The 1,153,433-nt window shown below is 40.7% G+C and overlaps 5 protein-coding genes and 1 long non-coding RNA gene across 12 annotated transcripts; 4 read left to right on the top strand and 2 right to left on the bottom strand.

Annotated features, from left to right (window-relative positions):
• The first annotated feature begins 173,982 nt into the window (after positions 1-173,982).
• LOC149313250 (uncharacterized) lies at positions 173,983-176,000 on the top strand. Its single transcript, XM_089527265.1, has 4 exons — positions 173,983-173,992; positions 174,643-175,115; positions 175,229-175,339; positions 175,430-176,000. The coding sequence occupies exons 1-4, from the start codon at positions 173,983-173,985 to the stop codon at positions 175,970-175,972; spliced, it is 1,137 nt and encodes a 378-aa protein (XP_089383391.1). The 3' UTR covers positions 175,973-176,000.
• A 10,433-nt stretch (positions 176,001-186,433) lies between these two features.
• LOC149313249 (uncharacterized protein F54H12.2-like) lies at positions 186,434-190,665 on the bottom strand. Its single transcript, XM_089527264.1, has 2 exons — positions 190,375-190,665; positions 186,434-187,669 (listed from the first exon to the last, which is right to left on the bottom strand). The coding sequence occupies exons 1-2, from the start codon at positions 190,663-190,665 to the stop codon at positions 186,434-186,436; spliced, it is 1,527 nt and encodes a 508-aa protein (XP_089383390.1).
• Positions 190,666-232,722: 42,057 nt separating this feature from the next.
• Positions 232,723-233,709, top strand: LOC149313248 (taste receptor type 2 member 116-like). The gene has a single exon (XM_089527262.1). It carries the CDS (start codon positions 232,723-232,725, stop codon positions 233,707-233,709), a length of 987 nt encoding a protein of 328 aa, XP_089383388.1.
• Positions 233,710-370,841: 137,132 nt separating this feature from the next.
• LOC149313245 (catenin alpha-2) lies at positions 370,842-980,540 on the top strand. 7 transcript variants are annotated; one of them, XM_089526338.1, is made up of 19 exons: positions 370,842-371,129; positions 456,995-457,101; positions 500,159-500,354; positions 526,883-527,049; positions 552,817-552,936; positions 554,998-555,264; positions 577,708-577,911; positions 811,960-812,040; positions 830,116-830,268; positions 887,841-887,933; positions 888,258-888,414; positions 893,681-893,881; positions 921,582-921,733; positions 930,011-930,124; positions 940,672-940,853; positions 943,259-943,364; positions 948,695-948,829; positions 961,629-961,772; positions 978,917-980,540. In XM_089526338.1, the coding sequence occupies exons 2-19, from the start codon at positions 457,000-457,002 to the stop codon at positions 979,202-979,204; spliced, it is 2,862 nt and encodes a 953-aa protein (XP_089382464.1). In that variant the 5' UTR covers positions 370,842-371,129; positions 456,995-456,999; the 3' UTR covers positions 979,205-980,540. The 7 variants fall into 7 exon arrangements, with proteins under 7 accessions (XP_089382464.1, XP_089382466.1, XP_089382465.1 ...); XM_089526339.1 differs by lacking the exon at positions 370,842-371,129 and adding an exon at positions 401,796-401,832; XM_089526340.1 differs by lacking the exon at positions 961,629-961,772 and having other exon boundaries at positions 370,843-371,129.
• LOC149313247 (uncharacterized) lies at positions 585,148-588,825 on the top strand. Its single transcript, XR_016281363.1, has 3 exons — positions 585,148-585,326; positions 586,940-587,108; positions 588,712-588,825. It is a non-coding gene; the product is annotated as an uncharacterized LOC149313247 (long non-coding RNA).
• Positions 751,537-754,538, bottom strand: LRRTM1 (leucine rich repeat transmembrane neuronal 1). The gene has a single exon (XM_089526346.1). It carries the CDS (start codon positions 753,488-753,490, stop codon positions 751,922-751,924), a length of 1,569 nt encoding a protein of 522 aa, XP_089382472.1. The 5' UTR covers positions 753,491-754,538; the 3' UTR covers positions 751,537-751,921.
• Positions 980,541-1,153,433: the final 172,893 nt, after the last annotated feature.

Below are 1,153,433 nucleotides of genomic sequence, written 5' to 3'. Positions count from 1 at the left end.
CCTATCTGTCTTATTTTGGAAGCTAAAAGGAGGACAAAAAAAGGAAGGGGGCAAGAAAAGGACAGCAGTTCACACAGGGGTGGACTAAGGGAACAAGCATGTGTTAGAGGCTCTTTTAAATGTGGACATGGGACTTTGGGATGGGAAAATCTGGGAATAGGGTCCATCTTGGGGACAGATGCTATAGTCACTAAACAGATGTTGACACCAGCTGTTTTCTAAAGCAAAGGCCATCTTCCTGGAGTCTGTGTGAGATGATTAAAGCAATTGATTTGTATGTATACATGGTGTGCTGGGGTGGGTGGGGGGGAAGCTGCTTTGAGAATACAGTTGTTATGCATCTTAGAAGGATGAAACATATTTTAGCAAGTGAAGAAGAGAGAGTGGAGTACACAAACCAACCTCACAAGCATGTTTGGTGAAGACACAGGAGAGGGACTGCTCCCATGGTCTGAATTCGTTTTGATGAGAGGCTGGCCTAGCCATTGATTTGCTCTCCTTTCATTTGGAGACAAATACTTTTTAAAATTATTTATTTAGATAGGCCTTTGGCCATTCACTGGCCATTCAGGGGAAGATTTGTAATGATAGCTGCTATATTTCCCCCCTCTTTTAAAAAAAAGAAATATGTTTAAATACTTTTGAATTGTTCTAATTCAGTGTTTATTTTTTATACTTAGAATCACAGAATCAAAGAATTGGAAGAGCAGTCAAGGACCATCCAATCCAACCCCATGATAGAGTTGTCTTAGGATCTCTGTTAGTCTGAAATGACGTTAAGGCACACAGCAACAACAGACACACAAGATTAGATGTCTCTGCCATATTGGTGTTCTGGTTCCATTTGGATTTACTCCTGTGTCCTCACAAACCCATGTGATATGATGCGTCAGTGATGGAACAGGGACAGAAAGATTGGGGTGAAAGGGAATCTAAAAGTCATTGCTTGCAAAACCCTAACAGCTCAGGTATTGTTGAGATTGCCAACTAACCTCTGTTTAAAAATTTCTAAGGTAGGAGAGTCTGCCACCTTCCACAGTGCTATTCCTTAAATGGAAATCCAAAGTCTGCCCTTGGCACAATTTCTCTGCTGATCTATATAGTCTAGAAATGTAGGTCAAAAAATAGACCCCAAAAACCTGAGTTGATTTATCCATTTATCGATGTAAGTACTGTATCTTAACTCTTATTTAAAAGAAAGAACTATCCCCTGGTGAAAGACAAGAGTATAATGTATCCTGGAAGCACCAATCTCCTCTACTCTCTCATCCATCCAACCTTAAGAGTGAGCACAAAGAGTTATATCTGATGGAATTTTGTAAGTTCTTTGATGTTGTTTTGGTTTGCTTCACCCTTTAGATCCTTTGCTATATGCCCCTAAGTTTTACCCTCGATTTATCCATGGGTCATAGCAAAATCCATAATTTGGGCCCCAAAACTTGCCCTCGACTTATACATGAGATTGACTTATAGTTGAGTATATACGGTAGGTACATTTTGAAGTTAAACCACACTTCACTCTTTCTTCTCTTTTATGTTAAAAGAAAAGAAGTATCAATAGGGATTATTGGTTGAAAGACACCCATAAAGACAATTGATTAAAAAAAATAATTGCCTGGTTAAACAAAGGAAATTGCATAATTAAGATTTGATTGGAGAGCGGACTTTGCAGAAAGCCAAATGGAAATAAAGCTGTTGTTTTGCAACCTATTATGCCCTAATAAATACAGAAGCATAAAAGGATTATTGTGACGAGATGAAGTTAGGTTGTAGATATTAGGTACAAACTGATTTTTTATGAGTTCCCCCAAAGGCTTTTATATTGTGAGATGTAGACTCTCATACACCAAATCCCCACTCAGGTGTCTCTCAGATCTGATCTGCACCGCAGAATCAATGCAATTTGACACTGCTTTAACTGTCATGGCTCCATCCTGTGGAATCCTGGAATCCATGGCATCCATGGTTCCATCATGTGGGATTTTTGGTTTTACAAGGTTTTTAGCCTTTTCCTTTCTGCCAAAGAGTGCTTGTGCCTCACCAAACTACAAATCCCAGGATTCTGTAGGATGGAGCTGTGCCCATTAAAGTGTTGTCAAACTGCATTTTTTTCTGTAGAGTAGATGCACCCTGAGTGTTGCAATCTGTTGTGGAAATACAAATCTTCACACATCTTAAAGGCTTATGATTCACAGCTGACAGAAGTCAATGCTTACTGCTGCTCGTTTCCTTCCATCCTTCCTTCCTTCCTTCCTTCCTTCCTTTGATTGACTGGCCATGGGGAGACCATTCCAAGAAATGCAAAGATCCACTCGCTTTGACCCTTCTTCCCAAGAGGATGAATCAAAGCTAGGCAACATATCCCAAAGAAACCTATTATAGAGTAATTAAGAGTTGAACGCTCTTCTGATGCCTTGCTTATGTAACCCTGAATTTGATGACCCATCAAAGCACCATTCTCCCATGACTTCATGCTCATCGGAGAAATTACCCTGCTCCCACAGTCATCCACATTTTCTTCTAAAGTCCCTTAAGTGTTCTTTTGATTAAACAAAGCCTTTGAGAATGATCCTCATGCAAGTGGAAGTCTGGCAAAAAGGGTGTTCCCCTGTCACTCTTTTGCACTTCTGTCTTCCTTCTTGTCCTTTAACTGATTATTGGTCTTCAAACAAGAAACCTCTTGATCTCTGTGCTTATAGCCCTTCTGGCAGACTATCTGAAGTGGCAACTACAGGCTGCTCCAGTGAGCAGGAGAGATGTCAAGAATACTCTGAACTTTTCTTATTTCATCAATAAGAACAATTTGTTTGGCTACATTAAGAAACATTGGCGGGTTATAAACCGCCATAAAGTACGTGCTCCACGCGTACTAGGGTTAGGAAGGGCTGTATTAGGGTTAGGAAGGTTCTTACCTTCCTCACGGCCCTTCTTTCCAGTCCGCGCGGAGCGCGGACTTTATGGCGGCGCCCATCCACATGGGCGCCGCCATTTTGACATCTTGGACGCTGTGCGTCCAGACGTGTCGCGGTGGAAGTGACGCCGCGAGGGCACACTCCGCCCCTCACAGCGCCACTTCCGCATTTCGAAAAGGAGTGCCATTTCGGCATTCCTTTTTCGCTGCGCAGGGAAGCCTCGCGGTCTGGACGCTGGGGCTTCCCTACACAGCGAATGGCGGTGGCGGGAAAACGGCTCCTTGAGGGCCATTTGTAACCTGCCTCTGACACCCTACTGGGGGGAAATAGTTAAGTATGAGGGCCCATAGTCAACATTGTCTCCTGGTGATGCATCTACACTGTAGAAATAATGCAGAATCTTTTGAAGCACTATCGCTCATTTCTACAGTGCAGATACAGACTTAGCTATATTTGCATAATTAGGTAATCTCCTTGGGCTCAACCTGCTTCAAAATCTATTTTACCAGTCCCACTGAGAGAAAGAGGTCCATTTAGCTGGTGACAAAAAGAATTTCAACAGGGAGAAATGTAATGTATTGCACTCAGGGATTATTCAGATATTGTTGTTTTTAGTGCGACTATGAGAATAATCTCACTCATGCATTCCGGTTTTCTTGTCCACACTATTTTTTTAAATTGGAACTGCATCTATGTGTTTCTCTACAAGTTATGTTGCTCACATATGACAGCACATTTACTCCATGTTTATTCACTGTGCTGTCATGTGTGAGCAACATAACTCATAGAGAAACACATAGATGCAGTTCTAATAAAAAATAGAGTGTGAACAATGTCTACATGGAGGGAAGTAATAGCACCACTCTATTCTGCTTTGGTCAGGCCTCACCTGGCATATGGCATCCAGTTCTGGGCCCCATAATTAAAATAGGATGTTAACCAGCTAGAGTGTGTCCAGAACATGGTGACCAAAATGGCAAAGGGCCTGGGAACTGTTAAGCTAGTTTTCGGAGCAGAGCGCAGAGCACTCTTGGAAGCAAAGATGGACCCGGGCTGTATTCAGGCGGCAAATTTGGTAGCAAAAACCTTCTGATAAGATCAGGATGCTGCCTAAATTAAGCTTTAAACTGGATAGAGCTAAGCCGGTTTTAATAGCCAAGCGATAAGCTCCTACAAACTGCTTAGAGAGTGCTGAGTTCACTATGAAGAGGTACAGAGAAGTAAATGCTATTGCTATTGTTATACTGCCATTGCTGTTGTCTCTATGAGATCCTCTGGCAGTGCCACCCTCCTCTACTGTGGTTGCCCAGTAGCTGTTTGGCACATTTAGTCTGGCTCCTTAGCAAAAGTCTGTCTGACATAATAAACCCCATCAGTAGTGCTGCTGCCATCAGAATAGCCTCTTGCCTCACAGAAGCACACGATCCCACCATCACAGAAAGGTAGGACCATGGTGAAATGAGCATTCATACACAGACATAAACAAATACAAGAAAATAAGAAACTACATTATGCTGTCTTGTCATTGGTCCAGGTAATTCAGGGGGCCTTCTTTCACATGTGATGGGACTGTCCTAAAGTAAAGAAAATTGGGCTATTAATAAGATCAAGAATGCAGAAAATTTTGAAACTAAAACTTAACCTTCTACCTGAAGCATTCTTGCTGGAATATTTGGCTTTGACAGACAGGTAGGAAAAAGAGATGGGTAGACTGGCTTGGCATATGGTGGCAGCAGCAAGAATGACCTATACTAAATATTGGAAGATCACCAAGATCCCAAATGAGGATGAATGGATATGTAAATTAATAGAGCTTGCACAGATGGATAAATTAACACAACTAATGAAAGCTAAACCCAGAGAACAGCCCATGTGCAGCTTATTTGCAAACAGTTTTCATTGGTTTTTCTTCATTGAGGGGGTTTGTGGTTGTGGAGGGGGGCAAATCAAGACAAACAAACAAACAAACCCCAAAGCCACACTTTGATAGATTTTAATGGTGATTTGGTAGCATTTGGTGAAGATTGAACCTCAAACTTTCTGTCTGCAAAACAGCTTCAGTTCCTCCCACACATACAACAGTGCAGAAGGTCCTCCTCAACATGCTCATCCACAAAACAGATGGTAGATGCTTGGTGGGTGGCAAGGCAGAAAGGAGAATAAGTTTAGAAGGGAACAAGTCCAAAAGGTTGGAGCAATGTTAGCACATGCACAGTGTTAGCACAACCAGGATTCTGTTTTGATTCAGCATTTCACAGTGACAGCTTGTGAAAACCCAATCCTGACACAAGAAAGGATATAGGGCACCAAATAGGTTTCTTTCAGTAGGGCCAATTTTTTGGATCCTGGAACCCTCCCTAGGAATCAGAGAGACCACTAAAATACCAAACAAACAAAAGAAGTGGATGGCAGTCCACTTCTGATTTTGACGAATAGAGGGCAGAATTCAAGATCAGATGTCCATATTCACAGTCCCTCTGTAGTCACATTTATGGTATTGTTGCCATTATTGTAATTTCGCCCTCCCACCAACTTTCCTGGGCAGCAGCTGGGCAGAGAGAAAAGAGTCCATTCTGTTGGCAATTGAGGGGTGGAAGATGATGTGTCCACCTCCCTCTTTCCAGCAAGGCTGTTACAAGCAAGTATCATGGGTTTTCCTGCTTTGCATGCTTACAGCCTTAATGAGTGGTATAATTGGGGTGGAAATGTCACCTGCATCTGCCCCAGTCACCAGAAGAATTGGACCCCTTCTCTCCATGTGGCTGCTGACTGGTGAGCTTGGTTTGGGGAGTTGGACCAGGAGACACTATGGTTGGTATAGTTAATTGAGGCTGCATCTACACTGTGGAGTTAATACAGTTTGACATCTCTTTAATTGCCATGGCCCAATGCAATAGGATTCCTGGATTTGTAGTTTTGTGAGATATTTAGCCTTCTCTATCAGAGAGCTCTGGTGCCACAACAAACTACAAATCCCAGGATTTCAAGGGATGGAGCCGTGACAGTTAATGTGGTGTCCAACTGCCTTAATTCTGCAGAGTAGCAACAGCCTAAGTGTCCAATGTAGAATGCTTCTTAATATTATATAGTACAGGAGTTCTAAATCCATTTCTAGAGACCCCAGGAAAAGCCAATTATAATTTTTGAGAATAGATAGATAGAATAGATAGAAAAGGGGGACTTTGGAGAGTGCTTACAAAAAACAGCCATCAGGGCTCCATTCAGCTCTACATACAACCCTCAACACACACACACACACACACACAAGAAATTAGAGGCTGGCCATAGCTCACAACTGGCCTAGCCCAGGTTTTTCCTTCCCTCTCCATTACCCAGTAGACAAGATCCTGTATCATGCTTGCATAGTTTAAATCTATGCTCATGTAGTGAAGGGATGGTTGCACTATGTCACTCTTCTGCTGACTATCAGCATTTTGCAACCGAGTGCATATAGGGGAATGTGTTTGCTGTTTCTGCAATCCCAGTGCAACAAATGGTTTGTTGAAGGCACTGATGAGTAGTAACGCATCATAAAAATCAAAATAAAAGTAAAAAATGCACCTGTAAGGACTGTAGTTCCATTTGTTGAACGTTGTTTATGCAACTGTAAAATAAGTATGGACATTAAAATGTGTTGTTGCTGTTGTGTGCCTTCAAGTCATTTCTGACTTATGGTGGCTCTAAGGTGACCCTATCATGGGGTTTCCTGCGGCTGAAAGTGTGTGACTTGCTCTAGGTTTCTTGGGGTTCTTGGCCAATTGAGGAACTAAACCCTGGTTTCCAGAGTCGTAGTCCAATGCTCAAACCACTACACTATGCTGGCTCTCATAAGGGAATGTACATGTCTGACAAGCATCAGGAGAATGCCAGCCTATGTTAACTTTATGAGAACCTCAAATTTTCTAACTCTCATTAATATAGGAATATTTGGTAGATGTATTAAGCAGAGTGCAGCAAAGGTAGCACAATATGAGCTTTTGTTAGAGACAGGAATAATTAGCCTGGATGCTCTTGCAATGTCAACAAAACATTTATTGTCTCAGGAAATCCATCTTAGGATAGGAAAGGCAATAGACAAAAGGAATCAGCCTATGCTTGGTTAGAAGAGCCCCTAAAGACTGGATCTCATGTGTGGCTGTAAGGTAGCAACCATCATTGGAGTTGGAACCTCCATAGATGCTGCCTTCCCAGATAAAAGAAGCAAAAATGCTAAATACTTGAAGAAATGAACTCCAGAGGTATGAAAGAACCAAAAAGGTCCAGTACCAAAGAAAGATGAAAAGAGGTGAAACAAAGGGCAGGCATTATCTACACTCTTTTTTTCTCACTAATCACTTTCTACAAGTGTTGATGCTTCCTTGCTTTCAGAAATTAAAATGAAGAAGGCAAGTATGGGTGGCTGAATGAGTTTGGAGTCTATTTGCATATTATATTTTTCTGCAGGAAATTGTACAGATATACAAGCTATATGGGGATTATTCTTGCATCCTAGCAAAATGATTTTATGCCTCCAGACTTTTCAGATGTGCACCAGGGCTCTCCACGATGCATGAAGAGCCACTTTGAAAACTGTTAACATCTGCTACTGCAGACTAGAAAACAGTATCACAGATGAGTAGAGTATGATGGAAGAAAATGAATGCTAACTTCTGCAAAAACTGCTTTTCTCAAAGTGGTCACTGCCCTCAATTTCAATTCTCTGTTGATGTTCTTCAGACCTCCTTCCACCAAGACTCTACTTGTAAAACACTTTCATTCCTATTAACATCACAAGAGGAAATGGTGACAAGGCAGGAGGGCAGAGAGCACAAATCAGATCTTTCCACTGCTGGGATGGGAAACCATTGCTGCCACAGCATACATTAAAAATCCCTGGACCATCAGAAACCATCCCCATTGCTTCTGCTACCACTGCCAAATCCAGAACTAGTTACAGCAAATACTGTACATCAAAAAGTATAAGAACTACTTTGGGCAGTAGTAACTGCTGCAGATCTGTTAGTATTAATGAGGTGTTGATGGTGTGCAACCAGTTAGCAGTGCCAGCATTCTGCACCAATGGAAGCCATTGAACACTTTTCAAGGGATCCCTATGCAGAGCACACTGCAACAGTTTTACTGTGATGTGACCAAGGCATGGATAACAGTTGTCAGAAGTGATCTACTCAAGTGGGGTAACAGTAGCACATTAAACCTTATTGTGCAGACTCCTAGCAGTTGCTGCCATCTTCAGTTTCTGAGATGCTGCAGGATCAAAGAGCACTCCCAGGCAACTCCATTACACAACCAGCTTTGCTTCATCTTAGCAGTACTTTGGAAGAACTGTTTATCTAATGTTGACTTTAAAATGCCTTTGAATTTAGTCTCCAACTACACTTTGGCACTCTTGCATTGTCTCCACCTAAGGCTATATCTGTCAGCTTTTTTGGAAATGCAAACCAAACACCTACGGCGGCTTTGTCACTTAGCTCATAATTGAAACGTGGGTTGGTAAAATGTCACTCCACTGTTGTTTGGAAAAGGCTCAGAGATACTACCTGGGGAAGAAACAATATAGACCCAGAAAGTAGCCTGTTTATCTGTGAAATAAACCAAGCCATGCCCGCTCCAGTGTGTGGAAGGTGATAATCAATTAAAATCACAGATAATCACTGATAGCCCCTACAGCTACTCAGGGAGGAAGATAAACCTATATGTATGCTTTTATGTCATGCCTTTTCCCCAATATGAAACCTAAGGCTTGTCTACACCATTGACAAATGCTTCACTGACCCCAAAGCTGGTGCTGGCAGTCCTCATGATGTATTGCTACTTCTAGGGAGGATCTGTGAATTTTTGCATTTATCCTGACTTTGCTCTGAACTAAGCAAAGTCAGGAAAAAACTCCAGTGTTTTCTGGAAACCCTAGAGTGATCTTAGGTTCACTGAGCATGTGGGCAGCAAAATCAGATCTGATTTGGCCCGACTCAGTTGTCCACATGCCAAGAAATATGCCAGCCTCCTTCCATGGACTGAGCAGCCCAGGGCAAGGGGAAGGCCTGTTTTCAGAGATGCCACCATCGCTTCCTCATAGGCAGGAAATCCATATAAAGCCCACTCAGTGCACTGTTGCTTCTGCTGAACTTAAAATGGAGTATCTGTGGGATCAATGAGAAAAGGGTAGAGTGATCCTTTCCTTGTTGATCACATGGCAGGGGACCTGTTCTGACCTCAGCAGAAGCAACAGTCAGGTACTTCCAAAGAGTAAGTCTGCAACAGTAGCAGTGGCAGTGGCAGCACCAAGATGGATGGGCCAGCAGAGCTGATACAGTGTGCTAGCCTGTGTACATAATGACATGGCATCACATTGGATTTGGCCTGGTGAATGTAGCCACCATCATGGTTGGTCTGAGGCCAGCACATGGCATGATAGTCTGAACTGGCCTTGGATTAAGGAGCTGGTGTAAATAACTGTTTGTACTTACACTCAACACTGTCTGGATGAGAGCGTAGAGGGACATCAGTGATTCCAGGACAGATTACACTCTTGCCTTTCACCAGGGTATGGCTCCTTTTTAAGTAAGAGTTGAAGTATAGTACTTATATGGATCCATGGATAAATCGACGCAGGCATTTTAGGTCAATGTGAAAAGGTCTATAGCAGACTGTGTCACCACCTTTCTTCTGAATAATAATATTGTGTTACACACCACATACATGCAAATGTGCTTGTTCTCTCTACAGTCCCAATGAGTCAAGTGGTGCATTGATGAATAGTTACACACCATCCAGGAATGCATGTGCAAGGAGCACACTTGTGGATCTCTGTTGACATAACTGTGAACTGAAAATAGATGTGGTGCAATGACCAAAAAAGTTCAGCTGCATGGATAAGGGAACTAATGTGTGCATAAAACACCAGCAAGATGCCTTAATGAGTATGTTATTGTGTGTTGGGAAGAGGCTTCTACTATATTTTCTTGTAATTTGGGACTGCAGTGTCTTGTAAATCACTTTGGGAACACCTTTTGATTGTGTGAAATGATACGTTTAATAAATGAATTAAGAATTTAAGCAGAGAAGGTGGCAAAGGAGAGAAGGGAGAGAAGCAATTTACATTCACAATCCTATACTGGTGTTGTATAGTGTAAATCTTTGCATGTGGGATATGCATGGATTGTGCCACTCAATCTTGCATTGAATGGTAACGTTGAGCAAATAACCAAGACACCACATAGTCAATCAAAGGCACAAGCTTATTCATGCAAGATGTGTAATATGCATCAATACGCAATGGCACCATATGCTCAGTCAGCTTCACTCACACAACCTTGGACAAAACATAGACCTCTACAATGGACAAAAATGGCTAACTGCTTCCACGGGGGAACTAACATGTGTGTATGACATCAGTAGGTTTCTGGCTTATGTGTGAGAACTTTTTTATCAGTCAGTATCCTAACTCTGTAGATGATATGCTACAAGCCTTACAGATAAATCAAACTACATTGTGATTGGGAATGTGGGCTCATAGTGAGTCCAGTTGCACACACACATTTGCACACAAGGCATTAGAGAGAAGAAAAATAACATTCTGTAACCAATTAACCGGAAGAGGTTCTGGCTGCTATTTCAGTAACTTAGAGAGGAATAGAACAAATTGGGGCAGGGTGACCTTCTGAAAGATCTGAGCAAAACTTGCTGTGTGAAAAATTTAAGACGACTACTACCAAACAGTACTTTAAACAAATTTTCTCTTGAAGAACAATTTTGTTGTTTAAAAAGGCTTTCCCCCTCTTCAAAAGGAATCTATGCCCCACCTCCAGCTTAAAACAATCCACAAGAGTTTTCTAGTCCTGTGAAACTGTTTATTTTTTCACTTGTATGGTTCATTGCACTTATTTTTCATGGAAAGATTTATAAACTTGTATTTTTCTACTTTTATTTTAGACTGATACACTCCATCTACCTGAACTGCTTCCCCCAGCAACTAAACAGTATCCTTAGCTGTACTGAAAAACAGATGAGAGGTAATTCAAAAATAAGGAGTTTATCATATGGGGAATATTGGAAGTTTAAAAGGGCCAGAACTTGCAGTTCTCCAGTGTATTAGGCACAATTGGGCAAATAGTTTTCACATGATGTTGCGTGCAAATTGTTTAGAATCCGACAAGAAAGTGACATGAACCAGGAAATAAGCATTTTCAGGAAAATATTGGAAATTCATTTCCATTTCATTCAGGAATTCGCTTTGTTTGTGCAATTGCTGTAGTGTGAAAGCTACTTGTGGTTTCTTCATAGGATTCTCCCTGTTTTTGTGTTTGTTGCCAGATTTCCCATGGTTCTTTGGGGCGAGTTTACTTCCAGTGCCAGGGAAGGTGATGTACTCTTTTTCTTTGCAGGTCTTCAGTTGGCCAGCTTTCAGGAGTGTTTTAGTTGTGTATTCCTGCCTGGCATGGGATTGAACTTGATATCCCTTCCAGCTCTATGATTCTATAATTCTATCACTGAATCAATAACTAATGGTAAACATGGCAGACCAAGCAGAGGAGTGTTGTGGCTGGATAATTAAGAAATTCCATGCAGCTATTGGTAACGTTGGTCAAATCATCAACTTGACAAGCATGAGTCTTTGATATTTGTCAGGTAATCTAATAATAATAATAAATTTTTTATTTGTATACCGCTATTCCAATACAGATCACAGCGGTTTCCAACATTCAAAGTTCACAAAACAATAGTAACAACAATATCCCAACAAAGTGCAAACCCACCCTCCATACAAAAGAAACCCGGCATAAACAACCAAAGACTATACAAAACTACAACAAAATAAAACCATAAAAAACCATACTATAGCTGGGTTAACAATATACATCATTGAGGGGGATTAGGATAACATTGGTGCTCATGGGGGGGGGGGGACACAGTCCATGAGCATACAATCCCCACACACCGACAATGTAACAGAGCTGCAACAGAGTAAGACTACTATCCAAGTCGTTCCTCTGCTGCAGACGCAGCTAATAGGATCCTGTCCCGTACGGCTATGCGCAATTGCGCAGGTATGCCTCTGTGAGTCCGTTGGCAGCAGGTCCTGGGTGAGTGTGCAGCTGCACTGATGGAAACCACCCCCAGGGAGCCGCTCCGGCAACAGCGGCAAACAAACACAGTCCCTCAGGGCCTTAGAGGGGGAAGGACGAGGAGGTTCCCCAGCTAGCTGGTTTTATGGCATGCCGCTGCCACCGACACGCCTCTCCCCGGCTTCCCCCAGGTGTTCCTGGTCTCCCTCAGTCCTGGCAGCACCGCTGTGAGTCCGTTGGCAGCAGGTCCTGGGTGAGTGCGCAGCTGCACTGATGGAAACCACCCCCAGGGAGCCACTCCGGCAACAGCGGCAAACAAACACAGTCCCTCGGGGCCTTAGTATCTGGGGACCCTTTCATCACCTTGGCAGAATTTATTTGGGGGGGGGGGGTTGACCTGGGGTTCAGATCCTGGTCACCCAGTGTCCGAGTCCAGCAATCAAACCACCATACTATGATGGCTCTCTTATATCCCTTATAAAAACCCTATTTACATTTTCAGACCACAAGGTTTGGCACCAAAACAGCCTGTAGCAGTTTCAGTCTTGCGTAGTTGAGCTCACAGGGTTCAGGTTGAGGAAGTATGCACTAGAAATAAAGATTGTTATCCTGACAATATCACCTTTAGTTTCTTTTCTGCTATTCATGTCCCTACCTTCCCTCTTTTCTCTCATCAGTTCAGATTCTACATTTGCTGCTGATCCCTGTCTTGTTTGACATCCTTGCTTGCTTTAAAATAAAGAGATCTGGGGATGCATACACATGCATGTGCACACCCAGAATTTGTTAACAGCATGAAGTTGGCAGGGAGGCTACTTTGCAGTATTATATAAGCAAAAAAAGATACAGTTCTGGCATCAGTGGAGCTTGTAGTCTGAGGCTGAAATCCATTTATTAGTCCCTAGTAGGAAAGCCATCACAATGTAATGGTTTGAGTGCTGGACTAGGACTCTGGGAGGCCAGAGTTCAAATCCCTGGAAAATCAATGGGTGACACTGAGAAAGTCACCCTCTCTCTCAGCCTAAGAAGACAATGGCAAATCTCTTGACAAGAATATCCTTTGGAGGGTCACCATAAATTGAAAACAACTTGAAGGCACACAACAAGTCCCAACTAGAGGATACCTAAGAGGATACCTATTGAATTCTAAGAATTTATGTCAATATTGCCTTACCCTTCAAGAATTGATTTAATTTGGTAAACTGCTCTAGTTGGAACTAGCAATCGGATTTCAAACTACATTTTAAGATCGAGAGGAGACAGGCAATGGGAAAGGATAGAAGGAAAGAGGTTTTGGGGCTAGACAGTTAAGACTATTTTCAAACTAAATTTTCCACAAGAGTTTCCCCTAAATTTTCTGTCCTCTTTCCTACATTTTTTAAAAAAATCTCCATGAAAACTTGTACTTAAAAAAAAAAGGATTTATTTACTGCCTTTCAGCTTTCAAGATCCCCTGAGATAAGGTGCACCAGATAAAACTACTTAAAACATTAAATATAAGAAGATAGAAATATTTAAGTACAGACTGAGAAACCATTCTAAAAAAGAAGTTTAAAACACCTCCGGATTTTCCTGGCAAATCCAGAGATGTCCATTACTGCACTGGGATGTTTAAAACAGACCCTTCTGTGCCACCAGGGATGGCTGCTCTGGGGCTGAGTTCATAGTATCATAGCGTTGGAAGAGACTCCAAGGGCCAACCAGTCCAACCCCATTCGGCCATTCAGGAACTCACAATCAAAGCACCTCCGACAGATGGACATCCAGCCTGTGGTTAAAAACCTCCAAAGAAGGAGACTCCAAGGGAGTGTGTTCCACTCTCAAACAGCTATTACTGTCAGGATGTTCTTCTGAATGTTGAGCTAGAAACTCTTTTCCTTTAATTTTAAGGGTCCTATTCTCTGGAGCAGCAAAAAACAACAATGTAGGTTAATGAAAAACAAACCATAACTACAGCACACACCCATATTAAAGCCACCCAGGATTACGTATTAAAAGAGTATGTATCTGCAACTGCACTAGTGAATTCTAGTACTTATTTTATCCTTTGGGGGGGGGGGGGGAATCACTTTTACTCTCTTCTTGGTGTTGAATTTCTGAGCTCACCACCGAATTTAGAGAAGTGCAAAAACTGCACAGTAACTCTTTGGAAGCTCATGTTAAGCCAGTGTGTGTATGTTTGTGTGTATGGTTTGCGTCATAAAGTGGACACAGCTGAATCTTGGCACATCCTTAGAAGAGGCTGAAGGTAATAAGAACTGAATGCAGCAGATTCCATTAAATGTGTTTTCCCCTTGTTCCTTCACATCCAAAAAAACACGCCTGCTAACTTTTAACAGTGTTTCAGTTTCCTATCTTCTCCTTCCAGTACCTGATGGAACTCATTTATGCATTTCTTCATCAGGGTATAAATAACATTTTGAATTTTACCTCCTGTCAAATTTAATTACAAGCTTCACTTTCCCTCCTCCAGATGTGCCCTGCTTCTCTTTACAATGAATTTATCACTGAGTAGGAACCAAGGGCTGAACAGCAATGTTAACATTTTTTCTTGGGGCAAACCTATTTTCCTTGCTGTGCGGTTTTTATTGTCAGGAATTCCACAGAGTCTCTCTTTTTGACTTTTCACTGCTTTCCAAAATCATAAAACAGGCATATTTTAGTAACTCAGTTCGAGGTCATCAGAAATTCCTTAACAGCCACCAAAAACACACTGGATGTGGGTCTCCAGTAACATACATCTCAAAAGTCTTAGGATCAAACTACATAGGATACATATCATTCAACATTACTACTAGCTTTTTTAAAACAACAAATGGAAAAAGTAAGGGAGGAGATGCTAACTTTGCTATGGTTGTAATGGGAACTAGCAGTTACTGGAGGTACAGCTACACTCTAGAAAGAGTGCAGTTTGACACCACTTTAAGTGCTATAGCTCCATCCTATGGAATCTTGGGATTTGTAGTTTTACAAGGTCTTTAGCCTTCTCTGCTAAGGAATGCTGCTGCCTCAAAAAACTACCCATCCCAGGACTCTGTAAGATGCAGTCATGGCAGTTTTTAAAAAGAAGATTGGGAGTCGTTTTTTAATTCTATTTTCACTTATATTGATCTTGTAGCACTTTTGAGACCAATTGAAAAACAAAATGGTAGCATGAGCTTTTGTAGACTAGAATCTATGTCTGGATCCTTTGGAGGATCTTGCTATAAAAGGTTGCGGCCGATTTGACATAAGAGAGTTGCTAGAGTGAGTGAAATCATGGTATTCTTTAAACATAAATGTCTTAGGCAGCATGTACCACTACTACAGCCATGGATCCATCTAATGGGATCCTGGGACATGTAGTTCAATGAGGTCTTTAGACTTCTCTCTCACAGACACCTAATGCTTTAGTTCAGGAAAGTGGGCTACAGAAATTTAAGGACCATGCAAACTGCAAATCCCAGGATTCAACAGTATGATGCCATTAAAGCAGTATCAATGGTTAACATGATGACACATTTGCAAAGACAGTAAAGAGCTGCATATTTCACTGTGTTACTTGAGAGATTAAAGATTGTTAGTTTCAAGTCAGCAGGCATCTGTTCCTCATTTTAAAAAAAGAAATCAGTAACAGCTTGGTATTAATAGAGTATAGTGCTAATTTAAAAATGCTGGAACATCATGCATCAGAAGCCTATGAAAGCACTTCAGGATAAACATTAATATAATGATTGTAAACAAAACAAAACTCAGGGAAAATGAACAAACAAACAAACAGACTGAATTGTTCTGATATTGAAAAAATGTTGAAGAACCAAAAGTATAAAGGCATGTAATTTCCATCTTTTGAACTTCTGTAGCATCCGTTGGTTCCTGACCATTGAGACTGTCCATCTGCTTGTCCAGGCTTTGGTCATATTGGAGTATTGCAACAGCCTACTGACAGTTTTACTTCTCTGCCTCCTCTGGCTTTTATCCAGAACAGTGTCATCTGGGTTGTCTTAAATCTCCATAAACATTCACATGATTCTTTCCCCTGTATATCCCTTCATTGGCTACCAGTTTGGGCCAGGGTCCATTTTAAATTTCATGTTGTATTTAGGGCTCTGAGTTCTGATCTTCCATCTGTGGAAGGGACTTCCTTAGGACTGCTGCCTGGAGGAAGATCTCACCATTTTTTTTTTTTTTTGAGCTTGAAGGTTTTCCTCTTTGATTCTTTGGATTAAGCTGCTGAGTTGTGCTTGAGTTTGCTGAGATGGGTAGTGGTTTGTGGGATGTTGGGGATTTCATGCATATTTATAGTGTTACATTATGTTGACTCTGTCTTTGACTGCATATATTTGATGTTCTGCCCTTTGGTGAAAAGGGCATTATAAATAAGCAATATTGCATGGATGTTCCCAATATAGAATCAAATAAGGAACTGTTTTCTCATACATTGCAGAGGTGTCACCATGCCAATATGGTGCAATGAAAATAATATGACTTCTGTGGCATCGTAAATTCCAGCAGAAGACCACAAGAGTCGTGTTGATGTAATCCTGCCTCAATCTGCAGGGAGAGACGGAAAGATACAAATAAATAAATACAAATAAATACAAACAAACAAATAATAATAATAATAATAATAATTCCATAACAAGTTTGTTAGTCTACAAGACTAGCACAGGATTCTGATCTGGATCCTGTTGGTAGGCCTAACTGGAGTAAACCCATCGAATCAATCGAATGGTGAGTCAACACTCACATCATTTTCTCTGATCAAATGGACTTATTCTAGTTGGGATTTCAAGTAGGATTCAGAACTTTCTGTTGTTTTATTTAATCTCCAGTGCCTAATCCTTGCACTCAGAGGTCATTTACAAAGTCTGGATGTAGCAGAACTCAATTTTCAAGTGTCAGTTGATCCTGAGGTTCAGTCAGTGATCTAGTGCTAGGCACCATCTCTCAGCATCATCCATCTTCCTTGAGGATCGAGATGGGAAGGAAGGGAATGGGGAAAATTCACTTTATTCACCCTTAGCTTCCCAGAAGATGAACCAGATAAAAATCAATAAATATTTTTCATGTGTGCCATTTTGATTTCCTAGGTACGGTTTCCTCCAGCTTGGTGTTTTGAAAATCAAGTGCAAAATCTCAAGACTATGGAGGATTCTTCTCCATCCCTGTTTGCTGGCTCTTATAGGGGCTAGGAAAGAAGACCCTATGGGCTCCACCAAGAACTTGCATGAGTTTAGTCAAGTTGCAAAATCACATCTGAATCAGATAACTTTTCTATATGGTTGAGGAATCTTTCAACTGATCAAAAATCACAGGACTGATTTTGCCTCTTTTAATCTAAAGGCAAAACCAACACTTCAAGACTTTGAAAAAATATTCAAAAACAGTCAAAAATGATGGGAGGGAAAAGACATATGCCTTAAGCATTGCGGAACCATTTTGAAGAGAATTGGACTGAGGAGAATCTTCACAGGTTGGGACTTTTGCCAGACAAAAGTCACATGTGGCATTTGTGCAGAGAATACAGCATTTCATGTGCAGGACACAGCAATATCTACAATGCTGTTTTCTGTGCAAAAAATGTTACGTGCAATTTTTTCATAGAATAAATCCCAACCAGCAAATAGTCTCCAGAATTACATTTTTTTCAGAGAGTTTCTCACAGCAGGAAAAGAAAATGCTGAAATTATTTGTTGCTTCCTTTGAGAACAAATTAGTGAGAAATTACAGCCCTGTTCACCACATGGAAGCAATTTTTTGTGATTTGCTCCAGTTGTAGTATTGTCATATTTATGGTTGTCAAGAAAAAAAATATTGTTTACATTTGGACGATCAAAAGAAACATACAGCCATTGGGTTTCTTCTTATGAAATCATCCCCTGACATAGAACTCTACACTCAAAACAAATGACAGAGTCCCTTAAATTTGTGGACCAAGAAGCACTTCCCACCAGAGGAAACAAACAAACAAACAAACCAGGAATCTCTTCTAGATATTTGATTGAATGGAAGAAGAATGAGAAGGGACTGGAAAGGAAATCTACCCCAACCCCTTCCAGTGTGGGAATCCATAGCTAAGGTATCCCTGAGAGATGTCCACACAAGCTCTATCCAGTCTAGACCTCTGCTATGCAGGAAAACACAATCAAAGTACTCCCAAGAGATGGTCATCCAGACTCTGTATAAAAACCTCCAAAGAAAGGGAATCCACCACACTCTGAGGCAGCATCTTCCACTGCCAAACAACCCTCACCATTAGGAAGTTCTTCCAAATGTTCAGGTGGATTCTCCTTTCCTGTAGCTTGAATCTGTTGCTCTGTGTCCTAGTTTCTGGAACAGCAGGAAATACAGTGCACCTGCTCATACATGGCACACTATATGTGGCTTTCAGGGTATGCTGAAGTTGCATGGGAAAAGAATGAATGGCGTGCACGCTTTGGCAAGCCGCGAGCACGAGCCCCATTATATTCAATGGGGCTCGAGCATATGTGTTTTTCCCCTTACATAGGGGGACTGGAACAGATCCACCACATAAGGTAAGGGTCCAGTGTACGTTTGTACCATCTATGATATCCCTTTGAATATTTAAACATGGTTGTCATGTCACCTTCTAATAGCCATGTTTAAATATTTGGAGGGTGAATCTCAATGACATGCTTAGGTAACTCAGGATTCTGGCAATATAAGTACTTTCTTGGATGTTGCATGAGGAGTACCAGGTATCTCCTGCTCAACACAATTTCTCTTGCTATGGAATAGCAGATGGCTACTGCCTTGATATGGTTCCATCACCCTCAACCTAGCAAGAACTGATTGGCCTTGTCCAGGCCTTGTCCATGTGCCATAGTACAGCCAGGGTGAAAGACACAACTTAGACCCTCCTGGGTTTTCCATCATAAGTACACTGGTGGTGTTTTACGCTCCATGAGCATCAAATAGAATGTTGGTTGACACTGTAAAGCAGAATGGCAAATTCCAGAAATGACGATGGGTCTCAGCTAAGATGGTCCAGACTTAATTGACACAGAGCACTTTCCCATTAAGGTGAGGATGACAGAAAGCTAGTGAAAGATACAGGGCAACACTATCTCCCTTAAGAAAACTGCAATAATGGCCTTTGGATCCACAATACTTGTTTGTTCAAAAAGGCGAAAAATGCAAGATGAATAAGGTGATAAGCTGATGGCACTGAAGGAAAGACAGGCCATGCTTAAGTGCACTGGAGAAATTGCTTCTGGGGAATGCTCCTTTGTGAGAATAATATCACATTTTAATGCAGTCAATTGTCTGTGTGTTTGCACTGAAATGGCTAAAGACAGGTCTGGTGAAAGGTTCTCTCTTTGTCTATGTCTGTCTATCTCAAAGGGTTTGTATTTCTCAAGATCTAAAACTTTGAAATCAGTTTAATGCTAAGCAAAGTTTAACATCATTTGAAATGCATTCTGAAAATGTTGACATTTGCCAAAGGGAAAGGATATAATTTAACTTTTTTTTTTTTTACTATTTAACAGGATATACATTTTACTGTTCAGCTAAATCTGAACAGACTAAAATCAGCTCACATGTCATCAGCTGCCATTGGCCCAATAGAGACTCCTTCCCTTAAAAAAAAAAAAAATTGACCGGCTATTCCCTGGCTTAATGTCACAAGAAACCATTTGGTTGCCAAATAGTGTGGAGAAACGAACTATTTCAAAGACCAACAGACTGGGAGGCCATGATGGAATGTTATACAGGGATGAGATCTTTTGGTGTTTCTCTTACATATAGGTTTTTATTGTGCTATGGCTTTGCTCCAACCCTATCCAAAAGCTTGGCATCTTTGAAATCCATTGTTGTCCACCTGAGATACTTTTTTTGTGGACTATGGGGGGGGGGGATACAGACGGGCTCCATGCCACCCGTCTTTACCTCTAGTTGGTGCCACGACAAGTGCAAGTGCCTAGTGTGGCTTCTTTTTAGGAGCGCCATAAAGATGCTTATGCACCCTGATGCCACCACTTCCAGTGAATGCCGTTTTGGTGCGCAGATGCCTGCGCATCATTGTTGCACACCCTGTGTGGGCAAGCCCATGGCAAGATGGCGCATGAGCACTGCTATTAGGGCTGGGTACATATGGATGCCCAGCCCTACGGACCCCTTAAATCAGCCTCAGCATGGGGCTTTTGCCCGTCTGTATCAGGCCCATGTTTCTTCAGCCATGATGGAAGAATCATCCACTCCCCAAGAAAGGCAGCTGGCAGAGCTGCTGAAGGTGCTGAGCTCTACTGACATGGAAGCCCTCACTTCTTCCACCCTCAGTTCCCAGAGGCATTTATTAATCAATCTTTTGTTAATTGATTCCAATCAGATGAGTCATCCAGATGAATTAGTGAGAGGTCTGTTAGGCAGCCTTTGCACAAAGTCCTGAAACGTCACTACAAATGAATGCAATTAAGCAAGAGTAAACATAGACAAGATGTATAGCCTAGGAGACAGAGCTAAGCTCTAGAGACTACTGTGTGGCAGGGTAAGCCTGTGTGTCCTGCAAGGCAAAGGAAGCTATTTATTTCAGTTTGCCTCCTTGCTGGTTATCAGAGAAAAACAGAGAAACATTGCCCCAGAGCAGATACCATACAAGTGCAATTTCGTACCCCCTCCAGTCTCAGACAATATTCTTCTTTAGAAACAGCACTTTGGTGCATCCAAATTTTACTTAGTTTAAGCATAAAGTTGCCTCGTGTCCTTCCTAATGCCGTCATTCAATTTTTTAAAGAAAAAAAATCAGCCCGTGGTAAAGCATCTGTTATTTTGGATGATTGCTTTCTTTCCTTTTTTCTTAAAAGCAATTATTTATTCATTAAACAATGCCAATGTACTTTTCAGTGAAAACCAAAGTAATATACATTCTAAGAATATATTCAGAAAAAAAGATAAAATTAAAAAAGAGAAGGGAAAATGATAACAAAGAATTTCCCCAGTTCTAACTGTAATGAAAAGATAAATTAAAAAGAAATATATTATTCTACCAAAACAGATCCAACTAAAGAATCCTACTAGAATTATTAATAACCATAACCACAGATTATTACATCATTAGTTTTCTTATTGCTCAAAAAGTCCATAAACAGTTTCCAGTCTTTCAAAAGAGATGTTCATTTGGCTTCTTCTTCAGAATCCATGTGAGTTTGCCCATTTTGAGCCAGCTCCGTGACCTTAACAATCCATTCTTCCATTGTTGGTTCTTCATTCCATTTCCAAGTTTGGGCAAACAATATTCTTTCTGCTGTTGTCATGTAACAAAGATGCAATCCATGTTTACTCTCCAGTTTTTTATCCTTTAATACCTAGCAGAATCTTTTCTGACAACTTTACAAAATTTACCTTTCCAATTTTATTTTGAATTAGCAAAGAAATGTCTCAATTTCTCAAGGACAGACTCAGTTAATCCTCTGTCGTCCCACTTTTTCTGGTGCTTTAAAACTGGCCCAGTTTCTCTCTTCTCTGCCTACATTTCCCCTTGGTCTTCAGCTTACTTCAGTTGCTGCAAACTGTGTTCAGAGCACAACGGTAGTTAGTACTCAGTTAACTCAGGAACTCCCCTTCCCAGTAGGCTCATGCAAAAAGAAACTGCTGCAGACTCCCATTGCTTGTCTGTTCTTCCTCATTTATACCATTTGCTATCTTGATCACTTCCTAATGTGGCCTGGCCCAAATGTCAATTTTCATTTGTTAAAAGTTGGAGGGCATGTTGTTTCTTTTAAAAGCTATCGTAAGGCCTTTTCGCACTGCACAGTTATAACACTGTGATTCCATTTTATCTGCCATGGCTCCATCCTGCTGAATCCTGGGATATGGAAATCCATGGGGTGACCTTGGGCACGTCATACACTCTCAACCTCAGAAAAACCTGGGATGGCTTCACCTCAGGATCACCATAAGCCAGAAATGATTTGAAGGCACATAACAACCACAAATTTAGAATTCACAGCCAGAGAGTCCCTGTGCTTCATCATACTACTACTACAAAAAACAAACAAACAAACAAACACCAGGATTCTGCAAGATGTAACCATGAAATTGGAATATCAATGATTCCCTCGGGAAAAGGCAGAATATAAATTTCATTGTACAAAAGGTGGAAGAGACAACAAAAGGATCAGCTATTTTAGATCTGATTCTAACTAACTGTGATGACCTGATTAATGGAGTGCAAGTGGTGGGATGCTTAGGTGGAAGTGATCATGTTCTCCTGGAGTTTGCTATACAGTGGAAAGGAGAAGCCAGGCATAGTCAGACATGCATTCTAGATTTTAAGAGAGCGCATTTTAGTAAACTTGGAGAAATACTGGGGGTGATCCCATGGTCAGAAATACTAAAAGAGAAGGGAGTTCAAGATGGAGGGGAGCAGCTCAAAAGGGACAATTTAAAACCGGTCCAGTGAGGAAGAAAAATGGGAGATGTCTCAAGAAACCAGGATGGATGACTAAGGAACTTTCAACTGAGCTAAGTTTGAAACGGAACATGTATAAGAAATGGAAAAAGGGGGAAATTACAAAAAAGGAATTCAAAGAAATAGCAGGCATTTGTAGGGGTAAAGTCAGAAGAGCTAAAGCACAGAATGAACTCAGGCTTGCTAGAGAGGTTAAGAACAATAAAAAGGGCTTTTTTGGATATGTCCGCAGCAAGAGGAAGAAGAAGGAAACGGTAGGGCCACTGCGTGGAGAAGATGGCAAAATGCTAACAGAAGACAGAGAAAAGGCAGAATTACTCAGCACCTTCTTTGCCTCAGTCTTCTCAGAAAAGGCAAAGGCTGCTCAACCTGAGGATAATGGAGCAGAGGACAGAATAGGGAAATTTCAGCACAGAATAAGTAAAGAGACAGTAGAGGAACAGCTTGTTAATCTAAATGGATTTAAGTCTCTGGGACCAGATAAACTCCATCCAAGGATATTAAAAGAACTGGCAAATGTAATATCAGAGCCATTGGCAATAATCTTTGAAAACTCCTGGAAAACAGGAGAAATCCCAGCCGACTGGAGGAGGGCAAACGTTGTCCCCATCTTCAAAAAGGGGAAAAAAGAGGATCCCAACAATTATCGTCCAGTTAGTCTGACATCAGTTCTAGGAAAGATTCTGGAGCAGATCATTAAACAGAGAGTCTGTGAACATCTAGAAGGCAATGCCATAATCACAAAAAGTCAACATGGGTTTCAGAGAAACAAGTCATGCCAGACAAATCTGATCTCTTTCTTCGATAAAATTACCAGCTTGATAGATGAAGGGAATGCCATAGATACAGTATATCTTGATGTCAGTAAGGCCTTTGCCAAGGTTTCCCATGACATTCTTGCAATGAAGCCTTTAAATGTGGGCTAGACAAGGCAACTGTTACATGGATTTGTAATTGTTTGACCGGCCGAACCCAAAGGGTGCTTAACAATGGCTCCTTTTTATCCTGGAGAGAAGTGACCAGTGGGGTTCCACAGGGCTCTGTCCTGGGCCCAGTGCTATTCAACATCTTTATCAATGATTTGGATGACAGAATTGGTGGCATACTTATCAAATTTGCAGATGACACCAAATTAGGAGTAGCTAATACCCCAGAGGACAGTATCAAAATTCAAAACGACCTGAATAGACTAGAAAGCTGGGCCAAAGCTAAGAAAATGAAATTCAACACAGAGAAATGTGAGGTATTGCCTTAGGGCAGAAAAATGAAATGCATAGATATAGGATGGGGGACACCTGGTTGAATGAAACTACATGTGAAAGGGATCTGGGAGTCCAAGTAGACCACAAGTTGAATATGAGTCAACAGTGAAATGTGGCAGCTAAAAAATCCAATGCAATTTTAGGCTGCATCAATAGAAGTATAGTGTCTGGATCAAGGGAAGTAATAGTGCCACTCTATTCTGCTTTGGCCAGGCCCCACCTGGAATATTGTGTCCAGTTCTGGGCACCACAATTCAGAAAGGACATTGAGAAACTGGAGCCATGTGTCCAAAGAAGGGCGACTAAAATGGTGAAGGGTCTGGAAACCATGTCCTATGAGGAACGGCTTAGGGAGCTGGGGATGTTTAGCCCTGAGAAGAGAAGGTTATGAGGTGACGTGATAGTCCTGTTTAAATATTTGAAGGGATGTCATATTGAGGAGGGAGCAAACTTGTTTTCTGCTGCTCCAGAGACTAGGACCCGGAACAATGGATGCAAGCTCCAGGAAAACCAATTCCACCTCAATATTAGGAGGAACTTCCTGAAAGTAAGGGCTGTTAGACAGTGGAACACACTCCTTCCTCAGAGTGTAGTGGAGTCTCTTTCCTTGGAGGTCTCTAAACAGAGGCTGGATGGGTATGCTTTGATTGAGAGTTCCTGCATGGAAGATGTTGGATTGGATGGCCCTTGTGGTCTCTTCCAATTCTTTGATTCTATGATACCCTTTCGTTGCCCTCCTCTGGTCATGCTCCAGCTTCTCAATATCCTCCTTGAATTGTAGTGCCAAGAACTGGACACAATATTCCAGGTTACTTATGGTGACCTCATGAATTTCATAGTGTTTTCTTAGGCAAGGAAAACTCAGAGGTGGTTTTTCCAGTTACTTCCTCTGAAATATAGCCTACAGTACCTGGTATTCATTGGTGGTCTCATATCCAAGTACTGGCAAGGTTGACCCTTCCTAGCTTCCAAGATCAGATGGGATCTGGTGACTTTAGGGTATTTAGGCAGGTTGGGTGTGGGATGCAATTTGAGTCCAAAGGAGGGCTACTAAAATGCCATATTGACGAGGGAGCAAGCTTGTTTTCTGCTGCTTCAGAGACTAGGACCCAGAAGAATGGATTCAAGCTACAGGAAAAGAGATTCCGCCTCAACATTAAGAGGAACTTCCTGACAGTAAGGGCTGTTCAACAGTGGAACACACTCCTTCCTCGGAGTGTAGTGGAGTCTCCTTCCTTGGAGGTCTTTAAACAGAGGCTGGATGGCCGTCTGTTGGGAAGGCTTTGATGGAGAGTTCCTGCATGGCAGAATGGGGTTGGACTGGATGGCCATTGGGATCTCTTCCAACTCTGTGATTCTATGATTATAACAACCATAAATTTAGAATTCACAGCCAGAGAGACCCTGTGCTTCATCACACTACCAAACAAACAAATAAACAAACAAAAATAGAATTTTGAATCATCATGTTATTTCCCATGTCAGGACAAACAAGGTTAAGATTGACACCTCTATTTAGAAGCATCTAGGGGTGATGTGGTTAATTCTGGTGGGCAAAACAAGGTGAACAAAGTGGATAGGATGACTAAATGGACACATTTGCGACAACAAATCTATAATTTCCATCATTTGAATAGGCTATAGCTTCCTAAGGTTAGAATCCTGCTGAACCTCAATCGAACTGCAATTGGACAATTAGACGAAATTCTTTGTGAAAGTGTGGGTATATAATGGGGGTATAATATGAAATACCAAGAACACAATGGGAATAATGTGACCTTTGCTCCACATGAGGTATACATGCTAGGGATGTTTTGAAAAGGGAGACAGGACTAGTGAGAAAGGAAAAAAGGATATAGCCCCCGTGGGTTGCTAAGGCAACCCCTGCATCCTTAGTTTGAGAACTAGCAGCCTGGGGACTTAAAAGGAAGGCTCCGGAGGACTGTCTGCTAGGGAAAAATGGGTAACATCTGGCAGAGACAGTGGAGCGAATTGTAAAAGGATTTCCAAGTGATACAGATTCATTTCTCAACTTTAAAACAAAACATCTCCAGGGATGAGCTTCATTGTTGACCGATGACATCCAAGAAACTCAGATATAGACTTTCAAAGCCTTATTAACAAACAAACAAACCAAATACTAATAATAAACATACACTAATATGCTATGCATCCATCAGCCAGGACCCATACTTTTGATGAAATGCTTCCATGCACCTGTGGAACCATTTGAATTTAATCTATACAAAGTGAGTATAAGGATGCATCTACACTGTAGAAATAATTGAGTTTTACAATCCTTTAACTGCCATAGCTCCATTTTACAGAATCCTGGGATTTGTAGTTCTGTGAGGCACCAGGGCTCTTGGGCAGAAAGATGTTGAACAACTACAGATCCAAGGATTCCATAGGATGGAGCTACAGCAGTTAAAGTGGTGTCAAAGTGCATTATTTCTACCGGGTAGATGCACCCTTAGTTGAAACTTTAATGGAGTTATCCAATGATTCAAAATTCTATCCCCAAAATAAGTTCAGCCCCTTGGACTGGTCCTTTAAAGTTCAAACTAAACAGATCCACTAACCAAAATGATTTGGAAGCCCCAGATACCTCTGTGGTGTCTATGGCTGAATTATGAATCCAAAGGGTTTTAAAAAGACAATGAATGAGAGAAAGTATATTTAGCTGTTAATTTCAAGCTCTCCTAGCACAGACAGAAGAAAGAGACGTGCCAATCGCTCCGACAAGCAGAGCTAGCTGATACAGTAGCTAAAACTGGGATCTTTGCTTTGAAGCGTCTCAGCCATGAATCAGCTAGATGACCTCAGGAAAGCTATAGTGAGGAGCTGTTACTTCTTGGTAGACCACAGACCTTGGAAAAGTTATTTCTTTGGGATTGAAATGTCCAGAATTCCTCAGCCAGCATCATCCATTGAGAACTGCACTCCAAAGAAGTAAGTGCATAAATATTGCAGCACATAGGAAAGTTCAGTCTTACTTTAACCAGAATACATCAAAAAGAGTATTTGAGACTACCTTCTGATCATATAGACATGTAACACACTACTACATGTTCCATCATTTACCAGCAGTGCTAGCTAATACAATATATCCCAGCAAATAATAAGCAGATGAAATAACCCATTTGACCCATCATTCCAAGCCTTGGCAGGTAGCTGGATGACTCTGCTCTTGACATTGCTACAGGAAGAAAATCAGAGCCTATCAGTTTGTGACATGGTGAGGTTATCTTCATTTTTTTCCTTTTCTGCTGCAAAACCTTTGACATAGGAAAGACAGATGTAGTTTGGATGAAGAGGGATTGGAAAGCATCAAACGCTTCAATGTCTTCACCATCCCACTTATTAACACACACACACACACACACACACACGGATATAGATACAGATATCCTTATGGACCCTATTAACATTTCTCATCTACACAGAAGTCTCTAAATACTGGCAGTATGCAAGGCAGTCAGCTTACAATTAGCTTCATAATGAGTTTCTTGCTGTACAAGATTCATTGAGGCTCTTGGTCTTCCCCAAAGTGCAAACAAAGTACACTACTCCCTCTGCAGGAAAGCGAAGGTGCTGAATGCTGAGATAAGCACAAACTCCACAGTTTCTGTATACTATATTGTTGTTTTTTTCTGCTGCTCAGATGAGGCCAGAAACAAAAATGCACACTGCCAGGTATCCTTCTTTGATTGGTTGGCATCTGGTTTATTTATTAGTGATGGGAAGTCAACACGTAAGATCATAAGAAGAGCAGTGCTGGATCAGATTAAAGACCCATCTCATCCATTATTCTGTTTGTACAATAGCCAAGCAGTTGACTGGTGGAATCTCACCAGCAATGTATGAAGGCCACTGCATCCTACATCTTGCATTCTTTAATATAGACATAGGCACATTAAAAGTAATATTGGCGGTGTACAGACCGCCCTTTGGCAGCCCAGTGGTCCCGATCCGCCACTTTTCCAGGTTGCGGGGAAGCGGCTAAAGGCCACTTCCCCATGGCCTGGAAAGGGGTGTCCTTTGGGCTTCATGCCCCAAGGACACCCGAAAGCAGCAGGGAAAAAGAGAAAGGGGCCACTCGGCCCCTTTCTCCTTTGTGTCGCTGGCACAGCCATGTAAAGGCTGCGCCAGCGACAGAAACCCAAGAAGGAGCTCCAAAATGGAGTTCCTTCCGGTGCCATGGAAAGGGCACCACAGGCGCCCTTCAGCGGCACCAGAATGTCATGTCCACACCGCTATGTTTGGAGGCGGTGTGGCCGTGACATCGTAATTGCACCACCCATGTGGACAGGGGGCCGCGATTTTGTTTGTACTCCATACATACTAGGGTTGCGGACGTCTAAAAGAGACGCCCCAGGCAACCCTAGTACGTACGGAGTACATACAAAATGGCCCATTTGTACAGGGCCATATAGCCATTTCATGTAGTCGTCACTAATAGCCCTTACTTTAATAAATGCATTCAAGGGCCCTTCTGAACAACTACAACAGTGTCACCTAAGTGTTGGGCAAGACCTCCTTCTAAGAAAATTTTCAAGTGGTACAAAAAGGAGTGTGTTCAATGTAGCCTACATCTTATATCAGGTGTTTATATCCATTTATCGCTACACAGTTATGGTGTTGACTGGTAATATGGTGCAGCTGAACCAAGACATCAAACAGGTAACTAAAGGCATGCATACCTCCATGCACAATGTGTAATGCAGACCCATATGCAATTTTCCCAATGGAATAAGCTGGAAAACTTTGTTTGATGTGGAACATCTGCGTTCATCTGAAGGTTGCAAAAGTGGAGAACTATGTGTGAAATTCTACTTTTGCAACCTTCAGGTGAACACAGATATTCCATGTCAGACAAAGTGTTCCATCTGCTTCTGTTGGGGAAATTACACATGGATAAGAAACCCACAGGATTCTGGCCAATGAAAATCTAGATTTATGAAACTGGATATTCAGTTTCCTAGTTTGGGACTCATAACCACATGCATTGGTTTCCTTTTTTCCCCCTGGCCAGTATATATGCTCCCTTTTGGTCTAGCTTTGTTTTGTAGAGACAGTAGTTTCTCTTCACCATCACTAGCAAACCCACAGATGAATGGTTGGAAACTGTGCATGAGAAAAATTGTATCTTTTATGGAAACTCCTTCTCACAGAGTTGCTCTGAGATTGGGGTGGAGAGTGTGGCCTCAATCCCCTCAGTGCAATAACCCCATGTGGACCTAAGCTAAGCTGAGCCATATGTCCTCCCCCTGACTTACTATAAGGGCCCTAAAGCTACTCCACATGGCCGTTACGTTCTTCATAGCAAGCAGGCAAGCTCAGAGGCATGTCTCGCTATGTCTCAAGGTGAGACCTTTGGATGGCGCTGATGGACCTCAGCACTGATGTTGTCATTTTGTCACTGGGCAGTGAATCCAACCCAGAGTTTAGAGCAGTGTTTCCCAGCCTTTGGTCTTCCATTTGTTCTGAGCTTCAAATCCTCAAAGCTCCAGCTAACAGTAAGGAATTAAGGGATCTGAAGTCCAAAACATCTGGAGAACCAAAGGTTGGGAATCACTGGTTTAGATGGAACTTTAAAGGTACTGAGCATATTTTGAGGTTGTTTCGCTACCTCAGACAGTTTCAGAGGAAAATCTGGAGAGAATTCACTATCTCACTCACAAGGAAGCCACCAGTTGCCAATGTACATCACATTACATTATGTCATATATTTACACTTTTCTATGGACACCATTCTGTTCTTCAAACTAATAGTGTCCCCTCTAACAGGATTTTTTCCCCTATAGTGAGAAGGCATGGCATTCCATCCTGTAGACTGAGTTTAGAACAGGAACATAGTACTGGTTCCCTATGCAGCAATCTTCTTCAGCAATTAGGAAAATAGTGGATCATATTTCATTTGAAACAAGTCTATTTTGCATGTCAAAGTAAATTCTGCGTGACAGTTTAAACTCACTTAGCAGAGCTTAGGGATCTCCTCTGACTAAATGGGGCCTTTGGCTGAAATCCAGGTCAAGACGATAATGCATGGGAACAAAGCCAATGTCCAACCACACCTGTGGGGAAAAACTGTCCTAGTGACATAGTTTTTATGAGAGTATTTCCTTTCTTCATAAGAAATGTTGTTCAATTCAGTCCTGAGTTGTGTGGAAACCCTGTCATAGGCATAGATCTATGACAATGGTATCATAGGGTATTCTTTGCAAGATATGCTCAGAGGAGGTTCACCAGTGCTTCCACTGAAGCTGAAAGAGGTGGATTGCTCAGAGGGAATAAGTACATTCCCTTTATCATCTCACTTGATAATTATCTTGTTTTATTGCTCATGCTATCTAATAATTTGGGGACAGGAGGAATCTTAAGAAAGATTAAACAAGGGGATCATCTGACCATTTGCCACCATTTCTTAAAATGTACTTTATAGAATTAATGTCACTGAATTTCCTGTCTTTAGAAGCTGCAAGTACTAAGGAGCAAGTACTACAGTGAGGCAATCACAGGTGAATCAGACCAGTCCAGGACATAACGTACAGTGAGGGGAAGCATAGCGGTGATGTCTCAGCTGTTCCTAAGTCAAGCACAAGAAGCAACCTGTTACAGCTAAACACTAAGGAAGAAAAACACAAGACATGCAACTTAGAGCCAGTGAGTGCAGGGGTCATTTATTTTATATTTATTTTATTTATTAGAGTACTTATACCCTGATCTTCAGCCCTAAAGGCTATCAGAGCAGCTTACAATTACTATTTTTAATAAGACGGTTCCCTACCCCGGCTTACAATTTAAAAAGACACGACACAAAAGAAGGGAATGGTGGTGGGGAAGGGGATGAGGTCCAGCAGTTTTTCTCTCCCTCTGAGGCCTGGACCAAGGCAGATGGACTGGAGGGAGGACTCTTCTTCTTAGTTCAGGACAGGCCTGATGGAGGGGCAGGAGGAGAGGAGGAATTTGTCATCTTTGCTGAAAAACTATCTGTTTGTGAAAAGGGAAGAGCCTTTGTGGGAGAAATCAGAATGTCATGGGGTGTTCTTTGGTAATAATATCAGGTGGTTACTGGAATACTGAAAGCCACCTTGGTGCAATGGTTTGAGCATTGGATTACAACTCTGGAGATCAGGGTTCAGTTCCCTATACAGCAATAGGAACCCACTGGATGACCTTGAGTGAGTCACACACTCTCAGCACCAGAAAATCCCATGATAGGTTTGCCTTAGGGTCACCATACGTCCAGGTGCACAACACAAGGTACACCATACGTTGAAGGTACACAATAACAGCAACAAACTAGATTACTCCTACTTGACTGGCATTCTGCTGAGAACAACGAGAGCCAAATGCAATTGTCATTGGTAGATGTGTTGGTATTTCTAGACTATAGATTTAAACTGGAAATTAGCTCTGTGAGTAGACTTGCATCCTCACCAAACTACATTGTCCATTAATCTTTGTATAAAGTGTTATAATTAAATTTTCAGATCAATATAAGCATATGCAGCGCAGAAGGCATCCCTTGTCTTCATCCCTTGTTTCCCCTACCTGTCTCCAGCTACAGAAACAGGGACCCTCCATTTGGAGAATGCTAGTGCTTCTGCTTCTTTTCTCTCTCTTTCTTCACCTCAGATGAAACATAACAACTAAAAACAGAACTTGTCATGGGGCATTAACTCTGGAGCACTCCAAAACTTATGTTACATGGAGAACAAAATCAATTAGCATTAAGCCCTAATGTAATTGAAGCAGTCTTTTATTTTTCATAACAGGGATGACAATGATTTCCCATCTCTGATTTATTTATACTCAATGAGAGAGGGAAGGAGGGAGGGAAGGAGAGCAGTCATCTTTCAGGATATTACAGCCTTACTTCTGATTTGTGCAAAACCTGAGCTGAGGGCCACAGAACCCAGGAATAGTAGCAATGTGAAGAGATCTTGCCTATGTGTCTTAATAATAATAATAATAATAATAATAATAATAATAATAATATGTTTTATTTATAAACCGCTATTCCACATAGATCATAGCGGTGTACAAGAAAATTATAAAACAGTAGAAGAAAAATCTACAATTAAGATACACTGTATCTTCAGGCTAGCCCCTGATGACATTGGGCCAGCCTGTTCTCTCTCTCAGCGGAAGATGACAGTTATGGAGGGAGGGCACTCAGTCTTCAGGCTAGCCCCTGATGACGCTGGGCCAGCCTGTTCTCTCCCTCAACGGCCGAAAGATGACAGTTGTGGAGGGAGGGCACTCAGTCTTCAGGCTAGCCCCTGATGACGCTGGGCCAGCCTGTTCTCTCCCTCAACGGCCGAAAGATGACAGTTGTGGAGGGAGGGCACTCAGTCTTCAGGCTAGCCCCTGATGACGCTGGGCCAGCCTGTTCTCTCCCTCAACGGCCGAAAGATGACAGTTGTGGAGGGAGGGCACTCAGTCTTCAGGCTAGCCCCTGATGACGCTGGGCCAGCCTGTTCTCTCCCTCAACGGCCGAAAGATGACAGTTGTGGAGGGAGGGCACTCAGTCTTCAGGCTAGCCCCTGATGACGCTGGGCCAGCCTGTTCTCTCCCTCAACGGCCGAAAGATGACAGTTGTGGAGGGAGGGCACTCAGTCTTCAGGCTAGCCCCTGATGACGCTGGGCCAGCCTGTTCTCTCCCTCAACGGCCGAAAGATGACAGTTGTGGAGGGAGGGCACTCAGTCTTCAGGCTAGCCCCTGATGACGCTGGGCCAGCCTGTTCTCTCCCTCAACGGCCGAAAGATGACAGTTGTGGAGGGAGGGCACTCAGTCTTCAGGCTAGCCCCTGATGACGCTGGGCCAGCCTGTTCTCTCCCTCAACGGCCGAAAGATGACAGTTGTGGAGGGAGGGCACTCAGTCTTCAGGCTAGCCCCTGATGACGCTGGGCCAGCCTGTTCTCTCCCTCAACGGCCGAAAGATGACAGTTGTGGAGGGAGGGCACTCAGTCTTCAGGCTAGCCCCTGATGACGCTGGGCCAGCCTGTTCTCTTCCTCAACGGCCGAAAGATGACCAAGTCAGAGATATGGTGAGATGGTCTGGAGAGAATTTTCACAAAAGTCCAGAATGAGAATTGCTTTGTTGTTTGTGCCATTGCTAGTGTATTTTTCCTAAGTACACAGATTGAGAGAGGAGAGAGAGAGGAAGAGGAGAAGGAAGAACAGAATAAAAGAATAAACTGATTGCTCTCAAAGACACAACCAACCAACCCATCTGATGCTTCTTCTTTGGGGCAGAGCATCCTAAAAAAAGGGGTGTGTGATGAAGTCGTGGAAAGAGGGAGACAAGTTATTCCACCCAAGTGACACAGCCAAAATGCTAGCACAAATTTAGGCCTGGATGAAATTTGTGCTAAATTCCTTGCCCATTCTGACTGGTTAAGGTGGTCCTCCAATAGTCCATGCACCAAAGCAGCCAGTAAATATTGTGCATTTACAGAAATGCAAAAATGCAAATTCATTCTTTCCACATAAACAAGCACTGGAAAATATCACCATTTTGCAATAGAACACAAATAAACAAGGAGCAAAAATCTCATTAATATGATTGCTTGTATAGTTCTAGAAAAACATGTATGGATGCATTGTTTTACTGGATTTTATTGCGAAGGGGTTGGATTTGTAATGGCATTTAGTCAAATACAATAAATGATGGACAGATGGTACCTATCCCCAACCTCCTTTATAACTCTTTTAGGGAAGTAGGCTGACTTTTCATTCACACCATACAACAGAGATAAGAATCACATCAAACAGATGAAAAGCAAACATTGTGTTTCTAGCCATTCTTGGAAGTCATGCTATAGCACTGGAACAATGGGGGAAAGGGGCTGGTGAACTATGGTCACTGTGCTATCTTACAATCTTCATGTCCTCTAAATGCCTTCTTTGATTTGCCTCAGGTCTCCCAGGAATTTCCCCCTCCTTTCTTACATAAGCGTGGGCCTGCAAATCTTTAGGCACGCTGGTTTTAGCATTGTTGACATTGGGATTTGTCAGGGTTGGGATGAAAAGTTAGTTTCAGTTGGAAAACAGATAGATGTTTTCTCAGTCATTTGCTTGATGTCGCTTTGTGTGGTATGAGAGAGTGCTCTGAACTGCGCATAGGCCAGGGCATGGAGCTAACCCAAGATATTCTCTTGTCTGAGGTGCAGCAGAAAATGGTACCACCCCACCTTCTCATCTCAAAGCTCATGTAAAATAGGAAATTCGCACAAGCATGTCTCTCCCCTTTGTTGGAAGAAACCTATGCATTCTTTCCCCCTTCATTATATAGATAGGGTTTCCTATTTAGGTCCCTCTCTCTTTAAGACTAACTGTCTCTATCTCAAAATTATTGCCTTGTATGTGCTTGTCAAAATAACCACATAACACCGATATGGGAGAAAGGCCACAACTTTATTAAACCATTGGTAGGGTTGGCACAAAGCATAAGGTCAGGATCTGTGCAATCAAACAACCACCCTGTTGTTTGATTATCCAAAGCCGGGTCCCTACCCGGTGCTTGGGATGACCTAGGGGCTAAGGAACACCGCTTGAGCGCAAACCATGCCTTGCGTTCCCCAATTCACAAAGCCCCTAGTCACCGGGAGGCGCACCTGCGTTCTGGCCCCCGCAATGGCCAGACGCCTTCGCTCATCGCCCCCGGGTACCTTGTGACTCCCAAACCAGAACTCCATAGCCCTGGTACCACCAACGTTCAGATCCTGGCCTATGCTGCCGCCACAAAAGGCCTACACGGAGGCCTGCCGCCAACCCTGCCAAGAGCGATTTAATGTCCGCCACATTGGTCCAAATGTGGGCGAACATAGCCAGCAAAGGCCTTGGATCTCCAGCGTCCCACCTGCTTGATATCTCTGGCAAGCATGCCAGCCCCAGAGGCCGCAGTGGCCGCACCAATACGAAAAGAATGTCCACCGAACTCCCTGGCAGGGAGTCCCAAACTTGAAATGACCATTCTGAGCACAGAAACAAACTGGTATCTTGTAAGGGGAGAACCATCCACATGTATGAAAAGAAAATCGGCCAACGAAGGCCTAACATCCCAGAAGAGTCGAAGAGCTTTAACTGGGCAAACAGGGGAGCCACGAAAGCGATGAAGCACCACATTCTGACCAACCCCTAACTGGTCGCACTTGGAGCGACGCAAAGTTAAAGAGACACCGTGCTGAATAAAAGTTAAGTCAGAAGCACGCAGTGCCCTGTCAGACAAATCGCTCTTGGACCCAGCAACTAATTCGCCTAAACGAAAGGCGCCAAAAAATGCCACTGCGAAAGCAGCACAAAACAGCTGAACTTCGTATATTGAAGAACAAATGACAGGAAGAGTAGCACAAATTTTACAGAGCAATTGTAAACATATTGGACGTCTTGTGTCCTTATTACAAGCATAAGCACGTTTCCAACCTTCAACCGCCCTTTTTACCAGAAAGGAGGCACATGGATCAGCAAATCCCCCAGCCTTAGAGAAAAAAGAAATACCAGCCAAATGGATGGACATTGTCTTGGGGGCCACATTATTGTGGCGTAGCCAAACTAAAAAACGCAAAACCACCTCCGTGGGCAAAGGCCAAACATGCCGAGTTCTAGAGTCATTAAAATAATCTGCCAGCTTTCTTATGGCATTTTTGTAAGTCTTTAAAGTGGAAGGAGCAATGGATCCCAAAATCCCGTCCATTATTTCAGACAGCCAACCTCCCACATTGAAGCAGGACATTGGGTAGGTTGAAGGTCTGCCTCCGGGGCTAATTGTCGAAATCGCTGAAACTGAAAACGAGAAATTGCATCAGCAATGCCGTTATCTAAACCAGGAACATGTTTAGCTAGGAAGGAAATATTGTTAATCAAACAACACAATACAAACTTCCTTAACAAACTCACTACCCTCGGGGATTTTGCTGACTGCTTGTTGATAATTGACACCACAGCTTGATTGTCGCACCAGAAAAGGACTCTCTTATTAGAAAATTGAGAGCACCAAATGTGAATGGCCACAACAATGGGAAAAAATTCCAAGAATGTCAGATCCCTAAGAATGTCTGACCCTTGCCAGGCCACAGGCCAGCGCTCGGCACACCAGTGGCCATTGAAAAATAAACCAAAACCGATGCTCCCAGCTGCATCTGAATGAACCTGCAAAGAATCATTAATGTGCCAGGTTCTCTGCCAAATGGCAATACCGTTGAAACCCTTGAGAAATTGGAGCCAAATGCGAAGGTCATCCTTAACACCTTTTGTGATCCTAATGTGATGGTGCGGCAGCCGAGGACCTGCTAAAGATCTGGCTAATCTAGCGCAAAAAGCTCTGCCAGGAGTCACCACCTTGCATGCAAAATTAAGATGTCCCAGCAGGGACTGAACCTGCTTAAGCGTAAGCTTGGGAGCCTGGAGAGCATGCTCCAAAAGTTCGCATAGCACAACAATTTTTGAATGAGGTAAGGAAGAAAAACCATTGACCGAATCTAACTGAATCCCTAGAAAGGACATGGCCTTAGCTGGACCCTCTGTCTTGTCAGCCGCAAGCGGAACCCCAATTTCCGCAGCTAGGGAAGAAAAGGCAGTTAATAAATCCAGACACATGTTAGAATTAGCAGGGCCAACAAACATAAAATCATCCAGATAATGAGTAACCAAAGATGAAGAAGCCCTACGCTTTAACTCCCACTCCAAAAAGGTGCTAAAGGTCTCAAAGGCTGAGCAGCTGATGGAGCAGCCCATAGGCATAGCCTTGTCAAAGTAAAATTGACCTTCAAATTGGAAACCAAGGAAATGAAAATCGTCCGGATGAACCGGAAGGAGTCTAAAAGCTGACTGAATGTCACACTTGGCCATAAGAGCACCTGTGCCGCAGGACCTGACCAAGCGAACTGCGTGATCAAATGAAGCGTATTTTACTGAGCAAAGCTCATCGGGGATGGCATCATTGACAGAAGACCCTGGAGGGTGAGAAAGGTGATGAATTATCCTGAATTCCCCCGGAGCTTTTTTGGGTACAACACCCAAAGGGGAGATATGAAAATTAACAAAAGGAGGTGAAGGGAATGGGCCAGCAACCCGCCCAGCCTGGATCTCCTTCTTAATCTTACAACGGAGTACATCAGGCATGGATCTGGCAGATAACAAGTTCTTGGGAAACTGATGTGACAAATGACCAGAAACGGGAATCCTGAACCCAAATACAAAACCATTGGCCAAATAGGAGGCAGCTTGTTTATCAGGATAAGCTTCCAACAGTGGAATAAGAGCCTTGGGATTTACCGGAGAAAAGGCTAACGAAAATTCGGGAGAGGTGACAACCGAATTATTTTTGGCTCCCTGCTTGACCGGCACTTGGCCCCCCGGCCCCATCGCCTTTTCCGGTGGTTGAAGAAGCAGAGCGCCCCCCCCGAAAGGGCTGGGATACTAGAGCAGGACGGGAACAGGAAATTTTTGGATGGGACCCTCTACAATTAGAACAACAATGCTCATATTTACATTGAACACGGGTACAACGACTAGAATTATAATCCCAACAAGACAGAAACTTAGAGTCCTTCTTAGCGGGCCCTTTTTGAGAGCCCTTGAACCTCGCAGACGTGCCCACTTCCAAGAGCCAAATCTCGTGATGAAGAAGGTCCCAACGTTCACGAGAGTTCTGTGAGGCATGTTGTCGAAAAGCGGCATCATAGGCAATAGCGGCTGCATCTCCAGCGTAAACCCTGGCACGCTGGACGTTCAAAAGATGGCTAAGCAAATGCCAAGCACGCTCAGGGAACGCCATGGAGACTACAGCCGCAAAGATGGTGAAGCCCTCCAACCAATTAGAAAAAGTAGGCTCAGCTGCAGCCACCCTGGGCTCATGTCTGCTCTTTTTGGTTGAAGTGACAGCAACCGCCTCCTTTCCTTTAGGTTGCAGTAAGGTAAAAACATCTACGTAGCAACCTCTAAGAATGTTGTTACGTATCTTCTTAGACAGATGAGCTCCAGGAGGGCGCTCTCCAGGAGAGCAAACTGGGAATTGAGCTGCAAGAGGATCAACCCAAACTCCTTGCACCCCGGGTCGCCAAGCTCGCTTCTTAATGGCCCACCGCGGCAAACCCGGGACCATGGCATGGTCGACCCAAAAGCCATCCCTCCCCACTGGCACATCAGGTTGAAAACCACCTGTAGAAGCTGATTGAACAGAACCAGCCTTCCGCACTCTCCGTCGTTTCCTCTTAGCCTTGTGCTTTCTCTTCCTCTCCCGGCGCCGTTGTGTCGCTGAAACTCCGGAAAGGTCGTCCTCATCCGATGACGACGAAGAAGAGCTGGAACTAGAAGAGCTGGATGAGCTGGAAAGCTGAACTTCCTGACGACGTGAAGCAGCGCCGTACGACTGAGAGCCTTGAATAGCTGAAGAAGTGGATGGCTGTACCGACACGCTGGCATCCTGATGTCTTGGCTGACTCACCGGAACTGCAGGCGTAGAAGTGTAGGGCATCTGACCAGCCTCCACAGCATGCTGAATGAATTCAGTGATGGATCTAGATAGGTTGGCAATAGCGGCCGAGTTCATCCCAGCAGGAACAGCTGGCTGTGCAAAGTCTGCCACAGGAGGAACGCTCCCCCTCTGCAAGCCAGCATGAGCAGATGGAATAATAGGAGACCCCTGTCTGGAGGCCTGAGACCGACTCGGCACAACATGAGGATTTATTACCAACCGAGCCCTGCGTGACTCAATCCTCTTAGACCTTTTGGGAGACATCTCAAAACAGATGTAAAACAAGCAATCGCTGATAAGGCAGTAAACAGACAAAGGCACTAGCAATCAGAAATTGATCAAAGTGTGGAAAACCCCCACACAGCAATTGACCAAACAAACTAGCACTAAATAACAGTGTCAAAGCACTGCAACATTAACCCAAAGGGTTAAAAAGGGGAGAAAATACAAAATGAAGCCCCTGAATAAACAAAAATGGCGATTCCCGCCAAAATCCACATTCAAAAATGGCGCTCCCGCCAAAAAGGGAAAACAAAATGGCGCTCCCGCCAAAAACAGAGGCTAAAATGGCGGCTCCCGCCAAAACTGAGGCCCAAGCTACAGGCCTGGTGCCTGTAGCCGCCCCTTAATGGAGCCTCCAACCCCCGAACTGCACCCCAGGGGGTGGGGAGGACTTACCCAATGGCCGCCGGGCCGCGGAAAAGCCGGCAAAATGGAGGCCGCGGACCAAGGCAGAATGCGCCCGGTGGAATGGGGATCCGGGGAGGGAGCCTCCCCGAACCACACCACCCCACCAACCTTGGCCCAGTCGGCCCCCGATGGAAGGGAGAAGCTCGAGGCTAGCTCCCTTCCAAGCTTGGCTCCGCTCTCCTCGGAGCCAAGCGCCGACTGAGGAGGAGAGGCCTCTGAGCAGCAATATATACTGCTCGGCCCCTCCCCTCTGCGTCCTTTGCGGGGCCCCGCCCCCAAGGCCGAGCCCACCAATGGGCAGCCTTGGAGGACCGGAAGCCCCGCACCAACAAGCCCGGCTCCCAGAGCGTCCCAGGGCCGGAAGGGCCGCCCCTTCCGGCCCCAACAGCCAATCAGGAGCCGAGGCAAGCCCCAGAGCACTCTGGGGCTTGTAGTTTTTGCCGCGCTGCAGCGGCAAAGCAGTCTGCCCCGCGATTGGGGCGACTGCATTTTATAGTTAGTATGTGCCTCTAGCATCACTGCTAGTCTTGTATATTTCTCTCAGTCCTCCTGATTGATTGATATATATATATATATATATATATATATATATATATATATATCACTGTAAATTTACACAGCGCTGTACATACCAACACACACACACACACACACACACACACACACACATAGAGAGAGAGAGAGATTAGGATTTTGTTTTTCTTATGTATTTGGAGTAAGTCTTTATTCTTTAAGAAGACACATTTAAAATAATAGTCTGACCCACAGTTTTGTTGTTCTGCTGATGAAAGCTGAACTCTAATTTTTTTTTTTTACTTTCATACCTGCATATTTTAGTTTCCCTTTAAGAGGGTTAACACCCTGGGAAACTCAAATTGCACCCCACGCCCAGCCTGCCTAAATACCCTAAAGGCACCAGATCCCATCTGATCTTGGAAGCTAGGAAGGGTCAACCTTGTCAGTACTTGGATGTGAGACCACCAATAAATTTCAGATGCTGTGGAATATTGTGTCCAGTTCTAGGCACCACAATTTAAAAAGGATGTTGAGAGACTGGAGCATATCCAAAGGAGGGTGACTAAAATGGTGAAGGGTCTGGAAACCATGTCCTATGAGGAACGACTTAGGAAGCTGGGGGTGTTTAGCCTGGAGAAGAGAAGGTTAAGAGGTGATATGATAGCCCTATTTAAATATTTGAAGGGATGTCATATTGAGGAGGGAGCAAGCTTGTTTTCTGCTGCTCCAGAGACTAGGACCTGGAGCAATGGATACAAGCTCCAGGAAAAGAGATTCCACCTCAACATTAGAACAAACTCCCTCGGAGTGTAGTGGAACCTCCTTCCTTGGAGGTGTTTAAGCAGAGGCTGGATGGCCATCTGTCAGGGATGTTTTGATTTAGATTTCCTGCATGGCAGAATGGGGTTGGACTGGATGGCCCTTGCGGTCTCTACCAACTCTGTGATTCTATGATTTGGTAGGCTATATTTCAGAGGAAGGAACTGGCAAAACCACCTCTGAGGATTCCTTGCCTAAGAAAACCCTAAGAAATTAATGAGGTTGCCATAAGCAACCTGGAATACTGTGTCCAGTTCTTGGCACTACAATTCAAGGAGGATATTGAGAAGCTGGAGCATGACCAGAAGAGGTCAACCAAATGGTATAATAGAATCACAGAGTTGGAAGAGATAACTTATAAAGTGGCACAATTTTCTGCACTAGCAATCACATGTAAGAAAAGAACAACTGATCAAAGCTAAGCACATAATAATGTGTCATGTCTGATACTGTATGTCTGGTTAAAACTTGATATTGCTAATCTACCTTTACTATTTCTATCTTAACGGCAGAAACCCGTAAAGGTTTATTTCTATTTTATTTATTTTATTTTATTTTAAATGAAGCTATCTTAAATGTAATGGAAATGAATTATAGTCGGCCCTTCTTATACACGGATTTTTTATACACGGATTCAAGCATACACGGTCTGAAAATGTTCCAAAAAAGTATAAATTTACCTTGATTTTCCATTTTTTATTAGGGACACCATTTTGCTATGTCATTATATTTAATGGGACTTGAGCATACACGGATTTTGTTATACACAGGGGATCTTGGAACCAAACCCCAGCGTATAACAAGGGTCCACTGTATTTACATTTCTAGTTGGCAGATTTTTATCCCAAGCAATCTTTTTATGTGTATTATTTTATTTTTATGTTATATTTTATATTGATGCTGGTCTTTGACCGTAATAAAGAATGTATGTATGTAGAGTTGGAAGAGACCCTAAGGGCCATTCTGTCCAACCCCATTCTGCCATGCAGGAACTCTCCATCAAAGCCTTCCCAACAGATGGCCATCCAGCCTCTGCTTAAAGACCTCCAAAGAAGGAGACTCCATTACACTCTGAGGAAGGAGTGCGTTCCACTGTCAAACAGCCCTTACTGTCAGGAAGTTCTTCCTAATGTTGAGGTGGAATCTTTTCCTGCAGTTTCATCCATTGTTCCGGGTCCTAGTCTCTGGAGCAGCAGAAAACTAGCTTGCTGTCTCCTCAATATGACATCCTTTCAAATATTTAAACAGGTCTATCATATCACAAGAAAGGGTTTGTTTTCTTGGGGGGAGTGGGTGCCAGTTGACAATTTTCCTCAGGGGTTGCAGAAATATCCTTGATGATTAAGGCTGAGAGAACAAAATGTGTGTATTCTTATCATATTAAAGTGTAGAAAGTGTTTTTCAGCCAAAGAAGAGTATTGTTTAAATATGAATAGTATGTCCAAAATCTAAAAATAAAAACCATTGTAAAATCTGACATAGAAAAAGTCTCTGAGCATGCGATGGTGAATGCTGTACAACAGGAATGCTCCCAATTAGGGAAACAGAACTGGAATTAATCTAGATGAGACAAATAATTTGTTCGTTTCAACATTTAACCTTATCATCTCTTCTCATTAAGATGTGGTACATGATAGCACTTTCAAATGATCAGGTGCATTTGAAATGTCACTTGGAGAGAATGAAAAGTCATTTCTGCCAATCTTGTAAATATGGTTAATTACAAATTAATGAACGTCTTTTCCAGAAGAGATTAAAAATAACTCTGTGATCTCAGTTAAAGGTGTTGATGGATTAATTGGATTTCTCAATATCGCAATATCTTTTCATTGCAGACAAAACAAAAAGGACAGGTTTTTGTCTAGGTCATGGGAAATATCATCTTTGGGCAAATGAGGACCCAGCCTCTTTCATTGTAAGACAGGTAAATCTGTGTATCATCTGAATGAATTCAGGCTATAGACAATAGTTATCAAATCATACTAGTGATAAGTGAGCCGGGATTATTTGGTTGGTTCAGAAATAAGCCAAAATACTGAAGAGCTCCTCCAGATTCAGCAAAAATGTTGCAAGGCTTTAGCATTTATTGCTGTAATCCTCCGTTGTTCTTGTTTAAAAAAATTCAAACAGTGGCTAGCATCCATCACCTGGGACAACTGACTGGCTTTTAAGATGGATTTCAGGGGCTGGTTCAGGAAAAGGAGTATAACTACAATATTGTAGCTACACCTCTGATGCAGGATTTGGGGATGCATCTACATTGTAGAAATAATGTATTTGGGCACCCTCTTAATTATTATGGTTCCATCCTACAGAATCCTGGGATTTGTAGTTTCATGAGGTATTTCAGGAGTTGATCAGGACAAGGAGCAAAACTACAATATTGCAGCTACACCTTCATCAGGATCTGGGTGTGCATCTACATTATAGAAATAATGCATTTTGACACCACCTTAACTGTTGTGGATTCATTTTACAGAAACCTCAGATTTGTAGTTTTGTGAAGCACTGGTACTCTTTGTCTGAAAAGGCTAAAGACCTTGTAAAACTACAAATCCTAGGATTCCATAGGATGGAGCCACAGTACTTCAAGTGTTATCAAACTGTGTTATTTCTACAGTGGAGACGCACCCTGGGCCAACATTTCTGTTGTCCAGGATTATTTTATGGTATCTCCTGATATCAACTGGAATATTTTCTTCCCACTTTTGAGTGGGTTTCTTTTTAATTCTAAGACATATTGGAATAAAATGTTCCTTTTCTGTCCTCCTCCTTTATTTTTTTTTTAAAATCATTGTAAAGTGATTGTGCTATAGTGCAACGAATTGGCACTTTTGCACAACAACCCTACAAGTCACACACACACACACACACACACACAGTCAAAGAAGGTAAAAATTGCCAAGCCATAGGAGCCCCTCAGTCCTCTCACAGTACCAAAAAAACAGACAGAGGGAGGTTGGTACAGTAGCATCTTACTGGATACTGGTTGGTGGCAAGGACACCCTGGGGCTCATTCTGCTTGCTGCTGAACATAGAGAAAACAAGGATTAGCCTTCACTCCCAGTGTAAACTTGCTCCTTACTCCTTGCTCAAGAAAGCCCAGAATGAGTCAGGATAAACCAGTATTTGGGGAGATGGAGCTGCACTAAGCAGTCTCTTGGTTATTTTTATTCACCGGGATGGAGGTCTTCTGGAAGGAGGAACTGATACCTCCTTTTGCAAGGTCTGAAAAAGCACATTTGTAGGTATAAATCCAGGTATATGTGGGTTTGTAAACAGCAGGATGCCAGTCAGTGTGTGTCTCTCCGATGCTATGTTTTGTGGCCGGCAGTCCTTCCAGATTCCCCAAACTTCCACTTGTATGCCCCTCAAAAGGGGGGCTGTTTCGTTTCTCCTGGCATCTTCCAGGAGAGACAATGCACCTTTCAGATAACTTGCAAGTCCTCCCTGCTCTGTTTAATATCAGAAAAAGGGAAGGACCTTTTGAAAGCAAGAAGTGGGCATTCTGTCACTTCCACTTACTGATGTTATTTCCCATTTTTGCAGTTCTTGATTCATAAGGTCATTATAAGTTTAAGTTGACCTGATGACCATTAACATCCCAAACAATGTCTTGCTAAGATCTGCTGGGGAGCACTGCACTTTGTGAAGATGTGGGAGAGGGCTTTCTTTGTTGTGGTTCTTTAGAAATAGCAACAGCATTTACATTTCTATAGCACTTATCAGTGAACTCAGCAGTCTGTAAGCACTTTAAAGTCTATAAGCCAATTGCCCTCAACAAGCTGGGTACTCATGTTACCAGCCTATGAAAGGATGGAAGGCTGAGTCAACCTTGGATAGGCAATGTCTGGTTAGAATCACAGAGTCGGAAGAGACCGCAAGGACCATCCAGTCCAACCTCCTTCTGCCATGCAGGAACTCTCAGTTAAAGCATCCCTGACAGATGGCCATCCAGCCTCTGTTTAAAGACCTGCCCAGTCAACACTGGCATTAGCTTCCTTTCTGCATCATATTGCCCCCCTTGGCTCTCCATTGGAAGGAGGGCTAGTGACATTATGGCTTGGCTTTGTGTCTAGTGGATTGTGGGGTTTGCACTGATTGTTGAATTTAAAAAACAACATGTTAAATCCTTTCAGACTGTTTTAGAGTGTTTGCATTGAGGTACTTCACTGTGAAATCTTTTTGTCTTTTGGCCAAATATTTTAATAAATACATTAAAAGAATAACTTTGATGACATTCTCTTATCAGTCTCGGGGATTTTTTTTTCTCTTCTTGCAACTACGACAACAACCAGCAACAGAAAATAATTGAAAAGTAGTGAGTAGCAGAAGCAGCAGTATAACTAATTACTTTCCAGCACTACGGCTTGTAAGAGCAATTCAACACACGGTAAGGAGTAATAGGAACAAATTTCTTTCAAAGTAGCTTTTGACGCTTGGCTTTTCGCTCTTCCAAGCACATTTTCATGAGCTATATACTCACCTCCAGTGATTTCTCATTAATTCCCATGCCCTAGCTATTGACTTCTTTATTTGTCTCTTGATTCAGTAGCCCATCCAATAGGGTTTTTATTGTTCTCGGACTCATTAGGTGTCAGCAGCTTTTATGCATATAGTGGTTATGGCCAGGATACAATTGTGTTTCCATATATAAATATTAATACAGGATAATGAGGCTTACCACAAATTGCAATGTTCTGAAGGCTCTTAAATCTCTGGAAATAATCCACTGGCATGAAAGAGAAGGAGGAGGAGGAGGAAGAGGAGGATAAAACACAAAACAAGCAGAGATTGATTTAAGCCAAGATGCATTTAAAACTAAGGCAGGGCAGGTTTTCAATTAAAGTTCAGGGAGAACCTCAGTCCAGTTCATTTTATTGCAAGAATTTAACAACAACAACAAAAAAATCACTGCTTTCTTTAACTTCACTTTCACACGTAAAATAATACCACAGATCTCCCCATCAAAACCACCAAGGCTGCATCTACACTATACAAATAATGCCATTTGACACCGCATTAACTGCCGTAGCTCCATCCTACAAAATCCTGGGATTTGTAGTTTTGTGAGGCACTAGCACTCTTTGGCAGAGAAGGCTTTGTTGTTGGAAACTGCCCTTGAGTCAGCCCCAATTCAAGCTACTCTGTGGATGAGACATCCCCAATACTCCCAGCTTCAAACTATGAAATTCTGGAAATTGTAGTTTTATAACGTCTTTAGCCTTCCCTGCCAAAGAGTGCTGGTGGGCCACAAAACTACAAATCCTTGGATTCTGTAGGATGGAGCCATGACCTTTAAAGTGGTGTCAAACTGCATATTTATACAATGTAGATGCACTCCAAGTGATTCCAGCCCCCCCCCCCCCCAAGCTATGATGTTGTCAATTGACCAAGCAATGCACACAAGTTGCGACACTATAAATTATCCCTGCAAATCCTGAGCACAATTGATCAAAGTATGCATGGCTGTGCCTACCAAAAAGAATGGCCAACAATATACTTTCACGGTAATCTGAATCAACTGATTTAGCTGTTCAGCAATGTTCACAGTTAAGCTACTGTTCCTCCCAGCCAGATGGTAACATCTACAAATGCGTTTGACACACTTATGTTCAATACTAACCAGTGTTTTCTATCAGTACTGGATGAGGATGAACAAATTGAAGTATAATCCAGACAGAGGTGCTCCTGATGAGTCAAAAGGCAGATTAGGAAATAAAGATTCAGATTAATCACAAGTGATCTGGATGGGGTTACACATCCTGTGAAATCTCAGGCTCGCACCTTTGGTGTACTCCTGGATTCAACCCTGCCCCTTTGATGCTCAGGTTTCAGCAGTGCATTTGCACAGTCCAGACTAATGCATCAGCTGTGCACATTCCTAGAGAAATCAGATCTGGTTATAGTGCCATGAATAGATCCCTGTTGGACTACTGCTAACCTCTATATGGGGCTGCCCTTGGAAGCTATTCAGACACTTCAACAGGTACAAAAATACTGTGGCCAGAATGCTGACCAGGCTAAGTTACAGGGAACATATGACTTTCTTGTTGAAACATCTTCACTAACCATTGGTTGATTTTTTTTTTAATGGACAAAAGTCAAAGTGCTTGCTATGGCCTGGTTTAGATCCAGGCTATCTAAAAGATTGCATATATCAATCTATATGAATCTCCCTAAATGAATCTTCCAGTGTTTTAAGATGCTGAGAGAAGAGATTTCTCTTGGTCCCAACATCATCACAAGTAATCTGGTCAAGACAATGGAGAGAGCCTTCTTGGTAGCAGCTCCAAGGCTGTTGAATTCTCTTCCATGGGAGTCTGGCTCTGCTCTCCTTTCGCTAGTAGGTAAATATCTTTCTATTCAAGTAGGAACTTAGGGATGAGTTGCTTGCAGAAAATCATTTCATTGTGTGCTGGATTTTTATCCTTATGGTTATGTTTTAGAATGATTTTACAGTTGTAAAAATGTAATGGGAGTTTGATATGACAATCTATTCAATTGTGTTTAACTTTACACCATCTTGACAATAAGAGGACAACAACCACAACATCTTGACCAAATGCAAGGCTATGGCTAACATCATCATTTCCCTCTCCTCCCGTATGATTTTTAACACCTTTGATGGAGCTTTGAGAGCTTGCAATATGTACACTGAGCATTTTGGTTGGTCCAATAAAGGTATCACTGTTTTGTAGATTTTGGATGATAGTACTTTTTAATATTAGATTTTAAAAAATCTATTTCTTGTTCTGTTAAACCATCTTGAGTCCCATGCTGGAAGAAAGGTGGGATTAAAATAAAACAAAATAAAATATGCCAAATTTGTTTGGGGGATGAATACATCTAGGATCTCAGCAAGATGAGGTAGATGAGAATGGACTGTTCCATTCTATGGGGAAATTATCAGAATCAATTGCATTTATCACAGCTTGAAGGACAATCCAGCCCACTTGTGTTTTTAGGAGTGATTTCAATGTGATTGCTGTTTTCAACCCTTTTTGAACTGCTTCATCTCCCCCTGATGTTTCCCGTATGAAGAAGAAAAATGTCATTTTAATACTTCCCTGAAGCAATGGAGTGATTTGCCTCAGCCAAAAAAGCTTTCTGTCCTGTTGGATACAAATGGGTTACCAGAACTCCCCATGACTTCTTCAGATTCGTTGGAGAGAAAACAGTTGTCTAGTTCAAAGAGGAAAGCCAATTCAAGGTACTGCTGTTATGCAACTGATGTGCCCAGCGTTGTCCTGGAGGAAGCCAAATGAAGCTGCACTTTTTGAATGTTCATTTAAGAAAGTTTATTTTGGTTAACCGTCTGCAAGCAATTCTAATAATAGAAGAAAATGTATGAGGCATTCCCAATGCTTCACTGAAGTTATACAAGAAAGGAAATCTAATCAGTACAGAATGTTTTTCATTTATTTCAAATAATAAAAAATGGGTTGGATTTAAGCATGTAAAAAAATACAGTAAGCCTTTAGGATCCTCTGGGTTCCAGAACAAGCTATTCAAAATTAAATAATCATTTACAACAGGAATGCTCATTTATGGAACACCTAAGGAAATGACAAAGGTAAGAAAGAGGAATGGCATGAAAGCTCAGATATGTTTGATTCTATGTTCTTGTATTGTTTACTTTGCAACATCTTTGTATGGTGATATAAGTATGGTTTGGGAGTATCCTTTTTATATTATCTGTTTTGGTTTATTTATGTATGGAGATGATATATGGAACTACATATGTATTTTTAAATATTTAAAATACAAAAAAATAAGTTGACTTAAAGGTCGTCTGACCTTTCCAATTTCATGATTATGGCCTCTCCATAATTGCTTTTGTAATAATAAAAAAATAGCAAAATATTTGCACCCCAAAATAACACAGGGTTTGCAGGGTTATGCAAATGCAATGATGCTCTGTAAGCCTTGTGCAGAATTTTGGCAGGGATAGCATTTCCTGTCATACATATTTAGTATCATCAAGAAAACACATCTCATAGAACCCCCTCCATTTGTTCTTGCTGCCTTTTATGCCTCAGGGCCCCCCAGAACACCTGCAGCTGATGAGATTCTTACATGGTAAGATGTCTCCAAGGTGTGCTAGGAAGTTGTAACTGTCACCAGGTGGTTAAATGGTGTCTGTAACCATGCATAATTCATATATAGCCCACAATGAAATTTAAACCATCAACCCTTCCTTCTTATCTAGAGTGGAAAAGAAAAGCCAAACCACTTTAAAACAGGTTATATAAATCTAACCTACAGCACTGGACAAAAAAAAATCACTTTGACTACTTTGAAAAGGCTGAAGAGAACGTTCCTTTTAATGACCTTTTATGAAATGTGAAAGCCAATGTAAAATGCATATTTTCCTGAGATGGTCTACTATTAAATAAAAATAAAAATGCCTAGTCCTCAATATCCTTCTCTTCCACAAGGCAGCTTGACATGGCATGAATAGAATTTGGCAGGTTGGAAAGCCCTAGTGAAACTCAAGAGCACAAGGAGGAACTCTGAAAATTGGAAGACACTTCAGCTATTTTTGAAAATATCTCTTTTTGTTGGAGCCAGAAAAAGTGATGAGGAAGAAGCTTTGGTGGAAGTGCTAAGCTGATTGTCCAAAAATTAAAAAATATTTCCATTTCGAATTCAAGCATCAGGCATGGCTCAGATAGTTATATGGGCTGGCATTCTGTATTGCAATTATAGATTCATAACCTAGTGTTATGCATCCAGAGCTGCTTTGTGTTCATTAAGACGTGCTAGTGATTATCATGGGTCCAAAACACACTGCCAAAATAATCCAGTTTGTGACTGCTTTAACTTCCCTGGCTCAATGCTAGGGAATTCTGGGAAATGCAGTTATGTGAGACAGTTAGCCTTCTCTGTCACAGAGCCCTGGTGCCACAATAAAGTACAATCCTCAGGATTCCTTAGCACTGAGCCAGGGCAGTTAAAATAGTCTCAAAGGCCTGTTACAGACTGCAAAATAAAGCTGCTTCGGGTCTCTTTGGAGATATGCTGTTTAAATGATGCATGCATCCTAAGAATCCGGAAGCTGCACCAAAGCTGCACTTCAGTGCTTAGGAATGGAGTGTGGCTTTGGCGTGACCTCCGGGCTCTTAGGACCCATGCATCATTTAAATAGCATACCTCCAAAGAGACCCGAAGCAGCTTTATTTTGGCAGTCTGTAACAGGCCAAACTGAATTATTTCTGAGGTGTGTTTTGGACCTTGGAGAGCCAACATGCTGAGTGTTGAACTAGTGCCCTGGGAAACCAGGATTCAGATCCCTGCTTGGAGTAATGTGTCCCTTCCATACATGTCAAAAAAATAAAATAAATGAAGGAGAGGGAATGACAATGAAGCACATTGTCATAAAATAACATAAAATAAAGCTCTACCTTTAAAAGGAAGAGTTACATGCTCTAAACAGCAGCAGATGGCAAGATGAATGACAAAGCCCATCCGCTGCTGCTTTTACTAGTTGGTGTGGGCCTCGATCAGAGAAGACATCAGAGCCACCTAACCTGTGATAAAGAAAATGAGAACCATCTGTTTTGCAGGTGATATCATCTTATGGGCCCTGTGAGCCTTTCCTGCCTTGATGGGAATGAAAAGAAGCCAGCTGGTTAAAGTGAAAGCCAGCATGGTGCAGGGATCTGATGTTGGACTAGGATTCTGGAAGACCAGTCATGGGAACCCACTGTCACTAACAGGATCCTGTCACTAACAGGATGCTGCCCATGATGATCAGTATATTTTCCAAATGGATACACATTGTCAAACCTTTTTTTTTTCCTTCTTCCACAAAATGTATTCCAGGATTGGAAAAGTACAGATTTCTTAATGCATACACCATCTAGTCCAAGAGGTGCAGAATCAGGGAAATCTATCTATCAGTCTATCTATGAAGACTGAGTGAGCTTGTTTTCTGCTCCTCCAGGGACCAGAAGAAGAACTAACAGAGTCAAACTGCAATTCCATCTAAACATTAGGAATAACTTCTTTACTGTAAGAGCTGTTTGACTCTGAAATAGACTTCTTTCAGAAGGTGGAGGGTGGGTTTTCTTCTTGGAAGGTTTTTAAGCAAAGGTCAGATGGATATCTTTCAGGAGTTCTGTAGTTATGTGTTTCTGCATGTCAGAGGGCTGGAGTAAAGGAAGAGAAAGGGAGGATTGAGACTAATTGTAATTGTCACCTAACACTCATAGCTCTTAAAAATTAAGAGCCTCTCGGGGGGGGGGGGGGAAGGTAGAGGTAACTGTAATTCAGTGCATGAAACAGGGGTGAATGTAAAAAAAAACAAGCCCCCAAACTCATATTCACAGTCTTGGAGGGTGGTGGACTCTCCATCTTTCAAGGTCTAACAGTGGAATAAATTGTCTTGGAGGATGGGGGTCTTTAAACAGAGTTTAGATTGGCCATGTTTCAGAAGTGCTTTAGTTGTGATTTACTCTATGGCAGGGGCTTGGACAAGATGGCCCTTGGGGTCTCCTCCAGCTCCAAGATTATCTATCTGTCTGTCCATCTATCTATTGCTCAGTGGAATAAATTTCTGACACAACCCTAACCAGGGTCTTGCTCAGAAGACAGAGCTGATTCTCTTTCCAAATGGAAGGAAAACACAAAATGAATTTCTGATAAAAACAGTGAGACAGCTCTGGGCTATTTGAGCTTAACAGAGCGAGCTTCGCCAGAAGAGGCATTTGACAAGCCCAGGGAAATATTACTCTCAAGTAAATTCACATGAGCTGTGTTTCCTTGGCAATTACTAGACTGTGCACACACAATTAAATTTCCAGCTTGAAATAATAAGCCATATTTAATATTTAATGCACATTTCTCCTTCCTGCCAACAACAAGGTTTAATAGATTTTGAATGAAGTTGTCAGTAAATGCAAGAGAATTGGAGGGGCTGAAATCTGCTGAATGTTGCCCATGAATTCAGCTAAAACAGACGTTCTCTGCATGCCAAAAGTATGTGAAAAAAGAATACAAATGCAGTTTGTTTGTTCTGTATTATAAACTGCTGTAATTACGTTGAAAAAGGGATGCTAATATTTGACTATTTCATCACTGCAAATGAAGATGAATAGTTTCCACCATTTTCTCCACGCTGCGGAGAAAACAAGTATTTTTTGCACAGTTCTTGCCCCACATTCACACATCCAATGTGTTGAGAAAATTATTCTGCACAGAAGTACTTATTTTCTTTTTCTCTGAGAATTGTGAGGGTGTGTGCTAAAACTCACTGCTTTTCAGGCAGCTATGTGTGTTTTTCATGGAAGATGGCTGTTTTTTATGCAAAACCCAGCAATCTTGCACAACAAATCTCTTGCACAATAAAAAGGAAGAGCAGCCTTACACCTCAAAACCATATGAATAATATTTTTTGTGTGTGCAAGATTGCTGGGGTTTGTATAGAAAACAGCAATCCTGCACACACAAAAACCAAACATGGCTGTCTGAAAATAATATTTTGTTTCTTTCTTTCACTCCTCCGCATACACAATTCTCATTCAAAGCATTAAAAAACCAAACCTATTTCGATACCCTGGAAGTGAATTTGGCCCACAGACTACATGTTTCCCAGCCCAAATCTAGGCAATACTGAAGCTAATGGGTCAATGGTTTTTCTCATTATAATCATAGAATCATAAGAGTTGGAAGAGACTGCAAGGGCCATCCAGTCCAACCCCATTCTGCCATGCAGGAAACCTAAATCAAAGCATCCCCAACAGATGGCCATCCAGCCTCTCTTTAAAGACCTCTAAGGAAGGAGACTCCACTACAGCTTCATATGTTTACACAGATCAGTTTCTGTGCTTCATGTTGTTGCTGTATACCTTAAAATTGTTTCCAGTTTATGCTGACTCTAAGGCAAACCTTAGAGTCAAAACCCAGGGGCACAAAACTATGCCCTAGAGCTGCTGCAGTTGGCCATTCCTGTTTGAGGAAAAGCCTGAGGCTACATATGTCAAGAAGGCTCCAAGTGACTGCAGAAACTAGCAACCACTACATAACTTGATAAGAGCCATTACCCATCCCTTCTGAATGCCATGTGCTGACTAAACTGGTCACCAGTTGGCTCAGTGGTGTCCGGCACTGTCCCTCATTGGTCTTTCAAATCTGCAAAGAAACTGGATGCTGCAGAAGAGCGGATGAAGAAGTGGGCAAGTAGAACATTGCTCTTCACACATAGCAGATAGATGTTACCGTAGGAGCTAACAGAACTAGTGGGTGGGAAAAATATGGCCCATTTTAGACCCAAGAAAGAACTTTTCCCAAGAGAAAGTGACATGGAATTTGAAGCTTCCTGATAGAACCAAGGCATCCTAGGAGTAAAATGCTGGGGTCAACAGAGTGATGTGACTGCTAAAAAAAATTAATATGATACTAGGCTGCATCAACAGAAGTGTAGTGTCTAGACTGAGAGGAGTAACTTTGGTCAAACCTCACCTAGAATACTGAGTCCAGTTCTGGGCACCACAATTCAAGACGATATTGACAACTGGAGTATATCTAAAGTAGGGTGACCAAAATGGTGAAAGGCCTGGAAGTGACTTAGGGAGCTGGATATGTTTAGCCTGGAGAAGGTTAAGAGGTGACATGACAAGCCATCCTTAAATATTTGAAAGGATGCCATATTGAGGAAGGAGAAAGCTTATTTTCTGCTGCTTCAGAGACTAGGGCACAGAGCAATGAATTCAAACTACAGGAAAAGAGATTCCACTTAAACATTAGAAAGAACTTATTGATGGTAAGAGCTGTTGGATAATAGAATATGCTGCCTTGGAGTGTGGAATAGTGTGGTCGAGTCTCCTTCTTTGGAGGTTTTTAAACTGATGGATGGCCATCTGTTGTGAGTGCTTTGATTGTATTTCTGCATGGCAGGGAATTGGACTGGATGGTCTTTGTAGTCCCTTCCAACTCTGAGATTGTTTGAATCTATGATACAAAGAGAACATCTTAAATGTGGCAAAAATCCTTCCATCCTTGGCATTTCTAAGCTAAAAATATAATTTTTAGGAGGTATGGTGGGGATGCAGCTTTCCAGAGTCCTTTGGGTGGCATTATGGTCCTGTAATCCCTGCCAACTGCTATGCCTGAACCAGCTTATGCATCATTTCTCAGAGCCCAAAATAAGCTTGTAATATGGTCTGTCTCTTTCTTCCATCTTTGAATCATTTGAAAAACAAGGAGATTGATTGGTGCCCTGTTACATATTTATTACTTGAAAGTCTGAGATTGCATTGTGAGGGCCTTTCAAGTGATGAGCAACGTCATGACCTGGTAGGCTTATCCCAAATCGAGGTAGCAGCTCAAAGGATCAGGCAGAAAAGTCACAGCTATTACATTTTAATGTTTGAGGCATCAAATACAAATGGCAGGCACATGAATGTGCAAAGCTGCCTTGTACTGAGTCAATCCACTGAGCCCATTTTTGTCTACTTTGAAAGACATCAGCTTCTCAAAGTCTCAGGCAGAGAAGATATTATCTAAGACAGGGGTGGAGAACCCATAGTCCTCCAGGTTCTGATGAACTACCACTCCCATCATGCCTCACCATCAGCCAAGCTGAAGGAGGTTTTGGTCAGGCTCATGAGGGCTTGGTTGTAGCTCCTCCCTTTATGGTGATGCTATTTATAGTACTTATGCACTTTATGGTGATGCTACACCATTATCCACTATTAGCCATGGTGGTTGGTCCTGATGGCAGATGCATTCCAAAATATTTGGATGCTTGTTCCTACATAGATGTTGAATCTGGGGCAATCTAAATACCAAGTCGATGCTGTAGAAATGAGTTGCCACCCATCCCTACTGAGATGCAGAGCTCACTGTAACAACTCTTGGTCCAGGCCTCAGAGGGAAAGAAGAACTGCTGGACCTCATCCCCTTCCCCACCACCATTCCCTTCTCCTTTTGTGTCGTGTCTTTTAGATTGTAAGCTTGAGGGCAGGGAACCGTCTAATTAAAAATAATAATTGTAAGCTGCTCTGATAGCCTTTAGGGCTGAAGGATGGGGTATAAATACCATAAATAAACAAATAAATAAATAAAGTGAGCATATGTATGTGTATACATTCCTACATGGCAGGGAGTTGGACTGGATGGTCCTTGTGGCCTCTTCCAACTCTATGATTCTATGGTTTCTAGTCTACTTATTGTTTAGATTTTTTTATTGTTGCTAGAGTGACTCTTCTTATTTTAGCACCCTTTTCTGGCCAGGGACAGGCCGAATCCCTGTCTAATGTTCTTCAGATTTCAAGTTCAAGACTTGTTGCTAGCCAGAGCCATAACCTGTGACCATCCAAGTCAAGACTTGACTTATAATGCTGATGGCTATGAACAGATGGCAGTCGCTTTCTACTCATTCCCATCACATTTCCTCAGTTCTAGTTTCATTTACTTCTTCTTCCTTGGCAATTGCTCAGCACCTCCTGGCAGCCAGACAATGTTGACATGGAGGTTTTCCAACTGTCTGAGCTCCAAAGCCCTGCTGACTGTTATGATGCAATTCAGGTTGCACCTGTAAGGAAGCTAGATGCTGGGGCAAGGTGACCCTAGGCAGCAAGTCTAGTCAACTCCAAGGTTTACCTATAATTTCCTTTCTTGTCATTTGTATCCTTCAGTTTGAGTCCTACCTTCTGGAAGAGGAGAAAACAATCTTGTTCCACCATGCTACTTCTCTCATTGGGACAGGTCAGGATTATCCCAGGCCTTGTAATTTCAAGGTGATAAACTTGTGACTTGGTGAAAAATTTGAGATGTAGGAACTTGTGATATCACACTGGCTGGCCCTGGTGATGTTACAAGGTTGACATTACATGGAGCAGTTCCCGATGATGTTATTCAGCACAATACATTAAGGATCAGCCACTGTTGCTCAAAGCATGTTGTTCAAATAAAAAACACCATGCACAGCAAATGAGGAAAATATATTCATCTAATTTTTTTCAAGAAAGTTCTCTCGCCCTGAGATTCCTTTCCTGGCCTGGGGACTGCAAAAGAAGGGCTAGTCCCTGAGATCTGGGAATGCTATATGGACAGAAGGGCCTTGGAGATCTCTGACCTTGCTGAGCTTATTTACTTCATTGGATGTTTGTGACAGAGAGCAATCCTTTCTTAAAAGTCATATTCTTAAAGCCTAGAAAGTACCCCATTGCTGTTTCTCAACCGGAAAGTCTTCCTGGCAGTTTGATGGCTCATCATACTCCTCTGTTGAACCAACAAAGCATCATTCCTCTGCAAACTTCTTCAGACAAACATACATTATATATATACCAAAGGCAATGGATGCTTAAGTGTGTGCTCAATAGAACATCTATTCCTTTTGGGATACTTTGGATATGAAGTTTCCTGGCTCTTCAGATTATTGGGTTTGGTGTAGGATGAATTTAGAGCTACATATCCCAGACTCATTTACTATTCTGAGTCAGAGAAGAACTTCAGAGGGAAAATATGTTAGGCCTTTCTAAACAACTGGGTATTATGAGTGGCAAAATGTACTAAATAATTAGTAGGAACAATGGAGAAATTCAATATTTGTTAATACTAGTATGAGCTAACCTGCTCTCAACTTCCAGGACTAATCTGCAAATCGGAATTTAGTTATCTGCTCAGTTTGTGCTTCGTCAATCTTCTATTGCCATTTTTTATTCATTTCAGGATGTGAATGGGAGAATGCCCCTTTACTGGTCAGATTAGGGCTGCAGCAAACTCATGCCATGGCCTCGATCTGGCCTCCGGAGAGCACAAAAAGGATCCACTCTAAGTGATGGACATCTGTCCTGCCAGCAATTGGGGTGCAGCAGGATGCTTCCCATCAAGGAGTGCGGCTAGACACTGTACCGCACTATACTCTTATAGCACTGCTATTCCACTTTTACTGCTCCGGCTGCCTACTGTTGCATTTTGGGGTTTGTAGTTCAGTGAGGCCTAAGAGCACTCTGGTTGAGAATTCTAAATGCCCCTCCTGAAACTGCAAACCCCAGAATGCATCAGGAGGCAGCCAGAGCAGTTAAAGTGGAATAGCAGAGCTATAAGAATGTAGTGCAGTAATCTAGAAAGTCAATCAGAAGGAGGACCTTGAACACAATTCCATCTCGCACTGCAGATCACTGGTAGGAGAAGGCTAGAAAGGCTATTCTGCTGTGCCCCAATTCCCAGATGAACAGGCCTCTACCCTTGGCATAAAAGTTGGCTGCTCATGCCATGAGACAGTACTTAATTACACATTTGTAACTAAGTTATACATTCATAACTATATTGGTGATGTAGGATCTCAGGCATGAAGTCTAACAAATGAGGAAAAAGAAAAAGATACAAACAGACTTTCCAAAGCCTCACTCTCTTCCCTTGAGATTCCTCTTCTTCACTCTAAAATCTGGAGGGTCCAGGCACTGAGATCTGGGAACCCTAGAGAAGTAGAAAAATATCTCTGCATCCACTTTCTCAAAACTATGAATAATTTTATGCACTTTGTTCTCTTTTACTTACCTTTTCTCTAAACTAAAAAAAGAAATGACACATTAAGGTAGAACAAGGCAAAATGGTCTTTTGAATGAACACTCCTGTGGAAATGACAAAGATTGGCTATAGACTGATTCATCTTTCCCTAGTAATCATAACCTTTGGCAACACAGATAGTGGATGATATTGTCAGTTTCTTGTACTTATGCCACATGACATCACCGATATTGGTGGCAGCACCATATGAGGTACTTCAGCATTACCCCACATTTATTCATGCACTGGCCTAGCTGATTTTTCATTTGTTAACGCTGGGCTTTGCAGGGTGCTCCAAAAATAGCTGGCATTTTTAGCAATGCTACAGGAACGTTCAAGTGTGTGGGTACATCAGGATTCCATGCAAACACATCAACAGCGTGAAATAACAAGGGACTGTGTCATACAGAAACAAAACAAGAAGTGGGATGCCACCTTGATGAGAAAGCTGACATGACAGAAGAGATGTTGTCAGGGTTACAAGAAATGACATACACGCATGGAAATGTAGGTTTTATGGATTATGCAAATTGCAAAGATTCTACAAATAGATAGACCAGATCATGACTGGCAATCAGTAGTAGCATTATTCTGGTTTGGATACTTACCAGAATTGGACAATGCAGTCCTATGCATAGCTACTCAGAAGTCATTGAATTCAGCAGGATTTACTCCCACATAAAGTACATATAGAACCAAAACCTTAGCAATGCATTAATCCATAGGAAGGTGCTTGTGTACTTCCCACACATAGGGCAGGAAATCTTGACCTGCAAATAGGAGAAACAGTTGTAAGATAAGAACCACATTTCAGTGGCACATAAAGATGGTACAAATATAGAGGCCTGATTAAAATCACACAGAAAGGAACAAAATATATAAAACTTGCAATTCTCTTGAGAAATAAGGATGTGCTCAAACCTTTGTCTCTTCTATTTTCACAGTGCTTTCTCAGTTTTGTTCATAAGAGTCAAGAGAGGATTCTGATTAAGCATGGTGAGAAGATTGTTTCTATTAAAGCCTTTTAAGAAAGTCGCTCAGTATCAGATCCAGCAAGTGGAAAGTCTGAAGTTTCTAGTTTTTGTGGGAATGACAGGTTGAAGATGTAGACACAGAGTTTGTCAAAATCTCTGCTGAAGACATTAAGCATCACATTGGGTGCTCAAACGATTCTATGTCTACAGTAGAGACTATGATACATGCAGATTTGCTTTCACTTCATAATGTAGTGTGTTTACTCTTTCAAGCACTAAACTTAAATTAGGATAATGATTGTTGTTCAGTATTGCACATATGCATCCTAGAGTTACAGATTTGTAACTAATTAGATTGGGATACTGGAGCCCAGGGTTTGAATCCTTGCTCATTCAAAGTCACACTCTTGGCCTCAGAGGATGGCAACGGCAATTGCAAAGACCCTCTGAACAAAGTTGCCAAGAAAACCCTGTGATAGGGTTCCCTTTTGGGTCACCAGAAATGACCTGAAGACAAGCAACAACAACGATCTATATTCAGTAAAGCTTTGTAACTTAGGCCTCATTTGCACTGCAAAAATAATACAGTTTGACGCTGCTTTAATTTTCTTGGATCTATCCTATGGAATCCAGGGATTTGTAGTTTATTTTGTCACCAGAGCTCTCTGACAGAGAAGGCTAAATAGCTCACAAAACTACAAATCCCAGAAGTCCATCACATTGAGCCATGGCCGTTAAAGTGGTGTCAAACTGCATTATCATTGCAGTACAGCTGAGATCTCAATGTTGATCTACAAAAATGCCTTCCCAGCCCATCTTAATAGCCAGCAGCTGCATTGAGAGACAGTCATCTGTTCAGCTGGTGTTCAGAGCACAGGAGGAGGCTGTTTCTATCCACTCTCACTAACAACCAAGACTGCAACACTCAGAAGCAGAATCCCTGTTGCAAGATGGAAACATCATTCTTATTGACCCCCAATCACAGATTGAAAGACTTTTTGCACCCAAACTGGCAGCTGGGTCTTAAGGTGAGCTGGGGAGGGGAGGATCAAGCCAGGAGACATTCATCACCGCTTGCGGATATAACTAGGCCAATTTCCCTTGGGACTGCAGAACAATGTGGCTACAACCTTATGTACGTATTTGCCTTGGCATAAGCCCTTTTGAAAATAGTAGTTACTTCTGAGTAGACTGCATTCTGCTTGTCCTTCTTCCACAAGGCATTGCTTTATCTTGAGACAAAGTAATGGAATTTCATGAGAAATATTGCACAGTGCAGACCTTTTACAACATCACTGGGATATCTTGAATTGTAGAGAGCTATATGCAATATGAAATTGAGTGATAGTTTTTATTTTAGATTATTTATAAGCTACTCAGTAATGGATTTTCCCTAGGCGGTTTATAATGTAGCCACAAATAATTAAAAACCAGTTATAATCCTGTTTCGGGAGACTACTTGTCATTTCCTCTTTTCATCTCCAAATATTCTACAAAATTAATGAATGAATAGCTTTGCATCTCATACACAGGCTTTGTGAACAGGATAGCAAAGACTGGATTTCTGAGGGCCAGAAATGAATAGTTTTCATGAAGCACAGTCATCCCAAACACATCACATGTGCTCAGGAACATTAAGAATCTTGTGCACACCTTCTTTTTCTTCCCAGGTTAACTAGGACCTCTCTATTCTCCAATCTAACCAGCCTGAGCTGAGGAGTGATTATTCATATAATGCTTCCATGGGGTTCAAAAATTACTGTAGAAATAATGCACTTTGACATCACTTAAAGTGCTGTAGTCCATTCTGTGGAATCCTGGGATTTATAGTTTTATAGGGTCATTAGCTTTCTCTGTCAAAGAGTGCTGGTACCTCATGAAATTACAAATCAACAAACTACAGGATTTTGTAGGATGGAGCCATGACTGTTAAAGTGGTGTCAATCTGCATTATTTCTAGATGCACCCACAGAGTTCCTAGGAGGGTAGGGCTGCCATATTCCTGTCCCTCATATCCGGGCATCTAGTTTGCATATTATGCAAATTATTATAATTATGCATATTATTAATTTGCATTCTGATTACGCAAATTCAGAACATTAATCATTGCACCGGAATTTTTCCACACAGATTCAGGGTCTGACCTGGGTTTTCCGGGAGAAATGGCACAAAGTGCTTATAGTTACAGAACGGGAGAGAATTTAGCTACTTCTGAGAAGGAAACAGAAGTAGAGTTGCTAGTTCATAATCATCCCAGGCCCTGATGTTTCCAGATCAAAAACTAGAGATAGCGTCTGGTAAGGCTATTAAGCATTGTGCATTAAGTAACATTCATAGGTCCTACCTGCACAGGGCAGAATACTCTTTGGGAAGTCCAGAGTGTCCTTGGCCCTGGACTGCCCCAACCTCCCCCATCACCTGGGACCTTCCATTCTGATGCCTGGTGGCTATTTGCACATGCTTCCCACCAATGCAGCACATCACTCATCCTGAGGTCAGAACCAGGTGGCCAGCATCAGGCACATGGCTGGGCACCTTGTTCTGACCTCAGAGTGAATGCTGCACCATGGTGATGGCCATGCTGAATGGCACAACAGGAAACAGCCACCTGGAGGGCTCTGGATCTTCTGGGAGGATCCAAAGCAAATAAAAATTTATTTAACACCATTTAAGAGGGATATACCCTGGTTTTGGTGCTGACCAACCTGGACATCATCTGGACTGCTTGCACTAGACTGAAGTATTGAACCCTGCAATGTTTGGACACCTTGCTGAGAGGACGGGGGCAGGGGGGGGCACCTTATTTGGCCTGTGAAGCCAAGGCCACAGTTGCTCACAGCTTCTCTTTCAAGCCCCCCCCCCCCCCACACACACACACACCAAGACATCGTATTTTGGATGTCTTTTTCTTTTCACCTATATTATGTTCAGTCTTGGCCACTGTTGCCTACATTGTGGCTTCTAATCACCAGTTTGAAGAGACCTACTTTTAGAATTGATTCAACTTATCTGATAGTTCACTATAATTCCAACCCTGTTATAAGTTTCAACATGCTCTTGGGTGTACCAGTTAATTTGAAAAGGCCTGCATCTTGGTACTTTAATAAGCTGCACCATAAGCATCAGATATCATAAACTCAATTTTATTTTTAAAAATCCCGGGATCAGTAATGTACTGTTCATTTTCATTTCCCTTCTTTTTTTATGACAACCCACCATCCCTGTAATGTATAGTACATTTATAAGCACCTAAAATTATTTTAAAAGGGCTCAGTATTTTCTACAGCATGAACCAGCTTTCTACAACTATCTTGCTATACAAATGAGGGATCTGAAGAGGGTATACTACCTAGAATTTTTAAAGGAAACACTTACCTTTTATTATATTCTTTCATTTAAACAAGGATCTAAAAGCATCCTTCCCCTCTTCACACAGAGAGAAAGATCCTTGGAGTTGTGGCTGAAAATACTTTGATGGTGTTATATCCTACATCAAGACATATCACGATATTGGTCTCTTGTGGGAGAATAATAGGGACCAGAGCCACCCTCCCCAATGAACTCTCCCTTTCTCTTTTCCAGTATGGAGAGAAAATGAAGCAAACCTCTTCAGGATCAGACCCTGCAAAAATCTGAGCTGACCTTTGTAGGCCGGGAAATTCTTGCATGGGTCTGAGTTTTGCATGGATCTGATGTTTGCAGCAATAAAACTGCTTGGCTGGGTGCAGCTGAGCTGAGCTAAGCTTTACAGGCAAGAAAGCTGAACTGAGCTTTGAAGGCAGGACAGATTTGGCATGGGACTGAACTATATGCTTTGGAGGCAGACAAGTTGTTGTTTAGGTCTGAGTTCGGTTTTGAAGGCAGGGAAGCTGTTGTTTGGATATGACCTGAACTTTGAAGGCAGGACAGCTGTTGCATGGATCAGAGCAGAGCTTTGTAGGCAAGACAGATTTTGTATGGAATTGACCTGTGTGCTTTGGAGACAAAAAAAGCTGTCATGTGAGTCTCAGCTGAGCTTTGCAAGCAGCAAAGCTGTTCTGATCAGATTTACTTACTGGAATTCAGCTGAGCTTTAGGTCCTTGGCAGATCCCCCCCCCCCCCCCCATAGTAAGAATTGCATCTTGTCCTACCCATTTTGATTTTGAGACACCTCACATCCTTAGCTCCAGCCACTGTTTAAATATAACCAGGGAGACATTTTTCAAATTAGTCCAATCCCTGGACCTAAAAGGATTCCCCGTCCCTGATCCAGAGTGTCTTTGGTGAAAGCACCCACTCTTGCTGTGATGATCCCTGGGGTCCAAGCAGCTAAACAGCCATCCTGTTCTTGGCCCTTAGCCCCAGTGGATCCCTTAACTTTCTCCTAGAGTCTCCTGGGTCTCTGCTTCTGCTCTCTGCTGAGCTGACTGATCCCCCTTGAGATCCTCTAGTCAAGCTGCCACCACCCAATGAATCTCCAATGAACTCCCTTTAGCACACACTGGGACTTGCTAAGGACTTAAATTCCCTTCCTTGCTAACCTACACAAGCACAACCAAGCTAAGGCACATGTGTAGGAGTGCAGAGACAGCAGATACTTTTGAAGAAAGGTATTTATTCTAAGTAGACAAAATAGAGCAATAAAGTATCATTCATGCAAGGCCTCCTTGCCTTGCAGGTACAGAATGCATAGTTACAAGATGTTCATTTCAGGCAAGCCAAAAGATAAACATAACAAAAGCCTAGATGCACTAGCTACCACATTTCCTAAGCTACTCACACAGAGATGGGATTTGCAGTCCTTGTTGGGTTTTTGGATGCAAGGAGCTGACTCTCATTGCCTAACTCAACTTGTATCCCTTAAATCTGCCTTTTGGAACAGGCCCAACAGCTGGGCTCCCAAAACAAGAAAAAAGAAAGACGAAGACAAAAGACCACATGGTCTCAAAGGCCTTTTACAGATCACGGTGGAAGGTTCTTGAAAAACCCAGTCCAGCTCTACTGATTGGCCATTTGGGACTTAGGTCAGCTGTGATGTAACTTCTCATTAGCATGTGATGTAAGTTCTCCTTAGCATGTACCTTCCTCCAGCTTAACCCTTTGTGGTTTGAGAGGAGTCCTCAAATGACTGGAGGACCAGTCATTACACTTGCAAATAGATTTGTCAGTTCTTAACTGTATACTGTTTTATGGAGTATATAAAATCGTGACTCACATTCTATAGTCAGTCTCAACTAGAATAGTGCCATTCAATTAATTTCATTTATCTCTGTGTTGACTCACCATTCAACATTTTATTCAATGTGTCTACTCTAATGAGGACCAACCAACAAGATTCTAGGCCATGGCTTTTTAAGAGGACATTTGCTCAGTGTGTTTTAATCTTAATAGTTCAACTACCCTTTTTATACATTTTCAGTTTGTTTAAGTTGTAAAAATGTTTAAAATATTGCACTTTACCTCTTTACCAAGGTCACTTCAGGGAAACAGGCAGACTATATCCTTTTTAAAATAAAAGAAAGCTATTAAAATCATCCCAGTTGATACTACTCTGTTCTGTACATGAAACTATACACAAGATATCCAAGCTCATTAGACCCCCAACTCCTTCCTCCACTTTCTCCATTGAGAAATATTTTAATTACTGAACTTTCAACCATCAGGTGGGCATGGGCTCAAAAACAGGAAAGCAATTCCTCTTTTGCCTGACACTGAAACGTTGCTCCTTGTTAAATCTTTCCCTGGGTTCTTGAATTATGGATGATGCTAAATTAAGAATATTTGCTATTAAAACTACATGTGAAATGAAACATCACTTTTTCATACTGATATACTTAATGGAAGGTGGAAGAACAAGTAGGCCATGCCACCTGATTTAAAGGAACTTCAATTAATTACCCACATACATACGTTCGCATATACAGATGATCTAATATTAATTTGGAAGTGATTTCAATTATGCTAAAGCTGTTATGTGAAGAAATGCAGACACAATTAAAAAAACCTCCACTTCCCCCAAGCTATTTCTCCACTGATTGTTTCTGGAAAGTGTTTTTAAAAATGGATTCATCTAATTTCATTTTAAGCATCAAACGCTAAGAGCAAATGTGGACCATGATGAAAATCTTAAATATAATAATAATATAACCATAGCAGAATGCCATGGTGGGGTAGACTACTTCTGGTTGCCAGTTGGCCATATTTATTAGGGGTAGCATTCCAGCAGTTATGTCATAAGGTGGACTTACAATATCATAACAGCTGAGAATCAGTGTGGTGTAGTGGTTTGAACATTGGACTATGACTCTGGAGACCAGGGTATTCATTCACTGAATGTAAACGCAGGTCTTTGCTAGTAATGTGAAAAGGAAATGCTGGCAGATTTGCAGAGTAGAATTGGATAGCCCTGGTAGCCTCAAGTATGGCCTGAGGAAAGTGACCAAAATGGTGAAAGGTCTTGAAACCATCAAGTCTTATGAAGAGTGACTTAAAGAGCTGGCTATGCATAAAGTATGCTTTAAAACCTCCACACCATGTGCAAATTTTACATAGAATAGGTCCCATTGACAGCATTGTGTGTACAGAAAATCATCTGCTGTGCAGAACATATCTTCACAAAAATATTTCCCACCTGAAAATTTTGTGCAGAATTAATCTCAAACTGTGAATACACTTCAAAAGTTATGCAGTTTGAAAGCTTTCTTGCAGTGGGAAGACAATTGCTCATATTACTGGATCCTTTCACTGAGAATGAAATTAGTGAAGAATTACATCTCTGTCTTTGTAATTCCCCATGTGCAAAAAAACCAGGGTGCGATTGTACACAGTGTACATTCACTGGCACATAATGTGCTGCTCTTCTTATGTACCCTTGTAATGAATGTGAATATTGTAGATTGGGCAAAAATGTCCAACTGTTTCCATAGGGAAACATACTCATGCGGCTGACACATTGGCTTCACCACTAAGACACACACTCTCACACATCCACAACTAGTGGTGAATTTTTAAATAAATTCATGGCATTTATGTTTACATGGCAAATTCGTGTGGTATGTCTGCTAATTGTTGCTGTTCCCCCACCTTGATCCATGAGGAGAGGTGGGAAAGAAATAATAATAATAATAATAATAATAATAGTTGTTGTTTGGAGGTCTTTAAACAGAGGATCCCTAGGGAAAGGATGTTAAATCATGTTAAGTCTCAGAGTAAATATGATCTCACTCATTAATATGATATATTAATATTAATCATAATTAATGTTATTATTTAAGTTTACAGTTTGTGTTGAACTTACTCAAGCAGCTGACAGCACCAAGGTTCTGACTGTTGTTCGGCATTGACTTTACCACCAAGACACACACTCACATACATCCAAATCTAGAAGTGAATTTTTAAATATTCATGACATTTAAGTTTACAGTTTGGGTTGAAGGTATCAATAACTAAACATACAGCAAGGTGTACATACCCTCCCTCCTGCCCTCAGCCCAGCAGGATTTTATGGATATCATAAAGGTGCATGTGATGGTAACTTGAACATTGTGGATCCAGCTGGTATTCATTCACTGAATGTAAACTCGGGCCTTTGCTAGTAATGTGAAGAGGGAATTTTGGCAGATTTGCAGAGCAGAAATGGTATCAGGAGTGCGATCATATTTACTCCACAGACATAAATTGATTTAACAGCCTTTCCCTAGGGAGCCCTGAGAACTGTAGTTCTTCAAGCACAGGGGAAAGTTAGCAACATCAGAGAATTCTTACCAAATTACACTTGGGGATGATCTTAACAGCAGTAATGCAGAGGCAAATTTTGATATGCAAACCCTTGGAAGGACAGTCCAAAAATGTGGTGGCCTTTTGATATCTGCCTATAATAATTTCTGAAATAGGATCATAGAATCATAGAGAAGAATGGTATCACAAGGACCAGGTAGAGGTGTGTCCACACTGCAGAATTAAAGAAGTTTAACACTACTTGAACTGTCATGACTCTATCCTATAGAATCCTGGTATTTATAATTTGGCATTTGTAGTTTGGCACCAGGTCTCTCTGACAGACCAGGCTGAATACCTCGCCAAATTACAAGTCCCAGGAATCTGTAGGATAGAGTCATGGCAGCTAAAGTGGTGTTAAACTGCTTTAACCCTGCAGTATGGATACATCCTAGTGCTATATGGAGAGTTACCTATGTTAATTCTGCAGTGAGATTGCACCCATAGTCTAACCCCCTACCATGCAGGAATACATAACTAAATATGGCCAAATGGCCTCTGCTTAAAGACCTCAAAAGAAGAAGAGTCTACCACTTTGAAGGGTAATTTACTCCACTCTCAAACAGTTCTTACAGTCAAGAAAGTCTTTTTAACACTTAGATGGAGTTGGTGTAATTTGAATCCACTGGTTAATTCTCTAATCTTTGGAGCAGCAGCAAAAAAGTTCACTCCATCTTCTACATGACATCCCTTCAGGTATTTAAAATGGTTGTGATATCTCCTCTCTCATCTTTTTTCTCCAAACTCCCTAGGCCATGCATCACAGCAATTGATTTCAGGACCTTAAAGTATCTTTGTCACTCTCCTCTGAACACATTCCAGTTTGTCAATATCTTCTTTGAAGCGTGATGTCTAAAAATGAACATAGTATTCCGGGTGAGATATAACTAAAATAGTTTTCATTTCCATTAGGAATTGGTGTTTTGTAAACCCAGTGAGTCTGGCCAACTCCAGACCAAGTCCTGGCTGAAACACTTTGGGTTACAATGGCACATTATGTGAGACCTGGCATCATTACGCTATTCTTTAAAAGTTAATCAGAGTATCTGTTGGTACCTTTTAGTTTTCTTTTCCCCACAATTCTTCATTCCAACATTCATATAAAATCAGAGTCAACTGATGGCACACTGCATGGATCTGATTATATGAGGTACAGTACACAAAACATATACCAACAAAATTATAAAAAAATAAAATTTGTTTGGGGATAATTTGTTGTTGTCATTTTCTTTAAAAAAAACACATAACTCTCTAAGTTCTGGCCCTTTCTTTCTGAACTGTTTCCAGGAAAAATGGTTGTGACCCTGGGACTACTAAAATATGTGCTGTATATCATGTGATTGTCTAAAGCTCAAGGATTTTGGCATAACAGTCTAGAAGACACAGGGATGCAGATAACAAAACCTGGGAAATGGTATTGATTGTACGTTGGAAGATGTTGTTAGAACTCCAACTGTGCAAACTTGCAGTTGTCTAGGACTCATTTGGCAATTAAAGCAGGAGACACATTTTCATATGTTTGTCTTCCCATCAGAAAGATGATACCAAATATTGGCTGCAATTCAACATATCCTCAGTGTAGTACAAAATACAGAGATAAGCTAGAAAAGTGCATGCAGGACCCTCATGCAAAATAGCAACATTGCACAACACGTGTCAGAGACTGGGTGGTAGGTAATGTGCAATGCACAATTACAATGCACAATCACAATATGCAACCTTTCTGTATTTGTAACTTTGCTTCTGCCACCACCAGAACACGTCTTTGGTGCAATGACAACGAATTTGCCCACATTCATATCATGACTTATGCATGTGTATGTCAATCCTAAATCATAATGCAACAGGCTAAAAATCTGATGATATGGTGTAAAGCGTCCTCCACCATCCCACAGGTCATACTGGTGCTCTTAATGTAACTGGAAGTGACATCACATTTCTTCCAATACAGTAATTTTGGCTAAGAATGACCAATGTTTTTTTCCTGTGCATTTGGCGATGTGAGGGGTGTTTGAATCATTTGAAAGTTTTTTTAGCTGACTAGTGGTCTACTTCGGGGCCACATAAAGTGGGCACACTTTCCCCATCCCTGAAGAAAAGAAAGGCTATCACCTTTTTAAAATTGAATACAGTCAATGAGCAAGAGAACAAGGGAAAATGAAAGTGTACCCAATGCTAGGAGGGCCATCTGTAGTTATCTCAGGTCAGGGGCATCACTAGGGGTGGGTGGGATATGGTCGCACTGGGTGACACCCTGAGTGGGGTGACACCACTGCTCCCTAAAGTTCATAGGATGGAGAGAGGTGTGTCTCAGTGGGCAGAGAAAGGAGATGCTCATTCACAGTCAGCTTGGTGGCAATGGATTTCTCCCCTTCCCCTTTTTGCCTGGCCAGCAGCCCTTCCAAAGGCTGCCAGGAGGGCAGGAAAGGGAGGAGGAGGAGGAGGAGGAGGAGGAGGAGGAAGCAGTGGCAAAAACATAGAGTTGATACTGCCACTGGCACTGCAACAGCTATTGCTGCTTGTCTCTTTGGGGGTTTCCTCATGCTCCAAAGGCAGTAGCAAGAGCGGCAGCAGAAACATCATATTTCATTTCATGATAATTACTGAAAATAATTTTGTTATGGGGGGTGTTAAAAATGATCCCCACCAGGTGTCAAATATGCCAGGTACACCACTTCCTCAGGTGGCTATAATCTAGAATAGATCCAGAATTTCTAAGTATTCATCCCTTGATTTCTTGTGATGAGTACAGAGGACATCTGGGCAGGTCCACCCCTTGGTGCTGGTTACTGCGTATCCTTAAAAGAAGAGCCCACTGGGGATCAGCATCCACTCCAGGCACTCCTAGGTGAAAAGTATGTAGCTTGGCCCCCCTCACCAATTGTTTTGTTGTTTTTTGTGTGCCTTCAAGTAGTTTCTGATTTATAGAGACCTTAAGGCGAACCTATCATGGGGTTTTGCTTGAAAGATTTGTTCAGAGGTGGTTTACCATTGCTTTCCCTGAGGCATGTGATTTGGCCAAGGTCACGCCATGGGTTTTCATGGCTGAGCTAGGAATCGAACCCCGGTTTCCAGAGTCGTAGTCCCACACTCAAACCACAATGCACACTGGCTCTCTCCTCCTCCCCATACAGTGCCTCAGAAAGTTTTCATGACAGCATGTAACCCTGCTAGTTGTGAGGACTTTACACCAAACCACTGAAGAAAGCCACAACAAACTCCTTCAAACTGGTGAAAGAAGTAGGTGAAAGAAGAGATGTCCAAAGCTAATAAGGGCAATTATTATAAATCCCAGAATGGGAGTCCTGCTTTATATACGTGTGTGGCATCCTGGCATAGCTGAGGATAACAATTGGCATCCTGGCAAGACCACTCCTGATTAAATACTGGGTACATTACCACTGCTGGTCAACTATTAATGGAATAGAATTCATGGCCCAGTTCTAAGTGGCGAGGTCTAGTTCCGTTGTCCTATGGTTCCTAGGCTCATTTGGACCCTCAGGAGTTAATAATAGCAAGACGAGCTCTATGTCACCTGATGAAAAATAGCTTCTTAGATTTTGGCACTAGAAAGCTAAGAGTATGTGTGTGTGTATCTGTTCAGCTGCAAAGAAGAAGTTCAGCTGTCCTTTGACTGCAGAAATACTTCAGATACCAAGGGGGATAGCAGTGGAAGGAAAGTGGGACATGTCAGTTCTGAGAGAAATTCTTTGGGGCGAAGAGAATTATTTCACACCAGGAGGAACAGGTCACTCTGGTCTTCACAAATCGCAAAGAGTTTGAGGTTAAGGAAACAACTCAGCTCACAGAATGTGAGATGTCTCTTATTTTGAAGGATGTCTCTTTTTCCTTCTCCTTTTCCTCCTCCTTTTCCTTCCTATTGTTATTTTGCAATCAATTTATTTTATTTTCTTAAAGAATTCATGAACAAGAGAAATAGAAGAGGAAGCATGGCAGTTTCTGGTGAAAAAAACTCATTATGGGCCCATACAGACAGGGCAAAATAAAGCTGCTTCGGGTCACTTTGGAGGTATGCTGTTTAAATGATGCATGCATCCTAAGAGGCTGGCAGCCATGCCAAAGCCACACTCCAGTCTTAAGGAATGGAGTGTGGCTTTGGTGCAACTTCTGGTATTTTAAGATGCATGTATCATTTAAACAGCGTACCTCCAAAGTGACCCGAAGCAGCTTTATTTTGCCCTGTCTGTATGGGCCCAAAAGGACAATCTTACTTAGAAGCAAGTCCCATTGATTTAAAAGGAATTTATTTTCAGGACAGTAGCTAAAGAATTGCAGTCTCTAAAAAGAGCCACAGAGAGACATCCATTGTAGCATGCTTAGATTAGTGATGATCAGTTCTTCAATACCAGGAGGCTCTTTTATGCCAAAGATACAGATTGGAGGCCTCCAGATATATTTGGCTTCAAGTTTCTTGAGAATGAGCATGGTGTAGTGCTTTGAATGTTGGATTACAACTCTGGAGACCAGGATTCGATTTCCAGACACAAAAGAATCCAAAAGCACCTTTGAGACTAACTGGATGAAGAAATTTCTCGTACATACTTCGAAGACTCCACTTTATCTGATACCTGGAGTGAAGCTTCTGTGGACAGATGTCCGTCCGTCCGTCTGTCCGTCCGTCCATCTATCCATCCATCCATGCAGGAGGGGTAGCAGAAATAATGGATTTATGCAAAATATGTTGGAGTGATGATAATTATCCATGTAATAATGGCGGTAAAGATGTATTTGCCTTTTGATTACTCTTCTTGCATGGCAGGGGGCTGGATAGAAGAGACCAGATGGCACAGTGGTTATATGCTAGTGCCACAAGGTTGTGAGTTCAGTATCAGCCAAGGGCTCAGGGTCAATTCAGACTTGCATCCTTCTGAGGTTGCTAAATGAATACCCAGCTTGTTGAGGGCAATTAAGCTTACACATTGTAAAATGCTTAGGGAGTGCTTAAGTGCACTGATAAGAGGTACTAAAATGTACTTGCTCTTACTCTTGCTATATGGACTGGATGGCCCTATGGTCTCTTCCAACTCTGAGTCTGCATTGACATTGCAGAAACAATCCAATTTGACACTACTTTAACTGTTATGGCTCAATGCTATGGAACTCTGGGAACTGTAGTTTGGTGAGACATTTAGCCTGCTCTGTCAGAGAACTCTGGTGCTGCACCAAACTACAAATCCCCAAATTCCATGGCATTAAGCCATAGTAGTTAAAGTGCTGTCAAACCGGATTATTTCTGCAGTGCAGATGCAGCCTATGACAAAAGGTTAAAAAACAAAGGTCTGTATGCACACAGTAGAGGTTGCTCTGCAAAACATAAGCCTCACATAGGATTGTGGGGATAGGCCCTAAGGAATGGGACGAAGGCGAAGACTCAGATGGCATTTTCCCATTCTCTTTCTTCCCCCAAAGGGTTGGAATTTCAATCAGGGGAACAAATGTATATGACTAATGACATTTTCTGCCATTTTGTGCTTAGCTAGATTGCTGATTAGGACCAGTATTGCCTCTCAGCAGTAATAAAAGCTGATGATAATCGTTCATCAGCTTTCCCAGGCCAAGAAGTGCAGTAGCTGTGAATAATAATGCTCTGGAAAAAATCAGGCTATCCTGTGAAAAGAGACAGGTCCATGGATCTCCATTGATGAATTCCTGGGCTGTGATCAGGATTATGTAGTACAAATATCTGCAGATGCTTTCATTATCATGCACAACCCTTGTGTTGAATGGCATTGTCATTCAGTTCAACCCAACATGCAGTCTAATGCACAGTCACGTACCACTCCATGTACTGTATAATGCCAAATTGGAAGTGGAAAAAAACCACACAAATTATTACATAACCTTAAACTGCAGTTGTGGACAAAAGTATCCAGCTGCTTCTATTGTGTAACTTGTGCATGCATAAGACACCCACAGGATTCTGGTCCTGACCCTTCAGAATTCAGTGGGATGAGCTGTGAATGGAAGAGTAGCAGATCTAACACCAGTATGCACATGGCAGCGGTTCTGCATTGTTGTTACTTAAAGCCAAGTCAATTTTGACTTATCATGAGCCAATGAATGAGAGACCTCCACAATCCCTGGTCTTGTGTATTTAACCATTGGATATGAGGAAGGCATAGTGTAGTCTTTGGTTTATATTTTAGAAGGATCAACTCTATTTTAGTTTTCAATCAATTAAAGGAGGAAAGTCAACAAATACACATCTCCTCTTTCCCCCTTTACGTCAACATTTTCTATTGCAAGATTTGAAACAACCAGAAGGAGTAAACAAATGTGCAAAAAAAATTATATCACCTCACATTGTAATATGAAAGCAAAAGCTGCCCTGATACAAACATGTGGACAGCCCTCATAAAGAAATCCATGGCAATCCTTTTGTGGGACAATTTTAATGGAGCCTCTTCTATTTATTTACTTATTCTCTTATAACCTTTATCAGTATGAAATATCTACCATACGTCAGAAAGTACAGATAGGCAGCTATTGGGGTTTGCTTGTCCTACAAGATGGTTTAAATTATTTCTGTTTTTGCTAAATTTACTGCATGACCTCCGTCTAAATTAGCTTATTTTAAATTGCCAAATCATGTAGCTTATTTTGCCATTCCTTAGTGTTTGTACTTTGATTTGATTTCCATTGTTTTGCATGTATAGTTCTACTGCTGGTCTCATATGAAAGGGAGGGGAGTTTCTTGGTTTTGCTTATCTTGTCTTGAAAACATTTTAAAAGAGAAATCTTAGATCAGGATGAATCTTGCCAATTCAATTTTTTTTTGTGCTTCCAAAATATCTTAGCTACTTTACAACGTATGAGAAACTCTAGAAACACTGTGACTACAGCTTCCCAGTAAAGCAAAAGTGCGAAACCTGGTCCTTCCAGATCCTGTTGGGCTGTAATTCCCATTGACTCTAACACTGAACCATATTGGCTAGGGCTAATGGGAGTTGCCATCCAACAATACCTGGAGGGCTACACTTGCCTTACTCTTCCTCAAAGCATGAGGAATTATTGATCACTCACTAGTGTCTGCAGCTTCCAAGTATACTGGGCCCTCTACATTTGTTAAGGTTAGGGGTAAAGGGTTCCCATGGAAGTGGGGAAACAAACACAAATGAAAAAACAAACAAATATTTTTTTACCTGTGACAACAGCTCTCTAGGAATCTTTAGGTCCTCCAGCACAACTCTATGGCCAACATCTGGCAGAAGTTGAACATAAAATTGTACTGGAAGACCTACAAATGCCTAAGTGTTTTCTCTAAGAATCTCCAAATCTTTATGGTCAACCTCGGCAGAGTCTCGATCGAGGACCTAGAGATTCTTAAAGAGAACATATTAATCAAATCCTCAAATAATCAAATCTGCAAAAGTCAAATCTGCAAATGTGGAGGTCCAACTCTAAAGAACTAAGAAACCATTTCTGCTAAGAGAAGAAACATAACCAATGGATATTATTGGCTTTGTATTAGCACTTCCTGTAACAACAAAAAAGGAGTATTATTTTGCACATTACTCCCCAGCCAAAATCTGATAGCATAGAATGGGTTGGAAATAGGAAGCGCATTCTTCAGATGACAAAGCAGACAAGAGCCCCTGACCTACTGAAACACATGTGAGGCAGATTATATTTGATTTGTGCCTTGCTAATACAGATAACCCAATGCATTCCTTACAAGTATCTGTTTCATCCCTGGATGCTCCTGAAAAGCATGTCATACAGTGCTGACAACGGTGTGAGTCTGTTCCTGACCCCTTGCTGTGAATCAAATCAGCCTGCCTCTGAGGATAATGTGCTCCGAATTAGTTGCCTGCTTATTGTACTGACATTAATTAGGATTGTCTGGTAAAATGCACACATTTGCACCCACACAGCCCTGAGCCTCTCTCATGGAAAAAGACAGGCATTGAGCATAGAAATTCAACATAAGGATGTCTTAAGCTAATGTGGCTAAGCGATGGAGTTAGCTTCAAATAAAATTGCTAACAAACCTTCTGGCATGTTAATGAGCTAAGAGGGAAAATAGCTGTTTTGTAACTTTTCAGGGTGACAATTTCCATTGTATTCACAAGCCTTTGTGTTTTTGCTTATGGCAGTCAAACTAGCATCAACCTTCAGTGGGACTGGGTGCATTTGGTGAGCCATGTTTGTCCCTGCAAAATGTCCCCTTCCTCTTTTAACAAAATCATAGAAAACTGTTTGCAAGATGGGGAAGGCCCAGTGATGAATGGAATATATTTCTGTTGCTCAGACAACCAAAATGAATTATTTGAAATGGAGGTGTGAATCCAAGTTACATTCCCAGGAAGATCAGAACTTGCAGTGGAGAGAAACACCACTGATTTTAAGATGTACTTTCAAAGCCATAGTTGGATGTGGCTGAGCAACACCTATTTCCTAGCAGCAGTGGTTGCCAGTTCCCATGGCATCGGGGCAGTGAATCTGCTCTGGGTTTCAGTCTGAGATTTTTTTTTAAAACTTAATCCAAAGTTCTGGACCTGTTTTGGAGAAAAGAAATTCAACAGCATAACTAATAGATTTCTACTCACGTACAACTGCTTGACTATTTAATAGCACAGTCTGTCCCTAGACTTTGATAAGGAGTTCACAGTTGCAGCAGGTGGCTTCCAGCTCACTTGGAAAGCTCTAGGTTTTATTCCAGAATTTAAAGCAGCCGTCCAAGGGCCTGAGCCCTATTTGTAAAATGTATTCAGGATCTTGGATAGCTCTGCTAAAGTTCAGCCTAAAACTAGGCATAAATCACCATTCCGTTCATATGGAAGCCACCCGTTGCCAATGAGCATTCACATCCAACATTAATTTAATCTTGTCCCAATAAGAGAGTTCCTTTAGAAAAGAGAAAGATGGCTTGTTAACTGTCTTTCATTTCATCCCCTCTTATTTTATTTATTTTAAAATTAATCACAAGAGTTTAAAATAACATCTTACTAAAGTGATTTGCCTTGAACCCTTTGACATCAGTCATTGAAAATTCCAGTCCTGGGGGCATGTAGACCATATCTCAGCATTTCATCTTCAACTGAAGGATGCTGAATAGTTCCTTGGAAATGTCTCCCTTCACCAGTTCTGTATCCCTCCTTTGGACCCAAAAGCCTGAGATTTTCGTTCAATCAGGGTTCAAAGCAAAAGGCCAAAATGCACAGCACTCAAAGCTTTTCTAAAACCAAAGGTCAGCCCCAAGAGCTCAATGTTTATTCCATTTCAGATAGTTTGGTTTAGGGTCCCTGCCAATATTTTTTTAAGATTATTTTATTATTATTATTTTAAACACAAACAATCTAATTTACAATCAAAATAACAGACAATCAATGGCACAGAAACCAAAGAGGTGGGGGGGAGAGAAGAAGGGGAAAAGAAGAAAAAGAAAAAGAGGGAGAAGATGAGGAGGGAGGGAGGAAAAGAAAATATAGTGTGAAAAAAGAAAAGAAACAAAACTAATCCTAACTATAAGGAAAAATAAGCAAAACAGAAGGAGGGGGCTATTCTACCAATACAGATCCAACTAAATAATCCTTCTAAAATTACTTATAATTATAGCCACAGTTTATTACTATGGCGGGATACAGACCGCCGCTTTGCGGTGGTCTCCCGCCGGCGCCATTTGCTCCGCGTGGGAGTTGCAGCAGCCAAACCGCGCGGCTACCGCGTGGAGCAAAAAAGAAGCTCCATTTCTGAGCTTCTTTTTGCGGTGCCTTTATGACGTCGCGAGGCGCCGCTGGCGCATTCGCGACGTCATAGGTGCCGCGACACGTCTGGACGCTATGCGTCCAGTACGTAAACATGGCGGCCCCCATGTGGAAGGGGCGCCGCCAGGTTGTACGTATTCTATACGTACTAGGGTTAGGGGGGTGCGGAAGCACCGCCCCTTCCTAACCCTAGTACGTATAGAATATGTACTATATGGCGGTTTGTATCCCGCCATTGTTAGATCTTTTTATTGTTCAAAAAGTCCCCAAATGGTTTCCAGTCTTTCAAAAAGTTTTCAATCCATGTTAATTTGGCTATTATGATGGTGGAAGAATGGATTGTTAAGATTGCAAAATAATAATAATTATTATTATTTTGCAGTCTTATCAATCCATTCTTCCATCATCAGTGCTTCACTCAATTTGCAGGTTTGCTGCTATTATCATATATCTAAAGCTTTAGGTATCATATTCCACTTCTGCAAATTCAGGTAGCTTAACTGTGCATATTGTGCCAATTTGTACATGCACATTATACATATTTTTATATTATATACTTTAAGTACATTAATAGTTCCACTGTTGCTCATAAAGTTGCCAGAATGAAAACTGGAGAAGGCACCTGTATCTTTAATAGTTGCATAAAGAGGGGAGTTCAACAGGTTTTGCTTGTCATGCAAATAATACCAGCTGAAATTCCCACTTCTACCCAACCATTAAAGGTATAGGAGCCATCTCCAATTTTCAGTTTGGCAACCATGTTATACCATTCTGTTTTAGACTCAGCCCATTCAGGTAGTAAATACTGATCTGAGGAAGCCACGGCAATGCAATGGTATTAGTTTTGGGACTTCTTGTTGTGTGCCTTCAAGTTGTTTCTGATTCATGGTGAACCTAAGGGATTTTCATGGGGTTTTCTTGGTCAGATTTGCTAAGAGGTGGTTTGCCATTGCCTCCCTCTGAGGTTGAGAGTATGTGACTTGCCCAAAGTCACACAGTGGGTTTTAAGACTGTGCAGAGGGTCAAACCTTGGTCTCCAGATTCTCAGTCCAAGACTAACACCACTACGCCATGCTGGATTTGGAACAGGGAGGCCCAAATTCAAATCCTTGCTTAATCACAACATTTACAGAGTGGCTTGGGACCAGGCAGTATCTCTGAACCAAACCTACCATATAGGGTTTTTTGGGAGACAAACAAAGAACTGTGTAAAGCTATTTGGTTGTGAAAGTTGAATAGCAAAGAAGGCTAACAGGAAGGGATTCAACTCATTTGAAACATCATGCTGGAATATAGTTTTATGACCACTAAAAAGGCAAACAAATGAGCCTAAAACAAAGCCTAAACACTCCCTAGAAGCCAAGATAAGTAAACTGAGGTTGTCATATGCAGGACATAACATGAAGCAACATTGCTCATTCGAATACACCGTCATGTCCTGTAACAGTGAGAGCAGCAGGAAGGGTGTATCCACACTGCAGGGGAAAAAAAGCAGTTTGACACCAGTTTAATTGCTATGACTCTATCCTACAGAATCCTTGGATTTGTAGTTTGACATGGCACCAGAGCTCTCTGACAGACCTCACCAAAGCTACAAATCACAGGTTTCCACAGGATGGAGCTATGGCAGTTCAAGTGGTGTCATACTGCCGTATTTCTGCAGTGTGGATTAGCTCCAAAAGAGGAAACAGAATTATTCAGAAGACTCAACCAATGAAGCCACAGCTAATAACAGAGGCCTGTTACAGACTGCCAAAATAAAGCTGCTTCGGGTCTCTTTGGAGGTATGCTATTTAAATGATGCATGCATCCTAAGAGTCCGGAAGCTGCACCAAAAGCTGCACTCTGGTGCTTAGGAATGGAGTATGGCTTTGGTGCGACCTCCGGACTCTTAGGACCCATGCATCATTTAAATAGCATACCTCCAAAGAGACCCGAAGCAGCTTTATTTTGGCAGTCTGTAACAGGCCAAAGTGTCTTGTAGGCCTCTCATTTATGCAATTGCCATAAGTTAAAGCCAGCTTGATGTGTGTTAGCAACATGTAAAGCTGCCATATAGTTTTGCTGGAACAGTGCAGTTTAGAGACTTTGTAAAATTAAAAAAACCCAGGATTCCTATAGAATGGAACTACAGCACTTAAACTGGTGTCAAATTCTATTATTTCTACCATCTAGGTGCACCCTTAGTTAAGGCAAAGAATGCTGTGTTTCAAAATTCAACCAGCAATTCACTTGGCTGCCAGGACACAAACTCAATGCAGGGGCACCACGTTGTCCTTTGATAAAAGTAGCAAAATACCTTGGGTTCAGTCATGTCTCATTCACCCTCCCCTTTTTGCAAGTAATTTTTAATTTTAAAAAATCAAACACAATTTTATGTATATAAAAAATTATCATCAGCATCGGCAAGTTTCAGATGAAGTAAATCTCTGCTTATTTCTGCATCAGACTTCCTATGTCTGGCAGCTATGCGAGTCAATTGATAGACAGTTCATTTTGTAAAAAAATCAATCTGTCACTTATTTTGCCATTTTAATTTGAAGAAAAATCTCAAAACCAAATCTGTTCTTCCCCCACCCTATCAATAATTAATTAATTGTTCATGTAGTTCTTGTTCAGACCATGCATTCCAGCTGTGCTTATTCCTTTCCTATTTGATAGAATACTTGATGGGCATTAATAACATGTAAATCTACCATGTAGTTTTGCTGTTTAACAAGTTTTGACACACACAGGTGATTTACAATGGTATCATTTTAGCATTTTTTAATCATTTTTTTGAAATGGGAAAAACTTACTTATCTATGAGAATACTGTAGGAAGCCCTGTAATGTTATATAGCATTTGATCCATGGGAAGGAAATGAATGGTAAAAGGAAGACAAACAGCAGGAATTGCAGGATCAAAACAAACCCTGATTTGCTTTGATACAGATGAGATATTTTACATTGACTAGAAAATATTCTACTCCACTCTTCTTTGTCCTGTTCAATTTCTTTTAAACACATATGACAGGAGCAAGGATTGTGCTACCCAAAAGTACTGTTTGCCACAGTTGAGGTAACCATCAAGATATATTTGTATTTCTGGGATGGATACGCCAAGCTGCAAATGATATTCATGCATGCATTCACTCTGAATTCTATTGTCATGGGCTGAGCAGGGGATTTACTAACTTGACGTTTGGATGTATTTTATTATTTGTAAAATATATTTTTCTTGCGTAGCTTGCAGCAGCTTTTTGGCAAATACAATAAAAGGTCAACTGCCCGGCATTTGTGCCTGCTCCTGCAAGCAAAGGTTGCTGATGGAGTTCGAAACAATGGACACAGGGACATGTTAAACCGCTGTAGGGTCTCACCCTCGCTGAGACCTATCCTGTGGAGCCTATTTGTGTCAATACTCCAAGTATAAAAGGACTTTTGCCTGGGCAAAAGCAAGCTCCAGAAGATATCAGAACTGTTAATAAGCAACAAGCAGGAGATCCAGGTAAAATACATATTGTGCATTGAGCCATACGTCTGTGGTAATTTTAAAATAGGAGTTGGGAAAATGAAGGTCACAAACTGCATATGACCCTTGGATCTCAGTTTTGCAAGCCCAGAAGTTCCTCTCCAGTTGTCCCAAATTCCTAATTCTACTTTTTACAAACGATTGACCGTGCAGGACGTCCCCAAACACATACTCAGAAGCAAAGGGCCACCAATGCCTCCGTTTATGTCAGTTTCCCTCTCAAAATAGTAACAGGAATGCATGCAATATTGCTTCTGCCTGCCATTTTGAGAAGATCTCTGATGAAAAATTGAGGTGTTTTGGTGTATTGGATGACACAGACTACAATGAGATCAAGGAAGATTTAATCCTTGCCCCCCACATCATTACCCACATCTACTTTAAAGAGAAATAGATAAGTAGAATTTATGCAACAAAGTAAAAGTAAGCGCTGTCCTAGGTATTCTTTCTTCCCATCTATCAAGAAGCTATGTCCAGTGAGGGCAAGTCCAAAGGCAGTGTGGTCTTCGCTCTTAACAACAACAACAACAACAAAGTGAGGATCAGGGCTACAGATCTTTATTTGCTATATTCTTTTATCCAAAAACAAACAAACAAAAAAAAACCCTCTTCTCACCTACAACATGGCAAAAAATGTGTCCATATAGAATGTATTTTCATATCTGTGAGTATGATTTTTCTCCAAATTGTGTAGCTCAACCACAGTAGTTGGTAGCATATTTCACGGACTTTCAAGAATGTGAAGCATTTGATGGATTGTTTATGTCTTTGTGACCAGTGAGCCAGTCCTTCTGCGCTTGCTGTGTGTGTCTGCGTGTGTGCATGCTTTGCTTCACAAAGGCAAAACACTTGGGTTTCCTGCAGAGACATCTTGGACAAATTTCAAAATCTTTCCCTGCCAGAAGAACTTCTTGTCTTATTCTCACCCTGGAGGTGAGATATTTCACAGGGGTTAATGAACTCTCGCAAGCTGCTTGGAGATGGCTTCTCTCCTTGAGAACAAATAACATAGCAAGAGATACATCTCCAGTCAAGACCTATAACCTTCACCATCTGTAGGGTAGGACTTCTGGTAAAAAGTTTCCAAACAAGCAAAGGCCATCTGATTTGCAAGAGTTCATTCATTCTAAGAGCAGCATTGGAGCTCAGTGGCAGCTGGTGGCTTCCACTGAGAGGGGCAGTGAATCTTCTGTGGGTTTTAGAGTGTACTTTGTGGGATAGGATTCAGACCTTGGGTAGCTGCCTCTGGATTGAGACTGAAAGACAAAGTGGATTCAGCCCCATGCCAAAATGGAAGCCATCAGCCCCTACTCTTTGCACTGTCTTTATCCTACAATACTTGATGGCAGTGCTAGGGTTGTGAAGAATTTCTGTTGCTGTTCATTTTTCTACAGAACAATGGGTTTCCTGATAGTCAAGAAACCCCTGCAAGAAGAAGATGGCAGTGCTGGAAATTCTTTGCCATTTGGGAAGTCTTTGGGGAAATTATTCTAATCAAAAGGTAGTGCTGGGCAAGGGAAGGTATGGCGGTGGGAGAAGGGACTCGCGTTACAGAGGAAGGCGGGATCGATGCAGCATATCTATCTCTCCTTCCTGTCCCCCTCCCAACCAAAGGGACCTGAGGGACACTCCAACCATGCCACAAACCCTGTCGCTGCTCCTGTGCAATGCCAGGTCGATCAACAACAAGACCCACATCCTCCACGATCTGTTGGAGGACTCTAATTGCGACCTGACTTGCATTACCGAGACCTGGCTTGGGCCTGAGGGGGATGCTGTGTGGGCACAGGCCCTCCCTGCTGGGTTCTCGGTAAAGGACCAGCCCAGGTTAGGTGGGCGGGGGGGTGTGTGGCTCTGATACATAGGAACACCTTGCCTCTTACCAGGAACCACATCCGACAGACGTCCTTTATCGAGTGCATTTACCTGACCCTAAAAGCTAGGGATAGTCTAGGGATTCTGTTAGTGTATCGGCCACCCCGTGCGCTAGCGGACTCCCTTAACGAGCTGACACAGCTGGTCGCTGAGCTGATGCTGGAGACGCCCAGGCTACTTGTCCTGGGTGACTTCAACATCGCTCTTACGGCCAGCTATGTTCCATCCGGTGCGGCTCGGGAATTCATGGACACCATGGCAGCCATGGGCCTGTCCCAGCTGATTGAGGGTCCAATGCATTTTGCGGGTAATACACTTGATATGGTCTTCTGTTCGGATGTGGAAAATCCGTGGGCGGAAATAACTAATATTTCCCCCCTGTCATGGACGGATCATTTCCTCGTGGAGGCAAAAATCAGGGCCACTACCCAGACCCCCCCCCCGGGGGTGGTGGACCTATTAGGATGGTCCACCTTCGAAGGCTGATGGAACCCAAAAGGTTCCAGGAAGCCTTAGAGGGATACATGGTTGGAAGTGACGGCGACTCTGTTGATGCCCTGACCGGTATTTGGAATACCGGTCTCTCTAGGGCTATACACAGCATCGCTCCCAAGCGCCCTCTCAAGCCTGCTTCCAAACGTAAGCCCTGGTATACGGAAGATCTCCGGGCAAGGAAGCGGGTCTTGCGACGGCTAGAGCACCGCTGGCGGAAACACCTACGCTTAGCCGACAAGGCTCTCCTAGACCGCCTTTTGGAGGACTATGGAGAGGCGATACGAGCAGCTAAGAATTCGTTCTATGCTGCTCGTGTCGCGTCCGCGGAGTCGCGTCCAGCAGAGTTGTTCAGGGTGGTCAGGGAGCTAACTCAGCTCCCTCCCACCCAGAACCAGATCCTTGAACCTTCTAAGGCCTGCTGCGACCAATTTAACAACTTCTTCGCGGATAAAACCTCTCGGATAAGTGAAGGTCTTAACGCTGGCATTGGAGCAGAACCTAGGGTAGAGGCGTCCAGAGCCTCCGTGGACTCCATTATACTGGATCAGTTTGAGTTGGTGAGTACCGATGATGTGGACAAGATCCTCGGAAGTGTTCGGAAGACAACCTGCTCTCTCGATCCCTGTCCCTCATGGTTAGCAGCGCAGGGGGGACCGGCAGCAACTTCGTTGCTGCGACGGATTATTAATACATCTTTGAGGGAAGGGCAATTTCCATCTGAATTAAAATTGGCCATTGTAAAACCTTCGTTAAAAAAGCCCTCCCTCGACCCCCTGGTACACAATAATTATCGGCCAGTTTCGCTGCTGCCATTTTTGGGGAAGGTGATCGAGAGGGCGGTTGCAATCCAGCTTCAGTCGGTCTTGGATGAAACGGATTATCTGGACCCATTTCAAACTGGCTTTCGGGCGGGTTACGGGGTTGAGACGGCCATGGTTGCCTTGGTCGATGATCTCCGTCTGGGCATCGACAGGGGAAGCGTGTCCCTGTTGGTGCTCTTGGACATCTCAGCGGCTTTCGATACCATAGACCATGGTATCCTTCTGGAGCGCCTGGCTGAGGTGGGTATCGGGGGCACTGCGCTCCAGTGGTTCCGGTCCTACCTCTCCGGGAGGTTCCAGATGGTGCAGCTGGGAGACGTGTGCTCCGATAAGAGGGCCCTCACAACTGGGGTCCCTCAAGGAGCCATTCTGTCTCCCATGCTATTTAACATTTACATGAAACCGCTGGGAGAGATCATCCAGAGACATGGGGCGCGGGGTTATCAGTACACTGATGACACCCAAATAGTTTTCTCTATGTCTCCGACTGATGCAGTGACCGAGGATGGCGTCTCTCCTCTCGTGGCATGCCTGGAGTCAGTAATGGGCTGGATGAGGAAAAACCGACTCAGCCTGAATCCAGAGAAAACGGAGGTACTCGTGATAGGTTCCCCTGGCCCAGGAATGGCGGTAGTTCCACCTGTCCTGAACGGGATCACGCTTCCCGTGAAGGACTCCGTGCGCAGTCTGGGGGTGCTTCTTGATTCGTTGCTTCACCTTACATCTCAGGTGAATGCGACGGTCAGGAACAGCTGTTACCAGCTTCGGCTTATTCGCCAGCTGCGCCCATACCTGGCCCAGAGGGACTTAGAAACGGTGGTACATGCTCTGGTAACCCCTAGATTGGATTTCTGCAACACGCTCTACATGGGGCAACCCTTGTATCATACCCGGAAGCTACAGCTGGTACAGAACATGGCGGCCAGGCTGGTCACTGGTACTTCCAGGACCAGCCACATAACACTGGTGCTCAAAGACCTGCACTGGCTGCCTATTCGCTTCCGGGCACAGTACAAGGTGTTGGTGATTACCTGTAAAGCCCTACATGGCTTGGGCCCAGGATACCTGAAGGACCGCCTCTCCCCATACATTCCGCCCCGCACCCTCAGAACTTCTGGGCAGCAATTACTTAGGGTACCTGGGGCTAAACTCTCCTCGACATCGAGGAGGACGTATTCCATCGTTGCCCCGACCCTTTGGAACACACTGCCCACAGAGCTCCGCTCGGCCACCTCCCTGGCTCAGTTTAGGAGGGAGTTAAAGACCCTCCTATTTCGAACTGCATTCCCCGAATGAAGTCCTAGATGGCCTCTCTCTCTTGCTGACGGCAATTTGGAGAGCTGACCGGGGGTTTTATGATTGTTTTAAAATGTTTTACTGTATGTATTATTTGTATTATGTTGTTCACCGCCCTGATCAATGGAAGGGCGGTATATAAATAAAAGTTTTATTATTTTATTATTATTATTTATTAAAACCACATTTCATTTGTAGAATTCAGAGACATAGTGGTGTTAGTCTGGAATATTAGCAGTCTTTGGGGAAACTATGCTTTACAAAACCACCTTTCATTTGTAGAATTGAGAGACACAGCCATGTAAATCTGGAATATCAGCATGCATAGGGATCTTGTAGCACCTTTGAGCCTAAGAACGTGAATAGTTACTTCCAAATGTGCAAGATGATATCTTTGCATACACTTCAAATCTTCCATTTTTTGTGTTTGAAAAATCCCCCACTTTTTTTCTTGAAAAAGAAAAGTGAAGAGGAGACAGTGACTGGCATCCTATAATTTTATATGTACAAAACTTCTCTAATGTATGTAGTAACACTGTTTTGAGCATAATGTAACATCCATATTAAGTTCACAGAAACAGCAAGCCCATTGCCAATTGCACACTGTTGGTATATATAGGTGGCGTAGCACAACTATCACTTAGTTATATGAGTGTAGCTCTTGTGCAAAAAATGCTCTTTCCTGCACATACACATGAGTTTCTGTACAGAAAAAAAAGCCAAATAAGTTGTTGAAAAACTTCCCAAAGTGCTAAAATCAGGAGAATACAGCAGAGAATTCTTTGCATTCTCTTGCGGAAGGGAGAATACCGTGGAAACTTTTTATCCATGCATGAGATGTTTAACAATGCAAAATGTCTGTCCCCATTTCAGTGCAATGACACCAGAATAATAGCAAATAGTAATGGGTAACTGCAGTCCTCCAGTTGTTTGATTGCAACTCCCATCAGCCCTTACTTGCATAAATAATGGGGTCAAAGGAGTTCTACTCCAAAGCTCACTGCAGGGCCACAATTGCCTGCCCCTCAAGCAGTGAACAGTGGTTCATTGGGCCATCTATAACTGAGTTGCATGAGTCTTAAGATCTATTATGGAACTTCTTTAAAGTGGGTTATGGAGACTTCTAAATAGTTAAAGATTTTGAATACTTGTGTCATTAATCAAATTGGAGATTGTAGTCAAGACACCAAAACATTAAGACTTGGAAGGTCACCTATACACAAAGTAGATAAGATCCTGAAGTTTAAAGCATTATCAGGAGATATCAAAGTCAGAACTATCCATGCCATAGTACTTCTGATGTCTATGTATGGTTGTGAAAACTGGACAGTGAAGAAAGCCAACAGGAAGAAAATCAACTCATTTGAAATGTGATGCTGGGGGTTTGGTCTGCTAGATGTTGTGGGTGGCTAAAAAGACAAATGAATGGGCTCTAGAGTAAATCAGCTCCAAACTTTTACAAGAAGTCAAGATGACATAACTGAGGCTATCATACTTTGGACATATCATGAGATGACATGACTCACTGGAGAAGATGGTAATGTTTGGTAAAGGCAGTAGGAAAAGATGGAAACTACACTATGGATGGATTGATTTGATCAAGGAATAGACAACTGTCCTGACTTTGCAAGACCTGTAGGGCAGATGATGACTGGGGCTCTTGTAGGTCTCTCATTCATAGGTTTGCCATATGTTGAAATCACCTTGATGGGAAAAAATAAACAACAACAACAACAGAGGTTCCAGGGAATTCAATTGTGAATGCTACTCTGTCAACAAGAAAGAGAAGGGCTTTTCTGTAAAATTCTCTCCCCTTGGAGCTTCTGCAGCCACTGTTTATCCTCTTTTTATGCAGCACGGTGAGAACTCCTCTGGTTCACTGTGCTTTCAGAGATTAGATTTAAGCAAGTCATTCTTGATGTTGGTTTGTTTATTGCTTGTTCTCACGCTCTGCTTTGGTTGCCCTGCTGTTGCTCCTGTTTGGTTAGGTTCCTTGGATTTTCTCTTTCTTTCTTACTGATTAATTTTGTCAGATTTGATTTGCCTCTCCTCGTGAGTTGCTTTTAAAAGGAATTATTAATTTTTTTGGCTTTTATTTTAAACCATCCTGGGAGACAGGGCTGTTGAATGCCAGTCTATAAATACAGTACACAAATGGATAACTGAATGAATAAGATGTTCTGAGTCTTGTGGGGGAAGAGGGGGATAAACAATCTCTTTCTAATTCTCATTCAGTTAAATCCCCCACAGATGCCCATTCTTTTCCTTTGGGCTCAGCCAGACTTAAAGATGCACAATGTGCCAGCATTTGCTGGTTGGGTAGACATCAGGAAAGCATCATTATTCTAAAAAGGAGATCACAGCAAGAAAATCCCACTCACCCCCCCCCCCCCCACACACACAGCTTATTGAAGCACTCACTGGATCCCATTTTTGCAATTATAGTAAGGCTGCTAATTAGAAGATTTGCACAGAATCTGCAAAGCTTCTGATCAGATGGTTAGCATGATCAGATTTTGCAACTGGTTAGTAATGAAGGCAGACAGTCTGATGAGACTTTGAAGATGAACACTACAAGAGGAAGGGATTTCAGTGGAGTGGATTTATCTCAGCAGTGACTACGTAAGCAATGGCATGTGTTGTTGACTCCTGTCCCTCTCACCGCAGCCATGCCCATGTATTTTCTATGTAGACATATACACAACTAGAAACCCATCACCTTTCCACCCCACTAAATGCCTCTACTCTTATTTGTGCTGTCTTCATCCTCCTTACATGGCAGAAACATGGAAAAGCACTATCAAATTTTATTTCATATAAAACTCAGGGGGGAGGGGAAGAATGGTAAAAGGGCATGGGGAGAAGAGGAGTCTACCAGCCACACATTTTTAACCATAAGGTATTGCCATACCGCAGGATTAAAGCAGTTTGACAGCACTTTAATTGCCATGACTCTATCCTTCAGAATCCTGGGATTTGTAGCTTGGTGAGGTATTCAGCCAGGTCTCACAGAGAGCTCTGGTGCCTCACCGAACTACAAATTCCAGGACTCTGTAGACTGACTATCACATGACACTGTTATAGTGATATTACTCTATTTTAACTGCAATGTCTGCCTCCTGCGAAATCCTGGGATTTGAGGTTTAGGGTGTGTATGTGTGGTGTAGTGGTTTGAGTGCTGGAGTATGACTCTGGAGACCAGGGTTCAATTACCAGCTTGGCCATGGAATCTCCTGGGTGACCTTTGGCAAGTGACATGCTCTCAGCCTCAGGGAAAGACAATGGCAAACCTCCTTTGAACAAATCCTGTCAAGGAAAACCCATGATAGGTTCATTTTAGGGTTGTCATAAGTCAGAAATGACTTAAAGGCACACAAAAACAACAACAACAGAATCCTCAGCCTGAGAGTTCTTAAGCCTCACTAAACGACAAACCCTAGAATTCCACAGGAGGCAGCCATAGCAGCTGAAGTGGAATAATAGTGCTATAACAATGTGACATTGCCCTTGGCAAGGTAAAATCATGCCAGTGCATATAATGTAATTAGATACGGAATGATGCTTGTCCAATGTAGAGTGCAGAGAGGCATTGCTGACATAGGATAAGGTACATTGTGTTGGAAGAATGAGTAAGTAAATCCATTTCTGACATTGTGGGTACCACAATTGACACCTGCAATGTTGCTGCCAAAGTAGATGTGGGGACAGAGTTGGCAAGATGGAATGTGTCCAGATAAGAGTTACCAAGATGACCAAAGGTCTGGAAACCAAGCATTATGAGGAACAATTTAGGGAGCTGAGTACATTTAGCTTGGAGAAGAAAAGACTAAGAGGTGAAATAATAACCATCTTTAAATATCTGAAGGGATGTAAAGTAGAAGATGGAGTGAGCTTGTTCCCTGCTGCTGCTTGAGATGCTAGAAGAATGAGAATCAATACATTCAAATTACAAGAAAAAAGTCTACCTAAATTTTGGGAAGAACTTCTTTACTATTAGAACTGGTCAGCTGTGGAATGGACCATCTCAGGGCTCTCTTTCTTTGGAGGTCTTTGAAGAGAGATTGGATGGGCATATTTCAGTAGTGCTTTAATTGTGGATACCTATATGGCAGGGGGTTGAACTAGATCAGGGGTAGGCAACCTGCGGCCCGCGGGCCAGATGCGGCCCGGCAAGGCCTTGGGACCGGCCCCAGCCTGGTCCTGCCGCCAATTGCCGCTGGAGCCTTTGGCCTCTTGCGTGAGGGCGTGGGGCCTTTGGCCTATCAGGAGGAGGTGGGCAAGGGGGGGCAAGCGGCAGGCAAGGGGGGCAAGCGGCGGGCAAGAGGGGCAATTGTCTATAGAAGCCTCCGAAACATGCATTTATATTAACATTTTTTAAATAATCAGCAATTTTTTTTGCATGTCCTCCATTTTTTTTTAAAAAAGTGTCCTCCATTTGAAAATTTTGTCCCACATTTGTCCCGGTTTATTTATTTATGTAATTTTTTTAAAAAAATTATTTAATTATTTATTTTTTGGCTTTGGCCCCCCAGTTGTCTGAGGGATAGCAACCCAGCCCCCGGCTCAAAAAGGTTGCCTACCCCTGAACTAGATGGTCCTCACAGCCCCTTCCATCTCAGAGCTTCTATGATTCTACCTGGATTTGTGGCAGGGTCTTATTCCTATATTACCATCCATATTATGTACCCTGTTTTAGATGCATAGTTGAAGAAGCTGTCTGTAAGCCAGTAAAGGCCAGCTCCCTAGAATCTGTGGGAGGACTATACAGTATTATTCTCCAGACGTGGTTATAGGTCATTGAGGATGTGTCTGAGTGGTCTCAGCAGGGGCTCTAAACGATAACTAATAGTGTTTTGATATTTTCTGTTCTTGGCTTGCCCTTTAGTAGGTTGTTCCTGGATACCAATCTTGCCTTCTTTGATTTGCTTTTCCCTGCTCCTTGGAGAAAGTCAATGACAAGTTTACAGTCAGACAGAGAAGTATTTTGGAAGATTGTGATTTTCCTTCTCGGCGTGTGTTCTCCTTCCTCTCTGAACTCAGGGTTGAATGAAAAGCAGACTTCCAGATGCTGTAGGACTTCCAACTCCTATCTGCCCTAGCCAACCTGACCATTAGGCTGGGGAATTCTTGGAGTGGTAGTTCACCAACATCTGGAAGACTGCACTTTGCCCACTCTTGTGCTAAAGGACTCTTCATTTCAAGTTCTTGATTCCAACTTACAGTTGTTTGCTGGAGTGGAAAAGCCTACAGAGAAAGCTGGGGAGGAAGTTATTTTCCAGAGCATCTCCTGGATGTGTGGATCCTTGGGCTCACATTGAATGGCATGCAGAAATTTCATTTTCTTGAAAACATTGCTACCTATCTCTTGATTGGAACCAAGCCAAGAAGGACAGGCTATTCCTGTTCTCTCAAAATTCAATGGGTTTTCATTTAGGGCATCAACATTAAGGTTTTGGAGCTTATCAATAAAATGTACAAATGGTCTTGTGAACTTCCCTTCGCCCATCCATTAGAGAAATTAATTTCAAAATTCTGACTCAAAATTCCATCTAGGAATTATTTTTTCTTATTTTTTCCTTGTAAGGAAGAACAGAAAATATGAAAAGTTTTCTCTTTACTACCTGAGACTGTGAGAGTTTTTGTACATTTTAAAATAATTCTTTGCAGGTTGGGACATTGGAATGAACATTTTGTGGGAAAATTACCGCATTGTATTTTGTGCAAAATACAATCAAGATGCATGTACTGCACAATTTTTTAAAAAATGTATTAAATATTTAAAAATTAATGATTAATTATTGGATATTAACATATTTAATAATATTAAATATTTAAATAACTCTTAGCTGTTGACATTTTCTCCTCTATTATCTATGGCCTTCTTGGCATTCTGTGTATGGTGAGAATTTCATCCTTGAAATAGTGAGGTCTTGCCAGTATTCCCAATGCACAAACTTTCCAAGTTTTGGTATTACCATTGATTTCTTTGTCCTTACAAAAACTTGGAGTGAGTTGCTTCTACAGAACATGGCTTTTCTATTTACCTAACTGATGGACTGCTGGCTCCTACTTTCATTCTTCCATTTCCCCCAAATCTGAAGCACTGTCTTCTGCTCCACTTCAGTCCTGCTTCCATTCAGCTCTGTTTTCCCCGTTGCTACACAACAATTGATGCAACACATTGTTTGCCCTGACTTGCCCCACACAACAGCAGCTGCAAGTTCCAACATTGCACCATTATTGTTATTCTTTTTGCTTGCTCTGGCTTTTCATACTTATTTGTGAAATGGGGTGATGCATCTCGAGATCTGGCCTCATTTATGTTCTCATATAATTGATTCAGATAAGATCCAAAGATCATATTTTTATTATTTTAATGAGAAGGTCCCATGTTATTATTTAAAAACCAACAACTTATGTACTACAATAGATGCCCCTAAATCACTGTCTGTTGGTGAGGAGGCCAAACTGTTGCATAACTTGCTGCCATGGTTGTTCTCATGTGATTTTAAACATCATGCGCAAAAGGAAGGGGGAGTACTAATGATAGAGAGAAAGCCAAAAGAAACAAACATATTATCACAGAGGAATGTAGCAATTGACGTTCATCCCCAAACATATGCTACTAGGGTCCTTGCTATCTTCTTGCCCTCCAGTTATGGATGTCAATGGTTTATCTACCATAGATACAGTATGAGCTAATATGTTAAAATATGGGGTTCTCTCCTTGCATGATGGAAAGAGCCTCTGATCATTTAGGTCTTAGATAACAGGAATATCCAAATGTAGCACTGAGGCTGCCTTTGTGACTCTCAATCCATCCAGAGTCCTCAGACTGCTCTGTTGTTGACTTAAAAAAACCAGGTGATTTGCCTCTCCCAGAAGACCTCAGAGGTTGCAATTCACTTTTTAAGGAGGTTGCACTTGCAGGGCATCCCTGTACTGTTTAACATGACCAAAAAAAAAAAAAAAAAAAAAACCACCCCAAAACCAAACCAAAACAAACCAGTTTTTCAAAATTAACTATTGACTTCCAAACACTTCAAGCCCTCCCCCCATTTTGGCAGGGCCCAAGGGGCAGAAAATTGCAACAAGCAGATTTGTTGCATGTTGTTGTGTGCCTTCAAGTTGTTTCCAATTTATGAGGACCCTATCATGGGATTTTCTTGGCAAGATTTGCTCAGAGGAGGTTTGCCATTGCCTTCTCCTGAGGCTGAGAGCATGTGATTTGCCTCAGGTCACCCAGTTGGTTTCATAGCCAAATGGGGAATCAAACCCTGGTTTCTTGAGTATCCTGAGATACACAAACCGCCATGGCACACTGGCTCTCTTTGACACAGATGTATAATCCTAATATAGGATATTTTAGCGCCATGTCAGGATGGAAGCTGAAGACTGGTTACCCAGACAAGGAGCCAAATTCATCCTGACTGAAAAGGTAAAACTAAAATCCAGGGCCCATTCACACTACACAGTTATAGCACTATGATTTCATTGTGTCACGGCTCTATCCTAGGGAATCCTGGGAGGTCTAGTGTGTTGAGGCACTAGAGCCCTTTGGCTGACAATTCCAAATACCCCTCCTTTAAATGAAAATCACAGGATTGCACCAGGTGAGATAGAGGCTGTTAATGTGGAATATAGTACAATAGTTTTGTCATGTAAAAGCCCAATGCTTTACAAAAACAATATCATAGAACTGTGAACAGCACAGAAAAAGGGTACCCAAATGGTCAAGGGGACTAGAGCAATGTCCACATGAGAAACAGTTGCAACTTGTGATGAACTGGCTTCAGAGATCTGTCTCTCTTTTACAGTCTAAAAGCCACTAATGCATCGGTGGACAGAAGTTCAGGAAAGATGAAAGGAAGTATTTCTTCCTATTAAAAACAGTTGCTAACTAGATATGTTCATAGAGACTGGGGCCATCAATGGCTGCTTGTTCCATATTGCCTCCAATATCAGAGGCAGCATACTCACCAATGAGAGCCAGGGTGGTGTAGTGGTTCTAGCATTGTAGTATGACTCTGGAGATCAGGATTCAATGTGGTACTCAGCCAAAGAAATCCACTGGGTGATCTTGGACAAGTCACACGCTCTCAGCCCCAGAAAACCCAGTGATAGGATCTCCATAAGTGGAAAATGACTTGAAGGGACACAACAACCTACCAGTGCCAGTTGCTAAGGTAAGCAGGTGAGAAGGTGTTAATGTACTCATTGGGATTCCCCAAACCATCTAGTTGGGTTCTTTGGGACCTGAATGTTGGATGGATAAGCCTTGGTCTTGCTGTGTTCTTCTGAGCCTCATCTTGATATTTAATGTCTATTCTCCTCAGATTTCCAAAGGACAATAATAAGCCATTAGATGTCTTGGATTTGATCTACTTTAGAAAAACAAAAACCAATAAATCATATGGAGACTTGTGGTTCTCTGCCAAAAAGCTTGAAGCTTTCGGGTCAGTTACTCTGACCTCTCTCCTTTTAGACCCAGCTGTGAGAGAAAAGTTAAAACCTCATTACAGAAATGTTGTTGTGCAATGTAACAATCAGTTCAATTTTTGTTTAAAAATGAATAAAAAATCCTCTCCTAATTAGATGGTTTCCTGTGGTTTAGATAGAATTATCAACAGGGCTGGCCTAAGACATTTTGTTTCCTATGGCAGAACAGAAGTGATGTTTCCCGCCTACTCAAAACAAGGTGCATGGTGTACCTCAAACCAAACAACTTATTTTAGCCCACGAAAGCAGCTCTTCCTGTCCTTGCCATTTAAAATCCAATGCTAAGCAATTAAGTAGCTAACAGTTTTCTGCCCTTTCAGGACACCTAAAATCTTCTGTCTCATCCTGCCTAATGTTAGAGCTGGCCCTGGTTGTTACTAGTTTCTGTCCTAAATGTGAACGTTCCCCCCAGCTTGATCACACCAAGATCTATGATCATATAGATCAGTCCTTCTCAGGCTATTTGATATAGGGAACCAGCAATTTTTATTTTTCCCAGTGTGCCAAAACATTCCTAATCCCAGGACTGCCCTTATTTTCTTTTCTATACCAAGCATTTCCCACCGAACTGACCTTGGCAGTTCAAAGCACATTTTTCCTTTCCCTCACATCTGATCATTACCCAGCTTCATGAAAGATAAGCAGTCTTTCCAGCCTGCATCACTACTAGTGTAGCATAACCCATCCTCCAATATTACAAAGAGCGTACAAGATATATGGCCTTCAATAATGGCAGGTCCTATGATCCTGACATGTTCTGACCTCAGAGGAAGTGACTTTGCTGGCATAGCTCTGACAGGAAGGCAGTGGTGGTGGTTTGGAGGAGAAATAAACTTTTTCTGAAGTCGAAGGCTTTTACAGCCAGCATACATAGTTTTTGGTAGATTTTTTTGGGCTATGAGGCCGTGTTCGATAAGAGTTTATTCCTGACGTTTAGCCAACAGCTGTGGCTGGCATCTTCAGAGAATGCTGGTATGGAAGAGAGTGGGGTATATATTGCTTCCTCTCAGCTAACAGTATATATACCCCACTCTCTTCTATGCCAGCATTCTCTTTTTTTTTTTCCGTTTATAAATCTTTATTTGGTTTTTTCTTGAAAAAAATTACAATATTCAAAAAGAAGGAAGCATACATACAGGCTATAATAGAACCTTATAGAAGAAGAGAAAAAAGAAACAAAAAAAGACAAAGAGGCAACATAGTCTCCTATTTCTTATTCTGTAATTATGGTTGTCTGTACATTTTTCTATCGAGGTTTACTAGCGCCTGTTTTTTTTTTCTTTTTTTTTTCTTTTTTTTTTCTTTTGTTTTGTTTTTTTTTTTCTCCCTTACCCTTCCTTGCTGTATACTACATTAGTTTCTACTGACACCAGTTTTCTTGCAGTTTTCCCCATTTCTTTTCAAACGTTTGCTTTGTTTTCCCTACAATATACATGGACATTTTATCCATCTCCTTCAATTCCAACACTTTTAATTTCCAGTCTGTTAAATTTGGCATCTTTTTTTGTTTCCAATATCTTGCAAATACCATGCGTGCTGCCGTTATTAAATATAAAATCAAACTAGTCTGTATTTTGTCTAATTTTTTTTGTGGTATTTCTATCATGTTGAGCAAAAATATTTCTGGCGTTAGTGGTATTTTAATTTCTGTTATGTTTTGTATTTCTTTATGTATTTGTTTCCAGTATTTTTGGATTTCTTTACACTGCCACCATATATGGTACATTGTTCCCATCTTCTCGCCACATTTCCAGCATTGCCCATTTACATTTTTTTCCATTTTTTTCAACCTAGAAGGTGTCAGGTACCATCTGTATAGTATTTTATAATAATTTTCTTTCAAAGTGTTCCCTTTTGTAAATTTTTGAGTATCCCTCCAAGATTTTTCCCATGTTTCTAGTGGTATTGCTTTCCCTAAATTTTCCATCCACCTTATCATTGAAACTTTAATCGTTTCCTCTTCTTGATCGAGGTCCAGTAACAATTTGTAAATTTTCCTGATTGTAGCTTTTTCCTTACCCATTATAATTTTGTCAAATTCCGTTTTTTCCATTTCTATGCCCCTGTCTTTTAAATCATTCTTTATTTCTATTTTTAATTGTTCATATTGTAACCAATTAATTTTTTTCCCTTCTCGTTCTAGATCTTCTTTTTTTTTAATTTCCAACTTTCCTTTTGTTTTTTCCACACAGTCCTCATGTTTTAACCATATGTGGTTCCCCCCATATTCTACTTTATGGAAAGCCTCTTGTGGAGAGGACCATTTTGGAATCTTATTATAAAAGAATTTCTTATAATTTTTCCAAGTTTTTAATACTACCTTCCTTATTCTATGTGTGTTAAATTTTTTATCGTTATAGTCATATACTAGATACGCATGCCATCCTGCCTTCATATCCACCACTTCTATTTCTAATAGTTTCTTGTTTTCTAAAAGTATCCAGTCTTTGGCCCATAAAAATACACATGCCTTATAATATAGTTCAAGATTAGGTAAACCTAGACCACCTTTTTCTTTCCTTCCTTGTAATACTTTTAATTTTATTCTAGGCTTCCTCCCTCTCCATATGAACCTTCTTATCTCCTTGTTCCATTGTGTGAATGGTGATTTATTTTCTATGATTGGGAGTGTTTGAAATAAGAATAGCAGTTTGGGTAGAACCTGCATTTGTATTGTCGCTATCCTTCCCATAAGAGAGAGATACTTATTACTCCAATTATTTAATTCTTCTTTAATTTTTTTCCATGTCTCTTCATAATTATTTTTGTATAGGTCTTTGTTGTTATTAGTTATAATTATCCCTAAGTATTTACTTCTATCAATCAGTTTAAATTCGGTTTCTCTTTTTAGCATATCTGATTCTTTAAAGTTTAGGTTTTTGGTTATTAAACCACTTTTACTTTTGTTTATTTTAACTCCTGCTACTTTTCCAAATTCTTCCATGATTTCCTCTACCCTTCTTATACTCCTTATTGGATCATCAAGAAAGATTACTATGTCATCTGCATACGCGCGCAGATGATATTGAAAATTTTCAGTTTTTGGTACCTTGATCTTTTTTTCCATTTTTATCTTCCTACATAATGTCTCTATTATCATGATAAATAAGAGTGGGGAGAGTGGACATCCCTGTCTGGTCCCTTTAGTTATTTCACATCTGTTTGTTTTATCCCCATTAACTATTATTTGAGTTTCTTGATTTTTATATATTTTCTGTATTCCTTGTAGTATTTTACCTTGAATTCCACATTCTTCCAACAATATCATTAGATAGTCCCAATTTACATTGTCGAACGCCTTTTCTAGATCCAAAAAGAGTAGTCCCAGTTTTCAGTCTTCTATGCCAGCATTCTCTGAAGATGCCAGCCACAGCTATTGGTGAAATGCCAGGAATAAACTCTTCTAGAACACAGTCTCATGGCCCAAAAAATCCACCAAAATTAATTAACTTTTTATTTTTATTTTTCAACATGGCTGGGCTCAACAGGGGAGCAGGTGGCCATTCTGGTGCTCAGCAAGTATCACTGAACATTTTACTGAACAATGGTAATGCTTGCCACACACCAGTCTGTCCTGCTGCCACCTTGACGCAGATGAATGCATGTAAAAAAGACCAGATTTTCCTGGAAATTGCAGAGCAAGAAGTGAGTTGTTCAGGCATTAAATCCTAAAAGAAATGCTTTAGCTCCAAAAACAGTTGTGCATCATGTGTTGCTATAGAACCAGAATCAAAGTGTCTATGGATTTTCCCCCCTGATGTAGACAAGGTCTAGGTGTATGCTCATGCAAGGATGTGTTGTAGCTCTGCAGAGTCCTTAAAGTGTAAACATCCTTTATGTACACAAAAGGGCTGAGCAGATAGGACAGGGTAGGACAGGCTGAGCACATCCATATCCTTGCCTGGATGTCCACTTGGGTTGGATACACCAAATCCATGTCCGATCTACCAGAATCTGGCCTAGTCCTGACACTGGGGTTTGGGCCTGCATAATCTAAACAGGGTGACACGAGGCTGAAGGAAACATTGGCCTTTTGGCCCATGCAGACAGCCCCAAATACACACAGGCTAATACTCTGTTAGTGACACAGGCATTCATAAGTTGTACTAGGCACACAGAGGAAATTATTTGCCATAGTGCAAGAGATGCATTCTTGTGACAGGGACAAAAGTGGAGCTACACATACAGCAACATTGTACATTGTGTTTACGCACAGCATGTTGCAGTTGCACATTGTGCATTGTGGTTACAGACTGTGCATTTCACTTTCACACTGTGTGTATTGTGAAATGTGCATTATGCACAGAATAACAGCTCCCAATCATTGACACTGTTGTGCAGTTTCTATTCTGCATAGGGACTGCATAGGGCTGGTATAGCTTATCTCTGCATGCAGATATTTATGCTATGCTGAGAGGATGCTGGATTGCAGCCACATACATACACCTCACACATCTTAACAACAGTCATTTTATTTATGAACAGTGCTTTTCAGCCAAATGTGAGATGCAAGGTTTCCTCCTGCCTGGGTACAGTGGCCTTGTAAATAGAAGCTACTAGGTTTTTACTTCTCGCTCAGCATACGTTAGGCCAGCTGCAGAGTGGTCCACAGGCCATTTGTGGTTCTTTTTCTGGTCCCCTCACCCACTTGCTTGGGTTAGATGGGGCCCTTCCAAGCTGCTGGGGAGGGGGGGACATCCTGCAGGAGCCTTGTTTTTGTCCTAAAGGGTGGCCTGGCACATACCTATATGGGCCAATGAACCATTTGCCCCAGCCTGGCCCCACATGGCCCTATCCAGACAATGCAGGGCCAAAGACCTGATTCATCTGTGGAACATTCCTCTCCTAATGATAGGCTCTCTTTGGAAGAGTGCTTTAATTAGTTGGTGGCTCTAACTGTTAAAAAATATTTACTAGGTACTTAGAGATATTTCACACAGAGTAGACAGTTGTACAACTGTCATAAAAGAAAAAAACAAACCGTGTTTGTTCACTCAAGTCTCCTATTAATGAGTGAAATACTGTAGTATCAAGATACCAAATATGAGAACAACTGGTCATTTCCTCCAGTCATCCGTGCTCGAGTTCCTAGACAATCTCAAACCTTTCTCAAAAGGAGAAGGTTCTTCTAACCATATACCCTCATAAAAATGCATCATTCAGTGGAATACTTCAACTTCCATTCCAATGCATTTCAGCTTTTTATTGCATTCACCACTGAAGGAAATGGATTCAGCTGAATTAATATGTTGTATGCTCCTTCTCCAGTGGACTGTCTACACATGTCAAGGGCAGCCCCGCTGTGAATCTCGGCCACCTTTCCCTTAATCCTCTTTTCAAAAACTCAGCATTTGCTCCAGATTTACCCAGAAGATCCAAAGCACTCTGGAACAACCTGCCCTGCCACCTGCCAGCACTGGCACTTCTCTGAGGTCACAACGAGGTGCCCATCCTTGTGCTCAGTCCTGGGCACCTTGTTTTTGGCCTCAAAGGGAGCAACAGTGGGTGCCACAGTGAGACACTGTGTAGACAGTTGCCCGGGGTTGCTATGAAATGCCCAAGTAACAGGGGAATTCAAGGCAGCTTCAGAGCCAGAATACTGTGGGAGAAGACTAGCCCAGTGTAAATCTGCACTAAAAGTAGGAAAATATGATCTGGTCTGCCGAAATGGTACTACTCATGAGATGGTACAGTCCTCTGGAACTCCTGGGAAGCCAAAAATAGTGGCATGCAACCCTCTTGGCTCTGGGTCTATATTTAGAGCATATACACACTTGCATCTATTCATAATAATGTTTAGATTTTTTTAAAAAAATCTACTGTTTTTCTAATGATTTCTGCAGATTAAGTTGCTGTTAACAGCAGAAGAGCAAACCATGTTGTTTTGGTCAATTGGCAAATATACAACCACTTGAAAGTATAGTCAAAAACACTACTTTGGGAGACTGAAAAATGGATTGTACTCCCTGCCAAATGCAGAAACATAATTGTCTGCCCTTTTCTGTAGACAAAAATGTCCATCGCTTATGACTCATAAGGCAGAGAGGGTTTGCCCCCCCCCCCAGCTTTCTGGTCAGTCTTAATATTAAATCTGCATTTAAATATCACGGATTTGCTATTTACAGAGATACTTTATCTGAATTCTAAACAGGTACATGAAGTTTCAGTAAAAGCTGAAGCTAAACCATTAAGTCTCTCTGGCTTTCCATTGTCTATAAAACTGCTATTTCTGTTTATCCTCCAGGCTTCATCCTATTTAAGAAAATTAATGTCTTTCTTTGAAAAAAAGATTTAAGAGCAATCTTACTTTTGCCATTAAGGAAGATGTGAAGGACTTCAGAGAGGTTTCAGAATAACTTGTTTCCCGACTTGTCCAGTATGCAGACGTTCTGTAAGTATATATGATAAAGATATAGTAGTGGCTTCCATTCCTTCTGGTCATGTCAAAGAATCATAGCTTTGCCTACCTGTCAATCTGATGGATATCATGTTCAGTAGCAGAAGAACTCTACAAGGGGAATGTTGTGTAGGTGATTTTACTTGTGAAGATGGGATGGGGAGTAGAAGTTGGCAAAATTACATTTTTGTGTTATTTCTCATCAAATTAGCTTTGACTTATGAATGAGAGGCATCCATGGGAACCATCCATCCATCAACTGCCCTGCTCAGGTCTTGCAAACTAAGAGCCATGGCTTTTCTTACTGGATAAAACCATCTGTGTTGCTTTATTCTTTTTTCTCCCCCCTACTGACTTCCACTTTTCCAAGCATTATCATCTTTTCCAGTGAGTCATGTTGTCTGATAATATGTCCAAAGTAAGATAGATCCAGTTTAGCCATTTGGCTTCCAGTGAGAGTTGATTTGTCTTTCTGGCACCTCGTTGTATCTGTAGAGTTCTTCTCCAGCACTACATTTCAAGAGACTTGATCTTTGTACCAGCTTTCTTCACAGCTTAGCTTTCACAGTCATACATAGCAATCAGGAATGTTGTGCTGTGGTGATTCTTACTTGGATGCATAAGGATGTACAGTCAGCCCTCCATATCCATGGACTTTTTATCCACAGATTCAACCATCCACACCTTGGAAATATTCAAAAAATAATATATAAATTCCAAAAAGCAAACATTGATTTTGCTATTTTATATAAGGGCCATTGCATTTCATGGGGCTTGAGCATCCAGAGATTTTGGTATCTACAGGGGGTCCTGAAACCCAATTTCAGTGGATACTAAGGGCCCTCTGTATATTCACACTTTAGGTTCTCCTTTGTTCCTTCATAGGTGCATTTCTAAGTCTTAGCCATCCTTGGAGTTCTTGACTATGCTCTGTGCTTCGATGAAGAACAGAACCAAAGTATACAAATGCTTTAAATATATTGCTGTCTTCCCAGATCATTATGATGTTGGAAGATGTAATCTAAAAAGCAAAAACAAAACTATTTTCTAAGCTCTGGAAGAAATGAAGCATGCCTTGGGGGTTCAGAGATCCTAGGCCTCTTTGTTTTCTAATCGCAGTGGGTGGAAAATATGAAAGAGTTTCTCCCTCTTTCCAAAGTGAAATGACAGAGCATGAGATAGTAGATTGTTTCCCCATAAATCACATTTAAGGAAGGATAGTTCTGCCTTTCTGCCATCGATATCTACTTACCTGGGGAAAAGCCCCCTTGAGCTCAGTAGGGTTTACTTCTGAGCAGAAATTCATGAATTCCCTTTATATCTATTCTTCCTGCCTCCCCCAGAGCCTGGATTTCAAGATGACTTATAATTTAAAATGAAAATTATATACATAAAGCATTCAAATGAATATCATTAAAATGTAATTAAATGATCAGCAACATTAAAAACAATTTAAAACACACACTTAAAAAGCATTCTTCTTTAGATTGGATTGGATCGCATTACATTGTTAATTTTCTAATTATTTTTCAAAGACTCAGAGATTCTTCCTCCAGCAATGGTAGCTTGTATTCCAGAATCTTACAGGAGATGATTGTTGGCCAACCATGAAATAATGAGACCAGACACAGTATTTGGTGTTATAAAGGGGCCGACTTCATTGACCTAAAACCTATTTAAATGTTTGAGACCAAGGGCTGAGCAAATGGGGAAGGAAGGAATCTGGTGCGGGTTTAGTTGAAGGACAGATGTCAACTCGTGCCATCTTTGGGTGATGTCCCCAGCCATCCTTGAGTGAAGCATTGGGTTTCAAGGACAATCTGAAGAGACTGGTTGCTATCACAGATGTTCATTTTGGAAGACCAACCTGGAAGGCTCCCTCCCGATACCTTTATAAGAGAGATCAGCCCCCAGATCATTCCCAAGAGCAGGCTCTTTCACAAGCCCCCTGGTCTCATTCCTTGTGGAGACAGTCCCATGAAGACAGAGCCCAACCCTCTACCACAAAGGGGGTGCCAAGGTGTACACTGCTCTCACATCTTCTCTCCCAACTACCTGCCACAGACAAGGGACAAGCATCTGCTTAGTCCCTTCCCACTACTAGGCCTGCCAAAGCAGCACTTACTCCCTTTTGCAAATCCCCCAAGAAGATCTAATTACCATCCGGCCTGTAGAGCTCCATCCATTGGAAAAGTATGTCTGGATGTTGGAGAAAATGTCCCAAACCCTTCCCCATAGCATTCCAGATTTCCCTATTTACCCGTCTGCGGGCCAGGTCCAGCCATCTAGGGTCCCCTTCATCTCACCAAAGTTGGCATGGTAAAATGCCTGACTAAACAATGGAGACCCCAGGGGAAAAGAGAGGGCAACAGGCCCTTAAATAGCCTCCCTCTTGCCCCCTGCAGGTGATCTCCCTTAGCCCTATGGGCCAAGTGCAAAGCCCTCAGTCTCCTCTCATGGAGGACAACAAAGCACCCCTTCCCTCACAGCAAGACTGACTTGAAAACTTTTCTTGTTTTGATATCATGAGTGTTGTTGCATGCCTTCAAGTAGTGTTTGAGTTGTTCTGAGCCTAAGGCAAACCTATCATGGGACTTTCTTGGCAAGATTTGTTCAGAGGGAATTTGCCATGGCCCTCCTCTAAGGCTGAGAGAATGTTAATTACTCAAAGTTGTCCAGTGGGTTTCCATGGATGAACAGGATTTGAACTCTGGACTCCAGGGTCATAGTTTAATGCTGAAATCACTACACTACACTGATACAATTTTGTCATTTATTGAAACTATACAATCCATCTAGGGCTCCTCAGACCACACAACCTAGAGTATGAAACTTCTTAACATACTGGTTGGGGGATTCTGGGAGTCATAATCCAAATGGTAACTTGTCCAAGCTCTACCCAAACCTGAGGTCCATGTACCTCAGACTACAAGAGACCATGAAGAATGCTGGAGATTGCTATAAATTTTTCCAGGTTTTTTTTTAAAACCTGGCATCTTTGCAAGAATTTGAGAAGAACCTCTCTGGACTACTCCAACTGATACATCTGTATTATTTAGAGGTTGGCCTATAACCACACATTCTCTCATTTGTTCACAGAATCATAATGCGGTATCATAAAACAATGAAATAAATCAAAATATTTAAATTAAGATTATGGAAAATGGAGAACAAGTTTTTAAAGGAGAGCTAAAACAATGGCTTGGAGAGCAATGGAAAACCTTTGCCTGGCATCAAAAAGGCAATAGCATAGGTTGCAAGTAGACCTCATTTTTTAGGCATTCTGCAACAGAGTGCCACCACTGAAAAGATCCTTTAAATCATGATCATTTCTTTATGAAGGACTACTAACATATAGATAAAGTAGTCAGAGATGGAGTAAGGACATAGGATAATAGGTGATTCTTTGAGAAGTGAAGTTCTTGAGCAATCCAAGGCCATCTGATTAGCTTCTGATCAGAATCCAACATGGATTTCATTCTATCTCCCTCCAGTCTGAGTACAGCCTACTCTCTAGAATATCACTCAGTGTCTGCTGGGGGGACAATGAGCAACCTGGAAAAGCAGCTTTATTATTTCTAGAACTATCCTGAGTCCTTGAGATGAGAGTAGTAAGGGAAGCCAATACCAAAGTATGTGTTTGAACAACACTTCATTTCTATTCTGGAGACGCTCCAATTTTCAATTGCCTTTATGTTTATTGCATACTGGACACACATTTCATTGGGAAGAAACATTGCCAGCAATTCATTTTCAGAGTTTATTTATTCATAAGGAAAAATAAATAAAAAGATCTTTGCACACAAGCATAAAGGAGGGAAAGACCAGCACTGAGTGAAAATGGCCTCCTTATCATTGTTTTTGTGATAAACATAATGCTGTGGCCCTCTACCAAATATCTCAAAATCAAAGTCAGAGGACCACTGACCTAACCTATCATTGAGCATAAAAATCTCTCCCTTTTAAATTCAATAATAGTTTCTTTCAGTGATCTTTTTGTCCATGTTTCCCATCTGGTTGCCAGGCTTCAAGGGAATTACATGGAAATCAGTATTTTTAAAATTAGATAGTGTGTACACTTGGTCAGAAATTTAATCTAAGGTGCACCACACACACTTTAACCATAGTATGGTTATGAGCATTTTTCACTTCCATGTATTTTTTTTTTTGCCATATTAAGCACTGGATAAAGTGCACATTGTTTTGAATTTCTCTGACACTTTATTTCTCTGAAATAAATCTCAAAAATATGCACATTTTCTAGGAAAGGTGCACATCTTCCCATGGTGAGTCTTAGGAAATGCAAAAAGAAGTTAGAGTGCTTTTCTTAAAACTGTTATTTTTTTTAAAATATCCAAATATCCTTCTATATTCTCCAAAACTACAGGATTAATCTCCCTTATCTGAAATGCTTGGGACCGGATGTGTTTTGGATTCTGAATTTTGAAATATTTACATATACATAACGAAATATCTTAGAGATGGGTCCTAACTCTAAACATAAGACTCATTTATGTTTTATATGCTCCTTATAAACATAGCCTGAAGGTCATGTTGTACATAATGTTTTTAATAATATTATGCATGAGACAAAGTTTGTGTAGTTTGAACTATCAGAAATCAAAGGTATCACTAACACAGCCACCCATGTAAAAAGTTTTGAATTTTTGATTATTTTGGATTTTAGAGTTCTGGAGAAGAGCTACTCAACCTGTAAAGCTAAAATCCTGTTGGGGTCATATGTATATATAAGTTCCCTTATACATGTGGTTGCAACTTTCTGGCTGTTCTGCAATAGACATTTGGTTCATCGTTTTGCAAATCCAATTCATAGAATCGTAGAATCACAGTTGGAAGATACTTCAATGGCCATCAATTCCAGCCCCCAGCATGAAGGAATACACAATCAAAGCAACCCAAGAGATGGCCATCCAGCCTCCATCTAAAAACCTCTGAAGTAGGAGATTCCATCCTCTAAAACAGCGTGTTCCATTATTGAACAGCTTTTACCATCTGGAAGTTTTTTCTCATGTTTTGGTGGAATCTCTTTTCCAGTAGTTTGCATCTATTGTTCCATGTCCTATTATCTGGAGCAGCAGAAAACAAGCTTGTTCCATCCTCAATATGACATCCCTTCAAATACTGAAACACGGATTTCATATCAGCTTTTAACCTTCTCTTGTCCAGTCTTAGCCCCAGGTAGAGTAGAGCCATACTGAAGCAACTGGATTTACCTATACAGCTGGCCTTCCTTATCCATGGATTCAAGCATCCACGGCTTGAAAATGTTCAAAAAAAAAGTATACATTCCAAGTAGGAAACCTTGATTTTCAATTTTATGTAAGGGACACCATTGTGCTATGCCACTATATTTAATGAGACTTGAGCATCCACAGATTTTGTTATCCATGGGAGGATAACAAGGACCCACTGTACATTCACTCACCATTTAAGAGTCAATATAATGGGTCTATTTTACTTCAGATGTAGGATTTGAGCTGTCAATTTGCACATTCTGGAATGGTTAATGATTGTTCTTCAGTTCCTTTAGAGTGCCACTGTATTTGCTAGGATGGCAAAAATAGCCTCTGTGCATGTCCCACAACACTGTGAGGCAATAAGCAGGCACATTGGCAGACACATAATTGTTTGGAAAATATCAGTATTGATCAGAAAGGTAGTGGTTGTGTAATTCCTAAATTAGTTCTTGAAGGAAGCAAGTTTAGTAATTTTCTTCCTACTGCGAGAAAGTCTTTGAAGACTGGAAAGAATGTGCACTTTTCAGAGAGTGTAGTTCAGGATATATTCAACATCAAATGTGTACATTTCCCCCTAGAAAACAGCATTTTCTATGTAAGAAACATAAGTTCTTGTCCTTTTTTCACCTAGATGCACACAAAAAGCATGTGTTCCTTTTCACAAATTAAGTCCTAAACAGCAGATACTCTTGTCAGCTCAGGAGTCTTCTCATGAGCATTTCCAAACACTTGAGAAACACACTTTTCTCCTGTTGTTTTGGAATATTTTTAAATATTCTTTCCACTCCTAATGGTGTGACATAGCACTTTGTCACATGGGAGAAATCGGGGGGAAAGCAGGGGTTTAAACAGTGATTATCCCATGAAAATTGTGCGATTGCGATTAAGATTTTCACACACATCACAATTAAAGCGTCATTATCCCAGGAATAATCAGGGAATAACCAGGCAATAAACAGCAACAAATAATTCACACAGTTTTACAAATCATTCACATGAATGTGTTGTTGCTGTTTATTGTCTAGTTTTTCCTGGTATATTGGCTCTTTAATCACAACATTGTGTAAAAATCTTAATCATGATCACTTGATTTTCATGTGATAATCATTGTTTGAACCCCCAATTTTCCCCATGTGATAAAGTCCAAGTAGCTGTAACTATGCAGATTTATGCTCTGTAAGCAGAATAAAGGATCATTGCCTAGATGAATTGCAAAGTGCAATGTTGCAAAGATTAATATCATGCCAGCATTATTTCTTCTATTTAAAAAAGAAAAGAAAGAAAGGATATGGGGATATGGTGTCCCTCTTGTGAATGATCCCCTGAGTCTGACCCAGAGGAGACCTAATGTTACTTTTGAGCCTAAGCCGGGAGATTAATGGGTCACTTATTGTCTATGACACCATCTTTACAGCTCTGGCTGTCTTCTTAAGCAAATGCATGATGCCTTCAAGACTAAATATAACCTGGACAAAATTCTCCTAGTGTCATGACAGGAAAGAAAAATTAGTCTCTTCATTATTCCCATCACTATCCACCAGTCTAGTAGTTCTCAGCATGGGAAATATGAGTCATATTGCAATGAGACAAACAGTAGTTTCTAACTTCTTATTCTGTGTCTTATATTCAAAAGAAGTGTTGTCCCTTTGTATTCTCCTCTTTCCACTGAGAACACAAGGATATATTAATGTCTTGCAAGCTGCTGGAAGGATCATCTGTAAGCCGTATCTTTACATTGGGTGCATCTGCACTGTAGAAATGATGTAGCTTGACACCACTTAGAGTGCTGTGGCGCCATCCTATGCAACCCTGGGATTTGTAGTTTAACAAGGTCTTTAACCTTCTCTGCCAAAGAGTGCTGGTGTCTCACTAGAATGCTCCCAATCTTCCATCAAATAGCCTACTTCTTCTCATAACTCCTAACCTTGATCTGGGAGCAGCCCAGATTTCAAATGAGAGTACACAGTGTTTGTGTGTGTGGTGTGTGTGTGTGTGTGCATGAATGCATGGATGACAAGCTGAAAACAATCCTGGTTTGTACTTAATGGATAAGACACAATGACATCACCAGGGGCTGTCCCTTGGTCTCAGGTTTTGGCTCACAGGAAGTGTGTGCATGAACTGGGAAGCCTAAGTGGCAGGCTTCCCATAGTCAAGTGGTTGAACAAAATGCTGGACTGCTTGGACCTGAAATCTAATCCATCTTGTGAGCAGAATGTATCAATGCTGGGAGAAAAAGTCATATCAATTCACCCATGTTCTCCATTGGTTGAACTAGATTAAAGTGAGCTTTTCAGAGGCCATTTCTGTATGGATTAAATAACACATCTTTCTCCTTTTCCCACAATGATCAGTCCACATGATGCACGTCCCATTCCCCAGAAATGTATGGCCAGTCCAAGAGATGTATGGCCAGTTCAGCACCAAACCTGTTCTATGCCACCCTTACATGTTTTTAAAATCACATTTTGTTCCAGGTCTTCTATGAAAATCTGCAGCCTCCATAGTGATATTAGGTGGCTGTTTACTACATGCCCTGCTGTGTTCTGATTCTGAGTTCAGAATGAGGTGTGACTTCTTACTTGCTTTATCTTGCCTCATTCTGACCTCAGAGTGAGTGTCTTGTGCCATTGACTGTGGTAACAGGTGGCACAGCACAATGCATGTGTGAGCAGCCACCTGGCATTATAAAGGAGTGCCCAGGAGGTTTATCACACTGAGATTTTTAGAGCTTTCGCAGGTCAATTCCAACATGACTGCACTTCCAATGATGCGCATTCACGTTATAACGTGAATGTGTTATCAGACGCCATTCCTTTCCATGGGAGCTCCTTCCGTGAGGCTTCCGCAGTGAATCCAAAGTGACTCCTCATTTTGATGAATTCAGAAAAAAAGTGGCTACACAGAATTCACATTCAAGCTCACTTTGATTTCACTTCGAATTGGTCTGGTGTGGAAAACCACTCTGATGTCACCCCCCTTGGCCCCCTGCATCCTGCTCCGTCATTCCCCTCCTCTACCCCATCTCGCCCCCTCTGCCACTCTGGTAGCCAACCCATCATCCCCATCATCATCATCCTTTGCCTTCTCCTGCACCCCAATCTTTGCCCCAGCGACCCCCAGTGACCTATCCCATCATCCCTTGACTGCTCCTGCATCCCCATCTCACCCTCTCTGTCAACCTGCCACCTATCCCATCATCCCTTGACTGTTCCTGCATCCCCATCTCACCCTCTCTATCAACCTGCCACCTATCCCATCATCTCTTGACTGCTTCTTCACCCCAATGAAGGATGACAGCTAAGGAGGGGGCAGGGAAGGAGGACAGCATCCAGAGCTCCACTGAGCATGCCCAAGGGTGCTGAGTCGAATTATTGAACCTTTCGGTGTGGTAATACAATGTACACTCACTCTGCTTTACTTAAATCCACATCACGTGACTTGCTTGGAATAGAACTGACTTCGCTTCCCCCTCAATTCAGAAGGGCAACAGAAAGGCAACCAAATGTGGTAAAACATCACGTTTTAACATGAATTCGCATTGCTAGACAGGAGTGACTCTGGATCGGGTGTGAAAAAACATCATGCTTTGCATTGCTAGAACAGGAGTGACTGCGGATCTGAGCTGCAAACCGCCCCACGTGTGATAAGGTCCCGAGGTAATGGGGGACACCAGGGCAGTGTCAGGGCTAGAAGCTCTAGGCTGCTTCTGTTGTATTCTGGCCTGTGCAGACACCACCAAAGGAGACATTTTTCTTTGCTCCCTAGGAAAAGGCCACTTTGTAGATTCTTCCCTGTGCCTCTGTGTGCTTGTTGGTTGTCTTCTTCTCCTTCCTCTCACTCCAAATTCATAACAGTAGGTTTAGGGGCATTGGGAAAGTTGGTCAATCTGTTGACAAGACAATGGAGATGATGAGGGAGAAAGGTGGCTGGCATTGCATTGGTGATAATGTCAGACCACATTTATAAATGTCTCTTCCCACCAGAACCGGGATGGGCAACTCTATAAGATTCAAGGGGCAATTCCCCCACAATCTCTCTGGTAGGCTTCACTCTGCTTGGTTCACTAAAATATCTCCTTTTCCTTCAGATTTCCTCTCAAAATGGCAACCAGAAACAGTGTCGTATCACTTTCTGTTACCATTTTGAGAGGTAATACAATGAAAACAGATTATCTGGGGACAATCAGGGATTCTCAAGGGAGGGGATGGTGTTTTCACTTGTTTGAGGGCTTTTTGGGCAGTTTTTGGTTTTACAAATCTCCCCCAAATCATACCATTTTTTTAAAACAATGAATGGTTGTGGGGCTTTGGAGGACTGGCAGGGAGCTTCAGGGGCCACAAATCTAGGATTCAGAAGCAACCTGCAAAACCATACTTTTTTTACCCTTGCCCTATAGAATAGAACTGAAATGGGCTTTGCAGTCAAGAGCTTCACGCAGGAATACATTGGATAATGTCAAGAGGTTGTTTTTGCATAGCTCTGCTTTAAATAGAAAAGAAGTCAAGGTGATATCGTTTTATGATGAAAACCGTTCTTACTTGCTTGACTGGGCACCACTGTTTGGAAAGAAGGAGATGGAATAAATTAGTTCTCCCTAAACCCTTCCTTCTGTTTTTCTTTTTTCTCAGTTAAAAATTGTTCACTAACAGTTATTAGGAAAAGGATGTTTTCAGGCAATCAAGGTTTATCCTCTTTCTATACACCAGTGCAAAATGTAATCAAAGACGGCGATTCAGTTTCAAACATGTAATTGAAAGGTCCTGGCCCCCAGTCGTATTTATTTAATGTGTTTATAAGTGGAAATCATTGAGCTTTGACTGCAGGAGAGACTACTACCTATGTATGGTGACCAAAGGTGTGGACTTAAATCAGTTACAAATAAGGAATTACTTATAATAAATTGTTTAGGGGGTTATTGCTGTTTTCTTCTGAAATATCAAGGACATACAGAGGCTGATGGCCATCTGTCGGGGATGCTTTGATTGAGAGTTCCTGCATGGCAGAATGGGGTTGGACTGGATTCTAGGATTCTAGAATTCTAGAATTCTATGATACCTTAATTGCCTTATGATGGTAAAGTGCTGAGGGATAACTTTGTTTCTTTTACAATATAACTGTATTTGTTCTCTATACTTTTACAGTTCCAATTCCTTTTTATATAAATGGCTATAGTGAGAGGCTGAAACTAAACTGAATAGTGATAAATTAATGCTCAGGGTCCCAGTACATCATCCTATCACTGCTCAGTTATGGATGACTTTAGCGCAAGGATGGGGTACTCTGGTAGCAGGATCAGTGGCCAATTCCCCCCAAAGACCACCACATGGACCCAAATATCTCCATTTTCCTCTGCAGAAGTGACTGCAGAAGAAATATGGAGGTATTTGGGGGTTAGTACAATTCTTGGCTGATTGAACAGGTGAGATGAGGATATATTTTTAAAATATTAGAGGGTAAGGGGCATTCAGAGGCCACAAAAGTGCATCCAGGGGTCTCATGTGGCCTGTGGCCACACCCCTGCTTTAGCATGTCATTACAGTTGACCCTCCACATTTATGGCTTTGACTTTTGCGGATTTTATTATTTGTAGTTTTGATTAATATGTTGTCTCTAGGAATCTCTAGGTCCTCCAATGCAACTATGCAAGAGGTTGACCATAGAGTTGTGTTGGAGAACTTAGAAATTTCTAGAGAAAACATTTCTCTGGGCATTTGTATGTCCTCCAGCATGATTCTATGATGAATTTCTTCAGATGCTGACCACAGAGTTGCATTGGAGGATCTGGAGATTCCTAGAGATGTGTTCTCTAAGGTTAAAAGAATAGTGGGTTTGTTTGTTTTTAATTTGTGGTTTTTCCACATTCACGAGGGTCCTTCACCCCTAACCCAGGCAAACGTGGGAAGACTACTGTATATTTATTCTTCTAAAAACACTGACAGCTGGTGACATCCATGACAGTCTGTTGGTGAACCTTCACTGGTTTGTAGGCCTGATCTTAAAGGAAATATTCACCCAGCAGCAACAGTTTATTTGTATGAGGCACAACGACAATTACAAAATATTACAAACTACAACCATGCATTTTACTGAACGACAACTTATTAACTTACATACAGGGACAGGGAAAACCTTAGCAGGTCAGGCAGCAGGAGGTCAGCAGTAAAACTAATTGATTTACCATTCCCTCTCCAACAACTTGTCCCCCTTATAATTTACCATTATTATTTTTATGAAATTACTATGGCTTTTTTGGGCAGCTACTGCAAAAAGGAGCAACCTTAAGAGTAGAATTGTCTGCCAGCAGATCAGAAATAATGTCATGCTGCAACCAACCTGTTCTTGCTTTCAAAAGCTCATCCAGGAAATGTCCCCTAGGATATAAACGGCACTATAAAAGATAATGTGCTAGATCTTCCACCTCTTCCAAAGTACAGATCCAAAGCCGCTGTGTATGAAGAGTCCCTTTATACCTTCCTTGGCATTGTCTGGAAGTGAAGGGCAGTGAAGGTTTTTCTAAGCATCACAAAGGTTAAGTTACAGAAAGATTCTATGATTCTATGAATCTGTTGTTCGATATATTGTTCCCTTTTGAGCTGGCTATACAAGGGAGAAAACGCTTGCTGTTTACTACTGAACACATTATTGTAGGAGTAAAGGAAATATTCAAGTTACTGGATCATATCTGCTGAATAGTTTCAGCATCTTGGATAGGATCTTTAAAATCTGGATTAACATACCGTGCAAATGTACTGACCCTGTGACATGGAGGGCACCGGCTGCCTGATTATTTATGTATGTTCTAACAATAGACCACCATCTTGTAGTATTCCAATGTGTTAAAGTAACTACAGTCAGCCTTCCCTGTCCACGGATTCTTCATCTATGTATTCAAGCTTGAAAATATTCAACAAATATATAAATTCCATAAAGCAAAGCATGGTAATGCCATTTTATGTAAGGGGCATCATTTTACTATGGCATTGTATTTAATGGGATTTGAGCATCCATGCATTTTGGTATCCACAGGAACCAAACCCCAGTGGACACCAAGATCCCACTGTATTTTACTTACAGTGGGAAAGGAAATAGTTTGGGGGACCAGGAAGTGCAAACGTGAACAAGTACTTGAAAAGTAAGTTCCCCAGCTCTGGGCTCAGTGCATTCAGATCCATTACAAGTCACTGCAGCAGCCTTGGTGGCAACAACAGAGCTCTCAGATGGTTGCATGCCAGTCTGTCTATTATACCTATATGACAAGCTGCCTACAGGGGATTTGGATTTCAAAAGCTTTAGCTCTGAACACTGTGACTCTTACAATATGTTCAATTGTACTAGAGTGCCCCCAAGAGGACATACAAAGCAACTTAATTCTGTTATCTAAACCACCCACCAGCCACAGTAACTTCACGCAAGAGACTTTTTTATATTATTTAATATATGTAACACACACCTTATCTGCCCACCTATCCATCCAATAGAGACATTCCTTTCGGCACTATTCTTTAAAAATTAACACATCTTTCTTTTTTCCATCTTTTCATCTCACCCCACCATTTCAGATTGTGCAGCGAGAATTGTATCATTTTGCGTTGGCATAGAACAAATTCTCTCTCCTCCCCACATTCTTGAAAACTATCTCATTAATGGAGGTTACTTTGCACCTGCCTGTGTAGTTTATATTGTCCCAAAGACTGGCTAGGGGAGATAAGCCCCCTTTGGTGGTTATGATAATTCAGGTATGAATTGAGAGTTGTGAAGAATTTACAAAAAGCTGGATGAGACCACTGCCCATCTTGTCCAGCTTTCTCTTCTCATGTTGCCCAAACAGTGGCCTATGGGATAGCCACAGATTATGTTTTCACTAAAGCAAAGATATGCCACTGTGCTGAGAACAGGTCTCATTCCTAGCAACTCAGAAATGCCATCAAATCACAACCTTTCCCATTTCACTTTGGGAGAAAATTAGCTGATTTGTGGATAGGTGTTTTTAGAAGGAGCTCAGTGAAGTCACCACATTTTTAAATGAGTTGATGATGATCTGGACTATCCTCAGGATTTTTTAAAACATGTTTTTTGCCTGTAAAAATAATTTGAGAGTGATCCATGGGAGGTTACAATTGTCCAAAGGAAGAACAAAAAAGGTTGCAGGGAAGCTGAGGGTCAAACCAAACATAAAGGAAAATGTGTATTCCGTTTTATTAAGCTTGGTTTCCCTCCCACAACGGGATTTCCTCAGCAGTACACACCTCAGTATATTTTGCAAATTAAGTCCATGTTTACTTTCCCATTGCCAAGCACATAACAAAGCACATAAAATGCAAGTTATGTGGTTGAGTAACATCACATACTATGAGAAAGAGACATTTTTCACCAATGTAGGAAGCACCTCTTCTAAGAACATGATAAATGTTTGACATAGTTGACCCAAAGAAGAACGCTGACTATTTCTGTGGCCATACGCTGTATTACAAATGCAATCATAGATGGTGCAACTGATTGCAATCCAAACAAAGTTCCAGAAAGTGGTAGGATTTGTACCAGATGCCCCTTGTGGTCACTTTCAACACTGTGATTCTATGATTCTAGGTAACTAGCTTCTGAAACATGCCAGCACAAGATATGTTTCTTTCTGTAGAAGGAGGACCTTCAAGACATTCTAGGAAAGTTGGCAGGGATAGGTGGGGAGTCCTTGCTTACCACTGATCAGTGAAGCCATGTTTTATGGTGGATTTTCTCTACCTCTACCTGCCCACTCCAGCCAGGAAGAGAATGCAACATGAAACTTGAAGCCTGTAAGGAACTCCTTGTACTGTGAGCACACTGCTTTTGTTTCTGGTTGATATTATAGAGGCCATTGTGAGAAACGGTTGGTAGTAGAGGTCCTATACTGTGCTTGTGTAATCTAAATCTGTACTCATGTTGTTATCTGACTGATGCATTACACCTCCCCTGTGCTGAAGACCAACATTAGGCAGCCAACTATCTATTGGCCAATGTGCCTGCAGTTTCCCCAATCCCAGTGAATCAAGTGTACACTGAAGGCACTCACAAGAATGAGGAACCATCGAAGATTATCCACCTGCATGTGCAATGGTTATTCTTGCAGACCTCTGCTCACAATGTAGACTTGCATAACTGCGCACTGCACTCAGGCGTTGTGCCACGGCTGAAAAAGTATAACTAACCATGTGTGCAAGGGATCTTAATATTTACATAAAAGTCCAACAAGATTCCAGCTTGTGTTTTCCTTTACTGCAAAATAAATAAATCAATAAATCAATGAACATATCTGATTCTTAGAATAAAATTTAAGAGGATGGCTGTGGCAGCCTATTTGTCGTCTATTCATTTGTGTAAATATTTATATCCTATCTTTTTCTTCTGGGATCTTAAAGTAGTATCTTTTGTCTTGAGACAAGGGATGAGATTCATGTGGTCCACCAGATGTTTCTGGACTGCAACTCCCAACATTCTTCTTCACTGGCTATATTGACTAGGGTGGCTGGAAGTTGCTGTCCAAGAACTTCTAGAGGGTCAGATGATACCCAGTTTAGACCAGGTAGATCAGGAACATAGGATGAAAGTATACAATTTTCACAAGCTGTCTTAAAGAAAACTTGCCAGTCTGTTCCTTAATGTGTGAGTTTTGTACAATGAGTATCTGAAAATCTGGAGCATTTGGGAACATCACCTTTATGCGATTAACTCAGAGGACATAAAAATGAGCTGAGAGCTACAGAAATATCTGTCAGCTAGACAATAGGCCCTGATGAACCAAAATGGGAAAGAAGGATCCAGAGGTTCTTGAGTGCAATTGCCAGAAAATTTAGGCCAACTGGGGATGTATTTCTTACAAAAGATGTTCCTTGATTGGCAAGGGAGCAAAATGGCTGTGATGAGGCTACCATAAAAGCAGGGTTCTTAGGGCAATTGAGATGATTTCTGGGAGCTCAGAAACACATTTGAATCAGAGATGAATGGGAATAAGACCAGGAGAATCTCAATGGGTTGTCCTTGGCTAAAAGTGCCAATCATGGTTAATACTTGCCTGGGTAAAAAAGCTACCAAGAGTGCTTTCAAATCCAGTTCTTTGAAGAGCCCTTATGACCCAGAATTGGGGCTGATGTGAGAGCAAGGAAGGTAGATAACCATGCCACAATGGTTATAATGACATTATTTGTTAAGATGCTTTCTTGGACCATCTATTTTCTGCTGTTCAGCAGTGCAACTAGTCAATTGGATGGTCATCTTATCTCATTGTCACTGTAGTCTCAAGTAGCTTCAGTCATATGGAATGTTGTGAGGGTGCTACTTTTTTATTTCAGGTATCAAAATCTCTTTGGCCAGGATGTAGCCACCACTGGAATGGGTAGAGTATTGCTTTGGGCCTTCAGCCAATTGGACCTTCTTGCCACAAATGGTCTTGTCTCCAGTCCCTGAAGTGAAAGACAAAAGATAATGGAAACTACATTCGGGGCCCCTATTTATACTTATCTCCATGGTTCGCTAAATTGTACCCTTTCCTTCCGCTCCATTATGTACTGATGTATGCCAATTTCCTCCCTTAAATGTTTCTCAGAATTTTCTCCTACCTACTCCCCAACCCTACAGCATATGATTTTCAGGGATGTTTGCCTTCTCCACCACCCCAGTCCAGCCTCACAAATGACCAAAGGAAGGTAAGGTGACAAATATCACGATGCTCTGGTTTGAAGCCAAGCCAGAAGCTCACATTAGCTCAGAACACAGTTGCTAGATTAGCAGTGCTAACCAAAGTGGTCATCCCTGGATTGATGCCCACCTGTGAGCTTTTGACTGTTGAGCTGTTATTAGTTTTCAACAAACAAACAAAGCAAGTTTCATTTATATACCGTTTCATACCACCTAAGCAGTGTCTAAGCGGTTTACAACTGTAAGCTAACAAACAGTTGTAATCAATAGGCAGAAATATATTGCCTGTCCCTGGCACATTGGGAATGATACTGTACTGGTCCCCCATGCTGGATAGGATAAAAAAGCACTGTTGTTGATGTCATGTGCCTCAAGTTGACTCCTGTTTATGGTGGCCCTAGCCTAGTATTTTCCTGACCATATTTATTCAGAGGAGGCTTACCGCTGTCTTCCTCTAAGGCTAGGAATTGTGACTTACCCAAGGTTGCCCTGTGGGCTTCCATGACTTACAGGAAATTTGAACTCCTAGAGTGTTGATCCGAGACTCAAACCACTGCACTGGGTCATGAGAAGCACTAAAGGGTTAAAAATGATCAGAAGGATCACATTGCACTACATCTCTTTGCAATTTAACTTACTCTCTGTTCATCTTCAAGTTTATTTCATGGTGCTTCTGCTTACCTTTCAAGTTCTGTATGGCTTAGAAATAAAATAAATAAATTAGTACCCAAGCATCTTTCAAAACATTTTTTTCCAGAATCAAACCAGCTGGGCAGCAAAGTCTACATCAGTACCTCATCCCCAAGTGCTAGGGATGCAAAGACTACTCATGAAATTTTATATCTCCAAAACTGTTGAAATTATTCATGTGTGCATGTGCGGAAATGTGACAAGAATGCATGAGAAACCATTTCTTTGTTATTTAGGATGGTGCAATTCTTTTTCTCCCCCTAATATAGGAAAGTGTCAGCACTTTCTTGAAGAGGAGAGGAAAGATTCAAAGACCTAGATGTGTTAGTCTGGAAAATCAGTATGCAAAAGGATCTTGTAGCACCTGAGGCTAACTGAAAGAATGAAGTTGGTAGCATGAGCTTTCGTAGACCTGAGCCTACTTCCTCGGGAGAGGAAGGGTATTTAAACATTAGAGAATTTAGCACACAGCTAAATAATCCATTTTACCTTGCCCAGTTTGAATCCTCTTCCGGGATGCAGCCAGAGATTATCATATGCATTTTGCCAGCAATGCTGCTTCCTGCCTAAAATCCACCTAAATCCCAATTAGAATCCAAGCTCAGTTGGCCGATTTGCAAAGTTGGGAAGCTGGGAGCCAGGTTTTAGGCAGGTTTTAGGCAGGAGGCAGCATCGGTGGCAAAATGCATATGAGAAGAGGTCAGATAATGGATGTTAGATGTTGGGGTGCATGTTTAATTCAGCCATACCCCGGCCCAGGAAATCAGTCCATTGGGGCAACATTTTGTTCATCATGACTGTGGCCAGTGAACAAGGACTATGAGGAAGGACTGCATCGTTCAGCTGAGGGATGAGAGACAGCTTTACCATTGCCTTGGGTTTTATTGCTGAATCCAACTTGATATCCGCATGGCATCAATAAATCATTGCTTCTTTGCACCTGTGACTACATTTTATTTTGACAGATCCTTGAGCCTGAGTTTGCCTGTGAACTGAATGAATCAGGACCCTGGAATAGTTGATATGCATCCCTTTGTCACACCGTCCATCTTGAGAGGTCATTTCTTCCTCCATGTGCCATTGTCTGTGTAATTTGGAAGCTTGTGATTTTTAAAAACGACAAGTTCCATTAGAAGTAAACACCTCACCAGTTCCATAGGTACTCTGGAGGCAGTTTCCATGGCCTGTTTTGTTGCAATCCTTTTAATACCACACTTAGGGAAAGCATTTAAAAGCTCTTGACACTTGGAGTCATTTCCGTTTAATAATGTTTCTTTCCCACCCACTGCTATGCGATATTCATGTAGGAAATTGGAAGAAGGTGACATTTCAATAGGCAGTAGAACATACTGCAGCAAATCTGTAAGCAAGAAAAATATATATATACCTTTGCTCCCACAAGCAAATGTTCTTTGGATTGTGTATTCTGCCACGTATGTTGAATATTTATATAAATATCAAGGTTATTCAGATGGGATGAATAAGGAAGCGGTAGCAGGGAAAATCTGAATGGTATTGTAACCAAGGCCATTCATATTTTCCAAGCCAGAGATTGGCCCCTTAAGCATAAATGAAGAATCCTGCTAATTGGTACAAAGATATTTCCTGAGCAATAAATGCATCCCATACTCTATAAGCATGAGAACATGAGTGGTACTTTGAAACTCCACATGGTTGATTCAAGGGTATGAAGGGATTTCCAATATTCCAACCCAATATTCCAGCTCATTATTCCATCCCATGTGAGTCAGTGAATGTTACTAATGTACAGTTGTTCCAGTTTGATATCACTTTAACTGTCATGGCTCTAATCTCTGTCAGAGAGCTCTACTGCACACACTGAACTATAAGATATTGGGGCTAACTAATGTGGCTCAATGTTATGGAATTTGGGTTATGGCATAGAGCTCAGGCACCACAGCAAACTACACATCCCAAAATTCCATAGAATGGAGCCATGACCGCTAAAGCAGTTTCAAATGCCATTCATTCTGCAGTGTGGCAGCAGCCTAGAGCATGGTATCAAATAATTAAGGATGATGTGAAACTACAAATCCCAGGATTTCATAGGATAGACTGGGCTATGACAGTTAAAGTGATGCCAAACTGTATTCATTCTGCAATGTGGCAGGAGCCCACAGCTCTCTATCACTGAAAAAAGGACTTCATGAAACCACAAATCCCAAGATTCTCTAGAATGGAGGCAGGACAGTTAAAGCAGGATTGAAGTGCAATAAGAATGCAGTGGAAACACACTCCTGACATGAAATGATTTAACTTCGGTGTGGGCAATAGCACTTCCAACTCTACAAAGGAGCTCATATTCCCCGGTGTAGAAACCAAAAATCAGCTTTTCATAGAGAAGAGTTCTAGTCAAACCTTCTTGTGAAAATGCAGGGTGTGGAAAAATTGAACAGGGAAAGATATTTCTCCCCGTAAATATTTCCAGTGTGAAGTCGAAGGCTTTCATGGCTGGCATCCATAGTTTTTTGTGGGCTTTTCGGGCTATGTGGCCATGTTCTAGAGAAGTTTATTCCTCACATTTCACCAGCATTTTCTCTGAAGATGCTAGCCACAAATGCTGGCGAAACTCCTCTAGAATAATGCCCACATAGCCCAAAAAACCCACAAAAATCTAGGGAAAGATATTTCTTAATCCACTAGAACCTGAGGTCAGCCAGTAAAGCTGAGTGATGGGAGATTTGGGACACACTAATTCCCACACTACATATGGTGCCCAGTGGCTCCCATGGCAGTGGGGCAGTGCCTCCACTCCTGTTTTGACCTGAACCTTAAAGGAGATAACTCAGTATTGTATTTATGTATTTTATTGTTATCTGCCTAGATCCTTTTTGGAGGGGCAGGATATAAATAAAACCTATTATTATTATTATTATTATTATTATTATTATTATTATTTAGAGAGAAAGAGGAATTTAGTATACATTTGTCTTGACAAAAATATGTAAACATATACATAGTGTCTATAGTTATTTTTTTGAAGATAAAGCTAATGAAAACTTTATTGAGATGGCCCAGACGTGGTGCTACGTACCATAAAAATGACCACTGAACAAATCAAGTTGTTGGAAATATCAAGAACAAATTGCAGGTCTTAGACACATCTCTTGGACTTGCCAATTTTAATCATTGTAGTAAAAAAGAAGCCCTGCGAACCTGAAAAGACTGTGGTACATTTGATGATGTAGTCATAGACATCTGGGGATCTTTTCAATTATGCTGGAACAGCATTAAAATATATATATATATATATATATATATATATATATATATATATAAAGAAATGTGTCAGGAAGTCCTGAGTAATGTGTAATTATAGTGCCCCTAATCTGCTGAAATTATAGGCTTTGCCTCTTGTGTTTTCCATTTCCTTTTTATTTCATGAAATGTACTTTTATGTTAAATTCAATAAAAAGTGGCACAGTGAAGCCGCAAAATTATCAAATGAAAACAGGGTATCACAACAAGAGATGTCAGTGAACATTGTGGAATAGTTTTATGTTTTATTTCCTAAAAGTCACAGGGAAGGCAGAAGAAAGGGGGGAATATTGGATGCATAGGTTACAAGTGGTCCAGATAGAATGGAAAAACCAAAGGCAAAAGCATCCACATCCGAGAGGAATGGAAATCGGAGAAAAGGAACTAGTGATTGACCCTTGGTATTCGCTAGGGTTTGATTCCAGGAACCCCCCCCCCCCCCCATGGATTTACTGACTCTGCTCTAGTTGGGGCTTGATGTTTGCAAAAAAAAAAAAAAAAAAAAGGTTTTCATGTTCTTATTAGAGAAATGAAGAAAAACGTGGTTATGTATGCCATGTACAGTATAGGTTATAGGTATACATATCTGTTTGGCCAAGGGAAGAACATGGAAAGTTGGGAGTGACTGCTGATTTTTAAAAGACTAGGTGGAGACTGGTTAGTCAGAGGAGGAGAGTAACCCTGCATCTACATGGCGGAATTAATGCAGTTTGACACCGCTTTCATGACCATGGCTCAATGCTATGGATTCCTGGGATTTGTAGTTTCGTGGGATGTCAGACTGCTCTGGTTCCACAACAAACTATGAATCCCAGGATGAATGGCACCATGACAGTAAAAGTGGTGTCAAACTGCATTAATTTTGCAGTGTAGCAGCAGTCTCAGTCTGATCTACCTCCTGGAGTTGTGAGGCTGAAGTGGAGCCATGCAATCTGCCTTGAACTCATTGAATAAAAGGCAGGATATAAATGGGATGAATGAATGAATGAATGAATGAATGAATGAAATGAGGATGTTTACCTGTTAATATCAATAACGAAAGAAGCCATTACCTGTTGCTGTTATTGTTAACTGCCTTCAAGTCAACCTTGACTTATGGCAACCCTATGAATGAGACATCTCCAAGACTCCCTATCTTCCACTGTGCTTAGGTCCTGTAAATTCAGAGCAGTGACTTCTGTAATAGAGTCTATACATCTGAGGTCTTCCTCTCTTTCAACTTTCCTCCACCTTTCCTGGCATTATTGTCTGTTCTAATGCAACATGCCTTCTCATGATGTGTTGAAAGTACGCCAGCCTTTGTTTGATCATCTTGGCTTCCGTGGAGCGTTCAGGCTTGATCTATTCATGAACTCATTTAGAATCAGCCACGAACGGTATCCTCAGCACTCTTCTCCAGCATCACATCTCAATTGAACTGATTTTATTCTTATCTACTTTCTTCACTGTCCAATTCTTGCACCACTTCATGTTTGTTGGCAAAGGACAAAAAATTCAAAATCTCCTTTTAGCATAATAATAATAATAATAATAATAATAAGCATCAGAGGAACTCAAAAAACTAAAGGAGATAAATGTACAGAGCGTACAATGAATTGGGTGTTTCTGGAAATCTGCTGCAATCTTGCAATATATAATTATTATTATTTTTATCTCTGTTTCTCTTCCAGTGTTCCATCTATCCATTTCCTTCCAAAAAGTGTTTGCCTAACTAGAAATGCCTGTGTTCTTCTACTTCCCTGGGCATGGGAGATTACTTGAAACAATGTTTGCTGAATAATTTAAAAGTGGTTCTATTGTGTAAAGCTCTTGTAGAACTAAATTACTTTTCAACCACCTTTTTGTCTCTCCAGAAAATAGGTTCATTCTTGATATTCCTCTGTGGGTTCTACATGTGCTCATTTCTAATGTGTTGCGGATCATAATTTGGGCAGCAGTCAAAGAATGTGCAGGTAATAGTCCTACTTGAATTTGCCATCTGATTTTGCTATTAAGTGGAAAGATGGATGAAAAGAAAGGGCAGGAGGAGGAGCAGGCAAAATAAAAAGAGGCCCTTGCTGTGCATCTGCACTGTCAAAATAATGCAACTTTAAGTGCTGTATCACTTAAATCCCAGGATATGTATGGAACCCTGGGATCTATAGTTTTGTGAGGCACCAGCACTCTTTGTCAGAGAGCACTAAAGGCTGGAGGAAAAATCACTGTGGGCTCCTGGAAGATAAGAGGTATAATCTGGTGTTCTTGTGAGAAAGAAAATAAATGTGTATAAATCTGTGTTGTTATAAGAAAGGCATTTTCATTGGTTCAGCTGATGGGTTTCAAGTGTAAAGCCTTCTTCATGAGCTGTAAAATGATAAAGGAATATAAAGTTGGTCCTCCATAATTACAGCTTTGACTTTTGTGGATTTGATTATTTGCAGATTTGATTCGACTGTGGAACACACTTCCTCGGAGTGTAGTGGAGTCTCCTTCCTTGGAGGTCTTTAAGCAGAGGCTGGACAGCCATCTGAGATTTCCTGCATGGCAGAATGGGGTTGGACTGGATGGCCCTTGTGGTCTCTTCCAACTCTATGATTCTATGACATCTCCAATTGCTTTTTTCCTCCTGTTTTCACAATTCAAAAGAGATGTTGGAGCTCATCCAAAGGAGGGCAACTAAAATGGTGAAGGGTCTGGAAACCATGCCCTATGAGGAAAGACTCAGGGAGCTGGGGATGTTTAGCTTGGAGAAGAGAAGGTTAAGAGGTGATATGATAGCCCAGTTTAAATACTTAAAGGGATGCTGAGAGAGCAAGCTTGTTTTCTGCTGCTCCAGAGAATAGGACCTGGAGCAATAGATGTAATGGATTTTTAATCTGAAAACACACACACACACACACATCTACCTACCCCACCCCCCTTCTCATGCTCCACTTCACTTTCTGGCTGCTTCCCTTTCTGATATGAGATGTACTTTTCAGATTACAATTCCAAGACACTCATCCCCCCCAATAAGGACGACCAGCACAATGTTTCATCAGTGCTATATAAATAAAGCATAATAATAACAATAATAATAACCAGGAGTCTGCAACCCTGCTGGTTATTATTGTTGTCTCTCTTCAGATACCTTTATTTTTGAAACAAGATCCCCCACCTAAAGATAATTAGCTGTTGCATTGAAGGACTGAAAGAAGCTGCTTTATAGGAGTGTTTTTAAAGATCCGCCAAGCATCTGAACTTTTCCCAATAGCTGAACTGAGCTTTTTGTGGGACAACCTGAAAACTTGGCCAAAAGACAAGATAGACAGCAGAAGTCATAGAGATCCTTCCTTTATTTATTTATTTATTTATTTATTTATTTATATCCTGCTCTTTCCCCAGGACTGAGACTCACAGTGGCCTCACAGTATTCAAAACAGTACAATTAAAAACTTTTTTTTTTTTAAAAAAGGAATTAAATTATCCTTGTCATGTAATTGTCAGGCATGACCTTCTCAACATGCATTGCAACTTCTCTGGTACATACACTAGCGTTTGAAGAGGTACTTTCTGAAACAGGGAACTCATGACAGAAGAGCGGGGTATAAAAACAATAATAATAATAATAATAATAATAATAATTATTATTATTATTATTATTATTCCCTTCCACCCTTAGCTCAGGAACCAGAAGACTAAATCATCCCCAAAACACAGCTCCCAGATTTCTACAGTACTGAGCCAATGCAACCACCTTAAACAGTTGGCTGCATCCATGTTGCAGAAAATAACCTGGTTTGGCACTCCTTTAACTCTTTTTCTGGCCCAGGGCTATGGAATTAAGGAATCCACAACAAATTCCAACTCCCAGAATTCCATAGCCTTGAGCCAGAAAAAGTTAAACCGGTACCAAACTGGATTAATTCTCCAGTGTGGCTCCTTCCCTCACCACCAGCTGCCTGTCTGCCTTTCCTTTTCCCTGGCTGGGCAGAGCAGCTTGGAACCTGGGCCTCTTGGAAGCAGGAGAGGGGGTGAGGCCGCAAAGCCTCCCCGCTCAGGGTTCCAGGCATCTGGCAGGACTCCCAGCCTTGGCCTGGTCAGCAGGGGCGCCTCTGTCAGGCAGCCCTTCTGGGCAAGACTCGCCCGGGGAGCGCCATGCGGTGGAATGGCAATGCGGAGATGCTCCGGGGCTGAGCAGGGCTCCTTTGGCTCCGTCCAGCACCGCAGCTTCTCAGCTGGTGGTGTTCCCTGTTCTCCTCCTTCTCCTCCCAGGAAAGAAGGGGTGACGGGACTGTTGGTCCAGCATTCTTCTCTCCCTCTGAGGCCTGGACCAAGGCAGAGGGACTGGAGGGAGGGCTCTGCTTCCTTCAGAATGAAGGAGGAGTAGGAGGCCCCTCTGAGGCCTGAGGTCCTTTGCTGCTTGGCCTGTCCTCCAAGGGCACTGGGGGGGAGGGGAAGCGGGGCCTGGGCGACGTACTGCTGCTCAGCTCCAGTCCCTGCCTGTCCCCCTCCTCTGGGCCCCACCCTTCCCCCTTTGCTTGGAGAAAAGAAGGTTAAGAGGTGATATGATAGCTGTCCAGGATTGCTGCCAGCAATCTCTGACTTATGCTGATAACCAAGCCTGCAGCCAACACGTGCAGGCAAAACAAACCTTGTGGAGAAGCAGTCAAAGAGCAAGCCGAGGAAACAAACCAATGTCGGGCTTGCAGAAAGTCAAGCGTGCCGAAAGACGAGCCGAAGTCAGGAAGCCAGAAGGCAGCGTGGTCAAAACAGTCCGAGGTCACAATAGCCAAGAGATAACAAAGGTCTGGTCCAAGGTCAAGATAACAAAGTAGCAAGGTAACAAGATGTCAGGAGCTAGAGCGACAGCAATCACACCAAGGGCTCATGCAATAAACTCTAGCAACAAACTCAAGCCTCTCTCCCACTTAAATCAGGGAAGCTCTCCCTCGAGCCACCTGAGGCTGGTTTGCTAATTGTCTTTCTGCAATCCTCCTGGATCTGCGCCTGCAAGCACTCTCGGCCCTTCTCTCTTGATAAGAAGGCACTTGCAGGCATGCCTCATCTCCCGAGTCACCACTAGGCTGTGGCACCATAGAAGGCCTTTCCTCAGCACTAGGACCTGGTTGGACCTCCTGCTCTGGGGCTGGGGAAGCATAGCTGGTACCCGGCAGAGCAGAACTAACACCTGGCGTAGCCTCAATCAGCCCTTGCTCTGGAGGAGGCTCATCCTCCTCCTCATCCTCTGAGAGCTCATCTTGGCTGGCCATGACAATAGCCCTGTTTAAATATTTGAAAGGATGTCATATTGAGGAGGGAGCAAGCTTGTTTTCTGCTGCTCCAGAGAACAGGATCCAGAACAGTGGATGCAAGCTAAAGGAAAAGAGATTCCACCTCAACATTAGGAGGAACCTCCTGACAGTAAGGGCTGTTCGACAGTGGAACAAACTCCCGTGGAGTGTAGTGGAGTCTCCTTCCTTGGAGGTCTTTAAGCAGAGGCTGGATGGTCATCTGTCGGGGATGCTTTGATTTGGATTTCCTGCATGGCAGGGGGTTGGACTGGATGGCCCTTGTGGTCTCTTCCAACTCTATGATTCTGTGATTCTATGATCATTTAAAAAAAATTAAATGGCTTGACAAACCATCAATATGGAATATGCTTATTTAACCTTTGGATGCAAGAGTTCTGGTGAGGCACCAGCCCACTTTGGCAGAGAAGGCTAAAGATCTTGTAAAACTACAAATTTGAGGGTTCCATAGGATGGAGCTGTATCACTTAAAGTGGTATCAAACTGCATTATTTCTACAGCATGGATGCATCCTTAGTTGATGGACTGTACAATCTAAAATTCAACATAATGGAGGAACAGGTTGGAAGCAAATATTACTTCATGGCATGTCAATGGGGAACAAGGTGGTTAAATCCAAGGAGCTGAAAGCAACTCACCTCCAGTCTCCTGACAAAGTATTCCTATGTCTAAGAGGGGGAAAAAATCACAATGGGGTCCATCAGCGAAAGCTGTTCTTTGCTGATATGTTGCCAATGTAATAGCGTGACCTTCAGAGCTGTCAGAAGAAAATGTCACATTGCACATAAGGTAACAAGATGACACTTGAGAGCACAGCAAACTGTACTAGGGATGAGTGAACTGGTACAAAGAACTGATGCCCATCCATATTATATACCAAAGACGTGTAATGGAACACGGTGCCTTGGGGAGTGGTGGAGTCTCCTTCTTTAGAGGTTTTTAAACAGAGGCTGGATGGCCATCTATTGGGAGTGCTTTGATTGTGTATTCTTGCATGGCAGGGGCTTAGAATGGATGGCCTTTGTGGTCTTTTCCAGCTCTATTGTTCTATGTTTCTAAGATGAAGAGAATGGGTGCACAGTAGGAAGAACCTATTAAAACCTTGCCATGTTTCTAACAGCTGGCAGCTTCTATGAGATGAGGCACTCCTTTTGCTCAGACCTTTGGCCAGCAGTAGTCATAAATTCACTTGATGGCCATTAGTATAGTACTCACTCATTCCAGTCCCCCTCTCCATTAGCAAGATGGTGGTGGAGGTGGTCCTAGCAGCCAATCTGTCATTCTTCTTGCATAGCAGTATTCCAACATGGATAGGAGTTTGAACGTTGGACTAGGATACTGATGACTAGGGTTGTTATTCCAGCTCTGGAAACCCACTGGCTGACCTTGGGCAAGTCACACTCTCTCAGCCTCAAAGGAAGGCAAAGGCAAACCTCTTCTGGACAAATCTTGCCAAGATAACCCCATGATAGGTTTCCCTTAGGGTTGCCATAAATTGGAAACAACTTGAAGCACATAACAGTAATAGAGCATCTCATTAGGGATTATGTTTAGGGAGGGACAAATTGACTGATTTGCAACCTGGATCACTATTGCATGAGTACATTCATAAGTCTGTTCTGTCTTGTTTTCCTTGTAGTTGCAATGTAAATGTGCGATTCTTTTTGGACAATATACACATTTTGAGATGCATTTCTAAAAAAAATTTTTGGAACCTTTAAAAAATCAAATACACTTTCAAAATAACGTAGTGCTGAAATATGTATTTTATATGCTTTTTGGCAATCTTTGCAAGATCTGCAATTGTAAAATTCAGAGAAGAGAGAAATCCAAATTCTAACTGGGCTTTTGATCCACACATTAGGCTGGGAGATTCAGGTCAAATTACTTTGCTTCAGAATGCAAACCAAATAAGAACCTTAAACATCCACATTTTTTCTTGTGCTGTTGTTGTGAGATGTTTCTACCCAGGTGCTGTTCTTTGTGGTTGATTCTATAAAGTGTTGTACTTACATAGCTGCTAATAAGATTAGGACACCCTCTCTCTTAATGCAAGAAAACCATTTATAAACTGGCTTAAAGAAGAAGTGTGTCATACCTTAGCATTTGCCAAAGGCACTATTCAATCTTCATTCTCTGCACATGTGTTATATTGTTTCAGTAATATTGCTTCGGTTTCTTACTACGTGTGTGAGAGGCAAAGAAACAAAACAAAAGCCAATGTTTTATCCAACCCATTAATATCATTTCCCCCCTCCAGCAAAATATGCTGTTTGTCACATATGGCTCCTTCATTAAGGACTCAAAGGCATATGCTTCCCATCTTTCATCATCAAAGCAAAGCCAGGCTTCCAACATCTCCAATCAATTATATTTCGTCTCATTGGCAACACTGTACATTGGCTAGGGGGGTTGTCTTCTTTAGTTTTCCTATTTATCTTTGACATTGCCTGCAAATATTTCTCTTCCATACTTCTAATATGTTTGTTTCCATGACCAATGACATCACTCCAGCCCAGATTTTGAAGGAGCTATACAACATTTTGAACCTTTTTTAGGGGTAGGACTTTTCCAGCCATCCTGTCTTGGACAGTTCCTTTTAAGCTCAGAATCAAACCTGATGTGGAGGCACTGCCCCACAGTGATCTTGGAGCCACCAGTCAGCACTAGTACTATTTTGGACTGTGGCTCCCAGATCTTCTAACCATCACAGTCACTTGCTATGTTATTTACACAAACTCTTAAAGCTAAGAGAATGAAATCTCTACTGTTATTTCAGCTTCTTCCCCATCCCAGTGGTAGGCTGGTGCATACACTGGTACTGCTCCTCTAGTTCCACTTTACAAATGACCCGTATACACCTTCAAAATTCATTCAAAGCTCATTAAAGTTCCTTGCACCTGCTGGTTCGTTTCTGTGAATATTTTAGTAATTTTACATTTGTTATGCCTTGTATGTGGCAGAAACTTAGGGCTTCAGTCCTGCGTCATCATGTATGAATTCCATTTGAAATCAATTCCATATCTCCTCAAAGCTTTTGCTGTTGTTGTTGTTGTTGTTGTTGTTGTTGTGTGCCTTCCAGTTTTCTGACTTACGGCAACCCTATCACAGCATTTCCTGGGGCTGAATGTGTGTGACTCAGATCAGCCTGTAGATTTCCATGGCCAAATGGGGAATCAAACCCCAATCTTCAGAGTCCTAGCCCTCTACTCAAACCACTACACTATGCTGGCTCTCCCTCAAAGGACATAGCCATATCCATCAGGAATTTACTTTTAGATGTTCAAGTCAATGGGGACCACTACAACAACATCAGATCATAAGCCTGTACTGTGTTTCATTGCACTGAAAGAGGATGTAGAATACATTTGCTAAAAAGAAGAGTTTTCAGCAAGGATGATTCCAGTCTTACCTGATTGATGAAGCAGTCTTTTTGTAAACCACTATTCTCTTTGTCCTGCCGTCTGCTATATGATGATAATTACACCAGCCTACCTTACAGGGCAGGAATGGAGAACCTTTGACTCCCCAGATTTGTTTTACCTACCGCTCTTATTATCCCCATGCTTTAGGGTCAATGACAAGGAATTGTGAGAGTAGACCAAAACCTATGGAAGCCAATTACCCTCCACACATTACAGTGCTATTGTGATAATTTGGGGGACAATGAAGCTATAACACTATACATATGAAATGTGCTATGAACTGAATGATGTGATACATGAACCAGAACCTTTTGATGACTTACACATGTATAAGTTCTCTTACAGAAACAGTTGAACATTTTTGTCTTATGCGATACGTCTTCATTCAACTCGAGGTTGTGTTTCATGGCAAGCAACACCTGCTGAAATTTCTTCTTCTAAGAAAGTATTAAAGGTAAAGGAGTCTTCTGTTTTCAATCTGGCAACCATATTTGCCGCCTCCTATGCTCTGCCCCTTGAGGCAATTGCTTCATCTGGATTAGTGTATTTTATTCCTCTTTTGCAGCTCTTTGCTGTCTTTTTCCTAGTAGCTCTAGCTGTATACAATGTCTTAATTTGGTGTCAATAAAACATGATTTAGAAATTTTCTCAAGAGCTAAATTATGCCCACGATGTGCACAATTAAGAGAGAAAGTCATAAAATTTGCCTAATGCAGTCTTAATTTGCATGCCTGGTATATTTAGGACCATGTTTCTTGGCATGGCTTCCTTCTAGCATTAGAAATATATCTAGATTCCTTTTGAGTCACAGAAGCGAGTAGAAGATGGTTCACATTACTAATTTCAGCTCACATTGCTCAATTCTCCTGTGCATTTATATCTATATTGGCACATTACTAGACTTGGGCTAACAGCCACTGTGTTCATTCTTCCACACATTTGTGTGTGGGAGAATGATTCGGTGAACAATATATAAATCATGTGGAGGGGGGAACACAATAATGATGATTTCTGCAACATTTGGTGACATTTTCCAATCGCTTTTGCCATGCTATCCCAATATACAGTTTCATGAAATACAATCACATGGGTCTACACATCTATCAGGTAGGCAGATAACTAGACATCTGAGATGGCCATCTTTATGGTACAGGTTCTCATTGCTCATTCAAGACAATTAAAGGATTGGTACATTTCCTCTCAGATACCTTTTTGACAGAGCCGCATGATATTTCAGTCTAAATTTGCAGTGTAGAATTAATGCAGTTCGATAACACATTAACTGCCATGACTCAGTGCTATGAAATCCTGGGATTTGTAGCTTATTATGGCATCAGAGCTCTCAGACTATCTAACAAAACTGCAGATCCCACAGTTTCATAACACTGAGTCATGGCAATTAAAGAGTTTTCAAATTGCATTCATAGAATCATAGAGTTGGAAAAGACCCCAAGGGCCATCCAGGCTAACCCCCCTGACATGCAGGAATTCACAGTCAAAACACCCTCAACAGATGGGCCTTCCTGACCATTTAAAAACCTCCAAAGAAGGAGACCCCACTATTCTCGGAGTGCATTCCACTGTCGAATAGCCCTTACTGTCAGGAAGGTCTTCCTAATGTTGAGGTGTAATCTCTTTTCCTGCAGCTTGCATCCATTGTTCCAGGTCCTAGTCTTTGGAGCAGCAGAAAACAAGCTTGCTCCCTCCTCAATATGACATCCCTTCAAATATTTAAACAGGGCTATCATATCCCCTCTTAACCTTCTCATCTCCAGGCTAAACATGCTCAGGTCCCTAAATCGCTCCTCATAGGGCATGGTTTTCAGACCCTAAAACAGTTGTATATAATCATTATTTCTTCCCTGCAGATGAAGCCTCAGAAAGTTTATCTGGGAAGGGTCATAACTGGGATTGTTGTTACAGTTACTAACAGAGAGAAAATTGAAGAGCCAATTATTTATCAAATGTAGCCAAGATAAGTTTTAAATCTGTATCTCAAATGCATTGATAGGAATGAAAAAGTAATTTAAATGAGTCTCCTTTGAAACCAGCTATGGTCTCAGCATGGGTGGATTTGATCTAAGCACATAACAGTAAGCGAAGGAGTAGGACTTCTTCATAGGCCAATTTCAGTGGAATTCGCATTCATAATGTACGTCTTGTATACTACAGGACTAAGGCCAGATCTTTGGGCATCAAGAACTTGCAGGGAGGGCCCTATTACATTAGGCAGCGTGAAACAGTTGCCTTAGGTGGAAGATGTTTGGCAGCAGGAATCTGTGTAAAGCTGATGGAGGTTTGTGGTCCTGCCAGACTTCTCAAAAGAAGATAACACTCTTACCCCAACCTCTAATTGAACAGTGAATTGGTATAGACAGAATAATAAAACTGAACCCCACTGGGACCCATTTATTTATCTTTGATCAGAATCATGTTGGGGTCTTGAGTTTTCCTATGGAACAGTTGGACACTTTTGTCCAATGCAGAATGGCTACAATCAGTTCAAGTTTGCAGACGTGAGCTGTGCCTGAATCACTCCACTGCACATATATGTACATTGTATTATGCACAGCTACCCCATTGACTAGGTATGTGGATGGAAACACATTAGGTGCCTTCATTCAATTGTGCAACATTGCCATTCAGGACAAAGGTTGCTAAGAAACATTAATGCATAACTCTGCATGCACAGGTTTGTGCATTTTGTTCTGTAACAAAGAAAAATATTTTTTTCTCGTATGGTATGAATTTAATGCATGGCTCATTATGCATAGATAGCAGCTCCAGTTCATTACTCGGCTCACAGACATTTCAGGTACCACATTTTGCTAATATTTCCTTTTTAAAAATCACTTTCATTGTGTCTTGGATGAATAACATTTTGTCCATCGGAAATAATATTCTCTTAGTGATATCTCAATCCTAGTTATGTGTTTTCTCCCTGCAAAAATGCTCAATGTCAAGCTTAGGGCACCCTCTTGTGTCTCTATGCCATAACTGCATGGCTAACTTCGTTTTACAACTGCTCTCCATTTTTAACAGCTAGTAATGTTTGATTTATCTGAAAGATAGATTCTCACTATACCAACCTTCAAATAGGAACTGGTTCTTAACAGGAGAGAAGAAAAACTTAATCTCAGCCAGGGATATGAACATTTACAAAGTTTGCATCTTCAGACATCCTTCACTTCTTTGCTTCCAAGCTGCACCTGGTTTCATTATTATTGTTGTTGGCTTGCATTCAGTATTGCAGTTACAGAACATTTGGTGACATTTTCCAATTGCTTTTGCCATGCTTTCCCAACATACAGTATCATGAAATACAATCACATGGGTCTACACTACACAATGAACTGGACATGGGAAACATGTCTCTGTTGGTTCTACTGGACTCTCAGTGGCTTTTGATACCATCAACCACAGCATCCTTCTGGGCCAACTGTCTGGGATGAGACCTGGGGGCACTGTTATGCAGTGGTTCTGATCTTACTTGGAGGGGCATTCTCAGAAGGTGGTGTTGGCGGAGTCTTGTTGGGCACCCTGACTGTTGCCCTGTGAGCTCCTTCAGGGTTCTGTTTTGCCCCCATGTTATTTAACATCTACATGAAGCAGCTTGGAGAGGCCATCTGGAATTCTGGGGTGTGCTGTCACCAATATAATAATAATAATAAACTGTTTATTTATAGCCCACTTTTCCTGGGAGATCAAAGCGGGTTACAACAGAGTACTACACAATGTACAATTTACAAACAGTATTCATATAAAAACCACAACAATACATCAGATTAATTAAAAGCAGAGTAAAAATTTACAAGATAAAATATGCTAATGACACCCAATTCCATCTCTTCTTCCCACTCGATTCCAAGAAAGTTATCTCAGTGCTGAACCAATGTTTTCTCAATAATGGACTGGATGAGGGCAAACAAATTGAAACTCAATCCAGACAGGATAGAGGTGTTCATGGCCAGTTGAGAGGAAGACCAAGGAATAGAGATTCCACCTGTGCTGGATGGAATTCCACATCCCTTGAAATCTCAGGATTTCAGCTTGGTTGTTCTCCTGGACTCAACTCTGAGCCTGAATGTCCAGGTTTCAACAGTGACCAGGAATGCATTTGCAAAGCTGAAACTAGTGCGCCAGCTGCACCCATTCCTTGAAATGTCAGATCTACCTTGATTACATCCTGCTTGGACTACTGTAACCCACTCTACATGGGGCTGCCTTTGGAAACTGTTTGTATACTTCAGTAACAATAACAATCCTGGTATAGCAACTGTCTATAGAAATAATAATCGTATAGCAACAAGCTATATACAGTACAACTCTGTAATCATGCAACTAGTATAATGGTCAGTGTAAACTACAAATGGATATAATGAAACATACTTATAATTAAGGTGTGCTTAAACATGTGGAAAACGTTTGTTTTTTTTAAACCAATATAAAAGGCAATATACAAAACATGGTAGTATACATTTTTTGGGTGTATCCACACTGCAGGAATAAAGCAGTTAGGAACCATTTTAACTGCCATGACACTAGTCTACAGAATTCTGGGCCTTGTACTTTGGTAAGATACCAGAGCTCTCTGACAGACCTGGTTGAACACCTCACCAAACTACTAATCCCAGGATGTCACAAGATGTAGCCATTGCCATTAAAATGGTGTCAAACTGCTTTAAGTCTAGTGTGGATATATCCTTTCATGACCTAAATTGAACTCAAGAAAGGTATGTACTTCCTAAATTCACAATGAGTTCCCATTCAGTTCTATGAGGAAAACAAAGTAATCAGCAGTTGGCAAGATGGTATGGAGAAGGGTCAAGGTGTTTCTTCTCGCACCATAGCTGAGGTCACCAGGGAGATGCGGTTGCACTTTATGCTGTAGAAGTGAATAGCCTTCAATTTGTTCCTTGGGAAACCACGAAAAAGAAAAGAAGAATGTATCCACTTAAAGTAACACCACATTGTTGTAATCTTGGGTGGGGAATACCTTCACCGCTTCCCTTTCCTAAGCTTCTAAAAGCACTTTTCAGATCGTTGATGGATGCCCCGTAGAATCTAAAGAGATTTTCCTAATCTTCTTGGTTGACACACATGGATACCTCTTCTCCCCCATCTGCCATCATACAGCCTGATCTGGGCATTTTGCCTAATTCTTCTTTCTGCACCATTCAGTATCCTTCCCAAGGGAGGAAGAGATCCATCAGCCCCTTATCGATCCCAATGCTGTCAGCATAATTTCCTCCCATCGATTTTCTTTTTGCACTCCTGCCCTATATTGCTGGACTGAAAACTCTGCAAGTCTCTTCAAGATAATGACAAAGCTTGAAAAGGCCAAGAGGTCCACATGCAATTCACCCTATACAGAGAAAAGGAGGAGAAGGAGGCCAATACTATTATGGGGCGGGGGAACCTTTGTTTTGCAAAGACAATCTAGACTTCCAGGTAATTAATGATAAGCTTTTATTATGAAAGTATTGCATCCTTCAGTTGGAATGACCATGTAAGGATTGCCATTGTAGTCAGAGAAAATATGCAGCTGGCAACACTGAGCAGATGGGAGCTGTGGAAAAATGGGGCTGAAGCATGGTACATTAGCTGCTTTCTCCCTTCTTGTTAACCCCTTAGCCTCTATGAATGGGAATTTCATCTCCATTCCTTCTTGATAAGAATCTACCAAAATTTGAAAATGTCTTTAGGGACGCAGCTATGGGGAAGGGGAGCAAAATAAGGTGGTTGTGGTGGTGGTTGTGTGCCTCCGAGTTACTTCTGACTTATGGTAACCCTAAGGCCAACTTATCATGGGGCATTCTTGGCAAGATTTGTTCAGAGGGGGTTTGTCTTTGCCTTCCTCTGAGGCTCAGAGAGTGTGCCATGCCCAAGATCATCCAATGGGTTTCCATGGCCAAGTGAAGATTCAGACCCTGGTCTCATGGAGTCCTAGTCCAACACTAAACCATTGCACCACATTGGTTCTGTAAATGGCTCTGCACCTCAAATAAGAATTATATCTCTCACTGATGCCATGAAGTTTTCCTTCAGTCCCCGAATTTCTAGCGTGCCAAAGAGTGAGACATTGAAAATCATTGACATCAAGGCCTCATCTATTTGCTGTGCCCATATTCCCTTGGTGATATTACCTGCCTCTTTTCTTTGGATGCCTAAGCTGTATTTCTAAATGCTCAAGTGAAGTTTTAAGTTATGGAAATGCCAGAAATTTGAGGACTAAAGGAACATTTCATTGAGTGGTAAAATACTTATTGGTGTGGCAGTGCCCTCATTTTGCCCCCCTCCATACCCCTGAATGTCTTCATATTTAATAGGAAAAGAACATGCATTCTGAGTGCTTAGATCTTAAAAGTCTGGGTTTGCATCCCAGTCATATTATTTGTATATTAGTAAGTCAATGTTATTGCCTTTTCTTCAACTAATCTCCCCATCTTTAATACATATGTGTCAGACAGGTGCAACTAGGTTGTCTATGATGTAAATGGCTGTACCTGTTGAATTTGGCTATTATTCATGAGAAAGATTTTTGTCCCAGCCCCTTTTTGAAAAATTTACCAGCGTTCAGTCATTTCCTTTCAAATCTGTAAGGGGAAGAAAAAATTGAATGTAGGATATAGAATCAAAGAATTGTTGAGTTGGAAGAGACCCTGAGGGCCATCCAGCCCAATCTGATTCTGCCATCCAGGAAGACACAATCAAAGCACTCCCAACAGTTGGCCATCCAGCCTCTCTTTAAAAATCCTCCAAAGAAAGAAGGTCCACCACACCCCAAGGCAGCATATTCCACTGTCCAAATGTCTCTTACCGTTGGCAAATTTTTCATAATGTTTAGGTGGAATCTCTTTTCCTGTAATTTGAATCCACTGCTCTGTGCCATAGACTCTGGAGCAGCAGAAAATAAGCTTGCTCCTTCTTCCATATGACATCCTTTCAAATATTTAAACATGGAAGTCGCAGATTTTCCCAGATCTACTAGTGTCTGATGTTGCCATAAGAATATTGTCTCTAGTTAATACTTATTACACACAGTTTGGAATCTTGTTCACATATGCAGATGTACTGCACGGGTGACACATGCAGGCATAATTGTTCATTCATGTGTATGTACTGTTATATACAGATAGCAGAATTTAGCATGAACATCCTCCACAACCCTCTCTCTGTGCCACCTACCTTTTCTTAGGCTGGGTGCCCCCTGCAATCAATGAGTGCCAGGAAACCATGGGGGGTGCAAGGGCAGCAGGCAGCTAAACGAAAGAACAGACATCCTACTAGATCTCCTGGGATAAGTACCAAGGTCCAGGAGGAGGATATTATTGTCTCTTCTTGCCCACCCCCACCCTCCCCGGCCACTGAATATCTGCAGTGGGCAGGCAGCCATTTGATGGGTAAACCAAGCACCCGAGGAGGAGCATGATCTTATTTTTTCAGTAAACTGTGATGCCGCCAAAACAGAAATGGTATATTTTAGATGTTGATATATTGGCCTATTGAAGAGGAGGGCATGACTGGAAATCTAGGAGGCTTCAAGATCTATCAACTATCTTGATTCAAGAAGTCCGCATTACACCCAACCCCTAACCCCATCCCTTACCACAGAATGCCAATTCTCAACAAGCTGGAATTCTCCTTGAGGTTGTTGGGGGGGGGGGATCAGTCAGTGTATTGTTAAAAAACCAGATACAGGAGAGGTAAAAAGGAACTGGCCACCCAACTGCTGAGGGTGCTGTAGTTGCAAGGAATCCTGTACTCTGTGTATATCCAATAAACCCTTCAGTTCTAATTTTGTTGTGGTTGACGTTGTTCTATGAAGCCCAACTATAGGAGGAATGTATCTGGGGAAATAAAGAGAACAGAACTGATGGTCATGAGAAGAATTAAGTGAGCTGCCCCCCCCCTCCCATTTTCCATTGTACCTGAACAATCATGGCCTCAGTATAAAGAAGCAAATTCTCAACTTGTTTTCGTTGTTTCCAAAAAGCCCAACTGCATTATTGTCCCATCCTTCTCTCATATCAGATTGTCAGGCTTGTTTTTCCCCCATAACATGTCAGGAAAATTAAACTTTTAAAAGGAGAAAAAGCAGGCACACTTTGCCAAATGCCTGGACAGATCCTGGGTCCTATGATTTTCCCAAGATTGACAGAACTATAATGAGACACAAGACACAGTGAAGGACTGGGCAAAACCAAATTTTATTATGTGTACACAGTGTCTTTCCCACCCCTGTATAGAATGAAGTATATGCCAAGAGAGAGGCAAACTGAACAAAGAAATAAGTTTTATACCTTTTTCTTACATGCCCACCCCTTGAAGAGATCATCCCATCAACATTTCTCAAGAATCTGCCAGAAATTCCCTGTAAGTCTCACATTACACTCTGCAAAATCACATACAACCAAATATGCCAGTCTGATTCTTCTGTTCCCAAGCCTAGCGCTCTCCTGTATCTGTTGGTCTTTCTTTGTGCATCAAAACTACAAAGGCAGATTCATCCTCTGTGTTCCGTTCTTGCCCACCAGTGAAACTGCAACTTCTTGGATACATTAATCCATGCTCAGCAGCAACCTTTATGTTTCCATTTAAGCAAAAGGTCTGCATCCATCAATAAAACTTCATTTTAGTTTCCTATTCCAAGCCAGCTAAACCATTAGTAAGCATGTATACTAATCTACTTAAGCTACTCCAGGGACCTTATCATACACATTATTTTCCCCATTATGGGAACGGGAAGAAGACTCTCGGGGCCACACATGACTGGGAAAAAACAGATTTTACCACACAGCAAATCATCCACAAAATGGCCCCGTTCCATTCCCCAGCACCAAGCCATCCCCCATTTAGTGCTGAGGGGCACCATTTTGCTCAGTCAAAAAACTCCCGACTTGAACATTTAATGCTCCTTAGCACTGAATGGGGACGACTTGGCACTGGGGAATGGAACGGGGCCATTTTGTGGACAATTAGCTGTGTGGTAAAATCTGTTTTTTCCTGTTCGCGCTCGGCCCCAAGAGTCCCCTTCTGGTTCCCACAACGGGGGAAATAATGTGTGTGATAAGGTTCCTGGTCTTCTCAAGCCAACACATGCAAATGTGTTCATGTTATTTTGTGGATTTTATAATGTCCCTTGTTTACACATTTGATCTAGAATATGAATTTTGTATGCATTTTTCTCATTGCCTAACGTGTGTGAGTGTGTCTGTTCCAATTGCATACACTTTTAGCCATTCATATTTTTATTGCAGACCCTTTAGTAGCTAGTGGAGAACAGGAGGCATTGAAGAAACATCTGGCTATGTCCCTGTAGCCAGAAGCAAAACAACAAAGTCATTCTGCAGGACATTCTGCAGGGATTCTTCAGAGACCCCAGATGATGCCATTGTTTTTGTATGTTTGATTATAGGCACATAGCTTGTGCTTCTCCAATGCACTCTTCTCACCAGCAGCTGCTTAATGGCCATGGAGAGGTGGCCTTCACAGGAGAAAGCTAAGTCCTCCAGGAGGGGAGAAGGAGATAGACCATAGGTCTGCCTGGATGCAATATTGCAATGTACTGTATCTCACAGTGCAGGATTTTGGCCAGTAAAAACTCGAAATATTACATCAAGGCAAAGGAAGGGAGAACTAAAAATAAAATATGAGTCAATGGAATTATCCCAGTTTTTGCTTTCCCTGCACTGATGTGATGCAGTAATTTGCATTTCCGGTGTGTCAAAATATGTAATTAAATACATATTTTAGGAGAAAATGCAGCTTTGAACATACAATTTAATGTGTGTGGTTTTTTTTTTTTAAAGATAGCTTTTAATATGGAAATAGAATTTGAGTAGACATAATGGAAGTGACACAAGCCAGAAATAGATGGGTTTACCTGTTCCAACCAAGGGCAACTGTGACTTCCCTATTAGTGGGGCAATAAATCCTCCAGGCTTTGGTCTGAATTTAAAGAAGCCATCCTAGGCTGTTTATGCACTGTAGAAATAATATTGTTTGACATCTCTTTAACTGCCATGGCTCATTGCTATGAAATTTTGGGAACTGCAGTTTTGTGAGCTATTTAGCCTTCTCTGCCCCAATAAACTACAAATTCCAGAATTCCATTGTATTGAGCCATGGCAGTGAAAGTGGTGTCAAACTATGTTATATCTGCAGTGCAGATGAAGCCCAAGGTGCTGAGCCTATTCAGCATCTTGAAAAGCTACTTTAAAGTCTGTGACTAAAAGATGGAATGGATTCTTTCACCCGTGGACCACAGATCTTGCAATGTAGCTCCCATGAACCAAGCCAGCATAGTTGATGTTGAGGGCTTGCAGCCCAACAACATCTGGAGGGTCACAACTTGATCATCCTTGGTATGAACCATTGACCATTCCTGGTCTGTCTTGCGACATGATTGCCCTGGTGAACTGATGTAGCAGAGAATGCAACAAAAACTTCACTTTCATTGCATGTTGCAAGGGACAATCAAGAGCGAGCAGTAGCCTATTTTTCAGATAAGATTGTCCACCATACTATATCTCCCCAAGTGTGGAATCCTGGCTAAATCCTGGAGGAATTCCAGGGTTCCCCAGAACACAGTTTGCAAATATCTGCCCCAAAACACTAGAGCTTCTGAAATCATTGCTCAGCCAAACAGTTGGTGCCTGAAACACTGCTTCTTTGATAAGCTTCATCTCTGTTTGCATGCAGTCTGTTTGTATTCTGCATGAAATCCAATATGGTATTAACATTAAGACTGATAAGAAGTTCCCATGGGCACTGATAAATATCTCCACTTTTCCACACCTTTTCATTGACTTGCCACCTAATCAGGATTTGGCAGCTGGGCAAAAGAAGAAAAAATATTTATGTACAGTCAAACATAAATATGTAAAACAGGGGAGAAATCTCTTTGGTTAATTTTCAAGGAGGCATGGGACTTAGTGGGTACCACTGTTACTGTGGCAACCAACCATGACAATGTTTCAGACAAGTTAATTTTAGGAAATCCACTGTTTTTGAAAGGTGTTAAATAAACAGATGGCTTATGTCTCAAAATCACTCTGGACCATTTGCTCTTTCCAATTTAAAAAAGATTTGTACATTTTGCACCACACTTGCTCAGATAAGGACTTTGCTGGGAGGATATGGGGTACATTTTCAGGTTGGGACCAATGGCAGCCAGTGGGGCAGGAATCTGCTCTAGTTTTTAATGCTGAACAACAGGACTATCGAGGATGCTGAATCCCATCCACCAAATAGCTACAGCATCTTGGAGAGATCCTTTAGGTTTCAGACTGAAAGCCAGATCAAATTCACTCATCATAGAATCATAGAGTTGGAAGAGATCACAAGGGCCATCCAAGCCAAATAGGAATCATTAGATGCTATGGATGAGCCTCAGGTCTTTTCCTCACACTGACAGTACATCATTTCATGAACTGTATAGGAGGAAGGAACATCAACAACCTAAGATATGTGGATGACACAATAATACTGGTAGAAGACATCAAAGATGAAAGTGCAAAGTCAGGGTTAATGCTGAATATAAAGAAAACAAAAAATAATGACCAGAGAAGAAACACATAAATTCAATGTGCACAATGAGGAAAATGGAATTGTCAAAGAATTCCCATACCTAAGATCAAACATTGACCAGAGTGGAGACTGCAGGGGCTGTTTCAGCCAGATTTGGACCATGGCGACTATACACCACAGCCCTGATCTGGCCTTTCCAGGGTGGAAAAGGGAGCTGCAAAAATTGGCTCCTTTTTCCACCCTAGAAAGAGTGCCATAGTCATGTTGGCATGGCTTGGCAGTGTTCCTTTGGTGCTGTGTTGTATGGGCGCAGCTCCGAAGGAGCGCCATGATGCTGCACACTGTGTGGAGCAGCATGCGGCAGCATGGCACCCTGGGGGGCAGAGTTGGGGCATGCATCATGTGGACATGACACCCCAACTCTGCCTCCAGGCCAGCCTTAATGGCCCAGTCTGAACCGGGCCTGCAGTCAAGAAATAAAAAGACTAGGAATGGGTGGGAAAGGATCCTGAAGAGCAAAGATATACACAGAGCACCAAAGTCAGAATCATCCAGGCAATATATTCCCCATTGCCATGCACAGATGCAAGAGCTGGACAGTGAAGGAAACAGACAGAAAGAAAATCAACACATTCAAGATGAGTGCTTAGGATAGTATGGTCAGCCAAAAAGTCAAACAAATGGTTCCTTAAACAGATCAAGAGAGAACTCTCCTTGGAAGTCAAGATGATCCAATTGACACTGTTGTACTTTGGCCACATCATGAGAAGACATGGATTACAAGAAAAAACAATAATGCTAGGAAAGTTAGAGGGAGAAGAAAGAGGGGAAGACCACAAGCAAGAGGGATGGATTCAATCAGGGGAGTCACAGGCATGGGTTTGCAAGGACTGAGCAGAGAGTGAGGATAGGGAGTCTTGGAAGTGCCTCATCCACAGGATCACCATGAGTCGGGGCTGACTTAAGGGCTATTAACAAAAAAAACAACAGCACCCAAAAATCTCACAGCTCATCTGAGACATGGCAAGAAAACTCTAGTGGTTTCTCTGTTGGGAGCATGCTATGTGGAAATCACATAAATTTTACTGCTGAAAAGCTGGGGTATCAGACTCCAATGACTTTTCAAAAATCAGCAAGAGATAACAATCCAGCCCACTTTCCCTCTTTCCAAATATCCCAAGATAGCCATAAAATGGTGCATTGCACATCTATGAAATTCACTCATAACTACATTTCACTTCTTCTGTAGTAAAGATAATACAGGTTGAGTACCCCTTATCCAAAATGCTTGGGGCCAGAAGTGTTTTGGATTTTGTTTTTGTTCTCCCCCCCCCTCCGATTTCACAATGTTTATATTTACATAAAGAGATATCTTGGAGATGGGACTCAAGTCTAACCACAAAATTCATTGATACTACTACTACCACTACTACTACTACTAATAATAATACATTTTATTTATATACCGTCTTTCCAAGGATCAAGGCGGTTTACAACATTAATGTTTCATAGACATCTTATACACATAGCCTGAAGGTAATTTTATATATAATACTTTTAATAAGTTTGCACATGAAACATTGTGTACATTGAACCATCAGAAAGCACAGGTGTCATTCTTTCAGCCACCCATGCAGACAATTCTGGATTTTGGAATATTTTGGATTTTCAATTTCTGGATTAGGGGAACTCAGTCTATTGTAGCATCTACTACAGTTGGCCCTTCATATTCTGGACTGTTATCTACCAGTACAACGTACTTCAGGTTATAGAAGTATGTCAAAATTGCACATTGTTGATTTGTTGTACTTGTTTCTCACACAGCTCCAACACATCTTAATAGTTGCAAGTGATCCATTTGAGATTCAGTGACAGAAGACTTGTTCTCTGTTGTCTTCCCATGAAACTTTTGTGCTCAAAATCCATAGCTTTTGCAAATCTCCTTAAAACACATTTTTAAAAACTGGCAAACATGAGTCCTTTTCTTGCATAAAGAAACACCAACACAGGAAGAAAAAATGTTTATAGGTGTTCACTTTTTCAAAAAGAAAGAGAGTCTGGGGATTAAACCTTGGATTTCAAACTAGTCTCCAATATTTATTGAAACTGCTTGAGGCAATATCTTGAAAGAAGAATATATTATATGTGCTTCTTCTAGCTCTTGGTAAATTTACCAGTGCTAAGAAGCCGGATATATTCCCCAAACTATTACTTAGCCTGTGACATGACGCTGAAAAAAAATCCAGAACAGAAGCTATGTTTGTCTCTTATAGTCCTGTATCACTTCAAAAACCAATGGTTGAAATTCTGTATCATCAATTTAACTACAGCAACCACCATGTTACTTACATCTGACTATATCAACCCTTCCCCAAAACCCTGCCTTTGCAGGCTGGCAGTGCCCTGACTGAAGTATTTCCAAGGCATTGGAGAGTGGGATGCTGGGATATGACATTTGCAGCACTTTCCTGGTCACAGGATGCATTGAGAGCAGGCACCTGGAAAGAACCCTTGGGATCCTGCCACAATGCTGTGTCTCAAGGCACATTATAACCAGGCAAGTGTTGTAGGTATCATTTCCCTGTGCCTCAGTCTCTAGCACCTTGGAAATGCTTAGATCAGGGTGCTGTCAGGCTATTATGGCAGGGTGGGTGGTGGGTCACAACTGATTATTCATGACCATAAACATGGATTCTCAGCAGCTATGTGACTGTAAGTCCATCTTATGAGCTTGTAACCACTGAATAGGATGTCAGCATAATATATTTGTGATAGGTTGAGCAAGATGTAGAGGAATGATGGGAGTCATATGCCATCTGAGCCACATGCAGCTCTCCTAGGATGTTTTTGTAGTTAGAAGAAACTCCATAGCCCTGCCACAACAAGGGAATCCAAAGAGCTGCATGAATGAGTGAAACAACTGGGTACCTTGGGAGAACATTGCAGTTTAGAGGAACACTCAGTCCATAGCCCCAAGGTCTCACTAGTGCTTTGGGTGCATTTTCAAATAAAATGCATAGTTCTGGAAAATACCTGTTGCCATATTTCATGAACTGGCAAAAGCACTGAATAATATCTTTGGCCTAAATCAGGGGTGGGAATAATACAAATTTTCTTGAGTTGCAACTCCAAATCTACCTGCAACTACCAGCATTCCTCACTTACTGGCTGTGTTGGCTAGGACTACTGGGTATTGCAGTCCACAAACATCTGGAGTACTGCACCATTCCCAATTGATGTCAACACTACCAACTTACATTTATTAAATGGACCTACTCTAGTTCTTACTAACTATTGGACTTAGGCCTTTCTGTCTTTATGCCTGATCAGCCTATCATGTGATGGCTGAGGTTCACAAAAATGGAAAAGACACTATTGTGCACCATTGTATTTTGCGCAAGTTGGAATAAATATAGCAAAACCACACATTATTTGGTATTTTGGTGACTATTGAAGAATTCTCAGAGATGTCTGGCCATTCTAATATGACCCAGCTCATCTAGAACCTCAGCAATAGCAAGATGTCTTCCCTAACCTAGATATTTCAAGTTTTGGGACTGCATCGTAATTCAAATAAGAGAGCTTTCCACTTAGCTCAGCCAAGGATTGGCTTGCCTGGAGGGTAAAACATGAAGTTACAATCTCTAAAGTGAGATAGCTAGTCATGCACTGTTAACTGCACTGCTCAATTTTTAACATCCCTGTGTTAGATGCTACCAGAGAAACCAATCTTTAATGTAATGATCCAGAAAGGAAGAATTGGAAGCAAGTGAAAGGTGTGCTGGTTATTGAATACTTCTGTAGGGAGAGTGACCTGCTTAAAAACAACAGTAAAATACAGTACTAAGAGCAGGAAACGTACTTAGAAAATTCCAGAAGGCATAATCAAGGGAAGTAATATTGCTACTCATAAAATCATAGAATCACAGAGTTGGAAGAGACCACAAAGGCCATCCAGTCCAACTCCCTGCCATGCAGGAACTCACATTCTGTCAGGATAGCCCCCGACAAATGGCCATCCAGCCTTTGTTAAAGACCTCCAAAGAAGGAGACTCCACCATACTCTGAGGGAGCTATCAAGGTGCTTAACTCTCTCTTTATGTTGGATAGCTCCTATCAAGTTTGGAATAAAATCTGAACTCTGGAAGAAGGGCACTAAATTGAAATCCATTGTCCATACCTCAGAATGATATTCAGTAACAGAGGCAAAAGCTTTTATTTCAGTATCATTATAAATCTACTCCATGTCTTAGTTCAAAGTTCATGGTAGAAGAAAAATAGTACAATGGTTTGAATGTTGAACCTCCTGGACTGTAGGAGATCAGTGTTTGGTTCCTTGTTTGGCCATACGACTTAATGAAAGACAGTCTTTCAGCCTCAGAGGAAGCAATCAAAAGCCTTCTCTGAACCAAGTTTGTCAAGAAAACCCTGAGATAAGTTCACCTTAGTGTCTCCGTAGGTCAGAAATGAGTTGAAAGCATGCAACAATCCAAGGTGATGAATTTTATCCTCAAATAAGCTCAATATCTTGTAAAGCTCCATTAATGATTCTATTCTCCCCTTGATTGTTTGGCTTCAGAAGATGAAACAGACATACCACAGCCATGCCCTCCTCCAGCTCAGTCTGATGGCTACCCAAGTTCTCCAGAGGAGGAGGAGATAAGAGGGAAAGCCCCAAGTCCTTGGGAAAGATGAAAGCTTTGGCATTTGGCACAAACCCAGTCCCTCTCCTGCAGGCAAAGTGAGAGGCTGAAAAGCACTCTCTTGAAATACGGTCTGCAAGTTGGGTGGGACTGAGTCGGCAGACTTTTATAGGTCAGGGGTCTATCATCATTTGATTTGCTGGAAACAAACTTGGTTTCTCCCTTAGCCTACATCTCCTACGAGATATGACCCTTAACTGTTTCTTGGTTGTGAAATCTTGCTTCTCCTACTCGGAATCTGCTTTGATTTATGGCTCCTGACCCCAGACAGTTTGTTACTGGACAACGCTTGCTCCTTTGGCTACTGCACTTTCGGCATCTTGCATTCTGTTGCAGTCTGAGAGCAGGAGAAATATTCAGACTAAGTCCTAGAACGGATTCATCTTCCCACCCAGATGGGAGGCCCAGCCATCTTGAAAACTAGCCTAAACCTTTTTAATAGTGAGCCATGATGGTATAAGGAAGAAAGACACATACTGTATAGAGTCATGCAGGGAAGAAAGCACCGGAGAAAGCAATATAACTTTTGCTAGCAGCTCATTGTTTTTCTTTTGCCTTTCGGTACTCTGCTTCCCCACCACTTAAGCACAGCTTGTAGCAGTAGATAGGACATTCTTTCCCAAACTAGTTATCCCCTCTGAAATGTGTATACACTGCACTTCCTATCATAACTAGTCTACATTATGGAGTGGTAGTCCAGATTCTTCTGAAGAGTACTTCTGGAGAGAGGAGGGCTAGTGTAAAATGAGGAATTTACAAATTCACACAACAATTGCAGAATAAGAAGAACGGTGACTTTTAAGTCTTTTTAGTGACTTATGCACATATACATTCCCCTAACACAGTGGTTCCCAACCTTCTTAATGCCGTGACCCCTTAATACAGTTCCTCATGTTGTGGTGACCCAAGCCCATGAAATTATTTTCGTTGCTACTTCATAACTGTAATTAAATAGGTGTTTTCCAATGGTCTTAGGCGACCCCCACGAAAAGGCCATTTGATCCCCAAAGGGGTCCTGACCCACAGGTTGAGAACCACTGTCCTAACAGAATAGCTGGATATTTTTGCCCAATACAGAAGTCCTCTATTCAGTGCAACCAGAGTTGTGCATTTGTTGTCATTGTTCCTGTGGTGTCATGGCACATGCAAATCATGCATTGAATTCATGGATTTCACATTTGTTTGCACATATAAAGGCCTCAGTCAGCAGCCATGGAGAATATGATATAGTCCATAAGCAATGCAACTTTTTTGCACTTTCATGAGCTGTACATAAACTAGTTGGGTTTTTGTTTGTTTGTTTCACTGTTACACATATGTCTGGATATTAGGCATGAATTTTTTAAAAATATATATTTTAAAATCTGTCAAAGAACAAATTCATGAGGAGAAATCTGGTCTGGGGTTTCTGCAAAATTTTCACAAGTGTTTCTTGTGCAGAAAACAGGACATTTGTGCATACAAAACAATGTTATCGGTGCAGAAAATGCTGTTTTCAGCACATAGAAAAACCCCACTTGTGAATTTTGTGGAGAATAAGTCCCGACGACAGCATTTTTTATACAAGAAGTAATTTTTTTTGTTCTGCACAGAAAAAATGCAAATTTTGTACAGAATAAGTCCCAAAATGTGAACGTGTTGTGCAGTTTTCAAAGACTTCCAAATAGTCCAAAGAAAATTGCTAAAATTACTTGCTGCTTTCTTCAGGAACAAAATTACCAAATGATTGCATCCTTACTGAATATCAGTCTGCCTTTCCCTGATCACTCCATGCAGGATTCTATTTTTAACCAAAAAACATTCCCACCTCATAGGGACAATGACAAAGGTAATAAAATGCTGTATTAGAAGAAGGGTATGACTTAAAAGGCAATGTTAGAAGAAAGGTGAAAACAAGAACAGTCAAGGACTCTGCTTTGTCCTTTCTTTTTCCTCACCACTTTCTGTGAAGAGTTGTTTCCATGTGAACCAAAAACAATCAGACAGAAATCTATGACCAAAAGGAACTGAGTACATTCTCTCACTTCATTCCTCATTTCACTGGAATTTTAAACAAATCTTACATCACTCTGGTAGACTGTTAAGCACCAACATCCTATTGATAGTCTCAGCTAAAGTACTCCCACTGAATCAATTGTTGAGTGATGAATGGAAATCCCATTGATTCAATGGGTCTATGCTGTTTGGTACATCCTACCCTAAGTCTCTTCCAAAGAATCATAGAATCATAGAGTTGGAAGAGACCGCAAGGGCCATCCAGTCCAACCCCATTCTGCCGTGCAGGAAATCTCAATCAAAGCATCCCTGATAGATGGCCATCCAGTCTCTGCTTAAAGACATCCAAGGAGGGAGACTCCACTACACTCCGAGGAAGGAGTGTGTTCCACTGTCGAACAGCCCTTACTGTCAGAAAGTTCCTCCTCATGTTGAGGTGGAATCTCTGTTCTTGTAGCTTGCATCCATTGCTCCGGGTCCTAGTCTCTGGAGAAACAGAAAACAAGCTTGCTCCCTCCTCAATATGACATCCCTTCAAATATTTAAACAGGGCTATCATATCCCCTCTTAACCTTCTCATCTCCAGGCTAAACATGCTCAGGTCCCTAAATCGCTCCTCATAGGACATGGTTTTCAGACCCTAAAACAGTTGTATATAATCATTATTTCTTCCCTGCAGATGAAGCCTCAGAAAGTTTATCTGGGAAGGGTCATAACTGGGATTGTTGTTACAGTTACTAACAGAGAGAAAATGGAAGAGCCAATTATTTATCAAATGTAGCCAAGATAAGTTTTAAATCCATATCTAAAATGCATCGATAGGAATGAAAAAGTAATTTAAATGAGTCTTATAAATAAAAAGTTTTATTTATTATTGTGTTTTTAATAGTTATTTTAATTGTAACATGTTTAATCCTGTTTTAAGGGGGGAATTTGGAACATAATTTTGTAAATTTGGATTTTAATATGTTGTGAGCCGCTTTGATTGTCTAGTTGCAGAAAAGCGGGATAAAAATAAAAGTTTTTTTAATTATTTATTCTTAACCTTCTTTTCTCCAGGCTAAAGATCCCCAGCTCCCTAAGTCGTTCCTCATAAGGCATGGTTTCCAGACCGTTTACCATTTTAGTCGCCCTCCTTTGGACAGGCTCCAGTTTCTCAACATCCTTTTAAAATTGTGGGGTCCAGAACTGGGGCCTGACCAGAGCAGAATAGAGTGGCACAATTACTTCACTTGATTTAGACACTATGCTTATATTGATGCAACCTAAAATTGCATTGATCTTGTTAGTTGCTGCATCGCACTGTTGACTCATGTTCAATTTGTGGTCTACTTGGACTCCTAGATCCCTTTCACACGTATAAGTCTCTCGTTCAGGCAGGTGTCGCTCATCCTACAGTATATCTGTGCATTTCATTTTTCTGCCCTAAGTGCAGTACCTTACATTTCTCCGTGTTGAGATTCATTTTGTTAGCTTTGGCCCAGCTTTTTATCTATTCAGGTCATTTTGAATTTTGATCCTGTCCTCTGGGGTATTAGCTACTCCTCCTAGTTTGGTGTCATCTGCAAATTTGATAAGTATGCCCCCATTTCTGTCATCCAGGTCATTGATAAAGATGTTGAATAACACTGGGCCCAGGACAGAGCCCTGTGGGACCCCACTGGTCACTTCTCTCCAGGATGAAAAGGAGCCATTGCTGAGCACCCTTTGGGTTCGGACGGTCAACCAATTACAAATCCATGTAACAGTTGCCTTGTCTAGCCACCTTTTACAAGCTTGTTTGCAAGAATATCATGGGGAACCTTGTCAAAGGCCTTACTGAAATCAAGATATACTATATTTACGGCATTCCCTTCATTTATCAAGCTGGTAATTTTATCAAAGAAAGAGATCAGATTTGTCTAGCATGACTTCTTTCTCTGAAACCCATGTTGACTTTGTGTGATTATGGCATTGCCTTCTAGATGTTCACAGACTCTCTGTTTAATCATCTGCTCTAAAATCTTTCCTAGTATTGATGTCAGACTAACTGGATGATAATTGTTGGGATCATCCTTTCCCCCCTTTTTGAAGTCTGTGAAGGCCATGGAGGATGCTTCCAAGGCTGCTCCTGCCTTCCTTGGTGGACAAGCCTGAACAAGTCCAAGAGTATCCCTGGAGGAGATCATGTTCAAGGAGATGAAGCTGTGTTTCAAAATTGCCCAGCTGTTGTTGCGCATTTGTGTGGGGACCTTTAAGAACAAATGTTACACACTGGTGAAATCCAAACTCTTAATATGATAACAGAGGTTGCTAGTATCCAGAAACTGACTGGAATACAACAGCAGATGTCTTTTAGATGTCAAATAACTTTTAAAAGCTAGCTTTCCATACTATGAATCAGACATCCTTTAGACTGCTGCTTTCCATACTGTAAACTTCATATCTGGAATCCTATCCAGCATATAAAGGGTGGAAATGGGGATGTGTTTGCAATACCTCTCTTTGCATACCAAAATAATATTGTTACAACCTCCACTTCTCCAAATACTGAGAAGTTCCAGAGATGTGGCATTTACCTATATCTCATGTTCTTTGGGAGAAGGTCACTGGATGCTTCTGGCATTTCTTTGCATTTGTGTTTATTTACAAATATGCAGGTGAGCATAAGAGAAATGCTTAAAAGTCCAGAAGCAAAATTCCATGGCCCCAGATGTGTGTGTGTGTGTGTGTGTGTGTGCGCGCGCGCGCGCGTGCGTTAGAGAGGGGGGCATTTTCCACAGTTTGCTTTAACTTCCAGTGGTCCTACTTCCTTGCATTTATTTTTGTTAATCTGCCCCAGCCCCACACAATTTTAATTTCTGTTCACTGAGGCCCTGCGTCAGACACAATAATGCATAGTTCTATGATAACGGAACTATGTCATTAGAATCATGGAGTTGGAAGAGACCTCAAGGGCCATCCAGTCCACTCCCATTCTGCCATGCAGGAGGACACAATCAAAGCACTCCTGACTGATGGCCACTGAGCCTCTGCTTAAAAACCTCCAAGGAAGGAAACTCCACACCCTCTGAGGCAGCATGTTCCACTATCAAACCACTCTTATAGTCAGCAAATTCTTCCTAATGTTCAAGTGTGTGATAATGAGGAGCTTTGATGGTGCAGTGGTTAAATGCCTGTACTGCAGCCACTCACTCAAAACTATAAGGTTGCAAATTCAATACTAGACAGGGCTCAAGGTCACTAAAATGATACCCACATTGTTGGGGGCAATTACCTTACAGTTGTAAACCGCTTAGACACTGCTTAGGTCATATGAAGCGGTATATAAATAAAGTTGTTTGTTCTCTGCAGACTACAAAAGCATAGAGGATGAGATAGCTATTGCCAACTAGATGGGCAGTTGGTCAGAAATGATTGTAAACAGAGATTATACATGCTGGAATAGGGTGAGGAGAAGAAATCTGAAATAAAGGAACATCTGCAGTGAGGGCTCCATTTGGGAAGGCTAGTTAAGGCCAAACAATGAAGTCCAAGCTCCCAGCTATTCCATGAACAGCAAGGACTACAACTCCCATCTGACCTGAGAGTAAGATTAGGAAACTGTACTACTTAGTCATGTTAGGATTTGTTGATTCTTTTTCTGATTTGTCTGAAATGACCTACTGTACAATTTGTATTTTCTAATCTGTGCCTGAAGAATGAGATGCTTCTTCATGGTAACCAATATCCTTTTGCTATAGAATGCCCCTACTTAAAATAAAGCTTTCCTTTAAAAGTACTCTGTCTCTATCATACTCCTTTTCATGTGCTGTGGCTTGGCCTGACCCTTCCCCAGCATTTGGGAAACGGAGGGAAGTGTATCTGCAGCATCATAGTGAGAAAGTGCAAGTGGAATCCTCAACAATATCCTGTTGCATTATTAAAGAGGGAAGACTCAGATCAATAGGTGGCGGTGAGAGTTAAGTAGATAAGAAAGGTGGTCTCCAGGGGTCCCATCCAGCTCAGGCAAAAGCAGCGGGGACCCAGAGCACTCTAACTAGAAGGAATCTCTTTTCCTGTAGTTTCAATCCATTGCTCTGTGTCCTAGTTTCTGGAGGAGCAGAAAACAAGTTGGTTCTGTCCCCAAAATGACACCTTTTCAAATATTTGAATATGGATATAAACTCACCTCTTAACCATTCTTCTCCAGGCTAAATATATCCAGCTCCCCAAGCTGCTTCTCATAGGGCATGCTTTTCAGACCTTTCACTATTTTGGTTACTTTCCTCTGGACACACTCCAGGTTGTCAACATCATTCTTGTGGTGCCCAAAGCTGGACCCAGTATTCCAGGTGAGGTTTGACATGATAAGCAACCATGCTAAGTGAACTGTGATGTCCCATTGTGTAATAGAGGCAATCATTGCACAGCATGACCCAATGTGCAGTGTGTCCTTATGTACATCTCCCATTTTGCTTAGGAAAACACTGAGACACATTGCATTTGGAGAGTGTTGTGCCACACCCATGCTCCTGGCTCTGTTTGTGCAATGGTACTAGAGATGTAGCTTTGTCTCCACTCCCTTGATAAGAATATAGACATTTCACAATATCACAAGTCACCTTTACATGATTGTATGTTGGTTTACAATAATGTAAATACCTCACAGGATGCCAGTCAATATGCATTATCTTTAGGTGGGATCTGTTGTTGTTGTTGTTGTTGTTGTTTGCCTTCAAGTCATTTCTGACTCATGGAAACCCTAAAGTGAACCTGCCATGGGATTTTCTTGGCCAAATTTGTTCAGAGGGGGTTTGCCTTTGCTTTCATGTGAAGCTGAGAGAGTGTGACTCTCCCAGGGTCACCCACTGGGTTTCCATGGCAGAGCAAGGTTTTGAACCCTGCTCTCCAGAATCTTAGTCTTACTGCTCAAACCACTACACTTCTTAGTATTATTATCCACATTTGCTTGGATCTTTTTCTGGTTTAGAACATCTCAGAGTATTCTGCCATCAAACACTTAACTTCTGGCTAGTAGTAATCATTGGAACACATCACCTGAACATCCTGGGCTATGAGCTACTGATCTCAGGTGGCTCTTTCTTTAAAGGAAGACACACCAGGTTTTAGCCTATTCAAGATGCTGAAACATTATTCCAAAACAGATCCAGCCCTCCCGCCATAGATCATTTAAAGTTCAGATTGAAAACAGAGTTGATTTATTGTTCCGCTGACATGACAGCTACCAGCTGCCATTGCCATAAGCACTGTTATGTCAAATCCAAAATGCCAGGTATTGCCTGTAGCAAAGCTGTGGTGATAACCCTGTTCAGTACACTCAGTAGAATCTGATAGCAAAAGCTGTAATATATTGTTCCATATTATTTTATATGACAGGCATGGCCACTGCAGCTGGTCTAGAGGCTAATTTCTGCCCCTGGGATCCTCAGGGATCTGCACAGACTTCCAAAAATGCACAAATACACCCCACAAAAAAAGAAACCTTGGTGTACCCACATTGCATTTTTGCTTGTATTTTGCTATTGTAATAGCATCTTAACTGGCCATCCTTCCATACTATGGAAACGAGGGGTATATCATCTGAGATATTACAGGAAAGAGGTGTACTGTAATTTTATGCCTCAGAGGTAAAGCTCAGTTGTACTATAACATCTTGATATGAAATTATCATGCTGCGTACCCAAAAGTAGATTGTCTATTGGAATGCAATGCACAACCATGCAATCAATCCACAATTCGCACAGATGCACAATGTACAAGATGCAATGCACAATCTTGTTCAACATGCATAACTTGCATAACCTTCAATGGAATACAATAACATCCAAAATTCACAAACAGCTATCCCTGCATATGCCCTCAACTGAATGTGAATGTTATGCATCAGCCAAAGTGGCATTCATAAGGGAATATTGTGTAGGCATAAGAAATCATTAGAATGCCAATAGTAGTTTATGGAGCTATTTTCAGTTCAGTCTCCTGTACTAGAACGCTAGAACTTTCTAGGAAATAATACTAAGTATCTCACAGATTACAACTCCCAGGATTCCATAGGATGGAGCCATAACAGTCAAAAGCTGGTATGAAACTTCATGTTTAATACACTTCATGGAATGTAGACTTCATGTCAGCAGAGTGTTGCAGTTTGAGTGAAGAGCCTTAGACTGTCTTAGCAGAAAATTTATGGAGATACCTTTCGTACACTTCCATGAACTAGAATACTAGAACTCTTTAGCAACAAATTCAAAATATTTTGTTGTTCTTGTTAACTGCCCTCAAGATGACTTCAATGCATGGCCATCCTGTGAATGAAAAGCACACTGAAAGCAGAAGACAGTAAGGAGACAAGCTCCATGTGTTCTCAGATAGTCAATTGTTTATTCGGTTTTTTAAAAAGCCCAACACGTTTTTGGCCTTAATAAGAAAAAGCCTTCTTCAGGGGATAGAACAAATGCAAATACATGTATATTTTATCTATACCTGTAATGTGTGTGCATGTGCATATGTGTTTCTGAAGAAAGCCTTTCCTTATTAAGGCCAAAATGTGTTGGACGAAACTACCTGTGCATATTCCTTGCCTAAGAAAACCCTAGGAAATTCATAGAGTAACCACAAGTCGACACATAACTTGAAGGCATATAAACACAGAGACAGCAGGGGAACGCCTGTGATGTATTTAAAAGGCAAATTGCTGTCCCAGGAGACTTCCAGGAGATAAAATTATAGGGGTTTTTGCCCAGGAAATACCAGGTCTAAAAGATAAGAATGCTGCAAAAATAACCTAGGGGTGGGTAGCTCTTTGCCCACCCCAGCTATGCAGTATATTCCATTTTTTTGCCATAACAAAGGCAAGGTTGTGTGTTTCATTTTCTCCCACCTTCACTTATTTAAAATAAATCTCAAGCTGTACATTGAATTTATGAAAAAATCTGCAATGGTTCTTGTGAAAAAATTCAAATCAAACAAAATTCTCACCAAAGCCTAGCAAATACTGACTTAGGCTATTTTAAAGATGAAATGCATCCATTCATTCTGCTGCCCTAAAATATAATATCCATAGCTCCAGATAAACCCTGATAGCATCTGAAGTAGAAAATGATCTGTTTGGATCTGCCCATTTAGGCAAGGGCTGGAAAAGAGTTCCATTGAAAATGTCAGTCTCAATGAAAGTAGCCCTTTCTCAATCTCCGAGACTTGTGATGAGAAAATGCACACTTTGCCTCAAGCATTTGCACAACTGTAAGCCTTAGAAGACATTTCTGAGAAATAAAGTGAGCACAAAGAGACAGTTGATATCCTGTTGGTTACTCTCTGCTAGGTTCAATACCTTCAATCTATTACTGAATGGCTAATCTATTTGTAGTTGTTAATTGCCGTCAATTTTACTTCATAGCAATACCATGAATGAGAAACTTCCAAGTCACTCTATCTTCAAGGGCCCTGCTCAGATCTTGCAAACTCAGAGTAAGCATGGCTTCCTTGATTGAGTCTATTCATCTGGTATGTGATCTTCCAATTTTTCTACTGCCTTCCACCTTACCAAACATTATTTCCTTTTGTGGTGAGTCATGCCTTCTCATGATATGGCCAAAGTACGACTGTGTCAGTTTAGTCACCTTGGCTTCTAGGGAGAATTCAGGCTTGATTTTCTCCATGACCCATTTATTGGTCTTTTTAGCAAGCCACAGTATCCTCAGTACCCTTCTCCAGCACCACATTTCAAATGAATCCATTTTCTTCCTATCGCGGGGAACAACACCAATTAACAGACATACCACATCAGTTAAAAGACATCAATTAAAATACATATCAGTTTAAAATGTCTTGCATACAATTTAAAAGGACAAGGTATACACATATTAAAACAATCAACATTTAAAATGCATAATTTACAATTCACAATTTAAAAATCATCTGGGTAAGCCTGCCAGAAGAGACTGGTCTTCAGTGCAGTTTTGAATTCAGACAGCATATTCAGCTGTTTAATCTCTTCTGGAGGGTCATCCCACAATCAAGGGCAGTGGTTGTCAACCTTTGGTCCTCTAGATTTTTGAGACTTCAACTCTCAGAATTCCTGAACAACAGAAGGATTTTGTCCTGACCAACAAAAGGATTTCTCAAGCAGAAGGTGAATTGCTGTTCAGTGGTGGCTGTTTTAGAGGGGTGAGGGACTCTCCATCTCTGGAGGTCTTTAAATCTCTGAAGGGGCATCTTTCAAGAGTACTTTAGATATGCAGTCTTGCATGGCAGGAGGTTGAATTAGATGGCCCTTACATCTCCTTCCAGGTCTACAGTTCTGTAATATGTATGGTGTAATGGACTGAGTGCTGGACTAGGGTTCTGGAATTCAGGGTTCAAATCTCTGCTCAGCCATGGAAATCCATTGGATGACTTTGGGCAAGTCACACTTTCTCAGCCCCCTCTTGACAAATCTTATTGAGGAAAAAACCCATGATAGTGTCATCATAGGGTTGTCATAAGCTGGAAATGACTTGAAGACTTGTAACAACAACAAATGATTCTAGGGGTGCCTCCACACCACATAGCTATAGTACTTTGGTCTCACTTTAGCTGCCATGGTGCCATCCTATGGAATCCTGTGATATGTCAATTCATGAGACATTTCTCTAGTGCATTCCTTTGAAATGCAGCATTAGAGCTCTCCAGCAGAGAACTGGAAATACCTCACAAAAACTATGAATTCAAAATTCCATATGATGGTGCTATGGCAGTCAGAGTGATATCAAACTGCTCTAATTATGTGATGCGGATACACCCTAAGGGGTTATTCACACATTTTGTTTTGCAGTGTGACTATACAAATAATCTCACTCATGCATTCCCAATTTGTTGCTCACACTGTTTTTTTTTAAATCGAACTGCATCTCCGCACATCTCTGTGAATTCTATTACTCACATGTGTCAGCATTGTGAACAAAGGTAAAGTCAATGGAGATGATTTTCAGCTGTGAGAATAACTGACATTGGCCCAGAACAGATGGGCCTTTGAGGCATCCTCGTCACATGCAAGGGCTGCCTGGTGGGCGGAGCGCCCACACACCCAGTAGCCCTCGCACGTGACGAGGGCACGCAGCTGCAGCGGTGCCACCTCCAAATGGGGTGGTGCAGTTGCGACATCACCACTGTGTCGCTGGCACTTTAGGGTGTGGAAGTGCACCGCAAAAAAGGAGCCACTTCCCGGTGCTCCTTTTTTGCTCCTCAAGAGCACCATGCAATTTGGTTGCTGCAGCGCTCCTGCGGAGCAAAGAGAGGCGCTGGGGACGAGCCTCTTTCTGGCGGTTTGTACTCTGCCATTGACAGACTCGGGATAAACCTGGATAAAACTCAGCATGCCTTGAATGGGTTTCAAATAGCTCTGCATCAACCACACTAAACTCGTATAGTGCTGCTATTCCACTTTACTGCTCTGGTTGCCTCCTGTTGCATTCTGGGATTTGCAGTTCAGTGATGCTTAAGTGCTCTCTGGTTGAGAATTATAAATGTCCCTCCCTAAACTGTAAATCCCAGAATGCAACAAGAGGCAGCCAAACCAGTAAAAGTGAAACAACAACACCTCAGGAGTGTAGTGCAGCAGATGCAGATCTATTTGAAACTCATTCAAGACATGCAGAGTTTTATCTAGGTTTTTCCTGGTTTATCCACATTGGTTATTCACACAGCTGACAATGCAAATCTTTTGGGAAAACTCAGGATAAAAAATCCTGAGATCGATTATCCTGGGGTTTATCAAATTTTTGGAAGCCTTTCCACAAACTTAATCGGATACATTCAAAATCCATGTGAACCACACAGATTCAAACCATGTTCTACCGGGTTTATTTTCACCATCTGAATAACCCCTAAAATAGCTTATTATTTACAAGAATGATTTGATAGGTTGACAGATTTTGGATGCATTTACACTGTAGAAATAATGCACTTTGACACCATTTTAATGGTCATGGCTCCATCCTACAGCATAATGGGATTTGTAGTTTTGTGAAGCTCCAGCACTCTCTGGCAGAGAAGGCTAAAGATCTTCTAAAACTACAGATACCAGGATTCCATAGGATGGAGTTACAGCACTTAAAGTGGGGTCAAATAGCCTTATTTCTACAGTGTAGATGCACCCTTAACCAGCACATGTGCAGAAACCATTTAAAATTCTTTGTGTACCCTGAGACTGACTGTAAAACTGGAATAGGGACTGGGAATATGGGTAGATTGTTTTATTTTATTTTATTTTTGCCTTATTTTTCTCTCAGGCAGATAAACACGTAGCACCAGTGGCAGAAGGGGACAGCGAGGACGGAGAAATGTTCTTGGAGCTAAATAATTGGTTGATGGCTAATCCCTTCTTCAAAATGAGAAAAGCAATCACTATTGCCTAGTGGTGTTTTGCTCTGCGGGTTTCCTCTACAGGTGGTATTAAACTTGGAGCCAGTCTGGCTAAATGATAATATCCGCAAAATGAATTTCTCCAGACTTGCACTTAAATTAAATTTAACCGGAGGCCTGACATGATTAAGGAAATCTTCAGGGGAGGGAATATCTAATTCTGTGTCACAGGAAGAAAAAAAACCCTCACCCAACCAACTCAGGCACAGAGAGGAAAAGCAGGGCAGCTAATGTTCAGTTGGGTGGCTTTGTTGGAAATTTAATGGGTGTTTTTGAACAAAGTTAATATAAACATAGCTCAAACAGCTGAATTCTAGACACAGTTGCCCCACTGGGAGGTAAGGTGAGTGGCTGAGATCTTACTGTGGGGGTGAATGGCTGCAATCTCTCCATACAGAGCTACTCATTAATTGTACTATAAAGTGTGAAGGCAGGCTGGATGTTGAACATTAAGAAAACAAAAATAATGACCATGTAGAACTTACATTAAGGTAGTCTAGAAGATGATGAAGTTGAAAGAGTCAAAGATTTTCCATCCCATTGGATCAATCATCAATCAAAACAGAGATTGCAGTCAAGATATCAGAAGAAGACTGGATCTGGGAAGGTCATCTATGAAAGGCTAGACAAGATCATAAAAAGCAAAGATATAACACTGAACATTAATGATCATCCAGACCATCAAATATCCCATCAGCATGTACAGGTGTGACAGCTGGACAGTGAAGAAAGTGGACAAAAAGAATACAAACGCTTTTGAGATGTGGTGCTGAGAGGAGTGCTGTGGAGAGCCAAGAAGACAAACAAATGGACACTGAAACAGATCAGGCCTGAGCTTTCCCTAGAAGCCAAGACTGCTAAATCAAGGCTGTTGTATTTCGTCCATGTCAAGAAAAGGCATAACTCACTAGAAAAGACAATAAAGCTTGGAAAAGTAGAAGCTAGGAGATAGAGGTAGGTCGCATACCAGATGGATCAGCTCAGTCAAGAAGGCTTCAGCTGTGAGCCTGAAGGAGCTTTGTAACATGGTTGAGGACCGGGGGTCTTGGAGTTGTCTTGTCCATTGGGTTGTCATGAGTTGAAATCAACTTGAAGGCAGTTAACAACAACATAGGCCTACATAGACATATATGCTAGGATGTTCACTTTCAGCCACAGGCCCTAAAGTACTCCAGTCTGGCTATAAGGTGTAATATATTCTTCTCATCTTTCAGGGAGATAAGCTGAGGTTGAGAGAAGGCAAGTTATTTAAGGGTGTATCCACATTGTAGAATTAAAGCAATTTGGTACCACTGTAACTTGCATGACTTTGTCCTGCAGAATCCTGGGATTTGTAGATTGCTGATAGACCAGGCTGAAAACCTCACCAACTACAACTCTCAGGATTTTGTAGGATAGACTCTTGGCAGTCAAAGTGGTGTCAAACTGCATTAATTCTGCAGTGTAGATACATCCTAAGACTACCTGGAGAGTTACCTTGTGCTACCTGAAACAACGAATTTTAAGCTTTCCTCAGTTTTGAGGGGATGTTCATAAAGCCAGTCCTAGCCAGATACATTTCTCCACGATGATCTACTTTGCTAACTTTATCTGCTGGCAAGGACTGATCTCAGCAAGGAGAAACATGAAAACTAAATTTAATGAGCACTACGGAGCCTGTTTCTGGATTCTCCAAATTTAAAAAAGAAAGAAAGAAAGAAAAAGAAATGCTGGACTTATCAAAAAGAGATAAGAAGGGGAGTTTGCCTACAGAAAGATAAGAAAGATGAAACGATAAAGTTGAAGGCAAGCTGTTAAACTAATTTAGCAATAGAATGAATGAAAGGATCCAGACTCTTCCTTTTATCAGGGTGGATTTTTCTGCTTATAACATTTGCCTGGAGCTTTGCTGACCTTTAAAATTACATTCTGCACCCAAATATTGTTCCGCATTGCTGTTTTGCAGCCTCTGTTTATCAAAGCGGCTTTCTTTCTGTTTACTCTGGGTCTTTCAGAAGCAATTATACAAGAGATGAACAGCAGCAGCAGATGAAATTGGCAAGGAGTCATAAAAATAAGGAGGGAGAGAATGAGAGAGAGGCAGACAACGAGGGAACAACTCTTTGACTGAACAAAGAGGCACTGAACAAGAGAGAAACTAGTCTTCTGTTTACATACATCCAGATTTGGTTGTGCCTATATCTGATTTTAAGACACTTCTATACCGGAGATTGGTGTCACTGGGGGGGGGGGGGGGGGGAGGCAGAAAGGGTGCAGACTGCCTCAGCCCTCAGGGGTCCATTTGGGCTCCAGCATGGCTGCAACCATGCCAGAGCCCAAATAGAAGGGATTGCCCACTTCCAGCAGCCACCACTGCTGAAGAGGGCAGTACCAATCTCCTAGAGGTCCGTTTGGGCTCTGGCATGGCTGCAGCTGCACTGAAACCCAAATGGAAGGGACTGCCATGGCTGCTGAGCAAGCGAGAAAGGGACGTGACACCCTCCCTCACTTGTCCAGCAGCCACATCATGTGCACCATCCAACTCAGTTACATACTCCCTGGTTGACACTTGGTGCTCTCCACACTCTTCACATGCCACTGCTTCTACATATGCCACACAGCAGTACTGCAACCTCAGATGCCTTGATAGATGCCCCAGAATAACAAACAAGGAAGCTCTGCTCTCACTCTCTACCATCACTCTTTGGGGTAGAACAAGGAAAAGTAGTGACATGCAAAAATGTCCAACTCAGCTTGGGATGATGAACAGGGGATAAATTTTCAATGCAAGTGCCACAGTATTAGATACTGAGCTAAGTGTCCATCTCATCTGGTGTGTGTGTGTGTGTGTGTGTGTGTGTGTGTGTGTGTGTGTGTGTAAGTGGGGATATAGAATTATAGAATCATATGGTGGAAAGGGACCCAAGGGCCATTTCTTCCAGCCCCTGCCAAGTAGGAATACTTAGTGAGACGTGACTACCCTGTTTTTCAAAAGATGTGGGGATGGGTCACTGGAAGAATTCTTGCTTTTGAATCTAATCCTGAAGGATGAAAGGGCATTGCATGCTAGATTCTCTCACATAAGTAGAAAGGCATGGGATGAGAGAAGAGCAACCTCTTAGGTTTAGAGCCCACTGTGCAGGAACATAAAACCACAGTCCAACATGACTGCAAGTGGAGCCTACATTTGTACCAGAGAAGCTATTGTGATATCTGGGGGTTATAGCAGCTTGTTTTCCTTCCCCAGGTGCACAAGGGTGGGCATATGCTCCCATGTGCGGCTTCATCCCCATCCACTGAGTGGCTGCAGGGATCTACCCAGGCATCATCCAGCTGTGTTGGTCACACAGAAGCAGCAGCAGTTCCCACCCCTAGGACAAGAGCAGAAGCTGCTTTTTCGTTCCCAAGTGTGCAAGAAGAGCTGAACATCAGGTACAGAATGCCTCCTTCTGCAATATCTTCTAAAGTCCTTATACCCATATAACAGGAGTTACATTTGCATAAGCTACCTTTCAGATTCTGGCCATTGTGTCAGGCAGACATGTAGGAAGTTGCTGTTGCCATCCCAGATCCAGATGCAGAAACAGAACCTCTGCCCCTGTTCACAGCAAGCACATCTTCTATTTTTAAAAAAATTGTTTGTCATTAACCAAATAACTAGCATCTAATGTCAGCACCATGGTTTCCTTCTCACCCGCTTCTCTGTCCTGAACATCAGGAATTCACAGGTAGGCATATGGCATACAGTTAATGCTATTCACACTAATTAATAAGACAGTCTTTTTTTAAAAAAAATTAAAAATGAAAGAACTGGAAAGCAGCCACATATGATGAAAATACGTGCTTGTCAAAAACAGATGGCTCTTTTTTCTTCTAATGAAAACTAACTCCATATGATGTTGCAGGTGTGCATGTGTATGCATGCCCATGTACACACACATTGCCTAGTGATGCAATAAACAGATGCAATTGCCATTGGGGTCAATCTTTGAAAGGCTTGTAAAAGCAACTCCTGTTGATATTTCAGGATGACTGTGCTTTTGAATCAGCGGTAGCCAATCTGTTCGTGAAAGACCTCAACTATTGGTATAGAATAGTACAGATAAGGTTTTTCCCATTTATTTCCCCCTTCCGCAATATGTTTCCACTTACTTAATAAATCATAAGATTTGCAATGGCACATCCTTAGAAGACTTGTAGAGTATTGATCCTACCCACCCATCCTATGGTGTGGTGTTTTAATGCTCATCTTTTTGTTAACTCTTGCATTCCTTACTTCATTAAGAGTTTTGCAACCAACTCATTAAAAGCTGGAATCCTACATAAGGGAAGCAGAGTGTAACTTTACACTCACAGAGTGGTGCAACAAGTGCACATTAGTGGATTGTAACATTGTGTGACTGAATTTCAAATAAGTGTGAGATGCACAATTGCAATGCTCAGTGCACACCTGCATATGAAATGCACAATGGCACCACAAGTTCAGCTCTGTTTCCACCAGCTTCAACTGGATACAGATATTACATTATGGCCCAAAAAGCATAAACATATGTGTAAAACAACACATGCATGGATAAGACAGAATACCAACCAATATTTGAGAGCTGAGACAAGGGAATTTTAGAAACTGATCCCGTGTCAGACTTTCTCCCAGTAAGAAGGAAATTGCTACAATTTCTCATGGTTTCCTTCAAGAAAATTTAATGAAAAATTCCATCCCTATTGCAATCCCTGTCTTGCCCCAAAAGACATGATAGGCTTAGGTCTCTCTCTAGTCCCCTCTCCTCACTGTTTGCTTTTCGCTGTAGTATGCACAGATACCTGGGTCCACATATGTGTTGTGCATCCTTCTGTAGATAAGTAACATTTTGAGCTTGGGAGGTTGTCTGTAGGTAAGTAAAGGCCTGTCACCAAGAGCGCTTGAGATGACTATATATAAACACAGCCTGCTTATAGAAGTCTGTCCTTGGACCATCCACTTCACACATCTGAGGAAGTAGACTCATGAAAGCTCATGTTACCAGCTTCTTCCTTCCAGTTAGTCTCAAGGGTGCTACAAGATCCCTTTACATATTGATTTTTCAGACTAAGACGTCTTTGAATTACAGCATCATGACTCACTAACAAAACAATACATATTTAATAACCATCCCACCAAAGCCTGCTATCCATGTGGCTTTTCCCCCAGTCAGGAAGCTTTCCAACCCACAGACTCATTTGTTCTTTTTAAATTAATTACACTAATGCCCTGCAACATCCTGTGTCAGTTAACAATATCTCAGTGCAACAACTGGAGAGTAGTGAGATGTACCAAGGATCAAGAGAGTTAAGTGCTGAATCTTATCCCATGTGAGAGTTTTACATGGGGTAATCATTTCCTCCTCCTTACATGAGCTTTGGCTGTGACATACTGTGTTAATGAGATATGCACAACCATTTTGTGTGTGTGTGTGTGTGTGTGTGTGTGTGTGTGTGTGTATAGGTGCCTTATTAATATGGCTCCGATATTGCACCCTGTGGGAAAATTCAAACTAATGATAAGGGCTACTGACTCAAGACTGTAACAGAAAGAAAATTAAATGGTTTATTGATACACAACACTCAATACGGAAACATAAATAATAATAACAGTATGAAGCTAAATGACTAAACGAAGACATAAAGAAAAATCTATGAAAGCTGTATAATATATTTATGCGGTCAACTTAAGCTGCAATAGAGTCAGCTCTCTGTATCAAAAATATTTGGATGGGGGGGTGTCACAATGAATATGTATCTCTGCACATAGAGATTTATGGTGTGCAATTGAATTCCTGCTCAGCCATAGAATCCCACTGGGTGGCCTTGGGCAAGTCACACTCTCTCAGATACTTGGGAAGACAAACCCCTTCTATCTAAACAAGTTCTGCCAACAAAACCTTGTGATAAGTTCACATTAGAGTTGCCCTAAATCAGAAATGATGTGAAGGCACACAACAGCAACCCCAGAGTGTTGGGACAGTGCTGGTGTGCTAATTTTCTATCTTGTGGTTTCTCCCCTTTATTCAGCTCTTCCACTACACTCCGAGGAAGGAGTGTGTTCCACTGTCGAACAGCCCTTACTGTCAGGAAGTTCCTCCTAATGTTGAGGTGGAATCTCTTTTCCTGGAGCTTGCATCCATTGCTCTGGGTCCTAGTCTCTGGAGCAGCAGAAAACAAGCTTGCTCCCTCAGCAATATGACATCCCTTCAAATATTTAAACAGGGCTATCATATCACCTCTTAACCTTCTCTTCTCCAGGCTAAACATCCCCAGCTCCCCAAGGCGTTCCTCATAGGGCTTGGTTTCCAGACCCTTCACCACTTTAGTTGCCCTCCTTTGGACACGCTCCAGTTTCTCAATGTCCTTTTTTTAATTGTGGTGCCCTGAATGCTTCCTCTGTGCACCACTGGAAGCAGGACACTTGGATATCCTTCCTGAAAGTCAAAATCTAGCTGCTACACTTACCTGCTGGGATGGACATAATTAAGGAAAGGTGCCAGCCACAGATGCTGGCGAAAGGTCAGGAATAAACTCTTCTAGAACATGGCCACATAGCCCGAAAAACCCACAACAAACTATGGATGCCGACCATGAAAGCCTTCAACTTTACAAAGAAAAAGAGGGTGATGAAGATGGCTTTTCAGAAGAACTGAAGGAGCTCTCCTGTTTCTCCTCTTGTTCTGTTGCAGAAAGGGGAATGTTTGAGTATTCAGATTTTTGGACTGCAACTTCCACAAACCCTAATCACAGGCATGAGCTTGTTTGACAGTTTTCCTACCTCAGCCACTGGTCAGTCACTGGTTCTTTGATTCATGGACCGGAAACTGTCTGCTGGTGCCACCCAGAAACCATTACACAACCATTGCACAAGGAGGGAATGACTAGAATCCTGTTGGTGTCCTACATCTGGGTAAACTTCCTTAGAGAAGCAGCTTAATGTTTTTGTCATACCAAATTCTAGGTCACTTCAAAACCTCTCCTGGGCCTAATACTGACCAGACAAGAGGCAAAATATGGCAAAATTGGCCCCCACTTTCCTAGAGGCATTTGGGGACAAAAAAAGGATATGGATTTCCCCCCAAAAAACTCTTTCGCTGTCTGGAGGCCACACAAATTACCTTTCCCCATCTCTACTCAATCCTCACTTTGGCTGGCATCCTATTTGTTAGTTCCAAGTACAGAAGACACATTTAATCAATTGCTGCATCATGATTCAGTGTGTAAGTAAATCTCATGAATTCAATGGGTCTACTCTAATCTAATCTAAAAGAGAATGTAGACCTCTGTGTTGTCTTTCTGACCAATCAGCCTAGAAACTGAACATGAGACAACGAAACATGAACATGAGACATGAGTTAAGCATGACCCGAAGCTATGGACCTTTCTCATTATATTAAAATGCAAGGTTTTTTTTTCAATTAAGAAAAACACACAATTAATCTTAAACAGCCCACCAATTGAAGATGCAAAGGCTGATGTCTCTCAGGCACCACAGGGGGCAGAAAGCTATGTAAGCCGATCCCATTAAGTTGCAAAAGACTAATTACCCTAACTGTTTTCCTGCAAATAGGTTTTCACATCAAATGAGTTTTACACTGCGGAAGTTGCATATGGAAGTAGAACCAGCTATTCACCTGCCAAAAATCCCATTACCAGAAAAGAAAAGCCGAACAAGGTGTACCGAACTGAATGAATCTACGCATTTTCTCAAAACATATTTAGAACTTTCTGCTTACAGTAGTAAATAATTAATAGACACAGCTTCCTCGCTTCACTCCAGAATTATAGAATTCTCAAAGCAGAGCTCAATATATATTTTAGATACCAATGGTACCTAGCATATCTAACTTCCAGGTGCTAGCAAAACTGAAAATACAGAACAGGTATTTTTAAAAAAGACAAAAAAGGAGGAGCATCAAGAGTTTGTTCCTCCTTGAACAGGGATGTACCCAATCAAGAGGAATGGTTACTTAAGCTATATGATATAGGTGATTAGCACTTTGGCTTTAAAGCACTTTATCCCTCACGGGAGAAAGGCACATTTAATTTTCAAAGCAGGTATTATTGCATTCAGCCATGCCAGCATGAATGCAACTGATATACAGCCTAGATGTCAGCCAGGCTTATCCTGCACCTTTTCAAAAATGGGGAAAAGGTAGGAAGTTAGAACCAATGGTAGATATGTTTGGTTAAGGGTGAGGGTAAAGTATGTTGTGGAGGGTTAGAGTATGTAGAGAAGGAGTATGAGAATGTGGGGGAAGAGTTTGAAAAGAAGGAGAAGGTGAAGAAGTAGAAAGGAGGGTAAGGAGGGAAGAAAACGTAGAAAGGTAAAAGAATTAATTTGGATATCAAAGAGTGAAGGAAATAAGAAGAAGGTGGTATAAGAGGAATAGAAGGAAGGGGATATGAAGCTTGAAAATGAATGATGGAACACCAGTTGAGTTCACTGGAAGATTAATTAGTAAATAATGTTAGAACATAAAAGAGTAGTAGGGAATAATTAGTGCATGTTTATTGAATACTTATGAAGTGTTTAAAGAAGCGCTGATTATATTTGTGATGATGTGTGATCGATAATATTTTAAATGTTCAATATATATATATATATCCTCCTTCCAAACTTACCTTTTACCTAGATCTGGATTTCTGGATTCATTATTATCTTAACCCAGTCATGTACCTCATTGTTGCAACAAAACTGGGAAGATGAATTTTAAAGTAATTAGTTACATTTAAAGTTGCAAAGCCCCCCAAACTAATTAATTACCATGGTGGCTCATCACTTAAGACCTGACTCTATCGATTGCAATATTGGCAGGTTGGCAGTTCGAGACCCAAGTGCCATGTGATGGGGTGAGCTCCCATCACCAGGCTCCGTTTCTGCCAACCTAGCAATTCGAAACCATGTAAAAGTGCAAGTAGATAAATAGGTACCACTTCAGTGGGAAGGTAACAGCATTCTGTGCACTTATGCTGGCCATATGATCTCGGAATTGTCTTTGACAACGCTGGCTCTTTGGCTTAGTAACAGAGATGAGCACTGCCCCCTACAGGTGGACATGACTTGACAAACTTGTCAAAGGGGAAACCTTTACCTTTTTTTCCTTTAACGGTGCTATTTGAAAAGTTAAGTCTTTATTTTCCCATTTCTCATAAGTAACTGAAATAGATATGACTTTAGTTACTTCTTGCAAAACACCATTGGAATGCTACAAACTACTTGCCTATTTTACAAATCACATTCCTCACATCCACCTCGCTATATACAACACAATAACTGAAACATCTCTATAACTGTAAAGGTAATGAAGAACTTGCAGTTACAACACAAAAGGAATAAATATTTTCTTTTTAAAGTTCTCATTCTCAAGTAACTTGTTTATACTTCATTTTCTTCAAATGTGAACCAATTGCATGCATCTAATTACTTGGAACTAGTTACATTGAATATTGCTAACTGTTCATCTCTGTGCACAGATCAAGCTCCCAAAACAACAACTATTACTTTTTAATGACACTACAGAAACAGAAGTGTTGTATTGTTCTGCGGTGTGGAATCTACAATATTTCAAGGCCATATGACAGTGGAGAAAGGATATGCCTCCTATAACTGATGGCTTGTTTAGAAGATGATGCTTAATGGCTCAGATCCAATTACAGCACTGGCAGAGCATGAAACTATGCCAGTGTACTTATACTGGACGGCATATGTTGATCCTTTCCCCAGCTGCTCAGTGCAAGGGGGCAAGACTGAGATTTGAATCCTGGTCTCCTGGAGTATTGATCTAACACTCAAGCAATGGCACCATGCTGCCTCTCTACCTTTCTGGACTACAGTTACCAAAATCTCCCAGCCAGCATGGATTGTGAAAAAGTTAGTCATAGAATCATAGTACAGAAATGGTAGCCATGAGTCATGTTATCCAACTCCTTGCCAGTGCAGGTATCCACCTTTAAGTGGGCATCCAACCCTTTAAAAAGCTTCCAACAAAATCCAAAAATTAAGATTTCCAGGCTCTGCTCTTGGGACTCAGCTCCAGATTTCCTCCTTGACCGTCTTTCTTGGTTTGTTCCCAGCTGTTCTGTCATGTTCTGTTGTCCCTGGGTCCTGGGTCCTCCTGTTTCATTTCAAGTTTTCCCCCACACTGCAGCCCACACAGAACATGTATTTAACATGTTAACACAGAACATGTACTGGAAGCAAATCTCTCATGCCTCACCTTCATGCACCTCCAAATCTTTCCCTCAGAGAGCCTTCAGGAAACTTAAGCATAGTTCTTAAAGCCCTTGGATCTCTTTTACACGAAGGTGCTACAAAAGGGCAAACCGAATGACTGTTATTGCCATGTCTCTGAAATATTCATGCTTTAATGGTACTCCAGGCATTCATTGGGGAACTCCTGTAACAGCAATTGCTTCGCATGAATACCCTGATGAATTAGCATGTTGAACAAGGTGCACAGCATTATTTCATTCCCTCCTGTAAGGGCCAGAACTGCTAAACACCCTCAGTTCACATACTGGGTTTAGAGGTGAAGGAGAGAATGCGTTTTGAGCCAGGGTTGACTAATTCTTGAGCTGACCTCCTTCTCTGCTGCTTTAAAAATGTAGGCTTTGCCCTAAGAACTGTGTAAAACTGTTTCAACGAAGAGGGCTGAGAAGGAGGGCAAATGAGGAAAATCCCTACGGGCTCTACTTCTGGAGGCTCAGACAGTGAAAATAACAAACGGAGGTTAAAATGTGAAGTCGAAGGCTTTCATAGCCAGCATCCATCATTTTTTGTGGGTTTTTCGGGCTATGTGGTCATGTTCTAGAAGAGTTTCTTCCTGACGTTTTGCCAGCATCTCTCTGAAGATGCCAGCCATAGATGCTGGTGAAACGTCAGGAAAAAACTCTTCTAGAACATGGCCACATAGCCCAAAAAACCCACAAAAAATTATGGAGGTTAAAATGTTATATTGACGTTTCATAGCATAAATCTTCACATGTGGGATTATGTATTACTTCTGATATGCAACCCTTCTGTCAAATGACCACAGTGCACAAATGAACCAAGGCACCAAATGGACAACTGAATACATAACTGATATGCACAAATATCCACATGGATTGGCACTGTGTGCGGAACTCTACATCTGCAAACTATCATTGAAATGTGGAACTTCCATGTTGGGCAAATTGTCCAGCTGCTTCTGTAGAAGAATACATCTGTGCATAAGACACCAACCAGATTCTGGAAAGCAATTAACAAATTAAAGCCCTAAGGCTGGCATCCTGTTAGTAAATGGTAATGTTGTAAGTAATCACAACTTACTTTTTAATGCATTCCAAACGTCAGAATTCTGCGTCAACCAAGCCACAACTGAAAGATGCCCCCCCAAACCCACCCTATAAGCCATGCAGCATCCTTCCCCAATATTAACATTTCTAGATTTGTTTTCTGCAGTTCCAGAGACTAGGACATGGAGTAATGGATTCAAACTGCAAGAAAAGCTATCTCGCCTGAACATTAGGAAGAACTTCCTGACAGTGGTCCTATCCAGACTGATGCTTTGCACTGGCCTGGATGTGTGCTGGGGTTGCCTCAGGGTGTCCTTTACAGATACCCTGCAACCATAACATGTAGCTGCGGCGGCATAATGGCAGCGCCCTGTATACACGGGCACTGCCGTTATGACATCATGGCCATGCTGCATCCAAATGGCGCATGATGTGTTCACGCCACATCAGGCTGCTTGTGGCAGCCTAACAGTGGCTCTGGAAGGAGCTCCAAAATGGAGCTCCTTCCCAGAGGGCACCTCGTTCCTGCGGCAACTAGATTGCCGTGGGAACAGCGCTAGGGAGAAAGAGGCCAAATGGCCCCTTTCTCCTCTGGCTGCTGCTCCCAGGGTGTCCTGGGGCATGAAGCCCCAAGGACACCCCTTTTCGCCGCTTCTCCCTCTTCCTGAAAAGTATCAAATTGGGGCCTCTGGGCTGCTGCTGTGGCTGTCCTGGTCCCAGTACGTGGCACAAATGGACGATCTGTATCCCGCCAGTAAGATCTATTTGGAATACACTTCCTTAAAGTGTGGTGGAGTCTATTTATTTAGCGATTTTTAAACAGAGGCTGGATGGCCATGTGTTGGGAGTGTTTTGATTGTGTATTCCTGCATGACAGAGGGGTGGACTTGTGGTCTCTTCGATCTTTCTGTGATTCTATGAATTCAGAGATATAGCCATGCTAGTCTGAAATGTCAGTATGCAAAGGGTTCTTGCAGTATTTTTGAGATTAACTGTGCCAAAGAAGTTGTAGCTTAAGCATTCCTACCCGAAGAAGTAGACTATGAAAGCTTATGCTATAACTTCTTTTGAACAGTTAATATCAAAGATGCTACAAGATTCCTTTGCACTCTGGACATGGAATTAAGGATGAATTGTGCTATAAAACCCTTTTATGCTGATGTGCATCTGATACAAGATTCCCCAGTTGTACAAATCTGCATTCAAATGGTATAAGCAATGTACATCCATGCACATCCAGATGCAGTGCACAGTGTGTGGAATGTACATCTGTGTGCAGTGGTACCATATGCAACTCCACTTCCATAAGCTATTCTGTTTCAAACAAAAATGTCCAACTGCTTCTTTAGGGGGGACATATTGTGCCTAGAACACCAAGTAGGCTGCATCCACTATCATTTGGAAAAGTCCAGAACTGCAAATAATTGAAGGGATTTCATATGAATGCTACAATGCGAATGTTACAATGTTTCTCTTTCCAATTTGGGAAATTGATACACACAAAATAATAATAATAATGCTTTTGCTACTGTCTCTAAGGAATTCAGGGGTAGCCTAGGAAAAGCAAAGAATGCATGGCATCACATCTTTTTCTGGCATTCTGAGGTGAGGAATTTATTATTATTATTATTATTATTATTATTATTATTATTATCATTATCATTATTATTATCATTATTACATGTGTATGAGGCACTTGCTTCCGGAGGGATTCAGGGAGGGAGAAACCAAAACTTCCCAGTTCCTTCCAGTGCAAAAGTGCCAGTGAGAATGGGGCCCCAGTCCCCTTCTCTTGGGCAGCAGAGAACAAACCTGTACCCTCCTTTCTGTGGCAGCCCTTTATCTATTTAAAGAGTACAAACATATCACCCCTCAGTCTTCTGTTCACCAGGTTGAAAATGTTCAATTCCTTCAGTCTTTCCTCATAAGTTTTGTTCTTCATACTGCTTAATTTGTTGCCCTTCTCTGAACTCACTCCAACTTGTCCATTTCCATCTTCAAACAAGGACCACAGAACTGAATGCAGTACTCCAGATGAGGCCTAACTAATGCAGAATACAGTGAGACTATTCCTTGTAAGAGCCTTAACTGCAAATGTTTCCCTTTCTCTAGAGCAGGAGTTCTCAGATTACTCCTCTAGATACTTTGTGTTTCAGCTTCCAGAAGCTCCAACCAGAAGGCTGGTGGTCAGGGATTGTGAGAGCTGAAAATCTTCTTGGGACCCAGACGTCCACACGGGGGCTGCCATGATGACATATGCATGGCGCAACATCCAAATGGTGCCGTGCCACGCGTAGATCATCGGTGCACACGAGGGCACCAATGGCACCCCAGGCACATCCCAGAAAGAACCCACTGGAAGTGGGTTCTTTTTATGCCTTATGAAGGTTGTGCCATTTGGTTGGTGTGGCCTCCATCCATGGCAAAAATGGGTGGCTGCAGGCCGCCCTTTTAGGGCGGTCTGTCCAGCCCCTCACTTGTACAATTAATTACTTTTAAAACCAAGCAAATCAATTTCTGATTCTCTAACTGTCCTGCTTTTAATGATTATTAGTTGATCTAAGAGGTAGATTTCATTGGAATAGCTTGTGCATAAAAAGAAGCTGACTCTCACAGTCTTGAGAGAAAAAGTATATCCTCCACCCTGGATGGCTGAAAAAACTCATAGGAAGAGTACATCCAATAGTATGTTCATCTAGAGTAGGGTGGCCCACTGCAGCCATTTTTGTGGCCCCAGAGAATTTCAGCAGTGGCTCCTTGTCACCTGGAGACATGATAATCAGTACCTAAGGAAAAGTCCTCTTCTACACAGCCATCAAAGATACAGGAGCTCTTTCCAGTTTTCCATCTGCCAACCATAGCAGGTCCATATTATATAAGCAGCTGGCATGACATCCAGAATGAAGCATTGCCAGATCTTGGAAAAGTTACTCAGTGCTCAGACTTCCAGATTTTGGAAGATTAGTTCGAGATTTTCGATGTCTTGACTCAGTCATTAATCAGAATGGAAACTGCAGTCAAGAAATCATAAGATGACTTGGACTTGGAAGGGCATCTATGAAGATAATAGACAAGATCCTGAAGTGTAAAGATTCATAATTGAATCCTAAAGTTAGGATCGTCTGTGTCATTGTATTTCCCATTTCCATGCACAGTGGGCACTGAGGTTTGGTTCCAGGATAACAAAATCTGTGGATGCTCAAGTTCCTTTATATACAGTGGTGTAGTAAAATGGCAAAATCAAGGTTGGCTTTTTGGATTTTAAAAAAAAATTGCAAGCTGTGGATGGTGGAATGCACAGATGCAGAATCCATGGATATAGAGGGCTGACTGTATGGCTGTGAAAGCTAGACAGTGAAAAAAATGGATAGGAAGAGAATCAACTCATTTGAAATGTGATGCTGGAGAAGAGTTCTACAGAAACCATAGACTGCTCAAAAGGCCAGTAAACAGGTCCAAGAGAAAGTCAAGCCCAAACTCTCTCTAGAAGTCAGGATGACTAAACTGAGGCTGTCCTGCTTTGGCTACATTATGAGAAGACTTGTCTGTCGAATAAAGACAATAAGGTAGAAGGCAGCAAGAAAAGAGGAAGACTATTCCAAATAGACAGACTAATTCAAGGAACCCAAAGCTCTAAAATGCAAGACCTAAGCAGGGCTGTTGATCATAGGGGATTTGGACGTCTCTCATTCATAAATCAAAGTTGACTTGATGTCATTTAACAAAAGCACCCCCCCCCCCCATCCCCAGAAAACCCCCTCAATTCTCTGGGCACCTATAATATGCTACCTTTCAGTTGCTTATTGCCTTTTCTAGCCATGGCTCTTTAAGCTCATTCTTAGCAGAAAGCGTTTTTTGCTTGTGAAATATTTCTCAGGGATAATTGCATAAGGATCTTGGCATTATTAATTAACCCTTGGAGGTTGCTAGGAGTGCACTTTAACAAGCCTTAACAGTAACTTGCAATACGGATATGGATGTTTAACTAAGAGTTACTCTTCTCAGGGGAACTTTTTATTCCACATTTTGAACCTTAAGAAGTTGAGATTTCATTTCACTTCCCTTCTCCTAGCTTCTTTACAACCCTGAAAGATATTTATATCTCCCCAAAGAGAAGGAGACAGGCAGCCTACTCTTTCAATGAAACGTCATGGCTCCCGGTCATCATTGCCACTAAGTAGAACTAATATCTAAAGCTGGAGGCAGATAGGAAAGCTGGCAATAATTTGTCAGAGAAAAGCTATGAAAAGTCAGTTAATTCTAGACATTAAAAATAGCTCAGTTCTCTCTATAAAGTGAGAGACAGTCAGCAGTATAGGAGTCAATTCTTTACAGATGAAAGGTTGTGATGATGCAGACAGAACATGCATGAATGTCCAGCCATGGAGGCAGAGTCAAATGTAAGGATGGGCAAAGCTCCCAAGGCTATTTTTTTAGCCTTTGATCCCTTCAGACTTCCTGGAGTGCTTTTTTTTCTGGCCAAAAATATTTTTTTCTCTCTAAAAAGCCCAAAGAGACAGCAATTTTTGTTTTGTTTTGTTTTTGGCCATATGTGAAGCCCCAGAGGGTTCTGTTGGGGAATATGAGAGATTCTTCTTCTTGTATATCACAGTAGAATAACACATATTCACAATTAGAAGATGAGCAACAGCCAGTCCTACCCACCCCCTACAGGGTATAGTAGAAACATAGAGCAAGCTTACCTGCCTTTGTAAAAACAAACACAGTAGGTATTATTTAGAAATACTAAAGCTTTCATAACATCCCATGGTGAGAAGCTCTGCAAGATGTACTCTTCATGGAAGAGAGAGAAAGAACTGCAGATCCTGCAATGAAAGATGAACAACTTTGGACTAACTATAGATAAACTGATGCAGGAAGAGAGAGGATGTAGCTAAGACCCACAAATAGCAAATGACATGAATACATGCTATCCTAAAACACCTCTATATGGACTTACAAATTAGCAACTACTGAGTGAAGGTATGCTATGCTTCCTACCTCATTAGAGTCATGGGGGAGAAAAGTGGTCTTGGCTCTGCCATAACTGTCCACCCTGATACTGGCCTTCTCACTCATCTACTGGAAAAAGTTGAAATATGTTATGGAAACCTTATCCAGATTCGAACCCTGGGCTCCTATCATATCCCTTTTATCCACAAGATCCCTCCCTAGATCTGGTACCTGGCCCTCAAGGAGGCCACTATTCTAGACAAAAGACTGAATTGGCCAGGGAGTTCTGTGTGGTCAAGTGTATCCTGTTCTCCCTTTCACTTCTTAAGCAAAAACAGTCAGACATAACTGTAGGAAAATAAAACAGTAAAGATTTAGTATATACCAAATAAAATAGAGATCTAACTTTATGGCGATTCCACACACACAGTACATAGTCATCCTGGTGACTGAAAACAAGTTAACACTTCTCCCTGAGCTTTCTGTACATTCTCATTTCCCTCAAACCCAATCTGGATTGCACAGCCATAAACTCATGTACAGGATTCTGGCTTGTTGAAGGTGAACTGGATATGCTATGTGTGCTTTTGAAGGTACATATAACACACACATTTCATAATTTGGATGAGACTGAGTATAGTTGTTGGGGTATTTCATGACAGGAGATCTGGGGTGGAGAGCACTTTTGTGAGCATTAGAAAGGAAGTCACCAGATTGAGCCCTCTAGCTTCTAGTTGCCTAGCCCCAGTTGAAATGTGCAATGAGCCATCATTAGCTGTAGATGCCAGCAGCTCTGCTATGAACCAGCAGGACCCTGGACTGTTCTCTGCACACTGTAATTGGCTGATACACAGCTAACGCCGACCGTGCTTCAGAGCCCAAGCAGATGGTATCACAAGTTTCTGAGAGAGAGCAATGGCAAGGACAGGAGTCATTTAAGTTTGTAGCATATTCAATTAGTGTTCAAGCTGTGGTGGAATTAAAATTCTTTTATTGCTGTCAATCACAGTTTAATGAGCTGTTGCCATGATTGTAGCGATAAGTTTGAGCTTCTTGTAAGGAAATTTGGAACAATGTCCTTGATAGCTTTTGGCATTGTAAAGGGATGAAGGAAATTTAGGCAGGGCAAGTCTATTAATTCTTTACAGGTCTAGCTGAGAAGAACCTCCATGGGCAGGAGAAATGCACCTCTCTGAGCATCCAATTTGGGGATCATAGAATCATAGAATCATAGAGTTGGAAGAAACCACAAGGGCCATCCAGTCCAACCCCCTGCCATGCAGGAACTCTCAATCAAAGCATCCCCAACAGATAGCCATCCAACTTCCGTTTAAAGACCCCCAAGGACCCACCACTCTCCGAGGAAGGAGTGTGTTCCACTTTCAAACAGCACTTACTGTCAAGAAGTTCCTCCTAATGTTGAGGTGGAATCTCTTTTCCTGGAGCTTGCGTCCATTGCTCCATATCCTATTCTCTGGAGCAGCAGAAAACAAGCTTGCTCCCTCCTCAATATGACATCCCTTCAAATATTTAAACAGGGCTATCATATCACCTCTTAAAGTTCTCTTCTCCAGGCTAAATATCCCCAGCTCCCTAAGTCGTTTCTCATAGGGTATGGTTTTTGTCACCCTCCTTTGGACACGCTCCAGTTTCTCAACAAGCTTTTTGAATTGTGGTGCCCAGAATTGGACGCAATGTTCCAGGTGGGGCCTGACCAAAGTAGACTAGAGTGTGTTATTAGACAAACCTGGCTGGGAAACGAAAAGACACATGCATTTTTTCTTCTTCCTCTACATGACATAGTTCTGTTTGTTTTTTTCCTCTTCCAGTTGGGAGAGGGTTGTAAAAGTGTCATAAAAGTGTCTCATTTGCCAAGCTGAAATAATCTGTTGGGCAAAAGCGACACTTTTACAATGCTCTCCCACGCTTTTACAACCTGAAGAGAACAAGAGTCACGTGAAGGGAGAAAAAGAAAACATGTGTGTTTTCGTTTACTGGCCAGGTCTGTTTAATAATATACTAAGACTCCTAGAGAGGTGGTGGTGGGGATCTTTTTCTCTGATATCTCCAAAAAGAGGCTGGACAGCTAACTGCTAGGGATGCTTTTTGTGGTCTGAAGCAGTTTGTACCCCAGGAACAGGCTAGAAAATGAGGCATCTGATAAAGTGTCCAGCAGAAGTTTGCCTCCAGCAAAATGTAGTAGCAAATCACTGTCAAAAACACAAAATAGGTTCACTAATTTATTTTAAGCTCAGGAAGAAACAGGTCTGCCTGGTTATTTTAAGTATATTAGAAAGAAATCTAACTGGGTTGTTCTCATTTGTCTAGTTTGCCCCCCCCCCATGCAAAAAAAATCTATGATGTGTTACACTTTTCAAATTAAAATGACTTAGTGAATTGATGTTCTGCCCCATTACTCTGTTGCTACCGTAACATATTCATTTTTAAAACACCAAATTGCTGCAAAAGGGAGGGGGAGTAGTATTGTGAAAGCAAAGGAGGTCAGTACCATGGCTAAAAGTAGAGAGATAGGCAGGCAGGCAGGATATTTAACTGGGGAAACAGAAAGGGAAAGATGGAAGGGTGCATTTTATGCTATTGAGAAGAGTTAGTAAGAATCTCATGTCATGTCAGTGAAATCCTGAGTCCACTTTGAGTTTCCAAGCTCAGTTTTTTTAATTAAAAAATTCAAATGCTTTGCTTTTCTAGTACTGCGCACTCTAAGACTTCTCTGCCTATCTGGAGATCCAAAGAAAAACATTTAATGTCCTGAGATTCCAATTGGTGCCCTGAGAAACAGCAACCCTAGTTTTCACATAGGCAGAGGCCACATGTGGCCACATCCTTTTTATATCTGCCATGATGCCCTGGAGTGATACCATAGTAGGGATATGGCAACATGGGAGCTACAGGAAAGTCAAGCTACAGGAAAAGCGACTCTGCCTAAATATTAGGAAGAACTTTCCTGACAGTATGAGCTGTTCAGTAGTGGGATACATTACTACAGAGAATGGTGAAGTCTCTTTCTTTGGAGGTTTTGAAATAGAGGCTGGATGGCCATCTGTCAGGAGTGCGTTGATGGTGTCAGTAGTAAAGGGTGGCACCTCTCGTCAAACTCATAAGCCCCGCCCACTGACAGGTGCCCCGCCCCGGAAGTCCCGCCTTAACAGGAAGTCCCGCCTTAACCGGATATCCGGCCTCCTGCCGGAAGTCCCGCCCTCCCCGGATATCCGGCCTTCTGCCGGAAGTCCTGCCCTCCCCGGATATCCGGCCACGCCCCCCGCTTGTGGCCCCACCCCAGCATGAAACCCCGCCTGTAGGTGGAGCGTCTGAAGGGACTCATGTGACCATGATGATTCAAAAGGGCCAATCAGAAGACGGTTTTAGCAACGCTACAGGAAGCCTTTGGGCAAGCCCAGACATGTTCAGAGAAGACAACATGGAGGCCCCCACTACTTCTGCAAACTCTACAGAGCAAGAAACAGGGGATGTGAAGCCAAAAAGCAGAAAGCGTTATCCTAGCAATAGTTCAGATGATGGGCTTTCTACCTATGCTGACCTGGCTAGCGAAGAAGCTGATGAGATTTGCAAAGCATGGAACCGCCTGGTGGATGCCGTTTCAGCAGAACCAGCTGTAATGCAGGTAAAAAAGTGGGTTTTTTTTATTTTTAAAGGGTTTTGACTAGCCTTACAAAGTCGGCTCCCCACCTCTCCTCTAAAAAAAACAAAAAAAAGACTATTTTCTTTATATTTTAGCAACCTCAGGCCAGTAGCAGTTCTGCAGAGAAGTGTGCTGAAGCATGTGGAGGCAACACATTACCTATAGCTCTGTGGAGGTTTGCAAGCATTGGCTGGAATGATATTCCAGTAAGTCATCTTTTAGAAGGGGATTTTGGTATTAAGTGTGTGTGTTTTAAAAATGCATTTTAAAGGTAATCTATCTTTTTTCTTTTTTAGGATTTCGTCGAGATGTCTACAGCTCAACCTAGCCCTGTGGTCATGGCTAAAATTCTTGGACTAGATGTTCCAAAAGAACCATTAAATTTTTCTCCCAGAGAATTGAAAGTTCTCATGCGGTCAACAATCAGAGCTGTGTGTTATGGAATCATCACCCATTGTTTGCAGCAATATCGCTATGAATCCTGTGTTGGCTGTGTAATCTCTGCCCCTGCTCAAAATTCCCATGACTGTCTGTTGTGGTCAAAACGTTATCTGTGTAGAAAACTGAGCTGGTTATGTGGGCAAATAGATTTTAAAAACGTGTTACACGTATATATTCTTGTAGCTTACAGTTTCAATGGCCTATTGATAACAAATGAGACTGTAGACCAAATCTTGCAACTTGTAACTAAAGTAGAGAGATCTGAAAATTCACTGAAGGAATTAAATAACATTTTGAAACCCAGGGATAAGCCTATTTTGGAGCATGTGTTAAAAGTGATTAAAAATAGATCTTATAAAACATTTCTAACAACTATTAACAGACCATCTGATCCATAAAGACTGACTAGAAGTTTGTTTGAAAACTGTTGGCTGCTTTGATATTTTTTTTAAAATGTTTGTTAAAAGGTTATAAAATAAAAAAGAGTTTATTTTAAAAAGGTGTTTGTGATTTTCTTTTCAAAAAAGTGACTACTCTAGAGCTGGCTCATAATGAGTATTTACAATGGGGGGGGGGGGGGTATCAGTATTCATGCACCACTCAATCTCCCTAGAAAACATGAGGCTTTGGTGGTGTGGGGGATACAAAATGGAGGGGTGGAGGGTGGAGATGGCTCTTTAAATTAAACAATGAAGAGGGGGTGGGGGGAAGCCTTCTTACAGAAACCCTCCAAACTTCCTGACCCTCCTTAGCCTAAAAACAGAAATAAAGCAAAGGAGAGATTCTTACAATTAAGCTGTACAGCTACCTCTCCAACCCCCCCCCCCCACTTCAAACAAAAAGCAGAAATCAGGGTGGCTCTTAAATAATGTAGAGGGTTGAAAATCATTTTTTGCAACCCCCCAAGGCCCCCTCCCAATGTCTCCTAAACACAGAAACAAAAAGCATGGTTGAAGTTTTAAACAGACACTATATTTCCCTGGTGGGGCCCTCTGCAAAAAGTTTTTTAAAAAGAGAAAAGGGGAGGGGGGTGGCTTACCACATGGCTATGTGCCCTGCAACATGTACACCTTAGGGGTGGGGGGCCACCTTAGGGGGATGGAGGGACATAGATCCACCCCCAAGGACCACCTTTGGGTCATAGATCCACCCCCAAGGACCACCTTAGGGGGGGTGGAGGGACATAGATCCACCCCCAAGGACCACCTTTGGGTCATAGATCCACCTCCAAGGACCACCTTTTGGGGGAGGGGGGATAGATCCAACCTACCCTTTTTCTTAGGGGTGGGTGGGGGCAGGTCTCAAGAGCCAATCACAGACTGGTTACCTGACGTATAAAAGTTCTGCAGAGAAGGGGGTCTGTCCTTTTCTGGCTGCCATACCTGTGAGACTCTGTGGTTCTTGGTAAGTTTTTTCCTGTATATTCCATAGCATTGTTTTTTAAAAGAAGGCCTTTATAACTATTGCCTTTTCCCCATTTTTAAACTTTATTCAAAATGGGCTGTTGTGGGCCTTTTCCCTCACTAAAGAATAAATATTTGATGAATGTCCATTAATTTGGGGGGGAAAACTGAGCAGCTTTAAAATTACAAGCATAACATGCGGCTTTCTCTTTTTCCATGGACTTCATCTAAAATCTGGGGCTTTGGGCCATAAAAACATTGGTATTTATGCATTTTCCTGTTAAATGTTTTTAATTGTTAGCATGTAGTTCTGTTAGAAAGAAATTTTACATGTGCTACAAATGTTTTAGAAGCCTTTTTAAAAAATACTTTTCAAAGCTTACTGAGAGTAGAAATGTGTGGATTAGGATATACGGGTTTTTAAAATGTCTGGCAAATGGTTTCACTTGGAAACATGTGCTCAGCACTGTTTTAAATTTTTTTTTTTTTGTTAAATATATATTTTTAACAAAGCTCTTTTTGGTATTTATGAAACAAGGTTTAAAATGCTTTAGAAGCCTTTTTAAAAAAACTTTGCTTTGCTTACTGCTGGGTATGTTTGATGGGATTAAGAAAGATGTGTATTAAAAAGTCTGGCCCCTGTTTCCACATGCAAAACATGTGCTTGGTACATTTTTAAAATTTTTTGTCAAATATTATTTTAAAAAGCTCTCTTTTTGTGAAACAAGGTTTAAAATGCTTTATAAGCTTTTTTTTAAGAGTATTCTGGAGACTTTGTGGGAAGATTTGATGGGGGTAGAAAACAAAGCTCCAGAGGTGTTAATGGGTTTATGGTCAAGAGCTGATTACTCATACGCAGCAGAGTTACAGCCTTTTGTATTGTTAACTTTTGGCTTGTTGGTGCTAAAAGTTCATTTAATTGTTAAATAAGCCTATTTGGAAAACTTCTTTTTGCCATTTTCCCCCAAAAAGTTCTTTTTTAGGTTTTAAATTGTCTAATGTGCCTGTTTTAAAAGCTCTTTTTTTTGGTTTTTCTCAAATAAGTGCCCATTTGGAAAATCTTTTTATTCTGTTTAAAACTTTTTTTTTTTTGCCAGTTTTTCTTAAATAAGCCTGTTAACTACCATTGCTTTGAGCATTGCTTTGTGTGTGTGTAGGGGTTAGGAATTGATGGTGACTAGGTAATTTCAAAAGATTTTATTGGGTGGATAGCTTTGTTATAGGACATTAGCATACAAGAGCTTATGCCGGAAATAACAACCACTTTAGATATAAAATATTGTACAGACGGTTAAAAACAGCTGTTCTCATATTTCTGGGTGTAACTTCATGCGTCATTATTAAGCCGTTTTCCTGAAATAATGAAAAGAAAAAAACTGTTAGGGCAACACATTTTTCTCAATTGATCACTGGTTCCATAGGGTTTCCTAAAGAATATGTGTTAAACTTACCCAGCTGCCATTTTCCTTCATCCAGATGTGTTTCTCAATTATCAAATAGCCGGCAATGCAATTGGTAATTTGCTGTACATTTCCTGTTGTGAGAGGCACACCTCTGGTCTTCAGCTTTTTGGCAATAAAACCTCCAAATAAGAGAGTCATCACAATTCTTCCCCAGTTGATTTTTCCATCAGAAAATTGAGACCTCATAACTAAATGGATTATTTCACAAGCACGAGAAATATTTGGAATTTCCAACTGTGTTATTAAGGGTTCCATTTTTTCTTCCACGTGCTTCTGAGTTGAATTGGCCAATTTTTGTAAAGTGTGGTATATTTTTTCATCTATTTGTTCATCTGGAACTTGGTCACATACTAGATTTAAGTAAACATGAACAATGCTGAATGTCTGCCTCTCCATTTCTTGTCAGAAGCAGAAATGTGGCAGCTCAGTCTCAACAGTATAATTCTGTGGGGTTTTCTGATATGCGAGGGGTGGGTTTAGTGGGCATGTCTCAACATGTTTGTGTTCATCAGGCACAGCTGGTACTTCATAGCCCCTGCAAGCCATGGAAAAACAGGTCCAAAACGTTCCTTCAGAGGAGACTGCACAGGGCACAGGAGGGCTGGCTAAAACACAGGCCCCAAACCTGACACACCCAACAGATGAAGAATTAGGTAAAATTTGTGCTTAACAATATTAGCACTGCTTTGTGGGTCAAAAAAAAATAATAATTTAGAGGTGGGGACTAACAACATTAAATGTGTTATTTTGTGGGTTTGTTCTTTCTGAAATTAGTGTCTTTTCTTTACAGAATTGATGTTTGCTGAAGGCAGCCACGAAGGCAATGCGGCACCTGAAACTCCAGTGACAACAAATAAAAGTGGAGGTACAGTGTGTGTGTGTGTGTGTGTGTGTGTGTGTTGTGGTATTTAAGGGCTGGGGGGGTAATGAGTGAGTGAGTGAGCTATAATACTTCTTATTTTGTTTGCTTTTAGACAAATCTCTGAAACGTAACAGAGAAGAACCCCACGATGCTACACCCCAGGCTTCTAAGAAGCAAAAAAATAATGAGCAGGTGATGGTGATTGACGGAAATCTCTTACAACGCTTTGAAGCCCGCAGAAAGAAAGCTGCAACGTTATCGGCCTGCTTTGTGGAGATGCAGAAAATGGTAGCGAAAGGTTGCGCGATCCTTAGACGGGCCAAGGGCTATGAAGCCCATTTGAATTATATGTGGGACAATCCAGTAACACAAGCTCATATGGATGCTTTTTACGAGAGTATTAAAAAATATAACGAGTACATGGTGGACAGGTCCCTTGAACATCGGCAGATAGGCAGAGGTAAACTACAACCAAGGATCAAGAAAGGCCGGAATGGTAAATGGTGCAGGGTGGCGGGGTACTGGAAGAAACCTGCCAATGGTAAACTGTACTGGAGAAGAAGAGTAACCACCCTGATTAACAGATCAAAAAAAGTACTCCACACTCGGAAAAATAATAGGAAATGTAAAGGGGGCCTGAACTCGAGGAGCCTGGTAAAAAACACTAAACATAGTGTTGATAATAACCAGCCTTCTTGTTCCAGCACCCCTTCTTCCGTGGCCTCTGACCCATCCAGGGCTGAGAACCAAAACCCCTGTGACTCTGTTTCTGATAATAACCAGCCTTCTTATTCCAGTGCAGAACCTCAGAATGATTTGGAGTCTTCTGAATCATCCAGGGATGAGAGCCAGCCCCTACCTGCAAACATCCCAGGCTCCCCAGATGATGAGGGCCCCCCTGCCGTGTATGCAGAGCGTGTACGCTCATGGCAGTGGACCCACAGGTTGTATCGTACAGTGCGTATCGGTGAGGAGTTCCGATTCAGAAACTTAGAGCATGTAACATCGTACACGCAAGCTATACACGCATTACACAACTCAATACAAAATATTCTAGACGATCTTAACCAGCGAATTAGTCTGGGAGATTGTGTTCAAATTAGACTGGAGGCTGATGGCCTAAGAAATCCTCTGTATTCTGTTAAAAAAAGTAAGGACCTTTTAAATGCTGAGGATTTTCTATCACAGTTGAGTAACCTGTTGCAAAGCAACATGGAAATCTGTGCCCATTCCAGTTTTCGTCTCATAATTACGATTGTGAAACCCCCAGGGGGCGGAGGGCATAGATCAATAGGCTCCATCCCCTCTAGTGAAATAGTTGCCAGAAAAAGAAAACATTTGGTTGATTTAAATTATACAGGCACTAACCTCTGTTTTGGCGGTGGCCTGATTGCTGTCATGAGTGAAAAGATTCCCACAGATGCAAAACTGCTGACAGCAGCCAGGCAACTGTATAAGGAGCTTGGCTGGTCCGATCAGAAAAAAGTGACCTTAAGTGATATTTCACATGCTGAAAACCACTTAAAAATTAATATTCATGTGGCACATTATTCTAAGAAGGGGTGGAGTCTGTTTAAAACCCAAGGCCCTCAATATCAAAAAACATACACGCTGCTTCTGCATGACGAACACTTCTATGGGGTAATCAATGTAAAAGCCTTATTCGGGGTACGAAATTTTTGCATATTTTGCCAGAGCCTATATAACCATAACAATCACACCTGCTTATATTTCTGTCGCCTCTGCTTGAGAAAAGATTGTGCGGTTGTGGTAGATCAACAGGCTAGGTGTTTTGACTGTAAGCTGAATTGTAGGTCTAAAGAGTGCTTAAAAATACACAGGCAGCTGGTCTCAGAGGGAAAGGTACGCTGTGAAAGCAGGAGCTATTGTCCTAAATGCTCGCATTACCAGAAAAGTTACCATGATGAGGAAGAGTGTAAAGGCCGGCAGTGCACAGTCTGTTGGGGGTTCATCACAAAAGATGATGAACATAAATGCTTCATGCAGCCCCTAAAAACCCCTGAGGTTTCTGTACAGTATCTATTTTACGATTTCGAGTGTCACCAAGCAACTGGTGTACATGTCCCTAACTACTGCTTTGTAAAAGCATTTCCAGGGGAAACTGTAGAGTGCTTTAAAAATGGTAACAAAAGAAAGCGGAGGTATAAGAGAGGGGCTAAAAAGCAGTATGACAGCGATGATGAGGATGAAGATTATGAGTGGCCCCTTGCTGGCAAAAGTTGGGAATTTAAAGGGGAGACATGTTTATCTGACTTTATTACAACATTTATAGACCGCCAGTTTTCTGACTGCACATTCTTAGCACATAACTCTAAGGGTTATGATGGTTACCTGGTGCTGAATCAGCTGGTGAAAGAAAAACTTGATGTAAAAATTATCGCTCAGGGTGGGAAACTGATTTCTGTTACAGTGGAAAAATTGAATATAAAATTTATTGACTCCCTGAGTCACCTCCCTATGGCCCTCTCTAAACTACCCAAAGCTCTAGGCTTTGAGAGCTATAAGGGATATTTTCCCCATTACTTTAACACACCTGAGCATTGGGATTATGTAGGCCCAATGCCCTCAGCTGAAGATTTTGGTGTAAAATATATGATGCCTGGTGAAAAGGAAGCCTTTTTAGCATGGTATTCAGAGAATCAGGATAAAATCTTTGACATGCAGAAAGAGCTTGTGTTTTACTGCAAAAAGGATGTTGAAATTTTAGTAGAGGCCTGTACCAAGTACAGGCATGAAATTGTAGAACTGACAAAAGAAAAGAAGTTAGTGGAGAAAGGGAAGAAAGGGAAGAAAGGGAAAAAAGAATATGAGGAGTGGTTTGCTATAGACCCCCTCCAATTCCCCACCCTTGCAAGTGTCTCTCTTGCGATGTATAGATTTAAGTTTCTGCAAGAAAACACCATTGCAATTCCAAGTTTTGTAAATTACCACAATCAGTTTAAGCGATACTCCACACCGTCTATTCAATGGCTTTTGTATATTGAACATGAGGAAAAGCTTGAGATTCAGCATGCCTTAAATGGTGGAGAGGTTAAAGTTGGAGATTATTTTCTTGACGGGTATGCCGCTGTAGGTAATAGGAAAATAGCCTTTGAATTTAATGGTTGCTTTTATCGTGGATGTGTCCTGTGTTATCCTCCCCAGGAGAAAAACCCTGTGGTGGGGAAATCTTATGAATTTCTCTACAATTCCACACAGAAAAAAGCAGCTGAACTCAAAAGCCGGGGTTTTGATTTGAGAACGATTTGGCAACACGAATGGGATAATATGGTAAAAACAGATGTGAAACTCCAAACGTTTCTTGCTTCATCCCGCCTTCCAGAACCCCTACACCCCAGAGATGCTCTCTTTGGGGGTCGTACAAATGCCATCTGTCTCTACTATAAACCTAAAAGTGGGGAGACAGTGAAATACTACGATTTCACCAGCCTGTACCCTTATGTTAACAAAACCAAACAATACCCTCTGGGGCATCCCAAAGTCATTTATAAGGACTTTGAACCGGTCACAAACTATTTTGGCATAGTGAAGGCAAAAGTTATTCCTCCCAGAAAACTCTATTTTCCAGTTTTGCCTTCCAGGATCTCTGGAAAACTTATGTTTGTGCTGTGTTCAACCTGTGCAGAACAGCGGCAGTTGGACCCGTGCAAACATACAGATGAACAAAGAGCCTTAAAGGGGACGTGGTGCTCCGTTGAGTTAAATGTGGCTCTAGAGAAGGGGTACAGGGTTGTGGAAATCTATGAGGTATGGCACTTTGCACGCAGGTCTTCTGTGTTGTTTTCAAAATACATCGAGATGCACCTACGACAGAAGCAGGAAGCTTCAGGCTATCCTCACTGGTGTGTTACCGATGAGGACAAAAACAAGTATATAAAGGAATATCATATGAGGGAGGGGGTGCTTTTGCGCAAAGATCAGATCGCTGTGAACCCTGCAAAGCGCCAGATTGCAAAGCTGTTTTTAAATTCTTTGTGGGGGAAGTTTGGGCAGAGAACAAACCTCCCTCACACTCAGGTGTTGAGAGACCCCGATGAATTCTTTCAGCTGCTTTTTTCTGATGCTTACAAGGTTTCAATGTTTGAATTTGTTGACGATGAGGCTGTTTGTGTCTCCTGGAAATATTCCGACGACCGGGTGACAACCTCGGGTAGAAAAAACGAATTCCTTGCCTGTTTTACAACGGCCTATGCACGTTTGGAACTTTATGCACTCTTAGACAAGCTTGGGAGACGTGTTTTGTACCATGACACAGACAGTGTCATATTTGTGAGTCGGGAAGGAGAGTGGGACCCTCCTCTCGGAGATTTTCTCGGGGATCTCACAAGTGAGGTTCCTGCAGATCAGACCATTACAGAGTTTGTGTCAGCAGGGCCTAAGACCTACGGTTATAAGTTGTCTAACGGCACAGCCTGCATGAAGGTCAAGGGGATTACATTGAACAGCGCTAACTGTGAAAAAATTAATTTTGACAGTCTCAAAGACCTGGTATTCTCCTACGTCTCAGACAAGAAAGGTTCCACACCTCATGAAATTGTGGTACAGCAGCCAGGTATTGTAAGAAATAAGCAGCATTGGACACTTCACACTAGAAATCCCAAAAAAACACAAAAAGTTGTTTTTGATAAAAGGGTCATTACTGAAGGATTTAGGACACTTCCTTATGGCTACTAAAATGGAAACACGCTGGCAACACCCATTCTCAGCTATTCTCGCTGGACCTAGTGGCTGTGGGAAGACGTTTTTTATAAAAAATATGCTGGATCATGCTGGTAGTGTGTTCTCAGAAATGCCTGAAAATATTGTCTGGTGTTACAGTTGTTGGCAACATTTGTACAAAGAACTCCAATGTAAATACCCTATTATTCAGTTTGTACAGGGGATGCCTGATAAATTTGATGATGATGAACTGTTACCCCCCAATAAAGTAAATCTTTTGGTTATAGATGATTTGATGATTCATGGTTCTGAAAATAGAGATCTTGAGCGGGTTTTCACCCAATTTGTACATCATAGGAATCTGAGTGTATTTTTCATTACCCAAAATATTTTTTGCAAAGGAAAAAGTAGCCGGACCATCAGCCTTAACGCTAAATATATGGTGCTCTTTAAAAATCCTCGGGACAAATTACAAATTGCTACTTTGGCTCGACAGATGTATCCGGGAAATGTCAATTTCTTCATGGAGGTGTTTGCTGATGCTACAAACAAACCTCATGGGTATTTAGTGCTGGATCTGAATGCTAACACCCCTGATTCTTACAGGCTAAGAACTTGCCTTTTCCCTCCAGATTTGCCTGTGGTATATATAATGAAGAAAAACCATTCCCACCACAAAAGGGCCCGGTTTTAACAATCCAGGGCTCTGTTGTTGTCTGCTCCTCCATGGGGAAACATGTCCAGTCGCGTAAAGAGAAACTTGGCACTTTTAAAACTGCTTATTACAGTGCCTCCTCGTCAAAGAAAGGCCATTTTGTGTTCAGCTTCGGATGACCTTGTTGCAGCCATTTCAGAAATAGCCCTCAATACTTTAAAAGGCAACATTCCTTTATCCCCACAGCAGGTGCGTGTATTAAAAAAAAGACGCACCCTTATTAAAACTCTGGGTAACAGTAAATTGTCCCTGAGAAAAAAGAAGTACCTTGTGAAGCAGTCTGGGGGTTTTTTGGGGCCACTGCTAAGTTTCGCAGTTCCTCTAATAACAGGCCTTTTAACTAAACAGTGATGGAATATGCTGAAAAAATGTATTTGGTCCCCAGCCATCAGCTAGAACAATTAAAGGGCCCAGCTTCTAAAGATGAAAACATCAGAACTACAGCAATCTCTTCCTTAGATACTGAAATGCAGGCAATTCTACGTAGGACCGACTTAACTGAATATGAGAAAGCCAGACGTTATGATGCTTTACTCCAAAAATATCTAACTCATGTAAAACAGAAGGAGGCAGAGAAACAAAGTTTAAATCTGTTTCTACCCGAATCCCCTTCTGAAGAAGTTGTGATGAACTCCCCTGATGGCATGATTCAAGAAGTGTTGGACAATCTGCCTGTCAGGTACAAAAATAATGCAAGATTGTTACTAAACAAAATGAGTCAAAACAAAAATGTTTCTTCGTGGGATGACAAGGGCGTCTTTGTGTATAAAGGAGAATCTGTAACTGGATCTAATATATTGGACTTAGTCAAAAGTATAATACAGCCTCATGCTTTACCAACCAAACGCCTCCCCAAAGGCTGGGATGTTTTTTTGAGGGCCATGGCTGAAATAAACGCTCCAACTTCTGTGGTGGGTAACACTGCCAATAGAGAACTTTTGAACCGTTTAAAGAACCCTGAAGATTCTTTGTCACTTACACCTGTACTGTCACACAGATCTTTTAAAAAACAACGGCATGCTGCTTGTACCTGGCTCACTTTATAACGCCGCTATTTTTTAGAAAAAGAAATAGAAATAAAAGTCTTCTTTTTAAACTATTTGATAGTCTGTGAGTGTTTTTTTAAAATGAAAATAAAAGCCAGGACACAGATTATGTTTTAATAAAACCCTCTGAGGGGGTGTGTTTATTAGGAAATGCGGTGGTGAAATTCATTACAGGATACACATCCCTGAGTAGTCTGGAACATGTCTGAGACAAGCCCGGGCAAGTTCTTCTTCTTTTTCACAAACTGTACAACCATCTCATCGTTTTTTTCCAAATTGTGAGAATATAGGTCTTGAATATTTTTAAATGTCAGGCCCTTGCCGCGCTGTTGCAGAAAAAACACACAATGATATCCACAAACCACAGAGTCTGGGGCTTGTACTGGATGACCCTGAAACACAGTTTTGTAGCCATTTTTTCTTAAAAAATTCATGATTGTTTTAGGAAACAGAGGGTGGTCTGGAGGGTGTCCGTAGGAGTCAAAAAATTCGCCATTTTTTTCTTCTGTCAAGTATATAGCAAGCCAATGTTCTCCTGGAAGGTTGTGAGGATGGGTGTTTATGACCAAGCTCAGGGGCCTTTGCAGCAGCTTCTTTCTGGGGAGCATGTCACAGGGGAAGACTCCATAGAAGCTCTTCCGAGTATAGGGGTCAGAAGTCAGTATGCGGGTTAACTGCAGGCTATCCATGTTACATATAATCAAACAAGACATTTCTTCGTTGATTTATTTCTATCACATTGTCAAAAACTCCATAAACAACCATATTGACAGTGGTTGGCAGGGGCCTGGCAAAACGCAGCTCTGCCCTCAGGTTTCCAGTTTTAATCAAAGAGTAGTGGTCACCTCCTTCTTGATCTGGAGTCAGGTCAAATGCAAAAAGTGTGTAACCTCTTGCATATTCTTCACGGTTAATTAAAAGAGACCTGTCTTTCATATGCTTGCCCGCCGTTTGTACCAAACTCATATACTCTCGCACACAGTTTCCCTCTTGAAAATCGGGCTGAAACGGTTTCATTGGATTCTGTTCTCCATCCAGGTAAAGGGCCGCAAAATTAATATCATAATGTTTAAAGTTAAACGGATTTTTGTTGTAAATACCGCTAAAGGCATCATTGTCCACCAGGCCTATAACCACCTGTTTAGGTAATTGTCCCAGAAACAGGTTCTCCTGATTAGAGACGCGGCTGCCTCTCGGGATGCTGAACACTTTCATACTCACACGATCCACAGGATATTTGGCATTGGAAGTCAACAGTCCTTCGGCGTGTCCCAGGCGGACACCAGGGGACACCCTCACCTTTTTGACAAAAAGGGAGGCTGATAGAATTTGCAGTTTGTACTGCCTGTCTGCAGCATCGCTCATTAAGCAGAAAGCATCTTTGTTGCGGGTGAGTTTAATTTTCACATCAACGCCATTTAGCAAAAGCTTTTCTTGAAAAAACAGGTCAGCATGGAGATGGCCCAGCAAGTCTATCTTTCTACTTGCAGCCGTCAGGGCTGCTCTTTTAACAAAACCTTCATTATCCCCATCCAGCTCAGCTGATTCATGCTCTCCAGCTGTATCTTTATAAAACAGGCCTGCAGAAAATTGAGTTGCTAGAGTGTCATCGCTGTAGTTTAACACAGATTCAATGAATGATCGGTAAGGATAACAGTTATTACTCTGGCTGACGAGACGATCTGCTATAGTAATATCAACCTGACTGAAAATGGAGGCTATTGGATAATTCACCAGCCCTACCTTGGCATCTTCTGCAAGGTTTGACCCATCTTCATTCACTATTTTACAGGTCAAATAGAGGAGCGTGTTGTTCAGATCCATATAGTCCTCACCATTCCCGGCAATGAAAAAGTCAAGTGGGGCAGATTCTGTAAGAGCAGTCAGTGGGGGAACCTCAATAAACACACTTCTCTCAATACTGGTCTGAGTAGGCCCAATGTGGAATAAATCTAATTCAGATTTAGTGCACTCTTCAGAGCCACAATGGATAAAGGCCATGATGCTGGTTTAAAAGATGTCCCTCTTAGCCAGAGCCCTCTGTCGCTTTCGCACAGCTCTCCGCTTCTGAGTTTTCTTTTCTTGTGGGACTTTTCTTTTAAGGGGGTGGGGAGGGCCTGTCAGCCTCGCCTGTGATGCTTTTCTTTTTAACCCCTTCCTTCTTTTAATGTACATCAGGCCCGATCCTTCTTGCAGATTTGGAGGTGTCACTCTATTTAGAACTGCCTCAGTCACCTTGCCAGCAACATCTTTGGCAATATTACGAAAAGCTGTTTTTGCGTGAGGTTTAATAATGTCCAGGCCTCTTCTTAAAAGCGGTACAGCTTTTCGAAAAAGGCCTCTGAAAATCCCACCAAGCCCTGCCCCATACATTTGGGGGACACCCTGATATCCAGGAAGGCCATTTCCAGCCTGGGCTCTGTAATAATTTCTGTAAAGGGCTGGGTCCCCATATGATTTTACGATCACCATTTTTTTTTTTTTAAAGATGCAGAGTTCTCCTGGGCCGGAAGTGAAGCTTCACAATCACCTTTCCAAAGCGAAATGGGACTTTTTTGTTCTGATCTGTCTTTATCTCAACAGTGATGGTGTCAACATGGTGCTTGCTTACAGGAATGTAGTGAGGCTTGTCATAACAAATATTGACACGCTCATTATTCTGTCCTTGCACAGGTACGCAGCGTAGCAAAGGCACATAGACGTCCCCAACTATCTGGTGCTCCACAATATCTGTGTAAACATATAAACTGGTGAAACCCCCAGTGATGTCTGCTGCGAAAGGCAGGATTTTGACATGATGGTTGGGAAACAGCCCTAATATGTAGGATAATTCTGCACCAACCATCAGTGTGTATGTGCCATCTGTTTCAAGCCAAACCTTTCTGGACACTTGGTCATACCGCAGAACCACTTCTGGGGGATCATTGTGTGTTTTTATAAGGCTGTTCATGTGTGCAAGTAGTTCAGGGATACTTGAATAATAGCCCCGTTGTAGAAGGTAACGCCACCGCCTTTTCCCGTTTGCAATTTCAAACCACACATCAGAAGTTACAGTGTTCCAACTATGAGGGTACTGTATCTCAGCCAGGCCTACCTCCCACTCCCCAGGAAGCTCCAGAGGTCTTGCGACAGAGATAGTAAAACTTGAGATCGTGTTCTCTGGAAAAACATCTGCACAGGCATTACTTGGAAGTACAACATAAAAGCTACCATCCCCCATTGTTCCACCTCTTCACCAGCAGCTATTACACAGGTTTGCCAACTTCAGAAGCAAGAACCCAACTGTTGAATTTGCTTGGCCATCCTAGCCATTTCACTAGGTAATGCTTCTTTCTACCCTTCCCTTTTGTAGCTAGAATTTTCTCAATCCTGTATACCTGGTCCTCTGCAGTGTTAATCTTTTGTAATTCTTCAGGATAAAAGCTGCCAACCACAGTTTCACCATCATAATCTTTCAGAAGAAACACAGGCCTTTCTGCTTTTCTGATGACATGGTCCACAATGAATACCTCTGTAGTAAAATTCTGTTCATAGCCCTTAGCAAATATTCCCTTGCTTTTAGAAATCCTAACGTGGTCTCCTTTTTCTGAGCACTGGCACTTCCTGTTTTCTTTTGACAGGGGTCCCATAAACTGTTTTCCACACTGCTAGGTCATTGGAATCATTGACATCAACAGGCCTTGCTTTGATAGTACGGTGAAAACTATGATTATAACTTTTTATAAACAATGGGAGGGCATCAATATAGGTGAAGGTGTTATTGGCTGTGAAGTACCTCCACATTTTTGTTTTTAAAGTTCTGTTAAACCGCTCCACAACTGCAGCTTTAACTTCATTATTGGTGACAAAGTGATATACCCCATGTTGTTTTAAAAGGCTACTTACAGGCTTGTTTAAGAACTCGGAGCCACGATCTGTCTGTAACTTAACAGGTTTTCTGTTATTTTCTGAGAAAATAGTATTAAAGGCTCCTGACACTTCTCTACCTGACTTATCCTTCAGAGCCACAGCCCAGGCATATTTTGAAAGGATATCTATCACGGTTAAAATGTACTTGTAACCCCGATTATACTTAGAAAATTGTTGCATGTCAACTAAATCAGCCTGCCATTGAGAATCCACTTTAGATACAACAGTCTTGTTTCTTTTAAAACGGACCCTGGCTGGCCTATGTAGTGTATAACTGTCCTGTTTGGAAAGCCATCCAACAACCTCCCCCTTCCGGATGGTTTTGTTCTGCTTTTTGGCCTCTAGAAAGAGGGGATGAACACCGCCAAAGCTTCCAACTTCTTCAGGGTCGTAGTATATTTTCTTTAGGATTTTTTCATGTTCTGACATTTTGTCAGCTGCTGTAAATATGAACACGCAGGTATAGATCAAACCATTTTTATTGCAAATTACACAGAGCATATCTAATCTTCAGGCTTGAAGGAAACACATGAAACACAGGATATGTTTACATTCTGAGAGTTTCCGAACTGAAGATTCTTCACGTCACTTTCATGCACACCAGCCTCCTGTTGGCAAAAACATTTAAAACATCTTTTAGTAAAAAACCTCTGCATGCAATGCACCCCCCACCTCTCTCTTTCTTTAAAAAAAAACAGCCACTCAATACAAAAAACTCTTACCGGTAAGCTGTCATAAACTGCATCTGTCTTTTCAGAGTTGTCCCCCAAGGCAGCCTCCATCAGGTCATCAAGGAGTGATTGGTTAGCCGATCCAGCTGTGTCAGGCTCTCCCACAGAGCTCTCAATCTTCTGTGGGGCTGCTTTACTAAACACACTGCCATCTAGCTCTTCTGGATCAGAAATCAGAGGTCTTTCCCTCTTCGGGAAAAGTGCTTTCAGATCACAACCGCAATCACACTCTAGGTCAGATCCATTATCAAGGCCATCTATACCCCCGTCCGGCGAGCTCATGGTTTTAGCCCCAGCCTCTTGGCCTGCTGAAAAAACAAACACGGGGGAATCCTTCACGGTGGTCTTTTTCTTACCAGCACGGGTTTTCAGGTCTGCAGGAGTTAGCGAGAGAGGCTTCGTAAATTCTGCCCAGCCTTCCTTAAGCAAGGGTACCGGGGGTTTGGAAAAACCCATAGGTCCTGGCAGTAGCGGGGGGAAAGAGGTGAATCTAGGGGCGGCCTTCCTTGCAGGTTGCTTTTTTCTTGCTGCAGATGGCCTGGAAAAACCGCCAGAGCTTGGAATAGCGGTGGTTGACTCCATGCTGTCTTCCCTGAACATGTCTGGGCTTGCCCAAAGGCTTCCTGTAGCGTTGCTAAAACCGTCTTCTGATTGGCCCTTTTGAATCATCATGGTCACATGAGTCCCTTCAGACGCTCCACCTACAGGCGGGGTTTCATGCTGGGGTGGGGCCACAAGCGGGGGGCGTGGCCGGATATCCGGGGAGGGCAGGACTTCCGGCAGAAGGCCGGATATCCGGGGAGGGCGGGACTTCCGGCAGGAGGCCGGATATCCGGTTAAGGCGGGACTTCCTGTTAAGGCGGGACTTCCGGGGCGGGGCACCTGTCAGTGGGCGGGGCTTATGAGTTTGACGAGAGGTGCCACCCTTTACTACTGGTGTCTTCCTGCATGGCAGAAGAGGGTTGAACCTCAACTACTGAGGATTCTCTTTATGAAAGTTTCCCAACACTACTTGGGGTCTCTTCCAGTTCTATGTTTCTATGATTCCATGATTTTGAATAGATGCATAATGCTACTATGGGAAATCAGGAGACACTTGAAATGGATACATGAATCAAATCTGCAAGCTGCAGGCTGCTGTTGCAAATGCACACATGAAGGAAGGCATTGCTGATCTTGTGGACTGCTGGCAGTGCAGTGGACCACCAGCTGATATTTGCTGAGGAAGTCTCCAACCCACTCTAAATTTGCAGTCCTGCAACAAAAAAAGAAAGAAAGGAAGGAAGGAAGAAAGAAAGAAAGAAAGAAAGGAAGGAAGGAAGGAAGGAAGGAAGGGATATTCACAAAGAACAGCAACTAGTTATAAGTGTTGTAGCTGAACGAGGCAACAGATGGAAAGAATATTTTAATCTTTTAAAAATAGATGAAAAACATGCTTCGGTAGTGTTGGGAAAGCTTCATAAAGAGAATCCTCATTACTTGGGGGAGTGTGTCTCCTTATAAGAGCTGGCCTAAGGATTTAAGATATAGCAAGAATCACCCCCTTTTGTCCTACTCACTGCTTGAGGTGTGGGAGAGGGCTTTCTTAACCATAGCACCCCAATTATGGAATGCCCTTTCCATGAAGGTCCCATTGGCACCAACACCAATCTCAAAATGTGGTGCATTTTTAAAGCCTTGGGGGCCTAATTGAATTTATCCAGTTTGCACATGTTCTACGGTCAGCATTATCTGAAGTCATTTTAATCAGTTTTTAGCGTTCTGGTTTTAAATGATAAATAATTTAATATATTCTTAGTCTATTGGGTTATAATTATTGTTAAACTTGTTTTTAAATCAATTTTATTGTATACCACTCTGAGACCTCTGGAAATAGTATGGGATATAAATATTGAAATAAATAAATACATCCTGAGATACTTTGGAGTTTGGAACCTGTTCTGCACAAAATGCACACCTGGATTTTTTTGGAGAGAAATATTATTTTCTGCATAGAAAATGCTGTTTTGTGTGCAAAAATAATTGTGTGCAAACTTTGTGCAGGATAAGTCTTGAAATGCAAAATAGCCTTTGAAAATTCCAGTATTTGAAAACTTTCTCTCAGTGGAAAGAAAATGGCTAAAATTACTTGTTGCTTCATTCAAAAAGGGAAATTAGCAAAGAATTACATCCCTAGTAACCGTAACAACTGATAAGCCATACAGTAAACATAACAGATCAAAACGACCATAAACATAACAGATGGCCATCTGCTCCCCTCCCCTTTTTTCTCTCCTTCCAGTATGAAAAATAGAATAACCGTTCCGGAATAGCAACCAGGCATTTCAAGCCAGCACAGCTTTCATGGTGCTGTAATGTAAGCAAACACTGATCATTGGCTAAGGCTGCTTTTGCACTGGGGAATTTATGCAGTCTGACACTGCTTTAATGGTCATGGCTCCATTCTAGGGACAGGGATGTAGCAAAGGGTGAGGGGTGCTCCATAGGGTCCAGACCCCCCTTCCATTAGATACAATGAATGGTGTGCACCGCTGCACCGCCACTCCCAAGCCCCATTATAATGGTGGCACTTAGTCTGGACCCCCCTTCCCAAAATCCTGGCTACATCCCCGCTGGGATTTTTAGTTTGTTGTGGCCCCGGAGCTCTCTGATAGAAGAGGCTAAATATCTCACAAAACTACAAAACTCAGAATTGCTTAGCATTGAGCCATGGCAATTAATGCAATCTCAAATTGCATTAATTCTGCAGTGTGGTTACAGCCCCAATGGAATAGCTTGAATCCAAAGAGGTGGCACTACTTGCCTCCACCTTTCTTTCTTTCTTTCTTTCTTTCTTTCTTTCCGTCTCCCCCCTCCCCCTTTCTTAAAAGCTCCATTAAATTGCTCACTTATAATTAAGGCACATGGTGAATTCTGCACCCAATAGTACTCAAAAGAACTAGCGAGTAGTAAAGTTTGGTCTCCCCACCCCTCGGGAACCAAATGATGGACCAGATGCTTATATATTTTAAAGTGCTAATTAATCACAACTCATCTGCACACTTTTACTTACTAATTTATTTCAAAAGCTAAAAGACAGCAAACCATTAGCAAAAGTCAAGGCAAATACTAGAATTTTGTTGTGTGTTTTGTTACAAAAAAAGATAGGTGACTCCATCTGCATTTCAAATGTCTGTCACCTAGAATAAAATCTCTGGCTCCAACAGCCTCACTTAACCCTTCCCTGCAGAAAGTGACACGTTGGAGGCCTTGCCTGTGCTGCTATAATGTTCTACGGTTATTAAAGTCACTGGGGTACAACTGCCAAAGTAGTTGCTGCTGCCAGATTACTCTAATCGAAAACTGAATGATTCAAAACCAAACTGCTCTTTAAGAGCCTGGGAAAGGGAGTAATTGGAAATAAGTCAACATCCTCCCTTACGTGCACATATACAGACAAGTTTGCAACCTCCACATTATATTTAGGAATGGTGGCTTATCTTTCATGCAACAGAAAAATCCACAGGTTTGGGAATCTCTGAAGAGGTATATATTGGACTGAATTTTGCACATGAGATTAAAATGCTGGCTGAATGAAGCTGTAGAATGGGGGTGGGCAATTGTGTGGGGTGGTTGTTGTTGTTGTTGTTGTTGTTGTTGTTGTGTGCCTTCAAGTCATTTCCAACTTGTCACAACTCTACCAAGGGGTTTTCCTGGCAACATTTGTTCAGAGAAGGTTTGCCATTGCCTTCCCCTGAAGCTGAGAGTGTGTTTGATGTCATGCCACTTCCTATTGCCATTTTGAGATGGACTGCAGAGCTAAAATGTAGCTATATTTGGTAGTACAAGGTTCTGGGTGCTTGTATAGGTGTTCTGGGTGTATTTCTATATGTTTTCATGCATTTGGGGAGCTTTCTATATTATTTGGGGGGCAACAGTTTCCAAAAAATTACGCTAAATTGTTTGAAAAACAAAATTGGAGGATGAGGGTTTGGGGGGAACAGGGGATTTCAGGGATCACAAAAGGTGGCGCAGTGCTGCATGTGGCCCACAGGTCTTACTATGCTCACCCCTTCTTTAGAACTGTACAAGGAAAGGGAAAGATTTAAAACACCATATGTAAGAAGACAGCCATAGAATGAGTCCAGAGTGCAAGTGTGGGCTGCAGCATCAAGAGGACTAAGTAATGCTGAGGACCATGTGAAATTATGCTGAAGAGTACAGGATACCTACCGCGGATATAAGGAATAGACTTGTGTAGGTGACTAAAGTATGGGTGCAACAAATTAATGGAGGGAATGATCAAGAGGAGTACTGTAGCGGACTGCAGTCCAGCCTCCACTGATTCTACCTTGCTCATTGTGGCTACAAATAACAGTTAGTCCCAACTACTGTCAGTACATCAAAATGTATTTGCATTTGCATTCAGGACATGATTCAATGGGCATACTCTAGCCGGGACTAGCAATTGCATTTAGTTCAGAGACTTTGTCCATATATCTATATTCTGCAAAAAATGCAAAGTGCAGATAGCACAGATAGGAGTACACAAATTCTCAAATAGATCCCTCATTGGATCAGCCCAAAGATTTGTCTAGTTTAGTTTTCTGTTGATTCCATTGTCTATCACATGCCAATGGGAAATTCTAAGCAAGACCTGAATGCAATAACCTCTCCATCTTCTCATTTACAGTGAATCGTATTCAGAAGCATTCTGCCTCTGATACAAGCGTTGATATATAGCCATTGTGGCTGGTTGCAATTGATCACCCTCATGTCCATTAATTTATCTTATTTCCTTTCAAAACCACCCAATTTGGCATCCACAACTACATCACATGGTAGCTAATACCATAGCTGAACTATGCACTGTTGTGCCACAGTTCAATTCCAGCAAGTGTCACAGGCTTATAGCATTTCTGAGCCATTTTTTCCATACCATGAATAATTGCATAGGCTGAAATCCTACATCATGCCTGTACAGTTTAAATCTACACTCATATATTGACACAGTAGCTGTGCTATACCACTCTTCTGGTGAATCTGATTTCATGCAATTGATGGTGCATCTGCCAACAGGACTGCCAATTATCCCCTGCAATGGGGAATGCACAGGGGCTGCTTCTGCAATCCCAGGGAATCAAGTGCTACCTAGTAGGTAGCCACAACTAGTTCTGTAGCATTCAGAAAAGCATGACTGAATGGAAAGAATCCTGTTGATTAACCCCAAATAGACTAGAGCAATGTCTCCCAAATGTTGGCTGTTTTGGACTTCAACTCGTTCTCAGGGAATTTGTGATTGTTATCTGGCTGTCTGACAATATTTGATGTGATGTGATTTGTTTGATATTTGATGTTTCTAATCTGTTTTTTTTCCTTTCTATATGGTAATTTTATCTATTCCTCTTTTAATTGTTATTATCTTAGAATGTACGCCTTGGGCAGGCTTTTATTTACCGACTTTGTACAGCGCTGTGTATAATTACAGCGCTATAGAAATAAAGTTTAATAATAATAATAATAATAATAACTCCAAGAAACCCTACCCATGGCCTGGAAAGTGGTGTCCTTGGGCCTTCATGCTCCAAGGACACCCTGACAGCGGCGGGGAAAGAGAGAAAGGGGCCACTCGGCCCCTTTCTCTTTTGCATCGCTGGCACAGCCATGTAAAGGTTGCGCCAGTGACACAAACAGAAGAAGGAGCTCCATTTTGTAGCTCCTTCTGGCGCCGCTGAAAGGGTGCCACAAGCGCCCTGCAGTGGCACCAGGACGTAATGGCTGCACTGCACCGTTTGGAGGCAATGCGGCTGTTACGTCCAAATGATGGTGCCCATGTAAACAGGGCACCACCATTTTGACATCCTGGCGATGTACTAGGGTTAGGGAGCGTCTAAAAGACACTCCCAGGCAACCCTAGTATGTCACCAGGACGTACTAAAAGGCCCATCTGTACAGGGCCATAGACACCATTTTAAGTGCTGTAGCTCCATCCTATGAAATCCTGGGTTTTGTAGCTTTACAAAGGTCTTTAGCCTTCTCTGCCAGAGAGTGCTGGTGCCTCACAGGATTCTTTAGAATGGAGCCATGGCAGCTAAAGTGGTTTCAGTCTGCATTATTTCTACAGTGTAGAAGCACCCCATAGTTTGTATAAAACTAGGCTATGGATACTAGCTCACAACTAAGTTGTACCCTAGAGATATCTAGTACGCCATCTCTTGTCAAATAAACAAAGAGACCTACTTTTTCCGCAATCGCTCCCACTTTATGGAATGGCCTTCTGGATGAGATCCATCAAATTGCCAACCTTGAGAGCTTCAAGAAAGCTATCAAGACGAATCTCTTCCGGCAGGCCTTCCCGAAATAGATCCCGGCCATGTAACGCTCCCTCGACAGACAAATACAAATTAAGACTCTGCCCACCATTATTTTATTATTGTAGTATTGTTTTTAGATTTTTATCTGTAATTTTAATGGATGGAATTGTTTAATCTTTTTTAAGGGTGGGGGAATTGTATATATTGTATTTTTTAAAGGTTGTATGCCACTTTGATTGTGGAAACAAAAAGCAGGATATAAATTAAAGTTTTATTATTTATTATAGCACATTTGAGACTAACTGAAAGAAAAAAGCTGGTAGCATGAGCTTTCATAAACTTGAGCCAACTTGAGATGCATCTGGGAAAGTAGGCTCAGGTCTATGCAAGCTGATGCTACCAGCTTCTGTCTTTCAGTTAGTCTCAAAGGTGCTGCAAGATCCCTTTGCATACTGATTTTCCAGACTACTATGGCTATGTCTTTAAATCTTATCCAATAAACATACACATCTTTCCATAATCCCACTTTTGATACAGTAGGAGTCATTTTCATCTAATACGCCTGTCTCATCTAATGTACTGACTTGCAGTGTTTATTAATTCTCCAGAATTTACTAATGCTATCACCTCTAGAGTACAAGTGCATTTTCTTATATTTTTTGTTTATATGCCAGATCATCTGGCAAGACTGACCCATACTGTAGCCAATTTGTCATTTTGTCCCCGCCCCACAAGTTACCCATACACACTTTTATTTGGTTAAACTCTGCCCTTTAATCTTATATGAACAGACTAAGAAGTTGGCAACAGAATATTCACTGGCCTATAGTGCTCTCCTACAGAACTCTGCATCTGCACAGCAGAAATAATCTAGTTTGACACCACTTTAACTGCCCTTGTTCAATGCTATGGAATTCCAGGATTGTGGTTTGTTGCGGCACCAGAGCTCTCTCACAGAGAAGGCTAAATGTCTCACAAAACTATAATTCGCAGAATTCCATAGCATTGAGCCATGACAGTTAAAGTGGTGTCAAACTGGATTGTTTCTGCAGTGCAGATGCAGCTCTAGTTTAAAGCTTTCCTGATCAGGTTTGTGAGACCCGATCCGTCGGAGAAAGGGGAGGGTGCAGAGTGTCCCAGTCTGTATTCCGCCAAACTGCATTATTTCTACAGTGTAGATGCACCTTATATCCCAGCATAAGGCCAATTTAATCAAGTCTATCCCTCCTTATCAAAGCTAGGCTGAAAATGGCCACTGATGACATTCTTGGACCTCATGCTTTTCTGTCTCTTTCCCTTAGTTTCAACATCACTGGCTAAATTCTGCTTCCTTCTCTCTCTCTCTCTCTCTTTTGGTCAATTTTTTTAAAGATGCAACTAGAACACTGCAATACAAAAAAGAGGCTGGAGGAAAAACATCCCTGATGTGACCTTAAGGCAAAAAACTTTTGGCTGAACTGGTCTTCATAGCTTAGACTGATGTTGGCATCACAACATTTTTCATAGTTTTCCCTGGATTTTTCAGGCTATGTGTCCATGTTCTAGAAGAGTTTATTCCTAACATTTCGCCAGCATCTGTGGCTGGCATCTTCAGAGAACATTACTCATTTGGGTACTACATTCTGTGCCTTCCCTTTCTTTCCCTACATTTCCATTGGAGCCACAAGAGTGCAGTACTTTAACAGTTTGGGGAAGGGCTTCTCCCATCCAGATCTCTCTTCCCGGAGTCCTCAAGCGCAGTCCTTAATCCAATTTTAAGAATTAGCTTGTAAATATGCTATGATTCATTCTTCTGATGTATACAAGGCTACAAGCACTTATAGACAAAACTGACTTCTTCATAAGCTTTGCCAATACACATCCTCAGTTAGATACTTGTGGCCAGTATGATAGATTGTCCCATAATTATTTTTTTATGCTGTGTTCTGACAACGATTCTGAATGTCACACAATTTAATTAACTTAATGGTCCCATGAAGTAGGAAAAAATGGTTCCCTGCTTTGCTTTTAACCAAATGCAGAAGAGCAAAAATTAAGACCAACATTTCCTATGCCTAAATGATGTATTCTCTTTTGTGGAGTAGAGCGGGTGAGAAGAGCTTTTAAAAATAGCACATCTTCCAATCAAGAGCCAGCACAGTGTAATGGTTTGAGTGCTGGATTAGGACACTAGGTTCGACTACAGCTCTGGAGACCAGGGTTTGAATTCCCACTTGGCCATAAAACCCACTCGGTGACCCTGGACAAGTCACATTCTCAGCTTCAGAGGGAGCAATGGCAAAACCCCTCTCAACAAATTCTGCCAAGAAAACTTTGTGACAGGTTCACCTTAGCATCACCGTAACTCAGAAATGACTTGAATGAACACAACAAGAACAGTACATTCCAGCATTTCATGGATGAAAACTGGGATGTGTGGTTACGTTGGCAAAAGTTATTGATGAAGAAGAACACACAAGCTAGGATAGAGTACATCATTTTGCTTTTGCCTGTGCCTACTGCAAAGAACAAGATTCTACCCTTGCCTTTTCCTCATCCAGCTGCATTAATTGAATGCAAAATACTTTTCACTTTAAACTCAGTTTGCAGCAATTTAAGTAAGCTGGGGAAAATGGAGTAAAGTGGGGGAAGGAGAGAGAAACTGGGACATTTTAAAAGCAGAAAGAAAAGTGGGATGACAGAGGATTAACTGGGAAAGTCCTAGCCAAATCAGACCAAGGAGCCATACAGATGGGTCTACACAGTGCATGCCATCATGGCGCCCTTCCGGTGCTGCATCCAAATGGTGCAGCACCGAAGTGGCATCATAAAGCACCGAAGAGGCATCATTTTTGTGCTCTCGAGTGGCTGGATTGGGGCCATGACATGGGGTTGCTGCAGCCCCGATCTGGCTAGTAAAGGGGCGGCTGCATGCCGCCCATCTATACAACTCCTATATCAATGGGTATGAAGTAGAGGGAACTTTTTATGGGTGACCTTTAAAATAAAACAGTTTGCTTTGGACTACTATGCTTGAACAAGCAAGCTTAAACAAAGAAAATGGCTGCAGTCCTAAGCACACTTCCAAATAAATAAGTCCCTTGAGCTCAGTTGGGACACCTTTTGAATATACACAGGCATGACTGATGGTGATGCCACAAATAAGTCACCTACGTTTATTTTTTTTAAAATATTTTCATACAGCCCTTCCTTAAACTCAGCAATGTTTTATAAAAACAGTAACATCAGTTTCTTATTTCCATTATTAAAGGAAGCAAATAAAACTACAGACACAATGCAGAAGCTTTATATGCATTTAAAATGCCTGGGTAAATAAAAAAAGTCTTAGTGTGCTGGCTATAAGCTTGTCAGCCAGACGCCAGACATGTCTCTTTAAAGATGACATTCCAAAGCTGGGACGCTGTTGCTGATAAACAACAACAAAGCTAGATTTTAGAAAAGTTGCTCTGGGGGAACTAAATCCAACTACTAGTCTCAGCCAGCAGTTCTGGATTGCTAATGGTACAATTTGTCCTATTGTTCTAGGCCCATCTCCAGTTAGAGTGCCAGTTTGTTGTTGTTGTGTGCCTTCAAGTCATTTTTCATTTATGGTGACCCTAAGGTGAACCTATCAGAAGGTCATCATCATCATCATCATCATCATCATCACCCTCCTCCTCCTCCTCCTCCTCCTCCTTTCTATCCTGCCTTTTCCCCAGATTGGAACCCAAAGTGGTTTATAACAATTAAAAAACAGTGGCCTGGTACATACGGGCGTTTTAGGCATCCTCATCACGTGCCAGGGGTTGGCTGAGGGCGGAGAGCCCAAATGTCCCACAACCCTCGCACATGACAAGGGCGTAACAATGGCGGTGCCGTATATACATGGGTGCCGCCATTGTTACGTAAGTGCCACACAGCATTTATGTAACAAGTGCTGCAGTGATGCATTTGTTACGCCACTGCCGCAGCTTCAAAAGAACCCGCTTTTTACGGGTACTTTTTCCGCCAGAGGAAAGCCTCGTGGTTTGGTGGCTGAGGCTTCTCACCAGCAGAAAAACAGGTGCCAGCAGGCCACCCTTTTTGGATGGTCTGTACTGCACCATTGTTAAAATCTGCAAAACACAAAAGTTAAAATACCATTAAATGGTCAGAAAGTATTAAAACCAGGTTAAAACATATATCAAGATACACACAAACCAGCACAGCAATTAACGATATCCAGCGCATTGTGTAAAATGGGCCTTATATCATCACTCATCACATGTCTGTTGGAACAGAAAAGCCTATGTTTGTCTACAAAAAGAAAATAGGGAGGGTGTCAGTCTAACTTCTTTGGGAAGGGAGATCCAAAGCCTGGGGGCAGCCATTAAAAAGGCTATCTCCCATGTTCCTACCAGTTATACCTGTGAAGGTGGTGGGACAGCGAGAAAAGCCTACTCAGCACATCTCAGTGCTTGGGTATAGTTGCTTGGAATATGTAATGTAAATAATATGCACCAAATCTTCCAAATAAGAAAATTGTTCTGTGGTTGGAAATAAAGTTTCCAAATGTTTCATTGGACTGATGCCACTGTACCTGTCATGGCCTCATCGTATGGAATCCTGGAACTTATAGTTTAGCAAGGGGTTTAGGATTCTCTAGTGCACTTCCATGACCTGTAGCATGAGTGCTGTCAGTAAGTCATGAAACTACAAATCCCAGGATTCCATAAGATGGCACTATAATTGCATAGCATGGATCCATCCCAAGGGACATGCTACCAATATGGTGCTAGGAATAATGTACATTGTTTGTATAGGTTTCCAGATGCTATTAAACTAAAGTTTTGTCATGATCTCCAAGAACCCTAATATGAATACCCATTAAATGGACTGGAAGATACACAGTTTAGAAAAATTGGACTATAACTTTCCATCTTTTCTAGCCAGCAAGGGCAGCAACCAGGAGGTGTATCTAGGTAAAACCTTTCTATGTGAGCTGGCTTTGCAGAACTGTGGTTAAATTAAAATGGTTCAAGTACATAATTTAATCTCCCTGTGGACATTATGTAAGCTGCTCCAAACTACTTGGGTATACAGCGGGTTAAGCACAATTAGTCAGTCAATCCATCATGATTTAAAACTATTTATGTTGATGTGAAGAGAATTGAATGAATTCTTTCATATGCACACATAGATACAATAATCTCCCTTCTCCTGAAGTCTTAGAAAAGAGCTATGAATGCATACAAATAAATAAAAGCCATCAAATGTATGATGAAAGATTGCAAAAGATGGCGATCAGTCTTCATTTGTTGTTGATTTTTTTGTATCTTCTTCCTTCCTTTCCCCTTTCCCCCGTTTCACCTTCTTTTGCAGTAAAATGTGCAGTGGAGGAATCCTTCCATGCAAGCCTTGCTTGATATAAATGATTCATAAAGCATTTTTGTCCATCTTGTTAGTGGTGCAGGAATCAAGGTAAATGTCAAATCATCTCCACTAATTCCTCCCTAGCCAGGCAACTGAGAGTGATACTTCACCAAGCAATCATGTGTTTGATCTGCAGGAATATCTGTGTTTCTTTTGCTTTTCATGCTTTTGTTTTGATGAGTTATTAGCAAGAAACCTTGCTTTCAAATGCATGGCATTCCCTCATTCAACCTGTGAGGTCCCAAGTGTGTATGTATGAAGGCATGGCTGAATAATTTTTCACACACTAAAGACTGTGAAGTGTGATGACGGATTAGTGCAAAAAAGAAAAAGTATAACTCACCCTGTGGAATCCGAGGAATCTGATGAAGAGGAATCAGAGCTTGAAACCCCTCTGGCTTCAGATGGTGACTCCTTTGCTGAATATGAGCTGCAAGTGGAAGATGCAGCTGATAAGAAACTTAAGGAAGAGATGCCTCAACCATAGTCACAGTTATGGGACATTGAGAAGACACCCCCCCATCAACACTGGTCCAGGAACAGAAGCAGCATCCAAGGGAACAAAACCTTTGGCAGAAGCCTAAAAGAGAAATCTTGAGCAATTCACCACCTGGGATCTCAAGATCAGTCAGCTATAAATATCCCAGCTTCTGCTGGGAGTGCTTGTAGTTTGTACACATTCATTCTATCAGTACTTTTCTTGCTTTTGGATTTACAACCTTGGTTTGGTTCCAGGACACACACACACACACCCATGGATGCCAAGATCCAGGGATGCTTAAGTCCCATTAATGCACTGGCATACTAAGAGGGTGTCACTTATATAAAATGTCAAAATCCAGATTTGCTTCTTGGCATTTATATATTTCAAAAATATTTTCAAGCTGTGGATGCTTGATTAAAAAAAATCCATGGATACAGATGGCTGACTGTATTTTGGCTTAGTGACCTCTGGACTGGTTTATATTTTATCTCTCTTTTGCTTTAGGGTTGTGTTACTGAGAATGTGAAACATTGTGGAATAGCTAAAACCTTGCTAATACATCTCCCTTTCAAGTTCTATGAATTCTCTTGATTCCTTGTGATGCCCTGGGCTGGCTTGAATCACCAGTAATGGCATCCCCTATTATAGCCTGCCTAGCCTGACAGTTGCTGTCTTTAAGTGTGGAGTAGTGGTTTGAGCACTGGACTAACTCTGGAGACCAGGGTTTGATTCACTGCTTGGTCATGGAAACCCACTGAGTGACCTTGGGTAAGTAACATACTCTCAGCCCCAGAAAACCCCATAATAGGTTTGTCTTAGGGTCACCATAAGTCAGAAATGACTTATTACCCTCACTCTCATATATGGAGAGATGTACCTGTCAGTTTCCAAGCTCTCATTTCTGCCAGTTCAGAGTAAGTGGTTGCATGAAAGTGTCATGAACGGTACATCACGGAGGAAAGGAGAGCACTGCTAGGATGCTAAATAGACTACTATCAGTCCCTTCCCCGGGGAACTCATACTTCAGGTAATCCTAGCTCTTAATCCATTTCTTCTGATAAGAAGGATTGTTGGAGATGTGCCAGTAGATCAACAAGGGTCTACCAATACTGGCCCTATCTACTCTTTAAGGCATTTGCTCTGCTCTGTCCACTGGTAGGGCTGACCTTGCGTTTTGACACTCTGCTGCTGAAAAGAAGTGGAAAGCAATCCCTGCTTAAGACCTTGGTAGGCAGAGTAGATGTCCTCAGCTAAATGGACAAATGATGTGACTTCAGTAGGAGGCAGCCTCATATGTTAAGGCCAAAGCCCCAAAGGCTTGTTTGTTTAGAAAGTATTGCTCACCCGCAGATGCCAGGAACAGTTTACAACCATCTGTCTGACCTCTGCTATACGCTATGATGCAGGAATAGTTTAAGTAGCAAAATCACCTGGGATTCAGCATCAGGTTGATACTGATGGCTTAACCATTAGAGACAGTTTAGTCCTTTGACCTTCTTAAACAGAGTGAGAAAATGCATCATACTTGTGTAATGTTAATCTATGCTAACAAACTGACACAGTGATTGTACTGCTCCACCTTTCTGCATAAGACCAACATTGCATAAGTAATTGCATAGCAGTCAATGTGTCCTGGATTGCTTCTTTAATGTTCACATGAAAATTCACTGTAGATTCACTGCCCAGTGACATGAGAAACACTAGCCACCACTAATTTCTCCAATTACCTGCCAAATGGTGTAGTTTATGTTTTTTGCATTTGTGAAAACCATTTTTGAATAAGCTGTGTAAACTGCATGGCTAAACTCTTAGACCTGCTGCCTTATGGCATGGCCTTTTAAAAATTAAAAGGATTGGAAGAATTGCTACCATCATTTTTATCAATCCACCCATCCTTTTACATTTGAAAAACATGAGTCTTTGTTTTCCTCCACAAGAATGAAATATGATAGTTTTGCACAGAGACATTGTTCTATGTGAATTGCAGAAACCTCAACAGCATAGAGAAAAAATCCCTCACCTTGTTCTCACAAATCTCATTAGAGTTAAGAAACCATCAACCTGTCTCATCATGAATGAGTAAATTAGTTAGATTTTTTTCATAGAAAGCTGTGTTGCTCAAGACATGGAGTCTCCTTCCACAAATAAGGCTGGGGCTCCAAAAATTTAGTGAATCTGAATAAAGTTGGGACAGAAGCATGACACCAGGGAGGGAGATATGGGACTTTAGAATACTTCTGTGCAATTGTGTTGTCAACATAGAACTTTGGGGCTGAAATCCGGTGCCCCTCTCAATATACCCAAGAAGTGGTTTTGCCAGCTCTTTCCTTTGGAATATATCCTCCAGCACCTGGTATTCATTGGTGGTCTCATATCCAAGAATTAACCAGGACTGATCCTGCTTAGCTTCTAAGATCAGATAGGATCTGGTGCCTAGTGAGTATTTAGGCCTTGATCATCTATGTGCCCCACCCCACACAATGTTCAGAGTCTAAAGCCAAGATTCTGGACTAGGAGACATATCATTTACTGGCCAGTAAAGCATGGGTTGGGGGGCAATGGAGAAGTAACCAACTACATGTTTATAGCTATATGGGCAGCACTGATGCCATCCTCTGGAACCACTGAAGGATCCTTGGAAGGTCACAGAGGATGCCCTGTCACTGTGTACATACAACCCTAGAGATGCGCGGGGGGGGGGGGGGGGAGAGATCCTTCTGTGCACATTTTCTTGCGTTGTAGTTCTCTCTTCTCACTGCAAATGCATTCATCCCATTTAATCCAATCAGAATGAATGATGTGATGTCATGATGCTAATGTCTCTGACTCGAGGCACTGCTGATGCTCACAAACCAAGTCACGTTGGTAACAGATCTTTTGTAGTTGAAAGAGTGGTGTGAGCAAAAGGGGTCAAGGGCAGGAATACAAACTAAAAGCCGCGTTCAGTGCCAAAGGGACATAAAGGTGCCCAAATGTCATCAAAGCAGGGCACATTTTCTGTCAATCATTTCAGATGCATTAAATGGGCTACTTCAAAAGTAAAACATGAAATGCTAGACTACTTGGTGCAGCCCTGCTGAGTCTGTTGCATTGGTACAGGAAGTATATTAAATGTCACTCTGATAACACCACTTGAATAAACCATCAGGGGAGCAAGCTATTTGTTTCAAGCTGAAATCTGCTCCCACAAAGATAACAGGGACTTCCAATCAGTGGAGTTGCAATCTGGTCTCTCAAAGGATGGTGAGGGAGGAAACCTCCACAACATTTAAGCCGGTGAGCCACTGTGGCACAGATGTTGTTTTATGCAGTGGCCTCCTTCTATATATGCACAAAAGCAATAGGGGTGGGGAGGGGGTGGAAGTCACAAGAGAGTTGGTCAGTGAACAAGTACATGGCCACTTAAAACAACACACTGCTGAATGTCTGGGCTTCTTATGGATTAGGCAAGCTTCCCATTTCTCAGTGAAATTCAGGGGCCTGTTTATAAAGCTTGAGTCTGATCCAGGACTCTTTGATGCATCCTCTCCTCCCTTTTCTCTCTTATGCTCTCTTGAGGCACTCTGGCTCTCATCTTCAGCTCTGAAGCAACATGAGGATTCTGCCGGGAATTGGCTGGCACTAGCAAGCAGGCAAATTGGGTTTGGCAACTCTGAGGAGTGTATTTTTTTTAAAAGGGTGAAAATAAGAGTGTAGCTACCAGGAGGCAAAATAAGGGCATTATCCCTCTTCATAAGACTTCTGTCTCCCCCTTATGACATTTTCCTTCAGTCCCCACATTTCTAGATTGCAGAAAATGAGATACCTTAATTCTTTCACACCTCAAATGCTGCTAACTAACCTTGGCTTTAGGCAACATCCTTGCCTCCCCCCCCCCCCCATGACCACCATTAAAATCTCATAGAATCATATAGCTGGAAGAGACCCCAAGGCAAATCCAGTCCAACTCCCTTCCATGCAGGAAAATCAAAACAACCCCCCCCCCCCAATAGATGGCCATCCAGCCTCTGTTTAAAGACCTCCAGGGAAGGAGACTCCAGCACTCTCCGAGGAAGTTTGTTTCACTGTTGAACAGCTCTTACTGTCAGAAAGTTCCTCCTAATTTTGAGGTAGAATCTCTTGCATCAATTGCTCTCTGTCCTAGGACCTTATCACATGAGGAAAATCAGGGGGAAATAGAGGGTTTAAACAATGGTTATCCTGTGCAAAACACGATATTGCAATTAAGATTTCCACATACATCTCTATTAAACAGGCAATAAACAGCAACATTGGGATTTCCCAATGAATGATTTGCTGCTGTTTATCACGTTTTGCATGGGATAATCGCTGTTTCGACCCACGATTTTCCTTGTGTGATAAGGTCCCTAGTCTCTGGAGCAGCCTGCTCCATCCTCACTCTGACACCCTTCAAATATGGAAAAAAGACTACTATATCACCTCTTAAACATCTCTTCTCCAGGGTAAATATACTCAGGTCCCTAAGTTTCTCCTCATAAGGCATGGCTTTCAGACCCTTATCACGTCATTTCCACACCCACAAGGTTTTGCATTCCTACGGACATTTTTGCACACAGACTGCTATATAGGTCTGTCTACTCTATCCAATGCATCTGAGAAAGTAGGTTCAAATCTACAAAAGCCACCAACTTTTATCTTTCAATTAGTCTCAAGGTGCTTCAAGATCCCTTTGCATAGGAATATCAAGAGTATGACTAGTTAAAGAGGTTGGCGGTTCTGAACAAGGATACCCTGCAACCGCTAGGAGATGTGTAGGTGGCAGCCTCTAGATACCAGGTATATATCATTTCCTACAAAGTTTCTCCTTGTCTCTTCATCAGACTTCAAAGTAGGCTGACCCTATGTACCATTTTCTTCATAGCCCATCATTTTAATATAACTGTCAATTTTGTCCCATTTTCAAGAAAAATGCCCTGGTTTGAAGATCCCTGGTTGAAAACGAGGTTGTCAAAAAAACAAAAACTACCCACCCCCCCCAAAAAAAAATGTAACAAAAATGTGTCATGGAATGTGAGAAGTTTTATTTTAAGGTATAGAAAGACTGAATTTTGCTGCATAAGATTACTTCATCAGATAAATACTCATGGTGCTATCATGGTGAAATAGCTACCTATGTTTTTGTATAAATTCTGTCACTGATGAATAATTGTTAGTTCAATATGTTCATGTAATACGACTTTTGTTGTCACCATACTTTTTCACAAGTATGGAATATTACATAACCCTGTCCCATTTTTGTCCCAAGGAAATATGGTCAGCCTATTTCAACAGGTATGTGTCTGTTTTCAGTATCTGTCAAGTCCTGTTGAGGAGGCAGCGTGTCCATAGTTTCAACCACCAGCTTCTCAGATGTTGGGAGAGAATCATCTGGAGCAAGAAACTCCTTCCAGTCCAACTCTCTGCATCAGATCCCTTGAATCCCCCATCCCTACTCCTAACCGTATTCCATATGTGGCCCATATTAGAGAAGCTGTGCCATTATCTGATTCCTGTGGTTGGCCTTGGAAGCAGCACGGCTTGCCTTGGGGAAACCAGTGGCACAAGGAAGGGTTAGATTGCCCCTGTTTCATACTTTAATGGTCAAATCATTGCCTTGTTTTGCTGCTTCTGGCTCAGCTGAAACAAGGTGTGGGAATTCCAGAGGCATATGTCAATGGAAAGACATGACCTGCAGCTGAGCAGATTGATTTTGTAGAGACAAGGGACTTTCCCAAGGAGTGAGAGCTGTACCGGTATTAATTCCATTGTAGCTCCCCTGCAGTCTGGGCATGCATGCTATGGCCTCACTAATTTACCATCACTGCCAGCACTTATTGATCTTGCTTTTATCTCTACAAGGCCTTCAGGCTACATTTACACCACCTCAAAATGGAAGTCATATATCTGAGGAAGTCTAGTAAACACCTGTCTGAGTTTTGCAAGAGCTGGGGGTATCATATAAGCAAGGGATGCTGCCTATTGCAGAAATCACAAAAAGCAATATTGCCGGAGAATATGGATATAAGATTTTTTACCACACAAGGACTCACACACAGGAAAAATAAAATCAAATGTTGCCCATCGCACTACAGGCAAACAATGTCAAAAAAGGATAAATGCCAAGAATATTGTTATGTCGCTATCTGTAAAGGTAATATCCCTGTCTGGAAAATTAAATCAATATTAGTTTTCACCAACTGGATGTAACAGAAGTAAAATGGCATGGAATATATTGCAGAAGGATGGTACCTCTTTTGTTGGCTGTAGTGCACTTTTTCCCCTTCTTTTTTTTCTTTTGTGAAAAATGAAGTTCCTTTGTCTTGCAACAACAACACAAAAGGAAGAAATTGAACTATTTCATTGTCACATCCTCCGATAATGCCACTGATGCATTATCTCTCTTGATCTTATGCCACCCTCTTTTAACTGCATAGCTAATTGGCATTATTTATCTATTTTTATTTATCACACTCTTTATATCCCACTCTTTATCAGAAGATCTCAGGGCAGCATACAATAAAAACAAAACAATAAATAATTACAAAAGTTATAGAATATACTGAATAGTTTCTCAACAAACAATTTGAAACCAGTGAAAACAATTTTGACTAATATCACCATAAAACATGTGCAGCCTGGATAAAATTTGTTTGGTCTGAAGGTTTTAAAGCCCAGTTTTAACTTGGTGCCAATTAGTGCCAAATTGGGCCCTTAGGGAGAGGCAGCCAGAGTGCCAACACAGAAAAGGCCTGCTTCCATGTCCACTCACAATGTATTTTCTCTATTGATAGGCCATGGAGGAAGGTCCCTCCAATAGATCTCAGTTCTTGGGCAGGCATATGTATGGAGAGAGGTTCTCTCTCAAGTATTGAGGTCCTCAGCCATTTACTACTAATAATAACAATAAATAATACAATTTATTTATATCCCGCTTCTACAAACAATCAAAGTGGCTTACACTAAAAATATGCATCAAATGCAATTTAGGGTATCACAGTAGGTCCTTGCTATCCGCTGGGGTTTGGTTCCAGGACACCCTCCCATCCCCATGGATATCAAAATCTGTAGATGCTCAAATCCCATTAAATAAAATAGAATAATGAAATGGTGTCCCATATATAAAATGGCAAAATCAAGGTTTGCTTTTTGGAATTTATACACATTTTCAATATTTTCAAACTGCGGATGGTTGAATCTGTGGAAAAATAATCCTTGGCTATGTAGGGCGGACTGTATATGTTATTGGCAGCACCTTGAATTCAGAATGGAAACACACTGGCATAGTTTCTCAGCCTCAGAAGGTGGGGAAAGCAAACTGCCTCTGAACGAATCCTAACAAGAAAACCCCATAGCAGGTTCACCTTGGGGTCACAGTAACTACGAAATAACTTGAAGGCACACAGTAATAACAGTTAAATGCTGTCCGTTATATAAAATGACAACATCAAGGTTTAGTTTTGGGAATTTAAATATATATATAATTCATGGATAGTGGAATCCATGGATGCAGAATACAGATATGGATATGGATGGCCAACTGTATTTAAATAATAACAAATATAACTGATTATTTAGTGACATTTGATATTTTAAAAATCACCCAAGAGAAATTTTAGGTCTGAAAAAGAGGACATGTCTGGGAAAAGAAGAACATATTATCATACTCATACTCCATACTCACTCTGGAATTACTCCAGGTTGCATCATCCCCTAAAATGTAAGGAAGAAGAAAACATTAAAAACTGGAAGTGAAAATAACTTCTGGTTCATTTTGGCTTTAGCAGGGGTAAAGATTGATCTTTTTGGCAACATTCTTTTAGCTGAAGGAGCATTGAGGATTCTGTGAGAGTCTCAGGGACAAAATAACAGCCTTGAGGGCTGCACATGGCCCATGAGCCATACTTTTGGTCATCCCAAGTTAGAACATTGAACCAGGTCTAGCAAGACCCAAGTTCAAATCTCCACTCAAACAGAAACATTTCAGGCTAGTCACCAAGCTATCTTACGGAGTCGTTTTCATGATAACAAAGGGTGGGGGGCAACTTGGCCATGCATGCAGTCTTGAATTCCTTGAAGGAGAGGTTCCTTCTTCATGTAAATGTTATTTAACTTTGTTCCGAGGAATAGCTAAGATAGTGGAAACTTCCTTCAAGTCATCTCATGATTTTAAAAAGGAGGTGTGGTTTGAACTAGATAATATATCCATATATATGCAGAGAACTTCTTGGCTACACCTGCACTAGTGATCCATCTTTATACTCCATCCTATGGAATCCTGGAATTTGTAGTTTTATAAGTTCCTTAGATTTCTTTGCCAAAGAGTGCTGGCACCCCACAAATCTACAAACCCCAGGATTCCTTAAAACTGAGCCATGGCAGTTAAAGTGGTATCAAACTGAGACTGCATCTACACTGTAGAGTTAATAGAGTTTGATACCACTTTAACTGCCATGGCTTAATGCTGTGACATTTTAGGAATTGTAGTTATGTGAGATATTATTTAACCCTCTCGTTCAGCGAGCTCTGGTGCCACAGCCAGGATTCCATAGCACTGAGCCATAGCACTTAAAGTGGTGTCAGGCGGCTTTATTTCTGCAGTGTGGATGCAGCCCTAGTCTTCCTAAAGAGGGAGTCTAGAAACAACTACCAAGAAGCCCTCACCCTTTTGCCCACAAAGATCCCTAGGAAGGCAGTAGGATTGAGAGAAGGATCCCTTAAAGATCTAAAAGATTGGCTAGTCTCATATAGGGAGATACGGTCAGTCAGATATCATGAATCCAAGCAATATAGGACTTCATAGGTCATAACCAGCACATTGGATTTTAGTTCCCATCTTTCTGCCAATATTCTTATTTTCCGTCTTCCATTTCACAATTTAACACACACACACACACTTCATTTTGCCCACCAATGAGTCACTGCAGACTTGATGGATTTTGTTATTGTGCCACTGAATAAATTAGCATTCCTAGAAATCTGCTAGAAAAGCCAAAAGGCTCCAGCAAAATGGATATCATTCTTGAAGGCAATTATTTGGTTTTTACAAGATAAGAGATTCTGTAAGGAATTGATAGTGACTTAGGATCTCCAGACCAATACATCAGAAGAGACAGGAGTGGGCTTTGGGTTTCTCAATTCGCTGCTATGTGTGTGCCTTAACAACACATCTACTTCATAGCAAGCAAAGGATTTTCATTTTAGTATTACAGTATTTTAGGGCTTCACTTCCAATGCACTAAAATGTTGCTAAGTGCATACAAAACACTCATACCCTCTAACTGTCCCAATTTGACAGGAACAGTCCTGATTAATCTGCTGCTATACCACTTTTTCAGTTGTTTGTAACAATATCCCAGTTTCTCTCTCCTCCTCCCACTTTCCCCTTTTGTCTTTGCTTACTTCAGTTGGGGCAAACTAAGTTCAAAGTGCAAAAGTAGTTTGAACACAATTACAAAGCATGGGAGAGAGGAGAGAAAGAAGCAGAATCTTGACTTTCCCAGGAGGTTCAGGCAAAAGAAAACTGCTGCAGCCTTTCCTAACATTTCTGTACCTCATTAACTTTTGCCATCTTGATCTTGCTCCAATGGTGTTTCATAGCCACCTATGTCTCGATTTTCATCTATCCAGTGTTGGGGGCTATGAAGGCTCCTTAGTTAAAGCTCCACAGTGAAATGTTTACATCCAAGCTGGAATTAAATCTACAAAAGTATGGCCTGCATCAAGCTCAATGCCATGCATTCAGTTTAAAACTTTGGAAGGGAGCAAGCTCAACAATTGACATATAGATGGAAGTGACTTGAAAGCATGCAACAAGAGGGGCAGATTAGCGAAACATCCCCTGGAACCTGTATTTGTAATGTGATATAAAAGAAAGTGTTGCATTACAGCACTGCATTAGTTGTCTTTTGTGGTTGGTAAAACAACCAAGGTGGTGTAGTGGCTTGAATGTTGGATTATGGTTATGGCTCTGGAGACCAGAGTTAAAATCCTCACTCAGTCATGGAAATCCACTGGCTGGCTTTGGGTAAGTCACACATCTTCAGCCTCTGAACAAATCTTTCCAAGAAAACCCCATGCTGTTTCACCTTAGGGTGGCCATTACGTCAGAAATGAATATAAGGCACACATGAGACAAAACTCTGTACATCCCTACATTATGCCCCTTACTTTTGCAGATTCCCCAGCTGTATATCCCACAATCGGTTTCCCCAAATCCCATCATGGTATATGAGTTCATCCTGTCTCCTGAATGTAATACAATTTGCAGTAAAATCTACAGCGAACACTGTTATTGAGGAAAATATTTCGCACACACCCAAAAGGTCAATAGAGCTGACTATTGCTATTGAGAGTGCTACTGACCATGTCGCTGAGTCTGAGGCCTATTTGTATCCCCTCATCTTTTCCAAGCACTGATGGGGTTTATTTCCAAATAGGAAGGGCACGTTCCCACTCGCTTATACACCGGTTTACAAAGTGAATCCAGGGTGTATCATTCTCACTCAATCCCGAATTAACTCTAGAACAGTTCTAGATTTCCCCTCTATCGTTCCCACAGCGATTCGAATTTGATTCGAATCCAAACATTTAAACTGGATCAGAAGCCTATAAACCGGCGCAAAAAAATAGTAGGTATTACCCCGGGTTATCCCTTGTGCCGATATAAGAATCGCTGTATTTAAATGGGAACGTTTCGGCATCTGATTCGGGTTCCACAGGATGGGAGGAGCGGAGCACGATGGGCTGGCTCAGGGGAGTCGCCCTTTCTTTGTCCCCATCCATTGTCGCTGCCGCCATCTTTCCCTCCCTTGCCCCTTTGTCTGAGGAGGTCTTTGTGATAAGAGGTAAGTGTGTTAAATGCATAGGCGCTTAGGCGCTTAGGTGCTTAGAACTCTTAAGAGCTTAAGCGCCTCCTCATTGGCTCTTTTTTAAAAAAAAAACACGAAATTTAATACGAATTAAAAACGTCCCCGTAGTGGGAACACAGGTACAAGCTACATCGATGCAAGTTACTCCAAAGTATTGTGACGTCATGATGACGTTGCTTTGATTGACATGACATTCATAGCCGAAACAAGTGAATGTGAACGAAAAAGTAACAAAACCGGTTTAAATATACATCGATTCATTCATGAATGGGAACGATACTGTGTCAATTACAGCGAAACACAATAAAATGTTACGTAAATGGAAACGATACAAATAAAGCGTTTTGAAAAGCGGGATAACACTCGCTGTATTTTGAGTCGTTTTAAAACAAATCACTGTATTTAAAATTGTTTTAAATCGCAGTTTTGGGGAGGGGGGGGAAGCCCCAGATAACCATTCCAAAAGTGATGTTTATTCTGAATTGCCTCCCCAATGGAGAAATGACCAATAGCACTGCTTTAGAGCCTTTGGTGTGTCACTGGCCATTTTGGAGATAAAAATATTTTATGCACAAACGTTTGGAGAGGTTGGGTGACTGAACTATGGTAAAAACATTCCTGGAGATCACAGACTCATAGAGCTGGAAGAGACCTCAAGGGTCATCCACTCCAACCCCTTTCTGCCATGCAATAATAATTATTATTATTATTATTATTATTATTATTATTATTATTTGTATACTGCCCTGTGGCGAACCAATCCAGGCGGTTGACAACAGTAAATATAACAAGAGTAAAATATAAAATTAAAAACATTATAATCCCTCCCCTCCTTAAGAAAGTATTAAAAAATATGACAGAATAAAAACACAATATCAAAACATAAAACATAATTAAAAGAACTAAAAACCCTGGTGTCCCTCTGGAGATCCTCAACCATCACTAAAGATGGGGCCACGAGAGGAAAGAGGGGATCAGGGAACCCGGGCCGGAATGGTTAATCTGGAAAGGCCTGCCGGAAGACACAATCCAAGCACTCCTGACAGATAGATACCCAGTTTCTGTTTTAAAACCTCAAAAGAGGGAGACTCCACCACTCTCTGAGGCAGTGTATTCCACTGTCAAACAGCTCTCACCATCAAGAAGTTCTTCCTAATGCCCAGGTGGAATCTTTTTCTCTGTAGTTCTTGCCCTAACAGGTCTCAATGTGATGCAAGAGAATGACAAGAGATATAATTTTAGCAACACACACACACACACACACGACAGTTATGTGAGGTCAAAGCAATCAGCAAATTCACATCATTTGAACATCAAAGTGAATGTTTGATTGCAGATATTTGCCACATCAGAAACAGACAGAACAGGTTGAGAATGACTGTGTGTTGCTGGATGCCAGAGCCATATTTTCAGATATCCTTGAACAAGTGTTCCTCTGACCCATCTTTCTGGCTTCAGATTCAACTAGTGATTAAAAGGAATTGAAAGTTACATGATTCCCATCGAGAATGTATGAGAGTTATTCAGTTCTGTCAAAAGACTTTGTTAACAAGTCCCGCTGTGAACTGACAGGGACTTTATTAATGTCTGCCAAAAAAAAAAAAAAAATCTACTTTATACCTAATTAGAAGAATTAGGTGACACCTCGATTCCTTTAGTTAAAATATAAATTTCATATGCAAGAGACATGGCAGGCATGGAAATTTTAACTATAAGATACCACTAATAATCTGAAAAATATCGCTCTCTTTCTATTATGATTCTTCCTTAAAAGCAACAAATGCATACATGCCCTATTAATCCTTTATTTTAGTTATGTCTTAAAATTACAGAGTTGGAGAAGGCATTGCAGACTTTCAAATCCAGGGTGGAATCAAATGTTCCTGCAGTCTTTGGAACCCTTAAGTGTGCCTTTTAATGTTCTTCAGGGCCCTCCCAAAGCTCCAAGCCCCCAAAATTTGGAGGGAATTTTTCACCACAAAATTGAAAATGGGCCAGTTGCCTCCAAACTGTTCCCATATGCAGCAGTTTGCTTCTCCTAATTGCCACAGCGCTCCACCCCTCCCTGGAAAAGAAAAAAAAAACACAAGGAAAAAATAATTCAAAATGGAAACTGGAAGTAAGAGTACATCACTTCTCGTACACCAAAAGATGACAATGGCTCTGTACATAACGTTGTATATGGCGCCCCTGTTACGTGCTAGGGGTTGGCTGAGGACGCAACGTCCATAATGGCCTCACCCCTAGCATGTGACGGGGTGTCAAAATGGCGGCGTCCTGTACACACGGGTGTCGCCATTTTGACATAATGTCCGTGTCGCATCCAAATTGCGCGATGCAGCCATTATGTACTGGCACCACTGAAGGGTGCTTGTGGCGCCCTTTCAGCGGCGCCAAAAGGAGCTCCAAAATGGAGCTCCTTTCGTTGCGCATATCACTGACATGGCCTTTGCATAGCTGCGCCAGTGATATGGAAGAGAAAGGGGCCAAGCTGCCCCTTTCTCTTTCTCCCCACTACTGTCGGGGTGTCCTTGGAGCATGAAGCCCCAAGGACACCCCTTTCCAGGCAGTGGGGAAGTGGCATTTTGCCGCTTTCCCGAGGTCTGGAAAAGTGGTGGATTGGGGCCTCCAGGGCTGCCGCTGTGGCAGCTCAGGCCCCGATCCATTGGGTAAAGGGGCGGATGCAGGATGCCCCAAAGGGACGGTCTGTATCCCGCCAGTGTGGCCTGCTGGAGGAAAGTAGGGAAGAAATACCCTGGCCCACTCCTTCCAGAGTTGCCTATCCCTTGATCTAATCCAATGCTCTAATCAGTGCAAGAAATCTAGAACTTGGGTAACCTCAACCTCAACAGTCCAGAATTGGGACAGCCTTGAAGGCCAGCAACAAGGGAGCTCTAGTGGAGGGAACTGGTTCTGTTCTTGAATCATTGTCAAGCATATTGGCTCTATTGTTAAATCATCATCAAATTTCTTCCAGTCTTCAGCCCAAGTATACTGTCATGTACAGGAACACTTATGTTCAGAAAACCAGGAGACTGGGGGAGATTTTATTCCCCAATCCCTCATAGGAGTAGGTAGGTTCCTTCATTTCAACAGTATGTCCCAGGCAAGTTTGCTTAGTTAAGTCTGCCTGATCAACAAGTTTCCTCAAAAGGTTTCTGCTTACATGGAATCTGCTGTGGAAGTAGGCTGAAGTCTATGAAAGCTCATGCTGCCAATTTGTTTCTTTCAGTTAGTTTCAAAGGTGCTACAAGATTTCTCTAAGTACTGATTCTACAGACTAACATGGCTATATCTTTGAATCCACTGGTGAGAATTAGACAAAAGACACAGGAAATAGCTTACTTTGTATACCTGTTTGTTATACAACAACAACAACAACAACAACAACAACAACAACAACAAAATTGGTCCTTGAACAGAGTCTAATAATCAGAGTGACAAAATAATTAAACCTTCTGAAATCTGCCTTTAAATGGAACTGAGCTGGGCGTATGAATTTTTAATGGAAGTATATTGGTATGTGTGTGTGTGTGTGTGTATCCATCTCAGATCACTGCAGTTGAAGTGAGAGGGCAATGTTTTTGTATTCATAGCCACAAATCTCTCCTTTTGATGTAAAATCCTGGACCATTTGGTTTCAGCTGGAGATCTGACAACTCTGGCATGCGCTGAGTGCAGTGCTGAATTTGTTGTGCTGCTCCAGCCCTGAAAGAATCCGTACCTTTTGAAAAATTTATCTCTTTCTCTTTGTTTGCACTGTTTCAAGTTTAGTGCCATCAGCACATTGCAGGCTATGTTGTCTATTCAGCAGAGTCACTCCTGGATAGAGGAAAAGGTCAACGCTCAGGAAACTGAAATGTGGGAACTCTTCAGATCCCTCAGGAGGAAGAGAGATTTCTCATCACAGGTGCAAATAAATGTATCTCAACTGGAGCTTGAGCTGCTGGTTCTGTGAACCATTTTTCCCAATCAACATGTTTTGCAATTTTTTTAAAAAATAAATACAATCCTAAGGCAGCATTCTCAAGATCACTTGGAACTGTACCACTTTTGTCTAATGAGGGTAGTCACTTGGAATACTGCACATGGGATGCGGCCAAACAATTAAAGGGAAATTAAATCCTCATCTTAGTGAAAATGTGAATAGTTAGCCATGCTAAGCCAGGCTTTAATAAGTTCAGGGCTGGTATTCAGTATTGAAATTATATATTTGGAACTTAGAATGATGGATCTGAGCCAGTGCGGCATAGTGGTTTGAATGTTGGAGTACGATTCTGGAGACCAATTTCCCCATAATCAATTTTCCAGCTTGCTCAAAAAAAACCCACTGGGTGTCCTGGGGCAAGTCACATACTCTCAGCTTCAGCAGAAGGCAATTGCAAACCTCTGAAATCTTGCCAAGAAAACCCCATGGTAGAGTCACCATAAGTCAGAAATGACTTAAAGGCACACAAGAAGATGAAGAAGAAGACGTGATCTTGAAAGCTAAGCAGGATCAGCCCTGGTTAGTACTTGAAAGGGAGGCCATCAAAGAGTACCGGGTGCTGTGGGCTGTATTTCAGAGGAAGGAACCCGCAAAATTATTTTTGTTGCCTAAGAAAATGTTATGATACTCATGGAGTCATCATAAGTCCACAGGCAACTTGAAGGGCACAAGCATGCATGTACACACACACACAAAACTGATCTGTATTCAGTAAGATATAAACCTATGTAAATCTATGCAAAGGCCATCCTAGCCAATCTTAAGAGCCAGCAGTCAGATCAGGCCAAGGAAATTTGTTCAGTTTCTGATCAAGGTACAAAGAAGATAACATTTCCATACCTTTCCATCAGTAAGCAAGGTTGCAACAATCAGAACGTAGACAAGTTGGAGCAATTTCAGAGAAGGACAACAAGGGTTATATGAAGTATGGAGAACAAAACATATGAGGAATGGTTGGAGGAACTGGGACATACTGTATTCAGCCTGAATACAGATTCAGGGTAACATAATCACCTTATCTCTTGAATTTAATCTATTTTGTAAGACTTCTTAGATCCTATGACAGGAAGGGGGGGGGGGGACACACAGACATACAGACTTTTCCCTCTGATTGACAGCTGTCTGTTGGCAAGCCCCACTCTTCCACAAGCCTCTCCGCATCTCCTAACTCCCACCGCTGAATCCTACCCCAAAGGGGGACCCTCATATTTTTGATCACTGATTGAAGAAAGACAGTTCTCTTCCTCTCTTTTTTCCCATTTAGAAAGAAGGATGGAAGCTGCAAGACTCCCACACTGTCAGTTAATATTCAAAAGTGTGAGATGACCCCATTTCACTCCCTTTTCTCTAGAATCTAGGTGTACACAGGAATGCATCAATGCTTGCCAAATTAAAATGGTCTTGACTTATGTAGCTAAAGATAGAAAAAAATACCTAAATTTTTGGCCACTGAATTGTGACAATGAGGGGGGAACATCCCTCCTGGAATAATCAGCTATTTCCTATGGTTTGAAAGTACTAAGGCACATACTCAGGCTTTTACAGTGTCACTTTAGTTATGATTAGGAAATTAAGGGCAGGTTGACAGCATGCATTAATAAGCCAGCAATCCGTCTCCTTTGCACGCCTATTTTAAAATAACTTCACATCAGTTCCAAGAAAGGGTGACATTGATTGAAAACTGCCAAAGGGGCTGTATAAACATAGGATATGAATGAAGAATAGTGTGTTGAACAATGTTTTCAGGAGCCAAGCTAGTCATTAGAGCTGATTGAAAAATGTCAAAGCTACTTTCATGAACAAATGTAGGAAGCAGCCTTTGGGTTGGGGGTCATACCACTGACCCATATAAAACAGTACTGTCATCTTTGGCAGGCTCTCTGGGGTTTCAGACAAGAGTTCTTGATGGCCCTTGGAGAAGATGATGAGGATGAGGATCACCACCAAAAACAACATCACCATGATTAATTTATATCCCACTTTCTGTCAACATAGGACCAAGGCAACAATGATGGCAGTTGAACCAAAGCACTACTGCATGCAAAGCACATCTTGGAGTTGATGCCCTTCCCCCAAAAAGTGACAAGATGGTGTCATGTACTGGCTGACCTTAGTTTAGAAATCCAAACCTCAGTGGTAAAATGGAAAGCATTGTTCAGAAAACTACAGTTGTCCACAGCATGACATCATTGTTAGGACTAAAGCAATTTTTGTTACGCAGTATATTAAAAGCACCAAGAAATTCAAAATCCTTTATGTGCTCAAACTTCTATTTGTTCCCAAATCAAAATATTATTTCCCAAAAGACTGCCCCATTGTTCTCACTGTACCAGGCATTGAACTGACCTTGACAACCCTCAGTGCATAATTCCCTCCCTTTGCTTTTGCTCATTACCATCTTTCCACCCACAAACAACACAGGGTATGACATATCCCATCATCCAGTAATACAAAGCTATGCGGTACAGCATAAATCAATAACAAGCATGGAGGAAACTCTGAGAGACTAAGATCCTACCAGATGATTTGAAAATTGATTCTCAATTAATATTATTTGTTTTATTTATTTTATCTGATGATGTATACCAACTCAGACTCTATTCATTCATTACTGCAATGGTGCGACAGTCATTAGCCATAGCTGGTGCCTTCAATGTAAGTGAGATGATGAATCTGCTCCACGTCTCAACCAGGTCTTTCAAGGTATACCAAAGACTTGTCAGGTCCTTTCAATTTTAAATGAAAACCTAGAGCAGATTCATCACCTCAACTGAGATCTTTCCCTACTATAAGACACAGGACAACTCATACTATGTGCTGAGGGGCGTTGGAACTCCACATTACAACGAGAATGGATTCAGATGGCAACCCAGTGGGGTCTCCTCCAAATACTATTTTGTTCCCAATCCCATTTCTAGGAAAGGTTGTAGCTCAGTGGTAGAGTATAACCCTTTGCATGCATAAGGTCCAAAGTTCACTCCCTCACATATCTGCTAAACTTACTCATTGCTTTCTCTGAGAATCAACTTCATGAAGAATTACATCCTTAGAAGCAGGACGTACATAAATCTAATGGTTCAACAACTCTACTCAAGTTGAGAGTAACAATAGGATTTAGGTCCACATGTAAAGATATATACTTGCTTATATGCCTGTTGTACAATAATCAAAAGAGGAAAGATATACATGTGTACAACACTAACAGGATTCTGGCCAACTTTTCCCTCAGCCATTAGAAGATGCAAGGAGTGGAAGCCCAGAAGATCTCCAGTATGAAGGAATCAGAATTGACACACCACTCAGAAGCTCATAGTGTGATGGTGGGACAATTGTATGGGCCTTTCCATACTCCATCCTGTTTTTGAATTGCAAATACTGAACACAAGAAGTGTGGATGAAATGTGTAACTCAATGGTTCACCACAACACATTGGCTAGTGCTAGCTAATACCATTCCCTAACCATCTTTAAGAAGCAATGGCCCTTCTAAGTGTTTCAAGTGAGTCATGATACAGTAGTGACTATGAACCATGGCAAAGATAGACTTACCACACATGGCACACAAGTTTGCCTTCAGATAATGAGAATCTTATATGCAGACAGAACCAAGAGAAAAGGTGTTGCAGCCAAACAACAACAGGTTTATTTGTAATAGAGTTGACAATATATTCTTAGGGGTTTATCGCATGGCTTTTAAAATCAATGTAGCGTTCCTGGATTTTGCTGCCGACACCGCCAGGTGGGTGCAACCCATGTAACTTCCACATAGAATCCAAGTTCAACTTGTTTTGCAAATTGGCTAGCTGAACTCAAATTCTATCTGGCAGTTACATGGGCTATATTGATGCGGCAGCAGCAGCAAAAATCCATGCAATATGATCTAGATGCAGCCCAAATTAGAATTCAATTCAGGAGCGGTAAGTCGATTTTAAAAGCTGTGCAATAAGCTGCTACTAGTCTGTGTGCTTACTTAAAACCTTGTAGGCCATAAACTTGAAAAAAAAAAGTCAAAACCCACATTTCCCCTAAATCCCGTGCTTCTTTGCGGACTCTTTGAAATTCAGTGTGCATCTAGACGAGTGGACTAAAAAAGAAAGAGAGAGAGAAGGTTATAAATATTGGTTCCCTTTGAATTCCAAGAGTACACCTGATAATAAATATTCAGATCTAGGGGAGAGACATCAAGATCTGCTGAAGAGTGCGATGGAGTTTGAAGATGTATCAAGTGCAAGGGAGCATAAGCAGGCTCAAATTGCTTTTCTTGTGAAAGCGCTATTCACTGTTCCATTTCCTGCCCTGCGCTTGTAAGGTATTTTCTTTCAGATCAGAGCATCTGTGATAGGAAAAAGATGGACAAATCTTATCCAGGTGCTCAAGCCTGTGCTTGAAAAGGTGGCTAAGGCAGGAGAGCGACAAATAATTTCATTTCCACCACAGTGACATTCGCCATATCAAGGGTTTGCCTGTGGAGAAGCCCATGTTTTTCATCTTCACAAGCAGCATCAAAAAGGAAGGAAGAGACAGACATCTCAGGGAAGAGGCAAACACAGAACAAACAGAAGGCTGAGTTGTGACCTACTGCTGAGACAAATAAGGCAGACTTTTTCTCCCTATACGTACCATTTGTTTCCCCTTTTTATCTTTCCATCACTTGCAAACACTTTCCCAAAAAGATAAGCTTATTCCTCAAGCAATTCTGATTTCACATGGAAAATATTATTAGGGATGACTCGCTTCCCTGAGCTGAGACTTTGACAATATGATCTGAATAGTTTAGCCTGGACTATTGTTTTTCAGCTGCTGAGAAAGTCCTAACTGGAATCTGACAACAGGCATCCTGTTGGTGTTTTTTGTCCACGTAAGATCCCTTATGTATGCAGTTATATTTTTTGACTGCAGTGTAATGTCCATCTTCTGTTCATAGTTCCATAAGTAGAATTCCACAAATCATAAATTTAAGTATTGCGCCACAGTTGTAAAGCCTTGGATGGTGTGTAATTATTCAATGTCCCCCTTGATTCACTCAGTGTTCCCCTTGATTCACTAGGACTATAGAAACAGCCAAAGCATTCCCGAATATCCAACTGGTTGTAAAATGTCAGTCTTCAGCAAAGAGGCAATGCAATACAATCACCACTTAATTATGACTCTGTATACATTGGCAGATCCTGGGCTTCTCCTAGTGTAATCTGGTACTTGAGCTACCACAGATTTCCTCCATACCACAACACTCCACAGGAACACCAGGCAGTTGTCTACATAGGCATCCCATTGTACCAGCCATCACCACCACTGCTGACAAAAGTCACTCTGCCTGAGGTCAAAAATGAGACACCCATCATCCACAACATGGCTCGGTGCCTCACTATGACCTCACACGGTGCAATTCATTCTAGCAGACAGCACACATATGTAGAAAGCCACCTGCCATGAGTGTGAAGCAAAAGCTGAAGTTTTTTAAAATCCAAATTAGTAGCAAGTAGTAGCAAGTAGTAAGTACATTTCTGTACTGCTTATCAGTGCACTTAAGCACTCCCTAAGCAGTTTACAACGTGTAAGCTAATTGCCCCCCAACAAGCTGGGTACTCATTTTAGTGAGCTAGGGAAGGATGCAAGGCTGAGTTGATCCTGAGCCCCTGGCTGGTATTGAACTCACAACCTCATGGTTTATGAGTGAGTGGCTGCAGTGTAGTCATTCATCCACTGCACCACCAGGGCTCTTCTAACCAGGGATATAGTGGAATCAGTACAGAACTTACCTCACATTGTGAAGACAGTCTGCTCTCAAATCAAGGCTTTGGCCCTGCATTGTGTAGACAGGTGAGGGAAAACTAGTGTAATTAACCTATTTAGACATGCCTCAAGTGAGTGATTTACAATACATGAACATGATGTGGGATCTCACTGATATATTTTAATACTGTTGGGATTCTGACATTTATTGATGCTCTGGGAGGGCTCATTGTTAATCTCTTCAAAGTTTCTTCATCATTGATTCGGATATTTTGAAAGCTTTTAAGATAGCTTTAGACACACCTGAATCAATCTGCTATCCTTTTATGCTTGTTATGTGTGCAAGTGCTTCTCTTCACAGCAGAACCATTTGCATACTACTCTGCTGCATGAATTATCTGCTAAGAATGTCTTCATCCTCTCTGTTCTGGGCACAAGACTTTATGGGGGACATTGACAGGCTGGAATATATCCAGTGGATGGTGGCCAAAATAGTCAAAAATGTGGAAACTAAGGCATGTGAAGAATAGCCTGGTGAACTGGGTAGGATTGGCACAGATAAAAGAATATTGAGAGGTAACATGATAGCCATCTTTAAAAATCTGAAGGGATGTCAGGTAGTAGAGAGAGAAAGCTTGTTTACTGCTACTCTAGAGATTAGAATTTGAACCAATGTATTAATACTGCAAGAAAAGAGATGCTACCTAAACATTAGAAAGAACTTCTAGATGAAGAGAGCCATATGACAAGGAAGTAGACAGCCTCTGAGTGAGATTGTCCCCTCTCCATTAAACAGAGAATAGATGGCCACCCCTCAAGAGTACTTCAGCAGCGTATGGCAGAAGGTTGAGCTAGATTGCCCTTGAGATCCTTCTAATTCTATTGTTATTAGGAAAGGTCACCCAGTGGGTTTCGTGGCCAAACAAAGAATTGAACCCTGGTCTCTAGAGTCACAGTCCAACACACAGACCACTGCACCATGAAGGTCCCTTGCTCAATCCTTAGAGATAATCTCTCCCTGAACTTTCTTATAGCTCATGGGGGTAATGATCATGACGCCTGAAGACTATATCCTGTCCTTGCAAGGTCTGCATCACCCATGACACCTCAGACTCCTGCATAACCCCTAAGTCCAAATCCAAGTCCAAGTCCAGGTCCAAGATATGAATTCAGTGCTACTGCCTGCTGAACAATGTCACTAGGTGATGAGTTTTCCTTCTAAATAAGAGGTGAATATAGAGTCAATCTTGGGACCACATGTGGACCACTGAGTTTGGTTTTACAGCTTTCAAAGCCTCCAGACTCCTAAAATCTCCTTTTTTCTGAAGCAGGGTGGGGCAAGAGGAGAAGATGAATTGCCTCTCATGGAAGGTTCCAGAAACAGTAATTTCAAATAGGTTGCTAGAGAACCTTGTACTGTTTAACTTTTTTAAAAAAAATCAAATCTAAACTTTCAACCATTTTTGGTAGTCCATATGGCCCTTATGATGCCCAAGAGACAGTAAATGGCCCCCAAATCTGCCACAGTTGCCCAGACCTACACTAAGGGCTGTTTTCTTCCACCAGCTCACAAAAAACCCAACCCAATCTAATTAACAAAATTATTAGGGATTCATGTTAATTTTTTTTAAAAAGATGTCAGCCATATTACTCATACATCATTGAGAGGAACCAGAAATAACCCTCTGACCATCTGTGCACGCCCATCCCCAGGGTAGGTGATAGTCTAGGAAAACCAGAGGAGAAGACTTCTGACTGGACTGATCCTTCCTCTCATCTGTTAGGGTTCTTGTCATCTCCCTCTTGTTAGCAGCACACCCAGTACAAGTGGACATGACACTACATCATTTCTAGGTTGATTTCAGTGGTTTGCAGGGTGTGGATGTTGTTATTGTTCTGTTCTGCTTTGGGCAGGCATTGCTGGTGGAGAAATGTTGTGGGTGGAGCAAACATCACCCAGGAAAAAATTAATTATATGGGTCCAGGGTATTTGGGGTTACAGGGTTTTCATGTAATTCAATGGACTGCACTTTGCACAACCTTGCCATAAGGGACATGAAAGGAACGTAGGCACACCAGCTTGTATCTGCTGCATTCTGAGCATGGCAGGGGTTTCCCTTCTCAGAGCTGCCCTTTCCTGCCCTAGATGCCAGGAACACAATTGTACAATTTCTCACTCAATTATTGCAGTGCAAATCAGTGCTTGCAGACGCTACAGCTAAAACCAGTCCATAGGATGAGGCTGTTCACTAATAACACACCAAGGTACCATCTCTGTTGGACAGGTGGAGTAGTAGGGAGGAGGAGTGAGAACCGGTAGCAGTGATGCGGCACTCTTGTAAAATTATGTGTCAGTGTCTTATTATGATCTGGCAGAGTCACTCACAGTGTCCCAGCTGCTAGCAAAATTACATTTCCTGACCTTCCAATTGATAGTTGGAGAACCTTCTGTAGCGATTCTGCTTATTAGCACTCTGGGCATAAAAGAGACCTCCTTTGTAATTATCGTCCTGACAATGTAGTTTGCACAGGTGTATTCTCCCTGCAGGCAACCCAACAAGCCTCAGGGCACAATCTGCACTTAGAAGGACTGCACTACAGCACTGCCTTTAATTTTTAAGACAAACAAAAGACAGTGGCCTGTATCAGGGACATTTAGAGAGGAGAAGCAAAAGAGAGAGGATATTTCACCTTCTGGCTGGCATAAAGGTAAAGGTAATGGTAGTCCCTTGACATGAATGTCTAGTCGTAACCAAGTATAAGGGATGGTGCTAATCTCTGTTACTAAGCCAAAGAGCCAGTGTTTTCCAAAGATGACTCTGGTGGTCATGTGCCCAGGATGACTGCACCGAATGCTATTATTGGCATACCAGATGTATATTAGCACTGTTTCTAGAATACCACATGTATATTAACACTATATCTGTCTATGTCTACTTTGGGCTGCTGCGGAGATTTGTATTCTTTTCTTGTCTTCCTAGCAAACAAAGTCAACTACCTACCCAGAATTATCATAGAGCCACTGAAGTCCTCCCACCATGCCTGGCAAAGAGCAGATCATAGAAGCATCTGGCTATGTCCCTATAATCAGATGTGAAATGATTTCATCTGGTGAGATCTCTGGAAGATCCCTGCAGACCCCAGTGGCCAATGTGATCACTTTGCATCTGTCCAGAAGAACAAGGTCACCCAGTGGGTTTCAATGGCTGAGCTGTAATTCAAACTCTGGTCTCCAGAGTCCCAGTCCAACACTCAAACCACTACACTATGTTGGCTTTCTTTACATAAACTTGCATGCATGTAAAATATCAAAAAAGATGTGAGCCCATACTCTTAACAGTAAATATATTCCAAAGACCATCCTCAAAAAAGCCTACAACAACAATTGGAGGGCTCTTATTTAATCTTCACAACAGCCCTTTGTGGTTGAGCAGGCCTAGAGACATAGATTAACAAAATGAAACCCAGTGAGATCTATGGCTGCCTGGGCATTTGAGTTCAGGTCTCCTTAGCCATAGTCCAACTTTCAATCTAGATGTCAATCAATCAACTTTATTATAATCACAGATCAATCACAAAAAGGAGAAGGTAGAAAAAATCAAGGTAAAAAACAGCACCCAGGTACAAGAATCCCCATATATATAAGTGACAGTTGGATGACCAACATCTAAATCAATAACAAATAGCATTCAGTAGGATTAGAGTAAGCCGTGATGGGATTTGACAAATTTGCTCCTAGTGGAATATGTTAATATATAACATTTTGCAACCTTCAAAACAGATTGTTTAGTGTACTCTGAAATAAAAAAGAGAGGTATAAAAGCTATCAGATCTCCCTGGAAACTTTTCAGAAATCAGATCTATAAACTGGGAATGAAATGTCCTTATAATACAGGAGGCAATGTTATATAGAACATGATAAAGAACTATAGCTAGCTGTGACATCGCCACCAAGTCTAAAGCTAAGCATTTAAAATGCTGAGGCTATTTCTGTCATATGCCACCTGAGAACAAAACAAAATCCTCACATAGTTTCTGTCTGCACTTCACACTGACTGCTGTGAAGAAGCCTTTGATGAAGTTTGGGATTTCATTGGGAAGCCTCAGCTCCTTTCTGTAAGTAGTGTCTGGTGTTCTCTATGGCAGTGGTGTCTCTGCTCTGAGTCTAAACTTTAAATGAGCTATGTTGTTGTTAACTGCTATCAAATTGACTTCAACTTATGGTAAATGAATTGAAATTCATGAATGAGAAGCCTCCAAAGTCAGCTTATCATGAACAGCCCTCTCACATCTTGCAGACTCAGGCTTCCTTGATTGAATCTATCCATCTGGAATGAAGTCTTCCTCTTTTCCTACTGCTTTTTATCTCACCAAGTCTTCTGTACTGAGTCATGTCTTCTCATGATATGTCAAAAATACAACATTTCTCAGGCATCTTGACTTCTAGGAAGACCTCAGGCTTGATTTGACCTAGGTCCCATTTATTTCTCTTTTTAGGAATCCATGGTATCCATAGAACGCTCACCCAATACCACATTTCAAATAAGTTGATTTTCTTCCTATCAGTTTTCTTCATGTCTAGCTTTCACAACCATATATAGAAATGGAAAACACGATTACATGGACAATCCATAATTTAACATTCAATGCTATATCTTTGCATTTTAGGATTTTGTCTAGTCCTTGTCTTCTTTTAATTCTTGACTATAGTCTCCATTATGATTAATGGCTAAGCCAAGTTATGGAAAATCTAAATAATTTCACTGTCTTCATTGTCTATTTTAAAATTATGCCAATCTTCTGTGGTCTTCCTTTTTTCTTAGTAACAGCTATATATTTGCCTTTGTACATTCTTCCTTGACTTTCTTCAGTAATTGTTCCAAGTCTTTGCTATTTTCTGCTAATAGTATGGTGTTATCTGCACAGCTGAAATTGTTGAAGTTCCTTTTCCTCATTTCAATGCCTTCTTCCTCAGAGTCTAATTCTGCTTTATGTATGATATTTTTGGCATTGACTCACAAAATAACAACTAAACACTGCTGTATAGAGAAATACAGTATCCAGAAATATATTGGTGGCATTCACATGGATAACTATGAGAGAGAGAGAGAGAGAGAGAGAGAGAGAGAGAGAGAGATCTGCTATCTTCTCCCATATGTGAAACTGTACCTGAATGCTATCATGGTACTACATGCCCTCCCTAGTCATTAGATCCTTCAGCACTGAAAAGCTGCCATCCCTGGACAGTGGGGCATTGCATGAAGAGGTAATGACTTTCTCCTTTTGCAAACCATCCAAATTAGATGTACCTATGTAATGCCAGGATTGCAGCTGATATTCCCGAACCATGATTAAGTAGGGGAGAGGAACCTAAAATTACTATTTACTCTCTCTAGGGATATTTACTTACATACAACATGACAAGGTAGCAAACAGCCTGCACAATTACTATGATTTTCAGTTCTTTTGTTGCTTCAGAGATGTTTACTTTGGGAAGAGTTGCAATGAGTTTGTGTATTGTGCCTTATATGAATGCAGTTCAGAAGCATGCTGTTAAAGCCTCATTTTAGACTCAAAACAGAGATGGGGCGTGTTCTGAAATGTCATTCTCTTTTTGAATGTCTTTGAAAAGTATGAAATATAGAATACCTGGATGCATTCTCTCTCTCTCTCTCTCTCTCTCTCTCTCTCTCTCTCACACACACACACACACACACCCCTCAGTTGTCAGGAAGCTGTATTAAAAATACAATGCAGCCTCATCTCATTTTTGCAGATTGGCTGCTTCTGTTATGAGGATAGCAAAGAAAATGCAGGCTGCTGCGCAGAATAGATTTTCTGCCATGGCCATTGTCCCTGCTTCCCTTGGTAGGAAAACTGGGCATCGGCAGTCTCCTCTCATTATCTCAGTAATGAATTTAGCATAAGTGAATTCTGTGCAGCATGGTAGGATGGGACAAAAAGCTCTTGCCACACTTCTCTGCAGCTCGGCACATATGATTCTTGACAGCATAATGGATTCCAGAGGTGAAATTACTGGCCCTTTAGGGCAAGGGATACGTTTAGAGATGTGTCAAGAAGAACCTCTTGCCAACTTTCATCATCAGCTCTAAGCTCTACTGACGACGGGTGCAGAAGAGAGTGCCTGCGATGAAAGCCTAAGATACGAAATGCATTGACAGGTTCTCTCCTTTCTAAAATAGCCGTGCTCAACATAATCACCATTTCCTTGCTACAAGAATGATGCTGGTGTCTTTCATTTCACTTATATCCAACTTTTTCAGGCAAGTTTAGCTCTCAAAGTAGTTTGCCACTGCAGTCTCTACAGAAGGATCCCTATACAAGGGCAGAGGGTAGAAAAAGAAACTGAAGCCTGCCCAAAGGAGGGTGACTAAAATGGTGAAGGGTCTAGAAACCATGCCCTATGAGGAACGACTCAGGGAGCTGGGTATGTTTAGCCTAGAGAAGATAAGGTTAAGAGGTGATATGATAGCCTTGTTTAAATACTTGAAGGGATGTCATATTGAGGAGGGAGCAAGCTTGTTTTCTGCTGCTCCAGAGACTAGGACCCGGAGCAATGGATGCAAGCTCCAGGAAAAGAGATTCCACCTCAACATTAGGAGGAGCTTCCTGACAGTGAAGGCTGTTTGACTGTGGAACACACTCCCTTGGAGTGTGGTGGAGTCTCCTTTTTTGGAGGTCTTTAAGCAGAGGCTGGATGGCTATCTGTCGGGGATGCTTTGATTGAGATTTCCTGCATGGCAGAATGGGGTTGGACTGGAAGGCCCTTGCAGTCTCTTCCAACTCTATGATTCTATGCTTTTTAAAAAAAATGATATTTCACAGAAGAACAAATTAACAAAATAGGGAAATTGAGGATTAAGGTAGGCCATTCAGAAGACAAAAGGCTGGGAAGGGAAAAAGAGAAAGACTCAAAGAGGTCAAGTTCAAATTACAATGAGCAACTGCCTTGGCCCTCATTACTGTTCTCCCAAACCTCTATTACTAGTAGCTAAATCTAGCAAATGAACAAAGAAATAAAGGAGATAATTGCCTATATAACTGAGGACATGACCATTCATTCCCATAAAGACTCTATTTAGAGAGTGGTGATGAGACTCTTCCCTGGTTTCCATGTTTGAATTGTCAGTCATCAAAGTCAAGCTCTTCTGCTCTCACAGAAGTCTCTAAAACTGGATTCCATGTTTTTCTGCCTGTCCTTCTTTTGCTTGGAGAACAGAAAGCAGGAGGCAATCTCGAAGGAAGGAAGGAAGGAAGGAAGGAAGGAAGGAAGGAAGGAAGGAAGGAAGGAAGGTCTAAGTATTGTGGTCTACACATAAATCAAGAAACAAGAGAAAAGCAAAAGGCACCCTTTGACTATAGACACTGCTGTTCTGACACTTTGCTACAGCATTGGTCCTTTAATTTCTGATCCTCTTATGCTCTGTGAGGAGCTGTGAACAGTGAAGCTGTACCAACAGAAACAGACTATACTTGTAGGATTATGTTATTTTTAAAATATTTCCACATCCATCCATCACCCTGGTAATCTCATTTTCACTTCCAAGTATATCATCTTTCACACCAAGGCCCAGTAAGCTTTCTAAATATACCATAATGCTATATATTTCCATGCAACAACAATCAAATATGCATGTTCAGTGATTCAACATTTTCTGCTTTCTCAAACACAATCCTGGAGGGTAGATAGGGGTAGAAAAATGCTTTGTTTCAATTTTTGTTGACTTTCTCCCAATCCAACCTGCACTTTCTTTCCATAATTCTTCTTTCATATCAGGTTGCAGAGCTTTTTGCTTTCTTCCTGTGCTGAAACCTGGGTTGCCCAATGTGCATTTTATTTCTAAGAAAACAATGTGTAAGCCCTGCAGATCCTCAAGGCAATGTGTGTATTTCCTCACAAATAATCTTGGAGGTGAGAAAATGATCCTTACGACATGTCTATACATCTCTAGTATTAGACCAGTGATGCTGGAGAAGATGGCTGAAAATTACTGTGGATGGCCAAAACAAATTGGTCTTAGAACAGATCAATCCTGGACTTTCTGTGAAAATAAAGAACATAGTATCATAGAATGATATTGCTGCAAGAGACCTCAAGAGCTATCCAGTCAAACCCCCTGCCATGCAGGAACACAGAATCAAAGCATCCTTGACAGATGGCCATCCAGCCTCTGTTTAAAAACAAGAGACTCCACCACACTCTTGAGGGAGCGTCTTCCACTGTCAAACAGCTATTGTGGTGAGGACATTCTTTCTAATGTAGGGATTGAATCTCTTTTCCTGTAGTTTGCATCCATTGGTCCATGTCCTGTTCTCTGGAGCAGCAGAAAACAAGCTTAATCCATCCTCAATATGACATCCCTTTAAATATTTAAGCAGGGCTATTGTATCAATTCTTAACCTTCTCTTCTCCAGGCTAAACATACCCAACTCCCTAAGTCGCTCCTCATAAGACATGGTTTCCAGACAATAGATGACTAAGGGCCTGAACAAACAGGCCAAAATAAAGCTGCTTCGGGCCACTTTGGAGGTATGTTGTTTAAACGACACATGCATTTTAAGAGGCCCGAAGCTGCACCAAAGCTGTGCTCCAGTCCTTAGGACTGGAGCATGACTTTGGTGCGACTTCCATATGGATGCATATTTCATTTAGACAGCACACTTCCAAAGTGGCCTGAAGCAGCTTCATTTTGGCCCATCTGTTTGGGCCCTAAATTGAGGCTGTTGCACTTCAGTCACATCATGAGAAGGCAGAATTCCCTAGAAGAGCAAGAATGCTAGGAAAGGTGGAGGTCAGTATAAAGAGAGAAAGAAAGGCAGGTGGACAGCCTTGATCAAAGAGGCCACAGCTCTGAGCCTGTAGAGCTTGGACAGAGCAGTTGAGGACAAGGGATTTTGGGGATGTCTGATTCACAGGGTTGCCAACAGTTGAAGCTGACTCTAGAGTAGTTAACAGCAACAACAATTGTCTCCCTATCATCCGGAGAAACATTACCATTTTCTACGCAGCCTAATAAAGATAGAGGGGCAAAAAACAAAACAAAACCAAAATAATAACTTGCATTCAGCTTTAAAGAGCTTGTCATTCTGAAAGGATGCTTGAAGTCGCCTGCCTAGCTTCCCATCTTCCTTCTTTCCCCCATTCCATTCCTCCCTTCCAGGCATTTTGTTCCTGCTCCATTCACTTGCTTCTAATATCCAGAGAGTTACTCCATTACTTTTTCCAGAAAGGGGGAGGGATGTGACTTCAAAGAGAAAAAGCAATAAAATGGAACAAGTCGTGATTTGAGGCAGATCATAACAAATCTGATCAACTCCCAGCACTGTGAAGCTCACAAACAAAGTGTTAGAAATTACAAAATTGTAAAATAGTTAGTCTCAAAATATCCCAAGTGACATGATACCTGGCTGGGTCATGAGTAACAGAATCCTCCTGCAATTTGCATTCCTTTGTCACCTGATCTGATCATTTAAAAAGCCTCAGGCAGTGAGGTTTTTCCTGTTAGACATCAGAAAGGAGCAAATACATATTTTCAGAAATATCTTCCAGAAGATTGAATTCATGGCTAGTAAGGAAATATCTCCCTTCTTTATCTTATCATGGATCATTATAGGCATTTTGTGCATTGTTTCCTTCTTAGCAAATGGATTTATTACCATTGTGAATGTGCTGCATGGGCTCCAGAACAGGAAGATGTTACTTTGTGATTTCCTCTTGACTTGTTTGAGCACCTGCAGATTTGTAACACAGTTGATGATTCTGATGCACTATTTTTTATATTTCTATATTCCTGACCGTAGGTCAAACGTGCTCATTTTTTCTTGGATCTTTGTCAACATGGCCAGCCTCTGCTTTGTCTCATGTCTCAGTGTCTTCTACTGTGTGAAGGTCACCAACTTTGCCAATCCCTTCTTCCTTCAGCTAAAGGCAAGGATCAATCAGCTTTTACCCAGACTGCTTGGCATATCAATGGTCATTTTCGTGCTCTCCTCTCTTCCTTCAGCCTTCAGTTATTTCAGATACAAAAAGTCATGTAATCTGACTGGAACACTACCAGGCAACACTTCCCAAGATGAGGTTAACAACATATGGGTTATTTTTCGTCCTCTGCAGTTAACTTTTACTTTCATAAATTTCAGCATAAATATAGCTGCATCCCTTATTTTGCTCACCTCTCTGTGGAGGCATGTGAGAAACCTCAGAAAGAATGGAATTATTATTCAGGACTTCAACACTCAAGTCCACCTCAAAGTCATGCAGCCATTATTGATCTCTCTTTTCTTGTATATCATATTTATAACTAATTTGATGATGGTGGTAAGTGGCTTTTTCCTGTTTCATACATTAATGTCATTGATTTTAGAGATAATGACAAGTGTATGTCCTTTAGCACATTCCATAATATTAATATGGTCCAATCCGAAACTGAAAAAAGTGGCTGGTCGTATTATAAACATCAGACAAAGAATTTCATTAACAGGAGAAGATGGCAACAGATATCCATCCCTGTGTCTAAACAGAGACTGCTTCTGTCTGAATGTGCAATAAACATCAGCATGGGATCAGAGTCTAAATATGGAGACTGCTCAGTATAAAGGGGAATGTTGATTTTAAAAAAACACAGTTTTTTCCTTGATTGGATACAAGATGCACCCTGGAATACAACAGGCCCTATGTTGCTCCTTCAATATCCCTGCAATTTTCTGACTGCTCCAATTTTGTCCTGAGATATATTCAGATTTCTGCAATGAATTATTCAGACTCTTCCTTACATAGATCACAGCAACAACCAGTAAATCAGTAAAACATTTGCTACAGCCAAGCTTATTGGCTTATTCAAAGAATTCAACTTTGTATATGATGATCTACAGTATAGTTTTGTTCTTTCTATCTTTGAGAGTAAAGTCTTAAAACATATTGCTGTATGATGTTTGATGTCAGGTATAAATGGCTTTTATTGAGTTCTACATGTTGCATCGAGACCAATTGTGATCGTATTGGTCTTTTAAGTATTTGGTAATTTTAATTGTTGGAACTGTTTAATCCTTTTTAAGGGGGGCGAGATTGTATATATTGCTGTATCATTTTAATGTTGTATGCCACTTTGATTGTTTTAACAAAAAGCTGGATATAAATAAAAGTTTTATTATTTATTTTGTTAAGTTCCCTTATGCATGTGGTTGTACTTTTCTGGCCATTGCTTAAGATGAATGAAATTTATTACAGTCAATGATCAGCACAAACCAATACAATGCAATACAATACTGTACAATAACCAATACAAAATCAGTGCAAGCGATACAAATACAAAAGGAAAGCAGCATGGGGATGCCTCAGACAAGGGTTATCAGATACCTGGATAAATACTATTGTACATTAAGTTTTATCAACTTTCTCAATGATTCAGAACCTAAATAAATTCTAATAACTATATAATAAGAAACTATTCAAATAGTAAATGAGATTGTTAAAATTAAAATTAAAACACCATTCTGCATTGGCAAGCTATTGCAACAATGCACAAACTTGCCGCCTTGTCTATAATCCCTGGCTGATGGTCGTCCAGGAGGTAGTCAATATCTAGTATGTCACGTTTACCTGGTATTTTCGTAAAATTGATACTATAAAACAATGATGAAAAACAGCAAGGAAGTCCCTCAAACAAGGTTTATCACAGGTTAGGATGAGTAATAATATCAAATTTAATCAATTTTATCAATAATTCAAAACCTAGATAAATTCAGAGAACAATATGGAAAAAAACATTCAAATAATAAATAAAATCATTGAAATTAAAAATTAAGACACTAAGATACCTGCTTAAGATCTACATTTAGATTACAATTGTGGGAGTGGAGTATCTCCAGTGTCACTGTTGCACAAGCAGCTGTACATCCTTGGATAACTACTCATCAGTGACCTCAGTGTCACCATTTGGCTCTTATTTGTACAAACACAATTCATTTTGCAATGTTTGGTATTTAACAGAAGGATGGTGTAGTGTAACACCCCCTCAACTATGTGAGTGAAGATTTACACTACACAAGTACGGTGGACGGAGTTGGCTATATTATGCTGCCTGAGGCAGAACATCAAATATCAAGCATGTAACTGAAGGACACAATCACACAAACGTTCTCCCAACCCTGTTAGTAAAATCATAATTTGCCTTGGATCCCATCCCAGGAGAAAAGCAGGCAATAAATCCAATCAATCAATCAATCAATCAATCAATCAATCAATCAATCCTGCTTGTTGTACCTTCATGAGACCCCCAATCAGAAGTCCAGTTTTGCCAGTTGGCAGAGCTGACCCCATATAATATGTTTTCTTAGAAACCAATTTATAGTTGACAGTATCTGCAAGGACTACAAAAAGAATGAGGACAGTTCCAGAAATCTGTCCCTTGAGGAGAGATTCAGAACGAGACAAAGTGCTTGCCTTTACTGATAGCCTGCATTAGAGGCAGCGGAGAATAATACTCTCCAGGAATGTTGCCACAATTGTTTGTTGCACACAAGAAGGAGATAGCGAAGGGAGGGGAACATACAGTGCCTAGTTGTCATTCTGTAGCTGAGGAATGAGTTTGCTTTCTTGACTCTTCAGTGGCTCACCTCCCCACCACCATCCCAAATCCATAATCTTGGCAGTACTGCAGCATGTGACAAATGCTGGGGAATGGTGTGGGACTAGAAACAATATTCAAAAAAATCCACCCCCACCCCCACCCAAAAATGTCAGAAAACATGAAGTCAAAGGCTTTCATGGCCGGCATCCATAGTTTTTGTGGGTTTTTCGGGCTATGTGGCCATGTTCTAGAAGAGTTTCTTCCTGACGTTTCGCCAGTATCTGTGGCTGGCATCTGAAGATTCAAGAAAGCAAACTCATGCTGTCGAAACGTCAGGAGGAAACTCTTCTAGAACATGGCCACATAGCCTGAAAAACCCACAAAAAATGTGTCAGAAAACATGTTTTTATATGTTGTAATAAACGTGATGAAAAGAATCCTGGACTGATAAGATTTATCACTATTTGGGACTTACTCTCTGCAAACATTACATGAACAGTTGCCCCTCCTAACTTGCGGATCTCAGTTCCATGATCTTGGAAATCCACAGAGGTTTGTCATTACCTTCCCACGAGGCTGAGAACATGAGACTTACCCAAGGACACCAGTGGGTTTCATGGCTGAGTGGAAATCGAACCCTCATCTCCAGAGTTGAAGTCCAACACTCAAACCACTACACCATGCTTACATATGTATAAAAGACCAAGAGGACATTGGGCCTTGTCTTGTTTTTGTTGACTGAGGTATGCCACTCTGGTATTCCTTTTGGTTAAGGTATAGGATTTTAAAATCATTATCAGACCTCAGTTAGGGTTACCACATCTGGGAATGTGACTTAAAATTCTGGGTATTTGTTTCCAGGAGAAGGATTAAAATCTCTGGGTAGGGGTGAGCAGGGAATGATGTTTTCTACTTGGTTTGAATAGTTTTCCTATTACTTAGTTTCTTATTTCATGACATATTTCATCAGGATTTCCCCATTGTTGGTCTACATGCCATCTTCTGCATATTAGCCACCATTAGCCTCAACCCCCAAAACAGTAGCATTCACCTTTCTTGGTCTGTTTGGCAAAATAATTTGGCTACTGGTCTCCACTCTTGTATTGGAACCATTTTTGTATTTGAACTAGGAAACCTTATTTAGTGCCTCTTGAACTGCAACAGTGTGAGCAAGGGTTGGATGCAGTGTATGCAAATACAGTAGCAGGTCTACATTCATCGTAGGTATCCAAAATTAACCAAATGCAAAACAAAAACTGCAAATGTTGTACAGTAACAGGAGCTCTCCAGACTTTGCATTTCCATTGCTTTCAGCCTTTGGGAAAACAGATATCCCCCCTCCATATATATAGGATTTTGGACATGTTTAATTTTGCTCCCTAGTGCAAAACAGTATGTGAGACCAAACTCTCTTGTCTCCCATGATGCCAGGAAAGCAACAGTAAAGGAATAACATCACATCAGCATTAGGTTATTGTGGTTTTAAATTAGATATGTTGTTTAATAACTTTTTAAGGGGGGAGGGAAATATATTGTTTTTATGCTGTATGTTATTTTAATGTTGTAAACCGCCCGGATTGGTTCGCCACAGGGTGGTATATAAATAAAAATTTATTATTATTATTATTATTATTATTATTGGTGAACAATCATATTTGATTGTATATCTGATCTCCACTGGAGTTAATGCAGGTTTCACAGGTATTTGCTATAGCACTAAGGTTGCCAGATATCAGACTCTGGTCCCAAATCTCTCATTTTTGTGGGTCATCTCCAGCCAGAAAGCAAGGATTCAAATTTCTAGTTATGGTGTGCTCAGCTCCAGGGAAGAAGAAAGGGTTGTGTACAAATCTCCAGTTTATCTAGGAGTATGGCAGCTTGCAACAATTGGCAAGGCTTAATCTATTGCTGAAATTTGCAAAGACTCTCCAGAGGGTCTATGTACTTACTTAGTTACCATCATCTTTCTTTCCCAGTCATTTGTGGAGCCAGGGCTCATGCTCCACTCTGCTCTGCATCAACCTTCTGGCTAAATATTAAGAGGCTAGATTAAATGTTCTTTAAGTAAGTGAGAAGGAATGATCCCCTCATTTCACTTTCATCCCAGACCAACCCCTTTAGTTAATATTTTTGTTCAAACTGGAGAATATATTCTCTCACACTTACTCTTTTTGTGGCTAAATTTCTTGGTACAATCCTGAACTGGCAACCCTATAGCAAATGAATTACGTTTAGATGTGTAGCAGCTCAGAGGAGCCAGAGAGTTGTTGCCAGTTGCAATTTTCTGTCTACCATCCACTGTGTGTCTGTGAGCATTTCCAAATGTGTTTCTTCCCTTTATTCTCGATATGTTCACTACACCAAATATCAGCATAGAGCATGGTAAATGCCAGCATTATTAGGCATGAGGAGTGGCTCTCAAAATCATGGAGTTTTGAAAACAATTGCTTATTGTATTGAATCATGAAGGCGAAATGATCAATCACTGGGCATCAAGCCCATCAAGATGGTATTCATTTGTGGCAAAAGGATAGAAATGGAGACTGCAGCCAGTGGAAGCTGGAATGCTAGGTTTGAAAAATTGTTAACCAAAATTGATGTGCTAATTTGTTACCTTTAACACTAAGAACTGAAAATTGTGGCTTAAAAACTGCTTTTAAAGTGTCGTGGTTTATTTCTGCCAGCTTTAACCCCTTGTTGCATCTTGCTTCAATTGCTGCCAGCTGGGTTCAAAGTGTAACGGGTTGTTCCCACTTAAGATTTGAAACGATTTAAAATACAACGTTTTTAATAAAATCGATTCAAAATAACACTGTTCTTATCCCGCCATCCGAATCGCTTTGTTCATCGTTCCCATCTGTTTGTTTAAATCGAAGTTTTTACCTGCAAGCGTTCCTACTTGGCATGAAATCGGTGTTTAAATAAAGCGATTCTTCTCCTCCATACCTTATTTGGAGCTGTCAATCAATAGTACGTCAGAATGACGTAACGTTAATCCGGAATATTTGGAAGCGATTTATCTTTTGGCATCGTTTCCATTTCATTGACAGCCAGGGAGAATCCCTTCAGAGAGCACAGAGATCAATGAAGGAGGCTGCTGGCAAAAAGCGAAGCTCTTTCCAGAGGAACTATGGGATAGGTTTTAGAGGGCAGCATCCCCTCTTCATGTCTCCCAAGACAGCCAGGGAGAATCCCTTCAGAGAGCACAGAGATCAATGAAGGAGGCTGCTGGAAAAGCAGGGAGGGAGCACTCTTCCCAAAGATTCTCTTTCCAGGGTTGGAGGAGAAGGCAGATTCCATTTGAGAAATGGAGGGAGAAAGGCTCTATTCCCCCCCCCCCCCCATTGATCAGAGCCCTTCCTTGCCTGGGCGAGATCAGAGCCCAAGCGGGCAGGGAATGCCTCTTTGAGAGGAGCCTTCCCTTCCTGCCTCTCCTCCGTTAGAAATGGGCTCTCCCCACACAGAGGGGAGGTTGCAATCCACCGGCAGATGCAGGCGCTTGAGCAGCCGGGACTTCAGGCCGTTTCTCCTTCCCTCCCCGCCTTCCCAAACCGAAGGCATCGCTGCCTTGGGTCTGAGATGGCAAGGAGGGAAGGAGAAGTTGGCTCGGGCCATTTCTCTTTCCCTCCTTGCCTTCCCAAACCGAAGGCATCGCTGCCTTGGGTCTGAGATGGCAAGGAGGGAAGGAGAAGTTGGCTCGGGCCATTTCTCTTTCCCTCCTTGCCTTCCCAAACCGAAGGCATCGCTGCCTTGGGTCTGAGATGGCAAGGAGGGAAGGAGAAGTTGGCTCGGGCCATTTCTCTTTCCCTCCTTGCCTTCCCAAACCGAAGGCATCGCTGCCTTGGGTCTGAGATGGCAAGGAGGGAAGGAGAAGTTGGCTCGGGCCATTTCTCTTTCCCTCCTTGCCTTCCCAAACCGAAGGCATCGCTGCCTTGGGTCTGAGATGGCAAGGAGGGAAGGAGAAGAGTCATAATCCAGCACTCAAACCCCTTTCAACACGCTGGCGATTACTATGCTATGAGAAAGAGAGAGAGAGAGAGAGAGAGACATGCAGACAGACTAATTAGATAGGTACATTGGCTAGACAGAGAGATAGACTGGATAATTACATAGATAGATAGATAGATAGATAGATAGATAGATAGATAGATAGATAGATAGATAGATAGATGTATATGGGTAGATAAATACATACATGGTTGGACAAACAGAGAGACAGACAGGATACATAGAGATGGATGGATAAATAGAGAGATTTAAACACTGGCTAAATAGACTGAAATAGAATAGAATGGACTGTCTTGGGAGCCATGAAGCAGGGATTTCCTGCGAAACCCATCCCATAGTTCCTCTGGAAAGAGCTTTGGTTCCCTAAATTCGCTTTGTACTCCCCATGGGGAGAGACAGCCCGCTTGGGCTCTGATCTCACCCAGGCAGGGAAGGGAAGGCTCCTCGCTTAAAGCGCTGAAGAGATTAAGCGCCTGTAAACCATTAAAATAAAAAATAAAAATAATCCTTATCTCTTATTGAAAGACCACAGCGGACAAAGGGGTGAGGGAAGCAAAAATGGCGACAGCCAGACGGATGGGGACAGAAAGGGCAACTCCCCCAAGGACAGCCCCATCGCACTCCGCTCCTCCCATTCATCTAACGCAATTTCAAAGGCTGTCGTTCCTATTTAAATGCTCCGGTTCCTAAATCGAATCAATGGAAAAACGTAGGTCAGACCCTAGTGTTTTTTTAACACGTGTTAAATGAGGAAAACTCGAATCAAAATTTTATTCCGCTCTACAATTCGATTTGTAGTGGAGACGATTGCGGGTTGCTCTAGAACCGTTCTAGGTTTAAATCGGATCCTAATAGGAACGCCACTCCTTGGATTCGATTCAGAACGCGGGGTTTCACCTAGTGAGAACAACCCCTAAAAGTAGTTTTCTTGCAATTAACTCAGTAGGAGGGAGAGGAGAGGAGGGGGCAGAATTTTGCCTTTCCTTGCAGGGTCATGCAAAAGCAAACTGCTACAGCCTTTTTAAGCTTGTGTCTTCTTCCTCGTTATTCATTTTGGCCATCTCGACTACAATATCATTACTATTATTGTTAACTGTCTTTGTGTCAATCTTGACCCATAGCAATCCTGCTGATGAGACATCTCCAAGACCCTCTGTCCTCCACTGCTCTGCTCATCTCCTGCAAACTCATATTCAAAGTGATCTCTTTAATAGAGTCCATCTGTCTTGCATGCAGCCTTCCTCTCTTTGTACTTCCTTCTACCTTTCCTAGCAGTACTGTTTTTCCAATGATTCATTCGTTCTCATGATGTGTCCAAAGTACAACAGCCTCAGTTATATCATCTTGGCTCCTAGGGAGATTACTGTCTTGATCTGCTCCAAGACCCATTTGTTTGTCTTTTTGGCTGTTCATGGAATCCTTAGCACTCTTCCCCAGCACCACCTTTCACTTGAGTTTATTTTCCTCCTATCCTCCTTCTTAATTGTCCAGCTCTCACATCCCTACATGGCATTAGGGAATACAATGGCTTGTACAATTCTAACTTTTGTGCTCAGTTGTATATCCTTGCATTTTAGGATCTTCTCTAGTTCTTTCATAGCTGTCCTCCCATTCTTAATCTTCTTCTGATTTCCTGGCTGCAGTCTCCTTTTCTATCAATGTTTGAACCCAGATATGATAATTCTTTTACTACTTCTATTTCTTCGTCTAATTCAAATTTGTGTAGGTTCTCTGTGGTCATTATTTTTGTTTTCTTTATGTTCACAATATATTCATGCTGACATGAAAATGACCATACTTGACTGGTTACAGTGTTCTGCTTTTATCTGTGACACGCTGAAAGGTGTGACATGTATAAGACCATTTTTTTCATATTTTATGAATTATTCCACATAAAAAATAGACAAACAAGACAAACTAGCATATTAAAAATAATTTCTTTCACAAATTGTAATTTCTATGAATAGTTTAATTAGCTGACTTCCCTTTGCGAAATCCCTTTGTGATGTCACATCTTTTCTTATCTCTTATTGACTTCAACTTGTGTGTTTTCAGGGTTTTTTATTTATATATAAAAAAGAAGTGATTGAAAGATTGACCACATTCTGATGTTTGGCAATACCTGTCCTGATTATCATCTGTGAAATGTTGGGGAGTATGATGCCACCTTGGACACATTTTGAAACAAAATGTTAACAACATCTCCAAAATTTGAAAGACCCTGGGATGCTCAAAACTAACCCCAAGAGAGATACAAGGACTGCATCTGCACTGCAGAATCAATGCAGTTTGACACCACTTTAGTTGTCATGGCTCTGTGCTATGGGATTCTGGAATTTGTGCTAGTTTTTTGAGAAATTTAGCCTTCTCTATCTGAGAGCTTTGATGCCGCAAGAAATAACAGGATTCCATGGAGTGGAGGAGAGAGTAAAGACAGAAACAGAAAGTGTAGGGCAAATAATAGGGAATCAAACTCCAATGGGGTGGAGTTCCCCAGGGCTCTGTACTGGGTCCCCTTCTGTTTTCTCTCTACACACTGTCCTTAGGAAAACTCATCAGCTCTTTTGGTTTTTCCTACCATCTGTATGCTGATGACACCCAGCTGTATCTTTCTGCCCCTGACCTTTCTCCAAGGCTTGAACAGCAAGTTTCATCTTGTCTCACAGCTGTCTCGCAGTGGATGCACCATCGACGTTTGAAGCTCAACATGTCCAAGACAGAGCTTCTTGTCTTTCCTCCTAAGCCCACCCTTCAACTCTCCTTTTCTGTCTCTGTGGACAACATTTCTATTCAACCAGTCCAGCAAGCCCACAGTCTTGGTTTTATCTTTGACTCTTCTCTGTCGTGTATCCCTCAGATCCAGACCACAGCCAAGGCTTGTAGATTCTTTTTGTACAATATTGCCAAAATCCGACCATTTCTCTCCGCCTCGACTGCCAAGATCCTGGTCCATGCCCTAGTGATCTCATGACTTGATTACTGTAATGTCCTCCTGGCTGGGCTTCCTCTTTCTCACCTCCGTCCTTTAATCTCTGTCCAGCATTCAGCTGCACGCATTATCACTTCCACCCACCGCTCTGACCACATCTCTCCTGTGTTGGCATCCCTTCACTGGCTCCCTCTCCCTTTCCGTATTCAGTATAAGCACCTGCTGTCGACATTCAAAGCCCTCCATGGACTGGCCCCTTCTTACTTATCAGACCTTCTTTCTCCTCACCTTCCCACCAGGGCCCTCCGTTCTGGTAGTCAAGGGTTCCTGTCTCAGCCCAGGATTTCCTCTGCCCCATCCCGGATTCGCCCCTTTTCACTTGCTGCCCCTCACTCCTGGAACCTTCTTCCCCCACAAGCAAGAGCCATCACTTCTTTAACTAGCTTCAAAACGGAGTTGAAAACCATCCTGTTCAGAGAAGCCTTCCCAGGCATTGCGTAATTGTCGCTTACTATCTGATGTTCTTTTATTGCCTGTTTATTGAACCATTTCCTGTATTGCTACGTATTGTATATGTATTATCATACTTGAGAGTATGTATTTTCCCTAGATGAAGATTAACCTTCCATTTTGAAGCCAAGCCCTTCCTCCAGTCCATCTGCCTTGGTCCAGGCCTCGGAGGTAGAGAGGAACTGCTGGACCTCTTACCCTCTCCCTCCACCACTCCCTTCTCCTTCTGTGTCATGTCTTTTTAGATTGTAAGCCCAAGGGCAGGGAACCGTCTAACTAAAAAGATTGCATGTACAGTGCTGTGTAAATTTACAGCACTTCATAAATAAAGGTTAATAATAATAATAATAATAATAATAATAATAATAATAATAATAATGGAAGACTACATTGAGAGCTACCACTGGAGAGAAAAAGACTAATGCAAACCCAGGTATCAAAGTATCAAGGTAAAGTACAACTCTGGAGGAAATTCGGTGCAGGATTACGCAAGTAGTATGAGAACCATCTTAGCTGCGTAGCAAAGGAAATTCTTAGCCAGTTACTGGGTTGTTGTCTTCAAAAATCACAACTGCTGCCCCCATGACAAAAAGTCTGATTGCTTTCCTTATGATTCCACCAAAGATAGGAAAGTTGGTGAAAAGGGGCGTTTACATACTGTTACACTAAAAAGCTTCAGTTGGTTATATTTGCTGTATATACTCATGCATAAGTCTACGAATTTTTGGCAAAAAATTGGCCCCAAAATAATAATAATAATAATAATAATAATAATAATAATAATAATATAAAAAGCTGGGTCAACTTATCCACGGGTCAATGTTAGTAGCGTATTCTAATTCTTCTCTTTCTCTGAGTACAATGGCAGAAAGTAAGAGCTTTATTCATTCTGGGAGCACCCAAAAGAAGCACCAACCCCCTAAACTCTTTCCATTCTGCTGCTGCTTTGGGCCTTTTTTAATACTTGGGAGGGAAAATGGCAGTGGTGGCACTTCTTTGGTGCTTCCCCTCCAAAGAGTGCCAAGAGGAATTGGGTTTAGAAGAATCTGAATAAGACAATAAACTTCATTTTTTACATCCTTTGTTGCATGCCCTAGGTTTTATCCTCGACTTATCTATGAGTCATATCAAAATCCATAATTTTGGCCCCAAAACTTGCCCTTGACGTATACATGAGGTTAACTTATAGTCGAATATATACGGGTATGTAAAATCATCACTGATCACCAATTCTTCTACTGTGTATAGAAGGGAGTCCTGGTTGCACAGTAGTTAAATGCCATTACTGCAGCCACAATGCTGTGAGTTGGATCCTAAGGGCTCCAAGGTTGACTCAGCCTTCCATCCTTTCGAAGGTCGGTAAAATGAGTAGCCAGCTTGTTGGGGGCAATTGGCTTACAAGTTGTAAACCACTTAGAGAGTGTTGAGTTCACTATGAAGTGGTACAGAAATGTAAAGTGTTACATGCTTGCTGCTATTGTGTATGTGTTGCTGTCTTTTTCCAGTGTCCTATGGTCTTTTATTCTTGTCTCTTCCTCTCCTTCCTCCTTAGATTGTTACTCACTTCTCTGTGTCTTTTTTTCACTTGTTCACATTTGCCTTTCCCCTCATCTCTGCCACTCCTCTGTCACATGTGATCCCCTCTGCTCTTTCTTTGTGTGTCTCTTCTTCTCAACTCTTCTTTATCTCATCCTGTCTCATCCATTACATTTCCATTTTTATTCCCCTGATTTTTCATTGTCTACCCAGGCTGACTTTTCCTATCCAAATGTTCCTCGGCACTAGAAAGCAGATCACTGCTGGCTTCCCCTTCCTACTCCTTTCTCCTGCTCTTTGCTGTCTATTGTGTTTGCTCTACACTCTTGCCTTATCTCCCATCCACTATGGAGCGAAAAATTCCAGCAAGTATGGACAAGGAGGTAGTGAAGAGGAAGAACAGAGCAAATGGCAATGCAACCCCTCCATATCATTTCCTGAAAAAATGTCTTCAAAATTACATCCACTTGTATTGGAATAAAAAGTGCTTATGTTTTGGCTATTTTTCTACTGGAAAAAAAGTGATTTAACATACAATCATAGAATCACAGAATTGGAAGAGATCCCAAGAGCAACCCAATCCAGTCCTATTTTGCCATGCAGGAATACACAATCAGTGCACTCCCAACAGATGGGCATCCAGCTTCTGTTTAAAAACCTCCAAAGAAGGAGACACCACCACTCTCCAAGGCAGTTTCAAACAGCTCTTACCATCAGGATGTTCTTCCTAAGATTAGGAAGGTGGAATTTCTTTTCCTGTAGTTTGAATCTAAGTCTCTGGAGCAGCAGAAAACAAACTTGCTCTTTTTTCCACATGTCATCCTTTCAAATATTTAAATATACCTATTATGTCACCCCTTAACCTTCTCTTCTCCAGATTAAACATACTTCTCTAAGCAGCTCCTCATAGGGCTTGGTAGTTTCCAGACTTTTCACCATTTTGGTCACTTTCCTCCAGCTTGCAACATCTTTCTTGAATTGTGGTGCCCAGAATTCAGAGACACAGTCTGGAATATCAATATGCAAAGGGATATTATAGCACCTTTGCGACTAACTGTGTGAAAGAAGCTGTAACTTCTTTCTTAGGAAGTAAACCAAGTCTGCAAAAGCTTATGCTACAGCTCCTTTCACAAAGTTAGTCTCAAAGGTGCTACAAGATCCCTTTGCATGCTAATATTACCAGAGTTTCTGATCACTGGAAAATGGAGTTTTCCAAGGTACAGCTTGCTCCAGGCAGCCAAAGCTCTGTGACACCCACATTTCCTTCCTTCCTTCCTTCCTTCCTTCTCTTTCTTTCTTTTTCTTTTGCTCAGATGTTTGCAGTTTCACTCCACTTTGAAAAAGCTCTGGACTACTCCCTTGTCACACACCTGAAAGCAAAAATCACAAAGATTTCCCTAATCACAAAGCTTACCTCCCTCCCAACCCTCATTTCTCTATGAGTGGAGTACACTAATCCTTCTTCTCTTCATGGCCTCATTCATCCCTGGAATAATTTCCATTTGCTCAGATTTTCATTCTCCCATGCGCTGTCATTTTTCTGTGGCAAAGTTTCCAGCGCTTCATAACCCTTCATTTCTTTTAACCAACAAAAACAACAAGGGTAAAACAAAGGTGCAGAGAAAAGAAAGCCACAGCTTTCAGAGGAAAGTACCTTTTTGAAAGGGTTTCTGCAGATGTATTCTTCTTCCCTGACTCCAAAACATACCACAAAGGGTAGGAAAAGAATGCATTGAACAGAATAACTGCTTTGAATGTAGCTGAGAAGCATATTGCACACATTATTTTCCCCATTATGGGAACGAGAAGCAGACACTTGGGGATGTGCGCGACCGAGAAAAAACGGATTTTATCACACAGAAAAAGATCCTCAAAATGGCCCTGTTCCATCCTCTGGAACCAAGCCGTCCCCATTCAGTGCTGAGGAATGTCATTTTGGTCAGCCAGAAGACTTCCGACCAGAAAATTTGAAACGCTTCAGCACTGAATGGAGACGGCTTGGCGCCGGGGGACGGAACAGGGCCATTTTGAGGATGATTTGCTGTGCAATAAAATCTGTTCTTTCTCAGTCACACGCAACCCCGAGCGTCCCCTTCCCATTCCCATAATGCATAAAATAATGTGTGCAATAAGCTTCATAGTCTGATAGAGTTAGTTACATTCTAATTGCAGCAATCAGGTATTTTCAGAATCTCTCTCTCTCTTAAGCTCATATCAGTTAATATTAATTATGATAAATGACATATTTTCAGGGAGAAAAGCCAGAATATAAGTACTTTTCATCCCAACATAAGTTAGTGTAATTCTGAGGAGGGAGAGAGACAGGAACCACACTAGCTAATTTAAGCCCCACTGATAATCAGTGCTTCTGTTTTAAGGCTGGTGAAGTGCTTTGAGCATTGGACTCCAACTCTGGAGATCAGGGTTCAAATCCCTGCTTGGCCATGAAACCCTTCAGGTGACCTTGGGCAAATCACACTCTCTCAGCCTCAGAGGGAGGCAAAGGCAACCTCCCCCCAAACAAATCTTGTCAATAAAGGCTTTGCTTTTGTATCATCAAAAGTCAGGAATGACTTGAAGGCAAACAACAACAAATCCTGTTAGTAACATATGCAGGTATACATTCTACTATGCATGAGAGGTTTTGTTTTTGTTTTTGTACATTGTGTAATTATTGTATGCAGTTCGTGGGGTGTAAGTGGAGTTCAACATGTGGGACCCTTGCACATGCACCAGCACATTGTATGGTGTTGAAGTACATTCCTTCTATGCAGTGCCTTCACACATTGTGCATTGCAGTAAAACAATGGGCTGTGAACTATACACATCAATCATTGATCCTAATATGTTGCACCACCTTGAAATTTGGTCTAGGGGCTAAGTAACATAACTCTGCAGCAGATTTTAATGCTACACTAAAGCAATGCAGGATCTCAGCCAGTGTGTGACTAAATTTGGATCTAATTCCTTGTAAATAAATAATCTGTGGAGTAGAAATAAAATGAATGCAGAAGGAACAGCTGGTCTTCTTCAAGCGAATCTAGAGAAACAGATATCCCTAAAAACACAATCTTGGTATGATGTAAAACAGTGGTTCCCAACCTTTGCTCCTCCATTTGTTTGGGACTTCAGATCCCAGAAACTCCAGCCAACTTGGCCAACAGTCAGGAACTGTGGGATCTGAAGCCCAAACATCTGTAGGACCAAAGGATGGGAACCACTGATGTAAAACAATTGGTCCAGTGACTGTGAATATGCCAACATTACAATCAATAGACCTCCATCCCCCAATTCAAAGATAGACTCTGAATCCTAGATGAATACAAGTAAATGGAAAGAAGTTTAATGAAATGGCTTGCAACAATTTTGTATCTGTGTAGTTCCAACATATTTCCTATGGAGAACCCCTGTGATCCAGCCATGCTTGAAAAAAACTTTTGGATCTACAGTCTCAGTACCTTGAAACCCTGTGGGCTTAATTTAGATTTACAACACCACTCTTGCCTCCAACACCATCCTTTGAAATCCATGCTTAGATCCTTGGAATTCTGCAACCACCAATGGATGCTGTTTATCTCATCCATTCCTGCTGGTATCATCAAGAAAGGTAGAGCCAAAACTTCCTGCTGTCAATAATTTTATAGGATTCATTACCAGGAGATAATGTTGTTCCATTACTTTATTGAACTATTTCACAAACACGTGCAAACAAGATTTGAGGATCTTCTGATGAAAATGATCAAAAATGCATTTGGGTGTGATCCATTAGTTGCCGCACATTGCAGTGAATTGCATCCTCCTTTTACTAGATTTTGATGCAGCCCCCACATTTTCAGGGGAGGGGGACAACGGCCTTTGCTTTTACGTACCAGCTGAGATCTGACATCATGCTAGCAAAGTGTAAATCTACTCTCAGTTAATTACATCATGTCTGTGCTACACCATCCTTCTACTGAATACCAACATTGGTCAACCAATGATATATATAAATCCAGGTACCTGTTTATTGGGTTCTTGTGCAGTGGGAATGCTCAGTGGCTGTTTCTGCAACCCTATTAAATCAGCTTGTGGTATGTTAAGTCACTCATAAGTAGTTATGCACCGTCTAAGAATGTCCAACTTGCATCTGCAATGATTACAATTGCAGGACTCCACTCATGCAACTGTGAATTGAACACGAATGTTATGGCATGCCCCCAAAAATGTAACGGGATGGATAAGGGAACTAGAGTGTGTGTAAATCATGAACATGATGCCAGCCACCATCTCCATCTTCAAAGACTCCTGTTGTCTAGATGAAAATTTTGACATGATTCTAGAAGACATTCTAATGAACTTTGATCTTCAAAATGCATTGGATAAAGTAAAAGTGTGTGCTTAGAAGGGATGTAAATTGTTGCCTATTTCATCCTTGCATGTGATGGCAATGACGGTAGTTTATTTCCCCTCCACTGTGGAAGTAAACAAATATTCTTCTGCATTATTCTCCCTATATTTGAATGTTCTGAAATGTTGCAGAAAATTTATTCTGTGGATAAAAGAAAGAAAGAATGAAAAGAAAAGAATGTCAGGGATGATGGGAGTTGTAGCTCTTCACCTCTGGCTCAAACTCACCACCTTGTTACGCACCGGCGCTGACCAGTTTTGGCCAGTGGTTAAGGCTTTGCTCTAAAGCAGCAGAGTTACAGAGAATAGGCTGAAGACCCTGACAAACTCTCCAAGCCTTCTCATTCTTGCTTCCACAGAAGTCTTCACACTTCTTCAGGATCCAGCTGGCTCTTGTATCTTCACTCAAGACACCAGACAACTCAGTAGTCTTATATACAAGATCTACTTTATTCTACTATATACAGCTCCAATACTATCCAACACAACTCCAATACTCCACACTACTACCCACTACTACTACCCACAAAATACATTGGGATTCATAGCAACTATTATAGTCATTGGAAAACACCACCCACTCTTGTCAGTTTCCACCCAGTGGGCGTGTACATCCATTTTCATTGGTTCTCTTGGTTCAACCCATAATTAATGATTTCATCATCTCACCTTGTCCACTTAACAATTCTCAGGTGTGTTCAATTATCCACTTTGCATTTCTGTCCTTGGCATTTAGGACTTGTTAATTCCATTACCTTTTACACCTGTGTGGCTTCTAATTGCTTTTGCTGAGTCATCCTGACTCTCACATACATGTTTTATTTCTTTGACTGTATATCCCATGTTGCATTTTCCTTAACAAAGAAATCCCCTGGTTTCTATGTATAAGTTATCTTTGTGTGTAAAACTGCAGTTTTCTGCACAGAAAATAAATTTCCTATGGAGGTTTTATGTTAGTGGTGTAGGTTTTCTGCACCAAATAACTCCTCTGCAACATACTGGGATGTTGAAATACCAGGGAGAATGTGCAGAATCCTTACTGATCTATTAGTCTTCCCAACAGGGTTTTCCTGCTTGCTGAGAACCTAAAGTTTTAGTTTTTTTAAATTTTTAGAACAAATAATTATTAATATCCTTTCCATCTCTAGTGCTGTAGTGTCTGGTAACAATGTTTAAGGGAAGATGCACAAGTTCTGCTAGTGAATTTCAGTGCTTGCAGTTCAGTTGGCTAAAGCTCTCTAGCAGAGAAGTGTAAGTACCTCACCAAATGACAAATCCCCTGAATCCACATGAAGAAGACCATAACACTTAAAGTAGTATCAAACTGCTAGGACTATATTGTGGCACTTCACTCTCTGTCATACTTAGAAGGAGCCCTTCTATTTGTCAGGTGATAAGTCCGGATCCAGCCCAATTTTTAAAGAGTTTAAAAATATGCTGCAAATGGTTCTAATAAATTTTATCTCTGGTAACATTTTTTTAAAAAACTGTGGTTATGTTTGAAATGCGTGCTTTATGTATGTTAGTTTATGAAAGCTTGGTTGATGTAATGCTGTTTTCTAAATGGAGAAAAAAAACTTAAAAAATAGAGTGGGATTTTTAAAAAAGGAAATTAATGGAGCATTCATCTAAATTTAAGTAAGGCGGTTCTTATCTTCTTAAATCTTTAGATGTTTTCCTGCACTGAATGTAATGAAAGCATCACAGATTCCTCACAGATCAGTTGCAATGCGATCAAATAGGTCTTTTTCTCCCTGGAGAAATTGTTTCCTGTTTGAAATAAGGATGAAACTTCAATTGGAGGAGGGAAATAAAGTGGGGGGGAGAGATGGGGTTTGCAGCTCACATTTGAAAATGTCGCTGTGTTTCACTTGGGTAAACACAGCGCTGAGCAAAATCCATACCAGACCATCAAGCGGCTGAAGCCAAACAATTGATATCTCCTTTAATTTGGAGCACGCAAGATCAGACACTCACAAGAAGCACCTGGAAAGTGCAGGCACAATTTCCTTGCATAAAATGGGCATTTCTCCTTCTGCATGGCGACGTGATGGTGAAGCAATCTAATTTCTTTACAAGTTACCCTTGAAGACTTTTCAGAGGAGAGATGCCAGCCAGCTCTTTCTGATGATGGAACATTGCTAGGCATACTGTATACAGCATTACCACCCATTCATAATTGTTATGGATTGTTCATATCTGGGGAGCTTTCTCCTTATTAAGCCCATATTTTCTTGTCATGAGTTATTTACCAGAGGCAAGAAATTCCCAGAGGATAATGGTAAATGTTGCATGAATGTTGAATCACAGATAAATTATTTGGCATTTGGGCAGACTGAACGAGCTGATGTTTCCTCTGGCTGAACAGTGCAACCTCCATTGCTGATAACCTCAATTACTCAGTAACACAGAGTTGCCAAATAGCCAGGAGGGAGAAAAATATCCTCTGCAATAGTTAGGCAGCGTGACTAGATACCCATGATTATAAAGTGGCCGATTGTAATCAATCCTGGATGGTCCATGTGCCACACTGAAATGATATGACTATTTAATCTGCTCAGTTAAAAGCTTGTGGTGTTACTGTTGCATTGTTTCATGGAGCATCCTGTTGCCAGATATAAGTAACCATTTGTTGACTCCAGGGTGAAAAACTATTGAACGGAGTCACCAGCAGTCTGCCCTTAGAAAGCCTTCCTAGTTTCTAGCATCACTACATCAATTGGAAGACAAACTTCTAATTGAATTGATGAGTCTCAGTCATCAATTTCCCTACTCGCATTTTGCAAACTCACAGCAGTGGCTTCCTTGATGGAATCAAGAGTATTGTGTTTTCCAATGAGTCGTGTCCAATGAGACTGGATACAGTATGTCCAAAGTATGACAGCCTCAGTTTAGTCATCTTACCTTTAGTGAGAATTTAGCCCTAGTTTGCTCCCAGACCTATTTATTTCTCTTTTTGGTGATCTGTGATATGGATAGGATTCTCCTCCAGCACTGTATTTCAAATGAGTTGATTTTCTTTTTGTCAACTTTCTTTTCCATCTAGATTTCTAGCCATACTTTGGCCTGTTCCAGACTGCCAAAATAAAGCTGCTTCGGGTCTCTTTGGAGGTATGCTGTTTAAATGATGCATGGGTCCAACGAATCCGGAAGCTGCACCAAAGCTGCACTCCGGTGCTTAGGAATGGAGTGTGGCTTTGGCACAACCTCCGGACTCTTAGGACCCATGCATCATTTAAATAGCATACCTCCAAAGAGACCCTAAGCAGCTTTATTTTGGCAGTCTGGAACAGGCCATAGAAACCAGAAATATTGTGACATGGATAATTCTGACTTTCGTATTTAATATTGTTACATTTGAAAATCTTACCTAGTTCCTTCACATCTGTCCTTCAAGGTCTTAGTCTTCTTCTGATTTCTTAAACTATAATCTCCATTTTGATTCACGACTGAGCCAAGGTTTCAAAAATCTCTTTCAGTGTCTCTATCGTCCACCTTTAAACATAAGTGGATCATCTGTGGTCATTATTTCTTAATATTTAACTATAATCCTGCTTTTGCACTTTATTCCTTAACTTTTGCCACTAGTCATTGCAAGTCTTTGCTTTTTTCTCCACATAAAATGGTAACAACTGCATATCTTAAAATGTTGATATTCCTTCCCCCAATTTTCAAACCACCTCCCTCTGAGTGTAATTCTGCTTTCCATATATGTTCTGTATGAAGGATAAATGGACATTGTAGAATAGAAATGGGAATTGCGTGAACCTCCAGATATTTAATGAACTACAACTCTCTACATTTCTCACCACTGGCTATGCTGTTTATGTCTGCTGGGAGTTGCAGTTCAACATCTGGAAAGCTGCAAAAAAAAAAAAAATTACCACTCTTGTTCTGGATACTTATTCACTGCATCCTGTCCCTAGCCAGTGTTTTCTTCCTAGGGCTGAACTCAAGGGAAGAGGGAATGGAAGGTTTCTGATTCAAAGTCATATGTCCTTGTTATATGTTAAATTATGTAAAAAACAAAATCTATGATCAGAGTCTTAGGGCTTGGTACCAACTAGAGTAAACTCACTGATGAATTGATAGATGACTCTATAGTTTTATAATCCCCTTAAAATTCTCCATCTTCTGCATAACATCCCTTCAGATATTTAAAGATGGGTATCATGTCACCTCTCAGTCTTTTCTTCTCCAAGATAAACATTCCCAGCTCCTTTTGTTGTTCTTCGTAAGGCTTGGTTTCCAGAGCTTCAATCATCTTGATCACCTTCTCTGGACACATTCCAGCTTGTCAACATCCTTTTTGAACTTTGGTGCCCAAGAACTGAACACAGTAGATTGTACAATTTTGTAGATTGTATGTCATTGGCAGGTTTCATTTTTATTGATTTGATCATTTGTATGCACAGCGCTGTGAATATTTACAGCACTATAAAATAAATAAACAAATAAATAATAAGCCAAATGACATTTGATCAAAATAGAATAGAGTGGCACTACTACTTCCCTTGATCTGGACACTATCCTCCTGTTGATGTAGACTAGAATTGCATTGAATATTTTGACCGTTGGCTCAATAGATGGAAGGCATATTTTTGTGCCTTTAAGAGCTCCATGAAGAAATTTGAGGACAGGGAGGAGTTGTCACCAAGTGGAACATCTCCATGGATTTCTGCCACCTGTTAAAAACCTGCCAAGAGAACAAACAGAAAGTTGTGACTGTAGTTTAAAGTGATGCCACTTGATGTCACAGCTTTACCATTGGGGTCTGCTCTGTGATGGCTGGTGCAGGCCAGAAACATCTCTTTTTCATCATGATAGATAGTCAAGGTAAAATAATCACCCTGTCACTTTTATTATGCAATGCCAGTATTATTATTTTTTACTTGCTCCACTCCCATCCTTTGGCTGAGAATGTTATTATTTGATTGCTTGATACACTGCAGTTTCAGTCTACTTTCACCTCCCCCTTCTAACCTCCCCCAATGTTCAGATGAATGGCACTATGATTGCATTTGCCTAATCTTCCTTTTTTCACTACCTTTGAAATCCAGCACTGTGTTTGCAGGCCCCATATTGCCAACAGCTTTGAAAGAGAGAGATGATTGCAAGGACAAATTCCTATTCTCTTCCAAATAAGCAGCAGAGTTGGGTAGCTTGGTGTGCCTGCAATGGACATCAAATCCTCTAGAGTACATAGAACAACTCTGTTAATCTTCATGGGCTGAACCTGATGGAAAAGATGTACACGTTTCTGTTGAGTCTGCTACACTGCAAGCTTTTAACCTGCACTTAGAATTCACACTTCATACCACCAAAAATTGGAACCCGTTACTCCTCCATTAATTGTCTTGTTATTTTAAGGTATGTTTTAGACTGTGAATTGTTTAATTGTTATCTTAAGGGAAGTGGGATGTTGGAAAATGGGACTGTATTGTTTTAATGTGTAAGCCACCCCGGTTGTCTTGGACAGACAGGTGGGATAGAAATAAAAAAATATTATTGTTGTTATTGCTATCATCATCATCATCATCATCATCATCATCATCAATGTACATCCCACTAGAGAAAGCAAAGAATAAAAGAGCAAGAGAGGCATATGATAATGGACTCTCTCATTATCTGGGTAACACAACTGAGGGGTATAAACTCCCCTCCAGATAAACCAAGAGTTGATGTTGTGAAAGCTAAAGTGACATTTATTAGAGTCAGTATCATGGAGGAGCAACAGAGGTCATGACAGAGATTTGCTCAAAGGGGACAACCAGTTTATGAGAAATGTGAACTCTTCAAGATGTTTCCGAGATGAGGTCATAAAACATGGTGCCTTGAGGCCTTCAGCTACTGAGATGTGGAAGGATATAATAGACTTTGGGATGGATGAAAGGTCCTTCCTATTCCTAGGGAATCTTGGCCATAAGCTGTACAAGGGGTCCAGACTTCCCATGAACATCCCAAGACCCAGAACACCATCTGTATCATGAGTAGAATAGGAATTTTTAGTTAGCCACATTAGAGCTTATGTTTTCTTTCTAACCTTGGCTAAATATGACTTCGACTATTTTTTTTGTAACTGCTCCTAAGTAATGCCTGAAGGAAGGTGCCCTTATGTACAAGATACTTGAAACATCAGAAAGAAGAGGAAAAGTGGATATGAAGCCATGGGAAAAGTAATTTTGAGACAGACAGCTTTTCAGCTGTCAACATTTGATTGACACTATTGCAAAATGCAGAAGAGTGATTTAGTCTAAGTAATTCAGTGAGGTTATCCTTCTTTATTCACTACTGTTATTTGTTATGAGAGTTTGCATGGCTAAAAAAAATCAGAAGTGGTTTGTCTGTGCTTTCTCCTATACATTACCAACAAATATTAACTATGGTGCTACTGCCTTTATCTCCAAGAGATCTTTTACCAGTGCCATGCTTTTCAACTGGTGCTGCCCAATATAGATTATAGTAAAGACTTTGATTCTGTAAATTAAATGCCACAACATTTAATTTCCCTGATGCTATACTCAAGAAAAGATGTGGAGAAACAGAACGGTTTCCAGTTGGAAAGAGGGATCAAGCAATTTAACATATACAGATGACACCATACTAGTAGCAGAGAAGACTTGGAACAATTATTGAAGAAAGTCAAGGAAGAAAGTGCAAAGTGTACAGCTGAACATTTAGAAAACAAAAATAATGATCGTAGATTACTTATATAATTTTAAAGCATATGATGAAGGCTGCATCTTTGCCACAGAAATAATGCAACACTTCAACTGCCATGACTCAATGCATGAAACTATGGGATTTGTAGTTTTGTCAGATATTTAGCCTTCTCTGTCAGAGAGCTCTGGTGTCACAACAAACTGCAGTTTCCAGGATTCCATAGCACTGAGGCATGACCATTAAAGTGTTGTCAAACTGCATTATTTCTGCAATGCAGATGCAGTCAAAGACATTGAAATAATTAAACATTTTCCATACTTTGTCTCAGTCATTAATCAGAATGGAGACTGTAATCAAGAAGCCCAAAGAGGTCTAGGACTTGAAACTAGACAAGATTCTGAGATACTGCTGAATACCAAAGTCAGGATTATCCATGCCATTGTATTTCCACTTTCTATGTATGGTTCTGAAAGTTGGACAATGAAGAAAGCTGATAGAAATGAAATCAAGTCATTTGAAATGTGTTGCTGGTGAAGAGTTCTAAGGATATCATGGACTTCTAAAAAGATAAATATCTCCTAGAGCAAAGAAGCATAGAGTAGGAAGATACCTCAAGGGCCATCCGGTCTAACCCCATTCTGCCATGCAGGAAGACACAATCAAAGCACTCCTGACAGATGGCCATCCAGCCTCTATTTAGAAACCTACAAAGAAGGAGACTCTACTACTCTCTGAGGCAGTGTATTCCACTGTTGAACATCAGGATGTTCTGCCTAATGTTTAGGTGGAATCTCTTTTCCTGTTGCTGGAACCCATTGCTCCATCTCCTGTTCTTGCTCCTTCTTCAATATGCCCTCCTTTCAAATTCAATATGGCTATCAGGTCACCTCTTAACCTTCTGTTCCTCAGGATAAACCACTCCCTAAGCAACTCCTTATAGAGCATGGTTTCCCAATTTTCACCATTTTAGTTGCCTTCCTATGGACGTGCTCCAGCTTGTCAATATCTCTCTTGAATTGTGGTGCCAAGAACTGGACGCAGTATTACAGGTGAGGTTTGAATCAAGCCTAAACTCTCCCTAGAAGTCAAGATAATGAAAGTGAGACTGCCATTCTTCAGACATATCATGGGAAGACATTACAGCGCGCCTGCACTATACATGGGTGCGCTATACGCAGGCGCGCTATACATGGCTTTGAGCACACGTGCTCAAGCCGCGGGTCACAAGGGGCGGCGCGTCCATTCAGATGCGTGCATCCATGGAAGTGTTAGGAAGACGACATGCTCTCTCAATCCCTGTCCTTCTTGGCTGACCGTTCAGGGTGGTGATGCTATAACATTACTGTTACAACGTATAATCAATGCATCATTCAGGGAGGAAAAATTTCCATCAAGTCTAAAACTAGCAACAGTTAAACCATTGCTTAAAAAACCCTCCTTGGACCCCCTGGTAAGGAATAACTACAGACTGGTCTCATTGTTGCCATTTCTAGGTAAGGTGAGAGAGTGGTCGCCGTCCAACTCCAAGCAGTCTTGGATGAAACCGATTATCTGGACCCATTTCAAACTGGCTTTAGAGAGGGTTATGGAGTTGAGACTGCCATGGTCGCCTTAGTCGATGATCTCCGTCTGGGCATCAACAGGGGAAGTGTGACCCTGTTGGTGCTTTTGGACATCTCAGCGGCATTCAATACCATTGACCATGGTATCCTTCTGTAACACCTGAGAGAGCTAAGCATCGGGGGCACTGCGCTCCAGTGGTTCCGTTCCTACCTCTCGGGCAGATTCCAGATGGTGCAGTTGGGGGACACTTTCTCCTCTAAGAGGGAACTGACATCTGGTGTCCCTCAGGGAGCTATTTTGTCCCCCACTTTGTTTAACATTTACATGAAACCGCTGGGAGAGATCATCCGGAGACACGGTGCACGGTGTTATCAGTACGCTGATGACACCCAAATATGCTTCTCTGTGTCCCCAACTGATGCAGTGACTAAGGATGGTGTCTCTCCTCTGAATGCCTGCCTGGAGTCGGTAATGGGCTGGATGAGGGAAAACAAACTCAGCCTGAATCCAGAGAAAACGGAAGTACTGGTGATAGGTCCCCCAGGCCTTAGAAAAGAAATTTATCCACCTGTCCTGAACGGGGTCACACTTCCCCTGAAGGATGAAGTTCACAGTTTAGGAGTACTTCTGGACTCGTCTCTGAGGTTGACATCTCAAGTAGATGCGATGGTCAAAAGTGCTTGCTATCAACTTAGGTTGATACGCCAACTGTGGCCCTTTCTGGGCCAAAGGGACCTTGAAACTGTGGTACATGCTCTGGTATCCTCTCGATTAGATTTCTGTAATGCGCTCTACATGGGGCTACCCTTGTATCAAGTCCGGAAGCTTCAATTAGTACAAAATATGGCAGCCAGATTGGTCACTGGTGCATCCAGGTTTGACCATATAACACCTACCTTGAAATATCTTCACTGGCTGCCCATTTGCTTCCGAGCACAATACAAAGTGTTGGTCACTACCTATAAAGCCCTACATGGCTTGGGCCCGAGTTACTTGAGGGACCGCATCTCCCCATATGATCCGCCCCACACACTCAGAACATCTGGGAAGAACTTACTGGTAATTCCACCTTCCAAATATGTTGCCACATCCCAGATGGCCTTTTCAGTGGTGGCCCCATGGATGTGGAATGATCTACCTGAGGAGCTCCATCTGACAACCCCCCTAGAAACATTCAAAAAAAGGCTTAAAACTCTTCTTTTTCTGTCAAGCCTTCCCCCCTGAAGAATGAAGTAATCTACCCTGTTGCCATCAATTCCCTGCTTACCCTTGAAGGCGAATGATTGTGCTTAGAGTTCTGTAATTGTATGGTTTTAATTGTCTGTACACTGCTTTGATCTGTGGAAGAGCGGTATATAAATAACATTTATTACTATTACTATTATTATTATTATTATTATGGTGTGCACGCGCTGCCACACCACACCTCCGCCATGCCATCATGTGCACAAGCCCCATTCAAGAATTTAAGCATAGGCAGAATTCGCCTTATGCAAGGGGTCCAGAACGGATCCCCCGCATAAGGCAAGGGTCCACTGTACTCATTTTAAAAGATTTTAATACTTGGTAGACTAGAGGACAGTAGGCAAAGAGGAAGACCACTTTACTGGTGGATAGACTCAACAAAAAAAATACAACCCTGAATCGGCAAGATCTGAGCAGAGCAGTTCATTAAGGAGGAACCGCTGGCAAAGACCTGCTGATAAAAGAGCACAAACAAGGGCAAGGTGAAGGAGTTGTGCTGCACCAGATCCAAATATTCTCTACCCTAAAGAGACAACCATAATACTGGCACAAAGTTAGGTCACATTGAGGGCAGTGCTAAATATTTTCTTGCATCCCTAGGTTGGGCAAGGTTTGGGTTCAGCACCATTTCAGCCAGCCTAGTATTTATTCAGCTGGCCCTTGGCCATCTGGGCCAGTTAATATTGTGCTCTAAGAGGATGAAAAATTATAGTTCATATTAATAGTTTCATGAGGCCCATCTGCTTCTCCTTGCATTAATAAAGCAGCAAGATATAAGTCAAAGACTCACAAGCAAATCAGATCTGGCTGCGTTTGTCTGCTACTGGTGACACATGAGACTGAGGAAAAGAAAGAGAAATATAAATGAATCAGGGGGGGAAATCATGCAAAGCATCTGAAAAGAGGGAATGTCATTCTACACTGCTGACAATGGCCAGTATTCTGTGTCAGCTACTTCATTAAGGCTAGATGTAAGTGGTCTGCATTTATGATCCCTACTTAGGACTTTATCACACCAAGTTCATAAGGCACCAAGATCACATTAGTCTAGGAAATGCAAAGATACTGGGATTGGGGGCCAGTCATTATCACACAGCTCTTCCAAATTCCCATGGTGCTGCTTCAGTCCCAGCCTTTGCCTTCCACACACCAGCCTCCATAGCCCCAGTACCCTGCCCTAACACCTTCCCATCATGCCTTTTAGTCTGTATTTATTTCTGTTTTTAGCACAAATGTGTGATCATGGCAATCCATTAAGTTTAGAAAAGAAAAGAAACTTTTTTAAAAAGAAAGAAAAACAGCTTGCTTGGAAATAAGGAGAGAGACGAGGGAAGAAGGGGAGAGGAGCAAAATCTTGCCCACTTGCACAACAGTACTGGTGGTAAATGCCAGTCCTGAAGCCACAATGTTGTGAGTTTGATCCCAGGGCTCCAAGGTCCACTCAGCCTTCCATCCTTTCATAGACTGGTAAAATGAGTACCCACCTTGTTAGGGGCAATTAGCTTACAGGTTATAAACCACTTAGAGAGTGCTGAGGTCACTATTAAGTGGTTTAGAAATGTAAGTGCTATTGCTATTGCTGTACATTTGATCTATTTTGGGAGGAATTTATCACATGTACATCAAGAGTGGAAAGGCTGTGCAACTGGGAGGTATTGATGGGTTTTGTCCATCAATGAGAAAGAGCTCTCCAGCAACAGATGGACTACAGACTAGCTATTGGATAGACACAGTATTGTGTGATAAAGTATACCAGAGATGCTGCTATCCTGCTCTAATTCCACATTTGAAGCTTGGTGTGATGAAGTCCTTCATCATGATTGTGACACTATTGCCATGATTGTAATTCCTTTTCCCTACATCTGTAATTCCTTTTCCCTACATCTGATTGTAATTCCTGTTCCCTACATCAGCCGCATGGAGAGAAGGAGGCCCATTCGGCCAACCACTGACACATGGGTTCGGGGAAGTCAGGCTAGGAGAGGTTACTTTTAATTGAGTAGCTGATAAAGAATACTGGCCACCATTCATGGGAAATGTTGAGCAAGCTCAGCCCAGCCCTAGAAAACATGCAAATATGTGCAAACTTCCTGGCCTAGATCCAATTGCTAGTCCTGATGAGAACAGTCACTTTGAATCAATTGTTGAATGATAAGTCAACATGCATGCAAATCCCACCAATTTAATGGGTCGACTCTAATTGGGAATACCAGTTAAATTTCTCTTCCTGTACTGTTTCATTTTTATGCAAGCAATCTTTGCATAACAAAGCCTGATACTCAGGCTAAAAATATATATTTTCAAATTGTGTGTGTGTGTGTGTGTGTTTCCTTCTTTTTATCCTTTCAAGATTTTCATGTAACCGGAGTAAAAGTCACATATGTACGTGTGTTGCGAGTGCACACGTTTCAAATAAAATGCACATTTCAGCCAACTGGCTACTTTTATACAGTCAGAGACTTCTGAAACAGCTGGAATTAAGTCTAAGAAAATGTCTCATTCAGGATGACTGAGAAATATTGTGTTACTGACAAGTGCACAAAGAAGCTATAACTATGGAGACCAAAGATGTGAGTCAAACATGACATTCCTCCTCCCCCCCCCACCCCACTGAGATAAAAGACCATCACATCTGAGTGAAATCTGTAGGAGACGACACTGGTGGAAATTATTTCCTCCTAGTGGCAGTCTTCAGAAATTGTCACTAGGAGATAAAATGTGAAGCTTCCAGAAGAAAGGTAGACTTTGCAGCAAAACAGATTTTTTTTTTTTTTTGAAAAACAGATAACTTTTGCCACTTCACAGTAATGCTTACCATCACCCTTGGTATCACTGGTCAATTGGCATCTGGCATTTATCTGCAGGTTCACAGCAAAGCCTTTATACTCCTTGTTTTGTTCAGAGGACTATCATATGACAATTGCATATGTGCCTGGAGCTTATTTCATGGTGGTATGACTCTCCCCATGTTGTTCCATGCTGCACTGCTGTTGGGTTGTTTGGAAATCAATTCTTTTCATGCTTGAAATAATCTGTTAATGGCACCCATCATATTATGGGTTAGCAACCATTTTAAGTGCTAATATCTCGTTCCATTTTGTTGCAATATTGGGAGCATAGTGGGGGCTATCTGCAGATGGTTTCATAGTTCCTCATTTGGTAATTCTCCAAAGTCCAAAACACTAGTCTCTGGGCTACTCCTGACTCCCTGGCAATCCCCCCTCTTGGAGGATGAACAAAATGGCCAAAAATATGGAAAACATGGAACAGCTTAGGGAGTTGGATATGTTTACTGGAGAAGAGAATACTGAGAGGTGACATGATAGCTATGGTGACCCAAAATGCTGGAGTCCTGGGAGGTTACCCACAGATTAATATGTTTTAGGGAAATATAAATAACTAAGTTAACCAGGGTTTCTGAAATTACAAGTATGTGTTGAAAAACTACTTGTGCACTGTGAGGATTTTCATGCAAATTACCCATTATTTCCTAAACAAGTGTGTCTTTAACATAAGACTTGTGTAATGCATAAAACATGTCTATATTTCTTTGCATTCTCCTTTTTTTTCCCCTTACTGTTCTGTGTCACACACAAATTGTGTACTAATGCCATTTCCCCACAGGGAGATACACAAGTTCCCAATGAAATACTTCTCATATCTCACCAGGCAGATGATGCACGAATTGCCACTTTGCACATTAAACAGAAACATGAAAAGGAAAGAGATGAGTAACTCCTGCTTCCACAAGTCACTCACTCAGCTGCTTTTGTAGAGCTGCCTTCATTTTTCCCCAGAGAGAAGTCTTGACATCAGTTCTGAGGATCCTCCCCATACAAAACATGCCATGAAATTCAAGGGGGAAAAATAGCACATTTCTCAAGGGTGATATCCATACATCCTTACACTGAGGGTAGCCCCCCCCCCCCCAAAGTATCGCAATGAATGTATTCTGTCATGTCTTCTTTTCTTTCAGGTGAGTGCTTTCAGGAGACAAGAAGCCTGTTTTGTGATGGGCATCATTATGCTGTAAAAGTCTGAAATGGGCTGGCAATCATGTAATTATTGCTCTCATCATATCAATAAAGTGATCAGATCCACTTCGATAGGTTCAATCCCATCTGTGTCTTAGAATTTAGAGACAGGCTTAGGATGCAATACTTTTCTGAAATTCTCTCTGTGTTGGTACATGTGCAGAGAGAGAGGTGGGGAGAGACACAGAGGGAGAAAGACTGATGCCTATTCTCTGCCTGAAGCCCATTTGTACACTATACTTTGTTCGAAAGATCAAGTGAAAAAATGTTGTTGAAATTCTGCTGAAGCCACTTGAACCACTGAGAGGAGTAATAACTCACAGCATGACATGGAAAGGCATATGATAAACCATGGGGCCCAGAAGCAGCAATGGTCAGCAGGAGGAAGACCAAAGGCTAAACTCCAACCTGGAACACCATCCAAAATGTCCCCTAGTGGCTTCTGTGATGTGGACTTAGCTTTCTGATCTGCTTCAAAAGACTTGCTGCTGCTGACTTTCTGACCTTCGCATGTCATTAAAAAAAACCCTTCATCTCTCACAGATGCTATCTTTCTTTTCTCATGTCCGGACAGAATCCCAAGTTAAATAAGTGTGATAGATAAGGAAAACCTGTCTCTCAAATTGCGCACTTGGTTTCCTTCAGATAGACTGACCACAGTTCCTCACATCCCAGCCTGTGTTGTTCTTGGCAGAGTTTATGTCTCGGACTGTTTCAGTGACCAAGGAGGGCATCTCTCCTCTGAATGACTGCTTGAGGTCAATAATGGATTGGATGAGGGAAAATAGACTTAAGTTGAATCCAAACAAAACGGAGGTACTCATGATAGGTAACCCCAACCCGGGTATGGAGATATGTTTGCCAGTCCTAGATGGGGTCACACTTCCTCTGAAGAACTGCGCCTGCAGCTTGGGGGTGCTCCTGGATTTCTCGCTTCATCTGTCCTATCAGATTGACATGACAGCCAGGAGCGCCTGTTATCAGCTTCGGCTGATACGCCAGTTGTGCCCCTATCTGGTGCAGCAGGACCTAGAAATGGTTGTACATGCTCTAGTAACCTCTTGTCTTGATTTCTGTAATGCGCTCTACATGGGGCAACCCTTGTGCCATGTCTGGAAGCTTCAACTGATACAAAACATGGTAGCCAAACTGGTCACTGGAAAATCTAGGTTTGACCAAATTACATCTATTCTAATGTCATTACACTGGCTGCCTATTCGCTTCTGGGCTCAGTACAAGGTGTTGGTTATTACCTACAAAGCCCTACATGGCCTGGGTCCAGTCTATTTGAAGGAACGCCTCTTCCCATATAATCCTTTCTGTACACTCCATTCCTCCGGGAAAAATCTTTTACATCCAAAAAAGACCAGATTGGCAGTGACCTCCCGGAGGTCTTTTTCTGCTACAGCTCCTAAAGCTTGGAATGACCTGCCGGAAGAGATTCGCCAATTATCGTCATTGGAGGCTTTTAAAAAAGCAACAAAACCTTTCTCTTCCGGCAGGCCTTCCCTGAGTGATGACCGCCCAGAACCAATTCTATCCATCCTTCCTACTATATCTCCTCGTCATTCACGGATTGTAGAATAATCTTGTAGTGTTGTATTGTTATATATTTTAATCATGTTTTATGTTAATTTTATAGCTTGGGAGGGAGGGTTAGGTCAGGGTTTTGTGGGTTTTACTGTTTTTATATTGTGTATTATAAGCTCTGTTGTTACCTGCCTCGATCCGCAAATAGAAGAGGCAGAATATAAATAAATATATTATGATTGGAGTTGTAGTCCAACATTCAGAGAAGGGTGACTTTGAGAATGGTATCACCTTTCCAGAGGTTTTGAACATCCATGGCAAGTAAGCAAGCAACAAACTGAGCAGAAACAGGGTCCATCACAAATTTGACAGAGGTAAGGGAGCTCTTATCTTGGGCAAATCTCACTCTCTTATCTTCAGAGGAAGGAAAATGCAAACATCTTCTGAACAAATCTTGCCAAGAAACCCCTGTGATAAGTTTGCCTTGGGGTCACACTGTAAGTTGGAAATAATTTGAGGACACAGAACAACAACACATAAAAGCTGTTGTCTCTTCAAGCTACCCAGGCATCTGGCTATTGAGCAACTAGCAGTGTCTAATGTGAACACTGACTATGATATCAATGACCTGTATTGTATGGTACTAACCACTTATCACCAAAGGACTTGCTTGCACTTTGGTGATGTAGCAGCCCCATTTTTCTATCACTAGGTCACAGCACCATCTAACAAGCATGCTGTTCCTTTCCTTCTCTTGATCCCAGTTCTTTGGCTGAGCTCTTATATCATGCTAGCACAGAAGACATTTCCCCCAGTGTAGTTTCAGGAATTCAATCAATCAGTGACAGAGGCTGTTTTGTCTTATCTGAAAAAGAGCCAAGGAGTGCTGGGTAAAGATCCATCTTCCAGGCTATTGACTGGCACTTGGAATTCAGTTGAGTTCCTTCCAGCTATGCTAGACCAGCAAGAGAAGAAAGCACAGTCTCTGCTCCAAGAATAACACTGTCCCTTCATTCCTTGGTGCTCACGGTCAGCTAGAATGAGCCTGAGTGCACCTTCTCAACTAATCATACATCTCCGCCCAGTAGCCTCCTGGTTGTTATGTGCTGGGATACAGACCTTGTGGAAGGAGGTTCCATGAGCACTAAAAAAATACCTCTGCTGAAAGAAATCAGCTAAATAATTTTGCAAACCTTATCTTCTCAGAGCTTTCCTCATAGGTCCCTATCTGCTAGTCACTTCTTCCTGGATATTACCTTAAAGCCATCGGTCATCATGGGGGAAAACATTTGTAACTGCTGATCCCTTCTGAACCATAGAAACTCAACTTCACTGACATCCCAAGTACAGAGCCTTTCAGGGCCTTTGTGGGTTTTTCAGGCCATGTACCCATGTTCTACGTAGCTGGCATCTTTAGAGACATCAGGAATAATTTTTTTCATAGCCCAAAAAACCTACAAAAATATTTTGTGAAATTCACTCTGTGATATGAATTTGCTGTTATGTCTTGACATGTAACACTGGTTTCTTTGCATAAGAGACAGTTTGATGCTTCAAGCCAAGCAGCCATGAAAATAGGAATAAAATCACACTCATTGAATGGGAAGAAAGCCATTTACTCATAACACAAGGTATATTCACTTCCCATTATATATTATGCTGCCCCAGTTTCTGGGAAGTTAAAAAGATGGACTTTTTTTGGTATTGTAGGTCTCCTTTGCTTGGAAGATATGAGTCAAGATTATGCTTTTTCTATCAGGTCCCTATGCTCAGATGATTAAAACACATCTAAGAGGGAGGCATAATTAGTTTATGAAATTCAGGACTAAACTGTCAGTGGCATGTTCTGATGGCCAGTAGCTTAATTTTCTAGAAAAGGCGATCAGATGAATAAAAGGCAAAAGAAGATCACTCTTAAAAGTGATATGAAAATTCCAGTTGCATAATCCCCTTACCTTACTGAACAAAATTTGCTGGGAGGTAAGGATCCAGAGGACTATTGCCTTCTGTCTCATGTTGTTGGCTTGGTTACTGTAGTAGATGGAGACTTCTACACTGACGGAGTGGTAACTCCTCTCTAGCTTGTAGTCCAAAATTTCAAGGAGATATCAAAGGTGTTGGACCTATTTGGGAGATAAAATTCATTGCTTTGGGTATCTGGGCTAAAATATGGAGCAGATTCACCAGACTACTCATAGAATCTGAGTTGGAAGAGACCACAAGGGCCACTCAGTCCAACTCCCTGCCATGCAGGAATACACACTCCTGACAGATGGCCACTCAGCCCCGGTTTAAAAACCTCCAAAGAAGGAGACTCCACCACACTTTGAGGCATTATATTCCTCTGTCAAACAGCTCTTATTGTCTGGATGTTCTTCCTAATATTTAGGTAGAATCTCATATGGATGCAACTTATTGCCAATGTTGGGTTGGTTACTGGCATGCCACTCCAGGATCTGACAAAGCTATGCTTTTTTAACTTTCCCTAAAGTGGATGGAACAGCAGCCTCCATTTGGTATGAACTGTCCTGCCATATCCTTCCTGAGCCTGAAAATATGGACCAGGATCGTTTGAAAAGGCAAAGGCCACAACATGAGTACTAGACCCTTGCCCTTCCTGGCTAATTCAGCAGGACAGAAGAGAACTGGCCTGAGTGGGTAAGGTAAGTGATTCATAACAAAGCAGAGTCCCAACAAGCCAGAAGGAGGCTGTGATAAGACCTCTTCTGAAACAAAAATAATGTTCCCTGGATCCTACTATACTCAGTTATATAAGCCAGGTTCCAACCTTATTATTATTATTATTAACCTTTATTTATAAAGCACTGTAAATTTTTCAGCAAAGTACCAGAGCATGTAATGGCTTCTCAACTCCAGGAATTCCTGGATGAGACAGATTATCTAGATGAAATGCCTTGCCCCTATATTGAGAGGAAGGGAGGATATAAATAAATTAAATAATAACAATAAAATAATACTCCTGCAGCTTGCAGACTCACAAAGTAGTCTTAGGACGAAGATCAACTTATTGCTTGCTCACTTTTCAACTTCCCAGTAAACCCCAAACAGATTGACCTCTTACTTGGGCATCTCCTGAACCTCCATTCAGTAGCTGAGGAAGTGTTTGTCGTCAAATATGCCCTAAAACAGATGGCAAAAGTTCTCCCTGACTAGAGGCGGCGGGCAGATCCCATGTCAGTGGGGCAGTGAATTTATTCCAGGTTTTCATCTAATTTTTAGAAAGCTATCTAAGATCCTGAGCCTATTTGAGGGACAGAGTTCAGCATCCCAGAAAGGTCCATTAACATTCCCCCTAGACACCGCTGCCTTTAATTCACCATATTTTAGACTTTAAGGTGATATATGAATCCTTGTTATTTTCATTTCAGCCAATGAACACTGCTTCCTCTATGTAAATTTGGATAACTTGTGTTTGCCGGAGGAAGGAAAGAATAAACTTGTGTGATACATTAATTTTCAAACATGTAGGGCAGTGGTGTGAGATTTTGATGGCTCTAACTGTCTGCCATAGTAATAAATCTGCCTTATCAGGTCTATTACAGGCCTCTTTGCATTATCTGTGTCTCAGCTTATGGACCAAAATGACAAAATAATGCGTGCTACAAAATCCCCAGCTTTATGGCCCCATTTCCCAGATATGTTGGTTTCCTTACAGAAAGCCATTGCTTTAGACAACGTTCCATTAAACATTACAGTCATATGCCATTTCTTTTCATCAGATGTCAGGCATGATGGCAATGCAAACAGGGCTGTACAGAAAAGGTCCTCATTTGAAATCATGAGGTGCAATATTTCACCTTGACTTGAAACCTTTTCATTTCTCCTTAGCTTTCACATGGTATTTCCCCCCTAGATCCCAAAATACATCATAGCCTACTAATAGCCACAACGACCTTCAATCTCAGCATCTGTTTTTTCCAAAGCTGCTTTATCAAAAGGCCTGCTAAATAATCCTGCTAAGAGTTTTGGTTATTTGCTTGCTCTTTACATTCTGATTCCTTCTGACCTTTCTATGCTGCTAATTATCAAAATGCATTTTCATTCTGAGCTGCTGGGAGGCTGTTCCACGCTCTTTTCAGCTTCACTTGACAATGGCAACGTATAGCTCAAAACAGTATTAAGACATTCCCCTTGAATTTATGACCTCAAGTTGAATGATTTCATATTAGTCCCATTTCTTCTTTTCTAGACTTCTATTAAATCAGGAGAGAAGAACCCAGTGATGGCTGGTGGCTTCCATGTCAGTGGGACACTGAATTCATTGCATGTTTAAGTCCAAGTTTTCAAGGATGCTGAATCTAGCTTGGGATATGATCCAGTATCTTGAGGATCTTCTCTGAAATCTGGATAAAGCATGGAGGAGATTCACCACATTACTGACACAGAATACATCAACAGCCTGTGTCTAACTGGTTACTGTAATAAAGTACTGTTCAGCACCTGAAACAGTTCTAAATTCTGGACAAAATCCAGTGATCAGTGACTGAAGATAACAGTGGATGTTTCCCCATGAGCCAGTTGCAAAATAAACAGTGGGGAGGAAAATAATATGGTCAAAAATTGTGTTTCTCAACTGCCAGGAAGCTCCAGTGAGAAGAATCCTGGAGTGATAAGAATCTTTGCTGCTCAGGATTTATTCTGTGCAAAAATCTTGATGTGTTGTTTATGAAGAAAACAGCATTTACTCCACAAGAAACAACATTTTCTGTGCAGATAACAATGTCATATTGATATTATTTCCTTTAGAGAAAACGCTGGTTCCTGTGTAGAAAATGCTGTTTTCCACGGAAACACTCTACAGGTGAATTTTGTGCAAAACAAGTCCTGAAGTGTAAATAGTCTTTAAAAACTGTGTAGCTTTTGAAGATGTAAGTAAAGAATGACATTCTTAACTAACAATAAGCAGTGGACGGGAAAATCTTGTGACCATCAGCCAGTGATGCAGCTTACAAAAGTTACTTTTTTGGATTACAACTCCCCCAACCCAGATGATGACTGGGGCACTGCATGAGATATCATCTATAAAAGTAACTTTTCCAGGATCTGATGAGGATTAGCTCCTTGCACCACTAGTTATCTCAACTGGAATAACAAGGCATGCAATCTGTTCTTGGGAGCTGCCTAAGTCCTGAATTTCAGATTCACGCACTTTCTGCAAGTATCAGCTAAGAGTGTTTTACTCCTTCCTTCACACCTAACTGGCACTTGTTGGAACCTGTTGAGTCCCAAAGTCAAGGTCCAGTCCCAACCAGTTCCTACAAGTTTTATGTGAGAACACCTTGCTCTCCCCACACCTTCGAAGGAAGAAGGAGAATTGGGTGATTTCCCATCTATAATGCTAGCTGGAGAAACTCTACCTGGTCTTCCAGCTGGGAATCCAAAGGCTTTGGGAGGTGCAGACATCCCTTAATATCAGCCAGCCTGCAATGGGCTGCGAGGTGAAGGGCAGTTTTACCAGAGTCCCTGGTTGTATGTAATATTCTGCTTCCATTCCGTTGAATAAAAATAGACTATCTGTATCAGCCTTAGATGGTGATTCTCATGTCCTTGGATGGGACAGTGAGCCTGCTTTGAGTTTTTGTCTGAACTATAAAGGAGCTAGCCAAGTTACTGAAACAATTCTCCAATATAGGTTTCAGCACTTTGGATAGCTCCTTTAAATTTCAGGCTGAAACCCAGAGAAACTTCACTGCCTTCACTAGTCTGGAAGATAGCAGCCACCACTATGTCAAGGTAATATGCGAGTACCCCCTCAGGACAGAGGAATGTCCTGTTTCATATCCCACTAGGTGCATCTACACTGTAGAAATAATGCCATTTAACATCGCTTTAAGTGCTGTAGCTCTATCCTATGGAATCCTGAGGTTTGTAGTTTTAAAAGGTCTTTAGCCTTATCTTCCAGAGAGTGCTGGTGTCTCACAAAACTACAAATTCCAGGATTGTGTAGGATTGAGCCATGGCAGTTAAAGCGATGTTTAACTGCATTGTTTCTGTGGCATAAACCCACCCATTCCTTTTCTCTTTTTATCACTCTTCCTTTCTTTGAGCACTTACTAGAGTTCTTTTACTTCATTCGTAACTATACTTGTCACTTTTTCTGTTGAAATGTCTAAGGATTACCCTTCCCCTCTCAGTCATCTCCCCCACTCATTTTGACCCATTATTGGAATAATGGTTCATCTTAGCATTGGTACATTTTGATTCTATTGAATCCTTATACTATATTACCATCTTTAACCATGAAAAACTGTTAGTGAAGGAATTCCAGAAGACAATCACTGCCTGCATAGCAACACAACAAGATATACCAATTAATTATATGCTGGAGGTCCACACAAAACACTGATTGGTCAAGCACCCTGTAATTATTCCTTAATACTAGTAAGGGGTCATAGGAGAGTTTGAGCCTATTCATTCAACTAATGAATCCACATACATTACAACAAAAGTGTCAAGGATCTGGTGATTTTGCTAGTGTCCATGATAAGATGAAGCTTTCTAGGGGGGAAAGCCTATTTCTCTCATCACTGAAGCGTTTGACTTGAAAAAGGCCCAGATTTCAACTGCTATGAACTTTTTAGGGGGTCATGTGAAAATCAGGCACCTTCATCTTTGGTTCTTCATTTGTCAAAAAGTAGCTGCAATGACCTATATTTTATAGGTTTGTTGTAAAACTTAACTAGGGAGCTTCTCCTAAGACAAATTCCATCCCAGCCAGCAAATCAGAAGCAATATGAAAATGTTAAGGATAAAGGGAACCAAACCAGCCAAACAAAAACAACAACACATTCTTACCAGAATAGTTCTTACTATTCACTCACCCAACATCACCGCTGCTTTGTCTCAATAGTGGCTTCTGATCCAGCAAACAGCCTCTTTGCAAAGCAGTTGAAGACACTGAAAACACATTTTAAAAAACTGTTGGAGTCAAAATCCTAAATCAAGGAGAGAGATCATAACTTTGTTCTCACAGCAATTGTGAAACACTATTGATTTGTGACATTGCAAAACCAAATTCACGTGTGTACCTACATGCAGATTTCAAAGGCTTCCCTGTGCATTCTGACCTAATAGTTGTTGGCATGGGCCATTGAAATCCACAAACACCTGGACAACCTCAACAGAAAAGAAGAAACCGATGAAGTAAACAAAGTTTGGCTACAAGTCCTGAAAAATACCAAAATCAAGACCCAGCTGATGCAAATGAAAACCACCCAGGGTCAGGGGATTTCCCAGCAGACAATGGATCACTCATTAAATAGACACCCTGAGACTTTGCCATTCAACAACAGACCAACACAGAGATTAACATGCAAACCTCTTCTTCTCAACCAAGGGTCACACAGTATATACATCCAACTCTCTTCCATGCTAGCATTCTCTGGAGATGCCAGCCACAGATGGTGGCAAAACATCATGAATAAACTCTTCCAGAACACAGCCACATACCTTGAAAAACCCACAAAAAACTATGGATTCTGGCCATAAAAACCTTCAACATTACATTGAGCATCATTGCTTGGTCTGGCTGCTGCCTCTTAAGGTAGATTTGTGGGGACATTTACAATAGAGCCACAATTGTGAATATGTAGTATTACAGAATATAGAACAGTTATGGATGTGTAACTATAATAAAGGATGCCAACCAGAATCGTAAAAGCCTTACACAGTCAAGGTTCTGAACACTCTACAAAGCCTGATTTTCTCACATAGGTACCCCACACAATTTCAAGACAACTGATGGCATTCTGCTTCAAGTGCCATGTTTTGGAGAATTGGGATTGTTACTTTGGATCTGTGGCTTGTGATTCCAGATCTGTGCAATCACGTCCTGCAAGAGGAATATTTCAGTTTATTCCCTTCTAGAAGGTGTGTAAAGTATTTATTATTATTATTATTATTATTATTATTATTTATATCCCGCCTCTCCAAGCAGATTGAAGCAGCAAACAATAATAAAACAACATTAAAATACAGTAAAGCATCATAACCCATAAACCGTCACATCCACAATTAAAATACATTTCCATTATAAACTAAGCAGGGACAACTGAGAGGCTAGTCTGGGAAAACTAATAATAATAACATTTTCCACTATCATTATTCCACTATCCACTCTCCTTATACAAATTCAATGGGAGTCTGTTGCTTTCATTTTAAACATTGCTTCAAACTGTAAACCATTCCAGCTATTTTACTATCTCTAAATCACCTTGGTAACCTTTTTTTTTTTTTTTTTTTTTTGCTAGCAGCTTGAGAATAGGCAGGCTGAATAAAGACTGGAAATAACCAAACAAATAAAAACAACATGGAATTATCCATATATGAATGTCCTTTACAAAATGTTGGACATACGCTGTCATTGTGCGTGTTTAGCATTAGTGTGTGATGAACAGTCAGACACAAACACACGCTCACACATTACACAAATGTGTCTAGGAAGAGCCAATTCCACTAACTGCCCCAGAGCTTAAAATTATCTTTATCTCTAAAGGCTTTTGCAAATATTCTGGGAATAAGCATATTATATATGTATTTGCTTAGGGCTTATAAGTGAAAGCAGATACAAATGCACACTGCATGGTAGGAACTGGCAGACATTTCTATGAATCTGACAGGGACATCAGAATGAAGTGACACCAATGGCATACAGAAAGGGAGAGAGAAGCGTTTTGTTGAATATATATATATATATATATATATATATATATATATATATGCAAAAATGAATATTTCCATGGACTGTATTTCTATACCTCCCACTTCAAAAGCTGGTTGCTTAATCTCCTCTGAAACAGGTGCAAAGATCTTAGGGCTTCTCACATAATCTATCAGTTTTTTCCCTCTTGTGATTTATACATGCCATTCTTAGCACACACAAAAAAAACCACTAACCTGATAAAAAATATGGATAACACAGTTCTGAATCTGTCAAAGCCTGCTTATTACAATGATACCAAATGTAAGCTTTTTACAAAATGAAGCGATGAGTCTTTTTGCAATAGTCACAGTTTAAAAGCAGGAGGAAAATGCTATCTTCAATCTTAACTTTCCCACAGATATTTGCAGCTAGCAACTGCAAACTGAATAAAACTGATTGAACAAGCAGACTCAGCCTCATGCTGCATTTTAAAATGTATAATGTGTGATTTTAATCATGTTTTCAAATTGTTGTTTGTTGTTGTGTTCCTTCACGTCGTTTCTGACTTATGGCAACACTAAGGCAAAGCTATCATGGCATTTTCTTGGCAAGATTTATTTGGAGGAGGTTTACCATTGCCCTCCTCTTAGGCTGAGAGCTTGTGACTTGCCCAAGGTCTGCCAGTGGGTTTCCATGGCTGAGAGGAGGTGATACTGACACCACATGACTGCCAATATGACAACTACTGCAGCAGCAACATCTCACACATGAGGAGGACTAATACCACAGCAGCAGAGTTGGGAGCTTATTGATGTCTTTTTCCCATCAATGAAAAAGAACACCCTAGCTATGCTTGGGAGACACAGCAGCTACGGGTTGGAGGCGATGTTGTGTGATCACCAAAAGCACTATTTTACTACTATAACGCTTTTAAAAGCCATGTATGATAATCTCCCCAATGTTCTGCACAACTGGCTCTGCTGGCCATTTTGGCTGAATTATGTTGTTATGGTTGAACAACATATGAGGGGCTATATGAATCCTAGTTTTATTTTAGTTAAGGGGATTGGACTGGATGGCCCTTGTGGCCTCTTCCAGTTCTATGATTCTATGATCAATTCACAGCATTCTGTCCTGCAAGGAAGATGCTACAGCATCCCTGTACAAAACAGACTTTGTATATATGGTATATATTTTGCAACCTCTGAAGGCCCCCATCAATTCCCTAAAGCCACGCAGAAAGCCCACAAATGCATGAAAGCTTACTGAAATGTCCTAGCTGCATCCTATAAGCACTCTGGAAGCCTGTATTACTCTCAAAATACCTCTATTTTACTGCAAAATCTACCATACATACTCAAGTATAAGTCAACTTCACAGACGAGTCAAGGGCAGGTTTGGGGGCCAAAATTATGGATTTACCCATGGATAAGTCAAGGTCAAAACTTAGGGGCACGTAATAAAGAATGTAAAGGACAAGGCAAGGGAAAATGATGGCAAAGAACTCACAAAATTTCAACAGGCATAACTGTTAGTGCTCACCCTAAAGGCTGAATGGATGAGGAGGGAACAACGATAAATTGTGGCTGTGTGATGTGTGGAAGAGACCACCAGGCACAGGCAGAGCTAAAAAAATCGTGCACATGTCAAAAAGGATGAAAAGGCAAAGCAAAGGAAATGGTGACCGTCAGCAGTGTTTATAGCCTTGCAACTTTAATGTAATAACTTGGCCTGATTTTAACCCAGAAAAACTGACAAACACACACAAACGTCTTATTTAGATCCTTCAAGCCTTGATTTCTCTCCACACTCCTTTGAGGCGAATCACCAAAGCGGTGCCGCCACTGTCATTTTCCCACCCAGGCATTCAAAAAGGTCAGAAGAGAGAGAAGAGAGGATCGGTGTTCTCTTGGGATGGTCTAAGCTCTCGCCATTTGCCACTTTACTCAAAGAAGGGGATGGTTTGGGTTTTTTTGGATAAGAGTTAAAATGAAGCACTTACATTGACCTATGGCTAAGTCAACCCATGCTTTTGAAGTCAATTTTTAAACTAAAATTTCCAGACTTATACATGAGTATAAACAGTATCTCAAAATGGTGGCAAGAAGTGATGGGACAACATTTCCTTTCACCATTTTGAGAGTATCTGTAAAGGAAAACAGAGATACCTGGGAGGGAAGTGGCACCCCCAGTTATGTAATACTTTTAACACCACATTTCCAAAGGAACTGATTTTCTTTGTGTCAGTCCAGCTTTCACAAGAGTTATAATGCACAAACCCAGTTTAGCATCTTGGCCAACATTTTTATCCTGATTTTATTATTTTAGCACTTGATTTTATTGTAATGTAAATGGCTTGAAAGTGATTTTTTAAATTAAATTTTAAATGAAGGGTATACAAAATATTTTGAAAGAAGATAAATCATTGTTCCTCTCCCATAGGATTTCTTTCTCTTGCCCCATCTCCAAGTTAGGATAATCCAAAAAGAAGGGTATGTCTCTCAGATCAATGCACCCTTGAGCCACTGTACTAACACAGAACTTGTGTTGATTCAGACACACAATGGGAAGATGAGTCTTCCAGAGATGGATTCATTTCTCAGTTACCCAGAGGCATTCCTCTTTTGCTGCACCCAAATGAGAGACCTTTGCCAACAGCTGCTCAGCTTTTTAGTAGCTGAGAAACAAAGGCCCAGGGCAATGTCAAGAAGTGAGACGTCTCAAAGATTTACTTTTCACACATTGTTAATAAATGATTTCTTTTCTGCCTCTTTTTAAGGCTGCTACCAATACTAAGTAAGACAAAATCCCCCATGAGATCTTGGAATGTCTAGATACACAAAACAATGTTAAATTTAGCTACCACTGTGTTTGAGTCGTGTAAAAGGGAAGGGGGTATATTTGCTTAAGTTAATGAGGATTATGATCAGCTCTAATGGGAAGACTCCAGTCTTACCATAGATATATGCAAATGAAAGTAATTAGCATGTGTAAATGAGGAAAAGCTTCCAGGGAAAAATTGCTGTTTGCATTTCTGGCACATGCATGCATGTCAAAGAAGAATGGCAAATTGTTCTTTATTTTGCTTCTGTTATAAATAACAAGGTTGATGCTGATATGGCTTTGTTCACTTCAGAAAAGCGAGAGTCAGCATCTTCCCTGAGATGATTTAGAAAAGCCTTCCCTGACCTGGTGCCTTCCAGATGCTGTGGACTACAGCCTGGCTGAGGAATTCTTGGAGTCAGTCCTCACAGCTGGAGACCACCAGCTCAGAGATGTCTGTTCCAATTTAAAGATCAGGGCTTGGATAAATTATCTTTTGGGACTCTTTAATTTCTTGCATCCATTGGCTATGATGACTGGGTTAGAAGGTGATAGGCTAGGCTGGATGATAATTGCATGTCTGATTGTTATTGTTGTTGTGCTCCTTCAAGTCATTCTTGACTTATGGTGACCCTAAAGTGAACCTATCACGTAGTTTTCTGGGCAATATTTGTTCAGAAGAAGATTGCCTTTGCTTTCCTCTGAGGCTGAGAGCGTGTGACATGTCCAAGATCATCTTCTGTGGTCAAGCAGAGATACAACTATGGTCTTCAGATTCATAAGCTGCACTTACACTGGAGAATTAAGACAGTCTGATGCCATTTTAACTGTCGTGGCTCAATGATGGAGAATTTTGGGATTTGTCATTTTGTGAAATGTTTAGCTTTCTCTGTCAGAAAGCTCTGGTGCCACAACAAACTACAACTCCCAGAATTCCACAGGATGAAGCCATGACAGGAGGTACAGAATATCAATCTAGATGATGAAGAAATTGAAATAGTTAAGGATTTCCCATACCTTGGCTCAATAATTGATCTGAGCAGAGACTGCAGTCAGGAAATAAGAAGAATAAGATTAGGAAGAGCTGTGATGAAAGAACTTGAAAAGATCTTAAAGTGCAAAAATAACCAACTCAAATGCAGCTAACAATGTCAGATATCCTCCGCTAAACAGGTGTTCTTATTGTTTGTTAAGAAATGCTGTCACCAAGCAACAGTGACAATATGTCCCAGTTTCTTTCTGCTACTGCTACTTTCCTCCTTTGTTCTCAGCTTACTTCAATTGCTGCAGACTTACTTCAAAGTACAAAAGTAGTTTGCACTCAGTTAACTCAGCAAAGCAAGAAGAAAGGGTGGAATCCAACCTTTGCAGTAGACTCAGGCAAAAGCAAACTGTGTGTTCTTCCTCACTGATAACTTTGCCATTTAAAAAAAATATCATGAGCAAAATGGTCAGCATTATGATAAAAACACACAGAAAAAAAGAATTGTATATTGTAGCCACCTCTGAGATCTGAAAGGGGAAGGTCAGAATGTGACCATAAGACCTAAATGAGGTAGAACCATTTGGAAGAAAACAGTTTGCTTATACCCAGAAAATGTTTAAGTTCTTAGTGATATTAAGTTAAACATGTAGAAAATATTTTGAACCATGATCCATAACATATTGACACATTCTCCTGAAATGATAATATCTAGAACAGTGAAATAAGATAAAAAGAATAAGCATTTATTCACATACCACCACCACCAACAACAAAAAGCCTTGGCCCTCTTGACCATACTATTGCTTGGCGATGCACATGCTGGTTTTCATCTGTGAAATGTTGAACACGAAACATTTACTCACCAAGTTTCTGTTGTTTTAGTGGGTCTGCTCTAGCAGTGACTAACAACTACATTTCAGCATAGATCTCTTTGCTCAGTCCAATCCCCACTCCACCATAGAAACCCACTGGATGACCCTGTCAAGTCATACTCCCCGTTTAAGAAGAAGGCAATAGCAAGCCTCCTAGAGCAAGCCACCAAAAGTCAGACTCAATCTGAGGGTCACAGCAACAAACTCCCTTCCTCAAATCTAAAAATGCTAACACTGTGCCGGCTCTTAGATGGGTCTGTATGGACTTAATGAGAGGGACGATTTCAGTTTATTATTCAAAGTCCTTTGGAGAGATGCACATGAGATGCAGTGACAGCTGGACCCACTCTGACCTGGGATGATCTCTTCCTAAAGCAGCTGTGCTGCTTAAATATCTTGTGTTTCTCTCTTCCTGGACCGGTACAGGAGCGGGTGGGGTGAAGGAGAGGAAGACACACTTCAAAGAATGAGCCCCTTTGCCCAAAGCATTAAGATCTGAGAGCCTACTGCTGAACATGGTTACAATTCCCAAGTTAGAGCAAGATCAAAAACCAGAGCTTCCTAGTTCTCCCTGACAATAAAGCTAATCACATTAGCCACTTCACAAGTAATAAATCTTTCATTTCCATTCCACTTTGATTCTTACCGTTCCAGTTTCAGCTCCATTGGGAAGTGGTTTGCACACAATTCGTTTCAGGCAAACTGCTATAGAATAGGATACACATTTGGGAGCACTTCACTCCGAATCTAATAGCAACATTACCTAACATCACCATTAGAAACGGCCACAAAGCCGCCATGGGATAATGAAGGACTTTTTGGTCCTCCTGCACACTACTTAGAGATGAACTTTGTGGTACTTTTACACAGATGCCGCATCTTCCTTTCACCCACAGCTTTCCTCACTCTGCACTCTGAAGAATGACTTTATATTTACATCAGGTATTACTATTGCTTTCTGCAGCTATTTCTGATCAGCCCTAATTAAATTTCCCAGATCGGAGTCCTTTCCTATGAAATTCCATACCCTCCAACATTTCATAGAATCACAGAATCATAAAATCACAGAGCTGAAAGAGACTTCAAAGGCTACCCAGTCCAACAATTGCCATGCAGGAATACACAATCAAAGCACCCCTGACATATGACCATCCAGCCTCTGTTTAAAAACTTCCAAAGAAGAAGACTCCACCACACTCTGAGGCAGCAACGTATTCCACTGTAAAACAGCTCTCACTGTCAGGAAGTTCTTCCTAATGTTGAGGTGGAATCTCTTTTCCTGTAGTTTGCATCCATTGATCCGTGTCCTAGTCTCTGGAGCAACAAAAAACAAACTTGCTCCATCCTCAACATGACATCCGTTGAAATGTTTAAACAGGGCTATCATATCACCTCTTAACCTTGTCTTCCCCAGGCTAAACATTGCCAGCTCCCTAAGCCATTCCTCATAAGGCATGGTTTCCAGACCTTTCAATCATTTTGGTCACTCTCCTCTGGACACACTCCAGTTTGTCAACATCCTTTTTGAATTGTAGTACCCTCCATTTTCCTTCCATCTGGAAAACACTAGACATCTGCTGATGCAGCCTAGAGTCACATTGACTTTTTTAGCTGCCACATCACACTGTTAACTCATGATCAACTTGTGGTCTACTAGGGCTCCTAGCTCCCTTTGTCTTGTTAAGCCAGGTGTCCGCCATCCTATATTTCATTTTTCTGCCTAAATGCAGTACCTTACATTTTTCCCTGTTAAAATTCATTTCTGAGATGAAATGAAAACTAGAGCTCATGTGGCCAGGCAACATCAATGTTGGTCAAGATGGGAAAAGCTATTGATGAGGAAGAACAGATCATCTAGGAGAAGCAGCAGTTTGCTTTTGCCCAAGACTACTGGGAAGGATGAGAATTAGCACTCTCCTCTCCTCCCTGTTGAGTTTATGGAATCCAAACTACCTCTGCACCTTGAACTCAGTTTACAGAAACTGAGGCCCTCATTTGTTGCTGTTTCTGCACAATCAGCATCACAAAGTCATATCAGAGAAATGGCATAGGGGAAAGGCTTTGTAAAAACAAGCTTGTTGGACTATTTCCCTATTCTAAATTACACCCTAAATGAGAGCTGGTTTTAAGATTTTCCTTGAAAAAAAATAAAAATGGGAGTTCCCAAAACAAGGAAATAGGGTGAAGACATTGAAAGATGATAGATCTGATCAGAAACACTGAGACATGTAGCAACTGGAGGGGACCACAATAAAGATATTTCTCTCCCCCTCAAAAAAAAAAAAAAAGAAAAAAAAAGTTGTCCCTATGAAATACTACTTCAGTCCAAATTTTTGGCAATGTAAAAAGTGAGACTCTTACAAATCGTTCACACCTAGAGCTCTTTCTGCATTCTCTTAATAATTTTGTTGTTGTTCTTGTGTGCCTGGAAGTCATTTCCAAGGTTCCTAAGGCAAACTTATCATGGGGATTTCTTGACAAGTTTCTTAGAGGCTGAGAGAATGTAACTCGCCCAAGGTCACCCAGTGGGTTTACCTGGCTGAGCTGGCATTTGAACCCTAGTCTCCTGTCTCAAACGTTCAAACTACAGCACCATGCTGACTCTTGGTACCTTTGCCTGCCCCTTTTCTTCCAGTGCTTAAACCGTGTTTCTAAATGCTCAGCTGAAGTTTTAAGCTACTGCAAAACTAGAAATTTGAGGACTGATGGAAAATTTCATGGGAGGCAGAGTTTTCATTTGAGGAAGGGAACATTCTCAATCTTGGCCACCCCCATAAACTATAACCTTGGTCACACACCAATTGAAGGTGTCAAGGTGACCAAAATCTGCCTCTCAGTCCATTGCACAGTAACCTTTTGGTGACGGTTTGTGGTTTTTCTGTTCCCAAGGGAACTGACTCTTCCCAGCAACACTGGGCACTCTGCTCTGTTTTTCAGTGTCTCCCTCCTCCTCCTTTTTTAAAAGAACAATCTCACACTGAAATAAGAAACCTCAAAATCTCCTGGCTAAATAGTGCCATATATGTGAAATCCAGTGAAAAAAATTCATACGTCTACACCGAGAGACGCCACGGTATTTGCATTTAATGTCTTGCTTTTTAACATAAATAGAGGAGTGAACCCCTGCCTTGTGCATTAATTATGGCTAGCATTTATGTTTTCATTGGTTGCTCTTTTGGCAGATCTCTAAGGGAATGCACTGAAATGACCGAGATGCTTTTCTTTAAGCTATAATTGCTGAGCCTTCACAGCAAGGGAAATGAAGATGAGGGACACCATTGGAATGAAAATAAGGGATTTCCTTGACATTTCAGCAATGCTGGGCGAATTTCAAAATGGTGCTCCAGAGGTTCAGTCATGCACAATGAAATCAGTTGCAAAGGTCCCCATGGATCCCACTAATAGGGCATAGATTAAAATTTGAATTCAGGCTACTATATTCCAGATACTATCTGGTTCTTTGCTGACTGCTCAAGATGGGCCACATTAGTTGTTCTTATCACCTCATGAACACTGCTGTATTTTAACTACTGCAAACAGTGCAGATGACATCCGGGATGTTCAGCACCAGATCCAGGATATAACTGGATGAGGTAAAACAAATTAAAATTTAATCCAGACAAAACGGAAATATTTAGGGTAGCAGCCCCGAACCCAGGCATTGGGATACAACCTACAGTCCTGGATGGGGTCATATTCTCCTCTAAGAACTGTGTTTGCAGTCTCGGGGTGCTCCTAGATCCATCGCTTCAGATAATAAATCAGGTGAATGCGATGGTCAGGAGTGCCTGTTATCAGCTAAGGCTGATACGCCAGCTGCATCCTTTCCTGTAGGTCAGGGATCTTGAAACCATAATACATGCACTGGTAACCTCACGTCTGGGTTTCTGTAATGCACTCTACATGGGGCTACCGTTATGCTTGGTCCGGAAACTTCAACTAGTACAGAAGTATTTAATTCTATTTTAAGGGAGGGAGGGTTGGGGAATGTGATTTTTATAATTTTTAATGTTGTAAACCGCCCAAGTGCAAGTGGGGTGGGATATAAATAAATTTTTATTGTTGTTGTTATTATTATTATTATTATTATTATTATTATTATTATTTCCCTTAACATGAATCAAAATTTCCCATATCTTCTGGGATGATCCAGAGTCCTTCATTCCCATGCCACAGAGGAACCCAACCATGTGATCATTCCTGGGTGTCTTGTTCTGACCTCAGAAATGAATTGTCCATGGCAATGGCAGATGTGCTGGTTGGCTTAGTGGGACACCCTTGCAGATAGCCACCCTGGCTTGGGAATGGAGGATCTTCTTGGATAATCTACAGTAAGAGATAACGTTTTTACCATTTGCTGTAAGGGCGTTATATTCCGGTTCTGCTGCTGAACATGCCAGACATCGTCTGGTCTGTTTGCACCATAACCAGGGTTTCTGCCATGCACCATCTGAATGAGATACCACCAAAATCAGGTTGGGGGGAGGCCTTTTGGTTTGTGCAAACAAGGCCTAGGTCAATGAATGAGCAATGATAAATGAATATACTTATACTTAACTAAGTAAGCTCTCCTAGCCTGACCCCCCCCCCCCCACACACACACCAGCAAAAAAAAAAAAAAAAAAAAACCTGACAGAACTGGATGGTAAAATAGGTTGGGGGAGAAGTTACAATCATGACTTGTGAATATGGAACTGTTTACTAGCATTACTAATTTGTAACTGTTCTATGTTCATGATCAGTAATAAGTTATGACTGTGGCAATATTGCCACCGTTGCAACTCCCTGCCCCTACTTTAGCAAGCCTCATCCGCATGGAGAAAAGGAGGTCCATTTTTCCAGTGATCGGAGGGGTGACCAGACACTCTCCTTTTCCAGGACATGTCCTACATTGCAACCTTCTGTCAAGCAGGAATTCCAAAATGTCCTCCACTTTGAGCATGAGTACGAAGCATGCATTTACATTTATACTGGTGTTTTAGCTTTTATTTTGGAGCGTACTACACTGTTCTTGAATGTCCTACCTTTTGCAGTGTCTTGTCCTCCTTTGCGATTATGACATCAGGTCACCCTGGGGAATGGCATTTCCACTGTGTTCAAGAGAGACAGGCCAAGAGAGGTTATTCATGTCAGAAAAGCTGGGAGAGAATATTGGCCTGCATTCAGCATTTAGACGCATCCCCTTTATTTCCCCAGAGTCTCTCTATTCCTACATAGTTTAGGGCCTCATCTTGCCTTAATCCAGCCCTCCTTAGAGGCACTGACACAATGATCCTTTTAGACCTTCACTGATTGATTTAAAATATTTATATACTGTCCTCCACCAAAAAAAAAAAAAAAAAAAAAAAAAAAAATGACTCCAGGAAAGTTCACAATAATACATCAATGTTAAAAAAAAAATCACCCCAACAAACCATAAAAGGGCTTACAAATAGGAGCTTTTAGATGTATTGGACATAAAAGGCCTGAGTGAATAAAACATGTTTTCACCTAGCATCTAAAAGATGATAACTTTGGTGTACTGGGCAAACCTTTCTGGGAAGGACAATTCATCACTGAGGTACCGCAACAAAAAATTAATAGGCCTTCTCCAATCGATGCCCAATTTAACCTCCAAAGAACGAGTCATTTGAAGCAAGGCATCCGCAGCCGCTCCTAACATGCTGGGCAGTTGGTATGGGACTTAGGATCGAGCCGTTTATGCACCACGAAGAAAGAGCAAATGAAATAGCAAAGACGAGGCAAAGTTTCCATAACATTTGCATATACTTGCATATGCCAGTTTAGAAATAGTTTGTTAGAATCATAGATCTGGAAGAGACCGCAAGGGCCATCCAGTCCAGGAACTCTCACTCAAAGCATCCCTGACAGATGGCCATCCAGCCTCTGTTTAAAGACCTCATCAGATATATTTATTACATGAAATTTATCAAAGAATCAAAGATTTGGAAGAGACCTCAAGGGCCACGAAGTCCAACTCCATTGTGCCATGCAGGAAGACACAATAGCTGGCCATCCAGCTTCTGCTTAAAAGCATCCAAAGAAGGAGACTCTGCCACCTTCCAAGGGAATGTCTTCCACTGTCAAACAGTTCTTACTGTCAGGAAGTTCTTCCTAACATAGGGATGGAATCTCTTTTCCTGTAGCTTGCATCCATTGCTCTGAGTCCTATTCTCTGGAGCAGCAGGAAACAAGCTTGTGCCATCCTCAATAGATCATCCTTTCAAATACTTATAACAGGTCTATCATGTCACCTCTTAACCTTCTTTTCTTCAGTCTAAACATACCCAGATCACTTTAAGTGCCCTTGTCATCAATAGAAACCTTCAAGAGTTCTGGCCATGAACAGCCCTCTTCAAGTCATGCAAACAGAACACTTCCTTGATGTCACTGCACCTGCACTAAGGACTAATTGCTTCCTTTCTTACTGTCTGCCTTATTGTTATTGTTTGGTTGTTGTTGTTGTTGTTGTTGTTGTTGTTGTTGTTGTTGTGTGCCTTCAACTCATTTCTGACTTATGGTGACCCTATCATAGGGTTTTCTTGGCAAGTTTCTTCAGAGGAGAATTTTCACTGCCATCCTCTGAGAGAATGTGACTTGCCCAAGGTTACCCAGGGGGGACATATGGTGGAACTGGGATTTGAACCCTGGTCTCCAGAGTCATAATCCAACGTTCAAACCACTGCACCACACTGGCCTTGCCAACATGACTTAAGGCAATCTAATGAACAGAAGACCTCCAAGAGCACCAATCGTCAACAACCTATTCTATTTGGGACTACCAACTGCATTTCTGTTTTTATGATGGGGATTAGCTGGTTTTATAGATTTTAGGCTTTTACAGATGGGGGGAGGAGCCCAGAAGTAGGGAAAGGAAAATAACTATGAACTTTCTCCCACTTACATCCTTTAAACCTCATGTTCCTTCCTTCCCAAATATATAGGCTGGTATACTGTTGGTGTTTTTGGCATACATAAGTTCCTTTACACATGTGGTAGCATTTTTTTGGCCATGACATAATGTTCATATTCAGTTCACAGTTGTGTACACATAGTTCCAAAAGTGTAAGTGTTGTGGAGACAGTTGCACTTTCATCAGATGGTGCATAACTATTTATACATGCTTTCAATGGATTATTTGATTGATAAGGACTGTAGAAACCATCCTTGTACATCCTCCATTGTATAATGGGTCAATAAGTGATAGAAAAACAATTGCTTGCACACCATCTGTATCCAGCAGCTGGGTGGCAAAGCACAGGTACCACTTAATAACATGGGTGTAAATTTACACTACACAAGTACAATGTAGGCTGGGGCTTGTAAACTTTGCTAAATTCTCTTATTTGCATTGACTGATTTTAATGGGTACAGCTAACCATAGCATGTCTTATACATCTTAAATATGTTAAAGATGCTAGATGACAGGTCTTATAGGAAAAGAAGTGGTAACCCTCATTTAGCATGAATGTGGTTGAATATACAGGGATTTAAAGGCAAAGTTTTAAGAAATTAGCCTTCAAAGTCCTGGGCCTGGACAGATATATCTGTCGCTTTTTCTTACTCCTATATTGGATTTTTTTAAACTTTCAAATTAGTATTATCCTAAATGTGAAGAAATCAAGAAAGATGGGTAAATTCTTATTTTAAAAAAATGAACTAGAAATTTTTTTGTCCATCCTTACCATGGAACCATTTAGTATCAGACCAAAGGCTACTGTTGCAGTTTCAATTGTTGCTTTGTTCCCTACTGAGTTCCTGTTTGGGACCTAAATATCTAAAAGGCACTATTTCTCATCTGATCTTGGAAGCTTAGCAGAGTCAGCCCTGGTAAATACTTGGATGGGAGACCATGAACAAATACCAGGTGCTGGAGACTATTTTTCAGAGGAAAGAACTGGCAAAAACACCTCTGAATATTCCTTGCTTAAGAAAACCCTATGAAATTCATTGGGTTAGAGGTGATTTGAAGGCACTTACACACAAATTCCTGTTTTCCCTGTTGCACTCAACTCACTTCTCTTCTTTATTGAGCTGCTGATTATCTATTGAGCTGATTTTCTTTCACTCTCAAGCTTGGTGACTTCCAGCTGGGCAGCTGTTCCAGCAGCAATTTGCAGAACATTAATGCAAACACAATGGAGGAGGAAGGACAGTGTGGATATAAATCAGCCTTACTTTCTTAATAGCAACAGGAAGAAACAAATCGGGATCCCCAAGGATGCGCTGACCTGCTGGGAGCTGCATGTAGGCCAAGACCAATGCACTGACACCTATCACCAATGCGGAACACCAGGGTATTATGTGGACTGTCCAAAAGGATTAAAGGTTGCTAAAGTCATGTACAAGCAGATGTGCACCTCTGGTGCAAGATGACACCTATTTTCTCATATATATCTCCCCTACCTCCAGGTTTATGCCACCGAGTCATCATAAGGGCCATCTAACCTAACTCTCTATCATTGCAGGAATCTAAATCAAACTATCCCCCTGTTGTTGCTATCCAATCTCTATTTTAAAACTTCCAATTAAGGAGAGGTCACTACCTTCAAAACATCTGAGATCAACAATTGCACTGTCAAAACAGCTCCTATTTTCTAAAACATTTAAAGCAAACCTTTCTTGTAATTTGAATCTTTCAGACCCTATAGTCTGGAGCAGCAGGTAACAAAATCATTCCATATTCTAGTTGATAGTCTTTCACATACGTAAAGATGACTACCATGCACAGATGTGAGAGCTGGACAGCAACAAAAGCTGATAGAGAAACAATCACCTGAGATGGGGTGCTAGAGGAGTGTGCTACAGATACCATGGATGGCCAAAAAGACAAAAATAATGGGGGTGTTTCATTCATCAGGTACCATGAATCGAAGTTGACTTGGAGGTAGTTAACCACAACATGTCTCTTCTCAGTCTTCTCTTGTCCAGTCTAACATACCCAGCTGCCTCAAACGTTCTTCACAGACTTTGGTTTCTGGATCTTTTATCATCTTGGTTACTCTTCTCTGGACACCTTCCAGCTTTTAAATATCCCTGCTAAACTGTGGTGCCCAGAACTGTAAACAGTATTCCAGGTGCGATCTAAACCGAGCGGAATTGAGAGAGACTATTACTTCCCTTGATGTGGCTATCATATTCCTTTTTATGCAGCCTAAAATAGCCTAGGGATGTGGTGGCTTAGTGGTTAAGATGCCAATTCTGATGAAACTGGTAGTTTGAGGCACAAGAGCTGTGTGACGGAGTGAGCTCCTGTCACTAGTGCCAGCTTCTGCCAACCTAGCAGTTCTAAAGCATGCAAATGCGAGTAGATAGATTGGTACCACTTTGGTGGGAAGGTAACAGTGTTTGGTGCAGTCATGCTGGCCACATGACCACCAGAGCAGTCCCCAGACAATGCTGGCTCTTCGGCTTAGTAATGGAGATGAGCACCAGTTCTGAAAGACACCAAAATCGAGACTCAGCACATGCAAATGAACATCACCCTGGGTCAGGGGTTTCCCCGCAGACAATGGATTGCTAATAAAATAGACACAAATCCTCCTTGCATATCCTCCCACCCTGAGGCCTTGCCATTCACCAACAGACCAACATACAGATTAACACATAAATCACTTCCTCTCAACCAAGGGTCACACAATATATATATTCAACTCACTTTCATGCCGACATTCTTTGAAGATGTCAGCCAAAGAGCCCAAAAAAACCACAGAGAACTATCCTGGTCTTCTTTTTTCCCCTTTGGAATTAGGAACATTTGCACAGCCCTAGTGAGCAAGAGACTTCACCTGTTGTTTATGAATTCTTAAAATTATAAACAGAGGCTCTGACATTAATCTGGAAGTTCCCTTAATATCTTTGGATGCAGCATATCTGGCCCAAATTCATTTAATGTCTTTAAGTGTTAAAGATCTGCTTCTTTACCTATTTAGGCAGCAGCATCTCTTATCCTTTTTTCGCTACATTGTGTGTTGTTTTTCTTTGAGGAAAAAAGAAAGAAAAAGTAGGTGTTGAGCTGTTCTACTTTCTTTCACTGATCCATTAATATTTCGCCAACTCCTCCACACAACTGAAACCTACTGATTCCTTATTTTTCCTCTTGTTCCAAACATATGCCCCCAAAGCCCCATTTTATTATTATTTTCAGTCTTTCTTGCAAGCCTGAACTCATGCTGAGTTTTAACCCTTCTGACCTTCTCCCCACAAATATTGGCTATTCACTTGTACTTTCCCTTGCTGATTTGCCCCTTCTTCCATTTCTTACACATGCCCCCTTTAAATTATAGCTTATTTGAAAGGTCTTTTAGCACCAGCACCCCCTGGGGTTTTTTAAAGACACTTCTAACTTTTCTTTCTCATTGGAATCATTTGCAGTTGTGCCATCAATAACTCACCTTTTAAGAAACTCCTACTCACTCTGAACCCTTCCAGCATTTGTCAAGATCATGATCCAGACATAGTCCTACCATGCTTACTTGCTGTGCTTGAGCATAGGTGTGTTAATGCGGGATGATGGGTTATGATATCCTATTAGTGATGCTGAGAAAAAGAAAGATTGCGTATCTGTAGTCCCCTGGGATAATGAGGAGATGTGTGGGGAAGAATTATGAGCTGTATGGCACCAAGTTTGCTCTTTTGAGAACCTGTGCATTGGTATGGAAGAGGGGGGAAGAAGAAGGGGTGAGACCTGGAAAAGATGGCATGTTTTGAGTTGCTAACAACTGGCAGGAAGATTTTTGTAACAATGAATTGTTTGAAGACCAGGACACGGAATAACAGATGCAAGGTACAGGAAAGCAGATTCCGCCTAACATTAGGAGGGACTTTCTGACAGTAAGAGCTGTTCAACAGTGGAACATACTGACTCATAGTGCAGTGGATTCTCCTTCTTTGGAGGGTTTCAAACAGATGGCCATCTGTTGGGAGTGCTTTGATTGTGTATTCCTGCATGTCAGGGGACTGGACTGGATGGCCTTTGAGGTCTCTTCCAGCTCTATGATTCTATGAACTGTAGCACCATGTCCACACAGAGGAAAAGAAACATACACACACACATCACATTCCCACTCAGACCTGTTTAGATGAAACACAGACCTAAAGGGGGAAAACACAGGTCCAATCTGCACTCCAGGGCTCTTCTCCAGAGTAGAAAGAGTCCCCGTTTGCTTCAAATCAGGCAGAAACTCAGGATAATTTCCTGAGCATCTGTACTGAATGCCAATGCAGGGAGAAATGTTGGTGGGAGAGCAAGCTGCTGACCTCTTCCTACCCAGGACTTCAAGCTCCCTGCCACAGCCCTGTCAATTTGCACAGATCTTCTGGCACCATTCGTTTTGCAAGCATGCAGATTGATTGCACAAGTACACCTTAGCACAATAAAACCATCAGTTGTCCCCCAGAAACCTTGGGGAAAGACGAAGAAGAGTTTCATGGGGATTATGTGGACAGTGATGCCAGTATCAACCAGTTGTAGGTGTTGTTTGTGAGGACAGCTAGTCCTCTCCATGAATCCAGAAGCTCCAATGGTAAGCCAATTTTTTCCTGCCAGTACATACACCACCTAAGTATACCGTGTAACTAAAAGATTCTTCAACCCTGACAACAACTACGAAATGTGATCTATTCTGCTTGCTGAATAAAGCTTTTCTGAATCTACTGAATCCTTGTGTTCCTGGAGTAGCTTGTACCTTGCAATTTTTGACCATGGGAGCTCATGCAATGCTTCCGCTACAAGACTAAAAGAAATGGAAGGTTCTTTTATACAAATCAAACTTTACAACCTAAATTGATTTTTGAAGAAGGACATGGCAAATGTGTAACTGTGGAAGTCAACTGGGATGGCAAAATAATGCATCTAATGGGTATTTATTGCTCCAATAATGAGAAATCAGCGGTCTATGAAAATTTGTTAAGAAAGGCATCTGAGCTAGACCTACAAAATTTGATTTGCATGGGTGGCTGGAATGGGGTTGTTGATCCTAATAGAGATAAATATTGCAGTAAAGATATTAAGGAAGATCAAGAGAGACTGCCTAGAACTTTTTAAAAAATATTCAGAGTATTTTGTACTAATAGAGAATTGGAGATATTTACAGTAAGCAGTACTTCTAATGATGTAATAATCTGTGGTTATGGTTATTAAAGATTTTAGTAGGATTATTTAGTTGAATCTGCATGCAAAGGGATATTGTAGCACCTTTGAGACTATTTAGGTGAAAGTTGTTGTAGCATGAAATGTTAGAGACTTCATCTACTTCCTCAGATGCATGGAGTAAATTGTCCCAGAAAGGACCTTTATAACCAGACTTTAGGAACAGCCATAGAAATGGAAAACATGTCGGTATGGTGATGAAGTGAAAAGTTCATTTTTAATTATGGTCAGTGAGGGACAAAGGAAAAATACACTTTACAAAATGCTTTATTCCAAAACTGTGTGCATTTGCAAATGTGTGCCCATTTTAAAAAGGTGTACAAAGACTGGCTTTTTTAAAAAGAGTTTTAAAATCTGTACATTTACTCGCAAAATCAAGAAAAAAAGTTGAAAATTCCATGTGGTTAAATGTTGCCACGATTTTTTAAGGTGAAACAAAAAGGTGAAATGCTGCGTTTGAGCATGAGACACTGGCTGCATTTTCACTGCAGAATTCATGCAGTTTGACACCATTTTAACTGCCATGACTCAATGCTATGAAAATGGGGGATTTGTAGTTTTGGGAGATATTTAGCTTTCTCTGTCAGAGATCTCTGGTGCCACAACAAACTTCAGACCACAATATTCCACAGGACAGAGCCATGAGAGTTAAAGTGGGGTCAAACTGCATTAATTCTGCAGTGTAGCAGCAGCCCAAGAGGTTGACTCACTGCTAGGTACCAGCGCTCTTTAGCTTCTTGCATGCTGAACCTCTAGCATGGAAATGTCTCGACAGAACAGGCTGCACAGTGCAAAAAGGAACAGAAATTAGCAAACAATTAAGACTTGTCCCCCACCCCCATCAATCCAGCTAAATTATCTGCCAGAAGAAAACCTTATCTTAATGGAAATTTAAGTTCTCTTTTGTGTTTGTTTCCTTGCTTTTTCTAATATGAAATGTCTGGTGAATAGGAAGGTTTTAATCCAATAGAAGGGGAAAAATGACTAGGAAATAAATAACTCTGTAACAACAGGATACAATTATAAGGGCAGCCTTGATTGCTGCCAGTAATCCATATGAGGCACTCAAAGAGGCCCACAAACATCTTAGAAACAATTAAATCAAGAATATAATCTAGGAAATGGGGCCTACCACACAGAGCTGCAAGGAGGGGAGCTGCTAGATGGATCTGCAGCCATTACATGACATCCCACCCACAAAGACAAATTTGCCATTTGTTTCCCCAAGAATCAGTTAATATGTTGTAGCTACAAAGTGAATTCAGTCTTCCCTGAGCTATTTTAGGTGTATTTCTCTCCTTTGGGTCCCTATACCCACAGTTTCTATTCTGTAGAGTACAGCACACAGTTGGATTTTCCCTAGCCTTCTATATACACTCAACATGTTTCCATTTGGCAAAGACAGTCCCAGTTAATCCACAGCAACCCTGCTTTTTCAGTTGATTTTAAAATATCCCAATTTCTCTTTAATCCTTTCACTTCCCCCCTTTGTCCTCAGCTTAGTTCACTTGCTGCAAACTGAGTTCAGAGTGCACAAGTATTTTGCATTCAATTAAATCGGGGGGGGGGGGGGCAGAAAAGAAGGAACAGAATATTGCCCTTCCTCAGGCAAATGTAAACTGCTGCAGCATCTCCTAACATGTTTGCTCTTCCTTGGTAATAACTTTTGCCACCTTAACCACACTCTGCTGTTGCTTGGCCACATGTGTCCCAGTTTTCATCTGTGAAATGTTGGAAGATATGGTTCTGCTGGCAAGGGAAAAATTCTGCACCTTCTTTCCTGTCCCCCCCTCCCCCCGAGTTAACTGCACTTCTGGCTCTGGAAGGCACAAAAGGAAAGCAGAGAAAGGGAAGAAGTCCATGCTGATCGAAACTCAGTGGACAGGGTAGAAGATGCTTGCCTCACTCACCAATGGTGTATATGAGGATGTCTCCCCTTTCTCTACCCACTGAGCCTCACATCTCCCCATGCATTTAATGTCTGGGGAGCAGTGGCATTTACCCAACTAGAGTACCACCTGGTGCAGCCCACACTCCCAACACAACATCCACACAAGTCAGAGTGAGCAGTAACTGGTTCAAAACTGGCAGTAAAAAGGAAAATGGCAGGAGCCTGATTTTGATGCGATAGCCCTGTTTAAATATTTGAAGGGATGTCATGTTGAGGATGGAGCAAGCTTGTTTTCTGCTGCTCCAGAGAATAGGACCCAGATCAATGGATGCAAGCAACAGGAAAAGAGATTCCACCTCAACATTGGGAGGAACTTCATGAGAGTAAGATCTGTTTGACAGTGGAACACATTGCCTCTAGGGACCTTGTCCCATGAGATAAATCCTGCTCAGAAATTGGATTTTAGAAGTAGAAAAATCCCACAAATCTGGGAGGTTTTTCACACACGTTTCTGCAAAACAGAAATAAAGCGAATGTAATGTGGACAAAAATGACACCTTTTTACTTTTGGAACTTCCTGAAAGTGAAAAGGTGTCATTTTGTCCCTTCTACGTTTGCTTTATTTTCGCGTTATTTCTTTTTTGCAGAAACATGTGTGAAAAATCTCCTGCATTTATGGGTTTTTCTACTTTCAATCTACTTTAAATACTGAGTGGGATTTACTTTCTGAGTGGGATTCCTCTAGTGTGATAAGCTTCAGAGTATGGTGGAGTCTCCTTCTTTGGAGGTTTTTAAAGAGAGGCTGGGTGGCCATCTGTCAGAGGAGCTTTGATTGTGAGTTCCTGCATGGCAGAATGGGGTTGGATTGGATGGCTCTTGTGGTCTCTTCCAACTCCATGAGTCTCTGATTTTATTTCAGAAGGCCTACCATGCCATGGTTTGATTATTATTGAGTTAATTTGGGACATTAACAAATAAACCCCTCTTAACATTTTTATTATGTTCTGTTGAACTTTCCTGAACATTGTCCTAAAAATCCTGAATTATTTTAAACAGGAAATGAAATGTAACATATAGGCAGCCTGAGCTTTCATTAAATATATTTTTTCCTGGATCTAGTGTGCTAATGCAAAATAAACCATACATAATAGAGGTGTATTCATGAACTTATACTGAAGGGAAAAGAAAAGAACCCAGGAGCTTTACTACTCAGAGTGAGTCAGCTGCCTCAGGAAGTAGAATTTGGGGGGTCATTGAAAAGTAGGACTATTAGTTGTTTCATTTGGGGTTTTTGTATTTTAGCGACAGGTTATGAAGAGAGGCATTTTCTGTTTCATTTGCCCAAAACAACTTTACTGGTTTTGATTCTTATGGACCTTGACATGGGTTGTTAAGTGGGTAGTATCATTTGCTGCATTGCCTCAGGCAGCAAAATAGGGTTGGAAGAGACCCCAAAGGCCATCCAGTCCAATCCCTGTCATGCAGGGAGACACAGTCAAAACACTCCTGACAGAGGTCCATCCAGCCTCTGTTTAAAGACTGCCATAGAAGGAAACTCCACCAATCTCTGAGGCAGCATTTTCCATTGCTGAACAGCTTTTACCATCACATCAGGAAGCTTTTCCTAATGTTTAGGTGGAATATCTTTTCCTGTTGCTTGATTCCATTATTCCATGTCCTAGTCTTTGGAGGAGCAGAACACAAGTTTGTTCCATCCTCAATATGACATGCTTTCAAATATTTAAACATGGCTATTTTGTCACCTCTTAACCAGGCTAAACATACCCAGCTCACTAGGGTGCGTTACAAACGTGCCGCTAGTACGCACTCTGTGCGTACTAGGGTTAGAAAGGGGCATCTATTCTAGATGCCCCTCAACCCTAGTACACGTGGAGCGTGTACAAAATGGCGGCACCCTTCCACATGGGAGCCACCATCTTGACGTAGCGGATGCATAACGTCCGCACATTGCATGCCGCAAATGATGTTGCGAGTGCACCATTGGCGCCTCACAACGTCATAAGCATGCTGCAATTAGAAGCACCATTTTGGGGCTTCTTTTTTGCGGCACGGAGGAGCTGCACGGTTTGGACGCTGGGGCTCCTCCGCGCCGCAAATGACAGCACTGGCAGACCGCTGATTTCAGGCGGTCTGCAATGTGCCTAAGTCACTCATCATAGGGCTTTATGGTTTCCAGGTCTTTCACCGTCTTTTTGGTTGGCCTCCTCTGGACATGCTCCAGCTTGTCAATATCACCCTTGAACTGTGGTGCACAGAACTGGACACTGTATTCCAGATGAGGTTTGACTAAAGCAGAATATAGTCCAAATCTGGCTGGTAGAAAGCAAAGAATGAAAATGTCAAGGAAAGAAATAGAAGTGAAGTATTAGTGTCCCCAGAAGAAAGACATGGCTTGGCTCCTAATGAAACTTTGAGGATTTCTTTCTGATCACTGTGAGATGCTACATGGAGTGAAATGCAAAGCTATCAGAAAGCAGAATATGTACAGTGGGCCCTTGTTATCCACTGGGGTTTGGTTCCAGGACCCTCTGTGGATACCAAAATCTGTGGATGCTCAAGTCCTGTTAAAATTATAATGCATTGTAAAATGGTGTCCCTTATGTAAAATAGCAAAATCAAGGTTTGCTTATTGGAATTTATGCTCTTAAAAATGTTTTCGAGCCATGAATGGTTGACTCTGTGGATAAAAAAAAAATGTGGATATGAAAGACCAACTGTACTTGGTGCTGCCCAAGAAAAATGGGAGATGCAGAAAAGAAATGGTAAGATTTAATTTCTTGTGCTTGTTGTAGAGTATTGCTGCTTTTGAAACCTTTGCAAGCCACAGAAAGAGGGACAGCAAAAGTGGGTGAACTGATAATAGGCTGAGGAGTGAAAGGTGGTTAATTAAGTTTGCTTCAGAGCTAATTAAGTTTGCTTCTGGTTAAGATCAGTAGAATACAGGATTTAATCTAGGGTCTCCAGCTCACCACAAAAGGATAACCTACTCTTTTGTGAGCTTTCAGTGGGACCTTGGCTAGCTTTAAAAAGTAGCAACAGATGAAGACTGACATCTTTCTTCATTCATACAATTATAAACCACCATTATGCAACCAATGGTGTGTCTGTCAAAATTGTTCTTTATCATCCAGTTGTGCAAAGGGGGATACACAGTGGCTGTTTCTGCAACCCCGCTGAATGAAATGGTATATTAAAGGCACTAACAGATATCTATGCACCATCCGAGAAGATGCAACTGCATGACTGGAATCTGTTGGTTAGTGCCAGCAAGAGGAGACCCACTGAATTTATGGCTGAGTGGAGCATCAACAAGTTGGTAAATCCAGTTGAGTCAATGGCTCTATACTAGTTGGCATTAATGACAGGATTCAGTCCCATGTGAAAGGTTTATACTTGTAGAACTCTATTTACACGGCCATGAACTGACTATATCCCTTCATAAAGCCAAAATAAATGCAAGTCTGTTTGTAAGAGATCCTACACACATGTATATGACCAACAGGATTCCAGCCCTTGTGTATTCTTCAACAAGAAAAAGTTCTTAGAAACAGCCATGTTCCTATTGGATTGAAGTGCACAGAGACTTCTGAAAGCACCTCTTGGTGTGTTGAATTCAGAGGAAATGCTTGAGAGGTAATATGTTAGCCATCTTGAAGATGGAGTGTACTTTACAAGAAAAGAGATTTCACCTCAACATTAGGAAGAAATTCCCTGCCTTCAACAGGGGTGAACTCTCCTTCTTTGGAGGTCTTTAAACAGAAATTAGATGGTCACCTTTCAGATGGGCTGTAGTTGTATATTCCAGCATGGCAGAGAGCTGGACTAAATTACCATTATGGGTCACTTCAGACTCTATGATTTTATTATTCATACTGGTGTGTGGGCCAAGCAGCCTCCTATGAAGTAACCTGAAGGACATGCTTAGCAAAGAAAGAAGTATTTGCTGTGACTGAGGCATCACTTTGGCAATAGAAGGAGTCTCTACAGGCAGACATCTTACAGGGACCCATCCATGGACCCTGAAATAGAAGGGCTATGGGCTCAAGCCTCCCCTAAATGTAGGCTGGGCAGTGACTGAGCTCGCCTATTGGACTGCCAGGATTCCTACATTGTTGAGCCCCATTAAGAATGATCAATGTGAAGTGTAAATAAGTGATCATTATTTTGCTTTTGCTTTCATGGATCTGATTGTTACCAGCATCAAGATGATGATGATGATTGCTTTAATACAACATATTTTGTTTCATTGTTTTGCAAAAACATACCTGCAAGTGGTAAAAATTAATAACAACCAGTCTTTCAGTGTTAGCCCCACCACCACATACAGACAGGACAACATTGTGGTTTTTTTTTCTTTCCCAGACCACATAGATATGAAAGTTTCAAGGAACTTCCATAACGGCATCTCCAGTGTATTTGATTCATCATTTGGCTAATTTGGTATACAAACATATGCATGCAAAGAGCACCCTGTTCTCTTCCGCAAGGTTTCCAGCCATGCCAGGCATTTTGTAAGTTAAGAAAACTGTGATTAAATCCTGTTAAGATTCAATAAGCACTGTAGAGGTTAATTAAATCTTTATAGATTTATTCCTCATTCAATGCTTCTTCTGTAACAGTGATCACTGCCAACTTGGTGATGGGGAAAATTGAGAACTCTGAGCTACAATAAATCTTTTCCCTAAATTACCATGGTAGTATAGAACAGAGTTAAAATGAGAAGGGGGAAGAGTGAGAGAGACACACACAGATGGGATACTTTTTCTCTCTCTTAAAAAGGAAGCCCAAGATATGCGGTGAAAGGGGGAAATCAAGGGCATACCTGCCAACCCTTTTCTCCATCTGTTCAACTGCAGATATAAAGATATACTTGGAATCTCTCCACACAATCTGTAATCCTATAAAAGTCCATTTCCAGAATGGTAGCCTTGCTCGTCTCTTGCCCCAAAACCAAGATGTCTTGTCACATCTTAGAGAATAATTCAATGTTTTTATCATGACATAAGCTCACAATTCATCAAAAGGTTCAGGTTTATCTCCAAGGTGGGCAATCATAGTCATCCCAATATTTTGTACCATGGGCCTCATAATTCCCCACTACTGGCTATGTTGTCTAAGGCTGATGGGTGTTGTATGCCCCCAAACAATTGGGAGGGAGGGGAAGTCTTGCAAAATGCGGGGGGGGGGGGCAATTTTTATTTTTGAAACTATGTGCAAATTCTCTCTCCATCTCATCTAGCAGGGGAAAATGTTCTGAGATTTTTGTTTGTATTTTTGTTGTTGTTCTCACCTGCAACAGCAAGATAAAGTGAGGGTTTACATCCTTGCCATATGTGTGTGTTAATGTTCAATGTATCTGCATTTCCTCTTGGAAATATACATGGCTCACTGAACAATGTTGACTCTTGCTAGAACTCATCAGAGCTTCTTCTGTCAATGCTGGAAGGAAGCTGGCTTTAGAACGGCTTTCCCTAGATGCTGAGCTTCCAACTTCAGACACCCGTTGATCATGGATTCAGTATGGGAAATGTTTGTGTTCCTCTAGCTCCTTTTGTTTCACTCACTTTCGTATTCATGACAATTCAAATGATTTGACATTGTGCACTTCCACATTAAATTGCTTTATTTCCTTGGAGACATTCGAGGCATGCTGTTTTCTTCACAATCATTTGTAAAGTGCTGGAGATAGTTTTCCCTGCATGAGCACATTGTGTTTATAAATTTCCCACACCTAAAAATGTATATCAAAAGTAACTACCTAAAATTAATGCAAAGTTGCTTGACACCTTTCCCTATGGAGCTCTCAGCAACAAAAGCATCCTCTCAAAATCCAAACAGCACAAACAAAGGAAAGCAAGCCAGGCTTGTGAAAACAGAATTAGAGAGATGTTTCTTGGAATGGTGCACTGTGGGACATCTATACATGGACCAGAATAAACAAAAACATTTTAGCCAATGAAAAGGAAAAGCAGGTTGCATGTAGTCATGGGAATCACAGCAAAGCAAAGCCATAGAAGATCTTACATAAAAAAAGGGGGGAGACAGTATTGTTCTGGAGGAATGGAGCATTTCTGGATTACTTTCAAGAAGTACTCACATTGTTGCCTTTCATGTATAAAAAGAACTGCCAAGCTCCTGAACTCAGGTGGTTGGTGCTGTTTTTGTTGGTCAGGCAATTAAACCAGCATGATTAAAGGGAGCATGGCACATGTTGCATAGCGATTCACATCTGAAAGTCCACTCAGTGACTTTATCTGGTTTCTTCATTATACTGCATTGCTTGAATTGAGATCCTCTCCCCAAACATAGTTGCCTGCTTTAAGTACCACCACTTGGTTGGAGGCGTAAATGTTAAGCAATTAAAAAGAGGACTCCATGACCACACCCAGAAGCCTTTTGCTAATATCATAGAATCAAAGAACCCAAGGACCATCCAGTCCAAGAATATACCATCAAAGCACTCCCAACAAATTGGGCCATCCAGCCTCTGTTTAAAAATCTCCAAAGAAGTAGACTCCACCACTCCTCAATGCAGTTTATTCCACTGTCAAACAGCTCTGACCATCAGGAAGTTCTTCCTAATATTTAGGTGGAATCTCTTTTCCTATCGCTTGAATCCACTACTCTGTGTCCTAATTTCTTCAGGAGCAGGAAAAAAGTTTACTCCATCCTGAATATGACTTCCTTTCAAATATTTAAGCACAGCTATCATGTCACCTCTATCAGTTTTCGGGCAAGGTACAAGGTGTTGGTTTAAAGCCCTACATGGCTTGGGTCCTGACTACTTGTGGGAGCGCCTCCGTCCATACAATCCTCCCCACACACTTCGGTCCTCTGGGAAGAATCTGCTACAACCAAAGAAGACCAGACTTTCAGTGGTGACCCAGAGGACCTTCTTGTCAGCTGCTTCCAGACTCTAGAACGACCTGCCGGAAGAGATCTGTCCTATTCCCACCTTGGAAACCTTTAAAAAGGTTTTTAAGACAGATCTCTTCTAGCAGGCCTTCCCAGACTAGTTAGATCCATTAGATCCATTAGACTTGCCTCCACCCCTCTATTGCCACCTCTATTGATACCGATACCAAAATTGATTGATACCATCACCCCTGTCCTTCCCTCCTCTAGAGGAAGATTCGTTTCTTCTGCTAATCTGCCTAAAATTTTAATGTATTCCTATTGGATAGTTTTAAATTTATTAATGTTTAATCTCTTTTTATGGGTTGATCACTGTTTTTATGATTGGGGGAGGGTTGGGGTTTGGGGGTTTTTAAATTGTAATTTTTAATTATTTCATATTTTATTCATACTGTTGGAATCTGCTTTGATTCCTTTGTGAAAAAAGCGGAATACAAATTATTATTATTATTATTATTATTATTATTATTATTATCATCTTTCTCTTCCTCAGGTTAAACATACCCAGTGCCCTAAGCCACTCCTCTTAGGGCTTGATAGTTTCTAGACCTTTCACCACTTTGGTCACCTTCCTCTGGACACGCTCCAGCTTTTCAACATCCTTCTTAAATTGTGGTGCCCAGAACAGGACACAGTATTCCAACTGATGCCTGACCAAAGCAGAATAGAATGGTATAACTTCTTCCCTCCATCTAGACACTGCACTCCTATTGATGCAACTGAAAATCATATCGGCTTTTATAGTTTCTTCAGTACACTCCTGACTCATGTTCAGCTTGCAGTCTGCTAAGACACTTAGATCCTTTTTGCATGTACTGTTGAGAAGCCACGTGACACACATCCTATACTTATGTATTTTGTTTGTTCTGCCTAAGTGTAGTACCTTACATTTTTTTTCCTGTTGAAGTTCATTTTCATAGAATGATAGAATTGTAGAGTTGGAAGAGACCACAAGAACTATCCAGTCCAACCCTCTGCCATGCAGGAAATCTAAATCAAAGCATACCCGACAGATGGCCATCCAGCCTCTGTTTAAAGATCTCAAGGGAAGGAGACTCCACTACACTCTGAGGGAATGGGTTCCACTGTCGATCAGCCCTTACCGTCAGGAAGTTCCTCCTAATGTTGAGCTGGAATCTCTTTTCCTGTAGCTTGCATTCACTGCTCCGGGTCCTAGTGTCTGGAGCAGCAGAAAACAAGCTTGCTCCCTCCTCAATATGTCATCCCTTCAAATATTTCAACAGGGCTATCATATCACCTCTTAACCTTCTCTTCTCCAGGCTAAACATCCCCAGCTCCCTAAGTCGTTCCTCATAGGACATGGTTTCTAGACCCTTCACCATTTTACTTGCCCTCCTTTGGAACGCTCTAAAGGAATGCTAGTTTTAGCCCAGTTCTCTAATCTATTAAGATCATTTTGAATTTTGATCCTCTCCCTTGGGATATTAGCTATGCTCTTAATTTGGTGTCATCTTCAAATTTGATAAGCATACCATCTATTCCATCATCCAAGTCATTGACTCATATGATCCCATGAGCCAATTGTGTCACATCCTGCTCTCAGGTTCTACTCTTTTAATGGGCCAAATATTGCTCAGGACCTACTGGTGGAATTATTTGTATCTACCATCTAATGGCTGACTTGATATATTTGTCTTCCATCAGGCTTGAACTGTTTGCAGCGTAATAGCAAATAACAGTAAGGCAAAGATGGGCAGGAACACAAGAGATTATAGCACACAGAAAAACCAGCAGGAGAGATGTGGGATCTGAAAGACAAAATGGGTCTTATTGCATTTACCCATACTCAGGCTGTAGGCAGCCCATATCCACCCAGGGAGCCCATCTACAACCCAGACTTCTCCCGCTGCTTTTTCCAGAATGGGAAAACCTACATTTCCGAGCAGGTGTAAAAAACAGGTTATATTTTGCATGTTCCCCACATTCACAGGGGTCCTTCACCCCAACTCCAGAGAATGTGGCGGGACTACTGTACAGTATTGGGATAGAGGTTGTTAACAAAATTTACACTTCCATCCACCCATGGTGCTATCTCACTATTTTCATTACTTTTCTGCTTCTTTTCCCCCTAACCAAGCCGAGAGGTTCTTCTGAAGCAACATCCTTTCCAAGAACACTAGAAATTGGCAGGAGCACTGCATAATCAAAAGGGCATGCCTTTTACATTGCTACAGTCCTTGCCTTGTTTTGAAAGCCATTCTCTCTCTCTCTCTCTCTCTCTCTCTCTCTCTCTCTCTCTCTTCCCTCTCAGCCTTTTGGATCCAACTAGTGAACAATTTTGAAATTCTGGAGAAAGAGCCGAATTGACCCTCCTGTAGCATCCAACAATTCATGTATTCATGTCAGATGGACGTCAACCAGCAAAACCTGGAAGCTTGCCCATACACTCAACTCAACCCAGACCCATAAAAAAGATAATAGATAAAAATTGGACCTACATAAATAATCAATAAAACTCCATAGGCTTCACTGAGCTTTGGCAGAGCGTAGTGTGGGGGCCTCGGTGTGACTGTTTTTTATTTCCTTGTCCTACAAGGCCTCCTAGCTCACTCAGAAAATTCAGGTTGTTTACAAAATTGTCCACTTAAGTTTTGAAAATGCATTGTCTACTTAAGTTTTGAAACACAGTTTTGTATGCCAAGAATGCCATGGTGTCATGCTTAGAATGAGAGTTTGGAGGGATTACTTTTTAACCACCAATCCCTAGATCTTCAGCCAGCATGACCCTCGCCTTGCTTGGAAATGTAATCCCCAAAAGTAACTTTTGCTAGCCATGCTTTTATTAGATGTTTGTACTAGTCTCTTATGCAGCCATGACTCTAACCTGGTGAGATAGACACCAGTTATTTTTCCTCAGCCTAACACACCTATCAGGGTTGCCCTTGTTGTTGTGAGCCCTCAAGTTATTTCCAATTTATGGTGACCCTAAGAGGTTTCCTTGGCAAAAAAATTTTCAGAGGGGTTGCTTTTGTCTTCCTGAGGCTGAGAGTGTGACTTGCCCCAGATCACTCAATGGTGTTCCATGGCTGAGAAGGGATTCAAACTTTGGTGTCCAGAGCTATAGTCCAATGGTCAAGCCACTAACCAAGTTGGTTCTCTGTTGTCAAAAAGATTTAGAAATGTGGGGCAGCCACATTGCTGAACTCCCTTTCTGAGCTCTTTATAGAACAGATAGAATTAAAATATATAAATAAGGAACTATTTAGTATAATCTGATTCTTGCGGATTTACTCCCACGGTGAGCCAAGTAGCAGAAGACCTTACTCAGGAAAATTATTTTTAAACCATACACAATCTTGTGCTGTGTTGGCTTGGCTCATTGACTTTGGATGATCCCAATGGATCCTATGTTTGTTCAGCAGGAAATTACAAGATTTCATATTCCAGTTTTTGTTTTCTTTCTTTTCTTTTTCTGACCTTATGTAAGAGACACCTTCAGACCATTCTATGAATCTACTGCATTACCATTTGACAATGAGTTAGCTTTTAAGATTAATTATATTTTTATTGATGTATTTTATATGTATTTTATTACTGATGTATGTGTTTTAGCGGACTGTAATCCCATCTCTATCTGTCTGGGAGAGGCAGGAAAATATAAATAAATTATGCTTTTCTTTTCTTTCTTTCTTTCTTTCTTTCTTTCTTTCTTTCTTTTGGAAAGTGGCATATTTAGCCACCAGGGCTATTAGCATGCATTAACATGTTTGGGGCCACTAAAAGCAGGGAAGAATTTTTGAGCCTCTAAGCCTCATGTAACCTAGCCCAAAATTGACCTAGGCATTATTATCATGTTGGTCTAAGAAACCCCCAGTTGGTTGGGGTCCTTTATAACACTAGTTTTCTCTCCACTGTGGCAAATAATAAATGGAGTTTAGCCAATAACTTGATGGAAAAACCAGAGATGGAACTGTTTCAGCCATTTGAGCTTCAGCAGCAAATGGGCAAAATAAGTGCAATTAAATAAACTCCATTAAACAAACTGAATGGACAAATAATGAGGATGACATAAAAGAAAAATTAGATGCAGATGCCCCCTAAGGCTTATTGGTAGTTACTCAGAAAGCATGAAAATATTTTCCCCAATGCCTTAGGAGAAAATATGCATTCAGCAAATTGGGTATTAATGGATCATGAATATGTGCCAATGACAGATGAGTGCCCAGTTCTCTAAAGGTATATTTTTACAGCAGCCAATTTTGTGTTACTTGTGGCAGAAAATAGCATAAATGGCATATACTGCCTATTTAACTTCCATATCTAATTCTAATTGAAATTCTTCTGGATTTTTCAGGCTTTTTCACATTTGATGGAAAAGAAATGTGGCAGTGGGTGGGAACCCAGCACATTAGTGTTGCCTTTTCCTCTGCGCCATCTCACTCACAGAAAATCTAGTTCAGTTTTCCTAGTGGTAAGACACTCAGACTATTCTCATTTTTGCTAGAACTTTTAGCTATTTCCACCAAAGGAAAAACACAAGGTGGACTTCATATGACATGGAACAATGTGGAAAGCAGGAAGTGGAAGACAACTCTGTGGCCTGTTTACATTAAAATGTGTTTTTTGTCATCATCTGTCATCACAGTGACAACCCTATGAATGAGAGACCTCCAAGAGACCCATTAATCAAAGCCCTGCTCAGATTTTCTACTGTGAGACATTGCTTCCTTTATTGAGTCAATCCACCTGTGTGGTTTTCTTCCTCTTTCCCCACTTTCTTCCATTTTACAGAGCATGATCATCTTTTTCCAGTGAATAAAGTCATCTCAGGATAGTCTTATTTTAGTCATTTTGGTTTCTGTTGTTTCATTTTCCCCTCTGACCCATTGATTTTCCTTTAGACATGAAGATGTTAACTACTTCATTCCTACCTGTCCTTCCTAATCTTTTGGTTCTTCTGATTTCTTTACTACACTCATCATTTTGATTTACATCTGAGTTAAGATATAGAAAAATCTTTAAGAATTTCAATATCTACAGACAGCAAAGGACAGAGAAAACAGTTAAAAGTGAGTCACATCAGTTCAGGTTATATAGAGGTAGTCAAGGGAGTTTACCAAGGTTGAACAGAGGTGCAGTAGCAAGGTGTCAGCCATTCCAAAATTCAACTGCCACAATAACCAGTGTCAAACTGGAAATACAAAAAGACATATACCATAAACTAGCAGAGGCAAATGATCCAAATAAATCAATGAGTAAGAAGTACATAAATTCCAAAGAGAATGACCATCTGTGAACAACAAAAACTTCTAGTAACAGTTATGGTATATAAAGTTACCTTGACCTTGAGATACCAGATATTTGATTGCTGTGCCATTCTTATTTAAGAGATATTGGCTCATCCACCATAGTTCCTTATCATGACAATGTTCTACAAATGATGGGGGCATCTCTTCAGTGTTCCTCAGTTCCAGCTGAGGTGAGGTCCCACCCTACCGAGGTTCTTCATCAAATGCTTCAGCCATTAGTTGCTCAGATTCAGCGAGGAGAGGGCCCATTCTCTGGACTCAGAGGCCTTTCTGTATCAGACTCCAGTACATTGAATTCCTTGAATGCCACAGGATGAGTAATGATGTCATTAAGCACTGCCTACCAACACAGGGCATGAATACACATACTGCTTAATTTGGAGCCAGTATGGAGTATTATTCTAGTGGATAATGGAGCAAAGTGTAAAGATGTACAACTGAGCACTAAAATTAGAATTGTCCAGGCCATTGTATTCCCCATCGCCAAGTACTGGTGTGAGAGCTGGACAATAAAAAAAAATAGTGGACAGCAAGGACATCAACCCATTTGAGATATGGTATTGGAGAAGAGTGCTGAGGATACTGTTCAGGGCCAAAAAGACAACAAAAAAAGCGTCCTAGAGCCAGAACTCTCCCTGAAAGCCAAGATAATGAAACAGGCTGTCCTACTTTGGCCACATCATGAAAAGGCTTGACTCATTACAAAAGAATATAATGTTAGGAAAGATAGATGGTAGTAGAAAGAAAGGCAGACAGCATGCCAGGTGGATAGACTCAGTCAAGGAGGTCATGGGTCTGAATCTGCAGGACCTAAGCAGAACAATGGAGGGTTGGGGCTCTTGGAGATGTCTCATTCATAGGGTCACCATGGGTTAGGGTCAACTTTATGGCAGTTAGCAACAAACAACAACTGGAGCATTATGCACCAGACTGACCCCAGACTAACCACAATGGCAATGTGATGTACTGAGCTGAATCTGTATGATGCTGTGTGGTTGTGCATACAGGCCATCCAGGCTGGAATAACATCAGCCCCACTGGCTCATCCCCTCAAGTGCCACCACCACCGCCGCCTCTGCAGACTTGATGGCCAAGTACCTCCCTACGAGAGCCTAGCCATCACTGTCACTTCTGCTAATGTTAGAATGGGTTCCCCACCACGTGATCAACAAGGAGTGGGTGTTATACCCCCTTCATCATTGATCACACAGGCACTCTCTTCTGACCTCAGCAGAAGTGATGCGTCTGCCAGGCTCTCACAAGGAGCTGCTAGGCTGGTGAGGCTGCATCAAAGGTGGCATCAGCAATAATAATAATAATAATAATAATAATAATAATAATTTGTATTCTGCCTTTTCACAAAGGAATCAAAGCGGATTCCAACAGTATAAATAAAACATCAAACAATTAAAAATTACAATTTTAAACCCCCAAAATCCCATCCCTCCCCCCAATCATAAGCACTGAGAGAGATGGGACAGTACAGGCCCAGTCCAGCTGTCCACATGTACAACAAACTGGAGATCACTCCTGGGTTTCTGGAAAACACCAGAGTTTTCACCAACTTTACTTATTTTGGGGCAAAGTCAAGATAAGGGCCAAAACCAAAACTATCTCCCTGGAAGCATATGTACATCATCAGGACTACCAACATCGGCTTTGATGGTGAATATAGCATTTTTCATTGATGTAGACAAGCCCACAGACACTTTTTCTTATTGCAAGGGAAACACATTACACAGTCTTGATTATAGAGGTTCTACTTTTTTTTCATTGTTTACGGAGCATGAAATATTTTTTTAAAAAAATCATTTTGTAACTTCTTACAACTTCCCATTAACTCATAACCATTTACACAAGTATTTGTTATACAGAAGCTTGTTACATTGCTCCTTCAAAAATTAGGGAAACATATTTAACAAAATCTACTCAACAAACAGCAAGAATATTGCCAAAATTGGGAAGAGGGGCACTCCAAAGCATTTTTGCATTACAAAAGAAATGAGAAAAATTGGATGCTACTTATTGCATAAAAATGTAACTGTTATCAGCTTTCTTGAAGAACATCCCTATTCTTTTATTAATCCAAAGAGTTTTTTGTTGTGGGCAACAACATTAATCATAACATGCACCTTCCGCACTCTGGTTTTGCATGTGTGTGTTTTCAATGCCCAGCAGCCCACGGGCTGTAAACAGCTATGGACAGATCGAAAAGCTCCAGCAATGGAGATGATCAGCAAAGAGGTGCTGGATCAACCATTTCCTTACGGTCTGCTTCTGTGCTGCTGACACCTACTGCAGTATTAGCAGCCTGTGAAAGAAATTCTGGCGGAGACATCCATCTTCTTTATAGAGGAGAGAACAATTTTGTGAAAGTGAGAAGTGTGGGTTCGGAAGAGAGAATCAATTATTAAGGTGGGAAGGGAATTAGAGCTACAGCCTAAATCCCATTGTTAGTCCAGATTAAGGCAAAGCAATTGATCCTATTGGAGATGGAAGCCATGCCCTTAGAGAAGCAGCATAGGGAGTTGGCTATGTTTAGGATGGGGAAGAGAAGGTTAAGAGGTGACATGATAACCATATTGAAATATTTGAAAGGAGGTCATACTGAGGATGGATCAATCTTATTGTCTGCTGCTCTAGAGACTGTGGGGCTGAAACAGGCAGCCCTGAAGAGGCAGCTTCATGCGACACCTTTGAGGGCTGGATCATGGCTGCAGCAACTGCACACCATGGCCCTGATCCGGTTATTTGCTGGCTCAAAAAGAGCACAAAAAGGCAAAAGGGCACCCTTTCTGCTGACACCGCAGCTTTGTGGCACTCGGGCAGCATCTAAACGCCATGCTGCAGGAGATCTATGAAGCCAGCCCATGTATGGTGGCATCAGGAAAGTGCTGGGGTGCTGTGCCCCCAGGCTGCCCAGAAGGCAGCTTTTAGTGCCAGTCTCTACTGGCCCTAAGAGATGGAACAATGGGTTCAGACTATAAGAAAAGAGATTCCACCTAAACATTAGGAACTGTTTGACAGAGAAAGACACTGCCTCGGAGTGTGCTGGTGCCTTCTCCTTTGGAGGTTTTTAAAGAGATGCTGGATGGCTATCTGTTAGAAATGCTTTAGTTGTGTATTCCTACATGGCAGGGGGTTAACCTGGATGACCCTGGTGGTCTCTTCCAATTTTATGATTCTATGAGTCTATATGTTGGATCCCCACTCAACACTTGATTCAGTGGACCTAGGTTGTCTTTGTTTGTTTGTTTTTATACCCTCACCTTACTCCTGACATTGGACCCAAAGTGGCTTACAATAATATAAAATCAAACTTCAGCAAAAATCTTATTTTAACATTTTTAAAAAAACAATCTAACAATACTATTTATAATAATAATAATAAATTTTTTATTTATATTTTCCCGACTCTCCCTATGGATCGAGGCGGGATTACAGCCAGTATCAATTCACAATACATCACAATTACAATTAGATAAAATCAGCTCATATAATAACACATCTCTTAAAAACACGCAAATCACAATACAATTTAAAAAAGAGAACGTCCTGAGGTAGATATATATTTGGGGTGATTTCCTCTACAGAGGGGCAGGAGGGTATGCTTGTTGGAAGAGATAGGTTTTCAGCGCCTTCTTAAAGGCATCCAGGGTGGGAATGAGGCGAATCTCTTACGGGAGGTTATTCCAATACGTAGGAGCCATAGCTGTGAATGCTCTTTGCTGAGTGGCTGTTAATCTCACTCTGGGGTGTTCAAGTAGGAGCTTTCCAGTTGTTCTGAGGGTGCGGGGCGGATTGTGTAGGGAGAGGTGTTCCCTTAAGTAACTTGGACCCAAGCCATGTAGGGCTTTAAACGTGATGACCAACACTTTGTATTGGGCTCGGAAGCTAATTGGCAGCTATTTAAGAAGCACATTGTTAAAAACATCTGATAAAGTAGACAAACAGGTTATACAGACCAGCAAGAAATGCTGGTATTGGGGTGTTATGGGGATGTGGTGACCAACTGCTGACTGCCCCAACTCCACCCCAATGACAGCTTCACACCGCCCGCCCAACCAGATGACGGGGGGTGTCATGACATTTCTGTGGCGCAGTGTTTAGATATGCTGCACTGAAGAAACGGGGTAAAGCTGCTGCTGCCATGGCAAAGGCAGCTTTCTGTTGCTTCTTTTGGAGCCAGCAAAACACCAGATCGGGGCCGTGGGGTGCAGTTTCTGCAGCCCCAATCCGGTGCTCAAAGGAGTAGCAGCAAGCTGCTCCTTTGGGGCTGTCTGTTTAGCTCCAAAGTCTACAAAATATCATTCTACAAAAAGTCTACAAAATATCATGCTACAAATGTCTTTCTCTCAGTTAATCTGAAAGATGCTACATGATCCCTTTGCATACTGATTCAGACTAACATAGCTGTTTCTTTAAATATGGATAAAAAATTGAAAACCCAATTAAAACCCCAACTGAAAAGATAAAAACACAGCACACCACTTTCAAATCCTCTTCTCCCACATGACAAAAGAATAAAAAGCTAGCTTAAATAAAAAGGTCTTTGGTCCTGTCTGTACAGACCATATAAAATGTCCTTTCCATTCCCATGGTGACTAGCCGAGATGATGGAGGGCCCAAACCCCAGTTCTGGTGCAAACTGCCCAGATGATGTCTGGTTAGTTCAGCACCAAACCTGAGGTATAGCACTCTTAAAACAGTTTAAATCACATTTCACTCTGGATCTCGCTGGACGATCTGGAGTACTCCATTGAGATGGTAGGTGGCTGTTTACAAAACATACCACTGTGCCAGCTGGCACCATTATTGCTTGTGAAAGTCACCCACTTTGAGGTCAGAACAAGGCACCCAGCCTTTGATTTAGGCTGGATGTTTCATTCTGACCTCACAGTGAATGATTGGCACCAGCAGTGGTGGCACTGGTGGGATGCACTTGCGAACATCCACCCAGCATTGCAAAGGAGTTACCAAAGTAATGGGGAGATGTCAGGACAACTTTGATGTCAGAATACTCCACCTTTCCACATTTACAGAAAGAGATTAGAGAAGGAGTCAACAGCACCTCCCATGGAAGGGAGTTCAACAGCCTGGGAGCAATCACTGTAAAATTCCTCTAGTTAAAATCAAAGAAGCATGGAGCTGGAAGAGACCCCAAGGGCCATCCAGTCCAGTCCCATTCTGCCATGCAGGAAGACACAGTCAAAGCACTCCCAACAAATGGCCATCTAGCCTCTGTTTAAAAACCTCCAAAAGAGACTCCACCACTCTCTGAGGCAGCATCTTCCACTGTCAAACAGCTCTTACCATCAGGAAATTCTTCCTAATGTTAAGGTGGAATCTCTTTTGTTCTAGCTTAAATGCATTGGTCCATGTCCTAGTTTCTGGAGCAACAGAAAACAAGCTTGCTCCATCCTCAATATGACATCCTATCAAATATTTTAAACATGGCTAGCATGTCACCTCTTAACCTTCTCTTCCCCAGGCTAAACATACCCAGCTCCCTATGCCACTTCTCACTGACACTGATCCCCAGGATTCTAGCTTAGGATTTCAAGCAATGAGCCCTTTGGCACTTAGTCATTGGCTGGATATGTGAAAATATCTGTTTCAATACAGAGGACTCCACTTGTGATGAAATCTCAGCCTATTCTTTTCCTCTCACTTTCATTTGTGAACTGCTTCTTTGCCTTCTTCTACCCTCCATCCCAGTATCCATGAGAAAGAGACATGATAAGTGAAAGAAAGAAGGAGCAGCTGCCACCTCCACTTGCTTGACTATATTGCCTCCAGCTCTTTCCATGATTTCAAACATTATTGAAGTGGAGCAGCAAAAGGAACATCTGCACCTGGCTGCATAAACAACAAGGTTGTCTCTCCCACGCCACCCAAAATCTAAGCCTTGCGCTGGAACCGTTTCTTGCCTTTGTTTTCCCAAACTATTTCCTTCTTGAGAAAATGTGTTTCTAGTCATCATTAGGGACCTTGGGAAGGAATTATGGGTTTCCCTTGGAGAAGTACTAGTGTCTGCTGCCATAATGTCACAAATTAAAACAGAATTCATCCAAGAAAAAACATCTGCAAACATTTTTTTATTTTATTTTAATTTTTTGCACTTAAGGAAACAGGCATTCACGTGCCAAATAGAGCAGACAGTTCAAATTATGTTTTTTGTATGAAAATGTTGCTTTCTCCTGGATCTAATTAAAGATAGTTGTTACTGCTGTTGAAGGCAAATAAAGCAGCAAAACAGAAATTGGGAGTCACATAGTGCATGAGATGTGGTTGTTATATGCCAACAAGATGACTTCAGATTGTGATGACCCTACAAAAGAGAGACCAGCAAGAGCCATTTGTCAGCAACAGCTCTGCTCAGATCTAGCAAATTTCAAATCCGTAACTTAGGCCCAGTACAGACTGGTGTAAAGCACCGGCCTGGGGCCAATTTTAGGGCTCAGGAGAGTGGAGCGTCTGCACGCTTGCTCACTTCTGTCCATACAGGGTGCGCAACAATGATGTACATGCATCACAGTGTCCAAACAGCACCGTGCCGTGTGGATGTGATTGTTGTGCGTGAGCCACACCAATGGCACCCAGTGCAAAAAGAACTTGCCGGGAGCAGGTTCTTTTTAGGTCTTGAGGAGACTGCAGCATTTGTCTGCTGCCCCTCCATCTGGGGCAGAAAGGGGTGGCATCTCGACACCCCTTTCTGCCCATCTGTATCCCCCCCCCCTTTGTTTAGTGAATCAGTCCATCTGTAATACAGTCTTTCCTATTGCCTTCGGCTTTTTCTCAGAATTGTTGTCTTTTTCAGTGTTGGAAATGGTAATTATGAAATGATAATACTTAATATCAATAGCATGTGAAACACAAAGAGGCTTTCTTTAATCTGGAGGCTGTAAAATGGAAACATTGTGCAAATTTACCCTGTTGTACATTACTGAAAAGAATTGCCTATTGTGGCTGGAAAAAACAAATTGCTTTCCTTTTGAACTGAACAGAAAACTAACAATATGCTTGTGTCAGGACAGGAGATGGTAAAGGATCATTACTGAATGTTGTCATCTCATAGACTTGAAACTTTATTAAAGGTGGGATTTCCCAGAAAATTTGCTATTCTTAGATGGTTGGTTCATCACTCACAATAGAGCTTTGTGGACATTATTTTTGAAGGTTGAGAATCTCAGTTTTCCCTAGATAAGAGTTTAGGAGTCAGAAGTATTAAATATCTATGCAAATTATTTGAAAAATTGATTGAGTATGGTCCCTATTAAAGGACTAATAATAATAATAATAAAATTTATTTATATACCGCTCTTCTTAGAATCAGGGCGGTGTACAACAAAAGGCATACAACAATATAATAATACAAACATAATTTAAAAACAGTACAGTACAATAAAAACAATAAAATTCGTGCCAGCTTGACAATGCTGACGGACGGGGGGGGGGGGGAGGGGAGAGCATTCTGGGGCGAAATAGTCAGGGGTAGGCCTGCTCGAAGAAGTAGGTTTTCAGCCCCTTCTTAAATTGGGCTAGGGAGGTGGCTAAGCGGAGCTCAAGGGGCAGCGAGTTCCAGAGGTTGGGGGCCAAGATGGTCAAGGCCCTCCTAGAGGTGGAAGCTAATCTAGCCTTTGGAAGTCTTAGAAGTTGCTGCCCAGATGATCTGAGTGTGCGGGGCGGATTATATGGAGAGAGGCGGTCCTCCAGATACCCTGGGCCCAAGCCATTTAGGGCTTTATAGGTAATAACCAACACCTTGTACTGCGCCCATACTATCCAGAATTCTGAACCTACTTGACAATGTTCAGCATTTGAATAGCAACTGCTTTATAATTTATTCCAGTAATGTCATTCAAAATAATTTAAAAAAAAAAAACAGTTCCCATCCCTGTCTCTTCATTGTGATCCAGTCCTTCCTTCCCTCCCACTCACCTCTCCATCCTCCTTGTCTGATCCAATCTCGACTTTCTCCTCCCTTTTGCTGCTCCTAGCTCCCCTTTTGACCTCCCCAGCCTCTGTGTCTTTTAACAATTTTAATAACCAGCTTTAGCAAAAGGTGCAAAACATCTGCATGACGCCACTAGTTCAATCCTATGCATGCCTACTGAGAGGCTTAACTCGGTAATAAACATGTTCTTGATAGCACCTTCAGTTGGTAGAACTCCAGTACAGGCTCATTTTATCACGACAAGAAAGCATGGTTTAGTGCTCTATGAGGAAATAAACCTAAGATTCACATACTATTATCTTCTCCATCCTCTTCTGACTGGAGACTGTAATTCCCTCCCTTGCTTCCTCAAAGCAAGTCATTGTTTGGTGTTACATCTGAAACAGCAAAATATGGTTTGCCTTGAAAACCAAGACTGATAACTGAAGTCAACCACTGATTTGGAGTTCAGATTGGCAAAGAAGTCCAAAGTAGCTTGCCAGGTAAAAATGTATGCCAGTTTGGAGGGTTTGTGTGTTGTAGTGGTTAGAGAAGTGGTGGCAAATTGGACTGGCTTCAAGCCCTGGATTGGCATTTAATATACTGCCCATGGGCCACATGACATCAAGGAGAGGTTCATCCCCTCCCAAAATCTTCTTCTTCCCAAGAACTATGCCTTCGTGTATTATCTGGTCTTCCTTTCTTTCCTTTGTGCAGAAAGGGGTAAGGAAAGAACCAGCTGTAATGGGAACAATTCTATTTAAAGCGCTAAAGTTGAATGAACAAGTACATTTAGCAACAAGCCAGAAAGCACTGTTGTAAAATTCACAGCGAAATTCTTTTGGGCTTTGGAGTAAACAAGAGAAACATCTGCCAACTCAAGGGAGGGCAGCAATCATCTAATCAGAAGGGACACATTCCAAAAGGGGAGCTGAGTTGATCCACAGCAACAGAAAGGCAAAAGAAACTGCTACCTTAGAGACCAGCTGCGTGCGCATGGTCATCTGGCAGAATCTCCTCCTTCATTGCCTCTCAGATAAATGTGTGACTTCTCTGCCTGGTAATATATTACAGGCTTAAAATGATATGACATGATATGAAAGCTCCTCAGCCATGGCTCATACATCCCTGACTCCAACCAGCTGGACTCCCCCGTACCAGAAGGGGACTTATAATCAGACGACAATAGTCTGAGGTGTTTGGTTCCAAAAATGTGAATGGTTGCAGTAAGTTTGGTAGGGAGTGCAGCCCTCCAGAATCTCCCTGGGGATTGTTAATACACCCCTTTGCCCTCTGACTGTTGTCCACCCATGTCTGAATAGTAGTCTCATATTACTTTTTGGTTCTTTTGTTTCCTCTGCCTTTTTATTTATGCAGAGAAATAAAGTATCATTTGGCTACTTGCCATCCTTGGCAATAAAGGCTCCAGTTGCTTCCTTGTAGTTTCTAGGGGATACAGGTAATGTTTGCTCAGATCTCTGTGAAGAAAGGGTAAGGGAAGCAAAGCTGAACAGGGATTGCAAGGGAAATTGTAAGCAGAAACTTTACTGCAGCCTGACTCATAGTATGTCCAACATAAAGTCTTCCCCAACCCATGCATTTCCCCCCTTTAATTCTTTGATCTAATACCTCCTTGAATCTTTTAACTTTGGCCTCTCACCTCACACTACAGTTTTTAATAAACCGAGCAGTATCCCCCGCAGCAGTCCTCTGCAAAATAACTGAAGAGACTGAAAGGGTGCACAAGCCAACTGTCCACCACTACTCCAGTTTCCCAGTCTTCCTAGTTCAAGCTGTATTTGTCCACATTGAGAGAATAAGTGCCACACAGGAACTGTTTGGAAAACAAAGAGCCTCAGATAGCTCAAACAAGGCAGTCATGCTGCATGCTTAAACTTTTTTCTAGTTTAGTTCCTTTTGGGAGTGATATTCTTACCATAGCCAACATACGGGGATATTTCATACCCTGAGTGTGAGTTTTGTACCTCAAAATTTATGAGCAGTGTTGGGGTGCATCAACACTGTAGAAATAATGCAGTTTGACACCACTAACTGCCATGTCTCCATGCTACAGAAACCTGGGATTTGTAGTTGTATTAGGCACCAACATTCTTTGGCAAAGAAAGTTAAAGACCTAGTAAAACTACAAATTCCAGGATTTCATAGGATGGAACTACAGCATTTAATATGGTGTCAAGCATAGTGAGTAGTCATGTCAGCTGTGAGATTCGGGGAATTAGCTTCCAAAAAGGAATTTGTCCAAGCTCTGATTTACACTGCAATTGTATACACATTTTCTCAGAAGTCTGTCCCATTCAGTTCAGTGGGATTAAGTGAGTTTAGAATTTCAGCCTGAAGTTGCAACCCTATATCCATTTATGTCGGAGGAGACATCAGCAAACTCAATGGTGGTTATGTCTAGGTAGTCATGCAAAATACATGGTTTAGGCAAGTGTTTCTGACGTCTGTGAGCAGTGAATCTGCTTTGGGTTTTAGTTTGAATTTTAAAGGACCTAGCCAAATTGCTGAACACTTTTTCTGATATAATTTTGATCACTTTGGATAGGTCATTTAAAATCTTAATGAAAATGCAGAAAGGATTCACCATCCACACTGAGTTTGGCACTGCCAGCCTCTTTATTGCTCCAGTAGACTCCAGACAAAACATAAAGATTTGTTTTAGGGTAGCGTTTGATATAAATCAGGCCAAGACAGTTGTAGCATCTATTTAGGAGAGGTTGTAGAAAAAGCAGAGTCAAAAGTTGGCTATCCTTTAAAGTCTTTCCTTTCAAGCAGATGGAAGAAAAGTACATTGTGTGTGCCAAGGATGTTACAAAGAGACAAGGAGCTCTGCCAGGTAATGAAATTCCTGTGTCTGTTCCACCTCTGATTATTGACCTGTAGCAAATCCAGCAACAGCTTACTTGCATCCCCAGACTTTTACAGATCCTCAACCAGAGAATTGAAGTCCAGGAGAACAGAGCATGGAATTTTCCTTCTTTCCTTCTGCAAAAAGGAAGCTGAAAAATCCTATCCTCTAAGGAACAGAAAACTGACAGTAGCCCAAGGCAGGTTACTAGTTTCATCTTTGGAGCCTTGGCAAATAAATGGATAATTGTGCCTGGCTATGAACAAACACTTTTGGGCAATTCATCATTCCTGGTTATAGGCAGGTTCTCTGGAGTTTGCTTTGCATTCACTCAGAGGTGATGCAATTCCTTCTCCCACCAATTGGAAGAAATTGCACTACATTTCTGAGCTACACTGATAGTTCAGGAAAATGTACATATCCCTGCCACCTAATCTTCCCTTCTCCCAAAAGCTGTATTTCTTTACTGATCTTTTTTCCCCCTTTTATTTTGAGATCAGGAAGAATTCAACTTAAAATCTTAAGTGTTTTACAACCGCCTCATGCTTTCAAGAGCCAAAGCTTGGACAAGTTTGCTGCCATCTGTAATGACCTCTCAAACCATTCTATCATGAAGTTACCATGAAATGAACCTCCCTTAACTCTTCCCAGGTCTATTTAAAACTGGCATAGGTTTCCTTTAACAAAGGTACTTCATTTTACTTTGTGTTTCCACAGTGACTGGGGGGCTCCAATGTCATTGGGGTGGTGAATCTACTGTGGCATTTAGTCCATATTTTAAAGGGCTAATGCAAGATTTGTTTGTTGTTGCGTGCCTTCAATTCATTTCTGACTTATGGAAACCCTTTCACAGGGTTTTCTTGGCAAGTTTCATCAGAGGGAGTTTGCCATTACCATCTTTTGAAGCTGAGAGTGTTTGACTCACCCAATGTCACCCAGTGGGTTTCATGACAAAGCAGGGAATCAAACCCTGGTCTCCAGAGTCAAAGTCCAACACTCAAACCACTATTCCACACAGGCTGTTTGCTACTCCAAAGGGTGATGGACTAGGTGGACAAATTGCAACTGGTAGACTGCATGCAGACCTTGGACCCTGTATTGTGGTCCCTGAATGCAAGTTCTTCACATATCAGCTATGCCTCTCGTTGCCAGAAACTGTTTGTCTGTTTGTTACATTTCTATACTGCCCAAAGCCCTCAAACTGTCCCAAAACTATATTTTTGAAAACAGTTCCAGTAACATCTATGTGAAATTCCAACCAACATGAGCTTCAGCCACATTAATTTAATCACTGCTCAACAGGAGCAGTGTTTTGTTTTGTTTTTGAGACAAAGTTCTGAATAAATTCATAACTGTCAATTAACTGTCACAACTGTTGCACTCATGAAAAGAATGGAGACAGTTGATAGCTGGGCCCATTATTAAATATTAAACATAGGCCAAAGGCATCAATTCTACCTTTCCCTTAATGTGGGTAAAATACTGCTGGAGTCGTGTGTTCACTCCTAGTCCAGACTCTAAAGGTGCCATACGAGGTGCTGAAGATTGGTCATTTTTGAGATAAGGTTGAACACTTTGGATAGCTTTGTTAAAATCTCTACCAAAACGTGGAATATATTTATTACCCAATTACCTAGAAGCCACCAGCATCAACTGCACAGAATGTACAACATTTCCTATAAGAACTGTGGAGTAATTCAAACTTCCTAAGGCTTCAGCCTTAGCTAAGGAAACAAAAATATTTAAATATCAAAAATATCAAAGCCAAGCCTGTTAGGGTCTAGCTTTAAATCAGCAGAGTGGCAGAAATGGATCTTTATCTAACTATGGGCCTGAACAGACAAGCTAAAATAAAGCTGCTTAGGGTCACTTTGGAGGTATGCTGTTTAAATGACACATGCATCTTAAGAGGCCAGAAGCTGCAGGAAAGCTGCGCTCCAATCCTTAGGACTGGAAGATGACTTTGGCGTGGCTTCCAGCCTCTTAGGACGCATGCAGTGTTTAAATAGCATACCTCCAAAGTGACCCAAAGCAGCTTTATTTTGGCCTGTCTGTTCAGGCCCTATGATTCTCTAAGAACTGAGGCTGGCTCAAAAACAATGCAAGTAGTTTGCAGTTTAAACAAAAGTTTACTAATGGCTTTAATCTATATATACTTAGAGGCTATATCCTAATCTAGCTAGTGAATAGTTCGGGTAAAGAGGAAATTTTTATCTTTACCATATTTCTAAAGAAAGTTGAGAGAAGAGAAAGATGGAGAACCCAACAGTTCAGGAGAAAATCTTTGTGTGGTGAACCTGAATCACATGGTTTGTTTACCAATTTGCAAAGTTATTTCCCTGTGATTCAGTAGGACCAAATGGGATGTTTGCAAGAGGGGAGACAGCAGGATTTGCATGCAAAAAAGTCTATCTACTTTTTGAGAAGAATCCTGGTTTCATAAGAACCTTTACAGTTGGGATTTACTCAAAACAAAATTCGCACCTTGATTCACAATACAGGAAACAGCATTTTCTGGGCAGAAAAGGCTGTTTCTGTGCAGAAAACTTACTTTCTGTGAAAAAAAAATTACAGTTTTGTAAAAGAGTGGGGACAAGCAATTGTGGTTGCCAATTGCCTTCTGAAGTTGGCTGCTCTGTAAATGTGCACACAGCAGCCAACTTCAGGAAGCTATAGGCAGCCATGATCACTGTGAGGGGAAGGGGGGATTGGTGGAGAGAGGCAGAACCACAGCCAATCACACCACATGGGAGTGGAGAAGCAGAAAGGACCTATCACACAAAGGAAGAAACAAGATTGAGAGCCTGTAGATGGGTTTTGTCCATTAGTGAAAAGGTACGTTATAGTAATACAGTCTGTCCTAGCCATACACAGCTTCATACTTACATGGACGGCGAGCAGTGAGGGAGTGCACTGCCATTCAAATGAATGGGACTTCAGCATACACGAAATTTGCCATAGGTGGGGGGGGGGGGGCAGAATGGATCCCCCGGGTATGGCAAGACTGTAAGTGGAATGCAAGGCACCAGGAGGACTGACACAACACTGTATGCTTGAATCCGCGTATGGCTAGGATGGACTATATTACAGTTGGCCCTTCCCTTACGCGGGGATCCATTCCGGACCCCGGCCCGTAAGGCTCAGCTTCCAGCATATGCTGGAAGCTACGTATAGTGCACCCGCATATGACACGGGCGCACTGTATTATAATGCACCTTTTCACTGATGGACAAAGTACTGGCCAAAAATACTTTCATTCTGTTAAAATTCCACTTTTTAGCCAGTGTGATAAAGCCCTAAGTTCCAAAATGTAAATAGTGTCCAAGCAATTTTTTCAAGACTTCCTTGCAGTAGGAAGAAAATTACTAAAATCACATGTTGCTTCCTTCAAGAAGCAAATTATTGAAGAATCACATCCCTGTTTCCCACCATAACAATGCCAAACAAACAGGAGTGCTTTTGTTCAAAAACCTGGCAAGATGTTTTCACAGTTTTCAATGACTTTTCTTTTTGAAGATCCTTCAGTTGTTTGTTTCCCATTCTTGCCTTTTATCCCTCTTCTTGTTTTGTTGCCATACACTGTGGGAGCTGCCATACACTGTGGGAGCTTTTCTGTGTTCCAAAAGTGTGGAAATTTATTCTTTCATTTCTCATGCCATGATTTTTCCTTCCAACACATGTCCTAGATGAATCTTCTCTCACCTTCCAAGCTTCCCTTCCTTAGCTCCATGCCTTCTGCTTTCATAGACTCTGCTGTTTCCCAACTCTAGAGTAGAATCATGTGCATTTTTATAAAAGTGTCATGAAAAAGAAGAAGAGTCAACTAAAAAGAGGACAAGAAAAGATTCAGGTTTTCATAAAACAAGGGTGCACTAATTGGTATCTACATAAATTTAGAAACAGTTTTTGTTTGTTGTTGCATGTCTTCAAGTCATTTCCAACTTATGGTGACCCTAAGGCCATGGGTCATGAGGTGTTTCTGGGGCTGAGAGGGTGTGACTTGACTATGGTCACTGAGAGGGTTGCCATGGCCAAGTGGGGAATCAAACCCTGATCTCCAGGGTCCTAGTCCTATACTAAAACTTACGCCATGCTGGCTGTTTTAGAAACAATTTTTATCATTTAAATAGAAAGTGGCTTTTTAAAAAAATCTCCCATGACTTTTGGTAAGAAAATATACACCTCACTTTGTACATTTACAAGACTGACAAGGCATTTCTAAGAAAGTTCACACAAAACAATGTGCATGTTGCAAAATGTGAATTGTGAAAAAGCACACAATTGCAAAAAGTTGCAATTGAAAATGCAAAGTCACAGTTTAGTCACTGTGAGAAAATTATATAAATTACATGATGTTTGCAAATAACTGTAGAAATTTGGGAGGAAATCATTATACATACCACTATATATACTTGCATACACATGCATGTGCATGCACACACACACACACAGACAGACAGAAGTTAATATTAATTTATTAAACTTCTGATAACATATCACTGATGTTTCAGTTAATGTGTTGTGGGAATTCCTGGAAGAAATCACAAAATCTCAGAATCTGATTTTAAACAACAACAAGAAGAAAATGATGGTTGATTCAGTGAAACTGAGACCAAGAGATTTACATCCACACTTAAAAGCAGGCTTGGACCAGATAGCTTTTCAAACAACAGACACCTACAAACAGAGGACTGCCCAAAGAAGACACATGATCACATTTCCTAAGTATGAAACAATTATATGTGAGCCATCCTTCAGTCTTCTTGTATTGTACCTCTATGCTCACAAGCAGAACTTTCTCTGATCCTCTGCTTATGCTTTCCTCCTGCCTTACACTGAATCTGAACAATCCATCCATCCAGTTGACCAGTGGCTACTCTGGATTGATAGAAATTTGCAGGTAGAGGATTTTTCTCAATCTACTCACCTGGGCTTGAATCCTGGTGCTATGTCCAACTAGACTAGACTTTGAATCAATTTTTTATATTCAATTTTTTGATTTTACATACGTGTTGATTTACTAAATTCTCACTGTTTCATTGAATCTACTTTCATTGGAACAAACAATTGTGTGTAGGCCAAGGATGTGAATGATGAATCCATTTGGATATTGTTGGGTTGTAACTCCCACCAGCCCTAGGCAGCATAGGCAATGATAAACAATGCTGGGAGTTGCAGTCTAGAATCAAGAGGGCATTATCATTCCCACTCCTGATTTAGGCCCAAGACTGAATGCAGGGTCATCTTACAAAATGGCAGATGTAGTAGCAGAAATAAACTGTCAGGAGGAAAAGGAAATATATCAACCCAAACAAAGACATGCCGAGAATCGCAATGCTCAGAACTGTGCCTATTTCATACACTGGTTTATATGTATATATCAAAGTTTAGACGTAACCATAACTTGAAACAGTAACACATTGGCTGGCATTGTGTTGGTGTCTCACACATGCTAGGTTTGCTTGTGCAAGTGGATGGACATTTTTGGCCAACATCTAATGGTCGCATTCAGTGGGAGATTATGAAAGTGGAGCTATACTTGTGATGTCATTCTACATTGCATATTGACTGCATGGTCATACAATACTCCTGGTGCATAATGAACAACTGATCACAGTCAGCATTTGATGGTGCAACATCACAGTTCCATAACAAAGAGGCATACCACAACTGAGACATAAACTGAGACCATGATTGTAAAGTCATGCTATGCCTTTTCAATGCAGAATCTCAACCATTCTGTCTCACCAAAATGGGTATGACTGTAACCAAAAGAGGGGAAAACAGGTGACCTATGTATCCATTCATTCTGCTGCCCAAGTTCTAGCTTTTGATGGGAAACTTCAATCCCAGTCCCTGTTCTCCCTTCTTATGGCCTCCGAGCCATGGAATCATAGAGTCAGAAGAGACCACATGGGCCCCCTGCCATGCAAGGAGACACAATGAAAACTCTCATGACAGATGGCTGAGATCTAGTATTGGTCCTTGATCTATGAAGCAGATTTGCATGATCAGAAATAAAAAGAGGGTATAGTCCTTGGCCCTTACACCAAACTATGATGGGACAACCCTTCAAATACAGAATGCCTTCAAATGCAGCATTTTTCTCTGGTAGCCTTTTGACAGAGGATTGTCTTGAACAGATTAGGATGCATGGTTGCTGTAAGCACAACACATTGCCAAAATGGCAAGAATCACAATGCTCAGAACTATGCTTGTATCCATAATGCTCACTGTGGAACTTATTTCCCCCTGCAGACTTGCACACATGTGATCCAGCAATTTTCTTTGTGACATTCCTGGGGGAAGGAGGCTCTGTTCTTCCAGAACAGCAGCTGTTAGTGGCAGCATTGAAGGCCAGTGCTTGAATTCAATACAAGAGCTAGTGTGAGACAGTTAACTATAAAGAACCAACAAGGTAACCGTTGGAATTGCCTTGGCCTTTGGAATAAAAGTCCAGGAAAAGGGGAAGAATAGTTTCATCGTCAATACCCTTCACATTTCTACAAAACTAATATTATTAGCAGTTATACTAATTCTTCACAGGTTTTATCATGTACTGGAAATTACAATTCTTTTGGTATTTGATCCACAGTTGAGTATATCCAACTATATCATTTTCCTCATTTATATCACATTCATAAATACTTCTAACTGCCATTAAAATAATAAAAATCCTGCATTTATAAATTTATTTTTAACATTTTAAACAGTTAACATTTCTAAATTAATATCCTCTCAAAAATACACGCATCTAAACATAGACAGTGTTAGGGTCTTTCTGAGCTCATAATTGCATTACTTTCCCTTGATAACTTTCCCTTCCGCTTTGCTTTGAGTGCCTAAGCTCTATTGCTAAATGTTCAACTGACATTTTAAGTTATTGCAATGCAATGCAATACAGTCGGCCCTTCTTATACACAGATTTCTTACACACGGATTGAAGCATACATGGTTTGAAAATGTTCAAAAAAAGTATAAATTTCAAATATCAAACCTTGATTTTCCATATTGCTATGTCATTATATTTAATGGGACTTGAGCATCCATGGATTTTGTTATCCACGGGGGATCTTGGAACCAAACCCCAGCATATAACAAACATCCACTGTACTAGAAATTTAGGGACAGAAGGAAAAATTTGGAGGTTAGAATTCTTGTTTGGTGAGGCCATACTTTCATTTTGCCTCTCCACAGCTACACCTCTGTTTCAGACTATCACAAGTATTTCTCTTCTTTTTACAGATTTAACTGCTTCCTAGATATCTTCTTTGTTGGTTCCAACTCAGGTTTCTCCCTTTTTTCCTCACCTTTCCCTCAGCCTCAACGTCTGGATCCTGGCCATGATTAACAGCCTTCATGTTTTCCCCAGAATGTTCTGACCTACATACAGAGCAGATGCTTCAAAGCCCTGCATGGAGGCCTCTTGCATGAACATTGTGTTCTTCAGGAAGCTAGCTCCTTCCTTCATGTTGGAGGAATGATGGCTTCACCATTACCCAATCTATTTTCTAAGGTCTGATAACCCATGCCTACAATACTGGCTGCTCCCAGTTTACAGCTGCTAAGCCCTTTTAGTTTACTTTACTCCATTCTACTTCCCCCTTCCCAATCTGTACTCCTTCTCCTCATCTCTAACATCCAGTGTCCTTTCCCTCCTTCAGTTTGCTTTGACTGTCCTCTTGTATCTCTGGTTTCTCTCTCCCACCAGTTCCATTTCTCATAAAAATTTCTTTCTCCTTCACTCGGTTCCTCTTTCCAAGATAGAGCTGCATACCTACCATACTTCAGACAGCACTGGAGATGCATGGCATTTGTCAGTGATGTCACTCCTGGGCACTGTCATCTCCCAAGATCCATGACTGACTTCTCCTTCAAGGAAAGGTCATGATAAGTCAGAAACAACTTGAAAGCACACAACAACAACAACAACAACAACAACAACATTAACAACAACAACAACGGCTTGAAAATCTATTGTCTTCTTTTACTCCTTGGAAAACCAAGTTTGGAGAAATTACTTTTCTGGACTATAACTCCTGGGATTTAGCATTTATACACTAACCAGGGCACTGTGATAGTTGTGCAAAAACATAGCTTCCCTGTGGCCTGGGAAACTCAGAGAGCTCTGTCTGGATCACTGTATTCACAAACACACCCCTGTTCAGTTGGGCAAGGGAAGATATATCTTGCAAGCTTGATTTAGCAAGACTTTCTCTCACCACCAGTTTCACACTGCCCTATGTGATTTTTGAATGTCCCATACCCGCACAGAGTTCCCTATCTTCATTTGGCCTCTTTCAACAAAAGCAATCTCTTCCAGCTTTTCTTACACCATGCAAGAATCTCTCAACAATTCATTATAGAAAATCAATTCTTCTTTGCTTCGTGGGTGTATTTAATTGCCTTTGTAAACTAATTACATGTTATTTAAACAAAGATGGGCTGCAAAGCAAGCTTAGAGCATGACTGCCAAACACTGCAGGAATTTTGCCATGTTGAGCAGAGCATCCAAAGAGCATCGAAGAGTTGGCTAATCCAAATCAGGATATGGATATGTAGTGTTACATGTGACATTGGTGAACTGATGTTAAATGAGCATGGCCTGTAAACCAAGAAATCATGGAATCATAGAAATTTAAAAAAGGGGGGACTCATAGCCTCTGGACTGACAAGAGCAAGTGAAGGCAACAATGCCTCATAGAAAATAGGGGGAAATGTTATTCTAATGCTCTTGATTCTGGCTGGCTGGAAGGAAAGTGCTACCCTCCCACTGTTATTCTTTAGAATTTTTTATTGCAGCCAGACCAAAATGCTTGCCATGGCCAATAAGGTAAATCTGGGTAAATCAGAAGAAGGATGGTTTACATTTGGTTTAATGTGATCATACGGTTAGCTGCCTCCCTTCCTCTTCTAGCAAAAGTGCCCAACAAAAGGCTTCTTGTCCTTTTCCCCATGTGTTTGGCTGTTTTGGAGAGAAAGGGAGCAAGGGACAAAGTTAAACTGTGATCTAATTAAACCAATTGAAACAACCCTTCTAATGAATCATACGTATAATAGCCTAAATGAAACATCACTGTTAGGAGTTCTCCTTGTGTTTCTCTTCCATGGACACTACAACTCAGAAACCATCTTCAGTGTTCTTTATCTCTATGGAAGGTTCAAAAGGATCCAGCATTGTATCATTTATTTTAATTTTTGAAGCTTCCCAGCATACAGGCCTCAAGAGATTGTGGAGGGCTGAACATAAGTTCAGTCAGTGTCCTGCCCTTTGCAGCTTGGTCATCTTATTTGGGACCTGGGATGCCCAAGGCATGCATACAGATCTTCCCAAACAACTTCAAACCCCATCCCACTCCTCACCTCTGTGTGAGCTTCACCAGCCAATTTTCAGCCATTTACCAGCCAAAATGGTACGTGATGGTGACACAGTGTTACTTCCTGGTGCAAAATTGACTGGCATGCAGCCAAACACAGGGTTTTTTTCCAGGTGAGGATCCAGAGGGTGGCCAGAGGATGGGAGATTGTTTCCACATTTGATGCATTCATGCAAAAAAAAAAAAAATAAATGTTATACCATTTAAAAAAAATGTATAGTTGTGAAAGCTGGACAGTGAAGCAAACAGGAAGATAATCAACTCATAGAAGTGTTCTGTGCATTCTCTGGACTACTAAAAAGACCAAAAATGAGTATAGCGCAAATCAAGCGTAAACTCTCCCTAGCAGCCAAGATGACTAAACTGAGGCTGTCATACTTTGGCCATGTCATGGGAAGACATGAACCTCTAGAAAAGACAATAATACTTGGTAAGGCAGAAGGCAGCAGGAAAAAAGGAATACCACACTCCAGATGGCTAGAATCAACCAAAGAAGCCATGGTCCTGATTCTGCAGCAGGGCTGTTGATGATACTTAGAGGTCTATCATTCATAGAGTCACCACACAGCATAGTCAACTTGACAGCAATTAACAACAAGAAGCACATTTACAAATCTTCCATCGTCATCCTTAATTCCGGCTATATAGTAAATACATACCTGTTGGCCCTGTCTGGGTTCTTGTTTTTCTTATTCTGCAGAAAACATTATTCATATTCAGTGAACCTTAACAGAATCTATTCTTCAGTCATTATTCTGCAATGAAGCCTCTTTTTGATTTAGGCCTGTGTCTGATTTCCTATTTGTTTTTATCTGGAGGCTACCACTGTCTGCCACCATCCCTCCTCATGAATTTTGCTCAAAGAACTTTGATGTGTTATAGCACAGATTCATGAGCATTTGTAGACATTGGATGACAGCAACTCAAGAAGGTGGCACTTTTCTCATTAACTGCTAGGTGATTTGCTTCATTGGGGCTGCCAAGGATTGCACCCCTAGGAATTTCAGCATGCAAAAGCCATGGACATTCTCCTGTTAAACTAGTTTAAATGTGGGTGGGGAGGGGGCCTAATGATTAACCTACTAGCTTTGTGCAATAAGCAGAAGTGAATGTTTAGAAAGGGAAGAATGTAGGGATGGTAATTAATTGAGCAAATGAGACATTTGGAGCAAATTTGGTGGTTGCAGCTGAGCCTTCTGAAATGTTTGTTACAAGAGTGTAATCGCATCACAAAAATCATCTGCTTTGCATTCTGATCATCAGGCACTGATGATATAATTGTGTTATAATGAAAAGTGTTCTGTTGATTATTCCACAGAGAGCTTCTTTACAGATAATATTCAAATTTACTTTAATTTGGCATCGTTTCAAAGGAAATGCAAATACAATGAGAGCAGCTGGGCTCTGATAGTCGAAATATCTAAAGTAAGTTCCTTTTTTTCATCCATTATCTCTGCAAAGTCCTCTCCTTGTTAAGTTTATACCCAGAACACAAACCTCAGTTTATTTGTGTGCACATCTTAAATGACAGCCTATTATGCAATTTGAAATTTATGGCCAAGATAGAAAGAAGAAGCTTCATTTTTTCAGTTTCCTTAGCAGCTCCTTTTGATGCAACTAAACTCTGGCAATGACAGGAAATACCAACCTGGTAAATTATTGACCAAATGCCATATTCTGCCGGCATTGGTCAAGAATATATTCACCAGTTCTGCAACAGAAATACTTTTGTGTTAACAATACACTTAATACTATTGGATGAATAACAGAACTGTAGGAGTATATCCACATGGTACAGTAGTAGCAGTGTTATACCACTTCAGCTGTCATGCTGCCATCTTACAGAATCCTGGGATGTGTGGTAGCTGTTGTTCTTAACTGCCTTCAAGTTGAATTCAACTTATGGTCACCCAATGAATGAGAGACTTCCAAGTCACCCTATCCTCAACTGACTACAGAGGATGTGCAACTAGATAGAGGACCACTGCTTTTCTACGAATGCCTTGATGAGCTTGGACTCTCTCCCCTTCTCTCTGCTTAAGATGCTGAGGCTTTGAGCTTGGAGTTTCTAACTTCCCAAGGGCAAAGCAGGAGAGCTCTACCCTACTGAATCATGGGATTTATAATTTGTTGAGGAAGTTATTTGGTTGTTTAATTTATATTCCTTCTTTCTTTTGCCACAGGACCTGTGGTTAGCCTTTCAAGAAAATTCTAGTGCTGGACTTCCGGAATAAAGCACTAAAATTCTCCAGCAAAGAATTTGAAGTGCCTCCCTCCAAGTGCCAGGGTTCTATAGGAGGAGCCATGACATTTAAAGTGGCATGAAACAAACAACTTCTCCCACTAGGCAGGCTAGTCACATTCTAGAGCAGAGGTAGACACCTTGTCACAGTACAGATGTTATTGAACTGCAGCCTAGAATTGCATCAGATTTTTATTTTATTTTATTTTATCGCTGCTACATTGCACTTTTCATCTCTGCTGCTGTCAAGCCAGGTGTTGGGACATACAAGCCAACCATAAGCCTGCACCTGACACATAACTCTACCAATGAACTAATTGATAAAGGGAAGAATTTGGCACTTGCATGTCTCTTACATGACTAAGAAACACTTGGTATATCTGACATTACTTCAAACTAACAACATTCCTATCAGTGCCTATGTGTTCTATACTTTGAAGCTGTTATTCATACCTTATTTAATGTACAGTTCTCCACATACATCACCAGTATGTTACATAAATATGCACTCATAGTTAAACAGTGTGGGAAGAAGCTCTATTTGTATCTGGAGGGTGTGGATACATTCATCATATGGATGGGAACCATACTGTTTTAGGTGGCCTTCATTCTATAAATAGTTTATTAATTTTTATTAGAAGAGTGAAACAGATGTGGTTCCTTACTCCTGTCTCTTAGGCTGAGGGTCTGAGGGTCTGTGCCACCTGTCAGCTAATTCTGGAGATCAGGGTTTAATTGACGCTCAGCCATGAGACCCACTGAGTAGCCTTGGGCAAGTCACATGTTTGCAGCCCCAGGCAAAGGCAATGGTAAACCTCCTCTGAACAATTCGGGACTTTCATCTTAATATTCAAACAATCCTGCAGGCCTGCAAAATTGGGGGTCATTTTAAAATAAACTATCATGGGGTTTTCTTGGTAAGAATTGTTCAGAGGAGGTTTACCATTGCCTTCCGCTGAGGCTGAGAACATGTGACCTGTCCAAGTTTACCCATTGGGTTTCACGGCTGAGCGGGGAATTGAACCCTGATCTCCAGAGTCATAGTCCAACACTCAGACTACTATGCTACATTGGCTCTCAGTGTGGTAAGACCATAGGTGGTAGAATCTAGAGCCAAAGATATTATATATAGCCAAAGATTCATGCAAATGTCTGCCCATTTTCCATCTTGTAATAAAAGAAAGGAAAAGGCTTGTTTAAGTTTCAGGTTTGAGAAGACTGTCAGACATTCCCTTAGACAAAAACCACAAAGAATGACCTCAAGTCAGCCTGTGAGTTAGTTGCATTAGAAGACACCTGACAACAGATAGAAAGGTATATTTTAAAAGTGGGGTGTGCACTAGGCTCGAGTGTATTGAACAAAACTATGAAATGTGAACCTCTGGATAACTGATACGCTGAGTGGGTGTCAGAAGGAAATAAAAACACTAAGTCGGAGCCATGTAATAAGGCTGCTGTTTAGCATGCCTCCACCGCAGGAAGAGAAAACTACATCTAGTCTTCCCGAGAAAAGCTCCTGATAGCCCTGACATGTGGCCTGAAAATGCTGATGCTGATAAGGCCAGGAGATATGTGCTTATGCATGATTAATGCAGTTAAGACTTTCTTAAGAAGTGCTTAAGGTTTAACCATTATCAAGAATTGCTTAAGATGGTTAATCCTTTCTGTGACACATGTGTTTGTACTGTATTCTGTCATGGGTAACACAGGCCTGCAATAGAAAAAATTAAGATTGTACCCATTTTTAATGTATTTTGGACTGCTGAATTAGAAAAATGCAGTAAAAATGTTGCATCATGCACAATATTTTTATCAGTTCAGTTGTTACTCAGCTTTGATTAAGTGTAGATACTGATGGTCCAATGCAGTTTCTTTTAGTGCATTTGAACAGATGTTTGTGTTTCATATCAGAAAATTAGAGTGTTTTGAAAGTCCATTAGAAGACTTTAACTCCTTTCTTACTTTTTGCATAGTACTTCTTTACAAAATTAGTTCGTTCAGTCCCATATTACAACTTTAAAACCAGGGCCGTAGCTAGGATTTTGGGAAGGGGGGGGGGGGGTCCAGACTAAGTGCCACCATTATAATGGGGCTTGAGTACGGCGGCGCAGCAGCACACACCATTCATTTTTCTCATGGAGGGGGGGGGGCGGACCCCAAGAAACCCCCCTTGGCTAGGTCCCTGTTAAAACTTCAAAGCAAGTTCGGGGGGGGGGGGACTGTACATGATGGAACAGGTCTGAGGCCATTTTTGGATTTAGAATGCCAAATTCCTATAAAACCAGCATACATTTTTAAAAATGAACAATTTCTTGCCAAGAACAAACAACAACAACATTGTCCTTATTTAAAGATATGTAAAACTTTTAATGGCATATGCCCAAGAGAAAGAGTTGCCAACTATAATTTGTTTGTCCTATAACAACAGGGAGAATGAAAACCTATATTTTAATTCTATCAGTAGAAGGGAGTAGTGAGAGCCTGGAGGTCCTGTAGTAGTAGAGAAGTCAATCTGTTTCAGGTTTTTTAAATGAGATTCCCTATGTCTCTGGTGTTGGTCCTAAAATCTCCATTTGTGGAACATGTTAATGGCAAGATTATGGCAGAAAGGCAGCAAGGTGTACAGTTCATCTACAATCAGTAACATACCACAAACAGCTGGAGTGGATGAACACGGTGTAAGGGAGTAGTGTAGGAAGGCCCTAAACCCAAAGTGAATTTATCATTTTGCTCTTGTGGAAGCTGCCAATGACCCCACTCCTCTTCCAGTTCTGTCACTCTCTTCGTATGAATAGTGATAGGTTTGTACCTTCTACTGCACATAGAGGTCCTCTGCATGATCGGAGAGCCTATCAGGGCTGGGGCAAGAGCATTCTCCATGTGTTGGTTCAACATACTTTCTAACTGAGTAAACAGAACTCAGCCATATCATTGTACAGATCAGCAATATACATACAGTATATTAAATACAAGATCCAAGGTTGGGAGACCAAGTCTTATAAAGAATGGTTTAGGGCGTTGCTATGTTTACCTTGGAAAAGAGAAGACTAGAGAAGTTACATGAGAGCCAACTTTAGATATCTGAAGGGATTCCATGCAGAAGATGGAGCAAGCTTGTTTTCTGATACTCCAGTAATTACCACACAGACCTAAATTCCACAAAAATATTAGGAAGGAACTCTTTACTGTACAGGCTGTTTAACAGTGGGATAGGTTGCCTTAGAGATGAAATCTCATTTGAAAGTCTTTAAGCAAACATTGGACAGGCATTTTTCAGGAGTGTATTAGTTATATATTCCTAAGTCGCAGGAAGCTGGACAAGACAGCCATTCTGGCCCCTTCCAGCTCTAAGATTTTATGAAGCTATGAATATGGCATGCAAATACCTAGACCAGTTTGTTGTTGATGATGATGTTATGTGCCTGCAAGTTGTTTTTGACTTATAGTGACTCTAAGGTGAACCTATCACAGGGTTTTCTTGGCTAGATTTGTTCTGAGGGGTTTGTTTTGCCTTCCTCTGAGTCTGAGAGAGTGTGACATGCCAAGGTCTACCAATGGGTTTCTATGGCCAAGGGGGAATTCAAACTCTGGTCTCCAATACTCAGACCACTACACTATAGTCGCTGTCAGCTATACCAGTATATAGATTAACAATTATAGAGCCTGTTCCTATGTTCAACATTCTCATGTTCAAAATAACATTATCCTTCATATCTGTTCTATCTTGACTTGCTTTTGTGTGGTTTAAATTTAGATATACATAGTGCTATGGGTCTATAGATAGGTATGGTTCACTATCTTTATTTTCAGTTGGTGGTAGATACCGTTTATCATCAGCAAACCTATGTGCTTTAAAAAACAAACAAACCTAAATTTACAAACCGTAATTGGGGCATTGCCTGGAACTGTTTGCCTTTCATGGTTTTCCTCTTCTTTCCATTTCCTAGCAGCTTGCTGCTACCTAATTTATTCATATATGGCTTTTGCCAAGATCCACAAAGTTTAAAATAAATAAATGAGAAATGCTACAATAAAACCTAAATATGATTAAAATACTTCACCCATCCCCTGTGTAATGGGCCTTGTGTTGCATGTTAGATTTATTGTTTTGCCATCGTTTGTGCTTTAGCACCCACTGACAGCTTTTATTGTTTTTAATTGTAAATTTCAATTTTACATTTTAATGCATATTCTTAAATAGTCATTCTGTTTTTGACACTATTCATCAGTCTTTGGGTCAGTAAGGCACATAATCAAAGCAAAAATCATACTGTGAGCTAAACTGTAGAAAACAGCCAATCGGATTTTTTGTTTTTTGAGATTTTGTCTAGTGTTTGATGTTTTCTGCTATTGCAAGGCCAATTGTTCCCTCCTCCCTCCTCATTAAATGAACACATCTGAATGCTCCATATCTTCCAATCTGCCTGCCCATTTGTCATAAACATAGCCTTTCAGCATAAGGAATCCAGCCTCTCTTTCTTCCAAAACAATTGCAGTTACAAAGATAGTTGAGAGAGGACTTTGTGGCCAGAAGTGTTGAGCAAACATTATTCTAATCTAAGACAGTGTTTTGTATGTGTTAGAATTCAGCAGAGCTTGGAAAACTGTAACATTGCCATTGTCATGTTACGTATTTATAGCCATTCATAAACATTTGATTCATTGCTGTTCTAATGCCATTGTAGTGCAATCAATCACACTTCCTAAATCATTTGTCTGAATATCCATCTTGGTGCTGTTTTCAGGAATGGGGTGGGATGGAGTAACTCAATCCAGACTTCTTGTTTTTTTTAAAAACAGAAACAATACCCCAACACTCTTTGAGATGCCCATATGAGACCTATTGATCCTTTATTGTGATGTACTGGTTTAAGTAAATAAAAGTAAAAAAAAAAAGTATAGTATCCAGATCAAGGGAAGTAATAGTGCCACTGTATTCTGCTTCGGCCAGGCCCCACATGGAATATTGTGTCCAGTTCTGGGCACCACAATTCAAAAAGGACATTGAGAAACCGGAGCGTGTCCAAAGGAGGGCAAGTAAAATGGTGAAAGGTCTAGAAATCATGTCCTATGAGGAATGACTTAGGGAGCTGGGGATGTTTAGCCTGGAGAAGAGAAGGTTAAGAGGTGACATGATAGCCCTGTTTAAGTATTTGAAGGGATGTCATATTGATGAGGGAGTAAGCTTGTTTTCTGCTGCTCCAGAGAACAGGGCACAGAACAATGGATGCTCCAGGAAAAGAGATTCCACCTCAACATTAGAAAGAACCTCCTGACAGTAAGGGCTGTTCGACAGTGGAACACACTTCTCCCTCGGAGTGTAGTGGAGTCTCCTTCCTTGGAGGTCTTTAAGCAGGGGCTGGATGGCCATCTGCTGGGGATGCTTTGATTGAGATTTCCTGCATGGCAGAATGGGGTTGAACTGGATGGCCCTTGTGGTCTCTTCCAACTCTATGATTCTATGATTCTAACTGGTGGTTGCCTTACATCACCTTTTTGTTGAATACCACATTACACCACTATTAACATATCTGTGAATGTCCTTGATGTTTTCACAGTAAATCAACCAGGTACATTGAAGACACTGTGAACAATCACACACCATCCAAGAATACACAACATCTTGTGCAAGACTTGTGGAATTCCACTTACAAAATTGTCAACTGAATATAGATTTTATGCCATGGCTAAAAAAAAGCATGCCAGCCATAGATGCTGGGAAAACATCAGGAATAAATTCTTCTAGAACATGGCCACAAAGCCCGAAAAACCCTCAAAAATCATCTACTCTTTCTATTTTGTCAGTTACAGATTGAGCCATTCCCTAGCATTCCCTCTCTGCCCTCTCTCTTTGTGTGGGTTGGTTTCCCCCAATATACTTTGGGCTATTCTTAGATGTTTTTTTCCTTCTTTTCAATAAGCTGCAAAACTCTCCTGATAGGTTTGTTTGCTTTAATGCTTGGATTCTCTACAGTTTCAGTCTATCGGTTAAAACGTGATTAGTGCTCAGTGAGCCTAGAAGGGGAGCTCCTTCCCTCCCCCAGTTTCTTTTGGTGTAGAAGAAAGGCAAATGGTTTGAGGTCCTATCTTTAGCAATAAGAACGGCCTTGACACTACCTGGCCTTTGACCCCTCCCGACTCCCTAGTAAAACAAAAGGATGAATTCCTTCTTCTGGAGGCTTCCAACAGCAGCTATTCTTTGAAATAGATTGTAAGGGGACCCTGTACTGTTTAACATCACAAAAGCCCTATTATTTTTTCAGAACTAGAATTGGCCTTCCAGCTGCTATTTTATTCAGCAATTTTGAAGTCTGGGTACAGAGTGGGTCCAGATGTTTCTAGGGGAGGGCAGAACTGCATCCTGGACCTGCCACAGTTTGTGTTCTTGTTGCCATCAACATCCAAGCCACCCTGTCATCATCAGCCCTGCTCAGGTCTTGCAGATTCAGGGCCATGGCTTCCTTAATTGAGTCTATCCATCCAGAATGTGGTCTTCCTCTTTTCCTACTGCCTTCTACCTTACCAAGCATTGTCTTTTCTAGTGAGTTATGTCTACTCATCATATGACAGAAGTACAACAATTTCAGTTTAGTCATCTTGGCTCCTATGGAGACTTCAGGTATGTTTCGATCTAGGGCCCTTTTATTTATCTTTTAACAGTCCATGGGATACATAGACCTCTTCTCCAGAACCACATCTCAGGTGAGTTGATTTTCTTCTTATCGGCTTTCTTCACTGTCCAGATCTCAGAGCCCTACATAGAAATTGGAAAGACTACAGCATGGATAAGCTTAATGTTAGTATTCAATGATATCCAGGGTCTTGGTTTTTTTACTTCCTAACTGTCCTTCCAAGTCTCATTCTTTTAATTTCTTATCTGCAGTTTCCATTCTGATTAATGAGTGAGCCAAGATATGGAAAATCTTTCACTAACGTCTTCATTATCTACTTTCCATGAAGGTACTGAAAAGTTCTCAACCCAACCAAGAAGGAAAAGCATCATTAAACCTACATGCTATTCCACGTATTTCTGAAGTTTCTTTAATTCTTCCCCCAAAACATCTGGGTCATTGAAATACTTCTCTGCTGCTGTCATCTCTGAATCATTCAAGAAGTTTGTTCTTTCAAACTTATTTTAAGATTTGGAAAAAGGAACTAAGCTGGAGCTAGATGTTTCTTCAAAACATCATCTTGCCAGCCTTGTGAACATGTGCATTATCCTGCAAAAAGAGAACACCTTTCTGCAGTTTCCCTTGCTGTTTTTTCCTTCAACCCCTCCTTTAATTGGCAAGCAAGATAGAGTAGTATTCTGCATTAACTCCTTGGCCCTTCTGAAGTCAATACCTTTCTTATCCCAAAAACCTGTGGCCATGACCTTTTTCTGCTGATCTTTGAATTTTGAATTTCTCCAGCCATTGAAAACTCAATTGCTACTAGTGCAAGGACTGTTGTTTAGTCACTGGGTGATACTGATGTAACCATGTTTCATTGACAGTGGTGAGTCATTCCCAAAAAATTATGACTAGATCATTCAAAATGCTGCCTCTGAGCACAGGAATTCCTTTTAGCCAAAGGTAAGGCATTTGTGGCTGGGGATGGAACAAAATTTTGGTGGTTTTGAGTGACTTGTTGAAATTATCCATGTTGCCTAGACTTAAGAGTCTCACCCAGAGCACATCTTGTCTTAGATATTCTGTTGTGTGGAAGGCATTATATTTGGGGAAAACAAAATGTAAAACTATGTGCACTTAAAAGATTTTTTTTAAAAAGATTCATCACTGGGGGAAGGACATACCTAAAAGCATGAGTCTAGAAAAAAGCATGAATAAATGTATACAGGAATGTGCACCTTACAGAATAAATGTGTACATTGCAAAAATGCACATTTGCAGAAAATATATCTGGAAAATGTTCACATGTGTCCATGCAGAAAACAAAGCCTCACTGACGGACAACAGAAGTTCAGAACGACAGTGGAAGAATAAAAAATTGTCACAATCCTTCTGATAGTCTTCCAGAAGTTTTTGTTTTGAAACTGCCATCACTCCCAGTCATCACAAACAATGGGGGGGGGGGGTGTTGTTGGAAATTGCAGTTCAACATAAACTCAAGGGCCAACTGTTGCCACTACTGTTTTTAGCAGTCATCATTAATAAAAATGGTCACCATTTTTCCAATGCAATAGATGGATTATTCCCCTCTTGAGCACTACATTAACACTGATGAAAGAATCACTCAGTCTGAACCATGATGGAGCCAAACCTGCCTTGGAATTTGCATCACTGAAAGCTTTATTCCATTAGGCTGAATGTTAGGACCACACAAGACTGTGGCTCATACTTTGCTGCATTAGCTCCCAATATGACACAGACATGCTTGCCAAGATGTCTTAGTGCATTCTACAGTCCATTGAAGCTAATTGGAAAAGATGGAGCACCTCATTTATATTCAAAAGTACACCAGGTACTTGACACTCAGCTAGCCCTTGGAAGATAAAGTCATTTTGTTTGCCTTAATTGAAATCCAAAGGTTGACACATGTTTCTGCTTTTGAAAACACTGGGCACGATCCAGCTGAAATCGGACACACCATAAGTCTCACTGGTCTGGCTTATAGCAGAAGGGCCTTGAGGAACAGGGTTGCCTTTTGACAGGTTGGTAGCAGGCAGGAAATGTCACATCAAGCTTGGCCATCCATGGCTGGCCTTTTCTTTCTCAGATCCTGCCTGGGGTCCGTGAAGGGAGCTATAATGGTAGGGCAGCCTAATGACAGGGTGAGGTTAGTGAGAGCTCCCTTTGACAGCTCTGACTTGCTGGCTATTATGATTGTGCAGAACATTGTGTTTTTTCATACCACTGTAATGTACATGGGTCACACTTTGATGGCAACACTGATACAATTCCTTTCTTTTCTTTTTAAAGAATCAAACAAATCACAATCTCTGTGCTTTTATTCTGTACTTGTTAAAAAGCTGTCAAGTTTGATAGACAGGAAAAAAGGCTGGGTGGATAGATGGATAGACAGACAGACAGTTCTGTTCCTTGTTGGGCTCCAATCATTTTGGTATTCCTACCCCATTACCCTGCCTTTATCACAGTGGCTCTGCCTAAGGAAGGCCAGGAGCAGGGACACCAAAGTGCCCCTATATGGCTTGGGATCAGCCTGTGAGAAAGATTGTGTATATGAGCCTGCCCAAGCTTTAGGATCTGTGTGGGAAGGCTTTCTCTTGGTCCCACCACCATCACTGGAACAGCCGCCCTGATTGCATTTTCTAGAGAGGTGGGATATAAATAAATTTTATTATTATTATTATTATTTGATGAGGACACAGAAGGAAGCCTTCTGGTGGCTGCTCCCAAGTTGTGGAACTCCCTTCCCAGGAGGTCTGGTGAAACCCTCCCTGCTTTCTTTCTGCCAGGAGGCAAAGTCCTTTTTAAAATTTATTTATGCAGGCATCTGTTTTTAAATTTGTTACCGAAGATTCAGCTTTCAATGGTGGGCAGATGTAGTGCTTCTATTTTATTATATTTTAAATATGTTTTAACTGTATTTGACTGTAGTGTTTTAAATAGAACTGTGGTTTAATCCTCTTTTAGCTTTTGTATTAATGTTTTTTTTAAATTATACAGTGGACCCTTGGTATCCACTGGGGTTTGGTTCCAGGACTCCCATGCTAGTTTTGCTCTATTCACCTAATTTTAGGTGGGATCTCATTTCCTGTAATTTGATTCCATTGGGGTGTGTGTTCTAGTTTCTAATCTCTGGAGTGTTAGAAACCAAGTTCATCTTCGACATGGCATCCCTTCATATATTTATAGCTGGCCCATAGCTAGGCCATTAGGGGCCCTGGGGCAGAAAGTTCATTTTTAAAATTTTTAATTCTCTTATATTCTCTTCGGGGCCCCTTTGGCTGAGGGTCCCGGGGCGGTGTTCTGGTTGCCCCAGCCTAGTTATGGGCCTAAATTATAGACACCTATCATATCATCTTTTCTATCTTTTCTTCTCCAAGCTAAACATACCCATCTCTCTAAATAGTTTCTCTTACATCTTGGTATCCAAACCATTGATCATCTTGTTAATGTCCTTCTTGGGCTGTGGTGCTCAGAACTGGGTATAGTATTCCAGGTTAGATCTGAGCAAAGCAGAACAGAGTGGCACTTTTACTTCTATCGATCTGGACACTACTCCTGTTGATACACTCCAGAATTGTATTGGTCTTTTTTGGCTGCTGCATTACACTGTTGAAAGCCCCTGCCATTACTGAATGGCTGTTACTTTAGATCTTGCAGGGACCAAATTATTAAGTTGTACAGAGATGTAGACTGAACACATAGAAAGTGGACTTCAAATTCCCCAAAGGAAACCAAGAAGTTACTACATACACAGAAGACAAGGACAATCTCGTTCTGAGAACAATTAGTGTGAAATTACAAAGGCTTTGTTCATCTTGTTATAATTAAAGACCTTTCAGCGCTTCCAATTTAAGCACCTCTCCTGAATTAGCTGCAAAAGTTCACTCTGGGCTAAAATGTATAATATAAGGTTTCAGTCCAGAATCCATTACAACTACCGGTAAGTATTTCCCTCCTTTTCCCAATTTAACTTATGAGTGTGATTTGCTAATTAAAATTTACTGCATGTTTAAATGCAAGTGAGGTGGAAAGTTATTCCATTATATGAAATAATTGCTTGGTTATTTCTCTCCTTGTTTAAAGTGCCAAATTGTACAGCCTGTTCTCAATAGCAATTGCTCATAAGGAGTTATAATTACATGGACATTATGACAATCCTGCGAACTGCTTAGAATTTATGTGAGCCAGTGTGGTATAGTGGTTTTAGCATTGGATTATGTATTTGGATACCAGGGTTCGAATTCCAGCTCACCCATGTAAACCCACTGGGAGACCTTGGGCAAGTCATATTCTCTCAGTATCAGAGGATGGCAATGGTAAACCCCAGATGAAGAAACTTGTCAAGAAAACCCTGTGGTAGGTTCACTTTAGTGTCTCCATAAGTTGGGAATGACTTGAAGGTCCACAACAACAACAAACCTAGAATTTACACTTATAAAGCATTGTCAGAAATATGTAGCCCTCTAAAGAGTTGGACTGCAACTCTCATAAATCTTGCCCAGCATAGCCATTGGTTAAGAATGTTTGTGGGTTGCAGCCAACAACATCTGAAAGGTCACAGTTTTGCTCACCCTTGTTTTAAAGCATTGGGAGGGGTGAGCTTTTAACAAAGTAAGCCGGAATAAATGGCACAATAAATATTTCTGGATTCATAGGGTACAGAGTACAATTATATAGCACTTTGATAACACATTAACTTGCCATGGCTTCATTCTATGTAATCATGGGATTTGTAGTACATGAAGATGCTAATCTCTGGTAGATTATTCTAAGTATGTCATGATACTATAAATCCCAGGGTTCTATAGAGTGGTGCTTTGGCAGCTAAGGTGACATTAAAAGTTATAATTCTAGAGGTCAGAAACACCCCATACTCTGGTTGTTGTTTTTTTGGCTGCTGCATTGTGTTCATTTCCTTTTAGGTGATATCACAAAAGTATCTCACTGGCAGCTATTAGAAGCAGGATGTTGTTCCTTTATCTGATCTAACTGACTTGTGTTTATGCCACTGAGCTAAATCCAACATTAGTCCCAATTGGAAATCATTGGAATCAATGGCACTTAACCTAAGTGATGAATAACAAGTCCCATTCATTTGTATGGGTCTATTCTGTGTCAGACTAATCTTGGGTTTAGAGCACAACCCTAACTGGCAAAGATGATGAAAGGTCAGGTGAGCCAAAACAAAGCCAGTTCATGCTGTGCTGAATCTAAACCACCCCTAATCCATGGGTGTTAGAAACCACTATCCTCATTGTGGCCTAATTTGTGCTAATCCTGTGGCTGTGCCTTTGGGCACCAAGAGGTTTGGGTTTTGTTGTTCCCTGACCATACCTCTTCTCTTCACCTATGGGGTCAAATCTCAGCTGGCAGAGACTTCTGCTGGCCAACTACTCCACACAGAGCAATGTGGGTCAACCAGCAAACTGAGATCACCCAACAGAACAGCATCTCCGCTGACAGAAGAGTGTTCTGTCTAAGCCTAACTCCCTGAAGCTTTGTTGTTGTTGTTGTTGTTGTTGTTGTTGTGTAAAGGATGTCAATGTAATATGTTTTATTTACCAAATACAATTTGCAAGTCTGTGTTGAAAATGTACTCAATCTCTCCAAACAAGCATTTAACAATGGGGTCTCTGTCTCTGTCTCTGTCTCTGTCTCTGTCTCTCTCTCTCTCTCTCTATGTGTGTGTGTTGTTTCTGCTGTGTGCCTTCAAGTCATTTCTGAGTTGTGTCTATCCTAAGGCAAACTTATCTCTGGGTTTTCTGCTGCTGACAGCTTGTTACTCATTCATTGTCACCAAGTGGGTTTCCATGATCAAGTGTGGAATTGAACCCTGAGTTCCAGAGCTGTAGTCCAATGCTCAAACCATTATATTGCACACACTCTAATACTTAAGAGAGATCCTACAATGTGCTTCAAACAATGCTACCCTCACATAGTTAAGTGATGGTTGCCTTACATCACCTTTTTGCTGAATACCACATTACGCCACTATTAACATCTCTGTGAATTTCCTTGATGTTTTCACAGTAAATCAACCAGGTACATTGAAGACACTGTGAACAACCACACGCCATCCAAGAATACACAACGTCTTTTGCAAGACTTGTGGAACTCCACTTACAAAATTATCAACTGAATATAGATGTTATGGCATGGCCAAAAAAAAGAACCATATGCACAAGGGAACTGATGTTGGTGTAAAGCATGGACAGGATCCAAACCATCATTTCATTGTACCCTTCTGGTTGGGGATTAGATAGAGAAAGAGAGAGGCCATACACAAGCCGTATGTTTATTGGGACAGGGAAGGTGTGGAGGAGCTGGAAAGCATGATCTACCCACAAAAGCCAACCCAAGTTTGGAAGATTACTTTTCGGTGTGATCTTCAGTGGCTGTGAGAATCTGTGGAGTCCAAATATTAACTTTTCCCAGCTCTTCTCTAAAGTTATCTCCTCCATAAATGAAGACCTTTTGCAACAGTTGGTTTTTGTTTTGTTTTTTTATCCAGCATCACCTAATAATCGCTTTGGGATGAAGGAGATACAAAAGCTACCCTTTGTAGCAAATTCACAACACCATGAAAAACTCATCAGCAAGCCTTCTTTCATTTCTCCCAAATCTGACACAAATTACTTGTGAGAGACAAGCTAAAAGCACTTATCATCAATCCTGGATCATATCATGGTATCACTTGTACTTATCTTAAGGAAAGTGTCACCTTCAAGAGCAGAAAGATTGGAAAGACCTATTGCATTAAACATTAGATCACCTGAAGTCCAGCAATGTAATTTATATCGAGATTGTAGATGCCTTGGATATCACATGACGAAAGTTAGGGGAAAAGACAGAATTTCCCCTCATTTTTGAAAGCACACATCTGCAAGCATAACAGCAATGAACAATCAATGGTGAGACTTCTAATTTAGGTGACCACTGTCTTTCTAACCTGCAAATAGGTCTTAAAGGAAAACCATTAAACTTTTGGTGACCACACACAAGGAAACACCTTTAGATACACAGACTGGAATTGTGTCCCAACCAGAGTATATCCACTGAATTAATTGTTGAAGGGTCAGTCCACACATAGGTACTCCAATGAAATCAGTTGATTCAATGGCTTTACTCTAGTTCGGACTAACAATAGGACTTAGGCCACAGATTGTATATATACTAATGCTCTATGGCCTCGGTTTGGAAAGAAATGGATGAAGCTTTTGTGTTGTTGTTGTGTGCCTTCATGTTGTTTCTGATTTATGGTAATCCCAGGCAAAACTATCATAGGGTTTTCTTGCCAAGATTTGTTCAGAGGAGATTTGCCATTGCATTCCTCTGAGGCTGAGAGAATGTGCCTTGTCCCAGGTCACCCATGGGTTTCATGGCTGAGCCAAGAATCAAATCCTGGTCTCCAAAGTCATAATCCAACACTCAAACCAGTGCTCAAACCAGTATGTCATACTGGCTCTCTGGATATGCCTTTATCTCTAGTTTTAATACTTTGCTGGAGGGGGGAATGGAGCATCTTCAACAAATCTGACCACAACCTGGACTTTAGCAGCTCTGTTTTTGACAGCACTATAGGCAGCTTGCCTATGTATCTGGGTGTCTCTTCTTTCAGGGTGAAAAAAGGCTGCAGGAGTCATTCAGCAATCTGAATACCAAACAAGCAGGGAGAACATCTCAATAGCAAAGATTTTATCTGAAGCCAATGAAGCCAAAGTGCCATATTGGAAACATTTGCTGATTGCTTAACTCTAACACTCTTGAGCTTTCCTACCAGAATGGGAGAGAGCACTGGGTGTAAACATTGGCCAAGGATAGCAGAGTGTTAGAGATTAATGCCTCTTTAAAGGATTCATCTGTCTCTATTAGCCAGTTCCAACCACAGTTTAAGCCATTAGCAAGAATGCACCAAACAAAATTTGCTCATGGTTTCATTCCAGAACTCAGAGCAGTCTGCACAAGCTGCGGAAAGAAATTATCTTCATTTCTAGGGTTGTGAAAGCAGTGTTAAGATATCCTTCAGTTAATTGTATGCAAGCATGCCGAAGGCGTAATCAAAAGAAACCTAAAAAGTGGAATTAGATCAGTATATTAACATTTGTGGCTGTATCTTATCACACGATGCTGTGTCTGTCCAGCAACTGGTATGTAGTCCATCTGTTGCTGGAGTGCTCCATCTCATTGATGGGCAAAATCCATCAATTCCTCCCAATCAAGTTGCTTTTCCACTGTTCATGCACATGTGATATGTTCCTGCCAAAGCAGTTTTGATATGCAGGCAGTCACATAATGTGAATAGGCAAAATTCTGTTCCTCTCCTGCCCTCCTCCTCACTATTCACAAGCAGTCTATTTTTTCTCACTTTGTTTTCTTTTTTATTTCTTTTCACTTAATAGATTGCCATGATTGTGCAATTCAGCTAAAAATAAAAATAATTAAAAATAAATACAGACCAAAAGGCATACTGGGAAGGACTTAGGGCAGGGAGGCAGGGCTATGGAGGCGGGTAAGCAGAAGGCAGAGGCTGGACAGAAACAGCACCACGGGAATTTGGAAGATCTGTTCAATAATGACTGTCCCCAACAGCTTTTCCTAGACTAATGCAATTTGCCTTACAAATCTGGTGTGATAATGCTGATAACAAGGAAAGTTTCCTTTTCACGTGTGTATCTCCCACTATTCACTTATTTAATTATTTCTGCTTCTTTAGCATAGTAGCCCTGCACCTGGGGGTTTGCTTTTTAGTATTACAATGAGATCTAAGTTACAAAAGTTCAGGGATCTTCTGTGTTCTATTTGCTTTGCTTTTCTAGTTGCTCAAAGTGCTATCTCTCATCTTTACCTGTTCTGCACATTCCATCTCAAGAGAAACAGACACAGTCCAGGATTACAGAGAAATACTATTTTCTTTAGGGAACAACTGAGGGTAGTTTCTAACCCATCATGTACTATCTAGCCTGTGTAAACTAATAATGAGTGAAGAGAGGAGTTTCCTCCTCATCTTTGGTCCTGTCAAGAATCTCACTTTGAATCTGCTCTTTGTATTGGGAGGAAATCTCCCACTGGTGAAAAGTGCAAAGAAACATTAGCATTCCCCAGAGGTGTTGATATTTATAGTTCAGTCTATTTTGGATACTCAGAATCAATTCCTTCTGCACATAATAGAGTTTGTCCCATAGCTTCTCCTCTGGTTGGTTATTGCTTGGATGGAAGGCCACCTAAGGATACCAAGAATGGTCAGGTAGGGCTTGGACAAAATCCTGCCTGAAACCCTGGAGAGTTTCCACCAGTCAAAGTTAAGACTTCTATGCTAGACAGACCAATGGTGGAATTTGGCACAAGGTACCTTCCTATGGCCTCCTATGCTTCTAAGTGTGTTTAGGACTGTAGCCCTATTCCAGCTATATCTTGCCTTAGGTTTTCAATCCAACTATTACAGCAGAGGGAACCTCAACAGTAAAAACTAAGAAGCAAAACTATTACAACAGCATAAAAGAGATGTTAAGAAAATTTGTTGTTGTTATTGTTGTTGCGAATATTAAAAAGGGGGAAATTGGGGCTGGGGGAGAAGGGAGCATTAATAGCTTGGTTCAACAAGAAGCATGGCCCTCCTTTGTGGAAGTCAAAATGTATAGACTAGGCAGGCTTGCAAGAAAAGGAGCTATTAACTACCTCCATTAAGATGCTTGTACCTCTGTGAAAAAGAAACATTGTGGTGCAGTTGTTTGAGCATTGGCTGGAGACCAGGGTTTGAATACCCACTAGACCATGAAAACTGACTGGGAGACCTTGGACAAGTCATACTCTCAGCCTCAGAACAAATACTGCCAAGAAAACTTCTTGCTAGAGTCCCCTCAGGATTACCATGAGTCAGAAACAACTTGAAGGCACACAACAACCACCTCTATTAACATGTGTGCTACAGTTATGGGTGACATGCCAGGGCTGTTGGATAAAAGTTACTAACAGAGGTGTACCAAATATAGGTCAGCCTGGATATATTGTACAGTTTATAGGGTTGGGTCCCACTCCGTTGGGGTGGCAGAAACCTTATTCTGAGCTTTTTATTTTAAAAAAAATATTCCATCATGTCATGAGAGACTTTGCGCCATTTTTAATGATTTCTCCCATTTGGGGCAAAAATGTGTTTGCAAAAATCCATGTTGTTTTCTTCAAAGTGGAACATCTTTGCTCAACAGTGTATTCTGTTTGTACACAATGCATTTTTTCCATAATATTTTGTATTTTGGTTTTTTGGCAAAAAAATTACCAAATGATGTGCAAATGAATTTTTTCAGAAAAAGTCCCAAAATGCAAAAATAATTGAAGGGTGTGAGTAAAACTTGTTCATTGTATATGTGCGTGTGTGTGTGTGTGGGGGGGGATATTTTGAATTTTTAATGCTCATTTCAGAAAGCAAAATGAGCGGATATTGACGTCTCTCAATGGCAGTTTTGGCACCAGCCAGAGCTCTCTGTGAATCAGCTTTAGAGCTATAGCTGTCAGGTGAACACACACATTTTTCTGTCACAAGCACATTTGTCATTGACAGAGCAAACATGGGAGAATGATGACAGCTGATCCATTTGTCGCTGTAAGTCATGTCTGTGGATGTAGGTTGAGCAGAATCCTGATGTCAAGAGGAATGGAGAGGGGAGAGAAGAAAGGGCTGAATGGTGAATCTTCTCCTCCTTTCTCTCATTCTTCCAAGAATCTTCTCCATAATGTGTACCGCATTACCGTGGCCCTGCTATGTTTGATGGAAACCAAGTCAAGTCTAGCCATGCTGTGTTTATTAGGTGTCAACATCCATACCAGTTTTGAAAGATCTTTCACTCTCCAATACAGGATCTAAGAGCCAATTCAGGATCAAAGAGCCTTATCACATTACAAAAGAAAGACAAGAGGGAAGACAGAAGGGGCTTTTTGCTTACCTTCCCGCATGATGTTGTAGTACTTCCGTTCTCCTTTCAGAGGGAGACAGTCATAAACACATGGCTTTTGTCTTGCTGGAAAAATCAATTTGGCAAAAGCAATGTATTTATGACTGGTTCCCTCCAGAGGAAGAATGGGAGTACTACGACATGGTGCGGAAAAATAAGCAAAAAGCCACTTCTGTCTCGCTGCCTCTCGTCTTCCTTTTATAATCTGATAAGACTCTAAGAGTGTATCTATATTGCACAATTATAGCAGTTTGATCCCACATTAAGTATCCTGGATCCATCCTGTTGAGTCCTGGGCTTTGTAGTTTGGTGAAGTACTTGGAATTCTCTTAGAGTTGAATGGCTTTCAACCTGTGGTCCTCCAGATGTCGCCTTCCAGGAGCATAGACACGGAGAGGCATTCTGGGAGATTATGTCAGAAACAACGGAAGGACCAGAGGCTGGGAACTACTCTTTTTAACTACAGCACTAGAATTGTCTAGCAGAAAATTCCAAGTTTCTCACTCAGACTCCAAATCCCAGGTTTCCGTAGGATTGAGGCATGACTGTTAAAAATAGGTACTAGGGCAATAGAGAGACACACTCAGTCTCAACTAAATGTAAACAGAGGTGAAATTTGATATGGCAAGCTTTGGTTTGGATCTGGAAAATGTGTGTCTCTCTTTTATGTATGTATTTTCCATTTTTTCACTTGCCCTGAAAAATGGATATGCAGATGTAGGAATGTATCATAAATGCAGCCAAAGATTTTCTCTCTCTCTCTATTTAGTTGCTGTAGAGAGAAGCCGAAACTGAATTACATCCACCCGTCCCCATGCCTATATTCTATCACTTCCTTGGATGCCAGCCCATAACATCATTCTTATTTAGTTTTCCGTAGGTGTCAGCTGCTAAATTATGCTTATTTTAAAGTTGTTTATGGGGAGGAATGGCTCAGCAAGAACACTTTATATAAAAACTGGTGAGGCGGAAGACTGCATTTTTACCTTAGGGCTCTTTTCAGATCCTTGTTTGATTAGTACATAATTTTATAGATACCATCTTTAAAGTGGTTAACATTCTTTTTTTAAAAAAAGCATTCTTTCCCATTGTGCCATATAATGCCTCTCTTCATGCATTTTTATTTCTTACTGATTATTTTACAGTCTCTCTTCTTATTATGCAGTAGCCTGTAGTATGCAGTAGGTTTTGGTGCTTTCCATGTGAATGGGGCAGGGGCTCCACTGGGGGCCTTTGTCCAGGTTCTACATAAATTATCTAAGGTGCCGAAGGGGATAGGAAGAAGTACCTTGTTCAGCTCCTTTAGTTCACACTGAAATCCAAAACAAAGTGAACACCACAATGGCAGGGAAACTACCAGCTGCCAGATCCCTTCCTTTTTTGAGAAGGGAGCATCTCTCTCATACACACACACACACACACACACACACACACACACACACACACACTTTAAATGCCAGATGCAGGTAATCCCAACAGGTAATCTCAATACATTCTCTACTTGGTAAAAATATGGTATATATATGATGCTCCCCTCTCAAAAAATAAATGTTTTACCAAGTTGAGAATGTGTTGGGATTACCTGCCTGCATCTGGTATCAACATATATATTTATGATGCTCCCTTCTCAAAAAATAAATGTGTGTGTGTGTGGGGGGGGGGGGGGTCTCCTCTCAAAAAATAAATGTTTTAACCCAATTGTGAATGTTTTGGGATTACCTGCATCTGTCATCAATATAGCTTGAGCCAGCCTTCTTTGGGCTAATGTAGAATATATGTCTTAAAAATGCATCTTGACTGGGTATCTGTCTTCAGTTTTGACTCTATCTTGACTGAGCTAGAGTCAAATCTGGAGTTTCCAGCTTCAGTATGGGATGGAGTTCCTGTTACTTTAATCAAGGACAGATTATGGAGCAGGACCAGGTATTGCAAAGCTCTGTCAAGATAAGGTACCTGCTTCCATTTTTCCAACCCCAAATTTCAAACACAGCTTTTCCCTCCCAACACAGCTATTGACTCCACAATGGAGAGTGGATGGAGGAGGCACAGAGGTGTTGGTGACAAAACCAAGCCTGGGCCCTCCTCTACACCCTTCTCCCCCTCCACTGATAAGGTGATAGCCATATTGGGAGGGGACAGCTGTGGTTTAAGTTTCAAGTTTGGAAAGTGAGGGAAGACAAGCATCTTCATCTGCCTTGACAGAGCTTTATGGTAGCTCATTCTGCTCCATGATCTGTTCAGCATTGAAATGAAAGGAGTCCGTCTCATATCCAGCCTGGCAACTCTACTAGAATCCAGTTTGTTACTCCCAATGAATCAATCAATGAATGGTGAGTCAACACACAGGTAAATCCAGATGTTTCTATGATTCTGTCTTTTGTTGCTACTGTTGCTGCTGCTGCTGTTGTGTTCCTTCAAGTTGTTTCTGACTTAAGGAGACCCTAAGGCGAACCTATCACGAGGTTTTCTAGAACTAAAAGGGCATGATGCACCTAAGGTCACCAGTAAGTTTCCATGGCCAAGTGGGGAATCAAACCCTGATCTCCAGAGCCTAGTCTAGCATTCACACCACTACACCACGCTGGCTTAGTTGAGACTAACATTACCATTTCAGCCCTTTTATTCAACCATTATTATTTTATACTTTAAGAAGAGAGAAGTTTGATGTGATGCTTACTTTCAGTCGAGTGTGAGGCATGTATTTTCAATGACGCCTCCTGTCTTATTTGTGAGCTATTTCTCTTATTTTCTACCATTATCGTCATTTACTCTAGTGATCGTTTTTGTCTCATTAAACTGATGTGCTTTCTTTTGCAGAGATAAGTTACTCTAAATGGCCATGTTACATAATGCTCAGACAAAAAGGAATAGCTTAGTTTCTTGTCCTCTTCAAAGACAATCCAGTAACATTTACTTTGATTTTATTTAGCATTCTCTAGTACAGTTACTCAGAAATAAATCCCAAAGTCTTAAATGGGACTTCCTCCTTACCTAGTTAAGTATGTTTAGGCCTCCTATCTAAAAGGGTAATCCTGTGCACTTTTACTCATGAAAATAATGGAACTGAGAACAACATGCACATGATGTTAGGCCTTGTCTGCACAAGCCAAAGGGTTCATTTCCCCCTTATTCTGGCATTGTCCTGTTCTGATGATGTGCAGCCTAAATCCCAGTTCTGGTGCAAACAGTCTGGACAACATGTAGCATGTTCAGCAGAACCAGGATACAACAACCTTAAAACATTAAAAAAAAAAAACCCTTCTTACTTTAGATCTTCCAGGAAGATTTGGAGTCCTCTGTTTCCATGCCAAAGTGGCTTTCTGCACAGGCACCCTGCTGAGCCATCCAACGCACCTGCCCACTGTCACCAGTTCCTTGCTCTGAGGCCAGAAAAAGGTGCATGGCCATGTGATCGTTGATGGGTGCCTTCTTCTGACCTCAAAAATGAGTGATCCATGACAAAAGCACTGGGCAACTCAGTGAGACACCCATGCAGACAGGTGTGGAAATGGAGGACCAGGTAATGGAAGGGGGAGATTGGGGCAGCTCCAAGGCCAGGAGACTTTGGGCTTCCCTCATGTATCCTGGCCAATGCAGACAATGCCTTGGAAGACCTGATGCAAGCTATGTAAGTTTTTTTTTTTAAAAAAAAAATCACTCCTCCCCACAACTAAGAGGCAGTACAGACCAGCACTTTGTTGGCCTAACTGCGTGCTAGGGCTGAACTAGGGCAGAGCATGCACACACTCCAAGCCCTAGTTCTGCTGCCTGGGCACCATCTTGGTGCATGTCCTTAGACACAGGGCCTGCTATGATGATGTCCCTTGGGTACAGTGCCCAAATGGCGCTACACACAAGAGGTGTCATCATGGCGCACGAGTGCACCAATGGTGCCCCCTCAGAGACGATAAAAGAAACCACCAGGAAGCAGGTTCTTTTTCGTCCTTCTGGAGGCTGTGGCATCTGGTTGCTGTGGCCTCCTTCCAGGGCAAAAACTGGTGGCATGGAGCCACTCGTCTGCACAGTTGCTACGTTTATAAAGCACCTTAACTGATGAAAAGTTCTGAAGAATTCAAAAGCCTGTCTTTTATGCCAACTCAGTTGTGATAATAAAAAGATATTGCCCAATTCTGATTTTTTCATGTTTGGTTTTACTGAACAAACTATGAATGAAATGAAATGCACATATAGGATGGTGTCAAAGTGGATTATTTCTGCAGTGTGGATACAGCCAATGTGACATATAACCCAGAGTTACTCTGACACTTCCCCAAGCAAAATCCTTTCTCCCAAGAGCTGCTGGGAGGCCCAGTGGGGGACATGGTATTCGGGATATCTATCTCCCCACTCCAACAGGATAACAGCAGCTTTGGGTGAAAGATTCATTCTGTGAAGGGAAACTTTATTGCTAAAAGCTATAAGCCATCACAATTCCATACTTCAAATAAAACACCAGATAGCACATTAACATCTAAAATTTAGCACCAAGACAGATAACAAAACAAGAAAAAAATTGAATTTCCAGGGGTATAGAAGTATAATAGGTTTAAAACATTATTCTGGTAAGCCAATGCAATACAATCCTTTATTAATGGTTTTGATATCTAGCTCTTAACTTACTTGTAGGCAAAGCAACTTTTGTCACCATCTCTGTAATGTGAATATTCTTACCCACAAATAAAACACAAATTTGCTCAAGAGGTGGGCGATTAGGAAGGGAATGGAGGATATAACCTAAGAACCCTTGACATGGGAGTATATATACAGAGGGCGTTTCAAAAGATAGTGTTGTAGGTTTACATACTTCATTGTGTACGCACACACCTTCCAGTCTCATTTGTTATTTGTCAGATGATGATGATGATGATGATGATTTACAGATTACTTTTTAAGGACCTCTGATCAAGGCCCTCTTTCCATCAGGTGCTTTCCCTTGACTTTTGAATAATCATATTCAGTATCAGGCTGTACATCCCATTTATAAGATGCCAGCTCTCCATTCAATTATCATTCTGGTCACTCCTGAAATCTCATTATAATTTATAATGATACAGATTTCAGAGGGAGGTTGGAGATAAAAGAGTGCAGAAATTAGACTTTCTTTTCTTTTTCTTTTTTGTTTTTCAAAGGCTCTCTGGTGCTGGTGATTTTATTTTTTATTTTTTAAAAGAAAAATGCTGAAGTAATTTTCTAGCATCCTGGGAAATGCTGAGGGTCATCTGCTCTCAATCCTGATTCCCGGTGAAATGCTACTTGCAAACAACTGAATTAAAATACACTAATGTATGAATTTATTAGCAATTAGCATACAAAATACTTTCAGTCCTCCTTTCATTAATCTTAACAAGGAAACCTGCGAGGTTAAACTTTACAGAGAATTTATGCATGGAAGAGAGACTTAAAAGGAGTTTACTCAAGGTCATCAATGAAAATGAGGGTTATGGGGAAATCAGAATCAAACCTATGTGTCATGCTTGGGACCCAGCTATGTTTTGAGGCATGCTAGGCTCCTCAATCTTGCTTAACATGGAGATTTCTACAGTGGTATAGTGGAGACAGGGCTCTCTGTCACAGCTGAAACAGCAGCACTATTTGATTGTTGATGCTGTTGTTGTTGTTAACTGCTCTCAAATCTACCTTGACTCTTGGCAACCCTGTGAATGAGACACTTCCAAGCCCTCATGTCCTCACCTGCTCTGCTTAAATCTTGTAGATTCTGCCTTATGGCCTCTTTGATTGAGTTCAGCCATCTAGCCTGCAGTCTTCCTCTCCTTCTACTGCCATCTATCCTTCTCAGCCTCAATTTAGTCATCTTGGGCACGTTACAGACCGCCCGTTTGGGGCGGCCTGTAAGCGGCCCTTTCCCTGCTGTTTCGGGGCCTCAGCTGCCACAACGGCAGCCTCCGAGGCCCAGATCCACCACTTTCCAGGCCGCGGGGAAGTGGCAAAAGGTGATGGCGGGGAGGAAGAGAAAGGGCTGCGCCAGCGACGCAAATGCTAAAGGCTGCGCCAGCAGCGCAAACCTCAGAAGGAGCTCCGTTTGGAGGCGGCGCATTCATGACGTCATAATGGCAGCCCCCATGTGGAACGGAAGTGGATCAGGAAGTGATGCCCCTTTCTAACCCTAGTACATCCCCAGGACGTACTTTTATGCCTGTTTATAACGGGCCTACGCTTCCAGGGAGAGGTCAGGCTTGATCTGTTCAAGGACCCATTTATTCGACTCCTTGGCCATCCACAGTAACCTCAGTACTCTTCTCCACCCCCACATCTGAGCTGAGTTTCATTCTGTCAGCTTTCTTCACTGTCCAGCTCTCATATCCATACACGATGGTGAGGAAAACAATGGCTTGGACTGTCCACACATTAATGTTCAGAGTTATATCTTTGCACTTTAGGATCTTGTCCAGTTCTTTCATAGCTGCCCTTCCCATTCCTAGTCATCTTCTGACTTCATGGCATCCCGATGAATGAGAGACCTCCACATCACCCCATTATCTTCGGTCCTGCTCAGTTGTTGCAGACTCAGAGCCGCTGCTTCCTTATTGACTCTATTCACCTATTATATGGTCTTTCTTTATTCCTATTGCTTTCTGCCTTAAGAAAGATTGTTGCCTTTTCTAGTCAGTCATGTTATCTCATATGTCCAGATTATGACAGTCTCAATTTAGTCATCTTGGCTTTTATGAAAGGCTGTTTCTTATTAATGTACCTGTTTCTTACAGGACTTAACACTCATTCACATAGTGACAGAACTGGAAGGGACCTAAAAGTTATGTAGTCCAACCCCACATCAGTGTAGGAATCCACAGCTAAAGGAATTCTGAGAGCTGGCTATGAAGGCTTCCACTTAATCCTGCTACTGCCACCAAATGTGAGAAATGTCTCCTGTCCCACTACTATGGCATCACTCGGGACCTTCTAGACACTCTTGTGTTTCCTCTGAAATAGTTTATTCGTCTAATCTTCCCACCAGATACCTTCACCTTGTAAACTAGCTTCTGCCACCACAGATACTGTGTGTCTGAACTCAAGCTTTCCAATATTCCTCATGTAGCATTTTTAAAGGCTCAAGTGTATAATACAGAAATGATTTATTAAACAGAAATTGAATGAAGCATCATATATTAATTATTTAAATACATCTAAATTCTGATTGACACTTACTCTCACATCTCTCTATCATATCATAACTAACTTTAACCAATCTTTAACTCTGTCATTGACAAACTCTCCCAAAATCTCAAATGACTTGATTTTGTTTCTATCTATTTTCTTCACTGTCCAGCTCTCACATCCATCCATTGTGATGGGGAATACAGTCTCAGAGTGTTCTAATGTGCCCTTGGCCATGTCTCTTTTTGTACTTGCCTTCTATTCTCCTCTTTTAGCTCTCTGTTTGCATCCAAACCCTGCCTTTTGTTTCACTTTGGATTGTCTCATTCTAGGGTTTTCTGGTTGAAGGGTTCTTCCATTTCACAGGGGCAGTGAATCCACCTGGGTTTTGGTCCAAACTCTAAAGGAGCTATCCAAGGTTATAGACCCTGTTCCCAAAACTGAGCAATTTGGTTAGCTCCTTTAAAGTCTGACCTTAACCTAGAGTGCATTTACTCACAACACTGTTGTGGGATCCACCAGCCACCACTGGTTCTGTGTCTGGCTACCCATGTGATGAATTGGACAATTGCAGCTTGGAACATCTTAGCAGTGAAATATAGGACTCTGGACTTGGCCCCACCTACACAAGGATGGCCATTGGTCCTACCTGGATGGGGAAGTCTATCAAAGACTTCTTTTTTGAGTCACATCTTGCATAATGCTCACCTTGCTCCTATTCGGTATTAAAGCAGAGATAGCTAAAGTGTGGCCTGAAACTACATGTGGCCCCAGAAGGCTGCTTTTAAGTCCCTCTTTCTGACAAAAATGAGTGTGAATTGTCTTTTCTGAAAAATTCTGGCAGTGATGGATTGCTTTTTAAACAATTCCCTTCCACATCACACAGTTATAACACTACAATTCCACTTGAACAGCCATATTTCTATTCTACAGGATCCCAGGAGTGCAGTTTAGGGAGGGGTATTTCAGATTCTCAGGTGAAGAAATCTAGTGCCTCGCCAAACTACAAACTCCAGGATTTCATTGCGTGCAGCTATGGGAGATAAAATGGAACCATAACTTTATAATTGTATAGTGTGACAGGATCACTGGTTGCAGAGCTCCTCTGCATTGTTTAAGGAAATCACATTTTTTTCCAGTTGACAATATAGGCACAGAAATGGTCATCTACCTTACAGGATTGTTGCAAGAATGATTGTGATGTATAAGATAGGCTCTGAACACTCAAAAGTGGCAAGTACTGTTAGGTTCATTTTTAATATAGTAGGAGACAGGAGTACCGCATTTGATTTATACTGATGTGATTTCATTTTCCAGACACAGGCGTATAAATAAGGGAAAGCCATTGGGTTATACAAGTCAAAAGGACAAAGAGAAGCCAGATGAAAGAGGACAAGATTAATCTGCTACTTAAGGCTTGATTATTCAAGGACAGTAAATGGCCCGACCAAGGTACCGATTAGAAATATTGGTTACATAAAAGCTATGGGAGACACAAGTAAAATCTCCTGTTATCTCTGCATTCTTCTTTGCATATTCTCAACAAAATGCTGCCTTGCTGGTCAGATACATTGTTTGTTTGAGCCGTGTGAATACGCTGTTGAAAAATCACACTGACGATGAATGAGGCACAGAGGAGGAAACGTTGGACTGCTAATAGCTTATAAGGTAGTTTTGATGGAACACTGTGGGAGGCAACTGCATCATGTAACTCTATCATATTTTAACGTCATCCTGTGCTTGGTTTTTTAAAAAAGTATGGTGAGGCTCAATCTTACCTGGAAATAGTGGTTTCTGATCTGGAAATACTTTCTTCTAATGTTTAAGAGTTGATACTGAATAGCAAAGAGAAAACAGGCTGTATACGGCCAAAAATGCTTCATCGTAAGCTTAAATTATTCCTAAAACATCCTAGGCAGTGTGAACGAAAGGAAAGTCATCACCCCATGAGTTCAGATGAAAGAAAAGGAGAAAGACTTGGGAAGAGACAGAATTCTTCTTTATTATTTTTAGTAATCAGCATTATTGTTATCTTCCACCACAGTTCTTCCTACCATGGAGTTTATAAAGGTTGGTTAGGCTGACCACTGGGTGAGCTTGGGCAAGTCACAGTCTCTCAGCCTCAGAAGACAGAAATGGCAAACCCCCTCTGAAGACAGCTTTGCCAAGCAAACCCCATAATAAATCACCTTAGGGTCACCATAAATTGGAAATGACTCGAAGGCACACAACAACAACAAAATGTTGACTTACATCTCACATTGACTGGCATACCTGGACTTTAGGGTTCTAGTTTTTCACTCCAAAGGCTTTCTGACTAATTGTGATAATAGGCAGCACAACTGAGAGGTATCATCTGCCCTCCATGTAAACAAAGAGTTAATGAGGTATTGGGTTAAGTTAAATTTAACAGGGGTCAATGTCATGGAGGAGTCATAGAGATCATAAGAGACAACTAACCAATGAGGATGACTAGTGCCAAGCTTCAATACCCTTCTCAGAAGAGTTTAAAAAAAAAACATTAGAGGACCACAAGTCAGAGTTGACCAAAGAGACACTTGGGACTGAGGTTGCTGCTGCACCTGGGAGGTAGGAGTCCTGATCATAGGCTGGACCATGCAGTTCAGCCTCCTAGCTTCCCCCATGGACATACAAGGCCAAGACATCTGTATCATGAGTAGGATAGTAATGTCTTAGCTAGATTTGTTAGGGAAATTATGGTTCTTTTTAAACCTCAGCTGGATAGGCTACTTGGTAATGTTGTAACTGCTTGTAAGCAGCTGCCCGAAGGATAGTGTGTTAATGTAAGAAGACACCTTTTGCCAATGTATATTGATTGTTTAGAATAAAAAGCTTCCTTTAAAGAACTTCTTTCCTCCCACACTCTTTCATGTGCTTTTCCTCAATATGTGTGCACAGAACTTCCCCAGTAGCTTCCCACTGAATTACTAGCAAAGGGGGTAAAAATCAGTGAGTGGTGGCAGCTCAGCAAGATGATCTTCAGGATCCCATCTCCTACTGAGAAGCAGGAGCAGAAGGAATCCTAGGTACAAATATTTTAAATTGCATTGAAAAGGATGAGAGGAACTTTATGTCATGCGGGAATCTTAAAGAGTGGGAAAGGAAAGCAAGATAGGAACCACTTTTTGGTGTTTTTCTTAGAAGGAACAATGGATTGCTTTCCCACACCAGCATTACTCTTCCTGATGGTTGGGTGATGTGCTCCTCCATCTACAGTAGGGCTGGGAATGTCTGGGCCTTCCAAAGCATAACTGCTGGCTATGCTTGTTGGGGGCAGATAGTTATTACTTTCCAGCAACATCTGACAGGGCATAGATTCCCCATCTGAATCTAGTCATTAGGATGCTCACTGGTATTTAATTGGAATATGAAGAAGTAGTGTCCATGTATTTTCATACGGAAGAAAATCAATTCATTTGAAATATGGTGCTGGAGGAGAATTCTGTGGATACCATGGAGGTCTTAGAAAAAATGAAGCCTGAATTCACACTAGAAGAAAATGACTAAACTGAGGCTGTTTAGACATTTGTGCCATATGCTCTCTGGGCAACATGGGAAGGGGAAAAGATTTATAGTTGGGTTGCTTGTATTTGAGGAGCTGCAGTGAAATGACCATTCCTCTGGTGAGGGCATGATGGTGGTGGTATCTGCTGAATCTTACTGTTATGTGCTATTTGGCCTACAGAAGGAAGACAAATACATGCGTCACAAGCAGAAGCAGAAGCACCGCGACAGGTCCAAGCATGCAGAACGGGTGGATGCTAAAGACCCTTCCTCATTACACCAGTGCCTTGGCCCTGGCTGCATCCAGGCTGCACGGGCCAACTCCAAGTACTGCTCTGATGAATGTGGCATGAAACTGGCAGCCAAGTAAGAGACTGCATTGTAAACTGCATTGATCAGATGAAAGAAAAGGAGAAAGACTTGGGAAGAGACAGAATTCTTCTTTATTATTTTTAGTAATCAGCATTATTGTTGATGCTTGGCAAAATGGAAGGAAGTAGGAAAAGAGATATGTTGGACTACAGGTGGATTGATTCAGTCAAGGAAGTCATGGTCCTGAGTTTGCAGACCTCATCTTTGATGACCGGGGCTCTTGGATGTCTCTCATACATAGGGTCATCATAAATTGAAGTTGATTGATGACAAATAAGGACAAGAAATGAATTGGGAAGGAATCAGAGCTCAATGGGCACAAGCTTTGCATACAGAAGGTCAATGTTCAGTCCCTGAGATCACTAGTTAAAAAGCTCTGGTGGCAAATGGTGACAAATATTTCTTCTAGATGGTATGAAATGTTACACAATGGGCAAGGGCAAGATCAGCTGGGGCCGGTTACTAGGGTGATGAATCTGTTCCAAGTTTTATGCCAGATTTTAACACACCTATCCATGGTGCTAAACCCATTTTGTCAATAAGCCTCAACACTCTTCTTGGCTCCTCTAAACTTTAGAGTTGATTCACTGTCTACTGATAAAAAGCCAACAGCCACAACTGGAAGAGATGGTCTGACTCAATAGAAGTCTGCTCCCTCTGTTCTTATGAATGGTGCTTGTGTTAAAAATGTTCTGTTATATGAGGGCCAAGTGTATTCCAGAAGAGAAAATGTTATTTTTGGACTATAACTCCCAGAATCTCTGAGTTGCCATGACCAGTTGCCATGCTGGTTGGGGTATTCTGGCTCCCAAAAGTAACATTTCTAAATTCTGGCATGTCCCCCACATCTTGTTTTCAAGGCTGGTGGCCTATAACTGTTTTACAGTTTTATATAATGGTACTTTCATGGCCTTGTACCACTTCCGAAACTTGCTGATGCATTTCTGTTTTCACTTGTTGGGGAATTTTGACATGTGGGAGGCTTTAAACAAGAGATCTCTTGCAAGTCCTGAAGTGGAACAGTCCCATGAGAAGACATTGCCACAAAACCACCTGGAGAGGGGAGGCGATCTCAGAACTAATTGGCTTGATCTGAATTCCTGAGGACTAGACAGAACTGATAATACCATGAAAGCATCAGAGATACTTCTCAAGGCCATGGGAAAGACAGAGATCTAAGAACAGACTAGACATGTTAGTGTCCACTGGTATGAGAGAAAGCAAACAAAACTAATCTCAGTTTCACAGAACACCAGATGTTACTAACTGAGCTTTGGACAATCAGTGATGCAGATTCTAACCAAGAATCTGGCAAATCTACATGTTCCAAGCAATGTAACTTTGTGTAATTGTGCTGTCAGGATCCTACCTATGGTGGGAGATCATTTAGATGTTTCATCGTGGTTCTTTGTCATTGTTATAGTTGCCGCTGCTGTTTTATTCATTTATATCCTGCTCTCCTTTCTCTACTGGGACTTAAGGTGTCTTAATAAAATATTAAAATCAATGCTGATTAAAAAACATTCAAAACTTCGGTAAAAGTATATAAAAAGTTATCTTAAAATTCAATTAAATATTCTATAGAATTAAAACCATTTCAAATAAATTAAAATCAGAAGATTAAAAATCAAGAAGACAGCACAGAATTAAAAGCCGTCTAGGAACAGCTATTGAAAAGCCCCTCTCCCTTGTTCCCACTAAGTGTGCCTGTGAAGGTAGTGGGGCTGACAGAAGGGTCTCCTCAAACCTCTTAGAGATCGAACAGGTTACCATTAAAAAGCTGTGCACATGGGGATTATGCTGTGTGGCTATGCACAGATGTGGCAAAGGAGCTGCCTGCTTAATTCTTCATGGGAAGGATTTTAAAGCCAGGTAAGCATATTAACTATGCCCATGAATGTCATTCTTTGCATACACATAGGCTTGTGAATATATCTTATGCTAAGACAGCCCAAGGACCATTTTGTTCTGTACTGTCCAGTCTTATAACAGATGTTCTTCAGGTCATGGGAAGGTATCCTTTTCAGTCCTGCTTTCTCTGCTCCTTTGATATGAAGATTCCAGGGCCTGTACTTGGGATCTATTCCATGCCAACTGAGGTTCTGCTTTTGATTTTAATATTTTATAAGACACCTTTCACCATTTCTCACTTGATCAGGAGAACCTACAGTATGCTTAAATGGACTTGATCCCAAATCAATAAGCATCAGATGAAGTTGGGATGCTGTGAGCCTAACCAAGCTGCTTGAAAGTAATCACTGATGTTCTCATTTCCAACTTATGGTGACCCTAACACAACCCTCTTGTGGGCTTTTTGTTTGTTTTGTCAATATTTGTGAAGGAGGTTTGTCTTTGCCTTCCTCTGAGGCTGAGAGTTTGATTTGCTCAAAGTCATCCAGTGGGTTTCCATGGCTGAGCAAACGATTCAAACCCTGGTCTCCAAAGTCATAGTCCAGTGCTCAAACTACTATGCCATGCTGGCTCATATGTAAAATACCAGGTTATTTATTAATCCACTTCCCCAACTGGGCCCAAAAGTATTCCCAATTGCCACCAAATATTTTTTTTTCTTCCCTAAAAGCAGGATGTGCTGTAAACAGAGCTTGTCCTTTGAATATATTCCAGATTTTCCAAACCACTCTCTTAATAACAAACAAAGGGTGGATCTTTTTATGTGCTGTACATGTCTGACAACTGCACGAAGGACCACACACTAAAGGGAGGAAACAAAGCAAACCTCAGTGAAAGAAGGACAGCATGATTTCTCTGGGTTGGGAGAAAAAGCATCCATAAAAATTCTTTTCCCAAAAAGTCTGTACATGAGGGTCAAATATATACTAAAACAGAACTCTGCCTTTGCAGAAAGCTTCGTAAAAGAGAACAGATGCTATCCACATGTGCACTCAGCCTCCCCATGTTCACTTCACAGAATGTCCCCTGTGTTCAACTGGGCTTACTCTCTGGTAAACTTAGTATATAGGACTGAAACCTCATTAATTCAGAACTCAGGATTCAGCTTTCTAGAAAGGGGGTGCAGAAGCATTTTGAAACCTAAATGAGGCTGGAGGGCTCCCCTGAATTTCATCTACCACTTGCCTCCTAGCTACTGCATATACAAGCTAAGACAAGGCCATGACTGCTTAGAGTGACATGTTGTTCTGAGCCAGATGATGAGGAACAGAATGACAGCATGCATGCTGAAGGAGCAAGAATGCTAGACCTCAGCTTGTTGGTGATTTCACATAGGCTGCTTGTTTTAAATGGCTTGTGAGATTTGATAGGTTTACTGTCACATGCTAGACTCCTAATGCTATTATTTGTCAGGCTGAAGCCTTTTGACAGCAGTGCAGTTGCAAATGAAACAAGAAAGGACTTGATTAGGTATCTAGCTCCAAAGACCTCACTCTCATTGAGATGGCAAACCTGTGCCCAGGCTGTGTTCTTTCAGATTGCTCATGGAAACAGACAGTCTTCCATGCAAAGATACATTATCACTTCTGTTTTGATATTTATTTTTAAAGTATCAAGGAGAAGCTCATTTTGTGTATGGCATGGTTTTAATTTTTCTCTTGTTTTCTATTTCCTTCCTTCCTTCTTTTTTTGGATAGAAGAACATTGCTTCAGTTTCTCACTGCCAGAAGGGCTGTCACCAGATTGGTGTAGTGGTTTGAGTGTTGGACTATGACTCTAGGAACCAGGATTCAATTCCTGCTTGGCCATGAAACCCACTGGGTGATCCTAGGTAAGTCATACACTCTCAGCCTCAGGGGAAGACAAAGGCAAACCTCCTCTGAACAAATCTTGCCAAGAAAATCCTATGATAGGGTCACCTTACGGTCACCATAGGTCAGAAATGACTTGCAGGCATGCAACACACACATCACAGTAACATTATGTTGTACAGGAGAGTGTTCTAGCCAGATTTGCACATTTAATGTGCTCTAAGTCAGTGTTTACCAGGCTATTTGATGTAGAGAACCAGCAATTATTTTCTTCCAGTGTAGCAGGGACCAGTACCCTATCCGTGGCCATTGGTTACAATTATTTCTTTCTTTCATGGAAACTCTCTATGGAACAGTGGGAGATGGTTTGTGGACTGGCACAAGTCTCTTACTGCCATTTGGAGTAGGTAATGTCTTTTCTCATGGATTGGCAAGAGGGAGTGTACTTCCTTGAAATATGGATGAATATCTCAGCTCCATGCTGTGATTTGTATGTACACATCTGAGAGGGCTGATGTGCTCCATTCTGTTGTTTTGTCTCCTATTCTGTATTCAATGGTACAAATAGAATGACAAAGAATAAAGTAAAAGCAAAAGAGGTGGCTTCTATGGAAGAAATTATATGCAAAAGTGGTATTAACAAGACTTCAACCTCCAGAAGCTAGTGGGAGAACATTTTTGTAGCTAAGAATACTCTGCTGCTGACCTCAAAGTCACACAAGCATTACTAAACAAACTTAAAGTAGGGCTCTGGCATGAAGCTACTGAATTAGAATTTATTAGTGAATATGGTTCAACAGAATTCACTCAGTTAAGGTTGCAATTATTGACCCCACCAGGAAAAACATTTGTCCCTCTTAAAGTGTTCATTTGGCATAGCAAAAAGAGAGTACTGTGACCAGCGACTGCTACTTTGAATGGAATTGTTCTTATTTTGTATGTATTTGGATCTTGTGAAAGACCTAATGCTACCTTTTCAGTAACCTTTTAGCTCTATTGTTTGCAAACTTTTTCCTTCCCCCTCCTCCACCCCACTAAATGCTACAACAAATCTACTATCTTTAAAAGTGCACTCCTATATATTTCCCTGGGAGCAGGTTCCATTGAAATCAATAGGAGATAATTATGAATAGAAATGCATAAGATTGAATTGGAAAGATGACAGCAAAGGCCCAAAGATACTAAAGATATGGGAGGTCAGCAGTGTGAAAGAGCAAATTGTATAACCATAGATGGGCATAAATGCTTTAAAAAACATATCAAGCAAGTATAGAGTTTGGGATCAGATACAGAATTAAGCATACTAAGAATACCAGCTTTTTCTTGATCTGTTAGATTACAGAGTTTGGAAGCACTTAGAACCATGCCCCATTCCCACTGGCGGGCTTGATCCTGAAGGAACTGGGAAGATTGGGGGGGGGGGGGGGGCCTCCCGAATCTCTCCGTTAGTAAGTGCCCACTACAAGAAGATGGGCATTTTAACCCGAATGTTTTCTTCAGAAATCGGGGTTTACCATGAAGGTGCCTGTTGTCAATCAAGTGATCGTCATAGGTGATGTTTGCAGCACTCATTGGGGCATCGGAAGTGTGCTTTCCCCTCTCCTTTTTTTAAAGAGCCAGGCACAAAATGCACCAAAATGCGCACTTTTTGTCAAATTTAAAAACCTCTTTGTGTGTGTGTGTGTGTGTGTGTGTGTGTTGTGGGCATTTTCAACCCCAAAATGCAAGCTAATGAATCCTGTATCCCCCCTCCTTGCCACCTCAGAATGCCTCTTACACATGTAATAATAATAATAATAATAATAATAATAATAATAATAAATTCCTCACCTTGGAAATGCCAGAAAAGGATGCGATTGCCATGCATTTATTTTTTGCTCTTAAAAGCAATTCAGGGCTACCCCTGAATTCCTTAGAGACAGTAGCAAAAGCATGTATCATTTTGCCAATTGGCCAAATTGACAGGAGCAACAATGTAACATTTGAATTGTAATATTCCATTGGCAAGTCTTGCCCATTGTAACATTTCCCCTTTGCTGGGAGCGAGCAAATGAAAGAGAAATTGAACCAGCAGCAGCTACCCATCTTCTATCCATCTATATATCTGCCTGAAGCAAAAAAAACATGCGCATATTTTGTCAAAATTAATTTTAAAAAATAAAAAAGGGGGGGAAGGTGCCTGATGGGGGCTCCGTTCGTGCCCTGCCTTTGACTTGACCTGACCCTTTTCCTCCTGCTAGAGGAGCTTTGCCATTGCCTTCCACTGAGGCTGAGAGAGAGTGACCTGTCAGTTCCAACTGGCCCATGGAATCAATTGGGAATAAAAGGGAAATGCAGCGCAGGCATTCTGACTGTAGCATCCTCATATAACACTAATAATAATAATAATAATAATAATAATAATAATCCAGGAGCAAGAGGAAATAAAGCACAAGCAAGCACACAGACATGTCACCCAAAAAATCATGCACATAAATTCTCAAAAATAAAAGCCTGATTTTACAGCCTGATTTCCCTACATCCCTCCTCTGGCTTGGCCCCGCAGCCCAATTTCCCTTGGCAATCCTCCTCCTCCTCTTTCCTTCTGACTCTCCCCTCCCTCTGGGAGCTGCCCTGGCTCCTTCATCCTCCTCCTCCTGCTCCATTTTAGAATGCCCTCCATGGCTCCCTTCTCCCCGCGGCTCCCTCCTCCTCCTCCTCCTCCTCCTCCTCCTCCTCCTCCTCCATCACTTTCTCCACTATCCCCTCCCTCTGATAGCCCTTTGCAGCCCTGTCAGTCACCCTGATTTCCCCTTTTTGCCTCCTTTCACCCTTTCCTCTAGATTCCCCTTTTTCCTTCAGCTCTTTTCTCATCCTCCTCCTCCCCCTCCCCTCCAATGAGGGGAGAGAATGCTCTGACTTCTGCCTGTCCTCTGACATTAATCCCTCCCTGAATTTGCCCTGATCATGATCAATGTCAAGTTCATATTTCGTGGAACCCGGGTCTTTTCAGAAAAGACAGATTTTAGCCCGAATCTGGATAGCCCGCACTAAGGGGCATTTCCTTGTGCAAGCCTCAACATGGATTGTGACAGAATCAGGCCCAATATGAACTTCACATGGAAGAATCGATTTCAAAACCGGGTTAAAAGGTAGTATGAATGGCCCCCAAGATCACTAAAACATATTTTCAACTAAATGTGCTTCAGATTGTGATGAAAGATGAATTATCATTTTAGATATGTGAACAACACCATCTTACCAGCAGAAAACTTCACAGACTGGGAACAATTACTGAGAAAGGTCAAGGAAGAAAGTACAAAGGCAGGCTTGTTGCTGAATATAAAGAAAACAAAAATAATGACCATGGAAGAAATATATAAGTTCAACCTAGACAATGAGGAAATCAAAATAGTTAAAGAGTGCCCTTACCTAGGATCAAACATTGATCAGAATGGTGACTGCAGCCAAGAAATAAGAAGATGAGTAGGAATGGGAAGGGCAGAATGAAAGAGCTAGAAAATATGCTAAAGAGTACAACTGAGCACTAAAGTTAAAATAGTCAAAGCCATTGTATTCCACATTGCCATGTATGGACCCGAGAGCTGGACAGTGAAAAAAGTGGATAAGAAAATCACCTCATTCTAAATGTGTTGCTGGAGGAGAGTGCTGAGAATACCGCAGATGCCCCCAAAAGACAAACAAATGGGTCCTGGAACAGATCAAGCCTGAAATGTCCCTGGAAGCCAAGATGATGAAACTGAGGTTGTCATATCACGAGAAGACACAAGTCATTAGGAAACACAATACAGTGTGCCTGCATCATATGCAGGTGCATCATAAGCCGTGCCAGAAAAACTTCTCCCACGCGCCGGAAGAAGCAATGGTAGAATTCAAAGATATAGCCATGTTAGTCTGTAGAATCAGTACACAGAGAGATCTTGTAGCACCTTTGAGACTAACTGAAAGAAAGAAATTGGCAGCATGAGCTTTTCTAGACTTCAGTCTACTTCCTCAGGTGCTTCCACTCCACCAAATGCTTCTGAGAAAGTAGACTGAAGTTTACTGAAGCTCATGCTGCCAATTTCCTTCTTTTGGTTAGTCTCAAAGGTGCTACAAGAAGCAAAACTGTTTATGCAAATAAATAAATATGTGCACTTTCAATTTGTTTGCATAATGAAATATCATGAATGGGTATTCCACTGTTTTGTTACGAGCAGCCTCCCGAGCGAAAAACAACTGCCCAGTAGCAGCAACGGAAAATAATACAAGTGCGTCATCATGATCTGTGGGAGCTGGAAAAGACTACCCTCTGGCTTCGCAAACTTAATAAATGTTGCTTTTTCAACCATTCCAAAGCAGAGATGCTGTGAGCTAAGGGATGCAGCTACCGTTTCCTGTAACAAACACAAGGAAGAAATTTGTTTCAATTTCTGTGCAGTGGTAATCAAAGGACAGCAAGGTTTGTTACCATCTAAGTATGTCGACATGCCAGAGAGAATCATCATTCTTTCAACTGCTTCCCACACCCTCTCAAGCCCATAACTGTCTGGGGAATGTGGGGACAGACAAGAAAATTGTATTTCAGCTTTAAAACTGCATATGGGATTCAGTGGTACAGATTAGGATGGGATTCCTGAAATCCTCCTTATGTCGTGCCTTCAGAATGGGGGAAAATAATCTGCCATAAATGTTGAAGAAGAATGATAAGAGGCATTATAAATGTACATACGCATAATCCATAAAACTTACCTGTAGCTGAAAATGTAATACGTTTTTAGGTAAAGAGTGAAAGATAAAGTAATCTTCCTTTTGATAATTTAATTTGCTGATTGTATTTCTGTTATTTTTTTTTAGGTCACAACTCATTTAGTGCTTGAATTTTTAATGAAATGTTTATTATGACAATTCCTGCCAAATCCTCTGTTTTAGTGGAACAAATGTGTATGCCACATGTGCGTCACTCCCTTTGCAATCCTGTGTGATGAAGAAAGTTAGATTCCCTCATAGATGGAAGAATTTAAGCAGAACTGTGCTGGAACAGATCAAACTCCTTTTTATTCCAACATACTGTTCCCACAGTGGCCAACCTGGGATTTGTGGGAAGCCCACAAGTGAGACTTCAATGGAAATTCATATTTCTCCTGATGCTGGAGGTAATATATAGCCATCATGGCTAGTAGCTATGGATAGCTTTCTTTTTTAAGAAACCCACCAACCCAGCCATATTATACCTGATCTCAAATACTCTTTCCCAGGAATTTTGCCTTGTTCATATCATCACCACACGACCCACACACTTTCTGCATGAATGTCACAGAAATATCTATCATGGGTTCACCATTCCTTGCCATGGCTTGATGCACATTTTAAAATTTTAGAGGCAGTATAGTGTAGTGGTTTGAGTGCTGGACTTAGACTCCAGGGCTGCATCCACTCTGCAGAAATGTTACAGTTTAGCAACATCACATCCTGTGGTTATTGATTTTTCTGTTCTTGTATCTTCCCTTTTCCTTTTATCATTTCCTTAATTGTACTGTAATACTTGACTGTTTTATAAAGATCTGAAAATTAATAAAAATAATTTTTAAAAAAGAAAAAAAATATTACAGTTTGACACCACTTTAACTGCCCTGGCTCAGTGCTGCCGGATTCTGAGAATTGTAGTTTTGTGAGGCATCTAGCCTTCTGTGTCATAGAGCTCTGGTGCCACAACAAACTACAGTTCCTAGAATTCCATAGCACTGAGCCATGACAGTTAAAATGGTGTGAAACCAAATTATTTCTGCCATGTGTATGCAGCCTAGGGGAGTCTGAATCCTTGCTCGGCCACAGAAACCAACTGGGTTCCCTTGGGTAAGCTGTACTCTCTCAGCTTTGGAGAAATGCAGTGGCAAACCTCCTTTAATAAATCTTCCCCCCCCCCAAAAAAAAACCTATGAGAGTTGAGTTGAAAGCACATAACAACAGTAACAACATTATACCTTACCTTTCCTCTGAGGATTTAAGGAGGGCATGGCATTATCTTTAAAGTGAGCGACAGAGACTGACCAGTCCAGGGGCTCCTAGGAAACTTCATGAGTAAATGTGAATGCCCTGCTTAGCCAAGTGCAAGACATCAGTACACCACATGCAGCACATATTTATGAAATAAGTACTACAGACAAAGGAACCTTTCTCTTCTCACATCCACTTATCATATACATTGCAGCTAGCCCTGGAAGGAACATTTCCAATTTGAAACTTTCAACTGAATTTGGGAGAAAGTCAAATGGGGGAGAAAAACTCTTGCTTTTGTTTCACTTTTCAGTAGAAAAAGCAAAATTCACTATCCCATAGAAAGTCTCTTTTTTGTTTCTCAATGTGTAACTCCAAGAAACAAACAAACAAACAAAAAACAAGCACAACGTTGCTGTCTTGAAACAAATGATTAAGAATGGAACAAATGTGTGTTTAAACCGTTCTTGGTGTAACTGAGAATGCCTGTGTCTGTCTTTAACCAAATTGCTATGAACTAGATTGACTTGTCAGGCTCGAGACAAGTTGAAATTATAAAATGAAAAGTGTATGAGAAAGTGTATTTTATTTATTTATTATTTTTATTTATATCCCCCTTTTCTCCCGATGTAGGGACTCAAGGCGGCTAATGATACATTTAAAACAGTGGAAGGTAAAAGCATTACAAAAGCATTAAAATGTAGATACAAAGTTTGAAAAATGGTTAAAGAATTTTAAAAAGGTAAAAACATTACAAATTAAAATGTATGAAAAATTCTATACAAGCCTTAAAATCTGACTATTTTCAAGCACCTCTGGCCCTCACAATCCTTGGCAGAAATATGAATCCCACCTAAACATTACAAAGAATTTCCTGATGGTAAAAGTTGTTGCTATTGAACAGTGAATACACTGCCTCAGAGTGTTGTGGTGAAAACCTCCTTTGTTCCCTGTCCAGCTTTCATAGCCATACATAGAAATGGGAAATAAGATGGCATGGGAAACCCTAGCTTCAGAATTCAGTTATATGCTATGACTTAAAGAGTGGTAGAGTCTCCTTCTTTGGAGGTTTTTAAACAGAATCATCTGTTGGGGGTGCTTTGGTTGTGTATTCCTGCCCTTGGGGCCTCTTCCAACTCTAGGATGCTACGACCTAAAACCCAGCTCTTATTTATTCTATTTATTGCAGCTTGGATGTGCTCCCAGACTCTACTCTGAGCATGGATGCCCAGGTCTCAGCAATGGCCAGGAGTGCATTTATTTATTTATTTATTTATTATGGTGTTTATACCCTGCCCTTCAGCCCTAATGGCTATCAGAGCAGCTTAAAATTATCATTTTTAATAAGACGGTTCCCTGCCCTCAGGCTTACAATCTAAAAGACACGACACAAAAGGATAAGGGAATGGAGGTTGGAAAGGGGATGAGGTCCAGTGGTTCTTCTCTCCCTCTGAGGCCTGGACCAAGGCAGATGGACTGGAGGGAGGGCTCTTCTTCAGGCTAGCATTTGCACAGCTAAAACATGTATGCCAGTTGTGCCTGTTCCTTGAGATATCAGATCTGGCAATTGTGACACACACCTTGATTACATCCCCTTTGGACTACTGTAACATGCTTTACATGGAGCAGCCTTTGGAAACTGTTCAGAAACTTCAGCGGGTTCAAAACTCTGCAGCCAGAGCACTAACTGGGGCCAGTTATAGGGAGTATATACTGTAAAACACATAAAAAACTTATTACAGGCATTACATAGTCATAGTGCCACTCTATACTGCTTTGGTCAGGCCCCACCTGGAATACTGTATCCAGTTCTGGGCACCACAATTCAAAAAGGACATTGAGAAACTGGAGCGTGTCCAAAGGAGGGCGACTAAAATGGTGAAGGGTCTGGAAACCATGTCCTATGAGGAACGACTCAGGGAGCTAGGGATGTTTAGCCTGGAGAAAAGATGATTAAGAGGTGATATGATAGCCCTGTTTAAATATTTGAGGGGGTGTCATATTGAGGAGGGAGCAAGTTTGTTTTCTGCTGCTCCAGAGAACAGGACCCAGAACAATGGATACAAGCTACAGGAAAAGAGATTCCACCTCAACATTAGGAGGAACTTCCTGACAGTAAAGGCTGTTCCACAATGGCACACACTCCTTCCTCGGAGTGTAATGGAGTCTCCCTCCTTGGAGGTCTTGAAGCAGAGGCTGGATGGCCATCTGTCGGATATGCTTTGATTGTGATTTCCTGCATAGCAGAATGGGGTTGGACTGGATGGCCCTTGTAGTCTCTTCCAACTCTGAGAGTCTATGATTTTTAAAACCACAAAAGAGCATGATGCCCACGCCATATAATAAACCCCTCATATAAAAAGCCTTCCCATGGTCACACATTAAAAGGCAGCTTGAATAAAACTGAAGAAGCCAGGCTTGCTTCTCACAGAAGACCATTCCAGGGCACCTTTTGAAACAGCTACACTGGCTATCCATTCATTTCCAGGCACAATACAAAGTTCTGGTCATGACTTATAAAGTGCTACACAGCTTAAGGTCCAGACTATCTGAGAAACCCTATGTCTCCATATGAACCTCCCAGAGCCATAAGATCTTCAGGACAAGGCTTGCATCCGAGAAAGAGAGCCTTCTTGGTGGCTGCTCCTGACCTCTGGAATGCTCTTACATGAAAAGCAAGGCTTGCCCCTCCCTGTTTACCTTCCATCAGCAAGCAAAAACAGTTTTATTCAGGCAAGCTTTGAATGTGTGACTATTGGACAGCTTTTTATATGGGGTGTTTATTATTGTTTGTTGTTGTTATACACCCTCAAGTTGATATTGACCCATGGTGACCCTGTACATGAGACATCCCAAGACTCCCTATGCTCCACTGCTCTGCTCAGGTCTTGCAAATTCATACCCATGACCTCCTTAATAGAGTCCATCCATCTTGCATGTGGCCTTCCTCTCTTTCTGCTTCCCTTTACCTTTCCTAGCATTATTATTTTTCCCAGTGAGTTGAGCCTCCTCATGATGTGGCCAAAGTACAATAGCCTCAGTCTAGTCATCTTGGCTTCCAGAGAGATTTCTGCCTTGATCTGCTCTAGGACCCATTTGTTTGACTTCTTGACTGAATTAATTCTCTTCCTATCCGCTTTCTTAACTGTCTAGATCTCACATCCATCCATGATAATAGGTGATATAATGGCTTGTATGATTCTAACTTTGGTACTCAGTTGTATGTCTTAACATTTTAGGATTATTTTCTAGTTCTCTCATAGCTGCCCTCCCCATTCTTAGTCTTCTTATGATTTCTTGACTGCAGTCCCCTGATCCCAGGATGAAAATGACTGTTTCTATTTCCTCACTGTACAGTTGGCCCTTCTTATACACATATTTTTTTTATACACGGATTCAAGCATCCATGGTTTGAAAAGGTTCAAAAAAAGTATAAATTTCAAATATGAAACCTTGATTTCCCATTTTTTATAAGGGAGACCATTTTGCTTTGTCATTATATTTAATGGGACTTGAGCATACACGGATTTTGTTATCCACGGGGGATCTTGGAACCAAACCCCAGCGTATAACAAGGGTCCACTGTATATGGGATGGATATCATGTTTTTTTGTGGTTTTAAATTCTGTAATAAGTTTTTAATGTGTTTTTATTTGTGAGCTGCCTTGGGTCCCTTTCTGGGAGAAAGGCGGCATAAAAATGAATAAATGAATAAATAAGGAACAGTGGTGGCAGATGGCATCTCAGTGTGCTGCTGAATCCACTTTAAAAAATGCACACACCATTTTAAAGAGCTATCCAAGGTGCTGAACCTGTTCTGAGGATTACCTTCAATCACAAAGTTGTTCCTTTTGTAGCAGCAGCAGCAGCCTCTTATACTGGCAAGCAGCGGATCTGTTCTGGGTTTGAGCTGCAAAGGAGCTAATCTGGAGTACTGTGTTCATTTCTGGGCATCTCATTTTAGGGATATAGGGAAGCTGGAGCCACTTCAGAGAAGGGCAACAAGGATGGAAACAAGGAGGAATCATAAGAGTTGGAAGAGACCTAAAGCCTTATCCAGTCCAACTCTCTGCCATGCAGGAACTCATAATCAAAGCATAGGCATCACATTGGTTCGGGGAGGGTTTGTTCTTGCCTTCCCCTGAAGCTGAGAGAAGGTGATCTGCGCAAAGCTGCTCAATGGGTTTCTGTGGCAGATCGGGGATTCAAAGCCTGAAATCCAGCACTGAAACCAATACACAACATTGGCTCTCTAAGTTAACTGGATTCACTCCTGGGCACCTCAGACACTCTTGTATTACTACCTCAGTCGAGAAGGATGACCACATGGGCCAGACAGAGAGAGAGAGAGAGACATTTCATTGTTGCTGCGTGCCTTCAAATAGTTTCTGAGTTATAGCAATACTAAAGGTCTGGGAACCATGCTGCCTATTCGCTTCCAGGCACAGTACAAGGTGTTGGTGATTACCTATAAAGCCCTACATGGCTTGGGCCCAGGATACCTGAAGGACCGCCTCTCCCCATACATTCCGCCCCGCACCCTCAGAACTTCTGGGCAGCAATTACTTAGGGTACCTGGGGCTAAACTCTCCTCGACATCGAGGAGGACGTATTCCATCGTTGCCCCGACCCTTTGGAACACGCTGCCCACAGAGCTCCGCTCGGCCACCTCCCTGGCTCAGTTTAGGAGGGAGTTAAAGACCCTCCTATTTCGAACTGCATTCCCCGAATGAAGTCCTAGATGGCCTCTCTCTTGCTGATGGCAATTTGGAGAGCTGACCAGGGGTTTTATGATTGTTTTTAAAATGTTTTACTGTATGTATTATTTGTATTATGTTGTTCACCGCCCTGATCAATGGAAGGGCGGTATATAAATAAAAGTTTTATTTATTTATTATTTATGATGCCTTATGAGGAAAGACTCAGGGAGCTGGGGATGTTTAGCCTGGAGAAGAGAAGGTTAAAAGGTGATATGATAGCCCTGTTTAAATATTTGAAGGGATGTCATATTGAGGAGGGAGCAAGCTTGTTTTCTGCTGCTCCAGAGAATAAAACAAGGAACTATGGAAGCAAACTGCAGGAAAAGAGATTCCAGCTCAACATTAGGAGGAACTTCCTGGGAGTAAAAACTGCTCGACAGTGGAACATACTCCCTCAGAGTGTGTTGGACTCTCCTTCCTTGGTGGTCTTCAAACAGAGGCTGGATGGCCATCTGTCAATGGGGATGCTTTGACTGTGTATTCCTGCATGGCAGAATAGAGATGTGTTGGATGAGTCTTGGGTTCACTTTCAACTCTAGGCTTTATTTTATTTATTTATTTGGAGTATTTATACCCCGCTCTTCAGTCACAATGTCTCTCAGAACACCTTACAAATGGTTAATTAGACAGTTCCTTTCCCTCAGGCTTACAATCTAAAAAGACAGGACACAAAAGGAGGAGAGAATGGTGGAGGGGAAAGGGATTAGGTCCAGCAGATCGTGTCTCCCTCTGAGGCCTGGGTCATGGTGGATGAAGTATAAGGATGGTTCTTCTTATCCTGGGATAGGCCTGATGGAGCTGGCCTGCTCCTGTCTCTTCCTCTCAACCTGGATGACGGCAGGTGGATGATGGGTTTTTCTATCACGGTGTTTTTCTTGTCAGGTTTCTCTCCAGAGAAGGGTGTGCCATTGCTGTCCTCTGAGGCTGAGAGAGTGTGACTTACATCAGGCCAAAGCAACGTTTCAGCGGCTGAGGTGGGATTCGAACCCAGGTCTCTAGTAGTCCCAACACTCAAACCACTCTGCCTATTATTTATTTATTTATTTATGGTATTTATACCCCGCCCTTCAGCCCTAAATGCTATCAGAGTGGCTATAAATACCCACCTCAGCCTTTGTGTATTCTTATGTGAGATATATGTGTGTGTGTGTGTATATATATATATATATATATATATATAGAGAGAGAGAGAGAGACATTTTAACTGTGGAATTTTATAATAATAGCCAATGCTTTTATCTGTGAGGCGCCTTGGGTCCCTCAGGGGAGAAAGGCGGGCTACAAAGGAAATAAATAAAACCTCCCAGAGGGGGGGACCATTTTGTCTCCCAAACCCCCAACGAAGCCAACCGATCCTCCTCCATCTCCTTTTCTAACGGACGCCCGCCGTCGCCTAGTAACGCGGTTGCCATGCCCCCATCGCACCTGCGCACTCCGCACCAGGCACCCCAATATATATAGAGGGAAAGGAGTCGAAGGCACGCATGCGCGCGCTTTTGCCCCCCTCCCTCCCTCTCTCTCTGTCGCGCGCTCACTCCCTCTCCCCCTCCCTCCCCTTTGCCTCAGGTGGCGCTCCCCAGTGCGCACGCGCGGTGTCCAACCCTCCTCCTCCTCCTCCTCCTCCTCCTTCTTCTTCGGCTCCCCAACGGTCACCTGCGTCGCCTCCCTCCGTTCTCTCTCTCTCTCTCTCTCTCCCCCTCCCAACATTCGGTTGCCAGTGCGCAGGCGCAGTCCCTCTCGTGGCGCCGGCAGAAGAAGAAGAAGAAGAGGAGGAGGCTCCTTCTTGGCTGAGAGGAAGCAGGACCGCGCTGCTGCTGCTGCTCCTCTTGTTCTTCTTCTTGAGGAGGAGGAGGAGGAGGGAGAGGCGGCGGTGGCGGTGGCGTCCTCCTCCTCGGCGTCGCCTGCTCTCCATCCCCAGCCAGACCCAGCTGAGGTGAGGCCGGGCTCCGCAGCCTTCTGCCCCTTCCTCCTCCATCCATCCCTCCTTCCCTCCACCTGCTTCCCTTCCTCCTCCATCTCTCCTCTTTCTCCTTCAGCCACTCCTTGATTCCCTTCCTCCCCGGCCCTCGCCTCCATCACTTTCCACGCCTCTCTCTTCCTCCTCCTCCTCACCTCCATCCATCCATTCATCCTCTCTGTGCTCTTCTCTCTCCCTCCCTCCATCATCCTTCCCTGCTTTCTTTTTTCTTTCCTTGCTCATCTATGCTCACATCTATTCTCTCTGATCTCCCCTCCCTCCCTCTGTTCTTTTCTTCCTTTCTTCTTTCCTCTCTCTCTCTCTCTCGTCCCCATCCATCTCTCATCCATCCTCTCTGTTCTGTTCTTCCTTCTCTTCTTGTTTCTTCCCAGTCCATCCGTTCTCTCCTCCCTCCGTCCCTCCCTCTGTTCTCTCCTTCCTTCCTTCCTTCCTTCCTTCCTTCCTTCCTTCCTTCCTCCCTCCCACCCTTCCTCTGTTCTCTTCTTCCTTCACTTTCTTTTTTCTTCCCCATCCATCCCCTTCCTTCCTTCCTTCCTTCCTTCCTCCCTCCCTCCATCCATCCCCTCTGCTTTCATCTTTCTTTTTTTCTTTTCTTTCTTCCCCCAATCCATCCTCTCTGTTCTCTCCTTCCTTCCTTTCTCTGACCCAACCCCCATCCATCCATCCATCCATCCATCCATCCCTTTTCTTCTTTCTTTCTTTCTTCCTCCCATCCACCCTTTCTATTCCCTCCTTCCTTTCTTCCTCAGTCCATCCCCTCTGTTCCTTCCTTCCTTTCCCTGATCCATTCCCCACCCATCCTCTGTTCTCTTTCCTTCCTTCCTCCAATCTATCCTCTCTGTTCTCTCCTTCCTTCCTTCCTTCCTTCCTTCCTTCCTTCCTTCCTTCCTTCTTTCCTCTGATCCATCCCCCATCCACCCTCTGTCTTCTCTCCTTCCTTCCTTCCTTCCTTCCTTCCTTCCTTTGTCTTTCTTCCCCCCATCCATCCATCCTCTCTTTTCTCTTCTTGCCTTTGTGCTGAGGGGCTTCCTTGCCTCTCCCAACCCACAAATGCTGTAGCACTGCTTCCTCTGCCACCATCAGCCCCATGTATTGCCTGTCTCTCTTGTGCGTTCATGCAAAATCTGGGTATCTTTTCTCTCCTTCCCCACATTCATGCTTTCTCTTCCTTGTCTTCCCCTCTCTGTCTCTGGCAAACTGGGAAAAAAACCTGAGGGAGAATAGGGTCCTTTGGCCTCCTGCTTCCCCTGCAAAGGCTAGAATAAATGGTCATTTTCCTGCAGTGTTTCTATGTGTGCGTTTATCTATATGTTGTTGTGTAAACAGAAAAAGGGGGAAATGCAAAGGGCTTTGGGGTGTGTCCAAAGAATTTGTTTCCTCAGATTTGTATGGAAGAGATGCTGGCTCCTTTAAAATAAACAGGTCCATTCTTGAGGGAGAGATTGTGTCAGGCGTCGGTTTGTGTGTGCATTTGAAACTCCTTTGGCTGCCTTTAAATTACAGTCTGTTCTGGTCATGTCAGTGAGAAGTCACCAGGAAAAGGGATTGGCCAGAATGTGGTTGAAGGGAAGCCTGACAGAACCAGCTTTTTAATGTCTGTTCCGGTTTAGGTTTCATCCGATTTCTAAGCAACCTCAGCCCACCGGCTTCACATTTGGCTCGGGATCCAGCTTCAGACACCTCCGGACCCATTATTATTATTAGAGGGAGAAACTTAGTTAGTAATTAATAATACGCAGCCTTCTTTATCCCAAGTGCTTTAGACATGTCTCTACTCACCAAACAGTCTAACAACTGGAAAGGCTTTGTAATGGGATGCGATTGGTAGTGTGCTATGCTAAATAGTGTGCTTGAACAAAGTTGGAGTTTGGTTAAGTGTTCTCTATAAACACGCGTAGATTTCAAATGTCAAGATGTGTGTTGATTCTCCATAAAGTGAGTGCAGAACATTGTATGGAAAAGAGTCTTTACAAAACTCAACTTGCTCCTCTGGTGTATAATGTTGAATTTTCACAGCTGGAGAAGGGTGTTGAAGGAGGACATTGGATTCACACATCATTATTTTTTGGTGACAGTTGCCTATTTCCTGATATATTTTATGGCGCCTGGCGCTTTTTCCTTTCCTAGGGTGGTTGTGTTGTTGGTAGCACTGTGACATTTTCAGCTGCGTCGATAGAAATATATCTTCCAAGTAATTTTCCTTTCTTTTTGTGTGTGTGCATTTGCCCATCGAACTGAGAAGTTTATTTTGTACTTTGTCAACCTGGGCTTGTGCTCTGGGACTTTAGACATTGACAAAATACCGTAATCGGGAATGGAAGGGTTTTGTGTCTCGCTGCTGGTTCATATTTCCATAGAGATATTAGATTCTGTTAACTTCTCAAAATTATTGACAGCGGTGTCACTTGTGTATTCTGAGGCGGTTGTGTACAATAGCAATGAGGTCATTATATACCTGTCCTTTAGAAACAGGGAATTCATACGCTTAACTGGAAGGGCATAGGAGTGACATGTTATCATTGGAAAAAATCAATAACCCATAAACATATAGATTAATTTAAACAAATAAAATAACATAATTAATGCTTCTCGGGCAATTTTGAATGGTTTCTCTAACGCTGTACAATCCGTAAAAATATATAGAACATCAAGAACTGCACATTTGCTTCCAAACAGATTAAAATGTTAAAACATGATTGGAAACTGTATTAGTTAAAAAATATCCTAATATGTAACAATTGAACTGTAACTCTGATGTTAAACTTACCTTCACTTCAGTATAACCTGAATTGTATTTTGCACTACATTGTATTTCTCACCAGGTTGTAACAGGTTCTGTTGATGAGCCAAGTAGCCAAATTTCACTGACTTTTCAGGGCCAGAACTTTACAGCAGAATTGCGGCCCTTATTTTGGATGTCTTTACACTTTACATTGTGGTAATTGTTAAATGTCATGTTAAATGCCCTTTGTCAAAGGACCACTGAGCAGTTGAGTTGCTTAAGACAATTGTTATATTCTGACATGTATATGTCGGTTTGGAGAATGGAAAAGTAGCTCTGGTGAATTGGACCAAAGACCTCTCTGGCCCAGAGACTAGATGAATCATAGAATCATAGAGTTGGAAGAGACCACAAGGGCCATCCAGTCCAACCCCATTCTGCCATGCAGGAACTCTCAAAGCATTCCCGACAGATGGCCATCCAGCCTCTGCTTAAACACCTCCAAGGAAGGAGACTCCACTACACTTCGAGGAAGGAGTGTGTTCCACTGTCGAACAGCCCTTACTGTCAGGAAGTTCTTCCTAATGTTGAGGTGGAATCTCTTTTCCTGGAGCTTGCAGCCATTGTCCCGGGTCCTAGTCTCTGGAGCAGCAGAAAACAAGTCAGCTCCCTCCTCAAGATGATACTTATGGGAAGCCAGCAAACAAACCATGAATGGAATAACATCCTTCTGTTTGTATTCCCTAGTGACTGGTACTCAGAGGCATACTGCCATTGCTACTGAAGGCTGCATATATATCCATAATGACTAATAGGCATGGATAGCCTTATCCTCCGTCAGTTTGTCCTTTGAAAACAGGAATGTTATTGTGTCTTATGGTAGTGAATGCCATAGTTTAACACACTGGTTCCCAAACTTTGGTCCCCCAGATGTTTTGGACTTCAGCTCTCAGAATTTGAGAGAATAGGTGGCCAAGCTGGCTGAGGATTCTGGGATGTGAAGTCCAAACACCTGGAGGACCAAAGTTTGGAAAGCACATGTACCATGTGGGAAAAAAAATAACTTCATTTATTTGCCCTCAGTCACTTACCATTGGATGACCCTTGGTTCTAGTATTATGAAAGAGGAGGAAAAAGACTTCCTGTTCATTTTCTCCACACCTGGCATGATTTTACACACACTTAGTTTGCCCCCCCCCCCTTTTTTTTTTTTTTTGTCTTAATAATGATAAAAGTGAAATGTTTTTTCACAGGGAAGTTGTTCCAGTCCCTTCATGATTTTAACTAAGCTTTTCTGATCTTTAGCACCTTTTCCCCCCGGTGTATGTTGATATGTTCAAGTTACAGAATCGTATGGATGAATTATGATATTGGCTAATTTATTATAGATCCTATTTCTAACCATTCGTTATATCGAATTCCTGTTTTTTAGAGCTGCCGTACACTGGTTTGATACTTTCATTGAGTTACTATTAATCATTAGTCTAAGTTTTTTCCCCTTTAGGTCTAAAACACACTGCAGAAATAATCCAGTTTGAGACCACTTTAACTGTCCTGGCTCAGTGCTAAGGAATTTTGGGAACTGTGTTTTTTTGAGATATTTAACTTTCTATGGCCTGAAACAGATGGCTCAGATTGACTGGTGCGCTGCCACTCTGGCACCGTTTGCACCAAGATCACAACAACCTCACTGTCCTGGGCCCGATCCTGAAGCAGGCTACCTAAAGGATCTCATCTGCTCCTTCTTAGCCCGGTTCTTCTGAGATGGTGTGGCGTGATGTGGCTCCTGGCCTCATTTGGGATGTGTGTCATCTGAACGCTATGCGAGGCGGGAAGCAGCATCATTTGGCCTGCATGTTTTAGGCCTTAGTCAGAGAGCTCCGGTTCCCACGAATCCCTAGCACTGAGCCAGGGCAGTTATTAAAGTGGTCTCAAACTGGATTATTTCTGTAGTGTGTTTTCAACAAAAGTCACATTTGAATTTTTTAAGAGGTCTTGGGTAGGTACATATGGACTGGTGATTTGTTAATTTTTAATTGATCAATAAGATCTAGAATTTCACGTCTCGTTACTATTTGCCTTTCAGTTGTAGAGATGAACACAAGTTAATAATGCACAGTTCTTGCAAGCTTGCAATCTTTTATTACATCTTTAATTTCATCATCATTCCTTTGTCCATCTGCCTCCCAAATCACCTTCTGGCTTTTCTTGCACTTGTCATTTTATTGTTGGTTTTAATGTTGCTGTTTTTCTTTGTTCATTTAAGTTTAAACCAGTCTGCTTCGATGTGTACATGGTCATCCCCTTTATGAGTTAGATTAAGGTGATAGAATGCCTGTCTTAAGGTGACCTAGTGAATTTTATGGGACTATAACTTGGCTCTCCCAAACCCCAGCCCATCATTCTAACCATATCACCACACTAACTCTCATCACACAAACAGTTATTGTCTGTTTGTATGTCTTTTCTCCAAATCTGTGTGTGTTTTGTTCTTCTCTGTTGGTCAAAATGTACTTTTTCTCAAGGAAGCCTTCTGCATCTCAGTAGATTCCTTGAATCTCTTCATTAACTATGATTAACTCTTGGACTTGGAAGTACCTTTCCTGATTTGCATGTTTAAATAAACATTTCCTGGTTGTCTTAAAGATGTTTGATCTTCTTGACTTTCATTTTCAACCATTTCTTTTAGTCTCGAGAAGTTCCTGTTCGGAAGCCCAAAGTGCCTGCGTTGGACTTCCTTGGCAATTATGTACTGAAACAGGGGATTATTTTCTGTTTTAAATCTCTATGAAATGATTCCTCCCAGGAGACACAGACATCTCCTTAAAGTAGTATAAAAATATTACTTGGAAAAATATGTGTTTGAAGTAGAAACATCATTTGGAAGAGTTTGAAATATACAAAGCATGGAACTTCATTAATGTGAATTTCCTCATTTAAAAAACAAACAGAAAGGAATGCAAATTGCCTGATAGAGAAGCAATGGCTGTGACTACCAAAATTTTAAAAATAAATGAATGACAAAGAAAGCATTGAAGTCTGCTTACACTGAAATCAAGAATCAGTCATGTTTAATTTATTTTACTGTTCACAATGCACTGTGGACACTGGACATAGTGATGCTGTGACTCTGTGGCAGAGAACGAAGGTGTCTTCCTAGGTTTTTGTACCTACTGTCTGTATGTAGTCGTATTGTTCTACTTGACCTCAATAAACCTCTGTCCAGAATACTTTGTTTAGTTCTGAGCACCACATAAAAGGATGAAAGAATTCAGAGGAAAAGCAAACCAGATTGTAAATCCAAAACAAAAATGGTAAAGGAACTGGATTATATTTGGTCTAGAAGATGATGTTGTATAAAAATGTCAGCTTTCAGGGATATCAGAAAGAAAAGAGGCAAAAACTGTTCTTACATTAAAGAATCATCAGAAAATTTCAGCAGCAGCTGTAGAGAAATACTGTGGAATTTGATTCTTGGAACCTTCCCTTTTCCTAAAGGGCATGATATCAGAGTGTATGTTTTAAGCAAAAGTGCCTTTTTCCAGGGTATTCTACATGACTCTTTATTTTTTTTTTAAAAAAAAAATACTGTGAAGCTTTGACGTGTTTTTATCTTGTAAGCTGTCTTGGGTCCTTTCCTGGGAGAAAGCCAGGTGGGTGGCACAGAATTAAGATAAAATAAAATAAAAGATCTAGTGGTACAAAACTATTTCTGTAGCAAGCACCTTGAGAAGTCTTATGCACACATTCAGTGTTTCTCCTTTCCAGATGAGTGAGTATGTGGACACATTACCCATAGTGTTGATGTCCTGGACTGCAGCCAGCACACACAGACACACACCGATAAGAATGGCTTAGCCCTGCAAGTGGAAGCAGGACACAGACCTTGCAGGGAGTAAGTGTGAGAGCAGTCTGAGAAGCCAAGCCGAACTCAGGATACCGGGAGTCAGAGTAGTCAAAGCAGTCCAAGGTCAGAGCAGCCAGAAGATAACAAGGGTCCAGTCTGAGGCCAAAGCAACAAGAAGTCAAGATAGAAGGAGGCAGTGCCAGCAGCAGTCACACCAAGGGATCATGCAATAAACTCAGGCACTGAGTGGAGGCCTCTCTACATAGGGATGCCATTTCCCGCCTGTAGGCAGGACAATCCCGGTTTGGGCGGTGCCGTCCCGGTCCCGGTCCGGTTTGGCGCCCAGACCGGGACGGCACCACCCGCGGCCACCTCCATGCGCCGCAGGTCCTCCAAGGCCTCGCTGAGGCCTGGGAGCGCTCTCCGCGGTCAGAGCTTCGGCCGTGGAGACGCTCCCTCCCAGGCCACAGCGAGGCCTTGGAGGCGGCTCCGCAATCGTGGGGTCCTCCAAGGCCTCCGCGAGGCCGGGGAGTAGGAAGAGGCCGCTGGAACTGCTGCGATCGCCGCGATTCCAAGCGGCCCCCGTTCCTCCTCCCGGCTTGGGAGCCGGCCTAGGCGTCCTCCGAAGCCGGGAGGAGGAGGACAGGGTTTGAAAATGTAGGACTTTTTTAAAAAAATTTCCTAGCCAGGAAATAAAAAAAAGTCCTACATTTTCAAACCTGGTCCTACATTTGTCCTGGTTTGGAGGTCCTCCATTGTGGCAACCCTATCTCTACAGCTTAAGTAAGGGAAACTCTCCCCCATGCCACCTGAGGCTGGTTGGCTAATTGCCTCTCTGCAATCCTCTTGGATCTGTGACTGCAAGCACTCTCAGCCCTTCTCTCTTTGAACGTAGGCACCTCCAGGCAAGCTTCCTCCCCAGAGTCACCACTAGGCTGTTGCACCACTGGAGGCATCTCACTAGCACTAGGACCTGGTTGGGCCTCCTCCTCTGGGGCTGGGGGATCACAGCTGGGACCTGGCAGAGCAGGATTACCACCTGGTGTAGCCTCAACTAGCTCTTGCTCTGGAGGAGGCTCATCCTCCTCCTCCTCGAGCTGCTCTTGGCTGACCATGACAGTTGAGAAGAAACACTCTGCAGAATGTAAAACATTTTGATGATGACTACTGCTGCCTTTCTTGGACCTTGAGAATATTTTCGTGTGTGTTACAGGGTCAAAAACACAGCTTATGTTGCTGAGGGACTTCAACATCCATACTGAGACCACCATACCAGGAGTGGCTGAGGACATCATGACTGCCATAACAAGCATGGCTGTGATCCAAATGATTTCTGTCCCTACTCAAGTTGCTGGGCTCTCTCGTTAGACCTTTTTTAATGTATGGGGGTTCAAGGGAGATGACCGGGGAATGGAGGAACTGTATATCATTCTGTTGTCATGGACAGATCACTTCCTGGTCAGGTTTAGACTTGCCGGGACTCAGAGCTTCCACCAGGGAGTGGGATTCATTAAGATGATCCCCTGCAGGATCTGATCAAGCTTATGGATTTCGAGCAATTCTTGATAGCTATTAAGGAGTTTCCTACTGTCTTGGCAAGTAGTTGATCTCTGGAATGGGGAAAGGACCAGGGTGGTTGACACAATCACTCCTAAGTCATAGTTCTGAGCACTAGGACTTCAAGCTCATCTTGTTTGTTTCCTATACTCTGTGCATTGGTGTATAGAATTTAAACCATTGTTTGCACTCATATTTTATTCTGCTGTGAGTTTTACTGTGGCTGCCATTCTCTCTCTCAGCTTCTGCTTTAGAATTAACACCTTTGTGTTTAGAACTTGCTTTTGGGTGGATATTTAAGCTATCATCTTCACCCCCCTCCCTGTTAAAGCCCTGTTGATCAGATTCACCATATTGTTGCCAAAGACATTCTTCCTGGTTTTCATGAAGTGTAGCCCATCTGTAGCCAGTAGTCCTTTGGGAAGACCATGGTTCCAGAAACCAAACCTCTTTTTTCAACATTATCTGCATAGCTAGTCATTCACCTGCGGTATCTTTCTGTCCATTATCAGTGAAATCACCAGAAAGATAGTACACTTCCTGATTTATCTTGCCCAGCTGACAAACAGTTCCCTTTATACCCCTGAGCAATGAATGCCCTAACACCAGCACCTTTCTTTTCTTCTTGCTGCACTTGGTGGTTAGGTTGACTCCTTTGGCCTTCACTGTCGCTTGCTGCTAGTCTCCTGCTTGAACCTTTTCACCACTGTTACAGCCCTCTTCATTCTCATTGCCAGTTTCTTCCTGTTGGTTCGAGAGGGTCAATTCTCCCTCTGTTTTATCCATGTTCTCTGGTGTGTTAAAGAGTCTCAACTTGTAGCTGCCAATAAGGAACCATTTAGGATCAAGTGGAGAGTGCTGCTTGCATTGTCAGTGCATGGTGTTTAAGATCTGTTGCCTCTACCATTGTTTGTGTCACATCTGTCATCAGCTCCTTGTCCTGTTGCGGTTTTTGTGATACTGGTGCCAGGATGATGGTGGTGGTGGTGATATAGATTTTAAACATTTTCCATTCATTTTAACTGTCATGAGTTGCATGTGCACCTTGCCTGCCATATAAGTTAGACCTTGGTGTAATGGATTATACAGTAGAAAACAGCATTGCTGAGACATGATCTCAGCTACAAGTGCTGAGATAATATCGAAAGGGAGGTGAGCTTGAGTCAAGATGGTCAAGGTTGTCTCTGTGAGAGAATCTGCCTGCAACAGTTAAGGAGTGGTGTGGGAATAAGAGGGACTAAATGTGTTTTTAAAATGTAACCAACAAGAATTGAGCCTGCCATGAATTTGACATTGTTCACAGATTGTTTAGGTAATGTTAACACTTGCTCTCCACTTCTGAAAATGAAAATGCCTGGACTGGATCTGTGTTTTCTTAATAAAGGCTTTCTTAGTTTTAACTACAGAAGCCTGGATTTCTGAACTTGGTGTCCTTCCAGTACTGACACTAACCACCTTATCCCTTTTACCGATTTAATTGTCCTTTAGAAATTTTGCTGGTTTTTTGCTTGTAGTCACTTCTATGCTACAAGACATAGGCCTGTTACAGACTGCCAAAATAAAGCTGCTTCGGGTCTCTTTGGAGGTATGCTATTTAAATGATGCATGGGTCCTAAGAGTCCGGAGGTCGCGCCAAAGCCACACTCCATTTCTAAGCACCGGAGTGCAGCTTTTGGTGCAGCTTCCGGACTCTTAGGATGCATGCATCATTTAAATAGCATACCTCCAAAGAGACCTGAAGCAGCTTTATTTTGGCAGTCTGTAACAGGCCACAGACATACATATTGTTCTTCCCTCCTGAAAAAAACATGAAGAATGGTAAGAGAAGCAGCCTGACTCACCAATATAACACTCCTGTTCACCTCCCCACCAAAAGGCACTGATCTTTCTGACCTATGTCTTAAACTCAGCCATCTCTAGGATGTTTGTCATTTTCATAACAATTAACCACAAATAATAATAATAATAATAATAATAATAATAAGATAGGGTAATTGGTCCTTTCTTGTTGTTGACAATACCACCCTCCAAAAACCTTATCAGGACTGCTTTTGCTTGTCTTGTATATCTTCATTAAAAGGAACTATTCCCCTCAGATAGGAATTGTTCTCCTTAGAAAGGGAAACTTTCCCTGTAAATTCAATCTAATTTCAGCAAGGAACTTAAAAAAGTTGCTGCCCAAGTTCTTTTTCTTTTTTCTTTTTAAAAAATTCATCAAAATATAAAGATGTATAGTGGAAAACCCACTGTATCTCTCCAGTTCTGACAAAAGGAGAAAATATGTCCACTTGTTGATTTCCAGTGATAGTTGGCAAAAAATTAAATTAAAGCAGATCAAATTGATATTTGTATTTGGGCCTGAGTTGCACTGGGCAGCCTCCCTATCAGTTCAAGCTTCATCAGACTGTTTTCTGAATCACTGGATTGGGATCCTAAATGACTGATGTGCCCAGATAAATATCCTTTATCTGTAGCATATTTTTTTAAACTGATTTGTGACATAGAGAAGTAGATTGTGCACATCCAGAGCACTGCTGTGATATGTCGAATGTTGGACATGGTAGTTCTTCTCCTTAAATAGCTATATATTCTTTAGAAGGAGGGAAAGCATAATTAGTGGTAAGAACTGGATAGAGTTCTGGCCTGTACTATGTTCATTTGTGCATGATATTTGGAAGCTAAGCAGGGTCAGCCCTGTATTTGGTACCTGGTTGGGAAACTGCCAATGAATACCAGGTGCTATAGGTTATATTTCTGAGGAAGGAATTAGCAAAACTACCTCTGAATATTCCTAGCCTAAGAAATACATGGGGGTCACCATATTCCCACAGGCACTTTGAAAGCACATGCACACACACACATGTGCCTTCACGTTGCCTGTTGCCTGAAATTCATAGGGTTTTGCTGGTCCCTTACAAGTCTTCTATGTTTCTGTGAATACTCAGGTGGCTTTCTAAGTTCCTTTCTCAGAAATAAAGCCTACAGCTCCTGGTATTTGTTGGCTGTCTTCCATCCAAGTACTAACTGCAGCTGACCTTGCTTAGCTTCAAAGATCAGATGGGATCTGGTGCCTTTAGGTTATTTAGGCCTCACTGTACCTGAACAAGATCGGCTTGCTTGCCTTAGCTGTCCTACAGTATTCACTGTTTGTGGCAATCTAGTGCTTCATATAAACTGGAAGAGATAATTTAGCACATTAACGTTCCCTATTAAGCCCTGATAGTCTTATAATGGAAATAGTTATCAGTTTGCTTAGATTCATCAAGTGGAAGAAAGCCTGTCTGATCTTGTATTTGCTTTTTTATGCCTGTAGGTTTTCTCAGTCTTGCTTGAAACAAAAATCTGGATTTAATGAGACAGTGTTAGCCTCATCCTACTGGATTGACAAGGAGTATAGACTAGACAAGCCTATATTGGAACTGAATGGAATAAAATAGTGGGCATGTACATATATGTGTGGGTAGGTGGAGGTGGTGTTCCCATGTTTTTAGGTTTTAGAAACAATACAGCCTCATTGTCATACTATAACTAACAGGCTATTTCTACTATGTTATTAGGCCAGTTCTAGCTTGAATGCTTCCAGACCTCAAATCTTCATGCATGGATACAGCCTACCTTTGTCCTAATTACTCTCTTGAGCCCCCCAAATCATAATATGACATTGAAACGTAGTGGCAGTGGAAGCATGCCCAGGTATTCTCTTGACAGCTTAAATGCACAAAGCTTGTTCTTTGGTTGGCTGACAATCAATCAGCTAGGCAAGAAATTGTTAAAGGATTACATATCCCAGAAGGAGTGCGGTGGGGGAAGGACCCACACGGAGATCATCTAAAGTATTCAGTCGGCAGCCACAAACCAATTGAGCTGGATTTTAATTCTTCCCATTTTTCTGACCAAAAATTGCACATAATTAAGGATACTGGCTAGAAATCTTGATCACAGTGATGAATGTATAACCTAGTTGCACATTTGTAACTGTTTAGCACCTTTGAGATGAACTGTACAAAAGAAGTTGTAGCATAAGCTTTTGTAGACTTCTTCAGTTGCAAAAGCTTATGCTACAACTTCTTTTGCAGAGTTCATTTCAAAGGTGCTGCAAGATCCCTTTGCATACTGATATTCCAGGTTAACATGGCTATGTCTCCAAATACTACATTCATAATTTATTCCTATTCATACTCCCTGCATATTCAGTAGTGTAGGAAATATGCAGCGATCATAAAAGTCCCCATATTGTGACATACTGGGCATCAGCAGCTGCGAGTGACAGGAGTCTGTTGTCCTGCTGATTGTGATGCAGCATACAGACGTTTCCACCTATTCTCAAGCTGATGATGAATTGCAACAGGAATCCTGCTTCCGATTCTTGACCCAGAGATTGCTTGCAGTGTGTATGTGTGTGTGTGTATATGCCATCCTGATCAACAAGAGAACAGACCCATGTTGCAGTGACTGCTGCCCGATAAGGAAGGAATGGCAGGGACGGGGCCTTGAGAGACAAGTTAAGCATACTGTTTTAAGTATGGGGAAATGCTCTTTATTCAGGTTTTAATTGTTTTTATCCATGATTTGGAGGATATGCATGTGGCATGAGTTCTGTTTTCTCAGTCCTTTCTTACTAAACAAAATTACCACATAGGAGAAAAAAAACTGACATAGGCGCTTTACAGACTGCCCAAAAGGGCGGTATGAAAAGCGCCTTCATTTGCTGCATGGAGGAGCCTCAGCGGCCAAACCGCGCAGCTCCTACGTGTAGCTTCTTGCGGCGCGCTAATGCAGCTTCTTGCAGCGCGCTAATGACACTGCAAGGCACCAATGGCGCACTTGCAGCATCATTATAGCCGTGCGATGTGCAGACACTAGGCATCCGCGACATCAAGATGGCGGTGCCCATGTAGAACGGGCGCCACCATTTTGTACATGCCAAGCACATACTAGGGTTAGGGGCATCCGGAAAGGACGCCCCTTTCTGACCCTAGTACATGCTCGGCACGTATGTAATGTGCCATAGATTGCTTTGATATAAATTCAAATAATCTAGGACCGTTAATCATTGAACAAACAATTCTTTAATGGTGGCTGCAGCATATGGCTGTCCTGATTCAACACTGAAGTCATAAACCTATTATCCCTAAGGTATCTTAGTTTATGGATCAGTCATAGAATTTTAGAGTTGGAAAGGGACTCGTGGGCCATAGAGTCCAACCTCCTGCTGAATGCAAGATCTCTAGCTACTAAAGCATCCCCAGCAGATAGTTGCCCAATCTCATTTTGACGATGCCTAGAGCAGGAAATGCCACCACAGACCACCTCCAGGCAGTTGGTTCCACTATTGAACTGCTCTTACTGTCAAGAAGTTTGTTCTATTCAGTAAAAATCTGAATACCCCTGTAACGTAAAACCATTAGACCCTCCTCTTCTTGGTGTGGTGGCCACAGTGTTGCAGTTATTTCTCCATTTATTTTTACCTAAATGCATGCAGATGGATGCTTCCAGCTCTCCAAATCAATAACATTTCCACAGTCAGTAGCCCATTTAATCATGGCATCTGTCACTATCTCTTGTTCTTGGTCTAATTTCAACAAAAATTTATATAATTTCAATGTTTTCTTTTTTTCCCCACTAAGTAATAATTTGTCAAACTCTTCCATTTTATCGTTGATTCCAAATAATTTTATGTCCATCTTGAAACGTTGACATGCTCCAGTTTCTCAATGTCCTATTTGAATTGTGCCCAGAACTGGACACAATATTCCAGGTGGGGCCTGACCAGAGCAGAATACAGTGGCACTATTACTTCTCTTGATCTAGACACTATACTTTTATTGATGCAGCCTAAAATTGCATTGGCCTTTTTAGCTGCTGCATCACACTGTTCACTCGTGTTCAACTTGTGGTCTACTTGGACTCCCAGATCCCTTTCACACATAGAAGTCTCTCATTCAGCCAGGTGTCCCCCATCCTATATCTGTGAATTTCATTTTTCTGCCCTAAGTGCAGTACCTTACATTTCTCCGTATTGAAGTTCATTTTGTTAGCTTTGGCCCAGCTTTCTAGTTTATTCAGGTCATTTTGAATGTTGATCCTGTCCTCTGGAATATTAGCTATTCCTCCTAATTTGGTGTCATCTGCAAATTTGATAAGTATGCTCCCAATTTTGTCTTTGGAAGTTTAGTTTTGTTCCAAAGTTGCTGCAATTTAAAATTGCTAGTCATTGGTTGTGTGAGTTTGTTGTTGCTTAAAATTTTAAAGCTCCACAGGATCTTATGTCACTATGCCAACTTTTGTACTGGCAGATTACTTTCACTGATGGGCCATAGGAGACAGGTTAGTCTTCATTTAGCCATTCATACTGGCCCTTATTTAGGGGAGAAGTGATTACTGTATCTTGTAAATCTAGAATACTGCAACAATTGAATGTGTCCCTGGGAAGGTGTTTCCTTTAATATTTGGAGGGCTAAAGGTTTTGTTTTTGATAAACAATTGGGACTATTGGTTGTTGCGTTCCTTCTTTGATTTTTAATATTTACTTTGGACCTGCTTGTTGTGGGTCAACAGTTTATTATATATTATAGGAAGCTTGTTATACAGAATTTTTTGGTCTCTTAATTTCCAGTAGTTTCTCTATTGGTGATGTACAGTTGTCCATACAAATGGCTCTTGTTACAGCTTCTAGCAGTGGGTTCTTCTATAGTAGTAGAGAATAGCCTGGTAGGTGAGTAGGAGGTTGTTTTTGTTTGTTAGATTTTTAATTTTGATTCTGTGATGTTATTATTATTATTATTAACCTTTATTTATGAAGCGCTGTAAATTTACACAGCGCTGTACATACAATCTTTTTAGTTAGACGGTTCCCTGCCCTTGGGTATTTATTAATGGCTATTATAAGGAATGCTTAAAATATACTTAACCACGTAGCTGATCTAGCCAGTGTTTCCAGATTTTAAAAAGACTTTATGGTGCATTATAGACCGCCGAAAAGTGGCGGCCTGTACCTGCCCCTTTCCCCGGTGTATCGGGGCGTTAGCGGCCAGAACGGCAGCCGCTGAGGTCCCGATCCGCCGCTTTCCAGGCCTCAGGGAAGCGGCAAAAGGCTTGAAGCCCCAAGGACACCCTGCGGCGGCGGGGGGGAGGAGAAAGCCTTTCTCCCTTGCATTGCTGGGCGCAGCCGTCTGAAGGCTGCGCCCAGCAACGCAAAGCAGCGACGCAAACCAGGAAGGAGCTCCGAAACTGAGCTCCTTCCTGCTCCGCGCAAAGGGCGCACTAAGCGCCCTCGCACGGAGCGACGACGTCACGTCGGCACCACCCCATATAGAGGCGGCGCGGTTGTGATGTCGTCATGGCGGCCCCCATGTAGATGGGGCGCCACCATTTTATATGGACTCAGTCTGTACCAGGGTTAGGGGGGTGCGGAAGCACTGCACCTTCCTAACCCTAGTACGGACTGACTACGTACTAAAAAGCCCATCTGTAATGGGCCTATGTTCTTCAGATGATTTATTGGAAGAGAATCCATGTGAGTCTCTATGCTGCCCCCTGAAAAAAAAGAAAAGGAGATTCCCCATCAAACACCTTCCTTCTGCTCAAAGATTATTAATCATTTCCCCATTAAACATGCCAGTTCTTGAAGAGGCTTGAAATGCTCTGTGTTAGTGGCAAAATTACTTTAGATTTTGAGCAATCTGCTTTTCAGTATTTGGAGTCTCCCCTTCTCTGGGTCCAAATCCTCTTTTTGACTATTAGACACATTTAAATGTCTGATACACTTGGGACGCTCTGGTCAAAGCTGTCTGGAAAATGCTGAGCATCCTTACCCACATGAATATGTAGGTCTCTGACATGAGAACATAGGCTTTTCCAAAATAATGACCAGCTAAACAAAATATTACTGGTTATTCTGCAGTAGCCCATGGATAGAGAGCGCTTGTGGTATAATGGTTTGAACGTTGGTCTACAACTCTGGAGCCCAGGGTTCAGTTCCCTGCTTGCCTATGGAAACCCAATGGTAATCTTAGGTGAGTCACATACTGTCAGCCTCAGTGGAAAACAAAAGTAAGCCCGCTCCGAACAAATCTTGCTGAGAAAACCCCATGGTTGGTTCTTACGTTTGCCATACGTCAGAAACAATTTGAAGGTACACAGCAAAAAAACAACAACAGACCATGGATAAATATGGTTTGAGTAAAACAATGAAAACACATATATACTTACTAGTGTGTACCCAGGAAAGAAATGTGTCTAGTTTAAACTCTGGATGCACTGACTCTATCCACTACTATGTTTCTCTGCCTCCTCATGGAAAAAGCAGCAAAAGTTTTGAGATTAGAGTGACTTTTAGAAAGTTTTTCTTTCTTTTTGGAAACTATTTGTGGTAAACATGAAATTTTGAATCCTGCTCATACATGGTAGTGATTTTACTACATTGGCCTCAGTCATGGCAGCAGGAAGAACATTGCTATGGGTTTAGAAACTATGACAGTTGTGTAAAATAGGCTGCTCAGAGCCGACAGATTCTGTTTACCTTCCTTTGTCAACAATGCATGACTGGAAAAAGCAGAACTACTACCATGTGGCACCAAGAAGATTCTGTCTAAAATGTCCAAACTTTCAAATAAAGTGAATAAAAGTATAATTCTTGACTGGTAGTGTAATACTTTGCTTAGTTTCATAGAGGAGAACAGCTACTTAGAATATTTACGAAATCTCGGGAACATTGCTCTCTTATTTCTTCACAGATGGGAAGGAAAATTATCTCTAATTCACACTCATTCAAGTTGAATGTTTTAGATTTTAACCTCGTTGACTTAAGTGGAAAATTTTTAAAAGTCTAGTAGATTATACATACTGAATTGTAGCGCTTGTATGATTGCTGGTTGATGATTTTCAATTGCATTTTCCTCTGTGTAAAAACTGTACGTGTGACTGCTACTTTTGCAAATAAGTTCTGGCTTCTGACAACACTGCCCAGTACGTTTATGTCCTTCCTTATTAGTTGCGGCAGGTCTGTATATTTCTAACTCTGACCCACTAGTTGTCTAGGCCATTGTGCTTTGATGTGAGAGACTCACCTAAATGTCCTGCTCCACTCTTCCCCTTGAGCCTGCCTATTGCTACTCACATATTCTAGAAATATTCATTTTAAATGGAGAGATTAAGAAAGGGGACAATCGTGGTTGTATTGGTAATTTACAATAAATTATTTTAGTGTGCTTTGAATATTGTGTGAGAGAGCCTCCTAATTATAGTTGGAGTCATCACAGAGGGATGAAAAGGGGCAGTGGGGGGATGACTTTGAAATGTGGTTTTTGTATTCATTGTGACTATTTTCTTTGAAGGAAGTGTAGGCTTCGTTCCCACTTACAAATAAATCATCTTGTGATCTAAATCAATTGATCGATTCGACAGTGGAGCGTGGTTCACACTACATTTGCCCCAATTGCATTTCCTCCTGTAAAATAACCTACTTGTGGTTCATATTCATTAATGAATTGATTCAAAATGGACCTGCTCCAGCTGTTCCAAAGGACAAGTTTAAATCGATTCCGATCTGCATCTGGTTCACACTTCCGCAGAACTGATTTATCCAAAAAGACACAGAAAAAATCAGTGTCTAAAAGACGCAGGTTAAATGGGTCTAGCGCATGGCTTCCCTCTTGGAATTGCTTCAGTGATTTGGTTCAAGTGTGAACCATGGTCATTTAAACCAGTTCAAACCGATTTGCGATCTGGTTTAAAAGGAAGTGGAAATGAGGCCATAATTGGCTAGCACATTTGGTGCTGAAGAGGAATTTCTCTGAAGTAAAGGTGCTACAGAACCTATGATTTTTCGTAGCATACACCAAGGTTCACTTGTTTGAGCTATCTAGATCACATTATGATTGCATTCTTGCTATTGTACTTTTGCATGGTTGTTTGCCTTGCCATGAATAGCAGGTATGTATGCTAACACACAGTGAGGGACAGCAGTTCCGTCTTGCATTCAGTTCATGAGGTTGTGAAAGCAGGCTGCCTAGATTAACAATAATGTCTGTGATCTGTTATGTCACTTTGCATGAATATCAAAATCTTTCAAGCCTTGTGTATTGCTGCTGCCATTGCTGCAACAATTATTATTATTATTATTATTATTATTATTATTATTATTATTATTAAGCTTTATTTATATAGCGCTGTAAATTTACACAGCACTGTACATACAATCTTTTAATTAGATGGTTCCCTGCCCTCAGGCTTACAATCTAAGAAGACATGACACAAAAGGGGAAGGGACTGGAGGATGGAGCCAGATGCTTTCTGGGAAGGGCTCAGTTCCTTTGGGGAGGCCAACTGTGTTTCATGGTGTTTTTGCCACTAGGATTCAAAATGTAGTTTGATCGGATTCAAAGCAAAATGGATGAAGACTAGACAGGTATAAGGAAAGTGCCTTCTGCTGTGATGCTAAGTTGGTCCACCTTCTGTAAGAGTATGAGAAGAGTTATATTGGATCAGATGAAATGCCTATATGGTCCAACCTCTTTTCACACAGTGGAAAGGAGAAGCCAGGCATAGTCAGACACGCATTCTAGACTTCAGGAGAGCGGATTTCAGTAAACTTAGAGAAATACTGGGGGCAATCCCATGGTCAGGAATACTAAAAGAGAAGGGAGTTCAAGATGGATGGGAGTTTCTCAAAAGGGAGATACTGAAGGCACAAATTAAAACAGTTCCAGTGAGAAAGAAAATGGGGTGTGTCGCAAGAACCCAGGATGGATGACAAAGGAACTTTCAGCTCAGCTAAATTTTAAAAGGAACATGTATAAGAAATGGAAAAATGGGGAAATCACCAAAGAGGAATTCAAAGAAATAGCTAGCATGTGTAGAGATAAGGTCAGAAAAGCTAAAGCGCAGAATGAACTCAGGCTTGCTAGAGAGGTTAAGAACAACAAAAAGGGCTTTTTTGGATATGTCCGCAGCAAAAGGAAGAAGAAGGAAACGGTAGGGCCACTGCGTGGAGAAGATGGCAAAATGCTAACAGAAGACAGAGAAAAGGCAGAATTACTCAACACTTTCTTTGCCTCAGTCTTCTCAGAAAAGGCAAAGGGTGCTCAACCTGAGGATAATGGAGCAGAGGACAGAATAGGGGAATTTCAGCACAAAATAAGTAAAGAAATGGTACAGGAATACCTGTTTAACCTAAATGAATTTAAGTCACCAGGACCAGATGAACTCCATCCAAGGGTATTAAAAGAACTGGCAAATGTAATATCGGAGCCATTGGCAATAATCTTTGAAAACTCCTGGAGAACAGGAGAGATCCCAGCAGACTGGAGGAGGGCAAACGTTGTCCCCATCTTCAAAAAGGGGAAGAAAGAGGATCCCAACAATTATCGACGAGTTAGTCTGACATCAACACCAGGAAAGATTCTGGAGCAGATCATTAAACAGAGAATCTGTGAACATCTAGAAGGCAATGCCATAATCACAAAAAGTCAACATGGGTTTCAGAGAAACAAATCATGCCAGACAAATCTAATCTCTTTCTTTGATAAAATTACCAGCTTGGTAGATGAAGGGAATGCTGTGGATATAGTATATCTTGATTTCAGTAAGGCCTTTGACAGGGTTCCCCATGACATTCTTGCAAACAAGCTTGTAAAATGTGGGCTAGACAAGGCAACTGTTAAGTGGATTTGTAATTGGTTGACCGGACGAACCCAAAGGGGGCTCAACAATGGCTCCTTTTCATCCTGGAGAGAAGTGACCAGTGGGGTCCCACAGGGCTCTGTCCTGGTCCCAGTGTTATTCAACATCTTTATGACCTGGATGACAGAATTGGGAGCATACTTATCAAATTTTCAGATGACTCCAAATTAGGAGGAATAGCTAATACTCCAGAGGACAGGATCAACATTCAAAATGATCTGAATAGACTAGAAAGCTGGGCCAAAGCTAACAAAATGAAATTCAACACAGAGAAATATAAGGTACTGCACTTAGGGCGGAAAAATGAAATGCACAGATATAGGATGGGAGACACATTGCTGAATGAAAGTACATGTGGAAGGGATCTAGGAGTCCAAGTAGACGATGAGTTGAACATGAGTCAACAGTCCGATGCGGCAGCTAACAAGGCCAATGTGATTTTTGGCTGCATCAATAGAAGTATAGTGTCTAGATCAAGGGAAGTAATAGTGCCATTATATTCTGCTTTGGTCAGGCCCCACCTGGAATATTGTGTCCAGTTCTGGGCACCACAATTCAAAAAGGACATTGAGAAACTGGAGCGTGTCCAAAGGAGGGCGACTAAAATGGTGAAAGGTCTGGAAACCATGCCCTATGAGGAATGCCTTAGGGAGCTGGGGATGTTTAGCCTGGAGAAAAGAAGGTTAAGAGGTGATATGATAGCCCTATTTAAATATTTGAAGGGATGTCATATTGAGGAGGGAGCAAGCTTGTTTTCTGCTGCTCCAGAGAACAGAACCCAGAACAATGGCTGCAAGCTCCAGGAAAAGAGATTCCGCCTCAACATTAGGAAGAACTTCCTGACAGTAAGGGCTGTTCGACAGTGGAACACACTTCCTTGGAGTGTAGTGGAGTCTCCCTCCTTGGAGGTCTTCAAACGGAGGCTGGATGGCCATCTGTCGGGGATGCTTTGATTTGGATTTCCTGCATGGCAGGGGGTTGGACTGGATGGCCCTTGTGGTCTCTTCCAACTCTATGATTCTATGATGCTATGATTCACACCATTGCTATAGCTCATTGCCTGTTTGAAGCCTACCAGCAGGCTGTGACTGTAACTGCACAATGTGCACAATGAGTGGACAGTGCTGTCCTCTCCAGTAAAATTTGAGAGCAAGGTCTTTCTGCAAGGTCTGCATTTCTTCCATAAAGTGGTCTATTTTAAAGGGCTTCACAACTTGCAGGAAAATATGGGAGAGTCAGGGAGCTTATGAGGGAATTAGCAGGCTAGAAAGCTCTGTTCCATTGTACCATTTACAGAAATAAAGTTCAGATTCAGACTTGTATTACTTACTAACTACTTAATGATCTCCCTCCCTCTCTCTCTCTCTCTCCTGTTTGTGGATCTTAAACACATGTTTCAAAATACAAATGTTTCAAAATATCGGGATATTCCCACAAGCACTACTTCCTCAATATTTGCTCAAGAATGTTAGTGTGTGTGTGTGTGTGTGTGTGTGTGTGTGTGTGTGTGTATATATATATATATATATATATATAGTGATTTACCTTGATTTCATCTGTCTGTGTAATCAAATGCATATGCTATTATATCCCACAGACTCAGCATAACCCTGATGATTGAACTATTCTACACTAATGTGGTATAAGAGGCAATTAATTATTAATTAATTCAACAAATTAATCCTCTACTTCATTGAAAGATACTGTGTGGAAAGAATTGCTTTTAGGACTGCAGAGTAATTGGAAGCCTTACACATTACATGCTGAATAATTAAAGCAAGTGTAATTATAAAAGTACAGTGGTGCTTTAAAAACAGCATCAAATACAAATATAACAGATATTATTTGATATGCTGTAATACTGTATTTAATCCTGAAAAAGAGAAGACCTGCTGGTTTGGGGAATAAGAAGTCAGAACTGTAGGCAACATATTCTAATATGATATTGTTTGATGAGCACAATGCAGTCAGGATATATTAATTAAAACCATTCTTAAATGTGAACTTTCAGGATACAGGGAATTCCCCCCTTCCCCCATAAGCTCCTCAGTATTTGCTCAAGAATGTTAGTAAATGTAGTGTTTTAAGTTCCACAAACAGTAGAAAATTGAAGAGTAGCACAAAAGATAAGTTTTTTTTTATCAAGAACCTTCAAGAGCCTCTTGTATAACAAGGCATGGGCCTCTAGGTACCAACCCAACCAAATAGCTTTAGGGCGAGTCCTCAAATCACCAACTTCTCCGTGCAAATACAGTAGCTACAAATTGCTGACACAATTGTTACACTGAATGTTTGTGATAATATTTCTTCAAGAGGCTCCAAGTACCAAATACCTGGATTTTAAAACTTTATAGCCTGGAAGTAAGAGATGTGTTTGCCCTTCTTTGCAAGTGCACTATAGGCATGGATGGAAATAGTAATAATTTCCATATCAGAGTGCTGATATTTAGATAAAGCCTAGGAAAAGAAGCCGAATTAACTCTACTGGAATAAATAGTTTAAATGCACTATAAAATGATAGTTTCTGTCAATACTAGCAATTGGCAGCTGGATGGAGTGGAGGCCTGTTGCTTTCGCTCTTGGGTGCAGCAACAGTGACTGAGGAGGCTGTTTTGTTTCTCTTTTGCAGGATTTTCAGCTATGGCATGTCTTTGGATTTTGTTTGTTTGTTTTCTGTTTCTGTTTTTTATCAACTATATTGCAGCCCTTGGAATGAGATTTTCTTGAGTATGAAGAGTTCCTTACCTTCACCTCAGTTCTGTTCTGCAAAGTATTATGTGTTCCCTTGTTTATTCATTAAGGCATATATTTATGTCCTACCTGTCCCCAGAGGAATTCAGGACAACATACAGGATCCTTTCCCCACTTCATCCTAAAAGCCCTCTGAGATAGGGGTGAAAGATGCTGGCAGATTCAAAGTTATCCAATGAATTTATGTGTTTATGACTTTTTGTTTTCCACAAGAAAGCTGCTCCTTGCATTAGAATCTGCCAGCACCTCTCACCCCTATCTCAGTTGGTTGCTTGTGAGAAATAAAATAATATCTTTGTAAGTGAAGAAGAGAACTGTGTCTAAGAACAGTAATAAATGTTGGACTCTTTTCTGTGCAGAAACGTCTGGTCTTGGACTGCACAGGGTTGGAACACCTAAGATTGCTTTCATTTATGAAAGCCACACATCTCTTTGACCAAGGCTTTGACAGAAGCATAGCAGGAGGAGTGAAAATGGAGGAGGAGCATGGTCACTGGGAAACAATATTTAGGAGAAGTGAGAAGAAAGTGTGGAGGACACTGAATGAGGTGGATGTGTCGTAGGCTGGGGTGGGAAGGGGGTTGCAGGAGAGATGATGGAAAGGGAGGTAGAGGAACAACAGATAGAACAAGAGAATACATGAGGAAGGTAGTCAGAGAGCGTGCAGGGAACATCAACCCTGTATTGAATTGTACTCCAAATACCAAGACCTGGATGGGCCAGTCCCCACGTAGGTGCCAGTTAGTGTGAACGGCAAGCACTGCAAAGGCGCTTGACTACCCTGTCATTCGTGCAATCACTTTCACTGGTGTTTCCCTGCTGGGTCAATGCCGGGTCATGTGTGAAAGTCTTTCCCATGGTCGGCCGGGAAGGATGGGACAGGACAATGACATCCCGTTCCTCCTGTGATAACCACCATAGGTGCTCTCACTGCCCTGACTGCCTCTACAAATCAACTTTCTCTTCAGTAACAAATGCAAACCAAGGTTTGTGGCTATAGATGCAAATTCTCTTCCATATATCCCTGATGCTATGTGAGAGACTTGCTGCAGGTACTCATGTCACCCTGATAGTATAGCACTGCGCTCCAGATTTCTAGGACGATATGAAAATCCAAAGGCAGTGTCATAGAATAATCCGCATTACAGCTTCTTTCCTCTCCTCTCAAGACGGTGATAACCCAGAGTGGCCCTACTGTGTGGTTCCAGGCTTCTGGAGTTACCCAGAAGTATGAAAAAGTGAAGCACTGTTGTGCTTCCCAAGCAGCTGGCATAATATAACAGCCCAGCCATAAAGATGCTTTTTTATGCTTTAGGAAGAAATGGCCCAGGAGCTATTGTGTAGTATTGCAGAAGGATTCCAAGAACTGATGTGGAGTATTTAAACCTCCCTAAGAGTTGTGTGGGTGATGGAGGATGTGTGAACCTATTATATTCTCCCTTTATTTGAGAAAAACCTGGTATAGTACCATTTAAAGCTTGACTAAGTAGGACTCTCACCTACAAGGCTAGACTCACTCTTCAGTTGCCTGTATGGTTTTTCCAAGTCTCCCATGAGGGGTAGAAACTTAAAAGCTTCAAGCTTGCTATTTAATCCACTCATGTCCCTAGAGTATCTTCAAGCTGGAAAAAAACACCAGCCATGATATCATATCACTTCTAATGTTAGAACAGGTTTTCCCTGGATGTCATTTAGAATGGTATATTTTTAAAAAGTGACCCTGCTCATATCATTGACATATAATGAAACCGGTTTCTGACAATGGTGTTTTAATGTGATTTCCCAATTTTCCTTCTCCCTGCAAGAGTGTTAACTTCTGCTTCATTAGCTGCATTGTGAGTTCATGTAGCCCCTATGGAGCAATATTTTGCAAATGTCAAAAGAATGTAAGTTTTAAAAATCCCTCAAATAAAACCAGCCAGCAACTCTTTTCGCCAGTTCACATAACTGCAAACTTGTCTGAATTACTCTGTATTTCACCTCTCTGTCCCTGAAAGGAAGGCCTGGAACAAAGTGGTAAAATAAAACATAATCCTGTCTATGTCTTCAAATATACTCCTCACTGAATGTCAAAAAGGGCTTCCTTAGAATTCTAGTCCTTACAAATCATTCCTCACGAGGTGGTTTTTCTTCAAAAACATCTCATGTAAACTATAAATTGGGGCTTGACCTCATGGCTGCAGTCCAAACTGCCCTCACCGCCCAGAAATGACCATCCAGAAAGCAACAGGCACCTAATGGAGAAACAAAGAGGACCAGCATCTGCATCTGGGCTGGCAGATGCAACCAAAACGGAGCTGAAGACCATCCTGTTCAGAGAGGCGTTCCCAGGCATTGCATAATTGTCACTTGCTATTTGATGTTTTTTTGTGTCTGTTTTATTGAATCATTTCCTGTATTGCTATGTAGTTTATATGTATTATCTTACTAGATAGGCCCCTTCCCCTTCCCCATCACCACTCCCTTCTCCTTCTGTGTCGTGTCTTTTTAGATTGTAAGCCTGAGGGCAGGGAACCATCCAATTAAAAAGATTGTATGTACAGCGCTGTGTAAATTTACAGCGCTTTATAAATAAAGGTTAATAATAATAATAATAATAATAATAGTAGTATTCCAGGGCCCAGGGCCCATTGGGGCTGATGGTGTTCACCACATTATCCTTGTCCTTCTCCCTATTGAGATGGAAGAATGTGGCAGGAATGGCATGTACATGGTTATAGATACTCATGTTATTATTTTCATTTAAAATATATTTGATCTCTTTCACATTACAATGATGCTTCTGTCCAGATAAATGAGTTTAGCCTGAGGGCAATAGAAGCAGACTCCATTTCACTACTGAAGTGAACACAGTGCTGTGATGTAAGTGACTTTGAAATGCAGAACAGCATATACATGGAATATTTCTTTCTTGAATTTCTTAAATCAGGATTAGTAAACACTTGTTTGTGTATGTGCTTTCATGTCACCTGTTGATTTATGGTGATCCCATGAATTTTGTAGGATTTATTAGGCAAAGAATACTCTGAGGTGGTTTGCCATTGCTTTCTTCTGGACTGTAGCCCAAAGGATTTGTTATTCCTTGGTGGTCTCCCAACTAAGTACTAACCAGGTCTGGCCCTGCGTAGCTTCCAAGATCAGATGGGATCTGGTGGTTATTAGGTATTTAGGTCTCTAGCAAACAGCTGAAGGATTTTTGTTATTTCAGTTTTCATGTCACATGTCAGGACTTTTGAAGCTTAGAATGATGATGAAAGGTTGTGGTGCAAAACGAAATATTTTTGAAATCGTTTTGCGGTACATGTTTGAATACATGTATCTATCTAAAAGTCCAGGCTCTAGAATTGCCTAGCTGCTCCAGGGCTCTGGGACAGAATCTTTGTGAATGAGAGAGTGTATAGCTGTTGCCTTCGAGGAAGACATCTCATTGGTATGCATTGGACACTATATCTGAAGTAAAGAGTTGTTCTTTAGACACTCTGTTGAGGGCTACCCTTATTTCTTTTTTCTGGCCTTGAAAAATAAACATATAAAAACTATCATAAAGAGGCATTGGGATAGACATTTTCTCTCTGTGTGTTTGTGTGTGTGTGTTTATTGTGCTGTTTGCTACTTTTAAATCTTCTGGGGTCAAATATTTATAGACATTTTGATGTCTTACTTTATAGTGTATGAGGGCCTTTCCCTTCAGTAGTCTCATGCTCGCTCAGTAGTCTCATACTTATTTGGCTGCACTACCACTGTCTGAGGCAGATGTGCTCTTGCTGATCAGTGTATACATAATGTGTTCTTTCAGGTGTGAACTCTTTTGCAACTACCAATTCTTCTTTGCAGTCTCCGTGACTCACACAAATGAAATCACACTGTGCCTGAGTAGCATATCCTCAAAACTTTCTAGAGCTAAACAGCATTTTAGTGGAAGTTGTGTCTTCTTTATTATGTGTTGATATGCTTACTGTTCTCATTCACTCTCTTTTCTGTTTTCTGCAGCAGCAAGAAATTGCTCCTCAGAGTGTTTAGCACTTGCATTTTTGGATTTTGTTTTATTTTTCCTTCTTCTCTTTACCTTTAGACATGTATTCTTGAATTCTTTTGGTTGTTCTCCTAGGTGTGATCATTGATACTCTTCCACCAGATCTCTGTGGCATCCCCATGACAGAACTTTGTGGCTCCTCCAAGAAGTGCTTGTGTTGAGGGGAAAAGATCGCCTTATCTTCAGCATCTTGGGTACAAACGTCATGCCTTCTGTGACAAATGCCACATTGAATCTTGACTGGATTGCCACATACCTTAGAGCAGTGATGGTGAACCTTTTACAGACCGAGTGCCCAAACTGCAACCCAGACCCCACTTATTTATTGTGAAGTGCCACGTCTCTCTGGCTGTCTAGTAAGAAACTCTGGCAAACTCTGTGCTAGGGCGACAGCATGTGTACCCACAGAGAGGGCTCTGAGTGCCACCTCTGGCACGCGTGCCATAGGTTCGCCATCACTGCCTTAGAGTCAAAGGAACTGAGTCTGGCATTGAAAGGGACAAAAACAAAAGAGAGAGAAAGAGAAAGTGGGTTCCTTCCCTCTGCTGCACCTGGTGCCTCCATGTACATCTTGTTTATGGGAGAAAGGCAGGGAGGGCTGTTGGGTTGAAGAAGAGGCAAAAAAGAAGGAGCATACCCAACCACCTGCCTTCCCTGTTTCTTTCTTTCATGGCCAAGGCACATGGTCCTTGAAGGACAACTGCAGTGAGGCCATAAAGGGTGCAATTGGAGAAGAGCCCCTTCCTTCCCTTCTCTGTCAGGCTCTGCTGCTATGGCCCCTGAGGGGCTGGACTTGCTCACCCTCCCTGCCTCTTTCTTGACCCATTTGCTCACCTCTTTGCCTCATTCCCACCCTTCCTGCCTTCCATGTCCCCATCCGTTTTCTCTGCCTGCCCACTTGTCCCCTGCCTCTTTTTTGGCCCACCTGTCCACCTCCCTGCTTTATTTCCTGCCCTCCCTGCTTCTTTCTCCCTTAGCCAGGGTGGACATGGAGCCACCAAGCACAGTGGAGGCAAGGGGCATGGGAGAGCAGCTGGCAGGGTGGCCATGAGGGTTACGTGAGGAGCGGAGGCACCAGGCGCATCTTCTACCAGGCACTGCCACTATCATGGTTCCTGGGGAGCTCACTTGCACCCTATCTCTTTCCCTACTTGCCCGCATCCCCCCATCCTCTTTCCCCACCTAGCCATTTGTCCACCTGCCTTTTCCCCCACCTGCCTGCTTGCCTCTGCCTCTTTCAATGCCTCTTTTCCTGCCAGCCTGTCCCCTCTCCACTCTCTTGCTTGCCTCTTTCCGCACCCACCTTCCCACTCCCTCGCTACCTCTCTCACACAGCCAGGCCCTCATGTGTGTGGGAGAAGGAGGCAGAGAGGGTGAGTGGTGGCAGTGGCAGTGATGCCCCGTCTCTCCTCACTAGCCCCTTGCTGCCTCCAAGAAGGTCCTGCTTAGGAAAGGAGAGTGCTGCAGATATTTGTCATTTTTCCTCTTTCAGAAGGGTCTTGTGTCCCAACCCCCATGAATGTGCAGGATTGGCTGTACAATTGGCCCTCCTTATCCACGGATTTTTTATCCACAGATTTAAGCACCCACGGCTTGAAAATATTTTTAAAAGTATAAATTCCAAATGGCAAACCTTGATTTTCAATTTTATACCAGAGACTTCATTTTGCTCTGCCATTATATTTAATGGGACTTGAATATCCACAAATTTTGTTATCTGTGGGGGATCCTGGAATCAAACCCCAGCGGATAACAAGGTCCCATTGTACTTTGATTCTGTGAGCAACAGCGGAGAGTATCTCTCTACAGTCTATACCAGTGGTCCCCAAACTACCCTTTTAGAGATTTTGGACTTCAGCTCCCAGAATCCCAGACTGTTTGCCAACATGGCAGAGACTTCTGGGAGCTGAAGTCCAAAATCTCTTAAAGGGCAAAGCTTGGGGACCACTGGTCTATACCATAGACAACCAGCATCCTTTTGGGACAGGCAATCACCACATTGAAGGGACACACATCACAATGACTAAGACAGGATACTTAGCCTTGTCATTATTGGGTTTGAGAAAGGAGTTTTTCCCCATGTTGATACTGTGAAGAGTCTCCATCATGGTCTATGTTTTATAAGCAATCAATCTGATTATGCATGGTACATTCAGGACTATCACATCTCAGTTGCCCATTCCAATAAAATATTTGATATCACGTTGGATGTACTGCAACATACCCAACAATCAGTAAATTCTTTCCCCCTCATGATACTGCTATAATGTTGTTGATTTCAGCACCCAAGATGATTTTGCAAATATCTGACAAAGCATCAGTGGTTTAGTCCATTAGCCAACTAACTAATACAGTAACATTTTATTGTTCAGGTTCTCTTCCTTGCATCACATTTGGGGTCTGCTGTTATGGCTGAACCTATATGTGAACCATCTACAAGCTGAGACTGTTGACAAATGGCCTTTGGAATCTGGGAATACAATACTTGTCTTTTTTTTTAATCTTCTCCACCAAGAAGCCCCTTTAGCCTGTCCTCAGAATGAAGAAGTAGGGAAAATAATTGATTATTCTATATGGGTGATGGATGGTATGCGGATCAAGTGTTGAGGATTTACCAGGCGCTTGATTTGGAAATGAAACATTTAGAGCCACTAGCTAAGGCCCAGTTTTCAAGCCCACCTTGTGATCCTGTCTCTTCTTTCTATTGCAAGATAGACATGGAACGTGCCATCATCAATTCCAGCTGTGTCACAAAAAATGAGAACCTGTACAGGGCCCAAGAAGAGAACTCTGATATTTTAAAGCACCCATAAGCCAATTCTGTCATTGCTGAAACATTAGAAGGGAGAACTTCGCAAAAGCCACATTACAGTTATATATGACAAGGGAGGAACAAAATTAGATACAGTGGCAAGGAAAACATACTTCACTGTGGCCCTCTCACTTTGAATGGTTAATTATTAATGGATATCAATGCATATGCATATCAACAATTTCTATGGGCAAAAGTGGCAGTATTCTTAAACCATCTTCAAGAGGATGAGAAGAAAATAGCATAAGTTTCCCAGATGGAAAACACATAGGTTAGCAACCCAGTATGTAAACACAGCAAGACACACGACCAGTTGTAGTACAAAGGATATCCCAGAAGCTTTTGTTTTACACAGACATTTATGTTTACATTGAATTGGCCTCACTCCTGATGCCAGTTTCACAACTGATGGCCTTTTGATTACAAGAATATCTTCAGCACTGTCAAAGACAAGAATCTCGCCAGTAATAAAAGAAAGAAAGAAAAACTGCAGTTCTCCCCAACCAAGAAATAGTATCCATGAGCATTATTTGCAACATCTGAGCTAGTATTGTATCTTCCTTTTACAAAAAAAATCCATGTTCCTCAGATCTTCAAAGCATCTGAGGAAGTAGACTGGAGTCTTCAAAAGCTCATGCTGCCAACTTCTTTCTTTCAATTATTCTCAAAGGTGCTACAAGATCTCTCTACATACTGATTCTACAGACTAACACAGCTATATCTTTGAATTAAAAAATCCATCCAGTAAACAATTCTCTGGCTGTCCGAACCATCGCTAGTATAAGTAAGATGTCCTTGTGAAGCTCATCTTCAGAGAAGTCCTATTCTATTGAAAAATACAAGTCTTATTTGAGCAAGTGTTACACTGACTCTTTAACAAGGTTTTATCTGCAAAGTGTCAGAATTTTGTGAAAGCTTGAGGTGAAGTATGTATTTTCTTGTAACAAGTTTCATGGGGTGCAAAAATTCCTACTCATCTCTGTACTAATGAAATTTCTTTCTACCTCTAGTTGTCAGTATAATTTTCATAACTTCTATGAAACAGTTGTGTCAAGCACAACTAATTGGATTGGAATATGCCTTTTATAAGTGCTGAATTATAGTTGGACACAGACAAACTCTATACACCAATATTAGTATGAAACAGGTACTTTCCAGTGTGAAAAATATAATTCAAGTCTTGTTCTTTCTATATAGATGCAGACAATGTGAGACGTCATAAACAGTAAAGTTGGGTATACCTCCTTGTTTCTGGTCAGTAAGATTTTATTGCTTTCAGACTTTCTGGTGTGTATGAGTAAGGGTACAGTGGTTCAAAGTTAGATGTTTTGTTTCTGGTTGGTGTTCTATATTTACTTTCCAGACACTTAGAGTTCTGATAAAACTCCTTATTTTTTTGTCTCCTGACTAGACAAATGCTGAACTTGAGTGTGACATATGCCATGTATGCAAAGCTGCCATCAAGCGTCTCCACACATAGTTCTCTTCATATATCTTTGTCTGGGAAGACTGTAAGTGTGTTCAGCTGTGATATGTAGAACCCCTCTTAATTAAATTAATAAAAACATCAATTAAAATACAGTACAAAAATACACAGTAAAACCAGAATGTCTTAATGAGATAGACATTATAGACATTATAATCAGGAAACCAATAATGCATGTTGCACAGCTGTGCAAGAAAAGCAAAGATTGGAATTATTTTCAAATTCAGTGATACAATAAAGAGATTAAATATGTTATATTGTTATTTTCTCTGTTGGTTTTTCTCTTCCAGTGGTTAACAGAAGCACTCAATAATTCTGTATTTTTTTAAGTCTCTCTTTTGGGTTGCAGGCCAGGTTCTTGCCTGAAGGAATTTTTTAACAGCTCTGCTTCAGACTTGAGTTCAGTAGCAGAATTGCTGACAGTGTTATCAATGCAGCAACACTAGTGTTTCCCCATAGTGTCTGGAGGGTGAGAATTATGAGTGGCCTGGAACGTAGATCAGATGAAATGAACCCTTTGGTTTCCCAACAATGTGATTCAGGTAGTGCAGGATATACTTACGTTTCTGACAGGGAGATCTTGCTATACAGTGCTTTGTAGGAGGATATTGGTTTTCCTTCTGGGATCTGTTAGCTTGGGCATAATGAGTTGATGTTTATGACTGCAACAGTTATACTTGGAACGATTACTAAAGAAAGTCAAGGAAGAAGTGCAAAGGCAGGTTAAAGTTGAACATAAAGAAAACAAAAATAATTACCATAGATGATTTACATAACTGTAAAGTTGAAAATGAAGACATTGAAATAGTGTAAGACTTTCCATACCTTGGTTCACTCCTTAATCAGAAAGGTGACAAGATCCCAAATTGTAAAGATATACCATTCAGTACTAAAGTTAGGATGGTCTGTATCATTGTATTTCCAGTTGTAAAAGCTGGAGAGTGAAGAAAGATGATAGGAAGAAAGTCAACTCACTGGAAATGTGCTGGAGAAGAGTTCTGTGGATACCGTGTTTGCCAAAAAGACCTATACATGGGTCCTACAGCAATCAAACTTGAAGCCTCCCTAGAACCAAGATGACTAAACTGAGACTATTGTATTTGGACATATTGTGAGAAGGCATTACTCACTAGAAAAGATGATAATGCTTGGAAAGATGGAAGGCAGGAGGGAAAGAGGAAGACTACATTCCAGATGGATAGACTCAGTCAAGGAAGCTCCAGCCCTGAGTCTGCAAGCCCTGAGCAGAGCTGTTGATGATAGGGTGACTTGAAGGTCTGACATTCATAGGATCGCCATAAGTTGAAGTTGACTTGAAGGCAGCAGCAACAAGAAGAAGTTATAAGACTCCATGGCCATTGGTCTGAGGGATCCCTATCCTATTTAACATCTACCTGAAACTGTTGGGAGAGGTTGTCTGGAGTTTTGGAGCAAGGTATCACCATTATGCTGATGATACCCAGCTCTGTCACTTATTTCCACCTAATTCCAAGGAAACTGTTCCTGTCCTGAACTGTGCCTGGCAGCTGTGATAGATTGGCTGAGGGCAAACAATTTTGAAGCTTCGTCCAGACAAGCATACTCCTGAACAGTTGAAAGAAAGATCTGGAAATAGGGATTCAACCTGTGTTAGATGGGGTTACATTCCCCCTGAAAGCTCAGATTCACAGTTTGGGGGCACTTTTGGATTCAGCTGTGACCTGGAGGCCCAGATCTTGGCAGTGACAAGAAGTGCTTTTGCACAGTTAGAACTAGTGTGCCAGCTGTTCCCATTCCTAGAGAAGTCACATCTGTCCATGGTGGTACATGCCTTGGTTACATCCTATTTGGATGACTGTAATGCACTCTGTATGGGGCTGCCTTTGAATGGTGCTCAAAAACTTCAGATGGCCCAAAGAGCTGCAGCCAGGTTCTTAACTGGAGCTCACTACAGGGAGCATACAATTCCCTTGTTGCAACAGCTGCACTGGCTGTCCATCCATTTCTGGGCACAATTCAAAGTCCTGGTTTTGACCTATAAGCCCTGTATAGCTTGGTTCCAGGTTATTTGAAGGAATGTATCTCCATGTGTGAGCCCATTAGGTTTTTAAGGTCATCGGGAGACACCTTCCTTGCTTGACATGATAAGAGCAGCCAGGGTGATACATGTTAAGCAGTGGAAAAAGGAGGGGATACCCAACATAAATGAATGGAAATGGAAAATGTTCGTATATATCAAAAATGATAAGTTAATATGACTACTTAGAAACGCCGCTATGCAAAAATTTGAAAAAGAGTGGGAGGGATTAAAGAATATTTGAACATGTTATGAATGGATATTCTGGTCATCTTTAGAGGATAAATAGATATATACAGATGCAAAATCATAACTTAATTATTAAGAAAAATATAACGACGGAAAATTAATTGGGGGTAACATAATAGTCTGAGAATCAGGATAAATCAACAAATAGGATAGAGGAACAAGATTAAAGTGAAACACACACACACAAATATGTATATATAGGAGAAAAATTAAAGGGGAACAAAGCAAGTAAAATCACGCAGGATGGAGGAGAGGAAGGTATATGTGTGTTATGTGTTTTATGTTTTTAGATTTTCAAAACGAAGAATATTTTGTTATTGTCAGGGACATATGGTAAGGTATGTTAGTAAATTTATACATGTCTGCTTTTGTATTTTTTCATGGTGAGCAATTCTGTTTGTTATGTTTTATGTTTCATATGTGTTATATGTGGGTACATGTGGAATAAAAATACTTATAAAAATAAATACTTGATCTAAACAAATGTATAGTTGCAAGATCTAAAACTAGAAGGATTAGTTCTCTGCATGTACTTCCTTTACTACTTTACAGCTCCTAAACTTTATCTTCTCAATCTCCGTTTCCATTAGTGAGTCCTCCTCACTCTTTGTACTTGTAAGCCCTTATCTTATTTCCTTTATATATTCTTCTCTCCAGTGTTCTGTTCTGTTGTATTGTTTTCCCCAAGGAACAGTCTCCTCATCAAGCCAACTTCTTCTGCTTCCTCTTAAGTTTAGGACCTGAAACTGTCCTTGTCACTATCATTTAATTCTTCTCCACTGCCTACAAATCTTTCCCATCTGCTACCAATCTGAGTATGCTTTTTCTCTCTCCAGTTTTGTCTGGCCTGTATCTATAGACTTAAAGATATTTGAGGAAGGAGTGTAGCAGTTTCTCAGCAACCTCTAGCACATTTAAATAAATTATTATGTGGAAACAGTTAATCAAAAATATTTGTCTATACAACAGGAAACGAATCAGGTGCATATAGCAATGAAGAACCAAATTACTAGTGAAAAATTCCAGTTTAGCACACTTGTTCAGTAGTAGAGGGGCTGGTTTTATAATGGATTTGCTGATGTCTATTAAACTTTGATTTCCCACTACTTTCCCACTAGCTGGGAGAGGAAGAAAGTGATGGGCCACATATTTACTCTTTTACTTCTTTTGCTGTCTTCGACATACAGTTCTTTGCTCAAGGATAAGGATAAGGACTGGTAACAGGAGAGGATTAGTTTGGTCATGTATCTCATTTGAGAAGTCTTGCAAATGGGGTTCAAGATGAGATCTCTACCTACTGCCAGCTCAGTGCCATTAAATGAATCATTGCTTCTGTTCCAGCAAGTTGCAGCTGGTGGACTGGGCAGATTTTCTGACGTCACAATCGTGCTCCTGTCTAAATAAAATGGAAATTACTTCATGGAAGGCTGTTTGACAGGAAGGTACTCACAAGGTTTTTAAAGGTCTGTAACTATATGAGATGCTTGTGAATTGACATCAAAATATTCTAACAGGCCTGCGAGTTTCCTAGGCTGCTGGTCCTGACCTACACAAGTACAGTCAGTCCATCGTATCATGTCCATGGATTCTTTATCTACCGATTCGACCATCCTTAGCTTGAAAATGCTGAAAACAGATTAAAGTAACATAGAATAAAATTAAAAAGCAAACTTTGACTTTGCAATTTCATATAAGGGGCACCATTTTACTATGCCATTGCATTTAATGGGACTTGAGCATCCACAAATTTGGTATCCACAGGGAGATTCTAGAACCAAACCAAGGTCCCACTGTATGTACTTATTAATTGTTGAAAATTATATCTATTCCAAATGGTCATTTATATGGATGCAGTAATTTGTTTTGATTTCTATAGCTTTCAAACTTTCTGGAATACAAGATTATTCTGTTCCATTTATGCACCAGTTTGCTTTTTTGGGAAAATTTTCAACATGAAAATTCAAGTGCAGTCATGTATGCATTCTGCTCAAAGTCATGTTGGTGTATTCATTTCATTTTAAGTAGGGAACTGCATTTCAAAAATCTGAGAAGTACAAAAATTGAAGGATCATTGCATTCTGGTTTGCATTCCATTCATTTTAAAATGGAAAGCACTAATTGATTTCATGTTCTTATTTCTGCCCTCAAAGGGCACTTTACAATATAATAAAATGCACAGACTATCATAAAACAACTCATATATTAAGTTAAAGGTGGAGGAGATACGAGAAGCAGGGCCTCAGAGTATGACATAGTCATGTAGGCAGATTTGTTTGGGAAGAGAAAGTCCTTCAGCTACCTGAAGTTGGTAGTCAATGCAAATGTTTCATTGTTCTTACATATGCAGATTATTGTGCATATCAAATCCTTCATCAGCAACAGTTTCCAAATGGTCTTCAGAATGGTCTAACACAGGAGCTTAGCACACAGCAAAATATAGCGACTTACAGCTCCCGAATTCAAGCCAAATTCTGGCTGCCCCCTGGTGTCATCGCATGGGTTTTGCCCCCCAAATCACCATCTGGGTACATCCTGGCTCCAATACTGGTTCCTGATCTCGCTTTGGCAGCCACTTCTCAACGTTGGAAAGCTCACAACTTTGAAAAATGGCCACCGAAGTGAGTTCAGGGACCAATTTTGGATCCGGGCTTTACCCGGATGGAAGTTTGGGGACAAAAGCCAAGCGATAACACCAGGGAGTAGTCTAAATTTGGCTTGAATTCGGGAGTGGTAAGTCGCTTTATTTTGCTTTGTGCTAAGCTCTATAAAGTATAATGGTCCCAAAAGGGGGATACTAAGGCATATATAAGATAAACAATAACTATCTCCTATTAGTAAATATGTGTAGAATACAAAATTTAGGCTGGTGAGAAGCTTGGCCAAGGCCACCATCATATATACTCTTAATCCAAGATCCTCTCTCCTCTTTGTCTCTTTCCCTCCCACCCCAGATTAAGTATTAACGTGTTTTGTCCCCATCTAGATTATTTCTCCTCCAAGGTACTGATGCAAAATTGAAAATGCATCATCCTAGTAAGATGGAAAAGAGAAGCAGATCTGGAATGTCAAAGTAACACTGTGAGAAAATGAGATTTTCATGCTCTGATCTCCAGATCTTTAAAAGACTGTGACAGATTAACCAAATGTTTTGTAGATGTGTAGTCAGCATGATGAACCAGTGAATTCCTGTTGCACAAATACAGACACTGCTCAGACTGAAGTAGGAGCCTAAGAAAAACATGTATATTTACAAGCTAATTTACAGATGATCACATGAATTGCTTTACTTAAAAATGACTTTATTTTGTCAAATGGAATTTATGTTGAAATAATTGTCCATAGGACTGCAACCTTAGGCCTGGTTCAGATAGCTTTACCTTATCACACTCCATTCTTCCAAGAACAACTGCCTTCCTATGCCTAGAGCATTTGTGGAATGATAGTTAATCATGGAACAATTAAATTGTTCATTAGTATTCTAGGACATTACAAGAGTTCAGCCAATGATTTTTTTCTGGTCGTGGGCATCATTTCAATAAACTGAAGACAGTGCACTGGTAAAATCTAATGACTTTTCTGGTGCCACAGCAGACTCAAAGAATTTGAGTCACCTAAGTCTTATTCTTGTTTTCATTTTCTCTTGTTAAAAGCTAGAAAACCTGGTGGAACAACTATTTTGCAGCTGTTTGCTTTGAGTAGTCATTGGTGCCTTTCTGATCAGGGCTAATTAATTGAATAATAATAATAATAATAATAATAATAATAATAATTTGTATGCCTTTTTTTAGTTAAACAAAAACGAAGCAGTTCATATAGGACAGGGTAAAATCAATAGAAAACACAGCACGTCTTGACAGTAGAGATAAGAAATAACTTCCTAAAAAGGGTAGTTCTTCATAATCTGCAAAGTATGTTAGGTGCTGGGATTTCCAGAATATATTTGCTGTAGTAGAAAGCTCTGGGATATACTCCTTGTAGATGCCACTAAGTGCTAAGGCAAGCTTAATGTTGAACATCAATCAATCAATCAATCAATCAATATTTTGGTCACTGACCAATATAAAATAAAATAAATAGAGTAAAATAATGAAATTAGAGTAAGTATACTAAATATGTAAAATAAGTAAATTAGTAGAATAATAAAGTAAAATACAGTTGTTGATGCAAAATCAGAGATGATCTCTTCCATCTGACATCAGATATTACCAACCATTGAACATTAAGAAAATAAAAATCATTATCATGTAAAATTTGCATAAATCCAATCTAGATGATGAAGAAATCAAAATAGTTTAAGAGTTCCCATACCATGGATCAATCATTGATCTGAATGGAGTTTGCCATCAAGAAATCAGAAGAAGACTAGAACTGGAAAGGGCAGCTATGAAAGAACTAGACAAGATCCTAAAATGCTAAAATATAAAACTGAACATTAACGTTAGGAATGTCCAAGCAATTGTATTTCCCATCACCAAGTGCAGATGTAAGAGCTGGACAGTGAAGAAGGTTGATAGAAGGAAAATCAACTCATTTGAGATGCGATGCTGGAGAAGAGTGCTTGAACATACTGTGGATGGCTAAGAAGACAAATAAATTTGTCCTAGAACAGATCAGACCTGACCACTCCTGGAAGCCAAGATGACTAAATTGAGACTATCATACTGTAGACACATAATGAGAAGACATGATTCACTAGAAAAGGCAATAATGCTTTGAAAGTTGGAGGGTAGTAGAAAGAGACTATGTTGTTGAAACGCTGGTTGGAATTATGAAGCCCTCTAGATGTTATTGAACTGCAATTTCCAGCAGTCCTATCCACTAACTGTGCTGATTATGGCTGCTGCTAGTTGTAGCCCAGTAACTTCTGGAGGGCAACACAATTCTTAAAGAGTGTGCAGACTCATATGGAATGGGCTGTTTGTAAAGGCACATTGTTGTGTGCCTGCTGACTTACAGTGATCCTAAGGTGAACCTTTCATGAGGTTTTCTTGGCAAGATTTGTTCAGAGTAGATTTGCCATTGTCTTCCCCTGAGGATGGAAGAGTGTGAAAGGCAGTACTGTACTGTAAAGTAGCATACATTGAGGCCAGAATCCTTTTGGGTCTCTGTGCTAGTATAAAAATAGCTGCACAAGCACTTGCTCTTTTTCAGCGGATGAATAAGTGCAGTCCCTGGTACAGCGAACTATTTCAAAAGTATACACACAGCCCCTCTCAGTTTTGGATGGTGAGCTAATATCCCATTGCATGTAAGCTTAATGCCATGCTGCATGTTATTGGATCAGTGGTAAAACTGTAGAATTCAGCATAATTATGTATATATTTATGCTGTGCTAAAACTGGTATGGGATCTGGGCCAGAAACTATTATTTGAGATACGTTGGACCTGGATGGTGTGGAATTATTGGTGAGTGTTCTTTGTTTGTTATCCTTGAAGACTTGTTTTATGAGTAGTGAATATTGTCCACACTAGACAAGGATAATCTTTAGTTTTCCTTTCAACCAAGATGTCATATTAGTAAGAGGCAAGTAATGCTTAATGAAGTGTCTCAAATTTTACAGCGTAAGCCATGAGATGATTGTTACAACGTTTCAATCAAATCATTGTCTATCCAGGAGCTATGATTTTACAATTGAATGCTGAAGGAGCCACATTTTGCTTCGTACTTGCTTTCTGTGGAGCCCCAGAGGCCCTGAAGACAAGGTTATCTTGCAGATTTAAAATGTGTCATTTGGTGCAGGCTTTCTGTGTTTTTGCAAGGAACATAGTCAGTGAATGGAAACTCTGAATATGCTTAATGGGAGAGATAACCTGTTATTTTACTGTAGCATTGAAAGACTGGTGCTGCATTAAGGTTGTCTGCATTTAATAGTTGCCCTCAGGGCAGGGAAACCATCAAAATCCTTACTACCATGTTTTTTTATCAAATATATTTACTTCTGACATTTTCTTCCTATTTTGGTAGGTGGTCCTCCCCCCTTAAATATTATCATTTATCGTATGGAAATTATTTTAAAGCAGAATGGAGCAGTTCATTTTAGTCTTCACAGTAAAGGTGAAGGTAGTCCCTTGACACGAATGTCTAGTTGTAACCAACTGTAGGGGATGGTGCTCATCTCCGTTTCTAAACCAAAGGTCCAGCATTGTCCGAGGACTGCTCTGGTGGTCATGTGGAGAGCATGACTGCACTGAACGCTGTTACCTTCCCACTGAGAACTGGTGCCTATCTACTTGCATTTGCATGCTTTTGAACTGCTAGGTCGGCAGAAGCTGGGACTAGTGACAGGAGCTGACCCCTTCATGTGCCATTCAGGCCTCGAACTGCCAACCTTCCGAACTGGTGTCTTAAACACTAAACCACTGCACAGTGCTTTCTGTTTATACCATAATTGTTTCTTGTAGATCAGTGCCCAAATATTATTTCTCTATATCAGTGTAAATTGGTAACATGGCCCCCTCCGTATTTGGTCATGTACGTTATGAGCCTCTAAATCCTATCAGTTGCATGTGTTCTCATTGCAGCAGAAAAACTGTTTCCCAGAATTTACTAGGTCAATTTTACATTTCAGTTCTATGAGCTAATTTGGACTAGAAGTGTGAACATAATTTGAAATGTTGCATTCATTGGAAGCTTAAAGGAGTTGTGGCTAAAATGATTGTGTTCAGGAAGAGCTGGCAGTGAATTTTTAATTTAGTCACTTCTGTATTTTATGTTAAGATGGCTTTCGTTCAAGGTAGTTTAATTTTTACCTGTTGGAATAGAACAGTTGCCTATTACTCTTGCTCCTGAGCGGAGCAACATAATGTAGTGGAAAACAAAAGCAAAATGCAATTATACTGATAAAGAAATTATATATTAGGTGAGAGAATGACACTTATTTCTTCAGCCTGAATAAATATACATATTAAGTATCCAGTTTTGCTAAGTTTTCTGCACTGCGGAGCATTTCAGGCAACAAGAAAATCTTGTCTGCGTAATAGTTTTTCTTGTCCTTGATCTTGTGCAAATGGTATGGCATTGAATATCAGGGATGCTGGAGGAGGATTTTTGTCAACTATGATTACTGGATACTAAAAATTCATTTCTATGCACGTAGTGGTTCAGAAATTGATGTGTTGTGACACATGTCACTGTTTTATCACCAGCTAAACTCTTTATTTTTGTTTTAAAATACTTTGAACAAAGTTTTCCTATCCAGGAAGAAAGTTAGAGTTAAATGTACCGAATAATAGAATTACCTGCCTGTCTGTTGAAGCACACTATCACAGTTTGTTTCATTGCTGAAGAGAAATACTACAGCAGTACTGTTGGCTTCATTTAACATGAAGGACAAGTATCTTTAGGGAATGGTGACTCCTGAACAATTGCTGCAGTCAAACACGGTTGTCTATTACCTTATAACAACTAATATTTCTCAAGTTCTTTGTTCAAACATGAAAAAGAATAAATGCATAAATGCATTTGTACTTTTACTTTTTGTGCATGCATTTTAAAAGTCTTCCTTATGCAGTGGACTTGTCCTAATTGTGTGCCAGGATCAGTCAACTCTACATTTGTATTCATGTGATTTTCTATCATGTACAAGGTGCTGAGATTGCTGCACTTTGAAGTTATTATGAGAAGACATGACTCATTAGAAAAGACAATATGCTTGATGAGGTTAGAAGGCAATAGGAAAAGAGGAGGACTGCTTTACAAATGGATAGACTCCATCAAGGAAGTCATGGCCTTGAGCTTGCAAGACCTAAACAGGGCAGTTGATAACAAGGTGATGTGTAAATTATTCATAGAGTTACAATTAAGATGCTAAAGGACTAATGAAATCTGAATTGAAAAAACACTGTAAAATTTAGAAATAAGGCCTACATGATGTGGCTATATCTACCTTCCTGGCCAGGCTGTTCCCAAACATATGTGGATTCTAAGGGCAAACACTCATTGGGTTAGATTACTTCTGCAAACGTATAAAGCATTCTGTTCATCGGTTTTTGTAAGCTTTAAGAATATCAATTGAATTGACAGTTGTAGATCTTGGATCACTGGAGGCTATACAGATGGTTGCAATCTGTGGGTTAGGTTGCAAACAGACCGATACTTCCACAGGATTTAAACACTGCAAGATATTGTTATCTTTCCTCTGGATCTCTTAATGTGACTAAAATGGTGAAGGGTTTGGAAACTATGCCTATGAGGAACTACTTAGAGAACTGGATATGTTTCGCCTGAACAAGAGACGGTTAAGAGGTGATATGATAGCCCTGTTCAAATATTTGAAGGGATGTCATATTGAGGAGGGAGCAAGCTGGTTTTCTGTTGTTCCAGAGAACAGGACCTGGAAAAATGGATGCAAGATACAGGAAAAGAGGTTCCAGCTCAAACATTAGGAGAAATTTCCTGACAGTAAGAACTGTTTGACACCCTCCTTCTTCAGAGATTGTGGTGGAGTCTCCTTCCTTGGAGGTTTTTAAATAGAGGCTGAGTGGCCATCTGTCAGGGATGCTTTGATTGAGAGATCCTGCATGGCAGAATGGGGATGGACTTGATGGCCCTTGTGGTCTCTTCCAACTCTATGATTCTGTGATTGATCCTTACCATGTTTTTGTATATCTCTTTTACTTGGTAATTGTGTTGCTCCCCTATTTGCTCTTATTGGGCTAAAACATTTCTCTTCCTCATAATATGGATCATTAGCTGATAGTTCATCCATTTTTTCACTACTTGGGACAGGCCAGTACAGTAGGGGAAAGGAAAATTTTGGGTGGACTTCATCAGAACTTCATTCCAGATACTTACTCAGTAAAACGTAAAAAGTGGGGAGGAGCAAAGACATTGTAGGGACTTCCAGCACTGCCAGTTATCCGAGAGGGAATAGGAGTGGGCTATTTTGATTATTTAGAACTTATTAAAAACCTGTTTTGGTTTAAAGGTTTTTAGGAAAGAAAGAATCACTGTCCATTCCTGCTCACACATCAAAGCATGAGAAGGGAAGGACAAGATCACCACTTCTTTCTTTTCCTCTCCATGCTAAATCAACACACCGTTCTCAATTGTTCCTCCTACAGCTTGGTTTGCAGACCCCTTTACCATCTTTGTTCTCATTCTTGGACACATTCCAGTTTGTGGATATCTTTCTTAAACTGCTGTGCCCAGAACAGTTTGAACAATCATGATGTTTTGTGAAAGCCTGAGATGCTTTTGAAATCAACCCCATGTGTTTACCATTTTGGTTGCTTTCATTATTTGTTGTTGACTGCTTTGAATGTCAGAGGAAAAACTGACATTAAAAATGGCAGAAAAATAAATTTACATTCGTGTCTCTTATGATAGGATTCAACTCTACTGTCTCAACCTCCTGTTTTGGAGTCCTTATTAACTGGCATTTGTGATACCAAGGATATGCCAATGTGTCTTTATAGCATAATTTTAAAAAAAATCTCTGTTTCAGGCCATTTCTTGGTATTCTTGTTAAAGAGTGGTCACAATTAAGAGTATGGTCACAACTCATATTCCTGTCAAACTCATGGCTAAACCCTTGGACCAGATAACATCAGGTTTGTCCGCAAAATTAATTTGGGATGCGTGTGAATGAAATGAAAGATGGCCGTGCTTGTCTGCTGTCCCAAAAGGAGGGAATGGAGAGAGGAAATATGTCTGTTCAAAGGTCTAATGCAAGAGTTAGCAATCTGGTGACCTCCATATACCAATCTGGCTCTGGTTTTTCAATTTCGTTTGCCAAGCCATTTGCCATTTTAACATTATTTTCTGTAGTCCTGACACTTCCTTGGTTTTTACTACATATTTTGGTGGCATTTTTCTCCCTCTTTCTCATCTACCTCCTCACCTCAATACTAGGGTTCAAGACTTTTACTGCGGATGATAAAGGAGAATTGGTGAGAATCAAGGATCTGGTTTTATTGAGAAAAAGGCACTTCTGTGCCACACAGCAGATCAGAAACTGAAAAGAATGGGAGCCCTTAGTTCGCGGCTCATATGCTCTAATATTGTTTTGCAAAAGTTGGTAAGTTACTCACACACGCTGTTACTTTAGTTCTATTTCAGTATCAACTTTTGTATATTTTTAACCCTATGTACTTTTATTATCATTTTCTGTCTTTTGTAAGCCGCCTTGAGTCCCGGTCTGGGAGAGAGGCGGCATATAAACGAAGTGATAAAAGTGATGTATGGTTGGATGCAATGTTCATTTGCCAAGGTAACATTCTATCAAAGTAACATTCTTAGCAGATGTTTTGGTTATCTTTCCAGGCCAGGCTTCAAATTTTCATCAAACTAACCTTCCTAGCAGATATTTTGGAGGGCACTGGAGTCTCCTTCTTTGGAGGGTGGTAAACAGAGGCTGGATGGCCATCTGTCAGGGGTGCTTTGATTGTGTGTTCCTGCATGGCAGAATGGGGTTGGACTGAATGGCCCTTGGGGTCTCTTCCAACTTTATCATTCTATGATCTAAAGGCCCCTTTCATTTAAGCTTCCTAACCCCCATTCCTTGCTACAAGATTCCTGACACTTGTGTGTCAGGGAGGAACAATATATTCTGGGTGTAACCTTTGCTGTGTCAGCTTGTTTTTCTGGAGGAAAGTCTGTGAAACTAAGGCACACGGTTCTAAAGGGATGTATGTTAGCCTAAGTGAAACCATATTAATTTCCTTCTCCTTCAGTTGGGGAGGGGAGAGACCTAAAGTTGTTCTTGTTTTTAAGTGCCTTCAAGTCATTTCCAACTTATGGTGACCCTAAGGTGCTGAAGTACAGATGTGCCGACTCTGAGGCTGGGAAGTTGATTTCCAAGGAAACCAGTCTAAATAAATCACCAGGAGAAATTCAGTCACATTTTGCAATGGGAGTGATCATCACCGTGACTCTTGCAGATATTTTGGATAATAACTCCCATCATTTCTGGGCAGCATGGGCTGTAGGCATGGAAGATGGGAATTACAGTAAACACTATATATCAGACTGTCTACCTGTATAATGGATATTAGCCATGATAATCTTTAGGAGTATCCAAATGATCCTTTTGTATTCTTATTAGTAAAGTTGGCCCTTGATATCTGCTTGGGTTTGGATTCAGGATCCTCCCATAGATACCAAAATTAGTGGATGCTCAAATCCCATTATATGCAATGGAGTAGTGAAGTGGTGTCCTTTATGTAAAGTGGAAAAATCAAAGTTTGCTAGTCTTCTTTGCTTGCCTTGGCTTTTCTCCGCTTTTCTCTGGCCTCTCTCTCTCCTGCATCCGCTGTCTTCCTTTGGCCTCTCTCTCTCCCTTCCCCACTAGTCTTCTCCACTTGCCTTTGCTATTCTCCGTGTTACACACAGCTGTACTACTCACTCACTCCTTGATTGTAAGTTTCTCAGCTGTTGTACTTTAACTCTTCTTCTCTCTTACTCTTCCTTTTACCAAATTCACTCTAATTTTTAAGTCTTGATTAAATGTTGAATGTTTTATTATACTTTTCTCACATCAACATAAATTCTCTGTCGTTGTTTAAGCGTAACTAAAGGTTTTCCAATTTTTTTGTAAATGTAGTCTGTGCCTCCTTCTCTTATACTCTGCGTTCAGTTAACATAACATAATCAAGGTAGGCATATTTAAGTCTTCCATATATTATTTACTCAATTCCATTGTCCATAAGCGTCTCTAAGTCTTTTTCCTGTTGCAAAGGCTTTAAAGAAGATTTTTTGGTTTTAGAGACTGAACACAGCCTTTGTTAGCTTCTTGCTCCTTTTCTTGTTGTGTTTCTAATTTAAAAAGATGGGCGCAGTTCTAAGAGTCCCACTTGACTCGTCCCTCTCTGGCGCTGAATTTCTCAATCCCCCTCACCCCTGCTTCTCGGTACCTTTTGGCCCCCGGAGTTTTGGGGTGTTGTGGGGGTTCGCTGAGCTTCTTTGCCCAAATATTGCCGTATTTGGGGGTTTTCCCCACTCCACGTTGGTCTCAACGGGCAGGGAAGGCGCCAGTGAGGAGAACGTTTTTCAGAGCAGCCTGTGACAGAGCCCTCCCTCCATGGCCAACTGACATCATTCAGCCTGGAAGGGGTGAGGGGGTGGGTAGGGGCTAATTTTGTATTGCAATTTTTACTGTACACCGCTATGATCCTTGCGGAATAGCGGTCTATAAATAAAACATATTATTATTATTATTATTATTATTATTATTATTATTATTATTATGTCTGTCGAGCTGCTGTTCCCAACCGGAAGTTCCTTCTGGCCTTTCTTTCTTCTGCCATGTGTTATCACTAAACATTGATACAACCAAGTAGAAATACTTTTCTTCGCAAGCTCTGTAGACATGAGAGGAAGTTTGTGACTGAAAAGCTGAATTAACCATAAGAAAGGAATGGAGGATATTGATACAGTAAATCTTGGTATCTATAATTGTGCCTATGATTCACTACACTGAAAATATTAATCCACTGTTTTGTATTTGATCTCTGGGAAAAAAGGTTTAACAGCACACTATGTCTCAGGTACGGTTCATTCATTTTTGTTCTTATAATGATGATCACAGAAACAGTCTATGCCATTCTGGAAGCTAGTCATTCTGTTGAAAATAAGATAGCTAAATGGAGTTTCTTCATTCACTTTTACTAATTCAAGATTTAATCCCTCTCTGTCCTTATGAGAACTAGTAGTATGTAGTGGTATGAGTGTTGAACTAGGACCTGGGAGACAAATCTCCCATCAGCTATGAAAATGCACTGGATGATCTTGGGCATGTTCTCCCAAGAAAAACCTATGATAGCATCTCTAACAGCTTAATAAATAAATAATAAAATTTTTATTTATATGCCGCCCTTCCTTCGATCAGGGCGGCTTACAGCAGATAAAATATAAACAGATTAAAATACATACAGTACAACAAACAACAAAACAAAACCAACAGTAAAAAGCCCCATAGCCCAACCTCTTGGTCACGAAAGAGGAGGGAGGCCCACAGGATATCTATTCGGGGAATGCCTGTTGGAATAGGAAGGTTTTAAGGTCCTTCCTGAATTGGGCCAGGGTAGTAGACGAGCGGAGCTCTGTGGGCAGCGCATTCCAAAGGGCTGGGGCAGCTATGGAAAACGTCCTCCGAGAAGTGGAGGCTAACCTAGCCCCAGGCACCTTCAGCAGCACACTGCTGAAATAATCTGGTTTGACACTACTTTAGCTGCTTTAGTGCTATTAAATTCTGGGAAATGTAGTGTCCCAGGTCCTCTCTGGTGCCACAACAAACTACAATTCCCAGAATTCCATAGCATTGAATCATGGCAGTTAAAGTGGTGTCAAACTGGATAATTTTTGCAGTGCGGATACAGACGAAGTTTGTTTTAACTTGAAGACACTTGACAACTGCAATCTTTGTGATAGTTAGCAACAATTAGCATGACAAAATTGTGTTGTATATTAAAATTTGTCAAGTGATATGACTTCCAGTTACCACTTTATTCAAAAACGTATTAGTTTTAGTTGGCAGTTGAAATGGAAACCTAGACTGAGGTTAGCTATTTGTATATTGGGATAGTACCAGTAGTTTTTTCTCTGATGCTCTCCCCAAACTAACATTTGCTGACAAGACTGAAACAAAATTTCTGCCTGACTCCAGATGCTGCTCCCTGTGGATTTATGGGGAATAGCAGAATCACCGTACATGGGAATGTAGTTGTTGAACATCTGGCATCTGTAGTCTGCCAATACCTTGCCCACATTCTTTTAAAAGAGGGCATTTAAGGATGGGATGGACGGAATCTCTTCTAAAGATGGGACACAATTAAGGAGAAAAACTCATGTCAATTTCTGTGAACTGCTTGTATGTATTATTGTACAGAATTAGTATATATAGTTAGAAATGGAGGCAATTCTTCAGTGCAGATGTGTTCTTAAAATAAGACATGGCACTACTTTGTTACATGTCTCTACCTTCCTGAGGCAATATTATCTAAGGATGCTTTTCTTTATTTCTCCATGATCCATGTATGATGGATGGACCAGCTGATCTTCCATGATGTCACCTATCAAAAGTTCAAAACAGGGCTTTGGACTAGCCATACTGGAAATGTTGGACACTTCCCTGTCAGCACCATTGGAATCAGTAATGTCCTTGCCAGCAAAAATAATTCTTGTCTATTTAATTCTTGTGCCAACATCCTACTAGGCAAGGTCTTGAACATTCTGGCCAGTTGACAAAGGTGCTTTGTTGCCAGAGCAGTTTGGACTAATTCAGACTGTAGTCCTGGCACTGCAGTTTGAAACCTGGCACCATTATAGATTTTAAAAAAATATAACACCAGCTTTTTTCAAATCCTGGCTCCTTTGTCATCGTCTCATTCAATTTTTGCTCAAACGTCCATTCAGTGACTTCCATCAAATCTGGCACTAGCTAAAAGTGCTTAAAATATTGTAAGAGAACACAAATCCCAGCCAGTAGGATTGTGAAGTGTTAGCTTTGACAGGTTGAAGCACATCAGGCACCAGTAACTTGGTCCCATGCTAGAATAAACCCTACATGTAGTTTTCAGTGGGATCACAGTATTTGATCTTGGTTCTCTATTAGAGTGGTAAATGGAGGGATGTATTTCAGAAACTAGGGCTGTCATCTTTGGCTCATCAGCATCATAAACCACTTTGGAAGCCTGGTCTCATTAAAATGATCAAAGCCATGCCTTGCCGGGCTGTCTGCTTTTTGGAATTCCTACTGAGGTCCTTAGTATGACAACAAACTGAGTCACTCCCAACACTGTATCTATGGACATGATGCCAGTAAACAGGGTATTTTAATTAGTTTAGCATTGCTAGGAACATTTTCTTGATTATAGCTTGTTGGGTTGTCAGAGATCTACAGTGCTGCTGAGCTTATACTTTGAATCACTGTAGGTTTCCATTACTACTTGATTTTTCTGTCTGTTGTTATCTTTTCTAGTGTGACAGCTTCTGAACATTAAAAAAAATTATGCCATCTTTCTACCAAAATGGCTTATCAAAGGAAAAGAATAATCAAACTTCATAAAAAGGCAATGCAACTACAGGATAGCAGCTATTTTGAGACCAAAACGTAAAGCTCTCAAAGCTGAGACAAACAGGACAGGCATTGGGAAACCTGAATGATAATAGTCAAGAGATCAGACAAATGTGCTTTGGGAAGGCATTCCATGGTCAAGATGCAGTAAATGAAAAGTCTGCCTTCATGGTAGCTACCTGCCTAGTTTCCACAGTTTGAGCACACCAAGAGAAGTGTTTTTGAAGTCTTCTGCTGCAAGGCAGGGTTAAATTAGGTTTTCAGTGCCTGTGATATGTTCTGGGCCAATGAGCTTCAAATAAAAATTCAGATATGAACAGGGATTGCTCCACCACTGGTTTATTTAATAAAGGCACATGAAGTCCAAAGCAATATTCGTGATATGACAGGGTTTATAAGCAACAATACCTACTTAATCCACATTTTGTTGCTCTTCTAAATAGTATGCTTATCATTAAGACCAGTATTGATCGAGGCAGCAAGGCCAGTATCCCATTATCAATATCTACTGACAGTTTTTGTGACTTCTAGATTTAGGGTTACTCTCTAGTCTCACTGTGCAGTTGGAAGGCTTTGGAAACAAGCATTTTCATTGCTTCTTATTGCTTTGAACATCTTCAGATATGTTATGTGTGTGATTTTTACTAGTTTCTCTTTCTGTGTGTTCGTACATATGTGTATATAGGTAGGTCTTTATCATTACATTACATTTATTGAGCCTCATACTGGGAGAAAGGTGGGATATCAACTAAATAAGGAAATATTTCTCATATTTCATTTACTAATGTCAAATAGCTGTGATACAAATTAATTACTTGAAGTCCTTGTTGTTGTTAAGTGCATTCTGGTTGACTCTGAGTTAAGGTGAGCCTGTCACAGGTTTTCTAGGCCAGAGTTTTTCAGAGAAGGTTTGCCCTTGTCTTCATCTAAGGCTGAGAGTGTGTGATTTTTTCCAAGGTCAACCAGTGGGTTTCCATGGCTGTGCAGGGATATGAAATGTGGTCTTCTGGACCCTTACTTCAACATTCATACCACCACAACATGTTGATGAGATGCTGAGGACTTCATAGCTTAGTAAATAAAAAATCAGGAAACCTGTGTTGGTCTGGCATTGTGCATTTACTTCTCAAGACCCTAAAATGTAGAGTAGATTATGTTAAAGGGGGGTGGGATCTCCAGTTTGGAGCTCTTCTAACAGGGATGAATGGGCATCTTTTAGGAGTACAGTAGTTGGGTATTACAGCATGGCAAGGGGTTAGAGAAGATAAATAATAAATAAATAAAAGCTTTATTTTTATCCCGCCTTTCCATAGATCAAGGCGGCGTACAACAGTGGAGTTGCGTCCCCAAAACAGACAAATAGCAATAAAAACAGTAAAAATAACATCATCAATATACAATAACATTTCCAAACCAATTCAATATACAATAATACAATTCAATATACAATAATACAATACAAGATGGCCCTTGCATCTCCTTCCAACTTTAAACTTCTGTGATCCTACAATTTTGTGTTCATCATATGCCTTTTTTCTTTTCTCAGATGGCTATGCATATGCAAAAACGTTTGTTGTTGTTGTTAACTGGCCTGGAGGTGGCCCCAAATCAGAGAAACTCTGTAGATGAGACAGCTCCAAGACCCCCTATAGTACTACACTGCTCTGCTTATGTCCTGTAAATTCAGTCCTGTGACCTCCCTAATTTAGTCTATCCATCTGGCTTGTGGTCGTACTCTCTTTCTACTACCCTCTACTTTCCTAGCATTATTGTCTTTTCTGATGTGGCCAAAGTAAAACTGCCTCAGTTTGATCATCTTGGCTTCCAAAGAGAGTTCAGGCTTGATCTGTCCAAGTACCCATTTGTTTGTCCTTTTGGCTGTCCAGCTCTCACATCCATATGTGGTGATAGGTAATACAATGGCTTAGACCATTCTAACCTTCATGCTTGGTTGTGTATCTTTACTCTTCATGATCTTTTCTAGTTGACTTCCCTTCCCATTCCCACTTGTCTTCTGATTTTTTGACTGCAGACATCATTCTGATCAACGTTTGATCCTATACAGTTGGGGGACTGTTTAAGTATTTTGATTTCCTCATTGTCTAGGTTGAATTTATATACAGAGCATTATTATAATTATGTAAGGTATATTTATAAATAAATAAACATTGTAAGTTATTATAACAATTGTAATAATAAAATACTGAGAAGTAACTATGAGTATAATAGTAATGCTCACATCCTAGCATGTTTCTTTGTTGCCACAAGAACAAAAGGATCAAGCTGTAACTTAGAAAATGAAACAAATTAATTCTTCATTGAGGATTTATGCTTGACATGGGATATGCATATCTGCAGTTAAATCAGCCAGTTGTAATTAGATCAGATTTCCGTGTGTGATCATGAACTGGAACAGTGCCTGTTACTCTAATTATGAAGAAGTGAATCTTCAGAAGTATCTATGTATATTGTAGCATACAGTTACCATTTAACTTTGACTTAAAGGTTTTGTTCTGTAGTGCAGGAACTGAAACAGTCCAACATGAAACAATCACTGAGGTTTCACTGTAAAATGATTTTTGTTATTGGTAATTGATATAATGAAAAAAAATACCATATCATGATTTAAAAGGTAAATTAGTATTTCAAGAATAAGAGCAGCATACTTAATTGTTATAATGGGCCTTTTGGGGATTTGGGGCATAAAGGTATGCTGACTCTGCAGAAATGACAGGGAGGTACAAAAGTTGGCCAAGTCTTGTAACGCTTGATTTTTCTTTCTGCCTCATGATAGGAGCAGAAGGATCTTCTATGAAGGCAGCATAAAAGGACAGTTAATGAACAAGTGGTTCTGGTTGGATTCCTAAGTCCATCTGCGTGTGTGCAGGTGGAAAATAGCAGCTTTCATAAAACACTATTTTGGTTATCTTCAACTGCTTTAAATGTGTAAAATTCATAAAAATAGTGCTTTTCTTTTCTTTTCTTTCCTTCCTCACCCCATGCCCACACATTCTACCTCTTGTCCTTTATTGTGATCTGCCAAATATTTTGTTTCTTTTAAATTCTGGATTAAAAATAAGGAAGATAGCAATGCTTGGAGATACTTTCCGATGCAAAACACCAGGCTTTCATGCTAATCATCAGGGAAAAAAATATTGTAATAATAAGAAGAAAGATGTAAGAGAGCAGATGCTCTTCAAAGCTGGTGCTCATAAAACTCACTAGGTAGAATTAGTTACAGGTTTCATTTTTAATGACATTGTTTGAATAAAACATCCTTTGGAAGTTTGGAACGTTTTAGAATTTCTGTTTATATCTATGAATTATTAATACCATTCCTGCAAATGTATGAGAGAAGCCCTGTCCTATATTTCACAGATAGAATAAAAGCCACTGTCACTGCTTCTGAATGAATACAGTCAGTTGTGAGATGATTTTGTTTTTACTGCCTTAGTGGTCCAGATGGGGCTTAAAGGTGAAAATGCCTGGAAATGCTGACTGTACAGAAATACTATCAACTGTTCTGAAGAGTCTGTCACTGTCCACGTTAGGCACTGGAATTAGAAGAAAAATTCCTGCTTTCATTTGTGAAAGTCTATAGAAGATGTCACGAACTATGGAATAGTTCTAACTGAAAGCAGTGTTTTACATCTTTTGCTCTTTCTTCCTAAACTTTTCAGAATTATAGGTGGTTTGTTATCTCCATTGTTACAGTCAGAGATGTGCAATGCTGGATAGGGGTATAACCGCCTTCACTTAGGTACATGCATAGTTATATTTTAATTGGCTCCCTTTGATATTTCTATGCTCAGCATCTTAAATTGCAAAGACTCTGAACTGAAAGAGGTTGAACATCTTTATATCCCTGTAGTAGGTTCACACACTTGAACAGTATGAAGACCAATCATGTCCTGAGCTATATTTATATTTATAGCAGCCTTTATAAAACATTCATCATAATTAGCACTGCCAATAATGGGGTAATTAACTTCTTCCTCCCACTTCATATTCTATACAATTCACTACAGCCATGTTTATTGTCTGTTTGTCTATATGTTCTATATTATAGATCCTATAAAGACAAAAAAGGATGGGGGACACCTGGCTTGACAACTGTACATATGAAAGGAATCTAGGGCATTTTCCAGACCACCCAAAAGGGCAGTCTGTAAAGCGCCCTCATTTGCTGCGCGGAGCAGCCTCAGATGCCAAACCACATGGCTGCTCTGCGCAGCAAAAAGAAGCCACAAAAAGCGGCTTCTTTTTACGGCGCCATTATGATGTAGCAAAGCGCCAATGGCGCACTTGCGGCATCATAATGGTATCGAGACATGCAGACGCTAAGCGTCCGCTACATCAAGATGGTGGCGCCCATGTAGAATGGGCGCCGCCATTTTGTACGTGCTCAGTGAGTACTAGGGTTAGGGGCATCCAGAAAGGACACCCCTTTCTAACTGTAGTGTCCATGTCCAACGGGCCTAGGAGTCCTAGTAGACCACAAGTTGAACATCAACAGTTTGATACATCAGCTAAAAAAGCTAATGCTTTTCTAGGCTGCATCAATCGAAGTATAGTGTCTAGGTCGAGGGATGTAATACTGTAGTATGACTCTATTCTCCTTTGGCCAGGCCTCACCTGGAGTACTTTGTCCAGTTCTGGCCCCAATTAAAAAAGGACAGCTGAAATGTGTCCAGAGGAGAGGGACCAAAATGGTGAAAGATTGAGAAACTATCTCCTATGAGGAGCGACTTAGGGATCTGGGTATGTTTAGATTGGAGAAGATAAGGTTAAGAGGTGATATGATAGCCCTGTTTAAATATTTGAAGGTAAGTCATATTGAGGATTGAGCAAGCTTTCCCCTCTGCTGCTCCTGAGAATAGGACACACACCAGCGGATGCATGCTACAGAAAAAGAGATTCCACCTCAATATGAGGAAGAACTTCCTGACAGTAAAAGTTGTTTGACAGTGGAACACACTCCCTCGAGGGTGGTGGAGTCTCCTTCTTTGGAGGTCTTTAAATAGAGGCTGGATGGCCATCTGTCGGGGTGCTTTGATTTTGAGTTCTTGCATGGCAGGGAGTTGAACTGAATGGTCCTTGAGGTCCCTTCCAACTCCATCATTCTGTGATTCATGCAAAGTCACATTCTGTGATTCATTCACAAGGAGATTGTTTTTGGTAAGTTAGGTCTATGCTCAAGGTTTTGAAGTGGTGTTGCAGCTTGATCTTAATCCTTAATCAGTACTAATATTCTGTTAGTTTTCCTTTTAGCTGTTTTAGCCAGCACTTGAGTTTTAAAACATTCACCTGAAAAAGTGTTCCATTTAGCTTCAGGCAAGAGATTTATGATATTGTTTCATATATAACTCATTTTAGGTTGCCTGAAACAAAATGATAGACTCTAGAGATTGGTTGCTCTGATTTTGTTTAGATAATGTTGGTGTGTGTGATTCTCATAACTTGGATATTTCAGAGAAATAAGTTGCTACCTAATTTGTTAAATGCCTGCAATATTTTGAATTTAATCCTGTTTGATGAAAGAAATGGCTGTTGATGCATATTGGAATTCTATCTGACTTTAACTGAGCAGTCGTGTTGAAGAGTTAGCTTGCTTGGCTGAGCTGAAGATCTATGCCAATATGTGAACAAACACTACAGAGCCAGAAGCAAATCTCACCAAGTGGAATGTTGCAGCATAGCGTGAAATTAATACTTTAACAAACACCCATGATTATTGGTTAAAAATGTCCACAGGCAAAATAAATGTGTGTTGCCTATATGCTTTTCAGTAGGCAACACATAAGATAAATGTATGTAAATCCTGGAGCTTTCCAAGTACCTAAGCATGTTTGTAGGCAGAAACTTGAGCTTGGAGTATCCTGTGCAGAAGAAAAGGAAGATGGACTAGTTAAAGAATAAAGGTAATTTGTGTCCGAGAGTAAATACTATACTCTCAATAACGGGAACAGGTTATTATGAAATAAATCAATTGGATGTATCTACATGTTGACTCACAGTTCATCAACTGACTGAATGGGTCTATCAATTCTAGCTCGGACTAACCTACAGACTGCCAAGCACTCAGTTACAAAAGGACTTCTTTCAATGGGGAAAATAATTTTGTTCTTCTTGTTGTGTGCCTCCAAGTCATTTTCGACTGATGGCAACCCTAATACAAGCCTATCATAAGGTTTTCTTGGCAGGTTTCTTCAGAGGGGGTTAACCGTTACCATGTTCTGAGGCTGAGAGAGTGTGACTTGCCCAGGATCACCCAGTGGGTTTTTCTGCTCAAGCAAGGATCTCCAGAGTCGTAGTCTAACACTCAAACACAATAGTTGAAGTTTAGTGGATGGGAAATGTGAGAATTTACAGTGTTATTGAAAAATAGGTTTAGTAAAAACAATGTAGGAAATGGCTTTATATGAGTTTAGACCATTGGTCCTTCTTGCCAGGTGTTGCTGACTCTGACTGGCATCAACTCTCCAGAATTTCATGTGGATTCATTCTCACTCCTATCTGAAGACCCCAGGTATTTTGTGATGTCTCCCATTGATGTATTATTATACACGACTGGTATGGTGTCACTTCTAAAATCGACAAGACTGTATGTGTTTAGGTTATGTATTATACTTTTGCCTGGTAGGGAAGTAAAAAAATACCCAACCTAATTATTCAAAAGACCTCTTAGTTTAATTTTAGTCCCCTACTAACTTTATATTTTATAGTGTGAACTGTCAGGAACTTCAAAATCATATTGCCAGCACTGTGTGCCCGAAATATGGAGAAATTGAATCAGGGACATAGCTAGGATTTTAGGAAGGGGGGGGGGGGGGTCCAGACTAAGTGCCACCATTATAATGGGGCTTGAGTGCGGCGGCGCAGCAGCACACACCATTCATTTTTCTAATGGAAGGGGGGGGGGTCCAGACCCCCAGAACCCCCCCTGGCTACGTCCCTGATTGAATGCTGCCAATAGCTCTGTCCATTAAGATGTTTATGTCTGGTGATTGGATGTCAGATCAAGTTGGAGCTGAACTACTTAGCTTGTGGTATTTTTCCCCTCCTGCTGTTAAGATCAGTAATGCCTCTATAGAATGTTGCAGGCATTCGATAGCTTAAAACAGCTACTGCTTCTTAGCAATTGTCCAGATATGGTGACTTTTTAAAAATCAGATACGTGTAATTGTGAGAGAGTAGTAATTTATATTCTGGCATATGTACGATAACCTTTCTGTGTCAGTGGAATGTGCCTCTTGAACTGTGGTGCTGTTTACTCATTTGCACAGATGGCAATGAATTATTGGACCCATTTGGTGCTATTGTCGGAGAATAAGGTCACAGACTATTTAAACTGTGCCATTTTTTATCCTGATTGCTCCTAATCTGGTATTAAAGTACCATGAAAATTGACTTAGAGTATTTTGAACGGCAGTTTATTTAGTCATTACTGACAGCCCATACATATAGGTATAACCTCGTTCATACATTAATAGCGTTTTCTTCTTTAAGTATACCTTTAGTTCAAGGCCTGTGTTTTATTCGTCCAGATCACTTTAAATGTCAGCATGTAGAGAGATCGTGTAGCATCTTTGAGACTAACTGAAAGAAATAAATTGGCAGCATGAGCTTTCATAGACTTCAGTCTACTTCCTCAGATGCACTTTAAATGTTAGTTGAAGTGGTTTATCCGAACACCATTTCTGAAAATTGGGAATTACTGGTGAACATTTCCATGAGTTCTATCATTTCTCCAACCAGTTTTTGAAAGATGCGTTTGGCATGCTGTGTATGGAGTACTGCCTCTTCCTCTCATCCATGATGACTGATGAAATTTGGCTTTAATGTCACTGGATGTTCACCACAGGTGGGTGTTCTTCAAAATGCTTACCTTCAGGGAACTTTTTCTACAACTCATTTAGTCTGCTGAATATAAGAAGACTCCTGCTGGAACAGACCAAAGGAATAACTAGCAGAACATCCTGCTTCCAGCAGCTGCCAACCAAACGCTTCTGGGAAGCTGCAAGCAGGATATGAAGACAATAGCCCTCCTCTGCAGTTCCCCAGCAGCTAGTATTTCCACATGTCATTACTCTCATCCTGGAATAACATTATTATTATTATTATTATTATTATTATTATTATTATTATTATTATTATTATTATTTACTGTGGGAGGATACAATACAGATCAAAACATATAAAACTGTTTGAACATGCAAGTTAAAACACAAAGCATAAAACACATTAAAATCATCCAACATAAAATTAAAAATACACCAATTTAAATACACCAAGTCAAAAATTGATTGGGTAGGGCTGCCAGAAGAGATAGATCTCTAATACTGTTTTAAATTGCTACAGACATCATGGTAGCCCTGTCTTGTATGGATTTTGTCATCTCCCAAGGAATCTTGCGTTGTTTTAGTCTAAGTGTGGTGCATTGCAGAGATGAGGATTCTGGACAGTTCTGAGATGTGTTCCTGGCCTGCATTGTCTCCTGGATCACTCTATAGAGTGGTAGGGAGGTACCTGCCATTCACTTAAGACTTACAAGAGTCCTCCAAATACTATGAAAACTATTGCTTTGGCTCCTAAATTGACATCTTCCGCTAAAGATAATGATGAATTGTAATGCTGCTATTCTTAGGGGGGGGGGTGTCTCTGTGCAGCATGCCTGCTTGTATATCCCATCTGTTTGCAGTGTGCTTTCTGCTGATCAGTTTGTCTGCCTGTATTAATTTGGCTTTGACGGCAGGATTAGCCTCACTATAGTGAAATCTGCTGCTGTTGTCCTGCAAATTCTGCCAACTGGACCCTCATTATACTGAACTTGTCCTGCATTTCTTGTGGTCAGCACATTTTCCATCGTGCCTGAAGCTGAGAGCTTAGCAACTTTTAATCAAATTCATTTCAAAGAACATTGTTACAGTCTAGACTGTATCACTAGAATGAAGTAATGCTGCTGTGATTATACCACAAGAGTGGAAAAGCAGAAAATAAAATCTGACAGAACCATTCCAAATTAGAGTCTCTGCATTTAGTTTGGTTTGCTTGCAGGAGAATGATGCTAGCTTCTAATTCCTGCTGACAGTATTGTATTCCCGAGATAAATTTTAGAAGAATAGTTGACACTGGTGAGTAGCAGCTAAGAGAACAAAAGGCTATGGTATACTGTAAAAATGAAAAGATAATGTCATAGAGTGCTGCTTTTCTTGGCAAGTGTACTACTTGTCAAATGCAAAATGTTGGGACAGCATTATTGATGTGTTTGTGCAGAGGCTTCCTCAAATACACAGTGTGCCTTGATGTGGTTCTGGCTTTTGCCTAGTGAACCAGAATGCAGGAGGAAGTGCAAACCTGGTCCTGTTTTGAAATTCCACAATTGCATGTTGCCTGTAGCTGTAGCATGCTTCATCAAATACAGGGAACAGGGGAAAGCGTTAGATGAAATTGGCATACCACACCCCCCACCCCCACCCCCCACGCCGAGGACTTAAACTGAGCCTGGATACAGTGACAAGATTGCCACTCCATATTCTGTAATAGATCTGGGGTTTCTTTTTCCTCCTGCACTTGCCTGCTATTTTGAAAGCGTAATCAAGAGAATTCTGATTTTCATTTTCCTCAAACTGACTAGCCATTGATAGTTCTGAAACACATGGGGTTGGAGCAGGGTTTTTTTGGGGGGAGCCAGGTCTTCAGATAATGTTTTAGATCCAAACAAAATCCCGTTTTGCTTCAAGAGTAGCGTTCTGGTAAGACTTTTCAAGAGAAAGGTTCATTTAAATAAATCAATAAATCAATAAAACAGTGATGTGTATTCCACAAAATAGAAAGCTGCTTTCTGGGGTTTAAAAGATATATAAGAAATATGGAGTGGTACTCTAATTTAATTGTTGCTATGGTTGCAATGGTTCTGTGATTCACACAAAGAACTGTAGCCATAGATAAAAAATGAAAGGACATTTAGGTTCCAGATATATAGAATGTAAATGTCAACTATCTTGGATGCAGCAGTAGTATATAAATTTGTTGATCCTTATTAGACTGGGTTCGGGGGAAAGCTTGTGCTAATTTTGACCTATTTTATAGGTGTTTGGATTGTGCCAGAGCATTTTTCCACCTTACTGTTTGATAGTAAACATAAATAAGCAAAGAAAATTCCTTTACCAAGCTCGTGTGTGATGCATTGTAACCTGAAGGGGATTATGTTGAGTCTTCAGTAGAATAGGTATCTAAAATATGTTGCTGAAGCTGAGGGAAGAGTTCTCTTTTTTCCTAGGGGTTCGAGAAGTGTTTGTGAATGGGAAATATATTCCAATTTGTACTAAGCCCTGACTTTTTCAAGCTGGGGAAGGGATTAATGAAGACGTGAGCTGAGAAGATTGATCAGATACCCAAGCGAGGTTACTCTTAAGAACTTAGACACACAAATAAGATACTAATAAGATGTAGTTTCAAGAAAGTTGAATTCTGCTGAGTCTTTAAGATGGGGAGAAGCCAGCAGGGAAGCAAACTTATCTCAGTGTATAATTAAACATACAAAATCGCAACCTGTTTCTCTTGTGACTTTGTACATCCAAGCTTTTCTACAAAGACTGAGGTGTAGCGAATGTCCTAGAATCATAGAATTGTAGAGTTGGTAGAGACCACAAGGGCCATCCAGTTCAACCCCCTGCCATGCAGGAACTCTCAATCAAAGCATCCCCAAAGGATGGCCATCCAGCCTCTGTTTAAAGACCTCCAAGGAAGGAGACTCCACTACACTCCGAGGGAGTTTGTTCCACTGTCAAACAGCCCTTACTGTCAAGAAGTTCCTCCTAATGTTGAGATGGAATCCCTTTTTCTGCAGCTTGCATCCACTGTTCCGGGTCCTGTTCTCTGTAGCAGGAGAAAACAAGCTTGCTCCCTCCTCAATATGACATCCCTTCAAATAACAGGGCTATCATATCACCTCTCAACCTTCTCTTCTCCAGGCTAAACATCCCCAGCTCCCTAAGTCGTTCCTCATAGGGCATGGTTTCCAGACCCTTCACCATTTTTGTCGCCCTCCTTTGGACACGCTCCAGTTTCTCAACATCCTTTCTGAATTGTGGTGCCCAGAACTGGACACAATATTCCAGGTGGGGCCTGACCAAAGCAGAATAGAGTGGCACTATTACTTCCCTTGATCTAGACACTATACTTTTATTGATGCGGCCTAAATTTGCATTGGCCTGTTTAGCTGCCGCATCACCCTGTTGACTCATGTTCAGTTTGTGGTCTACTTGGACTCCCAGATCCCTTTCACATGTAGAAGTCTCTTGTTCAGCCAGGTGTCCCCCATCCTATATCTGTGCATATCATTTTTCCTGGTGCACAACCTGGAGTTACAGGTGAGTTGTGATGTGGCCATGTTTGTGGACAACACTGAACATTAAGGTAGCAAGAATAAAAGTGGTTTGAGAAGAGTTTCAAAATTCTCCAGACTGAGCAGAAATTAATGTTAAAATAAGAAATGAAAATTCAGTATAAATATGTGCAAAATTAGATATACTGTATGAGGATGAAAGGTTTCAACTTCTGATATACACTGGTGGAATCTGAGCTGTAAGCAACTGATAAAGAAAATGATCTTGAGATAATGGTAGACAGCAGGATGCAAATGGGAAACCAGTTTCTGGGCAATATTTTTTTAAAAAGGCTAATTTCATGCTAGGCATTATTAGAAAACTACCAGAAATAAAGCTGCCAAATAATACTGGTCTTAAACATATCAATGATGCAGCCACATGTCCAATATTGGGTATGTTTCTGGTCACAACTTTTCCTCAGAGAATCACTATTCTTAGAAATGTTCCTTTTGTACAAAATTGGTGAATTTTGTGTAAAAACAACCAACATTCTACAAAAATCCTTGTGCGTTCCTGGAAAGTGATTTTTCGAGCTAAATTAGGTTTTTGAGGAGTTGTTGGTTTTTTTTGGTGAACAATATGTTGGTGCAATATGCCTTTAAGCAACAGAAAAAATATTTTGATTGACTGAATGATGATTCATAACCAACATTCTATATTCCTGGACCAGGAGACTGTCAGATGTGAGCTATTGTTGGAGCAGCAGGTTATTGCATTGAGCTACTCTGTTTTATTTTGTAGCTGTGAAGCAGACTTTGAAGTTGATTGAAAGTCAGAGAGTTGTGTGTGTGTGTGTGTGTATGCTATTTTATATTGTTCATATTATAACTGAAGATAAAAAACCTTTGGGACTTTGGATGAATCAACTGTCATTGTTCCTTTTAAGTATGAAAAGTGGCCAGTGCACTGCCAATACCAATTGCTGGTTTTTGTTGTTGTTTGTTTTTATACTCTGCTGTGTATATTGTTTTGGCTGTAGCTGGCTGATTTTTACCCTGATTGTACCAAGAGTTAGCCTTCGTCCCAATTTATTATACTGGCCAAGAGGAAATTGATTTTTCAAGTGAAAATTATAGGGGTGCTTTTTGAGGTGAGTGTGTGAAGATTATGATGTTCATTCAAAAGATACTGTTTCCAGGAGCAGGGAGAATTGTGGGTTTTGTGCATTATTGGTGGTTTTTACACAAATGTGCTTCTGGAAACAGGCAACAATGAATTGAAAGATATAAATATAAAATATGATCATAAAAATATGATCTTGGCTCCATGTGTTAATATGGTCATCTCAGTAGCTGAAATTCTTTGATGCCTCGCAAATTTCACTGTGGCTTGTGTTCTAGTCCAAATTCTGTACTGATTTGTATTAAAAATGGTAATTCAGCACTGTGGTTATATAACCATGCATTTCATGTGCTTTGGGTACTGTTCACTTTCTCCTTATTTCCAGTGAAGCCATCAGTCACTATTGCTGTGGTCAATCTTTTAGAAGTATTGTATTTGACTTGTAATGCAAGAGTGCTTTTATTTTAACTTTTAATGTTTTTGCCAGTTCTAAGATACCTGCAGAGTTTGGGGGATTTATAAAAAGTACATTGTTCATGGCAGGACGTCAAAGCGGGAATTTGTACACTTGAGGCTGTGTTAAATTTGGGAAACATTGGTTTAAGCAATCTGAGTTTGCAGGATTAACCTTTTTGATGTTGTGCAGAATTTGGTTTCCATCATTTTCAACATTAGCATACTTGGTCAATATAATCTTTCAAAATGATTATCACAGATTGCTCTTCACTTGCCTTGCAGTGGGTTAGAGGAGTTGGAAACCGCTTAGAGATCACCTCCACTTTTTTAAAACAAGTACAAGAGATGTATGCACAGTCAGCCATCAGTTGCATTAAATTAAAACTCCTGCTTTGGTTTATTGAGGCCAGTTTTTGGTGAGCCTGTTTCCTGGATATGCTACCAACATGACTAGAAATCTTGGCGAGGGGAGTGCTTTTTCTTTTACATCAAATCCTTTCCCTGTATTGGCACAGAGAGAGTTGGTAAATGCTGTGACAATGACCCAAGAGCCCTTTTCCATTGTCTGGTCACTGCCAAAGCTCTGATTCTTAGAGCATTCTTCTGGCAACGGTCCTAGAAGAAAAAAATGGCCTTGGGCCAATAGAGATGGTTATGAATTGGACTTTGGATTAGCTTATAGGTGATGATTACACTGTAAAATTAAGCCCTCTATTTGCTCCTCAAATCAGGAAAAAACAGAAGAACAGCAGCATATTTCCACATTCTCTTATGTCGGTTCTCTCTATCAAGCTTATTAGACTAACCATGCTATGACAGTGATTGCCTCCCGATGGTTACATTAAAGCCATTAAATGAACAGCTCTAGATTTCTGGTTTAATGCTGACCCTCAATTTTTCAACATTTGACATCTGCTTCTTATGCTTAATATTCCAATTTCTAGCTGCAGCAGTTCCACAGGGCTAATGCCAGTCCTTTCTTTTCTGTGTTTCTTGCCTTCTCCCCAAAGTGTGAACTGTAAATGATGGCCATAATTTGGGGCCACAGTTAGGGATGTTAGCTTAAATCTGTACTTGGTTTTGCATGTGAATTTATAAACTGCATCAAATTCAAATGTATTATTTTGAGGATAAACACAAAGCATCATTCAAAACATACACATGCAAACCTTGATGCATTAAAAGTATAATGGTAACACCTCTGCTCTGACATCCCCAAAATTGTGAGGGCTTCCAGATGTAGCTTTGGAGAGAGCCATGCTGGCTCAGACCGAAGGACACTGTTTCTGAATTCTGAATGTGTTCTCACATTCTTTTCACACAAAGGCTAGCCAGTTGCCTTTTAGGAGTCCATATGTTATTGCTCATATTTCTTAATAATTATTATTTACATGCAGACTGCTCTATTACTTAAGAAAACATTACTACTGGTAGTCATTGATAATCTTGTCCTCCACGAAGTTGACATCCATTGTTAACATCTTGTGATGAGCAAATCCCACAGGTTTACTGTGCCTTGGGTGAAGATGTAATTCCTGTTTTATGTGCTTATCTCCCAGAATTAAGCTTTGCTACATAGCTCCAGGTATTATGAAAGAGAGAACAAAACTCTCCTTATTCACTTTCTCTGCAACATGCATATTTTTATCCATTTCCATTATGTCTACTGAGCAACCCAGACATTGTAACCTTTCCTCATGTGGGGGTGTGATGGATCCCTTCTCCAGGCTGCGCCTGCAGTTCGAAACCTTTGTAGTCCTTTCACTATCCTTGACCCTTTTCTACTCTAGACCTTTCCCTAGTTTGGATACTTGGGTCTCAAGTTGATCCCTATATGGAGCAGTGGATGTTTTTGTTCAGTGAACTCACTGTGGCAAGCATGACGAGACTATAAAACTTAACAAGAACAGCTAGACACAGTTGTAAAAAAGAATAAAGAAGTACAAGTTGGTTAATACCCAAATTAGATCACATTCACCCCACAATTAGATCAACATTAATCCCTGAATTATTTAATCATTCACAGTTCCCCCAAATCCTATTCAGTTCTTCCCCTGGCTGACTGTCCTATATTTGTTAGAGCTGTTCTGTATTTCTAAGCCATCTTGCCCCAAACTCTCTTCAGTCTTTCCTCTGTATTTATGCTGTCTTTCCTCTACTTGCCCTCTGTCAGAGACAAGTCTCAGTTTTCTATCCTTTCTCCTCCTTTCTCCCCTTTCACAGCATTCCCTGAACTGTGATTGTCTGGTTCCAATCAAGAGTTGCTTAGCTTTCCTCTTCACAGGAGGTTATGCCAACACTTGGTAATTTTGATGTGGTGCGGAACAGCGCCTGTGCCATGGGCGCACACACTATTGCTTCCGGTATGCACCATTGCTTCTTCCGGCGCAGCTTTCAGCTTATGTTGAAAGCTGCGTATGGTGCATCCACGTATGATGCAGGCGCACTGTATATCTGAAGCACATCATTCACCTAAGTAGTATGGAAGAGTTAAACTGTATGTGAGATATAAAGTGAAAGCTGCAGAAGATCATAGAATCATAGAGTTGGAGGAGACCATAAAGGCCATCCAGTCCAACTCCTTGCCATGCAGGAATACACAAAACACTCTTGACAGATGACCACATTGATAGGATTGCCAGATTGTAAAATAGAAGAAAGCAAAATATTAGCACATCTTGCCTTCTGTCCTGTGTTTATTGATCCTAGAGAAGGCTTTAACTATGAACGAGAAGCTGTAGATTGAGAGATCACCCTTTTCCAGATCTGCATGTGGAAACCGTTCTGCCAACAGAACAATCCTGTGAAATCTTTCCCCCGTAATCTGTCTGTTTTGTTGTTCAAGTCTGATAGTGAAGAGAATATGAAAGTGTGACTAAACTATAATTTCCAAAACGTGTCTGTCATGGATAAATTGTGAAAGATGATTCTTTAAATAAAAACAATTAGTCCATTAATTAATCCATAGTTAGCCATTAGTCCATTAGAGCTATGGTGTAGTGGTTAGAGTTTTGGACTAGGAGTCCAGGAGACCAGAGTTTGAATGTGTAGTCTCCTTGACATTGGGCAAGAAATGTCCTTGACATTGGGCAAGACACACTCGCTCATCCTTAGAGAAAGGCAATGGCAAATCCCTTCTGAACAAATTTTGCCCAAACTACCATGTAATAGGTTTGCCATAAGTTGGAAATACCTTTAAGGCACAAAACAGAAAGAGATTATGAAAGTTCTATTCTGCAACAAGATTGTTCCTGTATCAAATTATCAATGTCTCTCTCTCTCTCTCTCTCTCTCTCTCTCTCTCACACACACACACACACTAGGTTTAAGGATGCATATATTAAGCTGTTCCATTTAACCACCTCAAAAACTTTCTGTGAGTGAGTGACTGAGCAAAAGTTACTTCAGGGTGTATTTGCAAGCATTATCTGCTATATTACAATGCCTTAAAGAAAACAGGAGAAACCAAAAGAGTAATTGACAGGGATAGACCTCAGTGCTGTGCATGATCAAAATATAAAACTTTTTCCAGTTTCATTTTAACCAGAAAGTGATGTTTATGTGTCTTAGAACAATGTGGTCCTGGAGAAAGAGTAGTTTCACTTTAAGAAGTATTTCCAGTAGTAGCAATAGTTGGCTACCAAACTCTGCAAATTTAATGGTTGCTGAACAGTTCAAAATGAGACGCATGAAAGTCCACTTGAAGCAGAACATGGGTGAAAGATCACCTTGTATTTGATTTGATTCCTTGTCATACATTGTGAATCTCCTTCTAACGTTTTGCTGTATCACCCTTAATATGTGAAGACAATTATATAACTGAAAATGATTTTTTCCCCAAACTCAAGGCTTTTGTTCAGATGCCTGCTTGACTTCACCTAGGGCCTTTTAAATTTTCACAGCCATTGAAGGCTAGCCATTGATTAAGATATGCAGCATAATCCTAAAAACGGATAAATATGCTTCAATATAATGCCAAGGAAGTGGTTCAGCATTTCCCTTTGATATTGTAAGGCATGAATGAAAGCTGAAGTGGTTTTGCAGTCAAATACCTTTTCCATAAATTCCATAAATTCCAGCTGTTTATGAGTCTCAGAATTCTTTTCCAACCCCACTTATAAATTTTTAAAAGAACACCCCTTTTGTAAATTGATCTCTTAGTCATTGGCTTGTAAAAACTTAGTTTCCTTTCACCTCTTCCTTCCAACTGAAGGTTGGATTTAATATATTGCTACTTTTCTTGCTTTTGAAGAGAATATTTCCAGATCAAATGTTCCCATAATAAACTTTTATTTAAAGGGAGGTACTGACAGTTTCTTAGCCTATATTTGCAAGTTAGTGAATATGCATTCCAGCTTGAGGCAAAAATGAGAGATCATTTCTAGAGATATATCTCCCTAATTTCAAAAGGGCATGATAAAACAGTGGTATATAATATGCCCCTCTTAACTGGGAGAAAATTGGCATGAATTTACAGCTATAGCAATATAATTCCCTGCTGTATCACCTTCAGATGTTAAGTTCTGACAAAACAAAAGTAGCCAATGTAGGAGCACTGAGAATCATGAGGAAGACACTGGTGTGCTCAGGAAAAAGCTGTAGTTTAAGCCAACAGCATAAACATGGAAGGCACAGATCAATCCCCCAAACAATTCAGTGACAAATAAATCAGCTCAAAATCTACAGAAAATTCTTAGTTGAAAAGGAAGCACAGAAAGCTAGAGAAGCATATGGAATATATACTGCGGTAGGACAATGCTCAGCAATGATGTAAACTCAAGTCCTTTGACTTGGACTTGAGTCAGGCTCAAGTCGTTTCAGTGACTTGATGTGAACTTGACTCTGCCATAAATGAAGCACTGACTCAATTTGACTTGTGACTTGTAACTTTTAAGTTACTGACTTGCTTGCCTTGGAGGAGGAGGAGTATTCTAAACAGTTTCCTAGCAGCAAGGAATACTTGCCTTTGGAAGTGCAGGAAGCTCTTTTTGGAGGAGAACACAGCAAAGGAGTTAGGCAGCAGGCTTGAGGTGGGAGAATCCTTTAAAGCTTCTCCTAAGTAGCAGACTGCCAAGCAGACCTCAACCTCAAAGTCAAACTTTAGTTAGTTTTCCCATTTGCTCTCATATCCCTGCTGCTTCTTCCTCAACCCAAATGAAATACACACTTATGTGCCCCCCCCCCCCCTCCGGTGCCACTGATCTATTTCAGCAACCTGGATCCTTTTCCTTTCCCCACCTCCATCAGAAATACATACACACAGAGGGAACAATCACATGGTCCATGACAGTCTTCTTGTCCCTTCCCTTTCCTTTGCCTTGCCAACTGGTTGCCAGCCCCTTTCCTGCCCCCAGTCATCAGCCAAGAAGTTCAGTTCTTTGGTTAACTGTTATGTTAAAGTTGACTCCCAGACTAGGATTTGAGACTTGACTTGAGACTTGGAGTAAAAGACTCAACACTTCACTGATGCTGGGTAACTAGCTGGGATTCTTAAAACAAGGACTTCTATTTGTGGATATGCTTTATTTCTGGCAAGGGTTCAACCCCAAAGCCCTTCTGCTTTATATACTATTTGCACTGTAAATCTCTGAGAAAAGATGGAGATAACAACTCAGCAGAAGACAGTTCTAGATATTGCCTACATCTGCCTCTTAGCATTCATGACATTTTGATCTGAATTATGATACACAATAAATAAAAACAATCCCTGTAGACTCTTTTCCCAATTTGTTTTCTCTTTGATCTTTCAGTCCTTGGGTTACAATCAGCAGTTCAGTGCTTACTGCATTCTTACTTTGAGACAGTCTGTCAGATGAGTTGGAAAGTGCTGCGAGGGAAAGAAGGGCTTCCTTGCTGATGTCCTGCCAAGATCATGACCCCTGTGCTCACTTGATCAGAGGCTTAGGGGATTACTGACAAAGGTGTCATTGAAGGACTGATTCTCTTACCAGGTAACATTTGTAATGAGATTGAGCATTTAAGGCTTAGTTGGAATCCTATCCCAGCAGTAATATTAGATTATCTACCTTCTTCCTAAGAGATCTCAGTTGTGGTGCCAAATGACATAGTATTATAGGGAAAGCTCACCTGTCTCTAGTTGTTTTAGGTAGTTATGCACATCATTATGTTTCTGTGAACTTCGTTTTGATTTTTATTTCTGTATTGCTTTATATTGCTCTGACTACCTCTTAAGGTCAAACAGATGGTTTGGCTTGGGGATCTCATTCTGTTAGCAGAATCAGGAGGAGAGCCATTCTCCTTCCGCAGTGAACCCCTGTATAAACTTAACTTTGGTCTCCTGGTCTAGAGGCCATGAAACTCCTTTGAAGCTACTTTTTCATAGATGTAAAAAGCTTCAGAAGAAGGGGAAGAGAAGAAATTTCTGTTGCAGTGATTTTAAAGAACTGGAGCAGTGATTCTCAAACTTTTTACCTTTGTGGTCCCCCTTTACAGCTGCATGCAGACATCATGTACCCCTACTCAGTGTAGTGACTGAATAAATGTGGTTTGTTTCATGTGCATATCTTTGACCACATTTTTATATATATTCATATTTTAGCATTTTATAAGGGAATAACATCATTCAGATTAGAGCAGTTTATTTAAATAAATCCAACACCTAACTCAAGACAAAGGAGTATTTTATCTCTGATTTCTAAGCTGTCAAATAAGACAGGGAAACAAATAAGTGAGGAAGAAGTTGCCACTGTGACTGGACACCATTTCAAGTCCTAAGGAGATGGCACTATAAGATGGAAAGGGCCCTCATTCTTGCCACACACGGACACAGAAATTCAAACATGCCAAGGGAGAAAAGTATTTGACAGGAGGAGGCACTGCTGTGGGATTGAACCAGAAAGAGCTGGTGAGTGAGAGGGGGGATTCTCAGGCAGGAACAGACAGAGAGGAGAGGAGGAAGTGACAATAACCAGCAATGAATGGGATGGGTGTCACCTTCTCTCCAAGACACTGCTTCTCCTAGTGTTTACCCTTCCTCTGGGTGTGGGTATGGCTGTTCCTTGGATGGAGTGCATAGCCCCCCTTTCTCTCTCGTGTGTAGACTCAAATTTACAATTACGAAAACATGTTGCACCTATATGCACACAGCTGACCTCCACAACATTCCCCAATGCCTGAAGTCAAGCCAGCAATAGCAAGTACATTTCTATACTACTTACCAATATATGAAGCAGTTTACAATCTGTTAACTAATTGCTTCCAACAAGCTGGGTACTCATTTTAGGAGAAGGACACCGGACTGAGTTGATCCAGAGCCTCTGGCTGGTATTGAACTCACAACCCTGTGGTTTGTGAGTGAGTGGCTGACTGCTCACCCTTCAGATGTCCTTCTGATGAGAGCTCTAAAAAAGCAAAGGAGCCCCAGGGAGGCTGCAAAAAGTGGAGCCAACCCAAGGAGCAGCCAGTGGGTGGGAGAATGCAAGGAGAAGCAGCTCCTTAGAGAGAATGTGAGATCCCCACCCCACCCCGCAGTCACTCCAGCCTCCACATTGCTTGGGCTGCTCTTGCTCTTTGCTGGTGATGCTGCCATTCCTTAGATCAGGAGTTGCAGCAGCAGCAGCAGCCAGCCCTGCCAGTGCAAGGATACCTATCCCATTCAACATTGCCTGTTGTAACTTTCTTCTCTCTTCTTCCTTGTGTTTGTTGTTCCCTGTAAATCCCCCTCTCTTTCGGCATCTCTTTCTGGCACATTTCCATGGTGGTTCCTTCTCCTGGCAAATATCTTTCTCCCTTGGCTTGTTTGTATTTGCATGTTTGTGAATGAGTGCCACTCTTCCTGCCTCTCTTCCTCTCTCTTCTTGAGCAGACCTGAAAAAATTTCTTGTGCCCCATCTTGTGCAACTATTGCACCCCCCCCCTCCAGGGTCTCACCCCACCATTTGAGAACCACTGTACTAGAGGAATCATGGTTTTAGCTCTCCTCTTCCTCCATTCACTAATAAAATAGACATCTTTGAATTTTATGGCAAGATGTTTCCTTGTATGTTTTTTTTAAACTGCTCTTGAAATTGTACCCGATGTGGCAATTACAGAATAGAGAAGACAGAGTGTTCCAAAGTGAATGGACGATCACAGAAAGCAATACTGTCCTTGGTTACTTCAAGATCACTGTCAATATTATCGCTCTGTTTTGCTTTGGTCAGACCATGGCTGAAACATTGTGTCCAGATGTGGGCACCACAGTTTAATGAACACATTGATAAGCTGGAACATACCAAGAAAAGGGCAACCAAGATGATAATGGGTCTGGAAACTGATCCCTATGAGAAAAGATTGGGTTATCTGGGTGTGTTTAGTCTAGAAAAGAGTAGACTGAATATGTGCTGTCAAACAGAATGACAGGGTGATGTGAGTGAGTAGGAGATCCCTCCTAGTGTGCCAGGGATTGGGGCCATATTTATGTCCATTAATTACAACTTTCTTTTTTTGTTTCCTGGAAATTTTCTGTGGATTAGGCTAATTGCCTGACTGGCATTAAACTAAGGCGGGATACAAATCGCCGCTTTGCGGCACTTCCCCGCCGCCGCCGTTTGCTCCGCGCGGGAGCTGCAGCAGCCAAACCGCGTGGCTCCCGCGCGGAGCAAAAAAGAAGCTCCATTTCGGAGCTTCTTTTTGCGGCGCCTCTATGACATCGCGAGGCGCCACTGGCTCATTCACGACGTCATAGGCGCCGCGACACGTCTGGACGCTATGCGTCCAGTACGTAAAGATGGCGGCGCCCATGTGGAAGGGGCGCCGCCATCTTGTACGTATAGGATACGTACTAGGGTTAGGGGGGTGCGGAAGCACCGCCCCTTCCTAACCCTAGTACGTATCCTATACGTACTATATGGCGGTTTGTATCCCGCCTAACTTTGAGCAGCAGTGATGTAGAATATGGAGTGAGCTTGTGTTCTGATATTGTCCTTAGGATAGAACTTGAAGCAGTAGATTCAAACAAGAAGAAAGCAGATTTCAACTAAACATTAGGAAGACTTTCCTGATGGTAATTGCTGTTTGATAGTGGCTGCCACAGAAAATGACAAACTTCTTTTTACTGAAAGTTTTAAAACTCTGGTTAGACTTTCACTTCGTTTGGGTTGCTGTAACTGTGGATTTCTGTACTGGCACCAGGTGACACTTGGGGTCACATCCAATTCTATAAACCTAAGGATATCTTGGGCGGGATACATACCGCCAAAATGTAGTGTGGCGGCAGAGATTCTAGGGTTGGGGAGCACACACCATTCACACGCTCCCTAACCCTAGTATGTCCTCCATACATCAAAATGGTGGCACCCTGTCTACATGGGTGCTGCCATTTTGATGTGACGGCCGCGCCGTGTCCAAACGGCGCAGCACAGTGTGACATACTGGTGCCGCTACAAGGTGCTTGTGGTTCCCTTTCAGCGGTGCCAAAAGGAGCTCTGAAATGGAGGTCCTTTCGCCATGCGTATCACTGGCGTGGCCTTTACACAGCCGTGCCAGCAATACGGAAGAGAAAGGGGCCAAGTGGCCCCTTTCTCTCTTTCCCCGCCGCTGTTGGGGTGTCCTGGGGCATGAAACCCCAAGGACACCCCTTTCCAGGCTGCGGGGAAGCAGCATTTTTCTGCTTCCCCAAGGCCTGGAAAAGCGGTGGATCAGGGCCTCCGGGGCTGCCGGTGTGGCCGCTCAGGCCCGGATCCGTTGGGGAAAGGGGTGGGTGCAGGCTGTCCCAAAGGGGCGGTCTGTATCCCCCTTGGACATGTAAGACCAGCCTCATAGATCACAGATTGAAGCCCTTTACATACATGCTACTTCCTTTGTTATTGTTGTGTGCCTTTGCGTAATTTTCAACTTGCAGAGAACCTACAGCAAACTTTTAATAGGGTTTTCAGAGGCTGAGAGAGTGTGAGTTGCTCAAGGTCACCCAGTGGGTTTCTATAGCTGAATGAGGAACTGAACTCTGGTCTCCAGAGCTGTAGTCCAATTCTCAAACCACTACACCACACTGGCACTTGTTTTTCTTACTACTTGTATGCATTTGTTCAGCATCTAGAGCAAACCTACCAGTGGCAGCCATAATTTCTTATGGTCTCTTCTAAAATATATTTTTGCCCTCCTCTCCAATTTAGCTTGAATATACATCTATGTCCAATTACATACCTTCTCATCAGTGATGGAAATCTCTATCCCTTGTACCTGCTGATCTCATCATTCTCCAAAACTGACATACAAGAGAAGCTGTATGTGACTAGTGACCAGTGACCTCAATTTATGAGCAGTTTGCTACTGATGTAGGATGCCCTTCTTATACATGGATTTTTTATACACAGATTCAAGCATCCACGGTTTGAAAATGTTAAAAAAAGGTATAAATTTCAAATACCAAACCTTGATTTTCCATTTTTCATATGGGACACCATTTTGCTATGTCATTATATTTAATGGGACTTGAGCATACACTGATTTTGTTATCCACGGGGGATCTTGGAACCAAACACCAGCGTATAATAAGGGTCCACTGTACAATGAAACATTTGAATGGTCCTCTTCCATCTTGGAAAGATTATGCTCCCCTCCCCTTTTTGGATTTTTGTTCATATTTTAAGACTATTTGTGAATATTTTCACAGAAAAAACAGTTCTGACAAAATGCTAAGTTTCCCCTTTCTCTCACACACACAGGTGTGCTTTCTCTCTCACACACAGTTTTTTCTACACAGTGCCTTTTCTGAGTTTCTAGGATGCTATACAGACGGGTGCTATAGTGCGCCCTTGTCACGTGTGAGGGGTGGTGCTTCCAGGCACCCCTCGCATATGACGAGGGCGTCAAAATGGTGGCGCCCTGTACAGATGGGCACCACCATTTTGATGCGATGGACACCTAGCATCCGCACGTCACAGCTCCATTGGTGCACTGCGGCATCATAATTGCGCTCAAGAAGAACCTGCTTTTTGTGTGTTCTTTTTGCTCCGCGGGGAAGTCTTGCAGTCTGGAGGCTTCAGCTTCCCCACAGAGCAAAGCAAAGTGCCGGGAGACCGCCTGAGATCCCCTTTTTAGTTAAGGAGAACACAAAGTGTGAATATTCTTTACACTCATTCTCCTGACACTTGAAGGATACCCGATTCACAATTCCATTCTGAAATTAGTAGCAGTGGTTTGGTCCTGTCAAGTTGGTGTTTTTCATCAGGAAAACAAAATGAAGACATGAACCACAGAACACCATTCTGGTTTCTCTAGAGTTGTTAAATTTCTCTTGGGCCATAACAAAAGTGCTTTGCTTTGTGCCTTTCATTAAAACCAAAACCACATTCTAAACGGGGGAAGGTGTGTTTGTTGCAGGGACATCATTCCGTATGGGGTATTAAACAAAATTGGGTTGATATTTAATGCTTATACTAGGGCACTCTTTGGAAGGAACACGTAGGAGATGTTTCTATCATACATAGTAAATTGCAGGATCAGTTTAAGATTGCTTTTATTAGTGCAGATGCTGTGTTTAAACAAACACAGGTGCCAACTTGTCCATTCTCTTAATTTGGCTATTCACTTAATTTGCATCTGTTTTTGTTCTATTTTCTGAGATACATGTTTGCTTTTAGTTTAGTTCTTGTGCTGTTAAAAATAGCTGTTTATAGAATCAAAGCTGTTAACTCTTAGATAACATTGGGAACAGCTGTCATAGGGGGAGTAGAAACTTACTTTAAGCAGCATATATTTGATCTATACTTCATCAGTCTTTAACTATTAGCTTTAGATTTGGCCTCTGTTGAGAATGCGGTTGTTGTTCTCCTGATAATCAAGCAGGGCAGGGATATCTGCAGTATGAAAACGTTAGGCTTTTGTAACTCAAAGGCAACTGATTCAGGATCCAACCTGTCTAGATTTTAGTTTGAGCTAGCATAGTGCAAAATCAGTTATCTTTCAGGGAATCTGGAAATATCTGTACTACAAAGTTATAGCAGTTGGATATTACTTTCAGCTGTCATGGCTTCATGCTGCAGAATCCTTGGGATTCTATTGTCTGTCTTGCAGTTTGATAAAGTTCTCAGAATTCTCTGCTAGAGTTCTGGCACAATCTCCTAAACTACAATGCAAGAGAACACCAAGCGCATTACCAAAAGGAAAAAAAAGTAAGATTCCTTTGGATGGAGACATGATAAATCACGTGGTATAGAACTGCAGTAGTTGTGCGATATATGTAAACTCAAGGCCTCTTGTTATTGATCTTTTCACTGAGCAACTCTTAGTGCATTTTCCAGAACACATTTTGCAAACCACTGTGTTAAACTTTTCTGGGGTTTGATTCTGACTACTACTTTTTATCAAGTTTTGTCGTATCCATGAATGTTTGTCCCACATAACTTTTACATAACTCTGGGGAACATTCTACCCTTAGAGTCAGCTTGTTTCTTTTAAATTGAACTTGCTGCTCCCCATCACACTCTTGCTAAAATTCATTTGGGGGGAAAAATTGTTGCTAATCAAATTATTTTTGTCTCTTAGATATTTAAGGTGCTTTAAGAATATCCTATTCTTTTCCCCAAGGGCAGGGGGAAGGCTCTTTAAAGCAGTTGGACTTCCTGAAAATGACATTCAGGCCACACTGTTAATTCTTTTGATCTACTAAAGATTCTGATCATAATTTCACAAATGAAATAATTGCTCTAAACTTATACCTGGAGTGCATATTTTATCTTCTAATCTGGGCTAACAGTTAGAAACACCCCACCCCTCAACTGTGCCTTCTTTTTGCACTCCACCTGTTCTTAAAATGCAAAATAATTTGCCTGCTGATTTTGTATAGCTATTATCGAAGACAGTATATCTTGCAGCGATAAATGCTTAATATTTTTTCTTTGATTGTTTTAATGCTTTTATTGTCTCCTTCAACTTTTAAGCTTAGCCATTGTTCTTTAAAAGCTTTAAATGTAATTGCTCTCCATGGTTTTTTCATTAGGTGCTGTAGGCCATTCTAATTTTTTTGCCCTGTAAATCAGTGGGGTCAAGAATGGTTGCTTCAAGGACAAATAAGGAACCTTTCCATGATTTTCCTTCTCTGTAACATCACAAATTGCATTTTGGTATTGCATAAAATAAGCTGAAAAACAGTACTACATCCCATTGCTACTCTGCTAAATGCTGTTGCGTGGATATACAATTTTAACAGTGAGTGTGATTATATTTGTACTGGGAGAGAATCCATCAGGGGAAGGTGGATCTTCACTACTTTTAGCATTTAAATGAAGAGTAGATGCCATTCTGAAAGAGCTGCAATAGCCAAAAGCAAGTTAATGGGGCTTGATATAGTAATTACTGGAAGAAATTCAATCTGTTATTGGAATTCATTCTGTTAGCTTTGGTTGAACTGCAGAGCCAATATTGCTCATTGTGATACACATTTTTCCCCACTCGTGGGGATTATGGAGAATGCATTTGAGGAAGAGTAATAGACCCATTCTATATGAAATGGATTGTACAAAGAACTTCACAGGTGATTTATTCAAGAACATTTGAACACTTTAAAAAAACACTAGAGAGAAAGCGTTAGCCATTTATTCAAATGTGTAGTCCTCTCCATTGTAATGCAATTGAGTTAGTTGAATAGAGTGATGAAAATTTTTAGTAACAAAAGAGAGCATGTGTGTCTGTCTCTGCCATAGGGGATCCTGTTAATGTGCACCTCAGGACTATTTTTAAATAGACTATTTAATTTTAATGAATTAAAAACTGACTGTAGCCAATGTGGTCTAGTGGTTAGAATGCCCACTCAGCTTTGGAAACCCACTGGGCGACCTTAGGCAGGAGGAAGGCAGTGCCAAACCCCCCAACGAATAATAAATCTTGCCAAGGAAAACCTCAGGAGAGGATCACCCTAAGTTGGACTTGCCGGCACATTTTGTTGTTGTTAACCACCGTCAAGTTGATTTCGACCCATGGCGAGCCCTTCACTGCTCTCTTTAGCTCCTATAAACCCGTGATCTCCTTAATGGAGTCCATCCATCTGCGTGGCCTTCCTCTCTTTCTACTTCTCTCCATCTTTCCCAGCATTATTGTTTTTAAAAGAAAATACGTAGTATCATGTTGACTCACTACTACTCTCTTAATGATAGCAGGTCTCTTCAACAGATAGAAGTCTTGAGGTTTGCTCCAAATGCTTGCTGCCTTTTTTTGATAGGGCTGTGAAGAACCATGCTACAAAAACACTCATTTCTGCATTTGTAGCTGCTGGAACAACACAAGTGTGATCAGTATATAACTTAGGTTCCTGATGAGCCTTTCCTTTCTTTTGGCTAACTACACCTACTTATACCTGCATTGTCCGTTAACAAAGGCCTGTTACAGACAGCCAAAATAAAGCTGCTTCGAGTCACAGTGGAGGTATGGTGTTTTAATGATGCATGTGTCCTAAGAGTCCAGAAGCCTCACCAAAGCCATGCTCCAGTCTTTAGGGCTGGAGTGTGGCTTTGGTGCAACTTCTGGACTCTTAGGACGCATGCATCATTGAAACACCATACCTCCACTGTGACTCGAAGCAGCTTTATTTTGGCTGTCTGTAACAGGCCAAAGACTGTGAAAGTGAAGTTCCCTTTTTTATGCTTTCCCAGCACTCCTTTTCTTCCTTTGTCTATCTGGAAGCTTTTTTAGCTGCGTAGGGATTGGGGGTATGGTGAAGAAGGACATGAGAAACCCCAACTTTTGGTGCCAGGTTGCAGCAGTGTGTCTACGGTAAGCAAAGCAATAGAGTTTGAGCAGGGAGAGAATGGGATTCCACACTAGACAACCTATTTTAGCTGGGCTTGCTTGTCAACAACAGGAAAGATAAACAGCAGCTGCCTCCAAAGTCTGTTATTTAGCATGTGTGAACAGCAAACCAGAGAGAAATGTAGAAAGCAGATAAGCCTGCCTCACCTGTTACCTGCAGCATTATTAAAAGAAAAAGAACCTTAGGCGCTTTACAGAGTGCCCAAAAAGGGCCCTCTGCCGGCGCCGCTGGTTGCTGTGTCTGGGAACTGCAGTGGACAAGCCGCGCGATTCCCAGATGCAGCAAAAAGAACCCGCAAAAAGTGGGTTCTTTTTGTGGCACGGAAATGATGCTGCAAGTTGCCAGTGGTGCACTCACGGCGTCCTTTCCATCACACGACATGCAGATGCTAAGCATCCGCTATGTCAAGATGGCGTAGTACGTGCGCGGCATGTACTTTCCGCCCGTGCGGTCACCAGAAAGGTAAATCATAAGCAAAATGGAGAATGATTGGGGGGGGGGGGGAGTCATCATTTTTAGATCTTCAGAAGGTTCTAAATGTTGCAGTTGTTTCATCTTGCATGTGAATGTTGTTTTAAAGAAAAAGTTTTGCTGGAACATGTTGAACTGCTCTTCTTTTTATGTAGAAATCCATATTGTTTCTGCCTCTGGGATCAAATTGTATGTTAAAGTAGTAATGCCCAGGAATATTTCTACTTCATTAACTGAGCTATATCTCTCAGTGTGAGAGTTATCTGCACTACAAATGTCCTTTAGAATATCATTTGTGCTGAAAGCCAACCACAGATTTGTACTCATATGCCCTTTTTAAATGATGGCTTCTCTTTCATTTTTTAACTTTGTGTATATTGCTTGATTTGATTTCTTCTGTATTCTAATTTAATCTATGTTAATTTTGGTTATGGTAGGTTCTGGAAAACATTGACCCTGTTATTTCAAATATTTTTTTAAGAAAATTAAGAAGAATGAGTTAGATGGGAGTTTTTACAGGCTAGCAGATTAGACTAAATTAATTTTAAAGATCACATTTATATATTAGAATAAGCAGCAATAGAGGCTGCAGTTAAAGCTGAGGGTGAAGTTACTGTCCAGTGATAATAGAGCCACTGACCATGCCTAAGCATAACCACACTCAGCACAGAGTTAATCCCTGGTTCCCTGATCTGTATTTCAACTGACCAGCAGCGCCTCTGGATTTATGAAATAAGCTTCAGTTTGTTTGCTCACATCTATTCTGTTACTGACATCAGGCCCTAGTGAAAACTAGGGAGGGCACCTTTAATGGTTGCGTAGAAGAGGGAATTTCAACAAGAGTTGCTTGTTACTTACTTGTGTGACCAGAAACACCTGCTTCAATTCCTTCTTCTATACAAACCTTAAAAGTCCAGGAGCCTTTTCCAATTTTCGCTTTGGCAACCCTAGTCAAGAGCATACCTGAGGCAACATGCCCTGAGACTTTCAGATATCTCTCCCAGCAATTGCTTGTATATGTTAAATAGTATGGTGTGTGTGGAATGGGAAGATAGAAAACCTTGGGACTGTGCAATGATTTACCAGCACCCCCTCTTCCTGAAATCGCCTTTTCCGGAAGGACTGAAACCTACAAAACACTATCTCCAAGTTTCATTGTGGAAGAGCAACTTATTGCACTGTACTGTATAAGAATAGCAATGACAGAACTAAATAATGCCTCTATAGAGTAATTGTCCTCTGAGAATGGAAGTGGCTTCTATTTTTCGTAGATCAACCAGATATGGACCAGTTGTTTCTAAACATGTTCAGCAAGCATACCTTTGGCACAGTTATTTTTATTTTAAAAGGTCAATGAACAATCCTGTGTTCTGGTATGACCATGTTCTAGTCATCTTATTTCCATTTTTGATACAATTATCGCTTTGGTAGATGAAGGGAATGCTGTGGATGCAGCATATCTTAATTTCAGTAAAGCTTTCACTGAAGACCCCCATGGTATTGTGACAAACAAACTAGTAAAATGTGAGCTAGACAATGCAACCGTTTGGTGGATTTTTAATGGGTTGAACAGCCGAACCCAAAGGTTGCTCAGCAATGGCTCCTCTTTATCCTTGAGAGAAGTGACCAATGCAGTGCCACAGGGTTCTGTCCTGGGCCCAGTGCTATTCAACATCTTTATCAATGACTTGGATGAAAGAATAGAGGGCATGCTTATCAAATTTGCAGATGACACCAAATTAGGAGGAGTAACTAATACCTCAAGAGGAGAGGATCAAAATTCAAAATGACCTTAATAGATTAGAAAGCTGGGCCAAAACTAGTAAAATGAATTTCAACACATAGAAAAATAATATACTGCACTTAAGGAGGGAAAAAAAAATGAAATGCACAGGTATAGGCTGTCTTAACACCTGGCTTAACAAGGCTCCCGGTATGTGTGAAAGGGATCTAGGAGTTCTAGTTGACCACAAGTTGAAAATAATAATAATAATAATAATAATAATAATAATTTTATTTATATACCACCTTTCCAAAAAGATTATGAGTCAACAGTGTGATGCAGCAGTTAAAAAAGCCAATGTGATTCTAGGCTGCATCAATATAAGTTTAATGTCTAGATCGTGAGAAGTAATAGTGCCACTCTATTCTGTCCTGATCAGGCCTCACCTGAAATATTGTGTCCCGTTCTGGGCACCACAATTCAAAAAGGGCATTGAGAAACTGGAGCATGTCCAAAGGAGGGCAACTAAAATGATGAAGGGTCTGGAAACCATGCCCTGTGAGGATCGACTTAGGATGTTGGGTATGTTTAGCCTGGAGCAGAAAAGGTTAAGAGGTGATACAATAGCCCTGTTTAAATATTTGAAGGTATATCATATTGAGGGTGGAGCAAACTTGTTTTCTGCTGCTCCAGAGACTAGAACATGGAGCAGTGGATGCAAACTACAAGAAAAGAGATTCCACCTCAACATTAGAAAGAACTTCCTGGCACTAAGAGCTGTTTGACAGTAAAACCCACTCTCTCAGAAAGTGTAGAGTCTCCTTCTTTGGAGTTTTTTTTAGAGAGGCTGGATGGCCATCTTTCAGGGGTGCTTTGATGGTGTTTTCCAACTCTATGATTCTATTCTCTGATTCTAACTGGCATGTTATATTTGCCTGCTCAGAAATATGTATCATAGTGGTGGCTAACTCATTAATCTAAGAGGGATTACAATCAGACTTTGGAAGGAGAAATTTACCTGTACTTCATGTCTTTGGTCTCTCTATTGCACGCTGACAAAAAATTCCTTCTTTCAGTGATGAAAAAAAAATAAAACGAAGCAAACAACAATAACAGCAACCCTTCCTATGATACTGTTGATGCAGACTAAAATATTATTTCCTGCCTTTGCTGCAATATCAGAGTAGTGGATCATGTTCAACTTATGATCAACAATCCCAAGGTTCTTTTCACATGTACTAGTGCTAAAACCAAGTATTCCCCCATCCTATACCTGTGCACTCAGTTGTTGTTTGTCGTTGTGTGTCTTCAAGTTATTTCCAGTTTATGGTGACCCCAAGGCAACCTATCATGGGGTTTTCATAGCAAGATTCTTCTATTAGTTTCAGCCCATTAGTTTCAGTTTAACTAGGTCATTTGGAATTCTTTCCCTATCTTCCAGTGTCTTAGCTACTAATCACAGTTTATATCATCAGCTTGGTAAGGATTGACAAGAGTGTGTGGGAAGTGGCATAAGCAGCCAGTTGAAAGTATTTGAAATTTATGTGGGTATTTTTGAGGTGACTGAATGCTGTGGTTTGTTTGTAGCACTAATATTGGGGGGGGGGAATGCTATTTTGTAAGCCTTCCCACATTTTTGAGGTTCTGTTGTTGTGTGCCTTCAAGTTGTTTCTGACTTAAGGCGACCCTAAGATGAATCTTGGGCTTTCATGGGAAGATTTGTTCAGAGTGGGTTTTGGCTTTGTCTTCCTCTGGGGTTGAATGAATGTGACTTTCCCAAGGTGATCTAGTGAGTTTCTATGTCTGAGTAGCAATTTGAACCCAGTTTCACAGAGACATAGTGCAACACTTAGACCACTATGCCTCTCTCTCTCTCTCTTTTTCTCTCTCTCTGGCTCTCTATAGACAAGACAGGCTGCTACAAAAAGGGCCTTTCTCCAAAGGCTTGATCATAACAAAGGATGAAAGCTAGGGAATCTAAGGTTTAGAGAAAGACCAAAACAATAACAGGAGACCGTAGCAGGTTATTAGGAGACAGTTAAGTTTAGAATTTAGGAAGAAGCAGACTGGAGGACTACACCAAGAGAGTGACTTGCCTAAGGCCACCCATGGTTTTCCATTGCCAAGCAGGGATTTGAACCTTGCTCTCCAGTATCATAGTCCAATGCTCAAACCATTATACCCTACCATTCTTTTTTTTTTTCTTTTAAAATAAAAATACCATCTGATGCTCCTGGAAGTTTCTACCAGTGGTGATTTTGCAAAATGAAAACAAAACATCCAAGACCTACCCAATTCTTCAACCCCCCCCCCCCCCATTCAAATCCAAAACAATTAAGCTGGAAGTAGATTTCCAGTCACTTGCAATTTTTATTATTTGTGCAGTTTTTATTTTTAAATTTAGAAGGAATTTCTTGACAGTGTAGTTTGGCAATGGAACCAATTGCATGGAGAGGTGGTGGGGTCTCCGTCTCTGGACATCTTCAGGAAGAGACTGGACAGCTACTGGAGATCCTGCATTGAGTGGGGAGTTGCACTGGATGGTCCATAGGGCTCCTTCCAACTCTATGTTAAGTCATGTGTCCCCAAATCGGTCCTGAGTCAGAAAATTGGCTGCCAGCCAGACCCACTAAAGTAGTCCATCCCTGATACATGCACATACCCTTGGGCTTCAAGCTATCTGAAGAATGTGGCTGAGAAAGAGTAAACATCCCCCCATAAGCTGAGAATATAAATTTGTTTATTTTGTTTCATTTCATGCCCCTGTTTTAGAAAGAAATAAGCAAAAAATTAATTATCTAGGGTATTTATTGATCCCTACTCTGCTGTAGTGATTTGAGTGTTGGACCAAAACTTTAGAGACTGGTTGGATCCCCGTTCAGCTATGGAAACCCACTGGTGACCTTGGGCAAGTCATACTCTCTCAGCCTCAGGGGAAGGCAAAGGCAAACCCCCTCTGAACAAATCTTGTGAAGAGAACCCCATGATAGGTTTGCTGTAGGGTTGCTATAAGTTGGAAGTGATACATAGCAAGTGTCCTAGCAAGTTGGAAGGCACAAAGCAACAAGTCCCCTCTTACTCTTACTCAAAACTCTTAGAGTTTCTTCAGTTTGTCTACTTTTTGATGATTTTGGGGGGTATTTTTGGTACTTTTTGGTGACAATGAGAAAAATATTGTTGTTCGTATAAAGACATTTTAGGAACAGAAAACATACTTTCCACTAGATACTGTTTTGCCAAATGGCTCTTTTTTGTGCAGTTCCCTTTTTTCTTGCCAACACCTACGGAAGCAGACAACAGAAAGCATGCTGACCTTTTAGCTCCCATTGAAGGACAGTTTTGTTGCTGCTGCTGTAGTTGCCAATGAGTGTCCACATTGTGTTAAAACACCCTTTCTTGCCATGGATTTCAAAATCTTTGAGTACTTTCTCTATCCCCAGCATGCAGCAGTTTCTCAGTCTTTTCATATGCATGTGCAAAGGTAAGGGAGATGGCAAAGCTCTTTTTCTTCTTGTATAAAGCTCATAGAAATGGTTTAAAATGCAAGAAAAGCTGTAAATGTACATGATAAAGTACGACAATAACATGTAGTGATACAAAAGATCTCTCTGAGCCATCTCTCTCACTTGTCTCAATTTCCATCTGTGGCTGAAAGATTGTTCAGGCCTCCTCTTGTCATCTTGTGTTATATTAGCAAGATCTCCTGGGGGCTGAGCGGCCTGTCAGTGAATAATGACAGGTGCTCCTAACCAAAAGGTGCTTTCTTGATATCTTCCTTGATGTTTCTGTCTTCCTTTTCTCCAAACCTCTCCCTCTGTTTTTGCTATTGCTGTTATTCTTTTTAGCCTTTGGTTTTCTCCCTTAGTATCCATTATGTCTTCAATTCTCATTTTTCTTTTCTCTTCCCCCCCCCCCTACCCCCGCCATTGAATGTTAGTGCATTTCCATACATCAATATGACATCCGAATATTGAAAGGCGTTAGTTGGTTCAGAGATGTTTCTCCACTTCTTTGTTAGACACTTGCTCTTAGAGAATTGATGAACAACATCTTTTCTATGAGCTTTATTCAGCACCCCAAGACTATGTTGTTCCCCCTGCTGTCCCTGTTCGCCCTCATGCCATACTGCTGAAAGTTGATGATTATGCTTCTGCTACAAAAAAAAAAAAAACAAACTCAACCAAACTCAACCCCCTCATTACCCAAATCCCACCCTTTTTAGCCTTTTCCATCTTTTCCTTCTGGAAAGGAAGGAGATTAGTAAGGATTTATGAAAAACTATGGAGTGATCAAAAAGAAATGGGTGTACCATTACACTTGATTGTCCTGATGCATAACCTATATTCCGGACAGGAGGCTACCATCAGAACAGAATATGGAGAGACAGAATGGTTCCTGGCTGGAAAGGCGATCAGACAAGGTTGCATACTATCACACTATCAATTCAAGTTGTATGCAGAATATATTGTTTGCAGAGCTGGTTTAGACACAGAAGAAGCAGGAGTGAAGACTAGATGAAGGAACATCAACAATCTAAAATATGCAGGTGATACTACAGTCGCCCCTCCAAGTCCAAGACTTGAGATCCACGGACCTGAAAATCCACGGAGGGGTGACTGCCATTAATGTCAATAGAGCGTGCACCAGTGGCATGCACCCCACATACATGTGCCCCATTCAAGCGTTTGGGGCTTGAATATGTGTAAGTTTTGGATCTTGCCAGGCTGGGGTCCAGAACGGATCCCCTGTGAGTTCCAAGAGCCAACTGTATTCTAGCAGAAAACTTCAAAGGCTTAAAACAATTACTAAAGAGAATCAGAAAGGAAAATGCTAAAGCAGGCTTAATGATGAACAATAACAAAAGATAACTAATATCCACAGGGGTGTTAAAGAAGTTCAGTCTAGACAACAAGGAAATTGAAACAGTTAAGGATTTCCCATAACTTGCCTCCAGAATTTATCAGAATGGGTATTGCAGTTAAGAAATAGAGGTATCACATCAACAGGGACATGGGATCATTCACAGAATTTTGTCTCATATGTATAGTTTTTCTTTAAAATGTTACAGATTTCAGTGTCTTTTATGCTTAGCTTTATTTATTTATTTATTTATTTATTTATTTATTTATTTATTTCACATTCCTTCTTTCTCCCAGTACGATACCCAAAGTAGTGTATAACACTCTAAAAGCACAATACAACCATCTTTCTGTTGGCATGCTCGGTCACTTGCCTTTAGATGAATAGTGTGTCAATTCACAAACTTTTCATTCTTCTCTGAATTGTTCTCTTTACTTAGAATTTACCACATTTTCAGTTTGGGACCTCAACTTAACCTTCATCTGAACAGAGTGTAGTGAGTGCTGTTTTACTGTGGCAGGGAGAGAATGCTTATCCCTTTAGTCAAAGTGAATGTGTCTTTTCTGATCCCAGTTTATATTACCAGGCCTGTTTGTTAAGTTGGCTAATAGGTGGGATTTTTTCCCCCCTACTCTGCTCCCCTTTTCCAAGTGGATAGCCATGGGGAGAGCATTTAATCCCTCTCTTGACTTCTTGTCATCAGAAAATGTTGACAAATAATGCCAGACAATTTAAATTTCACCAGTTTTCTTATTCTAAATTAACCTCATGGAGCAATCAGGATCTGAAAATTGGAAAGAAGACCCTTTGTTTTTTTAAAAGTCAGTTTTCACTTTGGATTATTTGCTTATACATTATGATTAATATTTCTCATTTTCTGAGAAGAGGTTCAGGACAGTTTTTCAGCTTTTCCAGCTCAATGGCTATGTTTGCAGCTGAAGTATTTGCTGTTATTCAAATATGGCACTGTAGCCTTGAGTCCCGTAGCATTTTCCTTTGCTTTTGGAAACACTTACTTAATCTGCACAAGAAAAGAAACCCATAATATTTTAAATAAAATATTTGTGGCTAGTTAACAAATATGCTATACCAGGTTTCAAGAATGAGTTGAATGAGGAATTGTGGTGCTATATCAATGGACTGTGGCCTTGGCTTCTTTGTCTTTCTTTATCTGTGGGTCTTAAATTGCAATGTATTCACCAACATATATCCCCCGCCCCCAAGGAAACAATTGTACTTGTATTCTTGTTCTGTGTGGGTTTTTTATTTTTCTTCTTTCCTAATATCATTTTTACATGATAAAACAAATCACATTATATTAATTCAGTTCTTTAGTTGAATGAGGGAGAGAATCTCTCATTTCTTTTTTCTTGGTTAAGAATAGATTGCAGCACTGCCTGACTTGCAAGAAATCGGGTTGCGCTATAATTACTAAGTCCCTTGATAGTCTCTTTATTGGGTAGAAGACTACTAAGCTGAAAAGGTCATGAAGTTTGAAAGCATCTGTTGGCAAATTAGATTCCACTTTTGAGAGGCTTCTGGTTTATGCCAAGATAGTTCAAGGAGAGGTACATAGCTGCCGGTGTCATATTTCTGTGAAATTGTCTACACAGCTGTGTCTCAATGGAACATCAGTTTAAAAACTGTGTCTAAGCTGGGATCATCCATATTTTGCTAGGCCACTTTATTTCCTTTAGTTCTTTATCTCAGTCATTCTTGAAGTGTAAAGTGGACTTCTTTAAGGAGGCATAAGCAAACCAACTTGCCTTGTTTCTTAGCATTTTTTGTACAACTTTTAAACAATGAAAATAAACTAATGTACTTTAAATGTTAATTGAAGCACTGTTGTTGGGTGGGCAACCCTTGAGTCCTATCTCTACCCCAAATGTTGAACTTTAATGTCCTCTGGCAATAAGCTAGAATAAAATTGCACCATTTTTAATATGCCACCTGAATAACATTTCCGTAGATAGCATGCAACAAAATATTTATGTTGTGTGTCATGTTGCTCATAATGAAACTGGCTTGATTGCGTAGTGTCTCACAAGTTTTTGTGGGGCGGGGGAGAGGAGGGAGAGAGTCAGCATCTTAAAGAAGTGTAAAAAATTGTTCAGATTTCTCTTGGGGGACAAAATCCACTGTTTGTATTCTTTGGAAACAAATGAGTATAATACAGACTCACCTTTTGTGCATTTGGCTGCTATTCAGCACTATGTCTAAAATTACAAATTGAGTATCGCTTACCTGGAATTTTGAAATCTGAAATACTCCAAAATTGTCCAAGTGAGTGGTTGAGATAGTGACATCTTTGCTTTCTGATAGTTCAGTGTATACAAATTTTGTTTCATATACAAAATTATTTAAAATATTATGTATTAAATTAACTTCAGGATATGTGCGTAAGGTACATACAAAACATAAATGAATTTCATGTTCAACTTGGGTCTCATCTCCAAGACATCTTTATGTACAGTGGATCCTTGTTATACGCTGGGGTTTGGTTCCAAGATCCACCGTGTATAACAAAATCCGTGTATGCTCAAGTCCCATTAAGTATAATGACATAGCAAAATGGTGTCCCTAATAAAAAATGGAACATCAAGGTAAATTTATACTTTTTTGGAACATTTTCAAACCGTGTATGCTTAAATCCGAGTATAAAAAATCCATGTATAAGAAGGACCGACTGTATATGCAGCTATTCCAAAATCCGAAAAATTCTGAAATCCAAAACACTTCTGGTCCCAAGCATTTCAGATAAGGGAGACTCAAGTGATTTCCATATTACTAGTGAAAATGCTGCTTAATAATGAAATGTAACCCAGTCTCAAGGTATGGCTATATTTACATGTGAGTCGGTATATGTCAGAACCATAAATAACTGGTTGTCTTTCTTTTAGGGAGCATGACTTCTGCAACTTCACCAATCATTTTAAAATGGGACCCCAAAAGTTTGGAAATCAGAACTCTTACTGTGGAAAGATTATTGGAGCCACTAGTTACACAGGTACGTTTTCTAATTGTTTATCTGTGTCTTGTCATACTGTACGCAGTTATCATTATATTTATAGTGCCTGCGGTAGTACTGAAACCTCATGAATGTATGGCAGAAAAAATAGTCAGATAATGACATATTTTGAGCTTCATTGAACGTTTCGGTTCTGAAGAATGGTGAGCCAAATTAAACCAAATAAAAGAATGCTGTAAAGTATTAAGTGCATGGGAGGTCCCTATGAACGATCAAGTTTTCCTTTTCTCAGTTAATCATATGCTAAAATGGGAATGACCATTCAGTGTTCAAAATAAAGAAATAAAATCTTACAGGGCTACTATGAACATTAAGAATGATAACTGCACACAATGTAGTTCCATATGACATTTATTTTCTGTGTTCTCTACATTTTTAAAATATGTACCCCTGACTTTAGAGAATGAATCTCCTTATTTCCCCTCCTTTTGTTTCTCAAAATTTTAAAACTTAAGCTTCCTGGTAAAGAGATCTAATGGATTATTTTATGCTTTTCTGTGAAATACACAGTAGCTACATTTCCTGTTTTTTTGTGCCCCCCCCTCCCAATGATTTAGGCTCATTAAAAATATTGCAAGAGTTTAAAAAGGATTTCTTGCTGACGTTACAAGAATAAATGTAGAACATTTATTAATTAAATATTTATATCTCACCCTTTATCAGAAGAACTCAGGGCGGCATACAGTAAAACCCACCTAACAAAATTTAAAATGGTCTAAAACAATTGAAATGATTTTGAAAAGCTTTAAAATATATTTAAAAATTCACCAATTAAAAGACCGACTGAAAGGGTTAGATAGTTTAAAATGAGTTGACACCACGTGTGTGGAAGGGTTTTGTAAAATCAGTGAGCCCCTAAAAGCTTTCCTAAACAACCATGTTTTTAGCTGGCACCTAGACAGCAGCAGCAGCATTGGCACAAATGGTACTCCCTGGGGTGCCACAGCGGAGAAGTCCCTTCCCCATGTCCTTGCACAGTGTGTTGCCGTGACTGATCGGACACAGAAGAGGGCCCCTAAAACAAAGTTGTGACTTTTATGTTTTCTTACAGTGAAATAAGCATCCCCCGCTTCCACCCTTCATGGCCTTTCGGATACTGCTGCAGAAGCTTTTGGGAGGAAAAACATATAATCTTAACCTGTTGGAATGATACAGTGCTCTAATATCTTTTGCTCTTGTTTTAATGCATATTTCTCCAGTATCTATGTTTTGGAGACCCTCCTATCACCTGTTGTTGCTGTTGTTGTGCCCCTTCAAGCAGTTTCATTGACATCACCTTCCCCTGAGGCTAAGAGTGTAGCTTGTCCAAGGTCACCCAGTAGGTTTCCATGGCTGAGCAAAAGATTTATACCCTGGCCTCCGGAGTTATAGTCCAATACTCAAACCACTGCGCTATGCTGCCTCTTCTCTTGCCATCTGTGCAACACAGAAAGATATGGAACTGTAATCATAGGAGGAACAAGCACAAAGCACTTGCTGTGGAAGAAGAGCATAAGGCATGCTCATAATATGGAAGGATAAAAGAAGGGCAAATGTTCCTTTTATATTATAAGATATTTCAAATATTAATCTCTAACTGTTGAGAAACATTGTTCATTCCATTCACATGACTGTTGCAGGAAAATCCAAATATTCACAAACCAGGTGATGATTAAGATGAAAAATGCTGGTTATGGGGACAACACTGATAAGACATCAATTATATTTCATTCTACAGCAGATAAAACTGGGAAATTGCCAACAGTTGGACTGAAGTCTTGTACATTAAAAGCATAAAACAAGATGTACAGAGGCAGGAAAAAATTACTTATCTTCTGGATGAAAGGATTTTCTGTATCTAATGGAACTAAATTTATATTTCTTCCCAAATATTGTGATGGGAGCAATTCAGATTGCAGAATAGATTAGAATTAGAATATCCTTTTGAAATGAAGGAATTGTTATCCTTCACTTCAAGTATTTAATTTTGTCTAATGTTTACTCACTGACATTGCCTTTCTGCAGCTCTTAAATTAGATTTAGAGTCATCCTAAGAAAGCTATTAGGAAAGTATAACAAAATAGGATTGGTGGATGTTCATTAAGAAGATGGAAATGCAAAGTCTCTCTTTGCCCTTGGCAGGTAGGGGAATGACATTTTCTGACTAAATAAATACCACTAACAGCTCATTTTGCTTATCTGCTGACAGCCAAGTCAAGGACAGAAACAATCTTCCACTTCTCAGGCATGCCTCATCACTCTTATCTAGATATCAGTAGTTTAACTTGTTAAAATGATTATCGGTGTAAAGAAGAGAGGCCATGTGTGCTCAGTGGTTAGAATATTGATGTTGAATGCAGGAAACCTATTTTCCTCAACCCATGTATGCAGAGGTTGATGATGAGAACAGTGGAGCATATGGGAGGACTCTGATGAAATCACTATCCTTTTGTTTTTCTCCTTTAAGAATCAAATATTGATGCTTTCTGAAACATGTTCTAAATATGTAAATAGTACGAAATAGTTCTAAAGAGTACTATAGTTGGCCCTCTGTATCCACAGATTCTTTCCCCATGGATTCAGACATCCACAGCTTGAAAATATTTTTTAGGAAATAAATTCTGAAAAGCAACCTTTGATTTTGCAATATAAGGGACACATTTTACTATCTCATTGTATTTAATGGGACTTGTGCATCCACAGATTTTGGTATCCATGGGAGGTCCTGAAACTAAACCCCAGTGGATACCAAGGGGCTACTGTTTATCATTTACTAGTGCTGCTTCAGAGTACGATGCATACAGCGTTGTTGGAATCTTTACAACAACCCTGAAACGCAAGTCAGGTTGTGGGAAAGGATGAAAGAGATTTGTGTTTCTTGAGTTAACTAGTAAATTTGTGTGGATCAGTCCAAGGACTTCCTAACTCATAGATCAATTAGTCATGATGCTCTGTGAGGCTTAGCTCCTGCAGAGTTGGGCAGCTGGGTTGCTGTCCACAGAGAACAAGGAATTCTGATAGAGTGGTATTTTTTGCTAGGTCATGGTTGAAACTCTGAAACTGTGAATACTGGTATTGGCATAAAAGATGTTGGTGGTAGGTAAAGAAAGATCTTCGTCTTCATCTTCGTCTTCCCCTTCAAAGTTCTTTCTTTCTTAGGTAGCCTTTTGTCTCTTGCCTAAGCCTTTATGGAGGATCGCACTGCCTTTCTTTCCTTCACTGCTTATTTATTTGTTCTTCAGGAAGGGTTCCCTGAGTGACTTTCAGGTTAATAAATGCAAGGCTGGCCCTGCTTGTAATGTAAAAGCTATGACAAAAAGAGGAGAAAAGAGGAAAACTAGCAATGTCAGGTGTTGTTGCTTAATGGTAAAGTGTCCCTCTGTCTCTCCGAAAGTGTCTCGTGTCACACTAGAAATCTTCAAAGGAGCTGCCACCTCCACAGAATTGCTTTGTCCCTGTGGACAACAATACCGGACTCCCAAAGCAATTTAGTGCTTGAGGTATGCTCTTATTCCCCAGAACACAAGGCTCAGGTTCAACTATCCAACTATTTGGGAAGAAATAAGGGAGATAATTGGTTTTCCTCCAAGTTCAGGATTTTTAATATTCTATAATATTGCTACAGGAAATGAGGGGTTTTTTTTCAATGAAGCTATCATAGTTTCATTTAAAATTATCAAAGCAAGGTACATGATAAAAATTTGATAGGATAGGAGCAATCTGTCTACACATTTGAACTTTTAACAGATTCAGTGAAAATGCTGTCTGTAATACATTAATCATATGCACTTAAAATGCAAATTTTGTGTGGCTTATGATGTACTTCGTGTTGGAAGTGAATAAGTATCAAAACTTGTTTCTTTGGTAATCCAGGATAAACTCTCAAGTGCATGTATTCTCTCTATATAATTCACATTTTTTCTAGCTCCTACCTGCAGAAGGAATTTTCTCCCATCCGTTTCTCTTCAAAAGTTAGGATTTGTGTTTTTCCAACCCTTTGTCTCAGAAGGAAGCATCCATGAGACTTCTCAGCCTCAGGCTGACTCATAAATGCACACATGAGAGTCAGCACTAGAGACTCCTCTACTGAAGCATAGGTCATTTTCTTTTGACTGTTTACTTTCCTATTTTGGATGGATTTCTTGCAGCAATAAATTTTGTTTCTTAACCTTATCAGAGCATCCTGCATATTTCCATCCTGTTTTATACTAGAGGCTCATTTTGTACTAGGGCAGTGATGGCAAATGTTTTAGAGACTGAGTGCCCAAACTGCAAACCAAAACCCACTTATTTATTGCAAAGTGCCATATCCCTCTGACTTTCTAGTAACAAATTCTGGTGAACTCTGTGCTGAGGTGATGGTGTGTGTGCTCACAGAGAGGGCTCTGAGTGCCACTTCTTGTGCCATAGGTTCGCCATCACTGTACTAGGGCATGCAGCACTCTGCTTAATGTATATACCAATATTTCCAACACTTCCAACTTAGCCTTTGGTGCTGGATAAATTGCCCATCCCTAATTTAGCACAGGAGACTTCATTTCTACTGCTGTGATTCACCAGGATTCACGGTGTAATAGGATCTGGCACTGGAAAGGAGATTACTTTGTACCATTCAGAACCTAATACCTTAATGAGAGCTTCTCAACCAAGGAGGATATGCAACAACAAATTAAATGTAGGGTAGATACAGTATTTGACAGGACAATTCTGTAATCAATAGGAACATAGAGAGGTTTGGCAGGAAGTGAGAAGGCTACATATCCACTTCCTTTAGTGTGCAAGTTAGGGGTAGAATTACTTATCTAGTTAGGAGTGGCACCATATCCAGGGATACATTCTTTTCCAGTACGGTACATTTGTTGCCTTGACTTTTTTTTTTTTGTTCTATATAGTTGGCTCTTGTATCTACGGATTCTACATCCACAGATTTAACCATCCATGGCATGAAAGTGTTTTTTTTTTTTAAATCCACAAACAAACCTTGATTTTGCCATTTTATATAAAGGACACAATTTTTGTATCCATGAAAGTGCAGGAACTAAACCCCAGCAGATACCAAGGACCCACTGTATATGACTTTTTTTCAACTGATTCTACAATTCTTCAAAATCATGTTTGTATTTTGGGTTATTACTCTGGAATAGCAGAGTTGTGTTTTGTTTTTAGTTTAAGTTAAGAAGATAGACTTCAGGAGGTTCTCTTACATTCCTGGAACAATATCAGAATGCAAGCAAAACCCCTCTCCATGAAGTTCAGTCAGTTTTATCCCTGCGTTTTGTTTCCTGTTTATCACCTTGCCCCATAAACAATTACAAGAGAAATGTGCTTTCCTTACATTTTTTAGTTTAGGTTTTTCTTAGAGTTTGCAAATCAAATCTTATTTCCCCTACTATTTGGACATATTTATTTTCCCTCTGTGATCCACAGTTTGGTTCATTTACAGCATAGTCTTATGCATGTTGACTCAGAAGTAAGTCTCACTATAGTCAATGTGGTTTCCTTCCAAGCTCAAATGATGAGTATGTATAAGGCTGCAGCCTTAGATTCACAATAAATTTTAGTGAGAAGTTAGTCGGAGAGATAATGACATGCTCCAAAATGTGCTAGGTTGAGATGAAATACATGTTGGGTTCTCAAGCTTATACAGCTTTATCAAGTACCTAATTCCTGGAACCAAATCCAAACCCATTTTGCAGTCAGAAAACCATATATGTAGAGGTTTGCATTCTGATTTGCTCAAGACAAAATCTGCAGATTGAAAATGCATGTGAACAACCAAGCTTATTGGAAGAAGCTGGAGACCTTTTGATGATTAACCTTTTAAGAATAAAATATGTATGTTGTGATAATGTACACAGAAGCATATACAAATTTCTGTGCAGAAAACAAATAAGCAAAAAGATCTCACAACCAGCCGAATTGGAATGAAGTGGTCATTGGAATGAGGTAGGAATTGGAGAACTTCACTGAGCCCAAGGTGTTCAGATAAACCCAAGGTATGCAGATTGGCACATCTGTACTCTGTTCAGCTGAGTGACAATCCTCAACATCTGTTTCCCACATCAAAACGTAGCACTGCAGACAAAAAGCCATCCCGGTTCTTTCCTTCTGTGTGTTTTAATTTTTAATTTTTATTTTCAGTGCACATGGGCTGAATAACTGCATGTTTAACTATATCACACTGTTGCCTAGAAAATTGTTTTATAGTGATAATAACATCTCTTCAGGTACATCTTGAGATTTTGAAGTATGCTACTCCCTAGAGATGAAATTGTAAGATAGTAGTTGTACAAATGACTGATAATTTCAACAGAAACAATAAAACTCATCTGTGCTTCCTTGTCTGCTCCATACTGATAGTTGATTTTTTTTTGCTTCTTTTAAAAGTAAAAATCATTTGATATAAATTTGGCTGGGATCACAAGATTTGTCCCAAATATTCCAAAATGTGCTCATTTACAACACTGGGCATTGCTATTAAGCATTTGATAGGATGGGAAGCATAGTGGATACCACCCTATATTAAGTTTTGCCCATAATGGCACAAGTTAAGTTTTGGGTGAACTTTCCACCCAGTCGTGTTTTGCAGATACAAAAAGGTTCCATTTTAGATGCTACCTATGTTCCATCTTGACTGCTTGTCCTTTCCATTATTTCTCTGGCTCTGTCCTCTCCTTGCATTTATCTTCTATTTCTCGTTTCCATTTTTGATATGGAAGTAGTTCCTACGTTTGGAATGTGTTTGCATGAGTGCTGATGAGTTCAGTAGCATTACCAGTCACTCTTGTCTTGGTGCTGGGAGTTCTTTGAATAGATAATGGTTCTTAAATTTGAAAGGCAATGCTCTGTGCACTTTCCTGGCAGAAACAGTTTTCAGAGATGGTAGCTGTAGCATGTTGAGATGCTTATAATTGTTATTATGTGCCTTCAAATCTACTGTAACTTATGTGACTCTATCATAGGGTTTATTCAGAAGTTTGTTATTTCCTTCCTGTGAGCTGAGATATTGCGATTGGTCTAAGGGCACTCAGTGGGTTTCCATGGTTGAGAGAGGATTCCGGCCTCTGTCGCTCAGAGTCCTAGTCTAACACTCAAACCATCATACCTCATTAGCTGAGGATAACCATTAGAACCTAAGATAAAACACACTTCTAAAAGTGTGATGAACTTGGGAGGATATGAATAACCAATATAGTGTTGAAGTCTTGATCTTCTGAAAGTACTATAACCCCTTGGTTCATTGTTGACCAGGAAAGTCTGATTCACTGCCGCATATTTGCTAACATTATGGAGTGAAACAGATGGGCAAAATAAAGTCGCTTCCAGCTGTTTTGAAGGTGAAGTGTTTAGATGACTCATGGCTCGAAAGCAGATGAAAACTTGACCAAAGCTGCTCTCTGGGACTAAGAACCAGAACAAAAAGAAGTCTGTCTCAAGGTGGAAAATGTGCATCTTTGTGCCTTCATATAAACAACCCAGCAGGAGTGTGGGGCTGTGACAAAGCAAAGAAATAATGCAGTAGCTCAAATGGATGTATTGACAACTTACACAAACCAGTCAGTCCAACAGGAGGCATGGGGTGAAGGGGGCATGTAGGGGGTTCCTATATGTTTGTGCTTTGCCAATGTATCATTCATACACTGATGACCTGAACTGGTGGAGAATCACATGTGTGAATGTGTGGCTGATCAAAGGGGCGGCCATGCAATTTGGATGGCATCTGGGCAGATGTGGGAGGCAGTGCCGGGGGGGTGCCCCATAAAAAATAACGAGGTCGCCCCTCGATGAATATTCAAGATCATGAACCTCAAGTCTGCGAGAAAGGAGGAGCAACTCTACATCGTTATATCAGCATGCCATCATATGATCATGACAGAACCATACACATGGGTCTGATGCCTTGAACCTGCTGAGAGATACAGGAAAATCAACCAGGTAGCATTCCACTACTTTTTTTTCTCAAGGTAGGTTGTCAATTAGAACAATTCACACTGTTTCAGTACCATGTTCTGACCTGAAACAGACTGAAATGGGCCCAAGAATACCTGAAGTTGTTCAACCAGGGATGTTTGCAATAGTGCAGTACCACAGTTTTCATACATCTCTGAGTCAATAAAGGTCCTCTTCAAGAGAGAGTATACCATAGCCTCCGTCAAAGCAGTAGAACAAACTCCTGACAGAATGAAACATTTACCACCCACTGAACCCACCCATCAATCCTGCTCTGCTAGATCTTCATAGCCAAGAAGGAAAAGGATGAAGTTTACATGTGACAGATTAACTGATTCAGATGTCTTATCCACATTTTCAGGCTACATTAAGTGTAATTGATCCCAAGAGATCTGAACAGATGGTGCACTAGACACTTCTTTAGGTTTTGTGATAAGTGTGGTGGCAGGTACTGAGCAAATTCAAGCAACTTTCTCCTGAAAGTGCCTGTCAGATATTTAGAGCAGGTAGCTGTCATTTCCACTGCTGATCTTTGTAGGCCTGGTCCCTAAAGGTTTCTCGCCATGTGGAATAATCTTATTGGATGAAAGACTCAGGATGCAGCTCTATAAGCATAACATGATTTTCTGGTCAATCTTACAGGTGCATAATAGGCACTATGAAGGGTCTTGACTGATTTTCAGTCACATTTGTTCTAGAATTTCGACCATCAAAACTGTAGCTTTCATCTAGATTAATTTTAGAGTTAATTAATCAACTTTTAGATTTAGATCAGAGCTTGCCATGTTTTTCAAATCCAGATAAACAGGGGTTAGTTTCAACTATATTTTATCAATCAAGCCAGCAACAAATGGTAGTTTATGAAGGTGGTGCATTTTCATAGTTGTTTTAACCATAGATAAGTTTAAGTACAGTTTAGGGTTTGTATTAGCTCTAAGAAGACTTTATTAAAACTCAGTTCAATACCTTTGAATTCTACTTCATGTTGAAATCTTACAATACATTCCATCATTGATTTGACTGCTACATAGCCCTTGTGTGTGGCCGTCTAATGACTATTTTATGCCTCACCATAAACCATGGATGGCAATTTATGAAGAGTCAGCCTGAAGTGAAAGTTCTTGGTGACTTTCAAAACTAGAATCTGAGTGTCTTCCAAAAGTCTATTGAATCCACATTGATCCATGGCCAGGAGTATGTTCTTACTATGGAGAAATACCTGGGATTTTATTATGGCTAATGATTTATGAGATGTTCAAATCCTGCCATTCCTAGTGTCAGTGTCAGGAATTAAACCATTTGGTTTTGCTGTGAATTTTCCTAAGCCCCCATAAAAGGTAGGATGATGTAAATGTCAAACCTATCACAAACATGCAGCTCACCAGGCTATGTGTGGACGAGTCCCATCTATTGCTTCTGTTGGCACAAAAATGAATCAGTTCCTTGTCAAACAATATTTTCAGTCTCATTTTCATGGTTTAGGTTTCCATTTACCAGTTGTAACAACCACATAGTATGAAATGTTTAAAATAACTAGGTGGTTAGTTAAAGTTTTATAGCAATATGGTCAGGAATATTTTCTCCTTCTGTTTGCTAACTGTGAATTTATTACAGTGGTGGTGTGCATCATGAGGCCTTGGGGTTTTATGTGCCCCCAGTCATTTGTGTAGCCCATACTGACTGAGAACTGTACTTTTGAGCTGCATTTCTTTTGGGCTTTAAATATGCGTTCTGTGGAGTACACACCTTGATTTAAGGGAGCATCACGTTCCCAGAAACCTCTAGAAAGTGCAGTTTCAGTTTAAAACAAAATACACTTGGGACCTTGGTATCTGTGGGGAATCCATTCCGCACCCCCCCCCCCGCGTATACTAAAATCTGCAGATGCTGAAGTCCTGTTGTCTCCAATGGCAGTGCATGCATGTGGCGCACCACCATTAGGGACAACAGGATGGGGGGCTGAAGTCCCGTTGTCCCTAATAGCGGTGCGGCCGTGTGCACATGCTGCCACTAGGAACAACGGGCTGTCCCTAATAGTGGTGTGGCCATGTACATGTGCTGCCATTGGGGACAATGTGGGTTTGCCATCCACAGATGCTGAAATCCGCTGATAGCAGGTCTGCAGATAATGAGGGCCCACTATACATGCTTCCCTTGTTATTTGTTTTGAACCTAAATAACATAGCATAACATAACATAGTATCTAATAGTATTCTTGCTTTAAATTCCTCTCCAAATTTTGGAAGACCGTGGTACTAGTGGATGGTGGGGGATTAAACACGTGGCAGTTTTCAGAAGAAGGGTACATTGGCCCTTGGACCCTTGGAAGTTTTTCTCTCCTGCCTTACAGCTGGGGATGCTTTGATTTGGATTTCCTACATGGCAGGGGGTTGGACTGGATGGCCCGTGCGGTCTCTTCCAACTCTATGATTCTGTGATTCTATGATTCTATATTTAAATAAAGTACCTGTATTTTTGTCATTTTTTAAAAAAACCTTGAAAAGGCTTAACATGATTTTACAGGTAGAAATTTTCACAGATATCTCATTATAAAGGGGCTATCTGGGCCACTTTCTTAGAAAATATTGACAAATGCAGAAGCCTGTTTTCTGTATGTACCAATAAAGAGAGATTGCTGTTATCATTGTGCCTCTGTTTCTATGAGTGGTTATTCTTCTGTTTTGGAGTCATGAATGAATCACACTTTTTAAACGCACTGCTAGCATAAACCGTCAATGAGTGGATGCATGTGTGTTGTTATTTTTATTGACCGCCAGCAATTACAAATTGCTAGAAGTCTCATCTATGAGTTGTATTGATGGCCTTTGCACCACAGGCACCACTCGATGAGCAGTTCTAACAATTACATAAAAGCACCTGTATGTAGACTAGCATTTTGCTGTAGCTACGTTATAAAGCAGATTATGAAGATATACCTGGCTGTATGAGAGATATCATTCATTGGAAATCCTGGCTAGAATGGTTTACAGAATCATTCTGGGGCTGAATCTGAGTGTGAGAAAGTTATTGTCTTAATATTAGCCTCTATAGCAGCAAGTGATTGTCATCAACTAGCCAAAGTTACTGGTATGTTTTCCAAGTTTCTACTCCTTTATGTATAATCAAGAACTTCAGCAGAACAGTGCATTTAAAAGTTGTATATTTTGAATACACTTTAAGACATTTGCCTTTCACATTTCATTTCTAGTTTTACTGTTACTTAATTTTATTTATTCACTTGGTCTTGACTTTGGTCCCATCTCACTGGCACTTTTGCGCTGGAAGGAACTGGGAAGCTTCGGTTTCTCCCTCCTCGGATCCCTCCGGAAGCAAGTGCTGACTACCAATCAGGGTATTTTAACCCGAATGCCCTCTTGGAGAATTCGGGTTTAAAATGAAGGCGCCTGGCTGTCAATCAAATTTAGTTCCACAATCGTCATAGGTGACGTTTCCAGAACTCATTGGCCCATTGGAAGTATGCTTCCCCCCCTCCTTTTTTTTTTAAAGAACCAGGTGCCAGAATGCACACATTTTGTCAAATTTAAAAACCTCCCGTGTGTGTATGTTGTGGATATTTGGGTCAGCGCAGGTTATGATCTGCCCTTGGCCCTGTTTTCAACCCCCAAATGCAAGCTAATTCCATCTCTGCATCCTGCATCTTTCCTACTTGCCACCCCAGAATGCCTCATGTAGTAGTAGTAGTAGTAGTAGTAGTAATAATAATAATAATAATAATAATAATAAATTCCTCACCTCGGAATGCCAGAAAAGGAAGCAATGCCATGCATTCTTTGCTTTTCCTAGGCTACCCCTGAATTCCTTAGAGACAGTAGCAAAAGCATTCTGTGTGTATCAATTTGACAAATTGGAAAGAGAAACGTTGTAACATTCGCATTGTAGCATTCATTCGCAAAGGAAAAAAAGTCTTGCAAAGTGCCCTTTGCAGCATTTCCTTTGCTGGAAGCAAGGAAATGAAAGGGAAAGTGAACAAGCAGCTAGCCACGTTCTATCTAATATATATTTACCTGAAGCAAAAACCATGCACATTTTTTTTGCCAAATATCATTTTAAAAAAATAAAAATAAAAAGGGAAAAGTCCCTGCTGGAGAGCAGAGGCTTGACTTGCTCTGGCCCTCTGACATGCCCTTCCTCCTTCCTCTTCTTTCACCGCCTCCTGCTCCGTTATAGAATGCCCTCCATGGCCCCCTTCTTCCCCCCGGCTCCTTCATCCTCATCCTCCTCCTGCTCCATCACTTTCTGCAGTTTCCCCCTCTGCCCTCCTTCTGACTACCCTTTGCAGCCCCCGTCAGTCACCCCAATTCCCCCTTTTTGCCGCCTGTCACCCTTTGCCTCCTGTCAGATTCCCCTTTTTTGCATCCTTCCTCCGGCTCTTTCCTCCTCCTCCTCCTCCTCCTCCTCCTTCGCCCCGATGAGTGGAGGGAATGCTCGCTCTCTGCCCTCCTTCTGACCTAAATCCCTCCCCTGAACTTGATCCGATTATGACTGAGGGCAAGTTCATATTCAGCAGAACCCGTTTTTTTTCCAAAAGAGACGGCTTTTGCCCCGATTGCAAATGACCTGCGTTAAGGGGCATTTAACATGAAACGCTTGTGCATGCCTCTGATTTGCTTGTGGGAGATTCAGGGCCAATATGAACTTCACATGAAATAATCGATTTCTTATCCGGGGTAAAGTGTAGTCTGAATGGTCCCTTTGTGTTCTTTGTTAGTGTGTCCTGTTTAATGCGTTTTAAAAATTATTACACAAAGGAATCTTGCATCACTTTTGAGACTAACTGTTCAAAAGAACTTGTAGCATGAGGGTTTGTAGACTTGGTCTTCTTCAGATTCTACAGCTTCTACACATTTGATCTCAAAGGTGCTGCATGATCTCTTTGCATACTGCTTGCATGGCTGTGTCTTTGAATTTTAAAATACTAGTTATTGTGTTTATGCCTTTGCTAGCCACTTTGAGTGATTCCTCTTTTTGCACCCAACAACAATGACAATTAACTATAACAACAACAATAATAATTTCTTACTCACTTCTCTTTATAGATTGAAGTGGAGATTAGACAAACAATACCATCACTGACTTAGTGATGAAGTTCAGGGCCTTGGGGGATTGATAAAGAAAAGAGACAATACACTACTTATTGGAATGAAAAAGGCCCCAACTTTATTGCTTGCTGTCTCTTGTGCAGTTTGGACTTATTATTACATGGGGACACTAATAGGCAGAGGTCCTGTGCATGAAATGGGGATAGCCTGAAAGTGGACTGCAAGTAGAAGTTTACCTTGAGGTTCCTTGGCCAGATTCGCTCTCCAGTGTAGACAGATGATTGAATAATGCATACTTAACAGTGTGCAGCTGGGGGAGATGCTTTCATTGATTGAGGAATGTTTTAGGTACAACAAATAATGGATCAGCCTGAACTCACCTGTGTCCTCATTTGCACTAAGCCTGGCAGAGAATCCCTTACATTTGGCATTAGCAGTGCATCCAATTCTCCTTTGGTAACCTCTTCTACGTTGTCAGGATCTCATGACAGTTGTCTTTTTGATTCTCCCTTTTCTGCTCACTATCTTACCCAAGCAGCTGCCTGATGAGCCAGACTCATGAGTGCACTGCAACTCCAGCACAGTTAACAACAGCAATCCAAAAGGTTCAGCACCTTGGACAGACCCTTTAAAGGTTAGATACGAGCTCCGACCCATTCCCCCACTGATAAGGAAGCCACCATCCACCACTAAGCAAGCCTTTCCACCCTCATCAGATCTCATCCAGCGAGTTTGCATCTCCCTTGGCCAAACCAACATTCAGCTTAACAACAACAAACTTGGTGATTAGAATGAAAGCGGAACAAGCAGGAGGTACATCTGGATGATAAGCCTATTTTCCTGAATACTACTTTCTCAACTGTCAAAACTGCAAAGAGGGTGTCTGTTATAATGTAATTGATTTTTCTGTTATACGGGGGAACATGTCTGCTGGCGATTTGATTTACACTGGTATTGACGTTTTGCAACTCTTTTCACCAGAACTCCCCCCAAAATAAACACTAAGAAAATTGAATCATTTTCTAGTTTTGTTTAAAGATTTTTTGTTTTTACTTGTATGTCAAACAGCAAAGAGGGGAAAAAAGATATCTGTCTTGATAGAATCATCCAAATGGAAGCATAAAAATAAATTCCTCTACTTATAACGCCCCACATTTAAGGTAAATGATCAAAAAAATCATACGAAAACTCACATCTTCAAACCTTGCTATGCTCTTTTGTTTTTGTTTTTAAATGGTAAAATGATGGCCTTGTACATTTCAATTAATTAATACTTTTATTTTATTTTATTATTGTTTATTGCCCTCGAATCAGCTTTGGCTTATGGCAACCCTATGGAGGTCAGTTGTTCCACGAGTCTATTCTGGAAACATTTGTAGGATGCTTGAAGCAGAGGCTGGAATTGATACACAAGCTTGAACTGATCACTTGATACCTCATCACACATTGGCACATTACAGACCGCCCAAAACGAGTGGTCTGCCGCCGCCACCGGTTGCTGCATCTGGGAACCGCAGAGGCCAAACCGTGCGGTTCCCGGGCACAGCCAGAAAGAAGCGCCGAAATGGCTCTTCTTTCTGGGCCCCGGAAGTGGCGCCGCAAGGCACTAGTCACGCACTCGCGGTGTCACTTCTGCCGTGTGACGTCCGGACGCTATGCGTCCGCGTCATCAAAATGGCGGCCCCATGTGGACGGGTGCCGCTGTTTTGTATGGACTCAGTCCGTACTAGGGTTGAGGGGCATCAGGAAGTGACACCCCTTCTCAACCCGAACACGCCCCTTTTCAACCCTAGCACGCCCCTTTGGTGCATTTGTAACACGCCAAAGACATACTGTTGCGTGTATGAAGCACCTCTGCTGAAGAGAATTGTGTTTGTGGCAATATAAGAGTTCTTTGCTGCAAAGGCTTGCATAAACTTACCAGTGGCCACTAGATAATCACAAGGAGTTCACTGAGTAACAGACAGTGATGTTTAAGTACACAGTGGATAGTGGTCTGCTGCAATACCTTTAGAACCTGTTGAGGAAATTCCACATTTTCTTCTTGGAAAACTCAGCGCTTCGTGCCTTCATGCCTTGTTTACAGTGGGGCAGACATTCAGAAATGGCTATATTAACTATGCATTAGATTTTAAAAAATCCCATGCTACTTGTGTGTCAGCCACTTGCTTTAAAAAGGGGAAACTGCATCACCAAAATAAAAGGTAGAAATTCTTATCAAATTCACAGAGAGAGGGAGGGAGGGAGAAATGCAAAACTTTATACAGAAGTAAATACATTTCACTGAATTGGCATAAGCATCTAACCTGGTGACCTCCTTTGGGTCTGCTGCTCAGGTACTGACAGTTGAAAGATATCCTGAAGGCCTTGTTCTTCTTGTCTTATGGTTCCTTATCTTCCAAAGTAGGATTGAATAGCCCTTTAAACACAGGATGCTTTTGAACCAGAAACAATTCTCCCAGAACCCTTCAGACAAAAAACTGTCTTCTTTAAAAGAGAATGCACAGCCACCCTAAATAACTTGTACTCTTTTGGTTTCAGCAGTCATGCAGATTGGGCATAACATGTATTAGTCAGCATTGAAGTGATTGCTACTGCAACACGAAATAAACCGTTCAGTTTAGGTTTCTGAGTGTAACTTGAGTATACCTAAGGGACTGAGGGAAGGGGACAAGTCTAAAGCAGTGCTTTTATCAATTAGCAGTGATTTACAATAGTAAATGATTAAGTACGTGAAATATTAATACTGGCATCACTTTCCTCACCCATCTCTAATACAGTTGTATAACTGCAGATGTTTGAAGATTCTAATTTAAAATAGAAGAAGAAATAGCAAAGAGACAAATAAGAAGAAACACAAAAGCATCCTTTCCCATATTTTACAGCATCCTCTGATTATCTCACGAGATTATTTGAAATCAGGTAAACTAATGGTTATTGCTATGCTATGGACAGTAGATATGGGGAAAGGCTTTGCAGAGGCATTACAAAAGGAGAATACATTTAAGTGCTATAACGCTTTAAGAAAGCCTTATTGCTTGAAGAATGTATTATAATACCTTTTAAATTACATTATGTGTTCAGTCAAACAGATGTTCTCTTCTTAAAGATTCTCTTTCTCTTAGTGGGATAAAAGCAAAAAAGGCTCCCACTACATGTTTAAATGTAAAGCTTAGATGTGAGTAGTTATATCAAAATTTTCTGATGTAAAATAGTGTTTGCGTATATGGATTTTTGCCACTGCATTCTCAAGGCTAAAACATTGTAGTTAAATGCCTTACATTATTCATGCGGTTACCCTAGTGAATCTTGGGCAGCCTCAGTAAGAAAAGCCCATAATAGATGGAGGCAGGCTTGTGACAGTTTGACAGCAGCTCAGTAGATCTGAATGACCCAGCTGGCTTGCATCCTATAATGCAGTTTTTGGAAGGAAATCAGATATATTTGCAATTAGGAAGACATCTGCAAGATGGCATATTTACGTATGTGTGTGCGCGTGTGTGAGCTGAACACACAGGTTTGTGTGGGTCTGTGTGTGACATATATTCCTGTAGCTGTTGCTATTTTTATCCTTCAGACTTTATCAGTCACATATGCCTGCTGTAAAATGCACCAAGTAGCATTATAGCTGTTGCTACATCATGAGAGGATGTTTGTTTTGTGCTTCTGGGTGAAAGGTGTAGTAAGCATACACTTTAGAAGCCTGCCTGACAACCTGATGAAGCTAGATGTTACATTTTCTATATGTTATATTCTAAGTGAAGTTCCTCCATGTATGGTAGTTGTGACATTCTTGCACATGGTGCTTTATAACAGTGTAATATAGAGAAAAGGAAAGATTCTTGCCTCAAGGTGCTTACAACCAACAATTTCACAAGAGGAAAGATGCTAATAAAATATTAAGTTGCAAGGTTTTACAGTTAGTTAAGAAAGATGAGATGAACTGTTATAGGATAGGTGATACCTTGACAGAAGTACAGTTGAAAAGATCTAAGGAGTTTAGGAGACCACTAACTAAAATTTAAGCAGTAGTGTGATGTGGAGAGTTAAAAGTTCTGATCATTTCTGGGCTTCATTAACAGATAAAGTGTTCAGGAGAAGTAAATATACTACTTTGTTTTGCTGTCCTGTTCTGAATGATTCAGTTTAACAAGGGTATTGACAAACTGAAAACTTTCCAAAGGAGGATGAGAAAGATGGTGAAGGACCTAGAGACCAAGCCTGTGAAGGAGCTGGTTGCTTAACCTGCAGAAAATGACTTAGAGATGTCACAATCATTGTTATATGCCTTCAAGTCATTTTCAGCTTGTGGCAACCCTTAGGTAAATCTGTTGTGGGGTTTTCTTGGCAAGATTTGTTCAGATGGAGTTTGCCTTTGCCTTTCTCTGAGGCTGACAGAGTAATTTGCCTAAGGTGACCAAGTGGGTTTCCATGGCTCAGTGGGGATTGGAACCCTGGTCTCCAGAGTTGTACTCAACACTCAAACTATACTGGCTTGGCTTTCTTATTGACATGGTAGAAAAATTCATATCTTTGAAGGCTGGTCGCCTAGGGATTATTCAAACAGTGAAAATAATCCTGGTAGTATGTGGATTGAATCTTTGTTTTTCACATGCATTTCGAACGAACCCGAGTAAGTTTTGGGGGAGGGGCTGCCAAAAAGCCCCACTTAACCCAGGATAATTTAGCTCATTTCCCCCCACAAGTTTTCCTAAAAGATTTGCCTTGTTGACTGTGTGAATAACTGATATGAATAGACCTGGGATAAACTGGGATAAAACTCTACATGCCTTGAACGCATTTTGAATACATTCACATTGTCAACTCCATCTTTACGCGAGTGCTGAAACCTATAAGGAACGGAACTCCCAGAGATGCTCATAGATGTGGGCCCGGTAAAAAAAAATTAACGTGAACAGCAAAGCCATCATGTGTGAATGAGATTATTTGCATCTTCCTGCTAAAAAACACACATACATCTGAATAACCCCATAGAAATGAGAGTTGCTCACGTTTAAAGACCTGAAAGAGCAGTTTATGTGGGCCCTTATCCAGAGGATGAAGGTCCATTGGAGGCTGCATTGTGTGCATCCCAAGAGGAGCATGGCAAGGGGCAGACCAACCTGGTCAGTGATAGAGCAGTTGAATGAAATTCCTCTGTCCCTCCCTTCCAAAAAGAATAAATACAAGATCTTTTAGACTGAGAACTAGTTGCTCTTTGCTTTGTCCAGTCCCTCTTCCTTTTGTGTTGTATCTTTCAGACTGTAAATCTGAAGGCGGGGGTGCTTTGCTAGCAATCTTTGTAAATTACTCTGGGAGTTGTTTTAGCTGAAATGTCAGATAAAATACTTTATAAAAGATGAATAAAAGTTTATTGGTCTACAAGTTATGATCTGAACTAACAGTTTCAAATTAGACAAAAGACTAAATGTTACACACACTATATATATATATATATATATATATATATATATATATATATCCTTGACAGTGTGAGCCCTTTGGCAGTGGAACAGAGTGCCTCCAAAGATGATGAACCTCACTCTATTTATAAGTGATTGTCCAGTTTTTGCATAAGAATGAACTTGGGTTGGACCACTTAACCTTGGATGATTCCTCTAATTTTGTGAGTCTAGAGGGGTGAGGGAAGAAGAATTGAGTGAAACACAATGCATCTGCACAAATAGTTCTATAGTGGTCCCTCCACATTCGCTAGGGTTAGAGATGAAGTACCCCCATGAATGTGAAAAGCAACAAATAAAACAAAATACAATTCTTTGTACCTAAAAGAACACCTCTCTAGGAATCTCTAGGTCCTCCAGTGCAACTCTGTGGTCAAGATCTGCCAGAAGTTGATTATAGAATCATATTGGAGGATCTACAAATACCTAGAGAAGTGTTTTCTCTAGGAACTTGTAGGTTCTCCAGCACAACTCTATGGTCAACATCTGGCAGAGTTGCTTTGGAGGACCTATGGATTCCTAGAGAGAATATATTAATCAAAACTGCAAATAATCCAAGCCACAAAAGCCAAAACCACAAATGTGGAGGGCCAACATTTCACCTGTTTCAGCTGGGAATATATATATATTCCCAGCTGAAACAGGTGAAATGAAAGATATTACTTTGCATGCTTTTTTCATGAAATAAATTATTACAGATTGTTGTGATGACCAGTAGCATAAAAAGCTTGTATAAAGGCATAGATCTTATTTTTAAAAATACATGATAGGTCCGTATGCTATTTCTGTTGATCCTGCCTGGACCCTGAGATCTTTGGGAGAGGTTTCTCAGTCCCACCACTTTCATAGGTACAGCTAATGGAAACATGAGACAGGGTCTTCTCAGTGTCTGTCCCCAGATCTGGAACTCCTTCTCTGGGGAGATTAGAATGCTCTCCTGTCAGCAAGCAAAAACATTTCTTTTTTTCATTTAAAAAACAAAACAAAAACAAACAGTTTTAGAACTGAAAGCTTTAAAGGAAAAGGCTTCTGAGAGGGTGATGTTTTGCTTTAATTTGTATTGTTCTGATTTTTATCCCTTTCAGGTGAATGCTTTAAACTGCTTTACTATTTTTAATAGTTTAATTCTCTTTTGTTGACTTTATGTATTTTTTTAAAATGTGGCTGCATCCACACTACAGAGATAATCCAGTTTGATACCGCTTTAACAGCCATGGCTCAATGCTAGGGAATTCTGAGAACTGTAATGTGTTGTCTGTGGCAACAGAGCTGTCATTTATTTTGCTGGTTTGGAAATGCTGCAGCCTGTGTTAAAAAGTGGTTGTTCCCTGTGGATAAATTTCCAAAATGTACGTGGAGCCAATTTCAACAACTGCCAGTGCATATGAAATAAGATGGCCACTTAGGCATCTTGCCACTTTGACAAAGTGGGCCATAGGGATTATTTGGAATGTCCTGGCTGTTTTTTATAGTTCATTCCCAGGCACAATTCAAAGTGTTGATCATGACCTATTAAGGCATATATGGGTTTAGGTCCAGATTATCTGAAAGACCGTGGCTGTATCCACTGCAGAAATAGCTCCGTTTGGCACCACTTAATCTGCCATGGCTCAGTGCTATGGAATTGTAGTTTTGTGAGACATTTAACCTTCTCTGTCAGAGAACTCTGGTGTCACAACAAACCACAATTCCTAGAATTCCATAGCCTTGAGCCATGGAAGTTAAAATGGTGTCAAACTAGATTATTCCTGCAGTGCAGATGCAATGTGTATCACCTCATATGAGTTCTATGAGCTATAGGGGAGGGCTTTACCTTGGTCCTGCCACCATTTCAGGCTTGCTTGGTGAAGACATTAAAGACAGCCTTTCCCGATGGCTGCTCCCAACCTCTGAAACTCCCTTCCACAAGAAGCTTGGCTGGCCCACTCCCTGCTTTCCTTTTGTCAACAGGCAAATACTTTTTAAGTGGGATTTTAGTATGGAATCATTCTTAGGAAGTCTTCTTATTGGTGATAGGTGCTTTATTTTTTATTTTTTACTTCCATGTTCTTGTAAAACAATATTATGCTGTTTTAAATGCAATGATTTCAATTGATTTTAAAATTGTATTACACTCGGCCCTTTGTATCCATAGATTCCTTATCCACGGATCCAATCATCCACGGCTTGAAAATATTTTAAAACTATATAGCGTCCAAAAGGCAAACCTTAATTTTGCCATTTTATGTATGGGTCACCATTTTACTATGCTGTTGTATGTAATGAGACATGAGCATCCATGGATTCTGGTCTCCATGGGGAGTCCTGGAACCAAACCCCAGCAGATACCAAGGACCCACTGTATGTGCCGTTTTCTCCAGTGATTCTACAGTTCTTCAAAGTCATGCTTGTATTCTGGGTTATTACTATATAGAAAGGACCCACTGTATTAGGTTTTCAATGATTTCTTCTGTGAGCCACCTTGAGTCTCCAGTCTAGGAGAAAAAGTGGCATATACATGAAATAAATAATTAAATCGTTTTTCTGGTTCACAGGTAGAACAAGGATTTTAAAATGAAATAAAATAGCTAAAACCAAAACAAACACAGGAGATGCTTGCTAATTTTATGGACACCTTTCATCTTCTGAATATTTTAATAGGTTAAAAGGAATGCGATAGGAATCATGTCAGTGTTCCTGGGGAGCAATAAAAATGTAGGGTAAAATTTTTAATTAATGTTTTCTACCCCGTCTAGAGACCTACTGTTTCTGACAAGTGACTAGTTATTACAGAATGCAGACTTTCATAATTAAGCTTATTTGACATGCAGAGTGATTTTTGCCATGTAATTTGTGCTATCTTTGCCTAAATAACTTGTTGTGCAGCTATTTCCTCTGTATTATTCTCTGTCTGCTGTTCAGAAACCTTGCCAGCCATGTTCACCATCTGCGAACACTAATGGATTTTTTGCTAATAGATTTTTCTCAACTCAGTTAACAAATGTAGTAAAGGCATTTCACCTGTTCCTTAATAATGCATAAAATTTTTCGGATCAATATATTGTACTGGCACCTTTAATAGCATTGATTGAGTTCGTGGGGAGTGAGAGTGGCAAGATGTACAAACAACAACAATGGTTGGCATTCTACTGGGAACCTACAGTAGCTTAACTATGCCAGCGGAGGCAAAGGTTGCATTGGCAAGATGTGAACTTTGATGGCCACAGTGGAAACAAAGGGAAGACAGCAAAGTCAGCAGTAGAACTAAAGGCAGCTGCTGCCTTCAGGCAGACTATTTCCACATTTCTGCTATCGGTATATTCTTAGAGCTAAAGGCATTGTAAGAGGAGTGACAAGGAAATCACCTTCCCCACTCAATAGGCACTTTATTTAAGGCCTCAGGGTATCCATTTCATTAATGATCCATTGGCTGCTTGGAATTCCCCTTGACCTTAGGTGGTTTTCCTTTGCATGGGCTCAAGGCCTTGCCATTCAATAACAGATCAACACAGAGATTAACATGTAAATCACTTCCTCTCAACCAAGGGTCACGCAGTATATGTATACCCCACTTACTCCGTTGCAGCATTCTCGGAAGATGCCAGCCAGAAAACAACAGTGTTATGATTTTCTATACAGAAAGCAGCATTTTCTGCAGATGAATGTTTTTGGCACGAGAAATGGCATTTTCTGCAGGAAAAAAGATATCATATTCTTTTAAGGGCAGAATTATGTTCTAAACTACTAAGATTCCTGGCCATCTTGGATTTTTCTCATGTTGGTTTCCTAACACTTGAGAAACTTGAGTGTATGTTTGTGTGCGTGTTTTAAATTATCTTCTGTTATTCTTTTTTCTGTAGAACCCATTTTAGGGTTCAGGATGAACAGGAGATCACCTGTTGTTGTGAAAGTAATGGAATCCAATTTAAGCATCAGTTGGATCCAGCCTTTGTGTGTCTTTTTCTACATGAGTTTCCAACCACCAAGTGACTTGTTATAGAAATCATCACATGTAAGGTGAAACATTTGGTGTCTTCTGTCAAAATGGGTTCATCATTGGGAAAAAAACCCTGCATAGTAGAGATGCTTTTAGTGTGTAATGATTATAATCTAAATCTTGTACAGTACAAGAGCTACAGAAATAATTACATGTGTCAGAAACCTTCTGCTTGAAAGAAACAACCTGTGAAACATCCTTTAATGCAGTGAAAGTGTTACGTCTGCTTTTAGAGAAGTTGACATATTGAATTATCCTTGCCTTGACGTTGATACAAAATATGGATGACTCTCTGCAGATTTTGAATGAAACTCAAGGGAATTTCATGAATTGGTTTACCAGGTAAATTGGACTTTTGTCTCAGATTCTGATACATTAATTTATTTATTACTTTCATTTCCAAAAGTGTCATTTCTTGGAAACAAAATCCACAGTTTATAACACTGAAGCTCCAGTTGTTGTTGTGATATCATGCGTCTACTGGATTTAAACTTTAGTATATAAAAACTTTTATGGCTGATATGTGTGTTGCTTGCTGACTTGAAATACTTTGAATTGGTATATTATGTGAAACTAGCTCAAACAGAAGTGGAAAGTCAGTTTGGCATTGAAAGGCCCAAATCTTTGCTGTTGCTCAGAAAGGCTGGGTGAGTACAAGAACTGAACATACTGTATAAGCCTAGATGCTAGTACCTAAAATCAACAGTAAAACATTAATGTGTATTTTTGAAACTGTACAGTTGATTGATCATCATATGTGAGCAATCTGCTGTTTGTCTGCCTGTTTGACTGCTTTTCTAAAACCACACCTTCCTTTTTCGAGTGTCTGAAGCTATTTTCAGATAGTGTTAAATAAACTTTCCATTGAGGGTCACAGTTACTAAGGCCAGACTGTAGTTTTACCCACATTGTTGCATGTTGTCATTGTGACATGCAAAGTAAGTGATTCACACATCATAAAAACGTTAGCTTTGTTTAATTCTTTTTTAAGGGGAGATATTGTAATCGCAAGTGGTGTTTGTTGGATGTAAGCTGCTTTGATTGTTTTATTACAAAAAGCGGGGTATAAATAATAATAATAATAATAATAATAAGAAGAAGTTATGGTTCAGTAACACAAAGCCCCAAACCAAATTTAACATTTGAAAAGAACTAACCATGAACTTAAAACAAGGATGGGGGTTAATGACTTTAATGATGTTTTTGGTTTCCTCATGGCTAGTGGTCTGGGATTAGGGGAGTTGCAAAGGTGTTATGAAAAAGAACAGTGGTGTTAACCAAACATTTCAGCTGGCCTCTTTTTGAAGTAATCTTTGTGACACTAGCCCATTGTCCATTACTCATTTGCTATCTGAGAAACCCAAGAGGTTAGGGGAACATTAAGTATGGGTTGAGAATCCCTTATCCAGAATTCTGAAATGTTCCAACATCAAAAATTGTCTATATGGGTGTCTGAGATCATGAAACCTTTGCTTTCTGATGGCTCACTGTACACAAACATTGTTTCATGCATAAAATTACCTTCAGGCTATGCATACAAGGGGAATACAAAACACAGATGGATTTCATGTTTAGACATGGGGTCTCATCTCAAAAATATCTCATTATGTATATGCAAATATTCAAAAATCTGAAAAAAAAATCAAAATCCAAAACACTTTTGGTCTCAAGCATTTCAAATAAGAGAGATTCAATCTGGTGCTTACACTTCATTTGAACTAGGACTTCCACGCCTGCTGAATGATGACATCTTATTACATAGCATATATAAGGAGTATTCTGCAAAATAGGTAGGGATAATAAAGCCAACACTGTTGTATCACTGCAGAACTGCAAAATTAGGTTACTTACTGCAGATTTTTTAGAAGTGTGTGTAGAGATTGTACTTCTTGTTAGTATAAGAAGAAAAGTATAAGAAGAAAAAGGTATAGAAGAAAGCGGCGCATGGATGGCATCTGCAGGACTGAGACCAACTGAGTGTGTTTTCAGATGAAGGGTTCTTCATCCTAGCAATCAGAAGGAACAGCTATTCCATCTCTTCTTCCTTAACAGATTGTCCATAGTGAAGAACAAAGAAAGCAGTAGCAGTGAAAAAGCAAGGGAGAGTTGCCAGTGGAGGATGACCTTGTCTCAGGCCTCTGTAAAATCCAGTGAATGAGGCAGAGTAGTGTCATGATTTAAAACACACACATATCCCTTGACTGGAATAGCTCTACAATGTACGTACATCTAGATACATGCACCATCTAGGGCAGCATCTCAAAGAAGACAAAAGAACTGAGAATATCTGCCAGGCAGGGAGCTAATAGGCAGGTTGAATTGTCGTCTGATGAGTGGGAGGAAATAAATTTAAATGCAGCAGGATAAGTGGCTAAAGCGCCAGCATTGAGAAGGCTTAATAATAGGAAGGAAAGACTGAGAATAGGGGATTGTGCTGTAAGTAGATCAGAGCTGGACTCAGAATCTCAGAGCAAAGCAGTTTTCACTGAATAACAAGAAGGAGAGAGTTTGACCAGTCAGAGTGCTGCTTGCATTTACCAATGACTTGCTGTACAGGAGCAAATCCATTGTGAGCCATACTAGCGGAGGATAGTCCACAGTCCCCTCCAGTATAGCTGGTAGTTGAGGCAGCTGCTCTATAAAGTGGCTGGCTATCTCCAGCAGTCTCCATGGAAAGAGTTGCTTTGTTCACAATTTTGTTTGTAGCACAACCATGGAATCTCCCTTTCCTTTTGGTTTGGTATTTGCACCGCTCTGCTTTCTTGACTGTACTCATGCTGTTCTCTTTGCTGACCTACAAATAGTGTTGTCTTTTGCAAAAGTTAAATGTCCATGTTGATATTGCATTACTAAGGTACAAGGCTACAGAACCCTTCATGCATCTGTCATTTTTAGGAGGGTATCTCATGTTTTACATGTAAAGGGTCTCGGGCTCAGTTTTTGATATCTCCAGGTAGAGTTAGGAATTTAGTCCCAAATGTTGTTTGTTTTGAGAGTGAAATAATGCTGGCCCCATTTTGCACAGCAAGTATTTCTGAAAATCATGAGGTTCGAGTGGGCCCCTGAATTTCTGTCCTGAACTGTGCTCTTGACAGCCCCACTGAACACTTCTCAGCTCTTAACTTCTTGTACTTTTCCAATCAGTTCACCAGTGGATCGACTCTAATGAGTGTTGAACTTCTGATGACCAGCACACTTCTGAATTGACAGTTCCAGTGAATTAATTCCTTGGCTAGGGCCAGTTCTTTTTCTTCTTGTTGTTCAAGTCATTTGCAAACATATGGTGATCCTAAGGTGATGCTACCACAGGATCTTTATCACTATATTTGTTTAGAAGGGTTTGCCTTTGCCTTCTTCAAGGCTGAGAGATGTGACTTATCCCAAGTTCACCTGATATGTTTCCATGGCTGAATAGAAGTGTCATAGCTGAGTGGGAGCCACTCTACTACTCCGGCTCTCTGCAGTGCTAAGAGCTTCCTACAGTTCATCTCGATCATGATAGACTAGCCTTTTGATAGTGTCTGTGATTCATCTTTATTGTCTTCATTTGGCACATGACAAGGGGAGGCTGAGAGAATAATTATTCCCAGCGGTGAGTTTATTGTACAGGTAATTCAACAGGTAACTCCCTTAGTAGAAACATTACAACTTTTTAGCAAGGATCAGAAAGCGCTAATCTGGACCAGCTCTGTGAACACAATACAAAGTAAAGCTGCTCCTGCCAAAGAATCCATTGCCTTTTACTGCCTTTCATGTCTAGGGATGCAAATCTTTTTTTCGTCTAGTGCATCTGAGGAAGTAGACTGAAGTCAACGAAAGCTCATGCTGCCAACATCTTTCTTTCAGTTACTCTCAAAGGTGCTACAAGATCTCTCTACATACTCATTCTACAGACTAACACAGCTATATCTTTGAATTCTAACAGTAGTGAAAGGTTTCAGCTTTTCTCTCTGCTGAGTGAGATTTCATGCATTTTCTTTCTGCATTTTTCAGTGACTTTTCACAAATTGGGGATATATTTTTGCTAAGAAATTGCAGCTTTACGTGGTTTTTTTAAAATATAATGAATACAGAGCAAACATTGACCAAGCAAAAAAAACAAAACAAAAACAAAACCCTTCTGATCTTATTGCTTTCAAATAGGGGGGGAAATCAAAAAGCCCCTGGATTTTTTTTAAAGGTGCTGAGAAAATGTGCAAAATATTCTTTACATCCCTGTGCATGCATTGAAAAATATGTTGGGATGTGAAGGCCCCTTTTTTCTTCCCCTGAAGTTGTACTGTAGAAAAGAAATTACTAGACCTTTAAAAAGCTTATTATTTCAAGGAAGTTGGTTAAAGTAGATGAAATGCAAACACTATATTTTTTTCTAAGTTGTACCTAAGATTGGAATGTCTTATATTGGACAGTAATCATTTTTTAATAACTTGATTTCACAAAGAGCAAATGGCAAACAGGGAAAAAAAGCACTTTATATTGCTTAATTAGCTCAGTTAAACACCTGTCAAATTATTTCCAGTTTGGCAGACACCAGATTTGCTAAAACTATGCACAAGGTGTTAAAAAACAGTTATTTAAAATAGAAATAACCCGTGGGGCACAGACTCTCATAGCTGTACGTTCTTTCTCTCTTGAAAGTAAAATGAAGGTATACATGCTTGTACTACTACTTGTATGAGTAACATCTTACATCATGGGGATCTAGATGATGGAAAAAATCACACTAATTTTCTGTGTTGATTTCAAGCATCATAGGAAATCTGAACCAGATTGCTATAATATACAGTATTTCTGTAGCCAAAGAGAGGAGTTTTCCCCAGAGCCCCAGTCCCAGGGATGGTCTTTGTGGCCTCCTGACCCCCAACAACTTCCATTGAAATGCTTTTAAAAAAATGTCCCCTGGAGGTGTGGGCGCAACAAGGACGATTTTGCCATGCTTTGCCCAGGGAAGGCCTCTTCTCTAAAACAAATTGACCTGGAAATGGGTGCTTCCTATTGAAGAAGGACTCCTCTTCTGGGATGAAAATGCCTCAAGAGGACAAAACATAGCAAATCTTCCCCAGTTGTGGCAGCAATTTAGTTAAATTTTGGTAATTTTTACTCTTGAGAGAAGAGGGTTGGGCAGTCTCCTAAGGTTCCCCGGGGGAGAATGCAGTCCTTTGACCTCTCTCTGATAATTGTCTGTCCCTGTCATATCAGCTCTTTTGCTTCACAAGAACTCTTTTCTGAATGTGGCTTGAACCTCAGAACTAGTGTTCACTAATGGTCACAAAGCCAGAAATGACCTCACTTTTCTTAAGTTTGTGTTCTGTAGTCTTGCCAGAGTTAGTGTGTATGAAAGCTAGGCAGGCAGGCTTTGATTGGCCAGATTGAAGGTAAAACTTGAAGTTGATGGCAGAAAAATGGTAAAGAAACACTAGGAAGAAAAAGAAAAGAAAGAGTTGGGCAACTGCTGTAGGTACAGGGGCTATTTTTATTCCCTGGGATCTTCCAGGACTGTGTTGACTACCACACTACTACCAATAATAATAATAATAAATCAAAATAACTCACAGTGGTGAGAAGTACACTTCTGATTTTAGGTTTTTAAAAATATGTTAAACAGTACAGTGAGGGCCATGTTCTAGAAGAGTTTATTCCTGATGTTTTGCCAGCATCCATCTCTGGCATTTTCAGAGAATGTTGGCATGGTAGAGAGTGGGTATATATATATATACTGTGTGACTCTGGGTAGGGAGGAGTGATTTCTATGTTAATCTGTGTATTGTTCTGTTGTTGAAACGTCCTAGAACATGGCCACATAGCCCGAAAAACCGACAAAACGCTATGGATGCCAGTCATGAAAGCCTTCGACTTCACAGTACAGTGAGGCCTTGCAACTTATTTCAGTGGTAGGTTGTTGCATTTCAAGTTTTCCAGGAGCAGTACTTCATCCTCTGTTTATAGCAGAAAAAGGTGGATATGGGGATTCTGGAGGTGTTGAAGGGCACAAAAATATCCTTGGGGAGGCACATGTAGCCCCAGGACTGAACTTTGCTCACCTGTTTTCTGCCTGTAATATTCTTATTAGCAATAGCCAGCCAGGCTGGTTTTAGTCATGACACATTGGAGTCATGGATTTTAATGGATCTCATCTAAACGTGACTATGAGCTTGAACAGACTGGGAGGATATAACGGGCCACATCTGTCCGGTATGTGATAGGCAGGTGCTGAGATGCCCGCCACTGCCACTTCACCTTTGCCCACTGCTGCTGTTCTAATTGCAGGCTGCCCAGGCCCATAAGGGCAGAAATGGGGTGCCTGGTTTTACCCGTTTGGCCAGGCATCCCCTTCTGATATCATAAGCTGCAATTGGGGCTTGCGAGAAGAATGGTGGCTGTGGCAGGTAAGGGGGCATGCAGCCATCCAAACTATCGTCTGTCACGGCAGAGTTCTAGGAAACTCCAACACTAATAGCTGGTTTTTCAAGACAGGGCTAAGGGCCAGTTGGGCCAGGGTTGGGGTGGATCCATCAGAATGGTATCCAGTTGCCCAGCCCCAGCCCAGAATTGTTGGCCTATGTTGTCTTAACTGGATGATGCCAGGCTGGGGGGGGGGGGGGGGCGGTGTTGACACAGACATTTTGGCCTGTGTATACACCTCCAAAATCTAGAACCAAATTAATTTTAAAATATTATTTTTATATTGTGAAGTTTTTCTCTCAGTTAATAAACAATGCGAAGAAACTAGTAAGAAGTCCTAAACAAAGCTTTTCTGTTTTTTCCTTGCTTTGATGAATCTCTTCTCCTCTCCTCTCCTGAAGATGATCAGTTTGAAAAGCTATGCTTTAGGCAGATGCTATTAGTATAATCAGTCAGCCATCTAGATCGTGCATCCAAGTAGAAGGCTGGTATTATAGTCGGAAGCGGTGAAGGCTTTCTCTAAAATGTCAGGGCTGACTTTTATTCAGGTCATTGACTGTTTCCAGAAACTCAGTGATATGTCAGAATGCTGCAAAAATGGACAATAATATACAAGTGTTTATATTTTCTTGTAAATGGCATTATGTGAAAAAAGAAGTTTGTTTGTACCAACAGAGCAGGACTGAATATCACTGGCCTATGGTATAAATAGCATGGGAAAATACAGTGATATATACATTGGATGAAACCAACATTGCTCCTCTTCTTTCTTAGTTTATTTTTTAAAATTTTAATTTTAAAATTTTAATTTTGCATTTTGCTTGCAGGAGTCCTTCTCCCCCCCCCCAAATATTTTAATTTGTTGACTATATTTTGTGTTTCTCCAGTGATTCCTTGTATCATGAAATAATGGGAAAAGCTGCACAATACAGTTGAGACTCTTCTTATGCGGGGAATCTGTTCCGGATCCCCCCGCCTAAGGGAATTCCACCTATGCTTGAACCCCATTCAAATGAATGCGGCATGGGCGCACACCCCATTCAAATGAATGCCACGGGCGTGCACCCCATTCATTCGAATGGGATGCGCCTCCCCTTGCTCCCTCTGTGGCTTGATAGCGTACGCTCAAAGCCGTGTATACCGCGGGCATGCTGTACATCAAGAGAGGCATCCAGGTTTGTTGCAAATAGTTTACTCTGCTTAATCTCCCCTTTGTTTGGCAGGAATGGTTAAACAAACCACTGAACTTTGCTCTGTATTTTATTTATTGTGTCATCTAGCAACTTCCTGTATCAATTTGAGTCCTCTCTGCAAAACAGAAAAAGGATCCAAAGTTTATTTTTTCTTGATCTCTTTGTCTTGTTTTTTGGGGAGAGAATGAACTGGAAGAAGGACATTGTTGGCTGCCAGATAACACAGAAAACCAACAGGGAAGTTGGGTGATTGGTTTAACTGTTTTCACTGGTTTAGGAATGACGGAACAGCATTCACCAGTACACTCCTTGTCCAAGTGAAGCAAGGATCCCTGTGGTTTTTTGGTTCACCGAGGCATATAAACCAGGCCAGTGACATCTGTTGTACCATATGGTGATGATACTGTTATTCTACTTGCTACTGGCTCTAAGGACCCATTTGATCTTATGTAGAGAAGCTGTAAATTCTCTTTAATGCTTTATATGTAACTGTTCTGGATTCTCCCCTTCTCTCACCTGTAGTACAGGTTGAGTACCCCTTATTTGAAATGCTTCAGACCAGAAGTGTTCTATATTTCAGATTTTTTAATTTTATTTTGGAACACTGTTTGCATATATGTGTGTAATGAGATATTTTGAAGATGGGACCCAAATCTAAATATGAATTCATTTATGTTGCTATATACCTTATACACATAACCTGAAGGTAGTATTATACAGTATTTTAAATAATGTTGTGCATGCCACAAAGTTTGTGCACGTTAAACCATCAGGAAGCAAAGGTGTCACAATCACAGCCACACATGACAAAAGTTTTGGGTTTTGGAGTATTTTGATTTTCATAATTCCAGAACAGGAATCCCTCTGTCTTAACTGCTACTGCCCATATCTCTACCATGGCTAGCCCCAGAGAAAGTTTAAAGGTCCTCCTTCCATCTTAACTGCTGCTACCCTCATCCTTTGTGGAGAGAAGAATCAGCAGTATCTGATGGACCTGATCCTCTTCCCCACTGCCATTCCCTTCTCCTTTTGTGTCATGTCTCTTTAGATTTTAAGCCTGAGGGCATGGAACTGTCAAATCAACAGTCTTTAAGCCATTTTGTGGCTGAAGGGTGGAGTATAAATCCTCTAAATAAATAATTTCCTCTAGGCCTATATTGACTGGGATGCAAGATGGTTGATTTTTCCTTCTGGTTGAATCTCCACATTGACTCCTATTGAAGAAGTTCTTCTAACCTTCCTTATTGGTTTTTCAGTTTGCACAGGGATTGGCTCTGGGGATGCTCTATATTTCACATGTGGCCATTTGATCCTGACCTTTGAAAGGAGAATGAACACTGCTGTGAAAGAACAAGTTGCTACATGTCACTTTTATTATCTCATGTTTTTTTATACCATATTATATATCAGAAATTGCTTTTGAAAGTCCCCTTGGGTTCAGAAGAGGTTTGCATTTCAGAATTGCTTAAAACTCCCTTGGCTTTTCTTTTCTTGGGTTTTTTTTTTTTTTTTTTTGGATCTAGGTTAATATTAGTAGTTTGATGACTGAATATAAAACGTCTTGAATGTCATGAATTTTTAACAACCAAATGCCACAGCACATTAGTTGTTCAAGAAAAGGTAATTAATATAACAGTTCAATTTCAAAGGTCAGACTCAAATAGCGTGGATGGGTATTCAAAACAGAAATGTATATTCTCAGTTAATGTGAAAGTGCAGGCATGCAACACCTCTTTGTCATAAATAATTTTTGAGATTTGTGAAGATGGTGGCTAAGACTGTGGATGAGATTTAAAGGCTTGTTTGAAAGCTTTCTTTGTGTTTGGTTTGGATGACACTGTATTTGAATATGTCTTATTATTCTGATGTGTAGTAGCAAAATCTAACGGGGAATGAAGAGATGCCTGGGGGCGCATATGGTAGGAGGAAAATCCAATTTTTAATCTGAACAGCCTGCAAGGCTTAGTTGAGATCCTTATCTTTTATGTTTCTTGGATGTGCTTGATTTGTCTTTCCAGTGATCAGCTGTACCTAAATGGTAAAGCACATACCTTGCATGCATTCGTTCCCTTTTTCTTATCCCAGCATCTCCAATTTAATGATCATAGTAGTTGTCCCTTGTGACCTAGGGATTGGTCTGTTATGAGTATAACACCAGGACAAGCAGTCCTTGCAATGCGGACACCTTTTTATCTTTATGTGGAATGCAGCTAATTTTCCATTGGTGGCAAATAGGATACATCCCCATGATTTGCTTTTAGATAACCCATCTATAGAACCTGGCAGTCAAGGAGAAACTGTTCTTTAAGTTGAGACTATTGAGAGATACAGATGCAATTGACAGCCTTTATGGTACCTGCAAGCCTTGTATTGAATATCTATACTTACTTCTGGCATACAGAACAAACTTGGGAAAAGTGCTGATGGTTCGATTTTTAATCACTTTTCCCTCACTCCCCCTCTCCACACACACACACACACACAAATATAGATGTTATAGGCCCATGTAAAACTGTAGAATTACGCTCTCTTTCATATTTAAAAACTAGTTTTCTTGTTGATATTGATACGCTCTTGAAATTTCACTATTTGTCTTTTTGCATTCATTGTATTTTTTATTTTTCATATTAAAAATGAACAATCACAGTGCCCAATAGACTGACACACATATTAGTTTCATTTACCACTTTGTAGGCTAGACGTGATCATAGCAGTTTATTAAGCAGAGGATGTTTCAGAAACGGAGATCTGAAATCCATGGTTAGCCTTAAAGTATTTTGTGTTCTCTCCCTATCTAATAATTTAAAAATATGTGGTGGAGTTAAACCCAAGGTCCTTTATAAACACTCTTTAATATTTCCAAAAATTGTCATTACTCAAAGTTGGTGAGAATTTCCTACTGCAAAATATATTTGACAAATCCTCATCTCCTCTTGTTTTCTTTTCCCCTCCTCATTTCAAACTACACTTAGGCCCTGTTCAGACTGGCCATTAAGGCTGGCCGGGGGGTGGAGTTGGGGTGTCGCGTCCATATGACGTAAACCCCGATTCCACCCCCAGGGTGCTATGATGGTGCAGACTGCTCCACATGGCACACGGTGTCATGGTGTTCCTCTGGCGCTGTGTCCATATGACACAGTGCCAAAGGAGTGTCACCAAGCCATGGCAATGTGGATATGGCGCCCTGGAAAGGCCAGATAAGGGCCACGGCGTGCAGTTGCTATGGCCCCGATCTGGCTGAACAGCCTCTTATTTATTTATTTACATTTATTTATTTATTTATTTACTTATTTACTTCCATCTCTTGTTCTTTTGAGAGAATGCCGCTTCTGCTTTAGTGTTTACAAACAAAACAATGTATACAGTTAGCCTTCCACATTTGTGGCTTTGACTTTTGCGAATTTGATTATTCACAGATTTGATTAATATATTCTCTCTAGGAATCTCTAGGTCCTCCAGCACAACTCTGTGGTTAACTTCCACCAAAAATTCTGCTGGAGGACCTAGAGATTCCTAGAGAGAAACATCTCTAGGCATTTGTAGGTCTTCCAGCGCAATTCTGTGGCCAGCTTCCAGCAGATGTTGATCATAGAGTTGCCCTGGAGAAATTCCTAGAGAGGTGATAAAATAGGTAAAAAATAGTATTTTTTTTTATTTGTGGTGTTTCCATTTTCCTGGAGGCCCTGTGCCCCTAAACCTAGTGAATGTGGAGGGTCCACTGTATTTATTTATTTTAAAGTTTTATCCAACCTTTTCTTTATTAGAAATACCAATTCATATATTGCCTAATGGATACACAAGTGGAGAAGCTCACAGGGTCTCGAGTTCAGAGTTGCATTGAAGTCACAGAGGTAGGAATGAAATTTCTCAGCATGTAGTTGAGAGAATCAGAAGAAACAAACAAACAACTAATCAAAAACTTGGTATATCCATATGGTCCTTCCAGGAAAGTAGACTCCTCAGCAGAACATATTTGATCTGTTGACAGTTACTTGGACTCAGCTGGCTCTGCTTTCTCTTCACTTGCCCTTCATGCCCTACAGGCCACTCCAGACTCCCTGGGGAATAAGAGAATTAAAATTTAAAATGCATATCTTAGCAGCTGAGCTGTTCCAGTCCAACATTGCTCATGCTGGTCTCCCACTCTTGTCAGTCTAGAAGGCAACCCATTTCTAAAATCAGCATGCATAAAGCAAGCAGTGATGCCCCAGGCAGCGTCTCCTGTTGACATGAATATCCTTGTTCATCCAAAACTATAATTTCTTGCATCATCCATTCATCACATAGATTTAAATTGTATTCTTCGCTCAAGGTGATGTGTCAAGAAATATAGTAACTGAGATTAAATATTATCTGAACTATTTCCCCCTGTTTTTCTTGGGGTTCTTTCTTGATTGGTTACCAGAGATGTTTTGCACAAGCCAAGGAAGGTGAGTCCACTTCAGAAGGAGTTTGTGACATTCAAAGCATGTCTAAGGCTATATCCACACTGCAGAGATAATCTGATTTGACACCACTTTAGTGGCTGTGTCTCAGTGGTGTGGAATTCTGGGAACTATAGTTTGTTGTGCACCACTGTGGTGCCACAACAAACAGTTCCCAGAATTCCATAGCATTGAGCCATGACAGTATGAGGTGGTATGAAACCCAGATTATCTCTGCAGAGTGGATGCAGCCTTGATCACTGTTTTGGGTTTCTTGTACGCTCCTTATCATATGTTCAAAATTAGTTTAACTATATAGAAAATGCAGTCACAATCAGTATACGTACTTCTCTTCAGCTATGCAGTTGTAGTTACAAAGACCCCAAAGAGCACTGAGTGTTAGCCAAAAATTTAGGCTTGACCAAGGGTATATACATTGCAAACATGATGTAGTGGTTTGAGCACTGGATTAGAATCATAGAATCATAGGGTTGGAAGAGACTTCCGGGGTCATGTGGTCCATCTCCTTGCCATGCAGGAAGACACAATCAAATCATCCAGCCTCTGTTTATCTGGAGAGCAGAGTTCAAATAACTGCTTGGTTAGGGAAACACTGAGTGACCTTGGACAAGTCCCACTCTCTCAGCCTCTAAGGAAGAAATGGACAAAACTGCTTCTGAACTAAACTTGTCAAGAAAACCCTATGACATATTCATCTTAGCATCCACATATATCAGAAACGATATGAAGGTACACAACAACAAAGTGCAAAATGCATCTAGTGCTGAACACCTCTGTTGACATTTGAAGCTACATGTAAATTTGTTTTTAATCCGGTAATGTTTTTTAAACCTTATTTCCCATCTCAGAATATCAGATCTTCATATCTATCTTTGAGAAGTACTTTTGAACTCTGGCATTCTGACTTGTTCCGATAAGCAGGGCTTTAATATTTGTTAGCGCTCTTTATCCTTCTTTTCAGATATGTTTCTTGGGAAAAAAAGTCTATATAGTAAGAGTCTATATCTCTTTGACGTTAGTGTGTGTGTAGGGGCTTTGTGCTGTTTCACATCCTTATATTAATAAAACTATGAACAATCCTAGCAGAATGTGCTTGCCCTTTGGGCTACATGCACATTAGTTACTTCTCTGGCCTTGGATTGCTGTGCTGGGAATTCAGTTTTAACGGTTTTTATACTGTATTATGATGTTTGTCATAGTTTTACTTGATGTGAACCACTTTGATCTCGAGGAAAAGCGGTATATAAATAAACACTTTATTATTCATTATTAGTATCACAGGTCTCAGTAGCAACTCTCATATTTCTATACTTTCTAAGGGCCATCCAGAATCTTATGAGAACAGGCTGCCAGTTAACCTTCTCTTCACTAGCTAGTCCAGACCGAGGTTTTAAAAAGACCTTTCCCAGATGGTACAAAGATTTGTCTGTACATGTAATTTCAACTGTTTGAAAGTCTGCAGGTCATGGAACTATTAGCAGTCTGCTAGAAGATGGGTATATTCAGCTTAATATTCCCTTTTTGAATCTTGTGCGGCTATCCTTGTTACTAGTTTCCTCTGTGAAAGTTTGGAGAAAGGAAATGTCTGGAAGTACGTAACAGTGATGATGAAATATGCTTGTACTGATTTGCCTGTGCATAGTACATTGCTTCTTATTATTCATTTTATGCAGTAGTTTTGAGGTCTCATGTTGTGCAAAGGACTTCTGTATGCGGCTGGATCATAGACAAAAGCTATATATAGTAAACTGCCAGAGTAGTTTCATGCAAACATTGGACAAAGTGTAATCCCAAAGGCTGTTTTTGCACCCCTCAGTCTTTCCCGATATCCCAGATTTTTTCTCACTAAAAAAGAACAAAGTGCCTCTTCCTGACATTTCAAGGGACAGCAATTATTTTTTTAAAATAGGCTAAGGAGCTCTCTATTCCCATTTGCAAAACCATGAAGTGGAATTCTGGACACTTCAGGAGTGAGTTTTCCATTTTTGGCAGTCCCTTTCACTCTCAAATAATCTTGAAGATCTCCAGACCTCCTTCAGTTGCCCACCCTTGAACTAAGGACTCAGTCACTCTCATGTGAGTTATATATTGCCCAGCTCTGTTTTGCATTGGATGTGACATAACGTGCATCCTGTTCTAAAATATGACACTTATGTGCCTCAGTCAATGAATGATGAATGGTGGATTTCCAGAACCATCTGTGGATTAGTGTAGAACTGGTATAGCTTTAGTGTGTATTTTTTAAATTAGTGAACAATGTTCGAAATCATCATAAGATGTTATTGGTCTGGAAGTTTATTATATGAAGAGTGGCCTGGAGATGCACTGAGTGTTGAATTCTGAAAAGGGCTGGGGATTCATTATCTTTTGAGATTCATGTTTGTTTTATACAATCTCGGCTGCAATTCCTGTAGGAGAGCCCAGCTTTTTGTGTGCACATGTGGTCCTGTGAAATTGTAGCATGCATCTCTCCCCACCTGTACAACTGATCAAAATTAAATCTATTTGAATCTTGAGCTGTTCTTGCTCCTCTTTTGTTCTCAATTTAGTGTGTTAGGCAGCTATCAGTTCATTAAATGAAAGATACCAGCAACTGCTTTTTTTGTTTTGTTTCAGATATTACTGGTTTTTGCTAAATGTACTCCTCATTGTATAAAACTGCTGACACTTGTTAGTTGTTGAGTTTCTATTATTAGTGAGATTATACCTTTAGTGCTTGCTGTTAGGTGCCCTTTAGCTTTAACTATGAGTAGCAGTTAACTTTTGTTTTTACTGCATGTGATTGTGCTTGTTGTTACTGTGCAAATAACGTTTTGTTGTATGCCAAATAACCAGGAGAATTGCTATGATTTTATTCTGTATAGTAATCAAGTGAACAAATAAAAATTGTTCAGAATAGAAGCAAGGACTTTTTGAATTGCTCCTGAGGCGATATTGCAGAATGATATTGACAATACACTGACGGGGATAATATTTTAGGCTAGAGGATTCAACTTTTCTGTTCTTAAAACTCAATTGGATAAAATACACACTAGAAAACACTTTGCTGAACATTATCTAATTTGAAGCACTCATCTGGTTGTCCATGGCAGTGAAAAACAGTTGGCAGGCTACCTGGAGGGAATCTAGTTAGGTTTTGTGAATTTATTGACTCAATGCAAATTGACAACATAGATATGAGTGAATAAGTCATAGGTATATGTGAGAAAACATTCTGAAAAGCATCTGTACAGGTTTTAATTTCTAAAGACTTATATAAAAGGCTGTATAGAACATATAGCAAGGTAAAAACATAGCTTTCCTACAGGTCAGTGCAGCAGGGACGTAGCGAAGGGGGGGGGTGTCCGTGGAGTCCAGATCCCCCTCCCCAATTGTTAGATACAATGAATGGTGCATGCTGCCACACCGCCACGCCCAAGCCCCATTATAATGGTGGCACTTAGTCAGCGCCCCCCTCCCAAAATCCTGGCTATGTCCCTGAGTGCAGGTCTGTATGTTAGCAGCAGGAATGTGGAATTGTGTCTTGGCTTCTTGGAGACATCATGGCTAAACTGCTTGGAAATGTGAAGGACAGTTTTCCTTTGTGTGGATACCTGGATTCCCATATGAAACCTGGATGTCCAACGAGTTGACAGGTCATATGTGCTTTGTTAGCTTGGGTTTAAAGTAAGGATGGGAAACTAGAGGGCCATTCGGGTCTCATTTTTTAGCGGAACAATGCGAATAACCTCACTCATGCATTCTGGGTTTGTTATTCACACTATGAAACTTCATCTCCGGGTATCTCTGGGAGTTGGGCTGCCAGCTCTCGAATAACGTGAAGTCGATGATATAAATGTATTCAAAATGCATTCAAGGCATGCAGAGTTTAATCCCAAATTATCTCGGATCTATTCGCAGCAGTTATTCACACTGCCAATATGCAAATCTTTTTTAAAAACTTGGTATTGATTATCCCTGGTCAAGTGGTTTTGGCTGCCCCCCTCTCAAACTTAATCAGGAGCATTTGGGATTCATCTGAACAACAGAGATTCAACCTGGATTCATCCTGGATTATTTTCACTGTCTGAATTGGGCCATAAATGAGTTAAAGGATGGAATTTCCCCCATCTGATGCTGCTTGTGGTCTGGATGATGTCAGGATACATGACCATCTCTCAACATATTCTTTGGGTTCACTGCATTAAAGGTAGCACAAACATTGCAAAAGCATGCCTCACTCAAGCACTGGCTGCAGAATCCAAACTATTTGCGTATTGTCCATTTGGGTTGGCCCAATAAAGGTATCACTGTTTGGTGGATTTTTGATGTTATTGGATATACCTTATATATTCGACTATAAGTCGACCTCATGTATAAATCAAGGGCAAATTTTGGGATTGAAATTATGGATGTTGCTATGACCCATGGATAAGTCGAGGGTAAAATTTAGGGGCATATAGCAATTGATCTAAAGGACGAAGCAAAGAAAACACTGTCAAAGAACTTAGAAAATTCCAGCAGACATAGTTCTTTGTGCTTACACTTAAGGTTGGATGAATGAGAAAGTAGAGGGGATCAGTGCCTCCAAGACAGATTATACTCTTTCTTTTCACCAGGGGATGGTTCCTTCTTTTATTTAAGAGTTAAGATATAGTACTTACATTGACCCGTGGATAAGTTGACTCAGGTTTTTGGGGTCAATTTTTTGACCTAAATTTCTAGACTTATACATGAGTATATACAGTAGTAATGTACGTGAAAGGTGATCTGGGAACTAATCATGGTTGCCAGATTTTCTTTCCTTGAGAAAGGGAGCATGTAATGAAAGAGACAAATAATAATATATAATAAAACTTTATTTCTATACCGCTTTTCCGGTGATCAAAGCGGTGTACAACAGGAATGTTAATACATACAGATGAAGATAAAAACCACAATTCTCAAAATAATGTTTAAAACATAAATGTTTAAATACATAAAAACATACAGCCAAAAGTCTTTTCAGTCGATGATATGCAAGTCTATTAAGAATAATTCCTACAAAAGGTCAGATGGATATGCCAGTCGGAATAAATATGTCTTCAGAGCCTTTTTAAAAGCATCTAAAGTGGAGCAGGCTCGGATTTCATCAGGAAGATTATTCCAGAGAGTAGGTGCTGTTGATGTAAATGACTTTTTATGAGTTGTTATCAGTCTCACTTTTGGACATTCTAATAAGAATTTCCCTGATGTTCTGAGAGTGCGGGGCGGATTATGTGGGAGAAGGCGCTCCTTCAAGTAGCTCGGGCCCAAGCCATGTAGGGCTTTATAGGTAATAACCAACACTTTGTATTGGGCCCGGAAGCTAATGGGCAGCCATATATATACCGGAGTTATATGGTCTGCCCTAGATGTTCCAGTGACCAATCTGGCTGCCGCATTTTGTACTAACTGAAGCTTCCGGGCTTGGTACAAAGGTAGCCCCATGTAGAGCGTGTTACAGAAATCTAATTGAGAGGTTACCAGTGCATGTACAACCATTTCAAGGTCCTTTTGGTCCAAACAGGGGCTAAACAAAGGTTTAGCAAGGACCCATTTGGCCACTCTGCCAGATCTTTAAGGACTGGTTCTGGAACCAAGAGTACCTCAAACAACATACTGAATATTTCAGAGGGTGTGCTGCTTTATCCATAACTGAATATATGTACTACAGTCTTGGGTTGACTAGTGAACAGGATCTCCATCTTCTCTGGTCTAAGCCTCAGTTTTTCTACCACATACAATCCCTTACTAATTCTCATGTTGTGATTCAAAACTCATCCATGAAAATGTTTCCTTCTCCAAATAGGCAAATTTGAGAATGGGTGTTAATTATCTTGGCTGATAGATGCCTCTTTAATGAAGATCTTTCTTTTGCGTGAGGGCATGTTTTTCCTTTCAAAGAAGCATTTATAACATTTACCATTTACTTGAATAAAGAACCAAAGTATCCCTCTGTTTGCATCAAGTAGATGATATCCACATATCATGAACTAAAGGGAAATGAATGAAGTTCCAAATGACCTTGTACTAGCCTTTGCTTACCTGAGAGGCCTTTAACATTGTGAGTGCATCTCCTTCCATTAACTGTCAAAGAGCTCTTTGACAGTGGAACACAGTCCCTCGGAGAGTGGTGAAGTCTCCTTCCATGGAGGTCTTTAAACAGAGGTTGGATGGACATCTGTCGGGGTTGCTTTGATTGTGAGATGCTGCATGGCAGGGATTGGACTGGATGGCCCTTGTGGTCTCTTCCAACTCTATGATTCAATATATGTGGCTTTCAGCATACACTGAAAGCTGCACCAGAAGAAGTGGTGCCGTGCACCGGAAAGAATAATGGGGCATGTGCCCATGGCATGCGCTGCCACATGCATGAGACCCATTATTTTTAATGGGGCTTGAGCATATGCGGAATTTTCCTTACGTGGGGGGGGGGGGCAGAATGGATCCCCCACGTAAGGGAAGGGACCACTATACCAGAAGGTCAAGCAACAGACCCACTTCATTTTTTTTTCTATACATATATTAAGCGCTATGTGTGCATTGAATTGAATCGGGGAAATGGCCCTGTTTCTATTAGATTTGCTCCTTGAGCATCCTCTTACAGCTGATAGTCTGAAGGAGGAAGCCTGTGTTTATATTCACAGGCTGCCCACATGGTTTAGAATAATTACTTTGCAGAGTTCTGAACTCCATAGGAGGCTTACATTCATGTAGAGAAGACTTCCTACTTCAGTTGTTTCAGCACTGTGGATAATAGTGGACAAGGTTGAGAGGAAATGGCAACAGGGATAGCACCACTGAATGCAGATGCTATAGTAATGAGAGGACAAAGGAATAATCTGGTGAGAATAATCAAATAATCAAATGGTGCATGTATTCAAGTCTCCTTAGGCAAAGGGTATGCTTTCTGTGTTACTCACTAGCTCAGTGTCTTGCAATGCAATACATGAACAACCGTTAAGATGCTTGAACGAGTAACAAAAGTCACCAAAAATGTCCCCAAACCTCATTTTGCCGCATTTTCTCCATGATCCTTTGGATTTCCTCTCAAGCGAAGACTGAATGTGGGATACAATTTATTATTCTGGCATGGTGTGTAGCTTTGTGGAGACTGTCTTGTTTCATTTTCATTTGGTTTAAATGAGGTATGATGTAATATAGTAATATTGAAGTTAATGCCTGAGGGTGACAAAAAAGAGAGAGTGAGTGAGCTGTTAAGTGGCAGTGTTTGTGGAGTGTTTCACTTAATGGCCTTTTTGGCTCTTGGTCATGGCCAAGGAGAAGGTTAAAACGATAACTGTAGTTATCATTGTGTCATTATTATAGATGGGCACAACTTTTTTTCTTGGTTATTATGGGGTAACCTGAAGATGTCATACTACATTTTTGTATTAGGCAGCATATTTTTCTCTTAATAGTAAAGTGTATGATTTTGAATGAAACACGTTAAGAGCACACATTTATCAGCTTCAAAATATATAAAATACATAAATGAGCAAGAGTAAATTATTATTTAGATGTTCTACAGGTAGGTGAAAGTGTGACAATTGAAGCTTGTACTCATCACTGTCAACTAGAAATGATCTTCAAAGGTTAACATACTGACCTCCTAAATTAAAGTCATTTCTAGGTTAATCCCCAAAAGCAAGTCTTTATTCCCATTCTAAAAGAATACAGAATCATAGAATTCTAGAGCTGAAAGAGACCTCAAGGGGCCATTCAGTCAAACCCCCTGCCATGTAAGAAGACACAATCGAAGTACCCCCAGCGGATGGCCATCCAGCCTTTGTTTAAAGACCTCCAAAGAAGGAGAATCCATCATTCTCTGAGAAAATGTGTCCCCTGTTGAACAGTTTTTACCATCAGGAGGTTCTTCCTAATATTTAAGTGGAATCTCTTTTCCTGTAGCTTGAATCCATTGCTCTGGGTCCTATTCTTTGGAGCAACAGAAAACAAGCTTGCTGCAGCCTAAATATAACACCCTTTCAAATATTTAAACCTGACTATTATGTCACCCCTTAACCTTCTCTTCTCCAGGCTAAACATACCCAGTTGCTTAAGCTGCTTCTCATAGGACTTGTTGCTTTCCAGACCTTTCAATGTTTTGGTCACCCACCCCTGGACATGCTCCAACTTGCCCACATCCTTTATGAATTGTGGTGATCAGAACGGGACACAATATTCCAGGTGAGGTCTGACCATAGCAGAATAGAGTGGTACTATTGCTTTCCTCGATGTAGACACTATTCTCCTAATTGGATGGCTGTTTGTTTCTGAGCTCAGTTCATAGTGACTATTACAGTACTTCTAAAATGCTCAATAGATTGGGACTGAAGTACCTGAGGAAACACCTGTTTCCATACAAACTTGTTTGTACATTAAGCTTTTTTGCTGAATTGCTTCTCAAGATGCTCCTTTTATTGGAAGTACATTATTCAGTCGTAGGAGAGAGGAGCTTGTTTTAAAGGAAACACTGAGTCATGTGTTTTATCACTGTATAGAACAACTGTCAGTAAACCTAATTAAAGCTGTACTTATAAAACATCTTCTTATTTGTCCTCTAAAGGTGACGACCCTCGTAAACACAAGCAACAAAGGGCCATCTAGTAAAAAGAAAGGTCGATCCAAGAAAGCTCATGTTCTGGCTGCTTCAGTAGAACAAGCGACTCAGAATTTTCTGGAGAAAGGAGAGCAGATTGCCAAGGAGAGCCAGGATCTCAAAGATGAGCTGGTGGCGGCTGTGGAGGACGTGCGCAAACAAGGTCTGGATTAATGTGGAAAGTCATAAAATGATGTGACAAGTCGATTAACACAATTTATAATGAATGCTAGCTGTATAAGATGTTTATTGTGCAAGTATCTTAAGAGTTTTCATGCAGGTGTGCAGCTATAATTAAATTCAGAATTGCTTTAGATTGGCACTACCTCTTTTCACTTGGATTTTCATAACAGAGTTAACAAGTGTACTGAGATGTTTTTTGTAAATGTACCACTTGAGATCGTTATTGCCAACGATTGTTTCGTGTGACTCCTCTTCAGAAATGCTGCTTTTTCAAGGAGAAGATGGCAAAGAACTCTCACTGATTATGCAAAGTACTTTTTTCCCTTTAAATCAACCATCTCACTTGTCTGCTCTGAAAACTGAAACAATGTTTTGCATGGAGTGATTAAGTCTTGTTACTGATAGATTTAATTATAGACCGAGTAACATGTTAAATACTATCAATTAATTTAATAGCCATTTCTACAATTAAATGTGCATTTTGCTACATAGATCTAGTTCTGAGGGGGGGAATTTTCCTTACTTTTGTCTAGGCTCTTATGATATATGCTGTATGAATATTTCATTAGCTATATGTTGTATAAAAATATTCAGTATACAGTAGACCCTTCCCATCTGCAGGGATTCTGTTGTGGGGCTGCTCATATTAAAAATGTCATCCCAACATATTAGAATGTGAAAGGTGTTTGACATATCTATTTAATATCATTCATAATTACAACTGAAATAGAAGTATGTGTCTGTATGAGTATCCCCAGAGAAGTCATGCGACTTCTGGTTTTCATAAGATTTGCTTTAAGATACTGCGAAGGCAACAGATCCTATCTTATATTGGAAGCTAAGCAGGATCTGATGGGGTTATTGCTGTAGGCTGTATTTTAGAGGAAGGAATTGGCAAAAAGTATTCCTTCCTTAAGGAAACCATATGAAAATTCATGGGGTCACTGTAAGTCAACAAGCGACTTGAAGGCACGCGCGTGCACATACACACAGACACAAACATACATACACACAGCATAGAAAACTTGCAACGTAAGAGTAAATTTCTTAGCGCCTCGATAAGGTGGGCACAGCAGGTTGTTGGTGACTTTCCATAAGAAACATCTCACATATATTGACTTTGATTATAGGTATCTTCTCTAGTGGCAGCATCATTATGCCCGTGTCAGTTCACACTGTTGGGAATCCCTTTACAGAAAGATACCATTTGTTAGGAGAGATGGCAGACATATTGTTGAGATTTAAAACAGCCTCCCTTCCCCACTCTTTTCCCTTTCTCTCTTGTAATTTTCACTGCAGAATAATGTGAGACCATCATGATGTAAGACTGGATATTACAGGGAAGAAAAAGCAAGACATAGGGTTCTGTAACCTATTAAGATGAGAATTCAAGCCTCACTATTACTGCCACATCTACTAGCACTACAAACACCAGTCTCAGTGGGAAATGGTTTGGAGTGAACAAGGTGTTTCACATGCATTGACTGCTTTCGAGTCTTTAAGTAAGGATTCTGATAATATAACATGATTTTTGAAAGGGTCAAGATGCACTGAAATAAGTTATTGGGCAGATAGATTATTGTCCATTTCAGGTAAATTGCTGGAAATCATTATTAAAGAGAACTGCTGAGTGTATGACCCATGATTTGAATAAAAATCAGCATGGTTTATGAAATGGGAGGTCCTGCCTCACCAAACGTAACATTCTTTGAGAGTATCAACAGGCATGCCATTTGACAGGCATATTTCCTAAAAATGCAATTTTTTTTGGGGGGGGGGGGTTGCAGTTCCTCACCAAAGGCTTCTGAGTAAACTTATCATTCATGGGAGAAGAGGCCAGGTCTTCTTACACTTCTTATGAAAATAAATTAAGAGATTCCTAAAGAATGTGCCTTGTGGCTCCACAAAATATTTTCTAATGAGCTGAGAATGAAACAGGCATGCATAGAAGATGGAAGAAAGGACATGATTATTACCCCAGATTAGTGTGGACCTGTAATAGTATTCACAGGAAGATTAAAGCCCAGAATGATTTAAATCTTGTGAATGATGATGTGCTTTCTTGGAAAAAGGACACTGTTGATAGGCGAATGGTGTGTGTTGGGGGATCTATGCAGTTCCTAGCTTGCCTCAGCCTTCTTCCACAGTGCAAATTATTTTTCACCAAGGAAAAGTAGAGCAAACCATATGGAAAATGATTGATTCCAAATAACTCTGATGGAATCCCTCTTAAACAGTTCGGATCAATTTAAACTATTGCAAATGATGTACTTTGATGTGAAATACCTAAGTATAGACCAATGGGTTCGGTGTTTGGCAGTGACTAACCAGAGATACTGGAGCCATGATGTATTGTTGTTGTCGTGTGCCTTTGAGTAGTTTCCAATTTATGGTAACCCTAGGGTGATCCTATCATTGGGTTTTTGTAGCAAGGTTTGTTCAGAAAAAGTTGCCATTATCTTCCTCTGAGAGCATATGACTTGCCCAAGATCACCCACTGGGTTTCATGACAGAACGGGAATTTAAACCCTAGACTCAAGAGCCATAGTCCAGTGGTGAGACCACTACGATATACTGCACTGAAAACGCATACTCCATGTACATTTTTAGAGGGCCAAATTCCATGCTGGAGATAAACAAGAAAGGTTCATGGAACAAAACATCCATTACTGTGATGCCTTTGTGGTGTGATCATATTTTCAATAACGTGTACAATTTAGGTCTGGTGTACTGATTCCTGGCTTGCTTTCTTTTGGTCTGGTTAATCTAAATTATGAGCAAACTCTGAATAACAGTGTGCAGACCTTATTAAATGTAGCTGTGCGATAATTGGAGCTAGTGCTCATATATCCATAATCATTCATCATATTTTATTGCGGGAAATATTCATAACCTGTTCTAAGTATTTACTTTCAGTTCCAATTGTTATTCAGGTTTGCCAGTGCTTGTTCTATGAAATATTGTGTGCTAAATGTCACTTTATGCAAATATCCAATTGTTAGTCCTCTCAGGCCCTCTAAAAATCCATTAATTATCTTTCTGCTCTCAGAAAATGGAGATTGTGAACGGCATTTAATTCCCTGTTCTAGGATGATATGAAGCACTTGTGATGAATGAGCAGTCATTGTAGGGAATCTTAGAGGTGAGGGGATGGAGATATGCTAGGTTTATCTTTCTCAAAATCATAAAATTGTAACATAAGCAACAAGTTGGTTTAAAATGTTTTTCTTCTGAAATGAAGAAATGGAAAGAAGCCCATGTTGCACCTTTTAGTTTCTCATCCACTGGTATTTTAAATTAATACAACCCACCTGTTTTATTCCTTGTGCTTTTCGCTCTTTCTGTCGTCTCTCTAGAAGGCTTTTAGCCTTCCTATTTCTTTCGTTGGTCATGAACAGTTGCCATAGTCAACCAATCGCTGGCAACTTTCTAAGTGAAATTTGAAAATGCCTCCAAGTTTCAAGTTGCAATCTTGAATATTACAAATGAGATTTGTTTAGAACTTAATAGATTTTCAGTTCTTAAATATATACCGCATACATTAGTCCTTAATTGTTTCTGATTGTCTAATATCTCCAGTGCTTATGTAATAAACAATGTTTAAATTTTTGACAGGAGACTCTGGGGATCTTCTACCATTTATTCATTGGAATTACTTTAAGTGTGTACCCTGTCAGAAATTCCTGACCTTTAGATAAGGGAAAATAAATACATATCCTAGATGGACTGGTATTGTACCTTTGTTTATATTGTTGTTCACTGCCCTCTATTCAATCTAGACTCATGGCAATCTAGACTGTGGATGAGACATCTCCAAGATCCCTTGTCCTCAGCTGCTCTGCTCAGGTCCTGCAGGTTGAGGTCAAGAGCCTCTCTGATTGATTCTGACCATCTGGCATGTGGTCTCCCTCTCTTTCTGCTACCCTTCACCTTTCTTATCATTGTTGTTTTTTCTAATGAGCCATGCCTTCTCATGATGTGGCCAAAGTGTGATAGCCTCAATTTGGTCTCTTGGCTTTGAGGAAAACTTCAGGCTTGATCTGTTCTAGAACCTACTTGTTCATCTTCTTGGCCATTCCCTGTATCCTCATCACTCTTCTCCAACACATCATCTCAAATGAATTGATTTTCTGTCGGCTTTCCTCACTGTCCAGTTCTCACATCCTTACATGGTGATGGGGAATACAATGGCTTGGACAATCCTCATTTTGGTGTTCAAATTTATATTTTTATACTTTAGGATACATACACACAGACACACACACAGTGTTATTGGTCACACTTCCCAAAATCTGAGTAAGTTTGTCACTGTAGCTTGAAAGATAGTTCTTTTGTATTGTAAATTACCAATTTACAGAATCGTAGCTCTAATTTCTGAATTCTTTCAGATCATTGATAGAAACATGTCAACAAAAAGGGTGGAATTTTCAAGTGCCGAACTCCAGGCTGTCATGAAGTTCCTATTTTTGAAGAAGAAAACTCCACAGGAAATCTATGAGTGTATGAGTGAAATCCATTAGTGCACCCATTATATACAACTGTGAAGAAGTGGTGTGCCAGCTTTCTGTGTGGAGATTTTGAGACCGAAGATGCAACAACATCTGAGAGACATCCAACAGTGTCAGATCCTGAAATCATTGAGCGTGTTCATGACTTGAGTTTGACAGATTGGCGAAACTCCACTAAAACAGTTACTGAGACACTAGAGATATCCTGGGAATGCATTGGATTTATAATTCATGAGCAGTTGGCTGTGCAGAAGCTGTCAGCTAGGTTGGCGCTGAAATGTTTGAATGCTGGCCAGAAACAAAATTGAGGGGTACCTCTAAGTTGATTTTGCTGCATTTTGACCAATCTAGTAATAATTTTTTAGAATGGCTAATCACTGTTGATGTAACATGATTACGCCACTGTGAGCCTTGCAGTGGGGACACATGGGTTCTCCACAGCCAAATAAATTCAAGAATTAAAGGTCAGAAGGAAAGGTGACAGGTTTTTAGGATAAGGAAGATATTTTGATGACTGTCTATAGACCAAACAGACCAAACAGTTAATGCAGAACACTATTCTAACTTGCTGTACTGAATAAAGGAGGTATTGCAGGAGAAATAATGATTGTAGGACAATTCCCCTGCTCACGAGGCTGGCAAGATGAGGGATGTTTTGAAGAATTTATGGTTTGAGTTCATAGACCACTCACCCTACTTACCAGATCTTGCTCCATTTGACTAATTCCTGTTTTCCAAACTTAAAAAGGGTTTTAAAGGAAGAATATTTTTAAATGATATAGTGGGGACAGAAGCAGCAGAGCAGTATTTCAGTGACCAGACATCAGACATTTTTTTGCAGGGGGGGAAGGGTTAAAGAAACTTGAAAAGTGATGTGCCACATGTGTCATACTTTGGGGCAAATATGTGGGATAGCATGTATGTTCCATGGGTCTAGGTCATTCCCTTCTTTGCCAGCTGAGAACTTTTCACCACCACCTCAAAGATAAAATAGAAAGTGGAATAAGCATTGGGGTAGACAATATAATATCTGTATACTAGCCTCAATTTACATTACCCCCATTTACAACATTTAAAATTTACAATGTTTCTGCAGAAATAAATGAATAAAAGTCTCACCTATATTACATGGCTGGTGTGTTTCCTCTTTAACCTCTTTAAAATTGGTGGTAGGTTGAGTGAAATAGCTAACTTTGTGGCTACTTCAGCTCTGTCAGAATATATCCTCCTGGCTTCCAATAATTCCCTATGGAACTGGCTGCTTCCCCTTTATATCAGTCTCAATTTACATCACAAGTCAAGGAACACAACCCCTTCTACATTTGGTATTTATATTAAGCAAAGTGCCATATAGCTAGTGCAACTTATGCAAGCTTGTGGTAGAAAATGATTACTATCTTACTCTGCAAGATGAGGGATATGAGCTGTGGGAGCCCTGGTGGCACAGTGTTTAAATGCCTGTACTGCAGCCACTCACTCAAGGGAGTTTATCACATTGGGCTGGATTGGAGACGGAATGAAAGGGGCCGGTAATGAGTCCGGAACGAATAGGGGACACATTCTACCGCACACAAAAGTCTCTGTTCCCTTCCCTTCCATTCCGTCCCCCATCCATCCCACAGGAGGCAATTTTTGAGAACGCTTGCTGAACAGTTCTCAAAAATCGCCTCCTGGGGCATGGATGGGGGACAGAATGGAAGAGAATGGAACGGGGGACTTCCCTGTGTGCGGTAAAATGCATCCCCCACTCATTCCAGCCACATCCCGGACCCTTTGTAATGCACAAGGCCCGTTCCAGGGGCCTATGTGATATTCTCTACAACCACAAGGTTGCGAGTTCAATACCAGCAAAAAGGGCTCAAGCTTGACTAAGGCTTGCATCCTTCAGAGGAGGTCGCTAAAATGACTACACAGCTTTTCGTGTTTATTTCGTGGGGGCAATTAGCTTACAGTTGTAAACCGCTTAGACACTGTTAATTCAGTATGAAGCGGTATATAAATGAAGCTGTTTTTTGTTTTTTTGTAGGCAGGCAGGAAGCAGAAAAAGCTTAAAGATATAGACTGAGAAACAGTGAGGGGAAAAACAAAGGCAGACATGCATTTTAAAGTGCCCTCTGTCCCTAATTACTAAATACAAGTGTTGATGTCTCTGCTTCCAACATCTCTGACATAAATTGAGACTCTCTTGTACACATTTATCTGTTTCCAACACCTCTGATATAAATTGAGACCTTCTTGTATACTTTTCTGTCCCTGTCCCATATGGTTACAAGAAGGAAAGAGAAATTAGTTTGGCTACTGGATTAGTTTCTCCACTTTCTTCCATTTGTACCACTGGATCACCATAGATTGTGTTATTGGTGACTTTGACTTATTGATTGTATATTGAGCTTTTCCTTTAAAAATTGTGGTCTAAACTTCCAGACAATCAAATAGACTTTTGTCAGTATGTGTAGATGAGTATGAGCTGGAAGGTGGTTTTTGTTTGTTTTAGTAAAGGTGATATTCTACTACGTGTTGTTCCACATTGTATTTTATGTTTCCCATGTGTCCTCAGACTTTGACAAACAGCTTAAGCTTTGCACTTCAGTTCCAATTCTTTTCTCTAAATTATGGCTTTAAAACCTTATTGCAATGGGCCACTGGTATCTGCTGGGGTTTGGTTCCAGGAACCCTGTGGATACCAAAGTCTGTGGCTGCTCAAGTCCCATTATATATAATGGCATAGTAAGATGATGGCACTTATATAAAGTGGCAAAACCAAACTTTGTTGGTTGGATTATTTTTTAAGGAACATTTTTGCACCATGGTTGGTTGAATCTGTGAATGCAGAATCTATGGATATGAAAGGCTTGACTGTATTGCTTATATCCAAGCATAATATTTGGTATATAATGTCCCAGCCATTTTGGATATACTATCCTACTTGTGTGTGTGTGTATGTGAAGGAGAGAGGGGATAAAAGAGTCAGCATCTGTTGTTCTGAATCCAGCATGCATCAATGACTTGCACATGGACACAATGATGGAAAAGCCAGCACTGCTACTCAGATGAGGCACTGCAGCCAAGTTTTATCGCTGATCCAGAGTCCAACAGCAAGAGAAGCACTGGGCCTTAGATGACTAAGTCCGGAACCCTCATAAACTGGAACCTGCAAGCCATCAAGGGGAACCTCCCAAGAGGTTTCCTAGCCCACCTAAGTCAATTATTTCATTTCATTTGTGTGCAGCCTTTCTCCCAGAAGGTACCAAATGTGGCTCACAGGTAAAAATATTTTTTTAAAATACAATAACATTTAAAAACAGTTAAAATCATTTAAAAGCAGCATAAAATCACATGAAAATATACAAAAGTTAAAAGCATGAATAAATCACACATAGTCCTTAAAAACCTCCCTGATACGATTAGATATCAAATGCCTGCTTAAATAAAAACATCTTGGTTTGCCGACCAAAAGCAAGCTGGGATGGGCAAGACTAGCCTCCCATGGAAAGGCATTCCAGATGATGAGAGCATCCATTGAGAAGGCTGTTTCTCGTGTCTTTGCCAAGCGAACCTGCGATGGTGGTGGGACTGAGAGGAAGGCTTCCCCCAAAGATCTTAATGTTCTGGCAACTTGTCAGAGCAGGGAGTGTGCCCAGTGTGTTTGGTCCAGAACAGGTGGCTTTACCCAGAAGGCTGCTCCTTTAAAGCTGCCTGCTCTGCTGCAAGGGTAGGAGCTTGATTTTCTGCCAAATTCTTTGGAGTTTGTCCAGGTTCCTGAAAGATATTATGTTGCTTTAGGATTCTTGCTATTTGTTTCCTGGTGGTCCTCTCCTTCAGGTTTTTCCTGGAATGTGTGTAAGATCTGTGGCCTCCTAATATATTCATGAGCTCTGCTTAACCAACCTGGACCCCTAGAAGGGGCTAAGGGGCAGCTTGATTTATTCTACAGTTGGGCTCAAAAGGTTAGAAAAGGTACACAGTAACTCATTTTAAAAACTAATGATGCTTGTTAATATGGGGTAGGGCACTCAAAAAAGTACAAGAAGAAAAGTGCAAAGATGTTCCATTTTTCTTTGAGCTCCTTTGAGAAGTGATGGCATGTTAAAATAATAACTTGACTGTACACTATTCTGTTATCTGTTTTCTGCCTGATTTTGATAGTGCTCTGTTCTTTAAACATTAATGCATTATGCATCACTCGATAAGAGAAGGTTATCTATATTGCATTAACATAAGCTGCCACAGAATTGTGAGTTTTATCATCAGCAAAATGTCAAGTATTAAAATTTTACCAGAAATCAAGAACAGGTCAGTGCTTGTTACAGTCCATTACACTTTGCTGTATTTCACTTGTAATCTTAACACCACATATGTTTGTATGGATAAGCAGAAGAATGTTTGTATGCTTTCATTTAAGCTGTCATTTGGATAATTCTATGTATTCCAAGACTGTATGTTAGCAGGGTTCCCCCCCCACCCCAAAAAAAAAAAAAAAAAAAAAAAAGCAAATTACTATTTCTGTGTCATTGGTCTGCAATAATAGGCCTGCTTTATTTTTCTTCTCTGTATAAACATTTACAGGAAAGCCTGCAACTTCTCAGGCTAAAAATCAAGCCCACACTATATTAGCTTCTACAGTTTTATTTTAATAGCTCTTTTAGGATTGTCCACTCATAAGAAAATGACTTTTTAATTCTTTTACATTGGTAATCTTATTTCTTGCTGATTTCTTTCTTTTCAGTGGATATGATTTTTGAATTCTTTTAATTCTATGATAGTTTAATTGTAACTCAGTGTATATTTTTACCAATATAAGCTTTTATCTAAAAACGGTTTTGTTTTCTTTTAGAAACTGCCTGTGAGTTCTGCTTTTGCGGGGGGAAACGGGCTATACATATATACACACATGCATTGATAATGATGATGATGATGAGACAGAGAAATAAAGTCTCCAAAATAAAAGGGCGTGTTAATTTTATTAGTGCATTCACTTTCTTTCAAGCCATTGAAAGGTCGAAGATGAGGATACTGTATATACTCGACTATAAGTCGACTTCATGTATAAGCCGAGGGTAGGTTTTGGGGGCAAAATTATGGATTTTGATATGACCTATGGAAAAGGTGATGGTAAAATTTAGGAACATGCAGTAAAGGATGTAAAGGATGATGCAAAGGAAAATGATGCCAAAGAACATTCTGACAGGCATAACTGTTTGTGCTCATCCTAAAGGTTAGATGGATGACAGAGTAGAAGGGATTCATGCTTCTTTTTGGTTCTCTCTCTCTCTCTCTCTCTCTCTATATCTATATCTATCTATATATATATATATATAAAATATGAGTTAAAGCACAGTACTTACATTGACCCATGGATAAGTCGACCCGGGTTTTTTGGGTCAATTTATTGACTAAAATTTCTAGACTCATACATGAGTATATACAGTATATTTAATATTTAAAGAATTATACTGAATGTGAATTGCCCAAGGTCACCCAGTTGTTTTTCTTGGCTGGGCAGGGATTCAAACTCTGGCCCCCAGAATAACACTCCATTATTCTGGAGACCAGAGTTTGAATCCCCACCTGGCCAAAAAAACCCCAACTGCATGACCTTGGGCAGTTCACACTCAGCCTTAGTTAATCCCATGGTTCCAACCCTGTTGCTCGCCCTAGGTCACCATGAGTCAAAAATGACTTGAAGGCACACAACAGCAACAACAGAGACAAACAAATAAGGATTGAAGTGTTCTTTGCACATTAACAGTTTCCATGGATCTTGCTTGACAGGGCTTGTGCAGTGTGCAAATCATTTTGTTCCTAAACTTGAAACAGTTCAACCAGAAAAGAGTGTGTGGGAGAGCTTAGTCTTTTGTACTGCCAGGCTGACTGGAACTAGGTTGCTTCCCAAAGACATGCTCCTCACCCATAGATGTCTCCTCCTCAGGAGAAGTGACAAATGTTTTTGCTTGCTTTCCTTCTGTACCTTTAACAGCAGCATGGTGCAAAAGAGAAGTGAAGTTTTATAGTCATGGAGATAAACCAATGGGAAAATTATTTCAGTCAAATTGGTATTAGACTCAGGATGAGGACTAGGGGAAGGGAGAGCTTTCTTAGACACATGAATAGTGACAACTGTTTTTCAGACAGACAGCCCCATTCAACTCCATTTACCTCTAGTTAATGACAAGTACAGTAAGCACTGGAGGAAATGCTTTCTATCTCTTTTCCTTGGTTTTGGTGGATTAAGTTTTCTCCATCCCTTCATATCTTTTTACTTAGCAAGTGTAAGTTTCCTTTGTTAATGGCAGTCTTTCCAGCGAAAGAAAAGTTTTCCTCCTTTACTCACTAGCTTTTACTGCACTCTGCTTCATGCATGATTAAATAATCCACTATCTTGGCTCAGTAGCGAGCTAATGGCAATTCAGCTTTTCAGAGGAGAAACAAATTAATTTGAATGATCTCAGATCTTATGCAGAGCATTCTTAATGAAGTTCTAATTGTCATGCAATATCAGACCTTCAGACTTTAAAGAAATCAGTCTGTTTGTGTAGTTTTTTTTGTTCAAAACCTGGTTTTCACCGGGGTTGGAACTGTGTAACCCTGTAGATGTTATTGAACTGCAATCCTAGCAGCCCTGTCCAGCTTGGCAAATGGCAAGGAATACTAGTAGTTGCAGTTCAGCAATACCTTGAGGGTCAGACAAATCTCACCCTTTACTAGACACTGTTCTCCTAATCGGTTGAGTTGGTAAAGTGCAATCCATTTTGGAGACAACAGCCCTTGGTTCAGGTATCCATGCTCTTTTGCTTGGATACTGTTATATATATATATGGCCATAGTAAAACCTTTATTGAGAAAGCCCTCCCTCGACCCCCTGGTGTATAATAATTATCGGCCAGTATCACTGCTGCCATTTTGGGGGAAGGTGATCGAGAGGGCGGTTGCAATCCAGCTTCAGGGGGTCTTGGATGAAACGGATTATCTGGACCCATTTCAAACTGGCTTTCGGGCGGGTTACAGGGTTGAGACGGCCATGGTCGCCTTGGTCGATGATCTCCGTCTGGGCATCGACAGGGGAAGCGTGTCCCTGTTGGTGCTCTTGGACATCTCAGCGGCTTTCGATACCATAGACCATGGTATCCTTCTGGGGCGCCTGGCAGAGGTGGGAATCGGGGGCACTGCGCTCCAGTGGTTCCGGTCCTACCTCTCCGGGAGGTCCCAGATGGTGCAGCTGGGAGACGTGTGATCCGACGAGAGGGCCCTTAAAACTGGGGTCCCTCAAGGAGCCATTCTGTCTCCCATGCTATTTAACATTTACATGAAACCGCTGGGAGAGATCATCCGGAGACATGGGGCGCGGGGTTATCAGTACGCTGATGACACCCAAATCATTTTCTCTATGTCTCCGACTGATGCAGTGACTGAGGATGGCGTCTCTCCTCTCGTGGCCTGTCTGGAGTCAGTAATGGGCTGGATGAGGGAAAACCGACTCAAGCTGAATCCAGAGAAAACGGAGGTACTCGTGATAGGTTCCCCTGGTCCAGGAATGGCGGTGGTTCCACCTGTCCTGAACGGGGTCACGCTCCCTGTGAAGGACTCCGTGCGCAGTCTGGGGGTGCTTCTTGACTCGTCCCTTCGCCTGACTGCTCAGGTGAATGCGACGGTCAAGAGCACCTGTCATCAGCTTCGGCTTATTCGCCAGCTGCGCCCATACCTGGCCCAGACGGACCTTGAAACTGTGATACACGCCGTGGTAACCTCGAGACTGGATTTCTGCAATGTACTCTACATGGGGCAACCCTTATACCAAACCCGGAAGCTTCAAATGGTGCAGAACATGGCAGCCAGGCTGGTCACTGGTACGTCCAGGGCCAGCCATATAACACCGGTATTAAAAGATCTCCATTGGCTGCCCATTCGCTTCCGGGCGCAATATAAGGTGTTGGTGATGACCTATAAAGCCCTAAATGGGTTGGGCCCAGGATACCTGAAGGACTGCCTCTCCCCATACATTCCGCCCCGCACCCTCAGAGCATCTGGGCAGCAATTACTTAGGGTTCCCGGGGCGAGATTGGCCTCCACCACAAGGAGGACGTTTTCCATCGCTGCCCCGGCCCTTTGGAACATGCTGCCCATAGAGCTCCGCTCAGCTACCTCCCTGGCCCAATTCAGACGGGACCTAAAGACCTTTCTGTTCCGGACCGCATTCCCTGAATAAGGTCCTATAAGCCTCCTCCGCCGCACTGGCAATGGGACTGGCTAACCCTGGGGCCTTTTGTTTTTATGTTTTTGTAATTGTGTTATGCTTTTATTGTTATTATTACATTGTATTGTATTTTAAATTGCTGTAAACCACCCTGATCTGAAGGAAGGGCGGTATACAAATAAAAACTTTATTATTATTATTTATTAAATGGAAGGACCATGTAACGCTGATCCTATGCCAACTATACTCCTTGCCAGTACATTTTCAGGCCTAATTGAAAATGCCAGTATAGCTTTTTAAGTACTATATGGTTTGTGTTTCATTGCTTAAAGGACTGCAGTTACCCCTACCAAAGTGCCAGCACTCATAAAGCAGTTTTGCAAACTTTGGTTATCTGCATGTCAGTCAAAGCACAGTGGAGACCACAAGGAATAGGACCTTGCCAATTGTGGCCTCTCATGTAGAGACGTCTTTCAGTTGACCTCTTCTAAGCTCCAGTGAATCCTATTGTGGGAGAAAGACTGGATATAAATCCTTGAAATATATAATTTATATAACTGTTTAGGAAAGTGCTACAAGCCCTCAGGAAGGCTATACTGTTCTCTTTTACCTATTACTCTGTTCGGAATTAGGACTTGTCTATATGGACCAAATAAAATGATTCACCTTGTCTTCACAGTGAATAGTCCAGATGACATACAGGATGATTTGGGCTGAATCCAAGCCTTTCCAGTGCGTCAGGACTTTAATCCGGAGGGAAAGGGAGGTGATTTTCTCCAGATTTGAATGAAAAAGTGTGTGTGTGTGCGTGTATACTGAGCTCCACAGTGATGTTGGTGTGGGACTGGGAATGGAAGGAGTTTTGAGTGGCAGACTGGTTGGATCTGCCATCCTGATGTTTGTTGCCATGTTTTTCCACTTCTGTGTACATTCAGTTGTGAGATCAGTGGTGAGGGGCTAGATTGGGCTACCCTCTCCCCCTCCTGCTTTTTAAACTGTGTTTACTCTTCTTGACCTGATCAACAGTGTGTCTTCATTTTATTTTTTCACTTGAGTGAATGGAGTGCATGCATTTCCTCCTCCCAATCGTTCACTCACTCACTCATGCAGAAATATGCAATGTATGTGTGGGGGAGGATGGGGGGGAGCAGATGAAATCTCTGTACAAGTGTAATCACTAAGACTTAACCGAAAGAAAGAAAGAAAGAAAGAAAGAAAGAAATAAAGAAAGAAAGAAAGAAAGAAAGAAAGAAAGAAAAGGCTGTTATTGCAAGGTGACATTTTTCTTGGTGCTGTATAGTGGGTTGATAGTTTTGTGGCCTGAAAGATCAGGTCTTGCATTCTTCAGTTCCCCGAGGGAGAGTTACGATAATTAAAATCCATACATTTAATGGCCTGTGCCTTATGTGAAGTTGTGGTGATGGGATCTAAAATGTTAAATAGCCTCAGGAAAATCCAATCTGCTATATAATCTTTAACTGACATTGATGTTATTTTTCTGGTCCTGAAGCTACTCGGTCATTAGTTGCTTTTCACTGCATGACAGTATGTATGCTGACCACTTGCCTCCCCCAATCCAGTATAACACTAAAGACTCACATGGGACAAAGAGATGGAAGTTGTTTTGAGAAAGTTGATGATGCAGCTTAGAATTTAGAAAACTTGTTGTTATTGTATGCCTTCAAATTGTTTCTAACATGACACTCCTAAGGTGAGCCTATAACAGGTTTTCTTGGCAGGATTTTTTCACGGGGAGTTGCCTTTGCCTTCCTTTGAGGCTGAGAGAGTACGACTTGCCCAAGCTTCACCCAGAGATTTTCCATAGCCATGCGGGGATTTGAACCTTGGTCTCCAGAACTGTAGTCCAGTGCTGAAACCACTACACTAATGGTACTCAAACTATTTACACTTTGGAACCCCTGTTTACATCTACATATGGATGTAGCCCCCCCTCTCCAACTCAACATAGTATGTGAATAAAAATATTTTCATTATCTAGTGTCCATATTTTCATTGTCACATTCGTGTATCTCTATATTCTAATATTTTTTAAGAAATAACTTATTATTTGCGGTTTTGAGTAATATGTTCTGTCTAGGTATCTCTTAGTCCTCCAGTACAACTCTGCCAGAAGTTGACCATAGAGTTGTGCTGGAGAACTTAGAGGTTTCTAGAGAAAACATTTCTCTAGGCATTTGTAAGTCCACCAGCATTATTCTGTGATCAGCTTCTGGCAGCTGTTGACCATAGAGTCATTGCATTGGAGGAACTGGAGATTCCTGGAGAGGTGTTTTCTTAGGTAAAAAGAATAGTGTTTTTTTATTTGCTGTTTTTTCACATTCACAGGGGTCCTTCACCCCTAACCCCAGTGAATGTAGAGGGACCACTGCATAATGTTTTGGCAATGCTTGGAATTATTGTTCTTGACAAGGATTGATGCCTATCTCTCTTGTTCCTCTCATGTTTCCATCCTCCTTAGAAGGCAGGAGCATTTTAATTCATCCATATGTTCAAAAAGCATCTTATTTGTGGTTTCTTCAAGCATTTTGGTTATAGATTGCTGTGTGTGTAGCAAGACAAGGAGCATAGGGCAGGGGTGTGTGGCAAAGGTGGTTAACAAGTGAATTAAGATGAGTCTGATGGAATAGTGTCACGTTTGACTGCAGCTTTCATTAGGATAGATTGGAAAACAAAACATTTGTAGAGAATTTATGCTGTTTCCATCCTCAGCATTAGTGTCTATCATGAAGTACACAGTTTCCTAATTGCACTGCTTAAAATGGGTTCATCTGTCATCTGTTTCATCTGTTTGCCAGCATGCACATCTGGTAGAGTATATTATGGAATTGCTTTGCTTTGAGAATGGAAGATAGGGATGTTCACATCACAGTAGATGGTATGGAGTGAGAGAGACAACAAGAGGACCCCCTTTAATCCATAATTTTGAAATATTTCCTGGACCCTTTGGGGCTTTCTTTCAGCAGCTCTATTTTTAATTAGTTAGTTGGTTTGCATGAAAGTGCTGTAATGAACGTTGAGTGGTCCAAAGCTGTAGACTCACCAGGCATTCCACTATATATTTTATTACATATTTCTTGTTTGTTTAAGGCATCTATGTATAATCTTGTGCCCTGTTGGCAGACCCAAGGTGATGCCACATAGATAAAACACATTTAAAATATTTAAAACATTAGATACTAGATAGTTTTTTTTAGAACACATTGAAAAGCACACTTTAAAAGCAATTTTAAACCAGACAAAACAGCAGGGGAGTGTCAAGGCCCAAAGGGCATATGGAAGAACACCATCTTAGGTGCCCACCGGAAGCTCAGAAGAGATGGGGCCAGTCTAACACCCGTTGGCTCCACTTTGAGCTGAGCTCAGAAGTAGGTTGGAAGCCAGTGCAATTCTTGTAAGACTGGTGTAATGTGATCTCTAATATGTACACTTGATAATTGTCTGGCTGGTGAATTGTGCACCAGCTGGAGTTTCTGAACACATTTAAAGGAATGCTCAACATAGATGACATTATAGTAGTCTAATGGAGATGCAACTAAGGCACAGATTATTATTATTATTATTATTATTATTATTATCATTATTATTATTAACCTTTATTTATAAAGCGCTGTAAATTTACACAGCGCTGTACATAATTTTTTTAGTCAGACGGTTCCCTGCCCTCAGGCTTACAATCTAAAAGACACGACACAAAAGGAGAAGGGAATGGTGGTGGGGAATAGGATCAGGTCCAGCAGATCTTCTCCACCTCCGAGGCCTGGACCAAGGCAGATGGACTGGAGGAAGGGCTTGGCTTCTTGATGGATGGTTAGAAGGAGGCTTCCTGGGTCAGAGGGGGCTCACCTCTGGGAATGCTTCTCTAAACAATATAGTCTTTAATTCAGTTTTGAAACTGGGTAGAGAAGTGATGCGGTGTGCATGTGGGGGAAGAAGGTTCCAGGAGTAAGGGGCAGCAAGCGAGAAGGGACGAATTCGGGAGGGGGCAGTGGTAGTCCTACACTGTGAAAGGAGACCCTGACTACCAGAGCGGAGGGTGCGAGTAGGAATGTAAGGAGAAAGAAGGTCAGATAAGTAAGGAGGAGCCAACCCATGGAGGGCTTTGAAAGTCAGTAACAAAAGCTTGTACCGGATGCGGAAGGGGAAGGGGAGCCAATGAAGGGAGGATAAAAGAGGAGAAACATGGTCAAAGCGGCGAGCGGATGTGACAATACGGGCAGCTGAATACTGGACAGAGATTAAAGGATGGAGGTATGAAAGAGGAAGCCCTGTTAGAAGGAGGTTACAATAATCTAGTCGCGAAACCACTAGGGCATGGACCAGAGTCTTGGCAGTAGAGGCTGAGAGGAATGGACGGATCTTGGCAATGTTGTGGAGAAAGAATCTACAGGTCTTGGCGGTGGCCTGGATCTGGGGAATAAATGACAGAGAAAAGTCAAAAATGAAGCCAAGACTGCGGGCTTGATGAAACGGTTGAATAGAAGTGTCGTCGACAGAAACAGATCTGCCTTCCTCAGGAACAGGTGCAGACAGCACAGCAACCAAGCTGGACAAAGCTACTCAGCAGGAGCATTTTTGGGTCCTAGAAGCCACGAACTGGATGTTTCAATAGAAATGTAACCCCATCCAGGACAAGCTGAGATCCCAACCCCAGGTTAGTTTTTGTACTGACCAACAGAGCTCCATCTTGTATACACTGAACATTACTTTATTCACCCACATCCAATGGTTCACTGCATCTGGATAACTAGGGACTTTTATAGTCTCCTTGTCCTCAGTTGTAAGGGAGAGACAGAGTTGGGTGTCATGACATACTCAGGATGATTCCTGCTTAACCCCCAATGGCTTCATGTACATATTAAAAAGCATAAGGGGCGGTATCGAGCTCTGGAGAACCCCATAGGGTAATGTTCAAAGGGCTGAGTGATAGCACCACCTACTGCAAATTTTGAGACAAAAAGTAAAAGCAGTACCCCCAAGTCCCATATCAGTGAGAAGGACCAGAAGGATACCACGGTTGATGATACTGAATGCTGCTAAGAGTTCAAGAAGGACCAACAGGGTCACACTCCCCTATTTCTGCCTCAATGCATGTCATCATCATGGCAGACAAGGCTGTTTCTGTCCCATAACCAGACCTGAACCCAGATTGGAATGGATCCCAGTAATCTGTTTCATCCAAGAAATCCTGGATTTGTGCTGAAAGGGAGATTAGAAACTGGCCAATAATTATGTAGGGAGGCATAGTCCATGAAAGGTTTCTTCTGCAATTGTCTTACAATTGTCTTTTCCCCCCAAAGGTTGTAACATAGCTCTCTTTCAAAGAAGCAGCTACAACCTGTATCTCCCCAGTTAGCCAGCCTTTCTCTGGCAAATCTAATCAGCCAGGAAGACTGCGAATCTAACAGACAAGTGTTGGGCTTCACTTCTCAAAGCAACTTGTCCCCATCCTAATGTTGAGCAAAGTGAAACTCATCCACATCAGAACTGGACAAGTACATGCTTTGTTTACTTCCCCAGACTTTGCTGTCAGTTTGGACTCCAAGGCAGCTGCCACATTGCAGAATTAACACAGTTTAACACTGCTTTAACTGCCATGTGACATACTGAGATTCATAGTTTGTTGTGGCACCAGAGATCTCTGACAGTGAACGCTAAATATCTTACAAAACTACAAATTCTTTAATTCCATAGCACTGAGTCATGAGAGTTAAAACAGTGTCAAACTGCATTTAGTCTGCAGTGTAGATGCATGTCAGAAGAAAATATAGAAGTGCAGTTTGAGTTTTGTCTCCCAGTTTCAGGTATGAGGCAAGAGGGTATAGCCACCTGTTCTCCCTTCTCTCTCCTGTTAAAGTGTACTGCTAGCAGGAGACTTTTCACCAAGTGCTTTTTCTTGTCATGAAAACCTAAGGTTCAGAGTTGTTTTAAGATGTCATCTGTGCTTTATTACCTCTGCACTTGTTTTACTCAGGGCAATATGTGAAGGATGTCTTGTTTCATTTTTATGGAGACTTCTGCCCTATTCATGCAGTCTCTATTATGCAGGTTCTCATGTGATTGATGAATATTATGGAGCCTATCTTTGTGTCTCCACACTGGATGCGCTGTTAGAATAAATGGACAAATGACTTTGAATAATATACATTCTAGAGATCAAGGGCTATCTTTATTTGTCTATAGACATTATGCAGTCTGGGGTTTGGGTATGACAAGGCTGCTGGAAAAATAATTCATTCACTGTGTGTAGTCTCTTTTGCAATAGAGATTACACCTCTTATGGTGGAGGAGGAAGCCAATGGAGCTTTGAAAGCTTGTGTCATGTATTGTGCATTTTGTTTGGCCCAATAAAGATGTTACTGTATTTTGGATGTTATTGTACTTTGCTGTATGGTCAACATGGCTACCCTTGGATATGTTTTCTGGATTTGAGGATACCACATTTTAGCTGCTAGAGGGATCTTAATGGAGTGAAGGCACTGAGACTTAACTCTTTCAGGACTGTACCTCCATCTAAGGCAAAACTTTTTAAAATTGGGACTGCATTTGGTTTGTTTTACCTAAACATAATCTAAAAGTTTTCCAGCAAACAGGTTTCTTTAGAAATGCAGTATTCTCTGCCTAAGAAGGGATAGGTAGCCTTGTACAAGACAGAGGCAAGCTGGAGCTCAAATAATCCCATCCCCCCAATTACTAATGAAATTTAAATTTTATTTCCTGGACTTTATGACTCTTTGTCTCCTAGAGTCCTTTACCTACATAGATATCCCTCCGTACCATCTTAACTAAGAACAACAAAACAGGGGCACTGAGCAGACAGAGGCTTACCCCCAGATGAAGAAGCCACTAGAGCTTCAAAAACTTGCATCATATATTTTGTGCATTTTGGTTGGTCCCATTTTTATTATGTAGGTTTATTTCCGTTTAGCACCAAAGGGAGAATTGCTGAGATTTAGAATAAACAAGGTTTGTTAAAGATTTTTGTCATTGTTTTATGAAATTTTAATGTTGTACCTGGTGTGAGTCTAGATTCATTTGCTCAGAATTAAGCTTCACTTAGTTCAATAAGAATTGCAGATGGGTTGAAGAAATTCCTGCAGGGTTTTCTTTTTGAAGCTGAGCTCAGGTTTCTACATGGTTTTCTTTAACTGTCTAAATGTAGAGATCAAATTATTTATATTTATTTACAGTTGGCTCTTTGCTTCCATGGGGGTTCCATTCCTGACCCCTGCTCCAAAATCTGTAGATAGCAAAATCTGTGAGGCCTCAAGTCCCCTTTTGCCAATGGCAGTGTGATGTGCGCACACCTGCGCTGGTGCTGCTGCATGCATGTGCTGCCATTGGGGAGACCAGGACAGGGCCATTCACGGATGTTCCAGTCTGTAGATGGCAAGCCTGTGGCAGAGGAGAGCCAACTGTATTAATTTAATTTAATTTTATTTCTATGCCACCTTTCTCCCAGAAGGGAACATAAGGTGGCTCAAAAATAAAATCAGTTAAAATATTTTGCAATAAGAAATTAAAAACAATTAAAATCAACTGGCTAAAAAAAGGTATAAAATGGCATAAAAATATACTAAAGTTAAAAAAAAAATATCTAAAGCACATATCCCTCCAAAACATGGATTATATATTAAAAGCCTAATAATGACTTTGCCTGCCAGTGAAAGGAAAGCGACCATCCCAGCCTCCAAGGAAGGGAGTTCCAGAGGTTGGGAGCAGCCACCAAAAAGCATCTGTCTTGAATCTGCACCAAGTGAGTTTGTAATGGTGGCAGGGCCAAGACAAAGCCTTCTCCCATATATATTAGGATTCTGGCAGGTTTCCATATGGTTCTTTCAAAGTCTTAAATTCCCTTTAGTATTTAATCCCATATTTTTTCATGCTTTTCATTTTTCTTTTCTTTCTCAGTGTATTTTCTTTTCTCTCTGCATGCCATTTTGTTGTTCTTTTAAAATCTATTTAAAATAAAAAGTATAGATTAAAAAAAAAAACAACAACCCAGTAATTTCTGGGGAGACTCTCCATTGACAGTTACTGTCAGAGGGTTAACTATGTGGTTTCCATGAAATAATTATCATTCATATGTTCATCTAAGGCTGTTTATTAGGTATATTATAAAGCTTATTTTTTAGATTTGGAACTATGCTGAAGTGTTTTTACAAGATGCTTACAGAAGGAACGGCAATAAAACACTCTGGACAAAATAAAACTTCAACACGAATGAAATAAAGCTAGCTACTGGCAAAATGTTGTCCTCTTAGCAATGCAATAAAATATTGATCTTCAGATGAATTTTGCAGACATTTTGTGTCTGGGGGTACATATGGAATGGAGATTTTTTTCCTCTGCAAGAAAGTGATGTATCTTTTCCTACTTAGTCTTTCTTCAACATCTTCTGCAACCTTAGATATTTTCTAATATAGTGATCTACCAATGTGTCAAGAGAAGATACAGAAAGATGACTGAGGGCAGCACTTTTCTTTTTCTGAGCTATATATCCAGCACCTGTGCTTAGCCTTGCCCTATTTTTATTATGTTGGTTTATTTCTGTTTATCTCTAAAGGGAGAATTGCTGAGATCTGGAATGCACACCATTTATTAATGATTTTTTCTTGACTTTTTCAAAATGTTTCCAAACTGCTTGATGCACATTTTGCCTTCTCTAACAAAGCTGCAAGGCCACATTTTTATAATCTGCAATAAATGTAGTTGGCTCATTTCTTCCCCTTTCATTTTGAATGTTTATCATTTTAAATTAAAGTCTTTGGAATTTAACTGGACATTGAGTTCAAAACTCAGGGTCTTAAAAGTTGTGGGCTTTTTCCTCCTGATGTAGGAAGAAGATGGACAACAAATTAAAGAGCTAGGAAGTTCAATTTATGATGACAGCACTGTCAGATACACCAAAGAGATTAGAAAAAAAAATGGCACACCATGAGTAGCAAGAAAACAGCTTTTGCACTTTTTAAGAACCTTTAAGCTGATTGGCTTAAAAATGCCATAGGTGAAGGATAAGGTGGGGAGGCAACTGCCTCATTATCCCACTCCTTTGTTGGTGTTTTGATGATTCAACTCAAGACACTTGGTCAGTAATTTATGCATGACTTCCACAACAGTCCTAAGTCCAGGCACAACTAAAGTTGAGCCACTGAATCAGTAAGATTTCCATTCTATGTAGCCTTGCTGTTTATCACCTGTTTAGGTGGGACAAGTTGAGAGCCAGTGTGTTGTAGTGGTTTGAGCATTGGGCTATGACTCTGGAGACCTGGGTTTGAATCCTGGCTCAGCTGTGGAAACCCACTGGGTGACCTTAGGCAAGTCACACCCTCTCAGCCTCATAGGATGGCAATGGCAAAGGCAAACCCCATCTGAAGAAACATGCCAAGAATGCACTATGAGGGGTTCACCTCCACCGTAATTCAGAAATGACTTAGAAATGATAGCCCTCTATAAATATTTGAAAGGGTATCATATTGAGAATGGAGAAAGCTTGTTTTCTGCTGCTCCAGAGACTAGGATAAGGAGCAGTGGATTCAAACTACAGGAAAAGAGATTCCATCTCAATATTAGGAGGAACCTCCTGACAATAAGAGCTATACAACAGTGGAATACACTCCTTCGGAGGGTGGTGGAGTCTCCTTCTTTGGAGGTTTTAAAACCAAGACTGGATGGCCATCTGTCTGGGGGCTTTGATTGTGAGTTCCTGAATGGCAAGGGATTGGATTGGATGGCCCTTGGGGTCTCTTCCAACTCTTGGAACAACAACTTGGTTAGTATATGGTTGCTTATTAGTGTTAGCCTTAGTAAGCACATTTAAACTCTTAAGACAGAGGTCCAAAGCAGGCCACAACATTCTCATCAGATTTTTTTAAAATCAGAAAATGGACTGATCTATGTACTCAGATCTAGCACAGATCTTGTTCAGTTAGTGAAAGTGGAAGAATTCCCTTTTTTATACACTTGATTGGACTTAGCTGAGGACCAGAAATAGCAAATGTCCAGGCCAGTCCAGATTGGAGACTATAAATACTTGTCTGTATGTCTTGAGCTTGTTTTGCTTTTGAGTAACACACTCCCTACTATGAGCTTAGGGAGATACAGGAGTTATATCATTTCTGCCTCTTAACAGCCCAGTGAGAAGTTGTGTTTGAATGAATGACTGATCCATGGTCACACCCAGTATGCTTCATGGCTGAATGGGGATTCACACACAATTGGTATTTCATGTTTTGAGTACAGTAGGTGGTTCTAATTTATTAGAGCCTTTTTCTCATTCTGCATTTTACAGAAACTAAAGGGTGCCAGTGTAATATGTTTCACTTTGTGCATTTTATTTACAGGAATATATTGAAGACAAGATAATAGTATATGAGATGGGGGTGTGCACAAACCATCATATGACAAAGAGGTTCTTTCTGTGTTGACATGTAATATATAATTTAATTGTGCTCTTTTGGGAGGTAGCAAAGGCTGAGAGCATATACAAACGGTATATTTGGTGGATAAGAAAACTAGTGAGGATCTTCACAGTGTATAAGCTATCCACCAGGGATGGAAAGAAAAATTGTTTCTGTTCACTTCTTGGCAGAATAATGGCTTTCCCAATGCATAGAAGAGCTTGTCAAGAAGAGAAAAGCAGCAGATGGTTTCTTAAGACTTTGTAAAGTCTTCCAGTACACTTGGCATGTAGATTTTCTATGCAAGAACCACAGAGATGGGGCTGTCTTCTCTTTCTTCTTCTTCTTCTTCTTCTTCTTCTTCTTCTTCTTCTTCTTCTTCTTCTTCTTCCTCTTCCTCTTCCTCTTCTTCTTCTTCTTCTTTGCAGTAATAAAAAGGTATGCTTTGTATTGAAAATATTCCTTCCAGTGCAGAAAACATGTCCCCCTCCACCGAAATCTGGGTACTTTTGCACAGGACTTCATGGGAAGATAAAGTATGTGAAGATTTACATTCTTACTCCCCTGAAGAGTCCCTCTAAACTTGGAGAGCCTTACTTTTCAGAGTAATCTACAGTGGGTATGCTGGTTGGGTAATCCTTGGAGTTGTAGTCCATAAAAATAAGCTTTCCATGCATTGAATCCATTGTGATCTCCTGCCCATATGATCCTGCTTCTGAGAAAATAGATTTCCGATTGTCGTTGTTTCAACCTCTTAATTCATTTTGAGTGTTTTCTGCTTCAGTTGAATTTAAAGTAATTTATTACCAGTGACAATTTGACTGCTTCTAAAAGTAATAAAATAAAATAAAACAAATAAATATTACATGCTTAGATTAGGATACTACTTCTTCAACAAGAATAAAGTTAGGTAGATTGTAGTTTTACTTGCAAACTTTATATCTTCATGAATAAATTAGCTGTTCAGTTAAGGGTTTGGGGACTAGAGGCCTGAGCTGTTAGCCTTTTCTGTCATAAAATGTACTGTGGTTTGTGGCAATATTTAAGCCACGGTGTGTTGTATAGTGCTGGCAAGTGACGTATTTACTACAATGGATTATCAATAGTAAGAACCGTAAGTACAATGATTAGAGATTTTAAAAGGTTACCAGCATTAGAAAGGATCAAGGGTTTATTTTCTGATGGCAACCCAGCTTTGCAAAAATAATAAATAAATAAATATGATGGAAGCCCTACCAACACCTTATTATTTCATTTGTTTCTGATGCTCATGTATGAGTGTCACACAAGTGAGACACAGTAGCAGACTTGGTAGCGCCCGGAGGTTTGCAGAAATAAAATAAGATCCTTGTCAGGCAGTCCTTAAGGGGAGAAACCCAGGAATTGACCCAGTTAGGATTGAGTGCATGGAATATTCACCAGCTGTTGGAAGTAGAAAATGGACTAGGGGTGGGGGTGGGGGAATAAACTAAAAAACAATATTAGATGGAATGGTATCGCTGGTTGGAAGTCCCATTGGGCAATATTTGATGAGCTTTTACATTACTGTGTCAGAATTCCCCAGGCCAGCTGTGGGATGGGCTTTGTAACTGCCATTTGCATAGTTCTTCTCCAGGCATACAAATTTCGTTTTCCCTCTCAGCGAGGCTGGGTAGGCTGGTTAGGTAGTTTTGTAGGGTCCTGCATAGCCACATAGGCTATTGGCCACTGCAGAACACTTGGCTTGTAGATCCATGTGTGTGTGTATGTGCTGTCATCTCACCTGTTGACTTACGGCTACTCCATGAATATCATTGCGTTTTCCTAGGAAAGAGATACTCAGGGGATTTTGACCATTCCTTCCTCTGAAATATAGCTTGTAGTGATTGATGGTTTCCCATCCAAGTACTACGCAGGGATGACTCTGCTTAACTTCCAAATTCAGACAGGATCTCATGCTTTTAGGGTATTTGGGCAGGTTTTGTAGTTCCATAGGCAAATTAATTTGATCATTATATTATATTATTGTTTCCATTACCTTTCCTGGCAACCTAATGAATTTATGTCCACAGCATTGTGTCAATCCATTATCATGCCTGCTAGGAACATACTAAGACATTTGTTAGGCATACCTTTGGCCCTGAGGGAGCACATTCTTTTTTTGAAAGATAAGCTTGCCTTGTATGGCTGAAAATCAGATTTAACAGAGCAGCCGAAAGGCAATGGCCTTTTCAAAAAGTCATCCCTGTTTGTTAAATTTGCTCTTCCTTAGGTCTGCTGTGTTTTGTGACTAATGCCATGCCACTGATGTGTTGTTTGTCACTCATTTCCAAATACTGAAGCTTGTGTGTTTCTATCTGAGAAAATGGTGACAGGGGCAGACTTGCTTAGGTACAGAGAGGCCATAATGGGCACAACTGTCATTGGCTGCTAGGAGCTGAAGAACATTTGGCATCGAATGCTGGCCAAATACTGTTTTTCTTTGAAGCACAGAAATAGGTCAAAGAAGGGTTAGCATTTGGGAAGCATGCAATACTTATCGGAGCAGGTTCTTTAGACAAATTTAGAATATAATTTTAGGATAGCTCATCCTAATCTGGATCATTTACTTTGGTCCAAAACACACAAAATAATCCAGTTTGAGATTGCTTTAACTGCCCTGGCTCAATGCTAGGGAATTCTGAGAACTGTAGTTTTGTGAGACATTCAGCCTTCTGTGTCTGAGAGCTCTGGTGCCTCAGTAAATACAATTCCCAGGATTCATTAGCACTGAGCCAGGGCAGTTAATCCAGAAACTGGATTATTTCTTCACTGTGTTTTGAACCTTTGTTCACTTGATTTTGGTCAGGATTTGTTAAGAGCAAAGAATAACAATGGTGTATGTTTGCATAAATCTCGTCATTCCTCTCTGCTTAATTGCAAATTATTTGTCAGTGTTTTATAATGTTTCATATTTAATACAATAAGCAGTTTAAATAACCTTCTCAAAATATTTAGATATAAAACCAATCAATAGATAAAGTCTGTTTCAGCTGCATGTTTGAACATCCACTTCTAGTATTTATCCTAAGAGTGACTTACATCTTCTACTTTAAGCTACTTTTCTCAAATGAAGTTTTAAATGTGCATGAAATCAACTGCCATGAAAACAATAGCAGCAGCAACAGAAACAACAGCAGCAACAACAACTTTTCTACTAGGTTTGCGAGTGGTGAAGGGAAAACACTTCACGTCAGCACAGCCTCCTTATACAGTTTCAAAACATTTTGACAAAGTCTGTGCTTAATTTCACAACAAATCAAAGCATAAACATTTAGTTATTTGAGATCTTTGTTGTTGGTTTTTTTGTGTGTGTGCCAATATGGTTCTTCTCATTTGCTTTAAAAATGTGGTTATTTTAATTGTCTTTCAGGTGAAACCATGAGAATTGCTTCCTCTGAGTTTGCGGATGATCCCTGTTCCTCTGTCAAACGTGGTACGATGGTACGGGCCGCTCGAGCTCTGCTTTCGGCTGTCACCCGCCTGCTCATCCTGGCTGACATGGCAGATGTCATGAGGCTTTTGTCTCACCTGAAAATTGTAAGACTTCTTAAATAGGTTATACTCATGCATGGCAATATAGTACTGCAGATTATATAGAAAGGTGATTGAAATTGGGATCTCATTAGCTCGCTATAACAGTGAAGCCACCTATTAATCTGGCAGCTGTGCTTATGCTAGGGTCATACAATGACAATATAGAGATGCACACAAAGTTGCTGCTGCTGTGCCATCAGATGGGAAAGGCTAAATAGGCTTCAAGTCCCCTTCTTCTGCAGTGCTTGGCTTCTGGCATCTCCTGAGATATTCTAAGAAGGCAGGCCTGCCTGCCCCCAGCACTATATATATATATATTTTTGAAAATCAACTTATCCTCTAAACCATGCACCTTATGGCATTCATTTCTCAGGGGTGAAGAGTGGTCTGGCATTCCTGTATCAGTTCCATAGAACTTGAGTGATCCATTCATTTGAGTACAGAAGTACTTCACAGCAAGCACGCCATGAATAATGAAAGGATATAAATAGGCTAAGGTTTGGAGTTACATGTGACTCCATTCAGATATATTCACTCCTTCTACCTAACACAACCAACTGCTATTCCAGATTTCCTAGTATTCTCTAAGAATCTACTGCTTTTGCCCTTAAAAACTATTACTCTGTTAATCTTTAAAAGTTAGGATGGATTTTCCCATGTCCTTATTTCATTCCTACGGTTCTTTGCATGCGCAGTATGGTTAGGAAGATTATCTTTGGTCATATAGTGCAGGAACATATCACATCACCGAACATGCAAACAGAGGTGACTTCTGTTCACACTGTTTGTGTGGCCATCAACATGTTGAAATCATAGACTCTCCATCTTTGGCTTCATAGGCAAAACTAATGTTAGATAAATTTAGATAAATCAGACAAATATTAGAGACGTTTCAAAACATGACAAAAGGAATAGATTGTTGTCCTCACGTCCTGCTTGTGGGTTCTCTAAGAGATCTAGTGTCCTCTGTGAGGACAGAATGTTACAATACAGTACATGGGTCTTTGGTCTATATCTGCAAGCCTCCTCTTAGGCACAGCAGGTGTGCAGAAAAATGAACATGGTCCTGTCAGAGCTGCTTTGCAGACAATTCATGACATGTCGACTATCACCCTCTTGTGGTAGAATCAAACCACAGAGTTTAGCTTGCCTTGTGAGCCAGGATATGAAATTGAGTACATTTAAATGTCAGAACTTTGATTGGAGCTGGAAGCAGCGAGTGTTTAATGAATTATCAAAGATGAGAGGGGGAAAAAAACGATGAAAGCCACAGAGGAATGATAGAGCAGCAAATGATTTACTGTGGGTTTGTATCTGGTTTGCCGCTGCCTGCCTTCTCGCCTGCAGACGCATATAACAAAATGCTTTGTAATTGGAGCTAACCAGTGTAATGATTGATTTCCCCATTCCTCTCTTTATAGCTCATTGTTTGCTAATCGAAGGGTGAAAAGAATCTGTTTTGTAAACCGAGAATATTTTTAAAAGCTAGTTTGACTTTTTGAGCAGATCACCTCTCCTCAGTTCTCTCTTTCCTTAAAGTTAATGTATAATGTGTATTCAAAGGCTTTCATGGCTGGCATCCATAGTTTTTTGTGGGTTTTTCGGGCTATGTGGACATGTTCTAGAGCATGGCCACATAACCTGAAAAACCCACAAAAAACTATTGATGTATAATATTTTTCCTGTGGGAATGATGCCTGGCAACTTTAAGCTTGGAAGTTAACCCATGCAGCAACATTTTGAATCGTCCAGGATTAGGATTTATAATGGAAAATGGCAATTCCTTCCATGCAACGAAGGTTGCAATTCCTGCTTTAAGGAACATATGGGTTCTTTCTTGAAAGTCAGTGCATTCTCCCCACCCTCCCATGTGTGCATAGAAAATGATGTATCTCTTCAAGAGTCAGCCATATCATGCAGTTCACAGTGAAGGGTAGCCTAGTACAGATGATCTCTTGATACAGTAGATTTTCAGACTCCCTCTCCCTTTCCTCCTGCCATGTTTAAGGAGTATGGGAGACACTGGGATAGAAGTGCCTATACCATTCATTCAAGCTAATTATAATCCTCCCAGGAGCTGAGAGCATAAGCTCCCTGGCCTGGTGTTCCCTTATTTGAATTCAATTGGAAGTGTGTCCCTTGGCCTCCCTCTCTCTCTCTTTTCCTCTTTCTCTCTGGTAGCAAACCACTCCTCATAAGTGACTATCTGTTTCATTCTCTCCTGCTCTGTATGTTGAATAAGAGGACATGCAACTTATACATTCTACAAGTCATTGTAGCAATAATAATAATAATAATAATAATAATAATAATGTAATAATAGTAATAAAATTGATTTTTTTCCCGTCTCCCCTCAAGGCTTGATACAGCAGGAGACAGCATGTTAAAATACAAAACACAATTAAAAACACATAAACCCACAGTTAAAATACATTCATAAGAGTTTATATACAAATTTAAAAAGTCATGATTTAAAATTGTCTGGAAAGGCCTGCCGGAAGAGATATGTTTTCAATACTGTTTTAAGTGCTGCCAGTGTTTTCAGCTGTTGTATCCTTTCTGGCAGGCCATTCCACAGTCTGGGGGCAGCAGATGATTAGGTCCTCTGGGAAACCGTTGGCAGTCTTGTCCTGACCAATTGGAGCAAATATTTCCCAGAGGAGCTGAGTGTACAGGACAGATTGTATGAGAGAAGGCGATCCTATTGGTTACCTGGACCCAAATCATATAGGGCTTTCAAAGTATTAACCAACACTTTGTACTTTGTCCGGAAACCAATTAGCATCCAGTACAGTGCTTTTAAAATCCTGAGCTGCCTCTGACAAGCTGACCTCCAAAGGTATGTTGAAGTCACCCAGAAGCAAAAGTCTTGGGGACTCCCAACAAGAGCTCCGAAATCAGTTCAGTGAGCTCAGCCAGGGAGTTTGATAGGCAGCAGGGTGAACAGTACACAAACAGAAACCTGAGTCTATCCTTGGTTTTCAGGCGCAGGCATACACTCAGTGTGGCTCAGCTCTCTGATGTGGTAAGGCTGAGGTGATTTTTATAGACCACAGCCATCTTACTCTGCCGCCTACTTTCCTTCTCCTACTTGCTAACATAGTACCCAGCTGGGAGAGCCTGTGCCCATGCTGGACCACTGTCACCTCTCAGCCAGATCTCTGAAAAGCATGCCTAGTTAGCTTCTTCATCCTTGAAGAGATCATAGATATGTGCTTTATTTTTAATTCACCTGGCATTACATAAGAGAAAAGTGAGGTTTTATGCACTGAGTTCCGAGGGGCAGGGAGACAATATTAAGGAAGGCGAAAGGGATGGCGAAAATAGTCAAACTGACATAGAGGAAACAAGGCAAACAGTGCAAGGACCCAACAGTGGGAGGCAAAAAAACTTGCACAGGCAGCAAGTAAAAGGGAACCATGGTCTGCGATGTCTCTACACTAATGCACAGAGCATGGGAAATAAGCAAGATGAACTCGAACTCCTAGTACAACAAAGCAAATATGATATAATAGGCATCACTGAAACCTGGTGGGATGAGTCTCATGATTGGAATGTGGAAATAGAGGGGTATAACCTTATTAAGAGAAATAGGCCAAACAGGAAAGGAGGAGGAATAGCACTATACGTCAGAGATATTTACACCAGTGAAGAGATCCAGGACATCAATCATGGAAGCCAGGTGGAGAGCATCTGGATAAGAATCAAAGGGGAGGGAAACAACAAGGGTGTTACGGTGGGAGTCTACTACAGACCCCCAAGTCAGACTGAGGAATTCGATGATGTCTTTCTAGAACAGATGACCACACAGTCAGAAAAGAGAGATGTAGTAGTGATGGGCGACTTCAACTATCCTGATATTTGCTGGAAGTCAAACTCAGCAAAATCCTCAAGGTCTAGCAAATTCCTCACTTGCCTGGAAGACAATTTCATGGTCCAAAAGGTGGAAGAGGCAACAAGGGGGTCAGCTATTTTAGATCTGATCCTAACCAACAAGGATGACTTGGTTAATGGGGTGCAAGTGGTGGGATCATTAGGTGGAAGTGACCATGTTCTCCTGGAGTTTGTAATACAGTGGAAAGGAGAAGCCAGGCAGAGTCAGACACGCATCCTAGACTTTAGGAGAGTGGATTTCAGTAAACTTAGAGAAGTATTGAGGGCGATTCCATGGTCAGAAATACTAAAAGATAAAGGAGTTCAGGATGGATGGGACTTTCTCAAAAGGGAGATACTGAAGGCACAATTTCAAACAGTTCCAGTGAGAAAGAAAAACGGGAAGTGTCTCAAGAAACCAGGATGGATGACTAAGGAACTTTCAACCGAGCTAAGTTTGAAACGGAACATGTATAAGAAATGGAAAAAGGGGGAAATCACGAAAAAGGAATTCAAAGAAATAGCAGGCATGTGTAGGGGTAAAGTCAGAAAAGCTAAAGCGCAGAATGAACTCAGGCTTGCTAGAGAGGTTAAGAACAATAAAAAGGGCTTTTTTGGATATGTCCGCAGCAAGAGGAAGAAGAAGGAAACGGTAGGGCCACTGCGTGGAGAAGATGGCAAAATGCTAACAGGAGATAGAGAAAAGGCAGAATTACTCAACACCTTCTTTGCCTCAGTCTTCTCAGAAAAGGCAAAGGGTGCTCAACCTGAGGATAATGGAGCAGAGGACCGAATAGGGGAATTTCAGCACAGAATAAGTAAAGAGATAGTAGAGGAACACCTTGTTAATCTAAATGAATTTAAGTCTCCGGGACCAGATGAACTCCATCCAAGGGTATTAAAAGAACTGGCAAAAGTAATATCGGAGCCATTGGCAATCATATTTGAAAACTCCTGGAGAACAGGAGAGATCCCAGCAGACTGGAGGAGGGCAAATGTTGTCCCCATCCTCAAAATGGGGAAAAAAGAGGATCCCAACAATTATCGTCCAGTTAGTCTGACATCAGTTCTAGGAAAGATTCTGGAGCAGATCATTAAACAGAGAGTCTGTGAACATCTAGAAGGCAATGCCATAATCACAAAAAGTCAACATGGGTTTCAGAGAAACAAGTCATGCCAGACAAATCTAATCTCTTTCTTTGATAAAATTACCAGCTTGGTAGATGAAGGGAATGCTGTGGATATAGTATATCTTGATTTCAGTAAGGCCTTTGACAAGGTTTCTCATGACATTCTTGCAAACAAGCTTGTAAAATGTGGGCTAGACAAGGTAACTGTTAAATGGATCTGTAATTGGTTGACAGGCCGAACCCAAAGGGTGCTCAACAATGGCTCCTTTTCATCCTGGAGAGAGGTGACCAGTGGGGTCCCACAGGGCTCTGTCCTGGGCCCAGTGCTATTCAACATCTTTATCAATGACCTGGATGACAGAATTGGGAGCATACTTATCATATTTGCAGATGACACCAAATTAGGGGGAATAGCTAATACCCCAGAGGACAGGATCAAGATTCAAAATGACCTGAATAGACTAGAAAGCTGGGCCAAAGCTATCAAAATGAAATTCAACACAGAGAAATGTAAGGTATTGCACTTAGGGTGGAAAAATAAAATGCACAGATATAGGATGGGTGACACCTGGCTGAATGAAACTACGTGTGAAAGGGATCTAGGAGTCCAAGTAGACCACAAGTTGAACATGAGTGAACAGTGTGATGCGGCAGCTAAAAAGGCCAATGCTATTTTAGGCTGCATCAATAGAAGTATAGTGTCAAGATCAAGAGAAGTAATAGTGCCACTGTATTCTGCTTTGGTCAGGCCCCACCTAGAATATTGTGTCCAGTTCTGGGCGCCACAATTCAGAAAGGACATTGAGAAACTGGAGCGTGTCCAAAGGAGGGCGACAAAAATGGTGAAGGGTCTGGAAACCATGCCCTATGAGGAACGACTTAGGGAGCTGGGGATGTTTAGCCTGGAGAAGAGAAGGTTAAGACGTGATATGATAGCCCTGTTTAAATATTTGAAAGGATGTCATATTGAGGAGGGAGCAAGCTTGTTTTCTGCTGCTCCAGAGAACAGGACCCGGAACAATGGCTGCAAGCTACAGGAAAAGAGATTCCACCTGAACATTAGGAGGAACTTCCTGACAGTAAGGGCTGTTCGACAGTGGAATGCACTCCCTCGGAGGGTGATAGTCTCCTTCCTTGGAGGTCTTTAAACAGAGGCTGGATGGCCATCTGTCAGGGATGCTTTGAATTGGATTTCCTGCATGGCAGGGGGTTGGACTGGATGACCCTAGTGATCTCTTCCTACTCTATAATTCTATGATTCTATGATTCTATGGCCTGGCTTAACTCACCCAAGTTCCCTAGGCTGGCAGGGTGACTGGAAAGTGAGATACCATAGATATTATAGGTCTCTCCTTCTTCCATAAGTACATGCAACCCTGCCATTGCCATATCTCCCTTTGCTTTGTGCAACTCATATTGCCACCCCAATTTCCATTTAAAACAAAACAAAATAAAACAAAGTGTTCTAAAACAACCCTTAAAACAGTGCTATCAGTCAATGGGAATGGTATCTAGTGAATTAGACTTGTTAACTGGCTAGTTTAGCAGACCCCTACTCACATTAAGTGATGCCTTGTAGCCAACTAGATGTTTCTGGGCTGTCCTGCCACCATTATCCAGTTTTTTTAGCTGGCAATCTCATTCACAGCTGGCTTATAAGTCCCGTAATTATTTCCCTCATATCCACATAAATTGATAACCATTTTAAAAATATATTTTTTAAAAAAGAATACAATGAATAAAACAAGCACCCTGCCTAGTCCACATTGACATTTCCAGTTTTTTGTCTTGTGTACCAAAATCAGTAATAATAATAATAATAATAATAATTTATTTTTATCCCGCTTTTCCAATGATCAAAGCGGCGCACAGATTAGACAAAAGTACATCAAAGTAAAAAACGATAAAAACAGCATTTAAAAACAGTAACAATACAATAACAGGGCCAGCTGAGTGGGGGTCATTTCAAGGTCATTAACAGAAGGGGTGAACCATAGAGTAACATCTCATGGGGGGAAGGCTTGAGAAAAGAAGAAGGTCTTAAGATTCTTCTTAAACAGATCTCAAGATGTGGTGGAGCAGAGCTCGTCCGGGAGATTGTTCCATGTTTTTGGGGCCGAGATAGAGAAGGCCCATTGCGAGGTCCTAACATATCGTACTGTTGGGACCTCCAATAAATTCTTCCCTGCCAACCTGAGTGTGCGGGGTGGATTATATGGAGAGAGTTAGGGGTGGATGACATTGTGCCTTCTTTATCCTCAAGCAGAGTACTTGGCCCTCGCCCTCAGTCCACCCCTGAAGGAGCTCCCACAAAGGGGCAAGCCCTTTGGTGGCATGCTTTTTGGTGGTGGGCCCACCACCCAGCCAGCCGCTTATATCCTCCTGTCTGGCAGAAGATATTGTGATACTGAAGGTTACATGCACACTATATGTGTAACCTTTAGCACAATCCCACCAATTATGAAATTAGATATAATTTGGTGTTCTGTCTTGTCAGGATTCTTTTCTGCATTCCTCCCATGTCCTTTTCCCCACCACGACTACCTGGCTCTGTGCTTTGCTGAAAGGAGAGCTGTGTGCGGATAAATGCAAACGAGCACAAAACAACAATATGACAATGAGTCTCTCTGGGTAGAATTCCCCTAGGAACAATGTGCTACAACAACAAATAGCTGGTTTCAATATTTTACAGTATTTATTTATGCCTACTAATATGGTTAATAAATTGGTTGTTCTCTGGAGGCTACATATGTAGCAGCAAACAGGAGACTTGGAGGAAATTCACAAAACTGACTCACAAGATGGAGCAGAGACTGTTTCGCTTTCCTTACAACTTGAGTTGCATATTGTTCCTACTGACTATGCTGCCATTCATTTTTGCAAGTGATTCCCAAACTTTGGTTCTCCCAATGTTTTGGACTTCAGTTTCAAGAATTCGTGTTGGCCAGGCTGGCTGGGGCTTTTGGGAGCTGAAGTCCAAATACTTGGAGGATGAAACTTTGCAAACCACTGATTTATCCTGTTCAAATTGATGTGTCCAGTATAAGTGAGCAAGAAAGAGTGTAACACAGGCTGAGTTCATGATTCTGTGACTTTCAGGTCTCAGATGAGTTGAGTATTTGTGTTCTTCTATCCCTCTTATAAGCCTACTGCGAATTTATCCTGCAGGGAGAAAGTGAAAGCTTGCTTTAAAGATCTCAGCAGTTCAGAAACTTAGAAGCCACTGTTCTTCTTTGTCTCTGTGACTCACACAAATGGCTTAGCTGTTCAGAACCTTCTATAGCTGTTATGTAAGTGTTTTGGCAGTATCCTGTGCACCTAACCAGTCCGCTTCCTACCTAAGCCCTCAATTCCTTTTTGTCCACGTCGTCGTCAGCATCATCATCAGCACTGTTGGTGAGCTTATCAGTTAGTACATGGTATACAACATTTTTTAATTGTTTCTTTCTTAACTTTCTTGTTGGATTGTGGTTTGAGTTTCTTGGATTATATCTTTATTTCCGTTACTGGACTCTGATTTGACTTGATTAACTTTAAAAAGTGCATCGCTTGCAGGGCTAAAATTGCCCAAAAGAATGGTCACTCATGCTTTCTGTTATGCCTGGATACAGGCCATAATGTGGGGGCCTGCTCCCATTGTAAGGCATTCACCTCACAGGGAGACCAAAACTGCCACCACCTCAATCTTCTTTGGTCCTGGCTGCCTCTGATTCTTCTCTCTGGTTCCTCCAGGAACCTGCTTCTGGCTCTTGAATGAGTGAGGATTCTCTTTATCATCTCCCATTGGCATATGCAGCTTGGTCCACAGGAACAACAACAACAACAACAACAAGAACAACAAAAAAAACAACAGGATTTATTTATATGCCGCCCAGTCACTGGGAATCTGGGCAGCTTACAACAGAGGGGATAATAGATGGTTCCTTGTCCTCAGGCTTACAATCTAAAAAGACACGACACAAAAGGAGAAGGGAATGGTGTGGGGGGGATCAGGTACAGCATTCTTCTCTCCCTCTGAGGCCTGGACCAAGGCAGATGGACTTGAGGGAGGGCTCTTCTTCTTAATCGAGGCCGAGCCTGATGGCATTGGGCCTGTCCTTTCACTCCCTCTAGGACAGAAGATGACAGTTGGAAGGAGGGACGGGAGGGCTCTTCCTCTTCAGGCCTGATGGCATTGGGCCTGTCCTTTCACTCCTTCCCAGGCCAGAAGATGACAGAAGATAACACCGGGTAGATCAGTCGACATGGAGGCTTTCACATCAGTATGAAAAAATTAAGTGGAGAAGAGGCACCATAAGAATAAGAACCCAAAACATAGTGATGGAATTCAGACTGCATCCATACTTCAGAAATAATCTGGTTTGACACCACTTTAACAACTATGACTTAATACTATGGAATTCTGGGAGTTGTAATTTGTTGTGGCACCAGAGCAAAGCAATCTGGCCATCACACAGGTGGTCTCTTTAGCTTGGAGACAGATGAAAAGCTAGAGCATATGGATATAAAGATCATAAATTTGGCTTCCAGCAGGATGCATTGCTGTTGTCTCTCTCCTGTCACACTTGGCAAAGACAGTCTTTTGAATCCAAGAGGTCTTTCGGTATGATATCAGGTAATCCAGAATGGGGGCTCTACCTGCCTTATTTTCTCAGAATGCCTCCTCATCCATGAAATACCACTTACAGTCCTATAAGAAATGGCCTCAGGACCTAGGCAGGCAATGTATTTAACTCCTCATCTCACTCTCTTCCCATAGCCAATTCGTTCAACAGCAGACTTCAAAACCATCATCATACCTGGGATACTATTATGATGGTCTTAGTTCTAGACATCATGTGGAGGGGGTACACAATAGAGTTTGGTAGTATCTTCCTCTGGGGGTAATCAGCATCACTTCCCCCTCTGATGCAGTGAAACGGGAAGTCAACATTTTACAGCATTGGCCTCTCAACCCTTGCCACAGCAACACAGTCTTCTGTGCTGCCTAAAGCTGTCCTCATTGTATTTTGCCTTGTCTTGCTAGGCTTGTTGTGTTTAAACCTTGGTGTGTCTCCTGCCTCTGGCCCATTGGACTCCTGGGCCTCTGCCTTGCTATGTTTGGACCTGGTCTGCTCCCGTATTCTGCCTCTTGTCTCTGGCCCATTGGACTCCTGGGCTCCTACCTTGCTGTGCTTAGACTTTGGTCAGTTTCCTGACATTACCTCTTGCCTCTGGTCCATTAGAATCTCTAAGAGACTGAACAGACTGCCCCTAAAGGGTGGCCTGCAGCTGCCTCTTTTGTTGCTGTATTGGGGCTATGGCAACTAATCTGGCATTTCCGAGGTGCAAAAAGAAGCTGCAAAAAGGGTGCCCTTTCTATAGTGATGGCAGCTTCTTGCTGCTTCTTCAGTGCAGTGTGTGTAAGCAGTGCAATGAAGATGCGGTGTGATGCTGCCTGCTGTCTGGTCAGGTGGGTGGCATGGGGGCAGCATCCAGGTAGCTGGTGTGTGGACACTATGCCCTCACTCTGCCCTGAGGCCGGCTCTTTATGCCAGTCTGTTGAGGACCTAAGTTCACAATCCATGGTCCTCGCCTCGGCAGCCCATCTTGGAATCCAGGCCACCCACACTTCAGATCTTGACAATTGTGGTAGTTGTAACATGGCTCAGCAGCAAGGAGTCATTGCCTTTCTTTGCACCAACAACTAGCTCCTTGTTGCCCACTCTCAGGTCAGACTTATTGGCATCTATCTCACACTTCACCTTCTGGACTTGTTGGGTCTTATTATCAGCCTCAGGAAGTCTCATCTGAGATCATTTCAGCAAGTGAGGTTTATAGGAGCACTATTGTACTCTCATGTTCCCATGGCTTTCTTGCCTAATGATGTGTACCCAGTGGTGGTCAGAGCCACACGGAGGGGACAACACAACCACAAGGTGTGCACAAGGGATGTCCAGTACTCCTTTCCAATGTCAGTAATATCATTAGCAAAACTCGGGATGAGGCCTCTGCAAGCTTGGTTCTTGCCCTGATTTGACCCTCACACTGACTCTCCTCTTCTACATCTCACCATCCTGAAGAGCGTCCATCAGTTGCTGGCATGTTGATAACTTATGTGACTGGTTCTGTGTCTGGCACGTCTCTTGTAATTTCCTTGGTGTTATATAGGCACTAGCCTTTTATGTGGGCAGGGCTATGGCCTCATACAAGTCTTCAAAACTTTTGTTCTACTGCTCCTCTGGGAAGGAAGGACTACAACTCCCTTTGTAACACCTTTTCAAGTGTCTCATTTCCACCATTCATTCACCTGGCTTATATATTTCCCAAGCAAGATACTCCAGCTTGAGTATGCAGCCATTCCACCAGGGGTATGGCTATGTTTTCCACCTTTGAGAGGTGTCTCTATGGAGGATGTTTGCAAAGCAGATACATAGTCACAGCTTTTGACCATCTCCTACTAGAGACAGCATGCAAGCTGAAGCTGCTTTTAGGAGAGCCATGTTGCTTTCTTGTCTTGCACGGGAATGGGCTAGTAGCATGCTAGTATCCCATTTGTGTGACTCACAGAGATTACGAAGGAGGAGGACAGGTTGCATACCTGCAACTGTAGTTCTTTAAGTGGTTATCTGTGAACTCGCAGAACCCCAGACTTCATCCCTTAATCGTGTCCTGCCTCTCCTTAGATTCTTGACTGCTGCTTTTGCATCCATGAAAATGAGAGATTATGTGGAAAGCATGCTGGTAAGGTGTGCAGGGAATGGGTGGGGCTATTATCATAATGCTTACACAACAGCTCTAGATGGTTCTGCACTGCACATCATTCACATAACCTGTTTGTGTGAGTTCATGCCCTTCCTCATGTAATAAATGGAGAATTGACATGTTGCCAGACTTTGGATAGAGGTTGGTATGGAGAAAACGAACTGATGCAGCTCAGGAGCTTTGTCCGGTTCATTACTGTCTTTACCAGGTTGTTATATCTGGTGTGTTATATATACCAGTAGTGAAGAGAATTCTGAAAAGCAAGTTTAATGCAGGAATTGGTAAGGAGACAAACTTCATGTGCTCTGAGATGGTTGACTGTTTATTTGTTTAAAAAGCCCAACATTTTTCAACAGTGATTTCTGCTGAAGGGTATGTTTATAATGTAATCCTGGGCCTGTTACAGACTGCCAAAATAAAGCTGCTTCGAGTCTCTTTGGAGGTATGCTATTTAAATGATGCATGGGTCCTAAGAGTCCGGAGGTCGCGCCAAAGCCACGCTCCATTCCTAAGCACTGGAGTGCAGCTTTGGTGCAGCTTCTGGATTCTTGGGATGCATGCATCATTTAAACAGCATACCTCCAAAGAGACCCGAAGCAGCTTTATTCTGGCAGTCTGTAACAGGCCCTGGTTTATTTTTTGCCTCTAAAGAAGACCTTTATTCATTGAGGCCAAAATGTGTTGGGCTTTTACCATTTTCATATTATCCTCACCTCTATGTTGGGGATCATCATCAGAGAACAAGAGCTATTTATAGGGATCATTCAGAAATACAGTATTCCCTCGACATTTGTGGCTTTGACACCCGTGGTTTTGATTATTCGTGAGGTCAAGACTGCTGCATACACACACTCCTCCTCCTCATTCCTCCTGGGCTTTTCCCCTGGGGAAGGAAAAAGCCCAGGCGGAAGAAGCAGGGAAGGGTGCGCCTGCTAATCTAACCCCTTTCCAGGACGGAGAGCTGCCTCTTTCCCAAAGCAGCCCTCTGCCTTGGGACTGGATTTGGGGAAATGATCCTGCATCCTTTTTCAGGACAGGGAGCTACCTGAGGATAGACAGCTTTCTTGCTTTGGGAAGGAGTTTGGGGAAAGCAAACATACCCTCCTTTCTGCTATTTCAAGGCTTCAGAGAGCTCCCAGGAGCTCTCTGAAGCCTTGGAAGGGAAGGAGGGAGCTGTGAATGAGCACTCCCCTGCCCTTCCAGCACCTCAAAGAGCTTGCTACATCTGTTTGAGGCTTTGGAAGGGAGATGGGTGTGCACATGCATGCACACCCATCTTTACTCACAAATTTTGCTTTACTCACAAATTTTGACTTTAGCGGGGGGCCTTGTGCCCCTAACCCTCATGAAGGTCAAGCTTCGGCTGTATCTACATACAAAAGTGTATAGCATGGGATAGATATGTTAAGCTTTCTTCCAAAGCATATACTATATTCAGTGCAAATTCATAAAATATGACAAAAACAGCATTTTTAAATCTTTGGTCCTTAAGATGTCTTGGATGTCGAATCCTAGAAGCCATAGTCAGGATGGCCAATAGTCAGACATTCTGGGGGTTCAAAACACCTGGAGTGCCAAACGTTGAAAATCACTGATGGAGTGAGGTAACACGGGTAATTGCTCTTTTCCACATTCAGAACACATTGGGTAGGGCATTACACCGAAAGAGTGGAATGTGCACATTGGGGAGCACATTCCACCAGGAGCAATTTGTCACTCATCCAACTTTGTTTCTTTTTCCTTCCTTTCTAGCTTTGGGTTTTTAACCAAATGTCAGTGCTGTAGAAATGCCAAGCTTGGACCTATTCTGATTCCTACCATTCATGCCTTTCCTTCTCCTGCCCCCAACTCCCAACTTCTTGCAAATTGCTGAGGCTGGTGGCCTAGTTTGGGAAGAAACTGGTTTAGAAAGTCCATGATGTATTTCTCTGAAGGTGTTGTGCTCTCACAGTGCCTTCTGGAGCAGCAGGAGGTTATTTAATGTTATTCATGTTTAGAATTCAGTCTGCTTCAGAAAAGTGTCTTAGATCATTATGTAGAAGTGTGGTTTCATAGTGGGATGGCTGAACTTAGAAAGATTTTGACCCTGAAAATAATTCATTCTTCTCTTGGTGCTCATGTCCACAGCAAGCTACTATCTTAGACATTCTGATAAAATATTTAAATCTAATCTCCGTAATTCAAGTGCTGCAACAGAAATGACACATTGTCCCTGCAGCATAGTTTCCCGATACATGGAATGTGAATTTGTAGCATTTCTCAGCAAGCAGAGTATTCATCTTTACTTCCATGTTTTTCTTTGAAAAGTTTCACAATTCTTGTATGAGGTCATTATCCGGAGGCAGTTACTTAATTCCACTGATATTTTCATAAATACTCAATAAACTCGGCTAATCCTCTCCCCCCCCCCCCCCCCAAATACTGTTGTCCCATCCCTTTAGCAGAAGGCACTGCTGGCATCGGTTAAAAAAAGGAGGAAAGCTGGCTTGCAAGATCAATTGTCTGCAACCTCATTTGCATGAGAATGGAAGTGATAGTTGTGTCCTTTATGCTAACATTGTAACAATTTCCATGCCACGAAATTAGTTAGTATTTTCATGGTTGCAAAGAAGCAGTAGGAACAAATTACATGATGATGAGATTTTGGTTCTCATAGGAATTTTTCCCCTCAACTGTCATGGCAATCAGTAAGGTTTGTATTTTCACTTGGTTTAACAAGAAAGAAGTGAGCTGATGCTATGATTGGGTAATTATCACCATAGTATCAGAAAGCAGCTTTTACCTTTGAAGTGTATTGTACATTATCTTCAGACTCTGCTTCAATTATGTATATTTGGATGTGGATTTTGATATATAAGGTGCAAATGTGCTCTAAACAGATAATAATAATAAAAAAAGACGAGACAGAGAAACCTGGAATTTGTGCTGAATTTAGGAGAGAGGTGTTTTAATATGTTGCAGATGAAATTAGCAGCATTCACAAATTCTGGACACTCTTTCCAAAAAGAGGGAATTCTAGGTAGGCGAGTGAGTGTACTGATGATGATGATGATGATGATGATGATGATTTATATTTCCCGCCGTCGCTGCGGATTGAGGTGGGGTTACAACAGAGATAAAAATAGAAGCATAAAAACATAATAAAAGATATATTAATCCCTAACCCTCCCACAAGTAGTAAAATTTGATAACAGTTAAAAATGTCATCAATAATATGACCTAAAATAAACAGGATGGAGGCAGATGGGTCTGCCAGAAGACATCTGTCTAGATAGCCTTTTTAAAGGCATCTAAGGTAGTGATAAGACAGATCTCTTCCGGTCAGTCATTCCAGAGTTTCAGAGCGGCAGAGAAGAAAGTCCTCTGGGAAGGTGCAGCAAATCTGGTCTTCTGTGGCTGCAATAAATTCTTCCCAGAGGATCTGAAAGTGTGGGGTGGATTATATAGGGAGAGGCGCTCCTGCAAGTAACCTGGACCCAAGCCGTGTAGGGCTTTAAAGGTAAGAACCAACACCTTGGACCATGCCCGGAAGCTAATTGGCAGCCAGTGCAGAGATTTTAAAACAGGTGTTATATAGTCAAACCTGGATTTACCTGTGACCAGTCTGGCTGCCATGTTTTGAAGTAATTGAAGCTTCCAAAGTTGGCACAAGGGTAACCTCATGTAGAGCGCATTTCAGAAATCAAGATGAGAGGTTATCAGTGCATGTACCACCGCTTCTAGGTCCCCCTGGTCTAGGTAGGGTCGCAGCTGGCATATCAACCAAAGTTGATAGCAAGTGCTCCTGGCCATCACATCTATTTGAGATGACAACGGAAGGGATGAGTCCAGGAGCATGCCCAAGCTGCGAACATGGTCCTAAGTGTGACCCCATCCAGGACTGGTTGGCAAATTTCCATCCCCAGATTTGGGATTCCTATAGCGAGTAGCTCCTCAGAGTGCTCCATTCCACCCATAAACTTAACACAGAAACCATGTTGTTCTTAATGCTATTGTTAATTGCCATGAAGTTGTCTTTGACTGATGGTAACCCTAAGAATAAGAGACCTCTAGTTGATCCTGTTATCAATAACCTGCTCTGGTATTGCAAACTCAGGGCCTTCACTGAGTCTATGCAGTAATAATGCAGACTTTCTCTTTTCCTACTGCCTTTTACTTTGCCAGGAATCACTAATTTTCTAGTGAGACATGTCTTCTTGTGCTGTGTCCAAAGCATCATAGGCTCAGTGTAGTCACCTTGTTTTCTAGGGAGAGTTCAGGCTTCAAGAAGAGGGACCTCTCCCTTCACCATGCTTAGCATAGAAATCTAACAGATTGGTGAGAGAGGGAAAGAGGAACAGGAGGATGACAAGAGTTTTCAAGATAGTAGATAGATACAGAACAGAGTTGCTACTAACTTATGGCATTTGTTGTAACTAGAAGAAGGGTGATGGCCACTAGTTAGAAGTCTAGCACAGATGTGGGGTGCACATGGGGTGCACATTTTTCCCCAGAAATTTTTCCAATGTTATATTTTCTTTTGAATTTTTTTACTACCTCCCCCCCCCAAAAAAAAAAAAAAAATCCAGAGATATTTATCTATGGGCTAAAGACAGGATATGAAAGTTCACATGACTGTATTCCAAGTTGGCATAGTCTGAAATTGGTGAGTTGTAAAAGCTGTGTTCAAGGTGAAACGTAAATCATATAAATCTCATTGTAGACTCCTGCTACTATGCAAAATAAATGCACTTCATGGCTCATTATATGTCAGCCTCTTTTAATCTTAAATTGTTGCCTGGCGGGATAATAATTCATTCTTTTTTTTTCTTCACATGGTGCTATTTCATAGATACAATTGACTAGTCATTATTTGTCCAGTTATTTCCTAAGACATTTGTTTCCTGTTTCAAGAACCACCCATTTGTCAGTGTTTTACATCCCATGGGTTGTAATTAAACCAGTATGGGAATAATGCTCCATGCATATGAATAAACCTTTTTGTTACATATTTCTTCTGTGCCAGAGACTATGCTAATCTTAGCAAATACTTTTGAATGATGTTATGCCAAAATCAGTCACATTCCTTCATTCTTCCTTATAGGTAGTGCATGGAATAACTTTCCCAGCCAATTTATTGTATGTTGGGGAAAACAAACGTGTGTGTGTGTGTGTGTGTGTGTGTGTGTGTAAAATTGCTTCTTGAATTGATTAAATGGCTTCTAATGATGTTGCTAGTAAGTGGCCAAACCAAGGCTCTTGCTAAATTTGCTCCCTATATACTTAAAATCCTTAACTTCCTCAATATTATACCCCATTAATCTTCTCCTACCCTGCCAAATGTTACACTTATCCTTTTACTGTAACCTAACACCAAGTTTTAACAAAAGTCTCTAAGTAATAATCCCTTGTTTGTTTCTGTTACAAAAACTTTATTGATGCATAAGAAGAACAAAAGCCTAAAATCTTTGATGGGAATTGGGAAGTATTGAAGGTGTCTGTAATCTTCCACAGTGTTTGCATAAAAATGAGTGAGAGACAAAAGACCACCTTCTGGAAACATAATTTGTGAAATCCACTCTAGATTGCTTGTATGTATAGAAAGATTTTGTTCAGAATTAATGGTTATATTTGTTGGTTTTTAAAGGTTTAATCTACATTCAGTTGAGGACAATTGCTAAGTATTTTGTTCTTGTTCATGGCCTTTGTGAACGCACACAAATGGGTTATTTTGTGCCTGTGCAGAAAGCTTCAGAAACTTCTGGAATTTCTAGTGAAACCTTTTTGGCAGTATATAAATCCCTAGTGTTCCCCCTCTTTCTCCAGTTCTTTTCGTCCGTTGTGTTGGAATTGCACTTCATTCTTGTTTGTTTCTATACTACATATAGCTCTCTTTTTCTTTGGTCATGTTTTACATCAAATGATTTAGAACAAAACATTGATCAATGGTACTTTCCCATATGCTTTTTCTCCTGTGGTAATTAGTTGCCTTTCTGCCCATAGATCCAGCTTGTTTCCTTCTTAACAATATTCAGTTAAGAAAAAAACCCTTTGATTTAACATACAACTTGTGTATCCCTTATCTGGAATTCCAAAATCCAAAGTACTCCAAAATCTAAAACTCTTTGGCTTGTGACACAAGTAGCGTAGTACAAACCTGTACTATATTTGCGAGGACAGAGAAAGACACAGCTGAAGAAAGACACGAGGGTCTGTGAAATGGCAAGAATCCATGCATCCTACCATTTTACAGATCCTCACTCTCTCTCCAGCCTTATTATGTCTCATTATGTATATGCAAATACAAGTATTCCAAAATCCTGCCCAAAATAAAAATACAGACCACTTCTGGCCCCAGGGATTTTGGATGCTCAATCTGTGCTTTATTTATTGCTTTCCATGTTAACAAGTTTCAGAATTTTGGAGATGACATGGTAACAAGTACCATTCACACAGAATAGAGTAGGAATATCATGCTAAATCTATGTTACCTAAATAAATCGTTTGCTAAAAGCCTGGCTTTTAACAATTGCATTTTGGAGCTTGAGCAAACATGAAAGCCTTCTAATTAATTGAACTTGATTATGTTTCGGGAAGGCAATGTGAATTTAAGCATTTGCGGAGGGAATGTTTTGTGGCACTAGGGTTCAAGAGCTAGGCTGCCTGAACAAGGAGGATCACAGGATAATTTTGAAAAACCTTTTTCCACTGAAGAAGAAGTGACCTCAGGCATGCAAGGAGGCTTTTTAAAATGCATATCTGTTCCAAGAAAGAAATATCACAGTGTATGTATTTTAAGACAAAATGGTGATTATTCTCTCAGGAAATGTAGCACAACTCTAAAAATAGCCAGAGAGCTGAAATAATGGCTATTACAAAATCACACTGGTAAACTGGTAAACTGAATAATGTTAGCTAGTGTACTGACCTATGTTCTGAGTCTTGTGCTGGACTGGCTTCATCCGATTAGTACTGGAATCAAGTTCTGTTTACTTCCTCTGCTGCAGCCAATTGACTTGTTGACTTCTTTGAGTGTAAAGAAAATGTCAGCATGAAATTGTAGTTGTAGTTCGTCTACAGTGCTGTGCATATGTTCCATTAAGACTTGTAGTTCTTAATGGATCATAATCTGATGAGATGGCAGACCACTCTTTGTGAGTCAGATAAGAAGTCTTGTAGCTTCAGTAAAGAAATACTGGTTCATGTAGGGTCCCGGATGGCCAGTGTGGCGTAATAGTTTGAGTGTTGGACTATGACTCTGGGAGACAAGGTTTCTCCCACTGGGTGACCTTTGGAAAGTCACACTCTTGTAGCCGAAGAGGAAGGTGATGGCAAACGTTCTAAAAATATATCTTGCCAAAAAAACAACAACCCTCAAACAAACATAGGATATGGTTTCCATTAGTAAGAGTCAACTTGAAGGCATACACAAATAACACAAATGACTTTCTCTAGAGAAAACTGGGAAAGCCAGTTTTCAGAATATTGTACATTAATATTTTATTAACTTTTTTATTTTTATGTCATTAAAAATAAAATTAAACTACTGCATCATGTGTGAATCAAACCTGCGGACCATGGTGTTATTTGTACAACAATCTAAAGTATAAAGTTCTCAAACTTTCTATCTTCAGTACCCCCTTGAAAGAGCTTAAAATGACACAAGACCTGCCAGATACAAAACCAATTACATAAGTGCTGACAGACACAAGGTTGAGTTTGACATTATTAGCTTTCACTTACAGATAATTTATTGTTGCTGATATCTACCACTCTTTTGAAATTGCTATATTCTTTGCCACAGTGATTTCCTCGTATCAGAGAGCTCTGTCTCTTAGCTTTGGTCAAGTTAAGTGCAGACAAGTTTTCAAATGGAATTTAGTGATTTAGAGGTTCAAAGATGGATTGGCAATGTGTGACCCTCCAGATACTGACAGACTGAAGCCTTTACTTCCCTCACCATTGTCTTTCCTGTCTAAGGCCCATCACCGTTCCAGTCACAATACTGCATCTAAGTGAAGAATTTTTAATTTCATGTTTTTCCCCACACCTACATGTACTTCTTTATTGCCTGTTATTTCTTCTGCCCTTCTCTTTCACCATTTTAACATGTATCCTACTCCCTCATATGGCCAGTTTCCTCTATTCTGGAACATTGAAATCCACCTGAAAGTGAGCCTATTGCTATTGATGGTCCACAGCTCAGAGTTTAAAAAAAAATGCTGTTGCAAACTAAGAGACCTAGTGAAATAGAGGAAGAGTATGCACAGATGTTCTTTCTTTTAAGAAAGGCAAAATGCATCTAATGAATTTCTGCCTGTACAAGAAACATCCATCTTATCACAAATTTAGTTTATCTAAGAGACAAATGCAATCCCGAAACTTAGTAGGTGGAATTTCTGCAAACATTTGGGGAAAATATATTTTTTGGTAGTTCAGGAGAATTTTTGAAATAACATGGACCATAATTTCTCACCCACTAAATGTCTCTGACCTCAAGTGAGCTCGCAGTTAGGATGTCCTGTAGTCTGGATCAGCCCTTCTTTAATTTAGAAACCTATCCATCTACATTGGCTCAGTCTGAATTAAGTTCTTCAGTGCTCCCTACATAATTTTGAAGATGATCAGTTTTGTTCTTTATTGGACCCCATTTACAACTAGGAAATATAAGGATGGTTTTATTTGGTTAGCGCATGTTCATTAGTTTATTTTCGATTTTGAAATTGTGAAAACATGGTGAGGAGAGCACTGAGTTAGAAACCACTTGATTATTTACGATATATAATCAACCATAACATTAAATGTGGTTGACACAGAAGTATTTCCAGAGACATAAAAGTAAATTGTCTCAGTGGGTCATCGCTTCATCTGGCATAACTTAATTTTATCTACTGTTACTGTATGGCTTGAAGAAATAAGTGGCTTGTGCTTGATGACTGGTTATTTTAGCCTCTGCTGGAATGCCTAAATCTTCATACATGCCTTGATGACATGTTTATCATCTACCATTTAGGTTACCTGTTAACACATCTGAGAATAAGTTCCAGTGGCATGTGTTTTTTTTTAACTTATTAATCAGATAGCCTCCAAATTTACTATCATTAGGCTACAAAATAAACATTTATATGCAATATTATAGGACTGTATGTCCATTCTCCCTGTAATAAGAGTGAAACAGAAGACTCAGGAAAGGCCAAAACTGTACGTTATCTGCACCTTGGCAGAGATGGTCAAGCGTTTTCTTCAGCTCCTCTTATTGCTGATTAAACTTACAGGACTTGCACAAACATCACAGCTTTGCTTATCTAGATTTTCAGGCAAGCGGCATTGTGTGGCACAAAATGCTGGAATGAGAAAAGGTTGCAATGTTATTGCTTACATTTCAAGAGGGTTTTCCTAGTATAGGGTCTGGATCCAGCCATTGGTTGAGCTATCTGTCAGCTGATGAAAACTCAATATCCACTCAACTTTGCACATAATTTTCTGAAGTACTAAAATTACCTCCAGTTTCCATAACACTCATAAACATTCCTCATTTGGAAACCCCTGAAACAGTGGTTTAAGCATGACTGGCCTATATCTGAAATGCTATTTTCTTCTGAAGTGTCACTCTTTGTTTTCATTTGGTGGATACTAGAGTAATGTCACCTTACTATTCCAATATATCAGCACTAAGGTAGTAATTAATAAGTAAAAATAATAATGATAAAACAAAACACTGCTTACAAAAGAACTTTTAAAAAGCCAGATACACCTTGCTGCAAAGATCCTAAAAAGAGTGAGAGGGGAAAAGAAAGTCATCTCATCCAGCACTGAGAAGAATCTGATAGAAACAGGACAACCTCAATGGAAAGTGACTTATGAAGGCAAAGTGTCCTTACTCAGGACCTCTACCATTTTTATCATTCTATATTTTACAGTTATGTTGTGCTTGGTGTTCTTTTCAGCAATGCCATTACATACTGTAAATGTGAATGTCAGCTAGTAACGTTATTTTACAACCCTCTCAAAATGGAACATATGGCCTGAAAAACATTTTAGGCCAAGGCTAGAGTAATATGATGTTTTTCATCTCCCCAAAGTGGAACTACCATTTTAAAAAAATTATTGCCTTGTAAAATTTAATTCCTCCTTTTTCACCTGTGGGAAGGAATGTTTTACCATCAGACTGCTTAATATTTTAATGATCCTTTTCCTTTTCATCTTGATTGTTAGCATTTGTAATCCACTGCTGCTAGTAAATTATCATGATAGTTTATTGTTTTGTGATATGATATAATGGTGAGCCAGTGTGGTATAGTGGTTTGAACATTGGACTAGGACTCTGGAGACCAGGGTTCAAATCATGGCTGGCCCATGGAAAACCACTGGGTGACCTTGGGCAAGGTTCAATATCTCGGGCTTAGAGAATGGCAATAGCAAACACCTTCTGAAGAAACTTGCCAAGAAAATCCCATGATAGGTTCACCATAAGTTAAAAATGACTTCAAGGCACACAATAACAACAAATATGATGTGGAAATCCATACTGAACTTTGGGGCCGTGGCAACCTCATGCCGTGAACCCGATCCTGTCTTCTGAGAATGCAAAAAGGAGCCGCAAAAAGCATCTCCTTTTTGCATCCTCAAAAGGGTGCCATAGCCACGGTGGTGCGGCTGTATGGTGCCCCTTCGGTACTGTGTCATTTGGAGGTGCATCATGATGTCACGTGCTGTCTGGAGCAGTGCATGGCATTAGTGCACCCAGGGGAGTCAGAGTCAGGCGTGTACCATCAAGATGCTGCGCCCCGACTCTGCCCCCAGGCCAGCACAAAGTGCCAGTCTGTACATGGCCTTTGTTGGTACAGCAGACTTGAATAACAATGGGTGTATCTTCTTCCCTGGTGAGCCCTGGTGGTGCAGTGGTTAAATGCCTGTACTGCAGCCACTCACTCATAAACCATAAGGCTGCGAGTTCAATACTAGCAGAAGGACTCATGCTTGACTCAGACTTGCATCCTTCTGAGGTGGCTAAAATGAGTACCCAGATTGTTGGGGGCAATTAGCTTATACTTTGTAATCCACTTAGGGAGTGCTTAAGTGCACTGATAAGCGTATAGAAATGTACTTGCTATTGCTACTTGCTATTGCTTCCTTTATGCCTACCATTTGCTACTGATAAACACACTCACACAAATTTTGGAGCATATTGTGCAGAAGGATATGTGATTAAAAAAAATTCAAAACCATCATTATTTATCTTTAATGCTGAGCTCACTTCCATTGAAGCTATGTCCTTTTCTTGCTGGAAACTGATAAATTACACAGCATATGGCATGGGTATATTCATATTTCTCAATTTCCCAATTACATTGTATTTGTAGTGTATATGCACTGAAACATATACAAACACAAATATATTATCTTTTTGCATCATGAAGTATGGTCAGATGTATTCCAGTCTTAAGAATGGTTCAACTTTTATTTCTCACTTAAAAACACCATATATTCATGTATTGCAGCTACATGTGATGCAGTGATTTGTGCATTGGACTATGACTCTGGAGACCAGGGTTCAACTTCTTGCTCTGTCATGGAAACCCACTCTGGGTGACCATGGGCAATTCACATTCTTTCAGCCTCAGAGGCCTCCCTCCCCAAAGCAAATCTTGCCAAGAAAACCCTGTGATAGGTTTGCTTTAGGGTTGTCATAACTCGGAAACGACTTGAAGGAAACAGAAACAACAGCAAAAAGGTTCCATAAGTTTTATGTTTTCAGTAGAGGAAGAATGAAGTTTACACAATATAGGCCCCATATGGACAGGCCAAAATAAAGCTGCTTCGGGTCACTTTGGAGATATGCTGTTTAAATGATGCATGCCTCCTAAGAGTCTGGAAGCCATGCCAAAGCCATGCTCCAGTCCTAAGGACTGGATCACAGATTTGGCGCAGCTTCTGGCATCTTAGGACACAAGCATCATTTAAACAGCATACCTCCAAAGTGACCCGAACCAGCTTTATTTCAGCCTGTCTGTATGGGGCCATATTTTATCATTAGAAGCTGTGTATTTATATCATGGGTGGGGAAAGTATACCCCTTAGCACCCATTTTGAGCCATTGAAGCACCCAAATCTCTCTGACCCCACAATTGGTCATTCTTTCAGTCAAAATATGTGGGGAAAATCCCCACCAAAACATCACACAATGATTATGGTTTGGATCCCCTTGACCTTCTACAACCACCTGCAAAGCCCAAAGGGGAAAGGAAAAGGCTGTTTTCCAGCCAAACAATAGAAGTGGTGGAGTTAATATCTTGAGTTTAAACCATATATACCTAACATGTCACACTGAGGAGAATTCTTTTTACCAGTTATAGTATTAAGGAACATATGTTACAGTTTGGGATGAAGAAGTAAAGTGTTCTTTCATCCCCCCCCCCCCCCCCCCCGGATTTTAGTATTCCCAGAGCAATTTTTTTATATTTGTATTCCCTTGAAGGACCTTTGGAATTTTCATTGGTTTGAAAAGTTGCCATATAGTCAAGGGAGTTGATTGTTCCACACTACAACCTCTTTTTGGATTGATTCTGTGGTTGTTTGGATCCAGGCATGTAATATAGGAGGCAGCAGAGGCATCTATTTCCTTTCCTCCTGGGAAGTGGAGTTTGCAACCTGGAAGAATGTGATTCTAAAGTGGACTTTTACTCTCACCATTACCCTCAACCACCCAACCCACACTAAAACTTCCTCCCTAGAGCAGGGAAAGCACAAGAATTTGCCATTCAATATATAAAAAAGATAAGAAACCCATGCTGGGTAGGAGAAATTCTTATTCCTCTTTTTCTCTGACTCACACACACTTCAGATACACATTTATCTATGCATACATACTTGGAATCAGAAAAAAATGCAACACTCAAAGGCATCTGGATTATATACCAGTTGGACTTCTGTTTTTCCAGCAATGGCACAACTGTTTACTGCGTTTTTTTATAACTTGGTCTTTCATGGTCCCACTGAAAATCAGTGGCAGAGATTAGGATCAAATCTAAGTCTTCCTGTTCTTGAGATGGTTGGTTTCTTCTGAGGAACTTTCTTACTCATGAAGAGCCTCATATGTGCCATTTAGAGACCAAGGCTGCTATCACACTGCAGAGTTAATTTGACACCACTTTGACCATCATGGCTCCATCCTATGTGATTCTGGAATTTGTAGTTTGTTGTGCCACCAATGCTTTCTGACAGAGAAGGTTACGTATCTAACAAAACTACAAACAGCAGAATTCCATAGCGTTGAGCCAAGACATTTAAAGCAGTATCAAACTGCATTCGTTTTGCAATGTAGATGTAGCTCCTGCAGATGAGTGTGGTACTTTAGGCTACATCAGTACTCTGATAATCTGATGTGAGTACTAGTAATTTTTTCCTACTAAATATGCTGGTGCCATATTGATGCCCATTGGCTACAGTAGTTTTGTTCTTTCACCAAGGATTAACAGCTATTGGCTCATGGACCAGCACTGGTCTTTTGACTATGACTGATACTACTGGACTACAGATGGTTTAGCAACTGTAAGGTGCTCACTCTCAGCATCCCCAGATAAAAATTGAGGAGTCTAGTATTTGCAATCTTGGAGTGATGGTGTGTGTGCACAAAATCCACCTCCTCCCAAAACACAAGGATGGGAGAGACTTAGTGGAGATAACATCTGAACCTGGAAGCAGCGATCCTTTTATTTTGCCTCTTCTCTGACAAGACAGACCAATAACTCTAGAACAACCATGCTGGCTCATTCTTTAAGTAGAATTCTGTCATGCTGTTGTGATGTGTGTACCCAAGCTGTGCAAAAGCCACAAAAATATTACAAGAGGCTTCAACCAGCTGGGAATCTACACAGCATGCTTGGTGAACACCTAGTGAAGTCTGTTGTCTGTTTGCTTTCATGGTTGGGAGTACGTGCCAAATTCTCTAATAAGTGAAAGAGTTCTCAAGCTGCCTTATGGAAATTTGAAAGTTGTTTGGCACAGGCTTCAGTCTGTTTCTTGTTATTTCTCCTCTTTACAGGTAGAAGAAGCCTTAGAAGCAGTGAAAAATGCCACAAATGAACAGGACCTTGCAAATCGCTTCAAAGAATTTGGAAAAGAGATGGTGAAACTTAATTATGTAGCTGCTAGAAGACAACAGGTGCGTGTAATGCTGGGTTGGACAAAGTTTGATCCCCAGGCAGCATACAAATCCCACTGACATTGTCTGCCTCCCCAGTTCTTTCGGGCTTTTTGGTAACAGCCTTCTGTTCTCCCAAGAAGCATGTGAGGGATTTCACCATGCCATTGCCCTCCTCAACTTGTTTGAGACCCAAAAGAGGCTGGGGAGGAGGCATGGTGACATTGCTTTCATCATAGAATCACAGAATCATAGAGTTGGAAGACACTTCAAGGGCCATCCAGTCCAACCCTCTTCCATGCAGGAATACATAATCCAAGCACCCCCAACAGATCTTCTATAGAATATGGAGGCATTTGAGTTTATGTTTTCCTGCCTCAAAGTTGAATAATTATGGGACATGGTTACTGCAAAGATATGTGGTTTTCTGACACCAACATGCCTCCACCCCTTGGCAGATGCGTAACTTTATTTAATGCAGCACTGAAGCATTTTAAATGGCCTCTTTTTAAGACCTTTAATCCTTTAAGGACTTCCTTATAACATTGGTCATACAGAACTTGACAGGAATAGATTTGATGAAGAAGGGCTTGCTATGAAAATTAGGCCACATAACTATAATAGTCTAACCTAATTTTTTCCCCAAGGCTTAAGTACAGGAAAAAAAATCCTCCTCCTCTACAAAAAGTCCACCTAAACCCATTCTAACTAGAAGGCAATAAGGCAACTAAAGATTTTTCTTTTTAATGAGGAATTAGAATGCCTAATGGACCAAGTTTTTTGAGTCCGTTTATTCAATTAATGATGAATGAAAATAAGAATAATGTTGTTTTTTTAAAAAAAATCATTACAAAATAGGTTTTGAGGCAATGTTACCCTTGTTCTCAGAGTCCCATTGGAGAGTCAAAATAGATAAAATATTCTTTTGAGCCAATTTCTATTGGTGAAAGTTTCCTAAGATTTTTAATGAACACCTAATGAATTCTGGACCTTTGCTTCAGTGTCCCTGTTGTTTGCTTTTTTTATTCCACCAAAATTTTAAGATAGGGATTCAAAGAATATTCCCAAATTTTGTTCTTGTTAATGAGAAAGGATGTAAAAAAAGTCAGTCACAACGAGATGTATGTATGTATGTATTTGCCTCTGTGTGAAAGTGAAAAAGAAAATTCTTTTTATTGCATCCTCATCAGCTAGAGTAAAAAAAGCACAACCTTTTAATGAAACATCAGTTTTAGGCAAAATGTTTTGTTTTGTGTAGATAAGGTATTACATAAAATAGAATGTTTTACATAAAAATGTGAAAAATGCATTTTTGGTACAAAGAAAGCCCTTGGAATATTTTTGCAGAAATGTCCATAAAACAAAACAAAACCTCACCTAAATCTCCAGTAGTTGAGAGAAAGCTTTTGAAATCTAGACAGTGAGCCTTCTATTAGTCCCATAAGCTCCCATCAGTGATGAAACCAGGGCTTCTGATCATCACACTCGTGAATTTGTCTTCTGGGTTTTTAATCTATATGCTTCTCACTTTAAATTTCATATACACATTTTCCCCCGTAAAGATGGCCATTTCACTTATTTGCAGCTAGTTGGTACTAACTTACATTCATGGCCATGTGAATAACTGTCTTTCACTGTACAGTACCTCAACAACAATTGCAGAAATAACACATGATGATAATCATCTACCGTTCATTAGAGAAAATGGAAGATACAAATCAGTGTGTGCAAACTCCAACACTGCGCAAGCACATTTCTCCTCATGCTACAGGAGTTTTCCTTCTTCCCGCTTCATGGCCATTGTCTGCTCTGTATGGGAGGGTTGGCTGTAGAGGGTCCTAAAAACCTCCACAGCACATTGGCAGCTCATGGGTGGGTTGTGCAGGTTGAGGGCAATTTGATCTGGTATTGGTGGCTGTTCCACTGGAGGAGGAACATTATTAGATACAACCCAGAAATAGGGAGGAAGGAATGAAAGTAGATGCTAAGATATATACAAATTTCATATTTTGATTTTATAAATATCTCATGCTGATTTATATATGAAGGTGTGACTTTCTATATGTGTGTGTTTTGAAACAGGAACTAAAGGATCCCCACTGTAGAGATGAAATGGCTGCCGCTCGTGGTGCCCTGAAGAAGAACGCCACTATGCTTTATACGGCTTCCCAGGCTTTCCTCCGCCATCCTGATGTCGCAGCAACCAGAGCCAACAGGGATTATGTCTTCAAGCAAGTCCAAGAAGCAATTGCTGGCATCTCAAATGCTGCTCAGGCCACCTCACCAACTGATGAAAACAAGGGGCACACTGGCATCGGAGAGCTTGCTGCAGCGCTGAATGAATTTGATGTAAGTAGGCATTTTTAAAAGTGTGGCTGGAAAAAAAATTAGGGGAATGTTTCTGACCTTCCAGTTTTTAAAAGCCTAGACCTAGGACAATAAAGACCTTTGTTATTTTATGTTGTTGTTTATGTGTTTATCATTAGAGCATGCACTTCATGTTCCATTTCCTAGTTTCTCAAGGTTGTGTGCAAAGAGATTGATTTAAACAGTTTAAAGCAATTTAAAAGAGTAATTTAAATATGCTAAAACATACAGCTGACAATTTAAAACAGTTTTAAAAAACAGTTCAAGACAATTTAAACTCATTCACATGTGTAGACTTGGATTAAATTGGCTGGGTTTCAGAGGCTCCAACAAGAAGCCAAGTTTTTACTTGGAGCTGAAATAATATCAATATTACAACCAGTTGAGCTTCTAGGATATTCCACAACCAAGATGCCATCGCAGAGAGAACCATATTCCACATTTTTGACAGTGTTGTGCCCTCACTAGTGACACACATAGGAGGACCCCAAACAGATCTCCTTCACATGTATATAGGCACTCCTTCAAGTATCAAGAAGCCATTTATGGTTGTAGATATAATCACTTGTAACTTAAATTTAGATCAGATGTATATTGGTAGTCAGTTTTATGGTAAGGACAGTAGTCTAGCTTCTGCATTTTCAGCTAGCTGCAGTATCCAGATTATCTTGTAGGGCAGCTCCATAAAGAGTGCTTTGAAGTAATCTAATCAGGAATTTACCAGTGTATGGACAACTGGTTCCAGAAGATTTTATTTTATTTCATTTCATTTATTTATTTAGTCATTTAAACCTTCACTATGGCAAAATTTTCAGTGGAACAAAGAGCCAGGCTGAAACATGAATTAAGAGAACACAGTGAAACTAACTGCCTGAGAATCAGTATCTAGAGAGATCTTGTAACACCTTTGAGATTAACTAAAAGAAAGAAATGGGCAGCATGAGCTTTCGTAGACCTCAGTCTATTTCCTCAGATGCTTTTACAGTTAGTTTCAAAGATGCTACAAGATCCCTCTGTATACTGATTCTACAGACTAGCACAGCTATATCTTTGAATTCTGCCTGAGAATAAAAAAGAGGTAAAAAAATACACATTTTCAAAACGCTTAATATAAAAAGATACCAATAAAGCCAGAATAAGAAGATCAATAAAAGGTTCTTAAGTGGTGGATGCTTCCTGTAAAAGGAACTAGTTGAACACTTGGAAGAACAGTATGTATTCACCTGGTTCTTAGATGTCACCTGTCAAGTCACCTGTCATCTCATGGTGACTTCATGAATTTCATAGAGTTTTCTTAGGCAAGGAATACCCAGAAGTGGTTTGCAAGTTCCTTTCTCTGAAATATAGTTTATAGCACCAGGTATTCATTGGTGGTCTCCCATCCAAGTAATAACCAGGGAGCTGACCCTTCTTAGCTTCCAAGATCAGACATGATCTGGGGAGTTTAGGGTGTTCAGGCCTTACTTGTAGCTATCTTAACCCAAACCAAGGGGGGCAGTCTGACCAGGGCTCCCAGGAAAGGATATTTCCATGTGCCATTGTTTTTGGAATTAAGCAAACAGTTGCTCCTGCATCCATTGTTTATGCTGTCTTATTGTAAGCCTTGGGAAAGATAAATAACTTTTGCTTTTCCAACAATAGTGTTAGCAAAATGTTACATAGCTACTAGCTTTCAGGGAGAAAGGGTAACCAAGCAAATCTGGGTACACTAATTGTATTTACACAACTGATTTTTTTTTAAGTGCAGCATTTTATTTGATTCAGCCAAAAATGATAAACTGATTCATAGCCAAGTTTCCAGGGAGAGGTGAAATTCAGTAACTGGTAGCAGTCTTCATAATGAGGGGAAATATGTCTTTGGATTCTCTTTCCATACAAGGAAGGTTCTGCTATGTCTTCTTTACAACATAATTATTTGCATTCCTTGTTTCATTTTTCTTTGCAGTGTATGCTGCGTGTTTGATTGCTGACAGTTTCTATTATATTAGAAAATGTTTTCCATACATGTCATCCCTATTGTCCGTTGGTCGTGTGTGTGTGTGTGTGTGTGTGTGTGTGTGTGTGTGTGTGTGAACCTTTTTAGTTTTATATGACCAACAGAATCAGAATTACCATTAAGACTTCTCTTGGTATGAATATTAAATGTGTGGATGAGGCCAAAATACTTATTTCATGGGTTTTAGATCATTTCAATGGCATTTGGTGTTATTACAGATTGCATGTTGGTCATTGTTATCTCACATCAAGTTGACTTTGACTTAACAGAGATCCTATGAATGAGAGACATGCTAGAGACTGTTATTCAAAGTCCTACTTAGGTCTTGCAAACTCAAGAGCAGCTGTGGCTTTCTTGAGTCCATCCTCATGTAATGAGGTCTACTTCTTTTCCTACTGCTTTGGCTCAGTGATGGGGTACTACCAGTTGAATGTGACCTTAAGAATCCATATAGCCTACTAACACTCTCTAAAGTTTTTTTTCTCTCTGAAAAATCGTTGTAAAACTGGAAAAGTTTGGGAGGTGGGGGAAAAGATATATTATGGCCTGCTGGGATGTTATGACTTCAGGTGGTGTTAAAACTATGCTTGTTTCCATGATGCCTTATTTCGTGTGCTGCTGTAAAGGGGGTGCTATTTCTAAAGAAAATGTATGTTTCAGTCTCCTATGCGTATTGGTGTCATCCACTCAACAGTAATAATCCAGCTTGACACCACTTTGACTGATATGGCTCAATGCTATGGAATTCTGGGAATTGTAGTTGGCACTAGAGCCAACTACAATTCCCAGAATTCCTTAGCTTTGAGCCATGGTGGTTAAAGTGGCGTCAAACCGGATTATTTCTGCAGTGCGGAGGCAACCATTGTCAGGGGAATAATAGGCATGATTTCAAAGGGATGTGGGCCTGTTAGAGACTGCCAAAATAAAGCTGCTTCGGGTGTCTTTGGAGGTATGCTATTTAAATGATGCATGGGTCCTAAGAGTCCAGAGGTGACACCAAAGCCACACTCCATTCCTAAGCACTGGAGTGCAGCTTTGGTGCAGCTTCCGGATTCTTAGGATGCATACATCATTTAAATAGCATACCTCCAAAGAGACCCGAAGCAGCTTTATTTTGGCAATCTGTAACAGGCCATGGTTTCAGCAGAACAGATGCTGCCTGATTTGTCTCCTGATATATCCCTTTTCCTGTTTATTTCACTCTTTTTCTTTAGGTTTGAAATTTTATTTGCAAGTAGGCTTGGCCTTTTTGAACCAGATTTTCACCCATCTAACTTGGCTTTTCCTAGGCATCACTTAGAGTAGAGCCCACGGAAGCAGACTGACAGACATGTCTTGGATCTCATCTCCTTGGGAGAAGCCTCTTTCACAAGTACAGCACCATTTGTGTATGATGGAGTCTAATTGAAACTTGCCAGTGAGCCTCAGTCTTCAACCCCAACTCTTTGGAGATTGTCATACTTGAAAAAAAAATCAGGAGTAAAATACATACTTCTGGCAAAGTTGCATGATCATGCTGAAGATTTTCAGACACGTTGCGCTTATCCAGGACTTCTCCCGTGAAGACCCAGGAATACTCCAGCAACAAATCATTAATGGGGAAGTTCTGGAAATGGTTTTTGCTGGGGCATTCCTAGTTCTTCCTGAGATAAGCACATCATCTGAAAATCTTCAGTGCTGAATGAATTTGATGCAAGTAGGCCTCTTCTTCCCTGGTTTTCCTCCATCCGATAATCTCTGATTTCACAATTTAATCAGAATTTATTAAGCTGCTTCTGGTTCGTCTATTTCCAGAAACTCCAGCAGCAGTTAAAATACAGATCCTGACTATCAGAGGCATTGCCTTTGAAGGTTTCCACAGTAAATGGTGGTAAACTTAATTTGTGTCATTGAGTGGTATTCTTAAACAATTTAAAATGCCAATAAAACAGCAGGTATTAACTGTAACAAGAGGACTTTCAGAGATATACCTATTTAAGGTGCCTACACACAATTTACTAATGGCGTTCATTTATTTCTAATAATATTTATACCATCCTTGATGTTCAGGGCCAAACATCAGACATTTATAAGAACAAAACAATAAAACACAACACTATAACATGCTAAAAACCAAATCCTCACCACACACTAGTCGCTACTAAATTCTTTCTTCCTCAAAGCATAATAGTGTAGTTTGATGAGGTTGTGGAAATAACAACCCCCTTTTCCCTTCCCCAGTTTTGCCCATATGGTAATAAGCAGCACATATTTTTAGCTCACTAGAATCATCCGACGCTTGACAGTTTCAAGCTGATGCTAGCCTCTTCTATCCAGAAAGGACTGTACTGAACTCTTGTCACAGACATTGTGTTGTGCGATGATAAACACAATGAGAAATCAGACAGAGGACACAATGCAGAGCTTCCAGCAGATGCCCTTCACTGCTATATTATACATACAGCCTTCTAATTACAGGTAATAGTTTTTGCAAACTGTGGGTAGGCTTGGAGAAATGTCAGTGTAGGTACTCTATAAATGTACGTACAGTTTAGTTTTTGAAGTGGCACTGTAGTATTTTTAAAGACAAAAAGAAATGATTGTGCATTGAAATGAGGTAATGAGGATTCCAACTTGAACGCACATGTCGAAACATAATTGTCGTAGTCTCTTTGGTAATGCTTTCCTTTCTGTGTATTTGCTATAGATGTTACTTGCGATTGCTTTTCAGACTAAGACTTGAGTTTCTTTTCTTCTTGACGTTTTAAGATGCATCTAGCTTTCTAGCATGACTGATGTCTCTGAGGTCATTGAGGATCATGTGTTGTGTTTATGTGCCGAGGAATTAACTAGAGCAGCATAACATGAAGTTGGCCTTGCAGGAATTTCAGATGAAGGAAAATAAAATCTGGACTAAAGTACTGAGAACAACATTGTTTGTGAATACGACATAGATTGAACATCTCCCTTTGATAAGCAGAACATTTGAAACTAGCAGGGTGTCTTTGGAAGTTGATATTTAAAGAGCTGACTCTTCAGTTGTGCTTCAGAAAACAATGAGTCCAGCATGGAGTTTTGCCATAGGATTGTTTGCGTCTCAGAAATGTATGAATTTCTATCTCTGAAACATTCTGCAGAGTAGGTGTTTTAAATGTCAGTGTTAGCCTGAAATGTAATTAACTGGTTTTGATCATTTCCATAGATAGCAAGATCCTAAATCTCCATTGTGTAAAACATTGTACTTTGAAACGTAGCTTACGAACCTTTTTTCTTAGCTTCATTCATAATATTATGCATTCAGATGTTTAATGTGTCATTTCTCAACTGTGTAACTCAAAGGCTGGCATTCAGTGACAGCAGTTACCTTTTTTATGGTAATATATATATATTTTCCTTAACCATTTTGGTAGAAGAGATAAAAGTCTGGAATGACAGAAGATAAATTTCAGGACCTGACTGTTTATGAATTCCAGACATCAACATGGTTTTCTGTGCATTGTACTAAAAAATAGTCCCGTTTATTTTAGTAGTTTTAGTCCAAGTATGACTATGCAAGACAGGCTTACGCTATACTAACTAATTAATACTTCTAAGCCTGGGCAAACATTTAAGCAGATAACCAGTTCCTAACAATAGTCAGTTAAAATTAAGATTGAGAGGATAGATGAATGCTGTACTTCAAATGAGAATATAGAAGTGGTATATTTGTTCTTAAAAATAATGTTAAAGAGTATTTGTGAGTCTATACAGAAATGAGTGAATAGCCTTTTACTTGACATATCAATCTATCTCTCTCTTATTGTAGGTATTTTAAGTGAATGTATGGATTCCATACACTAGGCTTCTAAGATAATAATGGAACAGACCTGTTTGAAGATACTACTGATGCAGGCTAAGTTTCTAGAATATTTCCTATGACACAAACAGACTTCTTTCATATGGTCTCCTTCTTTAGAGGTCTTTAAACAGAGGCTGGATGGCCATCTGTCAAGGGTCCTTTGATTGTGAGTTCCTGCATGGCAGAATGGGGTTGGACTGGATGGCCACATGAAATTTAATCTCACCATCATTGCCATGAAGATGAGAGGGTTTGTAATTTGGAAATGAAACAATAGGAAATGTTCATTTGCAAGAAATAATCAAGAACTTTCTCACAAATTCTCACTAAGATGCTCATTATTATTGTTATTATTATTATTATTAAACTTTATTTATAAAGCGCTGCCAATTTGCACGGCGTTGTACAGAACAATCAGATTAATTAAAATAAATAAATAAAAACCTGCAGGAGGCATACATTCTAGAAACAATAATTACAAATTAATACAATTTAAATTGAAACAATAACTATAAACCAACATAGGTTAAAATGATAAAGGAACTGAATTTAGTGATTTTCTCACTAAATAGGCTACTTGGCCCGGTGATACAATCATGTAGTTCTTAGCTGTCAACAAGAGTCCAGGAAAAGAAAGGTCTTTACCATTGAATTACTTCTGTGCAAAGCAGCTGGCTTTGGATGTGTGGTCTTATGGAAGGTGATACTCAGTGTGTCTTTAAAAATACCCTGAACTGGAGAAGAAAGATAGAGGAAAATGGCAATACATGTATAATGCACTCATACATTGCAAGCTACACCCATTTTTTATTCTGAATCATGTAATAGCGGACTATGGCAACATCACTGTTGGATCATGTAGCTTGCTCTTTGTAAATCTTTACAGTTGAATATAGAGAATCCTCAGCTTTTGTTGCTGTATTGACCACTTGAAGGAAAAAGACTGTAACTACTTACTAAGTATTGAAGTAAATTACAGTTGGCCCTCCTTATCCAGGGATTTTTTATCCATGGATTCAAGCATCCATGGCTTGAAAATATTCCCCAAAATATATAAATTCCAATAAGCAAACCTGGATTTTGCCATTTTATATAAAAGGCACCATTTTACTATGCTATTGTATATAATGAGACTTGCGCATCCACGGATTTTGTTATCCAGGGGGGATCCTCGAACCAAACCCCAGTGGATACCAAGGGCCTACTGTATATATTGTTGGGTATGCTTTGATTGAAAGTTCCTGCATGACAGGAGGTTGGACTAGATGGCCCTTCTGGTCTCTTCCAACTCTAGGATTCTATGATTTTAGACAATGGGCTAAAATTTTTATCCTACTAACAGAAAAACCTAGTCTCTTGCATTACTCAGAAGCCTATACACTGTGGAATGCCTTTGTGAGGATAACTGTGCTTCATTACTGAATGATATCCATAATTCATTATGTATCCCCATTAATTATAGTGATACCATTAACAATTAATTGATTTGTAATAACCCTGTTCCTTTGCTTTCAATACTGTGTATTTATGGCACAGCAAAATCCATTGCCCTGAAAGTTTTACAGCTTGAGTTTTCCTTGTACGGAAATCCAAATACTCCAGAATCCAAAATCATCCACATGTGGCATCTTTGCTTTCTGATGGCTCATAATGCACAAACCTTGTCACATGCACAAAATTATTAAAAATACTGTGTACAGAATTACCTTCAGGCTCTGGGGTATATGGAATTTAAATGAATTGTGTTCAGACTTGGGGGTTCCTAGTATCCCAAAACCGGAAATCCAAAACCCTTCTGGTCCCAAGCATTTTGGATCAAGGATACCCAGCCTGCCTTCTGATAGTAAGAGGATAACTGTGTTGGCCTGTTGCCACAAAAACAAAAAATAATTGGTGGCACTTTAAAGGCTAGCATTTTTTAAAAACCAGGCACATATTTGTAGTCCATGGCATCACATGCACAGATGCATTCATCTGATGACAGGTATTGCTTTCTGTGCTTTTAGAATGAGCTAGTAGCAGAGGAACAGACATAATAAAAGCATCTGTTTTGCAGCAGTGCTGTGTCAACAGTACCAATGGCAAAGAAACAAATATGGGAACAAGTAGCGGGTGCAAGACTGAGGACAAAGCTGTGCTGATACAGGAACACAGGTTGTTGTTGTGTCATTTTAGAACATACATCACCATCATAGGACGCTTGCACAAACAGGGTGAGAAAATAGGAATGTAGTACTATTAACACAGCAACAGTTGGCAAATGGATTAAACATCACCTCTTACACAGAGCTTAGAAAATGCTTCTTTTCAAACTACAGTTTGAAACTACAGAAGCCTCCAACCAGCAAGATTTCTGTCAAAATTAGGGGATTCTAGGAACTGTAGTGTGAAAGCAAACTTATCCAAACTCTGCTACAGGAAAATGATGCAGAATCCCTCAAATAATTTAGGCTTCTCTCTGATGTCGATAGTACTTGTTTTGTTTTTCAGTGGATGAATAGACGTGGGGTCTATGTTTGGGATTGTGTGCACACATGTTTCTGTAGTTTCCAGCCTGAGTCTCCTGCTTATAGGCCTTGTTTTCAGGAACTTCATATCATAGACTGAGACAGAGAAAAGAGTGAAGGAAATAGTAAGTAGTAGGCAGTGGAGCAAGTTTATGTGGGTCCAAAAATTCTTGATCCTTTGCTACAACAGATCCGTTCCCAAACTTTGGGCCTCCAGATGTTTTGGACTTCAGCTCCCAGAATTCCTGGCTGTTGCCCAATATGTCTGGGGGTTCAGGGAACTGAAGCCCAAAACACCTGGAAGTGCAAAGTTTGGGAACCATTGGTCTAGATTTTCGTCTGCAGAGATGGAAAAGGGTTGGAGGTGGTATTTGGAGTGGGAAAAGGGCAGAAAGGATGGCATTAAGCTGTACCTGCACCTTTGTTACCATATTGAAGTGTTCAGCTTCAGGGTTTTTTCTTTCTCATTATCAGCAAGAAAAGATGCAATGTGTAATTTACCATGTTTTACCTTAAACCTCTGTTCCGCTCCATTGAGAACTTACAAAAGACAGAACCTAGCTATTGTATCCATTTCTTGTGTTATGCTGACATCTAGTGGACAGCTCATAGAATAGCTTCTTTTCCAAGCAGGCAGGTGTTTTAAATTCATGAGCTGAACTGGCCTTGAACTCTGCAGATCATTATCTGTTACAGTTGAAGATCACTGCTTTCGTGTATAGTCTGATATCTGGGTGCTAAGTGCTAGGAAAGTCAGCATGTTCGTTAGAAAGGTCTCAGAGGCGGGGTACATACCGCCACTTTGCGCCGCTCTGCCGCCGCCGCCAGTAGGTCCGCGGGGGAGCCGGAGCCTTCACACGGCCCGACTCCCGCGCGGACCGAAAAAGAAGCTCCAAAATGGAGCTTCTTTTTTCGTCGCGTTTGCGACGTAACGAGGCGCCAGGGGCGCGCTCGCTACGTCACAAGCAGCGCGACACGTCTGGACGCTGTGCGTCCAGTACGTAAAGATGGCGGCGCCCATGTGGAAGGGGCGCCGCCATCTTGTACGTATTCTATACGTACTAGGGTTAGGGGGGTGCGGAAGCACCGCCCCTTCCTAACCCTAGTACGTATAGAAGACGTACTAAATGGCGGTATGTATCCCGCCTCAAGCTGCTGTAGGTAATTGTCTGCTTACTGCAAAGCAGTAAGACTTTGGGGGGGGGGAGGCAGTTTTTATCCAATGGAAGATCATGGGATGATGACCCCAAACTGTGGTGGAACCCTTAAATAGATAAGGATGTTGGCTTATAGTTAACCATATATATATATATATATATATATATATATATATATGGTATGATTACAAAGAAAGGAAGAATAGGAGAAGGGGGAAAACAAAGGAAAAGAAAAAGGTAGGAACATAGGATATGGAATCACTGAACCATTCAGTTGAGAGGAGCAACGTAGGTCATTGTGCCCGATGCCCTGTTCAATGTGAGAAATCCAGCTATAGCATCTCTGGCAGATAGTTGTCTTCTTGTTGAAGACATCCTGAGAAAGAGACCCTACCACCTCTCTAGGGAATAGATTCCATTTTTCACTGTCAAGACACTCCTTCTAACACAGTAGGACTTCAATATCTGTGGACTTGCCATCTGTAGATTTAAGCATCCATAGACGACAAGCCTGCATTGTGACCAATGGCAGCACTTGCACATGGCTGTTTCACCATTAGGGACCTCCCCTGTGGCCATGCCACCATTGGGGACCACGGGACGAGCATCCACAGATTTTGGTATCCTCAGTGTGTGTGTGTCTGGAATGGATCCCCCATGGATACTTAGGTCCCACTGTATTCAAGCAAAACCTACCTTCCTGTAACTAGAACTATTAGATCTGGTCCTGCTCTGTGGGGCAGCAGAGTACCTGCACCTTCCCCTCTGGGATGACCCTAGTGCTAAGCACTAGTACAGTCTGACTAGATTTGAAAGAATATATTGTATTAGAAGTTAGTGGCTATAAAATACACAAGCTAATTTCTGTAACATATGCATAGTTTGTATGCCACAGGATAAATGGGCACATTAGATCTTAGAGATGAAAACCCAAAATCTGTTGCAGAACACTTCAGCATCCATTGACAACTCTGGCGTGTTACAGACGCGCTAAAGGGGCATGCTAGGGTTGAGAAGGGGCGTCGCTTCCTGACGCCCCTCAACCCTAGTACGGACTGAGTCCATACAAAATGGTGGCGCCCGTCCACACAGGGGCCGCCATTTTGACGTCACGGACGCATAGCGTCTGGACATCACACGGCGGAAGTGGTGCCGCAAGTGCGTGACTAGCGCCTCACGGCGCCACTTCTGGGGCCTAGAAAGAAGCGCCATTTTGGCGCTTCTTTCTGGCTGCACCCAGGAACCGCATGGTTTGGCTGCTGCAGTTCCCGGATGCAGTAACTGGCGGCAGCAGCAGACCGCCCATTTTGGACGGTCTGTAACACTTCCCTATCTTTGATTTCCAAGCAGCACTCCTTAAAGAAAAGCAAAGCAAAGCAAAACAAAACAAAACAAAACAGAAAGAGAAACTGAAATGAGAAATATCTGCATTAGGATACAGTATATGCACAAATACCACTTCCTTGGCAGTTCTTTAAACTGGGGCTATGGTTTCTTTGTATACTACATATATTTAAAACAGTATTTGTTATCCTATCTTCTAAGTAATGTTCTCACATCTGGTTTATTGCAACACTCTACTGGTCCTTTATTCATATCAGTGCACAAGATCAAAGTCTTCCATTATTTTACCTGCTTATCTTGACTTCTTTCTAAAACCTATCTGCCACTTTCTGCCTTAGTTTTCCCTTCATGAGAGAAGTGTCAACTATAATTGGAATTAACTTGTCACCCCATCACCATACCCACATAGTTTTCATTTCTGTTACAATTAACCCCTCTTGCTATATATGTTTGTCCACAGCAGCTTCACTCCATGCATATGACAAAATGGACCGGAGTCTATGTATGCTTATGGTAGAAATTTCTTTTCATCAGTATCAATGCTGGTGCTACAGGATTCCTTTATCATAAAATACACATTCATGCACCGCTAAAGCAGTATGATGTTCTGACCATGGAAAGATCGGTGATAAATCCATATATCACCAATCTTACAGTATGATTCTTTTACCACTAGCAATAACAAAAAATATCCAATGATGTTGACCTTCAGTCAGATATCTTGTCACAGGGATATAATTTAAATACATGCACATCTACAAATGCCAAAGGATTTTCTTACATACAGTGAAGAAACCTGGCTACCAATGCTATTCTAGAGAGACTTATCTGAGCTAGATCAACAAGTTGTTGTACTTGCTATTGTGGCATTGGGCCTTCCACATTCTTGGACTTTACAGGAGAAAAGTAAAGATGGCCTCAGGAATTCTGTATCAAAAACAAGATTTAGATTAAGTCAAAATTCACTATCTGCCTCATTCAAAAAGAGCAGCTACATGACATCAGATCAGTGATCTGCGACTGTAATTAATTTTACTACTAATAATAATTAAATGACATTAGGTCGCTGAGAGTTCTCCCCTTTCCAACAGTTAGAGATAAACTGGCAGACACACAGAAGAGGAAAGCAGAATTGTCCAGCAATGTGCTACAATCAGTTATGTATTTCCTGAACCACTGTCCCTATCAGTTAATCTTCTCTTTTTCCCAACAGCAAGGGAAAAGAACTAGGAAGGAGAGGAGATGAACAGTTGATGGGGAAAGAATATCAGTTTCTAATAAAGTTCTGGGGCCTTGCTTTTAAAAAGTTGTGTTTCTTACTAGCTCTATATAGAACATCTGCTACTTTTGCAAAAGATCCCAGATGGAGTATGCCTGCATTTATAGTCAGGCTTGGGAAGGGGAGCGGGGCAATCCTATGTGAAACACTGGGACAACTGTTTCTAGGCAATGTAGATAATACAATCTTTAGGGTCAGTTATCTAACCTTATATAAGGTGGTCTCCTGCTTTCCAATAAGAGAACTATAGTATTTCTAACACTTTAAGATTTATGACATAAAGAGAGTTGTCAGGATTTCTGTAGCAAGGACTGAAGTCCTAGTTCCTTGCAGCCAGTACAACATTTAGATTAATTCTGGAGAAGGCTGGCTTCTCTTGACTCTACTTTTCTGTTTAAAAGGATAACAGATATGCCAAAGACATTTAAATTAACCTGAACGGTAGATAACATAGTTCACATAGTATCCTTCAGACTATAGAACGGCTGCTTTCAGTCTCCCTTCCTAGAACTTTTCTAATGCTTCATTCTCTAGGGATTGTATGCTATCACTTCTTTCCCTATTGATAATGCTTATAAAACTGAAACTGTAGTCATCTTGAATGGAAATATCTCATAACTGGTTTCTGGAGCTTTTCTGTTAGAATTGCTGGCTTGCAGTTCCTGCAAGAAATACAGGTCCTGTATCTACTCTCAAGGTTCCTGTTGTCAATTTCTCACAACTTCCCAACACAAAGTAATTATTTGTGACAGCTGAATTAGGACACCAGTTGTTATTTCTGCATCTCAGTAGCAAGAATCTCAGCCCCTATCATTATCTTCACCAAACTGTCATCTTTCGGAACATGATAATTGGTGAAAGTTTATAACAACTAGAATATTCTATGCAAATCTTGCAGTGTTACAGAATACAGATATACTACCTGGCTGTCCTGTATGTAGTATATGTCGGGTATGCTTTATGTTGTGAAAGGCTGGCGATCCATGGATTTGGTCATCCACAGATTGTCACACTCCATATTATTCAATGGTGGTGTGTGCTTGCTTATGCACTTGTGTCGTTGTTACCACAATTGAATAATATTGGCGCAATCATTCATGGTTTTTGCCATCCACAGGGCAGAGGGGATCAGACCCCCATGGATGGGAATGGTCCACTGTATGTTGGAGCAATATGTCTTCAAAACATCAATTAACCATGACAACAAAAACAAAACTTGAACACTCTGTTGCCAGATGTGCCTCAAAAACCAGTATTTTATTAGTGTTCTCAGATCACTTCCTCCTTTAAAAGTGGACATATTTAATGGATTGGTCAAGGATAGAAAGGAATGTCCTTGAACTAGATGAACTTGGTAAAAATAGCATTTTTGGTGCCTCACAAAACCTCTTGAAACAAAATGGGCACCTTGCCTTTTCACACACATGCAAGGTCTACAAGGGATTTCCAAAAAATAAGACACATGAAACAATGCACGTATTTTAAAACAGTAGGCAAAATTCACACAGTTGAAACACTCACACACACATACAAACACATTTCAGAGCGAGAGGAAAATTTGCACAAATCATTTATATATGGCAGGATGTTGGACTAGATGGTCCATCTTCCAGCTCTTTTGAGGCTAAGAAATTAGGGAACTGTTTCAAAAATGGGTGGATTTCAGAAGGAGACAAAAACTCACTACATCCAAAAGAATGATGGGAAGAAAAAACAGTTAGGTCTGAAGAAACTCAACAAAATCAAGATTATGGGGCAAAGCAGACTGGCAAAAAAAAATCTGGCTACTTGGGGGAGTAGCGTATGCACACTGCTCACCCCGATACTGTCCCTAAGCCAGAGTCACGCCGCCCTGCTGACCACACAGCGGGTAGCGTCACGGCATTTATGAGGCACAGTGTTTACAGGTGCCGCAGAAACATGTAAAAAACACTGCCATGACAGAAAGGGTGCTTTTTCTCCACCCTGAAAAGAAGTGGCATTTTGCTGCTTCCTTTTGGGCTGGAAAAAGGCCAGATCAGGGCTGTGACATGCAGTTGCTGCAGCCCCAATCCAGCGCTCAAAGGGGCTATGTTAAATCGCCCCTTTACGGATGTCTGTTTCGGCCCTGAATTTTTTTTTCCCATTCAAAATCAAGGCATCTGTCAAGTCTGGCAGGATATCAAGTTCAGAAATCCAGGGTTCAGTAGTTTAAACTCAGAAAATCTTTATTAAGAAATTATAGATCCAGTACAGTGATGTTCATTGTCAGAAATGACCAACAAGTATTAGCATTGCCTAATTAAACTAACTAAAATTCTGGGCGGGCTTAATTCTTATTCACTACAATTAATATTGTGTCCAGTTCTGGGCACCACAATTCAAAAAGGACATTGAGAAACTGGAGCGTGTGCAGAGGAGGGCGACTAAAATGGTGAAATGTCTGGAAACCATGTTCTGTGAGGAATGACTCAGGGAGCTGGGGATGTCTAGCCTGGAGAAGAGAAGGTTAAGAGGTGATATGATAGCCCTGTTTAAATATTTGAAAGGAAGTCATATTGAGGAGGGAGCAAGCTTGTTTTCTGCTGCTCCAGAGAATGGGACCCGGAGCAATGGATGCAAGCTCCAGGAAAAGAGATTCCACCTCAACATTCGGAGGAACTTCCTGACAGTAAGGGCTATTCGACAGTGGAACACACTCCTTCCTTGGAGTGTAGTGGAGTCTCCTTCCTTGGAGGTCTTTAAGCAGAGGCTGGATGGCCATCTGTCGGGGATGCTTTGATTTAGATTTCCTGCATGGCAGGGGGTTGGACTGGATGGCCCTTGCGGTCTCTTCCAATTCTATGATTCTATGATTCTAATAAACATATTTCCTCCTCTCATTCCCACACTGCCTCTTCCATGTTATTACAGCCAGATTCTTTTGACTGAAATGGCCTTGAGCAGGCTTGACCCACGCATCCTTCCCTCCCCTTGTTATCTCAACACTTGTGTCTAAGATAATCATGTTTCAGGAATAGCCTTTTCTATTATATAACCCATCATATTGACCTCCCAACATTTTATGGCAGGTAAGGTGGATATGTATCTTATGGTATTTAAATTTGATTTAATGTAATGCTCATCTCTCTTTTTCATTGGTCCATTTATTTCCAGATTACTGTGGTTGACTGCTTCCTCCCATGGATCAGTGTGTCATCTAATTCTGTGTGCTCCAGTTGGTGTGTTTCTTATGTTCCTAAAGGAGCCTTGTGGTCCATGTTCTGTTGAATCATACTAGGACATGTCTTTCATGTTCCATCTGTATGCATTGCACAATTGGATGCTGTATTCTTGGCACTAGTTAACTTTGCTCCTTTGTGCCTGTTTGCATGATGATAATGCATTCATTGAACTTGTATTCATTCAGTTGTACAGTCTCTTTAGTATGTTCCACATTTAACATTGCCGTGACAGTGCTTAAAGAAATGCTTTGCATACATGGGGGAGGAGACCATAGAGCTAGGTAGGTGATCATGGATCGGTTGGTACAAAAAGACATAAAGGAATCCATTAGTGCCTTTGAGATTAACTGGGAAGAAATTTCTAGCTTAGGCTTTTCTGGATTCAGTCCACTTCATTAGATGCATCTAATTGTAGTGGACAGAGTACAAGAAAGCTTATGCCAGAAAATTGTTTTTCTCAGTTTATCTCAAAGGTACTACTAGATTCCTCTTGTGTCTTTTTATGCAAAAGCCGACAAACACAGCAATTGCTTTGAAAAAGGTTAATGATGGATTTCCTAGCCAGGCCCTCTGCACATGACAGCGTCTGTGGCAGTTATTGTCTCCTGCTTCAGGATGTGAAAAGGAAGTGAAGAATTCAACAAGCATTTCAGCACTCTAGGTTATAACTTGTCATATGGGATCTGCTCATGGTAACTTCCTCTATTATCCTAGAATGAATTGCTTGGCAGAGGGGAAGTCGCTGAGGCTAGTGGCTGAGGCTTGGGAGATGTACTCCTAGCAATTCTCTTTCCCCAGAACCTCTGATGCATGACTGACAACTGTCTTCTGAGAAGTACACTTACAAAGAAACAACAGTGTGATAGCAGAGAATGAATATAAATGATTTAAATGATATAATAAGATTCTGACTGAAAACAACCACTCGAGTGGATTTTATCCCCATGCACTGTGTGCCACGATGTGAAACCCTCCCCTAGAACAGTATCATGGTTTTTGCTCAGGTATATGTATATGTAAACCATCTCTGAGTATTCCTTGCATAAGAAAGCACTATGAAATCTATGGAGTCACTATAAGTCACCAGGTGACTTGAAGATGCATGCACACACATGAATACACACAGAGGCAATATTGTTACCTTAGGCTTTTAATGGTTTTTAATGTGAGTCTGACCTTATTGTGTGGTGCGTTAAAGATGTCTTTGCTGTGTCAGTCTGGTTTCTTGTTTGGAATTTATCTCGATATTCTTCTTCTTTTTGTACTTTGACTTGAGGAACTCTGTTAGAAGAAGACCACAGAAGAAAACACAGAAGTTTGTGTAACCTGCTTGAAGAGTTGCCCAAAACATGGACAATCTAGAAACTGTCTTGTCACAGGTTGGAGGCTATCTAGCACAGTATGGAGTTTATAGTTTGCCAGGTGTGGCTGGATAAACCAATATTGTCTAACCTGGCGAAGCAGTTCTGTTGTGAGCATGAGCCAAAGGCAGAGTCCAGATTATAGCCCAGGCCATCCAATGTGTCAATGGCATGAATGCGATGATTCACTTAGTTTCTGAAGGAAGCAATAAGCACTTTTAGCAATTTTGTTACCATTACAAGAAAGTCATTGAAAATTGTATAGTCTTCCAAGGCTATTCACAGTTCTGGACGTATTCTGCACAAAATTCACATTTCTTTTTCACAAGAAACATCATTTTCTACACAGGAAACTGAGGCCTGAAACAGATGGGCAAAAAGTGCTGACTTTGGGCTGCTTTGGGGGTGCGGTGTACAGATGAGGCCAACTGCAAAAGAAGCAGAGAAAAATCACTCCTTGCCAAAGCCAAGTGTCATGTCTGAAATGTTGGAGAGTATGCTGATCCAGCATAGTCCCTATATTTTAATCATAGAATCATAGAGTTGGAAGAGACCTGAAGAGATCCAGCCCAACCTCCCCCCCACCATAGAGGAACTCACAATCAAATCGCCCCTGAGAGATGGCCATCCAGCCTCTGTTTAAAGTCCTCCAAAGAAGGAGACTCCACCACACTCTAAGGGTGTGTGTTCCACTGTCGAATAGCTCTTACTGTCAGGAAGTTCCTCCTAATGTTTAGGTGGGATCTCTTTTCCCCATAGCTTGCATCCATTGTTCCGTGTTCTAGTTTCTGGAGCAGCAGAAAACAAGTTTCCTCTATCCTCAATGTGATACCCCTTCAAATACTTAAATAGGGCTATCATATCACCTCTTAATCATCTCTTTTCCAGGGTAAACATACCCAGCTCTTCTCATAATGCATGGTTTCCAGACCCCTGACCATTTTGATTGCTCTTTGGACATGCTCAAACTTGTCAACATCGTTTTTGAAATTTGGTGCCCAGAACTGGACATAGCATTCCAGGTGAGGCCTGACCAAAGCAGCATAGAGTGGCACTGTTATTTCCCTTGATCTAGACACTATACTTCTCACCTATTTTTGATCTGGAGACTATGCCAGAAAAATGGGATTTGGGAAATCTGGCTCATAGGCTGGTTGTAATGGATCTAGGGTAAGAACAACCAAGTGTTATAAATGATCATGGGCATTGGTCTCTGAATATCACCAGTCTCAGCTAGGAGATGATCTGGTCATTGCACTTTCAGAGGGATGTGACTGCTTAGTATTCTGATCCATGTACAGGATTGAAATCAAATTCATGTTGGGCGTTCTACCACAGGAAGATTTTCTGTTCCTTTGTCTTTGGCAGCTATGAATCTCAAGATAATTAATCATAATCTGAATTACATTGTCAGGCTTTGATTTACGACTCTAATAGTTTTGATTAATTAGAAATGTAAATGAGCTGGAACACTTTACATTAGTCATTCACTAACTATCAGTAGTTGTGGAAAACATAAGGATGCGGTAACGGTTTAAACACTTTGGGTAGCTTACAAGTAAGCTTTTGTCTGATTCATCTTTATTTTTTAATGACATATCTTATTTCCTTGCCAATGCATAAGCAAATTCCACAGAGTAGAACCGGTAGGGACAAAACTCAGTTCAAATGGCTTTAGAGCTATCTTACTATCAAAAGCGAGACATACCTTTGTTAGAAACTGTACAAAGCACCCCCTCCTCTGTTTCTTTCTCTCTTTCTGGTGTGTGTATAAGTAAGTGTAAAAGAGAGAGAAAGAAATGGCAGGAGGACAAGATGATACATGGCAAACTGAGCCCACGAAACGTGAAGTTTCTGCTTTAGCTATTTTTGGATTTGAAAGGGGGGGGGGAAGCAACAATTTTTCAGATTAAAATTTGTTTTGCTGTTCAACCTTAGTCAGTTCTCTTACTGTAGAACAGCTTCTCACTTGTGCACACAGACCTGGCAGCTTTTCTTTCTGGTAATGGTACTAAAATGCCATCCAGCACTATGCTGTCTTTTCACAGCTGAAAGTGTCACCCAAAATGGTACCCTCCCCACAAACTGCTGCCGTGCTTTTTCCATTAGAACTTTACTTCCACCCCCACATACTAAATTTAAAACTGCCACCAGGAAAGTCTTTCTTCCCCTGCTTCCTTTCTTTAATAACAACAAGGGTATTGAGTTCACTAAATTAGTCCCTAAATTACTTGGGTGTTTGCCACCAGGTTTAGAAGGTTTTGTTAGCATCACAGCCAAGCATTAACAGCTGCCCAGCAGTTTGAAGGAATTACGTTGTTGAATGTGTTTTGCATGAGCTTTGCTGTTTGAAGCGGAAAAAAACAAAGATATTAAAGCTGGAAATGGATATGAAATGGTCTAGAGAAGTAAATTTTTCACGCCAAAGTAAATTGTCCAACCTATTAGCACATTTCTCATAACTATGGTGGTATGCACACATTGTCTGCTTCTGCGCTATATAACTCTTGGGGGCTCATCATCCCTCAGCCTTGTTCTTTAGGAGATGCAACTCTAGAGTAGGCATGGAAAGAATATTCATAATTATTCGTCCCCAGATTGCAAAGGAAAAGCAAGTATTTTTACCTCCCTACTGAACAATGTACAACAAATGAAAGCATTTAGAATAGTGCAGATATCTGTCTGTCTATCATTTAGAAACCCTTTACTATTTACAAATCTCTAAAAAGATCTAAAATCTATCTATCCATACAGAGAATATGATTCATTTGTACTAATTGTTTTACAAGTTCTGAAGATGCAGTGTTTTTCTCTTCTTGCATTGCTTGGCAAACTCTTTGTAAACAATGATTATGAAGGTTGCACCTCTACCTTTGATAGGAACAGAGGCCAGATATCAGATAAAACACACTTGTTGGCCTTTTTGTACCATAATATTTCTTGCTAAATCAACACGGCAGTCTTGATTTTCTTAGTTCTCTTGTTTTCTCCCCACCCCTATCTTTTATTTCATGTTTATGTTTAACTGTAGAGACAGCTTAACCGACTGCTTCAGCACACATTTTTCTTAGGATGGTTCTTCTGGTTGCCACCTGTTTTATTGGGCAGCAGGTGGTGTACTTAGAGTGTCTCAAGGCAGAGTGTCTTCCCTTTTAAAGCAGCCACCTTAGTCTATAGAGAGACTTTTATGCATTAGAAATAGCCCAAGGATGATACAGAACCCCTATTATTGTGGCAAAGGATTCTACAAAAGAAGATAGATGGCATTTAAGATTGTATGTTCCTAACTGCATTGCAAATCCAGTTACAGATGTCAGCAGGAGTCATTACTGTGAAAATGAAATGCCCTTAATGTACTAAAGCCAGAACATCAAGGAAATTGTTCCAACCAAAACAAATATCAGAATTGTGTACAGTGCCGTACTTCCTATTGCTTCTTTGACTGAGAATGGATCACTCTGTGGCTTTATGCCCCAAAGTTGAAGAACAAGTGTGATTAGGAGAAGAGCTATTCATTCAGTAATTGGGTTTTGACAGCATTTCTTTTCTACCCAAAACATATAAAGAAAATCTAATTGCTGGCATGCTTCCTTTGTAGCTGACCTCTCTACTTTACCATATAGAACTGTCTGTGGGGTGGCAGTGGTAAGGGTTTCAGTTTATTCTATGTAATTGAAATCAAGAAGTCTGGACTACTTCTTTCTTCTGTCTCTGAATTTTTGTAAATGTGTGTAGAAGGGGCAAAGGTCCTAGGAAGGGGTAAGATGGAAAAGATTAATTGTGGGAAGGCCGGCCTGGATTGCTTTGTAGTCAGAGGGAGAAAACGTGATGTGGGAGTAAAGGCTGTGGGATTCATGTAGGGATTTGATGAAGGTTGCTACATTTTCTGAATAATACAGAATGTAAATAGCTTCCACAGTGGAGTTCTGAGATATACTGTATATACTCGATTATAAGTCGACCTCATGTATAAGCCGAGGGCAGGTTTTGGGGCCAAAATCATGGATATTGATATGATCCCTGGATAAGTCGAGGGTAAAACTTAGGGGCATATAGCAAATGATCTAAAGGATGAAGCAAAGCAAAGCAATATCAAAGAACTTGCAAAATTCCAGCAAACATAGCTCTTTGTGTTCACTCTTAAGGCTGGATGGATGAGAGAGTAGAAGGGATTGGTGCTTCCAGGATAGATTATACTCTTGCTTTTCACCAGGAGATGGTTCTTACTTAAAAAATAAGAGTTAAGATACAGTACTTACATTGACCATGGGTAAGTTGACTCAGGTTTTTTGGGTCAGTTTTTTGACCTAAATTTCTAGACTTATACATGAGTATTTACAGTAAGTGGAACTCAAGAGATGAGAAGGCTACAGCCGACATATGAGCCGCAGGTGGGGTTTTTTTCAAGGAAAGGTCAGATTTGTCTGGTGTTGAAGCCAGCCACAGTGGTATGATGTGTGGCTTTAATAATAATGGCCTCTTAGTCAATAGACGTCAAGAAGACAAAAAAGAATAACCACAGATGTTTCATATCACTTTAAACTGGGTAACCAAGGTCCAAAACACATTGCAGAAAAAATCTAGTTTGAGACCGCTCTAACTGCACTGGCTCAGTACTGGGGATTCCTTGGAATTGTAGTTTACTGTGGCACCAGGGCTCTCTGACAAAGAAGGCTAAATGTCTCAAAGAATTACAATTTCCAGAATTCCATAGCATTGAACCAGAGCAGTTAAAGCAATGCCAAACTGGATTATTTGTGCAGTGTGTTTTGGACCAAAGACATTGAAATAATTAAGAATGCACCTCCTTATTATGGCTTAGCTATATATGATAAAACATGGAGCCTTAAATTAACAACTGTGGCAGAAGAAAATTGGAAGTCTTTTATTGTGTTTATTGTCAGCATGCATATTATCTTTATTGTTAGTATGTGATTATTAATATTTATTAATATAATAAATAAATATTTTGGTGTGTACTTATTTGTTTCAAGAATAAAGTTTTATTTTAATTTAAAAGAGAGACATAGTTCAGGATTTTCTGTATCTCACCACAATCATTAACTAAAAGGGAGACTGTAGTCAAGAAATCAGAAGAGTAAGACTTGGCAGTCATGAAGAAACTAGATAACATCACTTAGGTAGTCTAGAAGTCATTTCATATCCAACTGATTTTATTAAAATTGATTGTTATCTATGATGTTTTGAGAAAATCCATCATTAGTTATCCATGTTCATAAATACAATTATCCACTGGACTCCATTTAAAAGGTTATGATGATCACTGCACTCCTGACTATGTTGGCTATTGATGAATTGTTATTTTAGATAACTAATAGGAATGTTGGTTAATTCAGTACAGTGGACCCTTGTTATATGCTGGGGTTTGGTTCCAAGATCCCCATGGATAACAAAATCTGTGTATGCTCAAGTCCCATTAAATATAATGACATAGCAAAATGGTGTTCCTTTTTTTAAAAAAAATGGAAAATCAAGGTTTGATATTTGAAATTTATACTTTTTTTGAACATTTTCAAACCGTGGATGCTTGAATCCATGTATAAAAAATCCGTGTATATGAAGGGCTGACTGTATTCATGTTTTATTGATTGTATTTTTGTACTATTGTATCATTTTTATTGATGTAATCCCACCTCGATCCTTGGGAGAGGCGGGAAATATAAATAAACTTTATTATTATTATTATTATTATTAGAAACACAAGTCTTAATGATCTGCATTTTAATCTTCATTTTTTCAGAACAAGATTATTTTAGACCCCATGACATTCAGTGAAGCCCGATTTCGACCATCTCTGGAGGAGAGATTGGAGAGTATCATCAGTGGCGCTGCACTCATGGCAGATTCGTCCTGCACTCGCGATGACCGGCGGGAGAGAATTGTAGCTGAATGCAATGCTGTACGACAGGCCCTCCAAGACTTGCTTAGTGAATACATGAATAATGTAAGTGAAATTCTGCTTTTGATCTCTTCTTCCTCTACATCCTTCTACTATATATAGTTAACGGTTTGCCAAACCTTTTGCCAAATCCTCACAGTTCTATCTCCTTTCCCAATGGAAGTCAATTTAAATAAAGTAGAGATGGCAGTACCTGCATTTTTAATCCTTTTGGAACAGTACGGCATATTAGGCTCATCTTGGGAACTTTGGCTCATAGTAAAGAGTAAGGAGTGAAAGTGGATGCTAGTGATGGTGATGCTAGCGGTGGTGTTTGTTATCTGGAAGTCAGGTGCAGCTCCTTATAAGAGCGGAATATAAATGCAACAATTTGGTTTATCATAGGGATGAATCTTCTTGAGTCTCCTGAAAATGATTGGGTATACATAATGTATGTAAGCCATCCCACCAGTGCCATTTTAGATAAAATACCATCTGCTGAATTGTATCAGAAGCTTTGATTTTTCTGAAATGCCATTTTGTACATTGTGAAAAAACTCAGATGCTGCTGTGAAAATGGGTAAAATTTCCTTTTGAAGATGGGAAAGTCAGGTGAGACAATAAATTGTTATTTTCTGTACTCTTTGTTTGAGATGTAATTTCCTTCATTATTAACTGCTGTGACAGATGTGAGAACTCTGGGTTTGTACTGGGATGAAACAGTGAAACCATAAAGGAAGAATAGCTGTTTGCTAACAGTCTAATTGCTGCTATTAAGCAAGGGAGGTGTGTGGGTTCCCTGGTGCTTCTGAGTAATCTCTATCATGATGGCAGTGTGCACAATGAAATATTTGAAATACTTCAAGTATAGTGGTTAGAATTTCCAAATATTGGAACTACAATATTTGCCAGCGGAAGTACACATTATATTATCCAGGGTCTGGGCATTTCAGTGTTAGGGATAAACATTTTCCTTGATGGGTGTATCACAACCATCTCCAAATGGAAATCTTAAATGCCTTTTTTTGGCAAAGTATGTGTAATTGGTCTGCACTACAATTTCCTTTCTTAAAATGCATGACATAAAGGCCAAAGCCATTCAGTTAGCATTCAATGTACTGGAGAGAAATTTTTCACTTCTTGTCGAGTTCTGTTTGTTTGAATAATACAACGTTTTCTACTTCAAGTTAATCACAGCTAATGCTATAGAATTCCTTTCCAGAGGGCAGCATAGACCTCTTTTGATATTTCAGAGGCTTATTTTCTTGAAAACTACAGGTGGAGATATTATGCCTTTTCATGTTCTGAATAAGAAAAGGACAAGGAGGTGGGAACCCTTCTGCTTTTTTATTTTGAAGCATGTTTACGAAAATGAATTGTATATTCTAGTGATAAAGTGCTTCATGTATTGATTTTTCTCAGCAATTCATCCGACCACATTCAAGTACCCATATTCTTCAATTGGTTGTAAAAATGCATGGAAACGATGCACCGTTTATTATGCCTCCTTGTGAAAACCAATAATGTCAAATGTAAAAAGAAAGAAATTGACGTTTCCTCCCATTCTTTACTGTATGTGTGAAGCCAAATTTTATTCTAATACACTGGATCACTTTTATCATTCAGTCATATGGAGCTGACTTCAAGGAATTAAGGCCTTGCTGTTTTTATCAAGTGGCAGTTGAGATGTTGGAGTGAAAATGACAATAAAGGATGTGGGTTTATCTTGAGGGGAAAGCTATAAAGAGACTGAGTTAAATAACAGGTGAAGATGATGATGTGAGATATGCCATTTTGGCATCGCTGTTTGTACAACCTTGTCTTATAGAAATATTGCTTTGGTAGAAGCTCTAAAAGATAGTACATAGGCTGATTGATGGTTGTCATCTGTTGCTTGTGAAATCTGCTGTTAGGTGCAAACCTTTTTGATAGCAGAAGACTTTTACCTTTCCTTATAAAATTTTACTAATTTTATTGATACTTCTAGGGAAGTTTATACATTTTAAATGTTTGGCACACAAAAATGTATGAATACTTTATAACTGCAGTTAACCAGTGTATGCATGTTTGTGTTGTTATTTTGACAACAACATATTCAAATGAGGCAGCATTAATAGGTTTTTGAAATTATTATCACAGTGTGCCCACATTGGGTGTGACATACATGGCTTTCAGCATACACTGAAAGTCACACAGGAAAAGCCTCTCGTGCGCCCCAGAAGAAGTAATGGGGTGCGCGCCCGCGCCCCACCATTCCACGGGCACGAGCCCCATTACTTCTAATGAGGCTTGAGCACATGCAGATTTCCCCTTGCGTGAGGGGAATCCCGAACAGATTTTCCTTCAGTGAATGCAGAAGCTTTTGCTGAATGAACCAAACTTGGCAACCTATTCAGTGCTAGGCATTTCGACCCTATATTTTTGTGGGTCAAACATTTAAACAAAACTATTGTAAAAATTAAGGAGCTTCTTACACTTTGTCAGCAGAAACCTAGAATTTCATTGCATAGAGTATTTTTTCATAAGTCTAATTATGTTGGAATATGGAAAGCCCTTTTTGCAGGATATATTTGGAGAGCTGAATTGTACCTTTGGTATGCATGGTTGGTCTTTAACCCTTTGAAGCCAAGTTGCCATTCATAATCATTGTTGTTTTTCCTTCATTATGCAAAATGTAATTATGCAAAAGACACCTACCATCCTAAATTTTATTTTAGTTATATTGGATGTCCTGTCATCTACAAAACTTCCATCTGAAAGCATCTTAAAATAACACATGAGCTTCCTTGTTGCATTGGACACATCTGCATTGGACACATCTGCATTGGACACACCATGCATTGGACTGATCTGCCCCATCTTCAAAAGGTTATCACAGAAGAGCTCTCACAACAGTGAATTCTCCTTTGGACTTCAGTTTACAGAAATTGGCATGGCCCATGGTAAGGGATTCTGGGAGCTGAAGTCCTAACATATGGAGAAGTAAAGACTGAGAACCCTGCTCTCAAGACTTCATTGCCACAGGGAAAACAGATGTGGGATAATTTCAATTCAGTTTTGTTGTTTTTTTAAATCAATAATAATAACAATTGTCCTCTCTGAATCTTTAAGATGGGTGGCTTCATACTAACTCTAACAGTAGAAACCAAAACCCCAAATATCAAATATGAGAGAGGGTTTCATGGTGACTTATACCGATTATAGTTATTGGCCTAATGACAATCCTTAATAAATGTTGTGTAATGCTATGGAGAGTAGCAAATATTCCAAACTTGAAAATGGAAAAGGACACCTGTGCATTGGAAAGACACATAATTTATTGTTTTGATGAAGAAAAAGTAAAGCAGTGGGCAGCTTTACTTCATGAAATGCAAAACCATTTATCTTAGGTGCCAAATTAAGTGAATGTCAAATTGGTATTTAGGATAAATGGGGGGAGGGAGGCAGAGAAGAGAAACATTTTATTGAGCACTTAGAGACTGCGGATCTAGAAAGCAGAACCAAACTATATTGAGAAAGATTGGTGGAAACCTAAACTCTATGAACTCGCAAGATGCTACCCAAGCCCATATTTAACAACTGGCTGATCTTCATGCTTGAATGGGGAAAAGGATCATTCTTGTCCTCCTTCGGATTGTGATTTGAAGCAGCATAAGGTTAATCTCTGTGACAGTGAGCAATAAATTACATTCTCCACACAGCAAAATATCCATCGCCATCTCCAAGCCAGTCTTCACTGATCCTTGACAGAAATAAATACCTAGGTCACCTGGGTTGTCTAATATAGTTATAATAGCTTAGACAATGCCATAAACCAGTTGATCATAGAACTATATTTCTGGCTTTTCAGGGAATGCTTAGAAAATCATAGCCATTAAAATAGATGCTAGTTTTTCTTTTCTGTTAATAACTGCTTTTGATAAGCCCAATGAGGTTTCTTTTCACAGATTCAGATGAGAAACACAAATAGTATCCCAGTTTGATACAGAGGAGTTTACTGCTTGGAAGAAAAGGATTTACTGATACATGTCACCTTCCTCTTAGATGTTGAAGCAGCTTTAGCAATGGAATGAGGGTATAAACATATTTTTGTTTGAAGTGATAACTTAAATCTCTAAATGGTTTATTTCAAAAAAATCTCTTTTCTTTATTATATATTAGTAGCATATTTCTGATTCTGGTTGCTTGTGATCAGTGTTACTGTCTTGGTTGTTCAGGATGAGAAACTGCTGTGGCTTTAGAATGTACTTTTTGTCAATTCATGCAAAGTAAATAAGAAAGTATTGAATTTTGATTAGATAATTCATACCATACACTTGTAGAATAAGTTCAAGTCATGTTTTATTTTGCATGTTATAATTACCTGTTCATGATTGTCTTAGAGCTGTTTACTATGCAATTTAAAACCATGGCAAAGTAAAATAGACAATGAAACAGGTAAAGGTAATAAACAAGTGAAGTAAATTAGTGCTATACAGAATTAAAATAGCATTGAAGACATGAAGTTCCAAAGATTTAAAGTGTAGCATCCCTTCCATCATTTTAAAGTATAAACCAGTAAAATAACAGAGAGCAAAGACATAATAAAGTGGGCACCAGGAAGGTCTTCTTGGACAAAGCATTCCTGCTTGATTTCATCTTGGTAAAGTGCTACAGATGAGAAAGCCTCTCATTTGGTGCCACTCATTTAATCTCTGACGGAGGTGACACAAAAGTTGTAATGGGAAAATATATCTCTTAAGATACCTGTATCACAAACTGTGAAGAGCTTTAATGGGGCCCAAACAAGAACTTACATGGCTCTTTTAAATGAACTGGGAACCAGTTTAGGTCTTTCAGAATTGATGAGTGTCCCTGAATGAGTGACCCTAGTTGTTGTTAGTAACAACAACAACAACAACAACAATTGTTGTACTTTGAACTAATTTCAGTTTCCAATCATTCCTGAAGTACAACGTTCCATCGAACACACTACATGAATGAACATGGGGATATTGCCAAGTGTGAATCACTGTTGCCAGATTATCCTTGTACAAGATGCATCAGCTTCAGCTGTTCAGAAACATTTGTCTTGCAGAGGATACCTGCATCTCTGGCCAGTAATTCCTAGTTTCATATCTGACCTTTCAGAAAGGGTACATTCTTGTCACAAACAGGTTGTAGGGAGCCACCATCCAACCATCAGTTCTTATGTCTTATCAGGGCTGAGACCATTGCCAAGCTCAGAGTCTGGAGGGCTATTGCAAATTGGGCCTTTAAAGTCATAGCTACGGTTGCTTGAAAACCTACATAGAGAGAATCTCCGAGCTATTTATCCATCTATTGCTCCTTGGGAACTGCCTGCTCTCTGGCTCTTTCCTTGGCTTGCCTTCATTTTTCAGGTCCAACTTACTTGTTTTCTGTCTTCTGGTAAGCACAGTTCAAAACTGCATAACAGCATGGAACCCCTAGGATTGCCGATAAGGCATCTAAACAATTTGTTCCAATTTTTTGCTTTGATGGTCTCATTCCCTCTAGCATACTGTTGAAATGTTCAGCTAGATCTTGCATTCATGGAAGACAGACTGATGTGTTCTTTTGCTTAATACTTGAACAGGCAGCACATTTTGTTCAGGAGAGAGAGGCATTCTGCTTTCTTTCTTTCTTTCTTTCTTTCTTTCTTTCTTTCTTTCTTCTTGCAAAGTACTTTTTCCTAACTATGATCTTACAGGTGCCCGATTTGGAAAACATTTTAATTTTCATTCTTGTGTTCTGTTCTCAGCTGTAGGAGTAGAGATAATACTAAGGCTGTGAAATAATAAAAATAAACACAAAATAAATAACTCATAACAATAAGCTGAAACAAGGCTACGATGCCAACCTTAGCTATGCCAACCTCAGCTATGCCCATTGGAGAAAGAAATCACAACTAGTTAGTTGGTTGGTTGTGTTTGTATGTACAAAATAAGAAAAGTGTTACAATTACTGAGGAAAAAATCTACTATAAAACAAAAATCCATACTATCGGTTTCTTCATTAATTGGTATTGTATTTATAAACATAAATTGCTTTAATTATCCATATTTTTCTCCCTAGGATACTACTCTTCAGGGTATCTACATCTAAGACACAGTTTGTGTTTGCAGAGGTTATATATATTCATTTGCAGTCCTGATTTTTTGACATTTTATAATCTGTATGTATATTTTTTTTACTCCAGAGACATGAATCCTACTTCTAACTTAAAGTTATAACAGTCAAATATAAATGGTCCCCGCTCCCTAAGAATGCAAAGTGAAGTGTACCAGATCAGGCTGAAATTATTTTAACCTCTCGTTAAATAGCTGACAGTGATTTCATCTGAACAAAATTTTATTTTAAACCACAGTTTGATGGAAAATTCTGGTCGTGTATTATAGTTAATAATTTTAAACCGTTAACTTCCCCATTGCCAAGATCTTCTGATGTTTAAATAAGTGGAATGTTTTGGGGGTTTTAAAAATTGTATTTTATGGTTGTTCTGTCTGAGCAGCCTTGAACTACTATAGTGCAAAGTAAGATATAGATATTTTAAATAAATAAGTAATACAAGTTTCAGTGTTTGTGTTTCAAGTGTATGTGTGTGCATACAGGCACCGCCTGTAATGTCCCAAGGCAAAGCAGAAATAGCATATAGGTCCTAAGTTACCTACATATAGTACTACCTGTACCCTGCTGAAAAACAGGGTGTTTTTCCTGTATGGTTTCTGCAGATCCTGCTGAGAGTACTTGTGCACAGTACAATATTGTCAGAGCTGCAAAAAAGCACATTCTGAGTGGGTTGTTATTAGCACCCTGAGCTGTTTTTATGTGCACCCTAGGGTCATTTTTGACTTGTTTAATTGACAACATTTCTGCAGAAGAGGCTTCGTATTTTCTTCCTCTGAGGCTGACAGAATATGGTTTGCTCAAGGTTTCCATGGATCTGAGAATTCAAAGCATGATCTCCCGGAGTCTCAAGTCCACTACTAAAATCACAACACCATGCTGGCTTTCTTTGAGTGGATGCTGTATGAGGCAGATGAAACCAGCACATGTATTTCTATTAACTTTGCTTTTTCTATTGGAAATGGAGACCATATTAAACTTGTAGCTTCCAGTTTTAGATAGTATATTCAGTAAGTGGTGTCATTACATTCAGTATACTGAGACATGTAATATGGCTGGAAGTCAGTACTATCGCCATGAATAAAGAATTGGATGTCATTCTGAATGTCTTGTATAGCTTTATGATTTTCTCCTGACTCTCTATTTTGTTAGGAAACATGGCAGGATTAGTCTTCCTACAGATTGCTAACTGGTGTAATTTGAAGGTACAAATCCAAATTGGAAAATTCCTCATTGTGGAAACTGTGATGTGTTTTTAAAACCCTCCAGATGTTATTGGATTGCATGTCCCAATAGTGCTATCCAGCACAAATGATGGTGAGGAATGCTGAGTGGCAATCTAACAACATTTGGAGGTAAACATGATTTGCAGACCTTCTTTTAGGCCTTTCAATTAGAGTTCAGAGAAATATTTTTCAGACTTTTTAATATATTTAATCAGTGTTTAAAAGAACAATTACAACCCTATTTCTTCCTCCAGAATCTATTTTGTTGTGACACTTTGCTCTTGGGAAGAACTGCTTGTTGTTCATTTTCAAACTTTAATTTAGCAGTATTTTTAATGTTACCTTAGAATTTAGCACATATATATCTTCTCTGCTGATTTCATACCTGTGTAAATCAGATAAGGGGGCGAGGGAGTACTGCATATGCAATAATTTCACTGGGAATAACAAATACTGTGGTAGAGATCCATATATTATAAACAATACATGGAAAATATAGTTGGCTCTCTGCATCTATGCATTCTGTATCCATGGTTTCAACTTGAATTCCATTGTAGGAGAAAGGTGGGATATAAATCTTTCAACCAAATAAAATAAATAAATCTAAAAATTTTAGTTACAGTAAAAACCTGAGTTGACTTATCCATGGGCCAATGTAAATGCTGTACTTAAATTCTTATATAAACTAAGGAATCATCCCCTGGTGAAAGGCAAGAGTGTAATCTGTCCTAAAGGCATTGTTGCCTTGTACTCTCTCATCCATCCAACCTTTAGTATGAGCACAAACAGTTATGCCTGCTGGTATTCTATAAGTTCTTTGGCATTGTTTTCCCTTTACTTCATCCTTTACATTCTTTGTTACATGCCCCTAAATTTTACCCTTGACTTATCCATGCATTATACCAAAATCCATATTTTTGTCCCCAAAACCTGCCCTCAACTTATGCTTGAGGTCAATTTATAGTTGAGTATATATGGGGTAAATAAACTACCTAAAGCTCTCTCTCTCTCTCTCTCTCTCTCTATATATATATATATATATATATATATATCCAAAACGCAAACCTTGATTTTGCATTTTGTATAAGGGATACCATTTTACTATCCCACTGTATATTATGAGACTTGAACATCCACAGATTTTAGTATCCATGGGTGTCCTGGAACCAAACCCCAGCAGATACCCAGGGCCCACTGTACAGATAAGTACCTAACAGAGCACAGTTCTTTAGGATGGGGGAAAAATAATACTAACCAGTGAGCAAATTTACAAGGCTGTGAGAGTTTGGACTTAAAGCGATGTGAAGCTTCAGGGGTTGCTAAGAGGAGGAAAAGATAAGAGAAAGAAGTTGAAAAGTAACACGCGCACACACATATATACATATATTTGTTGTTAACTTGACCCATAGTGGCCCTGTGGATACGTTCCCTAAACCAAAGACACACACACAGAACACACACCAAAGAAAGAGTGGACAGTTTGGAGACCCGGAATTAGCAGGGCAAGTATTCCCCAAATGACAGTTTGTAGAGATGGCAAATGTTATCTCTCATTGGTCCTGTTTGACTTGCCTTGGGGGAAATCTAGGACGTGTTGGCAGTACTGTCTGGAACAGGGAAAAGAAAAGGACAAGCTAACCCAAGCCCTACATGCCAGAGACAAGACTATGAAATAATAATAATAATAATAATAATAATAATAATAATAATGAGCTAATGAGATTCTCTCTTCCAATTCCCAGATTCTAGAGATTTTGAAAGAGTGATATCAGCTTAGAAAGAACAAAGTGTAGGCTAAACAGTGATTTCAGCAAGAGGCCCCCAGCTCAGAATTCTTGGTTGATGCTGCAAGTAAACTCTGCCCCCAGAATTAATTACCTTTGGATCTGAAATCATTTTAAAGCATCTCAGGTAAGAGAATAACCACAACATCAAGAAAGTAAGGAAAGTAACTAACTAAGAAAGGGTACGTGAGTTATGTGTCTGAGAGATATTAAACAGTACTTGGTTTAACAAAACGTAGCAGTGTCTCAGACAAGTACTTAAGAAAGACATCACAAAAGTGTAAACTGGTCAACCTTGTCCCAAAGGTTAAACTTTCTATGGCATATCCTGCTTATAATGCATTGTTTGCCATCTGCAGGGCCATGTGGTGGGAGAGATAGTGCCTTATACTGTGGGTATTTGTTGTTTCAATAGCTTAATTTTCTTGTAAATGTGATGATGGTAGAGAATGTAGTTCTGTATGGGTGATAGGTATAGTGTTAGATCAGAAGCCTTTTCAATTGACTGTTGTTGTCCTAAATCAGATGCCCAAAGAGGTTCTTTTTTAGAATATGCATATGGACATTTTGGGCAGGATGTTGGATAGATGTGGCTGCTTCCTACAACTGTACATGAATCAAGGGATTTCGAAAGCATTACAAAATGCAGGTGTATATCAAATATATGGCTTTGATATAGCATTTTCTTAGATAACCAGAAGAGGGCATACTTGCATGCCATAATCCTTTTCTACATAATTTAAATATATGTATTCTGCTGTTCTACTGCTGTAATAAAAATGAAATTTAATAATAATAAACAAAATGCAGAGCTTATTTTTATGAGGTACAGGAGCTTCAACAAGATACTGCATTTTGAATGTTTATCTAGAATACAGTAAAGATGTAAGCAGATCTACAAATTGTTCAATTCAGCCACACCTTCTATTTTAACAAAAAGGTGTGGAAAGAATGTGGGAACATAGGAATGTGCACATGGCACTATATTTCCACTGGAGATGAGGCATAGTGGCAGATAAACTCAAGTTAACAAGATTGCGAAAACTACTATGAAAATAAAACATACATTAATTGCTGAGCATTGTGCATTGGATGCAGTCCATAGTCAAGTTTCACATTTTATGTGGGGAAAGCCTGCTAGAGTCTTAATTCTGGGATAAATTTTAGCCACATTTATAAGTGAATGCTGATTGTGTGGTTTTTGCTCCCACTTTCTAATCTAAACTCCAAATGCTACTTACATTCTGAAGTCTAGAATTTCAAATGTTAAGTTGGAATATCCTTATATTAGAGGTTCAGAGGGAACCTTTGAAAACCAAGTGTTCTAACTGAACTGTGTGTGTTGCATTTTTCCAAATATGATTATTTCCCACCTTTCCTCCCTCCTCTCCTCCCACTCCTTTAAAAATGAAGTTATTGAATAGCCAGCAGGAGGGAGACAGGTTAACTTGCAATGTATATATAGTACTACCAGCATTAGATGTGGCTTCTCATAATAAATCTACTGGAATCTGTAAAGCATCAGATGAAAAGATAGGTCAGTCAGGAAGGACTGAATTGAATACTGTAGGATGAATGGTGTCTCCTCCCTTCTGCCACATTGTTTTCTTTTTTATATAATTAAGTGTTTTTATTGGTTTTATAACAACAATGCAAAACAAACAATTAATTCATAAATAACAAACCTTAGAGGTCTATATGTAAACTTGCATAACTGTTATCTTTTGTAGGGTAACAGCAGTAAATAAAGTCCTAAAGACATCACTCAAATTCGCTAGTTGATGAAGTTGGGATCAAAGTATCTTTCCAAAGAATAGCTTGAGGAGGAGGTCCAATAGCAAATGAGTTGGTGTTGATATCATCAATAAACACTGACCAATCATCAAAAACGGTGTCTGGTTTCTTTTGTCCATTACAGAGTTGAAAAGTATAAGAAAGCTTTTCCAATAACCAAGTGTCCCAAACTCTTGCCCAGTAGTTGCTTATTAGTACATTCCCTGTTTTCCAGCTTCTCACAATTATATTCCTGGCTTCTGAGATGAGAAATGTGATAAGCTTCCGATATTTCAGATGACTGTTCTCTTCACAATAAATGGACAGTAAGAGAAGGCCCCGGACAGAATATTACAGTTTGTTTCACAATAAGGAGAGATTTGCATCAGTATTGCATTCCAAAAATTATTAACCTTGGGAACACAATCACATGTTTTCAAAGGAGCCTAAGATGTCACACCCACTCCAACATTTTGGAGAGTTCCACGTTGTTTTCTATGGGTGAGGAAGATTCATGAGCCAACTTGTGTTGTGTTCTTTCTATGAAAAAGAGAAAATGAAGAAAAGATCCTAATATAAGGAAACTCCATCCTGTTAGCCCCCAAGAGACCTTGAAGGGCCAAACACCCCACATTTCCTACAGAGATTTAAAAAAAAAAAAAAGAGAGAGACCCTTCTAGGTTACATGGGGCTATTCTTGCCATGTTTTGGGCCATCCTGTGTCCCAAGAGGGTACTCTGAGTCACTTTAAAGCAAAACAAAACATTGGGGGGGATGCAATACAAAAAAATGCACACATACACACTGACCCCAAGGGGATCCAAATATGGTGGAAATGTCCTCCATATCCCTTAGAGGAGGAGGCGGCGGCGGTTTTATTTGTATCCCAGCTCTCCCATTTGAGGATTGATGCGGGTTGGGAACATGGGAGAGTGTGGGGGCAATGGGGAAAATATTTTGTTTGGCTTTTTTGATCCCAGTGTTGCTCTGGAGGGCACAAAATTCACCCTAAGGAGCCATATACAGCCCTTGGTCCACAATTTGCCCATTCCTGTGTTAGACTAACCATTCTTGAGTTTGAATCAAAGTCCAAGTCAGCCACTTTGCCCAGATGTTCCCATACGTAGCCTTGCTTGGAAAAAAAAATTAGTCAGATGTATGCATTCTGCAGGTTTTTCCAAACCTTCCACTCTGACATCTTTAATTCATCAACATCTACAGAAAAAGAGTGAGAAGGATCAAGCTGTGTAAAAATGCCATCTTCAGCTCTACAGTCCACTCTGTTAATAGTGTCAAGTGTACACAATATAAATGCATACACATTAATGCATGACTACAGTGTATTGTGTTTATTCAGATGTTCCGCTATATCTTTGTTTGAATAGTAGCTTAATCCAGATGCATAAAACAGCCAGCTGAAATGAGTATAAGTAGGTAAACTGCTAAAAGAGGTCATTCAGAGATGTGGTCTGAATTATCATTAGCATGTAGATGACACCCAGTTCTACCATTTCTCTTCAGCTAATTCAGATGCAGATGCAGAATTTTCTGAATCATTGTCTGGTCACAGTGATAGTTTAAATGAAAGATTATACATTGAGATACAATCCAGGTAAAAGGGATATTATGTTACTAGGTGGCACCCAAGTGGCTTTCTACCTGTTAGGGGGAAGAGTGTTATGCTGTCACTATACAGTCAGCCCTGTAGTATATGGGTGCTCCTAGATCCGTCGTTGTCCCTAGAGGTATTTGTGGCTCAGTGTGGCAGAAAGTACATTTGTTCATCTTAAGCAACTATATCCCAATGGTTATTCTATTTGGGCAGAGAGAACTTTGATACAATTATCTGTATTCTAACAACCTCCCAATTGGATTGCTGCAATGCATTATACAAGGAACTGCCTTTCAAAAAAGGTCTTGGAAATTAAGATGGTCTGAAATGAACTGTGTGATTGTTAATGGGGCCAGATTCAAAGTGCTAGTCTTAAACTTTCAAGTCCTAAGAAGCTTGGAACCAAATTACCCACATGTTCAACTTCCTCACATACTTGCATATCTGGAGGTCCTTCTCAGGATATCTGGAGGCTCATCTCAATCAGAGTATGGACATTTTTGGCAGTGGTGCTCCAGTTATAGAGTGTCTTCTCCAAAGAGGCTTGCTTGGAGTTTTACATTGTTGTTGTTGTTTTCCAATACTAGACTCTTCTGAAAGTGTCCCACACATTTTATGATTGTTAATGATCTTGCTCTACTCTATTAATGCAAAATTTCTTTGTTGCAGATATTTTTTATTTATTGCAATAGTTTGGCCAGGGTCCTGCTGGTCACTTCTTTAGCAGTTGTACCTTTTGTTCGGAGTTGTACAGCCATAGCAAGGGAAAGCAGACAGAATCTACCAGCTTTGAGCAGCCATTTTCTGCAGTGCCTTATTACCTCTTTCACAGTTGCTTTGCCTGTGGCCTTTTTGCCCCTGCCTCTGCCAGCCTAGGTATGCCGGTGCAAAGCACCAACAGAATTCTGGCCTTCGTCTTGTGTGTTTCTTCTTTGTTCCTAATTTTATTATTTTTAACTCTGTTGAATGCCAAGATGATGTTTGTTAATTGGAATATATATATATATATATATATATATATATAGTAAGTAAATTCAAACAAACAGGTAATGGTGTGTGTCCAGTGAGTGCTGCAGTTGTGGAGCTGTCAGTAAAAATGAAATTCTGCATCCTTTTACAAAGAAGGGCATCCTTGGACGTCTGCTGTAGAGAATGACAAAAGACTTTACAAAGGTTTCTCAGGTATGTGGAACCCATTTTGTTGGTGGTTATCCATAAAATTATGATTCCCTCCTGGGGGAAAGTTGTTCTGCACAGAGGAAATGACCTAATTATTAAAGAACAAAACTAGAACAAAATCCTTTTGTATATTAGCACATGATGACGTTCAGTCTGCTCAACTGCCCTGGAACATTCCTTGATTTCACATTGGTCCTGTTTTTACATTTATAGCAATTGTGCTGCACCGAGAGCACTGTGAACTGGGCTGAGAGAGAGCAGCAGCCATGCGCTCCTGTTGTGCAAGTTGATCCTTTTTGATTGGACACATTAAAGAGAGTGTATTGCATAGTATTGGAAAAACTGTGTTTTTAGTTCTCATGTAAAGCAATGTAAAAGAGAAGATATAATATAAAGAAACCTTTTAAAAGTAGGAGCTTTGAAGGAGATTGATGGCTAAGTTGTAAGATGGCCCCATATACAAGTTGTGGAAGTTTCATATCTACAGAGAACCCAAATACAGTTGCGATATAAGGAAATGAGAAATGTATCTTTAATAGCACTTTTTTTGTTACTGTGATAAGATAATTATTCTGCAACATGAAACCAAAGAGTCCCAGTTAGAAATTTGTCTCTTAAAATGGACAATGATTGGAGTTTTTTTAACACTATCCAGAATACCTTAGGGCACAATGAATAGTAATACCACTGCTGCCAGGACTGTCAGATTCATTGTCAAATAGCATTCGGAATTCAGGGATCAGATAAATTAGATTATAATTGAGTTTTAAAGCTGAGTAGAATAAGTAGATAAAGTAGTATTAGCCAGAGACATTAATGCAATGAAGCTCCTGCTTCTTTTAGTCTATTATATTAAAGACCATTGCATATATCACTGATAGGAGTGTCTGTGCTAGAGTTGAAAGAGATTGGCCATGATAGGTAGAACAAACAGTAGATGTAATGAAATCATGGTGTGTTGAACATTGGAAATCCCAGGAAATGGGCAAGCCTATGTTGGTTATTGTATGACATTTCAAAGGCAAAACAAAATTGAATTTTACAAAGCTGGTAGGGGACCATTGAAGCAGAGAATTAGTTTTTTTTTTAAAAAAAGCCTAAGAAAAAGGGAAAACAAATTACTTCTTACTTTTAGATGATAGTAACATTAACCTATTTATTTCACTTAATAAAAAGCTTATGGCGTTCTTTCTTAAACAGTGCAAATTTTAATTTCCATTGTAGACATGACCTTTTCCCTAATAACTTAATTTTGTCTTTAATTTAGCTTTTATGTAGACATGTCAGAATGAGTGAAATTTAAATTACTCTGTTAAACTGTAAGCACTGAATTCAGTACAGATTCTTTTACTTAAACTGAAAGTATATCTGTTAAATAGTACAGCCAAATAGCCCTTTGGATGCAAAAGAGAAGATGCTGACCAATATTTACATCCATAATATATTTCTTTAAATGGGTTTCTTGGCAAACTCTGTACCTGTGCAGTAAACATAGGCCTGTTACAGACTGCCAAAATAAAGCTGCTTCGGGTCTCTTTGGAGGTATGCTATTTAAATGATGCATGCATCCTAAGTATCCAGAAGCTGCACCAAAAACTGCACTCTGGTGCTTAGGAATGGAGTGTGGCTTTGGTGCGACCTCCGGACTATTAGGACTCATGCATCATTTAAATAGCATACCTTCAAAGAGACCCGAAGCAGCTTTATTTTGGCAGTCTGTAACAGGCCATAGTCTCTGTGCATTATTTTGTTAAGAAGATGTTACTTTAGTCCTCTAAATCCAGTTTATTTTTATACCAGCAACATTACTAGACGAAAAACAACAAAGATAAATAAGACAATGCTGGAACAGTGCACCTGCCGGCAGTACCCTGGTCTCTGAATATGATCCCTCCACAAATATTGGGAGAACAAAATTCTGATATATATGAAAATTCAGGTTTTGGTGCTGTCTCACACTAAAAGTTAGTCTTGACAGATGTTGCCTGGCAGAGTGCTGTGCTAGTGGATACAGAGCCTTCTGAATAAAACAGAGGAAGACCAAATCTGTGAGCATTTATTCCCGCCCCCTTGATGGCCTGTAATTTGTGACTTAACATATCTGTAACAGCAGTTTTCCACACTCTGTTTAGCCAACAACTAATTGAGACCTTTTAAGGTTTTCAGTTTGAGTACGATGTACACACATGCCATAGTTAGCATTAGGACAATGAAATGTTTTGCAGTAGGGGTTGATTGTCTCCAGGTAAAACAACAATGGCAATGGAGCTTTGCATCGTGCAGTTTGCTGGTGTGCCATTTGTGTGAGTAAATTGAGTAACTGATCTGAGAGGCTGGATACCATGGGATATTTCCAACTGCAGGTGGTACAATAATTCCCTAACCTTGCAAACACTCCATCACAAAGGTAGCTATTGACTATTGTTCTTCATTGGTCTCCTAGTTTTAAAGGGAGTTCACCTAGCTAATCTAGCCTTCAGGCCCACCATAATGCATGCTGAAAATATTTTTGTTTGTCATTGAGCCAATTCTGGCTTCATTTCTCTCTGAATTAACCATTTAAAAATAGAGTGATATTTGCAGGCAGTTAGGCTCTTTTTGTCAGAAAATGAGAGTGATAAAAGATGCCAAATACTTCAGTAAAGAATGCACTTAATTGTATTTCATACCTTCACGCTCTCTCAGCCAAAGCCGAAGAAGAGGGAAAAACTCTTTGGAAATCAGCCTTGCTAAGAATACTCTACGCAATGTCTATAAGTCAGAGTTGACATGAAGGCACACAACAGTAACAACAGCCCCAGCCCCAATTATAGATCAACTAGCCTTTCATTATGAAGCTAGCATTTCATTATGAAACTAGATGCTGGCCTATTTTCTTTTTAAATGATATCAGTGACACAGTTTCTGCAGCTAATTTATGAACAGTGCAAAGCAACCTTGATGCAACCTGAAGAGCAAATTCTCTTTCAAGAAAAAAATTGAGACAATTTCCTATTTCTTAAACCCTGAGCAAATATCTTTAAAGCAGTTATTGATTATATGATATAAGTCTAATATATGTATTTGTTGCTGTTGTGGTTGTCTGCCTTCAAGTCATTTCTGACTTATGGTGATCCTAAGGTGAACCCAGTTCTGTCATTAGGTGGGTTCACCTTAGGATCACCATACTGTACTGGCTGACACCTGAGAGGGTGGGCCCCTTCCCACTGTGTGTGTGTGTATGTTGGCAGAGAGAGAGAGAGACAAGGCAGCAGAGGAGGAGAATTGAGCAAGTGAGCGCCTGCCCCTCACCTTCCCTGGCACACTTGAGCAAGCCAAGGCATTGGGAAAGGATGGGTGAGCACTTGGCTGGTTTGTGGCTGGCTAGTGGCTGGTTCTTGGCAGGTGCCTAGGGGGGCTGGGCAGGCCAACTCCCCAGCAGCCCCAGGCACCCACACCAGGTGCCACCAACACTAGGAACGCTACTGGTCGAACGTATTGTGAGGTTTTCTTGGTACGTTTCGAGAGGGTTTATCATTGCCATCCTCTGAGGCTGAGGGATTGTGACTTGCCCAAAGTCACCCAGTGGGTTTCCATGGCTAAGCGGGGATTTGTATCCTGGTCTCCAGAGTCATAGTCCAACACTCAAACCACTACACCATTACTGGAATCTAAAGTGGGTGGCTAAAACTATGTTAAATGCTTGCTGTCACTGTTATGTGCCTTTGAGTCAACTGTGACTTATGGTGACCCTGTCCCAGCATTTTCTTAGCAATAGTTATTAAGAGGAGATTTCCTTATGCCTTTCTGTTAGAGATGGGAGAATTAGACCTGCCCTGGGTCATCCAGTGGTTATCTATGGCTGACCATGGTTTTCTGGAATCATATTCCAACCCTCCCACCAGGGCACCATAGTCTTAAGTGTATGGGATTGAACATATGAATTAACTGCTGTATTTAATAATTATTCATCAAAATCCTCTTTCCTAGTCTACTAAGATTGTTGACTTTATCAGAGTGATCTGCATGCATCCATTTCAGACAATAAAACTTGAAGCATCATTAACTTGGAATGACCCAGCTGTGTTCTGTGCACAGGGGTCATTGCTTTACTAATGAGCCACTAAGCCAGATGGCTAACCCCACAGTAGTCTGACTGCATTAGTGTGATTTAGATCTTTAAGCAAATTAACTTCTTGGGGATCAAAAGAGAGAGACAGAGAGAGAGTGACACTGATGTGTGGGACTTCCTTTATAGGTGAACAGAGCTAAAATACTCCATCTTTGGAAGATTCATGCCCAGAAAACCAGGAGAGTTGGTCTGTCATTTAGACAAGCCATCCACTGACTGTTGTAAAAAAAAATATTGCAGCATAAAGGTAAGGACCCATGGGTAGGTTATTTTTTCATTGACAAGGTTCTAGGAATGTTCTGATAAGACTGAAAACTAGTCCATATATTAGGCTTATTGTATGACGTACATTACTATTACTAGTGTTTTACATAGTGATTAGTGTCGTTAATACTAACACGCTAATAATATTGGACCACCAGAGTCTTCTCCAGCTTAATGGAGAGCAAGATGTTGGCTGCCACCAGCCAAGAAAGATTTGGATTAGTGATATGGATTAGATATGGATTAGTGAGGGTTTCTTTCTTGCTTGCTTACTTTTCAGTTAGATTTTGCTAGCTTGCAAAATGGAAAACCTCACTAATCTATATAAACAATCCTTGTGAATGAATGGTGCTTAATCCATCATACAAAATCCGTTGCTTATTCAAATCACTTTTCTTTGCCTAAATCCTTTTCATCCCTAGGTTGTTATTTTTGTTTTGACTTCATTATGACACCATTTCCATCAGACTCAGCCATTCCCGTCTTTGGAACTGTCTATTTGAGTTTATTTTGTTAGCTGTAACAATTCTCAAGTGTGTTGTATATGTGTAAAAAGTTAGTATCTTACAAATGGGAGAAAAATCCTGCAACACTTTTAAAAAATATGAATCTGTAATAACCAACAATTAATATATGAGCAGAAATGTGCAGAAACAGAAGAATTTGCTCAGAAATAAATAGGGAAATAGAAAGCTGTCTTATCGCTGACTTTCTAGTAGGGATGGGGAGAATTCAATACTAATTCACTTTAAAGAAAAAAAATCACATTTTTTTTCAGATACCTTGAAAAGTTTTAAAACTATGATGAGAGAGACTGGATTTTGTCCATGCCTAGGAGTTTGAGTGCTTAAAAATCTCGGTTTGATTCTCTGTGTGTTCAACCATATAAATGTTGAATTGTTTGCCACCTCCTATTTCCTAGCTACATGGCAGGTAGAGAACTTTGCCAATGATAGATAATTGAAATTGGAATTAGGAAGATGAAAGGGAAGATGATTAGGTTTTCATGGCCCATTCCAGGTGTTGTCTGTAACAAATCCTTAATGTTTCCCTTTCACTGTGACACAACCTTGGGCTCTACATCAACCCTGAGAAGTTCAACCTCACTTGGCTCTGATGATACTTCCAACATTAACGTTCTGAACGTCAAGACCATCAGATATGATATGTAAGTGCAGGAACATGCCTGCATCTACTGGGCTTGATTGCATTGGCACTTCTGTGAGGCCTTTGCGGTTGTGTTTCCTTTATCAGTACCAAGCCAATGTAAATCCTGTTGCCCTTTGTCTGGACCTGTCATCCCTGGCTGAATGTAGCCTGAAGAGGTGAGGATCACAGGTGGATGCTGTATTCTAAATTTGAGTGACATGCTTCCATGATTTCATAGTTTGGCTTATTCAAAGAATGAATGCTGAATTTTGCTCAATTCAATAGTTATTGCTCTCCATAGTTTGTTGTTTCCAGCCACGTGTTGTGTTCAAGTACAGATACAGAATGGATTGGTAATGGGAAAATGTATAAATCACATTCAGGACAGAGAATTTGAAGGATTGTTGTAATATTACCAAACCTTAAGAACACAATGGCCTACTATTCTTATTGTAGCCTTTACATTAATTAAAACACTACTGTAGTAGGCAACTTTCAAGTGCTTTGGAGTAAATATAGGTGGGCAAAATGCTTTATGTCTTCCATTATTAAAATATCTACAGTAATCTCTAATAATGAATTTAGTGTTCAGAATTCTTTAATATACCAGAAAATAATTGACTTCAAATGAAGAATGGCAGAACTGCTGAGGTTTACATTGAATTTTAATTTCTCCTTTTTATATTACATGAAAAGCTAAAGTTAGTGATCCTGTTGACCTCTGGAAAAACTATTTACAACTCAGAATAGTTCTCATCTCTTCTTGTCTTGTCGACTATACTTTTCTTTGTGGGATCATTGTCATTCCTCTGACTCCTTTCAAGACTTCATGACACACAGCTTTCAAAGTCTCCTTAAAACATAATGCATGAAGGGCTCAGTGAAGTGGTGGCAGAAGCAAGATGACACTTGAATGTGAAATGCAACCTTTCCATGTCATTTTGTGATAATAAAAAAATGAGTGGCACTAGCAAACATAAGCTGACTTAGGACAGCTCCCCTTTAAAAAAGATAATGGATTGAATAAAGAAGAACCTACAGAAGCTTTTCTTGATCTTTCATTTCACCTCGGTTTGAATGATTTACTGCATTCTAGTTTCTCTTTACTTCATTCAGTTCTCTGCTGGTCATATCTTCAAATTCTGTCCATTTCTGTTTCTTACAAAGTTCCACAGATTTTTAGATTGCAAGCCTTCCTTCAAGTCTATCCTGATTCCTGTGTAGATGGTTTAATTTTTAAAGTGTTAAACAAAAAAAAGTGCAGGGGCCACTTTTGCTTTACTTCTTTCCTCAACCATTTAAGCAACTTTTCCTTTGGCCTCAGACCCATTTTTTTCCATTTTTAGTAAGACTGTGGCCCCATTCCCACTTACAAATTATTCAGTTTGTGATCCAAATCAATGGTTCAGTTTGACAGTGAAGCGTCGTTCACACTACATTTGAGCTGATCAAATTTTCTTGTTGCAAATTAACCCACTTCTCATTCACATTTAGCAATGAATCGATTCAAAAAGGACCCTCTTCCATGGCTTCCTCTTTTTTCCTCTCAACCATGGCAATTGCATCAATGTTTCCACCCACATTTGGTGATGTGCTCTGTCACATCCGTTGTCATGAAAACAACAACAGATAAACCAAAAACACCGGACAGCAAAGGAAAGGGCAGGTAAACTCAAAGTACCATGAGATGGGAAAAAGTTCCCCCAAAGTTCCAGAAGTAAAATAGCAACAACAACAACAACAACAGAGGAGTAGCTGTAAAGAGGAGGAATAGAGTGGCAGCACAAAAATGATGCTTCACTCAGGGAGAGGGAGTTTCAAGAGGTGGGCAGACAGTTGTCACAGGGAACCGATTCCTATCAGCATCCAGTTCACACTTGTGCTGAATTGATTTATTGCAAAAGAAATGGGATATTTAGTGGATCTGAAAGAAATAGTTTAAATAGCACCAGGCTCCCCTCATCAAACGGCTTCCATAATTTGGCACAAGTGCGAACAAAGTCCATTTAAACCACTTTGAACCAGTTTGCAAACTGGTTTATTCTGTAGTGGGAATGAGACCTGTATTGCAGTAGATCCTATCTTACCAAGTCATTGTATGTAAACAGTCATGAAGATAAAATGCAGATGTAAGGGATATAAATCTTCATTTGTCTCATTCTCACATACAAAAATGAGAAACCAGGAAAAACTTCTTGCCAACAAGAAGATGAGATGTTTTCTGTTTATCCCAATAAGAACGTTATATTTGTGAGAATGACTGTGCAGCGTGCCACACAAATTGTAAAGCCAAATTGTAGTAACTTCTGCTTTGTTACTTTTTTTAAAAAAATAGAAGCATTGGATGTTTTGCTTCCGTTTTTTGTTCAATAAGCAGATATTTGTATCTTGCTGTAGGTGTGTTTTGCTTTATAAAGGCAAAATGACAATTGTTTTAGGCAGCGATGCTTTACATAAACTTGTGGTGATGGCAATAGTATGCCTTTAAGTTATTCTGACTTACAGTGACCCCAAGACATCCCCATCATGGGATATTCTTGGCAAAAAGTGTTCAGGGATGGCTTTCTCATTGCCTCCCTCTAAGGATGAAAGAGTGTGATTTGCCCAGGGCCACCCAGTGAGTTTCCATGGCTGAACAGTCCTTGTCCAACAGTGAAAACAACACACCAGGCAGCCTCTTGCACAAACTGCAGAGACATGTTTTTTTTTTTAAAGTTTTTTGTCTTGTTATCACACTGGAAGTGGAAAACTTCATAGGATTTAACAAATTCTCAGTAGGATGGCTCCAGACAGTCTATCCTGTCTAGAAAAAAAGGAATTTGGTGAGATTTCTTCACATTTCTAATGATCAATTTAGTGTGGCTTTACAAATGCTCATTACTACAGTTGCTACTGCTGCAGAAGGATCAGTTGTCCAGTATAGCTGATCCTGATGAATATTTTCCTTTACCCTTTGCACTTCATATTTGCCTATTTTTTAACCATTGCCCACCCCTTTTCTGATGCTTTGCAAATGTTTCATTATGTTTCTGACATGCAAGGTAGACTTCTGAGGTTTGCAAAAATTGTCTGAAATTCCCACCTTCGTATTGTCTCACATTTTATGTATACTGGTTTTCATTCTCAGTATGTTTCAGTGCCCCTCTTTTTAGTCTCCCACACACATCAAATTGCATAATTCTTGAGAATTAGCTATCACATTGTTAAAATTGTGATGGCATGGAATTCACATAGCTCTTCAGGTTTAATGACCCTTTTTTAAAATAAAATCCTTTGGAGCCAATTTAGCAACTCTAGAATCTAGGGCCTGAAGAGACAGGCCAAAATAAAGCTGCTTCAGGTCACTTTGGAGGTATGCTATTTAAATGATGCATGTGTCTTAAGAGGCTGGAAGCCACGCCAAAGCCATGCTCCAGTCTTAAGGACTGGAACACAGCTTTGGCGCAGCTTCTGGCCTCTTCAGATGCCTGTGTCATTTAAACAGCATACCTCCAAAGTCACTGGAAGCAGCTTTATTTTGGCCTGTCTGTTGGGGCACCTAGTGAGATACAAATATCTTCTAGTTTAGATCTTAGATTTTGAAGGACTGACTTCATAGGGTCCAAAGCCTTCAAGCTTTCTGTTTTTCAGCCCAATTAATATAGTAGCCTTTAGTTCCATATCATTACCAGGGAAGAGAACTTGCCTTGGTCCATATCACTCTTCATAGAACGGATTTCTGGTTCTTCCGCTTTGCTCCTTCTTTTCTGCCTTTCTCTTCTATACAATTTATATAGCTGCTACTGAAAGTGGGTCAAGTTGCTTATCTCTTACTTCTCATGCCATGCATCATTTTCTGGTGCAGTGACATGAGGAACAAACCTACAGAGTTTCTACAGTCCATCACAGTGGGGAGATTCACATGGATACCTTTTAACCTTTGTTTTTTCCAGTGCTGTGAACCATATTTCCCTCTCATTCTTCTTCATTCCACTTCATGCCATATTATCTTTCAAAGTATTGTGGCCTCATGCTCTTGGGGCATTTCTTTCTTCCCCCCACACCCACAATTATTGACTTTGTCTACCTATACCCAGTGGTTGGTTTTCATTCTTGTGTGTGTGCTTATGTTTGTGGGGTGTGGATCTATCTCATCTCTTCCCACTGTATTCCCTTACCCACACCCCAAACAGACTTTGTTTTGAGCATACCCTCAATTCCCTCCCCTTTCTCATTGCCATGCTTTGATGCTGTGTTTTGGGAACTTCTCTGCAGGAGGCAATTGGAAATTATTTTATCTGACCTTTTCTCTCAAGGTGGCTTTCTACTGTTGTTACATGGCTTCAGGTTAAGTCCGACTTATGATAACACTACAAGACATTTTTCTTGTTCTGATTTATTCAGAGGAGGTTTGCCATTGCCTTCTAAGACTGGAAGAGTATAATTTACTCAGGTTCACTTACTGCCTTCCCATGGGGATTCAAGCCATGATCTTCTGGAGTCCTGATCAACACTTAAACCTCTATATCACACTGGCTTTTTATGGGTGTCAGAAGGCTGCAAATTCATATGAATCTGCTTGTGTTGTTTCCTCTGCCTGTCCCTTGTATTCGAGGCAGAAGTAGCATTGCCTGTCATCTAGCACCCACTTTCCAGGGAATAAATCCCATTGACAGACCAGTATTTTTTTTTAGTAGGCATTCATAGGATTATAATGTGAAGCTGTAATCCTTGACACACTGGAATAAGTGCTGCTGTTGGTTTCAGTGAGACTTCCAAATACCAGTGCAATCCTTTACTTACAGTATTAATGTATCATGAACCACCACAACAGAAAGAATGAAAAAGAATAAGAAATGTTTCTCTAGCTTCAAGAGCTGCCCAGAACTAATTGTTTTCCAACTCACTAAGAAATACATATATTTTAAAATTGTAGTCATTTAAATACCATAGCTCCTGTTCTGTATTCCTTTTTCCAATGACATTTTTTGTTCCTCTTTCCTCCATTTGCTTGCATGTTTGTTTCTATTTGCAAACATTTATTTGGGGAGGGGCAGGATTTTTTCCCCCATCACCAACCTACCTCAAGTTGTGTCAGCCAGAATTGTGTCAGTGTGGGGTAGAGCTACAATTTTTGTCCAGGTTCTGGCGTTAATGAAACTCGACCATTGGTAAAAAGAGACTGCAGAATAAGTCGAGATGAGTCATCTTGAGAAATAGATATTCATTAGTTTATTGAAACCGCCACCAGTTTTTAAACTTCCTCCTTTATGTTGGGAATGAGGTGACATGCAGATATTATCTCCAGGTACACAGGGCTCATAAAACAACAGGGCAAGCTCCAATACAGGTTAAGGTGCTTAGTTTATTTTAGTGTGTGGTCACAAGGGAAGGATGGTAAGGATAGACAGGTGATTAATATTCCTTCGAAAAGAGTAATTATAACAGCACTTTATCTCCATGATATTCATTAGCAAGCAGCGTTAGCAAGATGATGAATCGTGCATCCTTTTTTATACTGTAAAAATGTAGAGATTTGTCACAGCAGAAGTTAATACAGTCTTTCACAAGGGAGCCTAGATGGGTTCAGAAGAGCCAGAATACAATTGCATCACAATAAATGGAAAAGAGATGATGACCCATAATCTGGTTGCAAAACAGAGTGAACAAAAAGGTGTAGTGATATTTCTGCTGTCCTTTCCTAAATTAATGAATCTTTAGTAATTATGATAATAAGGCTTTCTTCTCTTCTAGGGTGAGAGCAGCAGTTTTGAGTAGCATATAGTTCTTGAAATCTGAATTTGATGTTTTATATGGGAGCTGCAGATTCCAAGGAGCAGGCAGGAAAGTCTGGGATGGAATCTGAGACATTTTAGGAAATATCAGAAAAGCAGGCATGCATAATGCTCAAGTTTGCCATTGCTATACCATAAATAAATAAATAAATGCGACACTTTATGTATTGTTTGATTCAGGAAGGCAATAGTAATTCTGCTTGGGGTGTGGTAAGGGAATACAGTGGGAAGCGATGAGATAGATCCGCACCCACAAACATAAGAACCAATTGCAACACACAAAATCCACAGACTCATGGGCAAATTCTTTCTCATTGTCTTCCTGGCACAGAGACAGGAGTTTCAATCAATGGTGAGCCAGTTTTTGCTTTTGTCTAAATAAACGTGGCAGTGGATTAGGGGTCTCATGCCAATGGAAATCATAGCTGAAGGCATTAGGACAATTTTGGTCAGGCAGTGGGTATACTCAAGGAAGCCCTCCCCAATTCATTCATTATGATGACAGCTTTATATCAAAGTTCTGCTGTTTCCTTGGACTCTTATCAACAACTGCAAAAACTGAAGCTAAACAATATTTGTTTTTCTTTTCTACCTCCAAGAGTAAAATCAAAGAACAAGCTGTCTGTGTACGTTTCTAATGTAAGCTCTTATCCTGCCTTCACAGCTTTTCATTCTAGCACATTAAAACAGTAAACATTACATGACTTGCAGATATCATCAAGGCTGTTAAACCATCCAACTATTTCATAATCAGATTAAAAGTTAGCTCCAAGACTTGATCAACAATATTATTTAACTTTCATTCTCAGATGATCAAAGATCACCACAATTGCAGCCAGGGTTACCCACCCAAACACCTTTCACATCAAAATAGAGAAAATGGGAAATTAATCAAGTTGATATTTTGATCTCGATTTGGGAGTCTCCTATTCTGTTCCAACACACCAGATACCTGATAGAACATTTGCTTGAGTTTTATTTTGGATTTCAGTGGTGTAAAGAAGAGTTAGACCTCTTAATGTAAGCCATAAATGTGCATGGTTTTTCAGTTATCAGAAGATAGAACTTTCTTCTTGCTTTCTACAATATGCTGTGTGGGTATTTTTCCAAGCTATCTCCTAAAGAAGTTGGCTATTTTGCACTGGGCTTTAACTTGATAGTCAAATCTGAGAGCGATATGCCTCATTTATCTGCCAAACATGAAAAGAGTCAGACTGATACTACTGCCATTTAACACTGTCAAAATGATGTATTCTCTTACATCTTGAGTACTGCAGAATAGCTCAACTGTTGTGCTGGGCAGAAATGTAGGAACAATTGCTGCCAGGCATAGAGATATGAGAGGCAAGTATGATAAACCTCCGGGCACAACAAGAGATCTTGTTCTCTTGACATACGGGATTGGTAGAAAACTGTTGAGGTAGGATGGCAGGAGGTGTTACTCCTGCTTCCTAGCACCAATGCTCTGAGGCTTGTGGTGGAGTAGTAGTCTTGGTTCAAGGTTTGTGCCACAGATAAATTTGCATTGAAATCAAAACTAAATGATTTCCTGCATCCCTAAATCTCCCTCCCAGTGAACACAGTTCATTGAAGTGTTTGGAGGAAGACACTTTGAAAAAAATAAGAAATTAAAAAGAGACCTGTGGATGTGAAGTTGAAGGCTTTCATGGCTGGCATCCATATTTTTTGTGGGTTTTTTGGGCTATGTGGCCATGTTCTAGAAGAGTTTATTCCTGACGTTTCGCCAGAATCTGTGGCTGGCATCTTCAGAGAATGTTTGCCTGGAAAGGACTTGGGTGTATATATATATATTGTGTGATCTGGAAAGGCAGGAGTGATTTGCATGTGTCTTGTTCTGTTGCATTGACAGGGGAAGTGTGGCCCTGTTGGTGCTCTCGGACATCTCAGCAGCCTTCGATGCCATAGACCATGGTATCCTTCTGTAACGCCTGAGAGAGTTGGGAATCGCTGGCTCTGCCTTGCAATGGCTATGTTCCTACCTCTCGGGCAGAATCCAGATGCTCTCGGGCAGATGCTGGGGGACAGCTGGTCCTCTATGAGAGAGCTGACATCTGGCGTCTCTCAGGGTGCCATTCTGTCCCCCATGCTGTTTAACTTTTACATGAAGCCGCTGGGTGAGATCATCTGGAGACATGGGGTGGGGTGTTATCAGTACGCTGATGACACCCACATTTATTTCTTTATGTCTTGGACTGTTTCAGTGACCAAGGAGGGCATCTCCCCCCTGAATGACTGCCTGAAGTCAGTAATGGATTGGATGAGGGAAAATAGACTTAAGCTGAATCCAAATAAAATGGAGGTACTTGTGATAGGTAACCCCAATCCGGATATGGAGATAAGTTTGCCAGTTCTAGATGGGGTCACACTTCCCCTGAAAGACTGCGCCTGCAGCTTGGGGGTGTTCCTGGATTCATCGCTTCAACTGTCTTCTCAGATTGATTCGACAGCCAGGAGTGCCTGTTATCAGCTTGATACGCCAGTTGCACCCCTACCTGGAGCAGCGGGACCTAGAAACAGTCGTACATGCTCTAGTAACCTCTCATCTTGACTTCTGCAATGCGCTCTACATGGGGCAACCTTTGTGCCACGTCCGGAAGCTTCAGTTGATACAAAACATGGCAGCCAGAATGGTTGCCGGAAAATCCAAGTTCGACCATATTACACCTATTTTAAAATCACTACATTGGCTGCCTATTAGCTTCCAGGCACAGTACAAGGTGTTGGTTATCACCTGTAAAGCCCTACATGGCCCGGGTCCAGTCTACTTGAAGGAAAGCCTCCTCCCATACAATCCTTCCTGTATACTCCGATCCTCCGGGGAAAACCTCTTACAGTCTAGAAAGACCAGACTGGCAGTGACTTCCTGGAGGTCCTTCTCTGTCACCACTCCAAAAACTTGGAATGACCTGCCGGAAGAGATTCACCAGTTATCCTCACTCAAGGCTTTTAAAAAGGCGACAAAAACCTTTCTCTTCCGGCAGGCCTTCCCCGATTGATAATGTCCAGAACCAATTGAATCCCCCTCTTTTTATTATTTTTCTTATTTGTGGTTTGTTTTTTAATTTTGATGCATTATTATGTACTTTTTTACCATCTTTTACTGTTTAATTTTATAGTTGGGAGGGAGGGTTGGGTCGGGGTCTTGTTGGGCTTGCTGTTTTTATTGTTGTATATTGTATTAACTTACCCACCTCGATCCTCAAAGTAGAAGCGGCGGGATATAAATAAATGCTTATTATTATTATTATTATTATTATTATTATTATTATTTATTGCTAATGGCAGGCCTCAGGGTGGGAGGGTCTGCAAAAGAGGATTAATGTCTGCTTGATAGTGTTCATTGTCTGCTGGGAGATTTCTCATTTGCATTTGTTGAGTCTTGATACTTTTCAGGCCTGGTAGCCAAACCTTGTTTACTTTAAGGGATTCCTCTTTCCTGTTGAAATTGTCCAGGTGTTTGTGGATTTCAATGGCTTCCCTGTGCATCCTGACATGGCAGTGGTTGGCATGGTCCAGAATGTCAGTGTTTTCAAACAGTATTTTATGCCCAGGATGGTTAGTGGCATGTTCTGCTACTGCTGATTTTTCTGGCTGGCCCAGTCTGCAGTGCCTCTCATGTTCCTTGATTCTTGTTTGTACACTGCGTTTGGTGGTCCCTATGTAGACTTAATAATAATAATAATAATAATTATTATTATTATTATTATTATTTGTATACCGCCCTCTGGCAAACCAACCCGGGCGGTTAACAACAGTAAAATATAAAATATGACAATTAAAAACACTTTATCCCTCCCCCCCTTAAGACAGTATTAAACAGTATAACATGTTAAAAACACAATATCAATGCATAAAAACAACAATTAAAAACTAAAAACCCTGATATCCCTCTGTTGATCCTCAACCATCACTAAGATGGGGCCACGGGAGGAATGAGGGAATCAGGGAACCTGGGCCGGGATGGTTAATCTGGAAAGGCCTGTTGGAAGAGATCCGTCTTGACCGCTTTTTTAAAGCTGTCTAATGATGTTATCTGACGGATCTCATTCGGCAGGTCGTTCCAGAGTTTGGGGGCGACAGCAGAGAACGCCCTCTGGGAGGTTGCCGCAAGCCTAGATTTTAGAGGCTGTAGTAAGTTCCTCCCAGAGGACCGGAGAGCGCGGGGAGGATTGTACGGGAGGAGGCGGTCCCTAAGATAGCTTGGACCCAAGCCATTTAGGGCTTTAAAGGTGATAACCAACACCTTGTACTGGGCCTGGAAGCTGATAGGCAGCTAGTGGAGGGACCTCAAAACCGGAGTAATGTGGTCCCTCCTAGATGTTCCTGAGACAAGCCTGGCTGCCATATTTTGAACCAGCTGTAATTTCCAAGTCAAGCACAGGGGTAGCCCCATGTAGAGTGCATTACAGAAGTCAAGGCGTGAGGTTACCAGCACGTGCACAACCGTCTCGAGATCCCTTACTTCCAGAACTAGCACGTATCCAGAACGTGATGGGAACATCTGGTGGCGGCGGATTTTCAAAGATACTTATTCAAATCTCTGAATATAACTATAAAATATGTCACTTTCAAATATAACTAACAGAACATTTCATTTCTGCCATACTACTCAAACTGTGGCCTCTGGCATCAAGAGTCCTGCATTCTTCTAATAGCAACTGGAGGGATGGTGTAAGAGGAATCATACCTTTAACTGAGCTACTGAATGATGTCATGTTGACATCTACTGTCAATAAATGACTGAGCTACTGAAATAGTTATTCTGAATATTGCTTCACTGGTCCTAGAATCATAGAATCATAGGCGCATTACAGACCGCCCAAAACGGGCGGTCTCGCACCGCTGCTGGTTGCTGTGTCCAGGAACCGCAGCAGCCAAACCACGCGGTTCCCAGGCACAGCAAGAAAAAAGTGCCAAAATGGTGCTTCTTCCTGCGCCCTGGAAGAGGTGCCGCAAGACGCGAGGCGCGCACTCACAGCGCCACTTCTGGCGCACGACGTCCGGACGCTGTGCGTCCGCGACATCAAAATGGTGGCACCCATCTGTATGCAGAGCCACCATTTTGACGTACTCGTTACGCATGAGGGGCAAGGCGCGTCAGGAAGCACCGCCCGTCATGCGTAACGACAGCATATTATTGGCCCGTCTGTAACACGCCATAGATTTGGAAGAGATCACAGTTGAGTCCAACCTCCTGCCATGCAGGAATACACAACTAAAGTGTTCCAAGTAGATGGCCATCTGTTGTCTGTTTAAAAATCTCCAAAGAAAGAGACCACCACAATCCATTGCACAACAGCTCTTACCACCAAAGGGTGTTTTTTTTTTTTTCTGTTTAGCTGAGAATGCTTTTCCTATAGTTTGAAGCCATTGCTCAATGTTCTAATCCCTGGAGCAGCAGAAAACAAGCTTGCTCCATCCTCAATATGACAAATAAATAAACAAATAAATAAAATATCGTAACATATCTATCATGTCACCTTTTAATCCTCTATTCTCTAAACTATACATTCCCTAAGCTGCTTTTCACAGCGCATGGTTTCCTAACCTTTTACCATTTTGGCTGCCCTCCTCGGGACACAGTCCAACTTGAATTGTGGTGCCCAGAATTGGACACTATATTCCCAGTGAGGTCTGACCAAAGCAGTATGATACAGTATCATTACTTCCGTTGATCTTTCTAGACACTATACTCCAAATGATTCAGCCATGAATCACTCTGTTTGTTTGTTTGTTTGTTTTTAGCTTCTGCAATGTTCAGCTTATGGTCTACTAAGAATCCTAAATCCCATTCACATGTTCTGTTATCAAGCCAGGTATCCCCTATCCCACATCTGTGCATTTTATTTTATTTTTCTCCATAAGTGTAATACTTAACATTTCTCCATCTTGAAATTACTTTGTTTGTTTTTTGTTTGTTTGTTTTAGTTTTGGCTCAGCTTTCTAATCTAATAAAGTTGCTTTGAAGTTTTATCCTGTTATCTGAGATATTAGCTATCCCTCCTATTTTGGTGCCATTTGAAAATTTCATAAGCTTGCCCTCTACATCATCATCTGCTGGAACCTCACCTGTTCATCAAGAATCCTCAAAGATTATTATCAGTGGTTTTGAGATTGCTTCTACCACTTCATTGTCATTGGCTGTAGTTCACCTGGCTCTGGAGAAGTGAATTCGTTTAGAGTAGCCAGATATCCCAGTACCATCTCTTTATCTATTCTGTGCTTCATTTTCCTGGTTGATAATATAGCCTAGGGAGCAAAGGAAAGCATTTGGACTTATTTTCCCTGGGACTCACTCTGGGAAGTGGAAGAAAAACACAAAATTGTCTTCCTGAATAGCAACAGGTCTATGCCAAATTTGGGGTTCCAGGCGAGAATTAAAACTTCTCTTAGGCGCTTGGTTCAGTTCACACTCTAGAAAAGAAGTGTCAGTTGACAGTGGAGGCTAAAGGGCAGCCGTTACAAAAGGAATTATATAACAGAAGAGAGGAAAATGCACACTCTTCTAAACTCAAAGGAAAGAGTGCAGATTGCAAGTCAAATAAAGAAATAAAATAGCTCCCACAGAAGTAGAGTGATGAGGAGAAGGGTAGAAGTCTGGAGTCTTAAATATGCTTAAGAAACCAAATAGCATTATGTCCATGTTAGCTCTAAAATTATTCTTTCTCAATTAGTATACTGCATTAAAGGGATACAGTAGATCACTTAATGAGTTCAAACTGCAAAATTTAATAGCTAAATGGCATTATACACTAAAAAAAAATTGCACACCAGACATAGCTAAGCCATCCTTAGCCTTCAAGCCTTTTCCCTGCAAAAACAGAATAAAATCAAACAAAACATTTTCTAGTTCTCAGCTCAGCCTGATACCAAATGTTGCTCTGCAAGTGCCAAGTGAAAAGTCCAGATGGCAGAGAAAAAGTTAAATATCAAGAGAAAGGGAATGTTAGGAAGTGGGTGGTGTTTTGTCACAGCTGAAGGCAAGGTGAGAGTGTCTGGATCCAAGTTTCAGAGCTCAGGATTCATCAAAGCAACAAACAGAGACGCAGAAGAGATGTTAACATACAGTTCAATAGTAATCACTGTGGAAAAAAACTGCCACGAAAACTTGTATCTCACAGAAAAGTGCGCAACAGCATACTCACTTTGTATCCCACAGAAAGACTTAAGATGGCACACAGGGACAAAAATATATGTACAACCATGATTCCCAGAACACACATTCCAAGGGTCTGCTTATATAAGGAATTCAATGCATAAACTGTAACTCAAAACATGATCTCACAAGATAGCCTAACCAATCAACAAATGGAATTACAGGACAAAAATGTGAGACACAGTACTAACACTGAATTTCTAAACAGGTTTATGTTGTCACTTATAACAATCAAGTTAATGAAAAAGTGAATGTTGCAGTAACCAATTCAATGGCAGTGATACCTGAAATGCAAAGGTGAGAATTACATTTCTATAGCAGTAAAACATCAGTTATGCTAATATGTGGGAAATTCAACATCCACAGATCTCCCTGTTCACCAAAGTCCCAATAATGGACACCATGATACTCATCCGACAGATTTTTCCAGAAGACATCACAGCCCTGTTCGAACATTGCGTCACCACAAGCTATTTCCAATGGGACAATAGATTCTACAAACAAAGAGATGGGGTAGCAATGGGAAGCCCTCTAAGCCCTGTGATAGCAAACTTGTACATGGAACACTTTGAAAAGCAAGCCCTGGAAACAGCACCGAAAAAGCCCACAACTTGGTTCTGATACATGGATGATACCTTCACCATTTGGAGCCATGGAGAAGAAGACCTGGCTGTATTCCTGAACCATCTGAACAACATCCACCCCAACATCCAATTCACTATGGAAAAAGAAAAGGAAGGAACACTGCCATTCTTGGATGTCCTAGTCATCTGCAAACCAAACCTACGTTTGGGTCAAACAGTATACAGAAAACCCACACATACAGACCGATACCTGCACAAGAACTCCAGCCATCACCCAGGACAAAAAAGAAGCACAATCAAAACACTGGTAGACCGAGCAAAACGCATCTGCGAACCCCACTTCTTGGAAGATGAACTGAAGCATCTGGACCAGGCTCTACAGGCGAATGGTTATTCCAGCTCAGACATCAGAAGGGCTGCCAGGCCCAGAAAAACCCAGAGCAGCGAAGACAAGCAGCCACCCAAAGGGAAGGTATTTTTAACATACATCAAAGGAGTCATAGACAGAATAGGCAATGTGGTGAGGAAGCATAACCTGCAAATGGTTTACAAACCAATGAAGAAAATCCAGCAAATGCTTTGCTCAGCCAAGGACCAGAGAGACCCTCTCACAGCTGCAGGAGTTTACCGCATACCATGCAGCTTCAGACCATCAGTACGCTGATGACACCCAAATCTATTTCTCTGTATCTCGTTCGTTGGCCTCGAATTCCGATGGCATCTCTTCTCTCAATGAATGTCTTCAGGCGGTAATGGGCTGGATGAGGAAAAACGGATTGAAACTGAATCCAGACAAGACGGAGGTGCTCATGGTAGCGGCCCCAAAACCAAGAATTGGGTTGCAACCTCCAGTCCTGGATGGGGTCACACTCTCCTCCAGTGACTGTGTTCGCAGTCTGGGGGTGCTCCTTGACTCGTCGCTCCTGATGACAAATCAGGTAAATGCGGCGGTCAGGAGTGCCTGTTATCAGCTTCGGCTGATACGCCAGCTGCGCCCTTGGGGGCAATTTTCAGGAGTGCTTGAGAAGCGTTCCTGAAAATCGCCCCCTGGGGAACACATCTGGAACACAATGGGAATGTTTGGTGGCGGCGGTAGCGTTCTCCCTGTGTGGTAAGATATGTTCTATGCTGCCTCCCATCCCCATAACCTTCCCTTTTAAAACGCAACAGGCCTGTGTGATAAAGTTCTAGGCTAAATGTGCTGAATGGTCTTTAAACTGAAGGATAATTTTTGATCCATAAATCCAAATCAGTCCTTTCTTTTCAATGCACTCATAGGCTGAACAGATAAGAACTTGGAAATGGATCATTTTGAATTATGTTTCCGCTCCCCTCGCCCTCAATAAGTTTGTCTTGTGAGACTGGAAAAATATCAATATGCCTAGTGTGCTTTATTTTACGTACTCATCTTTCTGAGGCATTTATCAGAGAGATGGCATTTGAATACTTCATATATATAGTGTAGGTTGTCATTTTAACAATAGGTTTTTTTTATGGCTACTTATTTTACTGGTTCATAGTTAATATGTAAGAAGGTTCATGATTGAATCGGTGCTTTACACCTTGTTGAATAAATACTTTTCAACTAATGAACACTCTGTTTATAGAAATTAACTCTGGTAGACATACACTAATATGTTATATGAATGCCTAGGGCATTTTACTATTTTATTTATTTTTATTTTATTTAGGTATTTATATCCCGCCCTTCAGCCCTAATGGCTATCAGGGCGGCTTACATTTATTATTTTTTAACCAGACAGTTCCCTGTCCGCAGGCTTACAATCTAAAAGACACGACACAAAAGGAGAAGGGAATGGTGAAGGGGGGAGGTGATCAGGTCCAGCATTCTTCTCTCCCTCTGAGGCCTGGACCAAGGCAGATGGACCGGAGGGAGGGCTCTGCTTCTTTCAGGCAGGCCTGGTGGAGCTCGCCTGCCTCTCTCCCCTTCAAGATGGTGGCTGAAGGGAGGGCTGGTCCTCTTCGAGGAAGGCAGTTGGAGCTCGCCTGCCTCTCTCTCCCAGATGGTGGCTGAAGGGAGGGCTGGTCCTCTTCGAGGAAGGCAGTTGGAGCTCACCTGCCTCTCTCTCCCAGATGGTGGCTGAAGGGAGGGCTGGTCCTCTTTGAGGAAGGCAGTTGGAGCTCGCCTGCCTCTCTCTCCCCTTCCAGATGGTGGCTGAAGGGAGGGCTGGTCCTCTTCGAGGAAGGCAGTTGGAGCTCGCCTGCCTCTCTCTCCCAGATGGTGGCTGAAGGGAGGGCTGGTCCTCTTCGAGGAAGGCAGTTGGAGCTCACCTGCCTCTCTCTCCCAGATGGTGGCTGAAGGGAGGGCTGGTCCTCTTTGAGGAAGGCAGTTGGAGCTCGCCTGCCTCTCTCTCCCCTTCCAGATGGTGGCTGAAGGGAGGGCTGGTCCTCTTCGAGGAAGGCAGTTGGAGCTCGCCTGCCTCTCTCCCCCAGATGGTGGCTGAAGGGAGGGCTGGTCCTCTTCGAGGATAATACAGTTATATATAGATAATATATATATAATACAGCTGAGGAGCTATTCTCACTCATGTTACATTTTCTTGTGCTGGTTCAAGAGCCCTGTGCTTGGGCAAAGGCATAGATGGGAGGAGGATCTGGGGTAGCCTAATCTTGGCAAAAAGGTGCAAGTTTGGACTGTAGAGGATGGTGCTCATCTCCATTATTAAGTCAAAGAGCCAGTGTTGTCAAAGACAATTCTGTGATCACATGGCCAGCATGACTGCACAGAACTCTGTTATCTTCCCTCCAAAGTGGTACCTATTTATCTAGGTAAAGGTAGTCCTTTGAGATGAATGTCTAGTCATAATCAATTGTAGGGGGCGGTGCTTATCTTCATTAGTAAGCTGAAGAGCCAATGTTGTTTGAGGACTGCTTTGGTGGTCATGTGGCCAGCATGACTGCACCGAACACAGTAACATTTCTCACTGTAGTGGTACCTATTAATCTACTTGCATTAGCATGTTTTCGAACTGCAATGGGTCCTCAGTATCGATGGGGATCCATTCTGCCCCCCCCCCACACGAATACAAAAATCTGTGGATGCTCAAGTCCCATAGTACTCAATTTTGGTGCGGTCATGTGGCCATGCCACCATTGAGGACAATGGCACTTTGCCCTCCACCACCATCAATGCCAGCCTTGCCGCTCTCATCACAGCAGGCAGCAGGGGGTACCTCTTCTTCCTCCTGTTTCCTGTCTGCTCCTGCTCCTCTCTCCTGTCTCTGCTGCTGTGGCTCTTTCTCCTCTGCCTCCTTCTCTTTCCTGCCTCCTTCTCTTTCCTCCTTCCTCCTCATCCTTTGCCAACTTTCCAATCTTCAGACGATCAGAATTGGCATCTTAACCTCTAAGCCAGCACAACCCTACTAATTTATCTACTACTATTTATTTACATGCTCTCAAAGTGCTGGGTTAGCAAAATCTGGGACTAGCGACGAGAGCTCACTCTGTCAGTGGCACTTGGCGCTCCAATTGCCAATCTGCCTATCTTGCAATTGCCAGAGTCAGTGTCTTTACCGCTCAGACACCATGTCCCTAATTTTGATTGTTACAGGCAAAAAAAAAAAAAAAAAGTGACATAACAAGTTATGTGAAATCTGAAGAAGCAGATAGTAACAGATTTATGGAATAGCCTCTTCTGAATTGACTGTGGTTCTTTTGCGACCAAATTGCCCTACTAACTTGCTCTTCCCTAAAGTGTTGTTGCTATTCTGTGTCAATTCATAGTAATTGATATATGATTTTATTGTAAAAGAGGTGAATAACCTGTCATGCATTTGAGATGCTGCATGAAAGACACAACAGCAATACATATCTAGTAAGAAATATATCTGGTGGGGAAACAAGACAGGACCCTCTCCTCTGCTGTCTCTTGACTCTGGAACTTCTTACTCAGGGACATCAAAATGTTCCTTACTTCATATCATTTAATTGGCAGATGAAAACTTTTAAAAAAATATTATTGTTCTGACTGCCTTTTAGAGCTTATCGTTTTAAAGGGAAGGGCTTCTAAGATGGTGCTGTACTGTTTTAATTGTGCTGTTTTTAACTGCTTCTCATGATTTCAAAGTTTAGATTTAAATCTCTTGCAATATTATTTATTGTTTTATTTTGATGTTCATCTTCTGTTGCCTTAAGTATATTGTACAGTAGGGCCTTGCTATCCGTGGGCTTGCCATCTATAGATTTAAGCATCTGCGGGTGGCAAGCCCATTGTCCCCAATGGTTTCACATGCACACAGCTTTCCCATGTTGTGCCTCCCCTTAGAGGATTGGAGATCCCATGTTTTTTCCCTATCCATGTGTGTGTGGGATCTGGAACAGATGTTCCGACTGTATCTATTTTAATTTGTAAGTTTCTTTGAAATCCAGTTTTAGGGAAAAGGGTGATGGTTACAATGATGATGACAAAGACAAGAATAATTATCCCATATACTATCCAGGATCCTTTCAACTGGATAGCAATATCATTTATAGTATCAAATAGTTTTCAAACCAGAAATGATTTTGTTTTTCTTTTTATATCAAGTTGACCTAAAATGGAAAACTCACTGAAAGAAGTCAAAATTGCCACACAGATCCACTTCTTGAGTTCTTCATGAATTTTAGGGAATCTGTCTCACTTGTCCTTTGTAGTGATATGCCAGAACAGAGCAACATGCTTTTCTCCTATTCAAACCCCAGAAAAACCGAATGAACGACAAACACCCTGCATCCATCCATCCACCCTTTTCTCCTGGTAAATGCTGAATACTCAAGGCACGGGTGCAAACCGGAGAGAATGGCTGGTTAGTCAGCCAAGTCAACTTTGTAGATCCTCATTAAAGCAAATGCAAATAAAAACTTTCAGCTACAAACTTTGACAGCTCTGATTATATGTGGATGCTTTACTTTAAATGAATGTCATGGCTAAATCTTCCTTGTTTCTTTTGTTCTATAAATGGTTTTGTATTCAAGCTCTATGGCAATGACAGGTATTGATGTACTTTGTCAAGTAAGAAATATCTTCTGCAGCAGGACTAAAAATTCAATGATTTTCAGCAGCCTTTCTGAAGATAATAAAGTAATTTGTCTTCACGTGGGGATTACAGTCAAACGTTGAAGGTAAAAAACAAGATAGAGACAGAAAATAGCTTCAAATTAGCAGGAACACGTTTTAAAGGATAACATTTGTAGTAATTAAATATTATTTTCCTGGAGTTCTTTCCACTAACAATATTTGTTTAATTTAACAAGCTGCCCTTTTAATTAGAAATTATTCTTTATTTATTAAAATATTTTAACCCAACTTGTATCAATGAATCTCACAGTGGAATACAATTGAGAACAATTTATAAGTCTGCATTTATAACAAGTGAACTCAATTTGTGACTTCCAGTTTAAGGATTTCAGAATCCTGACTATCTGTCTGACTGCAGTCTTTCAGGCATAAATGTCATAGTAAATATGTGGATTGCATATGCTTGCCCAGAGGTTGTTACAACTCCTCTCAGAATTCATCATGGTGCTTGAGATTTGTTGCACATACATCGAACTGTGCAATATGACTGATGCATAGCTTACTGTCAGTGCTGCAGATGAGCTAGGGCTGGCATGGAGGTGGAAGTGCTTTTGAGGTTTGTATTATCTTCTTGTTCCCATTGACAGTTTTTAGATGTGACATCTTCCCTCAAAACATTAATTTCTTTAAAAAAAACAAGCCAAAAAAAGTCTGTTCTTTAATCTTTCTTTTATTTCTTCTGTTCTACTATGTGCCAGTTCCATTTGTGTTTTAATCAGCCACAGAATTTTAATGGTTATGGAAATGCAGCTCTTGGGGGGACCTTTTCCCCTATTCTTTTAATTTGAATCATTTCAAACAAAGTTAAGCTGAAGTAAAGAACCTCTCTGGTCAATGCATTTTCCCCTAAGACATGTCATTAAATTTAGGCTTTCTTTGAGCCTCCCAAAAGTGAGACAAACATATCAATCTCCTCTTCCAAAGTTCCAGTAAGAGATCCTACTTTTTGCTCATAATTAAAATAAAGTCATGTTATGTTCAAATGGTCAGCAGCAGTAATCAAGGGTTGCAGTTTTCTTTGTGTTTATGGGTTTGGTGTGTGTGTGTGTGTGTGTGTGTGTGTGTGTGCTTTATTATTTCAAAATGTTTGGTTCTTAAAATTTGTATAACCAAATCAGTATTTAAAGATGTCCAGCATTTTCTGTAGTGATATTATATTATTTTACATTAATCAACTGGTCAGCTTCCAAGGAAACAATTGCTTTAGCAATTATTGCTCAATGTCTTGTTCAGCCACTTTCACTCTCATCTCTGGGCTTTGGGACCTGATGCAGACATAAACTTCATGTGTCTGTAGGGCAAATTATATGTTATCATTCCATTACTAATAATTGTGGCTACCTATTCTGATAGCAATTCCATTGTCTTGGAAGTACAGTACATTAATTTTTCTGTCGAGACATACAAAAACAACTATCTGTTGTCATGAGGTGGCTATATCTGGGTGCTCTTCTCAGACATTACTACCTTTTGCTCAACAGAGTATTTGGGTATTGTCTCTCAGGAAGTCCAGATAGACACCCTTTGTTTTAGAGAACTTAAAACATCACACACACACACATCATGCACATCTTCCCATGTGGGATGCTTTAAAATGATCCCAAATTCTAAAGCAGTTTGTTCTAGAAGTTGGGTGTACTTGAATCATCAACCAAGATGTTCACATAGGTCTTTATGGATGCTGAGCCCAATACATCCAAGCAAACTGAGGTACCCTTCCCCACACACACTTCACAGTACTGAGACACATCCTGGCTCAGTGTTACAAGCATTATTCTTGATATGCATTTGGAGGTATCTGTCGATTTCCCTTGTGGAGGTACATTTTCTGCTACTTGGAAATGGAAATGCAGTGCTAGCAGTTTCCCCAGATGTGATATATACCTGTCTGGAGAGCAGATCTATAGTGAGAACAACCTTGGCTTCATTACTTGGTGTGCCTTTGCCAATTTATTAGGCAGTGCAGAAATTAGATGTTTTCAATACATAATTTGATTAGAGTGGAGACATTCATTAGCTAATTCATTAGTTATTTAGTGCAATCTTTTCTTATTTATCTGTGACATTATTTCATAACAAGGCTGTGAATAATTGTCAAAACTCTCTGAAGAGCACGCAGCTGGAAACCTTTTAATGATGGTGTGATGTTAGTCTTACAGGACAAATGAGAAAATAGTCAGTGTTTGATGGAGACAGTGTCTTTTGATGAGAATAAGCCCTTGTTCCACAGTCCTTCATCATACAAAACAGTCAAGGTTATATTCTAATACGCCAGAGGGAGAGCTTGCTCTGTACATTAATCCATCACTGTACATTAATCTACCATGCAGCCAGCGGTTCTTTATCAAATTTTCAACAGGAAAGAACTCATTTGATTCATTTTATCTACTGTACAGACCTTAGATAAGGGTAATGTAAGGAGAACATGACTCCAACTTAGGTGACAATATTTCACCCAAGTTTTTGCATTTTAACCTATACAACTCCAAGAATATAAAATAACCGGTAAAATAAGCAGTTGACTTAATAACTCTGTTGAAATGTAGAAGGAATAGTATTTTATGAAACTTGTCACTGTAGAAAAATACATCCCAGCTCCTTTGAGCCATCCTATGAAAAGAAAAATGCCTGTTCAAAAATGCAAGAAGCGGTTCTTTGACTTCGCATTTTGATGTTGTCAGGTACCCATCGCCAATAGGTTCACCACCGGTGTGATCCACGATTGACAGAAATTGTTTGGGAGGGGGGATCATTGAAGCTGAAAATCAGGGAAAGAAATGTCATATCTTTTATCATTTCACAGATGAAACAGGGACACATGGCCAAGCAACATCAGAGTGTGCTCAAGATGATAAAAGTTATAATAAAAGAAGGCACAAGCCAGAAAGTGCAACAGCAGTTTGCTTTTACCTGGGCTTACTGGGAAGAGCAATATCCCATCCTTCCTCTCCTGTCCACACACTTTGAACTCAGTTTGTACCAATTGAAGCCAAGGATAAAGGGATACATTGGAAGGAGAAAAATGGGACATGTTAAAAACAGCTGAAAAGGTGTCCCTGTCAAAATAAGGAGAATTTGAGGCTATGAAATAGTTGTGAAAAAGTAGCAAAGACTGCATTAAAGAAGGTATGTAATGGGGCTGTGCAAACACCCTTTCCCCATTTTGTTGGAAACGTTTGGCAGAGACATTGCCCGCTGCTCTGCTGATTACATGAAAGGCGCTCCATGAAATGCCACTCCGTCTATATTCTTTTTTGCATGAAAGAGACTCTCAGCATAAACTCTGTTGAAAGGGTAATATTCGTCTACAACGGATTTAAAAGAACATGCTCACAAGACTTATCTTGCCACTTAGAAGTTGTGATAGGAAGCAGTCCTGAATTGTGATTTTATTTTTATGTTCTGCTGCTACTTCTGAATTCAAACAGCTGAGACTAATGCTAGATCATACAGCTGTTTATTTTTATACTTCCTGCTATATCTTTAAAGAAGAATATTCACAATATAAAGGTGAATGTTTGAATGTTATGGAAAGCTAGCTGAAAGACATGTTAATGGTAGTGGCTGGGATGGGAAACATGTGCATTTGTCTTGCCATGGCCTACCAAATGTGAAATTACTTCCCTTCTGCTCAGTCAGGAAATATTGATAGTTGTGTCATATGGGTTTAAAATAATAAATGATCCATATTAGTTTAAGGCAATTGTTTCCAGTGTTTGACTTTCCACTGTTTTGGCCAATAATTCCTTCAATCTCTTATGACTGCTTGTGCTTGCTGAGCTTTTAGGGAGCTGAAGTCCCAAAAATGTGGAGTGCCAAAGGCTGAGAAGACTTGTAGAATAATCTCAGGTGCTTAATAATTCAGAATTGTAGCTGTGCTGTCTGTGACATTGTGTAAGAAGCAAGAAAACATTCAATACGATAAGATTAGTCATATTCTATTTTGTAAGTAGTTCAGATATTTCAACCTCTCTTTAAGCAGCTCTTTTAAAATGAATCTGTAGTTGACTACCAGTAAAAACTCTGAGTAAATACATCCAAAAGGGCCTCATAAAGTGTGTTTTTAAAACAGAACAAGTCAGGGACTGTTCAATACCTGGTAGAGAATTATATATAAGAGTCTTTTGCTCCTCTCTGCTTTTGAGATAAACTTCTGATACTTGTGCCAATTGCTGCATTTTCCATACAGTCTGATGACACTGAAGTGGACACATTATTGGAAATGCAGCCTTGCCATATGTAATGGGCTCCATCCCATCTTCTGTTCTTGACTAGGAGAGGGGACCCCTGAATTCTGTCTAGCTACCACCACCAACTAATTTACTCCATGCCACTCAGTAACTTAGTGGGAAGTTACTGAAAGGTTTAATTTGTCCATTTGCCTACCTCTAACTCTGTAGAGCAGTTACAAACAAAACTCCATCAGTGATGCCTTTTATTGGCCAACCAAAATGCACAATATATTTGTTCTAAGTGTTTGAAGCTGCATGGTCTTCTACATCAGGCAAGATGTTACAAACCAAACAGGAGAAAGAAAAACTGGAGAAGTTAATCAGAAGACTGCATGTTGTTTCAGACCTTAGTAAAGGTGTTATGTTGGGGAGGATATCTTTTGCAGACAGGCTCCTCCTCCTTCCATGGAGCAATAGGGAACTTTTCAAAGTCAGGAAATGTAAAGTCCATTTGCATCTCAACAGGGACCCCTGTTTTGCAGTCTAATATGTCTCCATACCAGTGAGGTCACAGGCCTCTTTGTAAGCAGAGAACCATGAATTCCAAAAGAAGTCTCCATGTTTTTGCATCAGGAACATTTTGACAATGCAGTGGTAAAACATGCAAATTCAGTCCACATTTAAGAAGAAGAAAAATTGTTTTACATTGGTTGAAGTCCCCGTCCACAGGCTACTCTTCATGGTTCTCCTGTTGCAGCTGCAATGCAGCATCTCACAATACAGAAAACATTCAGGGATAGCTGTGTTGGCCATTTAACAAATACAAACAAAAAGCCATCAGTGATACCTTTTATTGGCCAAACAAAATGCAGTGTAGAGCAGTGGTTCCCAAACTTCAGTCTTTCAGATGTTTTGGACTTCTGCTCCCAGAATTCCTGAGTGTTGGCCAAGCTGGCTGAGGTTCTGGGAGCTGAAGTCCAAAACCCCTGGAGAACCAAGTTTGGGAATCACTGCTGTAGATGCTTTGCCTCCTACTCTCATAGGAGATGGAAATGATACACATATATGTACACACATTGAGCAAAGGCATGTGCAGAGGGTGTGGAAAAGCAGAGATATTTAAAGGAAAGCCTCCCCCCCACAAAAGCAAGCAATCTTACCTTAGCAAAAGATATACTGTACATGAAAGCGCCTTCCTTCAGGCATTAATCAGGAGTAGTTACAAAGTTTCAAAACAATCTTAGGGGTCGATACAGATGGGCGACTCCATGCCGCCCGTTTTTGCCCCTTGTCAGTGCTGTGCTAGCTGCAGGCGCGGCACCAACGTGCTCCATAAAAAGGAGCTGCTCTAGGCTCATGCAGCATGCTGATGATGCTTCCGGCGATCACCGTTTGGATGCTCAGACGCCCATGCGTCATAAAGGTGCGCCCCGTGTGGAAAGGGCCTGGCAATATGGCGCACGGGCACCGATAGTAGGGCTGGGCGCATGTGGATGCCCAGCCCTACCAAGCTCTAATTTCGGCCCCAGCCTGGGACAAAACTCCAATCTGTACAGTGCCTTAGTCAGATGAGATTAGAAAGAAACATAAGTGCATTTTGAAATGTTTTTAGGAAGCTAGGAGTCTGGACCTCTTTGTCCAGCCTACAGCTAAGGCTCCTTAGGTATGATAAGACAGGCAGCACCTCCTCTACCTTTCCAAATTCTCTCATCTCAGGACATTGCATTTTTATAACCTCTTGAAGCTTCTGCATATCTCACAAACTGGTCATCCTCATTGGACAATTGTCTCTCCTGATCTTTGTTTCTCCTATGTGATATTCACCCCCAATAAATGTAACCTAGCCCATCACATCATTAACCATTTGTTTACTGGCAAGAGAGATTATTCCTCTCCGCTGTGTTGCCCAGGTAATGCAAGAGGGCATTATCACACCAGCTGCTGCTGCTTCCACCTCCTCCTCTTCTTTTTCCTCCTCCTCCTCATCTTCATCTTTGTCTTCTTCTTTGCATAGAATTGTGTCCCTTTACATTGGCATGCAATGGCTTAGTATGTTACAGTGGGCAAGATCTAGACGTGCTCACTCTCAAAACAGAGCTACTGAAATCAATGGGAAACAGTAATTATGACCAGGAAGCTCTGTTGATTCATGTCTGGAACCAACCCAGTGCATTTCCCATACTGAATATTCCTGGATTAAGACATGAACCCTTTGCTGACTTCATCTTGCAGTCAAGTCTTTCCTTCAAAAGCCTTTCTTCCCTGAGGAATCCAAAATGAGTAGGGAAAAAAATCAAGTATACTGTATAACAAACCAAATATATAACAAGCAACAGTTAGCCTCCCTCTATGGTGATAGCAATGAAACCCAGGAAGAAAAAAAATATTCTACTACAAGTAGGATGATCTGATTCATCTGCAAGAGCTAGGCAGGTCCTCTTGTGCAGATTGAACCTTTAGTGGAATACGATTGTGCTTACGGTTGCAGAAAGAGTTCTTGCAGTTCTTTTGTCTGATTACATCATTTGCTACATTAAGCTCATTAGCAATATTAAGTAGTGAATAAAAAAGGCCCAGGGAAAAGAAACATTTTAAAAAAAGATGAATAGTGTTGAGAGCATTTATTGAACTAGGATGAATAACTACTAAAACCACAAATTAAGGGTGGTTTTTGTAAGCGATCTTTCAGTTTTTTCATTCAAGTGCATGAAGATCTTTAAGAAGAATCATAATGTAAGATGAATATAGCTCAGAATCGCTTAAAGTTTTTCATTTTGTGTGTTTTTCAGTTTCTGTGCAATTTTTTAAAAAAATCTACAATGTATCAAACCAGTGGATCCTTGAATGCATGCTTCATGTATTTTATGCATTTTTGTTGGCCTGATAAAGGTACAACTATTCTGCAGATTTTGTATGTTATTGACATTAACTGCATGGCTAGCATGGCTCCCCTGGATATGTTTTCTGGATTTGAGGATACCACATTTTAGCTGCAAGAGGGAAATCCTAAAGAGGGAGTGAAGGGACTGGGAATTTCTTTGAGGTTTCTACCTCCAGCACAGGTAAAACCTTTTGTTGTTATTATTAATTTGGCATTTGGCATGTACAGTATTACCAATTTACCTAAGGGCTTTCCAAATGTAATAGCACAAAGGCTCCTTGAAAAATTCAGGGCTCTTTGCTTAGGAAGGGGGCATGCAGCCTCACACAAGACAGATGCAACCTGAATCTCAAAGGGAGTTTGTCTGTTGCTAATGGAGTTTAAATTTTATTTGTGGTATTTCCCAATTCTTTGTCTCTCAGAGCCCACGTGGGCAAAAGAGAGGAGTGGCCTTTGCTTACATGGATATCCCTCAGTACCTCCTTAACAACTTCGTTTAGGGAAGCATTTCATGCCACTGATTGATAATTGGTTGTGATGGTTATGTTTTGATTGTGTGCCTGCTGTATTATTTTAGTGATGTTTTAATTTTGTTTGCCATTTGGCAGGTTTTCATTCTTATTTCATTTTGATTTCTACTATGTAAAGCATTTTGAAAATTCTACAGTGCAACAACAACAATAACAACTGAAATGACAAAAACAGCATCTTGACAAAATATAGATCTGTGACTCTGTAACATCTTTCTTTCTTTCTCCTTTATGATTTTTAACACCTTTACTTGATGAAGAAGCGAGTGGACCTTCAAAAGCTTGCACCATGCATTTTGTGTAGATTTTGGCATTAATTTCTTAAATCAGATGCAGCAGAGAGGATCTTGAAAATTATCACTGTTTTGTGGGATTTTGGATTTTTAGAGTCAGGGCAAGGACTGATTCTTTATAAAGTAAAGAAACTGTAAGTTTTTTTAAGTGTAACATATTGTGTAGGTACAAGATATCATGAGATTGGACTTTATATGCATTAAAATAGAGATATACGCTCATTCTTTTGTGATTGCCTAAAGGGAATCAATGCAAATTGTAGCATATGCATATGCTACGTTTGGGCTCCCATCGTGGAAGGTATATGAAGATTTGTATGTAAAGCAAAAAAAGTGCCCCTAATCTCTCTAAGCATTAATAACACAATGCATCTTCCCTAAATTTATAGTGTTTAATCTTGGAGCGGATAATTAATTTGGAAAGTTAAAATTGCATGTGTTAATTGGTTTTTGCATATCATTCATTTGAGCATGATTCTCTTGTGGTTGGTGTATGTGAGAGGGAGGGATAGTGGAGATTCTGGTGTTAGTTGAGGAGGAGGAGGAGGAGGAGAAAGAGGGAGAGGGAGAGGAGAAATGGCTAGTGTGTATATTTGTATGGTCTTAAGTCTGCATAGCCTGAAGTCTAAAGCATGGATCACCTTCAGAACTAGGAAATCTTCCTGGGCTCTTTTAATGAAAACAGAGGAATCCAGAGAGGTTAAGCTAAAATGAAGATCATAATACATTCCATGGATCTGTGCTAGATCACACATCAAAGTGTCAAGCCAGTGTAATGCACAGGGCTAGTGAAGTAGAAAAGGGTGAAAATGTGGATGTTGTGACCTTGAGGAGCCTGGGGTGCAAAGCCAAAGGAGGAGCCAGATGGCATGGAACAGGTAACCACAAGAAACTAGAAATGTCCAAATATTATTATGTCAGTAGTGCTAGAAGTCCCCCCCCCCCCAAAAAACAAAACAAAACAAAACAAAAACAAAAACAGAGCAAGTGTCAGGAATTGGTGAATGGGTTGAAATCATAGTTTTCAAATAGGTAGATGTTCATTCTGGTTGTTGTTCATGGTTAGGTACAAGTACTCTGCAAGTGGCCGTACCAGCTTCATGGACCACATTATTTGAATGCTTATGCTAATACTAAACTTAACATGAGAGATCAGGATTTGAATCTCCCAATATAATCTATTCCTGAAAACAGAAAAGAGATCCTTGAGGGTTCATTTGGTGATATAACTTGGGGGTGGCTGGAGTAGGAACCAAACTTGGTTCTCTTCCACTGATTCCATTCTATAACAGAGGAAAAGATGCAAAACTCCTTATTGTATCGAATCCCCCCCCCCCCCAATTTGTGATGAATGGCTCATGGGGAGGATTTTCAATCTCACCACAGTCCTTAGTGAACTTCAACCCCTTAGCCCTATATCACAGTCCCAACCAAAATGGTCCTCTCTGCTGCAACTGATTTAAGAAATTAATGCCAAAAATCCAATCATGAATCTCCCACATAACATCTAGTTCCCGCCTTATACTCAGTCATTATATCTTTTGCTAACATAAATTTTGGTAATTGAGTATTCACATTTATTTTTCTTCAGTTTATTAGCATCCCATAATTCATTTTGACATGAACACTGAGCTGTAAGTTAACGGATTTGCTTTTATGATCTGATATCACAGTTTTGCTTCACTTCTCCTGGTACATCTCTAATTACCAGTGTGTCTAGTTAGAAAGCCCTTGGGTCGAATTAGGTAGCTTAAAAGAAAAATAACCCACACATTCACACACAGAGAATCAGTGAAATCCATGCTTTCTCCATTAAAACCATATATACCTCTTGCAATACATTTTCCTTCCCCTCCCCTCCCTCTTCTTTCACAGCAGAGTTGTCTCTTGTTCCATGAAACAATCTATAAATGTGATACTATATTCACAGCTTTATATAATAGTACTTTTATTGTACATTTAAAACAAATGTGAAGATATTTTTAATTTTTATTTCAGGGCATAATGCCCTCCATAATAAAAGAATGGCAACTTCCACAGGTCTGTGGACCAATTCCAGGCTCCCTGGACATGGATCTCAACCACTTGCACACCATCGGAATGTAGCAGTGTGCCGGCTACCAATAATGGGACTCTTGGTTTTCCAAAATTTGGATTTCTGACCTAAAATAAAGAATTCAGGGAACACAGATCTTACTTTAGTTTAGAAATTTGGGAGGAGTGGTTGGGTTCCATCCTGCCACTGATTTAAAGATTGGTGGCTTATGGAGCCAATCAGGCTCCATCAAAATGGATGATATCCTTGTTATGCCTCCTTAAAATGGGGGCAACAATCAAGCAAACAATTCATAAAATGCAGATAAAATATTAAGAGTTCTTCTACTAACTGAGAATGATGGGGCCGTGCTTATTTCTAGAGGGAGGAATTCCACAGTTGTGGGTCCACCATGAAAATGACCCTTTCAACTTGACATATTTCCTTGAATATCAGTTTACTGCTTGTGACCAAAGACCATCTCAAAATATACATAATAATGATGCAAGAACACAGATATTAAATGCAAATATGTATATAATAAGCTTGCATGGTATACACGTATTTACAAATGTTGTCATCTGCAGCTCTAAAAACACCAGTCACACAGAAGACTTTTGAACAACCCAAAGGATTACTGCTAAAGCAGAGCAAAACCACAAGATGAAATAGTTTAAAATGCGCAGTGATTTTTCACTGACAGATCAGACAGCAGGATCTCTGAAGTTACTCTTAAAGTTTGAGAAGGCTCAGAGAATGGGGCAAATGAAGAAACTGCTAGAAAACTTTGATTTCTTCCTCATAAAAAAAAAACCAAACACCCAAATAGTATTAGCACATAGTGGTCATTTACCCAAATGCACGTGGATTTTCTTTCTTTCTTTCTTTCTTTCTTTCTTTCTTTCTTTCTTTCTTTTTTTAAGGTGCTGTCTTTACTCGCGAATCTGAGATCTGCAACCTTGCCTATGTGCAGAGGGTTGACTTCCGTTATTTTGAATGGCACGCTCACCCTTTACAAGCCTATGAGGCTTGAATATCTGCAAGCTTCTGTTTTCGCGGGGGGTGAATGGGTCCGGAACAGATCCCCCATGCAAACGGAGGACCAACTGTATTTCCTTCTTCCCTCTGTGCTGGCCAAAGAGGCCCTTCCAGCTTAGTGTAAAGTTTGCCTGGAGGTCTGTTGACTGCAATAAAGGGTTTGATTGATTGAGTGAGTGTAAAGTCTGTTAAGCTGCCCCACATGGCCATTCCCTGTTTTGCAGCAAGTAGGCAGGCTCAGAGAAGCATCTGGTTGCATCCGCATATCTAGTCACAAAATGAAGACATCAGTGCAGAGATCTGCCAGGGTTCTTCAGCTCTGCTGTGATCATTTCATGCCTATGAGGATGTAGCCAGATGCTTTTTTGAGCCTGTCTGCTTGTAAAGCACAGAAATGGTCACGTGAGTCAGCTTCAGGGGATTATCAGTAAGTTGGGAGTTGTATATATGTCTCAGTGTAGAGCAGGTTCACACATGGATAGCTACGACAGGCTGAGGTGATGAAGAAGTGGGTATTAAAAGATGGAATTAAAACATGGAACAAGAGGAACCCTGTCAAAGTCAAACTATGGAAGCCCCTTGACATTGCTGATCTGAAGAGACAGTTTGGCTTACTGCTATGGACAGGAACATTTCATGGACAATGTGGTGCCTTGGACGAAATGTGGCATCCTGTTTCAGGGCAAGAGCTCTTCAAAGCATGAATGAGGCTGAAGACTGACGTTCAACAAGGAAATAAGGGAGTTCTGTAGAGAAATATGCTGCGTTTGAAGACCTGTAGACTGTGTCTGATAAGCAGCTTTGAAAATGGTGCAAACCAGATACATTTACATCCTTCTGCATCATCTTGTTAATGTTACTTACACGGTGTACCAGGAATGCTTTGAACACTTAACATGCTACATAAATACTATGTTTTTGTGTGTCATTCACTTCTTGAGAGAGTGGAGACTGCTGAAGTTGCCCCTGAATAATTGGTAAAAAGAAAAGCCAGACATGTAATGCAGCTCTGTTGCCTCCTCCTCAGTGGAGGCTGAAAATCTATAGAGGTCAACGTTTAATCATTCTGAAGCATTCTGCCGCACTTGTTGTCTCTCTGGAGAAGAAGAGGTGAGTGCTGAAGTGAAACATCTGGTTTTCAGTTCCCAATGGCTTGTCATAGTTTAAGAAGTCTATTCAGCCATGACAATGAATTTGATTTTTGGCAATTCCTTCCATATAAAGAAAAACGGAAGTTAAAAAGTAGAAACACAAGAAACAGAGCTGAAGAAATAAGAGTCTTAATACACACTTTTGCTCTGGTGCATGGTTACCTGTATTTAATTTACATTTGGATATTGCTATTTTCTGGCCTTGTATGGAAAGCCTCAAATTCATAATTATTCCTTGAAGTGTAGGTGGTGAAAGAAGGCCTATAGATCAACACAGAAACGTATCATGTGTGGGTTTGGAGGGGCAGAAAGATAAACCTGTTGACAGAACAGACTCTTCTGCTTGACACAGGTTGTGTCTTGATAGATTGATCATATTGTTGCTGGGATTCATAGACCTCCTGTTATGGTTTGTAGAGTCTTATAGTAGTAGGAAAAGTTTATTCTGCTTCTTTTTCATCAGGGAAGCGAAATGCACCTCATAGATGATTTTCCTGTACTTGGAGAAGTTAGGTCATTGATGGCTTATGTAAATGGCTGCTTCCTTATTTGTGTTTGTAGACTGGAGATTTCTCTTCTGATCTTTTCTTGTATACTGTACAGAATGCTTAACAGATATGTTAGTAGCTTCCTGCAGAGGACTCAATGTGCTGATTGAACTAGAGCCTTAGAGGCACTCTGAAATAGTGTAACTACTAGCTGCTTGGGGTGCGTTTGTTGCATCTGGTGAAGCGGATTACAGTGTCCAAAGGATTATGCGAGAAATGTGGAATCTGTATTCTTTTGTTATGCATGATGTGTTGGGTTTTCTGTCCCTAGTTCCACAAGTCAGTTGCCCATGCAGTCTCCCTGAGGATGGGGTGCTGAGGATATTAGAGTGTTACATGTAGGGTCAATAGGGTGATGCAAATCTAAATCTAAAATCCAAACCAAATTACACATATACAAAAGCCATAATGGCTGAGTTTCTCAGTAACAGTGGATTGGCCTGCCTTGGAAACAAGATGCTTTATCAGATGGATTCTCACTCATTCCAAGCAGAGCTCATCTTCCTACATTGTTTGAACACTCATTCGAACAGTTTTTCTTCAAGTTGCTGCCAGTTATAATTGGAACAAACCCTGGCTTTTTGGCTTGGTTTCAGAGTTCCTCTCCCTCCTTCTCTCTGTGTGCTAGATGATAGGACCAAATGAGGTATTTGATCACGTCCAGTCAAAGAAAGGACTGCCATTTTGCAGCATCTAAGCTTGGATAAGTCATATTGATTTTACTTGAAATGTATTAGTGCTTAACAATCACAGGATGTCGCCAGAAGCTGCAAATGGGCAGTTGCAAGCATGCTAAGAGCTAGCTTTTAAATGACTTTGCATTATGAGACAAGTCAGTGGTATTTTGTAGCAGCTTAATTGGCCTATTTAGAATAAACATCATCTGTTTCCACTTTCCCCCTGGATGTTATTCTCCTACTCTTGGACTTTTCACCCTCATTGTATTGGCAAAAAATAACTGTTATAAAATCAAAGAGGTGCATTACATTCAGATTAACTGGGATGCATATTCTTCAGCTATCAGACAGTAATTGGGAACAATAATATCTCTCTTTGTATACATGTCTTCAAGTTACCTGTCAACTTCTGGCAACCCTATTAATTTCATAGGGTTTTCTTGGGCAAGGAATGCTCAGAGGTGGTTTTGTCTGCTCCTTCATCTGAAATACAGCCAACCGCACCAGATCTTCAGTGGGGTTTCCCCATCTAAGGTCTATCTAGGGCAGATCCCACTTAGCTTCCAGGATCAGACAGGATCTGGTGCCTTTAGAGTATTTAGGCCTTACTTGATGTCTTAATGTGGTTGTATTTTTTTCAACTGATAGCCACAGCAGGTGTTTTTCTACTCCTTTTTCTCACCCGCTGATTGCTCTAATCTACCTATTTCAATAGAGAATTTCAATAATAATAATAATAATAATAATAATAATAATAATAATAATGTAGGGACTGGCTCAAAATCCATGGCTTGAAAATATGTATTTTTTTAAAAATCCAGAAAACAATACTGGATTTTGCCATTTTATAAATTGGCCACCATTTTATTACACCATTGTATTTGTATATAATGGGATTTGAGTATTCACGGAGGTTGATATCCACAGGGGATCCTGGAACCAAACCACAGTAGATAACAAGGGCCCACTGTATTGCATACCATTTAATTTGTCTTTAGGCTGTATTCCTTCTGTTCTCTCTACTATCAAAATTGATAGAGCTTTTTTACCTCCTGTTTGCCCATCTAGGTGAGAAGATATTTCACTGTGCTCTAACAAATACCATTTGATGTATACTGTCACCTTCCCCCCAAGCTCTTTGAAAAGTCTTGCTCTACTGTTTCTTCTACCACTTTGACCAGAAGATGTTTGACGTAATTCTACTGGTAACAAAACTGCTTATTCATTTATGATTCTTATGCTATTTTAACACATAGTATATTTGTTGTAATGAAATTGTTGAAAACTACGCATGTGTAGGATGTGTTGTAAATATATTAGTCTGAGTTTATTTGAAGAACATCCCTGTAGAATTTAAAAATAATGTGAAAAATAGATTTGTCTATTAAGTCAAATTGACCGAGAGCCAGAAGAACTCTGGACCGAAGCCACGGACATTGCCAGGGATGAATGCTACTATCTGTATTTTGTGACCTTACAGGTATATCTGCAAAAACCCACAAAGCTGGAACACATTCTTCCTTCTCTGAGGAAAACCTTCTGCCAACTTACCAGCTGTTCCACACAATGTTGTAAATCCAGAAGGAATTCTGAATCTTCTCTTTCCCCTTTCGTCTTATCTTTACTAAGACCATGCAACATATGGATTCCGCTGAGTTCTGGATGATCAGTTGTGAACTGGTTTGGAAATATTACGTATGGGAAAGCAATGTATGGATGAAATTACTGTCCCAAGATCCTATATGTGTGTGTGGCATAGGGAAAATATAACATAGGTCTGAAACAGACGGGCCAAAAGAAGTAGCTTCTCCCTGCTTTGGGGATGTGGCATTCAGATGACATATGCCTCCAAAGTATCCAGAAGCTGCTCTAAAGCCACGCCGATGTAGCAGGAGCTGGAACTTTCAGGAGTGGATTTAATCCACTCCTGATGGCAGCCTGTTTGGGACTCTGGTGATGGCCCACTTCAGCTGTGCAGTCTCTGTGCAGTCTCTGTGGCATATGGCCCCTCCTTCTGGGTCTTCTTTGGCCCCTTGAAATGTGAACTGGTACAAAGAGAGCATGGATCTGCCCAGTTTAGTCTTGCTGCATCTACGTTTGCCTGAGAGTTTATTTAGTTATTGGATTTTTGTCCTGTTTTTCCCAAAATGGAGGTTCTCCTGTGCATCAGCAGGACAATCACTATTGTCTTGTTTGATGGGTGAGTGAGTGAGTAGGGGCAGCAGTAGAGGTATACCTGGACAATGGACTCTCAGGTAAACTGGATTGTTCTTCTGTTAGGTTAACTAAGGTGCTGGCTAGACGGGCCCTATGGGGTGCCATCGTGATGTATGAGGGGCGGTGCTTTCAGATGCCCCTCGCCCCTCGCAAGTGACAAGAGCGTCAAAATGGCGGTGCCCTGTACATACAGGCGCTGCCATTTTGACGTGATGGACGCCTAGCATCCACACGTCTTGCGCGGTTGTGATGCTGCAAGTGCACCACTGGCACCTTGCGGTGTCACAACCGCACCACAGAAAGAAACTGCTTTTTGCTGCACGAGGGAGCTGCGCGGTTTGTCTGCTGCAGCTCCCTTGCACAGCAAACCAGGGCAGTGGGAGACTGCCCTTTTTGGGCGGTCTGTATCCCGCCTATGGGCCCAAACAGATGGGCAAAAAAAGCTTGCTTCTGGGCCTCATTGGAATGCAGTGTTTACTCATTGCATGCTTCAATGATGCCGTGAAGCCACCCAGCTGCCTAGACTGGGTATCTTCAAGGCGCTCTGGCAGCGCAGCATTTATATGCTGCATGCTGCCAGAGCACCTTGAAGTCAGGTTTGGGCTGCAGCAGACCCGCAAAAGCTGCTCCTTTTTAGCCCAGTTTCAAGGTGGATTTTGGCCACAATGTGTGGTCCCCACAGTCCAAATCTATCTTCAAAAATGGCGGCTTCAAGGAGGCCCTTTCTGCCCATCCATTTCACCCCTATGAGGCTGAACAGACAGAAAGAAAAAAACTGGTCTGTTCCCAGGTTTTCCTGATTTGGCTTGTGTAAGAAGATATTGGATTATTTTCTTTACAGAAACTTGAAAATAGTATACATGTGAGCACAGCTCCTGGTTGCACGGTACCATGCACCATCCCATGAAACCCGCTGGGTGGCCTTTGGCAAGTCACACTCTCTCAGACTCATAGGAAGATAAAGGCAACCCTCCTTTGAACAAACCTTGCCTTGAAAACCTCATAATAGAGTCTCCTTAGGTTGGAAATAAGCTGAAGGTACAAAACAACTTCCTTTATTTTGGATTATTGATTTGGAGTGAGTGAGCTAGAGGAAAATGTTCTTTCTCCTTTCTTCCCTATTCTGTCAATTATACCCAGATATGCTACAATCTGGTTAGCACCCCCAAAGATGTCTTTTGAGCTGGATGTGCAAAAATGGGGTGAAGTGCCTGAGCATATACTACCTAAGATTGTACCTTCCATAATGTGTTTAGAATTTAGCAGAAGGCACGTTCATTAGGCACATTGGATCCTGCAGTCAGTTTTACTACTTTTCATTACACTTTGCTGTATCTACTGTTTTGTTTTTGATCTCTTTACATTTTTATTTGAAATATAGAAAGAAGCTCTTGTTCTGTAAATGCTATCTTGCACTCTGTAATCAAGACCTTGTCTGTCATTCTTGTTCACTATGAAGTTTTATTAAGCCTGGAATGAATTTATTGTTCAGCTCTGACTGTGGGCTACCTGACATGCTATATATAACAGAAATGAAAACTACTTGATATATGGTTAGAGGGTAATAGACTTCTTTCACCCAGACTGATAAGTCATTACCAGCGCTTGCATTCAATAAATCAGAATTTGGACTTAGATTGTACTCTTTGGTGGGTGATGAAAGGAGAGTTCATCTTGTTTCTCCTAACACTTGTCACTCTTGCATTATCATATGAGAGAGATATAAAAAAACGAACCCTCAAACTATAGAATTTGCTAGAAAAGTCAAGAATGCAGCCAGAAGTGTTGATTTTATATTCAGGCTTATAGCAATGTCTATATTGTCACATTTCCTTTTCATATTTATGCTCATATATTGTGTATTAACATGAAAGGAATTCTTTTCATTGAAATAGAAAATTCACTTTGAGTTTACATGATTGCAGGAGAGGAGTAAGGAGAACTGAAAATCATGGAAAACATGCATTCTGCACCTGGGTATAACTTGTTCATAGCTTTTTTTCACCCTTGTAACCAAAGTACAGTGGCTGTTTGAAAGTAACTTCATAGTAAGCTGTTGTAATAGGACCATAGCTTGCATGCAACTTGTGTGCATGGGGCTCTCCATTGGATTCATGGAGGATGCTGATATTGATAAAAACTGCTTTATGTGGTTCTATTTCTTTTATTATTTCATAGCTGGCAGGTGGTGCTTGGACTGTCGCTGAACAGTCACTGCTCAGACAGTGGCAAACCTAATTAAATCCTAATAACTTGTCTATACATGATGTGTCTGTTCTCTCTGGGACACGGTTGCTTGGCTGAAAACTGGAAATGGCTTGGTCAGAAGGAGGAATTTCAGCAGGTGTTGCTTGTTAACCAGTTGGATGACAAGTAACAGCCTGTTGAAAATCCCTCTTTTACCCAGCTATTAAAGTCATAGGAGTCCTCTCCACTTATGGGTCTGTCAACCTTATGGACAATGGGCATTTTCATGACCCCAGAAGCATCACAAGTCACATCTACCCCTTAAAATATTTTTATTATGCATTATATTCCGACTTGCGATCACCCAGCTAGTAATAATATTTTTTTGTTTTATTTATATATAATTTGTTTTATTTATATACCGCTATTCCAAATATCATAGCGGTGAACAGCAAGTAAGCTAATTAGCAAGTAAGCTAATTTGCCCCCAACAGTCTGGGTACTCATTTTAGCGACCTCGGAAGGATGCAAGCCTGAGTCGAGCTTGGGCCCTTTGCTGGTCTTGAACTCGCAACCTTGTGGTTTTGAGTGAATGGCTGCAGTACAGGCATTTAACCACTGCGCCACCAGGGCTCCTTGTAGGTGCATTGTTAGACAGATATATGGGGTACAAATATGTTTTGCAAATAAAAATGGTTGGGGCCATTTCACTATGTTAATGTGCTTTACTACCTAACCATAGAGGAACCACAGAGCTTTCAAACCTCACAAAACGATGCTAATATTTTGTGTATAAAACTGCCCTGTCAGGATTCTGTTACTCTAATATTCCAAATCAGACGGAGACTATTACATTGTTATTTTTGCAGAATGAAGAAGAGCAAGATTAACACCCCATCTATACAAACTTGCCCAATTGTTGCTGAAGATTTCTGCTCAAATTAAGCCCATTGTTCCTTGATAAAATAGTGTTCTACAAATGTGAAGAGACGGAGATAGCAGCATTTAAGTATTTCAATCAATCTTTATTTATGGTCTTTGACCAAAAATAAAGTATTTAGCTAGGTTAACTGCAAAATCTGACATATTATATGGGAAGTTAATGCTGATTCTACAGAGTGTTATCTATAGGTGACCTTTAGATGACAGTTAGCTACAGTTGGATAGCATTGACAAATTAAGGTGGATAAACTTAATTTGTTTTGAATGCATTTCACTAATTGTTCTTCAAATTAGATTCTAAGAGAGTTCAGCTATAAGCACTTTCCAAAAGCATATCAGTGAAGGAACTGAAAACTTGATGTTGTAAGTCAAATGGATTACTTTCTGCAGAAATTCAACTAGAAATAGCAATATTAGTGAGAAAGTGCAGCTACATTATGTTTACACTAAATAGCTTTTTAATAAAAGAAAGTTAATTACATTTATGTTTAAAAAGAGAATTTAGTACCTTTAAGTAGTAAAGAAGTAGAGTAGTAGTAGAACTAGATACAGTATTCCTGGTGAGGTCTACCAAATCAGAATCAAGTGACATTTCTCACGGTATGGTTTCTGGAAGACTAGAGAGAAGTGAATAAATCCTCAGACAAAATACTCCTCCCTGACCTCTAGATTCCAAGATTCCATGGGATGAAACCATGACAGTTAAAGTGGAATCATTGCATCAAAAATATGTGGTGTGAAAGGGCCCTTTAAAATCCTCTTCAGATTGAGATGCTGAGTGCATGGTGGGTACAATGGTTGTTCCTTCCATGGAGATGAGGAGATTGAGGGCAAAGCTTCCATTTGGAACACATGCTGCCCTAATCACACCAAGAGCTTGAATGTCTGATGAATGTTGCAAGTAGAATAGTGGGTCTGTATCATAGACTTGCCATCTGTGGGTTTCAGCATCCGCAGATGGCAAACCTGTGGGGAGACAGCAGAATAGGAAGAGGTGGCAGTGTGATGGAAGAGGAAGAAGCAGCAGTGCAGAGGAGGAGGAGAAAGGAAGAGGTAGGTGGGATGGGGGGTAGAAGAGGAAGAGGAGGAGGAGGAGGAGGAGGGAGCTGATGGTTGAGAGGAGGCTGAAGGAGGAAGGAGGCAGAGGCAGGGGAAGAGAAAGAAGAGGAAGAGTGGGAGGAAGGAGGAGGAAGAGGAGGAGGTGGTGGTGGAGGAAGGAAGAGAGAGGCAGCAGCAGGGGAAAAGAGGTGAATGAAGGAGGAAGGAGGCAGTGGAGGGGAAAGAGGAGAAGGAGGAACAGGAGACGAGGTGGTGGTAGGGGGGAGAAGAATATGAGGAAGAGGAGGCTGCTCGCTGCCACCCACCATGGTGAGAGCGGTGAGGGGGGCTTCAGGTGACCAGGTCCACAAAGTTCCATTGTCCTCGATGGTGGCATGACCATGCCACCGTTGAGGCAAACAGAATGTTGGCAGCTGTGGATTGTGGTATCTACGGGGGGATCCAGAATGGATTGCCTGCTGGGTGTGTGTGGGTGAACTGGGTGACGCCCCAGAAGGGGAGGTGACACTTGGTCATCCCCCTGCTGGTGTTCCTTGGGCCCTCATGGATGTTGCTCTGGACCTGGGAGGGGTCTCCAGGGCTCAGGGGCTCTCCAGTCCAGGGGGGAGTTGTTTCCACCCCCCCTCCACCGGACGTCCTGCCCAGAAGTCCTGATTCAGGACCCCACTGCCCTGGGCCTACTGTACTTGTCAAAAGAAGTATTCAAAACACTGCTATTGGGTGAAAAAAATCTTGCCCTTTTCACCTTCACCAACATTTTTTTAATGTTCACTTTATGAAGAAATGTGTGAATATTGAAATTTCATATACAAATGGATGAAACAGAATTCTCACAAATGTTTGTTTGGCAGGGTGCAGTGAAACCTGTGCATTGACTCCTGATCATCCATAGCCATGTTTGTACACATTCTCTTTTCAAATCTTGTGTCCTAAAACATCTCTGCTTATTAAATTCCCTGCACTTGAACATTTCACACCCATAGCCAGCAGCAATCACTTTAAGTCTCAGATGGCTCCTTTCTTGCATCCTTGCTTCTACAAAAGACTGGAAAGTGCCTCCCAGAAATCTACATTGTCATAGTGTCTCCCTTTCCTCCCCAAACCATTTTAATTACCCAAGTGAAACAAAACAGCAATACCTGTAACTGTATTGCATAACAGTTTTCTTTATTGCCCTTGCCTTCCCATCACCCTACTCTTTCTGTTCTTTAGCACCCTTGTCTCTTTGCATTTTCTTTCTTCCTCTTTTCTTCTTGCCTTCCATCTCTTTCCTTTCCCCTTTTCTGTTTATTTTGCTTATGGTTTTGCTTAATGAGCTGTGCATGCTAATGGTGCTGTAAGAATGAATGACCAAATGAAATTATCTCTTGGGCAGATAGGAAGGAAAATGGCATTTATTGGTTCCTTATACACATACCCAATTTAGGAAAGATTAGCTGTGCATTCAGTTGAAAGCTCTGCATTCAGTTGGAAAAGAAAGTTAAGAAAGATTAGCTTAGCATTAAAAAAATATTTTTGATAATGAAGGAAATAAAAAAAAACACACATACAAATATATCATCCCAGTGCAAATAAAAATATAAAGCATAAGTTAAAATGAACATTAGGACAGTGTGTTTGAAAGAAGCAGTGTGCCTCAGGAAGATTCAGAGGTAACAAAGTGAAATGGAAAGACAAGGATGAAAAAAATGGGACAAAATGACACATGTTTGTGGAAGTTAAATTTAAATTTAAGGCTACTTATTTAATCTTGTGGCAATAGTGTAAAATACCATTAAGAGAGAACCAATTTTTGTTGATGCATCACATAGCTGACTGCTCCTCTCCCTTCTAAAGGAGACATCATTTATACACATATTTGTTGTCAATTTGCAGCAGCAACTCTATGAAGAATTGGCTGCAGGATACAAATATGATTTATGCTGAGAGAGCTGCATAGATTACAAGTTGGGGGTTGCATCCAATTTTACATGCTGATATATAAGCAACCTTTAAAATCCTAAATTACCAGAGACTGAGGTACTTATGGACGTAATTGCTCATTCTTTTTGCCTCATGAAAGAAGATATGAGTAACTAACAATTTTCATCTCATTCTTCTTCAAAATGCTGTAGTTTTTGAGGAATATTTACAGTTCGGGGCTTAGTCTGTACAAGAGTCAAAAGTGGTATTTTTGTGCAGGAAACAGTATTGTCTGCACTGGAAACTGCACTTTATTTATTTTTATGCAGAAAATGCAGTTTTCTACACACACAAATAACTACATGCAATTTTCCTGCAGAACAAATCCCCAGTGATAACATCCTGTTTTCAGGATACACTATTTTCTGTGCTAAAAATGATTTTCCCCCACTATTCTTCCCATCCATGAATGGTGCCCACCCACGAATCCTCTGTGAGACATGCTTTACCATTTAAACACAATTTGCTCTTTGAATAATTTTTAGAATTCTCTACCTGGAAGGTCTTACCAACTACATTGTTAAGGAGATTTCTTAATACTAGTGAATATCCTCTGTATTTTAAAAGTTTGGGGGCTGTGAAGTGATTGCTTCTTCTTCTGTGTCTTAGAATTTTGCTTTTTGCTGAATGTAATGATCTGCTGTTTGTGGTAACTATTTTAATTTGTAGAATTCAAAGATATAGCTGCGTTAGTCTGTAGAATCAGTATGTAGAGAGATCTTGTAGCACCTTTGAGACTGACTGAAAGAAAGAAATTGGCAGCATGAGCTTTGTGATAGATGTTGTATGATTACAGTTGTAAATGGACACTGAAATCTGTTATTGACTTGTCTGACCAGCTATAATCCTTAAGAGGAAATGCAATGAACACACTTACAATCAGGCAGCTGATGAAGAACTGAAGAGAGAAGATATTATTAAATGATTTGCTTTAAAACAACAGCAACACAACATGATTGCTATGTTACCTGTGATGTCTTTAAACTGCATTGGTCAGCACAAGATTGCATGCATTTTGCATGCAGAAAATGGCTAATTTAATCAGTTCCCCTGCCCCAACCTCCAAAGTGAGATATTTTTACTAGCGGTGCTGGCAAAGATCTCAGCCTGAATATATTTAAAAGCCATGAATCAATTGAGTCATCCAGACTGGACAGTGTTGTATTTGGTAAAAGGGAACACTTGGAGGTTGTCACTTGGCAATCAGATTACCTTCTCTTTGTCTGTTAGCAAGTTCAAATAATGCTTAATTATCCTCTTTCTCATGTAGTCCAATGGCATCACAACTTACTTTGATGATGATGACGATGTGTTTCGATTTTTATTTGAGTGTTTGGCTTATATCTGTATATTTTGCCAAAGATCCTGAATATTGGAGAGTGTGCTGGAGCATCTCCTTTGGTGCAACAGATACACATGCTGGCACAAGCCCAGAGTTATTTCCATTGGCCTCAGAAAAGTGGGAGCGAAATCTCCATGGCCAGACATCACAGCTAGTCAGTTATGTTAATAGAAATCTACAAGCCATCCCTCACAGTCCCTGATGCCTTCTAATAAAGCAAAATCATTAGCCATTGCCAGCAAATTTGTGACAAATTCTGTGGCAGAGTAGCCACCTGGCTTCTTTTAATGTCTGCCCCTGCCACGTTGTTAGGTAAATTTTAATCCTCCTCATTGGCCTGTTTTATAGAGGTTTATAGGTAAATAAAAAAATAAAGCCAAAGCATTCCTCGGCCAAGTTCATTGAATATTTTGATATTGTCTTGTCTTGTCTTGTTTAACCAGCTTGGTATTTATTTAACACTTTAATTTAGTAGTTTAAGCTTTCATCTTTGTAATACCTCTGTACATATATCCTATTGATGATTATGACTTTATTATAGTCATATGAAGGGTTATCATAGAGTTTTAATGATCACCTTTAAAAAAATTGGCAGAAAGTTTGTTTTGTTTTGTAGTTGTTAACTTATCTCTACGTAGTCACCATCCAGATGTACACATTTTTCCCATCGTTTCTTGACCCTCTGAATACCATTGATTCTATGATTCTATGATCCTAAGTCTGCATATTGTACCTTACGAGGGGGTATCGTAAAGTAATAATTATAACCCAGACGTTATTATGGTATATTGATGAAATTTTGTCAGTGTCATTTTTGGTCCTTAAGTGCATGATGTTAAGAAAATCAGCTCATTGCGTCCTTTATTTTTGTGACAGGTTGTGCCAGAAGTGACTAAAGTGTAAAATCCTCGTAAGGCACTCACAACCTGGTGGTTGCAGTACAGGCATTTAACCATTGTGCTCACAAATTACAAGTCTACAAAAATTTCAGTGTAAGCCACTCACCATGGCAAAAGCATGTGTGTCTAAAATAAATAACCTAGTGGACTGGCTGCTTCTGATAACATTTTTAGGAGGGTTTAACCATCTGCAGAGATCACTAGGGTTGGTGTCACCCAATGAGGGTGCCTGGAAAAGGCCACCACTTAGAAGAAGCCTACTCTTCTGGCCTTTTTTACCCAGCCACCCCACCACTTGCCCAGAACGGGATACCAGAGGGCAGGTAGGTAGGGACGTGAGGCAATGGTAGGGGACGGAAGGGAGGGAGGGTTTTCTAGTTTGGGCTTCTCTGTTGCCTTGGCTCCCTTGGCTGAGAGAACCACCAACACAGAGAAGCCAAAATGGATATGCAACTGCCTCTTCTTCTCTGCTGCCTTGGCTCCTCTGGCTGAGAGAACCATGGGTACAAACAACCTAGAATGTGTCTGCCCCTTCTTTTCTGCTGCCTTGGTTCCCTCAGTGGGGAGAGAGAGATGGTTGCAGAGAAGCTGGAATGTGCATGCACTCACTCCTTCTCCACTGCTTTGGCTTCCTTGGCTGAGAGAGCCATGGCCATGGAGAAGAACAAGAAAGAGCCAGGAGCTGCAGTGATCTGCTGCTCCAGGTAGGAAGGGCAAACAGTGACACAGCCCTTTTCCTGGCCAGCCAGAATCCCCACCAAATCTGGAAGGGGCTGCTGGATGACAGCAGTACTACACACATGTGCCATGGTGGGAGGAGGGCCTGACCACATGTCACCCCCCCAAGGTGTCACCCAGTGCCATCCACATGACCCACACACCCTTATTGATGCTCCTAACCAGCTGGTACTATCTACGGCTGTCCAGGCAGAAAGAAAACCTTTGTCAGCTAGAAGCCAAGAGTCATCTGCTGTGACGCCTCCATTGGTAAGTCTGGTTCAGTTTTCCAATGAAGATGAATGCTCAAGCCAGAGGGGGGTGGCATGATAGTAATAACTTTTCACAATGGCAACTTCCATTAATGAGACAATTTTAGTTCCTGGAGATTCTGGAGATTATCTGGCTAAGTCATCGGTGTCCAGAGATGTGCGATTGGAATGTCTATTGCCCTTTTCTGTAAATCAATAGACAAAGCACAGAAAAAAATTCAGAACCAAACCTCTGCCAAACTGTCTACAGCACCATATTCTGAATTACTTGGTTTAATAAAGTCTATCTACTTGGAGTGTAGATGTAGTTCATCAGGTCCACAGGCACAGATAATAGGATCAGTCCATTCTTCAGAAGAATCAAGTAGAATTGTTCATGAAAGTTCTAGTCCTTCCACACCTTCTTAGTAATGCTGTACTTTGATAGAATGTACTCACTGCATGTTTTCACTTAGCATGCCATTATATTTGTTCTGGCAGTGGCAAAGCTGAGAAACTTCAGCAGTTTGTGTGCAAAAAGAAGGCCCTTCCTTTCCTTGTCTTTGGTTTTATTTTTTGTAGCAACTGAATTTTACTCTTCTTTGAGTGTCTGAATGCTGGACAGCTACAGGCGAATGGTGGCAAAAAAATATCTAATCTAATCTGAAGGCAAATGTAGTGTTGAAAGTAACTTCAAAGATGTGATTTAACATGTTTATAACAATTAGTTTCAAAGGATTCTAGGTTTTAGCAATGTTTGAAGAATACAGCCCTTAATGAAGTAAAATAAATTGCATGCCAGTTCCATTCAGCAAATGAGTACTTTCCTTTCTCTAACTACCATTTATCTTCAGCTCCATTCACTGTAACATCTCAGCATTTCTTTAAATATAGGTATTCACCACCAAGCATACTTTTCATCTTTACTTCCCACACAGCAACATAATGGAAGTGATTATAATACTTTCATTCGATTATCCTACAGAAAGAAAGAAAAAGAATAAAAAAATTCTTTGTCCCTTTATTAGATTTTAATCAAGAACATGGGAGAAAATATGATGAAGGTTCTGAACTGTTATTACCATAAAAGTATATGTGTATCTCACCTGCTATAGTTCTGAAAACTTCTAGTACATGTAAAAAGGAGGGAAAATGTAAAACACAAACTAAACATTGGGGGGGGGGGGACTTGAAGATGAAGTAGCTGTGCTTTATTATGTAAAATACTATAGCAATTTTGAGTGAGTACATTATATATGAGATCCCGTTATGAGTTGCAGCCCATCAGAGCTCTGGACTAGGATGAACAGTGTGCATCTCTGGAAAGCTTCACACCAGAGTCTGTGAGCATCTAGATGGCAATTCCATAAGCACAAAAAGTCAACACAGGTTTCAGAGAAACAACTCATGCCAGACAAATCTGATCTCTTTCTTTGATAAAATTACCAGCTTGGTAGATGAAGGGAATGCTGTGGATATAGTATATCTTGATTTCAGTAAGGCCTTTGACAAGGTTTCCCATGACTTTCATGCAAACAAGCTTGTAAAATGTGGGCTAGACAATGTAACTGTCACATGGATTTGTAACTGGTTGACCGGCCGAACCCAAAGGGTGCTCAACAATGGCTCCTTTTCATCCTGGAGAGAAGTGACCAGTGGGGTCCCACAGGGCTCTGTCCTGGGCCCAGTGTTGTTCAACATCTTTATCTATGACTTCGATGACAGAATTGGGGGCATACTCATCAAATTTGCAGATGACAGCAAATTAGGAGGAATAGCTAATACTCCAGAGGACAGGATCAAAATTCAAAATGATCTGAATAGACTAGAAAGCTGGGCCAAAGCTAACAAACTGAAATTCAACGCGGAGAAATATAAGGTACTGCACTTAGGGCAGAAAAATAAAATGCACAGATATTGGATGGGGGATACCTGGCTGAATGAGACTACATGTGAAAGGGATCTAGGAGTCCAAGTAGAGCACAAGTTGAACATGAGTGAACAGTGCGAAGCGGCAGCTAAAAAGGCCAATGCACTTTTAGGCTGCATCAATAAAAGTATAGTGTCTAGATCAAGGCAAGTAACAGTGCCACTCTATTCTGCTTTGGTCAGGCCCCACCTGGATTACTGGGTCCTGTTCTGGGCACCACAATTCAAAAAGGACATTGAGAAACTGGAGCATGTCCAATGGAGGGCGACTAAAATGGTGAAAGGTCTGGAAATCATGAAGCCCTATGAGGAACAACTTAGGGAGCTGGGGATGTTTAGCCTAGAGAAGAGAAGGTTAAGAGGTGATATGATAGGCCTGTTTAAATACTTGAATGGATGACATATTGAGGAGGGAGCTGACTTGTTTTCTGCTGCTTCAGAGAACAGGACCCGGAACAATGGATGCAAGCTCCAGGAAATAGATTCCACCTCAACATTAGGAGGAACTTCCTGACAGTAAGGGCTGTTCAACAGTGGAACACACTTCTTCCTCGGAGTGTAGTGGAGTCTCCTTCCTTGAAGGTCTTTAAGCAGACGCTGGATGGCCATCTGTCGGGGATGCTTTGATTGAGATTTCCTGCATGGCAGAATGAGGTTGGACTGGATGGCCCTTGTGGTCTCTTCCAACTCTACAATTCTATGATTCTATGATTCTATTTGCTATCAAATTGGCTTTGATTTAATGTTGATACTGTGAGCGACCTGCAAGATTTTCAGTCAACAACAGCCCTGATCAGGTCTTGAAAACTCAGACCTGTGGCTTCCTTGTTGGAATCAATCCATCTCTAGTGTGGCTTTCCTTTTTCCTTACTGTTTTCCATTTTAGTAACATGAGTTGTGTCATCTCATAATATGTCCAAGGTACAGTAGCCCCAGCTACTTTGGGTTATAGTGAGATGTCAGACTTTATTTGCTCTTGGACCCACTTACATATCTTTCTGTCAATCCATGGTATCTCTAGAATTCTTCTGTATCACCACATTTAAATGAATCGACCCTCATTTTTTTTTTATGTTTCTGACCTTGGCATTTAATGATATTCCTTTACACTTGAAAAATGTATGTAGTTCCTCCCAAGCTACCCTTTCAAATCCTAGTTTTCTTGTGGTTTCTTGACGACAGACTCCCAATTTGACTCTCTAGAGGTACAATTTTTGCTGTGTCCCCCCACAAATTCTTCACCCTTAGGAGCTTTTTAGAAAACTAGAGATAACTAAGTGGTAAGTTCTAGTTTTGAAATAATAGACCTAAAACAGCTGGTGGAGGGGAGACTAACTGCTCCCCATACCACCTAGAATACACAAGGACATATTTTTGAATTGCACAATGGTGTGTTGGGACAGTGTGAGGTTGCAGCTCTTTGAAACCTGGTGGAAGATGTTTATAGCACCCTCAGTCCTCTGGAAATACCGTAGCTCTGCTTTATAGTGTGAAATTACTTGGTAGTAACACAAATGAAGTTGGTTATAAAACATACCATAGCCTGAGTTGGGGACTACAGCAAGGACCTGCAAACAGGGATATTGGTGAAGTAGATAAGCAGCAATTCTGTATTTCTCTGGAAAGTTGTACATATCTATAAATTGGTGGTGAAGATGATGATGAAACTTAACATATTTTTTCTCATTACTTTGGTTGGGGGAGCAGGGGGTTAATCTGTTGATTTTTTTAAAAAACACAAATGCATGCAGAACTTATTGTTCTGACATCAACAAACTTGTTAAACATCCTTTAATGCTGATGTCTTCCTTAAGCAGGAGAACTTCAAATTAATCATTAATAAAAGACTGGAAAATCCAGCTATTTGCCACTGGCCCAGCACCATTACATCTACTTCTTATTAGAGGGGAAACTCTCTTTGTTGATTTCACTGTATTTGCAAAGAAGAAAATGTCAGTGTGTGACTTGATCTTGCTATTAACGCAAATAACATTTAAAGTCATTCTCAGCTAAGTGATATTGATGAGCAAAACACTGGATATTAAGAATTAATACTGAACCAGTAGCTTTAATCAGCAAGCCCTCGTCTTCTTTTTCTTGCCTTCTAGGGCTGTGTTCATAATCTATACAGTTGACAAGCTAGTAGAAATCATGTAAGTAAAAACATGTAAGCAAAGCATATTGAAGGAAGGCGAGATAATTATTTCATGGAAGATTTGGAGCCACCCTTATGGGATTGAATACACAGAAAGATCAGGAAATAGGCTAATAAGATTTAGGTTATAACAAAACAACATTTTGTCATAAATAAAACACAGAGGAGAAAATTAGTAAGCATACTTCTGTACAGATAAACATCCCACGTGTGCTGCTTTTGTAGATGTGAAGTTGAAAAACTAAGGAGGTCAGCCAGTGATGTTTCATCAGCCTCTTCCCACAAAGTCTAATGCAATTATGTAAACGTATGACATTCTGTTTTGAGTTTTTTGTATGTGTTTGATCTCTTTAACAGCCAAATCAGTTTATAAATTAGAAATGTAAAACCAGCCTTGAAAGTGATGCACACATGTATATACCCTTTAAGATGTCTATTAGAGTTGACATTCCAGCCTGAAAGGTGGAAAGGTTTTTAAAACGAAGCCAAACCAAACAGAACCTTTCCTGCCTGGTCACCTGCAGATTTCTTCCTAGTCTCAAGTACTCAGTGATTCAATAGAAAACGGATTAAGTATTCTTCATAAGTGTGCTTGTGTGTGTACTGAAAATACATGATGCCTTTGCCATTCTCAATGAAACACTGAAAGCAGTGGAACAGACTACCTTGCAGCATTTGATGGATAGTAGACTCCTTCTTTGGAAGTTGTTTTAAGCAGAGCTTAGAATATCACCTGTCAAAGATATGTCCTCAAGACCCTTGCCTCCTTTACTCTTTTGCTTAATCAGGTTTAGAAAATTGTTGTCTTTTAGTTGTTTTTTAAACATAGCAATTTAAAGTCGTTGTAAGACCTGGAGACATTGGGCGTGGGAAGAAGAGAAATGTTGGCTTCAGCCCAGCCTTTCAGCATAGCAAAAATCTAGGCTAGGCTGAACCATATTCCCTCTCCCCAACTTATAGAAAAGCCCATGAAGCCACCCACCACAGCCATTCTACCTAGCTATTCCCTGCTCCACTGGGAACAGGCATGATGCCAGATGTGTGGCTACATCCCCATAACCAGAGACCAAATGATACCAGTGCCAAATCCTGCAGACCCTTGCAGATCTCAATGCTGCATCCAGGTATGAGTATTTAGCAAGATGCTTCTGTGACTGGCCATGTGGAACAGTTTCAGGAGCTTTTCAGTACATGGGGGGAGCACTTTGGGCACTACAGAGAAAGTAAGGGAACATCAATTCATATATTGCCCAAGAAAGGACATCCACACATACAAGAGGGATTTTTACATGCGAATGTCCCTAATATGATGCTGGCTGTTGTGCTTCACTGTTTTATATAGTTCAAAGCACTTTCCCGTTCATCTTGTGAAAAACATAGAAGTTTAGGTTCTAAAATTTCCCAGCTGCACCACTCCAACCAAGTAGATACTTGCAGTTCCTGTGAAAGTAAGCAGTGTCTATTTCCATATGGGAAGCATGGCATTGGAAGCACCATTCACACAAAGAAAAAGACATGTCTATGTCATGCTCATTTTTAATGAAACCAGATTCATAAAGTAAAGTAGATACCAACACATTTGTCAGTTTGGTTTGTTCAAGTATATCTAGCTTCCCGAAATCAATGCTATAATCTGAACCAGTTGAGTCATTTTGGACTTTAAAAAAAAATCACTCAATTTGTTTTTCAAAGTATACATCCGTTGAAATTCCAGACTAGTTCACTGTCCTTTTTCTTATCTCAGAAAAGTTTGTATGTGTTGATGTCTAAGACAAACCCAGGAGGCATAGAAAATATGGATCCTTAGAAACCTCTCACCATTGTCCTCTCCCTGGGTTTCCTGTTTAATACGGCTCCTTCGTGCCTATATTTCGGAGTGACAGAAGATTTTCTTATGTGCAAAATAGTTTTTTAAAGTATCATTAAATTTCTGAGTACTAAATAAGTGGCTTGTTTTGAATAAGCCACCATTTGTTGTATTCAGAAGTATGTTTTTAGTTTAAGTTCTAGGCCAACTTTTGTTTCGACTCACTGGCTGCAAACTGGCATTTTCTTCGAGCTTCATATTAATTTATTCAGGCAAGTCTACTTTTGGGAAATAGAGAAATCTAAATTGGCCAAAATGCTTTAATGGCTGTCCTGATTAGTTGGAGATACTAACAAGGCATGCCAATTATGTCTTTAATTAAATAATCACTATAGTTAATTAAAACTTGCTGCTCTAGGAATTTTTTTTAATATTCTCAGATATTGCAGTAGTAACTAAGACTGATATTTCAGCATGAGGAATTTGAGTCTTAAGGTTTTATTGTATGTTGTCTAATAATTCTCAAATGAAGAGTGTAGTAAGGTACTGGACCTGACTGAGCAAATGCTTCTGAAAACTCCCAGCCACACACTTCAGAAACCTGTTATTTTTGCTATAGAATATGCTTTTATGAATTTGTTTTGACTAAACCTGACACCATGCCAACTCAAGTTCAGAAATGATGACCATTTTAGTACACTTTTCATGAAATGTGCAGTGAACTTAATTTTAAGGACTGTAGGTCCTAATATTCAGGGGTTTTTTGTTAATCGTTCAAATGATAATTGAAATCATCTACATGAATCCAGGCACTCAAACTTGGGTACCTTTGGGGCAACAAAGGAGTCTTATACAAAGGACAGTAATTAGAAGTTGCCCTGCCATCATTCCAGACTAGTGTATATCTTATTTCATTTATTTGAACCATCATATTGGAAAATTGTAGTTCAGGAAAACTACATAATTCTCATGATCATCTTGCTTAATTAACCTTCTGGTAGAATTAATGAAAAAAGGGGAAGATTCGCGCCGCGCCCCCCCATTCTTTTTTCTGCAATATGCAGTTTTATGCATCTGTGTAATGTTTCAATTATTTGCTTTAGCTGCATGCCAAACAGGCCTAATGTTCTAAACTATCTAGGTCCAATAATATGGCCTCCAAATAAAATGCCCCCCCCCCCTTGTCTGCTCAGCGGAGAGTACAGACAACACAAGGCCCAATCCCCAAGTCTGGTGAGAACAGTCCAGATGATGTCCAGCCTGTTCAGAACCAAGTCTGGGGTATACCCCTTTTAAAATGGAATACAAAAAGTCACTGGTTGCTCTGAATCTTCCTTGGAAGATCCAGAGCCTTCTATTCCAATGTGGAGCAGCTGTTTGAAATGCATCCTACTGTGCCACCTTTTGTGGCCACTACTACCATATATCACTTGCGCTGTGGTCAAAATGAAGTGCCCAGCCATGTGATCGATGCTGGGTACTCATCCTGCCCTCAGAGCAAAGCAACTCATTAGGCAATGCTTGTGTTTGGTGACACTGTATGACACATTTGAGAAAAGCCATATGGTGTCGGAACAGGGGACTTTAGGCAAATGGGTGAGGTCAAGGGAGCTCCAGGGCCAGGATACTCCAGGCTGCTCCCAGAGACACCACCTTAATTCCTTGAATATATTGGTTGTCATTTTCTGTATCTTTTCCAGTTTTATAATACGCTTTTTCGGGTGTAGTAAATAAGTAAGCAAAATGGATTAGTGGTGGAGATGATCAAGGGTAAACTGAATGACTGCTGAAGCTCCTCTGTGCCAATGCAGAGATGCATGCAACTCAATCTGAAGGCAACAGAACTACAACCATTAACTTCAGTGGAGAAACAAACAAACAAAGGCTGAAATCTCTCTCTTGATTAACCTCTCTTACATTGAAGTAAATGGTAAAGCCCATTCGTGGTAGAATATGTGTGCATGGGAACACACATGAAGCTTTAGACTGGACCATCCCATTCTCTTCTTCGTCTTCCTCCCTGTATCTGAATCTGGAGTTTTCACATTGCCATCCACTCGCAAGGATGATCTGTACCAGCCATGGTTCATTTGCCTTGACTGCTAAGTTCTTGTAAGTTGCATCTTGCCTGGGGAAATCTAATTTGCATAACTTTGTACGTTGCATAAGGCAGTTTGTTCCTATAATCACATTCATAATGGCACAAACACTGAAAAATGAAACTAGAAGTGATAATTTTGAAGAAAATGTTACTTATTTATCACTAGGAACTACTGCATTTCAAAAATGAGTTCTATATTCACTGGTGTGGGAGAGGCCCTTGGAACCAATTTTTAAACAAGTTTTCTCATTAATTTTCAATTTGTAATGTACATTGTGAAGAAGCATTTTAAATCATCTGGGAATGGTTCATAACAGATTCATCTCTAGTGTCTTAATATTTTGTTCCATTCAAATAAAATGAATAGTCAGATAGCGGGGGGGGGGGGGGGGGGGGAGAACTAAAACACTCTACACACAAACAAGTAGCTAATTATATGTCTTTTAAAGCTAATGACTTTAAATATTTTAAAAGAGAGAATGTATTATGGATAATATTTACGATGAGATAAGAAACAGCCCAAGCTGTGGAATTGAGTGGCACAAAGAGTGTCTGTTGTACTTTCTGTTAAAGACACTGGGAATCTTACTGTTAGTCCTAGCTAGAGTAGGCATATTAAATAAATCAAAACATGCATAAGTGTTGACTTACTTGGGGATCCATTGATTCAGTGGGTTTACTCTAGTTGGATAGAACTAATGGTTGGATTTAGACCAGTGTCAGTTTTTTAGTGCTGCATTCCTTATGAAATGTACTCACATACACCTAGTATCAACTCAACATTCATTTTAAGGACTATTTAAGTAGGCAGCTACCAGACAGAAAACAGTTGGGAGGAAATCCACTACTAAACTCAGTGTCAGCTGTATTTCTGGGAGAAATATAGGTTTCACCATTATCTGTGTTAATCATAGATGTTCTGCGACCCTCGAGGGTATAGCTTCGTGTGAAATATTTTGCACAACAGTAGACAGTCTTTTCCCCCAAAGCCATTCACACGTTCTTAGACAATTTGAATTATTAATAGTTCTTGGAAAGGGGAAAGTTGCACTTCAATAACAGAAAGCAATTTTTTTGTTTAAATTCTTCAAAGATGGTCTCTCCCTTTTGGTTGCCGTGACTCTTCCTTGACTTTGAATGCCATAGGTCAAAAATGTGCAAATTCTTTGTGAACATGTTATGAAATAGTAGTAATGATGACAGCAATCCTGGGTGAAGTTGCATGTGCTTAAGCCCATTGACTTTACTGGATGGCATGCATATAATTTGGTACAGGGTTACTGTCTAAATTTATCATATTCATAGGAGGATGAAAAATTATCCAGTACAGCAATTCTTAATGATACCTTCTTTGGACCATAGGAACCAGTGAGTTTTCAAATTCAACCACTTATACCAAACAAGGTTAAAATGACAAAAAAGGTATTCCATATTTTAAAGTACTATCAAGAAATATAAAGCCTTGAAATGTGCATAAAATATCATTCCTTTAGCCTTGAACACAGCACCCATTACCACAAAATGTTTTATTTAATCACGGAACAGTAGATTAATGTGTGTCCTTGTAATTGTTCACAGCAGATATTTCATGGAAGTTGTAGCTGTTTGTAATTCTGCAGCTGCCTCTTCCTTTAGTAAAGAGACAAAGTTTCTTCATGGTTTCAAATAGTTTGTATAATCTGCTCCATTATTATCACTTCATTTATTTAATTGGCTGCTAAATATACTCATTAGGTTTTGTGAGCAGTGCCTGGTGTGTGCAATGCAGTTTAAAAAAATAGAGTTAGTCTTTGCTTCCTTAAACATTTGCAAATAATTAGCAATGTCGTTTGTTGACTTTTATATCCCTTGTTCCTGTATTAAGTTCAGTTAACATAACCAGCACTCAAGATTTTGCTGATACAGTATGGACTGTATTTAGTTGTTGGTGAAGTATCTTCATGTAGTGGAGTCATCTCTTCCTTCCTTGCTGAGTGGACTGCTATGTTCTTAATCATATAAACCATGTGCAAAATATTATATGATACAGAACAAAATCCAGATCAAGTAGATCAAACCATTAATCAAAACTGAAATTTTGAGTGAAGGAAACTCAAGAAGAGTAAATTGATATAGACACATTCAGATATAGAAATGTCATGTGTTCCATTGTGGAACTATTGTCTTTCAGACGAACACAAATGTTTTCAGATTCCATTCTTTTTGCATTTCAGTTTGGTGAAGACATGACAATTGAGTCACAGCTAGCCAATCTCGGAAAAGAATTTTGGGCTGTTTTGCTCTTCTCTTTTTGTAGGGTGCCTCATGCACATTGTTTTGGAAGGTTGGCTAAGAGTTTATTAACATCCAGAGTGACAGAGTTACCATTAATATGTACTGAACCCTGTCCAGATTAAATAATCAGGATTGTATATGTACAAGGAAAAAGTACTGGAACCTACAGGCAATATCTTGGTTGCTACAGCTTCACCTGCCCCATACATTCCTGAATAGTGAGGACATGGAGTGCATGAAACAGCACAAAGAAGCATCTCCACTGTTTCTTCTCAACTAACTGTGCAGGGAAGAATTTCACCCTTATCTCTGGTCAGTTATGGGATAGTATGCCAGGAAAGCCAGTGGTAAGCAAGAGAACTTCCTTGCACCAAGACGTGGTTTTGGAAAGTTGGAGGCACTGTCATAGAATATTTGTCCGCCCTTGTGAAGATTCTCTGTGAACCAGAATATGCCTTCCATAGAGCTGTAGTATGACTTCCGTAACCAACCAAGGGGTGAAGCAGACTACCCTGAAGGGGCTGCATCACGCTGCCCCTGGGAAAGCTGGGTGGGCAGCGCAGCAAACACACATTGTAGCTCCACTCGGGTGTTTTTCCAGTGCAAAAAGAAGTGGCGAAATGTCGCTCCTTTTTGCGCTGGAAAAGTGCTGCCTTTTCCTCCTCCTCTGTGGCTTTTTGGTGCTCCTGCGGTGTGTGGCATCTAAATGCCGTGCTGTTGGAGTGCCGAAAAGCTGCCCCGGTGTGGGCAGCAGGGCAATGTGATGCTGGCTTTGGGGCATTGTCGAGGCATGTGTTGTGCGTTGTGTGTACGTGACACCCCCACAGCGCTGGAAAGCCAGCATATTGTGCCGGTCTGCATCAGCCCTTAGTCTAGTTGTTTGACAACTAGCTTGGACAGTCAACACAATGCAAGGAAAAGTATTAAATGACTCAGTGTCTGTCTTTAGGATCTGGTGGAAGAGGGTAGCAGACAAATTAGTCTTGCTCTAAGGATATAGTGTGACTATTTTTAGAGAGAGTATTTTAAAATATGCATGATGATGTATCTATATGTAATCAAACATGTGTTCTTAGCTTTTTGAAAAAAAATGTAATTCTCAAATTCCAATGCTGTTTTAAGAAGATTCTGTTCATAATTGGCTTCTTCTCTATATAGTGGATGGCAAGGATAATAGAGGCCAGGTCCATATTGTGTGCTCCCACTAGAAAATCTAAATCCAATTGCAGAACTGTCTGTCTTAATGACATCTTGCCTTGTTATGGCCACTGGAGAATGTGAACAAGCAGCGAACTAGTATATTTCCTGTGGAAAGCCAAGGGATTTGTGACAGAAGGAAAATACATAATTGCAGGTGTGAGTCAAAAGAAATTGAAATGCCTACTCTAGTGCCAGCAAGGACTATGGGCTCAGGCTTTCTCTTGGTTTCTGGATAAATGAATTTCTCTGTAATGCTATTTCACATCCTTCACTTTTGCATACATTACTTGAGGTGAAAGATGTAACACAAGTTTTCTTTTCTTTAAAATGATACACACTTGAGAAGGCCACGATCAGCCTTAGACGCATGTGCACACATCTTTTACTGGGGAAATAATTGTAACTTTCTGATGACTTGTCTTACTCTTGTCTGAAATGAGCATGGGAGACAATGCAAAACCAGCAAGACAGAGTTAGTGGGGCGTTCCCCACCTTTCGGTTTGAAGAAGGAAAAAGAAAGGTTTATTGCATTTTAAAAAACACAGATGAAGAACAGCAATAGTTATCCCCAGCCCACACATTCTTCCCTACGCTCAATATGAACTGCAGCTATGATTGACTCTGGAAGATTATTATTTAATAGTCAAAACAAATACAGAATGTACCTGAGTACTGTATAAATACTACCTTGGATACTCGGAAATGGATATTGTTATTGACCCTGCTTCAATTCATGTTGTCATTATGTTCAAGGGCGCATGTGTTTCTCCTCCTCCTCCATAGCAGCAGGCTCATTCCCATGTACTTGTGGCCATACTGGGGATGGACCAGCTGCTACTGTTTATGGCTGGGCTTAGCAATGCAAAAATGACCTGGCAGTGAAAAGAGACATTCATAGGCACCCCCCCCCTTCCCAATTTACCCTCACCCATAAAAACCAAGGCATCCCAAGCCAAGCTTCCTTGACATTGGGGGGGGGGGGGGAGATTATTAGCACCAACATTTTTGTGGCCACTGTTAATTATTTTCTACACATTGTTCCAACTTGTTCCCACCCCAAACCACATGCATGATAGCTGCATATATTATTCCAAGAACTTTAATCCAGTGTTATACACTGTATGCATCTGAAGAAGTGGATTGCATCCTGTGCGGCACGAGCATAACTTAGATCCATTCAAATCAGACCATCAAGTGAAAACAAATGGCTCTGTCACCATTCTGTTTCTCTTGGAACTGAATCACCCCCTGGTTGGAATGCCCTATGATTATCAGTGTCCACGTTGAAGCAGAATGTAAAAGGACATATACCCCAAGAGGAGCAAAATAGCCCTGGGTAGCTTTAGATCTGAATGTTGTGTAGTCTGGACCTAGGGAAACTTTTAGACACATTCAGGTAGAATGTGTTAAATGTTGTTTTCATTTTTTAGTCCTCTGACCATTGTCCTCTATGGCCCAAAATAGACAGGCGAAAAAGAGCGGCAGATGACACATGCTCCCAGAGAAGCTGGAAGCCACTCTGAAGCCACTAAGGTGCTCTGAAGTCACCAGCAAAAGGAGTGGATTTAATCTGATCCTGCTGGTGGCCCACTTTGAGAACAGGCCATGTGGTTGCCGCCGTTCTGGGCCAATTGGTGCCTGATCACAGGTGGAGTGGCTAGAAGCCGCTCCTAGCCATCCATCTGTTTTGCTTTTCTGTAAGAGTATGAGAGAAAGAGACTTTCTTACAGGCCACGCTTATTTGGTTGCAAACTTTGCAACCTGGGAACAAACATACGAAATATAAAGTATAACCTAGTGTAACCTATGATTTTCAATACCTGTACTGAAACAGAATTTAAAAGGACATGTGGCCCAAGAGGAGCATATAGGTTATATGGTAAGGAATGAGAACCCCTGCACAGCTAACAACACTGTGAGATGTGAACTGATGTGACCTATAACAACCTCTGAGCAGGTGTAGTGGCTGTTGTAATAAGAATGACAGGCAGCTCAGGAATTTGCTCTGGTCACACAATTTTTCTTATGGATCAGTACACTGGAGCTATGTGTTTTTTCCTTACAAACACTCAGCCCCAATTATACCCTCCTAAAAGTTCAGAGAAGGACCAGGAGGGGGACTGAGGACAGGGGACAGGCAGAACACTTAAGTTACCCTGGGGCTGCACTTGTCACAGACTTCTAACTCTACTCAAAACCTCTGTACACTTACTGAAAACCAGTTATTATATGATTGCATGGCAAAGGAGGACAAGGTAGGTAGGTTATAAATAGGAAGCATGTGAACATGTTGAACTGAACTGGCAGACATTCCTTCTTAAGATATTAATTTGTGAGAGTCCGTGCTATATGTTACTAGTTGAACAAAAGATTTCTGACATAAATGATGGCTGCCAATATGTGTGGTGTGCAAGAGGGCTTTGGGGCACATACTTCAAATGTAGGTCCAAAAAAATATTAGATGCTCTTCAGTCATAATATATTTACTGGTGGCAACAGTGCTTTGTCTAGGAGATATCTTTTCAGTAAAGCTGCACCTGAATGGATGTGTCTTGGATGATGTGATTGTGTAGACACCTGATAGATCGATATTTCCATATTTCTTCATGCCCCACCTGTAGAACACTGGAATAAAACAATTTTTCCTTAACATCTGGAACCTGTGCAGTATTTTCAATTTCCTTGCCCCCCTCGCTCAATGGATAATGCCAGCTAAATATTCAGACAATTGCTCTTCAGTTCCCCAGCCTTTTCCAAATAGACTTCATTTTTGCTTATAGTTGTTGTTGTTGTTATTATTATTATTATTGACATTGCTCCATGCAACAGTGTGGGGTGAAGAGAGAAGGCAGGAACAATTGGGGGAGGAAAAGCAGGAGAAAGGCCAGGGCATGCCAGATGGTGTTCTTTCCTGTGGGTTAACATACCCACCACTTTCCCATGCCTCTTGCTGAGTCCTTGGCTGCTGGTTCTAAAACAAAGACACAACAAAACACACACACACACACACACACACACACACACAGATCTGCTAGATTAAAAATCCTGATCGGCTTCCATTTTTTCATCCTGTCCAGTGAGTTCTTCCTCATGGTCACTGTGACTCACACAGATGGGTTATCTGTTCCTACATAGTGCATCATTCAGAACCTTCTTGAGCTTGGAGATAAGCATTTGGGAGGTATTCCCTTCTTCTTCTTTGGGACCAGCATGATTCCCAGTTAATCCTTTTCATCTGTCATTACTGCCACATTCTTCAGGTGGCTAGTAAGTTCTACTCCTCAACCCCATTCTCCATCCTCTTGACTTCCAAGAAGACCAAGGGTGGTTGAGACAGGGTTCCAACTGGTTTTTCAAATTCTGTCACAGTCAATGCAGCTTAGTCAAATTGCTTCCAGAGATAATACTCCAGTTCAGAAGTTAGGGAAGCATAGAAGTTGGAAGCAATGGCATATAAGTTCTCTTTTACAGCTACTCTCTCGTTTCACCTCATAAACTATGAGGCATGCATGGGAGGCAGGGAGCTATCAACAATTCCTTTGGAAGAGGATTTCACCCTCTCTAGACAGTGTCCCAGATAAAGGTAAGAAGAGTGGCTATGATTCTACAGACAGAGATACAAGGCTAGGACAGCGCAACAGATTGATACAGCCCATTATACTGATGACTGCAGTAGCAAAGCCTTGGCCAGTGTTACCACTTGACATCATCATGTATGCTGCTCTCTTCTGGTCTATATGACAAACTTGAACATACCCAGAAAATGTGTTCTGCCACACACAGGTCTGGTTTTCAATCGTAAACTCAGCTGTCATTCAGTTTCTTGACTGAAACACACCCCTCTTACAGGAGCTCTTATAGCCAGGGGGAAATGAGCAACCAAGGACTATTCCTCTTCCTATCTCATTCTCGAAGAAGACCTACTCAACTAGCAGATACAGCTCTCTGCCATTTAGGAAAGACACTATGGTCTGAGTAAACAACATCTTTGACCTTTGTGTAACTAGTCACCATGCCATTCCTCCCTTCCCCCATTTGTATGACTTACTGGAGATATTTAATATTGCCCAAATGGTGTTGCTAGTAGTAGTAGCAGCAACAGCAGCTTATCTGGTTCTGTGGTTCTTTGTGTGGTCATCTGTGAACTCGCAAAAATCCACCTGTCCTCCCTTTTGTGTGTCCTGCCTTCTTTGGCTGTTTCTTCAGCATCCAGGGGACCTAGGGACATAGCGGGAATTACAGTTGTCACATGTATCAAGAAATAGAATGGCTAAAATACTTATCTCCCGGTGCTAGAAGGTTCTGAATAATGCAGTGTGCCAGCTTAGATAGCCCATTTGTGTGAATCTGCAGAATTCCATTGAAAGGACCACAGTTACAGGTGTGCAACCTGTTCTCCTCCGTTTCTTCTCCTCTCTTCCGCCAAAGGAAGGTTACCGTCCATTCTCATTTAAGAGTCATGATGAGGCATCCTAGCCTTTCGTGTTTATGATGGCTACTCCCTCTCACTTTTCCACTGCTGTGACATCCACATAGAAAGCTCTTGATGTTTCAATCATGCAAACAGTTTTGCAGCTAACCAATTAAACACTGACTTGGAAAATAATTATGTGGGATGGTTGGAGCCAAGTGATAAAATGGGATTTCAAACTTACATTAACTAATGCTTTTTTTCGTTACCGCTATCGGCTTCTTCTTGAGTGTTATGTTTGCAGCTTTGGATCCTCTACCTGCCTTCCTAATTAAACCCAGGAGCATAAAAATGTGAATGCAAAATTGAAATGTGAGCACACTTTCAGAGTATTTGTAACAGTTTCTTACTGTAATTTTTATTATGTTGAAAGTGTTCTGGTTGTAAAAAAAGGACTTTTATTTGTCTGAAGAATGAGGAATTTTCAGATTTGTAAATTGAAGCTTCTTTTGCCATACAGTGGACCCTTGGTATCTGCTGGGGCTTGGTTCCAAGACCCCCGGGGATATCAAAATCCATGGCTGCTCAAGTCCCATTAAATACAATAGTGTAGTAAAATGGTGCCTCTTATATAAAATGGCAAAATAAAGGAGTTTTTGAATTGATACATATTTTTAAAAATATTTTCAATCCATGGATGGTTTCAAATGTTGATAAGGAATCTATGAATACAGACTGTATGCATATGTGCAAATGTGACAGTAGATTTTGGGGTTCATATAAGTCTGGGAGGTTTGAATTTTTCCTGAACTAGTAGTATCTACGTAAATAGATGTATTATGTCTCATTTACTGACAAAAATCAGTTCCTTATCTAATACATACAGAGGAATTATTACTAGTTAATTCCATAAAATACTTTTTGTATTGTTACTGAAAAGTTGAAAACATAGGATAGAAAGATACCACCTCATAAATAGCAGCCAGCACACATGCAAGATAGAGTTAGATGTTTGAAATTAGATGTTTCAGTACCCTTCCACACACTTGACACAGCCTTAGATTGAGTGCAGGAACAGTTTTATCACTTGCTGTCAGGCTTTCCAGTTCTACCTTGTCTGTGTTTTGACACTTGGCTGAGTGTGTTTATTGTATGTGTTTACTGAGGCACAAGGTTGGCAACACACCAGGAGTCTTTATATCACATATGACGTTCTTATTTCTGTTTTATGGGCAAGGATTCATAGGTAGTATCTGAGCATATCTATACATTCATACTTGTTCTGGTTGACATAGAATGATGTGCACCTATAGCACGAAGAACGAGTTGCACAAATATATTCTTCCCTCCTTTAGCTCCAAAACACTACCACTTTACTGCTTTGGCAATAGTATAGAAACTTAGCACAAAGGAGCAGTGAAGTTTTCCTAAATGGCATGAATGCATGTATGAGAAGAACATGTACCATTCCTACCTTCCTTTTTCAAAGGCTGTATACAAAATCCATGTTGTGGAAAGGAGACATAATGTCCTTTCTTGAAGCAAACCTTCATGACTTATAGTTTGAGCAGGGATTTTCAACTGTGTAAGCACTGGGCTTGTGATAGGTGCCCCTGGTCCAGGGGGGGAGATCTGCCAACCCATCCTTGACGAGGTCACACTCCCCCTGAAGAATGAAGTCCACAGTTTGGGAGTGCTCCTGGACTCATCTCTACAGTTGACATCTCAGGTGGAGGCGATAGCCAGAAGTGCATGGTATCAGCTACGGCTGATACGCCAACTGCGTCCCAACCTGGCTCAAGGGGACCTTGAAACAGTAGTACATGCACTGGTAACCTCTCGTTTAGATTTCTGTAATGCGCTCTACATGGGGCTATCTTTGTACCAAGTTCAGAAGCTCCAGCTGATTCAGAATGCTGCAGCCAGACTGATCACCAGGACATCGAGATCAGAGCACATTACACTGGTGTTGAAATCTCTACATTGGCTGCCGATTAGCTTCCTAGTGCAATACAAGGTGTCAGTTATTATCTACAAAGCCCTACATGGCCTGGGGCCGAGTTACTTAAGGGAACGCCTCTCCCTACATAATCTGCCCCGCACTCTCAGAACATCTGGCACAAAAATATTGGAACACCCCAAAACCAGGATGAAAACTACCTCTTGTAGAACATTTTCTGCGATGGCCCCTAGACTTTGGAACAATTTACCAGAAGAGGTCTGTCTTACCTCTTCCTTGGAAGCCTTCAAAAAGGCACTGAAGATAGATCTCTTCTGGTAGGCCTAACCAACTGATCTCCTCTAATATGATTTGTAAATCTGAATATATGACTCGATCCTTACGACTGAGCAACACTGTAACAACGTTCTCCTTTTCTCTTTTATTTTTATTTCTTTGATTGATGTTTTTGAATTATGTATGTATTTTATGATGTTTTTACTGCTGTAATCCTGCTTTGCTCCAAAGGGAGAAGCGGGAAATATAAATAAAATTTTATTATTTTTTATTAAATTGTTGCAGTCTGGATTGATGAGGGGAAAGGCTGCTACCAATAGATCTTGCACTTCGGTTTGGCTTGCAGTTCCAGCCTTTTTCCAATTGCTGCTGCATCCTTCGTCCTCAATGTTTTTGAATGTAGCTGTCATTTAAGAGGATGGAGGGTAGCAGGTGGTGAAGGACTGACATCTGCACCCTTTCATTGTTTAGCTGACTGCTTTGAGAGTTCCCCAAGGGCTCTTCAGGCATTAAACTTTGGTGCTCAGAATGCGGAAATGTTATTTGGGGTAAGTGCAAGGGTGCTACATGTAAACACACATAGTGCAATACTGATGCACTGCGGCACATTACAGCAAGAAAACTGTGGCAAGAAGAAGGCATGTAAAGCAGCCTGGGGTTATCAGTATCGTCTTGGGTGAAGAGGGGTCCTGATCTCTTGTGGCACTCTACAGTGTTCTGCTAGCTGGGCCTGGTGGCTGACAATTACATTTTAGAGCAGTAGTTCTCAACCTTCCTAATGCCGTGACCCTGGAATTGTGGTGTCTCAGTTCCTACGACCAACACAGAAATGTTTTTCAGTGGTCTTTGGTGACCCCTGTGAGAGGGTCATTTGATCCTCAAAGGGATTGCAACCCACAAGTTGAGAACCTCTGCTTTAGAGAAAGTTTCCCACCCCACTTTTGTATTGCAGCAGTTACAGCAAAAGGGCCACATGAAAGGACTTTATATATTATGGCTGAGAACCTGCATTGCATGTGCAGAGTTATATTGCTCTGCACATACAGCTTCCAGTCAGCATTGGACCATTGCTATAACTTTTAAACAGCTGGGGAAGGAGGGGAAGGAAGAGAGAAGACTGAGAAGCACAGATTGACTCTTGTCCCTGCTGCAGTTCAGAGATGAACTGGAAGGTGACTGAGTAGCAGATACTGCTGCCTATCTCTGCTGCAGTTCACTGGAGAGAAAACAAGAAGGCTCTCATTCCTCTATGGTATGATCTGTGCTGTAGAAATAATCAGAGCACTGCTTTAACTTTCATGACTCAATGCTAAGAAATCACAGGACCTGTAATTTTGTGATATATTTACCCTTCTCTGTCAAGAAAGCTCTGGTGCCACAACAAACTACAAACTCCAGAATACCATAGTACTGAGCCATGACAGTTAATGGGTCAAACTGCATTATTTCTGTGGTGCAGATTAGACCTACCTTTCTCTCTTTAGCAAATTGTTGCAGGGGACAAGATGCTGTTCTTGCTGCTCAGTTGTCTCCTTGAATACCTCTCCACCATTAGTATTGGCCCCATGACCAGAGAGGAGGCTTTGGATGGAGCATACGAGCTAGAGAAATAGCCCCCTTCAGAACCAAATATGCACATCTATAAAATGCACATACATCAATAACAGGATTCTGGACTATGCCCTGAATCAGCAGCATCTCTGAGAACCACTACTTCTGAAAGAGCTGGAGCTGCCCACAGCTTCTGCCTAGTGCATTTCCAATATTCAGTGAATGATCTCTTTGAGCAAGACAGCAAACAATAAACTATTGTGAAAGATTCAAGAGGTAAGATTTTTTGATGTTCATTTTTACTGTGAAAACCAAGTTGACAGGCTGTATATAAATATTGAAAATAAGCTGGTATCTTCAGAGTTTGAAACCCGACTGAGTTTGACATCACCTGTTTCAGTTCTGGTGCTGTCAAGGTACTGAATTTCATAAGACAAATTATGTTGCTTCTTTTTACCTTTTCCCCCCTCTTCTTCTTTTTTCACTCATTGTTCCTTCCTGACCACTTCATCTTTGTTATAAATAATGTGGCTATTGCTGGGATTAAAAAATTTTCAGAGTGTTTTACAACTGTGTTCTGAATCCACTCTGCCAAAATGTTCTGTCAAATTAATTAGCAGTGCAAATGAATAGATGCAGTATCAGTTAAATTAGGCAGTTCTGAAATCATAATTAACTTTTCTCAAGTGACATAAATTAACTTTTCTCAAAGGATTGCAATTAACTTTTTTAATGTAACAAATTATAAGAAATATCTATACAGTGGGTTCTTTCCATCTGTAGGGTTTCAGGTCCCCCCAAATAGGAAAACAAACACACCAGCAGGGGAGCTCAGGCCCATTTTAGTCAATGTGTGGTGACATGCATGTGTCTGCATTAGCATGCCAGCAGGCACATACTGGCTAATATGGGTTGGAGGCGAGCCATGGCTAGCCCATTGATACAGTGGTTCCACTGTATATCTGATGTATAGCTGCACCCTAGATTAGTATGTTTACAATTTTCAGACAATGAAAACATTGAAATAGTTGGAGATATTCTATACCATAGCTCAGTCATAAATCAAAATGGAGACTGTAGTCAAGAAATGAGAAGAAGAATAGAATTTGGGTGGACAGCTATCAAGGACCTAGACAAAATGCTGAAGTGTCAGGATATATCATTGAATACTAACATTAAGATTGTCCATGCCATCAAATGCAACAGGTGCCTGTTGTTGTTGCTGTGTGCCTTCAAATTGTTTCCCACTTATGGCAGCCCTAAAGCAAATCAAGCGTGGGGTTTTCTTAGCATGTGTTTTTTGAAGGGGTTTGCCATGGCCATCCCCTGAAGCTGAGAGAGTGTGACGTGACCAAGGTCACTTAGGGGGTTTACACAGCTGATATTGGATTTAAGTCCAACACTCAAAGCAGTATACCATCCTGGCTCTCAGCAGGTGAACATATGACTTTGTAAAGCACCAGATCTACCAATTCACTCTGAGGGAAGGGTTCATCCTCCAGATCTGTTTTTACTGCACTTGACCATGTGGATGATTTATCCAGATTTGATGCTCACTTGGTTGAAGTTCTGGGGGTGACTTGTAAGTCTTCTACTTAGAAATCCTTTGCTTGAAAATGGAAGCAAATGTTATGATTATCAATGAATTTGCAGTAGAGTGTTAGTCCAAGCTAAGTGGTATAGTGTATCCTGTTGTTCTCTTAACAAGGTTTTGTTTGTTTCTTTGTGAATTAAATCAGCCTTTCTTTAGGTCTGCCAGTACCTGTACTGGATGACAAACCACTGCATTCGTCAATGAGTAACTTGTTCTTAAATGAAACTGTTAATAGGCTTCTGAAAGGACAGGGCAATCTCTGCCTCAAAGTCATCAAGATGGCTTATGCCTTCGCCAGTTATCTCTTGCCTCAGGACATCAGGGCTCATTGAACATGGGCAACATGGTGTTTTGACAGGTGTCTGAGTTCCAGACATCTGCAAAACTTCTCCATGGTTGTAGTTGTCTACAGTAGACAACTTCTGTTTTTCAGTGGCTGGATTCTCTGCTGGTAGGTAAGGTAACTAGTGACACATTTCTGTAATGTGGGGCTACCACCAAAGCAGCTCAGTTCTATAAGGCTCTGAAGGATTATCTTAATGGAGACACTTAACCCAGAGATGATCCATAATGAAAGTGAAGAACCTGTTCCTTCCATATAGGATAAGACCAACCTTTGACTGGACAATTGCTCTTTAATATCTTCTTTGTATTCTGGGGGATGAAATTTTCACTCTAGAGAGTTTATCGCATGGGGGTTAAACTGCTCCCCAGCGCGTTCTAACGGGGGCGAGCGGGGGCACGCACGGAACGCGATGGGCACCGGATGGGGCCCAAAACGCGACTTTATTGCACGGGGGGACGCCGCTGACGCCACCACGCGTTCCCATCGCGTCCCAATTCGGTTCCAGAGGGCGCCATTTCTGGGGACGCTTTGAAACAGTTCCCAGAAATGGCGCCCTCTGGAACCGAATTGGGACGCGATGGGAACGCGCGGCGGCGTCGGCGTCCCCCCGTGCAATAAAGTCGCGTTTTGGGCCCCATCCGGTGCCCATCGCGTTCCGTGCGCGCCCCCGCTTGCCCCCGTTAGAATGCGCTGGGGAGCGGTTTAACCCCCATGCGATAAACTTCAAAGACTGGGGCATATTTTAGAATCCTACAGCAACATATGTTGATTGGACAAAAAAAAAAAAAAGAAGAATCCTGTAGTTTACATATTATATTAAGTCTCATTAATATCGTGTCACAAAATCCAATTTGCAAACAGAATTTAAATCCCAATTACAATCATATATTATCATTGCTTTTAATGAATCTGTACTTCATTTCACAGGGTTCATAAAATCATGTTGAGGTTTTATCAAAGCTATCATAATGACATGCACCTTCAGATAATTTTCCTGGTTTGTTTTTGCACATGATACTTTTAAAACCAAGTGAGGAAAATGGAGCTGGGACAAAGATTTCTCCTCCTCCCCATACTTTTCTGGAATAAGCAAAGTTCATCTGAAGTATAAGATGACTTGCTCACCCCTCCTTTCTCTGTAACCTGTTCTACCTACAGTAAATCAAATGGATGGAACTATCACATTCTGCCAGCACCACTTGCTTTTTGGCGCTGTGCTCCTGATTCTCCATCTGTGTTTTGTGCATTCACCACTTTGGGCCTTGGAGAGACATTAGGTATAATTACAACTGATCAGGCGCACTGAAGCTGGGAATATTTCAGGGCTCCAGGGGCAGCAGTGTGTAAGGGGATCGGGGCTCTAGGGACATATGACACAACCTGTATGCATCAGAAGTCGTTTTAGAATCCCTCATATTGTCTCTTGCTGCTGTGACCTTTTATTTTCAGATTCCCTTCACTTGCATTTCCTGTAAGAAACCAGATACTCCTGGACTATACCTTCCAATAGCCGAGGCTTAGCAGAGCCAGCAGCAAGAAATGCTGCGATTTTTACTCCAGCAGCTCCTGGGGTTCTGCATGATTCTCCACTTCTGTACTCCTAAGGGCAAAAACTATACCTATGTCTCTGTATGCATGTGTTAAAGTCACCTGTTGACTTATGGACACTCATGAATTTCATGAGGTTTTCTTAGTCAAGGAATATTCAGAGGTGGTTTTTCCAGTTTGTTCCTTGGCAATAGAGCCTACAGCACCTAGTATTCATTGATGGTCTCCCTTCTAAGTCCTGTCCAAGGCTGAGGCTGCTTAGCTTCCAAGATCAAGTGATATCTGGTGCCTTTAGTGTATTTAGGCCTGAATTTGAATACATATACCCAAAATGAATCATATATGTCCAGTAGTGGCCACATGAGAATTCCTCTTTAGTTAACTATGGTCCAAAATACAGGGCAGAAATAATGCAGTTCAATGATAAGGAATCCTGGGAACTGTAGTTTATTGTGGCACCAGAGCTCTCTCTGAAAGAGAAAGTTAAATGCCTCACAAACCTCCAGTTCCCAGGATTCCCTAGTATTGAGCCAGGGCAGTTAAAGTTGTCTCAAATTGTATTATTTCTGCAGTGTGTTTTGGCCCTAACTGTCCTTTGTTGTGTGCCTTCAACTCTTTCTGACTCCTGGCAACCCTAAGTCAAGCCTGTCAAAGAGTTTTCTCAGCAGAATTTGCTCTTCAGCCTTTCATTTTCTAGTTTTCACCTTTATCCTAATGTCCAATTATATTCTAGCTTCTGACTTTTTATTTGATCTTAATTACAGTGACTTGCCCAGGGTCACCCAGTGGGTTTCCACCACGGCTGACCGGGGGTTTGAACCCTGGTCTCCAGAGTGAGTCCAACACTCAAACCACTGTGCCATGCTGGACTTTTATTAATTTATTTTTTACTATATATTAAATGTGTTTTAATCTTTTTCAACTTTCTGTTTGTAACATGATGGTTTCTTCAGTTAATTAATTTACTTTTTGTATTAATACAAAATTCAGACATATTAAGGTTTTGATTTTTTAGCTCTACTTTGTTTCATTTGTTTGTAAGCTACCTGGGCCTGTGCGGGAACTATAAATTACATTTTCTAATCCCATTGAAGTCTAATCAGCATATCATACTTTTCCCCATTTTTAAAATTTATTTAATCTGACCTAAGCTACAACGCAACCTAGTTTGTAATTTTGGTGACAAGAGCAACCTGTGACATATATGACATTTAATCTGAATTCCAAGCAGATTAAAACACACACACACTTTTATAAACAACAACAAAAAAACCCTATTGTCAAAACTACATTCTCAAAACATTGTTTTTAAAAGGTACATATTCTTAATTCCTTTAGATCTGGCTCATTGTTTTGCTTCTTGGATATTATTAATGAGAAGGCAGGGCCAGATTGTTGCATTCTGCATGGCTTGCCAGTAGCAGTATGGTAGAAACCTCACACAGATGCTACATGACAGGATCAGGTCAGTTTCCCTACTCTATAGTATTAAAATGATATTTTTCCTGGTATGGTCAATGAGAGATCTTCCATCTCTTGCCAGTTAGATAAAGGGAAACATATGCTTTTATTCTGGAAGATCTAAACTATGCTGTGGTTAATAATTGATCTAATTGTTTCCATTAGACCTGAGAAAACTAGCATGGTGAATAGCCCTGAAAATGGCATCTTCCACTAGCATCAGAAGGAGTCTCCTTTCTCAGGGATCCTTCCATCAACTACAGGTTGAGTAGCCCTGATCCAAAATGCTTGGAACCAGAAGTGTTTTTGGATTTTGGAATATTTCCATATGCATGAGATATCTTGGAGATGGGAAATTTGTTTATGTTTCAAACAGACTCTATGCACATGAAGGTGGTTTTATACAATATTTTAAAATATTTTTGTACATGAACCAAAATTTGTATATGTAGAACCATTGCACTCGTGGCATCATGTTGGTGTTCAGAAAGCTTCAGACTTTGGAGCATTTTGGATTTTTGGATTAGAGATGCTCAATCCTTAAAATGCTTATTTTAATATTTTACTACCTTCTTTAAAGCATACATGCACACACACATAAGCACACATGTTTTAAGGGTGACTAACACAAGATCAATGAAGTATACTTTCAAACAACTGTATACAAGCTTTTGTGTGTATGCACACACACGCACACACACACTTATTAATACTCAAAGATACTAACAGTCTGGCTAAAAACCTAATAATAAAACAGCTATCCAAAACAAAGAATGTATCCCCTGATAAAATCTAACAATAAATTTTATGGGATATGACTGGAGGTCTGTGCGTTGTTCACTGGAGTATGTGCCATTAAATGCAGTGATGCTTTCTTCTAAGGATGATTCAACTCATAAAATAGACTGTGGTTTAATAAGTGATATTCACACAGCTTTTAATCAGAGCTGAAAACAATCTTGCAAACAAGTGTTATCACTTACACCACAAGCATCAAGTAAGAACTCCACCAATGAAAAGCAAAAGAACCACCCAGCCTTTGCTTATTTTTCTCATTCTCCAACTTGCTCGGTCTGCCAAAAGCAATAGTAAATCATGAAAGCCATGTTACTGAGTCATGCATTTGGCAGATCAGTGGTTGACCATGAAGTACCCAGATAATCCAGCAGGTGATACCATTCCTTCTTGTATTAAACAGTGTGTTGAAGTTGTGTTGCATTCCCTCTCAGCCACAGCACTGGCACTCATCTCTCTGCAGAGATGCTAGAGCAGCTCTGCTTTCCATCTCTCACTCTCCTCTGCAGCTAAATTGAATGTATAGAATAGACAGACACACTAATAGTTCCCCAGAAGTAATGGGTTCCTTGCAACATTTATGGGCCACCATGCATTGTGTGTTTGGGTTTGCTCTTTTTCTCGTGCACACAAACACATACCCCTTTGCAACCTTGATGGTTAAATAGTGTTGTTGATGATGTTGTTGTTGTTGCTGTTGCTTTTTTACTGCCAGTTAAAAGAAAACTTTCATTGACAGGGAAGCAGCAAAATTAGTTCAGGCTTCATGCTCATAGACAAATATAGTAAATAATAAATAATAATAAAAATAGTGACATCCTTAGTTGAAATGATTCACTAATATGCACCTCAAGGGCTAGATATAGAAGCTGTGAATGGGAATTTTTGTTTTAAAAAATCATTTTGTCACTAAGTAAGCAGCATAGGACATGTAGGGAATACTGTTTAGGACAACAGAGAGCCAGAGTGAGTGAAAGACTGCAAAATAATGTGTTGTCAGATACTTAATATACAGTGGGCTTGACTTATTCAGTGCTTAAGTTTCTGTAAATTTTCTTATTATTTAAACAGATCACACAGCAGTGGTTAAGAGCTGCTTAGCCTAGATCAGGAGTGGGGTTCATGTTGCCTTCCAGATGTTGTTGGATTGCAGCTCCCAGCACTCTCTAGCATTGTCTGTGTTGGCTAGGGGTATTACGACTTGCGGTCCAAAATCATCTGGAGAATTGCATTTTTTCCACTCCTGGCTTCAGTGAAATTGCTGTTGAAAAACAAAAGCAAAAACACACAAATAGTAAAATTTGCAAAATCATATAATTTAAATTTTGGCATTTCTCTTTGCTCCCAATTAATCCACAGCCTTTCATAATATAGCTGAAAAAATGAATGCATTTTAAATATTTGCATGGAAGAACTAGGAAAAGAAATGTCAGAAGCTTGTTCCACAGAGGGTCTTAATATTAATTAATCTTCTTGCTAACAAGGCAAATCATCTCAAGCAAGGACAGGCACAATATGGTCCACAGGCCACATTCAGCCCTTGCAACTCCTGTGTCCCTTAAATCCCCTGAAACCACCCAAACTCCCCAGATCCTCCCAAATTATTTTTTTTCAGGTGCAATTTTGGGTGATTCCCTCCCCCTCCCAAAAACTGGCCCAAAGCTGCTCAAACTACCTGTAAATACAGTGTTTTGCTTCCCCTACCAGAGTCCCCCAAACATCTCCATCGAAAGCCCATCAGCCAACAAAAGGCCAAATGGTGCCTAGAAGTAACATCAAATCACTTGCCAAAAAGCATTGGTACAGCCTACTGGGAGGAAGAATGTCCCTTGCCCCCTGAACAGTTGCCCATCCCTTAAGTCAGGAGTTTTGTTATGGTCAATGTAGGGAGGCTCTTCTTTAGGGCTTCCTGGCCAAGTCTCCAGGAGTGTCTTTCAAGACTTAAGATCTCCCTTGGTTTCTGAATCAATATGGTTAGGATCAGCAATCAGAAATAAGGTTATTCATCCCGAAAATCTAGGAATATTCTTCACCTGTAGAAGCTTTTCACATCACTACTGGACTGGGCATATAATAATTTTTAAACTGTGCTCAGCTCTGCTGTCCTGCTCTGCTGTAGTTGTCAGATACTATGGAGTCAGGTGGCAACACAGAGAGAGTGAGAGAGTTATATGACAAAAATGCAGCACTTGAGGAAGTTAAAGTGACCCTGATGGGAGATCTTCTAGAAGATTAAGTTTCAAAGTACAAAAGAGTGAGGGTAGGGCACAAAGGTCTATGGAAGAAAATACAGATTTGAGTTGTTGTAATAGGTTAGTCTTTGGTCCTTTGGTCCTTTCATTCTTGTTATCTTTCAGGTGGCAGGTGAGTAAAATATGCAGGGAGAAATAATGTGTTATTGATTCTGCATATATATTGTTGACATCAGTTCCTAGTTTGAAACCATTATGGAGGAATGTGTATGGAAAAGGCACAGTGTGCTGACAAAAAGAGACAAATGATGGTGGGGGGGGGATGACCCAACCAACCAACCAGCCAAAGTCTCGTTTATTAGTTAAGTCAAAATTTGTTAATAGTCCTTGCATACAAACAGTAAATGTATAGCTTTACAGCTGGGGTGGGGAGAGAAACCTAGCAAGGCTGTTTGCTTTGCATTTATTGCTGAAGTTTTCAAAATGTAGTATAAATAACAAAACCAGTGGATCCACCTTCTTCAGTGGAGTGAAGGGGAAAAAACCCTGCCTAAAGAATCTCAGAGTGAGGCCTCCTTTGCCTGATGGACTCCAAAGAAAGTGGGGTGGAATTTTCCAATGTAAAGTGAGTTTATTAATTTGGGAAGTCTTCCCAACCGTTTTTTGTTTTTTTAATTAACCCACAGTCCTCTAATTTTAATTTACCAAACTTTATCTCATTCTAGTTCCACATCTCTGAAGAATAATACTTTGGATAATTTTTTTATTTAGAAGTCAGCATCCTCTGCACGATTGGCAGATGGGAAGGATGTTTTTGCTTACACCTTCACACATGAGTACTGAATTATCATATATTCACAGATGTAGTTGTCCCTACTAAGTAGTATCCACCTGTACTATGTACCCACCTATACTACAGATTTTCACCTGTGCTATGTTTGGCATGTTGTTGGAAAGAGAATGCAAGTGATATGCCATAAAATTGTTTCTGACAGAACTTCTGAAAGCTTTTAGAGTGGATCTAAAGAGAGGAGAGTTTTCCTCCTCTTCATAGAGTCCATTTAGCTCATCTGTCAACATTAAATATCGAACCATTACAGTTAGCAGAAATGGCATTCTTAAATAAGAGTAAATGCTGTTTAACTTCATAATGTTACAAACATTTTGTTTCAACATTCTGCTCTTTTAAAAAATGGTTGTTGATTGATTTGCATTTTTGTTTATTTCTTCCCAAGTTTTGGAAGAAAGCTGCTATTTTGACAAAACTAGTCTTTCATCTTTCACTCAATTTCCTTGTCATTTCTTGCGGGCAAAGTTGCAATTATTTTTTTAAAAAATCATGGCAGTAGGGGCTACTTAAATTCAAACCTGACATTTCATCATCTTGGGAATGTCACAAGTTTTGTTGCTATCTTGGTGAGGGGTCGCTCACAGATAAATTGGGCACCTTTGAACAGCCCACTTGTTATATGAGATGCTTGGCTTAACATTTACGGTTTAAAAAAAAAAAAAAAAACTTTTAAGATCATTTAAGGGACTGTTAGTGATAAAACAAGCTATTCTAAGGGGACCCATGCCTTCAGTTCACCCTACAACTATTGAATGAGCTAGCCCACCTTAGCCATAGAGGAGGGGAGAGCTTAGTTTGGGGACAGGATGTGGTAGCAAGCAGTGACAGTTACAGCATCATGACGACTCCTCCTTCCACTGCATGCTTCTTTTGAAAGGAAAGGAGATGCTGGGAAATGCATCATCTTGTTTTGTCTGGCCTGAATTGTTGATCCATCAATCTCTGGTTAAAAAAAATATACCATGGCTCTGTATGATGGAAGATGTTGTTCAGCCTTCTTGATCCATTGGACCAGAAAGTCAACACGAGTTTCTTTCTTGCTGCTTTTCACCAACAGTTGAAGACCTTATTCAAGAAGCAGTTTGGGAACTGGTAGCGTTACATACAAAGAATATTCTGTTAGTGCATTGCACTATTTTTATTATATTTTTTTCCATGGTTTAATAGTGAGTAGAGATACTTTCACTCACTATTAATACTATTTAATACTGTGTTTGTATGTTTTCATCTACTTACGGTTTTACTTTTCTTTATCTCTTAGCCATCTTGAGTCCCAGCCTTGGGAAGAAAAGGGGGATATAAATTGATTGATTGATAGTAAAACTAGTGAACATTTACCCTCTAGTGCATGCACACACTACGTTGCTGAGTCTAATTCACTCAAGGGCTTCCTTTCATGCCCCTTTTGGATTTCAAATCTTGATGGCATTGGACACAGAAGTGAACAAGATATTCCAAAACATAATGAGCCAGAGATCCTTTAGCACCTTTGAGGCTAACTGAAAGAAAGAAGTTGGCCTCAAAAGGTGCTACAAGATAGTTCTACATACTGATTCTACAAACTAACACTGCTATATCTTTGAATAATCAAACAGAAACATTTTTATTTTATTTTCTACCACCCTTCCCTCTTTTATCATTGCAGTCATTGAGGCAGCACAGTACTGAAGAATAATTTATATCAATTTGTTTTATGTTTTGCTTCTCACCATTTCTCAGAAATTGCACATGATATGCTTTTGTGTGGCAGAGGATGAAAAGACACTCTCCTTGCAAGCATCCCTCGAGAGGTTAACAGGCTAATCCATTAAACCAGTGAGAATTATCAAAGATCTAAGCACCCTCGGGGAGCCTCAGTGCCTTATGTAAAACTGCTCTCCCACTGCCTCTAGCTGGAGGAGAAGCTCTTATGGCCATGCCATTAATACGGAAAATGAAATCACCATTGAATAAATCTGTGGATATGTTTTAATATGCTCAAATGTTCTTGAAATGAAATTGGTGAGAGAGGCAACATCTTTTTCTCATCGTTCTTCAGGACCCTCTTACATGAAGGAAGGTCATGTTTAAGTGCAACACTATCTTCAACTGTTACACAGTGGAATTGTGAAGGATATTTAAGATGTTGATATCCATTCAGCTGTATTTTCCAGTGAGAAAACGAGTGAGTTGTTCACTAAATCATTCAAGGCGCAAAGTTTATTCTCTTGTCCTGTATCTTTGGGGGCCATTTTCATATAAAGAAGCAAAATAAATAAATATTACTTAGTCTTGATCATTTTTCAATGAGAGATTATTTATCTTTATATTGGATTTTTTGTACTAGGAATCCTCTAAATGAGAAATATTTACTTTCTGCTGGGGTCTTTGTTTCAGGAATTGACTAAATTTGTCTCAAGGGAAAGAGACGGACTTTAATTCCCTGGTGTGCAAAACAGTTGATGAAGACATCCAGGAATCCACTGCATATAAATAATATCAACAAGAGTGTATTTCTGTTTCATTCCTTCTAGAAATCTCCTTCATTGCACATGCTTTTAGGTGAAAAACCTTCACACAGCTCCCCAGGTTCTTTGATATGACATGGGAGACGTTGATTCAAAATATTTAAAAAGTAGATTACAAAATAAATTTTGTTGCTGAAACTTGAACTTAAAAGGAGGAAAGAATGGTGCATTTGCCAACATAACACAATGAGAACACATAACAGAAGAATAGTTATGATAGAATGAAGTAACAAGTGACAATTACCTGGAAGAATGACTTATATATTTTTTTAAGTTAATGCAAATGCAATCTGTAGTTCTAGGATCATTAAAATGCAGAGGTGGCTTTCAAATGTGTGTTGAGATTGTTTTGCAAGTGCAAGGAAATATTAAATGAGAAATAATTTGTAGGTAGGAGGTACAGCAGAGGCAGGACGAAAGTTGAGTAATGTGAATATCTGCTACAAGAATAATTATACCACCACAAGCTATATTTTACAAAAGTGGACTGCTTCAGATTTCCTTCCCCTGATTCATGATAAAGTTGGGAAGAAAAATTGTGCCGCTTCTGATAAACCATAAGTCTTTCTTTTTTTTAAGTTCAGGTTTTGTACATTTATTTATAAAAATAAGAGGAGTCATATGTGGCCATCATAGCTCCCAGACTGTGAAACCTAGGAGTTTATCACACTGGGGCTGATTTTGACATTAAAGAGAGATTAAAGTGCATTGAAAGCATCCTGAAAATGAAGCGGAAATGGCAAGTAATTGCGCAAATGATTATCGCAAGCAATTGTGCAAATCAAGTGATATCGGAAATGCATTGTCGCTGAAATCCCGAAAGTAAAAAGATGTGCATTAATGCTTCTTTGGGACCACTTTAATGTTGGGTTTTGTGTGAAATTGTTAGGCGTAATTATGCTATTTTCCCAGGATATTCATGGGATAAACTCCTGATCTGCTTTGTGCGATAAACTCCCTAGACAACTGAAGCTTGGCATAACTCCTAAAACTCTCTCTCTCTCTCTCTCTCTCTCTCTCTCTCTCTGTGTGTGTATACACACACTTAAAGTTCAGAAAGTAGTCAAGTGCTATTGCAAGTGTGACAAAGGCTGCATCCAGACTACAGAAATAATCCATTGTGACACCATCATGGCTGAATGCTATGGAATATTGGGATACCTGTCCTTTTGTCCCCAAATAAGTTCCACAATGAGACACTTTCTTCACTTGTGTCTCATTGTGACTGCCCAAATTTGTAAGTTACAAATACTCCTTGGCAACATCCCTTTGCTCATCCCTTGCAACTGAGGGAGCAGAGGAAAGGAACATTACAGCTGCTGCCCTACATATATGTGACTAATATTGTTGCTTGAGGATTTCATGAGTCTTGTACGAGTGAATGTGGATATTTGCTCCCCTTCCCCTGGCCATTCAAATGCAGTCGGGTGGCATATAGCTTATAAAAAGGGTGGTTGTGGTTCAACAAGCAGTGTTGCTAATAGATAGTCTTAGGGACTCAACAGACGGGCTCTTTGCACTGGCCTGGGCTCAAACTAGGGGTGCGCGGGGGCTGAGCATTTATACGCTCAGCAACCCTACTGTGCACCCCAAGCACCATCTTGGTGTGCCCCCGCACAGATGGGGTAGACCATGATGACAAACAGTGCCATGCCGTGTGGACGTCATCATGGCCAGTGGCACCCCTTGCATGGCCTAAAAAGAATCTGCCACGAGTGTGTTCTTTTTAGGCCTGCCAGAGTCCACAGCATTTAGTTGCTGTGGCCTTCAACCGGGGCAGAAAGGGGTGGCGTCTCACCACCCCTTTCTACACATCTGTCCAGCCCCTTACGTTGCATTCAGACTGCAAAAATAATCGAGTTCGATACCACTTTTAACTGCCATGACTGAATGCTATGGAATCTTGGAATTTGTAGTTTATTGTGGCACTAAAGCTCTCAGATAGAGAAGACTAAATGTCTCACAAAACTACAGTTTCCATTAATCCATAGCATTGAGCCATGACAGTTAAAGTGGTGTCATACTGGATTATTTCTGCAGTCTGGATGTAGCCTTCATTACCCTTGGCACAGTACTCGACTGCTTTCTGTACTGCTCTTTGCATGGTACTCGATGTGAGTGTAGATGTGGTACAACACCAACAAACACTGTGATTCTTTATAGGGAACTCAGAAAACCCAACTTATGTTGCAGTCAGTCTATTTTTGGGTGAAACTTCCAGAGCAGCTAGGCAGAACTGTTGGATTTAATTAGCAATAATGTGATTTTAGATGTCAGCAGTTCTGCTATCTTTAAACTAAGTGCACACTCTATCAGTGTCTTCTTGATCATTATAAATGGGCCACTCATCCTTTTTAAAAAGCATGTATGATCTTCCTCTTAATTTTTAAATAGTGAGGGATAGGTGGCTGCTGAGGAAGTTTGGGATGACATTTTCTGTAATAGACAAGCTTGTCAAGCTTCTCAACTTAGTGTCTTTCTCCACTGAAATGATGGTCTCTCCTAATGCAGAATGGCAATTGCATGGGCCCTTTGCTCCCTTCTTACTACAGCATGGGATTGGGGAACTGCAGGGTGACTTATATTCATAATTCTCTGCTTCAGGTGTAATATTTAAAGGTGTTCATCTAAACAAGCAGATGTGAGCCCTCCTTCAAATGCTGAGTTCATACACCTCTCTGCTGTTTACTGGCCAAGTCACTTGTGTATCTTAACTGGGATATCCGTATATTTGCACAGTCCATTTAAGACCTTTCAGCCAGAGGATGACAAGCCTCTGTTCTGTGTCTTTCTGAGATTTAATGGCTTTTTGATATGTTGTTTTTCTTGTGTGCCTTCAAGTTGTCTCGAGTTAATGGCAACCGTAAGACGAATCTATCACAGGGCTTGCTTGGCATGATTTCTTCAGAGGGGCTTGCTTTTGCTTTCCTCTGAGGCTGAGAGTGTGTGATTTATCCAAAGTCATACAGTGGAACTCCATAGCTGAGCAGGGATTTGAACCCTGGTCTCCATGGTCTTAGTCCAGCATTCAATCCACTACACCACACTTGCTTAATAATACTTCAAAACCATCTCATTTGTAAATTAATGATGAGACTGGATGAAATCTGGAGGCATGCTTTCTATTTGTGTTTGTGTGTGTACACATGCACCCACAAGTTGACTGTCAATTTATGGTGACCCCATTAATTTCCAGGGTTTTCCGCACACAGGCTGTGTTTGACTGAAGGCTAAAGCTAAAGTCCTTCAAGGTGGTATATAATAATTATATCCTCTTCCAAAAAGCATGTATGATCTTCCATGGAGTTTGGTATCCAGAGGGGATCCTAGAACAAACCCCCTTTGCATACCAAGAGCCCACCCACTGCATACAGAAGGTGTAGAGCCAGTGTGTTATAACGGTTTGACTAATGAACAAGGATATTGGGGGACCAGGGTTCAAATCTCTGTTTGACCATGGAAACCCACTGCATGACCTTGAGCAAGTCACACTCTCTGAGCCTCAGAAGTAGGCAAGGAGAAACCCCATCTGAACAAATTCTGTCAAGAAAACCCTGTGATAGGTTTGCCTTGGGTAGGCTTAAGATGGAAATGACTCGAAGGCACACAAGTACGATAATGCAGAAGTCTTCATTGCTTATATATACTGTTAAGGGAAGGATGGCCCAGATTTGCTGAATGACTGCCTTTCCCACATGTGGGCAGTCTGCAATCAAATTTGGCCTTTGGCCCTGCATCCTCTCAACAAAGTGATGTGAGTGTGGGGCAAATGGCCCATGTAGACATGCCCTGCCTGTCTACTGAAATATACATAATGTTAAGAAAGAAATCAATAGAAATAGATGTGCCATCCTCATGCTCTGTTTCTCCATCACTTTCTCCTCTTTTGGCACATCTGATCATTCCTTAAGCAGTTTGCTCACAGTTGTTGATTTTTTAAAAGAGATAATTATGTTAGTCTGTTTCAAAATGTACGTTTGTGTGTGCGTTTCTTGTAGACCCTTTAACAGAACTGCTTGTTCTGACACAGACTGTATTGTAACTACTTGAAAAGTAAATTGAGCAGGAATGGTATATTGCATGAGATTTATTTCTATGTTTCCTTCTAAACATCCATCCACTTCCTGATTCTTTTCAGATTGCTATTTCTTTTCTTTTTTCCCTGTTGACATACTTCACTTCTGTGTCAGTAAGTTCTTTGACGATAAATCACACTCAGCCACTTTGAAGCTCATGCTGCCGACTCAGTTGTTCATGCTCCCTCACCAAAGATAAATAGTCCTAACTAGTTATTGCAAGCATTCCAAGCCTTTCCAAACAGAATATGGGCACTTCTAACTGTTTCTTTTCTCCAGATTTCCTAATAGATCCTAATCTCAAGATCCACAGCCATTGTCACATCAGATGGATTCTCATACTCTTCTAGCTGAACCTTCATGTTTTTGCCAGCGCCTTCTCATTTTTCAGCTGTATATCCCTTTCACAAGTCACAATTATACTCAGGTATAGCTTTACTACTCTGGACACAAACACAGTATTAGGTAACAGTAAAGTATCAAATCTGTTCCTTTTCCTCTATGAGCTCCTCCTGAACCTAATTGATAAAATCATCCTTCTTTGCAGTAGAAAGCTGAGTGTTTTCTATTTTGGTGCTGGAATTTTTCCTCCCTGATCTCTGCAGTCCCTAATTTGTCCTGGAGGCATTTTCTTGAGCATTATTCAGCCAGACATTTGCTGGCCAGAAGGTAATAAAGAGAATTGTATGTACTAGCAATGGGTTAGTGGATATGAGAATAGTCTAGGCTGCCTTGAGTCTTCTGAATACTGGGTTCAAACTAGTCAGAATTGTCATATTAATTTTACCACTCTAATGGCACCTTTTTGGCAGAACAAGTAAGCCATTTTCTTTCTGGTCTCGCTGGTGGGAATTTTACTATAAGAACTGCTGAAGATGCTGTTGATGTGATTTAGTGAGTAACAATTTTACTGCATTGGATGCACTGAGATGTACTTTTTTTGTTAGAAATTGTTAGCAAATGCATTATCAGCATAAGAGCCAGAATGGTGTAGTGGCTTGAATGTTGGACTAGAATGGTGGTTCCCAAACTTTGGTCCTCCAGATGTTTTGGACTGCAGCTCCCAGAATTCCTTCCTGTTGGCCAAGCTGGCTGGAGCTTCTGGGAACTGAAGTCCAAAACACCTGGGGGACCAAAGTTTGGGAATCATTAGATTATAACACTGGGAGGCCAGATTTTGAATCCCTTCTTGGCTATGGAAACCCACTGAGTGATCTTCGTCAAATCACACTCTTTCAGGGAAGAAGGCAAAGGGGAAACCCTCCCCCCCAAACAAATTCTGCCAAGAAAGCCTCGCGATAGGTTTGGCTTAAGGTTGCCAGAAGTCAGAAATAACTTAAAGACACACAACGACAACAACAGCAACATTTTCAGGCATACTGTCATTTCTAGGGAATTTGCATGCATTTTAACATTGCTTTTTAAAGGGTGAAAGATTTATATGATCTGAAGATAAACCAGAGTATAACATTGCTTTTTATAAAGCAACAGCTCTACAGAAACTAGCAGAAAGATGGTGGGATCAAAGGGAATTTAAATTTTAGAAAGCCCCATTCACTTTGATGGAGTTTGAGCAGGAGAATATGTTGTTGGATTGTGGCCCAAATGTTGATATTCCTCCATTGTGAGATGTATTGATTCCTATATGCTTCCTGCTCTTCAGTCATTTACTGATTCAGAACAGGACAAGTCCTTTTATCTCCTGATGGCTGCTTTTGCTCTGGAGTCTTTGGTGAGTGGCTCTTTCAAAAAGGTTTTGAAAGTCTAGTCATTCAATGTTCACTGGATCGATTTTACTGATAGATTTGTTGCAGTTTCCAATGCTTAATGAAATTATATGAATACATATAGTCAGCTCTCCTTATCCACAGATTCCTTATGCATGGATTCAACCATCCATGGCATGAAAATATTTTAAAAAGCACACATAAATTCCAAAAGATCAACCTTGATATTACTGTTTTATATAGGGAGCACCATTTTACTATGCCATTCTTTATAATGGGGATTGAGCATCCACAGATTTTGGTATCCATGGGGGGGGGGGGAGGTTGTCCTGGAACCAAACCTCCTTGGCTACCAAGGGCCCACTGTATTGGTACATATCAGGTGACAATCTGTTAGGTAAATACACACCTTCCTTTTAAGTGTATAGATATCCTTTTGCTCCACATTAGAAACATATGATCAATTAAATAAATAGAATAATTAAATAAATGGATGCAAAGTTAAATAAATGGATGCATTGCCCTACATGTTGCACTATTGATTAATTCATCTGCATCCATAAAGAATCTCAAATGATTCCTTGTTGTTGTGTTTGTGTTGTGGTTGCTTTCAAGTCATTTCCAGCTTATGATGACTCAACGGTGACCCTAGCACAGGGTTTACTCGGCAAGACTCTATGAGGCTGATACAGTGTGATTTGCCCAATAACATTCAATGGGTTTCCATAGCTGAGTGGGGATTCAAACCCTGGTCTTCAAAGTTACACTGCCCTTAAAACAAAACTCAGCTAGGCAGAGGAAGAAGAAGAAAAGCCATTGTAAAAATGACCTCCTTTGTAGAATTTTTGTCAACTCATTATGTAGCGAAAGCTTGTAGCACCTTTGAGACTAACTAAAGAAAGAAGTTGGCAGCATGAGCTTTTGTAAACTTCAGTTTACTTCCTCAGATGCATTTGAAGAAGTAGACTTAAGTCTAGGAAAGCTCATGCTGCCAACTTCTTTCTTTCAGTGAGTCTCAAAGGTGCTACAAGATTTCTCTACATACTGATTCTACAGATTAACACAGCTATACCTTTGAATTTGGTCAACTCATGTGTGTCTGTGTATTTTATATTTTTATTCTTTATACATAATATTGATAATATATAGATATAATAACATTTAAATATGTTTGAATAGTTTTTTAATGTTAGATATTTTTTAGATAACTGTCTTCATTTTCATTTTTTAAAGAAAAAAACAGGAAATAATAGGCGTATTCATTAAGTTGTGTCTGCCTTACTATCACTAAGCAAAACACTCTTACTCTGTTGCAAGTGCTGCCAAAGGAGCAATGAAAGTACTGGGTGGAGGACATGACAGCAAAGCCAAATCAGATTTGCCATGGCAGACAAGTGTGACTGACAGTCTGCATTGTATCAAACAGTATTTAAACTGTCCAGAAAAATTCAGGGGGGTGGGGGTGGGAATACAATTCACTTTTAAGATTGCTTAAAAATCAGGAACAATTGCCAGTTCTCTGATGATGGAGAAGTTTTGGATACCAAACAAAATACACTAAGGAATATTTGAGTATTGTCTATGTCTTTCTTAGTATGAACTCGCCACTCTTCCCCAGACTGTTGGGATCAAAGGTTCTTGCTAACCCAATAATGTGTCTTTAGCAATTCCATTCAAAACAGCTTGTCGATATGAGGTCACAGCTAACATTCAGCCTTCTCCCTTCTGTAATAGGTAGAACATGTGATATGACTGCTTGTGATACTGCTGTAAAAATGACTGTATGTGATTCCACCATAAGACTATCATTTATGAAATGTACTTTATACTCAGTTAATGTTGACCCTGTCCTGTTTCCTAAGAATGCTTCCAAGGCAAAAGGCAGTGTGTACATCTTTTCGCCCTTGCTCCTTAGCATGCGTTATTTTCCCAAGTAAATGAAAAGAAGAGAGAGAGGAATAGTTGGAAAACACAAGAGGGATTCAAATGGGAGAAATTGGGAAGCCTTGTAATATGTTAAATGTGATGCAGCAGGATTGCAGGGCCAAAAGAAGCACACTGAAGCTCCGTCTGTACTGGAAAAATAATGCAGTTTGACACTACTTTAACTGTCATGGCTCAATGCTGAGGAATTCTAGGATTTGTAATTTGTTATGGCACCAACACTCTCTCACAGAGAAGGCTAAATATCTCACCTCACAAAACTACAAAATCCAGAATTCTATAGCATTAAACCATGACAGTTAAAGTGGTGTCAGACTGTAATATTCCTGCAGTGCAGGTGCCACCAAAGTTGTCTTTTTTTATTAATTTCAAGTCCTCCAGCCTATTGGAGGTTAGGTTAAAGTGTCAGACCGAGAGCTTGGATCATCATCACCACCACCACCACCACCACCACCATCATCATCATCATCATTTATTTGTATGGCGCCATAAATTTGCATGGCACTTTACAGGTATGGTCAGTTCAAGACATTAAATCCTGCTGAAGGCATACTATCTAATAATTAAACCTAAAACTACTATGGTATATAACAAATTATGCAGGTGAAGTACAATACTCTAAAACAACTAATACATGTAATCAAATATAAACAGTCTGAAAGTACCGTTTCAAATGCTTTGGAAAACATTTAATTCAGATTTAAAACTAGCAAGAGGCAGTCTGCAGATGTTCAGGGAAGCGATTCCAGGAGTACGGTGCAGCAAGTGAAAAAGGACAAAGCCAAACGAAGGAAGAGGAAACCCGTGGCTGGGTAGGAAGCCCCGAGCTCCTGGAACACAGATTTCAAAGAGGCAGGGAAAAAGAAATAAGGGCTGAAAGTTAAGGGGGGTAGGTTATGTAAGGCTTTAAACATTAAAAGAAGGGGGGAAATGTAGGGAAAATGGAATATAAATGCAACTTATACGTGAAAGAATGTCGGCAGGATTTTATGAGAACATATTTTTCAGTGTGCAACATGCTGCAATATTGTTATGCTGGGTCTTGAACTAGAACTCCCCATCATAAAAAAACATGGTGTCCTCTACTGATATTGCTGAGGAGCTTCCACTGACTTTCAGACTGTCCACCTCAGACTGATGCCTTTCCTCTCCATTTTGTCATTTTTGTGGCATTCCCTCAACCCAAAATACACTGCGATGTTCTCCATTTGTCTCTCCAACCTATTCTTCATCCCCTGAATGGGAACAGAAACCATTATGTTGATAAAGTTCTGCTGCCAAGTGCTGTTCTTTCCACTAGACAAGCTTTGGAATATACTCTGCCTGACTGATAGGGTTTGGCAACTGATTCCTGGGAAATTTTTGTCATGTTTGGAGCCCCTCATGTGTTTCTAGGGCCAGAAAAGGGGGGGGGGACCCTCTTTAGACTAAGAGGTGAATCAAAAATCAACGCATGGGTCACTTCCTGATTTTAAAAATGTCACTCTTGAGACTAAAATCATTCAAGGGATGGATGTGGCAAAAATGTCCGTATGAGCCCCAGGGGATATTAGGGACATTTTGGTACAATATTCCACATTTATTTTGGTGTGTGTGTGTGTGTGTATGTGTGCCAGTGGTGGCATGACACATTAAGGCTCCAGCCTTGCAACCACTGAAAATTGCTATTGCTTTAGGTAGCAACTCAGAAATTTGTAGATGGGTTTTAATGCCTCCCACTGCTTAAAAGATTTCACCCCTGCAGACATTATTCAAAGGGTCATTTGCAAGCTTTGGAATAAAGTGCCCAATGACAACCACATCACTAGCATTTACATCTCAGATTTTAACACAAAACTCCAGATATTTAACAAGTGTGGGTTTGGTTATAGCTTCTGAGTTGTCATTTTTTAGATTCGTTTGTTTTTACGTAACTGCTAAATCAATTTTGATTCTGGATTCTGCTTTTTAAAGAACCTTTCAGAGAACTGTGGTTTCAAAGGTCCAAATCACACTCCAAATCATCCAGGTGGAGACTACCAAGGCAGTTGAAGCAGTCTCAAAGTGGATTATTCCTGCAATGTGTTTTGGACCTTAGTTGATGTTGATGGTGTGAGATTGTATTCCCATGTCTCTACTTCTCTGCTTTGTTTTAAGTTATTGTAAACTGCAAAAATCTTACAAAACTATTTTATTTATATTCATTTTTAATTAAGCATGCATTCATAGATATTTATATTGGTAGGTCATACTACAAAACATCTAGTAGGTACCCTTTAAACCATAATCACTAGCAGTTTCAGTCAAAACATATTCAAGAAATGGTTGAAAGAAAAGTGTTTTTGAGTGTTGAGAAACCCTGAGAAAAGAAGAGCAGAGTGACGGGAATCTTCTGTACTTGGGACATATTCTGCACAAAAATTGCATGTAGTTGTTTTGCACAGAAAGCCACATTTTCTGCAGACAAATACTATGCTCTTTTCTGCACAAAACTACTGTGTGCAAATTTTGGGCAGGATATGTCACAAAATTGTGTATAGGCTTACACATGTGCATGCGCGTACACACACACATATGTGCACACAGTTCATGAATTTCCAATGTGTCTGCCTGGACAAGGCCAGCATTTTAAAGAATAAAATATAGCCAAATTTGCTGGCAGATGGTTTAGAACCTTGGGGTATGAAGCTGCGGTTAAAATCCCCCTCTTGTCTTACTGAAGAACAATTTAGTGACAATTTACAGAATGGCCAATCAAATAATATTGTTTACAGAAATAAAATATATTGATAGATTGAAGAATGATAAAGATTTTATACAGTCTTCATTTGCAGAGCCCCTTGTGGTGGTGGCATTGTGTTATGGCAAACCTAACCTTGGGCTTTCTTGGAAAGGTTTCCCCAGAAAGGGTTTCCTATTTCCTTCATCTAAGCCAGACTTCCCCAAGGTCACCCTGTGGGTTTCCATGCCTAAGGAGGCATTTGAACTCTGGTGTCCGGAGTCCTAGTCCAACACTCAGACTACTACACCACAATGGGGAGTACTTTTATTTATATTTTAATTTGTTTGTGAGTGTAAATGTGAATGAGAGTTCACATTTTATTTATTTATTTAATACCTGCACATCACCCTGTATCTGAGGATTGTGAACCCCTGTGTTTTATTTGCAATCCACTTTTTAAAATGCCCTTTGCTATGGGACAACCTAAATCAAGTTGTTATTTTTAATGGCACAAGTGGAAGGAACACTTCCTAGTGTTGTGTTCCTTGTAAATGTCATTCAACATTTATCAGTGTTGTTGGTGCCAGTCACAGATCACTCTCCTTTAAAGATAAATGGTGCCCTATGTGTTATTTATGCTCATCCCTTGCCAGTTCAGCTCTGGCCAGGCTATCCCCTTGAAAATCAGTTAGCTACTATTTTAGAATAAAAGTAATTCTTTATCCAGATTTAGATCTAGAAAACCCAAAACCAGTAGTCTCCAGGCTCATTCACACTACAAAATAACCTGGTTTGGAAACCGGTTTATTTCCCTATCATTCAGACTTGCACCAATCGTACTCTGTGCAGGGTTTTTTTTGGGGGGGGGGGCACCAAAAAGCCCATTTAAACTGGTGCATTTAGCACCGGATCCCTTAGTGGTTTTTTTAATACAAGAACTGTAACAATCTGCATCTATAATAGTGTGAATGCACTATTGGATCAATTCGGATCACACAGCCACCATTCAGGAAATGGAGGTGCCTCCATTCTGATCTGGAACAGTGGCGAATGGGAACTGCAAACTGGGTTTAAATGCCATGGAAAGATTTGCTGTCTTAAAATGTAGTGGGAATGATGAATTGATTTTGAATGATGCGAATCTCTCCATGCAAAAAACATAAGTGCGACTGACCCCTCCGATTGTGTACTGCATTATCTGGATAAGAAAGATGGATAGAAAAGCTTGAAAGTTTACCACACATCCCAATTTCAATTCTTGAAACAGTTTCCCCTTCTCCATCTTGTTTCAGAAATTTCTAAATTGTGCTTGATCAGAAAGAACAGTAGGGCATACCTGGATTGTAGAGCTGGATTGTTTCTAGTTTGTCTCCAGATCCATCCCATAGATATTCAGCTAGACTAAATGTGCACTAGTCTATACATTCATTCTATATTGATGCAAGACTTAGTGATCACAAGTCCTGGTGGCTGCACTGAATGTGCAGCTTGTGGCTTAGGAAGAGAATTCCCTTTCAAGATCAGCACACCATGCTGGATGATCTATGAGAATAACTGCTTCTGTGATTAGGAGTTCTCTCTTTGGCTGCTGTGAGAAACACGATGCTGGATATGATGAACCTTTGAACCAATCCAGCAGGGAATATTATTTCTTGAAAGATTTCAAATACCACCCCAACCTACCTTGACCAATTTTGGTACACAATTACTGGACAGGTCAGAAACTCCGGTCGACAATGGATGTAAATGCAGCCCAGTAACTTGTTTTCAACCATGACACAAATGCCCTGCAATGTTTTCTCTCTCTCTGAGCTAGAAAAATGGTGTGTGCAAGTGACCCATGAATAGGAAGTAACAATAGTTCTGGAAAAAAATTGTGGTTATTTCTTGTTTTTTTTTTTTTTTTCATAGCTCAAAAGTTTGTCAATAACATTTCTCTGGAAGCTACGACTGGATCAGACAGCTGTCCTCTGTGAACTGAAACTGCAAAATGTTCTGACAGGTTTAGTTTGTGTTCAAAGCAGCTGCCTAATTAAAAGATGTCTCTAGAGCATCCGGTGCCAGGAGTATTGCCAGGCACGGTTTGGTTGCTGAATACATTGTTCTGGGCCATGTTGCCCTCATTTTTGCTTGGACGTTCAGAGAACTTGACTGACTTGTTGTCCTCCTAATATCCAATTTAGTATTGTAACAGCCACCACTTCACTGTCACCTTCTTTTTTTTCTTCCTTTGGGCAGTAAATTTACATGGTTAAGAACAGGTTGATCAAGGTGGTGTGAGATAGATAAATTCAAGAGGAATAATCTTTGCATACAGTGATATCTCATTCATGCCTAAATAGCCTAAAGGTGCCAGATCCTGTTTGATCTTGGAAGCTAAGTAGGGTCAACTCCGCTTAGTACTTGTTTGGGAGACCACCAATGAACACCCGGTGCTGTAGGCTCTATTTCAGCAGAAAGAATTTGCAAACAACCTCTTGAGTATTCCTTGCCTTAGAAAACCCCATGGAATTAATAGAGTCACCATAAGTCAACCAGTGCCTTGAAGGCACATGTGCACACATACATACCTCAGCTACCAAAGCCTTTGACGGTGAAACTCCTTTTAACAAAAGATTTCTAGTCAACCTAGTCCCTCTTTTCCTCCTTGTTCTCTGAATAGCTAGAAATCTTCTTCTTCTTCTTCTTCTTCTTCTTCTTCTTCTTCTTCTTCTTCTTCTTCTTCCTTCCACAGCATTGACATTAGAAAGATGGTGAATGAGGTTTTGAAAAATTCAGACTTTTAGTTTCAGGTTGCAGCAACCTGTCTGCGGTAAACAATTCAGTGAACAAAGCCAGAGCTGGGAAAGAGATGGAATCTGCCCTAGACAACTGCACTGTAACCCCCAAGCAAGGTAAATAGCAGCTGTCTCCAAAATCCTTCACTGAGCATGCATGATGAGCAAAAATGAGAGGAATGTAGAGAACTGGAAAGCCTGCCTCACCAGCTACTCCAGTATGTATAAAAAGGGTATAGATTGAACAGTTTAGCCACCAAATTAGAAATCATACACAAGGTGGAGAACATTGAAAGGAAAAGACATGCCTGGATGACTTAGAAAAAGTGAGCTCCAGAAGGGGCAAAACATTAGTGTTCACCTATGCAAGGTTTACCTAAACTGATTCTTTGATTTCATATGCACACATTGGTCCAAAACACACTGCAAAAATAATCCACTTTGACACTCCTTTAGCTGCCCTGGCTCAGTGTGAGGGAATCCTGGGAATTGTAGTTTACTGTGGTACCAAAGCACTCTGACAGAGAAAGCTAGATGTCTCACAAAACTACAGTTTCCAGAATTCCCTAGCGTTGAGCCAGGGCAGTTGGAGCAGACTCAAACGGGATTATTTCTGTTTTGGACCACTGTTAGTTTTCAGTAAAAAAAAAAGTTTTGCTGAAACATGACTGCTCTTTTTTGTCTGTTTGTTTGATTTTGTGGTATTGGAACCTATCCCCTACTCTTTCCATTAAAGAAACAAAACAAACTTTGGGTACAGAATTTTAAGTTAAAGAAATAATAGCCAGGAACACATTGGTTTCACTAACTAACACTAACTATGGCATACTTATATAAGCCAATGAGGAAATGTGACAGCCAAGCAGCATTTGAATCTGGATCTCTGGTATTGAGACCCAACACATAATTGCTGTTGTAGCACATCCTGGATTCTTCATTAAACCCATCCCCAGGAGTTCAAGATTCAGGTACCGGAAGATGAAAGAAGCCTACTTTTTAACACACACACACACACACACACACACACACACACACACAGAGAGAGAGAGAGATGAGAGATGAGAGAGAGAGATGTGCAAGGCATTTAGGGACTGATAGTTATGGGGGAATGGGGATTATTATTTCTCCTTTCATTTTATTGGTTGAAACTGTGGATGCAGCTTCTCTGAAGAAACTACTATTGAAAAAAAGGTCACTTTTACAAATAACCTCTGGCATCCATGTGCTAATAGAAATCGCAGAAGCAGTGTTAGAAGCAGATTCTCTCTACTAGACAGCCAGTATACAGCCTGTGATATTGCTTGTGACTGAAACATGAAAGTTAGGAACGAATAGCCCTTTGAAAACTGTTGGCAAAGAATCTTGTCTTTAATATGCTTGGGACCCAGTCCTGCCTTTGAACGATCCTACGCAGGTCATCACCCATCCTTCCATTCCGGTTGCCTTTTTGTGCAAATTGGCATTGTATCTTTGTGAGTTTATCTCATTAGCAAGGCGACACGATAGCTAACTTTTCTGGCCATAGGGGATTTTTACTAACAGCCCCCCGCCCGGGTTTAGTAACTGAAAGCTACATTTATAATGACAAGTCTTTGGTACTTGCCTTTTAAAGATCCCACACAGGACAGAACCCATCCTTTCATTCTGGTTGCCTTTCTGCACAGCTAGTTACTCTGAGTCACCAGTATCATTCATATGGCTGGACACATCGTGACCTCGGAAGGAGTGACTTACACCAGCAATCTCAGTCCCAAGCAACATAACAGGACACTGTGCAAACAGCTATCTGGCATCTCTATGGAGTAGTCTACATAAGATCCTGCCCCAATGTGTGGAACTGGCCTTCCCAGGTGAAGACACTCCACATCCGAATCGGGGATTTGGCCCTGCGTTGTGTGCAAAGGTTGACATAAAGGCAGGAGAAACTGGTATAAATGGTCCACATAGACATGTCCTGAGATGAATGAAAACTGTGCAAAAAAGCTGTGCTCATTTCAGTACACTTGAGGAGGAGACCTTCCTATCCCAGTGAGCTGTGCCTGTGATATTTTTAGATCTATTTATTTTTTGCCTGAGGCATGAGTAATGTCTTGATTGAGCTTGAAAACTGCAGCATCTTTTTTAAAAATGATGTTTAGTTTTCTCTGTTTCACAAACACACATCCAAATCTAAAAAAAAAAAAAAAAAGCACTAAATTAAAATATTTGGAAAAGGTCTCCATATTTTTCTATAACCATAAACTTCAGGGGGAAGCACTGATAGTGAGACCAGGGATCCTAAAATTATCTGCAGGGGCGAACAGTGTGAAAAGTCACTTGAGGCCACTAAAATGGAATGGTTTCACAATAATTTATATCATAAAATAGAAATGTAGTGATAGACGCCATCGTGTGGAATTCAGTCACCACTGCAAGATAGAAGAACAATACTAAAGGAAATAAGCAGCAGGAGATGATGTATCTTCTCTTTTGCTGGTAACTTCAGCTGATGGAGTGAAGTGCTCCATTCCATTTGCAAACTGTCCCATAATCAATGTCTTGTTTGCAGTGGGAAAAAGTATTCCAAATCCCTGCTGAAAGGGGAAGAACATGCAACATCTTACTGAAATGTTTCCATGGAGCGTGTTTTCTCTGAAGGCCTTCAGATTAACCTGCTTCAGTAGATGTGGAGCCTTGTTCACTAACAGGATTAATTCTTAGTGTGCAGGCGTCATTTGCATTGGGGTGATGGCGTGGTGGTAGAAGATGGCATGAAAAGGCCATTTAGACATTATCTGTTGTGAACACTTTAATTTGGCCTGGTTCCAGCTACAAAGCCTCTTCTTAATTCAAAATGCATAATGTGCCATTTACAGAGCTAAAGGTATATATTAGTGATTTATTTGTTGTTGTTTTTTAATATAGAGATGGTGAGAGTTTAATTTCAGTTTATTTTTTAAAAATCACAGTTTGTCCAGATTTGCAAAATTGCAAACCAGAAGTAAGTAAACCTTATTGATTTGCCCATACCACTATTATTATGTGAGCACCTATTCTTGAGGGGTAGCATGAAAATCAGACAACGTATGACAAGAAGATGCTTTAGACTAGAGGTCCTGAAACTTTTTCACCCCATTTTCCTCCTGAGCAACAACCCTAGCTCCCATCTCCCATCCCTGTATTTTGATATTAGGTCTACTATGCAGTAGCCAGCCTGTTTATGCAGCAGCTAGTGGCATCTATCTCAGCTGCACTTATTCACCATTGCCTCCTTCTCCTCCTCCTCTGCCTGTCATGTGTGAATACAGCAGTAGCAATCTCCCAGGCTTGCTCCTCCCTCTTACCTTCAACAAAAGGAAGGCCAGATAGTCGGTTGCTCAGTTGCTACTCCCAAGGTGACTGGGAGCAGTGGGAGCAGTGACCGAGCAAAGGCAAGTAAGAGGCTTCTCAATCACTGCTCAACTGGCTGCTTGCTCACTGCTTTCTTTGCATCTGGTCACCCTTGGAGTAGCAACAAAACAGCTGGCTGAACAGTAACCAAGAAGCCTTTTGCCTATGCCAGCCTAGGGACAAAGGCTGGCATGAGTGAAAAGCTTCTTGGCCAGTGCTTTATTGGCTGCTCAGTTGCCGCTCCCAAGATGACCAGGTGCAAAGGGAGGAACCTCTCCCCACCAAAGAAGATCTCTCAATCTTTCTTCTCCAAGGTGGAGAGGGGTGCAGCCAGCTTCACACTTCTCTCCCACAGTGAGGAAGGAGTCTCAGTCCAAGAGAGAAAAAGGAGTCCTTTGAAGAATCAAGCCTGGATGCCCCTCTCCTCCTTCCCCAGAGACATGCCTTCCCCACACAGCTTCAAGTCATCCCTCACACAAATGGTTTGTTTTGCTACCTCTTTTCTCGTCCTGCCCAACAAAAGAAATCAGGAGCAGCAGTGTAGCTCCAACCTGCCAGCGAAGTCCCAGCAAAGTCCACAAAGCTTAAGCAGGATGCCAAAGGTGAAAGGTCCTTTTTGTGATCACTTCATCCCTGCCACCACATGCTCTGACTCCTCATTCCCACCATGGTCCCACAGGCTGCTGGTTCCCCTTTCTTTCTTGCATGCTAGTACTTTGACTGAAGGCTCCCTTGTCACCCCCTTTTCCCTCACTGTCCCCAGAAGGGGCATACCACCCACTTTTGGGAATCACTGCCTTAGGCTGTGTCAGAACATTGGTACATCTATCTCATACTGTCTATTCAAGGGATAAGAAACCATCTGTTTTGTCTTGTTGAAGCCCAGGTCCTTTCATGTGTCACTTTTTAGGTTCCTCCTGCTTGCAACTGATGGGCAGATCTCAAGCAAATGGAAGGGGGAACTAATGTTACAAGTCACACACACACACACCCACACACACACACACACACCCTTTCTGATACTATCTCTATACCTCTACAAGTAAACCTAGCAGGATGCTGGCTACTAGGTCACTATTTTTGAGGTCCAGACTTCGCTTGCACATGGCTTTTGAAACTAGAGGGTAAGGTTTGTCTGCCCTTTATCTGCAGTCACTAGCAGAAGTTTTTTCAAGGCTACAGATTAGATATGTCCCCAGCCCTGTCTTGAGATGCTGACAATTAAACCTGGGATGTGTGTGTTTGTGTCCCATCACCATCATTAGGAAACAGCTTCAGTTCAATTCAGTCCTTGACCCATTTGTCTTAGTATCATCTACACACCAACTGCCATTCTTCCCCACATTTTCCCAGGATTTTTTCTGCATTCAAAGCATGCACCCATTCCACTGAGCTACATGTCATGACGATGCCAACAGATACCAAAATTTGATTCTTCTGCTGCTATATAATTTAAATGTTGGTAATTGCCTTCCAGTGAGTTGTGTGAATGCTCTTTCTTGTCACGTGAAGAGCTCTTGGGGCTTCAAATGTGATTGACACACTCCACCTGCACAGAAGATCATACACACTGTTACTCTGAACAAACAAACAAACAAACAAACAAACAAAGAGGATCTCCATGCCTCAGTCACCTAAAGAGGTGTGCATGTGTACTGCCACACAGGCCACATGTACATGAGGTGGGACACACTATTACAGTGTGGCATCCTCAGTGCCAACCTGCATACCCCAAGTCAGGGTACTTAATGATGTACGATGGTCAAGATATTGTTTCACTAACAGCTCCCACACTATGGAAATATTTGCTCTGGGAGGAGAGGTTCGATCCTTCTCATTTCTCCTTCCACCACCAGACAAAGAAATTTTGTTGTTGTTGCTTATGCTTATGTTCTGTTTCTCAAAGAGATATAACAGCTTAAATATTGGGCTTGTATTCTATTGTGTTTTAAAATTATTTTCATTCATTAGTTTTTTCTGTTAGACCTTTTCAATGTATTTGAGAATTGTTAACAAACTTGAAAACTACCTCCCCTAGTAAAGAGAAAAGCCTCTTTCTCTTCATTCACACAAACCCTACTCTGGCATCTTTTTGGGATAACAATAAATAGCCCCAGGGCCATGAATCTTTTCCTCAAGGATTTCCATGTCACCCAGATTTACTCTCTTCCTATTAGTGCAGAAGTTGCAGTCTGTTTATCAAACTTTGTTCTAGCTCATATCTTATGCCATCAATTAGAGTCAGAACTATTTAGCTGAGAAATTCTTATCCTGTGGTTCATGGACCCTTGGGAGTCAATAGATGGGCTTTAGGGATGTGTGAAATTGTTGTTGATGTGTGCCTTCAAGTCATTTCTGACTAGTGGAGACTCTAAGGCAAACCTTCCATGGGATTTTCTCGATTGAATAGATATTATCTATTCAGAGGTGGGTTTCCTGTGCCTTCCTCCAAGGCTGAATTAGTGTGACTTGCTTGGGGTCATCTAGTGGGTTTTCATGATCAAGTAGGGATTCAAACCCTGATTTTAGAGTTGTGGTCCAGTGCTCAAACCACTGAAATAGATGGGGAAAAACAGGTTTTTCTTTTCCCTTTTATCTTATTTCCCAGTGCTTTCACTTTGATTATTCACATGTCATGGTGTATTTTATGCTGAAAATGTTTGTAAATGGTCCTTTTCTCCCTCCCCCTCCCAATTCCACACTATTCTGTGTGGAAGAAATCAATTTCCAATGCCATAAAATGAATTCTATGCAAAATTGTGTATCCATGCATTTTTTGTGTATTTTTTCCAATAAGGGCCCCTTAGCTTTCATCAGATTGTGGAAGGGGAATGAGGCCCTAAAATGTTGAGGAACATTTGTGTCCAGGTCGCAGCCACTGCCAGGGTTTCCCTCTTGTGTAGATGAGTCTCCCACCCCCTTTCTTCATAGAATCATAGAGCGGGAAGATACCTCAAGAGCCATCCAGTCCAATCTCATTTTGCCATGCAGGAACTCATAATCAAAGCACCCTCAGCAAATTCCATCCAGGCTCTGTCAAAAAAACCTCCAAAGAAAGAGACTCCACCTCACTCCAAGTGATTGTCTTCCATTGTTGAATAGCTCCTATTTTCAAGAGGCTTTTCCTAATGTTGAGGTGGAAACTCTTTTTCCATAGTTTGAATCCATTGCTCAATGTCCTAGTCTCTGGAGCAGCAGAAAACAAGTTTTCTCCATCTTCGATATGACATCCCTTCAAATATTTAAACAGGGCTATCATATCATCTCTTAACCATGTCTTCTCCAGGCTAAATATACCCAGCTTCTGAAGCTGCTCCTCATAGGGCTTGGTGGTTTCCAGACCTGAATTAATCTTCCAGCACCAAAAATAGGTCTTGCCATGGATAATGCGCTGCTGTGTAGACTACTGAAGCTGTCAGAATGTCTCCCAGGCAGTGTTCTAGCCACCACAGTCATAAGGATTGGATATAAATAGCATGGTTGTTAAAACATCTGGTACTGGGGGACCAGGATACCTCATTTTCTTGCATCCTAGTATTGGAAGGGGGAGAGGGGCATGAGGGCTGCAATGGGAGAAATGAGGGTTACATTTAAGTACTTCCATTATAACTGCTCCCTGTTCTATGCAATCGTGGTCTCTATCTTTGATCCTCTGAGTAGAGCTGCTAGATGGGACTCTGAACAGCTTCTTTCACAAGGCTGACCCTAGAATTACAACAACAACAAGGGCCCTAAATTGTTTGGGAAACCTCACTTGTCAGAAGCTACTGTTTAATACATGAGAGGTGAGGAAGACCCATGTGACCTTATAGGCAAGATCAAATGCATATTCTCACTTGTGTTCCTCTTGCTCAAAAGAAACATGTGCATGGGGATATTGGCAGTGATGTCAACATTTTGTATTTTATTATTTCCAATATGGGGAAGGCGGGCAAGCATGAAACAAGGAGAGATAGATTGAGAAGAGAAGAAAAGCCTCTAATTCTCAGAGTAAGCTTCAGGGAACGTTTCCTCTCCACACATGCCATCTGGTGTTCCAGGATAGATACAACATACACTGGATCCTGAGGCAGCAAAACCGTTCACCTTAGTGAAGATTAAAATATGAAATATTCAGTGTGCCTGGCTGAAACATGGAAGGGAAATGAGGCCTTTAGGTTCTTTGGTTAGAGATGCTGCTTATAATGTGTTAATATGTTACCTTCAAGGCAAGGTACCCCTCTCTTCCTATACACATTAAGCGATTCAGCATACAGAGCCCCAACATTTGTTTGAATTTTTACTGTTTCCCTTCGTAGGAAACTTCCCACATGTGGCACTAATGTTGGCTCTAGTGTGCTTAACCATGGAACAAGCAGTGCAGTGCTTGAAAAGAAGTGAGGAACCAATGGTCATCAGGTATTGTTGAAGTATATCTGTCATTGTTCCTGACCATTGGCCATTTAGGAGTTGGTGCCCAATATCTGAAGACCACTGATCACCCACCATACACTGTGGAGAAGGGGTTGGGAATTGTGTTCAACTGCAACTCTCAGCATTTGCCACCCATGAGAAGGAAGAACAGTTTTCACACCTACTTTAGCGGCACACTAGGCAAACTGGCTTACACACTGTGCTGTAAACTGGCCCACAGGTCCTATCCAGGTGTCCCATTAGATATGCAACTTGTGGTTCTCCTCTCCCTTTGATTATCCATGTGACCTGATCCATGATATGGATTCCACATGGCCCTCTTCTCTCCCCATCCTTCAATCCTCTTGTTCTCCCTGTGTGGAAGAAACATTTTTCCACATGGTTTGAACTAGTCATTTTCAGCCTCTGGGCACAGAATGTGTATGCGAAGAAAGCAAAAATATATGGGCCACCCATAATTAATTATAATCAATAATTTATTTTATTTATATACCGCTATTCCAAAGATCATAGCAGTGAACAGCAAGTAAGCTAATTAGCAAGTAAGCTAATTTGCCCCCAACAGTCTGGGTACTCATTTTAGCGACCTCGGAAGGATGCAAGCCTGAGACGAGCTTGGACCCTTTTGCTGGTCTTGAACTCGCAACCTTGTGGTTTTGAGTGAGTGGCTGCAGTACAGGCATTTAACCACTGCGCCACCAGGGCATAAGAACAATGTCCAATAATAAAAGAGAAACTAGAGTTTGAATTTCTTCTTTCTTTATTTTTTTGGAACAAGCTTACTTGGCGTAACTTCTGCATCTGAATCCTCCCATTCAGGAGTTGCCTGTTGTTATACCTCCAATGATCAAAGGTGAATTTAACCTATACTATGAAGCACTGATGCCTTTCTAGTCTTTTCTTCTTTAGGTTTTATTGTCAAGAGACGTGAGGATTTAGCCCGCTGTGAATATTTATAAGACGAGCTGCAATAGTTGAGTGTTTTGCCTTGTGCAAGCAGATGTAAAAGCCTTGTTTTGAGAAGAATACTCTGGACGATAAAACTCAGGCAGCCCACAGTCTGATGCTGGGAGTTAAAATAAAATTAAAGACCTTGTTACTCTATGAAAGACTTTCAAAAATTAATCTGCAACAACTCACATAGCACCAAGGGCTTAAATACTTTATTGACCAAATGAACATTTTCCTTCTTTCTTGCTGGAGTTAGGAAGGGCCCAGCAACTATTTATCTTCCCCCACACAATCTTCTCACAGTCATAAATCTTTTGGCTGACTCTCTGAGCATTAAGAATAGGCTGACATCTCTGCCTTTACTTGTGTTCTGTACAAGGTAAATCAGGGGGTTTTTTTGGGGGGGGGGTTGGGGGGAATCATACACAGTCAAAAGTGTAATCACTCAAGTGTGTGCATATGGATACAACTGCTGAGCTTTGCATTTAATAACTTGTATGGGGAAATAGGGAGTTTTTCAGAGTAAATGTGGAACCAGCCATCACAGCATGGTCTTTGGAAGTTAACCTGTTAAAGATCAGTTAACTTCCAACCTCCTTTTGCTTTCCCACCCACCTACTGGAACAATGTGGATTTTTACAGTGCATTCTAGGATATCCCTGCTAGATGGAGCAGCACAGCAAACATGAGACAGAATGGTCCAGGGTGGTCAGTTGCCATGGCCTTTAAATTAAGAAAGCCTCTTTGTGGGTGAAAGGAGATTGTCTGAAGGTCTCCAAAACGCTGGGTTAGAGATGTGTTTTTAGACCTTTGCCAGAGAAGAATAGATACTCTGAGATGGCATGAAACAGGGGCAAGATTGAGAAATACTGACGTTTTGACTTTTGAAACATGTACACACATAAACATGCCCTCCATAACTGCCATCCGCCGGCCTGAGAGGGAGTTCACCAGGCAGGTCCAGCTCCATCAGGGCCAGCCTGAAGGAAGGAGATTCCACCCTCCATAACTGCCATCTGCTGGCCTGAGAGGCAGGAGATGCCACCCTCCATAACTGCCATCCGCCGGCCTGAGAGGCAGGAGACTCCGCCCTCCATAACTGCCATCCGCCAGCCTGAGAGGGAGTTCACCAGGCAGGTCCAGCTTCATCAGGGCCAGCCTGAAGGAAGGAGATTCCACCCTCCATAACTGCCATCTGCCGGCCTGAGAGGAAGGAGACTCCGCCCTCCATAACTGCCATCCGCCAGCCTGAGAGGGAGTTCACCAGGCAGGTCCAGCTCCATCAGGACTAGCCTGGAAGAAGGAAGAGCCCTCCCTCCAATCCATCTGCCTTGGTCCAGGCCTCAGAGGGAGAGAAGAACCACTGGACCTCATCCCCTTTCCCTCCACCATTCCCTTTTCCTTTTGTTTCATGTCTTTTAGATTGTAAGCCTGAGGGCAGGGAACTGTCTGATTAAAAACAATAATTGTAAGCCGCCCTGAGAGCCATTAGGGCTGAAGGGCGGGATATAAATGCCTAAATAAATAAATAAAATAAAATTGTGTGAACATATGCATTTGAACATGCCTATTCTTGTTATTAATTTATAACTGGTTGCATTTCACTAAGTGCTAAACAGAAATCATCATCATTATCACCACCACCACCATCAAATACTCCCTGTGTGCAGATCTGTATTTTCTTGTCGTTCATGCCTTCAAGCTGACTTTGACATATACATGGTGATTCTTGTTTATTTCTTGGTGAGATTTCTTCAGAGGAGGTTTACCATTGCCTTTCCCTGAAGCTGAGAAAATATGACTTTGCCAAGGTCATTCTGGGGGCTTCCATGACTTTAGGGGAGGAGCAGGGGAATGCAAACCCTCTTACCCTGGAGTCCTAGTTCAACAGTCAAACCACTATCCCACACTGACTTGGGTGTGTGTGTTTTAATATGCATGACAGAAAAGAAGAAAATGAATGGGAAGGGAAGGGAAGAGGAAAACTGAGGAACTCACAAATGAATCTCTTATTTTTTTGGCCTAATCCCAGAGCTTGTTGTTGTTGTTGTTGTTTGCAATGATGGAGGCTAGGTTAAGCTGCACATTACGTGACAGAACATACCAAACACTGTAAACATCACAAATAATGCTGTGGCATAGTGCATATAATTATCTTAATGGGGAGATTTAAGTGATCACTGTTTTACATAGAAAGCTCCCTACAGCCGAATGGTTCCTTCTCCATACTTACTTATCCTTGCATTCCTTCTGTGCTGAAAGGGGTATCAGAAGTTAAAACACTGTAACACTGTAGAGGAAAAAAGGAGGAAGGAAAAGGGAGGAAAGAAAATAAGATTTTCTGATTATAAACCCACTTCTGCAAGAGACTAACAGGCCAGTATCTTTGAAAAGTACCATAATGTAAAACACTGGAATGCCTGCAGATGTGTTTGCATGTCACAGTAATTGAATGAATGGCAGAAAGAACTGAAGAGGCATCAGAATAAGCCCCTTGCTGTTTCTGTCCCCTGCCATTTATTTATTTATTCGGTTGATTGGTTGGTTTGTTCTTTTTCTGTATTTTATGGGTTTATGTGCCACTTTCCAGTGCAACGGTTCCCAAGGTGATTCACAACATAATATTGAAATTTCATTTAATTATCTTTAAGGGGGATATTTAAGTGATTAGTATTTTACAAATAGAGAAAATATTGACATTCCTGTCTATCTATGTATCTTTCTATCTATCTTCTAAATTCTCCTCACATACAAAATGTTAAATTTGATTTTTTGGATAGACATCAGGGAAGAAAGAGGGAGGCCTTAGTTGAACCAGACCAACTCAAAGAAATAAGAGTTAATAACTTTGGCCAGCAGAATAGGTTAGCAGAAATGATGGGCACAGTTCAGATTTGGTGTGTATGTGTCAAGAAAGACGTATTATGAATCTGCTTGAGACCAAACTGAGCCTTTGTCCAAAATCCACTTTGTTCCAGAATGGATCTGTTTTACCCTGCTGTGAATTGGTTTTCTGATCAGACCTCAGATACCAAGGTGACATAGAATGGTTTTTGTCAAATAGCTCTGGGTATTCTTTCATCTGCTTGTAGCAGCATCCAGGGCCTGATGACTAAGAGCTGTTGTGAAAGCGAAGTCCTCCATGTTGCCTTGGGCGATATGAAAATGAAAAGGAGGTAGAGTTCTTTGGTAATGGGACATAGAGAGAAAGAGAGACAGAGAGAGACAGAGAGAGCTGGAGTGATTCACTTAATATGACTGATTATAAACATTTTTCAAATTCAGGTGAAGTTTGACTGTTGGACTAAAACACTGGGCAGCCAGGATTCGAATCCTGTTTCAGGCATGGAAATCCACTGGTTGACCTTGGGCAACTCATACACCCTTTATCTCAGAGGATGGCAGTGGCAAACACCCTCTGAAACAACAACAGCAGCAGCAGCAAATTGATTCCCCTTCCCCAATATGTATGTGTTTGTATGCATGTGCGTACAGTTTTCTCATCATTACTCATAAAATGGATGCCCCAATATATGAGTTTATGTATACTAGCAGATATTGGATAAGTAGATTTGTTTGCTGTCACAAAAACAGGTGGTATAATAAGCCCTGTGACACACGTGGTGATGGATCGTAAGCGGTCCAGAGGGTTGCCTCTTCCTTCAGTGATTTGTGCATTTGGAAGCTTGGTCTAGACTGCTGATACATAAATGTGGTAACGCTAGTGAAAGATATGGGAAAGGTCAGATTTTAATGTGGGAATGTTCTCTATATGCAAATTGCTTTACAGTTGATTGAGTATATAAATGGCAATGTGCCACATACTGGATGCTTAGCGAAGAGCAGAAAACAAATGTCACAATTTAGAATTAGCACATGATAATTTCCAAGGAGGGGAGCTGGTCCATTGTTGTGTCAAGGAATACAGGAAAACTGATTTAGTAGCATCCAGTTACACAATGAAGGGGATGTTTTACAGAGAGAAAATATCACTGGGCCCTTCCAAGCTGGGCAAAAGTATTAGGAGGTTGTGGTATTTATTGTTGTCTCTATGTCTTTGTACCTCTCTTCATCTCTCACTTAGCCAAACATTTATGTTGCCCTAGACTATTTTTAAAAAAATAATTCTTGGTATAACCTGCAATATTTTGTACCCGCCTTTGAGTGGGATTGTTTTTAATTTGGAGATGTGTCAGAACAATATGTTCCATTCTCTTTTCCTTCTTTTATTTTATTTTATTTATTTTTGTTATACTGCTATAGGGCAAAATGGGACTCTTGTACTAGAACGGAGTGAAGCAGAGGCGCCAATAACTGGGAAAAATCAGCAAAACCCAATGAACTGTTTTGTGAGAATGCACACTTTTTAAAACCAATCGGAAATACCCCCTCTTGGTTTCTGAAATCCTCTTCCATATCACACCTTTTAAAAATCATTTTCAATATTGACCAAATAGGTACTGACCAAATAAGTCATATGTTCGGAGTAGTGTTGTTTCTTCTGATTTCCTCCCTTCTCTGGAGCTGCAGAAAACAAGCTTGCTCCATCCTCAATATGACATCTCTTCAAATATTTAAACAGGGCTATCATATCACCTCTTAACCTTCTCTTCTCCAGGCTAAACATCCCCAGCTCCCTAAGGCATTCCTCATAGGGCTTCATGGTTTCCAGACCCTTCACCATTTTAGTGGCCCTCCTCTGGACATGCTCCAGCTTCTGAACATCGTTTTTGCTTTATAATGCCTAGAACTGAACACAGTGTATTTTGTGTAGTACATTTCATTTGAGTGCTGGACTAGAAATCTTGGAGGCTACATTCTGAATCCTCACTCAGCCATGGGAATCCCCTGGAAGACTCTGGATAAATCACTGTCACAGCCTCAGAGGAAGGCAATGGTAAACTTCCTCTGAATAAATCTTGCCAAGAAAACTCAGTGATAGGGTTGTTGAGTTAGAGTTAACATGAAGGCTCATACAGAAATCAACATATCACTTAAACTGGTCTCTTACATAGGTTCCAAAGCATCATTGGAATGTCCTCAAATCAATTTGAAGGCACAGATTAACAAGCAACAAACACACGCAGCCAAGTCTAAGCAGAAATTGTCAGTGAATTGTAATTCTCTTTTTAAAGTCTTCTCCTGGAGCGTAGATGCTGTCTTTCTTTAGTAGCTTAAATGGGAAGATTGCAAATGATCATTAAGACCTGATTAATGCCATTCTCTGTCTGCATCCATGTTGCAGAAATAACCCAGTGTGACCCCACCTGAACTGTCATGGCTCAATGCTATGAATTCTGGGATTTTTAGTTTTGTGAGACATTTAGCCTTCTTTCTCAGAGAGCTAATATGAATGCTATGCCCTGTCCATTGGGTTGCTAGAATATGACTGACTCCTTCAGTATAAGAAGAAGACAGAAGATTTCCAAGGGGCTGGATCCAGTTAGAGGCCTCCTTTTCATTGTACTTAAAATACATAAAACCAAAATTAGCACCCAGCCTCCCTGCCTTCAACCTGCCTTCATTTCAGCAGATGAGCAGCAGATCACAAGAGAGAAGCCGCCTGGAACTGCCTGACAAAGAAATGGACAGCAGATGTATTGCGACTGTCCACTTCCTATCTGTGAAATGTGGACAGATTACATTTTCCTCTGAAACCTGCACTGACCTAAAACAAACAGAAAATTAAAAAGTGAATGAAAGATTTTCCACATGGCTGAGCATTGAAAAATGTACCGTGTATACTTAATATCTTGTCACTGTGAATGCATTAACTGAGGAAATGGGTTTTTGGCTTGGGGAAAAAAGCTTGGGCACCTGCCGCACTTTTCTTTTGCCTTCCTCCACTGTTTTGCTGAACTTACTGAGCATGTTTTACTGTAAGTATACTGCATTGCCAGCATTATTTGACTTTGTTCGCTTAATTTACTGTGCTGGGTTTTTTTAAATTAAATATCCCTGCAAGCAGCATTTGTGTGTGCGCACGCACACACACACACACACACCAGCTAAGAGTTTGTATCTTGTGTGTTGGTGGCTGAATATGTTGCTAACAGGGTTTGCCTCTGATAACCTAGGGCTTTGAATACTTACCCTTTTCAGATATATTGATGCTTGAACCGGCAAACACGGTTCATAACCGCTGACATAGGTTCTTCTTGTTTTCAGTCATCCCCTGTACTGTTGTTTATGCTGAATTGTAAAAGCTCTTTCTTCACTTGGTGTGTATGCACACACATAGCAAGAGTAATCTGAATTTGGGATCACACTTACACACTCACACACTTTTTCTTCTCAAAATGTGGGGAGCAGTATTTTATTGCAAAATGAAGAATTGCTTACTTCCATCCAACTATTCCTACAAAAGCCATGCCATCCTTATAAAGGATTAAAGAAATAATGGTGAAGAGGGAACCCTTGAACCTTAGAAACATGGAGGGCATCTCAAAATTTACTAAATGTCCAACTTATGTGATCCCAGATACCCAGAACAGTCAAAACCTTGTTGCAGGTATCCTGATTCCCTTACCCAACATCCTTAACCAGAAGAGCAACATCTATGTGTAGAAATTGGGACAAGTCAAACAATAATTATTTATGTGTGTATGGATATGTGCACACTTCCACACAGAACTTCCACCAGTTTTCCAGCAATGGACTTTCATTGGTGTGTTTGGCTGTCAATTGTGACACAAAAACAGCAAGGACTAAAGAGTTGATGGTTAAAATCACCATACAAGACCAGCACATGGTATTCTCCCTGTTTTCTTCTCTGTCTCCTCACAAGAAATTTGTAGTGTCTTGATCATAGTCTACTTGACGTACGGTGGTTGTTGTTGTTGTGTGCCTTCAAATTGTTTCCGAATTAGGATGACCCTAAGGTGAACCTATCATGGGGCTTTCTGGGTCTGAGAATGTGTGACTCACCCACAGTCACCCAGTGGATTTCCATGGCCAAGCAGGAAATTGAACCCTGATCTCCAGTCATAGTCCGACACTCAAACCATCACGCCATGCTGATTCTCACTACACTTAGAATGATAGAGCAGGATGAGACCTTCATAGACCTGGATAATTCCATGCTACTCCCTATCCTGCTCATAGGGAAGTTGTTTTCGATGGCCTATGTGAGTGGACATGGTGTTGTCGTCCATTCTCTATTACTAAGTGATCACCTGCCTGTGTGAATAAACCATCAGATATGGAACACTTCAGGTAGGGAGGGAAAGAATATGCATAATTGTTCAACCCTAGGTTCAAAAACAGGTTACCAGATAGTCAAGAACTTCTATCAGGAAGAATAATAGACCAACAAGAGTTTCCCCCTAGAAGATATCTGATGTCCTGAAGGGTTGCAGAGGAATTATTCTATAGAAAACATATACACACATATTTATTTATGCACCTTCCAATTTTTCTGTACAGAAAATGGGTGACCTGTACGAAAACATGGTTTCCTATGCAGAAAAGAGGCAAAAAAGGAGTTTGTTTTCTTTACAAGCAATGCCTGTATAACATCTTGAAATGCCCACAAATCGAGTAAAAATTGTGGAGGAATATTTGTTTTCTCACACAGCAGGGGTAAAATATGCCACATGTGAGGATAAAGTATCTGAGGATTTACATCCCATTCTCAAGCATTCTCAAACATTTTTCAGGGGCAGTGTGTTACCCAAATGCATATGAAGGTATGCATGCAGGATAGGGGTTCAAAAAGAGAAGTCCATGCTCATAGGACATGCTTCTTTCAGAAATCTATCCTTGAGGTTCTAGAACTGGTGTACATGTAAGATGAAAGGAAAGCATCAGAGTACAATGGATGCTGAGAAAGCCAAAATACCCAATTTGAAATGTGGTAACCGAGGAAGAAGAACTGCCCAGAAATGACATTTTCCCACCTCCATCTTTGACCAAGTGGAATAAAGACATTGCATTCAGCTCCAGGGACTGGCTTGAGTTCCCTGTTCGGGAAGCAGAGCACATCTAAGCTTTTTAAAAAAACAAATAAGTAATAAATTTTGATTTCAAGCTCTTATGCACCAGTTCTCTGGTGGGTAATGATCTTACTGGAGATGTGTGTTTTGCAGTCTCTTTCTGGCTTGGTGTTAAGGTTGTAAATAACCTTAGCTGATGTTTATTGCCATTTGTGATTGGATTTTTAAAACCTGTTTTAAGGGTGCATGTATTGATCAGGGTTCTATTTGAAGGTCATTGGAGGGGTCAATGTCAAGTTCTCTGTATGGGTGGAATAGCTTGCTTAACTAATATATATATTTGCCATGGTGGGCGTGAAACTTTTTATCTAGACTGTTAAAATTCTATCCCATTTGGTGCTGTTTCTCAAGTCATACATGAAATAATCTCATTGTCATTATAACTGTTGTTGATATTTACAGTAATGTCTCCCCCAGCCCTCTTTAAAGGCACTTTACTAGTAATATGTGGATAGATATACAGATATGTGTTTGTGTGTTGACAGTAGAGCATTGTGGGCATTTCCCTGCCTATGCCTCATTGGACTTTTTAACTTCTCATAAACTGTTAGAAGTTTAAGGTCACACCATCAATCTTTCAAAAGGCATTCTCCCATTTACTTTGTTGTGCTATTTCAGATGCAGTATGAGATCAGCCTGTGCTATCAGGCTTTAGATATCTCCCTTCACAAAATCCATGAGCCGAGACAAGTTGATTTGTCTTTCTGATCTGTCTAAGTCCGTGTTTGTTAGAGGCTAAGGCAGAAAACTCAAGACCAATGTTTCAGCTCGCCAAATAATAGGGGGAACCAGGGGGATAATACTACTTACTGCGCAAGCAACTATGTTTCAGTAATAGTTACTTAGATCTAAGAGCTCTGGGTTTAAGTGTTGTTTAAGTGTAGTCAAGGTACAGGGCACCTTCAGCCTCCGTATCCATATTTTGTTTGTTCTCTGCTTCCTATTGCAAATATTCAGCCTTCAAGAGAATTACAAAGGAGCAGGTTGCTGGTTACATCAAGAAGTGTTGCTCAGCATGACATACCAGCTCACCTAGTGCAGTGGGAGGATGCTAGTGTGCCATTAAGCTTAAATCTTGCATCAGGGCTCCTTTACCCCCAACTGTCTACATGGGAAAGAAGGCAAATTGTTGCCACTAAAGTGCAATATTCTTAAAGCATGCAGCAGTGCTGAGTTCTGATTGTGAAGCAGGAAACCAATGAGTAGAGATGAAGAAACCTAGCCCCCCTCTGAATGGCAGACTATAGTACCACTATTGCTGAAGGAGAAAAGCCTAGCTTGTCCGTCCATTGTACCGCAATTGATATATCCTATGTCTTAGTGTATGCCATCCTACACTTTCAGAACTGCCTCTCTCTGTACTGTACAATGGGGTGTTTGACATTAATTGACCAAGAGACTGCAAAATCTGATTGAGGTCTAATCTGCACTGCAGAAATAATCCAGTTTGACTTAACTGCCATGGCTCAATGTTGTGCAATTCTAGAATCTGTAGTTTGTTGTGACACCAGAGCTCTCAGACAGAGAAGGCTAAATATCTCACAAAACTACAAATCCCAGAATTCCATAACATTGGACCATGCCACTTAAAGGGTTATCACACTGCCTTATTTCTGCAGTGCAGATTAGGCCTGCATGTCAGCCCCCAGAGTCTTGTAACTCAGTCTCCTGTTTTCCAAGTCTTCAGACTTGTCAAACTTTTATTTCTCCCAGAAAAATGAGAAGCAAAAAGTATCTTATTTCTAAACAAGAGAGTAAAAGAAAAATAAAGGGGGGGGGGGAGAAAGAACGAGAAATCTACAAATGTGGCATATGCCTTCTTTTCTTCAAAATGGATTTTTTGTCCATGTTGATTTAGGCAGCTTTAGAGAAGGTTCTCACTTCTGCTTTTAAAAGAGAATGATAGATGACTCAGAAAAGTCTGGTTTACTGTGATTTGAGCTTTCTAATGGGGGGTTGGGGTGGGGGGAGGTGGGAAAAGAAGAGAGGCAGTGCCTCAAGCTGCTGCTCAGATAGAGTGATTAATTATTACATCTAATAATAAAATGAGGTGGCATGCACCTTTTCCCCAAAAAATAAATGGGAATAAATATGAGTCACCTAACACATTTCAAGAACAATTTTCCTTAGGGGGTAAAGGCTTTTGAAGTCTCTCCGTATGGCACACCAGGCAAAACAGTTCACTAAAAGAATCATATTTCAAAAACAAAGACCTCTGCTTCAGCCATTTATTTTAGCTCACTTGTTACTCTAAAATATGTCAAAGCTCTTTGCCCCCAGGGATGATTACAAATGGAGAAGGCTGCGGTCTGAAGAGTGAGACCAGTGGTCCATCATTACTGATGCTGTCTGCAATAGGAGTTGTCAAAGTTCTCTGGCAGATGACTGTTCTAGTGATGGTAAAGAAATCATTTCTGCCTGTAAATGCCAGGGACTGAATGAGGACCTATTGCATAGAGATGATAGCTGGAGTCCTAATAGCTAGTACACTGGACCCAATAAGTCTATAATGAGTCAACACATGGATAAATGCAGTTAATTCAAGGGATCTGTCCCAATCAGGACTAATAGTAGGAATGTGTTCTTTTACTACTAGTGCCACTCTATTCTGCTTTGATCATGTCTCACATGGAATCCTGTGTCCAGTTCTGGGCACCACAATTCAAAAAAAAAAAAAAAAAAAAAGGAGGTTGAGAAGCTGGAGCATGTCCAGAGGAAGGCAGCCAAAATGGTGAAGGTCCTGGAAACCATGCCATATGAGGAGAGACTTAGAAAGCTGGGTACATTTAGCCTGGAGAAGAGAAGGTTAAGAGGTGATATGATAGCTGTGTTTAAATATTTGAAGGGATGTCATATTGAGGATGGAGCAAACTTGTTTTTTGCTGCTCCAGAGAATAAGATAGAACAATGGCTACAAGCTACCAGAAAAGAAATTCCACTTCTGCATTAGGAATTACTTCCTGATACTAAGCTGTTTGACAGTGAAACACATTCCCTTGGAGGGAGGTGGAGTCTCCTTCTTTGCTGGTTTTTCAGCAGAGGCTGGATGGCCATCTCTCGAGGGTGCTTGGATTATGTGTTCTTGCATGGCAGAATGGGGTTGGACTGGATGGCCATTGGAGTCTCTTCCAACTCTATGATTTCATGGTTTCCAGAATACCTAAGTGGGAAGAGGAGGAGGAGGAGGTCCTTGTCCATCTCCTTTCCCCTCTTTTCTGATGCTGACTGTTTCCTTCCTCCTCTCATGGAGGTTTCATAGGCAACAGTCTATTCCATCTGATGTCGGATCTGGCAGGCAAAAACATGTTCCCCAATGTGTCAGACTTCCCCTTCCTGAAGCTGTATAGTCAGGAAAGAGCAGGTACAAGAATGGTGATGATCAATCATCTTCCTTTTGCTGTTCTTCTTTAAAGGTTGATAGTGTTTAAGACAAGTGTAACTGAAGTGGAAAGAGATTAGATTTTGAGCCAAAACCCACTGCAGAAATAATCCAGTTTGAGACCACTTTAATTGCCCTGGCTCAGTGCTAGGGAATCCTGGGAACTGTTGTATTGTGAGACATTTAGGCTTCTCTATCAGAGAGCTCTGGTGCCACCATAAACTACAATTCCCAGGATTCTGTAGCACTGAGCCAGGGGCAGTTAAAACGCTGTCAGAGTGGATTATTTCTGCAGTGTGGTTTGGCCCCATATTTTTGGCCCCATTTGGACTTGACGATCATCACAAACATTTAATCCATGAGTTGCTAACAAATCTCCGACACTGAAGATCTTTTGATAAAATTACATTAAAAACAGCAGCAGTGGCAACATTAGATAACAGGTTTTAGAAAAAAGAAGAACACACAGTAATATATTTTCACTGTATAGAATTATAATGCTTATAATTGTGTGTCTATACGTTTTTTGAAAAAAAGAGGAGAAAATTCCAGGTGCTGAAAAAGCAAACTCATGCTCAACATATTTCAAGCAATAGCTATGAAAATATTTTGGAAGGGGCAGAGGGAGGAACCTTATCAGTAAGAATTTACCTATCCTGTTTCCATATTCAACCCTCGAAGAAAGATCTTTGTCTGAAAGGGATTTCCCACTCTGTATCTACAGTTTTCTCCACTGGCACTGTCACAGTTTGTTGGTCTGTTTTTTGTTTTGTGTGTAAGTTGTCTTAACTTTAAAGGTAGAAAGGTGGAAATGTACAGCTAACACAATTAGTTAAATGTAACATGTGAACCAGCTGTGTTTCAGACAGCATATCGTAGGCAGAGCATATAAAAGCGTGGAAAGAATATTTGTTTAGAGCTGTGTGATGTGATCAAAAGATGCTACCATTTCTTCCTAAGTGAAAATGATAGGATTTAGTTGCTATCAGTGCAGGAGCAGAACAATTTCTGCTGATACAGATTTGAGGCAGGGGACATGCATGATCTTGATATCCAGATAAAGGTAACAGATTATTAGATTTCTACATTTATAAAGCACATGACAGGGCTAGACATAAATATCAGATTTATTCCATGCTAATGAATTACAAACTTACTCAGTATTGCTCTGTGACTAACTTTTCCACTCGGAGAGTAATATCAAGGAAGTTTGAACAGAGACTGCAGCTTTATAGAAGCCTAGGACTGCCTTGATTTTAGTGGAGCTTCATTGACTGTCGCTCTCCAAGGTCCTGACCTTCCATGCCTTATTCCTTTGCTGTGTTAATTCAGTGGCAGCACCATCAACAGGCTTGCTGCATATTTCCTCTTTAGAGTTTCTGAAATTGCATTTTCATCCTCAGGAGCTGCCTTGCATTTTATAGATGCTCTGCATTTGATGACCATCAAGGGTTGTTAAACAATATACAGTGGTAAAAATTGGTCTCTTTGCTGACATTAGATGTTTTCTAAAACTGTCTCTATAAATCTGAGGAGTGAAAGCTATCCAAGCCTTTAAGATCCATGCCTTTCAGACAGTATTATCTATGCACATCCCCACACTTTGGAGAAGAGGATATAAGGATATGAGACCTGCTTTATTGTCCCTCTGTTTAAATGAGCAGTTGTTGTTAATAAATAAATAATAAAATTTTTATTTTTATACCGCCCTTCCATCAGATCAGGGCGGTTCACAGCAATTAAAATACAGACAATAAACATTAAAAACATGCAGCAATTACATAGAACATAAAAATAAAAATAAAAGGCCCCAGGTTAGCCAATCCCGTTGCCAGTGCGGCGGGGGGGGGGGGCCTATAGGACGTTATTCAGGGAATGCGATCCCGAACAGGTAGGTCTTCAAGTCCCATCTGAATTGGGCCAGGGAGGTAGCTGAGCGGAGCTCTATGGGCAGCGTGTTCCAAAGGGCCGGGGCGGCGATGGAGAATGTCCTCCTGGTAGTGGAGACAAATCTCGCCCCGGGAACCCTAAGTAATTGCTGCCCAGATGTTCTGAGAGTGCGGGGCGGAATGTATGGGGAGAGGCGGTCCTTCAGGTATCCTGGGCCCAAGCCATTTAGGGCTTTATAGGTCATTACCAACACCTTATATTGCGCCCGGAAGCGAATGGGCAGCCAGTGGAGATCTTTTAATACCGGTGTTATATGGCTGGCCCTGGACGTACCAGTGACCAGCCTGGCTGCCATGTTCTGCACCATTTGAAGCTTCCGGGTTTGGTATAAGGGTTGCCCCATGTAGAGTACATTGCAGAAATCCAATCTCGAGGTTACCAGGGCGTGTACCACGGTTTCAAGGTCCCTCTGGGCCAGGTATGGGCGCAGCTGGCGAATAAGCCGAAGCTGATGACAGGTGCTCTTGACCGTCGCATTCACCTGAGCAGTCAGGCGAAGAGACGAGTCAAGAAGCACCCCCAGACTGCGCAAGGAGTCCTTCACAGGGAGCGTGACCCCGTTCAGGACAGGTGGAACCACCGCCATTCCTGGGCCAGGGGAACCTATCACGAGTACCTCCGTTTTCTCTGGATTCAGCTTGAGTCGGTTTTCCCTCATCCAGCCCATTACTGACTCTTGTTGTTATGGTTGTTGTTGTTGTTGCTGTTTTCTGAACTAGTTCAACTAGCTACACCTTAGAAGCCTTCAGGGCAGATAACATGCAACTTCTGAATACAGAGTTTATACTATCCAACATAGTAGGGTTAAGATATGTAATATGAGGGCCTCAGAAGAACACCATGATTCACTTTTTGCAGGTCCCTCAGGTGTGAGTGACAACTGCATCTGATCCTCTGCACACAACACTTGCCTACTTTAGTAGAGTCCTCATTATATTCTTGCTTGGGGAAAAAACATTCTCATATTTCTATTGATTTGGTAGTATAATTTGTTAGAGATGGGGAGTGGGCAAGTCATTTTATAGGAGGAAAAGACGTAACTAGTTCTGGCAAATGACTATCAAATTCAAGACATTTTTGCACACATCTTAAGTAGGAAGCAGTATGTTATTTCACAGGTTAGGTTGCCTTGGAGTGGGGGAATCCATCTGTTGATCACAGAATAGTAATAGTGGGCTTTTGGGAATTAAGAGAGAGGTGGCTATGTGCCTACCTATGTACGTGATGGCAGGTAGTGGGAGTTTAGATTGATTTAAGTAGGAATTTTGGATGCAGTGGCTTAGTGGTTAAGCCACCAGTTCTGATGATTGGAAGATCAGAAGGTTTGCAGTTCGATGCCTGAATGGCACATGATGAGGTGAGCTCCTGTCACTAGTCCCAGCTTCTTCCAACCTAGCTGTTCAAAAGCATGCAAATGCAAGTAGATAGATAGATACCACTTCTTAGTGGGAAGGTAACAGTGTTCAGTGCAGTCAGTAATGGGCTGGATGAGGGAAAACAAACTCAAGCGGAATCCAGAGAAAACGGAGGTACTCATGATAGGTTCCCCAAGTCCAGACAGAGAAATTTGCCACCCTGTCCTTGACGGGATTACGCTTCCCCTAAGGATAAAGTTCGCAGCTTGGGAGTACTCCTGGACTCATCTCTATAGTTATCATCTCAACTAGATGTGATGGCCAGGAGTGCTTGGTACCAAATTCGGCTGATACGCCAAGTGCATCCCTGTCTGGACTGAAAGGACCTTGAAACTGTAGTACATGCACTGGTAACCTCTTGCTTGGATTTCTGTAATGCGCTCTACATGGGGCTGCCATTGTACCAGGTTCAGAAGCTTCAGCTAGTTCAGAATGCTGCAGCCAGATTGATCACAGGTACTCCGAGATCGGACCATATAACACCTATATTAAAATCTCTCCACTAGCTGCCTATTAGCTTCCGGGCACAATACAAAGTGTTGGTCGTTACCTATAAAGCCCTATATGGCTTGGGCCCGAGTTACTTGAGGGAGCGCCTCTCCCTACATAATCCACCCAGCACCCTCAGAACAACAGGGAAATACTTACTTGAATACCCCAGGGTAAAACTATCAGCAACTCATTGGAGAGCCTATAGCGACAGCCCCTACCCCCTGGAATGCACTTCCAGAAAAGATCCGACTCTGCCCCACATTAGAAGCCTTCAAAAAGGCATTGAAAACCTACTTCTTTCAGGTAGCATACCTCTCCGACTCTCTTTAGATTACGATGTCCAACCACAACCAATAGTTTTAACTGCTTTGTATATGGTTTTTAGGTTTTTTATTGAATTGTATGTAATTGTTAATGTAATTAATGAGGTACTATATTGCTTTGTACTGTGACATGTGTCACATAATCGGTATACTGTGAACCGCTTTGATCTGGAGGAAAAGCGGTATACAAATAAAAGTTATTATTATTATTATTATTATTATTATTATTATTATGCTGGCCATATGGCCACCAGAGCAGTCCTTGGACAATGCTGGCTCTTCGCTTAGAAACAGAGCTGAGCACTGCCCCTTCAGTCAGTTACAACTAGACATTCATATCAAGGAACTACCTTTACCTTTAGGAATTTTGCATTCAGTTATTATTATTTTTAATCAAATAGTTCAAGGAAAATGAGCATTTGGGGAGATATTGAGCACTCCCAAAATTTTGGGGGGTATTAGGTGTGGGACGGAAGACAAGTGAATTAAAGAGAGAAAGCAAATCTTCTGTAGTCTAGGGAATGGAAACAACAGAGATACTAAGTTTAGAGTAAGTGTATGTGAGTGTGTGTGTGTGTGTGTGTGTGTGTGTAGTGGGGATTAATAATTGTAGCAAGAAAGGTCACCCAGAAAAACAATGGCTTGATTATGCAGCTAATCAAAGAAATCAGTAAGGCATTTATTTCTGGCAGCTTTATCTGCTGTTTCCTCAGAGCCCCTTCAGAAGAATGCAGCCTTGGCTCTTGAGAACCCGATAATTATGGGAAGGTGTGAATACTGTCCTCCCTTATCTTGAATTCTTCTGTATTTGTCAGGGTTAAAGGACAGTTTGTTTTTACATGTCTACCCTTCACTGAAAGGAAAGTTGTGAATTCTAAGTGGTGGCACATTGTTTCTACTGATACATAAAAGGAGTGGAGGCTTATTAAGAATCTTAAATATAGCAAAACATGCTTAGGGTGATAACATGTGGAGGTTTTTTATTTTAAAATAAAGTCAAAAGAGATTTGATTTCAGCATATTCAACTGACTGTCTAACAAAATACTATAAGCCTTAAACTTTTTTTCCTCCTTGAGTAACCCAACAGCAACAAAAGAAGCAAAGTCTTTATTTATTTAGCATCTTCAGTATCCTGGACAATGCTATGAGTCTATCAAATGCATTCTAAAAGCTCATTGGTGGTCTCCCATCCAAGTATTAACCAGGGCTAACCTTGCTTAGCTTCCAAGATCAGACATGATCTGGTGCCTTTTAGGGTATTTAGGCCCTTCACTACCTAGGCCTCTAGTTTGAGTATTTTGGAGCTGCTGCCTTGTATCATTCTTTTGTAATCTATCTATAGTGTCTTGTTCAGAAGCATTTATGGGAGGGGACCTGAAGGTACTGTCTTAGGTGCTGGTTGGTGTTGTCAGGGGAAATCAGTGTAATCCATTTGAATAGCTTCATTAAAAAAGATGTTTTCCTGCTGTCAAGCTCCGCCAAATGTAAAATTTAAATACTCATATATAACAGGTTGTGACTGCTTGTAGGCAACAACAGATCTTTAGAGCTAATACAACCTGGCAGGACGAAACATACCTGAACGAAATCTAAATATTTATTTTGAGTATATGGTGTGTTCATGGGAAACATAAATTATGGTATAATTGTCCAAGCTCATTAGAACATGCCAGTTTTTAAATATTCATGAAATGAACAGTGCCTACAACCCATAATTAAAAACAGAGTAAGGAAAGATCATTATCATATGTGGGTTGGGGTTTTTTGTTTGTTTATTTTCTTCCTTGTTTTCTGTTTCTTTGCTTGTGTTTTATTCAGATGCCCTGTTTCAGCCCCTGGTCACTAACCATCGCCACCATTTGGTAATAAGGCAGTGGAAGTGTTACCAGTTGTGAGAAAAGGCACTTGAGACTAAAACAAGACACATGTGGATAGTGTTCCTTGTTTTAGAGAAGAACCTCCCTTACCAGCAGCCTTTAGGAGTATGGATTTCCTTTTAAAGAAAATATATAACCCCTCTGCACCTTGTTTTAGTGAAAAACAACAGCAGCAACAAAATCACACTCCCATCTTTGTGTCTGTCTAGATTAAATAAGATATTATGGAGTAAGAACCAGGCAGTAGAAATGCTGGTGTGTGAGGTGGACCTTTGGGACAAGAAGAACCTTTTCAATGGGTAAACTTCTCTTCATCAGCAGTTTTTTCCCCTTTGCAATTTTCTCTCTATGCACCCTCCCAATTTAATCTCTCTTAAATCAAACAGGCAACAAATAATTGCTCCCTTAGCAACTACCTCCCCAGATGGGTTATTCCAATATTATGCTAAATATTTGTTGGTGGATACCATTCCCACTGATATTAGCTGACTCTGGCCTCATTGATAGATATAATTTCATTGGTATTATTTTTGATGCCAACATTTTGTCAGTGGCTAATTGGAAAACACACACACACACAATAAAGTTTGGTAAAGTGGAAGGCAATGGGAAAAGAGGAAGACAACATTGCACATGGATCAACTCCCATCCGTGAACTCTGATTTTGCAAGACCTGAGCAACTCTAATAACTCTTTTGGAGGGCTCTCATTTTGGGGATTGTAATAAAACAAAGCCAGCTTGACAATAACAATAACAATAACTACACAAATGTTGTAAGAAGTGTCTTGATATCAGCAGGTGATATTTTTAAGGTGATTAATTCTCCTAATAAAACTGTGTGCTTGGGTTATGGGTTCCCAGGTTTTATGCTGCATTTTGTATTTTACTTCTTTCATGTTTCTAATTTTGTCCTGTTCGCTGCAGTAAAAACTACACACAAGTCCCATCCTTCCTTCCTCTCAAGTTGCCAGTCACTATGCAACAGTCGGGATGCAATGCTTTAATCTTGACTTTGCAGAGAATTCATTTTTGCCAATTCCGTCTGGTTCCCTTGAGATATTTGTGTGAGTGTGCTGCATCTTCTGCCACTGGAGAAATTGAAAAGTGTAATTGTTCTTTCAAATACTTGTAAACATTTTCATTAGTGTTCACATAACATTGCAGTTTTGGAAATTAGGGGAGAAAAAGATAAATAAACTCGCCATTAGTTCACCTTTGTTCTGTAAAAAAAGCAATAGAGGATGGGGAAGTACTCAGAGGTATACTGTAATGGGAAAGAAGCAGGTATGCTTCATATTAAAGAAGTTGTGATAAATGGGGTAAGGCATTAATCCAATACTCTAACTGGTATGATGGATGAGCATAGAGTTTCACATTTTCAGTATGTTCACATTGCACTTACCATAAACTATTCGATTAGAAAATATGGGCCTTTAAGAGAATATACTGAACTTGTAATTATAATTACTGGTAACCAGAGACCAAGATTATTATAGCTGTTCTAATAAATTCTATAAAACAGGGCAGAGGGCAGAAATAATAACAAATGGGACAAAGATTTCAGTAACGACATACTCAATATTTGCCAAGTGAATCTGAGAAGTCCCCAAGAAGCAGCATGGTTTAATTTGAAAGAGAACATTTACAAGAATCAGTTGAAGGGTTATTTAACTCTCCATAGACTGAGGCTACAGTTCTGTAGCTGTAAGCCCCAATAAGCAAAATGATGCTTACTTCTGAGTAGACTTACTCAGGATTGCACTGTCTGGCTGCAAGCTTAATTCCTCTTTCTGTGAGTGAGTCATATTGAACAGTTATGTACAGGATCACAAGCTAAACTGTATTTATTTTGGAGTCAGTGATGTGCTTACAAGAATAAAACCTGTACATATCATGCAGGTGTGTCCTGAACTTAAAGAAAGCTCTGTTTCCCAATTTAATCCTTATGTTTATGTAATTTGCATAAGAGTTATAACATAGTCAAATAAAAAGAACAGCAAACTGATTGAGGTTATTACCTTACAATACAGATGTGAAGAAATCTCACTAAATTATTATTTTTCCCTTCCTGAAGCAGCCCATTGAGAATTCTCATGTCCAGCGCAAAAACAAAAGAACAACAATTTGTTTATTGCTGAAATTCCTGCACTTTGTACAAAATGGTCTCATTCACTACTAGTGTATTTTCCTTTTGTGAACCAAGCACACACCCAGAGAGAGACAGAGAGAGCGCAACTGCAGAAGGACTGGGTGATGGAAGGAGAAGATTCAAACAACCCCTCTTAGGCTTTTGGATATGTTTGTTTTTTTCAGACCATAGTTTAACTAAATTAATGTAATTTATGGGGGGGGGGAGGAGTTTTTGCAAATGCAAACTATTCTCATGAGACCCGCAGAAGATTTCTTGCCATCTCGCAGCTCAAGGGGAAAAAAACATTGTAATTTTTAACTCTCGCAAGAGACAAGATAAGATTTAGCTCTTTGTATTCACAGGCTAGCAAATCCACTTCTTCATTTGTGTTCTGTCAGGATTGGGGAAAGCCCTCTAAGCAGTCAGGTTATTTGAACAATATCTGAAGACCAAGGGATTTTGGTTCCTGAGAGATGAGTGAGTTTACTTTCTTTCCAAAGTCAATGGAGCTAGGCCTGATGGCCACCACTGCTTCTCCCCACAACTAACTTGGGTTTCAAAAATACTCAGGAGAGGGAACTCTTCAAACCCGTCCCCCTTCTGCATCTGGGCGAACTGTCCTTATTTTCACTATTGGTAAGACTTGGGTCATGTAATTTATGAGGCTCTCCATTTTTTATGTCCTAACATTGACTTCATGTCATTACCTTTCGGGAAAGGCAAAGATTCCCCTTGTGTCTTAAAGTCTGCACCGACTTCAGAATTTGAGAACACAGGCTTGGATTGGCCTGCACCTTGTTTGATATGGTGACATCTGTATCTCCATGTGCAGTACAGTAAGGAACCTTGGTGGCACAGTGGTTAAATGCTGGAACTACAACCAAAAGGTTGTGAGTTCAATCCCAGGTCTCCAAGGTAGACTCTGCCTTCCATCCTTTCATGGTTTGGTAAAGTGAGTACCCAGCATGTTGGGGCAATTGGCTTACAGATTAAAAACCACTTAGAGAGTGCTGAATTCACTGATAAGCAGTATAGAATTGTACATACTATGGCTATTGCTGTGGTAGGATAGGTTGCCACTTACCTTTTTATCTGTACAACTCAGAAACAGAATGTCATCACCCATTATTTCAGCATCCTTGTTTGCTTGACATACCAGAGTTGTACACATGTGGGAAGTGACAAACTCATCTTCCAGGAACTCTCTGGATGTATCCACACTGTAGAAATAATGCAGTTTGGCACCACTCTTTTTGGGTTGCCTTAAAGTTGGTCATCTCTCCTCTCCAGCAATGAGAAGAAGGAATCTGATTCATAGACATCCCTCTGAGGATGAGGAAGCTCCCAGAAAGGGTGAAAAGAAATCAAATTAGCCTTCGAGGACATTGACATGGGTTTTCTGGTGCTTTCATAGGTAACAATTTGATAATTAATTTTGGGAGTTGAGCTTGGTTATCTCTATATGTCCTTGGTTAAGAAGTATTTCCAAAAAAGAGAAGGAAGTGACAAAATTGGATATATCACAATCTGGAGCTGTGAAATGATGCAAGACTTCCTATGAGCCCTCAATTTACACATCACATGTATTCATAAAAGGGAGAGAAGCAGGACTGCTTACATGTTATAACAAAATAGCAACAACAACAGCAACAACAACATTGCTAAACTTTTTGCCCTGTAAATGTATTAATAACTTTAACAGAGAGCTGAGTAGATGTCCTAAATCATGCGCATGATTTCACTGTAATAGCACCTAAAACTGACAGTAATGTTATTCTTCTTGAAGATAGCTTAAAGTCATTCTGTACCATAAAACAATGATGGGGAATCAGTTTATGATGTGGGTTGACTTAACTGTGCAGTGTATATCCATGTCGGAAGCCAGTTTGAGACAGAACAGCAATTATGAGATGTCCTGATGTTGCTGAGATTATTTTTGTAGATGAGGACATCTGCATGATTATTATTGAGCTAGGCCACCTTAAGAGAGATGAATGTCTGTGTGTAAAGAATACATGGAAAGCAACTTGGAGGTTAGTAACTATGATACTGAAGACTTTGCTAGACAGATGAGTAAAAAATCACATATTAATACCCACCTCCCTCAAGCACTATTTTTGTTACACCCCATTTCTGTTACGCATGCCACTGGATTTTATTGCTTCTGATGGTCCCAACAGCCATTGATATAGAGAGATCATGTTTCTGGTTTAACCCCTGTAGTACTATGAATTACTCTTCTTGTCATAGCACTTCTCCAACCATGCTCAACTTACCCCTTGAGCACTCCTTCCTGGTACTATGTTCTTGGACTTCACCTTCCATGTGTTGACTCCCAAGGTTGGAGCAACCTTAGGTGGGGTGTGTGTCCTTGCAAGCAACGGAAGGTCTTTCCTTCTATCAAGATTAAAGCTTCAGTATTGGTGTAATAAAGTGAATAAAAGAACTCCATTCCACAGTAGATCAAGATGGTTTTCTAAGGATTGTAAATTATATACTGCCTGGAGATACGCAGGGCTATCTGTTGGCCTTTTAAGGCGGTCTAAATTTGAAAGACTGAAGTAAAATTCACATAATGCTGGTTAATATTCCCATGGTGGAACATCTGATAAACTAAGCAATATCACACAGAAAACTGTCCTTTTATCATCTTCACCATAGACATTTTCTGCACTGTAAAGTAGTGAGTTAATTAGCAAATCCCAATGTGTTCTCTGGCAAAACATTTTCTCTTCTCCACCGCCTCCTTTCCTTCCTTCCTTCCTTCCTTCCTTCCTTCCTTCCTTGCTTGCTGCTCCTCTTCTTCTTCTTCTTCTTCTTCTTCTTCTTCTTCTTCTTCTTCTTCTTCTTCTTCTTTTATGAGAAGGGAAGACATCAATCTGCGGGAGCCTGCATGTGTAAAAGATGGCACTCTAAGGTTTCTGAGCACAGTGGGGCTTTGCTGTTAATGGCTGCACAACAGCTTATGCTCACAGGTAGTTGACATGCCAACCTACTGTGGGTAGGATGAATAGTCAGACCTATACAAAACTCTGTTGTTGTTGTTTTTAATGTGTTCTTTGAGTGTCAGAAAAGCCTGGCAAGAATTTTGGACTGATATGAATATTCACAATTCAGGATTTCTTAGTGCAATATACACATGTACATGTGTGCTCCTCTCAGAAACAGAACATATTTTCTGTGAACAAACTATTGTATTCTGAGCAAAAACCCCACATGTACATTTTGTGCAGAATACATCTCAAATTCTTCCTAGTTTCCAAAAACTTCACATTTTACAGACTCTTGCAACTGAAAAAAAATTGTAAAAATTACTTATTGCTTCTTTAAAGATTGAAATTAATGAAGCATTATGCCCTGCTACCTTCTGAGCAATTTCATTTACTTACTAATTTAACGTCTATTACACCCTTCTTAGAAATTTCAGAACAGCTTACAGCCAAGTTTTCCATCAAAACCCCATTTGTTGTTGTAGTTACGTGCCTTCAAGTCATTTCTGACTTACGATGACCCTAAGTCAAACCTATCACTGGGTTTTCTTGACAAAATTTGTCCAGAGGGAGTTTGCCTTTGCATTTCTCAGAAGCTGAGAGAGTATGCTTTGCCTGATGTAAGAAAGCCAACCTCCAAAACAATAATGAAGGAAGGACATCTGCTTCCATTTACTGAGAACAGATCACTTTCTGACCCTCCTTAAGATCACTCACAATCACTACAGAGCTGCCTCTTTAGAGTATTTCTGTGTACTTAATAGTTTCTAACGTGTGATAGGTTCTACTCATTTCTGTCTAAAAAGAATGTCATTGTAGTTCCATTTGCGTATTCCAGCCTATACATTCTCACACATCTGTACACATTTCTGTTATCAGGAGCCTGCTTTTAAATCCTCTGGGATGTCTTAATTGGGGCTAAACTGATTTTATTTTTGTTTTTGTATTTTTATTTTTTCAGAAGTTTGATTTTTGCATTAAAGGCTGTCATTTTGGTGGGACAGAACGTAGATCAGCATTAGCTTTATGGGTTTCTAGTCTATAAAGCAATGTATTTTATTTTAAAAAATGAAAAGTTGTCATTTTCATGAGACAGAATGCTTTAACAAAAAGGGGTGGGTGGGGAAGAGTAATCTACTAATGTAGCACAGCTTCCTCAACTCTCAGTGTGTTCAGCATGGGGTTTGCTGGCATTTAAAGGGGAGGCAGGATGCTCGGCTTTTGAGCTACAATGTCGCTAAATGATCCCTAAAGGGATGCATATCATGGAAGCTAAGAGTTCTGTAAGTGGTTTCGGCTCACCTCCTCCCCTCCCCTTGAAAGATCAAACCATAATTTCCAAATATAGGTGCTGCATGAAGTTGAAAAGGAACCACAGTGTTTTCCTTCTTTGCATCAGTATATGTTATAACAAGCAAAGGATTTTGTGGAACACCTAAAGATTGTGTGTAGATTTTAAAAAAGAGAAATTGTGTTGAAAACACCCTACCCATTTTTTTCTCCGGAGGATGCAAAAGGGGATGAAAAATGTTTTCAGGGCATATTTTATAGCTCTGTCCTACTCAGAGAGCACTCCAGTCCATTTTCAGTTATTACTCCCCTTCTTGAACCTGCAACCTTGACTGATTGATTGAGTGATGGATTGACTGAATTTAGGTCCCAACTTTCTCCCAATACGGGACCCAATAGCTTACATTATGAGTTAAAAAAACAACAACATTTGGACAACAGCATGGCAGACTCAGTCTGTGTAGAGTCTATGGAGGCTCTACTTGTCCCGTCAGTGTCACTACTTGTGAGAATTCTCTTCTGATTATCTAAGTTGTTGCCACCACAGACACTGCTGTGTCTGAGCTTACCAGTAACTTGGCCTCAGCATAGTGATTCCATGAGGCATGTCTGTATATAGACAAAATAAACAAAACTCTAACAGACCCAAAATATTTCATATCTCTGCCTGACTGACTGATCATCAGTTACTACACCATTCAAATATCCATCACAAGTCACCTCCAATATTCCATGTTCCCAAATCCTTCCAACAGTGTGTAAGTATATGTGTGTGTAAAGAGCCTTTAAGTCAGCATTGATTTATGGTGATGCTATGAATGAGGCATCCCCAGGACACCCTGTCCTCAATATCCCAGCTCAGGTCTTGCAGACCCCCGGGCTGTGGCTTCCTTGGTTGAGTCTGGGATGTCATATTGAGAAGGGAGCAAGCTTGTTTTCTGCTGCTCCAGAAAACAGGACCTGAAACAATGGATGCAAACTGCAGGAAAAGAGATTCCACCTCAACATTAGGAGGAACTTCCTGACAGTAAGGGCTGTTTGACAGTGGAACACTTTCCCTTGGAAAGTAGTGGAGTCTCTTTCCTTAGAGATCTTTAAACAGAGGCTTGAAGGCCATCTGTTGGGGATGCTTTGATTCAGATTTCCTGCATGGCAGAATGGGGTTGGACTGGATGGCCCTTGAGATCTCTTCCAACTCTATGATTCTATGTGTCAAAGGGTTGCTTTGGGGAATGCTTAGATGTGTGTGTGTGTGACCATGAGCATCCAGCACTGGGAAGGACTAAGCTGATCAAGCACAGCTGATGCTCATAGGCTCAAGGACACTCTGGTGCCTGTGTGCACTAAACCTGGATGATGAAATATGTATCTGGATTGCACAGGAGGACACTTTAAAGTGTGGGACAGGAAGTGGCTGAGTTTGGGAGACCGCATGGTCTGAAGGCTATATAAACTCAAGGGCTTCCAGTGATTGCTTGTGGGTTGTAGTAGGAGTTGGTATTTGTGTGATCTGTATTATAGTGTTGATGATTTGGATAGCACTGTGTAAATAAAGATAGCACTTCGGGAGACTTGGCTTGTCTGGTCGTTAATCAGCTGAAGCCTGGCATCGGTTGCTGAGAGTCCCCGGAGATTCCTGCATTCCTTCAGTTCCTGGAAGACATCTAGTTGCTGTTATCTCTACTGAGGGCTGTGAACCACGTTTCTGAATTTGCCAGTTATACTCTGCTATATGCCAGCATTGGTTATATGGCTCAGATGAGTTGCTGACACTATGATTCTATGTCCACTTGGAATGTGGTCTTCTTCTTTCCCTGTTAGCATTATTCTCTTGTATTTTCTAGTGAGCCATGCCTTCTCTTGATATGACCAAAATATGACAGCCCCAGTTTAGTCATTCTAGATAGAGTTCAGGCTTCATTTGTTCTATGACCCATTTATTTGTCTTTAGCAGTCCATAGGATCCCCAGAACTCTGCTCTCACATCACACTTCCCATCACTGTCCTTCACCATCCAACTGTCACATCCATACATAATGATGGGAAATGCAATGGCATGGAGAATCCTAACTTCAGTACTCAGTGAAATATATTTGCACTTCAAGATCTTGTCTAGTTCTTTGAAAACAGCCGTTCCTAGTCCTAGTCTTCCTTTGATTTTTTTAAGGCAATCTCCATTCCGACTTTATTTCATATTACACATAAGAATATTATTTTTTATTGGTGCATGCTTTCAAGTTGTTCACCACTTATGATGACCCTAAGGTGAAACTATCATAGGGTATTCTTGGTAAGATTTGTTCAGAGAAATTGCTATGGTCTTTCCCTAAGTCTGAGAACATGTGACTTACTCAAAGTCACCCCAGTGGGTTTCATGGATGAGCTGGGAATTGAACCCTGGTTTCCAGATGCATAGTCCAACACTCAAATCACTATGCCATGCTAGCTCTCAACACATAAGAATATATAATAATAACAATTAACATATTCTTGACAATATAAATACAACACACACATATAGAGAGAGAAATCCAGACTGTCACACAGTCTCAGTTTTTTTGTTACCCCAGCACCATTTTAGTGTCCCAAGGTGGTTATTGGCCTCTTAGAAATAGTGATAGCCTTTTAGCAAAGTCAGATTGGCTATGTGACAACTTCATGGTTTCCAAAAAGAGAAAAAGAGATTTTTAAATAGAATTTGGAAGAGGTGTGCACATCTGAAATGCAAGTTTGGAAAATAATGGGGTGGGTGAGGAGGGAGGACGTTTTCATATTGATAGCAATGTGCACGAGTTGAAATTCAGGGCAACATTAATGAAAACTACTTCTAAAATAAAAGTTTTTTACCTGCACTATTAATACTTTGGTTTTATAGAAGCGTGGTCACAGTTATTCTTTTGCACAAGTAGGGAAAGGCAAGCATTATATTTTACGTACCATTCCAATGTAGAGGAAATTAAAAATGTATTGCAAAGTTGGAAGTAGGTTTGAATATTTAATGCAAACTTTTTATGAGAAATTTAAAGACCGTGTTTTGAATATGAGTCAGCAGAAAACTTTATTGTGTATCTAAATTTTCCGCCCTCTTATGCAACGCTTGGTGGAACTGTTGCCCTGATAGTGTTGCCTCTACTGCATTTGTGACGGTTAATAAGATGCTTCCCCATATATAAATATTTTATGTGCTCTTTAAGAAAAAAAAACACTCTTCCTTCCTCTCCTTCTTTCCATGTCTACTACTTCACTTCCACTCCCTCATCCCATCAATGTGACTTTCCTGGGGAATTTAAGGAGCAAATAATTATGCTCATTTAACTGAATAGGCATTATTGATCAGGGTGGCAGTACAGCAGGGCAGGATTAATGACCATGGAGAATCAGGAGTGGGGATAATGGGCATTGGGATAATGGGTACCAAGAAGGAGTACTGGCACCTCAAGGAGAACTACTGGCACAGAGGCAAGCAATTGAGAACCTGGTCTGTTTAGTTCTGTGAACCGATGTTATTCAGAAAATGTTTTTCGAAAACGTTTGACCAGGAATGCATCCGCACTGCTGAAACGATCTATGTTGACTCCACTTTAACTTCCATGGTTCATGGTGTGGGATTCTGGGAGTTGTGGTTTGTTTTGGCTTCAGAATTCTCTGACAGAGAAGGTGAAATATCTCACAAAACTACAGTTCACAGAGTTCTATCGCACTGAGCCATGGCAGTTGAAGTCGTGTCAAATTGGATTATTTCTGCAGTGTGGATGTAGCCACAGACCTCAAAATATAGCTGTCACTGGTCTTTTACATAGACTCCAAAGCATTGTTGGAATGTACTCAATTCAACTTTAGGGCTGCAAACTCGGTTCAAAGTTCAAAAGTAGTTTGCAGCTAATGTAGTTTGGGGATGAGGAGAGGAAGAATGTTGCCCTTCCCAGTAGGTTCAGGGGAAAGCAAACTGATGCACCATGTCCTAGTTTCTGTGTTTTTCTTTGTTAATAATTTTTACCATCTTGACCACACTCTGATCTTGTTTGGCCACATGTGTCCAAGTTTTCATCTTTGAAGTGTTTAGACAGTGTATTGTCTTACACTGAAATGTTGTGTTATTTTATGCATAAGGGTAGTTAGGCAAAAACTTACCAGAATCTATCTCCCTCTTTCTCTGTCTGTAATTTGCAGTGAACCCAGATTTCCAGGATTAGAAAAAACATTCTTTACTGCATGTAGATGGCATCCTTTGCACCGGTATTCAATGATAAAATTTCAGTAAGCTTTGCAATATGGTTTTGTATGTTTCTTTAAACTATTTTTTCTTCTTCTCTGCATTTCTATGTACATAATCTATAATTAATTTTTCCATATATGTGTATTAATAAGAATATGCTTTAGACATAAGGGATCTCTTGTGTTAATACCCACAAGTGCTTTGGAGCACAACAAATCCCCTGACAGATGTAAGCAAGGATTTGTTTTCTTCAGGCCTTAACTAAAATAGTGTCAGTCGTATATTGCTATTTAAGGATACTGAAGGAGAAGGTGGTAGCAACATGTTTTTCGAATGATAATTGCATTTCCTAGCTTATCTATTTCAGTAAATGAGATCAATTTGTTCTTGAGTCTCAAGCATAAATAGCACTAGGTTTGTATATTCACAGGTGAACAATATAGCATTCCTTTCATCTCTTCCAATGTAATGTATGAGGCCGCAGGACGATTTGTATATATGGTGAATCCCAGTCTATTCATTGCTCCATAAACATGTTCCCAGTGTGCCTTGCTTCCACTTGCATCATAATAAAATTAAAAGTAGAAAATGTGAAAGTTTAATCCTATAATTAAACTTCATGTATAGATTTGCACATCACAATGGAAAAAGGAGGATGAAGCTGGAGCCGTACCCTTTAATGTTTAGCACTAATATTTCTTGGAGAGGCAGCATTGTATAGTGGTTTGAATGTTGGACTATGACTCTGGGGATTAGGGTTTGATCCCCTGCTCAGTCATGAAACCCTCTGGGGTGATCTTGGACAAGACACATGATCTCAGCCTCAGAAGAAGGCAATGGCAAATCTTCTCTGAACAAATCTTGTCAAGAAAACCACATGATAGCTTCTCCTTAGGGTTGCCATAATTCAGAAAACCACTTGAAGGTATTTCTGCCACACTGTATGTATGCATTGGTTAGGTAAACTAGTTGGGTGTATTAAGAGTGTGCATCACTTCTCACAGCTCAAAGGATTTCAAAGGGATTTGTAAGAAAATAAAATGCACAAAATCTAATATACAATAGCATACTCATGAAAAATATCTCTGTAACATAAAGTCGCACACATACAAATCCCCCATCTAGCATAGTTGTGAATAAGAAAAAATATTGTTGTCTATCCAGTGCTATACTTGATTTTAGCTAGCTGTCTTATTTAGCCTCTTAAAAATAAAGAGACAATGCATATTATCTATATGTAAATAGTGCCTATATTGTCTCCTGGGGCTACTGTGACATAGTCTTTTAGGCTGAAATTCCTGTAAGCTGACCACACAGGAGTGGTCACCAAAAACATTATATATTATATTACACTGTGTTATATTAAGACATATGGGGTAAATCCCAGATTTAGTTGTACAAGTTGAGTCTCCCTTTTCCAGAATGTGCAATCTAAAATTTTCCAAAAAATGATACGTTTTTCATGGGTGGCTGAGACAGTGACATTTAGTGATGGTTCAGTGAACAAACTTGGTATCATGTGCTATGTTCTTAAAAATATTGTGTATAAAATTATCTTCAGGCTATGTGTATAAGGTGTATATGAAACATGAATGAATTTTTATGCTTAGAACTGGGTTTGATCCCCAACTTAGCTCAATATGTACATGTCAATATTCCAAAATCTGGGGAGGGAGATCAGAAATCCAAAACACTTCTGCTCCCAAGCATTTTGGAAAAGGGATAGCCAGCCTGTACATGAAGGAAAACTAACTGAAATCAATGTACTGTCAGTTAGCTGTATGCATTTATGTCCAGAAGCCAGTAGATATTCCCATATGCAAATATCCATATACTCCCATGATCAGAGATTGAGAGCCTGCCTAGGCTGTGACGGATTGTGTTTTAATGTAAAAGTGAAGCTATGTATCTCATTTCCCCAAGTCTAGAAAGCAGTCTTATTTTTTTCAGTTGCAATAGGATCATAGATGGAGTTGCAGGTGCATAAAATAGGTAAATAAAGCTTCCATTCTTTTTTCCAAGCTCATGGTGGGATATACTAGAGTTTCTGTGCATGACTCTGTGCTCCAGCCACTGTATGGTTGTGTTATAGAAGATCCAGTGGGCTAGCTATGAGGATATGAGATTAGTGCATATATGTTAGTTTTGGTATATTATCTGAAGGTATGAGAAAAGAAATGTTTTCTGCCTTTCTTCTTCTTCTTCTGTTAATTGTCTACAAGATTTTAGCATTGTCTGGATCAAGAGACAGATGAGCTTTCTAACAGAGATGTATTCATGTGCAAAAATTATCTGCAAAATATAGGCTGTTTTGTAAGAGCTTTCTTCCATCTGGCAATGCCAAGATGGAAGATGTTGCAGGTTTTGAGGGAAGAGCATTTTTCATTTTCATTTTTTTTTTTGCATGATTAAAATCATTCCATTATTGCTTCATTTAATTAAAGAGGTTCTTTTACAGTTTAATTCTAGAGAAGGAAAAAAAGGCCAACTATTAAAATTGTGATCCCCCCCCCTCCACTTTGGGTATAAAATAGGAAAATATAGTATCTTTGAGATAAGATTGCAGGGGAGAGGGTATCATCCTTGTGGATGGTAAAATGTGCTATCTGTGAATGTAATTTATCAATGGGTGATTAGTTAGTTAATAGTTTGGCAATTTCTAGCAGTCATGGCCTAAATTCAACTGATGGGCTATCATTAGGAATAGTTGTGGACAGGGATGACATAGAGATCTACACAATATGAGAAGACAGCCAGCATGATGTAGTAGTTGGAGTGGTAGCCTAGGTCTCTGGAAACCAAGGTTCACATTCCCTTTCAGCAAGGGAAATCGACACTCTGAAGTCACACTCTCTGAGCCTCAGGTGAAGCTCCTTCTGAATGAATCCTCCAAGCAAACCGCACTATAGGCTTGCCTTAGGGTCTCCAAAAGTCAAAAACAACTTGAAGGTATACAACAATATACTATTACAAAGCCCAAAATGATAGAGAGAACATTCCAACAGTGAACATTTTTTCTCTATATATAGGTCTAACAAACTTCCCCCCATTTTGTAACCTTGAATCACTTCTTAAACAAGAAAGCATGCTAAGTTGGTAAATAGACAGACAGACAGGCAAAACGATCCTACCAGTATGTAGAGGAGCAAGTTTTAGATCTTCCAGTACCAAGAATTCCTTTCTCTTCCCTTTTCACTGTAGACAGTAGGGTGGGGTGGGATAGGAGGCTAGTATTCATGGAGAGCCATTTTAAAAATATTTATTTATTTATTTATTCATTCATTCATTCATTCATTCATTCATTCATTCATTCGAGATTATATATTTTCTTCCCCAGAGAAGATAGAATCAGAGTTGAAAGAGATCACAAGGGCCATCCAGTCCTGCCATGCAGGAATACATAGTCAAATAAACCTTTCCACTGGAAAGATCAATAGCATCCTCCGGGCAAATTTCTCAAACCAGATCCAATAAGGTTATGATCTACCTGTTGAACTACTCCTGTGTAGTGAGGGACCTTTCCCAGCTTCTAAATACCCTGGGATAAGTAACTCCTTAGTCCATGCTCCTTCCTTGTATGTTGGTGCCAGAGTACATTTCCTGTTCTGAGGATTTAAAAAAAATCATGGCAAAAAGAAGTTAGATTGCCTATCTATTAGTCTCCATATGTGACTTGTTCCCTACACATCTTGTTCTTTATGCATTTGATTTGTGTCCTGGTGGCACAGTGGTTTAATGCCTGTACTGCAGCCAGTCACTCATAAACCGCAAGGTTTTGAGTTCAGTACCAGCCAGGGACTCAGGACTGACTCAATCTGGCATCCTTCTGAGGTTGCTAAAACAAGTACCCAGCTTACAGTTGTAAACGGCTTAAAAGACTGCTTAGTGTAATATGAAGCGGTATATAAATGAAGATGCTATTCCTACTTTGGCTTACCTCTCTTCCCTTGTACACTCTACAATTATTGTAGGGCAATTCAAGTTTCCTAAGGCTTCAGCCTTTATTAAGGAATCAAAAAAATATCAAAAATATCAATGCCAAGCCTGTTAGGGTCTAGCTTTAAATCCTCAAAGTATCAGAAATGTGTCCTTGTCTAGCTATGCTTCTCTAAGAACTGAGACTGACTCAAAAGAAAACAACAAACACAAGTAACTTACAGTTTAAACAAAAGTTTACAAATGGCTTCAATCTGCATATACATAGAGGCTATATTGTAACCTCACTATGGTAAAGAAAAAAATCTTTATCTCCCATCTTTCCAAAGAAAGTTGAGAGAGGAGGAAGATGGGAAACCCAACAGGACAGGAGAAAATCTTTTGTGTGAGAGTGAGTGATGTATCACATGGTTTCTTTACCAATCTCCATAGTTATTGCTCTGTGATTCAGTAGGAGTAAATGAGGTGTTTGAAAGAGGGGAGACAGCAAGATTTCCGTGCAGGAAAATTTATCTACCTTAGGAGTGGAAGAGAGAATGCAAAAAAACCTTCCAGCAATTATAGCATTGTGCTTCCACTTTAACTCTGATAGGTGTATCCTATGGAATCCTAGGATTTGGCATTTGGGAAGGGTACTTACTTAGGGATAAACTATAAACCTGATACTTCTATAGTATGTTGACATGGAAGTTAAGGTGAAATCATAGTCCAGTGTCTGGACGCATGAGGAACAATTTATAAGCCTCCTTTATGATATCAGAATGTGCACTCACAAACACATGCACACACAGACTTGGATGGGATATCAACCTGATCCTTGCGAGTATAACAGCTGCCACCAGTTGTGTTATTTTAGTTCATTTAAAGCCAATGTAGCTAACAGACAGGTATAGATAGTGCCTGATTTTAACTAGCACAGTAGGTGCCATCTTTCCAAGGTGCATTTTTAGGATGCAGCAACATCATCCTTTGGGACTGGCTATGTGTCATGTACTGCATTGGCCTTAAAAGAGCTCTGTTAGCCTTAAATGAATGATAAGACTTTGCTGGGATAAATCAAAGGTGTTGGCTTTAACATTTCAAGCCTTAATAATTGTGAAAGGAGTCAAGTATAGCGTTATTAATAGGTGTTATTAAACGAGGATGATACTTCTTACAGAAGAATAGGTGTTAGTTTACACGGCTGTAATGCCACCTTTAGAGAAACTGCCTCCTCTCTCTTTGGGATTCTAACAGTGAGATACATTTGACATAATTGGTAGAACTAAATGTCTTGCTATTTTTATGCTCCATCTTGACCTTACCTTTAATTATGCCCTACAATTTTCTACTCATAATGTACAGTTAGTGTAATTTCTATTGCTATCTTCCTCCAACACACACACACACACACACACACACACACACACACACACACACATTTTTCTTCTTGCTTTTGTCTGTATTTTTTCTTATGTTCAGAAACCTAAGAAACATTTTTCTTATGTTCAGAAACTGCCACTAGAGGGAGAATAGTATCATGTTTTGAAAGTGTGTCATCTAATGCGAGGCTTTCAGGCTTTTTCTTTATCAGAATATCCCCCACTACCCCCACCATCCATAAACATTTGCAATCAAATGATCATCCATCAACTATTGCTTTCCTATAATCCAGTGATGAAAATAAATATTAAAACTGGAAGAGTTATATGATTTGCCACATGATAATCAGTCTCCTCTCTTGCATTGATAATCAGTCTCATCTCTGTGTCTTTCCTTTGCTAAGCAGGGACTAGTGAGTTGGAAATCATCATGAGACTGCACACCAGTCTAAGAATCTAAGGTTGGCTGCACAGATAGTGTGTGTGTGTGTGTGTTTCTACTTTTATTATGCTTATGATGAAAATAAAACAAAAGAGATGAGTATGGGGACAGGAAACAGGTTGAAAAAAAGATGGACAAAGTGGCATGTATTTCTGGGTAGGAAATAAATTCCATTTCGTCTTCTTCCAAACACTAGTTAATCCAGATGATCTTAGGTTTTATTGTTGAGTGCCTTAAAGTCATTTCCAACTTATGGTGTCCCTAAGGAGAACAGGGGTTTGTTGGCAAGATTTATTCAGGGAAGTTTGTCATTGTCTTCCTCTAAGTGTGCAAGAGTGTGACTTATGCAAGGTCATCCAATAGGTTTCCATGGCCGAACAGAAGTTTGAACAGTGGTCTCCTGGTGTCCTAGGCCAGCTGACAAACGATGAAACCATACAGGCTCTCTGGCCTTAGGTTGTTTCCAGAAGGCCTTTGAACACTGCATGGCTGGTCTTCATAGTCCATTCATTGTCCGGCTTCATTTTATAGCCCTTGTGGTCTTCTGGAATACTTACCCAGCTGGTTCCTACAATAGCTCCTAGGTGCCCTCTTTCCCTAGCCAAAGTTAAAACATCTCTGGACAAGTATAAGTAGTAGAGATGTCAGTCGAAACAAACGGTCATGATATGGCCATGACTTTAAAAAAGAAATAAATGAACAAATCCCTAAATTCATATAAGAGACTATTTGAAGGACTTTTCAGCAGGAAAGAGGTACTCCTTAACTAACATAATTACACTTATGAATTACTAAGCTTCCCAGAATGGAACCTATGGATTTGGAATCCTCCACTGTGTTTTTAATTCTGTGTTAGTTTAATTGTTTAATAGCACTCTGTAAAAGAACAGTTTGGGGGAGATTTTAGATCCTTTACCTCATTTTGTACCTTCCCATATCCTGTTTTACAGATGTACAAATCCATGTTAATAAATTAGGGCAGCTGGAAATGTTTTATGTGTGCGATTTTTTTTCTGTTTGTGTAAAGTTCCACTTTTGTGTTGTTTTATCAATGCACATGGTGTACAAGAGTGAAACTCATCTCAAAAATAATCAAGTCAGTCAGTTGGGATCACATTGAGATAGTTTGCTATAGTGTTTTATTAATGCACTTGTGTATATCACTCACACAAAAATAAGAACATACAAATCCACTGAGGCTGATGAAATCTGCAACAAACGGCACAACGTTACTGTTCTGCAAGTATTCCTAGCTAAATGATTGTTTGGATGAAGCAGGATGCGAGGAGGGTGAAAGAAATGAAGTGGGAAGAATCCATGCATACTCATGCACATTTCTCAGAATCATTCCTATACGATCCCATCATTAGAAACAAAGTTGATAGCAAAGGTTTGCGAAACTTCTTCCCTGATTTTATTAGATGGATTTCACATACACACATTCCAAATATGCAGACAAAATGTTTGGCACAATTTACCCTACAACATGACTGCTTGATCCCTTTCCATCTTGGCTGGTGAAGACTGCTGAATTCAGTTCTAGTCATCATTAACATATCACTGCAGGAAGGAGAATGCCATCTGCTCTTAAGGAAGCTATAATAATAGGACCATTGCTAATGGAACTTTCCATCTTTCTGCCCTCTTTTATTAGGAAACAGGAAATCTTCCATTTGGAATCTTCCACTTTTAGCTGGGACAGACAAATAGGCAGATGAAGGTACTAAAATTAGCAAATGCCTTTATCTTCTGGATGAAAAGAGCATCAGAGGAAGAGAATGTGGAAGAAACTCAAACAGATAGACTGATCCCTCCAGGTTCAGAGCTTTGAATACTTCAGCCATAAAAGTCTGTGTTTGAATTCCTGTGTAGTAAACCATTATAGTTTGTTACTGTGTGCCTTCACATTTCTGGTAGTGATGACCCTAAGGCAAAGCTGTCATGGCATTTTTTTTTTCAGATGGGGTCTGCTATAGACAGCCCCACAGTCCCACCAAGTCCAATCTTCTGCTCAATGGAGGTAGTCCGGTTAGAACTTACTTCTCAAGTAGCTGTCTAGCCTCTTAAAAGAAGTCCAAAGAAAGAGACCCCTCTATCTTTCTAGGTAATAGGTTTCATTGTTCAACTGCTCATACTGTCAAGAGGTTCATTCTAATGTTCAACTGAAATCTACCCTCCTGTATTTTAAAACCCTATCCTCCAGAGCAACAGAGAACAAATCTGCACCCCCTCCCATGATAGCTTTCATTGAACAAGTATGATCATGTCTCCTCACAATGTTCTCTTCACCAAGTTGAGCGTGCCCAACCCCTCAACCTTTCCTCATATGTTATATCCTTCCTACCTCTTGTCACCCTTGTTGCCCTTCTCTGAACTTGCTCTATATCCTTCTTAAAATGAGGTGCCCAGAACTGAATGTTATGCTCCAGGTAAGTCCTGACTAGAGCAGGACTATTACTTTCCTTGTCTTGAAAACTACAGCTGCTAGTTCATGTTAAAATATTATATGCCTTCTTTGGTGCAGCTTCACACTGCTGGGCCATGTTCAACTAATGATCAACAATAATTGCAAGATCCTTTTCACATCTGTTGCTGCTAAGCCAAGTATCCCCACTGTATACCTGTGGCTCAGAGAGTACGACTTGCCCAAGGTCAGCCAGTGAGTTTCCTTGGTCTCCTGGAGTTTTATATCAGTCCTAAAACCACTACACTACACAGGTACCCTTAGTGATTTTTTTTTCATCCACCCCCTTCTTTCCCTAAGAGATTTGACTTCCTTCTTAACTTCTTCAAGTCTGGCAGCCAGGTACAATATGGTCCTCTCAGAATCATAGAGTCATAGAACTGGAACCAGGGCTATCCAGTCCAACCCTCTGCCTTGTAGGAATACACAAACAAAGCACTCTCAGCAGATGGCCATGCAGCCTATGTTTAAAAACCTTCTGAGAAGAAGACTTCACTCTGAGGTTGCAAGTTCCACTGTTGAACAGCTCTTACTGTTTGGAAGAACTTCCTAATGTTTAGGTGGAATCTCTTTTCCTGTAGCTTGCATCCATTGCTCGATGTATTAGTCTCTGGAGCAGCAGGAAACAAGCTCGCTCCATCTTCTATATGACATCCCTTCAAAATATTTAAACATGGCTAGCATGTCTACTCTTTACCTTCTTTTCTCCAGGCTAAACATACCCAGCTCCCTAAATTTCTCCTCACTGAGCATGGCTTCCAGACCTTTCACCATTTTGGTCACCCTCCTCTGGACACACTCCAGCTTGTCAACATCCTTCTTGAATTGTGATGCCCAGAACTTGACACAGTACTTCAGGCAAAGCCTGACCAAAGCAGACCTCCATGACGAGAATATTGAATATGACGTGCAGATTGAGGAAATTTTTATTTCAGTTTGTTTTTGAAAAATTACCTTAACTTTTTTTGGGGGGTATTACATTCCATGTTTTATAATTTATTTATTTATAATCATGCATTTATATTTATAGATTTATATATGTAAGCCACAAAAAGTTGTAGGTATAGCATATTTGAATATGAGTGAAAGCAAAACGGATTTATTTCTCCATCTCTATCTAGTTAGTCATCATGGCCAGGTGGGGAGCTGTATATCAACCTCAGTTGCTTTCAACTTAAACATGTTACTGAGCTCCATTTCAAGTCAGTGTTCATGATGGAATAGAATGTACCATATCTGCCCAGTCTGATAAGCTACTCTGGAAGCAACTTTGGGTACTGGGGCTGATTCATTTTATTTTTATGAAACTTTCAGCAGCCCTGGATATCAATCACTGTTAGTGGTTTCTTTTTGGACTCCTTTTTTGGATTGAGAGTAGGAAGTGTTGCTTTGCAGTGGGTCTGTTCCTGTCTTCCAGGATGGGAACAGAAGGTGATGCTGAAGGATTAGACTGTTTCTGTCTTGAGGGTGGGTAGGGGGTATTTTACCATTTTAAATAAATCTTGCTTCCATCTTGCCTCCAGACTTTTTTTGGCATTTACATGAAACCAATGAAGGGAGTCAGAGTGCCATGCATTCAGCATATTGATGACTTATTTCTGTTTTTGTTCTGTATCTGCTGGTAATATTTTCCATTAAATTCTGTCCCAGGCCAATTGTGAGGTTGTATAAGCCAAAAATTCCCTACTGTAGTGTCATGTCCAAGTAACATCTGAGGCTGGGACCAAACCCACATACTTCAGCTAGCATTGTATTGTTACACTTGGAAAGCATGGAGTGGGGAGCTATGGAGACTAGGGTTTTGGTAATCCCTTTTCCCTTATGTTACACATCAACATAGAAAGCCAGCATAGCTGTAGTAGTTTGAGCATTAGCCTTTGACTCTGGAGACCAGAATTTGAATCTTCGCTCAGCCATGGAAACCATTGGAAGGCAAAGACAAGCCCTGTCTGAACAAATCTTGCCAAGAAAACCTTATGGTAGGTTCTCCTTAAGTTTGTCATGTGTTGGAAACAACTTGAAGGCACACAACAACCGCATGGGCTTTCCTTTCCTACTTCTCAAGCATTCCTCTTAAGTCCCTATCAGGTGTCTTCTTTGATATCAGAAAGAAAGTTCTTCTGTTGTTATTATGTGTGCCTTCAAGTTGTTTCCAACTTATGGTGACCCTTCCTTTTCCAAGTCAGTTATTCTGTCAGCATCACAGCTATGGAAGCATAACTGGTTTTTATGCCACCCAAAGTTGCCTATGCAGGCTACCTCCTCCTCATAAACACTCTGTCCCTTCACATAATTGTTGCTACGGGTATTTCTAATGTATAGTAGCCCGTTCCACCTTTTATTGTGTTCAGAGCTCATTTTGAGGAATTTTGCTAAGATATAGCCCCCTACCCCATGTATGTTTTATTTCTCTTTAAGGATGTATCCACGCTGTGGAATTAAAGCCACTTGACACCACTTTAACATTTGTGTCTCCATCTTCTGGAATACTGGGATTTGTAGCTTGGTGAGGTATTCATTGTGGTCTGTTAGAGAGCTCTGGTGCCTCACCAAACTACAAATCCCAGGATTCTGTAGGAGAGAGTCATGACAGTTAAAGTGGCATCAAGCTGCTTTAATTCTGCAGTGTGGATACAACCTTTCACTCAATGCTGTATTGACGCAAACAGAAAAATAAATTATCATGGCTAGAAATGATCATTCTAGGCTGTTCTTCCTATCTTAAGATACAGTTTTTAGTATTAACTATTTTGTTTATTGTATTTTACCCATTTTCCTTCTGTCTTATGGACAAATGAAACTGAAATAAACAGTAACAGTCATGTGAAGTCAAAGGCTTTCATGGCCAGAATCCATATTTTTGGTGGGGTTTTCGGGCTATGAGGCAGTGTTCTGGAATAGTTTATTCCTGATGTTTTGCCAGCATCTGTGGCTGGCACACACAATTGTGGGTGAAATTGGTTGCAAAAACAGTGAAGTAGGCACTTGGAAAAATAGTGCTGTACAGCCGTTCCTCCACATTTGTGGCTTTGACTTTTACGGGTTTGATTATACATGGATTTTATTAATATGCTCTCTCTAGGAATATTTAGATTCTCTAGTGCAACTCTGTGGTCAGTTTTAACCAAATGCCGCATTGAAGGAGCTAGAGATTTGTAGAGAGAAAACTCCACTAGGCATTGGTAGCTCTTCCAGTGCAATTCTATGGTCAATGTCTGGCAGATGTTGACTAGAGAGTTGCACTGGAGGACTTAGAGATTCTTAGAGAGGTGTTATCTCAGCTAAAAGCATAGGGGTTTTGTTATTTTCAGTTTTCCCACATTCACAGGGGTCCTGTGGCCCTAGGCCCAGCGAATATGGAGGGACGAATGTGCATAGCCCACCTCTTCAAAGATACTGTTTTCTTCCACTAAATTTATATTTGACATATGCCATAGTGTCTGGAGGAAGCCAAACTTTCTTTATGTAATGCTGCTTTACCCATTAGTGGTAGGGAAGAACAGTTTAATTAGGTAATCAGGACATTTCACACTTTGAAGGTTTAAATAATAGTTTATTTTTTCTCCCTGCTTTAACATTTCTGGAATAGTGTGATTTCCATCCCTTTTATGACACATTGTTGTAAATGTGTCCATAACACATTTATCTGCAAACTATTCCATTATAAATCTCACTTCATGTTCTTGTGTTCTTACAGCTGTGAAAAAATGTATTGTCCAGTAATTGTCCAAGTTACAGTTTTGTTAAAATAAGTGTACTCTCACCCTTCCTGGTGGAAAAGTAGTTTATGTTTTGAAAAAAGCAAACAGTTCTTCACTTCTACTCTTGTGATTCAGACAAATTGTAGATTGTACAGTGGACTCTTGGTATCTGTTGAGGTTTTGTTCAAGGACCCCCCTCCATGGATACAAAAACTCATGGATGCTGAACTGCCATTGAATGCAATGGCATTGCAAAATGGTATCCCTTATATAAAATGACAAAACCAAGGCTTGCTTTTTTGAATTTATACTTTTTAAAAACATTTTCAAGCCACAGATGCTTTGATCCAATCTGTGGATATGGAGAATCAACTGTATGTCATCTTATAATTTGATAGTTAAAGTATCATGTTCCCCTTTTTCTACAAACCTGTATCTTTGAGAAGACCTATGAACTATACTCCATAGAAATATTGTCAATACTGATGCCAGTCATATTCCTCATAGTGAAGTGCCTGGGAAAGATTTTAGCAAGTCTGTAGTACATTACTGAGTACATCCATCGCACAGTTAAAGCCTTTGCCATAAAGTTTTTAACAGAGGGCAAGGTTTTATTTCCTTTGATAGAATGCTTAGCATTTCCCAGCACTTTAAGCATGTTCTTATTTAGGGCAAATGCAAAGTGATATTGACCTGTCTATTGTAAAGGGAATAATGTGTCAGATAATACTATGATGTTATTGTTGTAGCAAGAGAGAAAAGGTTGCTGAATTCAATAGAATGTCTCCACTTGGGCAAGTCTCATTCTCTCAGCCTCAAAGGAAGGCAAAGACAAACCCCCTCTGAACAAATCCCAGTTATGGTTGGCTTGTGGTCTCTTCCAACTCTAAGATTCTAGTATGAAAACATTTCAAGAAAAGCCTGTAATAGTTTCATCTTAGGCTTGCCGTAAGTCAGGGGGGGGGGGGGGAATGAATGCACACAACAACTACAACAACAAATTTATTCAGATAATCCCAGTGTTGTACTTTGATGAATGCTTCATGGAATTAAAGTTCCTTAGAAAGCAGCATGGGGGCAGAGGGACTTTGAATAGCATTTAGAGTGGGAGGTGTTAAGGCCATTACAACACGGATGTACCAAATAAAGTTAGGAGAATGCATGAATCTTCCTATGAATCACATTTTGGATTCAGAATATGAAGAAGGCAATGATATTCAAGATGTGGGCTGGGTAGGTAGAGTTTTCATTGGCCGCAGCTTGCCAGCAATGCCAGAATTTGACTTCTAGTGTATTCAGGCACAAATATCCCTAGAGGCATTGCCAAATTTCACCTAATACTTAGAAGTGTTGTTGTTGTACCTAAACTATTGATAAAGTTAAAACCAATTTAAATATAGCTATTAAAAAGAAAAGAACAAATGGACCATACAGCACATTGTTCAAGGGCCATTCCCCTTGAGCAGTCAATCTTCAAGGGCCTGTTGAAACAAAAATCTCTTTACTTGCATGAAGAAGGATGGCAAGGAAGGTGCCAGTTTAACCCCTATAGGGAACGATCGCAGAGCCTGGGAGTGGCCACTGAAGAGGCCCTGTTCCACATTCCCTTCAGATGTGTCTTTGAGAGTAGGTGGAGGGAAAGAACTGAGGATTTTGATATGACCCGTGGATAAGTTGAGGTTAAAAGGATGTAAAGGATGTCAAAGAACTTACATTGCAATACATTATCAGGCTTATATGGGAGAATATGGCCATTAGATAGCCCAAACCTGATCCATGCAGCCACTACTGTAGTTTGATTCCTACCATATGTGTGTGTGTGTGTTTAATGGCAACATGATTCTGTGTTCGGATTGGGATCTAGGAGTCAACCAGTTTTTCACAATTTGTCATATTTGCTTTAGTGTGCATTTAAATGTATGTCACAGCATGAGCTAAATTCCTTCCAGGCACTTGTTTCTGTTGCATTAACAATGAAGAAATGCTTCTATATATAATGTTTCCCAGAAGGTTCAATATAAAATTCTGGTTCTGCTTAGCTTGATGATAAAAATGAATATATTGTTTAGCAAAATATAGCTTCTTATGTTCTTTGATTGCTTTAATATGGAAAGCAGATCTTCATTATTGTAATATTTCTAATACCATGTCTTTGTCATTATTTGTGTACATCCCCCACCTTTCCCCACCATTAGCTTTGCCTCAAAAAAGACTTGCATCCTGTTGGGAAGTTACATGAGCATAAACCAATTTGTAATTGTGTTAAGTTGAATTGTGGAGGAGATGGAAGATGTAGCTCCTGCATAAGGACTGTTGCAGAAGCAGAGCCAGAAGTGTGGCTGAAGTGCAACATGTCCCATTACACAATGTGTCCTAATGTACATGTCCCATTGTGCATTGGATCCCCATTGTATGGTGCCCCATTGTACCCCATAGCAGTTCACTAGCATGGATGTATATTGCTTCTGCAATGTGAAGTTATGCATTGTAGCCTCTGATGCAGACTCTTGGTCATGGTTTCTATTATGTACAACTCTTCAATTTGCAAAATTTTCCATTTCCCTTATTCATTATGGATTAATTTTACCACTTGGATCTGGACAAACTGAAAATTAGAGCTTCGTAGCTCAAGAACGTTCGCTGGCTCCTTTTGAATAGATACATGACATGACAGTCCTCTTTTCTAATTCTGGTGGCGTCTTGATGAGAAAAAGGTGGACATATTCATTTACTATATATACTTGTGTTATAAGTTAACTTCATGTATAATTTGAAGGCAAGGTTTGGGTTCAAAATTATGGATTTTGATATGACTCATGGATAAGTCAAGGTTAAAAGGATGTAAAGGATGTCAAAGAACTTAAAAATTCAGCCAGGCATAACTGTTTGTGTTCACTCTAAAGTCTTGGTGGATGAGGAGGGAACCAAGGTAAAGGTGGCTGTGCAGTATGTAGAGGAGGTGGCCATGTGCGAGCTGGGCTGAGCAAATGCACACATGCTAAAAAGGATGTAGTAGCAATAGTTCAGGTACAGTATTAATTTTATATATAAAAAAGGGACCATGTCCTTCTCTCAGTAGAGTGGTGAAAGGCAAGAGCTTAGACCATCCTGGGAGAACCTAAAAGAAACACTGATCTGCTCTGCTCTCTCAGTACTCCTTTGAGAGGGAGTGCCAAAGAGCTGCTGCCACCATTATTTTTCTGCCCAAACATTAAAAAAAAGCCAGAAGCAGAGCCTCAGCTGAGAGAGTAGAGAGGTTTGGTGCTTCTTTAAGGTTTTCCTGGTATGGAATAAGCTCTCTCCTTTCCCCACTCTACTCAGAAAAGGGGATGGCTCCATTTATTTTTATATAAAGTAAAATACAGTCACCCCTCCTTTCTTCCAGATTTGAGGTCCACATTCTTGAATATTCACATTATTCCATTATTTTTCAGTGGGGTGCCCTCCATGGCACATGCCCCAGCATGCACTTGTGGGCATGCATCCTGTTCAAGCCTATGGGGCTTGAATATAGGCAAGTGTTCATTTTGGCAGAGGACCCCTGTGAAAACAGAGGGCCAACTATACTTACATTGACCCATGGAAAAGTTGGCCTAGATTGTTTGGTTTGCATTTTTGACTAAAATTTCTAAACTTATGCATTAGTCTAGAAACCCACTGGGTGACTTTGGGCAACTCACATGCTCTCAGCCTAAGGGAAGGCAATGGCAAACTTCCTCTGAACAAATCTTGCCAAGAAAACCCCATGATAGGTTCACTGTCAGGATATCATAAATCAGAAATGACTTGAAAACACACAATGATAGCAACAATAAATATACAGTATCTCCTCTTGTTCAGTTCTAAAGGGCTTTGGACCTGACATCATGATGTTCAATATTCATCCAGCTATGGTGCACATCACTGATTCCTACTAGCACTAGTAGAACAAGCACAGAGCATGAGCATGTCAATACATGGGGAAATTCTCTTAGTATCTAGTAGCATTCCCTAGGTAGGGACATCATAATGTTGCAGATGGTGAGATAGTGATGTTGGCTGCCATTTTTGGCAAAGGGTCTATGTTTAGCAGACCTATTCCTTTGCTTCTGTGGCTCTGGTGTATCTGACTTGTTAGCTACACTTTCCTTTAGTTAATTGGATCGTTTTTCATTTTAATGAGTCTGTTGTGGACAAGCCTTTCAATATTTGAACTGTTCAAGATTACAATTTCTGTTGAAGCTGTTGATTTAAGGGCTTAGAATAAAAAAGGTTCTCAACTTCAATTTAAGACCTTGAATGAAGGCAACAGAGATATGTAAACCAGAGCAAGTTGTAAATTTTTCATGAAAGTGGGACAAATCTTCCATATCTGGTAGCTTCTTTAGCATGAAGACACTTGGGCAGATGCCAAAAATTTCTGGATTCAGTTGGAAAATTGCTTTGGAAAGTGATCTGGATCAGCATGGCAAATTCTCTGTCAAGATACTTTACTAGTGAGCTAAGTTAGATCATATTTGTATACACACATACACACATATACTTACACATACATACATATATACACACACACATGTAAAAACAGTTTTATTAACTTTCTTTAGTACCATCTCTCTTTGCAATCTAGGCTAACAGTTCAACTGCAGACATACTTAGCTTTTCCTTCAAAGAGGACCCTTTAGCTCAGCTTCTTTACTGGAAGCTGTTGACCAAAATGGCAGTGGCTGAAATGAGTTGTTCAGTAGTAACTGTACCTTTGTAGTGTATTTGTTAGTGAGATTCTACATTCAAATCTCTGCTTAGTCAAGTCCCCTATCGGCCATCCTGTGTAATAGTCACAGTTAGCTGGCAAGGAATTAGTTGTTAATCTCTGCTCAAAAATGAATTTGGCATGCACTCCTAAAGACACTAAAAGTCCCTGCTGAAATAGTACACACATCCATCCAGCAAGAAATTCCCCACCAATCCACCCATCCACAATAAGATGTGGCAGGTCTCTCTGGAAGCTCACAGGCAGGACAGAAAGGTAGTCAATCCATCCTGTTGTTTCTCTCCATCTTCCCACCCTGGTTTTCATAGGTGTGTGCTTCTGTACAATAGGCTCAATTTACTTAACATGACTAGTAGCTGAATTAGAGACCACTTCTTCATGAACTTGTCTAACCTTTCCCTGAATGAACAGTTATAATTTTATGGTGGCAGATCATTTTTGGTTTGGGTGGGAAAGTTATCCTGTTATCTGTCCTGTTCTACTTTCATTCAAGGATGCCAAGTTGGAGAGTTATGTGCGGAGAAGGAGGAGGGAGATCTTTCAAGGATGAGATCCTGTGTTTTGGTGATTTTCCAATCCACTTTGTTCATAATGCCATCTGAGCCAGGTTCCTAATTTAGCAGTCCTCTCCAAATGACTTCCTTGGGTGAGACTTCTAGTTCCTACCTGGTTCTTGAGACTTCACTTAACTTAATCTTTTAGTTCCCCCCCTGCTCATTGTCAGTGTTTTCCATCTGAAATTATTAGCCATGAAAGACTACCTAATTTACAAGTTGGGGAGAAGATTGTGTAATTTGATTGAGTTTAGCATTGTTTGTCCCTTTCCAAATTCTTTTAAAAATATGTCAGGTCAAAGCTCTGTATCCATTAAGCCTTCTTCTTCTCTCCCCACCTTCATTAGCAATCATTAGAGCATAAGGAGAGCACAATTGTTCCAGTGATGCTGTTGCAATGAGCTTAATTGGATAAGCCCTTTTTCTACCCGTTTTATACGCACATACATATTTCTTGTCAGGGACTTTATTGAGAAAACAATTTGAGGTCTTTGGTTGTTAGCTCCCTCCTGCCCTGAACCAGATCCTTGAACCTTCTAAGGCCTGCTGCGACCTTTTTAATGACTTTTTTGTGGATAAAACTTCTCGCATAAGCGAAGGTCTGAACGCCGATGTCAATGCAGAGCCTAGGGTAGAAGTGTCCAGAGCCTCCGTGGACTGTGTTACACTGGATCAGTTTGAGTTGGTGAGTACCGAGGATGTGGACAAGATCCTCGGAAGTGTTCGGAAAACGACCTGCTCTCTTGATCCCTGCCCCTCGTGGTTAGCGGCCCAGGGGGGACCGGTAGTAATGACATTGCTACATCGGATAATCAACACCTCTTTGAGGGATGGGCAGTTTCCATCGGATCTTAAATTGGCCATCGTAAGACCGATCCTAAAAAAGCCCTCCCTCGACCCCCTGGTACATAATAATTATCGGCCTGTTTCGCTGCTACCATTTTTAGGGAAGGTGATCGAGAGGGCGGTTGCGATCCAGCTTCAGGCGGTCTTGGATGAAACTGATTATCTGGATCCATTTCAAACTGGCTTCCGGGCGGGTCACGGGGTTGAGACGGCCATGGTCGCCTTGGTCGATGATCTCCGTCTGAGCATCGACGGGGGAAGCGTGTCCCTGTTGGTGCTCTTGGACATCTCAGCGGCTTTCGATACCATAGACCATGGTATCCTTCTGGGGCGCCTGGCGGAGGTTGGGATCGGGGGCACTGCGCTCCAGTGGTTCCGGTCCTACCTCTCTGGGAGGTCCCAGATGGTGCAGCTGGGAGACGTGCGCTCCAGCGAGCGGGCCCTTAAAACTGGGGTCCCTCAAGGAGCCATTCTGTCTCCCATGCTATTTAACATTTACATGAAACCGCTGGGAGAGATCATCCGGAGACATGGGGTGCGGGGTTATCAGTACGCTGATGACACCCAGATTATTTTCTCTATGTCTCCGACTGATGCAGTGACCGGGGATGGCGTCTCTCCTCTCGTGGCCTGTCTGGAGTCAGTAATGGACTGGATGAGGAAAAACCGACTCAAACTAAATCCAGAGAAAACGGAGGTACTAGTGATAGGTTCCCCCGGTCCGGGAATGGCGGTGGTTCCACCTGTCCTGAACGGGGTCACGCTCCCTGTGAAGGACTCCGTGCGCAGTCTGGGAGTGCTTCTTGATTCGTCGCTTCATCTAACTGCTCAGGTGAATGCGACGGTCAAGAGCACCTGTTATCAGCTTCGGCTGATCCGCCAGCTGCGCCCATACCTGGACCGGAGGGACCTAGAAACTGTTGTACATGCTCTGGTAACTTCGAGATTGGACTTCTGCAACGTACTCTACATGGGGCAACCCTTATACCAAACTCGGAAGCTTCAATTGGTACAGAATATGGCAGCCCGGCTGGTCACTGGTGCTACCAGGACCAGCCATATAACACCTATACTTAAAGATCTTCACTGGCTGCCTATTCGCTTCCGAGCTCAATATAAGGCGTTGGTTATTACCTATAAAGCCCTAAATGGCTTGGGCCCAGGATTTCTGAAGGACCGCCTCTCCCCGTACAATCCGCCTCGCACCCTCAGAACATCTGGGCAGCAACTGCTGAAGGTGCCAGGGGCTAGGCTAGCTTCTACCTCTAGAAGAGCCTTTTCCACAGCTGCCCCTGCCCTCTGGAACACGCTGCCCATTGAGCTCCGCTCATCTACTACCCTGGCCCAATTTAGGAAGGATCTCAAGACCTTCCTATTTAAGCAGGCATTCCCCGACTAAACATCCTGCGGGCCTCCCTCCTCTTCCGTGGCCATGAGGATGGGCTAATGGGGCTTTTATTTTTGTTTTTGTATTGGTATTGATGTTTGCTGTGTTTTTAACCTGTATTTGTTGCACTGTTGTATTGTAAGCCGCCCTGATCTTTTTGGAAGGGCGGGATATAAATAAAGATTTTATTATTATATTATTATTATTGTTAAACTATCAAGCCACACAGCTTGCCTGTTTTGTTTTGTTGTTAATTTTGTAGGTTTTCTCACATTTTGGGGGGAGAGGTACAGCAAGAACAAAGCAGCACATCTTGAAAATGAGCAGAAAGGGGCTGGATAGGCAAACAAGAGAAATTGTGCACATACTTACTAATGCTGTTGGTCAAGCTTAATTTAATGGCATGCCATCTTCATTAAGATAAGAGGTGACTTATATAAAACTCAATTTTCATTATTAACCTGTTGTATTTCTAGATAGCTTTTGTTTGAGAATTTGGTTATGATTTCATAGGGAAGATGTTTCCCCCGGTCCTTTCCCATGGTAGCAATGCTCATTGATCAGAAGGATTGGATAATATTGTACAGTGTTTAATGTGCATCCCCTGTAGGCAGTTCAAAAAGATTTCATTATCTACTTTATTGGTAGTCACAGGGTGCGCTGGAAGAGTCAAAAAGGTTAGTACCCCCTTTTTCAACTTCTCACAATAGATTTTCAGTAGGAGCTTTTGAATTGTTCCACTGAAGCTACATTTCAGTTTTGGAATTGACAGCAGGTTGGAACCCAGCTTCATGTGAATTTAGGAGATCAGCTTTCTCCAAGAGGGCTCAGAGTGAGTCCCACTGGCACATATTCAGGTCTACCCAAACCAAAACATTGCAGATGTGCAAGTAATTAAGGATGCCAGCAAGCCATGGTTAGATCCAGAGACTTGATATTGAACTAAGTATTTTTGGACTGAGAGTCAAGCATTAATAGCCTCCAGATTATTCTTTGAAAGCCAGAAAAAACTTCAGCTTACTCCTTGATATGAAAGGCTACACCTAGAACAATTTCCAGGAATCTCATAGTTTGCATTTGACCCAATCTACTTCCTGAACTAGTGGAAGAGCATTCAATGGCTCTATAGATTTCTTTTTTCCCCCTGGATAGACAAGACCATCATTAGGTGTCATTTAGTAGGACTGTTAATTTGAAAGTCAGAATCTTCTGTCCATCTTGTAGTGTATAGGACTATGGGAAATATACTCTTCTCTTTTCATCCTGGGGTGTAGGCATTGAGAAACAGCAGCTATTTCCTCATTGGAGTGACAATGCATACTCTCATTCCCACTTTTTATATTGTTGTTTCCCTTCAAGTCATTTCCAGATTATAGCGACCCTAAGATGAAGCCATTACATTATTATCTTGGCAAGATTTGTTCAAAGGGGGTTGTTTTTGCCTTCCATTGAAGCTGAGAATATGACTTCTCCATGGTCACCAGTGTGTTTCTGTGGCTGAGTAGGGATTCAAATACTGGTCCCCAAAGTCATAGTCCAGTGTTCAAACCATTAAATTCACAAAGTTCTGTGCAGTTCAATCCCCCCCCCCCCAAGTAACGCAATAGAATGCATCCTCCCTTCCTTATGTCTAATGTTGTGTGATAATTTCAGGAGGGTGACATTTTCATTATTTTTCTACTGCTGAATACTCATTGATCCATGAATAACCTAATTGCTCAGTGTTGGGGTGGGAAGGAACAGAGATAGATGATAGATAGATAGATAGATAGATAGATAGATAGATAGATAGATAGGAATAGGTCAATAGTTATTGGATATATGGACAGATGGTTATGGGAGGGTAGTACATGGTTAAGTAGATAGACAGACTGGAGACAGACAACTAAACAGGGCCACCATATGTGTAAGATAGAATGAATGTTCTAAGACAGTGTCTTCTACAGCATATGGATATATCCCTTATAAATAACATTTTTCCTTCAAAAATTCAGTTTATTCATTTGAAAATTCATACAACGAGTGAACAAAAACTCATGGGCTTACTCAACCAAGATTTGTGACATCCCTGCTTTTGGGTGACATGACAGTTCAGCTGGTGCAACTCACCATGCTGCAGACAGAGAGAAGGGCTGAGCCAACATGATAGAAAGGAAAGCTCGGGAAGATTAGGCCACCAAATGTGTTTATGTCCATGACTGAGTTATAATTTGAACTAAAGACTTGCTGGGTTTATTGCTTTAGCAGGGGCAGATTTGCATTGTTTGGGGGATGAATAGGAAGAAGTGGACAAGAGCAAAATGTCCCATGGGATGGAAAGACTTCTCTCTCATCCTTCTTTCCTTTTTTCCTCCTTTGACATGACTGTATACATGTACCATGGCTGCTGCCACAATGCAGAAGTCAAGCAGTCAGACACTGCTTTAACCTCCATGACTCAGTGCTATGAAATCCTGGGATTTGGAGTTTTGTGAGATATTTAGCCTTCTCTATCAGAGAGCTCTGGAGGTCCACCAAACTACCACTACCATTATTTAGAAGCAATGAGCCATGGAAATTCAAGGGATTTCAAACTGCTATATTTCTGCAGTGTGTGACTCCTCTCTGATCCCCCTCTGGACTCCTTTTCCATCTGCTCTCCCTGCACCATTCTAGTCAATCAGGGATCACCAGGCAGGTGTTATGTTACAGTGCTGTCCTGCCAATTCTACTGGGCTGCATTGTGAAGGCTAGTAGTATAGCTGTCAACCATATAGCGCATGGATGTATGTTGGGGAGCTACAATCATATCTCTCTTCTTTCTGTATTGCAGCAGGATTATTGCCCACTTATATAGGGCAATACAGCATGGGGAGCAAGACAGTACTAACCAGTTGCTTAGGCTTCTTTCCTCTGCATAATGATCAATGTTTGCTCATCTCTTTGCATTTTCCCTGAAGCAATATTGTAAGTGGTATAAGGTGATAGCAATTATATCTTGTTTCTCTCACAAATAGGAAAGTGAAGTTTTGGCTTGCCTCTAGGTTTAATTACAACAGTATGCTAGCTTTCCCAGCACACTACTTTCCCAGTACTATACTGATTTTCGTAATACAATGTAAAATATGCCACTGTTTTGCATCTGATGCAGTGGGCATTTGCTTATGAAATAGTATGGGGGGAAAAGACCAAGACTTGTTGGTCCTTGAGGTGCTATTCAATTCTTTCTTGCTCTGCAAGCCTTGAGTAACATTGTTGTTGGTAGTGCTGTGTGCCTTCAAATCACCTCTGACTTATGGCAATCCTAAGGCAACCCTATCAAGGGTTTTGTTGGCAGTTTGTTCAGCTGGAGCTTGCCTTTGCCTTCCTCTCAGGCTGAGACAATGTGTCCAAGGTCACTCAGTGGGATTCCATGGACAAGTGAAGATTCAGACTCTGGTATCCAGAAGCATAGGCTGCATCTGAACTGCAGAACTAATGCAGTTTGACAGCACTTTAACTGTCTTGGCTCAATGCTGTGGAATTCTGGGGTTTGTAGTTTTGTGAGATATATAGCCTTCCCTGTCAGATATCTCCAGTGCTACAAGAAAATACAAATCCCAGGATTCCACAGCATTGAACCATGGAAGTTAAAGTGGTATCAAACTGCATTATTTCTGCAGTGTAGATGCAGCTGTAGTCCAGTGCTCAAAACAGTACACTGCCTCTCAAACCTTTAGTCCTGGGATATAAAAAAAAGTGAGATATAGATGATGATGATGATGATGATGATGATGATGATGATGATGATGACGATCCAACAACAACTTAATTTCCATGCACTGAAAAAAAATCAATATATTTGAAGTACTTTTACTTTGCATGCCTTTGTGGGAAGAAAACAACAAAATTTAAGAACATGTGTGACATGATCTTGTTAAAATAGGCACATCTTAAAGATGCTGTCATTCACTGAAGTAAGCCTAGAGTGTGTGTTTGTGTGTTCTGGACCAAATCTGGCTAAGCTTATTCTTATCCTACATATCTTTCTCTCATTCTATGTCTCTGCCTCTCTCTCTTTGTCTCTTTTTTGCTACTTTACCTTTCATTAAATATCAGGGAAATGTTAAAAAGAAAAAAAAGAAACAACCTGCCATTTCCTTCCTCTTTCCTCTCCTCTTGAAATTAGAGTGTTATGGATGAGGGATACTAGAGAACAAGAACAAGAAGAAAAATTGGTCTAAGTGGCAAGGAAAAGGGGAAAGTGTGTGTTCTTGAATACCAAAAATGGCATGATCATATTTTTTTAAAAAGGAGGGTGTTAAAAAAAAGTAGATGCCTCTGATTTGGGGACATTCACCAGGTTTCACAACAAATGCATTCATTATAAAACCAGACAGAGCCCCATTTAAAAAAGGAAAGAAATGATACTGTTCTTCTGCACTCAGCTGAGTTCCCCATAGCTACCCACCCAATGCCATAGTTTTTTGCCTTTTCAGAAGACTACATGGCTGCATTATGGGACTACTTCTTTTCTAGATTGTTTTTTCCTTAAGACTAGGTTGTTTTCTCTCCTCGCCTTCTTATGACCGACACTAGCTTTCCATGCTGCAGTTTTTGAAGGAGAAACAAATGAATGAAAAAGGAGTTTCCTGCCTGGAAGAAGTGGAGGTTTCAAAACTGCAGTGACAAATAATAAAGAGACCAGGCAAATAAATAAGAGATGGAGGGAAGGGGAGGGATCTGAGCAGGGAACACATATACAAAGCTCTTTTACCCTGAAGGCACAGCTTCTTAACACTACAAGTCTAAGGAAGGCTCTACATCGCCAAGAATACTCTGGGTTGGCTCTGGAGTATTCCGGTCCCAGAATTGCTTGGATTCCCCCATTACCTCCACATCCAAGGGCAATGCCAGGCAACTGTCTACACATAGGTCCCACTGTGCCATCCAGAGTCACTGGTGTGGTCACTCCCTCTGTTGAAATTGAGGTACCCATCATCGATCACATGGCTGGGCACCTCACTGTGACTTCAGAGGGACAGACTGACACCAGTGGCGGCAACATTGGTTTGCACAGTGGGACACTGTAAACAGTCTCATTCCAGAGTGCTCCAGATTTTCCTGCAAAATCCAGAGCAAAAGGTAAGTCTTTCTAAACTAATTAAAGGTAGGGATGACTTTGGCCCTGCTTCGTGAAGACAGATTGCAGCAAAGGACAGGGGAAACTGGTTCCATTGGCCTTTGTAGACATGGCCATGTATAGAAAAGGTCAACATTGGACAAGGACAATGAGGGACTTTGGGCATTGCTAATAATTCATCCATGGGAGGCAAGAACAAAACCACTTTGTTTCTATTCCTTTCTCTTTCTATCTTCCCCCTCCTTTGTTGTTCCTCTGATGACTGATGATGAGAAAGCTGATCCTAAGAGTAAATAAGTTCATCCCTTGCTGAAGCCAAGGAAGATCTATTGAGCTTCACCTTGGTCTTCAAGTGTTGTTAGCCATGTCCCTTCCTCCTCAAGAGCATTTCCACAGGAGAAAGCAAACTTATAAAGAAAAGGAACAAATAAAGGATGTTCTATATTTTGAACAGTGGAGGGAAGGAGGATAGAGGTACAGAGCAGATAACCAGGATAATTACTCCATTTTCTGTCTTGGAACAAAAACTCAATTTGATGCCTCTTGCAATAACTGCTGGTGATATGTTAATATGTTTTTATCAGTTCAATTGCCTTCTTAATTCATCTCCTAGGTGTCACTAATTCGAAAGTGCCATGTTTTAAAGGTTTTAAGAAAAACAAACCTACTTGGGTGTCATCTGTGAGCTCTTAGGAGGCTTCTTAGGGATGGTGTATGTGGCATTAAATACACATAATTGACTTTACAAAGAAGAAAAGGATGTGTTCTGGGGCTCTTAGCCCCTTCTTCCAGTGAAAATGGGAAAGCAAGAAAGCTTTCTGGCATCTGGAGCTTACGCTATCTAAAGTATAAACTGGTTTAGCTGCCCAGACTTCACCTTAGAAGCCCTTGGGAATTGTAGCTGGTTGTGTTGGTTGTGGTTCTCCAAGGCCTTCCACTGTAAAATCCCAGTGTGGCAAATGGGAGAAAGCTGGTGCAGTTGTGTTATGTTCCATAGCTGTCTGTGAAGCTCCCTACTTCTTCTATGAACGTTTCATAAAGTTTCTGTATAATGCAATCAAGAATTCTAATACTAATACAGGTTGAGTATCTTTTATCTGAAATGTTTGGGACCAGAAGTGTTCTTTATTTTGGATTTTGGATTTTGGGGATTTTTGAATATTTGCATATATATAATGAGCTATAGTTTTTGTGGGTTTTTCAGGCTATGTGGCTGTGTTCTAGAAGAGTTTATTCCTGATGTTTCACCAGCAGCTGTGGCTGGCATGTTCTCTGACAAAAAACTATGCATGGCAGCCATGAAAGCCTTCGACTTCACATAATGAGATACTTTTGAGATCAAGCCCAAGTCTAAACATGAAAAATAATTGTTTCATATACACATAATCTGAAGGTAGTTTTACACATGACATTTTTAAAAATAACTTTGTGGTTGAAAAACAAATGTTTCAGTGTAAAGTGAGCCATAAGGTGTCACTATGTCAGCTATCCATGTAAACAGTTTTAGATTTTGGCACATTTGGCACATCTGGAGAAAAGATACTCAAGCTGCAATGAATAACACCACTATCATTATTGCATCCTTATTCCACTGCAAATTTTATTTATTTATTTATTTGGTTTTACATGGCTTTCCTATCTCTCTTTACATTTTCTGTAAAACGACTTCCCTCATTTGCTTGACACATACTCCTCTACATACACACTATGATCCTTTAGGTTCAGCACTTCTGTGCTTTCACCTAAGCATTTCAACCCTTCTCTCTTTTTCTCTCTGTGTCCCTGCATACAGCCTCTACTTCCCTCACTCCTTCCTCTTTTTTCTCCTGCTGAATCCATTTCCTTCTCTACTATCTGCTCTCTAAGTAAAGTTGCCCCCACTGCTTCTTGGAAAGGCATTTGGTATAAGTGGGGCTTTGTTCTGCATCGTCTTTCCTAGCAGAGGAAGGCACAACAGACCTGAAGAAAATGCATGTTGTGCCTTCCTCAGTACATTTGCTTGCTTGCCATGAACTCACAATCTCTGGAATATATTTCCAAATTTTCCCCTTTTCCCTGCCACTTGGGAACCTCTCCTTGGGCTACGGTAGGGAAAATAGCTGTTGCTGCACATAGTGTAGCTCCCAGTTGCCTGGGGACTCTTGCAGTACCTTACACCTTATAGTAAAGGCAATGAGTGCAGCCTTAGGCACTGGGTCAAATTCCCTCTTCATTTTCTATATACTGACCTATACAGAATGCCATACATTTAGGCCCTGGAAGGTAAGGATTTAGTGGGTGGGCTTGTTTGGTGGAAAAATGTGATGGGGTAAAGAAAGGTGATGCTTTTCAGCAATTAAAATCTATGAGTCCAATATGTGAACTGCAAAAGGATTGTGAGAAAGCTATTTCTCCTGTTGGGAGCGCTACACGTGTACAATAAATGCAGTGGCATTCAATCAGATCACTGACAACTGCCTGGAAGAAAGGTGGGAATGACTGCAATCTTATTTGCACTGCAGGAAATTAATGCTGGCCCTTTTGGTTTGCTTTTCTTCATTTATTTCTTATGCTAACTTTTATAGTCCTGGGAGCTGCCTATGGAATTTTGTATCGTTCCCTCCTTTTTTCCCTAATGACATAGACTGAACCCTCATGGCCAAAAAGATTAGTTAGGTTGCAGACTATTTGCTCTCTGTGTAGGCATTCATCCTGTATGATGAAATTTTCTAGGCATCCTGTTTTGCATTTTGTTTCCCTTTTTATATCACTCATCTCCCACTTTTTGTTCTTTTTTGGAGAAGCACCCAAAAGTAACTGGTAATCGTTTCTTTAACAATTTAAGTGAAATAACAAAAGTGCACACTCTGCAAAGCACTTCACCTTTCCAAAGTAGGGCATTAATACATTTTAGTATTAGCTTGGGCTGCCAGCTTGTGTTGCAAAATGCAGAGGAGCAAATAGATGGCAAAGCCTTCATTTAGGGAGAAAGAGCTTACAGGACCTGAATTTAAATTGCCAATTTTAGTAAGAAGCAAAGCTATTTTAATTTCTATTTTTTTTTCCTTGCCCAGAAGTGCTCGGAAAGGTAACATTTCAACCTGCCTCTCTGTCCATCCTGTGCATATGTGCATATCATTACCAATACCTGATTTTTTTTTTGGGGGGGGGGGGGCGTTCAGAATTGCTCAGTCTTATGCAGGGAAGATATGCAGTTTTCAGGAACCACCCTTAGCAATCTAATCCCACAACAACAACAAGCGCCCCTGAGAGGTGATCTATCATTCTTGGGTGGGGTTGTGCTGTCATTCATGGACAGAGAAATAGATAGATAACTAGGTAGATATTCATTCCACTATCTTAACAGGAATCTCTTTGCACACACCATCCAAACAAAATATATATATATATATATATATATATATATATATGGAGGTATTAGTGCTAGACTTGGGTGTTAGATCTATATGGTCTTGAGGAGTATTTGAATGAAAATTATGTCTTCCAGTGCCTTAATGGGTGCTCTCCAAGAAAGGCTATTTTTAACAGATTCTGCATGGTTTCCTCTTAACTTAGCACTGAAGGGAAGGGCAGGTTAGCTGTTTCAGAAATAACAAGTGAGTGCTATCATGCCACCTCTGTTCCAGTAGGAGGCTGCCTCTAGCCATCCTACTGCCAAAACCTCTAGCCAAAAAGTGTAACAGGCACATTTCGTTTCAGGGTGGGGTTTTGCAGTGAAGAATCTGTCCTCTCCTAGGGGAAGGAGCCATAGCTATCAGTAATAGTTCAATTGAGGTTGTGATGTGATCATGTTGCATGGGTGGCCAGACCAAATAATAGCAAGCAAATGACCATGCAACCTTTGAAAGCAAAGACCATTGTGGGGAGGGCAGGGAGAAGGAGCCTGTAAAAGAAGCTCTCCTCATCAGCGTCAGCTTTATAGGACATTGCTTTGGGTTGGGTGAAATATGGGAAAGAAAGTCTGATTTCATTCTTGCCTCCTCTATATTTTATATACTCCTCCCTCCTGCTCTTCCTTCCCCAAGCCTTGTTAGCTTCTTGAAACAGGCATCACTTGGCAGCTTCATACATTCATTTGCTTCAAAGCACTGACATTTGGAGTTAATTAAATATAAGGTAATCCCATGGCATTTACTTTTGTCACACATGAGATACAGGTGTTTGTGTCTGTGTATGCATGCATGCTAGCCTCCAGATGCTCATGAGGATGCAAATGTGTGCATGCTTGTGCGAGATCGAGGTTGAGGGAGAAGAGGAGGAGGAGAGAGAAAAGGACACACCTGTCTGATTTTGTATTTTCAAAAGAACACGTAAGGTTTCGACCCACAGCCTGTTATAAAAGCACACTTGATGGATTGATTGTGTGCTAGGGGGGTGGAGTGGTTCTAAATTTGGGGAGAGGAGGCAGCAAGTGAAATTCCTTTTTAGAAGAGTACAGGAACAGTACCCTAATATGGCTTTCTTAGCAAGTTTGTGCATCCAATGACATGTACACCAGCCATTAACGGAACAAGCTAAATACATACTTGGTTTCTCCATTCACCCTACATATTGACTAATAATTTCTGACCATCTGGGATGCATCACTCCTTCTCTTCCCCAATGGCTTGCTATGGCTGCTAGTGGTATATTCTACCCACCTTGTGCCTAAAGATTGCTTTCTGTATTTTATTGGAGACTACGATTCTACACCCCACCCCCCCCAGCCTGGTCAAGAGACAGAGAGGAGAGAGGAGAGAACACCAAGACTGAGAGTGCTCTAGGTGCTGTAAATGGATCTGGGCTCTCTCACCATTCCTCTGAGCTCTGTGAGGCACAGAATGATCATTGCTCTGATTCTGGAGGGCTACTACATGAAACCATGAGTGGGAAGAGAGGGATATGAGATCTGAAATGAACCTATGGGGAATGTGGGGCACAACAAGAACAGGAAAAAATGGAAAATAGGAAAGAGATTCTCTGTTGCTCTGTTCATCCCTACCCCTGGAGTACCAGTTGAGATGCTGAGATGAGGACCATTTTGATGCAAGATGAGAGGAACTGCATTTGGGAGGGGGTGGTTGTTTCTTACTGCAATTTACAGGGAAGCTGTATTTTTAAGCCCTGTACAGATTTGAGAAATGACATAACTGCCATTGAAACTTAAAGCTTCACTCATTAGCCCAAACCCTCTGTAGACTATATATGGATTGTACAGATAGCATTAGAAGAAGAGAAAAATACTTTTGAGTGCCACACTTTAAAATTCAACAGTCACATGGTACAACTAGCCAGAACATTAACAAGCCATCAAGCTAATTCAAACAAGTCTTTCTATGTGGCTTATTTAGCAACAAGGTTTTGTAGCTTGGCTCTGCCTCTGTGAGAAGAATGAAAAGCATGCTTCCCACCCCATCCCTGTATAGATTAACGATTCAGGTAACGTACACCAGGCTATAAAAATTGTAAATGCTATTTTGCTTTTATTTTAAACATATTTTTGTTGTTGTTTTACAAAAAAAATCAATAATTGGTACTTTTTCTTTACACTCTCGGATTCCCCCCCCCCCCCCGGACTATTGACAGATTTTTTTAAAGAGAGCTGTTATGTGAAATATCTTATCTCTTTTTGAAAGTTGAATGTCATGAAGGTATTAAGCCACAGTAAAGCTAAAAATATCAAGTCTTTTTGGACAGCTCCTCTTTTCTTTTCTTTTTTAAAACAATTTCATCAAAGATGGGCACTGGTAAGCAAAAGTCAACCCTTATCCAACTGTCTTTTTATTGGCCCACTGCTATTTGGTTGCACACTCAGTTAAATTCCCCCACTGGAAAAGAGTTAAATCACACCTCACATTCCCTTGCTGGCTGCTGGTGGCAAGTACAGGATCCATACTCATTAATGATCACCAGAGCGCCTTCAATGTGGTTGGGTTTGTAATCAACATAATACTCCTGGGCTGACATAGCAGCCATTTGATGCATGGTTTGTTTTTGTTTCTGCTTTCTACGCTGTGTCACAAAACACTGTCTCAGTTGCCTAAGACTGGCTGGGAAACACTTCCATGAAACGTACAACACCAAAACCACTATAAGGAAAGAGAAGATGAGGGCCATGGTCCCTGTTACCACCTTGTGAATCTGAACCGCATTCTCTGCGTTCTCGTTGGGTTTAGTTACCGTAACGGCATTTGTTGTTCTGTCTCCTTCAGTATCCTGCATGTCATAGTTGACAGTGGCAGGGCTGTAGCTGAACATTTGGTCACTGTTGTTTGCTACAGCAGAGAGCAGGTTGACATCAGTTGTGGGGTCTGCTGCATCTTCACATAAATGGAAAGCATAGACTGCATCTAAGACATCCTCACCCTGTGCATATTCAGGGGTTGCACACAGCAGGTTGCTGTCATAGCGGCCTTTAAAGTTGCTTAGCCAAGAGGCCAAGGCACAAATGTTACGGCCACAATCCCAGACATTTGCAGAAAGGCTGATGCTAGTGAGGGATTTCCAGGAGTTGAGGATTCTTGGATGAATGTAGGTGAGTCGATTAGAATCCAGCTGAAGGGACTGGAGATGAGGTACACTTTCAAAAACATGAGGTTCGATGTATTCAATCTCGTTGCCCGAGAGGTCCATTTTTTCTAATTTCCATATCCAGTCCAAGGAATTCACCACAATATTGACCTTATTCCTCCGTAGGCAGAGAGAATGCAAGGAGATGAGCCTTGGGAAATGGGCCAAGTTCACTTTTACCAGGTCGTTGTGCTCAAGGTGTAACTCAGTGAGTTTAAACAAGCCTGCAAATGAGTTTCGAGCCAGGCTTTTTAACTGATTGTATCCTATGTCAAGAAATTTGAGGCTGCGGCAGTCTTGGAAGATTCGAACGGGCACAAACTTGATGGCATTGGACCGCATGTGCAAAGTTGTCAGCTTCCGCAACCCATGAAACAGGTCCGGCTCCAAAGCCTGCAGATTATTGTAGGATAAATCCACACTGCGCAGATTCGGCATGGGCCGGAAGGTGGTGTTGGGCAGTTGTGTGATTTTGTTGGAACTCAGAGTGAGTTCTTTAACTCTCCGCAGCTTTTGAAAGGCATTTCCCTCCACTGAGCAAATGTGATTGTGATCCAGATAGAGCCACGTGAGTTGCATTAACCCTGTGAACTGTCCATCATGCAGCTCAGAGAGGCTGTTGTACCGCAACGACAAGCCCATCACGCCCGACAGGTTGTGCGGCATCTCTGTGAGATTCAGCGACTCACAGTACAAAAGCCTGCCCTCACACCGACAGAGCTGTGGACACCCACTATTCACGGCTGGAAGCATTTTGAAAAAGATACCCAGTGTACACAGGATCAACCCTGGGGGCTTCCTCAGCAGCCAGTTTAAACAGACACCAATAAGAAGGAAATCCATTAGCGAGAATATCCCCAAATGTGCTTGAGAATGTCCATTGAATCTTTTGTTTGTCAGTTTCCTTTCTTGTACAAATTCTACATCATATTGTATGTAAAACGGGGGACGAGGGGACAGGACGAGGCAAAAATAAGAGAATCATTGGGCCAAATATTTCTCTTTGGGGATTTGTTTAAAAAAGAACACTGCATGCAGATATCTGTATAGCATTAAAGTTCAGAGACATTCAAAAGGTACAAGGGACTCTGTCCATTTTAGATGTTGCAGCAAAGAAAAGAACAATTAAAGAAAAATCTCTCTCTCTTCATGAAAGAATGAAATTAAAAAGTGCCTTACCCACCCTTTTCCAGAGAGTGACAACCTCCATTCAGCGGCTTCCTTTGTGTTTGGACTTAATTATATGCAGAGCTTTAAAAGAGCTCTCTGTTGCTACAAATTCTGTCTCTTTCAGCTTTCTGCGAGGCTGGCAGGCTCACAATGTCTCACTTTGCTCCGTCTCAAAGGGCGAGAGGCATGTCCAGCTAGCTCTTTAAAATAAAAAGAAAGAAAGAAAGCCAAAAAAAATATTGGTCCTCCCTGATTTTTAAGCTGACTCCCAGGACCTTCAAGTTTCAGAAGTATGGGCATAAGGGTTGATCTTCATTCCTTCCTTTCTCCCTCTCCCCCTCCGTCCTTTTTTCCTCTGCAGTTAATACTGTGACGTGGGGAGCAAGAGAGGAGGGGGGATAAAAAAATGAAAGCAAAGAAGCCCCTTCCAAAACTCTTTACTTAACCGGCTCCCCAGGATTTGACAATCTCTGTAATGTCCATCATTGGAGACGAGCGGCAACCAACCTTTCTACTCCACTGAGACAGCTTACAATTCATTCAATGACCGGACCGGCTAAAGATGGCTTTATTTCCCATTCTTGGTTCGCTTTGCTTGCTAGAAGATGCTTAGAGCAGAGAGAGAAAGAGAGAGCGAAAGAGAGAGACAGCACGAATCCCTTCCTTCCAGCCAAGCAGTATGTTGCTACAGCATGCAGAGGCACCTAGCGCTCACTGAGTGTCGTAAGCTGTTCATGATTGTATGCCTGCGCCGTGCTTCGCAGACATGGGCAAATGGAAAAAGGGGTGGGCATAAAAACCAACATTTTAGGGAACCAGTAAAGGAATATATGTTCTCTGATGAAATGGAAAATACTTTAAAGCCTTCTCGCTGTTGCTCAACACACACACACACACACACACACACACACACACACACACGCACATCCAAATCGACAGCTACGGCAACAAGACAATGCTAACGAAGATGCGATGAAAATCCCGAATCCCCTTCCTTCCTTTTTCTGTATACAAGATCTATAAGGCACCTAAGGAATCAGATTGGGGTGGGTGGACCTGTCTAGTCGGCTGACTTTTACTGGAGGGAGATCTACAAGGATGACCTTTGGATTATACTCTCTTGTTTGAGATGCTGTTTTGACTTTTCAGTTCATTTGGTAGAGAGAGGTGTGTGGTGTATGCACTCTGTTTGGTTCCTCATTTTGGCATGACAGGGAGAGCAAAGCTTTCTTCTTCTTTTCACCTTTCCTTTCCTTTCCTTTTTTTTTTTTTTTTTTTTTTGGCGGTTGTGCTTGTTTGCTTGTTTTCCCCCTTGCACAAGCAAAAGTGAGGCTGTTGCAGATATGACTGAGTTCATGTGTGATTGAATACTGTTTGACTTCCTTAGCCTTCTGCATTAAAATAATGCTTAGTGTGTTGGACATATGCTCTTTCTTTCTAATTGCCTCTTTGTGGCAAAAGGAAGGGGGGTGGAATAGAGTGCTATGTGCTACAGCATACAAAAGGTTATTTGTGTGTTTCAAATGCTGCATTTATGGATCGATCTACCATGTAGTTTAACTCTGATGTGTGCCTGTGCCAGTGTTGGTGCGTGTGCGAGGTGAGGGGAGGTGGAATTAGACTTTCAGCTTTCTAAGACTGTGCTGCTATTTGGTTAAATGAACCAAGGGATGCCTGCCTGTTCATTTTCAGCCATCATTAGCTATGGAAAGGCTACTCTTAACAGTCATTTTTTACCCCCTTCTTCACCGACTTGGGGAACAAGCATTGTTTTGTTGACAGGGAACTGCTAGCTGATCTTTTGCCCATTTTTTGAAAGCATGACTAAAAGTCCCTCTATGGGTAGTGGTTTTAGAGGAAACATCTTTAGCCCAAATACCCTGAAATTCATGATTTGGCATATTTGAATTGTTCTGCAAAGAACAGTATTGCCAGGCCTGTACCAGTGAAGACGATGGGACTGGGGTCATCTTTTTTCATTTGTTTGTTTGTTTTTAACTTGGTTAGTTTCTCAAGTTCTTGTGAGAATATGCTCTGCTGCATGCATGCATGCATGCAACACCCAATGGAAGAGGGGCAAGAAGGTTAAATGTGTGAGGATCTCCTTTCCAGGGAAATCCTTTTCCAATATGTACCCATGGAAAATATGACCAGTGGTACAGAAAGGGGACTCATTCTGGCAAACCATGAAGTTCAAAACATGGAGGGAGGGATTGGTTCCCAAAGCTCAACCCAACCTTTTCAACAATTATTTTGTGTATCTGTTAATATGTATATCTGGATATTTTAGCAGAATATCAGATTCCTACTCACTTGATTCTTTTGGGGGGCAGATAAGATAGACTCCTCCTCCTCTTCCTCGTCCAGCTTTTTTGTTCCCTGGGCACGCATTCCTGTTGCACCCTTTCTACCCAGAGGTAGCAATGTACACAAACCAGCAGGGGAATTAGTAGAGGTAAACAGGGAGAGCATTGTCGAATGCATTGCCAAAGGCTTAATGGGTACAGTCGGCTGCAATGAGTAAGCGTACAGACTGAATCTCAGCCACAGAGGTTTAGAAGGCTTTAGCACTGCAGATTCTGAACAAACCATGCCATCTCAAAGGGTTTTGAGTATCCTCTGCAAATGGTCATTTAGTAAATTTGCCTCCTCTTTTTTTTTTTTAAAAAAAGAAGCTAAAAACAGCATTAGTAGTGTTCTGTCACTGTGTGAAAGACAGTATGAATGTGTGTGCGATAGACCTTTTGTGATCTTTGAGGTCTAGCTATGGGTTGTGGTGGTAAACAGGGCATTTTTCCCTCTCAAATAATAATCTACTCTGAATGTTTCCTTAAATCCCCAAAATTCTAGCATCACAGTCACTTAAAATTTAAGGAGGGCACCTAGAAATACAGATTAAGGAGATTAAATACAGATTAAGCAGATTATAATGTGAACACAGTGTATAGGAAAGCTCCTGGTGTGAATGGTTTTCTGTTTCCCAGTCTCTACAATGCTTGAAATTTGGAGAGTAAAAGAAAATTGCACTGTGGGGTCAGACTGCATTACAAGGCTGGATACCAGCCTATTTATCCTTCACAGTTTCCATTTTAAGTAAGTGTGATATCATGAGACGGCTAGAATAGTGGGGGTGAGTGGAAGACATCTGGTTAAAACAAAAATCACAATATAAGACGGTCCCTTATGGTTTCAGACAGAAGACTTCTCCAGCCCTACTTGCAGATGTCAGAAATTCTGCTTGGAACTTTTTTCCCTATGAAGCACACACCCTGCCACTGAGTGACAACCCTTTGCTTTTTCTTTGGGATAAAACAGCATGTAAACACTGACTGTATTGCTGTACTTGCCTTACAGAAATAAGTGTTTCTTTTCACTGTGGCTTGCTCCCAGGTGTATGAGTCTGGAATTGCAGCTCTAGGTTGGAATCCTCTTGGTGACTTACACTACTGGAAGTTACACAAGTATAAATGTTCTCCCTGCCCACAACAATTATCCAGTTACTGTCCCAGACCAATATTATCCCCAGTTTTGCAAAGGCAGCCAAATGACACCTGGACACAGTCCCCTCTGACCACAATGGCTGCTGCTTGGATGTGAGATCTCCAGCAAAGCTCCCACTGTGCTGTCTCTTGGCTGGTTGCCACCACATTCCCAGACCTACAGCATAAGTGTGTTAGTGGAGCTTCAAGCGTCAAACAGGGTCTTAGTCTGAGAGTGGAGAACTCATCAGAGGACAGCATTATCTTGGAAAGTTGCAAAACTGTCCCAAGATGGACAAGTAAATAGGGACAGGTGTTAGGATACATCTGAGTGGGTCAACAATCTCACGTCTGTTGGTTCATGTAAACAGAGGTGCATGATTTTTAAAGCCATATCCATATCTTAGTTACATGTGAGCATATTATATACAGAAAGAGTGTTGGGTTTGAACAATGATAATTCAGATAGAGTTTGGGGTTTTATCACAGGAGACCTAGGTTTTCAAATCCTGTTCACCTGTCAACTCAGTGATTTTGAGAAGATCATTACTCCTCAGTTTCATCTTCTTGTCTACCCGGGTATAGAGTGACCTGGATTTTCAGCATCGTAGAGTTATTGATGAACAAAGGAAGAACTGCAAAGCATCTCAGACACTGAAATATTATTTATAAAGTGCAAATCTTTCTTGCTAGTCATGGGTCATAAAGGATCTGACATCCCAGTGAAAATCTACTTGACATGAAGCAGCATGCCACTCAGGAACAAATTCCATGTTGCATGTACCCTTTCCCCAACATTGCAGTTCGAATATGGTGAGAAGTACAGGAATCTGAAACAAAGCAGAGGAGATAGGACAAAGGTGAATTTTACTGTTCCCCAACCTTCTCCAGCTTCTAACACACACATGCCTGGCAATTCTCTGAATTTTCAGCATTCTCTCTAGATGCCAGCCACAGCTGCTGGCAAAACATCAGAAAAAAACTCTTCTAGAACATGGCCTCATAGCCCGGAAAATCCACAAAAAAAAAACCGATTATTGTCATTTCTTGACATGGGAACCGTTCTTAGGTTGTGCAACTCTCCTTTGGACTAGCAGGACTTAATTACCAGCAAAGATGGATCAGTATCTACTTTATGCCAGACAGAGATAATTACAAATACAAGATTCTGAGAGAAGGCATAGCATTGTACTAGTTAGGTTTTCTGTCCCGCTCCTTTGTGCAGCTGATGATAGACATGAAGTAATAGCAGCCAAGAAAAGTGTGTATCCTAGTTGCTTAGCATAGTGAGCAGGCCTGACCCGGATACTTTAGAGCATCACAAAATATCACCTACCCTGTCCTGGCTATTTCTGGGAGGAAGCTTATTATGCTATCTTCCTGAAGTCCACCAGCTTCAGACCTGCGTCAGGATTGAGGCTGGTGGTAGGAATCACACAGTTCAAAGGAACATAAAGATAATTTACAGAGACGTTCTCCTTTGATCTTCTCATACTACTACAGCAGATTATCCCTTTACAGATGAAAATATTTCATCTTTTGTTACAGTTCACCATATTCCAGCACTGAATGGGGTCCGCCATATTGGAAATGTCTGCAGGCGAAGAATATGGTAGTCCAGATGTCACACACAACTTTGTAAAGTCAGTGCTGAGAGCGATCATCTATTCACTCTAACTCCAGGGCTCTTGGTTAAACTGACTAATTGAAAATTGTACCTTTTATTGCGATAAAACACATAATCTAATTATTCTGGAAGTGGCCTCATTTTTTTTCTCAGTTGGAGCTGTCATCATTGCTAATATCTTACGTTCTCACAGTCTTTCCAATGTTTTATAAACTACCCTGTGACAACTTTTATAAATTAACAAATTTCAATCAGGTTTTATTTTTTAAATTAAAAGTTAGTGGTTAGGAGGTAATGGTATATGCCTTGAATCCTATTGATTAGTCCTAGCTAAAATAGAACTCTTGAATCAATTCTTCAGTAGTGAGTCAACACATAAGTAAATCCTATTGATTCAGTGAATCTACTCTAGTTGAAGCCAACAATAGGTTTCAGGCCATATGGATTTAAAGCAGAATTACTAAATCCACGCTAATTAGGCTGCCTACTTTCAGTTTAATTATTTTGAAGAGAATTACCAGAAAAGCCTTTCCGGTAATCTGTTGAATTGCTAATTATTATTACTAATGATTACTATTAGAGTGGGCCCTTGGTGTCCACTGGGGTTTGGTTTCAGGACCCCCAGTGGATACCAAAATCTATGGATGCTCAAGTCCCATTAAATACAGTGGCATAGTATAATGGTGCCCCTTATATGAATTTCTTTTTGTGGCACGTCTGTGCTTCAGCATGGGGATGCTGCAGCACAGACACGGGGCAAAAACGGATGTCACGAAGCCGTCTGTCTGTACTGCCCCCTGGTTTCTACATAGGAAGGGATTGTTTAAGTCCAACATATAGCATTCACTATATCACAAAATCAAGGCTTGCTTTTGGAATTTATTTAATATTTTTGAGTTGTTGATGTTGAATCCATGAATAATAAATCTGTGGATATGGAAGGCAAACTGCAGTATTTAGCAGAAAATTACTATCCTATCAATTCCTTTTTATGTTCCATCCAGGAATATACAAATGCATTCCTGATATTCCAATCGTATTTGTGAAATTACATGTTGGTTTAAGATTGACAACCTATTAATCTTTTCTGCATTTTTAAAATTGACAGGCCCTAATAGGGATGCCCTGCTTGTGCCATGGTTAAATGCCAGTACTGCAGTCACAAGGTTGTGAGTTCTATCCTAGGCAGGGCTCCAAGATCCACTCAGACTTCCATCCATTCATAGATTGGTAAAACGAGTACCCACCTTGTTGAGGGCAATTGGCTTAGATATTGTAAGCCACTTTAGGCAGTGCTAGTTCACAGATAAGCTGCATAGAAATGTACTTGCTATTGCTATTGCTATGTAAATCCTTATTTTTTCCTTCTATGAATTGGGGACAAATAAGTAAAATATTTCTCTTCTGAATTCTTCCAATACTTGAAAATGTTGTTCAGAAATTATCATATGGAGAAAACACTTATTTTCTTCTGCTAAAAAAAATCCTGTTCTTTATTCAGAAGACACTGGTTTTGTTCAAGAAAACCCTCTTTCTGTGCAGAAAAAAACACAGAGTTTTGCCCTCCAAAACCTGTGCAGTGGGCCCTCCACCTTCGCTGGGGTTAGCGGTGAAGGACCCTTATGAATGTGGAAAAAACGCAAATTAAAAAAACACACTATTATTTTTAACTTAAGAGAACACGTCTCTAGGGATCTCAAGGTCCTCCAGTGCAACTCTGTGGTCAACGTCTGCCAGAGATTGATTGTAAAATACGTTCGAGGACCTACAGATGCCTAGGGAAGTGTTTTCTCTAGGGACTTTTAGGTTCTCCAGCACAACATTATGTCAGCTTCCAGCCAAATTGTGTTGGAGGACTTAAGAGATTCCTAGAGAGAACATATTAATCAAAATTGCAAATAAGCAAAGCTCCAAAAGTCAAAGCTGCAAATGTGGAGGGCCAACTGTATTTTCTCTCTGCATAATAGTTCCTTCACAACTCTTCAGAAAGTGAAATACCAGGAGGAAATGACATTAAATTCTTACTGATCTTTTATTATTCATGACAGAGGTTCCCAGCTGTTAGGAAATCCATTTTTCAATCTGAGAACAGATTCCCCCCCCCTCATCTCTGGGACCTAACTACAGTGTGAGACTCACTTTTTACTCTTTTGTTTTATTGAATACATAAGTGCTTCTCTTGATTCTATTGCTGCATATGCAAAATGTAGTTTGACATCACTTTTACTGACAGGGCTCAATGCTATGGAATTTTGGGAACTGTAGTTTTGAGATATTTATTCTTTTCTGTCAAAGAGATCCACTGCCAAGACAAACTACAAATTCCAGGATTCCATAGGATGGCACCATGATAGTTAACGTGGTATCAAGCTGCATTATATCTACAAATGCAGCATTGGGCAACTAACTACAGAAAAGGACAAGCATCTTCTGCCATCAAAATGGGGACGACAAATAGGTATTTTTGTTGATCTGGTTTCTACATAGGAAGTGATTGGTGTTTGTTAAAGTCCAACATATAGCATTCACTATATCACATTAGTGCTGGGGATATCCAGTTTGCAGTCCTCCTCAACCACAAAGTGTAATGGGTGAACAAATAGCTATCTCTCACCTTAACTTACTGGATTGTTCTGAGGACTAAGGTAGAAGACTGTGTATGTTACCTTGAGCTCCTAAGGATATATTCATAAGTTAAATAAGTAAATGAACAATTAAATCTGAGCTGAGCAACCACCAATAACTCCTAAAAATCTATCTTCTGCACCCCTATTAGAATTAAAGAAAGTGTGTGCACTTGTTTTAAAACATATATGTATTGTTTTTCCCCATTTTGTCTTTCTCTTTCTTCTTCCCCACCATATTTTATTTAACTTTTCCCTTTCTCTTCCCAAACCAAGAGACCTCAGTGCAATTCCAAACAAAGATACAAGGAGTTGCGAAGCCAAAGACAGAAGTCAACATTCCTTAGAATCCAACTCACAGACTCACTTTAGGATCATTACTGTAAAATGATATTCTCTCTTTCTCTTTTTAAAGCATGTTTTCTTCATATATCCTAGTTAGCTTCTTTACTGAATAATACTTTCAAGTATCTGTCTTACATGTGAAAGGTCTCTGGTCCAGGCTGTCGAATCTCCTAAAGGATCTTACATGTCATTGCTGGGTTTGTCCTCATTCTAAAGTTTTGATGATCTGGTGCAGGCAAAGGAGACAACACAGAGAGCAATGGACCAATGGTCTAGCTCACTTTAGTGTCTTTGCAGTTTGTTTTTTTTAAAGACAAGATTGTTAGCTTTCTTTCATTAAAACTGACACAGTAGTATCCAGTAAGGATGATAAAGTACTACTATAAAATTACATATAAACAAGTGGCAGAACGAAGCAATTGTGGAAAGAAAATGAGCATAAAACTTCATAAGGATATAGCTACATGATACCATGAAGTATCAAATAGGTTTTAAAGGTCAGTTCCATCCCGTTTCCTCAGATTCCAAGGCCAAAACCAAAAGGGGATAGGTTCTTGCAAGGTTTCGGTAGTAAGCTAGTATGACATCACTGTGATGTTACAGAACTGGGAGCAGTAAGGTTTGGAAGGCAACCTAGAACTGTTTCTAGGCCAGCTGATTGTAGAGATTGGCATGAGAGCAATTGGCCTACAATATAAACCAAGTTAAACCAGGCAATCCAGCTAACCAAGCAACCCAGAGCCAGCGTGGCAAAGAGAAATCAAAGCACTTTTTAAATGGATAGACAGGTTGTAAAACAGAGAGCCAATGTGGTGTAGTGGTTTAAGTGTTGGACTATAACTCTAGAGACCAAGGTTTGATTCCCAGCTTGGCCATGAAAACACACTGGATGACCTTGGTCAAGTCACACGCTCTCAGCCTCAAGGGAAGGCAATGGCAAACCTCTTCTGAACAAATCTTGGCAAGAAAACCCTTACAGTCACCATAAGTCAGAAATTACTTGAAGGCACACAACAAACAAACATATATGTAGTTGTCAGGATCCATCATCGCTGAGTGTAGCAGTAAAGTTCTACAGGATGAACTACAATACCGCTTCCATTTCATCTCCCCAGAAGTAAGCATTTCACTGTAATACCCACCCACCCCATGGCATTCAGTGGGTGGTGGAGAACTGGAAGGGACAGGAGAAATATCTGGACATGTCCCCAGAGCCAGACACAGAACAATTGCAACCTCAATCAAGATTTGCTGGAGTCCTCCAGAGTTCTTAGATGATGCCATGGAAGCAGTGGGGAGCTATTACAGGGTAGCAATGAGTGTGGGGGGAGGGGGGTTAATCACTGCGAAAGGAGAAAGAGAATACCAGCCTCCACAATGACTCCAAAAAGACATATTCAAGTATACACTTCTTATGCTTGACTATGGCGTTTATCACACTAGGGAGATCCTGTTGAAAAATGGGCTTTAAACTAGATTTATTTTTTAAAAAAATCAGCAAATGCAGGAAGTTTATCAGATGACGTCTCTGTTAAAGTGAATTAGCACGAAGTTAAACCGGAACGTCCCGAAATTAAAAAGCTGTCATTTTTCTCTGCTTTACCTCCGGATTAACTTCACGTTAATTCACTTTGGTAGTCAATAGTGTGATCCTGCATTTGTGGGTTTTTTTTAATCTAGTTTAAATCCCATTTTTCAGCAGGATCTCCCTAGTGTGATAAACTCCTATAAAATAATAAATAAATAAAAATTTTATTTATATACCGCCCTTCCGTCAGATCAGGGCGGTTTACAACAGATTAAAAACAATACATAGGCAGTAAAACCATACAATAAATCAATAAAAACAAAGACAGAAAAGCCCCGGATTAGCCAATCCCTTGCCAGTGTGGAGGGAGGAGGCCTAGAGGACTTTAATCAGTCACTAAGATCTGCCATTATCTGCACCACCAGGGGTTGCATCCCACATGGTGTTATCTATGACACAAATGGCATGTGAAGTGTTGTTCCAGGCCTTGTAGTGTTGCTGTGATCTCTGGAAGGCCCACTGCCATCCCTTGGGGATCCCCCCCCCCCAGCATCTATGCTGATACTGGAAGACCATGTACAACAGAAAAGTCACAACTGTGGTATCCCTTTCCCCAACTTGCTCCAAATACACAGTGGGCTTCAGTGTATACATCTGTCACCACTCTTTCTCTATTCCTCTTCCATCATTCCTGTGCAACATATATAAAACACATGTACTCAAAACCCTGGAAATATTTTTGACTTGGCTGCCTAGGCTTTAAATCCAGTTTACATATGGAAATCAAGCTCCTCTTTTCCTGTGCCAGTTGCTCTGAGTTCTCTTCCCCTAGAAGCATAGCAATTCCATGAGATGTCAGTCAGTGCACTGAGACTTGCCAAAACTAAGAAGGACTTTTGTGGCAATTTATGATGACCATGCTTTATTTTCCCATAAGCTTTTCTGAATGCAACCATTATCATTAGGTGCAAAAGGATTTTCTTGCAGCAGGAAGAAAATTGCTAACATTGCTTGTTACTTCCTTCAAAATCAATGAAGTTTTACATCTCTTAAATTTTGAGAACTAATTCTGATAAGAGACTTATCTGAAGTCTTATTAGAACTGGCATCAGATCCTGGTTAATCATTCATCCAGTTCTCCTCCAGAGCCCTAACATGGTTTCATCTTGGCTTAAAAGATTCACAGCACCACACATATATTTCTACTCTGTACCAGGTCTGGATAGAGCTCAGGTGTGTTGTGGTATATCATTACTGGAGTGGAAAATATAAATAATTTCAGATTATATTCTCTGTATTTTCTACATAGGATTTTGTCCAGGCTGATAAGCAGAGGAGATGTAGTTATCTCTCTTTGGGATGGCTCACCTACTGAGAAAGTCTTGCCTTAGGGATATTAGTTAATTCACTGACCCTTGAGGTTGCCAGAGGAAGCCCTTTGTTTCTGGACCTCTCTCCCTATTTTCTTTTCTTGGAGCAATGATTCTGGTTCTGCTTTAGTCAGACCTAACCTGAAATATTGTGTCCCGTTCTGGTCATCTCAATTCAAGAAGGATGTTGACAAACTAGAGTGTGTCCAGAGGAAGGAGATCCAAATGGTGAAAGATCTGGAAACCATGCCCCATGAGGAGCGGTTTAGGGAGCTGGGCATGTTTAACCTGGAGAAGAGGAGATTAAGAGGTGACACGATAGCTATGTTTGAACATTTGAAGGGATATCATATTGAAAATAGAGCAAGCTTGTTTTCTGCTGCTCCAGAGACTAGGATCTGGAGCAATGGATTCAAGCTACAGGAAAAAAATATTCCACCTAAATATTAGGAAGAACATCCTGACGGTAAGAGCCGTTTCACAGTAGAACACGCTCCCTTGGAGAGTGGTGACGTTTCCTCCTTTGGAGGTTTTCAAACAGAGGCTGGATGGCCATCTGTCTGGAGTGATTTAACTGTGCCTTCTTGCAAAGCAAGGAGTCCAACTAGATGGCCCTGGTGGTCTCTTCCATGTTTCTGTGAGATCCATCTCATGGTTGGTTGTTTCTCTTCTGCCCGCCTGTTGGCTTTTTGGGTATGTTGTTGCAGGAACTGTGGTTGAGACCAACTTATTAGGCAAGTCATTCTGAAAAGGGTTATTACATATCTGTGTACCTTTTAAGATTAACTTGGTTAATTTCTTTAAATAAGCTTGCATTCTTTGTTCTTCCCATAGTCCAGTCTGTCTCCAACATTTAGAGCCTACTGCTTCCTGCTGATCATATTTTCTAAGCTCTACCCATCATTGTGCTATAAAAATGGAATTTGAGGGGTACTTTTAATTTCCCTTTGTGGCTGGCAATGGACAAACTCAAACTTTGATCTTTACTCTGTCGTCTTTAATTTCCAAGTGCAGCGAACCATGAAGCTTCTTATAAAGAGAACATTTAAAGAAAGAGTTTGGGAGGAAACAGAGACTTCAAGAGTAGTAAGTTAAACAAGTTATTTCTCTGCTATTTACATCTGGAGTGCTGCTAACATTTGGTAGATGGCCCTTGCTAAGGGGGATTTTTAAGAAAGAAGTTCAGTGGAATAAGGAGCCAGCAAGTTAGATTAGCCTGGCGTCTGACCTGCTCCCACTTCCCCTCAAAAAGGGGAGAAAGTTACTATTTTTTTACTCCACCTTTTTTACTCAAGGTGCTGTGGGAAGTGCTGTTAACTTCCAAGCTGTGCTTCATTAGCACATTGAATTTGTTATCCTCTTCAGGCAGTGGTTCAACTCATTCAGATCACCCTATTTATTTTGAAAAAGTGCCAAATGCACACTCATTGCCATAGATGTACTTGTTATCACCAGCAGCTTCCTAGATAACAAGTACAAGTGTGTAACTATGAAATCTGTGAAGACAGTGACCTACATAAATAGTGAGTGGTACTGGTATTATTATTACAGGTTGAGTATCCCTTATCCAAAATGTCTGGGACCAGAAGTGTTTTGGATTTCAGATTTATTTTGAATTCTAAAATACTTGCTTATGCACATGCATAGGCATTTTGTATTTTATTTATTTATTTATTTTGCAGATTTTGGAATATCTGCATATACATCATGAGATATATTGGAGATGGGACCCAAGTCTAAACGTGAAATTCATGCATATTTCATATACATCTTATACACGTAGCCTGAAGATAATTTTATACATAGTACAGTATTTTTAAATAAATTTTGCAGGAAACAAAATTTGTATACAACAAACCATAAGAAAGCAGAATACCACTATCTCAGCTGCCCATGTGGACAGTTTTGAGTTTATCAGTATTTTGTATTTCCTGATAAGGGATACTCAACATGTATCACTATTGGTTTCACAGTCTCCCAGGTGTTACATACTGGAGTTTTGGATCACCCGTGGTTCACATTCTGTCCAGGAATAGATGAATCAGTATGGTATCTTTGGATAATGTAGTGCATTCCAAGCAGTGTCATTTTTGTAGCTGTGCCTCTCTGATCCTATCTATGGAGATTTCATTCAGCTGTTTTGTTGGTCCATTTGAAAATGCTCCCAAAGCACCATCACTGCTGGAACCACAGTTGTCTTTTTTTCACAGAGGCACTGAATCTGAAAATTTTATATTGTGTCCCTTCTCTTTATCTTTTTGTCACAAACTGTCCACTCCCTTTGGTTCAATAAGTCTGTATTTTAACATGAAGGTTTATTTCAGTAACCAAAGAAGTTAACAGCATGACTTCTATAGGCAGAACTACCATAGTCCACAGTTGCAAACATGGAGTAAGCAGACAAGAACAATTTTTAAACATTTTTCCTCCTTGATGAAAGGAAGTCTGAATTGAAAATACATAGAAATAAAATTGCTTGAAAGGGGCTTCAAGTTTTAGTTTACCTTTTCTGAAATGGGCCATGGGGCTTTTCACCTAAGGTTTTGAAGCTGAATCATCATCATCATCATCATCATCATCATCATCATCATCATCATCATCCCATCTTCCTTCCAGTATAGGGAATCCATGTGGGACCTCAGAAATTAGTGTTTTCTTATAATAAAAAACTACGAGCAAATTGGTTTTCAGCTGACTTTTTTCTTTAGCCTAATACACAACTGAAAATTTTTTCCCAGCTTTGTTGATATAAATCTGTCTACTAGTCCTGCTCTCCAGCTACCAATTTACCTGAGTGTTTTGCTTAGGACTAGAAGTAGCTGTGAGTAACAGGCAGATCTGTGTGCTAGAATGGGAATTCAGTCTGTATCTTTCTCCCAGCAATCATGGAACAATCCCCATATAATTGAAAACTTCACATCAACCGGTAAAGCCTAATCTCAATTTCTCCAACACCTTCCACATTTCTTCTTGACAATGACCATGAAGACTTCATGGCCTCAAGATTAACAACCTTTCTGTTCCTCCATTACCTCCACACCTGCTTCTTTGTAACATCTGGAGAGATTTTGTAATGGTACACTCTATTCATGTGAATTGCAATCATGTAATATTTGGCAGCTCTGATCCTGTATTTGAAAAAAAAATTCCTGGCAATAACCATGCATACTGGTTACATATTTCTAGTAATTTAAAACAACTTTTATCCCTAGGTTCCTTGACTGGTTAATCCCTTTGAAACTGGTAAATATTTGCCCCATAGGTATGTGCTGAAAAGATTTCTAAAAACACCAGTTGTTCCATTACATATGATTCAAGCCATCCGTAAAATCTACCCTTTTGGGGCCAAATATTTAATCCAAGAAGAGGAAAAATTTATAATGAACAAAATCTATTTCTGGATTATAACTTTTATTATCCTTTGCACACATTTCACTTGTGCCCTCACATTTGTATGTAACTTTTCCAGGCAGAGATTTGAGGATATTGTTTCAGAAGAAGTCTGTAAAATGAAGGAATAGTATTTTAAGATAAACTCCTGAGATTCTACACACTCCCTTCATTCTTTGGGAGCAATAAAAGGGGCACATTACAAGTCAAAAGAAAATCTTTAGGCATAAGTCCAAAATGCCAAAGCGCAAACGTATATTGTGGTTCATGTGATCCATTTTTGGTCTTGGGTTCATTTCATTTATTTATTTTCTCTTTGCCAGTCTTTGCCGTGAATGTGCACAAATCCTGACAGTAGTACAATGCGCCCACATCATACACAGGTGCACTATATGCAGCTTTCAGCTTACACTGAAAGGCACATGACAAACAGGAAATGGCACCCGCGCCGCGCCACACACAAAGGTCCCATTATTTTCAATGGGGCTTGAGCATAAGCGGGATTTACCTTATGTGTGTGTGGGGGGGGATCCAGAATGAATCCCTCACATAAGTCAAGGACACACTGTACAAAGTCTTCCAGACATTTGGTTTATGGTGTGCATAAGAGGGAAGTATATATAGCAAACTGTATTGCTGAAGGTGTATGAAACTGATGTTGTCACAAACCAGCCAAACAAAACCACCGAAAAATCAGGTAGTACAGATTGTATATGTAAGTTCCAAATATATCTAAATACAATGCTCTCATAGATGGTTAGCACAGATTCTAAAATTACTGGAATGGCAAATGTTCTCCATGCTCTTGGCAGAGAGGGCAGGGGTCTAATGGCCTCACCCTGTGAGTTGACCCTGAGTTTGAGGCTAATATACTCAGTGGCCATTGTACAATTCATTTCACCACAAGCAAAGAAAGCAAATGAATGTGTGTTCTTTCCAACCAGCTCAGATATATAAACCATTTCCTGTTTTCTTGTGTCCTTGGTGCCTTGCTGTATCTAATGCACTGTTAAGATTTGAATTAAAGACCTTTGTTGTGTTGTCCTTTTTAAAAAGATAACAGATTACTGGAATAAAGAAGCAAATTAGCAGTATGGCCTTTTGTGAACGTTTTCTTGAGTGAAATGTTCAGGGAAATAATGTCTGAGAACATGATGGTTTTCTTTTCATCCCTAGAAGTCTAAAATTATAAAATCAGTATCTGATTTTATAATGATGTGGGACTATTATACTAAAAACACCAAAACTTTTCTGCTAAGAAATACTGCTCCTTTTTCATAATTACACACTACTCTAATTTGTCTATCTTTATAATAGTTATTCCCATCAGCCATTCTGCTAAAGTGTGAGAAAAGCAGAACTTGAAAGAGGATAATGTATTAGGTAGGATTGAAGTTCAAAATGTAGAATCAAAGATGGGCAGAAGTTTTCAGTTTGTTTTATTTATTGTTTTAAAAAATGATTTGTTTAAGAATTTGTACAAGAAAAGCAAAAGTAGCCACACCTGGGCCATGTCAGGTATTAGTTTACAAGATTCAGAAATGTCTTAGTATTCAGGATGGAAAGACCATGAGCTGGGGAAAAAATTGAATGAGAAAGTGAAACTGACAGCTTTGTCCATCCCTAGATGGAACTGCTTGGTTCAAGATCCTTCAACAATAAATTGCATTCAGGTCAACCATCTAAGGAATAGACAGAACAGCTGATACATGTGCAACACGAAAATGTATGTTTAACCAACAGATTTATTCTTGTGTGGCTCATGGCTTTGATATAAAGATCCTATACAAGGAGAATGGGCACCTTGTATAGACAATTACTTACATTCATTATGTTACTTGTAAGAAAGAATACCCCATCCTATGGAGACGGGAACTCATTCTTAATGCTTTACCATTATTATTTACTGATTTCTTCCATTGGTGAGTGGATGTGTTGCTAACTAATATATACGGGGACAACTAAAATCTGTCTAAGAAAGTACAAAACAGGACTAAGGAGATCGGGTCAGAGTGTTAAAAGAAAGCATCTAAACCACCCCTCACTTAACCTGGAAAACAATGGGCAATCGTTCGTTTTTCCATAGAGAAAATGAAACAGTATTGCATTTTATGGTTCCTGAAAGACTATTGCCATCAACCATCATAACCAATGTTGAGGGATGATGGAATTGCAGTCAAACAACACATTCAATTGCCAGTCTACACTGCCTCACAACAACTCTCCAGGATTTTAAACAGCTGTCTTCCCCCATGTCTACCTGGAGGTGCTAAAGTCTGAAGCTGAGACCTTTTTGTATGTAACATTTGTTCTCGGTTGCATTACAGGTGTTCAGATTAATAGGTCTCTTATACAGCAGATGGCACAAGGGGGAGATGTATAGTTTAGTGCTTAATTTGGTTGAGTTATATCCTGTCTTTCTATTAAAATAATCAAAATGTCCTACAGTAAAAGTATCAGTGCATCATACAGAATGAAACTAATTGAAAGAAAAGACATACATTATAATTTAAAAAGGCAGAGGTTAAAACCCGAAAAGCAGATCTTTTAAAAGAGAAACAGAAAGCATAGTTAGCTGGATTAAAATGGCAAAAAGCAAATGCTATGCCTAATAAAAGCAAGCTGATTTTTTAAAAGGTTTTGTTGGAGCCATCTAAAATGGGGGAAAATGTAGTAGACATGATATGCCCAAGTGACAACAATATTGTCAGTGCAAAAGATATTGGATAAAGAGATGAAGGAGATGCCGGTGTGCTGTCAAAGAAATCACTAGGAAATAAAGACTACTGTATTTCTCCCTAAAGGTCTGGTAAGCTTTGGCAATGCATTAAGCAAGTATCTTCCCACACTTGATTTTCAGAATATGTCAGTTGCCATTCTTTGCACATTCCAGCAGATGGCAACTCCAGTCTTCCTGACATTTAATGTCTACAAGAGTCCCCCCCCCTCCCTTTCAATCTTTCATCTATATACACAGATAAGCCATAGATAGATACATGACTCAATTCTATTTTTACTGGAATCACCCAGTTAGATCTGATTTTAGACCAACCAGAGAGAAATAGCTCGCAACCTCAAAATCAATAGACTTACTTGCGTATGAGTGATTGCATTATAAGAATTAGTGATTAGCTGCTCAATAAGCTTAAACAAAGATGAAGACTTGGCAAAGCCAGTCTGTTCTTTACAACATTGGGTTTCTTTTGCTGTTGAAACAAATGGAGCATGTTCTCTTATTATGTACAGGGTTTGTGTATGTATGTGTGTGTGTATATATATGTGTGTGTGTGTGTGTGTGTGTGTATATATATATATATATATATATATATATATATATATATATGCGCTGATATGCTTAGAGATACCTTAATCAGACCTATATAATGTGTATCATTACCTGGCTCCAGAGATGAATAAAATGCTGTTGACATTTGTATATAAAAGAAGATCTGGATGTTTCCAAAGAATTACAACACAATCCACAAAAGAGTGATGTTAAGAGCAGACACTGTTTCTTTTTTGGGGGGAGCTCTTCTAGGCGCTAGCTGCATGCAGGAACTTACAGAGTGAAGGCTTTTAAAATTAACCAATGTAACCCCAAGTAAAAATGAGGCAGAGAGACAAGCTGCTCTTGCGGCAAAAACAATTCTGTATTAAGTCAGAAAAAGATAGCAGCAGAAACAAAACAGAGCAGTCTATATTCAATGCAAGCTTTTATTCTCAAAGTAAAAGATAGCAAAACAACACGGGACCTAAAAACCAACCAAAATTAAGAGTGGGATGTAGCTAAACTTAAAGGGCTTACAGATGAAAACACACACATGGATATTCTCACCCTTGGACATGGAGAACATGACTGAAGACTGGGGAATGTCAGAGAGAGCAGGAGGTCGAAGATACGGCAGGTCAAAAAGAGAGAGATTATCTCTGAGTGTTTCTAATTTTAAGGTCTAACTTGGGATCTGGTCTCCTAAGAATGAAGGCAATGTCTCTAGGTGGAGCAAACATAACTTTGACATGTGCTTGTGAAAAGGCACAGGTGAATCTGACCTTCAGGTTCTGATAATGGCTCTTAACTGGTCTGAGCAACCAAGGCAATGGAATTGCACAGGACAAAGCTAATCCGTATAGATATTTACTCTCTTTGAAATAAAAGGTGTGTTTGCTAGCCCCTCTCGAGGCAGCACAATGTCTCACCATTGCGCATGTCCCAGTTTGAGCAGGTTTGTCAGGGCTTCCATTCAGGGGAGATAGACAGGGCAGTTAAGCACTATGTACGCTCAATCAATGCAACCATTTCCTTGAAGGCAATTTGTGGTTTGCAGTTTGGCTTGTTTTCCTCCAAAATGGATATTGTGCCCAGGCTGCTGCAGCCCTCACTTTGCTCACACCTATGTTAGTGGCAGGAGGTTGTTAAGTTTTGTCATCATTTCGGAAATGCATTAGTAACTTCTAAGGTATACAGAGTCTTTGCTGTTTGGTCAAATGGTCCATCTGGTATCTACCAGAGTTGAATTTGCTGTAAAATGGTTGGCAAATGCACAAGGTCCTCTATCTTGAGGAACAAAGTCCTCACTTGAGGAACATGCTTTACCCTGTGTAAAGGCAGTCACACAAAGTCTCTTTTCTTCATAAATCAGGAAGGCTAATATTTATTGTCAGAAATACATTGTGATAGCAAAGAAGATTTAACTTTTTAAGGTACTGGTGGAGGGAAGCATTATTGACCCCAAGCAGCCTCTTGAAAAGAGAAGCAAAAATGCCTCCTATCTAAAGAAGACATGAGAAGCTGAAGAAGAGAGAGGAAGTGGCATCAGCAATCCTAATAATCTCAGTACTGGTTGGAAGAAAGGCCAGCATAGCAGGTAAAAGAATCAAGGAAAACAGATTCCTCTCTCTCTTTCTCTCCATTAAACAAATTTCCAACAATTGAAAAGGCTAGAGAACCTGAGATTGCTTCTTTCCCATGTATAACATGTCCGTCATTTCAAAGTCTCCCCAATAACAGGGTGAACTATAATAGGGATGATACTAGTGTTTAGGGCTCCTACTTCTCATCACCATCAGTCTACAAGCTTGAAAATGTAATCCAAAGTACCTGGAAGTCTAACCTTGCATCCTGAGGTGAAGTAGTAGAGCATCTGCCAGAAGTAGCTACTTCATTACTACATTTGAGATGTTTGCTAGTTACTAACTAAAGAACAAGCCAAGTCAAATGTACAAATAAGGGCCTAAATCCAGTTTTCAGTCCCAACTAGAGTAAACCTATCAATTGAATTTATGTAAGTCTTGATTTACCATTTTTCCAGGTTGACTGCTGTTGTGACTAAATTGGTTTTAAGCCATAATCAGGTCATCTTGTTCCTTGGTTGATTTTCTTTGTCCCTTAGAGACAAAGAAATAACATTTGATTTGTCCATTTTAATTTCTCTCTTTTTGTACTTCAGTGATTAACAAAGAAACAATTTCACTCTCCCTGTTTCAGAGAGTTTTTTTCTTTGCACTTGAGGTTTCTGAAATAAAATCTTCAGTCTAAATTCAGTCTTACTCTCAATTACAGTAGATCTGTTGACACCAGTGAAGCTTATATAAGTCACAAGGACTACCATTGATATTAGGTCTAGGTTGCATTTTGTACTGAAAGCAGATTTGCTGTGCTGAGATCTTTGAAAAACGAACTAAGTAGATAACTGAACATGATTTTCTTCTTTTGCCTATTATTATTATTATTATTATTATTATTATTATTATTATTAATCTTTATTTATAAAGCTTTGTAAATTTGCACAGTGCTGTGCATGCTGAGTATACAAAATTAAAACAAAAATTAAAAACCTGCCTAAGGTGTTCAATCTGAGGAAGTATGCCTAGTATGAAGCTTGTCCTCACCCAGCTTCTTGGCACACATGGTGGTCTGTTTTAAATAAAATAAATAAATAAAAATTTTATTTGTATACCGCCCTTCCTATGATCAGGGCGGTGAACAGCAGGTTAAACAATTACAAATACACATATCAATACAACACAACAAACTCAAACTATTAAAACCAATATTAAAACCCCATCAACCAGCTACCATTGCTGTCGGAGAGGGGGAAGACTAGCTGGAACTTATTCAGGGAATGCTAGTGAGAACAGGAAGGTTTTTAATTCCTTCCTGAACTGGGCCAGGGAGGTGGCCGAGCGGAGCTCTATGGGCAGCGTGTTCCAGAGGGTCGGGGCGATGATGGTATATGACCTCCTTGCTGTGGAGGCTAATCTAGCCCCTGGGACCCTCAGTAGTTGCTGCCCAGACGTTCTGAGGGTGCGGGGCGGAATGTATGGGGAGAGGCGGTCCTCAAGGTATCCTGGGCCCAAGCCATGTAGGGCTTTATAGGTTATAACCAACACCTTGTATTGTGCCCGGAAGCGAATGGACAGCCAATGCAGATCTTTAAGTACAGGTGTAATGTGACTGGTCCTGGCAGTACCAGTGACCAGTCTAGCTGCCATATTCTGTACCATCTGTAGCTTCTGGGTGTGGTACAAGGGTTGCCCCATGTAGAGCGCATTGCAGAAATCCAATCGAGAGGTTACCAGAGCATGTACTACCGTTTCAAGGTCTCTCTGGGCCAGGTATGGGCGCAGCTGGCGAATAAGCCGAAGCTGATAACAGGTGCTCTTGACCGTCGCATCCACCTGAGCTGTGAGGTGAAGCGACGAATCAAGAAGCACCCCCAGACTGCGCACGGAGTCCTTCACAGGAAGCGTGATCCTGTTCAGGACAGGTGGAACCACCGCCATTCCTGGACCAGGGGAACCTATCACAAGTACCTCCGTTTTCTCTGGATTCAGACTGAGTCGGTTTTCCCTCATCCAGCCCATTACTGACTCCAGACAGGCCATGAGAGGAGAGACGCCATCCTCAGTCACTGCATCAGTCGGAGACATAGAGAAAACTATTTGGGTGTCATCAGCGTACTGATAACCCTGCGCCCCATGTCTCCGGATGATCTCTCCCAGCAGTTTCATGTAAATGTTGAAAAGCATGGGAGACAGAATGGCTCCTTGAGGGACCCCAGATGTAAGGGCCCTCTTATCGGAGCACACGTCTCCCAGCTGCACCATCTACCAGAGAGGTAGGACCAGAACCACTGGAGCGCAGTGCCCCCGATCCCCACCTCTGCCAGGCGCTCCAGAAGGATACCATGGTCTATGGTATCGAAAGCCGCTGAGATGTCCAAGAGCACCAACAGGGACACGCTTCCCCCGTCAATGCCCAGACGGAGATCATCGACCAAGGCGACCATGGCCGTCTCAACCCCGTAACCCGCCCGAAAGCCAGTTTGAAATGGGTCCAGATAATCCGTTTCATCCAAGATCGATTGAAGCTGGATTGCAACCGCCTTCTCGATCACCTTCCCCAAGAATGGCAGTAGCGAGACTGGCCGATAATTACTATGTATCAGAGGGTCGAGGGAGGGCTTTTTTAACAGCGGTTTTATAGTGGCCAATTTCAACCTGGATGGAAATTGCCCGTCCCTCAGAGATGTATTAATGATCCGGTGTAACATTGAAGTTACCACTGGTCCCCCCTGAGCCGCTAGCCATGAGGGACAGGGATCGAGGGAGCAGGTGGTCTTCCGAACGCTTCCAAGGATCTTGTCCACATCATCGGTACTCACCAACTCAAACTGATCCAGTTTAATAGAGTCCACGGAGGCTCTGGACGCCTCTACCCTAGGTTCTGCCCTAATGCTGGCGTTAAGACCCTCGCTTATCCGAGAGGTTTTATACGCGAAGAAGTTGTTAAATTGGTCACAGCAGGCCTTAGAAGGTTCAAGGATCTGGTTCAGGGCGGGAGGGAGCTGAGTTAGTTCTCTGACCACCCTGAACAACTCTGCTGGACATGACTCTTAGCTGCTCGTATCGCCTCTCCGTAGTCCTCCAACAGGCGGTCTAGGAGAGCCTTGTCGGCTAAGCGTAGGTGTTTCCGCCAGCGATGCTCTAGCCGTCGCAGGACCCGCTTCCTCGCCCGGAGATCTTCCGTATACCAGGGCTTACGTTTGGAAGCGGGCCTGAGAGGGCGCTTGGGAGTGATACTGTGTATAGCCCTAGAGAGACCGGTATTCCAAATACCAGTCAGGGCATCAACAGAGTCGCCGTCACTTCCAACCATGTGTCCCTCTAAGGCTTCCTGGAACCTTTTGGGTTCCATCAGCCTTCGAGGGTGGACCATCCTAATAGGTCCACCACCCCCGGGGGGATCTGGGTAGAGGCCTTGAGTTTTGCCTCCACGAGGAAATGATCCGTCCATGACAGGGGGGAAATATTAGTTATTTCCGCCCACGGATTTTCCGCATCCGTACAAAAAACCAAATCCAGTGTATTACCCGCAAAATGCGTTGGACCCGAGATCAGCTGGGACAGGCCCATGGCCGTCATGGTATCCATGAATTCCCGAGCCGCACCGGATGGAACATAGTTGGCCGCAAAGGGGATGTTGAAGTCACCCAGGACTAGCAGCCTGGGTGTCTCCAGCATCAGCTCCGCAACTAACTGTGTCAGCTCGTTAAGGGAGTCCGTTAGCGCACGGGGTGGCCGATACACCAACAGAATCCCTAGACTGTCCCTAGCCTTTAGGGTCAGGTAAATACACTCGATAAAGGAAGTTTGACGGATGTGGTTCCTGGTGAGAGACAAGGTGTTCTTATGCACCAAGGCCACACACCACCACCCCGCCCACCTAACCTGGTCTGGTCCTTCACCGAGAACCTGGCAGGAAGGGCCTGTGCCCACACAGCGTCTCCCTCAGGCCCAAGCCAGGTCTCGGTAATGCAAGCCAGGTCGCACTTGCTGTCTTCCAGCAGATCGTGAATTATGTGGGTCTTATTATTAATCAACCTGGCATTACCCAGAGAGAGCCGCCCGGCAGCAAGCGCAGCTCCTGGCAAAGGTCCGGTGGCAAGGGAGGCGTGACGAAGGAGGAGGCCAGCGAGCTGGGTTTTTAGCGTGCCGCTGCCCCAACACACCCCTCGCTCCGCCTTCCCCCCAGATGTCCCGAATTCGGCTACCGGAGCCGCCGTGGAGCTGCAAAGAACAACAGAAGTCCTCCAAACACAGTCCGTGGGCAGCCTCCCTGGGCCGGTGCGCAGATGCGCACCTCCGACAACCCAGAGAGAGCCGCCCGGCAGCAAGCGCAGCTCCTGGCAAAGGTCCGGTGGCAAGGGAGGCATGACGAAGAAGGAGGCCAGCGAGCTGGGTTTTTAGCGTGCCGCTGCCCCGACACGCCCCTCGCTCCGCCTTCCCCCCAGATGTCCCGAATTCGGCTACCGGAGCCACCGTGGAGCTGCAAAGAACAACAGAAGTCCTCCAAACACAGTCCGTGGGCAGCCTCCCTGGGACGGTGCGCAGATGCGTACCTCCGACAACCCAGAGAGAGCCGCCCGGCAGCAAGCGCAGCTCCTGACAAAGGTCCGGTGGCAAGGGAGAGGTTTAAAGGAAACTCTTGCAAAGGGGATTATCCCTCTACATAAATATATAACTGGACTTCTCCATGCAGGACCTTTTCTATGAATAACGTGAGTCTTGTGTCTTGAACCCTGCCCTTTCCCAGAGGCTAAGAGTTGCCCCATGCAGTCAAAAGACCAAGTGTGGCCCTCTATTCTGTTTGAGATTTGGAAACCATACGACACATCACAATAACGATTTGCAGTGAGAAGAGGACCAGAGAGGGCCACCTGATAGATAGATGACTTTTCCCCCAATCCCTTTGTTCTATAAAAGGCTGGAAATGTCATGGTTGCATATAGTTAGCCATGATCTTGGTCAGCTTGGCTGAGTTTTGGGAGACAAATTAGTGAGGAAGGTAATTGAATCTCTTTTTTTGATGTCAGCTTCATCTCTGCAAAGAATCCCCAAGAACCCAAGAAACTGACTTCTCAGGTTATATACAGGTCCTGTGTCTATTGCTGCTAAGTGGTTTGTTTCTCATTATCGCATTTAGTGCTGCCGCAACGACTGCACCAGAGCCTTCATTAAAATTTGCTTAAGGCTAGCATTTTCCCCCGGGTCAATAATGAATTTACAGGAATGGATGTTGAAGCTGGAGCTCTTCTAGCTACTGAAGTGAATTATGTCTTGTTGGGGCCCCCAGGCCAGCATTTCAAATTTGCCACAAGATAGTTCATCAAATATTCTATTTCTGAGTTGAAAAAGCTACACGGGTCTCTTAACAAATGAGCATATAACAAGGTTTTTTCCTGCTTTGTTTGAAGGGTAGTAAGATCTTATTCTTTGTTGCAATTAAAATGAACTACAGATTAATTCCAGATTTCTACACCTGCTTGTGTGGGATGTATTTCTTTAATAAATTCCCTATAAGCCTCCATGCGCTCATGAGGCTTTGGCACATTGTTTGTAAAGTGCAATCCAGACAGTTTGTAAGCCTTAGCAGTCTTCTCTGGGGTATATGTGAGAATAATTATTAACAAGTAATCAGCAGAGATGGGTAAATCTGCCTATGACTTAGTCCACACAACTTTGTTATATTTTTGCCATACGTTTATTCTATCCCATTATTGGGGCTTCAAAAAACAACAACCCTACATGACAACTTAAATTTCAATAAGTATCTTCTCTCTCTCTCGCTCTCTTTTTCTCTCTCTCTGAACCTAGTAACCCATTAACATTTGCATTTCCTATGTATTGTGATGCGTGTGTGTGTGTCAAAATACTGTACATAGAAAATGCAAACGCTAAAGGGTGACTAAGTTCCAATTTGCACATTAGTCCAGGAAGTGAGGTTCAGGTCAGTTCTTGTCAGAATTATCACAGATCACATTGCCTAAGGATCTACATTGTACCATATTTACAAGTCACCAGTTCTTTAAATGGAGCACTTGAGCAAAAACAGTGACACCATTAATAGTAAATACTGTAGGAGTATTATTAATATGTAACAAAAACAGTTGTTACACTTCTTCCTGATCAATATTTATTCCACAAATATTGCATTTTCATTTTCTTGCCATTTCCCCCCAGTCTTTCAGACAAAGCCATCTAATGAAAGAAAAATGAGACAAATAAAGAGGTTAATATATTGCAGACATGTGTATTGCCGATAGATAATTGGGAAGATGGAGAGAGATTCGTTGAGTAAATTGAACTGAAATACACATGAAATGCAGTAGGTAATGCATTGTGTGGTCTCTTTATAGCTGATGACCTTGCTTAGCTAAACATTTCAGTATTAACTAAGAATGGGTAATTTCACCATATACCATAGATATAAATCCTCGCTTCTCTATTTCTTGCATGTGAGAAGAAAACCCAGAATTTTCTGCTCCTCTGCATGTTAATGAGATCTCTTCTGTTAGTTTTAAGCGAGTTTTTACATTTGTGAGAACAGTGTTTATTTAAATGGTACTGTTGCAAAATTGCATCATTAAAATACAATAGCTGCTGTCATGATTACTATTTTTTTAAAAAAAAAACCTATGGAAGAGGTGTTTGTTTTTTGCATCATTTTGATCACTAAGCTCTGTTGAGCGTCTGTGTGTTTTGCTTTACAAAGGTAGAAAACAAAACTTGATTTTGTGCACTTACATTTGGTGTGAATTTTAGAGACCCTCCCTTGAAAAGGGTACTTGTCTTGGTCAAAAGCTGGAGGAGAGAAATCTTGAAAAAAATCTTAATAGACATTCTCAACGTGCCGATATAGCCTTTATTGTCAAGTATAAGTAACCTAGTGATATATCAACACATTCCTGCATGCATTAATTTTTACAAGCATGCACACAAAGTGGCTGGTGACTCTGTTACTTTAGGGCAGCACATCCACATTTGGTTCTATAGGAGCCGCTAAGATCCAGCATGGTGTAATGGTTTGAGTGCTGGACCAGGACTGAGAATCCTGGTTACAAATCTCAGCTCAGCCATGGAAATTTGCTGTGTGATGTTGGGCAAGTCAACCCTCTCAGCCTCAAAGAATCATAGAATCATAGAGTTGGAAGAGACCACAAGGGCCATCCAGTCCAACCCCATCTGCCATGCAGGAACTCTCAATCAAACCATCCCCGACAGATGGCCACCCAGCCTCTGCTTAAAGACCTCCAAGGAATGAGACTCCACTACACTCCGAGTGATTCTAAGTCATGAGGCGCATGTGGGACATAAGAGGGAGAACAGTTGACTAAGGTTATAGAAGAGCTGCCACCATTAATTAATTCACAACTTATTAATCAAGGCATGGTAGGACACTTTTGACATTTCAGCAAAGCTTGGCTGTGGTGGGAATTGAAAGCAGGAAGAGATCTTGTTGAAATGTGTGCTGGGATTCAGTGGCAGCTAGCCCAGTGGCTCCTGTCCTGCAACTTTATTTAGTCATTCCAGCTGTCATAGTTTGAGTGTTGGACTAGGAGTCCAGGTGACCAGGGTTTCTATACCTGCTCAGACAGGAAAACACATCAGGTGGCTTATTTGTGGGGGTTTTGGACTATGTGGCTGTGTTCTAGAAGAGTTTATTCCTGATCTTTCACCAGCACCTGTGGCTGGCATCTTCAGATAATGCATTCTCTGAAGATGCCTGCCACAGATGTTGGAGAAACTCTTCCAGAACACGATCACATACCCCCCAAACCTCACAAAATCTATGAATTCCAGCTGTGAAAGTTTTCAACTTCACATCAGGTGGCCTTTCTCAGCTTAAAAGGAAGGTGCCCTGGTAACGCAGTGATTCAAAGACAGTACTGCAGCCATAAGGTTGTGAGTTTAAGCCCAGGGCTCCAAGCTTGACTCAGCCTTCCATCCTTTCGTAGGTCAGAAAAATGAATACCAAAATTGTGGTGATTGGTTTACAGATTATAAATCATTTAGAATGCTGAGTTCACTGATAAGTAGTATAGAAATGTAAATACTATGCTATTGCTATTGCTAAAGGAAGGCAATGGCAATTTTTTGTAGTTTCTATGGCGGGTTACAGACCACCGAAAAGCGGCGGCCTGCACCAGCCCCTTTCCCAGCCAGATCGGGGCCTCAGTGGCCAGAGCGGCAGCCGCTGAGGCACCGATCCGCCGCTTTCCAGGCTGTGGGGAAGCGGCAAAAGGCCCCTTCCCCGCAGCCTGGAAAGGGGTGTCCTTGGGGCTTCAAGCCCCAAGGACACCCCACGGCGGCAGGGAGGAGGAGAAAGGGGCCGCTTGAAGGCTGTGCCCAGCAACGCAAACGGAAAAGGAGCTCCGTTTTGGAGCTCCTTTTGCGGCCGGGGAAGGGGCGCACTATTCGCCCTGGCGCAGCGTGACGACATCACGTCTGCGCCACCCCGTATAGAGGTGGCGCGGTCATGACGTCATAATGGTGGTGGCCGTATGGAACGGCCGCCACCATTTTGTGCACGCTCTGCACATGCAAGGGTTGGGGGCATCCGGAAAGGATGGCCCTTTCTAACCCTAGCACGCACGGAGCGTGCACTTTAAGGCCCGTCTGTAACGGGCCTATGACTCACACAAATGGTTTTTGTGCCCATTTATGTGAGGGCACATATGACCAGTTGAAGAACCACAGTTACAGGTAAGCCACCTATTTATCTCCTCTGAATAAATCTGACCAAGAGAACCCTTGGATGGCATCCACATAAATTGGAGTCAACATCAAGGCACATAACAACAACAAATGATGGGATTAGGGAAGCATTTTATGAGAGCATTTCAAGAAGCTGAATCTGTTTTTGGAACAGGTTCAGCAGCATGAATTGCTCCTTAAAACCCTTCCGTAAGCCCAGATAAGGTGCTGTAAAACCCAGTGTGCTTTCACCCATTGCGGACGTTCAATAATGGTTACCTTCATCACCTTTATACTCAAAATCATGATAAGGCTAGAAACATAGCTTGCTTTTAGTTAGACGTATTACCAAGTAAACATGTTTAGAATTGTGTGTGTGTGTGTGGGGGGGGGAGATGTAAGCCTTTGCATTGTCAGCAGACATATACACAGTTGAGGGGCTGTATGTAGAATTCATTCCCACAATAAATGTAGTTCGACATGCATTATCTATTAATAGTATGTGTATGTTATTCCATAATACAATTTCCTTAGGCTGGTTTATCATAAATATTTATTTTGAGCAAATCAAATATAAAATAAGATATAAACCATGAAATTAAACCATCATAAATAGAGCAACAGAAAACACAAGTGGCAATCCCAAGTTAAAACATACATTTTAAAACAACATAGATTTTAGAAAGCTGTCAATGAACACAAAGGTTTTTACCTGGCATTAAAAAGACCATAGCTATGGTACCAGCTCACCCTTTCTGGGAAGGCTGTGCTGCTGCCCTTATCCTGATGGTTATTTATTGCCCTCATGCAATGGCAGCACTCACAATATGTCCTGTAAGCAGAATTTCAGTTCAGTTCATGCAAGACAAGGGATGCATAGAGATGTGTCTTGGTAGTTTAAGATGCCAATTTTGATGATTGGAAGATCGGAAAGTTGACAGTTCAAGGCCCAAGTGCATGATGAGGTGAGCTCCTGTCACTAGTCCCAGCTTCTGTCAACCTAGCAATTCGAAAGCATGCAAATGCAAGTAGATAAATAGGTACTACATGACCACCGGAGTTGTCTTTGAATAACACTGGCTCTTCGGCTTAGTAACGGAGATGAGCACCACCCTCTATAGTCAGTTATGATTAGATATTCAAGTCAAGGGACTTTTACCTTTTACCTTATGCAACACAGTTTTTCAGGAAGCATGATTCGTAGAATCATAAAGTTGGAAGAGATGGCAAGGGCCTTCCAATCCAACCCCATTCTTCCATTCAGGAATACACAGTCAAAACACTCCCTGTGTCAAATGGCCATCCATCCTCTGTTTAAAAAACTCCAAAGAAGGAGACTTCACCACACTCTGAGGGAGTGTGTTCCACTGCTGAACAGCTCTTACTGTCAGGAAGTTCTTCCTAACATTTAGGTGGAATCTCTTTTCCTGTAGCTTGAAACCATTGTTTTGTGTCCTATTCTCTGGAGCACCAAAAAACCAGTTTGCTCCATCAGTAAGATATCCTGCAAAATACTTATAATATCACCTCTTAACTGTCACTCCTCAGAGGGCTTGGTGGTTTCCAGACCCTTCGTCATTTTGGTTGCCCTCCACTGGACACACTCCAGCTTCTCAACAATTACTCATATTTGGTAATCTCCCATATAGAGTATAGCAGGAATACAAGTTGTTAGGAACTTTACAATTCAATATCAGTACTTCAAATTTGGCACAGGCCCAGTGCAACTGGCACATCATAGTCTTACTGTACACCCATGTTTTGGACCCATGGCAGTTTCTCAACCCATTTTAAAAGTCAATCCTGCCCTGCTATAGTCCAAACAGGAGATTACCTAATATGAGTAATTATGGCCATATTATTGTCATCCAGATATTTCCTAGCATAGCAACAGAAAATGAGAAGAGGTGCTTTGAGCCATAGAGATTATGTGAGCCTCTAAAAATCAAAGGTATTAGAGGACCTCCAAATTTTCCAGAACACGGATGGGTAATTTTAGGACAGGAGGATGTGGGTGGGGGTTGTCAATTCTCCTCCATGGAGGAGCCCAAGATGGCTGGAGGGGAACCCTCCTCTGTGTCCCACCAGTTTGATGATCTAGAGCCAGCCCTTGAAAAACCCAAGAGGAGAGAAGTAGAAGGCACAAGTCAGGTAATGGATTGAGTCCAGATTTCGTTGTGTTAGTCAAGCCATTGGCATTTAGTCACCAACATCAATGTCACTATAGTTACAGCAAATTGCATTTCCAATGAATATTTTCATAGTGATCAGTTATTGGCATAGCGATATGTTACAGTTGGATCTAATCTAACATATTTTTAAATTAGTGTTGTCTACTTAATGTGGGATTTGAAAGCATTTATATTAAACATTGTCCCTCGATATGCTGATCCTCAGATCCTCAATATGTTCCAATCTTAGGTCCTACTTCAAATGCCAGGGCCAAGTTCTCACATAATGTATTCATATCTGCATCTTTTGGCTCTGGCTTTTCTGCTGACCCTGGAATTTTCAAAGGAGAATTTCAAAGGAAAAAGAAATTTAAAAGAAGAAAAAAGAAAGACCTTTCAGTTGTTGGAATCTCAGGGCCTTGATTGACTCCATACACCTGTAAAGTGGCCTTCTACTTTTCCTGCTGTCTTCAGCTTTATCAAGCATGATGATATTTCCCAGTGAGTCATACCTTTTCATGGTATGTCCAAAGTGTGATAGTCTCAGTTTAGCCAACTTTGCTTCTAGTGAGAGTCCATGCTTGATTTTGTCTCAGGCCCATTTATTTGTCTTTTTAGCAGTCCATGATAATCTGCAAAATCCCCATCTATCATGACATTTCAAAGCTCTGCATATTTTTGTTTTAAATGTTTGAGCCCAGTCACCTGTAACCTAGACCCACCGTTTGCTCAAGGAAAGGTGCTTCATGTTGCGAAAGTATATATAATAGCCATCTGTGGATGTGTAAAGGGAAAGCTGATTATAGCATCTAAGAAAATGATTGATATAGATAGCTATTTTGGGGGCAGGGCTGCATCAAAATGTTGCTGAAAGGTGGTTTTAGGAAATGTATTTAAGCAATTTAGCAATGCAAAGTGGTTGGGGTGACAAGATAAAACACTTCTTGCAAATCATAGACACTAAAAATGGAAACTTGAATGCAATGCAGCGGGGAATTAGCCTTAGGTTGTGATGCACAGAGCAATGTATCTGTGACATTTTCCCTGCCATATGGACAAAACTACTGTGTAGGGAAATTAACAGACCATAAATCAGCATTTTGCCAAAGCTACTAGGTTGTTTAAGGTGCAGTGAAGGTGAAAGTTTCAAATACAGAAGGAAGCTTGGATGGGAATTGTATCATATATACTTATTTATGTTCTGAGCTCTGAGACACAACAGTTAGGCACAAAGTAGTAACTGGTTGCCAGTGATCTGAAGGCAAAGCAGATTTGACTGGAACAAGACTCTCATTGATTATATATGTATATATGGTAGGAAGGGAATCCAGGAGAAACTGGAAGCTGTTTGTTAAAGGCTGTAAAGTGGATGGAGACAACCTGAGTTTTACATATCAATTCAAAATTACCAACAAAGCCTCCTCCTGGGGTGCCCCAGATGATCATTTATCAATACTAGTGCTTTATGGTAATATAACATGCTAATCTAGATGTCAGTAAAACAGTTTTTGTTTTGTTTTGTTCTGTTTTGTGTGCTGTTGTTTTTTAAAGATGTTTTGGAGAAACTCAATTTGACTTCTAATTTTACAGGGTTTCTCCTCCCATTCCATCCCAGTATTTCTTCCACACCATTGCCTTCCTCTTATATGCTTTATTTTTACTTTTATTTTTTGAGTACAAAAACTCATTTTTCCACTGTTGCTTTATGGCTGTTAGCACTGCATAGTCTCTTAGTCTGTCCAGGGCTGACCACACTTACAGCATTGGGGGGAAACCAATCAACTAATTTTTCACATTATTAAAAAAGAGAGAGAGAGAGCAGTGTCAACTCAAAATGGGGACTCCATCTTATTTTAGTTAAATTTCAAACACCACAGATAAGAATCATATGGTGATAATGTATTGCTTTATATATAGAACCTTTGAAATGATTGTGGCTCATTTCAGTTTATCCCTATTCAGAACTCTAAAAATGTGAAAAGTCTGCATGTAAGTAAAGAAAAAAGGCACAAGAGCTGCCTATTCACATGTGTACAATCTACAGGCTTTCAAACCCCTGAACAGGGATTTTATGTTGATGATAAGTACAACTGGTGATCAAATACATCTAACCTCACACAGAGGCTCATGCAAAGAAACTGGATTTTTTTTAGTGTTTATTTTCAAAGCAAATGCTGATTTTTGTTTCCTGACCTCTCCCCAAAGCTTACTGAGCATGCAAAAATGTGTGAGTGTGTGTGTGCGCGCCTTCATGTTGCATACTCTGAGGTGCTTTTGCCAGTTCCTTCCTCCGCGATATAGTTGAAGGCACCTGGTATTAGTTGTCAGTCTCCTACCCAAGTACTAAACAGGATCAAGTCTGCTTAGCTTCAAAGAGGTATTCTGAGACATGGGAATAAATGTGGGACAGAAAGCAGGAGAGAAGAAATAATTGATTAAAGTTGTTGAAGATTTGCCACCATTGACTGATTTTTTCCCCATAGTGGTAGAATTCAAAGATATAGCCATGTTAGTCTGTAGAGAGATCTTGCAGCAACTTTGAGACTAACTGAAAGAAAGAAGTTGGCAGCATGAGCTTTCATAGACTTTCTGAGGAAGTAGACTGAGATCTACAACAGCTCATGCTGCCAACTTCTTTTTTTCAGTTAGTCTCAAAGGTGCTACACAGCACTGATTGTCAGATTGATTACTCTTGGTAAAGTAAGATGGACCTTTTGCAAACTTGGTTCTGGTGAGAATGGAAAGCGGGAACAGATCTCTTTGAAATCGGAACTGAATTTCATTGGTAGCCAGGCCACTGTCTTCCGTCCTTCAATTTTATTTAGCCATTAGATCTGTCATAGTGTAGTGGTTTGAGTGCTGGGCTCAGACTCCAAGAGACTGGTTCTGAGTCCTCACTCAGCCATAGAAACTCATTGGGTGACCTTGGAAAAGTCACGCTTCTCCACTTTGGAGGAAGGCAATGGCAAACCCACTCTGAATAAATCTGGCCAAGAAAGCCCTAAGATAGGATTGCCATAAGCGAGAGTCAACTTGAAGGCACACATTACCAACAATTTTCATGTCATGAAATTATTTGAGCTCCTTGTCATTGTTAAATACAGGTGAAAACTACTTATGTGGAAAGTGTTGATTTTTTCCCCCTTCAAAGCCTTCTTGGAGAATTTTCAAATGCTCAGAAAGACTTAGCCTGAGGGAATTGTTCCAGTTTCCTCAGCTCTCTCTTTTCAGCCAGTTTCTTTCTTCCCCTCTTTCACAAGGTTGCAAGATGCTTTTATCAGCTAGCAGTGCTATCTTCCTGGACATTCAATCTTTGAGACTTACTGCACTTCCAAACAAAATACTTTGTTTTTATTGTACAATTGGCCTGATTCATTCAAAGAATTTGAAAGGTTATCTCTGGTTTTAATACTCCTTTGTTTCACCATTACAGCCTCTGTCTTTTCCCACCTTACAATTAAAAAAAAATGTACGGTAAAGTAAGAAAAAGCAGAATTACTCTGCATTGCCTTTTGACTGACAATGATAAAAGATCTCTGTCTGCAAACACCTCGAGACCAAAAATCTACATGAGATCCTGTCATCCAAAGCATGGAATCCCATCACAGGCAGGCATGCAAATGCCTTCCCCCATTTTTGTCTCATAAGATTAAATAAAAGTGGTGTGATGCAATTTGAAGGAAGAATGAGAGAAACTTTTTCTTTGTCAGTGTTTGCTTTCCCCAGAAGTAAAATAAACTAAGCTCTTAAAAGCACCTTATCACAAAATAGATCCTGTCCTGGAAGTAGCAATTGTTCTTGCCATTTGACAGGACCAGGGACTATATCAAATGATAAATAGCTCTCCGTGGCAGTTTCTTGCTTTTGCATGTCATTGCAATTTGTTTCCGATGTCAAAAGTGTACATTTTTTGAGAACAGAATGACATTCAGAGAAGAGGACTTTGCTCTAGGAAGCTCTTTGTCACCTCATCCCTCTCTGGGTCTCATCATTCACGGGGGATACCACACTTGTCAGTCATTCTGTCCTCCACATTTTTAGAACAGAAAAAAAAGGTAGAGAGAGACTCGTATACCCACCCAAAATTTGCACTTCTTAAGTAAATCCTGACATGAAAAGTGCTTAAAGTTCTCTTGATTTACTAGCTTGCTATGAAAGCATATTTTTTAATCCTTGAATTCTTATGAATGTAGCATAAGCTCTGTTTCTCCTGTACCGTTTTGAAAGAGAGAAAAAGCATCAGCCTATGCTAATCTCAAAACAATAATAATCATGTAAAATGTTAGTTCATTGCTGGCAGAGTGAGAAGGCGTTCCTATTTAATTTTGAATTCTAAAATTGCCACTTTCTTGGCTAATGTTTTTGCAAAGCAATGGGGAAAGACCATAGATAGTGACCACATGCTTTGCAAGTGGAAAGCCCCAGTTTCAGGCTCTTGTCAATGAAATTAGCTTACTTGCTAATTAGCTTACTTGCTGTTCACCGCTATGATCTTTGGAATAGCGGTATATAAATAAAACAAATTAATTAATTAAACATGCTTCAGTAGGGCTGGAAAAGACCAGCTGGGTTTGCCAGTGTGAAAATAGAGATGCCCCCTGTATGGTTGTGTAGATAAGGGAATTTCAACAGGTTTTGCTTGTCATGCCATATCCCTTATTTTATCTGGCAACCCTACTACTGAGCCATGGAGAACCACTGCTCTTCAGAGAATAGTACTAAACAGTCAGTAATAATATACAGTAATCATGTGGGCCCTTCCAACTCTATGATGGCCAACCTGTTCAACCTCATTCTGCCATGCAGGAAGACACCATCAAAGCACTCTGAAGAGATGGTCATCCAGCCTCTCTTTAAAAACTTCCAAAGAAGGAGACTTCACCCCACTCCAAGGCAACATTTTCTACTGAACAGCTCTTACCATCAAGAAGTTCTTGCTAAGTTTTTTTGTGGGTTTTTCGGGCTATGTGGCCATGTTCTAGAAAAATTTGTTCCTTACATTTCACCAACATCTGTGACTGGCATCTTCAGAGAATTCTGGCATGAATGTGAGCTGTGTGTGTGTGTGTGTGTGTGTGTGTGTGCACGCACACACGCACACACTATGTGACCCTGGGTTGGGAGGAGTGATTTCTATGTTAATCTGATTCAAACATGAATCAAGGAACATGAGAGACACTGCAGACTGGGTGAGCCAGAAAAATCAGCAGTAGCAGAACACATTAGTGGTTACCTTGGGCATCAAATGCTGTTTGAAAAGACTGAAAGTCTGGACCATGCCAACAACTATCAGGTCAGAATGCACATGGAAGCCACTGAAATCCACAAGCACCTGGACAACTTCAACAAGAAAGAAGAAACCCTTAGCGAAGTTTGGCTACCAGTCCTGAAAAACACTAAAGACTCAGCGAATGCAAATGAAAACCACCCAGGGTCAGGGGTTTTCCCAGCAAACAATGGATCTCTAATTAAACAGACACAAATCCTCTTTGCATATCCTCCCACCCTGAGGCCTTGCCATTCAGCAACAGAGCAATACATAGATTAACATGGAAATCACTCCTCCCAACCCAGGGTCACACAGTAGATATATACCCCACTCACTTCCATGCCAGCATTCTCTGAAGATGCCAGCCACAGATGCTGGTAAAATATCAGAGAACATACTCTTCTAGAATATAGCCATATAGCGGGGAGGGGGACACCCCACAGTTTTTCCTAATGTTAAGGTGGAACCTCTTTTCCTGTAGTTTGCATTCATTGCTCTGTTTCCTTGCTGCTGCTTTCATATGACAGTCTTTTAAATATTTGAACATGACTATCATGTTACCTCTTAACCTTCTCTTCTCCAAGATGCCCGCTCCCTAAACCAGATTCTGGAATCTTTAGAGAGACTCATGACTATGTGTGTGAAAGAAAGTGTGTTTGTGTGTGTGTGGTGTTTCTTGGAGTTTGAAAGAGACCCACAGTGACTCTTCTACATCCCTTTCAAACCCTGCATTTGATCCATTAGTTTGAGATTTTATGGTTTTTTTTAAAGAGCTTTAAAACCTTTTTATTCATCTCAAAATCTTACATTCCACACATCTGGTAAAAATAAATGAGAGGGAGAGTGCAGGGAAACAGCACCTTTTATTTAGTCCCAATCCTGCTTTCAATACACATGGTCTCAAGAAAGCTTTTTGTGGATGTATAGCTGCAATTACCTGGCAGCCTTTGCAAGATCAAACTGTGGTCTTTCTTTTTACATGAGCTAGAATATCAGTATTATGTTTACTGCAAATATTACTTCATAGTTAGTTCTCAGTTCTAAAGGTGCCTTTTGCATTTCTCCACTCGATGGGCTACCAAACACTTACTGTAGAGTTAATGCCTGCAGAATGATCTCCTTTCATTATCACAACACAAATTATCTGCAGTAACTTTGATATTTTTATTATTATTTTTTGAGGAAATAGATCTCTTTTATCTCTTTGGAATGAACATCACATATGACTACTGAGGAATTATGCGATGTGTGTTGGTCATTTACACAGATGAGAAAGATGATAAAACTCTCTCTGAGTTTTCAGTGTTTTGCTCTATTAGCATAATTTTTGAAGGCCTCATTTTGAATGACTGTGTTAAAAATATGTTAAGGGCGTACAAAAAATATCAGTGCTAACTGTTGTAGTTTAGCTGGCAACACATATTGTGAATGGTTTGAATTACTTTTTGTCCAGAATTCTACTTTCCATAAATAGATTAAAAGCAAATAAAAAGTTTATTTAAAAGTTATGCAATCTAAAATGCAATAGCTTGTAAGTTGTGATCATCGTCATCATCGTCATCATCATCATCATCAGCAGTAGTAGTAGTATTCATTATGTTTGGTTCTTTAATCCCCCCGCCCTCAAATTTATTTTGACAATCTCAACACTTTGGGGACGGATGAAAAAAATCCAGAATATAAAAAGAGCAGCCAGCCTTTTTTTTAAAAAATCTGGGATCACTTGGATATGTTCAAGACTTTGCATAATGCCTATACCTGATCAAAACAATAATAATGAGTTCCCATTTCCTCCCAGTCTAAACTCAACCACTGTAGGTGGAGTAAATTGAAATTTCCAACTTATGGTGACCCAAAGGTGAACCTATCACGAGGTTTTCTGGGGCTGAGAGTGTGTGATTTGCTTAAGGTCACCCAGTGGAGTCGAAGTCCAATGCTCAAACCATTATATCACACTTGCTCTCAAGTTTACATTTACAAGCACAAAATATGTGAAGTCAAAAGGTTTCATGGCCCCGGCATCCATATTTTTTGTGGGTTTTTTGGGCTATGTGTCCATGTTCTAGCAGAGTTTCTTCCTGACGTTTCGCCAGCCACAGTTGCTGGCAAAACGTCAGGAAGAAACTCTGCTAGAACATGGCCACATAGCCCAAAAAACCCACAAAAAACTAAGCACTAAAAAGTTCACACAATTTTTGCTTCATAAATATGAAGCACATATATGAATAGATAGATAGATGATAGATAGATAGATAGATAGATAGATAGATAGATAGATAGATAGATAGATAGAATATATGTATCTGTTTTAAACCAGTGGTTCCCATATTTTCACCCTCCAAATTCCTGGGAGTTGAAGTCCAAAACAACTGCAGGAGCAAAGTTTGGGAACTACTTTTCTAAACGGTCTTCAGATACACAGAGATGTATATTTCCTTGTGGTATTGTAAAATGAAGCATGAGGGAGAAGGTTCCCTTAGTGGGGAAAAAGATTTTTTTTTAATTCTTTCTCCTTTTCTACTATATATGGAAACTGCCCGTTTGAGTTGAAAGTAGTCAAAATAAACCAGTAAAATGCTTGTTATGCAGTGGGGCCTCCAGATAACACTGCGGTTAGGGTTTTAGGACCTCCATGAAAGTGGAAAACTCACAAATAAATAGGTTTTTTTTTTAACCCAAGTGAACACCTTTTGAGGAATCTCTAGGTCCTCCAGCACAACTCTATGGTTCACATCTGTAAGAAGTTGACCATAGAATTGATCTGGAGGATGTACAAATGCCAAAAGAAGCATTCTTTCTAGCAACATCTAGGTCCTCCAGAACAACCATTAGTGGAAGTTAACCATACAGCCATGCTGGATCTAGAGATTCCTGGAGAGAACATAAGGATAAAGTCTGTGAATAATCAAATCAAAAGTCAAAGCTGCCAATGTGGAAGGCCAAGTGTAATCACTAGTTGTTCAGCACATGCAAAACCCATTTGTTCCATTCATTTCATGTGAAGAAGGAGAGAGAGAGAGAGAGAGAGGGTGAAAAACCTAGAATCTTCTTATGGATGAGGAGGCACTACCTTGTAACCAGCCATTGGAAGGAGGGCATATTTTCCCACAGCCATTCCACATCTTGTACACCTGCAAAACATCATCCCATATTCTTCCCAGTGATGATTATATGATCTTATTTGACAGTTACAGGAGGCGAAAGTGGCTAGAATGGGAGATGATGCATTCATTCTTTCAGGGTCCCTGGTGAAATGACAGAGTCCTGCCTGGTCATCAGAACAAATCAATCGCACAGTTCTGCTGGAAGGCAGTGGCAAACAGATCCCAAGGAAAGCCAGCAAACCAGTCAGTTCAGCACAGGACATCATACTGAAATATATATCTTGGCACATCCCTGCCAAGTTTTGTTACTATAATTGAAAATCAAGGTAGAACCCAAAATGCCTGCTGCTCTTGGAGGAAGGGGAATAGAGAAGGGAAAAGTAAATGGCAATCAGCCTCAGGCCTAATAAACTATGCTCAGAATAACAGTAATGCTGACGTAAGAAGATGCCACTCCTGTTCGGTTGGAGTCATATATATATTTGCAACAGGCAGAATCTTGTCATTCTGATAATCATCTTCAAATTCTCCAGCAAACAAAAACAAAACAAAACAGAAAGCAAGTTCTGGAAGCAAAAAATATTGGACAGAATTGAAGCCATAATGTGATTTCAGATGGCGAGATGTGGAACTCTTGGAAGATGTGGATTGAATGGAGCAAGGGAAAGAGTCAATTATCTTGTAAAACAAATCTTCCATCTGGGCTCTGGTGTACAGCATCATACAGCACATGGAACCTTCAGAAAATGATGTGACACCGTTTTGAAAAGATATCCATCGACAAATAAATTATGGGAATTCAGGACTACCTCTATTGTGTGTTGCATTGAGCGCAATGAGAAATGCTGGATCCGCCATGTTAGCCAAAATAAGTACCAGAGACGTAGTAATATCGGTCATGTAGTAAATAAGAACAGAGAAGCTTTCCTTTTGTATTTCTCTCTCAGCTTTGCTCCAATAAACTCATGGAAGCACATACGGTTCTCCCTTCTTCTCCATGTTATCATCACAACAATTTTATATTGTCGGTGAGACTGAGAAATGATAACTGACCAAGGTCACCATGGTGACTGAGATTTTAAACCTGAGTCATCAGTCCTTGTTCAACATGGTGCTAACTACCATGTTTTTGATGGAAAATCATCAATTTCACACTTGACATCTGTACGAACTCTTGAGTAGAGGCCATTCAGATCTGAGTGCTGTTTGTTTCCCTTTGTTTTTTTTTAATCTGTTCATGAGTCCTAGATCAAATTTATTGATTTTATTTATGTCCCTCACTCCCCATGCGGCACTCAGGATTTACAGTATAGATTGAAAACAGGTAGGAAGCCTAACCCTCCAGATGAAGATGGACTGCAATTCCTATCAGCCCATAGCATAGCCAATAGATCTTTCAGGTTGATATTCTTGAACATGTAGCTTTAAATGTGTTGAAACTTGAAGGGAGAATTATAAGTTCAGAAGTATTTTCCTATAAATTGTGGCTCATTAATCTCTCTCTCTCTCTCTCTCTCTCTCTCTCTCTCTCTTTCTCTCTCTCTCATTCTCTATCTCTGCCAAATGACAGCTTAGGAAATGCCAGAATTTCCTCTCCAAAATAAATATACGAGCTTTAATTAGTGCACCGACAAAAACAGTATTCATTATTAGTGGCACTTGCTATATTTCCCCCCCCCTGGGTATTGCTTTTAATTAAGATTTTTGATGGGGAATGTCATAAGTCAGTAGGCTTCTGCAGCTGTAATGTGTCCCAAATGGACCCTCTGCACTGGCTTTGCACTAATGTCCTATAATTGTGTTTCACTTTCCCTAATTAAACTGACAAGCAACTTGAATTGATATCACTTAGAACATTGATCCAAGGAGGTGGCAGGAATAGATTGTCCTGTTTCTCCCACTTGTGTGCTGTGTAAAGTGATTGTTACAGAGACTCCTAGAATGGTGAAGAACAGAGAACCAGTCATCCATTGAATCATGTTCCTCCAAGGCTCTCTTAATGTATATAATATATATATATATATTGTTTCAGATTCTGTCCATCTTAGTAGCAGGGGCCTGGAGGAAAATTCTTAGACTGGAAGAGCGTTGCTAATGCTCAGTAGCTACATTATTTACACTAATGAGGATCTCATCGTCTTCTTAGCCAGCCAACCATTAATTCAAAGTGATAGGTGGAAGTTACACTATATGTGCAATTAATTGTCATGCTCCTTGTTTGTAGCACAGGTGAGGCTTCCCCTGGAGGGCAGCCAGATGAACAAGGCTAGCTGCCAGGAACACAAGTTGCTTTTTGCATCAAATTTTAAAAATGCATTAGGTGTTGCATTAAAACACACATACACACACGAAGACCACTTAATGGATATCTGGACACCTAAGATCAACCAAGTAGCAGAATTATGCAAACAACTCTCTGCTTTCAAACACCTTTGCTTTCAAATAGTTCTGTAGAAACAAACTTTGTTTCATGCACAAAAATTATTAAAATTCAGTGCATATAATTGCCCCATGCTATTTGTATAAGGTGCATATGGAACATAAATGAATTTTTTGCTTAGATTTTGATGCCATCTCCAAAAGTATATGCACAGCCTGAATGCAACATTATACATTGTATTTTTTTAAAATTATTGTGTGCATGAAACAACATTTGTGCACACCGAACCATCAGAAAACAAAGGTCCCACTATCCCAGCCACCCACGAACAAAGTTTTGGATTTTGGAATATTTTGGATATGAGAATTCTGGATAAGAGAGACTCAACCTGCACTGCATGCAACAATATTGACCAATTCCCTTAACTATATGGACTGTATAAGTGTTCGAGTCCTTAGTGTTTTGAGTACTGAAAAGGGGGGACTGGAACTGAATCCCCAGTGAGCCAGGGAAATTCTCTGGGTCATCTTAGGCATGCCATACTCTGAGCCAAAGGGGAAAGCGATGGTGAATCTGTCTGAAAAATTCTTGCCAAGAGAACATCAAAATGGAGTCATCTGAGGGTTGGCGCTAGCCCAAAATGACTTGGAGGCACACAACACAATACTCTTCTTACTCTTTACAGTATCATACTAAGAATCATTGTGGTACTACACCTGTGGCACTCCCAGTAGCCACTAACCTTTTAAAAAAATAATGAAAACTTTGATTGAGTTACTGTCTAGGAAAGCTCAGATTCAGGTGTTAATGGATACTGGGAGCAGAAGAGAATCGAATAGGTAGAGATGCAATTTAAAATAACTACTTAAAACCGATGTGACTTCTAGGGTACATACTAAGAATATAAGCTTTGAGGGATCTGAAGAATAATGATAAAACATTTGTGTGGTGGTGTGTTTGTGTAATGGTTTTTGTAATGGTTGATAAGATATTCCTGTGTGAATCCCCAAATTTCCAGACTATGAATTTAAACAATTGTAATTTTGAATTTTCTGAAAGTTCGCATTTTAGCCAACAGCCTTTCCTCATATATATACCAGATTATGGATTGCCTAGAATGGTTGTACGATTGCTTATTTCACATTACCTCTTTGTGGGCATCATTTAAGACCAGAAATCAGAGCCCTGAAGTGAAAATTAAATGAATACAGATTGCAATCTGCAGCTGGCAAACAGTGGGTCCATAAATTAGGAGTTTGTTATGGGCTCTATGGTGGATGGTAATTAAGAAATTAGCTTTTTCAATAAAATGTTTGTTGCCAACTGAGTAAAGACATCTGCTGGCTTTCTTTTAAAGGGCAGTTACTTACTTCTTCTTTTTTTAAAAAAAAATTTAAATGGCCAGTTTACTAAATAAGAAATGTGTGTTTTTCTTTTCTTTTCTTTTAACTCCACCAGAAGGCGGTTGATAGTTTTAAACAAAATCAGTAATGTTGCTAGTACTGTGCATTTATAAAATGATCAGACTTAATTTACCGTATATACAAGTGGACCCTTGTTATACGCTGGGGTTTGGTTCCAAGATCTCCCATGGATAACAAAATCCGTGTATGCTCAAGTCCCATTAAATATAATGACACAGCAAAATGGTCTCCCTTATAAAAAATGGAAAATCAAGGTTTGATATATGAAATTTATACTTTTTTAAATATTTTTAATATTTTCAAACCGTGGATGCTTGAATCTGTGTATAAAAAAATCCGTGCATAACAAGGGCCGACTGTACCCGACTATAAATTGACCTCACGTATAAGTTGAGGGTAGGTTTCTATAATGCTCTCTGCATGGGACTATCTCTGTACCAAGTCCGGAAGCTCCAATAACTCCAAAATGCAGCAGCCAGATTGGTCACTGGAACATCTGGGTTTGACCACATACCACCAATATTAAAATCTTTGCATTGGCTACCAATCAGCTTCTGGGCGCAGTACAAAGTATTGGTTATCACCTTTAAAGCCCTACATGGCTTGCGCCTAAGTTACTTGAGGGAACACCTCTCCCTACACAATCTGCCCCGCACTCTCAGAACATCTGGGAGGAATTTATTAGAGCATGTAAAGATCAGATTAACAACTTCCCACAGAGCGTTCACTGCAGTAGCCCCCAAACTCTGGAATGGCTTGCCGGAGGAGATCCAGCTTATTACCACCTTAGATGCCTTTAAGAAGGCACTTAAGACGGATCTTTTCCGGCAGGCCTATCCATCCAATCTCTTATAATGGACTCAATAACGCTTCACCTCCATTTGTAATTATATGTATTTTAGTCGGTAATTTAGTAATGTCATTGTTTTTACTGAAAGCATTTATATGATATTGTAGTTTTTATCATTGTAATGTTGGTTTAATTGCTGTAATCCCACCTCGATCTGTAGAGAGAGGCGGGAAATATAAATTATTATTATTATTATTATTATTATTATTATTATTATTATTATTCATAAGTATATACAGTATTTACAAGTAGTCTAGTTCTTGTACAGTTTTCCTAGTTAATTTATTGGTTCCTGGAGGACTCTCCTCCTACATCAGATCAACATATAAAGCTACACAGAGAGCCAGTGGTTTGAACACTGGACTAGGACTCTGATGGACCAAAATTCAAATCCCTGCTCAGTCATGGAAGTTCACTGGAGGCCCTTACCAGAGTATCAAATCTCTCAGCACTGGAAAATGACAGTGGCAAACCTCCTTGGAGTAAATCTAACCAAGAAAACCCTAGGATAGAGTTGCCCAAAATCAGAGTTAATCTGGAGGCTTGATAAATAAAAACAATAACAGCTTTGTTATTCTGATTCAAACGTTTGGCCCATATAAGTAAGCCTATTCTGAATGGCAGCAGCTTTCCAAAGCCCCAGGCCAAAATGTTTTGCAGTGCTAATGAAGATTTTTTTTTCAATTAGAGATGCCAGGAATAGAACCTAAAATATTTGACATGCAAAATTTACAAGCTTCCTGGCCTTACAGTGACTGATTTCAGAAAACATTTCCTTATCATATATTTTATTATAATAAGGAGGATTAATCTTATTTAGTTTTATACTAAATTCTATTACACACTTGAAATAAATCTCAATAATTCATATCATAATATTCTATTTTCCAACTACAGTTGTCCCTCCACATTTGCAGCATTGACTTTTGCGGATTTGATTATTCACAGATTTTATTAGTATGTTCTTTGTAGGAATATCTAGATCCTCCAGTGCAACTCTATGGTCAACTTAAACCAAAAGTTGCATTGAAGGACCTAGAGATTCCTAGAGAGAAAACTCCACTAGGCATTTGTAGTTCCTCCAGCATAAATCTATGATCAATGTCTGGCAGTTGCAGACCACAGAGTTGCACTGGAGGACCTAGAGATTCCTAGAGTGATGTTCTCTTAGGTAAAAACATAGTGTTTTTGTTATTTGTGGTTTTTCGACATTCACTGGGGTCCTTTGCCCCTAACCCCAGCAAAGGTAAAGGGACGAGTGTATCTCTCTCTCTATATATATATACCTTATCTATCTATCTATCTATCTATCTATCTATCTATCTATCTATCATCTATCTATCTATCTATCTATCTATCTATCTATCTATCTAGGGATCTTGTAGCAGTTTCGAGCCAACTGAGAGAAAGAGGTTGGTAGCATGAATTTTCATAGACTTGAGCCTACTTCCTCAGATGCATATATACAGTAGTTGGATCCAACGATATATATCCAACTATGGCCAAACCACTTCTAAGTATCTCTTGCCTAAGAAAACTCCAGGAAAGTCAACAGTCATGCGCGTGCGCGCACACGCACACACACACACACAATCAGAGAGCCAGCATGGTGTAGTGGTTTAAGTGTTGGACTACAGCTCTGGAAACCAGAATTTTAATCCCTACTCAGTGATGGGTAGAGATTTGGGCAAACTCCCTGGGTGACCTTGGGCAAACCTCAGAAGAAGGCAAAGGCAAAAACCTCTCTGAACAAATCATGTCAAGAAAATGCCATGATAGGCTTGTGTCAGGGTTGTCATAAACCAATAAACAACCTGAAGGCACATTGCATAATAAGTCAGTTAAAACATACATAGAATCATAGAGTTGGAAGAGACCGCAAGGGCCATCCAGTCCAACCCCCTGCCATGCAGGAAATCCAGATCAAAGCATCCCCGACAGATGGCCATCCAGCCTCTGTTTGAAGACCTCCAAGGAGGGAGACTCCACTATACTCCGAGGAAGTGTGTTCCACTGTCGAACAGCCCTTACTGTCAGGAAATTCCTCCTAATGTTGAGGTGGAATCTCTTTTCCTGCAGCTTGCATCCATTGCTCCGGGTCCTAGTCTCTGGAGCAGCAGAAAACAAGCTTGCTCCCTCCTCAATATGACATCCCTTCAAGTATTTAAATAGGGCTATCATATCACCTCTTAACCTTCTCTTCTCCAGGCTAAACATCCCCAGCTCCCTGAGTCCTTCCTCATAGGGCAAGGTTTCCAGACCTTTCACCATTTTAGTCGCCCTCCTTTGGACACGCTCCAGTTTCTCAATGTCCTTTTTGAATTGTGGCGCCCAGAACTGGACACAATATTCCAGGTGGGGCCTGACCAGAGCAGAATATAGTGGCACTATTACTTCCCTGGATCTAGATACGATACTTCTATTGATGCAGCCTAAAATCGCATTGGCCTTGTTAGCTGCCGCATCGCACTGTTGACTCATGTTCAGCTTGTGGTCTACTTGGACTCCTAGATCCTTTTCACATGTTGTCTCCTTAAGCCAGGTGTCCCCCATCCTATATCTGTGCATTTCATTTTTTCGCCCTAAGTGCAGTACCTTACATTTCTCCCTGTTGAAGTTCATTCTGTTAGCTCTGGCCCAGCTTTCTAGTCTGTTCAGGTCATTTTGAATTTTGATCCTGTCCTCTGGAATATTAGCTGTTCCTCCTAATTTAGTGTCATCTGCAAATTTGATAAGTATTCCCCAAATTTTTTCCTCCAAGTCATTGATAAAGATGTTGAACAGAACATGCAAAACAGACAAAAATAAAAAAGGAAGGAAAGAAAGAAGGAAGAAAAAAATGGAAAAAAATTAAACTAAAAGGAGAGGGGAAATAAAAATAAACTTAAGAAATGAAGGTGACATGTGATGCATTATATGTACATCATTCAAATAATAAACCATGGATAAACTGTATCAGTGAACTTTTCATTCCACTAATTTAAAAATAATGTCCATCTTTAATTAAATCTATCCCTCTATAGGTTCACTTAATCCAGTCAATCAACATGCCATACATTCCCTGTTATCTCTTCAGATTGAATAAATCTTTCATCTTTTCTTAGTGTCCAATTTTCTCTTCCTCCTCTTCTTTCTGATTCATTGTTCAGTGCTATATTTCAGTGGAAAGATGCAACATAGATTATGCAAGGTACATAAATACACATAATATCTTTGAGCTACTATCCTTTTCTAATGTATCTGTGATATCTGAGGAAAATTGTCTGTATGAATTCTGCTGCGCACTGAACTGACCCACACCCACAGTTAATACATGTATGCAAATGCAATTATGGTTTGGTTTTTATACTTATCCTACATGGATCAGTAGCAAAAATAAAGATGATAGAATAAGAATACAATAAAATGTGACTGTATTTGTGAGAAAAGGTATGTTTTTAAATGACAAAATCAATATTCTGCCATTAAGTTGTTAATGTTGGGAAAGGGCTATTTTGAACAAAAAATCTACACACACACAAACACACACACACACACACACACACACCGTTTGTAGGAAACAGTGTATTCTGAACAAAACATGCCTTTATCTCAACGTTTTTAAAAGTGTTTTTGCAAAATAAATAAATAAATAAATAATATCAAGTTTTTGTACACGCACAATTATTGTTATGCAAAATTTTGCACACAAAAAACTGCACAAATGCTCTCACAATCTTGCGCAGCAGGGAGAAAATGTTTCCTACTATTTGTCTTTTCACACGAGAATGAAAGTGGCAACTTACATTCCTGACAGTTGCACGTTGCTAGAAGAACTTGATTTATCAAAATAACATGTGTGAAGCTTCGTACTTTCATTAGCTAATATGTAGGCCCTCCGTATCTATGTATTTTGCATCTGTGGATTCAACCATCCAGAGTTTGAAAATATTATCTTTTAAAAATCCACAAACCAAACCTTGATTTTGCCATTTTATAGAAGAAAGCCATTTTACTAGGGCATTGTATATAATGTTACTTGAGCACCCACAGAATTTGGCATCTACAGGGAACCAAACCTCAGCAAATGCAAAGGGCCCACTGTATATAGAAGTGTGTGAGAGAGAAAGAGAAAGAGTAAAAGAGAGTAGGTTTTGTTTGTTTATTTGTTGTTGTTTTTTAAATGATGCTATTCATTTTAGTGGAGGAAAATCCTAATGCCTCAAAGTAATAATTTTCTCATCATGGGAAAATTGAAGTTTGTTTTCTCACTAAAATTACTGCCATAGTAAATCCATTCATGCAGTGGACCTTCTTAGCCACTGTAGTGATTTCCAGTGGCGGGATACATACCGCCATTTAGTACGTATAGAATACGTACTAGGGTTAGGAAGGGGCGGTGCTTCCGCACCCCCCTAACCCTAGTACGTATCCTATACGTACAAGATGGCGGCGCCCCTTCCACATGGGCGCCGCCATCTTTGCGTATCGGATGCTGAGCGTCCGTACGCGTCGCGCCGCTTGTGACGTAGCGAGCGCGCCCCTGGCGCCTCGCTACGTCGCAAACGCGACGGTAAAAGAAGCTCCATTTTGGAGCTTCTTTTTCGGTCCACGCGGGAGTCGGGCCGTCTGAAGGCTCCGGCTCCCCCGCGGACCTACTGGCGGCGGCGGCAGACCGCCACAAAGCAGCGGTCTGTACCCCGCCAGTATTTCCAAAGTCCCAGTTGGGCATTTCCAGTTACTTACGTGGAAGTATCCACTGGAAGGGAGGCAAAAGGAAGGGATTGCTCCACCTGACTAACAAATTTTCCTTCACTTCCTAAATTTTTAGCATTGCAGAAAGTAAGACACTGAAAAATCATTTACACTCCCAACTCTTTTTGTTTTCTGTGTTTGTGTTCCCTTGGTTAACTTTACCCCTTTTCTTTGGATGCCTGCACTCTATTTCTAAATGTTCTACAAATTTTGATTAACTGCAATGCTAGAAATTTGGGAAGTGGAGAAAATGTCATATGAGAGACATAGAGCCCATACAGACAGGCCAAAATAAAGCTGCTTTAGGTCACTTTGGAGTTATGCTGTTTAAATGATGTATGCGTCCTAAGAGACCAAAAGCCACACCAAAGCCACGTTCTAGTCCTAAAGACTGGAGCGCAGGTTTGGGGCAGCTTCTGGTCTCTTAAGATGTGTGTGTCATTTAAACAGCATACCTCCAAAATGACTCAAAGCAGCTTTATTTTGGCCTGTCTGTATGGGCCCATAATTTCTATTTGGGGAGTAATGCCCTTTTTTAGTTAGGAGGGGCAACTGTGTTTACTTCCCTGCTTAAGTGTATCTTTCTTTATTCCCCCCATCATTTGTGTGTATCTATGTACAGACATTACCATCTAGTCTTCTGAGCTGCGAGATGGAAAACTATGAGTTGGTTCCAGATTTGTGCACCTTCCCTTCATAGCAGGTAGCATTAGCAATAGCAAGTACATTTCTATGCTGCTTATCAGTGCCCCTAAGCACTCCCTAAGCAGTTTGTAATGTGTAAGCTACTTGCCCCCAACAAGCTAGGTACGCAGTTTAGCAACCTACAGAAAGATGCATGGCTGAGTGGACTTTGGAATCCCTGGGATCAAACTCACACCCTTGTGGCTGTGAATGAGTGCAGTGCCAGCATTTAACCACTGCACTACCAGGGCTCCTTTTGTTGCCAATGTTACTCCAATGTACTCCAATGTTGCCACAGAGACATGCTACAAAGAGGCAAGGGATCCTACTGAATGCTGTTATCTCTTGTATGGGAAAAGGAGTGGGGGGTAGAAGCTTCTGCAAGCCCAATGCCTCAAAAGGCATCCAACCTAATATCTTTAAGATATTATCAAGGGGATGTATAACTGGCTTAGATCCCATGTTGGTTTGCAGGCTCTGGGCATGGATCTCCAGTTAGCAGAACAGGGATCCAGGCTTACAGGTTTGTTGATTGCTTCATGCATATTATCTTGGGTCCTTTCTTCCATTTGCTGATACATGGAGCTTTTCATGTGCAATGATTTGGGTATTCTTAATTCATCAAGACAATGCTGTGACAGTAATTTGGAAAAAGAAAATGCCAAGTGTATAAACCATTACCAAAGTTGGTGGTATTTGTTATCATATTCCTAAAATAAAAATGTATTTTCAGATGTGTCATCTATCAATCAGAAAGTGTATGTTTGTTCCAAATCTGTCTTCTTATCATGATTTCATCATTTTTTTAGAAAAATGTTTCTCTACATATGTGTTCGCATTAAGGTAATTGGTGGGAGGATAAGTCTATTACCTTCCAATAAAAAGCTCTTCCTTCTAACATAAAAAGTATACGTGCATTAAATTAGAGGCATATGTTTTCTTCAGCTGTAATAAAGTGGGTGTATTTTTCTTTCCTTTTAACCTTTAATGATGAATCATTTCCTTACCTAAAATGATCACTTATAGTTTTTTAAAAAAACACCAAATGTGGATTATTCTAAGAGTTTCATATACATTTTAAACATATTTTAGCTGTAGTTGAAAGTATAATTTTGATTTCTCTTATTTTCCTCTCTACCATAATGATTGATAGGTGCTTAGCGAACCATTTTATATGCTTTGTGAATCCACTCCAGTTTTGTGAAAACCAGAGGGGAGGGGGCATATTTATGAAATAGAACTGTTTCACTCATTGAAAGTTAAAGTGGATAAGATATTGCTAGAAGTGGATGGAATGCTGAAATTTCCATTTTTTAGTCTGCAAACATGAGCCAAGATCATTGTGCTTGCATAGTGCAGATCTACACTTGTGTAGGTAAATGGCAGTTGTGCAGTAGGCTCTCTACATTTGCTGAGGTTAGGGGCCCAGGACCCACACAAAATGGATGATGCCTTTCTAGAACAGATGACCACACACTCAGAAAAGAGAGATGCAGTAGTAATGGGTGACTTCAACTATCCTGATATTTGCTGGAAGTCAAACTCAGCCAAATCCTCAAGGTCTAGCAAATTCCTCACTTGCCTGGAAGACAATTTAATTGTCCAAAAAGTGGAAGTCAACAAGGGGGTCAGATATTTTAGATCTGATCCTAACCAACAGGGATGACCTGGACAATAAGGTGCAAGTGATGGGATCCTTAGGTGGAAGTGACCATGTTCTCCTGGAGTTTGTTATACAATGTAAAGGAGAAGCCAGACATATTCAGACATGCATTTTAGACTTTAGGAAAGCTGCTTTTAGTAAACTTAGAGAAGTACTGGGGGTGATCCTTTGGTCAAGAATACTAAAAGAGAAGTAAGTAACGAAACATTAGGAGGAACTTCCTGACAGTAAGGGCTGTTCGACAGTGGAACACACTCCTTCAGAGAGTGGTGGAGTCTCCTTCCTTAGAGGTCTTTAAACAGAGGCTGGATGGCCATCTGTCGGGGATGCTTTTACTGAGAGTTCCTGCATGGCAGGGAGTTGGACTAGATCACCCTTGTGGTATCTTCCAACTCTACGAGTTATGATTCTGTGATTATATGAAAGTGGAAAAACCATAAATATAAACCACTATTTTTGTTTTTCCTAAGAGAACACCTCTCTAGGAAACTCTAGGTCCTCCAGTGCACCTCCATGGTCCACACATGGAAGTTGACCATAGAATTGTGCTGGATGACCTACAAATGCCTACAAATGCCTAGAGGAATATTGGTCCTCCAGTGCAACTTTTCATGAATGTTGACCATAAAGTTATGTTGGAGGACCTTTCAAGTATCTTACTTATGGACACAACTCAGACAAAGCCACAAACCATGGTGGTGTGTGTGGCCTTATTTAATTACCTAATGACATATCACTGGGATACGAAGTTTTCATACAAATATTTCTGAGGACACCTGGGGGTAGAGAAATACATGTTGATACCCGCCACTAAAAAGTCTGCCAAGGAAATGAAAAAAGCTCTTTATAAAAAAAAATAAAAAGGAGGAGGGGGAAGATGGGTAGAACAAATGATTCTGTACTTTATGATTAAGTCCAGCAGTGCAGACTTAGTAAAATCAAGCTTTGCTTCTTATCAAGCTTTACTTCCTAGAATGATGGATATCACAGTTGAACCCTCTGTACTAAGAATGGGAGTAGGGTAAGTATGTGTCACATAGATGGAACAACATGGTGGACATTACTGTTCACATGGTAGAACAATACATGTGAATTTGCTATTATGTTTGGAAAATGTGCTGGCACTGAGGTCCTGTCTGCATGAGCCAAATATAACAGCCTTCATCCTTCTACTTTGTGAGGAGTCGACACAACACAGGGCCTAATCCCCAAGTCTGGCACTAGCAGTCCAGATGACATTTAGGCTATCCAGTACCAAATTCAAAGTATAATACCACTAATGAAGATTTTTTGAAAACATGCCATTTGCTCTGGATCTTCTGAGGGTCACTTCACTCTGGATTCAGAATGAGAAACCCAGCCATGCGATCAAGGCTGGACACCTTGTTCTGACCTCAGAAGCAAGTGACTTGTCATGGCCACACCGGGCAGCACAGGAGGATGCATGTGTGAACATCTGCCCAGTGTCAGAGCAAGGAATCTGGGTTGCCCCTGGAATATCCTGCATGGTGCAGACAATCCCAGAGTGGTATTGTAGCTCCAGTAAGAAGTCCATCAAAGATATGGAATGAAAGGATTTAAAAGAAGCATGATCCTCTGGTACACGTAATATACCACCTCAAACAGAAAGCTTTATGCAATGGTTCAGCTTACAATACAGAAGCATCTCCGCTTCTCCAAAGAGCTCAACAAGGTGTCAGAAATGTCTACTGTTTCTTAATACCGAAAGCTTTCTTCTAAGACTCTTTTGTGGCTGATACACAAGCGAGAGCTAAAACCATTTCAGCAGCTTCATCTACTAACATATTATTACACATTGTCTCCCCTCCCCCCCCAAAAAAACCCTACAACATTCTGGTGCCATTTACCCAGTAATTTATCCCGCAAGAGACAGCTGGACAGATTATCTATTGATCCAACAACTACAGCGCCTTAATGTACATTTCATTCCCCCTTCTCTTCTGTCCTTCCCCAAATTATTTGTAAGGAAGATGGCACTATTATTCACACTTCATACAGAATTTCAATACCACACTTAAAAAAAGGTGTACAGTAACTGTGATGTAGGGACCAGGGGGCTCTTAATATTATTATTTTCTTCTTACTGGAAAACATTTGTTTAAAAAGATTGGTCCTTGGTATTGCAGGATTGCTCTGCAATACCTTAGGTATGGCCAACAGGACTAGGATGCTAAGAGGAAATAAAGTCCACCCACAAGGAACAGTTGGGAGAAGAAGCAATTTTAGATCCTGGCAACAGGAATGATGTCTATTACTTTCATTCTTTCCTCCATTTTGTTGTTGTTGTATGCTTTCAAGTCGTTTCTGATTTATGGCGACCTTAAAGTGAAGCTTTCATGGGGTTTTCTTGGCAAGGTTTCTTCAGAGGAGGTTTCTCATTGCCTTCCCCTGAGAGCACGCAACTTGTCCAAGGTCACCCAGTCATGGCTCAATGCAACAGAATTCTGGGAACTGCAGTCTTTCAGTTATAGTAGGTCAAACTGGATTATTTCTGCAGTGCAGACACAGTCATACAAAATCAAAACTTGGCTTGCGCTCTGATGTGATCTCCAAGCGTCATTCAGTGAATAAACTGACAACCATGGCCCTGCATCTTTCACTGGTTTGTCATGTAGATAGCCTGTTTGCCCTCCCTAGAGTTCATTCTGAATATTCAGCATTATTGTGAAAACCTGGTTCCTTTCAAATAACAGGCGTCACTGCGACTCAAGATTAAAAGCCCCGAGTGATTTATCGAACATCTCGATAAGGGATAAACTAATCTTTATAAAAACTACTTTCTTCCAGGAGGCAAGATAGTCCATGCCCTGGAGTCACATGAAACTTTTTTACACCTTACAAGCTGAAAGTTATTCTCCACTGTGTGTGTTATTTTAAAAAATTGTGCCATAAACTATAAAGTGCCTTCCTTTTAACACCCTTTTTTTTTAAAAAAAAATATCTACATTGAAGATCTTTTGCTTTGAAAGGGGAAGAAATGCTTTAAGTGGAAGTCTTTATCCTGCAACTAATGTCTGCCAATGTGAACCTTCTTAGTGTTGTAAGGAGCGTTTTCCTTCTGTCCTCAAGCTGTTTTTGCTGCTTATTATCATGTTTAACATCCCTGCTGCCTGGCAGGATGGAGATTAGAAGCTCTTAATATTCATTTATAGTGAGAAGTATTGCCAGATTTGTTTTTCTTTTCTTCCCTTCTTTTTTCTTTTTTTCCCTCGGAGCAAAGGCTACAGTACAGGGATATAATGCATTAGCACAAAACTTTGGTGTGATCTACTGAGTCACCTTAATCTCCCCTCTTCATCCTTTTTATGATTTGTTTTAAAGTAATCTGCTGCTCTCAGCAGTTAACGACAAGAGTCGCAAAACTTACTATTGAAAAGACTCTGCATCTGTGTTGAGAAAGAACCAAACAGTTTAAAGATGCACTGCACTAGCTATCTGTCTATTTATTTAAAGCATTTTCACACCACTCCTCAACCCTAAAGACTCTCAAAGTGGTTTTCCTAGGGGATATTTTCTTGCAGAAGAATCGCTAAAACAAATGGGAACTCTGCAAAGTAGTGTAGTAAGACATTGTGTTCCTTCAAGTTGCTACTTGTGGTGACTCGGGTTTTCATGGCACGATTTATTCAGAGGGGGTTGTCATTACTTTTCTCTGAGGCTCAGAGATTGTGACTTTCCTAGGATCAACAAGTGTGTTTTTTTTTGGTTGAACAGGGATTCAAACCCTGGCGTCTGAGGCTGCATCCACACTCCAGAAATAATCCAGTTTGACACCACATTGCCATGTCTCGATGCTATGGAATTCTGGGAACTGTCATTTTTTGAGACATGTCAGAGAGTTCTGGTGTGACAACAAACTATAAATCCCATCATTCCATAGCATTGAGCCATGGCAATTAAAGTGGTGCCAAACTGGATTATTTCTGTAGCACAGATGCAGCTCCAGACCCCCTACTCCAAACTAACTAAAACCACTACATCATGTTGGCAAAATATCAGATCACAAATATAAGAGAAGTGGTATATCATGGGCAGAAAAGTCTAGGGATAGGGAGAGGGGTTAGAGCAGTGATTTCCAAATGTTGACCATCCAGATGCCCTAGAAATCTGTTCCCAGAATCCCAAACCATTGGCCAAAATGGCTGATGCTTCAGGAGCTGACATCCAAAACACCTGGATGACCAGAGTTTGGGAATCACTGGGTGACAGGTTTCTTTTTTAATCATCTGCTTCTAGTGATATTAAAACCTGCTTCTGTGTGATGCTTTTCCTGCATCTGCACTTCAGAAATCATCTGGTTTGACATCACTTTAAATCCCATAGCTCTGTGCTATGGGATTCTGAAAACGGTAGTTTGTTGTGGCACCAAAGCTCTCTGACAGAGGTGGTGAAATGCCTCACCAAAACACAGTTCCCAGAATTCCATAGCATTGAGCCAGGGCAGTTAAAGCAGTGTCAGACTGGATTATTTCTGCTCTGTGATTGAAAGCCTTTGTCTTGCATTGTAAGAGCAGCTATTGATTTGTTGTGGCAGGTATGTTGTATTGATATCATGCTTTTTGTAGTGGACACTGTGGGATAGACAAATAAAAATTATATATATTAAAAATCTTGGGGTTGGATGACAGAGAAGCCCATAACTAAAATAGGGAAAAAAGGGTTACCTCCAGGGGGGGAAGTATTTTAAAGTTTCGTAGTAGAAGAACCATAAGACAGTGGTGCCATGGAAATCTGTCTAACTTTGAGAGTTGAGGAGCAAAAAAATCATTGGAACCAAAGGACATAAAGGAATTATAGTTGTACCCCCACATTTGCTGGTTTTCCTTTTGCCGAGGTGATTTTTTTTTTTTTTCAGATTTAGCAGCTTTACAGAATGGCCATTAAGGCCAGCCTGGGGGCAGAGTCAGGGCATGGCATCCACACAACACATGTCCCGACTTCACCCCAGGCCAGTGTGACGCCACGTGCCGCACCACACAGCAGGCAGCTTCACGATGCTTCTCTGGCGCTGCCTCTACATGATGCAGTGCCAAAGGAGCACGGAAAAGCTGTGCACTGGCAGCTATGGAGCCCTTTCCACAATACAGAAAAGAGCCACTTTTTGCGCTGTGGAAAGGCCAGATGGGGCCACAGCATGTGGTTACTGCGACCCTGATCTGGCACTAAAAGGGGTAGCTGCAAGCCACACTTTAGGGGTGGTTTGTACAGCCCCTAGGTATGTCCTCTCTAGGAATTCCTGTGTCCTCTTGCAGAATGTGACTGTAAAGATGCTGGAGGACCTAGGGATTCCTAGAGAAGGGGTCCCTCTGATTTTTTTAAAAAAAGCATTCACAATTTTTATTTATATTTATTTATATTCATGGTTGTTCCCCTTTTGTGGGGTGGACCCTCACCTGAATGTGGGGGGTAGACCTTTGTAGTTGGGAGGTCACAAATCATTTCCCCAATGCCCTGTGACGTTTCTAAGCATCCAGTTTGGTTTTAGAAAGTTCCTTGATATCCAGGGACATGGATTTCCTTTTGAATTATTTACCTGTTTCCAATTAACAAATAGCCAATGGAAGTGGATTTTTCAGCCCCTCGTTGACTGCTAAAAAATCAATACTTCATTACTGGAAATATATATATATATATATTTCTCCACCTGAGATTCAATGGATAGAAGATCTAACAATGCTTGCTACGTTTGAAAGAAGGTTGTATAGATAAAATTTACAAATGGACTCAAAGTTGGACAGCTTTTATAGAAACTTATAACTAATCGTGTGTTTATTTTTCCTCCTTTTGCATTTGTTATTTTCCCACTATTGTTATACTGGAACAGTACTGTATATCTTTTGAAGATAAATGGGTTAATAAAATTCAAGATTTTATGGTGAACCTAAGGAGAACCTATCACGGGGTTTTCTTGTCAAGATTTGTTGAGGGAGGATTTGTCACTGCCTCCTTTTGTGGCTGAGAGAGTGTGATTTGCCGATCATCCAATCGATATCCTTAGCTAAGATAAAATTCAAATCATGTCTCCCAAAGTCCCGGTCCATCATTTAAACACTCTCTACCAAAGGATTGCCCCTAGACAAAACCCAATTATGATGCAGTACAGACTGCCCAAAAAGGGCGGCCTTCTGGCGGCCTAATTTCCTCCAGAGGGAAGCCTCAGCCACCAAACCAGGTTCTTTTTCCGCTGCAATTGTTACATCAGGAATGTGCCAATGATGCACTCGTGACATAACTGGTGCAGTGCGATGTGCGGACACTATCGTCTGTTACATCACAGTGGTGGCGCCCATGTACATGGGGCACCGCCATTGTAGCACCGCAAGTCTGTGCTAGGGTTAGGGACCATGGGGTTGCCACGTGGTCCCTAACCCTAGTTGCACCACAGCTACACTATAGAGGGGCCTCTGTCCTGGGCCTATGTTACCATGTATCAAGGGTGGAGATTGTGTGGATCCAGATGTCTTTGGACCACAGTTCCATGTTTTAAGATCTTTGGGAGGGGGGGTGCTCAGTCTACTATCAGCATAGGCAAGTTTGGTATTGCTGCTCCTTGGAGGAATTCCCTCCCATGGGGGGCTCAATTTGCCGCTTCTCTCTTCTCTTTTTACAACCTGGGAAGAACCTCTTTTGCTTACCTGGTCCTTTGACTGTTAACAGACAGTTGCAAACAGTCTTTTAATTAGGGTGCACTGTAATTTTATCATCTTTATAGTTTAATTGTCCTGTTAAAAGTTGATAATAATAATAATAATAATAATAATAATAATAATAATATCATATTATTAATATGATGATGATTATCATCATCATAATCATCATCTTCATTTTTATATAGCACTAATAACTTACATAGCACTGTAAAGGTACCAAAATTAGAGAATCCTGCCAAAGTGTACAATCTAAAGAGGTTTAACGTTTTAAATACAGTCGACCCTCAGTGGGGGTTTGGTTCCAGGCTCCATGGACACCAAAAGCATGGAAGATTGCACTACATAGTATTCATATTATTCAAAAACAGAGAGTCTTGCCAAAGACATACAATCTAAATACGTTTAATGTTTTAAATGCAGTGGACCCTCAGTGTGAGTTTGGTTCCAGGTCCTGCTGTGGATTCCAAAAGCATGAACGATTGCACTCCATAGTATTCAAAAACAGAGGGTCCTGCCAAAGGTGTACAATGTAAAGATATTTAATGTTTTAAATACAGTGGGTGCTCAGTGTGCGTTTGGTTTCAGGTCTACTCATGGATGCCAAAAAATGTGGATGATTGCACTCCATGTTATTAAGTGACAGCAAAATCAACATGCACACTCTTCAGGACATGTATGTTCAACTCACTGCTGTTGAATAATATGGAGAGTGGCAATCCATGGCTGATCAAATTAGCAGATCCAATGCTGATCAATATAGATGATTCACTATATGATTTTTTTTTTAAAAAAAGTTTTAACATTTGTATTATCCATTGATTAAGCTGTATTGTTAACATATTGTGAGCCATCTTGAGTCCCATGTTGATAGAAATAAAATAATTCCCCAGCATTCCTGAACATTGCCTATACTGGTCAGGACTTATAGTCCACAGACTTTTGAAGGGACACATGATTACCATCCCAAATGTTCCCCGAATGCTCACATATGACACTAATGAGAACCATGGTTTATTTCCCCCCTCCTCTCTTTTTTATAATCAAAGACACCATATGCATGGATGTGCACCATGTGCTCAGAATCTATGACTTCCCTTTTCGCTTCAGTGAAGGGCAGATATCCGCTGTCATAAAGACAGGCATGCTCAATTCATTTGCTAATCTCAACGAAGGAACTCTGCCTATGCCTTGCAGTGCCTGGAGCTGTAAATGGAGCAATATTGCATATTTGATGTTTGTACAGGCTGTTATTCTTAATTAATGGTTTGCTTCTGTGTTTATTTTTTTTAACAGACTGGCAGGAAAGAAAAAGGCGACCCACTGAATATAGCAATTGACAAGATGACCAAGAAAACAAGAGATCTACGAAGACAGGTATGTGGTGCCAGGTATTTTTGCAGGAGCTTTTGATGATGCATTGTTAAGTGCATAGATAGTTCTCAGCCTGGGGACATATGTACTATGTTGGCCAGTGCCTTCTTCTGCATTTGAAAGCACAGGCAACCAGAGGGGGAACTAAGGCATCAGCTAGCAAAGATAAAGTGAACATAGTGGAGTATAAGAATAAGGCCAAGCAGATATGTTGCAGTAGATCTTCAGCAAAGTGACAGCATTTGAACAAGGGGAAGGATAGAACATCCTTTCCTTTAACTGAGATGGCTGAAGACTTCCAAGCATTGACCACTGCTAGCCTGGCAATGGAAGAGTCAGTAAAGGAATCGGATGTGTTGTCATCACTGAGTTCCTTCCAGTTGTTTCTGAATTATGGCTACCTTAAGGCACACAGAGTTTTCTTGGCAAGATTTGCTCAGAGGGGATTTACCCTTACCTTCCCCTGAAGCTGAGAGAGTGTGACTTACCCAAGGTCACCCAATGGATTTCCATAACAAACTGAGGTTTCAAACTCTGGTCTCCAGAGTCATAGTCCAAAGCTGAAACTGTGATACCACTCTGGCTGTCTTGAGGGTGTGTGGGTAGATTAATGCATCATTTGGTTAATAATAGGGAAAATGCGATGAGTTTGGGTTTAACAGAAATGGAGTTAGATCAAGGGGCAAAACAGACAGCCCCAAAAGAGTGGCTTGCTGTCAGTCCTTTGTGCACCAGATCGGGGCCATGACAACCGCATGCCGCAGCCCTGATTCAGGGCTTTGCTGGCTTTAAAAGAAAAGGCAAAATGCCACTCCTTTCAGAGCCGGCAAAAAGGCGCCCTTGCCACTACTGTGGCACTTTTTGGCACTCCTTTTGGTGTGTTTCATATAAACGCTGTGCCAAAGGAGCGTTGTGATGCCACCTGCCATGTGGTTGGTAGGGTGTGGGGGCATCAGCGGGGTGTGCAGTGTCTAAATGCCATGCCCACATGCTGTCCCCACGCCAGCATTTCAAGCCAGTCTGTACAGCTCCTAAATTCAGATTAATTGAGAAATAAGGTAAGCTATTTTCAATTTTTTGTTTGTTTAACTAACCACCTCTTCCCATCTAACCCCCTGCCATCTCCTTAAGCCAATATGGTACAGTATGAGCTGGGTACAGATGTCCATCCTCATTCTCCTTTAGAGTAAAAAACAACAACAGAACAATAGTTTTTTCTGGGTTTTCCTTACTCTTCTAGAATAAATTCTAGAACATGGCTTATGTGCCCGAAAACCCCACAAAAAACTATGGATGCTGGCCATGAAAGCCTTCAACTTCACATATAACAGAACTGTTTCCATATTTAGACAACTAAAATTTGTAGAAACACTGGAGCCAGGCTTTGAGCACTATGAAGCACTCTACTTATTTTTACTTTTTAAAAATATATATTGTATTATTTAAGCCCAATGTGGGTATCAGAATGGCTTATGATAAAAATTTAATTAAGCAAAACATACTACAAAAACTGCAAGCACAAATAATGCAATGAGCAGAACAGCCATTTGGTTTGAATCCTCTGTTTAGAAATTAATGCCTCAAATATTGATAAGAATAAATTAAACATAATGTCTTTTCTTGATTTATTTTTTTTATTGGTCACATATTCTGAATCCAAAATGCTCCTAAAACCCAATATTTTTCATGAGTAGCTGAGATAGTGACACCTTTGCTTTTTGATGGTGCACAAACTTTGTTTCATGGACAAAATTGTTAAAAATAATGTGTATAAAATTACCTTTAGGCCATGTGTTTAATGTGTATATGAAACATTAATGAATTTTGTGTTTAGACTTGGGTCCCATTTCCAAGATACCTCATTATGTATATGCAGATATCCTAAAGTACGGGGGAAAAAATCTGAAATCCAAAATACTTACTGTCCCAAGCATTTCAGATAAGAAAGACTCAACCTGCAGTAGTTTCCTAAAAGTAATTTGTCAGTGAAATATATCAGTCAAGGCCTCTTGTCTATTCTTTTACCGAATGCTTATAATTCTGTTCTTGCAGAAAGTGTCATAGCTGGCCTGCAAGTCAGGATATGGAAGAATTTCATCCTAAATGAAAGTTAGGATATGGAACAATTTCAACCTGGAGATGTCAAGTTTGGGACCAGGTCCCACCTACCTTCCTACAGTGGGGTGAGATCACCCTCCGGAAATCTGATGCAACATTGTTCAATGTCAGTGTGGATAAAAGGCCATGGGAGTGAGCAAGGCAAATGCCACAATCCTATCCCACATCAACATTGTTCATTCTAAATTGATGCTTTGAAGTGCTCCAGTAAATTCCCAGAGGATGAGCCTCACTAATATCCAAGTGCCTAGTCTGACAATTCATGGGGCGGCCCATTATGGGGGGGAAACTATTGCAAGTCTAGATAGTGTGTTTTAGGAAATTACTGCTCTCTTTCGACATGCAATGCCTAGCAGAAGTATTCACATTACCCATCTTTGACTGTTACCCAAGTTATTGTATCACAACCAGGAACTGAAGCTGGATTCATTGACATTGCTACCAGTAAATGCCCACAAGATTCTCAACACTAGGAGAGAATCAAGGGGAGATAGTGGCATATAAATTAAAGAGAGTGGTGGGAGATTCAACTCAGATAAAAGAATGTACAGTTGGCCCTTGGTATCCATGGACTTGCCATCCACTAATTTGAGTATCCGCAGATGGCAAACTTGCATTGTCCCCAATGGCAGTTGCATGCACATGGCCATACCACCATTAGAGACAACCTCCTCTGTCCCAATGGCATCACAAGGTCGCAGCTGCACCACCATTAGGGACAGAGATTCTGTCACCCACTTCTTTCCAATTTTACCCATGGATCTTACCTAAGATTTGGTTTGGAGCTGAGCTCTGGTGCCCCAACTAACTACAATCCCCAGAATTCCATAGCATTGAGTCATGGCAGTTCAGGTGGTATGACCCAGATTACTTCTGCAGTGAGGACACAACCTAGGAAGTTCAGAAAGCTTAAAATCACTAACAAAATGCAGCTCCAATCCATGTTAAAATACTTATTTCCTCCCTTTCCTCAAGTTTCATAGGAGTAACCAATTTCAAGCATTCCTTGGCTGTGTGGAACACATATGCCCCCCATACATCCCTTCTGAACCTCAAACAATGAGAAGTAAAGAATGAAGGCAGACTGTGAACAAAGTGTTTAGGAGTAAGCAGGCATGTCAGAGCGGCTGCACATTGTGCCGGGCGTTGCTTCTTCCACTGCGTGGAAAAGACAGGGAGTTTGAAGTCTGAATAGAAGTTTTGCCAACTGGCAGGATTCTTTGCTCTTCTCCTGCAGACAAGTTTGTCAAACTGAACAAAACAAAGGTCTCTTTCATGGAAGGCGGCGGTAGGCATGGACATTCACAGCAGCAGGGTATTCCCTGCTGCCAGTTATTTGGTTTTCATGTTTGTTTGTTTTTCTTAAAAAAAAAAAACTCTTTTGGAAACAGAAAAGAAAATTACTTTGTGGATAATTTCTAACTAGCACAACTTGTCCTATGGCAGCAGGGAGCACATGGCTTCTGAGACATTGTGTCAATGCAGTGGCATCAGGGGGTGAACAGATGATCATGGCTGTTTTCCATGAGATAGTGAGTCTTTCAGGGTCCACATAGGGGCCCATTCACAATACAGTAAGGACCTCTGTCTGGATTTAGCTTCAGTTTGTTTTTCCTCATCCAGCCCATTACCTCCTCCAGGCATTCGTTCAGAGGAGACACACTATCTTTAGCTGAAGTTTTATTTGAAGGCATTCAGAAATATATTTGGATGTCATTGGCATACTGATAGCACCCCACCCCATGCCTCTGGATGACCTCTTCCAGCAGTTTCATGTAAATGTTGAATGGCATTGGGTATAGAATGGCAATTTGTGGTATAACAGCTCCATTTTTGAGAAGGAGCTATCCCCAAGCACCACCATCTGGGATGTACTCAAGAAATAGAAGTGGAAGCACTGAAGCACAGTGTCTCCAATTCCCAAATCCCTCAGGGGTTCCATAAGGATACCATGGTTGATGGTACTGAATGCCACTGAAAGATCCAAAAGCACCAACAGGGACACACTCCTCCGTCAATGCTCAGGCAAAGATCATGCACTAAGGCAACCATAGCCCTTTCAACTCTATATCATGATCTGAAGCCAATTTGAAATGGGTCTAGATAATTTGTGTCATCCAAGACTGCCAAAAGTTGGGAAGCAACTGACCTCTTGATCATCTTGTCCAGAAAAGGGAGATTTGAAACTGGTCTGTAGTTGTTTTAGTCCAGGGGGCTCAGGGAGGACTTTTTAAAGAAGTGGTTGAACTGCCATTTCTTTTAAACAAGTTGGAAACCTTCGCTTCCTGAGAGATGCATTAATAATATATTGGAATTTTAATCTAATTGCATCGCCTCCCTGGACGACCAGCCAGAAAGGACAGGGATCGAGGAGACAAGTTGTTCTATAATAGTGCTATAATTGTGTAATATGAATGGGTACCTGGTCTGAACATCATTTGGTGTCGATCGCATTGGCCTGGAACAGACGGGCCTTTGCAGCACCCTCGTCATGTGCGAGGGCTGCCTAGTGGGCAGAGTGCCCACATGCCTGGCAACCCTCGCACATGACGAGGGTGCCGCAACTTCGGCACGCCCACCAGACATGGCGCGTAATGGTGATGTCGCACCTGCACTGCCTCTAAACAGGGCGGCACAGCTGTGACATCACTGCTCCATTGCTGGCGCTTTGGGCAGCAGAAGTGCACCACAAAATGGAGCCGCTTCCGGGCACTCCTTTTTTGTTCCACAGCAGTGCCGCACAATTGGTTGCTGCAGCGCTCTTGAGGAGCAAAGAGAGGCGCCGGGGACACACCTCTTTCTGGCGGTCTGTACCTCGCCATTATATACCAATGGTTGATTGTTCGCCCATCTCACCCTTTTATGTTTTTCAGTTATTACACCAAAAATTGCTTCCCTAGTCTGTTTTTTTAAGTGCTTCCCTACTCAGTACAATTATAATGTTGTTTTTTGCATTTTTCAAGATCTCTTGATTTCTTTGTGAAAATTTTGTGAAGATGTTTTTGCAAATAATCATATTTGCAAAGAATTTTTTTTTGCAAAAATGCACTCATAAACAAAGTATACACACAAAAAGAAAACCACATCACAAATAATATTTGAATTTTTCATGGGGTGATACTTTTCACTCTTGTAGAGGAAGATGAAAATGCTTTACATCGCTAAAACAAAGTGATGTCACATCTCCATTTAGTGCAGTTTTAAAAATCTCTACAGATTATGTTAGTTATTGCAAGAACCTATGTGTGAGCATACAAAAGATTTTTAAAAGTTAAATTAAATATCCCAATAAGAAGCTTCCCTGCTTATTACACATTAAAAGAATGCCTAAAAAGTTCTTTTCCTGCTGGTGAAAGGCAAGCAAGGAGGCGGCCAGACTAGCCTCCTATGGAAGAGAGTTCCAGAGGTTGGGAGCAGCCACTGAGAAGTCTGTCTCTCCTGTTTCCTTACCAAGTGAACTTGTGATGGTGGTGAGACCAAAAGAAAGCCTTACCTTTAGGACTCTGATAGGTTTATATGGAGAGATACAGTCTTTCAGATAGTCTGGACCTAAGATATATAGGGCTTTATAGGTCATGACCAGCACTTTGAATTATGCCTAGTGGAAACAAGCGAACCAGTAGCCAGGAAGCTCTTTCTACAAGAGAGCTCTTTTCTCCCTAAAACTGGCCTAATGAAAGTAATTCACCTTTTCTATTTTCCTCCAAATGTATTGAAGTGATTTCTTGCTCAACCACAGTTCTGGTGTAAATTTTGTGATGCCTTAATCACTGAAAATAAAGAAATTAATTGCAAACAAATGGTTATTTGTAAATAGTTACTTCTGTGGTTTGTGCTTCTGGCTTTGCAGTGCTGGTGACTGCTTTGCAGATTATTGTGACATGGGCTGCATGCCTGCATCTACACTGCAAAGTCAACGTAGTTTGACACCACTTTAATCGCCATGACTCAGTGCTATGGAATACTGGGATTTTTTGCAATATTTTACTTTCTCTGTCAGAGAGCTTGGATGGCACAACAAACTACAAATCCCAGGAGTGCATAGGATGGAGCCATGACAGTTAAATTCTGAAATTTGACAGCAGCCTTGGTAGCAAAATAGGACATAAATGATATGGGAGTATAGCAGGTGTGGGAACCCTGTGGCCTCCAAATGCTGATGGACTGCAACTCCCAGAATAGGCAGTGGAGAGGAATGGTGGGAGTTACAGTCCAACACCACAGGTCCATCATCTGCTGAATTTCCCCCTACCACTTCCGTCAATACAGTTCCTTCATGTCTTAACCATGTAAGAACCAAATGTTTATCCAAGTCTTAAAATAAAACAATTGTCTGGTTCTCCTTCATCTTCATTGTCTCTCATCAAATATTGTATGATGGTATTTTGTTATGTTCTCCAGCCACTATGCTTCAGGAAAATCATGGCCACTGAGTTTAATCTTTCCCCTCCTTAGATAAAACCTTGTTTTTCTGGTGCATCCAAACCCTGTCCTTGGTATCTGGCTTTATGGAATCAGTAATAACAAGCTCTTTTCTCCCATCTGCCAATCTCCTCAATGACCTATATGAAATTAATTAATTGTTATCTGGTTCCCAGCAAAGAGAGATTATGAAACAAGCAGTGAACTGCCATCAGAAAGATGGGGTCTGTGTTGTGTTTAGCAGCTTCAGTGCTGAAGCTGAGGATCACAAGTGCACGCCGTAATGAGCTCTTGGGGCTATATTGTCAATATCTGTTTTGCTCATATTTAATCATAAGCCTGCTTGGCAGTGAATGTCTTTTATTTCCAAGGACTGTTACCTAGAAAGAACAAGAGCTAAAGCATAAATCCAAGTGTTGATTCTAATACTTGAGCCATTTGAATCAATGGGACATGAACACTTCTGTAAGTGCCACTAATTCACTGGGTCTACTCTGCATGGCGTAGTGGTTTGAGTGTTGGACTATGACTCTGGAGATCCTGGGTCATACTCTCTGCTCAGCCACAAAACCCATTGGGTGACCTTGGGCAAGCCACATGCTCTCAACACACACACAGTCTTTTTGGAACTCAGAGCTGAATTTGGTCCAAAGGGTTTTTGGGTCTCAAAAGGTCTCCCTCTTGAGAAAATAAAACACAATTGCTCTGTTAGAAGATACTGTACCCCGAGATATTTGTGAACATTGACTGCCAGCTTCAGACACGAGGCTTAGAGAGAGAGAGAGAGAGAGAGAGAGAGAGAGAGAGAGAGAGAGAGAGAGAGAGAGTTTGGTAGGGAGCCTTCAAGAGCTCTTTCACACTACAAAAGTAGAGTACAGTGCACCCGCATTATACACGGACGCGTTTTACGTGGATTCCAGCATACGCTGGAAGCCACGACGGAAGTGAGGGAGGCGTGTGTTGGAAGGAAGCAATGGTGCGCGCTCCTGTGGCATGCGCCCCACACGCCACTGCTGTGCCTCCGTGGGCATGAGCCCCATTCATTTGAATGGGGCTTGAACATCAGCGCTTTTTCCTTTACACTGGGGGATCAGGAACGGATCCCTGCATAAAGGAAGGGCGGACTGTATTATCATTCCATTTTAATTGCCATGGCTACAGCCCATGGAACCGTGGGGTTTACAATGTAGAGAGAAGCATTTAGAATTCTTAGGCTACATCTGCACTGCAGAAATAATGCAGTTTGACACCACTTACTCTTCAATGGCTCAGTGCTTGGAATTGTGGAAGTTGTAGTTTTGTGAGATATTTAGCTTTCTCCATCAGTGCTCTATTGTCATAGCAAATTACACATCCCAAGATAGGAGAAGGCATGTTTTTGCATCCTTGGGTTTTTCTGCATGTTTGGAACAAACATCTGACAATTGCATTATTATTTTTAATGGGGGGGCTGGGGCTTGGGGAGCTTCAGAGGTAACAGATCTAGGGTCCACATGTGGTCCATGGGCCACATTACACTAACCTCCATTGTAAGAACTGTTGGAGGTGCCCAGCTTGGGGACTGTTCCTGCCTTGCTCCCTGATGGAAAGGGAGAAACACAGCTGTTGGCATTCATATAGATCCCATTTCCTTGTATCTCGTGGTTTTAACCAATGAATGGACTAGCAATTGTATAGATACATACCTTGTGTTGTTCCAAGGCTCTGAATAAACAAGCTGTGACTATTCCAGCTCCAATACAGTTGTCAGTTGCATGAATGTGCTACGTTGGGTCGTCTTCCTCTGGACACGCTCCAGCTTGTCTACATCCTTCTTGAATTGTGGTGCCCAGAACTGGAGACAGTATTCCACATGAGGTCTGAGCAGGGTAGAATAGAGTGAATCAACATATAAATAACATGGAATGAGTGCAGCATAGGGAAACTATGGTGAGGTCCGGATGCATCCATTTTATGAATTCTGCCATTATAAATGAGAACAGGATAAAATCATAGAACCACAGAGTTGGAAGAGACCACAAGGGCCATCCAGTCCAACCCCCTGCCATGCAGGAACTCTCAATCAAAGCACTTCAAAAGATGGCCATCCAGTTTCTGTTTAAAGACCTCCAAAGAAGGAGACTCCACCACAGCACTTACTGTCGAACAGCCCTTACTGTCAGGAAGTTCCTCTTAATGTTGAGACAGAATCTCTTTTCCTGTAGCTTGCATCCATTGTTCCAAGTCCTATTCTCTGGAGTAGCAGAAAACAAGCTTGCTTCTTCCTCAATATGACATCCCTTTAAATATTTAATCAAGGCTATCATATCATCTCTTAGCCTTCTCTTCTCCAGGCGAAACATATCTAGCTCCCTAAGTTGATCCTCATAGGGCATGGTTTCCAGGCCTTTCACCATTTTAGTTGCCCTCCTTTGGAAACGTCCCAACTTGTCATCATCCTTTTTGAACTTTGGCCCATTACAAACGGGCATAAAGTATGGACTGGATCCGTATTAGGATTAGAAAGGGGCGTCCCTTCCGGACGCCTCAACCCTAATACGGACCCAGTCCGTACAAAATGGTGGTGTCCGTTCCACACAGGGGCTGCCATCTTTACATAGTGGATGTGCTGCGTCTGCACATCGTGCAGCACATATGACACTATGAGTGCGCCATTGGCGCCTCGCGCCGTCATATCTGCACCGCGGAAAGAAGCTCCATTTTGGGGCTTCTTTTTGCTCCGTGAGGGAGCCGCGCGGTTTGGCTGCTGCGGATCCCTCGTGGAGCAACTGGCAGCGGTGCGAGACTGCCCCTTCTAGGCGGTCTGTAACGCGCCTTTGGTGCCCACAACTAGACACAGGATTCCAGGTGAGGCCTGACCAAAGCAGAATAGAGTGGCATTATTATAGGATGCCACACATCCAACATACAGAACAATGTCAAAGTAGAACAGGAGGTATTTAATCATCCCTCAATTGCCAATTTTGCCTTAAATGTCACTTTGGCTTGAGATGCATACTACCTGAAATAATTAGTCCAGGTTTCCTCTGGTTTCACTTGTGAGGCCTATCCGTGGGCTAGCTAAGCTTGGGTTCCTCAGTTTCAGGCAAGAAATGCCACGAATAAACTGTGTATCTTTTCAGCATCCAAAGCAAAATGGACTGTCTGTACCCCTGCATGCACACTGTCTGCACAGTAGTTGCTATATTTTGCAAGCCCAGCTCCTGGACACCCCCCTTCACTGCCAACCACCGATCCAACTTGAAGGTGCCATTTCTATCTCCAGGTGTGATTAAGTTGCAGCTGAAAGGCTCGCTTGTTTTCATGCCAATCAATATTTGATTGCGCCCACACAATGGCAACAAGTAATAGTGTTGTCAATGACTCTTGAGATTCCACACGCTAAGCAGGGAAACGTTGAATGCAATGCTATTTGCCTCAGTTGCCAAAAAAAAAAAAAAAAGTCTAAAAAAACAAACCCAGGTTCAGTAAACTTTTGTTACTGGCAAGCTCTGTTGCATGCCAGACACTTGGTAAAAGTTTAACAATCAGGGAGAGCTATCGGTCTCCCGCTGCAGCATTACCTTCTCATGTCAGCATTAGGCCATTTAATTCCTTTCATGACTGTACTTTGCAAATTGGCATCTCTCTCGCTCCCCCCCCTTTTTTTTTTTCTTTTCTTCCCTCTTCTTCATAAATATGTGCAAGGAGAAATAATCATGCAACAATGAAAAAAATGTCATCCCAAAGAACAGTTTAACCTTTCTGTAAGCAATTAGAAATTGTGACTAAGGAATGAAAAAAAGTGCTCTAGTCTGGCAAAGGGAGAAAGAGAGATTTTTCCCACTCAACCCCTTCTCATCGACATAATCTAAGGTGAATAAATACGCAAAAAAGATGTCCTCATGCTATGGTGTGTTTGTTGTTGTTCTCAGATATGTGGGTATATTTTTTACATACACACACATGGTAGGATGGTTGGTAAAGCCTGAATGCCCCCTTTGGGTGCATCCACACTCTATGAATAATGCTGTTTGACATCAGTTTCACTGCCATGGCTCCATTCTAAAGAATACTGAGGATTTGTATTTTTGTGAGGCATTGACACTCTTTCAAGAGAAGGTTAAAGATCTTGTGAAATTACAAATCTAAATCCCAGGCTTCCATAGGAAGGAGCTACAGCACTTAAAGTGGTGTCAAAATGCATTATTTCTACATTGTAGATGCATCCTTGGTCACTTGGGCCCCTAAAAAACTAAAGCGTTTTTACCCCCCCCCCCCCCCATCCTTTCCTAGGTCTTCTTTCAAAGGTGAGCTTTTCATCATCTCTCTCTCTTTTAAAGTGTTTAGTTTTGGAGGACTGAAAAAGGATTGGAGCATAGCAGATGTGAATCAATATTACATGCCATTTGCACTTAATAATAGTGGTAGTAATAATTCCTAGCATTTATGTAAGAGGTTTCAAAAGTTTACCTACATTCACTCCATAATCCTTTCAACGATCATGTAAGGTAGATCAATATTATTATCCCCATGTGAAAAGGAAGGGAATGGGAAAGGGGCTTATGTTTAGCAAACAGTGGCTTGCACACATCCATCTCATGAGTCCATGACTGTTGTGAAATTTGAATTAAAGGCACCCTTGCTCACAACAACCAAACAGAGTCACTAAAAACACCATAGGATACCAAATGTACTCCTCTGGCATGTCCTAATTCCTGAGTGAGCTGGAGATAAGACCATGTGGGTATGCAAAGAAACTGTTGTACATCCAGTATTTCTGGGAATAAAAGATCTCTGTTAAAATCCTTTTATGGTTGATCTGCACTCCTATTGATGCCCCCTAGGATCATATTGGCTTTATAAGCTGTTGCATCACATTCTTGCCTCAAGGCCTCTTGAGGTCTAATAAGATCACAGATCTCTTTTGCATGTACCGTTGTCAATCCAGATGCCCCACTACATCCTATATCTGAGCCTTTCATTTTTTCCCCCCTGCATAATTGCATTACCTTACCTTTGTCCCAGTTTAAATTCATTTTGTTAGTTTTGGCCCAACTCTTTAATCTGTCATTTGAATTCTGATCCCACACTCTGGGGTAACCTGTTGTAACAAAAACAATAATTGCTCTCAGTAAATTCTGCAAGTAATTTTCAAGTCCAGTTCTCCCAACCATGTTCACTGTTGATGAGACCTGAAATTCTTGACAACCTTCCATGCACCTGATGAATGGGCTATACTTCATGGAACGTCTTGTTATCACTAACGCGTTGGACTTTTGTGGCTTACAACCTTTATGTAGTTCTCTAGCAGATGCTAGAAAAGGAACAGTTGTGTTGTGGGAAGGTGATAGATATATACGTCTCACATCTACTATTTTAAAATTATGCTACAATCTGATATAGCTCTTGCCAAAATAAGTTTAAAATGCCTCTGGTACCCTTCTCATTTTCTTTTTGTTAAAGATTAGCATTGCTAATTTTATGAAAGAGTCATGAATAGATCCCAGTTTCTGTTGCAATATCAGGGTATGGGTGGGGGATAGGATGAGCTTTCCAACAGTTATTTACATTGATGAATGACTCTAATTGGATAAAATAGCCTGGTTCTGCTGAGCTAATACCTTTGAATATCTTGTCTGTGACAATTAATATTCCCTTGTCATGCATCCGTTCAAGCTATTAGAAGAACGCCTTATGTTCACATTCCTGTCACATTTAACAAATGATTTTGTCAAGCCATTCCTTATAGGCTATTGTTGATGGATTGCTAAATTTTTGGTATCCCATTACATATGTAAAAGCTGTTAACCATACCTTTCAATGTGCATACAAGGGCATTCCAAAAAGTCAGCTCCAAAAGAGATTACAATGCTTATTTGCCTGAAAGTTCTTTTTTTAAAAAAATCTTTAAATGAAGATAAGGGTTAATCTGTTAAGATAAGTGAAAGGAAAATGGGACCATGAGAGAAAGAATGGCCCAAAGGTCTGTTAACTTGTGTATTTTAGTGTTTCTCATAATTAAGAGTGTATTTGTTATTTATCTATTCACATAGTTCAAAAAGCTAGCCTTCACACACATGACTTAATTTCAGATCTATATCTTTTCTGTGATCCAAAATGGTGTAATCCCAAATGGTGTGATCCCAAATGGTTTTCCATGAAATGATTCATACCTTTAATGATCTTCCATTTTATGTCACTCAAAAGACAGATCAGGGAATAAGGGTTCAGCTTTGCTGGATGGAGTCCCCCTCTACAATCTCAGATTTGCAACCTGGTCATACTGCTAGACTCAGATTTGAGCCTGAATGCTCAGGTTTTGGTGGTAGCTATGAGTAAAACTAGTGTACCAGCTGTGGCATTTCCTTAAGATAACAGATCTAGCCCTAGTAACACATCCCATGCTTTACATCCCACTTGGATTACCATAACATACTCTATGTGGACTACCTTGGAATTGGATCCTGATAATTTCAGTTGGTCAAATATGCTGGAGTCAGGCTGCTGACTGGTCCTGGTTACAGGAAACTCAAAACTCCCTTGTTGATACAGTTTAGCTGGTGATTAATCCATTTCCAGGCACATTTCAGAGTGCTGGTTATGATTTTTGAAGCCCTATACAGCTATAGGGGCCAGCCTGTGTAAGTCATTGTAGGATGGGATTTCTGGCTGCTGAAGTTCTGTTGTCAAAGTCTTTGCAGGACTAGGCCTGAGCTGCATGAACAGCTGGCTCTACTCATGCAGGGCAGCTGGAGGTATGGCCATTTAAGGATTGTCCCCTGGGGAACACATCTGGAGTGTGATGGAAATGTCTAGTAGTGGTGGCAGCATTTTCCCTGTGTGGTAAGATGCTTCTTTGCTGCCTCCCGTCCCCATCATGATCACTTTTAGAACACAACAGGCCTGTTCCAGGGCCTGTGCGATAAAGTTGTATCTTTGATCCCAGGGCTCCAAGGTTGACTCACCTTCTATCCTTTCATAGGTTAGCAAAACTGAGTACCCAGCCTCTTGGGGGCAATTGGCTTACAGACTGTAAGCTGCTTAGAAAGTGCTAAATTCACAGATAATCAGTATAGAAATGTAAATCCTATTGCTGTCCAGATGATGCACGGCCCAAGCCTCATTCTTCTCTGAACAGCCTGGATGACATCTAGCATGTCCTGCACCAAAGTTAGGACATAACAAAGATACAATTAATTTTTAAAACTTTCTTACCTCTTGCATGCCATGGCAGCTGTCTGCATGGGCATCCCACTGGGCTGCCCAGCTCACCCACTGTTGCAGTAAGTTGCTGATTCTGAGGTCAGAATGAGGTACCCAACATGTGACTGTTGTTGGACCCCTCATTCTGACTTCAAAATTGAGAAAGCAGTGGCAACAGCAGACATGCCAGGTGGCCCAGCAGGATTCCCATTGACACAGAAACAGAGGCCAAGGAAATGGGGGCATATCTAGGCAGCTGTGGGGCCAGGATGTTCTGGGCTGATCCTGGAGAATCCTAGCCAGTGCAGACAATACACTGAGAGTCTTCTCAGTGGCTGCTCCCAGTTTGTGGAAACCCCTTCTTCCACAGGAGATTTGTTGTGTCCCCTTTCCTCTCTTCCCACCTGCAGGCAAAAGAATTTTTATTTAACAGACTTTTGACTCATATTCATGGGGCATAAAATAAGTTTAATAAGGCTGTTCTTTTATCCCTTTTATTGTGTTTTAAATGTTTTTTTAATTGTTTCAATGTTGTGTTTAAGATTATAGTGTAATGCTATGAACATAATTGCACAGTATAAAGGTACAATTAATATTATCACGAAACATGAGAGGAACAAGTCACTTGCCTGTAACTGCTGTTCTTTGAGCTTTTATCTTGAATTCTTACATATGAGCTACTTGCAAATGTCCAGTGCATCTCTAGAAAATTCCAGAACTGTGCTGTTGCTTTGGTTAAAATCCCTGCCTACCTCTTTGTGTGGTGACCATTGTGGTTTCTATTCACTCTCTCAGTTCCAACTCTGTCATAGCAGAAATGTAAAACACCTGCAAAAAGATTTTTAACTGGGGCTGGATACTGGGAGCACACAGTTACCAAGAGCTTAGTGCACCATAACTGTTGTAATGCCTATTGACCATCAAATCCAGGTTATAGTCAAAAATCAGAGAGCCAGCATGGCGTAGTGGTTTGAGCATTGGATGATGACTGTGGTGAACAGGATTCAAATCACCACTTGGCCATGGAAATCCTCTGGGTGACCTTGGACAAATCACACTCTCTCAGCCTCAGAAAAAGCAAAGATAAACCCACTCTGAACAAACCCATGATAGTTTTCCTTTGAGGTCACCGTGAGTCAGAGACAACTTGAAGGCACACAACAACCATTCAAGGGACACTGCAAATTTGAGTCTTGATGGTTCATCTACCTATGCACCGGCCATGGTATTGTTTGGCAGTTGCTATTTGTTTGAATCCGTATCTCCATTTCAGTAGTTTGTATAACCCTAATCCTAATAATAATACCTCAAAGAACTATTGCTCCTTAGGAACAGGGACATCTACATGCAGATAAGCCATATGGCTTCACTGATTCATGTAAAGAGCACATCTGTGTGAAGCAGCCTAGCTGTACCCTAGGTACATAGTAATTTCTGCTTAGCAAAGAGTGGACAGTTACAGAATTAATGTATTTCTCAGTGTGCTTGCACTAACCGAGATCATTTATCTGAAGACTAAGTGCCCAGAACTGTCCAAAAATTTAGGAACTCTAGTTATTGGGAAGAAGAGTGTTTCTCAGTGAATGTCTATATACTGAACCAGACTGCAGTTATTTTTTTAATCATAATTTGAAAAATGGAAACACTAAAATGCAAATTGGAGGATATATGGTAAAAATATACAATATGGTTTAAAAACAACAACACAGGATCTCCCATGTGGTCTTTTGGTGAGACCAGTGTTACACTGATTTTAGAGTTTTTCTGATACTGGTTTCCCTTGGAACCCAGTGTCTCTGATTATATGTGTGTCTCATGAGCATAAATCCTTTCTAGAATACACTTTAAGAGATTAGAGTCATTGCCTTGTAACATGTTTGGTTGTATTCCATGCATATTTTACTTTATTTTAGACATTTCAAAGAAAAAAAAACCATGTACATGAAGGAGGGACAATGATTTGTTATGCATTATTTAGTAATCTTAGCTTTATCTCTCCCAACTATATGACACAGAAAGTGTCCACGTTTCTGTTAAATGAATAAAGGGTTGTATTCCTATCAAAAATTGAATGTGTGTAATTAATATATACACACACATATACACACATAAGGAATTCTTTTAAAGAAAGAAAGAGCTAGCCAAAATATCACTTGAAAACAATAGCACGATCCTCTCCTCTGTCACTCTTGAAAGCACACATTAGTGTCAAGCTTTGCCTGGTTTTTTAAGGGAACCAGAAAGATGACTGAAACTATGAATAATTCATTCTTGGGATAGCAATCGTTTTCTGATCATGTAACAGTCATGGCTTCACATATTTCCTTAAGGTTTGGGGGGTGTTGTTGCTATTAAAAATGAAAAACAGTGCACTCAGAGTCAATGGGTTTGGAGCAATCTAGCCTGCGGGTGTAACAAGAAATTAGTCTAGTTAAGTCATATATCTTTTGGTCAGATTGGAGGTCAGTTAAGGTAATCCACCAAAGAAAGCTTAGAGAGCCAGCGTACACAGACTTCAGTGATAACTTTTTGGATGTTAATCACCGTTTATGCCAGATCAGGGAAAGCATGCTTTGACTGAGTTCCTTAGTGTAGAAGAAAAATCCCTAATGATTTTCTTCAAACGCAGACCTCTAGTTCTTACACAGAAAGACTTTCTGCTGGTTCCTCATTTATCCCTTATTCCCTTTCTTTTACTGTTCACTCTCTGCTTCCTTTGTTTCCTTGTCTTGCTTCAAAGAATAATAGCAATGGAAGATAACCCAATGAGTCATCTACCTCCATCAGATAGCACTCATTTGTTCTTATCTCTGTCTCTGCCTTCACTCTTCTTCCTTGAGTTCTGCCTCTCTCTGTAGAAATTTAGATGAGAAGATTTTTGTGGCTGAGATACATTTTATGATTGCATTTCAAGTGTCATATGCATCAATGGTACCGTAAAATAAAAAAAAATGCAGTCACCTAGTCAACCCAATGTCCGAAAAGGCAGGTATCCCATACCAAATATTTATTTCTTTGTTTCCATCCTAACTTTCTCCCAAAGTGGGAATGCAAGGTAAAACTCACAGAAAGAGTAAACCCAGTACAGATAAAAATGGATAAACATATGGTATGGAAATATAAAATATACAAATAGTCATTATGTTAGGTATAAAACTGCAATTGTTTTACAGCAAGAATCCATTGAAAGATCTTTCCTCAGCCACTAGTAAATTGGTGAAAGTTCATGAAATAAAAGTCTTTGCTTGACATCAGAAGAACTATGGGAAGGATGTGCAACCTAGCCACTGCTGGAAAGAAATTCCATAACCCACAAACAACCACTGAGAAGACCGTCTTTTATACCCTACCAGATATACCTGCAAGGGTAGGATTACCAAGAAAGATCTCAAGGTCTAGGCAGGCTCACATAGGAACATGGTCCTTTAGATAGCCCAGTTCCAAGGCATACATCTAGTCAAGCCAATAAATGTACAGCCTGATACCAAAATGTCTTGAGTTGTGTTTGATAGCCAAGTTAAAGTTTACCATAAAAATGATTGGTATTCACTGTTTACTTTGTGCTAAGTATTTCATTTATGCATTGTATAATGTTTTTATTTTTTGTGTCTCTTCCTAACTATCCTGAGTATTTTGTGGCTGTTCAGATAGATTTGTATGAGTTCAGTGAATGAGTTATTAAAATGATTTTTTCCCCAGTCTGAAGAAATTTGGTGCAGATTAATTTTAACTTTGTATGTTTTAAAATTTTATATTTGTAATTTTTATATTTTTATGATTTTAATTGTACAATTTTAACTGTTATGTTTTATATATGTTCATCGCCTTGGGTCCCATTTTGGGAGGAATGCAGGATAAAAATAAAATAAATAATATTTAAATGAATAAATAAATAATCAATCAGGTACTTAGATTTTTATTTTTATTTTTTATTATTATTTTATTGTGAAGTTGAAGGCTTTCATGGCCGACATCCATAGTTATTTGTGGATTTGGGGGCTATGTGTCCATGTTCTAGAAGAGTTTATTCCTGATGTTTCGCCAGCATCTGTGGCTGGCATCTTCAGAGAAGTTACTCTGAAGATGCCAGCCACAGATGCTGTCGAAACGTTAGAAATAAACTCTTCTAGAATATGGCCACATAGCCCGAAAAACCCACAAAAAACTATTATATTATTACTTTTCAGAATAATATGGATGAAGGACTTAAAATCCATTCTTCCTATAGGCTGTTAAGGATTGGTGTATGTATTTCTAATGAAAAATGTATTTATAACGGCAGATCAGTGCTGTCAGCAGTGTGTATAGATAAATGCTCAGTCACTTACCGCTCTCTGTTTTCTTTTATCACAGCTCCGGAAAGCAGTGATGGATCACATATCTGATTCCTTCCTTGAAACCAATGTTCCATTACTGGTTCTCATTGAAGCAGCCAAGAGTGGTAATGAGAAAGAAGTGAAAGAATATGCTCAAGTGTTCCGCGAACATGCTAACAAGTTAGTTGAGGTAAGTTATTTAGACTGCAGCCTTATGCATGCTATGGGTGTATGTCTTTGCGGATTTCATTTTGGTGTGGAAACATAAGGAATTTCAAAAGCTAGGTGAGATTAGGAGTCTTTTGATAAATGTTTTTTTCACACTTCAGGAATTTTTTTTCCCAGGAAAAAGTGCCCAACTTACAAAATGTTTTGAAGCAGTTTATTTTCCTGTTATTTTCCTGAATAAGCCATCATGACGATTCAAAAGATATTTTCTCACTGCAGAAGAGAATATGTATGAGAAGTCTAAAGTATACCTTTAATATCATGTACCTTAGAGTAAGTCCCATTTAACTCAGTGGGCCTTATCTCTACACAGTGGTCATGTGTAGGACAACAGCTTCATGTTAAGGGCTTGAAATATATGGGCAGCAGGTAGTAATGTTAGGAACATCATACAAATGCAGTAGCAGTGTTGATGTTTTTTTTAACAAAACTGGGTCTTTCTGTGAAGCAACTATAGCTGTTATAACAAAATCAGGCTAAAAAGACTGTCAGTTGACGAGGTGAGAGAGGTAAGTAATTTTACAATCTGGCATTTGTGTGTTTGGAAGGTTGCTGTCATACCTCCTTCACTATGTACTCCTTCCATTTCATGTTAGAAACCAGGGACTGGGCCATTTCCCTATACTTGCCAGCACCAGCTAGAGAATGGAAAAGAAATTTAAAAGAAGTAAAGAGAAAGCTGTCTTTGTCACATGAAATTAGTTTTATTCTGAGTTCATTGGCTATTGTCTCAAGTCTTCCAGTACCTTCTCTTCTAATTGTAAATGACTGTCCAGGGTTTCAAGGGCACATCCATTCCAGGTTGTATCTTCAGCATCCCTAGTAAAGGCCAACTGTTGTTACAGAGGTGGAATGAACCTGCAGCAAGAAAGCTTTTGAAATCTGAGATAACAAGGATAGCACCTGAGACATTCTGCATGCAAAACAGATGCTCTGTGACTGGTACAGATAACTATTTCTGATCCAATGGTTTGGGCAGTGTTGTAATCCTGCCAGTTGCAATAGCCCACAAGTGGTGAGGCCATAAAGGACAAAATGGTTTGACAACCAGACAGTGCAACACCTTGAAAATACCAAGTGTGCACCTGGTCTCAGTTGAGCCCTTTTATTCCTCTTAACTTAGAAATTTTAAAATTAATTACATTGCCCAAACATGTAACAATTGAACTGGGTTAATTCAGCAGGTTAACTATCTTGTTAATAAAGATCTTAGTGTGTGGTCACACCGTGGGATTGGCAGAAAATGACATGGAGATTGTCACTGTTGACTTTAGGGAAGCACATTTTGTTACTTCCTTCTTCAAAGGGTCTCTCTTCTTCCTTTTAAAGCTGTCTGCCTCCAACATGGACTTTTTCTTCACATGGAATGCAAAGCACACACTGTGATTGTTGCCTGGCAGTGTTGGGAGCTGAGCAAGTTTGGGAACTGTTGGGCTGGGGAAACATGTGGTTTAATTTTACAACCTCTTCAATTTGTATTTTGTTTTTTAATTAATAAAATAAACAATATATAGAATTCCATTCAATTTGTCACATACCTTACAGCTCTCATTTTTTACCACCTCCACCAACATGTACACTTCACTCATTCTTCAAATGCTTTGTTTGTTAAAGGTAAATTGCTACACATTAATTTCAATTACAGGAGGTCTTCTCAGGATATCTGATGTCGGGGATCCAGCAATTATTGTTTTCCAGTTATTCTTTGAGTCCATTCGATACCATTGGTTCTTTATTCCCCCTGAAAGCTTGCAAGGGATCAGCAGCCAGTGGCTCAGAGACCAACATCCTCTTCCAGTGAATGGATAGCTACAAAGATCTTAATTCAGTGAATCAAGAGGATAACTCCTAATTTGAAATTTCTGCACAACTGAATCATTGTATCTTTACTACTTCCCCATTCCCAATTAAGAAATGCGGTCTGTAATTATTAATGAAAGAGTGCAACTATCACATGCAGAAGCCAGGGATCACAAGTGCAGTCTGTAGTATCTTCAGTTTTAATGGTCTGCCATCTAATAAGTGCAATCTTCTCTGCACCCATCTTACCATAACTGTATAATTAAAGGGGTGTAGGTTAAGAAGAATGAGTAAGCAAAGGGGAAGTGACCAGGAAGCAGATTGGGAAGAATGGGGAGAGAGAGAAAGGCAGAAGCCAAGATCAAAAGAAATGGGTAATGGTTTTGAGAAAAACTTTTCACTTAATTATCTAAAAGCCTAGTAGTATGCAAGTTATATATTAAAGAACTGATAGGGGGTTCATTGTACCTCATTTCAAATAAGATTCTGTACTAATGTATATTGTACAATCAGTCCAGAATATAATCAGTAAAGGGAGAACATTTCCTGAAAGGAGTCATAATACACCCCCCACCCCTAGACAGACTCCACTTTCCCTTTATATAAGCATTGTCATTCGGCCTTCAGGGCTCAAAGTTCATTCTCAAAGGTCTCAAATATTATATATGCATGTCCAGAACATAATTGGTAAAGGGGGAGAAATTAATGAAGAGAGTCGTAATGCACACCTAGGCCCATTCCATACATTTCAAAGGGGCCTTGGTTCTTCGTGGCCTTGTTCTTCTTCTAAATAAGCAAATCACTCTCCACTCCACTCCCATTCTATTCCAAGGTTGCATTTACACTGCAGAATTGTTGCAGTTTGACACTGCTTTAACTGTCATGGCTTAATGCTACTTAATTCTGGAATTTGTAGTTTTGTTAAATATTTATTCTTTGTTAGAGGGTTTGAATATCACAACAAACTACAAATCTCAGGTGTCCATAGGACGGAGGCATGACAGTTAGAGGTGTCATCCATTCTACAATCTGGCAGCAGCCTAAGACCCGCCTCCCACCTTCTTTCTCATTTTCCCCCTTTTTGGCCAAAGCTTAGTTGCTTTTGTGCTCCAGAAAGATGTTTTATTCTCTTTCTCTCTCAGTCTCCCTCCATCTCCCTCCTTCCTCCTACCTGTCTTCCAAAGAAAGCAGGAAGATTAGTCTGCATAACAAGGAGACGTGATGCATTTCCTCCAACCCTAATACTTATTCTCATGAGGATCTAGCCCTTTCTGTTTTAATTTATGTGACACAAGAAAAGGTTCTTTCCCTTACAAATTCTAATGAACTAATTCATTAAAGCAAATTTTTCACTTCTGTTAAAATGAATTGGAGAATCCAGAAATTTATGTGAAATCACTCGAAAGATTTACTGAATTAACAGCTTAATTGATTAGTCAATGAGTTCAGTTCAAGTTCTGCTTTAAGCACCAGGATCCATTGAAATTGTTATGATACTGCCTCCAAATTTCATGTGTGCACAGTATCAATGTGTGCAAGGGGAGGGGGAGAGAGATTTTGACTATTCAAGAATAGAAATGTCTCAGGTTAACATTAGTCTTGCTTAGTTAAAATCTATTTACTTGCCCAATTTAGTTCTGTATTGCACCATAAGATTGAATGCCATCCAGGCAATTGAGGGCTAACCTATATTTCCTGTGTCTTGTCAATAATGTCTCCAGCATCCACAAGTAGATTTCACTTAAAACTTTGCCAGCTGAGCAATACAGCAGGGTAGCTGTCTGTACCAGGCACAGAGCCAAATAGATGTTCCAGTGCACTGTAGCTGACACGAATGGATTAGAAAGCACATTGGGTAATTATTAAACTGTCTCTTCAAAATAGTTAATGCAGTATTAAAAAGAGAATGTGGGGAAAGAGAAGTGGCTTTCTGTTGGCATGAATTGTCCTTTTATGTCTAAGCTCCACTTATAGTAAATAAAAAATGTGATGGGTTTCAGGCTAGAAAGTATGTGGAAGGGAGAAATGAAGTGCTTTCAGGATCTCAGCCTAAAGATGTATGCACAAAACATGTTTAGTAGAACCCATCTGCATACACTCCTGGTGTAGTCCTTTTTCAGTAATACTGACATACACTGTGGTGTCAGAAATGCAGGCACTGCCATCATACCTGAGCTTATGTGGTTATAGGAACAGCTGCCAACCCCACTACATGTTTTCAGCCATATTGTTTTCTGCCATTACTGCCAACAGTTGGTGAGGCGATATCTAATGGACTATGCTAAGCAACAAGGCAACTCAGCAATAACAATAATTCTACTCTGTAATCATGTGACTAGTATAATGGTCAATATAAGCTATGGGTGTATATAGTAAGACATACTACTAATAGTAGAAAGGAGCATTATATATTGGTTGCTACGTGATTGTATGATACACGGTGGCTCAGCGGTTAAGGTGCTGACTCTGTTGATTGTAAGATCGGCAGGTTGCAGTTCAAGGCCCAGGTGCCGCATGATGGGGTGAGCTCCCATCACTAGTCCCAGCTTTTGCCAACCTAGCAATTCGAAAGCATGCAAATGCAAGTAGAGAAATAGGTACCACTTTGGTGGAAAGGTAAACAGTGTTCTGTGCAGTCATGCTGGCCACGTGGCTCACAGACTAGTCTTTGACAATGCTGGCTCTTTGGCTTAGTAACGGAGATGAGCACAGCCCCATACAATCAGACACAACATGACAACCTTGTCAAAGGGGAATACCTTCATCTGATTGTGGGTTTCACACTATGCTTCAACCAGGATTGTTATTGTTGAGACAATGTGTAAATCAGACTAAAAGTCAGGTGTGTTTTCGGAGAATTCACACATCTAACGCCTACTCCCAAAGAGATGCGTATATACTTCCTAAATACAAGGACAGTCAGTGCCTAGCAATCCTCCAGGCTTCTATGCTTTGCCTTAATTTTGTAAGTACAGTGCACCCTTCTGTTATGTGGGGGATCCATTCCGGACACTCCCCTGCATAAAAGAAAGCGCATATGCTCAGCCCCCATTACAAGTAATGGGGCTCGTGCTCGCAGTGGCACACATGCCATTGATTCTTGTGGTGTGCACCACCACTTCTTCTGGTGCTGCTTTCAGCATATGCTGAAAGCAGCATATAATGCACCCACGTATGACGCGGGTGGACTGTAGTTGCAAAGTGGTTGAAAAGATTTATAACTCTAGTGTTACCTAGCCAGACATAAAGTACAATCTCAATCTGAGTTGTAGCAGCCAGTTTTGTGTGTGTGTGTGTGTGCAATCTGACTAGTATGCTTAGTTTCATAGATCGTCAGTAATACCTCATATTGAGTAGTTGATTAGTTGCAACATCACAGATTTTTCAGGTAGTGGAGTTGCCTCTATTTGGCTTGTCTGATGCTGAAGTACCACTTTGATGAAGCTGAATTCAAAGAATGAAACATAGAAACATAGAAGAATAGCTAGCCTTTAATATTTGACCTGAATATCAGTGAGTGACCTTTATTAACTGAAAATTATGCCACATCTTACCTAGGTGCTGGGGAGGAAACACATTACACCTTGTTGATACAGCACTCTTAAGCAGTTTCTTGGAGCTATTCATGAGAAAACCACTGGTCACGGGGTTTTTGAGTTGCCTTTTGCCCATAGTGCTCTTTACAACACAGAGGGCTAAAATTCAGAGGGCTAAAACTCCTTAGAAGTTTGTTGTACATTTAGTAGTTTTTCTGAAAGTCCTGGTGAACAGTAAATGAAAATGGTGTGCAGGCTGTCAAGTTACACAACAAAAGGAGTTTGAAAATAGCTACAATATGAAGGCAAACAAGTGGATGCAGAGTAATTTTGTAAGGCTTCAAATGTTTGAACTTTTTCCTGTGACAGAGCCCACATTAATTTCTTTCTTCCATACATCTAGCAGGGCTAAGGACAGAAATGTAGAGACAAGCACTATGCTCACCAAAAATACAGTTGCTGGGCAACCTGAGGGGAATTTCCATTTAGACCTCAGTGGTGAAATGACTGGTCAGTTAATGGAGTATTTGTTTCTTCAGCACAGAAATGCATTTCAACTTCTTTTGTTCGTTTTTATTGTATAAATAAAGAACTGAAAACACGTAGCCAAACAGAAATGAGACAAGCTCCCCAGGCTCTAAGATGGTCAACTGTTTGTTCAGTGTTTAAAAAGCCCAATGTATTTCGGCCATGCTAGGCCTTCTTTTGCTCTGCTATTATATTTAATGTGACTTGGGCATCTACAGGACTTGGACATCCATGGGAGATCCTGGAACCAAACCCCAGTGAATAACAAGGTCCCACTGTATTCCAGATGACCTTGGAAAGGCATAACCAATAATACGTAAATGGCAAATGATGCAATCACTCCTGACAATTGTTTATTCTGTTCATGTTCACTGTGTATATTCATGTACAAGTCTAGAAATGTTAGTCAAAAATTTGACCCCAAAAAGCTGAGCTGACTTACCCACAGGTCAATGAAAGTACTTTACTTTAACTCTTATTGAAAAAGGAACCAGAAAAAGGAATCATGCCCTGGTGAAAAGCAAGAGCATAATCTCTCCTGGAAGCATTGACCCCCCCCCCTCCTATTCTCTCACCCATCCAGACTTTAGGATGAGCATAAATATTTGTGCCTGCTGGAATTTTGTAAGTTCTTTGGCATTGTTTTCCTTGCTTCATCCTTTAGATCCTTTATCACATGCCCCTAAATTTTACCCTCGACTTATACACAGGTCATATAAAAATCCATAATTTTGGCCCTAAAACCTACCCTCAACATATTATGAGGTCAACTTATAGTCAAGTATGTATGGTAATTATGGGCCTGAACAGACAGGCCAAAATAAAACTTCAGGTCACTTTGGAGTTATGCTGTTTAAATGATGCATGTGTCCTAAGAGGCTGGAAGCCAGGTCAGAGCCATGCTCCAGTTCTAAGGACTGGAGTGCAGCTTTGGTGTGGCTTTTGGCCTCTTAAGATGCATGTGTCAGTGAAACAGCATACCTCCAAAGTGACCCAGAGCAGTTTTATTTTGGCCTGTCTGTTTGGGCCCTATATTACATTCATTTTCTGGAATCCAGAAAAGTGCCATTCTGAAGAGGCATATATTTCAGTCTTGTAACAATTTTTTCCTGGCATGTGTAGTGGTGTTAATACTAATGAGATCCACGTAAGACTGAAGTTTGTTTTCATGGCTCTGAATTTAAAAACGAATTTCAAGCTCCATGCTGAGGTCAGAGGGCCCTTTGCACAAATAGATATGCATGTCCCCATTTCCCCATGGGTAGGTATCCCCAGACCTGAGCAGAACATGTGGCACTATTCAGATCCTTGCTCTGCAGTCTCATCTCAACCACAGTTTTCACACATGTAATAGAGGATTTCCTTTCTAGAAGCAGGAAATACTTTTGCTGTCTTACAGAGATGTATGTTCTTTCTTGTCTCATTTACATACACAAGAAGAGGAGGAAATGCACCCTTGCCTCCAAGAGAGCATAACATTTCTTCCTGGTGTGAACAAGCTTTCTCACATTTCCAAGGGCAAAATTTGTACAAATTGCATGAATTGTTGATTGGGCTCTTAGAATATAGAAGCACTAGAGGCTTGTTTCCATCTTTTTGTTCAATCAGACAGTCTCTCTCTCTTTCTGTGGTTTGTTTCAGAGAAAAAAGGACATTCGTTTTGTGCAGAGACATTTTGGATCAATTATAGAAAGCTCCCATTAAAAAAACAACACACAAAGCATTTCATGTCTCATTTTCTTTCTCACGTTGGAAGCAAGTAACCTCATGGAATTCAGCGATTTCTGGACAGGGTATTTTGGCAGCTCAAGAAAATCTTGTTGACAATGAGTCATCTTGAAGTTTTTGTCCGCATCCCTTGACTTTTCCTATGCCCTGAACAAATAAGAGAAGAACTTGCAGGGATTAAAATTGGTACCACCCACAAACAGTGGCTGTTTAATAAGCTATTTGTGACCCCCTGCGGGTGAAGAGGCTAACTGTTCATAGCAGAAGATGCAACACATCAATGATGTCATTCATGGCACAAGATGATGTATGTCACAGATGTGAAGTGAAAAAGATATTGATGTTTCCTGGTCCACAACCACCTGGAATAGCATGTGGGATGCCCTTTGATGCCCTTTGATTAGCAATGGAAATATTGGAAGGAAGGAAGGTGTTAAAGGAGAGTTGAAATTGCAGGTCTTACCTGCACTGCAGAAACAATGCAGTATGACACTGCTTTTGTTATCCATGGGGGGGGGGGGGGGTCCTGGAACCAAACCCCAGCAGATATCAAGGAACCACTGTAGATTACCAGTTCAGAAATAATGTATTGGAATACCACTTTAACTGCCATGGCTCAACGATATGAAATTCTAGGATTTGTACCTTTGGGAGATATTTAGCCTGTACTGTTAGAGAACTCTAGTGCCACAACAAAGTACAAATCCCTTAGCACTGAGCCATGACAGTGAAAGCAGTGTCATACTAGATTGTTTCTGCAGTTTCTGAAGAGAAAGAGTGCCATATCTTAATTACAGTGGAACAAATAAAAGAGAAAGGCACCTGGTCAGCAAACAGAGGAAGGAAGTATTTTTTTAAAGTCATAGTTACAAACCTCTTACCAAAATAGAATTAGACATAAAAATAGCATATTGAAATAGCTGCACTGGTAGGATTGACAAAGTACCATTCTGTAGATGACTGAAGAATGGAGTCTTAACCGTCTAATGTGACAGCTGAACTATGTCTAAAATGTCACACAACCCATTGCAATCCACACTATAGTTCAGATATTTGCCCTTAAATCATTTTCATCTGCCTTTGAGTCCATTGAAGGAGAAACCTTAATGGAGTGTCTTTAGCTGATCTCTTGAACCAAGGGAGTCTTGGAAAGAGGGTGATTTTAAAATGTGGATAAAAGTGATATGTGGCATGTCTTTGTCTGAAAGGGGCCACTGGCCTTTGCATACAATGCAACAGTGAATGTGAGCTGGAATGAATTCAACAAAATATCAGATATAGAATCATGGAGGAGACAACCAGGGCCATCAAAACCAACCCCATTCTGCCATGCAGGAATACACCATCAAAGCACTCCCAACAAAACCCTATAAAAGGACAAAACCCTATAAAAACTCTGAGGTTGTATATTCTATTGTTGAACAGCTCTTACCATCAGAAAGTTCTTCATATTGTTTAGGTGGAATTTCTTTTTTGGTAGTTTGAATCCATTGCTTTCTGTCCTGATCTCTGGAGCAGGAGAAATAAAAAACTTGTTCAATCTTCAGTATAACATCTCCTCAGATATTTAAACAGGGCTATCACCTCTAACTATCTTTCCCCCAAGCTAAGCATACACAGCTCCCTAAGCAGCTGCTCATAGGACATGGTTTCTAAACCTTTTAGCATTTTGATTGCCCCTCTCTGGAGAGTCTCCAGCTTGTCAATATCTTTTTAGAACTGAGGTCTGACCAAAGCAGAATTGAGTGGTACTACTGTATTCCTTTCTTTGATCTAGACACTATACTCCTATTGATGCAGCTTATACTAGCATTGTCTTTTTAGCAGCCTTATTGTGTTCATATTGTTCATATTGTGGTTCTACTAAGACTCCTAGATCCTCTTCACATGCATTATTGTCAAGTCAGGTTTCACCTGTCATATAACTGTGCATTTCTTTTTTTCCCTTCCAAAATGTACTGCCTAACATTTCTCCCCATTCAAACCCATTTTGTAAGTTTTGACCTAATTCTCTAATCTGTTAAAATCATTTTGAATTCCGATCCTTTCCTCTGGGCTGTTAGCTACTCCTCCTACATCTACAAATTTGATAATGATTCCCTCTATTCCATCATCCAAGCCATTGATAAAGATGTTTAAATAGCACTAGAACCAGCACAGAACTCTGTGGCACCCAACTGGTTCCTTCTCACAAGGATGAAGAGGAGTGTAATCATAAGTAAACCTTAGGGAACAATGAGGAATTTATGGTTGTCTAAGTGGCCTTAGACTGCAGTTACCATTATACCTCTCTGGAGGCTGAAATGGCTAAAGCCGGGAGAAATTACAGTGCAACAACTGCAAGGCACATTTTTTTATCCCTGATAAAAATTATTTTGGTTTATTTCAAACAATTCATATAATCATGGAATTGGAAGAGGCCACAAGGGCCATCCAGTCCAACTCCCTGCCATGCAGGAACTCACATTGAAAGCATCCCCGACAGATGGCCATCCAGTTTCTGTTTAAAGACCTTTCCACAGTTGGAGTGGGAAAAATATTTCAGGGAAAATGTGTGTGTGGGTTAATTATATATTAAATGGTCAAAACTATGCTTCTTGAGTTTCAAGAAGCCTAGATGAAAAGAATCCCAGTCTGATGAGAATCTTAGCAGCTTGGGACTTCTTTTGCACAAAATTGGCATGTGATTGTTGTGCACAGAAGACAGCTTTTTCTGCATGGAAAACATCATTTTCTGTACAGAAACTAATATTTTTGTGTAAACTCTGCTCTCTGCCCAACAAATGCTGTTTTCTATGCAAAGCAACCACGTGGCAATTTCGCAAAGAATAAGTCCTGAATTACAAGTAGTCTTTTAAAACAGCACAGTTTTCTAAAACTTTCTTACAGCAAGAAGAACATTGCTAAAATTATTTGTTGCTTCATTCAAGAAGGAAATTAACAAGGAATTATATCCCTATTCCACAGTTGTTTGCAACAGATCCAAAGTGCAGTTCAGATAAAACACATTGTAGCTATGATAGCGGCAGATTCCAAAGGCTGTCTTGTAGCAGCGATGCTTTGCACTACATGCCAATAGTTGGACAGTGATGGAGTCGGTCTCTGCTATTTTGGGACAGCTTGCTTCCAGGGCCCCATAGACCGTTTCTGAACGACTAGTGTCCATGTGCCTTTGAATGAATAAAATGAAAAGAAGGTGTTATGAAGCCTGTCTAGGTAGCTGTCTGTTTCCCCTCTCACTGGTTTCTTGGGATGCCCAAAGTAATCAGTTGTCTGCAAAGAGCACTTGTTGATAGCAGAGCTGAATAAGTCCATATTTTATGGTGATTAAAATTTGATATAGTGCAGGTAAATCAATAGGATCATAGGGCAGGATAGTCATTTGCAGCAAATGGAACTAAAGAACAGCACTTCTATTTCAGCTTTATGGTTTCTTTGTCTATTAAGCCTATAGGAGTTGTTCATTAATATCCCCTTGACCATTGAGATGGCATTTGGGAAAAGATTTGCTTTTGCAAAGTCAGGAAATGAGGCCTCCCCTTAGTCTGTACACACACACACACACACACACACACACACACACACCCCTTGTGAAATTCTGGCACTATGCTCTGTATGACCCTCCATTTTACTTATCCTGTTTCTTAAATAGTACAGTGGACCCTTGTTATATGCTGGGGTTTGGTTCCAAGATCCCCTGTGGATAACAAAATCCGTGTATGCTCAAGTCCCATTAAATATAATGACAAAGCAAAATGGTGTCCCTTATAAAAAATGGAAAATCAAGGTTTGATATTTGAAATTTATACTTTTTTTGAATATTTTAAAAGTGTGGGTGCTTCAATCTGTGTTTAAAACATCTGTGTATAAGAAGGGCTACGGATATCCTGGAGCCAACATCATATATCAAACAGCAATGCTCCCTATGAGAGCAATCCTGTTGGTTAGTCATGAACAGAAGAGACCCATGGAAACAATTATTGAATGGTGAGTTAATGCATGGGTGGTGTCTTCTTGGGCCAAGATACTCCAGAGCAACCCAGAGTATCCTGGTTGCAGAGCTGCCCCAACCTCCCCCCATTTCCCTTCGTTCCAATGCTCAATGGCTGTTCGCAAGTATGTCCCACTGTGCCACTCAGGACAGCAGAATGGCATGTTGCTTCGCTCTGAGGTCAGAACAAGATACCTAGCCTTGATCATATGTGGTATACTCCTCTTAAAATGTATTATAATGTATTTTTAAAACCTCCTTGTTTGCATTGGATCTTCCCAGATAATCCAACGCCCTCTATTGCAACACCATACAGCTGTTTAATTTGTGTTCTATTGTGTCAAGACCACTGCTTCTGCTATACATTGCTTGCTCTGAGGTTAGAACAAGGTGCCCAGCCGTAGGATTGAGGTACTGAATGGGCTGTATGGCCTCCGAATTGTGCATGCCAATTCGTCTGATGGCTCTACTTTAGTCAGAATTAACACTAGTGTTTAGGCCTTAGATGTGAAGAGTTCTCACAAAACATATTGTTCTTGATGAGAGGAGATGTCTCAACCTGCCATGACAGCTTCTCAAGAAGCCATTGAGCTGTTGGAGATTTCTCACCTCCAGCATCAAAAAGACACAAGGAATATTTTTCACATTGAAGCTTCTATCGTTTGCATTAGACATCTCCACACAAAACTGATTTCTTTTCTTTTAGTTAAACAAAGAACACTGGTACAGCAAGCCCAGAAAGACTGGTTTGATTGATCAAAAAGATGTAAACAGTTCATTCAGTACTTCGTTTTTAAAAACTTCATGGCAGGAAGGCAGCAGCTGTTGCAGTTTAGTATAATTTGAGCAATTCACTTGAATTTTTTTTCTATTTATGCAATTTTTTTTAACCAAGAATCTTTTTTGCTAATCCAAGAGCTCTTGCTGATACTAGATGAAAATACCTTGCTGTCTAAAAGGAGACGAGAGAGATTTCACCTCCATTCTCACTCATGAAATCCCTGAAATCAGTCTATCCCCCCCCCCCCCCCCAGAACAGGATATTTATCTAGCATAGTAAGTTGTTGTACTCAATCCTAAACATGAGCACAATGCACAAAAGGAGTTGCAACCTTGGCCATCCAAATGAACTGTCAAGGTGGTCATCCAAATATGTATAATGGATTGTTTTTTTTTAAAAAAAAATGAAGTAATAGATTCAAACTACAAGAGAAGAGCTTCCACCTAAACATTAGTAAGAACAGCCTGACAGTAAGGGCTGTTCAACAGTGGAAGATGGTCCCTCGGAGAGTGGTGGGGTCTCCTTCATGGAAGTTTTCAAACAGAGGCTGGATGGCCATCTATCTGGAGTACTTTGGTTGTGTATTCTGCATGACATGGGGTTGGACTTGAGGACCCTCCGTGTCTCTTCCCACTTTTTGATTCTATAAAAATAATGGGAGAGGTTGAGGAAAAGTAAAAACACAGAAGTAAAAGAGAATGAGGAATGTTGTTCAGTTGAATCTCTGTTTCCACTTCAGCAGTTTAAATGACTTTTTTAAAAAAAGGTTTGTATTTCAGCTTCCTAAGGAAGGGCTCCCCCCCCCCCCCCAAGCAAATGCTGAATGTGTCTTACATGTTGTACTTGTCCATGTTTACTCAGACACAAACACATGTAAGTTCAGTGGGACATCAACCCCAGGAGTGTGTAGAATTGCTTCCTTAGACAGAAAAATCAATAAGCATCTTCCTTGCTTTTTTTTCTTCACTTTTCCCCAGATTTTGTAACTGAACTAAGAAAAAGCAACTTGTTTAATGTATGTAAAGATAGCAATGTGTTAGGGATGTAAATCTTCACGTATTTTATTCTAGCTTGGAAGAATGAAAAATTTCAAAGTTTCCAACCCAGTGGATAAGAATACAAGAGGTGTGTGTATTTCTGGACTCTTTGTAAAACATTTGCACACACACACACAAAATGTGTCTGCAAGTAGAAATGAGTATCATTCTGAGCAAAACAAGAAACAAAAAAACCAAAAACACAAACATAAGTTTTTGTGGGTTTTTTGGGCTATGTGGCCATGTTCTAGAAGAGTTTATTCCTGATGTTTCGCCAGCATCTGTGGCTGGCATCTGAAGAATAAACTCTTCTAGAACATGGCCACATAGCCCGAAAAACCCACAAAAAACTAAAAAGAAAACCTTTGCTAATATGCTACATAACCTACATAATCACACATTTACAACTTAGGTCCTATACCCACCGGTCATTAAGGTCGGTATGGGACGGAGTGGGGCTTAGCATCCTCACGACGCATGCCTGACTCTACCCCCCAGGGCACCCTGATGCTGCATGCCACTCCACACTGTGTACGAAATTATGGAGCTCCTCTGGTGCTGCGTCCATATGATGCAGTGCTGAAGGAGTGTCGTATAGTGCACCACTGCGGCTTTTGCACCCTGGAAAGGCTGGATTGGGGCTGCAGCGTGCAATTGCCATGGCCCCAATCTGGCTAGGAAAGGGGCTGCATTGCACAGCCCCATCGGGGTAATCTGTCAAGCCCCTTAGTAACTTCCTAGTAAGCCCTTTGACAAGGTTTCCCATGACATTCTTGCAAACAAGCTTGTAAAATGTGGGCTAGATAAGGTAACTGTTACATGGATTTGTAACTGGTTGACTGGCCAAAGCCAAAGGGTGCTCAACAATGGTTCCTTTTCATCCTGGAGAGAAGTGACCAGTGGGGTCCCACAGGGTTCTGCCCTGGGCCCAGTGTTTTTCAACATCTTTATCAATGACCTGGATGACAGAATTGGGAGCATACTTATCAAATTTGCAGATGACACCAAATTAGGAGGAATAGCGAATATCCCAGAGGACAGGATCAAAATTCAAAATGACCTGAACAAACTAGAAAGCTGGGCAAAAACTGACAAAATGAAATTCAACACCGAGAAATGTAAGGTACTACACTTAGTGCAGAAAAATAAAATGCACAGATATAGGATGGGAGACACCTGGCTGAACAAGACTACGTGTGAAAGGGATCTAGGAGTCCAAGTAGACCACAAGTTGAACATGACTCAACAGTGTGATGCAACAGCTAAAAAGGCCAATGCAATTTTAGGCTGCATCAATAAAAGTTTAATGTATAGATCAAGAGAAGTAATAGTGCCACTATATACTGCTTTGGTCAGGCCCCACCTGGAATCTTGTGTCCAGTTCTGGGCCCCATAATTTAAAAAAGACATTGACTAACTGGAGCGTGTCCAAAGGAGGGCAACTAAAATGGTGAAGGGTCTGGAAACCATGTCCTATGAGGAATGACTTAGGGAGCTGTGAATGTTTAGCCTGGAAAAAAGAAGGTTAAGAGGTGATATGATAGCCCTGTTTAAATATTTGAAGGGATGTCATATTGATGAGGTATCAAGCTTGTTTTCTGCAGCTCCAGAGAACAGGACCCGGAGCAATGGATGCAAGCTGCAGGAAAAGAGATTCCACCTCAACATTAGGAGGAACGTCCTGACAGTAAGGGCTGTTCAACAGTGGAACACACTTCCTCGGAGTGTTGTGGAGTCTCCTTCCTTAGAGGTCTTTAAGCAGAGGCTGGATGGCCATCTGTCAGGGATGCTTTGATTTGGATTTTCTGCATGGTAGGGGGTTGGACTGGATGGCCCTTGTGGTCTCTTCCAACTCTACGATTCTATGATTCTCTTGGCCCAAATCTGTCCCAACCTACCTTAACAGCTAGCAACTGTATTGAGTAATGGAGGTCTGTTCAGTTGGCAATCAGGCTGCAGGAGGAAGACATTTCTAGCCCTCTCCCACCAGTGAGTGTAGTAGCAACAAGGAATTGTAACTAGAATCTTGTTTTTTTATTGTACCACCCTCACTTGCTAGCAGTGATGGGGAAAATGGCATCTTCCTGCAATATGGCTGGTAGCAGAACAGACCTCTATTGCTCAGTGCAGCTGCTGGTTGTTCAGGTAGGTTTGTAGGAGACACTTGCAATGATGACAATAGTGATGTTTTCAAGTCCTTTACGTTCAAGTCCTGTGTGGGTCTATTGGAAACAGGGGCTTCCCATATGGCAAACATAAAGTACCAATTGCATCATGTGACCAGTAGACAAAAAGCACTGAGAGGGAAGCATTGTTCAAAGTAGGAAAACAGTTTTCCATTCTGTAACGTTTCTGGATGAAGTTAGGCCAGGAAGTCAGTTATTAAAAATATACAAGTCCCAAATTGAGTCAAGTCAGTGCATCATTTATCGCAAAGTCAAGTCCAAGTGGAATCATGGAATCATACAATCATAGAATCATAGAGTTGGAAGAGACCACAAGGGCCATCCAGTCCAACCCCCTGCCATGCAGGAAATCACAATCAAAGCATCCCCGACAGATGGCCATCCAGCCTCTGTTTGAAGACCTCCAAGGAGGGAGACTCCACTACACTCCAAGGAAGTGTGTTCCACTGTCGAACAGCCCTTACTGTCAGGAAGTTCCTCCTAATGTTGAGGTGGAATCTCTTTTCCTGCAGCTTGCATCCACTGCTCCAGGTCCTAGTCTCTGGAGCAGCAGAAAACAAGCTGGCTCCCTCCTCAGTATGACATCCCTTCAAATATTTAAACAGAGCTATCATATCACCCCTTAACCTTCTTTTCTCCAGGCTAAACATCCCCAGCTCCCTAAGTCGTTCCTCCTAGGGCATGGTTTCCAGACCTTTCACCATTTTAGTCGCCCTCCTTTGGACACGCTCCAGATTCTCAATGTCCTTTTTGAATTGTGGCGCCCAGAACTGGACACAATATTCCAGGTGGGGCCTGACCAGAGCAGAATATAGTGGCACTATTACTTCTCTTGATCTAGACACTATACTTCTATTGATGCAGCCTAAAATCACTGAAGGTATTTGAGTCCAATGTGAAGTCGAAGGTTTTCATGGCCGGCATCCATAGTTTTTTTGGACTGTTTTTCTCAGGCTATGTGGCCATGTTCTTGAAGAGTTTATTCCTGACATTTCGCCAGCATCTGAAGATGCCACCCACAAATGCTGGCAAAACGTCAGGAATATACTCTTCTAGAATATGGCTACATAGCCCAAAAAACTCACAAAAAAACATTTGAGTCCAACCTGAGTCTGTCAATTGAATCGAGTCTTCATCACTGCTTAGTCCTTCTGAATACTTAGTCTTACAGAGTATTATTTCCTTGTCAAGATATCTTAATATATTACACACTCTTTCCCATGGAAAATAATAAAATGTGCATGTGCTCTTTAGGCCTTTATTCTACCTTGTAGGAAGTGGTGCAGTAGCTAAGGGAGACTAGCTTCCCTAGGGCTTCATGGCAAAGACTGAGGGGTGACATGATTCCACTATTTAAATACATCAAGGGCTAGTACAATGGAAAGGGGGCAGGCCTATTCTCTGCTGCCCCAAAGAGTAGGATCAGAGCTAATGGTTTTAAGTTACAGGAGAGTAGATTTCAGTTGCACATTAGAAGGAACTTCTTGGCAGTAACAGCAGTTTGGCAATGGGACTAATTGCCTGGAGTGGTGGTGAGGTCTCCTTCTATGGATGCCTTTGAAAAAAGGCTGGACAGCTACCTGTTGGGGATGCTTTAGTTGGAGATCCTGCACTGAGCAAGGGGTTGGTGTCAGTGGCCCATGGTGCACCTTCCTACTCTATGATTCAGTGGTTCTATGAGAGATGAATTAGGAAATTCCTGTATTACTTGTTGGCAATAACTCTGCACCAGCAACACACCAGATGCCAATAAGACTCTCAGAATCAGACATGGCATCCCATGAACCAGTGACAGCACATGGCTCTTTATTGTCCCTTTACAGTGCATCAGTTTCTTGTGGGAGACAATCGAGCCACAATTAGTGGACATCTCTTGCAGAACTGGCAGTACTATAGGAACAAAATGTGTCCATTCAGACTGCCTGCCCATGTAGCAGATGCCACTTGATATATCAACCTCTGCTCTCTTCAAGTGCTTTCCACTTTTCAGTACCTGTGCCTTCCAGATAGTTGGAAAGAGAAGAATAATTATTAACTGTATAATTTTATGAATTATAATTTCATCCTGCCTGTCCACTTGAAAAACAAAGTGCTCAAGGCAGCTAAAGAACACCACTAAAAACAAATTAAACAATAAAGCCATTAAAGTTATCACAATTCCAGGGCAAGGTAAATGTTTGTTGTTTGCCTTAGCTGCAATACTAAATGGCCTCTCTGTTTGCACTGTAAAGATACTCTTGCTTAATGGAGTCATCATTGTCCTGTGCTCGCCCAGGTCTTGGAATAAGACCTCAAGAGTTAGACATGTTGGCAAGGAGAAGATACCATTGCAGATCCTGGCTGCAAAGCTCCTCCTGTGGCAAGCCAATTTTGCCAAAGTCCTCCAAGGTGACTGTGAATGAAAGGAGGGGAGGGCTTGGACAGCTGGTGTTTTGTCATTTTCAAGATATACCTTAACAACTGTTTTTGGCAGGTGTTTGCACGCAGTGCAGGGACTCTGGGCTGGCTCAGGAGTGATGTTGTGGCCAATTTGGGTAGTAACAGCCCTGTGGATTTTTTAGTCTCCAAATTGCTTCAAAACCCATACATTATCCATTGTCCTTGTAACATCTTCAGGTGTAACATCCAGGCCCCTTCTTGGTTTCAGTAGCTGGAACAGGTATAGTAAAGGACTCCATAACTGGATTCATACTTCATACAACTACCCATAGTAGCTGTCCAGAGATTTCATGCTAATGGAGACTGTGGTAGCCTGACTCATTAGATGGATAAATAGCTGAGACTTTATGGCTAAGGAAGCATAAAATATAAAGTAGGACAAGGTGATTACAGCTCAAATCCATGTTATTTGGATGGTGTGGTTCATCTCTCTTTTCCTTGAAGAGTAGTGTCTGCCAGAAAGAACTCCATCTTCTACACAATGGCAGGAATCTCATCCTTGCACTAAGAGTTCTTCCCTTTCTCCCACAGCAGTTGTTTAACACTGCAGAATCAAGCACTACTGTGTGGAAGAGGAGGAGAAGTTGTGGTAGTATTGATAGGCCTAATCTTAACAAGGTAGTATACAGCAATGAGTTGAAATACATGAGTGCATTTTAATGTCAGACCATAAGACTATTGTAGGAAAATGCAAGGCCAGAATCCTCTTGACATCTTGCCTTGTCATGCTCCTTCCCATTGTTCCAACTCAGCAGAAAAATATTTAATGGTTGCACATTTTTGGCCGGGGGGGGGGGGGGTAGATGCAAATATATGTAGGAAAATGAAAATTGTTACCTTGTGAATTTGCAAATGATGTGAATGTTAAAAAAGTAATATATCTTGACTATGTTTTAATTACTTAAAATTAATGTTTTAACTTGATTAATTGTTTAATGTTTATAACTTTCACACTATGTAGTATTTTCTTTATTTTGTTTTAATTTATATTGTAAGACACTTTGTGTCCCATATTGGGAGAAAGGTGAGATACAAATCAAATAAATAAAGGTAAGCAAGCAAGGGGATGCAGAAGACCTGTTGCATTTACTCCCAGGAGTAATTCATACTCCAGTTGAGATGTAGCACCATGCTCTTGTAGATATGCTGGTCAGGAGAAGGCATTACAAACAATTCCAGACAATTGAATCATTTTGATCACAACCCACAGTTCTCTTGACCTGGAAAATTCAGTGACACATGAAGGACAGTCTGACCCTATAAGCTGCAATAAAGCTACTACCTTTTCGCAGTTGAGATAATGCATTACTGAGCAAGGATAGCTGTTTTTTTCCTGTGCAACCAGACTACTGACTTTCAGTCTGCCAAGCATACTTGTCCTCAGGCCCAGACAGCTGACATTTGGTGAGACATTTGTTAACCTAAATCCAATAATAACTATATTAATAATTGTATAATCTCCAAACTTCTCAAAGCCTTTTATAGATACATATCTAGTTGTTTTATGTTTTGGAATGTGTACTTTTTTTTCAAAAGCTTGCATTGTCTGCATATTAAGCAAAGCTTAACAAAACATATTCATGGGTATGTGCAGGGGGTTTATATTATCTTTAATTTCTACATCTGCTGTCCAATTCTAGAATGAATAAGGTTGAAAACATGTACATGTTTCTGGGGGTAAGCTGCAAAAACACTGTGCAGTATCTTTCTGAGTAAACATGCTTAGGATTGGGCTGTAAAAAATCAGAGCATATCCACATGTCATTTCCAGCAAAGTGTGTGATTCTGTATTTGTGTTTAGGAAACACCTCTCTTAAAATGGTAGAGCAGGTCATATTGGCCAAGCCACTTACTGGTCTCCTTCACTCATCAACTTAGTTATAGAATGTCAAATCATTTCCAAATTATAAAAACCCTAGCATCATAGAATCATAGAGTTGGAAGAGACCACAAGGGCCATCCAATCCAACCTGTTCTGCCATGCAGGAAATCTAAATCAAAGCATCCCTGACAGATGGCCATTCAGCCTCTGTTTAAAGACCTCCAGGGAAAGAGACTGCACTACACTCCAAGGGAGTGTGTTCCACTGTCAAACAGCCCTTACTGTCAGGAAGTTCCTCCTAATGTTGAGGTGGAATCTCTGTTCCTGTAACTTGCATTCATTGCTCCAGGTCCTAGACTTTGGAGCAGCAGAAAACAAGCTTGATCCCTCCTCAAGGTGCATCCCTTCAAGTATTTAAACAGGGTTAACATATCACCGCTAAACCTTCTCTTCTCCAGGCTAAACATCTCCAGCTCCCTAAGTCGTTCCTCATAGGGCTTCATGGTTTCCAGACCCTTCACCATTTTAGTTGCCCTCCTTTGGACATGCTCCAGTTTCTCAACATCTTTTTTTAAATTGTGGGGCCCAGAACTGGATACAAGATTCCAGGTGGGGCCTGACCAAAGCAGAATAGAGTGGCACTACTACTTCCCTTGATCTAGACACTATACTTTTATTGATGCAGCCTAAAATTGCATTGGCCTTGTTAGCTGCCACAACGCACAGTTAACTCATGTTCAACTTGTGGTCTACTTGGACTCCCAGATCCCTTTCACATGTAGTTTCATTCAGCCAGGTGTCCCCCATCATATATCTATGCATTTCATTTTTCCGCCCAAAGTGCAATACCTTACATTTCTCTGTGTTGAAATTCATTTTGTTAGCTTTGGCCCAGCTTTCTAGTCTATTCAGGTCATTTTGAATTTTGATCCTGTCCTCTGGGGTATTAGCTATTCCTCCTAATTTGGTGTCATCTGCAGCTTTGATACGTATACCCCCAATTCTGTCATCCAAGTCATTGATAAAGATGTTGAATAGCACTGGGCCCAGGACAGAGCCCTGTGGGACCCAACTGGTCACTTCTGTCCAGGATGAAATGGTGCCATTGTTGAGCACCCTTTGGATTCTGCTGGTCAACCAGTTACTAATCCATGTAACAGTTACCTTGTCTATCCCACATTTTACAAGCTTGTTTGCAAGAATGTCACGGGGAACACTGTCAAAGGCCTTACTGAAATCCAGATATACTATATCCACAGCATTCCCTTCATCTACCAAGCTGGTAATTTTATCAAAAAAAAGAGATCAGGCTTGTCTGGCATGACTTGTTTCTCTGAAACCCATGTTGACTTTTTGTGATTATGGAATTGCCTTCCATGAGCCTATCATGGTTGAGTATATGTTGTCTTTGCCTTGCTATAAGACTGAGAGACTGACTTACCCACAATGGGTTACATGGCTAAATGGGGATTTGAATCCTCGTCTCCAGAGTCATAATCCAATACTCAAACCACTAGATGACACTTAACTTTATTCATGGTATTATTATGTTGGAAATTAAAATTTGGGACTATTCCCTCAGTCAATCATAGAAATCCATGATTTGGTTTGAACTGATTTATATATGCATACACTCCTTTTATCCTTATCAAGAGGCCATCCTTAACAGTGGTTTTTTTTTAATTGTAGTATACAAGCTTAATTCTCCCTAAGTGGGGTAAAACAGAGATAAGCAAAGTCTTGGTGTAAAATAATTTGTTTCTGACAGGTTGGAAGGGTATGGCATAGTCCCACTATTTGTATGCCTGGATATTTATGGGTCTTTTGGAGAGTGCTCTTTCCCTCAGAGTCAGGTCTTAACTCCAATATGCACTCCATTTGTGCCACTGTTAAACTGCCTTCAGGCAAATCTGGAATGTCAAAAACTAAAGATTAGAATTTGGCAGTCCATGGTATCTTCAGAATACTTCTCCAGCTCCACAATTCAATTCACAAGTCCAGCTTTTAGACCATACATAGAAATTGGAAATATGATGACATGGATGATCCTAACTGTGGAATGCATCGATGTGCTGAAATACTAACACACTACTAAAATTAGGAGAGTAATCCCACAATGTATGCATCCATCAGTCATTTAAAAAAAAAGCCCTGGGTAGCCTTTCTTTCAAATCCTGAGAGCATGTTAGTTCTAAAGTGACAATATGATAGCTTTCTGCATTTTTTTAAATGGAACAATGAAAGCAGGAGCCGGTTTTCCTTACATATGCATGATCCTCATCTACTCATAGAAAAAATGTTGCTCAATATCCAGACCATGATGTTCTAGAAGAAAACTTAGTAACAGAACTGAAGTCCAGGCCTTTCTGTACAGATGCCATCTAAGGCCCTATAACAATGTGGGCATTCCAGGACAACTAAAATCTTTAAAAATCTGCTGTAACTGGCCTCTGTAATATAAGAGTGGCATATAAGATTGCATGTACCAGGCACAAATGTATTCTCCCTCACTATGTGGCTTTGCAATTTAAAGGAGTCTATAATGGCAAAGTTGGAGTTTGTATGCTTCAAAATGATGAATGATCAATGTTTCACTAGACTTTTCCAGATTCACAATTAGCAGTCTTTCGACAGTGACATTATATCCTATCCAGGACAGACTTACATTATCTTGCTTAGTCATTTGTTTAGCTATCAGTGGCAGTACCAACTGACATCTGGAAAAGTTAAGGTCCCTGTTGCGACAGAGGTATGAGAAATGCATTCTTGGGTTTATGCATTATGGTTCCATAGACCTTCATCCCTACTGTGTCTCTTTCAGTAAGGACCTTTCTGGGTCTGTTTGATTCCCCCTTCCCATTTCTTCCCCCTTCGTATTCTCCTGATGCTCAGATCTGCAATGCAGGCACAAATGTATTCTCCCTCACTATGTGGCTTTGCAATTTAAAGGAGTCTATAATGGCAAAGTTGGAGTTTGTATGCTTCAAAATGATGAATGATCAATGTTTCACTAGACTTTTCCAGATTCACAATTAGCAGTCTTTCGACAGTGACATTATATCCTATCCAGGACAGACTTACATTATCTTGCTTAGTCATTTGTTTAGCTATCAGTGGCAGTACCAACTGACATCTGGAAAAGTTAAGGTCCCTGTTGCGACAGAGGTATGAGAAATGCATTCTTGGGTTTATGCACAGAGGCCAAAATATCTCTTGGCTTGAAACATTGTCTGTTCCAATCTACAACATTGCTTTCATTTGTTATAGTCCATTGACATCTGTGGGCATCTTGGTATAAAACAACATCTTTGCCTAGACTTTTTGATGGACAGTTAAATCGGCAGTTAGGGTTATCAAGCATTTATATGGCTCTAGACCTTCCAGTTTAGTGCTGAATTAAGGTGTAATGTTCAGCAATTATCAAGAGGAAAATAAAATTCCAAGCATAAAGAGAAATAAGTGAGGCAGGCACAGCAAGAAGCAAAGTTACATGTCTACTCTGAAGGAGGTTACTGTTAAGGGTGGCAGAGTGGAAGACAGATAAGACCATCTCTTGAGGCACAATTAATTAAAAAGTTATTCTGCATGAGCCTGATTGCAATGCATAGGGATGAATAGGTCCAATCTGCTTCATCCTATAATAGTTTCACAAGTGTTCCTTTCATACTTTATTCCATCCCACCTCTGCATCAATCTGCTTGTTAAACCATATCAAGACCTGCATTTAACTATGAATGCATTTGTTCCAAAAGTGCACACTTAGTTCACATGATGACCTAAAGCATCACTTTTTGAATGTATTTTGGTACCTCCCCTCCCTGCATTTTTTAAAAGTCCAAAACTATCTCAAAAATCAAGGATCCCCAAAGGCTTACGGTGATTGTATTTCAGTCTGTTTATTTGTCTAGGACCTGTATGGTTCGCTTTAAAAAACACAATAAACCAACTCTTTGAGCATCTCCAGCTGTCTGACTTATTCATTCATTCAAGTCTTGTGCAAAAGAACTTCCCAGTGGTTTTGTCACTTCTGTTGCCTATGTATTGTGCTATAGCAGGCTCACTGTATTGGTAGGCTAGCCATCCCTAGACTTGAGTGTCCACAGATCAATCCTCCCTATTATTGCCAATGATGGTGTGTGCATGTGGCAGTGGCACATGTCAGCATTTACTATCTTTACTAGAGCTTGAGCATGCACTTTTTTTTCTCACTCAAAACTTCCAGAACAGAATCCCTGAAGATGGGAAAGATGTACTGTATTTTATGTGCATGGAGAGCTGATGTTCTGAATTAGACCTCAATGTGACTTGAGCCATCTTTGGACAGTAGACAGCAGTGAACAGTGGCTAAAAATGTACTCCATCTCCTCTCCCACCCTGGTGATAAAAAGTGCATGACAAGGACTATTAGAAAGAAAAGAAAAGCTTCTTTGTGGTACACCAAGCATTGCAGTGTGGAGAAGGAGGAAGTCTCAGTTTCTTTATGTGAATAATTACTGTTTTCCCATGCTCAAAACACCTTAAAGAAATGGCTGGATGGATTTTCTTCAAAGCCCCAGCAAGATTTCACCCACCAGCTCAAAAGCAAGCATGAGAAATGTTCAGCCTCCGGGCAAGGGCTCAAGAAAGTTTTATATATCAGGCAGAGAATAGGGGCTTAGCACGAAAGTGCCATCTCAACCTTAACAGCCATGTCACAGTGGATCGGCTGCAGTGCTATTAAGTAAAATTGTTCTCTTTTTTCCCCTGATCCTGTGCTGACTTTAAAATCTTCAAAAGTTCAGGGAGTGGAGGGAAAAAATCCTGAAAACCAGGGTGATTTGGCAATAGCTTATGGTTAGACAAATTGGAAAAGAAAAATCCAAGAACACATGATCGGAATCAGATATTTCTCATGAGAAATGCTGTATCATATTTAAGTTGTGCCGAGAACATTTCAAGTCTACCCTGCTCGACTCAGTTATACCTGTAGCTATTAGTAAGGAGAAGCATGTTGTCTCCAAGTTCAGTTTTATTTGCCTCAAAAGCAGGGATTTATATTTCAAAGACTGAGGCTGCTTTGTGCAACTGTTTGCACCCACTGGTTTTCCACTCCTCTGTTGTCCAGCCTCTCCACTCTTCAGAGGCTGTGTGGTACAGTGGTTTGAGTGTTAGACTAGGACTCTGGGAAATCAGGGTTCAAACCCCAGTTCAGCCGTAGAGGCTCACTGTGAAGTCACTCTCTCTTTCTCAGCCTTAAGAGCATAGCTATGACATACCTCCAAATAAATCTAACCAAGATAACCCTTTCATAGAATTGTAGAGTTAGAAAATGCCCCAAGGGCCATCCAGTCCAAATCCTACCATGCAGCAATGCACAATCCAAGCACTCTTGACAAATGGCCATCCAGCCTCTGTTTAAAAACCTCTAAAGAACAAGACTCCATCAACCTCTGAGATAGCAATGCATTCCACTGTCAAATACTTCTTGTCATCAATAAGTTCTTCCTAATGTTTAAGTGAAATCTCTTTTCCTGTAGCTTGCATCCATTGTTCTGGGTCCTGTTCTCTGGAGCAGCAGAAAACAAGATCCCTCCATCCTCAATATGATATCCCTCCAAATATTTAAACCTAGCTGTCATGTCACCCCTTAATCTTCTATTCCCCAGTCTAAACATATGCAACTCCCTAAGCCTCTTCTTGTAGACCATGGTTTCAAGATCATGACAGGGTTGCCATATGTTGTAGGCACATAACAAGACCGTGCTCATTTTTCATTGTTTCTTCCCTGATTCCATTTATCTGGGAATTTTATACTCAGCAAAATTATGTCACTATGGTGTGTAGCTACAAACCACTCAGACTGACTTGTTTTATATGATCAAGCCCATTTAAATGAGAGTAATGCTTCCTATACAACCACAAGGTTGGTTCTAGGGCAGTCAAGGATCATTCTTGAAGTAAAGCTCTCCCAATCTTTTGGCAGTGAGCCTTTCTCATTGATAAGTAAGTGAGCTCATCTTTCAATTCTCATGAAACCATGAGCAAATCCACCTCAGCATAAACACATGGGTGTTTTAGATCAGCATTAATATCTGCCTGTCATCTGCATACCTGCTCAAAATGTATTCTCAAAACATCTGGTAGAGTGGAAAGAAAAACTGTTAGCAGTAAGGAAATCATAGAATGGTGAAAGAGAAAGAAGGAATTTTCTAAATCATTAATGTTCTGCCCTGCCAAAAGTCATGTACAGTGGGCCCTCCCCATATGCAGGGATCCATCCTGGGCCCCCCTACACACACATATGAGGGAAAAGGTGTATGCTCAAATCCCATTAGTTTCAATGGGGGAGCGTTTCTGAGTTTGGTGCGGTGCGCATGCCACAGCCATGCACAGCATTCATTCCCTGGCAGCCTAACCTTCTATGTAAGGTTAAATCTGCGCATGGCATGCCCGCTTATAGCGCGGGCATGCTATATTTCCAATTATATATGTAAAGTAATTAAAGCAAAATATGTGTTTGAAATCCAATGTACATGGGTCCCCAGAGGTTGCATCTGAACAATGCATATGTTCTCTTAATTTTTTAAACAGGGATGAGGGCTAGAGTTTTGAGCACTTCTGAAATGAAATTTAGGAATCTTGGAAGATCAAATCGGGGAAAACGTAGGTGTGGAATACATGCTGTATTGAATATTAAAATTATATTATTAGGTAATAGACAACAACAAGAGCATAAAGCTTCTTACCTGAAAGCTTTGTTCAGCTCCAGCAGCCTTGGGCCCAAGTTACTTGAGGGAACGCCTCTCTCTATGTAATCCACCCCGCACTCTCAGAACAACTGGGAAGAATCTACTAGATTATTCAAAGGCTAGATTGACAACTACCTCCCATAGAGCGTACACAGCCATGGCCCCCATGTTAGGGAACAACCTGCTGGAAGAGATCCGTTTCATCACCACTTTAGATGCCTTCAAGAATGCACTAAAGATGGATCTCTTCCGGCGGGCATACCCACCTGACCTTCTATAAAGATCTGAAGAAATTCCACTTCTGCTCACAATAGCATATTTTAATTGATGTTTTATTATTGTGGTGATGTAATTTTTAGATAACTTAGTGTTTTTATAATGTGTATTTTCGATATAATTGTTATTGTAACAATTGTATTGTCTGGTTGTAATCCTGCTTCGATCCATAGGGAAAAGCGGGAAAATGCAAATAAAATTGTAATAATAATAATAATAATAATAATAATAATAGGATTTATTTATATACCGCCCAATCACTGGGAATCTGAGCAGTTTATTCTTATTCTTATTCTTATTCTTATTCTTATTCTTATTATTGGCCAAACCCTCTTTCATTCTCTGCTACCCGAATCACCAACCCATTGTTGGAAGGGTTACGTGACTCCTTCCATTTAGTACCCAGGTGATTATCAGGCTTTGGTGCCTTGTAATCCCAGGTGAGAGGCAACAGGTGTAGTGGTCTGAGTGTTGAACTAGGACTCCAGGAGAACAGGGTTCAAATCCCTGCTTGACTACAAAACAACCACTGGAAGTCATCGGGCAAGTTTCACTCTCAGAGAAAGGCAAAGGCAAATCCCTGCTGAGCAAAGATTACCAAGGAAATCCCATGCTAGGTTCTCTTTAGAGTCTCTAGCTAAAAGGGAAAGGTTTCCCCTTTGACAAGGTTATCAAGTCATGTCTCTCAAAGTGAGAAATAACTTGAAGGCACAAACAACAATCCCAGGTGGTTGGACACTTACCAGCACCACCTCCTCTGGTGCTCTGGATGGACCAAGGTATAACTACTGGAATACTTTGCTCCAGAATTTTGTTTCCATGTCAAGAGAATTTGAGTTGCTGCTTAGTGCAGCTACATCACGATGCAGGGTTTTACCTGTTGTTGGCTTCCTTAAATTTTTAATATCAATTGCCGTTTTGATGTAATGCCTGGATAATTTTTAACTGGGACTTTTAATTTGTGCCTAGATAGGGAAAATATCAAGAAATGCTTCATTACTGTTGATCTGTGGTTTTTGCTTTTATCATTCAAAGCAGGCATTGCTGTGTTTCTGTTGTGAACAAGGTGGAACTTGTCATGCATGCAAACAAATTCCATCAAATTGTACTTTCATCTGAAGAAGCTAAACACCATTTCTCTTTGTAGCAAGAAAACCGAGTAGGCAGTGTAGCTTGTAGTCCTTTTAAGTCTCTGGAGATTGTAATTTAGAGGGAAAGAACTACCAGAGAGAAGAGGGAATTTACTCATTACTCCTTCCCCTGTACACCCACACTTTGATATCTGGGTTTAAAATATTGATTTTATTTATTTATTTATTTATTTGTTTATTTATTTACATTAATAAGCTATTTTAACTCCTATGAGCGCAAGGCATCATATATATAATTCTGTCCCTTCCCATTTCATTCTTACAACAGCCAAGTGAGGTAGGTCAGGCTGAGAAAAAACTGGCCCAAGATCACAATAGAACCATAGAGTTGGAAGGAGCCCCATAGGCTACTGAGTCCACCCTCATGCTCAGTGCAGAAAATCCAGCTACGGCTTCCATATAAAGTAGTCATCCAGTCTCTTTTTGAAGATGTCCAGAGAAGGACACCTTGCCAGCCCCTTCAAATTGGTTTCTTTGGTGATTTGCTCATCTGTCAAGAAGTTCCTTCTAAAGTTCAATCAAAATCTATCTTGCTGCAACTTCAAACCATCAGACTTGGTCCTACCCTCCAGAGCAACAGGATCTGCCTTCACCTTTCTGGACAGCAATCTCAGGTTGAGAAACTAGATAGTGGGTGGAGGCATAAGCATTCTTAGTACTGGTGCTTTTCAGAGCAAAATCACAAAATTTCAGGTTTGCTTTATTTAATTTATTTTAACTTGGGATTTTAATTTGCATTTGTGTAAGACAAAACAAAGGAGGGAATGGGTGTTGTATGGGGAAATTCAGAAGACAGAGAGGAAAACAAAAGGTCATTATGATTAATTATGGCCCTTCCTTAAGTCTACTAGAAAAGAGCTAGGAAACAAAGATTTAAACTACATTCAATAGAAGAGCTGGTTCTTTGCTTGTTTTATTATTTATGCACTTCCTACATTATGCTGAATTTAGTATTATAGAAATAAGGCTATATTAGATGGGCAGTACTGTCAGTTATTAGATATTTGAAAAGGCCAATGGCAACTATTTTTCATATTACTGGGAAGGGAGATAGGAAACTTTTCTGGGTTTCCAGTCAAATGATTGCACTATTGCAGGTTGGAGAAGTGAGGTTCGGAAACATAAGGAAGCACCAGCGTCAAAAATCCCACTGGTTAGTATATCCTTGGATGTTACATTCACGAATCCAACTTTTGGATTTTCCTGTTACGTCACTCTTAATAACTTCTGGATATAGGTCCCCACTGTGTGTGTAGATGGACCAAGGTTTTTAACAAGTACCTTATCAGTCTTCATTTTGGCCTCACAGGTGATTCTCAATAGAAGACAGCAGGACTACTATACTTGGGCAAGGATGTTATATTCAATCCTTGGGAGAAGTGGGAAATATAAATTATTATTATTATTATTATTATTATTATTATTATTATTATTATATTTTAGAATGGAAAGTGTTAGGATGAGAGGTTGGTCATACTTATGCACTTTGATTTCTTTTTCCTCCTTTTGCACTACATTTTCCTTTTGGAATCCTCTAACATTGGTCAACTCAGAGGCCTCATTATCCAGCAATGTCCATTGTTGGTCATGGGATAGTCTGGGCAGAATTACTGGTTTAGAGATTCTGTTCTACCACTTGCTGTAAAGGCATGCTGGACCCCTTTGACTGCTTTAGATACTGCAAACCACCTACTGCATCATTTAGCACCAGTAAAACTTATCTCATAGCAGTAAAGTGTGGTACCAAAAATAAAGTCTTGGAGAGGTCTGGAACTGCAACTAGTTCCAGCTCAGAAGATGATCCAATCAGATAGGAAGATTGCAAAATTGACTTGGGTTGCATTCACACTGCTGAAGCAATCCAGGTCAATGTCACTTTAACAGCAATGGCTTAGTGGTATGGAATTCTTGGAATTGCAGTTTTGTGAGACATTTAGCCTTCTCTGTCAGAGAGCCCTGATGCCACAATACATTACAAATCCCAGAACTCCATAGCACTGAGTCATGGCCATTAAAGTGGCATCAACCTGGATTATTCTACAGTGCAGATACAAACATAGTTCACAACAGAGGCATGAAATCTTTCAATCTCCAAGTAGAAGTCAACAAGAACATAATCAAAGAGGATGTGCCTAATGACTCTGCCCACTGTTATTGTTTTAATTGTTTTATGCATTATGTATGTAATTTTAATCCTAAATTGTTTAATTCTTTTTTAAGGGGAGATACTTTGTATATATTGCTGTATAATTTTTCACACTGTAAGCCGCTTTGATTGTTTTAACAAAAAGTGGGGGGTACAAGTAACATTATTATTATTATTATTATTATTATTATTTACCACCTTTTCAAGCATTTTTTTAGTTGAACTGAGATTTCTTTTGAAATGAGGTTTATCATATACAGTATGTCTTTAGGAGCCACAGTAGAGTATTGTTTTCATATTCCCCATCCATCTTTAATTTCAATGTTTCACTCATTCTAGGTCAGTGAAAATAGTCTTCCTTTTTGCCTAAATCTCTCTCTCTTGAGGTGAAAGATTAGCATTATGAAGATCTTAGAATCTTTAATTCTCCCCTTTTCTCATAAGTGAGGATTATAGGAATGTTGTCCATTTCTCTTGGATAGTCATCTCCGAATTCCAGGATTTCTCCTTCCAAGATGGACAGTAGAACAAGAGATTGTATTAATTAGACATTATTACTCCCAAGGGCATTTCTCACTGAAAAGAAACACAGTTCATTCACTGTAGTTCTTCAGCTTCCATCGCTCATGAGACTTGCATTTTTAATTGCATTTCCAGGTAGTTCACTGGTCCGAAGACCAATCTGTTCATTCATTAGGTGCCATTGCATCAATACACTTTCCATCACTGGTGCAGCCTTTAGTCAATATGTCCTCCAAAATGCTGTGCCCTGCACAAGAGAGGACTTAATTTCACACTTCATTCTGGGATTTGCATGCCGAAAAAGTAACTTTTCCAAAGTCTGAATGAATTTTTTTTAAGCATTTGTGGTGGTTATCCCTTGCCTTTTCCTTCCAAAATTCAATGTATAAATACATTGAATACATTGATATTCAATGTATCACATGTATCCAATATTTTAATTGCAACACTTTCTTGTTTTGCTGGTAGTATTGATTTGAGGACTCTTTGTTCTCGTGTATAAAATAATGAAAATCTGTCTCTAACAGTGGAGAGTTATTTGGGGTTTATCTCAGTTATTTATAGAGACCTCGCAGTTGCAAATGAAAGGGAGCAGGAACAAATATTCAATCAGGAATAGTACCATTCCTGTATCAGAAAATAATAATTAGTGATAAATGTAGACTCATGATGTGACCTCCCTTGTTAATATAGCTGTATACTGCTGAAAAGTGATAAATACACACAATTGAAATTACTTTGGATAATAGTGCCTTGGAGGTCTATAAACTTAAATACAATTGATGGTCCCAAATAGAGTAGACCCATTCTGACATCTGAGTTTACAAAAGCATTGATTTGCCATTCAGAGTTCATTCATTAAATCCAATCTGTCTTGGACTAACAATAAGATTTAGGTTAGCTGTAGTTTCAAATATGTTGTACAAGCAGCATCAAATGCCACCATATAAATAGACAGATTAGCCACATTGAACTCTTTGGAGCACATGTCTGGGTCCCATCCCAGTAACCCATTCAAAAGAGTATCTACCATTTTTAAGAAACATTGCCATTCTTTTATCAGATTCCTTACCAGTCTTTCACAGCTCTCAAAACTATCAAATCACAGGATCTTCAGAAGCTTATACACTGGAATTTAGGTTGCCTGTGCTTGTCAATCAGTGTTTGGGAACGTTCTGCAGGGGATTCTGGGAACTGTAGTCCAAAAAAAGTAACTCTGCTGAGACTATGAATGCTGTGGGTCTTACTTATGGGTCTGCATGGTTTTTGGCATTAACTCAAGATGCATTTAAATCCTGTGTTAGGTGCCTTATTTAGTAGTGTCATCCATGCTGTAATGCTTCCGAGGTCCCCTCTCCCTGCACCTGAAGAGCTGAATGGAACCTCCAGAAAGCATCTGTCCTATTGAATGAACTTGCCACTACTACCCATTGATTTGAATCTTCCCTCTTCAGCAATGCAGTGGGACAATGCTGGGACTCCACCGACTCTGAGATGCTTCCTTCCCTCCCCCAGCCCTGGAAAAGGGTTAGACCAAGCCAAGGCATATGAAAGAAGAATGTGAGAGAGATAGAATACATTTAAAGAAAAGGGGGTTAGTCCAAGTAAGGAATCTTCATATCAAATCTCTGCATGAGAAAGAGATTGGTGGAAAGGGTGTTATAAATAAATGTTGTTGTTGTTTTTGTTGTTTTTTGTTGTTGTTAAGGACATCTTTCTTCAGGTACAGGCTTGTAAATTACAATTACAGACCAATTAGATCTTTTCAGCCAAATCAGGAAAATAAACCCCAAAACATGATGTGACTAGCTATTACATTCCCCTATTCTACTCCTAGCTCAAATGGGATTTGTAGTTCCTGGTGTTATGGGGCAGATGGAAGTCTGGTCTCCATTGTCCAGTCTCCACCAGCTTCCCAAATTGGAGCTTCTCACTCCAGGTGTTTCTTTGTTGGAAGCCTATGCCTTGTGGTGCCACTCAGGTTTTTATGACCTCTGCTGTGAAGTATCTTGAAAGTTTAAGCTTCAGGTCAGCTGTCCATCTCTTTGGCAATTGCTATCTCCTTGCCTGTGACACTGAATCTAATTTAAATCTAATTGAGCCTCTTCATCTCACTTAACCCTTTGCTACCTAGAAAGAAAAGTTTTGGATAATGGGAGTTATCATGCATGTATTGCTAATGAATGGTGTTAATACCTCATGGCTTTATGTTGTGGCTGATGGAAACATCAATGTCAAAGGGATGAAATTTGAGGATCCTTACATGTTTGTTGGTGTGCCTTCAAGTCACTTCCGGTTTATGGCTTACATGCTCCTCTCCCCTGCTATTTCTAATGAGGATTCTTAAATAAAAGAAGACAAATGTCAAACAAAAATCCACCGCAGAGCGATACCTTTATTGGCCAACCAAAATGCACAATATTCTTTTTGCAAGCTTTTGAAGCACCACTGGCTTCTTCATCAGGCAAGGTGTTACAAACTAAACAGAAGAAAACAAAGATAAATGTCAGTGTTCCAGAAGCCTTCCTTTGAATATGATGTAATATTGTGTGTTTGCATTTTTCTCACCTCACTGAAAATGGATCCAAATATTGGACTGGTGTCCTATAGCTTTGACCTAAAGCAAAATCACAGATTTTGTATGTGTGTATTTGAATGATTATTTTTAACATTTTGGTTTTTAAAAAAGCTACAATATTACCACGTATTTTGCATGTTACCTCCCTCTTGACTGAGTCTAGAGAATGTGGGTATGTTTGAGTTGGGAAATCAAATCATCATAAAGGCACATGTAAAGTTTCAGTGTGACATCTCAACATCCAAAGGATCCTGTGTATCTGTTTGTATGTGTGTGAGAAAGAGAGACAATGAGATAGTTGCTTGGCATCTTGATAACAGGTCCAGAAGATGAATCGATAACTGTACCTGTTCTCAACATGTGCTCCAAGTTCTATCCCCATCCTGCAAGATGCAAGGATGCAGGAGAAAGTGGAGTACATCTATACATCCATCACTAGTGGAATGCATACTACACTGAATGTCATCCCATGCATTTCATACAATTTGAGGAGTCTCCTCCTGTGTTTCTACCATGCTGGACTCTGGGGCTGTGATTACTTTTGCTAAGTATCACTGAGCATTTCAGAAGCCCATATTTCATGATAGCGGAAACATACAAAATTGGAAGGATGCTTTAATATGTCTGCAAATGCTCAAACTGTCAGGAAACTGATGATAATTGCATGATAAATAGGCTCATATCTTGCAGCAAGAGAGTGACATAAAAGTGAAAAAAGTGGCAGGGCAGCACAAATGAGCATCAGTTAAAGGAGAGATAGGTGGAAATTTTCAATAAAATGGGGCCCTCTGTTCAAATGTTAGACAGTGCATTGAATTTTGTTGGCAACAGCAAGACACTAATCCAAGCACGAAGGGAATATTCTAGAGGGTAATGAATGAAGAATGTGGGTGACAGTTAAAAGCAACTATGTTATTCCTATTGTGCTGTCAAAAGACAACACTTGTTATGAAGTAAATTAGTAAGAACTTGGCTTGCAGTTCAAAGGATTGTAAGTTTCAGAAGAGGACACAACTGCCATCCACCCCAGTCCTCTGCCTTTCAGCAGGGTTCCTGACTACCCTTAAATTATTCATCATGAACATCTATCCCTCAAATCCCTAAAACGGTATGGTTTCTCAGATACATACATAAAAACAATAAATACATTGATCAGCAGGACACTGCAGATTGCTATCAAGCCAGGGAGATCAAGAAGGCCGGATGACTAACATTCCCGTTGATTAAAGGCAATCGCTGGTTTCTAGAACAGAACTAAGATTCCTTTTTAATATTTTAAGCCAAAAATTGGATGTCCCTTTTGTAACCCCCATCTGAGCAACTGGCTGAACTTTTCTCATGTCACAGGATGTTTGTGAACATTTTCAGAGTCAAAAGAGAGCACTGGCCTGAACTTTGACAATCTGTGTGGCTATTGTGCGGGAAAATGGAAACTTGATTTAATGGAAACAATCTGGAGAAGTTGAATAGAACAAAATTATTCATTCTCTTTGCCTCTTCCTCCTTCTCAAAACAATGGCCTGAATACAAATACTGTTTCCAACTAGAGTAGATTCATTGAAGCAATGGGCTTTACATACCGCTCACGTACCATTCAGCAATTGGTTCAGTGGGTCTACTCTAGTTCAGACTAGCAATTGGATGTTAGGTCAGGGGCATTTAATTCATTGATGGGGCCATGATGGGACAATGAAAGAAAGAGCTTATTTATGCAATGCCCAAATACAAAATAGCTTCACACAAAAAATGTGATGTATAGCACTAGGTTACATAGCTTTAGAGACAGACTAAGGAAACTGATGGAGGAGAGCTATGCCAATTGCAATTAGCCACCGCTCCATTCAATGAGCAGGTGAATTCTATTCAGTATGGAATAAGAACATCAACTATACTCAGAAGAATAAAGAATACACAGATAAACAGGTGAAAAATGAACACATAATGACATTGTTCTGTTTTATCACTCCAAGACAAAAATTAATGGGGGAGGCATGATAAGGAATTAATCTCAAGTATGATTACAAATAAATAAATACAGTGGACCCTTGTTATACACTGGGGTTTGGTTCCAAGATCCCCCATGGATAACAAAATCTGTGGATGCTCAAGTCCCATTAAATATAATGACATAGCAAAATGATGTCCCTTATAAAAAATGGAAAGTCAAGGTTTAATATTTGAAATTTATACTTTTTTTGAACATTTTCAAACCTTGGATGCTTGAATCCATGTATAAGAAGGGCTGGCTGTATGTGATTGTTGAGATCACAAGCAGTTATACAGTGTGCCCGCACTATACACAGGCGCACTATATGCCGCTTCCTGCTTACGCGGAAGCCACATCACAATGTAAACAATGGCGCGTGTGCCTGTAGCGCACGCACTGCTATGATACCGTGTGCATGCACCCCATCGTTCCCTAAGGGGCATGAGCATACACAGATTTTTCCATACGCGGGAGTGTGTGTGTCTGGAACGGATCCCCAGCGTAAGGGGAGGGCCCAGTGTACATGTAGTTATCAGATTTGAGGAGAAATAGTAGACTATACCCAGCTAGCCTTGGTTCTCAGCCTTCCAAAGCTTTTGGCCAACTTAGTTTTTTGTGGGTTTTTTAGGATATGTGATCATGTTCTATAAGAATTCATTCCTGACATTTCACCAGCATCCATGGCTGGCATCTTCTCTGAAGATACCAGCCAGGGATGCTGGCGAAACATCAGGAAGAAACTCTTCTAAAACATGGCCACATAGCCCGAAAAACCCACAAAAAACTATGGGTGCCAGCCATGAAAGCCTTTGACTTCACTTCTGACAGACTATTGGAAGGAAGAGAGTGCTGTTCTTCACATGACATAAAACAGGGACTGTTGCTTTTTGTTGGATTGGTGAGAGAGACTCAAGGGGGATCAAGAGTCAGGGGAGCAGTGGACCAAGACGCTTGAGTATATGAACATGAAAAAGATGTGTCTGACCGTCTCAAGCTAAATTGGAATTATTAGCCATAGGTCTATAGTCAAACAAAACAGAACAAATGTTCATCCAATTACACATCCAAATGTCAGAGGAAGAGAAAGTAATACCATTTTCCCAGCCATTCCTGCAGATAACCTTAAACCTTTCTGGCTGATAAAAACCAATACATATGAGAATCAGACTGAGGCAGTGTGAAGGGAGAAGCTTCCCTCCGGCTTCTTTTGGTTTGAATTCTGGGATTTTACTAAAAGACAAAGGGAAATAGCAAAACCTTTTGACAACAGAGAGTAATCAACTGATAAGAATCGCATGAGAATTCCTGAAGAATAGCATACTTTTATCGGTCTAGAAAGCAAATGAGTTCATTTTAACATGCAGAAGTAAGATTACAAATATCTGTGTTGAAAGGAAATTATTTGTAACCCTTCACCTTCTGGCAGTCATTTGTTGTGACCCTTTTGCATCAGAGCTGGGATGTGAGAAGCTCCAAGTTTTGCTCTTGTTGAATTTCTCCAAATCTTGTCTGTGTTTTCTTCCTATCCTTGTTTTGCATCATGTTGTGAGAGTTCATGTTTTGCTTCTAAACTGGGGAAAATCCACATGATTTCCCCTACTTGGCACATTTGTTTGCTCAGTTTACTTATTTTGTGCAGTGTTTCTCCATTCAGTGGTTTATGGATTTCAGTGCTGTTTGAAAACACTGAAATTCTGGACCAAGCCAACAACTATCAGGTCATAATGCACAGGGAAGCCATTGAAATCCATAAACATCTAGACAACTTCAATAGAAAAGAAGAAACCCTTAAAGTAAACAAAGTTTGGCTACCAGTCCTGAAAAACATTAAAATCAAGACCCTGCCCAGGCAAATGAAAACCACTCTGGATCAGGGAGGTTTTCCAGCAGACAATGGATCATTCATTAAATAGACAGCCTGAGACCTTGCCATTCAACAACAGAACTATACACAGATTAACATACAAATTGCTCTCAACCAACAGTATATTTAGCCCACTCTCTCCCATGCCAACATTCTCTGAAGATGCCAACCACAGCTGCTGGTGAAACATCAGGAAAAAGCTCTTCTAGAACACGGCTTCATAGCCTGAAAAAAACACAAAAACCTATACCTGCTAGTTATTCTCTGAAAGGTTAGACACATAATACATATTTATACTAACTTCCTATTTCTTTCCCTCCCCACAAACAAAACCCTCCCTCTTCCAGCTTCATTCAGTTCTGCAAACATGTCCTCTCTCTCTTTTCTCCATTCATCCATTCATTTAGCTTTGTAGATGGTGTGTATGTGTGTGCACAAAAGGCTACTGTTACATATTTTTTTGTGGGTTTTTCAGGCTATGTGGCCATGTTCTACTGTTACATATTTTACAAAGAAGACTAAACTTTCTCTCTCTCTGCTAAACCCCATGGGAGGTGGGTGTGGGACTGGTTGTTGTGCAGCTCCTGCCTTGCCAATTTGATTTATCTGCTTAAAAGATCCAGAACTATCTTTCACAATTCCCAACAGCAAGGAATTTGGAGGGCTCCTAGGATTGGGGATGACTCTAGAACTATCACTACTCAAATAGTCTTTTCTTGTGCCTCATCTTTCCAATTCCAGGTAATTTAACTCTTCTAGAAATCCTTTTCATTGCCATTTATTCATGTGTGAAACAAACCTACACTGTATTATGTGAAAGGAGGCTGGAATATCTTGATAGGTATATAATACATCCTATGTTATGTAAGCAGCTATGTATTATGTATAAGTAAATAATATATTTTAAAAAAATGAAAAAGAATGAGAGAGACTGAAATCATTAAGACATTGAGGAATGGGAAATAATGCATAAAAGAGATGATTTTAAATTACGTGGATAACAAGAGTGTAGCAACAATACTAAAAAAAATCATACTGCTTGGTGCCATTATTACTTTTGGTATAATATGTAATGTTTCTCCCCCCCCCCCCCCCCCCTTTTGCTCATTACACTTTGCAAGCAAAATGCTTTTGTGGGCCATTTTAAGGCATTCCCTCCCCCAATTTTTAAGCAAACTTTTTAAATGGTTTCCTCCACAAGTTACTTTACTGATTGTTGTGGGGGAATCTTATGATACCAACAACAAGTTAGGGCTTTCTAACAATTTACACAATGAATTCCTTCCAAAAATAGATTTCTAGTTCTAGTCAGGATAAACTAAAACTCTTGAATAATGTACCTAGAGCTGCAAAATGGCTCAATCGTTTAACCAGATAGTTTTTAAATATGAAGATGGGACCTTATCAGAACTCTGTCAGTCTCCACATAAGTTTCTTTATAGAATCAGATGCAGAAGAACTTCCAGCTTGTTTTTAATTTTGCTGTAGGTAAAAATATTGGTGGAAGCCCTGGTGGGGTACGGCAAAGTATTCTTTTCAGTTTTTAGCCATACTTGTTTGATAGATTCACCTATCCCAAAAGTAGCACATAATGCAACAAGTGACTGTATTGGGGGGGGGGGGTCTTGTGGTACCAGTAATCATTTATGGTTTGGGTCTTTCTAACAAGTTAAACAGGGAAATCTATTTCAAAAAGTAATTTTCCAAATTCTGACTAAGGGTAAACTAGAACTTTTGGCTATACAAAGAGCTGCAAAATCACATTATCATTTAAACAGGTAGTTTTCAAAATATGGAGATGGTGCCTTATCAAAACCCTCTTAGGCTGCATCTGCACTGCAGAAAGTATCCGGTTTGACACCACTGTAACTGCCATGGCTCAATGCCTTGGAATTCTGGGAATTGTAGTATGTTGTGGCACCTGAACACTTTGACAGAGAAGTCTAAATGTTTCACAAAACTACAGTTCACAGGTTTCCATAGAACTGAGCCATGACAATTAAAGTGGTGTCGAACTACATTATTTCTACAGTGTGGATGCAGCCTATGTCTCCAGTGAAGTTTCTCTATAGAATCAGATGCAGTGGATCTTCAAAATGGTTTTAAATTTTGCTGTAGCTAAAAGTACTAATGACAGCTCTAATGGAGCAGGACAGAAGAATTCAGTGGAACCATGTGTGTTTGTGCATCTGCGGTATTCACATAACTTGCTCCAGATACAAAGCATCATCTGAGAACTACCCATGGAATATATGACTTTGGGTCTATTTCAATGCACAATTCTAATCTGTAGTTCCATAATTTGCCGTTCAGTCCTTCATTTCTGTCAGTAATTAATATTTTTGACATAAAGTACAACTCCCTGTGCAGCAGAGACGCGAAACAGCATTGTTGAGTTAACATATTCTCCAAAAAATTAGACCAGTTAATTATATGACATTCTCCTTGTTAGTGTGGGCTTGGGATGGTGCTCATTAAAGAACAAAATTGCTTGATAACGACAGACGTGATGGCGGTGCTTATTACAGAGAGATGATTATCTTAGTTAATTTGAAAATGGCCCTGATGCCAGCAGGTGAACGAGGAGGGAAGAAAAGAGCATAGTCATTGCAAATCCTCACAAATTGTTCTAGTCTTTAATAGAATAATTATGACTTAGGCTGTGTTGATGTGGGATTTTAAAATTGACTTATCTGTGGCATTATGTGGCATTGAGTAACCCCCTGTGACATGGCACCAAAGCAGCAAGCATGCTGTATTGCAGTTTGCTGGCCCACATGCTCTACACATTGATGGGGAGCCCTGTTGCTATCTTCTCCTAACAATTCTACAGTTTGGTCTAACCATGAGTATTTATTCAAAGTTGGGATGCTCTCTTTACAGCAAGAAAGGGCAACATCCACTTTTGCTTTCCCATACACCAGAGTGGAAGAGTTGGAAACCACAATTGTCTCCCCAGAAATACTAGAGGGCTGTATCCCCTCACCCCACACATTTGTCATTCTGTGCCTTCAAGTTGTTTCCAGCTTCGTCAAACCTATCATGGGGTTTTCTTGGTACAATTTGTTCTGAGGAGGTTTGCCATTGCCATTCCCTGAGGCTGACAGCATGCGACTTTCCCAAGGTCACCCAGTGGGTGTCATGGATGAACTGGGAAGACATTTCCATAGTTAGGCACTTTGGGACAGATCTACATTAACTTATGTTTACATTCTCTTTTATCAGTCTAATTCCTCCTATCCAACTGCTCTTAGTCATATTGGAGTGCCTTTATCTTGTATTTTATCCCAGTGAATAGTAGTTTCATGGAAGCAGGCAGTAAATTGGGAAGTCAGTCTGTATGAAAGGACTGTAGACAGACAAAAACAGACCTTTTAACAAATTCCTATCCTTTCTCATATTTATTTATTATATACAGTGGGACCTCGGTATCCCTGGACTTTCAATCTGCGAATTTCAGCATCCCTGGATGGCAAGCCCTGTTGTCCCCAATAGCGGCATATGTACGTGGCTGTGCCACTGTTAAGGACAATGGGATTTCACTTGAAGCCCCATTGTCCCTAATGGTGGTACAGCCACATGCATGCACTGCCATTGGAGACAACAGGACTTGAACATCCATGGATTTTTGTAGCCGTGGGAGGCTGGGAACAGATCCCGCGTGGATACCAAGGTCCCACTGTATTTTTTTATTTTCCTCACTTCCTCTAAAAAGCAGTTTGGCATCCAAGCTTCTTATCCTCATAGCATCCCTGGGAGTTAGGCTAGGCTGAGAGATAGGTTCAACAATGTAAGATGTGAATTCAGCTCTAGCAAGCAATAACAATAGCAAGTACATTTCTATACCGCTTATCAGTGCACTTATGCACTCCCTAAGCAGTTTACAATGTGTGAGCTAATTGTCCCCAACAAGCTGGGTACTCATTTAGGTGATCTCAGAAGGATGCAAGCCTGAGTCAAGCTTCAGCCTCTGGATGGTACTGAACTCACAACCTTGTGGTTTGTGAATGAGTGGCTGTAGTATATACATTTAACCACTGTGCCACCAGGGCTCTTCTGGCTTTACATTGTTGTTGTTATTTGCTGTCAAGTTGGCCTTCACATATGGCAAATGAGAGACTTCCATAAGCCCCAGTCATCAACAGCCCTGTTCCAGTCTTGCAGCCTCAGGGCTGTGGCATCCTCTATTGGGGCGAAAAAGTGAAAGTTTTCTACAATCTGAAGAAACAGAAGAATAGAATAATAACGTTGGAAGAAACCTACAGGGCCATCCAGTCCAACCCCCCCCCCCCCCATCATGCAGGAATACACAATCCAAGGATTCCCAATAAAATGGCCACCCAGCCTCTCTTTAAAAAAAAACCATAGTAGAAGACTCCATCACTCTCTGAGGCAACATGCCCCACTGTTGAACAGCTCTTACTCTTAGGAACTTCTTCCTAATGTTGAGGTGGAATCTCTTTTCCTGTAGTTTGAAAAAAGTAAAACAGGTCTGTTTGGGTTTGATTCCAGGACCCCACAATGGATAGCAAAATCCATCGATGATCAAGTCCCATTAAATACAATGGCATAGTAAAATGTCATCCCTTATATTAAATGGCCAAATCAAGATTTTCTTTTTAGAATTTGTATATTTTTAAAAATATTTTCAGGCCATGGAAGGTTGAATCCGTGAAGAAAGAATCCATGGATATATAGGGCCAACTGAATATTGAATCAATCCACCTGTAATGTGGACCTCTGCTACTGCCTTCTGCTTTACTTCCACTTACCTGCTTTACATCCAACACTCTAACTCCACCTCGACAAGGTTATGGCTATTTCATCCATGACTCTTAGAAGGACTATAAGTGCTGGACTATGAGAAAGAAAGTGATAGTCTCAAAATCCCACAAGGTCCAGAGACCTGGGCTTTTTGTTTTTAGTGCATTGCCCATGGGGATACCTGTCTGTGGACGAAAGCAGATCATGAGCGTAGTTCAGCCACAGACTGTCAGATCAGTACCAATGTTTGTACTCCTGCCATGTTAGCTGCCAGCTGGTTGTCATCCTGGTGTCTTCCATCAAGAACTGGACAACATTTTTTTAAAGTAATTATAGAGAAGGGAAAGTTAAGACAAATAAACGAGCTTTGTTCCTGACAGAAAACCAAACAACAGCATGTCAGCTACCAGAAGGAATCCGAACTTTCTCCTCCGGTGGCCGACTGCTTATTATTATTCAGGTATCATTCGAATGCAGTTTTCTCCCTGTTCAATATCACTTTATAAAACACGTTACATGTGCACTGACCCTCGATAACTAAATAAATCCCGGTTGTAGCTAGACAAATAAGCAACTGTGCAAATAATATACAAGGAGAGGGAGCAGGAATTAAAATCAATCAATTGTTAAATCCATCCCCCTTAGAGGAAATGAGGAAGAGGAAAAGCAGAACACACTGTGAATTTGTTGGGCCGCGTTTTTCTTCTTCAGTCTCACACCAGTCCTGTTGCTCTTCTTCCCATCTTACATCCTTTTGAGGTCACTAAAATGAGTACACTGCTTGTTGGGGGCAATTAGCTTAGAGTTGTAAATCATTTAGAGACTGCTTAGTGCAGTCTCTAAGTATTAGTATGAAGCGATATATAAATGCAGCTGCTATTGCTATCAACTCCCCCCCTCCATTTTGCCTAGTACATGAATAAAAATAGTTTGTATGTTTTGTGTACGTATTTTCATTTGCACTTTCATCTCTATTCATATTTTAACATTTTATAAGGAAACAACACAGTTCAAAATAGAACAATTTTATTTAAATAAATTCAGTATTTAACTCAACACATGTGCAAAGTTTACACATAAAAAGGTTGGGAAGAGGCGGAAGAGAACAAATCAAAGCCTCCAAATTTCATGCCCCCCTTGAGCAACTCTCTCACCCTCCTGGGAATCCTGCCCTACTATTTGAGAACTACTAGGATAAGCCATTGTCGTACTTAGGATACAGCAGTTGAACTATGAGTCCTTCAAGTGTCAGTCTAATGCCTGATCTCATGTTTTGCTGCTTGCCAACAAAGCAGATTTCTTCCAATAAAAACATCCTCTTTTTACAGCAAAATCTCACAAGGAAGGAAAAATAGGAGCCATTAAATAAATAGTTTAATTCATACTTGAGCCTTCCCCATGGATTTGTTCCTTCATGTGCATGAAAAATATAGTAAAGGCCTGGGTGAAATTGGGGGAATTGGACATTCAGGATAAAAATATTTAGACTTAGCAAATAATCCTTTGCAGCAGGCTTTCAAACATGTAAATGCACATGCAAATGTAAGAGTAAGAAGGGATTTCTTGCCCCCCCCCCCCCATCTGAGAGAGTCATGCTATTTGCATTGGTTGTCTGAGCTCTGCATGCACTGGCTCTTTCTTTTCTAATATGGTAAATATTATTTTCTAATACGTTATAAATCATTTGTAAAGGTGGCCCCAGAGGATGTGCCATGCTTTGACTGTCTTCACCATTTATTCCATTTGCTTCCTACAGTTACCAAGGTCTTGTGCTCACGCTGCCTGTATGTAAATAGGGAAGAAAAAGAGAAAGGGGGCAGGTTTATCTGACATGTGTGCTATGATTTGGCTGTCAACTTTTCAATTCAAAACTGAAGGCCTTCTCTTTTAAGGGAGAGAATGGAGCTGCGGAGTTAGTGCAGAAACCAACAAACAGCTGAGAGGCAGAACCCCGTGGGAATAAGAAAGATAGTTGGTCAGTCAGAGTTTAATTGCTCAAGTTCACAGGTTTGCTGTACTGCAAAAATAAAATAAATAATAATAAATAAATAAAAGGAAAGGGGGAAAATGTTAGAATATTTATAAAGTAGGCATGCAGTTCCCTCCTATATTATTTTGTCCATAATTATAACTACAGATAATTACAGTAGGGTTCCCCTTCCCCTACTGTGCAAGAAAATAAATATCCCTCCATAGTATTTGCCTCACAGTTTCCTAATGGCTACCCCATCATTAAGGATTGAATAGAAATTCACCAGTTTCCCAATTGGAGCCAAATTTGGAGAAACATGTGGGAGGAAAAATGGCATGTCAAAAATTCCCCGCAACTAGCAGGGTTTTTCTTATTGTTGTTTTCAGCAAAAGATAGCCTTCACGGTTTTTTGAAAACTCTCCACACAGATCTTTGAAAAACAGTGCAGATTTGCTGTAAAAACCTATGCTTGCTGTCTTTTTCATGCACCACCTTTGCCATTTTGAATGTTGCACAAGGCAAAGGTTACACAGCAGGAAATGAAACTCAGGCTCAGACCAATGGAGGCTATGGAGCTTCTAAAATAATTTAATAGAAAAGCTGTACAATTTTTGTCATTAAAGAAAAAAAAATCTTTTTCAAGTGTCCCAAAGCTACAGGATGAAAAACTGATTCATTGTTTTGAACGTTCTTTGAGTATTGGTGAAAAAAACCAAGGTTTACCATTCCTACCCTTCAGTCATCCCAGAATGCAAGCTGCCGCTTGCTTGGAATCCCTTCATGTGCTTGATTGTTATTGTTGCACGTCTTTTTATGGCAACCCTAAGGTGACCCTATCATGAGGTTTTCTGAGGCTGAAAGGGTCTGGCTTGCCCTAGGTCACCCAATGGGCTTCTGTGGCCAAAGAAGGTATCAAGTCCTAGTCTCCAGAGACATAGTCCAATGCACAAACCACTTTCACCACATTGGCCCTCAGGCAGACTCTACACCACGTAAATAATGCAGTATACATATACATAGTGAGATATCATTGAAATGGGACCCAAATCTAAAAACAGAATTCATTTATGTTTCATAGACACATTATTCACAGAGCCTGGAGGCAATTTTATACAATAGTTTTAATAATTTCATGCATGAATCAGAGTTTGTGTATATTGAACTAAGAAAGCAAAGAGGTCACTATGTCAGCCATCAATGAAAAAAGTTTTGGTTGTTGGAGGATTTCAGATTTCAGAATTCCAGAAAAGGAGACACAACATGTCCCATAACTTATGAAGTCCAAGTCATACTATTATATTGTCAGAATATATACACAAACACAAAAGTACTTCAGTGGGCAGATATATATATATATATATATATATATATATATATTTCAGAGAAGATATTATTTGGCAAATTTGCTTTGGCATTTAATGTGTAGGCTTTCCCAATCTATCATCAGTCACCACCAGCACAACAACTTACATTTGTTTAACCATTAACATTTTAAGGTTCAAATTACATCCCTTCCTTGTTTTCCTCAACAGAAAGAAAATATCACCACTTAGCCTTAATCATTCAGTACCACATTAACATAAGAACCATTGTGCCTAAAAATAGAAGCGTTAACATTTTGCTTAAATATATGTTCCTCTTACATATCATGCTACATTTAACAGTTTCCAAAGAGCAGTAGCCAAGACAAAAAAGAAGTCATCCTCTTGCAAAAATATATAAATGGAAGAAGATAGTGAGTTTGCACAGGCAAGGGAGCAATGACCGGTTTCGATGTCCAGGTTCATAGTCCAAACTAGACCATGCTGGGTCTCAAGTTAGGTTTGGTTTAATTGTTTAATTGTTGTTGTTGTTGTTATTAATCATATAGTGCCATCAAGGTACACTTTACAACAGAATAAAACATTTATAACTACTTCAGTACAAAATACTAAAATACAGTAATAGAATACAATACTAAAATACAATAAAAATATTAAAATACAATACTGGAATATAATGCTAAAATACAATACTGGAATAGCTATAATAAAATACAGTAGTAAATTTTAATGCAAAAAAAACAAAGCCACACTCACAAACATAAAATACAAAATAAAACAGATAATCAGTTATAGTTAAAAAAGAGAAAAAGAGAGAGAGCATTCGTCTGAAATTCCAAAAATTACACTTAGTTACCTGTATGGAATTCATTCATCACCAGGCAGGTAGATTGTTAAATATAGAGATTGATTAGAATCAGCAATATCTTGAAGTACAATTAGGGACAATATTCAATTTGCACTAGCAAATGAATCTCTTAGCAGAACATCCTTTCCTTTCTTTTAACCCCATTTGCAATTTTTCACAATTTGATTCCCTACCTCTCTCTTTCTCTCTTTCTCTCTCTCTCTCTCTCAGCCAATTAGCGTTTCTTTTCCTATTTTGTGCTGAATAGAGTTAGTTGCCGAAAATATTACTTTCTGTTATTAGAAAATCATTATGAAAATTGTATATTACTCCTCTGAAATATTTTGAATTTTTTAATTTGCTTGTTTAAGCGCTGCAGGGGGAAAAGCCATCTAATCAGAGGGCTTTGAAATGGAGAGAAAAGACTGCAAAATTATGTGCAAAAGGGCTTATGTATTTATGAGCTAATAATGCTCCTTTGAAAAAGGTAATCTGCTTTCATGAGTTAAACTGCAAATCTCAGAAGACCAGGATAATATGTGAGGCCTAATCAGCGATATTATCCTCATTGCAGCTCTTAATCAGATAGACCATATGGTTTGGTTTACTGCACAGTTGAAAATTCGTACAGTTTAGTTAGCTTCGTAATAAAGATTAAACTGTAGTCCGAGAGCAGAAAAATGCAGACTTTAAATCAGAGAACTCTATAATTTAGGCATATAAATTCAGTCTGTTCAGTGATTAATGCTGCAATAGCAAAAATCCACGCAAAATTATTGCATTTTTCTCCATAATGGATGTATTCTTTTTTCGGCTGCAAAATAAACAAATAAAGAGTTTATTGCTGAAACATGAAAGGAATTAATCTGAAATTCTTATTTTATGTTTACCTTTTGTAACCTACGTATCAGAATATAGTTTAGGGATCCAAAGAAAAGGGGCAGGCAAAGTGACCAAGGGAATGTGAACACAGCGGATACAGAGTCTCTAGGCCCTTGTTTCCACTGGCTGGTAAGTCTGGGGCTACCTGTCCCAAGATTGGCCACATCGGTGGCCACCCACACTGGACCAAACCCATTACAAACCTGGTGGACATCCCACCATCATTGCTCTGATGCCCAAAAGTGGCCAAAATCAAAAGCAGAACTTCCAGTTTAAAAGGGGAATGTGGCTGTTTGTCCAAAAACGGTTCTGTTTGTCCAAAAACAGTTATGAAGGGTACACCAGGAACCCTGGTGGTGCAGTGGTTAAACACCAATACTGAAGCCACAAGGTTGTGAGTTTGATCCCTGGGCGCCAAGGCTGACGCAGCCTTTCATCCCTTCGGAGGTCGGTAAAATGAATACCCAGCTTGTCGGGACAATTGGCTTACAGATTATATAGCCCGTAGAGAGTGCTGAATTCACTGTTAAGTGGTATAGAAATGTAAATGCTATTGCTATACTTCTAGTTTTATGAAAATCAATTATCTTTGTTTTTTATTTTTTTAAAAAAATAAATAAAACAGACACACACTCACATATATTTGTGCCACCATAACATGATGAGAGCTGCATGTTGCCCCTAGGTGATGTTGCCCCTAGATGATCCTAGGACCATCCAGGAGTATCCTGGCACTGCCCTGACTCTCCCCTGTTTCCTGGGGCCCTCCATTATGACACCAATAGCTGTTCGCATATATACCCTGCTGTGCTGCTAGGTGCTGCCAACATGGCTCACTTCGGGCTGGGGGCAAAATGAGGCCCCCAGCATTGATCACGTGGCTGGGTGCCTTGCTCTGACCTTAGAGTGGGCAATGTTCTGCCACCATGGCAGCTCCTAGAAGCACAGTAGGGAGAATAGCCACCCAATGTCACAACAAAGAGCTCTGGATTTTACAGGTGGTGACTTGGAGCATGATCTGGGTGATCTAGAGCAATTATTATTATTATTATTATTATTATTATTATTATTATTAACCTTTATTTATAAAGTGCTGTAAATTTATTAAGGGTTTTGTTTTGTATTGTTCTGGGAAAAAAATACAAAAACACTCTTTTTTAAGAGGGTTTTATCCTGGGTTTGGTGCTGAATAAAAAATATCCTCCTGGTGGAGTGGGATCGTTTCTACAGATCAGGAAGCAGGATTTAATGCACTGTAAAAGAAGCAGTTAGATGTGTAACCCATAGGCTGCATCTATACTGCAAAATTAATTCAGTTTCACTTTGTTTTAATTGTCATGGCCCCACAAAGGGATTCCTTAGGATGAAGCCCTGACAGTTAAAGCAGTGTCAAATTGTATTAATTCTGCAGTGTGGCAGCAGACATAGTGAAGCCCACAGATCCTTCATCTCCACTCCACAAGTACCACAGCCCTTTTGCAGCTATTTTCCTATCCTGCAAATTAATTTCTCCCATACACTACTCTGTGTCCCACACTGTTTATTAAAGAGAATTAATCAAATTAAATGAATTATGTTGTTTGCACAGTGCTGCTAGTAATCGCCCACCAGATTAAAAGTAAAAACAAAATCAAAAGAAGCAGAGGGTTTATTTAAAAACCTGCCTCTGTTTGACACAGAGTTGATCCTTACTTTGTCATGTCACAGCACGGGGTGGAAATAATTGGGGAGGATGTTAAAGGAAAGAAGATGTTTGTCAGCACCTCAGAAATGACTCTCTCTGCAAATGCAAGTGCTCTCTCTTTGTGTGAATGGTTATTTTGCTGCTCCCCCACCAAAAACTGGGACCAGTTAAGCCTCTTGTTTTGCTTTTGGACAAAATATTTTTGGTGTTTTGTGTTAAATATGGTGCATATATATCTTGTGCTTGCATGAAGACTTGTCAGAACAATAGGTGGAAGAGACTCAAACTCAAGTCTCAAACTGAACATCAGAATCCAGCCCAAAGCTTTGGGGGAAAGAGGAGAAAAGAGATAGATCAGCGGATTCATCTCTGACATTTGCGTAGAACAAAATTCCATCACTCTTGTTCTATGCGTTTTCTTTCTGTTGAGTGAAAAAGGCATAAATGGGCAGCTTCAGAATGTAAAAAAGTGTTTATCCATGTTTCTCAAGGAAATAAACCAATCACATTGATTTCTTGGTATCTCCTCCAAGGCTAGTCTCCCACTCATCCTCATTGACAGGAATAGGGTTTTGTTTGTAATGACACATTTGGGGCATTAGTACCTCAACTCACCAAAGAAACCCAGTTGTGATATCTTTGCATGAGAGATACAGGCGAAATTTTCTGAATTTGGGCCTGATTAAATCTTTGGGATCTCAAACTGTTCATCTCAAAAAGAGGAAACCCCAAGCCCATCTCTTTTGTTTGTTTGCTGTGTGCTTTCAAGTCATTTTGACTCTAAGGTGAACCTATTGTAGGATTTTCATGGCAAAATTCTTCAGCGGGGGTTTACCCTTCTTCCTCTGAAGCTGAGAGAGAGTGGCTTGACCAAGGTCACTCAGTGGGTTTCCATGGCTGAGCCAGGATTTGAACCTGGTCTCCCAGTGTCCTAGTATTACACTGGCCTCAAAGAAATCCATCTGCAGCTACAATTAAATTATAAGTTGGAGGACCATTTTTACCCTATCCCAAAATGACCCATTTGTGAAACTGTCAGGCCTGGCACCTCAAGTAAGGGATAGGCCCTAGTGATGTCACAAGGTTGATATTACAAGGAACAGTTCCTGGTGATGCCATAAAGCATGATGCATTAAGCATCAGCCACAGTTGTACAGTGTATGCCATTGAAACAAAAAACACCATGTATAACAAATGGGGTAAATACTTGTACAGGTGCACACATTTTTCATACCCTGAGATTCCTTTCCCTTGCCTACAGACTGCAGAAGAGGAGTCATCCTGGGATCTGAGAATGCTAGACATGGAAGTCACCAGCCAGTACTGGTGACAAATGTGTCCTATGCCTTTCTAGAATATTTGCAGCAAAAAAGCAACAGAGGAGATGGAGACCTATCCAGTTGCTTGGCACTCTGGATGATTATGCAAGTTCAGCAAGTGATTTTTAAGCTGTCTCAAGCGCCAGTTCTGGGGGGAAATGGGTTGTTTATTTGTTTGATTGATTGATTTTAAAGCAATACAATACAATAAAAATGAATGGTTTGAGGAGAGAGCAAATGGGACAATTTTATGATTGGCCCATGGAGGGTAAAACCTGGCAATGGTATATGAGGCAGTCAGTGGCAGTCAAAGATCAAAATTTTCCTTGGGGAAAAAAACATTGCTACCTGTCCTTTGACATATGACCCTTTAGGTTCCACATCAGTGTTTTACAGCGGGCCCTCAGTATCTGCTGGGGTTCTGTTCCAGGACCCCCCATGGATACAAAATATGTGGATGCTCAAATCTCATTATATGTAGTAACGTAGTATAATGGAATCCCTTCTATAAAATGGAGAACAGCAAGGTTTGTTTTTTGAAATTCTTTGTCCAAATATTTTTAAACTGTGGTTGGTTGAATCCATGGATGCAAAATCCATGGACATGGAAGCCGACTACATTTGCTATATTGTTACATTTACAGTACAAGTCTGCATGTGTTGACTCATAAGGAATCCCAATGGATTAAGTGAAGCTTACTCCTCAGTGATTGTATATCAGTTTGCAGGCATAATCAGGCAGAGACAGAAATTACTCTTCATTATCAAATGCATGCATAATTTAAATGTGCTTAGGTAGGAGTCACTTGTGATGTCACAAGGTTGATATTACAAGGAGTAGCCCCTAGTGATGCCATTAAGCATGATACATTAAGCATCGTCCACAATTGTTCAGTGTATGTCATTCAAACAAACAAACAAACAAACAAACAAAAAAACACCCCTCATGGTTTAACAAATGAGGAATCCTGCATCTCACTGGGAATTTACCGTATTATAAACCAATTTATGATTGAACAGCTTAGAACTGCAGCATTGCACAATTACCATATTCCCAAGAGAGGAGTAGCGTTGTAGTTGCCATATTGGAACTGTTGCATAAGCAGAGTGAGCAATGTGGCTGCTGTCTGACGGCTGCTAAACACAACAGTACAACACTTGGTTGGACAGGCCACCTTTACATAATGACAGCAAAAGCAACGTAGGCATGGCTCATCTGTCTGTTATCTGTATACAAAATAGGAATCTCTGTTCTTCAGTATCATCTTGAACAATGCAGGGGAGCCATGACAAATTGCACGGAAAGATGTTTAATCTGTAAAATGCAACACACCAATCTAAAATCTGTTGGAAATCTGATCCAGGGAAGGTTTTCTCCCCCAATGTCTATGAGCTGGTTGCGCTTACTTAATTGCCTACACCAAACAAAAAGATGTAAGACACAGAAAAGGGGTGAAAGTATGGTGCATCGTCATCCCTTTGTTTCTGCTTCAGCCTTCCTCTTACTCATGCCGCTGTACACGAAAGCGGTATTAGTCAGAGCTTGGCAGTTATTTATTTGGACCACAATTCTGGTGACCAGATTGGCTAGGGAGGAGTAGATTCTGGAATTTGTACTCCAGAAGAATTACCTTTCCCAAGCTCTGCTGTTAGCAAAATTTAGAAAATTCTGCAGATTTTCGGTATACTAGAATATATATATATATACACACACACACACACACACACACACACACATATACATATTGTTGTAACTCTGGTTGTTTAAAAGAGTTTGTTCTGTTCTAATTAACAGTACTTTATATTTCCCAAAGGGATAGTCAAGTTAGTTTATCTAACCAAAAACAAAAGAAGATGTACCAGGGATGTAAGTCTACAGATTGTTAAAGCACAGGAGCTTAAATATCAGTGGTTTGTTTTCACATGCAAAAATGAAAACCTTTGAATGTTTTTCTTTTCTGCTTGAGGGTTGTAATTGTGAGAATGTTGGTGTTTTCAGATCAATGATTTTTTCCCCATATTTAAAAAACATTTTTGCAAAAATCATGTGAAGGTTTTATTTAAGCAAAGTGAAATTTTTACTCAAAATATAATGTTTTGTACAAAATATAACATCTTTCTAGAAGATAGACCCTTATGGAGGATACATTTATATGCAAAATACAACTTTTTTTGCAGGAAAAAGCAGTTGTTGTTGTTTTCGTATTTTCACAAGGGTGAAAAAAATTTCAACATATAACATTGCTTACTTTTTTCATTCTTGTTCAAATAATTTACTTAGTTTTTATTTAACCTAGTTTCTAGATTGCTTACCATAAAACAACAACAAAGCAATGTGAAATAATAAAATACAGTGGCTTTCAGTATCCCTTCGGGTTTGGTTCCAAGCTCCCCCATAGATGATGAAGTCCCATGATATACAATTGTGTAGTAAAATGGTGGTCCCTTATATAAAATGGTGAAATCAAAGTTTGCTTTTTGAAATTTATTTTCTGCATATTTTCAAGCCATGGATGGTTGAATCCATGGATGCAAAATCCGTGGATGTGGATGGCCAAATATATATAGAACATTTAAAAGATATTAAATCCTGTCTCCAGGAAGCATCTAAAGCACATAGCATATGTTACCTCCTCTATGGTAGCTGGAGAATGGTTTGAATCCTAAAATAAACCAAGGCAGGTTATGGAAGGGAAATTAATCTTTAAGTACCCTTACCTCACTGTTCCCCTACAGTTTACATCAGACATTTTACTTACCCAATGTTCGCCAGTTGCAAAACAGCAGGGGTGTGTGTGTGTGTTTCTGCATAAACAACCCATGGGCATAAATTATCCACACCTGTTCTGAAGCAGAGCAATAAGAACACACTGCTACTACTGCTTCTCTTTATTTTGGAGCCCAGGTCACTTAGTCTGAACAAGGCTTTACATTAACAGTCACTGCATGGCTCAAGCGGCTAAAGATGTACTTTTTGTAGGGCTGATTGAACAACTTTTATTAGAAGGTCACGGAGATTCGCTCTGCAACTGGACAGCTGATTCAGCAAGAAAAGCAAAGTCCATGGAACAATATATATATATATATATATATATATATATATAGTTGTTAAAAAAAATCACAGCCAACAATTGTTAATTCACAAAAGGATACAGAAGACAAACAGCTTCTTGGCACCATTCACATAAGCTTCAGGTATCTTGCAGTGTGAAAATTCAAACCTAATTTGTTACATTGAGGAAAGATGTTGAGAAGATGGGAGTCAGGTGAAATCAAATGCTGAACTCACAGTGTCACAGACTTCTGGTTGGGATGTTGTGTTAAACTTTGCATTGTGCAAATAAGGGGGAGGATTCATGTAGGAGGGGCACCCTTCATACGGGCTGCAGTAGGAAACAGTCCTCCCCCCCCCCCATCTAAGGCAACTTTAACAAAAGATACCCTCCAGTGGCTAATGATTATAAAAGGAACATGGAGACTCGGGGGTTGATGTATGTTGATTCAAAGCTAGTGTGAATCTTAGACTCTGGATTTCAGATGCCTCTTCGGTTCTGGTGTTTCTTGCTTTTACCATTTCTGAACTCTTAAAGTACAAGCTATTACAAACTCAGCCTGGAAGTAGTGTTAGTATGGTAGTAAGAATTCAGTGAAGAGTTCATCTTATTACTTCAGGATGAGGTACTCCTCCAGACCAGAACATGGACCCTCTGTGGAGCGTATTATACCCAAATCCAAGATGCCACATTCTCCTTCTAATTTCTCTGGTGCAGCTAAGACACCAAAACACACACACACACACACACACACACACACAAAACCATATGCATTCCGACACATAATAATTTACTAAAACAAAGATGTGGAAATAGTGGGCAAGAACTGCTTAGAAATAAACATTTTATCTGCAGCAGGGAGAAAAAATGGAAATTATTTCTGTCCATTTGGTTTTCAGCCAGGAAACAACAGCAAATAGTCTTTCTATCAATAATCTGCAGTGCTTTGACTTCATTTTGTGTATACACCCCAATACAAGAGAGGTGTGTACCCCACATGATCATCATTACTTGTCTCAAATGAACAAAATCTCTGTCATATATTTTATTGTGAACTCTTTCAATGCTTTGCAATTCCCTGTTTGCCAATTACAGCATGTGGTAGATTTCCATTAAGATGTGACAAACAACCTACATGTGGGATTCTCCATCACTTGACTCCTCGCTGAATCGAGAATACCATGAATATATATTTTATGTGCCTTCTCTTATGGCTCTCTTTCTCTCCCCATACCTATATTAATATCTTTCTAAAACCAAATTCTTCAGCCTAATTCAATCAGCATTAATGACATTTTGCTTCATTTGGAGCAGAGTGGAGAATGGAAGCAAGCTAAGGCATGGGGCAGCATTTGAAGTTGTATTTAATCACAATTGGATTAAAGATACAATTCCCCCCCCCCCCCCTTCATATGAAGAAAGCAGAGTTAGAGATCACCCAGTGGTGATGAAAAAGAGAGCTTCAATTCTATTAGTGTGCTGCCAACTTGATGGTTCTATTGCCATTTCAAGGTACCTATTATGATGCCATTAAAATGGCTTTCAGATTATATCCAGTTTACCTGGGAGGAGGTAAGATATATAGTGCTTTTTGAGCCCTAGGACAGTTCTTTCATCTTGATGATCATAAAAGGGGGGGAAAGGAAGCTTGAAAGATGGCTTATTTTGTAATATGAGAAGCCCCTTTTTAAATCTGAACTTTAATATTCCCTGCTAGTGTTCTGAGGCCTATAATCCTGAACTCTGTACTTGAGCTGAAGAATCTGAATTTTATTCCTGCCTTTGCATTATAATTACTGTTTTGCTGTAGCTTTTGGGGCTTCTTTAATGAAGATTAGGAGTATCGTTTGATGCATGCAAAACAGCAGCTGACTAGCAAACATAGCAAATCAGCTGGAGGGTGTCATCTTAAAGGAGCATTTCTGACACGAGTTCTCAGAGGCTGTTAGTGAAAAGGGCAGTTCATTTGTCTCCCCTTGAAATAAAAACAAGATCCCTCACATTTCAATCAAGAGCTAGACTGGGGTATATCCAGAAGGCTTTTCTTCTTGCCCGGAGTGGTTGTTGCTTCCATTGGGTTTGACACAGAGATACAGGCAAGCCACAGCAAATTGAAATTGGGGGGGGGGGGGGGTAGAAGGCTAGTTGAACAGATGGATCAGGGCTTATACAGTGCTGTGCCTTGGAAACAGGAACAGATTAATGCCACAAGGGGAGACCAAAGGAATGGCAGAGAGAAACAGGGGCATTTGAACTAATTCATGAATCTCTTCCAACTGGTAGCTTTGCCTCTAGGCATAATTTTAAACACAAACAGACTAAAATGGAACATGTATTAAATGCTTGTTTGTTTTAATAGAGCATTAGAAGTTGGAGGCAGGGAACTGTACAGAGATCCAAGACAAACTTGGCTTTGTTCATACTCACCCAGTCCTCTTTTTTGTTGTTGCTGCTTTTAATTTGCTTGTTAATGACTTCAGTTTTAAAAAGCATTCAAGCCAAGTTTATGCTACTGTTGTTGCTATTGTTGTTGAATTTTGCATGTACATCAGCAACACCTTATGGTGACCCTATGAATGAAAGACTTCCAAGATCTTTGACCATCAACAGTTCTGGTCTGGTCTTGGAAACTCAGAACTGTTTGAGCCAATTAATCAGAAATGTCTCCTTTTTTCCTACTGCCTTGCACTTCACTGAGCATTATCTTTTCTTTCCAATGAGTGATGTTTCATGATATGTCCGAAGTATGATAGCCTCTGTGTTGCAAATATTTGGGGAAGGGGGTACATCACAACACCTGGTGGCAGGTGAAAAGGTTGATTACAGTTGCTATAAGTCCAAATCTAGCATTCACCCCAGAGATTAACAATAAAGGAACCTTTTATGATTTTACCTAGGGATTTCTGGTTTATGGATTCTTCTCTTGGGTCAGTGCCCTCAAAAAATGTTAAAAGACAAATGCTTTTTGGAAAGATCTTTTATTTATTTACTTAATTACAAAAAGAGTGTGAGAAGGTAATCCAACCGTGTGTCTGTTAAACTGCTATAAAGTTCCTTCCAAAAGGAAATCTGTAACCGTTCATGGAACTATGTTTGCAGCTATTTCCTGTTGCTTCCTACAATTATCCATTCCTGCTGCTCCAGTGTTTGTCAAGTCCTAGGCACTGTATCTAACTCCAACACTATTTTACAGACCCTACTATCTTTATTGTACAAATGCTTTCTGACAAAATGCTATTCAAAATGAGTATTTATCTGTGCTAAAAGGATAACACAGTATCTTGAAAGGTCACCGAATGAACATCATGAGAGGTTATGAGATCAGGTCTCCATGATTCCACAACTGGATGAGGTCTAAACAAGAAACATTTTAGCAGATAGTGTGTTTGCTGCTATTCTGGTTAATAAAGGGGGAGAGAGATAGTTGATCGTCCTTCTGATACACAGAGAATCTTGTGGTTTTTTTAAAGCACACATAATAATTTATGAACTACAGAGTAAGGTAGAGGCTGGTCTTCAATTAGCTAAAGAGAAAGTGATTCATGGAAGACGACGCTACTGAACAGGAACCCTCCTTCACTGCCAGTACAACAGCCCATATGCCAGTATTAGTGAAAAAGATAGAATATGTTTGTAGAGGAATGGGATGATAAGTTACTGCGAGTCTAAGGTCAACATAGCATACCATAACAGTATATGTTCCTCCTCCTTTGATTCCTGGAAGCTTGAGGAAGTTAAACATTTCTTAAATTTGTTGTGAACTATCCTGAAACAGAACCCCTCATAGCCTCTACAGGGCATTCGAGGGCAAAAATTTGGGGGAAAAATACTAAAAGTGACCCTGAGGTTCCATGGGGACCACAAAAATGGCCCTGTTGATCATGCCCCCCAGCATCTATCATCATAACAAGAAAGACTGAGTTTTCTGTAGCAGCCATAGCTCACTTTGAGATTGCGGTGGCTGCCATAAAATTGTGTTTTTTGTTATTGTCAAAGTTGTGTTTTCCTGTTTCAGATACAAGGAAGGTTAGACATAACTCAGTAGGAAATTTTGCTAGACACGCCAAACTTTGGTGAAATGTTTAGCTGCTCTCCAAGTTTCACTACCCATTTGAAAAGTCAAAATTCCAAAAGGGAAGCAGATGAAAGTCATCAGAAATTTATACTAGACAAATAGATGGCCTGCCATAACTCATCATTTACTGTCATTCTTTGATATCATTCAGCAACCTGTCCTCCCTGTTCCTCCCTGCAACCAAGAATAAAAACAAACACCATAAAATAAACTTTAGCCTAAATCCAGTTGCAAATCTCAACTACAGTAGATTTACTGAATCCATGGTTGGTTCGGTAAATCTATTATAATTGGGATTCAAAGTTAGAAAATTTAGGCCTTTGCCATTTTTTTGATGTTATTCACACTTTGGAAAGCTCATTATGTCAATTTATAAAGGCTAACAAAAAAGCCAAGATATTTAAGATACAATTATGGGTCTCCCCATCCCCTGATATGATTCCATTAAAAAAAAGATGGAATAGTAATCCCTGTTTCCTGCAAACCTAATTCTTATTCCACTGGTTTTAATTGCAGGTTGCCAATTTGGCCTGCTCCATTTCCAATAATGAAGAAGGTGTAAAATTAGTCCGTATGGCAGCAACCCAGATTGATAGTCTTTGCCCACAGGTAAGCTATATCTGTGCAAGGGTGTGTGTGTGTGTGTGTGTGTGTGTGTGTAATTGGAAGCCCTTTGCAGTATTTAGAAACGTAAGGTGTTTACCACCGAAAAACACATGGCACAAAAATTAGACATTTGTTCCTGCCATTATACTGTTGATTGCCTTTTTCAAATAGAGGAAGATATGTTTGTATGCCGAGCCTGGCTTAATAATCAGAATGATCAAAGCATACACCTGTATTTTAGCATAGTCGTTAATCAATTTGTTCTTATCCCTTGAGGAAAGGGTTTCTTTTTTGTAATTGCTCATAAGAGCTGATTCTCCTTCCCAGGTAATAAACGCTGCACTCACGTTGGCTGCCAGGCCCCAGAGCAAAGTGGCCCAAGACAACATGGACGTTTTCAAAGACCAGTGGGAGAAACAAGTTCGGGTTCTCACTGAGGCGGTCGATGACATCACATCTGTGGATGACTTTCTCTCTGTCTCAGGTAATTCAGTTTTAATTTAATTATTTATTGTAATGTGAGCACCCAGTGGTGAACGCAGATACAGTCAACAGGCAGATGGATTCAAGAATCCTTATCTCTTTCGTGGCCAAATGTTAACAATGGTCCCATGAACAGCTGATTCTGTGTTTAGTAGCCCCAGATAGATTATGACCCGAGACAGACAGGCTAAAAGCGGTGTGCCACCACCAATACTAGGGTTCCAGAGTGTGTAGCAACCGCACACTCCGGAACCCTAGCACGTATGGATGGCGCTATCTTTATGGGGCGCCGTCCATATGGGGCATGCATGCAGGATGCAAGCATGGTGCCGTGTCCATACCTGTGGGTGCCACACTTGCGTCATGGATGCATCACAGTGCACCAGTGGCAAACTGATGATGGTACCCGTGTGTGCCAAGAAGAACCCGTTTTTTCCGGGTTCTTTTTGGTCCAGAGGGACATCACGCAGTTTGGCTGCTGCGGTGTCCCTCCGGAGAAAACCTGGGTGCCTTGGGTGGTCTGGATTTCACTTATCTATGTAATGAGATTGAGGATATACTATTGTGTAGTATACTACACATATTATTTAAGTGCAAATTGTATCAGCAGGCGAGAGATTTGTATCTCGGACCCTATATTAACTGAAGAATGCACTGGGATACCCATATTAGAACAACGTATTTTATGAGTGATCAAGAATAAAAAATATCTCTCATGACAGCTCAGTATTTAAGTAAAACAGTTCATCTGAGATCTTCATGCTTTTACAGAGGTTATACAAATTTTGTTGCATTTGTTTTATTTTGAGATGGCCCATGGGCTAATCAATAAATGTTGTTGTTGTTGTATCTGTGTAATGGCCAAATATTAACAATGGTCCAGTGGCAATGAAAAACTGATTCTGTGTTTAGTAAGCCCAGATAGATTATTTCACTGTAGCTAGGTAGTTCTGGAGGAAGTAAACTTGTAGTGAGCCCTAATGACGCAGTGGTTAAAAGCTGGTTCTTTAGCCAGAAGGTTGTGAGTTCAATCCCAGGGCTCCAAGGTTGACTTTGCCTTCCTTCCTTTGTAGTTTGGTAAGAATACCCAGCTTGTTGGGGACAATTGGCTCACAGACTGCTTAGAGACTGCTGAGTTCACTATTAAGCAGTATAGAAATGTAAATAATAATTTAATTTGTTTTATTTATATACCGCTATTCCAAAGATCATAGCGGTGAACAGCAAGTAAGCTAATTTTCCCCCAACAGTCTGGGTACTCATTTTAGCGACCTCGGAAGGATGCAAGCCTGAGTCGAGCTTGGGCCCTTTTTCTGGTCTTGAACTCGCAACCTTGTGGTTTTGAGTGAATGGCTGCAGTACAGGCATTTAACCACTGCGCCACCAGGGCTCCTTGCTAGTAACTTGCTTATAAATACACTACTCCTAGCTATTAGGATGGGAGGTTGATCATAAATCAGAGGTGTAACTACTAAGGGAGACAAAATGAGGGTATCCTCCCAAATTAAATTAAATTAAAGGTCTTAACAATCTGGATGTATTCCTTGGGTTTTCAGTGGTGTAACCCAGGAAGGAAGCAAAATTTTCAGTGCCTCATTCCTTGCAGTGCTAGAAACTTGAGGACTGGAAACAAAAATTTGTTTGGGGGGGGGGGGTGTAGACTTATTTTTTCAAGGGGAATGACTTCATTTTGCCTGATTCCTGTAGCTAGACTCTTGATCACAACTTTACTTTCTTTAGTTCAGTTCTTGCAGATTTATAGATAATCATAGAATATTAGAGCTGGGAAGGACCACGAAGGGCATATCCCTGACCTTAGTAGTACACAACTAGAGTACTGCTGAAAGATGCTGATCCAACCTCTGCTTAAAGACTTTCAAAATGGAGAGTCCACCACTCTCTGAAGCAGCCCATTCCACTGTCACACAGCTCTTATAGTAAATCCTGTTCAGTATAACCTTGGGGACCTGTCTTCCACTGGCTTTGTCTGTTAGTCATACCCTCCAACTCTAGACCTATTATCCAGACATAGGCCTCAGTTGAGAAAGAGTGTTTGCCCTGGGATAATCTAGATAGATTTTTTTGTTTGAAGGCATTCAAATTCTGCCATTTGCTGTGGGGGAACACTGAGGCCCCTCAGTTAAAGGGCTGGAATGTTTCCTGTACTGTAGTCCTTCTGTTGTACTTATTTATCACCAGTAGGATGTGCACAATTTTTTTCTTACTAAAAAGAGTCCTGGAAACATCCATTGGTGGAATCAACAGTTTATAAAGTGAGAATAATTAACAGAGTATATAACATGGTGTGAAATATTTAAGATTTATTGTTATTGTTGTTGCTAACTGCCTTTGGGTCAGTTTTGACTCATGGCAACCCCGTAAATGAGACATCTCCAAGACCCCCTTTCCTCAACCGCTGAGCTCAGGTCCCGCAAATTCAGGTCTATGGTCTCTGGTTCAGTCCATCCATCTGGCATGTGGTCTTCCTCTTTTTCGGCTGCCCTCTACCTTCCCAGCATCATTGTCTTTTCTAATGAGTTGTGCCTTCTCATGATATGGCCCAAATATGACAGACTCAATTTAGTCATCTTGGCTTCCAAGGAGAGTTCAGGCTTGAGCTGTTGATACTATCTTCCACTTGGTCCTTTTTGTGGAGAAATAATGGTCCAAAACACACTGCAGAAATAATCCAGTATGAGACCGCTTTAACTGCCCTGGCTTAATGCTAAGGAATCCTGGAATTGTAGTTCATTGTGGCACCAGAGTTCTCTGACAGACAAGGCTAAATATATCAGAAAACTACAGTTCCCAGAATTCCTTAGCATTGAGCCAGGGCAGTTAAATAGGTCTCACACTGGATTATTTCTGCAGTGTTTGGAACAATGTGAATCAGACCTCAAAACACAGAACCTTCTGCATGGGGCACGCACATAAATGTTACTTTATGTCCATGAAGAAGATTAAGTCACAACTTGGAAAAGTTATTTTTCTTACTACCACCCCCAGAATCCCCCCCTTGAAAATTCAGGGACCAGTAGTTCAAAACGAAAACAAAAAAGGACCCCATGGAAGGTTTTAGGGAGATGTACACCCAGCCATTGCAAAAATATTATGGAATCTCTCTGTGGAATGAGATTGCCAATCCAGTTCTTATTAACCACATAGAAAAAGGAGGCACTGTGTGTCCTCTGCTAAGTGTGTGAAAAATACCTAAAAGACAAATGATTAGGTTTATCAGAGAAATCTCTTGATAACCACAGAGAATTTCATGGTCTGGTCAGTTAAAATCAGCTCTCTCATTGATGTATCCCAGGCCTATCCATCCTTTTCTAATCAGTATTCAATCTGCAGAAAATCACATGGGATAAGTACTTTTGCATTGAAGCAACAATCTCCAATCGTTTTTCACACCAAAAAAGAGCATGTCAATTAAAAAAAAATCTATATAAATGTCTTCCTAGTCTATTCTCCCTTTCTCGTTTTTCCCTCCTTACTGTGTTGCCCCAATCAATTGCGATGAAAAATACAAGTAGTCTGAAACCTGGTATAATAATTTTCAAAGGAGGAAATTTGATGACTGTTGGCGATGAGACAAATGATAAATTCTGTGGATAAAACAACATGCTGGAACAAAACTGAGTTCAAGTGCACAGTTTGGAGTAGTAGTTTTAGCTCTCCAAAGACCTTCACCAAATCAACTATTTCAGGGACTGAGATCCTCTTTTTCCAGGAGCTTTTGTTCACCTTGAATCTTGGATTTTGTGCTGATGGTTCCATGTAGATGTATGTTATTTGACAGTCTCAAACAGAGTATTCTTTTCTAAGACTAACTGGACAGAAATATTCCCTGGTTCAGTTACTCCATTCGTGGTTCAGGTATTGTAGAGCTGAGTCATCCTCTGTAGAATTTTGGATGGTCTATTTTACACTTCTCATCTTTACATATATGAACATATGGTTGATAATGAAAGCTTGCTGCCTGCAGAGCCCTCCAAAGACCAGAAATGTGAATTTCTCTGCCCTGTTTGATTATTTGCCCATTTGTCATAGCTAAAAAAATTCTACTGTCATAGGCCTGCCTGCTTAGTCCCAATCTCTAATTGAAATGGTTAAGTATGCATAACAGACTTTACATTCTATTGCATGTATTACATCAAATGCACTGCATTCTGTTCTAATTGCCCTGAATTATAGCATTCCTCCTATCTTTCTGGGAACATCTATACTGTATAAATAGTGTAGTTTGACATCATTTTAAGTGCTGCAGCTCCATCCTAAAGTGTCCTGAAATTTGTAGTTTTATAAAGTGAATCCCATTGAATCCCAATGTGAAAGAAAGGTGGAATATAATCCTGGAGAGAAAGAAAGAAAGAAAGAAAGAAAGAAAGAAAGAAAGAAAGAAAGGCTTTAGCCTTCTCTGCCAAAGAGTTCTGATGTCTCACAAAATTACAAATGCCAGGATTCTGTAGGATGCAGCCGTGGCAGTCCAAGGAGTTTCAAATTGCATTAGTTTTACAGTGCAAATGCACTCTCCGTTATATTGCTTCTTACTCTCAAAATATATATCATAGGTTCTTGGGGCCAGACAACATCATTCCTTACTATTTTTACCACATCATTTTTTTCTCAACAGAAAGAAAAACACCCTGATTTTTTGTAGAACTGTGATTAGTGCAGAGTTAATTCCAACCAGATAAGCTTATGTAAAATTAGCAAACTGAAATACACATTTTACCCTGAAAACAGGACTCAAATTTCATTATGTAGGATTTGCAGGGTGAAGGCAGCTTTTTCTCCTAGTTGTGAACAGTACTGATTACAGTAATGAGTGTTAAGCCTGTGCTTAGGATGGGGAGTCATGGTAACTTGCACTCCCATAGTAACCAGCTGCTCTTACCAGAGTTCTCTTACTGTGAGGAGTCTGTGGCATTAGACTGTGGCATTAGCCTTGTAGAGAGATTCTACCAGTTGAAACGCACATATTTGCCTCATAACAGAAGGGCTGTGGTGAACAGCATGACCCTTTTACGGTTCCATCAGCCTGCCTCTCAATTTTTATGGGGAATATTGGCCTCCTGGAAACCTGGTCTCAAATGCTCTTCAGCCAAGGAAGGATAAATTCAATGGCAGTGGGCAGATCAGCCACCAGCCTCTTTCTGTAAATGAGACTTGTGAGTAGCCACAGAGACATATTGTACAATGCTTTATTACTTTAAAAGAACGACAGCACTGATGGACAATCATGGTATTTTCTTTCCCCCGTGTAGAAAACCATATCTTGGAGGATGTCAATAAATGTGTGATTGCTCTGCAAGAGGGAGATGTTGACACATTGGACAGAACTGCGGGGGCCATCCGAGGTCGTGCAGCCAGAGTCATCCATATAATTAACGCCGAGATGGAAAACTATGAAGCTGGGGTTTACACTGAGAAAGTGTTAGAAGCAACAAAATTGCTTTCTGAAACAGGTGAGTGTGGCTAACAAACAGTACACATTGTAGTCAATCCTTCTCCCACCCTGTTTCACATCAGAGTATGCATTTAATTTATAACTTGCCTCCCCCTTCCAAAAAAGGTTGTTGGCACATCTCATAATACTAAATCGCAAAAATTAAAAACAAAATCTAGTTCAAAGGATCACTTGTGAGCCACCTTGTGCTTTATATTGGAAGATTATCATAGAATATGGTATCATATTCATATACTGATATATCATATCAAGAGTATCATAGAGTTGGAAGAGATCATTGCCATTCAGTCAAATTCCCTGCCAGGCAGGAACACACAGTCAAAGCATTCCTGACAGATGGCCATTCAGCCTCTGCTTAAAAAGCTACAAAGGAGGAGACAAAGAAGGAGTTGTGAGATATTAAATAAATCAATGCTGATCAATTAAAAATTCAATTAAAAACAGAAGAATGATCACCCAAATGTTATAGCATCCCCCTTAAACAACAAACCAGGTTACATCCTTGAGGCTTACCATGACCAGTGTCTTTATCTGCTTGGAGAAGAATGACACAGAGTAGTCAGAGTAGCCTCCAATGGCAGAGAGTTCCAGAATCCAGAAGTCACCAGTGAGACCACGTGTCACTATTCCAGTGGTGATAGCAAGCCTGGAGAAGGACTTTTCCTAAAGATCATAAATACCAGACTGTTTTCTATTGCAGAGTGCATCCTTTAAAATAGCCTGGTCTCAAGTTAAATAGGGATATGCTCTGGCCTGTAATATATGAAAAACCCTTGTGTATGGTCGCTTCTCAGACATCTGCCACTACTTCACTTGGTTCAAACACCATGTATCCAAAGCATGTTGCATGTTCTGTATGAGTTTGCCATCTTGCATATATACTATCTCAGGTATGATCTCTTCCCATTCTCTTCCCATTATTTTCCAATGATTCACAAGATGTTTTGGATTTGCAGCATGCATCCGCCTCCACTTTCTCCCAGTGGTACTTGAGATAAAGTAGTGTTTGATTATTTCTGCCTTTAATTTGTGCATAAACAAATACAGTATTATATATCCCTGGGATGAGGAGGTGTTGTTTGATTCTCCCCAGTGGGTCTGATTCATGTTATGATAACTACAGTTGCAAGAGAAAGAAAGGGATCTTGTAGCACATTTGAGACTAAAAGAAGTTTGTTGCATTAGCTTTCATAGACTCAGGCCATGTCTACATGGGCCAAAGGTCCAGTTCCTCCTCCCCATTCTGGTGTTGTTCTGTTCAGACAGTGCACATCCCAAGCCCCATTTCTGATGCAAGCAGTCCATATGATGTACAGCATATTCCGCACCAGAACTGAGGCATTACAGTCTTAAAGGGGTTTTAAAAATATGCCTACCACTCTGGGGCTTTCCGGAAGATCTGGAGCCCTCCATTCCTGTGCCATGGTGGCTTTTTGCACAGGCATCCCACTTGCCACCCATACCCCCACTATGGGTCATTCGTTCAGAGGTCAGAACAAGATGCCTAGCCTATCACTGGATACCTTGTTCTGACCTCATGAATTAGTGACCCATGGCAAAAGTGCCATGTGGATCAATGGGATGGCTGTACAGGCAGTCACCATGGCCTGGGAACAGGGGCAGATGTTGGGCCAAGATACTCCAAGCTGCCCCTGGAGTATCTTGGCAAGTGCAGACAAGGCTTCAGACTGCTATCACACACTGAGTCTACAAAAGCCTATGCTACAAACTACTTTCTCATGACAAGTATTCAAATCTGTCACAAGATCCCTTTGTATACCAACATGGCTGTGTCTTTGAATACCCGGGGGGGGGGGGGGCAGTCAACAAACTTCTATCTCTGAAACAGATTTAGAGACTAAAGTTATGATAGAATTGACCAGTGTTAATTTGTTATATCTGTTTGTGTGTAACATGTAGTTCTCCCTGCAGCCAGGCAGTGCATAATAGATTCAGTCAGGCTGAAGAAAGAGCATGCTATAAGAAAGAATTGTTTAACGCTTCTCTGTTTGTTCTTTCAAATCTGTGAAGTTGGATAATGTACTTGTCACCATCAACACCAGAGTGACTTGCTACTAGTACTCCAGAGGTAGATGTCATACTGAGTTAAAGAACATTCCAGTTTGTAGTAAGATTAGGAATGCGTGGATTGTCTTTCTTCACCCCTTTAGTGCACGTCAAAACAGGCTTGAATACAAAAATCTGAAAACAACTAACTCAAGAGTGATTATTTTATTTCTGTTACAAAGACTGGCCCTATCACACTCTCATGACATCTTCAAAAGCAGGATAGGTATTTCCTCGCCACACCACTATCAGTCCTTTATTTCTCCTATTTATATTTATTTTTCTTAAAATATTCATCTCCTTCCATTTATCATGAGATCTCAGGGAGGTATACATCTTTTCTTTATCTCTTAAAATACAGTGTTCATAAATCTGAAACATCTGGGGACACAATTTACCCAGTTTACCCCTCATCAGTCTTCTTATTAGAAACCATACTGAAAACCCTATATCTAATGTGAACTGCAGCCAGCAGAGGAGCTTACATGGAAAAGTGAAGTAGGCAAGGACAGTTGAAGATTGCACAGACTTATATCTGATTAGGATGGAGGCAAGTGAGTTACAAGTATTCATATTTCCTATCTTGTTCTGAAACCCAGTATCATGTCTACATGAAAAACTATAGGGGTTTTCCCCCTTTGTAAATACCGTCCTTGTTTACTTCTTTACAGCAGGGGATTTAGTCTAGAGACCTGATTTGGTATCTATGAGCAAGTAATGATGATATTGTTAATTTAGATCAAGTCTGCAAAACACAGCCCACCAGCCAAATATTCTGCCCTAACAAATGCTTGACAATTCCCCTTTTCTTTTTATAGTCATAAAAATATGAGACTTTTAAAGATCTTTGTGAGCTACAGCTTTGGCAGTCTTGATTTAACAGTACATTCCTCTCTGTTCTTGGAGTTCATAGCAGGTAACAGCTCATCTTTGTCTCAGTCAATTTGACAACAACTCCACGAGGTCTTATGCTCTTTTCCCCATTTTACAGGTGGGGAATTGAAGAGGAGAGATAGTCACATGCCTAAAGCAAATAGGTTTTGAGCAAAACTGGGCTTGAGTTGTCTAAGATGCTTACAAGCATCAGCAAAACTTTTAAATGCCCGTCTAATAAAAAGATGGATTGGCATGCTTGCAAGGTTCTATATCCATTAACATGCATCTATAAATAAAATAGCCTTCCCATTTACTGAAAGATGTAAATTTTGATGTAGTTGCCTCTTAGTAGTTCAGCATCCTAATGATATACCTTCATGTTCCATATCTAAATAACAAGTAAACTGGGAACGTGGTTTATGCTTGCATGTTGAGAAAGGAAGACTGATAGAACGGTAAATTGAAATGAGAGTTTATTTCATGTCTTGGAACTTGCCAGAAGTCCAGGGCAATGGAAATCCCTTTAGTTAAATCTAACATGAAGTAGGAACCCTTATTGAGTGTCTAAACATCATGTTTGAACTTTCTGACCGACTATTGCTGTCAACAAAGTTGAACGTTTGAGAGCCACAAACAATTTGACATTCCTGGCCTTAAATATAATTGGGATTAAATTACAAATTGTACTTCCATACTCACTTACAAAAGTCAATGAAATATTTTTCTTCTTTTTTACTGGTAAAGCTATATCTGATCCCGTTACCAATGGTAGGCTTCATCACACAAAGCCTTAAAACATTCTGTTCCTCTGCACTTTAGGACAGCATCTGTAAGATCCACTTTTAAGGAATGTTGTATTTGTAAATTTCTTCATGGAGTGAGGTGGGCTGAACCTTGGGGCTGCAGCTCACAACTGTGTTTTAAGGTGCCTAGGATCCTCCTCTCCAACAATTGCAAAAGATCTAGGATGCATCTCTTGGACTGTGCAGGTCAACCACTGGGGCACCATGGACTCCACTACTTTTTCTTCAATTGAATGACACCCCTCCATGTCCCCAGAGACATTGTTTGCCCACTCCAGTGAAGACAGAAGATTCATGTGTGTTTATTGTTGTTACTTGCCACCAAATTGTCTAATGTTGGTCCTATGAATGAGAGACCACCATGAGCTCCAGTTGTCAAGAGTCCTGCTCAGGTCTTGCAAACTCAGGTCCATGAGTTCCTTAACTGAATCATGTGGAACAGAGTCTAAATGTTTTGATCAAGAGTTGTTTCCAGGGACACCTGGCTTACGGAGACAACATGTGAAAGGGATCTAGGAGTCCAAGTAGACCACAAGTTGATCATGAGTCAACAGTGCGATGCGGCAGCTAACAAGGCCAATGCGGTTTTAGGCTGCATCAATAGAAGTATAGTGTCTAGATCAAGGGAAGTAATAGTGCCACTATATTCTGATCTGGTCAGGCCCCACCTGGAATATTGTGTCCAGTTCTGGGCGCCACAGTTCAAAAAGAACATTGAGAAACTGGAGCGTATCAAATGGAGGGCGACTAAAATGGTGAAAGGTCTGGAAACGAAGCCCTATGAGGAATGCCTTAGAGATCTGGGTATGTTTAGCCTGGAGAAAAGAAGGTTAAGAGGTGATATGATAGCCCTGTTTAAATATTTGAAGGGATGTCATATTGAGGAGGGAGCAAGCTTGTTTTCTGCTGCTCCAGAGACTAGGACCTGGAGCAATGGATGCAAGCTGCAGGAAAAGAGATTCCACCTCAACATTAGGAGGAATTTCCTGACAGTGAGGGCTGTTCGACAGTGGAACACACTTCCTCGGAGTGTAGTGGAGTCTCCCTCCTTGGAGGTCTTCAAACAGAGGCTGGATGGCCATCTGTTGGGGATGCTTTGATCTGGATTTCCTGCATGGCAGGGGGTTGGACTGGATGGCCCTTGTGGTCTCTTCCAACTCTATGATTCTATGATTCTATGAACTTAAGTTTTCGCATCAGGCAATGCTTTCTGCACTCATTCCTATTAAACTCTTCATTTAATAATAAAGTAAGAGTTCAGGGCAAGTAAAGAATGGTAATTTTTAAGCAGTTGTAATTGCTAAAATTTCTAGGCCAGCGTTATGAAAGATTTTGCCTATTTGCTTTTCATAAAACTAATTCACAATGATAAAAACACAATGAACCAAGTCTACAGCAGTTCCGTGGCATATTTAATGTGCTCTTTCATAAAGCTTGCATTATAATAAAGTGCGAACAGCTCTATAGTGAATGTGTGCCTGGCCATGCCATTCTTTTGTGGGCTTTGTGCCAAAAATGAAAATGTTGAAAAGGCCCAATTGTTGCAGTGTGCCGACAGAGACGTTCTAATTGTAGATCCCTGCTTTTCAATGATGCACAAACTGTTAATTCTGTGGGTTTTTTACAAGAATGTGCAAGAGGTTTCTTGCCGGTAATGCAACACTTCTATGGAAAGACTATTCATACCATTGTTTTCATGGTCTTGTTTGTGTGATGGTTTGCTAGTGTACATAAGCAAGTACGGATATCAGTATAATACATCACAAAAAGACATTTTTGATGCCATAGCCTAAATCCATTTCTTGGTCCGAACTAGATTAGACTCATTAAATCAAACCCAGTGAGCTTGCATAATGGTTGTTTTACTGGCTTCCCATGGATTCAGTGGGTCTAATGAATGGAAACTTAAGTCAATATCCTCTTGGTCACTGATACAGTGGAATGTTCTGTCGGCATAATAATAGTGGCATTATGCTGGTTGCAGCCACCACTGACAACAGTGTGACCACAACTCACACAACGGATGCATTATTACCCAAAGTCTTGGATGTATCATTGAGGATATCCGACCATTCACACTGTTATCTATTGCTTTTTCCTCATATGATCCTGACCTAACAATGGGCTTTTTAAATATTGTTGTTGTTTTTCCTACTACTATTACGTATATTGGTTTCATAGTCTACCAAGTGTTACCAACTGAGCTTTCAGACCACCAGTGATTCAAATTATATCCAAGATATAGAAATCAATGGAGTATTGTGGGACAATGTGACATGTTCCAAGTAATGCTGTTTTCTGTAACTCTGCTATTGTGATCCTATTTATGGTGAATTTATTCATATGTTTTGTTAATCCATTTGCAATTGTTCCCAGAGTATCTATCACCACTAGAACCACAGCTGTTTTCTATTCCTAGAGGCTCTGAATCTCAGTTTGTAGGTCTTTTCCTTTGCTTTGCCTTTGGTTCTGCCATCCCTCAAGATTGCCACACCTATAATCCAAGTTTTCTTCTTCTCATTCTTGATTATGTTTGGCATATTTTTTTCTACTTGTTTGTCAGCTTGAATCTTGAAGTCTCATAGAATTATTACACCAACATTTTCAACCTAATGTTCTACCAGATCTTTGCAGGTAGCAAATCATATTGTTGCATAGATCCCAATGTATTATTACAGTCGCTTTATCATGGTATTAGAGTTAGTCTCCACAATCTCACTACACAAACTAATAAGGTGGTCAACAGTTTCATCTTTTTCTTTAGATAGACTACATTTGTTATCCGTTGTTGTTTTTTTCAATATTAGTCTTGATGTTGTTTCTTTGAAGTGCCTGCTCTTGAGTTACAAGTATAAGTCCTTCAGAGTTGGGGGGTTTTCCCCTCCAGTAACTCATTCTGTTACTACTACTGCTATTTATTATTTCTAATATTAGCCAGGATTCCCTATTGCAGTCTACATTACATAATTTAAGAAGGAGAATGCACTACTCTCTAACAGTTCTCATAGTCAAGAGGTTCTCTCCAGTGTTTAGGTGGAATCTCGTTTGAACCATTAGCTTGTGTTCTAGTCTCTGGAGCAACCGAAAAAAAACCTCACTCCATCTTCTACTTCCTAAATTTACTGATTCCCATGTGGATCCTAACAAAAGTCCCAGAGTTGAGAGATTCAAAATTCAGTTTTCCAGGATGAATGAGGTAACTTGATGCAATGTGTTCTGTAGGAGGATGCAAAGGAGAGCATTCAATTCCAAACTGCCCTTACTACTCTTTGGTTTGAAATTGTTTAACTTTGAAAATAACTAATCTATTACTCTAACCATGAACAAAACTACAGAAAGATCCCTATGTCCATTTGCATTTGCGGTAATTTGAAGCTTGTTACCCAAATATTGTAATTCCCCAACACAGGAACATATAAAAGCATGAAACCGTTTTAAAAATGTAAAAGAGCTAGGCTTCAGGTAAAGAACCACCTGGGGAATGTGAAATTTATTGGCGCTTTTCCATGGTCTTTCATTTAACTAATTAATAACCTAACTAATAACTAAAGTTATTCTAATGAAATGTTAACTTTAATTCAACCAATTAAGTTTAAAAAATAAGCTCAGTTAAGTTGCCCTTAACATTAGAGAAATTGTAACCATTTATAATTTTATTTTAGTTAGTTTGTATTGCTCATTTGTCCCCATTTCTTCTTCTATTTTTCTTCATAGGAACAGAGTCTCAGATCCTTGACAGAATTACCAGAGCTTGGGAAAGTTACTTTTTAGGCTACATTTTCCAGAAGAAATACTTTTCCCAAGCTTTGAGAATTAATATCTCAGAAGAATGGGTGAAACCACAGATAAAAATCCCACAGACTGATTCTGCTGTCAAATGTATTCTTTTGGAATGAAATGCATGCATGGTCTAGCATGTTCCCCAGCCAAAGCTTGGAAATGTTAGTTGTGGATAACAGTTTCCAAAATCTGCAACCAACATGGCCACAGAATGTTGTTGCCCTTCTCTCCCACAAAACAATGTTGAAGTTCTGTCTTTCTCCGCTCTGCATTATGAATCTGTGTCAATTCTGCTTAGAATTTAGCATTACTGAACTGTGATAATAGCAGCAGCAGTGGAACCTGAACAGATCCAAGGAATTCCATGGCCCAGTTGGTTAAAAAATATATATCAATGTGAAGCCTACATTGTTCCACATTATTGATTTCTGTGCAGGGACAAATCCAAAATGATAGAGATTTGCATCCCTAGTACTACAGCTTTAATTTTCTATAAATGAGGTATCTCCCAAATTGAATCTCATTTCCATAATTCATTCCTTGTAATCTTCAGAATCAATACTAATTTTGCCACAAATCTTGTTTTCAGGGTTTCATAGGGGAGCTTTGTTTGGTTCATTGGGTTTTAATTGTCAGCAAAACCAGCAACATTTGCTACAAGAACATGGATGTTGTTTCTGTTATATGAAGACAGCATCTCATTGTGTTGCGAGCTAGACTATTTTGTGTTCATGTATCCAACCTCCCCCCCCCCCTTCATCTTTAATGAACATTTATTCATTTTTAATGAGGAGCTTTGGAAGATCTAGAGGGCAAGTAATTTGAATAATAATAGAAATGGTGGAAATTCAATACAACCTACTTCCTTAATTATTATTTACATTTTCAGAGATCTCGTCAGGGAATGCATCTGGTTGTTGAGCTGTGAAAACCGACACATCAGAGTGAACTGCTGTTTTCCAACTATTTTACTAAGGAGTTGGGTATATTCTTTTTAGAGGTCTTGTTTGTACTAAGCACAGTGGAGAGAGAGGAAAAGTCAAGTTTTGTTGCAAGGCACCATAGCTTATGTTCAACAAATGCAGAATTAACTGCACCTTGAAATGAGAGCATGCTTCCATGCTTTGTACATTATGCCAAAAGTAGCCATTTCTAGTATTACTGGGCTAGGGACATTCCAGTTCCGGAGTTTTAAGGGCCAAAACATGAGACATAGGGACAGCCCTTAGTAATGTCATCAGAGGCGACCCAATTACATCATTAGGCATGCAACTATAAGTATTCTTTTCTTCTTCAAAAAAGAAAAAAAGAAAAGACATGTAAGAGTTCCTAGGAAAATGTAACTTCAGCAATATCACCATTCTATTAGGCCCAACAGATAAATGGCTAGATAGCCTGGTCTTGGGTAGAGATCATGTTATCATACAACCTCAGTGTACAAAAGATCACTTGCAGACAGAAATGAAAACACTTGCACAAAATGTATTAACTTTTCCAAACACTTATATATATGTGTGTGTATGTGTGCATGCAGAAACACACATACACACACTCTTAAGATGTGAGCTGAGACCAGCTGCTTCTCATGATCTGAATCACCTTACCTCTCCCTGCCTTCCATGCTGCTAAGGAGAGCAGCAACAGCACAAGCAACTTGACCAGACATGGAGCTGCACATGTGGATCTGGATCTACACACAGATGTAGAAAAGTGATTTTTTTAAAAAAAAAACGGAAATCCTCCTGTGTCTATGAAGTCTCGCCACATGATTCCAGGGTCCCTAACCATGTGAAGCACCTCCACAGATAGCAGTCTGTATTCTTCAGACTGTTGCCCAAAACCAAAACTGGCAATCGTATAATCTATTGGATTGATTGTGTTCATTTAGATTGGACTTGCTTTTAGAGTTGATGAAGTTTATCGCATGGGCCCTGAAACTGGCCCGTTGCATCCTAAAATGGGGGCGCTCATGGAATGGGATGCAGCTAGGGACTGCATTTTACTGCACAATGGAATGCCACCGCTGCTGCCGGGCATTCCAATCGCGTCCTCCATTCCAGAGGGTGCGATTTCTGAGAACGCTTTAAAACAGTTCTCAGAAATCGCATCCTCTGGAATGGAGGGAGGATGCGATTGGAATTCCCGGTGGCAGTGGTGGTGTTCCCTTGTGCAGTAAAATGCGGTCCCTAGCTCCATCCCGTTCCATGCATGCCCCTGGTTTAGAATGCAACGGGCCCGTTTCAGGGCCCATGCGATAAACTTCGATATTACTTTTCTCCACACCACCCACACATACAGTTTATGCAAGGCAATCAGGGCCCTCTTCAGCCATCTGCTTGCACGTTTTGAGCAAAAGATGCACGTACATTTCTCTAACTGTGCTTATGACATCTATACAAGGAGTGTACTTTTGCATAAGGACAAGAAGTTCTTCCGTTCATCATTTATTTGATCCTAGTGCTAATAGGTAATTGTAACCTTAGGACTGCTTCTGACCAGTAGAATAGCAGGGGATAGACTTCATCACTTCTCAAGAATAGCTTGTGATTGAGCTGACTCTGGTACTCAGTACACTGAAGAAGTAATATGATGACAATGAATCTAAATCTAAGCACTGCAGTCAGTAAAAACAAACAGGCCCATGGGCTTACAAGATGAAAAGACAGATGACAGGATAGAAGAAAAGACAGCACAACAAAGAGAGGAGAGTTGAGGAGAGGAGTTAAATTAAGATAGAAAAGCCTGAGTTTACATTTTTGTCCTTTTGAGCAAGAAAAAACATTCTTGTGGAGAAAATGTCTTGAACTGGTACATGTTCAGATGTATGACGATCGTACTGGTTTGAGATGGTTTGGCTTGTCAGTTTTGGTCATGCTCTATCAGGCAATAAAACAGCTAATTTGCTTCTACATTTTCCCCATGCTTCTCTGTTTAGCATGCAATAAAATATAGCTCTTGATCATTTCTACAGTGCTACAGTAATATCTATGTGCATATATCCCCGAAGCTTGCTTGTCTTTTGGAACTAAGGACCCAACGTCTCTAGACTAGTGTTCTGAATGTATTTTAAGAAGAAGGGGAAAAGAAGGAAATATGACTGACATAAAAGGGAAAAGCCAGGGCAGTGTGTTGTTCTTTCCTGGGAAGATAATTCAGCTGTGGTCTGGGAACCTTAGCAACAGGTGGCTTCAGCTTCCTCTAAATTGCTGTTTTTCTCAGTCCATGTACCCATCTGGGTCAACACCTCCTGATTCTGAGCAGGTAGAATCAGGTGATCATCCAAATGATCAGTTTAATGTAGGGGATGGACCAGTTTCCAGTTCCTGGGACCCCCCATGACCCCCAAAATGCCATGCCCCAATGGAAGTAGTCCAGGCCCACTTCTGGTTTTGAAAAAGCTTTTCTTGCTAAAGAGTGCGAGGGGTTTGCCTATTTTAAAAGGTGATTTGTCCTGAGGCTCCTTGGAAAAGCAAATCACCCTATATTTCTCAGAAAAAAGGGCAGCTCAGGTAGATTTGGAATTGTCAAGGTCCACTTAAGCAACTTTGCAAAAAGGCCAGAGGCAACCCTCAGTGCTACACTTTGATGCCTTTGATTTATTGTATAGCTAGACTCATAAGGATTTACATAAACTTAATGAGGAAATTGAAATAGTTAAAGATGTCATTCACCAAACCCCCTGGACAGCAAGCTCAAATACCACCTTTCCCTGTCTCGGTCCCTCATAAAATGGACACTTGCAGGGACCATTTTAAGGGAGACTATGCTGAAAAAAATGAGATATTTGGGACAGTGGGGTCCTCAATGTTCTGTGGATGGGGTGACTGTGTTTGTATGTGTTTGGGGAGCTTTCTATGCAGGGTTTGAAAATAAAATAAAATTAGGGAGTTTAGGAGACTTGGGGAGGCCTTTAGAAGCCACAAAAGTGGAGACTGGGAACTACAAACAGCTCAGATGCCACACATTTCTTACCTCTAGAGTTTCCTGGTGGAACCTTGGTACCCTCTGAGCTTGTAATGCCTAAGGGAAAGAAGAAATTGTTTTGACTGTGGGAGATCTGGAATTGGATCTCATGGTGTCTTTTTCTTTGGTTAAAGACAAGAATGGGGAGTAGGACTGAACTGAGGTTGTGATGCTTTTGAAGTCTGAAAGTCTTCCTCAAATACCATTCTCCTAAGATGAATCATCCCCAAACCTTAAAGCTATTTGTTCACCCCTCTCTTTCTGTATGTATGTACTGTATATACTCATGTATAAGTCTAGAAATTTTAGTCAAAACATTGACCGAGAAAAACTGGGTCAACTTTTCCACGAATCAGTGTAAATACTGTACCTTAACTCTCTCTCTCTCTCTCTCTCTATATATATATATATATATATGAAGCCATCCCCTTTCTCTGAATAGAGTGGTAAAAGGCAAAAGCTTAGTCCATCCTGGGAGCACCAAAAAGAAGCATGTATCCACTCTACTCTCTCATCTATCCAGCATTTAGGATGAGCGCAAACAGTTATGCCTACCAGAATTTTATAAGTTCTTTGGCATCATTTTCCTTTGCATCTTTCTTTACATCCTTTGTTACATGCTCTAAGTTTTACCCTCATTTTATTCACGGGTCATATCAAAATCCATAATTTTGGCCCCAAAACCCGCCCTTGACTTATACATGAGGTCGACTTATAGTCAAGTATATACGGCATGAAAAATAAGCCCCAGAGCTGCTTTGAATGTTAATAGATAGATAGATAGATAGATAGATAGATAGATAGATAGATGAGAGACCATTCAGAATTTTTTCCCATTTGGTTTGGCCTTGTGTAAACCTATAAAGAAATTCATAGAAAAAGGACAAAAATCATTAGACAAAAATGTTTTCTGACTGCACATGTCTGTATTACTCTTTTGTGGCACATTGACAGGCCTGCCAGCAAAAAAATACTTCAATTTACAAATGTAATCACCTGATATCCCTGCCTCTCTTGGGCGAATATTTAAATAGAAGCCTAACTGAATGATGCAGAAATGAAAGAGTCCATTAGGAAATCTGGGGAACGCTTGGACTCGTAACTGCGAAAAACCATCCCTCCTTTTTGTACATGTATGATTTATCCATGGGACTGTTTGTTGTTGATTCATCCTTAGTTGTGGCGACAACCATTTTGAAATAAATGGAACACCATGGGGGAGGGCTTATTTGCTTAATATGTGCATTATTGATTTGTTGAATTCCAACCCCAAAATCCACCCAGCCTAGCAACTAGCTGGGCTACCTAATGCTTCATTCTGAAGCACGATTATGTGATGTGGTTCTTCAATAGGCCCCTAGCGCAGTCCAAAGAAACACAAAGCCAAGAGACTTAATTCAGTACAACACAGAATGGAACAACAACAAAATCCCCTTTCAAAATTGTGCAGAGTGTCTTAAGAGAGGGATAAAGCAGCATGCATTTGGTAAGGTTAAATCATGCTTTTTTAAACAGCAAGAATCATTGTGAAGAGAGTGTGCGTTGCAAAGAGAACTAATAATGAAATGTCATACAAAAGAGGACTGTGTGGGCATAATTGAATATATTTCAAAAGGTTTTCCATGTAGTCCATCACAACTGGCTATTTGGGACACCTTTGTTGAGAGGCAATTTTTAAAAAATATACAAATTCCTTTGAAGGATTAAGTCTTGGTGAAAGTCATAGGAAATTAAATATAGATGTCCTTGCTTCACATAGAAGGTGGTTAATCCTATACCAACCCTGACGTTGGCAACAGAGGTAGTACTGTCTACAGTAATGAATTAACAAAAAGCTAGTAAGAGAGGTGGATTTCTCAAAAGGTGGCATATCCATGCCTACCAGAATTGTCTTCCAAATTACCGCAATACAAGGTTAACTAACAGTAGCCAACCTAGTTTGTTTGTAACTTATTTCACCATTTCACCTGTAGAAGAAACTGGAGACACATCTCAGAATATTTTTGTATTAGTTTTTTTTTTTAAAAAAAGTCTGATGTGTTTCATCTTGTATGCAATTCAAAAGCTTTCCCCGAGAGCTATTTAGAATGAAAGTTCAGAAATTTCTAGGTGGAACTCTCAAACCATTTGTTGGACAAATGGAAAGTTGGTTTTTACAAATAGGGCCAGCCTACAAACAGAGGACATTATGTCTGCATCACATTTGTTTTTATGTGCCTTAAAAGACAACTGTCATTTCTAGCAACCTTTGGATACAAAGGGCAAACTATGGTCTTTGTTATGTACAAATATAGGTTTTTGAAGTAATCTGGTGGACAAAGACCCTCTTAACAGCTTCTCCGACTCATTTATTTTTAAGGGCTTTTGTTATATGGAGGCTTTTACTGTAGAATGTTCCCAGATTTACCTTCTTATCTTCAATCCACCATGATGGTGCTTTCTTTCACAATTTTCCAATGTCTTGCTACATTTGCAAATTTTTCTCCTTGAATTTGTTTTGCACTTGGCTAGTTCAGACTGTTTTTCAGCTTTGGCCAGCTGCCCTGTCCTGATGTATGGATACCCTTTGCACTGAAGAAAAGAGGTGTACCCTAAAAGCAGGGCCTATGGTCACCAGAGACATCACATTATGAGACCTGAATCTCCTCCTCCAAACACTTGATGCTAGTCACAGTCTAATTGTTTTCTTACTCCATCTATACTTCTGCTCTCTGGTTTGGCAGTGAAGGAGAGAGGTATAACCTAAGGGCAGCACATGTGGTCAGTAGCCACATCATGTTAACATGCAACCTGAAACCACCACTGTCTAGCACTTTGTGGTAATCACAATCCAACCTCTTCAGGCTGTGGGGAGGATTATTTCATTTGTAGGAAAATAAATACAGTGCGCCCTTGCCTTATGTGGGATCCGTTCTCCCCCCCACACACACATAAGGAAAATAGCACGTATACTTGAGCCCAGTTGAAAATAATGGGGCTCGTGCATGATGTGTGGTGCGGTGCACACATGTGCACCATTGCAACTTCCATTGCACGCCTTTCAGCAATCAAGTTATTTCAAACACATCAAAAAGGTATGAGATGAAAAATAAAGGGATTAGCAAAAACAAAGAGGTAATGTCACATGAAAACAACCATTAGCAACTGAGCATAGGTCACATGTACTGGATCTTAAACCTCAAGTGCATAAAGGCCCTAAATTCTTTTTTTTTTTTTTTTTTTTTTTTTGTCAACATGGCTTCAATGGAGCCAGTACAATGGCATTATGACACCATGCAGTGGATCAGATCAACAGTCATGATGACATCACAAATCCAAAACTGAGGAAGCTCCTATATGGGATGTTTTCATCCCATTTTGAAATGTGTCTTCTAAAGTAATCACTAGAATGAGACGCAACTTCACAAAGCCTCTCCAAGGCCAAATAGTGAGAGAGCCAGAAACAACCATAGGCCTCCCCTGTGATCTTCATGGTGAGCTAGGATTTTCAACTTGGAAGCTGATGACCCTCCTTTCAGATAGAACTGAAAGGTCCTCCTTCAAATAGAACGTGTGTGATGAATAGCAATGATTTTCAACATGTTTTGGTTTTAGCATATTTTTGAACAGTGGTGGGTGGGAACAATGTGGTCCTCTAATTCCTGTTGAAATGCAGCTCCTCTCAGCCCTACTTTGCATAGTAAATGATGGGGGATGCTGGGAGGTATAGTTCAACAACAATGGGAGGGCATTACAATTCCCACCCTTGATTTAGGAACTTATTTTGATGTGGTGTGTGGTATTTGCAAAGGTAGCTTTTTGAATTAATCTGATGGGCAAATATTCTTGGAGGAAATATATGTAACTCCTCTGGAGATGTTCCCTTGAGCAAGACTGCTAAGGAGCAAAGGGTTATGGAGGGAATAGGGAGATTCTGTACAAGGAAAAAATGATAAAAACTAAGGTTATTTACTTTGAAAAAGAAGAACAAGGAGAAAACCCAAGAGAGGTGTATGAGGGACACAACAGGGAGGAACATTTGCATATGCCTTTGTTATTGTTAAACTGTTCTTCAGATTCTCCCCGAAAACTCTGAAGGTCTAAACTCTCTCTGCAAAACAAGAGGCAAACAATGAGTTTATTGAACACTGAGCTTGAACAGTACAGTGAAGGTTGACTACCCCACAAATCTCTCAGAATCTCATTATCTGTCATCATTGTTTTTAAATAAATGTATGAAGCTTATTGTCCTGTAGAAACATGTATGCATCTCCTCCGCACACATACTTTTTTTTCCCTTTTAGAGCACTAACACTCAAATATAAAGGAGTCCAACAATAGGAGCTAAAACTCTGAGATGTCAGAATTCCATTGAACGGACTCGTCTACATGGGTAAAATAAAATGGTTTCACCCAGTCTTATGAAGATCTGCCTTCACAATGTGAGGCCAGTTTTGCATTAAATCCATCCCATCCGTCCCTTAAATTGGATTTGCAGGAAAAACCAGAACACTCCATAGTGATGCTAGGCAGTGGCCTACACATGCGTTCCCACTATGTCACCTGGTCCCACCACTGCTGGTATGAGTCACTTCTTCCAATGTCACAATGAGGCACCCAACCATATGATCAATATGATCAGCAGGAAAGATGCACACCAGCACCAGCAGCACTAGGCAACATGGCAGGGACCCATGTGCAGACAGCCTCCCACCATTGCTATGGAGTGTGGAGGTAATGGGTGGAAATCCGGGGCAGCTCCAGGGCCAGAATGCTCCAGGAGCATCCCAGAGTATTCTGGCCATGTAGACAAGCACTGTCAATTGCTAGATTTATGGTTTCTAGCCACCTTGGATCCTAGTTTTGAGGAAAATTTGAGATATAAGTAAAATAGAGGAGGAGGAACAGCATCATCACCAAGTCACACCCATGAGAATCCCATTGATTGATTTGAAAGGTTCTAGGGTTATTCTATACTTTAATCTCGGGCAAGGATAGGAATCAAGTCAACCTGTAGGCTGCATGGTGTTCACACAACCATTTTTGTAGCAACTGGATATAACTCTGTCACATGCAAACACACTGGATATCCAACCACTTCTAGTTTCATTCCTTTTTAACTGGGGGTCAACATAATGACTTGGAGGTCTATCAACAGAGGATGGATGGCCATCTGTCAGGGGTGCTTTGAGTTCCTGCATGGCAGGGGGTCGGACTAGATTGCCCTTGTGGTCTCTTCTAACTCTATGATTCTGTGATAATCTCCATCAGTCCCCAATCTTTATGTAGCCAAAGGATGAGCAAAGTGTAGTCTTCATCACATGCAGATTCCCCAAGGGAGCCTTTGAGGCATTGCTGCCCCTCCTGAGTCATTTAGGTCCAGGAGAAGACATTTTATGAACAGGCAGTGACTTCTACTCACTTCCTGCAAAATCTCTCTTAAAATGGCCAAAGGTGTGTCTGAGATGTCACCTGGTGCTGAACTCTTTGCATCTCCTAGTGATGTCCCTGGGCATAAAGTATGTTGTTTGAATGAAAAACAGATCTAACAGATGAAGGAACACACACAAACGCACACACTTAAGGCCCTGGGATTCCTCCCCCTTCCTCCTAAAAACTGGAGATGAATGTCCATGCCCTGAGATCTTGGGACATTGGCATACAAGGGCTTGTGATTAAGTGCCAGCCCAATTCTTTTATATATTACTGGTTGCAAAACGTATGTGTAATTGGTCTCCCATTTGAACAAACACTCCTTGGTTGTACGATAACTTTATTTTTGAAATATCCATGAAGGGTGTCCCCCCATGAGATTAGACCCATAGCTGTAATTTCCTTTTGCTTGGGTGGGGTGATCACACAAAATCAGCAAAAATACTATTTGAAACAACATTAAAATAGAAATAGTATGTCTATGAGCCTGCTTTGTAATGTTTTGGATCACTGATCCATATAATTTGGTATTGTTTCTTCTGATTAGCAGTGCCCCCTTAGGGTCCCATGCCAGATTCTCCAGCCCTCTGGCCTCATGTAGCCTTTTAGCAACAGATGCCAGGTTCAGTCCCTGGCACCTTCTGGATGCGATGCATGTTCTCCACCCAGGAACTGCAGTCTCTCTGAGCTTTCTGTTTCCCTAGAATCCCCTCCAGTCTCAGGCAGACTGGTTTTCTTTTCCTTTGGCCAAAACAGAAGCTGCTGCCTTTGCCAGGCAAACACTGAGTCTTTTGTTTATCTTAATTATAGCTTGGAAGCAGAGCCCCAAAATAGAAATTCTTTGACTTCAGGAAAAAATCTCTTGTACTCTGTGCTTTGCTCTTCCCTTCTCTCATTCTGTCAAAGTTTAAACTGTATGCTCCTCAAGGCATGGACTTATTTGTGGGTGTCAGAGGAGGCTTAATATGCTCTACAGAGAAAGCAACTATCCAGATCAGCAGTGGACATCATTTAGCCCTCTATAAGTTCTTGGTCTGGAACCCCCAGCAATCCTTGGCTGTGCAAGAATATCATAGCTGGGGCCGATGGGAATCATAGAATTGTAGAGTTGGATGAGACTTTAAGGGCCATCCAGTCCAACCTCCTGCCATGTAAAAATACACATTCAGAGCATTCCTGATGGATGGCTATCCAGCCTCTGCTTAGAAACCTCCAAAGAACGAGACTCCAACTCTCTTTGAGGCAGCATCTTCCACTGTTGAACAGGTCTATGTCAGGAAGTTCTTCCTAATGTTGAGTTGGAATCTCTTTTCCTGTTTGAGTAAAAGATATTTTGTTTTAACCTTTGTGGTGAGCCACCTTGGTTCCTATGTTGATAAGAAGGATGTGTGTGTGTGTGTGTGTGTGTAAATTAACTAAACAGTGTAGGAAAGGGGCAAGCAGACAACCATTTTGATTGTTGCCTCCCCACCACACAAGTTACTATTCAGTATTTCAAGGCTAAGCAACTGCATAAGGGTTGGTGGCCAGTTCTCCCTGGACTCACCTGTGGGCTGTATCCCACACATGCACAGCAAGCCCAGATACCCCAGTTTTCCTATTCACCATTTTGGGAGGGACTGAAGAAGCATATGGAGATATTGTGGGTAGTATGCTGTGCTAGGGTGTTTGAGATATGTGTATTTTCATGTGTTTTCATGTGGTTGGGGCAGTTCTTTCTAGCATGGTGGCAAAAACTGCTTGAAAATCATGCATTTTTTTAATGCAGTAGGGGCTTCAAGCGCCATAAAAGTGAGGTCCAGAAATCACATGTGACCCATGAGCTGCATTTCACCCACCCTTGTTCTGTTTAGTTAGAATGATTACTAGCTGTTCTGCATACATTTGCGAGATGCTCTTTAAAAGTCACCTTTTACTGAAACACCTGTTCTATTCATTAAATTTATTTCTCTAAGTTAATTGGGTATTTTGTGAAGAAATATTTTTCTTCATCCTGAGCTGATTGACAGTGGAGTTCATGGTGCCACACACACACGAGTTACAATGTTCAGGGCAGAGAGAAAAAGATATGTAAACATATCTCTAGTCCAAAATAGATGATTTCATGGGGGAGTTTCTTATTTTAATGTCTTGCAAAACATCACTCCTCAGATCTATCCTAATGTGAATATTCTCATTAAGTCATATTGACAGAGTGGGTTTTCCCCCTCAAATTCTAAAGTATTTGTTGATGAGACTCCAGTAAATTTCTAACTGCCCAGCCTTTGAGCATTTATGGATGTATGTAGAAGGCCTACTAGACTAATTGCCTATGTCAAATCATGTAATACCGTTATGGCAATACAGTGAAAACCATAGTTTCCTTTAATTATGCTCATAACAATTGGGTTCAGCCTGCTCGAAATTAGCTGCATAAAGCGTTTAATATTGGATATAAGTGTAATAAAACTTGCATGAAATATTTAGAATCCTTTGCCATGAAATTTGCAGTTCTCATTGCACGAGACTTTGACAAATGCTCCAAGCTAAATAAAATGTCATGTTCAGTTCGTTCTTTCTCCCATTATAATTCAAAAATGAAGGGCCCTATTTACTCTCCAGCCTTGATAACTATTTGCATATATTACTGTTTCAATTAATTACATTTCCATATGGCCAGTACTCTTTCCCCAGAGAAAAAGTTTATATTCTGGAAAACACCAGTTGGAGCTTGGAGGTAGAAGCATTCCTTCTGAACTCACACAAATAAGCCTGTGTGCTGGTGTATCTGTTTCCATGGAGCATAATGCATATGGTAACAAAAGGACGAACAAGGGAATGGTAGGGCTGTTGCATAGGGAAGATGGTAAAATGTTAACAGGGATGGAGAAAAAGCACTACTCAATGCCTTCTTTGCCTCAGTCTTCTCCTGAAAGGAGAACAGTGCTCAACCTGGGGAAAATGGAGCAGATGATGCAATACTGGAAATGCAGTACAGAATAAATAAAGAGATGGTACCAGCTATTCTAAATGAATTCAAGTCTCCATGGCCAGATGAACTATATCCAAGGGTATTAAAAGAACTGGCAGAAGAAATCTCTGGACTACTGGCAATAATCTTTTAAAGGTCCCCGAGAACAGCAGAGGTGGGTCACTAAGAGGATGTAGAGGGCATGAATCACACCAGGTGACATACACTGGAGGGACTGGTATTGCTACTGGGTGAGTGAGAAAAGCTGTTGCCTTTCTTTCTTGCTCACCCAGCAGCTGTGCCAGACCCAGATGAACCCTGCAGAGGTCTGCTGATTTGGAAGAAGAGGTAAAAGTCTAACAAGAAGACGTTAGTCATGTTAGAAGTGTTTTTTAGGATCTACTTTTAAAGTGGAGTTGATCTGAAATAGGCTGGAATTCACAATTACAGTCATGGAAGTGCAACCTAGAGTTATGCATCTATAGCTGATTCATATTTATTTTCCCTACATATTTATGACTGTGGCAGTAGTTTAAGGCATTTATTCCCAAACTTTGGCCATCCAGGTCTTTTGTACTTCAACTCCCAGAAACCTCAGCAGGCTTGGCCAACAGTCAGGAATTCTGGGAGCTAAAATCCAAAACGTCTGGAAGACAAAAGTGTGGGGACCACTGGTTTAGGAAATATTTAGAGATTGTAAAATACCTTCAATCTTGCTTCAATCTAGCTGCTGAAAGCAAGAAACTAATCTTTCCACTCCACTCCCACAAGAGATCTCCAGTGCAAGCAGGAACTGCAATAGGGATCTTGCTTCTGATTGCCTTATTAGAAATCATTGGCAGGAGGGGATGGAAACTTCAGTCTGTTGGGGATGGAGGAGGGTCAGCCTGGAGGAGATGGAAACATCAACAGATCTCCATTGCTCACAGTGTCTACTGCCCAGTAAGGCAGGACTGAAGATATTATTATTATTATTATTATTATTATTATTATTATTATATACCGCTATTCCTTATTCAAGATCATAGCGGTGTACAAGTTAAAAAACATCATTAAAACAGTAGAAAACAGTATTAAAACATCAAATCGATATCTAAAACCACATAATAAAATATCAGTGCTCCCAATATTCCAAATCAATAAAACAATAATAAAACAGAGACCAAACTCATTGGGGGAAAGCTTGGCGGAAGAGGAAAGTTTTTAGAGTTGAGTCAGGAGATAGTACTTAGATAAGTATATTTAACTTAGTTAAGTACAGTCATCCCTTCTGATTCATGTTGGATCTGTTCCAGACCCCCCTGCAAATCGGGAACATCACCAATATTGGAGCCCCATTGATTACAATGGGGGTGTGCTCTGTGTGCAGTGCAGTGCTGTGTGCACACCTCACACATGCACCATTATGTCTCTTCCGGCTTGCCATCTGCAAAAGACTGAGAGACGCAAACAGAAAGACCCCGAATCGGGAGGGATGGCTGTACTTAGTTAAATATTTGTAACTGAATAATAATAATAATAATAATAATAATAATAATAATAATAATAATTTTATCCCACCCCTCTGCACAACACAATTGGGGCAGCTTACCACATTAAAATATACATTCCATATCTCCCACCTCCCACCCCCTTAAAATACAATTAAACAGTTAATAATTTAAAACTTAACTTAAAATGATAAAATAAAACACAAACAATGGATTGCAGCAGAGATCAGGGCCAATAGGTTGGGTATTCCTTTGGTAGATATTCCTTTGATGGCTGGGTACTATTCAGGAAAGGCCTGCCAGAAGAGATCCATCTTAAAAGCTGTTTAAGGTGGTAATATGACGGATCTCATTCAGCAGGCCATTTCATAATCTGAGAGCGGTTGCTGAAAAGGTCCTCTGGGCAGCTGCAATCTAGTTTTTATAGGTTGCAGTAAATTCCTCCCAGAGGATCTGAGTGCGCAGGATGGATTGTACAGAAGGAGGCGGTCCTGACTAGCTGATCTCGGATCTCAACCATAAAGGTTTTATTCTCTTAAAATGTTGAAGATGTGAACTAGCTGATCTAGATTTTCAACCGTAGTGGTTTTATTCTCTTAAACATTTTTGGATGTGTCAGAAAATGACTCCACTTTTGGTGATGCCTTTGCACTCAGATTTTATTTACGTGCCCTCAATTTCCTTCAATAACATTGTCAAGTCATTAGATATAATGGTCTATGTAACTTGGCAACTTCATCCATTTACTATGCAACCTCAGGGCTCACTCCTCTGGGAACACTGAATCAGAAAGGAGGAACAGGCAAGAAGGAACAGTGGTGCTGAAGCAGCCATTGCCCATGGAAACAAGTGTATTGAAAAGAATCAAGAAGAAGTGGGTGTTTGCACAATCTCTTCACTTTTAGGGGGCAGGCCGAGTCTGCCATATCCAAGCTGCTAGTTTGCAACATGTAATAACGGAATTAAATTACTTCAAAATCAATAAATTATGTAACTGCTGTATCAAGGACATCTCATCCTGGATAGTTTCCAGGGGCTACACCAACTACAGTGTACAGGAACTTCCCATCTTAATGTTTATGTGTGTGTATGTTCATATTTTTAAGATGCCAGCAAAACTCTTAGGTTGCATCAAGTAAATAATCCCTTTAAAATATTCAGTACTTCAGCCTCTTATTGCTGTGCCTTGGGCTGCAATCTGTGACCCGCTCTGCATATACCAAGCTAAAAGACCATAAAACACGTGGATTCATTTTTTTTCCATTTTTTTCCATTTCTGCTCAGCGCTTCCAGTGTACTTCAAAGCAGATGTTGGAGCCAGGATTGCCTGTTGCAATAGGAACTGTGTTTAGAGAGGTGAATTTTAATGAAGGGGGAGGAATGTTACCTGCTATATCTCCAGGACAAAAAATTCCCCTTCGATTAGATTTATTAGATTGGAGAATGTCCTTCTTAAAGATGCAAGAGTATGCAGGTAATGGGGAAAACTGATGAAGAACTGAATGTATTTAGGTCTCCAGCATAAGTGGCTCGCATGGCTATGGTAGGTGAAACAAGCCATATATGTGGGCAAGAGTTATTTATTTTATTTTATTTTATTTAAGATATTTCTATATAACCTCTTAGCCTATAACAATTCCCAAGGGGGTGAACAAATAAAAGCAATTAAAACAGTACAAAGATAAAACTTTTTTAAACACATTAAATCATTTTAGAAGCAATTTAGAGCCAATGTCAAGTCGAATCTAAAAATAGTTAAAGGCTATGTAGATTAGCACTGTTTTGGCTGCCCACCTGAAACTCAAAAGAGTTAGAGCCAGTCTAATTTCCTTGGGTAGGGAGTTCCACAGTCAGGGTGTTCCTATGGAAAGAGCCCTGTTATGTGTTCATAACCTCCTAACTTCATGAGATGTTGGGACACATCTCCTAAGGAGCTCAAATTTTGGATAGGGCCATATGAGAGGGGGGCAGTCTTTCAGACATCCTGGCCCCAAGCTGTCTAGGGCTTTGTAGGTCAAAACTATTTGAATTGAGTTCAGAAGCAAATTTAAAGTCTCTACTAAGTGATGTGGACATGCAGGCATTTGGGAGTGTTTTTTTGCCCTTTTCCAAAGTGTCAGGTGTTGACATGCTGTGCACACTGAATAGGAAGTCACCACTTTGAAGCATGCACCCACGGAGGCATTATTAAGGATGTCAGTACAAAAAAGTCTGGCAGAATAATTTTATTTTGGATAGATTAATTCCTGTAACAGGCTTCACTCCAGTGAGTCATGTGCAAAGTGTACCACTTAGGCGGAGAGTTCCTTCTGCCAAGCTTTGAGAAAATGGAGGTTCTCAAATGGTGCACAGAGTTCAGCAATATGAAAGGAGGGAGGTGAACTTTGTTCTTCCAAACACAAAAGAAGCACTTTTTGCTCTTTGGAATTTTTTTTAAATCTAAGGGATTTGTTTGTCATCATCCCCCAACAGAGATTATGCATCATCAGCTCTAACTGTGTTAACACAATAACCAGATCGCATTAAGATAATGTGTCTTTTGAAAAACATTCATTAAAGGGCAGAGAAGAGGGCTGGAAAAGGTTAAGTACATAGGTTGCTCCTGCCAACTTGGACTAAGTCTTTCTGCCAGCGTAATTCTCACTGCTGTTGGGGATTTTAATCCTGCTTCCTTAGCATCCTGCGTGACTTAAGTTTCTGGAGGCGGAGGAAGACACACAGGGGAAGATGAGACAGCAGAAGGATGTTTCTGGTGCCAGATCCCTTTCCAAAAGATCTACCATGAATTGTCACACGCAGCTCTTCCACACTGCAGAAATAAAGCTGTTTGACACTACAGTCGCCCCTCCTAATGTGTGGATCTGGGATCTGCAACCTTGAATATTCATGCCAGGGCGACCTTCTTTGTTTCCAATGGGGCGCGCCCCGTGGCACATGCCCTGCACACACTCACAGGCACATGCTCCATTCAAGCCTATGGGGCTTGGATATGCGTGAGCCTCCATTTTGTGGGGGTGGGGTGGGGTGGGTGGGTTCTGGAATAGATCCCCCATGAAAATGGAGGGGCAACAGTACTTTAACTGTCACAGTTCCATCCTGTGGAATACTGGTCTGTTAGAGAGGTTTGGTGCCTCACCCAATTACAGATCTCGGGGTTCTGTAGGATAGAGTCATGGCAATTAAAGTGGTGTCAACCCACTTTGTTTCTGCAGTGTGGATACACCCAAATAAGATTTGGCTCAGTTTAGGATTCCTTTCCCACCTCTTTAACTGGTATATGTTATGTTAGACCCTTTCCCCTAGCACTCCTTTAAAAAAAATGATGAAAATATGACCCATCACCAAAGCTCAAGGGAAGGGGCCATTTGAAGTAAATGTTTATGTTAAAGAAGTTCAGGTTTCTTGGAGAAAGGGTGGGTGGCACATTAAATTTGAAAACAGCTGCAAACAGGATTAATTGGTGTTCATTTGTGATTCTTTATATCCCTCAAAAATACCTGATTTGGTGTAGGTATTAAAGACAGTAACCTCATGACAGGACCTATAGGTCATTCTAAGGAGAAACCTCAGTGTCTTGCTGTTAACATGCCAGCAAGTAGCATCTCACTTATAGCAACCAAGTCTAGATTTTCATGACAAGCTTTATTCAGAGGGGGATTGTTATTGCCTTCCTCTAAGGCTGAGAGAGTGTGACTTGTCCAAGTTCACTCACTCAATAGGTCTCCTGGTATTCTAGTCCAGTACTCAGACACTAAACCATACTGGCTTTTTTTTAAACCCTGGTGCTACATGGAGTAAATACTTGATCCTCCATGCCCTTGTCGGAGCAATTTACAAACCATTATGATAGCAGACATATGCATGCTCATGGCTTCCATGTCCATTGGGGTGGTGAATCCAATTTGGATGGTAGTTCAAATGTTGAAAGATTTTTTCTGAGGTGCCAAGATTACAAGAGTCATCCAGGTAGTTGGGACTGGCAGTATATTTTGGCCATTATGACCCGAAGTTTCACAATGATCTCATACGGCAGATCAGTGTTGGCATCTCCATATTGCTGATCTGAATGACAAGCAAGGCTTGCCTAAGGATACCTAGGGAGTTCATGGCATAGCAGCTACATCTTGGTTTGAAATTTCAATAGGAATGTGAGGAGAAAATCTCACTCCTGCAGAGGTTATTTGTAAATCTGGTCATCTCAAGATCACAAGGCTGCACTGTAAGCCTTTGACAGCTCCCTCCAGACATCACCTTTCTGGTGCAATCATAATTTTCAAAATTTGTTCCAAGTATAATTAGCATAAAACCCTTGTTCCTGTGCAAAACTAATTTCTTTTTCCCTTTGTGAAGATAAGCACACACACACACACACACACACACACACCACAGGATGGGATGTTTCATCACAGATATAAAAAGAAGAAGAAGCAGTCACCCATTGCTACTCCTTTTGCAGTATTGATGCACACAAGAAGGCAACAGTTGCATTTTCTAATTCTGCAGACATTGCAATATGTGCACCATATACAAATGTGTGAATATTCTCTTCAACAAACAAACAAAATGTCCACAGTATTGCAGTGACTTCTGGCAAGGAGAAAGAAAAAGCCCCCCCCCCCCGAAATTTCCCGTTTGCCACATAAATACAGAGCAAATCAGGGTTTGCATCTTTTAAGTTCAACTCCTTAGCCTCAGTGCTAACAACTTGGCCAATAACAGAACTGATGGTTGGGCCCTTCCTTGGCTTCTTGTCTATACCATGCAAATGCTGAGCATTAGCCCAGCATAGTTCCATTTCAAATGAGTTCCATTCCAAAAGATCATTCAGTGTGATTATCACTTCTGTGCAACTCTGCAAAGTAGTCTTCTAAGATTTTTCTCCCTTTGCCAGCTATCAAAGCCAAAGCGAGGCCTCTATACTGCAGAAATAAAAACGGAATGTGCCCATTATGCATATATTCATAAAGTATGCATGTATGCCCCAACCATTCATACTGGGAATTGCTCGCATATGGCCATTAGCATCTTTCATGTTCTACACACTGCTAGAATTTAGAAACAGGTTGCTTTCATATGTACTTTAAGGAACCTCGTGTGTGTTAGATTTTAGCACTGTGAGCAAGAACCAGCTTACTTGTTCATGACCAGCTATATTAGAGTTTGTGAGCTAAAATAGCAGAGTGAGTAAAAGATTATGTGGGACATTTTGTTCAATTTTAAGGCTACTGCACTCTATGAATTCAAAGTCATCTACCAGGCATGCTGTAGAGTAGTCAAGACAACCCACATCTGAATTCCAAAACAAACCAGAGCTGTAGCCAAGGAGACATGATTTGACCAGATAGTGTTCAGTGACTGATTTACAAAATTAGACTTTCAGATATGGGCACCTACAAGCTTTTACCTGGAATTCCTCACCCTTGAAAAATGATGGACGAACAAGTCAGTTTTGTTTTCTCCCAAATCGGAGGTTTTTGATCTAATTGCTCTGCATCTGTTAAAGATGGCTATGAAGAAATTAAAAGTTGTCCTATTGGTTAACACTTTCAAGAGGTGAAGGCCTCCGATCATTTGTTGGTCCCAAGTAGAGCAGTCCCAGTGAGTCAATGGCAACTTATTCAATTAATTTATGACACTTCCATTGAATCAGTAGTTTACTCTAGCTGAGATTAACAATTAGATTTGGGCAAAAATATATACCTCTCGGGTAAATAACCTGTTTAGAGCTGCAAATGTAATGGGCAGGGGGGAGATAGGAAAACCCCTAACCCCATCAGTATTTAATTCTAAGTGAATAGTATTGTTAATATGTGGTTCACCTAAACAGTGCAAACTATTTTACAACTACTGACAAATTTGCCTGCCCTTTTTCTTGGAATGCCAACAGTGTCCTAAATGCTCAAGTGAAGTTTTTAAGTTACTGCAGTGCTAGCAATGTGGGGATGGAGAGAATGTTTCATTCTCATTTGGGGAAGCCAAGCTCTCAAATAACCTCCTGGGGTTCTGAGGAACGATCATGTTTTGCCAGATTCTCTAATTCCAGGTAATGAACATCATAGAGAGGAGTTTGGAGCCAATAATTTTCTGAACTCAAAGCACATGCATTTACCAATTGCTACACTGTATGTAACATTAACTGTTAAATTCTTCATCATGGACTCTTGGAGGTGATAGATAAGGAAGGCTTTCCTCCCTTCAGAGTTTCCCACATTTACCCTGTTGGCTTAAAGCTATTTTCCTGTCCTGATGGTATGACAAACAACATGCGTTCCAGGCCTGCTAGAAAGTACTAATGCCCAAGGACAAGGCAAGAAAGGAGGCCTACATTCTCATTGCCTTTCATTTGGTTTAATCTAGTTATGCCACGTTTTGCTGAACAAGTCGAAGTCGCCATTGAAGCATTGAGTGCAAACGTCCCGCAGCCGTTTGAAGAGAACGAGTTCATAGATGCCTCCCGCTTGGTTTATGATGGAGTTCGTGACATCAGGAAAGCTGTTCTGATGATAAGGGTAAGTTAAGTCGCCCAGGGAAATGAAGAAGTTTGGGCCTAGAAGGGAAGTATCATGGAAGGCAAAAAGGGACCCGAATGCTATTTGATATTTGCATTGTTTTGTCATCTGCAAGATTTCATTGACATCAAAAGAAATCTGGAACAAATCCAGCAAGGGCAGATAACACTTGTGAGTAAGGTCTTATTTTTTAATAGGTTTGCATCTTTCCCTCATGGCACTATTTTGTCTCAGAGCAACCCTGTGAGGTGGATTAAAATGAAGTGGGGAAAACAGGCATGAGATGAATACACTTATTTCAAAATGTGAATGTCTGCAATGCACATAATTGAACAAAGTGGGCAGAAACACACTCTGGTCAATAGGGATGGTTGCTCAAATTAAGTAAATGGCACTAATAAATTCACAAATTAGGGAAATGCATAAAAAGTGTTTGTGTGAATTTCAATGAGAAAAGAAAATTCATAATCTCCAGTAGGAAACAAAGGCAAAAAGAAAATGAAATGAAATGAAATGGAGGTTCAAAGAAACACAATGAAGTCAAGACAGGCATTTTTACATCCCTATAAGTGACAGAGCCAGCATGGTCTGGAAGAGCCTCTTATCTGTCTTAGGTGGCCATGGCTTCCTTGATCGAGTCTATTTACCTGTAATACTCTTCCTCTTTTCCTACTGCCTTCCACTTTACCAACCAAGCAATATTGTCTTTTCTAATGAGATATGTCTTCTCATGACTTCAGCCCAGTTCTTAATTTTAGTTGTAGGGTGATATTTCCCCTGATACATAATGACAACAGCAAAATAGATAAACATATTTGCTCTTTTTTTCCACAGAAAGGCAAGGAGGACAAGGTTGGAAGGGGCGTCTGGAAATTGTAGACCAGCCATTTATTGCCAGTCAGCAGTTTAATGCCAAACCACTTCGAAAGTAATATGCATGCAGCTCCTTCCCTTTACATGCTCCCCTCTTTTACATAGAAATTAAACCTTCCCCAGGGTATCTAGATACCTGCCTTTACCATAGCTGAATTGTGTAATGAAGATTGGAACCATTTGTGCCTATTTAATGTACATATGGAGCTCAGGGTACGAGATAGGTATTCGTAATATCTAAATGAATAAATAAATTAACTTGCTGCTTCACTGCATCTCCAAAGGGGTCGTTTTCAATGTTTATTCAGTTAGGGAAACTGTCATTTCAGCGTTGAGTAACCAGTTGATTTGATTTTATCAGGCATGCTTTTCTCCCCTTCCTCCTGCAGTTAATAAACTACAGCACCTAATAATTGGAAGGAATAGGTTTGAAGGTGGCTTTTCAACATTGCCACCCACTGCTTGTTTAAGGTCCCAAACATGTGTGACACTTGAATTCAAAGGAGTTGTGTCATCTTCTGGGTGGCATGATTGAGTGGCCTTTTATGCAATGCCACCATCAGAGAAAATGGAGTGCATGAGCTTGGCATGTACTAGATCTTCTAAATGAGAACTCCCAATCTCTTTTCTAAAACATAATATAAGACTCACGTTTTGCTCTTTAAACCCTTTTCTGAAAACTTGAACATTCAAAATGACTTGTAATCACATCAGGCTGTCTGTCAGAGGTATTCATCACCCTCCAATAATTGTTCAGGGTACACACTGTGGAACAATGAAATCATCGGAGATGTTTGTCTTAATGGCATGTAGGAAATAAACCCTATTTTCTTTTCCCAGCTGCACGAAGGGTTTTCCACCACCCACACCACCCTGCTTTTAATTTTTACAAAAGAGGCAAATCCTCATCTCGGTTTTGGGATATTTTATTGGCCGTAGGGAAGGGAAACAGAAGTGTAAGAAAATATATATGATGTCTATACTGAGATGGTGCTTCTAGGGAAATTAATTCTCCTCCCTAACATGTTTGGGAGTCCAAGGCAAGGAGCGAGAAATATGCCCAATGTAATATATTTAGCCACTTAATCTCAGCAGCTGAAATTGAACGTAATTGACAACACTGCCTCATTCTTCCATCACTTTAGATGCCCCCTGCTACATATTGTTTTGTCACAATTACTTATGGACAAGTTCTTAGAATGAAACGCAACTCAAAAAGCCCAAGATGACAGAGAATGTGTGTCTTTTTCTCTCCTTTGCTTTGGTTTTCTATCCTCCTCCTTCAAAAGGCAAGCCACTGTGGGATGTCTCTCCTGCTGCTGTCATCATTGCTTTTCTACCTGATCGTTTCAGCTCAGGGAGTATAGTCTATTTAAATGGTGACATGGAATCAGAATTTCATTATATTGCTTAAGCATTTTTTTAAAGGAATACTGTGTCATACTCCTCTTCATGAACAGATTCCAGTCCAGCATTTGTAAAGTTGAAGGCTTTCATGGCCGGCATCCATAGTTTTTTGTGGGTTTTTCAGGCTATGTGGCCATGTTCTAGCAGAGTTTCTTTCTGACGTTTCGCCAGCATCTGTGGCTGTCATCTTCTCTGAAGGAGGTGGATCTCCATGGCTGAACAGGGATTTGAACCCTGGGGTTCCTGGAGTCCTAAGCTGCATCTGCACTGCAGAAATAATCCAGTTTGACACTGCTTTAACTGCCATGGCTCAATACTATGGAATTCTAGGGTTAGTAGTTTTTTAAGCTATTTAGCCTTCTCTACCAGAGAGCTTCCAACTTACAGTTACCCTAAGGCAAACCTATCATGGGGTTTTCTGGACATGATTTGTTCAGAGGAGGTGTGACTTTCCATAGCTGATCTGGGAATTGAACCCTAGTCTCCAGAGTCGTAGTCCAATACACAAACCAGTATGCCATGATGTCTAGTGCCCCACCAAAATACAAATTCCAGGGTTCCATAGCATTGAGCCATTATGTTTGTTCTTATTTTATTCTGGTTCTTTGATTGTAATTTTTTAATTGGGTTGGGGTGTTTGGGGGGGGGGGGAATTTGTTTTAATGGTAACTGATATTTTACTCCATTGTATATTATGGTTTTCAAGGTGTTGTAACCCGCCTTGATTCCTTGAGAAAAGACAGGCTATAAATAAATCTTATTATTATTATTATTATTATTATTATTATTAGGGCAGTTAAAGCAGCGTCAGGTTGCATTATTTCTGCAGTGCAGATGCAACCCTAGTCCAACACTCAAACCGCACTGGTGCTAGTCCAGCTTTTATATAATAATAATAATAATAATAATAATAATAATAATTTTTATTTATATGTCCTGCTTCTTCCAAGGATCGAAGCGGGATTACATCATTAAAATAATACAATGCAATTGAACAGTCAATAAAATACTAATACTGAATTATACATCTCTATTAGTTCCTTAAAATCTCCAAACATCAATTCATATATTTGTTCTTATTTACTCTAGTTCCTTGATTGTAATTTTACTCTACTTCCTTGATTGTAATATTATGATCAAAAATAGACCACTGGATGCTTACCATGCTTTAGGGTCAGTCAGCCTGTTTCCAGGAGCTTTGTATAGTTACCAGTAATACAGGGCAAACTGTGCTGGGGGAGATGGGGTCTGGTGAAACAAACCATTCTAGCCTCAACCTCTGAGGTAGTGTGTGATGCTATCATGGATCAGCTCATGCGGTTCTGCCTCTGCTGCATATTTTCTTCATTCCTAAGCAACGAGATTGCTGTTTCGAAACATCCCTGGATGAGTGGCTTACACAATGCCTCTTGGCTCTCGAGAGCTGTGGAGATGGTATGGAAAAAACACTGGCAATGGCAGCCTTGAATCAAAGCAGTAGCATCCAATTATTCCCCAAATCTAAGTAGGTCTAAAACCAAGCAACACAAAGTATTAGTATAAGCAATTCTTAGCAACTTAGATCAAGCAAAGTTTACTTTTCTCACATACTCTCCAGATGTTGGCCCACATCTTGAATCTAGGGCCTTGGTAATGACAGGAAAGGAACTTCAGAGAGAAGGAGAGACGCCAGGTATCCAAGAAAATGAATAGCTATCAGCCCACAACAGTTTGGTAACTTCCAGATCAGAATTTTGCTCTTTGTGTGATTATCTTTGTTGATAGCCAAAAATTCAGTTGGTGGTTAGTATTCCTGCACTGTCCTTTGTAAACTTTTATTCTGTGTCTGCATGTTAGAAATTTGTGATATGTTTAAAAATGGACAAGGCGAGACAGGATCCAAAGTTTAGTGTTTACACCCATAAAGGAATCCCCTGAATGCTAAAAAGAAGATGCCATCAGTAGATCATAGGGTGCTATACAGTCTGTAAAGGGTGACTGGAGGATAGATTGTTTCAGGTTATTGAAGGAAATGAGCCGTGCCAAATGCTATGATAGTGGTCATCCAGGGTCACTTACTAGTCATCCAGAGAAAATTCTGTTGAAGCTTATAGTAAATGAAATAGCATGAAACTGAGTTTTCATGAGCAGCAACCCTTGAGTTTTAAAAAGTGAGGAAGAAAGAAAAAGGACCACCCTTTCCTGCAGTAGCTGCAGGATGCCACAGACTTAGGCTGCTACCAGACTGCAGAATTAATCCAGTTTGACACCACTTTAACTGTCATGGCTCCAACCAATGGAATCCTGGGATTTATAGTTTGTTGTGACAACAGAGCTCTCTGACAGAGAAGGCTGAATATATCACAAAGCTACAAATCTCAGAATTCCGTAGCCTTGAGCCACAGCAGTTAAACCAGTGTCAAACTCCATTAATTCTATAGTATAGATGAAGCCTTACTAAGCTACAAGGCAATACAGGTTTAGTCTCCCTTATCAAAAATGCTCTGGACCAGAAGCGTTTTGGATTTCTGAGTTTTTCAAATTTTAGAATATTTGCATATACATAATGAGATATGCTGGAAATGTGACCCAAACCTAAACATGAGATTCATTTAAGTTTCATATACACTTTATACCCGTAGCCTGAAGGTAATTTTATACACAATATTTGTAATACGTTTGTGCATGAAACAAAGTTTGTATACACTGAACTGTCAGAAAGCAAAAGTGTCACTATCTCAGCCACACATGTGAACAGTTTTGGATTTTGGAATTTTGGATAAGGGAAACTCAGCCTGTATAACAAAAGCCTCATAAGAGTGAGGGTAAAGCTTCCTGCCCTCACTCTGAACGGGAAACTCCTTTACCTTGATTTACATGACCCCAAATCGCTGCTTAGACAAAGTGCTTATATTTCAGAAAGCCTGGGGATTATTAGCCAAAACATTACCCTTTCTGCAGCTGAGGGGCTGTGTAGACAGTGCCTAAGGAGTGGTGGGACACCACCCCTTTCCTAGCTGGATCAGGACCGTGACCCCAATCTGGCCTTTCTGCATCACAGAAAGGGCATCATAGCTGCTGGCGCCACAGCTTTTCACCTCTCCTTTGGCGCCTGCTACTGAAGACCTCCCATACAATCCTTCCCGCACACTCCGATCCTCCAGGAAATCTTACAATCTAGAAAGACCAGACTGGCGGTGACCTCCCAGAGGTCCTTTTCTGTCACTGCTCCAAAAACTTGGAATAACCTGCTGGAAGAGATTCGCCAATTATCCTCACTCAAGGCTTTTTAAAAAGGTGACAAAAACTTTTCTCTTCTTGTAGGGCTTCCCCGATTGATAATGTCCAGAACCCCCTTTTATTATTTTTCTTATTTCTGGTTTGTTTTTTAATTTTGATGTATTGTTATGTACTTTTTAACCATTTTTTACTGTTTGATTTTATAGTGGGGAGGGGGGGTTGGGTCAGGGTCTTGTGGGGCTTGTTGTTTTTATTGTTGTATATTGTATTAACTTTGCTGTTACCCACCTCGATCCTCAAAGCAGAAGAGGCGGGATATAAATAAATTATTATTATTATTATTATTATTATTATTATTATTATTATTATTACACGTTGTGCCAAGGGAGTGCCATGATGCCTCCTACTGTGCAGTGGGGCATGCAGCGTCATGCTGGCATGGGGGCTGAGTCAAGGCACATGGCGTGTGATCACCACACCCCCACTGCACCCTGATGCTGGCGTTTATCGCCAGTCTGTACAGCCTCTGAGTTCTCAAAATGAGATTCCATACAACATTAATACTAAAGTGGTGCAAGATGTTGTGAATAACCATTGGCATTTATAAAGAGCATTCAGAGTGGTCCATATGCATTTTCTACTACAGCTACCCTAGAAGGCAAGACGTTCTTATTAACTCTTTACTAGAGGTTGAGACTGTGACTTGCCTTAAGCCTAATGGGTTCAAAACAAAAGCAAAACAGATCTCAGGGCTTCCTGATTATGTGCTCAGTCATTTAGCCACTACATAGAGAGAACCTTAACCTTCAAGATTGTCCTTTCATCTCCACTAATTCATAGAATCATAGAGTTGGAAGAAACAACAAGGGCCATCCAGTCCAACCCCCTGCCATGCAGGAAATCTCAATCAAAGCATCCCCGACAGATGGTTATCCAGCCTCTGCTTGAAGCCCTCCAAGGAGGGAGACTCCACCACTCTCTGAGGGAGTTTTTTTCCACTGTCAAACAACCCTTACTTTAAGGAGGTTCCTCCTAATGTTGAGGTGGAATCTCTTTTCCTGTAGCTTGCATCCATTGTTCCACATTCTTGTCTCTGGAACAGCAGAAAACAAGCTTGCTCCCTCCTCAATATGGCATCCCTTTAAGTATTTAAACAGGGCTATCATAATACCTCTTATCCTTCTCTTCTCCAGACTAAACATCCCCAGCTCCCTAAGTCATTCCTCATAGGGCATGGCAATCAATTTCCTTTTGATTGGCCAGCTTGGACAAGGCTGATAGGAACTGATGTCCAAATCATCTGGAACAGAGCTGATGGGAACTTTTGTCCAAAATACCTGGGGGGGGTTGGCTAAAGGTTTCCCATCTCTATGTACATGTTCTAATAAATAAGGTGATTTTATGAATATTTAGATAACCCATAGTCTGATAGAGACTCTATTAGTCTTTTTCCTGGCTGCTGTTAATTTTCATTGTTGGTTGCAGCAGGAATATCAAATGGAGGACTACACTCTCTTTGTAGCTAACAGTTGATGTTCCTTGTGCATGCAGAAGATCGAGGAGAAGATAGGAAAACATTGCACAGTGTCAGAGACCCAGTGCTCCTTTGAATCTTGCAATCCTTTGGTCTTCAGTAGCCACTTGATGGGCCCTCAAGGCACATAGCACAGCTTGCCTCTGTAGAGGGAGGTGAACAATGAGTGTGCTTCAGATAAGAGAGCTAAGCTTCTCTCCCCCATTCCCTTGTTAGAATAAGGTTACCTTGACTGTTTTCTTCTAATGTGTGCAACAGAACTCCTGCTGATTTCACGTGAGAGTTAAAGGCAGAACAGCAAAAATAGCAAAGCAAAGACTTGCATTGGGGGTAAGGGATATTTGTCCTCCAATGGACTGTGAAAACAACACAAAGCTATCTCACTAATCAAATCTCTCATTCCCTTGGAAGAGGGATTTCGTGGTTCTATTTTTGCCCCTAGTATCCCGTGGCTGTACGTCGTTTGACACAGGTGAAAACACACACAAAAAGAGACATCACTAACAAATACCTTTGCCACATTCTTTCTGCTATGATGCATCTCTCCCTTTGAGATAGAGGTCATCTCCACCTCTGGGACCCAGAAAACATCTTGGGGAATGCAGGGAAGGGGGACTATGACAGGCACACAAGCAGAGATCTGTGATATTGCAATCTTGTTTGCAACCTCACAATGAAGGGTTCATTCTATCACCAAATGCTTTTGACCTGCTTAGTAATAAATAAATAAGTTACACATCAGAATGTGTCCAATTTAAATTTCAGTTGAAGGAGTGGGTGCTTTTTTGGCTCCCAGCTGAAGGTGCCTTTTCTGCAGATACTTCCTTAATCTCTTGAAAGATTTTGCAATCAGTTTGGCACCATAATATTATTGGTCTTCCTTTTTCCAGGGACCAAATACAATTATTTTGAAATATAACATTCCAGAGGGGAAGAACACGTCCTATGGGTGTTAGTTTGCAAAATGTACGCTCACCCAGTTAACAGAGTTAAGAGAAATCACAGCAAGGAGATGATGAATGCCAGTTGTAAAAGAGCCGGGTTGGTACACCTTCATTTTTTTCCCCTGGACAATTCAATTTGGGATCCTGCCTGCCTTTGCAGGCAAGTTAATTTAAAATGAAGATGAAACTGAGTTCTCTAGGCAGGTAGCTGATGAAACAGGAACTTAGTTATTGGTGGGGTTTGTCTGCTCCTTTTCTAAGTCTGCCTCCTTTTCTTTCCTTTCTCTTTTTAAAACCCAGACTCCCGAAGAGCTAGAAGATGATTCTGACTTTGAGCAAGAAGATTATGATGTTCGCAGCCGGACGAGTGTTCAGACTGAAGATGATCAGCTTATTGCTGGCCAGAGTGCAAGGGTGAGTTTAAAAACCATGCAAGGTAGTTAACATGACTTCAAACTCTGTAATAGAAGGTGTGCTTTACCAAGATGATCTGGTGCATCAAGCTCATCAGATGATAGCCGATAGGAGAGTTTACGCTTTGTTGTTGTTAACTGCCATTGAATCAACTTCAGCTTGCAGTGAATCTATGAATGAAATGCACCCAAGTCACCCTAGCATCATTTGCCTTGCTCAGGTCTTGAGAACTCAGAGCCATGGCTTCCTTGATTCAGTCTATCTACCTATAATGAGATTTTCCTATTTTCCTATGGCCTTCTACTTTCCCAAGCATTATTGTCTTTTCTATTGAGTTATGTCTTCTCATTATATGCCCAGTATTCCCATGTAGGTTGCTTCATATTGGTTATTATTTGCAACATCCACATTTGCTTGGGTTGGGAAGTTAATTTTAAAGAGAACTGTTGCCTTGAGTTTATGTGATTTTTTTTGTCCCCATGACCCAAATTTATCATCAGAAAGGCAAGAAGCTGACTTCCAACAACTAATCTGTGGAAAGCCCCATTAAAAAAGAAGAGCATGTTTCTTGGTCTCATGACTATGGAAGAAAACACTTAAGACGTTCAAATCACCATTAATATTTAGCATCCTCAAGAAGGTCATTAATATCTGGGTTGTACCCCAAAGTGGGTTAAGCCGAGATCTCCACTCAAAGTGGAATTACATATGCTGAACGTTTCCCAAAACTTAAGGATTGAAACACTCTGCCTGCATACAGCTACACATGTATATGAAAGCCCATGACTTGGGAGGTTTTGTGTGCTAATATCTTTGGGGGTTTTTAATGCCTGAGTGTAACTTTCAGTGACCAGAGTCTTCCCACTGACAGAGATCTCTGCACTGCCTTGTGAATCATACTTTTTTTCCCAGTAACCCGTATAACCATTTATCATTACTCAACAAACGTTATTCTTCCTCTCCTTCCGTTTTATCAAGCTGGCCTTTTTGCTATTAGGAAAGTACAGTGGGCTGTTGATATCGGCTGGTGTTTGGTTCCTGGATCTCCATGGACAGCAAAATCCATGATTGCTCAAGTCTCATTGAATACAATAGCAAAATCAAGGTTGTCTTTTTGGAATTTATTTTTTTTTAATATTTTCAGTATGGATGCTTGAATCTGTGGATAAAGAATCCATAGATATGGAGGGCTGACTATATTGATTTAAAAAAAAAGGTTTGCTGCAATAATCTGACATCTTGAGTTTCCAGTATTGTAGTGTTGGCACAACAGAAAATTATCTTGAAATATTTGCCTGAGAGTGCATCTCCATGGTAGAAATAATGCAGTTTGATACCACTTTAGTTATCATGGTTCCATCCTACAGAATCCTGGGATTTGTAGTTTTGTGAGGCACCAGCACACTAGCATAAAATGCTAAAGACCATGTAAAACTACAAATCCCAGGATTCTATAGTGTGGTGATGCAGCACTTGAAGTGGTTTCAAACTACATTGTTTCCCCCCTTATCTCATTGACTTTCCATCCAGAATAAATATTCCCAGTAGTTGCAGGTGAGATTTTTTTTTCCCTGGGATGGGGGAGTGTGGTATGCTACACAGAGTGATACACAAGATAGCTATAGTATGATTGAAGTCGAGTAATCAAAGCAGCATTTTAAATTCCTTCCCAGTGCAACAGTTTTGCTCTTGCATTGTGAGAAAGAGCTCCTATTTGAACTCCATCTTAGCCACCCCTGCTTTGTGTTTCTTGGGATGTTCTTGTTACAGTCAAGTCAGAGATGGGGACCCAAGTCCTACTTTTCCAACCGTAAATCTTTCTGCCAGTGCCTCCAACCCTCTTTTTAAAAAAACTGATATGGAAGAGATAAATTTTGCCTGAAAACTCCACCAAAAGACCCCAAAATGCACAAAAACACTCCCAGAACCTGCAGCCTCCTCAAATGTCATTATATTCAACATTTTGTACTGGGTGCAGCAAAAAAAAATAATCAAGGTATTTTGAAAAGTCATGTGGATAAAGCCTAGGAGAGGAATTGGGCAGAAATTGGCCCCTGGCCATAGCTGCCCACCCTGACTGAGGTGTATTTGTTGTTTTGTAGGAAAAGAGGAGCTACAAAAGCTTTATATAGATGATGTGCCACCATCCTACACTAGTTCCTGTTGTTGGAAAGCTCCATGTGCCCCAAGCAGTTTAGTAGAATTTTTAAGACTACTGATTTATATTTTAGCATGCGTTGATCTAAGCCCACTTTTTCAGATACAGTACTCGGTAGCATTAGACCTGAGGCCTTAATGCAATTCGGTACTGCATCTGAAGAACTGGGTTGATATCCATAAAAGGTCATGCTGAAATGAAAACCAGTTAGTCTTAAAGGTGCTGCCACAATTCTGTTTTTCTCTCTCCTTCCCTTCCTCTGGGATTCAGAGGTTTTCCTATCTAGAGTGATGTCTCCATAAGAAAAGATTAACAACTGAAATTTCCCAGTTTCTATTGTTCTTTGCATCAGGGTTCCACAAAAGGAGCTTGTAAAAGAAATGTTGTGTTTGTTTCCAGTGTAATGCATTGAACATAATGCACCCACCTTGAAGAAACAGTTTTTAACAAAATAAAATGGAAAAACCCGCAGTGAAGGTGCATGTGTCTGCTGTACTGCATGAAGTTGTCCATTAGTCATGGTTTCCAGAGTGCTCATTTGTCTTGGTGAATGGTTTTCAAGTTCTTTGTGTAGTCTCTGCAAACCTAATTGCAGCTGAAAGCACTTGTTACTGAATCAGGGCAATTCTAGTGGGATAATTGTTTCATGATAAACTGAAGATGCTGCGACCGGCGACCTTAACTTATGCAAGGAGACTGCCGATTAGGTTGACAAGTGACCCGGGCAGTCAGAAAATGCTTAAAGAGGGAAGCTTGTTGAACCCTGAGGGTGTTTCCAGTCTTGGATTAATGGTTTACCTTCTGCTAAGTAGTCTGCCACTGCTGAGATAAGAAAGCAAGGGAATCCAAGGCCAAGATCTTGAGGATGTGGGGGATACACCATTTAAAAGCAAGGTTATAACTTTTGTTTTACATGATGAGTCACACTTCTTATTTTCAGAGGAGAAAATAAAAAGTGAATATACTTTCTACTTACATACCTGATCAGATTCTGACTTTGAAGTGCCGCTATCAAGTGAGGTATTTTGTTGTTTCTCTGATGCTTCCAGTGTGGGGTGGTATTGAGGGGCAACCCTCAGCATTCTCACTTGGTTTCACAGAGCTGTGTGTTGCCTTAAAAAAAAAAGACATTTGTAACATTGCCTTTTAAAGAAAGAATCTCCTGCCACCACTCAACTCTGACTTTTGACAACTACTTCTCTTCTTCCAGTGGAGGTTACTTCCAAGGCGAGAACTGTGAAGCAGGTTTTTTGGGAGGTGCACCCTTCTGTATACTTAGAGGTGCCTTTTCTTTTCTTTTCTTTTCTTTTAAAGGGAAGTCCACGTCACTTCCATTTGCTATTCTGTTGCCAATTTCTGACTTTCAGTGGTGGGTTCTCATTTCAGTTGTTTGGGAGAACACTTTCAAAAAAGGATTGGTGCTGGGAAAGAGTATAGCCAAGTGTTTGTCCCACTAAAATTGAACATTTTTATTGCTCTTCAGAGGTCTTGGGGAGACTTGCTGGGCTTGGTGAACCCTAGAAAAGGTGGGGTCGCATTGTCCAATGACCAAACTTTCTCTGTCCTTGCTGTAGATGCTCCTTTGCGTTTTGCACTCGTGCAGCATCTAACAACTGCAAACACCTGTGTACCTAGGAAGGCCAGAATTGTCAACAGCAAGTACAAACATAAAGGTTGAAGCATCTCTTCTGTATGCCTTCTCCTTGCATACCAGTGCTAGAAATCAAAATTCTTGGAAAGTAATCCTAACTTACCAGAAAATATAACTTATTTTTATCACTCTCTTGCCCCGGCCCAAAATCTCTGGTGAATAGCAAGAGAGTTAATCTCAGGAATCCTCATCATTTGACCTATAAGGTCACCATTAGTTCCATTTCACAGATGAGGGACTAAATTTGGAAGCAATGACTTGCCTGTGGCTACATGGTAATACTGTGTTTGACCTGGGGCTTGAATGCCAAATCCAATATATCTTACTGGCTCTCATAATATTCAACATGCTATTATAAAGTTTCCATTACGTAAACTTCCTTCTTAAGAAATTTGGTAGAAGTGTTAGCTGGTGCACAGTGCAGATGCTGAATAGGCCCAAAGTTTGTTTTTAAAATGTAATTATGCATTGCTGTAGGGAGAGGCAGGGTGTTATGAAGGCCTCCTTTGCAAGCTGGCTCCTAAATCCCCCTGCCATCTAAACGTACAGAAATATACGTACTGATATATAGTTGTAGGTTTCCTGTTGCATCGCCATGGCTATCGTGCTCTTTCTAGACTAGAACACAGAACAAAGGATTCAAGCTACAGGAAAAGAGATTCTACCTTAACATTAGGAGGAACTTCTTGACAGTAAGAGCCGTTCGACAGTGGAATGCGCTCCCTCAGAGAATAGTGGAGTCTCCTTCTCTGGAGGTCTTTAAGCAGAGGCTGGATGCTTTGACTGGGAATTTCTGCATGGCAGGGGCATTGGACTGGATGGCCCTTGAGGTCACTTCCAGTTCTATGATTCTACACATAAGGGACAATCCTTACCCATTCAGAGTCTCCAGATAGAATGGTTCTAGACCTGATTCATGATCTAGGTACTGATACATGCACAGAACTATTTCCAACATATTCTACATGTATGGATGGCATAGTGGGGAAGACTAAACTATGACCTCTCACACATATTCTTCCACATGTTATGAAGGCCACAGTCAAAGTTCAGTTTTGGAGATCATGGTAGGCCATCAGGAGTAGCTTACATTTGATGTGCCCCATTTAAACTTAAGGGAAATAGGATAAACATTATTTCAGTCTTACTCCTATCTGCATAGCTTCCTCTTTCTAAGGTTGAAATGGTTGTTATTTGTAGGCATGAGAGCATTAATTTGTAGATCTTTAGCAGCATCCACATTTTTGAGTTGGTTCAAAAGACTGTTCCAGTAGGTTATTAGCAAAATGACTACAGAGTCATTCCTGAAATAGTGTATCTCCTGTTGACAGGATGAAGGCTGTTCCTAGTAGCCCACCATGACATCCAAAGATCAACTAAGAGTGTAATCTTCAAAATCCGATCTGGATTCTACAGTCCAAATAGTCTCAAATTATGTGTCAAGAAAAGCTAGAGTTTGAGGCATTTAGACATGAAGACAATTTGCATATATTCCTACTCTTTACCATAATTAATTTTACTTTTGCTAGTCAACCAGAAAGGAGAAAAATATTTAAGGCTCTGTCTGTCAAGCTTGTCTTCCTTCCCTTAAGCGTTTGAGACTGGCTTGGTTAGTGCCCCCTTTATGAAAAATGAGACTCCCAAGATGGTAGATTCTTCACCCAAAATTAATATCTGCATTTTTGCTCAGTGCTGTTATGGAATACATATGAGCCTTGGTTTAATCTGGCCACAAAATATTCTCATGCTGGAGGGTATAAGCAGCTGTAACACCACTCTATAAGAGCTGTTATTATTTTAATGGCTCAGGGTTTATCCTTTACTGGAAATAAATAAAGCGATAATATGAATGCTGTGTCTCTCACAGAGATAGAGGATTTTTAAAAAGAATACATCTGCTATTAAAAGAGGTACAATAGTCAAGGTTAGGACATTAACTGAGGTATGAATATCACTATATATCGGTGATTAAAACATGGTTCTATGTGAGTGTATGTGTATGTGTAAGAATATGTGGATATATGCAGACACACAAACATGAATACACCTTGAAAATATGGGGAAGTATTGTATCCATAAAACAGGTGGAACCTATTTGTTAAACAGAGGGCTCATTTTCTTTGCCATCTTTCTTTCTTTCTTTCTTTCTTTCTTTCTTTCTTTCTTTCTTTCTTTCTTATTCTATGCTCTTTTTTTGCACATTAACATTTTAGACTGCTGAGTTACATTGATACGGCCTAATTAAAACACAGGCATTGAATTCTAATTTGATTAACTTTCACATTTTCACTATTTTTTTCTGATCTCCTGTTTCTAGATAACCTTTTTTAATTCTGGTTTCAGAAAAGGTCAATTATGAATTTTGTAAAAGCCAAGAGCATTTTAAGGATATGTAGAGGGAGGCTACAGCTGATTGAAAGTGACACAAACAAGAAAAAAAATGTAATGACACTTAAGTATATGTCGCACCCCATTAAATGTGTCATGCAGCTCGGTAGAACCCTGGAGCCAAACAGTATAGCAGCCTGGAAATCATGGCTGAAAGTACCCATTTGATCTTCAAAAGTAATTACTATAATTTTGCTGTTCCATGTTGCTACTTTGTTTCTGGGTTCTTGAAAAGGTTGGGGGTAAACTAGAAACAGCAAGGTTCAGATGGGTGTCGTCTCAGAGACAATGAAAACCAAAAGTTCATCATTTTATTTTCTATGGGAAAATGTCCCCCCTTTATACTTATTTTAAATTCTGTAAATTGTACAGTTGCAGAGGTTCACCAAGGTCCTATGAGAAGTAGAGCAAAGGAAGCTCCTAGCACAGTGCTCCCCAAACGTTGGGCCTCCAGATGTTTTGGACTTCAGCTCCCAGGATTCCTGGCTATTGGTCATGACGGTTGACATTTCTGGGAGCTGAAGTCCAAAACATCTGGAGGAGCAAAGTTTGGGGACCATTGTGACCTAAGACTTGTCTACATTAGCCCTATACCTTCAATTCCTTTTGGTCTGGCCACATGATCTCTACACCACACAGCCCCCAAGCCCCAAATCAACTCTGGGCTGTTGACATGGTGCCTTGATCCAATTCAGGGTTTCCACCATCTAACCCTTCATTTATTTAATTCATTTTTTGCTGTGGATTTTCTGGTCTCTTCATGGTGACAATGGTAGCTATCTTCACTTGTGCTATCACAGTGGACACACATCTCTGAGGTTAGAAGGAATCAACCAAAATTCTTGGCATGGCTAGGTCTTCCTTCTGGCCTCAAAATGATGTACCTGCAGCGGCAAGGGTGAGAGGCAGCTTGGGACCATGTGAGAGTAGACCACAAAGCAGGCAAGGGGTGAATTCATGGCCAGAATTTTCTTGGGACACCCTGAAAGTGTAGATGGGTACCTAGCTTATCAGCAGCATTTTGTCATTTTGTCATCCTGCATAGCAGAACTAGGCCTGTTTGGTTTGGATGGTCAATAAGCACTCCTAAGAAGTAGCCACCATTGCCAGAAATTCCTTTGTTCTACTTGGCTCTTGTAATCAATAGTAAATAGCCTATGCAGTTCGGAAATTCTTGAGTTATACTAGTCTCTTTTGCCACTTAGAAGAGGCCTCTTCTGATGTAGAAGGTGAAGAAGAGGGCCCAGATAACAGGCTCCATTTAGGACCACAGGTTATTGGCAGCCCTGCTGTGACCCTGATCTGGCCTTTCCAGGGCATAAAAAGGAGCCTTTTTTGCACCCTAGAAAGGACACCATAGCTGTGTTACCACGGCTTGGTGGCACTCCTTTGGAACTGCATCATATGTATGTAGCACCAGAGGAGTGCCAGGATGCCGTGCACCACATGTAATGACACCCGGTGTCATGGCACCCTGGGAGTGGAGTTGGGGCATGCGTCATGTAGACACGATGCCTCAACTCCACCCCCAGGCCAGCCTTAATGTCTGGTCTGAACAGGGCCTCTGTTTCTTGTTCTCTTGAACCACAAGTGCACCCTCCTGAACATTCACCTCCCAGAAACAGGCATAGTTCCATCAGGTATAGGTTTCAGTGATTCTTGTTCTTTATGAATTTGAAAACCTATTATCGTCATCATTATTTATCATCAAGATTATTTATAGTACTATTAAAACCCTCAATTCTTTTAACCTGACTGAAGTAGTTTCTGCTCACTCTTTCCATAAAGTGCTGCATCAGACATATGGAAACTTTAAATGTGAGAACATGTTTAATAAAGGCTTAAAGAATTATTCTCGCACTACAGGAATAAATTGGGTATAATCTGTGAACTGCTAACTGGTGAAATCAGAGTGTAGGCTGAAGCTGTCCGTTCCAAAGTGATGAAATCACAGTGAAGAACTCTGAAAACTGTTCTTGTATGATAGACAGCATGATGTTTATGATAATGGCTTGTTTGAAACATTGGTCCCCATAGCAATATACTTCACTGGGTGGTAACTAAGAGAGAACTTCAGGAACAAATTCGCCAAGTCTGTGTAGGTGTGTGTAAGCACATATATATCTGTAACTGAATGGACATGCAATTGGGTTCAGTTTTATTAGACAGTCACGCACAGAAAAGACAAGAAGATCATCCAGAAAATGCATTTGCAGACATAAAATTGGGTTAAACTATAAAATGGACAGGTAAAATGAGAAAGGTAGTAGATATACTAATCTACATGCATGATTCCTGGAAGACCATTGTTGTGACTGATGAGACACCAAAGTGAGGTAGGTGATAACATATAGGAAGGGAGGCCTGAAAGAGCCACCTAGCAGTAGCAGTGGGGAAAGATAGGAGCAAAAATGAGAAGGAACACAAGGTCTATTGAAGGCAGTGGTGTCATTCGAGGGGTGCGGGATGTGTGGACCACACCACCAGGTGACACCCTGGGGGGGTGACACCACTGCTCCTCAAACATCTTTATTTTGGCAGAAGCAGGCTGTGGCATTTGCCTGTATCTCTTTAAAATGCTGAAGAGATGGTGTGAGTGGGGTAAGGGTCAGTGGGAGGAGATAAGAGAGGCCCCAGTATTTTTTTAAAAAAATTCAAAATTATTTTTAATTTTTTTAAAAAAATATATATTTTTAATTTTTTTTAAATCACATTTTACTAAATTTTCACTTTAATCACATGAAGCTATGTATATGTAAACACATGTATTCTGTGCCGATGATAATATAATTTAAAGATCATTTTAATTTTGCCTGTTGTCTATGTCGCAACTATTATCCACCCCGCACTCTTAGAACATCAGGTAAGAACCAAATGGAGATAGCAACCTCTAAGTATGTTGCTACTTCACAAAGAGCATTTTCAACAACGGCTCCGAGACTCTGGAACAGTCTTCCTGAGGAGATCTGCTCGGCGACCTCGCTAGAGACATTTAGAAAAGCGGTTAAAACCGAGCTTTTTAGCCGAGCATACCCCACCTGATATGAATACCGCCCCCCCCCCCCCCCCGGATATGAATGACATGCCCTGTCTGTGTATGATCCCTGCCTGCTTGTTGATGCTATTGTTATTGTCTGATGTTGGATTTTTTATTGTTTTTAGCTGCTTTTAATTGAATTTTATGTAAACACTTGTGCTTTTATTAGTCTGTAACCCCACTTCGATCCACCGGGAGAGGCGGGGAAACATAATAATAATAATAATAATAATAATAATAATAATAATAATAGTTGTTGTTGTTGTTGTTGTTGTTATTACCATTAGATTTCAGTGATATGTGGGAATTACGATTTATTTATGTGGAAATTAGTACAAAAAACATTACTAAGGATTCTGTATGGGTGTAGTATGGGAGGAGGTCAATGAGGGGGGTGACACCATGAATTACTGCACCGGGTGACACCAACCCAAGTGCGGAAACAGCATTGATAATAAGCCGTGATTTACATGGCTTCTGGCTCTATGGGGAGGACAAGTTGCCTGTGAAACCAGCATCCACAATGGGCCGATACGAGCAGCACTGTCCGCACACTCCCCTGGGTTAGCGGCTCACTCAGCCTAGGGCACTTTTTACTGATCTGTTCCATCCATCAGCTGATGATCCTCCTCCCATCCCTGCACAGTATGCAGTCCACATGCCCAAGGGATTCTCTGGAATTTCTGCCCTGATTCATGGCAAATGGAGAATCCTTTTATTACAGAGAATCACCCTGGAGTGAGGATTGGTCTATATTTCACTTCTTTTGGTTTCATGCAGCATTTAAACGGGTCAGGGCAGGAACAGGGCAGGAAAAATTATTTTGTTCTATGCAGGCATGGCCCATTTTTCCATTGGTTGCCATGGAAGCTGCTGGACCTTGCTGAAAAGTTGAAGCAGAATCAAATGTGTTTTTGTGCATGTGCATGCCACCAGCGCAGACCTAACTGATTTCATTTCCCACAAAATGAAATTATATAGCTGGAAATGGGCAGGGGGGCGGGATTTGCTGTGCTGAAGATTCCTCAGCAGTGTTTTCAGAAATCCTGAAAATGAAATACACAACTTTGATCCAAAAGGTGAAATCCAGAAGCTATGGGGTGTCAGCAACCATTGATTTATCCTGGGAATAATGTAAATTGCAGAAACAAACTGTTCCATCCAGTCCTCTGCAGATAACAAGATTAATCTCTCTTGAACTGGTGTCTCCAGTTACGCAGAATTTGTGAGGAGGTAGTTTTACTGCCTTTGTTCTTATGAAGAATTTATTTAAATGAAAAATAAAATGGTGAATGTGTTTGTTTTGAGTGCAGGCTATCATGGCTCAGCTTCCCCAGGAGGAGAAAGCTAAGATTGCAGAGCAAGTAGAGATATTCCACCAAGAAAAGAGCAAACTGGATGCTGAAGTAGCCAAGTGGGATGACAGTGGCAATGACATTATCGTACTGGCCAAGCAGATGTGCATGATCATGATGGAAATGACAGACTTCACGAGGTACGTGTTCTCATCCTCATCTTAATCATGAAGCTTGTTGAGAAGGAACCAACTCAAATGAAACTGTCCTCATGGGCTAGAAGGATTCAGCCCAGATTTTCTTTTCTCTTCCTCTCTCTCAAGTCTGTTTTGCCATTTCAAAAGGATGTCCAGCAGGAAGAGCAGTAGGTTGCTATAAAATAGCTTGAAAATGCCCAGTTCTGCCATGTCCTGTCCTAGATTTTCCTAGATACTCCTCCTCGATTTTCTATTGCTAATTTCCCCCTTATCATGAAATATTTAGGAAGGACTTACTGTTGGAAAGCCTGTTCCTATTTGCCATGATATTCACCTCCTAATACCTTGTTTGTCATTATGACAATGCTCTCTCGAGTTAAACATTCCCAGCAAACCAGCAAATTTAGGTACCAAAGAGATCCAAGAACCTAAAATATGACCACAGCTGTATGCCACTGAATTCACAGACAGGACACCCAGAGGTGCATGGTCATTGAGCATGACACCACAAAACTTAGTCTCACATTATTTCTTCTATTTTTCTTTATCCTGACCAGGTGAATTGTTCCTCTGCTAAGTTCATATCCATCTCTGTTTCCCACTGTGATAAGAGAATAGTCATTTGGTTTTGATTTCCAGGAACTCTAAAGTGCCTCCTAGGTTGTTGAGTGTGTGCGACAATGACTTTCTCCTCTTTGGAAAATAAATGCCACTTTACCAATGGCCCTACAGTGCAGCCATTTATAATGAATGATAAATCTAGTCCTGTACTGATTTATAGCATCACATCACTGTAAGACCTCATTCTTTTAGAGGTGGTCAACGTGTGCAACCTGTCACCGAATTAATATTTCATAGGATTTTCTTAGGCAAGGAATCCTCACATGTGGTTTTTCCAGTTTCTTCCTCAGAAATATAAACTACAGCACTTGGTATTTGTTGGTAGTCTCCCATACAAATGCTAACCAGGGCTGACCTTGCCTAGCTTCCAAGATCAGACAGGATCTGGTGCTCCTATAATCCACCAGCTAGCTGGTTTTCTGCAAAATCGAAACAAAAGAACCCCCTCCCCACAAATAATCTCTCTGCAAGGAAGACATGTTCTCAAGGAAGATGTGTTCTGTAGCATAGCTTTCTTCTGGAAAATACTTTTTTTCTTTCCACTGTTCGGGGAATTATCATTTCCCCCCCATATGGAGTAGCATTTATTCATTTGAGCCCCAAGCTATGGTCTGAAGTGAGGAAGACACAGGATTCTCGTCTAGCAGATAACTAGATTTGCAACAAGACAGACACAGGATTCCCATCTCAGAGATAACAAGATTACTAAGGCATTTGTGTTACAAATGAAAGAACTAAACTTTAAATTATATTTAGCGGTGTATATGGTGGGGTAGATGGGTGACACCCTTTGTCCTTTTCTTTCCAGCTGTGTGTTTCCTCAAAAACAAAGATTATTGTTGGCCCACTGAGGAGTGCCATAGTATTTTTCACATATACACATGGGCATGAACATAAAATACGATGAAGGTGGGGGGTTAAGTGTGTGAAGGGGAAGCATGACTGAACAGGAGAAAAGATTAAATGATCATCCCCACTTCTTTTATTCCTCTGCTGAACTGGAAGTATTGAACACTACTTTGACTTAAAAAGAAAATACTTTGAAACATGAAAGAGGAACGTTGTGCAGGTACGCTGCCTACTGAGCCTAAATTTTATATCCAGGTGATTATTCACCAAAAGTGCCTATATTTCTGTGCTTATTATTATAATGAGCCCTTAAATGAGACCCCAAGGGTTCTTAGTCTGTCTCTGTCGATTCCATTACTTGAGTCCTTATGTGCTATGAAAGAAGCAGCCACTTCAAGTGTGTCTGAATGGACAACTGCTTTCTCTTTCACCACTTACTTTTGAAATATCCATGTGTTACTCAGTTTTACTGTGACGTGCAGTACCTGCTCCCTCTCTTTCACGCTCAAATCTATTTGCCCCCCTTTCCCGGATTTGTTTTGGCAGCTTTTGCATTAAGCAATGCTAAGGGAATAACTGAGGGTTAGTGGAGGGGGTGGAGGGAGGGAGAGGAAAAAAACGGTTTGTATGCCACCAGAGACACAGTCTTAATGAGCACTTAAAAATGCACATACTATTAAACATAGCTCATGAGCCTAGAGGCAAAATCAAAGCAAAGTGCTAGCAAAGCATTTTGGAGCGTTGACGGAAATCCAGCAAGTCTCCCCTTTCCGCCTTCTCTTAATCAGGCTGTTATAATATGGTGATGTCACACTAAATTGGGAAGCCATGCTACCATTCTTACAGAAGAAGAACAAGGAGTAGTTAAAAAAATCTTACACTATTCCGTCAATTTATTCCCATAATTTAGTGTATTGTAAACACTTTGTATTTTCCAGGGGTAAGGGACCATTAAAGAATACATCTGATGTAATTAACGCTGCCAAGAAGATTGCAGAAGCAGGCTCACGAATGGACAAATTGGCCCGAGCTGTGGCTGATCAGGTAATTCCACCCATTCTCTTGAAAGGATTACAAACAGTAGACCCATCCTTCAAAGCAGTTTCCCCACTCTTTCTGATACATTCCCAGAGTTCAGAGTTAACTCCATCCTGAAATGCAAGGATTCCATCAAGTCATTTCCAACTCATGGTAACCTCAGGGTGAACCTATCGCAGGGTTTTCTTGGCAAGATTTGTTCACAGATTGCTCTGAGGTTGAAAGAATGTGGCTTTCCCAAACTCGACCATTGGGTTTTCATGACTCATGTCTAATCTGCACTTCAGAAATAATGCAGTTTGACAGTGCTTTAACTACCATGGCTCAGTGCTATGGAATTATGGGACTTGTAGCAACCCTCCCACCCCTGGTCTTCCAGAGTCCTAGTCCAATACTCAGACCACTACTCCATGATGGCTTGATGTGGGGGTATGTAATCATTTTTGTCCCATAAGCTCACATAAATTGAGTACACATATATGCTCATTTATGCACACAAAGATGTTCATATGCACATACACACTTCTTGAGACATATACTGCCACACACATCCACAAAAATCTCAACATATGCATACACCCACAGATAACCCACAGACACATTCAGCATTCCCAGAATTGTCCAGTGAGTTTGCTCTTAACCTGACACTACTAGAAATGGAGAATCAGTGATCTCAGAAGCCATGGAAGAGAGATTCCCCCACAAAGTCCTGATAAAAGTGGAGAATGCCCTGACAGCTTTGGCACCCACATGGGGAACAGTCAAGGGATCTATGTGCCTGCAGGGCCAAAGGCTGTGCACCCCTGATGTGCAAGGCTGGGAAAGGTACAACCATTAATGTTGTTCACTCACAAGATTCCACCTTTGTAGTGATGCCAACATTTGATATTTAACTGAGTTTCATGAAGCCATAACCCTCTCTCCTCCACATTCAGGATTAATCTGCTTAAATGTAAATCTGACCACATGGGGCACATTTGTAAGAAACCCTCACAGTGAGAGAATGACAATGTCAACAGATGACACAGGAGAGGAGAGTCACAGGTACTCAGGAATACATTGTACATTTCAAGCACCGCTCTGTTTCAGGGTCACACTCTATAAACTATTATTTTGTTTTAAAGATGTGATTGTACTGTTTAATTGTTGAGTATTATGTAATGTAATTTGCTCTAGCTGAAGAGCTGCACTTGGAATGCCTAGGGCAAAGAAACCTTAGTATCCACACCTTCATTGTTCTGTGTCAATCCTTACTGCTACAGAGATACCGTAATCCTTCTGGTTTCTTTGTTTTCACATAATTGACCACCCACCCCATTTATTCTCCAGTTGTTTTCACTGAAGATATGGATTTTGCTTGCTGTGTAACTTTTGAAATGCTTAAAATCACCAGCCTTTTCTCTGGGAAAAGCTTCTTTGGCTTTATATGGGGTCCTCAATAAAAAGTATCTCTCAGTTCAGGAAACAGCAAACTATTAAGAGCTGAATCCAAACTGTGTGTGAAGTTTAGGTCTGGCTCATGGACTCATAAGAGCTTTAATGCTCCCTAACATTGTTCCCACCCTTTGCTAAAAGTGTGTTGTGAAAAATAGACCAGGTGGTAGAGAAGGCTTGTAACAGTAGAGGATGTATTATATTTTTCAACCTGGATATTGCTACAGGGCACCACAGAGCCTTTCTAATTCATGGTGGCTCGGAATGTCTATGCCATAAAACTAGTTGATTGTTTATGCTACAGTAGACCCATTGAATGAGTTGTTAGTAGATAAGTCAACATTTATATACTTCCCAGTGATTCAGCAAGTCTACTCTAGTTGGAACTGGTGGTTAGATTTTGGCCTTTGCTTTCAAGTGGGAGCCAACATGGTGTAGTGGCTTGAGTGTCGGACTAAACACCCAGAAAACCAGGGTTCACATTCCTACTCAGCCATGGAAAGAAACTCACTGGCTGACTCACTGGCAAGTCACACTTTCTCAGCAAAGAGAAAGGCAATGGTAAACTCTTCTCAATAAATCTTGCTAAGAAAACCCCAGGTTAGATTCACCTTAGGGTCTCAGTAAGTCAAAAATGACTTGAAGGCTCACAACAACAAACATGAGACGAATGTAACTGATTTAGACCCTCCAGGCAAAAATGCCCTGCCGTTACTCCCTCTCACAAAGATAAGTTATGGGGCAGGTGGTGAATCAGAGGGGAAACTTTGCAGAGAGCTCCTTTGTGTGCCTCAAAGTACATGCTCAAAAGACTGAAGGAGAGTTTCCAGAAGTTCTCTGAGAGAGCATAGAATAATTGTGCTAATTACAAGTTGAACTGTAAAAGACTTACTCATCTTTACTTGTGAGTGATATAGATAGAAATCAGAGTAGCTCTTGGACATAAATGGTGGTATGGATTAGGACTACTAGAGGCATGGTTATTTAAAAAAAAATCAGCAGGGGTTATTTGCCCTCATTTAAAGTCTCAAATACAAGGAGATTTTATGGAAGTTCTGAGACCTCTACGCAATGTAAACTTTTTATGAACTGTTCTATTTTTAATTACTGTTCTAAAGAAAGAGAGAGTGTGTGTAAGTTCTAATTTGCTGCAAAGTACTTCTATTTAAGCCCTTTCCCAGCTCTCCAGGGAGTTTGTTTTAAGGTTTCTTTCAGATACAAGGCCTCCAGAGTGGAATAAATATAATGGTAGTAAATGGCTACTAAGTAGGGAAATGCCGTTTTGGGATTCGCACTTGAAAGATGTGGCAACCTCTTGCGAGGAGAGGGAGGGGAAAAACTGATTTCATGGCATTATCATATACCCAGAAGAAGAGATTAGCTTTAACTACCCTAGAGAATTTTCACAGCACTGGTGTTATTGACTTAGAAGAGAAAATAAGCTATATAATTACTGTTTGGGTGCCTAGCACTCTGTACAGTTTTCTGTTAAAGCTTTATCAGCACCCCCCTGAGCTATGCTTCTCCTTCCATCTTGCCAAGTTCACATTTCTGAGTCTGTTTCTGAGGCTTTCCCCATATTTGAGTTCTTTCTTCTAGGGATAGTTGAGAATTTCGGGATAGAGTTGGAAAGAATGGCAAGATCTTGTCCAGCTTCCCTGCCATTAAGGAATCCACCACTAAAGTAATCTTGAAAGATGGCCACCGAACTTTGGTTAAGAAACCTCAAAAGAAAGGGAATCTACCATCTTCCAAATTAGTCTGTTCCACTGTCAACTTGTTTTGCTTGTTTGCAGGAGAACTTTACAAAATTTAGAAATACCTTCATACATTTAAAATTTCTATACTGATATACTGTTTCCTGGTGTATTTGGGGAGTTATTGTGTGCAAAATTCACATGTTGGTTATTTGCATATGAAACAGTATATTCTGTACAGTAATTAATATTTCAGTGTGTGACAGAATAATGTTTCTACACAGAAATATCATTCTCTGTACAAAACAACCACATGCAGATTTTGCAGAGAATAAGTCCTGAACTGTGAATCGGCTTTGCCAACTGTGTGGTTTTCAAAGATTTTCTTACAGAGGAAGAATTCTCCCTCGAAAACACACTTAGTGAAGAATAGCATCCCTGCAATGTGAAGGTGTATGAGTGGTCACAGTCTTTTCTCTTTCTCAAGCTGCCACCTGAATTGTTTCAGTTTGCCTAATAGGAGAGCTGGCTCTAAAAATAAATTTATGAATTGGATGTTACCTTCTCACCTGCCCCTACAAACTTTGATTCAGTTTCGCCAGATTCACCATTCCCACTCTTTCTTTTCATAACGCTGATGTTCACTTGAGTTTGATCATGCCTCGGACTGTATGCTAAGGTTGTCCTCCCACTACTGTTGGACTGCAGCTCTCAGCAGTCCTTGTCACCACAGTCCATAATGAGGAATGTTGAAAGTTGCTGTCCAATAACTTCCAGAAGGTCACTTGCTTTCTCCCAATGCTCTAAAACCCATGTGTTTAATTTTATCCTGTTGATCCTCAACTTGTGGATTCATACCCTTAGCCTGAGGTCTCTAACCTGAAAGTATATAACAGCAAGTGAGCAGCATGCTTCATTCTAAAGCATGGACCTTGAATATATCCGGAACAATGTTTTGACAGAAGTTGGATCCTAGGGCACATGAACACTCCCCCTTAATTTGGAGTATTATGCTGTGGAGTAACCCCGGGTTGCATGATGCTGGCCAAACATGTCCAGAAGGTTGTGTATACGTATAAACAACTGGGTTGCTCTGGATCTAACCCCATCCAGCTGTCCTCACTTTCAACACACCCAGTTCACCAGAGTAAACAGCTTTTTCTGTTAAACCAAATTAGTGACTTAAGGAAATGGATTTACTGTGTGTGTCATGAGCACTCATTGCACCAGATATGGCATGAGTTCAAGGGTTTGGGACAGTGGAGACAAGCTTCCAGACTCAGCCTTCCAGTATACCAGTGAAGATTATGCACTAGCACTATTGCCTGTTATCCCAATTTGACTGCACATGTTGGGGTTCAAATTGGGGACAACAATGTATGGATTTCCTCTCCTCCATTACTAAAAAAGAACTTTGCAGGTTGGCATTTTCTTGGGGAAGAACCAGTTATTAGAAATGTGGCTTTCTAGCCAGGTTTCATTGCACTGAATTATAAGATGCAGTACTTTTGAGGTCAACTAATAATGTTAATGGTGTGGATTGTTATATTGTACTGTCGGCTGGAGGGAGTACATCTTCAGTTATTATGAAAATTGTCATCAGCCTGCCCTTACCCTCTGAAAATGTCACATAAATTGTCTAACACTGACTTAGTTTGACCAGATATAATTTTGCCTGTTTCTTTTCTTTTTATTTGTACAATACGTCACAAGAGCACCATGGGTAGCATTCCCACTCATGAAATGAAGTTGTCCTTTGGTGGATGCCACATGACAAAATGATTACTTTCTATACTTATTAACGGTTTACGGACCTGAAAGCATCTCCTTCAAATGTGGTCCGTCCTGTATCATAAATAAAGTGTTTTGAGCATCAGCAGAACCTTCTGATTATGGCAAACTGAGTCCTGTCCTAAGGAAACAGTTACAGAGACTACTCTGTCTGTTTCACAGCTCATCAGGTAACTGACAAACAATGCTGCTGGTGATTCTTTTTTAAAGACTTTGGATGTCTGTGTATTTTAATTCTCAGTATTGAGCTATGAGAGATTGCTAACCATTATTAAATACAATTTAGCCAAAGGGTTAAACCAGACAAATACTTCTAATATGACGTTGGCAACTCTGCAGGTTCTTCCCTGGATATTCAGTGTATAAATCAAAGGAAATCAAATACATGCTGTTTATCTCTCATTTTATTTGCAGTGCCCTGATTCAGCCTGTAAACAAGATCTATTAGCATACCTTCAGCGCATTGCCCTGTACTGTCACCAGCTCAATATCTGTAGCAAGGTGAAGGCCGAAGTCCAGAACTTGGGAGGAGAACTTATTGTATCCGGGGTAAGCTAGCTTCTGTATTTTACTGTTTGCATGTCCTGCTTATTATATTTTCAAAGTATGTTTTCCCATTAGGGCAGCTATATTTCAAAGATGCTCTTGTATAACTAATCCTAAACAGGTGTTTTCCTCTTTAAAAGAGAGATCACCATTGTTAGTCCAGAGTTATAGCCCGGATAATTTAATGGTTATTAACCATTATTATTAAATTACTATTAATTACAATTAAATAACAATTGATTATGAACATTAATTATTATATTGTTGTTCTCTATCTACCAAATCCCCCTTTCTCCTTTAAAAATCTGAGTTGAAAATCTCTTGAGAGTCAAGAGGTTGGGAAAGTTAGAGTTTGGACAACACCTCATAGATTCCCCAGGTATTGCAAGAAGGTGATTCTAGAAGGTACTATCCAAAAATTAACCAAGAGTTCAAAGATTGACATAGGTAGAACCTTGTCCCTATTGCCCTTTTGAGCTAAGAGAGAGAATACAAATATCTTGAAATCAAGAGCAGCTTCTGAAGGTGCATGTACACTGTGGAAATGATGTAGTTTGGCACTACTTTAACTGCCAAGGCCCCATCCTACTGGATCCTGGAGTTTATAGTTTTGTGAGGCACTATCATACTTTGGCAGAGAAGACTAAAGACCTTGTAAAACTACAAATCCCAAGATTCCATAGGATAGAGCTACAGCATATAAAGTGGTGTCAAACTGCATTATCTTTGCAGTGTAGATGTGCCCTGAGTTGCCATTTATGCATCCCTACTTTATGGTTCCTTGCATCTTTATTCCCACCCCACCTGCTTTTCTCAGTATCCACGTTACACAGTAAAATGCACTCCTGTTTTCAAAACAATCTTTTGCAATCTATTAGGAAGTCCCTGCCAAGCCATACATACTATAATTATTTGGAGCTTTTTAATATGGCGGCTTCTTGAAAATTCACTCTCTTTCATGATCCCCAGCCATTTCCCTCCCGTGAGCTCAGAGCTGTGCAACTCTATATGAAGAGCCTATTTGGTTTTGAGGTAGGGTAGGGGTCATGCAGTTGCCTTCACTTTAAGTCAGGTACAGACTGAGCTGAGCAAAAATCACAAAAACATAATACAGTAGACCCTTGTTATCCGCTGGGGTTTGCTTCCAGGAACCCCCGTGAATGACAAAATCCATGTACGAACAAGTCCCATTAAATACAATGGCATAGCAAAATCATGTCCGTTATATAAAATGGAAAAATCAAGGTTTGATACTTGAAATTTATACTTTTTTGAATATTTTCAAGCCGTGTATGCTTGAATCTGTGCATAAAAATCCATGTATAAGGAGGGCCAACTGTAGTCAGAAAACAAAACTAACATTTTTTTAAAAAAAATAGGGCAGGGGGAAGGAGCAGCTTAGAATAGTTTGCCAAATATGGGTGATGACAATGTGAGAAGTTTCCATCACATCATATTTGTGAAGCAGATCCCAACAACCAGCCCCAGTGAATGCCATGAGCATTTGATCCATTCAGATCCTTTCAGCATTAACCTAGTTGTGTTGAAGCCATTTTTCTATGAATAGAACCCATGTGGATGCATAAATTTAAATAATTCAGCCATAGGAAGGTTCAGTCATAAGCAATAAGGAATAGGTTATCCAGAGACCAGCCTGCCCCCATGCCATAAATGCCATTTCTGAAGGTCCACCACTGTTCAGCATGGCCAAGAAATAAAACATGAAATGATATGGTTCCCATGGAAATATAGGTAATGACACATTCAAGGCAGAGACTGTGTGTGGCATCCATATCTGCAGGTTGGTGAATTTGCTTTGGTTTTCCGTTCAAGGAGCTATCCAAGGTACAGAACGCTCTCCTAAAATAGGTTCAGTGACTTGAATAGTTCCTTCAAAATCCAGAGTAAGATCTGGAACAGGTTCACTTACCCAACCGACATGGAAGGCCCCAGCCACTGCTGACTCAAAACATAGCCAAAAGTAGGAGGAACTGGAAATATCCACTAAAACTGATGTCAAAAAGATGCTGAGTCGCAGTATATACAAAAATAACGATTTTATTCCACAAATTAGCCTAGTGCATTTGGCCAAGACATATTTTATGGCCTTCTTCAAGAGGGGGGAGTGCACTGAGTCTCTTCTCCACATCACGTCCCCAGTTCTTGTACCTCACAATGGATCAGATAGTTCAATTTGTGGGGGGGGGGGGACTTTTTTCAATATACATCCTGAAACTCAGTGTCTTTTTCACATCAAGGATACCAATGCCAGAGACTGCAAACTCACATTGGTTCTATCTGGCGCACTGTCACTGACACAAATGCCATAGTAATGTGGTATGTGTTCTTTCTCTGCTTCCATTTCTCTCTCTCCCTCTCCCATATGTGTCCTTAGATCCTTGCAGTTATACCACCCTTCCTCCATAGATAGAGAGGCATACACACAAACACACACAGAGAAAATCACAAGGACAGGCATTTTGCAAAAAACAAGCCAGTAGATGGGATTTTCAGTCTGAGTGGAAAAATTTTGGTGAAAGCATCTTTGTGATCCTGCTTAAATGTTCGGCTTTCCTTACTCTCCTCTCTCTCCAGAACCGCATGTCAACTGTTGTAATTTTAAAATCTTGATGTTCTTGCAGCTGTGGAGCCAGCCAGCCTTCATCTTTCTACCTCTTACCTAACAGGCATTAGATCTTTCTCCTTTGACCTGCTGGATCTGCTTCCCATCCTCATTAATTATGATCACTTTCACATGCCTCTGACCAGTTTCTCCAATCAGCACGTGCATCGGCTTTGCAGTTGTACTTTTCTTTTCCTTTCTGTCTTTGCTCTCCTTATCGCCTGCAAGACGCTGGCGCTGGGCCACCGCTCAAATAGCTTGCCTCAGTTGTTGTTGGCATACCATCACATGCTGTGAAATCAAAGCAGCCAAACTGTTTGACTTTTCCATTCCCAGTTTGGTCGTCTTTAGCATCTGTTGCTTCCAAACTTTCATCACCACCGTCTTTATAATTTTGTTCCTCATTTAGCCATAATCCTAAGTAATGCCAGCCCCATCCTTGTGAATAACGAATTGCCTTTGGCATTACCATTCACAATATGTGTTGGAAGCCAAAACTCAAATCCAAAGATCGCTGGTATTAGCCTCTCTTGATACCTCCCTCCCAAATATGAAATTTGTACTTTTTTTCTTTTGGAGAATATCACATATTTTATTATACATATTTTAAAAAATAAACAAAACTTGAGTTTAATACCTTGCTGGCAGTCAAAATTTGCTGCATAGCTTCAAAGTGCTGGGTACTGTATGCTCCAGGACTATCCAGAGATCTGGATTCCCACTTCACTTCATCTGTAGCCTCCTTGCCTACTTCCTGCTTTCTGCTTCCATCTTGTTCTTCATTCTCTCTTGGATAGCCTATTGCAAATAAATTGCATTTTATTTGCATACAATGACAAAATATCATTGCTCTGAAATGTGCATACAGTACAGTGCTCATTGCTTCTCGCAAAAGACTGCCAGTCAGAAAACTGCCATTTATATTTTTTATAATTCTGGCCCATCATCTATTTATGGGCTCAGCTTGGATAATAGCACCATACAGGTATATATTCTCCAAAGAAGACTGATATGCATGCTTTGTTGTCTGGTGATGTTTGTGTTGAAATCGTCTCTGAGTTACTTGGTATTTGCAATGAACCTATGGCTAGAGAACCACAGAAACGTTTTTTGGTGTTTGGTACAGAGTCGTATATTTGTCTGGCTTTCTGTTTTTAATTCTTTAGGATCTTCCTTAAGGATCCAGTACGGTTGAGATGGGAATATCACCACTCCTGGAGTTTTTCATCTCATTAAACAACAAATAACATAAAAAGAACTTGAACTGAAATGAGAATATTGTGATGGTTCTAATCAATGAGTAATCAAGTGAGCTTGGAGGAAATTATTTGTTGCAGGGGGGATGTAAATATTCCAATATTTTTTTCTTGCAAGTGAGGGAGAGAAATTTCCTCAGCTTTCTTCCCACTGCAGAGAAGACAAATATGTCTGTAAAGTTCTCCTTTGGAACTGCATATCCTGAAGTGTTTGGGGAAATCATGCTACACAGAAATGCTCTCTCTTTTTTGTACAAAACAGCAGTTTTTCACACACACAAAAACCTACATGGCTATATTTGTGCAACTGCCCTCCTCCAGTTTTCAGACAAAGAAATTATGTGTTTCTGAACAGAATAATTTCCCAAAACATTTCAGAATGTGTAAATAGTGGATGAAACCTGTGCAAAATTCTTGCTGCTGTGTTATTCATCCCGACTGGGCTTCTCAAGTATCAACCCCCCCCTTTTTTTTTTGGCTAGAAAATGATATCATTTCTTTCTTTGATTTATGCATTAATATCTTCACATTTGAGCTGTATGGAAGTGAGTGATTATAGTAACATCAGCTGTTCAAAGTGGCCAGTTATACATGTGTCCAAACATGAGGTGATGTCTGTGTGTGCAGTTCAGTAACATAGAATGTGAGCATAATCTTGTTTCCTCCTGCAACTCCATATTCAAATACTAGATGCACAGATAGGGTCTCTATGGAAATGGACACTTCAACAGGTTAAAAGCAGGAATAGAAGTGTTAACCCCAACCACTCCTTCATGTGTCAGAGAAAGAATAAATGTGCTGGTGTGCTTTGGTTTAGCCTTACTAATAGTGCTGACAGATCTAGGAATTTAATTGTACCTGTTTTTATTGACTGGTAATTCAAATTGCATGCCATTTCATATTACAGATAGAAGAGTGATAGACAAACAGATAATGCATGCATACATTATACAGATACAAGCAGATAATGCATGCGGGTTGTAATCCCACCTCGATCCATTTGGGAGAGGTGGGAAAATATAAATAACTTATTATTATTATTATTATTATTATTATTATTATTATTATTATTATTTCATAGCAGACCCTGTCTTAGAAAAGGCATTTCTTCCTTTGCCTCTTCTATGAGAGGGCTCATCAACCATATTTCTTAGGCATTTTGGTTCACTGAGTGAGCAGGGTAGGAGAGAAAAGTCAGGTTTGGATGGCTTCTGCTGTTGATGGGATGCTTCTGGAGAACATTTGGAGTCCATAAATGTTAGTCATGCTCTAGTCAAGAAAAGGAAACAGGAAGTGTGGGAAGGTGAGAGAAGTAGGCCTCTGATCATGAAATGTTGGGTCCTTACCAAGAGGAGGAGAAGGCTATCTTCCAACTCCACCTTCCAAATACATCTATCTTGCATTGTCGGAAATAAAATGTAGGCCTAGAATAAGTGAGACAGTGTGGTATAGTGGTTTGAGTGTTGGGCTAGGACTCTGGGACCACAAGGTTTGAATTTCCGCTCCATCTCCATGGAAATCCACTGGGTGACCTTGGGCAAATTACACGTTCTGTGCCTTAAAAGTAGGCAATGGCAAACCTCCCCAGAAGAAATCTTTCAAAGAGAATCCCAGTGTGGTGTTAACCTAAGTAGAAAATGACTGAAAGGCATGTAACAACAACCAATAACTGGCTTAATTTGGTTCCAGCAATGCAACTGTTAAATTTTTAGGCTATGTTACAGTAGTTCTGGAAGAAAAATTCTCACTGTGTCAAGTAGGAGTAAGATGAATATTCTCCAAAGAGCTTGAGATTATCAGTCAGTGTGTGATTGTCAATTGCTCTGTAAATTCACTCAATACAGGAGGAGGGAGTGGTGCCATCATGTCTCTCCCAACACTGCTGCCCCTACCAGCCATGCCTTTATGGTAGCCTTATGTACAGTGAGCCTGCGCCATATGCGGGCTTCCCTTCCATGGCTTTCAGCATAAACGCTGAAGCTGCGGCACAATGTAATGAATTATTTTCAATAAGGTGTGAGCATACGCAATTTCCCCCTTATGCGGCGGGGGGGGGGTGTCCGGTACAGATCCCCTGTGTAAGGGAAGACAGGACTGTATGGTGTCGATGGAAAAGCATGTAATTCTTTCTTTTTAATGCATGATGGCCGGAGAATGTAGCCAGCAGTCACATATATATTTAACAATTGATTGTATCCTATGGAGGAGATCTGACTTTCCCCCCATATTTGTGTTGAATATGGAGAAAGCTGGTGAATTCTGTACTCCCCTAGACTGAAGACTAAGTAGAAAGGGATAAACCATCAGGAGCCTCATTTCTCTGTGAATGGCAATTGTCAGTAACCCTAGGGATTCGCTCTGAGTTTTATTGTCGAATTAAGGGCATAATATAGAAAATGCAGACATGAAATAGCTAAAAATGACTTTATTCAAGACTCTTAAGGGATGATCACCAATAAAACAGTTGGACTATTACACAGTTATTGGAGAAAAACATGTCAGCACTAGAAAACAGAATGGTAATTTTTGAAAAAACATATTCACCACCATTTTAATCAATGAAGTTGTCATGTTCTTCTAAGCACAGGCCGTCTGTTTAAGAGTGACACTTGGTACGTTTAAATTGCACTCTCTTTCTGTGCTTCATTCACCCCTTAGCAGTGGTGTAGCTGTGTATACTTAAAGGAGATCCATTTGTCAATGGTCAATTTCTGGTTAATGCTGTGAACCTTTTTCTATTGGAACAACATTTTTGTTTTCACTTGGGTTCTTCAGGACTTGGGGACTGTAAGCCCACTGTAAAAAAAAAAAAAAGCCCAAAGCAAACATTTTTGTTGTTGTTGGAGCATGGGTCGCCTTGCAAAAAAATACTTTTAATAAAATCTGAGAGCAGTTTCTTAGTGACACAAGGAGGGGGTTACAAGTTGAAAGTGGATTTTCTTCCCCTTTGTTGAGCTTTGGGTCAAAACCAGTCTTTGAACCTTTTTCAGGCTCTTGTGTTGCATTCTTACAAAAGGCATGACCCTCTTCCAGCTGAACTATGGAATGCTCATACATCCTTAGTTCATTGGACTTTAAGGTGGCCTGCGGGGTACCAAAGTGCTATTGCTTTGACTTGTTGAAAGATGCCACAAGAAAACAATAAAAGGACTAGAGAGGTAGATAACTGTCACACCAACATGTACTTTTACAGTCAGTTTACACAAGGGATCTTGTTGCTGTGTGTAGTTCTGTCTGTACGAGGAGAAACTTATTGAGGAAACTGGTAGAACAATTCATTTTGTGGCAATTTCTGTGACTGAAACAAATCCCCAAAGTATTACCACACAATGAACAACACATTGGAGATAAAAGGCAGGGAGGCATCCACAGTTTTTTGGGCTATGAAACCATGTTCTAGAAGAGTTTATTCCTGACATTTCACCAGCAGCTGTGGCTGGCATCTCAGAGAATGCTGGCATGGAAGAGAATGGGGTATATATATTGTTGGTTGATAGGAGGTGATTTGCAAAAATTAGCAGTAGCAGAATATGTTATAAACCATCCTGGGCATAAAATGCTGTTTGAAAACAATAAAATTCTGAACCATGCCAACAACTATTGGGTCAGAATGCACAGGGAAGCCATTGAAATCCATAAACACCTGGACAATTTCAACAGGAAAGAAGAAACCCTTAATGTGAACAAAGTTTGGGTCCCAGCCCTGAAAAACAGCAAAATCATGACTCAGAAAATGCAAATGAAAACTACCCAGAGTGAGGGGGGTTCCCAGCATTAAGTAAATGTCAACAAGAGAACAAGACAGATTAACATACAAATCACCTCCTGTCAACCAACAGTATATATACCCTTTCTCTTCCATGCCAGCTTTCTTTGAAGATGCCAGCCACAGATGCTGGAGAAATGTCAGGAATAAACTCTTCTAGAACACGGTCTCATAGCCTGAAAAACCCACAAAAAAACTAAGGCCTCTATGGTTTAGATAGTGCCATGTCTTATAACTAATCTTGCCTGAAATAAGTACAAAATATGATGGATATTACCATACACAAGATGGTATTGACTGTTGTTAAAAAAACATGGAACTGGTGGCCACTGTGTGTGTAATTTGTGTTCAAATGTGTTGTTTTGTCACTGGAAAGGTTAGGAAATTGTAGTATCTTATGTGATTTTTTGTTACCCAAATTCACATTAAATGACGAAGATCCAAGAGTGACAGTTCCCAAGACGTTGCTCTTCTGGAATATGGACATTGATACTGACTCATCCTTCAACATTTTGCCTTGAATTCTGTTAAGGCCAGGATCTGCTTATCTTCACATTAACAAAAAGAGGAATTTCAGCATGACCCATCAAGAAAACCCAATCTTCTGGGTGGAAGTAAAACCTCTTCTGAGAAACAATACTATCTTTGTCCATATTTACTTTCATTCCTTACAATGTGCTTTTTAGCTTTCTTTAACTGAAGCACTCCTTCTCTTTTCTTTGTTAAGTGCTAACAGTACACTAGCATAACAGCTACTCTTTTCTAAGGAATATACACCATCACTTACATTCTTTATAAATAATCCTGGTTAATTCTACACTTCTTGCATGCTGTAATCCATGTAAATATTAATTTGTCTTCTAATATTGACACAAATTCTGCCCATTTCTTATAGTGCTCATGAAAAAATGTATTTGATTTACATTAATTTACAAACAATTATATATCAGTCACATAAAGTCAGATTACCAAAACATGAAATGATGTGGGGTTTCAACAGTCAATAAATTACAGTTCTACATCCACTTACCTGAATAAATTTCAGCTTAAATTTGATTGCACATAGAAAAGGTATCTATTTCCTTCCTACATCTAACTTCTACTTGATAACACTTCTCTATTGCTTATGTTAGTTTGATTCCACAATGATATATTGCGGTGTGTTGTTCCCTGTGCTCTGAAATATACTCCTTCCAAATGCTTTATTTTATTCTACATTTGGCTCACAATGCAACCTAATGCTCTCTCGTTCCCTCTCAGTCTTTCTCCATCTCTCATTCATTAAATCCTAGCCTCTAGCTTTTGTATTCTGCTTAATATCCATCTTGTGTCTTAACAAATTGTATCTCCAGAACTCAGAAACCCAAGCGAGCTGTCAAGTTGTGGCCTTATCATTGCTAACCAGTAGTGAAGCCTCTTCAGATCTCTTCCCATCAGTTTACGGCACTTCATCAAACTCTTCTCTATCATCCAAGAAGGAGCTGATTGCTAGAATTTGTAACTGTTCTTTGGTTTGGTAAAATCCATCAACAGTATGCTAGGCATTAAAAACACAGGATTAAGCAGACTCTGGGTAGAACAGAATGGAAGGATTCATAAAGAATTGTAGGAAGAAAGGGAATAAGCTATATTAGTGATGTCCCTATTATCCATGTTCCCTTAGAAATAAGAATCTTGGCAACTCAGAATGCAAGGTGAGCCTTAAATCAGTTCTTCAGATTATTAAAGTTTTGCACATGAACAAAGAATATATTTAATCTAATAAATATTTAAGTCTTGAGCACTTATTAGTGTTCACTCACAGCTTCACAGATGGCCCACGAAGGGATTTTTAAGGCTGCATGGGTCCATAGAATAGTATGGGTGATGAGTGCAGGTTGAAGTTGTCTAGGACAGCAGTTTACCTGATCAGGCTCTGAAAACATTGTTAATTCAAATAGCTAACAGCCTCAGCAGAGGCTTTTGTGTTACAGAATGTACTAGCCATCCCACTAGTCTGTTTTTAATGATTTCTTTAGTTTGTATTAGTGGGACACTAAAGATTAGTGAGATGTAATCCCAAATACCTTGATATCTGATGGATATCACAGTACAGAACATGGAAATGCCAACACTGGAATTGCAGCACTGAAGGGAGAAGCCCATCTTGCATTGGGGGGAAATTTTTTTACAACCATTTCATCTAAGAATTTACCATGATATACAGTGAATTCCCCCCTCCTCTTTTAGAACTGGACAAAATGTAGAGGAATCCATCCTTTACCTAAACAGGAACTTGATCTTGCTATTTTCCTTCCCTTTAAACTTAGATATAATTTTTATGACATATTTAGAAAATTAATATTTTGATTACACAAATCTGAATCTGTCCTATATCTCATTGGTTTTATATTGTAAGGGTATACTCCTTGTGTGTAACCTATGTTCATCCCCATGTTACGACCTATCGGTTTGAGTAATCCTGTAGAATCCATTATGATCAATGGCTGTCCCAGTTCTCAATCCAAACATTCTTGAAAAAGATATAAACAGTTTATATCAATGTATTTTGCTGTTTACAGTTTGCAAATTTTTTTAGGTTAAGTGAGATATATTTTTCTTAATGCCTGTACAATAAAAAAATACTAATAATGAATTCAGTTGAAATGAAAATAAAGAAATTGTGTGATTTTTTAAAAAGGAAAATACAAATAGATTAATAGTAACAGGAATGTCTGTACAATAAAAAATAGTAATAAATTTAGTTGAAATAAAAATAAAGAAATGAAGTATTTTTAAGGAACAACTATAAATAGATGAATAGTAACAGGAGAATTAATTATATACTCATTCGAAGTCAGGTTACTTATAGGTTATAAACAGCAAGACTGAGCATTCACTCATTTACTGCCCTTCATAAAATCTGTTCACTGAGTTTCCCAATATAGTTCGACTTGATAAATTCTCAATAAGAGCAGCAGAAAAAACAGACCACCAGCAGCGTTAAAACATAATTCAATTTCTTCCATTAAACTGCCACAGTGAATGAAAAACATGTTAACCTGGCAAGTTATGTGATGGGCATAATGTGTGGCATGGCTCAGGATTGCCAAATTAAATAAAATATTTGGTATGACATAAACTAAATGTTTTGCTACATCAAAAACTGTGAGCCTTCCAATGTTTTAGCAAACTTGACCAACAGACAGCTCTGATTTTCAGAAATTAAACATAACTGTTTCACAATAATCATGAAATTGTCAATTAACCATAAATCAAAAATCATGAGAAAATGATAATTTAATTAACATATTTTTATTGAATGACTGACTTTGCATCTCAACTTTCTCCTAGTGCAGGACCCAAGATTAAATACATCCAAAATCCATATGTTATTGTATTAATAATTATTATTTATTTGCTTTGCAATTAGATACTATAAAATATTTTAAAAGACAAAAGGGGGAGAAATAAAAATATAATTGTTACTAATGTTATTTTTATTGGTAGAAGTTTTGCTATTTGCTGCACAAACCTTACAAATAAAAGTGGTTCTGACTATAAGCTTACAATATGAAGTAAAATACAGGATTATTACAGAGAAAAGCAGGGAAATCAAGTAAAAATGTGAGGAGGTTCTTTCTGGGAAAAGAGATATGTCTTAATAGGACACACAAATCTAAAAAGAGAGGAAGAGAGTTCAGTGTCAGATGGAGGATCATCCCAGCAATGGGAAGATAGGGAATCCCTGTCACAAGGTATTTGGTGTGGCATAAATTAAATGGTTTGCTATACCCAAAACTGAGCCTTCCAGTGGTTTTGCAGACTTGGCCAACAACCAGCTCTGATTTTCTGAAATGAAACATAACACTGTTTCACAATAAGCATGCACTTCAATTAATCATGAAACAAAAATATGATAAAATAATAATTTAATGAACATACTTTTATTGAATGGTTGACTTTGCACCTCAACTTTCTCCTAGTGCAGAACCCAAGTGCCTTACAAGATTACCATTCTTTGAATGAGGCTTTCCCTGTAACAAATGCTTTTCCCAAAACAAAATGAACATAGTCCTGAATCCTTTTTTTCACCATCCCCCAGGAAACACCTCCCCATAAAATACAGTGCTTCGGCTAAGCATTCTATTTCTGTTGAAGGAATTTTTCTTTTTACAAAAATATTTTCTAGCATCCCTTCTGTTTATTAGGAAATGTATATTTCTTGAGGGGGAAACATGTTTTCATCCTAGCAAAAAAAGTGTCTAGACTTTCTAAACTAAAATGAGTGATCACCTCTGTCTCATTTTGCTGACATCTCCTGGAACTTTCAAGTGTGCTTTCTAAATCAGTATATACCTTTTGCTTACTCCCTCAGCACAGCCTAGCAGTAGCCGCACACCAGCTTTAGAAGGACTTTTGGTTACCAGGCTAGGAACACATAGGAGAAAATACCCCCTTTTGCAGGCAAAGTTTTCTTTGGATATTACAGAAACCAAGCAAAGCCACCATCACCCCCATAAGTGTAGGCCCTATTCAGCTTTGATACAGGCACACACACAAGACTCATCAAAATCAAACATTCCAGCTTTTATGTTAAGGTTAGAAACCATATCAACAATAGGGAAGTATAAAGAACCACAATCTCATACAAGATTAGTAGATCTACATGCTTCCTAAACAAACTCCAGCCTGCTTCTCCAACACTGCCTTGCATAAGCAATGGACACGATGCACAACCAAACCCAAGATATGAAGGGACCTCATAGGCACTTTAGTGTGTGATAAGCTAATACTATTCCTTACTTTAGAATCGCCATTTTGGCCAAAATGATTGGCTGATGCTGTTCTAGAAGGTTCCCAAACCTTTCCATTCACACAAAACCAGCTTTTAACGCAGCGCCTGGTTGTGGCACAGCTCCCTTTCAAGTTAGATCCCATAACACATCTTCACCAGTGCTTGGCTTACCTGTGCTAAGGGAGCAAGAGAGAGGAATACCAAAACAGGGTTACTCCTCACCCAAGAGTCCCTGGCTACTTTTTCCGGAGCCTAGCTCTTTCAGCACACATGCCCCTGCCCTTCCCCGGCCCCTCCCTCCTTTCCCTCTGCAATAGGGCACAATATTTCTCTTGCACTCTCTCTCTCACTCTCTCTTTTCTGTATCTCTCGGAAATCAGACTGGAGTTCAGAGCACTTTCACTACCTTTTATGAGGTAGAGTGTGATGTCATAGATGGGGGCAGGGCTAGTCAACTTTCTACCCACCTACCCACCTGTGCTGAGGGAGCTACGCTTGCAAATGGCGGCGGTGACTCTTCCATGGTGAGTAACTTTTGTTTCTAATCTATTTACATTTCCAAATGAGCTTAAGTGGTTTGGGGTTGGGGAGATCTTGCCCTTAAAGTGGGAGTGATATCAGCTGTGTTTCAGACATCTGTAACGAAAATTTCACTTTCTCCTATGTCCTTCCTTGTTGCTGTCTTCTCATGGAGACCAATGGAAGAGAGCCCCACTGTTTGCAGAGGTTCTTTATGTCTTAAAAATAATCCAGGTCCCTTATGGTCTAGAGAGCCTCCATATGTAGCAGAAGCTTTCCCGGACTGTTTCTGTCCCAATTTGAAGAGCAAAGCTGGAGGTGTACTGAACTTCTTCACATGTTCCTTAGGAACCCTTAGGTGAATACTGTAATAGGACTTTAAATGGTTCTGTTTCTATAATTAGCAAGAAGGAAGTAATATATCTGCACTTCACTGACCTCCAAACCTAGTAGCCTTGCTCCAAAAACAAGTAATGTTGCCATACTTAGCTATGGAAACGCCTTCTAAAAATCCACATCTTTCTCTTTCTAGAAGAGCGCTGGAATTATAGTGTCTGTATTATATGTGAACTACAGCTTAGGAATGTTTTGTGGCCATTTCCTATGGAGTTGATCCACACACTTTGTTTGCAAAATGCTGAATGTTTTCTCCTCTGCTGTTTCCCAGGTGACAGTGATCTCAGGCAAGTAAGGCTAATCCTTTTGTAAAAAATTGAATTTCTCCCAGATTATATAGTTACCAACTGAATCTAAATGTGCTTCTTTTAAGATGTAGACTGTTTTTACTTGCAGTCACCAACAGTCCTTTATATCTCTGCAAAGGAATCTTGTAGAAAGAAGCTAGTAGAATGACCTTTCATAGATTTGAGTCTACTTCCTCAAATGCATGCACCGGGTTATCTTTGTCTTAGTGGAAGGTAATAGCAAATGTCTTCTAAATTCATCTTGCCAAGAAAAGCGTATAACAGAGTTGCCGATAGTTGCAGTTAACTTGAAGGCACATGACAACAATACCTAGAAGGAAATGATAACAGAAGGGATGAAGCTAAGTGCTCTCTGTTCATGTTATTAGCGAAGGTAAGGTAAATGACATCTGAATATGGCTCTAGGGATGTGTGCATCTCTGTCCATCTCTGCATACCTTATTTTACCTTCTCTAATTCCATTCCATTCCATGATGTTTCCATGTGGTCTGTTTTTTGTTTTTTGCATGTGTATAGATTTTTAAGTACATATTTTGTACATCTGTTTCAAATTGTACACCTGTGGCTACATTGTATTGTTAGTCATAACTAGAGTAGCCATTGAATCAGATGGATTGTCCAATGTCATTGACTCATCATTTTGTAGTTGATTGAATGATTCTACTTTGGATGGCTCTAACCAAGAGGGATCCAGCCATTGCTTGCACACATCCACCCACAGACTGAAGTGTGTTTGCACTCAACGTATTTCCTGTGCATACTTGTTAAATGTACACATTTTATCAGGCATACTTTTCTCAGTCTGTAAATGTGCAGATTTTAAAATGCAAAGTGCACTGATTGGTAGACATCCCTGGTCCATGGTGCAGATCAAGGAAATCCATATGCTGAGAATCCAACAGAGTGCATTGTTCACATACATTGAATAATCATACACATTGCCCCTGCTTCTTTTCTATACCTGATCACATTAATAACCATTTTATGCAGGGTTTCATTTGAGTATTTGGACCCTATTTGAGGGTATGGATACAGATCCTTGTGCAGACAAGGTCCTCAAAAGCATGTGTACAGCTGAGGGAAGGCTGCTGTATGTGTGTGTGTGTACACACACACACATGCAATGGTATGTGATCCTGAGTACACTGCCCCTGATTCAGTTGCTGTCTTGTCCTGGCATGCATATGAATGTATCTGAGCTGCTTCATATGTACATATATTTCTTTTGATCATTTGATGATTGGCAATAAATGGATTTGTGAGTAGACATTCCACAGATCAAACATGTGCAGCCGGGCAATATCAGTGTGGTCAAAAAGGTGTAGCAAGAGGGAAAACAGTATTAATAGGGAGTCAACTTGGCACTACTATTTTATAATAACTATTATATAACCATGAATTATATCATATAACTATTTTATAATATTTTATAATAATATAATAACTATAATACTCTATAATACAGTATTTTTTAAAATCAAAAAGAAGATGAAGAAGGGAAGTGGGAGGAGAAGTGAGAAACCATGACATTTTAAAATCAGCAGAGAAACTGGAATGGCAGAGGTTTAATCAGGGCTATCCCCACCAAAGGAAGACTGTTGGAGGGTACGAAATTACTCATTGGTGCAGTTACGGTCCTGCAGCCACAAGGTTGTGAGTTTGCTCCCAGGACTCTATGGTTGACTCAGCCTTCCATCCTTTTGTAGGTCGGTAAAATGAGTACCCAGCTTGTTGAGGGCAATTGGCTTACAGATTGTAAACTGCATTGAGAGTGCTGAGTTCACTGATAAGCGGTATAGAAATGTAAATGCTATTGCTATTTCTATTACTATTTCATTCATGCATTTTCTGTGGTCTTACGTTGGTGGTGACCTATGACTGCTCACTCATTACCACCATCAAGACATGAATAAGTTTGAAATGTCTGGATTTTCCCTGACAATGTGATTGTAGCTTGCTCAAGCCTTTCAAATATAAAAAACAAGAAGCAGTGCATTAAAAATATTTATGATTTTAATAATAGCAAATTTGGCTCAGAGTTTTCAAACCTGCATTTTCCTTTGAGTGAAGGCCAAACTGTGTGATGGAATACTTGGCTTTTTGCTACAGGCTGTTTTCTTTAAGCATGACCCTTATTTTGAACACCATATGATGTCTAGATTTTCCCTTTTCTATCTTGGGTTTGTCTGTTACCATTTGATTCTTCTTTATATCCCTTAACATTTGAATACTGACAAGAAGGACAACAGGATATTTCCCCCCTGCTCTTGTTCTGTGACTTGGGTTTCTATTAATGTTGTTGAAATGTTAAACCATTTGCACAGAAGAGACAGGTGAAGTGACGTGTGAGGATGTTTTCTTGTTGGGTTAGTAAAGATTTACTATATATATATTTTTTAAAATGTTATCAGCTCTGGTTGGAGTCCTTCTCACATTCTATTGTGGAGATGCTAAGAAGTCACTAAAAACTCTTAGTAGAAAAAATGAGACTGGTCATCACTATGATCTTTTTACAATTGTGACTGTTGAAACATTGATTTAATTAAAAAAAAAAAAAGGAGCTACAGGACCTGGCATTGCTTAGGTTCAGGACTTCCTGACATCTCATCCTTAAATTTCCCATACACTTTTGTGATCAGTGGTCAGATATCATTACTAACTCATATGCTGCTCTGAGGTTCAAGAGTAATGGATGAATTATTGTCTCAGCTATGTGTTTCAGTGCTTCTTTTGCCATCTGCAAGGAAGCTAAAAACAGTGTTGTTTCCATAGCATTATTACAGTAAAAATATTTAGGGGGCACATTGGGTCTGTGAACTCAGCTGATTTGCTACTCGTAGACTAAAGTGCCAATTGAAATGTAGATCTTCATTTCTTATTTTCCTCCTATTTTGTGCAATGCATTCCAGTGCTTTTTATTTATATTTATTATATTCACTCATTTTAATAGGTTATAGGTATTTGTATATGTGCAGCTGGGATGGATGGATGGATGGATGGATGGACAAACAGATGGACAAACACATAGATGAAGGCTAAAAACCTGTTAGTGACACACACCTATGTAACTCAGGGTTACATCTACATATATCTTGTTCTGCAAGGGGCTATTCACTAGACTCTTGCAGAACATCCAAAACTTCTCCATGTTGCAACACAGATCAAACTCAAGAGGACACTGCTACTGTCTCTGAACCAAGGGAAGGCAGGAGAGGGGATCACACAAGCAACTAAGGAGCACCCAGTCTCAACTACAACTGATATCAAGGTGTCTCTCCCATTTGGGAGTGTAACCTTGGTTTTTCCCATTGTGATCTTGTTTCTTTCATCTCCTGGCCACTTAAATGCAGTAGCCATGGCCCCCTGACATCTGAGGAGGGAGGAGAGATGTGAGGAGCAGAATCCTGGCAATTATGTGTGATATCCATTTGTTTATTATGTGTATAATACAAAAAACCTTCTCAAAACAGGACATTCTAAAGCAGCCTTTCTCAACTTTTCCATCTTGCAGGAACCCTTGAAATAATTTCCTGCCCCTAGGGAACTCCTGCATAAGTATTATTATGTCTATAGCTCAAACAGATATCTAATTTTTTACCAGTCACAATCTCTTATGGAACCCCTCACAGCCTCTTGTGGAACCCAGTGGTTCCAGGGAACCTAATTTGAAAAACTGTATTGTAATCATGCAGCCCTGCATCCATTTCTTTTAGATAGAAGAGCCATAAAGTGGCTGTTAGCTGTTAAATATATGGACTGGCTTGTGAGCACATGCAATCATGACGCAAACCAGATTTAGGCTAACTCAACCATATGTATTGTCCAGCTTATGAAGACTATTGGGCATTAACAGTGGTGATCCTGAAATGTAAAGATATATCCTTGAATTCAAAATTTAGGATTGCCCATGCCATTGTATTTCCCATTTCTGCAAATAGTTGTGAAAAGTGGATGGTGAAGAAAGGGAATAGAAAGAAAATCAACTCATTTTAAATGTGGTGCTAGAAAAGTGTTCTACAGATACCATGCACTGCTAAAAAGATCACTAAATGGTTCCTAGAGCAAATCAAGCCTGAACTCTCCCTAGAAGTCAAGCTGACTACACTGAGACTGTTATACTTTGGCCATATCTTGAGAAGGCATAACTTACTAGAAAAGACACATAGATAAGGTAGTAGGCAATAGAAAAAGAGGAAGACTGCATTTGAAGTTGATAGACTCAGTCAAGAAAGCCATAACCCTGAGTCAGTAAGACCTGAACAGGGCTGTTGATGATAGGGTGACTAAGTTGGAGGTCCCTCATTCATGGAACTAGAAACAATGCAATGACATCAGTTTAACTGACATACTATATAATCCTAGGATTTGTGAGGCACTTGCACTCTTTGGCAGAGAATGCAAGACCTTGTAAAACCACAAATCCTAGGATTCCATGGAATGGATCTACAGCACTTAAAGTGGTGTCAGACTGCCTCATTTCTACATTGTAGTTCCACCCCCAACAGATCCTTGCAACCAGAATAAGCTAATAAAATGTTTATTTTTGCATAAGCATACACTGAACAAGGTTTCAGTGGCTGAAGTTTAAAACACCCACACATTTAAAAGTGAAGTTGAAATGCCTCCCCGGTCTACTTATTTTGTTGATCGTGTTTAATGTATGATACAAGTGCTGTGAATACATTAGGCTTAGCAATTCGTTCCAAAGGAGCATGCTTTGAACTACTTAATCCTTACCTCAACCTCTTTTTTTAAAAGAAAAAATTACACTACAACATATTTTGATTTTTAAGAGAGATGGATGCAGGGGCTCATGCTTTAGAATGTCTTGTTTTGGAGAGAAGCTTTGTACTATACGTGTAATAAGCAAATCATTTATCCAAGTAAATCCATACATCTCTATGTGAACCAGAAATGGCTGAAAACCTATTATACCTTAGCAGGTATCTTGATTTTAATGCTTAAGCCTGTGCACATCACCATGCCAATGTGATTATGTGGCTGTGATTAGAATTTTATGTTACCTTCTCTTTTCTGCTTACCGAAATTTGGAATGAGACATTTCTATACACTTCATCTTCTAGGCCTTTATTAAGTGTGAGGTTTTTGTTTTGTTTTGTCCAAGTCCCATTATAAAATACTTGTAAAATAAGTAGCAAAATGGTTTCTTGGGAGCATGAACAGGGGGCACAGGTCTCTCTTTTAAACAACATATCATTACATTCACTTGCACTTTAGACATTATAGTGTTCCTCTATTATTTATTAATTTAATATGTTAGCTTTCTCCTTTGAAAGTACCCAAGGGAGCTCACATCAAGTTAAAGACAAAGTGTACTAAAACCTAATCAATATAAACGTTTTGAAAAATAATCTGTTCTGTTAAAAACACTAAATTTCAATGGTTAAAAACACCTTAAACCATAGTAAAAAGATAAAAACATAATAAACCCTATTAAAAAGATATGGTGACATGTAAGCTAAACATTGTCCTAAATAAAAGAGACTGCCTGCTTGCAGAAAGAGAATAAACGGAGTCACCTAAACCTCTCATGGGAGGAAACAGGAGCAGGAATTATTGATGCTTTGTGCTTCCTGGCCACTACCCTCTTCCAAAATACAATATGCACTATGCACTTATTGAGGAAGGTGTATTTCCTAACATACAAATTAGTATGGTCTACTGAGGTGGAAATCCATAGAAACAGCCTTTGCTGTTTTGTCAAAAATTAAACCTCATTTACTTTGCTGATCCCAGAAAATGAGGCATAAAGAGAGAGGCAATGGCTCGTCACCAAATATACATTGAAGAAAACATGTGGGCTTTCAAGTCGCATGCATCTACTCTGTAGGTTTTGCATTTTTAAAGAATATGGCTGCAATACAATATCACAGCCTACATTGCATAACTTTACACATACCTAGCTACAAAACCCACCCACTAAACTGTGAAGATGAATATTAGGGCACTGGCAAAAGTGTCTCAATGTGCACTGGGCATTTCCGAAGCACAACCGTGCCCAATGCACAATGCTCACTTTTCTGGATCTCCTGCATAGCACCAACACAGTAGTCCCTTGCTGAATATGGATGATGCAAAACATCTCAGTTCTGTTTGCTGAAGACGTAAGCCCACTTAGATAGACATAAGTTCAATATTGAATTCCAGCCGGCAGGCTTTAAAATTACATATCTCATGCTGTTGCAGTGGAAAAAATAATGCTGCCTCCCTTCTTCCATAGTTGCTGACATCCTGCCTACAGTGAAAATCTTGATGTCTTTTATTCCTGACAGCTGGCTCTCTTCTGGAATCTTTCCCATTGAACAGCAAACAAAGGAACCAGCATTTGTCAGTGTCCATTCTGCCTTCTCTTCCACCTTGCAGATTTGGTGACAGATGCATGGAAGAAAAGACAGAACTTTAGAATTTCTATCAGGCTGGAAAGTGGCCAACCATAATAGGAAGAGTTGGACAACACTGCTGCCTCTCTGCTCGCATTGCACATTTCCATCTCAAAGTGCTGGAATGTTGGCTGTCGTTTCAGAAGGTTCGGGGAATAAATGCTGACAACCTGGGACATGGGCCAGTTACATAATAACAACATTTGGATGTGGCTGCTTCCAGATTTTGTCTGGAGTCAGATTATCACTAATGGATTGCTTCTAATGTGCACAGATTTGATCTTTTGACACACACTCCAGTGGTGGCAAATTCCATCTCTCTGTTCTTTTGTATGGTAAAAACATAGTAGGCAGTACCTGGCAAAGGTATAGGGATAGGATTCATCATCAGTCTGTTTCAATGCTGATGAAAATTGGCAAAGCTCATTGGAAATCCATATGGTTGATAGGCCTGCTAAAAACATATCTTCACCCAAGTTGGATGCTACACATGAGCATGACCTGATTAAAGCTGCATCAGAATGCATTGTGCAGTATCAAGTCTAAATCTTATCTCTGAAACTATATAAAGCATGTAAGTGTGTGAGAGAGGGAGAGAGAGTCTGTATGCCACTTAGTGAGAAACATAAGCAGCAAGTTGATGCTGCATTTGTGGACTGACATCTTGTTAGTTGCATAAGCAAGCATAAGTCCACCTTAGAATCCTTGAGTTGGAAGAGACCCCAAGGGCCGTACAGTCCAAACCTCTGCCATACAGAAATATACAATCAAAGCACTCCCGACAGATGGCCATCCAGCCTCTGTTTAAAAACCTCCAAAAGAGACTCCACCACACTCTGAGGCATCTATTATTGCCAGTATGTTCTTCCTCATCTTTAGGTGGAATATCTTTTCCTATAGCTTGACTCCATTGGTCCATGACTTAGTCGCTGAAGCAGCAGAAAACAAGCTTGCTCCATTCTCAATATGATATCCCTTAATATGTTTAAACATGGCTATCACATCACCCCCTAGCAGTCTCTTCTCCAGGCTAAATATACCCAGCTCCCTAAATCACTCCTCATAGTTTCCAGACCTTTCACCATTTGGGTCATAGAATCATAGAGTTGGAAGAGACCATAAGGGCCATCCAGTACAACTCCCTGCCATGCAGAAACACAGAATCAAAGCACCCTGGCCTCTGTTTAAAATCTTCCAAAGGAGGAGACTCCATCGCACTCCTAGGGAGTGAGTTCCCCTGTTGTACAGCATTTGCTGTTAGTAAGTTCTTCCTAATGTAGAGGTGGAATCTATTGAGGTGGTCCCCCTCCTCTGGATATGTTCCAGCTTGTCACTATCCGCCTTCCATTGTGGTGCCCTGAATTAGACACAGGATTCCAGGTGAGGTCTGACCAAAGCAGAATAGAATAGTATTGTTACTCCCCTTAGTCAGGACACTACACACCTATTGATGCAGCCTAGGAACATATTGGCTTTTCAGCTGCTGCTTTTTTAGCTGTTGACTTACGTTCAGTTTTTATATATGCATTTGGGGGGTCATTACAGAGGTTGGTATTCTTTTCTGCTCTCCAAAACAGCCAAAGCCAAGCTACCAGCTCACTATTGTGTTGTGATTTACCCTCCCCACTGTCATTCCTTTGCTGGTGAAGAGCAGAGGGAATCAGAGGAGTATCTGATTATGTCCCCATAGCCAGATGCAGAGCAAGGATGTTGTCAATGGAACTTGATAAAAGGTGTAATCTGTTTGTTTCTGGCTATGAGATAAAGACAGACCTTTCTTCAACTCTCCTGCTCTCCACCTGCCACTGAATATCTATGGTTGGGCTAATGCCATATAATAGAGGAGGTGGGGTTGACAGGGTAGGTGCAACATATGGAGTGTGACTTGCTGGACATCATCCAGTGAGTTTTTGTGACTGAGGAGGGATATGAACCCTGATCTCCCAGAGTTTAACGATGCATTTGCATTGTTGACATAATGCAGTTTGACATCATTTTAACTGTGGTGCCTCCATCCTACAGAAATCCTGGGATTTGTAGTTTTGTGAGGCACCAGCACTCTTTGGGAGGAAGGCTATAGACCTTGTAAAGCTACACATCTTGGGGTTCCAAAGGATGGAGCTACAGCACTTAAAGTGATGTTGAACTGGATTATTTCTACACTGTAGATGCACCCCTACCCCAACACTGAAAGCATTACACCGTCATGGCTCTCTTTAAAAAACTTATTCAGAGGAGATTTATCATTATCATTATCTTTTCTTTTTTCTTTTCTTTTCTTTTGTAGCTGAGAGATTTCTTTGGAGAAAATTTTCTGTTGCCTTCCTCTTAGGTTAAGAGAGTGGGATTTGCCTAGGATCACCCAGTGGGTTTCCCTGGCTGAGCAGAGATTTGGCCTCACCGATTCCAACAGTCAAATCACAACCACCAAAGTGTCACTGTAAAGAGATTTATTCAGAGGATGTTTGCCATTGCCTTCCTCGAGAGAGTATAACATGTCCTAGGAAGCTTGCATGGCTGAGCAGAGTGGATTCCTAGTCCATTGCTCAAACCACTACACATAAATGGCTGTTGTATACTGTATTAATATTTCTTGGGATTTTTTTTGTCCTGACTTTTAAAAAAAATGTAATAAAAATAACAAACAATAGTGGCATATGGCATGTCCCTGGAATTTGGAGCAACTGTCTAAAGTTGACAATGCTATCAAATACCCCTTTTTATCAGTCTGCTTCCTTATGATTTCAGAAACAAATTGTGATTTGGGGAGAGAGACTGAGTTGTCCCATCCTAATTTATGAAAGTTGAGCAGCCAGGAATCAAGTTGTGCTAGCTGTGTTGATTCTTGTGTTCAACACTGAAGCCATATCTAATGTATATACTGTCAAAATCTTTAAGTTCGCTTTTTTCCCATTTCTGTATAGTTTGAAAAGAAAGAATATTTCAGCGCTATTATATAGATTTGCACCACGATGCTTTAAGTATACGGATTTATGTATCAGCCATTCTGATTTAAAATGAATATAATTAGAACTACCTGTTAGGAGGAATTATTATATATTGCAGACTTAGGTGGAACAATATCTATTACTTCTTCAAGGACTCTGTCTTCCGTTAGATAATTCACAGACTGAACTGAAATTTTAAGGCGTCTTTAATTATCTTTTATGATTGCATTTGTGCGTCGTTTGTTTCCACCAGTTATCATAAATTAAATATCTACTTATATTAAAAAGAGAGTTCCATGCATGCAAAATGAGATGTGATTTCATTTTTAAATTTTATTGTTTAAAAATTGCATTGGCTAAAGCAATTAAATGATTCCGTAGAAGAAATGTATCTGTCTGAATGCAAATGGGTGCATTGTATGAGCTTGCTTAGGAACACCCTGTATATTCTTGGACTGATCTTGATATTTTCCATTTATTTCCTTCTTTTGCACAGCAAAGCTAATTGCCAAGCAATTTTAAAACATCAATCTCTGGTTTCTGAGTAGCAAACATTTCTGGTACACAGCTGTCTATAGCCCTTAGTATTTTGTTGCATGTTATCCAGAGAAAGGGAGCATTTGTAGGCCACATTGAAATTCAGAATTTGTTAAATATACAAGTAATTTTGTGTAGGAGTCCCAGTGGTTTTCTTACTAATAATTGAAAAAATGCAAATGAGTGCAACTAATCTGTGGTTTGGCCTGTATACTATCCAGCTATCTACCTTAATGAATTAAAAGTGCATCACGTCCAGATAAGTAAATTATTTTAAATGGGATAAAGTTTTAAAAGGGGAGGGGAGATGGATTCATTTCTCCCCCTTTCTCAGCTTAAAACCTTTGCGTGCCTTTGAGACATGGCTATATTCCAAAATAAGTAAATTCATTTTTGCCTCATTACAATAAGCCCTTTATATATCTTTCTTCCAGTACATTGCACTGGCAGGAGCTAGGTCTGAATATGCAAGAGAAGGAAATAGGGGATGAGATGGTGGAGTCACAAAGTGTAAAAAGTACTTGTACCATGGCAGTCTTCAGAAGATTGAAGGATGCCATTTTTGGATGTCTGCAATTCCCTGCAAGCAGAAAATTAGCACAGCAGGAGACAGGATGAATTTGTAAATTTTTGTTTTCTTGTGCAGTTTGCTTTTGTTTTCTACTTGGAGGTACCATTCAAACATAGTAGCATACAGTCTGAGTAATCCAACTTGGGTGTGTGGACTCAGGAAGTTCCTCTTTTGAATTGTTTTTCTAACTCACAAGGTGGCTCTAGGCAAATTGCTATTAGAATGGACAAAGTTCCCAATAGCATGTCAATGGTATAACAATAGTGGTCTACTATATAAAGCTGTTTTAAAGAGGTGGTGTAAAGGGATCTTGTAGCACTTTTTGGTCAGACTAACTGAGGATCTGTACAGATGAGGAGAAAGAGGCGACCTCCCCCGGATTGTTGCCACAGCGATTGCACACCGTGGCAACAATACACCCAGAAAAAGAAGCCGCAAAACGTGGCTCCTTTCTCCGCTGCTGCCAAGGTGCCATAAGTGCCCTGACATGGCGCTGTGCTGTCCCTTGTGTGCCGTACCATTTAGATGTGGCGCATGAGGCATGTCATCATGGCATGCTGTGTGTGAATGGCGGCATTCCAAAATGGCACCCGTGGTGCACGGTGGGGCTTGAGAGTGTGCGGACGCTCCACTCTCCCGAGCCCTACTTTCAACCCCAGGCCGGTGCAAATCACCAGTCTGTACTGGGCCTGAGTGAAAGACATTGTAGTATAAGCTTTTATAGATTTGATTTACTTCCTCAGATGTACAGAGTGAACTGTTGTCCAGGAAGGACTTTATAATCAGAGTTGCCCTAGAAATGCAAAACTTGTGGGTATGGTGATGAGGTGACAAGTTCAGGTTTAAGCCATTTAGGGACAAAGGCAGGAGAGAAGATGTTGCCTAAGGTCAGGGTGGGTGGATGACCATATAAGTGATAGAGGAAGTTTTGGAGTGTGTGTGTGTGCGTGTGTGTGCGTGCACAGGCTAGGAACCAGAAAGGAGATGTGAGAAGCTGGCTAAGAAGTGATACAATATCTGTGAACCACCTAAGAGTGTTCAAGGAGCTGTATTCTGTGATGCTCCACCCCTGCTTTTTTGGTGGCTGTTTTGCTAAGGCAGGAAAAAAGGCAAAGAGAGACATGATGGAGACATATCAAAGTATGCATTCTTTGAAGCCAGAAGATAAGGAGGATACCAGGAGCTAGAAGTTATATTTCAGAAGAAGAAACTGGTAAAATGACCTCTGAATATTCCTTGCCTAAGAACATCCTATAAAATTCATGGAGTTGCCATAAATCTACAGGCAATTGGAGACATCTGTACACACACAAGTGTTTGGATCAGGGGCAGATGGCTATTCTCTTGCCCTCACACTGGATTACAACCTCCCACATCTAATATCTGACAAACCCCAGAAAGGGCAGCTGCTGCTTCTCCTTGCTAGAGAGAAACTGGAGAGGAAAAACAGACCATGAAGATCCATCTGCTCTTGGATCCTGGGGGAAGGAATAGACAGGTGTGTACTCCATTAGAGAGTTCATTCACATTTATCTTTTGCCCTGTTTTGATCTGAGGCAGCTGCTTCTCTTTGGTCTGAATTGCCTCCCTCTCCCCTCCTTCCACACTGGTAAGCCACAGCAGCAAGAGCCCCTTCCAAGTCATGCCAGGTGCTAGATGTGGGCTGATCAAAAATGTGCATGCAGTGCATGCAGCATCTTGGCCAGAGTGGAATGCTTGAGGATTTGGTTTCATTTGCATTCCAAACGTCCTCCAAAACTCTACAAGAGCAGTGAGCTAAAGGAAGGCAAGGGAGCAGGGGGCTCAATATCTATCCTTGGGAAGCCCACGGAGACCACCAGAAATTTATAAAAGGTGATGAAGAAAAGGAGGCAATGTAATAAGAAAGGATGGTGACAAACACCTGTCAGAAATAAGGTTGTTAAGAATATTCCTCAGATGTCCTTTGAATCCCAGTTTTGGCAGAAACGTGGGAGAAGGAGAGGCAAGAGGGAGGGAGGGAAAGGAAGGGAGAAAAATTACTTTCCCCATAATTTTTGAACCATTTACTGCTTCAGTATTACCTCAACAATGGCTGTTTTGGTTGCTTGGAGCAATTTGATAGTCCCTCTGAAGAATGGTTAAAGTCACAGGTCTCCTTGCTCGCTCCCCACTCTGACATTTGATGCTTGTTGCAAAGGAGCTGTTCAGCAACCTACAATGCTTGATGGCAGATCTCGGCGGTAATTTAAAATATCCTAATTTAATAGAGTATGATCGGCTGTTTGCCAACAAACATGCAAGTTGTGCCGTAAATCATGCAGCAGAATGGTACAAGACCATTACGCTTGACGATATATCACAGCTCTTTTTTTGAGCTGGCATGTTGTTGCCATTATAATGTTACTATCCATCTTAAAACTTGTTTTTCTTTCGAAAGGCAAAGATGGAAAATAAGTGCCTGTTTGTGTGGGAAGGTGGAAATGTTCTTGAATCTGGAGATTGAAAATTAATTACCACTTTGAGAGATGTGCAATGATGAATCATTTGAACCAATTAACTGAAGTCCTGATAATTGTTGGTACTGTATGTGCATGGGAACATCACCTTACTAAGCTGTTGAATCTGATGAACCATGGACCAAATTTGTGCCTGGATGTTTGGTATGAGCTGCTCTAAGCTTTCCAGGGAGACAGATCTGTTTCCATATCTGAAGAAATCCTGAGCAGGGTATCCTCTAGTAGAAATCATCTAAAATCAGTCATCTAAAATCAGTGGAGCTTTGGTGAGCTTACTAGTTATCGTCACTAACACCACTGCTAAAGAGCCACCATTTCAGTTCACCAGAATTCTCTCTAGAGAATCAGTTGTGTCAAGGGATGTTGTGAGAAATTAAAGTGACAGTACCTTAGATTGCTGATCAGGACAGTTGTCAGTGGTTCTCACCTTCCAAGGAGACTGCAGTTCTAAGTCTGGATATGACTGGTATGACTGATAGTTGATCTGTGCCATGCAGAAGAATCTTTGCTGTAATCTCATGTGGATCAGGGTACCACCTGTATCTTGTGTTGTGTACAGTGTGACACAACCTGAAATAGGAGCAATGATCTGAGGAGAGATCAAATATGCTGAACTAGACTGTTGGGTCATCTACTCCAAAAAGTATTGACTCAGACTCATCCTTTATAACACAAGCCTTCCTATGGAATTTGATCAGCAGGATGTTCAGAAGAGTCAAAATGACTTCTTCAGCACAGTGCATAATTAATGTGTAGACTGTGTTAACACAAAAGATCACTACTTTATATAAGGCAACATGATGCATTGTCTTGGCAGAATGTAAAGCTTCACCAAGTGTATGTCTGCCTCTTTCCAACTCCATACATGTGCAAACTACTGTTCTACTTTGGCACCCTATCATAGTCATTAAGTAGCTGGAGGAGGAAGGGTCAACCAGACAATGTCCATCTGCATTTCTGCAGCCAGATACACCAAAAAATATTTTCATTCTGGTTCTCTGGAGATCCAGGAATATGACAGGTTTTTTTAGTCCATCCAGCTACAGAAATACAGCCAGTGGTTGTCTAGTCACTTCCAGCCTCCACTAGTCACTAAGAGCCCATACAGACAGACCAAAATAAAGCTGCTTTGGGTCACTTTGGAGGTATGCTGTTTAAATGATGCATGTGTCCTAAGAGGCCAGAAGCCGTGCCAAAGCCACTCTCCTGTCCCAAGGACTGGAGCGCAGCTTTGGTGCAGCTTCTGACCTCTTAACATGTGTGTGTCATTTAAACAGCATGCCTACAAAGTGACCCAAAGGAGTTTTATTTTGGCCTGTGTGTACATTTGGCCTGTCTGTTTGGCCCTAAGTTCCTATGGAGGCACACTGTAACAGAACATCACATTGCATGTTCATGGGATCATTGTGCAAAGGCGGTATTGGACTTACACAGTGACTTTAAAAGGCATAATGCCATTGTACATCACCAAAAGTCCTATCATTATGTTTCTAAAAAGTAATATTTATGATAGTGAAATAAAACTCTCTATTCAGTGATAGTATATTTCAGTACTATTGCTGGAAAGAAGAGGGGAGAGAGATGTATTTATGTTCAGACCAGGAGGAATTAGCTTGCAAGTAGGAGAAGGATCAGTGAAGTTAATGTTTCCAAAATAGTTGTTCCTATTAGCACTGAACATCGGTTGGGTAGTGTGTAATCACCCAGATGTTGATGTACTACAGCTCCCAGAATTCATGACCATTGCTTTGCTGACTATGTCTGATGGGAATTACAATTCCAACATTTCTGACAGGCCATGTGGTTCCCACCCCGTTATACTGACAATTATGGTCTTACTATGTCATACTGTTTTTATTGTAAGCCACTGTGATTGTTATTTGTATAGGAAAATGGGATGCAGGTTATAAATAAATGAAAAATAAAGGTAGCTTGTCCAACCAACAAATGAGAAACAAGGGCTCAGTGTGCTTGCCCAGCTGAATTTGAGACAACAGTAGGAATTTACTTAAGCCATCAACACCACCTTGCCAATGTGAAATATGTTTTTATCCATTTGTCCATTTACCATTTGACTCAGTAGGAATTTCAGAATGTCTGGAAATGTCCTATGGAGTCTTGAAAAATCCTGAGCTTGTGGGTCTTTATAAGCTTAGTTTGTCCCACCGAGCCGACTGCCTGTGGTCAGATCAACACAGCAGGATGAGGAAATATTAAACCGTTGCCTTTAATTGGTTTGTTGTCATTGGTTTAATAGTACATTGTGTATGTGTTTGCTTCGCAGGTTGAATAGTTGAGTCTCCTGCAGTCAAAATGGCCAGTATTTGCTTTTGGTTCATAACACCCCACTTCTTTTTCTCGGCGCTTAAACAATGGCTACAACATAGGAACCTGATATTTATTCTGTAAAATATGATTTAGGAATGAATGAATGGATCCTTTTTCCTATCTTTGCATCAACTGATAAGAAGTGGTCCTAATGGCCATTCTGGTCTATTTAATCTGTTTAACCTTTAAACAGGGATATGCAATTTTGGGGGATCGAGGAAAAAATTCTCTCCCTCTAGCCAGCCCAACAGACACCTTCCATTACCGAACATTTCCCCCAATTACCTCTATTTGCACTGAAAGCCTCAAAATGATGACCAGGAGTGATATCACCTTACTTCCTGTTGCCGTTTTGAGAAAGGCTATATCCACACTTCAAAAATAATCCGGTTTGACACTGCTATGGTTCCATTTCCCAGAATTCCATAGCATAGAGCCATGACAGTTAAAGTAGTGGCAAACCAGATTATTTCTGAAGTATGGATGCAGGTTTCTAATGAAAGTAGAGGAATTTGAGGATTCAGGGGGGATTCTGGCTGGTGACAGAGATGTGTTGTTGTTCTTGTCTTACATTTGGGGGGCTTTTGCATAGTTTTCAGTTTTAGCATGTCTAGAAATGTGGTTAATGGTACACAATGCCAATCAAATGGCCCAGCAAGATGCTTTGGGTTGGCACATGTGAAGGGAAATGAGAAAATACCAACTGTTTCCTTAGGCACTTTGCCAGTTGTGTATGTTAAAACTGCATGCAATTGTTTTCATATTCCCAAAACTCCCATGACTTTTAAAACAATGGTGTGGGCAAGCATCTTTAGAATCCCTGTTGATGAGAAGGCTGGGAATTTGCTTTTGGTTTCAGGGACAGTAAGATCAGGTTTTATGGACTGTGAGCACATACACAACCTCTTTTTCCCTCCAGGTTAATAATATTGAAATTATTGATTATGCTACTGATTCATTGAGAAGCTGGGAAATGGCCATTACTTCTGCCAAGTGGATGTACTCCCATATCTACCACAAAGTTCCTTTTATCAATCTGTTTATCTTTGGTAGAGAAGTTATTTATGCACAGTCCCTTCTTCAGCAAGATGTCCAGTCCTCCTTCCTCCCAGCTGATCCTACCATAACTTTTCTATTGCTTTCTTTTTGTTTATTGCTCTAGCTGGATAGTGCCACGTCCCTCATCCAAGCAGCTAAAAACCTGATGAATGCCGTTGTCCTTACTGTAAAAGCTTCATACGTGGCTTCGACCAAATATCAAAAGGTGTACGGCACAGCGGCCGTCAACTCACCTGTTGTGTCATGGAAAATGAAGGCGCCAGAAAAGAAACCATTAGTCAAGAGAGAAAAGCCAGAGGAATATCAGACGAGAGTGAGAAGAGGTTCTCAGAAGAAACACATTTCTCCTGTACAGGCTCTAAGTGAATTTAAAGCGATGGATTCCTTCTAATTCACTAGCCTTCACCGCAAGGGGTTTTCTATTTCCTTCCTTGTTTTTGTATGCGTACCTGCCGACTTATATGTGTCTGGCATGGGGGAACAAAAATAATGAAGCAGTGTCAATTTGCATGCAACCTGAGACTCTATTAAAGTCATTGAGCAATCTACAGTGTCCCTTCCCAAAAGACCCACGATGTTTCTTACATTAAATGGAGGTCTATCTCAACTGATGTCTTTTTCTACAACAGCAAAAAGAATTGGCCCCCTCAGCGTAGTGCTTTAAGACCAGTTGGGGGAAGGGAAGACAGTCAGCTCCAAAGGATGGAAAGCAAATCCTTAATGCATGCAAGAAACATTAGGTTGCCAGGAATATTTATCAGTGGGAAACCTGGAAATTGCAATGGTTTGACCATAACAGCTTGTATTGCTTTTGTTACAGTGCAATCATGTAACTAGCCAATATGCTTGAATGTGTGACCCAGATTGAGACAATTTAACTTTGAGTCATCTTCATTATGCTATGTGAATTTTTTTAAACAAAGATTATGATGCTATAAAAATTTTAACATTTCTTTTAACCCACATTTTCTTCAATTGTTTCTAGTAGTGTTATGACAATGCTTCTGTTTCACCAGTTCCCATTTGACATGAACAAAGGTTTTCCTCTCTCTTAAAATGGTTTCGGGTTTTTTTGCCAACTGAATTTCTTCTGGTGGAATATGAAGCACAACATGGTGGTTGACATTGCCTTTTGTATTATTATTATAATTATATTATTAATATTATTAGATATAGAAGAACTGGTGATGGAATGTGTAGAGACATGGGAACTGACACATGTGAGAATTTAGAGGCAAATATGTAGGTGTAGCTTTGGATTACAAGGTATCTAAATACCGCCGTAACCGCTAACTCTCAATAAACTTATTTAACCTTGGAATTTTCAGAGTGGTTCATGATGTTCAACGGGGTTTTTTCTATATATAAACACACACAACTCAATATGTCGGTCTTTGCTTGCCTGTTCCTGCATGCGAGGACAAATAATTTCAGCAATTTTCTCCCTGCTTGATGAAAATATAATAGTTTATGCAAATGACACAAACATAAATTGAGTTTATGTAGCTTGCATAAATCATGGTGAGATAGTGCATCATCATTATAACTACAATGATGGATTTCCATCATCATAGCTATGACTGATCCCCCCTTCAGTGACAAAACTACATTCATGCATGCTAGCACCCAAGCCAAAAAGTTTCCCAGGCACTGGAGATTGAAGGTCTGGGAAATGACATCTACAGTGCACTCCGGGTCATGGGACATCTTGAGAGCAGGCAGCTGGAGAGGCTTCTTGGAGTCCTACTAAATCTGCTTGTCTCAAGGCATACTGTGACCTGAATCATGCTGCAGACTTTGACGGGCCAAAATAAAGCTGCTTCGGGTCACTTTGGAGGTATGTTGTTTAAATGATGCATGCGTCCTAAGAGTCTGGAAGCCACAGCAAAGCCACACTCTAGTCCTTAGGATTGGAGTGTGACTTTGGCCTGGCTTCCAGGCTCTTCCGACGCATGCATCAACTAAACAGCATACCTCCAAAGTGACCCAAAGCAGCTTTATTTTGGCCTGTCTGTTCAGGTCCTTCATTTTCCAGCACCCTGTTCTCCAGCACCTCAAATGCTTTGTTGGGGCACAGCAAGACTACAGATGTAGGTGATGTAGGGTTAGTTGTAGGACTGGCATTCAGTCATGCGTGACTGTAAGCATGAATCCCCAACAGTTATGGTGTCGTAAGCCCAGCTTACAAGATCATAACTCCTGAATAGGATGCTGGCTCATATATTTATGCAAATTGTGCGTTACTCAGTTTATGTAAGCACATGGCTTCCTCTGCCGAAAAACCACATGTAGTTTTTTGTGCATCTGTTTTCTGCACCAAAAAAAAAAAAGGGGGGGGGGTGAAGGCTTTTGCATCATGTTAAGTCATTACAATGCTGTAAGCCTGACAAGAATCAATGTGGCATTTTGGACTTTGACTCAGGAGACTAGGGTTCGAATCCCCTCTAGGCCATGTAAACCCATTGGGTGACCTCTGGCATGTCACACTTTCTCAGCCTCAGACGATGGCAATGGCAACCCCTCTCTGAAGAAATTTGCCAAAAACCACAACAACACCATTTCCGGGTTGCCATAAGTGGGAAATGACTTGAAGGCACACAACAACAAGAAGCCTGACTTATTTACACTTACAGTCTTTGCATGATCTTGATTACCAAAAGTGCCCACATAATCCTACTTTTGATTCCTTGCAGTCTGTATTGATTCCAATACACATAGGCATTTCCAAGGCACTGGAGAGTAGAATGGTGAGTAAGGCTATGTTTGCTGATCCCTTATTTATGTGGTACTTTAGCTGCAGAGACCTTGCAGCTGTCTGTCTCAATACAACCAGCAAGGTAAGAGAAAGCATTACACATATAGTGGGAAGGCATTGTTTAAGGAGACACTAGAACCTCTTTGTGCCCACATAAGCCACCCAGAAGATTCTGGCCTTCCCATAATGTACATTGCACTGATGTTCTCTACTGGGCTGTAAATTGATCTTGGGATTGGCAAGCCTATTGAGAACAGTTCCTTTCTTAAAAAACAAGAATGGAATTGTTCTCAAAATACAACACCCAATATTCAGGACATTGTGCCCTTACTGTAAGACAGAAAGTGTGATATTAGATCCTCCAAGTGTGTGCCCTACCTCCCAAAAGGTTCTTGATGTAGATTGAAGAGTGTGCATCTACTCAGTCCTTCCCATTGCTTCATTACAACCATGCCAGAAGATCCAGTGCAGCTGTTTTCTACTTACTTTTTTCTTCTTCGTAACTATTCTAGCTATCGTGTGTGTCCAGCATATTAGCATGAAAACATTTGCTGACACCATTGTAAGGTCTCAGTTCTATGGAAATGTGATTGTGCAACCCCTGTGCAAGCCTGGTATGTGTATTTGTCACTGCTAGGAAGCACTAGAACTACAAGAGAAAAGAGTTGTGGTGATAAAGTATCCAAAGTCCATTAACATGCAAGTTAAAGCTATAAGACCCAGTTTTAACATTCAGGCTAAGTAGGCCTGGTCTACCGGAGTAACATAATGGCTAGGAGCTATAAATCTGAACACCTCAGTGGACTAGTAGTGTATTAGCATAGCCATGCACCTTGCAAAATATATAATTGTGAAAAATTACAATGTATATTGCAATTATCACACACCTAGGATAATGTAAACATTTAAGAAACATGAAAAAATGCATCTGGTGTCCAGAGGCTTGAAGGTCTAAAAGTGGCACTGGAAGGCTCTCACTGCTTTTGATGGAATCCATTGCCTGCTTCATACGTGGCTAGTTTAATATCTCATTTTAGTATTTCCTTTAAATTGTTCTTGGGTACCAGTAGGAAAGGAAGAGACACCAGTTGTAAATACAAGTACACTACAGACAAAAAACACTATCAGGTATAATAGCCACAACAGAACCACAATGGTATTCTAAGTTAATGTCTTCAGTTGGTACTTAAACACCTGTTTGTGTTTCTACTGGCTCAGCATGATTGGGTTTGCTTTCTTTTGTCTTTTACTGTTTTCTCTATATATCCATGGCTATGTTTTAATATAGTTGCGCTTGCTATTCCAATTGCTTTTATGATTGTATATTATTCTATTGTTTTCTTATTGGATTTTGGATGCCAAGGTAGCAGAGATGTGGCATATAGGTTTTAAATAAATGCTGAATAAACACTACAAATGAAGACTAAAACCAGGTTGCCTCCACCTCACAAGAGGAAGAAGTTAATATGACTATACTTGGTGTACTGGATCCCTTAAGGTGAAGTTTGTGGTTGAAGTAGACCCAGAACTCAAGGGTAGAGCAACATTACTGTCCTTTTGTACTGCAAAAATATTTGGCTTTTTCCTGGTCAGAAAGGTCGAGAGGATGTCAGGCAGACATGGGGAAATTAATGAGAAACAACACGTTAGTTGTTAATAAGCTATGCATTTTAATTCAGTTGCATTTACACAATTGAATTACATTTGACAATTGCATTAATTTTAAATTGGTGCTTAACTTTACATTATTACACTAAAAGCCTTACTCAAATAAATGTAAAAAATTGGCACCCATTATTTTAGTCCCCCACCAAACCTCATTTGTCCCTGTATTGTGCTTTGGAGTCTAGGTGCATTGGAGACAAGGAGATATGCTGTAGCTCCATCCTTTGGAATCCTGGGATTTGTAGTTTTACAAGGTCTTTAGCCTTCTCTTCCAAAGCCTACTGGTGCCTCACAAACCTACAAATCCAAGGATTTTGTACAATGAAGCTACAGTACTTAAAGTGTTGTCAAACTGCATTATTTCTACAGTGTAGATACACTCAAGGAAATACCTGCAAGGATTTTTGAAATCCCCATTACTCATCTCCTCCACCTGACCTCCTTCTCTTGCTTACTTTTTCTTCTTGCTTTATAATCTCAACTCAATCTCAACACTTTACCATCATTCTTCAGGTAACAATTCTAACACGGATGTCAGCAAAAGTCCCAGGGTTAAGAGTTTAACTATTCAATTTCCAGGGACAGATGAAGTGGCTCTATGCAGTACTCAATACAAAAGACAGTAGAATCATATCAACTATTACCAGCCCTTCCACACTATGCATACTGCTTGGGGCATAACTTTGCAAATTCCTGAAGCTAAGGGACAAGAAGAAGGTGTAAAGTCATTTTACCAAAATCTGAGATACCAAAGTTTTGAGTAAAGAACTAAATGAGTGACAAAATAGGATGGTCCTTTAGCATTGTGGCTCATTTAACTGATTAAAAACCACTTTTATCCAATGTTCTTAAAGAATAATTGCAACCCATATAAATGTTCCTCTGGTGGTAATTTCTGACCCAGGATTTCATGCCATCTTCTGTTACTATTTTATTATTGCAAGGAGACTATAAGGCTTCTTCCGAGAGATTTCCCCTCCTTGGCTAATGGTAAACAAAATCAGTGTGTCTGCATAAACGATGGCTTGGAAGTGTAACAGTAAATCGGTAATCCAGCAAGTTTGAAAACTGAAGACGATGAGCAATCACACTCTGTAAATTATTCAGTTCATCAGGAAAATGGCCTTTTCTGAGCAATGAGCCTGATTTTAATGGCACATTCTCTGCTCAGAAGGGGGAGAGGGGATCTTTACAACACTGTATGCATCAGACAATCCAATTAATGTAATGAAGGAATATGCCTTATATAATTGTACAAAAAATAAATCTGCTGTAATTAAATATATGGATTCCAAAGATACAGGCTGCAACCATGAGGTAGATGGGTGCAATGTGTAGAGACTCAGTGGTTGGAGAAAGAGCTTCCAAGCTCAGTGTCAGCAATACAGCACGGGAGCAGCACCTTCAGCAACCCTTGAGTTCACTGGGTGGCACGGCTACACAGCCGAACTGTGTATGACAAGCCTACCATCCATTCCAGTAGGCTCAGTTGTCACCATGGCTGGAGAAAGGAAATGCTGGCTTGCTCACCGTGAGTGACCATGCATATGTATGTCTGTTTCATTTATCTGTCCATTGAGCCTCTGGACCTCACCCCACTAAACAGCCTCAATGGAGAAAGAAGGTGGGTGGACACACACATGCACCTTCGCAATGAGCAAGGCTACCCTGTCTCTAGCAAACTTAATAACTAGGGTTCGTGGATGAACCAGAACAAGTTTATTGTCTCAGCTCAGAACAGAAAGCCATTTCTTGCCAGAAATGAGTTCAGTGAGTCAGTTTTAATATGACACCTCTCCATATGCCCACATCCTACTCAACTGCTTATATTCCTTTCCCAGGTCAAACAACTTTGGAGACTATGAGTAATGACTTGGGGAACTGGGAATGTTTAGCCTGGAGAAAAAAAAATTAAGAGGTGACATAATAGCTCAGAGGGAGGTTGCCATGGATATCCTCTGAGGCTGAGAGAGTGTGACTTCTCCAAGATCACCCAGTCGGTTTCCTGGTCTCCATGGTCCACTGCTCAAACTATTACCTATGCTGGCTCGCATACACTTGGCAAATTTGTCTGCGCTTTTCTTTGGTTCCTGAAATTGTGTTGCTAAATACTCTGGTGAAGTTTGAAGTTACTGCAATGCTAGAAATTTGGAGACTGAAGGGAAATTTCATTTGGGTAGCAAAATCCTTATGGGGGGATCAATATGCTCATTTTGTTCCCCCATATATACAATCCTGCCATAAATACAGACCACAGATAAAGAGACTAGGGGAGATGTTTCCTGTGCTGAAATGTTCCATGTTTTCTTGCCTTGCTGCTTTAGAAGATGTTGCTCACACTGGGTTTCTCTTGGCAGATGGAACTACAGCACTTTGAGTGGAAGAGTAGTGTTTGTTTCTGGCTGTCCTCCCTAGGTAAGATCCTGTTTTTAGCAGGTTTTAAAAGTCCTGGCAATACAGTCTCCATGATGTGGTTGTTCTTTGCAGTGGCTTGGGTAAGAGCCAGGATGTCTCTCTCTCTTCCATAGCAGAGACCTTGTTGACAGCCTGCATGGGTGGCTCATACTTCACATCCATCAATGTCTCTTTCATCTGAATCTCCAACTGAGCAAATTTATTACATGAGAGACAGCATTTAAATTTATAATCCCCAACCTGCTGTTGGATGTGTCTGCACTATCCGATCTGTTGTCATAGATCACTTTCAACCAAAAGTCCCGGCCAGATGTTTTGCTTTTATAGGGTCATAGTTATAACTTCTAATGGTACAACTTGTGTGGGTATAATTATAAGCAAGCTTTCAAGGTTCAAAAAATACTTAAGTGGTAGGAATTGATTTTTAAAAAACCTTCTGACATTGATTTTTTGGGGGATGTTTCCCCCTCTTTGCTCCATTTTCTATATGATATGAACCATGGTTCTCATCACGGTTATATATGTAATACAAGAATGCAACACAAAAATGGCTCTTACTTCAACAGAACTCACTTTCAGGTAAGTAGAATTTATCGCTTTGACATTTCAAGACTAGACAGCCCAGCTGTTTATCAGACCCAGATCCTCATGTTGTTGTTTTGTACATTCAAGTTGACTCTTACTTAAGGACACCATATCATAGGATTTTCTTGGCAACATTTCTTTGGAAGAGGTTTCTCACTGCCTTCCTTTGAGGCTGAGAGAGTATAACTTGCCCAATATCACTCAGTGGGTTTCCATGGCTAAATGGAGGTTTGAGCCATAGTTTCCTGGAGGCCTAGTCCTTCCTGCTGTCACAGTGCAACAGAACATGAAGTGTGAAAAGTGCAGCTGAAGGAACAAGCAGTGTCTGATAATCAACAGTCTGGGATCAGAAACTGTAATTCAAAGCAGAGTCCACATAGGAGTAGCAAGCGATCAACACTGACAGAAAGGGCCATCTTACAGCACCTCATGTGACAACACCACAGGCCCCCATCACTCAAGGCTGGATTTTATGGTGGGTTACAGGGGTTGGAGGAGGGAAAAAAGCATAGTTACAATCATTGTAGCTGCATATTTGGTGCAAGATCATGGCTGTTAAAAAATCTGCATTAGAAGAGGATGCTGCCTTTAGAGCAATGGTTTTTTATACGTTTTGCCCAATGGGTGGAAAAGTGTGGACTTCAGATGCTGTTGGATTGCAACTCCCATTACTTCTCACCATTCACAATGCTGGTAGAGCTTATGGAACTTATAGTCCAACTACATCTAGAGGCCACCATTGCCAACCTCTGTTTTACACCCACTGTGAACAGCTGGATCATGCCACCAGTATTTCCAAATCCTCAGGAGCCAGTGGCATACTGACCTATGTAGGCAGCTCAAAGAATTAAGAACCAGGACCTAGATTTGAGCCCATGAGTCAGAGCTGGAGAAGATGCAGAAATGTACCACAGCCAAGTAGAACAGATTATCGAGCAGCACAAGGTAGTAGAAAGCTCCATCAAGTGGGATGAAGGTATCCAAAGCGCATTTTCAGCCATTGTTGTCTCTTCCTAGCAAACTATTACCTTGCCAATAGAAAGCAGGGGGAGTTGGTACACAGGCAAGAGCAACAAGAATTGAGTTGGGTGCTCCTCTATGCCCCCTCTACCTGCTCTCCACATGGAGGCAATAGCCATGTTGGGAGGAGAAGGCTACAGCTGAAAATAGCTTTGGAAGGAAGGGGAAGAGAGGTATTTTTGCCACACTTGGAGTTTTATGGCATCTGCTCCTTCTCCAAAGTCAGTTCAGGATTAGAATTACAGTAGCCCCAAGCCAGATCCAGCCTGGCAACCCTCATGAGAAAAAATCAGTTGCTAAAAAGATATTTCAAACTAGTAATAGTAGTTTACTGTGCAAGGCAACAAGTCCAAGGTTCTTCTGCACATTCTTGTAAGTCCTAGAAGGATTTGTGCATATAACAGAAAGAACGCAAGAGAAGTTGGGAGTGGGCAATTTATCCTTATACTGTTGCAACACTCAGTGCTTCAGAGCAGGTATATTGCTCCACATACCTCATATTTTTCAGTGCCACCTTCTGTGACTTTCAAAGAATTACAGACATCTAAGGCTGAAAATTACCCTGGAATAATTTGTTTAATTAGTGTCAATCTGAAACTAAAGAAAAAAAGCAGTGTTTTTAGCGGTGACACAATTTAAATGGCTGAGATTTAAGATCGTGAGCAATTAAAGACTTTTCTGAGAAATGCAGTGGGTTACAAAGCAAAAACAGATTCATATTGTGCTCTTGACAGGTTGGTGTAAGCCATAAATCGATCAGTTCAAAGCTGTTGCCACACTGCAGAATTAGTGCAGTTTGACACCCCTTAACTGTCATGGCTCCATTCAATGGAATCCTGGGTTTTGTAATTTGTTGTGGCAACAGAAATCTCTGACAGAAAGCTACAAATCCCAGAATTCCAAAGCACTGTATTATGGCTGCTATAGCGGTGTCAAACTGCTTTAATTCTTCAGTGTAGATGCAGCCAAAGTCAATCCAATTTGTTGGAAAGGTGATTCACTATTATCTTTAGATCTGGGAACTATTTTGTTATTCTGGATACTTTTTAAAAAGGTTTTCCTAATCTTGCACCAGGAATGTAGGCACTCCTGACCTGTGCTGTAAGCCAAGTGGTTTCTTGTCAGCATTGTGGTCAAACATTAATGACTGTCTAGGGGCATAATAAAGGTTAATTGGTGTTGACTAGTCCCTGCTACATAGTTTCATGTCAGGTTAGCAATTCAAGGCTCGGACCAGACTACTTACTGGGAACTGTCTAGGGGGAATAAATTTGCTTTTAGCCACTTGCTTGTATTGTTCTCATGTCTGTTAGGATGGGAGCTGGATCATGCCTGTGTGGTTCTTTAGTTCTGTCTTCCATAACCCTGGAAGAACCATCTTCCAGCCCAGCATACTCATTATCTAACCATGGGGATCTGGAAAGTCAGCCCTGAACAGTCTGGATAGAATTTGTGGTTTAGGGGTCTGATTCAAACCCTTGCTGTGAAGGTGTGTTGGATCCCATCAGGTAAAAAGACTGTCCTTTTTTCCCATCTGTTGTTTTGATTTACCACTCATGAAACTTATCTCACAGCAGTACTGTGTTTCCATGTTCGGTAAAAAAATAATTCTTGGGGAGTTCTGGAATAGTAACCACTTCCAGCTCAGAAAATTTACCAAGATATAAGACTAGATTGTTGCTTTGGTCATCTAATAGCCAATGGGGAGTGGTTACAGAGCAGAAGCATCATCTGGACGTCATCCTCTGGAGCACCTTTTATTCCTCCATTTATTTTTGACTTCAGGCCCCAGAGGCCCCAGCCAACTTGGCCAATAATCAGGAATTATGGAAATTGAAGTCCAAAATATCTAGAGGACAAGTGTTGGGAACTGCTGCTCTGGAGGATGACATCATCATTGTGTTTTTGACCATAGGGACACAGCTGGGTGTTTTTCTTCCACAGCTAATTCTCCACTAGCCACTAAACAGTTGTGACATCCCTTTCAGGAACCAGGTGAGTTTCAAGGGGGGGTTGGGTATAGGTCTATTGCATAACTGAATAATGTCTTCTGTCTGACCCGCACCACACACACCTACTTTACCAGGCAGCAGCTGCACAAAGAGATGGAGGTCCATACAGCTAGTGATCAGGATACAGGAGGATGAGGTTTCAACTCTCCTCCTATCAGTGAGCAAGACTGCAACAAGGAATTGCAGCAGAGGTCATAGTCTTGCTCACTGGTGGGAGGGTTTAGAAACATGATCCTCTTGCAACCCAATCACCAGCTGAACAGACCTCCATCTCTCAGTGCAGCTGCCGCTGCCTCGCATCGTAGGCTTTGCAAGGCAGTTGTGGTGTGGCAATAATGCCAAGCTCATGTAGAGTTAGCAGGTAAGGAGCAGTTACCTGTTAACTCTAGATTAGAAATCTGTTACTACAGTACTGATTGCTTCTCACCCATCTCCCATTCACAACAAACCACTATGGTTGAGTTAGGAAGAGGAAGCACGAATGGTAGGTTTTCAAGGGATGTAAAGAATTCCAACATCTGCAACGAGCGAGAACAAAAATAAACTTACAGGGATAAGTTGGACTTGTGTGTGTATATGTGTCAGTAACAGGATGTGAGCCACAGAGCAGCATAATAATATGTCACTAATCGGATGTCAGGCAAAGGTTTCAAAATGCCTGTTGTTCTGTGCCCAAAATCTGTCCTAAGGTATAATCATTTATGATAACCTGAAATGATAGCTTACTAGATTAGACTGTGAAGCTATACAAACCTCCTCTCAACTCTGACATTTTCTGCATCAAGACTCCCAGGTAATTACTTAAATGTGGTTCTCTGAAACAAACATGACATTCATGGTCATAACCCAAGAGTTCCTGATTTTTATATTGCTGACTTCTTAGTAACCAGATACTCTAGCATGGTATAGTGATTTTGAGTGCTGACCTCAACTAGGAAAGCCCAGGTTCAAATCCCCACTCAACTGAGATCACAAGCTATTGCTAAAATCACCTTCAACCTGCCAAACAGTCTTAGCCTAATCTAATTCTCAAAGATATTGCAAAGACTTTTATTTTATTTATTATCAAGGTTTTTTTTTAACTTTTTTTTTGTTTTAACATTTTTTGTAAACTGAGTTCCATACCGGGAGGAAGTCAGGCTACAAATATACAAATAAATAGAAATAAAACAAGGAGAGAAATATATGAGCCCCATGTTGAGAGAAAGGCAAGATATGAATACATGCTTACATACAGATAAAACAAAGAGCAAAATGTATGTTGCTCTCAGCTGCTTGGCAGAAAGACTACTACAATGGGACCTTGGTATCCACCGAGATTTGGTTCCAGGGCCTTCTATGGATATCAAAATCACAGTAAAATGGTGTCCCTTATATAAAATGGCAAAAGCAGTTTACTTTTTGGAATTTATATATTTTTAAGTATTTTCAAACTATGGATAAAAAAATTCAATGGATGGTGATGATGATGATGATACATCCTCAGATCTTACACATTAAGATTAAATTATATGGCATACCTGTCCTGTAAAAGGATATCCTGTCCTTAAAACTGGCCCTGGCAGATTCTAGGCAGCATGGTGTAGTGGTTTTGAGTGTTAAGACTCCAGTAGACCAGGTTCAAATCCTTGCTCAGGCATGGAAATCCACTGGGTAACCTTGGGCAAGCCACATTTTCTCAGCTGAAGAAAAAGGCCATGGTATCCCCCCTCTGAACAAATCATGCTTAAAAAAACCATGATAGGTTCAGCTTAGGGTCACCATAATTCAAAATCATGGTAGGTACATACCAACAACTTCTCCATTTTGGCCTACAACCTCAATATTCCATGTTGCTAGGGAAGGTGGGAGTCACAGCAAGCAAACAAAGGAAGCAAACAAAGGAAGCAAACTATTTGGGCAAGGCTTTTTGGAGATCACTCTACTTTTCTAGGTAGTTATTCCACCATTTGAATCTCCCTTTTCTCCATCTTGGGACCTCCTTTTTCCCAAGCTTAACTAGACCAATATCCTGGCCTCTTTTCCACATGATTTGTTTTCTTCTCTTCAAGGGGCTCTAAATCAATAGTTATCTGTGTTCATTCTGGAAGGCAATGGTTGGGTTGCATCAAGTGTCTTCAAAAGAATCCTGAACCAAAGAGGTCTTTCCAGTCCTGTAGATGACATGTCCTTCTTTCCTTCATAGCCTGATCCAAACTGCTTCTACCTTCAAAGCCCAAACCTTGATCTAATTGCTGCTGTTGCATTGCATTGTCTTCAGTAGGTAACTGGTAAAAGCCAACGATGGCACTGAAATTGCTAAAGATTTTCTGTGCCTTGTCTCAGTCATCAGAATGGAGACACTTAGTCAAGAAATCTGAAGACAGCTAAGCCCTAAAAGGGCAGCTATGGAGGAACTAGATAAGATCCTGAAGTGCAAAGATACATGATTAAATACCAAAGTCAGAATCATCCATGCCATTATATTTCTGATTTTTATATATGGCTGTGAAAGCTGGACAGTGAAGAAAGCTGACAGTTAGGAAAATCAACACATTTGAAGTGTGATGCTGGAGGAGAGTTTTACAGATACCAGGAACCAGCAAAAACAGTCCCTGGAGCAAACAAAGCCTGAACTCTGCCTAGGAGCCAAAACGACTGAATTGAGCTGATTGTATTTTGAGACATGAGACAGGATGACTCACTAGAAAAGAGGATAATGCTTGGTAAAGTGGAAGGCACTAGGAAATGTCAATCCACCTTACAGGCTTATTGACTCAATCAAGGAAGCTATGGCCCCAAGTTTTCAAGTCCTAACAAGGGCTGTTAATAACAGGGTCTCCTAGAGGTCTCTCATTCATGTGGTCACCATAAATCAAAGCTGACTTGATGGCACATAACAACAACAACTGGTCATAAAGCAAAACAACAGCTGAGATCCTACATCATGCTTACATGGTGTCACTATACACTCACACAGAATAGTGGCTGTTATGCTACATCAGCCTTTGGCTGAATAGAAACATTATACAAACCGCTATGTTATCTGCAAATGTGCTTGCTGTTTCCACACACCCAGTGAATCAAGTAGGACATTGAAGGCACCAGTGAGTTATTATACAGAGCTGCATGAACAACAGTCATACCTGTGAAACTCTGCTCAGACAACTGTGAACTGAATGCAGACATTATACCATGGCTGATAGGTATAACTGTATGCTTAAAAGAAATTACAAGGGTGTGAAGAGGCCAAACAAACTGAAGCAACTCTGTGCACATGTATGTGCGCGCGCACACACACACACTCCAATATTAATAAAGAGTATAAATTAGTGAAAAGGAGTTTGTTTTGAGTATATTAATATGTTATTTTAGTATTTTAGCATTTTATAGTATTATGATTTACCATCTGTTTTTGATTATACAGTGGGCCCTCCACATCCCCTGAGGTTAGGAGCACAGGACCCCCCTAAAAGTGGGGAAACTGCAAATTAAAAAAAGCACTATTTCTTAACATTGGAGAACATCACTCTAGAAATCCCCAGGTCCACCAGTGCAGATGATCAACATCTGCCAGAAGGTGACTATAGAATTGTGTTGGAGGATCTACAAATGCATGGAGAAATGTTCTCACTAGGAATCTATAGGTCCTCTAGTGCGACTTCTGCTGAATGTTGACCATGGAGTCATGCTGGAGGAACCTGAGGTCCCCAGAGGGAACATATTAATTAAATCTGTCAATAATCAAATCTGCAAAAGTCAAAGTCACAAATGTGGAGGACTGACTGTATACGCTTGACATTCCACCCTTTGGTGGAAAGGGTATTATAAATAAAATTATTATTATTATTATTATTATTATTAGCCAGATAATGAAAGTGGAAAAATAACAGCTGGAATTCAGTATCACAGTTATAAATGCATAACCTAGATTTACATATTTGAGCCTGGTTCATTTTTAGAATCCCTACATATGTAATAGTGGGAACACACAGGAATCATGAATGTCCCCCCTATTCTGACTTGCAGGGTAGCAGCCATTGCAAGTGAAGGGAACCTGTTTTCCTATCAGTTAGGATGACCTGAATGATAGTTCCATCACTTTCCTGTGAGCAGTTTCCAGCTCAAGGAGGAATTGCAGCAGAGATCTTATTTCTGACTGTCACATTTGAGATCAGTGGTGGAAGAAGGGATGGAAATATCAGTCTTCTGCATCTTGATCGATAGGAGAACACACTATCATCACTTAAAAGTGGCTGATGGTCAGCATTGAGGAGCTGGGTCAGGAGACACTACTTAGCTATATAACTAAGGTAGTTGTGTAGTTAAATAGCTGATCTAGAATCTCAGCCAATATTCTGAATGCTGGCATTATTGGCCTTGGAAGCCAGTAATAAAAATAACAATTGTTAGAAAAGTGCACATCATGGCTCCTTTGCCAAAGTAACAAAATTAATGGGGTAAACAGAGACCCTTTGCTGGCTGTCACATCTTCCTTTCATTATCTTTCTCAATGGCTGTCCTTTCTCTCTGCAGATAGATCCATCTTACTCTCCCCTTCCCCTTATTTTTTTATTTGCCCCCTCCCTTCCTTTACAGAGATACTTCCTAACCTTTTATCTCTCTAACAGGACTGAAAATGTAAATATATGTATCACTGAAAGGAAAGGTTGGCTAAAGAAACTGTGTGTGCATGAGAGAGACCTCCATCTTCCATCCTCTCAGCACAGTGTATATTTCTGCATGCTGCCCTATGCTACACTGAGCCATATACCATTCCCCTGACTTACTACAAAGCCCCTAGAGCCACTCTACAGATCCATTTGTGGTAAGCAAGCAGGATTGGAGAGCATCTGGCTATGTCCTCATAATCAGACATACAGTGATTACAGCAGTGCTGAGACCACCTGGCTACTGTACCATTTTTACTTTTTTCATTTGAAGGAATGTCACATTGAGGATGGAGCAAGCTTGTTTTCTGCTGCTCCGGAGACTAGAACACGGAACAATGGATACAAGCTACAGGAAAAGAGATTCTACCTCAGCATTAGGAGGAACTTACTAACAGTAAGGGCTGTTTGACAGTGGAACACACTCCCTCAGAGTGTGATGGAGTCTCTTTCTTTGGAGATCTTTAAACAGAGGCTGGAATTATAGAATCATAGAGCTGGAAGAGACCACAAGGGCCATCCAGTCCAACCGTCTGCCATGCAAGAAGTCACAAGGGCCATCCAGCCTCTGTTTAAAGATCTCCAAAGAAAGAGACTCCATCACACTCTGAGGGAGTGTGTTCCACTGTCAAACAGCCCTTACTGTTAGTAAGTTCCTCCTAATGCTGAGGTAGAATCTCTTTTCCTGTAGCTTGTATCCATTGTTCCGTGTTCTAGTCTCCGGAGCAGCAGAAAACAAGCTTGCTCCATCCTCAATGTGACATTCCTTCAAATGAAAAAAGTAAAAATGGTACAGTAGCCAGGTGGTTCTCTGATCCTGCCTGCTCACCTTGAAGCACAGAATGGCCATGTGGGTAGATTCAGAGCTGAAGACGCACACAATTGGTTGTTTATTCAGAGGCACATTTGGTGCCTTGCTTCAGTTGTACAACATTGCCATTCAACACAAAGGTTGCACAGCACAATCAAGGCTTAACTCTACATGAAGGAGTTTATGTTGAATAGGTTGAGTCTGCCTTATTTAATGTTCCAAACTCCAAAATATTCTAAAATCTAAAATTGTCCACATGGGTGGCTGAGATAGTGACATCTTTGCTTTCCAATGGTTCAATGTACACAGACTTTGTTTCTTGCACAAAATTATTTTAAAAATATTGTGTATAAAATTACCTCCAGACTCTGTGTATAAGGTATATATGAAACATACATAAATAAATTTCACCTTTAGACTCTCCACGATATTTCATTATGTATTTGCAAATATTCCAAAATCTGAAAAAATCCAAAATCCCAAGCACTTCTGGTCCCAACCATTTTGGAAAAGGCAAACTCCATTTGTACAACTCAAGTATGGGATATTGGCCATTCTCAGGGACGTAGCCAGGATTTTAGGAAGGGGGGGTCCAGACTAAGTGCCACCATTATAATGGGGCTTGGGCGCGGCGGGCAGCAGCACACACCATTCATTTTTCTAATGGAAGGGGGGGTCTGGACCCCAAGACCCCCCCTTGGCTACGTCCCTGCCATTCTTTACAATTTTTGTAGGGTCTGTTAGGCAAACACCATTGACTGTAGTTGGTCTATTTTCCATTGCAAAAGTTCAAGGTTTTCTGGGAAAAATAATAATTACAAAATCAAGGGCACTGAAGGAATGTTGCTGAGAAGGTAGTTCTGAGAATGCTTTAGAGGCTCTCTGGTCCCTTGTCGATGGAGTTAAGAAAGTATTCCTGCCCTTTCTTTTGATATCCTGGCTCCTTGATGGGATAGGAAAGGATGGCTTTGTTAAGAAGACAAGCTTTCTATTAAATTTAATGACTTCCCCTGTGGATTAAGTGGTGAAGGCGTAATTTACAGATGAAAAGTGGTATTGCCTTTAAAAAGCCATGGCAAAAGGATGGCTACTAGCAGGGGAGACTCGAAAATAAAATGCTTCGCCACATGGCTTCTACTACCTTTTTCTACAGGTAGGGAGAGAGAAGGGGGGGAAAGGATTGAGATACTGAGCACTGGAGGCCACAGAGGAAGATAACAGAACCCATCCCTTTAAAAGGGCAAGGGTTAGGAGACATGAGTAACCTCCCTTCTCTGCTTTTTTTAAAACTAGAAAACAATAAATGTTTTGAACTTTCTGTGGAACTACTGATAAATGTTTCATATGGCTGGAAACTTTGGTTGGTCTCCCATGTCTCCTTTCACAATTGAGTCAAGGTATTTCTCATCCAAGCTCTACTTTTGCTGTCAGACATTATTTATGTGGTTCAGAATAAATGTGGGACTGACTATGATGACAGTAATAGAGCTGCTGAAGGAAGTGGGACCACCATGTTAAATTTCCCCATCTTTTACCAATATGTGTATCTCATCACTGCTCCACGTTGCTACTTGTTTCTGATGGAGAAGATGGAGTAAGGCAGTAAATCTGTAGGCCTGAGATCCTATATAGTGCTTCTATAGTATAAATCTACACTCACTTCGTAATCTCTCTCTGGCTTTACTTCACAAACGAAGATTCAGGAAGGACTCATCCCACGCTTTCTACAAGCATGTTGATGACTAAAAAGGCCAATCCGAGATAAACAAGTCTGGTTGCAGAAAGCACAGCAGAAAGTCTCCTTGGGTGATGTTTCTGGGTTGTGGTTCTTTCTGTGTTGTTTTTCTTTGAGACTCATTCGGCGTAAGCTTTCAGAAAAGGCTGCAGCATCATAGATAGTGCGTCTCCATGCCTCCTGGTGCAAGGCCAGGGCAGACCATTGTTGGTGATCAATTTGGCTGAACCTGAGATGTTGCTTCAGAGAGTCTTTGTATCTCTTCTTTGAGGCGCCCCTCTTACGCTGACCCGTGGCGAGTTCACCATAGAATACTATTTTTGGGAGGTGATGGTCCTTCATCCTAGAAACGTGTCCTGCCCAGCACAGCTGCATCCTCAATAGCATGGCCTCAATGCTGGTGATCCCTGCTTGCTCAAGGACAGCAACATTTGTCACATAGTCAGTCCAGTGTATATTTAGAAATGTGCATAAACAGCGCTGATGAAAGCGTTCAAGGAGTCGTAGGTATTAGCAATAGGTGACCCATGTTTCAGACCCATAAAAGAGAATAGACAGTACAATGGCTTTATACACACTGATTTTTGTGCTTCACCTCAGGTGTTTGTTAGTCCAGACTCTTTTGTGAAGCCTTCTGAATGCACTATATGCCTTTGCTAGTCTGTGAACGATCTCTTTATCAATTTTGGCATCTGAGGAGATGATGCTTCCCAGATAGGTGAACTGCTGAACGGACTTAAGCACAGATTTGCCTACAGTGATGTGGGGATGGTAGTGGTTGCCATAAGGCTAGAGAGCAATCCTGCCCTTTGGCGCTCTTGGTTAGACCCTTTGTTTGTGACCTGTCTGGCATGGGAGGCCCAGCTGGTCGCTATTATACCACCACCAGCATATCTCACAATTTCATTAGGGTATGCAAGCCACTCCCCCACGACAAGGGGGCATCAATGGAGAGGACTTAGTAATACTACACAACTGGTTGTATATCTGCCAGTGGACCTGCTTATTATGCAATTATGCAATGGGAAAGTCATAGTGGATGCTGCTGCCCTTCTTCCTTTGCTCTGCAGATTTTGGAAGCTACTCACAAGGGAACACAGAATACAGAGCTGGTATGGTTCCTGGTATGCATCCCAGATGATATAATGATGAAGCTTCTCTGCATAGTCATTAAAGCCTTCTCTCAATTAAGTTCTGTTTTCTGGCCACACATATCAAAAGAATAGTAGGTTTTTCTGCTTGGAATTGCCATAAGGGTTCTCTGTTGCTAATTACATTTGATTGGGCTTTTGTTCGGAAAACCATTCGTGCATCATTTGATGTTCTTGCAACAGCCTTTACAATCAGAGACCCTTGTTGGGCAAGCTGGTGCAAAACTGTAACTGAAACCCTGTTTATTCTGTATGCTTTGAATGGGTTCCCTTTTTTAAAAATACTTGCTCTTGGGCCTAAATGGCGTATAATTGTATTGTCACATTGGCCCGGGAGCCATAAATTAAATTAGATGATAATGCACTGACATCATGCATGTGCACATTTATTCTCCCACCAAGAGTGAGTTTCACCCAGCTTGGAAATTCCTGGCTTTGCAAAGTGTTCTTTATGCTGCATCAAAGATCTTCTTAGCAAGAGGGAAAACTTGTTTGCTTGTCTGCCATTCCATTGGGTGGTCAATTGATCCTGGAAGCAGCATGGATTTTGATGAAAAGAGTTGAACCTTTGCACTTGAATGAATGACAAATCCAGAGATTCTGTATTGGTTCAGGCCTGGGTTGCCTTTCCTCCCCTTATTTTGGCCCAGCTCTTGTGCCTTGAACAGCTTGAAAATTAAAGTAAGATGAAAATAAGACAGTGACATAAAACATCATCTGCCTTCATTCTGCTTCTTCTCCACATCCTCATCTTCTACCTTTTTTCTCCTCTTCTTCATTTCTGCCTCTTAATCTCCCCACCTTCTTCTTATTCTCATCTGCTTCTTCATCCTTTTCCTCCTCCTCCTCTTCCTCCTCCTTCTTCAACATTTCCTTCCTTCTTCCTCTTCAGTTTTCCTCCTTCATCACCCCTTTCTATTTTTTCTTCCTTTTTCTCCTTTCTCTTCCCCTTCCTTCCTTCCTTCCTTCCTTCCTTCCTTCCTTCCTTCCTTCCTTCCTTCCTTTCTTCCTTCTTTCCTTCTCTACCTAAATAAATAAATACTAAACTCTTCTGCCCCAACCTTTCTACAGATTTCTACAGATTCTTATTCCAAATGCTGTGCAACATTCTATAGACAAGATGACTGCCAGATTCGGGAAGTAAATATTTGAATTAAAGAACCACTCTCATTAAAAACAAACAAACAAAAAAAAAACACTCTTGATGTTAAAACACCTTTCTGCAGCAAACAGCTCATTGTCAAAACATATGTACACTGTTAGTTGTGAAAGAACTGTGTCAAAAAAAGTGTTACTCTTAAAACTATTTGACATCAGCCATTGCAAACTGGAACACAGTGACATGACATGACTTTGTGTTCTTACTAACTTCAGTGTTCATTGACAATCCTATAGATAGATATAATTGGGAAAGAGTCCTTTCTGGATTCAAAGCCTAGTAGCAGTTTGCTAATCTTGACAATATGCGTCATCTATAAATAATCTATGTCAATGCAGCATATGAAGGGATTCCTATGGGAAGAAATCAAACTGGTACTTATGAGCTTCACACTGAGTAGTTAAGCTTCTATAGAAAGGAATTTCCAGGGGAGGCTGGAGGATCTGATCTCAGTAGGAAGTCCATTTGTGGTTTTATTCCAAACTGTAAAGGCAACTGGCCAAGGTGATGAATTTATTTTGGGAGTGACAATTTTTCTTAAATTCATAGGCATCTTTGTTTATGTGATGGGGAAAAAATTGAGATTTTAAAATTTCAAATGTAACACCAAGAGAATTTGCAGATTTCCATCCAAGCAGAGGTCTTTGGATCAAATCAACATCAACAAGAATATTTACCATTATTAGTTTCCAGTTGATGAATGGAAACATGAGAAACTGACACTTGGGAAGGCCAGTCAGGAACAATAACACAGAGACAAAATGTGAAGTCAAAGGCTTTCAAGGTCAGAATCCATAGTTGTTTTATTTTTGTGGGGTTTTTAAGCAATGCAGCAGTGTTCTGGAAGAGTTTATTCCTGATGTTTTGCCAGCATCTATGGCTTTTCCAGAACACGACCACATAGCCTGACACCCCCCCCCCCCAAAAAAAAAAAAACCTAACTACAGTGGCAAACATTCATAGAAACATATCCTCCAAGGGCCCCATTCTGCCATACAGAAATACATAATCAATGCACTCTCAACAGATGGCCATCCAGCCTCTGTTTGAAAACCTCCAAAGGAGAATCCACCACTTTGTGAGGCAGCATGCTCCACTGTTGAACAGTGTCGAGACATTCTTCCTAATGGTTGTGCAGAATCTAATTTCTTGTCGTTTGAATCCATTGGTTCGTGTTCTTGTCTCTGGAGCAGCAGAAAACAAGTATTTTCTATTTTCTGTGTGAGATCCCTTCAGCTATTTAAAGACAGAGAACGGCTGCTGGGATCACCCGGCAGCTGCGTTGCCACCGGCTGGAGCGCCGCCGGCCTTTTGGCTTGTTGGGGCCTTGGCACGCCCCAGCATGCCTTGCTGGGGCAGCCGAGGCCTCTGGTTGGCTATGGGCGGGGCCGGAGGAGGGACTTCCGGCATAGAGGCCTCTCTGGCCTGTTGGAGGACCTCTCGGTGGTCATTCCCTCCGGTCCTCCAAGGCAGCTGATTGGTGCTGCCTTGGGGGGGAGGAGCGATCTTTTTTGGCCCTGCCCGCTGTGCTTGGCCTATATAAAGCCACGCGGCCTGGCAGGCGGGGCCTTTTTCGCTCAGCTCCCCACCCTCCCTCCCTTGGGTTGGTATTACTGTTACAACCAGGGGTGGCAGCATAGGCCAGGATCTGGGCTGGATGGTCTCCAGGGCTGCGGAGCACTGGAGTGGGAGTCCTTAGGGACCTGGGTACGCTGAGCGGTTACGTATGGGCATTGTGGGGGGCCATGACGTTATTACGCGACCCAGTGACTAAGGGCTGGTGGAAATACGGACAATCGGCTGGTTGCTATCCGGTGGTCCATAGCCCCTTGGTCTTCCCAATGGCAGGCCTGGCACAGGCCTTGGATATTGAGCAACCGGGGTGTTGGTCGATTTTTCCAGATCCTGACCTCATGCTATGGGCCAACCCTATGCTGTTGTTTTTGCTGCTTGCAATTAATAAAGTTGTGGCCTTTCTTCCAACTATGCCTCTGTATTTATTGTGGCAGCACCCCTCCAAGGCAACTACTGTATCACCTCTCATTCCTTTCTTCTCCAAAATAAACCTACCAGCTCCCTAAGCCATTCCTCATAACAATTAATTTCCAGATTTTTGATCATCTTGGGGCTGAAACAGACAGGCCCAATAAAGTGGGTCGCAGCTGCTCTAGCACCAATTGCACCAGGGCTATGGCAGCTTCATGGCCCTGGCCCTGACCTGGGCTGCCACTGTGGTTTTGAACTGGGCCAGCAAAAGGAGTGCATCTTGTCTGCTCCTTTTTGGCCTGGTTCTTCAGCAAAGGCACAGTCTCAGTGCAGCTTCCGGCTACACTCAAGGTATGCATCATCTAAATGCTACACCCCAAATGCAGCCAGAGGTTGGATTATTGGCCCGTCTGCTTCAGGCCTAAGTCACCTTTTCCTATATATGTTCCAGATTGTCAATATCTTTCCTGAACTGTGGTGTCCAGAGCTGAACACAATATTCCTGAGTAAGCCATTGGAGTAGTTTCAGCAAGTTTTGACAACATTCAGAATCTGATTTAGTGAGTCTGTTTTAGTTTAAGTTAAGTCTTCATTCCTTCACTATGGAGTTTATCACATGGGGACCTATGTGCTTCCATCCCAAAAATGGTTATGGTGTTGGAACCCAGAAAAGCGGGCAAATTTGCTAATGATTATCACACACAGAGCAAAACAATGCATTAAAAGCACATTACTTATGTGAGAAAGTGGATAGAAAGTACATTTGGTTTTCAGACAGATGTGGACATATCCAGTTGATAGTTTGGAAATAACTTTTTTGCACACGCGCACAGAAGCAGTAGTGATGCTCAAAATTGTCATCCCCCAGTGCATACACACACATGCTTCGGAGAGAGAAAGGAAAGTGGGAGGAAAATACTCTTTGCCCCAGAAGCTGTTTCAGAAGAAGGAAGGGAGGCTGAGGTTTCCCTCTGCAAACTCCCATAAAACAACACAAACCACAAACATACACACATGCCAGAGGACATGGCTGGTCACCCTGCTCCCAGAGCTCTCCAGTCCTTTGCTGGAAAATGCAGCTTCAAGGGTGGCTGCATCATCCCTGCCTTCTCTCTTTGAACTTCCTGTTTTCCCCATGTGATAAACTCCTATGTGACTGAAGCTGCATCCACAATGCACAAATAATGCTGTTAGACACCACGTTCACTGTCATGGCTCAGTCCTATGGAATTCTGAGAATTGTAGTTTTGTGAGATATTTAGCCTTCTTTATCAGAGAGCTCTGGTACCACAATACACTACAGTTCCAAGAATTCCATAGTATTGAGTCAGGGCAGTTAATGTGATGTCAACCTGTATTATTGCTGCAGTGCAGAGGCAGCCTGAATTATTTAGATGAGAACATCTATCCTAGGGTTTGAATTTTTTCACCAAAATTGATTAGAAGTAAGAAGAGAGAGGCTTTCTTTCAAAACATGGTCACTTTTTTATCATCAGCTGGATTGGGTTTTGAGCAAAACTCTGCATGCAATTTGCCCTGAAATCATTTTTGTGCAAAAATCCTTTTGAAAAAAAACCATGTTTAAAACCACTTGTAATGTTGACCATGGAGTAAATTTTTAAACTGTTTGTTTTTGCATGTGAGAACTATGTGTAGGACGCACAAACCAGCTGTCTTGCCTTCTGTGCTTTATATACAAAAGCAGTATATAAAATAATTAGATAAATAAAGTAAATAAGTGAAAATTAACACCCTTAATATGCACACAATGAAATGGGGAAAGTTGGATGTTGCAGAAGAAGGAAGAGAATACCAACCTCTACAACAACTAAAAAAAAGTCACATTCAAGCATAAGGTGACTTACACTTGCGTATGTCACTAACAGGATGCTGGCCTTTATGTGAAAATAATACTTTGTCACTTGTCTGACTGCCTGGTGTCTTTACTATATGGAAGAGAACTATATGTATATGTTTCTGTTGGTTGACCATTCATATGCAAATCAGCATGTGTAAATTTGTCTCTTATTCCTTGCCTAAGAAAGCTCTCTCTATAAGTCAACAAGCAAGTTGAAGGCACAAGCACAACCACAATATTTTACGCAATGCCATCAGGAAGTTTTAGTTCCTTGCTCCCTCCAGAATAAAATGCATGCTTTGTCCAAGTTGTTTAGGATAATGGCCTATATATGATATATATATCATAGCTGAGATTCTCAGTAACAGAAAGAAACTGGCAGTCCAGTACACCTACTCCAGTATGCCATAGAAGACAAAATGGAGTTGAATCACAGTTAGTCATCAATTCAAAGTGGAATTCTTGGCAGTTTAGCATTAAAAATCCATGCTTTTGCATGTGGCAGAAGAGACAGAAGATCAAAATAGACTGACAGTGATATAAAATCCATGGGCTAGTGAAGGGGAAATCAAAATGAAAATGGTAGCAGATTAGTAGAGACGCACAAGAGAAAGGAGAGATAGATATCATATAATCATGTGGCCAGATCAATATCCGTCAGTGGAATTTATTTACTATTATTTATCCAAGCTGTTTGTGAATGTTCCTCACAAAATATAAATAAACAAACAAGCCCCAGATTTGCATTGATTTCCTGATGCACAAAGATCTGCCAACCCAATACAAAAGAGAGAAAAGAAAGACCAGGAAAACAAAGAATTGCCAGCGGTAGATATATCAGACATGAGAAGCAACAGCAACGTGGACAGACTATTGTGTCCGAATGTGAGAGAACAAAATGAAATCCCTGCTCAACTATGGATGGAGTCTGATATATAACAATATCTATGGTGGATACTGATTTGATGTAATCAGAGATACTTATTTTCTGGTAATGAAAGTGCATTAAAATGAGGCTTCTGATGAACTGACAGTCAGGTTTTTTTAAAGAAAAGTATCACCCCAATCCTAGCTAGGGATATGGGGTTCCATTGCAATGCTTTGTTGAATGGGGTGGAGGCAATGACTCAGATAGTTTGGATAGAAGCATAATGGCTCCCCTGCCTCAGGGTTGAGTCTTTGAGGAGAGAGCAAAAGGTGAGACATGTTTGGAGTGGTGGGGTCATCTGTGACTTTTTGCCTCTTTTTTAAAGGGGTTATATGGGGAATTTTGTTTGTCTGGGGCTGTGTGCTCTTCCTTATCACTCAGGTTTCTTCTGAGTCATTGACTTGCTTCGGGATGGAGCTAGCAGCCAGTAGCTCTTACATAACTGCTGTCCCAATCTCTTGAGCTGTTCAGACCTTACCTGGAATACCGTGTCCAGTTCTAGTCACCACAAGTCAAGAAGAAAATTGATGACCTAAACATTAAGAAGAACTTCCTGACAGTAAGTGCTCTTCAATAGTGGGATACAGTGGCTAGGATTGTGGTGGAAGCTCTTTCTTTGGGGGTTTTAAAACAGAGGCTGGAGGGTCATCTGTCAGGCGCGTTTTGACAGTGTCTTCCTGTATGACAGGAGGCATGACAGAATATTGGAATGGATAGGTCTTGTGGTCTCTTTCAGCTCTATGATTCTGTGATTCTATGATTCTAGTGAAAATCTAGTGTAAATCTCTGGGTGCAGAGCCATGCAACCATTGTGCTGAATGACAATGTTGTACAACTGAACCAAAAGTGCAGCCAAATGCTTAAGCATCCATATACAATGCCGATCCAGACATGCACATCCATGCATAATGCACATGTACATCTATAACCAAATGTACAATAAGCATCCGTCTGAAACATGCATCCATGTATAATACACATTCATAGGCAATGGAACCACATGCACATCACCTGCTAATACATTCCATGTGGAATAATGCTAGTATCACACCACATGCGTCACTTCTGAAAATAATTATGAGGCAAGAGAAACAGATTGTGGGTCGTGAAAGCAAAGGATATGTTCAAGAATTAGAAGATTATAAGGACTTTAATATTGGTCACTGAATAAGATGACAATGTGGAAACACATCTGGGCTGTGTTTTATTGAAAACTTGTTTACTTCCAATCGTTCTCTAGTTAATGCTTCATGTCCTGTGGAGCTTCACTTCTGTTGCTACTAAATTGTTTAAACTATGCATTTTTATATAAATGAACTATTGATTGTTTGGTAGACTTACTGTAACATTCTAATATGTGTTTATTACATATTTATGCATGTATTTATTTCCTGGTTCTTTTGGTTTTTGACTGCATTCACAACTTCCATTAATATGCATTTTCTGGAATGATGTTGCTCCAGAAAATAAGTGTTATGGGATAGAGGAAACAGAGTAGTTAGAATCCTGTTCTGGCTGTGGTGCAACTTGAGTTTTTATTTGCAAAGTGCAGGGAGCATCTGAGCCCTTAGGCACCTTTTGTGTGCATGATAGAAAAGAGTGCTGTGAAGAAGAAACTACCATCATAATGGATTTTCTTTTCCCCTATCAAGCCAACCAATGATGTTGGCTGTTGCAAATTCCAGTTTGTGTGGAGGTGGAGTCTAGTAGCAAAAATGTAGAAGGAGGGTTAGGGTGACATCTGCAGATTGTCCCATTAAGCTAAATGTTTTGACCTATTATGCTCATTTTCTTATCTTATTTCTCCCAGAAGCCTTTGTCACTTCACAAGATGCTAAATTTTGGTCTTCACTGGCATAAAACTTGTGTAACCATGGCATCTGACTATACTTATCATTCCTACATGTTCATCTTGGCTGTGAAATGTAGGGAAGAACTTCTACCACCACATCCCTAACCTGTTAGCCAAGATAATCAGTAGCCAGAAAAAGATTAATTAATTTGTTTAGACATATTCATTAGACACAGGTGCCATTAATCAGAAGTATATATCTAGCTGTTGACAGGTTTTATTGACAGATAATACAAGAATGCACATAGTCCATAGGGGTTTAGAGCTGTAAAAAACCCAGTCAAATTGCCCTGAGGAAGCTTGGTGCAGAACAGAAAGCTGACAGGGTGTTGCACATTACTGGCCTGATGCATCTCTTTACTGGGCTCCCAATATCCCATTGGTGATCTGAGGCACTCTAGGGGACTTGCTTTAGATAGAGACTTTACTGTATTTCATATCTGTACATTTGCCTTGGGTCAAACATTGATCAGAATAGAAACTGCATTCTTCCAGAAGAAGACTGGGAATGGGGAGGGCAGCTATGAAAGAACTAGCAAAGATCCTAAGGTTTAAAGATATACAGCTGAGCACTACAGTTAGAACTGTACAAGCTATTGTATTCCCCATCACCATGTACATTGCTGGACAGTGAAGAAAGCAGATAAATGCATTTGAGGTGTGGTGCTGGAGAAGAGTGCTGAGGATACCACTGACAGCCACAAAGACCAACAAATGGGTTCTTGAACAGAACTAAGCTGAACTCTCCCTGGAAACCAAGATGAACAAGTTGAGGCTGTCAGACTTTGGCCATATCATGAGAAGACATGACTCATAAGAAAAGACAAGAATGCTAGGAAAGTTAGAAGGCAGAAGAAAGGGGGGAAAGCAGCACATTAGATGGATAGACTCAATCAGAAATTTGCAGGACATGAGCAAAACAGTGGAGGATAAGGGGTCTTGGAGATATCTCATCCACAGAGTCACCATGAGTTGGGGTCACCTCAAGGGCATCTAATAACAACAACAGCAACAAATGTTATGTCTGATATCTAATAAATCTGTCATAACTTGCACCTATCAGTGTGTTCACTGCCTCTGTATCTGAACCAGCCTCATTTGTATAACCAGGGGGAGGTGGGGGGGGGGGGACAGACAGGTATCGGATCATAACATCAAGATGGGGGTTGTCACATCTTTAGGTGCAGCTTCATTGATCACATTTAAACTGCTATGTCTATTTGCATACTGGAACATTGACTTCAATCAGACTAACTTTCTAAGGAAATAGATGAGAAATGTTGCACTTCTATATATGGAATGGATAGGGCAGCTAAAGAGCTGGACTAGAGATCACTGCTATACCTGAAGGTAAAGACAGCTAGAAAATTGTATTTATTACATTACATAATGCAAACATTACCTTATTTTTAAGAATGTGAAAACATCAATGTTGTGTTTCTCTGAATCCAACCTGCATTTTTAATTTTTTTAAATGTTCATGTTAAGTATCGGGTTGCATCCATCTGTCTTGTCAGTCTATCTATCTATCTATCTATCTATCTATCTATCTATCTATCTATCATCTATCTATCTATCATCTATCTATCTATCTATTTTTATTTTATTTTATTTATATCCCAGGTTCCTCCAACTGACAGTAAGGGCTGTTCGACAGTGGAACAAACTCCCCTGGAGTGTAGTGGAGTCTCCTTCCTTGGAGGTCTTTAAGCAGAGGCTAGATGGCCATCTGTTGGGGATGCTTTGATTTGGATTTCCTGCATGGCAGGGGGTTGGACTGGATGGCCCTTGTGGTCTCTTCCAACTCTATGATTCTATGATTCTAAGGCATCATAATGCTGAAACAGGGAAAAGCTAAGTGAAAGCACAATTAAAGTATAAAATAATGTGTAAAATCATTTAAAAACATTATAAATACAGCACACATACTCATAAAAAGGCATCCTGCAATTAATTTTTGCACATGTTAATGTATCTGCCTAAGGAGAATATTTATTTGCTCCTTTTAACTTCAATTACACACTTTCCCCCCATTGACTAATGTGATGGAGCATTTTTTTTCAGTTCAGATATTTTAAAATATGCACATTGTTTTGTATGCATTTTATTTCTTCCCAAACATTCTGTAAGCATTTTAAATATGTACATTATTTAGGCGGGGTACAATACTTCTTGCAATGAGTCCAACAATTCTCCCCTTCTCTACTCAGCAGGAAACTCTATTCAGAACAATGGAACTTTACTGAAGCATGCCAGTTCCAAGGAAATTCTCTTTCATGTTGTAGTGAACATGCCAAATGCTTCTAAAGAGAGTAGCTTGGGGGTACTGAGCTATTCAAAGCCATGTTGGCTTTTCTTAATGTTTCCTCTTCAGTATTTTCCCCCCCAAATATTTGCCTTTAGATGAGAATCAGTGGACAGATTTCGGACATATGGAGTCCACCATTCAGAAATGTCACTACTCATTGAAACTCTCTTTGCTTCAATTAGGAACTCCCTGATGTTTCACCAAAGAGATAATCCCCAGACCCCCACCCCTTTATTTGAAACTGAAAGCAAATAAGTGGACTTTCCCCAACTCTATCTTGGTTCCTTGAACTGCCAGATGAGCCGCCTTGGGTCCCTTTTTGGGAGAAGGGTGGCATAAAAATGAAATGAAATATATAAACTCCCAATGAGGAAGGGCCAAACTGGCTGCATTTGAAAAGTAGGCCACAGAAATGAATTGACTTGGATTGAGTTGATTAGATCTAGGACGAAAGATGAAGAGAGACACTTTATCTTTGGGATGCTTTTGGAGAAACGGCATTAGTTGATTAAAAAGTGCAAGATATTATGAGGGAGAGGGATGAGTGAGGAGGAGATTATGAGATGAAACTTGTGACCACTTTACATTCCAAGAGAGATGTGTTTTATTCATTCTTTCATTTACATCAGAGACAGGCAGTGGCTGCCCTGAGGCTCTGGAACTCCCTTTCTAAGGAGGCCAAAATGTCCCAATTCTTGCTGTCCTTCTGTTTGCTAGGAAAGATTTTTTTTAAAGAATTTCTGACAGAACTTTTAAGAGTGTAATGTATTGTTTAAATTGTAATGGCTATTTTTTTTTATATAAAAATTGCAAAGTACAATAACATCCCAAATCCACAAAACAGTGGTGACTTTATGGGGACAACCAAAATGCACAAAATACCTCTTTCACGCTTCTGACTAACATTGTCATAATTTCCCCCTCCTGTATGATTTTTGACACCTTTGCCAGATGAAGACGCCAGTGGAGCTTTGAAAGCATGCAACTTGTATTATGTGCATTTTTGTTGATCCAATAAAGGTGTCACTGTTTTGTGGTTTTGGCATGTTATTGTACTTTGCTATATGGCCAACACAGCTATTCCTGGGTACATTTATTCTTGCAGTCATGGATTTGCAAGCTAGAGTTACAGATCTGTAGCTACCCCATGTTAATTATGACTTTGCAGTAAAGACTACATCACTGCCCCTCCAGTCCACTTTAACAGCCAGCAGCCACATTAGGCAGAGGAGAGCTGTTCAGCTTTCAATCTGGGAGCAAGGAAGAAGATATTTCAAGAATCTCTCCCACCAGCATGGGAGCCTAAGAAAAACAGAAGCAGGACTCTTCTCACAATTTCTTATTGCTGGTGGAGGGGGCTGGAAAAGTCATCCTCCTTGTGTCTGAAACGTCAGCTGAAGGGCATGTCTATATAGGCCAGATAAAAAGGTCTCAGCTAGTTTTCACAGCAAGCTGTCCAAATAAAGTACAGGATGATTGTACATTTTCATGTGGCTTGAATGTTGGACTATGACTCTGGAGGCCAGGGTTCAATTCCCCGCTCGGCCATGAAAGGGTGGCCTCAGGCAGGTTACATGATCTCAGCTTCAGGGGATGGCAATGGCAAACCTCCGCTGAAGAAATCTTGCCAAGAAAACCCCATTATAGGTTCACCTTTGGGTTGCCAAAAGCCAGAAAGGACTTGAAGGCATACAACAACAATAACAACAACAACAACATAGGAAGAAGACAGCCCTGGGTGATACAACAGAGTGATTTGCCTCTCCTGGAAGAGTCTGGAATAGCAATTCAAATTTTATATGAGTTGAAGGCTCTCCCCCACCATTTTTAAAAGGTTTTAAAAAACCAGAACTCATTAAAAAGGTTTTAAAAACCAGAACTCATTAGATTGAGTATCTATCAACCCAGATCTTCATACTTCTGAAATAACAAAGCTGTACACCAACAAAGGGGGATTAAGTTTTAAAAGATGTCCACATAGAACTAAAAAGGCAAGGAGACAGTTGACAAATGATGATTTCATTAACTGGGTATCACTACCCAAAGGTTCCCATTCTTTGGAAACCTCTGATACACTTTTTTAAAAGGTGCGTGATGCTATATAACATAAAGTGGATTATTTCTTGAGAGCAGAATGCTTGAACCAAATAGGAGGCAAATTTCATGAAAACCTTTGTGCTTCTTAGAATCCACCCACTTGGCAAGCTGGCCATTGGGAGTTGATGTGATGTAGAGGTGTTTTAAAGGATACAGCAACATTGTTTTGCCTTGTACATGCAAGCAGAACTGTCACAGATCTTTAAAATGTTACCCCTAACTCCCTAAATTTCTTGAATACCTCTGAAAGAAGGATCACTTCAGATCTTCAGTGGCAACTTTATCACCAGGATAAGGGGATGGTGGTGATCATATGGAGTAGGAAAGCAGGAGTTTGTAAGGAGAGTAGGATCCTTGATGTAGTTCAGGACTACTCAAAGTGGTGTTCCCTAGACTGGCGTTGGTCTCTGAACCATTGATTGGCAGTCTCAGGAAATTTCCAGTATCTTCCTGTCTCGATTGTTTATAATTAATGGTTTTAATAATTTATTGTGTATTTCATTATTGTTATATTAGAAATCATGTGTATATATATATATATATATATATATATATATATATATGGAGGGAGGGGAAGAGGGCCTTATTTATACTGTGTGAATTTATTAGAGTAGTATTGTATTTTATTTGTGTATCGTATTTTATTATTGTATTATTATATGGTATTTATTGTGATTGTAAGCCACCTCAATCCTATGGGAAGAGGCGGGATATAAATAAATATTATTATTATTATTATTATTATTATTATTATTATTATTAAGTGTGCCCAATGGGCACAAATAGAGTGCTGGTCCTGGACACATGAGAAGGGGAATTGCTGGTCCCCATTTCAGAGTACATGAAAACACCACCTTAGCCTCAATGATGATTGAGAAAAGAGTAGATGAGAATTAGGAACACAACCTCCAAAAAGTTATTCCTGCCCCTCTTTAACCTTCAAATTCAATTAGGCCTCTTTCTTAATCATCAAAACACGACAACCTCACTTGCAATGCAGTTTTGTTCAGGATTTCCTGCATGGCAGGGGGTTGGACTGGATGGCCCTTGCGGTCTCTTCCAACTCTATGATTCTATGATTCTATGAAAATACATATTTCCGCCTCTGCTCTTGCAATTCAGCCCCTTTGATCAGGGACATGCAAGACACCTGAAAAGTAAATGTGTCCCCCTTTCTTTTTTTTTCTTTTTTTTTTACATCACACTGAAAATCTAATATTAGAAACTGGTGCTCCTCCAACTGTTGATTTATAACACTTTCCCCCTACAGTTGCTGGCAATCTCTTTCTCTGAGGATAGTTTATGATTACATCTGTATGTGTAAATCATGGACAACTTTGGAAACAGCCATGGACGGGGAACAGTGAGAATAGTCTGTATGCTTTATACTACAGAGCCTATGTTTGCAATGGATAAATATGTAAGCAACAATCCAATTTAGCTCTTGCATATTTGCTCCATTATTGGAGAGTCAAAATGTTTTTAAACTACTACTACTGCTACCACAGATATGTATATATACTACCCTGTCCTATCAAAATTCCAGCTCACCGTATGAGATTTGTTACATCAACTATTAAAATAGAGTACAAATATCCACAGTAAAATCAAAACACTTGAGAAAGCTAGATATTAAAATACATTGGTGTCTAGTGGCTGCATCTCAATGGGGTGTGAATGCTCTTTGGTTTTCATCTGAACTATAGCAGAGCAATCCAGGGTGCACAATCTATTTTGAGGATATTTTTTCTTCAAGTTAGACATCTTCTTTAATGTTCAAACCAGCAAAGCAAAGCAAACAAGCAAACAGCTTCATTTATATACCGCTTCATACTGAACTAACAGTGTCTAAGCGGTTTACAACTGTAAGCTAATGTGTCTAAAGCAGAACCAATTTACCAACCAACTGCCATAGAAGCCACTGGGGCCATCTTTAAAATCTGCTTGGCCAAAGCAGTGGCATCACTAGGGTTGGCATCATCTGGTGCAGTAACTCTCAGTGTCACTCCCCCTTTGACCTCCTTCTGTACCACACTATACAGAATCCTGAGTAAGGGTTTTTCTATTAATGTTACTCGTCAGTTGTAATTTCCATATATCATTGAAAACAATGCCAATAGTTGTGGCATAAACAACTAGGACAATTAAGATTATACCTTTAAATTACAGTATCATATGCACAGCCTAAAAGTATTTACACGTACATTGTTTCATGTGATTAAATTGAAAAATTGGTAAGATGTGATGTTTTTAAAGAATTTTTTTTAAAATAACATAAACCTTTAGCTGTGTGTGTGTGTGTGTGTGTGTGTGTGTGTGTGTTAGCATTAGCAATCTTTGGCAGAGGAGGCTAAAGACCTTGCAAAATTGCAAATCCAATGATTCCATAGGTTGGAGCTATAGCACTCAAAGTGGCGTCAAATTGTATTATTTGTAGGTGCACCCTTGGCCTCCTTTATATTATAACCATTTAGTGTACAAATTTGTAATATTCATTGTCCATAATATTTGTATGTACGCTGCCCCTTTTCAAAATGAACTGTAACATTTGACAGGCACTTCCATTGGAAGCCAATGTATTTCCCAGATTGCCTTAGACAGATCTGGAGTCGATTTTTAATATCTGCATCAGTTTTGAAATGATTAAAACACACATTATGTCGTGCAGCTTATTAGTTTTCTTCCTAAAGCTTGGCCATATGTTTCAGGGGCTGGCACATTCAAAACATTTTTTTCTTTAAAATCCATATTGATTTTACCCCTTTTTTCTATTTTAAGACTTTCTTTTCTCTTAAAGCACTTTAAAGCAAAATACCAGTTACAAAATGCTAAACTTTACCAATTCTGACAGTTCTGGAATGGGTGAATTTTGTTCTGTGGTGACACAGGGGTGGTCATGAAACCTTGTCTGTAATTGGCTCGGCTGCCACTATGGGTGCATCTACACTGTTAAAATCATGCAGTTTAAAACCACTTCCAGTGCTGTAGCTCCCTCCCACAGACTCCTGGGATTTGTAGTTTTACAAGGCCTTTTGCCTTCTCTGCCACAGAGGGTTGGTGCCTCATAAAACTATAAATCCCAGGATTCTGTAGGATGGTACCACAACATTACAGTGGTGTCAAACTGTATCATTTCTGCAGTGTAGATGAGGTGCTACAGTCTAACGCATCTAGAAGACAACAGGTTAGCAAAGGTGGCTTACAGTAATATAAAAGTCATCTAATGGGATTTTTCTTCATTATTTCTCCAGTTTAACTTCTCTAAAGGTAAGAGAGAAATTCCCTGTTGCCATGTACATGTCTCTAAATGGGCCAGAAGAACATCTCTGGAAATAAAGTGCTGTAATCATATAATAGTGCTTTGAGAGAAATAGTTCAGGGGGGAAAGATGGCTTCCCCATGGGGTCTGAGGAGGAGTAGAGGAGGAGAAGGGTGATATAGGATAGATTTTTGTGGGGTTTTTGGGCTTTTGGCCATATTCTAGAAGAGTTTACTCCTGGCGTTTCACCAGCATCTGTGGCTGGCATCTTCAGATAATGCATTCTCTGAAGATCTCAGCTACAATGCTGGTGAAACATCAGGAATAAACCCTTCTAGAACATGGCCACATAGCCTGAAAAACCCACAAATATCTATGGATGCCAACCATGGAAGCCTTCAACTTCACATGATATGGGAAGTTATATAGCCATAGATGAGTGCCTTTTTCTAACCTCATCTGAAATTAAACAGGTCAGATGCCTTAGGGCACAGTTGTCATTACAGTACTGCATACTATAGAAGGTGCAGTGTTCCCATCATAATTGAGAAATAGCTGATATTCATAGCATCCTTAGGCATAAAGCCTAGGGATGTGCAGGCAATAATAACCTGATGGCTAAAGGCAAGGGAAGAGGAGGAAGAAAAAGAGAAAGGAGGAGGAAACCTAAATGTAACTTTAGTCAAATGGATTAAAAATCACACACACACACCCTTATTGACATACCTAGCATTAGGACAAAATTGAGAGATATACCTGAACTTCTTGGAATCTTAGGCTGCATCTGCACTGCAGAAATAATCCAGGTTGACTCCACTGTAGTTGTCATAACTCAGTGCTATAGAACTGTAGTTTGTTGTGGCACCGGAGCTCCCTGACAGAGAAGTCTAAGTATCTCAGCAAGCTACAGTTCCCAGAATTCCTTAATACTGAGCCATGGCAGTTAAAGAAGTGCCAAACTGGATTATTTCTGCAGTGCAGATGCAGCCTTAGAAGAATTTCTTGAACACAGAAAACCCAAATCAAATGAAGTGTCACTCAGAATAACACTCTACCATGGCTTTGGAGACAGTGGGAGTTAATAATGTTCCTAAACTTCTTGCAAATGCGGAAGCCTTTAGAGAAGCCATAGCAATCATAGGCTCATGACCTCCACCACACAGAAAGATGGAGGGAGGGAGGGAGGGAGGGGAAATCATCCTCACTTTTTTGTTTCTTGTAGTATCTGTTGTTGCTAATTCTGCACTGCTGAGTGAAAGAAAGATGGAATTTTGCTTTGAAAGTGCTTGATGTGGCCAGTAGTGCATTAGTGGGGACCAAATTCACGGGGTTGATGTGCTGGAACTTCTTTGACTAACAGGAATGTGTTCCTATCATCCCAGAGCTGTTATTGTGAATCTCTATAATAGCTGGAGGAATGGAGTGGGTTTTCCTCCAGCAATGTATTTTTATGAGTTACACCTGTTGTAATCCAAGATGTGTTGGGGTGGCTTGGTCTTGAATGGAGACTCATTAGATCTGCTGGGGTTAGGAATGAGATTTCCTGGTGGCTTCTTGGGTGGTTGGTTGGTCAATTGGTCAGTTAATTTTTCTCCTTGAAGAACTCAGAGAAATCCTGAGTCAGTTTGAGAAGAACATCACAAGGTTCACTCAACACTAAGAAAATAACCGCACCAAGCACTATATCCTCAGAATCCCTGCCTAAGACCTTCATGCATACTCATAATCACGTATACCCAATAATCTTACAATTTTACCATTTGAACATTTTCAGGCCTACACCCAAAGAGATTTATCATGTCTGTTGTTTCTCTACTATAGATCAGTGACTCTACCAGAATTCATACCGAGGCGGGTAGCTATTGAATTGGAACAGCGTGTCAAATTGAATCATTTCCACAGTTGCAGCATGAAATCACAGAAAGTGAACGTACTTGGATGCTTCATTGGAACAGAAACGTCACAGGAGAAGTTAAGAGGCATGATCTCATGCCGATAAAAACACATCTCTCTACGAATGATACCCAGCTCAAGTGATAAAATCCACATTTGCTTGACATTTTCCTCCCTCTGGGAATAGTTCACAATATCCACAACTAGTCAGATAAACTGAGGACAAATAAATAAATAAATAAATAAATAAATAAATAACAATGTAAATGTGACCAGGACACAGATCGGCCATTCCAGAAATCTGTGACTAAGTGGGCCATCCAAGGTTAGGCTTGAATTTCTACATATCCTGACATGTTTCTTGTTGAATAAACAGCATACAGAAACTGCCACACTTTTGTGGAGGGTGGGCGGAGGCAAAGAGCAGAATATAATAGGGATGGAATGAATGTTCACACATTTTTTCATCCTTTGATGAGAAAGGGTGCCTTGAGACATTGGGGTACCATGACAATAAAATGGTCAACTGCCACAAGATTTTTTTTTAAATTTGCATTTATTTATTTTTATGTTTAAGAAATAGTTTAGGGGGGAAATGCACAAGAGAAGGAAGAATAACAGCTGGCATTCTTTCTGCTCAACAGTTGCAATGTTGTAAGCTATGCTATGACTATATAACTCATCCCCCTTCACATTTATGATTGTGGTACCATTGCCACAATTGTAAATGCCCCGAAACCCAACATAAAAGCCATTCAGCTGCCGAGAATGACAGAGTGACATATTATATGACTTCCCCTCCCAGCATGTGAGGGACCACTATGGGGACCTGTCATAATTGTCAGGAATTGCAAATGCATCTTTCATGGCATAACATATTGGGAAATTGGTGTGATGGGCTCTACAATAGAAATGGCTATTATAGAGACATGGGCTGCATCCACACTGAAGAAATAATCCAGTTTGACACCACTTTAACTGCCATGCCTTAATGCTATGGAATTCTGGGGATTGTAGGTTTATGAGATGTTTAGCCTTCTCTGTCAGAGACCTCTGGTAGTATAATAAACCACAGTTCCTAGAATTCCATAGCATTGAGCCATGGCAGTTAAAGTGGTATCACACTGGATTATTTCTTCAGTGTGGATGCAGCCATGATGATCTCAAACAGAAGTGGTGAGATAAAACTGGAAAGGAGGCAGGCATGAATCAAGCCAGTTCAAGCTTGATTATTGAGAAGGATGGAAAAGAGCCAGCGTAGTGTAATGATCTGAGTGTTGGACTATGACCCTGGAGACCAGGGTTTGAATTCCAGCTCAGCCATATGATGGCCATGATAAACTCCTTCTGAAAAAGCTTGCCAAGAAAGCTCCATGATAGGTTTGTGCTAGGGTTGCCATAAGTCAGAAATGACTGGAAGGCACAGAAGAAGAAAAACAAGAACCAAGAAGGGAATATCAATGTCCACAATGACCCAAAAAAGACCTCTTGAAATTCATTTTGTTAGTTTTGGCCCAGCTGTGATGACCATCGGTTCTTGTATGAAATCAGGAAAGAGTTACATCCCTATGCATCTCAGCTTGAATGAATGAGAGGTGCCATTTGTTACTCTGGTTTAGATGACAAAATGTCTTGATGAGGTCTGGAAGCCTCAGCATCCCACTGTCTGCATAAGGAGAGTAGGATTACACCCATAGCCTTTCCAAATTTTCTCTATGCTCAGTCCCTGCATTCATTTGCCTCCCCACAGATTCTGTTCCCTTGTCAATCTTGGAGGCTGTGAACGAAAATAGACTACATCAGCAGTAAGCACTGAGTCAATGTGTCCCCCGTGAGTTCTGAAATACTACCTGTGGACTGATGGAATTACAAGGGGTTCTTTTTCAAGAAAACTTCCCTCTTGAAATACAACTGGGCCTGAATCTTAAAGTGTTGCACTAAAAGTGGAGAAAACATTGGTGCTGATATACCAGGGCTGGAATCAATTTGTGAGCAGAAAACATGTTTCTGATATCACGCAATCGCTACCCATTTCAATAAATCTCTGAGTGGAGGCAACATGTTCCCTGAACTATAAATGGTTTAGTGCTCTGGAAAAAGACTTTGCTTTCATCACAGTCAAAACATGCCCATTCACTTCCTGCCATGCTAGCCAAGATGCTACATCATTCTTGCATAGTATAAATTGTCAGCTATGTACTCAACAGTGATTGTGTCACACTACCATTTAGCTGAATACCAACATTGTGCAACTGACTGTGTATCTCTAAAAGTGTTTGCTGTTTCCACATTCTTAGCAAAACAAGTGGCACACCGAAGGCACTGGAGCAGTTAGGCACCATTCACAAATGCACAACTGCATGTGCAACAGTTAACACTTGCAGAACTCCACTTACACAGTTGTGAATTGAATAAAGACATTATGCCATGGCCAAAAAAGCACAGCTGCCAAGTGTAAGGAAACATTGTTGGTGTTGTTGTTGTTGTGTGCCTTCAAGTAGTTTCTGACTTATGGCAACCCTAAATTGATCCTATTGTGGGGTTTTATTGGTAAGAGAAGTTTATTGGTTCAGAGAAGTTTTTACCAGTGCTTCCCTCTGAGGCTGAGAGTGTAACTCATCTAAGGTCACCCTGTGGGTTTCCATGGCTGAGTGGGAATTCAAACCCTGGTCTCCAAAGCCATAGTCCAATGCTCAAACAACTATATCATGCTGACTCTGTGTAAGGAAATATATGTGTGCGTTTAATTCCCTAACATGTATGGATTAAAAAATACACAGAGAGACACAAAAGTAATGACCATGGAGGATCTACATAAATTCATCCTAGACAATGAGGAAGTCAAAATAGTGTCCTGTACCTTGGATCAAACATTAATCAGAATTGCAGTCAAGAAATAAGCACACTAGGAATGGGAAGTCAGCAATGGAAGAACTAGACAAGTGTATAGATATGCAACAGAACAATAAAGATAGAATCATCTGATCCATTGTATTCCTCATCACTATATATGGATATGAGAGTTGGACAGTGAAGAAAGCAGATCAAATGAAAATCAAATCATTTGGGATGTGGTGATGGAGAAGAGTGCTGAGAATACCATGGACAGTCAAAAAGACAAACAAATGGGTCCATTTTCCTCTGCAGTTCCTAAACAGGAAGTGGTGCAATCTCATTTCTTTTAACCATTTTGAGAGGGGACGCAGAGAAAAACAGAAGTATTTCAGGTCACAGCTCATAGAGAGTCTGGGGGGAAATTGGCCCCTGGCCCCAGTGCATTTGCCCACAGCTGCTCTAAAGAGATGCACTAGGAGAAATCCTTTTCAATGTGGAGCAGTTGCAGAAGAAACAACTATAAGTGAATTTTCTGCCTCTGTGACAGCCAAACCATTGATGGCCTCTACCTCACTCTTATTTTCCCATGCTGCCAATTAACAGTGTTCTGAAACAGCACCGCAACAACATCAGTGGCATATGTCTTTCAAAGAAGGCCTTCATTTGGTGAACCTTCATCCACACCCCACTTTATTACATGCCTAACGAATGGAGAAACTTTGGACTGCCTGCTAATCACAAGGACCAATGGTTTAAAGCCTATTTCCTTCTGTCCCTCTAGAAGTTGGTTGAATGAAACTGATGGGTAGGTTGAATCTGTTGCATTGGTTTCTCAATATCTCTGCAAATTTCATTTCTCACACACAGCTTCCAGTTCCCATTCTTCCTTGGAAATGATGATATGAAAAACACACTGTATTTTGACTGTATTGTTCCATTTGTTGCTGAGTGTTTTCAAGTCATTTCCAACTTACGGCGACCCTAAGACGAAGCTATCATGGGGTTTTCTTGGCAAGATTTGTTCAGAGCAGGCTTGCCATTGCCTTCCCCTGAGGCTGAGAGCATATGACTTGTCCAAGGTCACCCAGTGGTTTTCATGGCTGAACTGGGAATTGAACCTTGGTCTCCTGAGTTGCGGTCCAATATTCAGATCAGTATGCCACAGACATACACACATAGACAAGCTTCGTGTGCATCAAATACTGGGGGTCCACAATAGACAAAGGACAAATCCTTTTTTAAAAAAAAATCCAAGGAAATGGATAAGAAATATTGAGGAGCTTTTTCTTTGTTTGTTTTTTCCCCCTTTTTACTGATCAATGCACATTAAAGTGGTCCAAAACTTGAGTCAAGTACTAGTAAGATTTCCTGCTCCCTCCCCGCTCAACACTGTTCCTTCCCATGGGCAAAACCAGGCTGTTGTGTCTGCTGCATGCCAAAAAGATTATTTGATTGTTCAGGAGTGAATGGGGTGCCTCAGCAAGCAGTCTTACCAAGCCCTTAAATAGAGAAGCACATTGCGATGATTTTGTTCTGAACTAATAGCTCACGGAGTCTGCTAAGTAGACTGCCTGCTAATGCCATTTATAATTCAATTAATGCTAATACTGTTGGTACTGTATTGATAATTTTCTCTCATTAAGCTATGCACCATACTTCACAGTTCACCTGTTAGATCTTGTTAAAGGAAATGAAAACAGCAGAGGTGCAGCTAGTTCTCTATGGACATTCTAAAACGCTAGACAGCAAACATTTAAGGAAAGCCAGAATGGTGTAGTAGTTTGAGTGCTGGATTATGACTTTGGAGATCAGGGTTTGATTTTCCACTCAGCCATGAAAACCCAGTGGATCACCTTGGGTGAGGCATCCACTCTCTGCTCCAGAAAACCCAGTGATCAGGTTGCCTTAGGGCCACCATAAGTTGGAAATGATTTGAGAGCACACAACAACAATACAACAAACATTTAGGGTGAGGAATGAGCTAGCCCTGTTCCCTCTAAGAACCTTTACCACAGAAACAGCGCTTCTGAGTTCCTCAACATTGTTCTATAGGGTAATAATAATAATAATAATAATAATAATAATAATAATGGACTGAGCCTCCAGAAATAACACAGACTCTCCATTTCAGAAGAGACTCTCCCCTGCATACCTACCATGTAGGATGGCAACTGCAGAGAGCGCAAGGACCATTCTACCACACATACACTCCAGCAGGTCACATTATTACATTTTGTTACAACCATTTTGGATGTCTTTTGCTTTTAGTTTTTGGGGTGTTTGAGGGTGGAAGGGGGGATTCTGGGATGGAGGAGATAAACCACCCCATCTGTGGCTGGTTTGGGGTTGATGTAGCCAGTTTTCAGTTGAAAAATTGCCCCCAAATCAGTGTGATTTTAAAAAAATGAGTCCTGGGCTGTGAAGGAGCTAGAAGGGGAACACTTTGGGGTCCCAGAACAATATGCAGACCTGATATAGAGAGTGAGGGAAACAATAATGGAGTTCGGGAAAGCTAAGACAATTCCCCATTTCCGATGTTTACTGTACATAGCTTCAGAACTCCTGAAGACTAGCTTTTAAGCATTTCTGAGAATGTGTAACATTTAAATCAAAGACACCTATTGCTTTTGTTGCATGGACGATTATAATTCAATTAATGCTAATACTGTTGGTGCTGTGTTGATAAAAAATTTTCTCATTAAGCTATGTGCCATTCTTCACAGATCACCTGGCAGTTCACCAAGAACCATTGGATGACTTGCTTACATCTTTGCGATGAATCAGCTTGTTCTTTTGTGCTTTGCATTCTCTCTCTCTGTCTCTGTGTGTGTATGTGCGTAGAGCTTCACATAGGAAGAAATGGCTAGTTTTGCACAGACACTTTTGGACAAATTGTGAAAACTGTTTTAGGGGAAGGTGCCAGGTTTTCAGCCTGACATGAGATGAGAGCTCTTGCAGTAGTCTCATCAGCAGGATATCATGCTTAGTTGACAACCTAAGTATCTTAACAAAACTACACCATTCTTAGCTACAAAAAACATGTGTCCATGGCTTAGTCAGTTCTTGATTTGGCTTTACTTGGCCAAGTCAAATTACTACCTCCATTTCTACAATCCTACCCTCACCCCAGTAAGTTAGGGTTTTGTTGTGTGCTTTCAAGTCATTTCCAACTTATGGTAATCCAAAGGTGAACCTATCATGGAGTTTTCTGGGCCTGAGAGAGTGTGACTACCTCAAGGTCAGCCAGTGGGTTTCCATGGCTGAGTGGGGAATTAAAGCTTGATCTCCAGTTGCACTCTTATGCTCAAATTACTACACTATTCGGGCTTTCATATGGCCATGATAAATGGATTTCTGAAATTCTATAAAAGATAACAAGTGCTTAAGCCGTAGTACACAGCAATGATGCATTGCAGGCCACACAGAGGACTGAAAGTCAATAGTAGAACATGTGCTTTATATCTGATGTTTCCAGGTCTGTTCCCTGGTATCTCCAGGTAGAACTTAAAAACTCCTAACTGAGGACCTTCAGAACCACTGGCAGTTTGGTGCGGTACATACCACCACCAAGTGGCTTACCAGCGCTGATTCTAGGGTTAGGGACCATGCGGAAATCACATGGTCCCTAACCCTAAAACGTACGGGCGGCATAACAATGGTGGCACCACTGTGTACATGGGTGCCGCCATTGTTACGTAAGTGATGTGCAGCATCCACACATTGCCGTGCAACACTTAAGTAATGAGTGCACCATTGATGCTCTCATTACGTCTGCCCTGCGGCGGATAAAGAACCCGCTTTTTCTGTGTTCTTTTTCCACTGGAGGGAAGACACGTGATTTGGCAGCTGCAGCTTCCCTCCGCAGGAAAGTAGGCTGCCACCAGGCTGCCCTTTTTGTGCAGTCTGTCCCAGGCCTTTGATAAACAATTGTAACCTAGCAGGATTGTGGTTTTATGACCCTATTCTTCTTGCAGCAGATCTGGACTGTAAACAAGGGATACTCCCCTTCCTTAAGTGTGATTGAATGATATTACAAGAAAGGGAAGAGCGAACATGAAAGGTTGCTTTGATTGTGATTGTGGGTGGGGAGGATAGCTGGATGATGGGAGTTCTTATGTTAAGGTCCGAGGGGGGAAATGTTCAGTTCCAACAAAAACCCTGGATGGGTGACTGCTGTCTCAATGCCTGGAATAAAAGTCTTCTTGTATTCTATCACAATGAGATGTTTTTCTGGTTACTGGGAACTGAGTTTGCTGGTCCTGACAGGTCTCTTCCAACTCTATCATTCTATGGGCTCAACATATTTGTGCAATAAACATTTGTACAGCAAAAATAGTCAGAAAAGTCATATGCCCACTGCTGCAACTGTGAAATTTTGCATTCCTATCAAAGAAAACTTTTATGTGGGATTAGGCTAGCGTCCATCTGTGCAAAATATGTCCGTGAAGATTCCTGCAAAATATCATAAGATTCAGAAGTATTTACATAGAGTAATCATCACTCACAGAAGCTTAAGGGACTTTGACTTGTATACTTAGTTCATGTCTGTACCATCTGCCCCAGTTCATTTAACATGGTTTCAATTTGCTTTGATAACAAGGAAAGCAAACTTATCTCAAGACGTCAAATATTTGACATCAGTTACCCTGACACGAGGTTGAGAAATAGTGGATATGTACAGCCCCAGTTCCAATGCCAGACACAGGCTGTATCCACAATGCAAAAATACTCCAATTTGATTCCACTTTAGGTGCCATGGCTCAAAGCTATGAAATTCTGGGAATTGTACACTTTATTGTGGCACCAGAGCTCTTTGACAGAGAAAGCTAAATGTCTCAGAAAACTACAGTTCTCAGGATTCCATAGCATTGAGCCGTGGCAGTTAAAGTTCTGTCAAACTGGATTATTTCTGCAGTGTGGATGCAGCCACAGTTTGGTATTATCAGAACCCAATGGAGTCAATGAACAGCTAGGAAACAACACATTATGAATTAATGGCCATTATTTGTTACATGTTAATTTTTGTGGATGAATGAGCAAATACATAACGATGATCCTTTTGCAAAGATACTTCTATGTAATCTAATAATTTTGCTCAAATCTGTACTGGTTTTAAACTGTTTAAGTATGCCTTTACTGTTAAATTACTTACCATTTTCACTGCAACATTTTAAAATACGTTTAGGCTATTTACCTTACTCTTTCAAATTTAAATTGTTCTCACTAGGCACTAGGGCATCACATTGCAAACATATGATGGATAATGGAGTAAACCAGAGCACTCCAAAAGAAAACCTACATGTGCTATTTTCTATGCAAATCAGCCACAAGTGATATTTGCACAGAATAAGTTCCAAATTGTGAATTGGCTTTGAATTCTGTGTGGTTTTCAAAGACCTTCTTACAGTGGGAAGAACATTGCTCAGATTACTTGTTTCCTCCTTCGAGATGAAACTTAGGCCTGCCACAGACGGGCCCAAAACAGCATGCCACCACCAATACTAGGGTTCTGGAGCACGCAGCAGCCACATGCTCCACAACCCTAGTCTGTATGGGCGGCAGCATCATGGCAGCATTCTGCCCACACGGGTGCAGCATACAGATGTCACTGTGCATCGCTTACATCACTGGTGTGCCAATGGAGCACTTGTGATGTCATCCGAGGGAGGCTGCACAGTTTGGCTGCTGAGGCATCCCTCCAGAGTTAAAATGGGCACTTCCAGCCCGCCATTTCAGGGCGGTTTGTTATGCCCCAAAATGAAGAATTAAATCTCTACCGTCTACCTGCCTTAGACTGCACTGAGAACTAGATTCACCTGGTTAGTGGTTTCCTCCCTCCTTGTTGTAAAATCTTGTTCTTATGGAGGACAACTTGATCTGCAGCAAGCCCTGACTACTCCTCTAGGAAACAACATTGAAGAAAAAAACACTCCGCTAAGAAAGAATTTTGTATAGGCAAAACAGATTTTAAGCAATTGACCTTTTCTTGTGTTGTCAAAAGAAGCTGGCCTGCTCCTAATTGTACAATATTTAAGTCACAAAGAAAATCCTTTTTATGTTTCTTTGAAGCATGCAGCTTCTGAACATTACTAAATGAAAGACTTGTCATTTAAAATATACATTCTCTTTTATTTTTATATTGCTGTCTCTCTTTCTCTCTCTCTCCCTCTCCTTAAAGACTCCCCCATCTGCTTTACTTCTTAAGAAAACTGTTTTATATATGTAAATTAATTCTACATTCATATAAAAATCCTATGTATTTTTTTAAGAATTGGAGGATTAAAAATAGCTAGAGAAAGTGGGCATGTATTTGCATGTCCCAGAGCAATGTATTTTATTAGTAATGGCCAAATGCATGAGCCAAAATAACCAGGAGTAGCTCAGTGAACCAGACAGCTGAAGTTTCTCATGCTTTGCTTCACTTTGTCACCTCCATCAGTCAAATGAATTGAGCATATGTCCACGATGCACCCGCTCCAGATTTCAAGCTGGATGATCTATTAGAAAGTAAACCAATTCATTAAAAGATAAAAATAAGAACAGGATCATGAAAGTAGAAATGGCATATGGTACAACGAAAATGTGGCTGCTCAGATTCTTAGACGTATTTCTCAAAACATGTGTTAGTCATTGAAGAAACTACTTTAGGCACACCTATAGATGTGTCAGAGTTGGCCCTACCTTTAGTTTCAGAGACACATCTGTTGCAGGCAGCAGATTGGAAGGTAGAAATGGAAACCTCGTGGATGTTACTCCTAAACTCTCTAGGCAATCCCCTGTGTAGGAGGGCAGAATCCTGTCCAAAACTAGACTTCAACTGTGTTAGTGGACAATGTCCATAATCAGTACTGAAGAATGATTCAATGGCCAGTCCATTCAGCAACTTGGACTGGGAAAGCAGTTGTTCTGTCTATCTCATGTAGCACAATGGCATTGGCCTATCCTGGCATTTGGGCAGGTGCAGGTGGATTGTCAGCTGTCTCAGGGGGATGTCACAAACTGCTTTAGAAGGTCCATTCAATTTCAGTCTCAGCTTCCCAAGTGGCTCCATTAAAGATGTGTGGTCAAAGAACACTTGGACAAATCAAAATATCCTCCCGCCATCCCCGACATTCAGTTCAGAAAATGAGTAATGTCATAGCCCAATGGTCAATCAAATATTGTAATAGGTGTGGTACCAGAAGAATTGCAAAGAAGATTTTTGGTACCAGAAGGAGCCCAGCATGCACTTTGGACGCATAGAAGCAATTAGATTAGTATTGTGCAAGGATGTCACTAGAGGTGTGTGGGCACTGTAGACCACACCAGGTGATACCCTAAAGAAGGGTGACACCACTGTTTCCCAAACATCTGCCTTTTGGCACAAGCTGGCTGTGATATTTATCTGTTACCTTTTAAAACTCTGAAAAAATGGTATAAATTGGAAAGAGGCTAAGTGGGAGGAGAAAAGAGAGAGCCCAGACTTTAATCTTTTTTTAAAAAAAATATAAAATGTAAAATTTTATTTAAAAATTAAAATTTTAAGTTTTTTAAAATTCCTTTTAAATTTTCTTGAACAACATCTTCCCAAATTTTTCACTTTAAACACATGAAACTATGTATTTGTAAATACATTCTGTCTGTGCATATAATGTTGTAATTTAAAGTTATAATTTGAATCTGGCTAGTTGTTTATGTCAGAAGAATCATCATTACACATGGAAGTTATCATTTATGAATAATTTTAGTACAAAAAACCATGACTAAGGATTCTGTATGATGTGGTATGGGAGGAGCTCAATGGTTCTCAATGGTTCTGTATGGTGTGGTATGGGAGGAGCTCAGCCTTCCCCTAGGCTGACAGAGTGTAAGTCACCCAGTGGATTTCATGGCCAAGCTGGAAATAGAACCCTGGTCTCCAGAGTTGCAATCCAATACTCAAACCACTATGCCTCACTTACTTTTTAGATATTCTTTAATCTGGTTTAATTACATCCCAAGGGGAAGGGCCTCCTGCATGATAATATGCAAGAGGCCCTTCTTTGCTTTTATGGGATCATTTGCCTACTTTCTTCATGGCCATCTGTAATGGACTGTCTCATGCTCATCCCAAGAGTTCTGTGTAAGAGACTGGGACATTGGCTAGGCCCAAATGTCTAGTGTGAGACACTTATTCCCAGGACAGGTTGTGCCAGCACACAGAACCCTGTAAACAGTCATAGTAGGAAAACCATCTTCTTGGGTCAGTGCTGCTTTGTTGCTGTTAACCCCCTCTAAGTTGCTCCTGACATATAGCCGACCTGAGGATGAGACCTCTCCAAGATTCCCTGTCTATCACTTCTCTGCTTGGGTCCTATAAATTCATACCTGTGACATCCCTAATAGAGTCTATACATCTAGCATGCAGTCTTCCTCTCTTTCTACTTCCCTCCACATCTCAAATGAATTGATTTTCTTCTTATCTGTTTTCTTCACTGTCCAGCTCTCACATCCATACATAGTAATAGGGAATACAATGGCTTGTACAATTCTGCCTTTAATGCTCAGTTGTATATCTTTACTTTTTAGGATCTTTTCTAGTTCTTTCATAGTAGCCCTTCCTTTTCCATTTCCTTCTGATTTTTGATTGCAGTCTCCTTCTCAACTGATGTCTGATAACTGATGTATGGGAATTCTTTTATTGTCTCAATTTCTTCATTATCTAGGTTCAATGTATGTATGTATGTACTTTATGGTCATTATTCTTGTTTTCTTTATGTTTAACATTAAGCCTGTCTTTGTGCTTTCTTCATTGACCATCCTTAGAAAATGTTCCACATTATGATGATTTCGGCTAGTAATATGGTGCCATCCACTTACCTTAGATGGGTTGCTGGATGTGATCATGGATGCATGTGTTGTGTGGGTCTCCCTTTGCTCCATCCTGGCCTCTGCATTGGCTTTGTGGAGAAAGAAATCAGTATATTTATTTATTTATTTTGGATGGGAAGGAAATCTTGCACCACAAATCCTGCTCTGAAGCTCACTAAAGTTGACCAACCCATCAACACTAATACTGCTACTGTCAATGGCATTGCAGTCCATATGTTTGTTTACTGTCCAGGCAGAAACAGCTAACTCAACTACTGTGTATCCTGGAGTACCAGTGGCAGAACACCTACTGCTACCACAATCAGATAAGTAAGGCAGAGCAACATCATGTCTGGAACCCTGTTGGCTAGTCCTACCTGCACTTGACCCAGGGAATCAATTAGTGACTGGTGAACATATAGGTAAATCCAGCTGATTCCTTGAGTCTGCTCTAGTCAGGAATAATAATAGGAATTTGTGGCATGTGTGCACGATTCCTATTAAGGAATCAATGGGATTCTACTTCAGCCGCCCCCCCCCCAAAAAAACCTGCCAGTTGATCTGTTTTCTCCCCTTGTAGAAGTCCTTTGCAGCCTTGACTTCTAGCCACACGTCCTCGTAAAGAGCTGAAAAGAAAGACTATCCTATGACATCACTAGGAGGATGGGCTTTCCTAACAGAATACTCTTCTGTCCACTATACTGGAACATCCATCTTTAGTACATGCTTCATTACCTTGTGTAGCCAAATTTCACTCTAGAAACTGGAGAATCAGTGAGTTTCTTTCCCCACCCCTTGTTTAATGTGGCAGAAGGAGACTTTCCTGTGGTGTGATGTGCTTTTTAAAAATAAATAAATAAATAAAACCTAGAATGGTTGTTTAAGGTTTTTAAAACTTTCCTTCTAATAAATTATAGGATGTTTTTTTAAAGATGTATTTTGTTTTAATTTCTTGTGAGCTGCCTTGAGTCCTATGCTGTAAGAAAGATGAGATATCAAATAAATTGTGTGTGTATAGCTATATCTATATCTTTTACAGCCATCAAATATATGAAGACATTTGCATTTTGGGAAAATTTGTAAACCATGAAATGAAACAGAGATGTGGCAGGGGAGACATTTCCATGTATCACAGATGTGGAAATGGACTACCACAATGATGGATGGATGGGTGTTCTTATGAGGAAACTGATCAATCATATGCTTGGAAGCTTTTTAATGTGGGAGAAAATAAAGATGAATAGGAGACTTTAAAATAAAGCCCCTCTCTATCAATAGAGAAATAGTTTCAGAATAGATGCCCCACCTGCAAAAAGAAGAAGCAAAATTGAAGAAAATTTCTTTTTTGAGTTAACAGCTCCAAGTATACCCACCTAGCATTGCCAGTGACCACAATGTTTGAGGAATTCTAAGAGCTCTTGTCCCAAAGGAGTACGAGCTCTGAAAGAAATCACAATGCATATGGTATTTGTTGACACAAATTCGCCATTAGCTTAGTTACAGAGGTAGAAGATTAATAACTGCATATAGCCAGCATATATGGAACCAACGTATTCTGTAAGTCACTGAGGCCCGATACAGACAGGCCAAAATAAAGCTGCTTCAGGTCACTTTGGAGGTATGCTGTTTAAATAATACATGCATCCTAAGCGTCCAGAAGCTGTGCCAAAGCTGTGCTCCAGTCCTTAGGACTGGATTGTGGCTTTGGTGCAGCTTCCGGAGTCTTAGAATGCATGCAGCATTTAAACAGCATACCCCCAAAGTGACCCAAAGCAGCTTTATTTTGGCCTGTCTATATGGGGCCAATATACCACTAAATATTCATTCCTCTAGTTCTTTGGCCATTCTGGTTTAGTCTACTACAGAAGGAAGGCCTTTGGGGAGTCATAGTTCATCCTCTTGGGAACCACAATGATGCAGTGGTTTGAGAGTGGGACTAGGATTCCAAGAGACCAAAATTTAAGTCCCCACTCAACCATAGAGACCCAAGAGTCAACTTGGGCAAATCATACTCTTTCAGACTTTGAGGAGGAGAATGGCAAACCTCCTCTGAATAGGTTTTACCAGGAAAAGCCTAGAAAAGGGTTGTCTTAAGTCAGAAGAAACCTGAAGGTACATGACAACAACAGCTTATCTTCCCTTTCCACCACATTTTTTCAAGGGCAGCTCCTACTTTATACAGTTGCTACGCCTCACCAGATCTTCCATGGCTGAGTCATTAAAGTGGATCCAAGCTGCAGGAAAAGAAATTTCATCTAAACATTAGGAAAAACATCTTGATGATAAGAGCTGTTTTTCAGTGGAACATGCGGAAAGTGATGGAGTCTCTTTCTTTGGAGCTTTTTAAATGGAGGCTGGATGGACATCTGTTGGGAGTGCTTTGACTGTGTATTCCTGTAAAGCAGGAGGTTGGATTGGATGGTCCTTGTGGTCTCTTCCAACTTTATGATTCTATGAAAAGTATTTGCTTTTTCTTTATCCTTTTCATCTGATGCAAGAACCTCACATATGTCAGCAGACTGCTCCAGCATAGACTGCAAGATAAGAAAACTCTTCATTCAGTTCTAAATGAGGAAAGCAAATGTCAAAGGGGGGCTAGCAGATGGGAGTGTTAAGTATAGTGGGTTGTTAGTATCCACTAGATTTTTATTCCAGGATTCCCTGTACATACCAAAATCTGGGAATGGTCAAGTCTAATTATATTAAAATGATATCCCCTATATAAAATGCCAAAATCAAGGTTTAGCTTTTAGAATTTTGTTGTTGTTGAATATTTTCAAGCCATGGATGGTTGAATCTGTGGGTACAGAATGCATGGATATGGAGGGCTGACTATATTTCACACGCCGAGAGACATCCACCCACAAAATGTTATTCCGATGGGTATATTGCAGTGTGGCATATTGTATGTTATTAAGTTTAAAGATGTCCCTTTAGCCAATTTCCCCCAGCACTTAACAATGGTTGGTTATGTAATCTCGGGGAATAAACTGCCTAGCCTGCTCGAGTCCTTTGTCAACCCTCTTGGTAATATTTGGATTAAAGTTGAGGAAATTGAAGAAATTGTCATGGTTAAGGAAGTTCGCCATCTGTAAAATCGGAGACTAGTCACGCTAATCAGCCCCACCAGTTAATTGGATTTTGGAATGGGCTAGAATGAGAATGTCAGGAGCAGATTAAATTCAGACTTCATCTAGCTACACATTAATTCTGTTCAATTTACCTAATAATTTAGGATTGGTTCCTCAAAGGGGGGAAATGGAGCAGATATGAGAAAACAGGTAATTGTAACATACTGAGCCAAGGTTTAACCTTGAATTGCCAGATGTTAATGGGATAGAAATATTTCCTGAAAAATATTTTTTGTGAGCAGTCATCCTCTCCTCGCCCCCCGTCTTAGCCAATGCTATGTTGCTGACAGTGTCTCCATTGCCTGCTGCTATTTTGGCATTATTGACATCTCTTATATAGGTATTTTATTTCCCCTTCCTGGGCTGGTTGCATAGATAATCCAGCCGATCAGATTCCTAGAAAGGAAGTAATCCTTTCATGATACCTGACTAATCAGATTTTTCTTTCTGATGCCATCAACTGAGTAGATGTATAAAGACAGTGGAAAACAAGGAGAAAACAAAAAAGAAAGAAAGTAAAAAAGCTGGATATTTCTCAAGGAAAAAAATGCATTTTGTTCCTCAATAATTTTCATGTAAAAATGAGTATTTTCAATGCAGCCTTGTTTCTAACAATGGTCACTCACAGAACCCATGCAATGATCAGTGATATAGGCTACTAAAGAAATACTCACATACCTTCTCAATCATAGTAGAAGATGGGCAATTACTGCCTCTCTGTATTTTTCAAATGCTATCAATCATCTCCTGTCACTTATATTCTAAGATATGAGTCACTAGCAGAAAACTATGAACATGTAGCTACATGGTACTACTTGCTATGCCATCGCAAAACTGATCATTCCTTAGAAGGTAAAGCCATGTACTCTTCCACTGCTTAGCAGTCTTTCCAATTCCTCACCCACCTCAAAGGACTGCATTTATTGAACCTCCTAAGCAGTGCCTGTAGGCTTGTACAACAATGTCACAGGGTTTGAAATGACCCTGAACAGGGCTCCAGCCTTCCACAATCTCCAAATCCAACTACTTGAGTAATGGCATATGTGACAGTGTAAAAACATCACAGGAATCTAGCCATAATATTTTATCAATCTTCATTTACAATCTCCAGAATTGAGGGTTGGAATCACTGCTCACTCAGTTGAATCATAGTGGGTGGGTAGGTGACAATGTTGATCCATAATTGCTTCACAAAGTGATGCCCATGGACTGCATACATTTCTGAAGATCACTTTTAGCAAGTCCTAGAATCCATGAACCTCTTTTCTGTTGATCCTTCATATAAACAAAAATATGGCTTTAGTGGAGTTCATTTCTTCTGGGGGCCTCCAAGATCAGAAGTTGGACATAAATCAGGATATAGAATGTCCTAGCTCGGGACAGTGGGTCTCACAAAGTCCTTGGAAGCCTCTGATGTGCTCCCTGAAACCCTACGCCCCAATATTTTTTGGGAAAAGGGGCATGATTTGGTGCAATTTCTGTACTGAAACCATGCAGAAAGTTCCCCAAACACAGACAAACATATGTCTCACAGAACCTTCCACCTGTGTGGAACTGTAGATTCATCAGAGTCCCTCTCAAAATTACAACCAGAAGTAATACAATATCACTTTCAGTTCTTATTTTGAAGTACTCTGGGGTTGGCCTGGCCCATGAAAAAAGTCTGGGGGAAGAACTGGCCCTTGGCCCACAGACAGTTGTTATCCTTGGACCTTGTGCCTCCTAGTTTTTAAAAAATAAAGCCAGGTGTGGGTTTCCAGCATATTTTGGGTTTGCATTTCCCCCCCATTTTTGTACGTTTCCTGGGCTGGTATAGCTGATTCTGGCTCTCTGATGTGTAAACTGGCCTTAGACCCACTGAAGTTGCCATCCCCTGTCAGAATCTGCAGCTTGATTTATGGTCTAAACACACTTTTTGATTCTAAAGATAATACAGGTGGGATGTGTTTGGTGGGCTACAATTTCTTGTACAGGTGAATTGCTACTCTTGGAGGGTTCCAGCAGAAAAAATGTCTTCCAGGGCCAAAGTTTGCCCATCCCTAATTTAAACTAGCACTGAGCCTGTAACCCGGGGCTGAGATGCTAGATCAACCACTTAATTAAATAGCTTCTGTTGACGGGCTCTTGCCCCTGATCCTTCTTTGCCAGTTATCAGCAGCAGCTGTGAGGGATGGAGGTCTGTTTTTCTGCTAACTGGGGCATGGAAGACTTACATTTCCATCCCTGATTCCTCCTGTGATTTCTGGTGGGGCAACTGGAAACAGGATTCCTGTGGTAACTACTGAAGGGAGAGGGTCAAAATATCATTTTGCACCCTGATAACCAAGAAAACAGATTTCTGTTTCTCATAGTGGCTGATGTTTGGTAAAGCAGGATTGGGAACCTTTGAAGATCATGACAATACCATCATGATTTGAATACATAGGAATCATGAATATGGATCAGTTACACATGCATAACTCCACATTATGCAACTGCGATAGTGAATTTTATCCATGGTTTGTTTCTCTTCTGCTCTGCTTTTTGCACTGTATTTTTTATTTAATATTAACTTTAACTAGTTATTTTCATATGCTCTTAGCATGTCATTTTTAAATTGTTCTGATCTTCTGTTAGTGTGATATGCATGCATAAGTCACACTGTGCATGAGGCATAAATTATTTGCTCATTCTATTCTGCTGACAGCAAGAGAAGTAGAGCTACACATACAGCAATGTTGTCCATTGCACATTGTGGATTAGCATTGTGCATTGCACAATGACACCCAATCATTGACATGTGTTATGCAATGCTGTTATTCTGCATAGTGATCATGTCGTGCTGGTTCAACATATCTCTGAATGTGGATGTTTGTGCTATGCTGAGCAAATGTAGGATGGCAAACATTGTGTGTTATGTTGCTTTTTCATGGTAAATGTTATTCTTGCTAGTTGCCTTGGAAATTTTAAATGGACTAGCGGGCTCCAGATATACTAAAGACAAAAATATTTTGTTAGTTCAGTCGCAAGTGAGTGTCATCATCATCATCATCATCATCATCACCATCATAATCTTTATTTATATTCACCTTTTCCCCAAAAAATGAGACTTAAGACTGGTTGAATCACCCTGTGCAGTGTTACAGTGCAGGTTGATTGTGTTCACTGTTGTCAGCATTAAAGGTAGCAATCTGCATTATGAATCAATTTATGACTCTAATTTGGAAAAATCTTACAAGTAATTTGCAATTTGATGTAAAAGTTGTTCCCTTGAACTCTTGCTTGTGGGTTGTGACTCTCACCATCACAACAGATTGTACAACTTAGATTTGATTACTTCACATAGGGAATAATTGCACCTAAGTTAATGTGCTGGAAATCTGCACTTTGGGTACTATCAGCAAGGCATGAAAATCGGTGTCAGAAATCCCACGGGTTTTCATGGAACAGGATTATAGCCTTGATATATTTCTAGGCATGATTTAAAGAACTGTATAGGTAGCTAGCAATAGCAGGAAAAGTGGGGCTTGAAATGAGCATTAACCTTATGCAAACACTCTCTGTTTAAGTGAAAGATACGCAACTGTGTATGTGTTGTGTTGTGTGACTTCAAGTCATTTTTGATTTATGACTACTCTGTCATTAGGTTTTTTTGACAATATTTGTTCAGAGGAGAATTGTCATTGCTTTCCGTGAAGCTGAGATCATGTAGCTTGTCCAAGGTTAGTCAGTGGGTTTCATGGTCAAGCTGGGAATTGAACCCTGGTGTCCAGAGTTATAGACATAGTCCAACACTCAAACCACTATGTCACACTGCATGGTGGTAGTTAAACAATTGCACCCAATGATGGTGCCTCAACACACCCCTTTTCTCAGTCAAAATACTGACCAGAAGTGGAATTGTGTCACAGTTGGTCAGCATTTTAGCCAGGATACAGTGTAAAACAGAAGGTTACTTAGAACAATACAACTTGAAGAACATTCCCATAAATTTTAAAGATAATGTATAGATTTGCATTATTAAACCTAATTGTCTGGAAGCCAGAAATAATCTGGATTGAAGCCAGTGACATTGTCAGGGAGGAATGCAAAAAGACAATGGCCTGTTACAGACTGCCAAAATAAAGCTGCTTCAGGTCTCTTTGGAGGTATGCTATTTAAATGATGCATGGGTCCTAAGAGTCCGGAGGTCGCACCAAAGCCACACTCCATTCCTAAGCACCAGAGTGCAGCTTTTGGTGCAGCTTCCAGATTCCTAGGATGCATGCATCATTTAAATAGCATACCTCCAAAGAGACCCAAAGCAGCTTTATTTTGGCAGTCTGTAACAGGCCAATATCTGCAGCCAAAAAGAAAGAGAAGCCTTAATGGATGACAGATGAAACTCTTCTGACAGCTAAAGATGGATGAGAAACAAAAGGAAAAGGTGACAGAAATAGGGTCAGAACATTTAATACAACTTTTTAGCAACTTATGTACAGGGACAAAGAGAATGCCTATAATAATCAATGCAGCTAAATAGAAGATGACAACAAAAAGGAAGAACAAGAGATCTCTTCCACAAAATCTGCGACATCAAAGGGAAATTTAAACCAAGAGAAGGGATACTATATGACCAGCTGGGGAACACATTACATGACCAAGTACAAATAAAACTACAATGAAAAGAATACATGGAAGAAATATAAAAAAGACATGAAAGAATGACAGATTCATTCAAGGAAGAACCATTTGAAAATGAACTTAAAATGTTAGAAAGTGAAATGAAGGCTGCACTCAGTGCATCTGCAGTTAAGAAATCCAAAGAAAACTTGGACTTGGAAGGGCAGCTATGAAAGAACAAGACAAGTTCCTAGAGTGTCAAGATATTATTATTAAATAATAAAGTTAGGATTGTCCATGCCATTGTATTTCCCATTTCTATGTATGGTTGTGAAAGCTGGACAATGAAGAAAGCTGATAAGAAGAAAATTATCTCATTCAAAATGTGGGGCTGAACAAGAGTTCTACAGATAAATAGGTCTTCGAGGAAATCAAGCCTGAACTCTCCCTAGAAGCCAGGATGACTCAACTGAGACTATCGTACTTTGACCCTTACATGGGAAGACGTAACTTACTAGAAAAGACGATAATGCTTACAATAATGGTAAGATGGAAGGCATTAGGAAAAGAGGAAGACCACATTCCAGACTCAATCAAGGAAGCCACAGCCCTGGGTCTGCAAGACCTAAGCAGGGCTGTCAATTAGAGGGTGACTTCAAAGTCTCTCAGTCATAAGTCAAAGTCAACATAAGGGCAGTTAACAACAAGATTAGAACATCTTTTTAGGGAATACATATAGAGATCACCAAACCTATGGCCTTTGCTTGCGATATCTAAGGATATCTCTTTTGAGCTTTATCTATCAGTCAATTCCATGACATAGGAAAATGGGGTAATAAGCAAACACAAACTTGAAAATGCAAATTTTAAAAAAACTTCCTCTGTTTAGGGAGCTTTCCTCACCAATCAGACCCCTCCAGGGTTTGGAACTATTTGGAAAACATTCAAGAATGAAGGAAGTTCTCTGCACAAGGTTGTTCTTCATGACAGAGAGGAAGCCAATAGCTTCCATTTCAGGGGTAAAGTGAATCTATTCCAGGTTTAAATGAGCTATCCAAAATGTTTAACCCTTTCCAAAGATAAGAATCTGAACCCTGAATGGCTCAATTTAAATCTTCAATGGAACAGAATAACCAAATTACTGACATCGAAGTCACAAGTTTTTGGGCATTCCCTACATGTTTATTCAATCCAAACAGAGAATAGCTGAACCGGGATGCAGTTCAATGTGGTTGTGGTGCCAACCTGAATATTCCATGTTTTACATTAGACTTTATTTGCATGTAGAATTAGATGAGAAAATGCTAGCACCAAATGAGTGGTACTTAAGGGTGATAGAAAGGTTAAAAAAATACTTGGATATACACACAGATATACAGCACTCACTTAGTTTCTCATTGTCACAGTTCTCATTAAGGTGGCATACCACAACTAAGACATTCCAGGAATGACGGTGGTTCCACCTGTCCTGAATGGGGTCACGCTCCCCGTGAAGGACTCCGTGCGCAGTCTGGGGGTGCTCCTTGACTCTTCCCTTCACCTGACTGCTCAGGTGAATGCGACAGTCAAGAGTACCTGTCATCAGCTTCGGCTGATTCGTCAGCTGCGCCCATACCTGGCCCAGAGGGACCTTGAAACTGTTGTACACGCTCTGGTAACTTCGAGACTGGACTTCTGTAATGTACTCTACATGGGGCAACCCTTATACCTAACTCGGAAGCTGCAATTGGTGCAGAACATGGCAGCACGGCTGGTCACTGGTGCCCCCAGGACCAGCCATATAACACCCGTGCTTAAAGATCTCCATTGGCTGCCCATCCGCTTCCGAGCACATTATAAGGCGTTGGTTATTACCTATAAAGCCCTAAATGGCTTGGGTCCAGGATTCCTGAAGGACCGCCTCTCCCCGTACATTCCGCCTCGCACCCTCAGAACATCTGGGCAGCAACTCCTGAAGGTGCCTGGGGCTAGGTTGGCTGCTACGGCCAGAAGATCTTTTTCCATAGCTGCCCCAGCCCTCTGGAACACGCTGCCCACGGAGCTCCGCTCATCCACCACCCTGGCCCAATTTAGGAAGGGCCTCAAAACCTTCCTATTTAATCAGGCATTCCCCGACTAAACACATCCTGTGGGCCTCCCTCCTCTCTCGTGGCCGTGAGGTTGGGCTAATGGGGTTTTTTATTGTTTTTATGGACTGATATTGTTGTGTATGTTTTTAATTCTGTATTCTGTCTGCGCTTCGGTGCATTTTGTTAGCCGCCCTGATCATTCGGAAGGGCGGGGTATAAATAAAAATTTTATTTTATTTATTTATTTATTCATTAGTTAAATGTAAAATTTTGCTATTTCTCCTTAATGCAGAATCTCAGCCCTGAAATTAAGTCCGGTTTTGTTTCATTCAAAAGTCAATAGCATAATGGAACAGAAATATTTTCAATCATAAAGAATGGGGAGATTCCACTTTTCAGGCTATTAAAAATGATTTGTCTCATCTTATAGCTTTTTCTCATAGCTTGTAGGATGATTTCTCTCACAGCTACCTGGAAATGGGGAAATGCCTTTAACTGAAGATGTTAAAGCACTTAAAGAACCAGATCCAAAATTAAACAAATTCCTCTGTATCCATGGATTCTTTATCCATAAATTCAACCATCCACGGTGGCTGGTTGAAAATACAGTATTTTAAAAAATGTATAAATTCTAAAAAACCAAACCTCCCTTTTGCCATTTGATAGAAGAGACCCTATTTTATTACATACTGTAGTAAATGTATTCAGCAGCCACAGATTTTGTTATTCATGGGATAGTGGTGGTCCTGAAACAAAACCCCAGAGGATACCAAGAGCCCACTGTATCCACAAATCACAGCATTCCAAAGAAGAGATAGAAGAAAATAACAAGAGGAGTAACAGTTCATCTCTCTCCTAATTAAGCATGCAATTTTTTTTTGCATATAGTACTTTCACAAACAAGAATGGATAATTTCAAAAGTTTTCTCCATGCTGCCTGACATGAGCTTTTGTACATTTTCCTATATTAGGAAAAATGTATAGTTTTCTATGAAAAAAAAATCATACAATATCAAACAACAGCAACAACAATCTGCCCAATCTCATGGATGAAAACCGTCTTAAACTTTCACCACCCTCATTCCCTTTGCAATTGCCTAATTACAAATATTAAATCACAAGCAGGAAGGAAAGAAAATCTAGATCATTTTATGAAAGGAGGGGAAAGAATCCTGAAAATGAGATTATCAATCCACTCAGGCAAGTTGCCTAACATTGGAGCTGCATCTAAAATGAACTCTTGTAAAGTAACCAGCCCAAATGTATGTTGACAGGATCATATTGCAGCAATACACAATAATGCCTTGATTATTAAAATTCTACTTAAAGATACCAAAAAAAAAGAGCCCAGCACAAGATCAGACAGATGTGTGAATGATTATTTAGCATTAATCCAAACAACAACCAGTTTGCTATTGAAGTCCCCTTCTGTGTGCACAAAAGAGCAACATGCCTTAATCAATCACACTTACTCCCACTATAATTTAAATTGGTGGCCCTGTTATTTTGCTATAAATAGGCTACTAACAATCATTTGTTATTGTCGTTGGTTTTGCCTCAGCTCCTTGGCCTTGGGAAGGATAGGCACACAGGGACTTTCTGTTGCTGAAGACAGCTACTCTCAGGGTCAACAGCTGGGAAGGTTTTGAATCCAGACCCTTTGGAGAGGTGCCGTTCTCAGAATTATCACATCTGTTTATCTCCAGTGCAAATTGGTGGCTTACATGTCAGGGTGATGTTCCATGTTTTATTCCAGATTTCATAAAATTGTCCAGTTTGCTCAAACCTATCTCCAAAATAGGGTTCATTACTTTTGGACAACTCTTTTAAAGTCTGGAGTAGGACCAAGAATGGATTCTTTGGACCCTTAACATGGAAGCCACCATTATCTGTCAATCAATCTAGATGTCATTTGTTCATTTACAGCACTTATATACTGCTCTATGTAGTAAATTCTCTAAGCTGATTGCATTCAAATAATGTCAAGGATGTGGAGAGTAATTTCTAATGTAAGTTAGACGGTAACTTTAAAGTAAGAAGGAAAATAGTATCCGGAGAAATGTGGGATGGAAAATAGAGTTGGAACAATATTGCTGAGGAAGTAATGGATTAGGCATAAACCTACTCATGGGTAGGGCTATTGTTTGCTCTTTTAGTCCTTTGAGGTATGTGTTTTATGCTTTTAACTTCCTTTGGAATTCTGATTTTCAGTCTGTTGGGCAAGATGGAATTGAAAATGATGGGTCCCAGATTTTTGGATAGCGATGAATGATAACACTAAATTATTCTCTGCTCAAAACCTTCCTGACCACTTTCTTTCTCCCCCTTGCAAAGCAAAGATGAGGGAGAGAAGATCTGGCAGTATGGAGCCATTAGGGTGGCCTGTTGCTAAATGAAGTCCAGTATGGACAGAGAATAGAGGACACAATAGCAATAGCAATAGCAAGTATATTTCTATACGGCTTATCAGTGAACTAGCTCTCCCTAAGTGGTTTACAATGTGTGAGCCAAATGCCCCCAACAAGCTGGGTACTCATTTTACTGACCTATGAAAGGATGGAAGACTAAGTGAATCTTGGAGCCCTCCTCTAGGATCGAACTCAGAATGTTGTGGCTGCAGTACCAGCATTATACCACGGCATTACCAGACTCACTCTGGTTTGGAGCTATAGAGGTCCAGTATAAATAATTTTGGCTCCTGCTTGTCCCACATTAAGGGATAAGGGGTACAGCCTGAGAATGTGGACAGGATCTTTGAATGGGTGAGAGCAACCACAGTAATTACATGAGTAACAGGAGTAATTAATGCCTCTCTCCAGCCAAGCAGGGTTCCAATCTACTTAAAGGAGAAGATTGTAAGATCCTTGTTTAAAAAGACCTCTGTTGGATAATTGCTGGCCAGTCTGCAATACTGCAGTTCTCGGCAGGGTACTGGATTATGTGGTAGCTTTCTAGCTCCAATGGTTTCTGGATGGAATGGATTATCTACATCCATTTTAAGATGGCTTGAGACCCAGCTATTGGACAGGAATAGCTTTAATTACCTTGGTGGGTGATGTTTGTTTGCCAGGAACTAGACAGGGAAAGTGTGTCCCTGTTGGTTCTGTTTGATTTCCCAGTACCTTTGATGCTGTCAACCATGGTATCCTTCTATGTTGCTTTGGTGGGCAAAAACTTGAAGGAACTGTTTTACAATGGCACAATTCCAACCTGGAGGGACAAATCCAGAAGGAGATGGCTGCCTTTGAAAAATGTTTAGAAACTCCATCTGGTCCAAAAGAATGGCAGCCAGATTGTCAATGGGAGAAGGTTACAGGGGAGCACATCACTCCCTGGTTACTACAGTTCCACTGGCTGTTAGGAGCCTGGCAGATCCTTTGGTAAAAACATATGACATACGTTTACTTACAAGTACTACATCTTTCATAACACCCCCTGATGGGAGACACAGTAATAGGTGTTCTTCAAAAATGAAGAAAATTTAAGACTACAAAATGGAGGATAAAAAACCCCCAACAACTTTGACTACTGCATTCTGAGGGTGAATCTACAATGTAGAATTAAATGCAGTTTGACATCTTTGTAAGTGCTGAAGCACCATCATATGGCGTCCTGGGATTTGTAGTTTCACAAGGCCTTTAATCTTCTCTGCAAAGAGTGCTGGTGCCTCACAAAACTGCAAATCCCAGGATTCTGTAAGACAGAGCCATGGCAGTTAAAGTGGTGTCAAACTGGATTATTTCTACAGTGCAGATGCTCCCTAACTGATACAAGAAGAGAGGGTTGTGGCTGAGACCAACAAACAGGAAACAGCATAAGGGCCTGTTACAGACAGCCAAAATAAAGCTGCTTCAAGTCACAGTGGAGGTATGGTGTTTCAATGGTGCATGCGTCCTAAGAGTCCAGAAGTCACACCAAAGCCACGCTCCATCCCTAAGAACTGGAGCATGGCTTTGGTGTGGCTTCTGGACTCTTAGGACGCATGCATCATTGAAACACCATACCTCCACTGTGACTCGAAGCAGCTTTATTTTGGCTGTCTGTAACAGGCCAAAGGCATGCTATGCTTAAACTCTTTGAGACATGAGAACGAACAACTACTGAATATAAGTATGTCAAGGTTGCCACCTCTAATAGTTTGACGTTTAAATCCCTAATTGTAATTACATCGATTTAATGCACCTGCCAGAAACTGCACAGAGGGTAAAGGAGAAGCTTTTCACAGCTGCCTCTCCAGCCCAGTTCTGCTCTTCCCTCTTCTTGGACTGCATCAAGCAGCCATTGTGATGGAACTGAAGGACGAAGTGAGATATTTTGCCAGTTTCTGTAAAACCGGTTAATCTTCATTTCAAGGAAGACATTTTTGCTAATTGGCTGTAGCTATGGCTCTGATTTGTTTTGCTGCTGGGTCTGTATAATTTTAATGTCTGCAGTTTTGTTTAGTGGTATACATTTAACCTGCTTACCACTCACATGAGCTAGCTTTATCCCCCCACATTTGCTGCTTGAGACTGCCTGCAATTCTACTTTACGCCAAGACCAGTCTTGTAGAGAGACAGGCTTGCACGGCTATATTTTAAAAGAATTAAACCCTGGAGTCTACCAAACCAAAGGAGTCTATCAAAAATTACACATTAAGAGGGAAGACGATATCATGATATTCATTTATATCCTGCCTTTTCTCCAATAATAGGACTCAAAGTGGCCTGAAACATGTTTAAAACAATACACATTCAAAACTGTATAAACATTTAGAGCATGAATTCAAAAGTTATTTAAGAGACAAACAATTTAAAAAGAAAAACATTAAAATTTATTAAAAGACTACAGGTACCCCCCCCCCCCCCACGCACACAAATATCCATGGTATTAGTAACTGAGGTAACCATGGCAGTGAGGGAGGTCTCTCTGGGCATCTGGGGTTGTTCAGTATGACTCTATGGTCAACATCCATAGCTATTTTATGGTGTTCCATGGTGGTTCACTATTACCCGAGTATTCATTTATAAATGGTAAGTCCAGGAATATATCCCCCATGGATACAGTGGACAAGTTGTATATACAAGCCATTATACACCACAGCACAACATTAAAAGCCCATTTCAGTTAGTTTCTAAAAGCCCAATGGTAGGAAATATGGAGCAATCCTGGCCTCAGTAGAGAGGAAGTTCCAAAATCTGGGAGCAGTCATGGAGAAGGTCCTGTCCCTTGTTCCCACTAAACAAGCTTGAAATGTCAGTGGGGTAGAAAGAAGGACCTCTCCAAATGATTTTAGAGCTCTAATGGTCTCATAAAGGAGGATGCAGTCTATCAAATAGCATATTAGAATATGTAACATATTGTTATGGAAGTTAGAAAGTTATTATTATTTTTTTACTTAAAAGAATCTGGCTGGGATGCTCCATTGAGTTTCTGTAGCATAAATCTCCATATACACAATTGTTCTTGGATTGCACTGTGCAACCATCGAATTAGAACTTTGCACAAATGAATTCCTAACCCAGCACTCAGCAGTGTGTATGACAACATCACATGTGCAACTCCACAGCCTTGAATTTAATGTTGGCATTCCGCATGGGACAAAAATGTCCAATCACTTCCACAGGAGACTTCACACATGAGTCAAACACCAACAGGACATCTCCGTGTTGAAGAAAACAGGAGAAAGTTCAGAGGTTCAGAATTATTAGAGGAGAAATTCAGAATTATGAAGTCAGAAATTCATAGAAGAATTGAATCATAGAGCCACCAACCCCTTGACATGCAGAAATACACAAGCAAAATACTCCAGAAAGATGACCACCCAGCCTCTGTTTAAAAGCCTCCAAAGAAGGAGACTGTACCACACTTTGAGGCAGCATATTCCATAGTCAAACAGTTCTTACCATCAGAAGGTAATGTTTAAGTGGAATCTTTTTCCTGTAGTTTCAACCCATTGCTCTATATCTCTGGAAGAACAGAAAGCAAGCTTGCTCCATCCTCAAAACAACATCCCTTCAAATATTTAAACATGTCTATCATATCCTCTTAACCTTCTCTTCCTCAAGCTAAAAATACCCTGCTCCCTAAGCCGCTCCTCATAGGGCATGGCTTCCAGACCTTTTGCCATTTTTGATACCCTCCTCTGGATATGCTCCAGTTTGTCAATATTTCTCTTTAATTGTGATGCTGGGATTATTTTCTAGGATCCTGGTAATCAGGAGCCCCTGGGCTGGGCAACAGAAACTGGAAAGTATTTGCCCCAATGGGCTATGATCTACCCTTTCCCTAGCCTGGCTAGGCTACATCTACATGCTTGCTTCTGTTCCACGTTAAGAATAAGTATTCCCACAAATCTGCTGGGCATATGCAAACCTTGCATTACATCATATCCTATATCCAGAAGCCACCGTTGCTGCTTGGACTGATAAAGTCTTTCTTTAGGCAGTAGGTTCCTCTAAACAAATAATATGACTTGTATTAAAATTTAATCCGACAAGTCACTGGTTTCAGTGTCTGATACGTTTCAAAAATAAAGACGGCAGAGCCTTCTGCTGACTGCTGTTGTGTGTAAATAAAGGTTTCACATTTGAGAAGGGGTTGAAAATGAGATGGGAAAGGGAAGTAGTTGTGTGTTGTTTTTTTACATAATCACAACAGAGAAATGTGAACAGACCTAGTCAGAGTCAGGCTGACATTGCAATCGCTGTATGAGCAAAGTGTAAAAACAGCAGCAAACACAAGGAATGGGGGGAGGAAATTTAATGCTACTTTGCATGCAAACAAGCACATAAAGGCTCAATCAGCACTCGCAGTTGAGAAATCAAGAAAGTTTTGATTTATTTATTTTTTTGAAGACAGGAAGGTAATACAACTGGAAGAATCCTTCAAAAAGGAATGAATTCCTATATCCAATCAGAGGCTTGATAACAACCCATTTGACAAGCAAATTACTTGCCATCTTGTTATACAAATATGCAAGTAAAATAAGGCATGTTGGCACATACTGATGCAGTTGTCACATGCAAAGGCCAAAAGTTAAAGCCACAAAAGGCCAGAGCTTCAAAGGAATAAGTTAGAAATAACAAATCATTTGCAATTAATTTGTTTTCTCCAGTACTAAAGGCATTACTGCATGTTGTTGTTGTTGTGTATCTTCAAGATGTTTTGGACTTATGGCGACCCTAAGGCAAACACATCATAGGGCTTTCTTGGCAAGTTTCTTCAGAGGGGGTTTACTATTGCCATCCTCTGAATCTGAGAGAGTGTGACTTGCCTAAAGTCATTAAGTGAGTTTCCATGGTAGAGCCGGGATTTGAACCCTGGCTTCCCAGTGTCCTAGTCCATCATTGAAACCATTACATCATGTTGGTCCTCATTACTGCATTATGAATTGTAATGAAATATATTGCGTTATGAGGAAATGAGGTATTTACTCTCCTTTACCCTCCTTTAATGTTTCTCCTAAGTTACTGTAACTGTTACTTACAGTTCCTTTTACAGTTATAGCATGGGACTTTCTACTACTCCCGCTTTATTTCTTGGAGGTGTTGAAGTAAAAACAAGCAGAATGAGAGGAAAGAGTGTTTTATTCCATGGGAAAGTGGTTTACAGCTATCAGACTTTTAAAAAGTATTTAGAAGTGTATCAATTGGTTTTGAGAAACAGTTGATGGTTTTTCAAATTCCAACTATAGCAGTAATTGCATAGTTTGGGAGGGGGGTTGGGTTTCTGCAAACTATAATTACTTTTAAAAGTAATTTTCCAGGCTCTGGAGACAAGAACAAACAGGTATGTCTGTACAGTGGCAGGTGGTGGTTTCCATGTCAATGGAATGGTGAATCTACTCTGCTTTTTAAAGGCAGTCTCCAAAGTGCTAATCTTATCCCCAAAATAGTTTTAGCACCCTGTATAGCACCTTTAAAGTTTAGCCTAAAACCTAGAACTATTGCACTGGATTGGAAACCACCAAGCTATGTGGAAAAAAGAGAAACTTGATGAAACTTTAATGCAACATCCCACATTCACCTTACCCAATATCCCTGGGAATACCATAAAAGGAACATCCAGATAAGAGCCTGTTCTTCCATGGTTCTCCAAAAATGAATGATTCAGAAGCACACTGTATTCATATAGGAAGCTATGGCCATGGTTTGTTGTTGTTTTCAACTGCCCTGGAGTCAACCTTGACTATGGTAACCTTGTAGATGAGACCTCTCCAAGACCCTTGTCCTCCACTGCTCTGCTTAGGTCTTGTAGGTTCAGGCCCATGGCCTCCCTTATTGAGTCTATCCAAGAAAGGCATTCATGTTGTAATATAGTTTGCATCATGCACAAGTGATAAATAATGGCTAGAATCCTGTGGGTTAGTTTCCACTAGAGTAGGCCTATTGAGTCAGTTGTTGAATGGTAAGTCAACACATATTGACATCCAACAGAATCAATGCCTTTACTCAAATCAGGACTGCCACTAGGATTTAATCCTTTAATGGACTGCAGCCAATGTTAGGCCTACCTAGAATAAATCAATTAATCAATGGGACTTTATTTTATTTATTTATTTATTTATTTATTTATTTATTTATTTAATCATGATCCACAAATTCCAGTCATTTTAATTGGTCTACTCTAAGTAAAGGAGATGTAAGTGTGGTGTATTGGTTTGACCTTTGAGCTAGCACTCTGGAAACCTGAGATAAAATCCCTGTTTGGCCATGTAAACTTACTGTGTGACCTTGGGCAAGTCACACTCTCTCAGCCACAGAGGATGGCAATGGCAAACCCCCTCTGAAGAAACCAGCCAAGAAAACCCCATGATAGGTTCGCCGTAGGGTAACCATAAGTCAGAAATGACATGAAGGCACACAGCAAACAATAAAAGTAAGACTAAGAGTAAATGTAGCACATTTTCCCCAAACTTGCAACCAATTTAGACTTCAGGGATCAAATTTTTAAAAAGCAAACTAAATGAATAGATAAAAGAACTTTTAAAAACTTCCATAATCTCTACTTTTAAGGGGTTCTTAGCTACGGATAGGTGAACAGAGAAGGGTTTTTTGTTGAGAATTTGGTCTGAAGCACTCAAGCTCTTTCACAGGAAAGAGGAGCGTCATTGCAAATTATGGTTATTCAAAGTAATTCTTTCTTTTCAAAAATTAAATATAGTGTGAAGCTCCCTTCTCAGCTACCACAGTTCACCTATGAAACCTGTTATCATCGAGTAAAGTCAGGGAGATATAATCTTCATCAATAACCTGTTCCTTTATTGTCTCATTTTTCAAATTTAGCAGAGAAAGATCCCTGCGGCATAATAGAAATTCATCTAAATCGACCTCCTTGATGAATTGGGAGCATTTCAGCTAGTTTTATGCTAATCATTTCTTTCCACCAAACAGATTTTGTTGATGGCTGTTTTTGCATTGTTTGGGCATCAGCATGGGAAGGCAGAATTAAACAAACCTGCTGTTCTTCTGACGGTTCTTTAATCACCTCTCCACAAGTGGTTTGCTAGAACTGCGTTGGAGGTTTCAGAGAAGAAGAAAGAGATGGATGGTATTGTCCCATATTTTGAGAGAATAAAAGGGCTTTCCATTAACCTGCTCATCACCACCATTCCTTCTCGCAGAATCGTTGGCATCAATAACTTCTACAGTCAGAGAAAATGACAAGGTGTGAAGACCCTCCAGTGGGCTCATTGGTACATGGATAACAGAAGATGACAACCCAACAATTAACAGTCAAGCTCTGAATAGTTCTGCCCCAAATGAGACAGACAGGCTGTAAGACCAGCATCAAAGGCCATCAGGAGCGCCAAAAAATTGCAGTGCTGGCAGCTATGGCAGCCTTTCCGCATTGCAAAAAAGGAGCCGCTTTATGTGGCTCTTTTTTGGTCCATGGAAAGGTCAGACTGGGGCTGCAGCATGTAGTTGTTGTGGCCCCGATCTGGCACTGAAAGGGTGGCTGCAGACCGCCCCTTAGCGACTGAGTCTTTTCTACCAGAGGCAATAATTGAAAAAGTTATTTCAGGCTCAAAAAAGGTTCCCCTTCAATAGCTGTAGTGGGCTACGACTCTGGAGACCAGGTCTGGTAAAAACAAAAATCCACCAGTGATACCTTTATGGGACCAACTGAAATGCACAATATACATGTTGCAAGCTTTTGAAACACCTCTGGCTTCTTCGTCAGGCAAGGTGTTAAAATCCATACAGGAGGAAAAAAAATGAGGATGATAGTCATAGGCCTGAATTTTGCTGCCTTTGTTCTCAGTTCAGGTGGTATGGAGGGGTATTTCTTGCAGGCTGGAACCTCCTCCTTCTGACCACATGGCTACTGGGAGTCCCCTTTTTAGGTGGAGAACATTGAATTTCTCAAGAAGACTTCATGCTTATGCATCAGGAAAACTTTAGGTGATGTTGAGGTGAAAGATGCCAATCCGATAGAAAATTTTGGGAAAAAAAATGATTTACCTTTGTTGGAGGTCGAAACCTCCAAAATAAGTTCCCAGTCCACTGGCTCTCTCTTTAGGATTCCCTTGTTGTGGCTATAATGTGGTATCTTGAAATAAAAAAAAACATCCAGGGGGAGCTGTGTTGGCCATACAGCAAATCTAGTAATAACTAAAATCCACCAAACAGTAATACCATTATTGGTACAACCAAAAGCCACAATATACATGTTGCAAGCTTTCCAAGTTTCACTGGCTTCTTTGTCAAGCAAGGTGTTAAAAATTATACATGAGACAAAATTGAAGATGTTAGTCATAAGCCTGCATTTGCTGTCTTTGTTCTCAGATGGTCTGGAGGGGTATCTCTTGCAGGCTGGAACCTCCTCCTTCTGGCCACGTGGCTACTGGGAGATTCTGGAGACCAGGGTTCAAGTCCCTGCTTTGCCATGAAACCCACAGGTCACACTCTCACTGCCTCAGGGGAAGGCAATGGTAAACCTTCTCTGAAGAAATTTGCCAAGAAAATCTCAGGATAGTTTTCCCTTAGGGTCACCATAAGAAGTGACTTGAAGGCATGCAACACACACACCTCAATAGCCTTAAAATAGAAATGTGCACTACCTGGCAGCTTCTGAGGGCATTAAAAATCTTCATTTGAATGATTGGAGGGGGATTTTCTGACTCTAATGACAACCCAGCTCTTCTCCAAGGTATTAAAACACTCCATGTTTACAGGAGGGTTTGTGGATGTCAAATCAAGAGCATTTCACAATATTCAAACAAACAAACAAAACAATGTTAACATGAGATAGAACATTTGCTTTTTAGTAGCTAGCATCCTCACTTTTCACACCCACTCACACCCACTCACACACAAAACCAGCACTATTTATAGGTCTTAAAAATGAAGCTATTTTTATTCCTCAAGAAAAACTGATATGATACATGGCAGGTGGTTGAAATTCTCCTACTTTGTTTATAACTCTTCAGATGAGTGGGTCATAAAATGCCTACTTTGTTGGTCTTGTTCTGAGTAAATTCTGTAATAAAACACGACTCTGGAGGACTAAAATCCATCTGCCTGCATAAGGGTTAATGAGTCATCTAAGTAATACATTTAAGACCCTGAGATGCTTAGGTCCCTATGGCAGTTTGCTTCATCTCCATCCTTGCCTGTATGTATCTTTTCTAAATCAAAAGAGAAGTGGGCACACTCCAAAGCCTAGAAACCTATCTGTCTCATTTCCAGCTCCACTGGAGTTCTGCAAGACTGTACCCCTTCCTCCCAGCTGTCAGTTTGGACAAGCAACATTCATAATACATCACATTTAGGCTGCTGCCACACTGCAACATTAATGCAGTTTAACACCACTTTGAAGGTCATGGCACGAGACCAAAACTATCAGACAGAGAAGGCTAAATAGCTCACAAAAGTACAAATCCTAGAATTCCATAACACTGAGCCACTGCAGTTAAAGGGATATCGTAGTGCATTAATTCTGCCATGTAGATGCAGCTGCAGTCACCACTGTGCCTTTCTTGGAGGAGGCTGGCAATTTTCAGTTGGTAAACCCCCGCAAAACAAAATAGTAGAGCCCTTTATATGTTTTGTGTATCTCTTTATTTTGATCCAAAAAACTGGGGCATATCAAGGCCTTTATGGGGGTCAATCTCATATACTCCTTGGGACCCACTCCGAATTGAACCTATAGGGTGCACTATTTCCATCTGTAGGAAAGAGCAAGGCTATAGAAGTGAAGGCAAGCTTAGCAGTGGAGAAGTGACCACTGGGACTCCCAGCTTGATGTTTGTTAATAATCATATAGATTGACTTTCATACTAAAGGCACTGGTAATGCCCCAGTGGTAAGAATTGTGAATGGTCTCATCTCTATTCACATTGCATAGTTTTGATCACACAGTGTAGTACTCCCTTAAGATTTGTCCTTCCAGCTGAGCTTTCCCTGTTGATTAGCATTTCTGCACTACTTCCTGGGTAAAGTTTTCTGCTTGTATCTTTAATTCCAGATTCTAAACTCTGACTGTTAGACAAATGGAAACAATAACACTAAAAACCTTGTTGAACTCAGTGTGCCCGTGTAGGAAGAAAAACCTTCACAGATAAATAATGAATACACACAGTATCCATTATTTAGTACTTTGCAATTTGCAGTAAACTGTGATAGTTTGTCTCCGCTAGCATGGTGTGGTCACCAATTTGCTGGTAACTGAAATTGAAACTGATGCTTTTTCTTTGGCCTTTAACAGCTACACAGGCCTGGTTAGTACTGGAGAGGGAGATATCCAGAAGATACCAGATAGGATAGGCTATGTTCAGAGAAAAGCAATGGCAAAACCATCACTGAATACAGTGGGCCCTTTCTATCCGCTGGGGTTTGGTTCCAGGACCCCTCTAGGGATATCCATTAATGCTCATGTCCCATTATATACAATGACGTGGTAAAATGGTATCCCTTATATAAAATGGCAAAATCAAGGTGTGCTTATTGATATTTTTTTCCCTCTTTTCAAGTAGTGGATGCTTAAGTCTGTGGATAAATAATCAATGGATATGGAGAGCCAACTCTATTTCCTGACTAAGAAAACCCTATGACATTCATGAGGTCATCATAAGTCAACAGGCAACCTAAACTTTTACTTACATCTTGCTATGCACCCTTTAATAGTAACATGCAGTGCACCCCTGCCTTATGCAGGAGATTTGTTCTGGACCCCTCAGCATAAGGCAAATAGCGCATATGCTCGAGCCCCATTGAAAATAATGGGAGTTGTATATGACGAGCGGCGTGATGCACACCCCATTGGAACACTATGGCACAGTTTTCAGCATAAGCTGAAAGCCGCATAAAAGGTGCCCACATATGATGCGGGTGTACTGTACTAGTTTTCTCCATGGCAACTATTTTGCACCAAAAGAGGTGCATCTAAACCAAGGGTTTATCCCACTCCCAACAGTCTGAAGTGGTACTGTGCAATGACATATGACTACCAGTTCAGTGAGAAGTAGATCTCCATTTGCAAATCACATACAAAATTTCCTATTATTCTGCACAGAATCAGCCATTTCAGAGTTACCGGTACATTTTTTACACTACAGCTTCCAGAATTTCCCAGAAAACATAGTTCAACCCTGCTAGCTGAGTTCTAGTCCAAACCACTAACTTTCCCAAGTTCTTGTACCCCCTTTGAACCTTTGTGAAAGAAGTTATAGGAGATGCTTTTGCAGATAAAGTACACCAACAGCCTCAACAGACCAGCACTAAATGCTGGCCTCAGGGCAGAGTGGGGGCATGGTGACCACACATCAGCTGCCCCAACTCTGCCACAATGCCTCCACTTCACCAGATGGCAGGTGGCATCATGCTGTGTCTTCGTTTACATATGCTATGCTGAAGAAGTGGAGAAAAGCTGCCATGGCAGCAGCTAGGGTGCCCTTTCTGTGGTGCTAAACAGGGTCCACTTTTTGCGGCTTTTTGTGCCATGGAAAGGCCAGATCAGGGCTGCGGTGTGTAGTTGACACAGCCCTGATCTGGTGAGGAAAGGGGCAGCTTCAGGCTGCTCCAAAAGGGTGGTCTGTTGAGCCCCCAAGTCTACAAAAGCTTAGGCCACAACTTCTTTCACATATTTAGTCTCAAAGGTACTACAAGATCCCTTTGCATCCTAATTTTTGAAGCTCTGTTGAGGATGTATCTTACAATCTGCAGCTTCAGCAGCAACAGGTTGTTGTGTATCCATCTAACATTTCTTAAGGCTTCCACTTCAGTAAAAACAAAGGCTCTGTTGTTGTATTTGTTGTTGTTGCTTACTCCTCAGACTTTTACTGAACTACTGAAGCAATTTGTTTATTTTGTAAAATGAACTACCAACATATAATGTATGTTATGAAATATAAGTATGGAGCAACAAATTGTAAGATTCTTTGTAGTTAACTAACTATATTTACCATGTTATATAATTACCCCATTATAACACTATCATTCCATTATTATTCCACTGGGTAGCAGTATTCTACCAACTTATAGCACTATTATTCCACTGCTGTGGCTGCCTCCTGTGGAATCCTGGGATTTGCAGTTTAGGGAGGGGTATTTAGAATTTTTAGCCAGAGAGCTCTTAGGCATGACTAAACTACAAGGCCAGAGGAGGCATCCATAGTAGCTAAAGTGGAATAATAGTGCTACGACAGTGTAGTGTGTTATTGTCCATCAGTGAAGAAATGAGGGGGGGGGGGGTCTGGTCAATTGAACATCCAAACCTGGCTTTCAACATAAACATACACATTATTATTATTATTATTATTATTATTATTATTATTATTATTTGTTACCAAATCACAGGATAAAATATTCTTAAATAGTGGTAGAAATGTTTTCTTCACACTCTGGTAAAAGAGGTAGTGTGGAGTAGGGGTTTCCATGTTGGGCTAGGACTGTAAGAAATGGACATACATCGAGAGACAAAGCCAACAAATACTTCACCTGCTCCTTCCTTTCAGGGAACTCATCTATCTCTACCTTAAGTGCAATTTTTTTTGTTTGGAACAACTGCTAAGAATAATAGCAAAGGTCCCACATTGTGCTGGCATTGTATAACTCTCCATTCACATAATTACACAGTGGTTGCACTACACCACCCTTCTCCTGAACACCAATATTATGCAATGGATGGTGTAGCTCCCAATGTGCCTGCTTATTATCCCATTGTACAACTGGGATTGCACAGTGACTGTAATACCAGTGAATCAAGTGCTACGCTGGAGTGCACCACCCAAGAAATTGCAACTTATATGAAATGGTTGCATGTGTGGAACTCCAATTGCTCAACCATGAACTGAATGCATCCACTGCACAATAGAGAAAAACAGGAGGGGGAACTTTCCTTTACACATACTTAGAGGTGGTTTGGCCAGTTTCTTCCTCTGAACTATGGCCTGCAGCACCTGGTATTAGTTGGTGGTTTCCCATCCAGGTACTAGCCATGACTGATCCTACTTACCTTTTAAAATCAGGTGCCTTTGAGTATTTAGGCATATTTTCTAGCAGCACAGCTTTCTATCTTTTTCATGGGGTTACTGGGGGAATGAATTCTCCTTCTACATTCCTGAAAAAACCTTAAAGATTTTTGCATATTTACTGATTTATGTATTTATTGCCCTTCCTCTCTCCAAGTCCCCAGTGTATAACATCTTTAAAATAGACTTCTTAATGTCATACACACCTGATATCCTTCTGAGTAGTAACTTTGCAAATGTCAGCTCCAGTGCCCTCCTTCAAAGCAATGTAACACTGTACCTCTCTGAGGGCTCCGGACAGTTTTCTGGCACAAAATATGTGTAGCTTTCCCTTCAGGAGTGGAAATATCAGCAGCAGGCATAGGTAAGGCTTGACAGTTCACTTCTGGTTACTTTGCCAAGTAAAGAATCCCTCTTGCTGTGTAACACAAGCCTACAGCTAACACCATTTGATTAAAAGAGGCAGAGCCGGGTCCATGTTTGTTTGAGCAATGTTCCTTCTTCATTCCTAAGCTTTTTTTTATTATTATTTATTGCGCATGCAGCCAGAGGGATGAGGTAGTAAAAGATGAAATGTGTGGTCCCATGTAAAGCTGTTATTCTCATAGCCATTTGTTCATTAACTGTAAATGCCTGAGAAGAACAGATGCCCAAGGTGGGCCCAGGAAGGAAGAACAAGCTGGGCCCACATTTGGATATGCAAAGGCTTGCGGGGCACTTTGTCAAAGTTATTACTCAATCTGATTGCTTGTGCCAGGAGGGAAAGTGTATGAATGCTAATGAGGAGGGATCCATCTATCCATCATTCCAATAGGATTCTCAATCACCCGGGGAGAAGGCAGCATGTGTCCCTGGAATCATCTCTCCTCTATTCATCAGATACCTGTATTGCCTTCTGACAATGGGAAGAGCTGCTTTTCAGCTCTTGGTAAACAAGGCTCTTGAATTTTTAAGACTATTGCAGGGGTGGGGAACTGTTTTGCAAAGCAGATCCTCGCATCCCCATCCTACTGACCTCTGTTGGCCAGGTGACAACATGGGACACGGCTGCCCGCTCTCATGGCGATGATCCAGCGCTGTAGCTATGGGGAGGGCACAAAATAAGGACATTGACACCCAAATATGAGTTCTGTCTCACTAAATGAAATAAAATGAATTCCTCAAATTTCAAACATGTCAAAGTGTGACACACTGATGATTATAAATACCTAGAACTCTTCTGTTTGCTTTATTTAGATTCCCTTAGTAACTTGACTTTTCCCTTGTCTTTAGATGCCTAAACAGCATTTCTAAATGCTCATCTGATGTTTTAAGGTACAGAAATTCTAGAAATTGGGGGACTGAGGGGAGATTTCATGAGGGGATAGTACTGTTATTTGGGGCAATGCCCCCATAAAAAACACATCTGCACTGGCCCTCTCATCAAATTACCTGGTAAAGCTTTTCAAACTAGTGTTTTATTCAACGAGTGAGCTTTGCTGTGTGGATGCCTTTAGCTGTGTATCTGTGCATCTTTTTTTTTTAAAAGGTTCTATGGAGCTAACAATAAATGCGTACTGAAAAAACAATCATAATTTATGTCCAATTTTTAAAATCAACAACTCAACACATTATATACTAAATTGAACACATGTCCAGTATTCCAAAGTCTCCATACATCCAATGAGGCACCAGCACAGGGCTTGGCTGTAGGACTCTTTTGCGTTTGTTGCTCTGCGGTATTACAGCCTTGGATGCAAAGCTTAAAACAATATATTTTTAGAAAATGGATGACAAACTCAGGCTGAATCCAGACAAAACGGAGGTATTTACAGTAGGGGCCCCCAAAACAGGTATAAGGTTGCAACCTCCAGTCCTAGATGGGGTCACACTCTCCACAAAGGACTGTGTTCGCAGTCTGGGTGTGCTCCTAGATCCATTGCTTCACATGAGAAATCAGGTGAAAGCGACGATCAGGAGCGCCTGTTATCAGCTTCGGCTGATACGCCAGCTGCGCCCTTTCCTGGAAGTAAAGGACCTAGAAACCGTTGTACATTCACTGATAACTTCACGACTTGATTTCTGTAATGCGCCCTACATGGGGCTACCCTTGTGCCTAGTCCGGAAACTTCAACTAGTGCAAAATATGACAGCCAGGTTGGTTGCCAGAAAAACTAGGAGTGACTGAATAACACCTATCTTAAAATCTCTTCACTGGCTGCCTATTAGTTTCCGGGCACAGTACAAGGTGTTGGTTATAACCTTTAAAGCACTACATGGCTTGGGTCCAACCTATTTGAGGGATACCCTGCTTCCATATAATCCGCCCCGCACCCTCAGGTCCTCTGGGAGGAATCTATTATAGCCTTTAAAAACCAGACAAACTGCTACCTCCCAGAGGGCCTTCTCTGCAATTGCTCCCAAACTATGGAACAGTCTGCCAGACGAGATCTGTCAAAATGCCAGCTTAGACAGCTTTTTAAAAGCTGTCAAGATGGATCTCTTCTGGCAGGCCTTTCCTGAATAAAGTGCCTGGCCACAGAATGACTGCCCCCCACATCATGGATTAGCCCACCGCTCTGTCCTTGTTATATTTTTATTGTGTTTTTAATAGATGTTTTAATTGTAACTTGTTTAATCCTGTTTTAAGGGGGGGGGCATTTGGGACATAAATTTGTAAATGTGGATTTAACATGCTGTAGCCGCTTTGATTGTCTTGTCACAGAAAAGCAGGATATAAATAAAAGTTTTATTTATTATTTTATTATTTATTATTTATTATAAATGTATGCTAGAAAATCCACTATACATAATTTACTCTTTTATCTGCTCCTAGGGTGCATACTTCATAGTGATGCTATTGGCAACATGTTCATAGGGTAGTCCACATTTGACTGGAAGCTACAAAAGATCTAAAAGAGCACAGGTCTGACCCATTGGCTTTTGTCTATATCCTTGGAATTTATCTGAGGAAAGGATGCTTGCTGAATCATTGTTAGAGTTTCTTTTAATACTGTGCAGATTCTTTTCACTTCATAGAATTTGCACCATTCATGAATGAGGTTGGAGCTTGCCCCATCTTTTTTCATCTAACCTCCACTTCTGGAAGATTTGAGAGACAAAAGGAATCAGGTTGCCCTTCTCTGTAATTTCTTCAGTTCTGAACCCTCTTCTAACAGCTTTTATCCTTTACTATGGTGCTTAGATACTTAACATTTCTGCACCCATGACACCAGGTCCACACCAATCTGACAGCACTAATCTTCTTACAATACATAGGGAACTGCCTTCACATGATTTTCATCACAGAGGACATAGTTAAACCATGGAAGTCATTTTCACAAGGAGTAGAGGCTGGCCTACAAAATTAAATGGCTGTAAAGAGGGATCAAACCAATCCATGGCTGCTTTTGGGAATATGTGTACATTGCCTTCAACATTAGCAGTAGGCCCTTGGAATATGCTGGAGTTTGGATCCAGGACCCCACATAGTTACAACAATGTGTGGATGCTCTAGTCTCTTTAAATACAATGGCACAGTGAAATGGTGTCCCTTATATAAAATGGAAAAATCAAAGTTTGCTTTTATGAATTCATATATTTTTTTAATATTTTAAGGCCTGGGTGGTTGAATGCATGAATAAGGAATCCATGGATATGGAGGGCCAACTGTATTCCATTCATGTCTTGATTATTGCCTTCCCAATGGGACACATAATGTTTAATGTGATTGTCCTTTGCTAAAGTATAACATGGTTCTACTTAGGTCCATATATCCTGCTGGTCAGCTTGAATCAGAGGAGTTTATCACACTACCCTTCCCTGTCCTTTCCCCTTAAGCTAGGTGAGGGATGAAAACGTTTAATGAGGATTTTATCACACACCTCCATGACCAGGCAGGAGGCATCCTGTACCCGATCTGGACTTAACTGGCACTGTTTGAAAGAATGGGATTTTCCTGTTCTTTGCAAGGCCCAGAAATGGAACTATAATATGAAATTCCCTTATATTTTTTACTTGCTTGTTTAAATGGTGTTTTGTAAAGTGTGTGTTCTTTAAAATGTGTGTACAAGTGTGTTTGAAGATTTGTTTTTGTCAATGTGCAGATACTCCCAAACTTCACTGAAAAGATTTTTTCTGTACCATGATGTATCTGCTTTCTTGTGAAGATCTCACTTTTCAAGAAACAAAAAGAGAAGAGCAATCCGGGGAACCATGGTTTTAATATAAGTTAAAGTGAAAAATGATATGCAGTGAAATGCCTGGTGTGTACTGGATATATATTTTGTGCCTAAGCATAAAAGAGGGGACAACAAAACAAAAACCTGAGTTAATCAATAATCTGTCAATAGAATTCATACAGGTGGCAATGGCAGGGGAAAAACAGCTGAAATCTGAACTGCACCACTGGTTTCCTACTTTTTCATTCCTTACTTCAACCCAGCTTTAAAATAAAGACAGACTTTTCAGGGAGAGTCTGTTCTTGGCTTCCATGAAAATGAGCAGGACTTTGTGCAAAAGGGATGTGCTTTCTAAGAAACAGTAAAAGATCAACAGGGAGCTTACACACACACACACACACAGAGAGAGAGAGAGAGAGAGAGAGAGAGAGAGAGAGAGAGAGAGATCACAACTCTTGTTCAATGTAGTTGGTATCTCTTGTTCAATGATCAAAGGTAGCAAGGGAGATAGAACAGAACTTGGAAATGTAGTTCTCAGAATCCTCCAACAATATGAGCTGCTTTGGCCCTATACAGACAGCCAAAATAAAGCTGCTTCAAGTCACTTTGGAGGTATGGTGTTTCAATGATACATGCGTCCCAAGAGTCTGGAAGCTGCACCAAAGCTGCACTCCAGTCCTTAGGAGTGGAGCGTGGCTTTGGTGCGGCTTCTGGACTCTTAGGACGCATGTATCATTGAAACACCATACCTCCAAAGTGACTTTATTTTGGCTGTCTGTATCAGGCCTTTGTTTCTCAGACTTTGAGATCTGTCTCAAAGTCTGGGGTCTTGAAGAGCTGCTATACTGAAGAATGCAAAATAGACAGGCCAGCATTAATATCAGACAGGCCAGGATTAATGTAGACAGGCCAGGATTAATATCAAGCAACTTTAAGGTGCACAACACCAGAGAAGAGAATGGTATAATAAGCAATGGTTCTCTTTAGAGCAGGATTGAACAGCTATTTCTGGTAGCTGCTAGTTCAAACCATGCATAGGCTGAGTTTACTAATGGAAGCTGACTAGAGGTGGGGAGGAGGAGGCTATAACTGGCCTTAGGATTATACACGTTTAACTGAGATCATCACACAGTGCTTCCACTATTTGGGAAAGGACTACCATATCAACAGTACAATGGTACTGTCTGCCCCTAATATAGTGGCCATAGGTGATGAGGAATCAGGCTTCAGCTCTAGAGAGGAATCCAGAGAAACAGTACATCATCCAAAGATGATGGTGCTTTCTACAGCTCGCACCATGAATGTGTGATTCTCCCATAGACAAAATCAGGATGGTCAGCCTGTCAAGTATGAACAAGCTTAAGCTGTCTATATAAAATGAAAGCATTACTGCTATTTCAAGTACAATGGGCCTTTGTTAGCCACTGGGGTTTGGGGCCAGGTCCCCCTGTGGATACCAACTTCCATAGATGCTCACTTCACATAATATACAATGAGTAAAATTATACCTTTATATAAAATGGCAAAATCAAGGTTTGCTTTTTGAAATTCCTTTTTGAATATTTTTAGGCCATGGTTGGTTGAATCTGTGGGTGATGAATCTATGGATATGGAGGGCCAACTTTAATTAGAACTACTTGAGAAAAAGAATGCTAGTGGATTTCTTCTTGTGGTCCAGCACATCTATTTTTAGCTGGTCCATTTTGTGGGGGAACTATCCAGGTGCTGAAGCTTTGATGGAAACAGTGTACAGCACCTAGATAGCTCCCATACAACCTGAGTCAGCTGTGCAGGAGCCACCATTAAAACTGAGGGTGATTCTGCATCCAACAATAATGAAGTCACCAACCATCGCTTATTGGAGGATCAATAAGAATTCCCTTCTCTTTTCCATTACTGCAAACAGTTGCTTGCTTCTTCCCACTCCTTATTCTTCCAGACAGAGAAGAGCAAACAGCACATGAAACCTCCATAAAGGCTGCTGGAGCAGACTTGTATGCACAGAAGCCAGGTTTAGGAAGTTTCTAAAACCAGGTTCATTTGTCGTCTCCTCTTTGGCCACACTGCAGAAATAATGCAATTTGACACCGCTTTAACTGCCACAGTTCAGTTCTATGCAATACTGGGATTTGTAGTTTTGTGTCCTATTTAGCCAGAACTCTCTAGCAGAGATTTCTCAAACCTCAGAAAACACCATATCCTATGATTTCATAGGATGGAGTTTTGGTGGTACCAAGCTGCAAATTTTACACTTGGATATAACCCATGGAAGCCTCTGGGAAGAGCAATTAATTCTTTTTCTTTCACAAAAAAATATTGAAGCCCCTCCCTCCACTCTTTGCCAAATGACTTTTTCAGAAATTGTGTCTGGTATTCCACTTTTTGGAGGAGGTATTTGGGGTCCCAGGAGCAAAAAACTGGTTCTCAATGCAGAAGAAAAATATCCATCCCTGTCATAGGCCATAATACCTTCCTCAAACATACTGCCACTTTTCATGTTTTAATAAGTATAGATGCCACTCGAGAATCAGTAGGCAGTAGATTAATAATTTACCGCCATGGCCTATTTTCAATATCTGTTTATAGATGTTCTCTTTTCAAAACATTCTCTCCAGTGGTTAATAATTAAGTTGTTACCTGCCCTACCAAAAAGGCTGGTGCTCATATTTAAAAATAAAGGAGAGCTAATTCTCACACTGCAGATGTGGCACGCCCATTTCTGGGAATATAAATTGGCTGTCGGGTATTCAGGCAGCAATGTAAAAAGTGGTAATGATAGCCCAAATAGGTGATTTGCTTCAAACACAATGTTCAATGCTTGGCTGCTGCTAATTATGCATCCTGGCACTTCAGCTTCGTAAGTGACCCTGACTAGATAAGGAGGGGGAAAAGGAGAAGTAATCAAGCTGTTAATAGGAAGCAAAGAGAGAGAGAGAAAGGATCATATCCAGAAATCAAAGTTGGCTAATAAGGTGTTTAGAAGCAGGAAGGCTAAAAATAAAACAAAAATCCAACCATGCTTCTGAGCATTCTTTCAAAAAATGGGGGAAATACACTTGGCTTTAGAGTGGAGATGGCTGAATTGCAGCATGTGGACTATCTGCAGCTGCAACCCCCCCTTTTGTGGGCCCTAAAGCCTCCCAGAAGTTCAACAAAGTCCCGCAGCCACCAAAGTTTCAATTTACTCCAGTAAGCAAACTCTGCAGAAAATCCACCCCCAATAGATGAAAACACACAAAAATACTCCACACCTCACTCTCCAAAGCAGCCCAGAAACCTGACCTAACCCAATGCCTTCATTTGCCTCTGCTACAGTCCCTCTCAAAATGGTGACAGAAAGTGATCCATCATAATCTCTAGTTGCTATTTTGAGATGGTCTGCAGAGAGGAATGGAGATGAAATCATACACTAATATAGCTGGAATGGAGGATAAAGGCGATTTTGTCCAGCCCTCTGCTATGCAGTAACATACAACTGAAGGATAGTTGAAGAAGGTCAATCCACCTTCTGTTTAAAGACCTCCAAAGAAGAAGAGTCTACCAGCTTCTCAGACAATTGATTTCACATTTGAACAGATTTTGCAGTAAAGAGGTTCTTCCTATGCTTAGCTGGAACTCTTGTAATTTGAATCCACTGGTTTGTGTTCTAGTCTCTGTAGTGCAGCTCTGGAAGGAATTTGTTATGTTTACCCCAGTTTGGGACCTCAGTATTTGACAGAGCTCTTCACCCTGGATATAAATACCTGAGGACTGAGGTCTACAGGAGACGTCCTCCTCTGAGTCTCACCAGTGGGGATAAAAAGGTATGGGAGGACATAGGAAAGGGCCTTCTCTGCTATGGCACCCCAGATTGTAGTGGACTGACTGGCACTATTTATTTTCCTTTTTAGCGCCAAATCAAGATGTGTCTTTTTTTTTTTAAAGCATTCGAGGTTTAATTTATTTTACATGTACATGGATATGGTTTTTAGGCAATTTGATCTTGTTGCTGTGGTCAGCTGGAAAGAGCCAGCATGGTGTAGTGGTTTGGGTGCTGAACTAGGGCTCTGGAGATCAGGGTTTAAATCCCCAGTTGGTCATGAAAACCCACTTAGGCAAGTCACGCTCTTTCAGCCTCAGAGGAAGGCAATGGCAAAAATAACAACAACAACAACACTCTGAATAAATCTTCCCAAGAAACACCCATGATAGGCTTGTGCTAGGTTGCTATAAATTGGAAACAACTTGAAGGCACACACCAACAGCGCAATATATACAAAATGGGTTTTGATAATTCCATTTTATGTGTCCAAGTTGAGTATTATTGTTTAAATATAACGTGTATTTGAATATGTTATTCCCCTCTCTCATGTGTACAAGGAATAGTGGTTCAGTGGGAAAATATGTATTTGGCATCCAAAGGTCTTTGGTTTAAGACCCAGCATCTTTAAAAGAAATATTAGCTGCATCAGCACTGCAGAAATAATCCAAGTTGGTTCAGCTTTATCTGACATAGCTCAATGCTATAGAATTCTGAGATGTGTAGTTTTGTGAGAGCTCTGGTGCCACAACGAACTACACATCCCAAATTTCCATAGCACTGAACCATGGCACTTAAATTGGTGTCAATCTGGATTATTTCTGCCATGGGGGTGCAGCCACTGAGAAGCATATACTGCTGTCACTCAAAGTGGTCATTACTGAGCTGGATGGGTCAATAGTCTGACTCCAGATAAGGCATGCTCATATGAAATGGACGAGCCCAGGAACAGAGACATCTAACAGGGTTTCAACTGGTCAGTTTCAATCTGTAGTCTAAAGTTGTGTTTTGACAAGTGGAATTCAAAATCAACTTTAAAATTCACCCGTTGAAGCATAGGCTCATCACTGGAGTCAGGATGCAAAGTTCAGCTGACAGCACACAGCTGGGGTTGCCACCTCAACCCAATGCATGTGCTTCCAGAGATGAAGAACATGACTCTTATCTGTAGCTCTAGGGACCCTGGCTCAAAAAGGATGTTGGCAGGTTGCAATGAATTCAGAGGGAAGCTGCCAAAATGATGAAGCATCTACAAGACAAATCTTACAAGGATATGGATATGTTTACTGTAGAGGAGAAAAGATTAAGGGAGGATATGCTGAGTGTTTTCATGCAGTTAAAAGGACCACAGAATCAGAATAGGAAGATCAGTATATTTTACGGCTCAGTCGCTGCTTGCATATGTTCACTCCCAAATCTATTCCGTCCTGTTTACTGCTTAAATTGCCACTTTAAAGCATCTGCACATAAATCCAAATTCAAATTACCTTATTTTTAAAAAAACTTCCTTTGAAAATGTACATTTCTCAATGTATTTCTTCTCATATTATACATGCTGCATTTGGTGATCAGTCTTCAGAATAGCGAGGGGGATGATGGGGGCATGGAGAGAGACGGACGCACTGATATCAGTTGATTATCAGTATTGTAACTGCACTGGCAGCAATGTTTTGCACCTGAGAACTAGTGCAATTGTGAGCTCATTGACGGGTTTCCTCTATGAATGAAAAGGAACATAACAGGTACAGGTCAGATGTGATGGCATGAAGTAAATATTGGAAAAGTCACTTTTTTCTGGGTCTAATAGTGCTTTAAAAGCTACATGTGATGAAGCTGTAAAGCAGTTGCTGGTGTTTTTAATGTCAAAAAAAGGTCTAAGTAGGGAATGGAGAAATATGAGAGGATAATCAAAATGGCTGTCATTGACCCATCGCTTACAAAAAGGAATATAGAAATTGGGCAAAGGGTTCCTCCTGTCTCACAATGCTGGAATTCAGGAACATCCATTTAAATTAATTGGCAGTAAATTTTCACAGTCCTAAAGAAGTATTTCTTAATACTAAATGAAGTCACACATTTTCAGCAATCTATCTGTAAAATCACATGGCAGACTTACAATGAGCAGTCAAGTTCCATATCTCATATGGAATGTGAAAATTTCTTCAAATTTAAAACAATAAATTAAAAAAAAAAACCTTAAATATACTCTGTAAAAATAATTTAAAGCCAAACAGTTTAAACAACAAGAGCAGTTTCAAGGACCAAATGCTGTCCTAGTTGTATGCCAAAAGTTCAGAAAAGATGGAGCCAGTCTAACTTCCCTTGGCAGGGAGTTTTATAGATATGATGCTGCTACAGAAAAAGCCCTGTCATGTGTAAGTGCCAACCTAACTTTGTGAGTTGCTGGGACACACAACAGAGCCTCCACAGAAGTTCCCAAATTTTGAGCAAGCTACCATGGGAAGAAGTCTTTCACATATTTATTGTTCTTGGGACTTTTAATATGTACATTTGGACACTTGTGGTTTGCACAAGGTGCAAGTGGAAATAAAATGATTTAATGAAAAAGAGAAATTCATGCCATAATTGGCAATTATCAGAAGGCAGAATGAAACACATAGATAGATGTTAACTATGCATGGAGGGAAAACTTTAATTTTATGCACAGATGCTCCTCTGTTTTACATCCATTTTAACTAATTTCATTGGTTACACTCTTAATAGCAAGTAAGTGTCTGATATCATATGGAGGGTGTGGTGCTTCCCACACTGATCAAACTCTTGCCCAATTACTCCCACAGTGCTGTAAGAAAGGAGGAATTAAAATAACACAGCTGTTATAATTCTATATAAACTGCAAATGATTCATGTGGCCTATGAGTCCTTGCCTTCATCATCTTGACCATACTTTGAGGATAAATGCCAGCTTCCGTCTTACTCTATGAAGGAAGGAAAAAAGTCCACCAACCTTCCTGCATCTGGAAAGAATTAAGTCCACAACGGATCTTTCACAGTGGATTAAAAGTGTTCCAGGAAGAAGAAAAAATCCTCCTGTTCCATTCCCCATGAAATAGTTCTGGCAGTGATTACAAAATCCACCAGACTATTAGTGAACTTCTATTCATAATTACAAGTCATAATTACATTGACTCATATCATGCATTCTCCATTACATAGATGTGTCAGACTTTTCAACAAAAAAAAGTCTTCCTTCTCATGACATTTTCATCAATGCATTCCAACTGTTTTTCTGTATTATAACTTTTCTGAGCCTGATCACATTCATTCATATGAGAGATCCTTATGAATGCCCACTGTGCTGGCATGATTTACAATGGACAGAGTTAAATTCTGACATGATTCAGATTCTGCATTAACTCATACAGCTGGCACTTGGTATCTGCTAGGATTTGGTTCCAGGACCACCATCACCCCATGGATAACAAAAACTGTGAATGTTCAAGTCCCATTATATACAGTGGGTTAGTAAAACGGTGAGCCTTATATCAAATGGCAAAAATCAAGATTTACTTTTGGGAATTTTGTTTTGGAATATTTTCAAGCTGTGGATGGTTGGATCTGTAGATGCAGAATCCATGGATATAGAGGAGCTACTGTACTGAGAGCAACCCTGTTATGGTTTAGGTCAAGGGAGTCTCTCTGCTTCTATATTTCTCACTTCTTCTAACTTAGCTCTAAGAAAGAAGGATGCTGTGACCATGGAGACCTCAACATTTTTTGCTAAGCTGGAAATCATGAGGCTATGACTGCAGAATCCAGTGTTACAACACTTCTGAAACATCATGCCCCACTGATTTGAAGGGTAGGTTTAAAAAAATAAGAGAATGGGGCTATCTGTGGCTACTAGCCAATACGGCAGTGTGCCCCCTCCAGTACTAGAGGCAGTAAGTCTCTGTATATTAGTTGCCAGAGAGTGTGAGATGCGGATGACATTGTACTCATATCCTGCTGGTGGGCTTCCATAAACATCTAATTGGCCAAGCAACAGACTAGACAGGCCTTTGGTCTGATCCAACATGATTATTCTTATGCGTTTCTGTTCTTATGAAAGACAGGACACTGTGCCAAGTCCATTGCACCATATATTAACCCTGATGAACAATATGTGTCAATATGTAATTGGATGGTGGAGGGGGATTGAAAAATTGAATCAGCCATTTGAAACTTTCTCCTGTTTGTGAGATACAGAGCCAAGTTAAAATCATCTCCACAAGAAGAGCTATCTGACTGCTTGCTTATTTATTTACATATTTTTCCCTTGTCTGTTTCACAATATGGGGCCCACAATATGGTGGGTGACAATATGGGTTAAAGCAAAGCACAGTTAAATACAGTTTTTAAGACTTTCAAACCCAGGACCGTGTCTGCATGAGCCAAATAACACATCCTCCCCCTGTCCTCATGGCAATCAGCCTGAGCGATGCAAGACCCAATTGTCAGTTCTGGTGTGAGCTCTCCAGATGACGTATGGCCAGTTCAGCTCTGAATCTGCCTTATACTACCCTTAACACAGATTTTAAAAATTCACCTTTTGCTCCTATTCTTCCAAGAAAATCCAAAGCCATCCGGAGTGATATTGTCTGGCTGTTTACAACTGCTATGCCACCCACTGCTACTGGCATGAGTCAGTCCCTCAGAAGTCAGAAGGAGGTGTCCAGCCATGTGATGGATGCTGGGCATCTTGTTTTTAGCCTTAGCAAGAGCAGCTCATGGTGGGAAGTGGCATAGCATGATACTACTGTAGACAGCCACTTGCCATCACCAGAGTGTCCAGGTAATGGGGAGACACTGGGGCAGCTTTGGAACTAGAATACTCCAGGCTGCTCCCAGAGTATTCTAGCCTATGCAGGTTCCACCCAGGTGTGATGTAAGAGGGATATGTTTCAAACCATACTGAAGTGGTGCTCACTTCATAAGGATATGATACTACATGCCAATATTGTTAGTTAGTTAGTTAGTTAGTTAGTTAGTTAGTTATTAAGGCTTACTAGAAAGCTAGCCCCCTGTATTTAGGAGGACCTACCATAAGGTATGTGTGCAAGTTTGCCTCCTTAGTTTCTAAGGCTATGAACCCATGTAATCAATAGTTATATAAACTCTGAACATTTGAGATTATACTCCCAAATCAATTCAAAAAGTAACATAAAAACTGGACTAGAATTCTCCATAAAGACCAGCTCAGCCCAGTAATTTAATTCTTCTTGTCACAGCAACAAGAAGCAGCTAATTCTGAACAATTGCTCCTTGTATTTATTCAAATAAATCAGGGATTAATGTAGTCATATCTCACCCAGAGCTCAACTTCATGCAGAAAGAAAATTCATTTCCAGACCATGTGGCATTCAGTGCATAAAAGAGACAGCATAGATAGATTCAGGGTCATTATTAAAGTTATGGTCATCACACACCATTACCTTTAATGGACTGATTAATAACAATTATTGCTGCCCCTCATAATAATTTTGGAAAGCAGGATGTGTGCTAATAAAAAAAAGAAATGCTAACTGTTTGGTGCTGATCACCACAGTTTCTCAGCTAAAATCCTGGTGATAAAAATCATGCAGGCTTCTAGCTTAATGCAGAGCTTTGGATTAGACATTGTTAAGCATTTTTAAAGCTCCTGTGAAGGGAACAAATGGTTATATTAATTTCTCAGGTTCAGGTTCCAACTTAGGGCAAGTCTGCACTTACCATAAAATTGAAGTGGGCCCCAGGTTTTCCACATTTACATCGACCCTGATCTTGTCTACACTATTACTATGGACATTGAGACAAATTGTGCCAAATTCATCTTAAGTGGCCATACATTCCTCCATTCTGAGGTCATGTGATTGTAAAATGGCAGTTCAGAAGCCAGTTTCCCCAAATGACTTTTGATCAAGCATCTGTGGCTGCCTCACTTTAGTGATACCCAGTTGTGCAAACAAATGTATCACCTTTTAAAAAATGGAGAACAAGGCATTCAGACTTCCCATTTCTTGAAAACTGTTACTTCTTGGTGGGACCCTCTCTATCCTGCCCCAACCAGTGCAAATTCTTCCCTCTACCGCCATTGTGACTCCTCTGATCACACAATGCACATCTGAATTTTCCAGGGAATTCTGAAGAAAATTGAGATTCTTTTTACTGCAAATTACAGAAGGATGTGTGTGTGAACAGCTGGCAAGCATCATAATGGAGGACCCCAGGTAACAAGAGGACATCAGGGCAGAATACTTCCAGCTGTACCTGGAGTATTTTGGCCCATGTGGACCCAGACCTAGGCAGAACTTACAGATCAGGTGTTTCTGGTGTTTTGCCTCTTCAAGTTCACTGCGGGGCCATTCAGACTACCTTTTACCTCAGTTCAGGAACTGGATTAAAAGCGGGAAGTTCATATTGGCCCCAATTCTTCTACACCTAAATTCAAGGTTTGCACACCCATTCAGGGGCAAATGCCCCTTGGAGGATGATGAGGATGAGGAAGGAGCAGGATGAAGGGTCAAATTCAGGGGCGGGATTAGGTCAGAGGGAGGACAGAGAGCGGAATATGCCTCCCCTCTCACAGGCAGCTTTCTCTCTCTCTCTCTCTCTTTTTGTAATTTTTTTTATTTTTGACAGACTATGTGAATAGTTCTATTGATACATTTTGATAGAATATGTCTGCTTGTGCTACATTTCCCTTTCTTTTGCTTGCTGCCGGCACCTCACTTTGCAAGAGGCTTTTTTAAAAACTATTTTTTTGTGTAATATACAAATGCTACAATGCGAATGTTACAGATGTCTCTTTCAATTTGGCAAATTGATACAGAATGCTTTTGCTACATATGTGTATGTATATGTGAGGCATTCTGGAGTGGCAAAGCAAGAGGATGCAGAGATGGCATTCTGAAGTGAGGATAGATTGCATTTTGGCGTTGAAAATGGAGGCAGAGCAAGGAGATCCAAAGAGAGGGAAGGATAGATTGCATTTTGGGGTGGCAATTGGAGGGAAAGCAAAGCAAGAAGATGCAGAGATGACATTCTGGGGTGAGGAATTATTATTATTATTATTATTATTATTATTATTATTATTATTATTGTGACAGGAAGAGGATGGCATGGAGGTGGAGGCAAGGGCTTCAGAGGTAGCACTGGGCTGGAAGTGAAGGGAAGGCTAGAGGCTGGCATGAGGAAACCCATGATTTTGGGGGAGTCACACTCTCTCAGCCTCAGGGGAAAGGCAATGGCAAATCTCCTTGGAACCAATCTTGCCAAGCAAACCCCAGGATGGGGTCATTTTAGGGTTGCCATAATCTGTAGTGACCCAAATACACACAACACACACACACACACACCTGGAGGTTTTTAAATTTGATAGGTTGACAGAATATGCACACACTGCCGCCAGTTGTTTTTTTAAAAGGAGGGGGAAAACCACCCATTACATTGGCCAATGGCTGTAGGAAACGTCACCTTTGACGAAAGCTGAAGTGAATTTGATTGACAGCAAAGGAGCATTCATTTTAAACCGGTACCGCAAATGTGAGCTTCAGAGGGGTAAATTACCCCAATTGAGGTAAAACATAGTGGGTACTTGTTTCTGATCAGATTCAAGGGGGGGGGCAGATCTGCCCAGTTCTATCCAGGGCAAATGGGTGAGTGGGAATGGGGCCTGCGATGATGGATAGAAATAACATAAGCAAAGCCTTGTTAGCTTTATAAAGAGAGACAAACCAGCAACGTGGAGCTAAGTCTTAAAACAGATCATGCCAGAAGATACAAGTCTGTATGGCTGTACGCAATCCCAGAACAGGTGAGAACAATATATTTCACTTAAGAATGACTATATAGCAGTACTGTTTAACCTTCTGTGGCAACAGCTATGCTGAAGTAATGAAATGTATTGAGAAACATACAGATGGGAGTGGCTTTGCTTTCCTCAAGCTATTGGTCAAATGGCATTCCAGGGTGAATTTTTTGGCTGGTGTTGTGCAGCGCTGCAGTGGGTTATTTAAGGCAGCGCTTCCTTGATAGAGCATGGGAATTTCCTGTCACATTTTTGGAGCTGAGTAGGAATTTTTTATTGCACCACACCTGGCTGATGGCATGGTTTGTTTTTCACCTGCTTCATGCTATATAATGTCCAAGCATATTGACTGCATTTTTCTATTTGGCTAAGTGGTTAAGCATTACTTTCACAACTGGAGGGGAGCTGGCACTAAGCATCAGTTGAATTTCTTTGAAGGCTTTTGGTAGCACTGCAGGGTGAAAGAATTTGCCCATTTTACTATCATTGCTGATAGGCTTGAGGGAAGATGTCTAATAGGTTCTGGTCCCAGAATGACTTCCTCAGTCAAGAGTGTCAAGCAATACCACCTATGGCAATTCCTTCCGACCATCTAATTACTTTCATGGAATCAGAGTAGAATGAATGGCAGCATCTATACTATAACCTGGGTTTCAAACCCAGAAGTCTCTGGATGGGAAGTCCAGCTTAACTGAATTTCATTTACAAATTCATGCCTACCATTTAATAATAATAATTTCTAACCCATATTTCTCCATGGATCAAAGCAGGCGACAACAATACTTAATAGCACTTAGCAATAGCACTTGCATTTCTTTTTAAATTTATCTTTATTAAATTTTATACATAAACACATAAAATCAACTTTCAAAAAACAAACAATATACTTATATAATATACCATGCTTATATTCCACCACATACCATGTACACATACAATAACTTATCCTATACACACTATATTACTAAACATATAAACATATACAATTTAACATATTTATATAATCTCCATACATACACCAAAAAACATATAATTAAACTTCCTGATTCCAAATATTTCTTTCCTTTGCATAACATTGTCTACTAATTTAAAATACAATTTTCTAAATGTAACCTGCAATAGCAATAGCATGTAGCAATAGCAAGTACATTTCTATACTGCTTTTCAGTGCACTTAAGCACGCCCTAAGCTTACAATTAGTGTAAGCTAATTGCCTCCAACAATCTGAGTATTCATTTTAGTGACATTGGAAGGATGCAAGCCTGAGTCTAACTTGAGCCCTTTCTCTAGTATTGAACTAGCAATCTTATGGTTTTGAGTGAGTGGCTGCAGTACAGGCATTTAACCACTGTATCACCAGGGCTTATAGCACTTGCATTTCTATACCACTTTATAGTACTAAGCATGCTCTACGTGGTTTACAATCTGTAAGCCAATTGTTTTTTGTGGGTTTTTCAGGCTATGTGGCCATGTTCCAGAAAAGTTTCTTCCTGACGTTTCGCCAGCATCTGTGGCTGGCATCTTCAGAGAATGCTTTGCCTGGAAAACATTGGGTGTATATATACTGTGTGAGCCTGGGAATGCAGGAGTGATTTGCATGTGAGCCAATTGCCCCCAACAAGCTGTGTACTCATTTTACTAACCTAAGAAAGGATGAAAGGCTGTGTCAACCTGGAACCCTGCAGGATCTAAGGAGTTTATCGCATTCAAGAATAAACCATTTTACCACTGTCATTTTCAATCCTAATTCAGTATGCAGTTGAGTATTATCACAAGGAAAATGCTGCCATTGCCACTGCCCAACTGCATCCTGCCTAAAACCCGGCTAGAAGCCACACTCAGCTGGCTGATTTACAAAGTCAATGACATATGAGAAAATATTCCCATTATGCCATTATTTGAACTTGCTGTTGAAGATTATGCAAATAGACTTTTGTACCTGAGAGATTGTGACATTTGTGTTATATAGCTGTTGCACATTGGGAGAAATGTTGTTAGAAAGCTCTATTTGTCCTTGCACTTTATCTTGTTTTGCTTTAATAATATGATTACTTTAGGTTTAAATTATTATCTCATTATTATTATCTCATGTATACCAAAGGTCAGTGATAGTTATAGGAGATTTTGGTTTTTATAAGATTCTTCTTCTTTTTTAGAAAATAGGTTTTACACAATGTACTAATTGAATTTGGCAGTGGCCTTCACCTTCTGTTCTGCCATTTGTTGTTGCAGCAACTAAGGCACAGATTAGACAAACACCTGTCTTGAGAACACTCTTGCCCATGTCCAAAATATGACATCTACATATAACTTTAAAAGTACAGTTGCACAAAAAATATCATCAAATTCACTGAACTGTCGGTCAGAATTGAAATACATTTGGGCTGGGGACTGGGATTATATGAAGTTCCCAAGCAAATGTTTCAGATTTTAGTTGTTTGTAAAGATATCTTCTCTCAAAGGTATAACATATGAGGAATATGAATTCTACTCCTTCCATGAAATCCTCCTTAAGTCCACTAATTTCTTGCATTACAATAACCTAAACCTGCAGATGAGCATTAGGAAATGCAGGTTCAGCCTTCAAAGAAATGGGGCAGGCAAAGTGACTGAGGAAATACAAACAAAGCAAATAGAAAAGTTCTTGGTGCGAACAATGTCTCACTCAGTGCTAGAAATTTTGGAAGCGAAAAAACATTTCATTTTGGTGGGCAGAATTCCCACCATTAATTCTGCAGTGATGATGGAGCCTGGGACAATAAAACCATTTTGGTCTAAGTCCTATGGTTAGTTCCAATTAAAGAAAGGCCATTGAATCATTGGGATTTACCTATATGTTACCTTACCAATCAAGGAATGTGGTGGTTAAGTGGTTAAGACACAAGTTGTGATGATTGGACGATCGGCAGGTTAGCAGTTCAAGGCCCAAGTGCTGCATGATGATGAACTCCTATCACTAATCCCAGCTTCTGTCAACCTAGCAGTTCAAAAGCATGCAAATGCAAGTAGATAGGTACCAGTTCTCAGTGGGAAGGTAACATTTCTGTAATGCGCTCTACATGGGGCAACCCTTGTACCAAACCCGGAAGCTTCAGTTAGTGCAAAACATGGCAGCTAGGTTGGTCACTGGTCGTTCCAGGGCCGACCATATAACACCAATCCTGTACGATCTTCATTGGCTGCCGGTTCGCTTCCGGGCACAATACAAGGAGTTGGTTATAACCTATAAAGCCCTAAATGGCTTGGGCCCAGGGTGCTTGGAGGACCACCTCTCCCTATATAATCTGCCCCGCACACTCAGGTCAGCTGGGGAGAAATTGCTGAAAGTTCCAAAGGCAAGATATGTATCTACCTCGCAAAGGGCTTTCTCTACCTCTGCCCCTAGGAACTGGAACATTCTTCCCGAGGAGCTCTGCTCCACCCCTTCTCTAGACCTCTTTAAAAAGAGACTTAAGACCTTTCTGTTTGAGCAAGCTTTCCCTGCTGTCTCTAACAACACCTGACTACCCCCCCCCCCCCACATACGAATGTATTATCGTCCACACTTGCTAATTGGATTTGTTATATTGTGTATACTATGATGGTTTTATAGGTATTTTGTAATGTTTTATTGAAGTTTTATTTGTATCGCAATTTTTATTCCCATATTTTCTTGTTATTGCAATTCGTGTTGTACACCGCTTTGATCATTTGGAAAAGCAGTTAACAAATAAAATTTATTATTATTATTATTATTATTATTAACAGTGTTTGGTGCAGTCATGCTGGTCACATGACCATCAGAGCAGTCCTCGGACAACACTGGCCCTTCAGCTTAGAAATGAAGATGAGCACTGCCCCCTACAGTTGGTTATGACTAGACATTTACCTTTACCTTTAACCTTACCAATCAACAATTGATTATATGACTCTACTCTAGATATGACTAACTTATAAATCTGACGAATGTGACACACTTGCTTACTCTGTCTTTTATTAGGGAAGGCTGTTAAGGGTTGTAAAGGGGTGCCCACATTTTGTTATGCCTCACTTAGCTTGGCTATCCAATTGTTCTGGCTTCATTCAGGAGCAGAAGCCTGGATTTCTCAGGCTCATGAAGTCTATTTCATTTTTTGCTAGAACAGAAACCAGATGCAAGATGATGGTTCAGGAGGTGGAACCTATTATCCTCCATCTTATGGGCCATACACTAGGATGGCCATCTGCTTACCTAACTACACCTCTTTATCTGAGTTGCTATGGACTGGCTAAACTGGTAGCAACTGCCATTGCCTCTTTCTCTTTCAGAACTGCCATCTGTTATATTGGCCATTCTATCCAGGTTCAGCATAGAGATGGATGAAACCAGAGTACTCACTCCATTTCCTCAGCTGGGACTAATGGCTTTTTGGCTCCTTGTCTCCCCATACTGTGTCCGATACTGGTCTTTCCACCAAGTCATTAAACATTACCATACTCCTTGGAATGCAAATGATTTTGTCTGCTTTTGGAAACTAAGCAGGATCGGTCCTGATTAATACTTGGAGGAGAGACCACCAGGTATATCCAGATAGAGCTAGGGAAGAATCTTGCCTGAAAGGTCACTGCCAGTCAGAATTGACAATACTAGCAGAGAGGAATTAATAGTGTGACTCAGTCGAATCCTTTCTATGTTCCTATCTAAAGAAACATAGATAAATACTTTTCTATTTACCTATCTTCAGGTAAATTGTATTCTTGCTACAGGAAAACAGGTAAGTTCAGGTCTTCATTTCTTACATTTACATAAACAAAATAGTGCCCAAATGTACCTGTTTTTCTAAACCCTACATTCATGTTGTGCCTGCTGCATCTGTTAGTCTTCACACCCAGAAACAGTGTTTCTTGGATTTACATAAACAAAACAGTGCCCAAATGTACCTGTCTTCCTACACTCTACCTTCACATTTTCCTTTCTGCATCTGTTAGTCTTCACACTCAGAAACAGTATCTGTTTTTTTAAAAAAAACATCTTCAGCACTTAGAAAAGTTTAGATAAGAAGATTAAACAAGATTAATATAGATTGGGAACCTTTGCACAAATTGGGTAGCAGGGTTGCACAAAAATGTACAAATTTTGCACATTAGAGATCTGTGGTGATCGTGTGATAGGCCATCTGAAGGAGCAACAGATGTCTTCTCATGCTTTAGCCATCGGAGCCCAGAAATCATTACTGGTGCCCTACAAATGACCGACAAATCTACTCAAAGTAGACACTTAATTTACTTTCTCGTGTCCTTGCTGGTAAGTGATGGTGTGAGTTTTATTGTAGATGTTGACTAGCTGTGGAAATGCCACTGTTGAGACAAGAAGATGGTCTGTAAGAGTTCAATGGCCTTTGAACCCGAGTTGATTAGAAATCTTCCTCATGAATCAGGAGAAAAAGCTTCAAACTCTGTGACTAGCCACAGTGCTTCTAAGCACTGTTTCCATTGGTAAAATAAAAATGCCTATCCACTACAACAGGTTGCTGTGAGAGTATTTCTGTAAATCCTATTGAAATAACAGGGTCCTCAAAATCAATAACAGACAATGGCTGGTTGCTTAGAGGAAAAAATGAATATGAAGCTCTGGTATCCATTAGCAAGGTATGTGCAACAAAAGCACTTACCATTCAGAAGGCTTTTACCCAAATCTGCAAATATTAGAACAGGCCAAACACCCCTTGCTTCATTTTTTACTATCTATTTAAGTTCTCCTTTCAAAATGAGCCAAGGTTTTTCCCAGCAGCATTATTAGAAATGTAATATTGTGATTAAATATTGCATACTGTACTGTATTACATTACATTTATTTATTTATTTTTCTCTTTTGTTTGTAGCTTCCTGTAAAACAACCTCCCTTTCTAACAAACTGAGGGAAGATTCAGGTCTAGAAAAGGATCTGGAATCAAATCCCCTACACTTCTATGTCTAGGATTGCCAGTTCAGGGTCATCCTGCCCTTAATGGCTTGGGCCCAGAGTACTTGGAGGACCGCCTCTCCCCATACAATCCGCCCCGCACTCTCAGATCGGGTGAGAAACATCTTTTAAGAGTTCCTGATGTTAGGTATGTGTCATCTCGGAGGGCTTTCTCTGCTGTAGCCCCACAGCTCTGGAACTCCCTCCCCAACGAGCTCCGTACTTCCACCTCCCTTGATGTCTTCAAGAAGAACCTGAAGACTTATTTGTTCCGCCAGGCTTTCCCACCGTGAGCCTTGTTGTTATGCTTCCCCCTGCAGTGTTTCATTGTATTCCATTCTACACAGCCACTTGTATGGTTATTATTGTATTGTACTGTTTGTAAATGTTTTTATTGCTATTTGTGATATTGTTGGGGAAGGGGGTTGTGATGTTTTTATCTGTTTTTATCTTGCTGTACACCGCTGTGATCTTTGGAACAGCGGTATAGAAATAAAAATTTATTATTATTATTATTATTATTATTATTATTATTATTATCCTAGATCCTGAGGTTTCTGGGCCAAAACCTGAGACCCAGTGAGGTCACTAAGCATTTTGCATTAAGTACAAATTGCAGTTTGTACTTAGGTTTCTAGGTATGATTGTGAAATCTGGGCAGTGAAGAAAGCAGGTAGGAAGATAAACTCATTTGCAATGTGGTGCTGGAAAAGAGTTCTACAGATACCATAGACTGTGAACAAAAAAACAAGATAAATGGGTCCTAGAACAAATCAAGCCTGAATTCTTACAAGAAGCCAAGATGACTAAGCTGAGGCTGTTGTACTTTGGACATATCATGAGAAGACATGACCCACTAGAAATAGAAACTAGAAATAATGCTTGGTATAATAGAAGGTAATAGGAAAAGAAGAAGACTGCATCCTAAGTTGAAGTTGACTTGATGACAGTTAACAACAAACAAACCACCATTGCACATAGGTTATCATTTATACAAAGAGAGAGAAAGAGCGGGGGGGAGGGAGATGAAGTGCAAGAGAGGGGTGGGGTGAGATTTTCCTATTTGCAAATTAAGACCAAAATCTTAGTTTAAGGGGCCATTCCCAATTTAAGATGAAATGAGATTGTTCCTTCTCATTTGCCTTGAGAGACAGGATAAGAATAATCGAATCTGGCATACTTGTGCATAGCTAGAAAGTGGGTTCAAAACAGGGTGGAGGGTGAGCCCAAGTGCCACAATGACTGCAAGGGAATGACAAAACAAAGTAAGTAAATACATAGATCTCACCCTGCCTGCCCCAGAGAATTTCTTACTTGCACCAAGAAATCAGTTAAGCCTTGCAAACTGTAGCTCTACTAGCTGAAGCAGGAGGTTTGTGCCTGGAGCTCCTCCTGGAGATGAACTATTAAAACTGGGGACTCAGAAGCAAGTCCTGAGTTCTGGGAATTCTACTCTGTGCCTTGCTGTTCTTTTGCCCCCAGCTGTCCAAAGCAACTTCCAAACAAAGTAGAAATATTCATAAAGTTAATTCAGTGGCAATAATGCAAAATTATATCTAATAGAACATAAAAATGAACCTTGAACTTGTTTGGAGGTTCTAGCATGGGACCGCAGCTATGATATACCCTTGACCAAAGAACAGTACACTCCTTCTATATGGGATGGTTGTCCTTTTCCACCGAGCTTGCAGCTTCGGGAGGGACGCACATGGAGGGAAAGGGAGGAAGGGGACACCCGCCTAGCCAGCCAGATCATCCTAATCAACCCTGGCGATCAATGGGGTGACAGATGTTGCAGCCAGATTGCCCTTACATCCCTCACAAAAAAAAGGGAGCATAAAAATGATTGGTGCATGGATGTTCATCACTTAAGGGGCATACAAAGATTTCAAAAGCATGCAAGGAATACATGAGGAATTGCCCAGCACTCATTTCCTGTTTACTTTTAGAGAGCAAAGTAAAGGATCTGAATGAATTTTAGGAAGTGCCAAAACTCTATAGTAAAAGATACACTTTGCATCTAGAATGTTTCAGATTCAGTAGTGCTGGATTAAATGGAACTATGGCATAGCTCAATACAAACCAGCTTCATGTACTTCTGATATCTCCTTTTAAAACAGTATTAAGTGAGAGGGATGGAAAACATCTGTCCAAAATCTTCTGGCCTGGGCTCTAGCTGTAGCATTGCTGCCCCTATTTCTGAGGTTCTAGAAGAGATTATGCGGGTTCTGGAACAGGGGGATGTGATCATTAGGGCAAACTATATCTCAATACATAGAGAATGTCAGGGCATCAAGACCATGCCTTTTGGTAATATTTTATGCTTGGAGGAGGCCTCCTCAAATGAGGAAGGGGAGAAGATACAAGCCCAGATTACAGGCTCTGGTCAAAGCCAGAAGACACTGTCAACCTTGTCTAAGAGACACATTCCAATCATCAGACAATACAGACCTTGATGAGAGGGTGTTTGAAGTTGAAATACTTCATTCTTCAAAGTGTCATAGTCCAAATCCACAGTAACAAAAGCAAAGACAATGACATGACCTGATTTAAAAGTGAAGTATTAGGATAAATAGGTCAGCTTTGGTGAATTGCAACTGCCTTTAAATCAGTAATGCCAAAGTATTTCTGTGATTCAAAACAACTATTCTACAATCTCTGGAATTGTGATATTCCCTGCTCTCTAGTTCAGCTGGCATCTGACCCTATACTGGGCTACTTTTCATACTTAGACCCCAGACTAGTTTGACCATTCATCTGCTTTTATAGACCCTCTGCTTATGATCATGGACTGCCTTGGTTAATTCATTGCTCATTGTCTTGAACTAGAGCTTGAACAAATCTGAGCACTTGCCACCCTGAAAGATGGCACTTGGTCCCTATATACATGCCAGTATTGCCAGTGCGAATTATCTGGCCCAGAGGCTGCACACAGCACTTCAGCAGTAGATTATCCTTCCTTTATGGGAATACTAGATCTGAGTTGATTTTTGACAAGAATATAATAGGATATAACATTTGATCTATAGACTGCACCCAAACCTAATTCATTGCAGCAGTTGGGAAATTACTTTAAAAAACTAATTAGTTCCAGTTCCAGATCTTAGGTTCTAATCTTGTTAGTTACCATTATAGTTACAATTAGAAAACAACAACTATTTTTTGTGATTCCAAGGCAACCAGTTGCTTTTAGCTACTTCTTCAAAACAGCACAGTGCTAAAATGGATATAAAGAGCATATCACAAATGGAGTGAAATTATCCCTAATTACATTGCAGCTGTAATACAACCTGGTTAGACCTTGGTTTAGGCAAAGAAAGGAATGAGTTGGGAATTAATATGCTAGTTGAGACTAGGTAGATCCAGCATCTGAGTAACTGTAAAGAATGCAGACTTGCTTCATATTTTAAATAAAATCTGCCTTTCAGCCTGTTCTGATGAACTTTTTAAAAATCTACATAATTGAAAAATCTGAATTGAGATAAAACACATTTGAGGAAAGAGGGAAAATGTGAACTTTCTAAATAGGTACACTTGAACAGGAAGGCAATCCAAAGAGAAGCATTGCCAATGAACCGAAAGCATAATCCTCATTTAATTAAGCCATAGTGTTTCAATAGCTTGGAAGGAAGGACAGAAGGCTTTTGAATAGTGGAGATCTATCAAGTTCACTTAATGCAGGAAGGAATGAAAACCCATTGTGTATTATAAAGCACACAATACATTGAAATAATCTAGGAGGAGAAGAACTTATTCAAGAGAAAATGCAGAAGAACAGACAGAATATAATGAAGCACAAAATTAGTAAAGTGGGCTCTTGGTATTCAATGAAGTTTGTTTCCAAGATCCCCTGTGGATAACGAAATCTGTGGGTGCTGAAGTACCATTATATACAGTGTAGTAGTAAAATGGTGTCTCTTATATAAAAAGGGATTCTTAAAAATGTGGATGGTTGAATCCATAGATGGAGAATACAGGTGAAAGGGATCTAGGAGTAGAACATAAGCTGAACATGCATCAACAGTGTGATGCTGCAGCTAGGAAAGGCAATGTGAAGTATAGTTAGATCGAGAGAAGAAACAGTACCACTCTATTCTGCTTTGGTCAGGCCTCACCTGGAATACTACGGCCTGTTACAGACAGCCAAAATAAAGCTGCTTCGAGTCACAGTGGAGATATGGTGTTTCAATGATGCATGCGTCCTAAGAGTCCAGAAATCGCACCAAAGCCACGCTCCAGCCCTAAGGACTGGAACGTGGCTTTGGTGTGGCTTCTGGACTCTTGCATCATTGAAACACCATACCTCCACTGTGACTCGAAGCAGCTTTATTTTGGCTGTCTGTAACAGGCCTACGTCCAGTTCTGGGTAGCACAATTCAAAGAGAAGGGTGACCAAAATGGTGAAAGGTATGGAAACCATGTCCTGTGAGGAGTTACTTAGGGAGCTGGGTATGTTTAGCCTACAGAAGAGAAAGTTAAGAGGTAGCATGATAGTCATGTTTGAAGGGATGTCATACTGAAGAGGGAGCCAGTTTGTTTTCTGCTACTCCAATTAATAGGACCTGAAACAATGGATTCAGATTACAGGAAAGGAGCTTCCACCTCAATATTAGGAAGAAATTCCTGATGGTAACAGCTATTTAACAGTGGAACACATTCCCTTGAAAGGTGGTGGAGTCTCCTTCTTTGGAGGTTTTTAAACAGAGGCTGGATGGCCTTCCATCAGAGGTGCTTTTCCACGTGACCTTTGGGGTCTCTTCCAACTCTAGGATTCTATGATTTTCTCATTCTAACTTTGGACACAGAAGGCTGACTGTATTCAATGTATTTTTCCCCATAAAGATAAGAATTTAGATTCTAGACAAACATTGTAGGTTGTTGGATTGCAGAACAGGACCAATGCATATTGGGACCGATGTATATCAGAACTGTTGCACATCGGTCCTGTTATGCATAGAAAGGACTGATATTCATAGAGACATTCTGCTGATATCTCTTTACACATCTTCTCAGTTCGCTAGCAGGATTTCTCAGTGCCTCTATAAGATTGCTGCATATATGTAGAAATACAGAGCGTACACAGTGACAGACAATTCTGGCTGTTTACGCTATGTAACTCTACATATATGCAGCTATCTTATAGAGGCACTGAGAAATCCTGCTAGAGCAGGGGCAGGATCACACAGCCTTGCATAGCTGGGGGGAAGTTCCCATGCATTTTTGGGCCACTCAACCCCATCAAGCAGTTCCAGCGTCTTCCCAATTAAAAAAAAAAGTCAGAAAATTCCATTTTCATACAATGGTATTTGTGTGCAAAGCTCACTGCTTTGTGCGAATGTGTTTCATAGGGACCCCCAGCCTGAAAGAGCCTTAGCACATCAAAATGGCAACTGAAAGTAACTGGTATGCCACTTTCTGCTTCAGAAAATGGTGGGGTGTGGCTCCACAGAATCAGAATGTCTTTTATCTCAATTCAGATTTTTCTCTTGGTCCTTCAGCTTCTCTCTCACTGGTAAAATTTGTTCAATGTGATTTGTGCAAGGTCAGCTGGTGGGTTGGGCACAGTCATAGTCCAACAATCAAACCACTACACCATTCTGTCTCAAAGGGGTGATACGATTCAGTTTTGACACTGTTCTTACCTGTTGCTGGCTTCAGCCCATCTACCATCTGCTGTGCAACCTCCTGAAGATTTGCCCCAAAACAACAAAGTCCTTCACAAGGGGGAAAAAACAGGCCATGGGAAGAAGCTGGATTTAATTAGAGCTTATTATAGGGTCCGAACAGACAGGCCAAAATAAAGCTGCTTCAGGTCACTTTGGAGGTATTTGTTTAAATGACACTCGCATCTTAAGAGGCCAGAAGCTACGCCAAAGCTGTGTTCCAGTCCTTAGGACCTGAGTGTGCCTTTTGCATGGTTTTCAGACTCTTAGGATGCATGCATAATTTAAACAGCATACCTCCAAAGTGACCAAAGTGTCATATTGAGGAGGGAGCAAACTTGTTTTCTTCTGCTCCAGAGACTAGAACGCGGAACAATGGATGCAAACTGCAAGAAAAGAGATTCCACCTCAACATTAGAAGGAACTTCCTGACAGTAAGGGCTGTTCGACAGTGGAACAAACTCCCTTGAAGTGTGGTGAAGTCTCCTTCCTTAGAGGTCTTCAAACAGAGGCTGGATGGCATGAGTGGGGGATGCTTTGATTTAGATTTCCTGCATGGCAGGGGGTTGGACTGGTTCTATGACCTGAAGCAGCTTTATTTTGGCCTGTCCAGGCCCATAGTTCATAGCATACATGAAAGACAGCTGCACATCTTATTTGTATAGTACAGTGGGCCCTTTGTATCCACTGGGGTTTCGTTCCAGGATCCCTCTGTGGATACCAAAATCTGTGGATGCTCAAGTCCCATTATATTGTTATTGTGTGCCTTCAAATTGTTTCGAACTTATGGTGATCCTAAGGCGACTCTATCATAGAGGTTGCTTGGCACATTTGTTCAGAGAGTGCTTGCCATAGCCAACATCTGAGGCTGAGAGATTGTGACATGCCAATGGTCACCCAGTGTGTTTACATAACTGAGATGGGATTCAAATCCTGGTCTCCAGAGTCATAGTTCAATGCTCAAATCACTACACCATGCTGGTTTTCTTTCTATTATATACAACTTATTAAAATGGTGTCCCTTATAAAATGGTAGCATTGAGGATTGGATTTTTCAAAAAAATATTTTCAAATAGATAGTTGAATCAATGAATGCAGAATCTGTGGATACAGAGGCCTGATTGTATCTATATTTGCATTGAAAATGAACTTTCCCTTCCTTATTAAGAATGTGTCTAAGAGAGTTTGTATAAAAAGAGTAATGAACTATTGGAGTAGTTGAATGTTTTGCAAGATCTGTCATTTTTCCGTAGTGGGGAAACTGTTTTAACAACTGGTATTCACTGACATATAACAGTACTGTTCTCCATTATGGGCCTAAATTTATCAGCCTCCCCACACAACCCAGGTATTATTGCATGTTTTCATCTCCTAAATTATTCACATCCCAAAATGGAAGACCATGAAAGGAAAAGTCCAAGAGCACCATTATTTATATGTCAGGAATGGTATGTTTACTACCAAAAGAGCTTCTGCTCTTTTATGAAGCTCTCTGAATAACAGTTTTTCTGTATCTGTCCAATTTCTAGATTTAATGCTATGGGTTATATCCAGACTTGCACATCTGTAATAGAAAAATCCTACATCATCTTGCTAGCTTCCAAATGCCCCAAACTAATTTACTCAAAATTGGTCTCAAGTGTACTGTTTAAAAAGTAAGCATCTCTATTAAATTGGGATAGACGAGAACTTGGGGTGAGTCCATTTCTGGTAAGAGTGTATCATAGTCAAAAAATAAAATAAATATTCCTCATATTCCTGGTGAACAGATCTTGAAATGGAAAAAGATTAAAGGTAAGAGGAACTGAAACTGTAGATTCATTTAGACACTGAGTGTTTAAATCAAATAGCCCAGATGACTATACTCCTGTATAGTCAACCATGTAGTGTGGTCTAGTGGTTTGAGAACTGCAATAGGATTCTGGAAGATGAAGGTTCAAATCCCTACATGGCCAATTGAAATCCATTGGATGACTTTACACAAGCTACACACTCTCTCAGCCTAGGAAGAATACAATGGAAAATCTCTCAATAAATCTTCCAAACAAAACCCTAGGCTAGGATTACAATAAGTATAATTCAAAGGCACATAGCAACAACAAAATAGAGATGCAATTCTTTACTATTTTCATTATCAGAGGGGGAAAACAAATAATTTTGGTAATTTTCTCCTTACTACAAGACAGTGTCTGAAAATTGCAGTTCTTGAAGACTATTCAGTTTAGGGCAGGCTTTATTCTGTGCAAAATGGACACATAGCATTTTTGGATAGAAAATGCTATTTTCTAAGGAAGGGAGGGGGAGCTATTTTAAAATGTTCATGCAAGATAAAACCAGAACTGTGGGAATTCCAATCAATCCAGGATTTCGAACGTTCATTTGAAATTCTACCCTCCTGCAACTTAAAAACATTAGACCACATCCTACTTTCTGGGGCAGCAAAGCTGGACCCTTCCCTCTGTGACAGCTCTTGAGATATTTAAAGAGTGCAGTCATGTTACCCTTCAGTCTCTTCTTCACCAGGCTGAACATACCCAGTTCCCTCAACCTTTACTCGTATGTTTTGTTCTCCATACCTCTTATCATCATTGTTGCCCTTCTCTGAACTTGCTCAACATGTCTATGTCCTTTCCAGAACTGAACACTGTACTTCAGATGAAACATGACTAGTGAAGAATATACTGGGACTATCCCTTAACTTGGGAACTATGATATTGTTAATAAACTAATTTTTGTATTGGACTGATGCTGAATCGGAGCTTGGGAAAGTTATTTCTCCAACTACAGCCCCCAAGATCTTCCAGCTGACTATGACTATGCTGGCTGAGTATCTCCTGAAGTAACTTCTCTAAGCATTGTGCAGTTGGAGCCAGTGACCAGATGAGTAACAAGGGAGTTAGAAGCTTGAAGGTGAAAAAAGAGAGGAGAGAGGTTTGTGGGTTGAGACTGAGAGGAACATAGTGGCTCTCTAATGGGATAGGGAAGGCATTGAACTTAAAAGAAACAAAAACAAAGACAGACCTGAATAAGTACAGAAGAAACTAATATTGCTTCAGAAGAATCTGTACAAAATGTTTTCAAATTGTATGCTGTATTTTAATATAATTTTTATGTCATAATTCTTGGGATACACTGAATGAATTAAATGTTCTGAATTTGTTTTTAGTTGCATCTGAGGAAGATCTGTCACCCTCAAAAAGCATTAGGTGAAAGAACAGAAAATAGCAGTGATTTTCTAAATAAACTGTGCAGTTCTCTTCAGTATCTCATTAAATTTATTACTTAGGATCTGGTTTTGTTTCAGACTAGAATTGGTTTTGCCCTCTGTTTTCCCACATTTCCTGCTGTTCCAGAGATTAAGACAAAACAAATGGATTCAATTTACAAGAAAAGGGATTCCACGTGTCTTTGTGCATGGCATTCCACAGAACCATTAGTAAGAATTTCTTGAGCTGTTTAGCAATGGAAGAGATTACCCAGGAACATGGTGGATTCTCCTTCTTTGGCGATTTTAAAAAAAACCCAGAAGTTGGATTGTTATATTTCAGGGATACTTTAGCCATGGATTTCTTGACATTCCTTCCAACTCTGTAAGTTTGTGATTCTGTTATCTAAAATCTGACTGCTGCCATACTGCATAATTAATACAGTTTCACACTTCTTTAACTACCATGGCTCCTTCTTACAGAATCCTGGGATTTGTACTTTGTTGTGGCCCAAAGCTCTCTGACAAGGAAGGCTAAACATCTCACAAAACTACACATCTCATAATTCTACAGCATTAAGCCATGAAAGTTAAAGTGGAGTCAAACTACATTAATTCTGCAGTGCAGATGCAGCCATCATCAGCCTCTTGCTGCCACAATGAGGGGCAGGGCTGCCCAAGACATTTTTCTGCTCAAGGCAAAAAACCAAGATGATGTGACCCATTCCACAATTCCATATTGAGAAGCTGGTTGGATTGGCAATTGAACCATATTTCAATATTGGCAACATGATGCATTCTTTCATCACACCTGTGCGCAGCATGCTAGTTCAGTGTTGAGTAAGAGCAATATCTTGTAAATATCTACAACACTTCAAATGGAGGACAGACTAGGGTCTCAGGAGGAATAGCTGAAGGGGCTGTCATTATTGTCACTGAGTGTCTGCTGTCTGAATCAGTTGTCTCAATCTGCATCATAGTAAGATTGGCCTACCACCAACAGGGTCTAACCTATTTCACAATTTGCTTCACAGTCAACTGAGCTATTTTCTAAGTTTGGGAAGGAAACTTTTCTATTTTCTGAGTCTTCTTCATGATCTGAGCATCTATTCCTGCATTATCCCCATCTGGCTGTTGAAAATCTTGGTTAACACAGGCTCAGGTCTCAGTTCAAGCTGGGGCATGTCATCAACCAATTGTGTTTTACTAGTACTTTGTGCACTCAGCTTCAGAGTGAACATTACATCCACCCAGTGTGACAGAAGCCTCTGGCAACACAGAAAGTCACTTTATCTACCGAACATTCTGGACACCCTGTTCACTGTCTGATAGTTGCATTATCATCATACAATAGCCTTCCGCTTCCCTTTGTGGATGCCATCAGAAGTTTAGCAGAATGTCCCTTGCCACAAAGAACTTGCCCATACAACTCCATCTGAAGTATGATAGATGCTTACAAGATATTGCTCTTACTCAAATGCAAAAGTTTTGCAGCATTATTTGAGGGACCAGAGAGGTCTTGCCCCAGGCTCATGGGAATAGCGACAATGCATGGCTTCAGGTTATAACTTTATTCACTATGATGTGCCCTGAGTGGGACACAGACTGGCTAGGTGCCTATTCAGGGTGAATAAGCCATCCTTGGATCCCACAATAATGAAAAACTATCAGCCAGTGTCTAACCTACCATTTCTGGGCAAGGTTCTGGAAAGTGTGGTGGCTTCCCAACTCCAGGGATTTCTGGTTGAAATGGATTATCTAGATCCATTTCAATCTGGTTTCAGACCTGGCTATGGAACAGAGACAGCCTTGATCGCCTTGGTGGATGACCTACGTAGGGAACTGGACAGGGGGAATGTGTCCAGAACGGAACCCTGCTAATACAAAAGGTCAACTGTATATTCTCTCTGCAGTTTGGGTGCTCATATTACTTATCAGTTGTGCTTGGTTTGTATATTTACATTTACATTTATTTATTAAAACATTTCTATCCCATTCTGTATTGAAAGATCTCAGGATCGCATACAATTAAAACCAATGCACACAACCTGGAATAATTTAGAACAATAAAAATAACTGGATCATAGAATCACAGAGTTGGAAGAGATCACCAGGGCAATCCATTCCAACCCAATTCTGCCATGCAGAAAGACATAATCAAAACACTCCTGACAGATGATCATCCAGCCTCTGTTTAAAAACCTCTAAAGATGGAGACTTCACCACATCCCAAGGCAGCATATTCCAGTGTTGAACAGCTCTTACTGTCAGGAAGTTCTTCTTAATGTTAAGGTGGAATCTCTTTTCCTGTGGACTAAAAAAATGTTAAATACAATTAACAAGATAAAACAGGTTTTAAGGATTAAAATTGCTTTAAAACCCCATGCATTAGCCATCCAATCCAACCTCCAGACATGTAGGAACCCACAATCAAAGCACCCCCAACAGAACAGTGAGGTCCAAAGGCTTTAATAAACATGTGTGTATATGTATTGATGTCTAAATGAAACCAGAATTGGCACCAGTTGAGCCTCCAAAGGGAAAGCATTCTACAATTGGGATGTCACACCTGAGAAATTACTATATAAAAGACAGCCAAAGTGATAGTCATCCATCACCACACTATCTGTGATAAACAGAAAGGACGAGGTGAAAAAAGGTGTTTCATCTGTAGGAGGGGAACATCTCACCCCAAAAGGCCTACAGAGAGAGCATCGAATCACTTACAGTTGCACAGGCAAGGGTGGGTGAAATATCACAGTGGTCCAGAATATACAGTATGTGAGAAGTAGCAATGCATGATTGGCTGGATATTTTTTATACCTGGACACTGACCAAAACCCACTCACCAAGATGTCTGTCATAGCAACTGGCTATTATGAGCATCTTGTCCATAAAAAAGGCAGAGAATGGTATGAGGAAAGGAGAGAAACTAAAGACCAAAGGCTATCAATGAGAAAATCTGTTTTTAAATAATGAGTTTTCAGCTTGTGGATCTTTTGGTCCCATATATCTGAGTTTAAATAAGAAAGTCATATTATTCTGTGTCTTTCTATGCCATTGCTTAAATTACTGGTGGTACCTACATTCCTAATGAGATATATATATTCTTATCTTGGTTAGGTAAATATTAAATCTTATAGGATGGGACTAGAACTGTCAAAAGATATGAAGAAATGTTACTATTATGGAAACTAACGGAAGCAAAAGCAAAAAATAAATAAGAACTCTGTGTTAAAAGCAATAATTCACTGCTTTTAGGAGCACTCTCTCATGTAAACTTTCAAAACTGTATGACAAATCTCAGTAGCAGCCACAAAAATGCCTTACTTCAGAAATGTCCTATTGACCTTGCATGATTGAATGACTGTGTCCATTGCTGCATTAAGCAATATATTATTGAGGACCTCCGCAATGATCTTGAATCAACAAAGTTAGTTACCAATGAATTTCAAATAAAGCTGAATTCTGAGTCGAATAAGGAGGCTCCTAGTTAGGCAAAGCATCTCAGGAACTTCATGTAAAGCTAAAATAACTTCCTACGAACAACTTGAGAATAATCTTGGGGAAGAATGTAGGAGGAAGCAGCAAACAGGAGAGATTGTGTAGGTATGCAATTGTTCACTGAATTTCTTCCCCAAAGTAGCAAGGAGTCATTTCAGCAAATCTCTTTCTGCTGCAAGACAGTCTTTGAAAACTACATAGTTTTCAAAGATTATTTACAGTTCAGGACTTCTTTGCACAAAATTTTCACATGGTTGTTAGGTACAGAAAATAGAAGATGTAAATATTAAAGAGCACGCAACAGAATCTACAAGAAAAATGTGCTCTGCAGATAGTTGGTTGTTTTGATATAAGCCCAACACAATTTGACCTATTTAAATATTTCAGTAGCTTTCCTTGTGGGGCTATATAAAAATAAATAAAAACATTAATGTGAAATTAAAAACTGAAAGGCCAACACATAATAGTATTTGTATAAAATGCCATAATGCATTATAAATTTTGTATATTGCTTCAAATTTTGTATATTGCTTTCAAATATGTGAAAATGGCAGCAGAAATTTCTGGAGCTGAAGTTCTCATTTCATTAGCTGGACCAACAAAAAGAGTAGAGAACCAGGCTTATGTGTGTGTTTTTTAAAAATTCTACAGATAGGAAGAAGTTGAGGCAGAAAACATGGAGTGAGCTAGCCTTCAAGGAGTTCTTATGCAGTGGGATAGGGGGAAAAACCTATACAGGCTTCGTATTTGTTGTTATATAACCCATGAGGAAGACCAATAAAATATTTACATAGGCCAAAGTCATTGGCGTGTATCAAAATAAAAAATAAAGACCACCTACAGAGTGCTTGGTGACATATCTCTTCCTTTTTTCTTGTGAACAGTACAGAAAGTAGCATTTTCTATGCAGAAAACAGCATTTTTTTCCTGCATAGAATATCTTTGTGGGACCCTTTGAGATATTTAAAGAGGGTGATCATGCCACCCCGCAGTATTCTGTTCACCAAGTTGAATATGACCAGCTCCTTAAACGTCTCATAATATGTTTTGATCTCCATATCTCCTATCATCTTCATTGTCCTTCTCTGAACGTACTCCAGCATCTCTAATGACTTAATATGTCTGCTCTAGTTGGGACTAACCAATAGGATTCGATCCCTTCTGTTTATAAGTGGAAGGCTTAATGTTCTTCTTTCTGCTGCTTAATTTCAGGTTGGGATTTCTGACAGGTTTTTCTTTAAAAGAAAACATTTTGGTGCTATGTTATTAGTAAATAAGGTAATAGCCGCAGGTGTTCTAATTTAGAGAAAATAGCAAATTGCTAATAAACTAAATGAACTTCAATTTTGCTCCTTCATCTTGATTTAATGAAATGAAGAAATTAAAAATGGAGTTTAAAGATTTCAAAGATTTCTAATTTAATTACCAATCAATTCCGTAGCAGGTTATGATGTAAACACTGCTACCATTACCTGCATTTTCAGCTTGCTTTGCCACATTGGCACTTGTGTGGATTTTGTGGGGATGTAAAGAACTCTCACAAATACTCTTACCTTCAGTGATAAAGGATCCCTGGATGTTGGTGCAGTGGTTAAATGCCTGTATTGCAGCCACAAACCATAAGGTTGCAAGTTCAATACTGGCAAAAGGGCTTAAGCTCGATTCAGGCTTGCATCCTTCCGAGGAGGTCACTAAAATGAGTACCCAGATGGTTGGGGGCAACTAGCTTACACTTTGTAAACTGCTTAGGGAGTGCTTAAGTGCACTGATAAGTGGTATAGAAATGTACTTGCTATTGATATTGCTATCCCCATTGAGAAAATGATCAACTGACACAAAATATTGATTGACTGATGGATTGATTGAATATATTTCAGGGTATTTATGCAGAAAGAAATTCATTTGAGCAAAATCACCTTTGCATGCTTATTTAACTTCAGCACCAACTTTCCACTTAGGAGACGGTAATCCTATATTTTTTTTTTGCATTGGGAAATGCACAGACAGGTTTTTTTTAACCTTATGTGGCTCACCATAATTCGAGATGAACAAATTCATTTCACTTTCTCCCACATTTTAATTTTCTGGGAACATTGTGAGTAATAGCAGTGGCTCTCTTAAGCAGAGTAATAATTTTGTAAAGAAGAAAGTGAAAGACAGCTTATTGCACGGGGCTTAGGGAACACAAATGGTGCAGAACGGAAGAGAGCGAGAAGGGAACGGAAGAGGGAAATCACCCATATTACCGCACAGGGGAACGCTGCCGATACCACCGGAAGTCCCCAATCCATTCACGATCCATTCCACAGGAAGTGATTTTCAAGAAGTGTTCAGAATCATCCTTGAAAATTGCCTCCTGTGGGATGTATAGGGAATGGATTGGGGACTTCCGGTGGTATCAGCAGTGTTCCCCTGTGTGGTAATATGGCTGATTTCCCTGTTTCGTTCCCTTCCCGCTCCCATCCATTCTGTGCCATTTGCGCTCCCTGAGCCCTGTGCGATAAGCTCCTCAGTCTCACCTACCTATATTCACACCAACACTAGCAGATAAACAAAGAAACATAGTTTTCTCTGTAAAACAAATAAAAGCAGCTTTACAGGGGTTGTCCACATAGGCCAAAAGGCTCATGTTCTCCCTGGCCTAATGTTGTCCAGTTCAGATGACACAGGCCAAAATCTCAGACTGGACATGGGTCCTGTCATGGGTTAGGAGCTGCAGGACTGGGACCTGGAGGAAGAAACTTAAGAGGAGGAAGGGACCCAGGAACGTCTTCCAGACAGGGAACAGCCTGCAGCTGTTGCAGAGCAGCCAACCCTCTGCTGAAGAGCCTCAACCAGCTTAGTCTGTGGAAGTGCAGCCTCAGCCATCAGAACAAGGGCGAGACTCACCTGCCGATGAGGCAGAGGACACAGCTGGTGTCTTAAGTCCTCAATCAAGGAGGATAAAGACTAAAACAAAGGATACAACAAAGAAGCTCAGCCAGGCAGCAACAAGCCAGTTCTAATTAGAACCAGCTGTTGTCAGGCTATTTAAGAGATTAATTTGCTTCAGCCAAATGTTGGAAGCAACTTATCTGTTCCCTGGCCAGCATTCCTGTCCCTGACACCTGTTTCTAGACTCCTGCATTTCATACTTCAGACTTCCTGGCTCCTTTGACCCTTGGCTAGTGCTGACCTTGATTCCTCAAGTTCTCAATCTCAGTCTTTCAGTGCATGTCATTCTGGAAGTACTTTTTTCTATATTGGCAACATTTCCTATAGTGGTTGTTTTTAATCGTATCTCCTTTCCATCACAAATAGAAAGAACATTCTGAATTGTGTGTATGTGTATACAGTCGGCCTTTCTTATAGACAGATTTTTTATACACGGATTCAAGCATCCACGTTTTTAAAATGTTCCAAAAAAGTATAATTTTTAAATATCAAACCTTGATTTTCCATTTTTTATATGGGACACCATTTTGCTATGACATTATATTTAATGGGTCTTGAGCATCCACGGATTTTGTTATCCACGGGGGATCTTGGAACCAAACCCCAGCGTATAACAAGGATCCACTTGTATGTATGTGTGTGCTAAATTCTTATTTAAAATGATCTCAAGCAAAACTCTCAGCCATCCATACCCACACTAGGCCATATGGCCACTGATATTTATTTATTTAATTTATTATTTATTTAATTTTTATCCCACCTTTCTCCCAAAGTAGGACCCAAGGCGGCTAACACAAGGCTTGTGACCAGCTGGAATCTTGTGGAATTGCTAATTTTAGGAGTCCAAAAAGAGATTTCTAATAGGCCTTATAACTGAGTTCAAATTTTGTGGTTCTCCCTGAAATGAAAATAAAAAGGGCTTTCTTTTTTCCTCACTCCAGCACACATTACAAAAGAAAGAAAGAAAGAAACACAATCCACTCTGACATAGTTAATGTGGCATGTTATGTGAGAAACAGCCATTTCAGAGCTGAATAGCCCATAGAAATGAAGCTATTTAATTCAAATTATCTGATGAATGTAATGAACAAATGTGCTTTGAAAGATGGGCCTTTCTGGTCCCCATTTTTCTTTTTCTTTCAGTTTTAACTACTCAGAAATAAATAGGATCTTCTCTCAAATGATATATATGGCTCTTTCCAAAAGCAGGAAATTTTTAATATCCTCCCCCCATAACCATTCTAGTTGTATTGTTTTATCTTTATATCCAATCATTTTTCTTTAGAAAAACAACAACAAATGTAAAGCCATCTCATAATGGATCAATCTCTACGAAGCCAGGGAATTTGATGCTAAGGGTAATGCCTTCATAGACATGCCCATAATCATTAAAGATATTGTGAAATAACATGAGCCGTATTTGCTTACAACTTAGTCTCCATGTATCCAGTTCTCTTTGGGATTCAACAAAGCTTGGAGAGCTTATCTTTTGGTCTACAACTCCCAGAATCCCCAACTACCATGTCCACTGGGGCAGGCTGAAAGGAGATGATTTTAGGAATGTCAAGTCATCCAAAGGAATAATTTTCCCCCACCCTCTGGTCTTTCTGAAGGCCACAGAAATTGTCTTCCCCAGGCCAACCAATCACTATGAGACACTGGTTGTGTCTCTTAGGCGCCTTACAGACGAGCCTAAGTGGCGGCGTCGTTGCACCAGGAATACGCACGAGGGGCAGCGCTTCCGGATGCGCCTTGCCCCTCGCGCGTATTCCATACGGCAAGATGGCAGTGCCCTATACAGATGGGTGCGGCCATCTTGACGTAACGGACGCACAGCGTCCGGACGTCTAAACCCAGAAGAGACGTCGCGAGTGCGTGCTTTGGCACTTGTGACGTCTCTTCTGGATTGCCAGAAGGAGTGCGATTTTCGCGTTCCTTTTTTACAGGACGGGGGAGTCGTGCAGTTTGGCTGCAGCAGCTTCCCCCGCTGCAACTGGCAGCGGCCCAAGACCGCCCCTTTTGGGTGGTCTGTAACGGGCCTTAGTCAGACATTTTGGAAGTGGCAAACTCTGTGTGAGTTGCTTCTGATGGTTGTTGAGGTTCTACACCAGGAAAAGACATCCTCCACAGAAGCTGGAGTGGGTTGCACCAGTCTCTCCACAACACACACATGAGCAACAACAAACAACAACAAAAACAGATATGGCTGGAAGTCCATTTTATTTTTGTTTTTTGTTTTTTGGAGGAAGCTCTTTTTAACATAAAAAGATGTAAGCTATTGCACTTTGTTTTAAAGGAGGATTTTAAAATTTATTACAAAGGCTGGTATCCTGCTGAAAAGTTATCTCAATGCAAACCAATCCATAATTGTGTAAAGTTGAATTGGTTGTGACAGATGGAAGAACTGATCTTCTTCAGCCTCCTCATTTCAACTTTCTGTTTTATGGCAGAGCACTTCACCCCATATCTATCCAATGACCAGAGTGGATGATGGAGAGAGGACGGGGCAATGGTCAATCATAAGCTGGCTGTATTCCTACAGCTGGCAACAAGAAGAAGTCATCCTCTTGGACCTTGGAAGGACCCATATGAAGATCCAACAGGACTTGTGTAACTTCTTGTAGCTAGGTCCTGAAACCTGATTGGATGCTTCCTTGCCCCCCACCCAACCAACCCTCTTATTCTCTTCATCCTCCCCCAGTATTGAAAAGCCAGAGGGCCATTCAGCTAAGTATGTGGTGGGTGAAAATATGTAACCACACCTGATGGAGCTTCATGCTCTGTTAGTGTGGTGTAGGATCTCAGATTAGGAATAATGGATTCCTTGAATTTTTTTCATCAATTTAAGGTGTTTTCCAGAAATATCTATATCCATATCTGTCTATATGTATCCACACACACACTTTCTTCTAGTAGCTGCCAAATATACAATCTACCTTCTGTAGATATCCTCCTGCATCAGTTGGAAGACAGATGGTAATGCTCAAGAGATTTTGCTTTTGACCTTCATTCATGCTAAGAAAAGTCATGATTTATTTCCTCAGTTGACAAGAAGAGATGGCATTTTAAAAGGAGCTCCATCCCACCTTAATTTTTTTTTTACTTTGTTCTTTGCACGTCCCTGAACCTTCCCAAACAAAATCTGTTTTGCTACCTCCAAACTGGCAACATTCAGACAGAACCTTTTACTGTTATTTAAACAAAGACTTGTCCTATACTGTGGCATATATATTGTCAAGCAATAATCATTTGTCACTCCGCATTAGGCCTAACTGTAGAGACATCAGATTTCCAGTCAATTCATGATCAATGTCAGAGAATCATAGCATATGTTGGCAGCAGCTGTGTAAACCTGCTCCTCTGATCTCTCTCTAAACTCATTAATTACATCACTCTCCAACATATGTTAATAGCAAAACCCACATGATATATGCTAATATTATGGGAAGGCTTTGCCACACAAATTGTTTCAGAACCCCAAACTGACATGTGTGGTGGCTGCTTGAACAGAAATAAAGAACACATTATATGTTGGTATAGGATTACTTGGGATCAACCTATATGGGGGGCTACTATAATCAAGGTTGAAAAACACTTTGTTGCCCTATTATTTTATACTGCACCATAAACATACAGGGTCTTTGTCATGTTGGGCTCCTGCCACAAACATCTTGTAATGCAGTTGTAAGATCTAAAGTTATACTGAACTAGCCAGAGGTGTGGATTCAGAAGAAGGCAAGTGTAGCATCGGATGAATGCAAGGGAATACATGTACCTTTGAGGAAGAATTATTAGGCAGAGGTTGCAAACATTCTTTTTGCAAGTCTACAGTTTTGAGATTCTGCCAGCCATCATGACCAATGGCCATGGTAGCTGCAGATGAAAGAAAGTAAATATATCCAGGCTGTGGGGCCAGGTAGCAGATCCAATGAAGATGTATTACAACCCTTGCCTAGGACAGGGCTAATCAGGGCCAAACTAGACATTGAAGAATGCTTATTTGTGATAAGCCTGTTTTTCCTGTCTACAACAGGGATTCATCCAAGACACATGACTCAGCAATCAAAACTGCAAAGAAAATGCACAAAATAGTAAATACATTGTTGTGTGACTTCATGTCATTTCTGACTTATAGCAACCCTAAGATGAACCTATCACAGAGTTTTCTTGGCAAGATTTGTACAGAGGGGGTTGGCCATTTCCTTCCTCTGAGACTGTGAGAATGTGACTCGCCCAAAATTGAGTTTCCATGGCATCACTGAAGGCAGATCACTTACTATGACAAAAAGGCATTTTCCACCACTGAGGGAGCACCAGTTCTAAACCAGATCTAAACAGGCTAAATCCATTATCTAATTCATGATGCAGATATTTTTATTCATGGGTTACATGCCGTCCTCAACTCCTTTTGTGATCCCTCCAGCCACCCAAAGCCCCTCAGAGCCAAAAGGACTTCTCCAATATTTTTCTCCCCTCTGGAGCGCCATTAATATGCAAAATATCCATTTAATTCCCATACCCACCCATTTCCAAAATATCCACCCCTGGAAATGAGTTAAGAAATCTGGAAGTGTAAAACAGAAGTAGACTTCCCATCACTTCTGGGTGTGATTTTTTTGGCCAAAAATCTACAGCTGCAGCCCACCATGAGATGGGATGGAGTAACTGGCTCTCACCATTATTGCCTAACCTAATCTGCTTTGCCCCTCAGTCAGTTTATAGTCTCTTGTTTGAATTAGCATTGGGGGTATTTACACTCTCAGTAGAACATAGAGGTTTCAACAGGAAGGGGGAATTTTCAGGTATCAGCAGTGCTCTTCTAATAAATAAAACTAATACAACTTTTATTTATATACCACTTTTCTCTTCATTGCCAGGTGATGGTTTAAACAGGTGAAGAAGGTGTCTAAGGATCTTGGTATGGGAGTCTAGTGACAAGAACTGCCTTCTCCCCTACAGTTCAGTAAACCAGCCTTCTGTATTCAAAAAGCAATAATTTTGTATTTCAGTGACTGTAAGTAGAATCATTGGATCACAGAGTTGGAAGAGACCCCAAGGGTCATCCAGTCCAACCCTCTGCCATGCAGGAATTCACAGTTAAAGCATCCCAACAGATGTCCATCTAGCCTCTGTTTAAAAATGTCCAAAGAAGAAGACTCCACTACACTCCAAGGGAGTATGTTCCATTGTCAAATAGATCTTACTGTCAGGAGGTTCTTCCTAATGTTGAGGTGGCATCTCTTTTCCTGTAGTTTGAATCCATGCTCTGGGCCCTATTCTCTGGAGTTGATGGTGTTAGAAGGAAGATATTTTCAGGCAGAACCGCCATCATCCCCAAACACTGGAGTAAAATTAACAATGTCCCATTCCAGGATTTTGTGGTCTTTACCTGGATTCATTTACAATTTAAAACATACCTGCCCTCCCAACCATTTTTGCCTTGTCTGCCCAGCCCCTCATACAATTTTGGATTGTATTTATTTTGCATTTCCCATGAGAAAGCCCCAAGAAAGAATCTTCTTCCAGACATCTGCACATTCTTGTGCCAGTCAACAATCTTTGAACCACCACTAATTCTTTCCACTAGCACGATGCCTCCCATCATTCCCTTCAAATCCCATTAATACATGTAATATAACTCTAATACTCTTATAATGCAAAAATACAAAAATAACACTCTAATAGCCATTTTAATATACTTTTACATAACAGCAACATCCACCTTATGGCAGAATATGTTCCCAATCAGAAAAGGAGTCAGGCAAAGCTGCATACTCTCACCCTATTTAGTTTATCTGTGTACAGAAAATATCATTTGTAGAGAAGGCTTAGAATCATAAGAAGAAGGAATGAAGATCAGAGGAAAGAACATTAACAAGTTAAGATATGCAGATGACACAATACTACCCGCAGAAACAAAGACCTGGGATAATTATACAAGAAGGTCAAGTAGGAAAGTTCCAAAGTAGGCTTGATGTTGAACATTAAGAATATAAAAATAATGACCATGGAAGATCTATAAGAACTTACCCTAGTTAACTAGAAAATTGAAATAGTGAAAAAGTTTGCATGCCTTGGTTCAAACATTAACCAGAAAGGAGACTGAAGTCAAGAGATTAGAAAAAGACTAGGATTGGGAAAATCAGTTATGAAAGAAATGGATAAAATCCTAAAGAGCAAAGATATAACTCTGGACACTAAAGTGAGGATCATCCCAGCCATTGTATTCCCTATCACGATGTATGGATGTGAGAGTTGGACAGTGAAGAAAGCTAACAGAAACAAAATCAACTCATTTGAGATGTGGTGTTGGAAAGGCAAACAAATCGGTTCCTGAACAGATCAAGCCTGACCTCTCCTTGGAAGTCAGGATGACTAACCTGTGGCTGTCATATTTTGGCCATATCATGAGAAGGCATGAATCATAAGAGAAGATAATAATGCTATGAAAGATAGAAGGCAGAAGAAAGAGAGGAATACCACAGATCAGATGGAATGATTCAATCAGAGAGGCCATGGGCCTGAACCTGAAGGGCCTGAGCAGAGAAGTGAAGGACAGGGAGTCTTGGAGAAGTATCATCCACAGGGTCCTCATGAGTTGAGGCCAACTTGAGGGCAGTTAACAACAACAATAACAAAGCAACAGTATAGTTATCAGGTAGAGGGAGGGAGTGGGCCACACAGCCTCTGTTGGACTTCAGCATCGTCCTTGTAATGACCAGAGTTTGTATTATGGATTTAGTCTGTGACTAAATGGATTTTGCTCCCTCCCTCCCTTCATTTGCCAGGTCATATTAAAAATAGACATGAAGAGCTTCTGACCTATCAGTAGAAGGCAAGAAGTAATTAAATAAGTGACTGAGTCTGAGTCTTAACTCCTGTGTTTTATAGCCAATGTACAACCGTCTTCAGCAACCTTTTTACTCTGAAGTTAATTAAAAGCTTGAATTAAAACCCACAAGATGCCACTTATGGGAAGAAATGAGACATAGTCTGAAACTAATGAATCACTCGTTTGATACATCCCCCTTTTTGTGCCTTTTTAAAGAAGCCCTGAAGATCCATTTTGTGTTACAGTGCTGATCTTAATTTCCCCAGTAAAATGAGATTTTAAAGATAGTTTGAGGAGTCTGTTCTTGAACTTTATATCTTTTGAAGCAGTATAAAACTTGAACTGGCCTCCGTCTTCTGCTGCAAAGAAAAAGTCACAAATCTGACCCCGTGTTTGTGATTTGGGAATCTACATATTTGTAATCTGGGATTTTCACGGAGCATTTTTGTTTAACCTTTTAGCCACTTTGGGTCTCTCTGCCCACCACCCTCAAATGTATGTCTTGTGGGAGTACATGAGAGATCCTTCTTGCTCCCAGAATGTGGATCGCCCTTCCTAGAGAGTGTGTTCTCTGCTATACTTCTGGAGGTGTGTAAAGACCTTCATGTTTTGGCAGGCCTTTGAGGGTTGGTTGCTCAGGAGCAAAAGACTTTTCAGAATGTGCTGCATGTTTATTTCTAATGATTTTTAATGGTCATGCTTTTAACTGCTTCTAGATGATGATGATGATGGGAATAAAAATAGTGGGTGGGTGGCCTTTGGAATGGATTAGAATAGTGGTCCCCAAACTGTGACCTTTAAGAGATTTTGGACATCAGCTCCCAGAAGCCTCAGCCATGTTGGACAATAGTCTGGGATTCTGGGAGCTGAAGTCCAAAATACCTTAAAGAGCACAGTTTGGGGACCACTGCATTAGAAGAACAGAATATGGATGCTTCAAATGAGCAAGTATGTGTTGTATTGGTTTGAGTGTTGGACTAAGACACTGGAGGCCAGGGTTCAATTCCCCACTCAGCCATGGAACCTACTGGGTGACCTTGGGCAAGTCGCATGCTCTCAGCTTCAGGGGAAAGCAATGACAAGCCCCCCCCCCCCCCCGAACAATTTTTGCTAAGAAAACACCATGATAGGTTCATCTTAGGATTGCCATAAATCAGAAACAACTTGAAGGCAAATGACAACAAGTCCAAATTATAAGTTTTTTTGAAGGCATTGCAGAATCTGTTGCAGAACTTTGAAATGGGATCAAAATCTTAGTGATAAAAGGCATGAATATTTATAATCTCTAGAGAGTTTAGCTATGAGGATCACCAGGCAGTTAACAGGTGGCTTCCTTTAAGTACAGATGCTGAAAGCCATCACTGCAGATGGTGGTTCAGCAGAACATGCTAAAAAAAAAAAGACCACATCTTAATTGGAGATTATGAATATTTCCTCCACATAAAGAAATAAACAGCACTTTTTATCCTTGTCTGAGCAGGATGTTTAAAGATGAACTTGTGTTATAATTATATTTAGAACTTAAAAGAACACTGCTGCTCTCATATAGTTTGAAGGAATGAAACATGAAGCTGATAACAGATTGAGGCAGGAAAATTTTCATAGAATCAAAGAACCATAACATTGGAAGGGTCCCCATGAGACATCAAGTCCAGTCCCCTACTCAGTGCAAGAACTCCAGCTAGATCAAGCTGTCCAGCTTCTTTTTGAAGACATCCAGAGAAGAAGACCCACAACTTCTCTAAGTAATTGGTACCACTATCAAACTACTTGCACTGTCAAAAAGTTCATTCAAAGGTTCAATCAAATGTTCTCTTCACCAGGCTGAACATGCCAAACTCCCTCAACCCTTCTTCATATGTTTTGTTCTCAAGACCTCATATCACATTTGTTGCTCTTCTCTTAAACCACCCAAGGTGTCTATATCTTTATTAAAAATTAGGCACCTAGAACTGAATATAGTACACCAGATGAGACCCACTAGGACAGAATATATTGTATCTATTACATCCTATGTTTTGGAAAACATTTAGCCATTCTGTTCTATAATGTATTGTTAAATGAATACAAACTCACCATGTAAATCGTTGGTGATTTTGTTTGCTGTTATTGCTATTTGCAGTTAAGTCGGCTTCAACGCATGGCTGACATATGACTGAGAAGACCCCCAAGAGCCTCAGTTACTAAATGCCCTGCTCCTGTCTTGCAAACTCAGGGCTGTGGCTTCTTTGATTGAGTCAATCTACCTGTAGTACAGTCTCCCTAGTTTCCTACTGCATTCCATTTTACCAAGCATTGTGATTTTTTCCAACAAGTCATGTTGTCTCATGTCCCAAAGTACGATAGTCTCAGCTTAGTCATTTTGGCTTCTAAGGAGAATTCAGGCTTGTCTTGCTCAAGAACCCATTTATTTGTATTTTTAAAAGTTCATGGTTTATGTAGAACTCTCTTTGTAAATTACTTTATATAATCGTCTATAAGTCGATCTCATGTATAAGTTGAGGGCAGGTTTGGGGCCCAAAAAGATGGATTTTGATATGACCCGTGGAGAAGTCGAGAGTAAGACTTGGGGTCATGTAACAAAGGATCTGAAGGACGAAGCAAGGGAAAACAGTGCCAAGAAACTTACAAAATTGCAGGAAGCACAACTGTTTGTGTAAACACTGAAGGACAGATAGATGAGAGAAAAGAGGAGTACTAGTGCTTCCAGGACAAATTACACTCTTGCGTTTCACCAGGGGATGGCTTCTATTTTTATGAGAGTTAAAGTAGAGTACTTACATCGACTCAGGTTTTTTGGGTCAATTTTTTGAGTAAAATTTCTAGACTTATACATGAGTATATAAGGTAGGTTCACTTTACCAGCCAGGAAATGTGTGTCAAGCAGTAAAAATTGCAATAAAGCCTGGGCTTGGAAAGAACTGGACTCTACTCTAGCCATTCCTACCATAGCTATGTGCCTGTCTACAACAGGCAAGGTAAAGAGAAGCTGCCTCCAGATTCCTTCCCTGAGCACATGCAAACAGCAAAACAGAGAGAAAAGTGGAGAGTAAATAAGCCTGCCTCAATTGCTATCCCCCCAATATGTCCTATATATATATATATATATATATATAGATAGATAGATAATTGATTTGTAAGTTTGGCCCCAATGGGAACTGTAAGAAAAGTGGAGGCTGGTGAAAGAAAGAAGTCATTCCTGGATTAATTTTGGAAGAAACTTTCACGGCTCAAAATAGTTTTGCTTACTTGTGCAAAGCTTATGTGATGCATTGCTTATGCAAAGCTTGGTTTCATCTCACATGTATATATATTTCAGCTTTGAACAAAAAGTTTGCTGAAACATGTTGAGCTGTTTTTCTTTTTTCTTTTTCTAAATGGTGTTGGAAGCTATCTCTATTCTTCCTGAGTTATTTCTGTCTCTAGTACCAAATTTTCTGTTCAAGAAGTGATGGCCAGGAACACGTCGGCTTTGTTAACTCAGATATACCTGTACTCACTTCTGTGGGTGGATGAACTGACGATATATTAAAGCCTTGGAACTCTATGAAACAATTCAATTCCCCTTTAGCTCCCAAGTCTTATTTGGGGCTTTTCAACTCCTCGATTTTTTCCCTCTCCCTTTGTCACCAAGAGGCTGCCTCTAATTCGAAATGTCACTCGGGTGACCCTTATTTGAAACAAAGCAGACATTCTAATTATCATTCTGCAGTCGCACTTCAGGCTCAAATGTCACTGGGCATATAGCTCACCTTTATGCGGAAAGAGCATCTCTGTGCTCCTGGCTTCATTTTCACTGACAGATCTGCTCTAGCACCGTCCTCAGCCCTGTCTATCAAAGTGGCTGAGAGATCACACTCTTATTGTCTAGCTAGCAGGAATTGTGGTAAAGCTGCTGAAGTCCTCCCTCCACAAAGTTCAGAATCTCAGAGGGCTAAATGGGAAGCAGAAGTGAAAAGCCAAAAGGTGGGCCTTCTAGGGGGTGAAAAGTGAACCCAAACAAGAGAAAAGAATACCCTGGCTGAGATACTATGTGTTTGTGCATCGTAAATCACCAATCACATATTTACATGACAGTTGTGTTATACCACTTCTCCTGAATTCACCACAATCCTGCATGGTCAGGACGATCAGATGTCCTAACCACAAAGGAGGACATGGCACCCCAATATGTAGGACATTCAAGAAAAAGGGAAGACATGACCAAATAAAAGCTAAAAACACTAAAAGAAATATAAATTCAGGCTTCTTTGATATATTCAAAATAGAGGACATTTTGGAATTCCTCATGGACAGAAGACTGAAATGTAGGATGTCTTGGAAAAGGAGGATGTCTGATCAACCTGTCCATAGTCCACCATAATGTAGTAGTTCTGTATGCAGAACAACATTACCACTGATCATTTATCATTATATACTAAAGTCAGAATCATTTAAGTCACAGTATTTCCACTTTCTATGTTGGAATGGGAAAGCTGGACAGTGAAGAAAGCTGATGGAGGGGAGAGGAATGTGATGCTGGAGAAGAGTTTTACAGATACCATGGACTGCCAAAAAGACAAACAAATGGGTCCTAGAGCAAATCAAAGGTCTGTTACAGACTGCCAAAATAAAGCTGCTTCGGGTCTCTTTGGAGGTATGCTGTTTAAATGATGCATGCATCCTAAGAATCCGGAAGCTGCACCAAAGCTGCATTCCAGTGCTTAGGAATGGAGTGTGGCTTTGGCGTGACCTCCGAACTCTTAGGACCCATGCATCATTTAAACAGCATACCACCAAAGAGACCCGAAGCAGCTTTATTTTGGCAGTCTGTAATAGGCCTGATAACTAAATGGCAGTTGATGTGCTTTGGACATATGATGAGATGACATGATTGGTTAGAAAAGTCAATGGTACTTGGTAAAGTCAAATGCTGTTAGAAAAGAGAACGTCCACACAAGTGGGTGGATTCAGTCAAGGAAGCCACAGCCCTGAGTTTGCAAGACCTGAACAGGGAAGTTTGTGATTTGGACTCTCAGAGGTCTTTCATTCAGATTAGGAGCAGAAATACAGCAACATGGATGATTCTGGAAAAATATTTTGAGATTGAAGGAAAATGTCTTTTTAGCGGACAGAATTCTAATTTTGAGGAACGATGCCATCATTTTGTGTACCTTCACTCTGCTACCTGATTTTCCACCTGCCTTGATCTCTCAGGCTTGATCCACACTGTAAAAATAATCCAGTTTGACATGACTTTAACTGCCATGGCTTATTACTATAGGATTCTGGGAACTGTAGTATGTTGTGGCACCAGAGCTCTCTGTCAGAGAAGGCAAAATATTCTGCAAAATTACAGCTCCCAGATTTCCATAGCATTGAGCTATGGCAATTAAAGTAGTGCCAAACTGGATTATTTCTACTGTGTGGCTGCAGTCTCAAGGCACCAGGAGATACTACCTAGGTCCAAAATATACTGGAACTAGGGAATCCTGGGAATTGTAGTTTATTGTGGCACCAGAGCTCTCTGAAAGAGAAGGCTAAATGTCTTGAAAAACTACAGTTCCCAAAAGTCCCTAAGATTGAGCCAGGGCAGTTAAAGCGGTCTCAAACTAAATTATTTCTGCTGTGTGTTTTGGAGCTAAGTAACTGATATAGGACTCTGGCTCTCCCTGTTATAGAGTCCTTTCCCTTTAAAATGCAACAATGCATACATGAAAAAAACATCTCATGTCCCTAAAGGCATTGTATTGTGTGTGCTTTTTAAAACAACAACAACAACAACAACAACACTATAATGATTAGGATATAATCATCTTATTAATCAAGTATGATAGTGGCAACTTAGAGAAAATAAATGGGACCAGACTTATAGTATTGAAAAATCTCAGACAAAGACAAATATGTGCAGTAGGCTCAAAATAACAATGCTATTAGTGATGCACAAATTGCTTGGTCTCCAAATGTCAAGTGACAGATTAATTCATAAATGAACATTTAAGTCAAGCAGCCATTGACTTGATCTCTTCTACCAACCATAATTGAAGCACATTACATATTTTTAACTGTCACTATCAAATAAAATAATTGCATAATAAGAATAAAATTGCTTTCAGGAGTGATTAATTCAGGTGACTAGTATCTAAAGATACTAGCTGAGATGTACTGAGATCCGAAAGTAAAATGAAAAAAAAAATGCCTTTAAAAAACCTAGGAGAACTAGATTTCTCCTATTTTTGGGACCAAGAGGCAGTGTACCATATTCCTGAAAGCCTAGGAATGCCAGGAAAATCTCCCCACTGCCTTCATCAGTTTTGCTGGCATAGCAATTTGATAGCATGGGTTCAGAGAAGGGAAAGATTACTTTTTAGACTCTAATACCCCCAACCCCCAAAATGGCTGGGGGGGGGGTCTGGGAATTATAGTTCATTCAAAAGGAAACTTTTCCAAGCTATACATGGTTTGATGGCTGGGAGGTAGAAAGGCTCTGGGCAAACTTGGCATAAGATTGAATTAATTAATTTGGGGCCACATTAAAACAGTTGCATATTATTTTTTATGAATTCACCTTATGCTGATCAGTCTTATTCTGAGTTAAAATGAATGGAGATATGAATAATGACCAGTTGCATCCTCAATAATAAGAAATGACTCAAGTTGTGGTCCCACTTCCTGCTGGTGTCCTCCAATGTCATTGGGCATTATATAGTGAGATGTTGTTCCCTTGCAGAGAAATCCATTAATATATTGGGCAAGTCACATACTCTCAGCCTCAGGAGAAGGCAATGGCAAACCTCCTCTGCACAAATCTTGCCAAGTAAACCCTCGATAAGTTCACCTTAGGGTTGCCATAAGTTGGAAATGACTTGAAGGCACATAACAACAACAACAACGACAACAACAACATATGCATTTTCTGCTGTACACATTTTGAGTGCATTTGTCTATTGACAAAAATGTGCTTGGAAATGTCTTTGAAAGATGTGTATTTTAATCATGCACATATATATTAAATCTCAGCACGATGACACACATTTCTCCCCCAAATGCATTACAAGTCTGGAAAAATCTATAGATTTCCAAGGCAAGATGCATTCATTCTACTGGAAGTACAAGCAAGTATGAAATGGGTATTTCCACTGTGAAATACAAAGCAATGTTTCATCCACCCCTTTCCTTTGAAAGAAATCGCCCATCACTACCTTTAAAGTGAAACTTTTTTTGTTTGGACCAACTGCTAAAGATACCAGCTGAGATCTCACATTGTAGGAGCATGGTAGAAACCTCCATTCACATTGTTACCAACATTTTGCAAGCTTACTGTCCTAGGTGCAAGTGGGGCTGCAAAAGGACTGTTTCTGCAACCCCAGTGAATCAAGTATTACATTAAAATCAGCATCTAAGAATGTACAGCTGCATGTGAAGTGTATATAGTGGGTGGATGTGTTGATTATGTAGCAAAATATAGCAAAAAAGAAAGAAGAGAAGAGAAAAGCAACAGTAACAGCAACGACAATGGCATTTATATTTCTATACCACTTAATAATGAACTTAGCACTCCCTAAGCAGTTTACAATGTGTAAGCCAATTTCCCCCAACAAGCTGTATACTCATTTTACTGACCTATGAAAGGATGGAAAGCTGAGTAAACCTTGGAGCCTCTTAGGATCAAACTCACAGCGTTGTGGCTGCAGTACTGGCATCTAACCACTGTGCCACCAAAGTGTTGTTATCTTTATTATTGTTTGCTTGTTATGTGCCTTCAGAGATGGGTTTGTCTTTGCCTTCCTTCTAAGGCTAAGAAAATGTGACTTGCCCAAAGTAATCCAATGGCTTTCCATGGCCAAGTGAGAGTTCAGATCTTGGTCTCCCAGTGTCTTAGGTCAACCAAAAGGCTCAAAATACATTACACACTCTTTCAGAACTCACTGATTAGTTCAGCATGGTCATTTTCTACATCCATCGTCTTCTGTGTAAGAATCCTACTTACACAACCATGAATGGAATAAATAGATAGCACAGCAGCCCAAAAAGTACAGCCACATGTATCAGGGAATTTGTAGTTTGTCGTGGCCCCTGACAGGGAAGGTTACATGTCTGACAAAACTACAAATCCCAGAATTCCATAGCACTGAGACTTGGCAGTTAAAGTGTTGTCAAACTGCATTTTTTCTGCAGCATGGATGCAGCCAGCATTTTAAAATAATCTTTTAAATGCTTTTAATTTGGTTGTTAGTTTAATACTCAATTTCTGTACATTTTTGTATGTCTATATGTTTTTAAAAGTTTTTTGTGAGCTGCTTTGAGTGCCAGTCTGGGTAATAAAATGAGGAATGGATGGATGGATGGATGGATGGATGGATGGAAGAGAGACAAAATGCAGCCCGTTAAATATGCAACAGAAAAAACCCAAGAGGAAGAAATGTTTTAATGCTGTCAAAAGCAGTAGGTAAGTCAATCAAATTCAACAAAACACAGTCTCCTCTTCTTCATGGGAAAGTTTGCTAAGAACAATCTGTTGAACATACAAAAATAAAAATAAAATCAGGTTAACCAATTAGAGACATTTTGTATAAGTAAATAAATAAAATGATTGGATGATAAAATGTACAAACAGATGTACAATTGCCATTTCAGATTTTAGTACAGCGTTACAGATGGCTTGGAAGGGAAATATATAGCCACAATAGGAGATTATTAGTAAGCCTCCTTGAAGAGAAATTCAAGTGCTGAACAGTATATAAAGCTCATAGAAAAGGCATCATCTGTTCATACCATTGGTGCTTTAGCCGTCCCCGTTGACTATGGGATCAATGAGGCTGAGTTATTAAGCAAGTTGTAGCAAATCCAAATTAACAAGCTTCAAGAACCCAGTGGGATTTGCTGGCAGCATTAAAGGAAAGGTCGGCAGAAACCAGGATGGTTTGGGGCTGCTTCCTTTGGGTTAGAAATTTGCTGCCACTTCACGGTTCATTGAGAAGACGAAATAAAACACAGAAGCAGATTTTATTTAAAACGGGGGGAAATCTGAAGTTAAAAATGTTGCCATTTTACCAATCCACAAAGGATTAGTTGCTTTTCATATTACTTAACTCTGCTGACAAAATTTTGGGCCCAGGAAGTTTGATGGTGCTGTTTTGCAGCCTCTTTTTGTGATACAAAAGAAGTCTGGCTGCCTGATCAAATGGGCAGATAACGTGCTCATAGTCTTAACTGATGGTGGTTGTGGTGATATGATGATTACACATCAAACATCTACTTTCCTTCTGGGGTAACTGTTTGATCCACCATATTTTTTATGTCTTCTTTTTCCATGAAACCTAGTCCATATAGTCAATGACGTATCAGAAAGGCTACACAAGTCCTAGTCCTGGTTTTTGAGCAGAGTTTCCCAAACTCTGATCCTTCGGGTGTTTTCGGCTTCAACTCCTAGCAGCCTCAGCCAAACTAGCCAATGGTCAGAGATGCTGGAAACTGAAATCCAAAACACCTGGGGGACCAAAGTTTAGGAACCACTGTTTTGGAGGGATGCTACAAGTATGCAATGAAGGTGTTGGAAGCAAAGAGGTGGGTGCTAGGGGCAGGAATTGGCCAGGTCCACAGGCAAGACGCCATGGGGTTTGCCTATGGTAACTTGCCCATGAGTTCAGCAATTTGCATGGCATTTAGTTGAGGTTTGACCTTCTGAACAACCAATAACTGAATAATGTAATCATAAAATAATAAGAGTTAGAAGTGAAAGAAAGGGTATCTGATCCAGTGCATAGAGCCTCCTCTAAAACAATCCTGAGGTTATGGGTCCTCACAGGATACTTTCAAGTCAGCCAGGGGCACTGACAAGTGGAACTTTATCACAGAGTATGCTAGGAATGCATTCAGGGAAATGCCACACCACCTGATACAAAATTTGGACACAGTGCAACAGCACCCTTGACCCTCACCTCTGATTCTTTCTTAGAGGTCAAGAGTCAGGGTTTCTTTTGTGGTAGGCACTTGACCAACAATGCCAACACCTGAAAAGATGGTACTGTTCCTAGTGATGGCCCCCATCTTTAATTTTGCCTTCTCTTCAAAAAAAAATAAAAAAAATAAAAAATGATAAATTGGAACGACTCCGAAATCTCTGATGCTTGCCTTTATTCCAGCCCATTTCTGTACGTCTCCTTTAGGAACACAATCCAGACATGAGGGGATTGTGCTATTTACAGGAACATTTCAGAGTTTCTGCATAAATCTGCTATAAATGATGGCAGTTCTGTTATGAAAAAGCTTGGGCTTTATTAATGAAATACAATTTTTTCCCCAGATTAGTTTCTCTCCACTGTACCATTTTTTTTTTGGCTTCTCTTTCTTCAGAAAAACCCAGCAGGTCGGATTCTTCAGCAACTTTAGCTTCTTTTATGTTCACATGGCACTTGATGGCTGTCAAAGAATGATCAGAGCAAATCCAGATCTTAGGAGGCCTTTTACATTTGACTTGATTTCCTGGTGCTTGTGTGCTGTGAGTTCAGTTTGCTGTCCATCTCATCCTGGGGAGCAATCTATTTTTAGGTCTCCCTTCAAAATGTGGCTACAACCAATTAAGCAGAGAGTTCTGTGATGTCACTGCATTCACTATATAATATCTAATTGTGGAGATCTCTTACAAAAGAATGGTTCAAGTGGTAATGGATGTTAAGGGATAATATTGTGGGAAATAGGGAAAACAGAGGCTAGGGATGGTTGCAAAGACTGTTTTTTACCCATTGAGGATGCAACAGGGCTATAGGGCATGGTACAATAGCTTGCCTTTGAAAGGGGACTGTAGCAGAACCAACAAGAAAGTGTCCTTATCATCTCTAGGTATGCAGCTAGGGAGGCCAAAATGAGAGTAATGCCCCCAAACAAGAATCCTGCTGCCCAAGTGAAATTTTCCATCCCAAATGCTTGCAATGCAGTAACATAAAACTTCAGTTGAGCATTTAGAAATACAGTTTAGGCATCCAAAGGAAAGGGGAAAGCAAAGTCACCAAGGGAATGTGAACACAGCAAATGTAAGAATTCTAGGTGTGAATGATTTTCAATATCTCATTCTCTGCAGTACTGGGAAAAAAACCTGGGGACTAAAGGAAAATGTTATTTGGGGGACTGAATAGTTATGGGGGAAATGCCCTCATTTTGCCTTCTCCTTAGCTGTACCAATGATATTCTCCCATTACCAAAGACAAAGTGGTTTGCAATGGAGTCAATTTAAAAGATACTCATCTTCCCATGATGAGTAATCAGGCATGAGTAAATTATGTGTGAGTCCTCAGGTTTACATTTGCTGCCTCAGTATAACATGCACCCTCTCTATAATAATGTCTTCTTTTCATAATTCTGGGTTTGTTTAATTTTTGCCACATCCCTTCTTAAATTGTCTACACCATCAATTTATTTTTAAAGAGACAGCTGAAGTGTTGGTACTTTCCAATTTGAATCCCCCCCCCCCCCCCAATATGCTGCCTTGCTTGTGAGTTGGCATTTTTATTAGGTCATAAAAATAACAAAATAATTTTTGTACTGGCTATCTTGGCAAACAAGATCAGATCTCTCCTGAAAATATTCTGAAGCATATTTTTAAATTTTATGATTTTATTGTTGTATATTCCCATGTGTATATTTTAACATTGTGCACTGAACATTTTTTATGATGTCTGGAATTGGTTTGCAATAGCCAAGAGCTAACAATAAATTGCTGTGACTGGATGCAGACGCTTGAAAATATTTAATAGGACTGAGTCATCTAGGCTAAGGGACACAGCATAAAGCCCACTAGCCGTTCCCATCATATCAATTTGTTTATTTATTACATTTACATCATGCCTTTTTTTTCACAGAGTGAAGGCAGCTTAGATGAAGTTCCCAGTACTAGACCTTCTAAACTGCAACAAGCTTATTCTAATAATCTACCTTCAGACAATGTCCCGGAACAAAGGCTTATCCCTTGGCCATACTTTCACAGAATATGTCAAACAGCAATTAAGTCATAGGCCAAGATCCTACATAATGATTCAGTGACTCTGTTCTGATCAGGACTAACCAACAGGATTTTGGCCCATGTGAAATGATTTGACTTCTGGAACTCTACCTAGGCAACCATGAATTGAATACATCATTCCCAAAAGCACACCTGTATGTGAAAAGGAGCTCACATGTGTGTATGACAGCAACAGGATTCCAGCCATTGACTAACTCTGGGAGAAAAGGATATCCATATTGGACAAATTATGGTTTCTTGCTCCATCTGTACAACTTGGTCTGAGAGCTAGCAATCGATCTGTAGCATTGTGGAGGTGACAGCACTGTAAACGAAACGTTCTTATTGTTCTTCTGCATTTTCAGAAATAATGCTTTGCGGTGAAATGTTTCATGGAAATGCTACCAAATTCAGACAGTAGCTACTGAATTCAAATAGGTGTTGTTGTTGTTGTTGTTGTTGTTGTTGTTGTTGTTGTTGTTGTAGTGCTTGGATTCATTTACTGCTTTCGGTCAAGATTTAATTTTTATAACATCATTTAAAGCAGCAGTGGACCTTGGAGGAGGCATAATAGATGGAAAATGCAACCTTGAACCAGGAAGTGAAATCCAATGGGTGTCATAAACTTCCTAGTTCAGTGGGCCCTGGTACACTGGAACATTTGGGTTAGGGATGCAGGACCTGCGTGAAAGTGGAAAAACCACAAACACCCCTTTTATTTATTTATTTTTTACCTGAGATAACATCTCTCAAGGAATCCCTAGGTCCTCCAGAGGATCTACAAATGCCTAGCAAAGTATTTTCTTTAGGAATTTCTAGGTCTCTTCTGGCTGAATTGTGCTGGAAGACCTAGAGAGAACATATTAATCAAATCCACAAATAATCACATCTGCAAAAGTCAAAGCAACAAATGTAGGGGGCTGACTGTAAGTCCTTCTTATAACTGAGGAAGACGGTTGATTATTGCAGCTATACCTGATAAGCATGTACTTTGTGGTCTGCTAGTTTCCTCAAAAACTGATTATTGATTGCTAAGAGACCTCTGTTCTTGGCTTATAGGTAGGAAAGCTCTATATTTAATGACTGCAGCATATGGTCCAAATGTACTCAAGCTCAAAGACATTTTGGAAACTACCATCTAGTACTTATTACTCTTTTCCAACTGAAGGCAATCCACAATCTCTCATGGAAGCTACAAACAGCCATTAAACTATTCTCTTTGACAGATTCATCAGACTCAGGGAGATTTTGCTAATCTCATTTGAATGGTTGATGTGTCCCCCCTTTTCTTTTTCTTTTTACAATCCTTTTAATCTCCCATGCTTGGCGTTCATTACTTCTCACAGATGATGTAGAGGAATGAACAGGGGGATTGGCAATCCTGGTTTTGACCCTCTCCTGGGGGTGTCAGAGCCAGGACAGATTCATATAGAGAGCTGTGGTCTGTCAGATATCCTGGACTTAAACAGTATAGAGTTGATCAATCATAGCCATAAGCCTAATGCAATAATATAAGTGCAAGTCACACTTCTGTGCTTGGAACAAAATGCTTACCTGCCAATCCTGGAATCAGAAAGAGTATAGAAAGCATTGGCAAGGCACATAGCTTGTGTATGAATTTGCAAAATTTAAACACCACTAAATAATATCATAGTGCTTCAGATTGACCATCATTATGTTATTATTTTTATTCCTTTATTCATCCCCACTTTTATTTTATGTCACCGTAAGATGAAGTAAAGCAGGGATTTTTATCTCATTTCCAAATGGTGACTACCCAAATGGAAAGATTATCCAGCTAGGTGTGATAGGTGGGATGTACAAAACTGAAACAAAGTTACCTGCAAACGTATGGCTAATTACCTCTTTGTCTGTCCTGGCCACTTGAATGATTCCTCTTTTTAACTTCACACTTCAGTAGTTGCCCACCAGCATGATGGCATCAAGTGGAATAGAATGGAAGGTCAACAAAACTTCAGTAAAGAGCACTCTGTCTTGTTCTTCAAAAAGGAAGCTTGTATATGGAGCTAGGGATGCGAAGAAATCTCACCATTCTTGGGATTATAGTTGACATTCTGGGATTCTATTTGGCTATCCCAACATGTCAGACATCACTTTGGGGATTCTCCAATCCCCTTCAAAAATCATCACCCCATATGCCCCCCAAAATTATATTGTAGTTTCTATAAAAACAATACAAAATTACATAAACATATAAAAGTTAATAACATAACTGAATCATACATCCAATATAAAAGCTCCCCTGTTACAATTATACATTGAACACCTATGTTTTGGTCTTCATGATTCTTGTCATCTTTGTTACCCTTCTCTGGAACTACTTCAGTGTATCTATATTGAGCTTAAAATGAGACACCCGGAACTGAACACAATGTACTCCAGATGAGGAGTAATTAGCCCAGACTGTAGTGGGAATATGCTTTACCTTGACTTATTACTAATGAGGGATGGACCCTGGTGAGACTGTTGTGCATGACACATTAAGTATCACCTGCACTTACTCAGAGCTAGTTATTCAAAGGAGGGAAAAGCACAAAGTCTACAAAAAATGTCTTTTGAAAATTTTGATAGAATTCTTAGCTAAAGAGAGTATTCCAAATAGGTCACTTAGGCGGATTACAGACCACCTGTCTGGGGCACGCCTGTAACCGGCCCTTTCCCCGCTGGATCAGGGCCTCAGCTGCCACAACAGCAGCCTCTGAGGCCCCGATCTGCCACTTTCCAGGCTGCAGGGAAGCAGCAAAAGGCCGCTTCCCTGCAGCCTGGAAAGGGGTCTCCTTGGGGCTTTAAGCCCCAAGGACACCCGGTGGTGGCAGGGAGGAGGAGAAAGGCTGCACCCAGGGACGGAAAGGTGGAAGGAGCTCCGAAACAGAGCTCCTTCCAGGGCCGTGGAAAGGGTGCCTCAGGTGCCCTCGCACGGCTCCACTACGTCACTTCCACGCTGCCCCGTTTGGAGGCGGCGTGGTCGTGACATAGTCATGGCGGCGCCTGTGTGGAATGGGAGCCGCCATTTTGTGCATGCTCTGCACATGCTAGGGTTTGTGGCGTGTGGAAGCGACGCCTCTTCCTAACCCTAGCACGCTCTCGTGCAACCCTAGTACGCGCAGAGTGCATACTTTGTGCGCATCTGTAATGCGCCTTAGCTATCATTCTTTCTCACCAGCTTTGGGAGCTTGGGTGAGGAAAATTTAATCTAGCCTATTAGCTTTTGGCAAGATAGGCTGAATTGCCCCCATGCCAGTCAACTCAAGTCTATTGTAGGAGCAGAGAAGCACAGTCGTGAGAAGATGCTAGATGGGAATTTTCAGGAATAAGGATTGATACTCCTGACAGCTGAAGTTGTAAAAACACTTACTAAGGGCTAAGCCAAATAATAATACAGTCTGCCCTTCCTTTACGTAGGGGATCCATTCTGCTCAAGCCCCATTTAAACACCACACTCCCAATCCAATAGAAAAATAAATTCTGTGAGAAAAAAATGGCTGGCATTCAATATAGCAGTTGTGATTTTATAACTTAGAGTTATAGATCTATCATTGCTCTGTATTCAAAGACATAGTCATGTTAATCTAGACCAGTATGCAAAGGAATCTTGTAGCATGTTTAAAATTAACTAAGGCCCCATACAGACAGGCCAAAATAAAGCTGCTTCGGGTAACTTTGGAGGTATGCTGTTTAAATGATGCATGCATACTAAGAGTCCGGAAACTGTGCCAAAGCCAAGATCCAGTCCTAAGGATGCATGCATCATTTAAACAACACACCTCCAAAGTGACTTGAAGCAGCTTCAGTTTGGTAAATTTCAGTCTGCATCTGGAAAGTAGACTGAAATTTAAGAACATTTGTGCCACTGACTTCTTTGTCTTAGTCTCAAAGTTGTTGCAAGATCCCTTTGCATACTGCTCTATATTCAGTAGACTATGTTGTCAGACTGTGGCACGTTACAGACCGCCCAGAAGGAGCAGTCTCATGCCGCTGCTGGTTGCTGTGTCCGGGAACCGCAGCATCCAAACCGCACGGTTCCTGGATGCAGCAAAGAAGAAGCGCCGAAATGGTGCTTCTTCTTCCGCCCCGGATGAGACGCCGCAAGGCGCTACTCGTGCACTCGTGGTGTCACATCCAGTGCGCGACGTGCGGATGCTATGCATCCAGCACATAAAGATGGTGGCGCCCGTGTGTATAGGGCGACGCCATCTTTACGCCCTTGTCACGTGCTAGGGGTGAGGCCGGTGTGGACGCTAGGTCCTTGGCCAACTCCTAGCACGTGACAGGGGCACTGGAAGAGCCCGTCTGTAGCGGGCCTGTGAAGCTACATAAATGACCCCCAATCCACCTTCAGCGCCAGCAGTTGGATCAAGTGAAGGAGGTCTGTTTATCTGGCAATTGGGATGCAAGGAGGAGGATGTTTCAAATCCACTCCCACCAGCTAGCAAGACTGAAACTTGCTCACAGCCTTGCTTGTTAGTGGGAAGCATTTGAAAACATTGTTTTCCTTGCACCGCAGCTGCCAGCTAAAGACCTCCTTCATCCAAGCTTGCAGGTGGCTAGTAAGATGGACTAGGGGAATCAGGTCAAGAGATGTTACTTAGTTATGCATACTTGTATTTCTATGCAGAACAATGCCTCTGTATCACTTAGAGATGTCCAAATATGGGGAGAATACTACAACAGAATGTTCATTTCCCCTTGCAATAGGGAGAAAATTACCACAATTTTTCATCCCTATGTATATGGACAAAAGAGGCAAGGATTTAAATCTCTAGTCAGGAGGCTTCCTTAAGCATCTGATTTGGGGCTATGTCACAGGTTACCCAAGAGTCAGCACAGTCTAGTGGTATGAGCATTGGACTACGACTCTGGAGACCACAGTTTGAATCTCTGCCTGGCCATGGAAACCCAGTGGGTGACCTTGGCCAAGTCACACTCTCTCAGCCTCAGAGGGAGGCAAGGGCAAACCCCTCTGAACACGTCTTGCAAAAGAAAAACATGATAGGGTTGCCTTAGGGTTACCATTAATTGAAAACAACTTGAAGATGCACAACAATATCAGCCAGTCCTTTCTGGTCCAACAGAAATCAAAGCCAACACCATCATCAAAGCAGCCATCCAGGGCAAGAAATTTCTGGAGTCGTATAAATGTCTTTTTTTAATGAGCACTGCAAATGGGTCACTTATACATCTAATAAATTAAGGCAACAGCAACCTAGATATTCCTTGCATTCATGTACACACTTCGTACGTCTTATCCTAACACCTCTTACAATTCTGAGTCAATGGAGTCTACTTAAAGATTTGCATACTCCTTAATAAATGCATTTTTTAAAAATTCTTTGCTTCCACGTTCAGACCTTCTGAACATATGCTTACCTTATGGAACTTAATGGAGCCCGCAAATTAGATGTGGATCAATGTAAATTACCGGTTTACAAACACAGGCCATGCAATATAAGCTCCATTTTTCATGTTGGGAAGTAGCCTGCTTCTCATTAACAAGTGTATGGATTTTAAGACCTGGGCTAAATGAGCTTTGCTGAGTTTTCTAGTCTAAGCCAGTGCATGAAGCCACCAGACAATTTTACTTTTTAATCTTCATTTCTCTCACCCCCTTCTTCTCCTTTCATGCTTCTCTAATAATGCCAGAGGATAGGAGGCATTTAATAAACCGTATTTGAATTGGAGTGATTCAATTAGGCTACATTTTCTTTAATCTGTATGCACTTTGGACAGAAATTTTATTCACCACTAATTAAACATATTGGTTAAATTAAAAAAAGCAAAGATTCCAGTTTGAAAACTCTGAAAGCTGAATGGAATCTACAGTGAAAGCGTTCCCCCTCTTCTCATCAACTGTAATGCATCAAATTAAAGGTCTTAGAAACAGAGTGGTATAACTACTCAAGCCTGTCCTGCTTTCCCCTCATTACCTTCTCCAAAGTTAAGTTTTTACAGCACTATGAACATCTGAGATCTCAGTGGTGTCTTGAAAACAGATGTAGCTAACATAAAATAATCCCCATCATCATCTTTTCTTCCCAACTAGTTAGTTCACTAAATGTTTAAAGGCAGAACTCAACAGGAAAGAAAGGGCATAGGAAGCAATTTTATATTCTATCAAATCATTGATACATTTGGTATGGCAATGTATTTCTTCACTAATTTCATTCTTGAAGGAAGCAGTGATTCGTTTTAACAATGTTTTTTTCAGTGTGAGAAACTCTTAGAAAATGGAATAGTTTTCATTCACAAGTAACATTCTCCCACCAAAGTGCCACTGTGGAAGATGCTCCTTTCTGTATCCTCACACAGTGGCTAAGGTCCTACACTGTGGCTCTTCTGCTGAATACCAACGTTGTGCAATTGATGGTCTAATTGCAAAAGTGCTTGCTGCTTCCACAATTACATTGTGGTGCATTGAAGGCACTGGGGAGCAGTTACTCACTAATCAAGAATGTGAAAGAATATGTACAATGTGAAGGCGAAGGCTTTCATGGCCGGCATCCATAGTTTTTTGTGGGTTTTTCGGGCTACGTGGCCATGTTCGAGAAGAAATGTCAGGAAGAAACTCTTCTCGAACAAGGCCACATAGCCCAAAAAACCCACAAAAAACTAAACATGTACAACCGTTGTACATACAACACACCTTTTATGCAACTGTGAACTAAATATGGACATTATGCCGCAGCCATAAAATACAACCAATGTGGAAGGGAACTTATGTGCACATGAAATACCAACATGATTATAACCATCCTGTCACTCCCACTTGCGGTGGGAGATAAAGTAAAGCCCCTGTAGCAGACTACAATCCTGCTGGCCTATCTACTTTTTACTGGTATTGTGCAGAGATATCCAGTACCTCCTTGTGCAAATGTTTTGCCAGGCTTCACAATGACAGCTCTGTCTTCCAACCCAAACAAGCATAGAATAGCCATGAGACTGTGTCACAACTACTACATAAGTACACTGGCATAACCTTACATTCCATTGGCTTAAAACAGAATCTTGGCTTCCATTCCTACGTTTATTTTAGAACTAAAAATAAGTTTAAGACATCTGGATGAAAGATTGCATTGAAGTCTATATAGATAGTCTCAATGTCCTTGTTTTCAGAATATCAACGTCTAAACATATTTTCTTCAAAGAATACAAAGTTTAAACACATTTTGCTGCTTCTTTTTTAAAGAAAAGAACAATGTAGGAACACTCAGACAGTTAGAAAGCTTATGTACAACTTGCTTCTGATCTACAGGGTAATCCATGGGGTACAAATCAGGTCAGTTTGTATCAGAATTCACACACAAAAATAATCCATGAAGCATCACTAATGAGAAGAATGTGTTCTGGATTTATCTTGGCATAAAATAACCACTAGTTACATATATACTGAAAGGAACCTATTTAGCTTCAAACATATTGTACTGATTATCTTTGTAACCACTTTCTGAATTGATTCCAGGCTCTGCACAAAATTTTCTTCCTCCATCTGTTTTGTGCCACATGCCTACCATGCATTGTAAAATCCTGCTAGCAAATGGCTGGCCTTGGTGGCATCCTTAAAAATTGTTTGTACTCGGAAAATGTAATGATAGGAACATTAAAAATACATAAATAAGAAAGCAAGGAGGCAGATATGCCTGTGTTACCCGAGAGTGAGTTATGAGCTGAAGAGACAAGTGACTGTGAGATGAGATTGGAAAAGAGATACGGAGTCAAATTGTTGCACAGTGGGGGCGAAAAGGAGGGAGGCTGCCTCTGATAGCAAGAGAAAATTGGCAATTTTCTAAAATGTGTATACAAATTTCCCTACCTGAAACGTATGCAGCAAAATAACTCTGCTGCATACTGACCTTGGCAACATGAGAGAAAGGATTGTTGCAGGACGTGTAAAGTACTTTTAAATTGCCATCTTTGATATTCAGAGTACAAAGCAGAAAAGCTTTCCTCAACCAGACACCATGCATCACAACTTTGTTCATTTCTTTCTTAAATTTATATCCTTCCACTCTTCCCACAAATGGCCCGCAAGGTGGATAACAGTGGCACACTGAAATGAAAAGGAGTACAACTGAAACATAGGCGCGTTACATACCGCCCCTACTCCTGTTATGGACTCTGTCCGTAACAAATGGCGGCGGCCATTCCACATGGCCGCTGCCATCTTGACGTAACGGACGCTCTGCGTCTGCACGTTGCGCCCCAGAAATGACGCCGCAAGTGCGTGACTAGTGCCTCGCGGTGTCTCTTCCGGGGAGCAAGAAGGAGCGCGATTTTCGCGCTCCTTCTTGGCAGCGTCCGGGAACCGCACCATTTGGCTGCTGCGGTTCCCGGACGCTGCAACTGGTGGCGGCGCAAGACGGCCCCTTCTGGGCCGTCTGTAACGCGCCAAAGTTTTTTGTGGGTTTTTCAGGCTATGTGGCCATGTTGTAGAAGAGTTTGTTCCTGACATTTCGGCAGCATCTGTGGTTGGCATCTTCAAAGAATGCTGGCATGGAAGTGAGTGGGGTATATATCTACTGTGTGACCCTGGGTTGGGAGGAGTGATTTCCATGTTAATCTGTGTATTGTTCTGTTGTTGAATGGAAAGGCCTCAGGGTGGGAGGATATGCAAAGAGGATTTGTGTCTGTTTAATTAGAGATCCATTGTTTGCTGGGAAAACCCCTGACCCTGGGTGGTTTTCATTTGCATTTGCTGTGTCTTTCATTTGCATTTACAGGACTGTTAGCCAAACTTTGCTAACTTTAAGGATTTCTTCTTTCCTGTTGAAGTTGTCCAGGTGCTTGTGGACTTCAATAGCTTCCCTGTGCATTCTGACCAGGTAGTTGTTGGCATGGTCCAGACTTTCAGTCTTTTCAAACAGCATTTTATACCAGAATGGTTTATAATGTGTTCTGCTACTGCTGATTCATCTGTCTGACGCTGACTGAAGTGTCTCCCATGTTCATTGATTCGTGTTCGAACACTGTGTTTGGTGGTCTCTACATAGGCTTGTCCGCACCTGCATGGTATGCAGTAAACTCCTGCGGCTGTAAGACGGTCTCTCCTGCCCTTCACTGAGCACGACATTTGCTGGATTTTCTTGGTCGGTTTGTAAACCATTTGGAGGTTGTGTTTCCTCAGCAGTTTCCCTATTCTGTAAAAATACCTTCCCGTTGGATGGTTGTTTGTCTTCACTCCTCTGGGTTTTTCTGGGTCTGGCAGCCCTTCTGATATCTGACCAGGAGTAACCATTATCCTATAGAGCCCAGTCCAGGTTCTTCAATTCATCTTCCAGGAAGTGAGGTTCACAGATCCTTTTTGCCCTATCTACCACTGTTTTTAGCATGATAAAACATAGAAATATTGTGCTAAAAACACTGGTAGACTGGGCAAAAAGGATCTGTGAATCCCATTTCATGGGAGATGAATTGAAGCACCTGGATGAATTGAAGCACCATGCTGGCACCATGCTCCCACCTTGAGGCCTTGCCATTCAACAACACACAGATTAACATGGAAATCACTCCTCCCAACCCAGCGTCACACAGTGTGTGTGTGTGTGTGTGTGTGTGTGTGTGTGTGTTTGCGCACGCACACCCCACTCACTTCCATGCCAGCATTCTCTGAAGATGCCAGCCACAGATACTGCCAAAATGTCAGGAACAAACTCTTCTAGAACATGGCGACATAGCCTGAAAAACCCACAAAAATTATGGATGGTGGCCATGAAACCCTTCAACTAACACAGGGATTTCTGAAGTGCTGGTGAATGGGGTGATGAGTGAAAAAGCATCCAGTCCTCTCATAGCAATAAGGCACTTTACAACAGGCAGATTCTTATTTGGTCAAATGAAATTCTTTGGAGATTATCACACATAGCTTTTAAACTTTCCTAGCATTATTGTCTTTTCTAATGAGTCTCTTATGATGTGGCCAAGTACGACAGCCTCACTTTGATCATCTTGACTTCCAGGAAGAGTTCAGGCTTGATGTGTTCAAGGACCCATTTGTTTGTCTTTTTTGGCCATCCATAGTATTCTCAGGAGTCTTTCCCAGCGTGGTTAAGGTGTCCCTTTTCATTGACAGGGGAAACCTATCAATAGCTTCCAGTTGCACAGCAGTCCCAGTACTCATGGAAAACATCACTGCTGTGGCAGTTTCAACATTGGCAGTCATGTGGTGTCACAGTCTCTTACTCCCCCCCGTCCATCCCCTCATTATTCACCAAGAAGCCTGATTTATTTTTTTCCTATTTCTATTTCTTTTCTTTTCTTTCTTTTTTTAAAATTAAATTTCATTAACATAATGCCAGGACTACATTAAAAAGTGAAAATAAGAATGTCTTGGACAGAGAGGCAGGATATAAATATTTTTTTCTTATTTATTATTTTAAAAGGCATACTGGATAGAGCATAGGGTGGGGAGGCAGGATAAAGGAGGAGTGTGTAAAAGAGCACAATGGCAAAAGTAATCCCAGTTGTGCCACTGACAAGATGTGCAACACTGACTGCTCACAAACAGGTATAATTCCATTTTCTTTAACAAGTGTGATTGCTGCAAGAATGGGGCTCATGTGATAATATCTTGTGTCTCTATCTTTTCTTGTGCTATTTCAATTGACAGTCATAAGGGAATATTCTACTACTGCAGTTCTGAGGGTGATGTTAACCAGGGCTTCTTTTTAATTCATGTCTTTCAATAATAAATAACTGTAATGGATGTTAATTTTTTTAATCCTAAAATTTTTGAGAAAATTTCTCTCAATTAATTTAATCATACAGTGCGCCCATGTTATATGTGGTGTGCTATACGTGGACTTCAGCATACGTGCTCAAGCCGTGGGGTGCAAGGGACGGCACGTCCCATTCGAATGAATGGGGTGCGTGTCTATGGCACACGTGGGCTGCTGCGCTGCTGCGCGCATAACCCCTATTCATTAGAATGGGGCTCAAGCATAGGCGAAATTCACCTTATGTGGGGGGTGGGGTCTGGAACGGATCCCCCGCATAAGGCGAGGCTCAACTCTATAATCCACTACATATGTAGTAATAAATGCTAAAAGCACTTTAAACAAGGAAGCAGTAAAACACAAGGGTACACAAAAAACACGACACACACACACACACTCATCATTTTGCCTCAGAATTACCCAAGGACATATCTCATATTACAAGGCAGTTCATTTACCTATTAGGAACAATGAGTTCAATCATCCTGGACAGAAATCAATAGCCAAATCCCTTCCCTCCCGACCCTTATTCACCATTTCCCTGTTTTCCTTACATAAAATCAGTTTCAATTCAGCACCCTCCCCAATAAATCAATAATGCTAGTAGGTCCTCAAATTGCCTATCTCCATTTATTTGTATATTCTCATTGATTTCCACAGTAAACTGGGAAGTTCTCTCATATGAGCTCCATTAAAAATTAATAGGGGCATTTACTGTGTTCATGAGCTGCTTTCATTCATTAGTGGTATCTGTGAACTCTTGATGGATTGGGTTCTGTGTGTGTGTGTGTGTGTGTGTGTGTGCGCGCGTGTGTGTGTGCATCATTCTACAAATGTAGGACAACTTCTTCTTGTAATTTGCCATCAAGTTGGCTTTGACTTATGATGACCCTGTGAATGCGAAACATATTCAGGGGTATCTGTGTCTGATTTGCAGCAAAATACAACAAAATCAAAAATTTACAAGTAGTGGTACCTTTATTGGGCTAACTCCAAAGCAGGAGTTAGAGACATGCAAGATTCCCAGTCATCAACTACGCTGTTTAGGTCTTGCAAACTCAGGGCCAGTGGTGGAATTTACTGCACATGTCACTAACAGTATGCTGGGCATAGTTTGTTGGCATACTTGGAACTATTTGCTGGTGAGCATTTGTCCATGCCCTTGAACTACGTTGTTAGAGTTCTCTAGTACTGCACTTACCTGGCCATTCAAAATCTGAACATCCATAGGATGGAGCGGTGGCAGTTAAAGTGGTCTCAAATTCTATAATTTGTGCTATAATTGTGCAGTGTGGTTAGATAAAGAATCCATGGACAAAAAAAATCTGTGGATATGGAAAGCCAACTCTAATGGCCAAGATCCTGCACTGAGGGGTGTAATTTGATGCTCACAGAGCCTGGAGGCACTGCGTGGTTGAATGTGCAACCAAATGCACATATCCATCTTCATGGCCATGAACAATGTGCATCCATGGACAATGTGCACTTGCACCCATGTGCAATACATAGTGCACATCCATGTGCAAAGGAACCAGATGCACAACACCTCTTCTGGAAACTTGAAAAATATGGCTGTTTCATATCTGACAAAATTTTCCAACCATTTCCATAGAGGAATTTACATATGTGTAAGACATCCACAGGATTGTGGCCGTTATCTTTAAGAGAAATCATTGTAGTTCTATGACAGTATTGTCCTGGTGTCTAAATTCCATATAAATGATGCTATGTCTGAACAACTCCAGAGGTTTCCTTTAAAAAAGAATACAGATAATAGACTAGAAATTACTTGTTATAGCTCCACCTGTGTCCATTCTTCTTGGAACACCTTTAACAGATGAGCCACAGTTTTAATCACTGTCAAGCAAAGGTGACCATAAACAATCCAAGGGATACATGTTCCCTGACATGACCCTTATTCACTTCAAATAAAAAGTCGCTGCCCTTGATTAACATTGTGCTGCTGAATTTGATGTCCCTGTGGTGACATTGATCAAGGCTTAGCACAAGATGGAAAGTTCAGTGCCATGAATATTTTTAATATGCACACACACATTTGCTCAAGCTTCAGCAAAACAGTCCTGACTGGAGTACAGAGGACTGTGTCTCATTCCTGTCATCATAGGAGCCAACAAGCCTGGAATTACAGTCTAGTAAACAAGAGTGTGTGTAGTTCAGTTAGTAAGAATTATAGGGTTGGAAGAGCACTCAAGGGCAATCCAGCCCAACCCCATTCTGCAGTGCAAGAAGACACAATGAAAGCACTCCTGACAAATGGTCACCTAGCCTCTGTTTAAAAACCTCCAAAGAAGGAGACTCCACCATACTTTGGGGAAGTCTTCCACAGTTGAGCAGCTCTTACTGTCAGGCAGTTCTTCCTAATATTTAGGTGGAATTTCTTTCCCTGTGATTCGAAGACTATAATTGGAACCAGGCTCCAAGATCTTATTTTCTTATATCCTGCCTTTCTCCCAATACAGGGACTCAAGGCAGCAAACAACAAGTATAAAACAATACAGTATAAGTATAAAACAAGTATAAAACAATGCAATTTAAAAACAGTACAACAATATTAAAATATATAAATATATATTTTTTTTTAAAAAAAAAAGAATTAAAACACCCAGCTATTGGTACTGGCAATGCACTGACCACTTTTCACACACGCAAGAAGATGACTCTCAGACAGTTGATTCATGCAAAGTTCTGGATGCTTCAGTTGCATTTTGTACAATGATACAATATTTACACACTCCTCTCAGTCAACTTCCAATAAACTCCACCAACATCTGCTCCCACCAACTCCAGACTAACCCACAACCACCCACCCTCTTGGTCCACTTATATAGTATCCTGAGTCAGCACTCAGTTCCACATAGGATGATGGAACCTTGAAGCAACTTTGCATCATGCCATGTTCTCCTGACTCAGCAGTTTGTGGCTGTCCCCTAGAATATATGTCACTTGTCACTCAAAATATTTTCTGTTATTTAAAGTCACAATTACTCCAATTGTTTTTTAAACCCAGAAAACCTTTTATTGTGTGTGAAATACCATGTGTTTTTCTCTGCAAAATAGCTCCTCCACAGCACTTTAAGATGTTTGAGTAACAGGAGAAAATGGTACAGAATTCTCCCTGGTGTATTACTCTTTCTGACAGGGATTCCAACTATCTGGGAGCCCATTTTTGTTCTAGGAAAACATAATTATTAATATTCATCCTATCTCATATAATCCCAGGATCTCCCAGACAGCATGGTCAGTTGCCATGCTGTGTGGGAAATTTGTGTACTTACTGTCTAAAACAAAACAAAACAAAAAACCTTTGCAAGAAAGTCTTAATATGCTCCATCTGCAATCATTTTTGCATCCATGGCTTAGCAGAATTCCAAACAAGCAGAAGCAAAGTCCCAGGTGCAGGGTACACAGAGCATGTGAATTATGTTGATCCTCGTGACACCTTCTAAATCTGTAGCAACCCATCACTGTGCAAAATCCTAAATGCCGTTCTTCAAAGTTTAATATATGTTGGAAGAACTGAGAAGGTTGCCAATCAATTGTACCTTTATCTGATTCATGCACTCCAAACTGACCTTGGTGCTTAATCAAAGATTTGTGGTCCAGGAGATAATGACCCAGGGAGCTGCTAGACTAACCAGCAATGTAGTATATGAATCTCTGTTGGGCTTACTCCCAGTAACAGTATATCACTCCAGTGCCTGAAGTACTACTTATTCTTGCACCTTTACCTCCATCAGTATTATAAGCACTCTATCTTCCTCTGTATCATTAAGGGAGAGAGATCTTGCAGATTGGCAGGAAACAATTTAGACTTTCTGATGCTCATCAAAAAATGATGGAAAACAAATAGAAGGCCAGCCGCTTGCGATTTCAAGGAACATAGCAAATTGAATGAGAACAGGGATATCTAGGCTTATATTTTGCTAGTGTCTGACAAGAAGAAGGGATGAAAAGATTTTCTCCATTCTATTCTGTTGTTGTTTCATGGGATTCCTCCTCCTTGCCTTTAGCGCTAGCTTAAATTGAAGTATTTCAACAACAGATTTCAGCATTGCTGCCTGCATCATTTGCTGTGTTCAGTCCACATCTTTTTTACACACATTATCAGCCTGTGTAAGGTTATGCACATATAGCTTAAACTGAGACAGGGGAAGAAATCTTGATGTGATTCTACCAGGATTTGCAATTGTGCTATGATTTCATTAAATTCAAGCCAAAACTACCTCCTCTGACTCTGCCAGCTTATTCATGTGCTATAAAACTGGGCAAGACCTTGTAAAGATTTTAAGAGTAGGGTTTCAAAGCATCTTGGGCGGCTCCTTTCCAGTTCATACTATGACCCAAAGTGGGTTCAGCACTCCATGGACTTGAGACCACCAGCCACCACTTCCAATACTCAATAATTTGCAGAGAAGGCCAACACTGTACCTAATACAAAGCCAGTATTTTTCATTCCATGTAACTTCCTGTCAGCGCAACTGCTGGGGTCCAACAACCACTATCAGCAACTCAAACGAGTCCTGGGGTTAAATCAGACCCTTGTAGCAGAGCTGGCAATTTCCAGAAGCGGAAGCGTGGCTCCAAAGTCCAATTGAGATGACAGCAACTGGATGTCTTCCAAGAACTGCAACAATGCAGGAACCTCCGGGGACACACAGCAAACCGATGCTATAGCTTCTTCTGATAAACCACCAGAGAAACTAAGTCTCCCAAAGTGCTCTTTATTCACAGTGCTATTATACAAAACTAGATTTCTAAAACGCCAAACCATACCAAATCCAACTCCTTCTACAAACCCACACCACACCCTTGCAACCCCTGGGCTTATATAGTCTCCATACCATGTGGTCTCCCAAACCCAGTGAGTTCAGGTATGTAACCATGTCATGTGTCTCCTGTGCAATCTAGACACATGGTTTCATCATCCATGGCTACGTGCACTTGGGCACTGAAGTGTCCTTGAGCCAATGAGCTTCAGCTGTGCTGATCAACCTTGCCACTCTGCTGAATGCTCATGGCCAAACACACACACATCAAGCATTTCCCTGTGTGCTGTGTTTTAACCCTTCAAATCCCTGACATTTCCATCCTCTGTTTATCTGCATGCTTTTCCAGTTGTTGTTTTTCTAAATAACTTTTGTTTTATGTTGCTTTCGGGGGGAGGCACTTTCCCAGGAATGTGCTTGAAGAATCTCTTCAAAATTTCTGAAATAAACAGAACAAACCCATTAAGCTGACAAATGTGTTGTGCAATGTACCTCTCAATGTCATTTTAAATAAAGTTCTTCCATGATTTGGGTAACTCCTCTGGGTCCAATGTAAAAGACAAGGATTTTCCCTCCCTAGTTAAAGAAAGAGTTTTTTTTTCCCCTGCTGGAAATATTACAGACTGAACTTGGGACCTCAGTCATCTCTGAGAGCAAAATCTCTACGGAGGTTCATCATAACCTCTGCCTTTATCTCCATTGCCAGTAGGCAAAAAGATATATATAATCTCAGAGGCTTATTAAGTTGTGATCTGCTCTTATCCAAAATTCCAATTGCTTTGTATTTTCATGATATTTTATTGCTCCTGAGTGTTCTGTAATTTTTGTATTTTTAAAATTTCATTTAATGCTATATGTCAACTTGGGCTATGTAGTGGGAAAATGATTTTTCAATATAATAAAAATACAACATTATGCTGGAATCCTGTTGGTCAACCCCAGCTGTAGAAAACCCAGTGAATCAGAGCTTTGAATGGTAGATCAACACATAGATAAATCCAATTGCTTTAATGGATCTACTCTAGTTGTGATGATTTACAGTGGGGTGCATGAGAGCCAGTGTGACACAGTGGTTTGAATAGTGGACTCTGATTCTGGAGACCAAGGTTCAATTCCCCTCTCGGCCATGGGAACACACGCTGCTTTTTATTATTTCATTTTACTTTAATTTCACCTTTCTCCCAACATAGGACTCAAGACAACTCCCAATATGAATTTAAAGAAAATACAGTTACGATAGTGGAAAATTAAAGAGTTAAATAGTCAACCAATCTATTGTTCTGGTTCAAAGCTATTGCTGGCTTCAACTTATGGTGACCCTGTGAATGAGGGATTTCCAAGTCACCTTATGATCAACCACCCTTCTCAGGATGGTTTCCTTGATTGAATCTATCCACCTGTAATGCCATTGTCCTCTTTTCCCACTTCCTCCCACTTTAGTCTTTTCCAATGAGTCATCTCACCTCATGATCTGTCCAATGTATGATAGTCTCAATTTAGTCACCTTGGCTTCTCTTGAGAGTTCAGGCTTGTCACCCTCCCCCTTAAGACTGCATCTTCACTGCAGAAACAATCCAGTTTGCCACCATTTTAACTGCCATGGCTCAATGCTATGGAATTCTGGGAACTGTAGTTTTGTGACACATTTTGCCTTTTCTTTCAGAGAGTTCTGGTGACACAACAAACTACAGTTCCCAGAATTCCATAGCATTAAGACATGGAAGTTAAAGTAGAGTCAAACTGGATTGTTTCTGCAGTGCAGATGAAAACCAAGATCCATTTGCTTGTCTTTTTCGCAATCCATGTGAAAAATCTCCTCCATCAACTTCAAATGAATTGGTTATCTTCCTATTAGTTTCATGGTCCAGCTTTTCATGATCCAGCTTTCAGAAGCAAAATGGTCATATTAAAAGCATTAATTTAAAATAGTTCTTCAAAAGCCATACAAATATAATAATAGTAAGGATAACAATGCAGTACAACACATGCCAATTAAAAGGTCTTCTGCAACAGGCAGTTAATATTGCAAGGCATGGATGGCAAATGGATGGCCTGGCAAAAATTGAGATGGGGCCAATCTAGTTTAGCATTAGAGGGAATTCTGTGGCTTTGGAGCATCCAAAGCTCTCTTCTCTGTCTGCCCCAAATATATCTATGATGGTGGTGGGACTGAAAGGAAGCCTTTCCCTGACAAAAACTTAAAGCTTCCATGTTGGGAGAGGTGGGGTGAGAACCTGCATCAGATGCAACTCAGGCTGAATCTGCACTGCAAAAATAATGCAGTTTGACACCACTTGGCTCACTGCAATGGAATCCTGGGATCTGTAGTTGTGCGAGATATTTAGCCTTATCTGTTAGTGAGGTCCAGTGCCACAAATCCCAAGATTCTATAGCATTGAGCATTGGCAGTTAAAGTGGTGTCAAACTGCATTCATCCTGTAGTGCAGATGCTCCCACAACACTCCAGTGGTGAATCCTTTTTTGTTTTAAATTTCAGAGACACTATCACCTTAGGGTCACCATAAATCAGAAATGACTTGAACAAATATAACAACAGCCATCCAAAGCTCATTCCTATCCCCCCGAATAGGCATAACATCTTAGGCAGATCGTTCTTAAATTATAGACTAAAATCCAGAGTGAATCCACTGCAACACTAAGATGGAAGTCAGAAGCTACCAGGAGCACAGAGGTGTACACAGAAGTAATGATTCATATCAGAATTCGCTTCAGATTCTTGAGAGAGGGAGCCAATATGGCTTAGATGTCAGGGATGATGGGAGTTGTTGCTCTTCATCTCAGGCTGTAACTCACCACCTTGTTAATGAAGCTGAGCTGACCAGCTTTGGTCAGTGGTTATTGCTTTTCTCCCAAAGCAGCAGAGTTTTCTGAGAATAGGCTGAAGACCCTGACAAACTTCTCCAAGCCTTCTCACTCTTCTTCTTCAGATGTCTCCAAACACAGTCAGGATTCTGCTGGTTCTTGTATCTTCACTCAAGACACCAACACAACTCAATAGTCTTAGATAAAAGATCTACTTTATTCTATTATATACAGTTACTATCTCTATATGCCCAACAATCCACAATATCTCTACACTCTACCAATACTCCACAACTACCCACTAGACAATTACCACCCAGTGGGTGTGTACATTCACAATGATTGGCTGACTTTTGTTCATCCCATACTCAAGTCCAACCCATGAACATCATCTGATCACCTTGTACATGTAACAAGTCTCAGGTGTTACCAATGTACATTCCATAATTTTGTCCTTGGCTCCCAAGACTTCTAAATTATATCATCCTTTACACCTGTGTGATTTCTTAATTGTTCATGCTTAGTCATTCTGACTCTCACATACATATTTTATTTCTATAACTGCATGTCCCATGTTGCATTTCCTTGACATTAGAATCTCAGATAGGGATGGTGCTTTGGTCTGGAAAAGAGGCATTACATGAAACAGTATCCCAAAACTTTGGAGATCTTCCCTTGGACTATAGGCTTTGGAAGGCTGTATTTTAGCACAGTTCTTTATGATTCTCTACGTTTCTATGATTCTGTCTGGTTTGAGACCAAAACTGATCTAAAATTGTGCTAATAGGGTTTGGGAAGCTTCAGGACCCCCAGAAGACCACTCTGGGGCCACACTTTGCCAATACCTGTAGTATAGCCATTGATTCTATACTGCAGCACTCTTGTTATGTTCTCATTGGCTGTGTAAAAAAAAAAATCAACAACAGCAGAAGTTTTTATGCCCCCCCCCCCCCCTTGGGCTAGCTGAGGACTGTATTGTATCACAAACTGCTTTGGAAATGTTCCTGAAACTGAAAAAGATTTTTTCTCAGCATGAAGAGGGGGCTGAAGTTTGAGAAAGATATGTCCAAAGCCCTAGTAGGTTCATGGAGACAGAGCAGCATTGACTTCCATTGCCAGACGTTTCCCTGTGCTATTGTTGTCTTGGTTGCTCAGGAAGAAGGAAAAAATGAATAAAAATACATGTTGCTGTCTGCAGGATTCTCTGATTATCCTTCTACTATCCTGCCAGGTTCACAAGTGCCTTTCATCCTCTCCACTCTCAAGTGGCACTGCCATTCATTTCAGATCTTTGATTTCTGCAAAGTTCCCATCTCCTGTGATTTACTTGGCTGGCTTTCCTGTGTTTGGTGCATACTGAAAAGAACAAAATATATTTTAAAAATTGCCATTACAAAGCAAAACTAAATATAAACCAAACATCATAAATGAAAAAGAGAGAAGCTTTCAAATGGACCATCTGAAAGCAAAGAAATTAGTAATTCAACAGAAATGAATGCAAGATTCTACATTAAGGCCATGAAAAACAAATACACAGGTATACTATAGAGGATATTTGGCTCAGCAGAACTACTTGTGAAAAGGATCCTGGGATTATCATTGATCATAAACTGAACATGAGCCAAGAGTGTGATGCTGCAGCCAAGAAGATAAGTGCTATCTTAGCCTACATTGCTAAAAGCATAGTTTCCAAGTCAAGGGAGTAATAGTCCCATTATATTCTAGAAACCTAATTTCGAGCACTGTGTTCAGTTCTGAGTACCTCATTTTAGGAAGAATGTAGGCAAGCTGGCATGAGTTCAGAGAATGGTAATGAAGATGATATGGAGAACAAAACATATGAGAAGAGGTTGAAGGAGTTGGGCATGTTCAGCTTGGTGAAGAGAAGACTGAGAGATTACATGATCACCCCCTTTAAATACCTCAAGGGCTGCCAAAGATGGGCTTTTTCCTCTGTTGTCTTAAACCAATGGTTTCCAAATTTTGGTCCTCCACATGTTCTGAACTTTTATCTCCCAGAATTCTTGACTATTGGCCAAGCTGTCTGGGGCATCTGGAAGCTGAAGTCCAAAACATCTGGAAGACCAAAGTCTGGGAATCATTGTCTTAGAGGGTAGGCCAGGTCTAATTATTTTAAGTTACAGGTGGTAGATTTCGATTGAACAGTAGAAGGAACTTCTTAAGAACAAAAGAAGTTTGCCAATAGATCCAATTACCTAGAGAGATGGTGAGGTCTCCTCCTCTGGCTGTCACCAGAAAAAGGCTGGACAGCTACCTGCTGGGGATGTTGTCTAGCTGGAGATCTTACATTGAGTGAGGAGTTGCACTAGATATCCCATGAAGCCCTTTCCAACTCTTTGATTCTATGGTTTATGAAAGTATAATAATGTCTTGCCCAGTAGAAATGGGCTGCATACCCTCCAACTGACCTGACTTGGCAGGGATAATCCTGATTCATCCTCACTGTTTCATATGCTTCAACAATGTCCCATCTTCTCTTCTCCTGCTCCCACTCCCCCCTCTTTTATCCTCAGCTTACTCCAGTTTCTACAAAATGAGCTCAAAGTACAAAAGTAGTTTGCACTCAATTAATTTAGCAGGGGAAGAGGAGGAGATGGGATTGTGCCCTTCCCAACAGGCTCAGACAAAAGCAAAGTGCTGCAACTTCTACCTTGTCTGTTCTTCCCAATTAATAACTATTATAATTTTGCAAAGTTGTTGTGTAGTGGTTTGAGTGTTGGACTATGAATCTGGAGACTAGGGTTCGGTTCCAAGCTTTGACATGAAATCCACTGGACAAGTCACATACTCGCAGCCTCAAGGGAAACAGACCTCCTCTGAACAAATCTTGTCAAGAAAACCCTGATAGGTTCACCTTAGAGTGACCATAAAATTGAAATGACTTGAAGTCATTCAACAACAACATGTAGTTTGGCCACATGTGTCTTGTTTTTTGTCTGTGAAGTACTTGAGAGAATGGGACTGTTGTCAAAAACAGACTCTTCCCATTCAAAGAAGAGTCTTTAATATTTATTTATATAATGAAACTGATTTTAACAAAAATGGCTTTTATGGTGCTGCACTGTTTTCAATCTCTCTTAAAGTGAGATTTTAATGGATTTTAATTCTGTTGTTATTTAATGCAGCTTTAATATTGATTTTGGTTTGTTTTTACAGGTTGTATTCTGTCTTCGTATAAGTTGCCTTCAGTCCCAGCCTGGGAGAAAGGCATGCTATAAATAAAGTGATGGATTATGGATGGATAGCACCACTTTGCAAGCACATGACTGCTACAAAATTAAATTTCAAAGACCTTTCTGAATCAGCAAAGACACCTGCAAAAGTGTTGTTACTGAGAGAAAGTTCTCCCCGGAAGATCTTAAAATCTGTGCTTCTGATATAGAGAGATGCAGTCTGAACCCAGGATGTGTAGGGCTTTAAAGGTCAAAAACAACACTTTGCATTCTGTTTAGAAATAGACTGGTAGCCAGTGATGCTGTTTCAACAGGGAAGTCACATAATCCCTATAATTATGCCCAGTCAACAGCCTAGCTACAGCATTTCAGATCTACGGAAGTTTCTGAAACATTTCCAAGGGTAGCCCCACATTTGTTGTTGTTGATGATGCTGTTATCAACCCTTGAGACAATCTTGAGCCATGGCAACCCTACAGATGAGACATCTCCAAGATTCCCTGTCCTCCACTGCTATGCTCAGTTCCTGCAAATTCATATCCATGACCTCTTTCATCCTACAAGGATTGTAAGTTTTGTGAGGCACCAGCATGCTTTGGCAGAGAAGGTGAAAGACCTTGTAAAACTATAACTCTTAGGCATGTTACAGATGCGCCGAAGGGGCGTGCTAGGGTTAGGAAGGGGTGTATTAAGGTCGAGAAGGGGTGTCCCTTCCGGATGCCCCTCAACCCTAGTACGGACCGAGTCTGTACAAAATGGCGGTGCCCGTCCACACGGGGGCCACCATTTTGACGTCGCGGACGCATAGCGTCTGCACGTCGCACGGCGGAAGTGATGCTGCGAGTGCATGACTAGAGCCTTGCAGTGCCACTTCCGGGGTGCAGAAAGAAGTGTCATTTCGGCGCATCTTTCTTGCTGCATCCGGGAACCGCGCAGTTTAGCCGCTGCGGTTCCTGGACGCAGCAACCGGTGGCAGCAGCAGATCGCCGCTTTTAGGCAGTCTGTAACGGGCCTGGATTGCTAAAGGATGGTGCTGCAGCACTTACAGTATGTACAAAGTGGTGTCAAATTGCATTATTTCTACAGTGTAGATGCATCTGAAGGCACAGGGTACTGACACGACAAAAGTCAATTGGCAAAATGCTTTCCCCATGAATAGTTTAAGAGGTCTAGTGGACTTGTTGGGTCTAAACCTAGCCTATTTTTTGTTTGTTTGTTTGTTTGTTTCAGACATATGAAAGTTGCATGTTTTCTAGCCTTCAAAAGGAGTTCTAGAAAGGTTGTCAGAGCCTGTTCTAAATATAGAAAAGCAAATAAAGCAGCAGCAAAAAACAAACCCCCAAATGAAATAAAATAAACAAGAATAATAAGAACAAGAGCAAATTGTAAGCAAATTCAATATTAAAAATGGAGATGACTCATGCCTAGCAATAATGACTTACTTGCCTTTTTTTGTCAAGTCTGTTTGCTATTGTTTATTGACATGTTAAAATTAATGGAAATTAATCTGAGAGGAGATGGAAATTAAAAATTATGACCCTTAGGCTCCCAGCAAAATTACTTCAGTCCCTTGGGGCTCCTCTTTCTTTCAGAGAGCCCAAAGTGCAAATATCCTTTCCTCAGTGAACATCTGGGATGTTTGTGGATATTCTATGCCCACAAACCCACTCTGCAAATTGATCTCAGAACCTTCACTATCATAAAGGAAACACAACAAATATAGCCCAAGAAAGAATGAAAGAAAGAAAGAAAGAGGAAAAGATAATTGTTTAAAACCATTAGAAGAAATTCAGAATGAATTCTCATATGTTTTCCAGGCAGTATGATAGGAGAAAAAAGGATTAAAATGTATTTGTTAGGATACAGCATTAAAAGGACAAGAGACAACATGCTAGGCTATTCTATATATCCCGGTATATTGCAGTGACATTGTGAACATGGTTTGATATTCTGTGCAGAAGACTTTCATTTTTATTAAAATGTTTATTTTAGGAAGAGAGCGGTGCTTTGAACCATCACACTCCAGGAAAATGATGAAATGTCTTGAATACCTGATGCAAGTTCTTATGCAACCACTGATGTAGTCAGGACTCACACCAGGGTTACATCCCAAGAAGAGCCCATCTATAATATTTTGACTGTTCTCTATCAGTGATTTGCTGTCTGTCTTCATGATCCTTGTTAAAAAAAAATCCTTGAAAATTATTTCGCCAAAAGAATTAAATGGATTTAGTATACATTTCTTTAAACTTTTAATTTGTAAAATCAAGGAGCATTCCAACAAGAACGTGAATAACCTGAATAACCTGAATAACTTCACATGCGTGTTTTGAACAACAGTCCCCAAAGTGGAAGAAAAGTTCATTTATTTTTTGCTGGATCAGACTACATTTCCTTTTATTGCCCACCTCCCATTTCCCCTAGGGCAAAATACATCACCTTTCATGACAGAGGTCGGTAAGAGTAGACTGTAATTCTATTAACTTCAGCTTTCTAATATGTCCATATCTGAACTATTCTTCAACTTGTAAGCTGCCAATGAGAGGCAGGTCAACTAGGGAGGAAGCAGGAGCCCAGCAGAACACGCGTCAGCAGCTTTGAGGGTCATGCAATATAACAATGGAGGCTCAGAATAAAACTGAAGCGTCAGCTCAAGATGCATGGCTTTTCTTGAAACCTTTGAAACAGTGTTATGCCAAAAAGAAAAGAAAAAACCCTGCAAACAATGTGTCCAATAGCCCAAATGCCTCTGTAACAGGTCTACTCTCTCTCCAGGATAACCAATAAAAGTGTGAAAAATGCTTGTTCATATTCTCATGGCAAAAAAGAGAACGGGTTATCTAACATTTGAGACACCCTATGGTAAAGGAGACCAAATGCAGGATTTTTTCATACTTTGAGATATTAATGCAGATTTGTTTCTACAGAAATACACATGGGTTGGATTAATGGCTAAATGGCGGGAATGCAATAAACAAAGATTTTCATTTCTAGTTAGCATCCTCATTCACAGTCCCAATTGGTCCATCTTAATGACCACATTAGGATTTCACCACTCAAAGAAGTATTCACTTCTGGTTCATTCTCCTTGGTGGAGAGGTAAGAAGATATCCCCTGTGTAGCAGAAGTAGGTGTCTATTTGAAATTTCATTCTCACATATTTATTTATGAGTTATTTTATTAAAATATTTATATCCTGTCCTATATCCGAAGATCTCAGGGTGGCTTACAATAAAATCAGTTTAAAGCAATAAATAACAACAATAATTTCCAGCAGGCCTGCCCAGTTGATTTTAAACTATGAATTTTAAATCTGGTATATTTTAATCTGGATGGGTTTAATGTGTCATGGCCATTTTACTCCTATGTTTATGTGTTTATGTTTAGCTTATGTGTTTAATGCTTAGTTATACAGTCACCCCTCCTTTTTCACGGTAGATCTGTTCTGGAACCCCTTGTGAAAATGGAGTTTTGCTTATATTCAAGCCCATTGTGGGGATGCAGCACAGGCATGCACCCCATTCATTCCCCCTCCATTCATCCCTCACACATAAGTGAGGGACACAAGTCTGAAAACCATGAAAATGGAGGGTGGACTGTATATTGTATTTTAAGCTGTGTTGTACCCTGCCTTGAGCATTGAGGAGAGGCGGAAAGAAATAAAAATATATTTATTGTTGTTGTTTATGAGACCAAAATATAAATTAAATAATGTATCAGTTTAAAACCAACAATTTAAAACCAGTTAAAACAGTTTAAAATAGTACCAGCCATAGCACAACCTGGATAGAATCAGTTAGGTCCCAAAGCTTTAATAAACAGCCAAGCTTTGAATTGGTGCTGAAATGAAACAATGTTCCGCACCAATTGGACCTCCATAGGGAAAGTAGCCCAATATTGGTGTTCCAATGCAGAGAAGGCCTTTCTATGTCCTCTGACCAGGTATTTCCTCTACTGTTGGGACACAGAGGAAGACCTCTTCAACAGACCTTAACAGGTAGGCATGTAAGAACAAATGTTTTCTTTCCACTAGGTGAGATTATTATCATTTTTGTGCTTTTCTGGCGATTTTTCACAAAACAGTTTGGACAAAATTGCATTGCTGTTTTGGTTGTTTTTTGTTTTGGTTTTTGCACACACACACACACACACCATGAGATTTTTATTTCACACCATATCCAGCCTTTCTGAAGGTGGTGGTGGTAGAAAACCACATATTTCGTGCCCAAACTGTTTAGTTTGCTCCAAAATGTGTTTGGGGCACATTTTGGAGCAAACTAAAACATTTTGGCACAGTACACTCAAAAGGACTGGGCCTTTCATGTGAAGTGAAGAATCTCATGGTGGTGGTTGAGATTTCTTTAAGTAGATTGTCTCAGTGTGACAAAATGCTCTTATGTTTTGTTGCAGGAAAGAAAATCTGCAAATGTTTTCTAAAGGGGTGTATCAACATGGGGGGAGGCTGAACCCATCACTCCCCCAAAATAACAATTTGCCCCATGAATTGTTTCCTCACTACCAAAATTTCTAGCATTGCTAATAGTTTAAAACTTCAGCCAAGCATTTAGAAAGACAGTATAGGCAGCCAATAAAAAATGAGCAGAAAAGGTTACCAAGGGAATGTGAATGCAGCAAAAATGAGAGTTCTAGAAATAAATGATTTTCAGTGCCTCATTCGCTGGAAAACAGGGGAATGAAAGAAATTTAATTTGGGGTGCAGAATTTTTATTTGGGAGGCAATGCCATCATCTCCTACCCTCCTCCATAACGACACTCCATTTACATCCCTACTCTGCAATCCTATCTCAGCTTCAGCTAAAAATTTCATCCATTTTAACCAGCAGGTGCATGCACTATTCAAAGCCAAAAGACACAACAACACAGCCATAAAGATACAAGCTGCCCTAAGTTGTAATTTTATTATTTCACAGCGGGCTTTTCCTTCATCAGAATGGTAAAGAAAAGGTGCCAGCTTTTCCCAGAAACATGTGAGTCCCAATCCCCAGTCAGAAAAACATGCCTCATAAGATGTTGTGAATACCTACTGACACATTTACTTCTCCATTCTCCTATCCAAGGAAAATGTTATCATCTGCAGAGCAAAGAAAGTTAGCAGCAACAATGTTTGACAGGATCAAGAGGACATTTGTCTGAGCTCTCTGTTGAAAGCACAAGACTCCCTTAAATCCACAAATGCTTGTGGAGCACATAACCTCACTTGGGTTTGGTCAGTCTTTACTGGGAATCTTGTGCTCATTTCTGGACATAGCCATTCAAAAAGGATATCAGCAAGCTGGAACATATCTAAAGAAGGCCAACTAAGATGATCCAATGTCCAGAAAGCAAGCCTTAAAAAGAACAAGTTAGAGAGCTGGGTATATTTAGTCTGAAGAAGGGACAACAGAAAGGTGTTCTGATAAACTTCTTTGAATATCTAAAGGGACATCATGTAGAAGATGTTTTCTGTTGTTCCAGAGGCTACAACATGAATCTATGGATTTAAACTGCAAGAGAAAAGATTCCTCCTAAACCTTAGGAAGAACCTCTTGACTGTAAGAGTTGTTCAATGGTAGAATAGACTGCTTTGGAAGATGGCAAATCTGTTTCTTTAGGTTTTTAAACAGAGGTTGGATGGCATCTTTCAGGAGTGCTGTAATTCTGTGTTCATGCATGGCAGGGGTTGGAATAGATGGCCTTTGCCTTCCAACTTTGTGGTTCCTTCGAACTTGATGAATCTATGATTCTTCATGGAATTCCACAGATTTCCTTCAGTTTTGTTTGCCATCCTGGAAGTTTCATAAAATCCCAACAAGGCCACTCCTGAGAACATTTATAAAGATCCAAGCAATTTCCTCACTTGAATCTTGTAACCTTTCTTCCAGCTAGTAGTGTCAGCATTTCTTTTCTCTTGGAAAGTGTCCTTTCAGTGCAAGTTTAAAATACAGGAATTGAAAATAATATGCAGACATGTTATATGGATTGCTGATCAAGCCAGGTTTTTAGAGGGCTTTAAGAGAAATTGCTGTAATATCATCATTCCACTTCCCACTAGCAGCTATTATTGCTATTAAACTTGAATCAAGGGGTTTATACCAAGAAAGCTGCATTGCTTCATTAAGTTTCATTTTATGGTCCCATCCTTGTTACCATTAGACTATCAATCCAAGTTGGCTCTCCTAATTAAACTTTACACTATGGAGTATTTATCTTCACACAGTCCTCACCAACTCTTTGGGCTTCTTCCCACCTTCCAATCCACTCTCTTCTTCAAAACTTCACCCTGGCACTTGGCTCTCTATTGCAATGTCAATAGCTGCTCTCTTTCTTTCCTAGGGCTCCTTTCAGCAAACAGATATGAGCCTCCAGAGAACAATTTGGCCCATTTCCCTTGTTCTTCCACAACTTCTCTCATCTTTAGGAGAAATTGAATTAATTAGTCCTGAGTGGTGGGGGACACTTGTAGAAATGTCATAGAGCTTAGTGAGATGGGTGTGATTCATCTAGGAGCGCTTCCCTCTGTAGAGAGAATCCCTCTTCCTTGAGGCCTCCTGCAATTTTAGCATCATAGACTCATAGAGTTGGAAGAGACCACCGGGGCCATAGAGCAGAGTCACAGACCTAGAGCAACTATTGAGGAAGGTCAAAGAAGAAAGCTCAAAGGCAGGCTTATTGCTGAACATAAACAACACAAAAATAATGACCCCAGAAGATATTCATAAATTCAACCTAGACAATGAGGAAATAGAAATAGTAAAAGAGTTTCTATACTTTGGGTTAAACATAAATCAGAATGGAGATTGCAATAAAAAAATCAGAAGACTAAGGAGTTTATCACACGGGAGGAATTTCTCGTAATTTCAAATGAAAAGAACACATTCACATGAATTCGCTAGTTCAGCGAATTTACGTGAATTCGAATTGCATTCGAACTGACTTCCCATTGCCTGAAAATAGCTTGCCATTGCCTGAAATTGTGTGTGATCACCTCTCACGCAATAATGTGAAACCCCATGATTGCGTTTGGATTGCCATTGGATTATACTTCCAATTTCCCTTGTCTGATAACATCCTAAGAATAGGGAGGGTAACTATAAAAGCACTAGAAAAGGTCTTAAAGAGCTAAGATATACAATTATTATTATTATTATTAACCTTTATTTATAAAGTGCTGTAAATTTACACAGCGCTGTACATAAATTTTTTTAGTCAGACGGTTCCCTGCCCTCAGGCTTACAATCTAAAAGACACGACACAAAAGGAGAAGGGAGTGGTGGTGGGGAATAGGATCAGGCCCAGCAGATCTTCTCCACCTCCGAGGCCTGGACCAAGGCAGATGGACTGGAGGAAGGGCTTGGCTTCTTGATGGATGGTTAAAAGGAGGCTTCCTGGGTCAGAGAGGGGCTCACCTCTGGGAATGCTTCTCTAAACAATATAGTCTTTAATTTAATTTTGAAACTGGGTAGAGAAGTGATGAGGTGTGCATGTGGGGGAAGAAGGTTCCAGGAGTAAGGGGCAGCAAGCGAGAAGGGACGAATTGGGGAGGGGGCAGTGGTAGTCCTACACTGTGACAGGAGATCTTGACTACAAGAGCGGAGGGTGCGAGTAGGATTGTAAGGAGAAAGAAGGTCAGATAAGTAAGGAGGGGCCAACCCATGGAGGGCTTTGAAAGTCAGTAACAAAAGCTTGTACCGGATACGGAAGGGGAAGGGGAGCCAATGAAGGGAGGATAAAAGAGGAGAAACATGGTCAAAGCGGCGAGCGGATGTGACAATACGGGCAGCTGAATACTGGACAGAGATTAAAGGATGGAGGTGTGAAAGAGGAAGCCCTGTTAGAAGGAGGTTACAATAATCTAGTCGCGAAACCACTAGGGCATGGACCAACTAAGTATATTGCTTATTTTTATCTAATTCTATTTTGTATTATTATCTATTGCTTTATATGTATTTTGTACAATGTATGCCATTGACAGGTTTCATTTTTATCGATTTATGTGTAAATCTACAGCGCTATATAAATTAATAATAATAATAATAATAATAATAATAATAATTGGTAAATCACAATGGCGACTGACTGAAAACAACCAACCCACACACCCTCTAACTCCCCCCAAACCCCCAGGAACAAAATAATGTCAGAAATGGAAAGTATAATAAGCATTTTGTGAGCAGGCACAGCTTGCCACAGCAGCATAGGGACAAAAAGTATGGGCCTCATTCTCTGTAGTTGAATGTCCCTATCCTATGGGGTTGATGTATATTGGGACTAATGTTATTTTTAGGCAATTCTGGGAAAGACCATTAAAAGAGAAGCTATAGGCTACAAAATAAAGCAAAGTTGCTGCAGCTTGACTTTCATTGCCTTCATTTAGAATTGCCAAGAGATAACAGTGAAGTCATAACAGAAGCCATTGTCCATAACAGAAGTCTAGGAATATAAGAGGACCCCATGTTGGTTCAGACTAAAGTCCTGTCTAGTCCTGCATTCTGTTCACACACAGTGACCAACCAGTTGCCTATGGGAAACCCACCTGTAAGACGTGAATGCAACTTCCCGCTAATGTTCAGCACCTGATCTACAAGAAGCAACCTGCCTCTGACACGAGAGGTGATATATAGGCATCCTGGCTAGCATACATTTGTAGCCCTGTCCCTTATGCATTTATCCAGCTCCTTTTCAAAGCCAACTTTAGTAACCTTGAACTACATCTTATAGAAGCGAATTCTACAGTTACATCATGAGTTGTATGAAGGCTTCATTCCAGCCACTATTTAGCTTCAGTCAATAAAGCCAGACTTTAGTTTTATAAGTAAAGAGACACAGAATAGAGTTGTATAAAATTATACACAGTGCAGAAAAACTAGATACAGAGAATTATTAACCCTCGGTTATAATACTTTTGTTCCAGTTTATTGTCTGAAGCTGAATAGTCAATTTAGTTCTTTACAAATGTCTGAGCAACACATGCAGAAGAATGAGGCGGTACAGCCTTGAAATGGTTGAAAATTATGTAGTGCTTTAGGTTTCAGGTGAGGGACTGCTTTTTAAAAATATAGTCTTATGTAAAATGCTCCCTAAAGCAGCAAACTAAATTAGCAGAGCTGGTAGAACGGAGCATTTTTTCGCTTCTTGTGATGGTTTAGTAACAAAATGGAGGACACTTAAAATTGGGGCACAACTTGCACTCTAATGGGGCATAGTCTACTCCATCACTTCAAGCCACTACCATTTAATTCTGCTGTAAATTTACTCCAAACTTCAGACTGGATTCCTTACTTTGCTATTCACTGTACATTTATATCCAATCCTGATTGAAAAGATCAAAGGCAGTAAGTTTGGGTAACTAATCTAAATTGAATTTCAAAAAGGTCAGAGAGGTTGTGCACTTGTAAGAATCATTTTCCTTCCCTTAGAAGAGGAAAAAGAGGGGAAATACGTGTCTAAGGTGTGAGGCTGATCTGAGAATATGAGCTAGTAAATGAGAATTTAATGCCATGGTGGGTGAAATTAATGGAGTAAACTGCAAATTACTGAGCAATTACACACCCATGGGAAATTAGCTGGATTATTCTGATCCATGGAATAAGAAGAAAAATGAGAAAGCAATAAAAGAAAGACACAGATCTAATTCAACTGCAATGGCCAACTACAGTAGACCCAACACAAGTAGCCAGCAGCTAATTCCATCGGTCTACTCTAGCTGAGACTAGCAATTTTATTTAGGCCACAGTATTCCTTCCCTGTATACTGAACATATCATACATGAAGCTGGATTAAATTCAGAGCAGGTCTACACCTGTTTAGTGTAGTGGTTTAATTGTTGAACGGTGACTCTGGAGACCAGGGTTTGATTCCCTGCTTGGCCATGAAACCCACTGAGTGACCTTGGGCAAGTCCAGTTCTGGGCACCACAATTGAAAAAGGATGTTGAGAAACTGGAGAGTGGCCAAAGGAGGGTGACTAAAATGGTGAAGGGTCTGGAAACTATGCCCTATGAGGAACGGCGTAGGGAGCTGGGGATGTTTAGCCTGGAGAAGAGAAAGTTAAGAGATATGATAGCCCTGTTTAAATATTTGGATGTCATATTGAGGAGGGAGCAAGCTTTTTTTCTGCTGCTCCATAGACTAGAACATGGAACAATGGATGCAAGCTACAGGAAAAGAGATTCCACCTCAACATTAGGAAGAGCTTCCTGATAGTAAGGGCTATTTGACAGTGGAACACACTCCTTCCTCAGAGTGTAGTGGAGTCTCCTTCCCTGGAGGTCTTTAAGCAGAGGTTGGATGGCTATCTGTTGGGTATGCTTTGACTGTGAGTTCCTGCATGGCAGAATGGGGTTGGACTGGATGGCCCTTGTGGTTTCTTCCAACTCTAAGATTCTATGATTCTCATGTTCTCAGCCTCAGGGGAAGACAATAGCAAACCTCCTCTGAACAAATTATGGCAAGAAAACCCCATGATAGGTTCATCTTAGGGTCACCATAAGTTGGAAATGATTTGAAGGCACACAGTAACAACAACAACAAGTCTATACTGGCTAGAATATTATGGGATGCTTCTGGAGTATTCTGGCCCTGAAGCTACCATGAATTCCCTCTGGGCACTCTGGAGTGAAGCTGGGAGGTTGTCTACACATGCATCCCAAAGTGCCACTGAATTGCTCCCTCTGAGGTTGAAAATGAAGCATCCAACATTGATCACAGTGCCGAGTGCCTTGAGGTAATCTCATACGTTGCAACCTGTACCTCCACCACCAGCAGCAGCAGTGGATGACACAGTAGAATGCTATGTAAACAGTCACCTGGTATCACTCAAGAATGCTCCAGATTTTTTGGGAACATCTGAAGCAACACTTAGGGTTTTTAAATTTGCTTTAACACAGGAATGGCCTGGATTTGCTGCAGAATTGGCCTTCCCATGTGAAGACAGTCTAACGTTGAATTGGCCCTTTGGCCCTGCATCTTGTGGACAGAGCAATGCAAGGTTGGGGGAAAATCAATACAAATGGCCTATGTAGACATGCCCTTACAGGAAGGAAGTGTAAATACTGGAGCAAGGAACATTAACAATTAAAGATACTGTATACAGATAACACTTTACTACTAATACAAACAAAAATCCATCAGTGATACCTTACTTGGCTAACTGAAATGCACAATATACTTGTTGCAAGCTTTTGAAGCTCCATGGACTTCTTCATCAGGCAAAATGTTACAAACCAAATAGGAGGGGGGAAAAACAATTGGAGATGTTAGTCAGATGCCTGCATGTTTTTTTCAGTCCTTAGTAAAAATGTTATGATGGAGAGGATATCTTTTGAAAGCAGGCTCCTTCTTCATCTGGCTATGCAGCAATAGGGAGATTTTCAAAGTCCAGGAAATTTAAAGTCCATTTTCATCTCAAGAGGGACCCTTCTTTGGCAATCCAGTATGTCTCCATTCCAGTGAAGTCACCGGCTTCTTTGTAGGCAGAAAAGAATGGATTCCTCAAGTCTCCGTGTTTTTGCATCAGGAACATTTTGTTGGAATAGAGGTAAAACATGCAAATTTGGTCCAAAGTTAAGAAGAAAATTTTTGTTTTACCTTGGTTGAAGTCCCTGTCACCAGGCTACTCTTCATGGTTCCACTGTTGCAGCTACAATGTGGTACAGTGCACATGCGACATACATGGGCGTGCTTTATGCGGCTTTCAGCATATGCTGAAAGCTGCACGGGGAGAAGGGGCAGTGGATCCCATAGGGACGAATAGGATGCACACCCATTTCGTGTGTGCGCTGCCACGCCACCGTGCCACCACGTACACAAGCTCCATTCATTTAAATGTGGTTTGAGCATAGGTGGTATTTGCTTTATGTGGGGGAGTCTGGAACGGATCCCCCGGATAAAGCAAGAACGCACTGTATCTCACAATACAGAAAACATTCAGGGGTAGCTGTGTTGGCCATTTAACAAATGCAAACAAAAATCCATCAGTGATATACTACTAAATACTACTAAATAGGCAACATTTTAAAACTCCCTCCACCAACCATATGGTTGCCCATCTACCCTGGCCTTAGGCAACATCTTTCCTCCTGCCTTTGTTTTTCAACAACCATACTTAAAATTGAACTTATCTCCTCATCACCTAAGCTTTGCATTTTTTTGGCTATTCATCCCACTTGGTTATAAAGGTCCTTCCTGTGCCCCAGTTCACTCCATGCACCTAAGGAAGTAGACCAAGTCTCCAAAAGCTTATGCCACAATTTCTTTCACACAGTTAGTCCCAAAAGTGCTGCAAGATCCCTTTGCATGCTAGAATTCTTCCTGTTATGCATATGAGATTATCTCTGATGATTCAGTGGTTTGGAAAAGAGCACATGTAATTACTACGAAAAACTCTATAATCACCACATGAACTGAGGATAAGCCTTGGATGTCAGCCACAGGTTGTAGGATTGATATCTGGCTTAATCTAATACCAGCTGCTGCATCTTGTTAGCCAGTGTAACCACCAACCTACAAAAAAGATACCCAACGTATAACCATAATTGCCACCTCAGTCTCCTCAAGGAACAATAGCTATCGGAGTGCCTAATCACTGAAAAAGTTGTAAAACCATTCTCAAAAATTGACAAGTAATTTATGAAGGTGTCCAAATAATAGGAAATAATCAAGAAGGGATTAGAACGATGCCAAACTGCTAAATACCACTTACAAAATAAAAATGGGAACATAGCAGCACAGCTCACCAAATTAATTGGACAAATTATGCAAAACCATGTTTTCAGGTCTTCAACTGTGCTGGTCTCTGCTGAATATTAAAACCGACAGTAAAGGGCTCGTCAATATGGTATGCTGCATTGACTTATAAGTGCTGGATTGAGTTCCTAAAGAGAAAGGAAAAGTCTCCTGCCAAAAGAGGTGAGGTAGTAACAAAACTTATACTCACCACCAAAACACATTCTTTTACCATGCACAACACTTGTACAAGAGATGTGTGTACCCATCAAGGCTATTCCTTTTCCCATCTCTAAGTCAGTTCTGTCCTGCACCCATTCAGCTTTGCTAAAAATTAATGGATAAAGATCCATCAGTTTATTTTGTGTGGGGTGTGGATGGGAAAGAGATCACAGAAAGATATGGAATGCTCTTAAAAATGGGGGTGCCCCTACACTTAATTATCCTGAAGAGAAAGATGTACTTAGGACAAGAGACTCCTGTAAGAACAGAATATGGAGAAACAGAATGATTCCCAATCACCAAAGGGGCAGACAGTGTTGCATTCTATCATCCCACTGATTCAACTTGTATGCAGAAAACATCACACACAGATCAAGTTTAAACTCAGAGGAAGGTGGAGTCAAGATCGCAGGAAGGAGTACCAACAATCTAAGATATGCAGATGATTTTCTAGCAGAAAACAACAAAGACTTGGAGCAATAACTTAAAAAACTCAAAGAAGGAAGTGCAAAGGCAGGCTTAATGCTGAACATTAAGAAAAGAAAATAATAGCTATGGAAAACTTACATAAATTCAATTTATGTGATGAAGAAATAGAAATAGTAAAAGAGTGCCCCTACCTTGGATCAGTCATTGATCAGAATGGAGATTTCAGCCAAGAAATCAGAAAAATGCTGAGACTGAGAGTGGTTATCAGGACAGCTTAGCTTGCATGATTATGGAGAATCCAAATGGTATAATACCAGTTGGGTAATGACCAATATTTCATGAAATGCTGTCTGTTGGTGACGTTGAGCTGGGAATGGGTGGGTCTGACAAGTTGTGCTCTCTGATCTTATTGGACACTTGATGGGGGGAGGAGGCTTACAAAACATGAAATGTAGCATACAAAGCCAGTAAAGGACGAGAGCAACTGAAATTTGAGTGGTGAAAACTGGAAATAACCAGACATCAAAAAGCTCAAAGGAGGAAAAAGAGAACCGGAGCAAAGGAAATAGCAGATGATCAGAAGCATGACCAGATCTGGACAAACCTAGGCAGAAGAAAGTTGGTGCTAAAGGGATGGAGTGGATGACTCCATGGACATTAATCCTGAAGACACCTGATGGCCTGAAAAAATGGAGGAAGAGCAGGCTCTGGAGTGTTGACTACAAAATTGGCAATGGGGAGAATTCAGAAACATAGGCGTGTTACAGATGCACCTATAGTGCGTGTTAGGGTTAGGAAAGGGTGTGCCCCTCAACCCTAGTATGGACTGAGTCTGTACAAAATGGTGGTGGGAGCTGCCATCTTGACATCGCGGACGCATAGTGTCTGGACATCGCAACCCGGAAGTGATGCCATGAGTGCACGACTAGCACCTCGCAGCGCCACTTCTGGGGCACAAAAAGAAGCGCCATTTTGGCGCTTCTTTTCGGCTGCACCCGGGAATTGCGCGGTTTGGCTGCTGCGGTTCCCAGACTCAGCGACCAGTGCCGCCGGCAGACTGCCGCTTTTAGGCGGTCTGTAACGGGCCAAAGACATGTTTGTCTGGAATAACAGTATGCAAAGAGCACCTTTGAGACAAAATATGTGAAAGAAGTTGTAGCATAAGCTTTCATAGATGTTTATCACACTATACTCTTATAGTGCTACTATTCCACTTTGACTGCTCTAGCTGCCTCCTGTTGCATTCTGGGATTTGCAGTTTTTAAGGAGGGGTATTTAGAATTCTCAGGCAGAGAAGTTCTCTGCCTGAGAATTCTAAATACCCCTCCTTAAAACTGCCAATACCAGAATGCAACAGGGGGCAGCTAGAGCAGTCAAAGTGGAACAGTAGCACTATAAGAGTATAGTGTGATAAACACCATAGACTTGGTCTACTTCATCAAATGTACTGTTGCCCAGAAAGGACCTTTATCATTAAACTGTATGAATAGTCATATAAAGTGAGCCCTTGATTCCCTGGCCAAACAAGGATTCAGACTCTGTTCTCCAGAGTCATAGACCAGTTCTCAAACCATTACACCATGCTGGCTTTCAATATACGTACTGATACTAGTAAGCTTTACATTGGTTATGTCTGCCAGTATGTCCTCCATTTGTTTTCACTGCAATGATCTGATGCAATTCAAATTTGATTTCATCTCTTCCATTGTCTCATTAGTCTGAACTAGCACACCTTCAGGTTGGTTTTTGTTTTTATTTTTGTTTTTTGCAAAATCTCTGACTGAAACTGTAGCCTAATATTGAAAAAAAAGAAGAAGAGGGGGAGGAGGAGTGCTTGTCTCCCTTGTGGTCTTCTCCTGCAAGGAAGCCAAACCACGAAGTTGCTTCTTCCAAGATTACATCCAATGCATAGACACCAGTGATGCTTAGGAAGGTGTAGACTCTGTGATTCCATCAGAGCTTGGTTAAATAAGGTTTTGTATTACCTCTGTACAGAATCATAGAGTTGGAAGAGGCCATCCAGTCTAACCCCTGCCATGCAGGAACTCTCAATCAAAGTATACCCAGAGGATGGCCATCCAGTCTCTGTTTAAAGACCTCCAAGGAAGGAGACTCCACCACACCCTGAGGAAGTGTGTTCAACTGTTAAACAGCTCTTACTGTCAGGAAGTTCCTCTTAATGTTAAGGTGGAATCTCTTTTCCTGTAGCTTGCACCCATTGTTTTGTGTTCTAGTCTCTGGAGTAGCAGAAAACAAACTTGTTCCATCCTCAATGTGACACCTCTTCAAATACTTAAACAGGGCTATCATATCACCTCTTAACCCTCTCTTTACTAGGCTAAACAGACCCAGCTCCCTAAGTCTTTCCTCATAGGGCATGGTTTCCAGGCCCTTCACCATTTTGGTGGCCCTCCTTTGGACAAGCTCCAATTTTTCAACATCCTTTTTGAATTGTGGTGCCCAGAACTGGACACAGTATTCTAGGTGAGGCCTGACCAAGGCAGAACAGAGTGGCACTATTACTTCCCTTGATTTAGGCACTATACTTCTATTGATACAGCCTAAAATATCATTGGCCTTTTTAGATGTCACATCACACTGTTGACTCATGTTCAACCTGTGGTCTACTCCTAGATCCTTTTCACATGTAGTCTCCTTAAGCCAGGTGTTCCCCATCCTATATCTATGCATTTCATTTTTTTCTACTTAAGTGAAGTATCTTACATATCTCCTTGCTGAAGTTCATTTTGTTAGTTTTGGCCCAGCTTTCTAATCTATTCAGGTCATTTTGAATTTTGATACTATCCTCTGGGGTATTAGCTATTCCTCTAATTTGGTGTCACCTGCAAATTTGATAAGCATGCCCTCTATTCCTTCATTCAAGTCATTGATAAAGATATTGAATAGCACTGGGCCCAGAAGAGAACCCTGTGGCACCTCACTTAGTCACCTCTCTCCATAATGAAGAAGAGCCATTGTTGACCACCTTTTGGGTTAGGCCAGTCAACCAATTACATATCCATGTAACAGTTGTATTGTCTAGCTCACATTTTACTAGCTTGTTTGCAAGATTATCATAGGGGACCTTGTCAAATGCCTTACTGAAATCAAGATATGCTATATCTACAGCAATTCCTTTGTCTACCAAGCTGATAATTTAATTTTAAAAAAAAGAAATCATATTAGGCTGGCATGACTTGTTTCTTAGAAACCCATACAACAAACCCATAGTCACCTGGCAACTGGGGGCTCCTGGAAGTTGTGCCAAACAGTAACTTTTCCAAGCTTTAGATTCCACTAAACACAGTTTTGTTTTGTTTTCTGCAGATAAAGCCAGGTCTTTCTAGCACTTGAAATTTGTTCCTCAACTCATATTCTTTGTGAAATAGTTAATGAATTGAGTGTTTATTGATTCTGTTGATGAACATATACTCAACTTGCATAGCAAGCAACTCCTCTAGGGAAAGAATGCATCCATTTGTCTGTTAAGTATGCATAGACACTTCACAAAAAAGGTGGTTACAAATCCATAATGCAATATAGCCTGGAGAGCTGTACTGGACGTCAAGCATTACACAACTTGAGATATTGAATTTGATAGTGAAATTATTTATCCAGTACCTGATTTATGAAGCTCTGTTCTAGTAATCAGCTTAGCTTTGCGGTGTTGCAACAAGTCTGAGGGAGAGATCAAATTCTTCAAGGGTTGGAGCTCATTAAGCCATGCCCTGTGTCATGCAGAGATATACTCATGGCTTCACATAGTACAATGCACTGACAGGCAGATGGAGTCATGAATACAGTGCATGTTTTTGACAAAGGGCTAACTATACTGGATGGGGTCAGTGTGCCACTATGTCTTCCAGGAACCAAGATCTTAATTTCTGCAAAAGGATATTGATTCAAACTCATCTGAATTATTCAAGAGCCTTGTTCTCATGATATACAGACCTCCATAAGACTGTTGCTGACTTTGTGAGTACAGCAGCAACAAAGGAAGACATGATCTTTTCCCCTAAAACAGTGGAGGATAAGCATGGAGGTTTGGAGGGACATTATCAGGTCCCCTTGATCCAGAGCAGGCCACATTGTTGTTGTTGTTGTTGTTGTTGTTGTGTGCGCTCAAGTTGTTTCTGACTTATGGTGACCCTAGGCAAAACTATCCTAAGGTGTTCTTTACAAGATAATAATAATAATAATAATAATAATAATAATAATAATAAATTTTATTTGTGTTTCCCCACCTCTCCCATAGGATCGAAGTGAGGTTACAAATTAATTAAAAACCATTACACAATCTCATAAAAACTCCAATATAAAATTCTACAAACTCTATGGACAACATACAGCAGGGTAAGGCAGGGAATCAATAGCATCGAAAATACTATTCATTCTACAGAGGGGAAGGCTTGGCAAAAGAGAAAGGTTTTAAGTCTCTTTTTAAATGATTCCAGGGGGGTCATAAGACGGAGCTCCTCGGGAAGACTATTCCAGATCTGCAGGGCTACTACAGAAAAAGCCCTCTGGGATGTGGAGACATATCTGGAAGATGGTATTTCCAACAGGTTCTTCCTGGATGCTCTAAGTGTGCGGGGTGGATTATATGGGGAGATGCGGTCCCTCAAGTATCTCAGGCCCAAGCCATGTAGGGCTTTATAGATAATAACCAACACCTTGGATTGTGCTTGGAAGCGAATGGGCAGCCAGTGGAGATCTTTCAAAATAGGTGTTATATGGTCGAACCTGGATGCACCGGTGACCAATCTGGCTGCCATGTTTTGTACTAATGTGTTCAGAAGAGGTTGGCCATTGCCATCCCCTGAGGCAGAGAACATGTGATTTGCCCATGGTCACCCAGATTGTTCATGGCTGAGCTGGGAATCGAGCCCTGGTCTTCAGAGTCATAGTCCAACACTCAAACCACTATGCCATACTGGAAAAGGTCACACCACTGGATGGAATTATCTGAGGGACATATGCATCTATAAGTCACAATATGCATGCGGAGCAAAAAAATCACTATTGCTCCATAGATATATTCTGCTAATAGCAGTAGAAGTAGAGTAGCACAGACAGCATGTTTAGTTTTGCCTTGAATTTGCAAGTTGTACCTTGCGTGTTGCAGTTGTGCGTCCTATATTTTGCATTGTGGCTGTATATCCTGTGCTTTGCATTGTGATTGTACATTACAGTTGTGCACCCTATACTTTGCATGTGGTTTAATACTTAAAAATTCAGGGTTCAGGGAAGAGATCAGAGGGAGCCCAGGGGTCGGGGAAGAGCCACAATGGATCCCCCTGAGGAGTGGTAGACTCCATAACACACTGTTCCCATCAGTGTCCTAAAATATAACATACTTTTACGTAATCTGTTGTCACCATTTCTTAAAATATGCCATAATAAAGGGGAAGAATAAAAACATTCCCATTCCTAAGCCCTAAAAAATGAGATTCAGTTTTATGGATCTCCTTCACAGATGTTCATAGATGGTTAAATAGCCTTGATAAGCCGCCAAACAGATAGTGATGCAAATATAGTCTGGGAAATAGATTTCCCAGACTATATTTGCATCACTATCTGTTTGGCGGCTTATCAAGGCTATTTAACCATCTATGTCTACCTGTGAAGCACGAAACATCCTATGGCCTAAATCCCATTGTTAGTTCCAACTGTGGGTATTGGGTAGTGGATATATTGGATCAACTGTACTTACCTATGTATTGTCTCAGAATTAACTAATTGATTCAATAGGTTTAATCTAGTTGGGACTAACCTACAGATTCCAGCCACAATTTCACTTACGCATGCATCTGACTTTTTTGACCATAACATTAAGTTAAAATTCAGTTCATACTTGTGTAAGCAAAATTCCACAAATGTAACTGTTCTATATGTAAAGTGCTCTTGCAAACAGTAGCACGCTGAGACTAAATGAGAGGAAGATGCTAGTCATGTAAAATAAGGCCTCATTTGCACTGCAGAAATAATGCAGTTTGACATTGCTTTAACTGCCATGGCTTAATGCTATGGAATCCTGAGATTTGTAATGTTTCTAGTGTCACAGCACTCTGGCAGAGAAGGCTAAATATCTCACAAAACTACACATCCCAGAATTCCATAGCATTGAGCTATGGCACTTAAAGTGGTGTCAAACTGCATTAATTCTGCAGTGGAGATACAGCCTACACCTACTTCCTCAAATGTGTGCCAAACTGCATTATTTTTGCAGGGCAGATGAGGCCTGTCTCCCTTGTCAGAGCAGATAGCTATGGAAGTGCAAAACCTGGTGTGGTGATGAGAGGATATTTAGTTTTAATGATGGCCATTGGGGGACAAAAGCAGAAGAAGAGATGTGTGTGGCAACAGTCCAAGTGAGATGCTGTCAGTTCTAATATGGGCCTTCCAGCTAGTGAAAGCAGATTCGGTCTTTCTTTATAAGCTCTGATTTTCCAAGACCAGTAAAACAAGTCTTTTTACAGGTTCATTAGTCTCACATCACTGTGGGCCCCTAAACCTAAAACCAGTGCTTTAAAAGGGACTTTTGGACTGCACCAGCCACAACAAACAGTATTCCTGCCAGCTGGGGAACCTAGAAGTTGTATGCCTCCAAAGTCACTTTTCTGAACTCTGATTTTAATCTATTTTCTACTTCTTTTTAAGTTTTTGATAGCTTTAACAGTTTGTCTGATTAAATTGTATCTATGCCAGGGAATGACATTACACATTTCCTTTTATATCTATAAAAAAAACCCTTCATCTAAATAACAGGGTGTGATTCTAATTATTATAACAGGATATGCAATACTGACTAAATTTGGGAGTTAATTATTCACAAAATAATAGTCCCATTCTCCCTCAAATAAAATGAGGAGGGAAATGTATTTTGTGCCTCACAGATTCCACTAATACCAGCAGAGTCTATATATTTACTGATGTGTAGCTCATGTAACAGTTAAATGAATTCCAATCAATTCTCCTCCTGCACAAGCTGCATGTAGAAATTTTAACTAGCAAATTAGAGCGATGACATCTAATGCCTCCCATGGGAGAGCAGAAATCCCCTCCAGAAGATGATCAAATTATTCTTTGCCAATTGTCTGAAGAAATGTTGAACTAATACTCAAGTGCATGCTTTTCTTCCCTTCCTTGAGTAGAATGTATCAGGAAATATTTCCCCAGAATGAAACATAAAATCCAGCACCGGAACAGTTGAGATCTCTGCACTGAATGAAGCAGTCACTCCTATTCTGAAGGTATTAAGAATATTAGCTGGCATCCCTTTGGGCAGTAATGATGTCATAAACTAGGCTTATAACCTTGCAACTGTTGGTACTCAGAATTTGGAGTCCCAGAGTTACACAGAACACAGCGATGCAGGACCACCTTTTGATAGTCCCCAGGAAAAGAAAACTGCAAATCTCTTGTAGTCGGTATAAAGCACAATGGGAGGCAGAACCAATGGTTATATAAGCTCAACTCACTCCTCCATGTGCCTCCTTCTGGTCATTCCTTCCCAATCCACTCTCTCACCCTTCCAACCTCAATGCAGTGTGAATGTTACTGGTCACTTCAAGGCTGGTTAGGAATTTTATCCTAAAATTTCTCCTCATTTTTCTTGCCTATCCCACACTGTATCATAGGGACTTAATAATTAGTGGTGATGATGATGATGATGATGATGATGATGATGATGATGATGATGTATTTATATTTCCTACTTCTCCCTGTGGATCAAGGTGGGATTACAGCAAAATTGAATTACACTAAAACAATGATAAAACAAAATAAAATTACAATGAAACACTAAGAATTCATATCAACCTCCAATCCCTCCCACCATTAAAACCATAAAATACACATTAAAATTCCAGCAAGACCATAATTTAAAAATCAAAATGGAGAAGACTGTTAAGTCAAATGTGGGTTTCCTTTGTGAGGTCAGGTTGGGAAGGCCCACTGGACGAGATCCATCTTGACAGCCTTTTTGGAGGCATCTAACATGGTGATAAGACAGATCTCTTCTGGCAGGTCATTCCATAATTTTGAAGTGACTGAAGAAAAATTCTTCTGGGAAGCTGTCACTACTCTGGTTTTCTGAGATTATAATAAATCCTTCCCAGAGGGTCTGAGAGTGTGGGGCAGATTATGTAGGGAGAGGAGTTCCTGCAAGTAATCTGGACCCAAGCCATGTAGGGCTTTAAAGGTAATAACCAACAGCTTGTACTACACCCAGAAGCTGATTGGCAGCCAGTGAAGAGATTTCAAAACTGGAGTAATATGATCAAACCTGGATTTACCGGTGACCAGTCTAGCAGCCATATTTTGGACTAATTGTAGCTTCCAAACCTGGCACATTGGTAACCCCATGTAGAGCACATTGCAGAAATCAAGACAAGAGGTTACCTTAGATAATTGGATATGGGTAGTGTCAATAAACAGGTTTCCATTTGCTGTTTATAAGAGTTTGGTGTACATCTTGGCACACTTTTGGTTTAGTCTCTAGAACTCTCTCTTTAGGGCCCTGGGATCCAGAGGTGGGGAAGGACTCTGCCCTTGAGACATTTCTGGGGCTTTGCTCTCACTTGTAAAGCCATGGGTTCCCTGGGTTTGCCTTTCAGTAAATGGCCAGCCAAGGAGCAACCAAGTAATTGGACTGCCCTCAGGGTCAGGCATTTCATCCAAGGGAAGGTTGAGGATGTAGTATCAGGGTGACACCTGGCCTCAGCTGAACCCACATCAAGTTGCTCCTTGCTCTTGCTTCTTCCATGATCAGTGTGATATAACTAGGATCTAGGTCAGTAAAATAGATCTTATTCAACCTAGCTTTCTGTGTCTAGTCTTGTCATTCCATGGCCATGACATCATAGCATCATGTCCAATTTGGGATCTTGGCCACAGGCTTTTTTCTCATCTTTGGCGAGAAAGGATATTGAGACACCTCAACCAAGGTCCTATATCATGTTTGCCTAGTGTAAATCTACATTCATTTAGTTAAGTGATAGATGTACTACACCAGCTTTTGGCTGAAGACTAACATTTTGTAACCAATTGTTCATCTGCAAATTGGCTTGCTGTTTCCACAATCCCTGGTACACTTGAGGCACTGATGAGGAGTTCCATGCCATGCAAGAAGGCTCATCTACATGTTACACTTCTGGAGCTCTGTTTATGCATCTGGGAAATGGACACTACTCCATGGCAAAAAAAAGTGTGGCCAGATGCATAAGGAAATTCATTTGTTCATTAAACAGCAGGAATGCCAGCCTTCACTGGAAAAAAAAAACTGCTGTGAGATTTTACTTTCCTTGCCCCAAAGTTAAAGCCAGCCCTTTCCTTCATCGTCACTGGCTGCATCTGCACTGTAGAAATAGTGCTGCTTGACAACACTTTAACCGTCCTGGCTCACTGCTATTGAATCCTTGGATTTGTAATTTGTTGTGCCATCAGAGAAGGCTAAATATCTCACAAAAATACAGATCCCAGATTATCTATTCTGGAAATGAACATGTGAAAGGGGGAGCAGGTTAATACCCAGTTGCTGGAATCCTGTTAGTGATATAAGCAGGCATAAGTCCCATTTCTCTCTCTCTCTCTCTCTCTCTCTCTCTCTCTCTCTCTCTATATATATATATATATATATATATATTGTTATTGTGGAAGTTGATATTCTCTTCTTCCCTTCACCATGGTCAATACACACACCCAGCCACCATTCCACTTCAATAATACACATACACATGGGCATTCAGTGGCTGGTGGAGATCTGGGAGGATCAGAGAAGCACCTGGTCATAGGGACATAGCCAGATGGAAAACTATTGCATCATCTGTCAAGACCTCTAGAGGCCCCTGGTGCGTGCAATGGGCTTTTCTGGCGTATGCTCAAAGTTGCATATGACGCGCCAGTGTAAAACACGGGCGCGCTGTACTTTATGCAATACAAGATCTCAGCCAATGAACCCATTTCCAGCTATAAATTATTCATCTAATAGTCATGTTCAGGATCATCAGGTTCAGGGCCATTCCTTTCCCCCATTCATATGCACAGATAAGTCAATTGGCCAGAATCCTATTGGCGATTGATGCCATAGCATCTGTTACACTGTTGTAGCATATGTCTTCTGCAACAAAGCACAGCAGTGGTATGGGAAAACCATCTTCATCACCATTTTGAGCAGTTCAAGAGCTGTCAGCTCATCTGTACCACATACCAGAGCTTCCTCTGCCACCACCCACTACCACTGTGACTAAAGCCATTCTACAGCACCACCCAGAGATGCAGTTACCTTGGTCACCAGGACTTAATTCTCATTAAGCCAGGTTAGATTTGGGCTCTATATCCAAATATCTTTACATTGTGGATCTCAGTAACAGCCCATTTCCTCTGCGCTGAACCAGGAAAAATAGATTTCTAAACAATGCAATAAATTCAATAAATATTCCAAGGCTTTCTGCTAGTTAAGTAATTGAAGACCTGTAAAATACTACAGAGAGATAAAATGTTCCATACTACAGATCTGTTTCAACAGGTAAGAAAGATCTTTTTGCACCCTTAGCATACTCTGCCAAGCACTTGGGGATGTATTATGAGGAAAGGCTGTGCATAAAGAAGATATCATCTGCAGACTTCTAATTTAGCTTGTAGATTACATTACTAATTCCCATTATTAAACAAGCTCATTTGCAACCTGACTGCTGTCCCACTTTCTTCAACACCAGACTGCATTCTGCACTTATTTAATCTACCTCTTCATTTTTGGTTTGTTCTTCCACCTGTGTATAAAACTAATGACTATTATGGAACATCAGTCACTGGCATGAGGATTTCCTCTCTTTGTTTCTTCATTAATATTGTGTCCATTAATTCCATCTGGTAGTGTCAATTCCATCTGGTAGT

This window comes from Sceloporus occidentalis, unplaced genomic scaffold (genome assembly GCF_023333645.1).
Source record: "Sceloporus occidentalis isolate IW3139 unplaced genomic scaffold, rSceOcc1.0.p SCAF_5, whole genome shotgun sequence".
In the NCBI taxonomy this organism is placed as follows: domain Eukaryota; kingdom Metazoa; phylum Chordata; class Lepidosauria; order Squamata; family Phrynosomatidae; genus Sceloporus; species Sceloporus occidentalis.
The sequence above is the reverse complement of the archived record's forward strand: the minus strand, read 5'-3'. Positions and strand labels throughout refer to the sequence as shown.

What these genes read in the sequence shown, in the direction of transcription:
- LOC149313250 (XM_089527265.1), top strand. An exon ending in CAGAACCAGCTGTAATGCAG is followed by an intron (nt 175,116 to 175,228) that starts GTAAAAAAGTGG and finishes TTTATATTTTAG; the next exon opens with CAACCTCAGGCCAGTAGCAG. An exon ending in TTGGCTGGAATGATATTCCA is followed by an intron (nt 175,340 to 175,429) that starts GTAAGTCATCTT and finishes TTTCTTTTTTAG; the next exon opens with GATTTCGTCGAGATGTCTAC.
- LOC149313249 (XM_089527264.1), bottom strand. Translation starts at nt 190,665, where the DNA reads ATGAGCTCGCCGGACGGGGGTATAGATGGCCTTGATAATGGATCTGAC. An exon ending in CAGTTTATGACAGCTTACCG is followed by an intron (nt 187,670 to 190,374) that starts GTAAGAGTTTTT and finishes GGGCCTACTCAG; the next exon opens with ACCAGTATTGAGAGAAGTGT.
- LOC149313248 (XM_089527262.1), top strand. Translation starts at nt 232,723, where the DNA reads ATGGCTAGTAAGGAAATATCTCCCTTCTTTATCTTATCATGGATCATT.
- LOC149313245 (XM_089526338.1), top strand. Translation starts at nt 457,000, where the DNA reads ATGACTTCTGCAACTTCACCAATCATTTTAAAATGGGACCCCAAAAGT. An exon ending in GGAGGACGTGCGCAAACAAG is followed by an intron (nt 500,355 to 526,882) that starts GTCTGGATTAAT and finishes ATTGTCTTTCAG; the next exon opens with GTGAAACCATGAGAATTGCT. An exon ending in TTGCTGGCCAGAGTGCAAGG is followed by an intron (nt 930,125 to 940,671) that starts GTGAGTTTAAAA and finishes TTTTGAGTGCAG; the next exon opens with GCTATCATGGCTCAGCTTCC.
- LRRTM1 (XM_089526346.1), bottom strand. Translation starts at nt 753,490, where the DNA reads ATGGATTTCCTTCTTATTGGTGTCTGTTTAAACTGGCTGCTGAGGAAG.